Raw genomic sequence first — 967,866 nt, forward strand, 5'->3', positions numbered from 1 at the left:
GGTATGCACCACCATCTGCTAGAGGTAGAGAAATACTGAAGAGCTGCAGGTGGCACACTTGGATATAGCAGTGCCTCAAAGTTTTGTTCTCTGCCTCCATTTGCTGGTGGGAGTGCATAACCCACTGGTCTGGACTGATCTGTGGTATGTACAAGAAACACCCGTTTACCCAATGCTTGCTAGCGAGATCTGTCCAAATGCAACTCAAGTTTTTAACTTTCCTATTCCAAGTGGCAGGATGTAGCTGGCTTTCTTCAATTGAAGGCATTCCATTGATTGGAGAATTCAAAGCAACTAGTCCGGCTTCTAGGACAGTTTCTCAAGCTGGTCCTGGATTACTACTTACCTAGTTTGGTTTTTAGTTTATCCACAAACTGCATAAGAGATTTGTATGCAATGGAGGCAATGTATCCAAAATCTCCCATGCTTATTGTGGCTAAACTGAAAACCAGATTGGCTGGAGGGGTACTCCAGGACCAACTTGAGAAACACTTGCCTAGGAGATAGAATGAATGCTGAAAACTGACCTGTGGCAGATGCTTTGCCTAGAGTGTGAGGCACTACATTGTTAACCATTCTTTATTCACAAGGAAGCTGAAGGCTTTTGCTCCTGTTTAACTGCTATTGACAAAGATGTCAAATAAACCCTTTTTGGACTGTTTGCTGGTATGGCTGATCTGTGTCATTTTCACCCAATCCAAGCTTCCAGAGCTTGCACTCACTTGCTCTCATGCTGCCCAACACCAAATGCTGTTAAGAGCACACACTCTTACATTGCCCATTCAGACAGTAAGGCCTTTCATATACAAATAAACCCCTTACATGATGAGTTAAGCAAATTTTTATTGAAGCATTAGGCTTGTGGTATATATCTTCAGTATTTTTCAACACTGTTCAAAGTCTAATTCCATAGAGAAGAGAAAATGACAACCTTCCTCTTCTTCCCATCATGGTAGAAGTTAGTTTTAACAATCCACTCCTCAGCTTTCTTTTTTTCTATCACTTGCTCATATCTTATTTAAAAGATAAATAGATTTCTGTAGATTCAACATTGAGAAAGGGACCTCCAACCTAGATGTGGGTTATATAGACTTTGCCAAGAAATGCCAAAATGTTTTGACATTAACACACAACCCATCCTTTTTTGGAACATATTGGTCCAATACACATAAAAATTATAGTGGCTTGGTGCGTCACCAATTATAGGTGACATAAGTACATGGTCAACTATTGATAGGAAACGTCAGTGAAGTTTCAAATCAACAGCAAATGCTTAAAGTCAAATGTTCCAACCCATTAGTTTCCAAACAAGTTATTCATAGTTAGGAACACTACAGCATTTTTAATGTATAAATACAGAACGAACAAACTATTTCTGCACCATTCCAGAACAAAGCAAAATTAAGGATGTGGGAAATTACATGAAAATTCATTGTTAATTTGTTGGTCTCAGAGCTCCAGAAATCCCCAAAATTTTGCAAATAGCTAAAAAGCCAACTCTTGAAAGCCTGTGTTTTTACTAGTTAATACCTATACAGTATTTCAGAATCACCTTCTCTACCACGAAACTGATATCCCAGCCAGTTCTTACTTTATGCTAATTATGCACTTTGCCATTAAATCCCAGGAAATGTCAATGTACAGAACAGCTGATGAGGTCACAATAATGTTAAATACAACATAGCAGTCACATGCACATCACCACAGGACTGTTACAAAATACGTCAGATTTTACTTGAACAAAGAGTGATGTGGCATTTGAACTAGTTTACAGCACATCGTTCCCCCATAATTAGGAATGGCAAGTTGATGTCCAAGGTGCATGGAGAATGTTCTAGGTCAAATCCAGCAGTCTGGTAAATTGTTTTATGCTAAAAAAAATCTCCATGTAACTATTATATACATCTTACTCAATTTGCCCCTTTTTGCATACTGAATGAACTGTATGTGCAATGCATGTTATATAATCCTACATATGAAAGTCAGTAACTAGGCTTGAACTGGTGTACATTTGCAAATTTAGATGAGCAAAAACATGGTTAAGGTCAGCAGGTTATACCTAGCTGCAACATATACCTCCCCACCCCCAACTTCTCCATCACCCAAAGGTGTTAATACAGTGGAAAAGGTAAATCAAAATCCTACACTAGGAATGCAAGCAACCTGGAAAGGTATAAGTCATCCCCCTAGTTACTGAAGCAAACAAACCCAGCCACTTTACTAGTCTGATCAAAATTCAGGTACAGACGTAGCTTGTGCAACTTTTTGCCTCCCAGCTTGTCCCATGCCAATAGCAGCATGATCCTCATCACCAGTTCCATACAGCATCTCTTTATAGGGCAATTACAGAAGTTTACAGATGCAATGCAAGAACTAAATCTTATGATTGTAGTGAAAAGGGCTAAAGCAAATGGCTACTTAAATGTCAACTCTGCTCAGCAGTCCAAGAAAGACAGCAGTAAAAAGACCAGAGGATTTCTAACAAACTGCAAAAATACAATCATTAAACCATCAATTTAAAGGTGAACAGGAAATCAGTTGTACTAGAAATTTCACAGAAATGCATCAATGAAGAGAGTGAAGACTAGAGCACACATGAAAAGTTGACAGTCCTTTCACAAAGAGCGGCTCCAGAGTATGCTAGTGCCTAGTGAGGTCGAAACCCTTGTCTGTGGAGAATTTTTGCTGACACCTGGAGAAAAACTACATCATGAATACAGTTTGCATGAGTGTTATCTCTTACATAGTATACAAAAAACTTTTCTACATGCACTTCAATTTCACAGCAAGAGTGGCATAGAATACCTAAACACAGAAGAGAGCATTCATGCACAATATCTAACTCCTTGATATAATGGATACATTTCAAATATGTTATTCTACTGAGATTACACTTGGGGTTTCCTGCCACTATGGCGTGATGGCTGTGGAAAGCATGGCCCCCTGTAGCATTAATAAGAACACAACCACCACCATCTACAGGGGTTCTCTTTTTGCGTTTTTTCATTTCTGCTAATCAACTCTGCTGCTGACTCTTGGCAAAACTGGTAAAAACAAAATTGTAATTGTTGAACTGAGCAAACTGGCGATCAAGATGCTTAAACCCTTCGATCTTCTGGGCAGAAGTGAACACTGAGCGACACTTGGAGCTCTAGGAAACAAAATGAAAAGTTAATGTTACAGTGCCAGTTTGGCACAAAATGCCAAGTAAAAGACAGTGAATAAGAGGAAGGCATAAAGCTCTAGCCATTAACCCATTCAATGCAGATGTAAATTCTCAATCTCAGCCCCATAACTTCAACTGGCACACACTAAAGGTTCACATAGCCCAGAATCTGATCTGCAGCAGGTGCTTCGGAGTATATAGGAAATCAGGTATGTGTAGCATTGTTCATCTATTTTCCATTGATTTTTCCAATCCTTTTGAAGCCAGTTATACTGACGCCATGTCCTGTGGTATCATGTTCCACCTATTATACACTTCCATTTTTTAAAAACAATTTAGACATTTATCCCAGAAGTATCACAAGATGTCATCAGCTTTCTAAAGTTCCATGAACTCACTGCTGAGAACTTAGTTTTGTAATGGGAAAAGTGATTCCCCCTACTGTAGACCAACATAGAACAGAGTTTTCCAGTGTTTCCCACCCCAGTCTAGAGTTATACCTAACCTGTTCAGTTTTCTGAATAGCCAATACATGAAGTACTTGCATAAGTTTCTAATACAGTGTATGCAAATGTGCATATTCACTAGAGATAGAGGTGCTTATCTGTAACAGGTGATCTCCAAGGACAAGCAGAATGGAGGTAGTCACATGGGTGACATCATCCAATGGAGCCCAGCACAGAAAACGTGTCAGTTTCCAGAAATTTGACTGTGCCTCACTGGGAATGACCATGCAGACACTCTTCAGTTGTATAATGGAGAAATTACTTACCTGATAATGTCGTTTTCCTTAGTGTAGACAGATGGATTCAGGACCAATGGGTATAGTGTGCTCCTGATAGCAGTTGGAGATGGAGTCAGATTTCAATCTGATGTCACCATCAGTACATATGCCCCTGCAGGAAGCTCTGCTCTTCAGTATTCTCCTCGAAAAGCAATTGTGGATATGTGTGTGTCTGGATAATTTGATTAACTTGGTTAAGTTTGATTAACTTGAATAACTTGATTAACGTGATTAACGAACTGGTTGATATGGGCTATAGCTGGAGACCGCCAGTGCCCTCAACCGAGAAACGCCGACACCCGGTAACTATGGGTGTCCTAGCTGCAGGGAAGCATGGCTTACCCGTGTTTGTCTTGCTCTCGGGAATTGACACCCGAGGTTTTCGTGTATAGCAGCAGCCTTGGGCAGGATACTGAATCCATCTGTCTACAACTAAGGAAAACGAAATTATCAGGCAAGTAATTTCTCCATTTCTTAGCATGTAGCAGATGGATTCAGGACCAATGGGATGTACAAAAGCTACTCCCGAACCGGGTGGGAGGCTGCCCGTGGCCCACTTAGTACTGCCCTTGGGAATGCTGTGTCCTCCCAAGCCTGAACATCCAGGCGGTAGAACAGAGAAGGTATGAATGGAGGACCATGTCGCCGCCCGACAGATCTCGGCGGGTGACAGCATCTTGGTTTCCGCCCAGGACACTACCTGGGCTCTAGTGGAATAGGCCCTAACTTGTAGAGGTGGAGGCTTGCCTGCCTCTACTTAGGCCGCCTTGATTACTTCTTTGATCCAGCGGGCTAAGATTGCCCACGAGGCCACTTCCCCTTGTTTCTTCCCGCTGTGAAGGATGAATAGGTGGTCCGTCTTTCATACGGATTCAGACCTTTCCAGATATTGGACTAGGAGTTGCAGACGTTAAGATGGCGAGATTCTTCAGAGTCCTTATGCTCATCTGGAGATGGCAGCGAGATGGTTTGGTTTAGATGGAAGTGAGAAACCACTTTTGGGAGGAAGAAGGGGACCGTGCATAGCTGTATGGATCCCGGTGTGAACCTGAGGAACGGTTCTCGGCAGGATAGTGCTTGAAGTTCGGAGATGTGATGGGCCAAACATATTGCCACTAGGAATGCAGTCTTCAAGGTTAGGAGTCGTAAAGGTAGACCTTGGATAGGTCTGAAGGAGGCTCCTGCTAGGAAGTCTAGTACTAGATTGAGGTTTCATAGGGGTACCCGGCCACTTTAGGGGTGGTCTAATCTGCTTGACCCCTCTCAGGAAGTGGGAGACGTCCTGAGGAGATGCTAGACTGGTGCCTTCCACTTTGGCTCCGAAGCAGGCCAACGTGGCCACCTGAACCTTGATGGCGTTGAGGGACAATCCCTTCCGTAATCAGTCCTGCAGTAATTCCAGGATTGTGGGAATTTTGACTGTGGAAGGATGTCGCGTTCTTCACGCCAAGCTTCGAATATTCTCCATATTTGTATGTAGGTCAGTGATGTGGAGAACTTGCGTGCATGGAGCAAGGTGTCAATCACCGCCCTCTAGTATCCTCTCTTTAGACGTGTCTCTTACGGTCTGGCCATTGAGAGGAATCAAGTTGGGTCTTCGTGGAGGATCGGGCCTTTCTGGAGCAGATCCCTGTGTGGCGGTAGAGGGAGAGGGCTCCCCGTCACAAGTCTTCACATGTCTGCGTACCACAGCTTTCTTGACCAGTCCGGGGCCACTAGAAGTACTAACCCCCTGTGGTGCTCTATTTTGCGGATGATCCCGCCCAGTAGTGGCCATGGGGGAAGGCGTATAGCAGGTCTTCCTGTGGCCAGGTCTGGACAAGGGCATCGATGCCTTGGGATTGTGGTTCTCGTCTGTGACTGAAGAAGTTGGGAGCTTGGGCTTGGACTGGGTTGCCAGGAGATCCATGGCTGGGGTTCCCCAGCGGTTTACTATCAACTGGAAGGCTGTGGTAGACAGCTTCCATTCCCCTGGGTCTAGACTTTCTCTGCTGAGAGTCCACAGTGACGTGGTCTTTTCCCTCGATGTGGGCGGCTAAGATTTATTTATTTATTTATAGATTCTTTTATACCGCGGTACGTATAGATATACATCACCTCGGTTTACAGTGAAACAATAAATTAGCAACAGGCTTTACATATAACAGTATAAACAGTAAAAACAGTAAGAAACATTTAACCGCAACAGACTTTACAGAAACATTGGGTTCATGGGTAATATGTTATCATTAATTATAATAACCATAAAAATTAATAATCAAGTATTACACAGGAGTAAGATCCCTTGTAGGTTTGCTTCCACCCAAGCCATTAGAGTATCTATTTCCAGGGACACCTGTTGGCTTCTGGTTCCTCCCTGGCGGTTGTTGTAGGCAACTGTCGTGGCGTTGTCTGACATGACAGATTTGCCCCGGAGTCTTGACTGAACTGTATGCAGGCTAGTCTGACCGACCAGGCTTCCAGTCGGTTGATGTTCCATCCCAACTATTCCTTGTCCCATTGCCCCATGGCCATCAGTTCCTGGCAGTGGGCTCCCTACCCTTGTAGGCTCGCGTCCGTGGTGAGCAAGATCCAGGTCGGTGGGGATAGCCTTACTCCCTTGCTCAGATGGTCTTCTTGTAGCCAACATTGGAGCTGGTTCCGCACCTCCCCCGGGAGCTGCAGGCGAACGGAGTAGTCCTGGGACATCTGGTTCCACTGTGACAGTACGGAGCGCTGTAGCAGTCGCATGGGAGCTCTTGCCCATGGGCCTACTTCCAGGGTTGATGTCATGAGGCTGAGGACTTGGAGGTAGTCACATACCTTGAGGCGAGGCTTGTTAACGGGTTTTGCAATTGGTTCGTCAGTTTTCTTCTCCTCATAGGGGGGAAGAATGACCTTGTCTTCTCTCAAACCAGACTCCCAGGTATTCTAGAGATTGGGAGAGCTGTAGGCAGCTCTTGTTTGTGTTGACAACCCACCCGAGGTTCTCCAGTAGAGCCTTGACTCTGGTGGTCGCCTGATGACTTTCCTCTGGAGACTGCCCTGATAAGAAAATTATTCCTTACCTGCTAATTTTCGTTCCTGTAGTACCATGGATCAGTCCAGACAGTGGGTTAATATCCCCCGACCAGCAGATGGAGTCAGAACAGAGTTTGAGAGCGTCAGCATATAGAGTAGTGCACCCTCTGCTGGAGCTCAGTATTACGCATAGCAAAGCCCAAAAGCAAAAAACACAACATTTTGGATCCAGAACCGTTCCCAAAGAGGAACAGAGAAAGATATAAGTAAACAAACGGTCAACGGGACCAGCAACAGTCAACTTGTGAGGAGCTGTGAACAGTAACAATAATCAGAGACAAACAGAATGAAAGATACCTGGAAGAATCCGAGCAGGACCTAATGAAACCCCTAGTGGCGGGCGTCTGGACTGATCCATGGTACTACAGGAACGAAAATTAGCAGGTAAGGAATAATTTTCTTTTCCCTGTACGTACCTGGATCAGTCCAGACAGTGGGATGTACCCAAGCTTCCCTAAACCGGGTGGGGTCCTGAGAGACCTGCTCGGAGAACCTGATCGCCAAAAGAACCCGTGCCCTGAGGCGCCAGGTGTAGTCTGTAATGTCTGGAAAAAGTGTGCAACGACTTCCATGTCGCCGCACGGCAGATTTCCTGGGAGGAAACAGAGCGAGATTCCGCCCAGGACGCCGCTTGGGATCGCGTGGAATGAGCCGAGACGCTGCGAGGCGGCACCCGCCCCGCCGCAATGTAAGCGGAAGAGATGGCGTCCTTTATCCAGCGAGCAATAGTCGTCTTGGATGCCTGAGAACCTCTCCTCGGTCCTGACCAGAGGACAAACAAATGATCAGATACCCGGAAGTCATTGGTAACCTCCAGGTAGCGGAGCAGTACACGCTTAACGTCCAGGAGCCGGAGAGACCGGGGTTCCTCTGGAGCAAACGCTGGAAGCTCCACCGTTTGATTGACGTGGAAGGCTGAGACCACCTTTGGTAGGAAGGATGGCACCGTACGAAGGGAAACCCCGGAGTCTGAGAAACGCAGATAAGGGTCTCGGCAGGACAAGGCTTGAAGTTCTGAAATCCGGCGAGCAGAAGAGATGGCTACCAGGAAAACAGTCTTGAGGGTCAGGTCCTTGAGGGAGGACCCCCTCAGGGGTTCAAAAGGAGGGCCCGACAGCGTGCGCAGCACCAAGTTGAGGCTCCAAGAAGGGAAAGGATCCCTGACCGGTGGCCGCAGGTGTTTGGCACCCTTCAGAAAACGTGCAATATCCGGCTGAAGGGGTAGAGAGCAGTTCTTCTGTACCAAGACATTCAAGGCCGCCACCTGAACCCGGAGCGAATTATAGGCGAGACCCTTATCCAGACCATCCTGTAGGAAATGAAGGATCAGCGGGACAGTCGCCTCCATGGTTTGGACTCCGCGGTCGGAACACCATGCTTCGAAGACCTTCCAAACTCGAACATAAGCGACGGAGGTCGAAGGCTTGCGGGAACGAAGCATCATTGAGATCACTGTCTCCGGGTAGCCTCTGTGGCGGAGACGGCGCCGTTCAAAAGCCAGGCCGCAAGACAGAAGAGTTCTGCCTGCTCGAAAAATACCAGACCCTGGCGCAGAAGATGAGGAAGATGGGACAGGCGAAGTGGGCCGTCCACCTTCATCTGAAGTAGATCTGCGAACCATGGCCGACGGGGCCATTCCGGGGCGACGAGAATTACAGTCCCTCGATGATGTTCTAACCTGCGGAGAACCTTGCCGACCAGAGGCCAAGGAGGAAACACATAGAGCAGTTGATCCAACGGCCACGGAAGGGCGAGGGCATCCACCCCCTCCGCGCCGCGCTCTCTTCTGCGGCTGAAGAAGCGTGGAGCCTTGGCGTTGAGAAAGGTCGCCATTAGATCGAGGCGTGGAGTCCCCCAACGACGGATGATGAGATGCATTGCCTCGGAGAGAGCCCACTCGCCGGGGTCTAGCTGTTGACGACTCAGGAAGTCTGCCTGAACGTTGTCCACCCCGGCGATGTGAGAGGCCGCTATCCGGACGAGATTGCTCTCCGCCCACTCCATCAGGGGAGTAGACTCTAGGGAGACCTGCTTGCTTCTTGTCCCCCCTTGCAGATTGATGTAGGCCACTGTGGTGGCGTTGTCCGAGAGGATCCTCACCTCCCTGTGTCGCACCAGGGGAAGAAAACGCTTGAGAGCGAAACGCACGGCTCTCGTTTCTAGGCGATTGATCGGCCACTTTGCCTCCTCTGGCGTCCAAGTCCCTTGAGTGGCGCTTCTTTCGCAGACGGCGCCCCATCCCGCGAGGCTGGCGTCGGTGGTCACCACCACCCAATTGGGAACCTCGAGCGAGACTCCCTGAGCCAGATGCGAGGGGACAAGCCACCAATCCAGGCTTTTCCTGGCTAATGGTGGAAGCGGCAGGATCACCTGATACTCCTGGGAGACTGGTTTCCAGCGGGATAGTAGGGACGCCTGCAGTGGATGCAGGTGTGCAAACGCCCAGGGTACCATGTCGATGGTGGAGGCCATTACTCCCAGGAGCTGCAGATAATTCCAGGCGGTTGGTTCTTCCAGAGCCGAAAACCGAGACACGTGCTCTCTCAGGGCTTGCGCCTTGTCTTGGCGAAGGAACACCATCCCCCGCCGGGTATCGAAGCTCGCCCCTAAGAAATCCAGGTGTTGCAAGGGCACAAGGGAACTCTTTGGAAGGTTCACCACCCAGCCCAGAGAGCGTAGGAATTGTACTACTCTGGCCACTGAGGTCTGACCATGTGAGAAGGACTTCGCTCGAATCAGCCAGTCGTCTAGGTACGGATGTACTAGGATACCCTCCTTGCGGAGGGCCGCCGCCACCACTACCATGATCTTTGTGAAGGTCCGAGGTGCGGTCGCCAAACCGAAGGAAAGCGCCTTGAACTGAAAGTGTTGACCGAGAATCTTGAAGCGAAGATACCGCCGGTGAGCCGGCAGGATGGGAATGTGCAAGTACGCTTCCGAGAGGTCCAGTGAAGCAAGGAATTCTCCCTTGTGCACTGCGGCAATCACTGATCTGAGAGTCTCCATGCGGAACCGGGTGATCCTGAGGGCCTTGTTTACCTCCTTCAAGTCCAGGATGGGGCGAAAGGAACCGTCCTTTTTGGGAACGATGAAGTAAATGGAATAGTGGCCCAAGCCCACCTCGAAGGGGACGGGAACGATGGCCCCTATTTCCTGCAGTCGGTCTAGTGTTTGTTGAACCGCTATCCTCTTGAGATCCGAACCGCAGGGGGAGAAGATGAACCGGTCCCTCGGGGGGCGGACAAATTCCAAGGCGTAACCGTCTCTTATGGTGTCCAGCACCCACTGGTCCGTGGAGATAACTGCCCACTCCTTGTAGAAGTCCATGAGGAGGCCTCCGATCCGGGGAGGTGAGAAGTGGGCTCCTTTGGCATCATTGGGATGACTTTGTGGGTGGAATTCCCTGCCCTGGACCCTCTCTCGCGGGCCTCCGCCCACGAAAGGAACGAGACCAAGGCTGGGGTCTTGTCTGCTGTGTCCGGGAAGCGGACTGTCGGTAAGACCTATAACGTCGCTGTGCCCTGGCCCTGGTTCTACCGGAAGAAAATGATCTGAAGGAACGCTGTCTATCCTCCGGCAGCCGATGCACCGAATTTTCCCCCAGTGACTTGATGATCTGATCCAGGTCCTCTCCAAATAAGAACTTCCCCCGAAAAGGGAGGGAGCCAAGGCTCGACTTGAAGGAAGCATCCGCTGCCCAGTTGCGAAGCCACAAGAGCCGTCGGGTTGCTACAACCGAAACCATGTACCTCGCCATTACGCGAAAGATCATACAGGGCGTCCGCCCCATATGCTATGGCAGATTCCAGCCGGTCCGCCTGGGCGGCCTCTTCGGGGGGCAATTCCTGAGAGGTGAGAAGCTGCTGTACCCAGAGTAAGCTGGCCCTTTGCGCGAGCGAACTGCACATCACGGCCCACATACCCAGGGCGGAGACGTCGAAGACCCTCTTGAGGAAGGTCTCTAGTTTACGGTCCTGCGTATCCCGCAGGGCCGTTCCCCCCGTGACCGGGATGGTTGTCCTCTTGGTCACTGCCGACACCGCTGAGTCCACCTTGGAAACCTTGATAAGATCCAAAAAATCCTCAGGGAGCGGGTATAGCTTTTCCATGGCACGTGTGACTTTCAAGGATGCCTCAGGAGTGTCCCACTCCCTGGTGAGAAGCTGTAGGAAGGACTCATGAATAGGGAAAGCCCTTGCTCTAGGACGGAGGGCGGCAAGTACTGGATCTCCTTTGCGAGACGAGGTGGCGACGGCAGGAGCCACAGGGATCGGCGGATCTGGAGGTGGGTCGAGGTCCAGCTCCTGAATAATGTGGTGGATGAGTTCATCCAGCTCTTCTTTTTGAAAAATCCGTAGGGCTCGAGGGTAGTCCCCCTCCGTATGTTCATCCAGATGCGCCTCCGGGGGTTCCGGGGAGACGTCTCTCCGCCCCCGTGGTGGCACAGGAGAGGGACCCGGCAGGGATCGAGGCGTAACGGACGAGGCGGTGAGACCAACAGCAAGTTTAGGAACCTTGGGGGGAGGGGCCCCCAGGGGATTAGGCGCCTGCGCTCCCATACCCTGCAAATAAGCCATGTGCATTGCCAGAATAAAGTCAGGTGAGAAAAACGGAGAGCTGATTGGAATCCCTGGGGGGGACCGTCCTGGGAGCCCCGGTCGGGCAAACCTCCCGCCGGGGGCAAAGCCTGTTGAGAGCCAGTGCAACCAATCCTGTCTGCATCTGGGAGCGAGTCCATCTCACGCTGACCCCCTAAAATGGCCGCCGTTCCCGCCAAAGGCGGCGTCATGGCCGGCCCGCACCACCCGGGCTGAGGAGGCGGCAGGTCCGAAATCACACCGGAGGACTGCAGGGTGCCTTCCCCGTCAGGGAAGCACCGCTCACAAAGCCCCTCCCTCAGAAATTGATTTCCTGGCTCGCCGCAGGCCTCACACCTCGAGGACCGCGGCATGTCAGCACCGGGAAAAAGAAAAGCCTCGGGGGGGGGGGGGGGGGGGGGGGGGGGGGGGGGGGGGCGGGCAAAGACGAGCTAGTGCCGCGGGGGGGCCTGGAAATGGCCCTAACAACCCGCCGAAGGGGTCCAGTAACTGCGGGGGAAAACCCCCGTTTTAGTTGAGCGCACACCCACGGGTGGAGCTTGCGAACCGCGGGACCCCCAACGACGCGTGGAGCGGCCGGAACCACCGGCATCCACGGGGCACCACCAAAAAGAAGCAAACCTGTGGAGAAAGAAACTCAAAACTTCCACTTACCCCAACGGAAGAGGAAAGGAGTACAGAATAGAGAAGGCAAAGCCACAGACACACGCCGCCTCAAAAATTGAAAACTTTTTTTTTTTTAAACTTTAAGGATCCAAAATGAAGAGAAACATAAGACAGGGAAATACTGTGGAGAAAAAGAGAGAAATAACTAAAAATGAAGAAACCCTGTCAATCTGGGGGAGCTAGTGGATCCCCCCACTCGCATCTGCTGGAGTCAGAAGAATACTGAGCTCCAGCAGAGGGTGCACTACTCTATATGCTGACGCTCTCAAACTCTGTTCTGACTCCATCTGCTGGTCGGGGGATATAACCCACTGTCTGGACTGATCCAGGTACGTACAGGGAACAGCCAATCGTCCAGATATGGGTGGAAGAGGATTCCCTCTTTCCTCAGTAACACCGCTACTACCACCATAATTTTGGTGAATGTCCGAGGGGCTGTGGCGAGCGCAGGAAGCGCTGATGCTCATGATGGACCGGGATGTGCAAGTATGCTTCTGACAGGTCCAAGAATGTAAGGAATTCTCCCAGCTGTATCACCCTTATGACCAAGCGCAGGGTTTCCATGCGTAAGTGTGGTACTCAGGTAGCGGTTGACAGACTTGAGGTCCAGGATGGGCCAGAACGTTCCCTCTTTCTTGGGGACGATAAAATAGATGGAATAGTGCCCAGTATTTTGTTGTGTGGGTACCGGCGTTATGGCCTTCAGGGCGAGTAATTTGGCCAGTGTGGTTTCCACTGCTGTCCTCTTGGATGGTGCGTGGCAAGGAGATTTCACGAACTTGTCCGGAGGTATCTTGTGGAAGTCCAGATAGTATCCCTCTCGAATGATGGTTAGGACCCACTTGTCTGCTGTTATCTCGACCCATCTTTGGTAGAATAGGGCAAGCTTACCCCCTATGGCTTCTTCCTGTGGATGGGTCAGCTGATTCTCATTGTGGGGTGTGGCTGGGGCTTTGCCAGAGCAGGCTCCCCTCTTATCATACCCTACAGGAGTACATATCGGCTCGGTTAGGCGTACAGGATGGCAATCAATGGAAATGGCGCCGACCACCTCGAAGGGTCTCCACATGGGAGGACCTTCGGATCGGATCAGGGTCTAGCCCAGACAGGGCTAATCAACCCGATAACAGACGCCGACAGACGATCTGTGCGGCTTTCCGAGCCTCAGAGACCAGAGACTTTTAGAAAGCTTTCTACCTTACCTTGTCTCAGCGTTTCCTGATTTTGTTCCGGGCAGTCTCCGGCTGCGGGGGGGAGAGGGAAGTACCTTCACCGCCACGCTCTGTGTTGCACCCGCTGCCTTTCAGCCTCTCCCATTGCCAGGAGCTAAGTCCATGCCAGGAGCCGGCTGCCAGACCGAGGCCTACCTCTGAGGAATCTCTGAAATCACCTCATGAATTCTCGACTGGGGGAGGGACCCGTCTGTATCACTGCAGGAGAGTGGGGCTCATCTGTAGAGGTAAGGTTTCTTCTTGTTTGGAATTTTCTTTGGTTTGAATGCTCTAACACTGTGCAAGCGTGTATATTGTCCCGAACTGCTATGGAGACAGAAAATACTGAAGAGAAGAGCTTCCTGCAGGGGTATATGTACGGGTGGTGACGTCAGACTGAAATCTGACTCAGTCTCCAACTGCTAACAGGAGCACACTATACCCCATTGGTCCTGAATCCATCTGCTTCACACAAGGAAATTTAGCATTAAAAAATAGTAGAGACGACCACTCCAAGGGGAGGTAGACAGCTCTGTGAGAATCAACATCCTGCTGTCCTCTGAGAACACCTGTTACAAATAAGCAACTCTGCTTTCTCTAAGGACAAGCAGGATGGCAGTCTTCATATATAGGAATCCCTAGCTACAGGCTGCTCCCCAACAAAAAAAAAGGAGAACAAAACCAACGTGAGTGGGTATGTTTTTGTTGGCAACAAGCCTTTTCTTTATTTTATTCTTAACCTATAAGGGACAGCCTGGAAAAAAACCAGTGAGTCCTAGAAGGGAACAGAGTTGGGCTCTATTCCTCAAACAAGTGCAGGGACAGACTGGCAAAACCTATTGTCATATCAGCCATCCCTGTTCAAACAGTAATAAGATGTGAGTGTGTGGCGAGAACGCCATGTTGCAGCCTTGCAAATCTCCATGAGGATTGATCGCAGATGAGCTACAGGTGTTGCCATAACGAGCTTGATATGGCACACCAGGATTCAGATCTGATTGGGCATAACAAGGAGATGCAAGCTGCTAGCCAATTAGATATAGTCAGTCTGGCAACAGCAATCCCCAGCTTTTTAGTGTCAAAGAAAACAAAAGGTTGTGTGGGCTTTCTATGGGCTTCAGTCACTCCAGATAGAAGGCCAAGGCTCTCTTGCAATCTAAACTATGCAGTGCTTGTTCACTGGATCAGTGGCCTTGGAAAAAATGCTGGAAGGACAACTGAATAGTTAAAGTGGAATTCAATACCACTTTACACAGAAACTTAGCATAGGTGCATAAAACCACCCTATTATGATAAAGTTGAGTAAGGTAGATAAGTTACTACAGCCTGGAACTTACTGAAGTGGCTGCCACCAAAAACATGATCTTCCAGGTCAAGTACTTCTGGTCACAGAAGTACAGTAGCTCAAAGGGAGCTTTCATCACTGGGTCAGAACCACACAGATCCCAAGACACAGGAAGTCTAATGGGAGGTTTCAAATGAAGCAGGCCCCGCATAAACAAAACTGAAGGCTGCACAAAGATGGGTTTACCTTCTACATGCACCAAGGTGAACCCTGACAGAATTGGTCTTGAGACCAGTCTCAGACAGATGTAGAAGGTAATCAAGCAGTTTGTGTGTGGAGCAAGAGAAAGGATCTAGAATTTTTTGCTCACATTATACAGCAAACCACTTAAATCCATAGGATCTCCTAGTGGAATCCTTTTTTTAAAGCTAAAAACACATGACATCAGGCAATTCAAGAGGTTGCAAAAATAGCTTCGATAGCCAAGTGGTGAGTGACAGGGACTTGAGATGGCACAACCTACATTGATTCTGAGAAATGAGATCTGAGGCACTCCCCAACCTGATTCACTGATAAGACATTCCTTGCATGAGCAGGAACTCTGTCTCAGCTACAAGGGGGACTTATGAGAATCTGAGCTTCAAGAAAGTTTATGCTTCAAGAGCGATTGGAGAATATGCATACAGCAGTCCCTCACCCCAATACAGTGCAAAGGCATCCAAAGCTAGTTTGCCATGTACCCTCTCTGCCTGGAGTAGAAAAGTGGGAACTTCTTGTTCTAAGGGGACGCAATAGATCCATCACTAGTGTACCCCTTGGTTGAGGGGCCACTCATGTGGTTGTTAGGACAAACTGGCATATAAAACAGAAGACCTTAGTTTTGGTTCCTAAGCTAATCCATAACAGCTCCTTTTTGGATTAATTCTGTTCTTCACCTCTGTAAATCTATGTTGAGATCTGCCAATAAGTGTTTATTAGAGGTCTTGTCCCCTAAATCATCTCATTTAGCCAAAGTTTGCAATCTTGCATTTTCAATGGCTGGACCACTTACATGGAACTCTTCCAGAGCCCCTCCATCTATTACCTGATACAGCTTTGCTCAAAAAAGCTTTAAAAAAATACCTTTTTAAAGCTTTCAGTGCCAGCTGATAGTTTGAATTCCAGCAGCTTCATTTTCGTATTTTCATTATTTGTGTGAATTACTCACGCCACACAATATTGTTGTGACACCACTCTTTATGAAGGCTTTATTCTATGCTATGTTCAGTAAGCTATCAGTCCTCTAATATGTAACATCTTGCTTTTGTGGTTTGTAAAGTTTTTATGCACATTGAACCTCGCCTCAGTTTTTTTTTTTTGTAGAGGCTAGGCACAAAACTAAACCGCAAGAATATTCTCCACTCCCGCAAGGTATGTAGCCCTGAATACCATCTCTTGAGAGATGGCCCAGTACAACGACATGGCTTTCCATCATATGAGAGAACTCATATCTTGCTGTTTGTTGATGGAGTACATCAGCACTTGATAGTCCATCTGGATAAGAATAACTGTTGGTCAACTGATGTCTGAAAACCTTTAGAGCGTACCAAATCACCTGGAGCACCAGAAGTTTATTTGATGCAACTTCTCCTGAGAGCAACACAAGCCTTGAGTGCTGAGCTCATCTACATGAGCTCCCTAACCCAGGCTGGATGTATCCATCATAGGGATAATTTTACTCAGGGAGAACTTGAGCATTCCCTCCAACCAGACTGGAATTGTCCTTCCACAAGGACAGAATCCCTGAGCGGCTGCATGATCAAGATGCTCTCATAGTGGCCTTTGGCCACAGTCTGCAAGATGTACTGGAGTTTCTCATATGGAGACATGCCATGGGAGTGACATGTATCATTTAGTCCAAGAAGCCCAGCAGCTTTAACATGCCCCAAGCTGATGTCTGCTGACTTAACTGAATTTCTTCTGCTGCAGACATCTGGGTGGCAGCCCTTTGCCTGAGCTATGTCTAGCAAAACTCCAATAAACTGCAATTGAGTAGACAGGCTCAGATGAGAATTGGGGTAGATGACTGAACCCTAGCAACTCCAATTCCTGGATGGTCATTCTCACTGATACCTTGACTCCTGCTCAAGACAAGCTCTTGATCAGCTAATCGTGCAGATAGACTAGACTAAGTGCGCTGCCACCATGGCCAGGAATTTTCTGGGGCAAATGCTAGCCCAAAAAGCAGAACATGATACTGGAGATGACAGTCTCCCATGACAAATCAGATATTTACTGTGACTGGGAAAAATCTGAGTGAACACAGCCAGTTCTCTTTAGAAAAGGGATCATGTTGCAGAGGGAAACCATAAGAATGTAAGACTTGCCATACTGGGTCAGACCAAAGGTCCATCAAGCCCCACCTCTATAACCTCCTGGATGAGAAAGACAAGTCCAGAATCTGGCGGAGAGTTGGAGGGTTTCGTGATGGTGCTGGAGTTGGGCCTCAGCATCCTTCACCCTATCTCCGAACAGATTATCTCCAGTGCACAGCACATCAGCAAAACATTTCTGTACCTCTGGTCCGAGATCCAAGGCCTGCAGCCATGTCAGGCTGCGGGCGCAGATTCCCACTGCACAGACCCTTGATTCAGTCTCGAAAACATCTTAGATCATGTTTTCCTGCACTCCAAACCCTTGTGCACCAGCAACATGAGGGTGGCTTGCTGCTGTTGAAGCAGCTGCTCAACCATTTCCTGAACCTGCTTCCAGATGTCCTGCGAATATTGGCTCATGTAGAGAGCTGGCAGGCAGCGATGCGGGTAATAAGCATGGCGCCATGAAACACTTTCCTCCCAAAAACGTCCAACGCTCTGTGGTCCTTAACCAGGGATGACAAGGAGTGGGTCTGAGCATACTTGGCCCTCTTGAGGGTGAATTTGACCACCACTGACTGGTAGGGCAGCTGATGCTTACTGAAGCCAGCAGCCTCTGGACGAGGTAAACCCTATCCACCTTATTCACAGGAAGCACTGAGGGGATGTTCCCAAATCCTCAGCAGCCACTCAAGGATCTCGTGCACTGGGACCACCATGATCTCCTAAGGAGGCTCCACAAACTGAAGAACTTCAGGCATTTTGTGCCTGGCAACTTCTTCAGTCAAAAGCTGAAATGGAACGGCTTCTGCCATCACCCTTACAAAACCTGTAAAGGTTAAGTCCACAGGTGCAGACTTCCTTAGCTCCTCTGGAGGAAAAGGGTCTGACAGGAGACCATCCAAATCCTCGGAGGACGATTCAGTCTGATCATCCCCCCAGGGACCATAGGGACCCTCATCCTCACTGCAAACCATAGTATGCAACCCTAGGTGCTCGGTCTACAGCTAGATGTGCAGGAACCAATGGAATTGGATGGGAGGGGGGTGGAATACAGGTCTTGGTGAATTTGTCAGACTTGGCAGAGCTTCCTCAGAGGAATCTGCCACGACCACTGTATTGGTAAGTAGAGGCCTTGATGCTCCACCAGGAATAGATGCCAACTGAGTCGGTAACGTACCAATGAGCACACTGAGCTTCTCCATAAGCAGTACGAGGATGTGCATCACCGATTCAGTTGCCATCTGTGCCACAGGACCAGAGCCCTGCAGCGCCTGCTCCACCGTTAGACTCCATGCTCCAGCTCCTCGAACGTTGCCAATGCCACACAGACGAAGTAAGGAAGGTGTGGCCAGATCTTCCTCAGACCCGCAAGGGGGGGGAAGGAATCTGCGACTGGCAACAGGACTAGTGTAGACCATTGCAGACCCTGGGCATCGATTGAGGATGAGCACTCCTCACCACAGGGTCGCTTTGGGGGCATTGTGGCAAAAGCCCATTATGCATCAGCTGGGACCAGTGCTGATGCTTCTTGCTCTTCCCACAATGCTTGGCCCAGTCTTTCCCTGGTGCCAAGGTTGAGGATGATGTACCTGGTGTCCTCAGCCCGGAGGAGATCGACAACAGTCAATCTCCGATGCCCCCACCAATCTCAATAGAATCAAGGGTCCTGCCGATGGCGTGGTGTCCAGTGCGCTCAGAGGGCCTTCGATGCAGATGGCTCTGACTTCTTCGACCTGAAGAGGTGATTCATCTTGTCTAGTCAAAGCAGATGTTCCTTAGGGGTAATCTGGGCACACAGGCGGCAATCCCAGACGTCATACAATGCCCCAGGCAGAGGATGTAAACATGAGGATCGGTGATCGACATGGTTCTCGGACACTGGAGGCATTGGCGGAAACCAGCCAGCCATGACAGGCAAAACAAAAGAAGACAGAACAATGGCGGTGATCAATGGCCAACAGGCACCACACCACCACCACGAGAGGAACCAACCAGGAAGTGAAACGTTCACCAAAAACCCTGACTGAGGGCACTACGGGGAGGCATGGAGTGGGACCCAGTGAGACTGAAGGAAAAAGCAAAAAACCGCAAAAATTGAAGTTTTCCACAAGGCAAAAGCCAAACGTTTTAGCTCAAATTGTGAGGCTCACAGCTCCGTGGAAAAAAAGAAACCTAAGAGGGATAGGGCATGCTAGCCACACCCACTGTGCTTAAAGTTTCTAGAAATTTTGACATAAGGTTTCTGTATCGGGCTCCATTTGATGTCACTCATGTGTGAGGACCACCTTCCTGCTTATCTTTGAGAATACAAAAATTAGGGAGCATTCCATGAAGTTAGCATAAGGCAGATTTAAAATAAATTGGAGAAATTTGTGTCACTCAATGCACAATTAAGCTCTGAAATTCATTGCCAGAGGATGTGGATAAGGCAGTTAGTGGAGCTGGGTTTAAAAAAAGGTTTGGATAAGTTCCTGGAGAAGTCCATAAACTATCAATAGGGAATAGCCACTGCTTGTTGCCAGCATTCGTATCATGGGATCCATTTAATGCTTGGGTACTTGACAAGTACGTGTGACTTGGATTGGCTACTATTCGGAGACAGGATGCTGGGCTTGATGGACCCTTGTTCTGATCCAAGATCATAGTAATAAGCCCAGAAAGGAGTGAGGCACCACATAGTGACTGAAGGCTCCATAGAAAATGTAAGACTTAAGGGACTTTGCATGACATGTGGTATGTTGACATGGAGATGCCCAGGGGGGCATGGTCAAAGTTCTAGAAACTAACACGTTTTCCATGCTAAGCTCCAGATTTAGACATTTTATATACCATCGTTCCATGTAAAGATCACAACTGTTTACAAAGGTAGCATTCATAGCTATAAATCAGCAAACGAGTTACAGAGGCAGTATTCATAAACAGGCATTATCATCAAATGATATGTTCCCATACATATTACTAAAGATCTAGGACATAAGACGAGAAGTACAACAAATAAGATACATTTCACATATTAGTCAGTACTTTGTATTGAGATTCTTACAATCTCTCATTAAATTTATTCCACATGCTTCAATTAGTATATCTTGCCCATATCGTAGTAGATCTCTACATTCTGCTGTTTCTAAGTTAGGTTGTATGCATTTTTGAATAGCCATGTTTTTAGCTCATATTTAAATCTTTCTATCTGGTATCAAATGTAACATCTTGGGGAGGGAATTCCAAAGTTTTGGACCCGCTATGGAAAAGCAAAATTGCTTACCTTGTAATAGGTGTTATCCCAGGACAGCAGGATGTAGTCCTCACATATGGGTGACGTCACTGACTGAGCCCTATTGCAGGAAAACTTCTGTCAAAGTTTCTAAAAACTTTTGACTGGCACTGTGAGGCCACTGAGCATGCTCAGCATGCCATGATATTCTCTGCCACAGGGGTCTTACTCTAGTCTCGTATTGTAGCAATAAGCTTTAGCAAAAAAAAATAAAGAAAAGGTATGAGACCCAACTCCGCGGGGTAGGTTTCGTGAGGACTACATCCTACATGACATGACAGTGTGTACAGAGAACCACTCTGTCATGTAGGAACTTTGTATAGGGTGAGTACATGACAAGTGCTTGTAACTCACTAACCCTTCCAGCTGATGTAATGGCTATAAGGAAGATACGTCTTCCATGTGAGAAACTTATCACAGGAATTTATGGGTTCAAAAGAACGCATGAGTCTTGTTAAAACCAGATTCAGGTCCCATTCTGTGACTGGAGGCTGAATTGGTGGTTTAAGGTGAGTTAAACCTCTCATAAACCTACTGACAAGAGGTTGTATGGATATTGGTGCATCTCCCATCTTGTGATGGTAAGCTGAGATTGCACTTAAGTGTACTCTTACAGATGAAGTCTGGAGGCCAGATTCTGAAAGATGGTATAAGTAATCTAGGAGAGAAGTAGTGGGGCAAGTGAAAGGATCAATATCCTTTTGTCTGCACCACAAAGTAAATCTCTTCCATTTGGAAGAATAGTTCTTTCGTGTGGAAGGTTTACATGAAGCTAAAAGCACTTGAGATACATTGGATGAAAGATTGAGTGGTTATAAGATCATGCTGTCAGGGATAGGGATTGAAGGTTGGGATGGCGCAACCGACCCTGAGCCTGAGTTATGAGAGTAGGAGCTACTCCCAGGCGAATTGGATCCCTGACAGAGGTCTAGAAGTGTGGGAAACCATACTTGTCGAGGCCAATATAGGGCTATGAGTATCATGGACCCCTTGTCCTGTTGTAACTTCACTAGAGTTTTGGTTATGAGCAGTATCTGAGGATACGCGTATAGAAGGCCTGAGTTCCAAGGGCGAACAAAGGCGTCCTTGGCTGGCTGATTCTTCTGTTTGTGTAGAGAACACAATTTGCCTTTGTGATTCAGATGTGACGCAAAGAGGTCTATTGTTAGTTGTCCCCAACGTTGAAATATCCTGGTTGCTACTGTGGGATCCAGGGACCATTCGTGTGGTTGGAACTGACGACTGAGTCGATCTGCTACTACATTGTGAATGCCTGCCAGATAAGTGGCCCTGAGAACATTGAGTGGTTCAGGGCCCAGCCCCAAATCTGTGCAGCTTCTTGACAAAGGAGATATGAGCCCGTACCTCGTTTGTTGATGTACCACATGGCTACTGTGTTGTCCGTTTGGATGAGAACAGTCTTGTGTGAAAGGCAGTCCTTGAACGCATGTAGTGCATAGGGCCGGATTTTAAATGCCCTGCGTGCCTATTTTGCATAGGCCGCCGGTGCACGCACAGCCCCGGGATAAGTCCCGGGGCTTCGTAAAAGGGGCGGGAAGGGGGTGTGGTGCCGGCCTGGGGGCGTGGTCAAGGCATAAATCTGCCAACAAAAGGTAGGGGGGTTTAGATAGGGCGGGGGGGGGGAAGAAAGTTCCCTCCGAGGCCGCTCCGATTTCGGAGCGGCCTCGGAGGGAACAGGCAACGCGCGCCGGACTTGGCGCGTGCAGGTTGCACAAATGTGCACCCCCTTGTGCGCGCCGACCCCGGATTTTATAAGCTACGCGCGTATCTTATAAAATCCAGCGTACTTTTGTTCGCGCCTGGTGCGCGAACAAAAGTACGTGCTTGCGCAAAATTATAATTTCTACCCCATAACGTATAGCTCGAAGTCCCAGGAAATTGATTTGAAATGTTGCTTCGAGTTTTGTCCAAGTACCTTGGGTTTGGAGAGTGTCTATGTGTGCTCCCCAACTTAAGGTGGATGCATCTGTAGTTAATGTTATCTGTGGGACTGGTTGTTGAAAGGGTAGGCCCTTGCGCAAATTGTCCTTGTTTACCCACCAAAAGTAGAGAGGAACGTAGATGGTGGGTTACTTGAATTGGGGAGTATAGTGGTTGAATGGCTTGGATCCATTGAGACTTTAATGTCCATTGTGTTACTCTCATGGCAAGCCTTGCCATAGGAGTGACATGTACTGTGGAGGCCATGTGGCATAGTAAAGTTAGAAACTGATGAGCTGTAGCTTGTTTCTTTGAGTGAATCGAGTTTGCCAGCAGGGACAGAGATTTTGCTCGATCCTCTGGTAGAAAAGCCTTAGTAAGGATGGTGTTTAGGTCTGCTCCTATGAAGTGAAGCAGACGAGATGGAGTAAGATGGGACTTTTGATAGTTGATGAGAAAACCCATGGAGTGGAGTACAGTAATTGTGTGACAGAGAAGCTAGAGCTCCTTGTTGAGGATGACTTCTGATGAGCCAGTCTAGATATGGAAACACATGGACACCTTGCTTGTGTAAGTGTGCTGCTATTACTGCCAGACATTTGGTGAAAACTCTGGGAGCAGAGGCAAGTCCGAATGGCAGAACCTTGTATTGGAAATGCTGTTGCCCCACCATGAAGCGTAGATACTTGCGATGAGGGGGAAATATTGGAATGTGGGCGTAAGCGTCTTGTAGATCCAGAGAACAAAGCCAATCTCTTGTTTGAAGTGGAAGCATGGTGCCTAGAGAAACCAACCTGAATTTTTCTCTCTTCAGAAATTTGTTGAGATTTCTGAGGTTTAGGATGGGACGAAGGCCTCCATTTTCTTTGGAATGAGGAAATAACGGGAATAGAATCCTCTGCCTCTCTGAGACCGGGGCACCGGCTCTACCACCCTGGCTTTCAGAAGGGTGGATAATTCTATTTGTAATTGAAGCATGTGATTTTCGCTGAGATGACATTGACGCGGTGGAAAATCTGTGGGAATTGAGAGGAAATAGAGTTGATATCCTCGATATATTATTGATAGGACCCATTGGTCTGATGTTATTGGTATCCAATTGTTGTAAATTTGGATATCCTGCCTCCCACTGGGAGTTCTGGCTGAGGATTTGAGAAAAGGCTGAGTTCTCTGGATGGACTTTCAAAAACCAGCAGCAGGTCCTGTCTGTGGGGCAGGTTGAGGCCTAGCTGCTCTCTGCTGTCGTGGTTGTGGCCTTTGTTGTGTTCTGGAAAGCCTGGGTCGAGATTCTGGAGGGTAGTACCTCCGCTGTCTATAAAAAGGTCGTTTGGTGTCCTTTCATTGGGGCCTACGCCCAGTGTGTATAGGGGGATCCAGTGGGAGGGAAGACAGCTGTCTTAGTGTTTCCGTGTGTTCTTTTAACTGAGACACAGCATCCTGGACCTTGGACCCAAAAAGGTTGTCTCCCAGGCAGGGGAGATCCACTAGCTTATCTTGAACTTCAGGCCTAAGGCCTGAGGCCTTTAGCCATGCCCATCTCCTGGCACTGATGCAGCCACCCTTGAAGCAGTTTCGAAGCAGTGATAGGCCACCCTGACTTCATGTTTTCCAGCCTCCAAACCCTTGTGGATGATGGCCTGGGCAGCCTCCTGATATTGAGTAGGGAGAGATTGGACAAATTCTTGAATTTGTTTCCATAAATTTCTTTGATACTGGGTCATGTAAAGGTGATAGGAAGAAATCTGAGAGTTTAACATGGCTCCTTGAAACACTTTGCGACCCAGGGAATCCAGAAATCTATGGTCTTTTCCTGGGGGGTTTGATGAATGCATTTGTTTTTTTGACCTTTTTTGTGCTGATTTCACAACCACTGAGTGGTGAGGAAGTTGTGACTTCTGGTATCCAGGAGTGGATTGCACTAGGTAGGTACTGTCCATTCTATTATTTACTGCTGGGACAGAGCAGGGATGTTCCCATAGATGATGTTGCAATTGTAAGATAACATGTATAGGAATGGCCACTACCTGTTTTGGAGGGTCGACAAACTGGAGTACCTCCAAGGTTTGTTGCCCGGTGTCCTGCGCTGTTTCTAATTTAAAAGGAATGGAATCCGCCATTTCCTGTACAAAAGTAGTAAAGGTGAAATCCTCTGGAGGAGATTGTTTCCTGGGATGTGGTGGTGATGGGTCAGACAAAATCTTCTGATGATGTCTCTGAAGCAGTATCACTCCAAGTATAATCTTGGGATTGCTGTGGAGGTGCTCAAGTCTAGGTGGTGGAGGAAGGCCAGAAGGTCCTGGTAAAGGATCATCAGAAGAGTCTTCTGGATTATCCTCTCTTGGATTAGATGGTAAAGAATCTAATAAATCCTGATATCTTTTCATAATGATGGTATGCAGTGCTGACTCTGAAGATCCTGGAGCCCCAGGAGGGAGAGGCACCATTGGTGAAGGTTTTGGCATCAAAGGTATCTGTGTCTTCGATGGATGTCTTGCAGTCACCGATGTTTTTCCCTTGTGTTGGTGCGAGGGTGAAGATGGGCATCGGTGCCAGAACCGATGAAGTCATCGGCAAGATAGAAGGCATAGACGTTTGAATTGACGTTGAGGGCAGTGGAATTGACGTCACTGGCATCGGGGGTTTTCCCAGGCATCGGAGACGTCACCGGAAGCTGGTCTTTTAGGGCTTGCATTACTGCTTCTTTAATGAGCATGGACAAGTCCTCTGGGATGGCTGGAACGGCTGGCGCCAGTGGAGGAGACTATATCTCCTGCGATGCCTGTACCGGATCTATCGAAGTAGGCTCAGAAGGTAGCGGTGTATCTGTTTTTGCCGCTTCGCTCTCGGTTCCCCCGGGGAGGGAGCTAACTGTGATGCAGAGGCATGACTGTCGATGCTTATGCTTAGGCCTTATTTCGGTTACTGACCTCATGGATGCAGTCGGTGTTGGCAATGCTTTATCTCCAGAGCCTTCCAGTCGACGTTTTTTCAGCAGGACATTTTTTGTAACTCCTGCTGGGGATGATTTTGTAGTCGAAGGTGAAGGAAGGAGTTGTAGGTGAAAAAGATGTTTCATTTTTTCTTGCCTGAGCTTCCTTCCCTTCGGAGTCATTTCTTGACATTGTTGGGAGGACGAAATATCATGTTTTTCACCAGACGACACTCTAGGTGTGGGTCTGTGACTGACATGGTCCGATTACAAATCAGGCATTTTTAAAAACCTGAAGCCATGTCAGCATCGATGGCAGTCGATGGAAATAGAAAATTGAGAGAAAAATATAGTTCTCAATGTGAAAAATGGTAACAATTTCTCACCGTCCGGTGAGAAAGGAGAGAGATCCCATATGGGAGAATTTCTTTGAAAAAATTGACTTTCAGTCAAAAGTGAGTAAAGAAACTCCTATGGCTCCTATCTCCACGATGCTTACAGCAGTGTGGAAAAACGAAGACTAGCGTGAGACCCCTGTGGGAGAGAATATCATGGCATGCTGGGCATGCTCAGTGGCCTCACAGTGCCAGTCAAAAGTTTCTAGAAACTTTGACAGAAGTTTTCCTGCAATAGGGCTCTGTCAGTGACGTCACCCATATGTGAGGACTAGCATCCTGCTTGTCCTGGGATAAACACACAATTCTCTTACTCGTGTCAGATGTGTGCTCTGTATTGCAGAGTCAGTAGTCCTTTATTTTGGGGATCTTAAGTGTTTGCTGCGGTGTGTATGGTTGTAATGTCACTCCTATCATACCAGTATTACTGGAATGAATGATTTTGAATATTAACGTTAATACTTTAGATTCGGGATTGTACTGGCAGCCAGTGCAGTGAAATCAGCAAGGGTATAATGTGATAAAATTTCCTAGTTCCTAACAAAAGTGTTGCTTTTGTAGTTGTAATAGTTAAGACATGTGGGAAGACCAAGTAATGAGTTACAGTAGTCTGAGAAAATTAGAGTTTGCAATACAGTTCGGAAGTCTTCGAAAGTTAACATTTTAACCAATGTAATATACGCAACTTGGCATTTATTTAATTTTCTATACCGATGTTCTGGTACAATCATACCGGCATTCATTTATTGATGTGCTTTTTCATAGTAAGGTTCTCAACTAGCTGGATACCTAAATCCAGTACTTGATTTGAGGGAGTAATTTGAAAGTTACCCAGGTCTAGAGCCGTTGGTTTAACTATCGAATAGTTTCTACTTAACCAAATGATTTCAGTCTTTTTAGGGTTTAAGGTTAGTTTAAGTTGTGATAGTTCTTGCTGTAATGCTATCATATAGGTTGAAGATATCGATACTATATTTTCAAATGATTTGGAGAATGGAATATAAAAATGTATGTCGTCAGCATACAAGAATATAATTCCTAAATCTACCAGTAATGTCATTCATGTGTGAAAACTGCCTTCCTGCTTGCCCTCCAAGAAATCTTTAAAACCAGACACCAAGGTGTGCTTCCAGAACAGTTTTCTAGACAATACCACCAAACTGGCTAAATCCTTTATTTAATTGAATACCTAGGCTTGAAAAGAGCCCTAAGAAGAAATGATCTTCCAGGCATGATCTCATTAGGAATCTGTGTTTAACCAATTCTCCACTTTTGCAGAAGCAGCTATTCATTTTGGGCTCTTTATTCAGATATGCTAGCTCTGGCAGAATAAGACTAATTTTTCCTTCACTATACTCACGTGTACGCAAGGGCAGTTCTATCATTAGATAAGATGAGGTGTCTTTGGGTGCAGCAAGAAGTACACACCAAAACCCTCCTGGAGTAGCCGCCTCATCTTGTAGCAGACAATTACAGAAGTGCCACAACAGACCCCTACCTGCTGCTACCCCCATCCCGCTGCAGCCCAAAGAGAAGAGAGGCCTGGCGGCTTTACGAGAAGCCCTGTAGGCAGCAGCAGAACCCCACCACCTCAGCGAAAGAAAAGATGGGGAGCCTTTATACAAGTGCGAGTGTGTGAGAGCCTGCATGCATGTGCAAGAGAGCAAGGGTACACACATGCGCATGTGAGCATGGGTGTGTGCAGCCCCCTCCCCCAATCTACAATCTCAGTGTGACTGGAAATCAAAAGATACCAGGTATGGAATGGGGAATTTTTTAAATCAGTTTGGTATTATTTGATGTATCTTGAAATATTTTATTGGTTTGAAACTTTAAAAAAGTTTTGAGTTTAATTGTTGAATGATGTTCTATTTGTCAGTTTTGGAATATTTATTCTATTAGTATAATTTTACTATTCAGATCTGTGTGCTGTATTTCTTGATTTTATTATTGTTTTAGGAAGAATGATGGTGTTTGTTTTTCCATTGCTGTACTACATACAGAGTCTGGCTTATTGTGATTTCCAATTCAGATTGTCTGCATGTTTGTTTATACTTTATGGTGTCTATTCTGCATGTGTGACTTAGATGAGATTCTGCTGCCATATAGTTTCTGCATAGGAATCCATAGCAGCCTAGCTTATTCTGTTTTCCTAATAGGAGGTGTATTGGTATTTTAGGGCCTGATGTATATTTGCTGTGTTGTCTTTGCATAGGTAATGTTACTGTTTGAGTGCTGGCATGAAGGGCTGTTTTGGTATGGGAGGTTTAAGGAAAAGTGGTTTACCTGTTAATTTTTGTTCCTGAAGTACCATGGATCAGTCCAGACTGCTGGGTTTTGCCTCCCCTCCAGCAGATGGAGGCAGAGACGTTTTTGACTGACACTGCCAGTTAAGTTGAGGTGCCACCTGCCTGCCAGATTAATAGCAAAAAAAACCACACTATGTACAATTGCTCCCCAAACGAGCAGGGAAGAAACCTTGTATATTGAACTCTTGTCCGCATCACACACCTGTGCTGGACCAGAACTTGAAACCAAACTAATCGAGCTGGACTCTCAACTGCATATTGGGTGGGAGTCTGGACTGATCCATGGTACTACAGGAACAAAATTAGCAGGGAAGAACCAATTTTCCTTTCCCTGTATGTACCCAGATCAGTCCAGACAGTTGGGTTGTACCAAAGCTCTCACACTATTCTGGACCCAGAGAGTCCTGCTCGAAGCACACTGTCACCAAAACCTGAGGCCTGGACGTCCAGATGGTAATGTCTGGCAAAAGTGTGCAAAGATTTCCAAGTGGCTGCCCTACAGATTTCCTGTGGCGAAACTTGACAGTCGGCCCAAGAGGCACTTGCGATCGGGTGGAATGAGCGCGAAGCCCACTAGGCACCAGCTGCCCTTTGGCGATGTACACAGAGCTGATAGCCTCCTTCAACCACCGAGCAATAGTGACCCTAGAAGCCTTCTGCCCCCACCTGGGGCCACTCCACAGTACAAACAGGTGATCCGACAGGTGAAACTATTAGTAACCTCCAAGTAACGTAACAGAGCTTGTCGCACGTCCAACCGACAAATCTCTGGACTGAGGGGTGGAAGGGCACTACACCAGGAAGGAAGGGAGCTCCACAGACAGATTCAAATAAAAAGATGACAACCTTAGGTAAAAAGGAGGGAACCGTCCTCAAAGACACTCCCAGAGCTGCCACCTGAACCCCTCAGGGAATTAAAGGATAAGCCTTTGGCCAGACCAGCCTACAAAAAGGCCAAGACATCACCCATGGAGACAAGAGTGGGGACCACCTCGCATTCCACACACCAAGACTCAACACACCCCACACCTTGACATATGCTAGGGAGGTAGAGATCTTTCTGGACTGTAAAGGGTAGCAAACACTGCATCTGAATAACCTTTACTCCTTAAGCATTCCCTCTCAAAAGCCATGCTGCTAGACAAAAGCAATCTGCCCCTTCCAAACACACAAGACCTTGCTGGAGGAGATCCGGCCGGAGCGGAAACCTCAATGGACAGTCTACTGCTAGGTCCGCAAACCACAGCTGCCTCAGCCATTCCAGCACTACGAGGATTATGTCCCCTCGGTGAATCTCTATTCTGTGCAACACCTTGCCAATTAGCAGCCACAGCAGAAACATGTACTGCAGAAGATCCGACGGCCAACGGAGGACGAGAGCGTCCACTCCTTCTGCGCCTGTCTCCTGACGCCAACTGAAGAACCTTGGTGTCTTGGTATTGGGAAAGGTCGCCATCAGATCCATGCAGGGGTGGCCCCACCTGCTGCATATAAGGCAAAAGGCATCCTCCGATAGCATCCAGTCTCCAGGATCCAGGCGGTGCCAACTCAGGAAGTCCGCCTGAACGTTGTCCACACCAGCAATACGAGTGGCCACTATCCTTTCCAGATGCAGTTCCGCCCAACTGATCAATTCCCGGGCTTTCAGGGCTACTGCTCTGCTCTTGGTGCCTTCCTGGTGATTTATATAAGGAGGAACCTCCAGGTTTACTCCCCTGCAAAGCCTGTCCAGGGTGAGTCACCACGTGAGACTGGACTGCATTGAGTCGGTAAGCGGAAGTGGTAGCTGAAACTGCTCGGAGACTGGGTCCCCAACGGGATAGTAAAGCTGACTGAAGAGGCCTCATATGAGCAAAGGCCCACGGGACTAAGTCCAGGGTTGACGCCATCGATCCAAGAACCTGCAGATAAATCCCAGACTCTGGGAATGCGCATGGTCAACAGCAACTTGTGGATCTGCTCCTCTGAGAAACACCCTGCCCAATCTAGTGTCAAAAAAAGAGGGCCCCCTAGGAACTCCAAGATCTGGGAGGGAAGTAAATAACTCTTGGCCAAATTGACTATCCACCATAGGGACCGCAAGAGGCACAAGACTCGATCCACCGCCTCTTGACAAAGGGGCTCTGATTTCCCCCGAATTAACCAGTCGTCCAAATAAGGGTGCACCAGAACTCCGTGCTTCCGAAGGGCAGCTGCCACCATCACCATTACCTTGGTAAAGGTCCTGGGTGCTGTTGCTAGGCCGAAAGGTAGGGTGCAAAACTGGAAGTGTTCCCCCAGAATCATGAAACTAAGGAATCTGATGGTCAGGCCGAATTCTGATGTGCAGGTAAGCCTCCGTCAAGTGCAGGGATGTGAGGAACTCTCCCCTGTGAACTGCTGTGATTACCGACCGAAAGGTCTCCATGCGGAAGCGCTGCACCCGAAAAGCTATATTCACCTTAAGAACAGAAGAAATTGCCATGCTGGGTCAGACCAAGGGTCCATCAAGCCCAGCATCCTGTTTCCAACAGAGGCCAAACCAGGCCACAAGAACCTGGCAATTACCTAAACACCAAGAAGATCCCATGCTACTGATGCTAGTAATAGCGGAGGCTATTCCCTAAGTAAACTTGATTAATAGCAGTTAATGGACTTCTCCTCCAAGAACTTATCCAAACCTTTTTTAAACCCAGCTACACCTTCAAATAGAGGATGGGTAGGCAAATACGTTCCTCCTTCGGTACCACAAAGTATATTGAGTGCCTGCTTATCCTTTGCTCTTGCCAGGGGTACTGGCACTAGGGTCCCAGTTCTGAGGCGACAGACGGTGGCCTGTACGGCCAACACTTTGCTGGCAAGAGCATGGGGAGACTAGAAAACAATCCCTTAGTTGCCACGCAAACTCTGAAGCATGATCTTGACTTATGTCCAAGACCCACTGGTCGGATGTAATCTTGGTCCACTCCTCGTAAAAGAGAGCCAGCCAACCCCCTATTAGCAGCATAGAGGAGGGGACACCAGCCTCGCCTCATTGAGAAGACTTTGCTCCGCCCAAGCCCTGGGCGGTACCTTCTCTGCCAGGCCAGCAACCTCGAAAGGATTGACCCTAAGAGTGCTGCCTGCCTTAAGAACCTGATGATCTACAGGCCTGAAACCTACGATTTCCCCGAAACAGAGGACGAGGTAAAGGAAGGCCTCGCCTTGGGCTTATCCTCAGGCAACCTGTGAACTTTGTTCTCCCCCAACTCCTTACCAAATAGCAGCTTGCCCTTAAAAGGCAGAGAGCCCAGCTGTGATTTGGAGGAGATGTCTGCCGCCCAATTCCTCAGCCAAAGGAGTCTGCGAGCAAAAACAGCAGACGTCATGGTTCTATCGGAGGTCCGCAGCAGATCATACAATACATCCACAGTATAGGCCACCACGGCCTCCAGCTGCTCCACCTGGAGAGACTCCGCTTCTGAGAGGGCCTTAGCCATTTGGAGCTGCTGCACCCAACGAAGGCCTGCCTGCAACATAAAACTGCTACACATAGCAGCCCGAGCACCCAGGGAAGATACCTCGAAAATCTTTTTGAGTTGAACTTCTAGCTTCTTATCCTGAAGGTCCTTCAGTGCCGCGGAACCATGACAGGGATAGTCTTCTTAGTGATGGAGAACACAGACACATCCACCTTCGGTATCTTGAGAAGATCCAGTGCCTCATCCGGAAGTGGGTATAACTTCTCCATGGCTCTGCTCATCTTCAACCCAGCATCTGGAGTGTCACACTCCCTGAAGAGCAGGGTACTGACATATGAAAGGGGAAAGCCGCAGTGGGACCCCTAAGTCCCATCACTGGATCCATGTCCCCTAGCATAGAGCTCTCTTGCAGGGCCTCAATACCTAACTCCTCAAGCATGGCCTGAATTAGAGTGGCTAGTTCTTCAGTGGGAAACAAACGCACCACCCTGGGGGTCATCTCCCGCAAGGCCTGCCACATCCAGGAGCGACTGGTCTGGGTCCTGGTCCCCTGCATCAGGAGACACCCCCCCCCGGGGAACTGATGCCCAGGCAGTAACAGGGGAGGAATCCTCAGTCGGGGGGGGGGGGGGAGGCCAGAACGAACTGGCCGATCCCCTTTGGAGGCCCCTTGACCCCTCCGGGGCCCCAAGCTTCGTGGGGGCCACTTTTTCCTGCCACGGGCGCTTGGTCCTGCGGCCCTGGGAACCCCCTTTATGGCTGCACCTGGATAATCGTCCAGCCTTAAAAACTCTGCTGATAAAGTGTACAAAATCTGGAGAAACAGAGGAGGAGTCAGAGCCCAAAATGGCCTCCGTTCTATGCTAAGCGGGAATGGGTTCCCTGAGGGCTTTTGCGCCGAAACGAGCCTACCAGGCTCCTGGCACAAAGAAGGCATCCTTGCAACATCCACTCCGGAGGGTCCCTTCCCACTGGGGAGGCACGCCGTGCAAAGGCCGTCGTGCAAAAGCCGCGCACGGCCCCACGGGTCGCACCACACCGCATGGTCCGAACCCCAGACTGAAGGAGGCAGCGCCTAAAAGGGCAGGGGAGCTGAGATACAAGAGTCGCAAGAGCCGGGACGCGCTGATCCTACCTGCAAACCAGCTAAACTATAAAGGGTGCCCAGCTGCAGGTTCCTACTATCCCCTGGCAGGGTGAGTGAACTGGGCATCCCAGTGTCAACCCTGGCGGCTATACTTGAATGGGGGCGAGTGGCAAGGTCTCCAACCCTCTGCCCAGATGCCTCAATTACCAGAGGGGATAGTCCCCTTGTGATCTAGCAACCCTCTGGGAGGCTAAAGACTTCAGAGGTCCAAGATCTTCCTCTATTTTATTTTTTTGAAACTCAAGACTGCTGGAATTTGCACTTCTACCATCTGCTGGAGACAAATACTGGCAGACTGCAGGTGGCACCTCAACTTAACTGGCAGCATCAGTCAAATTTCTGACTATCTGCTGGAGGGGAGGCAAAACCCAGCTATCTGGCTGATCTGGGTACATACAGGTAACTATCATATAGACTCGTTTATAAGTTGAAAAATTTTGCCTTCAAAATCATGGTAGTCTTATTCACAGGTCAAGCCACATTAATGATGCATGACAATCATTTGCATGCTCGTCCTCCCAATCCCTCAACTTACCTGCCGCTATGAAGACAACAGCACTTGCAGTTACTAAGGCACATCCTCCCTCCTAGTATTCCACAGAGTCATTTGGATAGCTTCTCCTCTGCACTCCCTGCCTATTAACTCACCCGCTCACTGCTATCAGAACGATGGGACTTGCAGTCGCTCAGGCACATCCTCCCTCCCTCCTCCCAAGCCAGGGTCTGATTGGCACATTTAGAACCATGTGGTTCAAAGCACACCACAGGGGAGGAAAGTGGACGTGCCTGAGCAACCACATGTTTGCCCATTGTCCTCACAGCAGTTGAGTTATCTGGAGGAGTTGTGGGGGAGAAGCTGTCTGTTATAAATGCATATCTTAACTGTGTGGTGAGAGTAGGTAGGAGGGAATACAAGGCTGTAAAGTTTGCCTAGGGTGTTTAATACCCTTGTACCAACCTAGAGAGAATCCACCATACAGACTCCTACCATTCACCCATCCTCAACTTCTACAGGGGGAAGATACTGGAAAAACGTGAGAAAGATCATAGGATTCTTGGGAGTGTGGCAATGTTGTCAGCTTCGTGGAAATATCACTGAAAATCTACTACTCCTCTGGTTACTCTGATCCCTGCCTTCTTCCTTCTGCAGTAAATCAAAAGAGCCAGACTCCTTGGCCCTTTTGATTTAATCTGTTTTTGATTTTCTGTTTTGATTTTAAAAATCTGTTTTGATTTTAAACAAGTTCTATAACCTTGTTATATGTACCGCCTCTTGGCATAATTTTTATGTTTCAATGTAAACCGATGTGATCTGTATTTTAATACAGGAACACCGGTATATAAAAATCTAAAAATAAATAAATAAATAAATCTGGGCCATGCTTTGTGAGGTATGGGGAAAGCACTACCTAAACCCTCAACTTAGACAGCACATTGCCTTGAGCTGCCCCTGTGCACACAAATATATATGGAATACCTGCAATATAAACCATTACAAGAGATGCTCAATATGTTTTAAGAAAGAATATTGAAGAATATTACCTTATTAACGAAAAGGGTGGTTACAAATTTTCTTGGCTTGAAAACATCCACAACTTTCTTGACAAGGTCGTCATAGGATGTCTGAGATATATTAGTTTCAAAACTAACATATGAAAAGTCTGGTTCTGGAGTGATGTGAATAGTCCAGTAAGTTCCCTTTGAAGAGACCAAAAGTGTCAGATTACCAAATAGTAATGGCATTTCCTTTTTATTTTTAAAGTATTTCTGAATTTTAGCCTTGGCTAAAGTTTGCAACTTCCTCTTGTTCCCTATTACTACCCATCAATTAGGGCTCTGTGTATCAGATTCCTGCTCTAATGATATCCAGATCTACCTGCATATAAAAGCAGAATACAGGCAGAACACATTTTCCCCCTTTTCTTAGGGTAACAGAACCACCAAGGTGCTCTGCTGGCTGAGACTTGAAAGTGGCATCAGACTTAACACTATAGCACTGCTCTTGTACCAACAGCAGTCATCCCTGCACCATAGGACACAAGCACATTACCCCAGCAATCTGTCCAAACTTAGCTAGTCCCAAACTTGTATTTCAAATCTATGAGATTCCAGCAGCCTTCCTACAGACTAACCTTTCTGGAACTATAAATGAGGAAGAACTAGGGCTAAGAAAAGGGCAAATAGAGAGAATATAGTATGTTAGGCCAGGAAAACAGCAAGTCAATAAAAAGCCTGCACAAAGCATTATGGGAATCTTAGCTCAACCATGAATTGCCATACTGCTGGACAAGGTCTCAGCCTCACAAATGAGAATCACCTGGGTCAGACAACTATCAATGAGATTTCTACCACAAATGCAAGTTTGCTTACTATAAATGGTGTTTTCTGTAGATAGCAGATGAATTAGACATGATCTGTGGGTGACATCATCCAGTAGCACCGAACAGACTTCTGTCCAAGCTATTAGAGCTTTGAACTCTGAACATGTGCGGGAGTTCCCATATGGGCACCCACCTCCTAGAGCTTCCTCAGTCTGTAGGAAAGCTAATATAAGTATATCCCTAGGTAGTTGACTCATGTCTAATTCATCTTGCTATCTACGGAAAAATGTTTATGGTAAGCAAACTTGTTTTTTTTCCCCCCATCAATAAGCAGGGCTGAATTAGACATGATATGTGGGGAGTTCCAAGCTGAGGGCTGTAGTAGTGGTGAAAAAATGCCCATGAGACTTATCCGCCAATGGAGGAAGAACACACCCTAAGCCAGTCTGAGCACTGGAAAGAGTAGCCTAGTGGTTTAGAGCAGTGGGCTATGAACCAAGAGACCAGGTTTCGAGTCCTGTCGCTCCTTGTGACAAGTCACTTTACCCTCTTTTGCCTCAGGTGCAAACTTAAGATTGTAAGCCCTGTGGGGATAGGGAAATACCTACAGTACCTGAATGTAATCCTCTTTGAAGTGCTGAAAAGTGCAAAAAGCAGAATATAAATCTAAATAAAAATACTCTGCATAGACAAACAGATCAAAGGCCAGTCAAACCCCTAAAGAATAGCTCGCCAGTTATGAAAGAACCACTTGCATGATTGGAACATTCTGCTGAGGTGAACCGCCAGTGTGTAGGATAGCCTTGGGAGACAGGAGGCTAATATCCAGCACACATCCCGCTACCTTGAACACTTCCTGGCAAAGTGTTTACAATTCTGCGCCTCCTTGTGTCTTGAGATAAACAACTACCTCATAGGCTATTCAAAACAAGGTGTTCTGTCCTCGAAAAATGTGTCAAAATCTGTGTGCACCTCTATCAAGGTAATGTGCATTGCTAGTGAGAAACAATTAGGGAGAGCTTGAGGTGGCTCCCTATCCCGAATTACAATGGGTGTTTACCACTAGAAAAACTGTTGTGAAAATCTGGACCTGTGGTGAATAGTTGGGTCAGCTGATCTTGAGTGGAGACCCCATGTAGGTAACAGATAAAGGCAAGGTATATTTTATTTTTTAAAGTTAATTTAATGGGCGAGTATGCTCGATTCAATGAGAAACTCCCTCTAGCCATGGGGCTAAATCCATGGTTCAAAGGATCTCATTCCTCAAGCAAGTACTAGGTTCAATATGTGGAAAACCGGAAATTTAAATTTTGTAGAAGACAGGCCATCTTGTGCAGGGAAAAAAAACCATGTTTATTCTCGGGATTGCATTGTGATTAGCCAGTCGACCAGCTACAGGAAAGAACTTGAACCTTCTGGTGATGGAAGTTATGTAGCTGCCATCTTAAGGCAGCAGGTAAAGACTCTTGGAGCTGCTGCTAAAGCAATGGGAGTACCCTGTACTGGTAATGAGAAGACTCCACCTTGAAGCAAATGTAGCGGCAATGTAAAAGATGGATATGTATATAAGCATTAACCTCCTTCCGTCCAAGATTGCATATCCATTCTTAAGTTTGTATGCAAGGGAAAAATATACTGAGGGAAGACATTTTGAATTCCCAACAATGCAGAGGTTTGGTTCAAGGCCCCTGATATGAAGTGGGCCTCTATCGTTGTAATTATTAGGGATTAGGAAATATGGAGGGAGGAGAAAACTCTACCTTGCTGGGAGGAAGAGACCAGCATTACCTCCTTTGGACCTATAGTGCATATTTATTTAAAAGTATTTATATACCGCTTTTTAAAATAAAATTTTATCAAAACGGTTTACAACAGGTTAAAATAAAATAAAAATAAAATATAACTAAAATAAACATAAAATACATAAATTTAGCTAAGTAGCTAGATAATTGCTAGCTAAAAGAAATTATTAATTAAAAAATAATGGTAACATGCCATGGGTAAACAGAATAGGGAAGGTAAAAGGGATGAAGGGGGGGGTGGCAACTTATTGGATTAAAATATCCTAGGAAGAAAGCAGATGGGATGATAGAGGAGAAGTTGAGGTAATATGTGTCTGATGGGTGAGTTTTGGGAAGATGAGAGCTTCATCTTTGATCGGGGAAATGCTTAGTAGGAGTATTAAATGCTTGTTGAAAAAAGAATGTTTTTAAAGCTTTTTTGAAATAAGGATTTGATATTAAGCGGAGAGGGTTGGGTAAACAGTTCCAGAGGGATGGTCCTGCTACTGAAAAAGCTCTTTTCCTGGTAATGTCTAATATTCATTGCTAAGTTTCACCAATATCGTTGGATAAATGAAGTGCCTGCACTGCATGGTAAGACTGCTTCAAATGAGGCAGAGATGGATCAAAAATCACAGCACAGAGGGGATGGCAACTGGGAGAACACAGATGTTACTCCTGTCCTGCTCCGGAACAGAGTTTGGAGAGCTGAAAAAATTGGGCCCGGGCTAGAGGTGGGCCTGTTGTGCAGTCTAAGGCTGACAGTATGCAGCACTACCACCTACTGCCAGAAAGGTAGGTGGTACTGCTAAAATAGGCTAGCCGGATTACTATGAAAACATGACCAGTGCTAAGAATGGTTATTTAAGTTATCAGAGACCAGGTACATAGGGCTACTTTTTGTTGCCAGGAGCTTGAACGCCCGAGCCACGTCATGCGCTGAACTCTAGCTGAAGCCAAATCATAAAAGAGGTAGAAAAGTGCAAAGGTGAAACTGAGAAGGGAAGAAATGCACTCTTCCACCTCCAAAAGCAGTTATGAATAATAAATTTGTCCTCTGCAAATCGCAGAAACCCCCCCCTCCCCCACCTCGGATACTGAATTTCAGGGCACTTTGGAAGAATGCCTTGCCCAGAATGTTTAGAAACCCTAATCAGGTTAGATCTAATGATTGAGAGGTGGCAGTCTGATGACTGCGAACCCTGGAGAATTTGAACTCCACATCTGAGTCAACCTCATAGCTGTAGGAATGACAGATAGGTGTTACCACATTCTTATCGGCAAACAGTTCAGAATGTTGGAAACTGGGAGATCTCCTTGCTCTGACAGAGCAGCCGACACATAGAGGGACCAAGATTTCCATGTAAGGGGCCTTGACTATCATGTGGATGTTCAATGGAGTTACATATGTAAATATAACCTACAGCAATCCTCAAAAGCCAATTCCCCATATGAGGTACCTTCAATGAGGTGAAAACTATGCAATGCCATAGCATATCTTGTGGCACTTCTTAACAAGCCATGTAACACAGGAAGTGTAAACACATGTAGAACCCAGAGCTGCTATTGAACATCAGGCCATAAGCTTTGTTTGCACCTGTTCCCCAAACCTTGAGTATGACAGGTGTTCTGGTACAATATCAGACATAACCAGAAATGGGTGAGACTGTGTATATTTAGAACTCTTATCACGAAAGTGACAGTTTACTGACCAAGGATCCCCATGATGAAGGCAAACCAGTTCTTCCAGTTGCCCCAGGGGAAAGTCCAGGTCCGCCACCTCTGAACAGTATGACTCCGCTGCAATATGTGAGAGGATCAAGAACCCCGCATGAAGGGTTCTGAGAAATGCTCACCCCGATGGGTGACTGTTTCTTGGTCAAAAAAATCATTGCAAAAATGCTGAAGAGGGTTGATTATATGCCTTCTGTCTCTGTATGAGCAGGCAGAAAAATATTTTCCCTCCAGCTGCAGTCAATTTGAGCAACTGTGTTCTCTGATTTGAGGTAAGGTTTCTTCATTTTTAATCAAGCAGTTAGTAAGAGGCAAAGCAGGAGTCTAATCAGAAGCCCTCCGCTATCAGCTCAGAAGGCATGAAAGCCTAAAGTTCGATTAAGCCCCTGACAGCAGTTGGCCTAGAGAGGCCTGCATACAGCTTCTTCTGAGGAGTCAGTGCTTTGAGCACCGACACTTCCAGTGCTTCAATGCACCATGTGTATGTATATCCAGCAAATCAATCAGCACATCAGTGATGCTGGCTCACAGGTCCTCGACCTGGGCTTTGGTTTGATGCTGTAGGGCAGCAAGGCAACAAAAAAAAGAAGAAAACTGGAGAAAAAACAATCTTAAGGATTCTGGAAAAAAGGATCTGGAAAGACAGAGTACATGTCTGAGCTCTGCTCAGACAAAAACAGACTGAGGCAGCTCTCGAGGTAACTCCCGCCCATGCTCAGTAGGGCTCAAAGCTCTTATAGCTTGTAAAGGTAAGTCTGTTCAGTGCCGCTGGATAATGTTACCCACAGATCATATCTAATTCAGCCCCATGCCAGACAAATGGAAAGAAGATTTTCCTTCATTCTGTTAAACGGAGGGATCATGAACTGAGTTCATCAAAAGCCAGTTCCATCAACAAGATTTCTTGCTTCAGCAACTGAAGATGAAGAAAGCTAATCCTTTCTAACCAACAGGCCGATACAGTACAGTGCGCTCCGGTGGAGTACACTGTTAACCGGCATTTGGACGCGTGTTTGACGCACTAGCTTTACCCCTTATTCAGTAAGGTGTAATAGCGCGTCGAAAACGCGTGTCCAACCCCCCCCCCCCCCTCCCCAAGACTAACAGTGCTCGCAACATGCAAATGCATGTTGATGGCCCTATTAGTCATTCCCGAGCGATACAGCCCGTGCGATACAGCCAAGCCGCACATTTTACTTTAAGAAATTAGCACCTACCCAAAGGTAGGCGTTAATTTCTGCCGGCACCAGGGAAGTGCACAGAAAAGCAGTAAAAACTGCTTTTCTGTGCATCCTCAGACTTAATATCATGGTGATATTAAGTTGGAGGTCCCAAAAGTTAAAAAAAAAATTTAAAAATGGGCCCGTGGCTAATATTTAATATTACTTTAAATATTATCCTAGATTTGATACTATTTTGAGGGAATATTGTATTTTATAATTGAAGTTGAATTTCCTTTTTTTTTTGCCGTACCTCTGTATCAGAATTACTGTATGTAATAAATATAAGAAATGCAATAAAAATAAATTAAAAAAAAAAAAAAAAATGGGCCCGCGGCTCGCAAACCAGACGCTCAATTTTGCCGGCGTCCAGTTTCCGAACTCGTGGCTGTCAGCGGGTTTGAGAACAGACGCCGGCAAAATTGAGCGTCGGCTGTCAAACTCACTGACAGCCACTGCTCCTGTCCAAAAAGAGGCACTAGGGACGCACTAGTGTCCCTGGCACCTCTTTTACCATGGGACCTAATTTAAATAAATTAACTTACTGAATTGTTTGCACAGGAGAGTGGCCTGTGTGCGTGCTGGGAGAGCCCGCTCTCCCACGATTTTTACTGTATCGGCCCGCAAGAGTGGTTCAGCATTTTAGATAATGGAGAAATTACTTACCAGATAATTGTTTTCCTTAGTGTAGACAGTTGGACTCAGGACCAATGGATTGTGCTCCCCTGCCAGCAGATGGAGATGGAGTCAGATTTCAAAGCTGATGTCACCCTAGATACACCCCCTGCAGTGACCTCAGCCCTTTGGTATTCTCTTCAAAAGCCACACAGGGGCACAGGTACTGGGGATTACAGCCCTCATGAGGAGCCTTAAACTAATCTCCACTGCCTGCTTTTTTGCGCTGGGAGTGGCAAGGAAGCATCATGAATATGTCCCGAGAAGTGCTGCAAAATTCCAGCGCATATACTCCTCGTATGACTTCCAGTACCCACTTGTCCGAAGTGATCTCGAAATACCTTTGGTAAAAGAGACAGTCAGCCACCTATCTCCTCGTTCTGAAGATAGGTCAGTAAAATTTCATTGGGAGGTTCGGGACAATCCTGAACTAGAACCTGCTCTGCTCTTGGGGTGCCGACTATGAAAGGATAGAGTTCTTCCAAAGCACCGAAACCTCTGAAATGTCAAGTTTCTGTAGGGGTGGAAATGTTGAGAGCTCCTGTACCGGGCCCCTCATAGGTGAGGGGTGCTGCAACTGCTTCCCTCTTAGCCGAGAGACTGGAGATTTGCCCCATTTACTGGCCAGTTTTTTACAATTCACTTCCAAAAAGGTGTGATTCTTTAAAGGGCATCTTTGTAAGGTTGGCCTTGGAGGTTGCATTGGCCAACCAATTCTGCAGCCATAGCTGTCTTCTGGCTGCTACAGAGACCACTCCTCTGGCTGAAGTATGGACTAAATCTGAGCCCGCGTCTGAAAAGGTGGCAGCAGGTTCCATAGCCACTATGGGGTTCATCCCAGAGTCATCCACTTCCTGAGAGAGAAGTAGGCACGAATGCACTACCAGGGCACAACAAGAAGCAATCTGTAAGGTCATTGGTAGTGTGTCAAAGGCTTGTTTAAGGATAGACTCCAACAGTCTATCGTGTGCATCCTTTAAGTCCGCGCCATCCTATGGCAGGCAATGCAAAATGCACAAAGACGTGCACAAAATGGTGCTGTTGCGGTGTGCCGACAAAGTTTAAAGTGGGGCCTAGCCCACCAGGGGGCCACTCAACAGCCCACTTCCCTATGCCCCAACAGGATCCGGAACTTTGGTACGGCGCATCGACCAAGGACACTGGAGGAAGTCTTACTGAAACCCCTCTTCTCTGAAGGTAAATCTTCCTTTTTCTTTTTAAAACTTACCTGGGCTCAGCGCTTACCAGCTGAGTAAAGAGACTGACTCTGGCTGCAGGGGGAAGGTTTTGGCTGTCATCGCTGCATTCGGCTTCCTGCACCCGCTGCCTTTCAAGCTGCTTGAGCAGCAAAGTCCATGCTGGGAACCAGCTACCAGACCAAGGCACACCTCTGAGGGATCCCAGAAATTACCTCAGGAATTCTCAACTGGGAGAGGGACCTTTAGGTATCATCACAGGAGAGCAGGGCTCAATCTTCTCTCCAATTTAAAAGTAAAAATTCTTCTTCCAAAAGGTACAGCAATCCCCATAGGGAAAGCATGTCTACATCTGCTGGAGACTGAGAAACACTGAAGGACTGAGGTCATTGCAGGGGTAAATCTAAGGCAACCATCTCCATCTGCTGGCAGGGGAGCACAACCCATTGATCCCTGAGTCCATCTGTCTACATGCTAGGAAATGAATGTTAAGTGTCCAAATCCATAAGATAAGCTAACATTTCCAGAGAACACGACCAAGAGCATGTTATATGCTATTCAACTTATCTTGCTTTTCAAAATAAAAGGGTTTAGACCAGTGTTTCCCAACCGATGTGCCACAGCAGGATGCAGTGGCTGACCTGCAGGTGTGACATGAGAAGAGCCCAATAAGGAAAGTTGAGGTGCAGGCAGTCTCCACTGCTTTTTACCTTCCTAGCCTGCAGGATGTCCTCCAGTCAGGTGCTGCTCTCTAAACACCCCCTCCTGCTATCTCCTGCTGTTGCTCCCTTCTCTTCTGGCTTTCTTCTGCATGGAGCCCTGTAGTCTTGCAAGACCTGTAGGCCTCCTACTGATACTACTGAAGAGGCAAGCCAGCAGAGGAACCAGGTAAGCACTGCTCAGATTTCTGCACATTCCAAGAGATGGGGGAGTGGTAGAAGCAGCAGCTGAATGTGCTGAGGGGTAGGTGGGAGGAAAAAGATTAATATGCCAGAGTGTGAGGGGAGAGGTAAAGAAAGGTTATTGCTCCAGGCAGGTGAGAAAGGGAGGGGAAGTAACAATGGCAGGGCAGGAGGTGGGCAGTGGGAAACAGGGAAGATAATGACAAAGGCTAGAGAAGCTGGGTGGAGGGAGAAGGAAGGGAGGTAAGGAAAGAAGATGCCAGTTAAAAGGGAAGATATGTGATGATACCCGAGGGGTAGATAGGGAAGAGAGTGGTGATTCCAGGGGGTAGAGGGAGAGGAGTTGGAGAGGGAAGGGAAGGTGGTGATGGCCAGGAATGGGAAGAGAAAATGGTTATGATCCAGGGGATAGAGGGAGAAGGAAGAGAAGAAAGGAAAACTGGTTCTTACCTGCTAATTTTCATTCCTGTACCACCACGAATCAGTCCAGACTGCTGGGTTTTGCCTCCCTTCCAGCAGATGGAGAGAGAAAAGGGCACCCCCTCATAAGAGTCTGAGGTGGGTAGTATCTGTGTGCCTTAAAGGTGGTTCGCTTACCCTCCTTACGGAATGGGCATTTAGAAGTGGAGAAGTCCATGTGCCCAGCTGAGAGTTGCCGTAGCGTCTCATTATTGGTCTTTAAGTTGAGCAACAGTCTCCTGAATTCTCACCAAAAAGTTTCTCCTGTACAGGGGAGGTCAGCTAACCTCTCAAAATTCTGAACGCAGATCCAAAGACTTGAGCCAGGCCCATCTCAGAGCACTTATTCCAGCTGCTGACACCCTGGTGACGGTCGAAGATATCATAAGCTGAGCGCACCTCATGTTTACTAGTATCCAGACCTTTCTTTAGAATGGCAATGAACTGGTCAAGAAGAGTATCAGAAAGATCCTGGAGCTGTTTGAACAGGTTTCTGTTGTATTGCGAGATGTAAAGCTGGAAAGCTGCAATACGGGAGATTAACATGGCTCCATGGAAGACCCTACGCCAAAAAGCGTCGAGGAATTTCTGTTCTTTTCCTGGAGGTGTGGACAAGTGAGGTCTTGGTCTTCTGGCTTTTTTCTGGGCGGACTCACCACTGAATGATGGGAAAGTTGAGCTATACAGAGGCATTATGACATTTTTTGTTTTATTAACCTTTCCCTTCCTAATAATTCCTAACATTGTTTGCTTTTGACTACTGCAGCACACTGAGCCAACGATTTTAAAGTATTATCTACTATGATGCCTAGATCTTTTTCCTGGGTGGTAGCTCCTAATACGGAACCTAGCATCATGTAACTACAGCAAGGGTTATTTTTCCCTATATGCAACACCTTGCACTTGTCCACATTAAATTTCATCTGCCATTTGGATGCCCAATCTTCCAGTCTTGCAAGGTCCTCCTGTAATGTATCACAATCCGCTTGGATTTAACTACTCTGAATAATTTTGTATCGTTCGCAAATCTGATAACCTCACTCATCGTATTCCTTTCCAGACAAGCCGTTAAGCCCGTTAAAACGGGCGAGATTCCATCGGTCAGACCGGCACGGTCAGAGCCACTCTGTTCTCCACAACTTCTTACCCTTCCTACTTATTCATATCCTCTTCTCTTTTCCTTCCATCCCCTCATCTTCCCTTTCCTTCCCCTCTCACCTTATCCACAACCCCTTCCCTCAGCCCTCCTCCACTCCCTCTCTCATCTCCAGAACATCTTAACCTTCCCACTTATGCACTCATATCCTCTTACTTTTTCCATCCATCCGATCTCATCCACAACCCCTTCCCCTCTCCTTCAGCCCTCCTCCACAACTTCTTACCCTTCCCACTTACTCATATCCTATTCCCTTTTCTGTCCATCCCCTCCCATCTTCCCTTTCCTTCCCCTCTCACATCCTCAACCACTTCCTTCTTCTACAGGGCCGGCTGTACCCTGCTGAACCTGTGAGATGCAGAGGGTGAGGGGCGCCACTACAGGGACACCTGCCTCTCTCCATACCTCCCTCTGTGTACTGCGACTCCCTACCCCCTTCCCCGGCAGCGGGACAGGCTCAGGCTGTTGTCTGTCCGACCTCCTCCCCCCCCAACCCCCGCACCACGAAAGGCTGGAGGCGGTGGTCTCTCTATACACGATTAGAGAGAGATAGATAAGCACCAGTCCAAGTACAGATCCCAGAGGCACTCTGCTGATTACCCTTTTCCACTGAGAAAGTTGACCATTTAATCCTACTGTTTCCCATCTTTTAACCAGTTTGTAATCCACAAAAGGACATCTCCTCCTATCCCATGACTTTTTAGTTCTTAGAAGCCTCTCATGAGGGACTTCTGAAAATCCAAATACACTACATCTACTGATTCACCTTTAAGCATTTGTTTATTAACCCCTTCAAAAAAATGAAGCAGATTTGTTAGGCAAGACTTCCCTTGGATAAATCCATGTTGACTATGTTCCATTAAACCATGTCTTTCTATATGCTCTATGATATTGATCTTGAGAACAGTTTCCACTATTTTTCCCAGCACTGAAGTCAGGCTCACTGGTCTATAGTTACCTGGATCACCCTTTGAGCCCTTTTTAAATATTGGGCTTACATTGGCCACCCTCCAGTTTTCAGGTACAATGGATGATTTTAATGATAGGTTACAAGTTTTAACTAAGATCAGAAATTTCATTTTTGAGTTCCTTCAGTACCCTAGGATGCATACCATCTGGTCCAGATTTGCTACTCTTTAGTTTGTCAATCTGGCCTACTACATCTTCCAGGTTCACAGTGATTTCGTTCAGTTCGTCTGACTCATCACCCTTGAAAACCATCTCCAGAACTGGTATCTCTCCAACATCATTAGTTAACTTGGAAGCAAAGAATTAATTTAGTCTTTCTGCAATGGCCTTATCTTCCCTAAGAGCCCCTCTAACCCCTCTGTCATCTAATGGTCCAACTGACTCCCTCACAGGTTTCTTGCTTCAGATATATGGCCCCAAGGTCTTCCAGCCTGCTGAGGGTTTGAGAAACAATCTGCTTCTTTGTTGCAGGCCCACAGGGAGAGATCAGAAACAGGTCTTGAAGAGGCCGAGCAAATTCTAATGCCTGTGTTCTGTAGTGTTTAGAACCCACTGGTCTGACATTTTGACCCATTCCTCGTAAAAGAGACAGCCATCCCCCGATGAATGGAACAGAGGGATGCGTCAGCCTTATCTCATTGAGAGATTTGGGTCCAGAGGAGCCCTGGTTGATGGCGTCACTGGCTGGTCTGCACCCTTGAAAGGAAAAGGACCATGAATGAGACCTCGCTGGTGCTGGTCTCTGCCCCTGGGAAGCCACCCTGCTCTGCTGAAAACGACACTGCCCTCGAAGGCGAGCGCAGGGAGGGAGGAAACTTCGAATACCTTTAGGCTTATCCTCTGGAAGCTTATGCACCTTAGTCTCCCCTAAAGACTATCAGCTGCTCCAAATAGTCTCCGAACAGGAATTTTCCCTTAAAAGGAAGAGACCCTAGCCGAGCCTTAGAAGAAACATCCGCCGACCAGTTACGCAACCACAGAAGTCTGCGGGCTGAAATTGTGGACACCATAGTCCTGGACGAGGTACGGAGAAAGTCTTACAAGGTATCTGTGCCATATGCCACAATGCCTCCAAGCGCTCTGCCTGCTCCAACTCCTGTGGATTAAGATCTCTAGACCTGAGGAACTGCTGAACCCACCTTAGGCTTGCTCGCTGCATAAGACTGCTACAGACAACAGCTCGGACTCCTAGTCCCGATACCTCGAAGAGTCTCTTGATATGGACTTCGAGCTTCCTGTCTTGAGGGTCTTTCAGGGCTGCTGCTCCTACTACCGGAGCAATTGTTCTTTTGGTTACGGCCAACACCGAAGCATCCACCCTAGGAACCTTTAAGATCGCCAGGGACTCCTCAGGCAGAGGATAATTTGGCCATCGCTCACCCCACTCTCAGGCCAGACTCCTGTATCATCAGCTATTTAGCATAGGGTGAAAAGGAAAAGTCCTAGCAGGAGCACGCAATCCAGCCAGAATAAGATCCACCATGTCATGGCCTGGAACATCCTGAGGGAGTGTAAGTCCCAACTCATCTAGGACATGCGGAATTAACGGGTTAAGTTTGTCTCTTTGAAATAAACAAACAACCCTCGGGTCATCACCCTCCATCGCAGCGGGCCACTCTGGTTCAGCGTCCTTATCGAGCCCCGAGGGGGGGAGGGGGGCTGAGGGGAGTCAGGGTCATGTTGATCCTCCCAAGGTGAGGGCCCTTGAATCTTATGAATTCTGACTGCCACTTGTGGCTCCGAAGGCTTGGAAACCTTCCAGGAAGGCGGAACTGGTAACAATCCGCTGGGCCCTGTGCCATCCCCACCTGCGCTCTACTCGCCAAATAGGCTTTGTGCATTAGCAGCACAAAGTCTGCTGTAAAAGCAGTCTGGGCCCCAGAGTCTCCCACCAGAAGAACAGGGTCTTCCTCAGGGAAATCCTGACCCTGAAAAGAGAGTCTTGAGGGCTCTCAGGACTCAGATGCAGGGGAGTAAGTTGTGGCAGGAGATCCCCTCCCACTGCCGCTCAGGAAGACGCAGCAGCAAAAGAATCCAAAATGGCTGCAGTTCCCACGCTCAGCGGGAATGGGTCGGCCTGATCCCTCTGCCTCTTCAGCTGTTTGTCCGCGCTGTGGGACTTAGCCGACCATTCCGCCACCTCCAATGTTCCCTCCCCACCTGGGAGACATCAGAACAGAGACCTGCGCGAGAGAGCCAGGTAGCCAGCTCCCCGCAAGCCGCACACCAAGACATGCGCGGCATGGCAGGGGCTGTGCTGGCATGCTGAAGCAGTAAACCAGCCTGAAAGCAAGTGGGGTCAGGAAGCTGAAGGCACAACTGGCAGAAAGAAGAAAATTACCGCCGCTGAGTCCTCTGAGAAGAAACGTCCATACAGCTTGTTTTTTTTGTTTTTTTTTTTTTTTTTTAGAGCATTCACCCGTGTAGCCGGTGTGCCTGGCGGGCGGGAGGGGGGGGGGGGGGGAACGGACCTTCTGTAATCACCCCAACCCCAGGGGGCAGGTGGGGGGGGGTCACCAACCCCAGCTCCAGTGGCACCTTCAACCAGGGGGGATGGTCCCACCAAAACCTGGCGACTCCCTGGGAGAAACAGGACTCCTAGTCAACTAGATGGAAAAACGCTATACTTTCAGTCTTGCTCTTTTTGTCCTGCTTGAATCTGAGTTGTGAACTGGTAAAGTATTAGATTTATTTATTTATTCTTTTAAACTTTAAAAGCAGTTCAGGACCGCAGGTTCTGCATCACCTCCATCTGCTGGAGACTGAGAAATACTGAAGGGACGCAGGTGGCACACCAGATTATGAGGGGGTGCCCTTCAAGTTCTGTCTCCATCTGCTGGAAGGAAGGCAAAACCCAGTCTGGATTGATCCAGGTACGTACAGGGAAAGTGATGATACTTGGGGAGAGGGACGAGGTGGTGGTGATGCCAGAGGGGTGGAAGGAGAGGGAAGAGAAGAAGTGCCAAAAGTGTGAAGGAAGAGCAAGAGTGATGCCAGAGGGTGATGTTAGAGAAGGGAAGCGAAAGGGATGCTGCCAGGGGAAGGAAGATTATTCCAAGGGGTGTGGAGGGTGAGGGAATGGAAAAAAGGTGATGATGGGAGGGGTGGGGAAGAGGGAAGGGAGGATAAGTTGATGATGCCAGGGGGTTGGAGGAAGACGGAAGGAAGAAAAGGTGATACCAGGGGGCAGAGGAAGAATAAGAAGATAGTGAAGATGGTGGCATGCCACAATAAAATTAACCCTGTGCTGGGTGTACCATGGCACAAGTTTGGGAATCACTGGTTTAGACCATAATCTTTGCTCTGCTTAATTCATGTTAGTTGTTCAGGAAATTGTAACCTTTTCTGTACTAAAACATTAAGCTGGTCTTACAAACCTCTACAAAATTACTCTGATTTAATGAAGCATTAACTGAAGTTTAACATTTCACCTTACACAATTAAATAAGATCATTCTTTTGGAGAGATGATCTCCGGGAGGGTTTTTTTTTGTTTTGGATTTTTTTTTTTTTTTTTTTTTTTAAAAGATCCTCTATTTGAGTATACCTCACACTACAGGATCTAGGGAGTCCAGCACATACTTACATCAGATTTCATCCCATTCATTGAATAGCCACAAGGACTGAACATTGTAGCATCAATGACAGAACCTGGTATCAGGTCACAAATTCCACTCTCCTGTAAAGATAGAAGGTATTTCGGCTCACTATTTCACATATGCTTCAACATAATCCAACTTGAGAGCCAAGCAGTTAGTACTCAGCATCTTTCCATCCCAACAAATGTAATTATTTAACCTTGTAATAAAAAGTGATTTAAACCCACCCTACAGAAAATGCACCTCCACGATTAATTTTTACCTATGAATTTTCTTAACTCAATACAAACTATATGTATTCAGTTTGGAGCCTGTAAGGCTAGGTTCCCAACTAGACTGCTAGCAAGTGGAAAGAAGAGGCGATCACTTGTAAGAGTAGGTCACATGGTTACACTTGACAATCTTTTAGCGCTCTAGAAAGCAAAAGCTTCTTGCTATCCACATGCAAGTTTCCATAGTTCCCTTAAATTCTAATATAGGTTGAACTAAGAACTCCAAATGGGAGAAGGGAGATTGTGTAACTGGCTGTTTAAGGAAGACTTGTTACAGCTAAGCAACTTTTTTCTCTGAAAACAAGCAGGTTCACTTAATCACACATGTGGAACTCTTTAGCTAAAGGTAATCCAACAAAAAAATAAAAAAAAAAGGGAAAACTGCCAATGGATGGGAAGTATTTTCTGATCCACAGGAATGACAACACAATTATAAAAATGCATCCTGAGAAGGATGAATTGGAGTGTAAAATGGACAGTTGTAACCTATCATGCAGGGAAGTAGTATGCATTTTAAAAGATTTATAATTTGTATGCAGTTTGCAGCGCGGTACAATAAAAGCATTAAACATGGAACAGCATCCCCTAACGGTGGATAAGAATGCCCTGGATTAGTCTAACACTGATGTCAGTGTTGCTGCAATTTCAATGGGAACCAAGACTGAATTGGGATTAATAGGAGAGCGCCCTGATGCTCAAGCTTTGTTTGGAGGACAGAAAATCTAAATGAGGAAACCGTTTCTGGTTTAAATTGGTCTTCTCTCAGCGAGACCCACTGTTTGCCATCTAAACGTCTGTTGTAGCCTTGGATTCCTTGTAGATGGCTCTGATCAAATTGAATAACTCTTTGGGTAAATGTTATTCTGAAATAAAGTTCTATATTAAATGCTTACATTTGCAGTTGCTGGACTTTCCCAGTACATTACAGAAAGATAGACAAGTATTGGGTTTATCAGCAGATACACTTCTACTGGTGAATAAGCAAGTTTACCGTAAACAAGTGTTTCCGAGGATAGGATGAATTAGCCATGCTGTCATGGGAACTCATTCAGGGCCCGGGAGGCGGAGCTTCCTAAGCAGAGGTTAGAGCTTTGCTCTCTGCGGCTGCGCATGTTCCCGTGCAGGAAAAACAGAATCTACTCAGTCTGTAATTAAGCCTACATGAACTAGAATAGAAGGTCGACTAACCAGGGAGGAGGGAGGGTCAGCATGGCTAATTAATCCTATCGACGGAAACACCGTTTACGGTAAGCAAACTTGTTTTTTCCCATTGATAGCAGGGCTGAATTAACCATGCAGTCATGTGAGTCCCAAGCTCCCGATCACACACTAGTCTAAGTGTTTATTGTCCCCACAATCTCAACATGGTGGTAGTCGACATGGTTATGTTGACAAAGACTGCAGAACTGCTCGCCCTAGTTTGGAGTCATCAGTTTGCTGATCAAGGCAGTAATGAGACGTGAACATGTTGTAGAGAGGACCATGTAGCCGCTTTGCAAATATCCATGGGTTGTACGTGTCTTAGATGCGCTATCTATGCAGCTACTGCTCTGACTTGATGAGCATTTGGATGAGATGTGAGGCAACACTTGCTTTTCATAGCAGAATTGAATACATTGTGCAATCCAGCTTGAGATCGTTCGCTTGGTCACCGGTAGACCTGGTGTATTTGGGTTGAACGAGAAAAATAATTGAGAGGCACGGGAGTTGGACTGTGTCCTCTTTATAGTAAGCTAATGCTTGTTTGCATTCTAATGTGTGCAATAAGCGTTCCCTCTCATTGCGATGTGGTTTAGGGAAGAACGTAGGTAGCTCTATTGATTGGTTCAAGTGGAACTGCGACACTACCTTCGGGAGAAAAGCAGGATGAGTCCTGAGAATTGCCTTGTGGTGGTAAAACTGCAGATATGGCGCATAGTGAACCAAGGCCTGTAGTTCGCTAACTCTTCAAGCGGATGTAACTGCCATGAGAGACTACTTTCCACGTGAGATTTTATGTGGGCTAAGTCCAATGGTTCGAATGGGAAGACCATGAGCTGCTCTAAGTGTTCAGGTTCCATGGAACCGGTGGCTTAGAGGTTGGTCAAAGGTGTGATAGACCTCTGAGCAAAGGGTGAGTAGAAATTGGTTGACCGCTATGTGGTCTATGTTATGCTGCTATGGCACTAAATTGAACTCTGAGGACATTGCTAAGCCAGACATATAACGTATGGAGGTAGTCCAGAAGCGATTCCGGTGAACAGTCTAATGGTTGAATTCCCTTGGACATGCACCAGATGGAGTAACACTTCCATTTAAAACTACAGTTCCGTCTAGGTGAAGGCTTTCTAGATTCTATGACATCTTGGGCTGCAATGGATATGCCCTGTTCCGTCAGGAGGAACCGCTCAATCTCCATGCTGTTAAATGAAGGGACGAATGGAGTGGGTGGAGAAGGGTTCCTCCTTGTTGTACTAGAAGATCCGGTCATCGTATTGGTTCCCCTATGAAGAGTTGTAAGAGTAGCTGTACCAAGGCTGTCTGGGCCAAGCTGGAGCTATTAGTATTAGTTGAACTGCATCTGCTATGCATTGCTCTATTGTCCTTGTAATGAGCGGTATGGGTGGAAGGTGAACATTAGGCCCTCCGTCCAAGGAATTAGAAAGGCGTCCTGTGCTGTTCTTTTCTGACTGGGCCATACTGAGCAGAAATGAGGAACTTGTGTGTTCATCTCTGTAGCGAAGAGGTCCATCGTTGGAACTCCCCATTGGACAAATATTTCTTGAGCCACTTGTTGGTTTAGTGACCATTCGTGAGGATGAAATATTCGGCTCAATCTGTCCGCTCTGGTATTGACAACTCCTGGAAGGTATGTTTCCTGTAGCTGGATCAAATGTCGATGTGCTTGATCGAAGATTAGAAACGCTTCCTTGCACAGGGACCATGAACCAGACCCTCCTTGCTTGTTTAGGTAGAACATTGCTACTTGGTTGTCCGTGTAGATCATGACCCCTGCGGCCTTGCAGGTGACGTATGAATGCTTGCAAGGTGTTTCGGATTGCTCTGAGTTCTAACAAGTTGATTTGTAAGTTTTGCTCCTGTCGAGACCACAGTCCTTGTGTAAGAGATCCAAATGTGCTCCCCATCCCTTTCGAGAAGCATCGGTGGTAAGAACTGCATTGAGTGAGGGAAGACTGAACAACGCCCCTTTGGATAGTGCTGACTTGTTGAGCCACTAGTCTATGTCCATCATCTCGGAAGTGAGCACTAGACATGTTAACGGTTGTGAGTGTTTCCATTGTCATTTCAACCCCCACTGTAGACATATGCAATCTGGTGTTGGGCACTGTAAATTTGGCTGCTGCCATGTGACCTAAGACTGTCAGAATTTGACATGCTGAAGGCTTGTGCGTAACTGAGGGAGCGTAGTAGCAGACGCACATCCAGTTTCCTGTCCTTTGGCAGGAACGCTCTGCTGCGTGTGGTATCTAATCGAGCTCCTATGAACTGTAGAACTTGAGTTGGACGCAAGGTTGATTTCTGGTAGTTGATCACGAGTCCCAACTTGTCCAAGCATTCGATCACCTGTCGAAGATGCTTGCTCAGTGCATCGGGAGTCGAGGATACTAGAAGCCAATCATCCAGGTACGGAAAGGTTCTCATTCCCTCTTGCCGGAGGTATGCCGCCACCACCACCATACATTTCGTGAACAAACGGAAGAATTTTGTATTGGTAGTGTTGATCTTTGTATCGGAAGCACAGGTAGCGCCACGAGGATGGATGGATAGGGATGTGGGTATAGGCATCCTGGATCTATTGAGCACATCCAGTCGTTGGGTTGAAGGAGTGGTAGAATGGATTTGAGGGACACCATTTTGAATTTTTCTTTGATGAGACATTTAAGTTGCGGAGATCCAGAATTGGATGAAGGCTGCCAGATTTCTTGGGTATGAGGAAATATGGGGAATAGAAGTCTGTGTCCCGGGCATTCGGTGGAACAAGTCGGATTGCTCGTTGTTGGAGTGATGATACCTCTTCTCCAAGTTGGGCATGTGACATTCTTGCTGTTGGAACAGCGAGATGAGGAAGGGAGGGTTTTGTTGCAAATTGGACATGATAGCCCCTCTGTACAATTTCTAGAACCCAGCAAATGGACGTTATGGCTTCCCCACGCCGGAAAGTGAGCTATGATCCTTCCCAGGGGTGCTTGATGTAGCGGTGGCGGTCGTATGTCTAAAAAGAATGGGTTGGTTTTGTTGAGGCTGCCGGCTGTTGGCCGCCTTGTTGCCGTTGGGTTTTTGGCTTGCCTTTCCTGTTTTGTGGCTGGTGCTGTTGCGGTCTTTGATACAGTTGGTATGATGAAGGTCTAAGGCTGAAACGAACTATAGTGTCAGCAGGAAAACTTTGAGAGGACCCAAAGTAGCGTTGAGAGGACGAGTAACTGGTCGGAATAGTTAGCGATTGTACAGCCACCGCCTGATCCTTTAATTTTGTAACAGTCTCCTGAAAGCAGTCCCCAAATAAACTGTCGCCAGTGCATGGCAGATTGGCCAGTTTTTCATGAAGGTCTTCCCCTATTGCACTCGCTCAGACACACCATTCTCCAAGCTGCAACATCCGCAGCTGAAGCCCTGGAAGAGGTTTCAAAGCACTCAAATAGCGCGAAGCAGATGTCTGGTACCCTCTTCCATGTCTTGGACTGGTTATGGAATCGGGTCCGCAGTGGAGGTGAGCATACCTTTAGTTGCCTGAATACATTCACACAGGTATTGCACCATGTAGAATTGATGATGCTGTATGCGAGTGGCTAGCATGGCATTCTGATATGTTTTTTGAGAATTTGTCCAAATAACGATTGTCACGACCAGGTGGGTTAGAGGCATGTAGCTTATATTTAGCATGCTGCATGGCAGACAACCACTATGGACACGTGCGGTAACTGTGGTAAAGTGTAAGACTATTTACGCATTCGGAACTTTAAATCAGTTTTCCTCGAGATTGAGGGGAGTGAGAAAGGAGTTTCCCAGGATTTCTCAAGTACCTTGTCCAGTACTTCATGAGGAGGTAGGGAGGTTGGCTCACCGGGAACATCGAAAATTTTTAATAAGCCTGTTTCAGCTCTTGGATCAGGGAGTTTCTGGATATCCAAGTGCAGTATAGCTCCCATTTTGTCCAGGAATTTTGGATAGGACAAATCCTCAGGTGGCAAGTATGGCTCCTGCAGCTCTTCTGGCAGGTCTGACGGTGGAGGAACTTGGTGAGAATTGAGGGGAATCAGAGTCCTGGGGTGAAAGAGGCCTGGAGTATGCGATGCAGGCCGGAGCGTATGAGGTGACCTCGTGGGCGCAGGTGATGGTTCTCATGGCCTGTGGTGTTCCCAGAGAATGAGGAAGATGCATGAGGTAAAGTGAATGTCGTTTGAAAAGTCTCGAAGAAACCAGACAGTGCTTCCGACAACTGCGAAAATGCCTGTTGTGTTTGCGGGGGCATTTGCAGGCGACTGTTTCAGAAGTGGCACTGCTGAGCCTATGTCAGAGTCTGGGTCTACAGATCCCTTCTCAATTGGCAGGTTCTCTCCCGTGACATTCCTTTTCTTCGGTAAAGGCTCTGGTAGATCATAGTCCAAGGGACGCAAACTGGATGCTGATGATCTCAGAGAATCTCTGTGAGGAGGAAGAGGAAGAGGTTATGTGCACCCACTCCTCCTCGGAACAAGAAGTGGCCCTCCGTGTTAGTTTACCATGTGATGAACTGGAGTGATGCGAGAGATAAGGGCTAGCTATTTCTCTTTGTCCATCTCCAGCCCCATCCCTATGTCTTTTGTGTCCGGCATGTCAGTGTCTGCATTCCCCAGGAGCTGTACTATGGTTCTTCGGATGGCTGGTCCCAGCCCCCGGTGACAGTCGACATTTGTGTCTTATGAGCGGCCTGGGACACTGATGTTGGCTGACGAGAATGTGCTGGCTTTGACCCCTCTGAGGCGAATGCGAATACGCCATGCTGTGCGGCGAATGCACCCTCTTCTGTGCCGAATGCTTCGGCTTTTGCGCCGGGTGCGCCATCTTTGGCATCAGGTGCATCGGTTCCGGCGCCAATTGTATCCGCTTCAGCGTTGAGTGCGTCGACTTCAGCGCCGTGGGAGTTGTACTGTCCAATGCATGCGTCCGCGAACCTGTTGTATGGTGTTCGCTATGCGCCACATGTGTGGGGTCCGATTCTGGCCCCGCTACCAATGTTACTGTCAAGGCCTGCTCAGACCTGTGAGGGTCTCGAATTTTTCTTTTACCTGCGCATCCCAAGTCATCTCCAGGCCTGGAAATTTTGGGATACGAGGAGGCTCTCTTAAGTGTTGGGGCCTATTATTTGGAGGGCCCCGGAGAAGAGTGTGCCTCAGATGGAGGGGCATAGGATCCTCCAATGCTGCTTTGGAGTTCTTCAATCTTCTGGGCACGCTGCCTTTGGGCCCTTGGCGACATGCGGCCAACAATGCTCAATCACCTTGATTATGGTCGGGTCCCAGGCAGCGGTAACAATCGTGTCCATCAGTAATGGACATGATCTTCCTGCATCGGCAGGGTTTAAAGCCTGGTAACCAGATCTGTTTTTTCAACTTTCTCTCAAAAACAAAGTTGCTGAGGAGAAAGAAGCTCCATGTGCGATCCCGCACGCAGCAAAAACAGACTAAGGAGATTCTGTTTTTCCTGCGCAGGAACACATGCGCAGCCGCAGAGAGCAAAGCTCTAACCTCTGCTTAGGAAGCTCTGCCTCCCAGGCCCTGAATGACAGTTCCCATGACAGCATGGCTAATTCAGTCCTGCTATCAACAGGAAAACATTTTTTCTTCCAAGGGGTGGGAAGGCTGAAGAGGAAGCTCGAACTATTGCCCAAATGGTAAATTTGGATTTACTGGCTTTTTGGGAAACATCTGTGGCAGAAAATTCTTATACAGCTACATTATTCATCTCTCTGGTATTTTAACAGGACTTGAATATTGTAATGCACATGTATTTTCGTAAGCTGCATGATATATTTATGGGGGAAAGAACTTGAATTTATCCCGATTTAGCTAGTGACTTTGCAGCATAGAAAATTGTTTTTAGGAATGCAATAAGTTAGCATCCTCGAAGCTTCCTTCCCATTATGCTATCCGGGTAAATGTTTGATTAAATTTAGTGGTTCTGTAGATTGGGAACATGTGTCACCCTGCCTTAAAAACACATTACATATTTGGAAAATGTGGAAAAGATTTTTGGTAGGTCTGACAGTATATTCAGGTTTAACTCCTATTCGCCTTGCGATTAAATTTCCAGCAGGGGTGGGACACCAGATTTTTCATATATGGGAGGAGAAAGGCCCGATATAATTAGGGCAAGTGTGGGCTAATGGAAAAATAGCCTCCTTCTCAGAACTACAGAGGACATACAGGTTGGAAAATAAAGATTCTTTTTAGCATACGCCCAGCTCAGACATTTTATGTTAACAGACTATGTCCAGCGAGACTTGAAAAGGGGGTGATCATTATTTGAAGGATTCTGTGCAGAAGCAAAGATGAAAAAAATGACTACAAACATTTACCAGATTTTAAATTAAGGAGACTCCTTAACAAATGGTAGCTTGGGAGAAAGATTTGGGTGTGTAATGCAAAGAGAAAAATGGGAGAAATGTTTTGGGCATTTGAGCAAGTCCTTATCGGAGGTATGTCAGAAAATAAACTATAAGATACTTTTTAGATGGTACCTTACACAAATAAGTGGCTCGGTGGTCCCCTTTAAATAAGCCTACCTGCTGGAGACACTAACATGGAAGGTACATTCTTACATATGTGATGGGATTGACCCAAAATCAAACTTTTGGGAGGAGTGTCAGAGCCTGGTAGGCGAGATAATGGATACCCAGGTGTCCCTACGCATAAATGCATGGCTCTTAGGACTCCCTCATCCGGACCTAACTCAGGATCAGCAACGTTTGTATTCCTTCCTAATAGTATCAGCAAGGATGTTGGTAGCAGCACACTGGAAAAGCAATAAGATCCCCACCAGAAGCCAGCTATCAACCAGAATACAGGAGTGGCGTATATGGAAAAATTAACAGCAATACATAAGGACAAAATTTCAGAATTCTACAGAATTTGGTCCCCCCTGGATAAATGGCTTGGACAGTAGTTGCAACCTAACAAATTCAAAAATCCCTAAGGTGTAACATTATTGGAATAGGACTAATCAGATACAGTGTTCAGCAAGAGGGTATATTTAGACACTGCCCCTTCATTCGTGTAATGAGACCACCATGGCACCCTTAAGCATGGGGGGGAGGGGAAGGGCAGATTGGGAGTGGGATTATTCCACAAAATCCTGGCTTTTTCCCCTTAAATGTTACCAGATTATGGCTAAATGTCTTTCAATCTGAAAATATCCAGTTATGTATTACCAGTTTGGACTTTCTGTATTATATATAACATTGTTTGAATGCAATTTTCCACAATAAAAAAAGTTAATTACAAAAAAAAAAATGTAGTGGTTCTAAATAGGTTTCTTTATCCCAGATCAAGAGATCTTTTTTGGATAGTCAACTTTCCCAAAGTAGATGCAGTGCAAGTCTTGGATAAAGTTACCTGATCCTTTTTCATTAATTTAGGACATGCCACACTTAGGATTCCAATCTTTGTTTTCTTTTTTTCTTGAAATCTCCCCCACATTTACAACTTTGCCTCTGCTTTGATTAGGGGGTTTGATATAGTGAAATGTCATAATTTGAATTTTTGCTGATGTATGTATGTTTTGGATTTTTTTGTATCTTAAGATTTATGGAATATAGCTGTGTTTCTCAGCAAAGTATTTTAATAGACTGATGAAAATTTAATGAAATAAGTAACAAACACCAGGGTGATATAAGAAACAAAAATGACAGCAGAAAAGGACCAAAAGGTACATCCAGTCTTCCCAGTAAGCTTATGGTATCTGCTGTGCCATGTAGGTTACCCCATGCTTATCTGTTCCCTAGACCATAAAAATTAGGGCCCTTTCTGGTTGCTGTTTGAATCCAATTCCCCATTATCCCGTGCTTATCAGTTTCACACACAAGCCCTCGTTGATTGCTGTAAATCCAACTCCCTGTTATGCCTTGCTGTTGAAGCAGAGAGCAATGTTTGAGTTGCATCAAAGTATCAGTCTTATTGGTTAAGGGTAGTAACCACCGCATCAGGTTACCTCCATACTTGTTTCCCAAGACCGTAAAATTCTGGGCCCTTGGTTGCTGAATGAATCAAATTCCCCCTTTCCCTCCTGCCGTTGAAGCAGAAAGCAATGATGGTGTTGCATCAACAGTATCAAGGCTTATTTATCCCATGCCCTTTTGAATTCTTTCACTGTTTTGGTTTTCACCACCTCCGCTGGAAGGGCATTCCAGGCATCCACCACCCTTCTCCATGAAGAAATATTTCTTGATGTTGGTTCTGAGGCATCCTCCCTGGAGTTTCATTTCATGACCCCTAGTTCTACTGATTTCTTTCCAATGGAAAAAGTTTGATGTTTGCACATCATTAAACCTTAGATACCTGAAGGTACAAACACTTAGATTGTAAGCCCTCTGGTGATAGAGAAATACATTCAGTACCTGAATGGAAACAGATGTCATATCTCAGATCGAATGTCGGTATATAAAAATAATAAAGGTCTATCATATCACCCCGCACCTCCTTTCTTCCAGGGTATACATATTCATATCCTTCAGTCTCTCCTCATAGGTTTTCTGATACTAATCCCACACCATTTTGGTTACTCTTCTCTGGACCTCCTCCATCCTGTCTGTCCCTTTTGAGATATGGGCTCCAAAATTGAACATTACTCCAGATGAGGCCTCACCAAGGACCTGTACAAGGGGATTATCACCTTTTTCTTACTGGTTATTCCTTTCTATGCAGCCCAGCATTCTTCTGGCTTTAGCTATCACCTTGTCACATTGCATCGCCATCTTCAGAGCACCAGAAACTAGCACCCCAAGATCCCGCTCTTGATCTGTGCACATCAGCTCCCCCCCAGTCTCATACAGCTCTTTTGGATTACCGCATCCCAGTGCAGGACTCTGCACTTCTTGGCACTGAATCTCAGCTGCCAAATCTGACCACTCTTCAAGCCTTCATAAATCACTTTTCATTCTCTACTCCTTCAGGCGTGTCCACTCTGTTGCAGATCTTAGTATCATCCGCAATAGACAAACATTACCTTCTATCACGTCTGCAAATTTGCTCACAAAGATATTGAACAGAACTAGTCCCAACATCGATCCCTGTGGTACTCCACTTAGCTCTCTTCAGAGTAGGTTCCATTTACCATTACACGCTATCAGTCAACAAGTAGGTAATCCACGCCACCACCTTAGTGCTCACTCCGAAGTGTCATTTTGTTAACAAGCCTATGTGGAATGTATCAAAAACTTTGTTTTATATCTATTTGGATTTCAGCAAACTGCCACTAAAGTGAGTGCAAATCCAACAAAATAAATACCCCACTAAATTACACAAACTCGTGTAAAAAGCAAAAATGCACTATTTGCTTAGAATGCTAAAAATGTGGAAGTGGATGGTGAGGGTTTCATACTGGTATACATTAGAAATCTAACCAGTAGCCCAATGATTCATGTGCTATAATCATTAACCACCCACCAGCCACCAAAAAATGTGAAAGTGCAATTCCTCAAACATTTTTAAAGAAATCAATTTCACTATGAAAAAATGTAAAGCCACAAGTAAGTGTACTTTGCTCAAGCTGTTTATTCCCGATGAAGGCTCACAGAATCAGCTCCCATATGTTCCCGATGAAGGCTCTCAAAGTCTACTCCCAACATGGCAAGGTTTCAGAATAAATCCTGCATCAGGGGACGCAGAAATTGAAAGCCATGGGATGGATGCAAATGCTAAGTCAGCTGAATGCTTCATTGGTGAATTCATCGATTGACACTTCCAAAAAAACCAGCAAAAGGAGAGAAAACATTTCTCCTCCAAGACTTCTGACAGAAGATGAATGCAGATGTCTGCTCTGGCCTGGATCCCGAGGAACTCTAGAACTTCAGGAAAGCTTCCTTTCCAGTGGGCTAAAGATCATTAGGGCATTGACACTGATCTGAGTGTCCTGCAGGAACCAGCAACTATACCATGTTGGTGCAAAACCATCTGACAGTTGAAGGGATTCAAGCAGCAGCTCAACCTCTACCCGCACTAGTCCTGAACAGAGACCTTGCAATGCCTTGTCCAAGCCTGATAAATCTTTGTCCATTTCCTCCTCGAAGACAGCAAATGCCAACTCCGACTGGGAAGCAGGAGGGGTGGCCACATCTTCCTTGGAACCAAGAAGTATACTGTGGTGGACACCTGGAAACTGGCACAATTCCTGGGCCATCAGTGAGGATGAGCTCTTCTCTATACATGACTGCATTAGGGAATTCTCAGCTGCTGCCAGCCCATCCCAACTCCCAGCACTGCACACCGGACAGATGCGGTGCTTCTTAAGTCTTCACTCGATGCTTGGCATCGGAACTCCATGATACTAATGTCAGAGGCAGAACTCATTGCCTTCTTTGATTAGGAAGAGCCAGGAGGGAGCCTGCTCCTTAGGGCTTTGTCGTTGCTTGACAGAGGGGATCAACTTCATCCTCAATGCCAGTGCATCCTCCCTTCACCAGTGCAGCTGTGGTATTCAATGTCAATGGATTGCACTGCAAGTACCTGAAATGCTTCTCCATCAGTTCCAGTCAAGATCATGGTCACACTGCCAATACCCTCCAGATATTATACGATGCCCCTAGGCACATGATACATTTATAATATCACCAGATATTACTGCAACCTTTCTAGACATGGCCAACCAGAAAACAAGGGAGGCAAAGTTGAACTCCGCAGCAGGCAAATTGTCTCCTGTTAAGCATGGATGCTGTGCCAACCTGGCACAGAGACTGAAAGAAAACTGAAAAACCTATAAGGAAATTACTGGGAGATGGAACAAGACCACGGGCTCTGCAATGATTGATCCAGAGAGAAAAACCCCAAAATATGGGCCTAGGAGCAGGAGTGAGGAACCATAACCAGTGGACTCTATGGAAAAGAGATTGAAGGGACTCCCTGCATGGACACGTGGTATTTTAGCATGTTCAGTGAGGCAGAGAAAGTTCTACAAACTGACAAAAGTTCTGGACCAGGTTCCATCAGTTGCCAACTACTTGTGAGAACTGCCATCCGTGTCTTTGGAGAAACATTTGCTCTTTACTTGCCTCTACCTCTTTTCCTCCCCTTCCCTCACCTTTTTCACTACAACTCCCTTCCCTTCTTTTAACCATTCCCCCCAGGCATCTTCCTCTAATGGCAGTGGTTAAAATCCCACTGGCAGTTTGTATTTGTGGTATTGCCCTCATCTCTTTGCTGGCAGGGATTGGAAACCATGCTGTGCTGCCAACTTGTCATATGTAAGCCAAAAAAAAAAGTAAACCTTGCTCCAGGCCAATATGGCTACGGGCAAGAAATTTTTGGCAGGCTGGCAAGACACTCCACAGGCCTGTAATGTAGTGACCCTAGACTACAAGAAAAAGGTAGAAGAGAAATGTGATATAAATATCAAATTTACTGTAGGCTTCACTAATTCTCACAAGTATTTTCCATAGAACAAAAAGCTCAAGGACATTTCTACATAGGGATAACCTGCACAAAACAGCAATTACAACCTTAAACAGAAGGTATAGTGGTAACCTGCATGTGGCAATTACAACTTTAAAAACTTTGCTAGCAGATGGGATAGACCATTTTGGTTTACCTGCTATGATTTACTATATTACAATGGGTAAACTAGATAGCACAAGCACGCCTTATCTACCAATACTAGGACTGCCACTTCAGCAGCATTCCTAGTCCTTACTACTCCAAAAACAGAAAATTTTAGACTGGGTTACTTACCGGCCGGCAAGAAAAAACCAAGAGATTTTCTGTGACAGATAATATCAAGTCAAGACTATTAAGTCGAGTAAATAGTTGAGAAAACACTCAACGGCTCCGGACCCGCGATGCTAACTGCAGCGCGGAAAAACGAAGACTGAAGAGAGACACCTGTGGCAGAGAATATCATAGCATGCTGGGCATGCTCAGTGGCCTCACTGGGCCAGTCAAAAGTTTCTAGAAACTTTGACAGAAAGTTTTCCCGCCTGGGCTCCGTTCAGTGACGTCACCCCATATGTGAGGACTAGCATCCTGCTTGTCCTGGGATAAAGGGAAGGTGAGAGGCAAAGGGAAAAAGGAAGAGGATATGACTGAACAAGTGGGAAGGGTAAGAAGTTATGGAGAAGAGAAAAAAAAGAGTGGAGGAGGGCTGGGAGAGGGAAGGGGTTGTAGATGAGGTGAGAGGATGGAAGGAAAAGGGAAGTTGTGGAGAACAGAGTGGCTCTAACCGTGCCGGTCTGACCGATGGAATCTCGCCTGTTTTAATGGGCTTAACGGCTAGTTTTGTATATTCTATTCATTAACAAATTTTTTATGAATATGATTTTACTATGATTGTTTTATATTTCTTGATTTTATTTTTTAATGTTTTATAAAGAATGGTAATGTTTCTGTTTTCCCACTGTTGCTCTACTTATAGAGGTTGGCTTGTTGTGGGTTCCAGTTCAGTTCTTCTCAGCACATTTGTTTATACTTTGATCTCTTTATTCTGTATTTGGTGAGGGTCTGTGTTCTGCATGTGACAGAGATGAGATTTTGCTGGCATGTAATTTCTGTGTAGGGATCGATAACAGCCTGGTTTCCTAATAAGTTTTATTGGTTTTCTAGTGCCTGGTATAATCTGTGCAGTGTTGCCTTTTCACAGATAAGATTGCTAGGGTTGTAATGGTATAGGAGGTTTACTATATTGTAATGGTAATTCTGTTTGTTCATAGCTTTGAGGGCCAAGCTCACACCCAATCCGCATTACAAAAAGTCTAATTCCATAGGAGTTCCAAGTGTCTTTTTTTTTTAATAAAGTTTTCTGGTAGGCACCAGAGGAGTGCATGTAAATATATGCATGTGTTATTTTTGCATGTTTTTTCATGAAAACTATTATAAATGCATAATGTGTCTCTCTAAAGGATGTGGGTGGCATGTGTGCAAGGCTGTAAGGTTTGACTAGGGTACCTAATACCCTTCCCTATTCATGAGTTCTGGGGTGGGGGGAGCATGTCAGTTTTAAAAAATATAGATTGCAGGATGGAGCTGGGCTTTGATGGGCCCAGGACAAACAAAAGTGAATGAATTGGGGGGGGGGGGGGCAGGCAGCACAGTAATTTTTCACAGAGCAGCAAAAAAAAGCTAGCACAGGCTCTGATGGCAGGACTGGAGATCGTGCAACCAGATAGTGCAGCCCAAGGAGGTATTCAGCCAAGCGGCACTGGAAAACAGCTACGTGGTCCCATGGCAGGGGCCTGATGGCTAGTAATCAGAGGTGATGAGGGTTGGGCTGGGAAGTTCATGAAGCATACCACCTTTAGAGCGATCATTCATCATTACAGGAACCGCCCACTGGAATAAAATGCCTTCCCAACTACGCCAGGAACCTTGCCACAAAAAATTCAAGCACAATCTTAAACCATGGCTGTTCAAACTAGCGTATCCTGACTAACGAACTGACTCCCCCCATAGATTCAACATGACCACCCATCTGACCACCAACCGACCGCCCACCTGACCCTCGCACCGTCTATTTTCTCTCCCTACTCCATCTGACCCTCGCCTATTCCTTACCCCCCACCCACTCTAGGTTTCCTCCCCTTCTTCCCCCTCCATCTATTACTTAACCCTGCTAATTATCCTTATTGCTTTATTTAACCTAATTGTTAAAATCAACTTGTACATTTGTATATATTTCTCGTATTATCATCTCCTGCCCTTGTTAACCCCTACCCGTTAAGGTTATTATTGTAAAGCCTGTTGCTAAGTTATGTTACATTGTGAACCGAGGTGATGTTTTGCAAACGTGCCTCGGTATATAAGAAACCCCTAAATAAAATAAATAAATAAAAGGGAGAAGGGAGCCAATATCCTGCAGTGAATTTAAGAATGTGATGTGCAAACAGTGGAGTCAATCCATGCAAAATAATGCATATCCACTGTGGATATCCAGAAAATTAGACTGGCTCAGTGTTTGCTGAAGAACAGGCTGAGAACATCCCTTCTGGTGCTTTATATACGAAAATTGGTTCTTATCTGCTAATTTTCGTTCCTGTAATACCATAGATCAGCCCAGACTGCTGGGTTATGCCTCCCTACGGAGACAGAAAAACTTGAAGGGCACCCCTGTAAGTAGGATGTGCCACCTGCAACCCCCTTCAGTATAAACAGTATCAAAGCAGAAAACAGAATTAAACTGGTAACAGGAATCCAAAATTTAAATGGTCAAACCAATCTATGAGATTCAACTATGTACAAAATAAGCGCATTTGTGAAGTCTTCATCCTACTAATATAGTGTGACAGAAAAAATTCTAGCGGAATCAAAAAAACCGGGTGGGCATCTGGGCTGATCTGTGGTACTACAGGAACAAAAATTAGCAAGTAAGAACCAATTTTCCTTTCCCTGTACATACCCAGATAAGCCCAGACTGCTGGGATGTACCCAAGCTGCCTTACATGGGGTGGGACCTAGAAAGCCCCGCTCGAAGCACACTGCTGCCAAAGCTCTCCAAGTCGAGAGCCCGAACATCCAAACAGTAATGCCACGGAAAGGTGAGCGAAGATTTCCAAGTCGCCGCCCTACAGATCTCCTGAAGGAAATCAACTTTCTGCCCAGGACGCTGCCTGAGAACGAAGCGAATGAGCCTTAAGACCTTCTGGAACCACTCGCCCGTGACACATGTATGCTGAAGCATAGCCTCCTTCAAGCACAGGCAATAGTAGACTTGGAAGCTTTTTGCCCTTTCCTAGGACTGCTCCACAAGACAAAAAGGTGATCCTACAGGTGAAAATCATTAGTGACCTCCAAGAAACGCAGCAGCGCCCACCTAACATCCAAACACTTCAATTCACAAGTATGTGGAGAATTCTGACCCAAATCCGGAACGCAGGCAACTCAATGGACTGGTTCACGTGAAAGGCAGATACCACCTTAGGAAGAAAGTAGGGCACAGTTCTGAGAGAAACGCCAAAATCGGAAAACCTAAGAAAAGGTTCTCAAGACAGAGCCTGAATTTTAGAAACTTGCCAAGCAGATAGCCACCAAAAACACCGTTTTGAGCGTAAGGTCCTTCAGGGTAATGCGTTTGAGCGGTTCAAAAGGAGGTTGACACAACGTCCGAAGGACCAAATTCAAACTCCATGATGGACAAACAGCCCTACATGGTGGATTCAAGTGCTTAGCACCTCCGAGGAAACGCACATCAGGATGAGCCACTATGGACACCCCTTCCACCTTTCCTTGTAAACAGCCTAACGCCGCCACTTGAAACTTTGAGAACTGAAAGCTAGCCTCTTCGTTAAACCGTCTTGGCAAGGCCAGAATGTATACTATCGAGGCTTGCCTAGGGGAAACTTAGGACCTACTACACCAGAAGTCAAAATTTTCCAGACTCGGATATACGTAAGAGGTGGAAGTTTTGTGAGCCCGCAAAAGAGTGGAAATCACTGTATCCGGATAACCCTTCTTTCTTAACTGCTGCCTCATAAGCCAAGCCGCTAGACAAAAGCAATCCACCTGGTCGAAAGATACCGGACCTTGCCTTAAGAGAGATTCGAAAGATGACCCAGACAGAGCGGGCCGTTCACTGCAAGGTTGAGGAGATCCGCGAACCACAGCCTCCGTGGCCATTCTGGAACCACCAACACCACCGTCCCCGGATAGACTTCTATTCATCTCAAGATCTTGTCTACCAGGGGCCAAGGAGGGAATGCGTAGAGCAGAATGTCATGAAGCCATGGAAAGACAAGGGCATCCACTCCTTCCACTCTGTGCTCTCTTCTGAGACTGAAGCAGCATAGCGCCTTGGCATTCCCTCGAGTCGCCATTAAATCCAAACGGGGAATCCCCCACCGATGAGATATCAACGCGAATGCCTCAGGCTGTTTATGATCTCTAGGATCATATCTCTGATGGCTCAGAAAATCCACCTGCACGTTGTCTACCCCAGCAATGTGCGAAGCAGCTGTCCTGAGCAGATGGATTTACACCCAGGCCATGAGCTCGTCTGCCTCCGTAGCTATGGGACGGCTCTGTTCCTCCTTGCCGGTTGATGTATGCCACCGTCGTTGTGTTGGAGAGCAATCTCACTGACCAACGATGAACTAGAGGCAGGAACTTCTGCAAAGCCAATTGTACTGCCCTGGTTTCAAGATGATTGATGGACCATTGCGCTTTCTGCTGCATCCAGTGGCCTTGCGCTGCCTGAGACTGGTAAACTGCCCCCAAGCCGGAAAGACTAGCATCCGTCAATAGTCCACTGAGGGACCTCCAGACCCACTCCCCGCAACAAGTGTTCAGGGCTCAGCCACTATGCTAGAGTGGACCTGGCCAGTTCCTGGAGAGGTAAGGGGACCTGAAAGGCCTCCGACTTGGGGGTCACAATGTGAGAGCAAAGCCCTTTGCAACAGCCTCATATGAGCGAAAGCCCACGGGACCAACTCCAGAATAGACGTCATAGAACCAAGCACCTGTAAGTAGTCCCACGCCCTGGGAACTGACTGACAAGAGACGCCGAACTTGCGACATGAGCTTGTCTATGCATTCCTGCATAAGGAAGGCTTTCCCGATCCGAGTATCGAATCTCGCCCCCAAAAAATCCAGGACCTGGGCAGGGGACAACTGGCTCTTGTCCGCACTGATGATCCACCCCAGAGAGCGAAGAGTCCGCACCACCTTGGCGACCGCCGCCTTGCATAGTTCCTCTGACTTCGCTCGAATGAGCAAATCATCCAAGAAGGAATGGACCTGGATCCCCTGGCAAAGGAGAGCCGCTGCTACCACCATCACTTTGGTAAATGTGCACGAGCGGTCGCCAGCCTGAAGGGAAGGGCCTGATTACGGGAACAGGGGAGTGGGCTGGTGCTATCTCATTGGGAGGACTTGGCTCCAGTTGCCCCCATAGTACCGCCATCTCGGGCAGGTCTACGGCCATGAAAGGAATGAGACCAAGTCTGATCTTCTGGACGTCTGTCTTTGGCCAGAAGGAGCCGGTTTAGACTGGCGAAAACTGCGCTTTCCCCTATAATGCGAACAGGAAGGGCCGAAACCTCTTGAAGCTTTTGGCCAATCTTCCGGGAGCTTGTACACCTTATTGTCCCCCAAGGACTTAATGAGCTGCTCCAAATCATCTCCAAAAAGGAATTTCCCCCGAAACGGAAAAGCCCCCAGCTGCGACTTGGAGGAAACATCGGCCGACCAATTACGGAGCCATAAAAGTCTGCGGGCCGACACCGCAAAAGCCATAGTACGCGAAGACGTATGAAGGAGATCGTACAAGGCATCCGCCCCATACGCTACCACCACTTCCAAATGATCAGCCTGCTCAGACTCCTCCAGGGAGAGCTATCTTGAACACAGGAGTTGCTGTACCCAGAGACTCGCACGCTGTATTAAACTACTGCAAACGGCTGCTCGAACCCCCAGGGCAGACACCTCGAAAATACGCTTGAGAATCACCTCAAGCTTACGATCCTGCAGGTCCTTAAGGGCAGCCACACCAATCACCAGAATAGTTGTATGCTTGGAGACAACTGAGACGGCCGCATCCACATTGGGAACCTTCAGGAGGTCGAGAGTCATCCAGCAGCGGGTACAATTTTTCCATAGCTTGGCCTATGCGAAGGCTAGCTTCCAGAATATCCCACTCCCGAAACATCAGCTGGAGCAACATAGGATGAAAAGGAAGTCCTAGCCAAGGGACAAAGGCCAGATAGCACCGGATCCACCGTGCCCTGATCCTGAGGCGCCAGCATCTGACCGGTCGGTATGCCCATCTCCGCTAGGACATGTGGAATCATCGACTCCAACCCATCTCTACGAAAGAGTCGAAGGACCCAAGATCATCCCCTTCCACCGGAGCCACATGCTCAGAATCAATTCACGTCTGTCTGAAGCAGATCTGCCAGCGGCACTGCACCCTGGTTCCCGGAACCGGACCCTTCCCGGACCACCCGAATCCAGGAGACCTCAGGAGGATCCGGCCTAGGAACCTGCACGGGAGACAGCCCAGCCCCAGGCCGCCCCGGGGGAGGCTCAGGAACCCCCGTTGGCATAAGGCTAGCTAGATATGCCTTATGCAGCAGAAATAAAATCAGCCAAAGAAGTGGCTGGCCCTTTAAATTTTCCCAAGGGGGGTTCCCAAGGGAGCAGGGAAGGTGGAAAACATCATGGGGAGACCCGGGGCAAAAATCATGCGGAAATAACTGAGGGAGATCCCCTCCCCTTGCTGAGCTATCTGCATCGGCAGCCCCTAAAATGGCCATCGTTCCTGCATTCTGTGGGAGCGGGGCAGGCTGAGACCACAAGGCAGCATCAGGATACCAGCACCATGGGACCGATGTGCCTGCCTCCCCCTTCCGCTGCCAACGGGCCCTCGCCCCGGGAAGACACCGGGAGCAGAGGCTATCGTGGGAGAGCTTCGCTGCCGGCTCCCCGTAGGCCGAGGCGCGCAGCATCGCCGTGCTGTAAAGGAGGGGAGGCCATCAAAAAAGAAGCACAGGAGCCTGGGAGGCCGAAAGAGAGCAGCGCTGCTCTAACGCCGAGGCTCTTTTTTTGGGGGGGGGGGGGGGGGGGGCTATGAATCATGTTGGCCTCACCAGAGCACAACCTGCAGTTGTCTCTGGGCTGGGGGGAGGGACTGGCCCACCGGTAAATACCCCCCAGTCACTCACCGGCTGCTGCTCCTGGTACACAGGAGCAAAGAGAGGCTTCACGGCAGGCCTACCACAGAGGAGAACATGACTTGGGCTCCTCAGGAGGCCTGGCTCTTTTGGTTTTTGTTTTTAACTGTTTCAGCCAGACAAATTAAAGGACTCCTGTCACCCTCTTTTTTTCTTTATGTATAGAATCAATTAACCAGGACCACAGATTATGGCACCTTCATCTGCTGGAGTCAGAGAAATACTGAAGGGGGCTGCAGGTAGCACATCCTACTTACAAGGGTGCCCTTCAAGTTTTTCTCTGTCTCCATCTGGTGGAAGGGAGGCATAACCTAGCAGTCTGGGCTGATCCGGGTATGTACAGGGAAGTACATTTTCTGCTCATGACTCCTATGGCAGAAGTGTGAGAGAAAAATACAATAGCAGAGTGAAAAGCAGTGATCAAGTCCACATAGTATAACTTTTACAACAAATCTCCGTCCCTCCCACAGCAAAAGTGAAAAAGGTGTCTTACACGAGTGACATCATTTGCAGTAACACCGTCTTTCATGTAGAACTGGTCCATAACATCCGCATCAAGCTCACTCATTAGAATTTCCAGTGTCTGATCTGGCTGATTGATGACCATGGTCTCTGAGATGTCCAGAGTGTACAAGTACCTGTTAAATCATGACAAATAGTCATCAGCAAGCGAACTGCCAACACAATCTACACCCAGCACTCATCCTCTGGGTTTAAGCACCTACAGCTTTCTCTTAAGTTAATAAGAATCCCTCCTAACAAGCCAGAGTTTTCAACTTGACAAAGAGTTTTCAACTTGACAAGTCAAAAGTATCAATCAAGTATCAATTTTTTTTTTTTTATGAACTCAACTTTAAATTAAAGCATTCCTGGACCTCGGCTAATAGCCTTAACATTTTTTTCATACCTTAGTTTGCAGAGGATGTTTAGCTGAAGAACTGTACAACTACATTAAGGGATAGAATTACATAGAGCAGTTTTGAAAGCCTCATTTCATGCATGAAATTTTAATCAGAAAAAACTGTACAATTTGGTGCAAATGCCTGACATGGGGATCTTTAATTACAGTGATTCTCTGATACATGGAATTATGCATCACATAATGAGCACCCGCATAAATACCTAATTCCCTTCTGTAACCTTGTAAGGTAACATTTTTGCCCGTCTTAACATCCTCACTTCTAGCACTGTACTTAATGCATTCTGATGCCACTTCTGGGAGAAGCCCCTGCATGTACAGCAGAGTTGCAACAGGTGTTCTCAGAGGACAGCAGGATGGTAGTCCTCACATATGGATTACATCATCGGATGGAACTTTGATCGCAAAGATTCTAGAACTTTAAAACATGCCCTACTGAGCATGTGCAGCTGAAGTTGTCATAATTTTACCACATTGACAAAATTTAAACTCTGGGGCTTTTGGAGCCATGGTAGCACTTAAAAGTGCTGTTGAGGCATTCACACAAGTGAAGAAAAAAAAGATGAGAATTGGGAAAAATACAAGAGCATTGGTGCGCAGGAAAGAAAAACTGAGAAGATGTCTAATCGCATGGGAAGGCACTGCGCAGGCAGGCGTGCAGCAAAGCTCTGCTAGTGTTAGAAGTTCCTGCCTTGAGCTTCCAGGGGGCACCAGACAGCATGGCTAATTCAGCCTGCTTATCTGCAGGAAAACATCCTGCTGTCCTCACACATGGGCTATTTATTTAATTAAAATTTCTATACTGGTATATAGTCAAGACAGTCATATCAGTTTATATAGTTTCATAAAAACTCTTAAAATCTTAATTGCATACAATGAACCAACAGGATTTGGTGAGAGGTAACGTGGTGGGGCCACTTGGCAACAGTGATCATTAACATGATCAAATTTAAACTAATAACTGGAAGGGGGACAATAAGTAAATCTGCAGCTCTAACACTAAACTTTCAAAAGGGAAACTTTGATAAAATGAGGAAAATAGAAAAAACTGAAAGGTGCAGCTGCAAAGGTTAAGTGTTCAACAGGCTTGGACATTGTTTAAAAATACAATCCTAGAGGCGCAGTCCATATCTATTCCACGCATTAAGAAAGGTGGAAGGAAGGCAAAACGATTACCGTCATGGTTAAAAGGTGAGGTGAAAGGCTATTTTAGTCAAAAAAAAATCCTTCAAAAATTGGAAGTAAGGATCTATCTGAAGAAAATAGGATAAAACATAAGCATTGTCAAGTTAAGTGTAAAACATTGATAAGACAGGCGAAGAGAGAATTTGAAATGCAGTTGGCCATAGAGGCAAAAAGCAAAATTGCTTACCTTGTAATAGGTGTTATCCCAGGACAGCAGGATGTAGTCCTCACATATGGGTGACATCAGTAATGGAGCCCTATGTACGGAAAAACTTCTTTCAAAGTTTCTATGAAACTTTTGACTGGCACCAGAGTGCCTACTGAGCATGCCCAGCATGCCATGATATTCCCTGCCACAGGGGTCTCCCTTCAGTCTGTTTTGTAGCAATTAGCGTTAGCCAAAAATAAAATAATAAAACGTATCTGACCCAACTCCGCGGGGTGGCGGGTGGGTTTCGTGAGGACTACATCCTGCTGTCCTGGGATAACACCTATTACAAGGTAAGCAAGTTTGCTTTATCCCAGGACAAGCAGGATGCTAGTCCTCACATATGGGTGATTAGCAAGCTAGAGGCTGATTCATTTGGTATTGAGGCAACAGTGAAGTAGTTGTTGAAATGAATCAGCCGAAGATTACAGCAGGTTGGATGTAGAAGGAGTTGGGATTAAACTGGAAACAAGTTCTTTAAGACAGATTGTCCATAGGCTGAATCTTGTCTTCCTTCTTTGTCTAAACAGTAGTGAGCTGCAAAGGTGTGAAGAGAACTCCATGTTGCTGCTTTACAAATGTCCAGAATAGGTACAGAGCGAAGGTGTGCTACAGAGGTTGACATCGCTCTGACTGAATGTGCTTTTACTCGCCCTTGAAGAGTAAGGCCTGCTCTCATATCAAAACTGTATGCAATCTGCTAGCCAGTTTGACAAAGTATGTTTACCCACTGCTTTACCTGGTTTGTTTGGATCATAAGATACAAATAGTTGACTGGATTTCCTTTGGACTGTAGTGCGGTTTAAGTAGAAAGATAGTGCATGTTTACAGTCCAAGGTATGTAAGGCTCTTTCTCCTTGGTGAGAGTGAGGTCTTGGAAAGAATGTTGGTAAAACTACAGATTGATTGAGGTGGAATTCCGTGACTACCTTAGGAAGGAATTTGGGATGAGTACGGAGGACCACCCTGTCATGTAGAAACTTTGTAAAAGGTTCGTATGTGACAAGTGCTTGTAGTTCACTGACTCTCCTAGCCGATGTAATGGCTATGAGGAAGACAGTTTTCCATGTAAGAAATTTAATGTCACAGGTGTCTATGGGTTCAAATGGGGAACGCATGAGCCTGGTTAATACTACGTTCAGGTCCCACTGAATGATTGGGGAATGAAGTGGAGGTTTAAGGTGAGTTAAACCTTTCATAAACTTACTGACGAGAGGCTGTGTAGAAATAGGTGTGTCTCCTAGCTTGTCATGATAAGCTGAGATTGCACTCAAATGTACTCTTACAGAAGACGTTCTAAGACCAGAATCTGAAAGATGGTATAGGTAATCTAGTAGAGAGGCAGTGGGGCAGCAGGTGAAAGGATCTAAAGACTTTTGAGTGCACCACAAAGTAAACCGTTTCCATTTATAGGAATAATTCTTAGTGGAAGGTTTACGTGAAGCTATCAGCACTTGAGATATAGTGGTTGGAAGGTTGAGTGGTTGTAAGATCAAGCTTTCAACATCCATGCTGTCAGGGACAGGGATTGAAGGTTGGGATGGCGCAACCGACCCTGAGTTATGAGATTGGGAGCTACTCCCAGGCGAATTGGATCCCTGACAGAGGTCTAGCAATGTGGGAAACCATACTTGCCGAGGCCAGTGTGGGGCTATGAATATCATGGTCCCTTTGTCCTGTTGTAGCTTCACTAGAGTTTTGGTTATGAGCGGTATCGATGGATACGCATATAACAGGCCTGAGTCCCAATGGTGAGCAAAGGCGTCCTTGGTAGGCTGTTCTTCTGCCGGAGTAGAGAGAGCAGTAATTTTTCACTTTTGTAGTTCAGGTGAGATGCAAAGAGGTCTATTGTTGGTTGACCCCAACGTTGGAAGATCTTGGTTGCTATCGTTGGATCCAAGGACCACTCGTGTGGTTGGAACTGACGACTTAGGCGATCGGCTACTATGTTGTGGATGCCTGCTAGGTAAATGGCCCGTAGAAGAATTGAATGTGCCAGGGCCCAGTCCCAAATCTGTGCTGCTTCTTGGCAAAGGAGGCTGGATATGCATTGAAAGTGAAGTATCAGGCTTATTTGGTTTGGAGTAGTAACCGCCGTAACAAGCCAGCTGCTCCCCGCTTTGTGAGTGCAAATCCTTTTTTCCCACATTTCCTCTTGCCGTTGAAGCTTAGAGCGATGTTGGAGTCGTAGTAACCGTGTGTATGTTTATTGACTAAGAGTATATCTCCAGGCAGTAGCCATTAGTCTGGCGAGCCACCCACTCTTCATTGATTTCCTCTTGACTTTATGGATCCACAGTGTTTATCCCACACCCCTTTGAAGTTCTTCACAGTTCTGGTCTTCACCACTTCCTCCGGAAGGGCATTCCAGGCATCCACCACCCTCTCCGTGAAGAAATACTTCCTGTCATTGGTTCTGAGACTTCCTCCCTGGAGCTTCAAATCATGACCTCTGGTTCTGTTGATTTTTTTCAGACTGAAAAGGTTTGTTGTTGTCTTTGGATCATTAAAACCTTTCAAGTATCTGAAAGTCTGTATATCACATCACCTCTGTTCCTCCTTTCCTCCAGGGTATACATATTTGGATTCTTCAATCTCTCCTCATAAGTTATTCAATGAAGACCTTCCACCTTTTTGGTTGCTCTTCTCTGGACCGCCTCCATCTTGTCTGTCTCTTTGGAGATAGAGTTTCCAGAACTGAACACAGTACTCCAGGTGAGGCCTCACCAAGGACCTGTACAAGGGGATAATCACTTCCCTTTTCTTACTCAATATTCCTCTCTCTATGCAGCCCAGCATTCTTCTGGCTTTTGCTATCGCCTTGTCACATTGTTTCGCTGACTTCAGATTAGACACTATCACCCCAAGGTCTCTCTCCTGCTCCGTGCACATCAGGCTTTCTCCCCCCATCAAATACAGTTCATTCGGATTTCCATTCCCCATATGCATGACTCTGCACTTCTTGGCATTGAATCTCAGCTGCCATATCTTCGACCACTCTTCCAGCTTCCTTAAATCCCATCTCATTCTCTCCACTCCTTCCGGCGTGTCCACTCTGTTGCAGATCTTAGTGTCATCCGCAAAAAGACAAACCTTACCTTCTATCCCGTCTGCAATGTCACTCACAAAGATATTGAACTGGACCTGTCCCAACACCGATCCTTGCGGTACACCGCTTAAAACTGCTCTCTTTAGAGAGAGTTCCATTTACCATCACACATTGTCTTCTGTCTGTCAACCAGCTTGCAATCCAGGCCACCTCGGCACTCACTCCTAAGCTTCTCATTTTATTCACCAATCTCCTGTGCGGGACCGTATCAAAAGCTTTGCTGAAATCCAAGTAGATGACATCGAGTGCTCCTCCTCTATCCAATTCCTTGGTTACCCAGTGAAAAAAGTCAGATTTGTCTGACAGGATCTTCCCCTGGTGAATCCATGCTGCCTCTAGTCCATCAATTCTTCCGACTGTAGGTAGTTCACTATTCTCGCTTTCAACAGTGACTCCATTACTTTTCCCACCACCGAAAAGTGGTGGGATGCAGTCTCTTCTGTCGTAAGCTGCACGAACTTCGTGTTTCCCAGCTCTTATGTATTATGGAAGTGAAAGAATTTTGGAATGGCTGGGGGAGTGTTTCAGAGAGTTCTTGAATTTGTTTCCATAAATTACGCTGATATTGCGTCATATATAGCTGGTAGGACGCAATTCTGGAAACTAACATGGATCCTCGAAACATTTTCCTGCCTATGTTATCCAAGAATCTATTGTCCTTACCCGGTGGATTAGATGAATGAGGCTTTATTCGTTTGGATTTCTTTTGAGATGACTACTACTACTGATTGATGAGGTAATTGAGTCTTTTGGAAGCCTGGGATGTGTTGGACTAGATATGTAGCATCAGTCCTTTTATTCACAGTATGGTGCAGGGATGCTCCAATAGTCTGTGTTGGAAATAAACAAGGACTTCGTGAACTGGAATTGCTAACAACTCTTTAGGTGGGTCCATGAACTGTAACACTTCCAGAGTTTTGTCTGGTGTCCTCTTCAGATTCAAGCTGGAAGGAGATGTGTCAGCCATATCCTTGATGAAATTTGAAAAGGAAAGGTCCTCTGGAGGGGATTTCCTTCTTTCCTCTGAAGGAGAAGGTTCTGAGAGGACTTCCTCTGAAGAAGTATCGGTATTGGGATCATCCCAGGTATCCAGTGTATGTGGACAAGGAGGTGTCGATGGAATGGGTACAGTTGGCAATGGTTTTTCCAGGGGTTTCGACGGAAACAGTGGAGAAAACGCTGGACATGGACGTGTAATTCCCGATGGGCCTGGGAGTGGTTCAGGCATCGGTACTTCCTTTGCTATGTCCTCTTCCCTCGGTGCTGGCATCGGTAACTCTGGAGATTTTACCAGGATGGCACCGATGAGTATGCAATTTTGCTAAAATTGGTGCAAAAAAGGATATATCCGGCATCTATGGAACCGGCGATGGAGTCTGTAATGGCATTGGTATGGGCACCAGTGATGGAAGTGGAACCGGTGCCGGCAATTGTGCTGGCCTTGATGGCAGATTCTGCTGGCAGAGGCATATCGAGGAGCACATCCCGCCAGGCGGTTAGAGATGCAACCATCTTGTTCCGTCCGCATAGCTGGTGAGACCAGAGCAGCTATGGGGGGGAGGCAATGAAGGCGATACCGGTACCTCCGCAGGGCCCTGTGGAGGTACGGTTCCCGGCACTGATATCGGTGGGGATCGCCTTGGAGTGGAAGGCCTCTGTGGAGCGTCTTCTCTGCGAGGTTTCTTCGGTGCTGATTCGGGATCCGATGGAACTCTGGTTATTGGATCGTGAGGCCTCCGATGCCAATGCTTCTGCCTGTGCTCGATGCCCTTCTCGATGACAGACGTCGATTTTATTGAAGACTTTGAAGGGGTTGGTGACGGCTGATCACCTGTTCATCCGGTCTCAGTTTTTTTGAGTATGACCTTCCTAATCACTCCAGCCAAAGACTACTGTGTGGATGTCAATGTCGAAGGCATTAATTGGAGATGGAACAAATGCTCCATTTTCTCCATCCGTAATCTTCTGCCTTTCGGCGTCATCTCGGCACATCCATAATGGACATGGTGCGGCAACAATTCGGGCACTTTTTGAAACCCGTAGCCATTATGAGAGTCAGACAGCCGTTGACATTCAGGCACTGTTAAACGGTTTTGGAACAGATGGAAAAACTTAAGACTTACCGCGATGGAAAAAAGGGAGACCCCTATGGGGGTCGAAAGTTTTTTCTGAGTTTTGATAAACTTTTTTGTAGGGTAAAATTCACCACATAGAACTCCTAGAACCGCGAGGCTAACGGCTTCATGGAAAAAAGACTGAAGGGAGACCCCTGTGGCTCGAGGGATCATGGCATGCTGGGCATGCTCAGGATGCCAGTCAAAGGTTTCTAGAAACTTTGACAAAGTTTTCCAGGATAGGGCTCTGTCAGTGACGTTACCCATATGTGAGGACTAGCATCCTGCTTGTCCTGGGATAATAGTAGGTCTAGTGGAGGAATGAAACTGTAAGGAGTTGTTGTTGAACAAGTGTAAGCTAGGGTTGTGGTTGGCTTTGTGTATGAGTGAGTATTTTAAAGTGGATTCTGGAGATGATGGGGAGCCAGTGAAGTTAACGGAGAATGGGGGTAATGTGCTCTTTTCTACGGGTACCAGTGAGTATACGCGCAGCAGCAGTTTGTAGTAATTGCAGTGGGGCAATGGAGTTTTTGGGAAGGCTCAAGAGTAGGGCATTAGAGTAGTCTAGTTTAGATAGGCTGAGGGACCGTAGAACTGCTCTGAAATCGTTTAGGTGCAGAAGATGCTTTTTTTTAATTTTTAGAGTATGCAGCTTGAAATAGCATTCTCTTAGGGTAGAGTTGATGAATTTTTTTTAAGTTAAATTGTGGGTCTAGGGTGACTCCTAGATCCTGTACGTGTTGGGAGAAAGAGGGGGAGGGTGGGAAGCTAGGGGATGGGTGAGATTGTAGTGATTGGGTGCAATAATCATGAGCTCTGTTTTCGAGGTGTTTAAGGCAAGGTTAAGTTTCGTAAGGAGGGTGATGGAGGAAAGGGCAGTTTCCCAAATTTTAAGAGTGTGGGGAATAGTTTGGGTGAAGGGTATGAGAATTTGCACATAGTCAGCGTATATGAAATAAGGGAGATTGAGATCAGAGAGGAGGCGGCAGAGGGGCCTTAGGTAAATGTTAAAGAGTGTGGAAGATAGTGAGGAGCCTTGCGGTACACCGCGGGTTAAGTTGATTGCCCTGGATTCGTGGTTTCCTATTTTGACTTTAAATTGCCTATTACTGAGATAGGATTTGAACCAGAGGAGTGGGATTCCTGATAACCTGTCGATTAGAATACTGTGGCTGATGGTATCAAAGGCTGCAGATATGTCTAGTAAAGCTAAGATGTATGATTGGCCCCTGTCAAGGCCTTTGAGTATGTAATCAGACATGGAGGTCAAGAGTGTTTCCGTGCTAAGGTGTTTACGGAAACCGTGTTGGGATGGGAAAAGAAGGTGTTGCTGTTCCAAGTAGTCAGTTAATTGACGGTTGAGAGTCTTTTCAAGAATTTTTGCTATGAATGGTAAATTAGATATGGGGCGGTAGTTTGCCAATTCTAGTGGGTCAAGTTTCAGTTTCTTAAGTATAGGCTTAACAATAACTTGTTTAAGAGGGTTAGGAACAGTTACAAAAGCCATAGATTTATTGACAATATCAGCTACAGGTTGCAAGATAGTGTTAGGGATGGATAGGAGGGCTTTGGTGGGGATTGTGTCTGATGGGTGTATGGCAGTCTCACTTTCCTTAGTATAGAAAATCTCAGTGGCTGCTGTGGTCTCGAAAGTATGAAAATTAGCATTGTGCTTTGCCAGGTGATGAAGAGATGGGAAAACGAGTTGTGGGATTGGTTATCATGGAAATAAAGCGCAAGTTCATTACATTTGGTTTCAGCATGCTTGCAAGGTATGGGTTTAGTGAAATTTTCTTGAGGTCAGAGACAAATGAAAAAAGGGCTTTGGGATTAAATTGTATGTTATGTATTCTCTGGGCATAAAGTCCCGTTTAGTTTTAAGAGTGTTTTCACAGTATGTGTGGAGGAGAGTTCTGTACCTCGCTAATTGGGTTGGGGAGGGATCTTTATGCCATTTCTTTTCTTGTGTTCTGAGGTGGTGCTTTAACATTTTTAATTCGGGAGTATACCATGGTTTTTTTGTATTTACTAAGGGATCTATTACTTTTTAGGGATGTGAATCGTTTTTCAACGATTAAAATTATCGTCCGATAATGTTTATATCGTCTTAAATCGTTATAGAACACGATACAATAGAAATTCTAACGATTTATTGTTAAAAATCGTTAAATCGTGTTAGTGCGCACTAACTCGAGTTAGTGCGCACTAACTCGATTTAGTGCGCACTAACTCGATTTAGTGCGCACTAACTCGATTTAGTGCGCACTAACTGAAAATGATACAAATAAACACTTTCCAGGTCACTGAAGGTCAGTTAGGAATGAATATGTGTTCCTATTGGCTGGCTGCCCTCTTATCTATTGATATTACCAAGGTTACCACTGAGGTGATGGTTGGGGGGATGGGAAATGGAACTGGAAACTAACGAACACCAACAGAAAATGAAACAAAGTGTTCACACTTCCCAGGTCAGTAAAGGTCACTTAGGAATGAATATGTATGTATGTATTCCTATTGGCTGGCTGTGCTCTTATCTATTGATGTTACCAATATGGTTGGGGGGATGTGAAATGGAAACAGTTGGAAGTTTGACAAAAAAAGTAATGTAATGATCAGCACTCACGTGACTAGAACTTGTTTGTTTATTATTTTTGTTAGCAGGCACCTGAAATGCTAGTGCATGTTGAATTTGCCAATCACTGTGCATTTTAGAAAGGTGGTCCTGGCTGGAACTGTACACAGTTCAAATATATGTAATTGATTGTTGGTAAGTGTATTTTTTAAGTAGCCACACTGGCACCAGTATGTTTACTTTTCCTCCTACTTAACTCACTAGCTCAGCTTTGAAAGAAGGGCTTCTCTGCTTGTGTGTTGTTTTTGTTTGGTGTGAGGAGAGCAGAAGCATCAGATCTTTATTCAATCTACTACAGTCATCTCTTACAGTGCCCTATCCCTATTAATACCAGGAGTGTTGTGATCTTCCTGCACACAGTGCCCTAACCCTGATACCAGTCTGAGACAGCTCCCTCCCTGCATTACTAGTGAGAGGCTGGCTTCACAGACAAGGGGGAGCTGCCTGACCCTCACTCCTGACTTCCCCCATGTCCCAGCTAGTGAATGGTGTGTGGGTGAGGGGGGGGAGGATGGTGAAGTCTGAGACAGCTCCCTCCCTGCATTACTAGTGAGAGGCTGGCTTCGCAGACAGGGGGGAGCTGCCTGACCCTCACTCCTGACTTCCCCCATGTCCCAGCTAGTGAATGGTGTGTGGGTGAGGGGGGGGGGGGGGAGGATGGTGAAGTCTGAGACAGCTCCCTCCCTGCATTACTAGTGAGAGGCTGGCTTCACAGACAGGGGGGAGCTGCCTGTCCCTCACTCCTGACTTCCCCCATGTCCCAGCTAGTGAATGGTGTGTGGGTGAGGGGGGGGGTGGATGGTGAAGTCTGAGACAGCTCCCTCCCTGCATTACTAGTGAGAGGCTGGCTTCACAGACAGGGGGGAGCTGCCTGACCCTCACTCCTGACTTCCCCCATGTCCCAGCTAGTGAATGGTGTGTGGGTAAGGGGGGGGGGGGAGGATGGTGAAGTCTGAGACAGCTCCCTCCCTGCATTACTAGTGAGAGGCTGGCTTCACAGACAGGGGGGAGCTGCCTGACCCTCACTCCTCCGGGGTATTGTGATCTTCCTGCACACAGTGCCCTATCCCTGATACCAGGGGTGTTGTGATCTTCCTGCATGCAGTGCCCTATCCCTATTAATACCAGGAGTGTTGTGATCTTCCTGCATGCAGTGCCCTATCCCTATTAATACCAGGAGTGTTGTGATCTTCCTGCATGCAGTGCCCTATCCCTGATATCGGGATGTGTGCAAGAAGATCACAACACCCCCGGTATCAGGAATAGGGCACTGTGTGCAGGAAGATCACAACACCCCCAGTATCAGGAATAGGGCACTGTGTGCAGGAAGATCACAACACCCCTGGTATTAGGGATAGGGCACTGTGTGCAGGAAGATCACAACACTCCTGGTATTAATAGGGATAGGGCACTGTGTGCAGGAAGATCACAATACCCCTGGTATCAGGGTTAGGGCACAAGTTCTAGTCACATTGACTGATCACATTACTTGTTTTGTCAAGCTACCAACTGTTTCCATTTCCCATCCCCCATATACTATCAGTAGGAAACTTGGTAACATGAATAAATAAGAGGGCAGCCAATAGGAATACATATTCATTCCTAAACTGACCTTAACTGACCTGAAAAGTGTCAAATTGTATCATTTTCAGTTAGTGCGCACTAACTCCCGTTAGTGCGCACTAACTCGAGTTAGTGCGCACTAATCGGAAAAAACGATTTTTAACGATTTTTAACTAAAAAATCGTGCCTAAGACGATTTTCTTGCCCTGCCACACGATTTCTATCGTTAAGACGATATGGAAAACGATTCACATCCCTATTACTTTTGTATTTACTGTGCATAATTAGAAATATTGTTGGTAATGAGATTCCAGGAAGAAAGCATAGATTCAGGATCAGTTAGGTCTAACTTGTTGAGATAGTCAGTGAAATAGTCTATAAGGTCATCTCTAGGGCAAGGTTTTCTAAATTGGATGGTTGTTTTTGTCCTGGCACAAGTGAGTGCTTTTTTTATGGAGCAATTAGCTTTAATGAGGAAGTGGTCAGACCAGGGTACTGGTGCATATGTGGGAGAGTCTAGGAGGAGTAGGGAATTGATGAAAATTAAGTCAAGGGAGTGTCCTGCTTTGTGAGTGGGATTTGATATAATCTGTTGGAAGCCCATGGCCTTAAAGTAAAGGTTAGGAGGGATTTGCAGGTGGGGGGAGAGTGGAAGGGTGTCAATATGGAGATTAAAATCTCCTAGGATGATGGCTGGTATGTCAAGTGAGATATTGGCAGCGATGAATTCAATGAGGGGGGAAGCATTTGCGTCTAAGGTACCTGAGGTAGTATAGACAAGACATTTGTAGCTGAGTCGATTTAAAGAGCCCTATTTCAAATTTGGGAGGGAGGTTGCCCAAATGTGTCAGCTTAAGGTCTTTTTTTTTTTTTTTTTTTTTTTAGCAGCGAGGCGGCCACCACCTCTTTTTTTCTGGCTGGGAATAGAAAAGATATACACGTGAGTGGGGAGTTGATTTAGGACTGAATCAGTATCTCTAAGCCAAGTCTCCATTATGGTGCAGATGTCAGGTTTCTCATCGAGGAGTAGGTAGTTGAGAATGGGGGTTTTCTTGGATAGGGATTGGGAGTTGAACAGAATCAGGGTAAATGCTGTAATGCCAAGTAGTTGTGCGAGGGGGGTCAGCATGATTGGGAGGAGTGATCTGGGGTAGGGAACGAGAGGGTGGATATGGGTGCATTGTGCTTATGGTGGTAGTGTTTAAGTATTGGTATCTGGCATGCCAACATGTCAGAACAGAGGGGAGTGAGGAACAATTGAGGAGATTAAAGAAATGCAGAGTGTATTGGACAGAGGGGGATAAAGTATAAAAGGGGGGGAGGGAGTACAGAGGTAAATACAAGGCAAATACAAAGGGAACACTAAGGGGCAGGCCCCTTAGTCGTGCTCCTTTGGTGTGCGACGCCGCAGGCCAGAGCGTTTTAAGTAGAGCTTGCCTGGGCTGGAATTAATGCGTCAAGGAGGGCGGTCCGAGATTGGTGGGTTCCTGTGTAGGGGTCCGGTGAGTGGGATGCGATAAGGGCTCTATGGCTCAGGCCCCGATGGGCCTAGACACAGACTGTAGAGCCTGGTAGGAGAGAGAGTCTGCATGTGCAACCGGGCAGGAAAGTAGTACTATAGTACTACAATTATTGATCCAAAAGTTATTATGATCTATAAATGAACTAGATAGAAAAGTATTTTTCTAATAAAAACAACTTACCAGCAGTCAGAATTCATGCGTCCCATGCAATAAGCTGCTCCATCTATTTCGGAGAAAAAACAGACATTAGGATTTCTAGAGACACTATTCTGAACATTACCACATTTATTCCGAACCGTGTGTCATAGCATACTAGCACAGGGTTCACTATCATGAAACACAATGACATTCACCATAATCACTTTTTGTCCCTTCCCTCTCACTGCAGGCATCATTACCTTATCTTCCCTCCCCAAGCAATACCACCATCACCAGCTTCCTTTTCACACAATCCTCACCCTCTAACTCCTGGCATCACCCTCCCTTTCCTCTCCAACCCCCTAGTACCATTGCTTTCTCTTCCCTTCAACCCCTGGCATCACTACTTTCCAACATCCCCCAAGTATCACATCTTTCTTTCCCTCTCCCCTCTGGCATCAACTTCACTTTCCCTCCTATGGCACAAATACCTTCTCTACCCTCCCCCTAGCATCTTTCCTCTCTCCCCTGGCATCACCACCTTCCATCTCCCTTCCCTCTTCTCTACCCCCTGCCATCATTACCTTATCTCCCCTTTTCACCCCACAGCATATAGCTTACCTGTAATGTGTTCCCCAAAGACAGCAGCATGTTAGTCCTCACATGGGTGACATCAGATGGAGCCTGGCATGGAAAACTTGTCAAAGTTTCCACAACTTTAACTTGGCATGCTCAGCATGCCCTATACCATGTGTCCACTTGGGGTCCCTCTTCAGTTTTGTAACAGAATTATAATGAAAATATTTTTCTCATGACCCTGATTTAAAAAAAAAAAAAAACAAGTTTCCTTACCGTAAACAGTGTTTCCATAGATAGCAGGATGAATTAGCCATGCTATCTGGGAGCGTGCACACAACAGGGACTAAGCGGAGTTTCCCTCAGTAAGTCAGAGCTTTGACTGTGCGGCTGCGGGGTCATCTTCCTGCGCAAACCTCCATTTTCCCTCAGTCTCTTTGTAGCCAAGCAAGAAGTAACAATTTAACTGTCCTTTGTGCGACTGTCTAGGAAGGAGGGTAGGATTGCATGGCTAATTCATCCTGCTATTTACGGAAACACCATTTACGGTACGCAAACTTGCTTTTTCTCCATTGATAGCAGGGCTGAATTAGCCATGCTGTTTGGGAGTCCCAAGCTTCCAGGTTGTGTCCACGTAGTATGTCTTTTAGAAAGTTAGGACAACCCCCTTAGGAAAATTAGACTGTCTCAACGATTTTGAAAGGTTGACAAGACTGCTGAGCCAAGCACCGCATCAGAGGCCGTTTGTTGTTGAAGACAATAGTGTGCTGTGAAGGTATGAATGGAGGACCAAGTAGCTGCTTTGCACATGTCCAGTAAAGGAACTTGTCTCAAGTGGGCAACTGATGCTGCTGTGGTGCGTACCTGATGCGCCAGAGGTTTCTTGTCGAGTTTTATTGAACACTTGTTATAACAGAACTGAATGCATTGTGATAACCAACTGGCAATGGTCCTCTTAGATTGACCAGGGTTGTTTGGGTTAAAGGAAAGGAAGAGCTGAGAAGGTCTGGAAGGAGACCGTTCTCTTTTTATAGTAAGCCAGAGCTAGTTTACAGTCTAGCGACTACAGGAGCCGGTCTCGCTCATTGTGATGAGGCTTTGGCATGAAGATTGGTAGAGTGATAGTCTGATTCAGATGAAAAGCAGAGACCACCTTGGGAAGGAAGGTGGGATGAGGTCGAAGGGTAACCTTGTTGTGGAAAAACTAAGTAAGGAGGGTAGTGAACCAAGGCTTGCAATTCACTCACTCCTAGCTGATGTGATGGCCACCAGAATACTGTTTTCCATGTGAGGTTTTAAGTGGCATGTGCAAAGGCTCGAAAGGAGACATCATGAGCTGTTCCAGGATAATGTTTAGATCCCAGGGTACAGGTGGCTTCGTCACCGGTCGGAGATGAAGCATGCCCCGCATGAATCTGGAGATCAAAGGATGATTAGAAATGGGAAGGCCATTGTGAGGGTGATGAAGTCGCAATAGCACCGATATGCACTCAAACTGACATGGTAGCCAGACCAGCTTGGTAAAGAGTATGGAGGTACTCCAGTAGATGTATGGCGGTAGAGGAGAATGGATCTAGCTTCCATGGTTTGCACCATGTAGCATAGGAATGCCATCTCCCTGCATAGTTGCATCTGGTTGAAGGTTTCCTGGATGTGATAAGTATATCTTATCACATCCAGGAAACATCCACATAGACACCAAGCCTCAATCTTCCAACTGCGAAGCCTTTTTATCCTCCCTTTCGGACATGGGCTTCAAACAACTCGTCAACCAACCCACACATAAAGCAGGTCACACTCTCGACCTTCACAAACACCAGCCTCACCCCTCTTTGCCTCCCGGTCCCATGGTCAGACCATTTCTTGATCTCCTCCACCCTCAGATCGATGACAAGATTGTCTGCACCCCCTCAGTTCTCCACCCTCCACTATAGGAAACCCTGCCCATCAGAAGCCCTCAGCAACTCGCTGATCAAAGAACTTACTAACCTGGATCTATCAAACCCCAATGCAGCCTTCCTCTCTTGGCAAAACATCACAGAATCTATCGCCAACAACTTATGCCCACTGTCGACAAAAACTTTTAACCCCTCTCAAAACAAGCAGCCATGGTTCTCAAAGGACTCCGTGCCCAAAAGCAAGGCCTGAGACGAAAGAAAAGGAATGGTGGAAGGACCCCAACCCTCACTCCCTAACCTCATACAAAGCCGCTTTCCACCAATACAGAACTGCAACGCTATGAACAAAAAGGAATTTCTACGCCCACCGTATCCATATGATATGATCTTCGACGCAAAGGCTCTCTTCTCGTATGTTTTGGAACTCACCAAGACTGCCCCCCCCCCCCCCCCCTACAATCCCCGATGACCTAGCCCAATCGAGAGCCAATGATCTGGCCTTATTCTTCCAGAACAAAATCTCCAATACCCTGGCTAGATTACCTACTAACCCTAACATGCTGCCTCCAGATCCCCCCTTCCCCCGAACCTAGATGTTTGGTTTGGAATCCTTTGATCCCACCTACGCTATAGAGGTGGAAACCCTGATAAAAAGAATGAAACCCTCTTCTCACCCTCTAGACCAAATCCCATCCAAACCCTTGATTCTCATACCAGAATCTCTCTCTAAGCATCTAGCAGATATTATCAACTGCTCCCTCTCACAAGGAATCTTCCCGGACGCTCTCAAATTGGCCACCCTGAAACCCATTCTCAAAAAACCGAACCTGGACCCGGATGATCCCAACAACTATCGTCCCATATCAAATCTGCCGTTTGTAGCCAAGATCATGGAGAAAATTGTAAATAACAAACTTTCACATTACCTGGAGGAACATAATATTCTACACCCTTCACAATATGGATTCCGAAAAGAACACAACACTGAAACTCATCTCGCTCCTAGACCAGCTATACACTGGCATTGACAAAGGACAGTCCTTCCTCTTAGCTCTTGATATCTCAGCAGCTTTCCACACCGTAAATCATACTACCCTTATAAACCGGTTATCAGACATAGGAGTCACAGGATCCGCCCTCAGATGGTTCGACTCTTTCCTTAGCAACAGAGGCTACAAGGTAAAAAAACAACAAAGAATCCCCTCACACTAACTCCCCATTTGGAGTCCCCCAAGGCTCCTCATTATCACCCACTCTGTTCAATATCTACCTACTCCCTCTCTGCCATTTACTCTCAAAATTAAATCTGAAGTTCTACATATATGCAGACGACGTTCAAATTTTAATCCTCATATCTAATTCACTGGATTCAGCTCTCAAAATATGGGATTCTCACTTGCAAACGATCAACCTCTACCTTTCAAGCCTCAACCTGGTGCTTAACACTAACAAGACAGAACTCCTGCTCATCACCCCAGAAGGTAGTCCCTTCCAAAAGCTACACACCAACACAAATTTCCCACGCAAGAGACCTTGGAGTCATAATAGTCAGTCACCTGAGCCTAAAGAAATTTATAAACCACACTACGAAGGAGTGCTTCTACAAGCTACAGGTACTCAAAAAACTCAAGCCGCTTCTCTTCCATCATGATTTCAGATGGGTCCTCCAAGCCATCCTGTTCTCCAAGGTCGATTACTGCAACTCCATCTTGCAAGGTCTTCCTGCTACTACAATAAAACCCCTCCAGCTGATTCAAAACGCGGCGGCGAGAATCCTGACAAATACTAATCGGAGAGAGCACATCTCTCCCATATTAAAAGAGCTTCATTGGCTCCCAGTAAACTTTAGGATTCTACATAAATCACTTACAATTATTCACAAAAACATTCAGACGCCTCTTGACCTGCTACACCCTCTCAAACTTCACTCTACAGCCAGACCCTTAAGGGAAACCTACAAAGGATCCTTACATGTTCCCCCTATCAAAGCGGTGCACCAGAGACCGGGCTTTTTCAACAATAGGTCCCTCCATTTGGAACTCCATGCCCACGGACCTCAGGCAGGAAACCTGTCTCCTAACTTTTAAAAAGAAACTCAAGACATGGCTTTTCGGTCGAGCCTTTCCCTGTTCCTAGTCCAATAGCATGACTCAGAACTGTTCCCATCTCCACTGTAATTAAACTAGCACTAAGACTCGCTAATGCGTCATAACGAGATTGGCTCCTTGCCTCCCTCCCACATCCCCACCTGTATATAGTATACTATCTCTGTTCTCCCCCCTTTATTTTCCTATCCCCAGTTTTTGCTCCCTTGTTATAATGTAACTTTATGCTTCATCAAATTTTGTCTTTTGTTAATTGGTTATGGTTAATTGCTTAGTTCGATGTAAACCGAGTTGATTTGATTTGTATCAAGAAAGTCAGTATATAAAAGCCTTAAATAAATAAATATCTTCCACCTGGGAAGGTAGACCATGGTGGTTCAATATTTGCCTTTCAATCTCCACGCCATCAGATGGAGGGATTGATGCATTGGATGGAGGAGGGAGCCTCCCTCTTGTGTTAGCAGTTGGTGGGCTCCCAGTGGAATTTGAGGGTGTATGGAAAGTTGAATGAGATATGCATATCATGTTGTCTCGGCCAGGCTGGAGCTATGAGAATCTTGTCCGCTATGTCTTGAATACATTTCTGAATTGTCCTTGATATTAGCGGTATGGGAGGGAGGGTGTAGAGCAGGCCCTCCGTCCATGGAATGAGAAAGGCATCTGGGGCAAATGGAGCAAGAGACTTCTGTTTGACGGTTGTGTTCCGTGGCAAAGAGGTCGATTGTTGGGAAGCTCCACTGTTTGAATATGGTGAGGGCCACTTCGATTCATGCAGGTGAAAAACCCTGCTTAGGTGATCCGCCGTGACATTGTCCAGATCCGGCAGGTATGTAGCCTGGAGTGATACTCCAATGGGCCAATGCATTCAACGTATCTGAAGTGCTTCAACAGTGTCCATGAACCGGACCCTCCTTTGTTTATGTAAATCATGGAGACTTGACTGTCTGTAGACCATGAGGCGTTTTCTCTGGATTTGAGGTCTGTAGCGCTTTCGAGATCGCACATAATTCTAGGAGGTTGATCTGTATTTGGATTCCTGGGGAGACCATAACCCCTGAGTTGTGAGATCGGCGAGTTGGGCTTCCCAACCTTTCCTGGAAGCATATTTATTTATTTATTTATTTTTACTTTTTATATACCGGCATTCGCGATGGGAGTCGCATCATGTCGTGAATGTCAGCTGATGAGGAGGCACTTGGAAGGGGGCTCCTGATAAGTTGGTGGGAGACAGCCACCATTGAATGTCCGTGAGCATTGGTCTAGTTAGGGTATCCTGGTTGATACTGCTTGTAGGAACTGAGACCAGTGATATTTTATGCCCCATTGTACGTGGCGCATTTGTAGTCTCATGTGGGGAACCACATAATAGCTGCTGCCATATGACCCAACAGTTGAAGTATTTGGCGTGCCGAGGCATGAGATTGGTTGCATAACCTCTGCACCAAGGAGAGAGCTCGAATTCTGTCCTATAGAAGGTAGGCTCTCTCCTCTACTGTATTGATGAGGGCCCCGATGAAATGCAGCTCCCAGTTCTTGTAACTGTTCCACGGTTTCTTGAGCCACCCTTTCCCTTGCAGCCAGGAGCACAGGGGGAAACCATATACAAGTCCTGGAGCAGGCAAGAATTCTTATGAGTAGCCGTCTCTTATCACACTGAGGATCCATTGGACTATTGTGATTTTGATCCACTCTTCATAAAACTGAGTCAGACGTCCTCCAATACAAGAAGAGGAGTGGACCGGCATCGCTTGATTGAGAGGACTTTGCTCCATCAGAACCCTGGCCAAGACCTTCTCTGCCTGATTTTCTCTGCCCTTGAAAGGGCTGATTCCAGGATTGCTGCCTCCCAGCACCTTGCCACTGAGCTCCTACTGAGGGCCTACTCTGACAAAACCATCTGTTTTACCGAAACTGGGAACGCCCAAAGGACCCTCTGTTTCCTTTTGGCTTATCTTCTGGCAGCCTATGCCCCTTGGTCTCAAGACCCTTCACAAGCTCCTCTAAGTCTTCTCCAAACAGTTTTCCCTTGAATGGTAAGGCTCCCAACTGAGACTCAGACCAAACATCCACTGACCAGTTCCTCAACGAGAGGAGCCTCCTGGCCAACACCACAATACTGGACAAAGTCATACAGGGAATCCAAAACATAAGCTGCTGCTGCCTCCAGACAGTCCACCTGCTTAGCTTCGGACAGAGATAGCTGCACCCTGCGTAAACTAGCTCTCTGCATGAATCTACTGCACATGGCAGCATGTGCAGTAGATTCATGCAACCACCCCCTCACCCACACTCAGGTTAGAGATCTTGGGGTAAAACTAGACAAGCGCCTTAATCTAAAGAATATGATCAACACCATAACCAAAGACTGCTTCCACAGACTACAGACATTAAAAAGACTCAAACCTCTCCTATATTTCCACGACTTTAGGACAGTTCTTCAATCCTTGATATTTGCCAAAATAGACTACTGCAGCGCTCTACTCACAGGCCTACCTAACTCAATCCACCAAGCCATTACAGATGATACAGAACGCCACAGCCAGAATTTTGACCGGCACCAACCGGAGAGCTCATATCACGCCCATCCTCCGAAACCTACACTGGTCTACAGAGTCCTACACAAATCACTAACTTTAATACACAAATCCATCCATAATCACCTCCATCTTGACCTTGAAATCCCTTTCAAACTCCATACCTCCAACAGACCAATGAGAGAAATCTACAAAGGAGCACGTCAAGCCCCTCCAACTAAAGCCACACGCCTCATCTCAACCAGGGACCGAGCTTTTTCGACAGCAGGCCCAGCCATCTGGAACAACCTCCCTGCAGAACTCAGGCTGGAACCTTGCCTACTAACATTTAAGAAAAAACTCAAAACTTGGCTGTTCCGCCAAGCCTTCCCGGATCCCTCGGACACACATTAGATGATTCTGCTCAAGAGCAATGAAACCTTGCTACTCCTCTAAATACCGCATTCGCATTAGTTTGTCTTCAAATAAGTGGACTAACACTAGACCGGATTCTGTTATGTCTCTTGTATTTAATTTAATACCCTCTTCGGGCCTTTTTCTTCCAGCTGCCTAAGCTTCCAAGTTCACAGTCCTCGTTAAATGTAACTTTTGTTTCTTGATTATAAAAAAAAAGTTGTTCCTTCTGTTATCTACCCCTGTTCGATGTAAACCGATCTGATATGGTATTTAACCATGAAGGTCGGTATAGAAAAATGCTAAATAAATGCAGACACCTCAAATATCTTCTTGAGATGTATCACCAACTTCCTGTCCTGCATGTCCTTCAGCACCGCTGAACCAGCCACAAGGATGGTAGTCTTAGTGACTGCAGAAACAGACACGTCCACCTTAAGGAACGCCAACTCCGAGCGTGCCCTCAGGCATTGGATACAATGCCATCGCCCAGCCCACCTTCAGAGTGTCCAACTCCCTGACAACCAGCTTTTTTAGACTTGTGAAAAGGGAAGGCCTTTACTGGACCCCTCAGGCCATCCATGACTGGGTTCACTCCCTCTTGATCAGACTCTTCCCGAGGAACCTTGATCCTCAGTTCCAAGAACATGAGGGATCAAGGGCCACAACTCTTCCTCCTGGAACAAATGGGTCATCCCCTTCCACAACACGCACCTAGTCCAAACTCCCCCCCCCCGATTGCAGGGATTGCACCTCTACCATCTGTGACTTTTCTCAAACATCAAGGGGCTTTAAAGTAGCTCCCGGCTGTGACAGAGCAAGCAAGCTGCTCCCAAACTGCAGTTAACTTGATCTAATCCACACCACAATGGAAGAATTAGAGAGCAGGACTCCTAGCAGAGAACAAACAAGAGTAAGAAACATTGTCACCAGGGCTTACTTCACTGCAGGAGCAAGGCCCAAATTTCTATCCATTTCAACAATAGTAAGAAGGCTGAATCTCCAAGTTAATTTTTTTGCTATAAGAGCTGAAATCTAAACTCCCATCCAACAGCTGAAGGCAGAGAACACTGGCTGAATTAGTTCTATACACCACATATTCTGGTGATGTCATAAAAAAAAATAGAACTTTGCCTCCATGAGTTCCTGTCTTATCAACCCTGTCTTATCAAGTTCAAGAAGAAATTGAAGACCTGGCTATTCAAACGAGCCTACCCTGAATAGTCCAGCCCTTGCACCTAACCATTTCTGTTGTATATAATAGCTAAGTAACTGCTGTATATAGTACCACTAATACTGTACATATCTACATGTATATAATTCCACCAATACTGTAAATTGTTTTAATTTGTTTAATGCCCCTGCGGCTTGTTCTCTATCCTTCTATGCTTCTCTATCGTTCTCCCATTCCATGTTCCATTGCCCTGTTATAATGTAATTTTCTGCTCTGCTGTTAAAATGTGAACCGGTGTGATGTCCCCACTAACGCCGGTATATAAAAGTTTCAAATAAATAAATAAATAAATGAGTGCTGGATGAATATATATCCCTAGGTTTGGGAGTGGTGGAACAGAAGGTAGAGGAAGGAAGCTATTTATTCAGGCAAGCAACGATACAAGTTCCATCCATGCAACAGCCCCCACAGAATGGGTACAGCACTGGCAAGAGGACTGCTAGTTTCCCCTACCAGTTTTCCTCATCCCTCTTCTAAAAGGACTGCCTCCACTTTAGTGAACATTTGTTCTATAAACACCTTCCTCCCCAAAGGTAAAAGGTGGCAAGGAAGTTGAATGTGATACTCATGGGTAAAAAGTCAACTTACTTGGGAAAATTTCATTGAGGAATTCAACTTCTTCCTGGAAATTCCTGTGTGGGTACTCCTGGTGGGATGGCTTCATGAAGTTCTTGCGAGAATAAAAGAAATTCTGAAAAATAAATCAGAACCTAGTTATACACTGGCTCTACTGAATTCAATTCAGTGTTCTAGGAGCCAAATTTCATGCAGAACATGACCTTCATGGGGAGGGCTGTTCTACTGCATCTAGGAATGCCTAGCAAGAGCGCCAAGCCAAATACTGCTGTGTTTACTGCTATGAAGGAAACAGTAATGAAGGGCTGTGCATGAAGAGTACCCAAGGGTCTAGAACTGCACTTACAAAAAGAGGAAACTAATATAAATACAAACTCATCTTGTATGTCTTTCAGTTGCAAAGCATGCAGCATGCCCAAAGCAAGACATAGAAAACTGGTAACTGGCATTTTAGAAAAGTTTACTGAAAGCTACTGAAGCAATTTAATTAGTATTTTTATATACTCTTCACTGTTAATTTGTTTCAAGTCCAATGTTCTGCTGTAGCCTTTAGCATGTTGCTCACCTGGAAGTCATCAAATCCACAGTACTCCCTAGCGAGCTCCAGCAAGGGAACCAGTGCTTGCAGTAAGAGGGTGGTACCACATGTCTTCAAAATGAAACGTCTCTTGGAGACAAACATGCTACTCTCACTGCAAGGAAAAAACATCAATATTACATTAACCAGCTGTTTGTAGATCACTGTATATATTTTAAAAAGTGTATATTGCTATCACACTAAGCAAACCTTCAGGTCTACTACAGCAAAATCTCTTATCCAGAGCCTTCATTTACAACTTACCTTAGTCCAATCATTGCAATGACAATACAAAAGCATGAGCCCTAAATCAAGCCATTAGGAGTCACTTTTGCACCATGATGACTTCTTACCCAAAGAATCCCCAGCTCTGACCAACCTAGGGAGAAGTTCTAAGGTGGGAATCATATCCAGGTCCACAGCACTGCCACTGAGTAACCTTGAAAAGGTGACAGTGATAGGGGGTGAAATTCTTCAATTCCAGAAACAAGAGTGGGATCTGGAAGTGATTGTATTTCATGATCTTAACCTGGCCAAACAGGTGGATAAAGCAACAGCAAAAGCCTGAAAGATGCTTAAAGCGAGAGGAATGATCAACAGAAAAAAAGATGGTAATATTGCCCCTGTACAGGTCCCTAGTGAGACTTCATTTGGAATACTGTGTACAATTTTGGAGTGCGCACTTTCAAAAGAATAAACAGGATGGAGTTGGTCCAGAGGGTGGCTACTAAAATGGTTAGTGGTCTTCATTCTAAAACATATTGGGTAGACAAAACGTTTTCTCCAAGGACAAGCAAGTGGTAGTCCTCACACAAAGGTGACATCAGATGAAGCCACAATGCGGAAAACATGTTAAAGTTTCTAAAACTGACTAGGCACACTGAGCATGCCCTATACTATACATCCATGCGGGGTCCCTCTCCAGTCTTTCTGTGGAGCCGTAAGCCTCATGGTGTGAGTGAGCTCACTTTTGGCTGTTTTTGGCCTTGTAAAAACTCATTTTTCTCACTTTTTTTTCTATGCTAATTCATCACCGGGTCCCTATCAGTGCCATTCCTGAAGTGCTCCTAGTCAGGGTTTTCAGTGATTTGGGTAAGTTTCCTTACGCAGTCAATACCCGTGGTGGCGGTGTCTACAGTACCCAAGGATCATGTCCATCATGGATCCACATGAGATATGTGCCCTCTTCCTGAGGGCATTGCATGATGTCCGGGGTTTCTGCTTAAGCACCCAAATGGCCCTGAAGGGACTTCTGCTTCAATTCAACAAAATGAAACAGCATTTTGGGTAGATGTCCGAGCCATCAGCATTGAAGGACCAAGGAGCCACACCAATGGTCACCAAGCCATCGAAATTGGCGGGACAGTTAGTTCTGTCAATGCCATCAGATAGGGGTGTCAGACTGACCACAGTTGATCTTCTCCAGGTCGAGGACAGGAAAATTAGTTCTTACCTGTTAATTTTCGTTCCTGTAGTACCACGGATCAGTCCAGACAGTGGGTTGAGCCTCCTTTCCAGCAGGTGGAGACAGACTAAAACTTGCAGGATGCCCTATATCAGGACAGAGCCTATCCTCTAACCCTTCAGTATAACGTATGTCAAAGCATAAAACAATAAACCCAAGAATAGGATCAAGCAAGTAACAAAAAAGCTCAACGGAGTAACCATAGATTAATGTAGAAGCATGGTATACCTATACGCTCTTGCATAAACTTGGTATAAAATAACCACCAAGGCTTCCGGTGTAAATGCTCAGTAATCTTGCACCAAGGAAAATATGAAAATCTGCAGACCTGTAAGAAAACAAGCTTCAAGAGGACAGAAGACAGGGAAGGGCGTCTGGACTGACCCGTGGTACTACAGGAACAAAAATTAACAGGTAAGAACTAATTTTCCTTTCCTGTACGTACCTGGATCAGTCCAGACAGTGGGATGTACCAAAGCTTCCTAAACTGGGTGGGACCGAGACAGTCCCGCTCGAAGCACTTGCTGCCCAAAGGAACCGAACACCGGAGCGTGTACATCCAGACGGTAGTGCCGAGCAAAAGTGTGCAGAGACGTCCAAGTGGCGGCCCTGCAAATCTCCTGCGGGGAGACAGATTGACTCTCCGCCCACGAAGTAGCCTGAGAACGCAGAGAATGGGCCTTCAGACCCTCAGGAAGCGGACGACCTTGACAAAGATACGCCGAGGAAATGGCTTCCTTCAACCATCGAGCAATCGTGGTCTTAGAAGCCTGCTTACTGCGGTTGGGACCACTCCAAAGGATGAAGAGATGGTCCGATACCCGGAAGTCATTGGTGACCTGGAGATAGCGAAGCAAGACTTGTTTCACATCTAGCCGACGAAGGTCGCCACCCGCCGTACCCGCAATCTCCTCCAGAGAGAACTCTGGGAGTTCGACCGACTGGTTGACATGAAAAGCGGAGACAACCTTAGGCAGGAAGGAAGGAACCATCCTGAGAGAATCCCGGAATCTGAGAAACACAAGAAGGGCTCCCGACAGGACAGCGCCTGAAGCTTGGAAATACGGCGAGCAGAGGAAATAGAGACCAGAAAGACAGTCTTTAGAGTAAGATCCTTGAGTGTAGCGTGGAGAAGAGGCTCGAAGGGAGCCGCACAGAGAGCAAGAAGGACCAGGTTGAGACTCCACGACGGACACGTGGCCCGAGAGGGGGGCAGAGGTGTCTAACGCCTCTCAGGAAACAAATCACGTCAGGGTGAGCTGCTAAGGCATGACCGTCCACCCGACCCAGGAGAGAGCCGACCGCAGAGACTTGAACGCGGAGAGAACTGAAGGAGAGGCCCTTAGAGAGACCCTTCTGAAGAAAAGAAAGAATCAAAGGAATCGAGGCGGAGCACGCAGGGACACCCGCCTCCGTACACGCGGACTCAAACTTTCCAGATGCGCACATAGGCCAGAGAAGTCGACTGCTTCCGGGCACGCAGCAGGGTGGAGATGACCTCCTCCCTATAACCTTTGCGCCTCAGGCGACGCCGTTCAAAAGCCAGGCCACAAGACAGAAGCGATCGGCCTGGTCGAAAAATACAGGCCCCTGCTGGAGGAGATGAGGGAGATGACAGAGGTGCAGGGGCCCGTCCACTGCTAGATTGATGAGATCCGCGAACCACGGCCTTCGCGGCCACTCGGGAGCGACGAGAATCTCCGGTCCCCGGTGGAGCTCGATTCTCCTGAGAACTTTCCCCACCAGTGGCCACGGGGGAAACATGTACAGAAGGACATCCGCTGGCCAAGGTAGAGCCAGAGCATCCACGCCCTCTGCGCTGTGCTCCCTCCAGCGGCTGAAGAACCAATTGGCCTTGGCATTGCACAGAGTCGCCATGAGGTCGAGGTGAGGAGGACCCCACCTGTCCACTATCAGAGCCATGGCTGCGTCCGAGAGCTCCCACTCTCCCGGATCGAGCGACTGCCGGCTGAGGAAGTCGGCTTGAACATTGTCTTTTCCGGCGATGTGAGAGGCCGTAAGGCACTGTAGATGACGCTCCGCCCAAGCGAGGAGACTGCTGGCTTCTAAGGCTACCAGGGGACTGCGAGTGCCCCCTTGGCGATTGATGTAGGCGACTGGTGGAGTTGGACAGGACTCGTACCGCCTTGCCGCGGATCAGGGGAAGGAACTCCTGAAGGGCCAGGCGGACCGCCAAAGTTTCCAGTCGATTGATGTGCCAGCGCGACTGAGTCTGGGACCATGTCCCCTGGGTGGACTGAGAAAGGCAGACCGCACCCCAGCCCAACAGGCTGGCGTCCGTGGTTACTATCGTCCACTGTGGAGCTTGAAGAGGCATCCCTTGCAGGAGATGAGGCATTACAGTCACCACTGTAATTCGTCGGTAGTAGATTCCAAGAACGGAAGGACTACGTGGAACTGCTCCGACACTGGCTGCCAACGAGATAGCAAAGCTTTCTGTAACGGACGCATATGAGCAAAGGCCCAGGGGACCAGATCGATGGTAGAAGCCATGGAGCCCAGGACATGGAGATACTCCCAGGCTGTTGGGGAAGATAGGGCAATCAGATTCTGGACCTGATCGATCAGCTTGAGGGCTCACGCCCGATGTAAGAATACCTCGCCTACTCAGGTGTCAAAGTGTGCTCCCAGAAATTCCAACTCCTGGGAGGGCTGAAGCTTGCTCTTGGAAAAGTTCACTATCCACCCGAGAGAGGCAAGGAGCTCCAAGACGCGATCCACCGCCCGCCGGCAAGAGGTCTCCGACTTGGCCCTGATGAGCCAATCGTCCAGATAGGGATGGACGAGAATCCCCTCCCGGCACAAGGCCACTGCCACTACTACCATGACCTTCGTGAAGGTGCGAGGAGCGGTTGCGAGGCTGAAGGGGAGAGCTCGAAACTGGAAGTCCTGGTTGAGAATGTGGAATCGGAGATACTTCTGGTAGTCGCGGTGGATGGGAATATGAAAATATGCTTCTGCGAGATCGAGGGAAGCAAGGAACTCTCCGGGACGGACCGCCGCAATGACCGCCCGTAGGGTTTCCATGCGGATGTGGGGGAACTTGAGGGCCCGATTGACCCTCTTGAGGTCCAGGATTGGGCGGAAGGACCCATCCTTTTTTGGCACGGTGAAGTAAATAGAATACTGGCCGGTGCCAATTTCCCCTTTTGGGACTGGGACCACCGCCCCCAGATCCAGAAGCTTGGAGAGAGTCTGGACCACAGTGTCCCTCTTGGCCCGGCCGCAAGGGGAGAACAGAAAGATCTGGAAGTTCCCTGACTAGGTCGAAAGCGTACCCGTCTCTGATAATGTCGAGGACCCACTGATCCGACGTGATTTTGACCCATTCCTCGAAAAACAGGGAGAGGCGTCCACTGAGGTAAGGGACCAAGGAATGGGTCAGCTGAACTTCATTGCGTGGCAGGTTTAGCGGTGGTACGCACGGGCTGGCCCTCGCGAAAAGGCCGCCTGCCACGAAAGGACTGCGACTAGGACTGCGCACAAGACCCCCTCGCAGCACCACCCCACCCGCGAGAAGCGGAGCGACGCTGACCCCTGAAGCGAAAGCGAGGGGCCACGAAGGACCGGGAAGACTTAGGACAGTCCTCTGAAAGCTTATGGACCTTGTTGTCAGCCAAGGAGTCCATAAGCTTGTCGAGGTCCTCGCCAAAGAGCATCTTACCTTTGAAGGGAAGCGTGCCCAGCCGGGTCTGAGGACTAATCAGCCGACCAGTGGCATAGCCAAAGGAGCCTCCGGGCAGCCACTGCCAAAACCATCGCCTTTGCCTGCACATGGACCAAATCATAGAGGGCGTCCGACACGAAAGCGATTACCGCCTCCAGACGATCAGCTTGTTCTGCCTCACCTGGCAGAAGCTCCCGGGCGCAGAGTAACTGTTGGACCCACTGGAGGCCCGCCCGCATCATGAGACTGCTACAGCAGGACGCCCGAACCGAGAGGGCCAGGACGTCAAAGATGCGCTTCAGGTGAGCCTCCAGCTTACGATCTTGTGAATCCTTCAAGGCCGTGGAACCTTCCACCGGAATTCATGGTGTGCTTGGCCACTGCTGAAACATAAGAATCCACCGATGGATATCGCAACAGCTCCAAGCCCTCTTCCGGGAGGGGATAGAGCTTATCCATCGCACGCCCCACCCGGAGCGCACCCTCAGGAGCCTCCCATTCCCGCAGGATAAGGAGCTTAAGCATGGGGTGGAAGGGAAAGGCCGAGGCCGGAGCCCTCCCAAAACCGGGTTCATATCCTTAGGGAGTGAGGCCATGAGATTATCCACGGAGGGACTTTCCAGACCCAGCTCCTCCAAAACAAAAGGGAGGAGGGGCTCTAACTCCTCCTTACGAAAAAGACGAAGGGCTCTGGGGTCATCCCCCTCTGGGGGGGCATCCGTCGAATCCGAGGAAGCAGCGGGGTCCAAGGACCCGGGAGACACCGGGGGGGGGGGGCACCCCCGGGACCACCCGCACCGGAACTGGTCCCTGGGGCTCCGCGGCCGGTCCAGTGGTCAAAGGTGCTGAACGAGGGATTTTTGGCGAGGGGCTTTCATCCAACTCATGCAGGCTAGCTAGATAAGATTTGTGCACGAGGATGAAATCCGCGGAAAAAGGGACCCTGGATTTGCCGGGAGGGGGGACGAGGGAAGGTCAGGACCCCCCTCCTGGGGACCCGCAGGGGCCAAATCGGGGGTTAAATCAAAAAGATCCGGCCCCCCAGCCCCAGGGAGCACTGAAATCTGCCCCGATGAAAAATCCAAGATGGCGGCCGTTCCCGGGCTCTGCCGACCCGGGAAAGGCCTAGCCATGCCGGGAGGAGTGGAGCCCCGGGCTAAATTTGCTTGTCCTTCTGACGAGGGACCTTCCCTACCCGGCAGGCAAGCCGTGCAGAGGCCTTGACTTGAAAAATGCGAAGAGGACAGCCCACAAGAAAGACAGGCTATCAGCCGGGACATAGCTAAACCTCGGCTGAAGAAAAAAAAAGTTGAAAAAAAGCTTGATTGACAGCCTGCACAGCAGGAGACAGCAGGTGGGAAACCTGCTGCCTTCTGCTTCTCTGACTGCCCATTCTAGCCCTACTCTGACCAGAAAAAAGTAAAAAAGCTGGTCAACTGCTGCAAATAAGTTAGAGGTAGGTGAGTACCTGCAACTTATGGAAAGTTTAACACCTTAACTTTATTTTTTTTTTTTTTTTAATGAGCGCAGCAGCGGGTTCAAAACCCTCTCGGCAGCCAGAGGGGGAACGAGGCCCAGAGAGCGTCGGTCCCCACACCTGGAAGCGTCCATGGACTCAGGACTATGCAGGGAACCCACTCCTGCAAAAGGGGACAAGCCCCCCTGAGCCGGGCAAGAGCTGGGAGACTGATGTCTCCCACACAAAAAACAGAAAAGCACTAAAGGCGGCAGAAATTTCCTTCAGAGATCCTTTTTTTTTTTTTAAAAACAAGAACCAAAAGTAGTACTTGCTTGAGCCTAAAGAGAAAGAAGAGGCTGACTAGCTTACAGCAGAGAACCGAAGGGAAGATGCTGCACCTACTGGAGACAGACGAATACTGAAGGGTTAGAGGATAAGCTCTGTCCCGATATAGGGCATCCTGCAAGTTTTAGTCTGTCTCCACCTGCTGGAAAGGAGGCTCAACCCATTGTCTGGACTGATCCGGGTATGTACAGGAAGTCTGTACAATGCCCCTGAAGCAACCAAGCAAGGAGCATCAGTCCTCCACTGGTGCAGGGGGGTCTGTGAGTCTCCACCGTTCCAGAAGCCACTGATCCACCTCAAGGATCTGAAGATCTGGCCACCCCCTCCTTCCTCCCAGTCTTGGCATCTGCAACATTCAAGGAGCTGGAGTGCCACAGGGCTTCGGTCTGTGGCACCGACAGCACCGGACCTGGTGCTGGCCATCCTTGTATTGCTTCTGGAGAAGCTCAACGTGCTTACTGGTGCCTGGTGGGGCACCAAGGCTTTCCCCTACCAATATGGTGGTAGTTGCCGGTTCCTCCAAGGAAGCTCCCACTGAGGCTAGCAGAGATACAGAGGCCTGCTGCCCCCCCCCCCCCCCTCCACTGCCCTACCGGTGCCTGCACCTCTGGACAAAGACTGAGCACTTAGGGACGGATCCCCTGCTAATTACAGTGAAGATGAGGAATCCTATGACACGGGGGGGGGGGGGGTGAATTATGTTTCAGAGTCCTCCGAGGGTCTCCCAGACCCTTCTCCTCCAGAGGAGTGAAGGAAGTCTACACCTGAGGACTTGACCTTCGCAGGGTTTGTAAGGGAGATGGCGAAAGATATCCCCATTTCAGTTATTTACAGAGGAAAATGACAGATACAAAATGCTTGAAATCCTCCAGTCCGTTGAGCCTAAAGAGATCAGGATGATCCTAGTGCACAAGATCCTTAAGGAGCTGCTGCTGAGAATATGGGAACCCCCCCTTCACAGTGCCTCCTGTTAAGGCAGACAGGGTTTACCTTGTCTACAGTGGTTGAATCCGTCCTCAAGAGGGCCAAGCACACGGACTCATTCCTCGGTGTCCACAGGGAAGGACAATAGAACGATGGCTGCTCTTGGGAGGAAAATATTTCAAGGTGACATGCTCATTGCCTGCATTGCTGCCTACCAGCTCTACATGAGCCAGTAATCAAGGGATATCTAGAAGCAGGTGCATAAGGGCCTGGAATGCAGAATATACGAAGTACAAGCAATCTACAATGTTTTCAAGATGGCACAGAGTATCTGCAGCAGGAATCAGCACTCAGAATGGTAGGCTGCAGGCCTCTGATCTCCAGAGTACTGGAATCACTTGCTGATGTGCTGTGTACAGGGGAGAATCTGAGATAGCTCAGCCACATCCCTCATCCTTCGGGACCACCATGAAACCCTCCAACAACTCTGCCTCCTCCCGTCAAAACCATCAGGGCTCCTGTGGCCATCCCAGGCAGCAGAGAGCCCCCAAGCCCTAGCCAGTCCCTCAGTCAACTCCAGGGACGAGGTGTTTTTTTTTATGTTTTATTAAATTTTCAAGTGCAATACAAAATCCAACAATGGTGTAAACACATACAATAAAGATATAAAAATATAACACCTGTAGTTGTGTCATTCCTTGATTATGGCTTGTGTCAGCATGTTATCCCCTCCCCCGTCCCCTCTCTCAAAAGGGTGCATAAGTCTTTACACTAGGGTACTTTCATGATAGCCACAGATTAAGTAGAATCATAAATGAAATTAAATGTAGGTGATGTACAAAGCATGTAGACATATTGCCAATATTATCATATAAGCCAGAAGAGTTACAGAAAACTACATAGCATCCATCATTGTCCGTGGAGATCACTCTATGCTGGGATAGCCCTGAGTTATCTATTATTTTAGGGATGACAACTATTACTAATTCTCACCTTGCAGGCAATGTCCTGATTCGCCATTTGACATGCAGTAGGGTTCCACTGCAATGGAAAGATTAATCAAACAGCTGATGTGGGCATCACACTTACAGGTTGCCAAACCTTGTGATGGGTGGTTACACGATTTTTTACTGCTGTCAAGTAGTCTAGCTGGCGGTAATTTTGTATTTTGGACTTTATTTCAGATATGGTCGGAATTACTGCAGACTTCCAATGTTGGGCGAGAACTGTGCGGGATGCAATTAAAATTATCATACACAACCTTTGCTGATAGTGATCCATCCCTGCAATGGGTGCATTTAATAAAGTGGTTGTGTGTTCCCACGAGAGATATTTTCAGGAGCTGACTCACCCATTGAGCTAAGGTTTGCCAATGACTTATTTTGGGACACTCCCACTATATATGAAAGAGAGCCATTTGCTCCACATTCTCTCCAGGTGAGACTGTGGAATACATCCTAAGTAGCTTTTCAGAATCTAGGTGCCACCTATATAACATCTTATAACTATTTTCCTGTAATCTAGCAGAGATAGAGCATTTACTCGCTTTCATAAATATGACGCCCCACATTTTAGCAGGAACCGGGCCCCCAAATCCCTTTCCTACTGAGTGAGATGATTAGGAGGTTTGGTACTTGGTATGTCAAGCAAGCCATAAATTTTTGATACTCCTTTAGAAAGTGTTGGTGGCGATACATACATTTTCAAATAGAGATAGACTTCCCCTTAATTTGTGTAGAACATATATTTAAAAAAGTGTTTTGAGTTGAGCATATGTTAAATTTGCTTCTTCTATAAAACTTATTTCCTTATCTGCTAATTTTCGTTCCTGTAGTACCATGAATCAGTCCAGACAGTGTGTTATGTCCCCCTTCCAGCAGATGGAGTCAGAGCAAAAACAGAGGGTGGTCCCTCATGATTGGTGCATCCTCTGTAAACCTTCAGTATTAAGAATATCCAAGCAACAAAGAAAAACCCCTTGGATGGATCAATACAAAACTGAATATCAACTAAATTGAACATCAAACTAAATATGAATAGGCAAACTTGCAATGTGAATTCTGTCAGTCCCAAACAAGTCCTGAAATGATTACACAGTCGAGCTGAAGGATTAACCCAAAGAAAAAACCCCAAAATCCTTAGGGTGGGCGTCTGAACTGATCCATGGTACTACAGAAATGAAAATTGGCAGGTAAGGAAATAATTCTTTTCCCTGTACGTACCAGGATCAGTCCACACCGTGGGATGTACCAAAGCTTTCCTTAAATAGGGTGGGCCACTGATATCCCAGCTTGAATGATCTGAGCCCCAAAAGAACCAGAGGTCGTTGATTGCAGAGTCAAGCGATAGTGATGCGCAAAAGTGTGCAAAGACTTCCAAGAGGCCACTCGGCAAAATTCCTGCAGAGAGACTGCTCTGCTTTCTGCCCAGGAAGCTGATTGAGCTCGAGAGAATGAGCTTTAATACCATCTGGGGGCTAATGCCCCGCGCCAATGTATGCGGTAGAGATTGCTTCCTTCATCCATCAGGTAATGGTGGTCTTTGAAGCTTAGTTCCCCTTCTTGGGACCACTCCAGAAGACAAAGATGATCTAATAAGCGGAAGTTTTTGGTAACCTCCAGAAATCGAAGGAGAACTCGCTTGACATCTAGGCGCCTGAGCTCCTTGGAATCCTCATCCCGGAATGATGGCAATTCCACCAACTGATTCACATGAAAAGACGAGACCACCTTTGTAAGGAAAGATGGTAAGATACCAGAGGATACTCCGGGATCCGTAGAGCGGAGATAAGGCTCTCTACATGACAAGGCCTGCAGCTCCGAGATTGTGCTAGCAGAACAGATGGCAACCAAGGAAACTGTCTTAAGAGTCAGGTCCTTGAGGGTAGTGCTCTACAGCGGTTCAAAGGGCAGCCCGACAAGAATACAAAGGATCAAAATCAAAACTCCGAGGGGCATAAATTGCGACTGTTTCACATGCTTTACTCCCTTCAAGAACTGGACCACATCCGGGTGTGTCGCAAGAGGAGGGCCATCCCGATGAGGAACTAGAGCACCTAAGTCTGCCACCTGATCTGAGAAAACTGTAGGCTAAATCCCCTTCTCCAGCCCTCGCTGAAGAATGACAAGATCTGGGCTATGGTCACACGCCGTGGAGAGAGACGTGAGGACTGGCAGCAAGCCTCAAACACTTTCCAAGCTCGGACATAGGACCTGGAGGTGGAAGGCTTCCTAGCCTTGAGAAAAGTGGAGATAACAGTCGCTGGATACCCTCGTCTCCTCAGCCGGCACTGTTCCAAAAGCCAGGTCACTAGACAGAAGCAATCTACCTAGTTGAAAAATACTGGTCCCTGCCGTAGGAAATTCGACAGATGCACCAGGCGTAGCAGGCTGTCCACTGCTAGGTTGACTAAGTCTGTGAACCACGGCAGACTAGGCCACTCCGGAGCCACAAAGATCACAGGCCCCTGGTGACCCTCTATTCTTCAGAGCACTCTTCCCACCAGGAACCAAGGCGGGAATATGGAACATAGGATGTTCCTCGGCCACAGGAAGGCTAGGGCATAGACGCCTTCTGCTCCATGCTCCCTTCTGCAGCTGAAAAAGCACGGAGCCTTTGCGTGGCCATCAGATCCAGATGGGGAGTCCCCCATCGCGTAATGAGTAGTGCCACTGCCTCCTGGGACAGTTCCCATTCTCTGGGATCTAAGCGCTGGCAACTTAAAAAAGCCACCTGAACATTGTCCACCCCTGCAATGTGAGATGCCGCCAGATTAGACAGGTGGAGTTCCGCCCACGGCATCAGCTTGTTAGTCTCCCGAGTCACATGGAGACTTCTTGTTCCCCCCCCACCTGATGACTGATGTACGCCACAGTTGTGGCTTGTCAGGGAGGATTCTGGACTGCTCGGCCTTATGCTAGGGGCAGAACACACTGCAGTGCAAGACGGACCGCTCTTGTCTCTAGACGGTGGATTGGCCAAGTTGCCTGTTCTAGTGCCCACTGACCCTGCATCGAGTGCCGACCGCACACTGGCCCCAGCCAGTAAGGCTGGCATCTGTTGTAACGAGTACCCATTGTGGAACCTAGAGCTCTACTCCTTGAAGCAAATGATCCAGGTCGAGCCCCAGGTCAGGCTGTCCTTGGGTAGGGGCGGTATAGGCAGAGGAGACAAATTCCTGAGATACCGGCTTCCAACGCGAGAGTAATGCTCTTTGTAAGGGACGCATGTGGATAAAGACCCAAGGCACAACATCTGTCATGGAGGCCATGAAACCTAGCAACTGGAAATAGTCCCAGGCTGTAGGAAGTCCGAGGTCCCGAAACGCTGAACCTGAGCAAGGAGCGATTGGACCCACTCCAGACGAAGAGAACCTATGCCTACTTTGATGTCGAAATGAGCTCCCAGAAAGTCAAGGGACCAGGATCCGTTCCTTCCTCAGGGCCATCACCACTACCATCACCTTGGTAAAGGCACGAGGAGCGGTTGCCAGCCCAAATGGCAGGGCCTGGAACTGGAAGAGCTGCCACAAAATCTTGAAGCGAAGGAGGTGCTGATGCTCCTTCAGGATGGGGATATGAAGATAAGCCTCCATCAAGTCCAAGGACGCCAGGAACTCTCCCCAGTGCACCGCAGCAATCCCTGAGCACACAGTTTCCATCCTGAAGTGTGGTACCTTGAGCTTCCTGTTGATCATCTTGAGATCCAGGATCGGCTGGAAGAAGCCTTCTTGCTTGGGGACTACGAAGTAGACGGAATAATGGCAGAGTCCTTGTTCTGGTAGTGGCACCGGAAGAATGGCTCCCAGATCCAGGAGGTGGTCTAGTGTCTGACATACAGCGCCCTGTTTCCTTAGTCCGCACGGAGAAAAGACAAACCTGAGAGGTCGAGCAAATACTAAAGCGTAACCGCGCTATAGAATATCCAGGACGCCCTGGTCTGAAGTGATTGTGACCCACTCCTTGTAGAAGAGCGACAGGTGTCCTCCTATGCAGGGAATCGAAGAATGGGCCGGCAATTTTTAAATGTGAAGATGTAGTGCAGTCCCTTGGTCAAGGGTGTCTCGGACTGATCTTCATCCCCAAAAGGAATGAGGCCAGGTCTGCAATCTAGACGAGGGAGGCCTGGGGGACACTGGCGCTTCAGCCAGGTGCAGCCAATGTCCTCTGAAATGGTTCCATGCGGAGCTGTATGTTCTGGATCTCCAAGGAGGATCTTCTGGTAATTTAAGTACCTTATGCTCCCCAAGCGACTTAAGTTGCTCCATCTCCTTTCCAAACATCTTACCCTTGAAGGGAAGGAAGCAGAGTTGAGACTAGGAGGAATCTGCGAACCAGGTCCTGAGCCAGAGGAGGTGCCGAGCTGAGACTACGGAGACCATAGATCTGGCCAGCACCCGGAGAAGATCATACAGTGCGTCCGCGTCATACGCTATGACGGCTTCTAGCCTTTCCACCTGTTGTGCCTCCCCTGGAGGCAGGTCCTGAGTCCAAAGTAGTTTTTGGCTCCAACAGAGTCATGTACGCTGCATCAGGGAGCTACAAACAGCAGACCAAACTCCCAAGGCGGACGCCTCAAACACTCTTCAAATACAACTCCAGTCACAGGAGTAGTTGCCCTAGCCGTGACTGTGGATACAGACGCATCCACCTTCAGTACCTTAAGTAGTTCCAGGGACTCCTCTGGGAGTGGATACAGTCTGTCCATCACTCTGCCAACCCGCAGAGGCACCTCCGGAGTCTCCTATCCCCTGGACAGCAATTGGAGGAGCATAGGATGAAAAGGAAAGTCTTCGAAGGTGGCTAGTAGGACCGGATCCCCTCTTTGGTGCAGAGCTGGCGGCAGGAGCCTCCTAGGGGGCCCCAGTATCTGATCCGGCCAGGACATATGAGATAAGTGGAACCATCTCACTCTGGAAAAGGCGTAGAACCCGAGGAACATCCCCTTCAACTTGCGCCGAGGGCATCAGGTCACCTAGATCAGGGGTCCACAGCAGGGTCAGTCAGGGGTGGAGGGTCAGGACCGGTTGGATGGGCAACCGGCTGAACCCCAGAGGATCCCGAAGGGGCCACTGGAACTGCAGGGCCAGAAATACTGGTGCTGTACTGGGCCGAGGCGGTACAGATCCACGAAGCCCCACTGCCACGTCCGGGAGTTCCCCCAGACTGACCACTTTAGGAGGTGGGGGAGCCAAACAGCATCCTGGTGGTGGCTGAGCCTTGCCAAATAAGCCCCATGCATCAGCAGAATAAATTCTGTGGAAAAAGGCTCTGGGAGAGGGATGGCCGGAGGGGAGAGGGGCCCGGAGGGTCCTCTGAGGGCGGCTCTGCATCGGGGAGGTGCGCCAGAAAGAGAACCGGAAGAGAATGAGGTCTGTCCAGGTCTGAATCACCAGGAGGCAGTGCTGGAGCAGCAAGTACTGGATCCAAGATGGCCACCGTTCCCACATTGGACGGGAATGGGGCCGACCTCAGAGTCTGGCGCGCATTTGCACACGAAACAGACCGCCCTCTAGGGTTTGAGATGCCCTTCCCGCTGGGGAGGTACCGAGCACACAGGCCTTCCTGGGAGAGCCGCGATCCTGGCTCCCTACAGGTGCTGCATCGTGTCAGCCGTGGCATGGAGGCAAGGAAAGAAGGGCTTGGAACCCAGACCTCCGAAAACCTTCGACAGCAGGAACGAAATCAAAGTCCTGTGCTGCCTGACTAATGACCCGTTCCGTTTTTTTTTTTCCCAAGCCAGAGGGATGTCGCGTCTCTGAAGCTTAGGGGCTGCCCTGAGGAAACGACATCTCTGGGCAGCGGGTCGATATTCAGGGGGAGGAGTTTGACCACCAACTTCACCCCTAAAGGCAGCAAATGACAGCCCTGTAAAAGGAAAGTTACTTACCCCCAAAACAATACAGCAATAAATAAAAAAAGACAGGTCTGCCACTGAATGACAGCTCTCTGCCTGCAAGCCTGCAGCAGGTCAGCCCATAGAAAGTAGAGCAAAGCTACAAAGAAAAGCCTTTGCTTTTTTTTTTTTTTTAAATAAGATCCATCCAAATAAAAAGTGTTAAGAAAACAGGAGAAATAAATTAGACTATTCTCACAGAAAGAAAATGGGAGAACTGAAGGTGCAACCCGAATCTGCTGGAGTCAGAGAAATACTGAAGGTTTACAGAGGGCGCACCAGTCATGAAGTACGTAGAGGGAACAAATTTTTCCTTATTTAGCCCATGGATAATAGTTCCCCTCCCTGAAGCAAGTGTCCAATAGTAGTTATACCTGCCTGTTGCCATGTCCGGAAGGCCACTGACTGATAACCTATAGCAAATTCTGTATTGTAATAAATTTGTTTGGTAAAAGTATGAATTTCCTAACACTTTCCCTTTCCACTGGTCCCAAATCTTCAATGTGGTTTTCAAGGACCAAGGTATTCATGCTGTGCGCCTCCATGTTCGTCTGGGTTGTCAGGGGATTGCTCCTATGGGCATCTCTCCAACCATCAACTGTTCAGCAATCACCCAGTTTGGGGTTTTGAACACGTGCAATATCCAATGCCTTCAATTGTGATGCAACATAATAGGCTTGTATATTCGGCACTCCCAACCCCCCCTGTAATTTAGTTTGAAATAGGACACGTCTAGCTACTCTCGGTGGCCTTTGCCGCCAAATGAAGTCAAATATTTTCTTATGTAATCTGCAAAGAAGATGGCAGGTATATGGGTTAAGTGGAGAACAAGTTCAGGTATCTTGGTAAGATATTCATTTTGACAATTGCTAAGTGCCCCAGCCATGTAAATGGGCCTTTATGCCATTTATCAATATCTGTCAACTGCCCACATGAGGGGAATATAATTGATGGAGAAAAGGTCTTCCAAATTAGAATGGAGATTAATTCCCAGATACTTAAGGGACTTCTTTGCCCAGCAAAATGGGAAGTTCCAAGAGATTCTATGATGTCAGAATGTGGCAAATTTATATTTAATAACTCCAATTTCTCAAAATTCACCTTAAATCCAGATACTTTGCTAAATGATAATTCTTTTTCTACTTCAATTAGTGAATGGCAAGGGTCAGCTAAAGTAAACATGTCGGCATGTGATAATTTGAAACTATGAGTGCCCAATTGAATTCCTTTTATAGACTGGGATGCTCAAATACACGTGGAGAAAGGTTCTAAGAATATAGCGAAGAGCAGTGGAGAAAGTGGGCAACCTTGTCTAGTGCCCCTACCAATCGTGAACGTGTCACCATAGCCACCATTCACTTTCACTGTGGCTTTTGGGTTATTGTATAACTGGGTGACCCACTGCATGAAAAAAGGGTCAAAGTTCATTTTTACTAAGGTTTGAAATAAAAGCTGATGAACTAGGTCGAAGGCCTTTTCTGCATCAATGGAAAGGAGTGCAGCTGGTGTCCCCTCCCTCTTTGCCCACCATATTAAATCTAGTATCTTCCTCACATTATCCACCACCATCCACTGCGGAACAAATCCCACTTGGTCCAATTGTATCAGGGAAGGTAGGTACCTATTCAATCGTAGCATCAATATTCTAGCCAAGATTTTTAGGTCCTGATTTATTAAAGAGATTGGCCTATAGGGCCCACACAAGGTGGGATCTCGTCCCGGTTTAAGTAATACCATGATACCTGCAATATTGGCTTGATTAGGAAAGGACACTCCCTCCCTGATATAATTAAAAAGATCCGCTAGGTGAGTAGCCAGCACATCAGAGATTGCTTTGTAATATTCCCCTGGTAGGCCATCTAGGCCCGGCGATTTACCAGCTTTAAGAGAAGTAATCATTGACCATACCTCCCCTGTTATTGGACTATGTTTCAGCAGTATACCTGAACTTTATACAATAAATGACTCCTATCAGTTTGTGTCAGCCCTGATCAGACATGTTGTCTGGCATCTGTTGAGGCTTCTTTGCAGTGCGACGCTTGGATCTCTCAACACGTTGCCATTTTGGAGCTAAGTCCATGCTTGTATTAGCGATCATCGTCAGCGGTGGTGGAAGGCTGAGCTCAAGGCCTGCTTGCTGAAAGACCATCCTCACTTCTTTCACTTTTCAGACGGTATGTGACACCTTCTTGCTGAAAGGATAGGGTAAAGGGGAAATTCCACAGATACCTGATATCCGTGCACCTCAGCGCTTCTGTAACTGCACACAGGTCGTTGCGTTTTTTTTTTGTTTGTTTGTTTTTTTAGAGTGCTGGCTGCCAAGTCTTGGAAAACAGCGATTTCCATGTTCCAGGTCCAGAGCTTCTTTTGTCTTGCAACTGCAATTACTGCTTCCTTTTGAATAAAGCTTTGAAAGTCTAATATGTCACGAGGTCTGCTTTCCTGGCGTGCTCCTAATGCCCTGTGCGCTCTCAGTTTTTATTGTGGGGCTCTCAGAGTTTTCTCCTTGTCCTTTCTCTGCTTTATTTTGAGTTAAGAGGAAGGAACAAAATGCGGTTGATATCGCCATGGTATCTGCATATTCAATTTATCCGAATGTTGAGGTGCCTTGAACAATTCTCTATGTCCTCTAACTTTTCAGACAAGAAGAAAATTTCGGATTGCATCTCCGTTTTGTTCTGGGTGAGTGCTGTAATGGCGGTGTCATGGCAATCTACTCTTATAGATGTCATCCACCCGCTGACCAAGTGCCAGAAAGTCTTCACAAAGTTCTGAAAAGGAAGCAAGTAAGTCCTCCTTATGATGCTTCATTTCAGACCATACGTAGTTCTATGAATCATTCACACAGCACAGATTTCATTGGTAAGTCAGATAAGGTCAGGGCATGGTCTATTGCCGCTTGCGGGGACAGTACCAGAGCTTCTGTTTCCTGGCTTTCCATTTCCCCTGCTGTACTCAAATATTAGGCCCTGATTTCCTCAGCTCTTCCACCACTTTAGTGAACAAGAATTTCTGCAAATCTAAGCCTTTTTTCCTCGTATTCATCTGGGCTCGTTCGTGTGGTTGGTAAGCAGGTCAAAGTGTATATTGTAGTTCTTAATCGGGTATTGAAGGTGGAGGATTGCAGGAGCTACATGATTAAGCGTCTATCTTGCCTCATCGCAAACAGTGCGCCCCCCCCCCCCCCCCAGGGACGAGGTTTTGACTGGGGAGTAGGGAGAGTAGGCCAGTCACCCATACCCACAATGCTGGACCTTTTGCTCAGGCTGCAGTTCTTTGCAGACCAGTGGCCCAGTATAACCTCAGAAAGTGGGTTCTTTCATCATCTGTCAAAGGCACCAATTGAATCTAATAGGTGTCCCACCAAATTGCCCTCCGTGCCCGTTCTGGGGGCTGGGAGCACATCAGGAGATACTACTAGCAGAGCTCTTCTCTCGCTTAACAGCCGGAGCAGTCGAGCCAGTACCACTAGGGCAACGAGAGCAGGGATTCTACTCCTAGTACTTCCTGATTCCAAAGAGAACAGGACTCCATCCCATCCTAGACCTAAGAGCCTTGCACAAATTTCTAATAAAAGTTCAAGATGGTTTCCTTGATCCCCCCTCAATCCACTGGATTGAGGGGGGATCAAGGATGCATACACTCATATCGAGATCTTCCCCAGTCATAGGAAGTATCTGATTCATGGTAGGAAAACAGCACTTCTAGTACCATGGTGGTGGCGCACTGCCACAAACTGGGAGTACATGTTTTCCCTTATCTGGAAAACTGGCTGGTCAAGAGCACATCTCAGGCAGAAGCCACGAGGTCCATGCACTTGACCATCCAGGTGTTGAAGTCACTAGGGTTTATTCTCAACTACCCAAAGTCCCATCTCAGCCCATCACTTCAATTGGACTTCATGGGAGCCCTGCTAGACAGCTCAGGTCAAGGCCTTGTCAAAGAGCATTCACCCTTATGACCATTGCAGCAGAAATTCAGTAGAGCCAGGTGTCAGCGTGGCACATGTTGAGGCTGCTGGGCCATATGGCTGTTGCAGTCCATGTCACTCCCTTGGCTCATCTAGACATGCGTAAAGCCCAATAGACCCTGAGGCTGCAGTGGCGCCAGGCCACTCAGAGCCTCCAGCATTGATTCTGAATCACCCAGTCTCTCCAGGACTCATTGCCCTGGTGGCAGGTACTTACAAATCTGGAACGGGGGATCTCTTTTCAAAGTCCCCCTACCCAAATTGTCCTAGCCATGGATGCATCCACCCTGGGGTGGGGAACTCATGCAGATGGGCTTAGCACCCAGTGTCTGATCTGCTCAGGAACACTCATCAAATCAATTTCCTGGAGCTTCAGACTATCAGGTATATGCTACAGGCTTCAGAGATCAGCTGCCCAACAAAGTTGTCCTGATCCAAACAGAGAACCAGCTAGCCATGTGGTATGGTCATTTTCTGCCACCTTATTTCTGAGGTGTTTACACCCCTAAATGCTTATGATTCTTAGCTTTCCTTTGGCTTACCTGAGTACATAAGCTTCCTGCTTGTCAGTTTTTGTCACACTGATGATCAAACAATGCACATTCTGTAAAAGTTTGTCCCACTCAAACCTGTAAAAGGATAAGTTCAGAAAGTCACTTAAGGCAGACAATATTTATGTCATAGAAAGCAAATTGTCTACATATTGCCTTGAGATCTCAGTAAGGGTAATTAGATTTCTGAAGCCAGCATCTCTATTGCATGACTTCCCCAGTTGTACAGTGTCCCCAAAATTCATATTCTGTACAACATGCGGGAGGTCAATATTCATCCCCTTAAAATTCAAGAAAAAAGTTTTAAGTTGATGGATTTGTTCCTATCCCTTCTGAGTTTTTTTAAAACTTTTCCCCTTATCTTAATTACAGACAAGTATTAGTCTTTGGAAAAGGGGAAATTTTCACAACTAAGAAAGCAGATTCTTCAACTGCCTAGGAAAATACAGACTTATCCTGCCCAAAATTATATTACTGGACTTTGAACCTGGTGCACTGTGCAAGGGCAGGCATAACAGAACCAAAGACCACAATGGGCAGATATGGAATGTGAGTTCCTGAAGGAATGTGATTTATCAGGCATTAGGTATTTTTGCCAGAGGATGTGGTTAGTGCAGTTAGTGTAGCTGTGTTTAAAAAAGGATTGGATAAGTTCTTGGAGGAGAAATCCATTACCTGCTATTAAGTTGACTTAGAAAATAGCCACTGCTATTACTAGCAACAGTAAAATGGTATAGACTTAGTTTTTGGGTACTTGCCAGGTACTTATAGCCTGGATTGACCACTGTTGGAAACAGGATGCTGGGCTTGATGGACCCTTGATCTGTCTCAGTATGGCATATTCTTATGTTCACAGAAAAAGTTATTTAAAGATGCAGAAATTTAAATATTTTGAGCAGAATTTCCCTAGAAATTCACTGTAAGAGTGTCCCTTCTACTCACTCTCCCTACTCCCCTGGCCACTTTGCCCTCTCAGGCCCCAACTCCTCCACCTGCCAGTATCTCTCTACCCCTAGGCTCAACCCCTTCCACTCTTATGGACACTCAGAGTTTGACCCCTTTCTCAGTACTGCCCTTCACACAGGCTCCCTCTGTCCCTCCCTCACACAAATGCTCCCTCTAGTGCACATACACACCCCCTCATCCAGGCTCCATCACTCTTACACATCCCCTCATACAGGGTCCCTCTCTTGCATACACACCCACACAAGCTCCCTTTCTCACACATACACCCTCACACAGGTTACCTATATGTCTCACTCATCCCTTCACACAGGCTCTCACACACAATCCCTTCACACAGGCTAACACCCTCACATACACACCTTCGCAATCTCGTCATATAGGCTCCCTCTCTGGCAACCACACTTAAGCACCACCTTCCCTCTCCCTCACATTCAGCTCTCAATACAGTCACTCTCAAGGCCTTCATCTTCGCTGCGAGCAGAACACGTCTCTCGGTGGCCTTCATCTTCATCGTGAACGGCACGACAGGACCTTCATCTTCACCACGAACAGTGCGAGCTCAGTTTGTGGCACGCCGGGGTCTCCTGCCATTTTCTTTTCAGAATTTGGCAATTGGTACTCTTCCGTGTCCTTGTGCCTATCTAGGGATGGCAACCAGATGGACTGATTTAAATGAAACTCCGAGACTATCTTGGGCAAGAAGAATGGAACAGTACGAAGTTGTAACACTCCTGGGGTCATCCGGAGGAACGGTTCCTAACATGACAATGCCTGTAGTTCAGAGATGCAACAAGCCGAACATATAGCCATCAGGAACACAGTCTTCAGGGTTAACAAGTGCAAGCGGCTGAAAGGAGAGCCCTACCAAGAACTCCAATACTAGGTTTCTATTACACAAGGGAACCGGTCACCATAGGGGTGGGCGGGAGGGAGGAGAGAGTAACTGAGGGGAGGGGGAGGAGGAGAGAGTGACTGAGGGGGAGGGAGAAGCAGTGGCGGCGGCGAGGGCTGCAGCGGCAGCGAGGGGCGGTGGCGAGGAGCAGTAGCGGCGGCGGGGAGTGACTGAGAAGTCACATTAATGGTAAGAAGTACTTTATTCATCATTGGTTAGCAACAGCATAACAACGTTATTAAAAAGAATTCAGAGACTTATTGTACTTTAAAAGTGTTGGTCTTACATAAAATGCACATATTTACTTGTATTTAGTTTTAAACATATTGTATGGCTCTCACGGAATTACATTTTAAAATGTGGCGTTCATGGCTCTCTAGCCAAAAAGGTTCCTGACCCCTGCTTTAAGGCCACTCCTCTCTCCACTGGGATAGCTGTTTGCTTCAAAACAGCACAGACCAGCACATCCACTTAGGGACACGGAGGCATTCCCCCACCACCAGCTCCAGTGGGTATAGAGCTTCTAATGCTCATCCACCTTTAAACTCACTTCAGGGGTGTCCCATTCCAGGTCAATTAACTCCTGGATGGCTTCCAGCACCGGAAAGCAGCAAGAAGCTTTTCAGAGAGACACCAGAATGGGATTTCTTCTTTGGTTCCGTCAGAGTCCGCCCCAGGATCTCCCAGTGTATTCATGGTCTGAGGAAATCAGGACCAGCTATCTCTATGGAAAAAAAAAGTAACATGGTCCAATATGGCTCCAAAGATGGCAGGATTCCCCCATCTTCCAAGGAATCTCCTTATTCGTCCGTGCTGTCAGGGTCCCTGCCAGGGATACCCTTGGTGAGATTAGGCATGACTTGAGTCCTGCCGATAGGGCTGGGAGAGGGAGGCCCTACCAGCTGTGGTTTCGCCCAGACAGGGGCAAGTGAAGCAGACTGCACCTGTACGAAGTCTTAAAGGCCTTGAAAGAATTTCACCCAAGAGAAGGCTGCTGGGTCCATGCCTAGCCCAGGAGGTACTGGGATAGGCACCGCTGGATTTCCCTCTCCCATGGAAGACCCAGCCCTGGGGTTACTCAGATCAGAGGTACTTCTGGTTAAGATTGTAGCTGACCCATCCTCAGATTGGGAGGATTCGGGCTTTGTAAAGTCTGGGGACCAACTCTCCCTGGCCCTCACAGTGCTGACATAAGTAAGAATCAAGGTCAGACTGTTGCCCCTAATATGACAAGCAGCACAAAGAATGGTGCTTGTGTTTCTTTGCTGCCTGAGCAATTAGGCATGTTAGCTACGCATTCAGCCAGATATCACTTAAATTTGTGCACAGATTTCAGGCAATTACGCGGGCCGCAGCAAGGCGCACACACAACCCATGCACCCAGCTTTATCTAAAGTCTGTGCCTAGAAAGTTGCGCATGTACGTATGGGCGCAATGTTGTGTGGGGCGTTACACGCAGTCCTCACACAGCCATCGCAACATACCATGCGGCGTGAAAATAAAGTGGGGCCTAGCTCACTGAGGGCCGCTCAACCGGCTTGGAGCCCACTTCCCTTAATCCCAATGGGATCGGGAATGACATCTGTACAATGCACAGAGAAGGGAGACTGGAGGAATTCTCACCAAAACCCCTCCAATGCCTCAATCTGTGATGGATCGGTTTTTGGGTTTTTTTTAAATACTTACCTGGGCTCAGTTACAGAGATGGTCTCTGGCTGCGGGGGAGAGGGCTTTGGCTGTCACTGCCACACAGCTTCCTGCACCCACTGCCTTTCAGCTGAATAAGCAGCAAAATCCACGCTAGTAACCGGCTTCTGGACTAAGACTCCTCTGAGGGATCTCGAAAATCACCACAGGAATTCTCAACTGGGGAGGGACCTTTAGGTATCACCACAGGAGAGCGAGGCTCGATCTTTCTCCAATATAAAAGTAAAATTTCTTCTAAAATGGTACAGCGATCCCCATAGGGAAAGAACATCCACATCTGCTAGGAGACAGATACCGAAGGGCTGAGGTTACTACAGGGGTATATCTAGGGTAATGTCAGCTTTGAAACTGACTCCGTCTCCATCTGCTAGCAGGGGAGCATATAATCCATTGGTCCCGAGTCCATCTGGCTACACGCTAAGAAATTTAAGTTATTTTATAGAACTTAAGTTATTTTCAAAGTGACCAGCACAAGACATCCCATTGAGCCAGCCAGTTGCCTGTTTCAATACAACAGGGCTTCCTGCACTCCACTATGCAAATGCAGTGAAGAATAAGTCCAGTAAAAGGAGAGATATGAATACTTCTAGTGCCATAACCCAGAAGTGGCAGAATTGGTGATACGCCAGGAAAGTGTTCTGGCAGCTTGCCCTTGTCCTCTGACAAGGTCTGTCAATGAATCTGCTGTGCTGCACTTTGAAATTCAAAGCAGTCCTCTCAGCTTGTACTGGAGCTCCTTAACTCACAAATTTTGATTCCTTATAATTGTCATATTTGACTCTTAAAATTCAGAATATTCACTTGTTGCAACTGATATGATTAACTTTCTGGGCTATAGCTTAGGTCAATTTTAACTAGCTGTTACCAAGCAGCAACTCTTTCCTAGGCAGAATTTCTATTTATATCTTCTGAATAAGCAAAGTATCCAACTACTGTGCTACAATGGTTGATATCAGCCCTTTGAGTAGCTGGAAAGAAATGTCAAACAAAAAATCTCTAGTATTTTCTGGCACTGCAACCATCTATCGGACCGATTCAGAAAACCTCGCGGGAGAGCCGGCGAGTGCCCACTCTCCCGATGTGCACCCAGGCTACTCTCCTGGGGGTGCGATTCAGGAAGCCAAGGTATGCAAATTAGGGCCCGCGGTAAAAAGGAGGCGCTAGGGACATTAGCGCGTCCCTAGCACCTTTTTGACAAAGCGGCGGCTGTCAGCGAGTTTGACAGCCGACGCTTAATTTTACCGTGTCGGTTGTCGAACCCGCTGACAGCCAGGGGTTCGGAAAATGGACACCAGCAAAGTTGAGCGTCCGTTTTCCAATCCACGGGCCCATTTTTTTTTTTTTTTAATCTTTGGGGCCTCAGACTTCATATCGCTATATTAAGTCAGAGGGTGTACAGAAAAGCTTACTGTATAAGGGGTAAAAATAGCACATAAAAAATATGCAGCCAAATGGGGGCTAAAGGTGCGCTCAGCCGAGTGCACCATACTGAATCCGTCCGTATGTGAGCTCGTTCACATAAGCACAATGAAAATTGATCACTTAAATATTGATCAATAACTGCTCCTCCTGCACCCCGCATGTTATATAATCAATGCCTGGGAGAATGTACAAATACTGCAGAAACAGATGTAGTGGCTCACAGGTTACTCCTGCTTGAAGTTGCTGAAAATTTTACAATGCTCCTCTTAAATCCAAAAGTCCTACAACTGAAAAGGTTTTCAGATTTCTGAGCTTGCAATATAAAATGAAAATGCCTGGGCTCATCCCAAACAATTACAGATCATACTGCTTTCATGTCTAACTTAAAATAATTATGATACAGGTGCTTTTTACAAGCATCCAAAATACCAAAGAACACAATTACAGCATAGATACATAACTTAATTTACAACTCTTACTACATAATAACATAAGACAAGAAATAAGACTTGCCATACTGGGTCAGACCAAATATTCCCTCTAATTTCTGACATGCTATGTGCACAAACTTTTGTTGTATGCAACTTTTCCAAAACTTAACTTAATGTTGTGTGTCCAAACTTACAACTCAGCCTACTGGAGTTAAAAAAGAAATGAAGACAAGTGAAATGTTAACATGTTTATATACTTAAAGAGGCTACTAAAGGTATAGCAAGTAGAAAGCGTAACAGTTTAATTGTTTTATACTATATATACTGGGCGACTGCGCCTCATAACTCAGTTCACAACTTCAGTCCATATTTACATTTTTTCCCTGCGGTCTGACATTTGTCCATTCGTTATAGATTCTGTCAAGATCTACATTTCCGCCATCTAGTTGATAGTTCTTCACACGCATGATCATAGCCAAATGCTCCGTCTGTAACAGATTCTGCGATTTGGTTTTTGTAGTGTTCATTTAACTGAAGCCACGTTCAGTCTTACACTGGATGCCATGAATGTTCCTCCAATATCCAACACACCGAGGTCTTTGAATTGTTCATTTTGAGTTACAAATAACAGATGACAAATCTGAAACTTTGTCTGATTTTCTCAGCAACGAATTTGAAGCTGTTGTATTGATCAACTGTTAACTCCTCAGGCAGAAACTCTATATTGAGCACAGTGATTTTGTGTTATCAATTCCGAAATCGAAGTCACAATTGACAAGTGACCCAATATCAAATGCAGCCCATACCTGTACTTCCTCTTCTGGAAATCTTTCATCCAGATGGACACACAAGAGATTGATAAATGTGATCAGCGAGCTTGTGTCGACTGCACTATTGGTTGGTACCTGTAATAGTGCTTTAACACTGACTCTACTGAGGTGAGTTAGATTTGACTTCTGATCTTGTTCAGTTTGCCTCGAGCTAGATGGTGAGCTTCTAGAGTTGTTAAACCCTTCTTCTGAAGAGACAATGAAGCCAAATCTGATAGAACATCGTTCAAAATTTCCAGAGCTACCCTAAACTCAGAAGTGCTCTACCCTAAACTCAGAAGTGCTCAGCTTCTTGAAACAGTATTTGGCAATTGGGTCTTTTCCCTGCTCTTCCTCAAAATATTTTAACAAAACAGTATAGCTTGCACAGCAAAATGCCTCAGCCATCGCACTTCATTTAAAGGTCTGAATGCCACTTAATCATGCTCTGAGGAGTCAACGATTTCTTGAAATTTAACTCTTTTTGAAATATACTAAACAGAGTACACAGTTCTGATAAGAGTTTCAATGTCTTGCATCAGTTTGACTTCTTTCCATGTATCAGTTATTCCTAAATCTTCACGATGTGCTACACAGTGTTGCTGAGTTAGGTGTGGGGTTTCTTTTCAACTGTGCTGCTACTCCATTTTTTCTTCCTAACACAGAGGCTCCATCTGATTTAAACATCTTCCTTAAACCAAACTTGTTTGCTGTATAAAAGTTTGATGGCAGATACAATTAAAGCAGCATTGCAATGTTCTAATTGCAAAATGCCAAACGATACTTTGTAATCCAAAGCATTGCTAGGCCGATACTTAAAGTATTAAGCATTTGGTCAAAGATATGTCAATACTTTCATCAACGGTTAAAGTGTGGAACAATGCCAAAGAAATTTCTTGCATTATATAATTTTGAACACTGTTGATGACTTCAAGAATTTCAAATGTGTAATTTTTACTTCAACTATCTAGCAGTTTTACAAATTTGGCCATGTGTTCATTTATATCTGTAACAGCCAGCATAGAGGAGTTCAATTTGATGGCTAGCAAGACGCTGTCAATCAGGACCTTTGTCATCTGGATTTGAATGCTTCCGTTCTACGATTTGCCTCCTTTGCTTTTCTTCTGGAGTCTCTAGTAACAGGTTCTTCAATCCACTGCGAAATAGTGGACTCATTTTTCAATTTTGTTACCTGTCAATGTGAGAATTACTTACTAGATGTCTTGAGGAAATCCAGTTTCCAGATCTCATTCCAATTTTTACCCGCAGAAAAAACACCTACAGCTTTCGCTTCAGCGCAGATCAGACAAATGACTCCTTTATCTTCATCATATGAAAATCTTGCACAGGGCTACACGAGTTAGGCCATGCAACTTCGCAGTATTAGCTTCAGTCTCATCTAGCCATTCGGATTTAAATGATGTAGCTGTTCTCTTGCGTTTAACAACTTTACTCATTTTCGTTTTTATGCATTCAAATCTTATCTTAATTGTAATTAACTTAATTATCAACTTATTTAAACTTAACCAGTTGACACTAAGAACATGACATACTGGGTCAGACCAAGGGTCCATCAAGCCCAGCATCCTGTTTCCAACAGTGGCCAATCCAGGCTACAAGTACCTGGCAAGTACCCAAAAACGAAGTCTATTTCATGTTACCGTTGCTAGTAATAGCAGTGGCTATTTTCTAAGTCAACTTAATTAATAGCAGGTAATGGATTTCTCCTCCAAGAACTTATCCAATCCAATCCTTTTTTAAACACAGCTATACTAACTGCACTAACCACATCCTCTGACAACAAATTCCAGAGTTTAATTGTGCATTAAGTGAAGAACTTTCTCCGATTAGTTTTAAATGTGCCACATGCTAACTTCATGGAGTGCCCCTTAGTCTTATCTGAAAGACTAAATAACCAATTCACATCTGCCCGTTCTAGACCTCTCATGATTTTAAACACCTCTATCATATCCCCCCTCAGCCGTCTTCTCCATGCTGAAAAGTCCTAACCTCTTTAGTCTTTCCTAATAGGGGAGCTGTTCCATTCCCCTTATTTTGGTCACCCTTCTCTGTACCTTCTCCATCGCAATTACATCTTTTTTGAGATGCGGCGACCAGAATTGTACACAGTATTCAAGGTGGGGTCTCAACATGGAGAGATACAAAGGCATGACATTTTCCGTTTTATTCACCATTCCCTTAATTGCCAACATTCTGTTTGCTTTTTTGACTGCCACAGCACACTGAACAGACGATTTCAATGTGTTTATCCACTATGACGCCTAGATCTTTCTTGGGTGGTAGCATCTAATATGGAACCTAACATTGTGAACTATAACATGGGTTATTTTTCCCTATATGCATCACCTTGTACTTATCCACATTAAATTTTCTGCCATTTCGATGCCCAAATTTTCCAGTCTCAAAAGATCTTCCTACAATTTATCACAATCTGCTTGTGATTTAACTACTCTGAACAATTTTTTATCTGCAAATTTGATTACCTCACTCGTATTTCTTTCCCGATCATTTATAAATATACAAGCCGTTAAGCCCGTTAAAACGGGCTACATCCCTCTGTCTCTCACCTCCCCCTCATTCTCTCTCCCCTCACTCTTCACCACCCCCTACCTCCCTCCCTCACCCACTCCTCCCCACCCTCCCACTCAGTCCCTCCCCCCTCTCTCCCTCCCTCTCACTCCCTCAGTCCCTCCCCCCTCTCTCCCTCCCTCTCACTCCCTCAGTCCCTCCCCCCTCTCTCCCTCCCTCTCACTCCCTCAGTCCCTCCCCCCTCTCTCTCACTCCCTCAGTCCCTCCCCCCTCTCCCTCCCTCTCACTCCCTCAGTCCCCTCCCCCCTCTCTCCCTCCCTCTCACTCCCTCATTCCCCTCCCCCCTCCCTCTCACTCCCTCAGTCCCTCCCCCCTCCCTCTCACACTACCCTCATGTCCCTCCCCCCTCCCTCTCACTCCCTCAGTTCCCTCCCCCCTCCCTCTCACTCCCTCAGTCCCTCCCCCCTCCCTCTCCCTCCCTCCGTCCCTCCCCCCTCCCTCTCACTCCCTCCTTGCAGTCCTCCCCCCTCTCTCCATCCCTCTCACTCCCTCAGTCCCTCCCCCCTCTCTCCCTCCCTCTCACTCCCTCAGTCCCTCCCCCCTCTCTCCCTCCCTCTCACTCCCTCAGTCCCTCTCCCCCTCAGTCCCTCTCAGTCCCCCCAGTCAATCCCTCCGTGTCCGTCCCCCCCACTCAGTCCGTCCCCCCCACTCAGTCCGTCCCCCCCACTCAGTCCGTCCCCCCCACTCTCTCTCTTCTCCCTCCCTCACTACTGGCCGCTACCGCCGCCGCTTGCTACCCGCCGCCGCCCGCTGCCGGTACCGCCGCCGCTCGCTACTGCCACTGGACGCCGCCATTTTTTTTCTTTCTGACGCTGGCTCAGACCGACGTGCTCGCCCGCACATGCGCGGTAGAGCTGGTCTCTACTGCGCATTTGCGGCACGTCGGTCAAGCTTCGTTTATCTAGTAAGATTGTAAAGTAAGGGTCCCAATACAGATCCCTGAGGCACTCCACTACCCACTCCCTTCCACTGAGAAAATTGTCCATTTAATCCTATTCTTTGTTTCCTGTCTTTTAGCCAGTTTGTAATCCACGAAAGGACATCACCACCTATATCATGAATTTTTACTTTTCCTAGAAGCCTCTCATAAGGAACTTTATCAAGTGCCTTCTGAAAATCCAAGTACACTATATCTACCTGTTCACCTTTATCCACATGTTTATTAACTCCTTCAAAAAAGTGAAGCAGATTTGTGAGGCAAGACTTGCCTTGGGTAAATCCATGCTGACTTTGTTCCATTAAACCACATCTTTCTATATGTTCTGTGATTTTGATGCTTAGAACACTTTCCACTATTTTTCCTGGCACTGAAGTCAGGCTAACCGGTCTGTAGTTTCCCGGATCGCCCCTGGAGCCCTTTTTAAATATTGGGGTTACATTAGCTATCCTCCAGTCTTCAGGTACAATGGATGATTTTAATGAGAGGTTACAAATTTTTACTAATAGGTCTGAAATTTCATTTTTTAGTTCCTTCAGAACCCTGGGGTGTATACCATCCGGTCCAGGTGATTTACTACTCTTCAGTTTATCAGGCCTATCACATCTAGGTTCACCGTGATTTGGTTCAGTTCATTTGAATCATTACCCATGAAAACCTTCTCTGGAATGGGTATCTCCCCAACATACTCTTTAGTAAACACCGAAGCAAAGAAATCATTTAATCTTTCCGCGATGGCCTTATCTTCTCTAAGTGCCCCTTTAACCCCTCGATCAAACGGTCCAACTGACTCCCTCACAGGCTTTCTGCTTCAAATATATTTTTGAAAGTTTTTACTGTGAGTTTTTGCCTCTACAGCCAACTTTTCAAATTCTCTCTAAGCCTGTCTTATCAATGTCTTACATTTAACTTGCCAACGCTTATGCATTATCCTATTTTCTTCTGTTGTATCCTTCCTCCAGTTTTTGAATGAAGATCTTTTGGCTAAAATAGCTTTCACCTCCCCTTTTAACCATGCCAGTAATCGTTTTGCCTTCGTTCCAACTGTTTTAATGTGTGGAATGCATCTGGACTGTGCTTCTAGGATTTTATTTTATTTTTATTTTTTTATTTTTTTTTTAACAATGACCATGCCTCTTGCACACTTTTTACATTTGTAGCTGCTCCTTTCAGTTTTTTTCTAACAATTTTTCTCACGTTCTTTATAAATGATTTATATTACCACATGGCATCATATACACTGTCATCTAGCTACTGACGCAGAACATAGATTATTGTACGTGTGTGTATTGTGTAGCCTAGCAATGCTAGTATCCCTCCCATCCACACTGTCGCTGTACCCTGAACCGCTGCAGCGATGAGGTCAGGAGAGTATGAACTCTCCTGACCTCATCCCATTAATGACCTAGCAGGCTAGCAGTCAGTTCTAAGTAACAGGTGGCATCCTGGCCTCTGTCAGATGCAGTGTGTGCACTTAGGCCTAAATTCACTGGGGTTACAGAAACTTTGGAGCAAGTGTTTAAACCAATACTATGGACTGTGTAGAGAGGAGTCAGATCTCTTAACCCACAGAGTGGCACAGACATTATGTAGCACACGTTAGGTGTCTCCCATCATTGCTGTGCAAGTATAATGATTTTATGCCTAGTTTTTGGAAAAGCTCTAGGATTAAAAACACTGAGCTAAACTTTGTACCATGTGCACGTCCTTCATGGGCCATGTGCGCGCACACACGCACACAGCTTAGAGGGAACACTGCTGCAGGGGTATATCTAAGGTGACGTCAGCTTTGAAACCTGTCTCCATCTGCTAGCAGGGGAGCACAAACATTGGTCCTGAGTCCATCTGGCTATACGCTAGGAAATTTCTCATTTAAACTGTCTCTGCATCCTTTTCCCAATCCTCAGCCACTCTCCACTGATAGAATTTCAAAGAATAAGGTAAAGGGAGGAAATGGTAGATTTTTGGGAAAGTCAATTTCCCCATGCTCATAGTACCTCATTCCACCCTGTAGATACAATAGAAACAAGTGATGTGGGTAACTCTGCATCAAACTGTAGTGCTCTAAAACAGAGGCAAGAGATGGATTCCTAACCTGTCCCTGGCATCTTGAGAACACGTTTACAGGTTAGTTAGGAGAAATATAATCTTCCCCTGCAGACAGCATTGGCAGCTAGTCTCTCCCAGATACATAAAATTATATAGTATTAAGCTGCCTCCCAGTTCCAAGGACACCATTATTCAGATAAAGCCTTGCAATATCAGCAGCAGACCTGAACAGTAGCAGTTTCCTATTTAACTTTAGATTAGGAACTACTTTTCTACTACAAAGTTCCAAGCAAAATGTTCATTTTCTTTCCCAACTTGCAATTATCACAAGACTGGAAGCCACATGATATTCAAAGCCACAACTATTCACCTAAGATCCCTAATACCTATCATGATATCCCCCTGACAGTTACTCAGCCTCACAGCTTACTCTCATACTATTTAACTCCCAATCTCTTGTCAAAAAGACCCCTATCCTAAATGACATCCTGCTTGACCACAAACCAGACATTTGTGCCATTACAGAAACTTGGTTCAAACAAACCTACTTAGTCCTCATAAACCAACTACCTACACACCTCTGACATTATCTCCACACCAAGGCACAAAAAAAAAAAGAAAAAAAAAAAGACTCCTATTAAGAGCGAAGAAAAACCTCAGACTTATATCCTAAACCATTAGACCTGAACCCAAATTTGAAATTGGTCTTTTCAAATCTTCTCTACTCCAAGCATGTCTTGTATATCCCTCCCCCCAGGTCTCCTCAAAAACAATGCCTCCCCACTCATCGAATTTATTGCGGATAATATTGATATGGTCACCCCAGCCATTATCCTCTGACTTCAATCTACACATAGACTCTTTCCCTCTATCTCCCAACTGTGAAGCCTTCCTGTCCTCCTTGAATGCTATGGGCTTTAAACAAATTATAAACTGCCTCACACAAAGCAGGGCACTCAGACAATTTTTATAAACTCACTCATCCACCAATCTGAAACACCCTCCTGCACCACTGTCCCATGGTCTGACCACTCATTGATAAAACAAATCTCTCCATAAACAAAACATCCATTTCTCCTCCTAACCATAACACCACAATCCAAATCAGAAAACCCTGCAAAGACATCCTAATTAAATCCCTCACCAACGCCCTAAATGAACTAGACATCTCTAACACTGAATCCGCCCTCTCCACATGGAACATCACTACCAACATAGCCAACAAAATCTTCCCTCTAACATCCAAAGAACTAAACCCCTTCCCTCAATAACAAAAAAGCCTGGTTCTCCCCCTGAACTAAGAAAACTTAAATGCAACCTAAGAAACATCGAAAAGAAATGGTGGAAAGATCCTACTCCCACCCTACTGGCCACATACAAAGCCACTCTTCACAACTACAGAACCGCTATACTGAAAACCAAACGCGATTTCTACACTGAAAATTCACAGCTTCCAACGCCAAAGCTCTCTTCTCGTATGTGATCTAACAAACTTTCCCTCCAATATCTGATGACTCCAAAACTAAATGTGATGACCTTGCCCACTTTTTCAATGACAAACTCACTAATCTAATGGTGAACTTTCCCCTTCTAACGCCAACACAATCAGCCTCCCAAAAAACCCAAATGCTGTCCTAGACACTTTTGAAGCCATCTCCACCTTAGAAATAGAATCCCTCAAAGAAAATAAAACCAGCATTGCACCCAGCCGATGCTATCCCAATAAAATCCCTAATAACGATCCCTAACATTCTAGCCAAACCGCTAGCTGAAATCAACTCATCCCTTACACATGGAAATGTCCCTGCCTCATTGAAACAAGCCATAGTCAAACCTATCTTAAAGAAAACCCAACCTGAACCCTTCCGAACCAGCCAACTTTAGACCTATTTTCATTCTCCCCTTCTTAGCAAAACTCCTGGAGAAAGTAGTAAACATCCAACTCTCTGAACACCTTGAGAAAAACATTCTAATCCAATCGCAATTTGGCTTCCGCAAATTCTTTAGTACCGAAACCCTACTTATCTCCCTCACCGACACTCCTTGAAGGTATAGACAATGGCCATTCTTACATCCTAGCATTGCTAGATATCTTGTCAGCTTTTGACACCAGCCACAAAATTGTTAAACAGACTCACTGAAATTGGCATAACAGGCACCTCTTTCTTTGGTTTAAATCATACCTTGATAGACATTACAAGGTCAAAATAGGAAACAGCGAATCCGATCCTATCAAATTATCTCGTGGCGTACCCCAAGGTTCCTCTATCCTCCACGCTTTTTAACATCTACATGTTGTCTCTTTGCCAACTCCTATCTGCTCTAGGTCTCACACGTCATCTACGCTGACGTCCAAATTCTAATCCCCACAGAATCCATCCCCAAATCTGAGAAAATTGTCTCACATCGATCAACTCCTAATTTGAACCTTGCCCTTAATACCTACAAAAGAGAACTCCTTATATCCCATAACCATAATACTAAGACTGACACCAACTCCTTTCATCCCACACACTCCTGATCACGCACCAGGTAAGAGACCTAGGCATCATCCTAGATAGCCAACTGAACTTAAAAAAAAAATTCATTAACTACTATGAAACACTACTACAAATTGTAAGTTCTTAACTAAGACCCCTCCCTCCATCTTAATGACTTCTGAACTGTCCTTCAGGCAATATTCTCCAAAATAGATTACTGCAACTCCCTACTAAGGCCTCCCTGCAACAACCCTCAAACCCCTCCAAATATTACAAAATGCCACTGCCAGAGTCCTTACTAACACATGCAAAAATGATCATATCACTCCTATTCTAAAAGACTCCACTGGCTCCCAATCCCCTTCAGAATTCTCTATAAAACTTCATAATCAAAATGTACACTGGCTAAACAACTCCCTCCACTCCCAAACCCCTAATAGACCCACCAGATCTGCCCACTCTGGAATTTACACATCCCCTCACCTAAACTTACACGCCTAACCTCCAGAGATCAAGCACTTTCTATTGCTGACCCCTCTAACTGGAACTCAATGCCCCCTGACCTACGATTAGAACCCAGCACACAAATTTAAAAAAAAATTGAAAACTTGGCTCTTCAAACAGGCTTTTGCATAACTAAGAGACACTAAGGACTCATTAGGAGCGGAAGGTAAGACCCTCATTGCTCAGTAGGCTCCATAATGGTATCTTGAGTCGGTAGAAATTGAAAAACATCAAGCGTAGGCTTGGTCACGGTTGGTTGGGCAATAATGGCAGATGGGCATGCTCACTATACCTGTTTCCTGCCCATGTTACGACAGGAACATGAAGAAAGCTGAAAAACCTTCTCCAGGGGTGCGACCCTTTGACGTGCGGCTTCAGCAGCACGCTGACAGCTGCACGCCATAGGTCACAGTTATGCGAGCCCTCGGGATGCCTAGAGATGTCAGCAGGGGTGTCCCTCTCTCCTTCCCCACACCAAGCAGCAGCTGTCCCAGGACAAAGGAGCCATAGACAGCAGCAAGATAAGACCTCATTTCACTCCCCCTGCTTCATTTGTTTTTTTAAGGGGTTACACGTGGATAAAGGTGAACCAGTAGATGTAGTGTATTTGGATAGTCAGACAGCGTTTGATAAAGTCCCTCATGAGGGGCTTCTAAGAAAACCAAGTCATGGGAAAGGAGGCAATGTCCTTTCATGGATTACAAACTGGTTAAAGGATAGGAAACAGTAGGATTAAATGGTCAGTTTTCTCAATTGGAAAAGGGTAAACAGTGGAGTGCCTCAGGGATCTGTACTTGGACCAGTGCTTTTTAATATATTTATAAATGATCTGGAAAGGGGTACGACAAGTGAGGTGATAAAATTCTGATTAAATCTCAAGTGGATTATGATAAATTGCAGGAGGACCTTACAAGACTGGACGTTTGGGCTTCCAAATGGCAGGTGAAATTTAATGTGGACAAGTGCAAGATGATGCATATAGGGAAAAATAACCCTTGTTGTGGTTACACGATGTTAGCTAGTAACTCATAATATGGAACCTATAGTGGATATTGTATTGAAATAGTCAGCTCAGTGTGCTGAAGCAGTCAAAAAAGCAAACAAAGTTAAGAATTATTAGGAAAGGAATGGTAAATAAAATGGAAAATGTTTTAATGCATCTATAACTCCATGATGAGACCACACTATGTGCAACTCTGGTCACTGCATCTCAAAAAAAAAGTTGCACTGGAGAAGTTATAGAGAATGGAGACCAATATGACAAAGAGGATGGAACGGCTGAAGGGGGATATGATAGAGGTCTATAAAACCATGAAAGGATTAGAATGGGTAAAGCAGAGCTGCTTAGCTGTAATAGGTATTCTCAGAGGACAGCAGGATGTTAGTCCTCATACATGGGTGACATCAGACGGAGCCCAGCACGGAACTTTGACTTGGCATACTAAGCATGCCCAGCATGCCTATACCCATGTCATCCCTCTTCAAGTCTTATAACAGAAAAAAAACCAAAAAGGAGAAACCCAACACCGTCGGGGGGCAGGCGAGTTGAGGGTTAACATCCTGCTGTCCTCGGAGAACAAGTTAGCAACTCTGCTTTCTCTGAGAACATGCAGAATGGTAGTCCTCACATGAGGTAATCCCTAGCTACAGGCTGCTCCCCAACCCAAAAATGGGACCAACACACACAAACTAGGTGCCAAAAGGCACAACCATGCTGTTGGTAAGAGGGGGAGGCAGCCTGAACCCGAACAATGGGCCCTAGTCAGGGAGAGTTAGGAATCTTTGAGGTGTAAAACCTAAGGACAGACTAGACAAACTGTCACTTCACCCATCCTTAGTGAGATGCAAATGTGTGGAGAACTCTACCTCACAGCCTTGCAGTTCTCCTCCATGGGAACTCCAGGTAAGAACATAAGAAATTGCCATGCTGGGTCAGACCAAGGATCCATCAAGCCCAGCAACCTGTTTCCAACAGAAGCCAAACCAGGCCACAAGAACTTGACAAGTACCAAAACACCAAGAAAATGCCATGCTACTGATGCAATTAATAGCAGTGGCTATTCCCTAAGTCAACTTGATTAATTGATAGAAGGCTAGGGCTCGCTTGCAGTCCAAACGATGCAGTGCTCAAATGGGGCATGGGAAAAAAGGTTAGCAGGACAATTGACTGGTTAAGATGGTAATCCATCTCCACCTTAGACAGGAACTTAGGGTGCATGCACAAGACCATCCTGTTATGATAAAACTTAGTATAAGGTGGATGTCACTAAGGCTTGGAGCTCGCTGACCCTGTGTGCTGAAGTGACTGCCACCAAAAATATGACCTTCCAAGTCAGGTACTTGAGTTCCTTTTGAGCCACTGCGCACCTGTGACCTGATCAGCTGAGCTAGCACCATGTTAGGAACCCAAGCCACAGAGGGAGGCCTTAGAGAAGGCTTCACTAAGCCTTGCATGAGACGCACAATAATAGGCTTTACAGAGATGGGCATACCTTCCACACCACACCATGCAGATGAGACTATTAACTATTACCCCCAATGCAGAAAAAACCCTGGCCCCCAATGCACACTTGTTAACATTGCAAACTTAACACCAGCCACTGAGCTGGAGTTAAGTCATAGCGTAAGCCAAGGGCTCAAGAAAAAAAATCCTGTCAGTGTTTCCTCCTACTTAGTATCAGTGCGATACTAAGTAGGAGGGTGCACAGAAAAGCAGTTTTTACTGCTTTTCTGTGCACTTCCCCGGCACCGGCAGAAATTAACGCCTACCTTTGGGTAGGCGCTAATTTCTTAAAGTAAAACGTACACATTTTACTTACTGAATCGCACGGGAATACCTAATAAGGCAGTCAACATGCATTTGCATGTTGCGTTGGACGCGTGTTTTCAACGCACTATTACCTCTTACTGAATAAGGGGTAAAGTTAGCACGTCGAAAACGCGCGTCCAATCACAGGTTAGCTGGGGATGCTATGAAGTTAGACTTCAAAGCACCCAGGGGAAGGAGATGTGGTCACTGCTCAAGAGCAACACATGCTGAATGGCTCCTGGCTAAGGATTATCACTCAAGGCAAACAAAAAATGGGAACAGCATATATACAATTTTTAAAAAAAGATTTTGCTACATAAAATGATCCAGAAAAAGCTTAATGTGGAAATTCTTTAGATAAACACAAAATGCTTGTGGAATAAGAGGCATCAGCAAGCCAGTCGGCATGCACAATTGTGAACGGACTGCCCGGTCAAATAAATCATTTAACTTTCAGGTCCATTTATAAAGAAGCTGATCCTTTTGACTCAAGATTGGTTTAACAATAACTAGCCCCTGAAGACCGCCATCGTTGGGCTCAACTATTCTCGTTTTTTGGACTTTATTTTGGATTTTACTTGCCTTAAAAAATGTTAAAATTGACAGTTGTGTGCCTGAGGTAGGCAGATTAGACTAGGCAGCCTGTTCACAATTGGGTATACCAACTGGCAATGATCAGACTAAACACACTGAGGGTCAATCTGCTATCAAATAAGAGAAAAATCCATGGATAATTGTAAATTAAGGCTACCACCTGCCCTGGTTCCAAATTAGCTGGACCAGAAAATTATTTGCTACAGTGCTCAACAAGGAAAACTAGTAACTTTTTTTAAGAATTTAATTTATGATGTGTGATTCTATTTTAGTTAGTTCTGCAGAGATAAACTTTAGGATATGCACTGGGAATTAAGCACTTAATTACCTAGGGAGGGTGGTGTTTAAGAAAGAAAATCAGACATTTGATGGGGGTTTCATTAAAGAGGTTTAATCCTCCTGCTTTGTGGTCATACTCCCAATGAGGTCAGGTAGCAGAGTATTAACCCTTACCGTGTATAGGATCTCCATCAAAAGGCAGTTTCAGCTTGTGACTCAGATGTTACAACTGGATGTTAAATAAAAGTATACTAAGAAAATTAATGGCCATGCTGGGTCAGACCAGCATGTCTCTGACAGTGCTCAGTGTGGGTCACAAGTATCTGTCAGATCCCTGAAAGTTGATCTATTTCTTATATATTTCACTCCTAGGGATAAGTGCTGACTTTTCCCAAGTCTACCTGGCAAATAACCGTTCCTTCAGCAACTTGTCCAATCCCCTTTTAAGCTCCACTACTTTAGCATCTTTGACCACATCCTCTGGCAACAAATGTCAGATAACTGGGTACAGTGCATCCTGCCTGAAGGATTAACTAGTAAGTACACTGAGGTCTCCTTCCAGACTTACACCCTGATTTTATCTTACCACTGTTGACAGAATTTCTAAATTGTGTGGTTGCTCAAAGTTAAAAACCGAATTTCAAAATCAAGGGCTAAGAAAACCTCTTTCAGGAATATTTAAAATTGCTTTTAGGCTATTCATGTACTCAGGGAACAAGGTTTTGATAAGAACTCCAACTATCCCATATTTGGTATCGTTTATCCGAAAGGGGCCGAGTTTAGTGACAGTATTTGCAAAATTAAGTTCTATAATCTCACGCAGGAACACATATGAGCACAACAGTGCGATATGGTCTTCAACACTGACTTGCTACACCAGTTGCGTAGCAGTTTTCCTCAGTCTCGCAGTATTTCTAAATATTGATGAGTTGCCCTCTATTATGCTCATTTGCTATCAGAGCCTCTGACTACATGACCAGCAAATCCTCTCACTACATCACCTTTTCAATCGGTATAGAAGGGCACCAGACACACATGGCACTGAGCCAACCGTAAGAGGAAGCAAATGCCACCTGTCACCACTCGGCCCCGCCCACCCCATGCCAGGTACACTGAGCCAGTCGGCACGCCCCCCCATTCAGGCGGTGGCCACGCCCCTCAGCTCCCATTCACGTGCGAAAGAGCCGGGCTGCACACCAGCGACCGAGCGTCCCCTTCCGTGAGGAGAGAGCAGCGCACACCGGGCCGCGGCAGGCACGGGTGCGCCTTCAGTGCGCAGAATCCTACCAGGCACTCGGCTTCTGGCTATTCCGCCAAGTCGAGCCGCCTCCCTCACCGTGAGGCACAAACGCGCACACGCCCCACTCAGCGCTGCACGAAAACCAAGACGGAAGGCTTTACTACTCTGAGAAGCCCAAAACACCATGCCAACAGTTTTCATGCCTGCTTCCCTTTGCCCCAGGGAGGAGGATGCTCTGGAGCGGGCTGCCCCGGGGAAGAAATGATGCTCTGGATGCCCGGGGAGGGGGGGAGGGGGAATGAGCGCCTCTCTGGTACGCTACTCAGGAGGGGAAATGAAGAGGTTGTGAGGGGCGGGGGAAGCGGAATTCGAGTGCCCCGCTACCACGAGAGATCGCTCGGTTCCAGACGTCAGTGACCGCCAGTCCTGGCGGACCGGCCCGTTCGGGGGTGACCTTGGGGCGGGCGGCTCGGTCTCACCTCGGAATGGTGCGGAGGTCCGCGGATCCTTTGCTCTCGCCCTGTTGGCAGAACCAGACCTCCAACAGCTTTTCGGTCCCTTCGAAGAAATGCGCGCCGCCCTCACCCATGTCGCCTCCCGCGCGTGCCACGGACGAACAGCGCCGAGGAGCAGCGGCCGGCGGCAGGCCCGCGTGCGTCGCTTCCTGAGGTAACCGTCCGGGGGAGGCTCGTCGCTTGCTTTCGGTAGTAGTCGGAGCTTGGTGTTTCGGAAGGTGGGATACTTTCAGTCCGTGTGTGTGTGTGTCTTCTGTTTTTTTTATTCCACCCCTGTTCCAGAGAAGCAGGCACAGCGAGCGCTAGCTAATGTCGCCGGCCATACTGTGTAAAGCGCCCAACCGCCGTTCTCGACGCCTTTTATAGCCTCCCGCGGCTGACGCGCCCCGCCTCCTCGGGCCTCGCGCCCGCCCGGCGTGCGCTCTCCCGATAGGCTGGCGTCGGTGTCGGTCGTCGTTTCGGGGAGATGGGCGGGGAGTTTGTGACGTCAGCGGGCGGGTCGGGTGCTGCCTGGCCTCCCCTTCGTGCCGCGCCCGTTGGGGCCGGTGGGTTTCGTTAACTCATTTGCCCTCGGTGCCCGGGCGCCCCTAGGTCAGTCAGGCTGCGCGAGCTCATGGAAAGCGGCCGCCCGCTTCGAGGCTCTTCTCGTGAAGCCTTGCGCCTGGAGCTTAGGTAGCGCTTTATATCCAGTCACTCCGGTTAGCGCTATAAAAGGTGTAAACGGCGTTATTGAATACTGTGAAAGGAGGGCGCCCCCGTCTCGTTAAGAGCAGCCCGATGGCCTTCCTCCTCCCTCCCAAATCCTTCCAGCGGGCCTGGTTCATTTTCTGTGGATTCCTTACCCATCTGCTCTTGAGTAACAGCTTCACCCAAGACAGGCCCAACATATACAGCCAGAGCCCATTCAATAGCGTTAATCTGAAGGATACACTTCGCATCAGCGCCGACCTCCACAGCACTCAATAACAGCACTTGGCAGGTTTTACAGGGACGATAACGAGTCAGGTGAAACAGGTTCTACCCCAAAGAGTTTAGTCCAAGTAGCTACCTAGGGCAGCGGGAGGTAACCTGACGTGCCCAAGTCACACGGAGTCTTTCCGACTCTCAGCCTCTGCGTTGTATTGCATTTTGGACGCCTACACGTGTCATTTTCCGTGCCAAAAGTATCCGCAGAGAAAGCAGGTGCATTTCTTCATATTATAATTTTTGCTCAATCTATAATCGCATCAGTTTGTGTTATAATTTTTTATTTATGATTATTGTATTATTGCCTTTAATTTTGTTGTAATCCAAAAAAGTTAAAGGAAAATAAATACTGAAATCGTTGCCCACTCAGCTACGTCTTCCGCCTTAATCTGCTTTATACGATCATCAACAGTAGCAGAATTCTCGCTTAGAAGAGCTAGTTTACTCTCTGCAATAGTGTTAATACTTGAGAAAGGTATTTAACCTTAAGCCATTTTGTATCCCTTTTTTTTTTTTATAGCGCTATCTTTATTACAGAGTTTTGTAACAAACAATTTTTCCCCATTTTACCCCCATGCATTCCTCCAAACATCCTATGGTATTTTGCTTCTCCATTCAGGAAGGGAACAGTCCACCCCACAGGACTGTATCAGTTATGCAAATTATCTCACTTGGAACAACTACAATAAACCACATCTAGGAAACAGATTAATTATTCCAAAATGGAGATCTTTGCCAAATGTCCTCTGATAGGGCGTTATATATAGACCCCAAACCTCTTTAAATACCTCTTAGGGTTTTTTTTGTAGAGAAGCAGCTTGAAATTCCGTATGTAACATTAAGCATTTTTTTTCCACAACAACATGTCAGGCTGATCTTTACCCCATCATTTAAGCAAAATACACCGTTTAGTTGAACCACAGGATTTTGCCATCAAAAGCCTATGGTATTTACACACACAGACAATTTCTGAAATATGTCCTAAGATGCAGAGCGAACATCTCATAGGTGTTTTTTTTCTTGTTATAATTGCTAACTCATAGAATACATTTTTCAAAAGGACATTCCCATAAACAGGCACTTCACTCAGTTAGCCTTGAATTATATGCTCTTACAGGAGAGAATATTTTCCTATTTATAATATGCAATTGCAATTCATGTATTATTAAATTTTCTGTAATAGGGTATATCAATACCCTCATCTGATGCAATCTTTCTGCCACAGTTCAGACAACATTAACTATAGTATGAGTCATATAAGTAAGTTAGAATTTATAAAGACATCAGACCCTATACATTTTTGTGTATATTTTTATCAGCAAAAACTAGAAATAAATGTAGGCTCTTCTGTATTTAAGTGTTGCAATATAATTTCTGATATGAAAATAAATTTTAAAAATCTGTATTTTTAAAGCCCTAATTGGTCTTGCAATATTCAAATGTGTCACATCTGTGTCATATTTTTAATAATAAAGTTTGATATTACCTTGCCTCCCTTGTTTATTTTCTATATTTCTGTATATGGGGTACCTACCTCCTGGGGGGGGGGGGGAGTAAGGATTATCTAAAATTGGTAAATAAAGGAGATAATGTTTATGACAGAGATATAGAGGTTTGAATAAAATTCCAGGCCCCTTGCATAGTACAGACCCATTACAGTACAGAGTCTTTTTGCATGTAATACACATCTTAGGTTCAAAGGAAAGGTTATTTGTTTATCATAATCTAGATCCCTATAAACATTTGTAGCCAGTCTCCCAGGGATCACATAAGAAGACATGCTTTATTACATAACCTAAAATTAGGGAATCCCAATACTCCTTTTTTTTTAGGTACCATTAGCTTTTTAATTGGGATCTTAGCCTTTTTGTCTTTCCATAGAAATTTATTGCATATGCAGTTCATAAATTGACTATCTTTCTTAAGCAAGATAATTGGGTTAATTTACAGTACATAATGTAATTTCAGAGCTAAATTCACTTTCACTAAAGCAGTTCTTCCTTATAAAGAAACAGAGTTTTCTCCAGCCTTGTGTTTTCCCTTGAAATTCCTTTATAATAGGACATACGTTATCAGCATACCATAGGTTGGAGGGATCCCTATGAATCTGCAATCCTAAATATTTAATCCTCTCCTTAGTCAATGTTAAAGGGAAATATATCCAATTCTGCTGCATAGCACATCGATGCTTCTAATTTATCAAGATTTAATTTGAAACCTTCAAAATTTCCATAATTGGGGAATACTTCTAGAGCTATAGGAAACAATTGTTTAGCATTAGAAACATAAGATGTCAACAGCAATAGAGTTTTCAATGTCAAATTCTCCATAGACATATCTACAAAGTCTTCTTCGTCCTTCAACTTACATATCAATAGTTTCAAGTCATAATAAATGGAGAGAATCACTGTTTTCATAATAAATAAGGTAAAAGTTAATGACTGATGAGGGATGACTAAAGAGATGGAAAAAGGAAGTAAATGTTAAATTTTCAGTTGATCAGTTGCAGGCATTCATTGGGAGAACGGGGCAGCTTTCAAGAAATAATGGCCTTGAGAGGAACACAAAATACATTTTTACAAAGGAGTTATTTTTCTCAACTTAGAACATTTAAGGCAAACATTTCAAACTCTGGCAGGTATATTTTATTTATATTCCACTTTTTGACACTTCAAAGTGGATTACATTCAGGTGCTGTAGGCATTTCTCTGTCCCTTAACTCTTAACAGGCCAATGCAATACTGTGCGCTGTCTGCAGCGCACAGCTCAAAACGTGATTACAAAACGGGGTTAGCGCGTCCAAAAGTGCGTGTAGCTAATAGTGCTCATCACGTGTAAATTCATGTTGATGAGGCTTTTAGCTATTTCCTCCCAATGCAAAAAAAAAAATGTGTGCTCAATGCACACATTTCTCCTCATTTTACTGCTTTTCTGTACTTCCCCTGACTTAATATCATGGCAATATTAAGTTGGACGAAGTGGAAAAAGAACTGTCAAAAAAAAAAAGTGCTGGCGGTCAGGTTAGGAAAAAGGAGATTCAATTAACGAGCGTCCATTTCCCTAACGTGTTGCTGGGCCCGCTACCGAGGAGGTTCTAGGGGTGCACAATTTCCCCCAAGTGCCTCCTTTTTACTGCAGCAGTCCATTTGCATATTGCATTGGGAACCCCAGAGAGGTTGATTCGCACACCTTAGGAGAGCGGGCACTCAATTGTGAGCGCCCGTTATCCCAGGACAAGCAGGATGATAGTCCTCACATATGGGTGACGTCACTGGACGGAGCCCTGTCACAAGCAGACTGTGATACATTACAGGAGGACCTTGCAAGACTGGAAGATTGGGCAGCCAAATGGCAGATGAAATTTAATGTGGACAAGTGCAAGGTGTTGCATATAGGGAAAAATAACCCTTGCTGTAGTTACACAATGTTAAGTTCCATATTAGGAGCTACCACCCATGAAAAAGATCTAGGCTTCATAGTGGATAATACTTTAAAATCGTCGGCTCAGTGTGCTGCAGCACTCAGAAAAGCAAATAGAATGTTAAGAATCATTAGGAAGGGAATGGTTAATAGAACAGAAAATGTCATAATGCCCCTGTATCGCTCCATGGTGAGACCGCACCTTGAATACTGTGTACAATTCTGGTCATCGCATCTCAAAAAAGATATAGTTGCAGTGGAGAAGGTACAGAGAAGGGCAACCAAAATGATAAAGGGGATGGAACAGCTCCCCTATGAGGAAAAGCTGAAGAGGTTACGGCTGTTCAGCTTGGAGAAGAGACGGCTGAGGGGGGATATGATAGAGGTCTTTAAGATCATGAGAGGTCTTGAACGAGTAGATGTGACTCAGTTATTTACACTTTCGAATAATAGAAGGACTATGGGGCATTCCATGAAGTTAGCAAGTAGCACATTTAAGACTAATTGGAGAAAATTCTTTTTCACTCAACGCACAATAAAGCTCTGGAATTTGTTGCCAGAGGATGCAGTTAGTGCAGTTAGTGTAGCTGGGTTCAAAAAAGGTTTGGATAAGTTCTTGGAGGAGAAGTCCATTAATGGCTATTAATCAATTTTACTTAGGGAATAGCCACTGCTATTAATTGCATCAGTAGCACAGGATCTTTTTATTGTTTGGGTAATTGCCAGGTTCTTGTGGCCTGGTTTGAAAACAGGATGCTGGGCTTGATGGACCCTTGGTCTGACCCAGCATGGCAATTTCTTATGTTCTTATTTCTGAAAGTAAAATGTGCGGCTTGGCTGCACATTTTACTTACTGAATCGTGCAGGAATAACTAATAGGGCCATCAACATGTATTTGCATGTTGCGGGCGCGTCAAAAACACGCGTCCAATTGTCCAACCCCCCTGAAACTAATAGCGCCTGCAACATGCAAATGCATGTTGATGGTCCTATTAGTTATTCCCGCGCAATTCAGTAAGTAAAATGTGCAGCCAAGCCGCACATTTTACTTTCAGAAATTAGCGCCTACTCAAAGGCTGGCATTAATTTGTGCCGGCACCGGGAAAGTGCACAGAAAAGCAGTAAAAACTGCTTTTCTGTACACCCTCCGACTTCATATCATGGTGATATGAAGTCGGAGGTCCTAAAATTTAAAATCGGCTCACGGGTTGAAAACCGGATGCTCAATTTTGCCGGGTCCGGTTTCCGAACCCGTGGCTGTCGGTGGGTTTAAGAACCGACGCTGGCAAAATTGAGCGTCGGCTGTCAAACCCGCTGACAGCCACCGCTCCTGTCAAAAAAGAGGCGCTAGGGACGCGCTGCCTGCTCCTACCTTCTGCCTGGAAGGATTTGCTATCTTCAACATCAGTGAGTACTATCATCTTCACCTCAGAGCAGTTTCCTGGAACCAGGTACTCGCTCCTCGAGGGCCTGTCTCCGTTCCAGCCTTAGTGCCATCTCCTACGTGGAACCGCTGTGTGAGTACATTACCTTCAAGCCTCTCAGCTCTCAGGGATCAGGTACTCGCTCCTCGAGGGCCTGCGCTCCCTATCCTGGGGTTCTCCATACTGGGGCTTTGTGCATATTCCACTGTATTCATTATTCTTAGTTCTTTCCACTACAGCACTGCAACCGGAGGAGTCGCTGTTCCAGCGCCTGAGGGATACTAGCCCAGCTGGGCTACTTCTGCTGCTCACTACTGCCACCTCTGATGGCATCATCACATAGTCTAATAAAAGATCAATCTCTGTGTTTGTGTGTCCTAAGCTGAGCCTGACCTGTGGCCCCTCACGGGACTTCCCCCCGTGGGCGTGGTCAGCTGCCACAGTGTCCAAGGGTCCACCCAAACTTCACTAATTATAACTGTGAACCCTGGGTCGAGATGAGAGATGTCTCCGCCCACAGGGAGGAGCCCTGTGGGCCTCCCCGTCGATGGGCGTGGTCTCAATGACATAAGACACAGCTGTATGGTAGACTTTATTATGAAGGAAGGAAAAGCAAACCCCGCAGAGCAGGGACAGTAAATAAGGACAGTTCTGAGCAATGGGTATGCCCAGGGTGATACCACAGATGAGAAGATCCAGTAGTGGCCTGCAGAGCAGAGTACACCAGGTAGTTCCTTCAGTCGAGTAGATATTACCTCAGAAGTGCAGATCCAGTAGTAGCCCGCAGAGCGGGGTACACCGAGGATGACTGTACTGAAGATGATGATGAACTAGTCTGAGGTGTAGGAACCCAGAAGTAGTTGGTATGGCAATATCCTACAGCACAGGGTGTACTACAACAACTTCTACTGAAGAGGAACGGTAGTGGCCCAAGGCACGGAGTACACCACAGAGAAGCTTCAGTAAAGCTGGTATCGCTGAAGACTGTAGAAAGGTACTCACAGTGGTAGTTCCAGGAGAGTGACCGAGAAGCGGGTCAGGTAGTAGTCCAAGGCAGGAAGGCCCTCTGAGGAGTGGATATCCAGGAACGTGGAAGGGCCCCTGAGGAGCGGGTACCCAGATCGTCCACACACCAAGAGCAAGTCTGGAACAGGAAGTCCAAGAATGGAGCGGATTCAGCAACGAGGAAACTCCTTGCTAACTCGTAGTAGCAGAGGACCGGTCAGCTTAAGTACAGCAGTGAGTTGACGTCATCAGGAGGGGACGCCCCCGAGATTCCCGCCATGACGTGTACAAAGGAGCGCGCCTTAGGTGATTCCAGAGTCAAGATGGTGGTCAGCAGCGCCCACGCCGTCCTAGGGACGCCGGGGAAGTCACCGGATTGACGGTGCAGGGAAAAAGAAGGTGAGCATGAGAGGTCACAGCCGTCTGCGACCGACGGGCATAACAGATTCAATGCCAAGAAGTGCAGGGTCATGCATCTGGAGTGTGGCAATATGAAAGAACTGAATGTGTTGGGGAGTGAAGGGCTGTTGTGCACGGAGCAGGAGCGACACCGTGGGGTGATAGTGTCTAACGATCTGAAGTCGACGAAGCAATGTGACAAGGCGATAACTAAAGCCAGAAGAATGCTGGGCTGCATAGAGAGAGGAATATCTATTTATCCAGTAAGAAAAAGGAAGTGATAGTCCCCTTGTACAGTCCTAGGTGAAGCCTTACCTGGAGTACTGTGTTCAGTTCTGGAGACCGTATCTCAAAAGGGACAGAGACAGGATGGAGGCGGTCCAAAGAAAGGTGACCAAAATGGTGGGTGGTTTCCATCAAATGACTTATGAGGAGAGGTTGAAGAACCTAAATATGTATACCCTGGAGGAGAGGAGGAGCAGGAGTGATATGATACAGACATTCAGATGCTTGAAAGGTTTTAATGATCCATGGTCAACAACAAACCTTTTCCATTGGAAGGAAATCAGTAGAACTAGGGGTGACAATTTGAAATTCAAGGGAGGAAGAGTTAGAACCAATGTCAGGAAATATTTCTTCACGGAGAGGGTGGTGGATGCCTGGAATGCCCTGCCAGAGGAAGTGCTGAAGACTAAAGCTGTGAAGGATTTCAAAAGGGCATGGGATGGGATATAAACACTGTGAATCCCTAAAGTCTATTGGATGGGAAAAAATGAAAAGAGGCATGGGGGGTTAGCTGCTGGAATGGTGGTTCTTACCCTTATCCAATAGGCCTTCATATGGTTGATGCAGTTCCATTGTTGCTCTCTGCTTCGACGGCAGGAGGAAATGTGGAAATGAGGATTTACATTCGGGCAGCAGCCAACAAGGCCATTGAACTATGCAATCTGGGAAAACAAATAAGCATGGGTATAACTTGCTTGATGTGGCGGTTACTACCCTAAATGTGGAAAAGAGGAATTAGATTCAGACAACATCCAACATGGCATTGAACTGTATAATCTGGATAAAAAAGTATGGGGGTAATTTGCTTTATGCAGCGGTTACTACCCTTAACCCAGGGGTGGCGAACTCCAGTCTTCGAGGGCCACAAACAGGCCAGGTTTTCAGGATAACCACAATGAATATGCATGAGATAGGTTTGCATACATTGGAGGCAGAGTATGCAGATCTGTCTCATGTATATTCATTGTGGATATCCTGAAAACCTGGCCTGTTTGTGGCCCTCGAGGACCGGAGTTTGCCACCTGTGCCTTAACCAATAAGCCTGATACTTCACCCTTGATGCAACTCCATCATTGCTCTCTGCTTTATCGGCAGGGGATGGCGGGAAGTTGGACTCGGACAGTAACCAACAGGGGCCTTGACCTTGGCGGTCTGTGAAACTGATAAGTATGGGAGCTTGCTGGGCAGACTGGATGGGCCGCTTGGTCTTTTTCTGTCGACATTTCTAGGTTTCTATAATGTTAATCCATAATATATCGGGCTTGGTAGTGTGTCCGTCAGTGCTCGCGCATGTTCGCGCATGCATATAGGGAAAAATAACCCATGCTATAATTACACAATGTTGGGTTCCATATTAGGTGCTACAACCCAAGAAAGAGATCTAGGTGTCATAGTGGATAACACATTGAAATCGTCGGTTCAGTGTGCTGCGGCAGTCAAAAAAGCAAACAGAATGTTGGGAATTATTAGAAAAGGAATGATAAATAAAACGGAAAATGTCATAATGCCTCTGTATCGCTCCATGGTGAGACCGCACCTTGAATACTGTGTACAATTCTGGTCGCCGCATCTCAAAAAAGATATAATTGCAATGGAGAAGGTACAGAGAAAGGCTACCAAAATGATAAGGGGAATGGAACAACTCCCCTATGAGGAAAGACTAAAGAGGTTAGGACTTTTCAGCTTGGAGAAAAGACGACTGAGGGGGGATATGATAGAGGTGTTTAAAATCATGAGAGGTCTAGAACGGGTAGATGTGAATCGGTTATTTACTCTTTCGGATAGTAGAAAGACTAGGGGACACTCCATGAAGTTAGCATGGGGCACATTTAAAACTAATCGGAGAAAGTTCTTTTTTACTCAACGCACAATTAAACTCTGGAATTTGTTGCCAGAGAATGTGGTTCGTGCAGTTAGTATAGCTGTGTTTAAAAAAGGATTGGATAAGTTCTTGGAGGAGAAGTCCATTACCTGCTATTAAGTTCACTTAGAGAATAGCCACTGCCATTAGCAATGGTAACATGGAATAGACTTAGTTTTTGGGTACTTGCCAGGTTCTTTTGGCCTGGATTGGCCACTGTTGGAAACAGGATGCTGGGCTTGATGGACCCTTGGTCTGACCCAGTATGGCATTTTCTTATGTTCTTATGTTCCCCAGCCCGCCGATAGATGGCGCAGGTGGCTCCCTGGCCGCCATGGAGGCTCAAACACACCGTACAGTGGCCATGTCACAACACCAGCTACAAGAGGTACTCCTGGGGGAATTCTGCACTACTGCGGAATTCAGATTTTGCGCAGAATTCCTTCTTCCTGCCGATTTCCTCCCTTGCCGGAAGACTATTCAAAACCGGAAGGACAGCGGCCATCGCGGGATAGGCAAAAAATAGCAGAGAAGACCCTGGCATGTTGCGAACGGAGCACGTCCCGCAGAACACGCTCTGTTCGCAGCGAAGATGAAGGCCCAGCGCGCCGTTCGCACAAAAAGGGAAGGCCCCATGTGCTGCGATCGGCACACCCGGGCCTTAATCTTCGCCGCGAATGGAGGGTGTGCCGCAGGACGCTCCATTCGCGGCATGCTGGGGTCTCCGCTGCTACTTTCTGCTCAAGGCAAAAATGGAAGGCCCCAGTTTGCCACGAACGGCGCGCCGGGCCTTCATCTTCGCCGCGAACAGCGCGGGTCACGCAGCCTGCCGGTGAGAGACAATGTGTGTCGAGGAGGGGAGGGTGGGAAAGAGCAGGAGGGTGTGAGAGAGAGCATAGGGGGGATGCCGGTGAGAGAGAATGTGTGTGTGAGAGGGGGGTGACAGAGAGCATGGTTGGTAAGAGGGGGCTGGGGAGGGTGTGAGAGAGAGCATGGGAGGTAAGAGAGGGTGGGTGGGGGGATGCTTGAGTGTGGGTTTCAGAGAGAGAGAACCTATATGAGGGGAGGGGGATGCCGGTGAGAGAGACTGTGTGTATGAGAGTAGAGGGGGTGTGGGGGAGTGCGAGAGACAGCTTGGTTGGTAAGAGGGGGAGTGAGGGAGATGCTTGAGTGTGGGTTTCAGAGAGAGAGCCTATATGAGAGGATGTGTATGTGTGCGAGAGAGTGAGGGAGCCTGTATGAGGGTGTGTGTATGTGGAAGGGACACTCTTACAGTGAATTTCTAGGGAAATTCTGCTCAAAATATTTAAAATTCTTCAACTTTAAGTAATAACTTTTTTCTTTAATAATTAAAAATGTAATTACTTAAGAGCATATGTGCCAATAAAAAGGCTTGCCGCCCGGGCGTAGAACAGGTACAGTTGCTAGTTTTCCTATAATCATTTTTTTTTTTTTGCTACTTGTTATCTCTGCATATTGTTCTAAACAAGTTTTTCCTTGGATAAATAATGCTAAATTTAATAAATAAATACTTTGGCAAAAAAAAAGAAAAAGAAGAAGAATGTAAAGAGGGACCTGCGGAGAAAAAAGCTCAGATTGCTGTTTCCCTTCATGTCCATCAGTAAGAGACAGTAGACCAGGGATGGCTAACTCCGGTCCTCAAGAGTCACAAACAGGCCAAGTTTTCAGGATATTCACAATGAATATGGATTAAGTAAATTTGCATACAATGGAGGCAATTCATGCAAATCTATTTCATGCATATTCATTGTGGATATCCTGAAAACCAGGCCTGTTTTGTGGCTCTCGAGGACCAGAGTGGGCCACTCCTGCAGTATACAAAACAAAAGCAGCCTTGGTAGACCATTTGTCACTTAAAGCCAACACGAACAAGATCAGACTAGTCCATCCCATGGAATACCGATCCCTGCTCAGAAAAAGGCAGTGAAAATGCAGGTCAGGACTTCCTCCGCAAAATAAAAAAAAATAATTCAAGTAGGCAGTGAAAGCACATCAAGGAGCAAAAAAATGGAATCATAAGCTGCAAAAGAATTCTCTCTTCAGATGCCAAAGCACAGCAAACACAATGATGTAGTCCAAACTTCCTGTTGTAGTCCATGATCCAAACAGCCAAACAATATTCAAAGGTTGCAGAAAAGTCATAGCGGCATCAACTATATAAAAAATGAAATGCTTTCCCTGATGCACATTCCAAAGCTTGACTGGGCATTGCAAAGTAATTTGCATTCTTTTTTTTTTGCTAGCTGCGTGCATACCAGGACGAAGGCCTTTCACTGCACAGTTATCATGGCTGAATAATCCTTAAACAGTTAAATACTTTTGCCCTTCAAATAAATGCTTCACCAGATTATCTTTATAAGCTTATAATATTTCAGTTTTATGAGCGAAATTCAAAATGTGCTATGACTATGTATGGGCACTTCATATCAGCTGTTTTCACACCCAGCCTGTGGACTCTTTCCACTCTTAGTGGCCCGTGCTTTCCAAACAGTGTAAGATCTCAGGATAGCCACTTCTCCAACACTTCTCTAAGTCAAACAGACTCTGAAAAGCCCGCAAATCTATGGTTGTTTATTTAAAATTTGTACCCGCACAATCCAAAATTCTTACTGGTTCCAAGATCAGTTTTCCAAGTCATCAATTTTATCTATCAAGCTGCTTTTACTTTTTGGTATCCCATGTACTTCTGCCTCCAGTTTGTTTGCACAGCCCTCAGTGTGAGAAATACTGATGTCAGCGTTGTGCGATTTCCTATTGAAGTTTGACAGCTGCATGCTTAAGTCTCTGCAATTGGTTATAGATTTTCTCCGATTTTCCTTCTAGAGCTCCTACCACAATGGCAGTCCCATTGCTTATTTGGGAATCGCTTGGTGTTTGTGAAAGGCCTTCCTACGCAGCACCCGCCATCTTGCCATCAGCAAGTTTGCCTCTGGCCTCATCCTTTCATGCTGATTTTGTCAATATCGTAACAAGCAAAAAGCAATTTCTAGCACAGGCCCACACGTGAAAGAAAACAGGAGAAAGACCAAAGTGGAGTAGGCACCAAAACGGAAGCAGAATTTTTTGTTAGAAAAAGGAAGCTCCAGGAGCAAATGAAGAACACATCTCACACCTCACAGTGCTTCACGTGTCCTCCCTGTGGGCCATTTGAAACCAGCCCTGGACTATTTCTCCACACCAAACTGCTGCCCTCAATAGCGAATACAAAATATATTCCTCAGAAGGATGCAAAAGACCTTCTAAGCTCGAGTCTGATGGTAGTCACTTAACCTTTGTGCTTTCCTTGGCTTTGCTGCCAATCTGATTATTTGCTCTGCTCTATTCTGTGGCCTCGTCCTGCATGTCACTGCTTAATATTATGACAACACCTTCTAATAGAAAGCATTCTGCCTCAGAATCTGTACATACCTTACCCATGGGAGTGTGACATCACACGCATCTCAGAATGGTTTTCCTTCCCATCCTGGATGACAAAGTGGATGCTGATCCCCACCTAATTGTTCAGACTCTGCATTCTTCTATGTCTTGCTCCTGCAAAATGACCATTTGACCTTGATCATATCATGAAGACAATTTACTTGTTGCTATTTTAGACATGTTAGTCATGATGAGTAATTGTGTATATCTTGATTAAACATGTGAGCCAGCAATCACACCCAGAGTCTTTATTGCAGGAAATGTTTTCTGAGAACAGATGGAGAATACAAAATATATTCTTGGCCCAAAGTATTAGCTGCCAGACATGGGACTGACACCAGGATAGGCAGAGGTATCTGTGGATGTCTGTCGAATATGGTCTGGAATGGTGATGATCCTGCCGAACTTCCCACGTGGTTGTTGTGGCAGAACTCTACCCAGGGAAGAAGAGAGGCACAGTCATCCTGACGTTCGTTATTGTACGCCCTCAGGAATCCTTTAAGAACCTGGTTGATTCTGTCTGGCCATTACTCTGCAGGTGGTAGGAAGAGGTCAAGTCAAATGAATCCCAAACGTTTTGCACAGTGCTTTCCAAAAGTGGGCAGTGAACTGTACTCCCCGTTTGGAGAGAATATCAGTGGGTAATCCATGCAGGTGGGGATTTGTTTTTTTTTTTTTTTGTTTTGTTTTGTTTTTATATATGTTTATTTAGAAATGTGGTTCACAACTTCCGCACAATACAGTATGAAAATACCAACAAGCCAAAAAAAAAAAAAGATTCCAAAAAATAAACATAATGAGATCAATATTCAGAAGCCATTTAGACATATAAGTCACAAGTTCTCAGTGTAAATAGCAAATGTGGCATATTCAGCCACTTATCCGGCTATAATTTAGCAGGATAAAAAAGGAGCGTTTTCAGGGGTGTTCCGAGAAGGGGTTGAGTTATCCAGCTAACCTAGTCGAATATTGTGTACATTCGGTTAGGTTGGCTGCTCAGAAATAGGTTTAAACTTATTCAGCCTTGTGTGGCTGGATAACATGCTGCGTAACTTGATATCTTTAAAGACATCCAGCTAAGTAGCGCTGTCATTAAATTAAAACAAAAAATAAATAACTGTGTCAGTGGGCCATCTCCTCCTCCCGCCCCCCCCCCAATTCTAATAAAGGCCCTGTCAGGACATGCCCACATTGCCCCCCAAAAACATTAAAATGTCCCTGAAACCCTCCATCCCCGTGTTTTTCTAACACACAAATCAGGCTGCCCACTCCCTTCCCTTCCACCCCCAGCAAAGATTTTAAAGATCACGGTGCCCCCCGCTTCTCCTGACCCTCCTGATCTCCCTCCCGATACCTTTTTTTTTTTTATGTTTAACAATTTTTTTTTGCTTTTTTCAAAATAACACAAATAACATTACATCATGTTGAACAGTGTTCCTTATGCATTCAACATATTGAAGCAATACATGACAACATACCATTGAACCGGAACTCAAGCTCACTACCCTCCCCACCCCCCACCCAAACAAGGACATGCTGTGACAGGAGAAGTGGAGTCGCTATGGCCAGTCTTGAGATGACCCATAAAATTGAGTCCTTCAGTCATTCAGAATCCAGTTTCGTTTGCCTTAGAGGCAGCTCTGGAAGCGTAAACTTAACATAAGCTTATGCTTCCTACGCTGACTCAGAGCAGTGCAGAGGTGCTGGGAGCGGGGTGGAGGGTGCCTTGCTCCCAGCAAAGAAAACCATAAGGTATCGGGGGGAGGGGGGGTACCACAATCTTTTACATCATTGCAGGAAGAGATGGGTGGTTTGGGGGCAGCCTGATTTGGGAGTTAGAAAAACACGGGGACGGGGGGGTGTCTTGTGGACATTTTAATGTTTTGGGGGATGATGTGAGCACAGCCCGACAGGGCCTTTATTAGATATTTTGGAGAGGAGGAAGGGGATTGTTGGCATCCCGGCCGCGGCCGGCCCTGCTCACCTCGCTCTCCCGTCCACGAGCTCCAGGATCTCCTCCTCCGCAGCCGATGCCAATTCGTGGCGTCCCGGCTCCCCCGCTTTCGGTCTCCCGTGCAGGCCTCCGTGTCCTTGGTTCCGCGCCTAGGCATGCGCACGGCCAACGTGCAGCCCTTTAAAGGGCCAAGTGTGGGAAAACCCCGAGAAGCGCATGCTGATGACATCACAGAGACGCCATATATAAGGCAGGGTTCAAACCCATGATCCCTGCCTTGGCAATCGGGTTGTACACTCCGGTGTTATCTAGTTTGCTTGTTCCAGTGTCTCCTGTTCCAGTGTCTCCTGTTCCAGAGTCTCCTGTTCCAGCATCTCCTGCTCCTTCGTCTCTCCAGTCCTGGTAGTACCCTTCGGACTGATCTCACGGTACTGACCTCTGTCTGTTCACTGACCTTGTCTGACTGCTGCCCGGATCTTGACCTCTGCCTGTTCACCAACTTCGTCTGACTGCTGCCCGGATCTTGACCTCTGCCTGTTCACCGACTTCGTCTGACTGCTACCTGGAACTTGACCTCTGCCTGACCTGACTACTCCCGGATTGACTAAAGGTACTGACCCCTACCTCGGCTGACCATTCTGGACTGATACTCTGGCCTTGATCCTCGCTATCCACTCGGACACTTTCTTCTGGCCTCCTGTGACCTCTGGACATCCTCGCTTGGACATATACCGTGCACCCTTGTTCGTGGTGGGCACACCCCTGCGCTTCCTCTCTAGGAGACTTTGCGAGGCCCATCTAAGACCAGGCGGCCCGGGGTCATGTCCTGCCTGCACAAGACAGAAACCACCAGTCGTCCGTCCCTGGGGACTCCTCCAACCACTGTCCACTCCTAGTGAACTGTGGACACACATTGCCACGGACTTTATCGTTGATTTGCCCTTGTCCAACGGTAATAATACCATCTAGGTCACCACTGACCGCTTTTCTAAAATGGCACATTTTGTGGCACTGCCCGGCTTACCGTCTGCCCCGGAGCTAGCAAGGTTGTTCATCCGGCACATCTTCCGTCTACATGGCTTGCCTAAGCATATCCTCTCGGATAGAGGGGTTCAGTTTACAGTTTTGGAGATCCCTGTGCAAGAAATTTGACATCTCATTGGATCTTATTTCAGCTTACCACCCACAAGCCAACGGACAGACGGAGAGAATGAACTGCACACTAAAATAATTCCTCCGTGCTTATGTCAATTCCAGACAAAGCGACTGGTCGGAATTGCTCTCCTGGGCTGAATTCGCACTGAATTTGCATCAGTCTGTTTCAACTGGGTCATCACTTTTTCAACTAATTTACGGACGTCAGCCGTTACCTCCACTACCAATGCCATTATCCGTAGCTTCTCCTGCAGCCCAGGCATCGGCACAAGAATTACATCAGTTGTGGGAACACACAAAAGAACGTCTCCAGAAGGCTGGACAACAGGCCAAGAAGTTCTGTGATGCCCATCACAGAGCCACACCATAGTTACAACCCGGTGACAAGGTATAGCTTAGTACCCGCTTCATCTGCCTTAAACTGCCATTGGTTCGATTTGCGCCAAGGTACATTTATTTATTTATTTATTTAACAGTTTTTTATACCGACCTTCATAGTAAATTACCATATCGGATCGGTTTACAGTTTAACAAAGGGAAAAACTAGAGTAACAATTCACGTAAACGAAAGATAACAATAAGTAGGAATAAGTCAAAGTTACAATCAACAGGGGGAGAGAACTTGGAAGCTTGCAACAAGCTGGAAAGAAGAAAGGCCGGTAAAAGTATTGTTACCATAGAGTGTACAAGTTAAAAACTTAAGAACGGTGTTTTAACCTGAAAGTCTCAGAGTCTCAGAGTCCATTTTTTCTTTGAGAAACGGAGTGCCAGACCGGGTAGGAATGAAGGCCAACTAGTAATTGTCTGGTGGTTCAGGGAAGGCTTGGTGAAAGAGCCAGGTTTTAAGTCTTTTTCTGAAAGTTAAAAGGCAAGGCTCCAGTCTGAGATTTGATGGGATGCTATTCCAGATAGATGAGCCTGCTATCGAAAAGGCTCTGTCTTTGGTCGTAGCGAGGCGTGTGGCTTTAGTGGGGGGAACATTAAGAGTGCCTTTGTAAATATCTCTAGTTGGTCTGTTAGAGGATTGGAGTTTGAATGGTATTTCCAGGTCCAGTTGAAGTTGATGATGGATGGTTTTGTGGATTAAGGTGATTGATTTGTATAGAATTCTGAAATTTACTGGTAACCAGTGTAGGTTCCTGAGTATGGGTGAGATGTGTTCGCAGCGGCTGGTACTGGTCAACAATCTTGCTGCCGCATTTTGTATCATCTGCAGAGGTTTGGTAGTAGATTTGGGGAGTCCTAGTAGAAGGGCGCTGCAGTAGTCTATTTTGGCGAACAGTAGCGCTTGGAGGACTGTCCTGAAGTCCTGGAAGAATAAGAGTGGTTTAAGTCGTTTTAGGACCTGTAATCTGTAGAAGCAATCTTTAGTTGTTGTGTTGACCATTTTCCTTAGGTTTAGTCGATTGTCTAAAATCACCCCAAGATCTCTAACCTGCTTACATGTGATGTGAGAGTTGAGTGGTGATGGTTGGGAGATATTGTTATCATTTGAGGAGGACCGTTTTCAGTTCTCTGCCACCTGGGTCCAGTCACATACAGTTTGAAGCTACCACCGGCACTCAGAATACATAATGCATTCCATATCTCCCTTCTGAAGACACTCATCCTGTCAAAGTTCTCCAGGAAAACACCGGAACCCCAGCCTCTCTCTGCCGAAGAAGACATCATTGATGTAAGAAAACACAGCAGACGATGGGAATTTCTTATTTACTGGGAAGGATTCGGTCCTGAGGAAAATAGTTGGGAGCCTGCATGTAACATCCTCGACAAGTAGTTGATCCAACAGTTCCACAGGACACATCCTAGGAATCCGAAACCCCGGGGAGGGGCCCTAAGAAGGGGGGTACTGTTACGCCTGTTGGTCGCAGACGGCTGCAACCTCTCATGCTCACTTCTTTTTTTCCCCGCTCCATCAAGTCTGGGGTCTCTGTCAGTCCCCGCTGACCTCTCCGGCGTTCCCGAGACAGCGTGAATACTGCCGACCACCATCTTGGACCCAGAATTACCTAGGTGCGCGCAAGGGCCTCCTTTGAACACATCATGGCAGGAACCTCGGGGGCATCCCCTCCCGATGACGACAACCCACTAGTGCATTTAATCTGACCAGCCCTTTGCCTTCCTTGAGTTAGCAAGGAGTTCTGTCTTGCTGAATTCTCCACATTCAAGGACTTCCTGTTCCTGACTTGGTCTTGGCATCTGGACGCTCCGAGTACCCGCTCCTCGGGGGCTCTCCTGCGTTCCCGGCTATCCGCTCCTCGGCGGGCCTACCTGCCTGACTGCTACCAGACCTGCTACAGAGGTCTCTCTCTCTTTCCAGGAATCATCTACTGTGAGTACCTCTACTGACTTCTACTATACGAACTGTATTGTGGATTCCATTCGGTGTACCCTGACCCTCGGGCCACTACCGCCTTTCTTCAGCAGAAGCCATTCAGCTTTCCTGCACTACAGAATATCTACACACCAGCTACAGGAGCCACTTTCGGGTTCTGGCATCTCTACCAGTTCTTCAACATCTACTGTACAGACATCCTCGGCATACCCCGCTCCACAGGCCACTACCGGATCTGTATTCCTGAGGTGCCTACACTCGACAGAGGGGATCCACGGTGTACCCCGCTACGTGGGCCACTACTGGATCTTCTCAGCTGTGGTCTCACTCTGGGTAATTCCCATTGCTCAGGACTGTACTACTACATCTCCAATTCTGTGGACATTACTTTTCCCTTCCTTCATAATAAAGTCTCTACTTCTATCTGTGTCCCACGCCACTGAGACTGCGCCTGCTGACGGTGAGGCTCACAGGGTTCCTCCCTGTGGGCGGAGACACCTCTCATCTCAGCCCAGGGTTCACATTCTTACATAAACATAACAAATATGAATACAGCACTAAGTCTTCTAATAATAAAATCATGCTTCACACTTCCATTTACCTTTGTCCACACAGAGTAACATAAGTGTCACATAACATAAAACACAAGACACCCATTCATCCACCTACACTCACTCTAATCATATCGGACCACTAGGGTTCAGCCCATTGCGTGGTGAAACTCAGGCTTCATAAGTGAGACACGGAGGAGGTGTTGAATGAAGAGGTGGGCTAATTCTGGTGCTGATGGAAGTCCAGGCAGAGCTGTGAAGTGAGCCATCTTGGAGAATCTAAATCAGTGGCCAGGTGAGTCCAGTGATCCTCGGGGGCTGGCAAAGGTCGAGCATGGGAGGCTCTTACAGACAGCACAGGTGGGACAGGACTTTCTGTAGCTCTGCACATCCTGCTTCACTTGTGGCCACCCATAATGGCGGAGCAGTAATTCCAGCATTCTGGTGACTCCAGGGTGTCCGGCTAGACACGAGTCTTGCATCCACGTACGCACCCTTTCTCACAGCAGCTTGAGGACAGGTATGGCAGCTGTGAGCACCATCCTCTCTGTGGTCCATGATGTGGCGAGGGGGTTCCGAGGACTCTTCACTCTCAAAGGATCTAGAAAAGGCGTCGGCCTGTTGATTCTTCTCTGCTGGATGGTACTGGAGCTTGAAATTGAAGCAATTGCAAAACGATGACCATCTGGCCTGAATGGGGTTCAAGCGGTGAGTCTATGGGCTTTTTTTTTCCCCCCAGGATTTTATCAGGGTTTATTTTGTCAATAACAAAAACAGGACAAAATCAGTGGAAAAAGTAACACATTATCGGCCCGATCTTAAATGCCCGGTACGCGTAAAAAACGGGTTACGTGCGCAGCTGGGCCTTGCGTGCACTGGGCGCATTTTAAAAGGGGCCTAGCCGCACGCATAACCCTTGTTACGTGCAAAAGTGCCAGGCCGAAGAAAAGGGGTGGGGGAGGGGCAGAGCTGGAGGCAGTTTTAAAACAAAGAAAAAAAATGTAGGGCATTTTAAGGGGTCGGGGAGGAGAGAGGACGAGGGAGGGAAGGTAGGTAGGGAGGGAGCTGGGGGAGGCTCGATCTCGTCGCCATGCGTAAATTGCCATTTTCAACCCCCCCCTTGTGTGCGCCACCTCAATTTTATAACATGTGCGCACATGTTATAAAATTGCACATCCATGTGCATGCGCCGGGTAGCATGCACATATTTTTTAAAATCTACCCCTATTTTTCTGGGTAATTATCTGACTTTATTTTGGTGGACAGAAGCCAGGACAATGAAACAATATTAAGCAGATGCGCCCACCAACCCACTCAGCAGCATCCTCACCTCTACCACCATCCCCTGCCTAGCGTGTCCCTTTCCCCATACCCCCAAGGATCTCCCTCTTCTCTCACCATTGCAACAGCATTCATCCTTACTAGAGATAGCTCCAGGCTTCTCTCTCCTTTGGCAGCTCTTGCGCTCTGCGGCACTGCACTTCTGTTTTTGTTCAGGACCAGGGAACCTGTTGGAAAACGCTTCTGGTGCACAGTTTGGTAGCCTGGGGGAAGGGGAAGGTGGTACTTGAAAAGCCACATCAGCGCTGTAGGGCCGGTACTTTCACTGATGGAGGGTTGGGACTCGAAACACTTCAGGTGCTTTGGCCTGTACTGGTGTCCAACAGTTGCTGGGCACCTTGAGACACTGCATCTGCATCTCTGGAGCTGCTCTTTAAATAGCCTAAACTTAGGGTGAAAATTGGTTTAAACTGAAATCGAAGGACCCTACTTGTAATGCAGTTGGAGAACACAGTCACAGTAATCTTGTATCTGCTGAGCTTTTCTGGTGGGAATTGTCCTACTCATGAGGTACAATGCTTTCCAATAAGCGTTTACAGGTAAATAGTTTTGTAAGCTTTTTCTGTCCTAATCCAGTGATGGCTCCTGAAAGTGTTGACTTCCTTTCCACTCAGCAATGAGATTGGTGTCACATGTTCTTTGGCAGAGATTGAGCATCCAAATGGCAGATGAAATTTAATGTGGATAAGTGCAAGGTGATGCATATAGGGAAAAATAACCCTTGCTGTAGTTACACAATGTTAGGTTCCATATTAGGAGTTACCACCCAGGAAAGAGATTTAGGCGTCATAGTGGATAATACATTGAAATAGTCAGCTCAGTGTGCTGCAGCAGTCAAAAAAGCAAAAAGAATGTTAGGAATTATTAGGAAGAGAATGGTTAATAAAATGGAAAATGTCATAATGCCTCTTTATGGCTCCATGGTGATACCGCACCTTGAATACTGTGTACAATTCTGGTCGCCGCATCTCAAAAAAGATATACTTGCAATGGAGAAGGTACAGAGAAGAGCGACCAAAATGCTAAAGGGATGGAACAGCTCCCCTATGAGGAAAGGCTGAAGAGGTTAGGACTGTTCAGCTTGGAGAAGAGACGGCTGAGGGGGGATATGATAGAGGTCTTTAAAATCATGAGAGGTCTAGAACGGGTAAATGTGAATCGGTTATTTACTCTTTCAGATAATACAAGGATTAGGGGGCACTCCCAGTATGGCAATGTTAAATAAATGTTAAATAAATAAAATAAAAGTAAATAAATTTCTTATGTTCTTATGACTCCCTTATCATTTCCCCCCCCCCCCAAAATAAGATTTCAAATGACATCTATATCTGCCAGGCATGTTCAAGTTCTGCTGCAACATATGACAGTTAGCAGGGTCACAACCCTTCTTTTCTTATCTTTTTCATTCAGTCTTGTTACGATTTCATAACTCTTCCTATTCTCTGACAAAGCATATTCAATTGTTGAAGATATCGCCTGACATTTCCATTGGCCTAGGTTTGTTTGTTCTTTGTTTACCAGGGCACTCATACTTCTGACACCATGTTTGTGCGGCAGAATCCAGACAGACTCATGGGCTTTGTAACAACTTAGATTTTATTTAAAAGACATAGTATTTGCAGAACTGCCACTCTGGCTGCTTCCTAGCATTGACTGCTTCCTGACCTAATGCTGATGTGCTGTAGGACTGCCGCAGAGGGTTTTACATTGCTCGGTTCTCTGTAGGTAATTGCTGCATGTCTGCCTAGTAGAGGGACAACTTTCTATCATGACACTGCTCTTACATTGTATGCAGATCCCCTGCAACTTTGGAGGTAGATTTCCCCTCTCAGAGCTCTAAATCTCAGTGTCTAGTGAGGCCTCTCTCCATAGCTCTTGGGTGCCTGGCAGGTCATGGTGTGTTACACCCGGCTGAGGGAAGGAACTGGGATGGCTCAAGATTCTTAGCAGAGTATACCACTAGGATGGGCAGCTGGGAGATGGGACCAGGAAGGTTCCTGATGGTGTAAGACTGTTTGTTTGCTTTGCTCCCCCAGAGTTTCTGGGCTCGGTATCCAAACACCCTGCCAGGACAAGGGTGTCAGGGAGGTTTCCAACTTTTGTCAAGAACTGTTTGTGTTGTCTCTTGGTGACTTTAGACCCAGCAGAATTTGGGATTTGGATTTGCTGCAGAGGCAGAGACTAGGGAATTCAATGTGGCAAAGCTATATGCTTGGTTTTTACAAGTCTGTACACCCAGCAGGGGTATGTGGAGGGAAATGACTTTTGTATTTAATGTCAAGAAGCAACTTATCCCAATAAACTGTCAGAGGTGTGATTAATGTGAAGGCATTTGTAACAGGCATTTACACTGATTAATAAACATGTGGCCCCCCTCCCTTTGACTGGACTATGAATTACCCCTATGTTTGGGGTTGGGAGTACCACATGAGAAATTATATTTACTAATATGATTTATCTTCAGGTTCGTAGTGTGAGTGTGGGATGAGACAGGATCCCGGTCACCCCCGATACCATAATTCTGTGCCCTTCCAAAACAACCTCTCACTTGTGGAACCACAGACCAGATAAAATCATCACATCAGAATAAAACAGTAATTAACCCTTTTACTAGTATTGTGTAAGTAGACAGTAAATCCACCAGAACATTAAATGGGAAAAGTACAGTAGTAAAGTATGAGATAAACCTGATGTTTTCTTATTTTAAATCAAGCAATGCAAAAATAACACTGGGTATGGCCTGTTAGCCGGGGCAACCAACATACTCATATGGAAAGTAAAAAAAAAAAAAAAAAAGGAACACTAATAGAGAGAAGGGGGAGGGGGAAGCAGTGAAGTACACAGCTTTCAAAAATTGTCTTTACCCCTGAGTAGTCAAAAAGGGGGGGGGGGGGACAGATCCACCCTAATGTCACCAGTTTATAAGGGGTGCACCCTGTCCCAAACACAAAACTGGATGGAAAAAAATCAATCAAAAAAATTAAAAGTCCCTCTTGATGGTGGAGCTGGCTCGATGACAAACCAAATAGATGAGCACTGCAGAGTGTGGAAGGTCTCTCTCTCCTGGGAAGCTTCCCCAAATGGTTTACTTGGTACTAAACAGAAAGTGGGCCTGGTTTCAGTCTCTTACAGAAAGACCACGGTCCAACAGTTTTCCTTCCCTAGTACCTGCCAGCAAGGGTTTATGCTTGACTTCACCTGAAAGGCTGAAGCGATTAAAATGAGATACTAAATTTGGTGACAAAAGGCAAGGAAATAAACCTTCTCCCTCTTCTGCTGTGCAAAGTTTAGATTACTTAACTCAGTCTCTTAGGAGGGCAATCCAGTCATGTGCTGCTTGGCCTGGATATCTCTGGAAAGGAAATCTCTCAGTCTCTCAGCTCCTGGCTCCTCTGTCCCTTGTTGGGATTTTACATGTAGCTCAGCTATGAAGCAAGAACAGCTGTCTGTCTTTTTATTTCCTCACAGCACAGACTTCTGTCTCTCCTTCTTGATACTTAGCTCGTCAGGAGAAGAACTGATTGCAGGGCTGCCAGATTTATGCTTTTTTTCCTGGCTCCCGGCTCCAACTTCTGGTTGTCTCTGCCCCGCACACAGAGACAGAGCCAGCCAAATTGCGCCTTTTCTACCTTACATGGTCTCCCAGCATTCCTTTGGCTTCCTCCTCTGCTATCTATGTAGTGCTGTTCTTTGGGCAAGGTAAACAGTATAGCCCTTTTCTCAACTTGATAATACTGTGAGTGCTAGATGATGGTTCTTGCAGAACATTTGTCATTTACAGGAGAGCACACATGGGTTTTTTTATTTATGTTTATATTCCTTCACCTTTGCTGCAGAGGCTTGCAGTCTCTGCAGGGTTGAAAACCCCTTTCTGACAGGACCAAAACATATCTCTCAGATCCAGACTCAGCTCGGCCCACATTGTAAGACTGCAACACATGATAAGCTTGTGGGGGCAGGAATCTGGTTTACAGTAGTTTGCTACAAACAAGATGGACCGCAGTGCTCCAGAGGTGAAATCAAGTAGTGAGGTTGTACGCATCGGTACATACTTCTAAGCATTGGATTGGTTTCTATGAAAGAGATGCTATTTAAGATTGAATTTCAGCTACATTATACTCCAGCTAAGATACTGGTAACAAGATATAAATAGCTCTCGTTCAACCCTGTCTTAGAAGGTGCGAGAGGCATGAACGGTAACTTGAGTCGATCTCCTGTTCATGCCGTTATTCAGCTTTACTGGGAATCTGCTGACAGCCTGGGAAAGGGCATTACTGGCATACTGATCTCTGGTGATCCAGTGATTGGGATATGATATTTAAAGAACATGACCAAACCTCGTAAGCATCTTTTGCAAATTCATTCCTGTGGCCCCCTCCTGTCGCCTCTCTGCTTTGGACATGGTTAACCCTCCATTTGCCTTGCTGGCTGTCACAAGACCAGGCGCATCCCAGAGGAAATTCTTGGCTAGCAAAATGTGTGTCTAGGAGGGCTGAGATGAAGATTGTCTGTCTGTCTGTCTGATATCTTTTGTACACCGTGGTTGGAATGCAGGATTCATTTCTCTTCATGACTTCTGTAAAGCCACAATAATTAATGCTGATGAGCAGGTGTTTGCATGACTAAATCTCCCTCTCTTCCAGGGACTACAAGCATGGCTTGAGAAGCATGATCCAAGCCCAGGCGTTTTCTACAGTAGCTCATTGTATTCCCACGCTGCTTTCCCTGTCAAGTATCCTCTGTTAACTATGGGCGATATATGGTTGCATGGAATCGTTCTATAGTGCATCATCCTTCAATGGGTTACACCTGATTGGGGAATAGATGACATAATGATCTACTGAAATTGAGTAGTCCCTCACATTTTTTAAAGACACATTGCAAGAGATGTATTATTTTAAATATAAACTTACTTGCGAAAACTGCCCAGTGTTGCTCAGGTTGTTTGGGATTCGAGGAAGAGAAATGTTATTTGACCCTGGGCCAATTACTTATGGAATCTCATCAAGGGGTGCTCACTTTTAAATCATTACAAGAAAAATGTAGGCTAGATAATAAGAATTTTTTCGCTTATTTGTAAGTGCATCACTATATCGATTCTTTGATGCAGTGCCAGTAGAATATTTTTAGAGCAGGCAGCTTTGAAGGACAGCTTATTATGAGGCTGGGGTGATTTCTAAAATATACAGACATATGATTGGTACGAAGCATCTAGATCCTCTCTCAGACCTAACAGAAAATGGTCTAGGGATTTGGGTACCTCCCTGGAGGAAGATGATTTGCATCTTTCTTTAGATAGGTTGCCTAAAATTCTAGAACGTGCAAACCTTAGAGAAATGCAGTTTACCAAAATGCAACCATTAAAGAAAACAGTATAAAGCACAAAGAATAAGCAGAGTACATTACAACATCAAATTGTCCAGTTTTCAGTTTCACATAGTTAATGAGGAAATAAAAAAATTCACATTTCAAACCAAATATCAAATATTCTGACTAGTGCGCATCACACAGATGCACACAAAACTAGAAATAAGACAGATGAAAATCACTTGGATGTGAGAAAGGAAATCTCTAGAATCATTCAAAATGTTGGGTATAGTCCACTGAAATTTATCCCAGTCAAATAATCTTGATTATGAGGACTCTGTTCAAAGACTGATGCCAGTTTTTCATTCAACATATAATTCTTCATAAGCTGGTTCCAATGATCTCCTACTCATATGGCCAAAAGCACTGCGTAGATGACTTCTAGATTAGCCACTCATCTGGGACCAACCAAAACTTTAATTTTTAAGGTGACTATATGTACTGGTAATGAATTTAATCCTATCTATAACATTTGTGCAGAAAGCTCCAAGTTTGTTTAAAATGTCAAAGGGAGGCTGAAGCTCTCACTGATTCTTTCTTATGGCATCACAAGCATGGAACTTTCTGGAGTCAAAAAAAAGAATCTGAATATTTTGTCTCTATCTATATAAGCTCTATGAAATCACATTGTGTTTCCCTGAGAGAAGAGTTTTCAGTATGTTTGTATAGAGAGGAGAAATAGCTTTTAAATACTAATACCGCTATTTCTTCTAGTGACCACTTATTTACTAATATTTCTAAATGTAGCATATTGGGATAATTTTTTAAAAATTGTCTATACCAGCAGAAAATTCTATTGAATAGATAAATGGGCTTTCTATTGACTAGAATAAATTGTCTAGATCAGTGTGGTTAGTGCAGTTAGTGTAGCTAGGTTTAAAAAAGGTTTGGATAAGTTCTTGGAGAAGTCCATTAACTGCTATTAATTGAGTTGACTTAGGGAATGGTCTCTGCTATTACTGACATCAGTAGCATGGGATCTTCTTGGTGTTTGGGTACTTGCCAGGTTCTTGTGGCCTGGTTTGGCCTCTTGTGGAAACAGGATGCTGGGCTTGATGGACCCTTCGTCTGACCCAGCATGGCAATTTCTTATGTTCTTAAGTAATTACTGGAGTATCACTTAGCCAGTTTGGTTTTCAGGATATCTACAATGAGTTCGGATGAGATAGATTTGCATGCCATGTGCTGCCTCCATTGCATGGTAATCTCATGCATATTCACTGTGGGTATCCTGAAAATGGTTAAGACGTGAGACACTGGCTTGGGAGATATTGATCTAGATGACAACATTTTATTCTGTAGCCCAGCTTCAAGAAAGTATGTAGTGCCTGGTCTTAAGATATGCCAAAAAAAAAAAAAAGTGATTGTGGGATATCCCATGTCTCCCTCAAATATTCAAAAGTAAGAAATTTCTGTTGTAGAGGTAAATCTGAGAATTATCAGCATAAAAGTGGTACTGAAAGCCTTGGGAGGAGACCTGAACAAGGGAATTAGTACAGAGACAAACGAGAAGAGGACATAGGACACAGCCCTGAGGCACACCAATTGATAGTGAAATGGTGGTACAGGAGTATCCACAGAAAGTTCCACTAAATGTGCAATGGGAGAAGTAAGATAGGATGGAGTCCTGAAATCCCAGTGAGGATAGAGTCAAGGAGTAGGCAGCGGTCACAGTGTCAGAGGTCAAAGAGTATAAGGACCAAGTAAAGGCTTTTGGTTTTAGCCATAAACAGGTAATTGGAGACTTTAGCAAGAGCTGTTTCTGTGGAATGTAGAGGGTGAAAATCAGAATAGAGTGGATCCAGAACAGCCTGAGTGAAAGAACGTCAAGACATTGAAGGTGAACACCACATCTGAGTAGTCTGAATGCAAAAGGAAGGAGAATGATGGGCAATAGCAGGGCAGGTAGAGTCCAGTGGGGGTTTTTTTTTTGAGGAGTAGGGTGATTGCAGTATGTTTGAAGGCAGTGGTAACAATTGTAGTGGAAAGTGATAGACTGAGAATATATCAAATGAAAGATTGAATGTAGGGGAAATATTGCCGAGGAGCTGGGTGGGAATGGGATCATAGGAACAAGCAGTGAATTTGGAGAAGGAAAGAAGATGGGCAGTTTCCACCACTGAAATTTCAGAAAAGGAGAGGGTGGAAGAGGCCAGAGGAAGGGAAGAAGAATGAAGTGGGGAAGATGGAGGTAGAGGCGACCTGGTTGAGAACTCAAGCAAATTTTGTGAACCTTGTCATGGAAGTAGTCAGCCATAGTCTGGGCAGAGCACAGTGGCATAGCAAGAGAGAGGCCAAGGCCCTCAGGTGCAAGGTTATAGAGGGTGTCTGGGGGCAGTGGATCCCATCCCACCTAGCCAAGAAGAGGCCCAGTGGCCACTGGGGGATCCCTTCCCCCCCCAGCAACCCAACTGAATAAGAGAGACTGAAGCAGGCCCAGCACGACAGGGTATGCACACCATGCATTTGCACAGGGTGGCATACCTGGTGGGGTGGCAGCAGCAGTAGATGAGGCCGTGGAGGTGGCGGCGGCTACAAGGGGGCAGCAGTCCGGAGACATCAGCCGACAAAATAGAGCGGAGACCGTGGACCTACCTGGCAGAATCAACCCCACTGGCAGCCGAAGTAAAAGGCTCCGGGCTGTCCGTGGCATAGGAGACCCTAAGGCATAGGTGGCAAACTCCGGTCCTCGAGGGCCACAAACAGGCCAGGTTTTCAGGATAACCACAATGAATATGCATGAGATAGTTTTGCATGCTTTGCCTCCAATGTATGCAAAACTATCTCATGCATATTCATTGTGGTTATCCTGAAACCTGGCCTGTTTGAGGCCCTCGAGGACCGGAGTTTGCCACCCCTGCCCTAAGGGAAGGATTGTTTGCTTGGATTTAGGCATCAGATTGGGCAGGGGTAATATAAACCCCTGCCTGATCTGATTTAGCAACACACAGATCTCCTGTGTGGACCACCAAGAGCAGCAGCAGTGTTTCTATGAAATTATCTCCTGCTGCTGCAGGGCCAGTCTCGTGAGAGAAGCAGCAAGATTTTGCTGTGAGACCGGTCGTGCAACAGTAGAAGACAGCTTCACTGAAATGTTGCTGCTGCTGCTTCCAGCTCGCATGGGGGATCAGAGTGTTGCTACATTGGATTAGGTAGGGGTTTGGGTTACCCTTTCCCAATCTGATGTGTAAATTTGAGCAGGCAGGCCTCCCATAAGGTTTCCTTATGCCACAGGCAGCCTGGAGCCTTTTCTCTAATTCAGACGCTGGCAGGGTGGATTCTGCCAGGCAGCCCTGTGGTCTCCACTCCATTTTGTCCAGGAGGAAGTGGCTAGGAGTGCCAGGGTAAGAAGGTGAGGGAATGAAGAAAATGGGGAAAGCATAGGAAAGGGTGAGAAGAGGAAGGGAGAGGGCGAGAAGAGGGTGAGAAGAGGCTCTAGAGGAAGGGAGGGGGAAAAAGCTAAGGTAATGAAAGAGCGTGACAAGGAAGAAAAAGCTGAGATAGTGACTTACTAAGGGGTGAGAAGATGGAGAAGAATCTCTAGATGGACAGGAATGGGGGAAGAACTGAGATACTCTGAGAAGAGGGAGAATATCTAGAAGGAGGGAGGGAAGACCTTTGCAAGAAGAGAAGGGGGTAAAAGGGTGAGAAGAGCCAAGATAGTGAGGGAAAGAGGAGGAAATACTGAGTTAGTGCTATGGTTAATGGCGTTTGGGTGGATCCTTGGACATTGTGGCAGCTGACCACGCCCACGGGGGGCAGTCCCGTGAGGGACCACGGTGTCAGGCTAGACTCTGGACACACAAACACAGTTCTGAATCTTTTATTAAACAGTTTGAATGACCACCAGAGGTGGCGGTAGTGAGTAGTGTGTAGATCCCGGCTGGGTGCGTCTCCCACAGAACGCTGGAACAGCAAGGCAGTGCTATAGTGGAAAGAGACTGAGAGTTATGAGCACACAATAAGAATAACATTCAGAGTCCCAATGTAGAAATAGGAGAAGCTCTGAGGCAGGGATAGCAGGCCCTCGAGGAGCGAGTACCTGATCCCTTAGAGCGGAGAGACTTGGTAGCGTTGTACTCACTTGCAGTAACAGAGATTCCACTAGACGAGAGGTCTGGCACCAGAGCAGAGAGCAGGCCCTCGAGGAGCGAGTACCTGGTTCCAGTGAAGCAGTACTGTGGAAAGAGATGGTTTCGGTATTCACAGATGGTAACTGTAAGGTAGTTCTTCCAAGTAGAAGGGCAGAGGTTGCAGGCAGCGACACAGGGAACATGGGCCCTCGAGGAGCGAGTACCGGTTTCCTGATAGCACCTGAAAGAAGCAAAGAGGCCCCCAAGGAACGGGTACCCCATTAGAGACCCCGGAGGGTAGTAAGAGTTCCAGATAGCGCTGGAGTGGCAGAGTAGCTTAGGAACGGAGAGTGAATCCCATCCATAAGAATTCCTGTTGCTAACTCAATGAGCTAGCAAATACTGTAGGCAGATATACCTGGAAGTCGTGACGTCAAAACAGGGGGATGCCCTGAGGTTCGCACCAACATAGAGTTAAAGATGAGGGCGGTGTGCACGTGCTCTAGAGGTATCTTGAAGGAGAATGGCGGGAGGCAGCACCAAAGCCGCTCCAGGGACGCCGGAGAGAACGGCAAGCAGACGCCGCGGCGGCCATCAATCCTAGGTGAGCAGGAGGAGCCGAAAGTAGAGAGAGGTAGGCGGGGTGAAACCGTCGAAGACCGACGGACGCAACAGTTAGTGAGGGAAGGGGATGAGACGTGAGGGAAAGAGCCGAGGAAGTGAAGCTGTAGCCTGCCTGTTGGCCCCCAGCAGCCGGAGTGGAGGTCGCCTTGCGATCCTGACCCGATTGAGGCCAAAGTGAAGAGGGAGGCCTAGGGCTGCTGGGGGAGCAAGTGGAAGAAAAGAAGGTGAAGAGCATGTGTGTGAGAGATGGAGTGAATGTGTGCGTGTGTGTGAGACAGAGCATGTGAGAGAGGTAATTTGTATGTGAGCGAGAGAGAGCATGAGTCAGTGTGTGTGAGCATGTGTGCGAGAGGGAACATATATGTATGTGTGTTTGCGTGCGCATGCGTGGGAGAGAGGAACTATGTGCATCTGAGAGAGGAAGCATTAGTGTGTGAGTAGGAATATGTATGAGAGAAAATATGTGTAATTTATGAGAGGAGAAAGTTTGGGTGCCCTCCCTCCCTCCCTCATCCACAACAATCTCAGGATGACTGGAAATCAAAATTTCCTAGATATGGAGAAAGGGAGGGTTTTTTTTTATTAGTATTATTTGGTGTTGTTTGATGTCTGCTATTTTAAAATATTTTACTGGAATTTCAGAAATGAAAAAATGTGTATAAATTTTTAATTATTGGATTGTTATTCTTCTGCTGCCTTGAAATATTTATTTTCATTATTAATATGGTTTTACTGTTATGAACTGTTATTGAAAAAAAAAAGAACTTAAAAAAAATAAATATGATTGATGCTTTATATTTCTTGATTTTATTGTTTTATGATGCATGGTGATGTTTCTGTTTTTCTTTTGTTGCACTGTAATCGGAGTCTGGCTTGTTGCAGTTTTCAGTTTAGTTTTTGTCTGCATATTTTTATTTATACTTTAGGTTTTCTTTTTTTTTTAATTCTGTATTTAGTGATGGTCTGTCTGTATTCTGCTCATGTGACCAAGATAAAGTATTCTCCTAGCATGTAATTTCTGTGTAAGGATCTGTAGTAGCCTGGCTTGTTCTGTTCTGCTAATAGGAGGTATTTTGGTGTTTTAGGACCTGGTGTAATATTTGAAGCATTATTTTTTCATAGGTAAGATTGTTACTGTTTGAATGCTGGCAGTTAGTGCTGATTTAGTTTAGAAGGTTTTCTATCTTGTAATTGTTCACTCATGGCTTTCTGAGAGTTACAATAGGTCTAAAATTGTATGGGTATTTTTGCAGGATTTTCTGGTTGGTGCCACAGCACTGCATGTAAACATGATATACTTGTTACTGAAAGTGATATTTTTACCTTAGAAGACTTTGCTCTGAATGTTCTTTTTAATGTAAAATCTATTATAAATGCATCATTTTTAAGTATGTTTGTGTGTGTGTAGAGGGCCGGGGTGGGGGCTTTAAAGTTCACCTAGGACATCTAATACTCTTGTAGTGGCCATGGGTTCCAAAGGAGAGAGGTGTGAGGGAGTATGTAAGAAACTCCCTCAGAACACCTTAAAGGACCGGCAATAGCTATCTGTACCTGTCCTCCTTATGTTCCAGCCCAGCAAAGAATTCTGAGCTAGGGTGAATCCCTGCAGACCAGGGATAAGAGACAACGCCCCAGAGAGCTGAGAGGAAGCTTTCCTGTGAGAGGACAGGTTACAATTAATGTATGAACACTGTCAGAGCAGAAAGGTGAGCTGCATTTGTTTTTCTGTTTTGCTTTCACTATAAATAAAAGTACACATAAGGAAACAGCCAGTCTGCCTCTTTTGTTTTGCTGGCTGTTTCCCAAGCCGGTACCACCCAAGTTAGCACAAGAGGGTGGATCCAGGGAGGGAGGAGTATCATATTTTAAAGTTTAGATTACTGGAGGGAGATGAATGAACTGGGGGACATGGACATACCTGGGAACTTTTGAATCCTGCTCACCCTGCGATTTCTCAAGATTAGCTGGGGGGGGGGGGGGAGCGGTCATTTATCACCATCATTAATTATCATTCATATATTCATAATCATTGTTTTAATCACCAATTCATCACTATTAATCAATATAATCAGTATCAATATTTAATATTAATAATCAATTCATTAGGCATCCGGCAGACCAATGAAACCCTGCCCAACCCACCCACCCTGAGCTGAAAGTGTGCTCTTACTGTGGTGTATATATATAGTCATTGGGGCGGATTTTCAGAGCCCTGCTCGCGTAAATCCGCCCAAAACCGGGCGGATTTACGCGAGCAGGGCCCTGCGCGCCGGTGAGCCTATTTTACATAGGCTCACCGGCGCGCGCAGAACCCCGGGACTCGCGTAAGTCCCGGGGTTTCGGAGTGGGCGTGTCGGGAGGCGTGCCGGGGGGCGGGGCCGGAGCGTGCGGCGTTGCGGGGGCGTGTCGGCAGCGTTTTGGGGGCGGGTACGGGGGCGTGGCTACGGCCCGGGGCGGTCCGGGGGTGTGGCCGCGTCCTCCGTACCCGCCCCCAGGTCGCGGCCCGGCGCGCAGGAGTCCCGCTCGCGCGCGGGGATTTACGCCTCCCTCTGGGAGGCGTAAATCCCCCGACAAAGGTAGGATGGGGGTTTAGACAGGGCCGGGCGGGTGGGTTAGGTAGGGGAAGGGAGGGGAAGGTGAGGGGAGGGCAAAGGAAAGTTCCCTTCTAGGCCGCTCCGATTTCGGAGCGGCCTAGGAGGGAACGGGGGTAGGCTGCGCGGCTCGGCGCGCGCAGGCTATACGAAATCGATAGCCTTGCGCGCGCCGATCCAGGATTTTAGCCGATACGCGCGACTACGCGCGTATCTACTAAAATCCAGCGTACTTTTGTTTGCGCCTGGAGCGCAAACAAAAGTAGGCTATTCGCGCTCGTCTGAAAATCTACCCCATTGTGTAGGCCTTCTTATAGTTCTCTCTCTCTCTCTCGCTCTCTCGCTCTCTCTCTCTGCAAGGCGCATGCATGGAGGTACAGAAATAGCAGCGGCCCGGAGATTTTATCATTCTGCCCAGAGACCTGGAAATTTCTCTAAATTTCCGGAGTCTCCGGGCTAAATCCAGTGAGTTCCCAGATATGGGCATGGAGATGGGTGGGGGCACAGCACAGTAATTATTCACACAGGGCAGGAAAAAAGCTAGAGCCAGTGTGTATGTGTGGAAGAGAGGGAATAGAGTCAGCATGTGTGTGTGTGTCTGTGGAGGAGGGGGAGTGGAGTTAGAATATGTGTGTGGAAGATTGGCTACCCTCCAGTCCTCAGATATAGAGGCAGATTTGAATGTTAGGTAACAGATTACTGCTACGCCCGTCGGTCGCAGACGGCTGTGACCACTTATGCTCACCTCTTTCTTTGCTGCCTTCTCATCTCTTGGAAGAATGGCGGTCTCCGCCAACCACCGCCAACCCCCACCGACCAGCCTGGAGTTCCCGGGTCGGCGTGGGTGCTGCCAACTGCCATCTTGTTTCAGGAATTACCTAGGTGCGCGCGCGTACGGGCCACCTTTGTACACGTTATGGCGGGAACCTCGGGGGCGTCCCCTCCGGATGACTTTATCCATCTGTTGTACTTAAGCTGGCTGGCCCTTCGGTTTGACGAGTTAGCAAGGAGTTCCCTCGTTGCTGAATTCCGCTCCATCCTTGGACTTCCGGTTCCAGACTTTACACTTGGCGTGAGACGCTCTGGGTACCTGCTCCTCGGGGGCCCTTCTTTGTCTCTGGCTACCCACTCCTCGGAGGGCCTTCTTGCCTTGGACTTCTATCTGTCCCGTTCCCCGGGACCTCTCCTGGAACCACCTCCTGTGAGTACCTTACTTCTATGGACTTCAACTATACCAAGCTTCATTGTTGGATTCTCTTCGGTGTATCCCGTGCCTTGGACCACTACCACATCATCCCAGTAGAAACCACTCCGGGATACCCTGCACCTCAAGTCATTACCGCACCACCGCTACAGGATCCTATTCAGGGTTCCTACACCTTGGACTACCATCTCTTTACCACTACTGAGACACCTCTCTGGCATACCCCGCTCCGCGAGCCACTACTGGATCTACACGTCAGAGATATTTCTACACTACTGAGAGACATCCTGACATGCCCCACTCTGTGGGCCACTACCGGATCTTCACATCGGAGATATCACCCTTGGGTATACTCCTCTGCTCAGAACTTTACTTATACTGCACCTCCCGCTCCGCGGGCTGTGCCTTTCTCCTCTCTTAATAAAGACTCTATTCCACAGCTGTGTCTGACACCACTGAGCCCACACCTAACGACGGTGAGGCTCACAGGGCTCCTCCCTGTGGGCGGAGACACCTCTCACCTCGGCCCAGGGTTCACACTCTTAAAAGTTGTAACAATTACAATTAGTAACTTTGCAATTTCATGTTTCATTTCCTTTAGAATGCTGGGGTGAATACCATCAGCTCCCAGTGATTTGCTACTATTTACTTTGTGATATTGACCAAGCATTTCTTCTAAATTCACATTGATTTAATTCGGTTCCTCTGAGACACCATCTAGAAAAAATGGTTCAGGCATGCATATCTCCTGGTCATCTTCCTTGGTAAAGACTGAAGTAAAATTTTAATTTAGTTTTTCTGCTATGGATTTATCCTCCCTGAGTGCCTCTTTTATCCCCTGGTCATCTAGGGGCCAATATTCAGCTGAGAAGCAGTAAGTTAAGTTAGGCAGATACACCTATCTGGCTAACTTAACAGGGATATTCAGTGGTGCAGCAGCGCCACTGAATAAGAACATAAGAACATAAGAAATTGCCATGCTGGGTCAGACCAAGGGTCCATCAAGCCCAGCATCCTGTTTCCAACAGAGGCCAAACCAGGCCACAAGAACCTGGCAATTACCCAAACACTAAGAAGATCCCATGCTACTGATGCAATTAATAGCAGTGGCTATTCCATAAGTAAACTTGATTAATAGCCATTAATGGACTTCTCCTCCAAGAACTTATCCAAACCTTTTTTGAACCCAGCTACACTAACTGCACTAACAACATCCTCTAGCAACAAATTCCAGAGCTTTATTGTGCGTTGAGTGAAAAAGAATTTTCTCCGATTAGTCTTAAGTGAGCTACTTGCTAACTTCATGGAATGCCCTCTAGTCCTTCTATTATTCGAAAGTGTAAATAACCGAGTCACATCTACTCGTTCAAGACCTCTCATGATCTTAAAGACCTCTATCATATCCCCCCTCAGCCGTCTCTTCTCCAAGCTGAACATCCCTAACCTCTTCAGCCTTTCCTCATAGGGGAGCTGTTCCATCCCCTTTATCTTTTTGGTTGCCCTTCTCTATACCTTCTCCATCGCAACTATATCTTTTCTGAGATGCGGCGACCAGAATTGTACACAGTATTCAAGGTGCGGTCTCATCATGGAGCGATATAGAGGTATTATGACATTTTCCGTTTTATGAACCATTTCCTTCCAAAATTCCTAACATTCTGTTTGCTTTTTAGACTGCTGCAGCACACTGAGCCGACGATTTTAAACTATTATCCACTATGATGCCTAGATCTTTTTCCTGGGTGGTAGCTCCTAATGTGGAACCTAACATCGTGTAACTACAGCAAGGGTTATTTTTCCCTATATGCAACACCTTGCACTTGTCCACATTAAATTTCATCTGCCATTTGGATGCCCAATCTTCCAGTCTTGCAAGGTCCTTCTTCAATGTATCACAGTCCGCTTGTGATTTAACTACTCTGATTAATTTTGTGTCATCCGCAAATTTGATAACCTAACTCGTCTTATTCTTTTCCAGATCATTTATATATATATTGAAAAGCACCGGTCCATGTACAGATCCCTGAGACACTCCACTCTTTACCCTTTTCCACTGAGAAAATTGACCTTTTAATCCTACTCTCTGTTTCCTATCTTTTAACCAGTTTGTAATCCACGAAAGGACATCGCCTCCTATCCCATGACTTTTTGCTTTGCGTAGAAGCCTCTCATGAGAGACTTTGTCAAATGCCTTCTGAAAATCCAAATACACTACATTTACCGGTTCACCTTTATCCACATGTTTATTAACCCCTTCAAAAAAATGAAGCAGATTTGTTAGGCAAGACTTCCTGTTATGAATCCTGCCCGCGGGCTCCCCCGCGAACAGGCTCCTCACCTTTGCTGTGTTCTTGATGCGGCCGGATGCCGCCGACGTTGGGCCTTCTGTGCGGCCAGAGCCGTGGACTCTGCCGCCTCTCATGGCCCGGATGCCATCCATCACGCTCCTCTTCTCAGTGGTGGGAGCCGCGGACATTTCCGCCTTCGTCGCGGTTCGAGGCCGCAGTCCCCGGGCTTGCCTGGCGGCCGGAGCTGCCCTTGGGTCCTCCTGCAGTGGCAGGAGCCGCTGCCAACATCAGGGCCTGCTCCTCGGCCCAGTCCTGCTTCTCCACTTCGACATCGGTGCAGAGCCGCTGTCCATGGTCCTGCACAGATTCCTGTTCCTGCTCCTAGGCGTGCAACCGTGCCTCCTTGCCAGATTTAAAGGCCCCACGGCTGGATATGCCCTGGGCCCCACTTAAGGACTGTTTCCTGTATCAGCCCTATAAAAGGGCTGCTCCTGCATTCCACCTGTGCCTTGCATTGGAGTTACTTCACTCCTGGAAGCTCCTGTTTTCCAGCGTTCCGTCAGGTCCTTCTTGTTCATCGTTGGAGCTCCATGTCTCGTCTGCTTCTTGTGCCATGTCTTCGTCTCCTGAGGTCCTCGTCCAGGTTTCCCGATGTTTCGCTTCCTGGTGTTTCAGCCTTCCTGATATCTGTTCCTGCAATGTTCCAGCTCCCTGAGTCTTCTAGATGGCCACCCCGAGGGTAAATCTGTTCCGTCTGGTTCCTGTTTCCGGTCATTGGAGCCTCTGTCAGTTGGATTCTTTCCTGTGCTTGTCCCGCTCTCCTTGTGGTCCGTGACCAGTCTCTCCAGGCTGAGTAGGGCACGTAGTGGGACAGGGTGGTCCGTGACCAGTCCCGTGGGTGGACTGTGTAGGGCGCCCTGAGAGACAGTGCCAATGTTTAACCTTCCCAGCTTCTCGCTTTGTCCACAGTACCTTGTTCCTGAGTCTCGTCTAGAGTCTTCTAAGTTCCTCGCCTCGTCTGTGATGTCTTCGCATCAGCCCTCATCTGTTATGTCTTCGCCTTAGTCCTAGTCCAAAGTCTTTGTGTCACAAGGCCTTCGTCTGCCCTCATCCTCAGTCCGGCCTGCTGCTCCATGCCGATTCAAAGCGGCAGGTCCGAAAGGGCTGGGAACGGTCGGAGGACTGTTCATCTACCAACATTTGATTACCTCACTCGTCGTATTCCTTTCCAGATCATTTATAAATATATTGAAAAGTACAGGTCCCAATACAGATCCCTGAGACACTCCACTGCCCACTCCCTTCCACTGAGAAAATTGTCCATTTAATACTACTCTCTGTTTCCTGTCTTTTAGCTAGTTTGTAATCCACGACAGGACATCACCACCTATCCCATGACTTTTTACATTTCCTAGAAGCCTCTCATGAGGAACTTTGCCAAATGCCTTCTGAAAATCCAAATACACCACATCTACCAGTTCACCTTTTTCTACATGTTTATTAACTCCTTCAAAAAAGTGAAGCAGATTTGTGAGGCAAGACTTGCCTTGTGTAAAGCCATGCTGACTTTGATACATTAAACCATGTCTTTCTATATGTTCTGTGATTTTGATATTTAGAACACTTTCCACTATTTTTCCTGGCACTGAGGTCAGGCTAACTGGTTTGTAGTTTCTAGGATCCTTTTTTAAATATTGGGGTTACATTAGCCACCCTCCAGTCTTCAAGTACAATGGATGATTTTAATGATAGGTTACAAATTTTTACTAATAGATCTGAAATTTCATTTTTTAGTTCCTTCAGAACCCTGGGGTGTATACCATCCAGTCCAGGTGATTTACTATTCTTCAGTTTGTCAATCAGGCCTACCACATCTTCTAGGTTCACCCTGATTTGGTTCAGTCCATCTGAATCATTACCCATGAAAACCTTCTCCGGTACAGGTATCTCCCCAACATCCTCTTCAGTAAACACCGAAGCAAAAAAATCGTTTAATCTTTCCGCGATGGCCTTAATTTCTCTAAGTACCCCTTTAACCCCTTGATCATCTAATGGTCCAACTCACTCCCTCGCAGGCTTTCTGCTTTGGATATATTTTAAAAAGTTTTTACTGTGAGTTTTTGCCTCTATGGCCAACTTCTTTTCAAATTCTCTCTTATCAATGTCTTACATTTAACTTGCCAATGCTTATGCATTATCCTATTTTCTTTTGTTGGATCCTTCTTCCAATTTTTGAATGAAGATCTTTTGGCTAAAATAGCTTCTTTCACCTCACCTTTTAACCATGCTGGTAATCGTTTTGCCTTCTGTCCACCTTTCTTAATGTGTGGAATACATCTGGACTGTGCTTCAAGATGGTATTTTTTAACAATGACCATGCCTCTTGCACACTTTTTACCTTTGTAGCTGCTCCTTTCATTTTTTTTTCTAACTATTTTTCTCATTTTCTCAAAGTTTCCCTTTTGAAAGTTTAGCATGAGAGCTGTGGATTTGCTTATTGTCCCCCTTCCAGTCATTAATTCAAATTTGATCATATTATGATCACTATTGCCAAGCGGCCTCACCACAGTTACCTCTCTCACCAAATCCTGTGCTCCACTGAGATGTGCCATTTTCCACAATGCTGGAAAGAGATTTCTAGTGCTATTGAAGATCACGTGGCGACTGATTCCTTAAGTGTGTTGCAAAGTAAAAGACTCCTTGTCCTGGAATTTTGTTACTGGTTCCTAAAACTGGAGAATGGCAAAAACTGCTAAGGAGAATCAGCCAATGTCATTCCTGGGTTCCCAGTAATGAAGGGATATAGCAGGCTAGGAATACCACAGCCCTGCTGCTAGTGTTAGGCTACCCTGAAAGAAGAAGATACCTTCCGATTCTATCATTGAGGAATTGATGCAAATGTTTCAGACCGATGCAGCATTGACAAGAGATGTCAACACTTGTATTCTGGTCACACTTAAGCTTCAATCCAAGGCACAGCTTAATCTATTTTCCTACATGGAAAGTGCCGCAACTGACAGACAAAAAGCAGCTTCCCCAGTGAAGGGATGTGCAAATTCAACGAGGCACTAGAAGCAAAGGGCCGCAGCACACATTCTGTTGTGGTAGCAGGAGAGAGAGGTTGCCTATTTTGGGAGTAAAAACATGTGCAGTTTGGGAGGTGATAAAGAGACTGTACCAGTTCCAGGAAGCTAGATGGAGATTTCAGAAACAGAACAGTATCACAATGTTTTCTCTGGAATGGAACTGGCTTGTAGCAGAAATGAGCGCATTTCAGAGCTTCTTACTATTGCTTTCCTAGAACAGCTATTGGGAGCCATTTCTGTTCATGGATCTTGCCCAAATTCGACAAGTGTGCTTCAATTGCTGCATTACACTTGCCTCCTAAATTTCACATCAGGAGGGTGCATGCAGAGCGCTTCCAATCTGTGCATAGAGAAGGAATGAATTGGCAAAAGCAATAGCTAGCGAAGGACCTTCACAAAAGTTAAATGCCAGGAAACAGCTGAATAGCTTAATGCATTCAGAATAAGTAATAAAGTGTATTAATTCCTTGCTGATTGTGGAAACATTTCACGCATACATCAATCGTGAAGAACTGAAAAAAATAAGCAAGGCGGGGACACCATCATCTCCCATCAAGAAGAAATGTCAGATTTCTCTTACTGGCTGTGTTACGATTCTGCTGATAGGTTGGCCCACAAGCAACCTCTCACCTCAGCGGGGCCTGGAGGCCGCTGCTGCCAACGCAAGTTCCACCGCTGCTGCCGCTCCTCTTGCAGCCCAAAGGCCGCTGACATCATCGCTGCAGTGCTGCTGCTCCTCCTGCGGCCTGGAGGCCGCCGTCAAGCGCTGCTTGTCCTTTGCGGCAGAGCTGCTGCCCTCTTTGTGGCTAGGCTGCCGCCGAAGCTCCTTCCAGCGTGGCCTGGAGGTCACTGCCAGCGCCGACCCTCCGCGGCCAGGAGGCCGCCCCGGAGCTCCTCACCACGGGGTCAGGAGGCCGCCGTCATCTTCCCTTCTTGAAGTAGGAAGCCGCCAACGTCTGAGCCCTCGCTCGCGGCACGGACACTGCCGCCGCTCTTCAAAGTTCTGCCTCCTCTTAGGCGCGCAGCTGCGCCTCTCTGCCCTATTTAAAGGGCCAGTAGTGGGCAGTCCGTCGAGACTCCTCCTAATGACATTCCTAGGCGTCTCCTTCTTCAGCCCTATAAAGAGGGCCTTCCTTCAGTTTGTCATTGCCTTTGCAAGGAGTTGGTTAACTCCTGGAGTTCCCTTTGTTCCAGCTCTTAGTTCCAGGAGTCTTTTCTACTTCACCTCACTTCTTCAAGGCACTCCATTCTTCGTAGGAATTCCCTTGTCTTCATCTGTGGTTCCTGATCCTTCGTCTTCACATTTGTTCCATGTCCTGGTCTCTCGTCAGATCCTGTGTCCTCGTCCGTCTTGTCTTCAAGATGTTCCTGTCTTCAGATGCTCCTTCCTCTGGATACTCCTAGTTCCGATGCTCCTTCTCCAAAGGTACCTGAGGATCCTTGCTCCTTGTTGCAGACGTCCCAGATGTCCTTGTCTCCAGAGGTCCCCGTCATTTAGTGGTTCCCATGTCCTGATGTTCCGGTGTACCAGATGTTCTTCGCTCCTGTCCTGACCCTGATGTTTCCTTCATCAGCTCTTCACCCAGCTTCCAGGTTCCTTTCATCCACTCTTCACCTTGCAATGCAAGTATCCGATGGACTCTTGCTTTTAATGTTCCTGAATCCGAGTTCCAAGTTCCATGTCTTGAATCCTGAGTCTTGTATCCTGTCCCCTCTCGTCAGAGTCCTTGCCTGCTTCCATCCATGCCTAAGACTCTGCCAGAACCTGCTCCGCTTCAGCGTGGTCCACGACCAGCCGTGGGCGGCTGTGTAGGACGCGTCCTGGTGCAGGCCTCTCCTGAATCTTTGTCATGTCCTGGCTTCACCTTCCAGTTCTTTGCCTGGAGTCTGCTTTGCGTTCAACGTGGTCCACGACCAACCGTGGCAGCTGTTTAGGGCATGCTGCGATGCAGCTCCCATCCAGTACTTTCGCCCGAGTCCTGAATCCTTGCCTGAGACCTTTCTGTAACCTGAATCCTTGTCCGAGCCTTCTGAGTAACCTGAGTCTTCGTCTGAGTCTTTTATGTAACCTGTTTGCCTATCTGAATCCTCTGAGCATCCTGCATCTCCATCCTCGTCTGAGCATCCAGCATCCTTGTCCACGTCTGAGCATCCTTTATCTTCATCCATGTTTGAGCATCCTGAACCTTCGTCCACGTCTGAATCCTTGCCTGAGTTCCAGGTTTCAGGTTTCCTCGTCTCGTCCAAGTCTTCACTTCTCCTCATCTCGTCCAAGTCTCCAAGCTCCTCGTCTTGTTCCTGTTCCAGTACCATCTCTCGTCCTCGACCTCTGTCTGTCCCATCGCATCTGCCGTTTCCAAGCGGCAGGTTCGAAAGGGCTATCGAGTGGCCGGAGGGCTACCCCAGAGACAAGCATTGTTTTGTTGGGTCTCTTCTGGTGCGATGGGTTCAGCAGGGGTCAGGGGTCAGGCTCCCTGGTCTTCTGCCTGTCCGCCTGTGCTTGAACACGTCTTGCAGCAGTGCTTCCTTGGAGTCCTCTGGGGTTGTGCTGTGGTCTGGGCATACTAAATCTTCCTGGAATCGGGAGCGCTCCCTAGTGCTCCAACAGTTTGCAAAGGCCATGTGTCCTGTGAAATTGTTCCTGTGATGGGCCCACGCCTTGTTCTAGAGTTTCCGATTCAAGTACTTTTTTGAATTTGTGTGTCCTGAACCTTCTACATATCCTTTGACATGCTGGAGGCGTTAGCTTTCTTAGAAAATTATTTTTTTCTGTTACCATCTGCTGTAGGCCTGCATCTGTTCATCTCCAAGAACCTCTTTCAAGAATGTTTGGTTCCAGTTTTCCAGAGTATTCCTCAACCTGCTGGAGGCACCAGCTTGTTTGTTCCCAGCTCCTGGACATTCAATACTTTGCTTCTAGTCAATTTTTTGTTTTCTTCAGCTCTCTGTTTATTTCTCCTCAACTGTCTGGATTCCACAACCTGCAGGAGGCGCCTGCATCCAGATCTCTGAGTCCGGTCCTGGAACCTTCTCAACCTGCGATGTTGGCTTATCTTCCTGGGTTCCATACGACCTGCAGGAGGCACCTGGGCCCAGGTGTCCACATCCACTTGCAAGTGTGATTTCCTTGCCAAATATCTTCAAGCTTCTGTGAGTTTATAACTAATCTGAGTGTGTTCCACAGCAACTCCCACCATTTTCATTGCCAGGAAGATGCTTTCACTATGCTCCAGTGAGTACCTCTATGATCCGGTTTTCCAACTCCACCCACCAGGCTCGGCTTATCCCGCACCGTGGGTTCCTATCTACCTTGAACATCTGGGTGAGACTTCTACATCTGAGACTGTCAGAATGTATTGGCACCTTGCCGGACTCCAGTGCCTTTCCTTCCTGCCTCATACCATCTATCTACAGCAGTACAATAAAGCTTTCCACCTACAAGTGTCCGCTCTCTGCGTTTAACCTATCGCTGTGGTTCCCCATGGAGCCTCTCCCCATGGGAGGAGTCATCTCCACTGCGACTAAGGGTCCACACAATTTCACAAACACAACAGATTGCTAACTCCATGGACTCGGCTCAGCTCGCGGCCTTGCAGGCTATTCCTGTCCTAGCCCATCGGATCATGGAATAACAAAAGTCTTTGGAGAGCCTAGCTACTGCCATCAATCAGTTGCATGCTCAACTGAATTCTTCAGCAACCCTTGTGAAAGAATTGCTGTCTCCAGTGGTGACCCTCAAGACCACTGTACCCTTATCCACACCTACTCGCTTTACGGGTGAAGCCAAGATGTGTAGAGGGTTTGTTAATCAATGCAGCATGTATTTTGCATTACAGCCTACTCTCTTTCCCCACAGAAGCTTCCAAGACCACCTACATCCTATCTTTTCTAGAGGGACGAGCCTTGGCTTGGGCTTCACCGTTATGGGAATATGAAGATTCTATCCTGAAGGATCTACCAGGATTGCTAAAACTTTTCAAGTCTGTCTTTGATGACCCAGCTTGCCAGACTGTTGCTGGATCTGCTTTGCTCAATCTCCAGCAAGGTAATAAGCCGCTCACAGAGTTTGCGATCGAGGGTCTCAACTCTCGCTTAAAGGACAAATTAGTGGCTCATGATTTGCCTGATACCCTTGAGTCCCTGATGGAACTGGCCGGGAGAATTGACCTCCATATCCGAGACTGAAGTCAGGAGGCTAAGAGTCCACAAAAGTCCACTGTGGGGGCTAACCGTCATAAACCTGTGCCTATTGCCTCTAGCCTGCCGTCTGCTCCCTTAGAAGAGGAAGAGCCTATGCAACTAGGCCGAAGTCATTTAACTTCCAAGAAGAGACGTTTTCGCAAATGCATGGGGTTATGCATGTACTGTGGCTAATTGGGCCACGCCTCCACACCTGTCCGGGAAACTGATGGGCCTAGGATCTGCAAGAAGACTTCTCCTGAGCCTCACCTCTCCTACTCCTCCATTATGCTTACCAGTATCTCTGCTCTGCGGAGGTCTTGAATTTCAGACTCTCGCTCTCATTGACTCCGGAGCCAGAGGTAATTTTATCTTGAAGCGCTTAGTTCAACATCTACGGATTCCTACCACACCAATAGCTAAGCCATTGCTATTGTCCTTTATCCATGGAGAATGTTGTGTCCGTCGGTGGCCGACGCCCATTCTCCGCCCTCCTTACCTCTCTGGCGCCTCCCTCTCCATCCGCGGGAAGACTGGCTACCGCGGTGTTCTCCTGCCACTTGTCCTCGGGCGTTCCCGGACCGGCTCGACGCTGCAACCGCCATGTTTCCTGGAGGCCTAGGGGTGCGCGTGCGGCGCAGCCCCGATTGAAGTACCGGCATTGGCGCGAACCTCAGGGGCGTCCCCCAAAGATGACATCACCCTTGACGGATATTTAAGGTCTTGGAGTTTGCTAATACATCGAGTTAGCAAGGACACTGATTGACAATGGATTCGCTTTGTCTGCCTAAGCTACTCTGCCACCTCGGACTTACCAGAGGTACCCGCTCCTCGGGGGCCTCGCTCTCTCTTTGTTTTTTCAGGTGACAGTCTGGAACCGGTACTTGCTCCTCGAGGGCCCTCATCCCAGACTTACTTCGTATACTTTTCTGCCTAGAAGTCTTCACTACCAACTATCTCAGCTACATCAGTGAGTTACCATCGTTCTCTCTGAGTTTTCCCTGGAACCAGGTACTCGAGGCCCTATACTTTCCAGCTCCTGGGCTTCATTGGGACACTGTGTGACTGTTACATCTGCATAACCTGCCTACTCACTATATCTCAGTTTCTCTTCAGCTCAGCCTTCAGGGATCGCTGTTCCAGTATCTGAGGGACTACAGCCCAGCTGGGCTTGCCAGCTCACTACTGCCATCTCTGGTGGTTCAGTACACTGTCTAATAAAGAACTAGTGTGTGTTTGTCTCCTAACTCTGAGCCTGACCAGTGGTCCCTCTCAGGATCATTCCCCGGGGGCGTGGTCATCTGCCACTGGTCCAAGGATCCACTCTCAACTATCTGATTGCTCCTCCCATCAGGCATCAGATCAATAACAGATTGTTAACTCCAAGCAGACTGTTAACTCCTCACAATAAGAGATTGCTAACTCCCAAGCAGATTCTCATCAGAGAACCACTTCCTGGAAAAGTTTCATTGACTACCAAGGCCATTGGCCTGCGCACCGGAGCTTTACACTCTGAATCCATCTCATTTCTCGTATTGGAAAAGGCCATGCATCCAGTGGTATTTGGACTGCCTTGGCTTCAAGATCATATGCCACAATTTAATTGGGCCACTTTGGAACTGTCCTGGTGGGAACCTGACTGTCATGGCCGGTGCCTCGCGGAAGTTTCACCGCTCATTTGCAAGCCCACTACACCATCGTTACCTGGTTTACCTCCACAATGCGCCTCCTTCCAGGATGGTTTCTCAAAACAAGCAGCGGATGTACTTCCACCGCACAGAGTATTCGACGGCGCCATAAATCTGAAGCCTAATTCAGAACCTACCAGAGAAAGAGTTTACCCTCTTTCAGTAACTGACATTCAAGCCATGTCCACCTACATACAAGAGAACCTGCAGAAGGAATTCATTAGACCCTCCAAATCTCCTGCTGGTGCAGGCTTCTTTTTCGTAGGGAAGAAAGATGGCACCTTACGCCCCTGCATCGATTACAGGGTCTGAATGAGATTACCATCAAGGACAGTTACCCCCTGCCCTTAATTTCTGAACTGTTCGACAGGCTCCAAGGAGCCAAGATATTCTCCAAATTAGACCTTAAAGGAGCTTACAATTTGGTACATATTCGTGAAGGAGATGAATGGAAGACTGCTTTTAACACCCGCGATGGACACTTCGAATATTTCGTCATGCCCTTCGGTTTGAGTAACGCACCTGCAGTCTTTCAAAATATGATGAACGACATCTTACGGGACTTACTTACTTACTTTATATGGTGCATGGCCTTCTCTAACACAAAGAAGGGAATTGTCTCTGTATGGAGGGCTCCAGTGCGAAGAGTCACTGGTTCAGTGTGACAAGTCACATCACCGGGCAAAGGCTTTCCATGGATGGATGACAAGAGTAGTGGACTTCTAAAGTAATGAAGGGAATCCTCAAATGTTCCACTAGGCGTCGAAGTATAAAGTTGCCTCCTGCCCCCGAATCCACAAGGACAAGAGTTTGGTTTGTAGACGGTTCGCAAGTCAGGGAGACTGGTAGAGAGAGCAGAGGAGAAGGCGTGGTAAGGCCTACGAACAGTCCTCCTGCAGGACTTAGGCCCATCCGTTTTCCGGACGAATACGGCATGTTGCGACATCGTGACCAGCTTGTCCACAGTACATACATAAGCCATGCCTCTTCCGAAGTCTTCTCTCTTTTGAAGTCAAATGACTGCGACCAAGTTGCATCGGTTCTTCTCCACTGGCAACAGGTACTGCTGGAACCATCCGAGGTGCAAATTTAGCACGAGTCTCCTTCTGAACCGGTCCTTTAGTAGGCTTGAGTTCTTTCACCTTATCACGAAGCCGGTGGTCAATTCTAGTAGCCAAAGCCACTAGTTCATCCAGCGAGTCAGGTGTCTCACGAGCGGCAAGCTCGTTCTTCAAGCGGGTATTCAGACCTCTGAAGAAGAGAGTTTTCAGGCATCTAGGTTCCCAGCACAATTCTGTAGCAAGAGTCTTGAACTCTATTGCAAAATTAGCCAGTGGTCGGTTGCCTTGTTTTAGGTCCACCAGGTCAGAACCAGCAACAGTCACTCGAGCAGGATCATCAAAAATGGATTTAAATAATTCTAGAAATCCATCAATATCCTGCAGGATTAGATCCTTACGTTCCCAAAGCGTTGAAGCCGAAGACAAGGCCCTTCCATCAAGATAAGATAGACTATAAGTAGTCTTGGCGTAGGCTGTGGGGAAGTGTGCAGGCTGCAATGCGAAATGCATGCAACATTGGTTTAGGAAACCTCTAGTTCTTTGAATCTCTCCAGAGAAACGAACTGGAGCAGCCAGAGGTACCATAGTCTTTATAGTTACTTCAGGTAACTGACCTTCATTACTGGAAGTAGCGCCTTGCGTCTTCTGTGCTTGTAGCTGATGAAACACTGAAGTGAGTTTCTCCAAAGCGTCTTGTAGTTCAGCAGTGCGTAGGGCCAGGCCTGGAATGGCCTGCAAGGCATTGAGCTGTGCTGGAACTATGGAGTTAGCAATCTGTTATAATTAGTGAGGTTTGGGTGGACCCTTGGACACTGTGGCAGCTGACCACGCCCACGGGGGGAAGTCCCGTGAGGGGCCACAGGTCAGGCTCAGCTTAGGACACACAGACACAGAGATTGATCTTTTATTAGACTGTGATGAAGCCACCAGAGGTGGCAGTAGTGAGCAGTAGAAGTAGCCCGGCTGGGCTAGTATCCCTCAGGCGCTGGAACAGCGACTCCTCCGGTAGCAGTGCTGTAGTGGAAAGAACTGAGAATAATGAGTACAGTGGAATATGCATAAGCCCCAGTATGGAGAACCCCAGGATAGGGAGAGCAGGCCCTCGAGGAGCGAGTACCTGATCTCTTGAGAGGCTTGAAGGTAATGTACTCACACAGCGGATCCATGTAGGAGATGGCTCTAGGGTTGGAATGGAGGCAGGCCCTCGAGGAGCGAGTACCTGGTTCCAGGGAACAGCTCTGAGGTGAAGATGGTAGAACTCACTGGTGTTGAAGATAGCGAATCCTTCCGGGCAGAAGAGAAGGTAGGAGCAGGCAGCGAGTCAGGGAACATGGGCCCGCGAGGAGCGAGTACTGGTTTCCTGATAGCGACCTGAAAAGCAAGTGAGGCCCCCGAGGAGCGGGTACCCCGTTAGCGTTAAGAGTCCAATGGAAATTGAAGAGGCAGAGTAGCTGGGTACGGAGAGCGAATCCCATCCGTAAGATTCCCCCTTGCTAACTGAAAGGCTAGCAAACATTGTAGGCTTTAAATATCCAGGCAGTGTGACGTCATCACAGGGGGACGCCCCTGAGGTTCGCGCCAAGTAGGAAATAACAGTGAGGGCCGTGCGGTGCGCGTGCCCTAAGGTACCAGCGGAGCATGGCAGGAGGCAGCACCCAAGCCGGTCCGGGGATGCCGGAGAGGACGGCAGGCAGACGCCGCGGCAGCCACGTGTCCATCCATAGCGAAAGGAGGTGCAAAGAAAGAAAGGCAGGCGGAGTGAAGCCGTCGGGAAGGGATGGTTGCAACAGTTACTAGACTGGCTGCAAGGAGCTAAGGTCTTTACCAAGTTGGACCTCCGTGGTGCGTACAATTTGGTATGGATATGACCCGGTGACGAATGGAAGACCGCATTCAATACTAGAGATGGGCACTACGAATATTTGGTCACGCCCTTTGGCTTATGCAACGCCCTGCGGTCTTTCAAAACCTTATGAATGAGGTCTTGAGGGATATGTTGCATACCTCTGTCATAGTGTACCTCGAGGATGTGTTGGTGTATTCTAAAGATTTGTCCACGTACCGCGTACAAGGGCGGCAAGTACTACAGAAACTTTGGGACAATCGTCTCTTTGCCAAGTTAGAGAAGTGCCAGTTTGAGCAGGAATCCTTGCCTTTCCTTGGATACATAGTCTCATCCATGGGTTTCCACATGGACCATGATAAAGTGGCAGCCATTCGGGTTTGGCTACAGCCGGTAGGGGTCAAGGCCCTACAATGCTTCCTGGGCTTCGCTAATTTCTATCGCCAGTTCATACCCCATTACTCCCGGATGGTGGTACCGTTTACGGCCCTTACCAGGAAGAGTGCCGATGCGAAGAGCTGGTCCCTGACGGCAATAAGTGCCTTCCAGAAGCTGAAGGAAGCCTTTCTTCTTGATGTCTGTCTCCACCATCCAGATCCGCAGCGTCAGTTTATCGTAGAGGTAGACGCATCTGATCTTGCGGTAGGGGCTGTCCTGAGCCAGTCATCCACTAAAGGCAAACCCCTACCACGCTCCTATTATTCTCGAAAATTCTCTCCGGCGGAGAGAAATTACAGTATTGGTGACAAGGAGCTCCTGGCCATCAAGCTCGCGCTGGAGGAATGGCGTCAGTGGCTGGAGGGGGCCCAATACCCCGTGATCGTCTATACGGACCACAAGAACCTAGAATCCTTGTGCCGAGCCCAACACCTCAATTCTTGACAAGCTCGATGGTCACCTTTTTGGCCGCTTCAATTTCCTCCTCCGGTACAGACCAGCCTCCAAGAATAATAGAGCTGACGCCCTCTCTCGCATGACAGAAACAGAGGATAACCCTAATCCGCTTCGATATATCCTCGATCCAGCCAAAGTCCTTCTCAAAGCTTCAGAAGTGGTTCCTATGGGTAAGACGGTCGTGCCGGCTTGCCTCCGCAAGAGGGTGTTGTCATGGGTTCATGACTCGTTGACCGCAGGTCATTCGGGGGTCACTTGGACCTTGGATCTGCTGACCGAATATTACTGGTGGCCTCAGGTCAGGAGAGATGTTAGTCTCTATGTCAGCTCCTGCCCGACTTGTGCTCGACAAAAGACGCTGACTGGTCGTCCATTACCTATCCCCACCAAACCATGGACCCATAAACAGTGATATGGGTCACGATCGATTAGGTTTTCGAAGATAGCCCACTTCGTCTCCCTCACTAAATTACCAAAGGCACCCGAGCTCGCTAGTCTTTTCACTCAGCACATCTTTCGCCTACACGGACTGCCTCTCCATATTCCCTCCGACCGGGGCTCGCAGTTCACGGCTAAATATTGGAGAGCACTCTGCAAGAAATTAGGGGTCCAATTGGACTTCACGACCGCCTGTTATTGTTTGTAAGGTTTTGGGTGGACTCTTGGACACTGTGGCAGATGACCACGTCCACGGGGGGAAGTCCCGTGAGGGGCCACAGGTCAGGCTCAGCTTAGGACACACAACAGAGAATTATCTTTTATTAAGCAGAGTTGAGAAGCCACCAGAGATGGCAGTAGTGAGTAGAGATGAAGCCCAGCTGGGCTTGTAGTCCCTCAGGACACTGGAACAGCGACCCCTCAATAGCTGTGCTGTAGTGGAGAGAAACTTAGATAGTGAGTACAGTGGAGCATACACAGGGTTCTGGTATAGAGCCTCGTTGGTAGATTACTTACACAGCGGTCTCTCCCGGAAGATAACACAGATGCTGGAATAGAGGCAGGCCCTCAAGGAGCGAGTACCTGGTTCCAGGGAACAGCTCTGAGAGAATATAGATGGTAACTCACTGATGGTGTAGGCAGCGGTTTCTTCCAAGCAGAAGTGAGCTCAGGCAGCAAGTCCGGGAACATGGGCCCTCGAGGAGCGAGTACCGGTTCCAGACAGCGACCTGAAAGAAAAGAGAGAGGCCCCCGAGGAGCGGGTACCCCGATAGAGTAAGTCCAATTAAGGAGAGGCAGAGTAGCTAGGTACAGAGAGCGAATCCCATCCGTAAGGAGTCCCTTACTAACTCGAATAGCTAGCAAACAGAGTAGGCTTTTGTATCCGGGATGCGTGACGTCGTCACAGGGGGACGCCCCTGAGGTTCGCGCCAAAGAAGGAATAAGAAGCAGGGCCACGTGGTGCGCGTGCCCTATGCCAGCTGAACAACATAGCGGAATGCAGCGCCCAAGCCGGACCGGGGACGCCGGAGAGGATGGCAGGCAGATGCTGTGGCAGCCAGACATCCATCAACCGCGGGAGGAGTCGCCAAAGAGGTAAGGAGGGCGGAATGGAGACGTCAGGCAGCGACAGTTGTAACACCGCCTTTCATCCCCAAGGCAATGGCCAAGCGGAGCGCACAAACCAAACCTTGAAAACTTTCCTCCGAACCTTCGTGGGAGACCTACAAGACGACTGGGTGGCTTTACTCCCCTGAGCAGAATTCTCCTAGAACCACCATAGGCATTCGGCCACCGGCAGGTCTCCCTTCCAGGTAGTCTATGGGAGACTTCTCTGACCTCCTTTGCCTTTGCCATTGGCGGTGCCATCACCAGCCGTGCAACTCACAGCTCAACAGTTACACAATCTCTGGGGCTCTACTTGGGAGAAGTTACAACGTACGGCAGTCACGTTGTAACTTCTCCCAAGTCCAGCTCCAACATTCCTTCCCGGGGACAAGGTATGGTTAAGTACCAAACACCTTCGCCTGCAGGTTCCTTCTTTGCACTTGGCTCTGAGGTACATTAGCCCGTTCCCAGTTACAGAACGAGTGGGTGCTGTCTCCTACCGGCTCTACCTTCCCTCTACGCTCAGGGTTCATAACGTTTTTCATGTCTCATTGCTCAAGCCGTTGGTCTTGTCCATCTTCCACAACAAGATCCCTGAACCTGCCGCTCCCACGCCTCAGGAGGACACTGTCTACCAAGTAAAAGAGGTATTAGATGTGCGATTTCACCTCAGACGATGGGAATATCTCCTCTCCTGGGAGGGCTATGGCCTGGAGGAGAATTCTTGGGAGCCTGCCTCCAACATTTTGGATAAATCCCTTCTTCAACAGTTTCATCTACGCCACCCTGCTAAGCCCAAGCCCCCAGGAAGGGGGCATAGAAGGGGGGGTACTGTTATGGGCCCGACCCGCGGAGGAGACGCCGCTGACGTCTGGGATGGCCCCGTCCCCTAGGCGTGCGCGCCGTGGGGGGACCCGATTCTTAAAGGGGTCAGCGCGGGAATACACAGCACCTCCCAGGAGTGACATCATAAGCCTTCAGGGTATTTAAACCCTGCACCAACGCCACTCCTGGCCTTGCAACAAGATTCACTCTGGTTAAGAGTTGCTAGTTGCTGTTCCTGACTTCGGCTTCCGTCCACTGGCTTCTGACTTCGGCTTCCGTCCATTGGCTTCTGACCCCGGCTTTCGTCCACTGGCTTCTGACTTCGGCTTTCGTCCATTTGGCTTCTGACCCCGGCTTTCGTCCACTGGCTTCTGACTTCGGCTTTCGTCCATTTGGCTTCTGACCCCGGCTTTCGTCCACAGACTTCTGACTCCAGCTTTCGTCTACTGGTTCCTGACTTCCGCGTTCATCCAGGAGGTCTCGCCTAAGTCCAAGCGGCTCAGATCCTCACGAGCTCCTCTCGGGGGGACCGCGGGCTTCCAGTGGTGAAGTTCCAGTTGGCCTCCTGGCTCCAGCTCTACTTCTCCATCCTCGGGAAACCGACTCGCAGGAGACCGCTCGTAAGTCCAAGCGGCCCGGGTCCTCACGGGCTCCTCCTGGGGGGACCTCGGGTCTCCAGTGGTGAAGATCCTCCTAGTCTCCTGCCTGTGCCGCCTCCTGGCTTCGACATGCACTGTGTACCTCCACAGTGCGCCATTATCTGTCCAAGTCGGCTCAAGGGTCCACGAATCCAACACCTCCTCCCTGCACCACACCCAGACTTCAGCCCTATGTAACCTTGCAGCACCAGTATACCAGTGCCATCTCATGAAGTCACGTTTATCTCTTTGATCTGGCTACTTCTCCTTGCCTTGTGGGCTACGGGCCTTCTTGCTCCTTGCCTTGTGGTCCTCAGACCTTCTGCTATCTGTCCTGTGGCTCTGGGCTTGCTCTCACTTCTTATCTTGCTTTGTGGCCTCTACTTACTGGCCTTAGAGCTTTATGCTTAGCGGCCTACGGGTTTTCCAACCCGCTGCCTTCGGGCCTTTGGGTTGTTTGTTCTGTGTTGTCTTGTCCTGAACTGCCCAGCCCAGTTCTAGCCCTGGTATCCTTTCTTTGTCTTGTCCCAGCCTGTACCTAGTTCTAGTCCTTACCCAGTTCCAGCTTGTCTGCATTTGCGGCGAATCTCAGTCCCAGTTCTGTTTCTTGTCCCTGTACCTATTACTCGAGCCAAGCCTTGCTCCAGACTATCCAGCCTTGCTATGGACTATCCAGTCTGTTCAGCCTTGCTGCAGTCTGTATATTATTTTATTTATTTATTATTTTATTATTTTATATACCGACGTTCGATCTGAGATATCACATCAGTTTACATTCAGGTACTGTAGGTATTTCCCTATCCCCAGAGGGCTTACAATCTAAGTTTTGTACCTGAGGCAATGGAGGATAAAATGACTTGCCCAAGGTCACAAGGAGCGACAGCGGGACTCGAACCCTAACCACTAGGCTATTCCTCCTCCTTTTCCCTATATATAGGGAAAAGAAAATCTAATATGGTACACACACATGGAAGGGATTCCTTTGCATCAGAACAGCGGAATGCTATTTGAAAACGTGATGCCTGCTGAGACTGCACATTTAAATAACATACACACATGCACTTACAGCCAAAGCAAGATGGTACAACAGAGACATGGAACTGTTTATTTCAACAATGTTATTACATCTTTGCGCCTGACTCCCCATGTTATATGGCCACAGCAAGACCTGCTGGCTCCCAGAACCCAAGGGCTCAACCTGTGGAGGAGGGGACTGGTTAGGGGGAAGAATGCCTCAGTCCTGCCCAGCATCCAGCCTTGCTGTCCTGTGCCACTCCTGGGTTGATGTGCCCCCAGTCCAAAAGCCCTGGCAGTCAGAAGTCTTGCCCCATGTCCTCTGAACCCAGTTTTTGCTTCGACCTAATTTATTGGAGGTCCACTTTTTTGTAATAAATGTTGCTCTCACGAAATGTAATACACTTAATATAGTCAATCTGATGCTGTTTTTTCTCTTATTGCACATTCCGGCCATAAATTATAAATTTAAGTAATGTGTAAAGTATTGTTAATTCCAAATTGAATATCCTACAAAATGGCACAAAAATTATATTAGCTGGATAATCCAGTGCAACACACAGTACTGGTTCTACTTTAGCTCGAAGCCTGAAGGAGCAGAAGGAAACTGCTGGGTGAAAATAAAAATTAAAGCCCTGTACATTCAACAATGTCCCAGCTTGTGGTGTTATATATTGTGTTCAGGTAAGGGGTACACTTTTTCACTTGACCATAGGAGCGATGTAGCTTGGCTATGGCTCCGTCACCGGGATCTGTGAAGACAACAAGGTAAGTAATAAAGGACACTTTTGGGCCACTCTTACACGTAACTTGTTCTGACTGCGATGCTTCAGTATATGATGAGTGTTTTGGGGGGCTTACTGGCCAAATACACGTGAGAATAAAACTTGAGCAGGCTAAGCTCCTGGGCCGGACATCCTTCTCTGACAGTACGACAGCCAATCACAGGCCGCCGAGAGGCAGCGGAGGCGTGGCTCTCGGATACCCGGACTCAAGAGATAAACAAGGGCAGCTGCTCCTGCTCTACTTACTGCACAACCAAAGCTAAGCTTCCCACGGTGTCGCCGCGGCCCGGCGACCCCGCAGCCCCAGACCGCCCCCGAGCCATAAAGCGCCTTCACGCGCTCTGCACGGAACCGCGGAAATTTTTAAGCCCCATCTCGGGCGGCGCTGCGCGCAGGCGCGGCGGCCGCGGAGCCGCTCGGGAGCTGTAGTTGGTGGGGACGGCCAGCGGCTGGGCGCCGCGCCTGGCCCGGACTCGCGTTCCCAGGAAGCTGCACGGCGAGGCGGCGACTAGCGGCAGTACGGACCAAAACATCCGAAACAGAAGGCAATGCCGGGGGAGCGGGGCAGCCGACCCGCCGCCCCCTGAAGCGCCCGGCCGGCGGCGGCATGGATTACGACTTCAAGGCGAAGCTGGCGGCGGAGCGCGAGCGCGTGGAGGACCTCTTCGAGTACGAAGGCTGCAAAGTGGGCAGAGGGACGTACGGGCACGTTTACAAAGCCCGGCGCAAGGATGGGTAAGGCTGGGCTGGGTCCCGCCGAGCCGCCGGTGAGGAGGAGGAGGAGGGGCTCTGCGGGCCTGAACTTCGGAGCAGACCGGAAAGTTGTGGCTTTTTGTGTGTAAAACATCGTTCGGAGGGGGAAGCGCCTTCCCTCGCACGCTGCGTTTCCCATCCACAGTTCCCAGTCACCTTGAATGTGGAAAGGAAAACATGTTTAAGTTCTTCTGAAAGAATTAATTGTCTTGGTCCATTCTTTCCTATGTCGGCATTCTCCTATTTTTTGTAATAGGAGACCTGTCAATCAGACAGGGCCAAGCACTTCATCAGTATCACCTGCATGGACTGGTACTGGGAGTCCCGAGCAACTTTTCGGGCAGGCTGGATGGACCATTTGGGTCTTTATCTACTCTAAAGCCTCTTAGCCTAGTAACAGCGAAGCGGGAATCATGGAGCCTGCTTTCAGAAAAAATTTAGCCTGATAAGTCTGGTTTATCCGGCTAAGTTTTTTGCCAGATAACTCAGGGGGTGGGGAATGGGCGGATTGGGGAGGAGCCGAGTTAGCTGGATAATTATCCAGTATCCAGCTAACGGGCTGATACAGTAAAACCCGCGGGAGAGTGCCCAGGCCACTCTCCTCAGCACGCGATCAAGTATTTAAATGAGGGCCTACGGTAAAAGGAGGCGCTAGGGACACTAGTGCGTCCCTAGCGCCTCCTTTATGACAGAAGCGGCGGCTGTCAGAAGGTTTGACAGCCAATGCTCAATTTTTCCGGCGTCGGTTCTCGAGTCCGCTGACAGCCACGGGTTTGGAAAATGGACGCCGGCATAATTGAGCATCTGTCTTCCTACCTGCGGGCACTTTTTACAATTTTTTTTTATTTTTGGAGCCTCCGACTTAATATCACTATGATATTAAGTCGGAGGGTGTACAGAAAAGCAGTTTTTTCTGCTTTTCTGTACACTTCCCCGGTGCCGGCTGAAGTTAGCGCCTGCTTTTGGGCAGGCGTTAATTTTTGAAAGTAAAATGTGCGGCTTCGCTGCACATTTTGCTTTCTGTATCGCATGGGAATGTCTAATAGGCCCATCAACATGCATTTGCATGTTGCGGGCGCTATTACTTTCGGTGGGGGGTGTTGGCTGCGCACTTTACTGTATCGGCCCGTAAGTCTGGTCGGGCCAAAGGGCTTCCTAAAGTTAGGTGGATACACTTATTCTGCTGACTTTAAGATAGCTGGGCATGTTTGCTGCAGCTCAATATCTCCGATAAGTGTATCCGGCTAATTTGTTGAGCTGCACAGCGGCTGAATATGGACACCATCTTCTTTCTCCCTCCTTCCCCTTCCCCTCAGAACTGTGAACCCCTCCCCACTAACTTTTCAAGCATTCATCCAGTACCATTCACATTTGTGCCATGCATAGCAGAGTGCCCAGTGACTTCTGCCTCGCCCCTCTCACTTGCCATTGACACTGGGAATCATCTTTTTCTTTGCTTTAGAGAAACAGACCGGTTCAGTGAAATCTCAGGGAGGGCACAGTACCTGTGGTCGATAGTCATAACATTTAGCTAGCTGAAATTGGGTTTTTGTTCAGTAAATCTACCTGGTTAAAAATATGGCTTCTAACTGGCAAAACATATGTGGTTAAAACGGCAAGCCTCTCAGATGTAATGGTTGGAATTCCTGCAGCAGACTCTTGAATTTAGTTGGTTAATGCGATATTCCATCCTAACTGCCAAATTTACCTGCTGAAAATTTGAGCCAGATATTCAGCCACACAATTAGCCAGGTGTTTCTGAATATCCATTCTACCTGGTTATATTGCCCACTGCTGGTTTTTGAAAATCAACTTGCGCCTCATTTAGAATTTTGGAATAAGCTCTGCCATTGGTTGGTTAGAGTCCTGGTAAGAGAAGGAAACATAGCATCATGACAGGTTCTCCTGTCTCCTTGCTAGTTTATGGGTTAAAGCAGAAGTGCTAATACAATATATTTTAAGCAACTCCGATCCTGGAGTGCGACCGACAGACCTGGTTTTCCAGACATCCACAATGAATATGCATGAGATATATTTGCATACAGTGGAGGCAGTGCATGTTAATTTATCTCAAGCATATTCATTGTGAATATCCTGAAAACCAGGCCTGTTTGTAGCACTCAAGGACCAGAGTTGCCTACTTCTGTTCTAGATATGTTCGGCAGCCAAGGCAAATTAAATCATAAAGTATCCTGTTTTGTATCGCTTCCAGAGATGTGGGGTGGGAAATGTTCCCAGGCTTTTTTTCTCCATGGAAAAATGTCCTTTTCTAAAAATTCATTGTTCATAACCTTTATCAGTAACAATGAAATGAATGCCAGCGCAGTGTTAGGAAACCTCGGCAATTTCAAGCTTTGAATTTGTTTCAGTATTACATTTATATCACATTGTGCGTGGGTTTTTTTTTTTTTTTTGTTTTCTCTTTAATCAGATGTTTCATTTCAACTACTTGGCTACGTGAAAAACTTTGCAAAACAGTATGAGAAATTAATATGGTAGTTTTTGTTTTTATTAACTGACAAATCAGATCAATTTAGGAGATAAGAAAAATGTGCATAGTAACATTTTCAGAGAAAAATTTTATATGCAGATTTTATGCAAGTAAAGGAACATGTGCCTGGAAATTAAACATTTTTCAGAAAATTTGCATCTTTGATCACTTGGCTGGAGATGAGTGTTTAGTGTGGGTTTTTTTTTTTTTTTTAAGCTTGTCCTGTTTGGCCATCCTCAGCATTGTGGATCAGAATAAACCTTGCAGCCCTGTAAAGGCATCACACTGGAACGTATATTCATAGCCGAACAGTGAAGGAGATTAAAAATGAGCGATGGCCATAATATTAGATGCGTACTTTATATTCAGAAAAATTGTAAAAATGGATGAAAAGGAGAGCAAGGAATAAGACTGGAAAAGATAACAATAAGAGAAAGAAGTAACAGGCAAGATGCTATTACCTAGTACAGGTGCACAGTCTGGGTAGACTCCCCCACCCCCCAATGTGATGTTTAGGATATCCACAGTGAATAGTGAATACGCATGAGGTGTAGGCACTATAAGTACCCGTAGACATCCTGAAAAGCAGACTGGTTAGGGCATTCTCAAGGAACTGATGTTGATGGACAAGTAGAGAGAGGTGTGCATCTCAGTGGTGGGAAGGTCAGAGTTGAAGCTGAGTGACGAGATGAGACCACCTAGGAAGAACTTATGCAGTGAAAGGAGGGGGCTTCTTAGAACTGAGACCTGGAGGACTCCCAGGTGACAGACACAGGTCGAGCAGATAGATTAGATGAAAGGTGTTCTCATAGAGCTAAACATAACCCAAAGCGCTTGGCAGCCACATTACTTAAGAGGCGCAGGCCTGAAGTAGAAAGCTTGGCTACCATAATTTATTCCCTGGCAGCTTCTAGAAGAGTGTTAAAAGACCACATTATTGTCATTCAGGGAGAGAAAGTGGCTCGCTGACCTTGGGCCTCTGGGGCTGCAGAAAGGTTAACTTTCCTGAGTCAGAAGTTTCTCTTTGTAAGACATCTTGTGGCCAGTTGTCCATGAGTGTGTTCCCCTACCAGCTCTGTGCTTTTCTTATTTTGCTGCCAAAATATTTAGCTTCCTAAAGTCAGAAGAGTCCATTGTTTGTTTTTTGTGCTTTTATATAGTGGACAGTGGAGGACAGTTAATTGGGTTGTTTTTTTTTTTTTTACACTTAGAAATATATTTAATTATATTTGGCTTTCGACTCTTCCTCTGGCTTAGGTTTTTATCTTTGTCCCACTTGCCGACCTTTTGCGTCTGTGACTTTTTTATTCTGTTTTCTGTCACTGGGTCTCTTCTGCCACTTTTATTCCCCATCCAGTCACATTCTATCTTTGCTCCTCTCACATTTTGCTCTCCTTGCAATGCACCAGTCTTACTCTTTCTTCCTTATGGTCCATGTTAGTTTCTCTGTCTGTCCTTGAACTGGTGGTGATACGTTGATCTCTTTCCTCTGAATGGGGTCCATGTCTCTCCTGCTGACTTTCCTCTCACAGACGGTGACATGGGGTCCATGAGTCTCGCTGTCTCTCCTTCGTTGACTGATAGTGTCCATGCCTGTCTGTCCCTCTCAGCTGGCAATAGTCTGGCATCCATATCACTTCAGCTGTCTTTTTTTTCTTTTGACTAAAAGCACATTGATTCAGTGTTGACCCAGGTTTCTTTTCTCTTATGGATCTGACATGGATTGCAGTTGCTGTCTAATTTTCAGTGGGTCAGTTACAACAGTGGTCCCCAATCCTGTCCTGGGGGCCCACCAGCCAGTTGGGTTTTCGGGATATCCACAATGAATATGCATGAGAGAAAATTTGCATGATATGGAGGCAGTGCATGCAAATTTTCTTTCATGCATATTCATTGTGGATATCCTGAAAATCCAACTGACTGGTGGGCCCCCAGGACAGGGTTGGGGACCATAGAGTTACAAAATAGTCCAGGCTGGTCCTTTTTATTGGATTGACTATGCAATGTGTACTGTGCCAGCAAAGCCCACTCTCCTGAGACAGAAGGATGATGTGTGTGCCAGTATAGTGTTTCTGTCTTTTTGGGTGAAGTCAGAATGGGTCTGTGCTATTATAACCCTATTTTTTTTTTCACTTGCTTGCTTAGCTGTCCTGCTTGAGTTTGGACTAGCAGTGGGATGTAGGGTCTGCTTCATTTAAAGCAGGAGGAAGTTGGCCCAGCATCTGTGCACCTTCTTTCTTCTCCTTTCAGTAGTCTGTTTTTCAGAGGCAACCAGAAGAGAAGCTCATGGCATCTCGGGAGTATATATGTAGTGCTCTCTGGAGCCAGGTGCTGTATGGAAAAGTTATTGAACAAAACTGAAAGCAAATAGTGAATCAGCTTTGTGAAATGAAGTGTTAAAAACTGGCTTGTTCACATGCCAAAATAATCTGCCAGTTAATTGCTACAGTATAGTCATCTCTAGCACTGGATGCTGCCAGCTGGAGAAGGACAGAATGCCCACTACTTTGATACCTTTTAAAAATGGGGGGTGAATACAAAAGTCCCGAAAACCTCAGGGAATTATCTGGCATTGCCATGAGCTAATTTGATAGACCCCTAATTATGGAGAGGTGAAAAAAAAACTATTGGCTTACATGGTGATGTAAAGCAGCACCTGCGTGTTATTGTAAAGAGTATACTTGGCAAACACATGGGCCTGAATGAGAGTGGTGGTGGTTTTGGTTCTCCTGTACCAGACTGGGAATCATTTGACAAGCTAAGAGCCCGTGGGATTCATTGTTATCCCCTCAGATCGAAGATGAGCGCTAAAGCACACCTAAGCCTGCCATTGGAAAGCTTTTCTCTTGTGCGCTTTCGGGTTCATTTGCAGCCACACATACAGGTATGAAAAGGAGTCAAGGGAAGCAAATAAAAAGGGACCAAGAGCAGACATGTCCAGGGAAAAACCAGACAAGAAGTAGGGTAAAGTGTGACTGGCAAACGTCTTCCTCTCAAATTCTGGGAGGAACTGAACTGAAGCTTCTCCTTGGGACAAATCCATTCAAAAAAAGTCATCTACTCTTATGTTTGAGCCGAAGAAAAGGGACTTGTTTTAACGTGTAACATGTCCATCGTCTTTCCTTATTAATGTTCAAGGGGTGGTTTACGGTCTATAATACACAGCTAAACAGAATCCAAACAAGCCAGATACATTATTCTCCAGTCAACTAGATGTAGTCCTTCTAGCCTTCTCCGTCTTTTCATCAGATTCAGAAATTGAGCCCATCTAGCCACAAAGGTATCACATTTCCCTGCTAGGGAGCTGCTGTATTTTCTCCATTCTTGATTGAGTTGGAAAGTCAAGGGTTTTGCAGTTTTTGGCCCTGTACAAACGTAGCTAATAAAGCTTGCAATAAGTCCCCTGTGCTTCCCCAAGGTCCCTTCCTCATCCTCTGTGCAGGGAGATTACAGGACCACAACAGATTCAATCAATCCCCCCATTTTGAATTAAGATTATATTTAGTATTGGGTAATGAAGGATCCCAAGTGAGGAAATTCTGGTTACTGATAACACTTGGGTTACATAATGAATTGTTACATTTAGCAGATGCTGTTCGTTTGGTGGACACTGTGGGATGGAGTAAATACTGGGGTACCAATTATACTGTTTTTTCTCTTTTTTGACATCTACATCGGTTTTTAAAAATGTACTGTGCATCGTGATTGGCATGCTAGTTAATGACCTTTCAAAAGAATTGGAGGGCCCTTTAATGTTAGCAGTTCTAGAAACCCTATTGAAAAAACTGGAATAGATCTAGTGGATTTCTGAGTAAAACAAAGAAACATGATGGCAGAAAAAGGTCATAATGGTCTATCTCATCTTCATGTCCACAACTACTACTTCACCTTTACAATGCGTATCACTCCCTCAGAGATCCTCTGTTTCTCATGCTTTCTTGAATTCAGATACTCTCCTTGTTGCCATCACTCCACTGGGAGGCCATTCTATGCATCCACCACCCTCTCTGTAAAAAAAAATAAATTTTCCTAAGATTACTACTGAGTCTATCCCCTTTCACCCCTCATCCGATAACCCGAGGTCACTTTTCTTTGAAAGAAGCTTGTCACCTATGCATGGAAACCTTAAAAGTGTTTAAATATCTCTATCATATATCCACTAGTCCACCTTTCCTCTATGGCAGTGTTACTCAACCCAGTCATCGGGTCACACCTAGCTAGTCAGGTTTTCCACAATGAATATGAATGAGAGAGATTTTCATGTACTTGTCTCCACTGTATGAAATCTAATTCGTTCATATTCTTTGTGGATATCCTGAAAATCTGACTGGTTAGTTGTGTCCCAAGCACCAGGTTGAGAACCCCTGCTCTAGGGTATACATATTTAGATTAAGTCTGTTCCCATATGCTTTATAAGGAAGATTTTTGACTATTTAGTAGCAGCCTTCTACACTGACACAATCCAGTTTTTCCTTTGAAGGTGTGGTCTCCAGAACTGGACTCAGTATTCCAAATGATGTCCCACCAAGGACCTTTATATAGGGGTAATAGCACCTCCTTTTTTTTTTTTTTTTTCTTGCTGACCATTCTTTCTGTATGCATGTAAGCATCTTTCTGGTTTTTGCTGTTGCCTTATCTATCTGCTTGGCCACGTTGTGATCATCAGATATGATTACTCCAAATCCTGTTCTTATTTCTTGCATAGAAGAATTTCATACCTATACTCCTACTTTCTTCCTTGGGTTTTTACAGCCCAAATACATGACTGCATTTTTTATCATTAAATCTCAGCTGTCAGACTGTAGACCAGGGCTGGCCAACTCCAGTCTTCAAGAGCCACAAATAAGCCAGGTTTTCAGGATATCCACAATGAATATGCAAATGCATGCAAATCTGTCTCATGCATATTCATTGTCAGTATCCTGAGAACCTTGCCTGTTTGTGGCTCTCGAGGACCAGAGTTGACAACCTCTGCAGCAGAACAATTAAACATGCATTTCCTAGCTTAAGGCCAGATGGACTCAGGGCCAATGGCTTATATGCTCCCTGCCAGCAGATGGAGACGGAGTCAGATTTCAAAGCTGATGTTACCCTAGATACACCTGCAGTGTCCTCAGCCCTTCAGTATCTCTCAGTTTCCTAGCAGATGTTGATGTGCTTTCCCTATGGGGATCGCTGTACCCGTTAGAAGAAATTCTACTTTTAAATTGGAGAAAGATTGAGCCCCGCTCTCCTGCGGTGATACCTAAAGATCCTTCCCCAGTTGAGAATCCTGAGGTGATTTCAGAGATCCTTCAGAGGTGTGCCTTGGTCCAGTAGCCAGTTCCTGGAATGGACTTTGCTGCTTAAGCAGCTGAAAGGCAGCGGGTGCAGGAAGTGGAGCGCAGCGGTGATGGCCAAAGCCCTCTCCCCCTGCAGTCGGAGACTGTCTCTTCTACTCTGCTAGTAAGCACTGAGCCCAGGTAAGTTAAAAAAAAAAAATCCTCCTGATTCAGAGACGGAGGGGTTTCGTTAAGACTTCCTCCGGTCTCCTTGCTCAGTGCACCGTACCGACGTTCCCAATCCCATTGGGGTAAGGGGAAATGGGTTCCAAGTGGGTGAGTAGCCGCCTCCGCCTCCCCACCCCGGTGGGCTAGGCCCCGCTTTAGTTCAGTAGGCACTATCTTGCACGCATTTTTGTGTCTTGTATTGCCCGCCATAGAGCGTCTGTATGCGCGTTGCATGCCGGCACTGCACACATTGCACGCGTGCTTGTACAACTCCCTAGGCACAGAGTTTAGGTAAAGCCAGGTGCATGGACTGTGCATGTGCCTCGCCGCGACCCGCGTAGGCGCCTGAAATCTGTGCACACACTATTTTTAAGCGTGAGCAGGCTGAACATGCAGTTATCATCCCTAATGGCTCCAGCAGCAAAGAAACAAAAGCGCCATTCTCTCTGCATTGCTTGTCATTTTAGGGAACAGCTCCCCTATGAGGAAAGACTAAAGAGGTTAGGACTTTTCATCTTGGGGAAGAGACGGCTGAGGGGGGATATGATAGAGGTGTTTAAAATCATGAGAGGTCTAGAATGGTTAGATGTGAATCGGTTTTTTACTCTTTTGGATAATAAAAAGACTAGGGGGCACTCCATGACGTTAGCATGTGGCACATTTAAAACTAATTGGAGAAAGTTCTTTTTCACTCCATGCACAATTAAACTCTGGAATTTGTTGCCAGAAGATGTGGTTAGTGCAGTTAGTATAGCTGTGTTTAAAAAAGGATTGGATAAGTTCTTGGAGGAGAAGTCCATTACCTGCTATTAATTGTTGACTTAGATAATAACCACCGCTATTACTAGCAACGGTAACATGGAATAGACTTAGTTTTTGGGTACTTGCCAGGTTCTTATGGCCTGGATTGGCCATTGTTGGAAACAGGATGCTGGGCTTGATGGACCCTTGGTCTGACCCAGTATGGCATGTTCTTTTGACCTGGATTCTTACTTGTGTCAGCACTGTGAGGAGACCCAGGGAGAGTTGGCCTCCCCAGACTTTGCTAAGCCCGGCTCCTCCGATCAGAGGATGGGTCAGCCACAACCTTAACCAAAAGTACCCTGGTTCAGAGTAATTCTGGGACTGGGTCTTCCATGGGAGAGGGAAATTCAGCGGCACCTACCCCAGTACTTCCTGGCCTAAGCATGGACCTGGCTGCCTTCTCTTGGTTGGAATTTTTTCCAAGGCCTTCAAGCCTTCATACATGTGCAGTCTGCTTCACTTGCCCCTGTCCTAATGGAACCCCAGCCAATAAGGCCTCCCTCTCCCAGCCCTATCGGCAGACCTTGAGACAAGCCTCGCCTCACCAAGGGTATCCCTGGCCGGGAACCGGACAGCACAAATGAAGAAGGGGATCCAGATTCCTTGGAAGAGGGGGAAATCCCACCTGATTTAGAACCTACTGGACCATGTTACGTTTTTTCCACGGTTGATGAATTGCTGGCCCTGGTTTCCAGACCCTGAAGATGCTGGGAGTTCCTGGGGCGGACTCTGATGGAACCAAAGAAGAATCCCATTCTGGTTTCTCTACAAAAAGGCTCTTGCTATTTTCCAGTGCTGGAAGCCATCCAGGAATTGATTGACCTGGAATGGGATGCCCTTGAAGTGAGTTTTAAAGGAGGACTAGCATTAGAAGCTCTATATCTGCTGGATCCGGCACGAGAGAAAGTCTGTTTCCCTAAAGTGGATGCGCTGGTCTGCGCCATAAAGTGAACAACTATCCCAGTGGAAGGAGGAGCAGCCTTGAAGGATATGCATGATAGGCGGATGGAGTCCATCCTTAAACAGGCCTTTGACGCAATAGCAATGACCTTACAGATTGCTTCTTGTGCTCTGGTAGCTCATTCGTGCCTGCTCCTCTCTTGGGAGGTGGATGACTCAAGGGTGAATTCCAGAGACATTATGGAACCCGCCGCTGCCTCTTTAGCTGATGCGGGCTCTGACCTAGTCCATACCTCGGCCAGAGGAGTGGCCTCAAGGGTAGTGGTCAGAAGACAGCTATGGCTGCGGAATTGGTCAGCAGACACAACCTCGAAGGCAAACCTCACAAAGATGCCCTTTAAGGGATCACTCCTCTTTGGAAGTGAATTGGAAAAGATGGCCAGTAAATGGGGTGAATCTCCAGAGCCCCAGCTACCATAAGATAAGAGAAAGTAGTTACAGCGCCTCTTGCCCATGAGGGGTTGATCCAGGGGCTCCCAACACTTTTGGCCCTACAGAAACTTGACATTTGGAGTTGACAACCCAAGAGAAGGATGGGTTCAGGTTCGTCCCGAACTCCCCAGTGAAGTTTACCGACCACCTTTGGAACGAGGAAATAGGGGATCGACTGTCCCTCTTCTACCAGCGGTGGGTCGAGATCACTTTGGACAAATGGGTACTGGTGGTCATATGAAAAGGATATGCGCTGGAATTTCACAGCACTCCTCGGAACATGTTCATGATATCTCCTCGCCTCTGCCAGCACAAGGAGCAGGCAGTGGAATCTACCTTGGTAAGGCTCCTCAGGATGAGGGCTATAATTCCAGTACCTGCGCCACAGGAAAATACAGGGGTTATTCCATCTATTTCATCGTATCCAAGAAGGAGGGTTCCTTTCGCCCCATCCTGGACCGCAAGTGTGTCAACAGACATGAGTAATTCATTTCCGTATAGAAACTCTATGCTCTATGATAATGGCCATACTTCTGGGAGAATTCTTAACCTCCCTGGACCCTTTCCGAGGCCTACCTTCATATTCCAATCTGGCAAGAACATCAATGTCTCCTACACTTTGCGCGGTACTGGGCCACCATTATCGGTTCTAGGCACTGCCCTTTGGTCTGGCCACTGCCCCAGAACATTTTCCAAGATTATGTTAGTCATAGTGGCTGCACTGAGAAAAGAAGGAATCCTGGTGCACCCGTACTTGGATGATTGGTTGATCCGGGCAAACTCCGTGGAAGATAGTCTCTGGGTGATCGCCATGGTGACCTCCCTGCTTCAGGAACTCTGTTGGGTCATACACATGAACAAAAGCAGTCTCAAACCCTCCCAGTCCTTGGAGTATCTGGGAGTCCAGTTCGAAACCATGTGGATAAGGAAGTTGATGTCCCCAGTGCATCGTTGACGAACACGATACACCCGACGGTATGGAGCTATCTTCAGGTCCTCAGTTTAATGGTAGTGCCGTGGATGAGGGCACACATGCGACCACTTCAGCGTTCCCTGCTTTCATATTGGGACCCACTGTCTCGAGACTATTCGATTCGCCTCCACTTACTGATGTGGTGGCCGCAGGAAGCTCATCTGTCTAGGATGTAACCCTGTCCCTGCCAAACTGGCTGGTCCTCACAAAGGCGCGAGCCTCTGGGGCTTGGGAGCTCACTGTCAGGAACTGACAGCCCAGAGGCATTGGACCAAGGAAGAGCCTACAATTCGGCCACGTACTTCAGGGTCAAGCGGTCCACGTAATGTCGCATAATACAACAGTAGCCTACAACAACTGTCGGAGGGAACCAAGAGCCAGCAAGTGTCACAGGAGATAGATCCCCTTATGGAATGGGCGGAAATACATCTACAGCTGATCTCTGCTTCCCACATCATAGGAAAAGACCATGTCAGAGTAGACTTTCTAAGCAGGGTGAGTCTGGATCTAGGAGAGTGGGTGTTGTCAGCCAAAGCCTTTCAGCTGGTGGTAGATCAATGGGGTCTCCTGTCTATTGACTTGCTGGCTGCATCTCACATTGCAAAGGTTCTCTGATTCTTTAGTCGCAGAAGAGATCAGTGGTCCCTGAGGATAGACAATCGATTCGGACCTGGCCGGAAGACGACTTGCTATATGCCCAGCAGGGGTCACAAAGGGAAGGCAGTGTCATTCACAGAATTGAGTGCCACAGGGGATTAGTCCTACTAGTAGCTCCAGATCGACCTGGTTGTCCATTGTATGGGGACATGCGGAGACTCCTGGTGGAGACTGCCCCCCCCCCCCCCCATGCCTCCCGTTGCACAGGGACCTGCTTCAGTAGGGACAGGTCCTTCATGAGGATCGGAATAGATTCTGTCTTACGGTTTGGCCCTTGAGAGGGCTTGCCTTTTGAAGCATGGATATTTGGTGGCAGTAATTGCCAACTTACTCTGTGTGTGTAAGTTTCTATGTCCTTAGAGTATGTGCGGGTCTGGAGAGTATTTGAGGCCTGGTGTGAGGAACACTGTGTTGCCCTCAGACGGTCAAAATCCCACTAATTCCTGGAATTTTTACAGAACGTCTTGAATAAAGGGTTGACCCTTAACTCCTTGAAGGCCCAGGTCGCGGCTCTCTCCTGTTTCAGGGACAAGGTGAATGGCACCTGCCTGTTGGCTTATCTGGACATGGCCCGTTTTCTGAAAAGGGTAAAGCACCTCCGGCCACCCCTAAGGTGGCTGGTTCCCTTGTGGAATCTTAATCTAGTATTGGAGTGGGGTTTTTTTTTTTTTTACTTTCTCTTTAAATTCTTAAAGCTATTTTTGGCTAATGTAATAAAATAATTAAAAAAAAAAAAACCCTGCTGAAAGGGGAATACTGGTTATTCAGTAACCAGAAGACCGTGACAAGGTTTTGAGAAGTTCCTGGAGGAAAAGTCCATTAACAATTAATTATTAAGGTAGAGTTGCAGAAATCCGCTGCTTATTCTTGGGATAAGCAGCTTGGAATCTATCAACCCCTTGAGATCCTGCCAGGTACTTGTGACCTAGTTTGGCCACTGTTGGAAACAGGATATTGGGCTTGATGGATTCTTGGTCTGTCCCAGTATAGCAAGCCTTATGTTCTTAAAAGCATTCTGGACAGATGCCTGGTTTGTTTTGGTTAAGTTTCTGTCAGGGACATTCCTGTCATGGCGGCTGCTAGCAGGCTTCTTGGTTTGCATGGTTGGTCAGCTGTTTCACAATTTCTAAGATCATGTTAACAAGAGCTTCCTCTTAAGGGCAGCTTTTGGTTCAGGGAGGAGCCTCAGTAATGGCAAGGTTTGCTGAGAAAGTCAAAGGCAACCCTCACTCTGGCAGGACAGTGCAAAAGGCCAAATCACATTTTCTTCCCTTAAGGGTCTGCCTTTATTGGGCATAGGTCTTGAGAGGATGGTGATGGCAAATAAGAAAATGCTGGTAGTCGGCGACCCAGACCTTTTGAACAGTATCAAGTCTGGGCTTTGAGGTCTACCTTGATAGTTTTTTCTAAGAAAAAGAGGTCTTTTTGGTCATTCTGAATCTAAGCTGGATCAATACATAGAAATGACGGCAGAAGAAGACCAAATGGCCCATCCAGTCTGCCCAGCAAGCTTCACACTTTTTTTCTTCTCATTCTTATCTGTTTCTCTTGGCTCTTAGTAACCTTTTGGTTCTATTTCCCTCCACCCACACCATTATGCAGAGAGCAGTATTGGAACTGCATCTAAGCAAAATATCTAGCTTAATTAGTTTAGGGGTAGCAACTGCCGCAACAAGCAAGCCCACACCCATGCTTATTTGTTTACCCAGACTATGTAATTCAGTTCTTGTTGGTTGTTCTCTGTATATAGATCCACTTTTCTTCATTCCCCCTGCCGTTGAAGCAGAGAGCTATCCTGGATATGCATTGAAAGTGAACTATCGGTCTTCCTCTCCTGCCGTTGAAGCAGAGAGCTATGCTGGATATGCATTGAAAGTGAAGTATCTGTCTTTCTCCCCTGCCGTTGAAGCAGAGAGCTATGCTGGATATGCATTGAAAGTGAAGTATCTGTCTTTCTCCCCTGCCGTTGAAAGCAGAGGAGCTATGCTGGATATAGTATCAGACTTATTTGGTTGGGGTAGTAACCGCCGTAACAAGCAAGCTACTCCCTGCTTTTTTGTGAATGCAAATGCTTTTTTCCACATTTCCTCTTGCCGTTGAAGCTTAGAGCAATGTTTGAGTCACATTAACCGTGTGTATGTTTATTGAATAAGGTTATTATCTCCAGGTAGTAGCCATCATACCTGCGAGCCACCCACTCTTCATTCACGTCCTCTAGACTTTATGGATCCACAGTGTTTATCCCACGCCCCTTTGAAGTCCTTCACAGTTCTGGTCTTCACTTCCTCCGGCAGGGCATTCCAGACATCCACCACCCTCTCCGTGAAGAAATACTTCATGACATTGGTTCTGAGTCTTCCTCCCTGGAGCGTCAAATCATGACCTCTGGTTCTGTTGATTTTTTTTCCGATGGAAAAGGTTTGTGGTTTGTCTTTGGATCATTAAAACCTTTCAAGTATCTGAAAGTCTGTATCATATCACCTCTGCTCCTCCTTTTCCTCCAGGGTGTACATATTTAGATTCTTCAGTCTTTCCTCATAAGTCATTCGATGAAGACCCTCCACCTTTTTGGTCGCCCTTCTCTGGACCGCCTCCATCTTGTCAATGTCTCTTCGGAGATACGGTCTCCAGAACTGAACACAGTACTCCAGGTGAGGCCTCACCCAAGGACCTGTACAAGGGGATAATCACTTCCCTTTCCTTACTCGATATTCCTCTCTCTATGCAGCCCAGCATTCTTCTGGCTTTAGCTATCGCCTTGTCACATTGTTTCCCTGACTTCAGATCAGTAGACACTATCACCCAAGGTCTCTCTCTCGGGCTCCGTGCACATCAGCTTTTCTCCCCCCATCGAATACAGTTCATTCGGATTTCCACTCCCCATATGCATGACTCTGCACTTCTTGGCATTGAATCTCAACTGCCATATCTTCGACTACTCTTCCAGCTTCCTTAAATCCCGTCTCATTCTCTCCACTCCTTCCGGCGTGTCCACTCTGTTGCAGATCTTAGTGTCATCAGCAAAATAAATATTTCATTTCTACTACAAGTCCTACTCTTGGAGTTAGCAACTGCCTCATGAATCCTTCAAGGATAAGAATGATTGTTGTGGTAGTTCTGCGCTAGGCAAGGATTTTGGTTCATCCTTTTTATGGATGACTGATTAATAAAAGCAGTCATATCAGAAGTGGGCTAGCCACTGAGTGGTTCATTTGCTTGGTCTTTCTCCCGCAGTTGTCTGCACTGTCCCAGAATGTTTTTTCTGGGAGTAGAATTCAATATAGTGTTATGCCATGTATATTTCACAGAGAAAAGTAAGTGGAGGCTGAGTTGTAAAGTTCTCTGCATTTTTTGTTTTTTTGGCAAAGAATCTGTCAGTGTGGTTTAGTTTCTGTTTCTAGATTCTATGGCAGCAATATTGGGCCTGGTACCATTAGTGAGGATGCTCATATGGCCTGTTCAAGACAATAGTAAAGGAGCCTGTTCTTGAGGTGGAATCCCCAGTCGCAGAGCTGTTCTATAAGAATTCTGGTACTGGAATCAGTGCAGAAATTCCGAACTGGATCTAGAGATCCTGGTGATAGTATTGTCTGTTGCAGTCTAACACTCTGTTTGGGACAGCTGACTCGGTGGGTGATGGAGGTTCGAAGAGTTAGATCATCTTTTCAATCATTTGGGAACATCAGAACAACATAACGCAAGACTTGCCATACTGGGTCAGACCAAGGGTCCATCAAGCCCAGCATCCTGTTTCCAACAGTGGCCAATCCAGGCCATAAGAACCTGGCAAGTACCCAAAAACTAAGGAACTTGTCCAAACCATTTTTAAATGCAGCTAACGTAATAGATTTCACCACATCCTCTGGCAATGAATTCCAGAGCTTAATCATACATTGAGTAAAAAAACATTTTTCTTATTATTTTTAAATGTATTATCTAGTAACTTCACTGTGTCCCCTAGTCTTTGTAGTTTTTGAAAGAGCAAACAACTGATTGTTTACTTGTTCCATGCTACTGTATTATTTTATAAACCTCTATCATATCTCCCCTCAGCCATCTCTTCTCTAAGCTGAAGAGTCCTAACCTCTTTAGCCTTTCCTCATAGGGGAATCGTTCCATCCCCTTTTCATTTTGGTTGCCCTTCTCTGTACCTTTTCTAATTCTGCTATACCTGCTAAAGCTGGAGCGATTTTGATTTTCTCTCACACTCAGATTTTTTGGTAGATCTTTGTCTTGGCATATTGTTCAGAAGCATCAAGTATTTTAGTCCTCCACTGAGATGTCCCTTTCTGGGGCTTAAATTTGGGTTGTCCTTTTGGAAGATTTGTGATTTCAACCTGTTTAGTTTCATGCCCAAACAGGTAAAGGTACATTCCACAAGGGTTCAGGCTATTTCTTGGGCAGAACTGAGATTGGTAGGCGGGTTTTGGTCTTCCTGGCATTCCTTTGCTAAATATAAATGCTTAGATCTCCGTGTCTAGGAAGAAGTCTCCTTCACTTGAGAAGTGTTGGCAGCATCTCACGTTATTCAGGAGTAGCTTGGGTACATCCCAATTGTCTGGACTGGTCTGACTGGATGAAGACAAAAGTGAAATTACTTCTTACCTGATAGTTTCCTTTCCTTGAGTCCAGTCAGATCAGTTCAGAGCCCTTATTATGTTGCAAAACTGTCATTCTTCTTCAAGCACATACTGGAATAATGGTACAGGAATTCAATTTTCTGCATCTGTGCAGGTGAGTGAATTCACATTCGTTATGAAACTGTTTTGCTTCCTTGATCATTCTGGAAGTTTGCTGGGAATTGTTAATACTGGTTTTATTTGCATTGAACTTGTCCGCAGTTTGCTTGTTACAGACAATATTGACTGACTGAGGTCAACATGGATGCCTGCAAGGGGTGACATCAGCGAACCTGTTAATCTGTCTCCATTTACTGATATGTGAGCATAGTCTAATAGTCTGGACTGGTCTGACTGAACTCGAAGAAAGGAAATTATCAGGCAAGAAGTAACTTCACCTTACTTGGAGGTATGGTGTTTAGTATGGAAATGGTTTTCTTCATTTTTATCAGTTAGAACCCAGTCAGTTTTGTTAGGAGGTATTCTGTTTTCTCCCAGACCATTGAGTCTGTTATTTCTTCTGCCCATTTCAATGTATATCTGTGTCCATTGGCAGATGAGATGGAGAGTTTTGGTGCTGATTGCCATATATTTGGTGGTGATACTCATTTTGCATAAGGGTTGATGAGGAATTAACCATCACTAGACTAAAATTGAATCCCACAACAAAGAAACACCTATACCACTTAAGACTGCCTATTAATGCAAAGAGACAAAGCAAAAAAGACTGTCTCTACCCATAGCTCACAATTTCTGTTTTTTGTTCCTTGTTTGATATTTTGCCTGTTTTATGTTGTTTGTCTGTACTTTTGTATGTGAGATATGTCCTCATTTATTTATTTAAAGCTTTTCTAGACCGACATTCGTTGGGAACATCACATCGGTTTACAAGAAATGCAGCGAAGGTGCTTTACAATGAACTGGTAACAACAATAAATAACAAAGGGCAGGTAGTTTTAAGAAACGGGAAATTAAACTTGTGAAACTGAAACTAAAATAACAGGGTATGAGTACTAGAATAGCGGGGTATAAGAATGGGGAGAAATGGTACTACAAATGTTTACAGAGGTTAGTTGGGGAGGGTTTTGTTGTGGGTAAACCTAACTTAGTATAGAACAACTATCAAATAATTAACATTTTAGGATAAATGTATAGATGTATTTTCTCTCAATTAATATCTCTCCCACATTTCACATCTATGTTAACCGACAATATTTTTGTCATGTGTCCTTTTGTTCATTGAAACTGGATATTAATTTTAATTATTTTTTAGTTATATTTTCTGTTTGCTTTATTTTTGTTACTTCTGTTTTTATATTCTGTTTGTATTTGAATTTTATATTGGGGTAGATTTTCAAAGGAGTATACGCGCATACCCCCCGAAAACCTACCCCAAACCCCCCCTGCGTGCGCCGAGCCTATTTTGCATAGGCTCGGCGGCACATGCAAGCCCCGGGACGCGCGTGTCGGGGGCGGGCCGCGAGTGACGTGGCGTTTCGGGGGCGTGGCGTTTCGGGGGCGTGGCGCCGGCCCGGGGGCGTGGTCGAGGCCTCCGGACCAGCCCCCGGGTCGGGTGATGGCGCGCCAGCAGCCTGCTGGCGTGCGCAGATTTACGCCTGCTTTCCACAGGCGTAAATCTGCCAACAAAGGTAGGGGGAGGTTTTAGATAGGGCCGGGGGGTGGGTTAGGTGTAGGGGAAGGTGAGGGGAGGCGGAAGGAAAGTTCCCTCCGAAGCCGCTCCGATTTTGGAGCGGCCTCGCAGGGAACAGGCAGCACGCGCTGGGCTCGGCGCGCGCAGGTTGCACAAATGTGCACCCTCTTGCATGCGCCGACCCCAAATTATTTCATTATTGACGCTTAAATGTATTAGACTAAGGAATTTTACTTCCTGCTCATTCTGTTTCATTGTAAACCGGTTTGATATGCATTTTATGCAGGAAAATCGGTATAAAAAAACTTAAAATAAAATAAATAAATTTTTATAAGATACGCGCGGCTACGCGCGTATCTTATAAAATCCAGCGTACTTTTGTTCGCGCCTGGTGCACGAACAAAAGTACGCCCGTGCGTACATTTATAAAATCTACCCCATTATGTATGTGCCTGTATCTGAACCGTTTTGACCAATGTTATTTTATAAAAGCGGTATACAAACATTTTTAAATATTATATGCGAGAAAAAAAAATATGGATGAATTAATAAATATAGTGAAGATAGAAATTGTGAGCTAAGGATAGAGACTGTATTTTTTTTTTTTGCTTTGTCTCTTTGTAAAATTGAATCACACCAAATTGAAGATGTGATTATCTAATTTGGTGAGGTTACTGGTGATAAACCCCTTCAGGGAGTGAAGCTGAAACCAGCTCTCAGGTAATGTGTAGTCTAGGGCTTCTGTTGAACTCTTCACTATTTGATTTGATTTATATTTCAAAGCGGTTTGCATTCAGGTACTGCAGATATTTCCCTGTCCCCAGAAGGCTCATAATCTAAGTTTGTTCCTGAGGCAATAGAAGGTGAAATGATTTGCCAAGGTCACAAGGAGCAGCAGTGGGATTTGAGCTATGACTTCCCTGGTTCATAGCCTGCTAGGCGGCAACTCCACTCCTGGAGCAGGTTTCCTCAGTAGTTCGGTGTTGCTGTGGCAAATGTGAAAACTGCCTGCATTTGGTTATAGATAATTTGGCTACTATCATTCATCCTTCTATTACAGCATGAATAGGTTATTGTAATCTCTGTATCATGGTATAGAAAAACTCTTAAATCGAGAAATTGCTATAAGTGGATGATGATATTTTTTTCGCTCACATACCCATTGACCTCCCTGGCCGCGACGCGAGCACTATTGGAAGAGTATGGGCGCCTTTCAGGGTTTAAAGTCAACCCTGATAAATCGGAATTATTACCGGTTAATTTCTCCAAGGGATTAGAGCGGGAGGGAAAACGAGTATTTCCTTTTAAATGGACACATGGTCCCATTCACTACCTGGGGGTAAACTTGAGCCTGAACCTTGATGCGCTAGAGCAACAAAATTACCAACCTTTAGTGCGACGTCTCTTGGGCGATTTAGACAAATGGCAACGCTTGCAGCTTTCGTGGTTTGGGAGGATTAATGTTATCAAAATGAATGTCTTGCCCAGATTGGGGTACCTTTTTTCAGACTTTACCATGCTTACTTCCGACCCATGAGTTGAAACCGCAACAAAGAAAATTGCTTTTCTTTATTTGGGGTCAACAGCCACCTCTGGTTGCTCGGGCGGTGCTGTATCGGACTCGGCGAGAGGGCGGTGTGGGACTCCCTTCCCTTTTACACTACTACTGTGGCGTCCCAACTTAAGTATGTGATTGACTGCTATGATCTAGGCCTTGCTAAGCAGTGGGTCGAGATGGAGCAGGCCCTAGTGGGTGGCACTCCACTGTACACGTTGTTTTGGTCTGGAGCGATACCCCCAAGGGAGGTACGGGATTTCCCCCCACCACTGCACTGTACTTATACTATCTGGAAATGATGGCGGCCTGCGCTGGTGGGCGATAGGACATACTCTGACCTCTCGTCCATATGCTACCTATGGCCATCTGATAGTGGGATAATTTAGTCTTTCGCCACTGGGTACAATGCGGTCTCACTAATTTGGGACCGGTGTGGAACACAGGGATGCTCTCATTCTCGCAATTGCAACATGCTTATGCCCTCCCTAATACAGATTTTTTTTTTTTAAGCCTAAGCTCAGCTGCGACACTCTGTTTTTACAAGTGCGGTGGCCTCCGATCTCCACCAGAGCCCTTCGATTTTTGAAGCTTATTGCATTTTGGCTGGCAAATTGCAGAAAATAATTTCCAAAGTATATCTGTTGGTGGGAGAGGACTTTCACGCTGCCACTCATTTGGCCGCATGGGAGTCCGACCTGGGAGTCACCTGGGATAGGGGCCAATGGGAAGACTGTTTGTTTTCGGCATCTAGGACAGACCTCTATGTCGGTGGCTATGATGGAAAATTGATATAAACTCTTGTATCACTGGCACTATCCCCAGGCCCGATTGGCCCAGTGGTTTCCGGGGAGCTCGGCTATGTGTTGGCGACGATGCTCTCAGGAAGACTCCTTCCTTCATATGTGGTGGCAGTGCCCCCACATACAGGTTCTTTGGAAGGACTGTCAAACCTGGCTGGGCACTGTTTTGGGTGTCCAGCTTCCACTGTGGGTGGAGGTTTGGCTTCTAGGACACCCCTGGGCTTTGTTAACCTATGTGGTGACCTTGGCTAGACTGCTGGTGGCAGCTCGGTGGAAATCTCAAGAGGTACCCACACACACTCTTACTAACCAAATTACGACAGATATATTTGATGGAATATCTGACGGCAATCCGGAAGGATTCTGTCCCAAAGTTTTACCGGATTTGGACCTTGCTGAAACCATATATAACGTAACCAAGGGGGGAGGCTCACAAAGCTTTATGTTCTTTCTGCTATTGGGCATGGGCCCCCCCCTCTATGGCGGGGCTGCGCCTGATCGAGGTGACCTGGGGGTGGAGGGGGGGGGGTTTACATACCAAGGCCAGACAGTGCCCTGGGAGGTGGAATCGGACCATGTTATACTCCTGGTCAGTCACTGTCTTGTAGAAACTGTTCAAGATGTTATCCGACATTTGCTGTTATTCTGTTACTATAAATTTCATTGCCTGTTGCTCTGTAGCTGATATGTTTATATAAACCAATAAAATTATTAATAAAAAAAATTGAGAAATTAAAGATAATCTAGAACGTCGTAAGTAGAATACAAATGGGGAAGAAAACCAGTGATCATATAATTACACCAATTTTAAAGGAGTATCACTGACTTCCTGTCAAAAACAGAATCAAATTTGATTCTATCTCTGGTTTTTAAATGTGTAAATTTGGTAGGTTCATGGTTAACTTGTTACAGGTAATACTGGCTGGCTGAAGTCAGCACATATGCCTATAAGGGGTGACATCAGCAAACCTTTCTCCATGAAGTTCAAGCGGAAGAAAGGATTGCCAAAATGGTAAAGAGGTGACATTTTTCAGATATGTCAGAAAGAAGGGAGGGCAGAAGTGGTATAGTGAAATTGAAAGATAACTAGGAGCAATATGTGGAGAGATGAAGAAATGGCAGAAATATTAAACAAATACTTCAGTTTGGTGTTCACTAAAGATGACCCTGGAGAAGGATTGTTCCTGGTAGACAAGAATATATGGGAAGAGCTAGGCAAACTGAATGTGGACAAGGCTGTGGGGTTGGATGAGGTACATCCCAGAATATTGAGGGAGCTCAGAGATGTGCTGACAGGTCCGCTGAAGGACCTGTTCAACAGATCCCTGGAAAAGGGAGTGGTGTCATGGAATTGGAGAAGAATGGTTGTGGTGCCACCTCGGAGGCTGGAAACCACAGGCCAGTTAGCCTTACCTCAGTGATGGAAAAATTAATGGAGACACTGCTTGAAGGAAAGGATAATGAACTGTCTATAACTGGGTGTGTTGCTGGACCCGAGACCACATGGATTCATTAGGGAAACGTCTTATCAACCAAATTTGATTTTTTTTTTTTTTTTAAATTGGGTGACTAGAGAATTGGATCGAGGAAGAGCGCTTGATATGATCTACTTGGATTTCAGCAAAGCTTTTGATATGGTCCTGCATAGGAGACTTGTGAATAAAATGAGAAGCTTGGGAGTGAGTGCAAGGTGGAGGCATAGATTACAAACTTATTGACCTAAAAGGGAATGGTGTTAAGTGGAGTGCCATGGATCAGTGTTGGGACTGGTTCTGCTCAATATCTTTCTGAGCGACATTGCGGAAGGGATAGAAGGTAAAATGTCTATTTGCAGATGATACTAACATCTGCAACAGAGTGGCCAAGCCTGAAGGAGGAGAGAATGAAAAGTGATTTAAGAAAGCTTGAAGAGTGGTCTAAGATTTGGCAGCTGGGATTCAATGCCAAGAAGTGCAGAGTTGTGCATCTGGATGTGCTAATCCAAAAGAGCTGTATGTGATGGGAGTAAAAGACTGAAGTACAGGGACCAAAAGAGGGATCTTGGGGTTATAGTGTTTGGTGATCTGAAGATGGTGATGTAGTGTGACAAGGCGATAGCTAAAGCCAGAAGAATGTTGGACTGCATAGAGAAAGGAATAACCAGTAAGAAAAAGGAGGCGATAATGTCCTTGGTGAGGCTTCACCTGGAGTACTGGGTTCAGTTCTGGAGCCCAAATCTCAAAAAGGATAGAGCAGGATGGAGGCAATCCAGAGAAGGTTGACAAAAATGCTTTGGGGTCTGTATCGGAAAACTTAATAGGAGAGGCTGAAGGATCTGAATATGTACACTGTGGAAGAGAGGAGGTATAGGGGAGATATGATACAGGCCTTTAGATACCTGAAAGGTTTCAATGATGTACCAAATTCAAACCTTTTCTGTTGGAAAGGAAATGGTAGAACTAAGGGTACGACTTAGAGCCAATGTCAGGAAATATTTCTTCATGGAGAGTATGGTGGATGTGTGGAATACCCTGCCGGAGGAGGTGGTGAAGACAAAAACCGTCAAAAGAATTCAAAGGGGCATAGGATAAACACAGTCGATCCCTAAAGGCTTGAGGATGGAAATGAAGAAAAGGGTGCATGGGGGTAACTTGCTGGTGTGGCTGTTACTATCCTTAACCAATAAACCTTGATGCTTTCGATGCAACATTTCTCTCTGCTTCAGCGGCAGGGAGAAAAAGGGGAGTTGGATTTAGACAACTACTACTGAGAGCTCTGACTTTATGATCTGGGGAGCTGATAAGTATGGGTTAACTTGCACACAGCAACAGTTACTACCCTTAACAGAAAGCATGGGATTACTACCCTTAAGCAATAAGCCTTAATGTTGTTGATGCAACTGCAACGTCACGCTCCTCTTTTGACAGGGTGGTGGTGGGGGGAAGAAGACTTGGATTCAGACGACAACCAACTCGGGCCCTGACTTTTAGGGTCTGGGGTACAGATATTTATTTATTTATTTAAAAATTTTTTTCTATACCGTCGTCAAGTTAAATACCATCACAACGGTTTACAGAAGGGCACAATAAAGAGAAATATGGGTGCTATAGATTACAAATTACTCGTGTGCCATCATAGTACGGTAACAATTTAAAAATAATAAACTAGATGTGTAAGTTAAACCTGATTGTTAGGAACAAATTAGGCAGTTTGATTTTAACATTAATGTGCTTATGTAGGTTACTAAAAACTTCTAGCTTGATGCATCCTTATCGCTCAACTATTTTTCTCCTTTTCTTTATCTTTATAAAATGCTTGTTTAAAAAACCAGGTTTTCAGATTAGTTTTGAATAATTTCAGATTTGTCTGTAGTCTTATTTCAAGTGGCATGGTATTCGAGTACAGGACCAGCCAGTGACAGTGCTCTTTCCCTTACTTGCGTGAGATGTGCTGATTTGACAGAGGGGACAGTTAGTAGAGCTTTATTTGCTGATCTCAGGTTTCTTTGTGGTACATGCACGCGCAGTGCCGTGTTAAGCCAGTCGGCTTTATCATCGTGGATTAGTTTATGGATTATACAAAGATACACAGACATAAGTGATAAAGCACAGGACTGCTTCTAAGGTCACGCTCATAAGCAAAGCACGTCAAGCAGCACCGTCTGAATTTTCAAGAAGGCTCATTTGCCAGTAAAAATGTTGCTAGCAGTAAACTTTTTTTTTTTTTAATGGGTTAACATAAGGCTTGTGGATAACTGCACAGAGCTGCAATTGCTGCCCTTAAGAGAAACATGGGGATAACTTGCACAGCTGAGCAGCTACTACCAGAAGAACCTTGATTGGCAGACTAGATGTACCATTTGGTCCTTTCTAGGGATGTGCTTCGTTTTTATTTGCCGGGTCTGGTCTTTTTTTTTTCTCGACAATTTTTGCCGAACCCCCCCCCCCCCAACCCTTCAAATTTAGTTAATTACAACCTCCCCACCTTCCCTCCCCCCCCAAAAAACTTGCCTAAAGTCCCTGGTGGTCCAGCGGGAATCCTGGGAGCGATCTCCTGTTCTCGGGCTGTCAGCTGCCAGTAAACAAAATGGTGCCGTGGCCTTTGCCCTTACCATGTGACAGGGGCTGCCGGTGTCATTGGTCGGCCCCTGTCACATGGAAGGAGCAATGGATGGCCGGTGCTGTTTTCTAGGTTTTGGGGCGGGGGTCAGGAGGGGGGGGAGGTTGTAATTAACTAAATTTGAAGTGTTGGGGTGGGTTTGAGTTTTTTTGTTTTTTTTTAATAAATGTGCCCCTCCCCCAGTGCTAACCCGATTAACGAATTTTCCCTAAAGTTCGGGTCCTCCGACCCATGCCGAATTGGACAATTTCTTTGAAATTGTCCAATTCGACAAAAACGAATGCACATCCCTAGTCCTTTCTGCCATCATTACTATGTTACTATATTATACTAGCGGACCCCTGCCACGCGTTGCAGTGGCTGAGTCAGATTCTTTGCCCTCCCTGCCCCTTCCCCTTGCTCATTTAGCTCAGTCACTCATCCTCTTCCCCCTTGGTCACTCCCCACCACTTCCCTCCCCTGTCCCCACTCCAACTCTGTCCCCTCACACTCACCTCTCCCCTCATTCTTCCTCCCCTGACAGTTACCTCCCTCCTCATTCTCCCTCCCCGCACTGTCACCTCAGTGACTCCCCACCTGGTGAGGGCTGTTTTGTAACCTTTCGGAGATGGTGCACATTTTGTGTATGTGTTTGTGTGTGCCCTCCCCCTTTGTACCCCAAAGTAATCACCACAGAAACGTTGTGTTTATATAAGCCTCCCTCCCCCCCCCAGGCCAGCGAAATAGACTAACCCACAAGAGTTGCAGAATCTCGGAACTGCCCCCTGCCCCACCCCCCCCCCCGCAGGCCCGACGATACCTTTCAAAAATGGTAGTCGGTGGAGCGGGCGTTCGTTCGGGCATGGAAGTATTGGTGCCGGGCCCTGGAGGTGGAGCAATGGGAGCGGTCGTTTCGCTCAGATAGTAAGGGCGAAGGTGCGCCGGTTGCCAGTTCAGAAAATGGCGTCGACAGGCCCTCGCCCTTACTATGTCACATGGGCTACTGCCGCTATTGGTGTTCCCGAGTGTCCTAGTAAGGGAAAGAGCCGTCGGCGCCATTTTGATTGCTGGCAGCCGACAGCCGTAGTGTATGCGATGTGTCCCGGAGCGGTGTTTGCCCCCCCCCGCTGGAGGAGCCCGACTATTCTGCAGTTTTCCGTGCGTTCGGAGGTTGAGGGCAGTAAGTAGAAAAGTCATGTGCGTGAGGGGTGTGAGGAGGGTGTTTGGGTGTGAGTTTGTAGGGTGTGGGAATTGGAAACATGTGGCATGTGAGTGGCCTCCCGGTGTAGCATGCTGGTATTTAGTGGGTTTTTGTGTGTTTTTTGAGGGTGTGTGAAATAAGTACAATTGGCATGTGTGAGGAGGGTGGATTTGTGTTTGCTCGGAGGGTGTGTGAATCGCAAACATTGGTCACGTGTGTGTGGGATGTGAGCGTTTGTGCAAGGTGTAAGAGCTTCCGCTTACGTCCACCAGATGTCGCTGTTTTGTGGAACCAAATTTTAAAACTTTTTTACCAGCCCCCGATGTGACATATATGTAATGTAAGTGTAGAAGATCCTTGCCACATGTGAGGTGAAACTTGTGTCCAAATTTGAACGCAATCGGTTAAGTGGTTGCTGAGATTAGCGATTTGGTACAAACTATTTAACATTTTTATTTATATAGATTATTATGAAGGTGTGGCTGCTCAGATTGTCTTGAGTCTTTCTGCCTATTCCCATTTTTCTCCTTTTTAAATTTTTTTTTTTTCCTCAGTCTGTGGAATTTGATCTCATAATGGGCAAGATTGGAGGTGAACTATCTCTCATTTTGGAAAATAATTACCGTATTTTTCGGACTTTAAGGCGCACATAAAAACCTACGATTTTCTCAGAAATCGGAAGTGCGCCTTATAATCCGGTGCGCCTTATATATGAATTTTTCTGCTGCCACTCCTTTTATATTGTCTTTTTTTCTGTTTCTTTTCTCTCCATCTTCTTCCCTCAAACACACAGGTTCTCATTCTCACATGCATTTCTCTCTCTCACACACACACACTGGCTCTCACTGTCACATGCTGTGTCTCATACAATCATTCATACTCAGTCTCTCACTCCCACATGCTGTGTTGCTCAAGCACAGGCTCTCACTCACCTCTAGGCCTCCTCTTTGCGGGTCGCCGCAGGATGGGCTCTGCAGTGGCCCTGCTACCGGGCCTCTTCTTCTTCTCGGGCCGCTGCGTCCCTGCCGCAAGGACTCCTTCAGGGCCACCCAGGCCACAGAACAGGCCCCAGCGGTGGCGGCTCCATGCCGCTGAAGACAAGGATGAAGACTCGTGGCTAACTTGAAGCGATAGTTACTGTTCATTGTAAACCGGGGTGATATGTATATTATACAGGAACCTCCGGTATATAAATCCTTAAATAAATAAATAAATAAATAACGAGGCGGGTTCTGGCTGCCGCGGAACGCAGCTTGATGTCGGCATCTCCGGCCACATGGATGGTTGAAAGCGCTGCATGCGCTGATGCTTCCCCTCCTTCCTGCCCACGTGGCTCCGGCAACGTTTACTTCCGGGGACGCACAGGCAGGAAGGAGGAGGAACATCAGCGCCTTGCCGATCTGCCCCCGGGGGCATTGGGGGGATAATAAAAAAGTACCGTAGTTTAAAGGGCGCAACCGATTTAAAAAAAAAAAGGCTTTGAGCCGTGCAGGCATAGCCTTAGACCCGGCGCCCAGGGCGGCCGCCCACCCACTGCGTACAGTTCTTTGCGCAGGATCCCCGCGGAGTTTCTGTGCTCCAGCATTATAATCCGGTGTGCCTTATAATCCGGTGTGGCTTATATATGAACCAGGACGCATTAGCAGGCGCTTTTTGATAATGCGCCTTATAATCCGGTGCGCCTTATAGTCCGAAAAATACGGTACAGCTTTGTTATTTAACCAGTCATTTCAACAATAGTTGGAGGTTTTGTTGTGTCATTGCATTATATCTTAATTAGGCTTATTTTTTGTTAAACAGTTTTATATAAGTTTATATTGCTATGTGTAATATGGCTGCTTTTAGAGTCCATACAGCCCGGGCCTTGTGTTTTTGTTTCTGCTCAATAAAAAGTTTACTCATAATATGACCGCTTTTTATTTGTATTGAATTTACTGTTGTAATGCACTTTGAGATTAGCAGTAAATACATGTCAAATTCCAGTATATACATTTTTTTCTCAGTTTCTCTAGCTCTAGGTTACTGGAAGGGGCACTCATTCTGTGGTAGAAATTTATAGGTATTTACCTCAATAGGAAAATGCAGGTTATTTACAGTCTGTGCTTACTTTGCTGCTTCTCACCTAACTCCTTCAGAACAATGTATTGGCTTCTTTTGTGAGAGTTTTGGGGTGAGCCACAAGGGATAATCTTTTGTTTGGGACAGAAAAGATTCCCTCTGCATCTGATGGTGACAGTTGATATCTGTGGATTGCCACAGGAACAAGCATCCTAATATCTGGAGAGGCAAATCCAGGCAGATGACAGTGAAACTGGAACTGTGGGTGTCTTCTGCCTATCCTAACCACTTCCCCCTTGGGTTGAGCCCTCAGGTGCTGGTGGCAAGTGTGACATGAGAAACAGGCATCTCAACTGAGAGCAAGGTGAATGAAGCTTGGAGTCAAAACAAGAAAATGGAGCACACCAGGAGTCCAGAAAGGAGAACAGGCAGGGATGCTGAAGATAGTATCTGGAGATGAGAAGTCTTCTGGATCCAGGAATGGATCCAGAGTATAAAGATTGGAAGGAAGGACCAACTTCTGGCAACTGACTGATTTAAACTGAAACTGCCTCAGTATAAATACAGCAATATGGTCACGGGAAAAAGCAAAATGCACAGTTCTTGGAGGTCTAGCTAGATAGTCCAAGCAGCTCACAGTGCCATCTACAGGCTGGAGGATTATTTGGCAATGGATCCTCACTGACCAATGTGACTTAGATCTGGAAGTGTGCTGCTACTCTGGCCACTGTACCAGAATGGTTGGGTTCTTTCCCTTGACCCGTAAGAACATATGCAGTAGTACTCCAGGGAAAACAATGCTCAGATTTCTCCAGTATACAGTTCATTATTTTCTGTTTGCGTTCAAACTGTAGAAAAGGCTAGGCCAGAGTAGAACTGGTCAAATACATGAATCAGCTTTGTGTGGATGACTTGGGATATTGGGGATGTGGGGTCTCTTTGAATCTCTGCACATCCTCTCGCCTCTTCATGCATCTTTACATCAATGCTTTCAGTAGCAATCCTGGAAAAGATCTCATAAATCTCTTCAGGGTTCTCGTATACCTTATGCTGTGCCAAATCCTTTTTCTTCCCATGATAGGATCATACCATTTCCCTGAGCTGGGGTAATGAATTTGTATAGCTGTAGGGGAAAGGGACTTTTAGACTGTCATCGGCCTAACTCCATATTGCAGTTTGGCCTGTTTCACTTTGGCTTGGCCTTTCATACGGTTTGAACACAAATGAAAAATAATCCATATTAAACTCCTAGAGTGGACAGAATTGGAGGGAAGCCATTACTTAATCTAGAACCAAATATTGCAGTAACTAGACCAGAAGGGTTTATGTGCAGAAACTATGTATACATGGGAAACCCCATTCCAGCTGACTATCCTTAGGCTGTATGCCTACTGCTGTAGTAATGAAAGAAATAGCTTTTGGTCTAGTGTAAAATGTAATATGAATGCAAGCTATCAAATAGTACCCCTTCCTTTACTTATTCTGCACAAGACCCTATAACAAGTCAGGAAAGACTTGATATTCTGATGATTGCTGACCATTTTTGCAGAGTTTGTAGCTATATCTGTGATTGTCCTTTAGAAAGGCCAAAGGAACTTTTTTTTTTTTTTTTTTTTTGCTGCCTGAATTGCTAAAGTAAGACAAGTGGTCTGCACAAGTTATTTATGTATTTGATAACATGGTACTGACATGTGCATTGCTGCCATATCTTACAGAGAGATAAGTAGACATAAAGTTCCAGTACTGAATGCTTGTGACGTGCTTGTGCTTTGCTGGCTTTGTTTGACTGGGTGATGAGAGATTTATACATTTCTAAAGCTATGTATACTAATGCCTGTAAAGGGGAAAATAAAAGTCCTGTATCTAGAGGCAGTTATGGAAGAGGCTGACTTGAATGTAGTGACTGTCATAAAAACATGATACATGGAAAACTACTACGGGGATATAGTTATACTGGGCTGTAATCCATTTAGGAAGGAGTGAGTGCAAGATTTGTGAGATAAGGAGGAGGCACTATGGTTTAATCTGGAAAGAAGGAATAGAACATTTATACTGGTGTGATATAGATCTCTACAGGCAGAAGAAATAGAGATGTAATGGTGGATATTCACAAAATTGCAATGAAAGGAGAGGTGCAATTGTTAGGTGATGCCAGTCTATTGGATGTTGATTGGGACATCCTGGATGCATTGTCTTCTAGAACAGCGCTTCTCAACCGGTGTGTCGCCAAACACCGGCAGGTGTGTCACTTCTTCTCCTGGTGTCCCACTGCCCCATTGTACTTTCCTTCTCCCTTTTTACAGCTCTCACGGGACAATTGGAAGCCTCCTTTCTTCCTACCTCCACTGCCCAATGGGAAGCCGCCTCCATTCTGCCTGCCCCCGTGCAGGCCAATCGGAAGCCTCCTCCCTTCTAGCTGCCAGTGGGAGTAGGAAGAAGGGAGGAAGCCTTTGATTGGCCGGTGAGGCAGGCATCGCATAGCCTGGGGGTGGGAGGAATGGCAGTGTCGGACCCCGACAAAGCAAGGCCGCCAGGGAGCCCATCCCTGTGGCGGCGAAAAAAGAAGGCCCACCGGAGAAAAGCCAAGGCAGAACTGGAGCCCATCCCTGCAGTAAAGGAAGAAGAAGTTTTTGGTGAGAGTTTGTGTGTGTGTGTGGATGTGAATGAGTGCCCGGGTGAGAGCTTGTGTCTCTGGGTGCGAGAGCATTTGTGTGTGATTTGATAGAGAGACTGGTCAGGAAGATGACTGGTGTGAAAGAGACCGAGACTAGTCGTGGGGTCTAATTGGGGGTGTGTGTGTGTGTGAGTGACTGGTTGTGGGCGCTAAGGAAGAGGACTGTGAGGACAGAGCTTCAGCAGCCCTTGCTGCTTCTGGTGAGTGCTGTTGGCCTGGAAGGGAAAGGAGTAGGAGAGTTGCTGGAGAGGGTAAGTAAAGGTGGCTTTTTAAATTTATTTTTCTTGATTGACTGCCATTTTAATTATTGGGTATTATGCAATATCTGCTGTTTTGAAATATTTTATTGATATTTGGACATGTTTTAATAATTTTTATGAGTTTTTTTTAATTGTTGGATATTATTCTGTTCAGCAGCTGTTTTGTAACATTTTTAGTATAGCTTTACAATTATTTCTGTGTGGGGCTCTATAGCAGCTTGGCTTATTCTGTTTTCCCAATAGGAAATGTATTAGTGTTTAGGGCCTGGTTTAATAGTTTCATTCTTAGATAGGGTTTGTTACTGTTTGAGTGTGTTCCATAATACAGGTGTAACTTTGTGCGGGTTAGTTTGTGTGCATTATTGCAGATCCTGGGACTTTAGGTGCTATATTTCTCTTTCCATTTCTCCAGGTTCACATTGCATGCAAAGTGGCTTTTTTGGTTTTCCATTCCAGTTTCTGTCTCCATATTTATAATTTGTGTTTTTTCTGTACTTGGTGAAGGGTGTGTGACCGAGGTGAGGTATTTTACTAGCATGTAGGCATTTGTATCAATCTTATTTGTTGTGTTTTCTCAATTGGATATGCATTAGTGGTAAATTACTGTCTTTTCATAAGGAAGGCTATTGTGCCTGGTAATAAAAGGAGTTTGTTTTGCTTCTACTGAGATATCATCAGAACCAGAATATCTTTTTTGTATGGCGAGTTGTACAGGGTAATGCCCTAGATCTGCTCTGCACTCATTGCTGGGGGTTGAGGGGATTTCTCTGAATGCAGAGTGCATGTTTACATTTAGCCCTGTGATAGTCACATGTTCAGTGTGTCATGCATGTGAGAACCATCTGTCAGGTGTGTCCCGACCAAAAAAAGGTTGAGAACCACTGATCTAAGGGAGGAATTGTCCAGATTTCAATTAACCTTGAACCATCCAATATCTCTCATCCATCTCCCACAGAAGTTTAAGAAACACAGGAAATAATGGTTTATAGTGGGTTTTAGTAGAATAAGACATGTAACAGACACCTACCTTCCCCCAACTTTACAGCATCCTGTGCCTCAACCCCCATTTCCACAGAGATGTCAAAAATACAAGATTCAAAAACCCAAGAACAATTGGATATCAGTGGGCTCTGGCAGAATAAGGCCTGTGATGAAGAGATACCCACTCTCCCCACTGTTTTTCTGCTTTGGAGCATGAAGAAAACTCAGCAATAGATTTTGAAGTGACTTCAAAAATTGAAGTCTCCCAGTGCACCCAGAAGATCTTCAACAGAATCAAATGTCATTAAAAGAAAGCTGATTCTGCTGGGAGACTCGATCATCAGAAGAACCAATATGGAGCACATTTTGATGGTGATACAACAATTAAATGCCTTCCAGGATTCTCAGCTAATAGAAATTCAAACCAGATAGTCCAAGTCATTGAAGAAGAAAGTAGGAAATTTGAGATCAGTCCCATCATCCATCTGGGGATCAATGACCTCAATAGAAATGGTATCCATGAAGTACAAAATATCTAGGAAAGATAAGACACACTGCAAAAACTATTGCCTTTTCAGAAGTATTACCTGTTCATGGAAAGGGAAATGAGAAGCTATGCCCTATAAATAATTTCAACTCCTGGCTCAAAACCTGACTTACAGAAAGTGATTTTGGATACATTGGAGGCTGGGTCATGTATGGAGCAGTAAAGGCTATATGGTAAGGATGGCCTACATTTGTCTGTAGCAGGAAGGAGGATGCTAACTGAGAAATTCAGATCATATATTATCAGACATTTAAACTAAAGAATGGCAGTGGTGGGAGATGGCCAATGAAAGTGACATGTCACCCCCAAGCAATAAAAGATGTGGGAGGAGAAGATAAAATCACTCATCTTAAAAAAGCAGCATAGATGTCTAGGAAGAGCAACAAATCAAGGGAGAAAATTTAGCAAGCTATGACAACAAATGCTCACAGTTTGGGCAATAAAATCCCAGACCTGTAGGCCTTAATGGTGGAGGCGGGGTTGGACATTGTTGCTGTTACGGAAACATGGTTCACGGAGTCTCACAAATGGGATGTATCCATCCCGGGCTATAACTTTTATTAAGGAAGGACCGAAAGGACAGAAAAGGGGAGGAGTAGCTCTGTATGTTAAACACAATATCCAAGCAACTGAATTGCAATGGGCTTGGGGTAAAGAAGCTTTATGGACCGTCCTAAAAAGAGAAGATGGTGCTTTCATTTTTACTGGTGTAATCTACAGGTCTCCAACCCAAACAGATTTACTGGACAGAGACCTGACCGAGGACATCCAAAAGTTGGGAAATAAGGGAGAAGTGTTGCTTGTTGAAGATTTTAATCTACCGGATGTGGATTGGAGCATACTTTCTGTGGAATCTACAAAAAGCAGAAGATAGTGGATGCCTTTAAAAGGTGCTTTGTTCAACAAATGGTAATGGAACCCACGAGTGAGGGGTGCGATCCTTGATCTAGTGGCTCACTAATGGGGATATCATCTCTGACCTTCGGGTAGGGGCTGACCTGTTGTAGTAGTGATCATCAGACTGTATGGTTTGCGAATAAGGTACTGAGAAGTCACACAGAGGCGAATTTTGAATTTTACAAATACAGACTTTGTCAAAATGGGAATGTACCTGGAGGAATAACTGGAAGACTGAGAGAAAATGGGTGACGTAGAACAGTGGGCCAAATTAAAAGGAGCTATTACAAAGGGCATCAAATCTATATGTTAGGTTTCTTTTTCCTCTGACTCTTATCTGGTTCTCTAAGGAGCTGGCTGAAACAAATTAAGGCAAAAAGAACAGCATTCAAGTAGAATAAAGGATCTCAAAAAAAGGAACACAAGGAAGAATATCTATTAAAAATGAGGGAGATGAAAGAAATCAGGAAAGCAAAAAGTGAAGCAGAAGAAAGAATTGCCAGAGATTAAGAGAGGAGACAAAACATTTTTCAGCTACATCTGAGAAAAAAGGGAGGCCTGAGTGGTATAGTGAAACTGAAAGGTGACAAGGAGCAATGTGTAGAGAGAGATGAAGAAAGGCAAAATATTAAATCCTTCACTTACTAAAGAAGACCCTGGAGAAGGACCATAGATGGAGGTGGGGTAAATGAAACTCAGTTTACAGAAGAGAATGTATGGGAAGAGCTAGGAAAACTGAAAGTGGACAAGGCCATGGGGCTGGATGAGGTTCATCCCAGGATACTGAACATAAGAAATTGCCATGCTGGGTCAGACCAAGGGTCCATCAAGCCCAGCATCTTGTTTCAAACAGTGGCCAAACCAGGCCACAAGAACCTGGCAAGTACCCAAACACCAAGAAGATCCCATGCTACTGATGCCAGTAATAGCGGAGGCCATTCCCTAAGTCAACTTTATTAATAGCAGTTAATGGATTTCTCCTCCCAAGGACTTATCCAAACCTTTTTTGAACCCAGCTGCACTAACTGCACTAGCTTAAATGTGCTGGTGGGTCCGCTGCTGGACCTGTTCAATAGATCCCTGGAAATGGGAGTGGGGCCGAGTGATTGGAGAAGAGCAATGGTGGTCCCGCTCCACAAGAGTGGTAGCAGAGAGGAAGCTGAAAATTACAGGCTGATTAACCTCACCTTGGGAAAATTTATTGGAGATTCTGCTGAAGGGGAAAGGGTAGTGAACTATCTACAGTCAGGAGGAGAGCTGGACCCGAGACAACATGGATTCACTAGGGGAAGGTCTTGTCAGACAAATCTGACTTTTTTTGATTGGGTGACTAAAGAATTGGATCGAGGAAGAGTGCTCAATGTGGTTTACTTGGATTTTAGTAAAACTTGATACGGTCCCACATAGACTCGTGAACAAAATGAGAAGCTTGGGAGTAGGTGCCAAGGTAGTAGCTTGGATTGCAAACTGGTTGACTGACAGACCAGCACGTAATGGTAAATGGAACCTAATCTGAAGAAAGAACATTAAGAGGGGTGCCACAGGGACAGATTCATGCATCTGGGGGGAGTAGTAATCCAAAAGAAGTGTATGTGGTGATGGGTGAAGGGCTGTTGCGTATGGAGCAAGAGAGGAACCTTGGGCAGATAGTGTCCGGCGATCTGAAGATGGAGAACAAATGCGATAAGGCGATAGCTAAAACCAGAAAATTGCTGGGCTGCATAGAGAGAGGAATAACCAGGAAAAAAAAAAGGTGATAATTCACTTGTAGAGGTCCTTGGTGAGATCTCACCTGGAGTACTGTGTTCAGCTCTGGAAACCGCATCTCAAAAGGGACAAAGACAGGATGGAGGCGGTCCAGCGAAGAGCGACTAAAATGGTGAGGAGTCTCCATCAAATGACTGATGAGGAAAGGTTTGAAGGAACTAAATATGTATACCCTGGAGGAGAGGAGGTGTAGGGGGCGATATGCTATCTTCCGATACCTGAAAGGTTTACTGATGCACAATCAACAATAAACCTTTTCCGTTGGAAAGAAGTCAGTAGAACTAGGGGTCATGAAATGAAACTCCGGGGAGGAAGATTCAGAACCAATGTCAGGAAATATTTCTTCATGGAGAGGTTGGTAGATGCCTGGAATGTACTTTTGGAAGAGGTGGTGAAGACAGTAACAGTAAAAATTCAAAGGGCATGGGATAAACACTGTGGATACCTAAAGACTAGAGGATGGAAATGAGGAAAAGAGTGCATGGGGGTAACTTGCTGGTATGGTGGTTACTACCCTTAACCAATAAGCCTTCATATGTTGATGCAACTCCATCATTGCTCTCCGCTTCAACAGCAGGGAAAAAGAGGAAAAGGGGAATTAGATTCAGACAGCAACCAACAAGGACATCGAATTTTACAGTCTGAGTCAACAAATAAGCATGGGAGAGTAACTTGCTGATGTGGCTGTCACTACCTTGAAACTTTTGATGCAACTCCAACATTGCTCTCTGCTTCAATGGCAAGTGGTGACTGGGAATTGGACTCAAATAACAAGCAACAAGGTCCCTGGCTTGATGGTCTGGGAAACGGTATGGGGGTGAATTGTATGGCACGGCAGATACTCTCATAAGCTTGCTGGGCAGACTGGATGGACCGTTTTGGTCCTTTTCTGCTGTCATTTCTATGTTTCTATATAAGGTCTAAAATTCTTTACTGATGTCAATTTTACAAGGAATACCTCTTTTTCTGTAACACCAACCACCAAACTCCAACCCACCTCCCGAAAACTCACTCCGAATCAGTGCCCCCCCTTACAGTGGTCCATATATGGAGTGTCAGGTTGAGTCTTATAAAGAGTCCCTCTCCCTCTCTCCTACACCTGCTGAGGAGCTGTAGGAAAGTTACATTTTAACATTTGCGCGCTGGCTGAGGAAAATTAGGGGTTATGTGCGTCACTGCTGGCCCAGCCTCTGGAACGCCCATGCCCTGCCTCTTTTCTGCCTACTTTATGTGGGCGCACGTACATTAATGGCTATTTAAAATTTGTGTAGCTTCCGCATGGCCCACTTGCATGCGTATGAGGCCGGTTTTGCGCATGCAGGGCTTTATAATCTACCTCTAAGTTCTTGCCTAAGGTAGTGTTGGACTTCCATCTTAACTAGTCCATTTTCCTGCCAGCATTCTTTCCCAGGCCCCATTTGCACCAAGGAGAACAAGCCCTGCACAATTTGGACTGCAAAAGAGCCTCAGCCTTCTGTATAAAGTGGACAGAAGCCCAAAAACAGTCCATCCAACTTTTTTGTTTCTTTTGATGAGGAATACGTTGGGTATTGCTGTTGCTAAACAGATGCTTTCTAATTGGCTCGCAGATTGCATCTCCTTCTGTTATGTCCAGGCGGGTCTGCATCTTAGGGGTCATGACAAGACTCACTCTGTTTCAGCTATGTTAGTGTCTGTGGTAGATCTGCAGAGCTGCCACATGACGTTCTCTCCACACATTCGCATTGCTTTATTGTTTGGATAGGGATGGCCGATGAGACAGTAGGTTTGGCCAATTTGTCCTTTGGAACTTGTTTGAGGTATAGAACCCACTTCTCTTCCTGCGTAGGGCCCATTGTTTTTGTTCAGACTCTTCCCCCCCCCCCCCCCCCCCAATTACCAACAAAACTAGTTGTTGTGCCAGTTGGTACTTATTTTGGTGTTTTGTTGGTTCCCTTTTTATGTTGAGGAGCAGCCTAGACCCCTTGGGGGTTGGCTGCTTTACAGGCATTCGGGAGAGAAGTAGTTTCCTGCGTTGTCCTGCTCGGACATCCTAGCGCTAGGGATTCACCCGTGTGTGAGGATTACCATCCTGCTTGTCCTCTGAGAAAGCAGAGTTGCCTACCTGTAACAGGTGTTCTCAGAGGACAGCAGGATGTCAGTCCTCACGAAATCTGCCTGCCACCCTGCAGATTTGGGTTTCCAACATGCAGTTTTTTTCATTATTTTATTATTCTTCTGTTTTCTATAACATAAAACTTAAGGGCACACCGCATGGACGTGTGGTATAATACGGTGGTTCTCAACCTTTTTTCTTTCGGGGCACACCTGACAGATGGTTCTCACATGCATGACACACTGAACCCATGATCGTCACAGGGCTAGATGTAAAAGAACAGTTTACATCCACAGGAACCCCCCTGACCCACAATAATGGATGTAAAGCAGAATTACGACATTCCCCATACAACTCACCCTACAAAAAAGATGTTCTGGTGTCATCTCAGTAACAGCAACTCAAACTCCTTCTACTACCAGGCTCAATAGCCCTACTTATGAAAAGACAGCAGTTTATCACTATTGCATGTCCTCTTAAGAAAACACAACAAATAAGACTGATACAAATGCTTACATGCTAGTAAAATATCTCACCTCAGTAACACACACAGAACTGACCTAACATACTCCCAGGATCTGCAGTTATGCACATAAAATAATCCGCACACAGTTACACCTGTATTATGGAATATACTCAAACAGGAGCAACCCTATCTATGAAAAGGCAACACTACAAATATTAAATCAGGCCCTAAACATCAATATACCTCCTATTAGGAAAACAGAACTAGCAAGCAGCTATAGATCCCCACACAGAAATAATTGTAAAACTATACTAATAAGCAGAATAAATGTTTCAAAACAGCCTTGAACAGAATAATATCCAACAATTACAAACTCATAAAAATTATTTAAAATTCTCCAAACACCAATAAAATATTTCAAATAAACACATCACATAATATTAAATAATTAAAGTGGCAGTCAATCAAGAAAAATAAACTTAAAAAGCCACCTTTACTTACCCCCTCCAGCAGCTCTCCTACTCCTCTTCCATGCAGGCCGTAGCACACACCAGAAGCAGCAGTAGTGGCTAAGCTCTATACTCATGGTCCTCTTCCTTAGGGCCCATGACCAGTCACTCTGTCTCTCACACACACACACACACCATACCAGTCACACCCCCAATGCCAGTTTCTGTCTCTCACACAGCAATCATCTCCCGACCAGTCTTTGACACACAGTCACCTTCCTGAACAATTTCTCTCATCTTATACACACACACACAGGTTTCCCTACTCCCGTGTTCTATCTTACATATACAGGCTTCTCACCTCCCATACTGTCTCTCACACACATCCACACACACAGGTTTCTCATTCCCATGCTCGCTCTCTCCACATGCACAGGCTTCTCATTCCCTTAATCACTTTCTTTCTCTCACATACACATCAGTCTCTCTCTCCCACACCGTCACCTTACCAACCAGTCTCTCTCTCATGCACACACACACAGGCTTCTCACTCCCATGCTTTCTTTCACACACACTCCCACAACACCAGGCTTCTTACTCCCATGCTTTCTCACATACCCAGATTTCTCACTTCCATGCTTTTTCTCTCTCACACACACACACACACACACATCAATCACCTCCCTAACCAATCTCTCACTCTCTCACACACACTCCAGTCATCTTCCTGAACAGTCACTTTTATTGTCTCTCACATATACACACATCACCTCTCTGACCAGTTTCTCTCAATCACACACATGCTGTCTCTCACACTTACACACATGCTCTCACTTACACACAGACTGGCTGTCTTCTCTCTCACTCACTTCCTCCCCCCGAGCACAAATGGTAACTGCAGCAGCCTCCTTCAGCCCCTGCAGGCTAAGAAAGAAGAATCCCATCGGCCGCGGGAGGCTTATACTGCTGTCCCCTTTGCCGATTGCTCCGGGCCACGCTACTGCTCGGGGGCTGATACTGCTGCTGCTGCCGCCGCTACTTTTCCACGCAGCACGGCTCTTTCTCGCACACTGCACTGCGTATCACTTCCTGTTCCAGGGCAGGCGCGGGAAGAAGAAAAGGCCAGCTGCGGGAGCCACAGCTTCCTTTAACACCGCTGCCGTTCCCATTGGGCTTGAACATGCTGTTAGCCCGGCGGCAATGGCAGCAGGGAAGGAAGAGCAGTGGTAGAGACGGGGAGCACGCGACACACCTGCCGGTGCTTGGCGACACACCAGTTGAGAATCGCTGGTATAATGCATGCGTGAGCATGCTCAATGAGGCTCTGTCGAAGTTCTAGAAACTTTGGCATAGTTTTTTTGTGCTGGGCTTCATCCTATGATGTCACCCATATGAGGACTGACATCCTGCTGTCCTTGGAGAACACCTGTTACAGGTAAGCAACTCTGCTTTCCGTTCTTTTTAGTTTGTTTAGACAATTGTGTTGCAGTGTGAACCTTTAATATATTAGTTATTGAATATCTTGCCTGCACAAAGCAAGTCTAATTTATTTGTAAGATCTGTGTGATGATGATATTGTCCAAGACAGCAGAGAATATCTTGGTTTAACAAAGAGACAGAGATCTATATGATTTCAGATATTCCATGTCTTTCCCTGGCTTAGGTATTAAGAGTTGTTAGATTATGGTCCTTTGCAAAATCACCTATACTCCTTGCCTCTTGAAACATCTTTCAAACAAGTTAAAATAAAATCACATAAAACTTTATAGAACTCTGGACCAAATCCATCAGGTCCAGGCGATTTTGTAAACTTTAAAAGAGTAATAACCATGTCTGTTTTCATTTCTCTAAGGGTATATTCAATATCAATTGCTGATCTTCTGTTAGCGGGGGGAAACTCTTTGAAAAACTCTTCTCCTAACTTAATGCAATAGAGGTCTTTGGAGTATAGAGTCTTGTAATACTATTCAAATGACCTGGCTGCCTCCATGACTGATTCAAGCACCGACCTTGATAAAATACCTGATTTATTAAGCTTTATCTCTTAATTTTTCACCTGACTAGCCAATAATTTTCTTTCTTTACCACCCCATTGATATACTTTATATCTTAGAAATTGTAGGTTCCTTGTTGCCTTAAAAACGATTAGTCTACAGGAATTGAAGCTTGTAATGTTTAACAGGTGACATACAAAAAGAAATGACTATGATAAATCAGGAGTTAATACTTTATTAGTTCAGCTCATACTGTCATCGTCATTTTTTGTACATGAATAAGTTTCAATTTCTGTAGTCTTCTGGCTATTTTGTTATTTATAATTTATATTGATGGGCCTGATATGCAATAATTTTTCCCTTAATATTGCTTTAGCTGCATTTCAAACCTTTGTAGAGCTTATTTTAGTAGATTCATTTATGCAACTTATAATTTTTCCATGCATCTCTCAGATGCTGTACACAATTTTGATTGGTAAACAATGCTGGTTTCATTCTCCAAATTTTTTCACTGTATACCTTGTTAAATTCATTCTGGACCTTAGACATAGTTCTGCACAGAAGACTTATAAATAAATTGTGTGCCCTTGGAATGGATCCTAGAGTGACTGGGTTAGACATGGCTGAGTGAGAGGCGACAAAAGGTAATGGTAAATGGAGTTTTCTCTGAGGAGAAGGTTGTTACTAGCAATCTGTCCTTGGTATGATTCTTTTCAGCATTTTTGTGAGCAACATAATAGAAGGATTGTCTGGAAAGGTTTGTTATTGCCAATGATACCAAAATCTGTAACCGAGTGGACAGCCAGGAAGGAGTGAAAAACATGAGGAAAGGTCTAGTGAAGCTCGAGGAATGGTTTAAGGTCTGGCAGCTAAGATTTAATGCTAATACAGAGTAATGCATTTAGGATGCAAAATCCTAAGGGAAAGGTGTACAGTATAAGAGGTGAAATTCTTCTACGCACAAAGGAAGAGCGGGATCTGGGGATAATTGGGTCTGATGATCTTAAGATAGCCAAACAGGTGGATAAAGCAATGGTAAAAGCCAGAAAGCTGCCTGGCTGCATAGGGAGAGGAATGGTCAGCAGAAAAAGGAGGTGATATTGCCCCTATATAGGTTCCTGGTGAGACCTCACTTGGAATACTGTGCACAATTCTGGAGACTGCTCCTTCAAAAGGATATAAACAGAATGGAGCCGGTCCAGAGGGAGGCTACTAAAATGGTCAGTGGTCTTCGTTCTAAAGCATATGCACCATTGACAAAAGACAAGATAGGGCAGATATGATATTCAAATATCTCAAAGGTTTCCATGCACAGGAGGTGAGATTTTTCTTTGGAAAGGAGTCTCTAGATGAGGTTGAAAGGGGGTAGACTCAGGAGTAATCTTAGGAAATATTTCTTTACAGAGAGGGTGGTGGATGCATGAAACAGCCTTCCAGTTTAGATGGTGGAGACAAAAACAGTATCTAAATTCAAGAAAGTATGGGGTAAATACAGGAGATTTCTAAGGAAGTGATGAAAACTATAATGCTAAATTTAATTGGATGACTGGGCAGATTGGATGGGCCATACGTTCTCTTTCTGCTATCATATTTCTAAGCTGCATGTTCTGTATTTTGCATATCTCTATTTCAGTGAAGAATCCCTTAGTCAGGAGGATATAGTGCAACCTTGTATAAACCTAGGGCTGGACTGAGCCAGGTGGGTGCCTCGGGCAGGGCAGAATGGTACCCTAAGTGGGGAGATGTCTTGCCTCCTTCTGTGAGTTTTGGGTGTGATGCCAGTGACTACCACTACTAACTTCCCCTGTGTACAAGGGGAGGAGGAGAGCAACCAGTGTGGCAGTCTACCCTATTGGTAGACACCACGGGCAATTGCTCAGTTGACCCAGCCCTTTATTCTGCTCTGTATAAACCTTAGGTACATGAGAATAAAATATGTAATTTTTTTTCATCAAGATTTTTAAGCTTCCAGAAATCAAAAACCAGTATCTTTTTGATGGTTTACAATTTGTATGTGGATTATCTGTTATTAATGTCTCCACCTATCACAAGTTGGTACATATCCCATTGTGATATCAAAAGAGAAAATCCCAGAACAACCAACAGTTTAACTTATTCATCTTGCAAACATCAATAAACGCATCAGCAAGCCTGACAGCGTGCCCTCTCATTCAACGGGCCACCCAGACAGCTCCATCATTTGTGATAAACGTTTGTGATGCATTTCACTATGAGTTAGTCACATTTGAATTTTTAATGCATTATAAGAAAAACACAAAAAAGTTTATCGCAAATGATGGAGCTGTTTGGGTGGCCCGTTGAATGAGAGGGCACGCTGTCAGGCTTGCTGATGCGTTTCTTGATGTTTGCAAGATGAATAAGTTAAACTGTTGGTTGTTCTGGGATTTTCTCTTTTGATATCACTATCAGTGGTGTTGGAGATTCCTGGCTTTTTTTTTTTCTATTAGTGTGTTAATTATAAGACACATCCCATTGTGCCAGTTTTGCCACTGTAGAGTTGAAAAAACCTCTGGGAAATATTGATTGGGTGCATAAAACATAGTAAAATAGTAATACCAGCAGAAAAGGACCCAGGTGCCCATCCAGTCTGCCCAGCAAGCTTCTTACGGTATTATCTGCTGCTCCATGCAGTTACCCCCCCCCCACGCCTTATGATAAGATTAGTAATATTTAGTTAGTCAAAACGGTAAAGCTTTATTTACAATCAAAAGCGTAAAGATTGTTCAGCATTATTTTTTGCCCATATACAGGCCGATACAGTATAGTGCGCTCCAGCGGCACGCACTGTTGACGCGCGTTTTGGACGCGCTAGCTTTACCCCTTATTCAGTAAGGGGTAATAGCGTGTTGAAAATGCGCGGCCAACCCCCCCCCCCGAACCTAATAGCGCCCGCAACATGCAAATGCATGTTGATGGCCCTATTAGGTATTCCCGTGCGATTCAGAAAGCAAAATGTGCAGCCAAGCCGCACGTTTTACTTTCAGAAATTAGCGCCTACCCAAAGGTAGGCGTTAATTTCTCTCGGCGCCGGGAAAGTGCACAGAAAAGCAGTAAAAACTGCTTAATATCATGAGGATATTAAGTCGGAGGTCCCAAAAGTTTAAAAAAAAATACATTTGAAATCGGCTTGCGGGTTGAAAACCATACGCTCAATTTTGCTGGCGTCCGGTTTCCGAACCCATGGCTGTCAGCGGGCTTGAGAACCGACGCCAGCAAATTTGAGCGTCGGCTGTCAAACCCGCTGACAGCTGCTGGTCCTGTCCAAAAAGAGGTGCTAGGGACGCGCTAGTGTCCCTAGTGCCTCTTTTTACCGCCGGCCCTAATTTAAATATTTTAGTTTACTGAATCACGCGCATAGGACACTGGCCTGTGTGCGCGCCGGGAAAGCGGGCGCTTGCTCGCTCTCCCGCGAACTTTACTGTATCGGCCTGTTTGTGTTCCCAAAATGATGATAAACCTACCATCGTTATCTTTGGAATTGTCTTTCCATCAAATGAAGTATTAATTAAAATTGTTGCTCCTCGTTGCTTCCCAGTGAAGGAGGAATAAAAGCACTGTCGCACCCATCCCCGCTTCAGTTTACGATGTTCTTGGTCATCCACATGAGCTTCTTGAAAAAGACTGTTGGTTTTCAGCTTCCTGAATGCTCCAAGCATTTTTTTTTCTTTTATTGGAGAATATAAACCATCAATATCTAAATTAAATTGTTACACTAACCATTGTACAGTGAAAAGAAAAGTTCAGATTTCAAACAGAAAACAGTTTCACCAGGGAAGACCTCCCAGCAAGGGTCTTCCCTAAACTCTGCTGTCTCGCAGTGATTAGATTCCAGGTTGCCATGTTCACGACTGATAAATCCCCGATGTCTGCATTCAGCTCGCCCATCACGCCTTCCCCTTAAGGAACATAAGTACCCTTTAGAACTGCAGCTGCTCCCCTCTCTTCTTTTACTTCTCCTACAATTCTGAAGGAAGCTTCTTGAGACAGTGGATGTAAATAAGATTGTCTTCAGTAAGGGAGAGAAATAAACTCTTCAAAGTTATTCTAAACCAAAATAAAACGAACTATTTCATCACATGAGACACAAGCTTCTCTGATTGCTTAGACCAGTGGACTTCTCTTGTACTTCCAAATAAGACAGGTTTTCCATCTTCGCTTAGTTAAAGTCTCGATTCATAGAATTGTTTTTAATATTATTTATGCAAAAGTAGAAATGCTGTTGTCCAATTGTAACATCATAAAACTTGTGGCTTAATATTTAGTAAGAACATAGGTGCCAGAGTATTTAGCAGCTCTTTGCATTTTTTAGAACAATTTACAATCACGATTCCCGTTGTAGATCGCTTTCAGCTTTCTTAATTCACAAAATAATTCTCAGCATTGCCAATGTAAAAACTAGAATATTATCATCCAGTTCTAGCCTATCTATTAAAACTTGCCATGTAATATTCATTATGGGGACATAATTACAAAATTATTTAGTGAAACTTTTCACTGCTGTGAACTAAGACAATGGCAATTCCCTTTACAAACTCACACAATCTCTTCAGCTTTCTGATAATTTTTTCATCCCGTTATCTTACTGCGTCACAAATCTGTTGATTAAGCAGCACATGTGTGATACCAGATTTGCTGCCTCGCTTGCTTTATATATCCATTTCCACTACTTATTTGGACAGTTCAATTTTACAACAATAGACATTAATTCAGAATTATTTTCTTATAAGTCAAAAGAAAAGAGAGATGTATATTCATTCAGTTGTGTAATTCTTGATTTCTAAAGTCTCCACAAATTTTCTCATTTTATCTGCATTCTCAAAAATCTTTAACGTTCCAGGACATTGTAAAGAAAATTTGATACCTTTATGGTACAGCTGTGTGCAGTATGGCATAGTCTCTCCACAGCTTGCCAGAACATTTGCTGAAAAGTACGTGGTTTTCATATTGCAAATTTTTCTTTTTTGAATAGGCTGATAGCAGTTCAACCTAGCCCACAGAACTCAAAACCTTAGTGGTGACTTGCCTTCGCCTCCCATTTTCTGATCGTAAAATCCCAAGCAGATGGGCCCATTCGATTACAAACTTTTTCCATTCTCAGTTATTCCCAAAGACCTCTCTCTGGTAACCATTTTCAAGGAACTGTACCAACTCTACTTCTTTCATGCTTTCAGGAAGACCAACTATTCGGATGTTATTCCTCCTACTATGATTCTGCAGATTTTCACTTTTTTCTTCCAATTGTTTTCTCTGTAATTCGAGCACGTTCACATTTTAAGATTTCCACTCAACCCTCTTCTGTATTCATTGCTGTGATTGCGGCATTTTATGTCCATTTTTTTTCATTACGTTCATCGCAGCGATGATGGAAGCTTCTGCAATTTTGCTGATTTTAGAGCCGCTGAGCTCGCTTTTTGTTAGTTGACAAAGTTTCAGAAATTCCCTCAGCTGTAGCACTTGGTTCAGGCATTATTTTGTCTTCCTGCCCTGTCAGCTTTTAACTCACAATTCTTTTCTGTTTAGACATTTCAGAGATTCTCCGAATGACAAAGTTTGTCCATAGAAAGCACCTCTGTCATGTAAAGATAAGTCCGAGGAGACATCTTTCCCCAGATAATAAATTAGGATTCTGCTTGTTCACACGGAGCTCCACTAAAGTTGTCCGCTCATCGCTGGGTTCATAAATGTCCTATGTGGGGTTTAAAGTTGTAGCCCTTGTTGGTCCTGCGTCCCCCTTTTTTGCTTGATGGAAGTAATTTTAATGCTGCATATCAGTTGCTTTCTTTTTTCCTTTCAAATTTATTGTGAAGTTTATGAAAAATCAAATGGGAAAAAAAAAAAAAAGAACCTGCCTGATTAAAGGTTGCTAACTGAATTATGAAATGTTCTGGAATGGAGTATTTAGATGAACCCTGCAGTCTTGCATAGACAATCAAAAAACAGCTTTCCTAAACTTTTCCTCAGCCATTCTAATTCTGCATCTTCTATTTCACTTGCCAAAATGAAGAATGATTTATTATTAGTATTGTTATTATTATTATTATTTTTTTTCTTGCGAAGTGGAAAAGAAATAAATGTGCTTGTCTAAAGCTTTTCCAAGTCTCGTAAGCATTCTGCCGCTGTGCAGTTGGGCTCTCGTGCTGTGTTTTGGGTCAGGAGTGTTCCGCTGGCAAGCCTGGGCTCCTTCAGTAGGGACTGGAAAGCTGAATAGTTGGTATGCATGAGCAGACTAGATAGGCTGTATAGTCTCTTTCTGCAGTCACGTTCTGTGTTAATTTCATACTGATATTTTTTTGTTCTTTATTTTCTGTGCAGAAAAGATGAGAAGGAGTATGCACTGAAGCAAATAGAAGGCACGGGAATATCCATGTCAGCCTGTCGAGAGATTGCAGTAAGTGAATTGTGCTTGGAGCCCCCTCTCTTCCTTTCTTTTTGCTGTTGAGACTAGCAGAAATATTCCCTTCCGCCCCCTCTGCTGCTTCCTATGGGTGGGAAAGGGAGCATGTTGACGCGCAGCACTTCACGCTGAGCATTGAGGCCATTTGGAGCTAAATCCTTTTTCAGCTGATTTTATAAGACGACATGTGCAGTACCCAGTCCCTGCCACAGAATTTGTGAAGGGAGTAGATTTCAGCCCAGAGCAATGTTGCTGATATCGATGGAGCCTAATCATTGCTTGTTTTCTGCTCCATCAACTGAGCAGATTCCTCTTGGGCTGGAAGGGTAAGGTGGTACATTTTCAGGCATTTGCCTCTGCTGTTTGGATAAAGCAGCTTATGTGACCATTTTTATGGTGGTTAACAGGCATGAAAAGGAGTGTGACCTAGAAAATATCCCTGCTTCCCAAAATAGAAGTTCAGATTGCTGGTTGATTTGGAAAGATATGTTAGCAATTTTTAGTGGAAGAAATGAATAGAAGGTATATTTAATGAAACTACATTGTAGCAGGGAAAATATGGACAAAGGTTTAAAAAGAATCTCTGGTACATCTCTCAATATGTGACATGGTAGAACACTAACTTTCTTCAGTAAAATTTCCCTCCGATTTGTTTTGCAATGCTAATCTGTTTTATCAGAGCTGGGAAATAGGATACATTGATGGTGTGAGTTGTCAAAAACTTGTTTGGCAGAATTGTGAGCATATAAACTTCTTTAGCAGGCTACCTAACATACATTTTTTTTGCCAAGCAATGAAATATGTGCTATTATCCCAGGACAAGCAGGATGCTAGTCCTCACATATGGGTGACCGTCACTGACTGAGCCCTAATCACGGAAAACTTTCTGTCAAAGTTTCTAGAAACTTTTGACTGGCACACTGAGGCCACTGAGCATGCCCAGCATGCCATAATTCCCTGATACACAGGGGTCTCCCTTTAGTCTTTTTTTTCCGCGCTGCTGTTAGCCTCACGGGTAAGGAGCCCTGTGTGGTAAATTCACATTCGGGGAAAAAAAGTTACAATTTTTTCGGAAAAAGTTATTCCACCTTAGGGGTCTCCCTCTGTTTCATCTCCGGTGTGAGTGAATTAATTTTTCCGAATCGATACCGTTAATAAATAAATCCAGTCAGAAGGTCGTCGACGGCTGTCCGGCCTTCAACATGGCTACCGGGTTTAAAAAATGCCCAAATTGTACTCGCACTATGTCCATAACGGACCCACACATCAAATGTGTGCTGTGTCTAGGCGAGAGACATGATGTATTGACATGCCCAAAATGCGCTGAAAATGACACCGAAGGGCAGGCGAGCACGTATGGGAAAAGATGGAGCATCGTTTTTCATCTTCAACTGCTGCCATCGGACTTCGACTTCAACACAATCGTCTCTGCTTGGAGCGGTTTTAAAAAAAAGTAGTTTTGAAAACTCGACATTGTCACCAGACCGAAGCGGGTGACCAACCATCACCAACCCCTTCCCGGTCATCTATAAAGCCTACCCTCGATAATCGAAACAAAGAGCGTCGAAGCATCGACACATCAAAGACCTCTGGATCCGGATTCAGACACCATGCCTGGAGTTCCTTCGATGCCCATCGAACCAACTCCCAAGAAACTTCGGAGAGATGAGTCATCAGTGCCCTCGAGGCCTATGATTCCCAGGTGATCCCCACCGATATCTGTGCCGGGATCCGTACCCTCCAAGGAACCTGTGGAGCGACGGTTCGCCTTCCACTGCCTCCCCCTTTAGCTGTTCTGACTTCAATCAGCTATAAGGGCGGAACTGGATGGTTATATCCGCCAGGCGATTCGAGATGCTATCTGAGAGATGCCTTCGATGCCAGCACTGGTGCCTATTCCACCTTCGATGCTGATTCCATCGCTGGCACCGATCACATCACCGATGCCAAATCCATTGTCCTCAATGATGTCGACACCCTCGCTGGTGCCAATGCCTGCACAGATGCCGGATCTGTCGTTGTTAGCACCAATACTTGCTAAATTGGACACTCTTATCTGTGCCAATCTGGCGCAGCCATTAGATACTCCGATGCCACGACCTAAAGGGGAAAAGATATCAAAAAATTTACCGATGCCTGAACCTACACCAGGTCCATCGGGAATCTCTCATCCCAAATCTTCTTTCTCTCAGTTATTCCATCGAGGCCACTGATTTTAAACCTCGATGCCCTCGATACCATCTTTCCATCCTCCATCAATTCCTCTGCGTCCACCTTCCTCGGACACTTGGGATGACGCAGACACCGATACTTTATCGGAGGATGTTCTATCGGATCCCTCACCTCTGGAGGGAAGGAGAAAGTCCCCTCCAGAGGACCTCTCTTTTTCTACTTTCATTAAAGAGATGGCTGATACCATCCCTTTCCAGTTAGTATCGGAAGAAGTTACCAGACAGAAAATGCTGGAAGTCTTGCAATTTGTGGAGCCACCAAAAGAAGTCCTTGCAATACCAGTACGTGAGGTGCTAGTGGAATTACAACACAGGTTATGGGAACACACTTGTACCATATCACCTGTCAATAAATGGACTGATGCCACCTATTTGGTACAGCACATTCCAGGCTTTCAGAAGCCCCAACTACCTCACCAATCTGTGGTAGTAGAGTCTGCCCAAAAGAAATCTAAGAGGATCAAGCCCACATTCATTTAATCCTCCTGGTAAGGAACACAGATTTTTGGATACCATTGGCCGAAAGATGTTCCAAGGCTCAATGCTGGTTTCCAGAATTGCGTCATACCAGCTTTACATGACACAGTATCAACTTAATCTGTGGAACAACTCCAAGAATTATCTGAATCTCTTCCTCAACAGTTCTAGGATTCTTTCAATAACATCATTTATAAAGGCCTGAAAGCTGGAAAACATGAAGTTAGAGCAGCCTATGACAGCTTTGAAACTTCATCCAGGGTGGCTGCTACAGGCATTAGTGCTCGCAGGTGGGCCTGGCTGAAGGCCTCAGACCTAAGATCAGAGATACAAGAAAAGCTCGCAGGCCTCCCTTGTACAGGAGATAATCTCTTTAGAGACAAGGTATGTGAGGCGGTCTCACAACTGAAAGAGCACTCAGAAACTCTACATCAGCTTTCCTCTGTTCCGCCAGAATCCCAGTCTTCTACACGTAGACCTCCCAGGAAAGATTCCAAAAGGCCATATTACAAACCACGGAGATACTATCCCCAGCAACCCGTGGTATGTCATCAAGGCCTGCGCAAAGGGCCCAAGTCCGACAACCAAGAGCACCTAGAGCACAACCTCCACCACAAACAGGCCCGGCTTCGGAGTTTTGAAATCTCACCAGAGAACAGAAGCCTGTCCGCCAATCCAACTCTACCTGTAGGTGGTCGGATAGCCTTTTTCCACCAAAATTGGTCACACATCACTACCGACCAATGGGTATTCTCAATCATATCTCACGGTTACCAGCTGGACTTTCTAACTGTACCAAATGATACTCCACCCACCTCGTCGGACAGAGAAAAATCATTCCACGCTTTTACAAAAAGAATTGTCCACCCTTCTGAGAGCCAGGGCCGTGGAACCAATTCCCCGACCTCAGCAGGGCAGAGGATTCTACTCCCGATTATTTCCTCCTTCCAAAGAAAACAGGAGGCCTACATCCCATATTAGATTTCCGAAAACTCAACAAATTTCTACGGAAAGAAAAATTCAGAATGGTATCATTAGGCACCATGTTACCTCTACTTCAAAAAGGAGATTGGTTCTGTTCTCTGGATCTTCAAAACGCTTACGCTCACATTCCAATATTCCCTCCTCTTTGCACGTATCTGCGATTCCTGGTAGGGCATCAACATTTCCAGTACCGAGTTCTACCGTTCGGGCTTGCATCAGCACCTCGAGTGTTCACAAAGTGCCTGGCGGTGGCAGCGGCCCAGTTACACAAGGAAAGTGTACACGTTTTTCCCTACCTGGACGACTGGCTCATCAGAAGCCAGACAAGACAAGGAGCTCTCAACTCTCTCAAGCTCACAGTAAATCTACTCCACTCGTTGGGATTCCTAATCAACTACCAGAAATCCCATTTCATACCGTCTCGCCTGTTAACAATTCATCGGAGCAGATTTAAACACCATAACGTCAAAAGCTTTCCTTCCAAAAGACCGTGCAGAGACACTCTCCTCATTAGCAGGATCTCTACGCACACAAACACGTGCGACAGCCCATCAATTCCTAACTCTCCTGGGTCACATGGCCTCCACAGTTCATGTCACTTCTATGGCCAGATTAGCCATGAGGACCACGCAATGGACGTTGAGAGTGCAGTGGATAAAGCCATTCAACCACTGTCATCTCCAATTCAAATAACAACTACGTTCCTCTCTCCTCTGGTGGGCAAACACGGACAACTTGCTCACAGGCCTACCTTTCCAACAACCAATTCCGCAAGTGACTTAGAGTGGGGAGCACACATAGGACATCTCCAAACTCAAGGTACTTGGACGAAGCTTGAAGCAACATTCCAAATCAATTTCCTAGAGCTTCGAGCTATGTTATGCACTGCATGCGTTCAAGGACTGCCTTTCCCACAAGACTGTTCTAATACAGACACACAACACAGTAGCCATGTGGTACCTGAACAAACAAGGAGGTACAGGCTCGTATCTCCTTTGTCAAGAAGCAGCACAAATTTGGGACTGGGCCCTAACACATTCAATGTTTCTCCGGGCCACTTATCTGGCAGGCATTCACAACGTAGTTGCAGACCGCCTCAGTCGTCCGTTCCAACCTCACGAGTGGTCCCTGGATCCCTTAGTAGTGACCAGGATATTTCAACGTTGGGGCCAACCAACAGTGGACCTCTTTGCATCCGAAATGAATCACAAAGTGAACAGATTGTGCTTCCTGCACAAGCAGAGAAACCAGTTAGCCAAGAATGCCTTTGCTCGCTCCTGGGATTCAGGTCTTCTATACGCGTATTCCCGATACCGCTCCTAACCAAGACTATAGTGAAGCTACAACAGGACAAGGGGTCCATGATACTCATAGCCCCATATTGGCCTCAACAAGTATGGTTTCCCATACTCCTTGATCTCTCGATCAGAGAACCAATTCGCCTGGGCACAGCACCCACTCTCATAACTCAGGATCAGGGCCAGTTGCGCCATCCCAACCTTCAATCCCTATCTCTTAACAGCCTGGATGTTGAAAGCTTGATCTTGCAACCACTCAATCTTTCAACTAATGTTTCTCAAATGCTTGTAGCTGCACGTAAACCTTCCACATGACAAAGCTATCGTTTTAAGTGGAAAAGATTCACCATGTGGTGTATACAAAAGGGTATTGACCCCTTTTCCTGCCCCACTTCATCTTCATTAGACTATCTATGGCATCTTTCAGACTCAGGTCTCCAGACCTCGTCAGTAAGAGTACATCTCAGTGCAATCTCAGCGTACCATAATGCGGTAGGGGATGCACCGATTTCAGTACAACCCCTTGTTTGTAGATTTATGAGAGGTTTAATTCATCTCAAACCCCCTATACGACCACCAGTCACAGAATGGGACCTTAATGTGGTGCTAACAAGGCTCATGCGTTCTCCTTTTGAACCCATGGCCTCCTGTGATTTTAAATTTCTAACATGGAAATCTCTATTCCTCATAGCCATTACATCGGCAAGAAGGGTTAGTGAGTTACAAGTACTGGTCACATACTCACCGTATACAAGGTTCCTACATGACCGAGTGGTCCTCCGTACACATCCAAAATTCCTTCCCAAGGTAGTTACAGAATTCCACTTGAATCAGTCCATAGTCTTGCCCACATTCTTTCCAAGGCCTCACTCTCACCAGGGTGAAAGTGCTTTGCACACCTTGGACTGTAAACGTGCACTTGCATATCACCTAGATCGCATTGCAGTCCATAAGAAGTCCACCCAACTCTGTTTCTTTTGATCCAGACAAACCGGGTAAAGCAGTGGGCAAGCAAACTCTTTCAAATTGGCTTGCAGATTGTATAGAGTTCTGCTATGAAAAAGCAGGCTTTCCTCTCCAAGGGCGAGTAAAGGCGCACTCAGTAAGAGCAATGTCAGCTTCAGTAGCGCACTATCATTCTGTGCCAGTAGCTGACATATGTAAAGCCGCAACATGGAGTTCTCTTCACACCTTTGCAGCTCACTACTGTTTAGACAAGGAAGGAAGACGAGATTCAGCCTGAGGACAGTCTGTCCTCAAGAACTTGTTTCCAACTTAATCCCAACTCCTTCTACATCCAACCTGCTGGGATTTCAGACTGCCTCATTTTTTCCCCAACAGTACACCAGTTGTTGTTCCTGTTGCACAGTTTGTACGCTATTGATTCACTACACAATGATTCAGCCTGTAGCTTGCTGATCACCCATATGTGAGGACTAGCATCCTGCTTGTCCTGGGATAAAGCAAAATTTAGCTTACCCTGCAGAGTTGGGTCCGATACGTTTTATTATTTTATTTTTGGCTAAAGCTTATTGCTACAAACGAGACTGAAGGGAGACCCCTGTGGATCAGGGAATTATGGCATGCTGAGCATGCTCAGTGGCCTCAGTGTGCCAGTCAAAAGTTTCTAGAAACTTTGACAGAAAGTTTTCCGTGATAGGGCTCAGTCAGTGACGTCCTGGGATAACACCTTTTACAAGGTAAGCAATTGTGCTATTACTCAAATGCATCCTTGTTGGGACTGCACAGGAGATGTATCTGTTTATAACACAAAGTGCTTCTGTAATGCAGCTATTGGCAAACTAATGTCCCAGGCCGAGGTGGGCCCAGTCCCATCATGTACTGCTGAGGTATTAACGATCGGAGGAGGCCATGGAATGGAGGAGAGGGGTTTTCTGTCTGTTAACTATGAAGAGCAGTTGAGATTGTTCCACTCTGGTTTGTTTTTTTTAAAAACCTCATTTTCCCTGCTTTTTCTATGTCCAGTAAATGCATACTGTTATAAAACTATCTACTTGTTGGGTTTAAAGAGCACTCTGTGGGATTGAGAATGATTTAGACTGTCTTCACTGAATGATGTTTTGAAGGGGGTGGGAAAGAACCTATATATATCATGTCTGGCGTGTCATTCTTTTAACTTCTAGTCCCTTCCCTCCCAATTGCAAATTTTCATATAGACTCTTCCAAGTAAGGGCCAGGCCTTTCTGTAATGTTTTCTCAAGTGAAAACGTGGTCTCTGTACGCTGCTCTAGTTTTCAAACCACTTTTAGGTCTATATTGAGAAATGCAGCAAGCGGGTAAGTTAGCCGGATATCTCCACTCGGATATCCAGTGGAGCACTGCTGTTTAAGTGCCGAATTATAGCTGGGTAAAGTGCTAGCTAGCCAGATAGTTATCCAGCTAACTTAACTCCACCCTGGAGCGCATCCGACTTATCTAACTAACTTTTACCTAGCTAACACCGTAGCTGGATAAGTCAGAGCCGTTCACTGCAGCAGTAAATGTGAAAACCACGATTTGAGAAGCCAAGTCCCTAATTTAACTGGACAACCATGTGCCTATTGTAAAGATTTGCCAACGGCCAGTTAATGAGGAAACATTTTGTAGAGCTTGTAAAATAAAAAATTCTAAACAGAACTAACAGGATGAATATCATGGGAATTGTGCAATTTTAGTCCAGAGAAATTTCTGGAGGCTTCAGTGTTGCCCTGTTTGGGTTTAGTTTTCTGAATTGAGGATGGTGGTGGCTTAGTTCAGGTTTGACCTCCTGGGCAGAGTTAAAGGTTCTTCCCTGTGTATGAGGCCTCCAACAGATCTATTGCTAGTCCTAGAGATCAGCTGTATTTCATTGGGATCTGTGAGTCAGACCCTATCAGGCTGATATAGTGTTTTTGACACGCTAGCTTTACCCCTTATTCAGTAAGGGGTAATAGCACATCAAAAAACGCGTGTCGAAAACGCACGTCCAACCCCCTCGAACCTAATAGCGCCCGCAGCATGCATGTTGATGGCCCTATTAATTATTCCCGCGCAATTCAGAAAGTAAAATGTGCAGCCAAGCCGCACATTTTACTTTAAAAAATTAGCGTAATTTCTGCCAGCACTGGGGAAGTGCACAGAAAAGCAGTAAAAACTAGAGATGTGAATCGGAACCAGAATCGGATCCGATATCAGTTCCGATTCACATCTCTATAGATGTGAATCGGAACCAGAATCGGATCCAATATCAGTTCCGATTCACATCTCTAGTAAAAACTGCTTTTCTGTGCACCCTCCGACTTAATATCATGGCGATATTAAGTTAGAGGCCCCAAAAGGTAAAAAAAAAAAAATAAAAAATTTAAAATGGGCCAGTGGCTCACGGGTTGAAAACCGGATGCTCAATTTTGCCAGCGTCCAGTTTCCGAACCCGTGGTTGTCAGCGGGTTTGAGAACCAACGCCGGCAAAATTGAGTGTCGGCTGTCAAACTCGCTGACAGCCGCCGCTCCTGACCAAAAAGAGGCGCTAGGGACGCGCTAGTGTCCCTAGCGCCTCTTTTTGCTGCGGATCCTAATTTAAATAAATTAATTTACTGTATCGCGTGCACAGGAGAGTGTCCTGTGCGCGCGATTTTTACTTTATCGGCCCGTATGTTAGGGAGCTTTATTTTCAGATTTTATTTTTACTTGGAATTTGTTTGTTATAACTAACAAAATCCGGGGGAAAAATTGAGGGAACTCGACCATTAGGGGAGCTGGATTGGCAAGAGATAAGCTGAAATGCCTACTGAAATCCTTGGCTAGCAGGATGTAAACTACATTGTTGGGATTTCTGGTGATGATGGGAGGGAAGGAGGGCTCGTGTCACAGGTCCACTTGGGCACAAATGATCTGACCAGAAGCCAAGTCAGCACAGTAACAGGAGAAGGTGTTAGGCAGCAGGCAGGGCTAGCAGGTATTACCTGTATGTCTCAGCAAGGAACCAGGATTCTGTTTTGCTCTAGTTACAGTTTTCTGAGTTGCATGTTTATATGGGTGTGTGTTATATAATTTGCATGCACTGCCTTCATTGCTTGTAAATTTGTCATGTGTATTCATTGTGGATATCCTGAAAACCCGACTGGCTGGGGGTCCCCCAGGACAGGTTTGGGAACCACTGTCCTCCTACAAAATTTCTCTGCTAAATTGTGAATATCCCTATTATTCATAATGATGAAATGTCTAACCTGGACATAGGCGAGAAGCTGTGAATTGTCAATATTAAATTTGTCTTTGAATTGCTGGAAAGACACAACTTGATTCATCCTATCCATTATATTAGAGGTATCATTGATACCCTTCTCTTTCCATATATGGAACATTTTATTTTCCATTGCATTACCAAGGAATAACATCAAAGGTGAGTATTTAGCCATCACTTTCCATGATTTGCATAAAATAGCTATTCGCTCCCCTCCCATTCCTTGGGTCATCTTAGTTTGGTAAGAACTTGTTCTGATATTAAAAAGCTCAATAAGTGTCTGAACTCTTTACCCAACATGGTAACAGTGGCATAGTATACAATATTTTTGGAAACAGTATCATTTTAAATAGTGCACCCCTATTCATGAAGGATAAAGATAAATGTTTCCATATTTCCATTTGCATTTGCACCTTATCCAGAACCATCTTAACATTGACATGATGGATATTTTGATAAATAATTCGGAATATGTAGCCTCCAATATTGTATTATCTGCCCACCAAAACGGGAAGTCACCAACCTATCCACCCCAAGGTGTGTTCCACGTAAGTAGGGAGCCTCAGAGCTCTGAAAATTTACCACCAGGCCTGCAAATGAACTGAAATTGTTGAGTACATTTTGTATCACAGGAATTGATTTTTCAATGTGCAAACAAGAGTAACTTTAATCTCTTGTTTGCCTATGTTAATTCCTTTATATTCTGGCATGTCCTGAAGCTTAATCGCTAATGATTCTAATATAAAACAAACATAATGGTGATAGGAGGACCAGACAGGAAGGTCCACTAACTAGCCTAATTTCCTCCAGTTCCCCATCGATGACTGCTCTCGCAATGGGATTAATATACAATAATTTTACAAATTCCAAGAAATCTCTTTCTATACTAAGTTTAGATAATATCCGAAATAAGTATTCCCATCCCACCTTTATAAAATGCTTTTTCAGCATCTATACTGAGGAGCATAGCATTGGCTTTCTTCCTTCCACTTCATTATAGACATGTATAGCTTCCTGATGTTAGCCACCCTCCCTGAAACAAAACCAACTTGAATCTTCATGTATCAAGGTAGGTAAATATTTTTTCAATCTATTTGCTAAAATGATCGTTAGTTTATTATCTTGATTAATTAAAGATTTTGGGTGGAGGATAGGATGTTAAACAAACCCTGTCTTTTTTTTTTTTTTTTTTTTTTTTTTTACCAGCACTGTGATAATAGGTTTTTAGTCATAGGAGTCCAATTTAGCTTTCTGCAGTAAGTACTGATTAAAGGGAAGCCAAGGGTATGACCAAATATGATTTTATATAGTTATCTAAAAATCTGGCCCCAAACAATCAAGTCCTGATGACTTTAAAGTTGATCAATTCTCAGTTTGCCTTTCTCAATCTCTACCGCCGTAATAGGTTGTTAAGAGCATTTTAATATGTCTGCATTCACTGTGAGCAGGGACAGTCCTTGAAAGACACCCTTCTTTGTCTTGTTCATTCGCTTCCCATAAAATTCCTGAAAAACTGATTTGAACTTTCCTTTTCTATTACAGATACTCGCTTTGGAGTCTTTGATCCTTATCAATAATGGGCAAGCAGTCCTATCACTAAACAATGTTGTCATCATTTTTCTCTGGTCTGTTACAAATTTGTATAATTTCGCCTTACAATATTGTATATTGAACTGAATCTTTTCTTGCAGTAAAGCATTTAATGACTACCTTTTTGTCTCCAGCTTCTGTTTGTATTAGTAGTATTTTGTTTATCATATACCCAGCATGCAGGAATTAACTCATGGGTATCCTTTAATATTATTCTTTCTGTCTTTTTAAATTTTTTTGTTTTAATATATTTTTATTAAGGCAATACACAAATTTCACAGTGATAATGAAACCACTTAAAAAAAAACAGAGAAGGCATAGTACATTACTTATAAGAAACATAAGACTGCAGCTGTAGTAACAATACTTACACTGAAAACAATACAGACAACACCATTCATCCCTCACAAGCATTCAACCTCAGAAAATGGAAAGTCATCACTGAGTGGTAAGTATTATGAATGTTGTCCAGGCTAAAGTATATAGTTCACACATTGATTTCGGTATCTAATTCCTCAATAGATCTCCAGTCTCGCATTTGATGGATCCAGGCTTAGTAAGATGGGGCAGCAGGCTTTATCCATTCCTGTAGTATAACCTGTTTTGCCAATAAAATAGCAATCTATGCACATTGTTTATAACCTAAAGACATAGTATTGGCCCAGACATCTCCCAACAATAAAATTTCCCCCAGAAAAGATGATCTAACATTTTATTACATTAAATATCATATCCAAGACTTTAGCCCAAAAGTCATACATAGTTGAACAAAGCATAAAGTTGTGTGTTAAAGATCTCATCATCTTGCATTTGTGACATTGACCAGACATCAACAAACCCATTTTATAAAGTCTTGCTGTGGTAAAATAGTTCCTGTACAAAATATGGTATTGCATCTCCTTTAATTTATTGTTAACCGTTTATTCTGCATAGATTTTTAAATAGATTATGTATTTGATCACAGGTGACTTAGGTACCAAACTCAGCAGCCCATTGATTTGCTATTCATGATAATACAGTTGTAACCAGTTTTTCGGATCTCAATTTAAACCAATATGAGATTTTATTATGAAATTTGCCAATGGCCATCAATACACAACACAAAAAGAATCAACGTGAATCAGGGAAGGTTTTAATCTTAATGGGTAAGAAACATAATATCTTGTTTGCAAATGTGCATACAAATCTGAATTGGGTAAGTCATATATCCCTTTTAATTGATCAAAGACATGGATGCAGTCATCAGCTCTTGAAAAGAAGGCAAATATCTTCTATAGGCCTTTATTCCTCCAAGACTGAAAGGCTATATTTTGTCGACCATGTTCAAAATCCGGATTCCCCACAAATGGTAAATATCCAGAGAGGTTATAATCTGTACCCCACCAAAAGCAAATAAATTGCTGTGCTCTGTGTACCTCTTGAAATAGAGGATATGTTTTAATGTCTTTTAAAAGCATCGCATTTTGTAAATGTAACTCTGCCTGTGGTGACAGGGGACTAAAACCGACTCAGTTAAATGTGGTGTATAAAATGAATAGGTATGGGTTTCCCATTCTTTCACAAATCTAAAGTGACAAGCAAAATTATAAAAATGAAAATCGGGTAACCCTGTACTCTCCCTGTTACAGTCATGTTTCAAAGTAGCATAGCTCATATGCCTAGCTTTATTCTGCCATAAAAATCCCATGGCCATGGCATGGCATGGCAACATATGAAGTTTATACAGCAATTTGGGAAACAACACCATTTTGAAGAGAGCAGCCCTTCCTGAACAACAATATAGGGAGGTCCATCCAGGACTGTAGAGTAGCCTAAATGGAATCAATTACTGGAATAATATTTAAAGTATAAATATGCTGATAACTGGATGAGAAGTTTAAGCCCAAATAGGGAAAACTAGAATGAAGCCATCTTAATGGAAAAGCCCCTGGCCATGAGCCTTTAATGCGGCTGATAATGCTAAAGCTTCTGGCTTATTAATATGTAAACCTGCATGATTACTGTCAATGACCCGATCGGATCAGAGACAAATAAAGGAATGTCATCCGCAAGCATGCATATTTTTTGTTCTGTTGGACCAAACATGATCCCATAAAAATTCATATGTGCACCGAAAGTACATATAAAAGGCGTGATAGTGGGCATCCATGACGTGTTCCACCCTCCAAGAGAAATGGGACAGACATCTCTCCATTAACCATTATCCTTGCTCTAGGATTAGCATAAAATTTATCCACTGTTTAAAAAAAAAACCAAACAAAAACCAAACAAAAAAATCCCCCTCCAAGCCATTGCGCTTAATTACCCAGAATAAGTATAACCATTGTGCTTTGTCAAACGCTTTTTCAGTTCCCATGCTAATAATCAAGCTATCTTAAGTTTTTGTGTTTTATAGGTTAGTTAATCTGCAGAATCAGAAGCAAGGGAGACTCTGAAGGGGCTCTCCTCGGGTGTATGGTGACAGAGCTTACAAGGGATGGGGTGATTACTGGACCTGGTACTTTCAAACGGAGAAGGCATTTCTAATGTCCCCTGATTTTAAATCTGAGCCAAAACAAAAAAGGGCTCCTGCAGAAGCCAAAGTGCTGGATTTCAGAAGTATTAGCTTTTGTTAAATCAGGGCTTACCTTAAGGAGATGCTGTCAGGGTAGGAAATTCTTTGTGATGTAGAAAGGAGCCATAGTAAGGGCAACAAATTTTTGTTAGGAAAGTAAATAAATATTTAAGAATTATAAGATAACACAGGTTTTCAAAAAAGGTAGCTGGAAAAATAAGATAGAAAAGATTAGCATTCAAAAGTGCAAGGGATCTTGGAAAGGGGGCGTGCATGGAAGAATATCTGGAGAGGCTGAGAGAGGCAAGGAAGGCAGTCAGGAAAGGAAAGCAAAAGCGGAAGAAGAGCGAAGGTGGAAAGCAGGGTGACCAGATCTCTCTCAAGTATGCCGGTGAAAGGAGAAGATGCAAATTAGGGCTGTAAGACACAGAGGAGAAAAGGAGGAGAGTGAGATGGAAGCAAATACTGGGTACGGTTTACTTGGATTTGAGCAAAGCTTTTCATACTGTCCACATAGGAGGCTCCTAGATGGTCCCAGGGTGGTGGACTGGATTAAAAACTGGTTCATTGATAGACAATAGAGGCTGGTAGTGAAAGGAATTCACTCTGAGAAAACAAAGGTGATTAGTGATGTGCCTCTGGGATTGGTTCTGGGGCCGGTTTTCTTTGCAGAAGGTTTTAAAAGAGAAAGATCTACAAAAAGGACAAAGACATGTAGATCTGCAAAAGAGTGGACATCCCATGGAATAGACAAAAAAGTGATGAAAGAAATCTTAAGGAGCGGTTGAGAGCTTGGCAGTCCAAGATGCAATGCAAAACAGTGCAGAAATCCAAGGGAGCAGTACAGGATGGTGGGTGAGAAACTGTGTACCAACCAGTAGAGAAACCTCATGATGATGGTGTTTGATGATTTCAAGGTAGTAAAAGAGAGCCAGAGGGATGCTGGAGTGCCCAGGGAGAGGAGGAACCAACAGAAAACAGGAGATAATTCCTTTGTTCACATTGCTGGTGAGGCCAGATCCAGAGGCTGTATGCCTGAAAGGATACAGCATGCTGAAGGCGGTACCAAAATGGTATAGGGTCTAAACCTAAAATATTATCCTTTGAGACTTAAGGGTTTAAACACGTATATTCTCCTGGAGAGGCGACATGGGGCTAGGGGCAGGGGAGATATGATAGAGACATTCAAATACCCCTGTTAGAAATCAAGAACAAGAAGTCACTGTATGAGGCTCCAAGGGGTAGACATTTATCTTCACAGAAAGGCTGGTGGATGCATGCCATGATCTTCCAGTGGAGGAAGTTGAGTCAAAACCAGTAATGGAATTCAAGAAAGTTGGACAAGCCTAGAGGATCCCTAGTCATGAAGTGAGGGGAAAGGCAGAGACCGCCCGGGGTCTGCGGCACTGCAGCAAGAATGAAATTTCATTTCTTCAAACTTATTCCCACCTTTTGTTCTGATGCAAAGAATGTAACAGAAATCAAGTAAACTTTACAGCAGGAAAAGCATAAAAATATGGTACATGAGCATGGATGAAACAGAAAATGTAATGATAGTTACCTGTCTACCTTCATATTCTCTGTTTCTCTGTTGTCTGGTAGGCAAGTGGCAGAGACCCTTTTATCATATCCTGTTAACTCCTCCTCTTTAGCTATTTTGGTGAAAGAATATATTCTTGCCTTCTCTGTTTTAGTCCATCTGTGTTGCCTGCTTTAGCTGAGAAAACAGAGGGGAGCAGCTCTGGTGGCCCGCACTGGGGGATATGGCTCTATTGCATTCTTTGAACAGAGAGGAAATGGTTTTTCAGTGAGTAGAAGGAAAATTTACTACTACTTACCATTTCTATAGTGCTGCTAGGTGTATGCAGCGCTGTTCAGATACATAAGAAACAGTCCCTGCTCCCTGGAGCTTATTGTTCAGTTGAGCCATACAGACGACAAAGCAAAACATCTGTTATTCCTGAGTTTGCTTTCTTCCAGCTTCATACCTGTAACCTCCTTTCCACTGAAAACAGCTTGCCTCCAGTACTGGAACTGTTAAAACTTCCTTTGTAACTTGCCTTGAGGCTGCTGGTGGAAAAAGGTGTAATATCAAATGTCTATAAATCAGTGGTCCCCAACCCTGTCCTGGGGGCCCACCAGCCAGTCAGGTTTTCAGGATATCCACAATGAATATGCATGAGAGAGAAGTTGCAGTTATGGAGGCAGTGCATGCACGTTTTCTCTCATGCATATTCACTGGGGATATCCTGAAAACCCGACTGGCTGGTGGGTTCCCAGGACAGGGTTGAGGACCACTGCTATAAATAAAATAAACATTATGCATGCTGCTTCATGTATTTTGAATGTTTATCATATCTCGCCTCACCTCTAGCATACGCATTTACGTTTTTCTGTATCCCTGCTCATAGGGAGCAATAATCCTAATTACAGGTACACCGTGCCAGGTTCCGCTTTAGGAGACTCCATCCGGGAAACAGATCTTGGAGTCATTGTGGTCGGTACTTTGAAATACTCAATTCAATGTGTGGCAGCGGTCAGAAAAGCACACAGGACAGGAATGGAGAATAAAACTGAAAATGTCATCATTCCTCTGTCTTGATTCATGGTGGAACTGCACCTTGAATATTGTGTTAATTTCTAGTCACCCACATCTAAAAAAAAAAAAGTAAAAATAAATATTATATATATATATATTTTAACAACGCCCTCCTTGTGTAAGACGTAATGATAAAATGCTAAGTATTTCTCAACAATTTTGAATTTAAAATGCCTATAGATAAACCAGCCCAGACAAAAACATTTTTCAGGCTGTTATATATATATATATATATATATATATATATAACAGAGCTAGAACAGGTACCGAGAAGGATAATAGAAATGATAAAATGGGATGGAAAGACTCTCCTGTGAGGAAAGGCTAAACAGTTTAGGGCTCTTGAGATTTGTCAGAGGTTTATAACTCCATGACTGGGATATTAGTGATGTGTATATGTATATATGTATGTATGTGTATATATATATATATATATATATATGTGTATATACACATCACTAATATCCCAGTCATGGAGTTATAAACCTCTGACAAATCTCAAGAGCCCTAAACTGTTTAGCCTTTCCTCATAGGAGAGTCTTTCCATCCCATTTTATCATTTCTATTATCCTTCTCGGTACCTGTTCTAGCTCTGTTATATATATATATATATATATATATATATATATATATATATATATATATATATATATATATATATATATACACAAGGAGGGCGTTGTTAAAACTGTTTTTAAGGTAGTACTGTGTTTCCTTATTGTATACGATGTTCTGAGTTATGTAGTTGCACCTGGTATCTTATTTTTATGTTTGTCATATTTGATTTTATATTGTGAATGTTTATTTTGTACATTGCTTAGTGCTATGACTTTAAGTGATTCATAAGTTCAAACAAAGATAAGGTAGCAGATTTAAAACAAATTGGAGGAAGTATTTTTAGTGCACAATCAAATACTGGAATTTGTTGGTGGAGTATGTGATCAGACATCTCGTATAGAGGGGGTTAAAAGAAGTTTGAACAAGTTCTGGAAAGAAAAGGCCATGAAAAATTATTAGCTAGGTGGACTTGGGTAAAGCCAGCACTTAACCCTGGGAGTGGGCAAAGGATCTGCCTGGTATTTCCTAGAGATCTGGACTGGCCACTGTCAGACAGAATGCTGGGCTGGGTGGCCTTCGTCTGACCCAGCATGGCATGGCATGGCTCTTAAATTTCCCCTGAAGCAGGCCTTAGATACCGAAACAGGGCCATGTTTTAACTCCTTGAATTGATTTTTTTTTTCATTTTTATAGTTGAATTGTGTTTTGGATATTGGTCATTATATCCTTACTTTTTATGTATTACATACCATTTATTATACGTATTACTAGCAAATTTGTTTGTTTGACCTACATCTGTTGTTTGACATCCTTAAATCTTATTTCAGAAATGTATCCCCCGCACTATTGGGATTCTTAGGTGGTTTTCAATTAAAAAAATAAATAAATAAATCTATACTTATCCAAGTAAAAAATTATTCCACCAATTTATATGTGATGGTTAGTCAGCATGGCAGGCCCAAAGTGCTATCTGTAGACACCTGGTTAATTGTATCTCAGTCTCTTTACTACCACTTGGTGTGATACTGCCTGAAGCATAATGATGAGCTGTGTTCCTCTCAGCTTCTTGTTTATCACCCTCTTTCACTCGGGAGTGGCCTTGCTGTTCTAGCATCCTAGACATGCCCCTGGAGCAAAAGCAGAAGGTATTTGCCTTGAACAGACAGCTTTCCCAACACTCACACAAAGCTCTCCTGTTGGCTGGAAAAGGACCTGCTTTGGGTTTTGATTTAAGCCTATACTGCCCTGTGCTCATAGCTGTGAGAATGTAATGTTTCTTCATCATCACAGGAAAGCCTTTCCAAGGGAAAGGAGCCGCAAATCAGAACGTAGAAAAGGTAGGGTCTGGTACCTCTAGATGGTTACAATTCAGTGGGTCTCTTCCTGACACCTGATATGGAAAAGATCCAACTTGGAGTAAGAATGCACTGGTACAGTAAAAATTAAACCTACCAGAGTAATTCCAGGACTTTTATTTCAGGAATACGTCATAATTTTATTTCTTTAAAAAAAAAAAAATGGATAGCCCCCCTTCTATGTGCATCTGTGGACTGATTTGAATGACATTTAGAAGCTCTTAACACATTTCATCCAGATCTGCACACAGAAGAGTAGTCCTGATATGGACATATGAATGGCAGCATCTGCGGCAGACAGCTGGTGTCTGGAGGAGTCCCAGAAGTGGCAGCAGAAAGCTTGCACCTCTGCCACGCTCTGCATGCGCCCTTCCCTAACTTGCTAGGTAGCCTAACTGTATGTATACAGTGCTGGATTTACCACTGCGGAGAAAGATCTTGGCATCACTGTGAGCTCCTCTGCTCAGTGTGCAGCAGCAGCCAGGACAGCAAATAGCATGCAAGAGATTATTAGAAAAGGAATGGAGAATAAAACAGAGAATATCATAATGCCTCTGTATCACTCCATGGGGGCGACCTCATCTTGAGAATTGGGTGCAGTTCTGCTCACCGCATCTCAGTGAAACTAGCAAAGGTACAGAGAAGGGGGATGGAAAGGCTCCTTTCTGAAGAAAGACTGAACAGGTTAGGGCTCTTCATTTGGGAAAAGAGACGGCTGAGTTGTGGGGACATGATAGACGTTTTATAAAAACGTGAGTGGGGTGGAACAGGTAAATGGAGAACGGTTACTTACCTTTTCAGATACTATTAGGACTCGGGAACACTCCATGGAAGTAACTAGTAGCAGATTTAAAACACATTTAGGGAGGTATTGTTTTCAGTCAATGCACAGTTGTGGTGTTTGTTGCTGTTTTAAGCAAGGTTTGGCCCAGTTTTTCTTAGCCAGGTGGACTGGGAATATGAGCTGGAGGAAATGGTATCTCCCCGTTTAGATCGGCAGGGCACTTCCAAGTGACCCGTGTTGGCTACTGATTGAGACTAGGGCTGTGCAGGGAAACCAATTAAGTTTCTTCTTTTGCTTCAGGTTTCTTTTTGTTTTTATGTTTCTGTTTAGCAGGTGCTAAATGAAACGGAACAAAGCACATTCCTGTTGGAGACAGGATGCTGGGCTCGGCGGGCCTTGGTTTGAGCCAGCTTGACACAGGGCTCTGTTCAGTGAAGGGTTTTTCTCTTTTGTATTAGCTGTCACATTTCCTGTAGATTAAAAAAAAAAAACCCAACCCTTGTTTAAAAAATTAGTTGATCAGGGATGTTAATGACTTTAAAAGAAGATCTTGTATGCGTGCTCTGTGTATCGCACAGCAGCAGTATATACAAGCAGCCAAACCTTTTTCTCTTGGCGTAGTTGGTGGATTTCTTCAAGTAGCTGCTTGACTGTTCCTCTGCATACCTGAGACATAAATTACCTTACGCTCACTTCATCTGATGTCTGATATATCACAAATGACATTCTTCTGAGTAAATTAATAAATCAAAATTCATTCTCTGTGAGTTATTTGCAACTTGTTACAATGGTTGCTGCTTGAGGTTCAGGGACTTTGGAGGGGAGGGCATTAGATAATTTTTAAAGAGTGATTTTTGCAATTTAATTGATATATGAGTATTGCTGTTTGCTCTTGCACAGTACGCAAAAAGCACAGCTTTTATTTCACACTAAAATCTCATCCTCTCATTGCTCTTTTTTGGAAGTGGATTTGTCCTTCACTGCAGGCAGGGGGCAAGAAACTCTCTGGATTCATGGAGGGTTGCATTGCTCCCGCTAGATTCTTTTAAGCAGCAGGATGCTAACAGATTAGATCTGGATTCCTGCCCTCCAAGGCACTAGTGAAAGGTACAAATGTGAATGGAGTAGGACCTGCAATTTCTAACCTAGGCTGTGGCGAAATGATCCAGTCTGAAGCATTAGCCATGCTCAGCGCTTTGTTCTTTTCTTCAGGTTTCATTTTATTGTCTGCTCTTGCATAACTAGCAGTTGCAGAAGCTAAATCAGAGTTCTGCAGAATGAATCCATGCTAGTGCATATCCCAAGACAGTGCTAGCACTTGACAACAAGAGCCAGAAATAGAATTGCCGATTCGTAAAAATTTCACCTACGTAATAAGCTACTTAACTGTTTCACTGCTGATAATATTGCAGATGGCAAAGCTTTTCTTTAGCACACATTGGCAGACCTCTTACGCAACTATAATTTACAGGAGCTTGGGCTTCATTTGCATTCTAAATGAATATCTCATGTCCGCAGCCTTGCATTGGGGTGTAGTAGTGTTCTCTTTCTTTCCTCTCTTCCCCATGGGCTTCCATTGTCTGAATTTAGAGTCAGATTTTTGGCTGTCTTGTGTACTCTACTGACTTTATTCTTCTACTTCCTTTCATTTATATCCAGATATATTTTCTTACTTGCTTGACCCTAAAGGTCTGTGGTCCTTGTTAAGCTTATGCCACCTGTTTAAAAAAAAAAAAATGCTTGTACTGCACATTGAAGTCACTCAGAACAGTTTTTATAATGATCCAATACACTACAAGCTATGTCACAGCTTACAGAGGCGAGGATCTTTAACAACTTTGTAAGATGTGCGAGCTTGTATTATATTGGAATATCATAAGACTGTTCAGAATGTGGCTGTCCCTACACTTCAGTTTGTAGTGCACGCGTGGCCTCTTTCAGCAACTATGGGCAGAACCATTAGCTGGGCCATCTGAAATGCTAAGATGGATCGTGAGTAACATGCAATTCTTTTCAAGAAGTACCTAAAGGGAAGAGGTTGTGTGTGTGGGGGGAGGGAGTCCCCCCAACCTTGCCTTCACCACCATACTTCGGAGCTTCTTAGTTTTGCCAACACCATCGGAATCACGCTGAGGAGTGGAAACAAAAGACGGCACAGATGGAGATGACTGAGCTTGGAGAAAAGGGAGCACTCATTGTCCTACAGCTGGACTCTTTCCCCATACTACAAGGAGGTGAGCAGGTTACAAACGAGTTTGAATTATATCACATTATATCAGCCTCCTAGGTAGCAGGAACCACATACAGGCTAATCTGCACAAAGGAAACTATGGGGCTTGTGATCAACCTACATAAGGCCACCTGCATTATGGGGTGGCAGACTGACAGGCAACAGAGTCAATGCATGGATGGTTGTGTAGGGCATTCTTGTAGGTGAGAGGACTCAGCAGGTGTATTGCATTGGTTGCTAGGATTTAAGTAAATCACCCCAGGAGTGATGCAGGACTGCAAGGCAGGACACTGGACTAGGCAAGAGCTGGTCTTCCGCCTAGCCAGCCCCCTCCCTCACAGGTGTTGTGTCTTTGGGTTCTGGGGGGCCAGTAAGTTGTTTTTTGTTTTTTTTTTCCAGCAGCAGTACATCATAGTGAGTCTGGCAGCATGGAGCAGGTTAAACTGGATACTGGAGCTGGACACAGGACACGGGTTGGGGCTCAGTACAGACACAGACTGAGCAAGAACTGGGGCTGGGGTAAGGCAAGTCTGGACTGGACATGACAAGACCAAACAAAGCCAGGACTGGACAAGGCAGACAGGACCGGACAAGAACAACAGAGAACCTAAAAGCCTGAAGGCCACTAGGTGATAGGCCCAAAGGATCCTAGGTATAGAGAGAGCTGGAAGGCCACAAGGCAGGATACAAGAGTGGAGCATGCCCAGAGGCCACAAGACAAGGTACAAGATGAAAATGGCCAGGTCAGAGAGCCAAGAGTGACTCCATGAAGAGACAAAGTGGTTAAGGCTGGTTTACATAGGGCTGAGATTTGGATGTGGCGAGGGCAGCAAGGAGGAGCTTAGTAAGGCTGGTAGTGAGGCTCGCTGAAGGTCTCTGCAGGCGAGGAGGAGTCATGGCAGACAGACCATGGCACAGAGAGGTTGCGTAGCAGGCAAATCTGTGACATATATGTACTGCCTGAGATGTTGCACAGCAGAAAAAATGATCCTTCGCCTGTTTTGGGATTTCCCTTTTGCACAGAAATTACGGAATTTACAATGAATTTGGAGACCGTATCCCACACAGATGGGGATTCTTCCAAGATCAAGCATATTGGATGCCATTGCCTCATGCTTCTTTTGAAGACTATGTCCATCCAGGCCTTCTGCAAGCTGGTCCAGAGCTTGCTCTGTGATTATACTGCCATTGAAGGATCTGAGAAGGAAGATGAAGAATGAAGCCAACAATGAGAGACACATTTTAATCCTGTTGACTCCACAGATCATGTGGTTGGTACCGAGGTTATAACTCCCCAGAAACCAACCAGGTTAGTCCTGGGAGGTTGATGGTATTTGAGTACCATCTGTGTTACTATGTTATATTAATCTAATTAATGTAAATACTTTCTATAATCTGCCATACAAAACATATACATTTTTTAATTTTTTTCTAACTGCCAAATATCACTGATATTGTGATATTTAATGCTGATAATTGCTTAACTTTTTTTAAATTATTTCAGTGTGGAAATATTTATGCATTCTGCAGATCTAACAATGATATAAGTAATCACATTTTTATTTGCAACATATGCAGAGTTTTAATGATCACTACTATAAAGTTTTTGTTGAAACCCCCCCTAAAAACATGTTGCACTAGCTGAGCTCCAGATCAAGATGGGACCCAAGAGGTCTCAGTACTGCTGAGTACTTCTAGGTGACCTGGACTGGCCATTGTTGGAGACAAGATGCTGGCATCTATGGACTGTGGTCTGACCAGCAAGGTGCTTTATGTTTGTATGTATTGTAACAGTTTTTTATGATGGTCCTACCAGACCAAAATGGCTGCTAGAGCTGTGTGTGTGTGTTTTGTGTAACATAGTAAGTGCCATTCAGAGTTGCCACAAGAATGTCCTTGATTAGAGATTTCCTGTGGTAGATAAATTGTCAGACTTTTCAGATTTGTTGAAATAAAATTGGGAAGGTCAATAAAAATGTTGCTTCTTGAAATAGCATGAAGACTGTACAAGCCATTTTACTTGGGCATTCCAACATTTTAGTGCTTCTGTCATGGGCCTCAGATTTTTCTAATACCATACCTGGGCTCTGTAAGAGATTTTAATATTACATGGTTTATCTGACATTTAAATTCAGATAAAATAAGGTCCAAAAGGTCATATGTATAGAGTAGAAAGCCTATATCTTTCTTGAGGTTGCAAATAATTTTTTATTGTACCAGCATAAAGTATACAGTGGTTTTATATATGGTAGTATTTAGGTTTCTCTTTTAACAGAGCAAATCACTCTTGTTACAAAGGTTATGAAAATCACTGCATTTAACTCACTTGCACTTTATTTATTTTTTTATTTAAAATCTTTTCTATACCATTGCAAAGTAGTCTACCATCACAACAGTTACATGATGGCACATTAATGTAGGGAAAGTGTACTATCGTACATTCTAACAGGTGCCGTCAAAGGTTCGGTTACAATAAATCATTAAAGATAAGAAAAAAAAATTGTTTAGTGAAATAGGTTTAGTGAAATAGGTGAAATAGGTCATGTAGTGCCAATCAAATAGGTCATGTAGTGCCAATTAAACTACCCTAGCTTAAAATAGTAATTTAGCAAATTTATTTTACACTGTCTGAATGTGCATAAAGATGTCTTGGGCATGGTCTTGGGCTCGGGTCATTCTTCTGGAGAATCCGGGTCCTGTCTCAGCATGGAGGGCAGGCAAAGGACAGCTTAACATCACAGTTTCAGGGCAGCAGAACCAGAACTTTCAGAAGCCTTGAAAGTTATGCAGGCAAAGATGGGGTGAAGATAGCTTGGCTTGCCACAGCTTTAGGCAAGGATGATGTTGGCAAGCTCTCCACAGTTAATTAAGCAAGGCTTAGCTTGAGCTATGAGAAAAGCTTCTGGTGCCAGATTTACAGGTGTGGAGATTGCGTGAACTGTAGCAAGCAGTGCAGTACTGTAGTATGGTCCAGAATCTGAGTCCAAAGTCCTTTTCTTTCCTCTCTGGTATTAAAGCCACTCAAGCTCCTGTCTTGCAGCATGCTCAAATATATGATTTTTGGACAGTACTAGACATTCATTTTTTCTCTATTCTGATGCTAAAGAGCAGTATCATCTGCTCAGTTAAATGTGGTTTGTTTGTTTGTTTGTTTACATAGATCTGGTAATTTTATTCTATAGCAGAATGATCTCCTAGTACATTTTGGTGACTTGTGAGATGGCTCCTGTAGCTTGACTCTCATCAGTTACAGCATTTAACGATGACGTCTGCCTTTGTGTGTATGGTAATTATGCTGTTAGACATGAGGGTGGTTTATAGATGTGGCGAAGAGCACATGCCTCAGGGTTAAGCGCTGGCATGTCTTTGGTATGTACTCTAATATCAGAAGGCCATCCCACCCACCAATTATGCCTTGATTGTAAGATTTTTCTTTTCCCATGTTTAAGGTGTGTGTGTGTTTTGTGTTTGTTTTTTTTTTAAATGGGTGTTGTATGCTTATCTAAGCAAAGTGGAAAACTCTCAACTGGTTAGACTGGATGGGTGAATGTATTCTTTTTTTTTTTTTTCTTCTGACATTTACTATGTCACTATGTTTTTAGGTCTCTCTGTTAACCACAAGTGGCTCTAGTTACCTGTGGCGCTTATAACCTTGTGGTGAGAATCCTTTATCGTTGCTTATTTCTGAATGTAAGATTAAAGAGGTTTTTCTTTCTTAAAACCTGGGAAAGCACTATAAGAGGTGACTCTATGGTGATCACGGTAATAGGTTTAGAAATAAAATAACAGTATGCAGGATGGCAGAGATACATGACTTCAAGTGCTTGGACAGACTGCATGTCAACTATGTAGTTATTTCCTCAAACCAAAAAGTTAGTTTAGTCAGACGCACATTTTCTTTGTTGATAAGCAGAGCTGAATTAGCCATGATGTGGGGTGACGTCATCAGATGACATGGAACAGATCCATCTTTCTAAGCTCATAGAGCTTTTGCTCTGCTGATAATGTGCAGGATTCCTGTGCAGGTATTGCCTCATGATCCCCCTCGGTCTTTTTTTTTTTTTTTTATGGGCTTCAGCACAGATGTGTACCCAATCTTTCTTGAAAATGTATCCTATTAATCATCTTTTATATTTTTTTCATTGCCTATCTGCCTCAGCAGCTCTCCAAAAAGCACTTTTCAGTGCTAAATTAAAAAAAAAAAAATTCTCCACAGAATGTCTACATCCAACAAGCCCACAGTGAGTGGTTTCAAAGACTGTATATGTGATAGAAAGATTTCCATTACTGACAGACTTGATCTCTGTTATTGGGTCACATGTCTCTATGGTCACAGAAGTCCAGGTCCTGGAAAATAGAGGAACTATATAAGACTGAGGAGCCAAAATCAATCCTTCTCCTAGAGTGGGACCTTTCATGCTCCCTGGGTGTAGAGTTGAGCAGAAATTCTTCTGAAATCTCCCCAATTAATAGAGCAGGCCAAGTCCTCTGGGTCAAGCAATCCTAAAACTAAGAAAAAGAAACTTTCTGCGGAGTTGATGGTGCATATGGTGTTAAAAAAGCATCGATTGGTGGCTTTGATGTAGCAGATACACCTTCCCCTGGATCCCAGTGCCTTTGATGCCTCAGGACTTGTTGATACACAGGACTCTAGTGCTGCTGATGCATTTGATCACTGGTGACATTGATGCACAGGGCTTCATCAAAGCACGAAGCATCTGCACCATTTATGCATAAAACCATGATGCATAAATCCTTGAGCATGCAGTGCATTGAGCCTTGATGCCAGTAATGCTCCATGTGTCAGAACAGACTGCTTCATTGTTGATGCACTGTGCTGCAGTGCTGTTGACTAAGCAGAAGGTGACGTAATTACCCTTGCCATTCACCAGAGCAATGCCACTATCGAGATTGTTGAAACAGTCTTTGGCTAGACATGCTGGATCCCATTTGTTTAATAGTCCCCTTAATTTTGATCTGGCCTGTGGTGCACATCTTGCAAAGTTCAGAGTAGGTGCAAGGGGATTCCAACCTGGTATCAAAAGATGATGATCCACCTCTAACGCCTGGCCAAAGAGCATGTCAGCTTTTGGACCAAGTGGCAGAATTAGTGAAAAATGTCTTTACCTCTCAGACTTCTAAGGATAAGGAGGGAACTCTCCTACCTATAGATATCAAATTTACTTCTGTGAGGATTTGTCCCAGCTTCCCTACTTAGATTGGATATGGTTCTAGTCCCTGACACTTGCTTGCAGAAGAGACTAACCAGTCTGAGGAAGTTCACCAGGAGTACACCCCTCAGAGGTGACCAAGGTGCCCTCTTCAGTCGCCAAATTCATTACTTCGATCCTGGATTAGTGTTCTCTCCCACCTTGGATCTGAAGAGGATTTAAGGGGGATATCCTCCGGAATATTCATCTTCAGTGGAGGACCTCTCTTACTCCATATTTCTGGACAAGTTGGGTCAATGTTTGTTAAAAACAAGGATCACTGCGTAAAAGTCTTTGGCTTTCTCCAGATTCTAGAGACCCCATCTGAACTAGCAGACCTTTCAATCCATGATATTCTTCAGGAATTATAAAGAAGAATGTAGGAGAACTTGATTTCTTGTACCCCAGTAGCAAGGAAACTAGACTTCAAGTATAGAGTACAAAAATCTCTGGGATACGGAATAATACAACTATCTCAATAATCAGTAGTGGTAGAATTGGCTCTTAAAAGCCAAGAAAACAAGAATGTTTTTCAACACTCTACCAGGAAAGGATCCTAGGTTACTAGACAATTCTGGTAAGAAAGTATTCCAGAGCTCCATGCTCAAAGCACAAATTTCTGCTCACCATTTTTTACATGGTTCATTACTTACATGATTGCTTGCAAAAACAGAAGCAATTCTTTCCATCAGGTGATACCACCTTGATAAAGTCTCAACCATTTCAGGTTGCGGAAGAGTGCATACACTATCTGATTCGGTCAATTTACAAAGTATTTGATATTTCTGTCTGCTCTTCATCTGGCTTGATAGGAACACATGGGATGGCTTGGTTATGTGCCAGCAGCTTTTGGAACGATGTCCATAAGACCACATTTTCAAGGATAAGCTAGGGAAACAGTTGCTCAAATGAAAGAGAGCAACATGTGGCAGTCTGCCTTTCAACTGGCTCATAGCAGCATTCTACTTTACAGTGGCCATACTGTGCTTTTAAAAGGCTCAAAAATGCCCTTTCTGGCAGTTTCAAAGGTACCAGATCTTGCCTCTGCTTTCACAGCCACAACAGCTTCTGACCCGAAATAGCAAGACGCCACCAATGAAAAGTGACACAATAGGCCAAACCTAAGCCTGGGTCAAGTTTTTTGACCATCCTCCAAAACCCACTATCATCCTCCCTGGTAGGGGGGAGGATCTAGATCTACCTGGTAAAATGGTACAACATTACCAAAGGCTGTTGGGTAGTCAAAATTGTGGAGTCTGGATACTACTTGCATTTCTCCCAACTTCCCACACTTCCTCCTTTCTCCACCTTCGGTTCGGATCTGTTTTGCTCAGCACAAATCTGCCAGGAGGTGGAGTTACTTCTCAGTCAACGAGCTATAGAATCTGTTCCACCCCATCAACATGGCCAGGAGTTCTACATCTGCTACTTCCTTATCCTCAAGAAAACTGGACCATTTTATTTAGAAAATTTATATTCCACTGATCCGCAAATCCCAGTGGATTACACAAAAACGTTCACAAAATAAACAGGGAACACAAACAAAACTAACATCAAATGACTAACTGTTCATAATTTGGGCTTAGATGTCAATAAGCCTAGTAATGGACTGTAGCTGTTATGTTGGGGTTTTTTGTGTGCCCTTGGGCCTCGGCCCGACCCCAGACGACCAGGACCAAACTGAGGGTTGGCGGCGTGTCCCAGCATGGTGGAGGCAAAGTCTCATCCTGTGCTGGGCCTGCATGCTCCCGGAGCCAACAAGAAGATGTTGGTAATATGAACAGTCCTCCGACCGTTCCCAGCCCTTTCGGACCTGCCGCATAGGATCGGCATGGAGCAGCAGGCTGGACACGAGACGAGGGCGGACAAGGGCTGAAGCTTGGCAGATGGAAGCTCCGGTCATAGAAGACATCTGGGACTAGTGAAAAGGAAGTCACCAGGCAAGAGAAATGTCCGAGGCAAGGATGACTCTTACGGACCTTGGGAAATCCAGATGAGACTAAAAGGACTTGGAATACTTAGACGAGACAGGTGAGCAATGTTGCTCAGGGCGCCCTACACAGCCCACTACTCAGGGCGGATCCAATGGGCTGGTCACGGACCACCCTGTCCTCTACGCGCCCTACTCAGCCTAAGGAGGCTGGTCACGGACCACGCGGGAGTGGGGCAGGCTCAGGAACAGAATCCAGCTGGCAGGGGCTCCAGTGACCGGAAACAGGAACCGGATGGAACGGATTTACCCTCTGAGAGGCCACCTGGAGGACTCAGAGAGCTGGAACGTTGCAGGAACAGACATCAGGAAGATCAGGTACGTCAAGGACCTCTAGCCATCGAGGACATCAGGACTTCAGGAACATCCGGAGAGCAGAGATGGAGGATGTTAGGAACATCAAAGACCTGGACGAGGACCTCAGGAGACGAAGACAGGGAACAAGAACTGACGAGACATGGAGCTCCTACGAAGAACATGAAAGACCTAACGGAGCGCTGGAAGATAGGGACTTCCAGGAGTGAAGTAACTCCGATGCAAGGCAAAGGTGGAATGCAGGAGCAGCCCTTAAATAGGGCTGGCACAGGAAACAGTCTTTAGGTGGGGCCCAGGGCATATCCGGCCGTGGGCCCTTTAAATCTTGAAGAGAGGCACGGCCACGCCCCTAAGGACAGAAGCAGGAAGCTGTGCAGGACCGAGGACAGCGGCCCTGCACCGACGTCGGCGTGGAGAAGCAGGGCTGGGCCGAGGAGTAGGCCCCAACGTCAGCAGCGGCTCCTGCTGCTGCAGGAGGATCTGAGGGCGGCTTCGGCCGCCAGACAAGCTCGAGGACTGTGGCCTCCGGCCGCGAAGATGACTGGGACATCGGCGGCGGCTCCAGCCGCAAAGAGGCACGGTGGCAGGCCCGCCGTGCCAAGGAGGCAGGCCGAAGTCCGCGGCTCCTGCTGCGGTGAAGAAGACACGATGTGTGGCCTCCGGGCCGCAAGAGGTAACCAGAGTCTACGGCCCCGGCCACGGGGGAGGCCCAATGGCGGCGTCCAGTCGCATCGGGGGAGCAATGAAGGTGAGGAGCCTGCTCGCGGGGGGAGCCCGTGGGCAGGAACCATAACAGTAGCTTATCAAAAGGTAAAAAAAAAAAATAGCTCAAGCCCCAAGTTTAGGAAAAACAATCGTAGAAAGCCAAAGTGCAAAAGTGAGATTTAAGCAGTTTCTTGAAACAGAGCAGGTCCGTCTCAGATCTGATCTCTTCAGGGAGACCATTCCAGAGGGCGAGGCCCACTGTATAGAAAATATGCTTTCTAGATTCAGCCAGCCATACCAGTTTTAAGGGGGGGATTTCGAGCAGGTGTTGTGAGGAAGAGCGAAAACAATGATCCAGTTGGCATTTCCAGACTGAAGAGGTCAAACAGGGCAGAGAAAACTCATGAAGGGGCCTTAAAGATCTACGTCCATGCTTTGAACTTCATACACCAACTGATAAGTAATTAATGCAAATTGTGATTTCACAAAGGGGATCCAGAGATAAGGTGAGCAGTAGAATTTTGTATAAGCTGGAGTGCCTGTAGATAGAACTTAAGTAGGCCCAGAAACAGAACATTGCAGTGGTCCATTGATGAGAAAACAGGGGATTGGGTGATGGTACAAAAATCAGAGTAGCTGAGACATGACCTATCCTGGATTTAAGAAGCCTGAACAAGAATTTGCTCTGGGAGAAATTCAAAATGAACTTCCTTCACACAATTCTCCCCTTCTGTTACGATTTGGAGAGTGGACCCCTGTTCCGAAGTAGAGTCGGCACTGCCGAGAGGGGAGTTAACCCTTGTCGGTCTCTATCGTCGGATGGCAAGGCCTGTTGGAGAGGTAGAGCTGAAGACTTCACCCTGGAAGCTCGTGACCCCCCCAGGAGGAGCCCGTAGGGGCATGGCCGCTGGGACTTAGGAGACTCCCTGAAGATTGAAGATGGTCTGGATGCAGGCGCCTCCTGCAGGTCGTGGTTTCCAGACGGCTGGCGCCTCCAGCAGGTCGTAAGAGATCGGGGAGTATGTTTGAAGAATAGTCCCAGTCCAATCCAAGGGTCGAAGTCCGGAGAGAGGTCGAGAGCCGGTCCAGGAGCAGACGGGAGAATGGTCCGAAGCCAATCCAGGAACAAGAGGGAGAAGGGTCCAGAGCCAGTCCATGTTGAAGCCGGAAAAGTCACCACCACCAGTCCAAAGATCAGGAGCCAAAGAATCAATCCAAAGGGGAGAAGAGCAGAAGCGGGACGAGAAGCGGATCCAGAACACCAAACAGGAAACCAGGAACTGAGCCTCAATACCAAGGCAAGGTCTGAGAGGCAGACCTTGCCTTAAATACCAGAAAAGAGGAAGCAGCTTCAGAAGGGAGCCACGACATTTCCTGTCGTGGCCCCTTTAAATCTATTCTTCAGCTGTGCGCGCGGCTCTAAGCAGCCAGGAAGGAGGAGGAGTCATCTCAGCCCCGCTGGGCTCCACGGCTGGCCCGGGCAGCGGCTGAGGCCGCGAGAAGAACGTCGGAGGAGGCGCCCTGCTCCAGCAGGAGCCTCCGGGTTCCCCCAATGTCGCGGGTGAGTCACTGGCCCCGGTCACGGTTTGCCGCAGCCGGTGGCCATAACACCTTCAGCCTGAAGGGGGAATGGATGTGTCCCCTGGATTTGAAGGATTTATGCTCTTACATCTTTATCTTTAATCTTTTTTATTTTTTTTTTATCTTTTTATTAAGGATTTTCTTTATCTGTGCTTTGTAGTGGATTCCTCTCATTAGCCAGTACCAAATATTCCCCTTTGGACTATCAGTTACATTGATGGTCTTCACCAAATGCCTAGCTCTAGTAGCAGCACTCCTTCATCATGAAAGCATCCAGGTCTTCCCTTACCTAGATTTCTGGCTAGTGAAGGTGACTACTTGGGAAGGTGTTCTCACAGGACAAGCAGGATGGTTGTCCTCACAAATGGGTGACATCGAGGATGGAGCCCAACCACGGAAAACTTCTGTCAAAGTTTCTGGAACTTTGACTGGCCCCTACTGGGCATGCCCAGCACGGCACTAACCCTGCAGCCAGCAGGGGTCTCCCTTCAGTCTTCTTTTTTCCGCGCAGCAGTAGCCACGCGGTCAGTAGCAACAGCAGTTCATATAGTTCTGCTGTCCCATTTTCTTGTGTGACTCCTACAGTGGGGCTTCCATGCCCAATGGGATCAATTAACTCCAGCCCTTGATGATTTTGGTGGCTGTCTTGACATGAAATTAAATAGGAGCTCTGCTAGTGGTTACAACTCTTCATCCTCCAAAAGGAGGTGTCACATCATTTATTTCCTCACCAAGTATCATTGGGGACTTGACGCATCCACAAAAAGATGGGAGGGATCTTCCAGACTCAGTGGACTTAGTCGTTAATAGGAAGAACATTTCAGATCAATCTCCTAGAACTATGAGCAATCAGATACCCTTTGATACCTTTCATGCATCTCCTCCTGGGGAAGAGCATTCTCATTCAAACCGACAACCAGGTAGCCATGTTCTACGTGAACATATAAGGTGGCATAGGACCATGGACCCTCTGCCAGGATGTAATAAAGATATGGGAATGGGCATACAAACATCAAGGTGTCCTGCAACACATTTGCAGATCACCTCGGAGTGTTTCATCCACATGAATGGTCTCACCAAAAATCAACTGCAGACAGACTGTTCAGTCTATGGAGACTTTCAGCAATTGACTTGTTTGTATCAGAGGAAAACAAAAGTGGAAAGATTCTGCTTTGTTCTTCTAAGCAAATTCAGATCCTCTCAGGATGTTTTTCTATTTACTAGAATGCAAATTTTATGAATGCTTTTCAACAGATTCCATTGAAAGCCAGGATGATGCAGAAAGTTCTTGAGGACTGGGCCCAGCTGTTTCTCATTGCTCCTGCATGGCCTAGACAAGTTTAGTTTGCATACCTGGTTCAGTTGCCCAGTGCACCAATAATACATCTTGAAGAAAATCCATTGTTCATAATTCAAGAGGAAGGATGGTCTTGCCTAACAAATCTGCTTCATTTTTTTTGAAGGGGTTAATAAACATGTGGATAAAGGTGAACTAGTAGATGTATATTTGGATTTTCAGAAGGCATCTGTCAAAGTCCCTCATGCGAGGCTTCTAAGAAAACTTAAAAAGTCATGGGATAGGAGGCGATGTCCTTTTGTGGATTACAAACTGGTTAAAAGACAGGAAACAGTAGGATTAAATGGTCTATTTTCTCAGTGGAAAAGGGTAAACAGTGGAGTGCCTCAGGGATCTGTACTTAGACTTTTGCTTTTCAATATATTTATAAATGATCTGGAAAGGAATATGATGAGTGAGGTTATCAAATTTGCGGATGATACAAAATTATTCAGCGTAGTTAATTCACAAGTGGATTGTGATACATTACAGGAGGACCTTGCAAGGCTGGAAGATTGGGCATCCAAATGGCAGATGAAATTTAATGTGAACAAGTGCAAGGTGTTGTATATAGGGAAAAACAACCCTTGCTGTAGTTACACGATGTTAGGTTCCATATTAGGAGCTACCACCCAGGAAAAAGATCTAGGCATCATAGTGGATAATACTTTGAAATCATCGGCTCAGTGTGCTGCAGCAGTCAAAAAAGCAAACAGAACATTAGGAATTATTAGGAAAGGAATGGTTAATAAAACGGAAAATGTCATAATGCCTCTGTATCGCTCCATGGTGAGACCGCACTTTAAATACTGTGTACAATTTTGGTCACTGCATCTCAAAAAAGATATAATTGTGATGGAGAAGGTACAGAGAAGGACAACCAAAATGATAAAGGGAATAGAACAGCTCCCCTATGAGGAAAGGCTGAAGAGGTTAGGGCTGTTAAGCTTTTGGAGAAGAGACAGCTGAGGGGGGATATGATAGAGGTCTTTAAGATCATGAGAGGTCTTGAACAAGTAGATGTGAATCGGTTATTTACACTTTCAGATAATAGAAGGACCAGGGGGCATTCCATGAAGTTAGCAAGTAGCACATTTAAGACTAATCAGAGAAAATTCTTTTTCACTCAATGCACAATTGAGCTCTGGAATTTGTTGCCAGAGGATGTGGTTAGTGCAGTTAGTGTAGCTGGGTTCAAAAAAGGTTTGGATAAGTTTTGGAAGAGAAGTCCAGTAACTGCTATTAATCAAGTTTACTTAGGTAATAGCCACTGCTATTAATTGCATCAGTAGCATGGGATCTTCTTGGTATTTGGGTACTTGCCTGGTTCTTATGGCCTGGTTTGGCCTCTGTTGGAAACAGGATGCTGGGCTTGATGGACCCTTGGTCTGACGCATCATGGCAATTTCTTATGTTCTTATATCTGAACCTTCCCTCTTTCAACCTGACTGCATGGAGGTTGAACACCTGCTGATTGCATACTTTTTCTTTACTCAGAGGTTGAGGATATAGTAGTGTCTGCCAGGAAGCTGTCTACTAGAAGAGATTATGGTTTTAAATGGAAACTGGTCCTTATCTTGGTGTGTACAGACTTCATTGAACTCATTCTCATGCATACCAAAAGGCCTACTTAAGTACTTGCTCTCTCTTTCTCAGGTCTCAGTACTTCTTCATCCGTGAGAATTTATCAATGTGTCATAGCAGCCTACCATTTTCAAATTGAAGGTAGGCCAGTCTCCATTCATCCCAGTTCATGAAAGCATACCGAACAGCTAGTTGTCAAACCTCTTCTGTGGGACCTGAATATGGTTCTGACACAACTAATGAAGTCACCTTTTGAACCATTGGACTCTACTTCTCTCAAATTTCTCACATGGAAAGTAATTATTCCTAGTCATAACCATGTTACAGATTATGTGATCTCCAGGCTTTAGTTCATTACTCTCCTTATATGCAATTCTTCCACAATAAGGTGATGCTTAACATGCACCCAAAGTTTTAACCAAATGTGGTATTGACTTTTCATATTAATCAAGCCATCGTCTTACCTATGTTTTTTCTGAGACCACTTGAACATGAAGGAAAGGCCCTTCATTCCTTGGCCTATAAAAGAGCCTTTGGCTTACTAAAGGAAAAAGATTTGGCCACTTCATCAGGTCTAACATCTATTTGTCTCTTAGAATTCTAACTGACTGAGCATATCAGTGGCCAAACGAACATTGTACATTTGACTAGCAGACTATATTGCACATTGTTATTCCCTTGCAGTTATCCAGATCACACTCTCTATCAAGGCTCATTAAATGAGAGTCATGGCCACATCAATGGCTTAGCTGAGAGCAGTACCTATTGAAGACATCTGCAAAGCTGCAGCTGAGCTGTCATTGCAAATGTTCACATCCCATTACTGTCTTAGCAATTTATCAAAAAGTGACAAATTTGGATAAGCAGTTTTGTGTAGCCTGTTCACCTATTAGTCTACTCTCCATGGTGGGGTCCAGGTTGCTTATTCAGTAAAAGCTCCACTGCAGCCCTCAGCTTGGGAGTCTCCTCGTGTCATGGCTATGTTAGTGTTGTTTGACAGAGAAAGCAAGTTTTCTTACCATAAATGGAGTTCTCTGTAGACAGCAGAATGAATTAGCCATGCTAAATACCAGTCCGCCTCCATGGAGAATTAACTGCTTAACTAGACTTAGCTCTAAAATCGACTGAGGGAGCTCACAAGGCAACTCCTGCGCAGGAATTCCCATACATGCTCAGAACAGCAAAAACTCTATGAGCTTAGAGAGAAGGGTTTGTTTGGTGCTTCCAGATGTCACCCCCATATCATGGCTAACTCATCCTGCTGTCTATGAAGAACATTGTTTACGGTAAGCAAACTTGCTTTACCGTTTCCTGCTGCTGTTGAGATATGGGAAAATGAGCATTAACCAAGCCCATGTGGCTTTTATGATTGGGTATTTAAAGGCAAATAAGGAATAGGGATAAATTTCAGTGACATGCAGTACTAGAGACAAACTATTAGTAGAGAGATGAATGGTGAGGTTGTGTTGCATTTTTATGTATTTATTAGCTGAGACTTGCAGAGAGAGGAGTATTATTGTCTAATGCAGATTCTTTCTGACCCCCTTGCCCCTCTCTCTCTCTTGTTCCCCAACCTGTCTCTGCCCCAGTCTCTTCGTCCGAGCCTTTCTGCACTATTCTCTCACTTCTTCTCGTTTCTTCCTCCACTTTCTCTTCAGTCCTTTCAGTCTCCTTTACTCACCCAACTCCTGCTGCATTGGGAGATGGGGTGGGCAGTACTGTGGCCCAACCCAGGGCACATATACTCAACATAGCATAGATTTTGATGGTATTTACAACACTGATGTGGTCTATCCTTTACCACTGCTGCAGCTCATTGTGACTTGGTGTATTTCCCTGAACCTCTTCCAGTCCAGGGCATTAAAACTACACATGCAGCCATTTGTGGTGCTTTCCCTCTTGGGATAAGACTTGAAGCCACATCCCATCTTCCCTTTCACTTTTTCGGCAGTTTTGATTTCAGCCTCACATGGCTGATATTAGAGCTCCCATGGCACTAACACCACGTTTCTGCTTCTACTTTCTCATAGCTTCATGAGGGCCTGATTATGAAGGCCCTTCTGGTACTGTGTGTGATTCCAAAACTTGCCACCTGATACTTCTCTGTGCCACTTGGGAGATTCACTGGGGATGCTAGCTACAGTTCCTGCTTGCTTTGGTTGGGGCAATGTTGCATCAGTCATTTTCCCCAGTGATTCATGTAGAGGCGAATGCCACATCCATATGGAAAATTCCTGGAACAGGAACTTCATGAACTATAAAATGTTTATAGACATAAAACTGTAAACCCTTCTATTATGCCCAATTTAGCACTACCACGCAGCCAGAAGAATGCTGGGCTGCATAGAGAGAGGAATATCTAGTAAGAGAAAGGAAGTGATGATCCCCTTGTACAGGGCTATTGTGAGGCCTCACCTGGAGTACTGTGTTCAGTTCTGGAGACCGTATCGCCAAAGGGATAGTGTTATGGTTCTGAGGTGTTTGGGTGGATTCTCAGGTACTGTGGAAGATGACCACGCCCATGGGGAGGAGCCCCGTGGGGAGCCACAGTACTGAGCTAGACTCAGGACGTAAAACACAGTTTTGTCTTTTATTGTACAGCTTATGTGTACCACCAGAGATGGCAGTAGTGAGGTGATCCAGAGGTAGTAGTCCAGGGACCGTCGGCAGAGGGAACCCATCTCACCACGATGGTATTGTAAGATCCAGTGAAGGTTTCCCAGCACGGCAAGCTGTAGATGAGACAGACTGAGAATTAGATTACTCACTAGATGGTAGCTGTAAGGTTGGCGATTCCAGCAGGCAGAAGTAGATGGTAACAGGCACCGAGGCAGGGAGAGCAGGCCCTCGAAGAACGAGTACCTGATCCCAGTAAGGCACCTGAAAGAAAGCGGGAGGAGTGGGTACCCAGGTTAGAGAATACCCCGAAGAGCAGAGAGAGGGCTTCCAGTGGCAGCTAGGAAGCGGCAGAGTAGCGTAGACCGGAGGCCAATCCAATCCTTGCTAACTCAACATGCTAGCAAACATGGGCAGGCTAAATATCCGGATGGCGTGATGTCACTTGAAGGGGACGCCCCCGAGGTTCGCGCCATAACTGGAATAAAGATGTGGGTAGCGCGCGTGCACGCACCCTAGAGGCCCTTAGGAGAAACATGGCGTGAGGCAACGCCATAGCTGTTTCGGGGACGCCGGAGAGAGCAGCTTGCAGACGCGGCGGTGGCCATCTTCCCAAGGCTAGCGGATAGAGCAGAGAAAAAGGTGAGGCACAAGGGTTGAAGCTATCTGAGACCGACAGATGCAACAGACAGAGACAGGATGGAGGTAGTCCAGAAAAGGGTGACCAAAAATGTGTATGGTCTTCATAAAATGACTGAGGAGAGATTGAAGAACCTAAATGTGTACACCCTGGAGGAGAGGAGGAGCAGGGGTGATATGATACAGACTTTCAGATACTTGAAAGGTTTTAATGATCCATGGTCAACAACAAACCTTTTAAGTTTGAAAATATTCAGTAGAACAAGGGGTCATGATTTGAATCTCCAGGGAGGAAGACTCAGAACCAATGTCAGGAAGTATTTCTTCACGGAGAGGGTGGCGGTTGTCTGGAATGGCCTTCCGAAGGAAGTCTTGAAGACTAAAACTATGAAGGATTTCAAAGGGGCATGGGATAAACACTGTGGATCCATAAAGGCTAGAGAATGTGAATGAAGAGAAGAGCCATGGGGGTGGAGTACTGGAGTGGAGGCTACTACCTGATGATTACTACCCTTACTCAATAAGCCTTCACATGGTTAATGCAACTCCAACATTGCTCTCTGCTTCAACGGCAAGGGGAAATGTGGAAAAGAGGATTTGCATTCAGATAACAACCAACAAGGACTGAACTTCACAATCTGGGTAAGCAAATAAGCATAGGGGTAGTTTGCTTATTATGGCGGTTACTACCCTAAACCAATTAAGTCTGATACATCACTTGAAATGCATATATAGAGTTGCTCTCTGCTTCTATGGCAGGGGGAAATTTGGAAAACAGGATTTACATTCAGACAACATCCAACAAGGCATTGATCTGTGCAGTCTGGATAACCAAGCATCGGGGTAACTTGCTTGATGCGGTGGTTACTACCCTTAACCATTAAGCCTTATGCTCACCTTTGATGTAACTCCAACATTACTCTCTGCATCAATGACAGGGGATGGCAGGAAATTTGAATCAAACAGTTACCAACAAGGGCCCTGAACTTGGTTGATGAAACAGATAAGTATGGGAAAATAAGTGTGGGAGTTTGCTGAGCAGACTGGATGGGCTGATTGGTCTTTTTCTGCAGTCAGTTCTATGTTTCTATGTAGATATAGGTTCTGCATATAATACCCTGAATCACAAGATATTCCTGGTTCAGTTAGCAGATTTGGGTATTCAGGCATTGCCTTAAAATAGTTCAGTATCAGCACAATAGTCCAAAATGGAAGGGCTAAGAATACAATGGTACAACTAAGAAACAGCTGTCCCTTCTGCCATCGATCATATATGCCAATAAAGTTAAACCCACCAAAGGTTAAAGAGAATTACCTTCATACCAGGACTACAGCGGTGTGCCACTGAGTTTAGCATTGTTGATATATACGATCGGCATAAGGGATGGCTGTTTTTTAAATGATTCATTAAAATAGTTCAGGTCGTATTTGATAGGATGGATTCAACAAGACAGGATGGGACAAGCTTTGTCCTCTTTGATTAATGGGTATGCCACATGAATCTGTGCTATCTGCAGAATTGTTTAATTTATTTGAAACCACTATATAGACTGTTGGCAGATTTGGATGTTGTGTACCATCTTTATGTGGATGATATACAATTTTCAGTCCCTATTACCTCAGTTGTTCCTGAAGTTTTGAAGAGGGTGGCTGACTGTATTATAACCATAAAGCACTGATTATTGGCTGACAATCTGATGCTGAAAGTCAGAAACATTGATTTAATAGTGTGAGAGATTCTTGCACCATGAGGTTCCCCCAACTTTGCAAGTGGCTAAATAGACAATTTTAATTTCTTTACAGGTGAGGAACCAGGTATTATCCTAGATTCTGCTCTATCATTTATTTTATTTTACTTTAAATTACTTATATCCTGCACACTCCGAGGTTTGGGGCAGATTACAAAGCTAACATTCATAATATCAAGACATACACAACATGAAATAAAAACAAAGCTGCTGTATAGAGTGTGTTGTTTTTGTTAATGCAGAGGACTTTAGATCAGTTTTACAGGCACTTGAGGTCTCTGGGTTGAATGACTGCCTGCTCAGCTCTGAAGCCATTATAAGCAGTTCAAAATGCAGCTGTGTAAAGAAAAGTGGGAAGGGGGTAAAATAGCCATTTGTTAGCTGTGCTCTGCAGTTGCTGATTGATTTCTTGCAAAATTTGTTAAAATGATAGAGGAAATGGAAGTTGGAAGCTCTTGGTTTCAAGGACTGCCACCACGAACTGGGGTGTTTCCGTATAACTTGACAGGGAGGATGCAGGCGAAATCGGAGAGAGTATACTTATAAGTTTGGCTAACGTTTCTCTTTGTTCCATTGTCTTCTGTGAGATTGAAGGCTCTACCTTGAGGTATATCAGTACAAGGGGGTGGGTTGGGAGATTAAAATGGGGGTAAAATGTGTAATGGCTGATATTGACACATACAAATGGACCAGTGGTTATTGATAATATGTATTGATGATTATTCTTATGTTATGGTTTTGATGCTTTTAGCCAATAAAAATCTTAATTAAAAAAAATTTAAGAATTCTCAATGTGTTGTTTTGAACTCTCTCAATTGACCCTTGTTTTGAGTGATAAGCTGGCCCCGTTTTCAGTAGGAGAGGGGTGATGGATATCATGTCCAGTAGGAGTAGTTAGCTGACATTTTGTCTTTTTTCCTTTTGGTTTTCTTAATCCTTAATTTAATGTTTGCACTGTCCCTCTATTTGGTGGAATTTTGTTTGCAATTATTATTTTTTTTTTAGTGCTTATTGCATTCTATAGCTTTTTTTTTTCCAGTGTTATAAATTTTCTATACAAGAATTCTTGGTTTATATTTTAAACATAAATTAACAAAATATATATATATATATCTAAAAAAGCACCGTTGCATCTCCTAGTAGGAGCCCACTGAAGTGACCACATCTCTCCAATACTTTATATTCTGCATTGGCTGCCAATTGTTTGACATATTAGGTTTAAAATTTTAACTTTGGCATATAAGTCACTCAGTGAAAAAGTGCCATACAGTTTGAGTTCAGCTTTAAAGATCTCTGCATCACCGTGGCTACTGAGGTCTCCAGGAAGAAATCTATTGGATGTCCTTTGCTGGGAGAATAATGCACTCATGTGAGATGAGAGTGAGGACATTTTACACTTGCAGGTCTGATAATTAGGAACTCCCAGGAAATGTAAGGGCTGAATCCTGTTTGAGTTCCTTTAAGAAAAAATTAAAAACATTTGTTTGCCCAGGTGTTCACGATCATGACACTTAGAATGCCCTTGAGAGAATGCAGAATTGTTTTTAGATATCCAATGTAATAATGTGCAGGATGTTTTTGTTATTTATGATGCTTGTGGTTTACTTTTTATGAATATTTGCCTAGCATTTTAAGATCAAGTAAGACATGTTTTGTTTTTTTTCCCAAAATAATTTTTTTATTGGGGTGAAACATGAACAGACTAGAACTCCTGCAGTGAGCAAGTACAACCAAGATAGTGAACAACCAATACAGTACAAATTGTATATAACAGGAACAGCTCCAAAATCGCCCTCATGTCTGCGTCCCATCTTATCTTCCATTTTCTCCCCCAACCCCTTCCCCCCAGTCTGTCCACTCTAACACCACACTCCATTCACACCACCCCTCGCGTCCCTTCTCCCCCCCTTCTGAGACCCAGTTAGGCACCATTCAGGCTCATAGCCACCTGCCCGCAGCCCTTCCTGAACAACTGTCAGCATCAGGGAAACACAAGCTTGCCAGCAGGCCCGGTATACTTTGTCCAGTTTCCGCTTGCCCAGTACAAAGTCCAAATGTTCCAACTGGAGAAGCAAGGCCATTCGCTGAAACCAGGCCAGTCGGACAGTACGGCATCCGGAGCCGCCCAGGCAGAGAGGATCGTGCGGCTTGCCAGAAGGGTGACCACTCTACTAAATTTGTCTTTAGAACGGCATATGATGGGAGAACAGGCCTGCGGACTGGACAGAAGAAATTGGCCAGTGGCTGGCACCGGGACGGCAGTACAGTGCAAGATGACATCCGCTACCAAGTCCCAAAAACTGGTCAGAGTCTGGCAATGAAAGAGACGGTGTGTGAGCGTGCCCTCAGCGGCCCTACACTTTATACAAAGAGGAAAGTCCGTGTATCCCATCAGGAAGCGCCGGATGTCAGTGCAATAAATGCGGTGCAGGATTTTAAACTGAACCTCATGAAGGCCAATGTCTGGGAGTGGAGTAATAGGCAGGGCAAGTTCCGTAGACCATTTGGCCGCCAGGTGGTCTAGGCGACTCTCCTTTCACAAAGTCCGTCCGAGCTTGGCCCAGCCGGAGATGGTATTAGTAAGAAGGGCCATGTGAAACACTTTGGTAGTGAATGCAGACTCTGCTAGCCGGACCTCTGATGTACACTGAAAGGAGGTCAAATAATATCTTACTTGCAAGTAAGCGAAGAAATGCTTGTTAGATAACTGATAGTTAGCAGCCAAGGTAGCATAATCAAGCAGTACATGTGTATCGTGATCATAACAGTGCAAAGCATACATCACCCCTTTGCGGGCCCAACACTGGAATAGGGCACTGCAGTCCCTCCCCGGAACAAATCCCACATTACCCAAAAAGGGCATCAGCATCGAGGTCAATCCAGCCAGACCTCCCTGCAACTGTAACCAGCACCATGCGCGAAGGCAGGGATTTATTTATTTATTTATTTAACATTTTTTTCTATACCGACCTTCAAGGTTGAATACCATATCAGGTCGGTTTACATCGAACAGGGGTAGAACAGTATAACATAACGTAACATGAGGAACAACTTTTTTATAATTAGCGGAGACAAAAGCAGAGAAGCAAAAGTTACATAATAACAAGGACCTTGAACTTGGAAGCTGGATCAGCTGGAAAAGAGAAGCCTTAAGAGTGTATTAAATTAAATACAATGTGAAATGTCCGAGCCTGGTCTATAGCTAGTTAGCTTATTAGGGTAGCAAACTAGTGAATGAGGTGAGTATTGGAGTGGCGAAGTTCGGAATTCATATTCATTTAGCAGAACATATTCATACATTTAGCAGAACCTTGGGGAATGTTAGCACCCTCCGCGCTCTCTCGTTCATCTGGAGAAGGCTCAAGGGTGACCAAGGGGCAGTCATACAGGATAATAAACCTAGTTCACAGTATCGATAAGTGTCAGTGAGCCATTCCCCCATGAAACTCAACTGGCAAGCAGCATTATAGAACCTGAAATCCAGCAAGCCATATCCTCCTCGCTCCCTGGAACATGCCAGTGAGGCATAACTGAGTCGTGCCCTCCTTCCCTTCCATAAGAATTTGAAATGGTTTTAAATAAATAAATGGAACAGTGGTTAAACCCCAAACCATATTTAAACGATTGTATTGTGCTTCCAGGAAAGTCAGGTAATCTGTATAGAGCTGTAGTACAACCCTCAACAGAATACACCAGGCTAATTAAAATCCTAAACAAAAGGTTATAACCTTAGTCTCCAACAATAATTGTGGCTTTTAACCTACATGTAGACAGCATACCTAAAAAGATCATACATGATATTTTCCTTGATACGATGGAAGCAATAAGTGGTCACAATTTATAACCAACCCTACTCATAAAGCAGGACACATCCTTGACCTAAAATTCGCCAGCCACAAGAACTGCAAAATCAATTCATCCCACTACATACTACCCTGGTTTGACCACCAATTAATAAAAGCAGAAATATCTTCTCAACACACAGAAAACAATTTCACATATTAATCAATCATTCACATACAGAAAAAAGATAAAACCGAAAATACTTGAAAAGACTATTAAGAATAAGATAACTGATCTTAAATATGATAATGCCTCCTCATTGATGAGATAGCAGATACCCCAGTAGAGAAAACATTTTTCCAAAATGAACGCAATACCTCTAAAATTAAGAAGCACCAAACAAACCCTGAGAAAATCTGAAAAGCTATGGCAGAAATGCCAATCTACAGAATCCCTAGAAAAACACAAATCCCTATTAACAAAATACCGTGAAGAAATCAGTAAAGCAAAAAAAGACTATTCTCTCAGGACAAGCAGGATGGTAGTCCTCACATACGGGTGACATCATCAGGCGGAGCCCAATAAGGAACACTTCTGTCAAAGTTTCTAGACACTTTGGCACACTGAGCATGCCCAGCATACCATGATCCCTGTGTCCACAGGGGTCTCCCTTCAGTCTCTTTTATTCCACGCTGCAGTTTGCCTCGCGTTTTGGAGCTCTTGTGAGATTTTTCTCACAACTTTTCCTCAGGGAAACATTTGAAGTTTTACTTCACAAATAATTTACCTACACGGGTCTCCCTTCGCGTACATTTCATCGACACTTGGTGAGTACTATGCCCTGTTCTCCGATCGGTTCCCCCGGGTTACCAACTGAATTGCGGCCCTCTTTTCGCCCTATGTCTATCACCCTCGGTCCGCCCCACGATGCCCGTGAGTGTCCTTGCTGCGATCTTCCACTGGGTCCATCGGGGCTAGAGGGATTGGGACGTCCACGCCAGGGCCACCGTCTTTGCCCCCGTCGATGCCCTCGACTAAAGAAAATGCTCCATACTTTGGGTTCTCAACCAGAGCCCTGTGCAATCCTTGGGCGAGAAACAATGCTAGGAGCAGCAGAGGCATGGTGACCGACCTTCACAGACGCCATCCATGACATCGGTGGCAGCTTCCTCTGTGCTGGAGAATGACCGGGCCGAGCACCAGATGTGGTTCCATGTTCGGTGCTGGCACGGATACCGCACTGGCATCAATGTCCATTGAACCAGTTGTGAAGCGGGCCCTGTGTACAAGAGTCTCCATGCTCTTCTGCACCCGAGGCACCAAGGCGTTCTTCCACTGACACCGGGTACTGAGCCACCAGAGATTCATGTGGAAGTGCTAGTAACGCCTAGCCTGTCTTCCCCCTGTAGCTGCGCTACCTATACCAGCTTCCAGGGAGTTGCTGGACATCCTTGTCCGTCAGGCTGTCTTTGATGCCTTCGGAATCTACTAACACCAGAGCCATCGATATTCACACCATTGTGGCACCTACCAATGACAGCCTAAGTCATCGACGCCGACTCGTCCTTCTGAGCCTCCACGGACCCCTATACCTATCCCGGGATCCTCGAAGGGCAATGGGCACTCTAATCCCGCTTCGGCACCAATCTCTTCGAGACTTAAGTAAAGGATGTGTCTGAAACCATCCCTTTTGACCTGGTCACTAAAAAGGACCAGACGTTTTCGGGAGGGTCTAGATCATAACTTCTTTCAAGAACCATATTGGTATCACATATTGCTATTTACCAGCTCCTCTCCTCCATCCACATAAAATTTGAGCAACATGTGACTGCTTCGAAATGTCCTCCCATTGCCAGCAACTGGACTCCGTACTAGATGGTAACCTGGCATGCACCACAGATAATCTCTTCGTGCACAAGGTCCAGCAGACAGTGGCTCAATTGCAAGACCACCGCGAGACCCTGCGACAGCGCTCTACGTTTCTTGCACAGCAAAGAGGGATGCTAGAAGGACCTTTTACCGCTCTCGCTCCCGTGTGAGACCAACTGATATCCAGATCACACCAGCTCCGCCAGTCGGGCAGGCTCCTGGATTTTTCAACCTTGCCAGAGAACAGAATGGTCCATCCCACTGAGGACCAGGGCTCAGGATACCGTTCCCCGGATGCAACAAGGCAGAGGATTTTAATCCCGCTATTTCCTACTTTAAAAGAAAACAGGCGACCTCCGCCCATCCTGGACCTCAGAAATCTCAACAAATTTCTTCAGAAAGAAGAATTCAGAATGGTGTCTCTTGGCACCATGTTTCCCTTAGTACAAAAGGGGGTTGCCTCTATTCTCTGGGCTTTCTATGTGCTTCAAATTGAGTCAGGACTACTAAAACCACTACAGTTACTACAAAATGCCTCAGCCAGACTTTTACTAGGGACAAGGAAATTTGACCACATCACCCCTCTCACTGATAGCACTGCACTGGCTTCCTGTACAATCCAGAATTCACTATAAAGTATTATCTCTAATTTTTAATGTCATCCACAACATTAACCCATGTTTAATAGGAGTGACTCTTTCAACCATACACCTCGCAGAGAGCCCTAAGATCGCAAAACAAAGGGCTTTTAAAGGTGCCTACAGTACGGAACATACACCTAACACAAATAAGAGACAGAATGTTTTCCATAGCGGGCCCTAGACTATGGAACTCTCTTCCAGAGTTGCTATGCCAAATAAAAGAAAGAAAGAGTTTTCAAATGAGAACTAAAAACATGGCTCTTTATAAATGCATATGAACTAACGTAAAACTCCAATATGCTAATAACATAACTGTCAGAACATTAGATCATGCTAACAGACAGACCGATACAGTAAGGAGCGGTAGGAAGAGGTGCGTTACGGCCGGACGCACCCGCGTTTGCCGCACACACAGTTCGGATCACCTACCGCACGATACTGTATTTAAATAGCTTGCAAATGCAAGCCATGTCCAAGAAGCGTCCGTGAAGCGTTAGGCCCGCACAATCCATTTTACTGTATAGAGCGCTATACAGTGCCTATACAGTATCCTGGGTGCGTTGGTACCTGTCATTTCAAATGACGTTTGAAATGACAGGTACCAGGGGGGATTGCGAGTCCTCTCCCCCCCTCCCGAAGCAAGGCAGCGCGAAAATTAAAACAAAAGTGAATAAAGTGTAATAAGAGTAATAAAAGTAAACTTACTGCATGTGAATTTTCTTTGAACAGTCCTCTCTCTCTCTCCTCCTCCCGAGGCGCGCACTGCGGCTCCCCTGCCTCCCGGGGGCAGCTGGCGGCGAAAGCGTACGGGTGAAAGCGGCGGGCGAAAGTGAATGAATGCACGCCCTTATGCGGCGGGAGCCAGCGGGCGTGCATTCATTCACTCACCTTCGCTGGCGGGCGTGCATTCATCCAGCGGAGGGAGCCGGCGGCGAAAGCAGCTTCCAGCAGCCCCCGCCGGCAGTGAATGAATGCACGCCTGTGCGTGCAATTTGGGAGCTCAAGGCGTGACGTCACGACGTTTGACGTCACGGCGTGTGACGTCGGCGTTCGCTAATGCACTGCCTTGAGTGCCCAAATTGCACACACAGGCGTGCATTCATTCACCTTCGCCGGTGGGGGCAGGGGAGCCAAAGCGGCTTCCAGCAGCCCCCGCCGGCGAAGGTGAATGAATGCAATTTGGGCGCTCAAGGCAGTGCAATAGCGAACGCAGACGTCACACGCCGTGACGTCAAACGTCGTGACGTCACGCCTTGAGCTCCCAAATTGCACGCATAGGCGCGCATTCATTCACCTTCGCCGGAAGCCGATTTTGCTGCCGGCTCCCTCCGCCTGGATGAATGCACGCCCGCCGGCGAAGGTGAGTGAATGAATGCACGCCCGCCGGCTCTCACTGCGTACGGGCGTACATTCATTCACTTTCGCCCGCCGCTTTCGCCGCCGGCTGCCCCCAGGAGGCAGGGGAGCCGCAGTGCGCGCCTCAGGAGGAGGGGAGAGAGGACTGTTCAAAGAAAATTCACATACAGTAAGTTTACTTTTATTATACTTTATTTACTTTTGTTTAATGACATGTCGAGCCGATTTTCGCCCTGCGCCTTGCTTTGGGAGGGGGAGATTTTGACCGGAGCCTGCCTATTGCTATCACACCACACTAACGCCAGGGTAAGGGTCCCGGGGGGTGAGGGGGTCGTTTGCCCATGAAATTTCATCTCTCTGACCTGACGCTCCACACTAACGCAGGGGTAACGGTAGGCGGTAAGTTAGGTTAAATGCGTGGCAAAACTACAGGTTAAAAAGGAGATAATTGGGGCGCACGTTGCTGTATGAGAGGGAATAGCTAATCGGAGCGTTTACATCTCATATACATGCTGCAGGCGGAAAGGGTTACCAGTTGATTTAAAGAAGCGGTAAGGATGAGTTTAAAGGGGTAGAGAATCGCGGGTTGGACTTACGTGGCCAAATTGTGAGTTAGAAGCGGGTTAGAAGCAGGGTAACTGCGGCCGCGCTTTACTGTATCGGCCTGAGACTGAGCAATAAATATTGAGTGATGTATATTGAAAATAACATGGAAGATAATGTAATGGAAATCTTACATTAAGAACATAAAAAATTGCCATACTGGGTCAGACCAAGGATCCATCAAGCCCAGCATCCTGTTTCCAACAGTGGCCAATCCAGGCTACAAGTACCTGGCAATTACCCAAACACTAAGAATATCCCACACTACCGATGCTAGTAATAGCAGTGGCTATTTTCTAAGTCAACTTGATTAATAGCAGTTAATGGACTTCTCCTCCAAGAACTTAGCCAAACCTTTTTTAAACCTAGCTACACTAACTGCACTAACCATATCCCTTGGCAACAAATTCCAGAGTTTAATTGTGCTTTGAGTGAAAAAGAATTTTCTCCGATTAGTTTCAAATGCGCTACATGCTAACTTCATGGAGTGCCCCCTAGTCCTTATCCGAAAGAGTAAACAACAGATTCACATTTACCCGTTCTAGACCACTCATGATTTTAAACACCTCTATCATATCCCCCCTCAGCCGTCTCTTCTCCAAGCTGAACAGCCCTAACCTCTTTAGTCTTTCCTCATAGAGGAGCATTTCTATCCCCTTTATCGTTTTGGTAGCCCTTCTCTGTACCTTCTCCATCGCAACTATATCTTTCTTGAGATTCGGTGACCAGAATTGTACACAGTATTCAAGGTGCGGTCTCACCATGGAGCGATACAGAGGCATTATGACATCATCTGTTTTATTCACCATTCCCTTCCGAATGCTTTTTTGACTGCCACAGCACACTGAGCCGACGATTTCAAAGTATTAACCAGTATGATGCCTAGATCTCTTTCCTGGGCGGTAGCTCCTAATATGGAACCTAACATTGTGTAACTACAGCATGGGTTATTTTTCCCTATATGCATCTATATGCATCACCTTGCACTTATCCACATTAAATATCATCTGCCATTTGGATGCCCAATTTTCCAGTCTTACAAGGTCCTCTTGGCAATTTATCACAATCCGCTTGTGATTTAACTACTCTGAATAATTTTGTATCATCTGCAAATTTGATTACCTCACTCGTATTCCTTTCCAGATCATTTATAAATATATTGAAAAGCACAGGTCCCCGTACAGATCCCTGAGGCAGGGCACTGCCCACCCCCTCCACTGAGAAAATTGTCCATTTAATCCTACTCTCTGTTTCCTGTCATTTAACCAGTTTGTAATCCATGAAATGACATCTCCACCTATCCCATGACTTTTTACTTTTCCCAGAAGCCTCTCATGAGGAACCTTATCAAATGCCATCTGAAAATCCAAATATCCTACATCTACCGGTTCACCTTTATCTACATGTTTATTATTTATTTATTTAAGATTTTTATACCGCTAATCAGTCAAGCCCTCAAAGCGGTTTACATCTTATTTAAAGGATTACAGAGTACATACAGAAATATAACAAATAGCGTAAAATACAGCATCCTACATAGAATAGAGTAAAATAGTATACTAAAAATTTAAAGAAAATTAAAATAAAGTACAATAAAAGGATTGAATAAAAGAGTTCTTTGCCTATTTTCCTTCCAGATTCTTAAAAGCAATACCAAACAGCCATTAACTCCTTCAAAAACGTGATGCAGATTTGTGAGGCAAGACTTGCCTAGGGTAAAGCCATGCTGACTTTCTTCCATTAAAACATGTCTTTCTATATGTTCTCTGATTTTGATCTTTAGAACGGTTTCCACTATTTTTCCTGGCACTGAAGTCAGGCTAACTGGCCTGTAGTTTCCTGGATCGCCGCTGGAGCCCTTTTTAAATATTGGGTTACATTAGTCACTTTCCAGTCTTTCAGGTTCAATGGATGATTTTAATGATAGGTTAAAAATATTTACTAATAGATCTGAAATTACATTTTTTAGTTCCTTCAGAACCCTGGGGTGTATACCATCCGGTCCAGGTGATTTACTACTCTTCAGTTTGTCAATCAGGCCTACCACATCTTCTAGGTTCATCGAGATTTGGTTCAGTCCACCTGAATCATTACCCATGAAAACCTTCTCAGGAATAGGTATCTCCCCAACATCCTCTTCAGTAAACACTGAAGCAAAGAAATCGTTTAATCTTTCTGTGATGGTCTTATCTTCTCTAAGTGCCCATATAACCCCTCGATCATCTAACAGTCCAACTGACTCCCTTGCAGGATTTCTGCTTTGGATATATTTAAAAAAGTTTTTACTGTGAGTTTTCCCTCTATGGCCAACTTCTTTTCAAATTCTCTCTTAGCCTGTCTTATCAGTGTCTTACATTTTAACTTTCCAACGCTTATGCATTACATGTAGCTACATATTTGCTCATGTGTGAGGACTACCATCCTGTTTGCCCTTGAAGAAAGCAGAGTTGCTCACCTGTAACAGATGTTCTCCAAGGACAGCAGGATGTTAAGTCCTCAGGAAACCTGCCCGCCAACCTGCGGAGTTGAGTTTCTTTCGGTTTGATACTTTATTTTTGCAAACTCTGAAGAGGGACTCCGCATGGATAGTGGCATGCTGGGCATGCTCAGTGTGTCAGTCAAAGTTTCTAGAAACGTTGACAAAATGTTTCCATGCTGGGCTCCATCTGATGATGTAACCCATGTATCAGGACTAACATCCTGGTGTCCTTGGAGAAACACCTCTTACAGATAAGCAGTTCTGCTTGACCCAGCAGCCGTAGGCTGATATTGTAAACTGTTGTGATCTGATGTTGGAATGACAGTATATAAAATGCCTAGATAAATAAATAAATAGATGGCATGGGTTTAACCAGCTTGGAGTGGCAGTTGCTCCCTAAGTACGTTGCTGGGCAGACCAGATGGGCCATTTCAACTTTTTTTGCATTTCTGTTTACTTTGTTACTATGAAGGCTTCAGGTTGTTTGTACCTAAAATAGGAGGAGTAATAACTGTTTAGATCTTAGCAGATGTCTCCTAGATTATTTATCACAAGCAGATTGTGATAAATTGCAGGAAGACCTTGTGAGACTGGAAAAATTGGGCATCAAAATGGCAGATGAAATTTAATGTGGATAAGTGCAAGGTGATGCATATAGGGAAAATAACCCATGCTATAGTTACACAATGTTAGGTTCCATATTAGGTGCTACAACCCAAGAAAGAGATCTAGGTGTCATAGTGGATAACACATTGAAATTGTCTGTTCAGTGTGCTGTGGCAGTCAAAAAAGCAAACAATGTTGGGAATTATTAGAAAGGGAATGGTGAATAAAATGGAAAATGTCATAATGCCTCTGTATCACTCCATGGTGAGACCGCACCTTGAATACTGTGTACAATTCTGGTCGCCGCATCTCACAAAAGATATAATTGCGATGGAGAAGGTAGAGAGAAGGGCTACCAAAATAAGGGGAATGGAACAGCTCCCCTATGAGGAAAGACTAAAGAGGTTAGGACTTTTCAGCTTGGAGAAATGGCTGAGGGGGGATATGATAGAGGTGTTTAAAATCATGAGAGGTCTAGAACGGGTAGATGTGAATCGGTTATTTACTCTTTCGGATAATAGAAAGACTAGGGCCACTCCATGAAGTTAGCATGTGGCACATTTAAAACTAATCGGAGAAAGTTCTTTTTTACTCAACACACAATTAAACTCTGGAATTTGTTGCCAGAGGATGTGGTTAGTGCAGTTAGTATATCTGTGTTTAAAAAAGGATTGGATAATTTCTTGGAGGAGAAGTTCATTACCTGCTATTAATTAAGTTGACTTAGAAAATAGCTACTGCTATTACTAGCAACGGTAACATGGAATAGACTTAGTTTTTGGATACTTGCCAGGTTCTTATGGCCTGGATTGGCCACTGTTGGAAACAGGATGCTGGGCTTGATGGACCCTTGGTCTGACCCAGTATGGCATGTTCTTTTTTTTTTTTTTTTTTAATTTATACTTTATTAGGTTTTTTAAACAATTTAACATTGTAAAAAACACAAGAAAATATTTTGTTTGAGAAAATAGCAACATTTTCTCAAGATCCGCCCCCACCTTTTCCCACATTCTTGCCTTCAGTGTTTGATCTAAAGATTAAGCCATTGTCAAAGCTTGCTACATTCGTTCCTTTTGTTAAACTTTGTTATGTTAAACTTTGTTATGTTAAATCTTATTCTAATCTTTTTGCTCTCATTTCTCCCACTCTGTAAATCCCTGTTCATTGTAACTTTATCTTTCTAGTTAATTGGTTACCCCTTGTTTCGCTGTAAACCGGTACGATAAGACCCTAGTCTTGAGTATCGGTATATCAAAAGAACCTAAATAAAAACATAAATATTAGACAATTGCCTTTTTACCATAAACAATCAAACAATAATATTTAGTCCACATTATGGGAGGTTTCTCAAAAAAGAATTATAGGAAAACTGTAATCTCACCTTACAGAAAATAGGAGAATATTACATTTTATTGCAGTTTCATTTCTCAACTTAATTCTTTATCTGCTAGGATGGACTCTAAGTGCGATGGATCTTGGAAAATAAATTTATTCTTCTGATAAACGACAGAGCATTTACATGAAAATTTTAAATAGAATGTTGCCCCTAGTGCTAACACTGTAGATTTTAAAGTCAGGAATTGTTTCTGCCTTAATTGTGTTGCTCTGGCTACAACAGGGAATATTTGGATCCTTTGTCCACAAAAATTAAAATCCTTATTTGCAAAATATTTTTGTAAGACCTGGTTCTTATCTCTCTCTCTCTCTGCAAAAGGTAACTAACAATGTTGACCTTTGTGATAAATCATCCAAAAATGAAGTTAAATTAGGAGAATGCTGAACAAGGTCCATTTCCTCTTGACCCACTTGTGTCCTTAATCTAGATTTTGGGATGTAATATAACTTTGATATAGATGTCTCATCAATTGATGTAATAGATAACACCTTGACCAAATATTTATTTAGCAGTTCTATGGCAGATATCAATCTGGTTTCAGGAAAATTCAATAATCTTAAATTTCTAATACGATTCAAGTTTTCCAAATTTTCCATCTGTCTATGAATTACTAAATTCATCCTTTATAAAGGGATTATTTACATCCTTAAGTACATTTATCTGAGTAGACAAAGTTTTGCCTTGTTGTTCTAGTTGTATCAAGCGATTATTGTGTCTCTCCATTACATTTTTAAATTCACATGTGGTTATTCTGTTCTGCTCAATTGAATTTGACATAATTTTCCGAAGATTATCTAGAGCCTTCCATACATCTCGCAAAGTAATATTCTGGGGTACTATGGGCTCGACGACCATTTCTTGAGGTCCTGAGCCCGGTTGCACCCCAGCAGTTCCTATATTACTAATTACATTAATCAATTCACTATTTACATTCTCCGAATCTCTTAATCCAAGGAAATTGATCTTGGTTGTAGGACTAGGCTCTTCCATGTTAGGTTGAGACACCTGCTGTGGCCCTTGAGCTTCTGGGGATCCAGAAGAAAAGGATATATCAGGAATTGTTCTTCGAATAGAATGACTTACCCCTCTTTGCGACGTGTGAGTCCATAGTTCCCCTCACAGGCACCCCTGAAGAGGAAGTCCAAACTTTTACTTTTCTCTTCCTGCCCATATAGATATAATAAAATGAACAGAGAACATTTTTCAGAAGGGGCGCGCGGCTTAGGCAGCGCGCCAACGGCTGCGCACCGTAGCAGGCTCAATTTTAAAGGTAAAACAGTCCGTCCCCCGCTGATGACCTCACAGGGGCGGGGCTACAGGCAGGTCCGAGTTGTTGCTCCGACTCCGGCCCCGGAGGGGTAGGAGCCCCGAACTCAGTCTTGGCCAAAACTCCTCTCAGCCGAGAGGTCTCTCCTGGAAATGCCTCCCTATGGCATGTTCTTATGTTCTTATTATTACTCCTCCCACTTTGCGGATGACACACAGATCTTCAATAGAATGGACATTCTTGAGGGACCAGCCAGATTGAGAAGTGATCTAAAGAAATATGTGGCATAGTTGATTGCTTTGCAGCTAAGGTTCATGGTAAAAATGTGTAGAGTCATGTATTTGAGGTTCAGAAATCCAAGGGAGTGATATGCGATGAAAGCTGAAAGACCTTGGGGTGATCGTGTTTGATTTCAAGATAGCAAAATAGTGTGATAAGGCAGTGGGCAGAGCTAGAGGGATACTAAGGTGCATAGGGTAAGTTAAACCAGTAGAAAAAAAAATTCTTCTGTGCAGGTCATTTGTGAAACCTCACCTAAAATAATATTATTCAGTTCTGGAGGCTATTTCGTGGAAAAGATATACATAGGCTAGAGGCTGTCCAGAGAGAGGCTACCAAAATGGTATAGTTTCTTCACCAAAATCCATATAAGAGGAGACTTAAGAACCTAAATATGTACACCCTAGAAGAGATCAGTAGGGGGGGGGGGGGGGCAGAAACATGATATAGAAATTTAAATATCTTAAAGGTATTAATGCTTTAGAAGGAAACCTGTTTCAGTGGCTCTGGGAGAGAGGGTAAAGTAGATAGGTGCATAAGTGGTATTCTCTACCCTCCCAGTCATGAATAAAGAGCTGGGCAGGGAAACTCGCATTCTGGAGATTAATGAATGGCTGCAGAGATGGTGCTCATGAGAACGTTTAGGCTGCAAAAACCCATGGGAGAGGAAATTCTTCTAAGCATGAAATATGAGTGGGATATGGGAATGATTATATCTGATCTTAAGATGATCAAACAGGTGGGTGAAGTCAAGAGATTCTTGGGTGAATAGGGAGAGGGAATCTTTGGCAATAAAAAGGATGTGATATTGTCCTTTTAGATGTCCCTGTGAAACCTCATTTAGAATACTGTGTACAGTTCTGGAGATCACACCTTCAAAGAGATATAAACTGATTGGAGTTGGTCCAGAGAGTGGCTACTAAAATGGTCTTCTTTCTAAAGTATATCAATGGAAACGAGGGGTCATGGAATGAGGGTGATCTAAGGAAACATTTCTTCACAGAGAAGGGTAGTGGATGCATGGAATAGCCTCCCTGTAGAGATGATAGACAAGGACAGTATCTGAATTCAGGAAAGAATGGCATAAGCTCAGAGGATCTCGGAGGTAGTGATAAGAATTGTAAGCTGCATTAGTTGGTGTCTATGAACACATTAGATGGGCCATAATGGTCTTTTTCTACAGTCACATTTTTAGATTTCTATGTTTTAATGAAAGGAAGTTGTGGAACTAGGGCATCATGATGTGATGCTCCAAACGTGTCTTAGGATCAACATCAGAAAACCCTTTTTCACAGCATGGGTGGTGCATGCCTGGAATGTCTTCCCGGATGACGTTTTAGAGATTAAAATGGTAACAGAATTAAAAAAAAAACAAAAACCCATGGGATATACACAGAGGATTACTGGTTGCAAGATGATGGGAATGAAGCACTGGGGTAACTTGTACAGAGTGGTGGGTACTGCCCACAACATTGTACTTCCAAGAAGGCATTAGAGATAACTGGCATGGAGCAGCAATTACAGTCCAAAAACAGCATTGCCAATACCTTGGGCTTACTAGAAATCATTCAGGTTATCTCCATGGAGCTGTGGTTACAATCCTAAACAAAAGTGGTATAATGGGACTGGGCCTCCAGGAAGGCAGGGGGATGTGCATGGAGGGATCATGACTAATCCCAAACTTTAATTGATATTAACATGGAAGGGGCCTACTAGCAGAGATGGTAGAGACCAGCACTATAGCAGATTTTGGACAATCTTGGGAGGATGTGGAGTAGTAGGAAAAGGGGAGATCATTTAAAAGTTGTGGAGAGAGGGAGTTGATGTTAGGTTGCATGTGGGAACTGATATGCGCATCTGCCCAAATGCGCAAACCTCATTTGGACAGACTGGATGGGCCGTTTTGGTCTTTCTCTGCTGTCATTCACTATGATCCTGTGTTACGAACTGTAACAGAGATGATGGCAGAAAAAGAACAATTGACTCATCCAGTCTACTCAGTAAGCAAGTTTATAATACTGCTACCTCTTGTTCCATGCTTTTTAGTGGATATTGTGCCATCAGCATGCTTGTGGGGGTGTCATTTTGAGTCATTTTGGGAAGTGGTACATTCAAAAGGAATTGGGCTTCCAAATTGAAGGTCCCAGCACTATTCAGAGAGGTGTTATTGTGTGGAGGGACAAGTTGGTGCTCCTGTTATAATCCAGATTGATTTATATTTTTGGAATGTTTTGGCAGAGTTTTACCAAGTGATTTTTGCTGCCTGAATCATGAGTTGTTAGCTGGTTCTTTTTGCTTGCTTGGAACAAAGGTGTAAAACTGGGGAACCTGTCCAGAATTACTCATTTATTAGACTACATGGCACCTGCTCTAATAAATACAACCAATCTTTGCCAGGTCCTCCTATATGCGTTGTCTACAACATACACTGGCTGTTGGCTGTGTTGGGATGATCTTTTCCAGCTACAAAATTGGATTTTTGCTAGTCAACAAAACTGCTGAGTATTAAATTGCTGAAATGATTTCAGAGAGCCAGATGTAGATTAGGATGGTGGCACTCAAAGTAGGTACGGCAGTACTATTTGGTACTTAAATCTGTATTTTATTTATTTTTGAATAGCGATAATAGACTCCAGAGCTGTGTGTTTTTAAATGACTATTGCACTGCAGACATCTTTACCCAACAATAGGTATGGTTACTCCTTCGTCCACCTTGTTGAATGCTAGCTGGATAATTTGATTGGATCCCCCTCGCTGGTAAAATCACTTCATTGGCTCCCAATCTCCTATTGCACCACTTTCAAATGCCTGCTCCTGATATATAAGGCACTGAAGGGTCTCGCGCCCCCTACCTCTGCAGTTGATGCTCTGTATACACGGTCTCCTACTCTCTGCCTAGCCCTCGCCCCCAGGGAAAGGCAGCAGGAGAGAGAGAGGACATTTGCTGCCTGTGTCCTTCCCTCTGGACCTCTTGAAACCTGGCTCTTTACAGAAACCTTCAGCCCGTGAGCATGGCCCGCTGGTTCTTCCTTCCCCTCACTTGTTTTTCCTTGTTTTCCTCCAGAGCGCCTCTCCCTCCTTTCCGTACCATTGCTTTCTGACCTTTTTCTCGTAGGTTATGATCTTTACTGCTGCCCTGTTTGTTCTTCCTCGAGCGCTTTGTAATTCCCTGGCAGGGAAGAGTGAAATAAATGATGATAATGTTGACCTGCACTCCCCTGACTGTACAGGCTTCACTATTGCTCTTACTCCTGTAAAAACAGACCTAGCACCTGAAAACGTCATTTATTCAGCTTCAGAGCAATGAGGTATCCGGAAACAAATGAACTGGAGGCTGTGAGCAGTGTTGGTAACTAAAATCCAGCTGAGTATGCTCCGTGAAGGTAGCACGGCTGCCTCTGAGTGAGTGAGTACCCTGGCATCTTGGGAATTAATTTTTAAAGCATTTAGCATATTATATGGCAGGGGCTTTCAGTACTTAAAGCTCCAGTTACACTGCCAGAGTTACACTGCCAGAGTCTTTAAGAATACCATTTCTTACTCTGATTTGACTCTCCATTACCGATGAGAGATTAGTATGCATTAATTTTATCTGTGAATGTTGTCATTTGAGCTGCTTAGAAGTGTGGTTAATGGAGCATAAACATCTTTCAAAAGAAGTAAGCAAGCCCAAGGATAGGTCCGTTTTGTGTTATAGCGCTTATATCTCTTTCATCAGAATGACTACAAATCTTTCTCCTAATCCTATCGCATCACTCTGGGTACTACGTGTACTGCGGGTACTTCGTGGTGCAGATGTGCCCTGCTGCTTTCTGATGAGGCACCAGACAAACCTTTCTCTTCTCTCTTCCCACCTATGCATCCTTTCTCCTTCCAGAGTCCCTTCTTTGTAGAATGAGACCTGACATTGGAGCACACTGAAGGAGTTAACCCCTGGCTTTTTAGCAGTCCACCAAAATGCCAGTTATTTATGTTGCTATACTGTGTTCTTTTTGTTAACCCAAGGTCTTGACAAACAATTGGCATTGTGTTATTTCAATAAAACCTAATGCTTTCCGAGTAAATGTGACCTTCTTTTGTTTTGGAAGAATGCCTCTGCTTGATGCCAGGCAGTTCTCAGACCCAGCATCCAAGGTATTTATAGACTGTCTCATGTTAGGGCTTTCTGTGTACAAGATTTCATTATTTGTTTTTACTTAGGTTGAAACAATGAAATAAAGCAGTGCCTTGGTGTACTGCTTACCATTGTTTTACACTTTTGGTTTTGTTCCTCTGTCTAAATGAAAGTTACTTACATTTCCATCCTGCTGTATTAATATTCCAGTACTGGCTTCTGACTTGCTGGGCGAGGATCTTTTTTGAAATAAACTTGCATTTGTGGGGCCTTAAGCACCTCTTCTAACCAATTGTGAGGGTCGGTCGGGGAAGAACTGAGCACTCCTGATCTAATCCTTTGCAAGCTCTGGGCTTTAGCACCAGGTTGTAGCTCCAACCACCTGACCTATTCGATCTGCACAGCCAGTCCTTGCTGCACTGTTAAGGATACATCTCGGCTGCTAGTGGTAGAGTCTGACTGCTTGGAAGATGTCGCTTCTTATCCAGGATTGTATTTATCTTCCATCTTGAGTATATGGACATACAAGATTTCCTATTCAGCTCATACCCAGCACCCATGTTGAACCCCAAAGCTGGTGCCCACAAACATGGCCTCCCTGTGTGGCCTCCCAGACAAAGCCAGCTATCAGGCTGATACAGTACAGTGCACTCTGGTGGAGCGCACTGTTAGCCCGCGATTGGCCGCGCGTTTTCGACGCTCTATTTTTACCCCTTATACAGTAAGGGGTAATAGCGCGTCGAAAACGCGCGGCCAACCCCCCTGAAACTAATAGCGCCCTGCAACATGCAAATGCATTTTGATGGGCCTGTTAGTTATTCCCGCGCCATACAGAAAGTAAAATGTGCAGCCAAGCTGCACATTTTACTTTCAGAAATTAATGCCTGCCGGCACCGGGAAAGTGCACAGAAAAGCAGAAAAAAAACTGCTTTTCTGTACACCCTCCGACTTAATATCATAGCGATATTAAGTCAGAGGCCCTAAAATTAAAAAAAAAATAAATTCAAAATCGGCCCGCGGGTCAGAAGACGGATGCTCAGTTTAGCCGGCGTCCGTTTTCCGAACCCGTGGCTGTCAGTGGGTTTGAGAACCGACACCGGTAAAATTGAGCGTCGGCTGTCAAACCCGCTGACAGCCGCTGCTTCTGTCAGAAAGGAGGCGCTAGGGACGCGCTAGTGTCCCTAGCGCCTCCTTTTACCGCGGGCCCTCATTTAAATACTTGATTGCGCACCCAGAAGAGTGGCCTGGGCGCGCGTTGAGAGAGCGGGTGCTGGCTCTCCCGCGGGATTTACTGTATCGGCCTGTATGTGAGCATGTGCATGAGAGCTTGCAGCCTGCCAAATAGATGGCAGCTGTTGGTTTAATTCTGTTGTTGCAGGCTAAATCCGTGTCTTGCTAAACGAATTTAGATAGGTCTCGATTTACCCGTTTTCCTCTGGACACCATCTCTTTCATGTTCATTTTGTTTTTCCCTGTTGCCTCAGGATGATGGCCAAACGGGCAAGCCAGGAAGGAACAGAGTGCAAAAAAACCCACAAGTCTATATGTTCTGTACAATTTCGAAATTGCCCATTTTTTGCCCAAGGCTTTAATTTCCTGTGACTTTTGTAAAGGGGAAAAAAAAATATCTGCAAACCTTCATCCCTTAAATTTAGCCCTGAAGTGTAAAAGTCTTGCAGTGCGTTCTACTTGCTTGGCATTTAATGTGGAATTTTTTTTCCCTTACAGAATTTGCAGGAAATTAAAGCCTTGGACAAAAGCTGTGGTGTATCAAAACTGTGATTGCCAACTGCCCAGAAATGCTTTGTTTTTCTCTTTTGCCTGATTTATAAATCTGGTACTTAGATCCTTGGCCCACCTTCCTTCTTTGCTGCCTGGTTGAAAGCCTCCCTTCCTTATTACGTCTGGCAGGTGATGTTAAAGTTTGAGGAGTTTAAATTTTATTTTAAATACAAGTATAGAAAGTGTACTCCTACTAAGCGTACACATGTGGGAGCGACATTCTTGTAAAGGGCACCTAACTGGTGAATAAGCCCTAATACGGGCAGAATGCAGAAAAAAAATTCCAGAAGGTAATATATCTGACACTGTTTCTGCATTCCTTACAGTCAAGTCTTATATGAACTCAAGTGCTAAACTATACATTATCAGTTCATTCTTGCCCCAAAGTAATAAGTTGAACTGGGCTGCGTGCACATTGTTTGTGCATAAAGCTTCATTCCTGATGCAACAAGTTCAGCACACGGAACTAGGAGCAAAACTGTGCACACAACCAAGTGTGCTTCTATGCCAATCCCATGTTAATCATGACATTAGCTATTACTCCTCAGTGCAGGGAGGTGCCTGGGCTTAACTTCTGTCGTCTTAACACTGGAAATTTTAAATCCTGGTCAGAGTAATGTTCCTGGGACCAGTTTTAGTGAATGGAGTTGAAACTAGAGTTAGTAGTGCGGGGGCCCTGCACTTGGCTTTTATGTGCAGAAAACACAGTTTGTGCATAAATCCTGTTTCTATGCACATTATGAGGGCAACCTTCAAACCTGCTTATGTCAGCTCATTTATACTTGTATATGAGTACACAGAGTTGCTACTGTATTTTATAACCAGCATGGAAAGGTTATAAAATACGAGTACATATGCTTCGGTATGTCTAAACCACAAGCTGCGTAAGTTTGGAAACAGAGAGAAGAATTAAATGGACAATTTTCTCAGTGGAAATGTGTATAAAGTGACGTGCCTGAAGGATCTGTACTAGGAGCTGTGCTTTTCAATACATTTATAAATGATCTGGAAAGGAATACGAGTGAGGTAATCAAATTTGCAGATGATACAAAATTATTCAGAGTAGTTAAATCACAAGCGGATTGTGATAAATTGCAAGAGGACCTTGTAAGACTGGAAAATTGGGTATCCAGTTGAAATTTAATGTGGATAAGTGCAAGGTGATGCATATAGGGAAAAATAACCCATGCTGTAGTTACATAATGTTAGGCTCCATGTTAGGTTCCATATTAGGAGCTAGGGAGCACTCCATGAAGTTAGCATGTAGCACATTTAAAACTAATCGGAGAAAATTCTTTTTCACACAATGCACAATTAAACTGTGGAATTTGTTGCAGGGGATATGGTTAGTGTAGTTATTGTAGCTGGTTTGGATAAGTTCTTGGAAGAGAAGTCCATTATCTGCTATTAATCAAGTTGACTTAGAAAATAGCCACTGCTATTACTAGCATCAGTAGGGATATACTTCGTTTTTGGTTATTTGCCAGGTACCTGTAGCCTGGATTGGCCACTGTTGGAAACAGGATGCTGGGCTTGATGGACCCTTGATCTGACCCAGTATGGCAATTTCTTATGTTCTTAAGGACTTATCCGACTAACTAGTGGCACATAGCCGAATAAGTCCGAAAAGTGCTATTTAGATGGACAAGTGGTGTTTTTCAGGCTATGTACGCCTGCTGCTACTCAGCCGGATAAATCGGAATATAGCCAGATAAGTGTTGCTACTTATCTGAATAAGTTCAAATTTGTCCGTCTAAATAGGGGAAAAGGTGCTGCTTAGCCAGATAAGTTGGAAATTAGCCAGATAAGTATGTGCAACTCATATAAGTATGAATATGAACTATATATATATATATATATATAGTAGCTACTGTGGTATCCTAGAATATATATGATTATGCAATAGAATAAGTACTCGCTATAGTGTTGATCTAGAACATAAGATATGTCATACTGTGTCAGACCAAGGGTCTATCAAGCCCAGTATCCTGTTTCCAACAGTGGCCAATCCAGGCTACAAGTATCTGGCATGAACCCAAACATTAGATAAATCACAAGCTACTGTTGCTTATTAATTACCATAATAGCAGTTTATGGCTTTTTCTTCTAGGAACTTTTCCAAACCTTTTTTTAACTCAGTTACACTAACTGATGTAACCACATCCTCTGGAAATGAATTCTAGAGCTTAACTAGGCTCAGAGTGAAAAAGAATTTTCTTCGATTTGTTTTAAATGAGGAATTTGTTAACTTCATGGAGTGCCCCCTGGTCTTTGTATTATCTGAGAGAGTAAATAACCAATTTACATTAACTTGTTCAAGTGCTTTCATGATTTTGTAGACTTCTATCATATCCTACCTCAGTCGTCTCTTCTCCAAACTGAACAGCCGTAACTTCTTTAGCCTTTCCTCATAGGGCAGTCGTTCCATGCCTCTTATCATTTTGGTCACCCTTCCTGCACTTTTTCCAGTGCAGTTATATCCTTTTGGAGATGCGGTGACCAGAATTGCACTCAGTATTCAAGGTGAGGTCTCGCCATGGAGCGATACAGAGGCATTATGAAAACCTCCATTTCCTGGCGTGTAGCCAGATGGACTCAGAACGAATGGGTATAGTATGCTCGTGCTAGCAGTTGGAGACGGATCTGACGTCAGCACGGGTATATATACCCCCACAGGAAGCGTAGCAACTCAGTAATTTCCGTCTCCAAAGCAGTTTGGAGAGCCTGCACGCTCGCTGAGCGTGTTTCCAATCTACTTTCTACTTTCTTCTTACTAAATTTCTACTGCGACATCGAGCCCCGCACTCCTGCGGTGATACCCTTGGGGTCCCTCCCCCAGTCGAGTTTCCCGGGGTGATTTCCGCGATCCCCCGGAGGTTTAAGACCTCGGTCCGGTGGCCGAATCGCGGCAGGGACGTAGCCCCCGGGCGATGCTCGGGCGTGGCGAGCGAGGTGCCTCGGTCCCGGCGTGGACGAGGCAGCGGGTGCATATCCTCAAACGCGGCAGTGAAGGTACTTGCCCTCTTCCCCCGCAGCCGGAGACCGCCCAGGTTCCAGCCAGGAAGTGCCGAGGATCAGGTAAGGCGTACATCTCTTACTTTTGGTCTCCAAGGATCGAGGATCGGCGGCGTGGCCTGTACGCGGCACGCCATGGAGGGCGCCATTTTGTTGGCCTTGTTCAGGTATTGAGCGCCCATGATAGGCGCCTGTCTATGACTAAGCGCATATTATATACATCATTGTGCATATATTGCTGACCGCTTATTGCTGAGAGCATATTGCATACCATTGTGTGTATATGGCTGCCGCTTATTGCTGAGAGCATATTGAATACCATTGAGCGTGTATTGCTAACAGCATATTGCTGAGAGCATATTGAATTCCATTGAGCGTATATCGCTGACCGCATATTGCTGAGAGCATATTGGATATCATTGAGCGTATATTACTGCCGCATATTATTAAGCGCCTGGTGTATTAAGCGCCTGGTGTATTAAGCGCCTGTTCTGTTCAGCGTATATTGCTATTGCATAGTATTAAGCGCCTATTCTATTGAGCGCCTGTTGTATTAAGCGTATATTGCTGCCGCATATTATTGTGCGCCTGTTATATTAAGCGTATATTGCTGCCGCATATTATTGTGCGCCTTCCTGTATCATCTTGTCAGTAAAACTTTAAATGAATATGCTCTTTCCTGGAATGATATGGCAGCAATGAATAGTGACTCAGCTTCCTACTGCTCAAAGTTCACACAGGATATAATTTCATGCTGAAAAGCTAGAAAACCTTTCTTCCTAACTTGAGTTGCTTGAGCAAGATCAGGGAAAATCCTCACTGATTGACCATAAAACAAAGAAGGAAACTTTCTAAAGTAATTACGCATCACAAATTTGTGAAGTTTTCAAGCATTCCAGTAAAACAAAAACCTCTTATATCATTTGTGAAGAGATCATGTTTGAATGCAGCATTCCAATTCCTGTTATACCAGCAAGATTGTTTAGTTTGTTTTTGGCTGCACAAAGTATGCAAAAAGCACAGCGGGTCTTAATATGTCTTTTAGATCGCAAACAGTTCAACAGTGGAAAAGCCAAAAAACTGAAATGCAAGCAACTAACAAGAAGCTAGGCAAAACCTTTGTACAAAACTTGAATTTCTGATTGAAACACTTCAATCATTGTATGAAGCACAGAAAAAACTGGAATACTGCTGTTCTGAGCAAGCTGCTTTCTCTAATACTGATAGCCAAACCATTCAACGCTTATCACTAAAGAACTTACTTGCACATGTACATCCGGAGAGATTCCAGAAAAAAAGCAACCCACATCTTTTCACGTCCGTGTTGCGATTGGTGAGTAGGAGACATATACAAATTCTTCTCAAATTTTTCATAAAGAGCTATAACAGGAATGGGTACTCTGTCCCCTGAAGCTTTTCAACGCAATGCATCATTCTGGAAAGCAACCATGCTGTTGACCATCATCACAAAAGTGCAGCTTCAAAGGTTAAATTTCAAGACTATTATCGTGTTATGTCACCTTTTGTGGCTTCAAATGAAGAAAGTGATAAACTGGAAAGTGAGTTCCATGTATACATGTGATGCCTATTCCAGACAGCAGCATCATCGCTCCTCTTGAATTCTGGAAATCCACCGCAGCGACTTTCCAATTTTGAGCTGTGTCCCATCTGGCTCAGCTGATGTGGCGTTTTTCCTCTATCCAAGACTCAGAGACTAAGAAAAGGCAGAAATATTAAATACTTCAGTTTGGTGTTCACTAAAGAAGACCCTGGAGAAGGACCATTGCTGATAGACAAGATTGTAGATGGAGATGGGGTAGATGAAACTCCATTTATGGAACAATGTAGGGGAAGAGCTAGGCAAACTGAAAATGGGCAAGACCATGGGGCCAGATGAGGTACATCCTAGGATACCAAGGGGGTTCAGAGATGTGCTGTCGGGTCCGCTGAAGGACCTTTTCAATAGATCCCTGGAACAGGAGTGGTGCCATGGGATTGGAGTAGAGTGGTGGTGGGCATGCTTCACAAGAGTGGTAACAGAGAGGAAGATGGAAACTACAGGCTAGTTAGCCTTACATTGATGGTGGGAAAATTAATGGAGACACTGCTGAAGGAAAAGGATAGTGGACCATCTACAAACTGGTGGGTTGCTGGACCCGAGGCAGCATGGATTCACCAGGGGAAGAACCCGTCAGCAAATCTGATTTTTTTGATTGGTTAGCTAAAGAATTGAATTGAGCGAGCACTTGATGTGATCTACTTGAATTTCAGCAAAGTTTTTGATACAGGCCTGCATAGGAGGCTTGTGAATAAAATGAGAAGCTTGGGAGTGAGCATCTGTGATGGTGTGGATTACAAACTGGTTGACTGATAGGAAGCAGTGAATAATGGTAAATGGGACCTACTCTGAAGAGAGAGCCATGTTAGGCAGAGTGCCACAGGGATCAGTGTTAGGATCGGTTCTGTTCAATATTTTTGTAGCGACATTGCAGAAATGATAGAAGGTAAAGTATGTCTATTTGCGGATGATATTAAGATCTGCAATAGAGTGGACATGCCTGAAGGCATAGATAGAATGAAAAGAGACTTAAGAAAGCTTGAAGAGTGGTTGAAGATCTGGCAGCTGGGATTCAATTTCAAGAAGGGCAGAGTTATGCATCTGGGATACAGTAATCCAAAAGAGCTGTTTGTGATGGGGGGTGAAGACTGATATGTACGGACCAAGAGAGAGATCTTGGGGTGATAGTGCCTGGGGATCTGAAGATGGCGACGCAATGTGACAAGGCGATAGCTAAAGCCAGAAGAATGCTGGGCGGCGTAGAGAGAGGAATAACCAGTAAGAAAAAGGAGGTGAGTGGAGTGGTAGCCTAGTGGTCAGAGCAATGGGCCCTGAACCAGGGAAGCAAAATTACCTCTCCCTCTGACAAAAATAAATGTGGTGAATAACTTTTGCTCTCTATAGAGGTTAGAGCAGTGGGCTGCAAACTAGGGAAGCCAGCGTCCAAATCTCACTGCAGCCACTTGTGACCTTGGACAAGTCACTTCACCCTCCATTGCCCCAGGTATGAAGTTAGATAGCAAGCGTTCTTGGATAGGGAAACATCTACAGTAACTGAATGTAATCAGCTTTATTTTGGCAGTTGACGAGGTCCGAAAGGCTTATCTGCATACTGTTCCCAGCATCCCCTGGGAGAGGACACCATAGGTCACAGTGAGCAATCCAGGCTTTGAACTCCACAGCCCCAGCTTCCAGAGGCCTTGCACCCTTTGTAGTAGAAGAGGACTGGAAGCACATTTAAAACTAATCAGAGAAATTTGTTTTTTCACTCAGTGCACAATTAAACTCTGGAATTTGTGGCCAGGGGATATGGTTAGTGCAGTTAGTGTAGCTGGGTTTAAAAAAGGTTTGGATAAGTTCATGGAGGAGAAGTACATTCACTGCTATTAATCAAGTTGACTTACGGAATAGCCACTGCTATTACTGGCATCAGTAGCATGGGATCTACTTAGTGTTTTTGGGTACTTGCCAGGTACTTGTAGCCTGGATTGGCCACTTTTGGAAGCGAGATACTGGGCTTGATTTTATTTATTTGAAAGTTCTTATATACCACCTCCGAAGTTCGGAGTGATTTACAAAGAAAACGTACATAATATTCTGAAAGATGATAAAATAGAATAAACCAATAAAAATATATAAAATTTAGAGAGAATAAAATAAAAATATATAAAACTAGAAACAATACTGGCTAAATAGCAATGGGCAGGGAGTTGACAGAGAAAATGAAGAAGTGAAAAAATCCAGGCCCTTGGTCTGACCCAGTATGGCAATTTATTATGTTCTTATGCCCTTGTAGAGGCCTCATCTGGAATATTGTGTTCAATTCTGGAGCCTGTATCTAAAAAATAATAGAGACAGGATGGAGGCGGTCCAGAGAAGAACAACAAAAATGGTTTAGGGTCTGCATTGGAAGACCTATGAGGAGAGGCTCAAGGATCTCAATATGTATACCCTGGAAGAGAAGGAGGTACAGGGGAGATATGACACAGACCTTCAGAAACATAAAAGGTTTGAATGATTTATGGTCTTTGAACCTTTTCCATTGGAAAGAAAACAATAGAACTAGGAGTCATGAAATGAAACTCCAGGGGGGATGATGATAACATAAGAACATGCCACACTGGGTTAGACCAAGGGTCCATCAAGCCCAGCATCCTGCTTCCAACAGTGGCCAATCCAGGCTATAAGTACCTGGCAAGTACCCAAAAACTAAGTCTATCCCATTCTACTGATGCCAGTAATAGCAGTTGCTATTTTCTAAGTCAACTTGATTAATAGCAGGTAATGGACTTTCTCCTCCAAGAACTTATCCAAACCTTTTTTAAACCCAGCTTCACTAACTGCACTAACCACATCCTTTGGCAACAAATTCCAGAGTTTAATTGTGTGTTGAGTGAAAAAGAACTTTCTCCGATTAGTTTTAAATGTGCTACATGCTAAGTTCATGGAATGCCTCCTAGTTCTTCTATTATTCGAAAGAGTAAATAACCGATTCACATTTACCCATTCTAGACCTCTCATGATTTTAAACACATCTATCATATCCCCCCTCAGCCGTCTCTTCTCCAAGCTGAACAGTTCTAACCTCTTTAATCTTTCTTCATAGGGGAGCTGTTCCATCCACTTTATTATTTTGGTCGCCCTTCTCTGTACCTTCTCCAACTATATGTCAAGCCTGGAATGCCCTTCCAGAGTAGGTGTGAAGAAGAAAACAAAGAATTCAAAAGTCCATAGGATAAACACTATGGATCTCTAAAGGCTAGAGGACAGAAATGAGATAAGTGTGCAGGAGGGTAATCTTGCTGGCACGGTGGTTACTACCCTTAGCAGAAGGCATAGAGATTACTACCCTTAACCAATATGCTTTGAAGCTTTTAATGCAACTGCAACATTGCTTCCTGCTTAGAGGAAAAGAGGAATTGGATTCAGAGAACAGAGGGCCCCGAGTTCCATGAATGGGAATACTGATACGCAGACATAAGAGAAAAATCACAGGACTGTTTCTATGGCTAAGTCCTAAAGGAAATGAAGAAAGCATGCATGGGGGTAACTTGCTGGTACAGCGGTTAACACTCTTAACCAATAAGCCTTCATACTTTTTGATTTAACTTCAACATTGATGTCTGTTTCAACGGCAGGAGGAAAAGGAGTATTGGATTCAGACAGCAATCAATGAGAGCCCTGACTTTTATGGTCTGGGAAACTGCTAAGCATGGGGGTAACCTGCACGGAGAGGCAGTTACTACCCTTAACACAGCGGTTCTCAACAGGTGTGTCGCAGCACACTAGTGTGTTGCGAAGCACCAGCAGGTGTGTCTGCACCCAATGCCCTTCCCCCTCCTTTCACCTCAGCGAGACAAGTACTGCTGCCATTCCTGCTCGGGCTATCAGCACATTCAAGCCTCGAGGGGGAATGGCAGCAGTGTTTGTGGAGGCCGGCAATAGGAACATGACCTTTTCTTCTTCCCGCCCCTGTGGCCTGGAAAAGGAAGTGATGTTTACTGGGCACTCAGGAAGAAGAAAAGGCCATGCATACATGCTGCTGCTGCAGAAATTGCATCCCAAGGCTCTCCCGGGCCCCGGTACACTCAGCAGTTTGCCTGTGCTGCGATCATGGTGGCACAGAGCAGTCAGCTGAAAATGTGGCTGCCGGGATTTCCTGCCGCGCAGCTGTTGGGGAAATCTCATCCATTAGCTGCCTGGACATGGAGATGAAGATCAATGCTGGCTGGCCACTTTGCCAGGGGCTGCAGGAGTACGGTGTTGCTGCCCCCCCCCCCCCCCCCCCCCCCCCCCCCCCGCCTGGCTCTGACCTCCCCTTCTCTCGCCAGTGCAACACCAGCAAGAAAACATAAAAATAATAATCAAATTGCAAAAAATAAAAAACTGGGGTGGGGAGAAGAAAAAGCATAGAATTACATTTTAGGCTGACTGCTCTGTGCTGTGATACCAGCACAAGCAATTAGCCGAGTGCTGCCTTCTTACCACTGCGGGGCAGGGAGGTAATTCCTGCTGCAGTTTCTAGCCTGTCAGGACTGTGCTTTTAATAGCAGCATACCGGCTACCTTGTGCTATAGCTGCCATGTGTGCTGTGGGTGGGGGTGGGTGTGAGTGAGTGAGACAGAGAGAATGAGCCAGAATGTGTGTGTGTGTGTGTGTCTGTGTGTGTAAATAAGAGAGAAAACGTGTGAGAGCAAGATACTACCAGGAAAGTCACTGGTGTGTGTTAGAGAAAGAGATTGGTCAGGGACGTGACTGGTGTGTGAGAGAGAGAGACATTGGTCAGGGAGGTGACTGGTGTGTGTGTGTGAGAGAGAGACATTGGTCAGGGAGGTTACTCTGAGTGTGTGAATGTGTGTGTGTGAGAGAGAAAGACATTGGTCAGGGAGATGACGTGTGTGTGAGAGAAATAGATTGGTCAGGGAGGTGACGTTTGTGTGTGAGACGAAGAGATTAGTCAAGGAGGTGATGTGGTGTGAGAGAAAGTTTGGTGTGTTTGAGGGAAAGAAAGATATTGGTCAGGGAGATGACTGGTGTGTGAGAGAGAGAAAAAGTGTGTTTGTGTGTGTGAGACAGACTAGTCATGGGCCCTAAAGAAAAAGAACATGAGGACAGAGCTTCAGCAGCCCTTGCTGCTTCTGGTGAGTGCTATTGGCCTACAAGTAGGAGTAGGAGAGTTACTGGAGAGGGTAAGTAAAGGTGGCTTTTTAAGTTTATCTTTCTTGATTGACTGCCATTTTAATTATTGGATATTATGTGATGTCTGCTGTTAGAAATATTGTATTGGTGTTTAGATAATTTTTAATAATTTTGAAAATTTTTAATGATTGGATGATGTTCCATTTATCAGTTGTTTTGAAACATTTATTATATTCTAGTTTTAGAATTATTTTATATGTCTTGAGGAATGTATAAATAGAAATGTGGAGACAAAAACTGAACTGGAAACAGCAAGAAGCCAAACTCTGTATGCCGTGCAATAACGCAAAAACAAAAACATTAGCTTTATGGTCACTTTATTCTGTTTTTGGTGAGGGTCTGTCTGTGATCTGCGTGTGTGACTCAGCTAAGGGTGTTCTGCAAGCTTGTAGTTTCTTGGTAGGGATCTATAGCAGCTTGGCTTGTTCTGTTTTCCAAATAGGAGATGTATTGGTGTTTAGGGTCTGGTGTAACTTTTTCAGTGCTGCCTTTTCATAGGTAGGGTTATTACTGTTTGAGCACCATAAAGCAGGTGTATCTTTGTGCACATTAGTTTGTGTACATTATTGCAGATCCTGGAAGTCTGTTAGGTGCTATATTTCTGTTTTGCACAGAATGCATAGTGGTGTTTCTGGGTTTCCATTCCAGTTTCTGTTTCCGTATTTGTAATTTGTGGTCTTTGGGTACTTGTTGAAGGTCAATTCTATGTGTGTGACAGAGGTGAAGTATTTTACCAGCATGTAGGCATTTGTATTAATATTATTTGTTGTGTTTTCTCAATAGAACATGCATTGGTGGTAAATTACTGTTTTTTCATAAGGAGGGCTATTGCACCTGGTAGGAGAGAGTGTTTATGTTGCTGTTACTGAGATGACACCAGAAATATCTCATTTGTATGGTAAATTGAACGGAGAATGTCCTAGTTCTGTTCTGTAGCCATTGTTGGGGGGGTCAGGGTGGATCCTGTAGATACAGAGTATATGGTTTCATTTAGCCCTGTGATGGTCACGTGTTCAGTGTGTCACGCATGTGAGAACCATCTGTCAGGTATGTCCCAACAGAAAAAAGGTTGAGAACTACTGCCTTAACAGCAGAAACTATCTTGGGAAGCTTGCTGGGCAGACTGGATGGACCACTGGTTCTTTTCTGCTGTCATTTCTTTGTTTCAGTGTAGAAGAACTAAAAAAGATAACCAATGAGGAAAAATAATTCTAATACACTAAAGTAGGGGAAATTAGTATCAGAAAAATTGTGCTCTATATCAAATAATCCACAGGCTCTTGCCTGCAGTGGGCTTCAACCAGTATCATACAAGAGCACCCAGTTCATGTCATATACTTTTTCCCATATGTACAAAAACTAACCAAAAAACTTTTATTAGTCACTTTTTTAAAATTGTGTTAAGGTTAGAAATTTACTAAAACTTTTTTTTGATACATACCTTTTATCGAGCAAATTTACTTTTTCAATTTCCAACCTCACAAGCGGGTGCTTAAAACTTAATCCCACAAATCTCCCAACATTGACATTGTTTCAGTGGTAATCATGTCTGATTCAGGGGAACCAAATTTATCTATGAAAAAGGCACAAAACATTGTTCATTAGCACAATTTCTGTATCTTTCCCATTTCCAATATCTGCTAAAAAGCTACCCCAATGAAACATACTCTCTATATTGACCATTCAGGCTCTAATACAACCTCAAAAAATGGCGGAAAACGCTCACCAAACACATTCATTTTTAAACTCAGATTACTGAAAATGCACTAGTCACAACTTTTTCAGTCTGTTTCATAAGAAAATGGACCAATCCACATCTTTATTCAGACCCTCCGGGTGTACTGTTTTTAAAGTGAAAATCCACTGTTGCTCAATTTGTAATATCTGGCGATTACAATCACCACCCCTTCCATCAATCCTCAACAATGACTGTAAAAGAACAGATCTTCAAACTTGTGGTCTAAATCAAGACAATGTCGCACTAGAGGAACCTCTACATTTTTACACTTAATTGCACTCTGATGTTCAATCATACGGGTTTTAAGCTGGTGCATTGTCCTTAGGTTTGCAAACCTAAGGTAAAAACTTTGCTCTTTGAGTAAACATATATATTATTTGGTGCCCTTGCCAATTATATGTAGGGAAGACAATGTGGCAGCTTAAAACCTGTATGATTGAACATCGGAGTGCAATTAATCAACAGATTATTATATCAGCCCCTCTGGTGATTTGTCTCCTGACACTAGGACACAAACAGATGGATAGTCAGAATCTCAGCTGACAGACAGATCTCTGAAGAAAGATGCAATGCAGGAAGATGGAATGAGGAGAGAATTAAGGTGATTCCCTTCTGCCAACCCAAAACAAATCAGGAATCTGCTGGGTTCTTATGGCCTACATTGACCACTGTCCCAGAGAGGATGCTGGGATTTATGGACCTTAGGTCTGTCCTAACATGGCATTTCTTATACTCTTATACTCTTAGGTAACCATATGTGTTACAGTAAAGACTGGAGACCATTTCAGCAGCTACCTTCTGGACTAGCTCCATCCTGTTTATATACTTTAGAAGGTGAGTCTCCAGAATTATGCAAATTAGGTCTCACTAGAGTTTTTTGCAGGACAATGTCACCTCCTTTTTTCTGTTGACCATTCCTCTTCCTATGCACCCAAGCATTTTTTGGCTTTTACCCTCATCTATCTGTCTGGCCACCTTGAGATCACCCCCAGATATCCCGGTCTTGTTTCACACATAGAAGAATTTTACCCCTTATACTGTAACACTCTTTTAGGGTTTGTAAGCCCAAATGTATGACCCTGTATTTTTTAAGCATTACATCTTAGCTGCCAGTCTCTGGACCATTTCTCAAGCTTCGCTAGATCCCTCCTCATGTTTTCCAAGTGTCTACCCTTGTACAGTTTTTTGTATCATCCGTAAAAAGATAAACATTAACAGATAATCCTCCTGACATATCACTTTCAAAAAATATCGAATTATTTAATATTCTGCACTTTCAGGTATTTCAAGTAGATTAAAGTGTTTCTCTGTCCCCAGAGGGCTCACAATCTAAGTTTGTACCTGAGGCAATGGTGGGTGAAGTGACTTATCCAAGGTCACAAGAAGCAATGTGTGGAGAGTGACAAAGAAATGGCAGAAATATTAAACAAATACTTCAGTTCGGTGTTCACTAAAGACGACCCTGGAGAAGGATCGTTGCTGGTTAACAAGACTGTAGAGTGGATGGAGCAGACAAAACTCCTTTTATAGAAGAGAATGTATGGGAGGAGCTAGGCAAACAAAGTGGACAAGGCCATGAGACAGGATGAGATACACCCTGGGATACTGAGAAAGCTCAGCTCAGATGTGCTGGCAGGTCAGCTGAACGACATGTTCAATAGGTCCCTGGAAATGAGAGTGGTGCCATGTAATAGGAGAAAAGCGGTGGTGGTCTCACTTCACAAGAGTGGGAGCAGAGAGGAGGCTGGAAACTACAGGCCGGCTAACCTCACCTTAGTGGTGGAAAAATTAATGAAGATGCTGCTGAAAGAAAGTATAGTGAGCTATCTACAATCCGGTTGGTTGCTGGACACGAGGCAGCATGGATTCACCAGGGGAATGTCGTGTCAAACAAATCTGATTTTTTTTTTTGATTGGGTGACTAGAAAATTGGATCAAGGAAGAGCGCTTGATGTGATCTACATGTGAGCGAGCACTAAGATAGTGGAGTGGATTTCAAACTGTTTGACTGATACCCTGTTTCCCCGAAAATAAGACAGTGTCTTATATTAATTTTTGCTACCAAAGATGCACTAGGCCTTATTTTCAGGGGATGCCTAATACCGTTGAGCTCCTGGCTGCCCCTGCGTCAGCCATGCCCCACCAGTGTGCTGTCAGAGAGAGGTAAGAGTGTGCAGCATTCATGGTAGTCAGCTTGGGCTGACTCTGCTGCTTTTGAACCTCTGCACACTGCTTGGAAGGGGTCCCCCGATGGTACTGCCACCATCCCCAGATGTCAGTAATCTTGCTGCCACTGTCACTGCTGCCGCATGGCTATTGGGGAGGTGCCGATTGCTGCTACTGACACTGAAGCCCATTCTGCTGCCTCCTCTGTGCAGGCCCCGTGGGCTTCCACTTCCTCCATGCTGATCTCGTACATTGTGAGATCTGCATAGAGAAAGTGCTATTCTTGCACATTCCCAAAGATTACATGTGCCAATCACTAAAAAGTAATTTATTTTTTTTTACCTTTGCTGGCTGATGTTAGTTTTGTAATCGGTTGGTCACAGGCTTTTTTTTTTTCCACCTTCCCTTTCTTATTTTTTTGCCAATTCCTTTTATATTGTCCTTTTTTCTTCCGTATTTCTTTTCTCTCCATCTTCTTCCCTCAAACACAGTCAGGTTCTCATTCTCACATGCATTTCTCTCTCTCACACACACACAGACTCTCACTGTCACATGCTGTCTCTCATACAATCATTCATACACACAGTCTCTCACTGGCACATGCTGTTTGACGCTCACACACACAGGCTCTCTCTCATTCCCACATGCTGTCTTGCTCAAGCATAGGCTCTCACCGTCACACGCTGTCTCTCTCACACACACAGAGGCTCTCACATGCTGCCTCTGCAAACATTCAGATCCTCACTCCCACATACAATCTCTCAACTCATCTCATACACGCACACACACACCCTCTACAGACCCTCAGCCTCTCTCTCTCACCTCTGGGCCTCCTCTTCGCGGGTCGCCGCAGGATGGGCTCTGCAGCGGCCCTGAACTTCTCGGGCCTCTTCCTCGGCCCTGCTACCGGGCCTCTTCCTCTTCTTGGGCCGCTGCGACTTGGGATTCGCAGCAGCCCGCGGCGGCTCCTCTTCTGCACGCGCTGATGCTCTTTCTCCTTCCTGCCCATGCGGCTCCGGCAACGTTTACTTCCGGGCCGCACAGGCAGGAAGGAGGAAGAGCATCAGCGCATTCGATTGCGCAATCTTTTTCTTCGGGCAAGGAGGCTCAGCGGCCGCATGAGCCTCCTTGCGCCCGGGCGCATCGGCTCCCCTCTGGATACCACTGCAGGCCTCCTCTTCGCGGGTCGCCGCAGGATGGGCTCTGCAGCGGCCCTGAACTTCTTGGGCCTCTTCCTCGCTACCGGGCCTCTTCCTCTTCTTGGGCCGCTGCGACTTGGGATTCGCAGCAGCCCGCGGCGGCTCCTCTTCTGCACGCGCTGATGCTCTTTCTCCTTCCTGCCCATGCGGCTCCGGCAACGTTTACTTCCGGGGCCGCACAGGCAGGAAGGAGGAAGAGCATCAACGCATTTGAACGCGATCTTTTTCTTCGGGCAAGGAGGCTCAGCGGCCGCATGAGCCTCCTTGCGCCCGGGCGCATCGGCTCCCCTCGGGATACCACTGCTCGCGTCTGCCCCTAATACTTTGGAAACTTTATTTTAAAAAAAATGACGTCACAGGATTGACCGGCCCCCCCGGGGGAAGCCCGATCCCCCGATAGGTCAATCCGCCCCTGTTTACAAGGGATGCCTTACTTTCGGGGGAGGTCTTATATTTAAGAATTCAGCAAAATCCCTACTAGGTCTTATTTTTGGGGGATGTCTTATTTTCGGGGAAACACGGTAGGAGAAAGCATGTGATGGTAAATGGAGCCTTCTCTGAAGAGAGATATTGGTGTAAAGTGGTGTGCCACAGGGATCGATGTTGAGACCTGTTCTATTCAGTATCTTTGTGAGTGACATTGCGGAAGGGATAGAAATTAAAGTTTGTCTGTTTTGCGAATGATACTAAGATCTTCAACCATGGTCACGCCTGAAGGATTAGAAAGAATGAAGAATGATTTAAGAAACCTTGAAGAGTGGTTGAAACTTTGACAGCTGGGATTCATTGCCAAGAAGTGCGGTCATGCATCTGGGGTATGGTAATCCAAAAAACCTGTATGTGATGGGGGGTGAAAGATTGATGTTCATGGACCAAAAGAGGAATCTTGGGGTAATAGTGTCTGGTGATCTGAAGATGATGAAACAATGTGACAAGGCGATAGCTAAAGCAAGAAGAATGCTGGGCTGCATAGAGAGAGGAATAAACAGTAAGAAAAAGGAGGTGATAATGCCCTTGTAAAGGTCCTTGGTGAGTCCTCACCTGGAGTACTGTGTTCAATTCTGGAGACTGTTTCATAAGAATAGAGACAGGATGGAGGTGTTCCAGACAAGGGATAGCCAAAATGGTGTGGGTTCTGTATCGGAAGACATATGCGGGGAGGCTGAAGCATCTGAATATGTATACTCTGGAAGAGAGGAGGTGCAGGGGAGATATAAAACAGACCTTCAGATACCTCATAGTTTTTAATGTTGCATGAACTTCAATTTTTCTGTTGGAAAGAAAACCAATAAAACTAGGGGTCACAAAATGAAACTCCAGGGTGGACGACTCAGAACCAACATCAGGAAATATTTTTTCACAGAAAGGTGGAAGATGCCTGGAATGCTCTTCTGGAGGAGGTGGTGAAGATGAAAACAGTTAAAGAATTCAAAGGAGCATGGGCTAAACACTGAATCTCTAAAGGCAAGAGGACAGAAATGAGAAAAGCATGCAAGGGACTTGCTAGTGCGGCAGTTTCTATCCTTAGCGGAAAGCATGGAGATTACTATCCTTAACTAATAAGCCTTGATGCTTTTAAAACATCTGCAACATTGCTCCCCGCTTAGACGGTTAAGAGATGGAATTGAAGGATAGCATGCAGGGGGGTAACTTGCTGGTGCAATAGTTAGTTACTACCCTTAACAGATGCTCCCTACTCAGACTGTGTTGCAACCGTCGCTGCCCAACAGCTTCACTCCGCCAACCTTTCTTTTTCTGCGGCGACTCCTGCTCCTTGTGGACGTCTGGCTACTGCGGCGTTTGCCCACCGTCCTCTCCGGTGTCCCTGGACTGGCTTGGGCGCTGCCTCCCGCCATGCTCCTCAGGTACCTTAGGGCACGCGCGTGCGCCGCGCGGCCCTCATTCTTATTTCCTCTATGGCGCGAACCTCAGAGGTGTCCCCCTGTGATGACGTCACACTGCCCGGATATTTAAGCCTACTGTTTATTGCTAGCCGTTGAGTTAGCAAGGGATTTCCTACGGATGGGATTCGCTCTCCGTACCCAGCTACTTTGCCGCCAACTTCTATTGGACTCTTTTCTGCTAATGGGGTACCCGCTCCTCGGGGGCCTCTCTGCTTCTTTCAGGTCACTCTCAGGAACTGGTACTCGCTCCTCGAGGACCCATGTTCCCTGACTCGCTGCTTGTGTCCATCTCCTCTTCTACTTGGAAGAATTCGCTACAGACACCATCTGTGAGTACTACTACCATCTACTCCTTAGAGCTGTTTCCCTGGAACCAGGTACTCGCTCCTCGAGGGCCTGCCTACGTTCTAGCGCCAGGGCCATCTCCTATGTGGAACTGCTGTGTGAGTACTTGCCAACGAGTCTCTGCTCCCAGGGATCTGGTACTCGCTCCTCGAGGGCCAGCTCTTCCTATCTTGGGGCTTCTCCATACTGTGGACTCTGTGAATGTCTTATTGTACTCATTCTCTCAGTTCTTTTCACTACAGCACTGCTACTGGAGAAACTGCTGTTCCAGCGCCCTGAGGAATACTAACCCAGCCGGGCTCCATCTTCTACTCACTACCGCCACCTCTGGTGGCTTCACAAACTGTCTAAATAAAGATATAATCTGTGTTTGTATGTCCAGAGCTAAGCCTGACCTGTGGCTCCTCACGGGACTTCCCCCCGTGGGCGTGATCAGCTGCCACAGTGTCCAAGGGTCCACCCAAACCTTACAAAACACAACAGACTGCAGGTGGGAAAAGAGGAATTGGATTCAGACAACAACCAAGGGACCAGACTTCTACGGTGTGGGAGTTTGATACACAAGTCCTAAAGGCAGTGAAGAAAGCGTGCATGGGGGTAACTTGCTGGTATAGTTGTTATTACCCTTAGCAAAAAGGATGGAGATTACTACCCTTAACCCATAAGCCTTGATGATCTAAATGCCACTGAAACATTGCTCCCTGCTTCAACAGCAGGGGAAAAGGGAAATTGGATTCAGACAACAACCAAGAGGGCCCCAATTTCTACATCCTGGGGTACTGATACACAGATATAAGGGAAAAAGTACAGGACTGCTTCTGCAGTTAAATCTATAAGAAAAGCATGTAAAGAAGCACTGTCTGAATTTTCAAGAAAGCTCATCATCCAGTAAAAAATGTTGCTAGCTGAAATTTTTATGGGTATCATAAGGTTTGAGGATAGCTGCACAAAGCAACAGTTACTACCCTTAAGAGAAATATGGGAGTAACCTGCACAGCATGGCGGATACTACCTTAAGGTTACTGGGCAGACTTGATGGACCATTTGTCCTTTTCTGCTGACGCTACTAATTACTGTATATATGTCACCATCAAACCCATATCAAAATTACTGCTATCAACATTTTTACAGGGTGAGTAGCCTTCTGATAATTCAGACAATACTGCTTGAATGTGCTATGCTTTTGGACTTGGCTGTAGAAGCAGTCTTGCACTTTCGTTAATGTCTGCATATCAGTACCCCGGACCGTTAAAGTCTGTGCCCTGACTTCTTCCCCCTCCCTGCCATCAAAGTGGAGAGCGATATTGCAGTCGCATCAAAATCAATACTACAACGTGTTCCCTTCTGTTATATCCTAATCGCCGATCTGCCAGTTTTCTTGTTTATATTGTTATATTTAACCATATTATACCTTGTTAAATCTCGTCCTATACTATATCGTCATATATAACTCCCGGCTCTGCCAGTTTACCGTTTTGCGTTTCTATGATTTCTTCAAATGTATTGCGTTGTTCCAAATGTAAACCGGAGTGAAGGCATCTAGCTAAACTTCGGTATATAAAAATGATTAAATTAAAAAAAAAAAATCATGAAACCTCATTGGTTAAGAGTAGTAATCTCTCTATGCCTTTGATTAGGGGTGGTAGCTGCCACTCCATACAGGTTTACCCATATATCGTGCTTTCTTCATTTCCACCTCTAGCCTTTAGGGATCCACAGTGTTTATCCTATACCTTTTTTAATTTATTTACTGTTGTTTTTTTTATCTTCACCACCTCTTCTAGAAGGGAATTCCAGGCATCCACCACTCTCTCTGAGAAGAAATATTCCTGATGTTGGTTTTGAGTATTCCTCCCTGTGCTTTAATTTCATGATCCCTAGTTCTACTGCTTGCTTTCCAAGTGAAAAGGTTTGAGGATGGTGCCTCATTAAAACCTTTCAAGTATCTGAAGCTCTGTATCATATCTCCCTGCATCTTCTCTCTTCCAGGGTATACATATTCAGATCCTTTAGTCTCTCTTCATGAGCCTTCCGATACAGACCCCAACCATTTTGGTCGCCCTTCTTTGGACTACCTCCTTCCTATCTCTGTCCTTTTTGAGATGCAGTCTCCAGAACTGAACACAATACTCCAGATGAAGCCTCATGAAAGACCTGTACAAGGGCATTATCACCTCCTTTTTCTTACTGTTTATTCCTCTTTTTATGCAGGTCAGCATTTTTATGGCTTTAGATATATCCTTGTCACATTGCTTTGCCACCTTCAGATTGCCAGATGCTATCACCCCAAGGTCCCTCTCCCAGTCTGTGCACATTAGTCTTCAACCCAATACATACCGCTCTTTTGGTTTACCGCATCCCAGATGCATGATTCTACACATTTTGCCGTTGAATCACAGCTGCCAAACATTAGACCACTCTTCAAGCTTTCTTATCTCAGCTGAAAGGAATACAATTTCTTACCCTCTGGCTTAGGTTTTCTCTCTCAGATTTTAATATGTTAAGAACAACGAAATGGGAAAAGTAGAATATCCATCTTGGATTCTTTTATTTATTTATTTATTTATTTATTTATAATTTTTCACATTTTACAGACAGCAAATAGCATGCCCCAGAAAATATCAGGTATATCATGGAAGGAAATCATTTACCATTTAAAATAATTTAAAAATAAATACATGTTCCCATATCCTGAAGTTACAATAAATTGGGGGGGAGTATCCTTCAATAGAGCAAATTACAATATACAGATAGTAAAAAGGAACATCTGAGACTTGAGCTACTCCTTGAATCTGTTGAGGAGAGTCCAGAAACAACTCTAACTGGGAAGGATCTAACTGGTTTGGCCTCTATTGGAAGCAGGACGCTGGGCTTGATGGACCCTTGGTATGACCCAACATGGCAAGTTCTTATGTTCTTATGATCATAAAAAATATATCTGGCACCATTCATCTTCATGACACATTTACACGGAAGTCAAATAACTATATAGGCTCCCATCTGTCGTGCACGCATACAGAATGCTAAAAATTTCTTCTGTCGCTGCTGTGTTGCTTTAGATACATCTGGGTACATCCAGACCTTTTGGCCCAAATAGAGGGTATTCCTATTATGAAGAAATATTTTCAGAATATTGTCCCGGTCAGAAGACAATACAAAATTTACTAGCAATGTACCTCTTTTCTCTATCTGAACCTCTAAAGAGGTTTCCAAAAACTCTGTTAAATTCAGAGATACTGGCCCAGTAATTTGTTGATTTTCTTCTTCCAATTTAGTTTCTGGAAGAAAATACACTGTGGGGCGGATTTTAAGAGCCCTGCTCACCTAAATCCGCCCAAATCCGGGCGGATTTAGGCGAGCAGGGCCCTGCGCGCCGCTGAGCCTATTTTACATAGGCCTACCGGCGCGCGCAAAGCCCCGGGACTCGCGTAAGTCCCGGGGTTTTCGGAGGGGGGCGTGTCGGGGGCGGGACCGAGCGCAGCGGCGTTTCCGGGGCGTGTCGGGAGCGTTCCGGGGGCGGGCCCGGGGGCGTGGCCGCGCCCTCCGGACCCGCCCCCAGGTTGCGTCCCGGCGCGCTAGCGGCCCGCTGGCGCGCGGGGATTTACTTCTCCCTCCGGGAGGCGTAAATCCCCCGACAAAGGTAAGTGAGAGGTTTAGACAGGGCCGGGCGGGTGGGTTAGGTAGGGGAACAGAGGTAGGCTGCGCGGCTCGGCGCGCGCCGGCTATACGGAATCGATAGCCTTGCGCGCGCCGATCCCGGATTTTAGCGGATACGCGCGGCTACGCGCGTATCTACTAAAATCCAGCGTACTTTTGTTGGCGCCTGGAGCGCCAACAAAAGTACGCCTATTCGCGGTATTTGAAAATCTACCCCTTTAGATATTGGTGGTAGTTCATCTGTTGAAATTTGCAATATTTCTTGTAGGTAACTTCTAAATTGTTCCCTTGGTGAAACCATCTTACACTTTGGGAAGTTTAAGACTCTTAAATTTAATTATCTCGCAGCATTCTCTACATTTTCCATTCTTCTAATTAAGGCTGTTTCACCTTGTATCAGTCCATTCTGCACAGAAATTTTTTTTTAATTCTTTATTTATATGATTTTAATGATATACAGAATAATTGCAGATATACAATCATTAATGAAAATCATTAAAGAAAAAATTCAGGAAAAATATCATTCAAACAATTATTTCCATCTTTCTCCCACTATCATATTTAACTGTTAAGCGGAAATGTGGGAGATCCAAGATATTTATTTATTTATTTAAAATGTATTTATTTAAAATTTTTTGTATACCGACATTCGTTAAGCAAACATCACATAAAGGAACATTATCTTTACATTGATTTCAATTTAAGGAATTTGAAGGAGGATACTATACATTCTATCTAGCTCGAGACCTTTAGGCCTCACTACCCTCATTCTTATGGCTATCCAAAAATACACGTAATTGGTCAGGTTCAAAGAAAATGTAGCGAGCATTATTCCAATTTAGAACACATTTGCAGGGGTATCTTATAGTTATCTTAGCACCCATCAACCTTGCTTCCTGGCACATGTCAAGCATCTTTTTTTCTCCGAATTTGTGTTGCTTTGGTAATGTCTGGAAACATCCAAATCTTTTGCCCGTAGAACATCTTTTCCCTGTTTCGCAGAAATAATTTTAAAATCATATCTCTGTCCGTAATAAAAACAAAGAAAATCGAGACTGTTCTACGAGACTCAATTTGCTCCTCCATAGATGTTTCAAGAAAAGAAGTTAAGTTATTACCAACATTCAAGGGTGGGTTAGCCACTATTGACTTTGTTGTGTAGTATATATTTGCAATTGGGGGAATCGCTTCTGGAGAAACTTGCAAAATTTCAATTAGGTATTTCTTAAATTGATCCCTTAATGGGATCAACCTCACTTGGGGAAAGTTTAAAACCCTTAGGTTCAGATATCTTTGAGAGTTCTCCAGATTTTCAATCTTTCTAGTTGTATCCAAATCAGATTTCACAAGATTTATTTGTACTTCTTGCATCGCTTCAATTTTAGTATCCATATCTTTAATCTTGGCTTCATGCTGAGCTACCAAAGGTTCAATCTTTTTAATGCTCTCCTGGTTATTTATTAGCGCCTGAGTTAACGAGGCTATTGATTTTTCTAGAATTACCAGGGCACTCCATACCGTCTCTAAAGTTATTTTGGGTGGCTTAACCAATTTTTGAATGAGGTTAGTGCCTACCTTATCCCCTCGATAAACTTCTGAAATTCTTACAATTTCGTTGGTTGAGTCTTCTTCCCCCATTTGGTTAGAAAAGGTAGCATGGTTTCTTATTGGCCCATTCCTCCATCAGGGCCTTCAATTCCAGTTGTTCCTCCATTGCCGCAGTGCTATCTGCAATTGCACACGCAGCAGACAGACCTCTTCCTGCCTCCGTTGCTGCACCCATCTCCAACGCCATCTGGCAGGTAGGCCAGCCCGGGTCCTGGTTGTTGCTGCGGGTTGGAGGAGAAGGCGTCTCGGGTGCTCCGGGGCTCAATGACGTTTGTATGTCCTGGAGTGTCTCTGCGTGTTCCCTGCCCGGCATCCCTGCGGACTTCTCTCCCAGAGTAGAAGCCATATTTGGAGCATAGAAGCCCAATATCGTGGGATGAGAGGGAGTCATCACGGCAGGTACAGAGGAATCCTGTCGGATCCTGCCTTTCCTCTTGGTATGTGGCATAAAAATCGCGGTAGAAATACAAACTAGCGGAGCCAACTTTGCTGCGACCTCTCCTTAGGATGCCATCTTGGATCTGATTCTGCACAGATTTTATTTGAGTAATTTTTAAATCCATTTCTTCAATCTTTTCTGTGTGCAAAGATACAACAGGATTTAAATTAGTAAATTGAACTTTAATATCTTTAATAGCTGTGGTCAAAGTTATTATTGAATTTTCTAAAAGAGAGATAGTTTGCCACAATGAATCCAGAGTCACTACACTTCGTTTCACAAATAATGATTGAGAGGTAAAAGTTACCGATTGAAGTGTTTGAGGAAGTTGTTCATCTTGGATCCAGGCCATTTGCACCGTCGCTTTCTGTTCTGCAGTGGCCCAAATGCCACCACCATCTCACTCAAAATCGAGAATTAGTCCTTCCATCCGTGGGGTGGAGGACATCATTCCACCCTCAATAACAGGCACCGCTTTAACCCCTGCAAGGCCCTCCTAGGAGGCACTCGCCCCTAAGGATGCCTTCCGTCCATGAGCCGCGTCCGGACCTACAGTCGCAGTACGCAGCAGCGGGAAGGGCGTCGTTGGAGCTCTGGGACTCAGCGATATCTCTCCCATGAGCGATATCTCTCCCAAACGCTCCAGAGGTTCCCGCGAGAGCAGAGGGAAACCTCTGCTCTCGCGGGAACCTCTGGAGCGTTTGCATCTGCAGGTGGGTAGAATCCAGCAATGCTCGTCTGAACAAGAGCAGGTTCTAGAGAAGCTTAGGCTCCTTCTCTGACCCGTCCTTTTCTTTTCGTGTGTGGCATTGTATAGGAAATTATTACAATAATGAGCAACTCAGGAGCTTCTGCTTCCACGTCCTCTCCTCACAATGCCATCTTGGAACTCCCCCATCCATCTTGGATTCTAGGTTCCTCCGGCTTCCGTGATGTATCTGTGCTCTGCTAATGGAGGTGTCACTGTGTGGCTGGTACAGGAAATAAGTGTTGCATGACAGTAAATACTTGGATGAAATTGCTGAAATCTTTGATGACTTTTTCAGAAGAAAACAAACTGCAAAGCTGAAGAATATAGCAATATCTCAGGAGATTGACAGAATTCCTCTATGCTGCCATTGATGACAGGAAAAACTGCATCTATCTGATGATGCAATCTTTTTAACATGTTTCAAAACATTTTAAAAGTGCTTAATTTTGAGTTTGAGTTTCAGGGTGCTTAACAGCAGTATAGCTCATGCTGATGAGGAGGTGGAGGGGGTATCAAAGGAAGGTTGGAAGCGTGCAGATCAGACTGAGGAGGTGAAAGGATAATATGAAATACAGCAGTATAGAATCAAGTGTACAACTTCACAATAGGTAAATGTCAAGCAACTCTGTAAAAATAATAAAGACAAAATTGCATATTAAACTGCAATCAACACCAAAGAAGAGCCAAGGAATCCCAGTATGATGAATCATTCCTGGCCAGGGTTATCCTAAATTGTGTGTACGTAAAGCATATCTGAGAGCTAAATATAATCATTGTACTGGCTGTTCCTTCCTTGCAAACACAGACATATAATGTATTACATGCATGTTACCTTTTTCTTCTCAAGCCTGAGAAGTTCGGGCTTCTAGCATGAGAAACTGGCTGATTCTACAAGTCCATGATATTTTTGGAGAGACTCCTTGCATTGCATATACACGGGGAAGCAGTTTGAGAGATCATTAGGTTCAATCTGATTTTTCCACAAGAAATTTTAATAGACACATCACCATCGGAAAGCACAACCATGCGGCAGCTGTACTGTTTGTCATGTTTCTGTGGACATTTCGTCGCTTTTTGTCCCTTCAACTAATTACACAATTACATTTAGAATTTTATCTTGTGTACATCGGCTGGAGCTATTTATGTCATTGAATGTCCATGTAAGAAAATCCGTGTTGGCAAAACCAAAAGAATAGTAAAAACAAGAATGATCGAGCATCTGTCCAGCTTGTCCTTTCATCGGGCGAATGCACCATTGGTCTTGCACTGTGAGGAGTTTGATCACTCTTTCGATGACCTGCATTTTTGTGTGATTGATTAGTTCAATGCCAACTGGAGTGGAAGTGATTTACATCTTAAATTACTACGTTTAGAACAACGGTGAATCTATAAACTGAAGACTATCATGCCAAGGGGTCTCAACTTCAAATTAGATCTGACCGTTTTCTTGGGCTGATGTCATCATCATGCGTTATCAGTTATTTGTCATTGCAGGTGCAGTCCTGGCAGACATTTGGATGTGGTTACGTCAGTGTTGACGTTCTTCTGACTTTTTAAGAAAACTTCTTTCCCTGCGGTTCTCCATCTTGACAGCTTTGAGACTTTCCAGTCCGGACAAAGAATGGTATAGCTTGATCACTAGATAAGTATTTGGATATATCCTTTTATTGATACATGTTGAACTCTTTGTGTCATGTTTTATATTTCAGACAACAGTCTTTTGAGTCCCTGAGGAAGCATGAGATGTGAAACACCGGCTGAACTGGGCTTGCGTTTAGTTTGCACTCAAGACTGTTGATTGCTTTTTTTCAATATGCAATTACAAAAAAACTTTAAAAGATAAGACTGCTTTCAAGGGAAATGATCGTGTTGACTTGGAGGTCTATGTATGCATGACATACTTTCGAACACCTTGCATCAATTTTGTACTTTTATGTTGTGGAAGATCTTTTTTTTCTAAATTTATTAGGCTTCTGTGCTTGTTTGAATGTAATATTAAACTGCACCTGTCATCTGAGATCCCACAACTGAAAATTATTGACCAATATAAAACTGATATCTCGGAGGCCATCCAGAGAGACCACGCTCCCGAAAAGGAGACCGGCTAGAGGACTGCAAGTTGGAGGATTTTGGGCTTGTTTCACCTGAACCCTTTTGTGCTGCGAAGTTGTTCCTGCCCCCCAATGATGTCATCAATCGGGGCCTGAGGACCCAATATAACGTTATAATATAGATATTAAGGGGCACGCCCCTTATCGCAAATTTTTTTCTTGTTCTCTTCTCTTTGATTTAGCCTCATTCCTCAAGGTTTATGGGCAGGAAGAAAAAAACTAAAATTTTGACATTGTTTCCTGATCCTTCAGCTGTGAGAAGCTGTGGATTCACATGTGGTGCGAAGGGTGAATCAGGCAATGAGAAATTCTATTCCTGAAATTTCATTTTCTTCAGGGTCCCCAGAGTGTCCAAGCCAACAACCATTAACCCATATTGCTACGGGTCCTTTTGAGGATAATATTCAAATATTGGCAAACATTCCTGAATTGGTGACTGTTATTTCACAGTCTAATATGGAAAGGGCTACTGGGCAACAGGGAGCTTTAGGGGAGCCTGGGTCTCATGAGCTAAGTGTTACTTCTCAGATTGTAAGTTTTGGCTCTGAGCTTTTTGGCCCCCAGAAAGTAACTTTGACTGATGTCTGGACTGTGCTTATAAATATGGAAAAATCATTATCTTTTTCAATATCTCAGTTTGGTAAATTTTCTAGTGAAATTAAGAACACTTTGGAAGATCATGGAACACGTTTAAATAACTTAGAAGTTACTTCTAGGTCATCTAGTACTTCCTTCATTAAAGATAGTTTAATGTCACAAAAACAACTGGAAAATTTGGAGAATGAGATTCAAATAAGGAATCTTCATTTTCTAAATTTCCCAGCCTCAAGATTGTCTGCTACTGAATTGTTTAAAAAATATATAGGTAAAGTATTATCTATTTCATTAGTGAAAGAAATGGCTATATCAAAAATATATTATATTCCTCGGTTTAAGGCGAGCTTAGTAGGGCGGGAAAAGGAGATGAACATTTTGCAGGGGGATAGTCCTAATTTGACCTCCTTTTTGGAGGCTTCTATTGATGATTTCCCCACAAGGGCTACACTCTTGGTATCCTTTTGCAGTGAGCAGGATAAAAATGTGGTGTTTCAAAAATATTTAAAAAATAAAGAGGTTTCTTTTTGTGGTCAAAAAATACAAATATTTCCTGATATTTCTAGAAACACTCCATCGAGGAGGAAACAATTTCTTCTGTTAAAACCAAGAGTTTTATCCCTGGGGGCAGTTTTCTTTTTAAAATTCCCCCGTGTCTGGTTATCTATCAGAAGAATAAGTTTATATTTCAAGTTCCTACCCATCTAGAGACATTTTTAGTGGATAAGTAGATCTGATATGTGGCTATAATTTGACATGTGTGGGCTATTTATGGTTCTATATTTTTTAATTCTCTCCTTATGCTGTAATTGTTACAGTTTTTTCTGGATTTTGTTTTCTTTTTGGCCTCCCATAATTTGGGGACTTGTCTATTGGAATTATATATATATATATATATCTGCCTAATATGAGTAATGTGTTAATCATGCTTTAGATTCCAATATGTTTGCTTTGGATACTATCAATGTATTTTGTTAAAAATCCAATAAAATTTAAATTAAAAAAACCCAAAACTGATATCTGCCCCTGATTTTATCATCCATTGCAATGTTGTTCTCTAATGCAAATGTTAATTTCTCTATTAAGGCAATTTCATGCACTTGTTTGTACCAGTGCACCAACAGTGAAGTCAATTTGCAGAAAATGGCAGTTGTAAACTTCACTGCATATATTAATTGACTACATAATTTGCATTGGTAAATGTTCACCGTTACATCTTCCTATAACCTTAGTAGACATAATGCTGACAGGAATCACCTTTATCCCAAGGATATCTCCCACTTTAGCTTCTGTCTGGTTCCTGAAGTCTTTAACTAAGGCACATGTTCACCATATATGTATGTAGGAACTCACTTTGCCATAGTCTAGAGGAGGAAGGAGAAATCTGCAAAAAAACCAGCCGGTCTCTATATGTCCTGTGCTGTAATTTTATATATTAATTCTACCTTGTGACTATAGATCGATACTTTGTGCGCTGCCTTACATATTTTTTTCTGTCCATAAATAATCTGAATTAGCCATGCTGAATGGGTGACATCATCAAGCGGTACTAGGCGGAACTGTCTCTCAAGGCTTGTAGAGCATTTTGGGCATGTGCATTAATTCCTGCATAATCGAGTATTCCAGAAGTCTGCTCAGTCTTCTTTTGTCCACGCTTCACACGGACAGTGGAATCCTGTCTCTTGGATTGCTCTCCTCCTATTTCTCTTTTTTCACTTTAGCAATCCTCAAAACAGCACTTTTCAGTGTTGTTATGGCCCAGAGAAAAACCTCTGCTTGTGTGGTGACATAATGTCAATCACAGACAAGCACAACTACTGCTATTTGTGCCTTGGGCCCGACCAAATTGCTGCGATTGTGGCCCCATGTCACCTAGGGCTCAGAGGCAAAGAGCAGACAAAATCTTTCCCTGATTTGGGAATTAGTGTAATCAATGCATCTAAGAAATTATTAGTGGTAGCATTTGGAATGCCTAAAAAATATTAGTTGACACAAAAGTGGCACAAACTCTTCCTGGAAATGTCTGTAATAATCTAACTAATACTATATATGTGAACATTGTAAGGCAATTAACTTGTTCCTTGCCAGTTGAAGTGCCCTATAAGCCTAACAGAACAATCTAATTTATGTTGGGCCTCCAGGTTCTAAATAAGCTTCACAAGATCTATCTGTAATTCTAATTGCTGTTGGATTTTATAGTTAGTATAGGAAAAAATTCTGCCCCCTCAAGACTATTTTGAAAGTTTCCCACCTTAAGAGGAGGAACTCTACAGGATGATGAGCCTGTAAATCCCTAATTCCCTCCCAAATCATATATGTAAAATCCTTATTTTTAAGGAAAGTTAGATTGAGATACCAACTCTTCCTGGATCCACTTCTATCCAGCAGCTGGAGGGGAAAAAGGATGATCTGAGAGATAAGAGGGCAGAATATCACATTCTAGTTAGCACACTATATGGACCAAATTTCTGCTACATAAAAAAGAAATTGATTCTAATATAAGTGTGATGACTAGGGGAATAAAAAGTATAATCTCAGTTGCTGAGGAACCATTCTCTCTAGACATCTACAAAATCATATCTGCAAAGCATTGCAGGTTGCACCAGGAAGAGCCAATTGTGCTTATTGAGAATAAGATCTATCAATTAGCTTATCTGGGTTTAAAAAAGGTTTGGACAAGTTGCTGGAGGAGAAGTTCATAAACTGCTATTAGTTAAGTTGACTTAGGAAATAGCCACTGCTTATTACTGGCATTAGTAGTATTTAATATTTGGGTACTTGCTGGGTACTTGCCAGGTACTTGTATCCCAGTTTGGACACTGTTGGAAACAGAATGCTAGGCTTGATGGACCCTCTGTCGTACCCAGTATGGCAACATTCTTAAGTTTTATGATTTAAACAAATATTCCAGTGCCTACCATTAGCCTAGTGGTTAGAGTAGTGGGCTACAAACCAGGAGACCAGGGTTCGAGTCCTGCTGTCACTCCTTGTGACCTTGGGCAAGTCACTTTACCCTCCATTGCCTCAGGTACAAAACTTAGATTGTAAGCCCTCTGGGGTTAGGGAAATATCTACAGTACCTGAATGTAAACTGATGTGATATCTCAGATCAAATGTTGGTATATAAAAATAATAAATAAATGAATTAAGGATGATATTTTAAACAATTGAAGTTTAGCAAAGAAAGAAGAGTAAAATTCACCCTGATTATTAGGGCCAAAGACATTAAACACAGTCAGATCCATACCAAATAGGATTCTCTCTAAAATGACACATCCGCCATCAGGGTCCCTGTAAGATCCAGCGATTGTTAAAGGACAAGACCTTGTGTATCAATGTATGTACACCTCTACTGTTAGAGATATAGGAGGTATATATATCCTGTCCCAACCAATCCCAAACAAACTTTTCATGTTCTTCCTTCGTCATATGTTTTCTGGAGAAACGCCAGGTGTACTTTCTGTTTCTTTAAAAAATTATAAAATTCTAGGGCTAGAAAGATCCCTCACATTTAGGGAAACAACTTTCAAGTTAGGTTGCGCCATAAGCACAGACAATCACAAAGAAAACATCTTGGAGAAGAAAAATGGTAGAAAATACAATTCCTTCCTCCCATCAGACTGAAAGATTTCTATCCATTATCCAAATATCTACAGAATCAAATAAGAAGTGCCTATGTCTTTGTTTTAACCTTTTCCCCACCAAAATCCATAAAGTTGCTTCCTGCTACTAAACCTTACTCAACATCCCACCTCAACTCTACTTGCCAACGTATACCATTCACCTCCACTTCCCTTACAGAATTCCCATACAAATTCACTTCCCCAGTGGCAGTAACACAAATAGTTCCCAACTGCACCTCTTGCAAATCTGAGCAGGTTCCAAGTCTAGGCTTAGAACATGTGCAACAACTGTCCCCAGCCCAACCCCAAAACACTAATCACCAAGAGAAAATATAAAAAGAAAAAATCTTGTCTTTAAAAAGTCCCAACTAATCTGCTCTATGTACCAGTCTCACTCAGAGCAAAAGGCCAAAATAGAAGACTGCAAACTCAAGTCCAAAAAGCAGCATTACAAAATAAAGAAAAATGGAAGATACCATACTTAGGCTGCAAATAAACTATTTGTTGTAAGATCCATGCAGAAATTTTCTCAAAGAGAGCCCAGTTGGTTTGCAAATAGGACTGTCTAGAAAGGGCATTAATAGTCCAACTCTGAAGAGTTCACTGCATAAAAAAAGGTAATGAAAAAGAAGCAAACAGAGAAGAGAGAAGTCATAAGAGAACAAAAATATCAACAACGCAAAATCTATTTGGCTTTAGTTCCGCCTGGCCATAAAAAGGTCAGCAATCACCAAACATACAAAAATCAAGTAGCAACTTTACCGTGAGCAGAATGTTTGTCCTGCAGATACCTCCTGCAGATGCTTGTCCATGATGTTGAGTAGATGTACCATGCTATGGTTGGCCATTTGGCCTCTGTTGTGGCATGAACGCTCTATGGGCCCTGTCCACCTTAATGTGGCCTCCCTTCACCTCAATATCCAGTAACTCCAGCAGCCATTTTGCAACAAATTTAACTGCATTATCGCACCTCCATGGAATTTGGTAGGCCTATAATACGAATGTTATTTCGCCAGCTTCTATTTTCCAGGTCCTCGTACTTCTCTAGTGATTTAGTTTGCCTCTCCAATGTGTCAATTTTGGCTCCATAAGATGCTAAAGCAGGGCTTCCCAAACCTGGCCTGGGGATCCCACAGCCAATCAGGTTTTCAGGATCTCCACAAGGAATATGCATGAGATGAATTTGCATATACCAAGGCTCTGTGATATGCAGATTTATTCTCTGAATATTCCTTGTGGAGCTCCTGAAAACCTGACTGACTGTAGGGTACCCAGGACAGGTTTGGGAAGCTGTGTGCTAAAGCAAGCTCTGGATCAGTAACAAGTTTTTCATTTGCCATCAGTCTTTGCACTTTTTCCTCAACCAATTGAAATTTTGTCAGAGAATTCATCAAATATTTCATAATAGTCTTTGCCGACACAGATAATACCCGTATCTCTCTGTATATTCTCCCTCATCTGAGGATGAGTCCACCTCCTTGTCTGTGAGCGGTTTTCACTTAATTTCTTTTTCTTACTGGCCTGGTCAGTACACATGCGGGTTATAGATTTAGATAAATCCTTAGTAGACATACTGTCACAATCCACTACTGAAAAATATATGAAAAAATCTGAAATAATGCAGGCCAGGCGGGACCCCTACAAACTAGCTGTTTCCAGCCTCAAAACATGATGTGACCCCTTTTTGTCAAGTTTTGGTGTGGATACCTACCCTTTGGAAACTGGACCGAGATCATCAATAAAGACCACCTGCTAGCTTTATAATACAGTTCCTCTATTTTGCTGTGAAACAATACAATTTCCTTGTTCTCAGTGACCTCATGAAATACAATTAGCTACCCTAATTGCTCTGGAGGGACCATGGAATCACTGTCTGGAATGGAGCCAAACCTTGTTCAGGCGACAGCCTGATGAAATCATAGTGACAAAATAGTAGGTATGTCAGGAAAAAACAGATGCTGTATGGACTAGAAAGCTTCCCTTTAAGTGTAGACCTGTTCGGAAGTGGAAGGCTAAGTAAAAGTGTGATTGGGACTCTTCACTTGCTTTGAGCAAAGCCATGATAAGATTCTATTAAATGTCGTCTTTCCTCTTTCCAAATAATCAGAGAAGAAAGTGCCATGGTGACAAAAATGAATGTCTGAGATGCATGTTTGTTTTCATTCAGATTACCAGCTTTTTAAGGGTTGACCTAAGCACAAAACCCATTTCCCTGAGATAATTCTTGTTTAATTATATGAGGAAACGATACTAAGCATTGAAAATTATGGACATTTGACATCTTAATTATATTGAAAGATTAACAAGTTGTCATCAGTGGCACCTTTAATTCAACCTGGCATGCTAGGCATTGCGGCACTAATCATCTGAAGACAGAAAATCAAAGAAAGCTGAACTCGATTGAATGAGGTCTGTGGTGAAGACTGACCAAGCTGATGCCCTATTAGAAGTGCACTCTTTATGCAGTAACCAGTGCTTCCAGTTGCGATATATAAAATTTATCATAAGAATCTTTGCAGATGGGCTACCTTTGAAAGGTTCAGTAAAAAAATAATTTCCCCTTTGACATCTGAAGAAGGGAGTGTTTGCTTTTAAGGTTCCAGAATCACAACCTGCAAAGAATGCAGTTTTCTCCATGGCCAACAGGGGTTACTAGAATGTGGCACTACTTGTCACACATTAAGATGGATACATAATGCAAGATCTTCATCTTCCCACAAGGTTGTGCTCCACGGTTTCCAAACACACAGTTCTGAGACTTTAATTCTCCAGCTCTTAGAGATCAGTAAAAGTCTTTCTTATTGCGCATGCTCGAGAATTCCTGCATACTGCCTCATGAGCCCCTCAAGTTTCTCTTCTGCATGGATGTATTGCCAATCTCTTAAAATCTTTTCATATTTGGCTTTGTTATTGGCCTTGTTTTCTGCCTCAAGTTTGTGTTTGCAACTCATCTTTGTTTTGTCTATCGCTGTCTCAGCAGCTTCACAACAGAAAATTTCAGTTCCCAAAAAAAAAAAATTCATACTGGAGAAATCCAAGACCAAGAAGCTTGCTATTAGCAGGTTTAAGGCCTACATTTATTAGGACTACAAACTACAGAACCTCAATTCCCCATCCTAAAATAATCAACTATCAACTACTTCGGGGAAATTTTTTCGATGTGCAGTAGCTCTATATATGTAATAACCACGTGATGGTTATACCCTTTTATGGCATACCATCTTTATTCTCAAAAGTGAAAAAAATTAAAAACAAAGGGGTAGATTTTATAAACTTATGTGCACCAGGCGCGAACAAAAGTATGCCGGATTTTATAAGATACGCGTGTAGCCATGCGTAACTTATAAAATCCGGGGTCGGCGTGCGCAAGGGGGTGCACATTTGTGCACCTTGCGTGTGCCGAGCCCTACACGTGCTGCCCGTTCCCTCCGAGGCTGCTCCAAAATCGGCCTCGTAGGGAACTTTCTCTCCAGCCCCCCACACCTTCCCCTCCCTTCCCCTACCTAACCCAATCCCCCCGGCCCTATCTAAAACCCCCCCTACCATTGTCGGCAGAGTTACGCCTGCCCGAAGCAGGTGTAACTCTGCGCGCGCCAGCGGGCTGCTGGCGCGCCATTACCCGACCTGGGGGCTGGTCCGGAGGCCTCGACTACGCCCCCGGCCTGGCGTCACGCCCCAGACACGCCTCCCACCCCGCCCCGAAATTCACGCCACCCATCCGGCACTCCCCCGACACGCCCCCCCTTGCGAAGCCCCGGGACCTACGCGCGCCGCCGAGCCTATGCAAAATAGGCTCTGTGCGCGCAGGGGGCTTTTAAAAGGGTTATGCGCATAACTTATGTGCGTAGCCCTTTTAAAATCCGGCCCAAATTGTCTTGTTTCTTATCTGCTTTATCTTATGTTTTTGATTTTTTTAAAAATTTTGTACAGTTATCAAATCGTGCCTTAATCTTGGCTCCTTACTTCACAGTGCTTAGTCTCCCTAACGGTCAACCCGACTCACATTCGTTGTAAGTGCCTGTTAATTCTGTGCTTATCTTCATCAATGATTACTGGTGTTTTCCTATGTGAGTCGGGGCCACCTGCCCGATATTGGCTGTGTTTCGACATCAATTGTCTGCTTTAGGGACTTTGGAGAGCATTAATCGCATTCAAAAGAATTTTCCAGTATGACATAAAAGAGTATAACCATCAAGTGTTATTACATATATAGAGCTACCGCACATCAGAACACATAAAAAAAATCCCCCCGAAGTAGTTGATAGTTGATGCTACATTTATGAGGGCCATGTGTCCATCAGAGACGTCCATTTTGTCTGCTACTGCTGTCTGGACGAGGATCATGATGCTTTCAGCTATTATAGTTGTGGTTTGATGTCCCCGATGGTGAGGCAATACTGTGCCTGGAAGATGGGATGTCCTATGGAAGGCACTGTCGGATAGGTCCTTGAAGCCTTGGTGTGAGGTCGGGCACTGGGAGCTCCTCTTCAGTATCACAAAAGGCTGAAACAGGATTTGTCTCCCTTCCTCTCTTGTCCTGGATGCTGGCTCTGCCAAAAGTCAGGGGTTGAGCAAGATGCAGAAGATGATGCTGGATGAGGTGTTCAGAATAGCGCATAAGCAGCATGAAGGATCCCCTTCAAGGACCTCTCAGCACCGAAGAAACTGGCGTTGTCTGTGTGAGGATCTGTAGGAATGCAAGGCAGGAGGTAGCTCCCTTGACACAGGCGCCCTTCTCATATATGGCACAGAGGGTTTCTATGGTGCCAGCCCGGGCACAGTCTCTCATCTACTGGAGCATACGTTCTAGGACGCAGACAGCCCCCTTGGTGCAGGATGCTAAGGCTCCTTTGATCTCATCAGAGCAAAGTGACTTAGCTGATAGTGCATGAGTCACTCCTCCATGGAAGCATAGCTATAGCGCAGAAAGTGGATTTACCAGTTCCAAGCTGCTTATCCCAAGAATAAGCAGTGGATTTCTGCAACTCCACTTTAATAATGGTTTATGGACTTTTCTTCCAGGAACTTGTCCAAACCTTTTATAAACACTGCCACACTAATAGCTTTCACCACATCCTCTGACAATGAATTCCAGAGCTTAATTATGCATTGAGTAAAAAAAAATATTTCTCTTATTTGTCTTAAATGTATTGCCCAGTAAGTTCATTGTGTGTCCCCTGGTGTTACAAAATATTTCAGACATGCCGAATACTTTACAACATTATTGGCTAGAGTATTTCAGGATGACTATTTCTTTCGTGGCTTAGGCTTTTCTGTTGCTTCTTGTTAGGTGTAATTTGTTTTATGTTCCACTATATTTTAGTTTATTTCAGAAATTTTGCCCTTTGCTGGGAATAGGAAGCGTGCTCCATTGTATTATGAACATGTATCTTGCTTGTAGAAATCTCCTTTCCTCAAGTTGTACTTGGGTTGAGCAGCTGTGTTCAGACTTGATATGTGTTGTGCTGTTGCCTTTAGTGGCTTCAGCTCATCCGTCAGCACCAGAGGATATAAGCATTGATCGTTTTAAGGGTGACAGTGTAGGAGAGAATAATTTTGAAATTCTCTGGAATAATAGGAAATGAGAATGAAATATAGGACAAGTGTTTTGTTTTTCTACTAGTAACTAAGGAGCCAATGTACTAAAGCACAACAATTGTGATGCAGGAATTAATATGCATTAAACACTTGTGTTGTCTATCGCAGCAAATAATGGGCATCAACGCTACGTGAGTGAGGTGTGCAAAATATGGATTAGCGCAGCAAGACAGTGCGCATGTTAAAACGCAGAAAAGTAGGGCAAACCCATTAACATCCACATTAACGTGTCTCATTTCACACACGTGCTTTACAGTTTGCGGTGATGTGTGCCTCATTTGCATCTCATTAATAAAAACCACTCTTAAGCACATTAAATGATTCATTTTTTTCCACTAATGCTGCTGTTACTTTCTTATAAATTTAAGGAGCAGAATAGCTTTATACTTCGAATCACGTCTTAAGAAGCCATCCAGAAAGAGAGAGAATCATTTAAAATACACTAAGATTTTAAAGAATAAAAAGATCTCTCCCAAAGGGCACAGCTTGAAAGGCCTGTGGTTATGGTTAGCATGGCAAAGCTTGGGGCTGTTTCAGATTGGGACTTGGCATAGATTTTTGCAAATCTGCAGGGTATTGCGTACTAAGAAAACACATTATCCTGCCATTACTAACAATTTAGTGCTTTTTTTCCGTGTAGGACTTTCTTTCTTTATTTTTCAACTGCTTTAGACAGTGGCCTTCAATATGTAACTTTCTTTGCTGAACTTACCTCTTAGTTTTGTGCGATCTGCAGAGATATTTGTTTCCTCACATTCTTTACCAAAACTGAAGAAAGTAACTGTGCAGTACACTAAAAATCCTAAAGGGATGGAACCAGTTTACACGGGCCTCCAGCTGAGCAAAGGATGACTTTTAAGGTTTTCACTTTGATCTATGAATCACTTAATGGTTTAGCACCTCAATGCTTTAATACAATTGTAAAAATTAACCCTCCTGATAAGAGTCCCGTCCCCCCCCCACCTTCTCTTTCTGAAATTGGCTGGATGTTCCTTCCATTAAGTAGATCCTGTGAATATAATGTTTGTAGTGGCTGGGCCAATATCTTGGAATGGGTTGCCAGAAGAGATTAAAAGTGAATCTTCCTGCGGAGCAGTAGGAAAAGTTTGAAGGCCTATTTATTTACACAGGCCTTTGATGGTCAATAAGAATATCTTGAGCTTCTGCAGACATTGTGCAATAATATGGCGGGAGCAGGTAGAAGGCCGTCTTATTGAGTATCTGGGTAGGGTGATGTTTGCTTTATGTCTGGATTTTATAGGTTTTTGTAATTTGATATAACATGTATATTTGTTTTAAGGGTGGTGATTTGTAATTTGTTTTATGGATTTTATTGTGTTTTGATGTACAAATATTTAATTATTAATGTATATTGCAAACTGCTTAGAACTCTGGAGTGAGCAGGTCTAAATTTTTTAAATAATTGACATGACTGACATTCTTAACATAGGTTAAAAGATTAAAACCCATCCCAAGTCAAATCCCTATCTCACACTCATAAAAACCCAGAAAATATAGCAAGATTATTTTAGATAAATCATTTGTAAATGTCCTAAGGATCTAAATAGATATATCCTGGGAGGGACGAAGATATGATGAACGCATTCAAATCCCTTGAATGTATAAAGAAAGCACAATAAATAAACCTTTCTCAGAGGGAGGAGGTCATAACCTGGAAATTAAAGGGTCCAGGGTTAGGGATAACGCTGGAAAATGGTTCTTCTTGGAAAGAGCAGTTATGAAACCCTCTCCCACTGGAGATGTTGCAAGCAAAAACAGTAACAGTAAATAACGGTAGAAAGACCAAATTGATGAGTTAATTTCAAGCCCGGACTATTGGAAAACCCAAGTTTGAAATATTGCAGATATTGAAAAACTTAGATAAGACTTAAACAATGAATGATTTAAGTACAATAAAATATGGGGCATATATTATCAGTTTTATGGCCTTCCACTGCCTGTGCCTGTTTGATTACAAGGAGGAAGCTTCAGTGCTTGTTTCTCTTCATTGGAATTATCCATACTTGTGAACTTCTCTGCTTTTGTTTGTAATGTGGCGGGGTCACCCTGGATGGCTGTCCCAACCCCCTGGAGCTTACCTGAAGCTAAGTTGCCGGTTGACTGTGCACTTTTTCTGAGTGTTGGAGCACTGCCAAGGGTGCCACAGATGGCCTGGCATGTGCTGTTTTCAGAGAATGCTGTTTCATATAATCCCCTGCACCCCAATGTGCTGATAGCATCCCAGTACAAGACCCCGGCAGCTGCGAGAGCTGTTACTGAGGAGGAGGAACATCGGAGGTTGTGGTGCTCACGAGAATTTTGGTTACTGTTCTCATTTCCTTTTCCTGCCTTTGGACAGAGCACATTCTGGGGGGTTTGTGGGGTGTACCCTCAGTTTTAGCAGAAGGGTAGAACTGAGAGGTGGGGATAAGTGTTCTTTGGAGATCACAGGAGCCAGGCTGTTTCCTGCAGCAGTCTCAGAAAGCAGAGTCTGGAGAGAAATTCACAAGCGAAAGACAGAAGCCTTCAGAAATCCCACGGCCTGGATCCTCTGCTGCCAGGCTGTGTGCTAAGTACTTTGACTGTCTGATTAGCCTTTCTGCTGGCTGGCTTTGAGCATGTATCTCAGCCAGACTTAGTGAGGCGCAGCCCTCCAGACAATAGGGAGCAGTGTCCTCTGATTTATCTTCCCACTGACCTTGTTGCATCTCCCCAGGTATAAGAAACAATCTCTTTCTGGACCTTACTCAGTCCCAGGACCAACACTGCAACTTCATCAATCACTACAAGGGCCACAGCCAAACATAATGCTCTCTCTTAATTTACATGGGACATTTTTTCTCCTTTGTGTAACTTGGGCAGGCTTGGCTGGGGAAACAGCTAGTAGGATAAAGGAAGCAAGCACTGGCTGTTTCCTTATATACAATTTATTTACAAAGCAAAAATAAAAAAAACCCAAAGTTACTGCTCTCCTTTCAGTGCTGGTAACAAAGTCAACCGCAACTGGTCTTGGTGTATTCTGGCTTCCTGCCTGCTCCCCAGGGCTGTTTAACCCTTCTAGGCCCTGAGTTCTTGTACTCTGGTGAGGGGCTTCCTCCCTTCACCCAGGATTCCCTGTGTGCCCGGATCTTAAGGAGGACCGGCTGAGACAGCTGTGCCCGGTCCCTTAAGGGAGTCTGAGGGAGTTTCCTATAGGCTCCCTCGCATCTTTCTTGAATTCCCTATTGGAGTGCACCCTTGGGTCAAGTGACTGTTTAGATATTGAGGAGAAACCTAGGTTTGGGATTGGGGTTCTTGTTGGAACTATTCCGGCTAATGATAATCATAGCAAGTGATGAAATTATTGCAACCATCTGTATTTTCTCTGTATAACATTGTTATGACTCTTACTGCCCCATTGATATGGATAGATTTATTGGTCAAGCTTATGTTGTACTATACTGAGATGCGTATTGCTGAGTTCCCGTGTTCTGCCAGAATTACTTCTTGTATCTAAGGAAACAGGGTTGCTCTGATCTTATGGGTTTTACAAGTACTAAAATAAGTAAGTAGCCACAAAGATCAATATTGGTGTGGTAAGGGGTGATAGGGAAATTGTCGCCACCCTTGTCAGGTAACAGAGATAATTCATATTGGTATTTGTATCTCTCATGTGGTACCCCCTTCCCTATACATAGGGATAATATATATTCTGGACGGGGAGGGGGCCTGTAGTAACCTTTGGCTGTCTTTGACATGTAGTTCTTCTGCTCACTGGAAAATCTCTCTAAATTACATTAAAAAAAAAAAAAAAAAGAAGACCAAATTGGTTTATCAAGTCTGCCCAGTTGCGATTCTTCCTCTTTGGATAGATGACCATATTAATTCCAATATTAAGCTTCCCACTCCATGTATTATACCATAACTTTCAACCCCTTTTCTATTACTGCCCTCCGTATCGGTCCCAAGCATGCCCAGCATCTGTAAAAGTACTGCCCTCCACCTCCTCCACTGATGGGCCTGTATGATTCTTAAAAGACCCTCGCCATATGCAGCACCCAGGACCCCGTCAGTGTCGTCTTAATCAGGTTTTCGAATGTATGTAGCTCCCAAAACTAAGAAAGCCATTGTCCAAAACATCTGGCCTCTCCATGCTGATTGAAATTTAGGTTTTAAGTATGGACATGCCTTCTTGGAAGTCCGATGCAGCCATACCACTGCTGGTGGGGCTGTAACCACTGCTCTGTTTAGGTTACTCTGCTGCACTTTTGGTTGGAACTACCATTCTGTTAAAGGCTGCTTGGTTGCAAAGAAGTGAAGTGAAAGCTAGAGATCAACTATACTCTATGGCATTGCAGGGTGAAGCAAGTTGGGCAGATAGGGTGAGCCTCATAGTGCTTATCTGCTATGATATTCTCTGTTTGTTAAAGCTAGCAATGAACTTAGTACTGCCCCTCCCAAGCCCTTTATGTGTTACCTATGTCCAGTTAGATACATGTCCATTTATAATTACTGGCTGTGTTTGCCTAATTTTTATTCCACTTGCCTAAAACAGTACTCTAGGTGATGTACAATTAAATCAAACAGATAACAATCACAAGAATAGATAAATTCAAATCATGAAATTCACAGGAGTACCACAGCAATCCATAATCAGGAGCATGAATAAAGATAGCAATTATTCAAAGTCCCAAGCAGGCTAATAATATGACTGTTTTAATACCCAAGTTTTCAACAAAGTTTTGAAAGCTTTGACTCCATCAGCCAGGCGCAATGCCCCTGGAAAGGCGTTCCAGTGAATAGGTGCCGCAACGGAGAAGGCACAGCCTCTAGAACTGCTCAGTCTGGTGTGGTGCGAAGATGGTACATCCAAAAGTCCTATTTGTGATGATTGCAATTGACGTGTTGGACACTACATATGCAGCAAGGCATTGCACCATGATGTAACAGAGGAAGAGATCAATTTAAATACAATGACTGCTGTTTTGTACTGGATGCGTTCGGTAGTTGGAAGCCAATGGTATTCCTATGTTTCTAAACATGTTCACCAAACTTCTCTGTAGTACAGTACTAAATACCAGAATCTAAGTATATCATATCAGTACTATTTTAAATTCCTATTAGTTAGTAGCATAATACAGTGAACATTAAGGAATTTTGCCAGATAGCAATGGTTATAAATGGAGATATAAGATATTTAGCATAAAAAGGCCTGAATAAAAGGAATATATGGGGTATGTAGTAGGAGTGGCCATTATAAACACTCCATTATAACTTCCACTTAGGTTACAGGCATGCCCACAAAAACCTAATTAGCTAAATATATATATATCTTTATTTCACTTCTGGCATTGTTAGTCACAAATTTCTCTTCTCCTGCTCCAGGCTGGCCTAGGTCCTAAAGGAGCAACCTGCACCCAAGCAGCTCTTGCTCATATCTATGGGAGTGATCTTAAGAAAATAGAAAGTTGCCATACTGGGTCAGACCGAGGATCTAACAAGCTCAGCATCCTGTTTCCAACAATGGCCAATCCAGATTACAAGTACCTGGCAAATACACAAGCAGTAAATAAGATCCCATGCTAATAATGCTGGTAAGAAGTAGTGACTTCAGCAGAGTGGAGAGGGGTGGATTCAGAGACAACCAACATGAGCCCTGACTTTTTTACAGTCTGGGGTACTGATGCGCAGACATAAGGAAAAAAACCAAGTCTGCTTCTCCTGCCAAGTCCATAAGCAAAGCATGACAAGCAGCATTGTCTGTCTGAATTTTCAAGAAGGCTCATCACCCGGTGAGAGTGTTGCTAGCAGTAAATTTTGTGTGGGATATGGGGCTTGGGGATGGCTGCACGGAGCAGCAGTTGCTGCCCTTGGGAGAAATATGGGGGTAAACCTGCATGTCAGATACTACCATCAGAAGCTTGTTGGGCAGACTGGATGGACCATTTGGTCCTTTTCTTCTGTCATTTCTATGTTATGTTTTTGATTAATATCAGTTTAAGGACTTCTCCTCTAGGAACTTGTCCAAACTTTTTTTTAAACCCAGCTACACTAACACCCTTAACCACATCCTCTGGCAATGAATTCCAGAGCTTAATTGTATGCTGAGTGAAAAAATAATTTTCTCCGATTTGTTTTAAATTAGCTACTTGCTAACTTCATGGAGTGCACCCTAGTCCTTGTCTTATCTGAAAGTGTAAATAACTGATTCACATTTACCCATTCAAGTCCTTTCATGATTTTATAGACTTCTATCGTTTCCCCCCTCAGCCGTCTTTTCTCCTAGCTGAACAGCCCTAACTATTTTGATACTTCTAAAACATTTTCCTTTTCTGGGAAAAGGGACACTATCTAGACAAAACACTCTTCTTTTACTTTATCATGTACCTTAAAAGTTGAAAAATAACAGCCTTCTCATTTTTGCAGATACTTGCAAAACTTTCTACTGCTAAAACTACTTTTATAGGAGTAGAGATGCTTCAGCCACTGGGAATATCTCTTACCTGGTAAAATGTACTTTGCTGTAACACAATAGCTAGATTCTCATATACAGTATATCCACCATCTCTTCAATACTAGAGAATTTGAAAAGAAGTTGGCCATAGAGGCAAAAATTCACAATAAAAACTTTTTATAATATTTCCGAAGGAAGCCTGTAAGGAAGTTGTTTGGACCGTTAGATAATTGAGGGTTTAAAGGGGCAATTAGGGAAGTTAACGCCATTGTGGAAGGACTAAATGAATACTTTGCTTCGGTGTTTATGGATGAGAATGTTCCGGAGATGATTTCAAGGGTGATTATTTTGATGAACTGAACCAAATCATGGTGTACCTGGAAGATATAGTAGGCCAGATTGCCAAACTGAAGAGAAGTAAATCACATGGAATTCAAAAATGAAATTTCAGACCTATTACAAGTAATTTGTAAGATAACATTAAAATCATCCATTGTACCTGAAGACTAGAAGGTGGCCAGTATAACCCTGATATGTAAAAAGGTAATCCAGGAAACTATAGACAGGTGAGCTTGGCTTCAGTGCCGAGAAAAATCATGGAAACTGTTATAAAGAATAAAATCACAAAACATTTAGATAGACATGATTTAATTGGACACAGACAGCATGGACACAGACCCAAGGGAAGTCTTGCCTCACAAAACGCCTACTTTTTTTTTGAAGGGGTGAATAAACATGTGGACAAAGGTGAACCCGGTAGATGTGGTGTATTTGGAATTTCAGAAGGCATTCGACAAAGTTCCTCATGAGAGGCTTCTAAGAAAACTAAAAAGTCATCGGATGGGGGAGATGTCTGAATGGGGATAATGTGCTGAACAGACTGGATTGGATCTTTGGGTCTTTATCTGATGTCATATGTTGTGTTACTACGCAGTAATTAATATGTGGTCCTGTGTCCTTGTCACTCTGTTCTGCTATTATTCGTTGCTAAGTATAGTGCTGTGAAAAGCTGATACATGAAGATGAACTGAATGGAGTCTGATGTTTGATAATTGGAAATGCTGAAACGTGTAGTTGAAAAGCTGGACTTTCTTGCTAAATGCACAGTTTGTGCTATTCTTATGTTCTTCCCTTTGTACTTCAATATATATTTGCCAGTACTCGAACTACATGTTACATTTACAAAACAATTACCTTTTACTTCCCCCATGGTTTGCATGGATAGTTAGGTGAGGCAGGCAGGTGATTAAAGTGTGGGCAAGCACTTTGGATCATCTGCCCTTAGTTTGAGCTGATATCAGTGTTGGAGCATTCTTTGATGTTGGTGACATTAAGGAGAGAGTCGCCTGTATAATGAGATTGTTCGTAGTTTAGTCTATGATGAAATATGCAGGCCACCCTGTGGTAAACAAGTTTGGCTTCTTTGAGAGAAGTGTTCTTCTAAAATTGGATTTGATTGTTTTATTTGGTGACTCAATCTCCATAGCTTTATCAATAATCAGGGAGCATGTAAATGGAAGAGTTTGTAGGTAGCTGCTGCAGATTGCCCATGGAGGAATTAGGCATTCTAGTGGTTTGCACCTCATCACCTGTCACCATAAGAATCTTGTGATCAGCTTGTTTGTGCCCTGGCTTGCTCCTATTTTAAAGGATCTTGTCATAGATGTGATGTTTGTTCTGCCTGTTTAATACAGCATTGTTGTTTGCTGACTGTTTCCTGCTCTCAGATTTCTGCGGTGTTTGCTTACTCGGTGTATGATTTGCATTCTTTGTTTACACTTAGTCTCTTTAGCAAATATTTTTCCATAGTACCCATGCATCCTTCTGAAAGTAAATGAATCCCATTAGACTAATTAGCTACCTATAGGAAAACATGTTCATTTGAAAGTTTGTTCCAGTAAATAAATTGCTTTGATGTATCACACCATCTTCTAAGACAGACTGGCATGCAACATCTAACATTACTGGAATCTTTCAGGCTATGATCCCTATGGGACCAACGCAAGAATTTCAGGAGGTTTATCCCTTGGTGATAGTTTAACTCGGCTCCTATATGTTTCACCTGTCTAAATTATAGGCTGTTTACTTTCAGAGCTTAAAATTATTCTTGTTTTGTCATTTTAAAGAATATGTTTAATGAATGTATATATTTTATTTTGATGTTATATGTAAATATTACTGCCTTTATCATAAGGCTTGGGGATAACTGCACAGAGCAGCATTTACTATCCTTGAGAGAAACATGGGGATATGCTGCACGGAGCATCAGATACTACCATAAGAAGCTTGCTGGCAGACTGGATGGGCATCTCCTTCTTTTCTGCTGTCATTACTATTTTACTGTATTATTTGTAATCTGCCTACATATATTTGCTAAAGATGGATTAGAAAAAATGTTAAATTAAACAAAGACATTGTATGTGTGGGTTTGCTACAACACGAGTGCTTGAATCTGAAGAAGGGATCTTGTGATCTCAGAAGCTCATATACAGTGTTTTGGGGTAATTCTTTGTTGAATCGAGTGAAAAATATTGCAACCTGTAAGGAATTCAGGCTAATTCAGCTACTGTATTCCTGCACTGCCTAGTGCAGAACTGCATTATGAAGGTGGACAGCTGCTGTTTTTGTTCTGCTAGTTAGAAATATCATTTTGCAAGTAATTCCTGTTTTTTTTGTTTGTTCACTTTTTAAAAATATGTTTTCTTATTGTCCTGCCAGACCAGTCTAGACATGTAGGTGTGCGCTATCTTTTAGATGGAGGCAGAGATCAAGACTTCTACTGACTTCAGGCCCTACAGTAAGGGCTAGTGCAGGTAGGAAGTCTATCCTTTCTTTTCTTCAGATGGGTATGGACAGGAGCCTGACTCTTAATTTTCTTAAAGTTCAGATAGTAGCCCTGGCTTACTATAGGCTGCGAGTTCAGGGAAGTCTTTAGCAGCTCTCCTGGATCTGGTTTGTTTCCTCTGGGGAATTAATCATGTGCAACTTGCTGTTGGTGAGGTGATTCCTTCCTGGAGCCTCAGCTTGCTCCTTAGAGCATTGGTCATTTCTGTCTCTCAGCCCTTGAAGCAGTGTTGCTCTTATATATTTGATACTGAAGATGGATTTTCTAGTGGCCATTTGTTCGTCCATGCATATTTCAGAGACACAGGCTCTTTTGTGCAGGGAGCTTTATCTTGTTTTGTCAAAAGAAAAGGTGTCTTTGTCCAGTACCTTCCTTGCTTCCTATAGTCCTCGCTCCTTTTCATCTAAATAAAACCATTTCTTTTCTAACTTTTTTGAAGTCTGGTTGGAAGGTGAGAGAGAACTACATTGCTTGAATGTTCAGAGGATGGTGCTATGTTATTTGAAAGTCCCAAACTCATTTGGGTTATCTTTACAGGCTTTTTGTTCTGTTTAGTGGTCCACAGAAAGGTGAGGCAGCCTCAAAATTCTCTTTATCCAGATGGCTCAAGGAGATGATCAGCTCCAATGCATATCATCCATGGCTTGCAGGGCCTGAGGACATACTCCATTAGGGCAGTGGTTCTCAACCTTATTCCCCATTGTGACATCCCTGAAGGACAGTGCTCACATGTGACACCATGGCGGAAATAAAATAAAGCCCAAGTATTTTTTATTGTTAAGAATTATACAAGGGAAATATAAGAATACGGTCTGTGAACAGGAATTACTTAATTTTTGTGCAAGCTGTTGTAATGTTCTGTAAGGGGAGGTACATCCCATTACTCAGATTAAAGGGGAGTGAAGGGAAAGAGGAAGCCAGTATAGGCAGAACTAGGGGTGGGAGAGAGGATAACTACATCTTCCAGAGGGCCACAGGGCTGAGGGAAAAGGAGATTGCACAAGACCAGAAACCAGGTGGAGACCTGATTAAAAAGGAGCTACCAGATATCAAAAGCTGGTGGGGAAACCAAATGGAGGAGACCAGCAGGGGGAAAGAAGGAGGTGAAACTGCTGGCATCTAACAGCAGAGAAAGTCCCCAACTGGATTGCAGCAGGAGGAGTAGGAAATGCGAAAATCCTTGGCATTGAAAAGTGAGTAATTCAGCTTGTGGGTTTCCTACAAAAGGGGAGGTGGCAATCCTCCCCAGCCGGTGACTAAGTTACCAGGCTGGGGGCAGGGCATTCGGCTTTGAACTGCCTTATATACAAGTCCTTGTGCTGGGGACAAAACAGACAACACTGAACTACCACACAGTGAAGTACTTGGGCTGGGGACAAACTAGACAGCAGAGAACTGCTGTCTATAAGTGACAGTACTGGAGGGGAGAACCAGAGCTATTCCAGACTCAGATGTGCTTTTAGCTCATATTCCAGCTCCATTGGTCATAGGATCCTGCAGTGGGAACTGGCCTGGGGAAGCTCAAGTAGTGGAATTCTACCTGGTGGGTCTCTACTGTTCCTGTGGGTCAGAAAATTCCCACTAAGTGATGAGTGGCATTATACAGAAAACTCTGCACAAAAAAGTAAAAATACAAAAAAAACCACAGACACTTAAAACCATTATGGTATTAGACCTATTATAACACATTTTAAGTGTGGCTTGGCCCACAGAAAGCCATGAATAAACAAAATACAATTACAATATAGTAAACCTCCCCTATCAAAACAGCACTAAATGCCAGCACTGAAACAGTAACAACCTATGAAAAGGCAACACTACAAATATTACAGCAGGCCCTAAAACATCACTACACCTCCTATTAGGAAAACAGAACAAGTTAGGCTGTTATATATTCCTACACAGACACTAAATGCTAGCAGAATACCTCACTTCAGTCACACGTGTATAATAAAGACAGGCCTTTACTTAACACAGAATAAAGAGACCATAAAGTATAAATAGAAATGTGTTGACAAAAACTGAACTAGACACCACAGCAAGCCAAACTCTGGATATAGTGCAGCAATACAAAACAGAAATATTGCCATGCCTCATAATATACATAAAATAAAGAATAGTAAAACTATATTATAAAAAGAACAAATATTTCAAAAAGGCTGATGAAAATAACATCCAACAATTAAAAGCTCATATAAAAATTTCCAGATGCTCATAAAATATCTCAAAATAGCATACACAAAAAATCAACAATTAAAACTAATAAGGATAAAAAAAAATCCTCTGCTTTCTATACTGGGAACCTTTGATTTCCAGGTGGTGGTAAATCACAAGTAGATTGTGATACATTGCAGGAGGACCTTGTGAGACTGGAAGATTGGGCATCCAAATGGCAGGTAAAATTTAATGTGAACAAGTGCAAGGTGATGCACATGGGGAAAAGTAACCCATACTGTAGTTATACGATGTTAGGTTCCATATTAGGAGTTAACTCCCAGGAACAAGACCTGGGTATCATAGTGCACAATACTTTGAAATCCTCGGTTCAGTGTGCGATGGCAGTCAAAAAGCAAATAATGATAGGAATTATTAGGAAAGGAATGGTGAATGTCATAATGCCCCTGTATTGCTCCATGGTGTGGCTGCACTTAGAGTACTGTGTGCAGTTCTGGTCACTGCATCTCAAAAAGGATATAGCTGCACTGGAAAAGGTACAGAGAAGGGTGACCAAAGGGGATGGAACAGCTCCCATATGAGGAAAGGTTAAAGAGGTTGGGTTTGCTCAGCTTGAAGAAGAGATATCTGAGAGGGGGGATATGACAGAGGTCTATAAAATCATGATTGGATCAGAGTGGGTAAATGTAAATTAGTTATTTACTCTTTCAGGTAATATCAAGACCAAGGGGGCACTCCATGAATTAGTAAGTAGCACATTCAAAACAAATAGGAGAAAATTCTTTTTCACTCAATGTACAGTTAAGCTCTGGAATTCATTAGCGTAATATGTAGTAAAGGCAGTTAGTGTAGCTGGGTTTAAAATTCCTGGAGAAGTCAATAAAATAATATTAACCAAGTAAACTTAAGAAATAGCCTCTACTTTGACTGCGCAGTAACAGCATGGGATCTATTTACTCTTTGGGATCTTGCCAAGTATTTGTGACCTGGATTGGCCACTATTGGAAATAGGATACTGGGCTTGATGGCCCTCAGTCTGACCCAGTATGGCAAGTTCTTATGTGGAGTTTTTATTTATCAGATTTATAATATATGAATAAGCCAAGCAAGCTTATACAAAGAAACAAATAAAATTTGCAACTTACCAAAATATCCCCACTAATACAATCCAATAGCCTAGGCCACAAACAGAAGAAAGGGGGAAGACAAAGAATAAAGGGAGAATCACCAAGAAAAATATTTAAGGAAAGGCTAATAGCATGTAATTTCCTGCACTACTTAAATGTTAACCCAGATTCGAACTATGGGACGACAACAACAATTTCTTGGAAACCACAAAAGATTTAGTTGTTCTGGAAGGAAAAAGAAATATGATTCATTCTGAAATTCTACAAAACACTTGTATGAATAACGAAGGAGGAAAGTTATACCCACAGCCATAACCTCTTGGCACAGGCCAAAAATCCTTTCCTTCTCTTCTGTTCCCTTGCAAACTCAGGAAATATTCTGACCACTTGGCCCATAAAAAGATTATTGAAATTTTAAGTAACACTTTATATCATAACTAAGGTCGTGATCAGAAAAAAAAGAAACTAACAAGGTTGTCTTCTCCGATATTTCCAGAGCAGAAGAGTCTAGAAAGCCATCAAGTTCATATATTCCATAATAGGTTGACCAGAATTCTGCCTGGATGGCAGGAAATATACTTTATTAAAGGCTGGAATATTTTCAGTGGTATATTTACATTTTCAGCCAGATATCTTCTTAGACTCAATTTGAGTAATTCTCCCACTACTCTTAGAAAATTAAGAAACCATAAATTAAGTCCTCTGAAAATTTTCAATATATTCCAGCTGATGATTTACAAAACCTCAATCTTTAATTAAGGCAGAATTGACAACTTGAACAGCATTACACTTTTCTTCCAGTGTAGAAACTTTGGAAGATAGATCTTAAAAATTGGAAACTTGAACCTTTTCTAAAGAGTCTAACCTTGACTAAATTGAACTCAACTTAGTAGAATTCTCGATGAAAGCAGTCCCAAACATGTGGATCATTTCCCAAAGTGAATCTAGAGTTACAACGTCTAGTTTAGGAATAGCGATTAAGGCAGACTTGGGGAGTAAAACGCACTTCCTGGTTATTCATCCTGGTCCAAGTTCTCAGTAGATGTTGCTGGATCCAAATGTTGTGCCAACTCCAAAGCCGAGACTCTCTCTAATGTGGGTTCAGCGATCGCCTCGACAGCCTGCATCCCTGCAGTACCCGGATGAGGAGGAATGCGATCAGCTGGTGGTAATTGCTCATCTAAGGGCCTGAGGGAAACCTCGTCCCTAGCAGCAGGAGATGCTCCCTCGCCAACCGCCACATCAGGGCCTGACCTTTCCAAAGCAGGAATCACAAATGCAAAGTCGAGAATGGAATATTGAACCGGGGTGAGTTGGGTTTCAGAGGGATATACCCTTACTCTCCCCTTCCTTTTAAAGAGCATCTTGAATGAAGAAACTTGAAAATCAAAGGACAAACCGGAGCTCAGGGAACCAGCGTCTATATCTTGCTGCCATCTTGTCTTCAGTTCTTATGGTTTTAAGTGTCCTGAGATTGTCATGAATTTGCAAGAGAGGAAGAGGATGGTGGTGGTGGGGGGGGGGGGTGTTTGCTTGCAAACTTTTGCCTTCTGCTCCTGACCACTGGCTGTGCTACCTCTTGATATGGGTCCACACTCCCGATCCTGCTGATTAATCGGGCCTGGAGCCAATGCTGCTCCTGCTTCTGATAGCAGCATGGCCTTTCCTTCCTGTGTGCAGGCCCACCGTATACCACTTCCCCTTTTGGGCTGTGTGGGAAGGAGGATAGGTCATGCCACTCCTGCTGCTGCCCCCCTCTCCAAGTGTTTCCACTAGCTCTGCTGTTGCATTCCGCCTGGGCTTTCAGCATTTTAAAGCTTGGGTGACAGAAGAGTTCTCTGTGTCTTGCTGGGGGAGAGAAGAGCAGTCAGGCCAGCGGTAGACCAGGAAGTACTGTATCCTGCCGATGGCAATACGCTGGTGTGTCTCAACACTCAGATTAAGAACCACTGCACTAGGGCATAGGTATCCTCCTGGGTGGGGTGTAAGTCTTTTTCTCCAGTGGACATTTGCAGGGTGACTCCCTGGTCTTCCTTGCATTCCTTCTCAAGATACCATCGTTTGGATGTGCAGACCAGAAGGCACGATGTCTTTCAAGTGGGAACTCTGAGTCTAGTCTTGGTTTTCTCCCATGCATCCGGTCTAGTCTGGAAGGACAATAAGGAGAAATTTAATGTTACTTGTTAACTTCCTTTCCTTGAGTCCTGCCAGACCAGTTCAGGACCCACCCTAGAAGGCCTCAATAATCTTCAAAGATTGTTCTGCGGACAGTTCAGAGGAAGAGCTGAGAGTTCTATTTTCTGGTTCATCATCTTTATTGGTTTTCCATTTTCAACAAGCACAAAAATTGACAGGTCTAGTATTGCCACCACCCAGCAGGTACTATTAAAAGAAATGCAATGGTCTAACATTCTACATTAACGAAAGACAGAGAAACTTATTGTAAACCGTAGTGAAGGTTTTACTGATACTACACTATATAAAAAACTAATAAACTAGAAACTAAACATTTAATTATTAACATGAGAATGTTATACTTACGTCACTAAAGTATAATTATCGTGCAAAAACCCACATACAATGTTTTTCATATTTACCAGGCAAACAAATCTCACTTCCCCTCCCACACAACCTTTCAATAGAACGAATTGAAAATCGTTGGATGGGATGTATGACAAACATAAGTATATTACAGATAAGATTATTTGCCTTTTATATAAGTTTGACTCTTATATCCACCAGGAGTAAAGAAAATAAAGGTCTTCAAACAGCTCAGAAACCATTTAGTGAGTTAGGGTGTGTGTGATCCACTGATTGGTATTCCAACAAAATTGTCTATCATTGCCAGTTTCCAAACGTCCAATAGAGGGCCTGAGCATCTAGCCAACTCTTCAAAATACCCTTCTTAGCTACTAAACAACATTTAGAGAGAAATATTTTGTGATGTTTCTTGACAATAACAGTTTTTGGAAGGTAACCTAGAATACAAAAGGATTCAGAGCAAGTATGAATGGGAGCACCCAAATTAGTCAAAGTGTTTTTGAACTCCCAAAAAGCTTGAATAGACGGGCAGCTCCAAGGGCAATGTAAAAAGGTTGCTGCCTCTACTTTACAGAGTTCTGTTTTCCTTTTTGTTCCAGATTCTGGTTCGTTGGATATGGTCTCCTACACTCCCAATAGCAGATCTCCAGAAAGCGAGGCCAGTCAGATAGCCTCTGAGTTGGAAGCCTTAGTGACACTGCGTTACAGAGAGGCTTCCTGGTTGCTCCAGCCATTAGGTAGTGGGTAGGATCAGTGAAAATATTGAACTCTATGGAAGTGATGGAAATTATAAAATAAAATTAATTGGGTGGATGGGCAGATTAGAAGTGCCATATGGTCTTTTTCTGCTGCCAAGTTTCTGTTTCTCTAAAGATTTGCTGCCTTTACAGTGGCTTCTTTTTTGGTTAGCCTGCTGATTATGTCACAAAGATCTTCCTATCCCACTACTGTCTCTCTGAGGTACTTTGGAAGTATAGGGCTCTGATCTTTGTGTGAACCATCTCTTCCTTTGCTGTTATATGAAGTTGCCTGGTGACCATCTACAGGCACATTAGAAATGCTTACCCCATTTATAAGAAACCATTTCAGTACTACTGATCCTTCCGTTGAAAGCCACCTGCCTTGTGCATTGATACCTTGGATGTACTTAAACATTTCTATCCTATCTCCCTTATCTCACCTTTCAGAGGATCGTATTTTGTAAACGTGGTTAGAGGAGAAAGCATGACTAATGGCACTTGATTAAATCTTCATAGCTCCTTACTCACTAGGTACAACACCAAGTGTTGGGGCTATCAGAATGTATGACAGAGTATCTGTGTGGCTTGGTTTATCTGGCAGGTGTCTTTCAACAGAAGGGGACAGACTCAAAAGTACTCTAAGGAAAAATTTCTTTAATGATAGGGTGGCGGATTCATGCAACAGCCTCTCCATGGAGGTGGTGAAGACCAGGATAGCATCAATTCAAGAAAGCATGGAACAAGCACAGGAGATTGCAGGAGGAGTGGTAGGGAGTGTAGAGTTGAGCCGTTGGTATAGATGGGCAGACTAGGTAGGCCGAATGGTCCTATTCTGCCATCATGTTTCTGTTTCTATTATCCATGCCTTCTGAAACATTTTTGTTGTTTAAGCTATCATCCCTTACCTGAGGAGGGTTTAGATTGTAAGCCCTCTGGAGATAGGGGAATATCTGAAAAAGTGCAAAAAGCAGAATATAAATCTAAATAAATAAATCTGACAGGCAGTGATAGCAGAATTGACCAGTGGCTGGATCTATCTAGCAGGCTGCAAAGTTCCATAATTAAATTCCTACAGTATTTGAATGTAATCCGCTTTGTAGTGCCACGAAAAGCGGAATATAAATGGAAAAAAAAACCCCTCCACTAGAAGCGCTGGTGAAAACACAGGTGCTCATGAAGCCAGGTCTTTCTGGCAGGCTGTGCAGGAGGCCTAGGAGGCCAAATGTTTGAGCAAGAATCGCACATGTATTGCAGGCTGTTTAGATGGTTAGAGAGCTTTGGGGTTAGGCACAGGAAAAGAGGATGATGGAGTACAAAGGAGGAAGACAAGGGAAATCTAACAGGTGGCTGGGGGGTGACCTTATCAATGTGGACAGGATCATGTCTGGGAACTCTGGAGTTGTGGTCACCTGGGATAGCTTTTGACCAATGGGGGGAGAAATGAATGCGTATCAGCTTTCTCTTCCATCCCCTAAGTAATCCACTTCTCCTTCCTCTGCGGATGACCGCCAGCATTCTTCCCCCTCCTCTCTCCCTGATCCTATCTCTCTTTGCTCTCGCTCCCCCTGACTTGTGCACTCTCATGCTACCCTCGAGTGAGTCCCAAGTCCTGGACTGTCGCAGGAAGATGCTGCCTGCTCCAGAATGACTTCTTTCCTCCTGTTCCATGCTGCTTACAGGGGGAGTGGCTGGAGTGTTAACAGAGGTCCAGGCTCTTTAATGTTTACCCTCAGATCTGGTAATTATTGTAAATCCCCTGAGTGAGACTTCCCGGGCACGGGGAGGATGACTGGGTGGGCTGGATGGTCTGTTTTTTTTCTGCCATCATTTGCTGTGCTATTGTGTATACAGGCATAGTTCAGTTTCACGTCATCTGTAATAAGCTGTGTTTACATTTGCACTTTAAAGCATTCACATGCTTTGCTTTTAGATTGCAGTTCTGTTTTAATATTTTTGGATTTAGATTTTATTTGCTTTTCCAAACTTGTGCTTAGGGCAAGTTACATTTCCCTCCCCCAGAGGGCTTGCAGTCTAACTTGGTATCTGAGGCGTTGGAGGGTGAAGTGACGCACAAGAAGTGTCAGTGGGAGAAGCAGGATTTGAACCCTGGTTTCCCTGCGTTGCTTGTAAGGCTTCAGTGCTGAATGTATGTTTGCAGTTGAGTAGGAGTCGGAGCCCTACATACCTCCCTGCTAGCATTAAGCCCTAGCTAAGAGCTGCCATTGGAGAGCAGGGCACAGTTCGCCAGTGAGCACCGTACAGCCCTTTCTATGTTCTGCTGATGGCTTCATAGAGGCACTGGGAGCGCAGAAGCATGACAAGACGCTAAAGGACAAGAAAGGCACCAAGGCTTCCCCATCCAGCCCTCAGCCAGTGAGAGAGACTGAGTACGCCTGACTCAGCCATCTGAGAGCGAGGGGAAAATATTAAATCTGTATTCTATTCACACGATTTGACTGTTCAAGAAATGTCCCTAAAATAGAATAAAAATACAGAGTAGGTGAAGTCTTTTATTTTCTTGTAGTGTAGAGAGAATATAGATGGCTGTATCTGAGAGCAAGGAGGGGATATGCAGCAGCTGTGGTGAGAAACCCCTGCAGTACAGCTCTGATAAATAAGCAGGTAGTGATACGCCACCATTGCTTATTTATTTCCCAATCGACTTCCACAGAAGATCAGGTCCTTTTCGAATGTCCAGTCAATTCCATTGCTTAGCAAGGTCTGGATGAATACGCTACTAAAGTCAGAAAATGGTGTGTGAAACAGTGCATTGAAGGTTCTCATTATACCAGAAATTAGAATCTCTGTTTTGCCAAGACTGAGCCTTTTGGATCGGCTTTGTTGCTTTCTGATTATTTTACTCATGTTTACTTAGTTTATTGGAGAAACCTCAAAACTTTTTTATTTAGCATATGCTGTTATTTTTCTGTGAAAATTGTTTGACCTTTGCCTAGGCACTCTCTGTGCCTGACATCAAACAGTCCTGTTCTTTATCGGATGATGTCATGAGCAGGGAGAACATGGCCTGAAAGGAATAAATAAAACCACTTTTGGTGATCAGACTCTAGGAATGTGAAAGAAGTGATTCATGGCTTGCAAACTAAGCAGGCATGACTCAGATCAGGGAGCAGATGTATTCAGACAATAGTTTTTCTTATTACGAAATTGTTTAGTAATAGGAAGGTCCAGGTAGGGACTTAGATCTTTTTCTAAGTATCTTGGATCTTATGTGATCCAGGACAGTGACCCAGAAAACCCTGCCAGTTCAATAATACATGAATTATGGGTAGAGCTTTTGCTTATTGTCCCAAATTGCAATACTTTGGCAACTGTTTATAAAAATTGTGTTGTGGTAGTGTCATATGATACAGCTGAGAGGATGCGTGCAAACTCAGTTCCTGGCACCAGGAACTGAGTTTGCACGCATCCTCTCAGCTGTTGAGGTTCTATACACCAATATCGCCATCAAAGATGGATTACAAACCATCAGCAATATCATCCCAAATGCTGCTACAGCCAAACTAGCTACCAAACTTAAGCATTTTATCATCACATATAAGTATTTCAATTTTGAAGAGGACTTATGTACAGGCCAGCGGCATTGCCATTGAGACTTCATGGCCCCCACAATACGATAGCATTTTCATGGCTGATTTAGACCGTTTTCTCAACTTATAGACCCAGAAGTCCCACTCTGCCTGAGATACATTGACAACATCTTAATATCTGGACCCATGGATAAGAAACCCTGGAGAAAGTTTGCCAAGACTTTAATAATCTGCACCCCACCATTAACCTGACTCCAGAATAGTCAACTTTGTATGCTCACTTTCTGATACCACTGTCTCAGTATGATGGTCACATAAGAACCATATTTTACTAGGAACTCACCTACCACCACACATTTCTTTATGCTTCCAGCTTTCACCTACTACCAGGTCCATTGTCTATAGTCAAATCCTATGGTACAGCCTCTCTGAGAGTTCTATATTGAACCTCTTTCAGTGCAAACTCAAAAAAGTGGAGCTGGAAGAGTGGCCTAGTGGTTAGAGCAGCGGACAGAGAGGCAGGGCAGCCAGGATTTAAATCCCACTTCTCCCACTGACACTCCCTCTCATGTCACCTTCTGTTGCCCCTCTGATTAAAGGGCATACCATACTTAAATGTAACTTGCCTTAAGCTCAGGTTTGGAAAGGCAAGTAATTAAATCTATAAATACAAATCCAAAAAACAATATTCATGGCTTTTAAGCACACTAAACATGGCAGGTGGTTTTTGTTATCCGAGATTCCAAGTACTTGTATTGTTTGTAGACTTCTTTCTTGATATTACCTCTTTTATCTTCAACTGATGTGTTTATCCAGTTTGTAATAGCAACTGCATAATTGTTGGGGTTATAGAGGCAGTGGATACATTAAAAATATTTTACTCTCTGCATAAGTGTGGTGGTATGGAGATATAATTATCACCCTGGCATGCTGCAGGAAGATCTGTGCTGTGCTGTGGTAGTCTCCCTTCCCCCTCCTTCTTTCTCCACCGTAGTGTTACACTGCAGGAGGGGCATAGTTAGCACCAGGCACAGAGAGCCTGTGCCCTGAGTCTCAGCGAACCCACTATTTTTTTCAATCCCATCTAGACCCAGCCCAAAGAAAGAAGGCAGGTGAATGGGCCTGGGCTGCACGGCTGAAGAAAGAAGGTTCCCAGTCTCATCTGGGTTGTGCGGCCAAAAAGAAGGTCGATCCACAAAGTGGAAGAGAGGTGACTGCAGCAGGGCCAAAGAGAAGAGACTGCTGCCTTTGGCAAAATGCACATTCAAGAGGGAGAAAGAAAAGTGTGTGTGAGTGTGAGAAATAGCGTATGTGAGAGGTTGTGTGTGTGCAATGCGTGTGCAAGAGGTGTGTTTGTGAGCAATAGCATATGTGAGAACTTGAGTGTGTGCATGTGAGTGATGCTGCATGGTCCAAGGAGGTAGCTGCTGCTGCCTGTCCATCCCAGGGGGAGAGAGAGAAAGCATGCAAGAACATATAAGGGAGAGAGAGTGTATGAGAGAGAGGGATTTGAGAGCCTGCTTATGTGTGCCTGTGAGAGAGAGATACTGGGACTCGTGCTTGTGTACCTGTGTGAGCGTGCATGGCTGTGAAAGCCTGTGTCACATACAGGCTCACAAGCACACACACACGCACACACAATGTGTGTATGAGGGAGAAAGAGCCTGTTTTATGTGAAAGAGAAGGGGATATGTGTGAGAGCATAGGCATGTATAAGAGAAGGGAGTATGTGAGAGGATGAATGTGTTATGTGTGTGTGTAAGAAAGAGAAGTTAGTTAGTGCAACTCTTTCTCCCCCAATCCATGACAATCTCAGGCTGACTGGAAATCAAAAGATCCTAGGTATGGAGAGCAGAAGTTTAAAAATAATTATTTTAATTATTGGGTGATGTTTGATGTTTCTGCTCGTTTGAAATATTTTGTTGGTGTTTTGAGAAATGTATAACAAGTTATTTTAAATTATTGGATGTTTGACTGTTTTAACATTTATTTATTTTTTTTTATTATTGTGGTTTTAATATTATGAATGCTATATGTTTTGATTTTATTGCTTGATGTTTTGTGAGGAATGATGTTTCCGTTTTTCTATTGTTGTACTGCATAATGCAGTTGGACTTGTGGTTTCCAGTTCAGTTTTTGTTGGCGCATTTCAATTTATATTTTTTGGCCTTTCTATTTTGCTTTGGTGAGGCTCTGTCTTGTGTAACGTAAATTCTTGCTGTGAAAATGATGGTAATTATCATCATTGGCTTTTACAGCATTATGATCATCATTCCTTCTTCATTTCTATTTTAACAAAGGTTTGCTCTTTATTAATTTCGTCTGCATGCAGAAAGCGGATTTGAATGTTTTTTTGCTGAAAATATTTTTTCAAACACATTTTGGGGCAGATTTTAAAAGCCCTGAGCGCGTAAATCCTGCTGGATTCATGCACGCAGGGAACTTGCGCGCCGGAGCGCCTATGTTCATAGGCCGCCGGCGCGCGCAAAGCCCTAGGACAGGCGTAAGTCCCGGGGCGTGTCGGGGGCGGCGTTGCATTCAGGGGCGTTCCGGGGGCGGGGCCGTGGGCTTGGTGCCGGCCCGGGGGCGTGGCCGAGGCCTCCAAACCAGGCCCCGGGTCAGGGAATGGCGCGCCGGCAGCTGGCCGGCACTCGCTAGTTACGCTGCCTCGGGAGGATTGTTAGGGCTGGGGGGTGGGTTAGGTATGGGAGGGAGGGGAAGGTGGGGGAGGGAATGGAGGCAGGCTGCTCGGCTCGGAGCGCGCAGGTAGCACAATTGTGCACCCCCCTGCGTGCGCCGACCCTGGATTTTATAACATGCAGCGCCGCATGTTATAAAATCGGGCATAGATTTGTTCGCGCCAGGTTCCGTGAACAAATCTACGCCCACGCATAACTTTAAAAATCTACCTCTTTATTTTCACTGCTGTTAGTAGATATTAGGTGATCAGTTTAAGCAAGGGATGGACTGGGGCGCTGTGAGCAGAAAAGTGATAGGCGTTTCTGTATCAAAAAAGTAGTGATCACAAGTTAATGTAACCAAACATTTCTGCACACAGCAGACCAATCCTTAAAGGGAACACTGAGCGTTGGGGAGGAGATCGGGTTTGGATCTTGAGGGGGATTGGGTTTAGAGAGTGCTGTTTGGGTTGACCCTTGGGCAGAAATGGTAGTGCTGTTCAATTTAGTTAAGAGCATTTTCTGCCATTTTCCGGGGGCGGCACCACGCCCACGGCCCTGCCCCCGGAACGCCCCTGAATATTCATACTCACACTGTAAATTTGGTTCAGTGCGCCACAAGGATCAAGCAAACTTGAAAGTGTGCCCCAATTATTAGAAGAAGAAAAAAGGTTGAGAAGTTCTGCCCTGTATGATATTGACATGAAACAGTAAATCCATCATGGGCTGGCCTGTTGGCTCAGTGGCAGTGCAGTATGCTGCAATGCAGAAGGTTCCCGGCCCAATCTTTGAGTTGGGTCTTCTGCTGTGGAGGCAGCATTCATAGTTCCTGGGTGAGTAGAGAGTTGTGCTCATTGGGTATGGCCAGATGTAGGGCCTGTGATGGCAGAGCTCTGGAATGAGCCCTGGTGTAAGGTCTTTGGCTATAGTGACAAGATTAGGTAGGGTGGGAGGGGTTCTGATTGAGTTGCAGGTACAAAGGAGCAAAGGAAACTGCCGGATGAAAAGAAAAGTCATGCCAGTGTATCTATCTGCGTGTCCCTCCCCTCCTAAAATCTTGCAAACTGTTTAATTTTGTTCAAATTTCGGGCCCTTTTGATAGAACCCATGAGCTTTGGTGCTCACTTGATCCCTTTCTTTTTATTTCCTATAGGGAAATGGGCCAGGCAGTTCAGTGGGAATTTCAGGGAGATCAGACTCCATTCTGGTGTCATTGCTTGATTAAAGAAGGAAACTTGGTATCATGAAATGTTCACATACCATCTTTGCTTTCTGTTTTTAGTATGTGTAACCCTTTTGTAAACAATAAACATAGAAATACAAGGCCCGTAAAGACCCATGCAGTCTGCCCATCCATATCTCCTGTGACAAGTAAGTATAAAGGAGAAATGAATTCAGGAGGGCTCGCTATTCCTTAATAAGAAAACCAAGGAAAATAGGAAGGATAAAAAAAAAAAGCCAAATGAGTGGATTATCAGTGGCATGAAACTCAAAGAAATCTTACAAAGAATGATGACGATAAAGGACTAGTGTGACCTTATGGGAGGTAACCTTAGGAAAGCCAAGTTAGAAAATGAGGTGCAGCTAGTAAGGTACACAAGGGTAGATTTTCAAAAACGGCGCGTTGGCGTACTTTTGTTGGCGCTCCAGGCGCAAACAAAAGTACGCGGGATTTTAGTAGATATGCGCGTAGCCGCTAAAATCCTGGATCGGCGCGCGCAAGGCTACCGATTTCGTGTAGCCGGCGTGCGCCGAGCCGCGCAGCCTACCTCCGTTCCCTCCAAGGCCGCTCCGAAATCGGAGCAGCCTCGGAGGGAATTTGCTAACGCCCTCCCCTCACCTTCCCCTCCCTTCCTCTACCTAACCCACCCCCCCGGCCCTGTCTAAACCCCCCCCTACCTTTGTTGGGGGATTTACGCCTCCCAGAGGGAGAAGTAAATCCCTGCGCGCCAGCGGGCCGCTGGCGCGCCTAGACGCAACCCGGGGGCAGTTCCGGAGGGCGCGGCCACGCCCCCGAAACGCCACGTCCCGCCCCGAAAACGGCACACCGCTCGGCCACGCCCCCGACACGCCCCCTCGGAAAACCCCGGGACTTAGGCGAGTCCCGGGGCTCTGTGCGCGCCAGTAGGCCTATTGAACATAAGCGCACCGGCGCGCAGGGCCCTGCTCGCGTAAATCCGGGCGGATTTACGCGAGCAGGGCTCTTAAAATCTGCCCCACAATGCAGTAGAAAACCATTCTATAAATACAGATACTGAAGGAAGGTCCGTTACTGAATAACAAATGCCTTTTCCACTCTGGTTTTTCAACAGTGATCAGGTAATGCTCTTTGCATTGATGATGGGTTGGAACTCATGTTAGAATAAAGAGAGAACAAATGCAAGACTGTTTAGAAAAGCTAGATTTTTTCCTGTCCGCAGTGAATTACGGTGTATTTAAAGAAGGGACTGGCGCAACTGTTGAGCCATTAGCATTTATCTATCCGAACCTGTGGAGGATGAGTGGAGTCCCAGAAGGTCGGAAACAGACAAATGGAGTTCATATCCTTAAAAGGAACAAAGGAGGACCCTGTAAACTTTAGACCACTGAACTTGAGTTCGGTACCTGGAAATAGGAGTCAGTCATTAATGAGTTTAATAATGAGATGTTAAGAAACAACCAGTGAGGACCAAATCTTGCTAAGCCAACATAATTTTCTTCAATGAGAGATAGACTGACAAACCTTAGAGATGAGGTTTGTAAGGATTTTGATGCTCACATGATGTAATCATAAACTAGGAGAATACTTCTAGTTCAGACTGCCACATTCTAGTTTGATCCTGTACCTGAGCACAGAAGCAGATGTGTGTGTTTTTCTAGTCCAGTACTAAATAAAGTTCATATATGTTCTTTCAACAGTCAGTGTGTTGTCTCAAGGCAACATTGGCATGAAAAAACATCTGTTTTGCTGGTTTAGGTAGAGTGGATCCTAACTGGAAGCATTAGGATGAACTAGATCCGGGACTGTTAATATCTTAGGAGCCAGAAAAAAATATAAAGAAAAAGATGCAAAACCAGTCTAGAAACCTATCTCTGTGTGACTTCCTACGGGACTCTCGTCTCCAGCCCTGTTTTTAGACTCATTATCAGATCATACCGATGTCTGTATGTGTTCACCTTACAACTTTTGAATGGCTGGATTTAGCTCAGCCAAGCTTGACCTAGGTTGTTGGGGGGCCATTAGACAGTTTCAGTTTTCAAACTTTGGGAATGCTGTAAGGGAGCATAGAAGGGATGGAAATGTGGGAATTTCACAATAAGAAATGCATTGGAACTAGAACCGAGGTTAGATTGAATGTTGTGCCTTCTGATTGTTTTCTCTCTGTTTATGAAGGTAAAATAAAGTGCTCAATTTGGCAAACAAATCACTTTGACAGGGTTGATTTTCTCGTTCTGCATTGGAATGTGCCTGTAAATCATTAGGGTTGCTACAGAGGAGAGAAGTAGAAAAAGGGTTAGGTTCATGCTTTATCCCTTTATTTTGCATATTGTCAGACGTCAAATTACTATTTTTCATGGATTCTCTGCAGAAGAGATATGTGTGATTTGGAAAGCTCATTTACATCCTCCTCTTTGAATACTTCTGCTGCTGGTGCAATAAGAGAGAGATTTATTTATTTAAAAGTGCTTATAGCCTGCAACTTCCAATACATCTTGTTCTGTGTGGGTAATAGACTCAACATATATAATAAATAATATAAATTCAAAACAATAATCAAATTAAAAAAAAAAAAAGAAGAAAACATACTGTATATTAAATCAGCTTAAAAAGTTAAGCTGCCATACTGGGTCAGACCAAGGGTCCATCAAGCTCAGTATCCTGTTTCCAACCGTGGCCAAGCCAGGTCACAAGTACTTAGCAGGATCCCAAGGGTAGATAGATTCCACGCTGCTTTTCCCAAGATTAAGCAGAGGATTTCTGCAACTCTCCCTTAATAATGATTAATGGACTTTTCCTCCAGGAACTTGTCAAAACCTTTTTTAAACAGAGCTACACTAAGAGCTTTCACCACATCCTCTGGCAATGAATTCCAGAGCTCAATTATGCACTGAGTAAAATAAAATTTTTCTCTTATTAGTTTTAAATGTACTTTACCCAGTAACTACATTGTGTGTCCCCTGGTCTTTGTACTTTTCAAAAGAGTAAACAACTGATTAACATTTACTCGTTTCATTCCACTCATTTTATATACCTCTATCATATCTCCCCTCAGCAGTCTCTTCTCCAAGCTGAAGACTCCTAACCTCTTTAGCCTTTCGTCATAGGAATTGTTCCATCTGTTATGCATGCTTGCCATGGCAGACCCGCAGCTTGGTCCCCTCACCTCTCTCAAATGAACCCAGCAACTGGTGCCTCATCTGGCGGTGGTAGGCCGCTGACTCTGTCCTCGGGCCACCCCTGGTGCCTCCGGCTCAGCTACAGCCCTTGATACCTCCGGTTCAGCTACAGCTCCTGGTGCTCCGCGTTGGGCCTCTCTGCGTTGCCTGCGAAGAGATGCTGCTACTTGGCACCGCACCCCTCCCTAGGCGCACACACATCGCTGTGACTTAAGTAGGGCCCGCAGCAGGAACCGAGCCGTGGCCTGGATGATGACATCAGCAGAGCTCCGGTATATAAGCCCGAGCTTCGCTTCCTAGCTTTGCCTCTGCAACAGGTCTCCTCACTGGTCGAGTACTCGTTGCCTCCTTTGGGATTCTCCTCGTTCCTGTGTTCCTGATCCTTGCTGACTCCTGTTCCTGGTTTCCTCGTTCCTGTGTTCCTGCTCTCCATCCTACCCTCAGATTGCCTTCTTGGATCTCGACCTCTGCTTTGCCTGACCACGCCGTTGACTCTCTCTAAGCCTGGACCTCTGCTCTGCCTGACCATGCCGTTGACTCTCTCCCAGCCCGGACCTCTGCTTTGCCTGACCACGCTGTTGACTCTCTCTAAGCCCGGACCTCTGCTTTGCTTGACCACGCCGTTGACTGTCTCCAAGCCCGGACCTCTGCTTTGCCTGACCACTCCGTTTACCTCTCTCCAGACCCAGACCTCTGCATCACCTGACTACTCCGTTTGCCTCTCTCCAGACCCAGACCTCTGCATCGCCTGATTACGTTTGACTATCTCCTCGCTCAGACCTCAGCCTTACTTGCCACTGCTTCCAGATTGCCGCCAGCCCTGACTCCAGCTTGCCTTACGACGCCTCTTCAGTCTACGTCCTGGACTTGGCCTATTCAGGTTTCGGCCTGCTCTTGCTCGGGTGCCCCCTGTCTGACTTTGTTCCTTTGGCGCCCGGGTCTCCGGAACTCTACCTCGTCCAGTACAGACTGTACCATTCCTCTGTTGCTGTCTCTGGGCTGACCTCTATCCTCCCATCGACGACAACACAGGGAGGCCCACCTAAGTCCAGCTGGTCCCGGTACCCAAAGGCTCAACCCGCGGGGAACAAGGGCTGGTATTGGTAAAGTACCAGTCGGCCTCTGTCCATCAGCCCACTTCGCCTGCCGATGGTGGGGACCCTTCCTATGGGTTGCGTCAACCCCACCTTGGCCCGAGGGTCCACCTCCAGCGCAACACCATCCTCTTTATCCTCTTGGTCTCCCTTCTCTGTACCTTTTCTAATTCTGCGATATCTTTTTTGAGATGTGGTGAGCAGAACTGAACACAATACTCAAGATGAGGTTGCACCATGGAATGATACAGAGGCATTATGATATTCTCTGTTTTATTCTCCATTCCTTTCCTAATAATCCCTAGCATTCTATTTGCTTTCTTGGCTGCTGGTGCACACTGAGCAGAAGATTTCAATGATGACATCTAGATCTTTTTCTGGAACGGTGACTCCTAATGTGGAACCTTGTATTTTGTAGCTGTAATTTACATAAGAACATGCCATACTGGGTCAGACCAAGGGTCCATCAAGCCCAGCATCCTGTTTCCAACAGTGGCCAATCCAGGCCATAAGAACCTGGCAAGTACCCAAAAACTAAGTCTATTCCATGTTACCGTTGCTAGTAATAGCAGTGGCTATTTTCTAAGTCAACTCAATTAATAGCAGGTAATGGACTTCTCCTCCAAGAACTTATCCAATCCTTTTTTAAACACAGCTATACTAACTGCACTAACTACATCCTCTGGCAACAAATTCCAGAGTTTAATTGTGCGTTGAGTGAAAAAGAACTTTCTCTGATTAGTTTTAAATGTGCCACATGCTAACTTCATGGAGTGCCCCCTAGTCTTTCTATTATCCGAAAGCGTAAATAACCGATTCACATCTACCCATTCTAGTCCTCTCATGATTTTAAACACCTCTATCATATCCCCCCTCAGCTGTCTCTTCTCCAAGCTGAAAAGTCCTAACCTCTTTAGTCTTTCCTCATGGGGGAGCTGTTCCATTCCTCTTATCATTTTGGTAGCCCTTCTCTGTACCTTCTCCATCACAATTATATCTTCTCTGAGATGCGGCGACCAGAATTGTACACAGTATTCAAGATGCGGTCTCACCATGGAGCAATACATGGCATTATGACATTTTCCATTTTATTCACCATTCCCTTTCTAATAATTCCCAACATTCTGTTTGCTTTTTTTGACAGCCGCAGCACACTGAACCGACAATTTCAATGTGTTATCCACTATGACGCCTAGAACTCTTTCTTGGGTAGTAGCACCTAATATGGAACCTAACATTGTGTAACTATGGCATGGGTTATTTTTCCCTATATGCATCACCTTGCACTTATCCACATTAAATTTCATCTGCCATTTTGATGCCCAATTTTCCAGTCTCACAAGGTCTTCCTGCAATTTATCACAATCTGCTTGTGATTTAACTACTCTGAACAATTTTGTATCATCTGCAAATTTGATTACCTCACTTGTCGTATTTCTTTCCAGATCATTTATAAATATATTGAAAAGTAAGGGCCCCCATACAGATCCCTGGGGCACTCCACTGCCCACTTCCTTCCACTGAGAAAATTGTCCATTTAATCCTACTCTCTGTTTCCTGTCTTTTAGCCAGTTTGTAATCCACGAAAGGACATCGCCACCTATCCCATGACTTTTTACTTTTCCTAGAAACCTCTCATGAGGAACTTTGTCAAATGCCTTCTGAAAATCCAAGTACACTACATCTACCGGTTCACCTTTATCCACATGTTGTTATGGATCAGAAGGTGGACCCTTGTTCCGAGGTAGAGTCAGTGCTACCTAAAAGGAAAATGATCCCCCTAGGTCTCTACCGTCGAAGGGCGAGGCCGAATGCAGGAGCTGTTGAATGAAGACGTCACCCTGGAAGCTTGAGATCCCCCCCCAGGAGAAGCCCATAGGGATCCGGCCGCTGGGACTTAGGACACTCTCTTGAAGACTGAAGAAAGGTCTGAATGCAGGCGCCTCTTGCGGGTCGTGGGTTCCAGACGGCTGGTGCCTCCAGCAGGTCGTAGTAGTCTTGAGGATGGAGTCACAGAGTAGTCCAAAGCCAGTCCGAGGGTTCGGTACACTAGAAGGGTCGACGTCCAGTCAAGATCAAAGCAGGAGAAGGATCCGAAGCCAGTCCAGGAGAAATCAGGAGAAGGGTTGCAAGCCGTACCAGGATCAAGCCAGGGAAACACGAATGCCAGTCCAGAGGTCAGAAGCCAAGAATCAATCCACGGAGCAGGGAAGCAGAGCGGGACGAAGAACCAAGATCAAGAGCTCAGGAACAAACTCAGTCAGGAACCTTGATACCAAGGCAAGGTCTGAGGATTAGACCTTGCCTTAAGTACAGGAAGTCAGAGGAGAGGAGTCTCAGGTGGAGCCATGACTATTTCCTGTCATGGCTCCTTTAAGAATAATCCTCAGCCGCGCGCGGCTCTAATGAAGGCAGAGGGGGAGGAGCCGAATCATCTGCGGAGCCACGCTGCCGAACCTGGTTGCGGCAGCGGCCACAGGAGAACACTGAAGAGGGCTGCCTGCCATCGCAGGAGCCCTCGACGATGCCTCAGGTAGTTATTTGTTTCGCGGCCGCCACGACCAGGGCCGAGTGTCATGGCGGCCATGACACTCGGCCCTGGTCGTGGCTTGCCGCGGCTGGCGGTGCTAACACATGTTTATTAACTCCTTCAAAAAAGTGAAGCAGATTTGTGAGGCAAGACTTGCCTTGGGTAAAGCCATGCTGACTTTGTTCCATTAAACCATGTCTTTCTATATGTTCTGTGATTTTGATGTTTAGAACACTTTCCACTATTTTTCCTGGCACTGGAATCAGGCTAATCGGTCTGTAGTTTCCCGGATTGCCCCTGGAGCCCTTTTTAAAAATTGGGCTTACATTAGCTATCCTCCAGTCTTCAGGTACAATGGATGATTTTAATGATAGGTTACAAATTTTTACTAATAGGTCTAAAATTTCATTTTTTGGGGTTTTTTTGGATTACTGTTCCCTAAGTGCATCTCTTTAAAATTGTCTACATTAAACTTAACTTGCCATTTGCATGCCCAGTCTCCCAGTTTTACGTCTTCTTATAATTTCTTACAATCCTCTTGTGATTTGACAACTTTGAATAATTTTATGTCATCGGCAAATTTGATCCCCTCATTTGTTGTTCCCATTTCCAGGTAATTTATAAATATACAAGCCGTTAAGCCCGTTAAAACGGGCTACATCCCTCTGTCTCTCACCTCCCCCTCATTCTCTCTCCCCTACCTCCCTCCCACCCACTCACCCACTCCTCCCCAGCCTCCCTCTCCTCTCACTCAGTCCCTCCCTCCCACTCAGTCTCACTCACTCCCTCCCCCTCTCTCCCTCTCACTCACACTCAGTCCCACTCACTCTCCCTCAGTCCCACTCCCTCCCTCCCTCTCCCTCAGTCCCACTCACTCCCTCCCTCTCCCTCAGTCCCGCTCACTCCCCCTCACTCAGTCCCTCCCCCTCACTCAATCCCTCCCCTCTCACTCAGTCACTCCCTCCCACTCTCTCTCTTCGTCCCTCCCACTTAGTCCGTCCCTCCCTCCCTCTCTCTCTCTCTCCTCCCTCCCTCGCTACTGGCCGCTGCCGCTGCCCCTACCGCCGCCGCCCGCTACCGCCGCCACTGCCGCCCGCCGCTACCGCCCTCCGCTGCCGCCCCGCTACCGCCGCCGCCGCCCGCCCCCCGCTGCCGCTACCGCCGCCGCCGCTACCGCTACCGCCACCGCCCACCACCGCTGCCGCTACCGCCGCCGCCGCTGCCGCCCGCTACCGCCGCCGCTACCGCCCGCTACCGCTGCCCGCTGCCGCTGCTACCACCGCTGCCGCCATGTTTTTTGGTTTTTTTTGACGCTGCCTAAGACTGACGTGCTCGCCCGCACATGCGCAGTAGAGCTGCTCTCTACTGCGCATTTGCGGGCACGTCGGTCAAGCTTCATTTATCTAGTTAGATTAAAAAGCATCAGTCCCAGCACAGATCCTTGGGGCACTCCACTATTCACCTTTTTCCATTGAGAACATTTACCATTTAGCCCTACTCTCTGTTTTATATCTTTCACCAGTTGGCAATACACAATAGGACACTATGACATATCCCATGACTTTCTAATTTCCTAAGAAGTCTCTCATGACCGACTTTGCCAAATGCTTTCTGGAAATCCATATACACTATATCAACTGGCTCACCTTTATCCACATTTGTTTATGCCCTCAAAAATATGTAGCAAATTTGTGAGGGAGGACTTCCCTTGGCTAAATCCATGTTGACTTTGTCCTATTAAACTATGCTTATCTATATGTTCTGCAGTTTTGTTCTTTATGATAGTTTATACCTTTTTGCCTGGCAGAGACGTCAGACTCACTGGTCTGTAACTTCCTGGATCATCCCTTGATCCTTTTTAAAAATTGGCATAACATCGGCAACCCTCCAGTCTTTAGGTACCATAGATGATGATTTTGATAGTTTACAAATTTCTAATAGCAGGTCCACAATTTCATTTCTCAGTTCTTTCAGCACTCTGGGATGTATGCCTGATACATTTAAAATAGCGAAGACTCACTTTTGATAACTACATTAAAAGCCTGTTGAAATAAACAACTTTGACTTGCTTCCTAAAATTTTTGTAATTAGAAATTTCCCGCACACAGTTTGGGAGTAAATTCCATAAAGTTGGATCAATGATGGAAGACATTCTATTTCTTGACTCTCTGAGGCTGACTTGCTTTACATTCGAGACAGACAAATAATGCTTGTACTGTGAGTACAAGGCATGCTGAGGGACATTTTAAAAAATCAGGTTAGTTAAGTAGCTGAGTACATCTTCATGTGACACTTTGAATACAAGAGAAACCAGCTTGAATTTAAGCCGAAAGGCCATACGTAGTGAGTGAAGCTTCTGAAGTTTGGGTGAAATATGATCTCATAAAAAACAACCTGTTATTAAACGTGTCGCAGTGTTGCACAGTCTGTAGTATTTTTAACCATTTTTTGGGCAAGCCAAAGCATTGCAATAATCTAGTGAGCTAAGAATGAGTGATTACACAATAATCCTAAAATACCCTATATCAACTAAATACCTAACCTGGCGGATAAACCTCATTTTAGAAAAAGTTGTTTAAAGCAAAGCATTAATTTGTAGACTCATAGAAAAAGTAGACTCGACAATAATTCCAAGGTCCTGCACCTTTCAGAAAAGGGGATCAACGATCCTTCAAGTTGAAGCTGATATGATGAGGTAACGGGAACAGAACAGCAGATCCAGCACATCTCAGTCTTTTGCATATTAAGCATTAGCATGCTTTGACATCCATGAGTTAACAGCTTTAATGCAAGATGCTAAATGAACAAGAGTAGATGACAAATCAGGATGAACAGTTGCAATAAGTGCACATCATCTGCATAAATTTGATATTTTATATCAAAGGTAGAAACTAGCTACTAGGGTAGATCGCTGTGGCACACCACAATTCTAGTATGTTCCAGTTTGCAACATATTGCCCAGTCGTAACTTGAAAGAATCTTCCAGTATGATATGACCTGAACCATTGAATGACTTTTTGTCTTATATCATAGGAAACTAATGGTTGAATAGCTTCATGTGAAACATCGAAAGTGGAAGAAATCTCTAATAACACTATTATAACAGATTTACCATTATCAGCATCAGAAAGAATAACATTCTGAATAGCAACGTTTCAATATATTATGTGTTTTCCTGAACCCACATTGATAGGTGTGAAGAGTGTCAAATTCAACAAGAAAATCCTTCAGCTGGAATAGAGCACATTTTTCTAGCAGTGTAGCTGAAAAAGGTAATTTTGAAATGTGATGAAAACTAAAAGGCTCAAAGGGCGGTAATGCTGCTTCTTGATAATTGGCCATACTAAGGCACACTTAAGGATTTCAGGAAATACCCTTCTGTAAAAGATGCATTAATACATTTAATTCAAATATCTACAAACAAATGTTTCTAACTATGTAATATCCAGGATAGGTATTCATCAAGGGGATAAGCATAAGGTTTTAAATTCATCATTAGGTCAGAATCCTCGTCTCTAGACATATAACGGAACTTGAACCACCTTTCTGATGAATGCAGTGTTCTAATCTTGTTCAAATAGTATAATGCAAAAGACTCAGGGATCTTCAATCAGGTTATTAAGTTTTTAAAATAGCTCTGAAGTGATCATAGTAGAAAGATTTCTTAGCAATATCAAAGACAATCTGATAAGAGTGCATAGCTGCCTTAAAAATGGACTTTGCTTCACCAAATATGTTCATACTGACACATGGCGTGCTTTAAAGTAACCAACTCTGTGGTATACCAGGGAAGTCTAGGAGCCAACCCTACATGTTTTTGAATGTTTCAGTGGCCCCATAGTATCAAGACATCTCAACAGATTTGAAGAAAAGGAGTCAAATAGAACAGAAGTATCACTATAATTTAAAGAATCTTGAACCAATCTCCAGTGAGATTCAACAATTCAGTATTTATGGTACACCTATACAGTTTGTAGGGTCAGTCCAACCAACCTGTTCAAGAGTAAAATCAAAACAACTATTAGAAAATACATGTCATCTGATATTAACGAGATCAAGCATGTGATCTTCTTCTTGAGTGAGACTATTAAAAGTTGTTGCAAACCAAGAGCATCTAAGAAATCAGGTATTAATTTTGAAGAACATTCATTGGCATACAGATTAAAATCACCAGTAATCAAGATACTTTTTTTTTTTTACAGCTCAAAGCAGTAAACATTAGTCACTTAAAAAAAAAACAACAACCCCCCCTCCCCCCCCAAACCCTCAAGCCCAGGTGGACAATAGATTATACAGAAAATACAAGAATCAAACTGAACAGCAGCATCTTCACAGTTCCAAACTTGTAAGGGAATCTGAGTGAATTAAAATTTTTTCCTTAAACTTAACATGCCCCACCTCTTTTGTGAGCCCTTGACTGCTGAATATATAAATAGCCAGGTGGACCCAGCTGGTTCTAAGTCCTCGGGATGCCAGAAAGGGCTCAGCTGAAGGACTGGTTCTCTTGTGACTTCCATTGCACTACACATTTTACCCTCTCTCATACCTCTGCTGCTGTAAGACAGAGCTGGGAAACTCCACCCGCTACCCTGATGGTCACTGCTGCAATGTTCTTGGCCCACCATAAAAGTGGCCCACGGGCAGTCTCTTTAGCAAAGGGCTCTGTCCTTTTACTGGTCCGTATGCCGGGACTTTTGGTGGGAATTTTGTTGTACTTTCTATTTGTAATTTTTGGTATCACCACAATGAATGCTTCTCCACAAGATATTTCTGTGGCGCATAGGAAGGGTTGTTATAACTTTGGTATTAAACCTAGGATATTCAGAGTTGATCGGTCTTCTCATGTGTTTATGGTTCCTCCTTGTTTGTCTTTAGATTCTACTCTGGTTTAGTCTTCAGCTGCTTTGCCCCTTTTGGTGGCATATATTAATATTAAGCCCAAAATCTGTAATTTTTTAGCTACTTTTGGATGAGAACATAGATGTTTTGTTCTTAACTGAAACTTGGCATTTGAATGCAGACATTTCCTTATTTTAATGAACCTGTCCAAATGGTTACCAGTTTTTGCATGGAGCCAGGCAGGATAGAAAGGGAAGGGAGATGGTAATAATGTATAAGACCTGCGCACCTCTGAAGCCTCTTTCTTTAGGTTTAGGCTGTAGCACTGAAAATTTGACTATGAAATTGAATCATTGGATTCTTATCCTGCTTTAGGTTCTCATTTTCTAAAGTATCGCAGGCCTGCGATACTTTAGAAGATGAGGGGCGGGGGGACGAAACGGGGGGCGGGCCTGCGCTAGCCGGCAGCGATCGCACCGTCGCGGTGCGATCACTGCCGGTTTCGCAACCAATAGCGCCACCATAGGAGGTGTAGCTATTGGGAGCGAAATAGGCAGCGAAAAGGCACTTACCTTTTCACTGTGCGCGCCGTCTCCGATTAAGTCTCCGATTACTAGAATATTAGAAGAACCTGAGCTGTTCGTAAAAAGCCTGCAAACATCAAAAGATTTTTACTAAGTACCCCTGGAGGACACTAAGGGCCTCATTTTCCAAACGTATCGCACGCGGTAAGGGACGTTTCACACGCAAAATGTCCCTTTTCGCGTGCGATACCAAAATGGGGGTGGAGTCGGCCCCGGAAGAGGAGGAGTCGGGGTGTTGAACCTTTAAAAAATCTATTTATTATTTGTAGAGATGGCAAAGTCCCCTGGTTTACTTAGTTCAAAAAAAATATAAGGAGAACTGAGCATAAATGGAGAAAGTACCCTCACAAGAAAATCCTGATTATTTTTTAAGCATTAGAGTTTTATTTAATATTTTTTATTAAAATTTTTCATAACATACAAATTAAATAAAAATAATTAATTTCCCAACTACTAATCCCCCCAACTACTTTTCCCTATATTTATAATAAAGAGTTGATTTTAAACAAATAATATCAATATAATTTACTATTTTAAACATTCTTCTTTAAATATTTTTAAGTAATATGTAGTATAATATTTTTCCATAATTGGAAATATTTTTTGTTTTAATTTTTGATACGGATTTTGAATATATTTTCTTCTTTGAATCTCATATAATGCTGTTTGATGCATTAATCTGATCCATGTTTCATATAATGCTGCTGCTTCTTCCTTTCCTTTCCTTTCAAGATAATAATATATTTTTTAGCCAGTAAAAGCGATAAACACAAAAATTGTTTTTCTCCGCTTGACATTGTACTTATCTTTTCAAATAAGTGTAAATATAATAATTTACCTGACCATTCTATGTTGGAATTTAAAATTTTTTCTAATAAACATTGTACTTTACTCCAATAAATTTGTAATTTAGAACATCCTGTAAACATATGACAAAAAGTACCATTTTGTATTTTACATTTTAAACATAAATTATTCCACAATTTCATATGAAAGCCTGCTGTTCTAGTAATATAGCTTCTATGAATAATTTTAAACTGAATTTCTCTTAAATTAGCTATCATTAAATACTTATAGATCAAAGAAAATGCTAAAATAATTTCTTTTTCAGTAACTACTATTTCTAAATCCCTTCCCCATAAAGTTAATTTATTTAAATGAGATAATTGTAATTCTTGTTTTAAAGTAATAACCCATATTGAAATTTTTTTAAACTTGCAGCATTAAAGTTAATTTTATTACTGTTAGGAAACTTGTATTTCACCTCTAAATTGACAAATAATTTGAGTCCAATTAGCCTGATATTAATCAAAGTATTTCCCCACAAATATTTGCTGATTACTATAAGAGTAAGGCTAATTCTCTAATTGTTAAAAGTTGTCCTCATTAGGGATGTGAATTTGTTAAGCCATTCATTTAATTCATTGTGTCCATATGTGCATACCTAGTGGATTTATGGTACGTGCATAAGAACAGTTGGTACGTGTGTAACTCATGGTACATGCGTTTTTTTTGTTTTTTTTTAATACACTTGTACCATAAATCCAATAGGTACATACGTACGGATGCAACAAATGAAACAGATGGCTCAACGAATGCAAATCCCTAGTCTTCATGACCTAAATGTTATGATCCCCAACAATATTTCTTCCATACCAGTTTGGGACACCTTTTGAATCTGTTTCTACTGTTCAGGTTGATAGTTTATCTATGCTGAAAACTCTCATTCTGCTCTGGACCCATGTCCTGCTTGGTTTTTACCATTTTGAAGATGATTTTATTGAAACTCTGACCAAACTAATTCATCTATAATTGACTAAGGGTGGTGGTGCTGACAACAGTTATTAATTTATCCCTTAGGGAAAAAAAAAGGGTGCCTTACCAATAGATTAGCCAGTTAACTTTAAACCAATATTAAATCTATTAACCTTGTGAAAAATGCTTGGAAAGGTTGTATTCGTGCAGTTGAATGATTTTTTTACTATCCCTCAAATCCTTGCATCAAAATCAGTGCACCGGTTCTTTAAGTCAGAATCACAGTACTAAAACACTACTTGTATCTCTGAATGATTATTTTTTTGTGAGTTTTAGATTCAGTTTTAGATTCAGTTTATTTAGATGTTACTTCAGCAGTTTATTTAGATGTTACTTCAGCCTCTGATTCAGTTAAATCATTCTGTATTACTAACTAGATTAAGGAGGCTTGGAATAGGAAGTAAGATTCTCCAATGGTTTGAATCTTATTTGTCTTTTAGCCATTAACAAGTTAAGATTGGGTCTTCGTGCTCTATCTGGTTTTCTACAGGTGTGGGCATGCCTCAAGGCTCAGTACTATTGTCCATTCTTTTCAATATTTATTTATTGCTATTGTGTAATCTTTTGGAATTTCTTAATATTAGTTTTAGATTTTATGTTGATGATATGCATTTCCCTGTATTGGTTGATGTTTCTTCTACAATGTTCCAAATAAGGTCCTGTTTGAATGCTGTGTCTGAGTGTATGACCTTTATTGCTTTAATTTTTAATTATGAAAAAACCAAAGCTCGTTGGATTTCAAGAACATTGGAGTTTCCAAATCCATCTGAGCTTTTGTTCAAAGAAAAGTGCATTCAATTTTCAGAACATGTATGTAACCTTGGCTTTTATTTCTATATTAAATTGAACTATTCTTGCCAACTACACTCATTATTGGCTGAGTATTTTAATCTCTGATTGTTGTCATTTATGGCCATTTTTAGAAATTTCAGATTTTTGTACTTTGGTTCAGGCATTTGTATTCACTGCAATGGATTATTGTAATTGCCTTTATATAGGGCTCCCTAAATATTGATTATAAGCTTTGTAACCTTTGCAGAATTCGGCTGCATGCCTGGTTTTGAGCGCCCCTATGCGGTATCACATGACTCCTCTATTGAAGCATTTTTACTGGTTGCTAGTCCAGTAGCATATCAAATTTAAGATACTTGTACTGGTTTATGTATCATTGCAGGAAGAAGCTCCTTGTTTATCTAGGCTTTTTAATAAGCATCATCCAACAAGAACCATGAGGTCTGCAAGTCATCGTTTGCTGGAAGTACCTGGTAATAAAAAAGCTCATCTACAAGGGACTTGCAGTCTAGCACTATCATGAAATACAATGCCGGAAGAGCTTTAATCTTTGCAGGACCTTAAATTGTTTAGAAAGAAACTCAAAGATTTTTTATTTCATGAGACTTTTTCAGTTGGTATTTATTAAGCTTACATTGCTTATGATTTTATTTGTACTAGTTTTAAATGTTTTTGTCTGTAATGTTTGTCATTTTATATTGTATTTTATATTGATGGATCTACTTTATTTGATGCTGTGCCTTTTATATTAAATTTGAATTTGTAAATCATTTTTCTTATTGTAGAAAAGCGATTAAAAAATGTAATAAACTAAAACTAATCTGCTTAGCATAACTTTGTTATTATAGGGCGGCATATATATATATATATATATATATATTTTAAATAAATAAATAACAGAATCTGCATCAGAATGCTATGATATTGTAATCCCAACAAAGTCCAGGTTAATATCCTTGATTAAAGTAAAAATAATTGGTTCCTTATTATGCACTGAATGTGCATTAATATAATGATTTTTAAGATAAATCAGATTAAACAAGGAGTAATAAAATTCTACAAAAACTACTACATCATATGCTTTTCCCAGTAAGACAGAATCATAAATTTACTTCTTCTAATTTAATTTACAAAAATTTGTGAGCATCATACATGGTAAAAAGAGCAAAAACTCTTTATAAAATGCAACTGCATCATGAATTAGCAGTACTTTTCGATGGGAGAGCATCACGCCAAAGTTAGCTGAGTTGCATTGGTTGCCAATTCAGCAAAGGATTTTATTGAAGGTAATATACTGTGAGGATACTCATTGTCTGAATAAACTGGTTAAGAAATATATGCCATCCTGTTTGCTGCGATTTGCTGATAAATACCTGTAGATAGTTTCCACAGGCAAGGAAATTGAGCCTTTTCTGTTGCAGCTCCTCTACTGTGTAATACAATACCTGAGAAATTATATTTGGAGTCTGATCATATTCAGAAAGTCTGTTATGGCAATGCTATTTTGGTAAGCTTTTTCATTTTTTTAATTTAGTCAAGATTTGGTTTTTAGAAAGGAAGGTGTTAGATTTTTTTTTACGTTTTTTATTTTTATTTTGTCAATTTTATGTATGTAAATTTGTAATCTGCCTTGGACATGATTTATGGAATTTGCAGAATATAAATACTTTTAAATAAATAAATGTTTGCTTAATCCCATAATTGCTGTGGTTTGATCATATGCCAACTTAGCTTTTCTCAAGTTTTTGCAATAGTGCGTTCTCATAGTGTATAACTCGTTACTTATCTTGTAAAATCAGGTGTCTATCTTCTCAAACTGTACCCAATATTCCAGCCTGTGTGCTTCTGTTTCTGGGGGTAGTCTCTGTGGACTATCAACATCTACTACATTACTTCTTTAATGGACTTTTTACAAGATTTTCAAACCCAGATGTTTGTATGACTTGACTCAACAAACACATGTATATCTTATACCTCATTGGAGAGCTTGCATTCAGGCCACCTGATAATTAAAAACAAAAAATGCAGTGCCTCAAAGGCAAAGTTTTAAATGATTGAAGCACAGATATTTAGACCAGTGGTATTGGGTAAAGATGACTATTCTATTTCTAAATTCAAATTCAATTGCGTCACTCTTTGAAGAAAAAAAAATCCATCCCTGCTCTATTAAAATAGATGGTGATCAAAATCGCCACCTCAGATAGAAGGTGTGATACTATCCAGCATTGTAAATTATAATTGTTTAAATGCCACACATTGAGCTATTTAAAGACATTTCCATGCAGCCATTACATATGCAACTTTAATGTTAGATCATCTATCCGCATCATTCTTTTGGTCTAACAGATATATCTGTCTGTGTGTGTGTGTGTGTATCTATCTATCTCTCTGCCCCCTAATTTGTGCATAATTACATGCACACAGGGCTAGATTTTAAAAACCCTACCGGATTTACGCGCGCAGGGCACTTGCACGCCGGCGCGCCTATTTTGCATAGGCCACCGGCGCGCCTAAAGCCCCGGGACGCATGTAAAAGGGGTGGGAGTGGGCGTGTCCGGGGGTCAGGGGGCGGTCTGGGGCGGGTCCGGGGGCATGGCGACGATTGGGGGGCGGGCCAGGAGGGCGGTCCCGAGTCCCCCGGCACTGCGGCCTCTACCGGGGGATGCCGAGGCAGTGCGCGCAAGTTACGCCTGCTTCAAGCAGGCGTAACTTGCACAACAAAGGTAGGGGGGGATTTAGGTAGGGCTGGGGGGTGGGGTAGATAGGGGAAGGGAGGGGAAGGTGGGGGGACGCGGAAGGAAAGTTCCCTCCGAGGCCGCTCCGATTTCGGAGCGGCCTCGGAGGGAACGGAGGCAGGCTGCGCGGCTTGGCGCGCGCAGGCTGCCGATTTTACGCAGCCTTGCACGCGCCGACCCCGGATTTTATAAGATACGCGTGGCTACGCGCGTATCTTATACAAATCCGGCGTACTTATTTAAGATCTACCTCAGCGTTTGTATACTTATTTTTGGCAGTGTGCATAATATGTTCTGTTGTCATGACAGCTTCTGGGAATGTGCTGAGATTGAGAAAAATGGCACTGTGGACTTACAAACCAAATTTTGTCCCTTGGGATGTGCAACTGCTGACTTGGCTTATTGTGGCCAAATTGAGCCACCTGTTCCCCCATCCCAATGTGAGGAGGAACCAGGGAGGATGGACAGACCCTGGCCAACCACTGGGCATCCTACAACCGAGAGGTAAGTGCCTTCAAGAAGGTAGACTCAGGAGCAATGTCTGTAAATGTCAGCAAGGGAAGAGTAGTCAATGCATGGAATGGGCTCCCAGGGAAGTTCTAGAGACAGAACCAGAAACAGACAGAATAAAGCTTGGCAGAAGCACAGAGGATCCATAGATAACAGTGAAGGCGATCCAGGCAACATCTAGGGTGTATGGTTATGCCACAAGAAGGAAATTGGGCAGACTAGACAAGCCTTAGTTGTTTTCTGAATTCCTTTTATAGGTTTCTAGGTAGACAACTTAAAAGGAAAGCCTGCCACCTGTACTTTTATGAGGGAGTGGTTTCAGCAGGTGCATGCAGATCTGGAGGAAGCTTCAGGTAAGTTCACTAAAGGCACATCTACAAAGTTTCACATTTGTTTGCCTAACTTCAGCTTTTATGATATTGCTGTTTATCTGTGACCGACTTTGCAGGAGGCTGTCTCTCTAGATCTCATTCTGCACATTGGTATAATATTGACATCTCATCTAAAGACTGGCATAGTAGGGGATTGATGGTAAAACAGAAATTGATGTTTAATTGAGCTTGAAACATGCATTGCCAAAACTATTGGCACTGTGTAAGTTATTGCTTACTAAAGCTATGTTCTTGCACTCTCAAAGGTGGCATCTTTCTGATATGTTTTTGCCACTGCCACAAGGTCAGATTACTAAGTGAGTTAATAATTGCTAAGGAACTGGAACCATCTTTCCAAAGCGTTCCCTCCACATGGCCATGCAACATTGATCTCTTACTGTGAACCGACCATGCTACTCTCCCCAGCATTTTAGAACCCTCCATGCTCTTGTATCACTCAAATAGGGCTGGACCCACTACCTCCTTGCCAGCCGCTTGCCACAAGCTTTCCGCTGTGTCAGTCCCACACATGGGTGAAGCCAGTGATATCGTTCCCCAATGTGTTACTGACAGCGACTTTCCATGTTATCTAGTCACCTAAGCTCCACATCTTTCTTTTTTCAGAGATACCTCCAGCTAGAAAGAAGTGGAAGAGAAGGGAATACTTTGTCCACCACCACCAGAGCAGAAGGCAGCAGCCCCCTGCTGAGGAGCCAGTGCTTATCCAGCCTGATTGCTATCCTTCCTGTGTTCCTCTCCCTTTAAGCCCATTTTTCATTTCGTTGCTGAGAGTGAAGGATGAAGGTCCTTGAGTATTCCTGTCTGTCATTTGTTGTGTGTAATGTGTGCATAAAGATTGTTTTACATTGATTAACTTTGAAAGACTTTTGTTATATTATTTATTGTGTGTTTATTATTGGAAACCACCCTGGCGACTATGGCTGATTTGTATGGTATAAAAATTTTAAAATAAATAACTAAAACGGGTCCCCCACCCGATGTTTATATCAGTCCATATCTTTTCTCTTGCAGCTCACAGCAGAACTGGCTGGATCTCAAGGAGGAGCTGTTGCTCCTCCAGCTGGGTCCAGCTCTGAATATGCTGTGGCTGAACCAGATGGCATCCATCATACAGGTGGATCTAGGGGGGAATGATGGTTCAGGGTTTCAACTCTAAATGGAAGGCATGGAGGTAACCTGCATAGGGTTGCAACCCGAAACACCTTGCTGGGTAGACTGAATGGGTCATTTTGGTCTCTTTCTGCCATCATGTGCTATCTGTATCGACCTAGAGATGTTGCCTGTTTCTGTTCATCGCCTCTTTCCTTTGATGGCAGCATCATGTGTAGGGCCTCTCCTCAGCTCCCTGGTGACCTTGGATTTTATCCCTTTTTGCTCTCTAGTTCTTTCTCCCCCACCCCCTTGTTATATATATTAAGGCTTTATATTTTTCTCTATCCTCTGGTGTAATGTCTTTTTATTTTGGTACATGGGGCCATGTAACCCCTCTCTTAAGCTAGGAACAGGACATTTTATAAATCTATAGAAAGATGCCCAGAGAAAGGAGGGAGAACTGTAAAGCAAGTGATGGCATAAAAGGTAGGGGCCTGCTTCTTCCCAAGGGTGTGCTTAGCTACACAGAGAGCCATGAATAACATCTGAACCAGCAAGATCATTCAAATGCTCTCTGTGGGCAGAAGTTTGTTCATCTCTTGAATGTGCTCATTCATGCAGTCACTGTAAGACTCAGCAGAAAATACTCCTGTCTTCTTCAATCCCCCATCTCACTGCATTTCACTTTCTGGAAATAAGACAAGCTCTTTGGGTGATAAAAATATGAAAACTTTATTAAGGACAATCAAATGCAAAGCTTGGTAGATAAGCAGGTCACATGCCTCCATTCCTCTCATAATTTAGTGCCCAGTACTATCAGCATGAAATGCTGTTCACTCAAAGTCATATTCTGCTAAATCCAGCTGCAGAGTTCATCATGGAGAGAATGTCAGCATGATTCAGAGATCTAGAAAAGAGACTGCAAGCAAGTATGGTTTTTTTTTCTCACTAAACATAGAAAACACAGATTGATGGCAGAAAAGGACCAAACTGTCCATCCAGTCTACCCCGCAAGCTCATGTCATGGCAGCATCTACCGCACCATACAATTCCCCCCATACCTGACAGCCTCCCAGACCATCAAGGCAAGGGTCTTGTTGATTGCTGTTTGAGTCCAATTTCCCGTCACCTCTTGCCGGTGAAGCAGAGAGAATGGAGTTGCATCAACAGTATGAAGGCTTATTGGTTAAGGGTAGTAACTGCCATACAAATGACAAAGTTGAATGACTCACGGCTGCCTTACATTTTCATACCCCTCAAAGAACCACAAGATAAGCAAGTAATGGGATATTACCGATTCCATCTCCTAATTCCTAACTTTGTTAGAGAAAGAGCTCTATCCATCGCTGGGCCCCCATTGTGGAACTCTTTACCGCAAACCTTAAGACTTGAACCTAACACTAGAACATTTAAGAAGGGAGTCAAAACTTGGCTCTTTCAACAAGCATTTTCTTAAACTCTATAGTTCAAGTTTCTGGATTTAGTAATTTATTTTTTGTTTTTTGATGTTATTTTAAAGAATTTTATGCATTTTTATAGTTTTTAGATGTTTGTTTATTAAGAATTTTATGTACTTTACGATTTTAAGATTATAATTTTGTAATTCATTGTATTTTAAATGTGCATTGATATTTACTGTAAACCGATATGTTTCCTACGAATGTCTGTATATAAAAATGAATAAATAAATACCAGCATTACCCCCATGCACTCTTTTCTTCGTTTCCATCTTTTCTTCTTTCCTCCCTGCCGTTGAAGCAGAGAGCAATGTTGGAGTTGCATCAGAAGTAATAGGCTTATTGGTTAAGGGTAGTAACTGCCATGCCAGCAAGTTGTCCCATGCACTCTTTTCTTCATTTCCATCCTCTAGCCTTTAGGGATCCAGTGTTTATCCCATGCCCTTTTGAAATCCTTCTCTGATTTAGTCTTCTCCTCCTCCTCCGGAAGGGCATTCCAGGCATCCACCACCCTCTCTGTGAAGAAATATTGCCTGACAATGGTTCTGAGTCATCCTCCCTGGAGTTTCATTACATTCCCCATAGTTCTATTGATTTCTTTCCAACGGAAAATGTTTGTCAATTGTGCATTATTAAAACCTTTCAGTTATCTGAAGGTCTGTATCATATCCTCCTACACCTCCTCTCTTCCAGGGTATACATATTTAAGATCTTCAATCTCTCCTCATAAGTCAATTGATCTAGACGCCCCCACCATTTTTGACTCCCTTCTCTGGACTGCCTCCATCATGTATCTGTCCCTTTTGAGATACGGTCTCCAGAAGTGAACATAGAACTCCAGGAGATGCCTCACCAAGGACCTGTACAAGGGAATTATCACTTCCTTTTTCTTACTGGTTATTCCTCTCTATGCAGCCCAGCATTCGTCTGGCTTTAGCTATCGCCTTGTTACATTGCTTTGCCATCTTCAGATCGCTAGCCACTATCACCCCAAGGTCCCTCTCTTGGTCCGTGCATATCAGTCTTCACCCCCCCATCACATACATCTCTTTTGGATTAGCTATTGCTGTCCCAGGCTGGGCTGGAGAGATGAGGTGCAGGAGAAGCAGCAACTTGCATTACACAGGAAGGTAGGTGACCTGTTGCTGAAGCAAAGGAATGAGTTCTGAGAAGCCCTATATGGGACTGGGGTCCTGACGTCACTGGGAGATGCCATGGGAAAGTTCCTGTCGCAGGTCCTTTAAATATTGCAGCATTGGGGGTACATGCACCTAGAGGAGGGAAGTGATGGTAGTGGCGTCCCGGCAGCATGCTGCCATAGGGAATGGAGAGCCACTAGTCAGCAGCATTGGCTGAGTGCTGCATTTGCAGGTAGGCCTCGCAAGCTGTGAAACATAACATGTACTAGAAAAGTATGGTATTCCCTCTGTTTATTACTTGGGTTAAAGCCTTGTATGTGTGCCTGAGAGCTTGGATAGGCATGAATGTAAATCTCTCAGATTTCTTTCCTATACAGAAGGGCATGAGGTAGGGATGTCCACTATTCCCTCTACTTTTTGATTTAGCAATAGAGGTGTTAGCACAGAAAGGGCTGTGATAAACATCGTGGATCCCTAAAGACTAAAGGATGTAAATGAAGAAAAGTGTGCATGGGGGTAACTTGCTGCTGTGGCGGTTTCTACCCTTAACCAATAAGCCTTCATACCATTGATACAACTCCATTGTGGCTCTCTACTTTAACAGCAGGGGGAAAAGGGGAATTTGATTTAAACAGCAACCAATGAGAGCCCTGATGTTTATGGTCTAGGAAACTGATAAGCATGGGGGTAACCTACATGGCACAACAGGTACTACCATAAGCTTGCTGGGTAGACTGGATGGACCATCTGGTCCTTTTCTTTCATCATTTCTATGTTTCTGTAATACGATCTGACTTGTCTATGGAGCCCTCTTCTCAAGTGGAAGAGCATTGGAATAGAGAGACAGGGCTATATATAGATTTAAAAGGATGGCAGAAAATATGACTAGATGTGCACAAGACCTCACTATATGCTCATAGGGCGGAACTGATGGCTAAATTCTTGCTGTGCAGTTACAGATACCCCCTCTTTTTTTCATAAGCTCTCTCCTTCTTCTTCTCCACTTTGTTGGAAGGGCTGTGGGCAGGTGCATACCTACTTACATGTTTGGCGGGATTGTCCATTTGTGCAGGTCTTCTGGCTGAGGGTGAACAGACTAGTTAATCAAATGTTACAATATACTGCTAAGGCTATACTTTGTAAAGGATACAAAATTATATCTCCAAAACCCTTAGAGTAACTTCATACACTTGCTCCCAGAAAGGTAGCTACTGGGTCAGACCAAGGGGGTCCATCAAGCACAGCATCCTGTCTCCAAGCTACAACTACCTGGCAAGTACCCAAAAACTAAGCATATCCCATGCTACTGATGCTAGTAATAGCAGTGGCTATTTTCTAAATCAACTTGATTAATAGCAGGTAATGGACTTCTCCAGGAACTTATCCAAACCTTTTTTAAACACAGCTACACTAACTGCACTAACCACATCCCCTGGCAACAGATTCCACAGTTTAATTGTGCGTTGAGTGAAAAATAATTTTCTTTGATTAGTTTTAAATGTGCTACTTGCTAACTTCATGGAGTGCCCCCTAGTTCTTCTATTATCCGAAAGAATAAATAACCGATTCACGTCTACTCGTTCAAAACTTCTCATTATTTTAAACACCTCTATTGTATTCCCCCTCAGCCGCCTCTTCTCCAAGCTGAACAGCCCTAACCTCTTTAGTCTTTATGTGCACACAAAAAGTGAAAATAGAAATATATGTATCTGGGATACTGATAGGCAGACATATGGGAAAAAGCACAGGACTGTTCCTATAGCCAAGACCTAAAGGAATTGAAGAAAGCATGCATGGAGGTAAATTGCTAGTGCAGTGGTTACTACCCTTAACCAATAAGCCTTGATATTTTTGATACAAGTCCAACATTGCTCTCTGCTTCAATGGCAGAGGAAAAGGGGAATTGGATTCAGACAGAACCCAACGAGGACCCTGACTTTTACAGTCTGGGGAACTGATACTCATAGGGGTAACCTGCACAGAGTAGCGTTTACTACCCTTAACAGAATGCATGGGGGTAACCTGCTTGGAGAGGCAGTTACTACCCTTAGCAGAAGGCATGGGGTTACTACCCTTAACCAATAAGCCTTGATGCTTTTGATGCAGCTGCAACATCGTTCTCTGCTTCAAAGGAAGGGAGAATTTGGAGAGAGAGAGGAATTTTGGATTCAGACACAACCAATAAAAGCCATGACTTTTTACAGTCTGGGGTACTGATGCGTAGACATTAAGGAAAAAAACCACTGCACTGCTTCTGCGGCCAAGTCCATATATATATATATATATATATATATATATATATATATATATATATATATATATATATATTAGCAACTGTACCCGTTCTACGTCCGGGCGGTGAGCCTTTTTATTGGCACATATGCTCTTGTATGGAACTGTTACCTGAAAAGGAAAAACTAAATTGTTTTCACCTAGGGCAAGGGACGTGGAGGCACATTTGCTAAAGCCAGGGCTGGCAAAGTTTATTTACCAAGCTGTCTCTTGCACTCCCCCACACCCCTCTCCTCTCTCACACACACATTCTCTCTCACCGGCATCCCCCTCCCCTCATATAGGCTCCCTCTCTCTGAAACCCACACTCAAGCATCCCCCCATCCACCCTCTCTTACCTCCCATGCTCTCTCTCACACCCTCTCCACCCCCCTCTTACCAACCATGATCTCTGTCACCCTCCTCTCTCTCACACACATTCTCTCTCACCGGCATCCCCCCCCCCATGCTCTCTCTCACACCCTCCTGCTCTCACTCACCCTCTCCTCCCCGACACACATTCTCTCTCACTGGCATGCTGTGGGACCAGCGCCGTTCGTGGCGAAGATGAAGGCCTGGCACGCCGTTCGTGGCACATGGGGGCCTTCCATTTTCGCCTTGAGCAGAAAGTAGCGGAGACCCCGGCATGCTGCGAACGGAGCCCATCCTGTGGCACATGCTCCGTTCGTGGTGAAGATGAAGGCCCGGAGTGCCATTCTCGGCGAAAAGGGAAGGCCCCCGTGTGCCGCGATTGGCGCGCCCAGGCCTTCATCTTCACTGCGAACGGAGCGTATGCTGCGGGACGCGCTCCGTTCGCAGCATGCCGAGGTCTCCTCTGCTATTTTCTGCCTGTCCTGCAATGGCCACTGTCCTTCCAGTTTTGAATAGTCTTCCAGCGAGGGAGGAAATCTACGGGAAGGAGGAATTCTGCACAAAATCTGCATTCCGCAGTAGCGCTGAATTCCCCCAGGAGTACCTCTTGTAGCTGGTGTTGTGACATGGCCGCTGTACGGCGTGTTTGAGCCTCCATGGCGGCCAGGGAGCCACCTGCGCCATCTATCGGCGGGCTGGGGAACATGCGCGAGCACTGACGGACACACTATCAAGCCTGATATATTATAGCGCCATCTATCGGCGGACTGGGGAACATGTGCGAGCACTGACGGACACACTATCAAGCCTGATATATTATAGCGCCATCTATCGGCGGACTGGGGAACATGCGCGAGCACTGACGGACAAACTACCAAGCCTGATATATTATGGATATATATATATAGTATAAAAGTTGGGCCCCATGCATTTTGGTGCAGACAGTTGATTAACCTGGTGGAAAACTCCAGTCCCATAAATGTTCCGCTTGCACCAATAAGTTGGAGCTCCAGCCTGTAGTGGATTCTTGCACCCCAGGACTGGTTTGATTTCTGTCTGGGAAGACCAAAAATGTATATCTGGCAAATTAGCTGGTGAGACAGTGTAAACAATTATTGTAGCTGTATAGATACTATATCCTGGCCCCCCCAAAGTTACTCAAACCCAACCCCGATCCTCCTGGACTTTACTCCAGTCTCATGACTGGGGCAAGGTCAGGTCGGTGCCATTTTGGAAGATGGCGCCAACCGGGATGAGTGCACTGTTTGGCTGAAGCACAAAAGAGCGCTCCATACAGCTGGAATGCATTTTTGGGGAAGGGGCCCCATATTGTGGAGACACCCTGCCCCTCGATAGTGGGACCCCTCCTGTGTAAAAACATTGCGGCTTGATGAATCTAGGGGTTAGACTGTGAGTCCTTTGGGAACAGAGAAATAACCTATAGTACCTGAATGTAATCCACCTTGAAGTGCCTGAAAAAATGGAATATAAATCAAATTAATTAAATCTAATGTGTCTAGTGTATAATATTTGTATACAAAGCTGAAATATCAGCCATTACCATAAGAAGATTAGATGGCAAATCTTGAAGTTCCTGTCGTATCCTTATAACTTGTATGGTGGTGTCAGTGGTAGGATTGTATGGACAACTGTTCTAAGCTTGAACTATTTGCTGAAATAGTTGGTCAGTCTGAAGGATTATGGATATCCTTGTGAATTTTAGAAAGAATATAGATAATGGTGTTACTGGTGTTTTAAATATAAGAAAATCCCTTTCTTTTTGTGTAGCATTATGTGCAAGTGAATCTGTCATCTGAAGTCTATGAGTGGGATTTTCTGAACATTTGTTTTATTTATGGTAAACTTGTACTACTTTTCCCTATCGCAAAAAAATAATGCCTAGAACAAGGTACAAAAATTCTTCAGTAACATAATTTATACCCAGCAGAAGTCAGAATACCCAAGTGCATTAGAACATAACCCAAATAAAGTAAAAAGATAAAAGAATAATAATAAAATAGCAGCAGAATAAAAAATATACAAAAAATGCAGGGAAATAATCATTGAAAGTTGAGGGAGTTAATTGAAAAACCCTAAATATATACTATAAATCATAAACAGTTTGGAATAACCAAGTCTTAAGCTACCTCCAAAAAAGATTTGTAGGGTAGAGTGTTGCAGGTGAGTGGCACCGTACAAGATAAAGCCATGCTAGGACTGGAGGTATGCCTGATCTCCCTGACCGAAGGAACTTCCAACACAGAGGGTTATTTTCCAAGCTGCATTATGGGCTTTTTGCATGCGTTAAGGCGTTTTTCGCATGCGAAAAGCACCATAACACATGGTGCGATGCTAATTTAGAAAAAGGGTGGAGTTTGGGGCGGGATTTCTGGCCAAGTGGGCTGGCTTCGCAAGTTGCGAAGCCATATCACAGTTTTAATGCAGTTAATAACTACACCTCTTTCATTTGCGTTAAGCTGTGCATACAATGATGTGTCCATCAAGCTAGGTTGAGAGAATATTGTATAAATCTCATTTTTGGGTGAGTTTTCTCACTCCGAAGGACATCAAATCATCATAAGAGTGCACTGTTCTGTTCATACGTCTCACTCTGAATGTCAAAGTGGCCCCTAACCTCTACACTAATACCTAAACCTCACCTCGAGTAACTAGGTGGGCCTCATATAGACGTATAAATACCTACCTAGTATGAGGGCCTTATAGCTAGTCAGTCTATCTCTCTCTCTCTCTCTCTCATATGGTTATAGGTAGGAATTACAGCAGTTGTGGCACTTACTGCAAAGTGCGAAAAGGTATTGCACTCTGCAGTAATACTTATGCGAAGTGCTACGATAGTGCACTTTGCAATAAATAAACTATTACCATAAAACATGCCCCTCTTCCTATCGCATGCGATAGTTTGATGAATCTAGGCCAAAGAGGTTTTCTGAGATTGCAGTGGGTGAGCAGGCAGAGAGGATGCACACGCAAGTTGGTGAGAAACGTCAGCTGAATATTTTACCTGATCTATCATCAGAATTGCACCTCTTTCTTCTGCTAACATAATTAAATTGCTTTTAGGAACATAAAGCTTCCCATGCAGACGTGGGAAGCTTGAATACTGCTTGGATGCCTCTAGGGAGTCTAATTCATGATTAACCAATCTTTGAAATTCTTGAATGCTTGCTTGAGAGGGCCCTGGAGGGATCCCACATTTAAGAATTTCTTTACTATTGATTTATCTGAAGTATCATTTGTGAAAGTGGTAGAAAAAAATTCTTTAGAAAGGAACCGATTAGAATCTAGCCAATTAAAAAAAAAAAAAAAAGGTTTAGATTTAATTATTTGCCTTTCCAAATCTGAGCTCAAGGTGAGTTAGTCAGATACAGTAGGAAGATCCTGCCCGAGAGTGCTTACAAATGAAATTTAGACTTGAGGCAATGGAAGATTAAATGACTTGCCCAAGATCACAAGGAGCATTGTTGGAAGAAATGGGATTTGAACCTTGACTTCCCTGGTTCTCAGCCTGCTTTAATCACTAAGCTTCTCCTCCACTCCAAAAAAAAAGTCTGAAATAACACAAAATGTTGTGATGCCACAAATCTTACGTCATTAATATTCTCTGTTGTGCTGATGTAAGACTAAGGTTTTGAAATATTAATTATGTGTAGTCTATTCAGCCACCATTTCATCAGTAGTCTCTTGAATTGGCTCCAAATGTTCTTCCAAATAATGGCACCAACTCCTTCTCCTGGGGCTCATAGGTTTCATCCCTACAAAAAACCCCCAGAAGGTGCTTGTGAAACCCACTTCCCCTGAAGATTCATCTGAGATTTGTTCAAGAGACCTCTTTTCTTTGCAGTTATTTTATATTGGTATCATCCAAGGATAGATATATACAGTGAGCAATTATTTAACACATTGTTCCATCATGTAACAAATGAAAGACCTTCACTAAACACGAAGAGGCAAATATTTAGTCGCTGAGCGGCTTGGCTAGTTAGCTGGCTAGCTTTAGAGCAGCCCTAAGATGTGACCAGAGTTAATCGCATAAGTTAAGCGGCTAACCCCGAATATCAGATTTAGCTGCATAACTTATGCGGCTAACTCTTCACCTCCCTGAAATGCCTTCCGCCAGCCCCTGACTTATGCGGCTAAATTCTAGCTGCGTAACTTGTTATGCGGCTAGAATTTAGCCGCATACAGCTTTTAATATCACCAGTTAGCCATTTAGATGGATAACTGACTTTTGAATATCAACTTCATTAACTTGGAAAATAGGAAGCAGATGCTGGGTCTTATTCTGTCACTACCCTCCAATTAGGCATTTGCTAGTAGGAACTGCGTGACTCTTGAGTTGTGTGGGCCCCCCGTGTCCCTAGAAACCACTAGGGGATAGGTTGCCCAGAAGCAAGCAGGAACCCAGATGACAGGTGGGAGGCTGCCAGTCCAGGGGCATGGGCACAAATGCAGGCAGGCCTCTGCAGTGCTTGACAGGACACTTCAATAAAACATATTTAAAACAACCAGATAAGTTCTATCAAATAAAAATGGCAGCTCCTCATTGCTTCCTCACAGATCCTTTAAAATCCAGAATTCACCTGCCTTAAAGCACTATTTAAAAAAATCAAACAGCAAAATATCTCATTTATTCTTTACTCATCACCAAATTAAGAATGAAAATGAAAAATTGAACAAAATAAACTAATCGCACTCAACAAAGAAAATATTTAACTTTGTTTTGCTGGGCACATGTCAATATAATCCAGAATTTCAGAAGTTGTGCTGCATGATTTTCTACCTCTAACCCACCACTGGAAATTGGGGGCTGTGCCTAGAAGGGTACAGGTGGTAAATTTATCTTTCAGCCATGAAAATAACTTTAATTACTCGTTATCTCCAACTTCGTTCTCAAAGTGTGATATGACATCCAAATAAAGAAAGAACCAGAAGATTAATTTGAGATAAGTGCAATGTGCAGATTTTATTATCTTTTGTGCATTAAATCTGCTGGGAGATTGCTCTGTCCCTGGTGCGTGGCATCTTCTCTTTATTTCATGTCCTTATAATGCTGTTTGTGAGCCACGAGGAACCGTAGAATACAATAATTTAATACTTAAATCAAGAGACAGTATTGCTCTCGAATGCCGACAAATTCATGTGCCATAACAGGATAGACTGGCTGCAGTTCTCAGTCTCTGTCATGCTGAAATCATCTCTCATATGAGCTGAGTGGTACATAATTCCTTGAACCCTTTTGAGTAATACATTCCAGGGGTGGTGGGGGAGGGGGCAGGAATCTGGCTCTTCCCATGTTTTGCTGCTCCATTGCAATCTATTTTTTATTGTATTGTAGAACATGCTCGATTTTTTTAAAGCAGAGATGTTGTAGTGCCTCTGGTTATTTAATCCATTTAATGGCGATATGCACAAGGAGTATTGTGCACAAAGAAGAAAAACAAAAATTAGGCTGCTTCCCGTTTAACTCCTACCAGAGCAGCACTCAGCCAGTCCCTGACATTGTTTTCTGTTTCCAGTTTCCAAGTGCTAGTTATCTTTTTTTGGGGGTCTCAATGACACAGTTACCATTGAACTGTTGAAACACCGACCCTTCTTATTTTATACATTTGTGCTGATGTGAATGCAAACATTGATCTGTTTTTTCATACTTTCATCTGGAAAGCTTGAAATAATTGGCGATGGTGGTAAGTTCGCTGCCTTCTTCCTTGCTTCTTTCAACCTCCCAGTATCATGCACCTGTAGTTTGGATTATTTATCCCTACATTTATCGCTTTGCATTTGCCACATGAAATTCCATCTGCCATTTAGAAGCCCAGTCTCCAAGTCTTACAAAGACCTTCAGCAGTTTTTCACAATCTGCTGCTGTTTGTTTGTTTATTTATTTATTTATTTGAGTGTGTTCCATACTGTCGTTCCATGTGAGAATCACTAGTTTACAACAGTGTACAGTTTTGACACTCACAGACGATGAGTTGCGGAGGAAGGCATACCCATTGGAGAAAACCAAGAAAACAGTCTAAAACTGGGAAAATACTCTAAAACTAGGGGATTATTTTAAAGATAGACTGATACAGAGCAGACGTTGCCAGATTAAGGGGAGGGTTGAGAGTAATGAGGTAAAGTTCAGGACATATTTGGTCATCACAGTCTAGGGGAGATGGGTGTGCCAGATTATAGGGTTGGATGAGGGTAAGGGGGTAAAGTTCAGGATATAGTTTGGTCATCAAAGTCATTGCAAATTGGATGTACCAGACAAACAGTAGGCACAATCAGATAGCCAAGTTTTCAGGTTTTTCTTAGATTTCTTAATGTCTCTTGTTACACAAAGGTTCTCTGGCATGGACTTCCAGAGCTTTGGGCCAACAATTGATATCGCTGTGTCTCTAGTTTGAGTTAGATGAGAATCTCTTATGGTCAGGATTTCAAGAAGGCCTTTATTCTTAGATCTAAGCGTTCATGTGGGAATATGTGGCTTAGATGTTATTCCCATCAGGTTGTTGCTTGTACCAATGTTGCCAAATATTATTGTTAGGACTTTGTATAATCTTGATTGAACAGGGAGCCAGTGCAGTGCTATTAGAGTTGGAGTGATGTGGTCATATTTCCTTGCTCTAGTCAGTCTGGCAGCAGCATTTTGCAGTAGTTGTAGTAGTTTTAAGTTGCTAACTGGAAGTCCTAGAAGTAGGGAATTACAATAATCCAGGTTTGCAATACCATTCAGAAATCTACAGTATTTAGTAGAGTTTTCAGTTTGCTCAGGATTCGCAGTTTGTAGAAACCAGATTTGATCAGTTTGCTAATGTGGGCTTTTTTAGTTACATTTTCATCAATCTGGACTCCTAGATCTCTTAGTTGAGTTGCTGGGTTAATTGGTGGTTTCCAAGATCAATACATGGTGGTATAGATTTCTGTGGATTTCAGTTTAACCAAATTATTTTGGGGTTTTTTCAGGTTCAGCAAGAGTTTGTTGTGCAAGTTTTTCTTTTATTGTGTTCATATATTCAGAGATGAGTGAAGATTTCTCTCAAATGAATTTTACAGAGGGATATAGTATTGCAGATCATCTGCATATAGAAAGACGTTTAATCCAAGGTCTGTTAATAGGTTGCACAAAGGTAGCATGTAAATATTAAATTGAGTTGCTGAAAGCGCTGAACCCTGCAGAACACCTGTAAGGGCATTGGAGTGAGTCGGATATGTGACTGTCTAGTTTTACCTGGAAAGACCTATCTGCTAGGAATGAGGTGAATCAACTTAGTATATTTCCTTCAACCTCAGTGTTTCTCAGTTGATGGCATAGGAGACTATGGTCAACTATGTCAAAGGCTGAAGTTAAATCGATCAGCACTATATTTATTTATTTAAGGGTTTTTTATACCGACATTCATCAGGGATATCACATCCATTCACAATAAACGAGAAACTGCGCTTAAGATGCGCTTGACAAGTAACATGAAAACAGGTACATATAAAGCTATTAACAGAATAAATGTCTATATGCCTAAAAGAAATATGTATGAGACTAAAGATATTGTATATAAAGGTAACCTATGTACATAGCACTAGATTTATTTACAATAACTTACAAAGTTGCTTAAATTGCACTAGGCAGTAAGATTCATTAGAGTCAAAGTTTCGTATTAGAGGGTCCATTATGGATTGTAGAAGAGTTTCTGTTGAGCGATTCTTACGGAATCCAAATTGGTTAGAATATAGGGTCTTTTTGTCTTCGAGATGCGACTCTAATTGGGAAAGAACAGCTTTTTCGAGAATTTTCGCAAGAAAGGTTAGGTTAGAGATTGGTCAGTAGTTATCCCATTCTTTTGAACTTCCTGCTTTATTCTTCAGAATTGGTTTTATAATTGCCTGTTTTAGACTTAGGGGCATGTATCTTTCTGTGAGGGAATGGTTGACAAGTGTTGGGATTGTCGGAGTTATTGTTTGGTTTATTTGTTTCAACAAGGTGGCTGGTATCAGGTCAAGGGGGGAGTAGCTGGTTTTAGTTTTGATATGATTTTGCTTATTTCCAGTTTTGAGACTGTATCATTTGTAGTTTTAAGTCATTAGAAGTGTAAGGAGAGTAGGTGAAGGTGATTTGTTGTTTCAGCCTCTGGATTTTTTCAGTTAAAACTGTTGCATATTTATTGCAAGAAGTTTTTGTGAATATATTGTTCGATGTTTGGAGCGAAGAGGGATCTTTGATCAGACTCTTGACTGTCTCAAACAGAAGTTTTGAGTTGAAAATTACTCCATGATTCTGTTTTGCATAGTACTTTTTTTTTTTTAATAGGGTTCGGTTGTTGTGTTCCACGGCCGTGGACGGCCACGACCGCGGTCCCCTACCTTGCCCGTAGCAGTGACCCACTGCGGCAGCTTCTAAAGAAACCCCTGAGCCTGTGCCCGTTGTCCTGGCGCGGGTCCTCGGGATGGCCGCCGGGTGAGGAGCCGTCCCTGCTCCTCCCTCGCGGCATCCGGCAGTCTTTCCTCCGCGGAAGAAATCCAAGATGGCTGCCGCCATCTTTAGGCACGAGGCCGCGCCTCCTCTCTAGATTTAAAGGGGCCAGGCCCCTTTAACTACTTACAGCTGTTTTCAATGAGTCCGAGTAGAGGAAGTATAAAGGGAGGCTTCCTCTGCTCATTCCTTGACTTGGCAACGTCTCTTGTAGCGCTGTTTAAGTCTGCTTGCTTCGGTGAGTCTTCTTGCACTTTGGATCCTTGTTCCTGGTTCCTGTCTCATCTTGGTGTTCCTGGTTCCTGATTTCGGATTGGCTAGTGGTGATTCCTAGTGTGTGACTTCGGACTGGCTAGCGGTGATTCCTGGTGTGTGACTTCGGACTGGCAAGCGGTGATTCCTGGTGTGTGACTTCGGACTGGCAAGCGGCGATCCCTTGGCGTGTGACCTCGGACTGGTAAGTGACGACCCTCTGGCACTTGACCTTGGACTTCTTCTGGACCACCGTCTCCAAGGGCCCACCTAAGTCCCAGCGGCCCGGGTCCCTACGGGCTCCTTCTGGGGGGACCGCGGGCTTCCAGTGGCGAAGACACAGTTCCTCTCCTCGACGTCACGACTCTTCGTCTGCCTCCACAGTCGCCTCAGTCTCCAGTGCTGAGGGTCAGCTGGTCACTTCTTCTGTTCTGCCTCGCCACCCGATGGGAGAACCTACGGATCCACTTCCTAAGGTATACCATCCTCCCGTCGATCCAAGGGTTCACAAGCCTGAGCACAACATCGGTATTGAGATAGGTGCGGTTTGTATCTTCTGAGTAATACTTTGGAAGGGTTTTTCGCCAATATTTTTCAAGTTTTCTTAGTTTTTTTTTTATTCTTTCAGATCTTCATTATACCAAGGGCTCAATTTTCTGTGATTATTATTGTTTGTATTTTTGGTTTGGATTGGGATATATTTATCTGCAATTTCTTTGATCATTTTTCCCCTCGAATCAAATGCCTCATTGCAACTGTTTAGATTCAGGTCACATATTTTGGTCTCTAATGCCTTAGTGTTTCAATTTTTATTTTCCTTCTGAATGTTTGGGTGGTTATTTGTTCAGAACTTTTTGCTATTTGGTTTTGGTATATTAGATCTGCTTTAATTAGGTGGTGGTCAGACAAAGGGATTGTTGTGTGTTTAATTTTTACATTATAATTATTGGGATTTGCGAAGTTGAGATCGAGAGTATTACCAGGTTTGTGGGAGATTTCAAAGATGTGTTTAGTCCATCCTAGGGCTTCCATTGTGACAAGGAACATGTCAAAGGAGATGGATCTTGGGGACCTATTTACATGAAGATTAAAATCACCTAAAATTATTGTTGTCTCTGGAGTGGGGAATTCTTTTGTGAATAGTTGTCTAAGAGTGAGCAGTCTTTCAGGAGGCCAGGAGGGCAGTATACTAATCTGATATTGATTTGTTTTGATTATAATATGGCGACTTCGTAAGGCGGAATGATTTCAGTTTTCTTAACTGTTAATTTGAGTTCTTTTTTGTAGATTATTAGTAAGCCTCCACATTTTTTTTTGTCTTGGTATGTGGAAACGATTGTAATTTGGATGAGATAATTGGTTTAATAGTACATTATCTTTGTCATTTAGCCATATTTTGGTTATGCAGAAAATTGTAGGTTGTTGGTCATTAATGATATAATTGATTAGAGAGATTTTTCTTGAAATTGATTGCGCGTTCAGTAGTAGTAGGATGAACAGAAGGCATGTTTTTTATGTTTTGATTTTTGATATACCTAAGGCCGGCAAGGACCCGCTTTTACCTGTGTCTTATCGTCTGATATCACTGTTAAACCTTGTCCACAAACTATTGGCTAAGATATTGGCTGATAGATTGGCTACCATTTTGCCCTGTTTGGTCGGGGACCATCAGATGGGTTTTGTTCACAAGCGCTATGCGCTCGCTAACATTCGACGTGTTTTGACTTCTATGACTATATGTCGCCAAATGGATGTCCCCTATTTAGCCATAAGTTTCGATGCTGAAAAGGCATTTGATAGGGTGGCATGGCGATATCTATTTGATATCTTGCATAAGATGGGGTTTGATGGTTTCTTTCTTCAAGCAGTGCGGTTATTGTACACAGAACCCAGAGCCGTTATCATAGCAGGCGCGTGCATGTTATAAAATCCGGAGTCGACGCACGCAAGGGGTGCACACTTGTGCACCTTGTGCGCACCGAGCCCTAGGGGCGCCCCGATGGCTATCCCCGTTCCCTCCGCTCCCCCCCACCTCCCCCTCCCTTCCCCTATCTAACCCACCTCCCAGCCCTACCTAAACCCCCCCACCTTTGTTGCATTAGTTACGCCTGCCCGAGGCAGGCGTAACTTGCGCGCACCGCCTGGGTGCCAGCGCACCATGCCCCGGCACATGCCGCTGGGCAGCAGCACTCGGCCCCGCCCCAGCACCACCACCACGCCCCTGGCCCCTGCCCCCGGACTGCGGCCATGCCCCCAGCCCTGCCCCAGACCGCCCCTTTTTCGCAGCCCCGGGACATACGCGCGTCCCGGGGCTTGCGCGCAGGGGCAGATTTTCTCAGGTTACGCGCGTAGCATTTGAAAATCTGCCCCATTGGTTTTACGGCTACACCTGTTTTGTGGTGATATTAGATATTGATTGGTAATGTCAGATTTGTTGCCCAGTTTTACTTGGAAAGTCCTATCAGCTAGGAAGGAGGAGAACCATTTGAGTATACTTCCATCTATTTCAGTTTTTTTCATCTGATAGCGTAGCAGAGTTTGGGCGACCATGTTGAATGCTGCTGTCAAATCTAATAGTACCAAGACCCATGACTCATAATTGTTAAACCCTTTTAGCACAGGGTCAATCAGAGATAAGAGTAGAGTTTCTGTCGAGTGATCTTTTCTGGATCCAAATTGGTTTGGGTATAGAATATCGTCATCTTCTAGGTGATTTTGCAGTTGTGATAACACAGCTTTTTCCAGAACTTTTGCAATAAATGGTAAGTTGAATATTGGTCTGTAGTTGTCCCAATCGTCTATTCTTCCATTTTTATTTTTTAGGATTGTTTTGATTACAGCTTGTTTTGCTTTGTATGGGACCAGCCCTTCTGAGAGCGAGTGGTTGATTATAGTTGTGATTGTTGGAGTGATTGTTATGTATACTTTTCAGAGAACTTGCTGGAATTGGGTCTAGTGAGTGGATAGTAGGTTTAATTTTGGAAATGATTTGCTTTATTTCTGGTTTGGTTTCTACGTCGAAAGTTTTCTATGTAGGACTTCCAGGATTTTCTTCATGTTTGTTTGTTAATGAGTTAGTGGGGAATTGATTTTTTAGTCTTTTTATTTTGTCTAGCAAGGAGATGGCATATTCCTTGCAGTTCTTTTCTGAGAAGTTGTGTGTTCTCGTGTTGGAGGAAGATGGGTCTTTGATTAGGTTTTTGACTTTCAAAGAGTAATTTGGAATTGACTGTTACTCCATGAATCTGTTTTGCGTAGTAGCCTTTTATTTTTTTGTTTTATTGATTTGTTCGCGGTACTTAGAAGAAATCTGTATTTTTTTAAGGTTTCAAATGACAGGCATTTCCGCCATTGTTTCTCTGATTTTCTCAGTGTCTGTTTAGTTTGTCTTAGCTCTTCATTGTACCAAGGTTTCTTATGTTTTCAGGTATTCCATTCATTTTGTAGCATTTTTGTCTGAACTGGGCTTAGGTTATCAGCAATATCATTGACTATTTTATCCCAGGAGTTGAAAGCGGAGGTGACATTAGTTTGATTGAACTTAACTAGCTTGTTTTTCAATGATTCTTCAAGTATAAGAACATAAAAAATTGCCATGCTGGGTCAGACCAAGGGTCCATCAAGCCCAGCATCCTGTTTCCAACAGAGTGCAAACCAGGCCACAAGAACCTGGCGAGTACCCAAACACCAAGACGATCCCATGCTACTGATGCAATTAATTGCAGTGGCTATTCCCTAAGTAAACTTAATTAATAGCCGTTAATGGACGTCTCCGCCAAGAACTTATCCAAACCTTTTTTAAACCCAGCTACACTAACTGCACTAACCACATCCTCTGGCAAAAAATTCCAGAGCTTAATTGTGCGTTGAGTGAAATAATTTTCTCCGATTAGTCTTAATTGTGTTACTTGCTAACTTCATGGAGTGCCCCCTAGTCCTTCTATTATCCGAAAGTGTAAATACCGATTCACATCTACTCATTCAAGATCTTCTTTCTGTAGGTGAAAGTTTGATTATTATTTTAATTTGTTTGCTTAGTGTTGGTGTTATTTCTGCTTTTATTAGTTGGTGATCAGATCAGGGCAATGTATAGTGTGAGGTATTGAATAAACAATTATTGTCGTTGGCAAATATTAGATCTAGGATATGTACAGCTTTATGTGTGGGGTTGGTTACAAATTGTGGATGCCTGGAATGCCCTTCTGAAGTTAGTGGTGAAGACAAAAACAGTCAAAGAATTCAAAGGAGCATGGGATAAACACTGTGGATCCCTATATGCTAGAGCAGCGGTTCTTAACCGGTGTGTCGCCAAGCACCGGCAGGTGTGTCGCAGCTCCCGGTGTCCCACTGCCCCGCTTGTGCTTCCCTTCTCCCCAGGGGTGGGGCCGAAGAATGGAGAGACGCTGCGTGTCACCGCCGGAGACCAGGCCAGTGGAGCCGAAGAATGGAGAGACGCTGTAGGCTACCACCAGAGGACAGGCCGCTGGTGACTGAAGAGTGGGAGACCTGTGCACCGCCGCTGGAGGCCAGGCCGGTGGGGCCGAAGAGCGGAGAGACCCTGTGCACTGCCGGAGGCCAGGACGGTGGTGGCTGGAGAGACGTAGCATGCTGCCGGAGGTCAGGCCAGCAGCTGATAAGTGGAGGCCAGGCTTATAAGTTCTTGGAGGAGAAGTCCATTAACTGCTATTAATCAAGTTTACTTAGGGAATAGCCACTGCTATTAATTGCATCAGTAGAATGGGATCTTCTTGGTGTTTGGGTACTTGCCAGGTTCTTGTGGCCTGGTTTGGCCTCTGTTGGAAACAGGATGCTGGGCTTGATGGACCCCTGGTCTGACCTAGCATGGTAATTTCTTGTTCTTATTGGGCCAAACAATGAGAAGAGGCTCCACGTGAGCTTGTGTGTGTGGTAGAATGGGTGCCTGGGTGCATGAGTGAGAGCTTGTGTGTGTGTGTGTGTGGTACAATGGGTGCATGAATAGCAGTGCATGTGGTTGTAAGTGACAGAGTTTGTATGAGCTTGTATGTAAGTGACAGAGCATGTGTGTGATTGAGAGAGAGAGACTGGTCAGAGGTGATGTGTTTCTGTGAGAGAGAGACTGGTCAGGAAGACGACTGGTGTGTGTGTGTGAGAGAGAGAGAGGCAGAGACTGGTCAGGGAAGTGACTGTGTGTGAGAGAGAGGCAGAGACTGGTCAGGGAGGTATCTGTGTGAGAGACTGGTCAGCAAGGTGACTGTGTGAAAAAGACAGAGAGAATGGTCAGGGAGGTGACTGGTGTGTGTGTGAAGAAGAGAAACCACTTAGGGAGGTTACAGGTCTGTGTGAGACAGAGACTGGTTGTGACTGGTTGTGGCCCTAAGGAAGAGGACTGTGAGGACAGAGCTTCAGCAGCCACTGCTGCTTCTGGTGAGTGATATTGGCCTGCAAGGGAAAGGAGTAGGAGAGTTGCTGGAGAGGGTAAGTAAAGGCGGTTTTTTAAGTTTATTTTTCTTGATTGACTGCCATTTAAATTATTGGGTATTATGTGATGTGTCTACTGTTTTGAAATATTTTATTCATATTTGGACAATTTTAAATAATTTTTATGAGTTTTTAATTGTTGGATGTTATTCTATTCAGCTGTTTTGTAACATTTATTAGTATAGCTTTACAATTATTTCTGTGCGAGGCTCTATAGCAGCTTGGCTTGCTCTGTTTTCCTAATAGGAGGTGTATTAGTGTTTAGGGCCTGGTTAAATATTTGTAGTGGTAAATTACTGTATTTTCATAAGGAGGGGTATTGTGCCTGCCAGTAAAGAGAGTTTGTTTGGTTTTTACTGAGATGTCATCAGAACCAGAATATCTTTTTTTTGTATGGTGAGTTCTACGGGTAATGTCCTAGTTCTGCTCTGCAGCCATTTTTGGGGGTCGAGGGAGTTCCTGAGGATGCAGAATCTATACCTACATTTAGCCCTGTGACAGTCACATGTTCAGTGTGTCACATATGTGAGAACCATCTGTCAGGTGTGTCCCGGCCGAAAAAAGGTTGAGAACCACTGGGCTAGAGGACAGAAATGAAGAAAAGGGTGCATAGGGGTAACATGCTCGGTGCGACAGTTACTACCCTTAGCAGAAGCATGGGGATTACTACCCTAAACCAATAAGCCTTGATACTTTGGACACAACTGCAACATCACTCTCAGTTTTGACAGTGGGGAGGGAAAGGGGGAATTGAATTCAGATGGCAACCAAAACGGGCCCTGACTTTTATGGTCTGGGGTACTGATATGCAGACATAAGGGGAAAAGCACAGGACTGCTTCTGCAGTCAAGTTCAAAAGCAAAGCATGTCAAGCAGCATCACCTGAATTTTCAAGAAGGCTCCTCACCAGAGAAAATGTGGCTAACATTAATTTTTTATGGGTTTAACAGTTGCTTGGTTTTTGATTGTAGATACTGCTACCCTTATCTTAAGGCTTTGGGGTAACTGCACGGACTACCCTTAAGAGAAACTTGGGGGTAACCTGCATAATGTGGCAGATATTGCCATAAGAAGCTTGCTCGGCAGACTGGACGGACCATTTTCTCTTTTTCTGTCATCATTACTATGTTACTGAGTACTTTATATGTTACTATCTGTGGCACCAACCCACTCCCACTCATCCGTGCAGCAGATAGCAGCAATTGATGTTAAATGAACTAAATAATTGTTTAGTATTTTGTATCTGAAATAAAGCACCTAATGAGTCAGTTTAGATGAAAATTTCTTTATAAATCCAAATTGTGATAAAGATGTAGTACAGTCATGATTTTCAACACTAGAGCTGAGGCACTTAAGAGCGGTAAAAGCTGTCAAGGAATGCAAGGCCTTGTCCATCTGTTCCTCCCAGACGCATGTACATAAATATACTGTGTGTGTGTGTGTGTATGTATATGTACAAACAGACATAGAGTTGTCTAATCTATAATTCTTATAGCTTTCCTTTGAACAAATCTGAATGTCTTTATACCCTCCCAATGAGGTAGATTTTAAAAGCTTTGCATGCACAAAAACAGCTGGGCGGGAGGTACATCGATGTACGTGCACCTAGGAAAAATAGGCGGAAAAGGGGCAGGGCATGTGCGTTTCAGAGGTATGTAACCCCTAATTTTCTCAGCCAGCAAGCATATGTTATGCCGCCACTTTGCTACTGCTCCTCGATAGGCTCTCTCTGTCTCTCAAGATATGTGCGCAGAGCTGCAGACAAATGCGCATGAAGAGTATTTTATAACCTATGCGTATAGTTGATAAAATAGCGTGTATCTTTGCATGTGGCGAGATATGCACATCCCTTTTAAAATCTACCAGTATATGAATACTACATATACTGATTTTTCTGTTGCTTGTGTTAAACTATTCCAGGTTCACCATTCTTATTGAAAACAAATTCAGTTCTTCATTGTTTTTATGTAGCTGTCAAATTTATTACTTGCCATTCCTGAAGCTCAAGACATGGTACAATGATTTTCTATCAGTACATACAATGCAAAAGACATACAATTTTATAATAAAAATACACAGCATAATAACATTAAAAAATGACAACTCTCAAGTCATTAAAAAAACAGGCGCTATCGGCATGCAGCCTAGCAGGCCGTGATATCGTACACACACAATACAGACTGAAAATAAAATATAGCCTTAAACACTGATTATCACGCAGCCTGAGAAATCCTGTTCAAAAGGACACAACTTTTCCAGTTTTCTAAAGCATAAGATGTGGACAGACATGCTGCTTTTAGTAACTAATTCCCAAGTGTGATCATTAGTCATAGTTTAATTTTCTTTAATGTCTCCCTGCAGATCTCGGGGCTCTTATGGGTCTGAATCTAATCAGCCAGTCTTGAAGGTAAAAAGGACCTTTCCTATTTCAGGCTTGAAAAGCCTACATGAGGGCTTTAAACTGAAATCTGCAAGCGACTGGGGGCCCATGAAGCCCTTTCAAAACTAGAGAGAGAGAGATAACATTTCTGATCTGAAGTATTCTGGCCACTGCATTATCTATGGCTTTCAGTTTTTGAATGTTAAGAATATAAGAAGTGCCATACTGAGTCAGACCAAAGGACCATTAAGTCCAACATCCTATCTCTGGTCACAAGTACCCAGCAGGATCCCAAAGAGTAGGTCCAATCCTTCTTGCTGATAACCAGTGATAAGCAATGGATTTCCCAAGTCTACCTGGCAAATAGTGGTTTATGGACTTTTCCTCCAGGAACTTGTCCAAACTCTTTTAAACCCAACCTTTGACAACAAATTCCACATTTTAATTGTGTGCGGAGTGTATGGAAAATCCCCATGTCTTATTACTGTTGGAAAGGGTCATCTGTTTACTCGTTCCACTCCACTCACGATTTCATAGATCTTCGTCATATCTCCTCTATCTGTTTTCAAGGCTGAAGAGCCCTAACCTGTTTAGCCTTTCCTCATGGGGGAGCCTTTGGTAAAACTTACAATAAACTATTCTGAAAAGGACTGTTGGATGCAAAACCTGATCAAAATCAAACCCGGAAGTAAAATAGGAGTGAGTGCATGTCGAACAGCATCAAAAATAAGGTCCTCTTCAGCATTTAAAATATTAGATATATTTTAGACCTTCATACTAGGCATCGTCAGAGAGATGTAATCAAACATTCACACATTCTTCTGTCTTATATATAATCATCAGTCTAACACAAATGTTCCAGTCTTTATTAGCTTACAATTGTCCCACTTCAGTGTTCTTCTTTTTTTAGTATTAATGCAAAACCTGAGCCAGACAAATGTCTTTAAAAAAAAAAAAAAGTTTTCAGCCTATACATTTGGTGAAGATGAATAAATCTACTCTTCAGCACAGATGCAATATGGGCCTCCAATAATAACATGGATTCCAAAATGGCTCCCAAATGATGGACCTGAGATTTACAAGGTTACACATTCTCACCTGACCATACTTGTTCTATTTATTTATTTGTTTCCAGTATTTCTAGCCAGCACATAATAGGTCACTGTGGTGAGCGGGTTGAAATCCAACAATCATAGAAAGGCAGACAGATAAACTAATATGTGTATAAAACACATAAATACCTCTAAAACATCTATCATAGACAATGCACTTTATCCTTTAATTTTTAAATAAATGAGATAAAAATTAATTAAATGCTTCCTTAAAAAGATGTGCTTTTAACTGCTTTTGATAAACTGTGGAGAGAGCATTAGGTCCATGGCCTTCCTAACCGACAAAACCTCTGCCTTCTTAGAGTTTAACGTCAGCCTATTCCGGGCCCATTTTAATATTGCTGTAAAGGTTTTGTACTGCAGGCTCGGCATTGGGTTTCAGTGGAATAAATAGCTGCACGTTGTTTGCATAGATGTGATAGTTATTCTTTCTGAGAGAGCAAACATGAATGTTAAATGAAATCAGCAAGAGTACTGGCCCTTGGGGTTGAGCACATCTGAGCTGCCATGACTTGAATAGGATAATGTCTAATAAAACATATATTATTCATTCAGATTAAAAAAAAAGAGAGCGAAGCCAATCCAAAACACAACCTCCCACCTTTGCAACTTCCCTAATGGAATCCCATGGTACAGTTGTAAAATCCAGTAAAACCAGCAAGACTGTCTGGCCTTTATCCACCACTAAACATAGTTCATCTGTAAGAGCAATTAATATTGTTTCTGAATTAAAACCTGCCATAAAACCTGATAATTACAGAGTACCCTGATTCTTCCAAAAAGGTCTGTAATTCTAGGGTTATCACCCCCTCGGTCACGTTACCTGAAAAGGGAATATTTGATATTTGTGTACAGTTTTCCAATGAACCATAATCCAAACTTATTTTTGAAGCAAAGGCTTTTTTTTTTCTTACTGCTTGCCTCAAAGAAGAGAAAAGCTGACTCTCTAATAAAGGGGCATTGACAGCCATATTTAGCCCATCTGCAGATCCATTTCTGGCTGCTTTAGTAGACCGTGATGGAAAAGCATCAACCTTACATGTAGTAGATTTAATTTTACGAAAGTGTTTCTTTATTACCTCTGATGTTACCGGATCAAACTCATAAGCAGTTTTCAAAAGCTATTTATCTGCGTTAAGTGCACTTAGGGGTAGATTTTAAAAGAAGTGCGCGCGGCCTACATGTGCGCGTGCTACCCGGCGCGCGCATGTTATAAAATCTGGGGTCGGTGCGCACAAGGGGGTGCACAGTTGTGCACCTTGCATGCTCCGAGCCGTGCTGCCTTTCTCCATTCCCTCACAGGCCGCTCCGAAATTGGAGCGGACTGGAAGGGAACTTCCCTTCCCCCTAACCTAACCTTCCCACCCTTTCCCCTAACCTTCCCTACTCAAACCTCCCCTGACTCTTGTCTTATCTTTTGTGCCTGCTTCTGGGCAGGCGCAAGTTGCGTGTGCTGGCAGCCTGCCGGCACGCGATCCTCTGTCACAGTGGCAATGGCCGCTATGTCTGAGGCCTCTGGCCCTGCCCCGCCCCGGACTGCCCCACCCCACCCCGCCCACGCCCCACTCCTTTTGTAAAGCCCCAGGACTTACACGCGTCCCGGGGCTTTACGCACGTCGCCGGGCCTTTTTAGAATAGGACCGGCGCGTTTAACCCTTTTAAAATCCGGCCCTTAATGTGGGAATACCTATTGATAATTCAATGGCAGGAATTGTAGCAATTTTCAAAAGCCCACTTACATGGGTAAAGTAAAGCATTTACATTTTAAAACCCAGTTTTAAGTGTGTAAATGAGTTTGAAAATCAGGCCCTATGACTGAATCAATAATCCCAGCCTCAGATAGCCCCAGAGATCCTTTAGCCTTCTGACTCGGGTACCTCAAGCATCTGCAGTGGTGTGAGCTCTCTGTCAAGCTCAGACCTGATAAAATCTATCTTTGCAATGGAAAATTCAAAATAACCATCACCAGAAAACAAAAATCATCCTAATGGTGGATCAGACACCGGTTTTGGTAGGCAGCAGTTGTGAATTTCTTGGCTGAATTTGTGGCAGTTTGTATTATCTGCTACACTGCATCTTTTTTTTTTTTTCATGCTTCAGTTTGTGGAGTCTTCCATCATCGGCCTAAGTCCAACCTTCCTCTTCTTCCAACCTCCTTGGTATCATTTCATTTCATTTCAGTTATTTAACATACAGATACAGTATTTTATCTTTGGGAATCCTATTGAACTTATTAGCAAATAAGCCTTGAATGTGTTCCTTTGAGTTGCTGTTAATGTGTTCTTGGATGAATGTCGATGAGCTGACTCTCTTTCTACTTTGCTTTCAGCTTTTACGAGAATTGAAACATCCCAATGTGATCGCATTACAGAAGGTGTTCCTTTCTCACAGTGACAGAAAAGTGTGGCTGCTCTTTGATTATGCAGAACATGATTTGTGGGTAAGTGGACATTCTTCAAAATAATCAAAAGGTGTGCTCTCCTCCTCTGCCCCTTCTCAAATCCCTTTCACCTTTTGTCCTTTCCACTTTCTAGCCTAGCTCTGAATAGTATCACTAAAGAGGGACCTACCAACTCACCAATGAATTGTTCAGGAGTACAGACAGCTAATTAGGCTTGCATGTAACGTTATTTATTTTATTTTATTTAAGAACTTTTCTATACCGTCGCTAAGTTATATACCATCGCAACGGTTTACAAATAGGCACATAGACTAAGGTAAGTAAATGTAGGATATCGTACATTCTAACAGGTGCCAATAAAGTTCGGTTACAATTTCATAAATAAAATCAAGTATGCCAATAGCTGTACATACAGCTGCGGGCAGGTTAGTGAAATTATGAGATTCAGCTTCCTTTAAGGACAGTATAATCACATTTAGTTGTGTTTGCAGATGACCATCTTACACTGCCAAGGCCGTAACTGCATTTCTTTCTCCATGTTTAAAATTTGAAATTAATGTTTGTTCTAACAAAACATAGTATCTATTGATTCTTATATACACCACATAGACTTGTAAAAACACCATTGAAGGACCAGTAAAGTTGAATGAGCCCCAAATATCTCAACCACTCTCTCCCAAAAACACTCCCCCACTTCGTGATTCATTATTAAAATACGAATGATCTTGCAAGCCTACAAGTCAGCTATGTTTATTCAATACCATACTTTGCGCTGTGTGTGGTAATGACTGACTGTCCAAAACCTGTTTCTTCTTCCTCCCCCAAGTATGGTCTCTTTCTGAACTTTTTCCATAATTAAAAGATGGTGTACTTCGTTTCTCTACTGCAGAAAGGAGGGATCCTGAGAATGGCTTGTTTGTCCACTAGAAGAATTGTCTTTATCAACTTCTCATTTTTATTCCCCCAGAGAATGGGGTGGAAATCATAAAAAAGGAGAACATCTGTTGTAGAATTCCACTTAATACCTATCACATCACAGATGAATTTCCATATCTTATGCCTAAACCTGACCCAAAGTGCCCACCATCTTCTCATACTTAATAGACACCTGAGATTGTGTGCTCTGTGCTGTGAAAAATTAAAATCTGGTGCTCCCTTAACAACACATTACCTGATGTTTTAGAAATATATGTGAAACATTTTGTAAACGTTATCAGCTTGAATGTGTAAAGTCAATTTCGTTGCCATTTCAATAAAAAGAATTATAATCCCAAATCTGTGACTATTAAAAGCTTGTGAAAGTGAGATCAAGAGTGTTTGACTGGGTTCTCCTGTACTTCAAAGAGGTTAGACAATCAACGTGCCCCTTCTGCCCTCCAATCAGAAGTTCCCAATGAGATAAATCCTGGGAAAGTATGTCCAACTGTGCCCTACATCCTGAATTGTTAAGAAATGTCACTCTCCTCCAAACATTTCTTTATTTCAAACAATTTGTATTCTGCACTCAGCACAACAGAGAACAGCATGTACATACATAAAAATGAAAACACATAAACAAAATAAAACATATGTAAAATAATATGTACATTGGCCAATCAACTCCAACCTCTTGGCCTTCCATGTGACAAAGGTTATAAAATATCTCCCTTGTATGAAATCATTATTCCTTCTGATTGGTAAATAAGGCAATACTTGATAGAGTCCTTCGTTTTCAGTTGAAACTGATTTTCACCCATAAATTCCCAGAGTTTTCCATAGGTGACAATCAGTTTAAACCGATATTCACCCTCATTTTAGGCTGATTAAAAAGCTGCTCCTGAGCTACAGATGCAGCGTTTTCAAGACCTCCAGCCACTGTTTGAAGCTGTTTCAAGTGCCACCCATGCCATGTTTCACATCCCACCTCCTCACTCCTTAAACCACCCATGCCATGTTTCACATCCCACCTCCTCACTCCTTAAACCACCCATGCCATGTTTCACATCCCACCTCCTCACTCCTTAAGCCACCCATGCCATGTTTCACATCCCATCTCCTCACTCCTTAAGCCACCCATGCCATGTTTCACATCCCACCTCCTCACTCCTTAAACCACCCATGCCATGTTTCACATCCCACCTCCTCACTCCTTAAACCACCCATGCCATGTTTCACATCCCACCTCCTCACTCCTTAAGCCACCCATGCCATGTTTCACATCCCATCTCCTCACTCCTTAAGCCACCCATGCCATGTTTCACATCCCACCTCCTCACTCCTTAAACCACCCATGCCATGTTTCACATCCCACCTCCTCACTCCTTAAGCCACCCATGCCATGTTTCACATCCCACCTCCTCACTCCTTAAGCCACCCATGCCATGTTTCACATCCCATCTCCTCACTCCTTAAGCCACCCATGCCATGTTTCACATCCCACCTCCTCACTCCTTAAGCCACCCATGACATGTTTCACATCCCACCTCCTCACTCCTTAAGCCACCCATGCCATGTTTCACATCCCACCTCCTCACTCCTTAAGCCACCCATGCCATGTTTCACATTCCACCTCCTCACTCCTTAAGCCACCCATGCCATGTTTCACATCCCACCTCCTCACTCCTTAAGCCACCCATGCCATGTTTCACATCCCACCTCCTCACTCCTTAAGCCACCCATGCCATGTTTCACATCCCACCTCCTCACTCCTTAAGCCACCCATGCCATGTTTCACATCCCACCTCCTCACTCCTTAAGCCACCCATGCCATGTTTCACATCCCACCTCCTCACTCCTTAAGCCACCCATGCCATGTTTCACATCCCACCTCCTCACTCCTTAAACCACCCATGCCATGTTTCAAGTGCCACCTCCTAGGCAGCCCAAAGTGCCTGGTGCCACAAAAGCATTTGAAGCAGGTCTTGTCCACCAGAAGCAATTCCTGGCAAGCTTCCTGGCCTTTCAGAAAAGCAGAAGTGCAGTGCTGCAGAGGGTGGGAGCCTCAGTAAGCATGCCGCCGAAGGAGAGAGAAGCCTGGAACTACCACCAGTAAGGATAAATGGTGTTGGAGTGCGGGGGGGGAGGCGAAGAGGGAGCTTCTTGGAGGGGGGGGGGGAGAGAAATAGGAACATGCTAGGCAGGGGTAGATATTGGGATGCTGCTGAATAGGTGAGTGAGAGAATCTGCTTAATGTTTTATTGTCCTGGCTAAACTCTGATTTTTACCCAGAAAAACAGTCAAATTTTTCAGCTGATTTTCTCTTGTCTTTATTTATGTCATAATAAACCCTAATAAATTCCCAGGAAAAAATAAAAATAAAGAAAAATAAATAAAAATAAAGATCCCAGGAAAAATAAAAACCGAAAATGAAGGTCCCTACTGATAGTTAAGTCCCAATCTTTTACAAACCCATTTTCAGGTTTTCATCAATGGTAAAACTAAGACATGTCTAAGGTGGGGTAGTAGCCTGGAACTTGTAGTATGAAGTCTGTATCTTGGTTCAAGGTGCTCTAATAAGGACATCTCAAACTGTATAGAAGTATAATAGCTTGTAAGCATAATCCAATTGCTTACATTCCTCATTTTCCCCGCTAAATTATACCACTGCTAATAAGGCAACCCTAATCCTCCCTTCCCTCTAGGTTTCAATTTTTGAGTTAATGCCAATCTAGATTTCTTTCCTCTCCAAAGGAAGGACTACACCACTTTTTTCCAGTTTGCTCTAACTCCCTTTTGGATACGTAAATAGGCAACAAATTAAACATTTATACCTACTTAGGTGTATCATCATATTAAAAAGGTGGTTTGGTAGCGGCTTGGATACAGCCAGAAGAAAAAGGAGGCAGACTCAAGCTGTTCCTTAGGTGCACTTTAATTACAATGAAAAAAAAAAAAAGAAATTCAAAACAATGCAGCTTAGCTTAGCTCAGGTAATACACAGTCCTGAAAAGTCAACTCAAAACAAACAAACATAGCTCACCTTAGCTTAGACATAACAGGTCCCTGGGGATTGTTCTGTTTCTGCCATTCTCTGCCTCATGGAAGTAATTCTGACTTCATTATCAAATTACCAGTGGCAGGGAGGATGGTCATGTTATCCAATTGGAAGAAACCTTTATCTCCTTCACTAAATTCTTGGTTAGCTGAAGCTCGTGGTTTGATGAAAGTGGATTTCTTAACTGCTAATTTGAGGGGTTCACAAAGCAGGTGTGTAAACTGAGGGACCCTGTACTGAGCTATTTGCAAGTTTCTAGACGGTCATAAAGGCTTGAGCAAGGGTGAGCAGATCCATTCCTCAAGGCCCACAAGCAAGCCTAGTTTTCAGGATATCCCCAATGAATATGCATGAGATAGACCCGTGTGTATTGCCTTCATTGTAGATGTCCTGAAAACCAGGCCGCTTTGGCTAACCCAGAGTTGGCCACCCCTGGGTTAGAGGATAAGAGTTTGCTCTAAAGGTCGTTTCTTGTCTTTTGACTGTCATGAGCTTGGGTATTTCACTCCACAGCACAGGGTGGCTAAGTCATACAGCCTTTATCTGCTGTCACGTTTTGTTTTATTTTTATTTTACATTCCTTATTTCTCTGAATCCCCACCGTTGAATTGTTTTTGCGCACTGTAAGTCTGTGTTTGAGTACTAGAAGCCTGCTTTGATTATTCTCTTACTCGGATTGCAATATATGTACTTCCTTCATCATCCCGTTTGTTTGGCAAGTTGCTGCACTGAGTTTTCTTATGGTTGTTATAAGTTTTATAAAAGTAAAGTGTAAGAAAACAAACCCAGTACCAAACCTAGGTAATACACCTGGTGGGGTGGACAGTAATGAAAGACGTTTCTGCAGGGATCTGCGAGTGTTGCCTGCAGAAATGGGCTGTTGGAGAATGGCTCGCCCTTACTGCAGGAAATAGTGCACAGTGCTGAGGTGTTTCTGAGGGTACGTGTTTTATACGAAGAGGGTACTTGCTGAACAAGCAGATACAAACCTGTGTGAGTAAGTTTTTTCCTATGGTAATAAAGCAACTTTTGCTTTATTTATTGAAGCCAACCTTGTGGATAGTTTGATTGTTGCCCTCTTTTCTTTAAAGAGGGGGATGTCTGTGGATTGCCTTGGGGTTTTGGCCTTGGTCCAGTTCAGATAAGTGACACCGCAGATGGGTAAGTAAGAATGACTTGTGTTTTTGCGGTTGGTTTGAACAGTCCAGATGGCGTAGAAAGTGAGGCAAGCCCAGTGTTACTAAATTGATTTTATACTTACCATGTGAGACGTTTGCAGTATGTATGTTTATAGATTAATTTGAAAGCTTTTTGATTGCACATTTTGTTCACCTCTTTGGACAGTTGTACACCTAGGAAAGCACTTAATAAAAGCTTTTAAATAACTAGAGAGATTGGTAAATACAAAGTTCTTGGGTGTTGCATTTTTGGACGCATTGATTCGAGAGCAGTGTTAAATAGAGACTGAGGTACTTGGGCTCCCTCTCCTGACCTGAAGCCCCTGTGTTTCCTCAGCCACCCTCTCCTGATCTCCAGCCGCTGCTTCCTCTTCTCCTCAGCTCCTCTCGGACTTCCAATTGCCCTCACTCCTTGGCCCCTCCCCCCTCTAGCAACTACCAATCCTTTTAGCCACTTCTCAGCATTCAAAACCTCCAGCTTCCAATGTCATTGCTTCTTGGGTGGCCCTCCCCCTCCCTCACAACTTCCAGTTGCCACTGCTTGGGTGCTTCTACCTGCAGGTCACATCCTCTTGCCCCCATCTCCCCCCACCTTAATGTAAGAAAATAAGAACTGAGGTCCATGGAGCCCAGCATCCTGTCTTTGACTGTAGCCAGTCCAGGTCACAAGTATCTGGCAGATCCCCAATAGATGATCTGTTTGTTGTATCTCACTCCCAGGGATAAGTGCTGGCTTTCCCAAGTCTACCTGGCTAATTGCTTATGGACTTTTCCTTTAGGAACTTTTCCAATCCTCTTTTGAACCTCACTGTGTGATAGGCACCTCAATTATGTCCTCTGGAAACAGTGCACAATTAAGATATAGAATCTTAAGTGAAAAAAATACTTCCTATGATTTATTTTAAATCTGCCGGTTGCTAGCTTCATGGAGTGTCCCCTAGTGTTGTTTGAAAGGGTAAATAACCGTTCCCTGTTTACTTTCTGCATGTGATACTCCAGAGAAGGGCCCTCTACATATTGCCTTGCCCGTCAGCTGCTGCTGGGTGTTTTCCCTGAACTGGCTTCTGCTCCCTCTCTCTGACGTTCTCCGGTCCCTGAATCTGGCTCCTGCTGCAGGCCCCTCTCACGCTCTGGCCTGTTTCCTGCAGGAAGTTTCCACAATGGAGCCTAAACACACACGCTATCAAACATACACTCTCTCACACACACACGCTTGATCTTCCCACAGCAAATCTTGCAACAGAAAACAGGAAGAAACTTGGATACTAATTCACAGGGAAAACAGGAAAGGACTTTGAAGAGCACTTTCACTGGCATGACCTTACCAAATCAAAAATGGAAAAAGTAACAATAAGGAAAGATTACAGGTAAATCAAGAACAAGATGCATAATCCAGAGAGAATATTTGTGATGGAGCTTCCCTTTGATGAAGTGAGACATTGATTGGTGAGAGCCGTTTAGTGGCAGGTGGTGCATTCACAGAGACAATAAATCTAGAAAACCTAGGTCTTGACAGTCATGTGAACCATTAAAATACAGCCTCCAGAGAACAATAATCAGTTATCTTTTCTCTTGCAAACATGATTGCTTAAAGGCTATAAGGGGAGCTGCAGAAAGAAAAGTAGCAGTAATGGATCTTTCTGGAAATGAATCATTGTGTGGTAGAAGTGATCTCCCTCACAGTGAAGGGCACGAGAAAGTAACTATCTCCCTCTGAGGAGGGTCTCCTCTCAGTGGAGAGGAACGAGAGAGTGTTTTTTTCTGAGGAGGGTTTCCTTGTACTGGAGGAGAAGGGAGAAGGGAGAGAGGGTCATTGTCTTCCTCTCAGGAGGGTCTCCTCTTAGTGGAGGGGATAAGAGAGTGATTCTTTCATTCTGAGGAGGGTCTCCCACTGGAGGAGAAGGAGAGGGTCGTTGTCTCCCTCTGAGGAGAACTTCTTGCAATGGTGGGTATGAGAGGGTGAGACTGTCTCTGAGGAAGATCTCCTCAGTGGAGGGCGGTGAAAGAATGATTGTCTCTCTTTATGAGGAGGGTCTGCTTGCCATGGAGGAGAAGGAGAGGGTCATTTTCTCCCTCTGAGGAGGGTCTCCTGTCAGTGGAGAGGAATATGAGAGTGACTGTCTCTCTCTAAGGAGGGTGTCCTCTCAATGGAGGGGATAAGAGAGTGACTGTCTCATTCTGAGGAGGGTCTCCCACTAGAGGAGAAGGAGAGGTCATTATCTCTCTCTGAGGAGAACTCCTTTCAGTTGTGAGTATGAGAGGGTGACTCTCTCTGAGGGCGGTGAAAAGAATGACTGTGTCTCTGAGGAGGGTCTCCTAGTGTATGAGAAGGAGAGGGTTATTTTCTCCCTCTGAGGAGGCTCTCCATACAGTGCTGGATATGAGACTGTGTAGGTTCTCCTCTCAATGGAGAGGAGTGAGAGAGTGACTGAATCTCTCTGAGGAAGAGATTCTCTCAGTGGAGGGGGATGAGAGAGTGACTGTCTCTTTCTGAGGAGTGTCTCCTTGCACTGGATGAGAAGGGTGAGGGTCATTGTCTCCCTCTGAGGAGGCTCTCCTTGCAGTGGTGAGTATGAGAGGGTGACTGACTTCCTATATTGACAGAGCACCAGAGAGAAAAATACAATTGACAGATAATAGGCCATTGAGCTTTTAGTTGCTGGGGACCTGCCCTCTTAAAAATTCTTTCCAGCTAATGCTTGAAGTTATTAGTGTGCAGTATCAGGCTACATAGTAATAACTTATAAAAGATCTTGAAATTTCTGTATTACAAATAAGAGCCTACAAACAAGTTATAGATAGTTTTTTTTTTTTTTAATTGGACTATTGCAATACATCTGTGACTTGCTTTTGAGAATTATCCTCTCTTCATTAAGCCAAGGGACCTTAGCTCTCAAAAGTGAGTCAGAGATGAATTACAACTTCCCCCTTGGTTAACCCTTATTTCTCCATATTCAAGTGGTCTAACACGACAAACAGAATACTTTGGTCAGAAATGACTTCCAGCTGCATATCTTTATTGCTATGCCAGAGGAAACAAATTGATCAAGAGGGTTCAAACCTTTCAACATAGCAACTTCCTTTTTTCTTCCAGATCGCACTCAGAAACCTTAAAAGTTAAATTTGCTATTCATACTTTAATCACGTTTGCCTTCTATGCAGATACAGCAGAAATACGCAGATTTAAGAAGGGGATTGACGTATCCTGCTGAGCTCTAGTCACCCTATAAACTGACAGAGCCGGTCCGTGTCTTTGGCTTTTCCTCTCCCTGATGGTGCCTCCTGAGTGGCTTTTTTCGTGCTCGGAGCTGTGGGTTCTTGGGTTTGTGGTTTTTTCTGCAGCTGACATGAGAGGCTCCCTTCCCTACCCGAGATCGACAGCTGGCAAACAACCGTTTATTTTTTCCTGTGACCTGGGCACTGGTAAAAACTGTTTTTGGGGTTTTGTGGTTTTTTTTTCATTCACCATATTCAATCAGAACATAATGGAAATGGGCAAAACAGGGTTTTTCTTTATAAAATCAGAAAGCACTTTCCAAGACTCACTGGTGACAGTGCTTTCTGTTTCTGTGTGCAAAACCATGCAGCGAGGATGCAAATGAGAATACGGTTGGCTCACCAGGAAGAGAGGCAAATGCAAATAAGAATAGCTTTTGGCAGTGGTGCAGTGGTGCTTGAGCACACTCCTTCACTGCATGCAGGAAAGGGGAACGGAGGTTCAGTTTAGCATCCCCAGTGATTTTGAAATATTAGCTCTTATGGCCTTCAGTGTGTGCATCTGCCTTAAATCTGTGGGCTGCCGTGTTGTGAGTGCCTGCCTGGTGTAGGAACACACAGTCCGGAAATGTCATGGTCAACTGTGTTTAGGATGCTGGTTACTTTATTGAGAGAGCTTCGACCAATCAGAAGCCAAGGAAACAGTAGTTAATTTTAGTTAGCGAGTTGTCTGTTACTCTTCTTTACTAGCTTCATTTTAGGTTCTAGGCATTACCTAGATGATAAACATACTTAGGACAATAAGTAAAAATGAGAGAGAAGAGGTTTCTGTTGTTTTCATAAGAGGTGGCTGAAAAGATAAAGTCAAAGCGGTTTCTGTTCTGAAGTGGAAAGGATTTCGAAATGACAGGACTATAGATATGTTGATGAAAGGAGGAAGTGCAGGACTGGGATTGTAGGACTAAGAGGGGGAGAGGAGGCATCTGCTTTCACAGAAATGGTTAAGGGAAATTGGATTCAAACAGCATCCGAGGGCCCTGACTTTTACGGGTCTGGTAAAGTGATAAGCATGGGGTTAACCTGCACAGTGCAGCAGATACTGGCATAAGCTTGCTGGGCAGACAGGGTGGATCATTTGGTCCTTTTTCTGCCGAAATTTCTATGTTTCTATGTATGATAAGAATGACAAAGTAAAAACAAATGAAAGGAAAAGTTAGCCTTTTTGCAGATGACACAAAGATCTGCAATAGAGTGGACACCCGTCAGAGAGTAAACAGAATGAGAAGTGACCTAAAAAAGCTTGAGACGTGGTGCAGTTCTTGGCAGTGAGAAGCTAATTTGCACTGACCTTGCTAAGGAGATAGATAAGAATATAACATCCGCCATGCAGGGTCAGACCAAAGCTCCCAGCAGCTGTGGGGATTTCTGGGGGTGCCGGGTGGGGCAGGAGGGTTCAGATTGGGGTTGCAGGTAGGGGTTAGGAGGGGGCCCAGAGGACAGATATATTTTCAGAATTTGGTGGAGGGAGGTTCCTCGACCACTAGGCCCACTACTTAAAAAAAAAAACTAAAAAACTTTTGTGGGGGCATGGGTGGGAGAGGAGGGGTTCAGACCTGAATTCAGTTTGAGTGATTTAGAGGGGTGGGGGATCAGGCCTGCAGGTCTGCAAGGATTTATATGTAACCAGCTATATTTTGAAAATAACTGGTTAAGTTAAAAGTTAGCCGGGTACACGTGACGGTTAACTTTAAACCTACTCTGAGAAACGTCTTCAACTTATCCTGATAAATTTACCTGGAACAAGGGCTGGAAATCTTTACCTCAGGATTTAAACCCCTTTGAATATAAACCTCTAACAGGCCGATACAGTACAGTGCGCTCCAACGGAGTGCACTATTAGCCGGCATTTGGATGCGCGTGTTCGACGTACTAGCTTTACCCCTTATTCAGTAAGGGGGAATAGCGCGTCCAAAACGCATGTCCAACCCCCCTGAACCTAATAGCGCCCGCAACATGCAAATGCACGTTGTGTAGCGATTCCTGGCTGTGGCAGCCCCTGGCCAGGACCCCTACCTTCACTGGGGCTCCGGAGCGGGACCCCCTCCCGACGCAGCGGACGGCGCGCGGGCCGCGGCGCGATTCCCCTGGCGTTCCTTCAAGCAGCATCGGGGAGAGCGCGGCAGGCTGCGCCTCTTAAAGGGGTCGCGGCGCGAAGACCAGGCCGGCCCCGGAAGATGACATGAGCACCCAGGGAGATTTAAACTTCTCCCTGGGACCCAGTAGATGCCTTGCAACAAGGTTTATGGGTTTGCCACTTTCTGGCTTGTGTATCTCCTTTGGCTTGTTCCTTGGACTGGGTTTGGACTTCCTTTCATGTGCCGCCTGCCTCGACCTCTGCCTGGATTCCGACCTTGCCTCTTGCCACCTGCCTCAACCTCTGCCTGGATTCCGACCTTGCCTCTTGCCACCTGCCTCGACCTCTGCCTGGATTCCAACCTTGCCTCTTTCCGCCTGCCTCGACCTTGACTTGGACTCCGACACTGTATTCCTGCCTTGGAGCTCTGGTGGTACCCGCTCCTCGGGGGCTTCCTGTCGCTTCATGGCTATCCGCTCCTCGGAGGGCCTGCGGGCAGTGCTGAGGGATGCCTTCTCCTTAGGACTTTCGCCCATACCACCTTCCGGAGTCAAGTTCATCGGAGCTGTTCCTCGGTGAGTCACCACTCCATCACTCCAGACCAAGGGTCCACATCAGTACATGTTGATGGCCCTATTAGGTATTCCCGCGCGATTCAGTAAGTAAAATGTGCAGTCAAGCCGCACATTTTACTTTCAGAAATTAGCGCTACCCAAAGGTGGGCGCTAATTTCTCCGGGCACAGGGAAAGTGCGCAGAAAAGTAGTAAAAACTGCTTTTCTGTGCACCGTCCAACTTAATATCATAGCGATATTAAGTCGGAGTTCCCAAAAGTTAAAAAAAGCAAAAAAAAAAAAAAAAAATTTGAAATAGTCCCGCGGCTCGCGGGTTGAAAACCGGACACTCAATTTTGCTGGCGTCCGATTTCCGAACCCGTGGCTGTCAGTGGGCTCGAGAACCGACGCCGGCAAACTTGAGCGTCGGCTGTCAAATTCGCTGACAGCTGCCGCTCCTGACCGAAAAGAGGCGCTAGGGACGCGCTAGTGTCCCTAGCACCTCTTTTTACCGCCGGGCCTAATTTAAATAAATTTTTTTACTGTATCACGCGCACAGGAGAGTGTCCCGTGCGCGCGCTGGGAGAGTGGGCGCTTGCCTGCTCTCCCGTGTTTTTTACTGTATCGGCCTGTAAGAGAGTGGTACATGATGGGAATGTGATTCTGATGTGTACCAACTAGGAGAGAGATCTTAGGGTGATATCTTTTGATTGCAAGGTTTCCAAACACTACAACAAGACAATAACCATAACCAGACGGATGCTAGGCTGCATAGGAAGCGGCATAACTGGTAGAAAAAAAGGTGATGAGACATTTGTACGAGTCATTGGTGAGAACTCATTTGAAGTACTCTAATGAATGCTAGGGGCTGCATCTCCAAAAAGTATATAGATAGAATAGAGAGAGTTCCAAAGGGGAAGCTACCCCAATTATGCAGAGTCTGCCCCATAGAGAAAAGACAGGAACATTTATAGGGCTATTTCAATAGCTTAGATATATATATATATATTTATTTATTTATAACTTTTATATACTGATCTTCTTGTATGGGATACAAATCAAACCGGTTTACAGTGGAACAGTAACTTCGCATGAGAGCGTTACATAGAACCTTAAAACATATAATAACTTTGAAAAACATACAGTTGCTTTGAGTAAGTTATATATATAATTAATGCCAAAGACAAAAACCTTTTTCAATGGAAAGGAAGTTTGGGAACAAGGGGTCATGGTACAAGGATGAAAGAGGATAAACAGAGGAAGGTTGATCGATATATAGTTTGCCTCCTGAGGGAGCTGGTAGATGAAAAAAAGATACTGGAATTCAAGAAGCCTAGGATAAGCCCGGATGAGTAGCAGAGAAATGTTGGTAATGCGAGAGGTAATGCAGATTTGTAGCGTTGCACAGGGTCCTCACTCGCCTGAGTCACCATGTTTCCCCACCTCTTTATCTCTCTCGCCTCCCCATTAATGTGTTCCAGCATCAAGAGGACTCCGTTGAGCCTGCTGCAGTTTCTTCAGCCACTGGCACTGCTCCTTCCCCTCCCACACAGTTCAGTGATCTTTTCTTTGAACTGCACAGGGTTCTGTATGTACGGAGCCCCACACAGTTTAAGCAGATTGCTGAACCACACAGAAGGCCTCCTAGAATTTGCTCTGTGTCCCACTGGGAGAAGCCATGAGCACACTTTTCAAGCGCTGGCTGGTAGTGCAGCGCCATGCTGTGGTGTTCCTCCTACATTGTCTCCTAGGTCCGATGCCATGTTGAGCAAAGGCTGACTATAGCACTGGCTTTGGAGGCCCTGGTCGCTGCATTTTCCCAGTAACGTTTCCCCCATTTAAAAACTGGTCCTATCTGAACTGTAAGAAGAATTTTACAACTTTCATAAGAATATGGTTTTCTTTTGTGATAGCATTAGCCTCCTTGCAGCTCTTGCTAACTTCTTCAGTAGATGCCCATTTGCTCCATTCCTGTGCTTCACGTCAGTATTTAAACACAGAATTAATTTTTTTTCAATATATCTTTATTGAGGAACATAGCATAAGCATACATTCCAAACATGAGTACATGATGACAATGTTGTATTACCTACAAGTTTTCCAGTTACAAATCTTCCCTCCCCTCCTCTCCCCTCATTCAGAGGATGTCAATCACAGGGGTCTCGCATTAAGAAAATTAACTTTCCAAAGTGCAGGAGAGAGAATAGTCCAAGAACCAAAATGATAAGAATTGGTTTTCAATGAAGGAACTCCTAAGTGTCAAAGGCACACAATATCTGCAGAGAATTAGGCAATGAACAAGAAAACAGATACCAGATTTCTTTAAAAAACAATTTCTTCCTCCGGGAAAAGCGTCATTACTGTGAGCCATTTTCCATTTGGAACAGTTCAATCATAACAGAATGCCACATGCTATAGTAGGAGGAACAGGTTTAAGCCATTGTAGCAGAATGCATTTTTTAGCAATCAGACATACCTTGGAGACAAAAAGAGTATTGTCCACATTGTCACTTTCATCCCCAGTGTCATTATTGAGAATACAAAAAGAGCAGGACCACTGAACATCAGCATGCATGATGATATTAAGTTGCCTACGTATCGATTCCCAGAAGACTTGTATTAGGCATACATTGCCAAAGACAATATATCAAGGATGCTTCTATATATCCACACTTATTACATTTAGTGTCTGCTGTAAGCCCCATTTTGTAGGCACACAGGTGAGAAAACACACTCCTTTGAAACACTCTTGTATGTAATTCTCTGAGGGCTACATTAGTGGATATTTTGGGAATCGATACATTGCATTCACTTAACATGAGAACATCTAATACCCTTTAACATCCACCTGACATTTTGGAATAAGCTTGTCATAAATTGAATATGATTTAGCATTGAGAAGAAACACATATAAGTGCGATAGGGATCCTTGCTTATTCAGAAACAATTTTAGTAATGTGGAGTAAGAAGAGGTATCCCCTGCAAAGCACCAGCTAGTTGAAGATCCTGAAAATGTGCTCTAATTTGTGCATACAGTAGAAAATGGCCAGATTGGAACCCCAATTTGTCTATGCATTCCTCGAATGAATACAATTTCCTGGAGCCAGGATCAACAAATTCTTGCAAGGTCCATTCAGGAGACACCCGCAGGCTGTGTGTCTTAGGTAACGCCAGGGACAGAAACTGTGGAATTGCTCGTAGGGGTAATTGTAGTGAGACATGGAGCATCAAGGACAAAAATCTGTGGAGCATACCCCACCTGGCCACCCTCACCAGTTCAAAGGAAATGGGGAAATCCATTCAAGTTTTCCAGTTTGTCCTATAAGACAACCACCGGGTGTAGAGGAGCACAAAGAGCTGAAATCAATTGAGAATCTGTATAAGAGGTAGCATAAAGCCAATCTCTTAATAAACAAAGATGCGCCTCCCAATTATACGACTTAAAGTCTGGAACCTCCATGCCCCCTTTTCACCTACCAGAGTAGCAAAAGACAAATGCACCTTCTTGCTTCGCCAAATGAACATCTGCAGTATTTTCTGTAAGGCACGCTGGTCCTTCACATGCAAATAACAGGGGAGCATAAGTGAGAGATACAATAATTTGGGGGCAATGGTCATTTTTATGACTGCAATACGTCTCTGCAATGAGATAGGAAGTGCCTGCCAACTCACCAGTTTCTGTCGCAATTTTTCTGTAGTCGATGGGATGTTGAATAAATACCACATAACCGGTGTTTTGTGAATCTGAATCCCCAAGTACTTAATAGTGTCCCTGGCCCACTTAACTGGAAAATTTTCCCAACTTCGCTGCAAAGTTCCTGAAACATTTAAAGCTTCCGTTTTGTCCAAATTTAACTTGAACCCAGAGAATACTTGATAGGCAGAGAAAATCTGAAGCACTGGAGGCAATGCAGTCCTAGTATTGGACAGTAGTAAAAGAATATCATCTGTGAATAGCAAGGTTTTAATTGGAATCAGGCCCAGGGATATCCCAGTGACTTCCTCTGTCTGCTGTAATTTAAGAATGAGAGTTTCTACTGTCAGAATAAACAATAGCGGAGATAAGGAACACCCCTGCCTGGTCTCCCTCTGCAAAGATAAGGCTTCGGACAGTTGTCTATTTATTAAGATCCTGGTCGAAGGGTTTGTGTACAGTAAAGTGATATATTTATAAATGAGTCCCTCAAAACCAAAGTTTCACAGGACAGTGAGAAAGAAGGGCCAGGCCACCCTATCAAAAGCCTTTTCCGCATCACAGCTTACTAACCGATGGTCTGGTATAGAATTATGTATGCAGCCTTCCAAGGCAGAATCAGCCTTATGAATATTGACTGTAGAATGCCAACCATATACAAATCCCATTTGATCAGGGGATATCAATTTTTTAAACAATTCGCCAGAATCTTTGTGTAAATTTTTATATCTAAATTGAGAAGTGAGGTAGGCCGATAGGACAACAGCAATTGTTCATCCCACTCCGGTTTAGGTAGCACCACAATAGTAGCCTCCTTCATTACATCAAGCATCTGATCCTTCTCAGACATAGCTTTGTAAACCATCCGCAAAAAGTCAGGTATATGATTAATTAATGATTTGTAGAAAAAGGTATCCAGACCATCAGGCCCTGGAGCCTTCTTAGATGTTAAGGAATGAATAGCCTATTTAATTTCCTCCTCCTTCAGCAAGGTGTTGCTTGTGATTCGGGGATATTGCAAGCAATCTAGGAAGTTAGATATTTTCTCCGAAGCTGCAGGCTCAGCCGCATACAGCTACTGATAAAAATCACAAAACACACTGCAGTAGCAGTCTGGACAATACCAGTTTTAGATTTAATAGCGGAGATACATTTTGAGAGGACATGACTTTTTAATAAATTAGCCAGCAAGTGACTCATTTGTTTCCAAATCTAAACAAGTGGTTTTTCATATACCGCAGAGTCCATGACCCTGACGTGAAGGAGATTGTTTAAGGCCAACTGTGTGCCCCTAAATTCTTCTATTAGAGCAGCATTAAAGATCAAGAGCATCAAACGTTTTCACTCCCTCAACTTTCTCACTGTTTATAATTTCTACATTCCGTTTTTTCCTCACGTAGCTGACATAACTAATTATGTCACCCCAGAGTTCAGAATTGGCAGTCTCCCAGAACAACAGTGGGTTATCTAGATTGAATTCAACATAGTCTCGCCATTTGCGATGTAAAGAAGCAAGAAACTCAGGATTGTTTATCAAAGTAGCAGACAATTTCAAGCTCCCTACACTCCTGGGGTCACCCACCTTAAAGCTACTCATGACAGGGGAATGGTCGAAATAATCAAATCTTCTATAAAGACTATAAGGAATTGAGGAAATAAGGATTCCCATATCAGCAAATAATCAATCCTGGTTCTGGTGGCATGAGCCCTCACCACATGGGTAAAGTCTCGTTCACCAGGATGTAAAGCGTGCCACAAGTCCAGCAGTTGTAAATTTTTACACACAAAACGAGGTCCCTTGTTTTCATTCAAGGGGTGTTCTCCTTTGGACGTCTGTCTATCTAGATCCGGGTCAATTACACAATTTAAATCTCCCCCTAGAATCACTGGGTAATCTCCCATCTGAGTGATATGAGACATTAGGTCATATTGATTAAGAGCATACGCTGATACCAATAAAACAGTGGTCCCATTAATGTCCCCAGAGCCGGTATGTATCTCCCTCCCGGATCCGCCACGGTCCCTATCAGCTTAAAGGACCGCTTTGTGGATAAGGATATCAACTCCACAGCTCTTGGTGAAACCTGCAGAAAAAACTTGTCACTTCCACCTCTTGCACAATTTACTAGCTTCTGTAGAACTTAAGAGCATCTCCTGCAGAAAAACTACCTTAGACTGTAATTTATTCAAATGACTCAACACCTTTTCCCTCTTAACCAGGGTACCCAACCCAATGACATTCCAAGTAACTAGATTAAGTGCCATGGACACAAAAACAGATACTGAAAAGGCCTGTATCCTAGACCAATATATCCCAAGTGCACAAATCACATTACCTGGAACACTGTTAAGGTCCAGGATATGAAAACAAAAACTGTTAGTACATGTGCTAGTGAAAAAAATTCCTTCATTGGGAAACCGAGACCCAGCAAAAGACAATAACATACCCATAGGCCCACACCCCCCACACCCCCCCAACCTTCCCTCTCACCCCCCCAACCTTCCCCCTCACCCCCTCAAGACTCCATCAACACAACACCATCGTGAGAGAGTTCCCTTACCCCTCCCACCCGCCTCTCCTTCCCCTTTTAACCGTGCAAAAAGATCTCCATCTAAGAGACTGGAAGTCATGTCAGGTGACTGATGTGCTCAGCCATCACGCACATTATCAAGCATAACCAAAATGTTCATGTTGTTAATGGAGAAGAAAATCCAACTTGAACCAGTTCCCTGTGGGGCACATTAGAAGTTGAAGTGGGTCCATATGAGTTTAAACAGTTGAAATGCCAAAAATGTAAACCAAGAAATCACTTCAGTTTATGGAATAATATAGACAGGCCCAGCCCAGGCATGGGAAGCGAACTGCCGAATCAGAGCGCTCCCGAGACACGAATCCAAAAATGTGCACATGGTGTCCATCCTTACTCTCTATCTAGCTGCTGCATCACCAGCTTCCAGGCTTTTTACATATTCCGCATCTGTGTGCGCCACATCAAAAACCCGTGAGCACCCTTGGTACCAGATTCGTAAGTGTGCAGGATACGATAGAGAAAAACTCACATTTTTGTGCACCAGTTTGGCACAGACTGATGTAAATGCTTTGCAGAGATTAGCAATCTGTAACAAAAAGTTCTGGAAGATCTAAATCTTTGTATTCTCAAACTTTAATTCCCTTTGTTTACGAAAATATTGTAGGATCTTGACTTTCCGGGTGTAGTTCCAAATTCTGGCACTGCCAATGTCAATGCACGGTTTCTGATCTGTTGTAGGCTTGTGGTCCAGACGATTCGCCCACTCCATCAGGCCTACTGGAGCCACCCCTGCAAAGGTCACCGTGGCTTGCAGCCATGGTTCCAGGGTCCTCCCCAGATCTTGCTCTGGAATACTCTTGGGAAAGCCGACAAACTGAAGATTACTGATTTTCTAACTCATCAAGCTTATCGTCCCGTGCACAGGCAGCTTTTTGTAGGGCCTCAACCTTCCACTCCAAAGTACCAATGTTGCCCTCGACCTCTGTGATGCAGCCTTCCACGATATCCATGACATGGTAGAGTGCAACTCCATTATTTGTTCAGAGATTTGGGTGTCTCGTGTCTAATGCTGCTACAACTGCAGCAGTTACCTTCTCCAACGAGTCCTCAGCAAGAACGGAGGGTGAGTCAGATTTGGATGCGTCCATTTTGGAATCTATGGCCTTTGTTTTATCTTTCTTTTTTAACAGCTTTGGTCGCCATTAAATTCAGGAAAGCCACTGCAAACACACAGTCTGAACTTAGACTGTATTGCCGTGCCTTAGTGCTCAAAGTGGTCAGATAAGAACAGCAAAAATGTAAATATATATCAGATTGGTGGCTGGAGCTTGGTCCTCTCATGCCTTACCGAGCCCATCATATCACGTGATCCCCACACACAGAATTAATTTACAGTATGCCTGTGAGATAAATTATTTCTCTTCCAACTAGTATCCAGCTAATGTGTAACTGTAAAATTTTGACAGAGATTGAAAGATCCCAAATCTTCAGTATCACAATATTACCAGTGCAGGAGTTATCTAGTTCCTGGTTAGATAAAGGACTAAGCTGAAACCTGGTTAAATTCTCAAGGTGAGGACTCTGGTTTATTGGCTTGTAATGCTGTAACTAAGATGATTGTCTTCTCTTATACAGAATGGGAAATTTTTACATTTAAACAATTTGTCTTATTTGTTGCTAGTTATAATGGTGGGGTGTTTTTTCCTTCTTTTTTCGTATTCTCCATCTTGAGCTCCACATGTCCCTGGGTAACAAGCCAGGGCAACTGGAGCAACCTTTTCGTGCCCAAGGGCTGAAGGGGCGCCTCGTCTGAGAATTGCCCTCAGTACCACTCCTCCCATCCCAGACCTGAGTGTACTACGTTGATGGCGTGCCCAGACCCGATTGGCCTTGGCAGATCCCCAGTGGGGTCAAACAAAAAAGAAAATTAAACTTTCTTAGTGTCCAGTCAGATGAATCCAGAACAAGTGGGTTATGAACCTCTACCAGGAGATGAAGCAAACTGATGTCACAGTATATACACTCCTGCAGTGACATCAGTCTGCCAGAATTCTCTGTCTCCAGCAGATGGTGGACGTGCATCTCCCTTCTGGGGATTGCTTCATTTTGAAAATGGAGAATTAAGGATATTACATTCGCCCCGCTCTCCTGTGATGATACTAAAGTTCCCTCCCCCAGTTGAGAATTCCTGAGGTGATTTCCGTGGCCCCTCAGATGAGTGCCTTGTCCAGTAGCTGTTTTTTCAGCCAGCATGGACTTAGCTGCTTAAGCAACTGAAATACATTGGGTGCAGGAAGCCGAGCGCGGCAGTGATGGCTTATGCCCTCTCCTCCCGCAGCCGGAGACAGTCTCTGTGCTCAGCCAGGTGTTAAAAATAAATAAATAATTATATATATTTACAGAGACAAAAGGAGGCTTTTTGTCACGTAGGACTTCCTCCTTCTGGTCTCCGTGCTTGGCTTGCCATTCCGACGTTCGTCCTGCTCCATGGGAGGTCGAGGGATGTGAGCAGCCTGGCGGGTTGAGCAGCCTTTGTAGGCTAGGCCCCACTCTGAGACTTTTTTGCTGTGTGTCGTGTGGTAAGCCACAATGGTATTTTGCGCGCTTTCTAAATTTTCCCTCTACAGGCTTGTCAGTTCGGTGTGTGTGTCTAGCTGTGCATCCAGGTTGTGCGTCCAGATTTTGGATGCTTAGTCGGGCCTTGAATTCAATGCATCTAATTTAAGCGGTGCCTTAATTGGCCGCATGCTTACCTGTACGCACAAGTTTTATTGAGCGCTTAAATTGTTACAGTGCTTATTTTTGGGATGCCTAGGTATCAGTTGCCTAAATGTCAGATGCCTAATTGTTGGATGCCTAATTTTTGGGCGCCTAGGCTTTTTCAATATATATAAAAAAAAAGAAGCTAGACGCATGCCTCCAGCCGCTGCTCAAGCACTCTGTTGGCCATAATAGCGCCTATGCCTAAGAAACCTAAACACCTTTGTTTGCACTGCCTGTCATATTTGGGCATCTCAGCCAGGAGTGTTTGCTAATTTGTGTCAGTGCTGTTTGGAGGCTCAGGGAGAATTATCCTTTTCTATTTCACTAAGCCTGGTTCTTCCCAGCGGATATAGGCCTGGGTCAAGACTGCTCAGGTAGGGCACTTGAATTTGGAGCTCCCCTAACTGGTTCCTCAACAGGAGATGGTTGCTCAGTGAGTATGCCTCTAGTGCCTCCGGAATTGGAAACTCCTACTTTTTCATGGATAGAGTTTTTCCAGGGATTGCAATCCTTTATCCAGGCACAATCTTCAGCCTTCTCTAACACTTGTATAGCAGATGCATGTAGGATTCTTGCTGGACCTACTGTCAAGTGCCGGAGAACTCCTAGAGTGGCAGCGGGACTTCCCGATGGAGGTTCGGATCACACGGATGATGACGCCAATCCTGACTTTCTCGAAGATGGTGAAATTCCTCCAGGATCAGAACCGTATAGAACTATGCTATGATTCTTTCATAGAGATGAACTGCCAGCTCTGATTTCCCAGCCCTTGAAAATGCTCCTGGGGCAGACACTGTGTTAGAGCTGAAGAGATGGAGGCCATTCAAGAATTGATTGATCTTGAGTGGGGCGCCCCAGAGGCTAATTTCAAAGGGGGTCGGGTTTTAGAAGGCCTGTACCCTCTGGATCCAGTGGCAAGAGAGCGTTTACGTTTTCTGAAGTTAGCTGCACTTGTGTGTGCATTCTACAAGCAGACCACTATTTCCATGGAAGGAGGAGCTGCACTGAAGGATGCGCATGACAGAAAGCATTTGATGCAGTGGCAATGACCTTGCAGATTGCTTCTTGTTCCCTGGTGGCTCACTGTTGTTTGCTTCTCTCCCAGGAGGTCGATGACTCTGGGGTGAACTCCAGGGCAGTTATGGAGCCAGCTGTTGCTTTTTTTGGCAGATGCGGGCTATGATTTCGTCTGCTTTTCAGCCAGAGGAGTGGCTTCCATAGTAGAGGCCAGGCATCAGTTGTGGCTGAGAAATTGGTCAGCTGATGCATCCTCCAAGGCTAATTTCACCAAGTTGCCCTTTAAAGGTTCACACTTATTTGGGAGTGAGTTAGAGAAACTGGCCAGTAAGTGAGGCGAATCTTCAATTCCTCGTTTGCCAGAGGATAAGAAGCAGGTACCATGCTCTTTTAACATGAGAGGTCATATTAGAGGATCCAGGCGTTTTTGTCCTTATAGAGGAACGACCCATCAGAGGACTCAACCTTTTGATAGGACTCTGTCCTTTCATCCCCGACAGCCAAGGAGGGGTGCAGGTTCGGGTAGTGGAACCTCCTGACCCTTCCAAAGAAGGTTTGCCGACCCACCCTCAGGAACAAGAAAGACAGGGATGCCTGTCTTTCTTCTATCAGAGGTGGGTTGAGATCACATCAGATCAATGGGTCTTGGAGGTGATATGAAAAAGATATGTGCTGGAGTTTCACAGTGTTCCTCGGGATGTGTTCATGGTATCTCCCTGCCACTCCCCTCATAAGAAGCAAGCAGTGGAAACTGCATTGGCAAGGCTCTTCAGTCTGAGGGCCATGGTTCCAATGCCCCCGTCTCAAGAAAATATGAGTCTATATTCCATTTATTTATTTTTTTAAACTTCATTTCAAAAATAATAAGAGAAAAAGAAAACCCACCCCCGAAACAACAACAAAACCCCTTCTTTTGAGCATATAGGTAAGCTTCTCCACCAGAGCAATTTCATGAACCTGAGTCTACCACCTGCTCAGTGTTGGAGCAGACTCCCACATCGAGGCGATTGTAAACCTTCCGGCGTGTAGTAACTGATCAGCCAGATGTCTTAGTGAAATAGTGAGATTGTGTTCCCCCCAGATTCCCAATAAACATAGGGCAGGCTTGATATCAATTTCTCATCCTAAGATCAAGTGGCACTCTGCCTTAACTATTTACCAAAAATGTACAATATGTTTACAAGTCCATTTAATATTATATAAGAGCCAGATTGGCCACAACCCCTCCAACAGAGCCCGCTGGTTGGGGAAAACTTAGTGTAGAATAAAAGATACCTGTAAGCTCTATCGAAAACCTGACAATCATTTCCATGCAATGAGTGCAAAGGGATATCCTATGTGCCCTTTTCCATATGCTTTCCCAGTGCTGACTTGTTAATTCCATCTGGAGATCCTATTCCATTGCTGTGTTATACCTAGAGGTGGGTCTCGTTGGATTTGGCTTTTCTGCAAAGCTTTATAGAAAATAGAAATACCTATGCAAGATATATTTTCCTGTATAATTATTCTCTCTACCAGACCTGGGGCTTGGGGCCACCAGCCCCTTTCCCAACTCAGCCACCAAATTTTAATAAAAATATTTCCGACTCTCCCTCCATCTCATATTCATCCCTAAGGTCCTAACTTGTTATAGCCATCTTCCCATAATTGCCCCAGGAATTTAAGACCCAATTTTCTCCATTGAGAGGCATCCCGGTACAGCATGAAGGACGCCAATCATAAGATTCCATGCAAGGGAGTAAGCACAGAAAGGCCTTGCTCAGGCCACTGTAGTTTCTTGCTCATTGCTTTCCAAATTTTTAGGGTATATATAATATGAGGGCTTTGACACCTACGAATAGCTCTGGTTGCTTAGTTTCAAGTGAATACCAAGACACTGTCTTTTCCCTATGGAGCCCTGTCATTGCTCCCACCAGGCCACAGGCCCAGTGGTAACTCTGTAGGTCTGGGAGAGCCATTACCCCCTGCCTCTTTGTGTCGCCATAAAGTTCCCACCTTAATGTGCACAGGCCTCTGATGCCAAATAAATTTTAGCATGACTCCGTAAAGAACAGAGAAAAACCCCTCAGGCAAATAACAGGGAATATGTTGAAACAGGTACGTTAGACGAGGCAATATGTTCATTTTCAAATCCTACCAGCCCAAGCAAGGAAGTAAATCTCCCAACCCACAAGATCCCTCTTAATTTTGCTGACCACTGGTGCATAATTAGTTTTATAAATGTCCCCTATTCTGCATGGCACCCAGATACCCAAATATTTAAAGCCTTCTCTTGCCTTCCCGAAGGCAGAGAAACATCTCAGTATCTCTGCTATCCTGTTATAATTAGTGAGGTTTGGGTGGACCCTTGGACACTGTGGCAGCTGACCACGCCCACGGGGGGAAGTCCTGTGAGGGGCCACAGGACTTGTGTGTCCTAAGCTGTGTGTCCTAAGCTGAGTCCTAAGCTGTGTGTCCTAAGCTGAGTCTGAGGGGCCCTCACAGGCCCCTCAGACTCAGCTTAGGACACACAAGAACAGAGATTGATCTTTTATTAGACAATGTGATGAAGCCACCAGAGGTGGCAGTTGTGAGCAGTAGAAGTAACCCGGCTGGGCTAGTAACACTCAGGCACTGGAACAGCGACTCCTCCGGTAGCAGTGCTGTAGTGGAAAGAACTGAGAATAATGAGTACAGTGGAATATGCACTAGCCCCAGTATGGAGAACCCCAGGATAGGGAGAGCAGGCCCTCGAAGAGCGAGTACCTGATCCCTGAGAGCTGAGAGGCTTGAAGGTGATGTACTCACACAGCGGTTCCACGTAGGAGATGGCACCAGGGCTGGAATGGAGGCAGGTCTCGAGGAGCGAGTACCTGGTTCCAGGAAACAGCTGTGAGGTGAAGATGGTAGTACTCACTGGTGTTGAAGATAGCGAATCCTTCCAGGCAGAAGAGAAGGTAGGAGGAGGCAGCAAGTCAGGGAACATGGGCCCTCAAGGAGCGAGTACCGGTTCCTGATAGCGAACTGAAAAGCAAGTGAAGCCCCCGAGGAGTGGGTATCCCGTTAGCATTAAGAATCCAATGGAATTGGAGGCAGTACGGAATTGGAGGGTACGGAGAGCGAATCCCATCCGTAAGGAATTCCCCTTGCTAACTCAAAGGCTAGCAAACATTGTAGGCTTTAAATATCCGGGCAGTGTGACATCATCACGGGGGACGCCCCTGAGGTTCGCGCCAAGTAGGAAATAAGAGAGAGGGCCGCGTGGCGCACGCGCCCTAAGGTACTAGTGGAGCATGGCGGGAGGCAGCGCCCAAGCCGGTCCGGAAACGCTGGAGAGGGCGGCAGGCAGACGCTGCAGCAGCTAGGCGTCCATCCGCAGCAAGAAGAGGAGCAAAGAAAGAAAGGTAGACGGAGTGAAGCCATCGGGAAGGGACGGTTGCAACATATCCCAAAGGGCCCCAGAAGAAATACTTCAGACTTGGTATAATTAATTTTATATCCAGACACCCTACCATACTTGGATAAGATAGCTAGCAGTTTTGAGCCTGATAACCAGGATTGGTCAAGAACAGGACAACGTCAGCATAAAGGGTTATGACCTGTTTTACCTTCTACCTGAAATCCAATCAATTCGGGATTCCCCCGGACCTTATGCATAAGAATTTCAATGACTAAATTAAATAATATTGGGGAGAGAGGGCACCCCTGTCTCGTATCCCTGGTATTGGGAAAAAACTCAGATCAATAACCATTAGTGAGCATGAGGATGAGCATAAAGTATCCTTATCCACTCCCGAAATTCATCTGGTAGCCCCATCTTCTCTAAAACTTTAAATAGAAACCCTGCAGGTTTGTTTTGCCAAGGTTATGATTTTAAAGAGCCTTCTATTGTTCATAGATGAGAGATGCCATTTAATGAATCCTGTTGATCATCTCTGACTAGACTGGGCACTACTAACTCAAGTCTCAACTGAAGAATCTTTGCCAAGATCTTAATATCTGAGTTCAAAACTGAGATTGAGCGGTATGAACCCAGATCCAATCCGTCTTTGCCCGGTTTGTGGAGCAGCACTATAACCGCATCTGACATGATGTGCATAGCATCGGGATTACTCAGTAAATAATCAAATGCCACTTTCAATCTCAAGGCTAACTCAAAGGGGAATTGTTTTAAAAAGTCTATATGACAGCCATCCAGCCCTAGGCTTTTACCCTTAGGTAAAGCTATAATGGCCCTGTATACCTCTCCCTCCATGATAGGGGCCTTTAATATATCCATCTGCCTTTCAGTAAGTGATGTCAACTCAAGTCTCTAGTTGATTTTATTTTAATATGCACTCTTAATGTTAGATATAGAACAAGAACGAGTGACATGTAATTTACCAAGGATACATGTTTCAAATGGACAAAACATGAGATTAATTATCAAATAGCCTTTATATTGAAATTTTCTGTAACCAGAACCCTGAGGGCACTCTCTATAATTGTATAACTTTTGAAAACATACTACTCATTAGTATTTTGTGCCTTACTGTAAACCGTTGTGATGGTACATAACTTAACGATGGTATAGAAAAGATTTTAAATAAAATAAATAAATAAAATTCCCACCAAATAGTCTTCTCTCTACCCTTCCCGACTTTGCTCAGTATTACCTTAAAGACCTCAATAAACTGTGCGCGATATGTAACCTCCCTAAAAGACTTCCTGATCCTACCAATTGTATTCCGAGCCCGTCTTTTCCGATGGCTCTGGCTAATAGTGCCCCCATTTTATTCCCATGCTCATACATTCTTTAACGCAAGAACTGAAAGAGTTTCTCAATTCCCTCCACTTGCAAGATACGGAGCTCCTCCCTTGCCCACTACAAAGCACGGTAGACCCCTAGAGAACTGGTAGCTTTGTGCTGTTCCTCCAAAACTTTTATTTTCATCTCGAGATCTTTCCCGCCACATCCTGGTTTTCTTTAGGTGAGAAGCAATACATATTTGAGTGTTTCCAAGAGAACAACTGTCAACTGCTGTGCCGCCCAATGCACCTCTGTGAAATTCTTGATTGCATCTCTAAACATCTGACAAAACTTCTTGTTACTCAAAAACGAAGGGTTTAGGTGCCAGGTTTTAGCCGCTGGAGGGGCCCTGAAATATTTGTAACAGGACTGTGATCGGAGAAGTGGCTAGAGAGAATGTCAAGCTGCCCCATACCCAGAATCAGGGAAGCTGTACAAAGGAAGAAGTCTATCTTGCTGTATGTTAAATGTCTCAGGGAAAAAGAGCATAAGAACATAAGAAAATGCCATACTGGGTTAGACCAATGGTCCATCAAGCCCAGCATCCTGTTTCCAATAGTGGCCAATCCAGGCCATAAGAACCTGGCAAGTACCCAAAAACTAAGTCTATTCCATGTTACCATTGCTAATGGCAGTGGCTATTCTCTAAGGGGCGGATTTTAAAAGGCCCGCGCGCGTAAATCCTTCCGGATTCACGTGCGCAGGGCCCTCGCGCGCCGGCGCGCCTAAAGCCCTGGGACGCGCGTAAGTACCGGGGCTTTCGAAAAGGGGCGGGAGGGGGCGTGTCCGGGGCGTTCCCGAAACAACGCGATGTTTCGGGGGTGTGCTGCGGCGTTTCGGGGGTGGGCCCGGGAGCGTGGCGCCGGCCCGGGGGCGTGGTCGAGGCCTCCGGACCAGCCCCCGGGACCGGAGGACGGAGCGGGGCTGCCGGCGACGCGCGCAAAGTTACGGGGGGGTTTTAGATAGGGCCGGGGGGGGGGGTTAGGTAGGGGAAGGGAGGGGAAGGTGGGGGGAGGGCGAAGGAAAGTTCCCTCCGAGGCCGCTCCGAAATCGGAGCGGCCTCGGAGGGAACAGGCAGCGCGCGCTGGGCTCGGCGCGTGCAGGTTGCACAAATGTGCACCCCCTTGCGCGCGCCGACCCTGGATTTTATAAGATACGCGCGGCTACTCGCGTATCTTATAAAATCCAGCGTACTTTTGTTCGCGCCTGGTGCGCGAACAAAAGTACGAGATCGCGCAAGTATTTAAAATCTGCTCCTAAGTGAACTTAATAGCAGGTAATGGACTTCTCCTCCAAGAACTTATCCAATCCTTTTTTAAACACAGCTATACTAACTGCACTAACCACATCCTCTGGCAACAAATTCCAGAGTTTAATTGTGCGTTGAGTAAAAAAGAACTTTCTCCCTTTAGTTTTAAATGTGCCCCATGCTAACTTCATGGAGTGCCCCCTAGTCGTTCAACTATCCGAAAGAGTAAATAACCGATTCACATCTACCCGTTCTAGACCTCTCATAATTTTAAACATCCCTATCATATCCCCCCTCAGCCGTCTCTTCTCCAAGCTGAAAAGTCCTAACCTCTTTAGTCTTTCCTCATAGGGGAGCTGTTCCATTCCCCTTATCATTTTGGTAGCCCTTCTCTGTACCTTCTCCATCGCAATTATATCTTTTTTGAGATGCGGTGACCAGAATTGTACACAGTATTCAAGGTGCGGTCTCACCATGGAGCAATACAGAGGAATTATGACATTTTCCGTTTTATTCACCATTTCCTTTCTAATAATCTAAGTGTAATCTCTACCCGACAGGTATTGGGCCCTCCAGTTATCAATCACCCCTAGGGTGTTATCAAGGTTTTAAGGCCTTGATAACACCCTAGGGGTGTTATCAAGGCCTCCCCTGCTTCTACGTCAGGGGAGGAAGTCTGATACTACGTGCATATCCAGCATAGCTCTCTGCTTCTACGGCACGGGAGGAAGTCCGATACTACGTGCATATCCAGCATAGCTCTCTGCTTCTACGGCAGGGGAGGAAGTCTGATGATACGTGCATATCCAGCATAGCTCTCTGCTTCTACGGCAGGGGAGGAAGTCTGATACTTCGTGCAAATCCAGCATAGCTCTCTGCTTCAACAGCAGGGGGAATGAAGAAAAGTGGATCTATATACAGACAACAACCAACAGGGACTGAGTCGCATAGTCTGGGTAGACAAATGGGCATGGGTGTAGCTTGCTTATTGCGGCGGTTACTACCCCTAACTAATTTAAGCTATATATTACATTTAGATGCAGCTTCAACATTGCTCCTTGCATTAATGGTGGGGGTGGAAGGGAAATAGAACCAAAGGGTTACTAAGAGCCAAGAGTAACAGATAAGTATGAGAAAAAAAAAAAAGTGCGAAGCTTGCTGGGCAGACTGAATGGGCCGTTTGGTCTTCTTCTGCCATCATTTCTATGTTTCTATATAAGGCCAACTGCCTGATTTGTGTGAGAGGCCCGCTCTCTGGATCAATCCTGAGTAGAATCAAGACAGACATTCTAATCCCCCCATCTCCATAGGGGAGGAGGAGAAGCCCTCAAAAATCGGCACCAACTCCTTGCCCCTTTTTAGGCCCATATATATTTACTAGTGTAAAGGTTCCCCATAGAGCTTGCACTCCAACACTACATAAGGTCCCTCCTGGTCCTTCATGTGTTTACTCACAGTTAGAGGGAGGGCTTTATTCACTAAGATGCACACTCTCCTACATTTCATGTTATAGGAGGAATAGAATACCTGATCGACCCACTCCTGCTGGTAGCTTGGCATGCTCCTTGTCGCTCAGGTATGTCTCCTGTAGGAGCGCAGTATGATCCTTTTGTTTCCTCAGGTAATCCAAAATATGCTTGCGCTTCACTGGGGTGCCAATTCCCCTAACATTTAGCGTAATGATACTAACCTCCATATTAGCCATAGTTATAGATCAACTGACATCTCAACATGTTGCTTTTCAATCCCAATAAGATTCCCTTCCAGTTTCCCTCCAACATCCCAACACCCGCCAAACTAAGAACGCTCAAATTATCCCCTTCCCAAACTGCCCAAGCCCATCTTAACAAGAAGCAAAAAGTGTTTATTACCCAGTCTCCGCACCACTTTCCTCCTCCTGTGCCAGTTATACTCTGAACATAACCTCATCTGATACCCATGAAACTCTGATCCAAACCTCTCCCCATCAAATGCTGTAAGAAATTTCTAAACCAAGTTCCCCTCTCACCCTTACCCAACCTTCTTATACCCCTAGAAGCCCTCCGCCAGTCTCTTTGTTCAGTCCTTGGCCAAAACATCATTTGGCCACGCTGCACGAGTGTTCCAAGACTAATTAGAGAGTGTCCCAGGATCATGGTCCCTATTATGATCCGTCATCCCCAGTCTTCTGCTGAGGTGCCCCATATTTTGGGCTTCTTTCCTTTGTCTCCTCAAGAGCACCCCGCAGGTTACCAGAAAGAAGAAGCTAGGAAATCTTCCGCCACTCTCGCTTCCTCTCCCCAGACCAGCTAGCAAAGTAAAACTTATAGCAAGGAAAATCTGTTTGATGTACCCACCCACCCTGTCCCGACTCCAGTGCTCCCTCCCCTCGCTTCATCCCAGGTGGTAGCATGCCTCAGTAAATCTCCCGCCATCACCCGAGAACCCACCCCAATAACTATATAATAACTAGAGCTCTATAGAACTCCTACCCCCTAAACTTCCCATGTCTCCCTGAGAGACCAACATGAAAGGATATTCAGACTTGCCAAATGACTCTGCATGTGGCACCTCTCTGGTCCAGCAACATAATGTGCATCCTTTTAGTAGTCACGGCAGTCCCATTTGTAATCAGGAGTATGCAGCTCACACGGCCTCCCTCCACTCACATGGTTTTGACCCAGTGTTCTTGTCTGTGGTAGGTTCTCCCTTATCAGGTTAGCGAGGGTTGCTGAGCACTGTGGTAAGCGATTCTGCGCATGCCGACAAGCTGGGCCAGTCTGGAGAATCACTGAGAGCATTGGATCTCTGGCTGGGGCTTCCCTTGCTGCTTGTATTGGAACAAGGGCTGTGCCCCGCAATCTCAGGATCAATGCCTCGCGGTTTCCTTTTCTTCTCTGCGGGCTCACCGCTGCCATTTGCCATACGAGGTGACACTGCACCATTTTTACTCCCGTTTTTATCCAGGAACGCCATTGCAGCACCCAGTGATTTGAATGATTTCCAAGCCTCTTCCATCCAAATCAGTAACTTCATTGGGTAAATCAATCGGAACTGGAGTTTTTGTGCATGCAGCAACTTCTTGACCCCTAGAAACTCTGCTCTGCGTTTTTGAATGGTGCTGCTGTAATCTGGGAAAACCGTTGCATAAGAGGCCCAAGATCCCATGCTTTTCGAAGGATCCACTCTTCTGCTTGATAGCTATGCAACTTGGTAATGAAGGCGCGCGGTCTGATAGCATTCTGCAGAGCCCGGCCCAGCACTCTGTGACCCCTCTCAATTAGAAGCCTCGGATCAGGCTCTCCTGGTTTAAAAAACTTGCTCAGGAGCGCTTCCAGAAACTGTCGCAGCGCCTGCCTCTCTGCCCACTCAGGAATCCCCACTACGCAGATGTTGCTATGCTGGGACCTGTCTTTAATGTCGATTACCTTTTTCTCCAAGGCTTTAACCTGTTTCTTGAGAGTCATTATCGAGTTTGCAGCTGTGGATTCCCAGTCCTCGATTGTGGAGACTCTATTTTCTAGCTCCTCCACTCTGGAGCAAACCAATTCAGTTTGCCTCTTCAGCTCCTCAATAGAGTCCTTCATGGCGTCCAGATCCTGAGCCATAATTTCCCACATTTTACGAATTTCTCGCAGGATTTGCTCCTTCATGGTATGATCTGGGCTAACAGACTATCACCGTCGTGCACCCCAGTATCGCTCCAGGGAGTGGGTTCTGCTACCTCCTGGTAGAAGTCCGCAATGGGCCGCTCCAGAGCACTGCATGTAAGCTGGGTAGACATCGCCCCAGTGTCAGCCAATAGCCGGGGCTTTCAGAAAAAGTTTGATAAAATGTTGTCCCCTCCTGCAGTGCACCTTTGCCAGGACCAGAATTCAGTAGGCAAATCTCAACAAGGTCGGGGGTTAGTCCAGTCCCTACACTAGTGTTATTACATTCTTGTCTGAGCTGAGTGTTGCCTGTTGGCTGAGTATTGACATGGTTGTTTTTAATCAAGTTTTTTTGCTAGTCTGTCCGCAGTTAGCTTTTGAAGAGAATCCTGGCAGGGTTATATATACTGTGACGTCAGTTTGCTCCCTCTCCATCTGCTGGTAGAGGTGCATAACCCACTTGTTCTGGATTCATCTGACTGTCCTAAAGAAAAGGAAATTATCAGGTAATTAGTAATTTCTCATTCACTGTTTGTGCATTGATGTTATGCCGAGCTGACAGAAATCTGCAGCCATTGCAAAAGGCGAGTTATCCTAATTTTCTTTAACTATATTTTTCCATTCTAAGCATATTGTTTGTCTCATATATGGTTAAAATAGTTTAATTTTACATTTGATACAGTGGTGGCATCAAAGACTAGGTCATCCAAAGCAAAACAAAATAGTTGCACCAAGATGTCGTCATTGTATGAAAACCACTGCTGGAAAACAAACACTGATGTTATCAGATCTTGTATACAAGTGTTTATTCCAAACAACAGGACGTATACCCTTGATCTTGGTGTACAAAAGCTGCATCTTACCCTTCTTCTGTAGCAGTGTTTCTGATAGGTTATTTGCACTGGTTAAGGTTTTTGTCACATTTGTTTGAATTTCAGCACATCATCAAGTTTCATCGTGCCTCAAAAGCAAATAAGAAACCCATGCAGTTACCAAGATCTATGGTGAAGTCGCTGCTTTACCAGATCCTTGATGGAATCCATTACCTCCATGCAAACTGGGTGCTCCACAGAGACTTGGTAAGTACCACATCTTGGGGCTAGCAGAGGTACGAAGGCTCCCTCCATCCCTGCCAGGTTTTCTGTGATTGTAACTGGATACCACTAAAGTTCGTAGAACCAAAACAAATTATAGGTCGCTATTGTTTTTATATCAGCTGCCTCCAAACAGAGACAATGGCACTTTATCTGGTAAAAGCCAAAATCCATTAGCCACGCAGGGATTTGTAAGGAGGTACAGTGCCACTGGGAATTTTTAACTTTCTCATAATCCATTGCCCTTAGAGATAGCACAATAGTTTTCACTTTATAAATATTTCTCTTTCATCCCAATGTGAGACTTTTTTTATTCCAACAGGAGAATGAAAGGTTCAAATCTAACTATTTTATGACTATTCCTTTGCAACTGTTTGTTAGTTGTGTGGTACAAGGTCCGATCTCTTGACCTTGCTCCTATCATGTGATGGGACAAGGTCAGGTCTGTGCCATTTTGAAAAATGTCGCTGACTGGGCCAGGTGCTAGGGGGTGCCCCAGGCTGCATCACTAGTGATTCTTCTCATTTTACAAGTTCAGGGGGTGCGGGAGGGAGTTTGGGGAGTCCCAGTGAACCCCATTGATCTGATTTGATAATCTTTGGAGGGGAAGTGAGAACTAGAGGAATTGGATGTGGGTAATGAATTTTTTTGAATGCGGGGTTGGGAGAAGGTCATGGCTGTATGTGTAGTTAAAACTTTTTTTTTTTTTTTTTACTTTGAAGTGTCTGGGCCACCTTGAGAAGTGGCTCCAAGTGGAGCTGGAGGGTACAGCACCTCATATGTGGTGTAGTGCTATAGAAATGTTAAGTAATAGTAGTAGTAGTAAGTCAGCCCTGATCCTTGCTCAAATTGTAGTTTTGGCCTTCACATTTTTCAGGGTCTGAATGGCCCTTTAAATGTAACGCGGGAACTTTAGGGTCCCGCATTAGGGTCCCAGGCTCCCACAACTATATTTACCAATTCCTCAGGAGGTGGTAGTATTTTATTGTAGCTGACCACTTTCTCGCTTATCAGCGAATTTTATTTATTTATTTAGATTTATATTCTGCTTTTTGCACTTTTTTTTCAGCGCTTCAAAGCGGATTACATTCAGGTACTGGAGGTTTTTCCCTATCCCCAGAGAGCTTACAATCTAAGTTTGTACCTGAGGCAATGGAGGGTAAAGTGACTTGCAATAAAATATTTACATCATATTGCCTAATAATGACCTGCTTTACTTGCATTTGCATTATTCATGCATTCAAATTGCATGCAAAGCAAGTCATTGTAATAGAGGAGGGAACCTGGGCAGGACCATACAAATCACTTGATATCACCATGATAGAGCTCTTTTGTGTGATATACACTGTTTAACACACAGAGCACTACCGTGGCTTAATGCATCTCCCAGCTAGATTGTAGCCTTCTGTGGATTTGGAAATACCTATAGTACCTGAATATAATCCACTTTGAAGTATTAAAAAGTGGAATATAAAGCAGTTCTGGAGGGTCCACTAAAGGTCCTTTTCAATAGATTGTTAGAGACAAGAGTAGTTCTGTGGCACTGGAGATGGGCAAATGTTGTATCTCTTTATAAAAGTGGAACTAGGAAAGAGGTTGAAAATTACAGGCCAGTTTATCTGATCTCGACCATGGGATAATTAATGAAGACTCTACTGAAGGAAAAGATAGTGGAACTTCTTGAATCCAGCATGGATCCCTAGGGGAGATCATGTCAAATAAATCTTATCTATCTATTTGACAAAAGAACTAGTCAGAGGATAAACTCTGGATCTGGTATACTTAGGTTTATTGAAAGAGTAAAACTTTCCATCCAATGTATACACAAAATAGAAGAAAAACAATTCAAACCATAAGAACATAGGAAATTGCCATGCTGGGTCAGACCAAGGGTCCATCAAGCCCAGCATCCTGTTTCCAACAGAGGCCAAACCAGGCCACAAGAACCTGGCAATTACCCAAACACTAAGAAGATCCCATGCTACTGATGCAATTAATAGTAGTGGCTATTCCCCAAGTAAACTTGATTAATAGCCGTTAATGGACTTCTCCTCCAAGAACTTATCCAAACCTTTTTTGAACCCAGCTACACTAACTGCACTAACCACATCCCCTGGCAACAAATTCCAGAACTTTATTGTGCTTTGAGTGAAAAAGAATTTTCTCCGATTAGTCTTAAATGTGCTACTTGCTAACTTCATGGAATGCCCCCATGTCCTTCTATTATTCAAAAGTGTAAATAACCGATTCACATCTACTCATTCAAGACCTCTCATGATCTTAAAGACCTCTATCATATCCTCCCTCAGCCGTTTCTTCTCCAAGCTGAACAGCCCTAACCTCTTCAGCCTTTCCTCATAGGGGAGCAGTTCCATCTCCTTTATCATTTTGGTTGCCCTTCTCTGTACCTTTTCCATCGCAATTATATCTTTTTTGAGATGCGGCGACCAGAATTGTACACAGTATTCAAGGTGCGGTCTCACCAAAAAGAATATTGCCCCAGGATGATGATATGGAGACAACTACATATGTTCATCCCCTTATCCCCCTTCCCCTTGCTTGACTTTTCAGGCTCTCTAGAGCCCCTTCTCTCTTTTCGCATATCATCTCCCAGTTCTCCTCTCCCCGGTTCCATGTAATTTCAACCTTTTGTTACAATGTAAACCGATATGATGTGTATTTTAATGTTGGTATAAAAAAGATGTTAAATAAATAAATAAATAAAAATAAATAACATTGACACGTAAAGCAATATGTCTCCCTGCAGTTTGTGCAAGTATGACCTGAAGCAGATGAAAAATAGTCAAATAACCATGCAGTTACTAACAGTCTAACAAAAAGCCCTAACCCCACAAGAACTCCCAACCCTCCCAATCCCAAAGAGAGCACTAAGGTAAAAAATTTAAAAGAAAAGACAAAAGGTTAGTTCTAAATCAGCTTGGTGTCCCCATGACAGGATTGACTATCGCCCTTTTCCAAAAGTAAAAAAGGATGCCCAGATGGTATCAAAAATAGCTGACTTGCCCCTCATCGACCAAATTATTCCATAGCTGCAATATTTTCAGCTTTCTGCATCAAGTCCTACCAAGATGGCTGGCATTTATTTTTCCATTTTCTTGCCAGGGCTACTCTTGCTGCTAGCAACAGATGTTGAAGTAATCTCTTTATCCTCACTGTGGCATCACCTTGCATATCTTCCCCATTAAGAAGACTGACACAGAAAGAAGTCAATTCTGCCCTGTAATCTTGGTGAGAGTCTTATGTATCTCAACACATTAGAAAAGGTGGAAGGAAGGCTAAATGACTACTGGCATGGTTGAAAGCTGAGGTGAGAGAGGCTATAATATCTAAAAGAACATCTTTCAAGAAATGGAAAAGGGATCTGAATGAAGAAAAGAGGAAACACATGAACACTGACAATTCAGATTCAAAGCATTGATTAGGAAGGCAAAGAGAGAATTTGAAAAGAAGCTTGCTCTAGAAGCAAAAACTCATAATAAAAATTTTTCGGGTACATGTGAGGTAAAAAGCCTGCAAGAGAATCGGTTGGACCATCAGATAATCAAGGGATAAAAGGGGCACTTATGGATGACAAAGCCATAGCAGAGAGACTAAATGAATTCTTTGCTTCAGTATTCACTGAGGAAGATGTAAGAGACATACCCATGTATACAGAAAATCCCCCCTCACAATTCAAATCAAATGTACTATTAGCAGTCATAATAGACATTATCGGCAGGATGATGCCTTCTTTTCCTTACATATAATCATCGGCTATGGTACAGATTCTAACCGCCATAGCAAAAGACTTATTGTGCAATATTTACAAGTGCAATGTCAAGCAACATTTAAAGGTCTTTGTTCCATTGGCCCCCTGATGCAGTTATTGAAACACAGCCAGTGTCGGGGCATCTTGGACTTTCAGATGGCATCTTTAAGATAAGTTCTATCTAAATACGTATTATCTTCTCAGGTGGACTTTAATGTCAAATTTTATTTGCATAAGAAAATATTTAAAAAGTGATCTTTCAAAAAAACTGTACCAAAGCTGATGTTTATATGTAAGGCAAAGAAGGCATCGCCCTGCTAGTAGTGCCTATTATGACTGGCTAATAGTACATTTGATTTGAATTGTGAGGAGGGATTCTCTGTTTATATCTTTGCACCTTCCCCCTCTATCTTTACACATTTAATTCTATTGTACTGGGGGTATACCAATGCCAGAAATTCTGTTCAAAGGTGATGATTCAGAAGAGTTGAAACAAATGTCAGTGAACCTGGAAGATGTACTAGGGCAAATTGACAAACTAAAGAGTAACAAATCACCTGGCCAGAGTGCTTAAAGAACTGAGAAATGAAATTACGGCCCTGCTACTGGAAATTTGCAGTGAATCTGACGTCTGTGCCAGCAAACTAGTATAAACTATCATAAAGAACAAAATTGCAGAACATATAGATAAGCATAGTTTAATGGGACAAAGCCAACATGGTTTTAGCCAAGGGAAGTCTTGCCTCACAAATATACAACATTTTTTGAGGGCATAAAAACATGTGGATAAAGGTGAGCCAGTTGATATAGTGTTTCAGGATTTCCAGAAAGCATTTGACAAAGTCCCTCATGAGAGACTTCTTAGGAAATTAAAAAGTCATGGGATAGTGGGCAGTGTCCTATTGTGTATTGCCAACTGGTTAAAAGATAGAAAACAGAGAGTAGGGATAAATGGTAAATTCTCCCAATGGAGAAAGTTGAATAGTGGAGTGCCCCAGGGATCTGTTCTGGGTCTACTGCTTTTTAATGTATTTATAAATGACCTGAAAATGGGAAAGACAAGTGAGGTGATCAGATTTGTTGATGACCCAAAATTATTCAAAGTTATTAAATTGCAAGAGTATTGTGAAAAATTGCAAGAGGACATTGCAAAAGTGGGAGACCAGGCATGCAAATGGCAAATGAAATTTAACGTGGACAAGTGCAAAGTGATGCACTTAGGGAAGAGAAACCCAAATTATAGCTACATAATGCAAGGTTCCATATTAGGAGTCACCACTCAGGAAAAAGATCTAGGGGTCAGCGTTGAAAATAGATTGAAATCTTCTTCTCTGTGTGCAGCAGCATCCAAGAAAGCAAATAGAATGCTAGGGATTATTAGGAAAAGAATGGAGAATAAAATAGAGAATATCATAATGCCTCTTTATTGCTCCATGGGGTGACCTCATCTTGAATATTGTGTGCAGTTCTGGTCACTACATCTCAAGAAAGATATAGCAGAATTGGAAAAGGTTCAGAGAAGGGTGACCAAAATGATAAAGGGAATGGAACAATTCCCCCATGAAGAAAGGCTAAAGAGATTAGGACACTTCAGTTTGGAGAAGAGAGGGCTGAGGGGAGATATGATAGACTCATATAAAATTATGAGTCGAATGGAACCAGTAAAAGTTAAGCAGTTGTTTACTCTTTCAAAAAGTACAAAGACCTGGGGACACAATGACGTTACTAGGTGATACATTTAAAACTAATAAGAGAAAATATATTTTTACTCAATGAGTTGCCAGAGGATGTGAACATAAGAACATAAGAAATTGTGGTGAAAGATGTTAGTGTGGCTGTTTTTAAAAAAGGTTTGGACAAGTTCCTGGAGGAAAAGTCCATAAACCATTATTAAAGTAGAGTTGCAGAAATCTAGTGCTTATTCCTGGGATAAGCAGCTTGGGAATCTATTGACCCCTTGGGATCCTGCCAGGTACTTATGACCTGGTTTGGCCACTATTGGAAACAGGATACTGGGCTTGATGGACCTTTGGTCTGACCCGGTAGGGCAAATCTTATGTTCTTTTGTAATGCGCTTATTTTTTGATAAAGGGGCAATCCCACTAAATGTGAAAAAAAAGAGCCATCTCTTTTGTAGTTATGCCAGAAAAACGGAGAAATAGAAGCATCCCATTTACTAATCTTAACAGGGGTTAGATATGATCTTAGCAAGATCTTCAACTGTGTACTCACCAAACTAAGAGAAACAAAGCAATGAAAAGTTTATCTCCGAATCGGTGACCAAAAACCCATTAACCTGCTCCCCCAACACTTCTTCCCATAAGAGATAAGATTTGCCATACTGGGTCAAGCCAATGGTCCATCATGCCAGGATCCTGTTTCCAAAAGTGGCCAATCCAGGTCACAAGTACCAGGCAGGATCCTAAGAGTAGATTTATTTATTTATTTTATTTATTTATATATTTTATATACCGGCAGCCGTTTGCACATCGTGCCGGTTTACAGGTAACTTACAACCAAGGGTATATAGGCAAAGCCTTTACAATGAACAGTTTGTAACATAAAACTCAGTAACATAGCAATAAAACAAGATAAATAAATAGGGGAAGGAGGGATGTGGGTGGACGAGACCAAAGACAAAAGATAGATTCCAAGCTGCTTATCCCAGGGATATGCAGTGGATTTCCCCAAGTCCACCTTAATAATGTCTTGCAGGCTGCCTTGCAGTACCTGACCACAGGTTTATTAATTAAAAAGGGAAGGAGAAAATGGCCCTTTCACTGTGCTCACAGTGCCATGGCTGAGCATTGTCATTTGTCAGCACAGCCCTCTGCTTCACTCTTCCTTTTGGCTCGGTTCATTAAAGGCTTTCAGCCTCCTGGGTTGGAAGTGGCTTCATTCGGTCAGCATTTGCAGGTGAGCTGCCAGCTTCCTCCCTCTGCTGTTGCCCGGCTTGTGAGGAGAGGTGCGGATGAGCTGGGGTGTCTTTTGCTGTGCCAGGTAGGCCATTGCTCAGGGGCGGTTGGGGGCTCCTGCGGCCCAACCCTTATATACTGATCAGGAAGGGGCAGGTATATCCTTTCTCAAAGCTCTATATAAACTTGAAATCAAACCCTTATGACCCATTTGATCAAAAAACTTATTCAAACTCAAAATGCTCTCTGGTCATATGATTTAAGGTTAAGGAAGGCTCAAAGCAGAATATTTAATCTGAAAAAATTGAAACACCCTTTACCTATCAAATTGCCAGAAATTTCCATTGAGACAAAAGTACCACCTGTAAAAAAACAAAAAACAAGAAAAACTTGAGTGAGTCTTAGTTTTTTGGTTCTTGGCAGCCTCCGACCGATCCCCCCTACCGGCTCTCCCGCTCCTCTTCGCTGCGGCCCAGCGCGTTCCGTTCCACGGCAGGCCTTCCAATGCCTGCCGCATGGCCGCCAATCCCATCCTTCTCCACCCAGCAGGGCTCTCCTTAGGCGAGCGCGTGCGGGAAGCCCCGCCCTTTAAAGGGGCAGTGACGGGAAAGCTTAGGCCAGCCCTGAAAGATGACTTCACTAAGGAGGAGTATTTAAACCCCACAGCTACCTGCAAGACTTTGCCTTTACAACAGGTCTCCTCTTCTGAGTGCTAGTTGCGGCTCCAGATGTCCTGTTCCTGCTTGTTCCTGCCTTGATCCAGTTCCTGCTTGTTCCTGCCTTGATCCAGTTCCTGCCTTCGTGCCTGCTCCATTTCCTGCCTTGTGATCCTGCTTCCAGTTCCTGCCTTCCTGACATTGCCTTCATTCCTGCCTCGTCCTTGCTCCTCAGTTCCAATATCCAGTCCTCGACTTGATTTCCAGGTTTGACCTCGGCTCATCTTCTCGTCTCTGCTTGTCTGCTGCCCGTCTCAACCCTTGGCCTGGGTTGAGACGGGCAGCAGACAAGCTGCCCGTCTCAACCCAGGCCCAAGCTGCTTGGGGGGGGGGGGGGGAGGGAGGAAGCGGACGTTGTGCGCTGCGCTTCCGCTCCCCCCCCCCCCGACAGGAAGTTCGGCGGGCAGTACGGCCGACGCCCGAAGATAGCAGGAGTCCGGTGGCAGCAGGAGAGGCAGCTGATCTTCCTGCTTTGGGGGAGAAAGCGGAAGCTGTGCGCGGCGCTTCCGCTCCCCCAAACAGGAAGTTCGGCAGGCCGTTTGGTCCGAAGATAGCAGGAGGCCGGTGGCAGCAGGAGAGGCAGCTGATCTTCCTGCTCTGGGGGAGAAAGCGGAAGCTGTGCACGTGCTTGAATGAGTGTGTGTGGGTGAAAACTGGAGCCTGGGTGTGTATGTGGGTGAGAATGGAAGCTTGAATATGTGGGTGAATGGGAGCTCGAATGTGTGTATGTGTGGTTGAGAATGGGAGCCTGGGTTTGTGGGTGGGTGAGAATGGGAGCTTGAATGTGTGTATATATGGGTGAGAATGAGAGCCTGGGTTTGTGTGGGTGGGTGAGAATGGAAGCTTGAATATGTGGATAAGAATGGGTGCTTGAATGTGTGTATGTGTGGGTGAGAATAGTACCTTAAATGTGTATATGTATGGATGAGAATGGGAGCTTGAATATGTGTGGGTGAGACTGGGAGCATGGGTTTGTGGGTGAGAATGGGAGTCTGGGTGAGAATGGGTGCCTGGATGTGCGTCTGTGTGTGCATAAGAATATAAGCCTGGGGAGGGGTGAGAAAGTGAGAACTTGAATGTGAGCTTGTGGGGGGGGGGGGGGGGGGGGAGCATATGAGAGTGACAGCTTGAGTGTGTGAGAGGGAGTCTGTGAGAGAAAGCGTGTATGTGTGTGTGTGTGTGGAAGGGAAGAAGACAGTAATAGAAGAAAGACACTGAAAAGGAATTAGGAAATGAGCTATAAGGGAAAAAATGGGAAAAAGAGACCAGGACCAACTGATTAGAAAAATACAAAGATCAGACAACAAAGGTAAAAATATATATCTATATTTTGAGATGTTAGCAATTTAAATATAAGCAACACAACCGCTCTCTCAAAATTTATGGACAGGTAGGAGCCGTGTATAAAATCGTAATAATAAGAAGGCTAAAGTACCACAAATCACCGTGAATTATGTTTGTATCATTAAGTAAACCTCATACTTAGGCGTAGATGTGAATGCTATGCTGCATAATTTGGCATTATTTATCAGTAAAAAAACAACTAGTAGGCCTGCATGCCTACAGTCCACCCATGTTAACCTTGTGCCCACCCAAAAAATCAATTCTGGCTACGCCACTGATATAGAATGGAAGCAATCCAAAAAAGGATTCCCAAAATGGTGTGGGCTGTGAACTAAAAGCCCTATGAGTCTTAAAGACCTAAATATATAGAACCTAAAGGAGATGGGTAGCCAACAATATGAGAATAAATATGTTCAAAATAGAGCAAAGCAGAGGCAATCATATATTACAAAGCAAGTGAAGGCGTTCCTCTATATGGGTCGCTGTTTAATATATGATTTCCCCTGCTTTATAAGCAATCTTTGTTCAGTCTGGAACATATTTATTTTCCTGCTGTCAGTTACCCATCACTAATTTCATATTTATTTATTTTTAATTTTTATATACCGACATTCTTACATCAGATGTAAATCATACCGGTTTACATTAAACAGAATAGCAGGAAATAAATGTCCATAGTCTAATACAATGAACATTTCTAATTAAAATTGTTAACAAGCGAAAAGAAAAGGTAAAGAATTGGAATAAAGGTTAAATAATAGAAAAATATAAAAGATTTTTTTTTTTTTAGAAGCACAAGGGTTGCACAAAGGGGTGCACAAAGGGGAGGGCCCCTTTGTTGCGCGGCGCCTGATGGTGAGGCGCTCTTCAACCGTCGCCGGAGCTCCCAGTGACGTCGGGGGGGGGGGGGCATGGTCACAGATCGCATCATTCATTTCCCTCACCTCCTGCTGTTGGTTCCGTATCTTTTTTCCCCCTGCCATTCAGTTTAGTGTTCAGTTCTCGCGGGGGCCCAGGATGGAGGGTGGCCTCCCCGCTCGCCGGCGCCTGATGGTGAGGCGCTCTTCAACCGTCGCCGGAGCTCCCAGTGGAGCTTTTTCCATGTTGCTTTTTACAAGGCTGGAAAGTACAGATAAGGTACTTCATGGTCACTGGAACAGCTGCCGGCATGTTTTCGTGCCGGTAAAGATTTTAAAGGTTTTCACAATCTGTGTACATGATCGCACTGGGTTGAAATTTGATGACTTTTCTTCTTTTATGATGATCTTTGATTCCTGAAAATTTTACCACCTCCACCCCCTTTAGTTTTTGCTCCACATGTCATATACCCTAGAACAGCTGGTGTCTTGTTTTCGTGCTGGAGAATTTTCTCAATTTACACTCATCCTGATTTATCTTTGGAAGCGCTTTTACTTCTGTCTGCAGTCTGACACTTGTGTCTAACAGAGCATCAATTCATTCACCATAAAAATGTTTTTTCTTTCACTGATAGAGCCAGTGGCATACCAAGGGTCTCTGGCACCCGGGGGCCAATGCATTTGTGTGCCTCTCCAGCGCCCTCCACCAATCCTTCTTATACTAATTGTTAAGGCCACAGAAAATCAGTGGTGTCTCTAGACAGAAGAATTTGGGGGGGGGGGGGGGGGGGCGGGAACTAAAATGACATTTCCTCATTACACTCACCTCCTGCTTTAAAATTGGGTGTAAAAGAAAAGTCTTAATAAGAAAGTCCAAAGGGTCTTCTACGTAATTTTAAAAAGCTGGCCAGTTTCACACTTCTAATAAACTACTATTAACATTATTTGATAGCTTCATTCAACTAATTCTATATGGCAATGAAAGTGAAGTCTGGAATGTATACAGGAAGGAAAAGAATCCCAATATAAACCCTGCACCTCTAGTTCTGTAACTCTGTGCATCCATAGAAATTCCCCCAACAATGGAGCTTGGATATTTCCCTTACAGCTCATCATACAAAAAATATTTTCCAATTCTGGTGTTATCGCATAGTTATAGCAGCACAAACTCCTTCCACTGCCAGACACGTTGTGAACTAATACAAAACCCCGCAAAAAAGACACTCAAAATCTATACTGCAATCCCATCATAACATAACAGTAACAATAAACCCGACCCGTGAAAAAGCACATGTAAATATTACACTGGGTCCCAGAATACACCACCTACCAGGGAAACAAAACAAACCCGATTGCTACAGATCCCTGAACAGACATTGCATGCTAGCAGAATCTCTCATCTTGGTCACATGCACAGAACAGAGACATATCCTCACCAAATACAGAATAAAGGATCACAAATTAGACAAAAACTTAAATGGAAACCCCAAGAAGCTATTTTCTGTGTGTAACAATGGAAAAACAGAACCACCATTCCTCATAAAACAAAATCAAGAAACATAAAGCTTCAATTATAATAGTAAAACCGTACTAATAAAAGTATATTTTAAAACTACTGATAAATAGAATAATTTCTATTAATTAAAATCATATACATTTTTAAAAAATTTTCCAATCACCAATAAAATATTTCAAAACAGCACATATATTAAATAACACCCAATAATTAAAACAAATAAAGATTTAAAAAAGCCCCTGCTGTCCATACCTGGAAACTTTTATCTTTTTATTTTTTAATCTTTCATTTAAATGTATTAATCGCCTAAATAAACCTAGGCAATGTATAGCAAAAAACATACATAAAATAGTAACTATACATTACATACATATGTCAATAAATAAACTTGAACATGAATAGGCAGTAGCCGAATCAGGCCCGCTGGCCCAATGCAGTCTCTCTGTTACGAGTGCGCGCGGGCGCGGTCGTCGTAAGCGGGTGGTGAGCCCTTGGGCCACGGCAGGACTCAAGGAGGAGCCCCAAGCCACACCGTGGGAGGTGAGCTGAGCAGGCATGGTGAGCCAGGCAGGCAGGAACAGAAGCAGGGAGTCCGACCCTCAGCCGGACCTGCATGCCCATGGTAGCCAACACGGGGAAGTTGACTGATGAACGGTCCTCCGACTGTTCCCGGCCCTTTCGGACCTGCCGCTGGGAACGGCAATGGGCAGCAGGCCGGACAGAGGCGAGGGCAGACAGAGTCCTTACACTGAGGACGTGAGACGAGGGCTGATGCAGACATCCAAGAGAGGCTGAAGCAGACGTTGGAGACATCAGGGCAAGGGCTGAAGCGAGACATAGAAAAGATCCAGGCGAGCAGTAACTCCGATGCTGGGATACTAACATCCGAAGCCCCTTCGGCTGGCAGAAGCTCAAGAGCCCGGGGGACGAATCCCTCCTGTTGGCCACTCCAGGGCCCAACAGGACAGAAGGCTCAGGAACCAGACGAGGACGTAGGTCAAGGCAGAGACACGAAGACATCAGGGCAAGGGCTGAAGCAAGACATTGTAGACAAGGCAGGACGGAAACATGGCACTGTCCAACAGGGCGCCCTACTCAGCCAGCACAGCTAGACTGGTCACGGACCACCCCGTCCCAGACGCGCCCTACACAGCCCAGGAAGGCTGGTCGCGGACCACGCTGAGGAAAGGAGGGTGCAGGGAAACTCCAGGCGAACAGGAACTCCGATGCTGGGATACTGACATCCGAAGCCCTTACGGCTGGCAGGAACAGGAACAGACATCTAGGCAAGGTCAGAAACAGACATCGAGACAAGGTACCATCTAGGCAAGACAGACCACGGTAGACCTGGATCAGGCAAGGTTACAGACAACTGTAGAGCTTGATCCGCAGGCCCTTTGCAAGTGAACAGAAAGTCCTTAAATACTGGAGGTAGAAGGCAACTCCCTGGGAGGAGCTTGCCAGGACCGCCCACCGCTGACCCTATAACTGGGGTAGAGAGCTGCGGGCCAGCCCCTAGGGAAATGGGCGTGGCTGGAAACAGGAAGTCCAAACACAGAGGCATGCAAGCCACAGGCACCGCTAGGCCTCTCAGGCCCTGGAGCAAGTCCCGGATGGAACGTAGGCGAGGCCCTGGCTTCAGAGCGGCCTCTGGAGGAAGGTAAGAGACCTCCTGTAGCACAGCAGCAGGGGGGATCGCAACACTCTCTGCATCGGGGGGTACTGCTTAAGGCCCTCATTTGCATGGCATTTCCATACCAGGGCACTAAGCAGTATTCCTGTTTATGAGCGCACATTCTCTGTTGCCTTGGGAGTAAGTTTTGTGTGCAGAAAATACACACTGAAGTGCATCGGCCTGTAAATTAGCTGAGACAGGGATGGGTGCAGAGGATGGGGGCACTGGGTAAAGGGGGCAGATGCGGGGAGAGAGGAGGGCGGAAAGAAATGGGAAGGAGGTGAGGGAGGATGCTGGGAAATCTAATTTGATGCAGTGTCAGTGTGTTTGCTTAATGGAGTTTTTGTCTTCTTCTAATTTATGAATACAAGCTTCTGTAAGCCGCCTAGAGCTGTGCACATTTCTGGAAGAAAAGAGGCAGGAGGACAAAAGCTGGAGAGCTTTATTTAAAAACCATTTTTTCATATTCCAGCATCTCTAATATATTTGCAAGTTTGGAAGTGACAAATGGTAAAAATGAGAAAGGAGACATTGTAGGGATAAAGGGTGATGTGGAGGGGGTGGGGGAGAGGCTGCTTTTAACTCCTACCCACGACTGTACAATGCACAATACGCTTCCCATTGACTCTGGTCTTTTCTGGATTGTAAGCTCCACGGAGCAGGGACGCTCTCTTATGCGGTGCTTTTTACATGAGAGTAGGAAGGTGGGAGAGCTAGGGAAGAGTAAGGAGAGAAGCAATAGCAATAAGGAGTCAAGAGATGGAGAGAATCAGGGAGAAACGTGCTCACGGTGGCATCAATAAGCGGTAGCACTGGCATAGAAACAGTTCAATGGCGTGGGGAAGCTCCTCTCCTCTTCTCACTGTTAGGTGCACACTGTCCCCAGAGTAGGGGTGGAGGAGGAGCACCACACCAAGCAAGAGCAGTGAGGTGGGCAGCACCTAGGCTTTTAGCAGCCTGCTCTGGCTTGTCCATTCCGGCTGAGCCCTCAGAGCATGGCGTGACTCCTGCTTTCTGCTTTGCAAGGACACTGCTTCACCTTCAATAAAATCCATTTCATCTTATGAACACTTTTGTCAATTTACAGTCTGCTTCTGGAGCTGCACTGTTTATAAGATTTAAATTGTCACGGAAAGAAACCCGAAGACACATTCTTCGAAAGAAAGATCTTGTTTACATGGAAATATTTTTAGTGATGGCAGGTGGGACGAGGAGAAGACAAAATATTTGCAAGGTTGTGTCTGTGGTGTGGTGCTGTATCTAGAGTCTCTCCTGATGACTTTCTCAGCAGCTTGCTTGGAATTGCTATTTTTCCAGCTGTGGGTAAGGGGTGCAAGTTCTGCATTCCTGAGGGTTCCTTAGCCTAAATAAATGGGTTCCTCCCCTGCAGGAGCGGGGAGCATGTCAGTGCGGCAGGAGCGTGCTCCGGTGTCCCTTTGACCTTGGGGCGAGGGGAATAAACATGGTGTAGCCTTCCATATTGCATTTCAGAAAGGTGACTTTTATTTTCTTACTTGATTGTTGTTGGATAAAGAAAGGAGAAACCTTATCTGTACTTTCCAGCCTTGTAAAAAGCAGCATGGAAAAAGCTGCATTGTTTGCTTTGGCAATAACTGCAAGCTGCAGTGATAAATATTGCTAAGAGGAGGAATATGCTCCCCTATAAGTGAGCAGGTTACATAAATTAATTTCAGAAAGCTTATTTCCAGTAGGCAGCCCATATGCGCATGTAAAGAACTGGCACCTCACTTCCCCCCCTGGTATTTGAATGAATTAGAACATCATTTATACCAATTGATTTACTTTCCCAGGAATTTTAGTGTTTGTTAAAACAAGAATACAAACAGGCGAAAATCAGTGTAAAAAATTACTTGACTTTCCATGTAAATATCGGAGTTTATTTTAGTGAACAGAAGCCAGGAGAGTAAAAATATATAAATATATATACCTTAAGCAGATTAGGATCCTAGAGCAAGGAGTTTCAAATTTTCTATGAAGAGTGCCACACAGTTTTCAAAATCATTGACAGGGATGAATGGAATTTTTAATGACTTCTTCCCACAGCATCTCCGCTCTTCCTTCCCTCCTTCCTACAATATCTCTCCCCCTCACCCACAATATCTTCTCTCAATACATTTCCTCTTCTAACACCTCCCCCTTCTTTCATCTCTCTCCTCTCCCACACAATGTCTTCCCTCTCTCTCCCCCATCTGCTTTATGATGAAGGCCCATTGACTATTTAGTAGCTGAGCAGACTTTGTTCAGTTTATATCCTTTTGGATATTTGATCTCCAGAATTGTACCCAGTATTCTCCAAGGACAAGCAGAATGGTAGTCCTCACATATGGGTGATATCTTCCTTTGGAGAAACTTTGACAGGCACACTGAGCATGCCCAGCATGCTGCTAGCCACGCGTCTACACAAGGTCCCTCTTCAGTCTCTTCTTTTCCGTGAAGCTGTTGCCTCGTGGTCACGGAGCTCACGCTCTTTTCTGGCAGTCTTTCGAAATTATTTCCTTCCACGCGTCGTGTAGGGTCCCTCGCTTATTCTTCAGTTCCCTCACAGCGATCTGGTAAGTCCCTTGTGCTTTCGTGGTCGATTGCCGACAGCCTCCTTCCCTGGTGTCCGTCTCCATGGCATCGACTGGCTTCCACCGATGCCCCCAGTGCCCCCGCACTATGTCCATCACAGACCTCCATGAGGTCTGCGTCCTTTGCCTGGGGGCATCCCACAATGTCCATGGTTGCGATCTCTGTGCCAAGATGATCCCAAGGGTCATCGGGCCCATCTTGATAAATTGGAAAAGCTTTTCAGGTCCAAGCGGTCAAATCTGTCCTTGGCCTTGGGGACCTCCACCCCGCTCGGAAAGGAAATCCCAGTCTCAACTCCATTGGGATTGCCCCCTCATAGGCTCCCCGGCCCCAATGTCAATGCAAGGGACCGACTGCGATCTTGTCGTCCCGTTCCCGGTTGGGTTCCTCACCATCGCCATTGGTTTCAAGCAAGGACCATGGTGACCATCGAGAAAGGTCTAAGAAACACAGTCATCGATCATCCTCATTGTCAAAACCAGACTGTGGACAGGCATTGACCTCAGTGCCACCCAAGAAGCGGTCAAGGGCAGAGGAAGCATTTCCCTCGGATGCCTCCAGGTGGCCTCCACTGACACCGGTGGAGGGCTTGGTGCCCCTTGAAGCCCCAGGGGATGTCCTGATTCCGCATGCTGCTCCTCAAGCTGTTTTATCCTCAGCTGCCTTTGAGGAGGAGTTGGAAAAGCGCGTGCAGTTGATAGTCGGCCGGGCCCTGCAGGGCTTCGAGCCCTCGGTTTTACCGGTGTTGCCACCGCCGCAAGAGCCTGCTGCACTGGTGCTTATGCCATTACTGGAGTGGTTCAACATGCTGCTCAGTATCCTGCCAATGCCGGTGAACGACTCCTCCAAGAAGGAAGGGCCATCGGGATGGAGATGCACGATGTTACCTCATCTCCCACCTCTCCCAGGGCCATCGGGATCGGTTCCACCGATGCCTTTGTTGCCCCCGATCCCGCCAATGCTGTTGGATCTATCGGCGGTGCTCCTGCCGTTGATGCCTCTGGCTCCTCACTCGGTGTATTCGAGACCTATGGGTGCATCCACCACTGGGCGTTCAACCACCCCACATCCCTGGAGGGTCATAGTGAGGGGGGAAGCCCCTTATGACCCCTGGGAGGGGGAGGCATCTTTATCCTTCTCTGAGGAATCGGAAAGATCTGCCTTCTGAGCCCTCTCCACTGGAGGAGCAACGAAAATCTCCCCCTGAGGATCTTTCCTTTGCAGGTTTCATCAAGGCCATGGCAGAATCCGTGCCTTTCCAGATTTTAACAGAGCAGGACACCAGGCACAAGATGCTCGAGATTCTACAATTCATGGATGTCCCAAAAGAGGTAGTGGGACATCCATGAATTTTCAAGGAGCTGGTAACTCTCCTTTGGGAACACCCCATATCCATGCCACCGGTTAACCGGAAGACAGACACAGTCTACCTAGTTCAACAGTCCCCTGGGTTTGACCACCATCAACTCCCCCACCAATCCGTGGTGGTTGAGTCAGCCCTTAAGAAGGCTAAAAGGGTCCGCACCTGTGCCTTGGTCCCTCCAGGGTGTGAGCATAGAGCTTTCGATGCCCTTGGGCGCCGAGTGTTTCAGGGCGCCATGCTTACTGCAAACATAGCTTGCTACCAGCTATACATGGGACAATATTCCAGGAACCTGTGGAAGCATTCCCTTGAATTTAGTGAGCGCCTGCCACAGCAATTCCAGGAGGATTTCCAGACTATTGTCCAGCAGGGCCTGGAGTGCAATAAGCACGAGGTTCGCTCTGCTTACGACGTTTTGGAGACAGCCATGAGAACCGCCGCAGTGGGAATAAGTGGCCAGTGGACGGCATGGTTGAGGGCGTCAGACTTGCGCTCTGAGATCCATGACCACCTGGCTGACTTGCCGTGTACAGGGGAGAATCTGTTCGGAGACAGAATCAAGAAGGCAGTGGCACAGCTGAAGGACCACCAGGAGACCCTTCAGCAGTTATCAGCTAGTACCTCTGACACCCAGCCACCCAAGAAGCCCCCACGGCAATACCCAAAGAGGCTGCACCTTTGCTACATCTGGGTGAGACCATCAACTACAGAGACTGTCTGAGCTTACTGTGTTATTGCCGGACTACAGTACTGTCCATTCCTTGGGCAAGATTCAACACTTCAACAGCAGTATAATAAAGCTTTCTTTCCTCAGTGTCTGCTTACTAGGGTCTAGCCTATAGTTGTGGTTCCCCACGGGGCTCCTCCCCGTGGGAGGAGTCATCGCCACCTCAACCAAGAGTCCACAATATGTCACAAACCCAACAGCGGTCAGGGAACAGAGCCAACCTCCTCAGCAGGACACCTTTCCCCAGGTTGGGGGTCGGCTTCAGCTTTCACAGATCAGTGGCCCTTGATTACTTTGGACCTTTCGGTTCTCTCCATCGTGCATCAGGGTTACCGGTTGCATTTCTAGTGACTTCCATCCAGCTCACCTCCGTGTCCCTGGTGGAGAGCAGCAGGGGACTTACAAATACTTTTAGTGGAGCTCTCTGCCCTCGTCCTGGCTCAAGCAGTCAAATCCATCCGGCTCAGCCAACAGGGCGAGGGGTTCTACTCAAGATATTTTCTAATCCCCAAGAAGACGGGTGGCCTCCATCCCATTCTGGGCCTGAGGGTCTTAAACCATTTCTTGGTGAAGGAAAAGTTCAAAATGGTTTCACTGGTACCCTGATTCCCCTTGGCTCTGCTCCCTCAATCTCAAAGACGCATACGCCCATATACCCATCAGGCAGACCGACAGTATCTGTGATTCCTGGTCGATGGGAACTATTATCAGTATTGCATTCTGCCCTTTGGCCTGGCACCCGTGTCCCGTGACTTCACCAAATGTCTTGCGGTTGTCAGAGCCGATCTTTGAAAGCGGGAGATTCACGTCTTCCCCTACCTCGATGATTGATTGGCTTATCAAGGTCAGCTCCTGGCAAGGGGCTCAGAATGCCATGCATCTCACAATCGAGACTCTGGGATTCCTGATTATCTATCCCAAATCCCATTTCCAACTGTCATTACAATTGGACTTCATTGGGGCACAACTGGACATGGCCCAGGCAAAAGCTTTTCTGCCTTGGGACAGGAATGGGACCCTCGTGGCTCTTGCTCGGGAGGTCTCCAGCTGCCCCCATGCCTTGGCTCACCAGTTCCTCCTCTTGCTGGGCCACATGGCAGCAACAGTGCGTGTCACCCCATTTGCTCAGCTGCATATGCGCGGGGCTCAATGAATGTTGCGCTTTCAATGGTTCAGGCTATGCAGGACATGCATGCTCGTGATTTAATCACAACACTGTTGCAACAGTCTCTCCAGTGGTGGACAAACCCATCAAATCTCGAGCAGGGATGTCCCTTTTGGAGCGTTCAGCCCTAAGCCATGCTCACCGCCAAAGCTTCTCAGATGGGGTGGAGAGTACATGTTACAGGCTTCCGCACCCAGGGGTTTTGGTCAGCACAGGAATCGCAGCTCCAGATCAACCTCTTGGAGTTGCAGGCAATTCGGTACGCCCTTCAGGTGTTCTGAGAGCAGCTGCTGCACAAAGTAGTTATTGTTCAGACCAATAATCAGGTGGTCATGTGATATATGAACAAGCAAGGGGGAATGGGGTCCTTCCCCCTCTGTCAGGAGGCAGTCCGCATTTGTCGTGGGCCATTGAAAATGGCATCAGCCTCCAGGGGGTGTACCTTCCGGGGCTAGACAACACCCTAGCAGATGTCTTGAGCCAGACATTCCGGTCCCACGAGTGGTCCCTCAATCAAGAGGTAGCAAACTGGATCTTTCACTCCTGGGGACCCCGAACATAGACCTCTTCGCCTCCTTGGAAAACAGGAAAGTACACCGCTTCTGCTCCCTTGGCCAGAGGAGCGAGGAATCAAAAGCATATACGTTCTCGATCCACTTGGGCACCGGGTTGCTGTACACCTACCCTCTCCTTCCTTTCATATCGAAAACACTCCAGAAGTTGCAGCAGGGTCAAGGCTCCATGATCCTGATCGCCCCCTGCTGGCCCCATCAGGTTTGGTTTCCTCTGGAATTCATTATCAGAGGATGTGTTTACAGCAGTTAGTGTAACTGGATATAAAAAAGGTTTGGATAAGTTCCTAGAGGAATTAATTAATAAGGAATAGTAGCTTGTGATCTATCTAATATTTGGATACTTGCCAGGTACTTGTGACTTGGATTGGCCACTGTTGGAAACAGGATACTGGGCTTGATGGACCCTTGGTCTGACCCAGTATGGCATATCTTATGTTCTTATGACCCTTTGGGACCTGTCCTCGCACTCCCCGCTCCAAATGGGACTGGCTCCAGACCTAATCACCCAGGGTCAGGGCAGGCTCTGCCACCCCAACCTACAAGCCCTGACTCTCATGGCTTGGATGTTGACTGGGTGACTGTGTGGTCCCGTGGCCTGTTTGAAGGGGTGTCTCGTGTTATCCTGGAGTCCAGAAAACCTTCCACCAGAAAATCGTATAATCTGAAATGGAAAAGGTGTGAGGGACGTGGTCTGGATTCCTTCTCTTGCCCACCTCTCACACTCTTAGACTACCTGTTGTCCCTCTCTGAATCTGGTCTCAGACCACTTCAGTGAGGGCTCACCTCAGTGCCATTGGGGCATACCATTGAGGTACAGATGGTACTGCGATTCCTTCCTATACGCTTATGGGACGATTCATGAGGGGCTTATTACAACTAAAGCTCCCCCACTTGCCTCCTGGCGGTCTCCTAGAATCTCAGTGTAGTCCCCTCGCAACTCATGAAATCTCCATTTGAACCATTGCATTCTTGCGACCTGAAGTACCTTTCTGGGAAATTTATCTTCTTAGTTGCAGTTACATCTGCTCGCAGAGTAGGTGACCTACAAGCTGGTGTCATACCCACCTTATACAAAGTTTTGTCACGAAAAGATGGTCCTGAGAACGCACCTGAAGTTCCTTCCCAAGGTAATTTTGGAGTTCCTTCTCAACCAGTCAATTGTGTTGCCGCCTTTTTTTCCCAAGGTCTCACGCCCACCAGGGTGACTGTGCTGTGCACACACTGAATTGCTCTTGCTTTTTACTTGGAATGGACAGCGCCTCACTTCGTCTCCACTCAGCTTTTCATCTCCTTCGACAAAAACAGATTAGGAGTCACTGTCTTTAAGCAGACCATATCCCATTGGCTAGCAGACTGCATCACTTTCTGCTACGTACAGGCGGGGCTGCAGCTTGACGGTCACGTCAAAGCTCACTCCATTCGGGTTATGTTGGTTTCAGTGGCTCACTTGTGTGCAGTCCCCATTCATGAGATTTGCAGAGCAGCGACCTGGAGTTCCCTCCAAACATTCATCTCACATTTTTGCCTGGACAAGGATGGCTGACAGGACAGTAGTTTCGGTCAGTCTGTCCTCCATAATCTCTTCCAGCCATAAAAACCTAATTCTTCCTCCGTGGGCCCTATCATTAGGTGCGGGCTTGTTCCTGTGTTGTGGCAACCCTAGATGTTGTGCACGTTGGCACCCGTTCTTTGCTGCACAGATTCAGAGCGGCCTGGAGCTACTTAATCACCCATGTGTGAGGACTACCATCCTGCTTGTCCTTGGAGAAAGCAGAGTTGCTTACCTGTAATGAGTTGGTTTTCCCCTCTCGATCTGTTTTATTTTTCACAAAATCTATATTATAAGACTGAAGAGGGACTCCACGTGGTTAGCGGCATGCTGGGTATGCTCAATGTGCCTGTCAAGGTTTCCTGTGCTGGCTTCAAAGGCTGATGTCATGCATGTGTGAGGACTATCATCCTGCTGTCCTTGGAGAACACCTGTTACAGGTAAGCAACTCTGCTTTCCAAATTGACATCTCACCAAAGACTTATACAGAGGTAATAATACCTCTCTTCTCCTGCTGTCCATTCCTGTCCCTAATAACCCAAGCATCCTTCTGGCTTTTGCCTTCACCTTATCTCTTTGGCCATTTTGAGCTCATCAAATATGAACACCCTCAGATCCTGCACTTGTTTTGGGCAGAGGAGAATTTCACCCCCTGTACTGTACTGCTCCCTAGGGTTTTGCAATCTAAATGCATGACCCAGCAAATTTTAGCATTACATTTAGCTTCCAGACTTCCTCAAGCTTCGCTAGATGCCATGTCTTCCACACCTTTCAGGGTGGCATCATATAGCAAAAAGACAAATATTTCCTGATAGCCCTTCTGCAGTATCACTTTCAGACATGTTAGCTAGAACCACAGAGTGAACTCCTTGTACCACTACCCTTTGCCTCCTACTCGACCAATTTCTAACCCAGACAGTCACTTTGGGGCCCTTACCAGGGGCCCTCAGTTTGTGCATGCGGAGCCATATCCAAGATCTTGCTGAAATCGAAATACATTACATCTGGCGCTCTCCCCTGATCCAAATCTGTGGACACCAGTCAAAGAAATTTGTCCAGCAAGCTCTACCTCTTGTAAAGCCATGCTGCCTAAGATCCTGTCATCCACTGGATTTCAGGAACTGCACTCTCCAATGTTTTAGCAGCATTAATTTACGCATGGTAGTTTTCAGACTCCTGCTTACTTCTTTTCATGTGACGAGGAACTACCGCTGTTTGTCTTCAGTCTTTCGGAGTCACTCCTGACTCTGAAGAGGCCCTGACAGCATTGCTGCCAGAACTTGCCTAAGTTCCCTCAATATCCTCAGATGTATCCCATCTGGCTCTATTGCTTTATCTACTTTTAGTTTTGCAAGCTTCTCGTGAGCAGTTTTCTGAAATTATTTTAAGGTCTGACTTACTTCCATTGCTATTTCTGGCAGGTTTTTGTGCTCTTACTCCAAACCCTTCCTCAGTGAACATTTAACAGAAACATTTGTTCAGGAATTCCACTTTTTCCTTGTCAGGCCCCATCACCTTTGAGTCTTACAGAGGTAATGCTAGAGTTAATCTCTAGAGGTTGGCTTCTAGCCCCTACTCTCTGTTTATACCTCTCTACCTTGGTTTCTCCCACTTTTCGTTTCCTATTCCCAGTTGCTCGCACTTGTTATAATGTAACTTTTACTTTCTTCTCCCACTCTGTTTCCTCTATTTGAGGTTTTGACTTGTTATTGTTAATGAGCTATTGTTCTATGTAAACCGAGTTGATTTGATCTGTATCAAGAAAGTCGGTATATAAAAACCACTAAATAAATAAATAAATAAATAAATAAATACATACATACATACATTCCCTTTCTGTTCTTCCTTCTGTCATGATTATATCTAAAATAAGTCTTCTTGCATTTTACTGTATTAACTGTTTTTTCTTCCATTTGTACCTTCACTCTCCTGATTTCTTTCCCAGCTTCTCTTAGGTTTTCCAGATATTGTTGCTTGTCTTCCTCTCCCTGTGATCTCTTGTAGATTATGAACACTAACTTTTTTTTCTCTTATAACTTTCAGCTATTTTTTTTTTTTTTTAGAAACCCAGAGCGGCCTCTATTTACCTTTCTACCATGTTTGTTGCCCTTACAATATCACATTTCAGTTTTGACCACTGCTCTTCTATTTTTTCCATTTACAGACCTTGATTCTATCTTATCCCATCCAGTTAATGACTCCTTGAGGTCCTCCACCCCCCATCATAACAAAGTTAGTTTTTCTGAAGTCTAGGATACTCCCTTTTAAATGAGCCATCACTGCCCACACCATCTTGTGATGCCTCACTATGACATCTGAAACACTCTTAACATTTGTAAGCTCCAGATTCAGCACTGCCTCCCTCGTGTTTGGATTCTGTTACCAGTTCCTGAAACAATTCTCCCTGCTTCTAGATGACACTACAACCGAGATGTCCCAATCAACCATCCGGCAGTTTGAAATCACCAAGCAATAGCAATTGCCCTTTAATAGCAATTTTGTGAATGTCTTCAATTAAATCACAACAATATAAATGGATGTTACAGTTCTTCTTTCTAGATTAACCTCAGAAGCAAGTCACCAATCTCCTCTGCTGGGTAGGTGCAGTGATTGTTGAGTCTGCAATTTTAGGTTTTATGCATTATAGTTCCTCATCTTATGGTGCAGTTTCACCTTTCCCTCTGCTTGAATTCTCCATCTTTGACACTTCAATAAGCTTTCCATCGATGTAGTTCTCATTATTCTGAATGCTTCTCAGCCTTTCCTTCTCTTTGCTCACGTTCACCACCTGTTTCCTGAGGGAGTCGACTTTTCACACTGAACTGCTTTCTCACTGTGGATCAGGATATCTGTCTGGACAGCAGCAGGAGTGATAACATTACTGACAGCTTTGGCGATTATTTATTTATTTGAGTGTTTTATATACCGTCGTTCCATGTGAGACAAAGGATGAGTTAGAAAGGAAGGCATGCATACGGGTAAACATTCAAGGAAACATTCCAAATCAAAGGGTGTTCTTGAAAAACAGACATACAGGATGCATTTGTAATCGTTATGGGGGGGATGTGAGAATAGGGTAATTTACAGGACATAGTTGGTTATATAGATTCTATCACATAGTTGGACATATAGATTATATCACTCAGAGAGTTGGCATTATTGAATAGCCGGGTTTTCAGTTCTTTCTTAAATTTCTTAATGTTGGTAATTAATCAAAGATTCTCGGGAATTTACTTCCATAACTTTGGACCAGCCACAGATATCGCTGTCTCTCGTTTGTGTTAGATGAGAATTTTTTTATGGTAGGGATTTCTAGCAGGCCTTTGTTCTGAGATCGTAGCCTTGTATGGGAATATGTGGTTTGAATGTTATACCCATCGGATCATTGTTTGGATTCATGTTGTTGTATATTATTGTTATTACTTTGTATATTCTCGACTGTACAGATAGTCAATGCACTGCTATCAGGGTTGGGGTGATGTGGACGAATTTTCTTTTTCTGCTCAGTAATCTGGCTGCATCATTTTGCAGTAGTTGGAGTGGTTTAAGGTGACTAGCTGGAAGTCCTAGGAATAGAGAATTGCAGTAATCTAAATTTGAGAATATTAGGGATTGTGAAACAGTTCCAAAGTCAGCTGTGCTTAGTAGAAGTTTCAGTTGGTGATATATTTCCTGGTCATCCTCCTGCTGTTAGGAGCTTTTGGTACCTTTTTAAAGAAATAAGAAAAACTTGGTGTTTTTTTTTTTTAAATACAAAATCTAAAGCACTTATATTGTGGAATTTGTTGCCAGAGGATGTGGTCAATGCCAGCAGCATAACTAGGTTTAAAAAAGGGTTGCACCAGTTTCTGGAAGACAGGTCCATTAATCATTAGACAGGTAGGCTTTGCACTTACCGCCTCTTCTGGAAATGAGCAACAGAGAATGGATCTCACCAGTAGTATCTCTTGGGTATTCTTTCAAGTACTTGGGTTGGCCACTAATGGTGACAGGATGCTGGGCTCGATGGACTATTTCTCTGAAACAGCATAGAAATTCTTACATTCTTAACTCTGACCCTCCCTGTATTTCTTGCCTTTTATTGGGTTATATATTTTTTTCTGCTTGTTCTTTTCATAATAAATTATGTTTTTATTATTTATTATTTATTAATACATTACATGTATTACCATCACAATGTACGCTTGTTAATTTTCCTTCATCTGCTCCCAATTTAGGAACCATCGTTCCCTGTATATAGTTACCCAGTTTCTGTTTGCTGATGTTTATCTATTGTATGCAAAGTTTACTGTTCTATGTAATGGCAGTGCCAAAAAATTCTGTTTAATGACACTGTCAAAAAGTTTTAGTTTTCTGTAAACCGAAACGATGTGCAAACGGCTATCGGTATATAAAAACCTTTAAATAAATAAAAATAAAAATGTTTCATTTGTTGACAAAATATTTCATAGTGGAAAAATGATGTTCAGGAAAAAAATTGGATGGGGATGACTTGGGTATAAATTTCCTGCTACCACATCAAGAAAAACAATGTGACAACTCTAATTTTTTGTAATGCAAATATCACTAGACATCATAGCTATTACTATGATCCTAAAACAATAAGTAGAGGAGCAGCTGTGGTATGGCCTCTTCTCCACCTCTCTCAGCCCTATTCTCAGTCCCAACCTCATGAGCAGGATTGTACTGCCACGATGGGAATAGGATTGGGGGGAGGAGCAGTCAGGTCTTTCAGGTGGCTTTTGTCAATGTGGGAAACCACTAGGAGGAGCACAGTCATGCAGTAATAAATTGGAATAACAACTATGTAAGAGAAAACACAAATCTTATACCACATCACACATCAATCTGTGCAAACATTTTTTATTCATGAGATCACATGATAAAAATTCTAACTAGACAATAAATACTATCTATTTATTGTCTAGTTAGAATTTTTTCTAACTAAACAATATTGTCTAGTTAAAATTAAACTCAATTTAATTGAGTTACTTGTAAACCGGCGTGATGTGCTATACGAACGTCGGTATATTAAAAGTTGTTAAATAAATAAATAAATAAAAATAAATCTAGCTCATACACTCATTCACATCCACACCATTCAATCACAACCACTAAAATACCACATAATGTATTACATAATACCCACAAATATTTAGTTCCATATTAATCCATTAATCAAAAATGTACATGGACATGCAGTTCAAAAATGCAGTAAATATCGCTAGATTGTAAACAATATCATGTGCAAATAGCCTAAATAAGCTAAACAAAAAATCAAATAAATCACATCATCAAAAAATGATTATGGACCACTGGGTCTACAATATATATCATCTCTTAAAGGTGGACACATTCAGTAGAAACTTCCAATGTCCAGTGTCCAAATGTAGAATCAGCACTGTCCAATGGACTCATCCCTGTCCAATGTTTGCACAGATTGATGTGTGATGTGGTATAAGATTTGTGTGTTCTCTTATGTAGTTGTTATTGTATAGGTATAGGGAACCTATTGTATGATTTACCCTCAGTGAGTATTACCTTGGTAATAAATTGGAAGGCATTTAAAATATCCGGATGAAAATTGGGGAGAACTAGGGGACTTGGAAAATGACAATGGGGGGATTGGTATAATTCCTAGATTGCAACTAGAGGTTGGCAGAGAGAAAGGTGGCAGCCTAAGGCTCAACAACAGTTGTAGCCTAAAGCCAGGACAAATTTTTGATGCCCACCTTCCTGCTTTCTCTGTTCAGAAAAAGAGTCCATCACAAAAAAAACAAGTGGGTCCTGAATTGTGGAATATGGCTACCATTTGTGCTACTTGCACCTTCCCCCAAATTAGTGAACATCAGTCTTCAGATCTGACCCCTCCCAATCAGCTAAGCTGTAGTTGGAAGTAACATCCCTTGTACTTCAGAAGGCCATAGAGCTTGTCTGTCCCTGGTACTTTTACATCTCTAAATGTCCAGTGGGCTAAAGCCCATCTTGGATTTCCAGAACTTGAACAAATTACTGGACCAAGAGAGGTTCAAGTTGAATTTACGTCAGACATTGCCTTTCATTCAGCTGAAGAATTGTCTATACGCTTTGGATCTGACAGGCACGTGGGTGTTCATTCCCAATTACCCAGCCTGAGGTTTCTCAGCTATGTACTATCAGTACAAGGTGCACCTATTTGGTCTCTTGGCTGTTCCAAGGGTGTTTGGTAGTCATAGTGGCATAGCTATGGAAGCAAGGAGTCTGCGTGTTCCCATACCTGGACAATTAGTTGGTGATAGGGCCATCCTCATTTGGCATCTAGGATTCCCTCTGCATGATAGTTCAGCTTCTCCAATTTTTCGGATACATTGTCAATTTTTCAAAGATCTACTTGATCCCATCCCATAGGACCCAGTTCATAAAAGCCTGGATTTACTCACGTTAGGAAAAATCCTTCCTTTCTGTCGAGCGGACTGGAATACTGGTGGGCCTAGCAAGGTCTTGTTAACAGAGGAATTAGATGTTGGCTAGGGTGGTCCTTGTTCTGTTAGGTCACATGGCTGTGATCGTCCATGTGGTTCCTCTGACTCATCTTCCCATGCGGGGGCTTCAATGGGGTTTCTGGCATCAATGGGATCAATTGCTGCAATCTTTATCTCATTAGATTTCAGTAATCCCTGAGTTACAGTAATCTCTGAAGTGATGGATAAACCAGAAGGTTTTGGCTAGAGTTCTTTCTTCTGTTGCATGTCTCACAGCATCAAGTGGTACTGTCCACCAACTCCTCCATTAGAGGACAGGAGTACAGCCAAGGAGTGTGGTCTGAAACAGAGGTTTATCTGGAGATCAACTTTCTGAAATATCTTATGGCTTGGAGGTTCTGCTGGCAGCCATGTTTGCAGCACTGACTAAGTATGACTTTACCCTTATAAGCCTGCCTCCCTGTAAGTTCCTTGCCTTAGCTTGTAGCCTCCTGCTTTGTTGTGGCCACCAGTTTTTCTGGGTTATCTGTCATAGCCTTGCTCTATATTAGCCCCAGTACAGTGGCCTTCTTGTTTGTTTCTTGTTCTAGTTTGTTCTATGTTTGGTCCCATTATAATGGCTTCTTGTTTAGCCTGGACCAGATGGTCTACACCCAGGTTCTGAAGGAGCTAAAAAATGAAATTTCAGATCTGTTAGTTAAAATCTGTAATCTATCGTTAAAATCATCCATTGTACCTGAAGACTGGATGGTGGCCAATGTAACCCCAATATTTAAAAAGGGCTCCAGGGGTGATCCGGGAAACTATAGACCAGTGAGCCTGACTTCAGTGCCGGGAAAAATAGTGGAAACAATTCTAAAGATCAAAATCACAGAGCATATAGAAAGACATGGTTTAATGGAACACAGTCAACATGGATTCACCCAAAAGAAATCTTGCCTCACAAATCTGCTTCTTTTTTTTGAAGGGGTTAATAAACATGTGGATAAAGGTGAACAGGTAGATAAGTGTATTTGGATTTTCAGAAGGCCTTTGACAAAGTCCCTCATGAGAGGCTTCTAAGAAAACAAAAAATTCACGGGATAGGAGGCAATGTCCCCTTTCATGGATTACAAATTGGTTAAAAGACAGGAAACAGAGTAGGATTAAATGGTCAATTTTTTCAGTGGAAAAGGGTAAACAGAGGAGTGCCTCAGGGATCTGTACTTGGACTGGTGCTTTTCAATATATTTATAAATGATCTGGAAAGGAATACGATGAGTGAGGTTATCAAATTTGCAGATGATACAAAATTATTCAGAGTAGTTAAATCACAAGCAGATTGTGATAAAATGCAGGAGGACCTTGCGAGACTGGAAGATTGGGCATTCAAATGCAGATGAAATTTAATGTGGAGAATTGCAAAGTGATGCATATAAGGAAAAATATCCCATGCAGACATTACACGATGTTAGGTTCCATATTAGGAGCTACCACCCAGGAAAACGATCTAGGCATCATAGTGGACAATACATTGAAATCAGCTCAGTGTACTGCAGCAGTCAAAAGGGCAAACAGAATGTTAGGAATTATTAGGAATGGTATATAAAACGGAAAATGTCATAATGCCTCTGTATCGCACCTTGAGTAATGTGTACAGTTCTGGTCACTGCATCTCAAAAAAGATATAGTTGCACTGGAGAAGGTACAGAAAATGGTGACCAAAATGATAAAGGAGATGGAACAGCTCCCCTATGAGGAAAGGCTAAAGAGGTTAGGGCTGTTCAACTTGGAGAAGAAACTCGAGATAGCTGAAAATCAGAACCTGTCAAAATGCAAAATAATCCAGCTGTGTATGGAACTCTATGGAAAATACTTACTTTGCAACCGTCATACGTAGCCGCAGTAGAATAATGGCTTATATTGTCAAGCCCTTGCAACTCTGGGCTTAAATAATCATAGGTTGCTGTCAGTATTAGGATGCAAACATTGTGTGAACACTACTAATGTCTGCACACCGCTTTCCACCAGTTAGGTAAATGATATCTTACGTCCTGAAGTGCTCGCGAGCACTTCAGGACGTAAGATATCATTTACCTAACTGGTGGAAAGCGGTGTGCAGACATTAGTAGTGTTCACACAATGTTTGCATCCTAATACTGACAGCAACCTATGATTATTTAAGCCCAGAGTTGCAAGGGCTTGACAATATAAGCCATTATTCTACTGCGGCTACGTATGACGGTTGCAAAGTAAGTATTTTCCATAGAGTTCCATACACAGCTGGATTATTTTGCATTTCAACTTGGAGAAGAGACAGCTGAGGGGGGATATGATAGAGGTCTTTAAAATCATGAGAGGTCTAGAATGATTAGATGTAAATCGGTTATTTAGTCAGTAGCACATTTAAACTGATCAGAGAAAATTATTTTTCACTCAACGCACAATTAAGCTCTGGAATTTGTTGCCAGGGGATGTGGTTAGTGCAGTTAGTGTAGCTGGGTTTAAAAAAGGTTTGGATACGTTCTTGGAGGAGAAGTCAATTAACTGCTGTTAATCAAGTTGACTTAGGGAATGGCCTCTGCTACCACTGGCATCAGTAACATGGGATCTTCTTAGTGTTTGGGTACTTGTCAGATACTTGTAGCCTGGTTTGGCCTCTGTTAGAAACAGGATGCTGGGCTTGAGGACTCTTGGTCTGACATAGTATGGCAATTTCTTATGTTTTTTTTCTGTTCCTTGTTGTTGGCCCTAGTATCGTGGCTTTCTGTTTTCTGTTTTCTGTGTTCTGCCTTAGTTTAGTTCAGGTTTCCAGTTTCCCTTGGCGCTGGTCTCTGTCCTTGTCTTGTTTGTGGTGCACTCTAGTCTGTGTTTTTCTGTGGACATGTTCCTATTTTCTTGCCTTAGTAGTCATCTTGTCCAGTCCTATTGGGTACCCTCCTGTACATCTCATGTGCACCACCTGTTAAGTCCTGCCAGCCACCAGACCCTAAGGGCTTAACACAAGGGGAAGAAGGCCTGATGCGTGTTAGGGATCTTCTAGTGATCGATATGTTCGTGTCAGAGGAAAACTGCAAAGTCAATCGATTCTGCTCCATGAAATCGAGCAGCTCTAAATCAGTTCCCGGTGCCTTCATGCTAAACTGAGCATCAGTATGCTTTACACATACCCTCCCAACCTACTGATCGCCATAACAGTCCAGAAAATCCTACAAGACAGGGTGAAGGTCATTCTCATAGCCCCGGCTTGGCCATGTCAAGTATGGTATCCCTTCCTCCTCCATCTGTCAATTCAGCCTCCGATTCCCTTGGTGGTGTCTCTAGCTCTAATTACCCAGGAGGATGGCAAACTTTGCCACCTAAATTTTCAGTCCGTGGTCCTCATGGCATGGATGTTGAGCGCAAAATAATATCATCCTACATAAGAAATTGCCATACTGTGTCAGACCGAGGTCCATCAAGCCCAGCATCCTTTTTCTAACAGTGTCCAATCCAAGTTACAAGTACCTGGCAAGACCCCAAACATTAAATAAATCCCATGCTACTAATGCCGGTAATAAGTAGTGGCTAATCCCTAAGTGAATTTGATTAATAGCAGTTTATTATTTCTCCTCCAGGAACTTGTCCAAACCTTTTTTAAACCCAGCTACACTAACTGCCTAAACCATAACCTCTGACAATGAATTCCAGAGCTTAATTGTGCATTGAGTGAAAAATAATTTTCTCTGATTTCTTTTAAATGTGCTACTTGCTAACTTCATGGAGTGCCTCCAAGACTTGTATTATCTGAAAGAGTAATCGATACACATTTACCCCTCAAGACATTTCATGACTTTGTAGACCTCTATCATATCCCCCCCAGCCATCTCTTTTTCGAGCTGAACAGCTCTAACCTCTTTAGCCTATCCTCATATGGGAGTGTTCCATCACTTTTATTATTTTGTCACCTTTCTCAATACCTTATCCATTGCACCTATATCTTTTTTGAGATACAGTACTCAAGGTACGGTCTCACCATGGAGCGATACAGAGGCGTTTTGAAATTCTCTGTTTTATTCACCATTTTTTCCTAGTAATTCCTAACATTCTGTTGGCTTTTTTGACCACTGTAGCACACTGAACCGACGATTTCAATGAGTTATCCACTATGATGCCTAGATCTTTTTCCTGGATGGTAACTCTTAACATGAAACCTAACCTTGTATAACTACAGCATGGGTTATTTTTCCCTATATGCAACAGCCTTGCACTTGTTCACATTAAATTTCATCTGCCATTTGGATGCCCAATCTTCCAGTCTCACAAGGTCCTCCTGTAATGTATCACTATCTACTAGTGATTTAACTACTCTGAATAATTTTGTCTCATCTGAAAATGTGATCACCTCATTCACCTTTCCAGATCATTTATAAATATATTAAAAAGCACCAGTCCCAGTACAAATCTCTGATGCACTCCCCTGTTTACCTTTCTGCACTGAGAAAATTGGCCATTTAATCCTACTCTTTGTTTCCTGTCTTTTAACCAATTTTCAATCCACAAAAGGACATTGCCTCCTATCCTATGACTTTTTAATTTTCATAGGTGTCTCTTATGAGGGAATTTGTCAAGCACCTTCTGAAAATTAAAATATACTAATGTCACGATTACTGGGGTCTGGATACACCACCCCAGGAGCTGTGTAGGGCTGCAAGGAAGGACACTGGTCTAATTAAGGACCAGTCTTCCACCTAGCCAACCTCCTCCCCCTGCAGGTTGAGCCCTTGGGTTCTGGGGGCCAGTAGGTCTTTGCTGCGGTGGCAGTACATCACGGTGAGTTCAGGCAGGCTGAGGCAAGGCGTGCATTGTGGACAGAGAGAGGCAGGAGAAGGATTGGACTGTATACTTGAGATGGAACCAGAACAAGGATTGGGGCTGAGTACAGACAGAGACAAGGCAAGGTACTCAGCATATACTGGGAGAGACACAAGCAAGACAGGATACTGGATAGGAACTGGAACTAGATACAGGCTGAGGCAAGACAAGGTACTGCCAAGATTAGGAGTGAATACCAGGAACAGGGCTGGGCTGGACAAGGCAAGACCAAACAGAGACAGGGCTGGACAATGACTATGCAAGACAACAAAGAACATAGAAGCCCGAAGACAGCAAGAATGGAGGCCCATAGGCCACTAGGCCTTAGGCCTGAAGGCCCCTAGATACAGAGAGGCCTGGATGGGTCACAAGGCAGGATACAAGAGTAGAGCAGGCCCGGAGGCCAAAAGGCAAGGAGCAAAGAACAAGAAGACCTGGAGGCCACAAGGCAAGTTAAGGCCTAGCTAGGCCACAGGGCAAGGAACAAGAAGACCCAGAGGCCACAAGGCAAGGTATAAGACTAGAGTGGCCAGGTCAGAGAGGCAAGAATGACTCCATGAAGAGGCAAGGTGGTTCTGGCAAGGCAGGGGCTGGAGCTTGGGTGTGGTGCAAACAGTGAGGAGAAGTTTAACAAGGCTGGTGGTGAGGCTCGCTGAGCACCCCTGCTGGAGAGGAGGCTGCATCACAGTCTGGATCAGGTAGCCAGTGAGGAGATGGCTCAGTTAGCTCGGAACAGAGCTCACAGGAGGCCTCTGCTGGTGAGGAGGTAGTGTAATAGACAGAATCAGGGCACGGTGAGGCTGCACAGCAGATGAAACTGTGACAACTAAATTTACTGGCACATCTTTTCCTACATGTTTATTAACCCCTTCAGAAAAATGTAGCAGTTTTTGTGAGGCAAGACTTCCCTTGGATAAATCCATGTTGGCTGTGTCCCATTAAACCATGTCTGTCTATATGTTTTTTTATTTTATTATTTAGAATAGTTTCCACGATTTTTCCTGGCACTGAAGTCAGGATCACCAGTGTGTAGTTTTCCAGATCAACCTGGAGCCCTTTTTAAATATTTAGGTTACATTGGCTACCCTCCAGTCTCCAGGTACGATGGACAATTTTAATGATAAGTTACAAATTAATAGTATGAGATCTGAAATTTAATTTTTGTGTTCTTTCAGAACCCTGGGTGTATACCACCTGTTCTGTGTGATTTGCTACTGTTCAGTTTGTCAATCTGCCCTACTATATCTTCCAGTTTCATCGTGATTTGATTCACTTCATCTGGATCTTGAAAACAGTTTCGGGAATGAGTTCCTCCCCAACATTCTCATTAGCAAACACCAAAGCAAAGAATTCATTTAGTCTTTCTGCGATGGCCTTATATTCCCTAAGTGCCCCTTTATCTCTTCAATCATCTAATGGTCCAAACAACTCCTTCACAGGCTTCCTGCTTTGGATATATTTAAAGACTTTTGTTATGAGTTTTTGCCTTTACAGCCAGCTTCTTTTCAAATTCTCTCTTAGCCTGTCTTATTAGTGCTTTACATTTAACTTAAAATAGCCTCTTTTGGGGGGAGGGTCCAAGATGGCCGATCTGACGGTATGCAGTTGATGTAGATCCGTCTGATTTTTTTCCCTATTTTTCAATATGCTGCATTCGGTGAGGAAATGCCGCGCTAAAGAACGCAATTCAACGTCAGCGTTTTCCTCCCCCACAAGTTACTGGGCTAATGGACACTCACCTGCTTCAGGAAGCTTGGATGAGGGGAAGAAGTTTGCAGCGGGGCAGGTGAGAGGAAGCAGAACTCGCCGCCCTTCAGGAACTACAAACATCTCTGTCCCCGGCTGATCGTAAGGCCCGGGAGAACCTGGCTGAGGCAAGACTTGCTGAACAGCTTCATGGTGTGGAGCAGGGCGACAGGTTGGAAAATGTTACCCTGAGTCCAGACCCTCAGCGTAATGGTGGAGCCGAGGTGAAACCCACTGAAACCTTCGCTGGACCCGGGGAGTCTGCAGGCTATGGGGGAACTCGTCAATAGGAGAGTGGACTAGTTTCAACTGCTTTTCAGAAATTTCATCTGGTAAGACCAGATTGTATTACCTTAGACTCTATTTGGGAAGCAATCCAGTCTTTAAATGAGAATTTGTTCCTTCAAATTAATCCTTTAGTTAATTCCTTTCACAAAATGGAACAGCGCCTGGATTTGGTTGAAAAGACTGGGGAAGAGAATAGAGCTTCTTGCTCTTCTATGAAAAAGGAAATTCTTGGTCAATCAGTGCTCCAGCAGAATATTATCAAAGAAAATCAGTTACTTTCCTTTAAAATGGAACAATTAGAGAATCAAATACATGGGAGACATATCCGTATTTTTAATTTTCCTAAAGATCCATTGGTTTCCTCTAAAGATATTGGGAGGAAATATATGATTCAGGTTTTGAAAATTTCTGACCAAGCTCTACCTATTATCTCTAGAGCCTACTTTATTCCTCCGTTTAAGAAGGAACCTTCAAATCAAAATGGTCTACACGTTCTAGATATAACAAAAGTATTGGAATCAACTCAGGAAGACTCTGTGATACCTTCCACGCTGATTGTTTCTTTTCTTATGGAGTCAGATAAGGAATGGATAATGAAGTTATTTTTCCACCACCGATCAAGAGACTTTCTTGGGGCTCAAGATTAGTATCGATCCTGATTTGTCTAGACCTACACAGTTAAAAAGAAGACAGTTTCTGACATTAAGATCCAAGGTGCTTGACATAGGAGCTTTCTATTTGTTAAAATTTCCATGTAAATGTGTAATTAAATTCCAGAATAATACTTATGTTTTTTTTAAACATTTTTTTAAGAACACCGGGTGCCTGCGCATAGGAATGCCACACACCATCACCAGCGGGCTCCCTGAAAGAACTAACAGTGATGATAAAGACAGAAAGAAAGAAAAAAAGGTGAAAAAATCCATCTGGAACTGAAAGGGGAGGGGCGGTGTGTGATCCTCGATTGAGAGACCCGCCCCCCCCCCCCCCTCTGATGTCACTGAGGACTGTGACGGACATTAAACGGCCCCAGAACACCGGGTGCCTGCGCACAGGGATGCCACACACCATCACCAGCGGGCTCCCTGAAATAACTAACAGTGATGATAAAGACAGAAAGAAAGAAAAAAAGGTGAAAGAATCCATCTGGAACTGAGAGGGGAGGAGCGGTGTGTGATCCTTGATTGGGAGACCCGCCCCCTCTGATGTCACTGAGGACTGTGACGGGCGTTAAACGGCGCCATAACACCAGGCGTCGTGCGCTGAAGGGGCACTCCCCTTCATGCATCCCGTAGTGTTAGCCATGCCCCATGTTCTTTTATATCCCTTGTTAACAATCCCCATATTTAAATGTTTAATGTATTTGACAAAGGTAATGCATAAGTTCCTGCAAATTTTGTTTAAATGTAAACCGATGTGATATGTAAAATCGAACACCGGTATATAAAAGTAAATAAATAAAATAAATACTCCTGTACAACTATCAAACTTTTTGTCAGATAAAATTCCTTCTGTATCTATTCCCACTTCTTCAACTGGCGAGTAGACGTATTATGTTTATAACTTATACGATTTATTAATACAGTCTTCCTGTATAGTCAGATCATATTTCCTGTTATATCAAGGTATATGATGTATGCATACTAATACCGGTATATAAAAGTTTTTAAATAAATAAATAAATATTCTTGGGGTTGTGTTTGGAACTCCACCTTCTTTGTGGACTTGATTGTGCAGAGAAATTTAAGCTTAAGATGTTGGTATTGTTTTTCTTTTTCCTATTTTCTTTTCTTTCTTTCCTATTTTCTCTACAGATACAAATTCAAGTAATATTGTCTTGAATATATATTGGATAATGCATAAATAAAAAAAAAAGCCTCTCATCTTGCTTTTAACCATGCTGGCAGTTATTTGGCCTTCCTTCCACCTTTTGTAATGCATGGAATACTGGGCTTCTAAATTATATTTTAAATAATTAAATAATTATCCACATCTGTTGTATTCTCTTAACCTTTGTAGCTGCACCTTTCAGTTTTTTCCTATTTTCCTCATTTTATCAAAGTCTCCCATTTGAATGTTAAGTGCTAGAGCTGTAGATTTACTTATGATCCCCCTTCCAGTCATTAAGTCAGATTTGATCACGTTATGATCACTATTGCTGAGAGGCCTTACCAGATCCTGTGTTCCACTAATTAGATCTAAAATGACTCCCCCTTTTATCTATTCCTGAATCAATTACTCCATGATGCAGTCATTTATTCCATCCTGAAACTTTACCTTCCTGGCATGGCCTGATGTTACTTTTACCCAGTCACTCTCAGGATAATTGAAATCTCTCATTATAACTGTGTTGCCAAATTTGTTAGCTTCTCTAATTTCTCATAGCATATCATCATTTGGCCAGATGGATGGTAGTATACCCCCATCATTATACTCTTCCCCAACACACATTGGATTTCTACCTATAAAGATTCTACTGGGCATTTAGCCTCCTGCAGAATCTGTATTCTGTTGGACTCTGTGCAATCCCAAACATAAAGTGCCCACCAATTTGATCAACCCTATTATTGCTATATAATTTGTAACCTGGAATAGCACGGTCCCATTGATTATCATTCTTCCGACTGGACTCTGAGATGCCAAATGTGTCCACCTCTTCATTCAGTGTTAAACACTCTAACTCTCCCATCTTAGTTCTTAGACTTCTGGCATTGGCATAGAGATATTTTAAAGTATGTTTTTTGTTTGTACTAACAACCTGCTTATCAATTGACAGATCATTTGGAATCTTTTAATTCAGGTAGTTCTTTACTTATAGGCACATGGACGACTTTATATTTATTGGAGCCTCTCTGTTGGGGTGCCCTAACTCTCCCGTTTTGTTAGTATCTTTCAAAGATACCAGCTAAGCATCTGTCAGTTTTCCTTGTTCTAGTTTCAAATCTGTTCTATCTCTTTTTTGAAGGTTAGCGCCAGCTGCCTGGTTCCACCCTGGTTAATATGGAGCCTATCCTTTCAGAAAAAGACTCCCCTTTCCCCAAAAGGTTGCCTAGTTCCTTACAAAACTGAATCCTCCTCTGCACCATTGTCTCATCTATGCATTGAGACTCTGGATCTTCAACTGCCTCTGGGGTCCTGCGCGTGAAACAGGGAGCATTTCAGAGAATGCTATCCTGGAGTTTCTGGATTTCAGCTTTCTGCCTAAGAGCCTAAATTTGGCTTCCAGGACCTCCTTCCCACACTGATCTATGTCATTGATGCCCACATGTACTACAACAGCTGGCTCTTCCCCAGCACTGTCTAAAATCCTATCTATCTATATTTATTTATATCTATCTGTTTATCTCAGAGCTTTCCAAACTTTTCATGTTGGTGACACAGTTTTTAGACAAACATAATTTCGTGACACGGTAATTCAGTCTACTAGCAAACCAGAGGTTAAAGGTTAAATGAATGAAATGTATTTCGACAATTTATGTATGTTTCCTTAAATATATACATAATAAAATGTTTCACGACACAACCTATCTTGTGAAAACCTTTCATTTATATTAAAAATATATAATATTCCAAGATTAATGTTATTGTTATAATTTATGAGTAACAATAATAAAACAAAGTTCTTGTGTTATTCAATTTACCTCTTTAATGAGATATATGAGCTTGATGGGATGAACACAGCTTTTGAATATTTGGTGTTAATAAAGTCCAAAGGGTCTTCTGCGTAATTTTAAAAAGCTGGCCAGTTTCACACTGTAAAATTATTTGATAGCCTCATTCAACTAATTCTATATGGCTATGAGAGTGAAGTCTGGAATTTATAGGAAGGAACAGAATGTCAATATAAATCCTGCACCTCCAGTTCTGTAACTCTGTGCATCCACTGAAATTCCCCCAAACAATGGAGCTTGGATGTTTCACTTACAGCTCATCATATTAAAAGATATTTTCAAATTCTGGTGTCACCTCACAGTAACAGCAGCACAAACACCTTCCACTGCCAGGCACATTGTGAATTAACACAAAACCCCGCAAAAAAGACACTCAAAATCTATACTGCAATCCCATTGTAACATAACAGTAATAACACCAAGGACTCAAACATCAGTAACCCTACCTGTGAAAAAGCAAGAGCAAATATTACACTGGGTCCTAGAATACCAATACACCACCTACTGAGGAAACAAAACAAACCAGATTGCTATAGATCCCTATGCTAGCAGAATCTCTCATCATGATCACACACACAGAGCAGAGACAGACCCTCACCAAATACAGAATACAAAATAAAGGAGCACAAATTAGACAAAAACTGAAATGGAAACCCCAAGAAGCTAGACTGTGTGTATTAACAATGGAAAAACAGAACCACCATTCCTTATAAAACAAATAAAATCAAGAAACATAAAGCATCAATTATAATAGTAAAACCATACTAATAAAAGAATATTTTAAAACTACTGATAAATAGAATTTCTATTAATTAAAATCATATACATTTTTTACAATTTCCCAAACACCAATAAAATATTTCAAAACAGCACATATATCAAATAACACCCAATAATTAAAACTAATAAGGATTTTAAAAAGCCCCTGCTGTCCATACGTGGGAGTTCTTGATTTCCAGTCACCCTGATATTGTCAAGGATTAGGAGATTATCCTCTCTCTCTCACACATACTCACATGTCCATTCTCTCTCACACATACACTGTCACATACATACACATTCATGCTCTTATATCCACCATAACCTCTTGCTCTCACAGACACTGACACACTCTCAGGCTCTAAGACACTCTCTTCCCCTCCACACACACCCCCCACACAAACTCTTACTCCCCTGGATTTTCTCATACACACTCATGTTCTCACTCTCTCTGGCTCCCTCACATACACACAAACACACACACCCAGGCAAGTTCCCAATCATTCTCACACAAACACACATACCCAGGCAAGCTCCCAGTCATTCTCACACACTGAAACTGACCCTCAGGCAGGCTCCCATTCATTTTCACACCACTCCCTCACCATCCCCCAGGCATGCACACATTCATTCTCACACACACAGACCCCCAGGCAGGCACCAATTCATTCTCACACACACATACACCACACACAGGCAGGCACCTATTCTCACACATACAAACCCCAGGAAGACACCCATTCATTCTCATACACAGACACACCCTCAGGCAGGCACCCATGCATTCACACACATACACCCCCAGGCAGACTCCCATTCATACACACGCACATACTAAAGGCAGATCCCCCTCTCTTTCTTTTGCCAGCAACCTCGGAACCTCGCTCATTCCTCTGCTGCCACTGTCACTGATGCTGCATGGCTATTGGGGGGCGCTGATTGCTGCTGCTGGCACTGAAGCCCATTCTGCTGCCTCCTCTGTGCAGGCCCCGTGGGTTTCCACTTCCTCCATGTTGATCTCGTACATTGTGAGATCCGCAAAGAGAAAGTGCTACTCTTGCACATTACCAAAGATTACATGTGCCAATCAGTAAAAAGTAAATTTTTTTTTTTATCTTTGCTGTCTGATCTTAGTTTTCTAATCGGTTGGTCACAGGCTTTTTTGTTCCACCTCCCCTTTCTTATTTTTTTGCCAATTCCTTTCATATTGTCTTTTTTTCTATTTCTTTTCTCTCCATCTATCTTCTTCCCTCAAACACACAGTCAGGTTCTCATTCTCACATGCTTTCTCTCTCTCTCACACACACACACACAGGCTCTCACTCTCACATGCTCTCTCTCATACAATCATTCATACACACAGGCTCTCACTGTCACATGCTGTCTCTCTCTCACACTCACACACAGGCTCTCACATGCTGTCTCTGTAAACATTCAGGTCCTCACTCCCACACACAATCTCTCAACTCATTTCATACACGCACACAATCTCTCAACTCATCTCATACACACACTCTATGGGCCCTCAGCCTCTCTCTTACCTCTGGGCCTCCTCTTCACGGGTCGCTGCAGGATGGGCTCTGCAGCGGCCCTGATCTTCTCGGGCCGATCCGCGGCAGGGCGGCCCTGATCTTCTCGGGCCAATCCACGGTGGGGACCCTGCTACCGGGCCTCCTCCTCTTCTCAGCTCGCTGCAAAATGCTGTTCCACTTCTGCACGTGGCTGATGCTCCTCCTCCTTCCTGCCCGTGCGGCTCCGGCAACATTTTTCTTCCGGGGCTGCGTGGGCAGGAAGGAGGAGGAGTACCTGCACGTTTAGATGTGACCTTTTTCTTCGGGCCGTGGTGACATGAGCTCCACCACGGCCCTGCAATCTTCCTGCTGTGTGTCTCCGGCACAGCACAGCAATGCTTAACTACTCAGCTGCCAGTGGGATGAGGTCCACCGGCGGCCGCATTGACTCCCTTTGACCTCTCCTCGGTATACCATGTCACGTGCACCGGGCTTGCGCGACACACCGGCACAGTGCAGGCGACACACTAAAGTGTCGCGACACACACTTTGGAAAGCTCTGGTCTATTTATATATATCTATATTTATTTATATCTATATATACACACATACACTGAATATAATATGAAGGATAATGAAATGGAAATCATAGGTTATAATCCTACATCAAAGCACCCTAGCTGTCTTGTACATGATGTTGATGTATCAACCCAGAATACACATTTGCAGTTGAGATGAACTAGATTATGAAATACCTAGAAAAGGTATTTGCTGTTATATTGACCTAGAATATGAACTTTGAAACAGAATGGGAATATTGACCCAGTAACAGAAAGCTGATTTTGTAAACTGTTGAGATCTTATTTTGGAATGATGGTATATAAAACATCTAAATAAGTAAATAAATATCTAGGTGGCGCATGAAGTTTGCCATCTTCACACCAGGCAGGCAAGTTACCAAGTGATTCTCACATCCACCAGCCATCTACATTCCTAATAACCGAATCTCCAACTACGATGACTAACCTAACCCTTCCCCCCTGGGCAGTAGTCCTGAGAGACTTATCCTTGGTATGAGAGGTTAATTCATCACCTGGAGAGCTGGTCCTTGCTACAGGATTACTTCCTGCTATACCAGCATGATAGTCTCCTACCAGGTGACCTTCATCCTCCAAGGCAGCACCAGGGCTGCTGGTCTGGAGTTGTGACTTGGCTACTGTGCCCCTGAAGGTCTTCTCTGCCTGCCTCATCTCCTCCAGGTCTGTCACTCTAGCCTCCAGAGATCAGACTTGTTCTCTGAGAGACGGGAGCTCTTTTCATCAGGTGCTGATTTCAGCTAGGAAACCTTAAACCAGCAAATGTTATGATTTCAAGTGGAAGAGGTTCTATGCTTGGTATTAATCCAGTCACCTGGACCTCTTTTCTTACAGTCCAAGAGACTTGCTTCACTATTTTTCTTTTCATCTTCAGGCCTCAGTACCTTATCTGTCAAAGTGCATCTCAGTGCTATTGCAGCTTATCAGTGGTGGACAGAACTCCTATCTGTCTCCACCCTTTAATATAAAAGTTCATGAAAGGATGTGGATACCAAGCCTCTAGTCAGTAAACCTCTAGTGCCATAGGACTTCAGTGTGGTCCTGCTTCAGTTTATGAAACCTTTCTTCAAAACTCGAGTCAGTGTCTCTGAAATTTCTCACTTGGAAAGTGTTCTTTGCAGCTGTCACTTCAGCATGAAAAATGAGCGAATTACAAGCTCTGGTTGTTTATTGCAGTTTCTTCTCCTTCTTTTTTTTTTGTTACAACAGACTTGTTCTATGCAGTCACCCTAAGTTTCTTCCAAAATTGGGATCTGCATTCCACATCAACCAATTGATTGTGTTATTTGAGCTCTTTCTGAAATCGTATGCTCGGATGGGGGAACAGGCCCTGCGTTTCTTGGACTGAAGGAGAGCCCTAGCATATTACTTGCAAAGGACTCAACCTCACTATCAAATTTTTCAATTGCTCATGTCCTTTGTTACCAACAAGTTGGGAAGAAGAGTTGCCAAAACAATTCTTTCAAATTGGCTAGTACACTGTTATGCATTGGCTGGCTTAAAGAGTACAGACTCTGTCAAGGCTTATCAAGTGAGAGCCATGGTAACTCCAGTGGCTTATTTGAGGACTACTTCCATTAAGGACATAGGCAAAGCTTCATGTCCCACTATTGTCTGGACAGCATGTTCTGGAGAAACAGTTCCTTTGGACAAGCAGTTCTGCGCAGCCTGTTCACCCAATAGTCCATTCTCCATGATCTTGGCTAGGGTCTAGCTTCTTTCAGATCAATCATCAGCTTGGGAATCCCCATTATTTATGGCCGATTTAATCCTGCTTGTTAACAGAGAAAACAAAGTTACTTACCTAGAACTAGTGTTCTTCATAGACAACGGGATAAATCAACCATATTTTTATTATCTTCCTGCCTCCCTGGAGAGTCGACTATTCAACTAAACCTTAAAGTTCTGGAAGAGACTAGGGGAACTCACGAGGTAGCAACCGTATATGGAAACTCCTGCACATGCTCAGAAAGACTTCTGAGAACTGGGTCTGTGTATGCACCTTTGGATGATGGCACCTATTAGTTATGGTTGATTTATCCTGCTCTTTACGAAAAATCTGATTAGAGGTAGGCAGCATTGCTTTTCTGGAGGCCGCACCTCTGAAAGTATATTGACAGACTGGAGGCAGTTCAGAGAGGCGCTACCAAAATGGTGTAGGGTTTGCACCAAAAGCCTTATGAAGGTGATACTTAATGACCTAAATATGTATGCCCTACAGAAGAGGAGAGACAGAAAATATGAGAGAGACTCAAATATTGTTGTGGGCACTTCCCACTGCACAAATAAACACTGAACACTGACAGTCAACAAAGAGAAATTATTTTTATTAACAAGATATCCTACAGAGCAATGCGGCGAAAGGTAAATGCAGAGCTTGAGAGCTTTTCTGTTGTGTAATAGGTCATATACATCATTTCCCCCAAACCTGCACACCAATGGGTTAGTTTCTTTGTTAAGCATACTTTAGCATTTTTGCAACCGTGGCTATTTCCACAAGTCTGCTGCTCTTATCATTCTGCTTCTTCACTGCCACCAACTAGGGTTGCCAACTGGCTCCAGATTTTCAGGATAGGGTGATCCGGTCCTGGTTTTATTCCATTGCATGCTGGGACTTATTCTGATTTTCCTATTGTATTGTCTAAGAAAAGCAAGTTTATAAGTACCTGCGTGCAGGGGTGTAAAACTAGGACCTGATCAATCTGTCCATAAATCTGGAGCCAGTTGGCAACCCTACCACCAGCTGATCTGGCTCCATAGAGAACCACTTGCAGGAGCCTTACAGTACCTGAAAAATATAGATCAGGCACAAGAAGGAAACCTTTTTGAGAAGAAAGAGTACTGTAGAACAGTGGTTCCCAAACCTGCCCGAGTGGGATCCCCAGCCAGTCAGATTTTCAGAGTATCCTCAATGAATATGTATATGAGAGATTTGCATTACTGCCTCCATTATATGCAAATTTATCTCTTGCATATTCATTTTGGATATGCAAGTGGTTGGGGGTCCCCCAGGACAGGTATGAAGCTCCAGATGGGTAAACTTAGGATCAAGATCAGAAAGTATTTCCTCTCTGAAAGGGTGATAGATACGTGGAATGGACTCCCACTGGAGGTTGTGGAGGCAAAAAAGCGTGGGATAAGCACAGGGGGCCCCTGATCAGGTGGAGACCTGTGACAGCACAGGAGGAAGGTACAAGTGAGCAGGCTTGCTGACGTTTTGTATGTTGCTATTGAAGTGTGCACTCTGCAAGTGGATAGCAAGTGCTGCACTTCATCTGCTTTTCAGATTTCAAGAAGGCAAGGGACAAGTAGCTAGGATCCTTAGCAGTGGGGCTGAGAGGAGAGGGTAAAGCCAGAGATCAAATCATTTTTAGGCAGCCTAGGTGGGCCTGACGCTCCTCCACCATCGGTTGTTTCCCTCGGCGCAGCCTATGGAAGAAGGGATGCTGTTGTTCACAATCAAAGCAAAATTACTTCTCAGTTCCTCTCTCTTTAGGGGATGGGATTTTTTTTCAGCGTATACGAAGAATAAGTTAAACATGAGATTTCCATCTCGTGCATGGTATGCAGTTCCCATGGCAATGCTCCCATGTGTGAAGCTGGTGGACTGTGCACCCATGCTCCTGTTTTCACAGCTGGTGAATTGTGTTCACAGCCAAAAAGTGCAGAGTATATTAATTGGAGTGTAAGTAGGTCAGAACTCTCTGGGGGTTTGCTATGAAGCATGTTTCTCAGATTCACTGGAATTTTTACTGTTATTTTGCCTCTTTAGCTTAAATGCTGCTCAGAGCAATGCAACAGAAGATTGAGCAGCGATTGCTACCCTGAGTGTGACCCTTAACTCTTGGGGGTCATGACCTTTATGGGACACTCACCCACAGCCCACCCACAGAGAGATGGATTATAAAGTACATAAGCTCAACTAATCGGAAAACTGCGTGAACCTTGGGAGTAAGTTTCAGTAAGCTGCCTGGTGACGAGGTACACGGGTACATTTATATTCACTCAACTTCAGAAACATTTTCTAAAGCTTACGTGCATACAAAGCTACCCAATGCAGCTGGGGTTTCATGGGAGAAAAATCAGTTATACATGTGTCATTTACCCCCTGCCGGATCCAGATACGCCTCTGGGAACACTTTCTTTTAAAGTGGCTGAACCGAGCCATGTTGTGAAAATGCACAGTTATATTCTCCCAGATGGAGTTAGCGAGCTAATTCAACTTTACAATCCCATCACACCCGGCTGTGCCGCACATCCACCACCCTCTCTGTAAAGGAATATTTCCTAAGGTTACTCCTGAGTCTACAACAGATCAAGCCGCTGGTTCCACTGAATGTTTGAGAGACTTTATTCTGCTGCTGGGTTACCATGAGGAAGAGGAGTTGTTAGGTTTGTTTTAACAAGCAGCAGCAGCTGTTGCTTTTAGTGGAGTAAGAATGCTTCTTTACTGGTAAATGAATAAATATAATTTAAAGATAATCCATCATTTTTCTGGTCCTGCATTCAGGAGGGGAGGAAGCTTACCCATGGGATTTATTTATTTACTTGATATATATCCTCCTTTTCAGTCCCTTCAAAGTGGATTACATTCTTTTTTTGTGCTGTATTGTTCCAGATCCAATATATATATATTTTTTGCATTTGCAACATTTGATTGGTTGTTGCAAGTATGGGGCTTTCATTCATTATTCGTGTAAATGGTAATAAAAGTTGGCTTGTTTGTATGATCGGTTTTACATATGTTATGAGCATGATCTTCAAAAGGATTATACGTGTATAAAATTGTGTTTTATGCACGCAAATGGGTTTTTGAAAATTGCCTGGGAGGTTCTGCACATAAAAGTGCACTCATTACCCACATGCATATTTTTATATGCACAAGAAAGAGACGTTTTGAGGGCAGAGTTAAAGTGTGGAAATCATTTACACACATTATTTCAGTTTACAGAACTATGTGCATACATGTGTGCGCGTAAACCTAATCTTCAAAAAGCGGATTTAAGCCCACGAGTCGGTGTTGTATTTGCACATTTTAGCCCTGTGTATTGTGAAGTTTGACGGCCCAAGTGCTCCTACTGAAGAGTTTTCTCTTCAGCTAGGAAGTGGTGTATAGGAAAGGTAATTTTCAAAGCCATTTCCCCAGGTAAAACAGTGTTTTACTTGTGGAAGTGGCCTTTTATAGAGTTTTCCACCTGCAGTACGGGTAAAAGTAGGCCCGTAGAGCCTCTGTGCAGTAAGGGGAGATGATCCCAGGGGTTGGGCTGGGAAGGGGTTTGAACTTGCACACATACTTTTGCATTTTCAAAAAGATGCCGATTAGTTAGGCCATATGGTCTTTCTGCAGTAACATTTCTATGTAAATATCTGTGTTTTCCCACAGAACAAAGGTTTCTTCCAGAGTGTATTATGCTACAATTTGAGTGGACTTCAAAAATTTCATAATATTTGGTAGCCAACAAGATTTTCTAGTTGCCAACAAAAATGTGTCAAAAATGTTTAAGTTGCAGAGCAGGGCATTGCATGCAGGGAGGGTTTTGAAAGACCTTTCTGCAGAGGCTGAGGCGGCGTTTGGGACTGCATGCTTGCTGTTGTCTCTTCATGTGTGCAGGGGGGGTCCTAGGATAATGCGTTTTCATTTACCTGGCCAGCCTTACAATTAGTCCACAGGGAATTTTGAAACCGATTTAGTCAGGTAACACGCTTTTTGAAAATTGCCCATGCTCTGTTCGGGTGAGAGTTCCCGAGAGCGTGCTCAGGAGAGGAGAGGGGAGGACAATAACGTACGTAGATGGCATTTTTCAAATCTGCACGGGTTATTTTTCTTTACATTTTTGGATACACAAAATCAGGAACAAATATGACGGCTGCTTTGTACCTATGACAATCATGAAAAGTAAAACTATGCACATAATTATTGGTGCAAACCGTGGGCAAAAAGCATCCACAGTATTTGCACCAAAGTGAGCAATTTGATTCCCCCCCTTAGAGCACAATTTACAAATCCATTTCCATATGTTAATAGCAATTTATGGGGGTAATTTTGAAAGAGATATGTACATAAAATCATTACATACAAATGTTAGCGTGTATGCATGCATATGCTGGTTTGGAAGCGTGAGTACACGCATAATTGCTGTGCCCAGCGTAAATGTGAACAGGGAAGATACAGAGTGACTTAGTGGCTCTTCAGGGCGTCCTATTTTGCTTGTTGCTAAGGAAACACAGCCATGTCTCAGCACCCCAATGTGTGCTGCTTCCAAGGCTCTCCAGATGTGAAACTGCTGTGCGTAATTCAAATCAAGCAATGAGATTTTTCACATCACAAGCGCCATTTTTAAATCTCAAATGAAGACATTTTTTTCTTTCATATGTCATACAGGCAAGCAGTAGACGCTGTTGTACCAAGTTATAAAATTCCACATCATATTTGAAAAGTTCCATTTTTTTAATGTTATTTAATCCATTTGTAATGTTTTAACGTTTTACTATATTCAGCATAACAATGTTTCCCACTCCAGTTCTGCATTCAGGCCATGCATTTGAACCGGGTTTTGTTCAAATATCCATCTAAGTTCTTTTTTGCATAATAGTTTCTCTAGCTTACCACCTTTCCCGCTCCTACTGGCGCACTTAAAATCTTCAGAAATATGTCTAGCATCAAGACTGGTGCAGAAATGGAATTGTTTGCAAAGATTGTCACTATCGTTTTTCATTAGTCTACGCTTTAGTATATATGTTACCTAAACACAGTTCTGCCTTCCAATAGGCACCCGTCACTTATTTGATATACAGCATTTTGCTACCAAACAGCATTTAAGAACAAATAATTTCCATGTCTTGTTACCCAAAGCTTCTAAAGGAACCCCCAGAACACATCTAAGAGGAGTCATAGATACTGCTGTACAACAGGCCCAGGTGCTTTCCCAAAATGTATGCATAACTCCACGTTCCCTCAGACAGTGGATTAAAGATGCATTGAATGCTTCACACTTCAGACATTTCTTTTTCTGTACCTTGTGAATCTGTTTTCTAGCTTTTTTTTTTTTTTTCCATTTTAACTTTCCTGGTGTCTCTTTTCTCCAACTCTCTCTCCCCTTCTTTCTTGCTGGTCAGCAATCTCTCGCTCTCTCATGTTTCATCTGTTTTCACTTCTCTGCCTTTCTCATTCTGCTGTCCTCTTCCTCTTTCCCCCTTCCTTCTGTGAGTAGAGTTGGCAGCAGGGACAGTAAGCGTTTACACACAGGCTCCTTTAACGCACCCTGTCAGCCATGTTCCACTGTCGCTTCTTTTCTTGTGATTTGATTCCAGCTTTGTCATGCCAGTGGCTGATGTGAGAACACTAAATCTTGATTCAGACCAGAGGTCCATTAATCCCATCATCCTGTCTCAAACAGAGGCCAATCCAGGTGGCGTCTTTCTGGATCATCTGCTTAACACTTTACGGACGTTTCCTCCAGGAATTTCTTGAAAGCCCTGTTTGAACCCAGCTCTCCTCTAACAACAAATTCCACAGCTTGATTGTACGATGAGTGAAAAAATTATTTCTCCAGTTTGAAATCTGCTACCTATTAGTGTCCTATAGAGTACATAACCATTCTCTGTTTGCCTGTTATATCCCACTCATGATTTTATAAACCTCTTTCATATCCTCTCGTCATCTTGTTGCATGAGAAAACAGCCTTGTTTTGTTTTATAATCAGTACTGTATTTATATAAATAAATTAGATGCTCCATTGGCTATTTGCTCAAAGCTAACTGACAATTTTCTATATTACAATTTTTGAATACTTAACTTCCCTGAAATATCTGCAATTTCTCTTGTGGAATCTTTTAAGGGAAAATATCCAATTGAGAGAGAGTGCTGTTTTCTTAATAGAAAATTGATAGTCTTAACTTACTGAATGCACAGATGTACTTTGTGGTTCCTCTTCTGTTTTCTTACTTTGTCTTCTCTTTGCTTCTTCATCTTAGTGTGTTGGTTGGTCTGTGTCCTTTTCTGTCTTGGTCTCTTCAGCTTTTAGAGTTTTATGCAAGAATTGCAGGAATATAGGTCACATGTTATGCCCTGTATTCCATGAGATGATTGAATCACTCTTCAGATGTATATTCAGTTCAATCAACCTTTAGATGTGGCTTTGAGGTGACCACTGCTCAGCTTTTGAGTATTCAATTGTATAGTCATGTCTGGCTTTTGAAGCAATCATTATTCAATCTTTTTTATGTATCTCATGCAATCATTCTTTAGCTATGTATTCCATTGGATGGTTAATCTTGAATCTTGTCTTCAGCCAACATGTAACTATGATTCTTCACATTCAGAGTATGAAATATTCCTGCATTAGTTTACTTAATATAAAATTTCACTCATCCTCCAGTCTCTTCTCCAAGCTGAAGAGCCCTAACCTCTCCAATGTATAAATATGAGGTAAGCTTTACATTATATTTGGCAAGCGTAGTCGCACCTTATGTCTCTTCTCGAACCTTGCATTGAGTAATTCTGTTAAACCTGATAGAATTCCATGTCCCTAATAAGCTCCCAAATCAGAGTAAAAGAAGAAAACCACACCCTAGTTCTGCAGTGAGAACTTCCTCTGTTTATATTCCCTGTGTACATAAGAAAGCAGCATAAAAAGGTGTGGCACAATTCTGCCAGAATAAGGAAATACATCTTGTTATATACTTTTTCTCATTTCTGTTTCTTAGCATAAGAAGGTTACTGTATGTTCTGTTATTTAGCAAATAGCATTACAGATTGCTAGTGCTCCTTATGTATATGTACTAGACCTCTGAATAATAATTTCTAATGCTTAACTTACTGTTATGCAATACTAAGCACCTCTTTAGAGTAAACAAGTTCCAGTTTCAACTGGTTTTATTTCTACCTTTGTCTTTCAGCCTTAAGCGTATTGTTGTGACCTATTACTTACCGCGCAGTCTCAGAATTGCCAGCAACAATACGCAGCCAATCAAACCTTTGGCTTTCTAACTTTTTATTCAAATCTGCATTTTCTCCCTTTTGTGTATTTTTCTAGCAGTTCCCTCGCCTAATTAAGCCCTATACACAAAATATCAAATTAATTTTCAGCATCACAGGAGAGAAGGGTGCCCTCTGTGTGGGATGAGGATAAAGGAGAAACCAATGAGTTCATCATCATAAGCAGAGACATTCTTTTTCCCTGCAGATAAGCAGGCTGAATTAGCCATACTGTCTGGGACATCTCTCCGGGGTGGCCAGGCGGAGCTTCTTAAAGATGATAGAGCTTTGCTGTGTGTGCGGCTGTGTGTCCTTTCCCGTGTGGCTTCATTTTCTCCTCAGTGTGTTCTTTCCATGTTGCAGACTGCACATGGAACTTTTTTCACTCCTCAGAAAGCACCATTGTTTTCGTCAAAATGCCTCCAAGACTGCATGGCTTCAAGTTCTGCCAGTGAGGGAAGATTATGTCTGTCACCGACGGGCTTAACTGTTGTTACTTATGCCTAGGCCCAGACCACGACCAGGCTTCCTGCAGGGACTGCAGCCGCATGTTCCCCCGGGCCCAGTGCCAATGCACTGCCAAGATCGCCCAGCTGTGAGAAGGCAACTTGGGGTCTTATGCCACCAGCTTGGGAGGGCCTATCAGCTCACTCGTCTCTGGAGCCGCGCTCAGACTGCCCTAAAAAATTCAAAAGGGCCTCCTCCTTGGGACCGCCAGACAAGTGGCAGGGACAGGTAGACCAGCCTCCCTCTGTCCCTCAGTACCCCCCACCCACCCAGGTGCATGGAGCAGTGGGAGATTTGCCAGCTCAACCACCAAGAGATTTGGCATCTTCCGGCGTCAAAGCCACAACGATGCGACACAGACTACAAAGCATCATGTGCGCAATGCACCATTGACGAATGCGTCGAAGTGGAAGGAGGAGTCGCCACATCAATGCATTATTGCCAGGCGTTATCGTGATTGAAGTGGGAGAGCCCTTCATAGAAGCCGACGCAGGGGCACACCTTGATGCAAGGGAATCCAGCTGCCTTCAATCTCTCGGCTGGGAAGTCCTCCCAGAAGCCTCCTCAAGCCGTATCCTGGCAAGAGGTCTTCACCCCTGATGAGTTGGTGGATCTCGGATTCTCTAATGAGGAGCCAGCATCTGAATATGCGTCCACGGGCTCCTCTGGGTCCTCGGAGCGCGTCTACTTGGTTTTGTCTTCAGTATCCAGACAAAAGTGGTCTTCATGGCAATTACAGGAACCCCTCCTAAAGAGGCACAAGAGTTCTTAAGCAACAAAACAGGCACAAGTCCGGCCCAGAAGTCCTGTTTTTGACATCCTACTGGCGGCACTGCTACCAAGAAATTCCTCGGCAGGTGGCTAGTCATCTTGTCCTGGCCGCGGAAACCTGACCTCACAGGCGGTGTCACAAATTTCCAGGTTCTTGACTCAGTTCCTTTCCTCCGTTGAGGACCAGGGAGGTACCAAGATTCGCTCTATCTCACACAAGGTCTCTCCCCCCCCCCCCGGGCAGACCACCTTCGTTTCTGCAAGGGGATAATAGTCCGGAGCCTCGACCCAGCAGCCCATCCACTCCGCATTCTCCGCATCGATTCCTCTCCGCAGCTCTCACCACCTACATTGCCAGGCTCCTTGACAGGGTACCCATCTGACCCGCCGCAGGAGTAGCCTGAGCTGGTCTACATACTGGAGGTCCTCTCCTATTCGAAATTTGTGGAGAAGGTGGGCACTCGGCTCAACATTGAAACGCGAAAAGTGCCAGACCCTTGCGCTGAGGTGCTGGTGATCCTGAAGATCTTTGAAGCACCGGCCGAGCCGACCACTTTGCCATCCCACGCAGCGCTAGACTGTCATGACGAAGGCTTGGGAGTCCTCCTTTTCTGGTCAAGCAATCTCATGGAAGACAGATCTCAAATTCTGGATGCGTCAATCTCCATTCTGCAGCATGATCCAGCTCCCACACACCTCAGTGGTGGTTGAGTTGGCCATGAAAGGAGCCAAAAAATCACACCTCCATTTGAATACTCCTCCGGGGCGTGACTGTAAATACCTGGTCGACTTCAGCAGAAGAGTGTTCCAGGCAGGCATGCTGAACACGAAGATCCAGCAGCACCAATTCTACATTATGCAGTACCTGTACGAGTTCCTGCAGTCGCTAAAGCCCCACTTTGCCACAGCTTCGCCGGATGAGGCCCCACCACAACAATTTCACGACTTAGAGGAGGGGCTAAGACATCTGTGGCAGACAATATATGAAGTCTTTGATACGTCCGCACGTACTACAGCAGGAGCCATAGCTGTTCGGGTGATGGTGTGGCTTCAGGCCAGCACCATTCGGGAGGGCGTTCATGAGAAATTGGTTGACCTCCCCTGTCTCCCGGACAACCTCTTTGGAGACCAGCTATGCGAAACTGTAGTCCAGTTAAAGGAGCAGAATATAGCGGTCTTGTCCCTGGCATCTCCCACCAACCAACAATCCCTGGGCAAGAAGTATTACCCATCTTACATGCAAGCCTATTACCAGTGACGGCCGTACAGGCTATATTCATCTCACCGGCTGCCTCCTTACCCGCAAATCCGGCCACAGTTACCGTAACAACATAGCTGCAGCAGGTAGCGGAACCAGCGACAACAATGCCTGCCCCCGAATAACAACATGAAACCTCAACAGGTTTTTGTTTTTTTTTTGTAATTTTGCAATATACATTGAACAAGTCAAGGTAAAGAAATATAAACTCATCATATAACCCTACACAGTGAACATTGTGTTTAAAATATTACATTGAAAATCTGTAGACTTGAATAGCAAATAAAAACACAAGATCTTTGGGATATATAGTCAGATATCTGGTTCGTCTGGTATATCAGTATGAATAAGAGTAGAGTACCACATATATTTCAACAGATCTTTCTTTCAAATGTTGGTTGACTCTCTCTAACCCTACATTATAATTCCTATAAACCTTTTAACTCCCCCAAGCCCTCCCTCCTCCCACCCCTCCCCTCCTCCATCCCTCCCCACACTCTTGTTGCCTTATACCTTGAGGAGTCTCAGTGCAACATGGCGTAGCCTAACAGTTATATATACCCCGGTAAGGGTTTACACTTAACTATCCAGGACAATATATGAGAATAACAGGACATGTTGGGTGATAAAGTACCGGGACACTTGAAACAAGTTCTGAGCAGTGTTTCTAATGAGATAGTTTACTGCACAATGTAAATAGGGCTCTCCATTTGGACTATAGGTCCAGATTCTATTGGTGATTTGTTAATCCTCTATATAGTTTTGGGCAATAAATAATCATTGAATTTGCCCCATATGGGCTACATGTCGTGGGACCGTTTCTCTGAGAAGAGCTTAGCAGTCAAGAATTCAAAAGTTTATAGTTTCACCTAGAGACGAAACCAGTGATCCTGATGTGGTACAGAGGTACCCACCCAATTGGAAAGAATAACCTTTTTCCCCCACAAGACTTGCTTTTTGAAGAAATTTCAATGTAGGGGAATCTTTGACCATCGAGGCAGATGTTGGGATTCTGAACAGCCAAAGAGTCGGGTCAACAGGTAAAGCAACTGTCACATATCCTTTCCCAAAATGATAAGATCCTTGGGCGGGCCCAAAAACTATGAAAGTAAGAGCCAAAAGGATGCTTACATTTAGGGCACCTTTGCTTAAAAAAAAATGTTGGCAGGGGATAAATAAAATTGTCTCAAAAATTCAAATTTTAGCTCTTTATAAAAAACATTTTCAGAGAGACTTGGGATGTCTTCAAAACATTGGATGAATTTATTGAAAGGAGATATTAAGGTCCACCTCTCTCTGCCACTTTCAGACAACCTTGGTAGATCTCCCCAGTCTGATGATGCTCTTAAAGCTTTAGTGAAACGAGCTATGGAAGGTATATGTTTCCCATCTCCCATGACAATACGTTGTAGCGCCAAAGTCTGGGGGCTAGATTTTAATGAATCTACATGGGGTTTTATAAAATGTCGCAATTGCATGTATGCATAAATATCAGAGGCTGGTAAACCGAACTGCCATTGCAGTTCCATAAAACTATACATCTGTCCTGTTTGTTGAGAGATAAATTGGTAAATATACATTAAACCCTGTTCCAGCCATCTATGAAATGGGGAGTAACCATGAGCAGGGGGAAACAAGTTATTGTCACAGACACCCAACAGAGGCATTAATTGGGGCTCAACAGGGTTTTTATAAGTATCTGTGCCACCCTTACAAGTATAAGCAGGGCGAAGTTTCCCTTTTCTACCATTCTTGGGAAGTGATCACCTCCAGCCGTTGAGCGCTGAACATTATTGGCGAAGGGTACCCCTTGAACTTCAAGAAGATACCAGATCTCCCCCATCGAGTACAGCCGCATTGGCCCAACTCAGAGAACCAAGGCTGGCTGAGAGAGGAAATCACCAAATTGCTCAAACAACGTTCTATCCAGCGGGTTCCCAGCAATCAGCTGAACCAGGACTTCTATTCCCAATACTTCCTCATCCCCAAAAGATCAGGAGGGCTTCGCCCAATTCTGGACTTACGAGTTCTCAGCAAATTCCTGAAAAGGGAAATGTTCAAGATGACATCTCTCAAGACCATCCTTCCCTTTCTATAGCCCAATAATTGGATGTGTTCCCTGGACCTCAAAAGATGCATAATCACACATCTGTATGCAGCATTCCTCCTGGCAAAACCTGTGGCTCCAGGTCAACAATTGCCACTTCCAGTACAAGGTGCTCCCCTTTGGTCTCTTGTCTGCCCAAGAATCTTCACCAAGGGGGTAATTTTCAAAGGAGTTACGCGCATAAATGTAACTACTATTGTAGCAATTTTCAAAAGCCATTTACTCATGTAAAGTGCACTTATGCGAATAAATCCTATGGACGATTCAATGGCATATATTGTAGCAATTTTCAAAAGCCCACTTACTCGAGTAAAGTGCATTTACATGCGTAAAACCCAGATTTACGCATGTAAATGCTTTTTAAAATCCGCCCCTATGTGTTTAGTAGTAGCAGTGGCCCACCTCAGGAAGCAAGGAATCCATTTGTTTCCTTACCTCAACAACTGGTTGATAGTGGCGCCACATCCGGTAACTCTTCAGAGCAGCTTGGAAGCTACAGTCCATTGTCTGGATGGGCTCGAGTTGGTTATCGATTATGAGAAGTCCAGTCTACAGCCAACACAGAACCTGCAGTTCATTGGGGCCCGTATAAATACCGTGCTGGGCAGGGAATTCCTTCCAGTGGACAGGGCTCACACGCTGCGCACCCTGTCCATCCAACTGAGAGACTGTACTCATGCCTCGGCCCGCTAGATCTTGACCCTGCCATAGAGGGCAGCGGCCATCTATGTGGTGCTGCGTACCCGCTTATACATACGGTGCCTGCAATGGGGACTGAAGACACAATGGACACAGTTCTCGCATCCGCTGTGCTGGCGAGTGGGTCTGACCCGGAGCATGAAAGCGGACTTAGACTGGTGGTTGCACCCCACTGCTCTTTCAAGAGGGGCACCACTTCTCCACCGACCCATCAGCTAATCCTTACCACAGTCGCCTCAAGCAAAAGGTGGGGAGCCCTCTTGGACCAGATATGGACACAAGGGTTGTAATCCGGCTGGGAGAGTCCAACAGATAAACCTCCTAGAGCTCTGAGCGATTTGGAATGTCATATGCATGTTCAAGAGGATCCTGCGGGGGAGAACTGTCATGGTCCATACAGACAATCTGGTAGTGATGTTCTACATAAACAAGGAAGGAGGGTCTGGTTCCTGGATGTTGTGCAGCGAAGCAGTGCACATCCTGGAATGGGCAGAAAAGTTCTCTATCATTCTTCAGGTGACCTATCTGCCCGGGGTGGAGAACACCAAAGCCGACAGGCTAAGCAGGATCTTCCATCCACATGAATGGGAGCTTTGCCAGGATGTGGCGGACGGCCTCTTTGAAACTTGGGGCCTTCCATGCATGGACCTCTTCGCCATGGAACACAATAGAAAAGTAAAGATATTCTGCTCAGTCTACCCCAGCAGGGAACAACTTGTGCAGGATGCATTTCTCGTGTCATGGACAAAGGGGCTTCTCTATGCTTACCCCCCAATCCCACAAATCTTGAGAACGATAGAGAAGTGTATCACAGATATCGCCAACCTCATCCTGATAGTACTGGCTTGGCCCAGACAACTATGGTACGCTTATCTAGTGAGACACTCCATCAAACCACCTATTCCCCTTGGCGACAGTGCGGATCTGCTGATGCAAGACAACGGCACCCTGCTTCACCCCATGCACTTCTCGCTGCATCTCACTGCATGGAGATTGAAAGGACAGTATTAAGTCACCTACGCTTGCCATTGGAGATCCAAGAGGTCCTGGTGCAATCCAGAAAATCTTCTACCAGAAATAACTATCAGGGCAAGTAGTTCAGATATTTGGCCTGGGGCAGCAACAAGGGCATAGACCCCTTCTCCTGCTCACTGGAACTCCTTCTAGATTATCTCCATTCCCTTTACCAAGCAGGACTGGCGACAGCTTTTGTGAGGGTCCACATCAGTGCCATTGTGACCTATCATTATCTCTGCAATGGCCTACCAGTGTCCAACCACCCGCTAGTCTCCAGGTTCATGAAGAACATTCTACGGCTGCGACCACCAGTACAGAAGCCATCTGTTCCGTGGGACCTCAATCTGGTGCTGGAACAGCTTACACTTCCCTCCTTCGAACCTATGGAAAGTAGTCATATGAAATATTTCTCATGGAAAGTTCTGTTTTTGGTTGCCTTAACTTCTGCAAGAAGAGTCAGTGAGTTGCAGGTTCTGGTTCACTATTCACCATACCTTGAATTTCATCACGACAAAGTGACCTTATGGACACACCCCTAATTCTTATCCAAGGTAGTTTTGACTTTCCACATTAATCAAACCGACCTTCTTTCCGAAGCCGCACAAAGATGAGAGTGAGCGGCAGCTCCACACACTGGACTGGAAGTGAACCTTGGCCTACTATAAATGTAGAACACATTCTGTATCTAGAGCCTCACAGCTATTTGTTTCCTTTAATCTGAATGCCCCAGGACTGCCAGTCTCCAAGAGGACCCTTTTGACTTGGATTTCACAGTTCATTCACTTCTGTTACAGTAAGAGGTCAGAGACCCTGACTAATTCGCTGAAGGCCCATCAAGTGAAAGCAATGGCAGTGTCAGTAGCCCATCTATGAGAAGTTCCTGTAATGGATATTCATAAAGTCGCTATGTGGTCCTCGCTGTATACTTTCACTTCCCGTTATTGTCTCGACCAGCAAGCCACTGCATATGCGGTGATGGGCAGATCCATTTTCCAGTCGGAAATCACGTGGAGAGACTGTCCGCTTTCCCAGATCAGGTTGCGCGCAACACCTCTTACTCAACCTCGGGAACTCGTTCCCACAAGGACCCTTCAGACTGCACTCACAACCTTCACCTGGGGACTCCCAGATAGCATGGCTAATTCAGCCTGCTTATCTGCAGGGGCTAAAAAGCAAGTTTGCTTACTGTAAACGGTGTTTTCTGTAGGTAGATAGGATGAATTAGCCATGCTTGACCCATCCACCTGCCCGGGCAACAATCAAAATAAGGAAGTAAGCAATTTTATTTCATAACATTTGCTACCCTCCAGTCCTCAAGTAGAGAGGTAGGTGTAATTGATAGGTTACAGATTTTTTTTTTAAATTTTTAATTTATGCTTTTAAACAAAATAGACAGCAATTACAGCTTGTCAATGAAAAGGTTAAATTATTCAATTAAAGTACATAATACATATTGGCTGATCCAAATATATTTAACAATAAGAAATATTTTTTGTAGAGATTTAAACCCTCAGCCTAATATATAAACTTAAGTAATACACCCGTTATAAAGTAATAGAGAGATCCAGATTACAAGCATTTGGAGCAAATTATGAGGTAAACAATAAGGCATTAGAAGGTTTTAACACTCTTTACTATTTCCCATGATCAAGGTAAAGTGGTGTCTTTAGACAAATGTGCATCAAGAAATTTACGTAACTCGGGCAGATCAAAAAACCAAACCTTTTGCTGTTATATTTTACTATTTATTTATTTATAGTTTTTTATATACCGCGGTAATTAATGCACATCACCTCGGTTTACAGCAAACAGTAATTCAGCCAAAGGCTTTACTATGAACATAAGTGGAAAAGGCAAAGTGCTAATTTAAACAGAAAAACTAGGAGTATACATATCAAATCCATATGTGTAACAATATTAACAAAAGTCTGTCTTGAAGGGAGTTATTTGTAAGGAAAAGGAGGGTAAGGGAAAGGGGGAATCATAGTAGGGGGGAAGGGAGTCAGACCCGCGCTGCAGGTCTGACTCTGTTATCCCCCCCCCCCCCCCCCATGTAAGGGAGGAAGGGGAGTCAGTGGGGAATGGGAAAGGCAAGGTAGAATAGAGGAATCAGGAGTAGGTTGAGAAGCGAAGTATGTAATTGCATGATTCCCATCCTTCAAAGAAAGGCTTTTCTAAACAGCCATGTTTTTAGGTTCTGTTTAAATTTTCGGTGGCAGGGTTCTTGGCGCAGATCAGCGGGCATACTGTTCCACATTTTGGTTCCTGCTATGATGAGCGAACGTTCTTTAGTGGATGTAAGTTTGGTTAGTTTAGGAGAAGGGATCGGCAGTCTGGCCTGATGTTGGGATCTGATTGGACGGTTTGTTTTTTTGAAATACAGGTGCTCAGGAAACCATTGCATGTTTTGGTTATAGATGGCCTTATGAATTAGAGTAATCGATTTGTATATAATCCGGGAAGCTACAGGTAGCCAGTGAAGTGATTGAAGCACAGGAGTGATGTGATCATGGCGGTGCGTGTTGGTGATGATGCGCGCCGCTGCATTTTGAAGCATTTGTAATGGTTGCAACGTGTTTTTTGGTAGGCCTAATAGCAAAGCGTTGCAGTAGTCAAGTTTTGATAGAATTGTAGCTTGTAGTACTGTGCGGAAGTCGTATGGGTGTAATAGAGGTCTGATACGCTTTAGTGTGTGAAGCTTAAAAAATCCGTTTTTAACAGTGTCAGCGATTAATTTTTTAAAGGTAAAATTGTTGTCTAAAATAACGCCAAGACTGCGGACTTGTTGTGCAGCTGGAGAGTAACCTTGGGGTAGGACTGTTGTGTTCAGTGTGGAGTTGTTTGCAGGTGATATGAAGAGAAGTTCAGTCTTGTTAGTATTGATAGCTAGAAAGTTGTCGGTGAGAAGTTTTTTTATTTCAGTGAGGGCAGCATTCCAAGTGTTCAGAGCATTTGAAAGAGAGTTTTTTATAGGTATGAGAATCTGCACATCATCTGCGTAAATAAAGTGTTGGAAACCCAGTTTTGATAGAAGGCGTCATAGTGGAGTGAGATAAATATTAAACAGCGTTGACGAAAGTGCAGATCCTTGGGGTACTCCTTGTGTGAGGCTTCTAGGTTTAGATTCACATTGTCCACTTTTAACACTGTAAGTCCTGTTGCTCAGGTAGGATTGGAACCAGAGTAGTGCAGTGCCGGAAATACCTATTTCAGAAAGGCGTGTGATAAGTGTGTTGTGATTAACAGTGTCAAAGGCAGCAGATATATCCAGAAGGGCAAGTATATATGCGTGGCCAGAGTCTAGGGCTTTTAGGAGTGATTCTGATAGTGATAGGAGGAGAGTTTCCGTGCTGTGGTGCTTTCTGAATCCATATTGTGATGGGAAGAGTAATTGATGTTCGTCAAGGTATTCGGAGAGTTGTTTATTGATGATTCTTTCCATAATTTTGGATAGGAAGGGGAGGTTCGAAACTGGCCGATAGTTCGCTGGGTCCGAGGTGTCTAGGTTTGATTTTTTAAGAGTCGGTTTTATGATGGCATGTTTAAGTTGAGAAGGAACTGTGCCCAGTGTGATCGATTTGTTGAGTATCTTTGCTATGGGTTTCGCTATGGTGGTGCGGAAAGATAGAAGTATTTTAGTGGGCATAGTGTCTGCGGGGTGTAGAGCTGGTTTAATTTTCTTTAGTATTGATTCTACTTCTATCTGAGATGTATTTTCAAGAATAGTAAGCCTTGCTTCAATATTTCTTTCTCTATGTGTGGTTGGTGATGGTTGTATGGTGGAGGTAGACAGAGTAGCTGGAGATTGTTTGTTGTTGAGGGTGCAATTGGTCATTGCTGATGAATAGGGTAGACTTTGTGAATTAAAGCGAGACATAATAGATTGTATTTTGTTGCTGAAGCAAGTGGCAAGTTTCTCACATTTTGATTCGTCCTTGTTGTTTGAGTTTGTATTGACTGGAGCAATAACGAGGCTTTTTATGTATTGGAATAGTGCGTGTAGATTAAATTGATATTGGTGGATTTTAGCTGCATAATAGTCCTTCTTTACTTTGTCGGTGGTTTGGCGGTAGCGGTGGAGTAAAGCCTTGAATTTTTGAAGAGTTGTTGTATTTTGGTTTCTGCGCCACTCCTTTTCAGATTTGCGGAGCTCCATTTTTATTGATTTTAATTCCGGTGTGTACCATGGTTTTTTGTTAATCTTTGTTAATCTTTTCTACACATTTGCTGGGGTAATATATTATTATCTGAGCCCCAAGGTTTTTTGCCTCTTGGCTCATCTTTCTGCGTAATTGTGTAGTTCTAATTATATCCAGATAAGTCCAGATTTTTTGCCCAAGCTATGGTTTATCTCTGTTCCTGAGAGACAATTTTAGTATGTTATCTCTATTTATAGCATGCATAAAACGTATACATAAAGTTCCACGATATTCTACTTGCTCGTCCATTGTTTGTTCCAAAACGTCTGTGAGATTACTCACATTGTATTGTTGTAGGGCACTTTTTTGGATATCATTGTTCATTTTCTTGCCCAACTTCACCAAGAATATCTTTGCTATAGAGGGAATAGCTTCCGGACGTAGCTGTAAATTTTCAATCATATATTTCTTAAATTGCTCAAATGGAGATATGAGCTTAACACAAGGAAAATTAAGTAATTCTTAGATTCTTATATCTTGCTTGATTTTCCATAATCTCAATTCTTCTATTGTTCACCAGTTCACCTTGAATTAATCCTGCTTGGACTTTTTCCATCTGACTGACCCTATTTTCAAGGCCCAGTAACTTCTCTTTATGTACTGATAGCTGTGGGTCTATCTGCACCACACGATTCTGTGTATCCAGCAAAGTTGTATTTAGACTCACAATTGTAGATTTTAAGTCCATCAGTACAGACCATACATTTTCCAGCATTATTGTTGGTGTCTGAGGTTCGCTCGAGATAACCATTGCACTCACTGTTTCTTGTAAGTGGCGTTCCTGCCTCAATATTGGGGCCGCCGCCATGCCATTATGCTCCTCCGGTGTAGAGGTCAGCGGATCCTCTCCAGATATACCTCCATTTCTACTGACCTTTGGTCTCGCGCCTTCTTCCCTTGAACGCCCCCCGAAGGGGTCAAATATCTTCGACTTCTCCGGTCGGTTAACCTCGCCCAAGTCCAGGGACAGCGCGAGATGAGGCGGCACTGGCGTCACGGGAGCCCCGGGGCTCAACGAGGTGTGGAAGTCCTGCGGCGTCGGCGTTTGCTCCACCCCGACGCCAAGAACGGACAATTCTCCCGGGGGTCCAGTGTTACAAGGTGAGAAAAAGCCCCCAATTAATGGCTGAGAAGGGGTAGAGATCGGTATGGTCGGGTCTCCACTCTGACTTTCCCCTTTCTCTTCGAGTGTGGCATTTTTTTTTAAGAAATTACACCGATTCCAGGAGCATTCCTCTCACCTGCCCTTCTAGTTGGGGGCCATCTTGGATCTCATAGGTTACAGATTATTAGTAGTAATTTTATGTTGGAGTTCCTTTAGAGCTCTGGGGTAAATACCATCAGGTCCCAGAGATTTGCTATTATTTTTGTTAACTTGCTGTACACGTCTTCTAGATTCACATTGATTTGATTCAGTTCCTTGAAGTCATCAGTTAGCAAAACCAGTTCAGATGTGGGTATCTCCCCATCTTCCTCTTCTGTAAAGACTGAAGCAAAAATTAATTTAGTATTTCTGCTATGACCTTATCCTCCCTAAGTGCCCCTTTTAACTCATGTTCATTTATTTATTTATTTATTTATTTATTTATTTATTTATTTATTTATTTATTTGATTTATATTCTGCCTTTCAGCTACTTCAAAATGGATTACATTCAGGTAGTGTAGACGTTTGTTTCTAATGCGCTTAGAAAGGTTTTTATTATTAGCTTTTCCCTCTTAGTCTCTGCTTACATTCTCCCTTAGCCTGTTTTATTAGTGTTTTACATCTAACTTGCAAGTGCTTATGTGTTTTGTGTTTTCCTCAGTATGTTTTGCTTTCCATTTTCTTTAAAATACGTTTTGTCTTTTTTAGCCTCTTTCACAGCACTATTTAGCCATGCTGGCAGATACTTGTTCTTCTTTTGATCCTTAATTTGTGGAATGTATTTTTTCTGGGCTTCCGAAATGGTATTTTTAAACAACCTCCAGGCCTCATGCAGACTTCTAACCCTTCTAACCACTCTTTTTTAGTTTTCTTGTAACTGATTTCCTCATCTTATCATATAGTCTTTCCTTTTAAAGTTCTTAGTTACTGCAATAATCTCATGCTTTTTAACTCCAGTGACTATCTCAAATTTGATTGCGTTATGATCACTGTTGCCATGCGGCTCCACCATTGTTAACCGCTTTCTCCAGATCCTTTATTCCAGTGAGAACTAGATCTAAAGTGGCCTCCTCTCATTGATTCTAGGATCAATTGCTCCATGAAGCATTCATTTATGGTGTCTAGAAACTTAACTTCCTTGGCATGCCCGATGAGACATTCACCCAATCAGTGTTAGCATAATTGAAGTCTTCTGTTGTTATTGTGTTTCCATGATTTTCCCTAGCATTTTATAATCTGTTTCCTAGTCAGGTAGATGGTTGTAAGCCACCAGTGCAATACTCCTCCCTTTCAGGCATGGAATTTCTCTCCATAAAGAGTCCAGATTGCACTTTGTTTCTTGGAGATTCTGTATTTTACTAGATTCAATGAAATCCTTGACCCCACCACATCTGTCTTCTCTAATATATTTTACCATTGTATCACTGTGACCCATTGGTGGTTCTTTTTCCACCAAGTCTCTGAGATGTCCATTATGTTAATATTGTCAACCAGTGCCATACACTGTAACTCTTCTATCTTATATTTTTCATACTTTTGGCATTTGCAAACAGACATCTAAATGTATTCTTTTTCATACTCTTCTTACAAATATTTGTTTTTTTCCATTATATCTTCAAAGTCATGCCAATCTAATTTCTCTTGTTTAAGGGTATCCTTTGTCTATGCCACTCTTTGAGCGATTGATGGCTTCCCCCCATGCTATAATTTAAAAGCTACTCTGTTTCCTTTTTCATTGCTGCTACCTGCAGCTGGGTAAAGCCCATCCTGCCAGAATAGGCTCTTTCTATTCCCCAGTTCCATTGTCGCTCCAGAGCTCCACATGCCTCTGGGATCCTGTTTATGGAACTGGTAGCATTTCTGAGAATGGTACCCTGGAAATTATGGATTTTAGATTACTACCTAGAAGCCTCCAGAGCCTCCTTCCTGCTTCTCCTAAGTCATCGATACCCACATGGATTATGACAGTCTCCTCCTTCCCAGCATCCTCTAAAATTCTATCTAGGAGATAAGTGAGTTCTGCTACCTTTGCACTAGGCAAGTAAGTTACCAAATGATCTTCCTGGCTATGGTTCTAATTACCGGTACTAAATTCCCAATAACAGTGGTGGTCCTATCTCTGCTTTCCTGGACATGATGCTGTGAAGATGCATCCTTTGTGCAAGAGGATAACACATTGACTGAAAGCCTTGTCCTGAAAAGTGCTATTCTCCTTTCTGGTGTCCTTTCTTCTCCAAAGCAGTACAGGGGCTGCCAGAATGGAGCTAGAACAGCTCTACAATGTCCCTGAAGGTCTCTCTCCCTCAGTTTCTGGTGACTGTTCTCCTCCAAAACAGCACAGAGGCTGCCAGCATTGAGGTGGGACCACTGTATTATGTCCTTGAGGTTCTCCTTGTGGTATCTCTCTCTCTGTCTCAGCTACTCCATGCCAGCTATTCCAGCATCCAGAGACCGTATGTGTTCCCTGAGTGCTCTGAGTTCTTTGCATCAGGTGCACACACACAATCTCTCCCCAACTGGAAGGCAATGATACTGCTTAGCCCCAATCTTACCCGTATGTTTATTCAGTCACTTTTTTCCTAACTCAGGGATAAGACGTTTTCAAGTAACTTAAACAAGAGGAAATGGAGTTTGGTCTAAACTCAAAAGCAAGAGGTCTAATAAAGTTTGAGAGAGGGAGGAACAGGAAATCCTGCCTGCCATGCGCTGGTAGAGTGTATATGTGTTCAAATTCCTAGTGGCAGATTCAAAACCAGCCACCGGAGGCAAATTCAACGAAAGAGGGGAAAAAATGTTTTACCTGAGCAGGCTACTGAACAGCAGCTGAATTTTAAACCAGGAAAAAGAAAAGGGTACATTTAGTTAAAGTCAGCAGCTCCTCTAGCTAACAGGACAGCAGTGTCACCTCTTATCTTAAGAGGCTCTCACCTAGATTCTGGAAGTACTCACACGCAGAACTGGTGTAGAGAGCGAACGTGCAGGTCCCTTTGCATGTGATGTCGTTGGCTTGCACATTTAAACCCTTTCAGTGAAAGGGGTTGATCTTATGTGTAAGGCGATGAGAGAATTTTGCTGCTAAGTGTCCTCAACAAGCTGAAGAAGATGATGATTATTAAATATTTATTGCACTGGTAGTTGTGAACCTTTTTTTTTTTGTTATCTGATCCTGAATGGAATGCATTTCCTCCTCCACAGAATCTGAAAGCAATCTATGGCTAATTCAGCTCTTTCTGCATATTTAAAGTGCATTCAGAATTCTGTTGGTAGGCCCATGTGCATCTTCCGTTGGAAGCTCCTATTGACCATGTTTAACAGCATTGAAGAAACGATATTGCCGTGATAAGCGCATCTGTCAGTTCTAGTGCAGAATCTGTCCCAGAAGCCCTACGTTGCCTTTACGGAGGGAAAGCACAGTGAGAGAAGCTCTCCTCCCTAGCCTTTCTGCATTCTTTCCTGTGACTCACAGACCTCTGAAAGCACAGATGCTGACAGCAAAATTGGGCTTTTCTGTTTTTCAGAAACCGGCAAACATTCTTGTAATGGGAGAAGGCCCTGAAAGAGGAAGAGTTAAAATAGGTAAATATGATCCTGGTATTTTGTGAGCATGTGGTGCCTGGCTCTCTTTTATTTGCTCTGCATCTCTATTTATCACCTTTATTTTTTGTAAATGTTCCTATTCCAAACATAAGAGTCCCTGTTAATCTCACTGAATCTTGTGAGCTGGGACCTTCTCTGAACTACTTACAAGGTCACATGCCACTGTCCTCTTAAGGAGTACCATCCTCCTCCTCGCTTCCTTTGCTTTTTCAGCTTCATTACTTTTCTCTATCAGTGTTAAGTTTGTTTTGTTTTTCAATGCTATGTTTTCGTGCTTCTTTTTGGCTTGTGTGTCTTTCCCTCCATGCTTTTCTTTTCTTTCAAATTTCTTTTGATCCTGTTTCTCTTGGTTTTACTTTTCTGATGAGGTAGCCTTGATGCAGACTGGTAGCTTCATTTTTCTGATTGAGGGTAGATTTCTGCCTCTCTGGGGGCCTTTGTGTCTGGGATATGCCTTTGCATTCCTTTGCACAGTACTAGCAGTAGTAGCCATGTGTTGTGAGGTCATAGGTATGAGGAAAGTGCTCTGAAATCTCATAAAATTCACCTTGGAATATTACAAAATGTTGTGTGTCAAAGCAAAAGTATATTCCATGTTATAATGAGAACAAACTGACTGGTCTGCTTTTTCAGTGGCAGTGCTTGTGTGATGCTGGGGAGTCCCTACTCCCTGCTCGATGGTGACATCTAGTGGCCAGACTCAGAGTGCGCACATAGCAAGTTCCGGAGAGAACGGCAATGTGTGTGACCTCTGACCAAAGGCTGAGTTGGGTGGGGAATGTAAAATACAGGGGAAATCCCCTGGTAGTTGTAATGGTGCCATAGTCTGATAGAGGCAATTCCCGTTTGAACTAGAAGTCCAAAGCCAAGCCCAAAAAGAAAGAATGAAGCCTTAAACACTTCAGTGACAATCTGGTATTTACCGAATGGAATTCAATAACCTGCAAAGATTCTTAGACATCAAAGAGCTCAAGCACGGGGGGTGTCTGACCTGCTCTTAAAATCCTCCTCCCTTGGCAGAGATTTCACCATGCATTATACAACACAGTTGGAAGTTTTCTTGGCGGGACCCTGTTGGGTTCTCGTCACTTCCTCTGTTTGTACTCTTCTTTATTTAACTCTCCCATCTTTCTATGGGCCCTGCATGTGTGCAGTGATGGGGACATTTATAGAACTTTATAAGCCATAAATAGGTCACTCGTGTTTTCTTGTGAAAAACGGAAGCCATGAGCAGCACTTGCTTTTGAGTTGCCTTCCAAGTGTAATTTTAGAAGATTTTATGTACACCTCTGTATGTGTGTGATCTTCATTAGCACTTGGAGGATAAGGTTGTTGGTAATGTCTTTCTTATTGTAGCTGACATGGGCTTTGCCAGATTGTTCAACTCTCCCCTGAAACCGCTGGCAGACTTGGATCCTGTGGTGGTAACGTTCTGGTACAGAGCTCCAGAATTGCTGCTTGGTGCAAGGCATTACACAAAGGCCATAGGTAAGCTAAAGGAATTTTCTTTAAAGCCAGAAATGAGCAGGAGGAAGAATAAATGTCATTGGTGGGAAGTTCTAATGAACAAGAACACTTGCTACCAATGAATCGGGATTAAGCCACTTCCAGCTGGCAAGAAATTCAGGTGTAGCAGTTGGATCATTTTTCACAGTTGTGGCTGGGGAGTGCGATGGAGTTTAGTTGTCTCTGCCCCTGTAAGAGGGATAATTACCATGTTTTGTATTTTAATATGTATTCTATTTTGATATGTTGTTTATTTGGATGTATAACCCACATTTTTGAATATGAAAAATCACCCAAAGTGGTTTACAGTACATTACAGTAGCAGCAAATTTGCAAAGGCCATTTGCAGCTTTAAAAAAATTGCATAACCATTTAAAGTAGCAGAAACTAAAATTTCAGCAATAAACATTTCATTTCAGCAATAAAAAGGTGCTCAACAAAATACTGACTCATTTCTACCAATTACATAGAGGGATCTCTGAGTGAATTAATTCAGAAAATAAGTAACATGGCAGGAATGCTAATATGAAACCGTATGTTTCAGCAGCATGTTTAGGGCATTCAAGATGATGCCAGTAGCGTCCTGCAACCTCGGTCTCTTTGCATTTCGGATTTGGCATTAAAGGCCTGACAGAGGAGCCAGCTTTTAATTGCTTTCTAAAATGAGAGTAATCCTAATTTCTCAGAGCCCTTATAGGAGGGAATTCCAGAGGGCAGATGCTGTTCCTGACAAGGATCTGTTCTTTTGATTGCTTTTAAGCATGGAATTGACATTGAAGATCTTAGTGAGGATCTAAGTGGTCTAGAAGCCTCTCCTTCAAGTATGTAAACCCGTCTCCACTTAGAGCCTTAAACATTATTGACAGAGTTTGAATTTCGTTTTCTATAGTTTTTGTAGGACTGGTGTGATCATTTTACATCCTTCTGTCAGTCGTTCAACAGCGTTTTCTATCATCCGGAGTTTATGAAGAGCTTTATCTATTAGACCCTTATACAGTGTGTTGCAGTGATCTAGCCGTGTGTTTTCTGTGGCATAGACCACTGTGAATAGATTTGTCTTCCTGATGAATACATTTCATAGCTGAAAGTGGCAGCCCTTTACTGTTTCCTGGATTTGCAGGCACATGATTTCTAAATCAAGACTCCAAGGCTTTTGACCTGTATCATACGACGAGTGAGATAATCAAATTTGCAGATGACACAAAATTGTTCAGAGTAGTTAAATCACAAGCAGATTATGATAAATTGCAGGAAGACCTTGTGAGACTGGAAAATTGGGCATCCAAATGGCAGATGAAATTTAATGTGGATAAGTGCAAGGTGATGCATATAGAGAAAAATAACCCATGCTATAATTACACAATGTTGGGTTCCATATTAGGTGCTACAACCCAAGAAAGAGATCTAGGTGTCATAGTGGATAACACATTGAAATCGTCGGTACAGTGTGCTGCGGCAGTCAAAAAAGCAAACAGAATGTTGGGAATTATTAGAAAAGGAATGGTGAATAAAACGGAAAATGTCATAATGCCTCTGTATCGCTCCATGGTGAGACCGCACCTTGAATACTGTGTACAATTCTGGTCGCCGCATCTCAAAAAAGATATAATTGCGATGGAGAAGGTACAGAGAAGGGCTACCAAAATGATAAGGGGAATGGAACAACTCCCCTATGAGGAAAGACTAAAGAGGTTAGGACTTTTCAGCTTGGAGAAGAGACGACTGAGGGGGGATATGATAGAGGTGTTTAAAATCATGAGAGGTCTAGAACGGGTAGATGTGAATCGGTTATTTACTCTTTCGGATAGTAGAAAGACTAGGGGGCACTCCATGAAGTTAGCATGGGGCACATTTAAAACTAATCGGAGAAAGTTCTTTTTTACTCAGCGCACAATTAAACTCTGGAATTTGTTACCAGAGAATGTGGTTAGTGCAGTTAGTATAGCTGTGTTTAAAAAAGGATTGGATAAGTTCTTGGAGGAGAAGTCCATTACCTGCTATTAAGTTCACTTAGAGAATAGCCACTGCCATTAGCAATGGTTACATGGAATAGACTTAGTTTTTTGGGTACTTGCCAGGTTCTTATGGCCTGGATTGGCCACTGTTGGAAACAAGATGCTGGGCTTGATGGACCCTTGGTCTGACCCAGTATGGCATGTTCTTATGTTCTTATAGGTTCTGAATGGGATTTTTAGGTCCAGGACTTGTTGGGATTCAGATGGAGTTTTTTGTCCATTATTGGATGATGTGCTAAGCTTCTTTGCGGGTCCCAGTCCATCTGCATGGATAGAGGTTTTTAGGCCAAAAGCCCGAAACAGTTTACGGTATTTGTTGGTTAGCACTGCTGAGAGTATGGCGTAATATCCAGGGTGCTGACATATGGCCAGTGAAATGCACTCTGTTCTCTGTCTGACAGAAAGGAGTTAAACCAGGCTAGGACCTTGCTGCTTAGACCGGCTTCTGCTAGGCAAGATAATAAGATATTATGATATAAGGCGTCGAAAGTTGCAGAGAAGTCTAATAGTACCAACGCTGCCACCTGGCTCCTGAGATTATCCAGCAGGGCAATAATGTTATTTATATTTCATGGTCTTTTCTGAATCCAGATTGATATGGGTCTAGCTAGTTTTTCTCCATTAGCTAGTTCAGTTCAGCTCTTACTGACTGTCCTGTTAACTTCCCTATGAAAAGGATATTTATTTATTTTAAATTACACCTTTCATGCCACTTCTTTTTTTTCTGCAGTTTACATTTAACACAAGAATTTTGTTACAGAAAAGGTGTATATAAAGTAAATACATTAGCAAAGACCATTAAAAAAAAAAAGGAAGGAAAAATACATCTATACAAACCCCTAATTATTAAAGGAAATAGGGGGAGTCAAGAAAAAGAAAAGAGCGGACAACTATAAAAACAAAATAAGTATAAGAGGAAGCAAACACCTCTACATATCAATAAGCCGATACATGCAAGAGTATCTTTTAGGTATGCGAGTCCAGGAAAACTCAAAGCTGTGAAGGTTTAAAGAAAATAAAATTAGCATTATGGTGTTTGATCAAACATTTACAAAGGATATCGTAAGATAAACTGGGCGCCCTTAGACAACACCTCAGATCTCAATGACAAAAACCTTTTTCTGCGATTTATATCAGAGTATATCCACAGTTTCTGACCCTAAAAAGTTAATAATCTATTATGAAGATAGTATCTAAACACCGTATTCCTATCAATAGAAAAGGCAGTAGACACCAGCAAAGTGGCTCTATTAATAATCTCTAGCTCTTGTGATGATTCAAGGATATTTGTTAAATCAAGAGTTAAATCTTGAAACTGATTTCCATCAACGACTTCTTGAGCTTGTGGCAAAAATTAGGCCTTTGTAATAGGCATTGCGGCTGTTTGTATCTTAAGAATAGAAGATAATTTGGGTAATATCAATTTGATGAGAGGAAAATTTAGAACTCTCAAATTCTGACTTCTCAAGGAATTTTCAGTATTTTGAAACTTTTTAGCATAAATCAAATCAGATTGAACCAAGCCACTTTTAAATTTTTTCTACTGAGGCAATACGAGATTCCAAAATTTCCATTTTCCCACTCTGATATTGAACCTGTTTTTTCATAGCCAGAATCTGGTGATTGGTGTCCAAAGAAATCTTAGTCAGTGAGGAAATGGAATTCTCAAGAGAGACCAGAGTATTCCAAAGGGCATCCAGTGTTATAACAGAAGGCTTTGATAACGAAGATTTCTCAGCCAAGGTTTCCTGCACTCCATCCCCTAGACTCAATGCAGGAGCCTGCCCCAGAGTCTCAGAAGGGGCTGGCATTAAGGCTTCTGCCGGAGGGCCAGCCATGCAAGAGAGCCCCACAAAAAAGGGGCTTTTCTCTCCAGCAGAAACAGAGTCCTCTGTAGCGGGAGATAATATAGGACCTCCGACTTCCTCCTTGATTATCCCCTCTAATACCAACGTTGCCAGACTCACCCCTGACGAAGCTGGCAGAGTTGCTAGATGTTCCATCAGTCCCCGATGGGGAGGAGGTGGTGTAGTCGGCGCACCGGGGCTCAGAGAGATCTCATAGGCCAGCGGGATCGGCATCCGCTCCACCCTTAGCGGCACCTGCACCCGGCAGGGAGAACCGGTGTAAGCATAAGAAATCCCTCAATTCGAGGTTGGTATGGATCCGGTAAGGGAGAATTTGAAGGAATCTCCCTTACCTTAACCTTCTTCTTTGTATGTGGCATGATGATTGAGGAAAAAGGTAAAAAGAAATGGGGAGCGAAAGCATTCTCACATGGCTTCCTCAAGCGGTAGCCATCTTGGCTCCCCAATCTTGCCACTTCTAAGTGGTTTGCATTAAAGTACTGGAGGTATTTTTCTATCCCCAGAGGGCTCACAATCTAATGGGTCTGTTTACTAAAGACTTTCCTCATTCTGTGTCCATGGGGACGATGCTTAGTAAATGACCCGTGAGGCAATGAAGATTGAAGTGACTTGCCCTAGGTCACAAGGAGCATGAGCAGGACCCTGGGTGATGGATCCAGGTTTGATTTTTTTTTCTTTTTTTTTCTTTGTGCATTTTGTATATAGTCATTCCAAAAGATCATAACGGTTTACAAAAGCGACATTCATATTATAGTTAATACTTTAAACATATTAACTACAAAATTTCCTTTTCAGAAATTTAGGTTTTCTGTTAGCAAGCAGGGCTGAATTAGCCATGAAACATGGGTGACCTCATCCAGTACCGCCAGCAGAGCCCTCTTTCTGAGCATGGATGGGAGTTCCCATTGAGTACTGTCTCGTGAGCCCCTCAGTCATTTTTATTTCACACTACTGTCTGGATATTTACCTCGCTCTCTCTAAATGTGCTACCTCATAAGCCTTTCAACAGCACTGTCGAGTGCTACAAAAAAAAAAAAAAAGAAAAAGTATAATGAAAGGAGAAGGATGCCCAGACCCAAGAAGCTTCAAGGACTGTGTCTGCAGGTGTAAGATGTCACTTACCGATGGTCACAGTCTGTGTTACAAGTGCCTGGGTTCCCATCACGATACCTCCAGTGGTTATAATTGTGGCCAGGTCACAGAAGAATAGAACCGATAAGATGGACGAACTCTGGGTCCGTCAGAGCTCCTTGTCTTCTGCGAGTTCCATGCATGGTAAGTCAAGCAGGAGCTCTGTACTGAGGGCTCCCCCACTGTGGAGACAGTATTAGTCGAGCAGCTCAAAGAAATGCTGGGCCTTGGATTCCTTCGGCTCCGTCAGAGCTCAAAAAACAGGCACCATCAGGGCTTAGCACAGTTGGCACCGAAGTATGGAGGCTTGGCGTAGAGCGTGCATTATCGATGTGCCATCAGCACATATGGAGCCAACCTGGCATTTGGCCCTTGCAGAGCCATTGACACATAAGCACCAGGCGCTGGAAAAAAGGATTTCCTCAGCTCAGTCAGAGTGGGGACCATTTGAGTTGACACTAGAACAAGCATTGTTAACTTGGAGAGGACCAGGGGATGATTCTTTACAAGTCCTCTCATCCTTTTTAGCTAAAAAAATTTCCATGCCTCCTCTCGATCTTTTCTACCCAGATCCCATGCCAACAGAAACCCCTTAAATGGCATTCAGGAGAGGCTCGTAGATCAGAGCACAGAGCTAGAAATTCCTGCTCCCATCTGCTCCATCATATCGCTGCTGGCTACTGCAGCAGGACATACCCAGGAGGTCCAGTCAGGAGGCCCTCCATGGAGCTTGGGGGAAGCCTCCCAGAGTGATGATCCTTTTCTGGTTTCAGAAGAGACTGTATCTTCCCCAGTACTACCAGAGGGGACTCAGTCAGATGATGAAGTTGCTCAAGACCACCTACACATCTTTAGCAGCCTATGAGAAACACAGGATCTTAGGTCTGGTCCCCTGGGGAAATCTCAGCTGCTTCCACCCCAGTGCAAGAGCTCCCAGTGAATAGCATCCTGACTCAGATAGTGGCCAGTCCAGGTCGCAAGTATCCAGCAGATCCCCAAAGTAGATCTGTTTCTTGTTACTCACTCCCAGGGATAGTAGTGGCTTTCTCTAGTCTATCTGGCTATTGTTTTATTTTTTTAAATGCATAGCTCTCTCTCATTCAGCAATGTTCGTGGTGGGATACAGAGCAACACATATGGACTTCTCCTCCAGGAACTTACCCATATCTCTCTTAAATCCCGCTATGTCAATCGCCATGATAATATCCTCTGGCAACAGATTACATAGCTTGATTGTACAGTAAACGAAAAAGTATTTTCTGTGATTTATTTTAAACCTGCTGCTGCTGGTAAATTTCATGGCGTATCCCTTGCTTCAGTATTATTTGAAAAAGTAAATAACTTTCCTTTATTTGCCTGCATTCATTAGTTTATATATCATATCCCCTCTCAGTTGTATATTTTCCAAGCTATTCAGAGGGGAGTTATTCTATCTCTCTTACCATTTCTGTTGCCCTTATCAGAATTTGGGTCAAATTAGATGCCCTGGGTGCTCTGTGTGTGAGAATGTGTTGGTTATTGATATGTTCCATCATTCTATATTGAAATATCCATATTTGATTAATGGGTCCTTTTCTTGTCAGTCTGAGTAGGTCATATATGCTATTGTATGTCCGTGTAACCTAATATATATTGGCCACACAAAGCGGATGATTCGGCAAAGAATTGTGGAGCATAAAAGTAACATACATATTAAAAAGGAGGGGGCTCCGTTAGTGGCCCATTGGAGTATGTGTGATCACTGGGTGGACTAGCTAAAGTTTTTTGTGATTCAACAAATTAGTGAGGATTATCGAGGGTATATTCCCCGAATTTTATGGTAAACAGAACAAAGATTTATTTATTGGTGGAGAACATCATATCCTCGGGGTTTGAATAGCAATGTTGAGTGGGAAGCGTTTTATTAACATTGTGTTGATTTGATCGGTAAGGTATTGAAGAACTTTATGGGGATTGGTTAGTAAGGGAATGGGCGAGTGTGTTGCAATTGGCCAAAATGGGTATTTAAAGATGACGGACAGAACGTCAGATAACATGGATGGCGGCATCCATTTGTGTGCGGCCCTTCTGTGTGTTGGCTCGGATTAAAAGTATTAAGCTTTTTCATTGTGTAAGGTTGGTATATGTTTGAAGTTTAATGTATCCGGTGCAGGAATATGTTAATAAGTTTTTGTTTCTAAAAAATGTTTTTGTATCAGTAGGAAATGGGTTTCATCGTGTACTGACGGCATTAAAAGCGATTTATACTGCATGGTATTGTAATGAATCCATGTGGACTATGAGGTAGGGTGATTATTTAAACATTGAATATTTGTGGTGGTTTGATTGATGTGGGCATATAGGTTCATAATTTCTTTTTTGTATTTGTAGATAAAGAGTGTGGTGTTGAAGTGGTGCAGTGAAGTTAAGAATAGTATAAATGTGTTATCCTCTAGATCTCTTTCCTGGATAGTAGCTCCTAATATGGAACATATCATTGTGTAACTACAGTATGGGTTATTTTTCCTTATATGTATCCCCTTGAACTTGTCCACATTAAATTTCATCTGCCATTTGGATGCCCAATCTTCCAGTCTCACAAGGTCCTTCTGCAATTTAACACAATCCATTTATGATTTAACTGTGTTATCCTCTAGATCTCTTTCCTGGGTAGTAGCTCCTAATATGGAACCTATCATCGTGTAACTACAGTATGGGTTATTTTTCCCTATATGTATCACCTTGAACTTGTCCATATTAAATTTCATCTGCCATTTGGATGCCCAATCTTCCAGTCTCACAAGGCCCTTCTGCAATTTATCACAATCCATTTATGATTTAACTACTCTGAATAATTTTTTATCATCTGTAAATTTGATTACTTTACTTGCAGTATTCCTTTCCAGATCATTTAGAAATATATTGAAAAGCACTGGTCCAAGTACAGATCCCTGAGGCACTCAACTGTTTACTCTTTTCAACTGAGAAAATTGACCATTTAATCCTACTCTCTGTCTTCCTGTCTTCTTCTCCTATCCCATGACTTTTTAGTTTTCTTAGAAACCTCTCATGAGGGACTTTGTCAACGCCTTCTGAAAATCCAAATACACTACATCTACAGTTCATCTTTATCTACATGTTTATTAACCCCTTAAAAAAAAAAATGAAGCAGGTTTGGGAGGCAAGACTTGCCTTGAGTAAATCCATGCTTACTGTGTTCCAGTAAACTAAGCCATTCTATATGCTTTGATTTTGATCTTTAGAATCGTTTCCACTATTTTTCCCAGCACTGAAATCAGGCTCACTGGTCTATAGTTTCCTGGATCACCCATGAGCCATTTTTAAATATTGAGGTTATATTGGCTTCCCCCTCCAGTCTTCAGGTACAGTGGATGATTTTAATGATAGGTTACAAATTTTAACTAAGAGATCTGAAATTTCATTTTTGAGTTCCTTCAGAACCCTGGGTGCATGCCATCCGATCCAAGTGATTTGCTACTTTTTAGTTTGTCAGTCTGGCCTACTGCATCTTCCACGTTCACTGTGATTTGGTTTAGTTCATCTGACACATCACCATTGAAAACCATCTCCGGAACTGGTATCTCCCCAACATTCTCATCAGTAAACACAGAAGCAAAGAATTAATTTACGGGCGAATTTTAAAAGCCCTGCTCGCGTAAATCCGCCCGGATTTACGCGAGCAGGGCCCTCATGTGCCGGCGCGCCTATTTTGCATAGGCCGCCGGCGCGCGCAGAGCCCCGGGACGCGCGTAAGTCCCGAGGTTTTTTTGAAGGGGGCGTGTCGGGGCGTGTCAGAGGCAGGGCCGAGTGACGCGGCATTTCGGGGGTGGGGCATGGCGTTTCGGGGGCGGGATCGGGGGCGTGGCGCTGGCCCGGGGGCGTGGTCGAGGCCTCCGGACCAGCCCCCGGGTCGGAGGATGGCGTGCCAGCAGTCCGCTGGCACACGTAGATTTACGTCTGCTTCTCGCAGGCGTAAATCTAGGGACAAAGGTAAGGGGGGGTTTAGATAGGGCCGGGGGGGTGGGTTAGGTAGGGGAAGGGAGGGGAAAGTGAGGGGAGGGCGAAAGAAAGTTCCCTCCGAGGCGGAGCGGCCTTGGAGGGAACGGAGGCAGGCTGCGCGGCTCGGCGCACGCAGGCTGCCCAAAATCGGCAGCCTTGCGCGCGCCGATCCAGGATTTTAGAGGATACGCGAGGCTATGCGCGTACCTTATAAAATCCAGCGTACTTTTGTTTGCGCCTGCTGCGCAAACAAAAGTACGCGATCACGCTTTTTAAAAAAATCTACCCCTTAGTCTCTCTGCAATGGCCTTATCTTCCCTAAGAGCCCCTTTAACTGCTCAGTCATCTAATGGTCCAACCGTCTTCCTCACAGGTTTCTTGCTTTGGATATATTTAAAAAACGTTTTTATTATGAGTTTTTGCCTCTATGGCCAAATTATTTTCAAATTCTCTTTTAGCCTGTCTTATCAGTGTTTTACATTAACTTGCCTATGCTTATGCTTTTTCCTATTTTCTTCAGATGGATCCGTCTTCCAATTTTTAAAGGAAGATCTTTTGGCTAAAATAGCCTTTCACTTCACCTTTTAACCATACCGATAATCGTTTGTCCTTCCTTCCACCTTTCTTAATGCGTGGAATATATCTGGACTGCGCTTCTAAGATGATATTTTTTAACAATGTAGTTGCACCTTCAGTTTTTTTCTAACTATTTTTCTCATTTTATCAAAGTTTCCTTTTGAAAGTTTAGTGCTAGAGCTGTGGATTTTTATTGTCCCCCTTCCAGTCATTAATTCAAATGTGCATTGTGTAGCTATAATTTGGGTTGCTCATCCCTACATGCATCACTTTGCTCTTGTCCACATAACATGTCATCTGTTCTCTTTTCTTTTTCTAAATAATTCCTAATATTCAATTTGCTTTTTTGACCACTGCTGCACACTGAGCCAAAGATGTCACGATATTGTTCACAAGGACGCTGAGGTTCTTTTTCTTATGGGGTCGATTTTAAAACAAACGCGTGTGCATCCATGTACACGCAGTTCCCGGCACACGCACATGGACGTGACTGTTTTATAACATGTGCGTGTAGATTTTAATGTAAGCATGCACATATGTGGGTGGGTTGCGACTTGCACACGCAAGGGGGAATTTAAAAAAACAACACACTTCTGTTACATAAAACGGGCACAGGGAAAACTAGCCTTGGTCTTTTCCCTGCATTGGACCAGATGGCTTCTTTATGTGTATCCTCTGATACTGCTAGTGTCAGACACTTTTGAAGCTGAGAGAAGACCAAGGTGCATTGACTCTTATAAAACCCCTTGCAGCTGAGACAGATTTGGTTTCCATTGCTCAGAGAGTTATCCATCAAGGAACAAGTCAGGCTTGGGACTTCACCAGACCTCATCACTCAAGATTGGGGCAGGTTGTGCCATCCCAAAATCAGGTCCCTGACTCTCACTATCTGGATGTTACAAGGTTGACCTTGTAACCCCTTGATCTATTTGACAATGTGTCTTGGGTTCTCTTAGCTTCAAGAAAAGATTCCGCTAGGAAGTCTTATGGACTTAAATGGAAGAGGTTTACCCTGTGGTATTGCAGGAATTTGGAAAACCAGCCCCTTATTTCCTTTATAGATCCCTGGCTTCAGAATAAAACTGATCTCCAGGTTCCAATTTGTCTCTGAGCAAACTCTTAAATTAGCAGAGTACATTAACCAAGAAAATCTTACATGAAATTAACTTCTTTTTTATAATGGTTTTTTTGTCTCAAAAACAACTCTAACAGAAATCTAAAAAAAAAACACAGTTTGGTCCCTGTATCCTACACAGGCAACTCGTTATATACGTTACATTTTCATTACCTACATACACAGCCAATAAATACAGTACTCATTTACTTGCATCATAATCTCATGACAGCATCACCTCATAGAGCCAGTCAGACAGAAGATTTATTCCTTCATATATAAATATACTGATTACTTTGCCCCTTTTCTCCATCTTAGATCTCATTCTCCATTTTAGATCCAAGGACAAGCTGTCCTTTTGCCCTCCATCATAGATGGAGCATCATGTGATGTTTTCATTCTTTCAACTGGAAAACATGTTTATCTCCTACAAAAAGCGGAACAATGGCAGTTTCATTATGATCCAATACCCAGGTATGGGCCTAAAATAATTCTTGTTTTCTGACAGTTATGTCTTAATCATTCACTTCTTAATTAGATCGTAAGACTTTAGACAGATACACAAAATTGCTTAGCTCAGCTATCTGTTCCACAGCAATACCCTTAGCAAAACTGGCCTAATAATGAAGACCTTAAAATATAGAAACATAGAAATAATGGCAGAAAAGGAACAAATGGTCCATCAATCTGCACAGCAAGCTTATGGTAGCATCTGCCATTCCATCCAGGTCACCCCCATACTTATCAATTTCCCAGACCGTCAAAGTCAGAGCAATTTATCAGAATCTGCTTGTGATTTAACTACTCTGAATAATTTTGTATCATCTGCAAATTTGATTACCTCATACGTCGTATTCCTTTCCAGATCATTTATAAATATATTGAAAAGCACCAGTCCAAGTACAGATCCCTGAGGCACTCCACTGTTTATCCTTTTCCACTGAGAAAATTGACCATTTAATCCTACTCTGTTTCCTGTCTTTTAACCAGTTTGTAATCCACGAAAGGACATCACCTCCTATCCCATGATTTTTTAGTTTTCTTAGAAGCCTCTCATGAGGGACTTTGTCAAACGCCTTCTGAAAATCCAAATACACTACATCTACCGGTTCACCTTTATCCACATGTTTATTAACCGCACTGAAGTCAGGCTCACTGGTCTATAGTTTCCCGGATCGCCCCTGGAGCCCTTTTAAAATATTGTGGTTACATAGGCCACCCTCCAGTTTTCAGGTGCAATAGATCTGAAATTTCATTTTTGAGTTCCTTCAGAACCCTGGGATGCATACCATCCGTTCCAGTTCTAGGACTAGCTGTTCTGTGAAGCAGTCATTTATGATATCTAGAGAGTTAACCTGTCTATCATGTCCTGAAGAGACATTGTCCCAATCAGTACTGGGATAATTTAAAGTCTCACATTATCAGTGTTGCCAATTTATCTTTCGGATTTTTTTTTAAATTTAATTTTTATTGCCGTTTAAATCACATACATGAATTACCTCCAGGCAAAAAAGAGATACAATTAGAAACCATTACAGGAAAATAAATTAAAAAAGAAAGGCAAGTATATATAACCCTTTTCAAGTCCACATTTAGAAGAAACATGATGGAGAAACAGGCAATCATTTCAATAAACAACAAAAGGAAAGCCATCACATTCTTGAACCCCCAAATCAAATTCCCAATAACGCAACTTAAGAAAAAGAAAAAAGAAACTCATTTCAAAGCAGATTTATCCAAAAGAAAACAATCTGCATGAGTAGAGTCAGAGAATACAAACTTGTTTCCCTGATGGACTATGATACTTTTTCAGAGGAACTTTAAAAAGAACGAAGCTCCCAAAAGAAAAACATGTTGTTTCAATTGGAGAAAAAATGTCTTCCTCAACTATGTGGCTCTTGCCACATCAGGAAGTATCTGAATCCGCTGACCAGAAAACAGTTTTTATAATTGAAATACTGTTTAAGGACCAAGTCATTATCGCATTTCTGAGCACAAATAATTAAAAGTGTAGCTCTCGTTGAAATATTTTGAGAATTTCTCTGAAAAACAGACATGATCACTATCAAATGGAGCAAAGACATCCATTCCTCCCTCTTCTTCATTGATGTCCTGCCTTATATTAGGCATATAATAACATTTAGCAAGATCAATAACTTTATCCAGGGAAATCTGCAAAACCCCAATCAAATATATGTTTAATAATTCTTGTGGAGTAAGTAATCTTGAATTGGGAAAATTCCAAAGCCACAAATTCCTGGACCTAGTCAAATTCTCCAAAGAACACGCTGTTGTCCAAAGCCACAAATTCCTGGACCTAGTCAAATTCTCCAAAGAACACGCTGTTGTCAAACCCCTCCTCAAGAAACCTTCCCTAGACCCGAAAGACCCCTCCAACTTCCGCCCCATTTCCAACCTCCCTTTTATCTCCAAACTAATGAAAAAGGTGGTCAATTCTCAACTCATGGACTACCTGGAAAACCATGATATCCTCCATGTTTCCCAATTTGGATTCAGGAAACACTTTAATACTGAATCCTTACTCCTTTCCCTCACTGACCATCTCCTCAGAGGTCTGGGACAAGGCCACAGCTACCTCCTCGCCCTTCTCGATATTTCAGCGGCCTTCGACACCATCAGCCACTACCACATCCTGACACGGCTAGAAAGCATCGGCATCTCAGGAATTGCCCTCGCCTGGTTCAAATCCTACCTCACTAACAGAAAGTTCTCTGTCAAAATTGGAAACAACCTATCTGCATCTTACCCCTTACAACAAGGAGTCCCGCAAGGCTCATCACTTTCTTCGACCCTCTTCAATGTTTATCTCACACCTCTCTGCCACCTCCTCTCTGACCTTAAACTCAAATTCTACCTATACGCTGATGATGTACAGATCATCATTCCCATTCACAACTCCATATCTGACGCCCTGGAGCATTGGGAAAATTGTCTAGCAGCTATCAACGCCCTCCTCACCAACCTCCAGCTTGCTCTCAACACAAATAAAACAGAACTCCTCCACATCTCCTCGCATCCCCCTGACCTCCGTGACCTCCCACCCAATGACCCTAAACTCAACCTCCTTACTGCTCAACCCTCTGTCAGGGACCTAGGAGTCCTTCTCGATCCCAATCTAAGTATGAAACCCCACATCAATTCCATCCTCAAAACTGGCTTCTTCAAACTCAATGTTCTAAAGAAACTCAGACCCCTACTCTACACACATGACCTCCGTACAGTGATTCAAGCCACCCTCACCTCCAAACTTGATTACTGTAACGCCCTCCTCTTGGGACTCCCCCAGTCTTCAATAAAACCCCTCCAACTATTGCAAAACGCCACTGCAAGACTCATCACGAACACACGCAAACACGACCATATTACCCCCATCCTCAAGGACTTGCATTGGCTCCCCATCCTGTCCCGTATACACTACAAAACCCTGACCATAATACACAAGTCCATCCACACCCACAACTCAAACTGGCTCGACCTCCCATTCACCGCCTCCTTGTCCACCCGAGCCACCAGATCTACCAACAAAGGCACCCTTCATGTTCCATCCCTGAAAACAGCTCATCTCTCCTCCACCCGCGACCGTGCCATCTCCATTGCCGGTCCGGCCCTCTGGAACTCCCTGCCTGTCCACATGCGCCTTGAACCCTGTGCAATCAAATTCAAAAAGAAACTAAAAACACTTCTGTTCAACCATGCCTACACAGAATAGCCTTCTTAGTCCGTAGCCCGCCGCCCCCCCCCCCCTCCAGGTGACCGCCCTCTCCTTATCCCAAGGAGATACTCAATGTAAATTGTAAATTGTAAATTGTTAATTATTATTCTCTTGTTATGACTTACTTGTTTTCTATCCTTCTTACTGCCTATTGGTTACCCCCTCGCCCAGTTACTCTCCCTGTTGAAATGTACTTTCCAAGCTTGCAGTTATTATGTGAACCGGTATGATGTCCCCACAAATACCGGTATATAAAAGTTTCTAAATAAATAAAATAAATAAATTTATTATGAAAACCAAACTATCTTTAATTTGGCTGCACCAGAATTTTGTATCAGAGTCATTATTGAGGAAGCATTCTCAGCCTCACCAAGCCGTTGCCCAGGTTCCATTAATTTAGACAAGGTACCCTTAAAAAACATTATACAACTGAGTCACAGTACCATCCAAGGAGTTTTCAATGTGTGTAAGTACCTTCCAGATCTCTAGCAGCATTATGTTGGCTGGTGAGACCAAAGTCTCTCCTAACTCTATACCTTCCAGATCCCTGAGGCAGCAAAACAGCTTCTAGCACCAGGATCCCTCTCCTCATGGGGGCAACACTGCCAGAGGCACCCTGACAAATTCAATGCCTATTTGAGCTCCTGAGGTTCCACCAGCTCCAACATGCTGATTCCCAGTCTCAATATCTGGAAATCAGCGTTGTTCATCCTTTTGTATTGTCGAGACCGCTATCATCCCATCTGCGGACGTGTTCACATCTGGGAGATCTTCAACGCTGGGACTGGTTTTCTCATAACTCTGCACAACCAAAGTATCTTCAAAAGAGGGCAGAGAGGTTTGCACACCAGGGCTAAGGGAGGCTTCAGCAGCTTTCCCATTCAGGTCCCCCTGACTAGCTGTCTCGAGTTGCTGGATATGTGGGTCCATTGGGTCTCTGACCGGCATAGACACTGAAGGAGGATACAAAAACTTCCCCTTTGTTTTTCATCCCATCTTGTCCAAAATATAGGAAAATAAGACAAAAGAAAATGAATGGGGACATTACAAAACAAGGAGCTCAGAGACCAGTGACCTCTCAATTCAGCCATCTTGGAAATTCTCCCTCGCCCCCCTTTATTCTAATTTCAGCTAGCATTTAACAGTCTGTGTCTTCATCCTGGCCAGGATGAAGACACAGACTGTTTCATCACACATGGAATTTCTGTCCATAAGTGCATTTTGTTTTTTGTAGAACTTTTATCCTGCTATGTTGTAAGCCCCCTTGTGTCCTTCCTGGAGGAGGGAGACTTATCCAGTTTTATATTGTATAATCGGGATGATTAAAGACAATAAATGCTTGGTTGCAGAAGAATAAACTAATGTTAAATGTACAGAAGAGCACTCTACTGTGGGTGGGTTAAGTGATGGATGCCTGAGAATCAGCTTCACTTATTCCAGCTGTTACTGAAGCCCGGGACTTGGGGGTGACCCTGGATTCTGGATTAAACGTAAAAAGCTATATAGAAAGAACAGCCAAAGCTGCATTTCTTAAATTAAAAATGATCCCGCACTTAAAAGATGAAATTTCTATTGCAGATTTTAGAACAGTAGTGCAGGCTGATGCATGTCGCTTTGATGATTGTAATGCACTGTATTTAGGGCTACCCAAAGTTTTAACGAGTACTTCAGCTGATTCAAAATGGGGTAGCTAGTTTGCCGACTGTTGCAACCTGTTATGACCATATATCACCAAAGTGGAAGGAGCTTTACTATTTATATGTGCAAGAAAGATCCATTTAAAATCTTCACATTAGTGCACTTAGAACAGTTGTTTTTAAGTGAGTTGATTCAGCCTTATATACAGTAAATGCACATCCACTTCAGTCTGCAGAACAAAGTCTTCTGACAGTGCCATCTTTTACGGGAAACAGGAAATAGAGCCTTTTCTGTTGCTGGACCCAAGTTGTGGAATTTATTAGATAAAGAGTGACGGGAAGAAGCAGAGTATTTGCGTTTTAAGAAAAAGTTAAAGCTAACTTGGAGGAATTTTAGGTAATTGTTATGTTGTATGTTTTTAAACTATTTGCGTATTATTTTAAGGCATGTATATGTGTACATATATTACATACATGTAAGAACATAAGAAATTGGTCTGGCAATTTCTTATGTTCTTATATGTATGTATGTATACATATACATGCCTTAAAATAATTCGCAAATAGTTTAAAAACATACAACACAATAATGTTGCATGTTTACATTGGAATGTACATTGAATGTTGTTTTTTTTTTTTAATAGAATTGTGGAATAGAAGATTGATAAATATCAATCTATAATGTAATGAAACATCTACTTACAGAATTGCAGGTGTGCATAGGGTCTTTTACACAAGATTATCTCAAGTTGACATGCTGAACTATTTTATTCATTGGAACAGAGAGAAGGCAACAGTAAGAGGACTGATGGGACCTGGAAGGATTATGAATAGAACAGGACAGAAATACGGCCATGGAGGGTTTAGAAGCCAGAATAGGGCTCTGAAGGATCTGGGGCACAAGAGGCATTCTTGCACTCCCACCCTTGGTTTGAAAGAGATGAGCTGGGTGTGCTGAAGGCAAGAGCTTTACAACTTGGAGGTCAGAGAAAAGAGATCAGCAACATTCAAGGTCTGAAGAAATAAAATGAGAAATAGGCAAAGAACGTGGTGGCATTGGGCAGTATTTTGGACACCTTGGCAAACAAATGCACACATATTAGAGAAGCAAGGTACAGAAATGTTACTGGCTAAGCTTTTGGAGAAAGCAAGTAAGTGTGAGCACCAAGTCTAGAATTGTTGCAGTCTGACACTGCAGGCGAGGTAGTGGACCCTTGGGCCGGCCCACCTAGGATGACAGGGTAGGCCGGGAGGTGGAGCCACAGGCTGGCGGTGTTCACCCGGGAACCAGGAGCCCCCCAGGTGGAGCCCGTAGGGTCCTGGAACCTTGGGACTTGGGGAATAGGCTGAATGTCCAGTGGCAGGAATGGCCTTAGGCCGGAACTGTAGTAAAGGAAGTCCAAAGGTATTTGATAGTCCGAGAATCGGCTGTACAGGCCGGGGGCCAGCTGATGGCAGGACAGCGGGCGGCAGCAGGAACTGTAGCTAACCGGATACTTGAGGCAGAGTCTGTAGTAAGCTGGAACTGAAGCAGGCAGAAGACTGGAATGGAGTCTGTAGCAGGCTGTAGGCTGGAGCAAGGTCGAGAACAAGCCGGGGTCGGAGGCAGGCAGCAGACAGAAGCGAAGTCGGGAACGAACCAAGGTCAGAGGCAGGCGGCAGGCTGAAGCGAGTCAAAAGCAGTCCAAGGGTCAAGGCAGGAACGAAGAACAGACGAAGCGCAACTCAGAACTACTAGGCAGTAGTGAACCTCGTTGCAAGGCAAAGAGAAGGAGTCCGGACGCCGGTTATATCGGCCTTAGGGCGTGACATCATCAGCGCAGGCGGGGCCAGACTTCCGGGAGCTGTGCGCACAAAGTGGGTGTCCTCGCGCGCGAGGCAGCGGAGAGACGGGCAAGCAATGGCGGCCGCCACGTGGAGCAGGCAGCGCCGCCGGGGTCCCAGCCACGCGGAATGCGGCGTTTCCAGCGGCGGAGGTAGGCACCGTTCAGTCCTAGCGAAGGGGAAGCGGCGGAGACCGCAACAAGAATGGGATGCAGAATTGTTTTGTTGCCCATGAAAAAGACTTCAGTCTTTGAGAAATGTAGTTGCATGAAGTTGACTGAACAGATAATAAATAAGTAAAATTTCTGTGCTGTATGAGTTTATTATTCTTTATTTTGATTTTGGCTCCCTGGATTAGGAACACCACATTTGTAAGATGTTTCAGTAGTAGTGGGATTAATATTTTGAAAGCAAGTTGAGTCAAAACCACAGAAAAAAAACAACCTCGACAACAGCACTTGCTTGGACTCTATGATCACGGCATGAACATATCCAATATTTCTGTTAGAATAAACAAAATTGTTCAAGTGCACATCAACCTTCAGATAATTCTGAGAAAAATTCCTGAGTCATCAGTCTGGGGTATTTGTGTGGCCTTGGTTTCCAGGTTCAAATCTTGGCAAGGTTAACAAGCAGACTGTAAGTGCTTAATAATAACTATTCAACCAAAATAACAGCAAATGACTAGGGAGAAGAGAAGTGGTCCATCCAGTCTGTCCACACTGCCAAAGATCTAGTCCAGCATAACCCCTCGTAGGAGATTGCTCCTTATCCAAGGATGTTTCTGCTGTCTTTCTCCATTGAACTGCACTGTCTTGCGTAAATGAGCCGGCCAGGCTCCCCGTTAGTTCACACTCAGCATTGTCTGACATCAGGTTCTAAACGTAGCATCTTAAGGGGTAAGATATTTTTACTGGGCTGAAACCTAATGTATGAAGGGTGTGTTTTTTGCAAACAGACAAACAGCTCACCACAAAAATACACAGATCAACAAAAAGGAGCAGCACACAAATGATGCAATAAAGAAAGCCACCAATAATGAAACTGCTGAAAGTTTATCATTGTGAATTAAAAATGAAATCATATCCAAAAACATTTTATAAAAAATATGTATAAAATGTAACAATATATGACATAAAAAGTTGGCATACTGGGTCACACGGAGGTTCCATCGAGCTCAGCATCATGTTTCCAGTAGTGACCAATCCAGGTTACAAGTACCTAGCAAGTACAAAAACACTAAGAAGATCCCATGCTACTCATGCCAGTAATAGCAGTGGCCATTCCCTAAGTAAATTTGATTAATAGCAGTTTATGGACTTCTCCTCCAGGAACTTATCCAACCTTTTTTAAACTCAGTTACACTAACTGCCCTAATCACATATTCAGGCAACGAATTCCAGAGCTTAATTGTGAGTTGAGTGAAAAAGAATTTCCTTCGATTTGTTTTAAATGTGCTACTTGATAACTGCATGGATTTGTTCGCGCCCTGTCCGCGCCCGGCCCGCGCATGGGCCTGCTCACCTCACTAGCTCCTCTGCGGGTCATGGGTCGGCCTCCCCAGTGGCAGCCGTGAGCTCCTCCAGGCCTCTTGTAAGGCCTGGGGTGGGTCCTAGCTTCGCGGCGCGCCCTGATTGAATGTTCAATATAAGGAAGTTCCTGCCTGCACTTCCTTGCCTTGGCAATCGGGTTGGCACTGCATGTGTACTAGTTTGCCTCCATATTCACAGTCTTGTTCCAGTCTTGCGCCAGTGTCCTACTGTTCCAGCCTTTTCCAGCGTCCTACTGTTCCAGCCCTGTCCAGCTTCCTTCTGTTCCAGCGTCTGTCTGTCCTGTCTCCCCAAGTAGTACCCTCGGACTGTCTCTCTGGTACTGACCTTGGCCTGCTCCTTGATCATTCTGTCCGCTGCCTGGATCCTGACCTCTGCCTGCCTTGTGACCTCGTCTGACCTCCAGAACCTGACCCCTGCCTCGTTGACTACTCCTCGGATTGATCCTCAGATTCTGATCTCGGCTGCCATTGACCACGTCTTCTGATTCTGGCTCTGTCCCTTGCCTTGTCATCGCCTACACTGTTCTGGTCTTCCTTTCTCCATCAGACCTACAGCCTCGAGTCCGACCTCGCTCCCTTGCTGATCGTGGGCATGCCTCTCTAATACCTCTCCAGGAGACACTGCGAGGCCCACCTAAGTCCAAGCGGCCCGGCTCCCTACAGGCTCCACCCGGGGGGACCGCGGGCTTCCAGTGGTGAAGCTCATCCTAGCCTCTGTCTCCTCCTGTGTTCCGCCCCCTGGGGGTAGGTACTTCCTTGTCCCTACCAGGGAGCCGTTCTCCACTGCTCCAGGACAAGGGTCCACCTCCAAGTGCAACAGGTTGCCAAGGCCATGGACTCGGTGGAGTCTCCCGCCTACAGGGCCTTATTGGGTTTGGCTGCCACAATCCAAGGACATCGCAGGGCTTTGGAATCGCTAGCCTCTTCAGTGGAAGATTTTCGTTCCCAGCTGCGAGATACAGCCCTGGCCAATCCTGTGGGCCTATCGGCCTCCATGCTGCCCAAAGCATTGTTGGCGCTCCCTGCACCTCCTCGATACAACAGGGACCTATGCTGCTGTCGTGGCTTCCTCATTCAGTACTTCATGCAATTTGCTCTGCAACCCTCCTTGTTCCTGAAGGAAACCACTAAAGTGATCTTCATCCTTTCCCGTCTGGAAGGGAAGGCTCTTGCATGGGCCTCTCCCTTATGGGAACGCTCTGATCCCATGCTTTCCAAATTATCCGAGTTTGTTGCTCTCTTCAAGCAGACCTTCGGAGACCCAGGCCGCCAAGCTGTAGCCAGCCATAATCTACTCCACCTCCGTCAAGGGTCATGGACCCTCTCTGAGTATACGGTGGAGTTCAGGATCCTGTCTACTGGGTGGCAAGAAGATTGTCTGCAAGCCATCTTCCTAGATGGACTCTCCAGCGCTCTCAAAGATGAACTCTCCGTCCATGAGACTCCCACGTCTCTAGAAGACCTGATTTCCCTCACTGGGAAGATTGACTATCGTCTCCAGCAAAGGCTTCCCGCTCTCCTACACTGCGTCCCACGCATGTCCAGAGTCCTCCAGCCAAGGCTCCAGCACCACCACCCTCTCCCGTGGTGGTGGAACCTATGGAGGTGAACCGTGGACGACTGTCTCCGACCGAACATCTCCGTCGGAGGAAGGAGGATCTTTGCCTTTACTGTGGCACTTCCGGTCATCTTCGGCAGTCCTGTCTGGTCCATCCAGAAAACTGCAACGCCTGAGCCCGGTGGGGTTCCTGAGCTTAGGCGCTACAGTCACCGGCCCCCAACTCCTGCTTCCAGTCTCTCTGGGCATCGAGGCCCACTCCTTCGCCATCACTGCTCTTGTCGATACAGAAGCAAGTGGCAGCTTCATCATGGATGACATTGTCAAGCTTCTGAACATTCCTCTTCAGCCATTAGATGTGAGCCTCCGCATTGCCTCCATTCAAGGAGAACATCTTCCAGGGCTCATCACCCATCGAACAGTGGCTGTCCGCCTTAACATGGGCACTCTCCACGAGGAGGAGATGTCCTTCTGTGTGTTAAAATGTTCTACACATCCAGTCATCCTGGGGCTGCCCTGGCTCCAGGTCCATGAACCCCAGTTCGATTGGCATTCCCTGCAGTTGGTGCAGTGGGGTTCCAAATGCCAAAAGACATGTCTACGTCAAGTATCTTCAGTAGTCTCTGTCCTGAAGTCCACCACTCTCTCTGGTTTGCCTACTCAGTATGTTGAGTTGGAAGACATCTTCTCAAAGCAGAAGGCGGATAACTTGCCTCCGTTATGCAAGTTCAATTGCTCCATAGAACGTCTGCCGGGCACGACGCCTTCCAAGGGCAGAACTTATCCATTGTCTCACCCAGAAACCCTAGCCATGTCTGAGTATATCAAAGAGAACTTAGAAAAAGGGTTCATTTGTCCCTCTGATTCTCCCACTGGAGCGGGCTTTTTCTTCGTCAAGAAAAAGGACGGCGGTTTACGCCCTTGTATTGAGAACAGAGGGCTCAATGCCATAACCTGCAAAGACCAATACCCTCTGCCCCTTATCAATGAGCTGTTTGACCGCCTTCAAGGGGCACGGATCTTTACCAAGTTGGATCTGAGGGGTGCGTACAATCTGGTACGCATCCAACCTGAAGATATCTGGAAAACCGTATTCAACATGAGGGATGGTCACTATGAATATTCCGTGATGCCCTTTGAGCTATGCAATGCCCCAGCAGTCTTTCAATGCCTTATGAACGAAACACTCCAAGACCTTTTGTATTCATTCGTAGTCGTATATCTTGAAGACATCTTGATTTTTTCCAAAGACCTTGAATCCCATCGAGATCATGTTTGGATCGTCCTCCAACGTCTAAGAGAAAATCATCTTTATGCCAAGTTAGAAAAGTGCCTCTTCGAGCGAAATCGCTTACCCTTCCTAGGCTACATCATATCTGATTGAGGTTTCTCCATGGATCCAGATAAAGTCCAGGGGATCCGAGACTGGCCTCAGCCAGTAGGCCTACGGGACTTACAGCGTTTCCTTGGCTTTACTAATTATTACAGGAGCTTCATTGCCAATTATTCTACCCTAGCTGCTCCGCTCTCCACCATGACCAAGAAAGGGGCTAACACTCGTGTGTGGACTCCCAAAGCACAAGCCGCCTTTCAGACGCTCAAAGAAGCTTTCTGTTCCAGTCTTTGTCTTCAGCATCCAGACCCAAGACGTTCGTTCGTCATCGAAGTCGACACCTCTGCAATTGGAGCAGGAGCCGTCTTAAGTCAGTTTTCTCTAAAGGATAAATTGATACCTTGTTCATTCTACTCACACAAGTTCTCTCCTACAGAGCAGCACTACACCGTTGGTGACTGAGAACTTCACGCCATCAAGTTGGCACTCCAAGAGTGGCGCCCCTGGTTGGAAGGGGCGCTACACAAATGTATCATTTTCACCGACCATAAGAATCTTGAGCACCTTAAAGAAGCCCAGCTCTTGAATCCTAGATAAGCCCGATGGGCTCTCTTCTTTGAACAGTTCAATTTCATTCTACGTTGTCGCCCAGCTTCCAAGAACCTCTGTGCTGATGCACTATCAAGATCCTTCAAGCCAGAGGATGTTCCTGATGTTCCCAGACACATCATAGATCCTGCCTGCGTATTTCTTGCTGTGACCACTACAGTTCCAGTTGGGAAAACTGTCATTCCACGTAGATTACGTGAACGAGTTCTGAAATGGGCCCATGATTCCAAGTTGGCAGGACACCCGGGTTGTGCCAGGACCCTAGAGATGTTGCGGAAATATTACTGGTGGCCCAAAATGGTGCGAGACTCTCGTAACTATGTAGATTCATGTCCCGTCTGCGCCCAACCGAAGCCGCCTACCGGACGGCCTTGGGGCCTACTCCAACCGCTTCCAGCACCTACCGAGCCATGGTCCAGCATCTCAACGGACTTCTTCCTAGACCTGCCTCCGTCCCAGAACAATACTGTAATCTGGGTCATTGACCGTTTTTCGAAAATGGGTCATTTCATTCCCTTGCCGGGCCTCCCATCGGCCCCAGAACTAGCCAAGTTGTTTCTGAAACACATTTTCCGTCTCCATGGACTTCCAAAGGCAATTATATCCGACTGAGGACCACAGTTTGCCGCCAGGTACTGGCGCTCCCTATGCAAAAAGTTTAACATTGACTTGAATTTCACGTCGGCCTATCACCCACAGGCCAACGGTCAAGCTGAAAGGACCAACCGAACCTTGAAAACATTCCTCCATTCTTACGTGAATGACCAGTAGGACATCTGGTCTGATCTACTACCCTGGGCTGAGCTGTCGCACAATACCCACGTCACTGCTGCCACTCATGTATCTCCATTCTTCGTGGTATTCGGACAACAACCTCGGCTGCCACTTCCAATTCCTCTGACTGTTCCTTCTCCAGCTGCACAAATCATGGCCCACACCATTTGTCAGGTATGGAATCAAGTCAAAAACACCTTACCCAGGCCACTGAATGCTCCGAGCGTATTTCTGATGCCCATAGACGTCCAGCTCCACTCTTCCGTCCTGATCAGAAGGTTTGGTTAAGTACCCGACACATAAGGTTCAGACTTCCTTCTCATCGTCTGGCTCCCAAGTGCATCGGCCCATTTCCAGTGCTTCAAAGAGTGAGAGCAGTGACTTATCAGCTACAGCTACCTCATGCCATGGGTATCCACAACACATTCCGTGTCTCTTTGTTGAAGCCTTTGGCCCTCTCCTGGCCTTCTTGTAGAGATCCTTCACCTCCGCAGATCTCTACCGAACCAGACTTGTCACTCCAGGTAAGAGAGGTCCTCGATGTCCGTCGGCATCGAGGTAGATAGGAATACCTTTTAGCCTGGGAGGGTTATGGGGCTGAGGAGAACTCATGGGAAACCTCCCACAACATTCTCGATAAAGAGCTCTTCAGAACCTTCCATATGACTTATCCTGATAAGCCACGACTGCGAAGAGGGAGGCCTAGAAGGGGGGGTACTTTTGCGCGCCCGGCCTGCGCACAGGCCTGCTCACCTCGCTAGCTCCTCTGCAGGTCACGGTTCGGCCTCCCCGCAGCAGCCGCGAGCTCCTCCAGGCTTCTTGTAGGGCCAGGGGTGGGTCCTAGCTCCGCTGCGCACCCTGATTGAATGTTCAATACAAGAAAATTCCTGCCTGAACTTCTTTGCCTTGGCAATCGGGTTGGCACTGCATGTGTACTAGTTTGCCGTCTTGTTCCAGCCTTGTTCCAGCGTCCTACTGTTCCAGTGTCCTACTGTTCCAGCCCTGTCCAGCGTCCTTCTTTTCCAACGTCTGTCTGTCCTTTCTCCCTAGGTAGTACCCTCGGACTGTCTCTCTGGTACTGACCTCGACCTGCTCCTTGACCATTCTGTCCGCTGCCTGGATCCTGACTTCTGCCTGCCTTGTGACCTCGTCTGACCCCTGCCTCGTTGACTACTCCTCGGACTGATCCTCGGATTCTGACCTTGGCTGCCATTGACCACTTCTGATTCTGGCTCTGTCCCTTGCCTTGTCATTGCCTACGCTGTTCTGGTCTTCCTTGCTCCACTAGACCTACAGCCTCGAGTCCGACCGTGCTCCCTTGCTGTCCATGGGCACGCCTCTCTACTACCTCTCCAGGAGACCCTGCGAAACCGACCTAAGTCCAGTGGCCCGGCTCCCTACGGGCTCCACCCGGGGGGACCGCGGGCTTCCAATGGTGAAGCTCTTCCTAGCCTCTGTCTCCTCCTGTGCTCCGCCCCCTGGGGGCAGGTGCTTCCTGGTCCCTACCAGGGAGCCGTTCTCTACTGCTCCAGAATAAGGGTCCACCTCCAAGCACAACAGGAGTGCTCACTAGTCCTTCTATTATTTGAAAGAGTAAAACTAGGGGGCACTTCATGAAGTTAGCAAGTAGCACATTTTAAACAAATCACACAATTAGAGGATAGTAATACAAAGACAAATTATGGGGCCTATCAATATTAGTGAAACAGCCTCCACCTTGCTTTAAACTCCTCCAAAACTGAACTCCTCATCATTTCAAATCACCCTGACCGGATGCCACCATCTGCTTGTGACCTCACCCCCCCCCCCCCCCACCCCCTCAAATGCTTTTCCCTACTTCGTGCGAGATCTCGGTGTCTCCCTAGACCACCAACTAAACTTCAAAAACCACATTAACACAATCATAAAGGGAGGATTTTTCAAGCTCCATATCCTCAAAAAACTTAAACCCCTACTCCATTCGCAAGACTTGCGCACAGTCCTGCAAGCAACAAATTTATCAAAAATGGATTACTGCAGTTCCTTACTTCTAGGCCTTCCCTACTCTACTATTAGACCCCTGCAAATGTTACAGAATGCTATGGCAAGAATCCTTACAAATACACACAAAGCCGACCACTTCACCCCTATTCTTAAGGAACTCCATTGGCTTCCCATCTCCTCCCGCATCAGATACAAAACCCTCACCATTATTCACAACTCCCTGCACAACCACAATCACTCCTGGCTTGAGCATGCTCTTCGATTCCGCTCCTTCAATCGTCCTATTAGAACCGCACTTTCAGGAACCCTCTACACCCCTTCCCTTAAATGTGCTCGCCACACTTCCACCAGAGAAAGAGCCCTATCCATTGCAGGCCCCTCCCTCTGGAACAGTATGCCACTTGAGCTCCGACTAGAACCATGCATTCAGAAATTCAAAACAGGGGGTAAAACTTGGCTCTTTAAAATGGCCTACCCTGATCCGGATCCTACGTAGTCCCCCTGCTCCCTCTATTCCTTCAGAGAAAGAGCCCTCATTAACGTACTCATAACCTTCTCCTTTATTCCTTTAATTATACTCTTGTTTTGTCTCCCATTTCTCTGCACCTCCTTATATACCCCCTTTTATACCGCTTTACCCCCTTCCCCTATCCTTAAACCCTACCCTTTTCCCTATAGTAACCCTTTTATACCCCTTTTATTTACCCCCCCCACTATCCTTTAAACCTTACTTTTCCTTATAGCAATCCTGCTAGTCTATATATAGTTGCCTTTCTGAACGCATAATTTGTAATGTCATATATAGTCTCTCCTGTATGTACTAGTTAAAGATAACGTATATTATTATATATAATACTTTTTGTTATTATTGTATATAATACTTTTTGGAGTGTATAATTTATATAAGGTTATCCACAGTGTATAAGGTTATACACAGTCCCTTATTGAGTGTATAATTTGCAATGCTACTTACTATGTTCTTCTGTTGTTTTCCATCAGGTACTGTTCCTTTTTTCCTCTTCCTGTTTTTCCCTCTCTTCTCTCACCCCTTCTCTCTTCCTATCTGCTCCCTCTCCCCCCACCCTGGTGTTTTGTAATTTCCTCCTTCAGTTATATTGTAAACCGGCATGATGTACCCAAGAATGTCGATATATAAAAGCTAATAAATAATTAAATAAATACATAAAACTCATTAATCTCAATGGGGCCTATTGACAATGCATGCTAGCACAATTTGATAAATATGCTTTATATGAGAAAATATGTAAAAGAACATAAAAAATTTTTATATACTCTGTTCCTTTAAATACATATTTCATACTCGGTGACATGGTTTTATTTTAAATTCACAATTATATTTTGGTAGTTTTCTTTATTGATTTAGCTTACTTACGTTTGTCCACCAGTCTTTTCAGTTGGATGTAATTTTTGACCAGTAGAAATGGGAAGCATGACCTAAAAGTCACAGCAGCCTCACATAGGTAACTCAGAGATCTTGGGGTTTGCAGAGTCATTTTTATATCCATAGTTCTTCTTTATAAACAGAGCCAGCACAGCATAGGCAGTTAGCAGCCCAGTGTACCTGGCCACAGTACAAAGCACCTTTTTTTCTACATTAGTCACTTATATTGCAACTGGTGCTATCTGCCTTGTTACATGGTGCTGGGCATTTACAGCACCACAGCAGCCTCATATTGCAAGTCCAGCAGGTCCATGCACATTCGGCTTGTTAACTGGCGAGTATGTCATTGTGGGAAAACTGTACATGAAAAACAGATGAGCAGCAGTGTGGCCACAGAATCAGTGTCTGTAATTGATCAAGTGAGTCAGAGCTGTCAGAATATGTGCTGAGTTTTTATAGCATCCTACACATGCTAGTTGGGTATAGTCTTGGGAACATTCTTGTCGTGGCTCCCTGTTCGTGTGTCCTGGACTGGTGATGGACAAATGAAATGAAATGAGAAGAATGTGAATTACGGAACCAGATCAGCATCAATATAGACTGAAAAGAAAGTATTCCTGTTACTGAAGTGACAATATAATTAAACCCTGAAACACTGCATAAGATACACCATAGTCTGAGGAGCGGGTGCCCACATGGCCCTTATGACACTTGACTGTGTCCTATGGTTGTGGCTGAAGCAATCCCCATAAGGATCAAGGCAAGAATGTCTTGGGTCAGCACTAGATTAGCACTAAAGGATGACCTAGGAAAGAGGAGATGGAGAATCCGCACAGCAGAATATTATAAAATTGTTTTATTTTGCTACTTGAAATAGCAAAGGTTTGAAGGGCGCTTGAAGACATGTGATTTGAAACTTGAGCTGTTGACGACAAGATTGATGCACATTTCCATGAATTAAAGATGAACATGGCAGCCCCGTGCGTTCTAAGAACTAGCCGGAGGGTTATTTATGTAACACAGTAAATAATGGCAGTTAAAGACCAAATTGGCCAAGCAGTCTGCACACTTAAGATTCTACTACAGTCCCTTATTAACTTCTTCACATCCTTGTACATTTTTCACATTCTGTTGTCTAAAACGAACAGAGCAAAAGCTTTAAAGCAGGAGTTTGTTTCACTGATCTATACAACATTTGCATGATTATAGAAAGATTCCAAAAGTAAATAATTAAAAAACAAAAATAATCTTGATTCACACTCCTTAACTGAGTACTTGGCGGAAGCCCCTTTTGGAGCAATAACTGCCATAAGTTGTTCAAGATAAGCGTCTATCAACTTTGCACAGTGGGATGGTGCAGGTTTTGCCCATTCTTCTTGGCAGAGGAGCTCAGGCTCTTTCAATTTGGCTGGAGATCATCTGAGGACTGCGGTCTCCAATTCTTGCTTCATATTTTTCATTGGAATCAGGTCTGGGCTTTGACTGGGCCACTTGAGGACCTTCATTTTTTGCTGAGTTACTCCATTATTGTTATGTTGTCAGAGGAGCTGTGGACCCTTTGCCCAAGGGGGAGTTGGCACTACCTCAGGGAGAGGGCTCCCACAGGCCCCCACTGTCAGGAGGTGAGGCTGAGTAGAAGTATGGGCCGGCTGGAGCTTCACCACTGGAAGTCCGAAGCCCCCCAGGTGGAGCCTGTAGGGACCCAGGCCGCTTGGACTTAGGTGGACCCTCGGAAGCCGGAGAATCGCCAGAAGCCAGTCCGAGGTCAGAAGCCGGAGGATCACCAGAAGCCAGTCCAAGGTCAGAAGCCGGGGAATCAGTTCAGGAGCTGCAGGAAGGGCAACAGGAACAGGACTTCGGAAAGGCAGAAACAAACACCAGAGGCACAGACAAACTCGCCGGAGTAAGCAGACTCGTTGCCAAGTCGAAAAACCTGAAGAGGAAGGTCCAATAAATACCCCCATGTCCCTGATGTCAACTCTGGGGCTGGTTAGCTTCAATTGGTGCCTGGCCCTTTAAAAGTAGCCAGGAGGCACAGCCGCGCACCTAGGGAGACCCCGAACCAGAAGAGCCTGCGTCCAACAGCGTCGAGCCGCGCAGGAGGAGTCGGAGGCTGATGTGGAAGGCAGCTTCTTTGTCGGCTCTGGCCGCAGAGGAGCCCGAGGCTGGCGGTGCACAGCAGGGCCATCTCCCTGCAGGACTCTCGATGCCCGCAGAAGAGGTGAGGGGGACCGACCGTGGCCGTCCGCAGCTTGTATACCTAACAGTACCCCCCCCCCCCCTTTTAGGGCACCTCCCCGGAGATTTCGGTTTGGAGGGGTGAGCTGCATGGAACTGGGCGAGCAGGCCCCTGTCTAGGATATTGGAGAGAGGTTCCAGCTATTTTCTTCAGGCCCAAACCCCTCCCAGGCTAGCAGATATTCCATCTCCTCCTGTGTTTCCTGACATCCAGCATTTGATAGGTGGAGTCATCCTCGGAGGAGAGAGGTTGTGGTTCAGGTGGTATTCTGGACAGCCATGTCAGCACCAGAGGTTTCAAAAGTGACACATGAAAGGTGTTGTGAATTTTAAGGAATGGAGGAAGTTGGAGTTGATAGGCTACCGGGCCTATGCGGTGGAGTAGCGGAAATGGACTGATTAAGCGAGGAGCAAGTCGCATGGCTGGTAACTTTAGGCAGAGAAACCGTGTACTTAGCCATACCCTCTGACCAGGTCTAAGTGGTTGGCTTGGTCTCCGATGGCGGTCAGCATTTTTTTTGGCTGTTTGGTTGGCTTTGAGCAAGGTTTGCCAGGTGGAGGTCCAAAGGTGATGTAGTTCCTCAGCAGAGAGCTGCGCTGCTGGTGAGGGGACAGCCACAGGAACCGGTAGAGGTGGTAGTGGTTGCTTGCCGTAAACTAATAGAAAGGGAGAAGAGCCGGTGGCAGCGGAAGGGTGGGAATTAAGGGCAAATTTGGCCCAAGGGAGTAGATCCGCCCAGTCATCTTGCTTGTTGTTAATGTAAATGCGGAGGAATTGCTTGAGGGTCCGATTAGTTCTCTCCGCCAGGCCATTGGCTTGCGGGTGATATGCTGAAGTGTATTCCAGAGTAACGTCGAACTTTTGACAGAGTGATTTCCAGAACCTGGTGGTGAATTGGGGTCCCCGGTTGGACAGGATGACCTTGGGTATGCCGTGCAGTCTGAAGATGTGCTGAACGAACAGCTGGGCTAGTTGAGGTGCGGAGGGTAGTCCCAGAAGCGGCACAAAATGAGCCATTTTAGTGAATCTATCCACGATGACCCAAATGACAGTGTTGCCTTTGGACGGGGTAACTCAACAATAAAATCCATTGAGATATGTGTCCATGGTCCAGTAGGAACAGTTAGAGGTTGCAGCAGGCCCCGAGGCAACCCTGGGGGGTACTTGTGACGGGCGCACGTGGGGCAAGATTCAACATAGGATCGGGCATGCTTAGGCATTCCCGGCCACCAGTAGAACCAGTGGAAGGCAACCAGAGTCTGGTGTTGTCCTGGATGTCCCGCGCTGTGGGAGTCGTGAGCCCAAGTCAAGACCTGATTTCGAAGATGCGGCGGCACGAAGGTTTTCCCTGGTGGAACAGGTGTAGTGGCAGCCAGAAGTATGCGAGATGGTTCAATGATGAAGCTGGGAAGTTCTGGGGTAACCGTGGTGTCAAAGGCTCGAGAGAGTGTGTCGGCTTTCAAGTTCTTGGAAGCAGGACGATATTGTAGAATGAAGTTGAATCTGGTGAAGAATAGAGGCCAGCGGGCTTGCCGGGATTTGAGCCGTTACGCACGATGCAAATATTTTAAATTTTTATGATCGATGTAAACCGTAACCTGGTGTTGTGCACCTTCCAACCATTCCTTGAAGCCAATTTTGATGGCGAGGAGCTCTTTATCGCCAATGGCATAGTTACATTCTGCGGGAGAGGAAGGAGCAGGGATGTAACAATTGATCGGTAGAGTGTTGGCTGAGAACGGCTCCAACCCCTTCAGAGGAGGCATCTACTTCCACGATAAACGGACAATGTGGGTCAGGGTGACGAAGACAGGGCTTGAGAAGGAACGCTTCCTTGAGGTGAAGAAAGGCGGATATCTCATCATGCGGCCAGTGCTTGGTGTCAGCGCCTTTACGGGTCAGAGCAGTTAGAAGAGCCACATTGGAGGCATAGTTGGAGATGAAGGAGCGGTAGTAGTTAACGAAACCTAAAAATCGCAGTAGGGGTTTCAGTCCAGAAGGTTGTGGCCATTCTTGAATGGCCTTCAGTTTCTGCAGATCCATGCAGAACCCCTGACTGGAGACAATGTAGCCCAGAAACAAGAGAGCTTCTTGTTCAAAGAGGCATTTTTCAAGTTTGGCATAGAGCCGATTCTCTCTAAGCCGCTGAAGCACCTGGGAGACGTGTTGGCAGTGAGCCGAGAGGGACTTGGAGAACACTAAGATGTCGTCGAGGTAGACGACTACACATTGATATAATAAATCTCGGAAGATTTCATTCATTAAGTTTTGGAACATGGCCGGAGTGTTGCAAAGGACAAATTGCAAAACTAGAAATTCATAGTGCCCATCTCTGGTCTTAAAAGCAGTCTTCCATTCGTCCCCTTCCTTGATGCAAATTAGGTTGTAGGCTCCTCTTAGATCCAATTTAGTAAAGATTTGCGCACCTTGGAGACGGTCAGAGTTCTGAGATTAAAGGGAGCAGATAGCGATCCTTAAGGGTTATGGCGTTCAATCCCCTGTAATCAATACAAAGACGGAGCGTCCTGTCCTTTTTCCCTACGAAGAAAAATCCAGCCCCCGCTGGTGAGGTCCAGGTTCTCTTGGATGTAGCGTGACATTTCCTGTGTCTCGGAGGGCAAGAGAGCATAGGTGCGCCCCCGGGGAGGCTCGGTGCCTGGTAGCATGTTTATCGCGCAATCAAAAGGCTGATGGGGTGGTAGAGTCTCAGCTTCTTGTTTGGAAAACACATCTGCGTAGGAGACGGGGTAGATTTTCAAAAAACGCGAATAGGCGTACTTTTGCTGGCGCATCAGGCGCCAGCAAAAGTACGCTGGATTTTAGTAGATACGCGCAGAGCCGCGCGTATCCACTAAAATCCCGGATCGGCGCGCGCAAGGCTATGAATTCTGTATAGCCGGCGCGCGCCAAGCCGCGCAGCCTACCCCCGTTCCCTCCAAGGCAAATCGGAGCGGTCTTGGAGGGAATCCTCTAACGCCCTCCCCTCACCTTCCCCTCCCTTCCTCTACCTAACCCACCCGCCCGGCCCTGTCTACACCCCCCCCTTACCTTTCTCCGGGGATTTACGCCTCCCGGAGGGAGAAGTAAATCCCCGCGCGCCAGAGGGCCTGTTGCGCGCCGGGACGTGACCTGGGGGCGGGTACGGAGGGTGCGGCCACGCCCCCGGACCGCCCCGGGCCATAGCCACGCCCCCGTACCCGCCCCAAAACGCTGCCGACACGCCCCCTAAACGCCGCGACGACCGGGCCCGCCCCTGACACGCCCCCCTCGGAGAACCCCGGGACTTACGCGAGTCCCGGGGCTCTGCGCGCCCCGGTAGGCCTATGTAAAATAGGCTCACCAGCGAGCAGGGCTCTGAAAATCCGCCCCATAATGTGAGGGTAGGCCATGAAGGAGAGTGGTCGCAGTCAGGCAGTGCCTGGGAGACACCGGATCAAGACAGGAGTTGTGACAGGCTGGTTCCCGGCGGATCAATTGTAGTGTCTTCCAGTTGAATTGGGGGCAATGTGCTTGAAGCCATGGAAGCCCCAGCACGATGGGGTGTATAGACCTGTCAAGGTCATGAAAGGAGAGATGTTCTACATGAAGCAGTTCAGTGCGAACCTGGATGGAAGTGGTGATGTGGGTGACTTGGCCCGGGAGGGGTTCGCCCTGATTGGAAGAGAGGACTAGCGGAACCTTTGCACGGACGAGTGGAATCCTGAGGAGTTCTACCAAACTCTTCATGATAAAGTTACCCCCCGCTCCCAAGTCCATCAGAGCTTGAGTATGAAATTGGTGGTCTCCTGTATTCAACTTGACCGGCAGTGTTAGTGGAGGTATGGGTGATGTAAGGTCCAAGAAGAGTCCTCCTTCAGGTCCTAGGCCCGGGAGTTTCCCGGACACACCGGGCAAGATGCCAGGAGATGCCCTGCGGAGCCATAGTAGAGACAAAGTCCACCTTGCATTCACCTACGGCGTTCCTGAGAGGAGAATTTACCTTGACCTAGTTGCATGGGCTCCTCAGCTGGCGCCCTTGAAGGACCTAGTTCGGTCTTAGGAGACGGCTAACGTCGAGGGTGTCTGAAGGTACTGGAAGTTTTCTTAGAGAGCTGAACTTCTTGGGAGCATTCTTGAAGGTGTCTGTCAATGTGCCCGGTCAAGTCAATGAGGGAGTTCAAGGACCTTGGTAATTCACGGCCCGTGAGTTCATCTTTAACTCTTGAGCTGAGCCCCTCCAGGAAGATGGTCCTCAAGCAGTCGGACTCCCATCCAAGTTCTGAGGATAGTGTTTGGAACTCGATTACATATTCAGCGAGAGTTCGGGAGCTCTGGTGTAAATGGAGGAGAGTCGCTCCAGAGGTTACCTGGTGAGTGGGGTCGTCAAAGATTGTACGGAAAAGATCCCAGAATTCTCTCAAGTTGCGTAGCACAGGGTCGTCACGCTCCCACAAGGGAGACGCCCAGTCTAGGGCCTTTCCTCTGAGAAGAGACAAGATGTATGTTGTTTTAGTAACATCGTCAGGAAAGAGGGTAGGTTATAAGCGGAAGTGCATGTTGCACTGGTTGATGAAGCCCCTACAGGAATGGAGTTCACCTGAGAAGTGCGAAGGAATTACTGGACTGGCACCAAAGTTCAAGGGCATAGCAATTGGCATTGATGGCAAGGTGGGGTTCATTGGAATGACAGCGTCCAAACGTCAATTCAAGTTGTCTACTGTGGAGACAAGGGAATCCAGTGTTGTCTGTTGATCCATGATCCGTTGTGCCATACCTGGAATGGCTTGACGGGCTGAGACCTCTGCCGGGTCCATTGTCTTGGCAATCTGTTATGTTGTCAGAGAAGCTGTGGACCCTTTGCCCGAGGGGGAGTTGGCACTACTTGAGGGAGCGGACTCCCACAGGCCCCCACCGTCAGGAGGCGAGGCTGAGCAGAAGCAAGGGCCGGCTGGAACTTCACCACTGGAAACCCGAGGTTCCCCCAGGTGGAGCTCATAGGGATCCGGGCCGCTTGGACTTAGGTGGGCCCTTGGAAGCCGGAGGATCGCCAGAAGCCAGTCCGAGGTTAGAAGCTGGGGAATCAGTTCAGCATCTGCAGGAAGGGCAACAGGAACAGGACTTCGGAAAGACAGAAACAAACACCAGAAGCACAGACAAACTTACTGGAGTAAGCAGACTCTTTGCCAAGTCGAAGAACCTGAAAAGGAAGGTCCCTTAAATACCCCCATGTCCCTGACATCATCTCCGGGGCTGGATAGCTTCAATTGGTGCCTGGCCATTTAAAAGTAGCCAGGAGGCACGGCCGCGCGCCTAGGGAGGCCCCGACCCGGAAGAGCAGCATCGAGCTGTGCAGGAGGAGTCGGGGCTGCTGTGGAAGGCAGCTTCTTTGTCGGCTGTGGCCATGGAGGAGCCAGAGGCTGGCGATGCGCAACAGGGCCGTCTCCCTGCAGGGCTCCCGATGCCCATGGAAGAGGTGAGGGGGACCGACCGTGGCCATCCGCGGCCGGCATACCTAGCAATTATGACTTTTGCTTTGTGCTTCGGTGAATCTTCTCTCCGGTCCCGTGTCTATGGCAGACTGGAACTGGTTTTCCTTCAGGATCTGCCTGTATCATCCCAGTGACCAAGGCTGCATCTGCCCCATCCCCACTCCTGATACAAAAGAAAAATAAAAGCCCTGCCGGGAGCAAGGTATAAACCCAGCTGCTCCTGGCACTCCAGTGCTGCTGCTGTGAGAAGCAGGTCTGGAAAAGGAAGCTGCCCGCAGTCTACTGAAGTAGTGCTGGAGTGCTGGATTAGGGGGACTTTATACTTTGTTTCCCCAGGCCATCGGGACTATGGGTGGGAAGCCAGACTTACATAAGAATATACGTTTTGCCAAGCTGGTCAGAACAAAGGTCCATCGAGCCCAGTATCCTGTTCCCAACGGACCAAGCCAGGTCACAAGTACCTGTCAGGATCCCAAGGGGTACATAGATTCCAAGCTGTTTATCCCAGGAATAAGCAGGGGATTTCTGCAACTCCACTTTAATAATGGTTAATGGACTTTTCCTCCAGGAACTTGCCCAAACTTTTTTTAAAATGCAGCTACACTAATAGCTTTCACCACATCCTCTGGCAATGAATTCCAGAGCTCAATTATACATTGAGTAAAAAAATATGTCCTCTTATTAGTTTTAAATGTATTACCCAGTAACTTCATTGTGTCTGCCCTGATCTTGGTACTTTTAGAAAGAATCAACAACTGATTGTCTACTCGTTCCATTCCACTCATTATCCCAGGACAAGCAGGATGCTAGTCCTCACATATGGGTGACATCACTGACGGAGCCCTATCGCGGGAAAAAACTGTCAAAGTTTCTTGAAACTTTTGACTGGCAGCCTGAGGCTACTGAGCATGCCCAGCATGCCATGATATTCTCTGCCACAGGGGTCTCACTCCAGTCTTCACTTTTCTGTGTTGCTCTGAGCATCGCGGAGACAAGAGCCCTGTGAGTTTACTCACAATTTTGACTGAAAAGTCACTTATTTTCTCATATTTTCCCCATTTGGGGCCTCACTTCACGTTTGTCACTAGACACAAAACTAATAGTGTTTTTCGCTTTCTCATTGAATTTTTTTCTCACAGATTTTTTCATCGACGGCCGTCGATAGTGACATGGCTTCGGGCTTCAAAAAATGCCCAGTCTGTAATTGGACCATGTCAATAACAGATCCACATCTTGAATGTGTGATCTGTTTAGGCGAAAAGCATCATATTTCATCATGCCAAAAATGCCAGGAGATGACCCCGAAGGGTAGGAAACTCCGTCAGGAAAAGATGACACATTTTTTCCATCTCCAACTAGTTCCCTCACCGTCTACTTCGACGAAATCATCTCCAACAGGAGTCACTAAGAAACTCCTTTTTAAAAAACGGCACCTCGAAGGATCTGGAGATGCTTCATCACCAGCCCCGTCAACATCATCGACAAGGTCAGTTTCGGAACCGAGGCCTAGGCACAAACATCGCCATCGTTGATCCTCGGCATCACCGTCGCTTCCCCCCCCCCCCCCCCCCCGGGAGAACCAACTGCAAAGCGGCATAAAGTTAGCGAAGGGCCGCTAACCTCCGCGCCCACGGTGCCATCGTCTACAGCATCGATATCGACTCCCACATCGACATTGCTGTTACCACCGATTACGCAAGACTTAACCGTCCTCATCAAGCAAATGGTGATAGAAGCCTTGCAGGCACAAGTTCCGGCGACATCGCCGATGCCAACGATGATGCTAATACCGGTGAGCACCCCGATGCCGGTGCCGTCTCCGACGCCTACGTTGTCGGTAGCATTACCATCCGTATCGATGCCTCTCTCGATGTCAGAATTTCCATCGATGCCAAAATCTTCGATACCATCGATACCCTCGATGGCTACTCCCATATCGATGTTTTCCTTTCTATCGACATCGACCGTTTCATCGATTCTACAACCGATATCCATTTATACTATGGCACCCACCATACCTCCGGCTAAGAAAGCATCGGTATCGAGACAAAAGACATCGACTAAACCAAAACCTTCGATGCCTAAACATCCATCTGCAGAAGCAGCGCTGCATGGTATCCTTACCAAGCGATACCAAGATTTGCTAGCCTCCTTGCCATCTAACCCTATAGAAGAGGATGTAGAGGACATTCCACCTGATGACCCTTTGCCAGGACCCTCTGGTGTACCTCCTCCTCATAGGGCTACACCTACTCCTCATCAACCTACAGACTATGAGACTTGGTCTGACACTGACACAGATGTCTCATCAGAGGCATTTATGTCTGATCCGTCACCACCTCATGCCAGGAAACAATCACCTCCAGAAGATTTTTCTTTTCCAACTTTTGTACAGGAGATGGCAGATTCCATCCCTTTCAAACTACAAGCAGAGCAGGACGCCAGGCAACAAACTTTGGAGGTACTCCAATTTGTCGACCCCCCCCCCCCAAACACACTGTTGCAATTCCTATCCATGATGTCCTATTGCAACTACAGCAACGTCTCTGGGAGCATTCCTGCACGGTTCCTGCGGTGAATAAAAGGGTGGATACTACTTATCTGGTACAATCCACACCAGGTTATCAAAAAACACAACTTCCCCACCACTCAGTGGTTGTGGAATCGGCGCAAAAGAAGTCCAGAAGAACAAGGGCCCACTCATCTACACCTCCAGGTAAAGACAACAGATTCCTGGATCAACTGGGCCGTAAGGTTTTTCAAGGGGCAATGCTGAACTCCAGAATTTCATCATACCACCTATACATGACCCAGTACCAGAGGAACCTCTGGAAACAAATAGAGGAGTTTGTGCCATCCCTGCCTACACAATACCAGGAAGCTGCACAAATTATTATCAACAAGGGTTTAGATGCCGGTAAGCATGAGGTCCGAGCTGCCTATGATGGCTATGAGACGGCTTCAAGAGTTGCTGTATCTGGCATCAGTGCCAGAAGGTGGGCCTGGCTCAAAGCCTCAGATCTAAGACCAGAGGTGCAAGATAAACTAGTCGATCTTCCTTGCCTGAGGGATAACTTATTTGGATCCAAGGTACAGGACGTAGTTCCACAATTACGAGAACACACGGAAACTTTGCGACAGCTATCCTCCCTCCCACATGACTCTTCTACACATACTGGCCGTAGGCCCCCACGAAGAGATATCAGGCGGCCTTTCTACAGACAACGTAGATTTTATCCGCCTGCATCCAGACCGAGGCCTTCCAGGCCCCAGCAAAGGTCACAACAGAGGCAACAGAGAACATCTAGGCCCCAACTAGCTCCGTAAACCGGACCTGCTACTGGATTTTGAAATAACATTCAGAGAACGAAGCCTTTACTCGATTCCTCAACCAGAATTGCCAGTGGGAGGCAGACTGTCCAAGTGTTACAACAATTGGACATCAATAACATCAGACCAATGGGTCCTGTCAATAATAGACCAAGGATATCACCTCAATTTCATATCAATTCCCCAAGATTTTCCACAGAGTCACTCTCATCTCAGCGAAAATCACACACTTCAACTACAATTAGAATTATCTACCCTTCTGAGAGCCAGGGCTGTGGAGCCGGTACCCAGGTCTCAGAAAGGAAGAGGATTCTATTCACGTTATTTCTCATTCCAAAGAAAACCGGAGGCCTACGTCCCATCCTAGACCTCAGAAATCTCAACAAATTTCTGAAAAAAAGAAAAGTTCAGGATGGTTTCTCTAGGCACCATGCTTCCACTTCTTCAAACAGGAGACTGGCTTTGTTCTCTGGATCTTCAAGATGCTTATGCTCACATACCAATATTCCCTCCTCATTGCAAGTATCTGCGTTTCATGGTAGGTCATCAACATTTCCAGTACAGAGTACTGCCATTCGGACTTGCCTCTGCTCCCAGAGTATTCACCAAATGTCTGGCAGTAATAGCAGCAAATTTACGCAAAGTGACCATGTCTTCCCATATCTAGACGACTGGCTCATCAGAAGTCACTTTCAAGAGGGAGCTCTCACCTCTCTCAATCAAACAATTTCCCTTCTTCACTCCATGGGTTTTCTCATCAATTATCAAAAATCCCACTTTATTCCATCTCTCACCTACTTCAATTCATAGGTGCAGACTTGAACACTACCCTATCAAGAGCCTTCCTACCCAAGGATTGAGCAGAAACATTATCCCTGTTGGCAAACTCGATTCGCTCAAGGAAACAAACAACAGCTCATCAGTTTCTAACCTTACTAGGCCACATGTCCTCTACAGTTCATGTCACTCCTATGGCAAGGCTCGCCATGAGAGTAACTCAATGGACATTATGATCACAATGGATACAGGACATTCAACCACTACATTCTCCAATTCAAGTAACCCACCAGCTATGCTCCTCTCTACTTTGGTGGGAAAACAGGGACAATTTGCGCAAGGGCCTACCCTTCCAAGAACCAGTCCCACAGATAACATTAACTACAGATGCATCCACCTTGGGTTGGGGAGCTCACCTAGACACTCTCCAAACTCAAGAGACTTGGACAAAACTCGAAGCAACATTTCAAATCAATTTCCTGGAGCTTCGAGCTATACGTTATGCGCTGCATGCGTTCAAGGACTGCCTTTCACACAAGATTGTTCTCATCCAAACGGACAACACAGTAGCCATGTGGTACATCAACAAACAGGGAGGTACGGGCTCATATCTCCTTTGTCAAGAAGCTGCACAGATTTGGGGCTGGGCCCTGAACCACTCAATGTTCCTCCGGGCCACTTATCTGGCAGGCATTCACAATGTAGTGGCAGATCGACTCAGTCGTCAATTCCAACCACACGAATGGTCCCTGGATCCCTCAGTAGCGACCAGGATATTCCAAAGCTGGGGACAACTGACAATAGACCTCTTTGCGTCACATCTGAATCACAAAGTGGAAAAATTCTGTTCTCTACACAAACAGAAGGACCAGCCAGTCAAGGACGCATTTGCTCGCCCTTGGAACTCAGGCCTACTATACGTGTATCCTCCAATACCGCTCATAACCAAAACTCTAGTGAAGCTACAGCAGGACAAGGGGTCCATGATACTCATTGCCCCATATTGGTCTCGACAAGTATGGTTCTCCACACTCCTAGACCTCTCAGTCAGGGATCCCATTCGTCTGGGAATGGCTCCCACTCTCACAACTCAGGATCAGGGTCGGTAGCGCCATCCCAACCTTCAATCCCTATCCCTGACAGCATGGATGTTGAAAGCTTGATTTTACAACCACTCAATCTTTCCACCAATATATCTCAAGTGCTTATAGCTTCACGTAAACCTTCCACACGAAAGAATTATTCTTTGAAATGGAAGAGATTTACTTTGTGGTGCAGACAAAAGAATATTGATCCTTTCACTTGCCCCACTACTTCTCTTCTAGACTACTTATACCATCTTTCAGAATCTGGTCTCCAGACTTCATCTGTAAGAGTACATTTAAGTGCAATCTCAGCTTACCTTAACAAAATGGGGGATGCACCTATCTTCACTCAACCTCTTGTCAGCAGGTTTATAAGAGGTTTAACTCAACTTAAACCACTAATTAGGCCTCCAGTCACAGAATGGGACCTAAATTTGGTTTTAACAAGGCTAATGCGTTCGCCTTTCAAACCCATAGATTCCTGTGATCTTAAATTTCTCACATGGAAGACTATCTTCCTTATAGCCATTACATCAGCTAGAAGGATTAGTGAGTTACAAGCACTTGTCACGTATACACCCTATTCGAAGTTCCTACATGACAGAGTGGTTCTCCGTACACATCCAAAATTCCTTCCCAAGGTAGTTACGGAATTCCACTTGAACCAATCTATAGTTTTACCCACATTCTTCCCAAGGCCTCATTCTCACCAAGGAGAAACAGCCTTACACACCTTGGACTGCATCTTTTTACTTACACCGCACTGCAGTCCACAGAAAATCCAGCCAGCTTTTTGTTTCTTATGATCCAAGTAAACCCAGTAAAGCAGTGGGTAAACATACTTTATCCAATTGGCTAGCAGATTGCATACAGTTTTGCTATGAAAAAGCAGGCCTTCCTCTCCAAGGGCGAGTAAAGGCACATTCAGTACGAGCAATGTCAACCACAGTAGCACACTATCGTTCAGTGCCAATATTTGACATATGTAAAGCCGCAACATGGAGTTCTCTTCACACCTTTGCAGCTCATTACTGTTTGGACAAAGAAGGAAGACAAGATTCAGCCTATGGACAATCTGTCTTAAGAACTTGCTTCCAGTTTAACCCCAACTCCTTCTACATCCAACCTGCTGTGATCTTCGGCTGCCTCATTTCCAACAACAATACTTCACCGTTGCTTCAATACGAAATGACTCAGCCTCTAGCTTGCTAATCACCCATATGTGAGGACTAGCATCCTGCTTGTCCTGGGATAAAGCAAAATTGCTTACCTTGTAATAGGTGTTATCCCAGGACAGCAGGATGTAGTCCTCACGAAACCCACCCACCACCCTGCGGAGTTGGGTCGCAGATCTTTTCTTATTTTATTTTTTGCTAAAGCTTATTGCTACATATGAGACTGGAGTGAGACCCCTGTGGCAGAGAATATCATGGCATGCTGGGCATGCTCAGTAGCCTCAGGCTGCCAGTCAAAAGTTTCTAGAAACTTTGACAGAAGTTTTTTCCTGCGATAGGGCTCCGTCAGTGACGTCACCCATATGTGAGGACTACATCCTGCTGTCCTGGGATAACACCTATTACAAGGTAAGCAATTTTGCTTTATCTCCCCTCAGCCGTCTCTTCTCCAAGCTGAAGAGCCGTAACCTCTTTAGCCTTTCCTCATAGGGAAATTGCTCCAGCCCCTTTATCAGCTTGATTACCCATCTCTGTACCTTTTCTAATTCTGCTATATCTTTCTTGAGATGTGGTGACTCGCTCCAAGTAATTTGCATCATGTAAATATGTAAATATGTTACCTCTTGAGTTATTGTTACTTCTCTAGTTCAATTTTCAGGCTCCCCCTAGAGCCTCCTGCCCTCGAGTTTCTACTGTTATCCCTCTTCCACCCCTGTTCGTTGTATTTTCCACCTACTGTTGAGATGTAAACCGATATGATGTGCATTCTAATGTCGGTATAGAAAAGCTGTTAAATAAATAAATAAAATAAATAAATAAGATGAGGTCGCACCATGGAGTGATACAGAGGCATTATGATATTCTCTGTTTTATTCTCCATTCCTTTCCTAATAATTCCTAAAATGTTAATAATTCCTAAAAGTGTTTATCAAAACAGGCAAGGAGTGGGCCTAATGTGGGGACTGCAGCTCTTTGCACAAATTTAGGAGGGTTTTGGATGGTGGGGAGTGACAGAGCCATCTCTTAAATTTAGTTGGGGAAGGGAGAGAATCAGTGTGTGGAGGGTAGAGAATGAAAGTACAGGGTAATGCAGATGAGAATGAATTTACTCAATCCTACATTTAAGAAGTAATATCTCAAAGAGATAGTATCTCAATAATATACCTGGACTTGACCAACATTACTCAAATAATGATTTTATTTATTAAATTGTAACCGAACTTTATTGGCACCTGTTAGAATGTACGATATCCTACATTTACTTACCTTAGTCTATGTGCCTATTTGTAAACTGTTGCGATGGTATATAAATTAGCGACGGTATAGAAAAGTTTTTAAATAAATAAATAAATAAATAAATAAATAAATCTGGCTGCAGGCACCTTTACTTCTTTTTTGTATTTTATTTTGACAGCGCTACTTAACTGAATATCTTTTATCCAGCCACACTGGGCCAGATAACTGAACTCCTCCCAGAAACATCCCCAGAATGCCTCTTTTTATCTGATTAATGACTTCCCGGCTAAAATCTAGCTGTATAAGTGGCTCAGCATTAAAACAACTTGCCATTTAGCTGGAAAACATGCAAGTTATTGACCTCGTAATTCTTATTTAGTATTCCTCTAATGGAAAAACATGGGAACCAGCCTGCACTCTCTCTTTACTCCTGCCCATTCCATTGGAATGGAATTGGAAAAAGTCCCAGGAAAGAGTTTGAAAAAAGGCACCGTTTTGGGCCCCTTTAAGAGAAAGGACTGTGATTACCACAGCACATTGTGGCATGTTGATTTACCTGACATCCATCCCAGCACTCTCACTAACAGAGGGGTAGGTAACCTTTTTGAAGTGGTGTGCCAAGATGTAAATTGGGAGGAGGTAACGCTGGTCCTCGAGTGCCACAAGCCGTTTGGCACCCTGATCCAAGAGATTGCTCTCGCACAACTCTTGAATGCTAATTCTAATTGATATTAAATTTCTGTTAAAATATTCAAGAGTTAGGTAAAAATATGATTGTAACTGATAAGTTTTTCCTCACATAAAAACAAAATTATTAAAAGGAGCAGAGGAAAATATCTTTCCCTCCCTCCCCTCTAGACGCCAGTGTTTACCCCCTGTTAAGAAAAAGAACAGGCCAGGCTATTCTAGATGCCTACACAGAAACTATAGGGTAGCTAGCAGAAGAGCTCACCTCGGTCACACATGGAGAGCCTCATGAAATACTGAATAAAGTGCCTATAAAAAAGTAACAGGCAGACAAAAACTGAACTGGAAACTGCAACAAGCCAGTACAACAATGGAAACATAGAAACAGCACCATGCCAATAAATAAATAAATAAATAAATACAGCAAACATAATAGCAAAACATACCAATAGGAAGAATAAATATTTCATAAGAGCTAATGAATAGAATAGCATCCAATAATTAAAAACTCATACACAAATTTAAAAATTTTTCCAAACAGCAGACACATCAAATAACACCCAATAATGAAAACATAATAAGGGTAAAAAAGGCTCATGACACCTGAGAACTTTTGATTTCCTGTCACCTGAGATTGTCATAAATTACTTAGGGTAGAGGAATGTACATAGAAACTTTTTCTTCTCTCTCACATGCACACACTCTAACATAAACACGCACATGATTTCCCTCTGTCTCCCACATACAATCAGACATAAAAACGCATGCGCACAGACACAGAGGCTCAGTTTGCCATACATGTGATCACATACACGCTCTCTCCCCATACATGCAATCAAACACACACATACTCACACATGTGCTGTCTCTCCAACGTGCAGTCACACATGCTCTGTCACCCACACATGCAATCACATATACATGCTCACACCCTATCCTAAAACAGGAGGAGGACGGGATCTTGCAGCTCCTCAGGAACTTCCTCCTCCTCCCTTGTGGGGTCCCAGCATTGTGTTTTGAACCTCTTCAAACGCACCATTCAGGCGCTGGCAGGGGAAGAAGAGCTGCAAGGCCTGTCCTTCTCTGGTTTTAGGACACGGCACAGGGAGTTTAGAGATCCTGGGGGGAGCTGGGAGCAGAGGGGAAAGATTTATGCTGTCCCGTTGCCACCAATGGTTTTCTGTGAAAGAAGAGGGACCTGGCCAAAATTAATTTTTCTAGTGATCTCTTTGGTGCTGCCATGGTCATTTTTTCAGCCCGTAGGCTGCAGCCGCTACGTGCTGACCCCTACACTAACCCTTTCCGCGCCCTTACAGCAGCATTAATGCATCATCCTTAAATTTACTCTCACACACCTACTGGGACCTGCACTCTGACCCATTGCTCGTGATCACACATCACTAAACCACAGCAACCCAGAAACTGAATGTATTCATTCTTGCACGTTGTCTTTGGCTGGGGGAGGTGGATAAGGATAGGGAATGAGAGCAGTGTGAAGGGGCAGAGCTCCCCAAACTCAGTCCCCGAGGGCCACAACCCAGTCAGGTTTTCAGGATTGCCACAATAAATATGCATGAGATTGATTTGCGCATATTGGGGCAGATTTTAAATACTTGTGTGATCGCGTACTTTTGTTCGCGCAGCAGGCGCGAACAAAAGTACGCTGGATTTTATAAGATACGCGCGTAGCTTATAAAATCCGGGGTCGGCGGGGGTGCACATTTGTGCAACCTGCGCACGCCGAGCCCAGCGCGGCCTCGGAGGGAACTTTTCTTCGCCCTCCCCCCACCTTCCCCTCCCTTCCCCAACCTAATCCACCCCCCCGGCCCTATCTAAACCCCCCCCTACCTTTGTCGGCAAAGTTACGCCTGCTTTCAGCAGTCCTCCGCGTCGTTTTGGGAACGCCCCGGACACGCCCCCTCCCTCCCCTTTTCGAAAGCCCCGGGACTCACGCGCGTCCCGGGGCTTTATGCGCCCCGGCGGCCTATGCAAAATAGGCGCGCCGGCGCACGCGGGCCTTTTAAAATCCGCCCCATTGCCTTCATTAAATACAAATATTTATTGTAGACTTCCTGAAAACAAGCCTGGTCTGTAGGTCCTCGAGAACTGAGTTTGGGGACTCTTATGTTGGAGAGTCAAAGGGGGCCTGAAGTTTGCTAGTTCTTTCCAGTTTTCCTGCTTCTGGAAGAGTTTGTCCTGATGAGACTGAAAGGCAGAAAAAAAGGACACTGCAGAAAGCAATAGGAGCAAAGCAGGAAAGAGTAACACCTACAACTGTACCTTTAACAGGATGTCTCTTCCCCGCCAGAGATGCATGCACTGGGGAAATACATGGACTGCAAGACACCTGCCCTTTCAGAAACTGCTGCCTGTTCTTGGCAGTCAGGGAAAGAGAAGAAAAGGGAAGAAATGCGGACACAAAGTGCACGATCGTTAGTCTAATTTAATTGAAGATTTGAATTCTATCTTCAAACAGACTACAATGTATTTAACTGGGTTAAAAGAAATGTTCCATGCAAATTTACAGTCCAGAGAACAGATAAGAAGCTACATAACATGGGTGGTTTACTTCAAGGTTGGTGATAGGATGCATGAGATTCAGGCAACATTTACAGAAAATCTAACCTCTCATTTATCTGACCCACTAAGTAAAGCATCTTCTATTGCATATGCACATCTGCCTGAAGAGATTTTTTTTTTTAGTTGGCGCCAACAGTCCAAGTAATCATTAATGTCTTGAAGATATGGGGAAGTGAGTTCCACAGATCTGGTGCTTTTTGCAGGAAAGGTAGGATGCACAAAAGAGAGCAAATACACAATGTATCTAAGAAAGACAAAAACAAGTATCATGACAGATACAACTCTGGGAGCAAAGAGAGAGTCGGTAGGCCTGGGGAGGAGCAGCAATGCTGCGGCCCTGCCGGAATCACTGGGGGGCCTGGGGAGGAGCAACACCGCGGCCCTTTCGGAATCACCGGCAAGGCCTGAGGAGGATTGGCATCATCTGCTCTGCAGGAAGGAGCTCTAAGCCAGAGCTGGGTTGACCAACTCGAACCCAAGAAGTAGTCCTGTTGGCTGCAAGGGTTGAAGGAGACTATGATATTAGGCCTGTTGTAACGTGCTGCTGCTATTTCAAAGGGGGGGGGAGTTAGCCTATGTGTGAGAGAGAAGGGGAGCCTGTGTGTGTGAGAAAGATAGTATGTGTGTATGTCTGAGAATGAGAGAGCGTGTTTGAGCATTCGTGTGTACGAGTGTGTGTGAGAGAGCGCACACGTGTGTGTGTGTGTGAGAGTAGAAAATTTGTTTGCAACAAACTTCCTTCCTCTCTTCCTGCTCAGGGCATCTGGAAATCAAAAGTTCCCAGGTATGGAAAGCAGGGGATTTTAAAAAATCCTTATGTGTTTTAATTATTGGGTATTATTTAATGTGTCTGTTTGGAAAATGTTTATATCAGTTTTTAATTATTGGTTGTTGTTCTGTTTGTTAGCTGTTTTGAATTATATTTTTTATTCATGTGATTTTACTACTATTAATAAAATTTATTTTTCGTGATTTCATTGTTTTATGAGGAATGGTAATGTTTATTTTTTTCCATTGTTGTACTGCATACAGAGTCTGGCTTCTTGCGATTTCCAGTTCAGTTTTTGTCTGCACTTTTCCATTTATATTTTATGGTTTGTTTATTCTGTATTTGGTGAGGGTCTGTCTGTATTCTGCATATGTGACCAAGGTGAGGTTTTCCGCTAGTGTATAGTTTCTGTATATAGATCTATAGCAGTTTGGTTTGTTCTGTTTTCCTAATAGGGGGTGTTTTAGTATTTTAGGACCTGTCATAATGTTTTCATTGTTGCCTTTTGATAGGTAGTGTTGTTGCTGCTTGAATACTGGCAGTTAGTGCTGTTTTGATTTAAAAGGTGTATTGTATTGTAATTCTGTTTTCTAGAGGCTTTCAGAGGACCAAGCCCATGGTGTGTAATACTAGGTCTAATACCATATGGGTTCCAAGTGTTATTTTGCTTTTTTTGCAGGGTTTTCTGGTTGGCACCACAGCAGTGCATGTAAATATAATATACATATTATAAGTAATTTTTTTTATCTCAGCATACTTTGAATATCCTTTTTCATGTAAAATCTGTTATTATAAATGTGTATTTTTTAATTGTGTGTAGGGAGGATGTGACAAGCTGGGATGGGGGTGCAAGGCTGTAGGTTTTGTCTACGATGCCTAACACCATTGTACTGTCTTTGGGCATTGCTGTACAAACATTTCACAGTCTCCCAACTCCTAGTGCCATGCGTTGAGTAATGGGTGAGGGTGCAGCTTTTCACTTGCCCATAGGTGCCAAATTGCCTCTCTATGGCTCTGTATCAAAGTATAGTATTCTGAGGTAAAAATATTACTTACATTATATTTACATGCACTGCTGTGATGACAACCAGAAATCCTTGCAAAAAACCACACTTGGAACCCATATGATATTAGGCCTGTTGTAACGTGTGTTGGCTTTACACGCTGAAAGCCCTAAAACACTAATACACTTCCTATTAGGAGAATGCCTCACCTCAGTCACACATGCAGAACATACAGACCCTCACTGAATACAGAATAGAGCTACCATAAAGTAGAAATACAAACATGTAGATAAAAACTGAACTGGAAACCGCAAGAACCAGACACTCTGTGCAATGCAATAATGAAAAAACCAAACCAGCACCATTCCTTAAACATTGAACAAAATCAAGAAATAAAATAAATACATAATCATAATACTAAAAACATACTAATAATACTATTTTAAAAAAAAAAGCTGATGAATAAAAGATCAAATAATTTAAAAACTCATATACAAGTTTTTTAAAAAAATGTCCCGAACACCAATAAAATACTTCAAAACAGCAGACACATTAAATAACACCCGAAAAATAAAACTAAAAAGGATTTTAAAAATTCACGCTCTCCATACCTGGGAACTTTTGATTGCCAGTCACCCTGAGATTGTTGTGGATTAGCAGGAGTGGGATATATAAACTATTTCCTCTCTTTCTTCTACAGCACACACTCACACTCTCTCTCATACACACACACTCTCTCAGATAAAGCCCCAGGTGTCGCCAGCTCTTCTTTGGTTGGGATCTGCCAGCAGCCCCAGACCCTTCTCTTTGTTTCAGCTGCTGGCAGGTTGGGATCCACCTGCAGCCCCATTCTCTCTCACACACAACCCAGGCAGGCTCCCATTCACATCCACCAAAATCCCAGGCAGGCTCTCATTCTCACACACACACATCATACACCCTGTCAATCCCAGGAAGGCTTCCATACATGCATGTGTGTGCGCGCACGCACACACTCATCCCAGGCAGGCTCCCAATTCACATAAAAAGACACACACACCCATCCCAGGCAAGCTCCCATTCACACACACACATACACACACACACACATCCACTCATCCCAGGCAGGCTCTCATTTGCACACACTCATCCATCAATCCCAGGCAGGCTCCCAATTCACATAAAAAGACACACCCCCCCATCCCAGGCAAGCTTCCATTCATATACACACACATGCAACCCAGGCAGTCAAGGTCCACATGTCATTCCTCCTCTGCTACTGCTGTACTTAAGAGAAAGCAACCATTCTGCACCTCCTCCTGTATGCTGGCGCTGACTTGAAGAGGAGCTGAAAGATGGGCTTCGTCTTCTGCTCTGGATGGCCTTCTGCTTCTTCTGCTGCTGGTGGGATCGGGTCCACCGGCTGTAGCACTGATCTTTACCTGTTCCCAACGCCGCCTCCTGCGTGTGCCGCCCTGTGCAATTGCTCGGTTTGCACACTCGGTGGTGCCGGGCCTGAGGGGAAGCCTGGCATGGCACAGAAACGTCATATGAAAATATATTTGCAGACATGCCCAAACAAGGCAACATGAAGGACAATGATGGATGCTACCCTGGGAAAAATACAAGATAGATCTGACCATCCAGCTGGAGCTGGTTCTTTGGGTCCTCTGTAAGCCATTGGGGGATCCTTACCTTTTCCGCCTTCTTATGTCCAGGGTGCCCAGATTGCTTATGGCTTTTACCTGCCAGTGTGAATACTGGAGTTTTCCATTACTTATATACTATTTTATTTTGTAAATTTTGCCTTGAGTCTCAGGAAGGGTGCTTATAACTTGAATTGACTTCTATGGAGTTGGGGCAAATTAATGTTGGAGAGAGTATGCAAATCGGGCAGTGTGTAGATTGGCAAATGGGCAGAGTATTTTGGTTCTTGTCGTTACTTCATGCCGGTGTCATGGTCCATATTTTCTCAGTGTGAACTCCCCATCTTCTGTAGGGAACTGATGTTACTCAAAACCTGTGCCAGGCTGAAAAAGGATAAGCATGGGCCCGCTTAGTTTAATGTGGCAAGGAAGGGACTCCAAGGATTGGAGCCCCGCAGGCCCCAGATGGCTCATTATACACTCATTTATTGCCCAATTCACTGTCTAGCTTTAAATAGGGTGTTAAAACCTTTACCAGGTATGTGTTCACCACGGCTCCCTTTCCAGTCCCATTTTGGGTGGCTCAACCCCTTTATATTTATAAATGGGCTTTTTAGTTGTGACAGTGATTAGGACTGTATTTGTAAAGATACCTGTTAGATACATGTGTGCCAGTAATACTAATTGTGTTTACCTGCTGCCTTTTCATTGGTAGGTGAAGAAAAGTTACATTCAGTACTGGAGGGGGGAGAGTGTCTTACCCAAGGTCACAAGCATTGTGACTTCCCTGAGTCTCAGCTCACTGCTGTAGCCACTAGGCTACTTCTCCAGTCAGTACAGAGCCTGTCATACACAGAAAGCAATTCATCAACTTATAAAGCTGCGTGATAGGGAATTTTAACTGAGCTTCTTTTACTTCATATCATCCGCAGCCAAAAGGAAGCACAACTGTGTAGCAGAAGGAGACCTTGAATGTTTCTTCTGCAGTCCTCCTCTGTGTGCGTTTCAAGGTTATTGTTTTCTCGCTCATAGCCTAATGTGGCGTGGATTCAGCCTGCCTTTCTGATGATATCAGTCCTTACCGGAAGGCAGAAAGCTCTAGTGATCCATGCACTTGAGGAAAGGGTGTTTGCTGCCACCTACAGACTAGCAATACTCAAACTGTCCATATTGGGACAAGGATGGCACTGATTTTCTTTTTATCCATGGTCTTTGCAGCAGTTCGCAAAGCAAATGTTCACGCACACTTTCACTTTGAAACTCACCACTGGTACAAAGACTATCAGGCCGATACAGCTCTCCCGGCGCGCGCACAGGCCAGTGTCCTGTGCACGCGATACAGTAAAAAAGGCATTAGGGACACTAGCGTGTCCCTGGCACCTCTTTTTGGACAGGAGCAGCGGCTGTCAGCGGGTTTGACAGCCGACGCTCAATTTTGCTGGCGTTGGTTCTCAAGCCCGCTGACAGCCACGGGTTCGTAAACCGAACGTCGGCAAAATTGAGCGTCCAGTTTTCGAGCCGCGGGCCCATTTCAATTTTTTTTTTTTTAACTTTCGGGACCTCCGACTTAATATCGCCATGATAGGGTGATATTACGTTGGAGGTCTTTGCATGTAGCGGGTGCTATTAGGTTCGGGGGGGTTGAACGCGCATTTTCAACACGCTATTACCCCTTACTGAATAAGGGGTAAAGCTAGGGCGTCTAAAACACGCGTCCAATGGCGGGTTAACTATATCGGCCTGTGTGTGCGATTGCTTCCTTACATCTGCTTTCTCTGCTGCTAGACTTTTGCTGCAAAATACACATGAGGATTTGAAAATGCGATCTACATGCATGCTTTTCCTCCCCCAACCTGAACATGCCTCCAGGAGTCCTCCCCCCCCACCTTCTAAATGCAGATAAAAGCATGTTCACACATTGAGAGAAGGCAAAACAACGGGTAAATACTTTTTACCCACACAAATCACTTTGAAATGCATAGGCTGAGCATCTATTCTTCACTCCTTTATCAGTGATCACCATCTCCTAAGAAGTTATTTCCATTCATCTTAAACTAATTTGATTTATCATAGCATTACCTTACCGTTTAACTGTCCAGAGCCCTCTGCTCTCAGCTTCCAGGAGTATCATAAATATCCATTCATTACAGCACGCTGAATTTTAGAGGCAACTCAGAGTCTGTACAATTTGATAGGGGCAAGCCTTCATTTTAGACCAGGGCTTGCCTCTCCTTTTCTGATTCCATAGACTTGGTAAAGCAATGATGTACACTTACCAGGTGGTCTGATTTCAAAATGGTGGCAGAACTAATCTGTGCCCTACTTAGCTTGGAAAATGGTGATAGATCCTTGAGCTAATAACTGATCGAAAGCCAAAGTCTCTGAGAGTAATTTAACTCTCAGAAAAGTACAGGCAGGGTTTAAAGTTTGGACTAAAACTGAGCACCACGAATTTCAAACCAAGTTATTTTGCTATCACAGGTAGGTTATAAGGAGAGCCACACTGAGCCGCAGAGCCTCCAGCTAAGTGAGCCGGATAAACCCCTTTGAATATGGACCCTGAGTAGATTCTGACACTCTTCAGTTAAGCAGGCACAAGCTGAGCAGCATTGAACATTGTGTCATCATTATCATCGTTCGTTGCATGCCTTTCAAGCCAGAGCGATCAAGACGTATTACAAATGACACAGGGACAGCACATGATGAAAGATATTAAATTGGGTAATAATGTTTATAAGGTCAGAGTTACATAATAAGAGTGAACAGAATGTTATAGCGAAGCGAGTAAGGCTCGGAGGGGATAAGAGTATAGTTCCAATGTCTGCTTGATAAGAGTGTACACTGTATATGTACACATGTAAGAGTCAGTATAAAATCTTGAGTGGGCTCACTGTATACAGCCTTGTCGGGGCTAACTGCAGGGCTTTGCTGACAGATTTGATTCTCTCAGCAGAGCATGTGGGTGGTTAAAGGTTACGTGCAGCATTTCTAGAAACCTTGCATTGTGGGTGAGTATCATACACTGCTTCAAAGAACCAGGTCTATACCAGCTTCTGATATAGCAACATTTAGTTCACATTTTTTGCAAGTCGAGCCATCACATAGGTGAAATGGGCAAGCATGAATAGTCATTAATGTGACTGTCAGCTGTTGGTCTTCATCCAAATGGTAACTGTGATTGACTGACAGTAGAGATGCTTGGGATGGTGAGAGATCACACTTTCAAAGTTCATTCTGAGGACATGCTGGCTCCTGAAAACTATTGGATGTCAATGGGAAACAGTTTGGCACATAGACACATCGGTGGTACAACCTGTACCGGAGTTCATACAAAGTTGAGCAACTGTCAGTGGGACTCAAAATGTTGATGGCAGGTCTCTCCTGTTATTGCATCTGTTCTGGTGATATCATCACCTACATGTTCAAGGAACTGAAGTTCATCCTGTTCTAAAAATGACAAATTACAGCAGTTTTTTGTATCCAAGCTTGCCAGTTGTATCATACCTTATGAGAGAATGAAAAACAGGTAGGATCCCACACGCCCTGTTTTCTGTTTTATTGTAAATTAATGATATTTTCCAAATCCAGCTCTAAACTAAAAATCAAACACATTGATTTGCCAGAACAGCAGGAAAAATGCAAACCCACATTACTACCTCATTGTCAAGGGATGAAACAACACCTTCATCTATTGTGAGTCTGAACTGCATGCTGAATGTATGCCATCATCCACATATCAACCTCTTTACAAAAACAAGATATGTAAGCTCTGTTGTAATAATACACCTCTACCTGTCAATGAAATACCAGACATAGCACATGCGCAGTCAGAGAAAACATTCCCCACCTCGGTGTGCAGGTCTAGCACGGGTGAGGCCATAAAGTTATTTATACTCTGACTCGCTCTTGCACCTCCTTTACTTCCCAAGGTGTGCATTCGCTGGACTGGGGGAAGAAAGGCGTCCTCTCAGGTCCCGATATGACAGGGGTAGTCCCTTGTGTTTCCCCTGGGGAGGATGTTGGTCCCTGATGTGGGTGCAGTGAGTGCAGAAATAAATACTCTGGAGCCACTTGGTTAGTGTCCAAAATAAAAGGCTTTACTGTTAAGCACTGATGGTGAAAGTCACAGAAATCTCTCTTCAGTTCCATTACAGTTTCTGTGCAGGACTCAGTTACATCAGGGCAACGGAAATATCCACTCTCTTGGTTTAAAATGAAGTGGAGCTCCCAGATGGGCAGGGTCTTTTAGGATGGTCAAAACGCCTCCCAAACTGATAAAAACAAATAGCAGTGACTTTGGCACAGAGTGTAAATCCTCTCTTTCTCTCCCTAGGGGAGTTAGCAGGTCTTCAGCAGCTCCTTGATCTTACACAATCCTTTTAGTACTCTCTCTGGATCCTTGATGTAAGGGACCCTCTTTGAAACAAGCAGTTTTCTTGCTTCTAGCAAAAAGGAATGGGCAACTAAAACCTTCGTCCTGGATCTTATAACAAAACAGATTCTTTCCCCAAAAAACTAATATTAACACCTGAGTTGTCCTTGCAGTGGGTCACCGTCACCCCTTTTTTCACTGAGGCTATGGAAGGCAAGTCTTCCCTATCCCTGGATGTCCCACTCCCAGGGTTCCCCAATCCCTCTGCCCAAGAAAGGCCCAGATGTCTCACAAGGCTCTTACCATGAAAAATCTCAAAAACAACCCAGAGGGATATCCCAACCAGCTAGTGAGTAGACCCTCCCGACCCTGATCAGGACCAACAGCCTAAGTTAGCCAGCCTTTACTGACTGGGTCTGTAAAACAACCAAAAGTAAACTCCTAGCACCTCTGTGCTAACGGAAAGGGATGCCTCTCAAGCTCACTGTGGAGAACCCCTAAATAGACTTGCATGGGGAAGGTCATTCCAGAAAGGAGCTGTATTTGAATGGTACCTCCCTCTACTCTAACATTCTCCATCTAGCTAAACAGGGACTCAACCAGATCTTAATGGTGACATGACCATAGGGTCCATCATACACAGAAAATGTAACTGAAATTTGTTGTGGTTGAATGAGATGAAGCAGTTCCACTGAACTAGCAGTAGAGTACATGGCCTAGTGTTTCTCAACTCAAGGAAGGAGCACCACCAGCTAAAAAATGGCAATCCCAAAATGATACATTTCACCAAGAAGCAGACGCCTACAAAGAGGGCAGGAAAGAATGCAAGAAAGGATTAACAACATGTATATTAGTATTCTTCTATCATTACACTAGATCTTTAAGAAGGGGCATGGTAGGAAGCTTTTGCTGCCAGCAACAAGATCAATATACATTTACAGGAAATTAAGATGGTTTACTGTTTTTCTCTGCTATATTGAGTAGTACTCTTAAGTGCTAGCTAGTTATTTATGTCTGTTTCTCATTCCTGTATCTCTTTCTAATAACCTGCTATATAAACTAACTGTTGTGCCTAATTGAGATGATATATTAAAACAAACATAGAACATGACAGCAGATAAAGAATATTCAGCTCATCCAGTCTGCCCATCCACATCTCCTGCTCAGCTTTATAGTCTCTTCCTTTCCCTCAGTTCCCTTGTGTTTGTCCCATGATCTCTTGAATTATGATATGGTTCTCATCTCCATTACCTCCACATGGAGAGTGATCCATGCATCGATCACCCGTTTTATAAAGACATACTCTCCATCGACTTGCAGGGCTGAATTAGCCATGACACAGTGCAGAATAGATGCTTTTCTCTAAACTCATAGAGGATTTGCACTACTAAGCATGTGTGAGAATCCTCATTTGGACATTGCCTCCTGAGCCCCCTTACTCTTTTTTTTGTCTGAGCTTCAGCATGAATGTGTACTCTAGCTCTTCAGATAACTGTTTTTCCTGTTGATCATATTTTCATACTTTAAATTTTTTTGTTGCCTCGGCAGTTCCCCCAAACAAATTTGTTCACAGGATATCTGGTTCCAAGAAGCCCACAGTGAGTGGAAAGATGTCTATTACTGATGGACATGATTTCTGTTACCACTGCCTTGGACCGGACCATAACCAGGCAAATTGCTATCATTGTGGCTGTATATCTCTGCAGTCACAAAAGTCCAGGGCCTGGAAGATGAAGGAACTGCATAAGACTGAGGAACAAGTCAATCCTCCCAAAATGGGATCTCTTCTGCTCCTTGGGTCTAGAGTTGTGCAGGAGCCCCTCTAAGAGATCTTCCCTTGTTGGTGGAAAAGGCTGGTTCCTTGGGGTCAAGCAAACCAAAACTTAGAAAAAAAATATTCTTCAGAGTCAGTGGTGCTCTCTGTACCAAAGAAGCATCAAACAGTGCCATTGATTCATTGTACCTCAGTGCCATGGACACATCTGGTCCTGGAGCTGTTGATGCTTAGAGCTTCTTTGAAGCACAAAGCATTGGCACCATTGACACACAAAGACCCGACACACAAGTCCTTAACGCATTGAGTTCTGGAGCATGCAGTACATTGAACCTCGAAGCAAGTAATGCTCCGAAAAACAGAACAATTTGCTGCATTGTCAAGTCACAGTGCTTCCAACTTAGCTGTTTTCTGCTTTCCCCATAAAGAAAGGAGGATTCTGGGCGAAGAAAGTGATGTTTTACACTTACCCCCACCAATCACCAGGGCGATGTCATCATCCAAACTGTTAGAGCAAGGCCTTTGTCTAGAGACGCTGGATCCCATTTGTTCTGTGGTCCCCTTAATTTTGAACCAACCTCTGCACTTGCCTCCAACTCTAATGTCATAGCAGGCCCCCCCAAACAACCCCGACCTCGCTCAAGGCAGCCTCTAGGTACGCACGTGCGTTTGCCGCAGATTTAAAGGACCCTCAGTGGGTAATCCCCCAAGGCACCTACCTATGACGTCTACCTTCAGCTCTTAAAAAGGCCTTAGTCCCATCAAACCATGCCTCAGCAATAGGTTGACTACCTCCAGTATAGCAAATTGCACCAGCTCCTGGTCTTCATTCCTGTATTCCTGCTGTTGGGTTTGTGGCATAATGTGGACTCTTGGTCGAAGTGGTGATGACTCTGCCCATGGGGAGAGGCCCCGTGGGGAACCACAACGATAGGCTAGACTCAATATCAAGCGGACACAGAGGAAAGAAAGCTTTATTATACTGCTGTGATGAGGATGACTTGTCCAAGGAAAGGATGATGCTGTAGTCCAGCGATATCACAGTAAGGCTTCAGATAGTCTCAAAAGTAATGCAGTTGATGGTCTCACCCAAATATAGCAAAGGTCCGGTAGTGTTCCGCAACGTGAGATAGGCCGTGAACCTGAAGGGTGGAGCGAGGAGAGCTTGGAGTGAAGTAGTACTCACTGGGTAGCAGTGAAGAGATGAACCCGTGGTCTGAGATGCAGGATACCCAGAGCAGGATAGGCCCTTGAGGAGCGAGTTCCTAGGAGCACCAAGAGTACCTGGAATAAAGCAGACAAGACCCCTGAGGAGCAGGGGTCCTGATGGTTAGGCAGAATATCCCGAAGGGTGAGTAGAAGCGAGAGGCCCACAAGGAGCTTCTGTAGGCAGCGTAATACCCTGGAGGGTAGTGAGGAATCCAAGCGAGCAGCTTAGAAGCAGTCAGAGTAGCAAAATCGAAGTCCTTGCTAACTCGTTGAATTGGAGTGGAGGTACTGATGTCATGCGGTGGGACCGCCCCAAGGTTCCCACCATGATGTGTTTAAGAATGTGGGCAGCGTGCGCGCGCCCTAGGAGGCCTCAGGAAGAAGCTTGGCAGATGGGGACACCCATGCTGGCTTGGAGACACCGAGGGTTTTGGCAAACAGCAGCGGAGGCCGACATCCTTCCGAAGGAGGAGGAGAAGGGTAACAGAGAGGTGAGGCAGCCGTCTGCGACCGACGGACGCAACACCTGCTTTTCATCCTGCATTCCTGGTCCTTGTCCTGTCAGTCTCTGGTCTTCATCCCTGAGTTCTTCATCCTTGTCTTGTGGTCGTCTTCGGTTCTTCAGTGTATTCTCCTGCCCACCTCACCTCCTTGCCTGGCTATCCATCCTATCTTCCCTCGGACAGATCTCTGTTTCTGACTTTGGCTTGCCACTTGACTGGATTGAACTCCTTCTGCCACTGACCACTGCCTGATTCTCACCATGATTGAACTCTTCCTGCCTCTGACCACTGCTTGATTCCTGACCATGCCTGAACGCTGCCTGCCCTGACTGCTTCCTTTCTCTGACTATGCCTGTACTCGGCCTGCCCTGGACCCTGACCTGTGTCTTGACTACCCCCTCAGATCACCTCAGCAAGAGGCCCACACTTAAGTCCTGCCGACTCTGGCACCCGAGGGCTCAACCTAAGGGGAACGAGGGCTGGTATAGGTGAAGCTCCAGTTGGACCTCTACCACAGTCATCTCTGCCAACCAGCAGTGGAGACCTGCAGGGCTTCCCTGCAGTCCTCTTAGTTTAATATCTTTGTTAAACCAGTGAGCATTTTTTTTTATTAGTAATACTCTGACCAAGCATTACTGACTTAGTTTTCACGGGACTAATATCATTTCCCACAGATGTAACAATCTGATCCCAAGAAGAACAAGCCATGCTAATCTTGTCCAAATTTAAAGCATCAAGATCTACTATGAATTTTTCTTTTAGCTCATCAGGACTCATGGGTTTACGAAAAGTGAAAGAAGATTTCACTTGACAAGCCTTGGCAGTTGTATTAAACATGGAAATACTAGCACTAATCAGTTTAAGATCTGATCAAGGTATCACAGAAATATTTGCAGAACAAGCATCCTTATCAGCAAAATCAAATCCAAAGTATGACCTGCTTATCGAGTAGTTTCAAGAATATATTGTTCCCAACCAAAAAGCACTCATGGATTCTAAGAAAGCTTCACAGGCTTTTGTGCACATGTAAATTAAATCTCCAGATATAATTGTGGACTCAGGAGATGGCAACTGATTAGCAAAAAGCTCAATCAAAAGAGAACTGTTATGTTTTAATAGCCCGGGCATGCGGAGCCTACCTTGTCAACGCACACCCCTTATCCCACCACCCAGAGATTATCATCAGATGTGGGCAGGTCTGCAGTCCTACCAGGAGGGGTAGCGGGTGGTCTGGGAGACATCAACTGATGAAACCGGCAGGCCTCATAGAAGACAAGGCATGGCTAGCCGAGCCCTGCTTTGTGCTGCACACAACCTTTCCTCCATTGAGTCCCTTTCAACCTCCATCCTCCCTCCCCAGCTAAGAGAGATGGAGAGAGCATGTGCACTGGATGTGACTTACTCTCAGTGTTGGGAGGAGCTTTGGCAGCCACATGTAGTTGCCAAGGAAACTAACCAAGCCGGCTGCCTGCACCATACATGTTTCTTCCTTGTCCTGCCCTCGTATATAAAGTAAGCTAGTCCATCGTTACAGGTTCAGGCATCTCCATGCTGCCCCCTCCCCCTTTGTAGTAAACTTTGGAAGGGAGACTGGTGGGTCTTTCAGTGCTTCCCTAGCACTATGTCCTCTCCAGGTCCGCACTGCTCGCTTCATGGAGGTTGGTGTGGCTTGAAAGGGTTGGGAAACGCTGGTTTATTGGATGTGCAGAGGACAAGTTTGTAAACAGCTAGGAGTGTGAAGGTAGTTAGTAAATGCAAGATATAAATGGATGAGATTTTCAAGGGTAAAAGCAGGTACAAATCTCTGCCAATGCCTTTTCCATCAAGGCCTATTATACCCATAGACTTTGCATTAATGTTTTCAGTTTGATTATTGCCTACATAATATCCTTGAATGTATTCCATATGACCACATTGTATGAAGTACTTTGTTTTGTGAATTCCATGCTAGCCCTCTTCTCTGTGAATGGAGTGCTGTCTCCCCCTTTATTTCATTCTGATATTCCATCGGGTCAAGAAAAGCAGAGCCAACAAATGCATCAATAATATAATCATCCATTAAAACACCTTAAAAATGTGCAAAACCCTAGGAAGATTACACATCATTAAAAACCCATTTGTTCCCCTGCTGTCTATCTGTGGTCCTTCTCCAGTCTTTTCTTCAGTGAACACCGGTCTTCACCTTCTACACATCCGTAATTTCACCTGTTGTACAGTTCTAATTCTTTACCTCCTCCTTTCCCTGAGACACCTGAAAAAAACGTTTCTTTCATTTGCACATGTGCTGTCCTGACTTCCTTCCCTGCTTCCAGTGGCTTTTCCAGATACTTTTTCATGTTTGCCTGTTTCTGAGAACCCTTCCACCTTAACAGTGCTAATCATTTTGCCCTTCGCTAGCTCTTTTAATAAACCATACTGGTTTCTTTTTCCTCTTACTTTTATTGAATTTCCTAATATAAAGAAGTGTTGCCTTTCAATGACTCCTTTTAGTTTGCCTCACTGTTCTACTTTAGAGAGACACCCCCAACCCTGCCAGTGCCTTTATAGGGTTCTTCCTGATACTCTAGAAGTCCAGGACCCTGATCTTTGTGTGGCCCCCTCTCTATCTTTGTTTTTCTATTAACCTCACTGCTTGCTTATTACTGTTGCTTAGGTCTTGCATGTGTAACAATGATTCATTATGACTAAACTCTAAAAGCTCTCAGGCTATTTACAGATATGATGCTTGCTCTTTCCCTTTTTAGCATATGATAGTTCATACACTGCTGCTTCTTTCTAGAAATTGTATTTGTTACAAAGCATGAACTGATATAATAAGTATTCTGGCAAATGATGTACAAGTCTTTTGGATCATTCAGATCAACACCACAAAACTTGTTCAGTGCACTGAGTGCTTTAGATAATACTGTGAACAGTTGACTTCATTTCAAAATGCCATAGAAAAGTAATGCAACTTCCAGATAGATTTAGGAAATATTATTGCTATGTGTGTATTTTCCTATGATAAGAAACTCTAATAGTCATGCTGATGGGTGTCATGACCTGGCACGTGCTGAGATGCAGGAGCTTTTCACAGTTTCTGGAATTTTCTGAAAGTTTGTGTGCATCAGACCCAGGGCCCACTAAGTTCCTGTTAGTTACTTGACAAAGAAGGCTCCTTGCTCTAAATGTCAGTCCTCTCAGTTTCCTGTCATTACCAGCATTTGTTCTCTCTCTTTTTGTGCCTAAAGTTCATTATTTTTGACCAGAGTAGTTACTGCCTTTGTTTAACATTTTTATTTTTCAGGGAAGGTTTTTTTTTTTTTTTTAAATGTAAACTGTACTATGTTCCTCTCTTTAACCAGTTTGCATTGAGGTTGCAAGTTCTGTACGTAATTAGAAGTCCTGGCAGAAATGCAGGCACTCATATATTGGGTTCTGCTTTGCAGGCTGCTCAGGGCACCTGGGAAGAGGATCACTAGTAATGGAACTATGTAGATCATACAGTGAATCAAAGTAGCGGTTGAGTCCATCTGGTTGCAAGTTCTGTAGTTAACTAGAAGTCCTAGTGGGAGAAGTAGGTCTGTCTGACAGGCAAGGGTTTACATATAGTATTGCTGGATATTAAAAATATTACAGAACTTTGGGGTTAGGCATGGGAAAGGTGGGTGTCAGAGGGACCTAAGTGGGATTTCCTATACTCTTCTAATCAAGATGGTAGAGTACAAAGGTAGAATACAAAAACTCTTTCCTAGATAAGGAAAAATCTTGCAGGTGGTCACACTCTGTGGCTAGCAGTGTGGAGAGGATAGCTGAGCAGACTGGATGGGCTAGACCATCTTATTCTGCTGTCATTTACTATGTTATTATGTAGTAACATTAAGGAGCCTTCAGTGGGATTTTGTTTTGCAATGCCAAAAAGATTGGCCCCTGAAAACAAATGGTATTTATAAGAAAAAAGAATTTGCTGTGGTTTGGGGAGTACTTTGATTCTTTTAAAGATCAGTCTTGCCAATTATTTATTTCAATTTGATTCTCTACTTTATCAAAGCACCAATCAAAGTGGTTACAATAAAAATCAAATGCAAATTAGAGAGGAAATGGTGGAAAAATCCCTCCATAAAGAATTTTGAACACTGTAAAATTCACAGTAATCTGTACAATTCAAGTACAAGATTTTCAGGATTTTATCTTACATTTAAAAATGTGACTATGCATTATAACAGTGAGGGATGTTAGATTGTACTTTAGCAACATTTAATAAAAAATAATTACAGGTAAAAACTGTAAAATACACAGTATATTGTATAAAAATATGATTAAAGTAGCAAAAACAATTTATTCACAGCAACTAGGTCAATAAATCATCCCAGGAAGAAGATATTTCAAATTTCCAGATTTTTTAAATAAAAATTTCCTTGGAGATTTCTCAGCTGAAAATTTGCTGGGTTTTTTCATGTAAAAATTGTTTCTATTCAGTCAGGTTTCCCTGACACTCTAGTCCTCAGATGATGATGTGAGAGAAGAGAGTATAATTATGGGAGTATGTGCTTTAAGTGACCTCGTTGAGTCTATTATTTGAAAAAGAGAATATTAGAAGAAGCTTAGAAAATTCATGCAAATTAATGATCCTTCAGAAGATGAAAACCTTCTTCTGTAGCCTGGATCCTATCTCAGCGAGAATAGTGAAAGAAGCTAAAGCTAATTTATTATCCTGTTTAAGGTTATTTGCCCATGGCTTTGAAGGAGATGCTGGTGAGACCAGTATTAAAAAGCAGGGAATTGATATTACTGTTTTAGAGCATTTTCATCCTGCTTCTGATTTTCCCTTCTTAAAGAAACTAATTGAGAAGGTGGTGTAACAGCAGCTCTTGGAGTTTGTTGAGGCAGATATTCTACAGACTTTTTAGTCTGAAACAGTTCTGTTGGGCTTGGTAAGTGGTGTCAGAATGCGGGCTCATCAGTGGGCAGATTCACTGTTCATTCTGTTCAATTTATCAGCTGTGTTTGACACCATTGACCTAGTCTGAGGGATACAGTTTTTTTGGTTTACCTCTTTTCTGAAGAGTAGGATTCAGAAAGTGATTTGGAATGATGAATGTTCTAAAGCCTGATATCTAACATGTAAGGTGCACAGGGATCTTTGTTTTCCTCAGTCCTCTTTAACTTAACTCTTCACCTTTTAGAGGACTTAACCAAAGGCTTCGGAATAGAATGTTTTTTTTCTGTGTAGACAGCATTCAACTCTGTAGGTGATAGCTAAAGCCAGAAGAGTTCTGGGCTGCATCCAGCAGGTTGTATGACAGACCATGGCTGCAGCGTGGAGCTCCAGAGTTCCCTACATGTACATCCACACTCAACATCACACACCATATCACCCAATAGAAGAATTCCCTTCTCCCCCTCCAAGAGGCACAAAATCGCCTCCCGCAGAAACCAAGAACCATCAGCGTGAAATGACCTCACTCAGGGACCTTCCCCTCCCCCTCCAGAAAGAAAGACCCACTATCTCTGCTCGCGGCAGGTGCTTTAGAAGCAAAACAAAAACCATAATGCAATGCCAACATAGTGAGAATGAAGAAATGTGAAGACCCCTGACATTACGTTACATGAGGTTGAAGTCTCAGATCATGTTCTAGGAAAAATAAAACACAAACGGGCGGAGTTTAAAAGCCCTGCTCGCGTAAATCCGCCCGGATTTACACGAGCAGGGCCTTGCGCGCCGGCGCGCCTATTTTCCATAGGCCGCAGGCGCGCGCAGAACCCCGGGACGTGTCGGGGGCGGGGCCGAATGACGCGGCGTTTTGGGGGCGGGGCGCGTGGTTTCGGGCCAGGGCGTTCCGGGGGCGTGGCCGCGCCCTCCGGAACCGCCCCCGTGTCGGGTCTTGGCGCGCCAGCAGGCCGCTGGTGCGCGTAGATTTACATCTCCCTCCGGGAGGCGTAAATCCATGGATAAAGGTAGGGGGGGGTTTAGATAGGGCCGGGGGGGGTGGGTTATGTAGAGGAAGGGAGGGGAAGGTGAGGGGAGGGCGAAAGAGAGTTCCCTTCGAGGCCGCTCCGATTTCGGAGCGGCCTCGGAGGGAACGGAGGCAGGCTGCGCGGCTTGGCGCGCGCCGGCTGCCCAAAATCGGCAGCCTTGCGCGCGCCAATCCAGGATTTTAGAGGATACGCGCGGCTATGCGCGTATCTTATAAAATCCATCGTACTTTTGTTTGCGCCTGCTGCGCGATTGCGCAGTTTTTAAAAATCTACCCCAAAGTCAACATGAAGGGATCCTCTCTTTAGCCAAACACCTGAGAAAGAACATCCAGCGAGCCTTTTAGGAAATCCTAGACCCAGCAACCAGTGTGCTCAGAAAAATAAAAGATCCAAAGCGTCATCAGGCTAGCCGGGGATAGTGCTTAGAAAACAAATGTCAAAATAACGCTGATTCTTGAAGTGTAAATAGTCATTTGTAATAAAGAATCAAAACAGGCTGTAACAACACTGACTCACTCCACATTGCCTTGGTCCAGGATGACCAAAAATGAAGTTGTTTCCTCTTTCTTTGTAAAAAAAAAAAAAAAAAAAAAAAAAAGTACTTTATTGTGATGCACATGCAGTTTGGGAGGGAACAGCAAGGCAAAATGTATTCCTCTCTTGAGGAGCTCTGAACAGACCAGTGACCTTTCCTTCCTTAGTACAGCGACCTGTGCCGAGAAGTCATTGAATAACAAAATCCGGTTACCTTGGAACTCCACCGCTGAAAGTTGTCGAAATGCCTGAAGTAGCTGTGTCTTGTATGACCAATTCAGGATTCGAGCCATGACCAGTCGAGGTTTGCTATCTCTGTCTTGCGGCAGGCCAACTCGATGGATTTGTTCACATTGCATGTGATCTTCGGGAAGCACTAGGCCCACATGATCAGGCAGCCATTTTTCAATAAAATCAAAAATCTCCTCTTCCCATAAAGATTCTGGTAAGCCGATAATTTTTACATTGTTCCGTTGATTGCGGTTCTCCTGGTACTCAAGTCTATCCAGCAGCACAACCTGCTGTGCAAGCAGTTCTGCAACATGGCGCTCAAATTCCACAAGCCGATCAACTTGATGTGAGATGTGTTGTTCTGCTTGGTCCGGGCGCTTCGACTGCCCCTCGAGACTGCCCTTAATATCATCCATAGAAGTCTGTATCTTAATCAGTCGCTCATCCAAAGCTGCGGATACACTATTTGAAATCTGTAAAAGCGTCTCCTCAGAGACCGCCACTAGCGTTTTGGCACTATCGATTGCGGCCGCCATCTTGGGAGCTCTGCTTTTTTTTTCCTGGCGACAACGAACACTTCTGTGGTGCGTATCCCAACTTCCACAGCCCAGTGAACCTGCCTGCCAAGAGCTGTACAGCATCAGGGTAAGATCAGCTGGAGACACAAGTAAGTTCGAGTCTCTGTAGCCTCAGAATTAGCAATAATAAGGAAAGGGGTCCCAGAGCTCTAACGCCAAACTTCTTAGCAGACCTGTGTCATTACCGGACCATAGTGTCATTTCTTTCTTTCTTACATCACCAAAATCCATCCCTTTTTTGCTGAACACACTACCAGAATGCTTGTCTACTCTCATCACCTCCTGCTTAGAATAGTGCAACCTGCTCCTTATAGGTCTCCAGGTGAACTAGCTCTCTCCACTGTAATCTATTCAAAATTCAGTTGCTTGTCGTATCTTTCACCAAAGTCACTATACCAATATAAACCCTTTTTCAGGTTACTACCCTCTTTCCCTATCCTTTTGAGCATGCAGTTCAAGCCCCTCTTACACACTATGTGGCAAGACGTCATTCTCTGTAGTTTGGCTCAGGAACTGGTGCTCTGGTATGTGTCTATGGCTTTCAGAAGTTGAAGTGCGAATAGGATTAGTATGCTGGTGGTTTGCCTGTTTCCTCTCTCTAGTAATGTGTCTTGGTTGGGAGTTATGTGGCATGGGTACAATGCCTGCCTTATCCTGTTTAAGCTCCCCAGAAGCACCTTCCTTTATTCTGTTCTGTACTTTTTAAGAAAATTATCAGCTCATCAATTAGCAGTTTGAATCTTATTTTATTTATTTCAAAACTCAAGGCTATCTCCCAAGCTCCCCAGTTACCAACTTTCCAGAGTATAGATCTTACCAGTCACTCTGATGAAATTCTATTACATAATTTTCTTTCCAGTCTCCCACTAATACATCACAGTTCCTAAACTCAAGCTTAATTCTTTAACAGAGTCTCCATCAAGCTTAAGTGCAGAATTTCTTTAGTTTTAAGTAATAGCCTTAATTTGATCCCTCTATGTTAATTACAGGGCTTACTCGGACATTACCTTCTCTGAATACAGGACTCTAGTTTTCCAGATACAAATCACATTCCAAAAGCAAAGACTTAACATCCTGGACTTGAACCTAATCTAGCAATGTCAGTGTTGCCACTCTTTAGCATCCATATTACGCTTACGGGCGGATTTTAAAAGCCCTGCTCGCGTAAATCCGCCCGGATTTACGCGAGCGTTTTGGGGGCGGGACGCGGCGTTTTGGGGGCAGGCCGGGGCGTTCCGGGGGGGTGGCCGCGCCCTCTGGAACTGCCCCCGGGTCGTTCCGGGGGCGTGGCCGCGCCCTCTGGAACCGCCCCCGGGTCGGGCGCGCGTGGATTTACGTCTCCCTCCAGGAGGCGTAAATCCATGGATAAAGGTAGGGGGGGGTTTAGATAGGGCCGGGGGGGGGGGGGGGTGGGGGTGGGTTAGGTAGAGGAAGGGAGGGGAGGGTGAAAGAGAGTTCCCTCCGAGGCCGCTCCCATTTCGGAGCGGCCTCGGAGGGAACGGAGGCAGGTTGCGCGGCTCGGCGCGCACCGGCTGCCCAAAATCGGCAGCCTTGCACGCGCCGATCCAGGATTTTAGAGGATACGCGCAAAATCCAGCATACTTTTGTTAGCGCCTGCTGCGCAAACAAAAGTACACGATCGCGCAGTTTTTAAAAATCTACCCCTTAATTGTTACCCAGCTCGGGCAGTTTAAATGCTTGGCTTTCACAATAGTCCTGCTTCAATTTCTTAACTTGGCTAACAAGCATACAAAGTACTTAAACTCCAGTATCACAGTCATAGTGCTGCAGTTTCCTTGTGAGTTTAGCAATGCAGTGTAGACCAGGCAAAAACCTCCTGTATTAATTAAAGCGATCTCTCAGCAGTGCTGCACTCTCTTCTCTCTGCATAACTTTAGCAGTGCAGTGTAAACCAGACATAACCTTCCTGTATTAAGGCAGTGTCTCAGCAGTGCTGTACTCTTTTCTCTCTGGGTAGAAAAGTGTTTTGGGGGAAGCCATCTTAAATTCCTTTATATGGAAACATATAGAAATGATGGCAGATAAAGACCAAACGGCCCATCCACTCTGCCCAGCAAGCTCCCACACTTATTTTCCCATACTTTTCTGTTTCACCTACCACCAGGTTCAGGGCCCTTGTTGGTAACTGTTTGATTTGAATTTCCTGCCACCCCCTGCCATTGATGCAGAGAGTAATATGGCTCTAATCAAGCTCTATCTGATAGCTTTAAAGCTGTAAAATTTTACACAGAAACTGGCTAAAGACCTAATAATCATCACTCACATTTAGAAGAACCTTCACTCTGCAGCCCCTCACTACCTCTCCTCTCTTATCTCTCTACCCTTCTCATGCAATCCACTCATCAGACAAGACCCTCCTATCTATTGGGCTGATACAGTAAAGTGCGCTCCGGTGGAGTGCACTGTTAGCCCGCGTTTGGCCGTGCGTTTTCGACGCTCTATTTTTACCCCTTATACAGTAAAGAGTAATAGCGCGTCAAAAACACACGGCCAACCCCCGCCCCCCCCCCCCCCCCGAAACTAATAGCACCCACAAAATGCAAATGCATGTTGATGTGCCAATTAGTCATTCCCGCGCGATACAGAAAGCAAAATGTGCAGCCACGCCACACATTTTACTTTCAGAAATTAACGCCTGCCAAAGGTAGGCGTTAATTTTGGCCGGCACCGGGAAAGTGTACAGAAAAGCAGAAAAAACTGCTTTTCTGTACATCCTCCGACTTAAAATCATTGCGATATTAAGACGGAGGCCCCAAAAATAAAAAAAAAAATGTAAAAAAATTTTTTTTAAATCTACCCGCGACCCGTGGGTTGGAAGATGGACACTCAATTTTGCCGGCATCTGTTTTCCGAACCCGTGGCTGTCAGCGGGTTTGAGAACCGACGCTGGTAAAATTGAGCGTCGGCTGTCAAACCCGCTGACGGCCTCCTTTTACCGTGGGCCCTCATTTGCATGCGGGCGAATACTGAATCGCGCGCCCAGGACACTGGCCTGTGCGAGCGTCGGGAGAGTGGGTGCTCGCCAGCTCTCCCGCGCTTCTTTCTGTATCAGCCTGTATGGCTTTCTACTCTACTACTAATTCCCGGCTCAGACTTCCTGACTGGTGCATTATGTTCCCTCTCTTGCCTTATTCAAATCTCATTGAAAAAACCCCACCTTTTAGAGGCTGCTTATATATCTTCACCCCTGATTACCCTGCTTGCAGCCTTATTGATTTTAACCATTTTCTTAATAAATGAAATTCCCAAGCTCTCTATTGCCCTGTATATTTGTCTTGATTAAGCTCTACTAAGAGAGGATGGTCTTTTATATTTTTTTGTACAGCGCTGTGAATGTCAAATATAATACTAGAGAAGTGATAAGTAATAGTAGTGGTAGTAAAAATGTTGAAACCAAAATGAGAAGAGTGGTATCAGAGGGCAAAAATGTTTTTAATACATGACTAGGGAACATGCTGCCAGGAAGAAGGAGGTGGCCCTCTCTTATGGTTCCTGCATCCTCACCTCTGTGCCTTGGGGTGCTTTTAAGGTACATCCAGCCCTGCCAACATGGCCATGGTTTGGCAATTTGCCTGTATGTGGAGGTAAAATATTAAAATATATTAAACATATATAAAAGTTGGAAAACGTGTGAACCAGACTCACCAACAAAATGTGAGAACCAAACTCACCAACAAACGTGCAAAGTGCAGATATTCCTGCAGAAGGACCTGACTCAAACTGAAACTAAAATCTGTTCTCTTCCAGGTGATGGGCCTCTGATGATGCTAAAAGATAGATGGGTTTCTTCCTGCCGAATTACTACCCTCCGGGGTAATTTGTCCTGAATTCAGTAGTGAATGGCACAGAAACGATCACTTAGGATCACTGTCAACGTAACAGAGTTGGTGAGTAAACCATATGAAAACATGTGGTTATAAAGCAAAATGAGATGTAAATTTTAAAAAAGCCAATAATTTATTTGGAAACCGATTTTTTGTCTGCGGTGTATATGAAAAACGTGAATACAACTGTGTAACAAATAAAAAAGCTGAGTTTGAAAAAGTGAAAATAAAACATGAATAAAATACTAAAAACAAATAATGAAATAATTGTTTTTTAATCCCATAAAATGTAAAAAAAAAAAAAAAAGGATATAAAAAACAGCAAGAGAATGAAAAGTGGTCTTAGGCTGAGCCAAGGGAAGGAGGAGTGGACAAGGGGGAGAGCAAACCAAAATCAAGAGAGTACAAATCAAGTATTAGGCCAAGTGAGCAGCAGTGTGGGGCCGGAGAAAGCAGAGATCCGATGTCTCTGAGCTCTTGGGTGGCTGCTCCCTACCACCCAGGGCTTGAAAACTCAGATCAGCTGTGGTTGCGCATTCACGTTAGGCAAAATGAAAATAATGGGGCCAAAACTGGCTGGCTGTATGCATGGGGAAAAAGGAGAAACGACCAGCAAGAGAGGCAAATTGTCCTGATGTTCATGTCTGCTGACAACGTGTTGAAAGTAAAAGTGCTCTGCAATATGGCCGCCCTTTTGCAAGGCAGGGAGAGACGACAGAGAGACTTCTGGGGGTGATATGGAGGGATTGTGCAGGTAAGCAAACTGACGGAAACCATAAACTGTAAAGAAAAAGACAAAAAGTATATATAATCAAAGGGGACCACCAGAATAGACAACAGAAAACACTATAATATAAAAAAGAGACAAGAATTTGAAATTCCAACTGAATGTAGATGAATATGAAATCTATTCTCTGGATATTTTAACCAGAAAGACTGATGTTGGGTTTTCCAGTGCCATTTAGAGAAAACCCACTAACAGGAACATACTAGTATATTTTCAAAGTTACCATCCAAGCACCGTCTGACAGAATGTTCCTTGCATTTTGACATCTCTGTGCTTTCATAAAAGAAGATGAAAAACTGTTACATCTAATGACAGACAGGTTTCTCAGTCATGGGTATCCTGCAGACGGAATCAGTAAAGTGGATCAGGCAGCTTCAAATTCCCAGGAGGCGGAGAGGGAAGAGAAAACCAGTCCTGTATGCATGACCTTAATTTCCTATCTACGAACCAACTCCAACACATTTTTAAAAGACATTGGCATGTCATACAAACACACCAGAATCTGATAGAAATTTTAGCGTACCTTTCACAAGACCCACCTCTCATGAATATGAACCCGCAGCAAGGTCGCTTAAGGTGCTGTTAGCTTTCCATCTCCCTTTGGCCTCGTTTCCCTATGAGGACATGCTTTTCCATACTGCGTTGTACAGATTCCCGGTTCCTGTGTCCTAATGTATGGCTAATACTATTTTCTTTTTTCCCCATTATGTGTCCAGCTGATGTTTTGCTATGCTTGGATGCACTGTGTTCTCTAAGCTGTACGCATGCCCACAGGTCATGAACCTGTCACACACAGCAAAACATAGCACGCACAAAAAATCCCAATATTGTTTGTATTATACTGGTTTCTTGTGCATAAAAAGTTGCACATAGCCTGTCCAAAATTAGAGGGAACATTGCTTGGATGTGTAAAAGTTTTTTTTTATTAATGAGGGTTCTAGCCTTCCAGTACTTGATATTGAACAGTAATATATAAGAGGTATGCAGATGTAACAATAATAATTTCCTTATTAACAATGGTTCATAATAAACACTTTGAAAACAGAATCGCAGCTTATGACCATAAGTGTTTTCCTCATTATCTTCCACATGCACCCACCTACAACCAACCCAGTCACAACCAAGGAAAGAACAGCAAATATGTTAATGGACCACTCACAACAACAAGAGTGTCTTACTTATTTAGTTAGTTAAATTATTGATATCCCGCATCCTCCAAAGTTGCAAAAACACATGACATCACAGAAGAGACAAACTATTAAGTCAAATACCTAAAAACAAGACTGATTTATTAACAAATAGCCTACCGCTAATTGATATTGTCACTGTGACTCAGAAGGAGCTGAATGTTCAGCCTCAGTCAAACGACTCAAAGGCTTTCTTGAAAAGCACTATTTTTAGGGCCTTTGTAAAAAGGTGAGAGTTTGCTGTAGTATGTAGAAAGTTAGGGAGAGAATTGAAAAAAAAAGCCCAGCAACTGAGAATGCCTGCTCCCGTGCAACCCATGGAAATGGGACTTCCAGAAGGACTCTGATTAGCAGACCGCAGGGTTTGAAGCTGCAAAGCTGAACTAATCCATTGGAGAAGTGGCATTCCTTAATAATTTATGTATCATCATTGCTCTTTTGTATTTAACAAGCCACTGTATTGGGAGTCAATGAAGCAAGTAGAGCACCAGTATAATTTGGTCCCTTATGTTTGATCCTGTCAATATACAAGTGACAGCATTTTGTATGAATTGAAGTGCTCCCAGAGAATTTACCAGAAGACTGAAATATAAAAAGTTACAAAACCAGGGATTGCAAGACTGAACAAAAATCGCCAAAAGCTGAGAGATTTCCATTGTTAAAATAGGTGCAATTTTGCAAAAGCTGTGCATGCAATCAATTTTATATGTGAACACCTCGATAAGACTGGATCAACCCCCACACCTAAGTTTTGCACTATTTGAAGGTCACATCCCTCAAATGTAAAAACAGAGGGGGCATCCTGGGGTGGAATACAACTTAACATAGTGACTTCTGTTTTCTTTATATTGAGACCAAGCTTTTTGTGGCATAGCCAACATGAACTGGCAGACAAGCAAATTGAGAAATATTCAAAAACTGACCAACATGATGTTGTTGGAAGGAAAAACTGAATGTTAGCATATAATTTGTCATTAAATTCCAGAATATGTTTCTTCTCCAATTATCAGCTATTGAAGCGAAATTCATCCAAAAAATTCATCCTCTTGTTGGATATCACAATATAGGGACCTCATACTTTATGGAAGGTCAGTTGTAACTTAAAGATCTTCATCAGGAAGATCTTAAATTCTATATATAGTACAAGTCCAACATCATGGTTTTCCACATTCTATTGTCCGGTGCATCTTTATCCAGCCATTTAATGAAGGCACTCTTTAACCAGCAACATTTTGTGATGGTTAAAGAGTGCCTTCATTAATGGATAGAAATCATCCAAATGACCTAAGATACTGAAGACAGGGGTCATCGGAATTTTTTCACCATTATCAACGCTATGTCATGTGACACATGTTTTGCAGAAGTGGCTTATAGTAGCATATTCCCAAAGGCAGTGTATTAAAAAAGATGCATTTTCTGATACTTTCCTCACTCTTTTTCAGACTTATATGCTCGTAGGAGAAAGAAGAAAATTTTGTGCAGAATTTGCAGTTGACATTCACACAAATTCACATTTTCTTAATATGATAAGTCAACATTATAGATAATCTTTTCATTTAGTTTTACATTTAAATCCTTTTGCTCTGCATCTACAAGTACTGTTAGTATTTTATATGTTTGAAAATTTTGTAGAAACTGAGGTATGTAGATTTTTAAGTAGCTGAGTATAACATAATTGATATTTGTTAAGAATGATTCCATGAGCCCCCTTAAATGCACCATAAAGATGGATTATAATTGGCTACTGTAAGAACATGGAAACATCAATGGGAGCAAAATAAATAAATGAAAACTCCTTTATTCAATCCACTGACAAAACTTATTTCCTAAAATCCTGAGCAAGGGAATGGATGAACCCACAAGTTAGTTTAGCAACAAAAGTCTTAACTTTGCACGTGTTCACATTCTCACCAGTAGATTGGTTACCAAAGTCTAGATTGGCCACCTCTTCCCCTGTTCTTCTGTCTGGTCTTGCTCCTACTCCAAGAAGACTCCTGATTCTCTTTCTGGAGTCCTGTTTGTACCATCTCAGTCTTACTTGACACATACTCACTGCAATTGCCCCAGTTCTCTTCTTGAATAAGGGCCTGGAGCCTTACCTTGAGTATACAGAGGGGATGGGGGAAAGGAGTTGTCTGAGAATTATATATCTCACTCAAATAATTATTCTGGTATTTTAAGCTCAGTTTGAAAAATCATGTGTTCATGCTTTATGGTTTCTTATATCTGTCTTCTGATTGGTTATTTGCTAAACTAAGCCCAGGCTTATGTTTGCTGAGAGGTACATAATTAACAGTGTTTTAGACCAGTAGTACCCAACCTGGTCCGCAAGACCACCACAAGGGGGTCTGCCAGAAGCAAAGAAATCAAAGTTTAGCTGTTGTGAAAAAAAACAGATGTTCTCCTCTAAGGCTGCTGCTGGCTGATCCCACTGCCTGAGTCCATTCTGCTCACCCCAAGAGGAGATGATCACAAGCTCAAAGAAGCCCAAACCTGTGCAGAGAGAAGGAGGGGAAGAATGTTGCTAATCACCACCACAAGAAACACAAGCCAGCGTGGTAAGCAGTAGGACTGATTGCCAGTATGAGGAGCCTGAAGCCGCACCGAGAGGAGGAAGGGAAATGTGCTGCTGCCAGCATCTTCATTAACTGTTGCTCCACTTAACCAGAGGAGGCAAGCAGGGTGATCATCCTGAGGAGCACTTCCAGGCCACAGAGGGAAAAGAACAAGAGGGAAGGGGGCATGGGTATACAGAAGGAGAGAATGCATTCAGGAAGAGTCTGTGCAGAGAGACTAGGGGGGGGGGGGAAATGACAAGAGGCAAAGCACTCAGGAAGTAGCCATGGGTGAGAGGGCACAGGGCAGAAGGACACTCAGGAAAGCTCATGGGGGGAGAGCCTGAGCAATGGATGACTACCCGGGATCACAAGGAAGGCAGGGACAGACACCTGCCAGGAATCAAGACAAAATGGGAGGGGAAGGCAAGTGCATGGAATCATTTTGAAATGTACTGAAATACTTATGGCACCACTGGCCCCAGAATTTTCAAAAGAAAACTCCACAGGGAGTTTCCCTTTGAAAATTTGCTTGCAGGTCTGTTAGTACAAAACATGAAGTTGACTGCTGGGTGGAGACTGACAGGAAGAGAGACTGGTGGGGAGTAGCTGAGCAGAAGAGAGAGAGAGAGAGAGAGATTTGCGGGTAAATGCTAGAGTTGGAGAGACATTGGTGGGAAGAGATTGGAGAAAGAGATTGGTACAGAGAGGCTGGGCAGAGAAATTGGTAAGGAGAGGCTGGAGATAGAGATTAGTGGTTTGGCAACTAAGGGGACAGAAAGGAGCTGGGAGAAAGAGATACCAGTGGAGCTGGACTGGAGAAGAGAGACTGGTGGAGAGGGGCTGGATGAGAGAAAGATTGGTGAGTTGGAAGTTAGGAAGGAGAGAGACTAGTGAGAAGGGCTTGTAAGAGAGATGCTGGAGAGAGAGAGAGACTGGTGGGGAGTGCTGAGAGAGTGGGGGAGAAGAGCCCAGTGAGGATGCACTGGGACAAAAGGTATTGGTGGGAAGGATCAAGTAGTTGAAAGACTGGGTGAGGTGGGGCTGAGCTGGAGGGAAACTTATGGAGAAGCTGGACAAGGAGAGAGACTGGGGAAAGGCTGGTGATGAGAGACTGATGGAGAGGGAAGGGGGAGAAGGTCTGGTTGGGAGAGAAAGACTGGAGGGGAGAGGCTAATATAGGGGAGCAAGACTGGTGAAGACAGAATGGGGGTCCCTAAAACATTTTGGATGTTGAAAAGGGGTCCCCTGCACGCAAAAGGTTGAGAATCTTCGCTGCAATATCAATCTGCTCACGTAGATGAAAGCCTGCTAACCTCAGTAGGGCTTTGGTCATTCTTGGGGCTTCATCTGCTTTTCTGCAGACCTTCTCTGGTGTTTAGCCTGTACATCTTTAAGTCTTCGACCTGTTTTCTGCCTGTATTTATCATCAGTAAGAGTAAAGCTTTCCAGGCAAGCTTTCCAGGCAATCATGGACATTTTGCCTGACTTACCATAGTCCCAGTTCCAGTTAATCCTTGCTCACATTTTGTGCATCCAACTATCAGAGAAGAATTTAAGCTATAAAGGTTCTCCAGTTGTAAGTGGTCACCACCTTACCTAAGTGTAATAAGGTTGTATATGTGGCATGGCGCACTTGACTGCACGTTTGAGGAGCTTAGATTCTGTATTCATTGCCTCGGGCTCTACATCGTGGCAGGGTGTTGATTCCAATTGTCATCTGAGTAGTAAAGGCTCTTACTCTTGTGCTAGACCTCTACCTCCTCTGCTTCTTTCATTATTTTATCTATTATTTTCCCTCATGTAGAATCAATATTTTTAGATCATCGTAATATATTATTTTATTCTGTTTTAGTCCTTACCTCATTTCATATTTTTAGATCATCATAATATATTATTTTATTCTGTTTTAGTCCTTACCTCATTTCATATTTTGTTTTCTAACTGGTTTTCATCACATCCTCATGTGTTCCACCAATCTCCGTGCTTTCTGTCACTCCGTATATTGTGAGCATATTTTGTATTTGGCATTTGTGCTGTTGTTTTATTACTTTAATTGTTTTCATTATTTACTTATGATTGTTAGGAATCTGTGCATCTCTGTGTGTGTGTGTATGTGTGTACATACATACATACATACATACTGTAAAACGGTCCTTGGGACACACCCAGCCCTAATGAATACGCATGAGAGAGATTTATTTTATTTATTTCGCGCTCACCTTTGCACAGTCCAAGATGAGTCACTTAAAATATCCATAATAAAACACATGATGCAAAACAGATACAACATACATACTAAAAAATGCATGTAATGTAAAACGAATGCAGCATAAATTAGAATAGGTAAACTCCAATTCACAGTACATTAAATCAAAACTTTGGGGGAAGGCAGTACCAGACTTATTCTCTAAGGTCAAAGGCTTGGGTACATGTCAGTACATGCAAGCTTTCCTACAGTGGAGGCAGTGCATGCAAATCTACCTCATGCATATTCATTGTGGACAGCCTGAAATCTCGACTGGCTGGATAGGTCCCAAGGACTGGGCTGAGAACTACTGCAGTAGAGCACCGTTTATTTGAAGCTCTATTGACCAGAAACTTTCATTCTTCAGAACAAATCATGCTCCCCTTGGCCATGATCTGTTCTCCAGAAAAAAACTCAAATTATACAAAAAGTGGTTGGCTTCATATGGGGCATTATGCAGAAAATCGCCCATTATCCACGTTTCTTTTGTCATAAAACTCAAATTATCCAGAACTTCCAGTATTGGGAAAAATCCATGATTTGGAATGGCTTCGGTCCTATTCTGGATAAACAGAGTTCTATGATACTGTATATGCGTCTCATCATTTTTTCCTGTACTGGTATTTGTTATATATGTTTTGAGATGTACTACCCATCTTATTTCCCCGCCCCCTGTTTTCCAGACTCCCTTTCTGCCAGTATCTATATCGCCTTCGCAATATCGACTTGACTCGCGTTAGCATCATTTTCATCTTTATTTTCAAGCTTGTTATGATTTTTAATATACCACGGTGTATTTTTTCAACTCTACCATTGGTTGGCTTTTTACATTATGTTTTTATTACCTGTGCTGGTGGTCCCCTTTTTATATACGTGTTGTATTATTCTTTATATTTCCTGGTGTCCTGCCCAGTATGTCGTCACTCTCTGCCCTGCAGTGTGGGGGCCATTTTGCAGGCCATTTTCAAGATGTCATAAGGAGCACAGACTGTCCGGAGACAGCTTTCTTGCCGGTAGCTGCCCCTTTTCCTCCATGCAGACAGAAAGCCAGTTTTAATTTTGGATTTCTGTGACGAGTATCAGAAAGAAAGGTAAATACTGGCTGTGTAAGGAAGGGTAGGACAAGTAGCAATTTAAGGTGAAATACTTGAAGAGTGCATAACAGAATAAGAGAAATTGTTTGATTGAATGTTGAAATGGATCAGGCAATGGCAGGATTTCAAATAGTTAGAAATAAATGTTGGCTGGACCGCAGCGGCTGATCTCCATGTCTCACCTGCTTTCTTTTCCATTGATGTGCATTGGGCTGAATTTTCAGAGGCACAGAGGTGGCTTTGTATGAGGCGGTGAACTTTGCAGCATCGCCTGGGAAGCAGATCTGCGTGTATTTTTATGCGGTGACGTAAATAAATGACCATGATGTTGGCATCTACACACAAGGACAGTGACTTTGAAATGGTCACGCGGGTGCCCATGTGTGCACATATGCCGGTTTGCACCAAAGGATTCATGCGCATACAAGTGCACACAATTTTAAATAGATTTGTGAAATGTTGCTTCCATCGTGCAAGTGGGGAAATTTTATAAGGGATGTGCATCAAAGCCATAGGTAGTTTTCTTAGTTTGTTCCCAGATCGCCCAGTTAAAGTATAGGACTTCCCAATCCCCCCTAGTTTAATAGTCTCCCTTTCCCCCTGTTAGACCTGACCTTTAAAACCCCACAAACTAGCCTAGATTTTTTAATTTTATTACTTACACGTCATCCATAGCAGTAGTAAAGTTACATGGCAGAGGACCATAAATGTGCGCACATTCCATGTTAGTCTCGGAACACCCAGGCCACATCCACGTCCAGCCCCTTATTGGGGCTTTTTCAATTGTACACATGCCAGAAGATACGCACGTACACGGGCAGCTTTTAAAATCCACTCGTTGCACGCAGGCCGGACATACATAGCTCCCGGTTTTTAGCACATGTTTTCAGTTTTCAACAGTATGCACATAAATCCACTAAATCCACTAAATGTGCGTGCACTGCTAATTTTCACAGCGGACTTGTGTTGGTCTGCATTGGAAACCTGGGATAAAGTTTGCCCAATTCTTAGTACATGCAAACTTTAGCCCTCTGTGGACCGCTGAAAATTACCCTAACTATGATTGATTTATTAATTTTGGTTTTATTTTCACTTTTTCACGCTCCTCATCTCTGGTACATTCATATTTTCCATATACACCAAAGACAGAAAATTTGCTTTATGGAGAGTAAATTACCATTTTTTTCTTTACATCTCACTTTGTTGTATAACCGCATGTTTTCATACTGTTTATTCACTGTCTCTGTTACGCCAGTAGCAATCAGCTCACAGAAATCTCTGTCAATCGGTACTGGAATCAGGCCAATTACTTGGACAGCAGGAGGAAACCCATCTGTCTGGAACGATTATCCCTGGAAGACAACGGATGCTTTGATAAGTACTTTTCTAGCTCAGCAGTTTTCAACATTGCATTCACTTTCTCATTGAAACCGTACGGCCAGCAGGTGGCTCTGGCTGATGGCCACTTTCATGTACATTGGGTTCCCTGTTAGGGAGCTTGGCCTAGTGGTTGGGTCAGAAGGGTGTAGAGTGGAGGGGTGCACTCCTGCTATGTTGTACTGTGGTGTTCTTGCTTGCATAAACGCAAGTGACTCCCCTAGTGTCTGGGTTTTAAAAAAGGAGAGACTTTGTATATTTTTTTTCAGTTCCCTTAACTTTACAGAGGAAAAGCCCAAAACCTTGTCTGAGGAGTCTGGGAAAGTAAGAAGAGCAATTTCCAGCTCCTTGGTTGATAGATTACGAGATTGTTGAGTAGTTTTTATCCACCCTTCCTGCCCATAGAAAGAGGACTATGAAGAGAATTTTCTTTTGTCTAAGGGATTTCAAGTTGACAAAAGAAAATTCTCTTCTAGGGGTTTTGTTTGCCAATCTAGCAAAAGCATGGAGAAGAAGCTGTGAATGCTTAGCGTGAGAGAAGAGAATCTGGGCCATCATTCTGGACGCTTAGCCACAGCAAATGGCTACAAAGGTATCTACAGGGTACAGCAGAGACGAGAGGAGAAATTGCATTCCAACTATTTGGATGGGGAACTAAACTGGGAAAAGGTAGTACATGTTTTCGCAGTTTACCAGGGAGGTTTCACCTTCCATGCAAAAACAGAGAAGGGACCCTGAGAGAGGGAACTGTGCCAGAGTCTCGGCTTTCTATACAGCTTGTTTACTGGCACTCACTAAAGAGATAGCCAGGGGCCTATGAAGGACTCCCTAACAGGGACTGGAAGGAGAGACACTCACAGAGGAGAGCCAGGGGATGGGGTGATTTCAATTTTTTATAGACTTTTAAAATAGTTTTTAATATTTTCCCTGATACAGGCATGTAGCCTAAGAATGGCCTTGTTGTAACCTTTAATGTATGTTGTTTTCAATATTTGTTTGCTCTTCTGCTCATTGTATCTAGGCGAATGTTTGTATTTAAATACTTTGCTGTGGGCTTATACTAATATTGAAATTGTATATTTGATTATGTATTAAACACATTGTCCTTTGGCACCAGTCTTGCCACTTTGGTTTTGGCATCCTTGTGGTAATGTTTCATTTTTTCATTCTTTTCTTAATCGATAAAAGTATATCCACAGCCAGCATTCTTTAATGCTGCTGATTCTGAGCAACAAAAGCAAATCTCTGTTATAATGGAAGCGGTAAGAGCTCGCAGGACTGAATGGCATTCACCCCAGAATTCTGAAATTGCAATCCTGTAATGTGTAACTTATCAGTTAAAATAGCCACAGTTCCTGTAGGCTGGAGGGCGCCCCTTTCTGATGACCGTGACTCCTTGTACCATCCTTAAAATACTGCCTTTTTCCCGGCTGAATCTTTAATCAAGTTCCCATTTTTGTCTCCGACCTCCAGCAAGTAGGATGCACCCCCGCAGTTCCTGACCAGTGAAGGAAAAAACTTTACTGGCTTATTGCTGAATTTGACCATTTTGGTGCTAATTTTAAGAGTTACATAGGGATTATAACTTAAGACCTGGCTATTCCTACAAGCCTTCCCCTAAAATCTACAAGGTCAATCCGGACTCAGCCCAACTGACGAGATGCTCTCACCAGGCCCAGTATTCTTCATATGTATTTAATTTATAGTTTGTTTTTTTTTCCACTGTCTTTCTACTTTATGGCTACCCTAGCCCCCCAAGTTCTTTGCTTGCTTTGACCTACTTGTTATTTGATTACCTAATTATATAATTATTATTTGGTTATTTATTACATACTTAGACCCCTAGTTCCATGTAAACCGGTTTGATATGAATCCTTTTCATGAAGATCGGTATAGAAAAATGTTAAATAAATAAATAAATAAATTGTGTAAGCAAAATTAACATATATGCACGCGAGTAGTATGTGTGCACATATCTGCTATTTTACAAAGCTTGAGAGCATACAGGTCCCTATTGTGGGCCGGATTTTAAAAGCCCTACGTGCGCTGGGCCTATTTTAAAAAGGCCCGGTGACGCACGTAAAGCCCCGGGATGCGTGTAAGTCCCGGGGCTTGCAAAAAGGGGCGGTCTGGGGGCGTGGCCAGAGGCCTTCGACATAGTGGCCATTGCCACTGTGTCGAAGGATTGCACCCGGCGTGCGCAACTTGTGCCTGCCCAGAAGCAGGCTCAAAAGGTATGATATAACTTTTGAGGGGGGTTAGAGTAGGGCTGGGGGAGAAAGGTTAGGGGAAGGGGTGGGAAGGTCAGGCTAGGGGGAAGGGAACAGGGGAAGGCAGCGCGCCGACCCCTGATTTTATAACTTGCGCACACCTGCGCGTGCAAGTTATAAAATTGGGTGTACATGTGCGCACGCCGGGTAGCGCACACACATGTACGCCCGCATGCACCCTTTTAAAATCTACCCCTATGTGCGCAGGTTGAGGTACACATGCATACATTACCAGTCTTATCCAGATACTTTTACAATTGTAAATTCACTTGCGCAATTGAAATCAGGCTTTTCTTTTGTCTGTAGTTTTTGGGTGAAGTGCTGGAGGGTCCTGGATGAACTGGTAGAGGTACTGGCAAACTGGTGCTTCCAAGCATGCATGCAAGTATTTTTAGAAGCAGAGTACTTGCATATTTTTTAACATATCCACTTCTGTGTTTTACTCTGCATTATTAGATGCATAAAATATAAGCGCAGATTTTTATGAAATAAGTAGAGGAAGTATGTGTGTTCCTACATTACCAATTTGTGAAACAGCCGTGTGTACTTTCAGGGCAGAATTATGTGTAATTTATAAACTGCAGCTGCTACCTCATAGTTTAGAAAATAGTAGCATAAAGCTTGTGCGCTTTTGGTGCCTTGGGCTTACTTTTCAAAGTTGGATTCTTTTTGTTTAAAGTATGATTGGGATGTGGTAGCTTTCGGTCGTCTTCTTTGCTTTTTTGTAATTGACTAATCTTATCCGCTCATTTCAGGATTTCAGATGTTCTTTGTATGTTTCTGTTTCCTCTGTGCATTATTTTCCTCATAAATTACCCATCTCTCCTATATAAATTTGCACAATTGTTTTGTTCTTTATGTAGAGTTTGAATCCTCATCTAAAGCATGTGGGGCCATTTTTTGCTGGAGGAAGAGTGATTGAAATAGGGGTGTGATCTGATCATGCTGAGCCTTCAGTTTTAGAATGGAGAACCACATTTTATACATATTTAGAAATCAGAAAATAATCTATCCTTGAGGAGTGGTGGTGCTATGATTGCATGCTAATATGGTTTTAATTTGTATTAAATGCTGAATTTCAGTTTAACTCACATTGTCACATTATCACAGCTTAATAAATATGTCCCAAAAAAATGCCCCGGAAGGCACCTTTTCTTAGGCAAACGTACCTGATTGTCTGTCATTCCAAACTCGGTGCTATAGTACTTGGCATATTGGCAAGGAATAGCAAAGCAGGGTGCAGCACCAGATTTTATGGTTCGGTTTGCTTTTTTTATTGGGAGAGGGGTCATTTTTTTGTTTATTTAATTTTTTTTTTAATTGTTTGCTTGCTGAACAAAAAAGAACAAACCAAAAAAAAACTAACTTGAACTTTAAAAAAAAAAAAAAAAAAGCCTCCTGGAATCACCCAACCAGCTGGCTGAGCCCAGCTCCCGAGCCTCCTCAGGCCTCTCCAATTCTCGCGTTTAGCACTACAGTAAATGTGAGTCCAGGAACCATGCCTACTTGGCTGGGCATCCTCGAGCCTCTCCTGCCCCTGCTCTCACACCCCCACTCTTCCCGTTAAGATCTGCCAGGGCCAAGGAGCTCCCTTCCCTGTCCCCACTTACCACCACCCCCCTTCCTTGCAGTTCTGTTTAAAATCCTTAAGGTAGGAGTGAAGCACCTGGCTGCAGGTACTTTAAAAATGGTGCCGTCCACCTGGAGGACAACGCTGACATAGCATTTTATTTATTTATTTATTTATTTGTGTTCGTATACTGTCGGTCTGTAGACAATCAGGGCAGTTCATAGCAAAAAAGTACATCAGTAAAAACAGTAATTACAATAGCAATAATTACAAAATATATAAATATCAAAATTGCTAATCAATTTCATTATACATGAAACAATGATCTTCCAGCTTTAAGTCCCTATGCTTCTGTTTCGCCCTTCTTCTCCTGGCTGTTCATATTGTGCCAACATATGCAAGACCAAATAACCGTGTTTTTAAATCTTTCTTAAACGGCCTTATATCCTGGATATGTAATTTGAGTGTCTTTGAGTTCCATAGTTTCAGCCCAGCAATTGAGATCGCTCTGTCCCTCACCTCACCTAAACGTGCAGATTGTAAAGATGGTATTTTGTATTAGTCCCTTATTAGCTCATCTTCGGTTTTGTTGTGGTGTGTATAAATGCAGCATTGCACTTAACCAATCAGTGGGGGGGTTTTGTTGATCCTATTATGGATTATACGTAATATTTTATGATACTCCCTGAATTTAAGCGGTAACCAGTGTAATGATTTCAGAATTGGTGTAATATGGTCATACTTATTATCTACCTGTTAGAACTCTTGCAGTAGCATTTTGTAGCAACTGCAGGGCAATCCAAGTAACAGTGAATTTAAATAGTCAAATTCAGTGAATATCAAGTTTTGTAAGACAGTTCTGAAATCATCATATTTCAGTAGTGGCTTCAGTCGAAGTTAATTTAGCTTCCTAATAGTTAGACTCTAAAGACCTCTTGACTCTGTTTGCCACCATTAAGGTTACCTTAACATTGAAGTTTAAGATTCATGCAATCATAGACTATGGTCTGTTACTGCTCAATACAGCCCTCCCTACATGTGAGCACACTTAACTTTCAGCAAGAGATCTCTTCGGTCTGCAAGGCTAACATCTCCCAAGATCCCTGTTTTAAAGATTTACAGTACCTCACAATCTTAACCCTAACAAACTTACTTAACCCTAACAAACCCCACTCCTCCAGCACAGGCTGATGAATCAAATTCAAATGAAAAGCCACCACCCTCAGCTGCACAGAGCAGCACCACCAATACACGCAGCCATCCATGCCCTGCAGACACGATTGATTCACTTTACTTGCCGCACGTGACGAGACGCCTCCCTCTCAGGTTTGAGCATATGCTTTGCAGGCCGAGTTCTGCCAGTGCACTATGTTCCTGATTTGCTTGGTGAGGGGAAAGAGGAAGGGGAAAGGTGAAAATGCAGAACTGGGAATTGGCAGTTGGGGCATAGGAAAGGGGCGAGAAAGGCAAGGGGTTGGGATCGCATGCTGAAAATTTCCTACTTAACAATTGTTCCCCCTTGGCAGCTCTGCAATTCTGTCAAGGAATTTTGCATTTTGTGTTGCAAACATTGAAATTCTGTTCTGCAGCAACTTTGTGATGTCCTCTTGCTGCAAAATTTGACCTTTAATCTTCTTCAGTCTACTTGCAAGTGAATTAAAACCTTCTTTAATTTTGTTATTTGAGGACTTGATGCTTGGACAGCTTATCAACCTCAACACATTTGTGAGATTTCTTTAACTACCTCTTCCACTACAGTTGGGATGCTTTGTTCTTGTCCCATAGCCAACATCAGCTCTGTTTTGAAGGCCTCTGAAGGTTTTGCAGACACATCACTATTATCTTTCTTAATAAATCTATCCATAAACTAGAGGTTGTAGGCCAGCCCAGTAGCTCAGCATTGCTTTGCAGTGAGTTCAGTTCCTGGCTTGGATCTTCCACTCCCCGCCCCCAAGGTCAGCTCGCCTAAGGGTGCTGCACATGCAACATTCATAGCCTCTGGTAGGGAGTCATAGACATTGCACAAAGGCAAAATCAAGTGGTAGCATTCAGTGCCTGTGATTGCAGCATCTGGAAGGAACCCTTGTGCATGGCGCCAAGTTGAGGACTATCGCTGCAGTGATTTGATTAAAACTAGTTAGAAAGGGAAAGAAAAAGAGAGTAAAAATCCCTAGCTAGTCGCCAATGGAGATTTATGGCTCCATATCCCAGCGGTCTTCTGATTCAGTTGGAAGTCCAGAGGAGCAGAAAGAAACTGCCAGGTGAAAATATCAGAATAATATCTGGTGTTCCCAAGGAAAAATAGATCATGGAGCTCTAGTACCTGGCATCCACTTGCAGTCTAATCATTCTGTGCCCAATATTCAAATCGCATTCAGCGCTATTTAGCCAGATAAGCGGGACTTATGCAGCTACATAGCAGCCGCTGAATATGCACCTACATTCAGCGGCCACCGGCTAGCGCTATAAATCTCTTATACATCTAAAAGTTTCATGCACAAAATGTATGCTTGTACTGGGTGAATCGTGAGCAGAGCGAGATAGTCGTATCACTTTGGCTATCTACCGATATTCAGAGTTAACCACATAAGTTTTCATCTAAGTTTAGATGCCCCATAGAACAGGTCTAAACTTAAAGGTAGATTTTAAAAGGACCGCGTGCGTGCCCATGAACATGTGTATCTCGCCATGCATAAAAATATACACTATTTTATAACCTACAGGCGTATGTCTGGAGCTGTACGCACATACAATCGCATGCCACTTTGTTGCTGCTTCTTGTTAGGCGCAGGAGTCTGGGGAACATTGGAGAGAGAGCCTGATACTCTATATATGGACCATTGTAAGGGGGCACTTTGATTTGGAGTGAGTTTTCGGGAGGTGGGTTGGGGTAAGGGGGGTATTACAGACACATTCGGAGGTATCCATTGTAAAATTGACCTCAAAGAATTTTTGACTTATAAGTGATGAAAATGAATTGATTTGTAAACTACATTGTACAAATCAACTCCTTTTCATCACTTATAAGGTCAAAAATTCAATTTTACAATGGATACCTCCGAATGTGTCTGTAACAACACCCCCCTAACCTCCCGAAAATCAGAGTGCCCCCTTACAGTGGTTCATATATAGAATATAAGACTGAGCCTATAAAGAGTCTTTCTCTCTCCTTCTCTCCCCGATGATCTCCAGACTCCTGTACCTAACCAGGAACAGTAGGAAAGTGCTGTGCATAACATATGCATGTTGGCTGAGGAAAATTAGAGGCTATGCTTGTCAGTGCTGGCTCCGCTTCTGGAATGCCCTTCCCCTTTTCCTCCCACTTTTTCTGGGTGTGCGTACATTGATGTACCCACCGCCCTTCCCAGCTATTTAAAATTCGTGTAGATCCCACTTGGGGCCACTTGCGCGCGTAAGTGGCCATTTTTGTGGTGCGCAAGACTTTTAAAATCTATCTTTTAGCCAGATAGACTTAAGCAGTGAAGTGTGCGCACACATGCGTATATACAGCAGCTTTGCCATGCTGCTGAATATACATTGTAACTTAACTGGATTACTCATATCCAACTAAGGGCCTCATTTTCTAAAGTATCACAGGCCTGCGATACTTTAGAAGATGAGGGGCGAGGGGCCGAAAGGGGGGGCGGGCCTGCACTAGCCGGCAGCGATCGCACCGTCACGGTGCGATCGCTGCCGGTTTCGCACCCAATAGCGCCACCATAGGAGGTGTAGCTATTGGGAGCGAAATAGGCAGCGAAAAGGCACTTACCTTTTCGCTGTGCACGCCGTCGTCGCGGAGTCGGCCCCGGTGACGCCCCGACTCCTCCTCTTCCGGGGCCGATTCCGCCCCCATTTTGGTATCGCACGCGAAAAGGGACATTTCGCGTGTGGGGTGTCCCTTACCGCGTGCGATACGTTTGGAAAATAAGGCCCTACGTTACTTAACCAGCTACTGCTGAATATTGGGCCCTCTAGGTCTGGCATTTGTTTCATCTCTGTAATTGTTCGGTGTTCTTTGTGTCTGTTTTCTTTACATTAATTCTGGTTTTTCTTGAAATATTTAAATATTTATCTACCTCCCTTACTGACTTCTTTCCTCTCACCTTTCCCAAACATTCCTTCATTTTTTGTAGTTGTTTTTTCAGATATTATATAGTCCACTTTGCTCAGATTTTTACTGGAAAGGTAAAATGTAAATGATTTAATTGTTCTTCTTTATCCCTAAACAATCCTTTTACTTGTCTTGCCTCTTTCTCTCTCTGTCTTCATCGCTGCTCCGGCAATGTTCTCTTCCTCTCCTTCTGCATTCTTCTCCTTCCTCCAAGTTCCTTTCTTCCCCTTCCTCTCACCTTTTTCCACCCCATCTTACCTTTTTGCATGTTGTTCTCCTCTTCCCTTTTCCTCCCTATCTCTCTTGCCATTCCCTAAAGTTCCTGTCCTTTCCTCCCCTCCTCTTTTAGGTTTCTTCCCCTCCTTCCTTTCAGGCTCTTCTCCCTTATCTCTCCTCCTTAAAGTTTTTGCCCCTTTCAGGTTGTTTACATTCCAACCCCCCTTTCCTTTCTCTTTAAATTTCCCAAGCAGGAGGAGAGCAGCATGGAACAGCATATCCCCTGTCCCTATAGTTATTCCCCCTCCTTTCTCACACATTTCCTTTCTAGACAGGCAATATACAGAGACCTGGCACGCTCGCTCACTGTAGCCCCATGCTACTGCCGTCATAGCTGGTATCTCTGTTCCTCCTCCTCCTCCTCTTGTCCGCCCTCAAATCTTGCTGGACATTGATAATCAGATGGACAGATTATTCAAGACAAGGATTAAATGGACATTGTGAGCCTAATTTTCAAAGTCAATTATGCGCAAAAAACCATGTCATATGTGCATAAATATGTTATAGCCCGGGCACAGTTCATGTAAAAACATGTATGAAACCTGGTTTTGTGTGTACTTTTATGTGAACAGGCAAGAGGCATTACTGGTGCAAGATTGGGACTTATGTGCATGCGTCTTCATTTTAAAAGGTACATTACGCCCTGGATAGAGCAGGAGAAGTCTGTGAGCAAAAGACACTTATATGCACATTTTCAAAGCAAACTTATATGCATAAGTGTGCTTAGAAAATATGGGGTAAAGTCTGCATTTAAAAGATCAGTTACCCTCCCTGAGGAGAAGGTGCTTGGTCACTTATGCTTTCATATGATGACCCTACCATAATTTTGTGTGGAATAATTAATTTCTTGTTAGATTTTCCATTTTTAGATTAACACACATTTATAGTTAATATGTAAAAAAAAACCCAAACAAACAGTATGGATGTGCACAGTAATCTTTTAGTTTCATTGTATTTCTTTTTGGGGGATTTTGTTTTTTCATTTTAGAGGCTTTTAATTGTTTTGTTTTTGGGAAATCATGTGCACTATGTGCAAATAGCGCATGCTATTAACAACCATAGGGATAGAGAATATGCTGTGTATTTATGCTACTGATCGCCTCCTGCCGCTCTCACTGCTGCACCTTGAGGAGACAAGAATTGCAAGAGTTTGAACAATTTGTAAATAATGCACCCTATTTCCAAAAAAGCTCATTCATCCCATTTTACATTTTTTTTCAAACACTGTTCAATACTTGTATTTATTTTCACTCAGATAACCTGGCAGCTGCCTTGCTGTGACTCCATCTGGAGAAGCAGATACAGCTTCAGCATTGTTCAGTAAGGTGGTGACCGGAGGATTGGCGAGCTATGGTATTGGTAGCAATCGATCTTTCACTGAGCCTAAAGAGGGGATGGGATGCATCACCACTTATCTGCAGTCTGCTTATTGCTAAATGTAATACATATGTAAAGTAAAATTAGGCTTCTTCCTGTGTCTTTCAGAAAGAATTCCCCCGATGAGGTTCATTACTTTGCTTGCGGGCCAGGCCTTGGAAGGCTACCAAGTTTACTTTTAAATCACTCTTACTGTGCCAAAAGAGATGTTGTGAGCATGAGTTCTTCTGTTTGCCTGTAGAGCTTCTCTGTGCCTCCAAAGTCATAGGGGCTGAAGCTGCTTTGTTCAGTAGCTGAAATCACTGTTTTACCACAGCAACCGGCTCCACTCTGGCACTCTTCAAAATTCAATTTAGGCAGCATGTGAGGCCTGATATCAAGCGATCTTCATGCCCATCAGCCACCCAGCTATCTACATTTTTAGTGATCAAATCATCAGTAACAGCAGCAGTCCTCTCCCTTCCTACCTGAAGAGACATCCTGGAGTAAAGATACTCCCTGCAGGATCCCTTCCTGCCCCTCTTTCCTGGAGACCGGAGCAGAGGTCGGAGTCTCCTCTACACACCTCTTTTTCTGCTGCTCTAGTCTTCGAGATCACACTCAATACTTTTAGACAGGACTTCAATCATATAGTTCCGAACTAATGAGTCTGATGCGCGCAATGATTTGGCTTCCTAGCCATCAAACTGCCAGAAATGCCTTCCTGGCATCCCAGCACAGTTTCTGAATCCCTGAGGACTAATCCAGATGCTCAGGGGTGGGGCCATGCCCCAAGCTGTCAGCAGTCTGGGCTTGCATGCTTCTGAGCCATTACGTAAAGACGCCAGCTGAGGCAGTTTTAGCCTTTACAGTTTGTTTCTCTAGCTATGCCTGTCTGTCCCCTCCTTTTCACAACCGTGAAATAAAACACATTGCGCCTGCTATCCTTGCCTTTGCCTTGTGGTTCATTCCATTTGTCTGTCCTTGATAACTGCTGTGTTCTAGGCCCTTTCTGAGATGGCATTGGAGCCCCATCTTTCCCTTTGCATTGAGCTGTGCCGCCCTGGCATGCCCTCATCCTAGCAGTTAAGATGGTTTTTCTCTTTCTCTAATCCACTCCATTTCTCCTGCTGTCTCTTGGCTGGCGCTGCCGTTCCCCTTATCTGTAGCAGTTTCCTAGCCTGCCTATACAGGGAGGAATGGAACATGAGTTCCCCATCACAGAGCTGTCAGAAGAAGAATGGAATCAATGTTCCTCCGATCTTCCTTTAACCTAATCAGTTCTGTAACTGTATTGCTATATTTTGCCATAAGTAAACTGATCAGAAGTGAATTGGCAATTTTAAAATTCCACACAAAACTATAGTATTCCATGTAGAATTGGATCCTTGGCCCCTTGCCACCATGTCTTGCTTAATCCGATGCACAACTATCCCTGTACTCTTATAGAACCTGTAAATAAATGTATTTGCTGACGGAAAATGGCGTGAAGGTAATAACTGTGTGGGGTTTGGTGCTACTATTTGCTTATATTTTAATTTTTTGTTATGGATGCGTTTTTAATTGTTATATTTTATCATTACGTGCTTGCCTAGAGCATTTGTTTATTGTGAGAATAAGTTTAATAAATAAATAAGTACAAAAGGAGCAATTTTCCATAGAAAAAGAAATGCCAGGACAAGTGGTCATGCTAGACAGAAGGAAATGGTTTCTTATTCCAAAAACGTCAAAACTTGACTGTTTAGCTAGGCCTTCCCCTAAACTGCACAGCAGAGACTCATCCCTCTGCTAAGCTACCTAACTCTTTCTGACCACAAGTTCCTCAAGATTCACCCACTTCTGGGCCATTTCTACTCATCTATTTCTTAATATATCTCTCACCTCCAGGACTCAACTTATTATATACATATATACATACTTTTTCTATACCCAATTAACCCTCATCTTTACTTCCTAGTATACCCCCTGCTTACCTATTTTTATGCAGCACTTATACCAAATGCACCTTACTTGCAATCTAGCCCATATCTGTATGTTGCACCTAGATATGATTTCTCATGCATGCAATGTTCTTCCTTGTGCCTGCCCTTATAAATAAATACTTTTGTACTGAGAGAGTGGTAGATTATTATTGGATTTATATATATATATTTATATATATATTTATTTATTTATTTATTTATTTATTTAAAGGATTTTATATTCCATTTATATCAAAATATGTGCTAAACGGATCACAAAATTAACATAAAACAATATATTAAAACACCAAAAATAAAAATTCACACTACAATAAACACACAAAGTCCCCATTGCATAATAAATCTAAATTACATATCATAAAATATCATATCATTGTGTTTCAAAAGCCTGTCTAAAATGTTCAGCCTTCAACGGCTTTCTAAACTGCTTCAAGTCATCAATCAAATGCACGTCTAACGGCAGGACATTCCACAACAATGGAGCCCGAGACAGAGAAGGATCTTTGGTGCATTTCATTTAAACATAACATCTTAATCATTGAAATAGCTAACAGATTTTGATTTAAAGGTCTTAATTTTTGCTTGAGAACATAGTTTTGTAAAAGGTTTGACAAATAACTAGATGCATAATTCTTCAAACATTTATATACTAATGTTATAATTTTAAACCGGATTCGGTACTAAATAGGTAACTAATGAAGTTCTGTCAGAAAAGGACGAATATGATCCCAATGTTGACAACAGACTATTAAACGAGCTGTGGAATTCTGTAAAACCTGCAAAGCTTGCAAACGACTACCAGGGAGTCCCACGAACAATGAATTACAGTAGTCTGTGGTACTAATCACAAAGGAATGAACAATCGATCTAAAATCAATCTGATTCAAGACAAACTTCAAATGCCTTAAGAGACGTAATTTATAATAACCAATTTTTAGAATATTTTGAAAATGTTGACGAAATGACAAGTGGTTCTCAAAAATGGCACCAAGGAAGGAAGACAACAAAACTGACTTGGATAACGAGTGATATTATGCAAGAGGTCAAACTAATATAAGAAATTGCCATACTGGGTCAGACAAGGATCCATCAAGCCCAGCATCCTGTTTCCAACAGTGACCAATCCAGGCTAAACAAGTACCTGGCAAGTACCCAAAAACTAAGTATATCACATGCTACTGATGCTAGTAATAGCAGTGGCTATTCTCTAAGACAACTTGATTGATAAAGGTAATGTTTCTCCTCCAAGAACTTATCCAAACCTTTTTTAAACCCAGCTACACAAAGGGGTAGATTTTCAAAGGAAAACCTACCCCAAACCCCCCTGTGCGCGCCGAGCCTAAGCCCCGGGATGCGCGTAAGTACTGGGGCTTTGCAAAGGGGGCGTGTCGGGTGGGTGGCACAAATTTAGGGGCGGGCCGGGAGGCGTGTCGGGGGCGTGATGCCGGCCCAGGGGTGTGGTCGAGGCTTCCGGACCAGCCCCCGGGTCGGGTGATGGCACGCGCAGATTTACGCCTGCTTTCGGCAGGCGTAAATCTGCCAACAAAGGTAAGGGGGGGGGTTTTTTTAGATAGGGCCAGGGGGGGTCGGTTAGGTAGGGGAAGGTGAGGGGAGGTGGAAGGAAAGTTCCCTCAGAGGCCGCTCCGATTTCGGAGCGGCCTCGGAGGGAACAGGCAGCGCGCGCCGGGCTCGGTGCGCGCAGGTTGCACAAATGTGCACCCCCTTGTGTGCGCCGACCCCGGATTTTATAAGATACGCACAGCTACGCGCGTATCTTATAAAATCCAGCGTACTTTTGTTCGCGCGCGCGTAAATTTATAAAATCTACCCCAGTATTAAAGGTGCGGTCTTACCATGGAGTGATACAGAGGCAATTTGACATTTTCCGTTTTATTCACCATTGCCTTCCTAATAATTCCTAACATTCTGTTTGCTTTTTTGACTGCCGCAACACACTGAGCCAACGATGTCAATGTATTATCCATTATGACGCCTAGATCATTTTCCTGGGTGGTAGCTCCTAATATGGAACCTAACATCGTGTAACTACAGTATGGGTTGTTTTTCCCTATTTGCATCACCTTGCACTTATCCACATTAAATTTAATCTGCCATTTGGATGCCCAATTTTCCAGTCTCACAAGGTCCTCCTGCAATTTACCACAATCTGCTTGTGATTTAACTACTCTGAATACTTTTGTATCATCTGCAAATTTGATTACCTCACTCATCATAAGAACATAAGAACATGCCATACTGGGTCAGACCAAGGGTCCATCAATCCCAGCATCCTGTTTCCAACAGTGGCCAATCCAGGCCATAAGAACCTGGCAAGTACCCAAAAACTAAGTCTATTCCATGTTACCGTTGCTAGTAATAGCAGTGGCTATTTTCTAAGTCAACTTAATTAATAGCAGGTAATGGACTTCTCCTCCAAGAACTTATCCAATCCTTTTTTAAACATAGATATACTAACTGCACTAACCACATCCTCTGGCAACAAATTCCAGAGTTTAATTGTGCGTTCATATTCCTTTCCAGATCATTTATAAATATATTGAAAAGCATGGGTCCCAGTACAGATCCCTGAGGCACTCCACTGCCCACCCCCCTGCACTGAGAAAATTGTTGTTTAATCCTACTCTCTGCTTCCTGTCTTTTAACCAGTTTGTAATCCACGAAAGGACACAGCCACCTATCCCATGACTTTTTACTTTTCTTAGAAGACTTACATGAAGAACTTTTGTCAAATGCCTTCTGAAAATCCAAATACACTAAATCTACCAGGTCACCTTTATCTACATGTTTATTAACCCCTTCAAAAAGTGAAGCAGATTTGTGAGGCAAGACTTGCCTTGGGTAAAGCCATGCTGACTTTGTTCCATTAAACCATGTCTTTGTATATATTCTGCGATTTTGATCTTTAGAACACTTTCCACTATTTTTCCTGCACTGAATTCAGGCTAACTAGTCTGTAGTTTCCAGGATCGCCCCTGGAGCCCTTTTTAAATATTGGGGTTACACTAGCCACCCTCTAGTCTTCAGGTACTATGGATAATTTTAATGATAGGTTACAAGTTTTAACTAATAGATCTGAAATTTCATATTTTAGTTCCTTTAGAATCCTGGGGTGTTTACCATCCAGTCCAGATGATTTACTACTCTTCATTTTGTCAATCAGGCCTATTAAGTCTTCTAGGTTCACCGTGATTTGATTCAGTTCATCTGAATCATTGCCCAAGAAAACCTTCTCTGGAACGTGTATCTCCCCAACATCCTCTTCAGTAAACACCGAAGCAAAGAAATTGTTTAATCTTCCCGTAATGGCCTTATCTTCTCTAAGTGCCCCTTTAACACCTCGATCATCTAACAGTTCAACTGACTCGCTCGCAGACTTTCTGCTTTGGATATATCTTAAAACATTCTTACTGTGAGTTTTTGCCTCTGCGGCCAACTTCTTTTCAAATGCTTTCTTGGCCTGTCTTATCAATGTCTTACGTTTAACTTGCCAACGCTTATGTTTTATCCTATTTTCTTCTGTTGGATCCTTCTTCCAATTTTTGAATGAAGATCTTTTGGCTAAAATAGCCTCTTTCACCTCACCTTTTAACCATGCTGATATTCATTTTGCCTTCCTTCCACCTTTCTTAATATGTGGAATACATCTAGATTGTGCTTCTAGGATGGTATTTTTTAACAATATCCACAGTCTCTTGCACACGTTTTACCTTTGTAGCTGCTCCTTTAACTTTTTTCTATTATTCTCATTTTAGCAAAGTTTCCCTTTTGAAAGGTTAGCATTAGAGCTGTGGAGTTTCTTGATGTCCCCCTTCCAGTCATTAATTCAAATTAGATCATATTATGATCAATATTGCCAAGCGGCCCCACCACCGTTACCTCTCTCACCAAATCCTGAGCTCCACTGAGAATTAGATCTAAAATTGCTCCCTCTCTTGTCAGTTCCTGAACCAATTGCTTCATAAAACTGTCATTTATTCCATCCAAGAACTTTATCTCTCTAGCATGTCCTGATGTTACATTTATCCAGTCAAAATTGGGGTAATTGAAATCTCCCATTATAACTGCACTACCAATTTGGTTAGCTTCCCTAATTTCTCTTATCATTTCACCATCCATCTCACCATCTTGGCCAGGTGAATGTTAGTATACTCCTATCACTATACTCATCCCCAAAATACAAGGGATTTCTACCCATAAAGATTCAATTGTGCATTTAGTTTCATGCAGGATGTTTATCCTGTTGGACTCTATGCCATCCCGGTCATAAAGCGCCACCCTGCCTCCCAGATGCTCCTCTCTGTCATTGCAATATAATTTGTACCCTGGTACAGCACTGTCCCATTGGTTATCCTCCTTCCACTATGTCACTGAGATGCCAGTTAAGTCTATGTTATCATTCACTGCTATACATTCTAATTCTCCCATCTTACTTCTTAGAATTCTGGCATTAGCATACAAACATTTCAAAGTGTGTTTTTTGTTTCTGTTTTCATTCTGCTTTTTAATTGATAGGGATAAATTGGAATTGTTTAGCTCAGGTGAGTTTTTAATTACAGGCACTTGGACTACTTTTTTTATTATTGGAACCTCACTGTTGGGATGCCTTAATTTTAATGTGTCATTAGTATCCTTTGAAGATATCCCTCCGAACCATGCGCTGCTGAGCGACTGTTAACTTTCCCCTTTGTTCTATTTTAAAAGCTGCTCTATCTCCTTTTTAAAGGTTAGCGCCAGCAGCTGGTTCCACCCTGGTTAAGGTGGAGCCCATCCCTTCGAAAAAGACTCCCCCTTCCCCAAAAGGTTCCCTAGTTCCTTACAAAACTGAATTCCTCTTCCTTGCACCATCATCTCATCCACGCATTGAGACTCTGGAGCTCTGCCTGCCTCGGCTGACCTGCGCGTGGAACAGGGAGCATTTCAGAGAATGCTACCCTGGAGGTTCTGGATTTCAGCTTTCTACCCAAGAGCCTAAATTTGGCTTCCAGAACCTCCCTCCAACATTTTCCTATGTCGTTGGTGCCCACATGTACCATGACAGCCGGCTCTTCCCCAGCACTGTCTAAAATCCTATCTAGGTGACTCGAGAGGTCCGCCACCTTCGCACCAGGTAGGCATGTTACCAGGCGATCCTAACACCCACGAACCACCCAGCTGTCTACAGTCCTAATAATCAAATCACCAACTATGACAGCCGACGTAACCCTTCCCTCCTGGGCAATAGCCCTGGGAGACACATCCTCGGTGCAAGAGGACAATGCATCACTTGGAGAGCAGGTCCTTATTACAGGATCCTTTCCTGCTGCAACCAGGTTGATGTTCTATCATGAGTCCTTCTTCCTCCAAGGTAGCACCAGGGCTGCCAGTCTGAATTTGGGACTTGGCTATGATGCCCCTGAAGGTCTTGTCTATATGTCTTCCTCAGCCCCTCCAGGTCTGCCATTCTAGCCTCCAGAGATCGGACTCGTTCTCTGAGAGACAGGAGCTCTTTGCATCAGATGCACACATACAACTTCTCACTGGCGGGTAAAAAATCATACATGAGACACTCGATACAAAAGACTGGGACTGCTGGACTGCTGCCTTCATCTCTAATTTGTTCAGTTCCTAGTTACATTTTAGGTTGCTATGGGAGTAGGAATGTGTCTAATTAGGGTCCTTTAAATGTATTAGTGAATTCACTATATATCTGGTAGTAGCCTACAGGGGAATGATCAAACTCTCAATACGGTGTGGGGAGTTCGTGAAGTGAAAGGTTTTGTTATTGTTTGGGTTTTTTTAGTGTGAAAGTGGCACCGGCCTATAAATTAAAGGATGAGCTAGGAGTGGGTGGGAGAGGGGTGGGAGGGTTGGGAAATACAAAAACACTAACTTCTGTTTATTAGCCACCTTACTGACTATTTAAAGCACAAACACACTAAATAATATACCCCAATGTAGATAATGAATGAAATGGTCCTTATTTCTCATCATTTATTGTTGCTATGTTTTTTTGTATCTTGCATCAGATTTGCCAAAAGATTGACAGGGGATCTAGACCTACTAATTTTGATTTAAGCACATTGAGCAGTGACTAAACATCCACTTAGGAAAGCCAGAGGAAAAAATTAATAATGCCAGCATTATTAGAATGAAATCAAAATCCCATGTGGGGCAGGTTGCAAGTAGAAAGGAGCTCTTGTGTTCTGCTGAATACCTTCTGTGTTAGCAGCAGGGTTCTGCCCAAAGCCAGATCGTAATTAAAACCAGCTATAATCACACTGCTAAAATTATGAAATTGGCCAGTTAGATCAAAGGAAAAAGAGGCTTCTAATGGGATTCACAGTAGATCTGAAAACTTATAGCATGGCTCTGATTCATTAAGTTACATCTCTATTAGACAGAGTATGCATTCTAAATGTAAGCCCAGAAAAGCATTTTGCAAGCCTTTACAGACATTATGAAATTAATAATAAAGGTGATGAGCATCTGCCATGCTAGGAAGGCTTTCCTAGGAATAGATTGTGTTGTAAACTCTTTCCTCACCAAGTTCCTGGTGTTTGGGGACATCATATGACCATAAAAAATTCCATTCTGTGCCAGATCAAAGATGCATTGAGCGCAACGTCCTGACTTCAACAGTGGCCAATCCAGGGCACAAGTACCCGGTAGAATCCTAAAGAAAAGGTCCAGTCCTTGCTGATACCCAGGATAAGCAGTGGCTTTTCCAAGTCTACATGGCTGATCAGAGTTTATGAACCTTTACTCCAGAAACTTGTCTAGACTCATTTTAAACCCAGCTGTGCTAACTGCTTTCACATTATCCTCAGGCAATAAATTCCACAGTTTAATTTTGCAGTAAGTGAAAATAATGCTTTCTTCAATTTGTTTTTGAAAGTGCTACTTATTAGGCTCATGGAGCATACCGTGGTCCTCATACTGTTGGAAAAGGTAAATAACTATTCCCTATTTACCCATTCCATCCCACTCACGATTTTAGAGACTTCTATCATGTCTTCTCTCCAGGCTGAAGAGTCCTAACCTGTTTAGCTCTTCCTCATAAGGAAGCTGTTAAATCCCCTTTATCATTTTGGTAGCCCTTCTCTGTACCCTTTCTAGTTCTTCTGTATGATTTTTGAGATGAGATGACCAGAATTGCACACAATTCTCAAGGTGCCGTCTCCCCATGGATTGATAAGGAGACATTATGATATCTTCCATTTTATTTTCCATTCCAATATTATCTTTGTATTTTTTACCAGTGCTGCACACTGAGCCAAGGTTTGCAAAGTAATGCACACAGTGACTTCGAAACCCTTTTCTGAGGTGGTGACACCTAGCACAGAGCCCATCATCATGTAACTATAGTTTGGATTATTCTTCCCGGTATGTATCACTCATCACTTGTCCACATTAAATTTTATCTGTCATTTAGATTAAGGATACTGCTTGAGTAGATGAGCACTGCACTCTGAGGTATCTATAATGGGAATTCCAGGGCACAGAAAAAGAAAGAAAAGGGTAAATGAGAGCCGGACCACAAATTAAGCAGCTGTCTTTAGTATTCTGTGGTATTTAGTTATTCTATCATTTCACCATAGAAAATCTTATGTATAATACTTAATGTTTTATATGTTATTCTTATATGTTAGTTAAGTAAACTACTTACCTCTAATAGAGGTGGCAACCAAATATGAATATCCCAAGACGACTAGCAAGTGGAATTATTTTTTCAGATTGATATTTTTACCCTTTCCACTAGCTACTTGCTTAATTATGACTTCTGCACAAAACATTAAACAATCACAGAGACAGATACCAGCAACAACATTTACTTCAACAACATTCTTCGAGCTTGAACAGAGAGGAAATGTGCACACCCATATTTTTATTTCTGGTTGTCTTTTTACTGTTCTGTGATGCAAGGTTTTTGAATAAATAATATTATTATTAAATCCTTAATTATATTAATTATCCAGAAGTGAGAAATGTGGAGGAGCACAAATGAGGTTCCCAGGCAAACATATGGTTATAGCCTCTTTCTCTCCTTTGTCAATTCTGAGAAAAGCTTGAAAGTCCATGCTGCATTCTCTAATAAACCGTGCTTAATGGGAACAGAAAGACAGCTGCTTAATTTGTGGTCCGGCTCTTATTTACCTAAGATTACTTTGTATTGTTCTTTCTTTTTCTTTGCCCTGGAATTCCCATTATAGATACCTCATCTACTCAAGCAGTGTCCTTAATCTAAATGATGGATAAAATTTATTGTGGGCAAGTGATGAGTGATACATATCGGGAAGAATAATCCAAACTATAGTTACATGATGATGGATTCTGTACTAGGCGTCACCACCCTGGAAAAGGGTCATGAAGTCACTGTGGGCAAGATGATATTGAGAGACTGGGCATACAAATGACAGATGGCATTTAATTTGAACAAGTGCAAAGTGTTGCACTTAGGGGTAGAGCAACTCAAATTATAGGTACATAATGCAAGATTCCACATTGGGGAGAGTCACCCAGGAAAAGGATCTAAGCCTCGTTATGGTTAGTAAATTGAAATCCTCTGCTCAGTGTGTGGCAGCAACCAAGAAAGCAAATAGAATGATGGGGATTATTAGGAAAGGAATGGAGAATAAAACAGAGAATATCATAATGCCTCTGTATCGCTTCATGGTGTGACCTCATTTGAGTATTGTGTGAAGTTCTGGTCACCATATCTCAAGAAAGATATAGCAGAATTAGAAAAGGTACAGAGAAAGGCGACCAAGATGATAAAGTAGATGTAACAATTCCCCTATGAAGGAAGACTAAAGAGGTTAGGACTCTTGAGTTTGGAGAAGAGACGGCTGAGGGGAGATATGACAGAGGTCTATAAAATGACTGGAGTGGAATGGCTAAACATAAAAAATTGGTTGTTTATTCTTTCAAGAAGTGTAAAGACTAGGGGACATGTAATGAAGTTACTGAGTAGTACATTTAAGACAAATAGGAGAAATTTATTTTTTTACTCAATGCATATAATTAAACTCTGGAATTTGTTCCCGCAGGATGTGGTAAAAGATGTTAGTGTAGCTGTGTTTAAAAAAGGTTTGGACAAGTTCCTGGAGGAAAAGTCCATAAACAGTTATTAAGGTGGACTTGGGAATATCCACTGCTTATCCCTGGGATAAGCAGCATGGAATCTATTGACCTTTTGGCATCCTGTGTAATACTATTAGATTTTACCTAAAGACTGTTTACTCCCTCTCACAAATATTTGCTTATTATGAGATTGTTCTCCTTGAAACAAATACACTCCTTATAAATGATGAGCACTATCATAGGGATCTGCAACTATTTTATTACTATATATTTTGGCATACTAATTGCTCATTGTTCTTTTCTCCTTATCTTGGCCCCAGCACTATAAACACTATCTGTGAGTTAAAATATTCTGTTTATCCTGCTAGTTTGTTTTCTTTTTCTTTGTCCACTATAATGGACTGCTTTTTACATTAATTTTTCTGTCCCCTCTCAGACTAATTTCTTTTTCTGCCAGTTGTTTAGTTTTTTCAATGTTCTTTTTCTCTTCTATCATCTATTCGTACTCCTTCTCTATTACACTTACCTACTTCTATCCCTGGTTTTCAGTATGAAACAGTTCTTTTTGCAGAGACTCACCCATTATGAACAGTGCAACAAGAATATATATACTGCTAGGTATTTATTGCGCTCGGGGGTGGACCCTTGTCCTGGGGCAGAGGTGGAACACCTCCTGAAAGGGAACAGGAGGTAACTGCCCCAGGGGGTGGAGTACTGGAGGAGACAGAGGCTAGGAAGAGCTTCACCACTGGAAGTCAGAGTCCTCCCGAAGGAGGCCGTAGGGACCCGGACCACTTGGACTTAGGTGGGCCTCGCAGGGTCTCCTAGGAGAGTGAAAGTCTGGCGTGCCCATGGAGACAGGGGGAGCGTGATCAGGTTCAAGATAAACACTTGTGGGATAAACAGGTGGGATAAACACTGTGGATCCATAAAGTCAAGAGGCCGCCAATGAAGAGTGGGTGACTCGCCAGAATGATGGCTACTGCCTGGAGACAATACCCTTATTCAATAAACGTACACATGCTTACTGTGACTCCAACATCGTTCTAGCTTCAACAGCAAGAGGAAATGTGGAATAAAGGATCTGCACTCACAAAGGGGGGAGTAGCTGGCTTGTTACGGCGGTTACTACCCCAAACCAAATAAGCCTGTTACTTCTATTTCTATGCATATACAGCATAGTTCTCTGCTTCAACGGCAGGGGAGAAGAAAAAACTGATACTTCACGCATATCCAGCATAGCTCCCTGCTTCAACGGCAGGGGAGAAGAAAAAAGGGTTCACACTCACAAAGCGGGGAGTAGCTGGCTTGTTACGGCGGTTACTACCCCAAACCAAATGTGCCTGATACTTCACTTTCGATGCATATCCAGCATGGCTCTCTGCTTCAACAGCATGGGAGAAGAATAAACTGATACCTCAAGCATATCCAGCATAGCTCCCTGCTTCAACGGCAGGGGAGAAGATAAACAACCAATAAGGGCTGTATAACATAGTCTGAGTAAAACAAATAAGCATGGGTGTAGCTTGCTTATTGCGGCGGTTACTACCCCTACTACCCCTAACCAGGGCCGCCATCAGGGCAGTATTCTTGGGCCTGCAGTATGGGGCCCCAGGATCTACTGCCACATATGGGGGCCCGCAGCCGCCAGGCGGCAGGTGCGCTTGGGGGATGTATTAGTTCATGGCAAAGAGGCCCACTGAGGCTCTCTCCGACAGTCTGTCGCCCAGGGGCCTACTGAAACCTGGAGCCGGCCCTGCTCATGAAACAGTTGAGCCGACTACTTCATCCTGTCAGGTAGCTGCACCTGTGAGCATTTCTTCAGTGATAGAAGAAGAGGCTGAAACATTGTGTAGTATGCCACCATGTGCAGTATCAGAAGACGATGCAGACACACGGTCCTGCACCTCGTCACCGAAAAGACCTGTCATTATAGATGAAGATTCGTCTTCAGACCAAATTGTGACATCCCGTGTTTGTACAGAGGTGGAAGAAGAAACACCTTCCTGCACAAATGCAAGTTCCTACCCTGAGAATGACGATGTTGCCCTAAACACAACTTCAACAGAACAGTCACACGAGGAAGAAATTGACTGGAAAGACCCAGCACTATGGCCAGATGTCCTCAAAGACAAAGAAAGAGAGAAGATTGTCCTTTCTGGACTTTTCAATGTCGAGCAATTAAAGAATATGGCACAATCACTACCTAAAGATGCTGACACTCGTTCTTTCAGTGATTTTCTTCTATATGCCAAGTCATCAAATGGACGTGAGAAGATTTTAAGAGATTGGCTGAGATGGAGTCCAAGCAATAAAGTACTGTATTGTGTAACTTGCATGGCATTTACTAATGACTCTATATGTAAAACAGGAAGCATGCTTAGTAGGAAGGATGGTTTTGATCCATCGAAGCACAAGTGGCTTCGGTTGTACATAAAGTTGCCAGAGCATGAACACTCTTCACAGCACAGAAGGAACTACTGGAGGTGGAGAACACTTCAAAATTCTATAGGTGGTCATGGTGTTGACTATGAGATTCAAAGAAATTTGTCGAAGGAAGCCGATAAGTTTATAGCTCTTTTAGAAAGACTTCTGGATGTCACATTGACACAATTCAGTACTCACACTGAACTGCTTTATTGGATAGAACCCACTGGATTTCTCAGATACTGTGCATTTATCTAAGTGATTTGAGTTTGTTGACTTGTTTTTATTTTTTTACACCTATGGTGGAGTTTACACATAGGTATAAACATTGTTGCATATACTTTATCCACTGAATGCTTGTGGCCCAGACATTTTGGCTGTATGGGGCCTCAAAATTCCTGATGGCGGCCCTGCCCCTAACTTATCAGCTAGATATTCACTTGGATGCAGCTCCATCACTGCTTTCTACATTAATGGTGGGGGTGGAAAGGAAATAGAACCAAGAGCTAAGAGAAACAGATAAGTATGAGAGAGAAAAGTGTGTGAAGCTTGCTGGGCAGACTGGATGGGCCATTTGGTCTTCTTCTGCCGTCATTTCTATGTTTCTATGTTTCTATGTAAGAATGGCAACTGGTTGGTGCAGGGAGAACCAGAACAGAGTTGGTGATGACAAGGCGAGGAACAGAGCCAGAATCTGGAGACAAGGTCAGGCAGTAAGGCTCCTGAATTCCAGCCTGGTGATAAAGTTTGGCTGTCTACCAAACATCTGAGACTTAAGCTTCTATCTGCTCGATTTGCTCCACGCTTTGTCGGACCCTTCCCCATTCTCCGAGGATTGGGCTCACTCACCTATAGTCTGAAAGTTCCTCCCTGAGCTCAGGGATCTTAAAACCCATCTCAGAGCTGCAGAAAGGTCCTGGCGTAAGCACCAATCCCCCGCAACCAAAACAATATACTACCAACGTATGCATGAATATAGAAAGTCCATACTCCAAACCAAACGAGAATATTACGCCAAAAAAATACATGGTCTGCAACACAATCCCAAGGCCCTCTTCTCCATGGTTGCCGATCTAACCTCGCCCTCCCTCACACAACAACCTGCAATTTCCTCAAAAAATCGGTGCAATGAGCTTGCACAATTTTTTAAAAACAAGGTATCCTCCATCACAGCACAATTCTCTCGCAACAGCTTCAAAATCTGTCTCCCCTCTATAAACTCACCAGTCTCCCTTTCCACTTTTGATTCCTCTTCCTCCCTGGAAGTTGAGAACATCCTAAAAAAAATGAAACCCTCTTCACATCCCTCTGAAACTATTCCTTCTAAACTCTTACTATCTATACCCAAAGTGATCGCCAAACCTTTATCGAATATTCTTAACTGTTCCTTAGAGCATGGCACAGTCCCTAATTTTCTCAAGCAAGCAGTAGTGAAACCGCTACTCAAAAAACCCAATCTTGACCCTGCCACCCTATCTAATTACAGACCCGTCTCCAATCTACCCCTCCTAGCTAAAGTCCTGGAAAAACTAGTTAATTCACACCTATCTAATCACCTAGAACAGAACAATATTCTCCCATCCACCCAACACGGTTTCAGGAAGCATTTAAGTACTGAAACCCTACTGCTCTCCCTACATGATACCCTCATCAGAGGAACCGACTCAGGATCCTCTTACCTGATTGCCATGCTTGACATTTCTGCTGCATTTGATACAGTCAATCACGATGTCCTCCTCAATATCTTGAAGAGTATCGGGATTACTGGCAATGCCCTCACCTGGATTCAATCGTACCTCCAAAATCGCTTCTTTACTGTTTTAGTGGACAACAATGAATCTGACCCCATCAGTCTCCCTCAAGGTGTGCCCCAAGGATCCTCTCTCTCTTCTACCCTCTTTAATATATACATGCTTCCCCTTACCACGCTTCTCACTAACCTTCACATCAAGCATTTCATATATGCTGACGATGTGCAACTCATTTTCCCATTCTCTGACTCTCTACAAACTGCGCTACAGAACTGGGAATCCTGTCTCTCCTCTATCAACCAACTTCTCAATGACATGCAGCTAGCTCTAAATCCCAACAAAACTGAACTATTAATCATATCTAACAGGCATCCGCTCCCAGACATTCCTTTTGCATACTCATCTACCACTTTCCCCCCGCACACTCGCAACCTAGGTGTCCTTATTGACAATCATCTCACCTTTAAACCATTCATTAAATCCATCCTAAAGGAATGCTACTTTAAGCTCCAAACGATAAAAAAACTCAGACCCCTGCTTCATTTCTCCGACTTCCGCACAGTTCTCCAGTCTATCATTTTGTCTAAAATAGACTATTGTAACGCTCTCTTCCTCGGCATCCCTGCAATACATACCAAGCCTTTACAACTTTTGCAAAACGCCGCCGCTAGGATTCTGTCAAACACAAGAAAAAGAGACCATATTACCCCCACACTCATAGAACTACATTGGCTCCCAATAAAATCACGAATTCTTTATAAAGCACTCTCCATCATTCATAAAAGTCTGTTAAACTCCAACCTCAACTGGATCAACCCCCCCCTCCTCCCCCGCACCTCCAACAGACCCACCCGCCCAGCCCTTCAAGGAACCCTTCGTGCCCAACCCATCAAAACTTTCAAACTCTCCTCTACTATTAGCAGAGCTTTCTCCCTCGCCAGCCCCACCTTATGGAACTCCCTACCCCATGATATACGCCTAGAGACACATACACCCAAATTCAAAAAAAAACTGAAAACCTGGCTTTTCCAGCAAGCCTACTCCATATCCCCCCCCACCACTTAGAATTTCCCCCATTAGAGAATTCCTCTATAATATATACTCTTCGAGCTATGACTATGAATGCCTTCGATTTAAGACTAAGAATTTGCCTGCTGTTTTTTGTACTTTGAACTCTCCTATCTGTGTATATAGTTGGTTTACTCATATTGATTTATATTTATATCTAGTTTTCACCCCCCTGTTTAATGTACTCTATTGGTTATACGTAAGGGCCCCGCCCAAAAGTTAATCTTGTTCCGCTATTATATGTAAGGGCTCCGCCCAAAAGTTTTTGTTTTTTGTAAACCGATGCGATGTGTCAACGGATGTCGGTATAAAAGAGACCTTAAATAAATAAATAAAAAAATAAGATCCATAATGCGTTCCATGTTTCGCTTCTGAAACCGCTTGTCCTGAGCGAGTTCTCCACCAAGACACCTGAACCTACACCTGTTGATGCAGAAGAAGACATCAAGTACAAGGTTGATGCTATCCTTGATGTAAGAAAGAGAGGCAGAGTTTGGGAATACCTCCTGTCATGGGAGGGGTACGGACCAGAAGAAATCTCTTGGGAGCCATTGGCTAATATCATGGATAAAGAGATGCTTTGTCAATTCCATCGATCGCATCCTCAAAAACCAAGACCAGGTAGGGGGTCTGGAGGGATCCCTTTGAAGGGGGGCACTGTTGCGTCCTTTGGTCTCAGACGGCTTTGACCTCTGTGCCTCACCTTTCTTCCTTCTCTCTCCTCAAGCCTTGGGAAGTTGGCTGCTACCGCGTCCTCATGCCGCTCTCTCCGGCATCCCCGGATCGGCGGTGATGGCATTCGCCATGTTTCTCCTAAGGGCCTCCTAGGGTGCGCGCGCCATCCACATCTTTATCCACGTCATGGCGGGAAACTCGGGGGCATCCCCTCCGAGTGACGTCAGCACATCCTGGTATTTTGCCTGCCCTTCATTTGCTAACAAACCGAGTTAGCAAGGATTGGATTCGCTCCAGTCTAAGCTGCTCTGCCGCTTCCCAGCAGCCGCTGGAAGCTCGCTCTCTCTGCCCTTCGGGGTAATTCATCACTAACCTGGGTACCTGCTCCTTGGGGGCCCTTCTTCTCTCTTTCAGATGCCTATCTGGGAAACTGGGTACCTACTCCTCGAGGGCCTGCATTCCCTAACCTGGTGCCTGTATCCGATCTGCTTCTGCCTGCCAGGATCTTCATCAATACAGCCAACTGCTCAGTGAGCACTAACACTCTCAGTCTGTCTCACCTTCAGCTTCAGCGCTTGGAGTCTACATCCAGGTTCTGCCTCTACTACCCTGTGCTGCCTTTTAGCTACCTAAGTGTGGGACCGGTCTCCTCTGCCGAGGACCCCTGGACTGCTTCTACTGAGTTGCCTTCACTACTGTCCAACCCGGGCAGTACCATCAAACTGTATAATAAATAGATGTATAGAGTCTAGCCTAGTACTGCGGTTCCTCACAGGGCTCCTCCCTGAGGGAGTGGCCATCATCGCAGTGCCCAAGAATCCACTTCAACACCTCAAAACAATAACACGGACATGTTCGCTGTGGGATTCCAAGTCCTTAGAGAAGATCAAAATATCATCAAGGTATACGACCACAAAATTGTACAGGAGATCTCAGAAGATTTCATTCATGAGGCGTTGGAAGATGGCTGGAGCGTTACATAGCCCAAAAGGCATTACCATGTATTCGTAGTGGCCGTCTCTGGTATTAAAAGCCATCTTCCAAATGTCATCAGGTTGGATGCATACCAAGTTGTACGGACCCCTCAGGTCCAGTTTAGAGAAGATACGTCCCCCTTTAAGGTGATCGAACATTTCACTGATGAGGGGTAGCGGATATCGATCCTTATGGGTTATCGCATTGAGACCCCTGTAATCAATACAGGGACGTAGTCCACTGTCCTTTTTCTTCACAAAGAAGAACCCCGTTCCTGCGGGTGAATCAGATGGACAGATAAAGCCTTTCTCTAGATTCTCCTTAATATATTCCGACATGGCCTGAGTCTCAGGCTGACAATGGATAGGTTCTGCCTTTGGGAAGCGTAGTGCCCAGCAGGATTTCAATAGGGCAATTGAACTTGCGTAACAGAGGCAAGGTATCCGCTTTCTGCTTAGAGAACACATCGCTGAAGTCAGAATACTGCGGAAGTAATCCTGGAAGGGTGACAGATTTCAAGACGGGTATCACGGGGGATACCGGGTGCAGACAAGTCTTTTGGCATTTAGGACCCCACTGTACCAACTGCAGGGACTGCCAATCGAACTGGGGTTCATGGACCTGGAGCCAGGGTAACCCCAGGATTACCGGATGGGTTGAGCACTTTAGGACGTAGAAGGATGTCTCTTCCTCATGGAAGGTACCTACAGTGAGATGGATATCCACTGTCCGGTGACTAATGAGACTTGGAAAGTGTACTCCTTGAATGGAGGCAATCCGAAGACTCACCTCGAGGGGTTGGAGAGGAATCTTCAAGAGTTTGATGATATCGTCCGTAATGAAACTATCACTCGCTCTGATATCGATGAGTGCAGTGGTCGCAAAGGTGTGGGCCTTGATGCCCAGGGATACAGGAAGCAGAAGTTGAGGGCCAGAAACAGTTGCGCCCAAGCTCGGGACCCCTGCCGGGCTCAGGCGTTGCAGTTTCCCGGACGGACGGGGCAAAACTGCAGACGATGCCCAAAAGTGCCACAGTAAAGGCAAAGCACCTTCTTTCGTCATTGGAGATTTTCAGTTGGAGACAATCGCCCACGATTCACCTCCATGGGTTCTACCATGGATGAAGGTGCTGGTACAGGAGTCTTCACTGGAGTGCTGGGTGCACTTGTGGGGCATACTGGAGGAGGGCGTGGAGCCTTTACTTCTAGGCATCTTTGCCAGAGATGATGGTCAATCCTTCCGGCAAGAGAGATCAAGTCTTCTAGAGATGTGGGAGTCTCACGGACAGCGAGCTCATTTTTCAGAGCACAGGAGAGTCCATCTAGGAAGATGGCTTGCAGATAATCTTCTTGCCACCCAAGTTCTGTGGTCAAGGTCCGAAACTCCACCATGTATTCGGAGAGGGTCCTTGACCCTTGACGGAGGTGGAGTAAGCTATGACTAGCGATAGCCATGTGACCTGGGTCCCCGAAGGTCTGCTTGAAGAGGGTAATGAAGTCAGACAGCTTAGAAAGGATGGGATCAGAACGTTCCCATAAGGGAGAGGCCCATGCCAGAGCCTTCCCTTCTAACCGGGACAGAATGAAGGTATCCTTGGTGATCTCCTTCAAAAACAATGAGGGTTGCATTGCAAACTGCATAAAACACTGATTAAGGAAACCACGACAGGAGCATGGATCCCCATTATACTTGGGGGGGGGGGGGGGTGCAGGAAGTGCCAATATTGCTTTGGAAAGCATGGTGGCTGAAAGGCCCACAGGGTTGGCCATTGCTGTATCTTGGAGCTGAAAGCACGATTCTTCCGCCGAAGAAGCCAGCGTCTCTAAAGCTTGATGATGTTGTTTCACTGTGGTGGCCAGTCCTGGTAGGGCCCTGGAGGTGGGAGACTCCGCCAAGTCCATGGCTTTGGCAACCTGTTGCGCTCGGGGGTGGACCCTTGTCCTGGGGCAGAGGTGGAGCGCCTCCTGAAAGGGAACAGGCGGTAACTGCCCCAGGGGGCGGAGCACTGGAGGAGACAGAGGCTAGGAAGAGCTTCACCACTGGAAGTCCAAGGTCCCCTCGGGAGGAGCCCATAGGGACCCAGACCTCTTGGACTTAGGTAGTTCTCGTAGGGTCTCCTAGGAGAGTGAAAATCTGGCGTGCCCAAGGAGACAGGGGGAGCGCGATCGGGTTCAAGAATGGCAACTGGTTGGTGCAGGGAGAACCAGAACAGAGTTGGTGATGACAAGGCGAGGAACAGAGCCAGAATCTGGAGATGAGGTCAGGCAGGCGAAAGGTCAATGTCCAGAGGTCAGTTCGAGAGTGGTCAGGCAAAGCAGGGGTCAGGCACTGACCCCTGCTTTGCCTGACCACTCTCGAACTGAGGTCAGACGAAGTTGAAGGCAGGCTGAGGTCTTAAGGCAGGCGGCAGGCAGGCAGGTCAGGAACAGGCTGTGGTCCTTGAGGCAGGCAGCAGGCAGGTCAGGAACAGGCTGAGGTCAGTACCAGTTAGACAGTCCGAGGGTACTACCTGGGTAGACAGACAGACGAACACAGGAACAAGCAGGAACAGGAACTAGGGTACAGGTACGAGTCAGGGTCAGAACTGGAACGAGACTAGGACAAGCAAGCACAAGTACTAGCGCAGAGGCAATCTCAGACTCGATTGCCAAGGCAAGGAAGTGAAGACAGGAACTTCCTTATATCAGGGGATCAATCAGGGCGCGCCGCAGAGCTAGGACCCGCCCTTGGCCCTACAAGAGTCCGGACAGTCCGTGCGCGCGTGTATGGGCGTAGCCAAGATGGCAGAGGACGCCGAACCTTGGCATGAGGCCCGGCGCGCAGTGGGAGGCCCGGCGACCGCCGCCGCGGGACGCCGGGGCCTGGCAGGACTGGCAACTACTGCAAGGGAGGTCGTCCCAGGGCCTGCTGTGGGACCATGAAGGTGAGCAGGTCCACGAGCGGGATGGCTGCGGGCGTGGCATGTAACAGTATTTGTGTTCTGATTGGCCATTATTGGAAACAGGATACTGGGCTTGATGGATTTTTGGTATGATCCAGTATGGCAAATCTTATGTCATTTTAAGTTGATGCTTATGATACATAAGTTATTATATAACCAAAATATTAGTGCTTGAAAGCAAAGATTGATCATTATGTATCTGCACATACCTTGAGGTCTGGAGAAGTTAGTTTATTGCGTATTCCTTCTATTAAAGACTACAGATTAAAATATATGTGGAATAGGTCATTTTCAGCAATTAGGACTTATATTATGGAATAGGTTATGAGAGCAGTTGTACAATGAGCTTGATGTGAAGATAAAATATTTTGTTTTTAACATAGAGGTTGATATTCTGCCACTGAGTGGCTAGTTAAGTTAGCCGGATATAGCTATCCGGCAAACTTAACGAGGATATTCAGCTGCACAGCCATGCCTCCAAATATTCCTGGCTACCTTAAAGTTAGCCAGAAGTATATCTGGCTAACCTTAGGTCATCCCTTTGGTGTGACCAGAATTAGCCACATTGGTTAAGCTAAATTCTAGCTGCATAAGTCATTTCGCGTCTAGAATTTAGTGGCATACAGCTTTAAATATAGCCAGCTAGTCATTTAGATGGATAATTTTTCAGTTATCGGTTTAAATGGCTTTTGAATATCAACCTCTTAACTTTAATCATTGAGTGTTTTTAGTGTTTACTGTAAGATGATGTTTGAAACTGTTTTATGTATATTGATTGTATTTTATGAATTGTATTTTGTAGTCCACTCCCCGAACATGTATGGAGGTGGAGGAATGTAAAACTTTGTAAATAAATAAATCCACCTCCTAGAATGATTTTCCCTGTTTTCAATTTTATGATGTTGAATCTCATTATCCCTAATGAAAGCCAACGAAGAATTCTGTAAGGGAGTAATTTGAGCTTCCGAATTCCCCAGCTTCTTTTCTTATTCTTGAAACAACTGCATATGATTACCAACTTGGGAATGCAACTGTCCCAGGGACACAATGGTCCTATCAAACCTAGATGTAAGAGATTGCTCCAGAACTGTTATAGCAGTCTGTAAAGTCTCTAGGGTAATGAAAGTTGGTTTAACTGAGGTACAAGCAGAAGGTGATAAACCCTGAGCTCCTGGTACTCTCACCAAGGGACACCAGTTGGCGAAAAAAGTATCAGTCCTTGCCTGGAGAACAGCCTTAGCTGGGATAGGGCTGATAGTCCCTTTCCTCTTTTTCCCCATCAATTCAGCAAAAGAAGACCAGGGAGAAATTGGGCACTGGGGCGGCCCTTTAATGTACAGCGTCAGCGTATGCAGGCGGCTGCGCATCTCAGGCACTCAGATTTTATAAAGGAGGGGCGATCAGTGATGACGTCAGAGTAGTGCACCAAACTCGCATCAGGTGGAAAGTTCCTGATTCAGTGTTCTTAAAGGTAGACATGGCTCCCAGTCATACATATTTTAAATAAATATGTACATTTTCTCAGCAAAATTGCACATACCAAACTGCAGATGTGCTTGCATATTTTTGCTGGCATAATTTTCAGAACGGACTTATGCAAAGATGTCTGTTTTGAAATTTGGTGTAACTTGTGTGCAATATCATAAAATTTCTTCCTAAGAGAGTAATTTTCAAAGGGACTTCTGCAGGTAGAACAAAATTACCTATCCAACATGCATGCGAAGGCGTGCCCAGCAGTGGGTGTGGGGAAGTGTATACTTATGTACACATTTTTGCATTTTCCAAACTTTGTGCATAACATTTCCCAAAGAATGTTTGTACGCAATTTAATATGTGTAATTGTGTGCAGGTAGTTTTGGTAGAACAATGTTCAAAAGGGAAAGTTCACACATGCTTTGAAATTTGGTGTAACTTTGTGTGTATTTGCTGTCTAATTTAGATGGGCTGTTAAAAAGGAAAATTGATTCCTATTAGAATGCATGAAAACCTGGAATAAGTGGTTAAAAAGGAGGCATGGAGGGAAGTTGATTCCAGCAGCCTCAGTGCCACCTAGTGTTGTGTGGACTTTGTGAGTAAATCTGGACCAGATTTGAGAATCATTCCTTCCAGTCAAGCATGTGGCAAGTCAGATGATCCATCACTGCAGCTTCAGTGCTTATCTTAGGAGAATTAAAATGTCTTTTGATATGAATAAGTCACTCATCTTTTGCAGCATATTAATATGACAAAGCATAAACCTTTAAAAGAGATAATGGATATTACCAGAATTTACTTCCATTTATACAAGTTATTGATTCATGCATTTGTATTTACTATGGGTAGGCTGTTAGGGCTTCTGTATAACATACTGCATATCAGTCTACAGCCTTTTTTGTATGTGCTTAAAATTGTCTTTGGAAAGTTTCTCTTTCTTGCATTTCAGATTTTCTTCTGTGAGTGTTTCTCAAGACTCTCTGATAGACTGGGTATTTCAGTGTCTCCCTCTTAGGAACTGATTCAACAAGGTCTTTTCCCATAGTCACAGGAAGAGAAGAACTGTAAAGAATCCAGCCCCTTCAACACTTAATTCTGTGCAGGGGGTTGCAATATATCTTAAGAACATACGAAATTGCCATGCTGGGTCAGACCAAGAGTCCATCAAACCCAGCATTCTGTTTCCAACAGAGGCCGAACCTGGCAAGTACCCAAACACCAAGAAGAATTTGTTAACAAATAGCAATAAATCTAAACTTCCCTGTTGAATAGGATCTTGCAACCGTTTCAGTTGGTCCATGTCTTTATCATTACTTTTTTTTTTGCTTTTGTTTACCTCCACCTGTGTAAACATTTCCCAGCCCTGTTATCAAACCGAAAAAAATTGTTGTTTTTTTGTAACATACGTTGTGCTCTCTGATACAATACAGTATTTAGGCTTTCAAGAACACTCCTATATTCCTCCTTACAAATCTTGGATCCCGTCCTTATCAACCTGTCTTTTACCAATTTCAATTTATCTTCTAGTTGTAAAATTTATTTATTCAATCTCTTATTTCTGGCTATCAGATATGATTTAATTGTGCCCCCCCCCCCCCCACCCGTAAGACTACCTTACTTGTTTCCCAGAACAGGACAGGGGAGTCTCTGTGCTATAAATTGTTAGTTTCAAACTCGTTCCATTTCTTAATTCGAAAAGATTGACAATTGGAGTCACCTCTCAAATAACTTGGGAATCTTCATATACGCTCCCTAGGCTCCGCCTCACCCACTCTAAAATCAACACTTACCAAGAGAAGCATATCCTTGATTGAGTTGGTTCTAATATTTATTTATTTATTTATTTATTTGGAGTTTTTTATATACCGATAGCCGTTTGCACATCGTATCGGTTAACATACAACTAATAACTTGTGGGCATCGCCCTTACAGAGAACAATAGACAAAATATGAAAACAAATATACATGAGATATACGTATAATTAATAGATCTAAGCAACAAAACGATGGGTATAGGTGTATATAAGAACAGGGAGTATAAACAGGGTATTTTAGAAACTAAATTGATAAAAAATATCTTAAAGAGAGCAATTATGATGGGGGGGGGTCATAATGCTAGCACAACAATAAACCTTAAACTATACAACGTTGTCATGAGAGAGGGTAAACAGCCGAGAGGAGCTGAGTAAGTCAGAGATCCTAAAAAGGATGGGTCGGAGAAAATAACAGCATAACGGAGGTATAAGAGGGTGTAGGAGAGAGAAACAAAGGAGGGCATACAAAGGGATGGGAGGGGGGTGGGTCATGAGCTACAAGGAGGTGGCTATAGGGATTGAGGGAGAAGCAGAAATCAGTAAGGGAGGTGAGAGTCCGATGCAAGGGGTTATCCTATCGCTATCCTGTTGTAGGGTCTTCTTCATTGGGAGGGGGAGCATGTGGGTAGGCCTGTATGAACAACCAGGTTTTTAGTTTTTTTTTAATTTAGGTGTCGAGATCTCAGTGCGTATATCAGGGGGTAGTGAGTTCCATAAGGTGGGGCCAGCAAGGGAGAATGCTCTGTTCATGGTAGAGTTAAGTTTGATGGTTTTGATTGTCGGGGTGCGGAGGGTTCCTTGGAGGGCGGGGCGGGTGGGTCTGATGGAGGTGCGTGGAAGTAGGGGGTGGTGATCCAGTTGAGGTTTTCATTAGTCAGGCTTTTATGTATGAGTGAGAGGGCTTTGTACAATATACGTGATTGTATAGGGAGCCAGTGAAGTTCAATAAGTGTTGGTGTGATGTGGTCCCTTTTTGTGGAGTTGGTGAGGATACGTACAGCAGCGTTTTGTAAGAGTTGTAAAGGTTTAGTATATGTTGAGGGGAGGCCAAGGAGGAGGGCGTTACAGTAGTCTATTTTAGAAAAGATAATAGATTGGAGAACTGTTCGAAAGTCAGAGAAGTGTAGTAGTGGTCTGAGTTTTTTAATCGTTTGTAATTTGAAATAGCAGTCTCGGATGATAGCGTTGATGAAGGGCTTGAAAGAGAGTTGGTTATCAATGATGACACCAAGGTTGCGAGTGTGAGATGAGAAAGATGTCGATGCGTGTGAGAGGGGGATTGCTGGCGGTGGATGCTTGTTGGAAATGATAAGGAGCTCAGTTTTTTGGGGGTTGAGAGCGAGATGCATGTCTGTGAGGAGTTGGTTAATGGAGGAAAGGCAGGATTCCCAGTTTTGTAGGGCAGTTTGGAGGGAATCAGAGAAAGGGAAAATAATTTGCACGTCATCTGCATATATAAAGTGCTTGATACGCAGATTGGTGAGGAGAGTGGTAAGGGAAAGCAAGTAAATGTTGAAGAGGGTAGAGGAGAGGGAGGAGCCCTGGGGGACACCTTGGGGGAGACTGATAGGTTCAGATTCAGTGTTATCACATAGGACAGTGAAAAGGCGGTTTTGTAAGTAGGATTGTATCCAGGAGAGAGCTTTTCCAGCAATTCCAATAGTACTGAGGATGTTGAGAAGGATAGAGTGATTGACAGTGTCAATCGCTGCCGATATGTCTAGCATAGCGATCAGATATGAAGAGCCTGAATCAGTTCCTTTGATGATGGTGTCAGTAAGTGAGAGTAGGAGTGTTTCAGTACTAAGATGCTTCCTGAAACCGTATTGAGTTGAGGGTAGAATGTTGTGTTGTTCGAGGTGGAGAGAAAGGTGTGAGTTTACGAGTCTTTCGAGGATTTTAGCTAGGAGGGGTAGGTTGGAAACCGGCCTGAAATTGGACAGGGTGGAAGGATCAAGATTAGGTTTTTTGAGTAGGGGTTTAACTACTGCACGTTTGAGAAAATTAGGGACTGTGCCTTGCTCCAAGGAACAGCTGATGATGTTGGATAGCGGTTTAGCAATTACTTTGGGAATAGATAGGAGGAGTTTGGAGGGGATAGTTTCGGAGGGATGAGAGGATGGTTTCATCTTTTTTAAGATGTTCTCTATTTCCAGAGAGGACGATGAATCAAAAGAGGAAAGGGTAGCTGCAGAGTTGATGATTGGAAAAGAGACATTGTTGGTGCTGTGAGAGAATTTTGCAGTGAGGGAAGAGATTTTATCTCTAAAGAAGTGAGCTAATTCATTGCAACGGTTCTTGGAGGTAGTTGTTGCAGGCTGTGTGTGGGTGGAGTTGGTGAGGTCAGCAACCATTGAGAAAAGAGCTTTGGGGTTGTATTGTAGGCCGTGTATCTTTCTAGAATAGTATTCACGTTTGGTGAGGAGTATGGAGCTTCTATACTTGTGCATGTGTTGGTAGTAGTTATTCTTGGAGGCAGGGGAGGGGTGTTTACGCCAACACTTTTCAGCAGCTCTCATCTGCGACTTGAGCACTCTGAGGTCGGGTGTGAACCAGGGTTTTCTATTCCGGTTGTGCGGATTGAGAGATTTAGTTGTTAAAGGGCAAAGTTTGTTTGCAATGTTGCGGGTAAGGTCGACCCAGGAGGAGAAGGCATTGTCTGTAGAGGAGAGGTCAAGCTGGTTGTCTATGTCAGAGCAGGCTTGAGAGAGAGTATCCACTGTACAGGTTTTGCGATATTTGAACATGATAGGTTGCGCTGTCTTGTTGAGTGATGCTTGCGGTAGTGAGAGGGTGGTTTGGATCAGGGAGTGATCCGACCATGGTACTGCCAAACATGATGGGGGAATGATGATATTGATTGTGGAGTTGATGAAAATGAGATCAAGAGTGTGTCCAGCTTTGTGGGTAGGGGAGTGGACGATTTGTTTGTATCCCATGGCTTCCAGTGAGGAAATGAAGGTTTCACAGGCTGGAGATTGTGGGCAATCATCTACATGTAGGTTAAAGTCACCAAGGAGAATCGTGGGTAGGTCAGGGGAGAGGGCATTGGCAAAGAATTCAATGAGGGGGGAGGAGTCTTTCTCTAGGATACCTGGGGGGGTGTAGATGAGACAAATTTGAAGCGAATCAGATTTGAAATAGCCAATTTCGTACTGGGGGGGAGGTCACATTTCTGGGATATAAGTTTGAGCTCTTTTTTTACCACCAAAAGTAGACCACCACCTCTTTTCTTTTTGCATGGAATTGAGAAGAGGTCGTAACTGTCGATCGGGAGCTGGTTGATAAGGGGCGTGTCATGCTGTTTAAACCATAATATAATATAATATATGAAATATATTACATAATATAATATGAAATTATGATGACTGGAACATAGGATTTTGATCCCTCTTACATATAGCATAGTAGATGTCGGCAGATATTCACCAAGTGGCCCGCACACTCTGCCCGGTTGTATCCTGCCCTATTTATTCCATCTGTAAGATGGATCACCTGCAGGATATTGCTTCACATCAAGCAGTTTTGTTGTTTTCCCTCTTTGGTCCTCTAGCATTCTTGGTAGATGAGCATACCAACACCCAAGACTCTCCCACACGCCCACCCCTCATTTCTTTTAGCCAGCCTGTAATCACTATTCTTGTTACTACTCTGTCTGTCTCAAGTATGCTTAAATTCTCTTAGGAAAAGCAGGATGGTAGCCCTCACCTACAGGCTGATACAGTCAGTGCGCTCCGGTGGAGCGCACTGTTAACCCACGTTTGGACACGCGTTTTCGACGCACTAGCTTTACCCCTTATTCAGTAAGAGGTAATAGCGCGTCGAAAACGCGCGTCCAACCCCCCCAAAACTAATAGCATGTTGATGGCCCTATTAGTTATTCCCGCGCGATTCAGTAAGTAAAATGTGCAGCCAAGCCGCACATTTTACTTTCAGAAATTATCGCCTACCCAGAGGTAGGCGTTAATTTCTGCCGGCACTGGGAAAGTGTACAGAAAAGCAGTTTTTACAGCTTTTCTGTGCACTTTCCCTTTGACTTAATATCATGATGATATTAAGTCGGAGGTCCCAAAAGTTAAAAATAATTAAAAATTAAAAAAAAACATTTTAAATCGGCCTGCGACTTGCAGCTTGAAAACCGGATGCTCAATTTTGCCGGCATCCAGTTTCCGAACCCGTGGCTGTCAGCTGGTTTGAGAACCGACGCCTGCAAAATTGGGCGTCAGCTGTCAAACTCGCTGACAGCCGCCGCTCCTGTCAAAAAAGAGGCGCTAGGGACGCGCTAGTGTCCCTAGCGCCTCTTTTTTACCACAGGCCCTAATTTGAATATTTTTTTTACTGAATCGCGCGCACAGGAGAGTGGGCGCTCTCCCGCGACTTTTACTGTATCGGCCTGATATGAGTGTGTTGCGCCCGTCGGACTCAGACGACTTCGTCCCACATGCCTCACCTCAATATTCGCTTTTTCCACCAGCCTCGGGAAAATGGTGACCGCCGCATCTGCTTGCCACTCTCCCCGGCGTCCCCGGAACGGCTATGGCAAGGCATTCCACCATGATTCACCTGAGGGCCTCCTAGGGCTCGCGCGCTACCCACGTTTATATTCCAACGGCACGAACTTTGGGGGCATCCCCCTCGATTGACGTCACAACATCTGGGTATTTAGCCTGCCCATTTGCTGACTGACTTTGAGTTAGCAAGGATTGGACTTGTCCGGTCTAAGCTGCTCTGCTGCTTCTTGCTGCTGCTGGAAGCTCTCTTCACCCTCCGGGGTTCTACTGACTTGGGTACCCGCTCCTCGAGGGCCCTATGCTTGTTTCCAGGTGCCTTTCCAGTATCCAGATACTCGCTCCTCGAGGGCTGAGTTGTCTACCTTGGTGCCTGCTACTATAACTTCTATCTGCTGGGAACTCCACCATTACAGCTACAAGTAATGTGAGTAATCTAACATCTACCAGTCTGTCTCACCTACAGCTCCTCATTGAAAATCTGCATCGGAGCTCCCTATACCACCACTGTGGGACGGGTCTCCTCAGCCGAGGACCCACGACTGCTGCTGCAGGAATCTACTCTTTACTGCCACCTCTGGTGAACTCTACAAGCCTTACAATAAAAACTATCTCTGTGTTTGTGTATCTGAGTCTAGCCTGGTACTGCAGTTCCCCGCAGGGCTCCTCCCAGTGGGAGTGGCCATCACTGCAGCACCTAAGAATCCACCAAACACCTCAAAACCATAATAGAGTGTCATCATCAGATGGAGCTCGACATGGAAAACTTATGTCAGAGTTTCTAGAAACTTTGACTGGCACACTGAGCATGCCCAGCATGCCCTAGTCCATGCAGGATCCCTCTACAGTCCCTCTTTTTCTGCGGAGCTTTCGTCTCACAGTGTTGGAGACTGTGCTCTTTTCTTCTGGAAAACATTCCACTGTGGGATTTTTTTGTCCTTTCCAGCACCCGGTCCCTCTCAGTTCCCCTTGCATTAGTCAATCCCTGCAGCGCTGTAAGTTTTTTCTTTTCGCAGTCGGTTCCCGCAACGGTGGTGCTTCGGTGCCCGCCAGTCTTAGACCGTTTCGTTGCTATCGTTATGGCGTCGTCGGGTTTTTGTAGGTGCCCCCTGTGCCCCTGGACTATGTCTATCATGGAGCTACACAATGTGTGCATCCTTTGCCTGGGAGCATCCCACAATGTTCGGGGGTGTCCTTTTTGCAACCAAATGACCCCCAAGGGCTGGCATGCCCACCTTGATAAGATGGAGAAGCTGTTTGGTTTGAATAAATTCAAGCCTTTGATGTCTGCGTCGGTGTCATCTATGCAGAATGATCGGGAGGAACCAATGGACACTGACTCCTCAACATCGGTCCCTCTACTGGTGCCACCAGAAGAGAGGGGGGTGGGGGATCGACTGTCTTCGATATCCTCTAGGTTGAGGACGTCTGCATCTTCGACTTCCACCTTGGCGCTGGGGAAAGACCTGGCCAAGCATCAAGCAAAAGCTCGTAAACATTGCCACTGGTCTCCGACAAGAACCGGTGCCAACTCCGAGCTTGTGTTGGCACCGGTTCTTGTCGCAATGTTCCCAAAGCATCCATGTGGTGAGGAGATTGTACCCTCCATCGATGCCAGGGGTCCAATGTGGTCCCCACCTATCCTGGTGTTGGATAGGTGGGGACCACATCGGCTCCAAGGAAGATTGGCTGGTGTATATTACTAATGTTTAAAGTGACCGCATGGAACAATTTTATATATAGAGGAAAAGACCTCAGCACTGGTATTTTTCTGAAAAGATTTAATCAGAGTGTAAACCAGTCATTGATTCAAAATCAAGCCGATACTGTTCTGTGTCTAAGAACCATTATTGCAGTCTTTAATACATTACCCGATCAATAACAATTCAAATCACAACCTCTTTAGCGCTTAACAAAGCTTTGATTTTGAATCAATCCATTTTTGTGCTGATATTTGAGAAGAAAATTGAAATTTTGAAGTAAGTTGTATATGTGTCTAACATTTTTAAGCTATCAAAAAAATACAGAAAAGAAAAAGAAAAAATATATTTCTAATAAAAATGAATCATTAGAGGTTTTTGACCTATGATTGCAACGACTGGTTTACACTCTGATTAAATCTTTTCGGAAAAATACCAGTGCTGAGGTCTTTTCCTCTATATATAAAAATTGATCCATGCGGTCACTTTAAACATTAATAATATACACCAGCCAGAGTTTAATTGTGCGTTGAGTAAAAAAGAACTTTCTCCGATTAGTTTTAAATGTGCCCCATGCTAACTTCATGGAGTGCCCCCTAGTCTTTCTACTATCCGAAAGAGTAAATAACCGATTCACATCTACCCGTTCTAGACCTCTCATGATTTTAAACACCTCTATCATATCCCCCCTCAGTCGTCTCTTCTCCAAGCTGAAAAGTCCTAAGCTCTTTAGTCTTTCCTCATAGGGGAGTTGTTCCATTCCCTTTATCATTTTGGTAGCCCTTCTCTGTACCTTTTCCATCGCAATTATATCTTTTTTGAGATGGGGCGACCAGAATTGTACACAGTATTCAAGGTGCGGTCTCACTATGGAGCGATACAGAGGCATTATGACATTTTCCGTTTTATTCATCATTCCTTTTCTAATAATTCCCAACATTCTGTTTGCTTTTTTGACTGCCGCAGCACACTGCACCGACGATTTCAATGTGTTATTTATTTATTTATTTATTTAATTAATTTCTATACCGGCTTTCACGACCAAAGGTTGCATCAAGTCGGTTTACATTTAACAAGTCGTGTAATAAACATAGAACTAGGGTAATTGAACTGGTGCAATAGTTACAATGAACAAGGAAATTACCAACTGGGATAGGAGGAATAAAGAGAAAAGGGACAGGAATATTTACATAGTAAAACGCATTTACAGTGGGTATTTACAAACAGCTCGATCCAGTAAAGTCCGCGGGAGAGCGGACGAACGCCCGCTCTCCCGGCGCGCGCACCGGCCCCTCGCCGGTGCGCGCTATCCAGTATTTAAATGAGGCGACGCGGTGCAAACGGGGAAAAGGAGGCGCTAGGGACACTAGCGCGTCCCTAGCGCCTCCTTTTGTCAGGAGCGGCGGCTGTCAGCGGGTTTGACAGCCGACGCTCAATTTTGCCGGCGTCGGTTCTTGAGCCCGCTGACAGCCACGGGCTCGGAAAACCGGACGCCGGCAAAATTGAGCGTCCGGTTTTCGGCCCGACAGCCGCGGGCCGAATTCAAAATTTTTTTTTATTTTTTTTTTTACTTTTTTTTACTTTTGGGGACCTCCGACTTAATATCGCTATGATATTAAGTCGGAGGGTGCACAGAAAAGCAGTTTTTACTGCTTTTCTGTGCACTTCCCTGGCGCCGGAAGAAATTAGCGCCGACCTTTGGGCGGCGCTAATTTCTTAGAGTAAAATGTGCGGCTTGGCTGCACATTTTACTTACTGGATCGCTAGGGAATACCTAATAGGGCCATCAACATGCATTTGCATGTTGAGGGCGCTATTAGGTGCCGCGGGCGGGCCGCGTGTTTTCCTCCCCTTACTGAATAAGGGGTAAGGGAAAACACGCGTCCAGAGCAGGGTGACAGTGCGCTCCGACGGAGCACACTTTACTGGATCGAGCTGATAGTATGCAATAAAGGATCTGTGTCAGGAGGATGTCGAGAGCTAAATGCAGTCAAGGACGGGGAGGGGTATGGGCTGGTGGGGTTTACACTAGGATAGAGGGAAGAAGGAGGTTAGGGGTGACAATTGGTGGTTATTATCCACTATGACACCTAGATCTCTTTCTTGGGTTGTAGCACCTAATATGGAACCCAACATTGTGTAATTATAGCATGGGTTATTTTTCTCTATATGCATCACCTTGCACTTATCCACATTAAATTTCATCTGCCATTTGGATGCCCAATTTTCCAGTCTCACAAGGTCTTCCTGCAATTTATCACAATCTGCTTGTGATTTAACTACTCTGAACAATTTTGTGTCATCTGCAAATTTGATTATCTCACTCGTCGTATTTCTTTCCAGATCATTTATAAATATATTGAACAGTAAGGGTCCCAATACAGATCCCTGAGGCACTCCACTGTCCACTCCCTTCCACTGAGAAAATTGCCCATTTAATCCTACTCTCTGTTTCCTGACTTTTAGCCAGTTTGCAATCCACGAAAGGACATCGCCACCTATCCCATGACTTTTTACTTTTCCTAGAAGCCTCTCATGAGGAACTTTGTCAAAAGCCTTCTGAAAATCCAAGTATACTATATCTACCGGTTCACCTTTATCCACATGTTTATTAACTCCTTCAAAAAAGTGAAGCAGATTTGTGAGGCAAGACTTGCCCTGGGTAAAGCCATGCTGACTTTGTTCCATTAAACCATGTCTTTCTATATGTTCTGTGATTTTGATGTTTAGAACACTTTCCACTATTTTTCCTGGCACTGAAGTCAGGCTAACCAGTCTGTAGTTTCCCGGATCACCCCCGGAGCCCTTTTTAAATATTGGGGTTACATTTGCTATCCTCCAGTCTTCAATGGATGATTTTAATGATAAGTTACAAATTTTTACTAATAGGTCTGAAATTTCATTTTTTAGTTCCTTCAGAACTCTGGGGTGTATACCATCCGGTCCAGGTGATTTACTACTCTTCAGTTTGTCAGTCAGGCCTACCACATCTTCTAGGTTCACCGTGATTTGATTCAGTCCATCTGAATCATTACCCATGAAAACCTTCTCCATTATATAACATGAGTGCATATACGTGCGTATGTTATAAAATGGATGCGTCTTTAGATGCAAGGCAGCAAATGCGTGCACATGTGCGCCCGCCCACCTGTTTAAAAGTTACCGTCCCTGTGTACATCTTCAATCTGGAAAGGTATCTTAGTCCTTTGCTCTATTATGCAAACTTTGCTGACTGGCAGAAGAGGCTCTCGTAAGCTTTTGATGCTCTGTAAAGTAGTTAATTCTGTTAACAATAGAAACCCTTTCTTATTGTCATTTTGGAATGTATTTCTAAATATTAACTAGAGTATGATACCACTCTATCCCTTTAGTGAGTGACACTTAAGTAACTGAGTGGTTAAGCTTCTAAGACAGCACACTCTCTGCATGTCAATCCAAGGGTGCTGCTGTACAGAAAACAGTTTCTTATTTCCAGAAAGCCTCTGTAGCTTTGTGCTGCATTTGTAAATGAGTTAAATGTAATACCTACCTACAGACTATCTGGGTGTGAGAGGCTAAAATAGTGGAGACTAGAAGGTGCTGACAGAAGTTATCCAAAGATGGTGCACATGACCACAGATGTCCCTTCTTCAGGTGTGATAATGGTATAATAGTTAATTCTTAAATCCGGCCAATAAAAGGATCTGTGCGGCACTGGATAATTAATTCTCACAGGACAAGCAGGATGGTAGTCCTCACATATGAGTGACATCATAGGATGGAGCCCAATCACGGATCACTTTTGTCAGAGTTTCCAGAACTTTGACTGGCCCCTACTGGGCATGCCCAGCATGGCACCAACCCTGCAGCCAGCAGGGGTCCCCCTTCAGTCTTCTTTTTTCCGCGCAGCAGTAGCCACGCAGTTAAGGAGCTCTGCAGAGATTCCTGACAGGAATTTTCCTCACGGAATTACTAAAATTTAATTTACCCCACAGGGTTCCCTCCTTCAACTTTTTCAAGCCGCGGTACTCCAGTAAGTTTTTTACCCATTTTCCATCGATTACCGTTGAGTTTGGCCCTCGCGGCCTACTGGCCGTCGACCGTACCACGGCTCAATTTTTTCATGGCCATGGTGTCGGGGTTCCTCCGGTACCCAGACTGTAATCGCACCATGTCCATCACAGACCCCCACAAAGTCTATGTAATGTGTCTCGGATGTGAGCACAATGTCCTAACCTGCACCAAATGTGCCCTAATGACACCAAAAGGTCGCAAGGCTAGAATGGAGAAAATGGAACTTCTCTTCCATGCTCAAACCCCGACGCCATCTATTGCATCGGCGTCTTCAGAACTGGCACCGTCAACTTCACGCCAGAATCGACCTCTGACCGGTGACCATCCGGCATGGACGACTTCTCGGCCTTTAACACCCTCTACTCCCCCTCAGGACCGCCTTTAACAGTGTTCCCTCCGGCTATGCCTCTGCCTCCTTCTTCTGTTCCGGAGCCGGGGCTGCTTGCTCCAGGTCTCCGAGAAGAACTGGACCGGAAGGTTCAGGAGGCCATCGACAAGGCGATGCATCCACTCCAAGTTCCTCCGGCACCGACACCGGTACCGATAGCGGAACCAACCACCGACCCGATTCCAGCAGCGTTGGCACCGCTGCTCTCGAGGATGGACGCGATCATGGCCGCTTTTCCACCGATGGACCCTGGGTCACCGATGGCTCCAGTGCCCTCCCCGCTTACTTTGTCATTGGGAGGAGAAACACCGTTCCGCATCCCTCCATCTCGAGTTCTGCCGATGCCTTAGCCATCGATGCTGATACGGCCGTCAGTGCCACCGATCCATCCATCGGTGCCGATACGTCCGTTGGCGCCACCGAGCCATCTATTGATGTCCTCGATGCCTGCACCGGTGCCTTCAATGCTTTCATCAGTGCCTCCAGTTATTCCTTCGAGTCCTTCGGAGCCTAGGCCAGGACCTTCAGGGATCCCACTGCCCCGTCCTCCTCTAGTCCCTAGAGGAGCAGGTGCTGATCCCTATGATACCTGGACTGATGATTCTTCACCAGACACCAACGATTTGCCTTCACCTACTGAAAGCAGAAAGCATTCTCCTCCAGAGGACCTTTCCTTTATAAATTTTGTGAAGGAGATGTCTGAATTGGTTCCCTTCCAATTTCAGACGGAACAGGATGATAGGCATCAAATATGGAGTTGTGACAATTCCTGAATGCTCCCAAGGAAATAACCTCCATCCCTATCTACCAGGTTCTTCTGGATCTCCTCAAAAAGAACTGGGAACATACTGGCTCTGTTGCTCCAGTCAACAGGAAAGCTGTCACCACCTATCTCGTACAGTCAGCTCCAGGCTTTCACAAACCTCAATTGGATCATCAATCTGTGGTTGTAGAATCTGCCCAGAAAAGAGCAAGGAGATCAAAACCTCACACTTCCTTTCCCCCAAGCAAGGAACAGAAATTTCTAGATGCCATTGGTCACCATGTCTTCCAGGGATCAATGCTCATCTCCAGAATTGCCTCTTATCAGCTCTATATGACCCAATATAATAGGGTCTTATTTAAGCAGATACAAGACTTCAAAGACTCCCTGCCTCAGCAATTTCAAGATCAACTCCAAACCCTAGTAAACAAGGGTTTTGAGGCAGGCAAGCATGAGATCAGATCATCTTACGATATCTTTGACACTGCTACCAGGGTATCTGCAGCTGCTATCTCGGCAAGACGATGGGCCTGGTTCAAGTCTTCCAACCTTCGCCCTGAAGTACAAGACAGATTATCCGACCTGCCTTGCGTAGGAGATAATCTGTTTGGTGAGCAGATTCAACGAACGGTGGCGGAACTCAAGGACCATCATGAGACCCTAAGACAGCTCTCTCTGATGCCTTCTGAGTACTCTTCAAAACAGCCCTTCCGAAAGGACTCTAAGAAGTCATTCTTCCCCCCGAAGAAATCCTACCCGCCTCCAGCTAGAACCCGTTCTACGAGACCGTTTCAAAAAACCCAGTCTCGTCAGACACAAAAACAAAAACCGCAAGCACCTCCTCAACCAGGTCCTGCTTCTGGTTTTTGACTCCTGCATAAAGAGCAGCAGCCAGCTTCCATTGCCCCACATACCAGTGGGAGGTCGATTGTGCCATTTCAACAACAGGTGGCACTCAATCACCTCAGACCAGTGGGTCCTGGCGATAATTGCTCAGGGTTATCATCTGAACTTTCTCTCCATTGCACCGGACTCCCCACCTCTACCAACGTGGAGAACATCCAATTATTCCATCCTTCTGGAACAGGAGGTCTCCCTCCTCCTCCAATCCAAGGCAATAGAACCCTTACCATACTCTCAGCACGGCCTAGGGTTCTATTCCCGGTACTTTCTAATCCCCCAAAAATCGGGGGGTGTTCGTCCAATCCTGGACCTATGTGCCCTCAACAAGTACCTCCAGCGAGAAAAGTTCAAAATGGTAACCTTGGGCTCTCTTCTTCCTCTTCTACAAAGAGGAGACTGGCTCTGCTCTCTAGACCTCCAGGACACATACACTCATATTTCAATAATTCCATCCCATCGCAAATACCTGAGGTTTCTAGTAGGCCCCAAGCACTATCAGTACCGAGTGCTTCCATTCGGCCTCGCTTCTGCACCACGAATCTTCAAAAAAATGCCTCGTCGTGGTTGCAGCCTTCCTCAGGACTCAAGGTGTTCACTTCTACCCCTATCTAGACGATTGGTTAATCAGGGCTCCCACTCAGCAAACTACTCTGTCGTCCCTATGTCTTACCTTACACACTCTAATTTCGCTCGGATTTCTTGTCAACTACGACAAATCCTGCTTAGTCCCATCTCAAACCTTATCGTTCATTGGGGCAGACTTGGACAACTTGCAGGCAAAGGCTTTTCTGCCTCGACACCGAGCTCTCAGTCTTGTGTCTCTTGCACACCAGCTGCAGTCTCAGCACTTCACGACTGCACACCACTTTCTCATCCTCCTGGGACACATGGCGTCCTCAGTTCAGGTCACCCCAATGGCCCACTTAGCCATGAGAGTCATGCAGTGGACTCTAAGGTCACAATGGACTCAATCCATTCAGCCCCTGTCGACCATTGTCCACATAACCAACTCACTCCATCAGTCTCTCGCCTGGTGGAGAAATCAAGTCAACCTCCTCCAAGGCCTGCCCTTCCAGGCTCCAGACCCTCAAATAACTCTCACCACCGATGTTTCCAACCTCGGCTGGGGAGCCCACATGGCTGATCTGCAGACACAAGGATCTTGGTCTCCAGAGGAAGCCAAACACCAAATTTCCTGGAGCTTCGAGCAATCAGATATGCTCTCAGGGTTTTTCAGGATCGCCTCTCCAATCAAGTCATCCTGATCCAGACAGACAACCAGGTGTCCATGTGGTACATCAACAAACAGGGAGGGATGGGCTCCTACCTTCTGTGTGCAGATCTGGGCGGAGGCCCTCTCCCACTCGATGTACCTCAGGGCCATCTACTTGCCGGGAGTGGACAATGTGTTGGCAGACAAGCTGAGTCACACCTTTCAACCGCACGAGTGGTCTCTCAACCCCTCAGTAGCGAACTCGATCTTCCATCAATGGGGTTATCCTCAAATAGATCTCTTTGCGTCACCTCAAAATTGCAAAGTAGACAACGTCTGCTCTCTCACTCGCAGCCACACTATCAACCAAGAGACGCGTTCTCCCTCTCATGGGCATCCGGTCTCCTATATGCATTCCCTCCACTTCCACTTCTCTCAAAGACTCTCATGAAGTTACGTCAGGACAAGGGAACCATGATCCTGATAGCACCTCACTGGCAGCGCCAAGTGTGGTTTCCAATACTTCAGGATCTCTCCATTCGCAGGCGCATTCCCTTGGGAAAGGGCCCACTTCTAATCACTCAAAACGGCAGGTGCCTACGCCACCCCAGTCTTCAAGCCTTGTCCCTGACGGCATGGATGTTGAGGTTAATCCTTCAGCCACTTAACCTTTCTGAACCAGTTTCCCGTGTCCTGATTGCTTCACGCAAGCCTTCCACGAGAAAATCGTATTCTTACAAATGGACCAGGTTTACGTCATGGTGCTCTTCTCAGTCCCTTGACCCCTTTACCTGTCCAATCACGAAGTTTCTGGACTATCTCTGGCACTTGTCAGAGTCAGGTCTAAAAACTTCCTCCATCTGGATGCATGTCAGTGCGGTAGCCGCCTTCCATAAAGGTATCGGGGATGTTCCCATATCAGTACAACCTCTTGTTACACGTTTTTTGAAGGGCTTGCTTCACCTCAAGCCTCCTCTGCATCCTCCAGCCCCTTCTTGGGACCTCAACCTAGTTTTGGGTCGGCTCATGAAACCACCATTCGAGCCTCTTCAGTCCTGTGACCTTCGATATCTCACATGGAAAGTGATTTTCCTTTTGGCAATCACTTCCATTCGCAGAGTTAGTGAATTACAGGTTCTAGTTACCTATCCGCCTTACACTAAATTTCTGAAGGACCAGGCAGTACTCCGCACTCACCCTAAATTTTTGCCTAAGGTAGTTTTGGAGTTTCATCTCAATCAATCCATTATACTACCTGCCTTCTTTCCCAGGCCCCATTCCAATCCAGGAGAGTAGGCTCTGCATACCCTTGACTGCAAACGGGCTCTATCATTCTACCTAGACCGTACAGCTGCCCACAGGAAAAGCACTCAATTGTTTGTCTCTTTCCATTCTATCAAATTGGGCAGCCTGTGGGAAAACCGACTCTCTCCTCCTGGTTGGCGGACTGCATATCCTTTTGCTATCAGCAAGCAGGTATTCCACTTCAAAACCGTGTTAAAGCACACTCTGAGAGGGCCATGGCGACTTCAGTAGCACACCTACGCTCGGTGCCGCTTCCTGACATTTGCAGGGCTACCACCTGGAGTTCTCTCCATACCTTTACAGCCTATTATTGCTTAGACAAAGCCGGAAGACAGGATTCCATCTTCGGCCAGTCTGTCTTGTGCATCCTATTTACAACGTGACGTACCAACACCCTTCCGCCTGCCCGGTGGGGTTCAGGATGCCCTTGGCCAAATTTCGTCCCAGGTCTAGTGCCTTGCAGCCTGAGTACATTTGGTGCATACTCGGACATCCTCATGTGAGGACTATCATCCTGCTTGTCCTGTGAGAAAGCAAATGTTTTTTTACCTGTAACAGGTGTTCTCACAGGACAGCAGGATGTTAGTCCTCATGAAACCCGCCCGCCGCCCTGCAGTGTGGGGTTCGTAACGCTTTCTTATTTTATTTTTGGCACTACCTGTAGCTTTTTAACAAGACTGAAGGGGGACCCCTGCTGGCTGCAGGGTTGGTGCCCTGCTGGGCATGCCCAGTAGGGGCCAGTCAATGTTCTGGAAACTTTGACAAAAGTGTTCCGTGATTGGGCTCCATCCTATGATGTCACCCATGTGTGAGGACTAACATCCTGCTGTCCTGTGAGAACACCTGTTACAGGTAAGCAACATTTGCTTTCTCTCAACAGTTCTGTCTCTCATGCCACATTTTGTCTCCATGCTTTCCTGTGCAGATGGAATTTGACACCAAAAAACTAAATTAACTTGCAGCATTCCTTGCATAGTAATGAACAGAAAGGAAGATGCTGCGGCATGGTAGCTCTACCACACTGGCTGTCTTTCTGTTTTTCCCCAGATATCTGGGCAATTGGCTGTATATTTGCGGAACTGTTGACATCAGAACCTATTTTTCACTGTCGTCAAGAAGACATCAAAACAAGCAACCCTTTCCATCACGACCAGCTGGACCGCATTTTCAGCGTGATGGGCTTCCCTGCAGGTAACTCCTTTTCATATTTTGGTTGGTGCAGACCACAAGAACATTTCACATGTCTACATGCCATGTGCATGACCTACAAGGCACACTCGTCTTTTACATATGCATACGTTTCCATTTACATCCGTAAGCCTTACCTATCTGCACCTCAAATAAAAGGATCTCTCCTATTCTCTTCCAATAACTAAAGAGGGCTCATGACTTCATGTCCAGGTAACAGGAGCAGTTTGTTCAGATTAAAGTGTTCAGATTAAATTAAAGACTTGAATCTTATTGTAAAAGCTAGTATTAACTACATTTTAAGTATATGACTGATATTGCATAGGAATATGCATTATAAAAACAAACATATGTGTTAACATTTTATGATGCCTGGTTTTCTTCCTTCGTCCAGAAATTTGCACATGATTATGACATTTGTTATGTGAATTCCTGTATTGTAAGTACATCACTAGAGACTGGAGACAGTTTTTCTCAATAAAAAATTAGGCAAGATGGAAGGGCGTGATGATGTCATCAGCAAGTATGACTGCCTAACCCGAGCGCTCCCGGCAAACCTGTGTAATCTGTCTAAATCTCCTGCATCCGTCTCCCACTTGCGTCTCTATTAAGCAGAATCTTTGTATCGCCCGTATGACATAGTGAGGGCAAAGGTAGCGCCGGCGCCATTTTGAAGATTGGCAATACGGCCCGCGTGCAGGAGGTCGCTCCCGGACCCCCGCTGGACTTTTGGCAAGTCTTGTGGGGGTCAGGAGGCCCCCCCCAAGCTGGCCAAAAGTCCCTGGGGGTCCAGCGGGGGTCCGTGGGTGATCTCCAGCAGGTGTGACGTCGGGAGCCAGGAAACAAAATGGCGCCGGCGCTACCTTTGCCCTGTCACATGATAAGGGCAAAGGGCCACCGGCGCCATTTCTCAACGCAGCCGTGGCCAGAGAGAGAGAGGGAGATCGCGTTGGGAACCCCCAATGGACCCCAGGTAATTTAAAACATTTTGGGGGGGTTCGGGAGGGTGGGGGATTTCTTTTAAAGGTTCGGGATGGGTTTTAGGGTTTTTTTGGTGTGCCGGTTTTCCTGCCCTCCCCCGATTTACGATTTTTAACAATTTTTTAAAACAAAAAAACCCGACGATAAGATTTCCCCCCCCCCAGCCAAAATCGATCGTTAAGACGATCGATCACACGATTCACACCTCTACCGCACACTGTTTATCAGTGAATGAGTCCCTTCAGGACTATTTCACCCTCAAAAAGGGTTCTGTATCGTCGGCAGGCTCCCTATGGGAGTGTTCTAAAATAGTAATGAGAGGCCGTTTCATTGCTCTGGGTACAGCTTTGCGAAAAAAGAAGGATAAGCGTAGATTCGAGTTATTAAGAACTTTAAACATACTGGTGAGGGAACACCAACGTAATTTTCATGCTATCATATTGCAGAAGATACGGGCAGTACACACAGAATTAAATCTGTTAGATTCCTCCAGTATAGCGCACGCCCAAGAACACATGAAACAAAAATATTTTGAAGGGCACAATAAGGCTGGTAGGATACTAGCTAGGCAACTAAAGCAAAGGGCTATACAGAATAATATTGCGAAAATCAGAGACTCTAACGGCCAGATTTATACCACCACTCAGGATATAAGGGACTGCTTCTCTAAATTTTATTCCCTCTTATACAGCAGAGACGAGGCGATTTCTACTGAATCTATAGCACAGTATCTCACATCGGTCACCTTACCCAATCTGATAGAACAGCAACAATCCTTCCTAGACGAACCCATTATCCCTCTGGAAGTTCAGAGTGCCATTAATGATCTTAAAATCGGAAAGTCCCCCAGGTTAGATGGGTTCACAGGTAGTTATTATAAGAAATGTAGTGCTCAGATAGTGGGACCTCTTACAGAATTTTTTAATAGTTTACGAGGGTGAGAGACTTTACCCGTCCATTCCAATATTGCGGGAATTACGATTCTTGCAAAGCCTGGGAGAGATCCATCACAATGTGGGTCTTACTGACCGATTTCCTTAATATAGATCTAAAGATTCTGGCGAAGGTACTGGCAGCTTGCCTTAATTTGTTTCTTCCCAGCTTAGTCAACAGAGATCAAGTTGGATTTATCCCACAAAGAATGGCGGTGGACAATGTCCACAAAGTTACAGACATCTTCTGGTGGGCTAAAAAAGAAAATATACCTATGGTGGTATTGGCCATCGATGCTGAACAAGCTTTTGATTTAGTGCACTGGGAATTTCTGTTCACAACCATGGAAAAGATGAGATTTGGTCTCATGTTTCTTCAATGGGTTAAAAGTCTGTATAAAGATCCCATAGCGCGAATAAAGGTAAATGGAGGGTATGGTGACACATTTCTTGTTCAAAGAGGGACGAGACAGGGGATACCCATTATCCCCACTACTGTTCGCTCTATTTCTGGAGCCTTTTGCCACAAAGGTTCGTGACTCCGATCTGATTGAGGGGATCAGGGTAGGTAATCTGCATTTAAAAATATCACTATTTGCAGACAACATCGTACTGACCATCACAAATCCCGTTGCCTCCCTTCAAGGTGTTACAGATGAAATGCATGTCTTTAGTGCCATATCAGGCTTCAAAATTAATTTAGACAAATCCGAACTCCTAAATGTATCCACTGACCAGGCCACAATACAGAAATTGAGATGCCAATATCCTTTTAAATTAGCTTCAAAATCAATTAAATACCTAGGAGTACACATTGGTCTGATGTGAGTGATTTATTTCAACTTAATTATAAACCGTTACTCATAGCTATACAGAGAGTTATTAAAAAATGGGACAGAGAACAATTCTCTTGGTTTAGGTGCATTGCCGTCATAAAAATGAACATGCTGCCTAGATTCTTGTATTTGTTCATTACCTTACTGGTTTTTCTAAGCTCTGTCATATTACGCTCCTGGCAAAAAATATTATTTGACTTTATCTGGCGAAGGTGCCCATCCAGGTAATCTTGTCGCTTGCTATATCAGCCACGAGATAGAGGTGGTTTGGGAGTACCAAACTTAGAATGATTCTGCATAGCGGTGCAGCTCACAGCGATTCCAGATATGCACTGGCAATTGTCTGTAAAACAATGGGTGTCCTTTGAAGAACTGATAGTAGGGGGCATGCTGTTAGCAGCTATGGCATGGCAACCCCGTAGCACTTGGGTAATAACGGGCCCCATACCCTTACCGCTTGCTACCACCATGAAACTGGTTTAAATGGAAGGATCACTTGGTGGGCAGCCAGGGCCAGTGCAAGGGTATTAGGCACCTTAGGCAAACCTTACAGTCTGGCGCCCCCTCCCCATATACAATTTTAAATTATGCATTTGTAACATATTTTACATGAAAAATGACATTCTGAGGTAAAATTAATATACAAGTTGTTGTGATAATTTCATGCACTGTTGTGATGCCAACAAGAAAACTTTGCATCTTGGAATTCATATGGCATCATACTTATTTGATATATTTCGGCATGGTCCTCCCGTATCAACACAGTACTACTTGCCAACACTCAAAGAATAACAACCCCACCTATGAAAAATAATACCACAAATATTACACCAGAATCTAAAATATCAATACACCTCCTATCACAAATCTGCTTCACTTTTTTGAAGGAGTTAATAAACATGTGGATAAAGGTGAACCGGTAGATATAGTATACTTGGATTTTCAGAAGGCGTTTGACAAAGTTCCTCATGAGAGGCTTCTAGGAAAAGTAAAAAGCTTCTAGGAAAAGTAAAAAGTCATGGGATAGGTGGCGATGTCCTTTCGTGGATTGCAAACTGGCTAAAAGACAGGAAACAGAGAGTAGGATTAAATGGACAGTTTTCTCAGTGGAAGGGAGTAGACAGTGGAGTGCCTCAGGGATCTATATTGGGGCCCTTACTTTTCAATATATTTATAAATGATCTGGAAAGAAATACGACGAGTGAGATAATCAAATTTGCAGATGACACAAAATTGTTCAGAGTAGTTAAATCACAAGCAGATTGTGATAAATTGCAGGAAGACCTTGTGAGACTGGAAAATTGGGCATCCAAATGGCAGAAGAAATTTAATGTGGATAAGTGCAAGGTGATGCATATAGGGAAAAATAACCCATGCTATAATTACACAATGTTGGGTTCCATATTAGGTGCTACAACCCAAGAAAGAGATCTAGGTGTCATAGTGGATAACACATTGAAATCGTCGGTTCAGTGTGCTGCGGCAGTCAAAAAAGCAAACAGAATGTTGGGAATTATTAGAAAGGGAATGGTGAATAAAACGGAAAATGTCATAATGCCTCTGTATCGCTCCATGGTGAGACCGCACCTTGAATACTGTGTACGATTCTGGTCGCCGCATCTCAAAAAAGATATAATTGCGATGGAGAAGGTACAGAGAAGGGCTACCAAAATGATAAGGGGAATGGAACAGCTCCCCTATGAGGAAAGACTAAAGAGGTTAGGACTTTTCAGCTTGGAGAAGAGACGACTGAGGGGGGTTATGATAGAGATGTTTAAAATCATGAGAGGTCTAGAATGGGTAAATGTGAATCGGTTATTTACTCTTTCGGATAGTAGAAAGACTAGGGGACACTCCATGAAGTTAGCATGGGACACATTTAAAACTAATCGGAGAAAGTTCTTTTTTACTCAACGCACAATTAAACTCTGGAATTTGTTGCCAGAGGATGTGGTTAGTGCAGTTAGTATAGCTGTGTTTAAAAAAGGATTGGATAAGTTCTTGGAGGAGAAGTCCATTACATGCTATTAAGTTCACTTAGAGAATAGCCACTGTCATTAGCAATGGTAACATGGAATAGACTTAGTTTTTGGGTACTTGCCAGGTTCTTATGGCCTGGATTGGCCACTGTTGGAAACAGGATGCTGGGCTTGATAGACCCTTGGTCTGACCCAGCATAGCATTTTCTTATGTTCTTATGTTCAGGAAAACAGAACAGGCCAAGCTACTACAGATCCCTACAGAGAAACCACATGCTAAAAGAATACTTCATCTCAGTCTTTGCATGCAGAACACAAACCCTCACCAAATACAGAATATAGCCACATAAAGTATAAATAGAAATGTGCAGACAAAAACTGAACTGTAAAATACATCTCGCCAGACTATATACAGTGTAAGAATGGAAAAACAAAAATTTCACCATTTCTCGTGAAACAAATCAATAAAATCAAGATATATAAATCATTAATCATAATTATAAAATCATACAAATAAAATAATTTCAAAACAACTGATGAATAGAATATCCAATAATTAAAGACTCATGCAAATTTTGAAAGCTTTACCAAACACCAATCAACTATTTCAAACAGCAGACACATCACATACTACCCAATAATTAAAATGGTAGTCAATCAAGAAAAATGAACTTAAAAAGCCACCTTTACTTACCCTCTCCAGCAGTTCTCCTACTCCTTTCCCTTGCAGGCCACACCAGAAGCAGCAGTAGCTGCTGAAGCTGTCCTCACAGTCCTCTTCCTTAGGGACCACAACCAGTCTCTTCTCTCTCTCTCACACACACACCAGTCACACCCTCAGGACCAGTTTCTGTCTCTCATACACCAATCATCTCCCCAACCAGTCTCTCTCTCTCTCTCTCTCTCTCTCACACACACACACACACACACACAAGCACACACATACCAGTCATCTCCCTGATCATTCTCTCTCACACATACACACATCACCTCTCTGGCCAGTCTCTCTCAATCACACAGTGCTCTTGCTCTCTCTTACTTACACACAGGCTTTCAATCACACACATGCTCTCTCTATTTCACTTACACAGAAGCTCTCAATCACACACATGTTCTATCTCATTCACAAACAGGCTCAATCACACACATGCCCTCTCTCACATCCACAAGCCAGCCAAAAACATGCTCCATCTCTCTCGCACACATACATTCACACACACAAGCACCCTCCCTGACTTACTTATACACCACGCTGATACAGAAGCACCCTCCCTGTCTCACATACACGAAGCACCCTCCCTGTCTCACATACACATTACACTCTCACAGAAGTACCTTGCTTTCAGACTTGCAGCATGATTTTTCACTTTTACTAAAAGTGAAAGTGATGCTCCCAACTGTTAAATAAGAAAACCACGTTCCTATCAGAAGGTGAAATGACACCCTTCCTTCAGATTCTGTCCTCCCAAGGGACAGCCACCCACACCGGACAGCTTCTCTTGTTTTACGCTTTCAGGCAATAAAGCAAGTGTCTTTCTTCAAACTATCAGTCGTATGATTATTCATGTGGGAGATATGGAACAGAAAGACATCCTTAGTCAGCTTCCCTTTTAAATGGGAAGATTCCAGGCTTATGGGCCAATACAGTACAGAGCGCACTGTTATCCCGGGTTTGGACGCACATTTTCGACGCGCTAGTTTTACCCCTTACACAGAAAATGCGTGTCCAACCCCCCCCCCCAAAAACTAATAGCGCCCGCAACATGCAAATGCATGTTGATGGCCCTATTAGTTATTCCCGCATGATACAGAAAGTAAAATGTGCAGCCAAGCCGCACATTTTACTTTTAGAAATTAACGAATTTCTGCCGGCACCGGGGAGGGTATACAGAAAAGCAGAAAAAACTGCTTTTCTGTATACCCTCCGACTTAATATCATGGTGATATTAAGTCGGAGGCCCCAAAATTTAAAAAAAAATCAAAAATTAAAAAAAAAAAAAAAAAATCAGCCGGCAGCCTGCTGGTCGGAAGATGGACGCCCAATTTAGCCAGTGTCCGTTTTCCGAACCCGTGGCTGTCAGCGGGCTTGAGAACCGACGCCGGAAAAATTGAGCGTCAGCTGTCAAACCTGCTGACAGCCGCCGCTCCTGTCAAAAAGGAGGCGCTAGGGACACGCTAGTGTCCCTAATGCCTCTTTTTACCACGGGCCCTAATTTGCATCTTCTTCCCCCCTGAATCGCGCACACAGGAGAGTGGCCTGTGCATGCGCCGAGAGAGCGGGCACTCGCCCGCTCTCCCGTGACTTTTACTGAATCAGCCTGTATGTCATTTAAAAATATACATTTTCTAAAGGCTTAAAAAAAAAAAAAAAAAAAAGCAAAACCGTTTCAGATTGGAACTATTCTAATCTTCATGCTTAAATTATGCTTCAAAAAAAAAACCAAACCCCACCTGGCATCAGTATCTTAAGTTTGTGATTTTGCTGAGATGAACATTTTAAATACTTTAATTTTTTTTTTTTGCTTTAGTATTTGTCTCTATCCACTTTGTTAAATTTTATTTTCCAGAAGAGGGATGCTTAAAATTCAGTAATTTCATCTTTTATCCAACTTTTCAAAAGTTGCGCTACCAGCACAAAAGTTGAGGTATATGTATTATCACATTTCATTTTTTTAAACTGGCAGAATCCCAACATAAAGGTTGTTAATACCTGTAACACACACCGAGATATTAAAAGAAAAAGTTTGATCAAATAGGCCGCATGACCAAGTTTGTTAAAAATTATGTCTTCCTACTAGAAGGGATATGTACCTCATTTCCCCCATTATGTTACACCTTTTTTTTTTTTTAGATCCCATCTAGGATAAAATTTCATATTTTTTATTCTCATGATCATCGGTCAAAACACCCTGCTGCGTAAGGATGGTGTGCGCTTAAATAGCTACTGCCATAGGTCATGGACACACGTGTTGGGTCTCTGTTTCTATGGTGGCCTGCATGGCGACAGGCCTCTGGATAGGAAGACCGTGCCACAGGCTGGAGGCCAGCCTGGAAGCTGGTGGTATAGGGCCCTGTCTCACACACAGAAGCACCATTCCTTTCTCACATACACACACATACACCCACACAGAATCTCCATTCCTTTCTCACATACACACCACATACGTACACACAGAAAGAAGATTGGCGCAGCCGGTCTAGCTGATCACGTGGCTGAAGAAAGGAAGATCGGCGCAGCCAGAGACCAGGCACCAAGACTTAGGAGGTGCCGCAGCAGGCAGCCAGCCCCCGACTCACCCTGCCTCCCCCACAGTGCCACCCTACCGACGCCCCCCCCTGGTGGTCCAGCGGAGGTCCCGGGAGCGATCTGCCGCTCGCGGGGCCTCAGCTGCCACTAAGCAAAATGGCGCCGGTGACCTTTAGCCCCTACCATGTGACAGGGGCCAACCAATGGCACCGGTAGTCCCTGTCACATGGAAGGGGCTGAAGGCCACCGGTGCCATTTTGCTTAGTGGTAGCTGAGGCCCTGGGAGTGGCAGATCGCTCCCGGGCCCTCCGCTGGGCCACCAGGTGGACGTCGGGAGGGTGGCACTGGGGGGGGGGGGGGGGGAGGCAGGGCGAGTCGGAGGCTGGCAGAATTTTGAAAGGGCACTTTTTGCCCTTTCAAAATTCTACTGCCTGCCGCAGCGCCCCCTAAGTCTCGAAATTTTATCCTAGATGGGATCTAAAAAAAAAAAAAGGTGTAACATAATGGCGGAAATGAGGTACATATCCCTTCTAGTAGGAAGACACTAGGTGAGCTAGGCCTGTGCCCTAGGCACAGGCCTAGCTCACCTAGTGGTTCCTCCAGCCCTGTGGGCAGCAGGAAATAATTCTAGCCAATATATTTTACCACACACAATTTCCTGCTGGCCGCCTTAATCGAACTTTCAGGGACTGGCATAATAAGGGTCTTGTAAAGATCAAGCATTTCCTTAGTAGGGGTTCTGTAATGTCATGGAAAGATATTCAAACTCTCCATCGATTACCCACTGGGGATTTTCTGGCAGGTTCCCAACTTTTACACTTTTTGAGAACACCCGATATTGGGTCCTCCCTTAAACATGGAAAGACTCTATTAGAGCATTACTGTGAGGACATAGATAAAAAAAAAGGGGTATGGTCTCTAAACTTTATGCTCTTCTGTTGGGCCCAGCAACACCTCCCTTTCCGCACACCACAGGGTGGGAAACGGATTTATCGGTGGAGGACTGGGTGCGGACATATGCGGTAGCCCGGAAATGCTCGGTCTCTGCTACTATGCAAGAGAACTGTTATAAGATAATTACACACTGGTACCTTACACTGCATACTTTGCACCGTAGATACCCTAGTGTTAGTGACTTATGTTGGCGTAAGTGTGGGCATACTGGGACGTTTTTTTTATATGTGGTGGTCTTGTGAATACGTACGTAAATTGTGGATAGCTGTGGCAACGTGGCTGGAAAGTCTCGTAAACTTACAAGGCCTACTGGATGCAGGCTTTATGTTACTGAATCATCCTCATATTGCCTTGGATAAATCACAGACAAGACTCTGTCAACAAGTTTTTATTGCAACCCGGTTAGCCATTGCTAGTCATTGGAAGCAATCTGATGTTCCGTCACTGAGTTTTATATAACAAAAAGTACACCAATATTGCAGAATGGCAGCTGTCACGGCAGAAGTGCACCACTCGTTACCCGCATTTACGGCTATATGGACCCCGTATTTGCAATGGGAAAAAGCGGCTGCTCAACAGGAACCGCGCATGGACTCTTGAACTGACTTGCCCAGTTTAGTTGTACTTATCTTGAAGCTGATATCTTCACATCCGGTACGCTTAGTGTCTCTTCTATAGACTCGTATCAGTGAGCTCATGGGGGGCAGGGAAGGGAAAAGGATAAAGGTGGGGATTCTATATCACTGTTTTGGCTTGCTTCTATTTTATTGTATCACATGTTACTGTTATGTTAATTTCAAACACAATAAAATTATAAATTAAAAAAAAATAAATACATTAGGCAAGATATGAAGTCAGCCTACAAGCACTAACCAGTGGCTTTAATAATGCCAGGGTCAACCAATTGCAGAGCAGCTTGAAAATGATATTTGTAAACCAATGCAAGGCAGCTTTAAAAATGCTCAGTGTCACTGTAACGGAGTGACCCTGTTTTTCCCCCTTGTGTGTGCATGATCAGGCTAGATGCCTGGTCCATCTTAATCCCGCAGAGGCAGGACCAGCTGGGGCAGGAATAAGAAGGTGAAACCAGCTGAGTTTAGGAGGTCCTGTGTCTCCAGGAGAGGCAGCTCCTGTTAATCTATGCTGACCCAGACTTCAGGGATTGGGGAATGTACTGCAAAGGTAGACAGTCCTGATTATTGATGAAGTGCTATGAACTTGAATAAAGTAAAAAAAGTGCTTTGAAAAGGCTGGCGTCTGTGTGGCTTTGTGCCTCCAGCCTGGGAAGCACCACTCAGTTTCCCACATATGGTATCAGGTGGGATATTCATTTCTCTCTGCCTTGGGCACAGAGGAAAAACCCCAAGTCTCCTAGGGAGAACTGTGAAGTAAAAGGCTGTTGTGTGGCTGCCAAAGAAGTTATTGGCAAAGCGGTGCTGGAGAGAATAGGGTGTGGCTCAGGGAGCACACACTGAAATAAAGCAGGCTGCATGAAGAAAGTTTGTCTAGCTTTGCCTAAGGAAGGAGGCTAGGACAGAAGAAAAGCAGTGCACTTAAACTGTGTATAAGAGCACTGGAAGATAAAGGCTTGTGTGACTCAAGAAGCACACGAGGAAAAACAAAACACTGAAAACTGCCTTTAAATTAGTAGTGGTCTGTTGGGCCTGTGGGCAGGTTAGGTGTTTTCTTTGCAGACTAAGGGGACAAGCTTTTACTTTTAAAGATAAAAAAAAGAAAAGCAGTTAGATCATGGCATGGCCCAGACTGAAAGTGAAACTGCTAGCAAGTGCAAAAGCCAGAGAGCTTAAAGGCCTGGGCAGTACTACCAAAACCTGGTTTGCATCCAGTGGGTGTACTGCAGTACAGGTAAAAGAAGAAAGAGAAGCCATGTACTTCTGTGTAATGGGAGTTCCTCAGTCCCAAGAGCCGGCTGAGAGGGGGAACCTGAGACTGGAGGTGCGGTAAATGGAAAGGCCAGCCAGGTCAGTGGGGCCAGCGAAGCCACTCCTAGATGCCATAGATGCTCCGAGAGAGGAGGGCAGAATTAAATGGCAGCAGCTGGTCACTGAACTACAAGAGATTGCAATGGAGTGCACTTAGTGGGAGGCAGAACTAAGGCAAGTCACCAGAGAGAAAACTATGGTAGTGAGTGGGCCCGAAGTGAAGCCAGGCGAGGCTGTGGAGCTCCTGGAAGCTGAAGGAGCATAGCAGCCATTGGAATTGTATGACTGATGCTTGACCCTTCAAAGAGATTCCACTCCAGAGGGAGCAGAAAGCAGCAATGGGGCTGAAGCCCATGCGGGTCCTGCAAGGACTTTATTACTTGAGAGATGTCTACCAGAGAGCCAGGAATGCAGCAGGAAGAAGCCTGAGGTTGGCATTATAGGAAGTCCCGAGGAAGGCTCTGTAGGTGCCCAAATACTGAAAAGAGCCTGGGAGACAGTAACACAGACTGCCAGAAGGGGGCAGTACCGGGTGGCTTATGAGAGGCAGTACTGAGGCACCTGAGAGAGGTGCTGCCAAGGAGCCAATTGAAGAGGCCACATTGGCCAGGGAGTCCCTACTGAGAAGGAATACAGAGGAGCCAATGCATGCCAATGATGAGAAGTCAGCGAGAGTGCTGGTCATGACAGTGCAGAGGAGGCACAAGTTACCACAGAGATGACTGAAGATTTACTGCAAGTCCCACAGCCAATCCAAGGAGTCCTGCTAGGGTGGAAGTGGAACCCGGAGCTATAGATGGACTCAGATAAAGGACTGTGGCGTACCCGGGGTGTGGGTTGCAGTGGGTGTTACTAACAGGATTGTCTGGGGTAACCTTAAGGTTCGAGGGTGAGTCTGACCCTAGAACCCCGACCCCAAACATAGCTGGTGGGAGGCCAGATGAAGGGGAGTGGGGTGTGCAGTATTTATTTATTTGAAAACTCTTATATTTCACAGTTCATAGTGGAGAACAAATTAACATACAAATCAAGAGATATATTTAACACATTTGTCATTTAGACAAAAGAAAATAAAAACAATAAAACAAAAACAAAATTAAAGAAAATGTTAAAAACAATGTAAAGAAAATAAAATCATTAGAGTACTTTTACCTATCTTCAAACGCATTTTTAAATAGCTAGGTTTTTAATGTTTTTTTAACATCTTGCTGCATACTATTGAACTTATGCTTTCTAGGACAGCCTTCTAGATAATGGGTCCTGCAACTGAGAATGCTCTTTCATGGGTCATGCCCAGCCTGGCTAATTTGATAGAGGGTATTTCTAGTAGATTTTTGCTTTCGGATCTAAGAGCATGAGTTGGTTTGTAGATGTGAAGGATAGCATTGGTCCATGGTGAAGAAGCATTTTGCAGAGTTTTATGCATCATGGATATTATTTTAGAATATAATTTGTTGTATTGAAAGCCAGTGCAGGGCTTCTAAAGTTGGTGTAATGTGGTAATGTGTTTACTCATCTTGAGATCCAGAGGGGAGTAGTGATGCTTGGACCAACAGGTCCAAGCTGAGGGGGTGGGTAGGGAGATATCCCATGTTTTACCACTGAAAGCACCAAATGTGAATCATAACAACCAAGAAGTATGCAACCAGTGTGCTGACAGGCCAAAACACTGTCACAGCTAAAGGTGAGAAACTTTGCACCAGCACTGAAGGATACTTATCAAGATCTGCCTGTCTGTAAGCTCCTGTATAAATAAAACCAAGGCAGAGGGACAATGCAACAACTTAAGCTCATAAGCAGGAGTCATGGACTGGCCAAGGGAGTCCATAGGTCAGAAGGATCCCCAACCTTGGATGAAGGGGGAGCATTCTGAGACGTGGCAGGACCCCCCACCCTCCCCACCCCTGAAGAAAAGGGGAGGAGGGAAAAGACCTGTAATGCGGCAAAGACCATCTACCCACTATATGACATACAGAAGCTTATGCACATTTATAATCTGGAAAGTATCGGATGGGGGCAAATAAGGAAAAGAAGAGGGCGAACCCGAAACAGACCCATTCTTCTCCCTCCTGCTGTAGAGGAGGGAGAAGACTAGGTGTGGCCAGGAGACCGGTGATTGGAGACGCCCTGCCTGGGGACACTGGCACAGAGGGGCCAAGAGCATCTCGGCAGCTCTGCCAGTACCAGACCACGAAGCAAGCCTCTTCCCCTGCCCACGTTCTCCAGCTCTCCAGCCAGAGCTGCTTCAGAAGTAAACAGGGAAATCACCTGAAGCTGGGACCAGGGGTGTTAGTTAGCCATAAGTATCTACTAGATAAGGGAGCCCTGACCGACGTGCTGCAAATGCGCAGTAGAGAGCAGCTCTACCGCGCATGCACAGGCGAGCATGTCGGTCAGAGCGGAGCGTGCCTGAACAAAATAGCGCTGGGAGGAGCAGTAGCGGCGGCAGCAGCGAGGAGCAGTAGCGGCAGCGGCGAGGAGCAGCAGCGAGGGATGGACCACCACCCCCACCCCACCCCCCGGAGATCTTCCGTCTGCACCATCCGAGGGAAAGGGGTTGTGAATGAGCTGAAAGGGGGAGGGGATTGAGAGAGGGGGAGTGACTGAGGGGAGGGGGAAGGTGAGAGGGAGGGAGACTAGAGGGGGGAGGTGAGAGGGAGTGGGAGAGAGAATAGAGGTGGGAGGGAGAATGAGGGGGAGGGAATGGGAAGGAGAATGAGTGGGAAGGAAATGGACCCAAAAATTTTTTTAAATGTAGCCCGTTGTTACAGGCTTAATGGCTAGTTAATATATATTAGGCAAGGTACAGAACTTTTTTTAGGGTAAACTGGTGCTCAGTGGCCAGGGTGTTAGAAACAGGAATTGTTATCTTGTTAAATGCTAAATCCTGCCAAATCTGATAGATAAAGGTCTAATTCTCAGCAGAATACGTTGTCTTTTCCTGAACTGAGGATCGTGAAGGGGGAGGGGAACTGGAAGTGTCCTCTAGCAGACAGGTTCCTGCACCCCTAAACTTACTCATAGTCGGGCGTGTAATGGAGTGACCTCATTTTCCCCCTTGTGTGAGCAGGATCAGGCTAGATGCCTGGTCCACCTTAATCCCACAGTGGAAGAGAGCTTTGTGGGCGGGACCCTGTGGGGGAGGAGAGAGGCCTGAGGGTGGGATCAACTGGGGCAGGGATAAGAAGGTGAGCCCAGTTGAGTTCAGGAGACCCCATGTCTCCAGGAGAGAGGCAGCTCGTTAATCTGTGCTGACCCAGACCCCAGGGAGTGGGCAATGTACTGCAAAGGTAGGCAGTCCTGATTATTGTTGAAGTGCTGTGAACTTGAATAAAGTAAAAAAGTGCTTTGAAAAGGCTGGCTTTGTGCCTCCAGCCTGGGAAACACCGCACAGTTTCCCAGTCAACCAGTGGCAGAGCAGCTTGAAAAATTATGTTCATAAACCAATGGCAAGGCAGCTTTAAAACTGCTCAATATCAACCAATGGCAGTGCAGCATTAAAAATGCTTGATAGTATCACAATGTGCTCTAAGATGCCTGAGATTTCCATTGAATCGAACTGGCCTGTTTCTCTGTAGAAAAGTTATCCGTCTAAATGGCTAGTCAGCTATATTCAAAGCCATATGTGGCTATATTCGGGGGCGTTCCAGGGGCAGAGGGAAGGCGTTTCCGGGAGGCCAGAGTTAACCACATAAGTTATGTGGTTAACTCTGGATTTACTTATCCGGCTAACTTTAAGATAGCTGGGGATATTCAGTTGTGCGGCCACACTGCTGAATATCCCTGTTAAGTTAACCAGATAGCTATATCCAGATAACTTAACTAGCAATTCTGCGTCTGAATATCAACCTCATGGAGACTAAATGTTCCATATGTTCTACGGTTCCATGTAAAGCTCCACTCTCTGTTGAGCAGTTCTTTGTTTTATGTAAACCGGAGTGATTTGTAGTCCCTACAAGAACTTCGGTATATAAAAATAAAAAATAAATACATAAATAAATAAATGTAAGAGTCATCACGGGGCACATGAAAAGTGAGAGGCGGGTCACTGGGCACTCTATCTATGGCACAAATTTGAATGAAATTGGGTGAGCATTTCAGACGTTAATGGAGGAGGAGGACCCGACAGACGTGATGATCTTTTAAGGCTTGCTTCGCTATAGAAAGCAAGGCAAAACATGTCTCACTATGTAAAGATGGGCACCAAAATGTTCTCACCCAATAGTTCATCAACAAGAATATCAAGGGAGATGCAACAGAAAAAAAAAACATGTTTTAACCTTTTTTGTGTTCGGGTCATCATCGCACTCGACAGGAATATGTTACACATCTTTGTGAAAACTGCTACCGATTTATAAGCTTAGTCTGACCTGGTGATTGACTCATATGGGGCAGTTAAGAGAACAAATCTCTGTCAATGGAGGTTTTAAGTGCAGGCAAACATCTGTCTGGGATAATTATTTATTTATTTATTTGGACTTTTATACTTCACTTTTCATACTTTTTTCAGCAGTTCAGAGCAGATTACGTTCAGGTAACGGAGGGTAACATGACTTGCCCAAGGTCACAAGGAGCAACAGTGGGACTGGAATCCTGGTCTCCTAGGCTACTCCTCCACTCATATATATGTATATAAGAACATATATAAGTACATTAATGTAATTCCAGTTCATTCATACCTGCCTTCGGGAAAGGCCCACACCCAGCACGTTACCCTGGGCCTAATAACATAACATACAGTATGCAATTTCAATATAAATCCAGAATATAACAATATAAAAATCCCCACTACAGTCTCCCTAGGTAGCTAGAATAGACTGCAAAACAAAATTAAACTTCTTCCAAATTACAGTCTCTCCCAGAACCCACACATTAATAATACAATGGGGTGAATTTTCAAAGGGTTTATGTGTGCAAGTAGCATGCATGTGCGTAAGTAGTATTTGCAAAAGCCTGAAGTACGCACGTACTAGCAGTGTTGTGTGTGAATGTTGAAAAGAAGTCAAAAGGAGAGAGGCTCAGACATTTGCGCACAAGTTGCCATTTTGTAAGCAGTATGACGCGCATATCTTACCAAACTTGTCCGTACACCTTTTCACCTGCAAGTCTGACGTGTATTTGGGTGGAGGTCTGGGTGAATTGATGGGAGTTGAGAGTGAAGTGCTAGAGGGTCGGGGTGAACTGCTGGAGGTGCTGGGAAACTCCTGATTCCAACTATGTGCACAAGGAAGTATTTTTATAAGTAGAGTAGGCGCATACGTTCTAAAATACCTGCCGCCACGTTTAGCTCTGGGTTATTGCGCATGCATTGTTAAAATTGTTACACACACAAAATATATGGAGGGAATTTTCAAAGGAGTTGCACCTGAAAATGTAACATACTGTCATAGCAAATTTCAAAATCTCACTTATACACATAGGAGGTGATTTTCAAAAGAGTTACATATGTAACAATTTTAAAAGCCATTTACTCGCACAGATAAAATCCTGTGGACAATTCAGTGGCATTTATTGTAGCAATTTTCAAAAGCCCACTTACTCGAGTAAAGTGCATTTACACAAGTAAAACCCAGTTTTAAGCATGTAAATCATTTTGAAAATTATTCCCTATATGCATAATTTTATAAAATAGGTAGAGAAAGTATGTGTATTCCTGCATTGTAAATGTCCATGTGTACTGAAACATATGAGTGATATCTTTTAAACTTTAGCTCCCACCATACAGTTTATAAAGAACTCACAGAAATCTCTACGGATTCCTTCACTCACACAGATGGTATACTGCATGCATGTTTGAAAGTTGAGTTTTTAAAATTAAATCCCCCTACTAATATCCCAACCAACCTTCCTTCCTAGCTAACAGATTGACTGGATGAAAGAGGCTAAACCATTCCAACCCCACTCAATTAAAGCAATCAGAAACCCAGCACAAAAATAAACTACCCTCTTCCAAAAAGCAACTTTCAATTTCTTCCCTAGCACTCCTATGAGCTCCCTGAGTGGTGACCCCCCCCGCCCCCCCCCCCCCTTAGGGAGCATTCTGCCACCAGCGATGGGGTGGACTTGCTGTTATATCTGCCACGGATGATGTTATGGGTGGAGGGGGAGAGAGTCGTCATCCGGTCAGGCCTAGGGTAACAGCTGAGAAGCAGGCTAGCACTTGGGGGCATCTCCACTACAGGGGTAGACCAGATGTAGGAAAGTGTTAACCCTTCCTGCAGTTCCATAAAGTGAGTCGCTGGAGCTGAATCCCATCTGGAGAACAGGTGATGGATTAGATGACTATCTGGATCCCTTCCTCATGTCTCTCTGCCAGTGATTCTGTGGGAACTGACAAATCTATTTATCCAACTGCACTAAGAATCCTGAAATATTATAATCTCTCCCCTGAATTCTAACATCCTGTGAACAGGGTCCTTTTCCCCAAGGCAACACTGGGAGAAATAGCAGCATTCATGACTTTCTAAAATTCTCTGTGGTTTATGTCTTTTCTAAGATAAAGACTGGGAGGATATCAGAAAGATGCCCGAGTACCCTACACTTCAGAAAGATTTCAGAAGAACAACGTAAGTCTCTGCCTGTGGAAGGAGGTTGATGCATGCCATCCTATGCACTCTACAAAAAGCATCAAAGGCATTTGGTTTGAAATACTTCAAAATGTTTTCTTCTTGCTTTATAGAGAAAAACAAATTAGCACACATAATTATTCCTATACTGTACATTTTAATCAACCATCCCTAGAGTTCTGTGTAACTAAAATACTGCATGTACAAAATTTGCAATGCAAAAGCATAACACAAAGCAAAGGCTTTTAAACATTGGCCAAGTAAAAACAGAAACAGCGGTTTAAAGAAAGCTAGATTCAGAGCTTCCAGGTAAAAAGAAGCCAATAGGGGTAGAGTACTGAATTTGATATACAGTGTAAGTGAGAAGCAGCAGTGATGTTCAGTCAGTTTCCAGGGTACAAAACAAAGGACCGGTTTCACAGGGGATGGAGTAAGGAAGATGAAGGGGAATGTTACTGTGAACAGCTAACAGACCTGAAAAGAACTCTTTGCTTCCCTTGCCTTTATTAGCTTCCTTATTTCTCTTTCCATATGTATCAGATCTCAGAAAAAAAACATCACCCTATAGAGAATCCATGATTGTGATACAAAGGGGATAGATTCAGGAGCGACACTGGGCAATATTAACTCATGGATTAGGTGATGAATGCTCAGCACCGCCTTCCAGTGGGCATGGTGGAGGCAAGAAAGCTTGCAATCAGCACAGGGGGTCCTTAGTTATAAAGAAGTGAAGAGGAAGTCAGACACCAGCTGATGTCTATAGCATTGGGCAGAATAGTCGGATCTTATAGTTCATTTCTGACCTCAGGTTCCATGGCACCTCTGCTTGCGCATAGCTCATATGCAGTTCAAACAGATGCATTGTCAGCTTCATTGTAACTCAGGAGATGAAAGCATACGTGACGACAGAAAAAGATCAAATTGACTCATCCATTCTGCACAGTTGCAATTCTTCCCCATTGGGGAGATGAATTGACCCAAATGCCAACTCTCCACCCAGCGTGTCATTTACTTGACCTTTTGGCCCACTCAGTCTGCCTGATTGATTGCATCTACTTAGCTCTACCTAAGGACATGTCCCAACTGTGAGCCAAATAAGATGGTCTGTCTTCAGGGTATTGCCCTCTCTCCAAATTAGTCTCTTCTGTTGTCTTTCCTCTTTGGTCCTCTGCTATTTTAGGTAGATGAGCATACATTAATCTAACACTCTGGACTTCCTCTTCTGCAGAGTTTAATGCAGCCATACCCCAGCTCTGTGTGAGTTAGCTTTGTTGCCCTCTACTTTCCCAGGTGATTGAGCATATAGGTTTCCATACCCTGGCTCCTGCCTGCTGTTTCTTTTATCTAGCACTTCCTCTCTACCTGCTCTACAACTGCCCTCTGTCCCAAGCCTGCTTAAATTTGCTCTTGGATTTGGTTATAGCTGCCTCTGCTGGTGGCCACCCTCTCAGTAAAGAATTATTTCCTTACAGTTTTTTCTGAGCTTTCCTCCAATTTAATATCAAGACCTCTTATCCTTGACTTTTTAAAAACGGAAAATGCCTCCTTGTACTTTACTGAAGCTTACTAAAGATTTGAATGTTCCTATCATAATCCCCCCCCCCCCCCACCCCACCCTTCCCTTCTCTTCTGTCTTCCAGCGAACACGTTTTGAGTTCCTTAAGCTTCTCTCGGGGAGGGGGTACTGTTTCCATATAGGTTAGTTTTGAGTATACCATGAGAGAAGTGAACCTTAACCTGGAGAACCTTAGCACATTTGTCCAGGCCAAATGTCATCTGAGAAACTCTTCGCTACCCACAGTTGTTCTGCTAAATGACCATCACAGGAGCTGTAAACTTTTAAGTCCTCTACAAATGGTAGGTGAGATGTTATCTTTGGATCAGTCGCATTGCTAGGATTAAGGTTAAATCTATAGCTATAAGAGGAGTCAGTGGATTTAGTGCCAGACAAAACAAGAGTGGTGACAGGGAATGTAGTCTGACACATTTTCATGCTAAACTTAATGTACTCGATCAATCCACACTTCACTCTGTGTATTTCAAGGCAATTTATTATCCAAGAGAGTGATATGCTATCAAAAGCTCAATCATTTGTTTTTTCTGTTTTTTAGGTACGCCAATAGTAGCCTCATAAAATATATGGAGAAACACAAGGTCAAACCAGACAGCAAGGTTTTTCTTTTGGTAGGTGCAACTTGAGATAAATGTACTGTGTAATTATTATGCTTTCAGCTATCATTTGTATAAAGCAAGAATATGAAGGTATTCTCATTATATCCCATTTGCATTTCATTAAAGTTTATTTTTGTGACTTCTTCTCCAGCCTTGGTTTTGCATTCAGAATTATTAGTTCAGAAAAAAAGGTTAATAAATAAAAGCAAAAAATATCTAAGGTGATTCCTTTTTATTGAACTAACTTAATACAGGACACCATATCTAGATCCTCAGGCATATCCAGCACTGTATATAATGTTTTCAGATTTCAAACTGCTGGAATCAAGAAATTCTCCCAAAGTAAAGTCCTTCATTCTATATACAGGGCATATAACCAGCAGAACTGCCATGACTGTGTTTTTGCCTCATTGGGGCCTAATCATCATTTTATTCTCCTCATGTTTCTGTGAGCCAAAGATAACATAGCCAAGTTTAATGATATATAATGATTTTAAAGCCCACTGCTGTATAGCAAGGAAAGAATAGGAGGGAATGGCACCATGGCTAGAGAGGATTGCAGAAGTGGCATGAAATCCATGAAAGCACAGCTCTGATGGTCTCCACCGCTGCCCCTCCCCATCCTCGCCCAGAGGTGCATGTCCCAAGATGAAGGGCAGGCACAGGAATAACCAGCATAGAGCTTTCACAAGATGAGAGAGAAGGATGCAGGGACCATGATAAGCTATGGCAATCTCTGGTAAGACACTGATTGGAGAGAGAGAGACTGACAGATGGAAATTTGAGAGAGTGATGAGATAGAGGAAGGGGAAATAGACATGGAAAGCGGGATTGATAGAGACTGATGGGCTGCAAAATAGGGGAAGACAGAGATGAAGACAGGCATGGGAAAGATAGAGACAGCATGAGAGACTGAAAGAGGGAGCTAGAAGCTGGATGAGACTGATGAGAGAGATGAAGACTGGGTGAGAGATTGACAGGGAGAGAGAGGGTGAAAGACTGACAGATGGAGATGCGGTGAGAGACTGATGGGAAGGTGAAGACTGGGGGAGAGAAGGACATGGAAACAGAGGATGAGAGACTGACAGGAAGAAATGGAAACGGGGGAGATGGAGACAGGGTGAGAGCTTGACAGGAGGAGATGGCTAGCGAGTGAGAGCATGATAGGAGGAGATGGAGAAAGGGTGAGAGACTGACGGGAAATGGATACTGGAGGAGAAACTGACATGGAGAAAAAGAGACAGGAAGAGAGTCTGATAGATGGAAATGGAAGCGGGAGGAGATGGAAACAGGGTGAGAGACTGACAGGAGGAAAAGGAAATGGGGAGAGATAGAGACAGGGTGAGTCTGAAAGGAGGAAAAGAAAACGGGGAGAGATGGCGACAGGATGAGAGTCTGACCTGAGGAAATGGAGACAGGGTGAGAGACTGATAGGAGGAGATGGAGATAGGGTGAGAGACTTACAAGAGGAAATGGGCATGGGGGAGATGGAGACAGGATGAGAGTGACAGGAGGAAATGGAGACAGGATGAAAGACTGAAAAGAGGAAATGGAGACATGATGAAAGACTGACCAGAGGAGATGGAGACAGGGTGAGAAACAGACAGTAGGAAATGGGAAGAGATGGAGATAGGGTGAGAGACTGACAGGAAGAAATGGAAACGGGAGGAAATGGAGGCAGATGAGAGTCTGACAGAAGGAAATGGAAACTGAAAGAGATGGAGACAGGATGAGAATCTGTCAGGAGCAAATGGAAACAAAAGAGATGGAGACAGGAAGAAATAGAGACAGGGAGAGATGGAGGCAGGGTGAGAGTCTGATGGGGGAGTTAGATACTGGAGGAGAGACTGATATGGAGACAAAAGGACAGGATGAAAGTCTGATAGGAGGAAATGGAAACAGGGGAGATGGAGACAGGTTGAGAGTCTGAAAGAAGGTAATGGAGACAGGATAAAAGACTCACACGAGGAGATGGAGGCAGGCTGAGAGACTGACGGAAATGGGAAGAGATGGAGACAGGATGAGAGTCTGACAGGAGGAAATGGAGACAGAATGAAAGACTGATGAGGAGATGGAGGCAGGATGAGAGACTAACAGAAGGAAATGGAAATGAGGAGAGAATGAGACAGCGTGAGAATCAGACAGATAGAAATGGGAAGAGATGGAGACAGGGTTAGAGACTGACAGGAGGAAATGGCAACAGGAGATGGAGACAGGGTGAGAAAACTGAGACTGACAGGAGGAGATGGAAACAGGGTGAGTGACTATTTGAGGAAATGGAAACGGGGAGATGGTGACAGGGTGAGAAAACTGAGAGGAGGAAATGGAAATTGGAGGAGATGAAGAAAGGGTGAAAGGCTGACAAGAAGAAATGGAAACAGGAGGACATGGAGAAACGTGAGAGACTGACAGAAGGAAATGGAAACGGGGGGAAATGGAGACAGAATGAGAGTCTGACAGAAGGAAATGGAGACAGGGTGAGAAACTGATGGGGAGATGGATACTGGAGGAGAGCCTGACATGGAGACAAAGAGGATGAGTGTCTCAGGAGTAAATGGAAAGGGGGGAGATACAGACAGTTTGAGAGTCTGTCAGGAGGAAATGGAAACGGGAGGAGATGGAGACAGGGTGAGAGACAGGAAATAGAAATGGGAGGAGATGGAGACAGAGTGAGAAACTGACAAGAGGAAATGAAAATGGGGGGAGATGGAGCCAAGTTGAGAGACTGACAGGAAGAAATGTAAATGGGAGAAGATGGAGACAGGGTGAGAGACTGACAGGAGGAGATGGAGACAGGTTGAGAGACTGACAGGAAGAAATGTAAATGGGAGAAGATGGAGACAGGGTGAGAGACTGACAAGAGGAAATGGAAACGGAGAAATGGAGACAAGGTGAGAATCTGACAGGAGGAAATGGGAACAGAAGGAAAACGAGACAGAGTGAAAGACTGACAGGAAGAAATGGAGACAGGACGAGATGGAAACAGGGTGAGAGTCTGACAGGAGGAAATAGAGACAGGGTGAGAGTGACTAGGGAGATGCATAATGGAGGAGAGACTGACATGGAGACAGACAGGATGATAGTCTGACAGAAGCAAATGGGATCAGGAGGAGGGAGACAGAGTGAGAGACTGACAGGAGGCAATGGAAATGGGGAGAGATGGAGACAGAGTGAGAGACTGACAGGAAGAAATGGAAAATGGGAGAAGATGGAGACAGGGTTAGAGACTGTCAGAAAGAAATGGAAATGAGGGAGATGGAGACAGGGTGACATTCTGACAGGAGGAAATGGAGACTGGGTGAAAGACTGATGGGGGAGATGGATACTGGAGGATAGACTGACATGGAGACAGAAACAGGATGAGAGTCTGACAAGAGGAAATGGAAGCAGGAGTAGTTGGAAACAAGATAAGAGACTGACAGGAGGAAATGGAAACAGGGGGAGATGGAGAGAGAGTGAGATTCTGACAGGAGGAAAAGGATACAGGATGAGAGACTGACTGGGATATGGATACTGGAGAATAGATCGACATGGAGATAAAGAAACGAGATTATTAAGAATTATTAGGAAGGGAATGGTGAATAAAATGGAAAATGACATAATGCCTCTGTATCTCTCCATGGTAAGACTGCACCTTGAGTACTGTGTACAATTCTGGTCACCGCATCTCAAAAAAGATATAGTTACGATGGAGAAGGTACAGAGAAGGGCGACCAAATTGATAAAGGGGATGGAACAGCTCCCCTGTGAGGAAAGGCTGAAGAGGTTAGGGCTGTTTAGCTTTGAGAAGAGACGGCTGAGGGGGGATATGATAGAGGTCTTTAAAATCATGAGAAGTCTAGAGCAGGTAAATGTGAATCAGTTATTTACACTTTTGGATAATAAAAGGACTAGGGAACACTCCATGAAGTTAGCAAGTAGCACATTTAAAACTAATCGGAGAAAATTCTTTTTCACTCAATGCACAATTAAGCTCTGGAATTTGTTGCCAGTGGATGTGGTTGGTACAGTTAGTGTAGCTGGGTTTAAAAAAGGCTTGGATAAATTCTTGGAGGAGAAGTCCATTAACTGCTATTATTCAAGATGACTTAGAAAATAGCCACTGCTATTACTGGGATCAGTAGCTTGGTATATACATAGGGGCAAATCCTAATAGAAGCGCGCGGGCGTACTTTTGTTCGCGCAACCCTGCGCAAACAAGAGTACGCCGGATTTTAATAGATACATGCGTAGCCGCGTATATCTTTTAAAATCCGGGGTCGGCGCACGCAAGGGGGTGAACATTTGTGCACCTTGTGCGCGCCGAGCCCTGCGCGCGCTGCCCGTTCCCTCCGCCTCCCCCCACCTCCCCCTCCCTTCCCCTAAACTAACCCACCCCCCAGCCCTATCTAAACCCCCCCTACCTTTATTATAAAATTTACGCCTGCGCCTGCCAGCGCGCCATTCCCCGGCCCAGGAGCAGTTTTGGAGGCCTCGGCCACACCCCGAAACGCCCCCGGGCTGGCACCACTCCCCCGACGTGCCCCCCCCCCCCGACATGCCGCGCTGCCCCAGATACGCCCCCCAAGCGAAACCCCGGGACTTACATGCATCTCGGGGCTTACGCTCGCCGCCAAGCCTATTCAACACAGGCTCGGCGCGCACAGGGGGAGCTTGGGGCAGGTTTGCGGGGGGTACGCGCATATCTTACGCGCGTACCCCTTTGAAAATCTGCCCCTTAGTGTTTGGGTACTTGCCGGGAACTTGCCAGGTACGTGTAGCCTGGATTGGCCACTGTTGGAAACAGGATGCTGGGCTTCATGGACCCTTGGTCTGACCCAGTTTGGCAATTTCTTATGTTCGTATTTTCTTAAGATGAGAGACTGTCAGGAGGAAATGGAAATGGGTGAGAAGTCCGCCAGCGGCTGTTGGGTCGAAAACCGGAAGCTCAGTTTTGCCGGCGTCCAGTTTCCGACCCCGTGGCTGTCAGCGGGCTCGAGAACCGAAGCCGGCAAAATTGAGTGTCGGCTGTCAAACCCGCTGACAGCTGCCGCACCGGTCCAAAAGAAGGCGCTAGGGACACACTAGTGTCCCTAGTGCCTCCTTTTGCCCGTTTTTTCCGCCGGGCCTCATTTAAATACAGAATCGCGAGCACAGGAGAGTGGCTTTACTGATTCGGCCCGTATATCGACCTCAGAGTAAGAACCCCTGCTGTAACCTAGGTATCGTGAGAGACGTCACTCTGAGTGCCTACTAATTCTTATGCCCAGCACCAGAAGAGAAGTAACTGAAGCAGCTCTAATGTGTATATTCTACACCTTGCTTTCAGCATGCCATAAAGGCATTCCCCCTTGCTGGGTATCTTTCTCTCTCTCTCCATCAGTATTTTATTTATTTTATGGTTTAAATTATTTATATCCCACACCCTCTGCTGTTCGGGGCGGGTTACAAGATTTCATACATTATGAAAACATACATAACTTGCTACCTGAAATAGACAATTGTTATCATAGAATAATTGTCTGCTGTGGGTTTTTCTTTCTAACTGTACAATGTAAATGGCAGCTCACTCCAGAGCAGTCTCTGCACATCTGCTGCAGATTAACCAGGACTGGCTTGGACTTCCACTGCATCCAGTATGAAATCTTTTTATTAAACTCGCTGCCAGCTGTGCCCTCACTGTTCTGCCTTGTTTCTCAGACCCGCCATGGGCTGCCTGTGCATGAACAGCATTTGTGAAGTGCCTGCGTTGTTTGCCATGCACGTGAGCACTGTTAGCCCGTGCACACTGCAGGCAAGATTCTCAATGGAAGCACTTGCATAGTGTGCCGTGTACGTGAGCACTGTTAGCCCGTGCACCCTGCAGGCAGGATTCTCAGGAACAGCGCCTGTGTTGTTTGCAGCATACGTGAGCACTGTTAGCCTGTGCACGCTGCAGGCAGGATTCACAGCGGCAGCAGTCACGTTGTCTGCAGCACACACGGGCTCTGCTAGCACGTGTACCCTGCGGGCAGGATTCATAGGTGCGACACTCAATTTGTTTGCACTGCACATGACCACTTTTAATCTGTGCATGCTACAGGCAGGATTTTCAGGGGAAGCACCTGCTTTGTTTGCCATGCACGTCAGCACTGTTAGCCCATGCACACTACAAGCAAGATTCTCAGAGAAGCGCCTGCATTTTGCCATGCACATAAGCACTGTTAGCCCATGCACGCTGCAGGCAAAATTCTCAGGGGATGTGCCTGCATTGTTTGCAGTTCTCGTGAGCACTGCTAGCCCGTGCGTGCTGCAGGCAGGATTCACAGGTGCAGTACTCACGTTGTTTGCAGCATACGTGGACTATGATGGCAAGTGCACCCTACAGGCTGGACTCTCGGGGAAGTGCCTACATTCTTTGCAGTGCATGGGCACTGTTATCCCATACATGCCGCAGGCAGGTTTCACAATGGAAGCATTCATGTTGTTTACAATGGACGTGAGCTCTGTTAGCATGTGCATGCTGCAAGCAGGATTCTCAGGGGAAACACCTGAGGTTCTTTTCAGTGCATGCGAGCACTGTTAGTTCATGCACACTACAGGCAGGATTCACAGGAGCAGCGCTCACGTTGAGTTGGGCACATGGGCACTGTTAGCATTTGCAGGCTGCAGGCAGGATTCTCAGGGGACGTGCACGCGTTGTTTGCAGTGCATGCTGCAGGCAGGATTCTCAGGGGAAACGCTGGCATTATTTGCAGTGCACATGAGCACTGTTAGGCTGTGCACACTGCAGGCAAGATTCTCAGTGGAAGCACCTACATTGTTTGCCGTGCATGTGAGCGCTGTTAGCCCGTGCACACACATTTGCACGCTGCAGGCAGGATTCATAGGGGAAGTGCCTGTGTTGTTTGCAGTGCACGTGATCAGTGTTAGTCCTTGCACACTGCAGGAAGGATTCACAGGGGAGCACTCACGTTGTTTGCAATGCATGTGGCCAGCATTAGTCCATGCACACTGCAGGCAGGATTCAGACGGGACTCACCCTTGTTGGTTGCAGTGTGCATGAGCACTGTTAACCTATGCATGCTGCAGGGAGGATTCTCAGGGGAACCATTTTCGTTGTGAAACACGTGCTGAAAGCAGCTGGGCACTTTGTACCGGCTATTTGTGCAGGTTGCCTTAGCAGGGAGTGGGAGGGACAGGATTGTACGCGGAACCTTGAAAATGCCATTTCCACGTGCTTGTTCCCTCCATCCCCTCGGGAACACCTCTGTTTTTTAAACCCAGTTAAATGAAGGCATGCTGTGGAAGTCTACATGTACTTCTGGCTTATCTGGGCAGGACACTTTTCAGGCAAGCCAGTTAAATGACCGTGCCAGGACTATTTGGTTATCATGGGAGCAATATTTCAGTAGAATGTACACCCCTGGTGGCAGGTTTTCAAAAGGATACTAGCTGTATAGTTTCCCTTTAAAATTTGCCTGCAGTGAAGAATCTCTGCAAATTTGGGGTGGTGGAACAGGGCCAAAAGAATGTTAAAATATAAACATAATCTGCATGTGCTGTCTGTCCCCTCACCCTGCCAATTTAAACCTCTTTGCAGTCCAGCTAACAGTGCACGTGTTATGAAAACACACTTGTACTCAGCCTGGCCTGATTTTGGGGGGTACCTGGCATTAGAAACAGACCTCTTCAGCTGATCCCATGGTCTGTTTGTCACTGTAAGAACTTCACAAAGTATTCTTTTTGATTTCCTGCACTGCAGCTCCAGAAGCTTCTTACTATGGATCCCACCAAGAGAATTACCTCAGAACAGGCCCTGCAGGACCCCTACTTCCAGGAGGACCCGCTGCCTACGTCCGAGTAGGTATCAGGCATTTCCTTCCGATGCAAGCGACACGCTTGGAAAGGAGCTTTCATGCCATCAGAGCTTCTCAGTCATGTTTTGCAGCATCTGATCAGTACTCTTTTGGAGATATGTATTTTTTAATAAAGAAATGAGACATTATCCTTGATACAGTACAGTGAATGCTGCTTGGGTCTGGGAAGCACTGTGATGGCTGTTATTCAAATAGTGTAATAATGAGAATAGAAAATCCCTATGGCACTGCTGCAGAGCTTAGTCATTTTTCAAGCATTGTTTTTATTTTGTTATCTTATATTCTGCAATTTCTAAAAATGTTCAATGTGGATTACAACACACACACACATAATCATCATACAATCAATAAAAATAGCTAAAATAAGCATTAAAACATAATATTAAAAACATATTCAAAAACAAAATGTACTTACTCCAAATCTCAAAAATCTAATTGGCATATTCCTGTGTAAATAAAAATGCTTTGACCTATATACAAAATGTCAAATAATCAAGTTTGTTATGAATTTCAGCAAACAAAGCAGGCCATAAACTTGGGCTTGCTACTGAAAAAGCTTTGTTCTAGTGTCATGCAGACAGTATTCACTTACTGATGGAACTCAAAACAATTGCTGAGAAGAAGAGCATAAAAGGCGTGAAGACCTCAACAGAATCTCTGAATAGTCTGCCTTGTGTAGCAAAATAAGTATTTTATATTGCACTCTCTGAAAACTGGGTGAGTGATGAAGGTCCTTTGTCTAAGGTGTAACCTGCCTGCATGCCCCCCCCCCCCCCGTGCTGCCCAAGTATCACTGGCACAGCAGCATTCTGAACCAATCGCATTACTCAATATAAAGTTCTAGGCAACCCTGCATATACTGAGTTGCAGTAATCCAAATTATTTATAACAATAGCTTGCACAACCAATGTAAAATCATGTTAACGGGGTATCTTACAGAGGCCTAAACAAGTGAGTTTAGCTGTCTTGTTATTCTGCTTTTAAGAAGAGTTTAGAATCTAAAAATCACTCCCAAATTACGAGCTGTTTCATGAAGGTGTAAAATGGAATTACACTTCAGGGGGATTCACTTACCCAAGCAAAGAATAGATGTTTTCATACAGTTAAGAGCCAACCCCTTATCACACCAAAACACTGCTCAAACTTCTTTCCAGGGAACGCTCTACTATGTTTTCTAGTGATAAAAAATTGCCCATTATCAGCATACAATTTGTAAGTGAAATCTAACGATGACATGGCAGCACCCAAAGGTTTGCATACAAATGATAATAATGCAGCTGATAAAGAGGAGCCCTGTGATATCCCAACAGTATTCAGCCAGATCTAATACTATCCAAGCATTTTTGCTGCATCCTGTCTTGCAAATATGATTTAAACCTCTGCAGTGCTATCCCACCAATCCCTATATTTCACAGCTGGAAATTTAGCTTCTTTTATAATCAAAAGGCTGACGAAATAAGTTGAAGAAGTATTCCAGATTTTTTTTTTAGAATCCAAACTATACTGAATCTCAATAAATATAATGATAAAGTGTCACTACCATAACTCTTTCTAAATCTAGACTATTCTTTAATACATCATGATCTTCTAAAAACTCTTCCAGTTGGATGAGTTCCACTTCGTGCATAAAGTGGGCGGTAATGGGACGATAAAGTTGACAATACATGCAGGTCTTTTTGCAGAGGTCTGAATATCGCTTTCTTCTGTGATAATGGCACTACGTTGTTGATATAGAAAGATTAATTATTTGTATCAGGCATGCAGCAAACAAATCAAACATGGACTTACATCTGGAAAAATGGGCATAAGTCCAACTTACAATTAGTCACTTTAACCTTTGGAAGGAATTTTTTTAAACATCTTATTGTTATCAAAACTTTCCCATAAAATATGTCTGTCAGGCCCTACACAAGACTCACCAAACCAATCAACTATCTTACTGCTCACCACTTTCTGCAAAGTCACCATTTTTTCATCAAAATATTTAGCTAATAATTCGGAGCTTGAACTTATGGGACACTTACTCCTAGAGACCTTTGTTAATCCTTTAACAACATTAAATAACTTCAGAGGCTTATTCAATGATGTATTTTTATTGTAAAGCACTCAGCAATTGATGAGGGGCGTATACATTTTATAAATAAATGTCCTGCGCTAGCACTATAGAGTATGTCCTTCTAAGGAAAAAAACAAACGAATAGCTGTGTTCGCCCCAGTCAGTATTGTTTTCCTGCTGGTGCTTTACGCCGTGCTGTGAGTGTCTGCCAGCTTCGGGCTCCTGAGGGGGCCCCAGGAGAGGCTGAGAGCTGCCATGAGCTTGACCCCGTGCTGACTTCCCCTGTGCTCTGCACTTATCTACATGTAAAGCTGCCTTTCCCATCCTTTATTCTGACAATGTCTCCCCCCCCCCCCCCCCCCCCCCCCCCCTCCCGCTCTTACCAGCAGCTTCTGCTTCTGTCCCAAGCATACTTGAATTAGAAAAAAGAACCCAGGAGGAGCTGGAAACCACAGTCTATGTAGAAAGCCAGTGCTGGTCCATAAGGCCACTGCAGCTAATAGCCGGTTTCCATTTTGTAAGCAAGGTTATTGCCATAAAGAGAGACATCAGCTTTGCTGATTGGGTAACTGTAAGTGACCGGCCCCCAGACTACAGTACTGCCATGAGAGAGTCTCCCTTCTCTTATTCCTTCTGGACCCTCCATCCGCTATCAAACAGATGGAAATGACAGTGTTTTTACAAAGGGGAGAGAGTGGTGTTCCCCTCACTAACCTTTGCTGTCTCTCAGTGTGTTTGCAGGCTGCCAGATTCCATACCCAAAACGAGAATTCCTCACCGAGGATGAACCGGAGGAGAAAGGTGACAAGGTGAGTGCATTAAGTATCTCTGAGCGCCCACACACAGACAATGGGGAGCGAGAAGTTTCTGGCCACCAGCATTCAGAGACATTTTTGCCTCTCCAGGATGGAGATTCGCTCCAACGTGTTTTTCTTCACAGTCTTGAGGTATCTGTAAGTGCCGCCAGATTCACATCTGAACATCTGGTGGTTGCAGCTTTTTCAAACTGTTCGCCCCAAACCTTTCTGAGCTACCGTTCATTTCAGCATCAAATGCACAATTCTTTTGGGAACCAAGTGATTTTTTTTTCCCTAAGGTGGATACTTTGCTGGATAAAAACTGCTAAGAACAGAACCACCAAAGCCTAGATTCAGATTCAAGAAACTTTGACCTGATCATTTGTAATACATAAAGTTATAAAAGAAAAGCAAATTGCACAGAGAATTCAGGGTTCTGGTGCTTGCAGGATAGCGCATCTCTTGCTGCTCTAGCCTCTCTCTCTCTCTCTCCTGTTTCCCCCAGGATTATGCAGAGCTTTTCCTGCTCGTTCTTTGATTTCCTCTGTTAGAAGGGATAATCATTCCCCAAAATATCTTAGTATTTTGTGCAACACGAGCAAATGTATTTCTGTTTCTCTGGTCTTGCACTATGTGCAGAATCTGGCTTCTTGGGGGTTCCAGTTTAGTTTTGGGTTGCATATTTCAATTTCTAATTTGTGATCCATTATTCAGTATTTGGTGAGGGTCTGAGTTTTACATATGTGTGTTCAAGGTGATGGATTCTGCTAGCGTGTAGGTTCTGTGTAGAGATTGATAGCATTCCAGCTTGTTCTGTTTTCCCCAATAAGTGTATTAATTATAGGCCCCGATGTAATATCACCAGTGCTGCCTTTTCATAGGTAGGGTTGTTGCTGTTTCAGTTCTGGGTATTAGTGCTGTTTCGGTAGGGTAAGTTTGCTACACAGGTGCTGAGTGTGGTTTTTGAAGGCATTGTGTTGTGTCACAGAGGAGGTAATATTCAGTGCATTTGTCTGGCTGAGTTTGGCATTAAGCCAGATAAATGCCAGGGTCTCAAAATTAGCCAGATAACTCAGAGGTGTTCGGTGACAGTGCCAGTTATCCAGCTAAGCTAGCTGGATAAACCCCAATTTATGTGGTATCTAGCCAAGATAGCTGGCTAACCTTAGGCCTGAAAGTAGGTAAACTAATCTGGCTACCTTGCCGATAGCTGGGTATATTCAGTGGCATGTCCAGCTAACTTAGCTGGACACGCCATGGCTGTGTGTTGGCTTCAGAGTGCTTGATAGGGGAGGGAGTTTGTTACAGGTATGGAGGTGACTCCAGAATTTGAGGGGGTTTTTTTGTCCATGGTGAGAAGCAAAGGGAAATGGCTTAGTTCTTTTCTTCACCTGTTGCAGCCCACTAGTACAAAGAACACACGGATTTCAGCCCTAATTTTCAAAGAGGGCTTACCATACATACCTAAGGGAGGTATAGGTGTGCACATTTATACCTGCCAGAGTGCATTTGGAAATTAAAATACGCCCATAAATGATTTCCCCACCCCCATGTCTGCCCCCGAATGCCTCATTGCAATGCACGTAAAAGTACACCTGGAATCACTTTCGCACTCATGTTAATGCATACAACCTGCATTGTCATTTTCAGAAAGCCTGTTTGCACATGTAAAATCACATTTGGTGTGTTTATCTATTTATTCATGTGTTTCTGCTTTTGAAAATGACCTCAGGATTTCTGTTGGAGTTCTGTCCCATTCTCACGCACATAGAGGGGAATTGATTGAATGATGCCTAGCATAGTCCCTTCTTTTTATCTTTTTCAAAATACGGAATGTGCCGGGGAGCTCAGGCATTTGAGGTCTGACTCTGATCTTTTAATCTTTATCATATATTAAACAAATTTCTTGAGTTTGCATAATGCAAGTGATGGGGTATTTCATAGTAACGCAGTAGATGATAGCAGAAAAATAAAACAGGCCCACCCAGCTATTCCCATCCAGCTGCCAGCCATAGGGTGGGACCGCTTGTAGGATGTTACTTCTTATCCAGGACAGATTTTGCCATTTTCATCATTTGAACTCTGTCGTCTTGGGCTTCCCTCCAGCACCCCTCCCTTCCTGTATCTAGCCACAAAGCTGTGTAGTTGAGTGTGAATGAGACTATGAAGTACGATAATGTACCTGACTCTGAGATGTGGGCCACCTACTTCCAAGATAAGGTGATAAATTCAAAAGTAGCTTGGAGGGTGATAGGAATCGGGTGGTTTGTTTGGGGGAATCCGTGTTAGGCGTGGGTATGAATCAGCTTATCCCTCTTAAAGGAAAAGAGTCATCTAATATGGAGCATTTTGATCTATTATCATTAATGGGACTTAAGTCATTGCTGAGACAGGTGAAAGTATTGAATGTTCGACCCTTGTCCCTCTTCTTTTGATAGTTGGCTTGCCAGATGAAGTTTTGTCCTATAGGTGGGCAGGTAGCAGTCTTAATTTACTGGTGAAGCACAGGTATCAGCTTTTACTTCCTGCGGCAAAAGTATTTAGGGATGTGCTGTTATAAAATTGGGTTTTCTCTGCAGTAATACTAAAACTCTGGAATGAGTTGCCTGTTATAGTGTGAGAACAGGGTGACCACCTGAGATTTCCAAAAGGATTTAAAAACAGGGTTCATGTCCCAAGGATAGTAAGTCTTTGTGAAGGCTGAACCTATAGAAAGGAGCAGCAGCAGTGTTGATGTTTGTCTTATTTTATGAGTTTTATATTCATTTTTGTTTTATGGCAACATGAAATAAATATCTTTAATTTTGTGTGTTTTTGTATATCGCTTTGGGTGATTTTTCAACTGGAAAGCGATAATAAATGCTATTAAATAAATAATCTATATAGTTACCAATACTAGCTTGACTGATGCTGGAACATCTAGCTTCATAGTACACCAATGCCTTTCTGGATGCTTCTCCACCACCCCAGTAAACAAAAGGTGTTCATAGTCTGCCAGACTCAGCTTCATGAGTGTCTGTATTTCCAGTAAGACTTCTAGTTATTATCGTACTAGGAGTCTGCCAGAGAGACCCAGCTACATAACTGCCTGCATTTCCACCTGGACTTCTAGTTATAACTATACTAACAGACTTCAATACCAGGGTACAAATTATATCGCAATGACAGAGAGGAGCAACTTGGTGGGGGGGTGATGCCTTATGTCCAGGATGGCATAGAGTCCAACAGGATAAAGATTTTGCATGAGACTAAATAAATAATAGATTCTTTATGGGTAGAAATCCCATGTGTGTTGGGAAAGAATACAGCGATAGGAATATACTACCATCCAGCTGGCCAAAATGATGAGACTGATGATGAAATGCTAAGAGAAATTAGGGAGGTAACCAAACTGGCAGTGCAGCAATAATGGGAGATTTCAATTACCCCAATATTGACTGGGTAAGTGAAATATCAGGACATGCTAGACAGATAAAGTTCCTGGATGGAATAAATGACAGCTTTATGGAGCAATTACTTCAGGAACCGACAAGAAAGGGAGCTATTTTAGATATAATTCTTAGTAGAGCTCAGGATTTGGTGAGAGAGGTAACAGTGGTGAGGCCACTTAAATCATATTTGATCATAACATACTCAAATTTGATTTAATGACTGGAAGGGGGATAATAAGTAAATCCACGGCTATAACACAAAACTTTCAAAAGGGAAACTTTGGTAAAATGAGAAAAATAGTTAGAAAAAAATTGAAAGGTGCAGCTACAAAGCTGAGTGTACAACAGGCATGAACATTGTTAAAAAAAAATACCGTCTTGGAAGTTCAGTCCAGATGTATTCCATGCATTAAGAAAGGTGGAAGGAAGGCAAAATGATTACATGCATGGTTAAAAGGTGAGATGAAAGAAGCTATTTTAGACAAAATATCTTCCTTCAAAAACTGGAAGAAGGATCCATGTGAAGAAAATAGGAAAAAGCATAAGCATTGGCAAGTTAAATGTAAAACATTGATAAGATAGGCTAAGAGAGAATTTGAAAAGAAGATGGTCATAGAAGCAAAAACTCATAATAAAAACTTTTTAAAATATATCCGAAGCAGGAAGCCTGCGAGGAAGTCGGACCGTTAGATGATCGAGGGATTAAAGGGGCACTTAGGGAAGATAAGGCCTTTGTGGAAAGACTAAACATATTCTTTGCTTTGGTGTTTACTGAAGAAGATGTTGGGGAGATACCCATTCTGGGGATAGTTTTCAGTGGTGATGATTTAGATGAATTGAACCAAATCACACTGAACCTGGAAGATGTAGTAGGCCAGATTGACAAACTGAAGAATAGCAAATCATCTGGACCAGATGGTATACACTCCAGGATTTTGAAAGAACTCAAAAATGAAATTTCAGACCTATTACAAGTAATTTGTAACCCATCATTAAAATCATCTATTGTACATGAAGACTGGAAGGTGGCCAATGTAACCCCAGTATTTAAAAAGGGCTCCAGTGATGATCCACGAAACTGTAGACCAGTGAGCTGACTTCAGTGCCGGGAAAAATTGTGAAAACTATTAAAAAGAATAAAATCACAGAACATGTAGGTATATATGGTTTAATGGAACACAGCCAGTATGGATTTACCCAAGGGAAATCTTGCCTCACAAATCTGCTACATTTTTTTTGAAGGGGTAAATAAACATGTGGATAAAGGTGAACCAGTAGATGTGGTTTTATTTGGATTTTCAGAAGGCATTTGACAAAGTCCCTCATGAGAGGCTTCTAAGAAAACTAAAATCTCACGGGATGGGGGGGGTCACGTGATATGTTGAGCTAGGGGAGACGTGTTTCCCTGAGCTCTGTGCACCATCCACCTTTCATCCAAAAGTTGCAAAGCCATCCTTGCACCAACAGACTCAACATTCAACCATTTTACTATCTTATATCAATTGACAAATACATATACAAATCTCCAGGATTCATGGTCCTAAAAAGTGGAAAAAAGAAAAACTGAGGCCTACATAGGAAAAGATGCCTGCTGAAGGAGGAAATCCACAAGAGGTCTCTGCTTCCCAGATCTCTGGAGGCCCTTACTGAGAAAGTCACAGCTGCAGTGGTCGCTGCTTTAGATGGTAAATTTACTAACCTCTCGTCCCAATTAGCAGCGCTGCAGAACTCACTAGCAAAAATACACCCACAGCTGGATATCGTAGAAGGTAGGATCAATACTCTGGAAGATGATGCTAACTCCACAGCCAGGCAAATTTCTGCTTTAGAAAAGCAGGTTAAAGTGCAGGCTGAAAAATTGGATGACTTAGAAAATACATCCCATCGCAATAACGTGAGGATCACAGGCCTTCCAGACTCGATCCAAGACAATAAACTTGCTGGCTTCCTAGAAAAATGGCTCCCAGAGGCATTTTAGGTACTATCTTTCTCATCCTCTCTACAGATTGAAAGAGCCCATTGCATGGGAACCAAAAGGAGTGAAGATACCAGGCCTCGAATTGTGATTGCTAAAATCTTTAATTGATCATATAAACAAGATCTAATGAGGGCATATAGACCACATCAAGACCTGAAATACCAAGGAGCAACCGTCCAATTATTCCAAGATTACTCAGCACATGTTGTGCAGAGCCATAAAACATTCACTCCGGTCTGTTCAGCTCCCGCCTCGAAACAAATAAAATTTGCTTTATTTTATTTATTTGTTTTATTTATTTAGTTTTTCTATACCGGTGTTGTACATACCTTCTCACCAGTTAACAAAGTTTCTTAAATTAGAAATAACATAAAATAAATAAAAAGAAAATAAAATACAATACATTTCTTAAAAACAGGAAAATCAGTCATACAAATGCTAATACATATATAAAATTAAATCATAAAATGCTCACATTTAAAACCAGGATTATAAAGCAAATAAAATAAAATACTAATTCTAACTAGCTACTACCTGAAAAGCTTGCACGTATAACCAGGTTTTTAGAGCTTTCTTGAACCCTTTCAAGTTACTTTGAAGCCTTAGTTCAATGGATAGTGAATTCCAAAGACCTGGTCCCGCTAATGACATAGCCCTTTCTCTAACAGATGTAAGTTTGGCTGTGGACCTTTGCCAGCTGACCTTTGCCAGCTGACCGTAAATTTCATCAGTTACCAGCTAATTTGAGGATCTGGCATGCCAATCAAACCCATCTTTTTGATGCCCCGGCCCAAGCTAAGGCATTTCTGGAGACCCTGAATTAAACCACACGGGCCTTCCAAAAGGTAAATTCAATATGGTGAATCGTTCTCTATCTTTGGCTGCCAACAATACTGACTTCTCAGTTGAATGGCCATGTTATGTTCAGTAATTTCTGGTGGAATAAAATTATTTGTTGAAAACGTGGGCCCTTGAGCCTACTCAAGAGTTGGAAGATCCACTGAAGGGAGGCCTACAATGGCACTCCTAGCTGGGAGGCGGAATAGGACCAGGAGACCTCGTTCCCCACAGGTTGAGCCCTTGGGTGCCGGGGCTGGCAGGACTTAGGCAAGGATCTCCTGGAGAAGGAAGTCCAGTGAGCAGTCAGAGTCGAGACAGGCAGAAGAGACGGAGACAGTCCAGAGGTCGTGGCGGGCAGCGGAGGTGCAAAACGAGGAACCAAGCCAGAGGTCAGGGTAGGCAGAAGACTAGCGAAGCCGGAGAACACGCCAAGGGTCAGGACGGGCAGCAGACAGAAGAATCCAGGAACCAAGCCGAAGTCAAAACCGAAGAAGCAAGCGGAGGCAGGAGTGGGAGCAGGAGTGGAACCACAGGAACAGGAATGGAACTGGAACAGGCAGGAACACGAGGATGGAGGCAAGAACAAGCAGGAACACTGGAGCGGAATCAGGAGCAAGCAGGAACAGTAACTAGCTACTCAAGAGAGTCGACCTGTTGCCAAGGCAAGGCAAGGAGATCTGCAGGAGCCTTAAATAGTCCTCTGATGATGACATGGGATTTGGGGCCGGGCCGAGGTTTCCCGCTGCAGCCCCTTTAAATCCCGGGCTGGTGCGCGCGTGTGCCTAAGGGGTGGAGTTGCCTGAAGAAGTCGGCGGTGTTTCCCTCGTGGGGAGGACGCCATGGCAAGGCCCCGATGCGGAGCAGAGAAGCCAGTGGGGAGCGTCGGCGACTGCTGGTAGGTGAGCGACTGCTGGTAGGTGAGCGGAGAAGCCAGTGGGGAGCGTCGGCGACTGCTGGTAGGAGAGGGGGGACCCGGCCGCGGCTGCCCGCAGCCGGGTTTCCCAACATATTTGATTTTCACCATGTGAAATTTCGACGTTAAGATCCCGCAAGAACTGCTAGTATGTGCAACTTGACGTGAACAAAATGCTGCAAAAGTTTTACGCCATTTGAAACCGGTCGATTTTCAAGGACTATGGCGTTATAACAATCGCACCATTCCTGAGCTGCCATGAACTTTCTCCCCGGTTCGCGATCTCAACAACACCACTATCAGAAGCCGATACTTTTCTGAGACCACACTCCACCGAAGTCCGACACAGCCGGGAACATTGGAAAAGCATGTCAGAATCAATCCACTTAAGATTCCTCTCTTTAGCATATGGTGCACCTCAAAAACCTTCCTTGGGAAACAAAGGATTTTTTTTAATTAACTGGGAGGTGCGAGAGCAGAGATGTGCCGGAAACAACTCTTGGAGCTCACCTTCCCGCTAAGTTCCAGAAGGGACTCAGCAGTACTGCCTACCTCTCGACTTCAAAATCACGATATGTCTGACTTTTGGTCTCCCTTTTCCCCTTTCTTTTTTATTTCTATTTGTTGGGGCTTATTTCTTTCCAGGCGATGATTGTTAAGTAAGCATATCCTCAGTGGAAAGGTTCTATAACACTGCAAGGAAGGGGGGGGGGGGGTGAAAGAGGATCCTTTTTCATAGGCTTAAATATCTTTCATCAGGATGAGATGGTGCCCGCACATCCCACAAACGTGATTCCACTCTGGTTCTTCTTAACTGGGGACTTTAATTGTGTCTCCGACCCCCAATTAGACAGACTCCCTCCACAACAATCCTGGAATGTACCATCACACTGGAAGGGTATTATTCAATACCTTTGTAATCAACTCCAAGTCCTGGATTATTAGAGGACTCTCAACCCAACATCCAAAGACTTCACCCATACCTCACAAGCCCACACATGTCTATCCAGGATCAACTACATCTTAGGCTCTCAGAAATTCTTCCATCATGTCACGCATGCCGATATCGGCCCTATGGCAATTTCGGACCATACCCCTATTTGAGTAGATTTTCATCTTACGGAGTTAGGGGACAAAGTCCGTTTATGACATTTCCCTATCTTTATGCAGGATGATAAAGACTTCCAGAATTTTTTAAAAAATAAATGGGAAGATTTTTTTATCCATAACAAAAGTCACACAGACAACCCATTGCTTCTTTGGCAGACTAGCAAAGCAGTTATGTGGGAGGAAATTATGGCCTATTTGAAAACCAGAAATGCCAAATTGAACAAAACCATCTTAGATCTTGAATCTAAACTTAAAGTAGCCAAGGACCAAATGATAGACACACTAACGGAAGACTCTAAGTCAACCTACTTGGCGACCCTCACTTGTTTGAACTCATACCTCCATATAAGATCGCAATCCATATTACAACGATCCAGTCTCTTAAGCTGTTCTGCTTTGGTAACAAAGCTGGCAAATTACTTGCAAACGCAGTTCGAATGGCTAAAGGGAATACCTTAATGAACGGTTGAAAATGTCGCGAGGCACTTGGGCTGTAACTCGTCCTGAAATTTGTAATACATTCCAAAACATCTATATTAATCTATACAGCGAAGATAGGACAGGGTGCACATTTGAAGAAAATGCATTTTGTCACAACTTATCACTACTCCGCATCTCAGAAGGCCAACTAGGCTTCTTGAATTGCCCAATACAAACTCAAGAAATCTTTAATGTTATATCCACTAGCCAAACTGGTAAAGCACCTTGACCCAACGGGTTCGCTTACGAATACTATAAGATAATGAAAGACGAAGTCATACAAACACTACAAGACATCTACCATGCTGCTCTCACTTTGGTGCCTTTCCACAAGATTTCAATGCGGCTCACATTACGGTTCTCCCTAAACCAGGCAGTGATCCAACACCTCCAGCACCTTACAGGCCAATATCGCTGCTTAATTGAGACCTGAAGATTTATGCTAAAATAATGGCTGACAGATTGTGTCATTCTCCCTTCTATTATTTCTTCCCACCAAGTAGGGTTTGTCAAAGGTAGAACTGCAAGTTCCCATATCATCAAACTCATATCGGCTATGCATTTCTGTGTTAAAAAAGGACTACCAGCTATAGCGGTCAGTTTAGATTCAGAAAATGCCTTTGAAAAGGTCTCCTGGCCATATTTATTTTCTGCTTTAGAAAGATTTGGTTTTGCTGGACCCTTTCTGGCTAATATCTCTCTTCTGTATAAAAATCCCACCTCCTACATACTAGCTAATGGAGGTAGATCTGTTCCTTTTCAAATCGGGCGCGGAGTCTGACAAGGGTGCCCCCTTTCGCCTTTGCTTCATCTGCTTTCTATTGATCCCCTTCTATGTATCATTGCAGAGGACCAGCAAATCCCAGGTCTTGAAATTGATAAGCCCTTATTTAAAATTGCGGCTTTTGCTGATGACGTTCTCATTTTCCTAATATCCCATCTCACTACCTCGAGTTCTTGCCCACCAAATCCAATTTGGTAAATTTGCTGGATTGAAGATAAACCAAGATAAATCAGAGGTTTTAGATGTGATGGGTAATATTCAATGAACGTGGGAGCAGCCTTGGAGGGAACGGAGGCAGGCTGCGCGGCTCGGCGTGTGCAGGCTGCCGATTATGCACAGCCTTGCGCGCACCGACCCCGGATTTTAAAGGATACGCGCGGCTACACGCGTATCTATTAAAATCCAGCGTACTCTTGTTTGCGCCTGGTGCATGAACAAAAGTACGCACGGGCGTACTTTTTTAAAATCTGCCCCTAAGTGAGGTGATCAAATTTGCAGATGACACAAAATTATTCAGGGAGTTAAATCACAAGTAGATTGTGATAAATTATAGGAGGACCTTGCAAGACTGGAAAATTGGGTGTTCATATGGCAGATGAAATATAATGTGGACAAGTGGAAAGTGATGCACATATGGAAAAATAACACTTGCTGTAGTTAAACGGTTAGATTCTATATTAGGAGTTACCTCTCAAGAAAAAGATCTAGGCATTATAGTTGATATTACATTGAAATTGGCAGCTCAGTGTGCTGTGGCGGTCAAAAAAGCAAACAGAATGTTAAGAATTATTAGGAAGGGAATGGCAAATAAAACGGAAAATATCATAATGCCTCTGTATCGCTCCATGGTGAGACCGCACCTGGAATATTGTGTGCAGTTCTGGTCACCGCATCTCAAAAAAGATATAGTTGCGATGGAGAAGGTAGAGAGAAGGGCGACCAAAATGATAAAGGGGATGGAACAGCTCTCCTATGAGGAAAGACTAAAGAGGTTAGGACTGTTCAGCTTGGAGAAGAGACGCCTGAGGGGGATATGATAGAGATCTACAAAATCATGAAAGGACTTGAATGGGTAAATGTGAATCGGTTATTTATTCTCTCAGACAATAAAAGGACATGGGGCTGCTCCATGAAGTTAGCAAGTAGCTCATTTAAAAATACAAATCGGAGAAACTTCTTTTTCACTTGACACGTAATTAAGCTCTGGGATTCATTGCCGGAGGATGCGATTAGTGTAAACGGGTTTAAGAAAAGGATTCGGAGAAGTCCGTAAACCCATTAATCGATAAGGAATGGTGGCTTGGGATCCAATTAATTTTTGGGTGCTTGACGGGTACTTGTGGCTTGGATTGGCCACTGTTGGAGACAGGATACTGGGCTTGTTAGACCCTTGGTCTGAACCAGTATGGCAAGTCTTATGTTCTTATGCCAAGACAGACCCCTGCATTTCTGCCAGAACTTCTGGATATTATGTGCTTGCAGCCTGCCAGACAGACTCGCTGCTAGTTCATTTTATCATGGCAGAACATTTGTGTGTAATTATTATCTGATAAAAATGAGATTAGCCTCATGTCCCAGCTCCCACAGCCTCGTACCTCCTCATACCATTTCCTTTTCTTCTCCTGCTCCTGGAGGAGAGAACCAAAAACAGAAGAGTGACTGCAGTTTTTCTTGCTTGGTATTTGTAGCTTAAAAACATTTTCTGGATTTTGTGGAGTGTCTTGGGTAAGAAAAGCTTTTCTGCGCTTTTAGAGTACTCCTGGTACATACGGTGGCCTGATTATTATATATGAATGTAAAATCAGAGGTGCACTTAGACTGAAATGACAGTGCAGGTTTTATTTTAGTTTTATTTTTGCATTTTACTTTTGTTTACATAACAAACAAGGTATGGATCTGCTAATAAAACAATTTTTCAGCTTTATCCTTTTTTTCTTGACGCAATAGTGATCCATTTTGCTTACTTTGACCATCATGCATTGGGGGCAATTATATTCTTCACATGGACTGTTGTACCAGGGATCATCCCTTTAAAGGTCAAAATCCGAAGATAAACCACCTTTCATATATTTGGAAATAAGTATGGATGTTGGCACAGTGACTTCTTACCCTGGAGGTGGTTGACCTGCACTCTTGATCTTTCTCTCCTCAAGCACCAGCTAGCAATGTCCAGGGCTCTGCATCCCTGATATGTCACAAAAGCGCCGCATTGGCAGGATTATGGCTTTGTTACCACCATCATCCTGCTTAGGGTTCTTAGTGCTGAATGGAGGGAGAAGGCCAAGGGGAGGCTGACAGAATTGGGCAGACTGGGTAGGCCAGTTTATGATGCTTTTCTGCAGACGACATCTTCTATCCAAGGTAGCTTAGAGCAATACTGGAAAATTGCTGCATCACTGTTGCCTAAATTGCTCTGAAAGCTTCTGTCTAAGCTTATTTTAATCTTTTTACAGCTAAAATATTTGTAAATGCTGTAAAAACCAAATTGCATTATTACAATTCTGATATAGTAATCCCCTGCCCAAAAGAGCATACAGTCTAAGTGGGTACTTGAGGCAACTTGAGGTGACTTCCCAAGGTCACAAGGGATGTCGATGGGAGAATTTGGACTGAAACCTGCTCTAGAAGATGTCAGCAGAAGGGGACCATCCAGTCTGCAATCTTCTACTTCCTTTGTGTCTGTCCCACGTAAGCTCGAGTTCTGCCACCGCTTTGGCTCCTGTAACCTCCGCTGGAAGTCTGTTGCAGGAGTGATAATGTATCTTCTCGTACCCCTTTAAAGCTTCCCTCCCTCAGCTTCGAGCGAAGGCTTCCTTCTGGTACCTTTCTTCTAGTTCCCTCTGACTGTTGGTGTGGCCCTCGTGTATCAGAAGGACTGTAGTGCTGTAGCCTTGAGTGCATTTCACGTTATTGAGGAATATTTTCTGCAGGCAGGGCATGGAAACGGGGAAGATTATCACTGTTCTGTCGGGAATGCTTTGCCTATAGAAACGAGAATGGAAAAGAGTTGCACAGGAGGCAGAAAACCTGCCAAGACTTGGTTTTTCTCCCAGGCTTTTAGCTGAATGGCTTCTATTCATTGCATTGTTACTCTGTGGCCTGGATTGCTCTCACTGAAAGAAGGAACTGTTAGCATAGAGCACTCTGAAGAAGTCTGTGCTGTCATGCTAACGTGATTTTTATTTCTGTATTTAATTTCTATTCTATTATTTATGTTATATTGTATGCTCTGAAAATTTTTCTACTCTGAGTAGAATTTTTCTTGAAAAGTGGAATCCAAGCTTTTTAAATAATAAAATATTATAGGGGTGGCTCACCTTTCACATATCCAGACTCATGAAACCAGAATTGTAGTAGAGAGGAGTGGGGGGTGGGGGGATATTCTCATCCCCATCCCTAAGAAAGGGCCAACCTTCTCAACTCCCTCCATCCTTTTCAGTTTCCTATTCATGTCCCCTCCAGACTGTTTCTCTCTCATACACTACTCCCCCCATCTGTCTCCCTCCCCTTGCCCCATCCCCCTTTCTCTTTCTACTCTTGTCTCTCTCTCTGTCCCCCATCCCCCTTTCTGTTTTCCCCTGTCATCACCTTTTCAGAATTTCCCCCTGACCTCCTTGGATTCCCCTCAGGCTTCAAACCCATGGTAGCAATAGGATTAGGATGCTCCATAAAGTTAGTAAGTAGCACATACAAAACAAATTGGAGAAAATTCTTTTTCACTCATTGGACATTTAAGCTGTGGAATTCATTGCTGGAGAATGCTGTTAAGGTAATTAGCATAGTTGGATTTAAAAAAGGTTTGGACAAATTCCTGGAAGAGAAGTCCATAAACTGTTATTAACCAAGTAGACTTAGAGAATAGCCACTACGTATCACTGTGTGATAGCAGCATGAAATCTATCTATCCCTTGAGATCCTGCCAGGTATTTGTGATCTGGAATGGCCACTGTTGGAAACAGGATACTGGGCTTGATGGTCTAACCCAGTATGTCAGTTCTTATGTACTTATCATGGAGGTACTGCAGCCCACAGCAAGCTAATAAGTGCAGGTGGTGGCAAGGGTACCTCCCGATTCATATATAGTACTCCTTCAATGGCTCTGGTCGTATGACAGCCTGTAGGTAGTGGCAGAGTGCAGCGATCAGCTCCTTCATGTGGCAATATTCCCCCTTCTGAGCAGTCTTTGGCAGACAGAAGTTATAGGCCCTAGTCATCCACCTCATTCTGGGCAGATTGGATGGATCATCTGGTCCTTTTCTGCCGTCATTTCTATGTTTCTATATGCTTCTATGATCACCATGAGGCAGAGAGCGGGCTGATGTACTTCAGGACGAATAATGGAGGTGTTTTGGGGAGCAACTAGTGCCAGACTCCTGCGATGCCCAAGATCCATATTTAGCACCTAGAAGAGCCAACTGGACAGCCACCCTGATCTTTCGACTTCATTCAGCTCCTAGTGCTACAGTTTCTCCCTTTAACAGAGACAAGCAGGGATTGGAGCTGACTGGTATTGTAAAGCTCATTTATACAGCAGGGAAGAAAAAAGTGGCAGAAAGCCCTGAGACTTCTGTAGTGCAGACATTTTCCTAAGCTCAGTTTGGAAGCTTGCACCACTCTTAAAAGCAGCTGTCCTCCATAGTTCCAGGAATCGCACCTTCTCTATCCCTCCTTCCTTTCACTCATAGTCTGAAGTCTACCAGCTGCCTTATTTTTTCCCTCAGCCTTCAATGAACTGTGCACGTAATGATTAATACAGGGCTTGTTATATCTTATTACAAGCGCACAAGAATAGGCCTCACGTCAGCAGGGGCTGTTCTGCTAGAGTAAAAGTGAAGTAAATGATACCATATTTCTCAGCTCGCCCTCCCAACCAGAACTTCACTGGCAGCAGCTTCTTAAGGATTGGAAAAATGTCACTGCTCAGTGGCAGGACATGAGACGTTAAGGATACTCTGAGCCAATACAGCCTTTACTGAAAGGTCAGTACTTCTGAATGCACTGTAAAAGCAGAGGCCACTCACAGACCAGCACAGCAGCAGTGCAAAGTCAATAGCAGTGCTTGTGGGCCAACCCTGGTGAGACGTCCTGCGGCAAACAATGGCATTGTCAGTGGGTAATCCCCTGACAAAGAATGGCCACTGCTCGTGGCTAGTTCCGAGACTTAGAATGGCACTACCAGTAGGCAATTTTAATTAGTGAGTTGAGTGGGGATACTTTTTTTAAGCAGTAGGTATCTTGTTGGGAGATGTATGTTAGAGAGTATATATTGCCGGAGATAGAAGATTTTAGGTAGGGATTGGGATAGGTATATGTGGTCTGTGGTTGTGTGTTGTCTCATAGTTTGTTGTGTAGTGTGTTTTTACTAATGATTTTGTATCCTGCTCTGGGTGCTTTTCAGAAGGGGACAAGTAAAAAAAAACCCAAAAACAGACACTACCAATGGGCATTCCCATGTCTAATAGTGGCAATGCCTGGCCTAGCATAAAAGAGGCCTACCAGATTTTTTGCAGGGATAAGTATATAAGATTTGCTATACTGGGTCAGACCAAAGGTCCATCATGCCCAGTATCCTGTTTCCCACAGTGGCCAAGCCAGATCACAAGTACCTGGCAGATTCCACGCTGCTTATTCCAAGAGTAAGCAGTGGATTTCTGCAACTCTACCTTAATAATAGTTAATGGACTTTTCCTCCAGAAACTTGTCCAAACCTTTTTCTTAAATGCAGCTACACTAATAGCTTTCACTACATCCTCTGGCAATGAATTCCAGAGTTTAATAATGCATTGAGTAAAAAAAAAAATGTTCTCTTATTAGTTTTAAGTGTATTACCTAGTAACTTCATTGTGTGTCCCCTGGTCTTTGTACTTTCTGAAAGAATAAACAACTGATTAACATTTACTCGTTCCATTCCACTCATTATTTTATAGACCTCTATCATATCTCCCCTCAGTCATCTCTTCTCCAAACTGAAGAGTCCTAACCTCTTTAGACTTTCTTCATAGGGGAATTGTTCCATCCCCTTTTATCATCTTGGTCGTCCTTCTCTGTACTTTTTCTAATTCTGCTATATCTTTCTTGAGATGTGGTGACCACAACTGCACACAATACTCAAGATGAGAGCACACCATGGAGTGACACAGGCATTATGCTTTTGGCTAGACCCTCCGCAAATTCCAGTTCCAAAGGAGTAGGGATGGACCAGCACCAACCCTCCCACTCTCTCCTCAAAAGATCTTGTTTTAACTGCCCCTCTACCCACCCACCCCTAGGTTGGTTGTTCTAATATAGTCTACCTAACCACAATTGGAAACAGGATAAATTGGTAATTTAGTTGTTCCTTAGGTGTTATCCATCAGATAAATTTATCAAAATGAGGACTATCCAATGTAACCATTGTGGAGCATTTATTGTCAGGGAAGTCATCTGGAAACTTAGGGCTTGCCCAATTTGTGCACAACTCTCTTCCTTGAAAAAGGAGCTGACTGAGATTAAAGATCAATTAGCTTCAATTAAAGGTAATACACCCACATTGCATTACTCAGAAAATAATTCCCCAATATCACAGAAAAGCCAGGAGTCAAGAAAAGGAGATTCAGTAGGCTCAGGTAGGCCCCACAGTCACCCATTCTTGACAGATGGGCAGCCAAGAGGTACACCCCCCCACTCAAACAGGTCATTAAGAAATTCTTTACAATCCAGGATTACAGTGGGCTCTGGTAGAATTAGACCTGTGATGAGGAGACACACAATGTACCAAATGCAAAAAGAACAACAAGCCTTCTCTATATTAAAAACTGAAGAAGTTCTTGAGAAAAACATTGAAGTGTTACCAGCAAAGAGAGAGAAAATACAATGCATGCAGTATTTCAAGATCCATAACCAAAAGAAAAATCTAATTGAGATGAATAACTCTGTCAACAGTGGCACATCTACAAAAAGAAAGAGTGAAGTGAATAACAAATCTCAACTAATATCTTATAAGGAGTCCAGGAAAAGCAATAATCTTAAAGAGAGTACCTGGAAGGCTATGACCACAAATGCTCATAGTTTGGGAAATAAAATCCCAGATCTGCAGGCCCTAATGACTGAGGCAGAATTGGACATTGTTGCTATCACAGAAACATGGTTCACAGAATCTCATGAATGGGATACAACAATACCAGGCTACAACTTGTTAAGGAAGGACAGAGAGGATAGAAAAGGGGGAGGTGTGGCTCTTTATGTTAGAAACAACATCCAAGCATCTGAGCTACAAGGAAGTTGGGGTAAGGAAGAAGCTCTATGGCTCGACCTAAAAAAAGATGATGGAACGTCCATTTATATTGGAGTGGTTTACAGGCCTCCAAACCAAAAGGAAGAGCTGGACAGAGATCTGGTTGAAGACATCCATAAGATAGGTAAGAAGGGAGAAGTGGTGATCGTGGGTGACTTTAATATGCCAGATGTAGACTGGAAAATCCCATCTGCAGAAACTAAAAATAGTAGAGCGATAGTGGATGCCATGCAAGTATCTTTGTTCAAACAAATGGTGTTGGAACCCACGAGAGAAGGAGCTATACTCGACTTAGTGCTCACTAATGCAGATAATGTCTCAGATGTCCAGGTGGGCGCCCACCTCAGCAGTAGTGATCATCAAACGGTATGGTTTAATATCACTAAAAGAATAGGGAAAAGAACCACAAAGACCCGAGTTTTACAGTTCAAAAACACAGACTTCGAGGAAATGGGGAAGTACCTGGAGGAAGAACTTAAAGGATGGGAGAACGAGAGAGATGTGGATCAACAGTGGACCAATCTAAAAGGAGCAATCACCAAGGCAACTGCTCTATATGTTAGAAATGTAAAGAAAAGCAAAAGAAAATTGAAACCTATCTGGTTCTCAAAGGAGGTGGCTGACAAAATTAAAGCTAAAAGAATAGCATTCAAGAAATATAAAAGATCCCAAAGGAAGGAGCACAAAGAAGAATATTTGTATCAACTGAGGGAGACAAAGAAATTAATCAAGTTGGCAAAAAGTCAAGCAGAAGAGAGGATTGCCAAGGAGATAAAAAATGGTGACAAAACATTTTTCAGATACATCAGCGAAAAGAGAAAGGTCCAAAGTGGTATAGTGAAATTGAAAGGTGGTAATGATCAATGTGTGGAGAGAGACGAAGAAATGGCAGAAATATTAAACGAATACTTCAGCTCTGTGTTCACTAAAGAAGACCCTGGAGAAGGACCATCTCTACACAACAAGAAACTGGAGGGAAGTGGAATGGATGAAAATCCTTTTACAGTAGAAAATGTGTGGGAAGAGCTAAAGAACCTGAAAGTGGACAAAGCCATGGGGCCTGATGGGATTCATCCAAGGATATTGAGGGAGCTCAGAGATGTTCTGGCAGCTCCGCTGTGTGACCTGTTCAATAGATCCCTAGAAACGGGAGTGGTGCCGAGTGATTGGAGAAGAGTGGTGGTGGTCCCGCTTCACAAGAGTGGGAACAGGGAGGAAGCTGGCAACTACAGACCGGTTAGCCTCACTTCGGTGGTGGGAAAAGTAATGGAGTCACTGCTGAAAGAGAGAATAGTGAACTATCTACAGTCCGGAGAATTGATGGACCAGAGGCAACATGGATTCACCAGGGGAAGATCCTGTCAGACAAATCTGATTAACTTTTTTGACTGGGTAACCAAGGAATTGGATCGAGGAAGAGCGCTTGATATCATATACTTGGATTTCAGCAAAGCTTTTGATACGGTTCCGCACAGGAGACTGGTGAATAAAACGAGAAGCTTAGGAGTGAGGGCCGAGGTGGTGACCTGGATTGCAAATTGGCTGACGGACAGAAGACAATGTGTGATGGTAAATGGAACCTTCTCTGAAGAGAGAGCGGTTTTAAGTGGTGTACCGCAAGGATCGGTGTTGGGACCGGTCCTGTTCAATATCTTTGTGAGCGACATTGCGGACGGGATAGAAGGTAAGGTTTGTCTTTTTGCGGATGACACAAAGATCAGCAACAGAGTGGACACGCCGGAAGGAGTGGAGAGAATGAGACGGGATCTAAGGAAACTGGAAGAGTGGTCGAAGATATGGCAGCTCAGATTCAATGCCAAGAAGTGCAAAGTCATGCATATGGGGAGTGGAAATCCGAATGAACTGTATTCGATGGGGGGGGAAAAGCTGATGTGCACGGAGCAGGAGAGGGACCTTGGGGTGATAGTGTCTAATGATATGAAGTCTGCGAAACAATGCGACAAGGCGATAGCAAAAGCCAGACGAATGCTGGGCTGCATAGAGAGAGGAATATCGAGTAAGAAAAGGGAAGTGATTATTCCCTTGTACAGGTCCTTGGTGAGGCCTCACCTGGAGTACTGTGTTCAGTTCTGGAGACCGTATCTACAAAAAGACAAAGACAAGATGGAAGCGGTACAGAGAAGGGCGACCAAGAAGGTGGAGGATCTTCATCGCATGACGTACGAGGAGAGATTGAAGAATCTAAATATGTACACCCTGGAGGAAAGGAGGAGCAGAGGTGATATGATACAGACTTTCAGATACTTGAAAGGTTTTAATGATCCAAAGACAACGACAAACCTGTTCCATAGGAAAAAAATCAGCAGAACCAGGGGTCACGATTTGAAGCTCCAGGGAGGAAGATTCAGAACCAATGTCAGGAAGTATTTCTTCACGGAGAGGGTGGTGGACGCCTGGAATGCCCTTCCGGAGGATGTGGTGAAGACCAGAACTGTGAAGGACTTCAAAGGGGCGTGGGATAAACACTGTGGATCCATAAAGTCAAGAGGCCGCCAATGAAGAGTGGGAGACTCGCCAGAATGACGGCTACTGCCTGGAGACAATACCCTTATTCAATAAACATACACATGCTTACTGTGACTCCAACATCGCTCTAAGCTTCAACAGCAAGAGGAAATGTGGAAAAATGGATTTACACTCACAAAGAGGGGAGTAGCTGGCTTGTTACGGCGGTTACTACCCCAAACCAAATAAGCCTGATGCTTCACCTTCAATGCATATACAGCATAGTTCTCTGCTTCAACGGCAGGGGAGAAGAAAAAAGGGTTCGCACTCACAAAGTGGGGAGTAGCTGGCTTGTTACGGCGGTTACTACCCCAAACCAATTGTGTCCGATACTTCACTTTCGATGCATATCCAGCATGGCTCTCTGCTTCAACAGCATGGGAGAAGACTGATACATCACGCATTTCCAGCATAGCTCCCTGCTTCAACAGCAGGGGAGAAGAAAAACAACCAATAAGGACTGTATAACATAGTCTGGGTAAAACAAATAAGCATGGGTGTAGCTTGCTTATTGCGGCGGTTACTACCCCTACTACCCCTAACTAATCAAGCTAGATATTTCAATGGTGGGGGTGGAAGGGAAATAGAACCAAGAGCTAAGAGAAACAGATAAGTATGAGAGAAAAAAACGTGTGAAGCTTGCTGGGCAGACTGGATGGGCCGTTTGGTCTTCTTCTGCCGTCATTTCTATGTTTCTATGTTTCTATGTTTCTATGTAATAAGAACAACTGGAGTAAGGAATGTCAAACTCGTCCTGAAGGTCAGAGAAAGATAACAATTGCTCCCCATCATACAGATTACTTAAACAACTTAGATATGCCTCCTACCATTGCTTAGCCACATCGCTAAAGGAGTGGATCGTGAAAGCAGGGTTTTTCCAGAGAAGAGAGAAGGCAAAGGCCCCTGCCTGTTAAAATGTAACCCCTTGCAAACCGCCCTCCACGTCTTAACAGTACAAACTATAAAGGGGCAGTTGTGACAAGCTTTCCTGCCCCAGGCCGTAAGGGACCCCCAGAAAGAAGGGAGACTAGATCCGTGCCCTTCGCCAGATGTCTCGAAAGGGCAAGTTATAGCGTGGAAAAATCCCGATATATCCATACAAACATGCCAGATAGACGGGCTGCCCAAAAATAGGCCTATAGGTCCGCAAAAGCCATCCCACCTCGCTCCTTAGCTCTACACAGGATGCGGAGACTGACCTTGGCAACCTTCCCCTCCCACAGGAATTCTAAAAGTGTACTATTAAGAGAGGAAAAACAACCAGTAGGGAGAAAACATGGAATATGCTGAAACAAATAAAATAATCGAGGCAAAATGTTCATTTTAATCGTATTAATCCTACCACCCCAGGAGAGATAACGACCCTTCGAATCCTGTAAATCTTGCTTAATCCTAGTTACAACTGGGGCATAATTCAATCTGTAAAAGTCACCCGAATTACTAAACATTAATTCCCAAGTATTTAAAGGAAGTCACCACACGCCTAAAGGGGGCAAAACAATCTGGAAGCCCTCTAGACCCACCGGGACCTGTCAGAAAAACCACGGATTTATGATAGTTAACCTTGTACCCCACCACCTCCCCAAAAGCTGCCAACTCAGCCAGTAATATTTAGTCCTCTTTTTCCAGATTAGATAAAAAACAAAAGAACGTCATCAGCATAGAGCGAAATCAGTTGCCACCACTCACCCGTTTGAAAACCCAGTAAGTCCGGATGTGTCCTCAAGCATGCAGCAAGGGTCTCAATTACCAGATCAAATAATGGCGACAGCAGGCAGCCCTGCTGAGTACCCTTCCCAATTGGGAAACAGCTAGAAAGGAAACCATTGGTGAGAATTTTAGCCTTCGGGCTATTATATAAAGCACAAATCCACCCCAGGAACTGAGCAGGAAAACAGAGTTTCTCCAACACCACGAAAAGAAAAGGCCAGTAAAGCTGGTCAGAGGTCTTCTCGGCGTCAAGACTGATTACCAAGCCTGGAATCTTATCCTTCTTGGCCAACACAAGGATATCAATCAACTGGCGTGTGTGGTTCACAGATGAGCAGCCCGAAATAAACCTGAATTGGGTGGCACCGACCAGGGTCCCATGCAGCTAGCGAGCTGAATCTGTAATGCCTTAGCTAAGATTTTTACATCCGCGTTCAATAATGAGATTGGGTGATAGGCCTTTGGCTCATATTTATCCTGCCCTGGTTTGTGGAGAAAAACGATGGTGGTGTCAAACAGATTACCGGTATGTTCCGGATAAGTCTGCAATTCATGAAAAAGACTGGCAAGCAGATTCACCAAATCAGGTAAGAAATGCTTGTAAAACTCCACTTGGTACCCATCGGGACCTGGAGCTTTCTTCCCAGGAAGACTAGTAATAGCAGACTGTATTTCCAGTATCAAAAGAGGCGCCGATAGTCTCTCCCTCTGGGACGCGGATAGGGTTGGCATCTGAATCCTAGCTAAATAAATTTGGATTGCCCCCACAGAGACTAGGCTCTTCACGGGATATAGCTGCTGGAAAAAATCTCGAAATCTATTATTGATCTCCCTGGTGATGTGAACCAGAGAGCCATCCACCCTCTGCATGCCCGAGATCAGCGTCTTTTGAGACCTACGGCGCAACAATTGAGCGAGCAGGGGTCCTTTTTTATTACCAAATTCATAAACACGCTGCTTGGAATAGCAAAAGACCTGTTTCATGTCCTCCAACTGTAATTCCCTTAAAGGTTCCCTACACTTCTCTAGAGCCCGATATGTGCGAAAAGACCCAGTACACTTATGCACCATTTCTAAGTGCCCAATCTTAGTCTCCAAAGAACGCTCACGCCTGAGTTTGTCTTTTTTCCGATGAGAAGCGAAACTGATTATCCTCCCATGCAATACTGTTTTTAGGGTTTCCCACAATAAGACCAGAGAATGTTCTCCAGAATTATGAATCTCAAAAAATTCCTTCAGTGTTTTCTGAAGCATTTCACAAAAAGAATGATTATGTAACAGGGAAACATTAAACCGCTAGCTCTTCCCAGCCCCAGGGTCCATCCCGAGGTAAAGAGGTAACACAACAGGGTTGTGATCAGAAATAAGTGCAGGCCCTATATCCACTTGACCTAGCTGTGGCAAAAAGGAATGCAAACACAAAAATAAATCAATCCAATGGTAAGAATGAAAATGAGGGGAATAGCAAGTGTAATTCATTCCAGTTGGGTTTTGCTCCCTTCAAATGTCCACCAACCCCATACATGTCATCAAGGTCCACAGAGCCTCCACCTCCCATCCCAAACCGGCCACTCGAAGATCTGTCAAGCTTAGAATCTAACCCCACATTCCAATCAGCTCCCATAATAAAAGGAGAAGACAAAAAGTTCTCCACTACCCCACACAACTGAGTGTAAAAAGCCCTCTGACTGACATTAGAAACATAAACATTGACTAGCACAAAGGATACCCTGTTTAGCACACATTCCAGAAGAACATAACGCCCTTCATTGTCCTTCTGTACCTTATTCACCGTGAGGGGAAGTGACTTATGGATCAAGACACACATTTCTCTCGTTTTAGAATTATAAGAGGAATATTCAACTCTTCCCACCCAGTCCCTAACCAGCTTGGCATGTTCCACACCTCATAAATGGGTTTCCTGAAGGAAGACCACCTGCGCCTTCTTTTTTTTTAAGTTAAGACAGGATTCTCCTGCATTTGACTGGGGACCCAGTACCCTGGACATTAAGAGTAAGAACATCAATCGGGGCCATAGCCTTGATTAAAAAAGGCAAAAACCATCCAAATTAGTGTGAGAAGATAAAAAAGCATGTAGTGTAGAACCGACCGTAGTTTATAACCATTAGCTCCTCTAAACATAACCCCCCTCCCCACCCCCTCTCCCCAACCCCCCATAATCCCCATCCCTGAGCCTGAAAAAAATTGCCCACAGGATGACCCCAAACGATGCCCTCTGTATCCTTAAAACCCACCCAGAAAAGTGAGAGTAAATAGGGGAACACCTGGGATCCACCCTCCTTTTCTAACACCCAACAAATCCACACCCGCCCATCCCCAAAGCACCACAAGAGAAACTCTCCCACCAAGGAGACTCCTAAACCCCAAAAATACATAATTGTTCTCAGTCCATTTCTTGATTGAAATCGTCGAGGAGCCTGCAGCCAGTCATTATCAGTAACATATCGGCACGATCTGCAATAGTCCTTTGTCGAATTAATAAAGAGATGAGAAGTACTGCCGAATGGAAGCAGATCACCACACGGGAAACAGCCCCTGGTAATGCAAGGCCCAGACAGACAATAAATCTGAAATGAGCTGAGAAAGGAAAAAAACACCAAAAAGAACCCCCACCTCAGAGAAATCTGTAATAACCCAGTCTCCAATTCACCCAAATATAACCCCCAGCCCACCTCCCTGCCCCTCAGGATGAAATACCATAGCAAACAGTGCTATAAAGCAAAACGGCTCAGCATTTTTTTTGTTCCCTCAGAAGAACAAAAGCCAAGAAACAGGCCAGGACTCCTCACCAATGCTAACCCTCATTATAAGCGAAAAACAGAAAAAAGTATATCAAGCTCCAAACTGTTCAGGAGGCGCCATCCGGTGCAACAGCTATGTCTCGCTGAAGTTTCTGAAGCGGCGCTCACACATCCTGCAGAGTGTAACGCCTCAGATTTGTCGTCATGGAGTACTCTAAGCCTTGCCAGGTAGAGCATGGTGTAGGTCAGGCCCAAATTACGTAGATCACGCTTAACATCTAGGAATGTGGCTCGATACCACTGCACCTCTGCCGAATAGTCTTGAACGATGAATATACGGTGACCGTGAAATTTGATTTTTCATTTTCCTACTGGTGTCTAGAAGACGACTCTTACCTTGAAAATTATGCACCCGTACGATCACTGCACAAGGGCGGTCATTCTCTTTTGGAGCAGATGCCAGTGCTCTATGAGCGTGATCCAGCTTCAATTTGCCTCCATCAAAGCCAACATTTAGCTCTGTAGGTAGCCACTGAAAAAAAGCCCACAGGGTCAGTCCCCTCAGTCCACTCTGGTACTCCTATTATACGCAAATTATTGCGCCTGCTCCTATTTTTGAGATTGTCTTGTTTCTCAACCACCTGTTTATGTACTCTCTCACACCTCTAATCGCTGGCATGCGATAGTAAGCAACATTTCCAGCTCTTCCACATGTTCTGTGAGGAAGTCCAATCGGGCAGTTGTCGCGCCCACTGTGAATACTACCTGCAATACCTTGTCCACCACAGATTCCAACTTAGCCTCTAAACTAGAGTGGGGTTTATCACCAAGCTGACTAATGGCAGACCTGACCGCCTCTGCAATATCGGCGGGGAACAGGCCGCCCGCCATGCTGTCTTCATCAGAGACGGGTTCCTCATTACAGGCCACCAGCTCCACTGCGTTTTTCCAACAGGTTTGATTTGCGTGGACCGTCTGGTTTACCCACAACATGGGCAGAGACTTTTTAGCATCCTTATCTGCCATAATATTTCGAGGTCGGACCAAAATTGACAAAGATCTGAGCTTTAAAATAAGATCGGGGCAGGGAGCATGGGAGATCAGCAACTGTTCAGCGCCATGGCATCACATGATCCCTCTACCTCCACCTTTCACAGCATTTCAAATCATCACAAGGGCCAGACATGACCTCCTCTCCCTCCCCTGGCTCTCTCAATGGCTTGAAATATCCTATATGGCCCTTCCTTTGAAAAGTTTGGGGATCCCTGGTTTAGGTGGTGTAGGTGGCAAGTGAGATGAGCAGTGTTTGGCTGTGGAGGTGTATGGGGAGAGGTTGTAGGAACATGCAAGTGTTTGGTGGTATGGGTGTAAAATGTCAATGGGGTATGTTGCAGGGTATGCGGGCTGCATGAGAGTGAATGAGTTCTTGGGGGAGTTGGAGTGTATGCATGGGAGGCAGATGAGTGGAGCTGTGTGGCGGGGGTATATGTGGGGTTTGGATGTGCGTGTGTGTGTTGGTGCATGGGTCTGGGGAGTGGGGATATGTATGAGTATGCATATGTGTGGTGTGTGTGAATGGGAGTGTGGGGTTGTTGTGGGTGTGGAGGCATAGGAGTATGTGGATTGTGTGGGAGTTTTGCATGTGTGTGTGTGGGGGGGGGGGGGGGAGGTTTCTTTGAAAGTGCCTTTTGGAACATCCTTTGCCAGCTGCTTCAGATATTTTCGCTGTGTCTGCCTCTCTCTTCCTGTGTTGCTTTATGCCAAAGTGCAGGAAGGGTGGGGTGGGGTAGGGTAAGCACTGTGCTGTGTTAAATCCAGCACTGCTCAGCATTCTGCAGCCTGTTTTTTGGGTTGTTTTTTTTAATGGGGAGGGGGGGGCCTTCAGTTCTCCAAAAATACAGGCTCTGGTTTTCAAACTCATCCAAGATATTTACATTTTCTTTCTGCGTTCCAAATTTGGTAAATTTATGACCCTTTTTTAGAGAGTTATTGTGCCTATGGATGGAAAGAATAGATATGATGCAAAGTTAGAATATCCAGATCAGTTATCAAAGTGTTTCCGAGGGCAGATATTGTGTTCTCGTTTTGTGATGGATTACTTCAGCTCATGCTTAACTTCAGCAAGATCTTTTCATTACAGAAAGAACAAGGCTTTGTTTTAAGGGCCTGCCATGCTGGCTCCATCTGGCCCAGTGTCAAGTGGTGAGCAGGACATATATTAGAAACAGATCCCCATCAGTCCTGGGGTGACATCCCTACTGTTACTTATCTAATTACTTGTACTATTCACTAGCCCAAAATTCTGTAGCATTGATTTCCACAAGTTAAACATGCACACCTTGATTAAGTTATTTTTAGCTTAATGTTTATAAAAATGTCATGATGCAACAGTATACATTTGAAGGTTACATAACACAGAAATAGCAGTTATAACAACAAAAAATGCAATTGTACTAACATGTACATCCTGTGCATTCAGCTGATGTCCCAAGGCAATCCTCCTAATATCAGTTTGATGTGGCTTCTATAGGTACAAAGCCTATGAAAGCATGAGGCAATCCCATTGTATCCCCTAGTCTCTCCAATGAAAATTCTCCCCTCCCTGCAGAAAATAAATACAAATGCTGAGAAGGCTTAGATTGATAAACGTCCAGTTAAATGACATTCATCATCAGTCTGGTACCTAAGAGGGTTACAAGTGTCTATGGTGGGCTTATCCAGAGGGAAGCCCTGTTAGTTTGTAGAAGCTAAAATGACACTGGAGCTGGTAGCATCTTCTGGTATACAAGGTGCCACCTCCCTCTATTGTCTTCTGTGTAGGTCAGAAAGAGAATAGGTGTGGTCTTTATCAAGTCCACCCAATGTTGTTTTCCCCGTTGCCACGATAACCCAACATATTTTAACCAATCCTCCCTAATGGGAGCATGACATCACTGCCTTCAGTAAATATGAGAGCAGGTCCTAGCATGACAAGGCACTGATACCTAGAGTCTTTGGTTCTATTGTAAACCTGCAGTTTCTTGGGTGCCCACTTGTTTTTGTATTATGAGACACAATGAATAGTAATTCCTGATTCACTTTCTCCATACGTGATGTATATTTTATATATTGTATTTGTCAGTGGTGACCAGGTAAACTAAGGGAAGGAAATGGAGGAAAGTGTCTGGCAAGTACTCAACCAAATGTCAGAAAAGTCAGTTTGGTTGGTGAAGGGGTGGTGGATACATGGAATGCCCTCCCAGGGTACGTAATGGAGGCTAAAATACTAAGTTTAAGATGACATGGGATATGCAGAGACAGCTGTGATTCATTCATTAGGCAGAATGAGATGGCTCCCTCAGGTGGCAAAACTTTGGTACAGCAAACAGTGCCCCCGCAAAACAATCCTGCGACAGCCGCCTCATCTTGTGACAAAACGTGTTTAATGACATGTCCATGGGTTTTCCACATCCCATGGGCAGGAATCAACAAACTGCGGTGGATTGTTCTATTTTCCTAATAGATGGTGTATTGATGTTTTAGGGCCTGGTGTAATATTTGCTTTTCAAAGGTAGGCATGTTATTGTTTGAATGCTAATTTTTAATAATGTGTGGTGAGGGCCAAAGGGTGGGGAAGGTGGGGACACAAGGCTGTAAGGTTCGCCTAGGGTGAATGTTAGGAATTATTAGGAAGGGAATGGAAAATAAAATGATGGATATCATAATGCCTCTGTATCGCTCCATAGTGAGACTATACCTTGAATATTGTGTGCAATTCTGGTCACCGCATATCAAAAAAGATATAGTTGCGCTGGAAAAGGTACAGAGAAGGGTGATCAAAATGATAAAGGGGATGGAACTGCTCCCCTGTGAGGAAAGGCTGAAGAGGTTACGGCTGTTCAGTTTGGAGAAGAGACGACTGGGGGGGGGGGGGGGGGAATATGATAGAAGTCTACAAAATCATGAAAGGACTTGAACAATGTAAATCGATTATTTACTCTCTCAGATAATAGAAGGACCATGGGGTACTCTATGAAGTTAGCAAGTAGCTCATTTAAAACATATCGAAGAAAATTAGTTTTCACTCAGCACATAGTTAAGCTCTGGAATTCATTGCCAGGGGATGTGGTTTCAGCAGTTAGTGTAACTGGGTTTAAAAAAGGTTTGGATAGTTCTTAGAGGTTAAATCCATAAACTGCTATTACGGTAATTAATAAGCAATAGTAGCTTGTGATCTATCTAATGTTTTGGTACTTGCCAGGTTCTTGTGGCCTGGTTTGGCCTCTGTTGGAAACAGGATACTGGGCTTGATGGACCCTTGGTCTTACCCAGAATGGCATTTCTTATGTTCTTATGTTATGTTCTTATGTAATATCCTTGCACCAGCCTAGAGAGAGTGCGCTACACACATACTTCCACCATTCTCACTTCTCCAAGGGGCAAATGCTGCAGAAAGGTGGGAGATGAGTCGTAGGGTTTCTGGGAGTGTGATAAGGTTGCTGGCCTCCTAGAAATATTATCACTGATAATATTTCTTATCTGCCATTCCTCTTGGAACTCTGACCCTTGCATTGCAAATCAGCAAAAGGGTCAAATTCTAAGGGGACCTTCCTTGGCCCTCATAATGATTTGACTTATGCCTTGTGTTGGATGGGGGAAGGAGTGCCAGTAGATTGCCTTGAGCTGACCCTTGGGTAGATCCACATACAAGATCCCCTTTACTTCCCTCACACACTCACCTCTTTCATGTCTAATTACAAATCATTTTAATAGCCAGCAATACTAGCAAGGTTGTTGCTCAGTCTACTAATACCCCTTTGTAGCCATGCAAAGGAGGAGCACAAAACATATTGCCCTGGATAGGGAGACATCTTGAATGTGGTCAGCTGAGATGTATCGATGGCAGTATGGATGGAATAACTGGGCAGACTGGTGGGTTCTTGGTCTTTTTCGGCTGTCATCTACCATGTTGCAGTGTAAAGGAAATAAAAACCAGGGAGGAAGCTTTGTTTTCTCAGCTCTGAAGAGCAAAACCCAAAAGTGGGCTACTGATGTTTCTTGAAGTAAAAGAGCAAATATTAAAAAGCCAAAGAATTGACAAAGCTTTATTTCTGTAGAATCAACAACAGCAGCAGCAGCAGAATCAGCACCAGCAAGCGGCAGCTCAGCAGCAGCAGCAGAGCAGCAGCCAGACCAATGGGACCGCGGGAGGCGGGGGCACCGCAGCTGCTCTCCAGCACAGCCAAGACTCTGGCCTCAATCAGGGCCCTCCCAATAAGAAACCCCGCCTTGGACCATCGGGCACTAACTCAGGCGGGCCTGTCATGCCCTCGGATTATCAGGTACTGATCCAGCTTACTGAGCATGTTTCTCTTTTGCAGTGAGCTGGAAATTCCTCTGGCTCCCTTGAGATGGGAGCCGTGACCAGGTGATCAAATATCGTGACACATAAATATTGCATGAAAGGGATTTTCCTGGATCCTACTGTAGCAGTGATGAAGAAGCAGTAGATTAATATTTACCCTTCAGCCCCATCTTTAACTAGTCACACTAAACGCTTGTTTCATTCACTTCACTTGTAATCTGAAATTCACATCGGAGCAACACTGATCTATAAAGATGACTAGACATAACAGCCAGACAATGATTGGTGCCTTCATGTCAGAGCAACATTTCTCTATAATAAGATGACTAGACATAACAGCTAGCACAAGAAGTATTACCTTTATGTCAGAGTAACGCTGATCTATAAAAAGAAGAGTAGACATAATGGTCAGCACAACAATTGGTACCATCATGTCAGAGCAACATTGATCTATAAAAAGATGACTAGACATAAAGGCAGCAAAATGAGTGGTGCCTTCATGACAGGGCGACCAAAATGATAAAGGGAATGGAACAGCTCCCCTATGAGGAAAGACTAAAGAGGTTAGGACTTTTCAGCTTGGAGAAGAGACGGCTGAGGGGGGATGTGATAGAGATGTTTAAATCATGAGAATTCTAGAACGGGTAAATGTGAATCGGATATTAAGTCTTTCAAATAGTAGAAAGACTAGGGGGCACTCCATGAAGTTAGCATGTGGCACATTTAAAACTAATCGGAGAAAGTTCTTCTTCACTCAACGTACAATTAAACTCTGGAATTTGTTGCCAGAGGATGTGGTTAGTGCAGTTAGTATAGTTGTGTTTAAGAAAGGATTGGATAAGTTCTTGGAGAAGTCCATTACCTGCTATTAATTAAGTTGACTTAGAAAATAGCCACTGCTATTACTAGCAACGGTAACATGAAATAGACTTAGTTTTTGGGTACTTGCCAGGTTCTTATGGCCTGGATTGGCCACTGTTGGAAACAGGATGCTGGGCTTGATGGACCCCTGGTCTGATCCAGTATGGCATGTTCTTATGTTCTTATAAAAAGATGACTAGACATAATGGCCAATACAACGAGTGGTACCTTCATGTCAGAGCAATCTTGATGTATAAAAAGATGAATAGACTTAATGGCCAGCACAACAATTGGTACCTTCATATCAGAGCAATCTTGATATATAAAAAGATGACTAGACTTAATGGCCAGCACAACATGTATTACCTTCATGTCAGACCAACGTTGATCTATAAAAAGATGATTAGACATAAAGGCAGAACAACGAGTGGTACCTTCATGATGGAGCAATGTTGATCTATAAAAAGATGACTAGATATAATGGCCAGCACAATGAGTGGTACCTTCATGTCAGAGCAATGTTGATCTATAAAAAGATGACTAGACATAACAGCCCAATAGTACAGTGGAATATAGCAGTATAATTAACAGGATCAGGATAAGTATTATTAAATGTACATGCATGTTTTGATTCACAATTTCTTAAATATTTGTATACAAGTAGTAAATGCAACTTACATCATAAACAAATCAATGCTTTCATGACAAGTGAAAAAGGATGAGTTAATATAACCTTCAGTTACACTGATAGCACCAACCGGGTACATATGGAGGGAGTTATAATCATAACACACCAAAAAAGCTTGGATTGTGAAATCAATTCAAGTATTCAAAGAACAATCATGCTTTTAATATAGCCAAACAGTCAATACTTAGTATCTTGTTGTGAGCCATAAGCTCTTCCCAGTCTATTGAAGATGAATGTACAATCTCTCCTTGACCTTTGCATTAACTAGAGGTAAGTGTGAAGACAGTCCTTGTATTTCCAAAATGATGGTTCATCCCATAGATCACTCACTATACTTCACACTGATGAATCCTCCCCCAACATGGGCCATGTTTCACCAGACGGCTTTTTCACGATGGCATATACAGACATACGTGGAAGACATTTACACGAATCACATGCACAATGCTCTTTGACAGTAAAAGAACAGAAAACCAAGAATCCTGAAACAAAAATGAAAATAACATGAGAGCCGAGCATATGAGTGTTAATAAAATAAGCTTCTAAATTTATGGCAGCACATGTCAGCTCATTATTAGTAAACTAGAGTCTTTATAAATTAGTAGACATCTTGATGAGATAGTTCACATTTTGAACCCATGGTCTTGGAAGCTAGATGGCCTTGTGTTATAATGAGCTGACATGTGCTGCCATAAACTTAGAAGCTTATTTTATTAACAATCATATGCTCGGCTCTCATGTTATTTTCATTTTTGCTTCATAATTCTTGATTTTCTGTTTTTTCACTGTCAAAGAGCATTGTGCATGTGGTTAGTGTAAATGTCTTCCACGTATGTCTGTATATGCCATCGTGAGAAAGCCGTCTGGTGAAACATGGCCCATGTCAGGGGAGGATTCATCAGTGTTAAGTATAGTGAATGATCTATGGGATGAACCAGCATTATGGAAATATAAGGACTGTCTTCACACTTACCTCTAGTTAATATGAAGATTAAGGAAAGATTGTACATTCATCTTCAGCCGACTGGGAGGAGCTTATGGCTCACGACAAGATACTAAGTATTGACTGGCTATATTAAATGCACAGTTCTTTGCATACTTTTGTTCTTTAAATACCTGAATTGATTTCACATCACAAATTTTTGTGGTGTGTTAGAATGATAATTGTCTTGCCATATGTACCTGGTTGGTGCTGTCCAAGTGGCTGGAGGTTGTATGAACTCATCCTTTTTCACTTGCCATGAGAGCATTGATTTGTTTATGATGTAAAGGTAATGTATTAATTGTATGCAAATGGATCCTAGAATTCTTGTACATTTAGACATCACAACCAGCATAACGAGTGGTACAGACTACTAGACAAATACACAGAATATTGATTTTGTACAAATCCACAATATTTTCCACTCCCAAAATAAAGCAGATATCACATAGGGATAGACTTCATGTACCTTTCCTGTTCCTGATTGCTTTAGAATCACATTATTTAGGACTGAGCATATGGCGGTTTACACAACATTACTGACTTTCTATAGCCCTTGCTTTTCACTTCCGAGAGTTGGTTGATACATTTTGTAGTGGCTCATGTTGAAAAGCCTCTTCAGTGCTAAGAGACAGTTTGTGAAAAAGCCAGGCTGCAGCTGGGGCGTCCCTGATGGCTAATAATCTGGCGTTGTAGTCTAAACTCGTCAGCCCGACTGCAATAACATGGAGGTGGGGTTGTGAAAAACAGAACTGGGACCTTGGGAGGCTGGCAAATACGTGCATGAGTTACAGCAGTTTTCAAAGGGAACGTACATGCTTGCGTTGGCTTTGAATGTTATCCCACCAAAGTATTCTCATAAGTTACAGTGACTGTTCAGAATTTGTCTAACCCCCATATAAGCATACGTACAGTCTTTTTAAAATTGTAAAATGTGCGTGTAAGTGAAAACTCGCCCTGGCTGTGCCCTCAGGAACACTTCTGCATAGTCTGGGTAAACTTACACAAGGGAATGAATTAAAAGGTGCCCTCCCGTAATAATCATGAGCTTCTCTCCTATTCTCTGCCCTTGAGCTGGGTGATTGATCCACAGACAGGGTGCATTAGATGCTGACCACGGATAGCATCTTAGAAAATCAGGATAAAAATGACATCCGGTAGATTTAGCTGAACTGCACTGGCCTGTTTCACTACGAGAAATGAAACCCTGTGGGAGTCAGGGACATGTGAAAAGTGTGAGCAAGGGGGAGTCACTGGATGCTCCACGGAAATGTGTATGAAATTCGCTGAATGATCCAAGTGTTGTTTGGGTGGGGGGCACAGACAGACACAAACATACACAGATATATGCGATCTTATGAAGTTAGTCCCCCTAGGGGAAATTAGGCTTCAAAACATCGAAGGTGGTGGATGCATGGGCGGACAGTCCTAACTGTTAATCAAAAGGCTGGGACCAGTCCAACGCAGCCCAACCTGAACCGAGCTGCCTTTGCTTTCAAAGATTTTAGTCTTGGTTTGGTGCCGACGCAAGCCCTGCTGACTGTGCACACAGGTGGTATCAGTCTGAACCTCTTGGCAGCGTCACAATTCCTCCCTCCCTCCCCCCCCCCCCCCCCCATCACGCTGGAGCACCCTAATTCCTGACGTTCACGCCTACTATCCCAGGTTTTTCCAACAGTTATATTTAGCATCCCCAGTAACAGGATCCTGCCGCTGATATTTTTAGGTCTTTTTTCCATCTAGAACTGAACATTTATCTGTCAGCAGTGTTGCCTAGCTTTTTATTATCTGCAGCCCATCTGTTTTTCATCATTTTGACTCTTTTTTTTTTTTTTTTTTTTCAAATGCTGGTGCATTCTCTGTATTAACGCGGCAGTGCCATATACAAACGAAACATGTTGTGACACTACCCTCACTCACTTTTGGGGGTCATTTTTGAAACCATTTCGGTGCATAAGACAGAGGGTTATGCGCGTAACTGGCTCCTCCTAAAGCCGTGCAGGGTTTGCACGCGCCTGCATTCCAAGGCATGGGGGAAGGGAGGAGTCAGATCCTGCAGAAAGCAGGTGTAACTTTATGTGGGTGAGTTTGCGCAGGTTACATCTGATCATCTTCAGTTTGCGGTGAAAACTGGCAGAGCGTGTACAGTTTGGCAAGGCGGGTTCTTATAAACTGACTTTCTTTCCGAATTTTGTAAATGCGTTCTATTTTTCTTTCAGTTTCTGTTCATTATTCTTTTGGGATTGAGGTTGAGCCATATCTCCTCCTCCTTCTCTGTGTTCACTTAGTGGGAACCTCTGTGGGAGGAGGAGTTACAAACTGGGATAATCGGGGGGGGGGGGGGGTAGCTTTGGTCACATTTAAAAAGGATCCTCCTAGTTATTGCATACTTTTCTGTTAATGCCGTTGGACGTGGAATTGAGAGAAAATGGTTGGTTTTCTGAGGCCGAAAGGCACGATAAAGCCATTAGCTCTGGGGAAAGGAACCCTTTTCTTGTTGAGGGGATATCAGGAGGCAGACGTCAGGACTGTAAGGAATCAGGGCTCCGTTCATTCTGATGCAGGTGGTTTCAGATTCTGCTGCCGGGCGCATTGCTAGAGCTGGGCATCACATGTCCTCATCCAGCTTGCTCTTTTCAAAATCCTGCTATTTAATGTCCCAGTTACAAATCACCTCCTTTCTGTTGACAGCTCTGACTTGGGAACTGTTCCACCATCTTTCCGAGTGTCTTATGTGGGAATAGCCAGGTTTAAATATGCCAGCGCTAGGACAGAACATGTGGTTCCTGTGTTCCTTGGTGCTTGGCCAACAGATAATAAAACACAAAAACGCAATACAAATTAAAATGTAGGTTACTTTCGTAAGACGAGAGACAATTATTTGTTGTACCCTCTGAAAGGCTTGACAAGAATTATTATGGTGCTTCGTTAAGCAATTGTTAGGGGCACAATTTTCAAAAACATTTATGTGGATAAATTGGCAGATCTGAAAACAGCCCCCACTCCCCTCACAGAGCGGCGAAAATATCTGTGCAGGATTAACAACACACACATTGTAACCCACATTATAAAGACTGCGTGGGGTTCACATCACACACACTGTTGTTCACATTACAAAGTCTTTGCGGGATTCACAATGCACGCACTCTTATCCACATTGGAAAGTCTGTGTGGGGTTCACATCGCATGCTCTGTTATCCATTTTACAAAGTCTGCACGGGGTTCACAGCGTACGCACAATTATCCGCACTACAATGTCTTTGCGGGATTCACAATGCACGCACTCTTATCCACATTGGAAAGTCTGTGAGAAGTTCACTGTGCACACACTTATTCATATTGGAAAGTCTGTGCGGGGTTCACAATGCGCTCACTCTTATCCCCATTGGAAAGTCTGTGCAGGGTTCACAATGCGCTCACTCTTATCCCCATTGGAAAGTCTGTGCAGGGTTCACAATGCACTCACTCTTATCCCCATTGGAAAGTCTGTGTGAGATTCACAATGCGCTCATTCTTATCCTCATTGGAAAGTCTGTGCGGGGTTCACAATGCGCTCACTCTTATCCCCATTGGAAAGTCTGTGCGGGGTTCACAATGCGCTCACTCTTATCCTCATTGGAAAGTCTGTGCGGGGGTCACAATGCGCTCACTCTTATCCTCATTGGAAAGTCTGTGCGGGGTTCACATTGCGCTCACTCTTATCCTCATTGGAAAGTCTGTGCGGGGTTCACAATGCGCTCACTCTTATCCCCATTGGAAAGTCTGTGCGGGGGTCACAATGCGCTCACTCTTATCCTCATTGGAAAGTCTGTGTGGGGTTCACAATGCGCTCACTCTTATCCCCATTGGAAAGTCTGTGCGGGGTTCACAATGCGCTCACTCTTATCCTCATTGGAAAGTCTGTGCGGGGGTCACAATGCGCTCACTCTTATCCTCATTGGAAAGTCTGTGCGGGGTTCACAATGCGCTCACTCTTATCCCCATTGGAAAGTCTGTGCAGGGTTCACAATGCGCTCACTCTTATCCCCATTGGAAAGTCTGTGCGGGGTTCACAATGCGCTCACTCTTATCCTCTTTGGAAAGTCTGTGCGGGGGTCACAATGCGCTCACTCTTATCCTCATTGGAAAGTCTGTGCGGGGTTCACAATGCACTCACTCATATCCCCATATCCTCATTGGAAAGTCTGTGCGGGGTTCACAATGCGCTCACTCTTATCCTCATTGGAAAGTCTGTGCGGGGGTTACAATGCGCTCACTCTTATCCTCATTGGAAAGTCTGTGCGGGGGTCACAATGCGCTCACTCTTATCCTCATTGGAAAGTCTGTGCGGGGGTCACAATGCGCTCACTCTTATCCCCATTGGAAAGTCTGTGCGGGGTTCACAATGCGCTCACTCTTATCCCCATTGGAAAGTCTGTGCGGGGTTCACAATGCGCGCGCCGGTAGGCCTCTTTGAATGTAGGCATACCGGCGCGCAGGGCCCTGCTCGCCTAAATCCGCCCGGTTTTGGGCGGATTTAGGCGAGCAGGGCTCTGAAAATCCGCCCCTTTGTATAGCCGGCGCGCGCTGAGCCGCGCAGCCTACCCCCGTTCCCTCCAAGGCCGCTCCGAAATCGGAGCGGCCTCGGAGGGAATCCTCTAACGCCCTCCCCTCACCATCCCCTCCCTTCCTCTACCTAACCCACCCGCCCGGCCCTGTCTACACCCCCCCTTACCTTTCTCCGGGGATTTACGCCTCCCGGAGGGAGAAGTAAATCCCCGCGCGCCAGCGGGCCTGCTGCGCGCCGGGACGCGACCTGGGGGCGGGTACGGAGGGCGCGGCCACGCCCCCGGACCGCCCCGGGCCGTAGCCACGCCCCCGTACCCGCCCCCGTACCCGCCCCCGAAACGCCGCGACGGCCGGGCCCGCCCCCGACTCGCCCCCCTCCGAAAACCCCGGGACTTACGCGAGTCCCGGGGTCTGCGCGCGCCGGTAGGCCTCTTTGAGGGTCTGATTTTAAAAAGCATTTACATGCGTAAAACTGGGTTTTACGCATGTAAATGCACTTTACTCGAGTAAGTGGGCTTTTGAAAATTGCTACAATATATGCCATTGAATCGTCCATAGGATTTACTCGCATAAGTGCACTTTACATGAGTAAATGGCTTTTGAAAATTGCTACAATAGTAGTTACATTTATGCATGTAACTCCTTTGAAAATTACCCCCTGAATGTAGGCATACCGGCGCGCAGGGCCCTGCTCGCCTAAATCCGCTCGGTTTGGGGCGGATTTAGGCGAGCAGGGCTCTGAAAATCCGCCCCAATGCGCTCACTCTTATCCCCATTGGAAAGTCTGTGCGGGGTTCACAATGCGCTCACTCTTATCCTCATTGGAAAGTCTGTGCAGGGTTCACAATGCGCTCACTCTTATCCCCATTGGAAAGTCTGTGCGGGGGTCACAATGCGCTCACTCTTATCCCCATTGGAAAGTCTGTCCGGGGTTCACAATGCGCTCATTCTTATCCCCATTGGAAAGTCTGCGTGGGATTCACAATGCGCTCACTCTTATCCCCATTGGAAAGTATGTGCGGGGTTCACAATGCGCTCACTCTTATCCCCATTGGAAAGTCTGCGTGGGATTCACAATGCGCTCACTCTTATCCCCATTGGAAAGTCTGTGTGGGGTTCACAATGCGCTCACTCTTATCCCCATTGGAAAGTCTGCGTGGGATTCACAATGCGCTCACTCTTATCCCCATTGAAAAGTATGTGCGGGGTTCACAATGCGCTCACTCTTATCCCCATTGGAAAGTCTGCGTGGGATTCACAATGCGCTCACTCTTATCCTCATTGGAAAGTCTGTGCGGGGTTCACAATGCGCTCACTCTTATCCCCATTGGAAAGTCTGCGTGGGATTCACAATGCACTCACTCTTAGCCTCATTGGAAAGTCTGTGCGGGATTCATAATGCACACACTATTGCCCATATTGATGCAAACCGCCTGGGTAGTTTTGCTTTGATTATTGTACCCAGAAAATTGCCTGCAGAGATTTGCACCTGATTTCTATGCAGGGAATGTTTTGATTGGAAAAACCACAACGTCTGAACAATGTGGGTAGAATTACTTGCACATTGTAGTACAGGTCGGAGAATTTTCCTGCATTGCGGGTGGGCAGTTTTCAGTGCTGCCATGGGTAAAACGCCTTTTTACCCACAGTTTCCTACTATTAAGTTCTATTCCACAAGAGCACATTAGCGCAGGACCTTTCACTGATAGTCGGGAAATCCCCAATAAGAATTCCTGGTCGTTTGCACTGCGGCAGGGAGATGGCGTCCTGGTCTGCTCTCTGACTTTTCTGGCAGTGTCCCCCTCTTCAGCAGGGGCAGGTCTCATGTTTCCTCCTCCTGCCGTCTGTCCCTGAAGAGCTGCACTTAGAGCTCATACTTCAGAGACTAATTCAGTGGCCAGGCGAGAGGAAGGCCTAACTAAAACAACATTTCCACATCCCTAGAAGCCCTCAGTTTCCGCTTTGATTTTATTTTTCCCAGGAATTTATCAAACATGGAAGAAAATCAATGGGGGGGAAATAGACACTCATTTTACAGGGTAAATCTGGGTTTACTTGGTGCCCAGAAGCCAGGTCAGTGATAAATAGAGAAGTGAGGCCTACAAGGAGAGGTTCAGACCCCAAACATTTTATGAGAAGGGACCACAACATTTCAGAATCAGTGAATGTTAATGATGTTTTCCCTCCTCCTCTTCCTCCTCTTCCTCCCCACATCTCCTCCTCTCCTTCTCTCCATCCAGGATCTCCCCTTCTCTTTGCACACCCACCCGTCTCCTCTCACTCCTTCCCTTCTTCTAGCATCTCCTCTCGTCTTTACACCTTTCTTCCTCTCATTTATCCCAATATCCCTCCTTTTCCTTTCCCTTCTCCCTCTCTCCTTTCCCTCTTCCCCCAGTGTATCCCCTCTCTCCTCCTGTCCAGTGCACCTTCTCCTCTATCGCTACTGTCTGCTTTCTCCCTCCTCCCGCCGCCTCTCCCTACACATCTTCAACGGTAATTTTCTAAAGTAAAAAAAGTACTGGATCAGGGCGACCTCCACCTTCCACTTTTACGCACCGGGGAAAGGGAAGCAGGTTCAGAAGAGTTGTGTCTTCCCCCGGCTCCCAGTGCCTCTGTCTCGCTTCTCCTTAATCCCAGCAAGCCAAATCCCTCCTATCATGGCGACTCTCGCAGCACTCCCCCCTTCAACGGGGATGCCTGTACGGCATCCCCCTTCCTCTCTCTTCCCTTGCCCAGCATCGTCCTTCCCCCACTTACTGCTCCCTATCCCCCATCTTGCCTCCTGCCTCTGGGTCCCAAGGTGGTGAATGGATTAGAGACTGGCAGATGACAGCGAGCAGCGGGAAATGGAACCCTCTCTGAGGACAGGAGTGCTGGGACCTGAAGTTTTGTCTTTTGTTTTTGCGGATGTCGCTAAGATCTGCAACAGAATGGAAATGCCGGAAGGAGCAGAGAGAATGAGAATCATTTTAAGAAAGTTTGAGGAGTGGTTGAAAGGTCGGGCAGCTGGGATTCATTGCCAAGAAGTGCAGGGTGTGGTAATTCAAAGGAGCTTTAAGTGATGGAGGATGAAAGATTGATGGGTGTGGATCATGGAAGAGACCTCGGGGCTGATAGCGTCTGACGATCTGAAGGTAGCAAAACAATGTGACATTAGAAATATGACAGCAGAAAATGATCACTACAGCCTGCCTGGTCTGCACAGTGACTCGGCCAGAGGAATACCGGGCTTCATAGAGAGGCATAGCCATCAGGAAGAGGGAAAACCTGCAGCTTGAGGAGAAAAATCCTTTTATTCAGAACAGCAAACAATAAAAGAATAAGCTGATCTTAGGGAGAGAGAACAACAGATTACTATTGCAGTGGAACAGGAGCAGCTCCCTCAAAAAAAATTATTTTTATTAACACAAACAATTCAATGCTGTATGGAGCGTGGAGAATTGCACAGTCCTATAAGAAGACTGTAGAATAAATATAAGGAGAAAGTTAAAAACTGAACAGTTGCTGTAGGATAAGCTGATGATATTGTATACAAATCAGGCATTTTCTAAGATGTTGATTGTAGATGTTCTTGTGAATACAAAGGTGAAAAGGATTTAAGTAAAAGAAAGCTGCAGAGTTGTAATTGGATGAATTAATGATATTGTAATATGAAATGTGAAAACGGTGCACTCTGTATATTAATATGGAAATAAAGGTAAAAAAGGGTTTATTGATCTAGGGGGAGAAAAGGGTATGGGCCAATGTGAATGTCATCTTGAAGAATTTGGTTTTAGTGGAGGAAATTGTTTTAGCCATGATTTATTGGAGTCTCATAAATGTAGAGTGTGAATTGTTTGTGTCATTTTTGGAAAAAAAATTGTTTAATGATATGTAACAAGGTAAATAAAAATGCAAGACTCTTCTTTCCCTAACAGTTGCATGTTATACTATAAGTAATATAGGGTGTGGCACGGTAAATGAGCGATCAAGGCTTGAGTACTTTTATTTACAGTGCACATGAAATCTCAGTATATCTGCTTACCTTCAGCAGTAATCACAGTAACAAGCGCCAATTCTCATACAGGATTCACCTTAGGTCAGCAAAGTATACAAGAGCTGCCTTTTCCTGGAGAACTGAGCCTGGTCTGCTGATCCCAGCTGGGCTCTGCCTCTTAACCTCCCCAGCTGGGTCCTGCCGAGGTTAAGGAAGGGTAGTAAAGCCACTCCTTCACATATCTTCCCCCTCAGCTTGAGTCACTAGGACAAGCGTCTTCACTCACCCTGGATCCCAACCAGAGAAATGGCTTCACTTCTGCCAGGTAAACTCTTGGTTGTGGCTATAGGATCATGCTCCCCTCTTTTCACTAGAGTCACCCCAAATACCACAACTACCACTATCATCTACTATGCCCCTCACCCAGTGACAATCTCAGTCCTTCACATGAGTCCATATGCAGCTCTAGGTTTCAATTCTCCAGCAGGACTCTCTGGACTTTACTTGGGTGTTCCTGTGATTTTTTTTTTCCAATGATTGTATAACTGGCCCTCTTTCAGACTTCCTCTTTTTTTCAATTGTTACCACAGTATTTTCTGACTCATCTGTGCCATCTCCACTCGCAGCACCTCCCTCCTACCATTCTGCAGTGGTTGTGTTTGGGCACCTACAGTGCCTCCCTCTGGGCGCTCTATAGTGCCTTTTGCTGTCTCCTCTCTAGCGCCTTTCATTGGCCCTTTTGCATCACCTCTCTGCCGTGATGCCTTTCATAGGCCACTCTGTACTACCCTGTTCTGGGCAGTCTGTAAAGCTCCCTCATGAGCTCTCTTGAATCTCAAACTCAGTCACTACATGTTCAATCACCAACTTTCATTCACTCTTCTTGCACCCCACTGTGCCTGCTCTTGCCCTCAGGCTCTCTGTCTTCCTTCTTTTTAACACTGTGATCTCCCCAACAGATTGCCACCCCTCGCTCAGCACTTGGTCTTTCTCTGTCAGAATTCCTTCTATTTCATCCAGCAGCTGTAGGCATTGACTCCTCTGCCTGTCCTGAACTTTTGGGAGTGGATTCTCTGGCTCCTCTATCTTGGCTTGCTTCTCTAGCTGCCATACCTCCAGCGTCAGGATTTCCTTCCTGTTGGCTTTTGAGAAGAGGGAACTCCTACCACGCAAAAGTACGTGGTTGTTCACTTCTTTCAAGTACTCTGGCTTTTTTCCCTTATCCTATCCTGCAGTGCACTCACTGGCTGCACTCCAGGTTTCTCTTGCAGCTGCAATCCTTTAACTATATAGAGCTACAGCCTGCTCCCATACACACACACACACACACACAGTCAACTCTGGCAGCTTCAGTTCTGCAGGGCTACACCCGGTTCAAGCCCAGTCTCTCTGTACCAATTGTTCCCTCTTTTTTTTTTCTCTGAGCAAAGGTTTAAAAAGGCAAAAAAAATCCTGCTTTTCCAGTTTAACTTGCTTACTTTGTTTCTCTCTCTCAGATGAATCTAGTCTTCTTAGCCTATTCAGTTCCTGAAACTCCTATGGTTGTCCCTACAGCCAGGCCCATTAACCAATTTTCTCACTGCACTGAAATTATTTTTAAACGGTAAGGTTTTGTGGTCCTCCCTGAACTACAGTCTTTCACAGTCCTCAGTGCTCTGTGCACTCCAATACTCTGTACTCTGTTTTACTTTGGTGTGCTCCCTGAGCCCCAATTACTTTTAAACTCTTCAGTGCTCTGGTACACACTGCGACAAACCAATAAACCTATGCACCCCAAATAATATCTTATAATGGACACTTATTCATCAATATCAATTCAAACTCACATAAAAGATGTCCAATATATTGCTTTGAAAATTTTTTTCTATTTTTTAAGAGGGACAAAACCTCTACCTTGGTCTACAGAGAAATTTACTGAAAAAAAATTTAAAGGAGGAAATGGAATGTTTCATAAATTTACAATGCATTACTGGCTTGTAATGCATTTCGCTCTCCAAAACGCTCACGTTTTGGAGAGCGAAAGATACACGATGAAGTAATAAAGCGAAGCATGTTAGTTCGCGACAACTTTAAAGAAACTCTTTTTGGAAATCAGAGTGTTGGAAATACAGTCTCGTGGAAGTTTCATCAACAGCCTGAAAAGCTGTTAACTTTCAGCTCTATAGAGGACGGAAAGCGTGGAAGACTCAAAGCAACAAGAGGATTTAAAAAAATGCCAGCAACAGCAAACTTAATTCAAGATAAGTAATTCCGACTATTTATGATTATTGTTGACATCCCCTGAAGAAAGACCCATCACGGTCAGAAACAAGGCCTTGTCGGGTGGAGTTCAAACCTAGTAGTTTATAAGTCGGTTTTATCACTGGCAGTAAGCAACACCAAGTGGAATTATAAGTTCCATCTTCAATGAGTCTATTTCACACTCTAATTGTCAATAATTTTTTAAAAAAGAATTTTTCAGCGCACTTTGAGTTCACAAAAAAATATTATAAGGTTGGAGGTGGAAGGTTCGTGATTAAAAAGAGCACATAGCATTACAAGCCAGTAATGCATTGTAAATTTATGAAACATTCCATTTCCTCCTTTAAAAATTTTTTTCAGTAAATTTCTCTGTGTATGTATTGATTCCTTAAAGGTAGAGGTTTTGTCCCTCTTAAAAAATAGAAAAAAGTTTTCAAAGCAATATATTGGACATCTTTTATGTGAGTTTGAACTGGTACACACTGCAGCATTGCTTTGTCTCCAAACTGCTTCTGGCAGGCCACTCACAAAACAAGCTTTCTTTCTTCTCTACTTTCTTTTCTTATCTCCCCTGGAGACTTGCGTTTTCTCTGTGCCTTGTGTAGAAAAAAATCTCTGAATTGATACCATATGTGACATGGTAAATGAGCAATCAAGGCTTCTTTGAGTACTTTTAGCAGTGCACATGAAATCACAGCATAGTTGCATACTTTCAGCAGTAATCATAGTAACAATCACCATCCACATACAGGATTCACCTTTGCAATGTATACAGGAGCTGCCTTCTCCTGGAGACCTGGGCCTAATCTGCTGATCCCAGTTGGGCTCTGTCTCTTAATCTCCCCTGCTGGGGCCCACCCATAGGACTCTTCCTGAAACAGCAGGGTCCTGTCCATAGAGCGCTCTCCAACTGTGGGGAATTAAGGTGGACCAGGCATCTAGCCTGGTCCCGCAAAGATCAAGGAGGGGTAGTAAGGCCACTCCACATAGGGATTTTTTGTGATATATAGATAGATAGATCGATATAGTTATATGCTTTTTTCCTTTACGTCCTGACTATTGCCACACACTTTTAAGAGTGGATTCCAAATCTCATGAAATTTGTGATGAAGATCTTGTATGTCTTATGTAATTTTTCATGAAAATAATATCACATAGGAGTTTTCTTCTTTCACCTGTGCAGTTTGAGATTTTTCCTTCATGGCGTAGACAGAAAAAGCATAATGTAAGCACACCGTAGACTGTTCAAACTGGCCCAGATTCCCTTCACTCCTTCCCTTCCCCACTCCCACTGCATGCAGTTGAGAGTCGTGAGGCAATTTTAGTAGAAAATAAAATGGCTGCAGCTTTATTTGAGATATTAAAAAACATATACATCTTAGGCATTCTAACTAACTCTCCAGGTTTGGCTTATGTAACATTATAAACTTAGTCTGCCATGTGATCAGTCTTTGCCCGAATTACTCGCTCGCAACTGGCCTCACTGCTTTCAACCTACTAGACCAACCCGCTATGTAATGCTTGCTTTGCCACTACGGTTTCTAATGTTTTGCATTTGCAGCCTGCCAGTCCGACCCAGCTGCTGTCATGCTTGCACCTCACTGGACAAACAACCTGCCAGAGAGATCTGGCTACATTCTTTCTAGTGCTAAGTTTCAGCTGCACAAACTTTGAATTCTATTCTGCCCTATTATTCGTGGATGTTGACTAATGCCTTTTTCAATTTCCAGTCAGTCAGAGATATGCCACTGTCAATCCAAACCTGGAATCATGAATTTCCCACCAAGAACTGGAGATGGGGCAGCAACCTTGCTTGCCCCCAGTTTCACCATGACCTGCACTCTACCTCATAACAGGGAAGGTCCAAAAAAAACACACCGGAAACCGGTCCAATATTGCAGCAGCAACCAAGAAGAAAGAACCGTGGTGTTTACTGGTTCTTTCTGCACTCTACCTCAGCCATGCAAGGCTACCTTAGTTGCTTACTGATAGGCACTCATTAAAACATCCATGCCCATCTCTGAGAGGTGGACCCCCTTCATTCTGTAAAGTCCTGGATAGCCTGTAGAAACTGACGTCTCAAGACTGCACCACCTAAGAGGTAAACAAATGTAGAGATCTCCTAGTTGACCCTTTTATTTTCCTGGTTTCTGTGTCCTTCAGCTTCAGGTCTGACCTCCTCACTCATCTCTGCATGATATCTGAACAAAGAGATTGTACAAGTGCAGGTGCACTAATATGGAATGCTCTTCCAGTAGCCTTAAGCATGGAAAATTATTACCTTATCTTTCAAAGTTGTGTAAAACATTGTTTTTCTGGTACAGTCAGTTTCAACTTACATTTCAACTCAAGACACGGTTTTCAGGAACCAAATGAGTCTTAATTCTGAGAACTTCCTGTAAATATCCAACAATATAATCCTTGCCTTAGGGAATAAAACTGAGTTCTATGCGATATTTTTCTTGATTCTCAGAATCGCCTTTCAGGCCTGCCAGGTCATTGCCTCCTAGATATATCAGAATAACCTGCAATGCTCGATTCATTGTAGCTGCACCGATTGGTGCCAGTAGTAGCTGGTCCCATTTCATGTCATGTTCACCCATCCACTGGATCCTAATGCCTGTCACTGTGAATCCTTGATGATTCCTCAGAGGCCTTTTACCATTCTCCCTAGCCCAGAATATATATGAGTGGACACATATCCAGATATATCTCAGTCTTACATTTATATACTTCCCATTCAGTCAGACACAGCATGGTATACAAATAAAAAACTTTAATTATTACATTTAAAACATCTAAACATAAAACAGTAATAAAATAAATCATGACAACAGACAAAGACATAAAATACAGTTGGCCTAGGAGATAAACCAGACAGATATGGTCAACTTCCAAACTTATTTTTTTAATACATATCCTTATCCATTGAGCCCTTATCACCTTATTTAGCCTTATAGAATTCCTAAATTTATTTGACTTCCATCCCCCTAACTTTTTTTTAACTTATCGCAAGATATTTCCTCTTGCACAACAAAAGGTGCTGCTCCAATGCAAAATGAGTGGATACCAAAAGCAGAAAGATCAAAACCAGCATTCCCTAAACATTTCTTTAATACAGATACAAACTGAAACCTAGAAAGAGCGGACTCATCCTTGTGGGTCAAAAACCACCCTCCCCGACCTTCCAAATCTGTAAGAAGGACCTTGTGATTGCCACAGAATAGGTCTCAAAGCCATCTACTTCCCACAACCTCTGTCTAAGCTCCCCTTTCCTGCTCTTTCATCATGAGACCATTTTCTTGTAGCTTCACAATGCCCATCAGCAACTTCCCAATACGTGCATCCGGCATTATAGGAACCAGCTCACTAGCCCATAAGACAATCATAAGAACATAAGAAATTGCCAAGCTGGGTCAGACCAAGGGTCCATCAAGCCCAGCATCCTCTTTCCAACAGAGGCCAAACCAGGCCACAAAAACCTGACAAGTACCCAAACACTAAGAAGATCCCCTGCTACTGATGCCAGTAATAGCAGAGGTCATTCCATAAGTCAACTTGATTAATAGCAGTTAATGGACTTCTCCTCCAAGAACTTATCCAAACCTTTTTAAAACTCAGCTACACTAACTGCACTAACCATATCCTCTGGCAACAAATTCCAGAGCTTAATTGTGCGTTGAGTGAAAAAGAATTTTCTTCGATTAGTCTTAAATGTGCTTCATGGAATGCCCCCTAGTCCTTCTATTATCCAAAACTGTAAATAACCGATTCATATCTACTCGTTCTAGACTTTTCATGATTTTAAAGACCCTTATCATATCCCCCCTCAGCCGTCTCTTCTCCAAGCTGAATAGCCCTAACTCTTTAGCCTTTCCTCATAGGGGGGCTGATCCATCCCCTTTATCATTTTGGTTGCCCTTCTCTGTACCTTCTCCATCGCAACTATATCTTTTTCAGTTGCGACCAGAATTGTACACAGAATTGTTATTGTTTGTAAGTATTTGGGTGGACCCCTGGACTCTGTGGCTGCTGACCACGCCCACGGGGGGAAGTCCCGTGAGGGGCCACTGGTCAGGCTCAGCTTTAGGACACACACACAGTTAGATTTTTTATTAAACAGTATTGAGGAACCACCAGAGGTGTGGCGGTAGTGAGTAGGAATGTAGCCCGGCTGAGCTTGTAGTTCCTCAGGCTCTGGAACAGCGATCCCACAATGGCTGTGCTGTAGTGGAGAGAAACTGAGATCGTGAGTACAAGCAATATATGCAGGGTTCAGGAATAGAGCCTCGTTGGTATAGTACTCACACAGCGGTCTCTCGGTATGGAGCACAGGAGCTGAAGTAAAGGTAGGCCCTCTAGGAGCGAGTACCTGGTTCCAGGGAACAGCTCTGAGAGAAGTAGATGGTAACTCACAGATGGTATAGGCAGCGGTGTCTTCCAGGCAGAAGATAAGTCCAGGTAGCGAGTCCAGGAACATGGGCCCTCGAGGAGCGAGTACCGGTTCCAGAGAGCGACCTGAAAGAGAGGAGAGAGAGAGGCCCCCGAGGAGCGGGTATGCCAAATAGAGTAGTCCAATAATGGAGGCCTAGTAGCTAGGTACGGAGAACGAATCTCATCCATTAGGAAACTTTGATGGCTAGCAATCACGCAGGCTATTTGTATCCGGGATGCGTGATATCATCACAGGGGGACACCCCTGAGGTTCGCGCCAAAGAAGGTACTTGAAGCAGGACCGCACGGTGCGTGCACCCTAAGGCAACTGGACAGCATGGCGGGAGGCAGCTCCCAAGCCGGACCGGGGACGCCAGAGAGGATGGCAGGCAGATGCCGCGGCAGCCAAACGTCCGTCAACCGCATGAGGAGTTGCCAGAGAGGTAAGGAGGACGGAGTGAAGTCGTCGGGCAGCGACAGTCGTAAGAAGTATTCAAGGTACAGTCTCACCATGTAGCAATACAGAGGCATTATGACACTTTCCGTTTTGTTAACCATTCCCTTCTTAATTCCTAACATTCTGTTTGCTTTCTTGACTGCTGCAGCACACTGAGCCGTCGATTTCAAAGTATCATCCACTATGATGCCTAGATCTTTTTCCTGGGTGGTAGCTCCTAATATGGAACCTAACATTGTTTAACTACAACAAGGGTTATTTTTCCCTATATGCAATACCTTGCAATTGTCCACATTAAATTTCATTTGCCATTTGGATTCCCAATCTTCCAGTCTCGCAAGGTCCTCCCGCAATGTATCACAATCCGCTTGTGATTTAACTACTCTGAATAATTTTGTATCATCTGCAAATTTTATAATCTCACATGTCGTATGCCTTTCCAGATCATTTATAAATATATTGAAAAGCACCAGTCCAAGTACAGATCCCTGAGGTACTCCACTGTTTACCCTTTTCCACTGAGAAAATTGAACATTTAATCCTATTCTCTGTTTCCTGACTTTTAACCAGTTTGTAATCCACGAAAGGACATCACCTCCTATCCCATGACTTTTTAGTTTTCTTAGAAGCCTCTCATGAGGGACTTTGTCAAAAGCCTTCTGAAAATCCAAATACAATACATCTATTGATTCACATTTATCCACATGTTTATTAACCCCTTCAAAAAAATGAAGCAGATTTGTGAAGCAAGACTTCCCTTGGGTAAATCCATGTTGACTGTGTTCCATTAAACCATGTCTTTCTATATCCTCTGTGATTTTGATCTTTAGAATAGTTTCCACTATTTTTCCCCGCAATGAAGTCAGGCTCACTGGTCTATAGTTTTCCGGATTGCCTCTGGAGCCCTTTTTAAATATTGGTGTTACATTGGCCACCCTCCAGTCTTGAGGTACGATGGATGATTTTAATGATAGGTTACAAATTTTAACTAATAGATTTGAAATTTCATTTTTTAGTTCCTTCAGAACCCTAGGATGCATACCATCTGGTCCAGGTGATTTGCTACTCTTTAGTTTGTCAATCTGACCTACTACATCTTCCAGGCTCACAATGATTTGGTTTAGTCCATCTGATTCATCACCCTTGAAAAGCATCTCTAGAACTGGTATCTCCCCAACATCCTCATTAATAAACACAGAAGTAAAGAATGTATTTAGTCTTTCTTCAATGGCCTTGTCTTCCCTAAGAGTCCCTTTAATCCCTCGGTCATCTAACTCCCTCACCGGTTTCTTGCTTCGGATATATTTTTAAAAGTTTTTATTATGAGTTTTTACCTCTACGATCAATCTCATTTCAAATTTTCTCTTCGCCTGTCTTATCAATGTTTTACACTTAACTTGACAATGCTTATGCTTTTTCCAGCACTGACGTATATAGTGAAGCATATGGCCACCGCAACAAGCCAGATCTTCTCCAGTATTGCATGCTTACTCAGCCTACGCTTGTCTGGGTGTCTCATTAGTCTCCCCTCCCTAATTCAGGCTTGTAGTAGTTTCTTTACCAGAAAGGATGCTATTGGGTCAATCTGACGGTGTAACTTGGCGATGAAAGCAATGCTGGCCATTACTGACTTTATCACTCTGACTGATGATCCCGCTTCCCAGAAAAATATTAACTTCCACTCCTCTTGGATATGACAGCTTGTGAATTATCCTAAGTTTACCTATCTCTTTCTTGGACACCGGACCCAGTGATAAAATAATCAAATTATCCATCTGTGTCTATTGAAAGGGCCTGCTGTTCTACCCAGTTCAATTTTTTTGAGGAGCTTTGTCTGCACCAGGTCCTTTCTCTCCCTGTCTGAGGCTGCATTTTTTTGCTTGATATGGGCCCTCTGGCCCATTATAAAAAATCTTGAGCCCCCTACATAAAACCTTCTGCTAACAGTTTTGCATCTTAACAGATTATCTATCAAGCCATGGCTCATTGCCCTGAAGACTGGGAACTCTGCCCTCTTAAAATGCCTGCTATGTTTGTGCTGGTTGCATATGACCTCTTGGTTGGAATTCAGCCACAGGGCGCCTTCCTCCACAATTGGGGCATTTATGCCTGAACTTGCATGCCTGCATCCAAGTATACTGCCCATTATCATACTGCCGGCATGGGATTTTGGCTACCTTCGTTTGAGAGCCAGAGGCAAGAGGAGCCCTAGGCTGTCTGTACCCCATTATTGCCTGGCTCCTGAGTGACAACTGCTGGGCCTCACTGGTCCTTACCCCAACAGAAAGGACAGGGGTGCTGTGGTGTCATTCCATTGAGCCATAGATCAATATCCCTACATCTCAATTCATTATTTTTCACTAATTGTTTTTTATCTTTTCATCATAATTAAGTCATGCCCATCTTCTGTTGGTCCTGTGTCAGGAATGACCAACTCTGATCCTCAAGAGCCACAATCAGGTCAGATTTTCAGGATATCCATAATGAATACACAAGAGATACATTTGCATACAATTGAGGCAGTGTATGCAAATGTATCCCATGCATATTTATTGTGAATATCCTGAAAACCAGACCTGTTTATGGCTCTTGAGGATCAGAGTTGGCCACCCCTCTACTCTGTGCTCTAATGATCATGTTGGAATATCAAGAGCTCTGCATTCAGTTCTGGTGTTTTCCCCCCAGTTATACTGGCTAGGACATGAAAAACCAGGATCCAATTATTTATGAATCCAGATATCCATTACCTCTGTTTTCACTCCTCCCCCTTTTTCTTAATCTCCTTGCTGGTTTTTTTTCACTTCACTTTCTCATGCACCCTTACACTCATTGAGGCTATGGCACATCTGTCCATTCCATCGACTCTAGGATTCTCTACTTCAATCCCAACATCAACTTCCCTTGTGGGTGCACTATCAGTGGGACTCTCAGAATCTGAATCAGAATGAATCGCTTGACCTAGATGACTTGAAATCAGAGGAAATCCATACACTGTAAGCACCCTTTCCCCTCTTTCTACTTTTCTTTCTTAAAATCTTGAATAAAGCATCGATATCCCTCACTATCTATCTTATCCCCTCTTTCTGCTACTATTCTATTTATTTATTTATATTCATCTTTTTGACATATCAAAGCAAATTATATTCAGCTCTGTAGGTATTTCCCTATCCCCAAAGGGCTTACAATCTAAGATTGTAACTTTTAAACGGGCACGTATGTGTGCATGTTTGCTGGCTCGTATATATGTACATATGTTATAAAATAGCCTGGATATGTGTACATGTGTGTACAATTTTAAATGAACACATGTGTGCACACAATTGCTACTTCTACCGAGTAAGTGGGAGAATTTTATAAGAAACGTGTGACAACATCATTCGCCGTTTTCCCAGTTTGTTCCCACTTCACCCAGTTTAGGGATAGTACTTGCAGAGACCCCTAATTTAATAGTCCATTCCCCCCTGTTAGCCCCAACCCTTGAAACCTTGCTAACTAGCCTAGATTTTTTTGTTTTAATACTTACACACCATCCATAGCAGAAGTAAATTTACGTAATGGGGACTCTGGCGCACACAAGGACACAAGTATTTACATGCATATTTCTTGTCCAGGCCCAACACACCCATGCCCTGCCTAGACTATGCTCTGCCCCTTTTCGGAAACGTTTTACTTGTGCTCGCAGCAGGAGATATGCACGTCCCTGGGCAGCTTATAAAATCTGCTCTGTGCGTGCCAGCCCAACTTATGCGCATATCTCCTGGTTTTAGCGCACACAGGGCTTCTAAAATTCGCCTTTAAGTTTGTACCTGAGCCAATGGAAGGTAAAGTGTTTTACCCAAGGTCATAAGAAGCTGCAGTGAGAATGAATCCTGGTTCCTCTGATTCATAGCCCACTGCTCTAACCACTAGACTACTCTTCCAATCTTCACTCATCTTCTTCTGTCTTACCATTATCACCCCCAGTACTATCCTGAACGCTATGAGAAACATTATTAATACATGAAAAAGACGTGACCTGTGAAGACTGAGCATCCAGGCTTAGTTGAGTGCTTACCAATGGCCTCAAGCCTACCTCTCACTCATTCAGCTTCATGTAGTGCAGCCTCCTGACTCAGCTGTGAGATAAGCCGCTTGGGGTTCTCCCTGTGTGCTCCACTGGTGCCTGGCTGGTTAGGCACTGGATCAGCTGCTTATTTGTGGCGAACAAAGTGAGCATGAGCCCTTCTTGCCGTGGCACAATTGAATCAACCTCATGGGCAGAGCCCTAAGGTTTGCGCTGACAATGAGCGAATGAGCCTTGGCACAAGCCAGACTATGACAGCATAATATGAAGAGCCAGACAAGGCGAGGGACCAGAAAAGGCTAAAGTGCCAGGATGAAGTGGAGACAAACGTGGAGCAAGCCTGAGGCTGATGCTGAACATGGACGTGCAGCAAGGCTTAGGCTGAAGCTGAAGATGGTCATGCAGCAAGGCTGAGGCTGAAGCTGAAGATGGACGTGGAGCAAGGCTGAAGCTAAAGATGGACGTGGAGCAAAGCTGAGGCTGAAACTGAAGACGGACATGGAACAAGGCTGAGGCTGAAGCTGAAGACGGATATGGAGCAAGGCTGAAGACTGGAACCAGGCAGAAAACTAGGAACTAAACTACCTTCTTGCTGAGGTGAGGAAGAGATGTCACGAGAGCCCTTTTATAGAGCAGCAGGTTGTAACATCATCCGAGGGCACCACGGTTTTACCGCCATGGGCCCTTTAAGACTACTGACTTTGTGCGGGCCTAGGGGAAGAACAGAGGTAGTAAGCATAGTGGTGTCCTGCGTGTGCTGCTCGGCAGCATCTCATTGTGGCCAGCCCACCAGCAGGCAGGTGAGTGCAGCCACTTGCTTCCAACAAGTGGTGAAATGTAACAGTACCCCCTCCTTTATGCCCCCTCCCCTAGCCTCTTTTCTTTGGCTTCTAGGGAGACATTAAAGGTACAATTTTGCCATCCGGGAACTCTGGGGTTTCAACATGACATCTTGGGACTGGGCAGAAGAAACATCTGTTGGTTGATCCTGTTCTTCAGACAGGGATCCTTCAGAAGAATGCGGACATGACTTGTAAGTTCTAGGATCATCATGTTGCATGGGGACAGCCTCTGTTCTATTAGCAGCGGCCTCTACTCCCATGACGACCAATGTCCAAGGTTTAGAGCAGACAGGAACATTGCATGATGCTAGAGCTCCAGATTGTATCTCATAACATAGGCTGGCACAGGATGTATACTGAAGTGCTAGATCTGTTAGTTTTGTTGAAGTGGTCCAGGTCGGAGTTGCCTGAGCTGAGGTATCATAGTGCTCCCGACAGGATCGACCCCCAGTGATTGATCTGTAAGGTGTTCCAGTCAATGGATGGTTGATGGAGTCTGAGCCAAGGTAGCCCAAGTACAAGAGGACTGAATGCTTTAGGTAGCACATAGAACTGAAGTTTTTCTTGGTGAGACTCTATCTGTATAGAGATGGGCAAGGTGGTCGCAGTCACATGACCAGGTAAGGGAGTTCCATAAATGGAAAACATAACACAAGGAATAGTCAAATTGGTAGTAAGGTAGCCTCATTAATGTAAAAGGGAATCTTGAATAAAGTTGCCCCCAGCTCTGGTATCAATTAAAGCATAAGTTTGAACTGAGTATTTCCTGAAGGTAAGGGACACTGGTACCATCAATTACAAAGAAGGGGCAGAATGGTGGAAAACTGCCTTCCCGACGAGACCTATTTCTTCAGAGTTTCCCAGTCTCTCGGGACACTGGCTGAAAAATGTCCTTGTGCTGCATAGTAGAGGCAAAGATTGTGTCATCTCCACCTTTGCTTTTCCTCGAGCAAAAGTAGGGTACTATCCAATTACATTTTCAAGGGCCACCACCTTCATTGGCTCTAGCATGGACTCCAAACGACTCATGTGTTTGGGAGCTTCGGGAGTGACCCAATGGGAGGTGATCTTCTCTCGGGCTTGTTCCTGAAATCACAGATCTCTTCGAATAGCCAGGGAATTAAGTGCTTCTAGGGTCGGGGGAAGGTCCCGAGCTGCTAGTTCATCTTTTATTCTCCCGGATAACCCTTGCCAAAAAATGGCGTTTTGGCTGTCTTTGTTCCAACCAAGTTCAGAAGTTAGGGTAAAAAGTTCTACTGCATACTGCTGACTGAGTCAGAGCCTTGCTGAATACAAATAATTTCTGTAGCAGCGGATGAAAGGTGCCTGGGCTAATCAAAAATCAGGCAAAACTGTTCTATGAAGTTATCCAAGTTCCTAAGAAGTAAGTCATCTTGTTCCCACAAGGGTGAAGCCCAGGCGAAAGTAGGTCCGTGCAATAGGGAGAAGATATACGTAGTCTTGATATGGTCAGAAAAAAAACAATCCAGCTGTAACTCGAATTGATCCCCTTAGGATCACCACTATACATCCGAGGTGGTGGAAGTTGAATCATGGATTCCGTGATCCACATAGGGGCTGGTACTGGGTTCGCCAGACCTGGAACTGGGACGGAAGCCGGAGGTTGTGCTTGAATCATAGTTAGGAGATAGGAGAAGGTTGGTAATAACCCATTTACTTGTTCAAGTTGGAAGGCCAATGCAACAATGTTCCATCGCGGAGACGCATTCTCTGAGCTCATGATCTCGGTAATCTGTTGCGAACAACGTAAGAGTGAGCCCTTCTTGCTGTGGGATAATTGATGCAACCTCATGGGCAGAGCCCTAAGGTTTGCGCCAACAGCTGGTGAATGAGTCTTGGCATGAGCCCGAGTCTTGGCATGAGCCAGGCTATGACAAAACCCAAAAATCTGTGATGACGGTCAGATCTGAACAGCTGGATCAGTCAAGGGACCAGACAAGGCTGAAGGACCAGGCTGAAGCTGGAAACAGACGTGGAATAAGGCTGAGGCTGGAGCTGCAGTCGGACATGGATCAAGGCTGAGGCTGGAGCTGCAGACGGACATGGAGCAAGGCTGAGGCTGAAGCTGCAGTCGGACGTGGAGCAAGGCTGAGGCTGAAGCTGCAGACGGACGTGGAGCAAGGCTGAGGCTGAAGCTGCAGATGGACGTAGAGCAAGGCTGAGGCAGAAGCTGGACGTGCAACAAGGCTGAAGAATGGAGCCTGTCTGAAGACTAGGAACCAAATGACTTTCTTGCTGAGGTGAGGAAGAGATGCCAGGAGAGTACTTTTATAGGGCAGCTGGTCGTGATGTTGTCCGAGGGTGCTGCGGGTTTTCCCACCATGGGTCCTTTAAGACTAGTGACTTCAGGTGCACGCACACCTAAGGGAAGGTCCAGGTGTGGTAAGCATGGCAGTGTTCTGCCACGTGTGCTGCTTGGCAATGTCTCATTGTGGCCAGGCCCACTGGCAGGTAGGTGAGTGCAGCCACTTGCGTCCTGGGAGCGGTAAAATATACCATTATTGACCCCTTGCTGCTGTTTCACTGCTGTGCCTGCTATTGAAGGCTATTCTTTACTTGAAATTGACTTCTTGGTTTGTGCTCCTCTGCTTTGGCTTGCTTCCTGTGTGATTTGCGCCATGGAGCTCCAGGACCACGTAGGGTCCTGGAGCTCCATGAAGGGCCTTCAGCCCTTCTGCCTCATTGAGCCAAGCTTATTCCCTCTAGACCCAGTGTCTCTGTTCACGTTGCTGAGCTTTTTTGGCCATGCTGTTCAGCCTCAATAGCCGAGGGAACCTCTGGAACAGTTCATCATTGTGCTCTGAACTCAGTGGTGAAGTCAGTGCCTCTGCAGCTGTTGTGCTCTCCCTGCCTTGGAGATCTGAAACAGCTGGGGAAGCCACTCGTACAAATGGCCTGGTGTGCTTGATGGGACTGAGGCCACATCTTTCTGCTGACATGTTCTGTGCCGCTGCCCACACCTGCCCCTAGGTTGCCAGATCTTCATGCCTAAGGCCCACTTTTGGGTTCAGACTGTCCCCGATGTGACCAGCAACACCTCCGTTGCAGTGCCCGTTGGCACCTAGTTTGGTATCTGTTGATCTCATTGGTTTTTGGGTCCAGTCTGTAGCTAGGGATTCACCCATATGTGAGGACTACCATCCTGTTTGTCCTAGGAGAAAGCGAAGTTGCTTACCTGTAACAAGTGTTCTCCTAGGACAGCAGAATGCTAGTCCTCAGGAAACCTGCCCACCACCCTGCAGAGTTCTCTTAGTTTGTTTTCTCTTTTTGTAATCTACTTATGAGACTGAAGAGAGACCACACGTGGATGCATGGATAGTGGCATGCTCAGTGTGCCAATCAATGTTTCCTCTCCCGGGCGACATCTGATGATGTCACCCAGTTGTGAGGACTAACATCCAGCTGTCCTAGGAGAACACCTGTTACAGTTAAGCAACTTCGCTTTACCTGCCTTTTTGGGTAAGATATCCATTCAAGGTAGGGTACAGCATATTAGAATTTATTTATACAAACTTCTATTCCGCTGATCCGCCAATCTCAGCAAAGTACAAAATGCATACAAAATAAAATTATAAAACAATAACCTATTCCTGAACATACCCAGATCAGTCCAGACAAGCGGGTTATTCATTCCTACCAGCAGATGGAGGTAGAGAAATATGGCTGTCGGGGGTCCCGGGGTCGAGGGCTGAAGCTGGCCAGGAGCATCCAACCCCCCCGTTCGCCCAGCTCAACCCGAGGGATGACCCTTCTGCAGGAGCCTGTCACCTCGGGGAGCAATTTTCCTTAAAATATCCAGTCAGTCAGTACTGCAGGGTTAGCATCTCTACCATCTGCTGGAGGTAGAGAAATACTGAGGGACTGCAGGTGGCACTCTCGTTTATGTGGCAGTGCCACTAATCCGCCAATCTCAGCGAAGTACAAAAAACATACAAAATAAAATTATAAAACAATAACCTAATATTAAGCAGCATCAGCAGTTAAGGAGCAAAAGCTACCAGAAACCTGAAAGGTAGGAGGAAGTGACGTCAGCCGATGAAATGGCTGCCTAACTTTTGAGTTCCCGATATCTTCCCTATCAAAAGCTAACTTACGAGTGGCAAATTGCACGTCTGTACTTCCTCGGCGGTGAGATTTGAGTGCAGGCATCTCGGATGGCGACGAAACGAAAATCAGTTGATTTTCGCTGCTATTCCTACCAAAAGTCGGGAGGAGAGGAGACGGAGGCCCCGATCCGGAGCGCGACTTCCGACATGCTTTCTGAACCCTCTGATGGCGCAGATGAATTTAATGTAACATCGGACGTGGCCCCGACGCGATCAGAGTTCCGCGAATGGTTTTGTAGCATTCGGCAGGACCTCAAAAGCTACAAAAAGGAAATTCGCGAGATGATGGAAGACTTCCAGGAGGAGCTGCACGCCATGGGCCGGCGGGTCGACGACCACGAGGGCAAGATGGACGAGCAGGCGGAGGCCACGAAGCAACTCCAGGATATTTGCACCGAGTTGCAGAGTGAAAATGTCGCCGTACGGGCCAAAATAGCGGATCTGGAAAACAGAGCGAGGAGAGGGAACCTTCGCTTTCGGGGCTTCATAGAGAATTCTGATGGCGAGAACTGTGAGCAGTTAATTACCCGCTTCTGTATTTTTCTATTACACAGCGAGCATTCGGATGCGCAGCAGGTAGAGGTGGACATAAAGATTGACAGAGCACATAGAGCCTTGCGCTCTCCGAGGGCAAATGTCCCTAGAGACATAATTGTATGTTTCCACAGCTATTCACAGAAGGAGAAAATAGCTGCGGCGGCAAGGAAACAACAGAAATGGGTGTGGGAAACCCAGGAGATTTCTATATATGCTGATCTCTCCCAAGCCACGTTACAGAGCCGCTATGAATTCCGGGAAGTTACCCAATTCCTTCGGGGTGCCAATGTTAAGTACCGATGGCTCCACCCGTTTGGGTTGACTTTCACATGGGAGGGTCAGACTTCCCATCTGCAAACGGTGGCAGAGGCGACTACGCTTTTGAAAGGAAAGGGGTTCTGCCCTGTGACATCGCTACCGGGTCCATCAAGGAAGGCTCTACCTCAGGGCCAGCATCCCAGGTGGCAAAGAGTTGGTACCCGAAATAGCAGGCTGAAAAGGAACTCTGACGCTAACAAGTCTGTGGCTGGGACAACTTGACCTGATACGGGCCCACATAGTTGGTGGTCTGTTTGCATTCTTTACCTCAGGATAAGTGAGCCGAGTGCCCATGAAAACCTGCGCTCACTGTTTCACTGTTTCAAATGTTTTTTTTTGAGATATGTATATGTTCAAGAGTTGGGGAACTTTAGATATTTACTGCATTTTTCATATGTTTTTAGGGAAGGGGGAGTGAAGTCAGTTATAATCTTCCTCTATGAGTCTAAAAAGGTTGGATCTACAGCACGGAGTTTGTAGATCTGCTGTGTGGGAGGGGAGGGGGCTGGGGAGGGGGGGATTCTGGGGGAAACAGGAGGAGGCCCGATGCTTGTTGATTACACTACTGGTTATGAGAAAGGTTCACAGCAATGGTATTTTCGTGTGGGAAACAACGGTGCTGGCGAGGGGGATAGGGTCTCGTAAATTTCAAAGCTTAGTGACGGCTGTTTTAGCTATGATGCAATGACTACCTTGCGCATAGCCTCTCTAAACGTTAAGGGGCTTAATACTCCCTACAAGAGACGCCTGTTCTATAGGGAACTGGACAGTCTTAAAACCAATGTTGTTCTTGTCCAAGAGACTCACCTCCGAGCCAGGTATGAGTCACTCATGGCCTCTCCCCTCTATCCGCACCAATATTATGCAGCCAGCTCAAACAAGGCGAAGTATACAGGGGTTGGAATTTTGTTTAGTAGACAAGTGATCTTTGAATGTCTAAGTTGTATTAGGGATCCTCTGGGTCGCTATCTTATTTTAGTTCTCTCTATTAACGGGGTGGTGTATACCATAATGAATATCTATGTACCTAATAAGGAACAGGGAAGGTTTTTTGATCAGGTGGGATCCCTGCTTTTACAGCATAGCCAGGGATTTTTGTTGCTCGGTGGAGACTTCAATGTGGTGCGGAGGCCCTGCCTGGATGCCTCTAAGGGCAGTGTCTCCTCTTCTCCCACTCATAGAGCTAAGCTGAATACTCACATGGATACCTGGCAGTTATTGGATGTCTGGAGGGTACATTATCCCACTTCTCGAGTCTATACATTCTACTCCACACCTCACTGCTCCTATTCCAGGATCGATTATTTTTTGGCAGACAAGGGGCTTTTCCATCAGATACGTCACTCCGATATAAGTCCGGTGGTGTGGACGGATCATGCCGCAGTGGTCGTCGAGGTATCCTTACAGGGGTATGATGCGGGGGTACGGTTCTGGCGCCTTAATGAATCCCTATTGAACGATACAGCTTATGTCTCCACCCTCAATGAAGACATCAAGAGTTTTTTTTCTCTAAATATGGGGGAGGATGTTTCTGCGCCCATGGTGTGGGACGCATTTAAGGCTTATTTTAGGGGACTATTGATCTCTCGTGGTACTTTTGTCAAAAAAAGGGATTAAAAAACCGCCCAGGGATTGAGGGATACTATACGCCATTTGTCTCGGCTGCATCAGCTTCGTGGCTCCCAGAAGGTATGGCTGAAACTCACACGCGCTAGGGAGGATCTCACTCGTTTAGACACCAATAAGATTGCCCACTCCATGCTGCTAGCGAAGCAGACTTACTTCGAGGGGGGCAATAAAGCTGGCAAACAACTAGCATCTAGATTAAAACGCATACAATATCAAAATAATATTGCCAAAATTAAATCCCCCGCGGGCACTATCCTCACTAATAACACGGCGATCCGGAAGTGTTTCTTAGATTTCTATGCTCAGTTATATGCCCCTAACGCTAATATCTCTCAAACACATGTAGATAGCTATCTGGCGGATCTTCAGTTACCATGTCTTACCACTGAGGCACAAGAGGCCATTGATGCTGAGATTACCGCTGCCGAAGTACTAGATAGTATCCATGAGTTGAAGGTGGGGAAATCACCAGGCCCCGATGGCCTGACGGCAAAATTTTATAAGCAATTTGGGCCCCTTCTGGTCACACATCTGCAAAAAGTATATAATTCTTTAAGACAGGGAGTCACTCTGGGACCTCAAGCTAACCTAGCGGGTATTACGGTTCTCCCCAAGCCAGGGCGTGACCCCACGGTATGCGGCTCATATCGTCCCATTTCCCTGATCAATCTGGATCTTAAGATTCTAGCGAAGATACTTGCTGGTCGCATGAACAACTACATCATGGGCCTCATACACCAAGATCAGGCGGGATTTATCCCGGGGAGAATGGCTGGGGACAATATTCGGAAATTGATAGATCTGATGTGGATAGTTCACGGTCGCCGGGGGGATGCGCTCCTTCTTTCCATGGATGCAGAAAAAGCGTTCGATATGGTTCATTGGCCCTTTCTGTTTGGGGTATTGCGTAAAATGGGGTTTGGCCCGTTTTTCTGTGAGTGGCTGCTTAAATTGTATGAACATCCTCAAGCCTGCCTCAAAATTAATGGGGGATATTCTGAGAGTTTTACGGTGGGTCGGGGAACAAGACAGGGGTGCCCACTATCGCCCATTCTTTTTGCGATATTTTTGGAGCCCCTAGCAATTAAAATTCGCAGTAATTCAGCCATTCGGGGAGTGCAGGTGGGAGATGCCCAACATAAACTTTGTCTTTTTGCAGATGATGTTATCTTTACGGTGACGGATCCACATGACTCCCTCTTGGCCATTGAACAGGAAATAAGGTGGTTTAGCGAGGCCTCTGGATACCGAGTCAATTGGGAAAAATCAGAGATCCTTAATCTCACCTGTTCTCCTTCCAACGTCCACACCTTAAAACCTCTTCATCCCTTTCGCTGGGCTTCCCAAAAACTCAAGTATCTGGGGGTTTATCTACCAAGCCACCCGAGGGATATTTATGCTTGCAATTACCCTCCGCTTATACAAAAAATCTTTTTTGATTTGGATATTTGGCATCGGCTACCTATGTCCTGGCTGGGGCGCATAGCCACTGTCAAGATGAATATCCTTCCGAAGTTATTATACCTGTTTCAGTCATTACCTATAGCAATCCCTAATATAGCCCTCAAACTGTGGCAGCGTCGGATCTTTAGCTTTATTTGGAGAAGACGCCCACCACGCGTTAGTAGACATGTTCTTTATCAAACTAAACTTGAAGGGGGGCTTAGTGTGCCCAATGTTCAGTGGTATTATGTAGCAGGACAGGTTCGCTCTCTTATAGAGTGGCATGTGGATAGAGATCCCAAACACTGGGTAGCTCTTGAGCAGTCTCAGGTACCAGAATTGCAGTTAGCTGCCTTGCCCTGGCAACCTAGGAGTACGTGGAGAGCCTGCAAAAACCAGTTCTTGCCTACTACCTCTCACACGTTAGAGTTGTGGTCCACTTGGAAAGCTAAGTTGGTGGGTACTAAGAAATATTTCTATATGACGAGTTTATATCATAATACCAATTTTGGCCCGGGGCTTCATGCCTCCGCATTTCAAGCCTGGAAGGCCAGATCTATCACTAGATTGGAGCATTTGTGGGGCGGGGATAAACTCCTTTCCTACGCCTTGCTGCGTGAGAGGGTGGACATCCCGACTACTGAATATTTGTCCTACAAGCAGTTGGAGCATTTTTGTCTTACAAATGGAGTGTTAGCAGATTTGCGGGGCGGCAAGACTTTATTTGAGGGCTTCTGTTCCAACCCCCTTGGAACGAGGGGCCTTCTCTCCAAGATTTATAAATTGCTTAATGGTCGGTTGTTGGTTGCCCCCAGTCATATCAGAGCATGGTGTGCTGATCTCGGGAGGGAACTGACCACAATTGAATGGGAGCAGATTTACCTTCGTCTTAGTAAAGCCTCCATCTCATCCCTCCTTGTAGAAAATGGGTACAAGTTATTATTTCGTTGGTATATCACCCCTGACAAGTTGGGGAAAATGTATCCAAAACATGATGGTAAATGCTGGAGAGGGTGTGATGCTAGGGGAACATTTTTGCATATGTGGTGGGAGGGGGCTTGTATCCAAATTGTGTGGAGGAAAGTTGAATGTTGGTTAAACAAGATGCTTCCCCATCCCATTAATCTCACTCCTAATGGCGCGTTACTGAATGACTTCGACCGCCTAGAACCAGAGGGGACATCGGAACTGTGTGTACAGGTGTGTGTAGCTGCTCGTTTGGAAATTGCACGTCTGTGGAGGGACAGGAACGGGCCAGGCTTGGCTGTGGTTCAACGGAGGACAGATCATATCTGTACCCTGAATAAACTCACAGCGGAAAGACATAAGAGATTGAAAATGTTTTACCAAATCTGGAATCCTTATCTCAACTGGCGGACTACTGAGGCTTCCTTGACTTCTGTTACTTAGCCCGGGACTATGGATGGAATGCGCTGAGTACACCTGCCTGCTGTATATTTCTTGTCTATTGGTTTTTATTCTCTGGCTGGGGGATTTAGTCCTTGCGGGGAGTCGTCATACAGTCTTACTGTCTTGGCCTTTGGATCTTTGAACCATTGTTTCCTTTTTACCTTGATATGCTGTTACTTTAATATGCTGTTGCCTATGAATAGTATCATTGCTTATGTACTCTCGGGAGGGGGCTTCCTTCTGGTACAAGGGGCGGGGTGGGGGGAAGGAATTTGGGAGGGTCTGAAATGATGACACTGTGACGCAACTTATTTGTTGATTACTTTATTGTTGTTCTGCTGTTACTTACTGTGTCAATAAAAATGTTCGTAAAAAAAAAAAAAAAAAAAAGAAACCTGAAAGGTAAGGGGAGGAAGGGAATCGCATCAGTCAGGGAAGGCCAGGGTGAACGGATCAGTTTAGGAAGCTGCTAAAGTCTAAAGCAGATCCTTTTCAGCTCCAATTTCCAGCGGGAGACTATTCCATAGGGCTGGGCCTGCAAAAGAAAAAAATGTGCTTGCAAGACTCTGACAGCCCTGCTTGTTTGAGGGAGGGGATTTCTAGTATATGCTGGGAGGTAGAGCAGAGACTACGGGCCGGGCTGGTATATCCGAATAGAGGAAGATAAGCAAAGTGGGGCTAACCTGTGAAGGGCCTTAAAGATCAAGGTGAGAGTTTTGAATTGTGCACGCCATATGATAGGCAACTCGGCGAGAACCTGAGAAATGTGACGACGTAGAGAGGCGCCAGAGGTTAGACAAGGCATAAAGGTGAGAGTTGGGCAGAGCCAAGAACAGACCAATACAGTAATCCAGGCGTGACAAAATTAGGGTCTGAACTATGGTGCAAAAATCAGAATAAGAAAGTGTGGTTTCGGAGGGCACAGCAGGCGAAGCTTTTAATTAGGAGATTGAAGCAGGGATCCAGTAATGAGGAGGAAAGGATGGGAATCCCCAGACTTCATGCCTTCAATAGAATAAGGATAGTATGGCCTTCCTATAACCAGCATCCACCTCCTGGGGCTCATTTATCCACCGTGATGCAACTGTTGGAGAATGGGAATAAAAACTGAGATCGGATAGAACTGTGCAGGGGGGAGGGGAGGATCCCTGGGGAACGCCAGTGCTCGAGCGGTACGATTCGGAAGAATTTCCGGTGATCACGTGGAAAAAACAATTAGAAAGGGGGGGGGAGGGGAAACCAGGCGTGAATGCCCAGTGACTTCAGATGGGCCGGCAAAAGGGTGTGATTGAGAGTAGCGAAAGCTGATGATATGGCTAATAGAAAGAGGAAATAACTAATGCCAGAGTCAGAGCATTGCCAAATATTATTGAAAACTGGAAAGCAAAAGGGATTGCATGTTATATCACAGGTGCGGATCTAGAGCAGCAACATAGATGAAAGAACAGAGGCAGCTTAACAGCAGAATAGAGAGAAGTCACCAAGGGCTCGACACAGGGAGGCAGTGCCAGCAGTTACCAATCATGTAAAGCAGAGAGAAGAAAAAACTGCAGGATTTTAGTCTTACACTCTTCCCAAGTAATGTTTATAACGGTGCCACCGATATTTTCAGAGCAAGCTCACTTGCGGGCCAATACAGTAAAGTCTGCGGGAGAGCGGGCAGGCCACTCTCCTGTGCGCGCGATTCAGAATGCAAATTAGGCCCGGCGGTAAAAACAGGCAAAAGGAGGCGCTAGGGACACTAGCGCGTCCCTAGCGCCTCCTTTTGGACTGGAGCGGCGGCTGTCAGCAGGTTTGACAGCTGACGCTCAATTTTGCCGGCGTCGGTTCTCAAGCCCGCTGACAGCCACAGGTTCGGAAACTGGACGCCGGCAAAATTGAGCGTCCGGTTTTCGAGCCGCGGGCCGACTTCAAATTTATTTATTTTTTTTTACTTTTGGCAACTTTCAGGACCTCCGACTTAATATCGCCATGATATTAAGTCGGAGGGTGCACAGAAAAGCAGTTTTTACTGCTTTTATGTGCACTTTCCTGGTGCCCAAAGACATTAGCGCGTCCAATAGAGGGTTAACAATGCACTCCGTCAGAAAGTGCTCGAGTCACAGGTTATCTGGCAAAGCTTCCAGCTCCTCCACAGAGGGCGTGCCTTGTGCTGATGACTTGTGGGCATACCTTTTACAGTTAAAAGGCACGTGCATAAAAGCTCCACTCCCCAGAGCGCCTTAAAAGTGCATGCTGTTTTACGCACATAAAACTTGGGTTCGTGCATGTAAATAACTTTGAAAATTCAGCCCTACATGAGTGAAACAGATAAAAGCAGCAGGTTAGGCTTTGATGTTAATATTGACATGGAGAAGAAATGCTTCATATTTCTGGTGGAAACAAAACGTGTTTTCTGCACAAAGTCCAGCTCACTTTCAAGCCTGTTGCTTTTTGTTTTCCAGCACTCCAGTTCACGCCTGGGTTACCAAAACAACATTCAGGGCGCCTCACAGTCCCAGACAGCAATGGGTTACGCCTCATCCTCTCAGCAGAGCTCTCAATACCACCAAGCCCACAGGTACTGACGGGCTACCACCAACACAGACTGAAAAGACTCCAGCAATATGAAGTTCTCTGTGAAAAGCGAAACCAAAAAAAAACCACACAAGGAAGGACTGCAGACTGCCAGGCAAATCTGGGAAAGGGCAGCTTCGATTCCTGAAGATTCTTCCTTTCAGCCCACTCTCACCTGCCTTGTCTTGTCCCCCTCCTCGCCCCGCAATCCTTTGCTGTGGTCACTCTAATGAGGGCATTTGACTTGAAGCCAGCACTTAACCTTCTGTAGCCTTAGGGTTCCCTTTCTAGTGAAGGCCGGGAGCCGTGGATGCTCTTCGTATCTGCAGATGAGAACCTCAGGTCCTCAGGCTCTGGATAGTTTTATACCTGACGATGTACAGATGCAGGTACAATGCACCTTTTTCTAAGCACTGTGTCTCGTTGTAGGATATTTGCTGTTTTTGCTAATGGATAGAGCAGTGTGGTTACCATCGGGCCGATACAGTAAAACGCGCGGGAGAGCCGGCGAGCGCCCACTCTCCCGATGCGCACCCAGCCCACTCTCCTGGGCGCACGATTCAGTAAGCAAGAACAGGCAAATGAGGGCCCGCGGTAAAAGGGAGGCGGTAGGGACACTAGCGCGTCCCTAGCACCTCCTTGTTGACAGAAGCGGCGGCTGTCAGCGGGTTTGACAGCCGACGCTTAATTTTACCGGCGTCGGTTGTCGAACCCGCTGACAGTCACAGGTTCGGAAAATGGAAGCTGGCAAAATTGAGCGTCTGTCTTCCGATCCGCGAGCCGCGGGCAGATTTTTTTTTTTTTTAAGAATTTTTTTTGGTGGGGGCCTCCGACTTAATATCACTATGATATTAAGTCAGAGGGTGTACAGATCCTGGTGCCGGCCGAAATTAAGGCCTGCCTGTGGCAGGCATTACTTCTGACTCACGCAGGAATAACTAATAGGCTCATCAACATGCATTTGCATGTTGCAGGCGCTATTAGTTTCGGGGGGGTTGGCCGCGCGTTTTCCACGCGCTATTACCCCTTACTGTATAAGAGGTAAAAATAGCGCGTGGAAAACGCGCATCCAAACGGGGGCTAACAGTGCGCTTGGCCTGAGCGCACTTTACTGTATTGGCCTGCATGTTAGTCCACTAGTATGCACAGAAATAAGTTAACAAATACAAGGAAAAGCAAAAAAAAAAAAAAAAAATATATATATATATATATATATATAAATATATACGGTGATGGCTTTTTATTGGACTAAATACATTTCTTGACTAGTTTCTCAGCTAAAACTCTCTTCTTCAGATCAGAACATACTTATACTTTCAACCTTTTTATTTATATTGTATGCTATCATTTTTATTTCTTTTATTGTAAATCGTTGTGATAGTACACAGAACAATGGGGTTTAAAAGGTTTAAATAAATAAATAAAAGTGAGCAAAGGTTGACAGTACCAGGAAATAGAAGTGACTCATGAAAAGGCAGTCCCATGATGGAAGGTTGGGGAAAGGGGTGATCAGAAGGGGACAGGCAGTACAGTGTATGGCTCATAATGAGTTAAGAAACTTAGGGCTTTACTCCTTTAATTGTCAGCTCCGAAGTATCCGATCATTTTAACTAGAAAAGTCTTGCGCCACTGGATTGTTTTAAATTTTCCTCTAATTATCCTGATCATAAAGTCATTGATCCAGTGGTCTGGAGGTGTCACCTTGGTCTTCTCTGTGGCGTTTGATCTTGACTCTTGCCTTTAATGTCTGGCCTGTCTCACCACTGTAGCATGCCTCGTCCCACTTTCTGCACTGAATATCATGCACTGCATGAATAGAATCCCCTTACGCTGAAAGTTTTTCCCCATGTGGGTGATTGTGGGGTCCTGTGATGCTCATGGTACATTGCAGGGGTATGTGCCTTGCTCGTGCCAGCTTTTTTATGGCAGAACTGGAAGAGAGACTTTTTAAATAACATCAGACATACAGCAGTGTTTCCGTGAGCCAGCACCAGTCACCGACAGCGTTTCTGCCAGTCTGCGGTGGCAGTGAGTGAAGGAGGATGAAGAAGCAGCAAGACTTGCCCTGCAGCTGCATATTCATACGCTGCACCGCACTCTGCCTAGCCCTCCCACCTTTTTATCCCAGTTAAGGCCCTGTTTTGGAGGGGAGCAGTTGCAGCTGAATGTTAATGAACAGGCACCAGACTGAGTCAGAATCTGCTCTGCTTTCAGTCCCCACCTCCTGTACAAATGCCAGGAAGGGACAGGGCTGACCGGGTCTCACTCCAGCTTGTTAACATTCAGCTGCAGCTGCTCCACTCCTAGAGATCGAATCTCAGGACCGGCTCCGACTGAAACAGAAGGCCATGGAGCAGAAGTATTACTTGTAGTCCTGCTGATGGCTGGCAGCAGGAAGGAGGTAGAGGGAGGGATTTTTGTCAGTGATAACTGGTGGCTCAATGGGAAGGGGAGAGAGGGTTTTTTTCTTTTCTGAGGACAGTGCTGTTGGTTGGTTGGCAAGGGGAAGGGGGAAATAGTTATTAAGAAACAATTTTCTTAAATCTGCACCTGGACCACCTAATTTAAGGAAGGTAGTTAGCCGGTTCCGGCAAACAAAAGGTTGAGACCCTTCAAATGTTACTGGTATATTGATGATAATTTATGATTTGGACAGAGGGAAAAGAAACTCGGGAACAGTTTGACAACTCCTTCAATGCCTTTCAATGAAATTCAAAATGGACTTTGCCACAGAAAGTGTCACCTTTTGGCTATCAACAATAGCCATCTGCAAACGTCAGTATACAGGTTCCAGCTTCTACCCATTATATACAAGAAAGGCATCAAGGGACGGACACCTCAAAGCCCTGACTGAATCCTTCAAACGAAAAGGCTACAAATCTCCTGCAGGACAAAGAGAGGAGACCCACAGAGCAAGTACCCATAACTCAGAGCAGGAGCAATTAAGACAAATCATAAAACAGCTACAGCTACTACTCTGGAAGGACGACTCACTGAAAGAAATATTCCCTGCTTCCAGGCAAGCTTCTGACAGAAGAGGGCCCACATCCCTGCAATGCTGCACACTGCAAGCTGTGCCGGCACATATCAAAGGAGCCCGCAATCAACCACATGGCAAAAACACGCAATACATTATTTGTAATTTGTGGTTTACACATTATTTAAGTAAATAGATTCTATTCATGGCCCTCTTCTATGTAGTGCAGAAAGTGGGACGAGGCATGCTACAGTGGTGAGAGAGGCCAGACATTAAAGGCAAGAGTCAATTCAAACCGACCCAGGAACAAACGCCACAGAAAAGACCAAGGCAACCCCTCCAGACTACCGTATCAATGACCTTATGATCAGGATAATTAGAGGAAAATGTAAAACATGCTTTTTACGTTAAATTGATCAGAGGCTTCAGAACTGACAAGAGAGGACTCAACAAAAGAGCTGGGTTTCTTAAAATGCAAGTGCCTGTCACCTTCTGATCAGCCATCAAACCCTGCAATCCCCGCCATCTTCTGTGTTGCCCTATCATTGGAATGCCTTAATGATTCAATTGTGTTTCCTGGGCACCTGAGGAAGAGAGTCACCAGACATGTTAAGTGAGTCCCATAAAAAGCTAGCACCTGATATGTTTTATGTTGTTTTCATTTGTTAACCTTTATTTCTTAACTAATGGATGTCAGGGACCTTCTCAGTGGATTTTAAGCAGCCTTATTTCTAATTTGGGTCTTGGGAGATGAAACAATAATGAGAAGAAAGCATCTGTGTGCTCGGCCTGGACTCACCATGGGAGCCAGCCTTAGTCACTGGCACGTCCTGAGCTGTGGAAAACAAATGCAGCTCTGCTTTCATGGAAAGCACTGCCTACTAAAACAGCAAGCAGGAAACGCTATTAGGACTCCAGCAGACCAAAGGATGGGCACACGAGAATGGAGCGACCTCCTGCCCGCCCCTCCCACCACAACATTTAAAAAGGGCGATGGACTGAACAGGTTCCCTGCAAGACATCCCACCCTCTCTTTTTGGAGAGGAACCACGTCTGCCTTGGGAAATCTTTGCAAGCACTTCAGCAAGAGAGAACCTGCCGTCCGCACTGACCCTGGCGGTCTCCACCTGCGGTCACTCACCATGTTACTGTGTTTAAAAGACCTGCAGGGAACGGTGCAATGCAAAGACATCAACAGCACTCCCTGTCTGCTTCAGACCAGAAACCGTTCTCACTCCTCCTTTGTCCAAGAACCTGTGATCGACCTTAGTTTTGTTTTGTTTTTTTTTGGGGGGGGGAGGCCGTTACAAGGGTTTAAACCTTTTTGCAGGAAATTGAAAAGAGACTTTGGTGAGTAGGACTCCCCCTGTTGTTAGATGCCTTTGGGGTGTGTTCCCTGTGTTTGAACGCAGTTTAATTGTGATGAGTTTCTATTTTCTGATTGTGCCCAGGTATTGCTGGGGAAAGAGATGATACTAGCAATGGGATATTCCCGCATGAACCCACTTGTTAATCAGCGTCCTCACTCCTGCAAGCTTCATGCTCCGTTTGGCGTGGGGCTGGTGGTTCTGCTGCTCTTTCATACTTCCAGCTTGATTGGAACCAGGGCCGGGAGCTGGAGCTAGGAGGCTTCCTCTCTGCTTTAATAACCCCTCTTACTCCACCTTGGTCATTGCAGGGGCAGTCCTTGGCCAGCAGCCACACCAAGGCTCCTTCCAAACTCCTTCAGTCGTGTTCCCTGGATCTGACTCCTGGGTGTTACTGTTGTACAGTGACTGTGAGTGCTACCTCCACAGCATCCCAGACCCAAGACACCTGAGCCAGGAATCAAATCTAAGTGTGTTCACGTGCAAGGAAGCGGCAGTCCGAGGGTAACCCAAACCAGACTCGTAAGAGCGCTTCACTTCTAGGTCTTAATGATCCTGACATGAAATTCTGACTTTAAGGATCGCATTTACCATGATTTTTACTGGTCTTCAGCAGGTTCTTGGTCTGCCAGAGACCAGCCTTGTCAGTCCCAATTCTAACATCTCATTGCATCCCCTCCTGCTTTCCTTCATTCGGCATAATCTGTGCTTCAGCGATAACAAAATGCATTTACTTTTGCATATTTATTCTAAAAATGACTTGTACTGTGCGCTGCGCATGTCTCCTGCACGGTTAACCACATCCAACATGGCCGATGTGCTGAAATGTTTTCTAATGCCATCTGTTCGCAATGTTATATACCACAGCTTGTCATTAAGTTGCCTGCAATAGAATTTAGTTGTTAACTGTTTAGTAATGTTCACACTGGGAGTTGAAAAGTGTAAATATCTGAAGAACTGAGCCCCGATGAAGCCTTGAGCGAATCGCACATGCACAGTCATTATTTAGCCAGAGACACACTGTCACTATTAATTTTTTTTCACATTGAGCTGGACTAAGCTTTTAATATAGTGAAATACATTTGTATTTTTTGGCGAAATTCAATATTTGATGTGGGTATCATCCTAGAAAGAAGCAGACTACACTGTCGACTTCCAGCATCCTTGTAAGGGATCGGGACTCAGCCCCAGCTAAGCGTGGTTCTGGTCCTCATGTTCTCCCAGCGTGTGGCTTTACATCTGACACTGGATTTTGTTGTTTGTGAAAACATATTATTGAACAGCCTAAAATATATCTCCTGGAGGAGAGAAGATACAGTGGGCATAGGATGCAGACTTTTTAAATACCTTAGAGGCACAGGAATAAAACATTTTTCAACAGAAAGAAAACTGTAGAACAAGGGGTCATAATATGAAGCTCTAAAGGGCAGGTCAGGCCTAACGTCAGGAAGTATTCTTTCACGGAAGGGGGATGCATGGAACGCCCTCCTGGAAGAGGTGGTGAGGACAAAGCCCGTAATGGAATTCAAAAGAGCATGGGATAAACACAGAGATTAAAAAGGGAAATCTGCACGGAGCAGCCATTTCCCTAAGAGTAATATAACAGTAGCTTGCTTGGATGGGCCGCGTGGGTCTTTCTCTGAAGACATCTATTGTGTTGCAGGATTCTGTACCTTTAATTGGGCCAGCAGGTCTGCTGACTTTTTAGGTGCCTCTCTAGCTGTTCACCACAAAGTCGCACACAACCTCCTTACCATTTTTTTTTTTTTAAACAAGGGGCCAGTACGATCACAAAACGTTTTCTTTTTCTGTACGCCTAGGACCTGAGTTAAACGTGTTCTGCGTGGAAGGATTCCTCAGTCCGCCCCTGGCCTTGAATTGGCCAGTTTGGCCATTTCCGCCATGTAATGGTCTTGTATGCAAGGGCTAGGCAAAGGCAGAACAAGTTTGACGTGGGCCCCAGTAAGATGAGAGAGAGGACCACGGCACATTGTTGCGTGTCTAGGAGCTGCATTTACAGCAAATGCTGAATGTGCTCAGCTGGCCCCTGCAATCTGTCTCAAAGAATAAGTGTGGTTTGCTGCATGCCAAGCGCCAGACGAACCCTTCTAACATTACCTCTTGCAGTAGATGAATAAAGTTCGGGAAGCAAATTTTCAGCAGGAGGTTTTCTATGCTGGGCTATTTTCTAATTGTAACATTTTGGGCCCATTTTGTGCAATCTACCTATCTATTTAAGTCCAAGTTACTGTAAGCAGATGTATCTTGTACATTAATTGCAGCTATCCAGAAAGGCAGGTATGCGTGTGCTGTTAACCACAGATATTTCTTAATGTATTCTGTGCCCTTCGGTCCTGATTTATCAGTCTATAGATAGACGTTTTGGTTGTTTCAGAACTGGGTATCACTGTACTGCTGCTACTTGCAGGGTTTAAAAAGTCTTTCCCATCTTCGCAGAGGCAGCTCACCCATGTTGCCCTCTAAGAGCGGGCGTTGCCCCTTTATGAAATGAGGCATGGGTAGCTCACACCGTATGTGACTGCCTCATAACTTAGACCTTTGCTTCTGAAGCTCCTGAATGAGAACTCAGGTCACTGCACAATAAAACCAAAAGGCAGCTGACAGCATTACACAGTAACTTTACTATCCTTTGATGATTTGGGCTCCAGAATGGATCATAGAAACACCGAAGCTTTAAGGCAGATAAAGATCTTCAGGCCGGAGTGGTCTACCCATTTTCCCCATCTGTTATCCGCTGGCCCTTTCCTGTTGCTTTCTCCAAGGCTGAAGATCCTGTTTGTGTGCCCCATTGCTCTTTTTAATTCCATTAACATCCCTCATGCACTCGCCACGTTCTTGAGTTTCTCCTCAGTCCGCAGCATCAGAAAAAAGCAGACAATTAGGAATGCTTAAGGTGGCCGCTTAATTAGCACAAAGGAAAAAAAACAAAAACCTGCATCAAGAAACATAAGAACCATTCTGTTTCTACTCACCCATAAGTTGACCTCTTCCAATCTCGCATCATGACCCGTTGTTATAACGCATTTTCCGTCACAGAATGTTTGCTTCAAGTGCATTATTATTTTGCATTGTTTGAATGCCTTTATCAAATCACCCCTCCCTCCTCTCCTCTTGGGGATATATATTCAGTGTTTAGATCCTTAAGTCTCAGCTCAGTATTTATGGTACAGGCTCTGCACTATGTCGATAGCTTCCTCTTCTGGATCCTTGTGGAGATGCATCCTCCACAACTGGGCAACGATTTAGAAAGAGGCATTGCCACCTCCTTTTTTTTTCTTCTGATTATACCATGTCCCATGCACTCCAGCATTCCTCTGTCCCTTCTCACCGCTTTTTTGCAATGTTTGGCAACTGTGAGGTCATGAGATGTGACCTCCCAAGTCCCTTTCCTGTTTGGTGGTTCTTAGAAGTGCAGTCCCCGTCATGCGCTGCACACTAGGATTTCTCCACCTCAAACAATTCTTTGCTTTTTTGCATTAAATCTTAATTGTTACTTCTCAAGCTTTCTTAAGTCTCCTCATATTTTCCCTTCCCCTCAGAATGTCAGGTACCTCCAATACTTAATATCCTATGCAAAGAGAGAATCTTTCTAACCAGCATTCCTCAGTATTACAGAACTGGCCCTGTGCGCTCCTTCCCACTGAGCAAACACCACTCACCAGCCTGCTTAGCCATGTGAACATATTTTCAGATAGTGAGCTGGAAGTCACCAGACAGCAGCAAAGAGGCCTCCTTTATACCCACAAGGACCTTTTAATACACTGAGAAATTATATATAAGTGCAATGCCAGCACAGTCTGATGGTAAAGAAATCTTCACTAACGGGTCGGTTTTAAAAGTGTTGCTTGTGCAAAAAAGCCCATATACATGAGTATGCGGGCCGTGCGTGAGCAATGCAGATTTTAAAAGATGCAAATTTTGTGCATACATGCATGTGCATGAGCAAACAAGGGGGCGGGCCTATGCATTCCAGGGCGGGGCCAACAGTTACGTGTGTAACTCGTATTTTAAAACCGGAGGCCACCCTGCCACCTTAGCTGCATATATTTACTACTGCTCCTAATGAGGAGCAAACTGCAGAAATCACGTTTTAGGGCTTACATACCAGGGTGAAGAACCACAGAGGTCTGAATGACCTCAAGATTTACTGGGCAAACTGGTGGACTAATTAGAAAACCTGGGAATGTCCCTCACACAAACATGTTTTAAAATCTACCTACATACGCGTGTTAAAGTCGACCCAATCCTAAGGCAGAAACACAAAGTATGTTTGCTCAAGTAACCCTTAAAATTAGGAGCACGCTTACGCGAGATAAGCATATCTTAAATCATACGCATGCAACTGCGTGCATGATTTCAAATTCCAGCACATCTCCATTCCCGTGCTCGTTTTAAAATCAGCCTGTAAGTGAGCATAGCCCATGAAGTAAAAACTGCAAGCTCCTCCTTTCCATTTACTCTTCTTGCACACTCCTCATGGATAGGAGTGGGAATACTACTTGCTTATAGGAGCTCCCCTTCCAGGTGGGGATAGACAGCTGTGCGTATTAGTGCACCTCATTTTGCAGAGAGTGCATACAGGAAGAATGTATTAACCAGTAATACATATAAATACCTTCTAGATATTTCTTAGCACTTTTATATAGAATGCTGACTAAAACCAGAAATCAGTTTTTAGTAAAGTTATTTTCCTCTGCTCCAAAGAGTAGAACATGTCACCGGAAACCTTATGTGAATGGCCATAGAGTTGAATACTTGTTTATGGTTCACCTAATCATTGAGCCCCACACATGATCCCAGAACCTCCTTAACTCTTCTCCTCAGTTTGAGGAGGATTCAGTCTTCTTGGAATACCCTGCCTGGTGGTTATGGTAAGGAACAGGTATGGTTTGGGGTGATGGCATGAATGCCAGAGATGTGCACCTGTGTGCTGGCTGAGCCATAGAATGACTGTCATTTCAGTTGAAAACAGGACATAATCTAGTACGTCTGCTAAACAGGCCTAGAGGCATTTCCAGGAGGGGAAACTGCAGTGCACTCTAAATTATATGATAAATTAATGTAATGCTTATGGACCTCCTTCCATTGACCTTCCTGACCCATTAATCTCTCTGCCTTGCCTGAATGTTTCTCTCCCACAAGGGTTTGTGCATTACCATCACCCTGATATTTCACTGATATTACATCTTAGTAATATCATGGGCTGGCTCATATAAATTGTCCCTATGCAGATTTATAAATTGACACTGCAGTCTGTATGGATCACACACACCACATCCATCTGACTTGCAATTATCTGTGGAAACGGGTGCGAGCTTCATACATAACCTTGCACGCTATTCTTTAAGGGAAATGTGATGCATTCCATATGGATTCTGTAAGCAATCTGGTCTGCTGTGTGGGAAGAGGAGAACTCAAGAATAGACCTTTGCAGGGACAGGAGGCAGAAGGGACTAGTGGCTTGACAGCTGTGGCCTACCTTGGTGTCATGACTTAAGCTGTGCAGCAGATGAATTCTGCAAAAGTCGTCAGCGCTGTATTCGTGGCATTGTATATTCTGCGGAGGTGGGATTGAGGGAGAAATTACATTTTTAGAAAAAAGAACTGAGGTATTCTAAATGATGTAAAATATTTTATAAAGAACTTATCACATAGAGTTCACTTTCGTAACTTTCAGGAAAGTTTCTCGATTGTGATTGAACAGAGAATTGGAGGATTAAATAAAAGTATTGTACATAAGGCCATATATAATCCTCTTAAGAGTCGTTCCCCAGGAGCGGCATGTATTGTTATATTAAACAATTACTTAATGCACTGTTATCTTCTAAATATTTAGGAATAAATTAACACTATTTAAGGGTTTTTTTGTTTGTTTTTTAAGAAAATCCTGTCTTGTGTAGACACTAAAAAGTATTGAATAAATAGTGGACTGAAGGAGCCCTTTTTACAGCAATGTTTTATATGTAACGTATACTTTTTTTTATCGCTGTACTTGTGTTTTCTCCTTGTTTACTTTCTGTGGACATGTACCTATCTCTTTTTTTTGTTTGTTCTTTTTTTATATATAATTTTGTGCACATTTTTGTATTTTTCTGATAATTACTGTGTGTGCTTCTCATCCTGCCACAGGTTTTGCAGCCCTAATAAAGTAAAATACCCACCAGACAGGGTCGCAAAATCTTGCTCTTAAGAGTTTCAAGAGTTTACTATTTTTAAGGGATTTTTATTTCCTGCCATCACCATAGAAATGACTGTTAAAACTAAAGCATTGAGTACTCTGCTTTTATTTTGTATTTTTGGTTGTAATAAAAAGTTGTTGACAGATTTCAGATGATTTTTTTTTTCTTCACTAAGAATACGTCTAATTTAAATGGATCGGGCTGCACCAACGGCTCTGGTCTGTGAAATTCAGAGGTAAGCAGATATCGTATACTGGAAGATCTCTTGGAAACAACGTCCAACATCCCTCCCTTCCCCTACTTCCGAACCATTCTAAATCTATTTTTTCCTGCATGAGAAGACGTTCTACAGCTTGCACATCTCCTGAGATTCAGCATGGTACACAGTTAAGAGATACTGTAGCATAGAGACTCTTGCATTCAAACAAGCAGAGAGGTGATAAAAGCTTGAAAAATGGCCATGTGGCAGAAGAATTAAGGGATCTGTTCATTAACTGCTGCACCCAGATTTATGTAAATGACTGTGGCTGCAGGAAATCCAGTGCCACATTATCAGAAGCTGATAAGCAGAGCAGCATGCTATATGAATATGTCCCCCAAATGGTTTATCATTTTTGACCACCACAAATCTCGGCAAATTAGCAATTTTGTTGTGTGTTTTATGGACATTCACTTATTGCAGCGTTCCAGCAGCTGGAGAAAGCTGGATCCTTTTCAGTCTGTGCTATCTTTTCTGGAGCCAACATAAGAATTCTGCTCCTCCGGATGGCACTGGAAGCAACTTACTTGATATAGGAAGCTTATGCCCTGCCATCTCTTTGGATGCTTCTTTTCATTACAGTTTGGATGGGTGTGATTTGGTTACCTTGCCCCTCCATCTCTTTGGATGCTTCTTTTCTTTACAGGTTGGATGAGTGTGATTTGGTTATCATGCCCTTCCATTTCTATGGATGCTTCTTTTCTTTACAGGTTGGATGAGTGTGATTTGGTTATCATGCCCTTCCATTTCTATGGATGCTTCTTTTCTTTACAGGTTGGATGAGTGTGATTTGGTTATCATGCCCTTCCATTTCTATGGATGCTTCTTTTCTTTACAGGTTGAATGGGTGTGAGTTGGTTATCATGCCCTTCCATTTCTATGGATGCTTCTTTTCTTTACAGGTTGAATGGGTGTGAGTTGGTTATCGTGTCCCTCCATTTCTATGGATGCTTCTTTTCTTTACAGGTTGAATGGGTGTGAGTTGGTTATCATGCCCTTCCATTTCTATGGATGCTTCTTTTCTTTACAGGTTGAATGGGTGTGAGTTGGTTATCATGCCCTTCCATTTCTATGGATGCTTCTTTTCTTTACAGGTTGAATGGGTGTGAGTTGGTTATCATGCCCTTCCATTTCTATGGATGCTTCTTTTCTTTACAGGTTGAATGAGGTTGAATGGGTGTGAGTTGGTTATCGTGTCCCTCCATCTCCTTGGAGGCTTCTTTTCTCCCAGGACAAGCAGGATGGTGGTCCTCACAGGTGGGTGACAACATCAGATGGAGCCCATCACGGAATACTTTTGTCAAAGTTTCTAGAAACTTTGACTGGCACACCGAGCATGCCACCAACCCCGTAGCCACAAGGGGTCCCCCTTCAGTCTCCTTTTTTCCATGGTGCTGTTGCCTCGCGGTTGCTGCAGCATCCACTTTTGGAAGGGAAAACAGCTCCAGCATCTGTTCAGGCAATGGGTAAAGCTTCACCATCACCCTCCTCACTCTCAAGCTGGAGGGTGATGGTGGAGCTCCCTACTCCCAATTCACCATCTTCTTCACAGACTTATGATAGGGTAAGGCTCTCGGGGGACCCCTAAGTCCATCCAGGACCGGATCGCTCCCTTCCATGTCTGAGTCTTCCTGTGGAACTTTTAGCCCAAGCTCCTCTAGAACCTGAGGAATCAAAGGACCTAATTGCTCCCTCCAGAACAAGTGGAGCATCTTGGGGGTCATCCCTCTCAGAAATCAGAGTATCCTCCAGATCATCCCCTAGAACCGTGCCGGCTGCGTCCAGATCAACACTCTGGTCCAGTGATAACAAAACCCCCAGAGCCCCAGGGGTCCCCTGTGACTCGACCGAGTCATCTGAGTCCTCACCAGCCTTGTCATTTGAAATGACAGGTACCAGCGCACCCAGGATACTGTATAGGCGCTGTATATAGTATATAGTGATACTGTATAGGCGCTGTATAGCGCTCTATACAGTAAAATGGATTGTGTTTCATGGACGCGCTTTGGACGCGGCTTGTACTTGCGTGTCATTTAAATACTGTATCGAGCGGTATGTGATTTAAACTGTGCGTGCGGCAAACGCGGGTGCGCCCCGCACTGCCGCACTCTTTCTTACGCGTCCTTACTGTCGGCCTGTAAGCTCGTACATGGCCTCTTTTCTTACTCCTTGTCACCCAGTTCTCATCAGGGAACCAGCCAGCACAGCCTGTTATCATACATACCTGGGAACATTTGAGTTGTGGTCATCCTGCATTGATTAGTGAAAGAGGAGAAGAGGAATACTGCATATCAGCTTTCTGTCCTCCACCCTCCCACCCCCACCATTAATCCACATGCTCTCTACCGCCCCCCCATCCAGGCATGATCCCAGCATTCCTCCCCTTCCTCCCTCTCTGACTCCTGCACTGTTTGCTCCCACCCTCCTATAAGTCACAGCTCCCTGACTTCTGCAGCTGCAGACTGAGCTGTGTGTACTGCAGCCCCTCTCCAGTTTCTCCCCACTTGCTAGGTGCAGTGACTGCTCCAGGCTCACACTTCTCCTCCTGTTTCCTGCAAGTTTACTGAGGAAGGGTGGTGGCTGGAGCCATAAATGCAGAGATCCGGAGCTTTCTAATATTTCCCTGGAGAGTGGACACCCAGTAGTTGATGTTAATTCCCTGAGTCTCTGAGTGAAGTCCAGAAAGTTCTTCAGGTATGCACCTTGTTCCTTTTAGCCCAGCTCTCATCAGGGAATCACCATGTATCAGCTTTTGACACCACTTAGGTCCTTTCTTCAGATGTCATACATGTACAACACCCTCTTTGGATAATTCTCACCTTAGTTCAAAACATGTCAGCAAAGCCTCCCAGGTATCCTGCCATAAACCGTGTGTATTTGTTTAAATGCTAGTTTTAGTCTGATGATGGCTGTAACTGGTGCAAGAGATACGACACACATACCTGCCAGTGGAATTTCCTTGCTCCATAACAGCTCTGAGAACTTGTTGTCCTGTGTAAACCTGCTGCCACTTGCTCTGAGCTATGAAGCTATTTTAAGATCCTACCCACATACAAGTAACTGCCTCTGAGGCAAGGCCAGAGAATAAAGTCAGCTAGCACCAGATGTTGTGTTCCCAAGCAACGTAATGCATTAAACAGTGCATTAGATCTTCCGCAGAGATGTTTATCTCTTTGCAGAGTTATAGTAAGTGAGTATTCTGTAGCCCTTCTACTCTCGGGTAGCATGATCCGTGCTCTCCAGGGTTCTGGTCCTTGGGGGTGGGGACTGCCTGCTGGGGTCACTCTCACTTGGAGCTTTATTGATAAATCTTAAGATCCTCACTGCATATTGCAAGGCAATGGATCTGCAATATGATAAAAAGAAAATATTGATTTCTCTGCTCTATAACAAAGGAATTATTTATTTATTTATTTATTTAATTAATATCTTTTAATATACCGATGCTCAAGACCATGTCTTATCGAACCGGTTTACATGGAACTAGGGTAAAAGAACTGCAAAACCAAATGCAAAGGAAGATAAAAAGTTACATTAAACAGGGAGAAAAAACATGGGCTTCGGAAGACAGGAAAGAATATAAACTAAAACAACTGGAGTGACATAAAGTCGTCCTCAAACATAAATTAAGTAACTGGACTTATAATCTTGCTGGATTTCTCTGGAGGTTTATCTTAGGCAATTAATAGAAGTTGCATTTCCTGGGAAAGGGTTGCATTTCTTGGGAAAGAGGATCAGGGGAGGTAAACTGGGGAGGTGTCGGGCGGGGCAGGAGGCGGGGGGGGGGGGGGGGAAGGAGAAGGGAGAGGGATTGGCAAGGAGAGAGGGTCAATAATGGGTTGATAGAGTCTCCATCAGCCGTAGACTTGGGCGAACAGCCAAGTTTTCAATTCTCTCTCCAGTTCCCTGTGAGGCTCAAAGTAGTCCATAAAGGAGAAACAAAAGTAATTATGGAGGGAATGGAAACCAGAGCTTTTGTAGAGGAATCGGGCATACACTTTAGAGACAAGAGCTGTAAGTTGGGTTTTTTTAAATTTACAGTTGCGCTTGCTAATTTGTTGTTACGGAAGACCTTCCTGTTCAAGAAGGCCTTGCATTCTGTTACGGAAGGGGAGCGCTAGGAGAGTGATCCCATCTTGAGGGGATTGTGTGCCCTTGGGCCTCGGCATGACCCCAGAGAACTCCAAGGCAGCACTGAGGGTAGGTGAGGCGTGTCCCAGCATGGGTGGAGACGGACGGTCTGACCCTCTGCCGGACCTGCATGCTTCTGGAGCCAACACAATGGTGTTGGTTATTGAACAGTCCTCCGACCGTTCCCAGCCCTTTCGGACCTGCCACAAGGTATCAGCAAGAAGCAGCAGGCCGGACTGAGGATGAGGGCAGACGGAGGCTCTGAAACATAGAGACCCTAGACGAAGACTCAGGAACGAGGTACTTGGGTGCACAGATGAAGACTCAGGAACGAGGTACTGCAGGCAAGGTATTCAGAAGCAGGATCAAGGACTGGGTTGAGGCCTACACAGCCACTACCCATGGGCTGGTCGCGGACCACGCTTGCATGCGAAGCAGGCTCTAGATGAGGTGTGGAATAACTAAAGCTGGAACATGGGGAAGATTCGGTAGAAGCCTGTACCAAGGCACGCCCTACACAGCCCATCCTAGGCTGGTCGCGGACCACCCTGGAATGGCACAGGTTCATTCAGAGTCTTTGGCATGGACGGACGCAGAGTAAGGGACTCCGAAGACCAGGATGGAAGCAAGCAACTCAGGACTGAAGTGGAAGTCTTCCAGAGGCTTGTATTTGTGCAGGTGAAGATGGCCTTGTACCATGAGCGCCCTACATAGCCACTACCCATGGGCTGGTCACGGACCACAACATGGCACGCCAGAAAGGAGGCAACGAGGAACCTGGGGTATAGGACATCAGGAACAGGCGAGGAACATCAGGACTGGATCACAGACATCAGGAACAGGCGACGGACATCAAAACAAGACATGGAGCTCCAACGAAGAACAAAGGTCTGACAGAGCGCTGGAAGGCAAGACATCCAGGAGCAAGTAACTCCAAGGCAAGGCAGAACTAAAAGTGAAGTCCTTTTATAGTGCAGGAAGCAGGCAACTCCCTGGGAGGAGTTTAGATGGACCACACCTGGCGGGCCCTATAACTAGAGCTGCGGGCCGGCCCCTTAGGAAGAAGGGCAAGACCCAAACCAGAGAGTCCAGGAAGAAGCAGAGCAGGCCCCAGGCAGGCCCAGGTGGCAAGGAAGACCTCCCAGGCCTTGGAGTAAAACTGGGATAGACTGTCCAGGCAAGGCCCCTGCTTCGGTGCGGCCTCCAGAGAAAAGGTGAGAGGCCTCCTGTGGCACAGCTACAGGAGGAATCGTAACAGTTGTTGAGCAGTGAGAAGAGTAAACACAGTGGAAGGCGTCCAGAGCTGTCAGCACTGTTTTCCCTGGAATTGGGTTCCCTCCCAAGAGCTATCTTGCCTATTAACAAGTGTCCACTTGGTCTTTCTTTGGAAAATGGCACTGCTTGCAATTCAGGAGGGAAGTTGATCCCAAAGTCCTCAGCGCCTCTGTTTCCTTTTGTCTTTTCTTCAATTGCACTCCGTTAGCTCTCAATAGACTCTCATTTTGGAGAACTGCATCTTTAGAATGGCAAAGACATAAGAAGAAAGAAGAGAACTTCATTGCGACTCTGGGGTTTTGCACTTTCTGTTTTGCTGTGGGAGCATGAGTTGGGTGGAAGGGGGGGAATGTGGGGGCTGATTGTGGTATGAATGGAAGTGTGCTTGTGGCCAGTTGTCTGAGATTTCTTTTGCTGTACTTGCTGTTTATCAGAACCTGGAGCTCTACGATTGAGGGGATGGACCTAGGATGGGGGGGTGCTATCCTCATAGCAAGGAAGAGATTCTGCATCCATGCAATGGGTAATGGAATCTTATGATAGGTTCATTAAATGTTAATGGTTTGTATTCCCCCATTAATAGGAAAAAAGTGCTCACAGATCTTCACAAACATAGAGTTCATATTGCCCTATTGCAAGATACCCACTTGGAAGATCAGGAGCTAAAACAATTACAGTGAGAATGGGTGTGTCAATGTTACTACTCGTCCTTTACATCTAGGCAGTGGGGTGTTGCCATTTTGATTAATAAAAACACTGATTTTGTCAAAGATCGTATAATCAGTTCTAATGGAAAGTTTGTATGCATTATGGGTACACAAAATGGGATGAAGGTGTTGTTGGCAAATATAAAGTATATGCTCCCAACCAGTATTCACATTCTTTTTTTACCAACCTGTTTTCTAAATTGTCTGTGTCGGAGGGATATTCTGTTATACTGGGAGGAGATTTCAATATCACTGATAAACACCCAAACATGCTCCCCCAAATCAAATGGATGTAGGAGTAGGGTGTTTGACTGTTGGTGTTTGTTCTTTTCCTAAGAGATAAATGAAAGGAATATGCAGAGTTTAATTACATCCCGGATATTGATCCGATAGTGCATTGGAATGTAGCAAAAGCTGTGTTGCGAGGACATATCATCATTTATCAAACCAGCAAAAAGAAGGAAAGGAATAGTAAAATCTTTGATTTGTTCAAACAAATAACATCCTTGAGGTGCATTCCATATGAAGGACTTGTCGCAGTCTGGAAAGGCTAATGTTGGCCGGAGCAGAGTTGAATTCATTGTTGACTAGTAAGGCACAAAAAAATTTGTTATAAGTTCAGTTTGTGTCAATAGTATAAGAAAATGGGGGAAATGCTCGCGAGATTGTTTAAGTCCAATCTGAGAACCAGGGGCATCCAATCCAAGTAGCCTACTGGTTAGAGCAGTGGGCTACAAAGCAGGGCAGTTAGGGTTTAAATCCCCCTTCTGTTCTTTGTGACCTTGGGCAAGTTTGTTCACCCTCTATTACCGCAGATACAAATTTACAGCGTCGTTCTTTAAGCTGCGATGTGCTGTTATCACTGTGGTACAATTTAGATCAGGGGAAGGGGAGGAGTGTGGGCAGGGTTATGTCAGTGCTGCGGGTGATAATGTTTTCCATGTTATCGCCGGCAGTACTGCGGGAAATACAACCACCTTTTCCCGTGGCGCTGTGGGAGCGAAAGTGTGCAACCCGGCCACAATCGGGGTGGCCAAAAACGCATCACCGTGATACGGCCAGCTGCATGCTTTCGCCTTCCCACCCCTTTTTTTCCCATGGGCCATCATTCTGCTATATTGATAACGGAATGATGAATTCCGGGGTTAGATTGTGAACCTTTTCTTGGACAGGGAAATACCTACAGTACTTGAATGTAATCCAATTTGAAGTGCTTGAGAAAAGCAGAATATAAAAAAATAAATAAATACAAGGGAGTTGTCACATAAATTAAATATGACAACTGTTCATATACAAATACTTCTTTGATTTTGAGAGGTTTTACCAAATACAGCTGGCTTTCCATCTGCACAGCAGAGGCAGTCTTTTTTAATGATTTCATCCTTCCTCAACTAGGTGAAACCTCTAGAGGGATACTGGATGCCCCTATTCGAGATCATGAAATCTACAGAACTATTCTCCAACTTAAATTAGCTAAACCTCCTGGGCCAGATGGGTTAGGTCCTGAGTTCTATAAGCTTTTGGGAGAGTGCATTTCGCAGCCGCTTAGGTCTATGTTTCATGCAGCACGTGAGAAAGAAGTGTGTCAAACAGGCCAAAATTTGGTGACAGTAGTATTACTTCCCCAACCTGGTAAAGATTCAAGATTTTCAGAATCATAATGTCCAATATCACTTTTGAACCGGCATATAAAAATCTAGGCTGAACAAAGTAATTCAGGAATTGGTATCTTGGGATCAAACTGGATTTACCAAGGACAGCTCAAAGTCCTATGTTCTAGAAGCAATTCATGTCATACAATCTCCTTCGAAAGTTAATAGAAATGGTAATTCTAGACACTGTGGAATGGCCCTATTTAATGTGGACTTTGCGGAAATTTGGTCTCGGAGATAATTTCATCCAATGGGTGGACCTTTCATTTAACAAACCTATGGTTCAGCTACTAGTGAATGAGTAATTGTCTGATGCCTTTTTTCTTAGAAGAGGCACCAGGCAGGGCTGTCTCCTATCTCCACTTCTATTTATCCTGTCTTTGGAGCCCTTAGCTATTAAGTTGAGGGTCTTATGAAGTTTTGAGGGGATATCTATTAATAAAAAAGGTGTAAAACTGAGTTTGTTTGCAGATGACATGATGTTGTTTGTGGGCAACCCAAAGGAAAGTCTCTGGGATATTGTGCAGCTATTTACTCATTTTGGAGTTTTTTCTGGTCTGCGAATTAACTACAATAAATCTGAGGCTTTTCCCCTGTATAGGGCTCTTAAGGATAGATGGCTGGGACCTTGGATTGTATATGATATTTAGATATTCATCTGGCACGGAAACCAAAGGAACTTTATGAATATAACTTTCAGGCCACTTTGACAAAACTCAAGTCTTTTCTACTTAGCTGGAAATCGTTACCCTTATCACTTATGAGGAAATGCGCCTTGGCAAAAATGATATTTTTTTTGTATTGTTTACATGTAACCCCCCACCCCCGATGTACCGTTCTTGCATTGATGGGGCAATGAAAGTGTTTGTAAGTTCTTTTGGGCAGGAACTCTGACTAGCTCTTCATTGCCCATTTTCCCCAGGGTATGGGTCCTTTGGCTTGGCGATGAAAGAGTTCCCCTCAGGTCCCAGTGCGGGGGTGGATGACTTCCCTTTAGGCATCCCTGGGAGAAGGGTACTTTCTATTCGCTGTGCGCTGAGTGCCAAATAACCACACAGGAGCCACCGGATGAGTTTCCAAATTAAAATCTTTACTATCAACACCAATTGGATAATGACACAATAAAAATGAATCAGAGCCTCAGTCTTTTCTCTTCTCTGCTTACAATTCCTTAATCCTCTATCTGTGCAGGAGTCTTTTCTAGCAAGCACGGAAACTTTCTATCCTTCTGGATTTAGAGGATTACAGGTCCAGTGGGCAGGGCAACCCTTACGTTGTCGGGAAACTCCTTCCAAGCTGGCCAAATCTTTCTCTCCCCAGAGGCTTTTGAAGGCTCCGATTGGGTGGCTTCCAAATTGTGAATAGTTCTTATTTATTTATTTAAAAACTCTTCTATACCGTCGTTAAGTTAATTCACCATCACAACGGTTTACAGAAAGACACAATAAGGAAAAACTATAATTGGTATAGATTACAAATTATAGATGTGCCAACATAAAACGGTAACATATTTTAATAAGAGAAACAATGTGTTTAATTAAGGCTTATATGCCGATTGAGAAACTGTCAAGCGGTTCAAATCTAGCGTTAATATGCAATTGGAGATATTAAAGGAAAAAAAACTGATTACTTGGTGCGTCTTATTCACAGTTCCTAGTTCTTTCTTTCTGTTTCCTTGATGGCGATCCCTTTTGGGAGGGATCCTGGATAGACTGCTGCTTCACAGGTCTGCTGATGGGTAGGAAGAGAGGCAGAAAACATTTCCTCCCAGATCTTCAAAAAATAATGTCTGGTTCCCAAAAAGGAAATAACACCAGAGTTGTATGTCCCTTGCAACAGGTCACCACCACTTCAGGGGCAGGTCTTCCCTATCCCTGACATACCAGACACAGGGTTCCCCATGTCCTGGAACCAGGAAAGGCTCAGGTGTCCAGCAAGGCTCTTACCAAGTAAAAGTAAAAAAAAATCCAAAATAGTCCCAGGACAACCATTCTGCACCTTGGGAGAAGAGTACAACAGTGGAACCCTCGACCTGCCCTGAAGGATTCCAGGCAGGGTGGAGCCCAGGCCCCCAGGTAGGCCAAAAATATAACTAAGGCCAAAATCTCCATCCTTCCTCCTGAACTGCAAACTGAATGAAGACTGGCCCCAGAGCCCTTGGCAGAGCTCTGCTATAAAACCCCAGAGTGGGATGTCCATTCCAGCACCCTCGAGGGGAAGGGCTGAACACAAATGGATCCTCCCCTAATTATCTCTCTCAATAACTGCGCTAGTACTATTTTCCAGGGCTTACTGGTAACCGGAAAAGGTGCCTGGGTTATATACAGGTGCTTCCTATCTGGGTTAGGAATAAGGAATTCACTGTATTTCGGGTGATGGGAGAGTCTGAGTAAGTTTTAATGTATTACGGGGAAGAAACAGGGCGGTCTAGCTTTACCAGTTATATGAATGCCCGATGTCTCCTGGCTTTTGTGTTACATTCAGGATTGATGTAGAAGGACTATTGGTGGTTTGGATTTATCCACATAATCTGCTCAATGTGGCACACATATAGGGGGGGGGGGGGGGGAATTCTCCTTTATACTGTATGTGATATTGTGCATTGACTTTCTGAAGTACCTCATCTCTGCTGTATTCAAGGATGTTAGTTTGAAATTAAAGGACACAAAGGACTCTGCTACGTGCTGGAATGCAGCCAACACCCCAGACCCATTAGCTGATTGGTCTAATATATTCCCAAATCAGAAGCCCTGCACTTATCTAGAAATAACACTCAGTATGTTCTGATTGGTCAGTATGGAAGGTATAAAAGGTTCTACACATTACTGGAACTTTGAGTGACTTGGTAATTATACATTTCTATGGACCTGTCGCTCCCTGGAACAAACTTATCTGTACTTTGTTCCAGTATCTGTCTCTATTCCCTTTGTCTCTGTCTTTCTCAAAGTTAACTATTACAGCTGTGTTTTCCTTTAGAATAAACAATACATTGTTCAGCGTTCTGGTTTATGGCTATTAGGAAGGCATGGATGTGTGGAGGAAGATTTTGGGTCGTAGTTCTACTGTTTCTCCTTTTCTTACTTTGGATGGCAATGGAGACTTTTTACCAGGGCTTGATAACCCTGTTTTCATGGGCTGGTTTTGCAAGGGGTTTTGGACTGATCCCGAGACAGCCTTTGTATGTTCTTTCCATAAGTTGCAGGAGCCCTGGGACCTACCTAACTCTCAGTGTTTTGCATACATAACAGCGGAGAACTTACTGTTTGCAAGTATACAATAGGGATCTGAATTTATTAGACTCTACAGAAGAGGAGGGGAGCTGTTCTGAGCCCATCCCTAAATTCAATAAAATATCCATCTGGGCTATGCATTTAAGTTCTAAATACTCAGCCACACACTTGGATAAGCTGGCAACTCAGTGGAGGAAGGATCTTGGGAGGGCCTAGGAGAGGAAGGCATAATGCACGCCTTTTCAGTGCTTTAAAAATATTTGTCATCTGCAAATCTAAGGGAAATGCAATTGAAATTACTTCACAGGGTGTATATTACTAGATTTCTTGGGGTCAGAATGAACCTTTGGGGCTCAGAATCCTGCTTGATATACAGCGCACATTGTGCCATATGTTTTCGGGATGTCAAAACTGCATTCGTTTTAGAGACCAGTTTGTTACTTTGTGGATCGTATTGTAGGATGTCAAATCTTGGAAATGAAATGCGCTTCCCACGGGAGGGGGGGGGGGGGGGGCGGGGAGGGAGAACATTTATTGCTGTTGCTGAAATGTTGGCTAAAAAGAGATTCTTCAGCGCTGGAACTGTGATGAGCTGCAGCAAACTGCACAAACAGAACTAATGGGGAAAAGAAATTCACGTTCTGTCGAGGTTAGGGGCTCTCATTTCGGTTATGATTGTTTATGGAGAGCAATACAAAGGAGCCCATAAGTGGTTAAGTGTATTTTTTGTAAGGCTTTAGGTTGCAATTGCATTGTAATATTGGGAATATTGGGGACCAGCCGGGTATGAATGTGGTGTGGATGTGGGGAGGGGGAGGGGGATTAGGCATGCGGGAAGACTGATAAAAGCCTTTTTAGATACTACTGTTGTTAGTTGAGTAATTCTTCAATGTATTCATTGTCACTTATGGTGGTTTCTTGGTGTCAAGCTCATCTTTGTTTTTCTTGTTGACTTTAATAAACATGTTTAAAAAAAAAAATTCAGAATGTTTTCTTAGCTGGAATGCAAACCCAAAATTATGTGTCCCCGGCGCCTTCCAGCAATGATCAAAGCAGGAAAGACCCCTGTGAGTTTGCAAGGGGTCAGGTGCAAGAGCGCAGCATCCCGTGGGGCCCACGCTGGCTTTGGAATCAAAATGTTAGTTTTAAAAATTCTCACTGGTGTTCCAGACCTGGCATCAAGAGAATAAGCAAATGCACTGCGGGTAGGAGGCCAGGGGTTAATCCCTGAATGTGTGTGCCATCTGCCACACGGAACAGCCAGTGAATGAAAGCCCAACAAGAATGCAATACACGCTTCATTATGTAAGAAAGTACTGCCCTGCAATCGCAGGCTTTCTTCATCTCAAAGTGGATCACTGCTAGGCTGAGGTTGGTAGAGGTCAGCTTTTCTCACTTCACGACGTCAACCTCTGTTTTTTGCGGTTTGCCCTTTAAAATGTCTTCATAGCATTTCATAGGGGAGCTGTAATGAGCACAGTATCTGCGAGCCATTAGTGCTGTGGTGTGGTTGGCGCAGCCTAGTAGGCAAACCTACTAAACTCATGCCGACAGCTGGCGAACACGCCCTGCAATAGGACAGATTGGAGTTTCGTCTATACCAGCCACCTCCCCTGCAGGTTGAGCCCTTGGATTCTGGTAGCCGGCAGGACTTAGGTGGGTCCGACGGCAGTCAAGCAAAGGAGAATTCAGGAATAGGCTGAGGTCAGCGTTGGCAGCAGACAAACGCAGGCCAAAGGTCATGGCGGGCAGCAGACAAGGAGATACCGAAGACAGGCCAAAGGTCAGAGTAGGCAACAGACAAGCATCATCATCATCATCAAGTCCAAGGCTAAAGTCAGGTCCAGGCAGCAAGCAAGAGTGGTCAAAGTCCAAGGTTTATGTCAATACCGGGAGATCAAGATGAAGGAGGACAATACCAGGGAAAGGCAGGTACAAGTCAAGGCTGGAGGACAGGAATGAGGCAGGAAGTCAGGAGCAAGGCAGGAACATGGCAACAATGCACTACAGGCAGCTAGGTTTGGCAAGAGACCTGTTGTTTGGAGTGTGGATTACCTCAGGGATCTCTATTGTCCCCTCTGATTTTTAACATCAAGTTAATTCGTGGTGTGGGTTTCAGGGGATGCATCTATGCAGATGATGTACAATCAGTCTGCTTATTAGGGAAAGATATAGCATTATCATTGGGCAGAGTCCAAGAAGAGTTAAAGACTCTAATGGATTGGTTGACATAAAATAAATTAGTTTTAAATGAAGGTAAGACAGAATGGATGATTTTTACCACTGCTGAGCCAGATAAACCTGTACGATTGGAGGTAGGTAAGATCAATTGGGCCAGTTCTTCAGTTGTTCTTAACTTGGGGATTCAGGTAAGACGATAAACTGTCTTTTGAAGTTCATATCTCCTTGTTGGTGTGGAAGGTGTTTTTGAAGTTGAAACAATTAAAGAGAATTAAGGGAATGGTGAGTTTTGGGACATTTTGGATCATTACTCAGGCACTGGTTTCCCAAATATTTGATTACTGTAAGGTAACTTGATGGGGATAACAGTGAAAAAAAAAAAAAAGCAACGACGCCAAATAATGCAGATTATGGCAGCCAGACTGGTGTTCAGATGTCCTAGGAGTGTTAGTGCTAGGCATCTTTTAAAGGAATTATACTGGCTTCCCATCAGTGAAAGGATAAAATTTAAAATCATGACCTGACTGTACAAAGTAAATTGTAACTAGAGTCACTGTTGGAGTCACTGTTGAAAGTGAGAATAGTGAACTATCTACAGTCCGGAGAATTACTGGACCTGAGGCAGCACGGATTCACCAGGGGAAGATACTGTCAGACAAATCTGATTGACTTTTTTGACTGGGTAACCAAGGAATTGGATCAAGGAAGAGCGCTCGATGTCATCTACTTAGATTTCAGCAAAGCTTTTGATACGGTTCCGCACAGGAGACTGGTGAATAAAACGAGAAGCTTAGGAGTGAGTGCCGAGTTGGTGTCCGTCAACCAGTTGCAAACTGGTTGACGGACAGAAGACAATGTGTGATGGTTAATGGAACTTTCTCTGAAGAGAGAGCAGTTTTAAGTGGTGTACCGCAAGGATCAGTGTTGGGACCGGTCCTGTTCAATATCTTTGTGAGCGACATTGCGGACAGGATAGAAGGTAAGGTTTGTCTTTTTGCGGACGACACTAAGATCTGCAACAGAGTGGACACGCCGGAAGGAGCGGAGAGAATGAGACGGGATTTAAGGAAACTGGAAGAGTGGTCGAAGATATGGCAGCTGAGATTCAATGCCAAGAAGTGCAAAGTCATGCATATGGGGAGTGGAAATCCAAATGAACTGTATTCGATGGGGGGGGGGAAAGGCTGATGTGCACGGAGCAGGAGAGAGACCTTGGGGTTATAGTGTCTAATGATATGAAGTCTGTGAAACAATGCGACAAGGCGATAGCAAAAGCCAGAAGAATGCTGGGCTGCATAGAGAGAGGAATATCGAGTAAGAAAAGGGAAGTGATTATCCCCTTGTACAGGTCCTTGGTGAGGCCTCACCTGGAGTACTGTGTTCAGTTCTGGAGACCGTATCTACAAAGAGACAGAGACAAGTTTGAAGCGGTACAGAGAAGGGCGACCAGAAAGGTGGACGGTCTTCATCGGATGTCATACGAGGAGAGATTGAAGAATCTAAATATGTACACCCTGGAGGAAAGGAGGAGCAGGGGTGATATGATTCAGACTTTCAGATACTTGAAAAACTTTAACGATCCAAAGACAACAACAAACCTTTTCCGTCAGAAAAAAATCAGCAGAACCAGAGGTCACGAGCTGAAGCTGCAAGGAGGAAGACTAAGAAACAATGTCAGGAAGTATTTCTTCACAGAGAGAGTGGTGGATGCCTGGAATGCCCTTCCGGAGGAAGTGGTGAAGTCCAAAACTGTGAAGGACTTCAAAGGGGCGTGGGATAAACACTGTGGATCCATCAGGTCTAGAGGACGCGTATAAAGAGGAGGCAGCAAAACACTGCACGGAGCGGCAGTAGCCACAGAGGCATTCATGAAGCGGGATGCCAGTGGCCAGTGGTTGGTGTTCCACCTTCACGGAGCGGAAAGATGGAGGGCTGCCATCTCCAAATTAAAAAAAAAAAACAGGGGTGGGTTCATGGGCTATAGGTATTACCAATTATTAGGCTTATTCAATTACCAATTATTAGGCTTATTCAATATTTGTTGATAGTTAATGTGACCTTCAAGGCATAATTCACTTTCAATGCATATCCAGCATAGCTCTCTGCTTCAACGGCAGGGGAGAAGAAAAACTAATACTTCACGCATATCCAGCATATCCACGCATATTACGCATATCACGCATATCCAGCATATCTTACTCTCTGCTTCAACGGCAGAGAGCTATGCTGCCACTTACCCAACTAATCAAGCTTGATATTTCACTTGGATGCAGCTCCATCACTGCTCTCTACATTAATGGTGGGGGTGAAAGGGAAATAGAACCTAAGGTTACTAAGAGCTAAGAGAAACAGATAAGTATGAGAAAAAAAGTGTGAAGCTTGCTGGGCAGACTGGATGGGCCGATTGGTCTTCTTCTGCCGTCATTTCTATGTTTCTATGTTTCTATGAATTCTTACCCAGTCAAGTGCAGAGATATATTTACCACCAGCAAACGGGCCTTTATTTACAGTTCCTGGGGTTAAAATGATCAGGAAAGAGGCCTTTCGGAGGAGGATGCTTTCGGATTATGGGCCAGTGCTCTGGAACTCAGCCCCTTTGGATGTTAGGTAAGAGAGGAACTAATTGTCATTCAGAAAGAACGTGAAGGGATTGTTGCACTCCTCCCGCGGCCGGAGCCACAGGAGGTGCTTACCTTCACGGCTCGGGCCGCCACTGCTCCCTCGCGGCCTGAAGGCCGCCCTGAAACTTTGCTCCCGCAGCATAGAGGCTGCGCCTCCACTCCTACCTCCGCGGCTGGGCCGCTGAGGTCATCCGCTTCTTTGCAGCCAGGAGGCCGCATCCCTGGTGTCCTCTTCAAGGCTGGAGTCGCCCGTGGCCCGGAGGCAGCCTCCCACTTCGGGGCCTGCCCTGAGGCCCAGCTTCCTCCTGCTCCAGCTCAGCATCGTCAGCGGCAGGGATGCCGCTGTCCAGGGTCCTGCCCAGCTTCCTCTAGGGGCGGGCCCGCCTCTCTTCTCCTGATTTAAAGGAACAGTGCAGGTGTGGTTCATCTGGCACGCCTCCCAGGGAGTTCCCTCTCAGCCCTACATAAGGCTTCCTCAGTCAGTCCATCATTGCTTGGCAAGGAGTCAGTCCATCCTGGCTTTCTCTTGGGAGCTTGTCCTCCTGGACTTCATTGCATTCTGTTCCTGCCTGGCTTCTGCTGTTCCAGTCCTGATGTCTCCGCCTTGTCCCAGGTCCTGAGTACCCGTGCCTCCGGAGATTCCTTGCTTTTACCTGATCTGAGATTCCGGTTCCAAGTTCCATGGTTTTAAAGACTGTTCCTGTTCTGACTCCGGAGGATCCAAGGGGTAACTTGTCCTGACCTGTACCATCGGCCACAGCTTGCCCACTCCTCCCGTGGTCCGTGACCAGCCTCCGGGCTGGTAGGGTGCGGTAAGGAGAGTGTGGTCCGCGACCAGACTTTGGGCTGTGTAGGGCGCCTGAGCGACCTTGCTCGCCCTGTCTCTTCCCTCATGTTCCAAGCTCCACGTCTTGTCTTCAGAGTTCCAAGTTCCACATCTTGCCTCTGGACTTCCAAACTCCAGACCCAGACTAGGCCTAGTCCTACCGCAAGGGCACACTTCCCTCGTCCCGCGCTGGGGAGTGCCTCCTAGCGCTCTCCACCACCACAGCGCAACAGATTCACCAAGGCCTCCAAGCGTCCCATACTCAAGGCCGCCCGCAGCGCAACAGGGATGGCTTTATCCTAAACTGAAAAAGGAATAGGTGTATGCTTTTAAGTAACAGCAGTAATGAAAAAGTTTTAAATAGTGATGTTTTATTTTAAAGTGATTTATTGTATATTGATCAGGAGAGGGGAGCGTTGGCGGCATTGAATGGTGGCTGGGGTGAGTGCGACCGGTCACAGATCCATCCCACAACCAGCCAAACGTGACAGTACCCCACCCCTAAAGCCCCCTCTTCAGCCTTTAGGGCCTAGGCTTCCGGGGAAACTTTTTGTAAAAGTCTTTCACCAATTGTGGGGCTTGAAGGTTCGAGGCTGGTTCTCAAGACTTTTCTTCAGGCCTGAAGCCCTTCCATGAGATGAGGTACTGAATTTTGTTCCTGACCTTCCTTGAGTCTAGGATTTCCTCATCTTCAGCACTATTTCTGTGGGCTTAAGAGGGTCTTGATCGCCATGACAAGACTGCTGGCTTCAAGAAGGACACATGGAACACATCATGTATCCGGAGTATTGGTGGTAGTTTTGATTTGTAGGCCACCGTCCTCACTGGATGAATGAAAGGGCCTCGCAAATCTGAGGACAAGCTTCAGCGATGACATTTTGAGGTGCACATTCTTCATGCTGAGCCACACTAATTCCCCAGGCTGGCGTTATGGTGTTGAGCGTCGTTTTTTATCCACCTGTTTCTTAGAATGCCCCACTGCCGCTTCCAGAAGGTGGTGAGTTCTTTGCCAGAGATCTTGAAGCTTGTGTCTCATGTTAGTGTCGGGACAGGCGACAGATGTTGGGACAGTCAGTGGTGTTCGAGGATGATGGCCGAAGACCATGTAAAAGGGTGAGGAGCCTTTTGAGCTGCCTATGTAGTTACTGTGGCAGAATTCCACCCATGGGAGAAGGGATGCCCAATTGTAGTGTCAATGGTTTTTATAGGCCCTTAGAAAGGCTTTAAGAATCTGATTCACCCTCTCCGTTTGCCCTTTGCTTTAGGGGTGATAAGCCAATGTGAAGTCTAAAGTGATGCTGAATTTCTTGCATAAACTTTTCCAAAAACAGGCCATGAATTGTACTCCACGGTCAGAGAAATGTAGTAGGGAGTCCGTGCAGTTGGAAGATGTGCTGAACAAAGAGAATAGCCAATTCAGATGCCGAAGAAAGTCCAGGAAGGGGTATGAAATGGACCATCTTAGATAAGCGATCCACCACAACCCAGACTGTGGTGTTGCCACCAGAGAGGGGAAGGTCTGTAACAAAGTTAGAGGCCAAATGGGTCCAAATGGTTCCTTGGGGGCTGGCAGTGGCTGTTATCAAGCCCCAGAGTCAAGCTTAGGGGCTCTTATTCATGACACATGCAGGGTAGGAATCTGCATACTGTTTCACATCACCCTTCATTTGAGACCATCAATAGTGGTGGAAGATTAGTTCCAAGGTTCTGGTGATGCCAGGATGGCCCGCAAAACAGGAGTCATGAGCCCAGTGCAATACTTTCTAACAGAGTCTCTGGGGAATAACCGTCTTCCCCGGTGGGACTGGCACTGCAGCGGCTATCACGATCCTTGCTGGGTCTATAGTATGCCATGGAAGGCTCCTGGGAATCCTCTGCATTGAAGGTGCAAGTTAGGGTATCAGCCTGTTGATGTTTTTCTGCTAGACAGTATCACAGTTCAAAGTTGAATCTCTTGAAAAACAGCAACTGATGGGTTTGCCGGGGATTTCAGTCATTGAGCTTGTGACAGATATTCCAGATTCCTGTGATCTGTGTAGATGGTAACTAGAGACCTGGAGCCTTCTAATAGGTGCAACTATTCCTCCAATGCTAGTTTAACTGCTAGCAACTTGTGGTCTCTTCTTTCAGCTGGAGAGAACTTTTTGGAGAAATAGGAGCAAGTCACGAGAGTCCCTTGGTTGTTGTGCTGAGAGAGGATAGTCCCTACTCCAAGGGTAGAAGAGTCTACCTCCAGTAAAATGACTTGGAAGGGTCTGGGTGATGAAAATAAGGATCTCGGGTGAACTCCTCTTTGAGGCAGTTAAAGGCCGGGATGGCACTGTTGCTCCATTTCCTATTGTTGGCACCCTTCTTGGTCATGGCCATGAGTGGAGCAGCCAGAAAAGAGTAGCCTTGGATGAAATATCTATAATAGTTTGCAAACCCAAGGAAGCGCTGCAAGGCTTTGAGCCCTATGGGCTGGGGCCATTCCAGTATAACTTTCAGTTTATCAGGATCCATCTGGAGATTACGTCAGAAAATGATTTAGCCCAGAAACTGTAGCTCTTCTTACTCAAAGGTACATTTTTCTAATTTTGCATAGAGGTGATGTTCCCAGAGTCTTTAGAGAACTTGCTTCACATGTTTGCACTGCTGGTCCAAGGATTTTGAGAAGACAAGGCCTGTTTCTTGGATTTCGCCTGAACTCTGCCTGCCACTGACCACTGCTTGCTATCTGACCACACCCAAACTCTGCTTTCCTAGGACCCTGGCCTACTACTCAACCACCTCTACAGATCTTCAACTCAGCAGAGGCCCTCATCTAAGACCTGCTGGCCCTGACACCCAAAGGCTCAACCTAAGGGGAATGTGGGCTGGTATAGGCGAAGCTTGTTGGGCGTCTGCCTCACCTAATTCCGCTAGCTGGCGGTAGGGATCTGCAGATTGCACCAACTCCACCTTGGTCCAAGGGTCTACACTCGCAACAGTTGGGGTGCACTACTGCTTTTTTATAGGTAGGGCGAGTTCTCGGAGTTAGTGCTGCTATGATATGGCTGGTTTGCTACACATTTGCTGTGTGGTTGTTTTTTCAGGCTTTGCATTATTTTTCAATCTTCCTGGTGGTAGGGGGAGTTTGTGTTGTGAGTAGTGAGATGTACAGGGTGATGTCCCAGTTCTGTTCTGCACCTGTGACTGGGGGGGAGAGGAGGGGGATCATAAGGCTGAAGGTATATATTTTTACATTTCACCCTGTGACAATCCTGCCTTCAGAGTCACCTATGTGTGTGAAATCTGTCAGCTGTGTCCCAACAGCAAAAAGGTTGAGAATCACTCTTCTAGGACACGTTGCAATATTTGCATTGCCGCCTTTTTGTAGGCTGGGATATAGTTGTTGAGTTCTGGGTGTTAGTGCTGGATTGGTATGGTACATTTTCTACACAGTAGCAAGTGTGTTTTTTCCAGTATTTTGTGATGTTTCACATTAACGCAGGGCACAGGCAGACTTGGAGTGCTTCAGCTTCAGCCCTGGGGCTATGGGGACGGAGATAGTGGAAAGGGTTGGGCTCAGGACACATCCCTGCCTCAAGCTGCTTATCTGTAGCTTGTTTCTTTTCATCATACAGCTGATGGATGAATTCACGAATTTAATTAAAGCCGAGGTTTTTTTCCCTCCGCTCCAGTTTCTATAGTTTAAAGTGAGGCCAGGGTGCCAGATACAGTGGGAAGCTTTTGTAAAGTGAATAAAGCATGCAAACATTCGCCCTCAGGAGCCTTTCTTTACAGGTTTGTAAGGTAAAGATGTGCTCTGTGGTTCTGTGTTTTGGATGGAACCCAATCTGACTTCTGTGCAGACTTTTTCTGATAGGAATTTTAGTATTCGTTTGTTGAGGGCAGTACAGAGCAGTTTGCTTATTAATATTGCTTTTGACACGGTATTTATTGGATTAGTGGTATAAGAACATAAGAAATTGCCATGCTGGGTCAGACCAAGGTTCCATCAAGCCCAGCATCCTGTTTCCAACAAAGGCCAAACCAGGCCACAAGAACCTGGCAATTACCCAAACACTAAGAAGATCCCATGCTACTGATGCAATTAATACTCCAACATAAACATGCAAGGGAATATTTGCTTGGTGGTAATCTTGTACGGGGGTTATTCAATGAGGGTAACCGATTTGCAGTTATCCTCTGGTGAACCTCCGTCTATTATTCTTTTATTAAGTTGAACAAAATCTCATGAACTCTTTTTATTAATTTTCAATTTTTCTAAAAATCCCTTCTCCCCTGCTGCTTTTCCGCCCCACTGGTGTCCTGTTTCATACTTATCGGGACGTCGCCTCTGTAGTATCTTATGGGTACGGAGCTGCTTGTCCGACACGGGCCATGTTTCGGCACGATGTGCCTGCTTCAGGGACTATGGGAGAGTATGCCGTGTCCAATAAAGGGTTCACAGCGTGTAGTAAACCTTCAATGTATAAAGAAGTTTAATCTTAAACAGCAAAGCCTTCTACATACTTTGTTTCACAGTCATTAATAATACTTGAATAAAGACCCACCTTGCCATTAATAACTTACTTGTGTTCAGCTTCTGTGCTTGTCTGGGCGTCGGAACTGTTCTGACTCTTTATATAAGCCTGCCTAGGGAGCCACCTCCTACTCTTTGTCAGACCGAGGCTATCTCAGATGCTTGTAATTAAATAAATTCTTTGTATTTTCAGGCAATAATGGACCTGTCTGAGGACTGCATTTAATCAACAATGAGTTTCTGCCTGATGGAGCGGACCTGATAGGGAACTAGTGCCTACCACGTCCGCTAATGCTTCATTTGTTTTTTTCAGAGGGCGGCATAATTTAGACTAAGGGCGTTTTCCGGGCGGGGCTAGCCGCTTATGATTTTTTCTATTGAAGGGCGTGTCAAATTTGATGAGGGGCGTTTCCCAGGCGGGGCTAACAGCCGCGCCTGTCTATGAATTTAAAAACCTTTCCATTTCTCTCAATGCTCTGCCTCTTCTAAATGTATGTCCTTATGAGTGTTCAAATCGTGATAATATTTTGAAACTTGTAATTATCTACTGAGCCGCTCTTATAACTACTGCCGGATCCTATCTGTTTTTTGCTTGCCGGCGCTAGCGGACCTGATGGTGAACTGCTTCTGATGAATCTTGTGTTTCTCCGTATGAGGCGGACCTGGTGGAAAACTAGTTTTTGCCACGTCCGCTAATGCTGCTGAGGTTTTTTTTCTTTAGAGGGCGTCGTAAATTGGGCAGAGGGCGTTTCCTTGGCGGGGCTGAAAGCCGCGCCGATCTGTAGGTTAGCTACTTTTCTGGTATGCTAGATATTCAATTTCTGCAAGATGTTCAATTTCTGCAAAGATTATTGTGTCCACCTGTGCAAGTATTAAGGCTTATAGTGCTCTTTTTAGCCTAAGATCATCTTCCATAGTATCTGTACGGCTTATAATGTATTTTTTGCCTGAGGACATCTACCATGGTGCCTGTGTGGCTACCATAGAGCCTGTGTGGCTACTACTGCATTTATTCAACGTTTGGCTAACCTATTGGGGAACGCATGCCCCCTGTTCTTAGAAGTGATCCTGGATAATGATGATACATGAATCCAATATTTAATGTGAGGAATCAACTGCTGCTGTCCTCTCTTGAAAATACAAAGAATTTATTTAATTACAAGCATCTGAGATAGCCTCCGTCTGACAAAGAGTAGGAGGTGGCTCCCTAGGCAGGCTTATATAAAGAGTCAGAACAGTTCCGACGCCCAGACAAGCACAACAGGCGTCGCTCGTAAGACAAAAGAAGCTGAACACAAGTAAGTTATTAATGGCAAGGTGGGTCTTTATTCAAGTATTATTAATGACTGTGAAACAAAGTATGTAGAAGGCTTTGCTGTTTAAGATTAAACTTCTTTATACATTGAAGGCTTACTACACGCTGTGAACCCTTTATTGGACACGGCATACTCTCCCATAGTCCCTGAAGCAGGCACATCGTGCCGAAACATGGCCCGTGTCGGACAAGCAGCTCCGTACCCATAAGATACTACAGAGGCGACGTCCCGATAAGTATGAAACAGGACACCAGTGGGGTGGAAAAGCAGCAGGGGAGAAGGGATTTTTAGAAAAATTGAAAATTAATAAAAAGAGTTCGTGAGATTTTGTTCAACTTAATAAAAGAATAATAGATGGAGGTTCACCAGAGGATAACTGCAAATCGGTTACCCTCATTGAATAACCCCCGTACAAGATTACCACCAAGCAAATATTCCCTTGCATGTTTATGTTGGAGTATTTTTGAAAAGGGAAAGAGGTTGGTTAGTGACTGATGCAATTAATAGCAGTGGCTATTCCCTAAGTCAACTTGATTAATAGCAGTTAATGGACTTCTCCTCCAAGAACTTATCCAAACCTTTTTTGAACCCAGCTACACTAACTGCACTAAGCATATCCTCTGGCAACAAATTCCAGAGCTTTATTGTGCGTTGAGTGAAAAAGAATTTTCTCCAGTTAGTATTAAATGTGCTACTTGCTAACTTCATGGAATGCCCCCTAGTCCTTCTATTATTCGAAAGTGTAAATAACCGAGTGACATCTACTCGTTCAAGACCTCTCATGATCTTAAAGATCTCTATCATATCCCCCCTCAGCTGTCTCTTCTCCAAGCTTGAACAGCCCTAACCTCTTCAGCCTTTCCTCATAGGGAAGCTGTTCCATCCCCTTTATCATTTTAGTTGCTCTTCTCTGTACCTTCTCCATCGCAATTATATCTTTTTTGAGATGCGGCGACCAGAATTGTACACAGTATTCAAGGTGCAGTCTCACCATGGAGCGATATAGAGGCATTATGACATTTTCTGTTTTATTAACCATTCCCTTCTTAATAATTCCTAACATTCTATTTGCTTTTTTGACTGCTGCAGCACACTGAGCTGACGATTTTAAAGTATTATCCACTATGATGCCTAGATCTTTTTCCTGGGTGGTAGCTCCTAATATGGAACCTAACATTGTGTAACTACAGCAAGGGTTATTTTTCCCTATATGCATCACCTTGCACTTATCCACATTAAATTTCATCTGCCATTTGGATGCCCAATCTTCCAGTCTTACAAGGTCCTCCTGTAATGTATCACAGTCCGCTTGTGATTTAACTACTCTGAATAATTTTGTATCATCCGCAAATTTGATAACCTCACTTGTCGTATTTCTTTCCAGATCATTTATATATATATTGAAAAGCACCGGTCCAAGACAGATCCCTGAGGCACTCCACTGTTTATCCTTTTCCACTGAGAAAATTGACCATTTAATCCTACTCTCTGTTTCCTGCCTTTTAACCAGCTTGTAATCCATGAAAGGACATCACTTCCTATCCCATGACTTTTTAGTTTTCTTCGAAGCCTCTCATGAGGGACTTTGTCAAACGCCTTCTGAAAATCCAAATACACTACATCTACCGGTTCACCTTTATCCACATGTTTATTAACCCCTTCAAAAAAAATGAAGCAGATTTGTTAGGCAAGACTTTCCTTGGGTAAATCCATGTTGACTCTGTTCCATTAAACCATGTCTTTCTATGGGGGTCATTTTCCAAGGAGTTACCGCAGGAGATAATTCTGCAAATCACGCTAACAGCCATTAATGCAATTTTTTATTCAGGGGTGGATTTGGGGCAGAGCATATGTAAAGTAGGAAAGAGTTATCGTGTGCCGCAGCCAATAGCTACACCTCTTTCATTTGCAGTATGTTGTGCACTAGAGGCCGGTAAAGGTTTATTGTGGTGAGAGAGAGAGAGAGAGAGAGAGAGAGACTTGTATCCCTATGGTAGGCCCACCTAGTAACTCAAGATGGGGATTAGGTATGAGTGTAGGGGGTTGGGGGCCGCTTTCACATTCAACATGAGACATTCGAACAGAACAGTGGTCTCTTGTGAAGATTTGATGGCCTTCGGAGTGAGGAAACTCACTCCAAGATGAGATTTGGACAATGTTCTCTCCACCTAGCTTGTTGTTGCCCAGGTAGAGTGTCCATCAAGCTAGGTGGAGAGAACATTGCCCAAATCTCATCTTGGAGTGAGTTTCCTCACTCTGAAGGCCATCAAATCTTCACAAGAGACCACTGTTCTGTTCGTACGTCTCATGTTGAATGTGAAAGCGGCCCCCAACCCCCTACACTCATACCTAATCCCCACCTCGAGTTACTAGGTGGGCCTACGATAGGGATACAAATACCTGTCTAGGGAGGAAGCACTATAGCAAGTCTCTCTCTCTCTCCCCCTAGCCTGCAGCATACTGAAACAGGCTGTCTGGAAAGATCATGAACTACAATATAGCTCAAACTGGGTTAATAGCACAATTTGTATGGTAACACCCCTTTTTGGTATCCCATGCGATATTGGAAAATGAGGCCCTGTATGCTCACAATTTTGATCTTGAGAATAGTTTCCATTATTTTTCCTGGCACTGAAATCAGGCTCATTGGTCTATAGTTACCCGGATTGCCCCTGGAGCCTTTTTTAAATATTGGGGTTACATTGGCTATCCTCCAGTTTTCAGGTACAATGGATGATTTTAATGATAGGTTACAAATTTGAAGTAATAGATCAGAAATTTCATTTTTTAGTTCCTTCAGTACCCTAGGATGCATACCATCCGGTCCAGGTGATTTGCTACTCTTTAGTTTATCAATCTGGCCTACTACATCTTCCAGGTTCACAGTGCTTTCGTTCAGTTCGTCTGACTCATCACCCCTGAAAACCATCTCAGGAACTGGTATCTCCCCAACATCCTCAGTAAACACGGAAGCAAAGAATTAATTTAGTCTTTCTGCAATGGCCTTATCTTCCCTAAGAGCCCCTTTAACCCGCTGAGCCAAGCGCACTGTTAACCTGCAGTCGGACGCGGGTAGAATAGGCAGTAATTAATCCCCTAATGCAATAAGGGGATTAGCGCATATTCAATGCGCGTCCAACACGGAGTGAATCTAATAGTGCTCTTCACATGCAAATGCATATGAATGAGGCTATTAGGCATTCACTCCCAATGCAAAAAAAAAAAAATGTGCAACTTGGACGCACATTTAACTATCATCTATTAAAAAGCTGTGTGCATCAAAAAAAGATGAAAAATAAAAGTTTAAAAAAAAATGTGACTGTTGGACCAATCACAAAAACCGATGCCGGGTTTATTGGCGTTGGTCTCCGTGGCTGTCCGCCGATAAGGAAAACAGACACCGATAAACTTGGCTTTGGTTTTCGTGACCGGCGTACAGCAGTCACGAATTGGGTTCATGTTAGCAACGACCCTAGCGCCTCCTTGCTAATGCGACCCCCATGCCCTTGGGTGCATTAACTTTCTACGCGACTTTATTGCATCAGCCCCATTATGGCTTGAAATAACTCCACCTATGTGCCCTGTGTTGTGGCCACAATAGGACCGAAAATGCTTTTACTGCATTTGCGGTTTGGGGAAGAGGGAAAAAGAGAGAGAGAGAGAGAAACTACTTTTCTTTCAACTCTCAGTACTCCCAATGTACATGTGCAGGTATCTTAAACTGCCCCAGCCGGACACCTCCCCCTGAATTCTAAGGTCCCCCTAACAGTGATACAAATATTAAACTGACCCATTTTCCTAATACTGAGGCGCTCTCTCCCCGCAAAATAATAACGCGGATTGCCACGCCCCCTTTTTTAACGCAGGGGTTAAGTTTGCTATAAATATAGCAAAATGATGAATCTAGGCCCTTCTTATGCGAGGCCTGCGGGTAGAGCGCGCGGACAGTCCCTGGTAGCGCGCAGGAGGGGGAGGGGTGTGCATCGGAAACTCATGCAATGGCTACAGACAGAGCGCGCGGGAGGGGCGTGCATAGGAAACTTTCTCATGCAATGGCTGGAGGCAGAGCGCGTGGCGGTTCGGACGGTCCCAGGTAGCGCGTGTAGGAGGAAGAGGCTGTGCATCGGAAACTTTCTCATGCAATGGCTGCGGACAGAACGCACGGACGGTCCCAGGTAGCGCCCGAGAGGGGGGAGGGGTGTGCATCGGAAACTTTCTCATGCAATGGCTGCAGACAGAGCGCACGGACAGTCCCAGGTAGCGCCCGAGAGGGGGGAGGGGTGTGCATCGGAAACTTTCTCATGCAATGGCTGCAGACAGAGCCCACGGACGGTCCCAGGTAGCACCCGAGAGGGGGGAGGGGTGTACATCGGAAACTTTCTCATGCAATGGCTGCAGACAGACCGCACGGACGGTCCCAGGTAGCGCGTGTAGGAGGAAGAGGCTGTGCATCGGAAACTTTCTCATGCAATGGCTGCGGACAGAGCGCACGGACGGTCCCAGGTAGCGCCCGAGAGGGGGGAGGGGTGTGCATCGGAAACTTTCTCATGCAATGGCTGCAGACAGAGCCCACGGACGGTCCCAGGTAGCACCCGAGAGGGGGGAGGGGTGTGCATCGGAAACTTTCTCATGCAATGGCTGCAGACAGAGCGCACGGACGGTCCCAGGTAGCGCCCGAGAGGGGGGAGGGGTGTGCATCGGAAACTTTCTCATGCAATGGCTGCAGACAGACCGCACGGACGGTCCCAGGTAGCGCCCGAGAGGGGGGAGGGGTGTGCATCGGAAACTTTTTCATGCAATGGCTGCAGACAGAGCACACGGACGGTCCCAGGTAGCGCCCGAGAGGGGGGAGGGGTGTGCATCGGAAACTTTCTCATGCAATGGCTGCAGACAGAGCGCACGGACGGTCCCAGGTAGCGCCCGAGAGGGGGGAGGGGTGGCATCGGAAACTTTCTCATGCAGTGGCTGCGGACAGAGCGCACGGACGGTCCCAGGTAGCGCCCGAGAGGGGGGAGGGGTGGCATCGGAAACTTTCTCATGCAGTGGCTGCGGACAGAGCGCAGGGACGGTCCCAGGTAGCGCCCGAGAGGGGGGAGGGGTGTGCATCGGAAACTTTCTCATGCAGTGGCTGCAGACAGAGCGCACGGACGGTCCCAGGTAGCGCCCGAGAGGGGGGAGGGGTGGCATCGGAAACTTTCTCATGCAGTGGCTGCGGACAGAGCGCAGGGACGGTCCCAGGTAGCGCCCGAGAGGGGGGAGGAGTGGCATCGGAAACTTTCTCATGCAGTGGCTGCAGACAGAGCGCACGGACGGTACCAGGTAGCGCCCGAGAGGGGGGAGGGGTGGCATCGGAAACTTTCTCATGCAGTGGCTGCGCGCTGGCCTTGGCGTCTGCTCCTTGCTGGCTGTGCCAGAGTCAGCAGCTGTCACATTCCTGCGGCCGAGGCTCCTGCTGTGTCTCACTGAGGTCAACGAGAGGAGGAGCTGCAGCCTGAGACCTCCCACACTCCTCCTCCTCCTCGCCAGCCCTTGCCCTCCTCCCAGTCACCCGAGCAGTGTCCCCCCTCTCTTCTCCAGACCCTGTTCCTGACGGACGGACGGGGCCCGCAGCCATGACTCAGAGCTGCGAGAAACTCTTTGACTACCTCGGTCACTTTGGCAGGTAACTGATTCCTCCCCCCAGCCCGAAGGGAAAGAGCAGGCAGTCGCCAGAGGAAATGGAGAACATAGAGGGGATGGGAGAGACATCACCCTGCCGAGAGGGAGAAGTGGGTTCTTTTCCCTCTGGGGGGGGGGGGGGGTCTCAGTCTGGAGAGGGGGGGAGGGGGGGTTATGCTTTTCCTCAGGGTGAGTGCTCCCACTTGGGAATGCTCTGTTCTATCAGGGTGAGGATGAAACTGTGGAGGTCTGAGGAAGGAAGAATAGGTGCTGTTCCCTCAGAGTGAGAGAGAGGTTGGGTGCTCTCACTTGGGGGAGGGGGGCATGTGTGCTGTTCTCTCTGGATGAGTGAGGTGGGATTCACAGTCTGGGGAGGGGGAAGTATGTGCTGTTCCCTCAGGGTGAAAGTGAGGTGGGGTGGGTGGAGTGTGTGCTGTTCCCTGAGGGTGAGGTGGGGATGGGGGGGGAGTGTGTTTTCTTCCCTCAGGGTGAGGGGGAAAGGGAGAGTATGTGCTGTTCCCTCAGGGTGAGGATGAGGGGGGGGGGGCAGGGTCTGCTGTTCCCTCAGGGTGAGGGGGAAAGGGAGAGTATGTGCTGTTCCCTCAGGGTGAGGATGAGGGGGGGGGGGGAGGGAGCAGTGTCTGCTGTTCCGTGAGGGAGGGGGAGCAGGTCTGCTGTTCCCTCAGGGTGAGGATGAGGGGGAGGCAGTGTCTGCTGTTCCCTCAGGGTGAGGATGAGGGGGGGGGGGGAGCAGTGTCTGCTGTTCCGTGAGGGAGGGGAAGCAGGTCTGCTGTTCCCTCAGGGTGAGGATGAGGGGGAGGCAGTGTCTGCTGTTCCCTCAGGGTGAGGATGAGGGGGGGGAGGGAGCAGTGTCTGCTGTTCCGTGAGGGTGGGGGAGCAGGTCTGCTGTTCCCTCAGGGTGAGGATGAGGGGGAGGCAGTGTCTGCTGTTCCCTCAGGGTGAGGATGAGGGGGGGGGGAGGCAGCAGTGTCTGCTGTTCCCTCAGGGTGAGGATGCGGGGGGCGGGGGCAGTGTCTGCTGTTCCCTCAGGGTGAGGATGAGGGAGGGGGAGCAGGTCTGCAGTTCCGTGAGGGAGAGACGGCAGTGTCTGCTGTTCCCTCAGGGTGAAGGGGGGGGGGCAATGTCTGATGTTCCCTCAGGGTGAAGTGGGGAGGGGGGAGTGTGTTTTGTTCCCTCAGGGAGAGGGGGAGTGTGTGCTGTTCCCCAGAGTGAAGGTGAGGTGGGGGGGGGGGGGGTCTCAGTCTGGGGAGGGGGGAGCGTGTGCGGTTCCCTCAGGATAGGTTGGGGAGGAGTCTCACTCTGGCAGGATCACATTTAAATACTCAGATTATTCTCTTTAAAGTCACTTTTCGGAGATTCCTGGAACGAGGAGGTCTCTTCATAGACTTTCCTTTGAATTCTTGTTTACTCACGCTCCCCTCTCTTTCTGGTAACTTTGCCAGGCTGGTGTAGGTCTCTGGGGCCCAGAGTTGTGTGCTGCTCGGTGCAGCTCTCAGTGAGTTATTTCAAGCATTGGAGGAGTTAGGAGTGATTGCAGGCCCGGCAGCTCTGTAGGGGGGTGATAGAAGCTGATAATTGTCGATTCGGCATTGCCAGTGGGCACAGCGTTGTCTAACCCGCCACAGAAAGGTTTTTGCATGTATTACATGTGCTGTTCGGCAGGGGCAGAAGTAGGTTAAGGTAGCTTGTGTCAGGTCATACAGTGCAGGGGGGGATAAGAGGAAGGAAAGTGGTGTCTGTCTGCCCTCTCCTTGCCTGGGAAAGGCTGGTTGACTGGGACCGCTGTTTGCCATGCTTGCTCTTTTCTGGACTCTGTAGTGTGTGGGACAGTGCCAGGGTCTCCTGTGGATATCTGGGAAGCCCAACATCGGGCAGTGGGCATGGCCGCCGTGGCTAGCTCTGGAGACGCGCTTGTGAGTTGCAGGCTTGCAGCCTGTCTGCCGCATTCAAATAACCGTACTGGCATCAGCAGCGTGGTTTTACATGGGGGCCCTGTCTGAGCCGTGTGTAGTGCAAAGGTCAGGGCTTTCTCCTGATCTCCTAAGTCGGACCCTTAAAGTTTGTGCTTTCTGAGTTTCCAGTGCCCCGATTGCACCCGTGCAGAACGATGGTGCCAAAGTTGCCAGCAGAAATCCTGTGATGTAGGCCGGCGGGGGGGGGGGGGGGGGGGTGGTTGTGTGGCTTTATTTCCCAGATGCCCGCTGCCCTCCCCTTAATGATGAAGGGGAGAAGGAGGCATTCGTTTACCCTCCTCCCATGGTGCAATCGAACCGTTTCTCCTGCTGGTCCAACGTCCTCCTGCGTGAATGTTCAACTCCTTGCAGCTTCAGATGTGTAATCTGAAACTGGCCGTGTAATCCTCTGTTGCTTCACTGTTAATCGCTTACCTGCACCCTCGCACCAGCATCTAGCCACCGAAAACCAGCTGTTTCCAGAATTGCACCTCCCCCCTCCTATCGTCAAATTGAAAGAATACATTCCAATGACGTGAAAGAAGCAACATGGCCCCAAAAGAAATATGCGTGTGCTGCCTACATGAAGAACACTCCTGGAGCACAGGCATGAGGAGCAGGCGTGTTTTTGTTTTGTTTTTATAGTGAAAAACTTTAACAATCTTTATTCTGGCTCCCTAAAGTTTCTTACCTGGCCCACGGGTTATAAGCTTGCCGGGAGCACTGAACAATCCCACACGTAGACCCCGCTGTCCTGCCCGTGAGCTTTCTCCCGCGTGAGGATGCTGATGTGAACATCTGTGTTCCCAAATCATAGTGCAGCAGAAGAACTGAATTAACATCTGCCTGCTCGTCTGATCATACCCTTATCTAAGGAGCATGATCTATGAGTGATTCCAGACTTTTCGTGCCATGTGCCAGTAATCACCCATGACTGCATCATCCTCTGCGGTTCCTCACGCTGTGGGACCTGCTCCTGCCAAAAAGGCCTTCATTGCTTTCTTCTCATCTTAGTTGGCCCAATCCAAGATGGCAACTGCTCGACTCCCAATGCCATGCAGAACTAGAGTGACTTCCGGCTCTTCTACAATACGCTTTTCTAATGTGCACAACACTGAGCCAGTACTGACCCAGTGTCCCAGCATGGTGTTAGGGTACAATCTCCCCTCTGAGCTAGCACTGACCCAGTGTCCCAGCATGGTGTTAGGGACACTCTCCCCTCTGACCCAGTGTCCCAGCATGGTGTTAGGGGACACTCTCCCCTCTGACCCAGTGTCTCAGCATGGTGTTAGGGGACACTCTCCCCTCTGACCCAGTGTCCCAGCATGGTGTTAGGGGACACTCTCCCCTCTGACCCAGTATCTCAGCATGGTGTTAGGGGACACTCTCCCCTCTGACCCAGTGTCCCAGCAAGGTGTTGGGGGACACTCTCCCCTCTGACCCAGTGTCCCAGCATGGTGTTAGGGGACACTCTCCCCTCTGACCCAGTGTCTCAGCATGGTGTTAGGGGACACTCTCCCCTCTGACCCAGTGTCCCAGCAAGGTGTTCGGGGACACTCTCCCCTCTGACCCAGTGTCCCAGCATGGTGTTAGGGGACACTCTCCCCTCTGACCCAGTGTCTCAGCATGGTGTTAGGGGACACTCTCCCCTCTGACCCAGTGTCCCAGCAAGGTGTTGGGGGACACTCTCCCCTCTGACCCAGTGTCCCAGCATGGTGTTAGGGGACACTCTCCCCTCTGACCCAGTGTCTCAGCATGGTGTTGGGGGGACACTTTCCCCTCTGACCCAGTGTCTCAGCATGGTGTTGGGGGGACACTCTCCCCTCTGACCCAGTGTCCCAGCATGGTGTTAGGGCACACGCTCCCCTCTGAGCTAGCACTGACCCAGCGTCCCAGCAAGGTGTTGGGGGACACTCTCCCCTCTGACCCAGTGTCTCAGCATGGTGTTGGGGGGACACTCTCCCCTCTGACCTAGTGTCCCAACATGGTGTTGGGGGGACACTCTCCCCTCTGACCCAGTGTCCCAGGATGGTGTTGGGGGACACGCTCCCCTCTGACCCAGTGTCTCAGCATGGTGTTGGGGGGACACTCTCCCCTCTGACCCAGTGTCCTAGCATGGTGTTAGGGGACACTCACCCCTCTGAGCCAGCACTGACCCAGTGACCCAGCATGGTGTTAGGGCACACGCTCCCCTCTGAGCTAACACTGACCCAGCGTCCCAGCAAGGTGTTGGGGGACACTCTCCCCTCTGACCCAGTGTCTCAGCATGGTGTTGGGGGGACACTCTCCCCTCTGACCCAGTGTCTCAGCATGGTGTTGGGGGGACACTCTCCCCTCTGACCTAGTGTCCCAGTGTGGTGTTGGGGGGACACTCTCCCCTCTGACCCAGTGTCCCAGGGTGGTGTTGGCGGACACTCTCCCCTCTGACCCAGTGTCCCAGGGTGGTGTTGGCGGACACTCTCCCCTCTGACCCAGTGTCCCAGGGTCGTGTTGGGGGATACTCTCCCCTCTGACCCAGTGTCCCAGCGTGGTGTTAGGGGGCACTCTCTCCCCTCTGAGCCAGCACTGACCCAGTGTCCCAGCGTGGTGTTAGGGGGCACTCTCTCCCCTCTGAGCCAGCACTGACCCAGTGTCCCAGCGTGGTATTAGGGGACACTCTCCCCTCTGACCCAGTGTCCCAACATGGTGTTAGGGGGCACTCACTCCTCTAACCTAGTACTGAAACAGTGTCTGAGCATGGTATTAGGGACACTCTCCCCTCTGAGCCAGTAATGATTCAGTTTCATAAGAACATAAGAATTTGCAGTACTGGGTCAGACTGAGGGTCCACCAAGTACAGTATCCTGTTTCCAACAGTGGCTAATCCAGGTCACAAGTACCTGGCAGGATCCCAAATAGGAAATAGATTCCTATACTGCTATTGCGCATTCATAAGTAGTGGCTATTTCTTAAACTTACTTGGTTAATAATAGTTTGACTTCTCCAGGAATTTGTCCAAACCTTTTCTTAACCTAGCTACACTAACTTCTCCTGTAATGAATTCCAGAGCTTAACTGTGCATTGAGTATAAAAGAATATTGTCTAATTTGTTTTAAATGAGCTACTTGCTAACTTCATGGAGTGCTCCCTGGTCGTCCTATTATCCGAGAGAATAAATAACCAATTGACATTAACTTGTTTAAGTCCTTTTCATGGTTTTGTAGACTTCTGTCATATCCCCCCTCAGCTGTCTCTTCTCCAAGCTGAACAGCTCTAACTTCTTTAGCCTTTCCTCATAGGGGAGCCATTTCATCCCCTTTATCACTTTGGTCGCCCTTCTCTGAACTTTCTCCAGTGCAGCTATATCCTTTTTAAGATACGATGACCAGAACTACACACAGTACTCAAGGTGCGGTCTCACCATGTAATGATATAGAGGCATTATGACATCTATCGTTTTATTTGCCATTCCCTTCCTAATAATTCCTAACATTCTGTTTGCTTTGTAATCCAAGGTTTTTTATTGATATCTGTAAGTAGGCCAACAGTAAACAATGTCTTATCCAAATTAGTATAGATCAAAAGGCAAACACAGGCAAACAGTACTTGATAGTTTTTCTTACATACTACAGGCAATTTCAGGATATAAAAAAGTACATTTGCCATATACGTCTCCAACGTCTCCGAACTAACACAACCTAACACACCATCTATCCCCAATGAACAAGCACAATCCAAAGCCGATGAACTAGCCCTATTCTTCCAAAGTAAAATCACTAATCTCTTAACCCTCTTGCCACCTACCCACACCCCTCAGACTAGCTCTACCACATACTCAACAAAAGAATCACACTGGACTCTTCGAACCTACCACCACCTTAGAGATCCAGTCTCTGTAAAGAAAATGAAACCTTCCTCCCATCCCTTTGACCAAATACCATCAAAACTGCTTCTGCTAATACCCGAAACCATCTCCAAACCACTAGCGGACATTATAAATTGTTCCTTAACACAGGGAATCTTCCCTGATGCCCTAAAAACGGCCTCTCTTAAACCGCTACTAAAGAAGCCGGATTTGGACCCCAAGAACCCAAACAACTTCCGCCCAATCTCCAACCTGCCTTTTGTAGCAAAAATTTTGGAAAAACCGGTCAACTCGCAACTCTCTAACTACCTCGAAGATCACCAAATACTACACCCCACACAACACGGGTTTTGCAAGGCTTTAAGCACTGAAACCCTACTCCTATCGCTAACAAACCACCTCATCATGGGCTTGGACAAAGGACAATCTTTCCTACTAATTCTATTCAACCAGATCTACAACTTCCACATGTAAAAATGTTATTACTAATGTAAATACCTCTATCTAATGTTATCCTCTCCCTTCTCTTCTCTTCTCCCAGTTCTATTACCTTGTTATTTGTAACTGCTTCCTTCCACACTAATAGGTTATTCAACTGTTCTTTGTACACCCCTGTTATATGTAAACCGGCATGATGTGTTTGCAACACGAATGCCGGTATATAAAATTTTTAAATAAATAAATAATAATAAATAATTCTACTGGACCTTTCGGCAGCGTTCGACACTGTCAACCATGCCACCCTCCTCAACTGCCTCTCGGACATAGGAATAACAGGCTCTGCTTACACATGGTTCAAAACATTCCTTTGTAACAGAGGTTACAAAGTTAAAATCAATAATAAGGAATCCCCCCGCTACAATTCCTGACAAGGAGTTCCTCAAGGCTCCTCACTATCCCCAACACTATTCAACATATACCTTCTTCCTCTATGCCAACTGTTAACTAACCTGCAACTAAAACATTTCTTATACGCTGATGACGTCCAAATTCTGATACCCATCAAAGAATCTATCACAAAAACTCTCAAATACTGGGAAAACTGCCTCCGAGAGATCAACCGACTCCTCGCAAACCTAAACCTGATACTAAACGCAGCCAAAACAGAACTCCTCCTCATCACCCTCGACAACAGCAACTCCCCACAAATTGCTCCAATTAACACCATTGTTACACAAGCAAGAGGCCTAGGGGTAGTAATAGACAAACACCTGAATCTAAAAACATTTATTAACAATACAACCAAGAACTGCTTCCACAGGCTGCAGGTAATCAAAAGAATGAAACCACTACTACACTTTCATGACTTCAGAACAGTCTTACAATCCGTAATATTCTCCAAGACAGACTATTGCAACTCTATCTTGCTAGGACTCCCGTCCTCATCCATCAAACCACTTCAGATACTCCAGAATGCGGCAGCCAGAATCCTAACAAACTCCAGAAGAAGAGACCACATCTCTCCCATTCTAATAAACCTACACTGGCTGCCAATACACTACAGAATCCTACACAAGTCATTCACTATCATCTATAAATCAATCCACGCCCAAGCCCCTCTCAACCTCCAAATCCCCCTCAGACTACACACATCATCCAGACCCATCAGAGAAGCCTACAAAGGTTCGCTGACTGTTCCCCCAACTAGATCTACACACCATATCACACTCAGAGACCGGGCCTTTTCGACTGCGGGCCCCGCTCTTTGGAATACCTTACCTCCAGATCTTAGACTTGAACCTTGCCTATTAACATTCAGAAAAAGGCTTAAGACTTGGCTATTTAAACAAGCCTTTCCTGAGTCTAATTATCCAGGGAGTGATCCTACAGCAGGGAGAGATCCTACGGCAATATCCATTAAGAGACCTTAATGCACAATGTAAATAACATCCATAAAGAGTCATTACTGACAATGTAAATAATATACCTCTGTAAAGATTATATAATTCTTGTCTATTCCTGTCTCCTTCCTTCCCCAGTTCAACAACCCTGTTATACTGTAACTTTTTACTTCCTCTGCACTGGTTAAAAGAACAAAGTTATTGCACCCCATGTTATCTGTAAACCGGCATGATTTGATTGTATCATGAATGCTGGTATAGAAAAGCTTTAAATAAATAAATATAAACTCAATTATATTCAGTTTGCTTTTTTGACTGCTGCAGCACACTGAACCGACAATTTCAAAGTATTATCCACTATGATGCCTAGATCTTTTTCCTGGGTGGTAGCACCTAATATGGAACCTAATATCGTGTAACTACAGCAAGGGTTATTTTTCCCTATTTGCAACACCTTGCACTTGTCCACATTAAATTTCATCTGCCATTTGGATGCCCAATCTTCCAGTCTTGCAAGGTCCTCCTGTAATGTATCACAATCCGCTTGTGAATAATTTTGTATCATCCGCAAATTTGATAACCTCACTCATCGTATTCCTTTCCAGATCATTTATAAATATATTGAAAAGCACCGGTCCAAGTACAAATCCCTGAGGCACTCCACTGTTTACCTTTTTCCACTGAGAAAATTGACCATTTAATCCTACTCTCTGTTTCCTGTCTTTTAACCAGTTTGTAATTCACGAAAGGACATCGCCTCCTATCCCATGACTTTCTAGTTTTCATAGAAGCCTCTCATGAGGGACTTTGTCAAACGCCTTCTGAAAATCCAAACACACTACATCTACCAGTTCACCTTTATCCACATGTTTATTAACTCCTTCAGAAAAGTGAAGCAGATTTGTGAGGCAAGACTTGCTCTGGGTAAAGCCATGCTGACTGTGTTCCATTAAACCATGTCTTTCTTTGTGCTCTGTGATTTTTTTTTCCCCCTGAGCTAGCACTGACCTAGTGTCCCAGCGTGGTGTTAGCATGTCTCAGTTAAGGAAAGCTTGCAGGGAACCAAGGCCTTAGTCCGAATGTTTTGGCAGCAGAAGCCCGGAAGGCGTGACCATCCAATAATCTTCCGCTTGCCCCTACTCACCCATCGCTTAATTAGTAACACCTGGCAGGGCGGGTGCTTGGAGCTGAAGTTTGGGGCAAGAGGCCAGTGAGCTCCTGCACGCGCTCAGCAGCGGGGGAAGTGTGGCGAAATCATTGCCTGCATTAAGCCAGGAGATATTTACACCCAACAGAGCCTGTTAAGGGCTAATCAGACCCAGAGGAAAGCAAGAGGTTTTAGCAATGTCTGCCCGAGACAGACGCTGCAGCCTGGGAAAGGCAGGTTATGGGACCAGAGAATGGGGATGGGCGTGGCGGTTATGTACATATACAGTGAGGCCTATTATTTACTCTTGATGTGATGTTTGCTTTTAATGCTGTTCATATTTACTGTAGTGAGCCTGGGAGGGGTTGTTGTGTGATGGGTCCCAGCAGTTCCCCAGAGGGATGGGTAGGGTTGCTTTTGCGAGTGTTCACGTTATTTTTGTACATTTTATCCTGTGCTGGAATTTCAGTGTTAGAAAAGAGAAAATCAGTACAAAAATGCCACTTCCACTGACTTTTTCCTCCAGCTTGCTATAAGAAAGTCAAATTTCCCGATTTCTTTTTTTGTTCTAACATTGAAATTCCCAGGCAAACTAAAATAAAAGCTAAAAGCAGAGGTCGCGACTTGTGCTGTACTTTCTCTGATGGGATGTCGGATGTAAAGAACGGTGGGGGACTGACGCTGCATATAAGTCCGAGAAGATAGGAGAATCGGATACTGGAAGGTCCCGCTGGCTCGCTTAACATGCTGTGGTTTCGCCTCCCAGCCTCTCCAAACAGCCCCAGGAAAGGATGGGAAGGGGCAAACGCAGGTCTTTCGCCTGCCCCTGAGCAGTGGGAGCCATCCGGGAGCCCTGCTCAGAGGTCCCGTTCTTACAATAGTGACTCTTCTTCTGCCAGAGGTGCCCTAAATGTGAAATCCAACCCCAGGCGCGGTGAAACCCAGTGTAACTGAGACGGTCCGGCCTGCGTCCATAGAGAACCCTGCTCACCCACCTAGAGGGCCCCCCCACGGCCGGAAAAGGTTCCTGGGAAGAGAGCGAGCCAGCGCCGCTGCAGTCTAAGGTGGCACCAGAGCAGGGGGAGAGGGGGAAAACACAGCCACGGGTGCTGCCAGGCCGTGGGAGAGCAACAGGGGCAACGGCTGGCGTCTGCTCAGGCTCCTCCTTCAGTTAATGCACTCTGTGTATTTGGTTTTGTTAATACTCATAGGCTTTAAGGTTTATGGACGTTTTTATGTCTTAAGCTCTGCCTGCACTGTGTATCCGATTTTATGTATGTTTGTGGGTTTCCTCATGGATCCTTCTTGTACATCGCCTAGGGCACGGGTGGTACATACTGCTGTTTTGTAGAGGGGAGGGGGGAGGTACGGGAAGGAGGGAGAAGTTGAGAGGTGTTAGAGGGAGGGAGGAGAGATGTAAGGAAAGGAGGAGAGCAAAGAAACAAAACAATAAAATCAGAAAGAAAGAAAATGCGCAAGAATGAATTGTAAAGCGTGAATTCTATGTAAAATTATAGTTTCCCCTGGCTCCTAAAAGTTTTGGCAGGTGCCTAAGATTTTAGGAATTTTCCCCCTCCCATGACAGCAGAAGTCAGTCTGTGAGGGTCTGTAGCACTAGAATGTAGTGCTGCAGGATAGACCTGTGACACGAAATGATTTGGGGGCCTGCAGGGGTCAGAGGGAGGGAGGCAGGGCACCAGCGGCTCGTGCGAGTACAGCTTGAGCAGCCACTAAGTCAGTTTCAGTGGGGTTCTGGAGGGTTTACAATAATCCTGAAGCTGGGGTTGGGTTCTGCCTATAACACACTGTACTGTTTGCTCCCACAGATTCCAGGCATGCATATACTTTGCATCCGTCTTTCAAGCTATCTCCTGTGGCATCCACTACTTGGCTTCCGTGTTCATTTCAGTTACTCCTAAACATGTGTGCAATGTCCCTGGGAACGTGAGCACCGTCCTGCTGGCCAATTCCTCCAGCAGCAGAATCGAAGATGCCTGGGCACTGTGGACATCGGCCAAAGACTACCTCGTGGTGCAGCTAGAGAATGGGGAGGTCTGGGAGCTCACCCAGTGCAGCAGGGCTCGGCGGGAGGATGCTTTTAATCTGACGTACGAGAATGGAGGACCTGCAATCATGCAGCCCTGCTTGGATGGCTTTCTCTATGACCGGACCAAGCTGGAGAGCAGCATCGTCACGGAGTGGGACTTGGTCTGTGAGCGAGCGTGGCTCGCAAAGTTAGTGCAGCCCACCTTCATGCTGGGGGTCCTCTTTGGAGCGGTGATCTTTGGCGACATAGCAGACAGGTACGGTACGACGCCCACAGCCTGCAAGTGATCCATGCAAAGTATGGCCAAGGATCTTAACCCGAGTGGAACAAAGCACTGGTGATCGGGCTCCAGTAGGGGGAAATTAGAGAGTTAAAAAAAAAAAAGCGATATTGAAGGAATGCCAAAACTGCAAAGTAGGGTTCCTAGGAGCTGAATCAGTACTGCAGGAAGCTAAATGCTCTGCAGGCCATAAGGTCAGCAGAAGTTGATTAAAGTGAAGCTGCTGTAATCCATGACCCTTTGAGATCTCGCAGGTCCTGTCGTCATACGTGACCGTCCCATGTCATTCCTCAGTTAATGCTTCCCTGTCCTTCCCGGGGGCTTAATCTCTCCCAGTTGTTGAGTGACATGCTCTTCTCCCATTATTCGTGTTCCAAAAGTATATTTTGACAATAGTCCCACCTCTAAATATTCATTTTCCAAGTGAATGTTGCTAAAGGTTTTGGTTCCGCATGATGATTTATTGCTATGGTGCTCTGATCATACCTCAGGGGCCAGGGGGACCCCAAGCGGCACAGAGAGCTTTTTGCACAGCTTCTTTCTTGAGTGATTTCCTTTTTATTTAACAAACTTCAGACAGCATACATTCAATATGCAAACAATTCACAGCATCCGCTCGTCTGTGTTCCAGAAAGAAAGTGATTCATAGTTTCAACCCCTCGGCACTGTGACCCACACATAATTCAATGCAAGGTCGTCTTCCATTTATTTATTGCATTTATATATCTGCATTCTGCGACCAATCACAGCGGTGCACAAAAAATATCGTAAAATAATAAAATCAATAAAACCATAAACCTACAATAAAATAAATTATAAATACTTAAAAAGGATTAGAAATTTTTTAAAAAGCTAACTATAATAAAATACATTATACAAAGTCATAAAATAAAATGATGTACAGGCTTTGGGGCAGATTTTAAAACCTATGTACGCCCGATATTATAACATGTGCGTGCAGCCGCGTGCATGTTATAAAATCAGGGGTTGGCGCGCGCAAGGGGGTGCACACTAGTGCAACTTGCACGCGCCGAGCCCTCGGGGAGACCAGCTGGCTTTCCCTGTTCCCTCCAAGGCCGTTCCGAAATCGGAGTGGCCTCAGAGGGAACTTTCCTTCCCCCCTCCCCCCCTCGTACCTTTGTAGAAGTTATGCCTGCCGGCCGACTGCTTGCGCACAATCCCCTGGCCATGCCCCCGCCCATTTTTTCAAGCCCCGGGATTTACACGCGTACTGGGTCTCTACGCGCGCCGCCAGGCCTTTTGAAAATAGGCCCGGCGCGTGTAACTCTTTTAAAATCTGCCCCTTTACTTTCTTTTGTCTGTTTCTATCATCGGTATTCGATTAGCATCATGCCCCTTAATAATGAGTGGATCCCAATGTGTTTCCTATTTTAATCAGATCTTTCAAAAGCATGTTTAAAAAGCCATGTTTTCTAGTTTTTCTTAAAAACCAGGAAGTCTCTTTGCAACTTTGATTCTGAGGGTAGAGAGTTCCATGGTTTGGGTCCCATGATCGAGCTAGCTCTCTCCCTCACCTCGCTGAAAGGTGCAACTCGTACCGAGGGAATAGCCAGGTGGCCTTTGTTTGCAGATCTCCGATTTCTTTGGGGGGGGGGGGGGGTGTAAAGATGTCGGGATGTATTCTACCATTCTGTTTTGTCATTGTTGATAAACTTGTGCGATAAACGGAGAACTTTAAAGTCATTTCTGAATTTTACCAGTAACCAATGTAAGGGCAACAAGGTAGGGCTAGTGTAATCGAGCTTGCTGTGGCATTCTGTAATAATTGCAATGGACTTATTGTACTTACAGGTAGGCCGAGTAAAAGAGCGTTACAATAATCCAGATTAGAAAATATCAGTGTTTGAAGAAATGAATGAAAATCTTCATGCGTAAGAAGAGGTTTAGGTGCTGTAAAATATGCAATTTATTATAACCACCCTTAATTAAGTTCACCATCAGTTCTTATACCCAGATCGCATGTGTGACTGGTTAATTCGATGTGCATAGAATCTCTTTTGAAATAAACAGGTTTGTTTTTTGATATTTTTTCTGTTTTAATAATATGATCTTGGTTTTTTGATGGTTCGAAACCAGTTTCATGTGAACCAGCAATTGCTCGATTGCTGAGAGATAAACCTCTACCAGCTTCAAGGTATTTTCAATAGAATCCTTAATCAGAATTAAAAATTGCATGTCATCTGCATCTATTTAATGGATAATACCTAATCCAGATAGTAATTGACATAATGGTAGCATATAGATGTTGAAAAGGGTACCAGACAGCAATAATCTTTGCGGGACCCCAGCGTCCATAGTAACTTTCTCAGATAAGGAATTACCAATCTTTACCTGAAAACCGCGATAGATGCGAGCTAAACCATTAGAGGGTATTACCACTAAGACCAATTTCAGGTAACCTGCGAATCAGAATCAAATGATGCACAGTATCGAAAGCAGCTGATAGATGAAGCAGAATCAATAGATATGATTGGCCAGCATTGAAGCCCCTTAATACGGTGTCTGGTAATGCTAGCAATAGAGATTCAGTGTTTAAAATGTCTTCTAAAACTGAATTGAGATGGAATATCAGAACGTAGAAAAAATACTATTGTATCATACCCGCAAGAACAGGGTTGTCTTGCCTCATTCCTTATGAGCCCAACGTTTTTACCAGATCAGATTGTATTTATCTTCTTGCCCCCAGAGAGAGAGTATGTAAGCCTCTCTGTTAGTGCTATTTCCTCCAATTGACTCTCCCAATGCGAAATCACAGGCACCCGTTTCCAAAATGTTGGTTTGGTAAAGCGAGCAGCATGGGGTATAAATGGTTAACTGACTGGACCTCCCTCCTTCTCAAAGATCCCTCTAAGTCCGCCAACAAGCCCAACGTGGAAGTCTGAGTAAAATCCTTCTGGAGAATGGTCTGGATGGCTGCTTCCATTGCTGACCAAAACTATAATTCAGGGCAGGTCCACAACATATGTAAATAGGACCCTTCCAACAAAAGTGTCTTACAAAATTCAGTGAAGAAAAGTGGCTACCTGTATGTACGGTGAAGCAAATGCACCATTTTGCGCATATGGAGACAGAGGGTGCAGCCCACCAAATTATCACAGTCATCCTTATCCAAGGTGATGTGAAGGTCTTTGTTCCATACGTCTATAAGACGTTGATATCTTTCAGAAACTTTTATCGTGAGACCCTTGTATAAATAAGACAGCGTCTTACTCTTAACCTCTTTCTACTGCCTTTGGGAACCGAGGCTCCCATGCTTTGCCTTGAATGCGAACCAGCGCATTTCTAATTTGTAAAAAAAGGAGAATGGGAACATGACAGCTGTCACGCAGTTCTGAAAAGGATGCCCACCTGTCTCCCCTCTATATTTGCCAAATAAATTGCAGTCCCTGTTACTGCCAATGTTCCCTATCTGGAAAGGAGTAGTATGAAAGCCTGGTGAAATGGGAGACACATTCTCCATTTGTATGCTGAGATGCCTGCACACTTCTGTGCCTTAACGGTGTGCGAGATGACGGGGAATCTTTGCAAAATTCTCCGCACAGATTGAGATGTACCGAGCGTTGTAGGTAAAAAAGGTAATTCAAAACCTGCAGACTCGATCCGTTCTAGCCACACTCGCCCGTCATTCACTTTCACACTCTATCAGTCTCGAATACAAGCAATGTGAGCCACTTGGTAGTAGCTTAGAAAATCGGGCAATCCCAATCCACCCTGCCTCTTAGGCCAATATAAAGTGTCCATAGTGATCTGTGCCACACCAAGCCAAATAAAACTACGCATCATGCCCCTGAGAGAAGCAAATATCCCTAGCGGAACACCACACACGAAGTGCTGAAACAAATACAGCATTCTAGGGAGAATGCCCATTTTTATTAACTTAATACGACTCACCCAAGAGATGAATAAATCCATCCGTTCTTAAAAATCTTTCCAAATTCTGTCCAACACTGAGATATAATTCAGCTTATAAAATTCCGTAAATCTATGGGATACTTACACCCCAAGATAAGTAAACCTCAGAAAAGCCCGACATACACCAATGGATGTATACTTTGCTACCTAGAGTCATCAATTTGGACTTCGCGAAATTAATTTGGTAATCAGAGACCCTACCATACACCCCTACTAGCTTCAAGAGTCTTGGTCCCCATGAGAAATGCTATACTGGGTCAGGCCAAGGGTCCATCAATCCCAGTATCCTGTTTCCAACAATGGCCAATCCAAGTCGCAAGTACCCAAACATTAAATAAATCTCAAGCTACTATTGTTTATTAATTAACAATAGTTTATGGATTTTTCCTCTAGGAACTTATCCAAATGTTTTTTGAACCTAGTTACACTAACTGCTGTAACCACATCCTCTGAAAATGAATTCCAGAGCTTAACTATGTGTTACTTTTCTTGTTACATTTTGATGTATCATTCTTACATTGGGATGTTTTATGTTCAACTCCCCTCAACCTTAAACCCAGAGGTTAGTGGGCGTTCCCTGATTATTTGACCAAAGGGTTCTATTGCCACATTGAAAAGTAGAGTGTGGGCATTCCTATCCTGTGCCGCAAGCAATAGGAAACTTTAGTTGTATGTAAGTCGTTAATCCGCACAAAGGCCTGAGGAGGGAAATACAAAGCATAATCCATCTATTGAATTCCTCTGGGAACCCAAATTTGCATTACAGCTCAAATAGGTAATGCCATTGTATCCTGTCGAAAGCCTTGTTCGCATGAAGAGACAGCACCATACCTGGCATTTTCCTAACCTTAGTGATAAACAGCCAGTGCGTATTATGCACTTACTGATGTCCTTTCATGAACCCTGTCTGATCCTGGTATATTCCATACACATCCTCACTGACTTGGCTAGAATTTTTAGTAAATATATGGGCCGATGCACTCTCGCATCTGACGCATCCCCCTTCTTTTTATAAAGAAGCGTTATACTGGCATCCTTAAGCTCGACCACTGATGACGGAGCCCCTTGGAAAAAAACTAAAGAGCTCAACCAGCACTGGTACCATGGGCCAGAGCTCCTACCTGCCGGCCATGCACCCCTCCAAACCTCCAGAGCAGTTGTGGGAGCCTTTAACATCTCAGCCGCCTCCTATGTCAGGTTTGGCAGTTGCATCTTATCTGGAAATTCCTTAGCCACACTAGGTGCACAGAACTGAGAGTCGGAGAGTAACGCCTTAATAATTTGCCTATGGTCTGTAGCAAACCCACCAGCCCATTTACACAGCTGATGGATAATCATTTGCATAGTTCTTTTATGCACTGCTCTATGTAAGAGGGCCCCTGTTCGATTACCGTGCTCGTAGTGCTTCGGTCTAATGTAGTGCATAGCCTGCTCTGTCCTGTTTACTTGCAGCAATCTGTCCATCCACAACATCCACAAGTTGCTTATTTTCCCGGGGAGAGGAAGATTTTAGGCTTCTTTTCTAGTTTCTCAATTTGCTCACTCAGTTTCTCCTGCTAGCAAAAGTGATCATCCTCCCCCGAGAACAGCCTTAAGCGTTCTCCATACTAACACTGGATCATATAGGGTTGCATCATGGTGCGAATTAAAATACTGAATGACCACTGAAATCGTTTGCAAAAAAAAAAAATAGTCATGTCCCAACAAAGACAATGTCAGACTTTCATAATCGCGAGGCATGAGAGGCCGGAGCACACGCTAGTGAAAGAATATGGTAATGGTCCAAAATCTAACACGGAAGGATATCACAGTCCACCACAATGAAACGTAGCCTGACAGAGCAATATGACTGTATGAGTTCTGCTGCAGGGAGAAAAAAGTGTAATCTCTCCCTGTAGGCTTGTTAGCTCTCCAGATTTCACTCCCAAACCAAACCCCTCTGTGTGGTATACAGATATATGCAAAAGTAGAAGTCCAAGCTGAGGTACTTTTTCCCCCCTCAAAAAAGAAAAACCCTGATGTTCAAATCTGGACGTCCGCAGTGCCGAGCATGTGTCTCTGGATCCTTCACTGCTGCACCGAAGGCGTACAGGACAAGATGTTGTTCACTACAGACTGCGGTACGCAAGCGCTAACGAAAACATCTGGGTCGGGGAAGAAGCCAGCGCTTCAGCCCAGCGATTTAAAAAAAACAAATGCCCAAAAACTATACTCGTGTGGGCTGATGCCATTTTTACCGCGTATTCTTCTAGCATCAATCACTCTGTGTCATCGCGACAGCCCTCAAATGACCTAATATCAGCTAAATGCACTCCGAAGATAGATTATAAAAATTAAAACGGGAGCGTTATTCTCATTTTTGTAAGGCCATTAAGCGGTCATGTCCGACAGCCCTGAACCCGCTCAAAGGCTGATTGGAAGCCAACAAACAGTCTCTCCTAAATAATGCAGGTATCCATTACATCCACGATGATTGCTCGCCACCTTTTTTCCGCGTTCACAAACTCCAGAGAATCATTAACGGTCACGAAGGTTGGTGAATCACTTCTCAAGTCATTTGGCCTAAAAAAAAAATTTAAAGTCTCACGCAATTTATGACATAAGTACTTCTGGTTCAAATATTAAACAGCCCTGGTTGCAAGGCTTTGTGTAACAGAGCCAGAAAAAGTAGGCAAATAGATGTTAAAAATCAGTCACTCTTGGCCATCTCTGCCTGTGTTCCTGCGTCAGGAAGTGTTGCGCCATTGTCCAGAGCGAGCGAGGGGAGGCAGGAGGTGTGATAACGTGGGGTTATTCAGAGTTACAAGGCCTGCATGTGCGGCTGACGAGTCTGAGCACACAGAGTTGTGACGGTGCATGCGGACACGGACAGGGCACTACCGGCTAGCATGCACGTTGCTGTCACCATGCATGTGTGCACTTTTTACACAAGAAAGTTTGCAAACTACTATTCAGCAAACGGGCAAGAGCTCGCTAGTGCTCTTGTGGGTTGTAATCTAATTGTGGATGTCTCCATTTGTCAGTGTCAGGTTGCAAGCAAATTCACTGACATGCACGTGGAAGTCCACAGCAGGCAGAGCTGGGGCAGGCCTCTGCGACTCACTGAATGGCCATCCAGTTTCAGCAGATGTGCAGGGATTTCCCCCCAGATTTTGATGGTGTGGCGGGGATGTGTGGGCGAAATCTGCCCTGGGCTATCTGAGGGGGAAATAGAAAATGTTCCAGGACTGAAATAGTTTGCACGCCTCCAGCTGCCACCTAGTGGCCGCAAGCTCACATTTACTCGTTAGGCTGACCACAGATTACCTTCAGCCCGGGTTCTTGGCTCAGGAACTTCTGGGAGTAGGAAATAGAAGAACTGTCCATTTAATCCTGTGCTAGGAACTGTATCCATTTTTGCCCCTAAGTTAAGGACTCTGTCCAGTGTTGCATCTGAATTTAGAACTTTGAGCTTGATTCACCCAAATCCAGGATTTAAGGGCATTTTTGGAAGAAGATTATCCACCAGCTTTGGCTAATAAAAAAAATAATCATATCCTATGTTAAAATACAGGGCTCAAATGCCCTGCTTATCCCAGGAAAAAGGAATAATGCCCCTTTGTGTCTAATATGGGATTTCTGCTGTACCTTTCATGGCTGGTCAGTTACGTCTAAGCAAATCACAGTGCAATTGACCAGGTTAAAAGGAAAAAAAACCACACAGTGCAAAGAAAAGTTAGGATATTCTGTAATGTAGTCAGCTTACATCAGGATTGGTGAGGGGATTGATCAAATTCACATATTGTTCAAATGACCCTAATTTATAGAGAATCTAACTTCTCAGTTTATCAAAGACATTCTAGCCTCTCAATAGTCTAACCCCTGAATATCATAGTTTACATGAAAACTAACTTTTCAATGGTATGATCCTTTAAATACGGGCTCGCATGTTGTACTAGGCATCGGCCTCTTAGCTGAAGAACCACGTTTTTAGTTGGCATCAAGCGTCCGAGTAACCATTGATGTCTTGCAGATGGGGAGGCAAATGAGTTCCACAGGTCCTGGGACCTCACATCTGAAGGCTTTAGACCATGTTTTGAGAGTTGAAGTGGTCAGCTGTGTTTGGAGTCATAACTTTCCACAAAATTGTTAATTCTGCTCACAGTTCTGAGCATGACAAAAAATCTTCAGGTGGGGAGATACTATTACTTCAGATTCCCTTGAAATTGTGAATCATTGTCTTTTGTTTGTTTGCTCTTTCACTCCCCTGAAGTAGTCTGTTTTGAGGCATAACTTGGACCCTAGTCGGGATCTTAATTGGAAGTGATTCTGCCCTTGTTTTGAAGATTAGTTGATGTGCATGAGGGGTTTCCACTTGGAAGTGGTAGTATCTCCCCACCTGAAGATTTTCTGTTGTGCACAGAACTGCGAGCAGAATTAAGAATTTTGTGGAAAGTTATGACTCCTTGAGTTTTTGCTCTGTTATGTGTTTTTATAGGTGATTGTGTGGAATGAGTGTGTGAGTACTCTAGAATGTGTGTATGTGTATGACTTTTTTTTTTATCGTGTGAGAATTATTGGATAATGGATACAATTTTTAATATTTTTGAGTATATACAGAGTAAAGTTTATGTATATGATATTTCACTTGAATTAAAATTGGTGCATGTGCTAATTTGAATAAAATGTAATTTAAAACTGTTAGGGATATTTATATGCCTACTTCTATTTTGCTGTTACATAGGCTGTTGGGAGGGGGGGGGGGGGAAAGCAATTTTTGTTTCTAGCCAGTGTACATTTTCTCCTTATTAGATTTCAATTACGCCAGTGTTGACTGGGCAAATGTAACATCAGGACATGCTAGAGAGAGAAAATTCCTGGATGGAATAAATGACAGTTTTATGGAGCAATTGGTTCAGGAACAGACGAGAGAGGGAGCAATTTTAGATATAATTCTCAGTGGAGCACAGGTTTTGGTGATAGAGAGTAACGCTGGTGGGACCGCTTGGCAATAGTGATCATAATATGATCAAATTTGAATTATTGACAGGAAGGGGGATAGTAAGTAAATCTATGGCTCTAGCTCTAAACTTTCAAAAGGGAAACTTTGATAAAATGAGAAAAAGAGTTAGAAAAAAAACTGAAAGGAGCAGCTACAAAGGTAAAAAAAATGTGCAAGAGGCGTGGTCATTGTTAAAAAAAATATCATCCTAGAAGCACAGTCCAGATGTATTCCACACATTAAGAAAGGTGGAAGAAGGAAAAACGATTACCGGCGTGGTTAAAAGGTGATGTGAAAGAGGCTATTTTATCCCAAAGATCTTCATTCAAAAACTGGAAAAAGGATCCAACAGAAGAAAATAGGATAAAGCATAAGTGTTAGCAATTTAAATATAAGTCATTGATAAGACAGGCTAAGAGAGAATTTGAAATGAAGTTGACCATAGAGGTAAAAACTTTTGAAAATATATCCGAAGCAGAAAGCCTGTGAGGGAGTCAGTTGGAACGTTAGATGATCGAGGGGTTAAAGGGGCACTTAGAGAAGATAAGGCCATCATGGAAACTGTTGCGATTCCGGGTCGGCCCCGGAATCACTACTCACTCCTTCGGGGTTCCGCATTGGGCCCGCGTTCCCCGGACCTCCGGGGACCTCGGCCGCCGTGGGCTCGGCGTCCCTCTACCTCGCCCGGGCCTGCAGTCCCTCCTGCCGTGTCCTCTTCGCTGCGACGCAGCAGCCGGCGTCCCTCAGCGGCTGGCCCCGCCCCCTAGACGCGCGCGCGCCTTAGGCCAGGATTTAAAGGGGCCAGCGCGGGAAAAGCTAGGGGGCGCCTCCGGATGACATCAGACGCTGCAGGGTATTTAAACCCTGCAGCTTGACCAAGATATCGCCTTGCAACGAGGTTCCCAGGTTTACCCTGTCTCCAGTTGCTGCGTTCCTGCACCCTTCTGATTTCCTGTGGTTCCTGATCCTGGACTGGCTTACGGTGATTCTCGGCTCCTGACTCTGGACTGGCTTTCGACGATTCTTGGCTTCTGACCCCAGTGCGGCTTACGGTGATTCCTCTGGCTCTTGACCCCGGACTGGCTTACGACGACTCCCTGGTTTCTGACCCCGGTTTGGCTTACGGAGATCCTTTGGCCTCTGATCCCGGACTGGCAAGCGACGATTCTCTGGTACACGTCTCTGGACTGGTGAGCAACGACCTTGGACTCCGTCTGACTCAGCCTCCGCAGGCTCTCCTAAGTCCCAGCGGCCGGGTCCCTACGGGCTCCTCCTGGGGGGACGCCGGCTTCCAGGGTGAATCTCCTAAGTCCCAGCGGCCGAACTCCTACGAGCTCCTCTCGGGGGAGGGTCGGCTTCCAGGGCGAAGATCTTCTCACCATTGTACCAGCTCCACCGTTTCATCCTTCCTTGCCTCGGCCCTTGGTCGCATAGGGCTTCCCAGGATCGTCCTCCAGCCACCCACGACTCTGTCCTTGCCGCCTTCTGATCGGGACATCCGCTGTCACCTCGCTCAGCGGCTCACCCTCTGGTTCCGATCGGTCCAAGGGTCCACGAATCCAACAGAAACATTAAACTATTTCTTTGCTTTGGTGTTTACTGAAGAGGATGTTGGGGAGGTACCCATACTGGAGAAGGTTTTCATGGGTAATGATTCAGATGGGCTGAACCAAATCACAGTGAACCTAGAAGATGTAGTAGGCCAGATTGACAAACTGAAGAGGAACAAATCACCTGGACCGGATGGGTTCTGAAGGAACTAAAAAATGAAATTTCAGAACTATTACATTTATATTTAAAAAAACAAAAAGGGGGGAAGCATTATCACCATCCCCCCATACTCTCGGCCTCCTTTTTGCAACTTCTTCCCATTCCTCTCCTCCCCCACAGGTTCCTCTTCACCTAACTAAAACCATTTCACTGTCTTTTCCCTGTCCTGGGCTTTTTCTTTAAGCATTGGAAAATGGGTAATGATGGCAGATAAAAGACCAAAAAGATCCATTTAGTCTGCCCAGTAAAGTGTTTAGGGCTGTAATTGCCGCTCCATGCAGGTTAAACCAAAATTACTACCTGTTCGCTGTTCATTGCCTTTCTCCGGTAACTATGGATCCTGTGTATTTTCCTAATACCCTTCTGAATTCCACTACAATTCTTGTCCTCACCACTTCTTGCAGGAGGGCATTCCATGCATCCACCACCCTTTCTAGGGAAGACGTATGTACTCACACGGTTCCTTATTCTAAATCCCTGCCCACCAGACCTCTCCTCTCTGTCTCTAGCCTCCCTTCTAGACCCTTCCTCTTTCTCTTCAGCATCCCACCTCTCTCCCTAACCCCACTCCTTGCTCTCTCCCCTCTTTAGCACCCCACATTCCTCTCCTATTCTCCACTTCCCTGTCCTCCAAACTAAGTGCCGATCTTCACCTGGAAAAATAAGTCGGTTTTTTTCCCCACTGATTTTCTCCCATTTCTATTCTTATGAAAATTAACTCTGATAAATTCCGGGGAAAAATAAAAACATAGAGAAAGTCCCTAGGTATAGAGAGTGGTTGAGTCTTGTACATGGCCATGGGGAATGTAATGTTTGTTTTTAGCAGAAGAGAGGGTGTACTGTAGAGGCTCCTGATGGGAAGGGGAAAGGAGCTAGAAATTTCTCTTCAAGACCTTTCTCCAGTGGAGGAGAGTTAGGTGTTTGATCCTTCCTAGGAGCAGAAGAGTCCTGTCCCAGTTTCTATTCCCATTTGAGAGGAGAGAAAAGTCGGCTAGGGCAAAGTCCTTTAGGATCTGAGACTATAGGAAAATTAGTTCTTACCTGTTAATTTTCGTTCCTGTAGTACCATGGATCAGTCCAGACTGCTGGGTTATGCCTCTCTTCCAGCAGATGGAGTCAGAGAGAAACTGAAAAGGCACCTCCCATATACCCTGGTGTGCCACCTGCGGTCCCTCAGTATAATCAGTATCAAAGCAGAATGAAAAAAATATGGTAACCACCAATGACTAGATCAATATGAACAACACAACCCTGAACAACTACCGTGTAACTAAATATGAACTGCCGATAAAACTCGATATGTCATCTGACAAAATGCTCTGAGAAAAAAGCCTGCAAGAGAGAAAAACCAACAGAATCAGACTAGCGGAACTCGTATAATGTGGGCGGGCGTCTGGACTGATCCATGGTACTACAGGAACGAAAATTAACAGGTAAGAACTAATTTCCCTTTACCTGTACGTACCAGGATTAGTCCAGACTGCTGGGATGTACCTAAGCTGCCCTAAATGAGGTGGGACTTCGAGATTCCCGCTCTAAGCACACTGCTGCCAAAAGAATCCACCGTCTGATCCCGAACATCCAAACGGTAATGCTTGGCAAATGTGTGCAAAGATTTCCGTGTAGCCGCCCTGCAAATCTCCTGGAGTGATACATAGTCACTCTCTGCCCAGGAAGCCGCCTGTGAGCGAAGAGAATGAGCCTTAAGCCCCTCTGGGACAGGACGCCCTTGACCAATATAAGTTGCAGCAATAGCTTCTTTCAACCAGCGGGCAATGGTAGTTTTAGAAGCTTTTGACCCTTTCTTTGGACCATGCCACAGAACAAACAGATGATCAGACAGCCTGAAAGGATTGGTAACCTCCAAGTACTGCAGGAGGACCCGTCGGACATCCAATCTCCTAAGATCCTCCTAAGATCCCTGAGGCACTCCACTGCCCACTCCCTTCCACTGAGAAAATTGTCCATTTAATCCTACTTTCTGTTTCCTGTCTTTTAGCCAGTTTGTAATCCACGAAAGGACATCGCCACCTATCCCATAACTTTTTACTTTTCCTAGAAACCTCTCATGAGGAACTTTGTCAAATGCCTTCTGAAAATCCAAGTATACTATATCTACCGGTTCACCTTTATCCACCTGTTTATTAACTCCTTCAAAAAAGTGAAGCAGATTTGTGAGGCAAGACTTGCCTTGGGTAAAGCCATGCTGACTTTGTTCCATTAAACCATGACTTTCTATATGTTCTATGATTTTGATATTTAGAACACTTTCCACTATTTTTCCTGGCACTGAAGTCGGGCTAACCGGTCTGTAGTTTCCCAGATCGCCCCTGGAGCCCTTTTCAAATATTGGGGTTACATTAGCTATCCTCCAGTCTTCAGATACAATAGATGATTTTAATGATAGGTTACAAATTTTTACTAATAGGTCTGAAATTTCATATTTTGTAGTTCCTTCAGAACTCTGGGCTTTATACCATCTGGTCCAGGTGATTTACTACTCTTCAGTTTGTCAATCAGGCCTACCACATCTTCTAGGTTCACCATGATTTGGTTCAGTCCATCTGAATCATTACCCATGAAAACCTTCTCTGGTACGGGGACCTCCCCAACATCCTCTTCAGTAAACACCGAAGCAAAGAAATAGTTTAATCTTTCCGCGATGGCCTTATCTTCTTTAAGTGCCCCTTTAACCCCTCCATCATCTAACGGTCCAACTGTGACTCCCTCACAGGCTTTCTGCTTTGGATATATTTTTAAAAGTTTTTACTGTGAGTTTTTGCCTCTACGGCCAACTTCTTTTCAAATTCTCTCTTAGCCTGTCTTATCAATGTCTTACATGTAACTTGCCAACGCTTATGCATTATCTTATTTTCTTCTGTTGGATCCTTCTTCCAATTTTTGAATGAAGATCTTTTGGCTAAAATAGCCTCTTTCACCTCCCCTTTTAACCATGCCGGTAATCGTTTTGCCTTCTTTCCACCTTTCTTAATATGTGGAATACATCTGGACTGTGCTTCTAGGATGGTATTTTTTAACAATGACCACGCCTCTTGCACACTTTTTACTTTTGTAGCTGCTCCTTTCAGTTTTTTTTTCTATTTTTCTCATTTTATCAAAATTTCCCTTTTGAAAGTTTAGCACGGGAACCATGGATTTGCTTACTGTCCCCCTTCCAGTCATTAATTCAAATTTGATCATATTATGATCACTATTGCCAAGCGGCCCCACCACCATTACCTCTCTCACCAAATCCTGTGCTCTTGTGAGAACTAGATCTAAAATGCTCCCTCTCATGTCTGTTCCTGAACCAATTGCTCCATAAAGCTATCATTTATTCCATCCAGGAACTTTATCTCTCTAGCATGTCCCGATGATACATTTACCCAGTCAATATTGGGGTAATTGAAGTCTCCCATTATTACCGCACTACCAATTTGGTTAGCTTCCCTAATTTCTCTTAGCATTTCACTGTCCGTCTCACTATCTTGACCAGGTGGATGGTAGTATACTCCTATCACTATAGTCTTCCCCAACACACAATGTATTTCTACCAATAATGATTCAATTGTGCATTTAGTCTGTTGGACTCTATGCCATTCTAGACATAAAGCGCTACACTGCCTCCCGGGTGCTCCGCTCTATCATTGCGATATAATTTGTACCCCGGTATAGCACTGTCCCATTGGTTGTCCTCCTTCCTCCATGTCTCTGAGATGCCAATTAAGTCTATGTCATCATTCACTGCTATACATTCTAATTCTCCCATCTTACTTCTTAGGCTTCTGGCATTAGCATACAAACATTTCTGTTGCGTCTGTCGGTCGCAGACAGCTACGACCACTCTGCCTTACCTCTTTTTCTCCCCTTTCTCTCTCTCTGGGCAAGATGGCTGTCTCTGGGGCCGAGTGCCGCAGGCCTCGGCGTTCTCCGACCAGCTTGGGCATTCCCATCCGCCATGCTTACTCCAGTGGCCTCCTAGAGTGCGAGCGCGCACATCTCTGACTCTCAAATACACATCATGGCGGGAACCTCGGGGGCGGCCCCACCACATGACGTTTGTACCTCCGGGCATAACTAGCCTCCACTTATGCTACCTAAATGAGTTAGCAAAGCCTTAGCTTTGCTACTCTGCCAGCTTAGACGCTTCCTATTGCTAAGGGCCTCGCTCCAGCAAAGCTCTAGACACCCGCTCCTCGGGGGTCTCTTGCTTCCTACTACCCTTCGGGGTCTCACTAACCTCAGGGGTCTTGTCTCTTATTCTTTCCAGGATATTGGACCATTGGGTACTCCCTCCTCGAGGGTCTATCCTCTTCATATCCTGCACCACGGACTTTCGGTCCCACCATTCTACCATCAGGAAGACGCCGTCTCTCCGTGAGTACCTCTACGAACCGATGCCCCAACTCCACCCACCAGCCGCGGCATTACCCGCTCTGCGGGCTTCTGCCTATCGTGAACATCTGGGTGAGACTACACTACTGAGCCTGTTGAGCGTATTGGCACCTTGTGGATCAGTGCCTTCCCTTCCTGCATTACCATCTATCACAGCAGTACAATAAAGACTATCCATTCTGTGTCTGCTAACTGTGTAAGCCAATCGCTGTGGTTCCCCATTGGGCTCCTCCCTGTGGGCAGAGTCATCTCCATTGCGACCAAGGGTCTACAATGCCTTAAACACAACAATTTCAAAGTGTGTTTTTTGTTTGTATTTTCATTCTGCTTTTTAATTGATAGGGATAAGTTAGAATTCTTTTTTAGCTCAGGTGAGTTTTTAGTTACAGGCACTTGGACTACTTTTCTTATTATTGGAACATCACTGTCGGGATGCCCTAATTCTAATGCATCATTAGTATCCTTTGAAGATACCTCTCTCGGAACCATGCGCTGTTGAGCGACTGTCGGCTTTCCCCTTTGTTCTAGTTTAAAAACTGCTGTATCTCTTTTTTAAAGGTTAGCGCCAGTGGTCTGGTTCCACCCTCGTTAAGGTGGAGCCCATCTCTTCGGAAAAGACTCCCCCTTCCCCAAAAGGTTCCCCAGTTCCTTACAAAACTGAATCCCTCTTCCTTGCACCATTGTCTCATCCACACATTGAGATTCCGGAGCTCTGCCTGCCTCTGGGAACCTGTGCGTGGAACAGGGAGCATTTCAGAGAATGCTAACCTGGAGGTTCTGGATTTAAGCATAATACCTAAGAGCCTAAATTTGGCTTCCAGCACCTCCCTCCCACATTTTCCTATGTCGTTGGTGCCCACATGTACTGCAACAGCCAGCTCCTCCCCAGCACTGTCTAAAATCCTATCTAGGTGACGCGTGAGGTCTGCCACCTTCGCACCAGGTAGGCATGTTACCAGGTGATCCTCATGCCCACCAGCCACCTCGCTATCTACATTCCTAATAATCGAATCACCAACTATGACGGCCGACCTAACCCTTCCCTCCTGGGCAGTAGGCCTTGGGGAGATATCCTCAGTGCGAAAGGACAATGCACCACCTGGAGAGCAGGTCCTTGCTACAGGATCCTTTCCTGCTGCACCAGGTTGTTGCTCTCCAATCATGAGACCTTCTTCCTCCAAGGCAGCACCAGGGCTGCCAGTCTGAAGTTGGGACTTGGCTACTCTATCCCTGAAGGTCACATCTATATACCTCTCTGTCTGCCTCAGCTCCTCCAGGTCTACCACTCTAGCCTCCAGAGATCTGACTCATTCTCTGAGAGCCAGGAGCTCTTTGCATCACATGCACCTGAACAACTTCTCACCGGCGGGTAAAAAATCATACATGTGACACTCGATGCAAAAGACTGGGAAGCCCCCCTCTTGCTGCCAGACTGCTGCCTTCATCTCAAATTTGTTCAGTTCCAATTTACGTTTTAGGTTGCTATGGGAGCAGGAATGTGTCTGTTAGCAATCACCCCGCCAGGGGGGCAGAGTTAGCAATCTGTTAGCGATTACCCAGCCAGGGGAGCGGAGTTAGCAATCTGTTATTGATCAGCTCCCCCAGAGGGGAGGAGCTGGCAATCTGATGTAGATCACGCTACCAGGGAGGTGGAGTTAGCAATCTAATATGGATCTGCTTCCCCAGAGGGGAGTAGTATGCAGAGTGATGTACTCCGTAGATGGAGTTAATGATCTGTTGTGGGTTGGCTCCCACAGAGTGGCAGTCTGTATGACACCGCTCTAGTGGTGTAAGGAATAAAGACTTAATGGACATTGGTGAATCCTTGGGCTGATGACAGATGACAGCACCCCCAGGATGGTATCCTGAGAGGGACCATCGGCTAGGCTGGAGTATGGAGACAGATAGTTCTTTATTAGACAGGAAGTAGAACCACCAGAGGTGGCAGTAGTGAGCTGATGTGCCCGGCAGGGCTGAAGTTCCTCAGATACTGGAACTGCGATCTCTCGGTTGCTGAGCTGTATGCGGATACATAATCAGTAGTAGATGATACATTCACAATTGTAGATATATTGAAATGGCTTCAGTGCAACAGAGAGTCTTCAGTATATTCAGGAACAGGAGCCATAGGCGAGTACTGGTTTCTATATGCAGTCTGGAATAAGAACTCACAATATATGTGTATGAGATGGCTTCTGTAATAGAAGAGAGTCTTTGGAAGGTTTTAGGAACATGGGCCCTCGTGGAGCGAGTAACGGTTCCTATCTGCAATATGAAATAGTAATGTACCAGATATAGGTAAGCGATGGCTTCTGAGATAGAAGAGAGTCTGTAAAGGGTTTTAGGAACATGGGCCCTCGTGGAGCGAGAACCGGCTCCTATCTGCAATATGAAATAGTAATGTACCAGATATAGGTATGCGATGGCTTCTGAGATAGAAGAGAGTCTGTGAAGGGTTTTAGGAACATGGGCCCTCATGGAGCGAGTAATGGTTCCTATCTGTAATAGTAACTCACGATCTCCGTACCTGCGATAACATCTTAGATAGAAGGGAGTCTTCAGAGATTAGGAATATAGGACCTTGTGGAACGATTACCGATTCCTATCTGTAATAGAACGCACAGTGTTCACATTTGCGGTCGCTTCCAGGCAGTAAGGAGTCTTCTGAGCATTCAGGGACTTAGGCCCTCGAGCAGCGAGTACCAGATCCCGTTTTAGCAATCTGAAATCAAGAAGAGAGAGCGAGGCCCCCGAGGAGCGGGTACCCCTTGGTAAGTTTGTGAAGGCAGAGCAGCAGAGAAAGATGTCCCTTGCTAACTCGATTCGTAGTAGCAAACAAAGACCTTTTAAGTTGGAAGCAGTCCCGAATGGAGTCGCCACAAAGGTAGAGAGGGTGGAGCGAGGGCGAGAACAGGCACGAACGCAACAGTGTCTAATTAACGTCCTTTAAATGTATTAGCAAATTCATTATATGTCTGGTACTACAGGGGAATGATCAAACTGTCAATAAGGTTTTGGGTTTTTTTTTAAGTGGCACCTGCCTATAAAGATGAGCTAGGGGTGGGTGGGTGAGGGGTGGGAGGATTGGGAAAAACACAGTATAACTTCAGTTAGTCAGCCAGAGTGACTCACTGCTCTCTTGATTAACAAATGTTGGTACCTAATCAAACCAAATCACACTACCTTAACAGCTTTACAAGATGAGTAACTGAACTGAACTTTTCAACCTTTTTACTTAGGTATACACTGCTCCTAGCTTATTTCTAGCTTCTGGCTACTTTTCTCTTTTCTTTTGTTTTTAATATACAAACACTCTAACTTCTGCTTACTAGCTGCCTTACAGACTATTAGAAATAAACACACTAACTACTGCTTACTAGCTGCCTTACTGACTGACTATTTAAAAATACAGTCTAACTTCTGTTTATTCGCTGCCTTACTGACTATTAAAAGCACAAACACAGAACACACTAAATAATATTCCCAAATAGTTAACTTCACTCCAATACTTTTAAAAAAGAAAATGTCCCAAGCAAAAACTTACTGATTCCTTTCAGCCACCAGCAAGGTGATCCTCTCCTCTCAGTACGCCCACTGTATGTATTTGTAATTTATTTGTAATCACTGTAGTCCAGTAAAGCTGTCTCTCTTCTTTGTGATTCTCAGAGTGGGAAGACGCCCTGTGATGTGGTTTACAAGTGCTGGTCAGTTTCTATTTGGCGTAGCTGTGGCGTTCACCTTTGACTACTACAGCTTTGTGATTGTCCGCTTCCTGCTGGCCATGGTCAGTATAAGTCCTTGTTTCTTCCTTGCCTTTTCTCTGCCTTTTGCCTCCTAAAGTGTTTAAATTTGCATTAAGCAAATGGTAATTTATGGTAGACTAAAGGCCAGATTTTAGAATTGGGTAACATGAGAGCCAAGGAAATCTGCCAGAGGAGTATAGGTGGGTGTGCCGGCACAATATCTGACTGCACATTGTTTACCCAAGGTTTTATTATCCAGAAACTTGGAGAAAGGAAAATAAATTCCAACAAAATCTGTGCTTGTAAAGTCCAGAATCCGCACAGTGGAGTTTTCCCAATGCCTGATTCTTACATTGTGCCCTTAGGAGAACGCAGAGGGAATTTTAAGGTTCTGCTATCGTATGAAGGTCATCAGGTTACTAGCTTAGAGATGAGTGAGGTGCATTTACAATCCCATTCATGGTAATGGGACTCTCTGGGACCCTATTATTAGGGATGTGCACAGCTGAAATTTTTGTTTCGGTTCATTTCTTTCATTTCTGGCCAGTGTTTGGCTGAATTTCATTTCCGGGAGGGCTTGTTTTTAATCTACATTTGTTTTTATTTGTTTCAGAATACACAATGTGTTACTTGCAAATAATGCACATTATTTTCCAAAACAAATTAAAACATTTTTCAGGGTATTTGGGGCCTTTTTTTCTATTTGTTTCAGTTAAGGTTACCATTCGTTTTTAAATAAATGCACATCCCTACCAGTTATCATTCTAAGAATGGTTTTAAATGTTTTATCCATGGGAGAATTGCCACGATAGAGAAAGCACTCCTGTTATTAGAGGCCTCTCTAGTCCCCTCTGCTACTGAAAAGAGGGTTTTGAGGAGCCCCAGCAATCAACCCTACTGAAAGCTCCAGCCTGTTTGACAACTGAGCAGTGTGGATAGAAATCATCATACACAGCCTCTTTTTGTACTCGGAGAGTGAGGCCATGCCACGTAGAGCCATATTTAGGCATAGGCAACCTAGGCATGTGGCTAGGGTGCTAAATTCTGAAGGCACCTAGAATCTGGGACCTGGAAACCCTTGCTGTCTGATCTCTTGGAGACCTCTCCCCCCCCTCCCAGTCCTTCACCTCTGGGATCCATAACCTTAAATCTGTTTCTGTGCCTATGACGATGAAAACCTCTAATTAACTGATGGCTTTCTAATGATTCGTGGTGCCGGCCCATTACAGCCTCCCACAATGTTCCTTCATCATCGATGGGACCCCTGGGAGATTGGGAAATGGCACTGCTTTAGGAAAAAACAAGCCAAGATTTATGTAGCAGGATTATGCCTTGCTGTATCAAATTAAAAAAACAAACAAACAAACAAACAAAATGTGACCTCATAAAATTCTGAATGCTTAAAGATGAAGCATGGTAAGCTTTGGAGGTGTTTCCAAAGCTTACCATGCATTCATCCTCTTCTCTGTGGCTTTCTCCTTACTGCTTCCCATCCAGCTGACATCAGTACGTGGCCTCTCTCCTTACTAGCTGTCATTTTAAAGTTTCCCCCTGTTTATCGGGCCGATACAGTAAACCACGCAGCGCGCGCACAAGCCACTCTCCTGTGCGCGCGATTCAGAAAATTAATTTATTTAAATTAGGGCTGCGGTAAAAAGAGGTGTCCCTAGCGCCTCTTTTTTGATGGAAGCAGTGGCTGTCAGCGAGTTTGACAGCCGACACTCAATTTTGCCGGTGTTGGTTTTCAAACCCGCTGGCAGTCACGGGTTCGGAAACCGGACGCCGGCAAAATTGAGGGTCTGGTTTTCAACCCGCGGGCCCATTTAAAAAATTTTTTTTTTGTATTTTTAACTTTTTTTAACTTTGGGGACCTCCGACTTAATATCGCACTTCCCCGGCGCCGGCAGAAATTAACGCCTACCTTTGGGTAGGCGCTAATTTCTTAAAGTAAAATGTGAGGCTTGGCTGAACATTTTACTTTCTGAATCGCGCGGGAATGACTAATAGGGCCATCAACATGCATTTGCATGTTGCGGGGGCTATTAGTCTCGGGGGGGGGGGGGGTTGGACGTGCATTTTCGACGCGCTATTACCCCTTACTGAATAAGGGGTAAAGCTAGTGCGTCGGAAACACGCGTCCAAATGCCGGCTAACAGTGCGCTCCACTGGAGCGCACTGTACTGTATCGGCCTGTTTGTGTCCAGAATGGCAGTAACTTCCTGTAGCCAAGCAGGATCCTGCTGCTCTGCACATGGCTCTTGCACGCCCTGGTAAGCACAGTACGTTCTCCAAGTCCTGGGAGGTAGCTCTGGTCACTCAGGGAAGCTTTCTTTAACTTTTTGGCTACCAACATTCTGTGTGAACTGTGAAAAAAACAAACAAGCAAACCTCACGTTGCTTTCTTACATGTCTTCCAAGGAGTGCAAAGGTCCATAGGTGCAAGCTCTGCGGCTGCTTGAGCACCTTCAGTATCAGCTATGAATCCCGTGTCACCTCTCCAGTCTGTGGCAGCTGAGAGGAGAGACTGAAGAGGTGACGCTGCAGGCAGAGCCGGCGCTGTGCGCACAAGCAAGAAGTAGAAGTTCTCTAATCTCTCTCATTTTTGTTTCAGGTCTCTAGCGGTTACCTGGTGGTCGTGTTTGTTTACGTGACGGAGTACGTGGGCATTAAGGCTCGGTCCTGGGCCTCCATGCACGTCCACGCCGCATTTGCTGTAGGAGTCATGGTCGTGGCGCTCGTGGGATACTTGGTGCGCACCTGGTGGGTTTACCAGCTCTGCCTGTCCCTAACAACCCTGCCCTTCATTGTCTTCTGCTGGATGCTCCCGGAGACGCCCTTCTGGCTCCTCTCCCAGGGACGGCACAAGGAAGTGGAGAAGCTGATTAACACAATGGAAAAGTGGAACAATATCAGGACTCCCTGCAAGCTTTCGGAGCTGTGTCCGCCTCTCCAGGACGGGCCGCTCAGCGAGAGAGCGGGCGACAATGGTGCGTCCTCGGGAAAGAACCACAACGTCCTGGATCTGTTCCATACCTGCACCATGGCAAGGAGGACCTTCACCATCTGGCTAATTTGGTTCACCGGGAGCCTCGGATACTACGTCTTCTCCCTGAGCTCTGTCAATCTAGGAGGCAACGAATACTTAAATCTGTTTCTCTCTGGTAAATTCCTTTTTTTTTAAAAATGTTTTGCCATAATTAAAACGTCTTGACCCCTCTGGTGCTGGGAGATAGTGCTGCGCTGTTAACCGGCTGAGACCAGGGCAGGAGTGGCCATCTCTGCTCCTGCAAGGGCAGTCAGGGTGTCTGCTATTCAGGATAGCCATGGTGAATATTCATGAGATGTTACTTTATATATCTTAGTGAACGTTGAGAACAGGAGTGTGACACCCTGGACAAGGGTGACCACTTGGCTCCAGGTCATAAGGAATAACTGTGTCAATCCTGGTTATAACCTTTCACTCCTATGTTCATTTGTCAAGTAAAGCTTTGAAATAGGGTTGACTGGAGTCTTTGTAGACCGTCATATCTATTAGAGAGCCGATGAAAGAATTATTGTGGCCTATAAACTTTCGAGACCACACAGATCTCCACTTCAGATGGAGAAGAGGCCTGTGAGGCCTCTAAAATTCTTGAAGTCAATATTCAAAGCGCGTTCAGCGTTTATTTAGCTGGATAAGTATAAATTGTACAGCTAAGCAGTGGATGCTGCAAATGTGCCTATGTTCATAAGTCACTTGTACGGCTAAAAAATTAGCTGCATATCTTGAGGGCTTGAAGTGGGCAGATCATGGTGGAACGAGTTAGCCATGTAAGTTAGGCAGTTAACTATATTTGGACTTAGCCGCATACATTAACAGGCTAAGCTAGACATGCCATAGAGCAGAACTAAAGTTAGCCGGTTATAATTTATACAGCTAAGTGCAGATATATATGCGTATACTGAGCAACATAGTTGTACCGCTGAATATACCTTGTAACTTCACGGGATAAGTTATATCTGGCCAAGTTATTTAAACGGTCAGCTTTGAATACTGACTCCCTGTCTTTTATCATCTGTTTGTCGGTGCTGGAAGAGGCATAACGGCCTACTTAGGTTTCAGTTTTCTCCGTGGCCAATATGGCCCTCTAGAACTTGGCAGCGCAAACAGGATTTGCAGCAGATGTGCTTACACCAGTCTTGAAGGTCAGCAGATGGGTCTGGGTTTCAGGGTAACCAAGTTAGGAAGGTATATCTCATGAACATCCATTGTGGTTCTCATGAAAACCAATCCTGATTGCAGCTCGTTTGTGACACACATGCCCAGGGTGACTATCTGGCCAAGCCAACTGTGGACTGGCTGATCAAGCCCTGGCTTTGTGTCAGGGCGTCTTAAAGAAGCTGCCACTGCAAATCCACAGTGCGATGGGGCAGATCCAGAACTGGCCCCGAGACCCTCACGACTTGGGTCCGATGTAGTTCTATAGGAGAGAAGGGCAGGAGAAGCCAGGATGAGAAGGAAGTGGTCTGAGGGAAGAGGCAATGAAAGGACGGAAGACGAGGGAGGGGATTTCAGAGCTGAGAAGGGAGAGCAGAAGCAGGTGAATACAGGAGGGGAGTCTCAGCATGGTGGCTACTGTCCAAGTGGGATGGGAGGGAACAGGAGATTAAACAAGAGAGGGGGTGGCAGTAGGTGAGGAAAATGGGTAACAGAGAAGAACTGGAGGGGAAGCAGTAAGGAGACAGAGAGCAGACTGCAGGGTGGCAAGGCGTAGAAGATGAGCAGGGGCGCATGGAGGTGCCAGATGCGAGCATCACCTGGGGGGGGCACCTGCTGTGATACCAACAGAGGCCGATCAGTAACGTAATTCAAATGTTTCACCTGATGAAATGCAGGTGCCGTGGAGCTGCCGTCCTACATCGTAGCCTGCCTTGGGATGGACAGACTGGGCAGAAGAAACACGCTAGCACCCTTCCTTCTACTAAGCGCTGTCATCTGTGGCTTAATTATGGTCATTCCTCAGGTCAGTACTTCTCATTAAAAAGAATCACAGTGTTGATAATAAGATGGGGAATCAGGAGCCGCTGACAAGGCCGTTCCATTTCCTTTCCTATAAGAACTGAGAATAACTCTTTTTACTGTGACTTAATACAAGACTTAGAAGTGAAAGAGAGAGCAGTGAAAGAATCTTTAAATTGTAAATGCACAACTAGATCCCTCTTACAGATTCCCACTGCCCTGAGAGGCGCAGCTCCAGATGCAGCTCCCAGCTCCCAATGCCCTGAGAGGTGCAGCTCCAGCTCCCAGCTCACTCCTACAGCTCCTAATGCCCTGAGAAGCACAGCTCCAGCTCCCAGCTCTCTTCTAGAGTCTCCTAATGCCCTGAGAAGCGCACCTATATAAGAGCATAAGATATGTCAAACTGGGTCAGACCAAGGGTCCATCAAGCCCAGTATCCTGTTTCCAACAGCAGCCAATCCAGGCTACAAGTACCTGGCAAGTACCCAAACATTAAATAGAGCTCAAGCTACAATTGCTTATTAATTAATAGCAGTTTATGAATTTTTCCTCTAGGAACTTATCCAAACCTTTTTTAAACCCAGTCACACTAACTGCTGTAACCACAGAGCTTAATTGTACGTTGAGTGAAAAAGAATTTTCTCAGATTTGTTTTAAATGAGCTGGTTGCTAACTTTTTGGAGTGCCCCCTAGCCTTCTATTATCTGAAAGAGTAAATAACCGATTTACATTAACTTGTCCAAGTCCTTTCTTGATTTTGTATACTTCCATCATATCCCCCCTCAGCCATGTCTTCTCCAAACTGAACAATCCTAACCTCTTTAGCTTTTCCTCATAGGGCAGCTGTTCCATGTCCCTTATTTTGGTTCCCCTTCTCTGCACTTTCTCCAGGGCAACTATATCTTTTTTGAGATGCAGTGAACAGAATGGCACACAGTATTCAAGGTGCCGTCTTACCGTGGAGCGATACAGAGGTATTATGACATCCATCGTTTTATTTGCCATTCCCTTCTTAATAATTCCTAACATTCTGTTTGCTTTTTTTGACTGCTGTAGCACACTGAGCTGAATTTCAAAGTATTATCCACTATGATGCCTAGATCTTTTTCCTGGGTGATATTTCCTAATATGGAACCTAACATCGTGTAACTACAGCAAGAGTTATTTTTCCCTGTATGCATCAACTTGCACTTGTCCACATTACATTTTCATCTGCCATTTGGATGCCCAATCTTCCAGTCTCAAAAGGTCTTCCTGCAATTTATCACAATCTGCTTGTGATTTAACTACTCTGCATAATTTTGTGTCATCCGCAAATTTGATAACCTCACTCGCCGTACCCTTTCCAGATCATTTATAAATATATTAAAAAGCACCGGTCCAAGTACAGATCCCCGAGGCACTCCACTGTCTACCTTTTCCCACTGTGAAAACTGACCATTTAATCCTACTCTCTGTTTCCTGTCTTTTAACCAGTTTGTAATCCACGAAGGACATCGCCTCCTATCCCATGACTTTTTAGTTCTCGTAGTCATGAGGGACTTTATCGAACGCCTTCTGAAAATCCAAATACCCTACATCTACCATTCACCTTTATCCACATGTTTATTCACCCCTTCAAAAAATGTAGGAGATTTATAAGGCACAACTTCCTGTGGGTAAATCCATGCTGGCTGTGTCCCATTAAACCATGTCTCTCTAAATGTTCTGTGATTTTATTCTTTGTAACAGTTTCCATGATTTTTCCCGGCACTGAAATCAGACTCACCATTGTATATTTTCCTGGATCGCCCTTGGAGCACTTTTTAAATATCGGGGTTACATTGGCCACCTTCTAGTTTTCAGGTACAATAGATGATTTTAATGACAGGTTACAAATTAATTGAAATAGGTCTGAAATTTCATTTTTTAGTTCTTTCAGAACCCTGGGGTGTATACCATCCGGTCCAGGTGATTTACTACTCTTCAATTTGCAAATCTGGCCTACCACATCTTCCAGTTTCACCATGATTTGGTTCAGTTCATCTGAATCGTCACCCTTGAAAACTGTTTCCAAAACTGGTATCTCCCCAACATCCTCTTCAGTAAACACTGAAACAAAGAATTTGTTTAGTCTTTCCGTGATTGCCTTATCTTCCCTAAGTGCCCCTTTAACCTCTCGATCATCTAACAGTCCAACAGACTCTCTCAAAAGCTTTCTGCTTTGGATATATTAAAAAAGTTTTTATTATGAGTTTTTGTTTCTATGGCCAACTTCTTTTCAAATTCTCTCGTAGACTGTCTTAACAATGTCTTACATTTAACTTTGTCAAGTGCTTTTGCTTTATCCTATTTTCTTCAGATGGATCCTTCTTCCAATTTTTGGATGAAAATCTTTTGGCTAAAATAGCCTTTTTCACCTCACCCTTTAACCATGCCGACAATTGTTTAGCCTTCCTTCCACCTTAATGCGTGGAATACATCTGGACTTCGCTCATAAGATATTTTTTAACAATGTCCACCCCTGTTGCACACTCTTAACCTTTATAGCTGCACCTTTCAGGTTTTGGTTTTTTTTGTTGGTTTTTTTTAACTATTTTTCTCATTTTAGCAAAGTTTCCCTTTTGAAAGTTTAGTGCTAGATTTACTTATTGTCCCCCTTCCAGTCATTAATTCAAATTTGATCATATTATGATCACTACTGCCAAGCAGCGCCACCACTGTTACCTCTCTCCCAAATCCTGCACTTCACTGAGAATTAGATCTAAAATAGCTCCCTTTCTTGTCGGTTTCTGAACCAATTGCTCCATAAAACTGTCATTTATTCCATCCAGGAACTTTATCTCTCTCGCATGTCCTGATGTTATACTTACCCATTCATAATTGGGGTAATTGAAATCTCCCATTTCTTAGAATCCAGTGACATGAATCCAGAACACCCGGGTAATGCACCTCTGCCAGCAGATGGAGACTGAGCAAGCTGACATCACAGTATATACAATCCTGCAGTGACATCAGCCTGCCAGTATTCTCTGTCTCCAGCAGATGGTGCACGTGCATCTCCCTACTGAGGATTGCTTTGATTTGAAAAGGAGAAATAAGGAAAATAAATTTGCCCCACTCTCCTGAGCTGATACCAAAACGTCCCTCCCCCAGTTGAGAATTCCTGAGCTGATTTCCATGGTCCCTCAGATGAGTGCCTTGGCCTGGTAGCTGTTTTTTCAGCTGGCATCGACTTAGCTGTTAAACAGCTGAAAGGCAGTGGGTGCAAGAAGCCGAGTGTGGCAGTGATGGCATATGCCCTCTCCCCCCGCAGCCAGAGACTGTCTCTGTTCTCAGCCAGGTAAGGCTGAGCTCAGGTAGGTTTTTAAAAAATTAAAAAAAAATATATAGAGACAGAGAAGGAGGGATTTTTTACTGTTCGGCTTCCTCCTTCCCCCAGTCTCCGTGCTCAGTGCACCGTTCTGACATTTGTCCCGCTCCGTGGGGAGTCGAGGGACATGGGCAGCCTGGCGGGTTGAGCAGCCTCTGTAGTCCAGGCCTTGCTCTGAAGCTTTTTCGCTGCACGCCATGTGGTGGGCCTCAATGGCGTTTCACGCGCTTTCTTTAGGCTGCTCTCTACAGGATTGTCAGTTCAGTGTGTGTGTGTCCAAGTTGTGCATCCAAGTTAAGTGGCGCCTTATGCGGCCAACCACTTATCTGTACTCACAAGCTGAGCTTTGTTGTGTACTTAATTTTTTTTTTTTATGGCGCCTATCCTAGGGATGCCTAATTCTTGGATGCCTAGGTGTGAGATGCCTAGAATTTTTGGACGTCTAAAAAAAAAAAAAAAAGCTAGACGCACACCTCCAGCTGCCAATCAGCCTGCTGCCGTTCTAATGGCATCTGTATCTAGGAATATGCCTGTCATATTCAGGCATCTCAACGAGAAGTGCCTGCTGACTTGTGCCAACACTGGAGGCTCAGGGAGAATTATCTTCCTCTGATTTCACTAAGCCTGGTTCTTCCCAGCCTGATGTAGGTCTGGGTAAAGACGTTTCAGGTAGGGTGCCTGATCTTGGAACTCCCCTAACAGGTTCCTCAGCAGGGAATGGTGGCTCAGTGAGTAGGCCTTCTGATCTGCGTACTTCTACATTTTTATGGGTAGAATTTTTCTAGGGATTGCAATCCTTTCTTCTGGCACAGTCCTCATCCCTGTCCAATGCTCCGAGGGCAGAGTCACAGAACCAAACCTTGATGGACCTACTGTTAAGTGCTGGAGTACTCCTAGAACTGGCAGCAGGACTGCCCGATAGATATCTGGATGGCACAGATGATGATGCTGATCCTGACTCTCTTGAGGATGGTGAAATTCCTCCAGGATTAGAACCACATAGAACTATGCTACAGTTCTTCCATAGAGATGAATTGCCGGCCCTGATTTCCCAGACCTTGAAAATGCTAGGAGTGTCTGGGGCAGGTTCTGTGTCTGAGCCAAAGAAAAATCCCATTTTGGTTTCTCTGCATAAAGCCTTTTGTTTTTTCCCCTGTGATGGACACCTCGGAGGCTAATTTCAAAGGAGGTTCAGCTTTGGAAGGCTTGTACCCTCTGGATCTGGTGGTGAGAGAGTGTTTACATTTTCCAAAGGTGGATGCGCTTGTATGTGCAATCTCCAAGTGGACTACTATCCCCGTAGAGGGAGGAGAGGCCTCGAAGGAGGTAAACGATAGGAGAATTGAAACTACCCTTAAGCAGGTAATTGAAGCAATGGTAATGACTTGCAAATAGCTTTTGTTATTCCCTGGTGGCTAGCTCTTGTTTACTTCTCTCTCAAGAGGTTGATGACTCTGGGGTGAATTCCAGAGCAGTTATGGAACCAGAGGCCGTCTGCTTGGCAGAATCGGGCTACGATTTGGTCCACACCTCAGCCAGAGGGGTGGCTTCAGTAATAGCCGCCAGGTGTCAATTATGGCTGAGAAATTGGTTGGCTGATGCGACCTCCAAGGCCAACCTCATGAAATTGCCCTTTAAAGGCTCGCTCTTGTTACGTAAGAACATAAGATATGTCATACTGGGTCAGACCAAGGGTCCATCAAGCCCAGTATCCTATTTCCAACAGTGGCCAATCCAATTAATTAAAGGCAGTTTGGTTTTTTTTCTCTAGGTCTAGGAACTTATCCAAACCTTTTTTAAACCCAGTTACACTAACTGCTGTAACCACATCCTCTGGCAGTGAATTCCAGAGCTTAATTATGCGCTGAGTGAAAAATAATTTTCTTCGATTTGTTTTAAATGAGCTACTTGCTCACTTCATGGTGTGCCTTCTAGTCCTTCTATTATCTGAGAGGTTAAATAACCGATTTACATTAACTTGTTCAAGTCCTTTCATGATTTTGTAGACCTCTATCATAATTCCCCTCAGTCATCTCTTCTCCAAACTTAGCAGCCCTGACTTCCTTAGCCTTTCCTCAAGGGGCATGGAACAACTGCCCTATATCATTTTGGTTGCCCTTCTCTGCACCTTCCCCAGTACAACTATATCTTTTTTGAGATGCAATAACCAGAATTGCACACAGTATTCAAGATGCAGTCTCACTGTGGAGCGATACAGAGGCATTATGACATCCATTGTTTTATTTTCCATTCCCTTCTTAATAATTCCCAACATTCTGTTTGCTTTTTTGATTGCCACAGCACACTGAGCCGACGATTTGAATGTGTTATCCACTATGACACCTAGATCTCTTTCCTGAGTTGTAACTAAGATAGAACCTAACATTGTGTTTGGGAGCGAGTTGTAGAAACTGGCCAATAAGTGGGGTGAATCACTGCTTCTTCGATTATTGGAGGATAAGAAGCAGACACCACATTCCTTTAGCATGAGGGGTCGTGCTAGGGGATCCAAGCGTTTTCGTCCCTATAGAGGTGCAACCTTTCAGAAAACTCAACCTTTTGGTAGGCCTCAGTTCTTTCGTCCCAGGAAGCCCAGAAGGGATGTGGGCTCGGGTGGATCCTCCCGAGCCTCCCAATGAAGGTTTGCCGACCCACCCCCGGGAACAGGAGATAGAAGAGAGAGAGGCATCCCCCTATCAGTGGTGGGTTGAGATCACATTGGATCAATGGGTCCTGGAGGTGATACAAGAAGGGTATGCGCTGGAGTTTCACAGTATTCCTCGGGGATGTGTTCGTGGTCTCTCCCTACCACTCCTTCAGAAAAAGCAGGCAGTAGAGGATACATTGGCAAGGCTCCTCAGTATGAGGGCTGTGATTCTGATGCCCACGTCTCAAGAAAATATGGGGCGATATTCAGTTTATTTCATTGTGCCCAAGAAAGAGGGATCCTTTCATCCCATCCTGGATCTCAAAGGTGTCAACTGTCATCTGCTGGTGACACATTTTCGCACGGAGACCTTGTGCTCGGTGATAATGGCCGTGCAATCGGGGGGATTTTTTACCTCTTTGGACCTGTCCAAGGCGTATCTTCACAATCCCATTCAACTAACGCATCAACGCTTTCTGCAATTTGTAGATCTGGGACGCCATTATTAGTTTCGGGCACTGCCTTTTGGGCCACCACTCCCAGGATCTTTTCCAAGATAATGGTGGTAGTTGCAGCAGAATTGAGACAGGATGGGATCCTAGTACACCGGTATTTGGACCGGATGATTCAAGCCAAGTCGCTGGAAGAGAGCCCGCTGGGGACCCGTAAGGTGATCTCCCTGTTGCAAGAGCTCAGCTGGGTGGTGAACCTGGCCAAGAGCAGTCTTCAGCCATCTCTGTCTTTGGAATACCTTGGGGTTCGGTTTGACAGGAAGCAGGGCAAGGTTTTCCTGCCGAAAGTTCGTATTCAGAAGTTGATGGCACAGCTACATCTGTTGATGAACTCTCTGCGCCCGACGATATGGTCCTACCTGCAGGTACTTGGATTAATGGCAGCTACCCTGGAAGTGGTACCGTGGGTGAGAGCACATATGTATCCTCTTCAGCAATCCCTATTGTCTCTGGTGGAACCCGCAATCTCTGGACTATTCGATTCGGCTCCACTTGCCGATGGAGGTCTCCTCCGGACTGCAGTGGTAGCTACAGCCAGATCACTTAAGGAAGGGAATTTCCCCTAGCACCAGTGGACTGGCTAGTACTGATGACAGATGTGAGCCTCCGTGATTAGGGAGCTCACTGTCAGGAACTGACAGCGCAAGGGTGCAGGGATGCAGAAGAGTCTCTCTGGAAGATCAATCGTTTGGAAGACAGGGCAGTCCGGTTGGCATATTTGCAGTTCGGCAACAGGCTGCAGGGTTGAACAGTCCGGATAATGTTGGACAACGCAACGACTGTGGTTACATAAATCGGCATGGAGGAACCAAGAGCCAACAAGTGTTACAAGAGATCAACTTATGGAATGTCCGAACTACATCTCTGGATGATCTCAGCCTTGCGTGTAGTAGGAAAAGAGAATGTAAGAGCAGACTTTCTCAGCAGGGAAAGTCTGGACCCAGGAGAATTGATGCTATCAAAAGAAGCATTTTCAGCTGATTGTGGATCGCTGGGGTCTCTCATTTTTTACCTCCTGGCAACTTCTCGCAATGCAAAAGTTCCTTGATTCTTCAGTCGCAGGAGGGATCCAAAGTCATTGGGGATCGATGCCTTGGTGCAGGAGTGGCCGGAAGACAAGTTGTTGTACGCCTTTCCTTCATGGCCTGTGTTGAGCAGATTAGTCTGAAAGATCGAGTGCCACAGAGGTTGGTGCTCTTGGTTGCTCCAGATTGGCCCAGGAGACTGTGGTATGCAGATCTGCGGCGGCTCCCGGTAGAATCGCCCCTTCGGCTTCCGGCGTACAAGGATCTATTGTGATAGGGTCCTATTCTTCACGAAGATCTGACTCTACTTTGTCTTATGGTATGGCCCTTGAAAGGGCTCTCCTACTGAAACATGGATACTCTGCGGCTCTGATTTCCACCTTGCTAAGAGCTAGAAAGTTCTCGACTTCCTTGGCCTATATGCGGGTTTGGCAAGTATTTGAGGCCTGGTGTAAAGATTGAGGTACTCTTCTTTGTTAGGACAAGATCCTGCTCATTTTGGAATTTTTACAGGATGGCTTGAATAAAGGCTTGGTACTTCCTTAAAGGTACACATAGCAGCTCTTGCCTGTTTCAGAGGTCAGATGAATTGGTGGATCCTTCTCAGCTCATCCTGATGTGGCCTGATCCTGAAGGAGTGAAACATCTTTGTTGTCCTTTGAAGTTTCCGGTGCCTTTATGGAGTCTTAATTTGGTATTGGATATCTTAGTGGGCCCTACGTTTAGACCAATGCTTAACCTGACTTTGTGGTTAGTGACCTTGAAAACGGTGTTTCCTGTGGCAATTTGTTCTGCTTGTAGAGTTTCTGAATTGCAGGCCTTGTCTTGCTGGGAACCATTCCTCCAGATGACTCCAGGGGTGGTTCAGCTGCGTACTATTCCTTCCTTTCTACCGAAAATGGTCACTGACTTTCACTTGAATCAGTCCATCTCCCTGCCATTTCTGGACAGAGAAAGAGATGTAGAGGAGTATCGTCTGTGCGACCTTTGGAAGTCAAGAGACACATTGTCTGGTATCTGGAGGTTATTGAGCCTTTACAGAAGACGGATTGCCTGTTTGTCCTTCACAGCACTAAGCAAGGAGAGCTGGGCTCGTGGGCTCATTGCTTGCTGGATTAAGGAGATAGTCATGGCTGCATACATTGATGCTGGGAAGCCGTTACCTAGTCAGGTCAGGGCCTGTTCCACTAGGGCTCAGGCAGTGTCACATAAGTGAAATTGTTGTCTTCTGTTGACATTTGCCGAGCTGCAATGTGGTCCTCCTTACACACCTTTCCAGGTATTATCGTCTGGATGTGCAAGCCTGGGAGAACGCAGCCTTTGCTCGTGCAGTTTTGACTGGACCACGGGCAGCCTCCCGCCCTATTCGGGAGTAGCTTGGGTACCTCCCACTTGTTCTGGATTCATCTGACTGGACACTAAGAAGTGAGAAATTACTACTTACCTGATAATTTCCTTTTCTTTAGGACAGTCAGATGAATCCAGCCTCCCTTCCTTGGCTGCTGAATGGTTGTATTATGGTCCTCCTCCATGGCTACGTGTTACAGGGATTACTAGTAAGTGTTCCTCCAGTCCCTAGACTAGTGTGAATTCATTCTTGGCTGAGCTCAATGTTGGCTGAGTGCTGAAATGATTCTCGGTTTTTAATCATGTTTTTGTTAGTCTGTCCGCTGTTGGATTTGAAGAGAATACTGGCAGACTGTCACTGCATGGGGTATATATACTGTGAAATCAGTTTGCCCCGTCTCCATCTGCTGGTAGAGGTGCATAACCCACTTGTTCTGGAGTCATCTGACTGTCCTAAAGAAAATGATCAGGTAAGGGGTAATTTCTCATTATTAATGCACTACTAATTTAGTTAGCTTCCCTAATTTCTCTTAGCATTTCACTTTCCATCTCATCATTTTGGCCAGCTCCTTCCTACAGGCTTCCACTGCCCTGAGAGGTACAGCTCCAACTCCCACCTCCCTCCTACAGACTCCCACTGCCTTGAGAGGCTCAGCTCCGGCTCTGGCTCTGGCTCCGGCTCCGGCTCCCAGCTCCTTCCTACAGGCTCCCAATGCCTTGAGAAGCACAACTCCAGGTCCCTCTGACAGGCTTTCCACTACCCTGAGAGGCACAGCTCTGGCTTACAACTGGGACTGGTTCATCACAGCCTGGTAGGCTCTCAATGCCCTGAGAGGCGCAGTTCTGGCTCCTGGCTTCTTCCTACAGGTTCCCACTGTCCTGAGAAGTGCAGCTACAGCTCCCAACTCCCTCCTACAGGCTCCCACTGCCCTGAGAGCCACAACTCCAGTTCCTTCTTACAGCTTCCCACTGCCCTAAGAGGCACAGCTCCTGTTCCCTCCTACAGGCTTTCACCATCCTGAGAGGCACAACTCCGCTTCCCGGCTCCCTCCTACATGCTCTCACTGCCCTAAGAGACACATCTCCAGCTCTCGGCTCCCTCCTACAGGCTCCCACTGCCCTGAGAGCCACAACACCAGCTCCTTCTTACAGCTTCCCACTGCCCTAAAAGGCACAGCTCCTGTTTTGACTGGACTACAGGCTTTCACCACCCCGAGAGGCACAATTCCGGTTCCCAGCTCCCTCCTACAGGCTCTCACTGCCCTAAGAGACACATCTCCAGCTCCCTGCTCCCTCCTACAGGCTCCCACTGCCCTGAGAGGCAGAGTTACAGCTCCCGGCTCCCTCCTACAGGCTCCCACTGCCCTGAGAGCCACAACACCAGCTCCTTCTTACAGCTTCCCACTGCCCTAAGAGACACATCTCCAGCTCCCGGCTCCCTCCTACAGGCTCCCACTGCCCTGAGAGGCAGAGTTACAGCTCCTGGCTCCCACTGCACCAAAGAGTAGAACTGTAGCACTCAGAACTGCTTCACAAGCAGGGTGGCAAGCCCAAGGGGTCACCATGCTGCCCTTTTGAGTCAGTCTATGTTTCTGTGATAGGAAGGTTCAGCCCATAAAATGTCCTTTTGATTTATTTTTTTCATTTTGAGGTGGGGGGTGGCAGGGTGTTATTTCATTTTTTAGTTCATTCTAATGTTTGTTTTGGTTCCATTTATATGCAGAACAAAAATAAACAGAAAATAAACCATAAAACAACAAAACAAGTGAAACGAGGCCTCACCTAGCCCCGTGGGGCAACCTTTACCACTTCCCGAAACTTCCTCAGACCCCTCTGACTCTCCCCCACCCACCGCCAATAATTTGGGGCCCGGGCCTACCAGGCTGTGATGAGCAAGTCCCAGCTGTGGCCTCTCTGGGTCTCTCCAAACCCAGTCCTGCCCCCCTCACCAAAATGAGCCAGACGGGGGGAACTTCTCCAGCCCCCACTTACCCCTTCCAGGGGGGTCTTGCTGGAAGAAAGGGATAGCAACGATCCCCATTTGCTCCTGCCCTGCTGCAACTCTCTAAAAATGGCCCTGGCTGGCCCTGAGACCGGCGCCAAAAGCACTGTCAACGTGTTCTCCGGGCCGGCTGCCGCCATTTCCTTGTATGGGTGGGGGACCTTAGGACGCGGTGGAGGGGGACCCCAGCCAGGTCTAGGGAGGCCACTTTTCAATGAACCAAAAATACTCCAGAATTTTCAGGTATTTTCAGGCGAGGCCATCTTTGGTTCATTCCAGTCAGGAAAAAACTGAAGATGGAGTTCTTTCGGTCTGGGTGCGCCATTCTTTCTAGTCTGCGAGCACGTGCGTCTGAAAGGAAAGGGGGCTGACGTTGCCCAGGGCACTGCCCTGGCTCCCAGCTTCTTCTCACAGACAAAATGAACAGATGTTCAATCAATGAGATTGCATACTATTGAAATAATGAGGTTACTAGATAGTGCCAGGTGATCAGGGACAAGAAGACCCAGTTCTGGGTTTTACCTTACTCTCAGAGGTTTTGGAACTTCAAATCCCCTTGAGGCAAATTCCTAAGTGGCTTTTGCCTGTATGTAATAGCATGGTGTCTCCAGATAACCCCAGAAATAAGGAGGGTCATGCCTTCGGGGGGGGGGGGGGAGGGTTTGACAAAGTCCCTGTCCCCACTGCTCAACAGACTGCCAATCCCACCCCGGATCTCGGATCCCTCCCACCCCTGCTACGCCCCTGGCTCGCAGGGAGTCTGCTTCAGCGACATGTTCTGGGATTGCAGCGAGCAAGAGGATTAAGTCGGCCTGTCCTCATAGGCCCCTAGTCGTCCCAGCCTCTCCGGGCTGCCGCATGCAGGGGGCGGGGGGCCTCTGAGCATCCACTAACTTAGTACCTGTGCTCGCTGCATGCAGTCAGGGAACACATCACCGAGGCAGAGCCCCTGAGATCCGGCGAGGGAAGGCAAGAAAGGAGTGGGAGGGAAACATTTGGACGTCCGTGTTGGAGGAGGGAATGCAGCGCTGGCACCAGCACTGCGTAGAGTCACCCTTAGCCCAGAATCCACCGCTGGTGAGAGCAGGCAGATTTGCTAAGAGTTGGATCAGACCTGTTCCCCCTGCCAGCAGTCCTTAAGTCCTTGGGTTCTAGAGCCCCTTGTCCACTTGTGAGCTTGGCTGAATTTGTGACCAGTTCATTAGTGCTCCATTAAGCACAGAGGGGGCCAGGCAGATGCTTGTTGGTAAATCCAGCTGTGCAGCAGCAACAGATCCATGGGTGGGAAGGTGCAAGGGGGTCTGGTAATGCTCAGCTCTTCCTCTCTTTCCCCAGGATTTCAGTGTGCTCAGCATCGCCGCCACCATGACGGGCAAATTTGCCATCGGGGTAGCATTTGGCCTTATTTATCTGTACACAGCCGAGCTGTATCCAACCATCGTACGGTAAGAGTCTGCCAACGCTTGGCCCGCGTCTCTCTGCTGTGCTGTATGTGGAATCTGAATGCTTTATTCACGAATATCTTCACTGCCTCCATTAACCCAGCCGTGAAATAAACTTTGGAAGAACGCGATGCAGCAGACGCTGTCTTGGCAGCCAGCTGCACCTGATGTCGTAGGGTCACTGATTCTGCTTCTCTGGCCACCTTCTTGACAGAGGCACACCTCAGCTCATTTTACACATGTCTAACAAGCTCCCTTGTGTATGGACCGGTCAGATAGCAGCATGCACATCATGGGAGTCAGGACTCTGTTTGGAACGTATTCACCCTTAGGGGTGCAGAGCAATTACTGGGGGAGGGGGAAGGGACACCTTACAGAAACTCAAAGCTGATGACTCGGCAGGGGAAGGCTCCACTGCTGACATAGCAAGATGGTAAGTGATGACACACAGAAACCAAAAAGGTATTTAGAGTGATAAGTGCACCTCTAGGCATTTATCCTTTCTAAAGCACACTACCAGTCTTGCTCTGTGTCCCTTCCCTGTTCTTTTTAGGGTTGTAACTGAAGCTCCATGCAGATTTCCCCTCCCAAGCAGTGCTGCTGGCTGTGTAGTAGTTGAGGCTCGGGCTTGCTTTCAGGTTGAGGGGGGGGAAAGGATCCTGGACCTTTCCTTGGCAGGATGCTGCAGATGTTCATCATTGCTCTCTGCAGCTGGGGCAGTCACCCATCCAGAGGCTAACCAGGTCTGCTCCTGCTTAGCTTCTGAGCTCTGATGGGTTTGGGCTTGCTCAGGCCCATGTTGGGGGGGGAGAGCCTGCTAGTAATTGCTGTGGAGGGTACTGCATAGTATGCAGGAGTGTAAGGCTTTTTTCTGGGCCTGCAGTAATAATAGCTGTGGCTGGTATTTCAGGTCTCTTGCGGTTGGCAGCGGGAGCATGATGTGCCGCGTCGGGAGTGTGGTCGCCCCGTTCTGCGTTTACCTGGCTGACGTCTGGGTCTTCCTGCCACAGGTAACCACAAGTGCCAGTCGGCTCATTAGTTGCCAGTTACTGATCACTGATTCCTTCCAGAGGTGTAAACAGAAAAGCACCTTTATATTAACTGCCTAGAATTAGGCCAGGGCAACCAGGACCCTCAGCCCAGATCCTGCTCAGGAACACTGTTGGGCTTCCCTTGGACCTGGCCTGCGGGACATTGGAAGGCCCAGGGCCTGAGCTGGACCTCATTTCTCAAAGCTTTTTGTCATAGAGCGCAGACTAGGAAAAGGCTCTCAAACCATCCCTGCTCTCCGGAGATGTCTGTCTGTAGGAGAGAAGGGCAAATGTACATTTGCTAGTAATACATTTAGATAATCTCCAAAGGTAATTTCAAACCTAGAAACAGAACCTTATTACTTTCCCAGAATTAATCCCACTGCTCTGGTCTCTTACGAAAGTGAGGGCATTGCCACTGGACTGGTTAGGGTAACTAATTACTTTTGTAGTCCTGTGCATTTGATCTAATGTCGGCTCAGCCCCCTGGAGTAATTATTATGTTTCTGATCACACATCCACCCAAGGTTTGTAAATTGAGGAAGGCCAGACAAGCCTCGGTAAGGATTGGTTGTGAATCTGTAGCTTTCATCAGAACATGTGACATAGTAGAGGGGGATGCACATGAGTAACTTGGCTAATTGAAGACAGGAATTGCCTACCACCTCATTCAGGCAAGCTGCTCCTTTAGCTCAGCAGTAGAGTCCTAGGTTGGGAGCCAGAAGGCTACAGGCTCAAATCCTGAGATTCCCAGTTGGAAAACTAGGGAGAAGTGTAGAACCTTTACAGGGGCTGTGGGATGAGCATTATCTCAGGATACTTGCCTGGAGTGTTTCTGACCTACTTTAAAGCTCTTCTCATTTATTACTAAAAGCATCCACTCTGATCATGGCTGGCTGGAGTTTATTCCATGGTATGAGCTGTATGGTGCAAACAGCAGAAATATCCTTCTGGACTTCCACAGATACTGACATTATTTAGGAGAGATAATTATGGGATAGGTTATGTTTTCTAGGCCTGAGACATCTCCCTATCATCATTAAAAAAAAAAATGCTCCATCCTCCTCTAGGCATTTTCCAGCCTTGTGCTGTATGTAGGTCATTTCTCATTATGAAATGTCTGTGAAAAATCAAGCTCCGTGATTGGCCAGATGAGGTCAGGTGACTGTACATCAAGCACATCTGCTGCACTGTGAACATGTGATCAGGCACCAACCAATGGCAGGGCAGCTTTAACAACATTCTGTGACATCACAATGTGCTTTATTTGCCCTGAGATTGTAGATGGAGGAGATGACCCCTGACCAAGCAAATGTAAAAGTGGAAACTGAGGGTTTATTTTTTTTTTATCTTTGCTTACCTCCAGAAGAAATGTCTCTCTTCTCTGAATATTTATTTTAATTTTAGTGGGGGTCTGTCTCTGTCCAATGCCCCTCTGATATCCCAGGATCCCAGGCCTCGGCGTGAAACCCTTAAGTAGTTCAGAAATGAAATCGAGAAAGTCACTGAATCTGTGCAAGTGCTGACGCTGTGTTTTTCATACCATGCAGTTCATCCTGGACTGATACTCTAGCTTTTGTTTCACGGTGGCTGACGCACACGAGAGTAAAGCTCAGTGTTGCCAAGACTGAAATAGCACTCCTATCCAGCATAGAAAATCCAACGTGTAACATCCCAGCTGCTTTAGATCTTGATGGACTTTGCTTCCCAATTACACGGAAGGCCCAGAACTTGGAAATAACCCTTCGCTCTTCTCTGACCACGCAACATAACATTTCTACTGTCGTTAAATCTTCATTTTCTAAATTGCACCTGCTAAACTGCTTAAAACCTGTACTTGAGGCATATGATTTTCAAATGGTTTTGCAAGCACTAATACTAACAAAGCTGGATTATTGCAATTCATTACACTTAGGTGTACCTGCATGTATAACACATCCATTGCTATTAATTTGAAATTCAGCTGCCCGCATCCTAATCAATACTTGTTTGAGAAACCATATAACACCTGCACTTTCTTCACTACACTTGCTTTCCCCAGTTTTCTGGATACAATATACATAGTAACATAGTAATGACAGCAGAAAAGACCAAATGGTCCATCCAGTCTGCCCAGCAAGCTTCTTATGGTAGTAACTGCCGCTCTGTGCAGGCTACCCCCATGTTTCTCTCAAGGGTAGTAAGTACCTGGCAGAATCCCAAGGGGTAGATAGATTCCAAAAATAAGCAGTGAATTTCTGCAGCTCTACCTTAATAATTATTAATGGACTTTTAAGAACATAAGAACATGCCATACTGGGTCAGACCAAGGGTCCATCTAGCCCAGCATCCTGTTTCCAACAGTGGCCAATCCAGGCCATAAGAACCTGGGACTTTTCCTCCAGGATCTTGTCCAAACCTTTTTTTAAACGCAGCTATACCAACAGCTTTCACCACATCCTCTGGAAATGAATTCCAGAGCTTAATTGTGCATCGAGTAAAACATATTTTCTCTTATTAGTTTTAAGTGTATTACTTAGTAACTTCATTGTGTGTCCCCTGGTCTTTGTACTTTTTAAAGAGTAAACAACTAATTAATGTTTACTCGATCCATTCCACTCATGATTTTATAGACCTCTATTATATCTTACCTCAGCCATCTCTTCTCCAAGCTGAAGAGTCCTAACCTCTTTATAATCTTTCTTCATAAGGGAATCGCTCCATCCACTTTATCATTTTGGTCGCCCTTCTCTGTACCTTTTCTAATTTGCTATATCTTTCTTGAGATGAGGTGAGCAGAACTGCACACAATACTCAAGATGAGGTCGCCCCTTGGAGTGATACAGAGGCATTATGATAGTCTCTGTTTTATTCTCCATTCCTTTTCTAATAATCCCCAGCACTCTATTTGCTTTCTTGGCTGCTGCTGCACCCTGAGCAGAAGATTTCAATGTATTTTCATCAGCGAAACCTAGATCCCTTTCCTGAGTGGTAACTCCTAATGTGGAACCTTGTATTGTGTAGCTATAATTTGGGTTACTCTTCCCTAAGTGCATCACTTTACGCTTGTCCACATTAAATTTAATTTGCCATTTGCATGCCCAGTCTTCCACTTTTGCAATGTGCTCTTGCAATTTCTCACAATCCTCTTGTGATTTGACAACTTTGAATAATTTTGTATCAGCAAATCTGATCAGCTCACTTGTTCATATTTCCAGGTCATTTATAAATATAGTAAAAGGCAGTGCTTTCTAAATCTCTGGTCCAAAACTATGGAATTTATTTCCTGAAACTTTAAGCATGACCATGGATGTCAAGAAATTTAAAGGGAGCCTAAAACCTGTTTTGTTCAAGCAGGCCTTTAGCACGTGCATGCTACTATATGGCACTTTTATAAGAAACTCGCGTTTCTCTCGTATGGCATGATTTATCCAGACATTGGTTTGCAGCAGAATTGATTGTCTCAGCTTTCTTAAGAATTGTTTTGTTTAATGAGGAGTGTTATTTTGTTTTTATTATTATGTATGTTAGACTTTGTAAACCGCAACCAGGTAAACTTGTAGAGCATGGTCTGTAAGTTTTTTAAATTAAATAAGTGGAACACCAGCTGTGGGAAACAAAAATCAGACAAAAGTCATTTGTCACTCCGGCTACCATACCTCTGATCACCCTGAGGCTGGTGATGATTAGCAGAGTTGGACGAGGTGTATCAACTTTCTCTTCCAAGCCCCCCTCGTCCCACGCTATCTACCTTCCCTACTAATGCACCCACTCTCTCATATTCATACCCTGTCTCTATCTGCTATGTGCTGTCCCCCCTTCCGAAATAAGGGGATGACCCCCAGCACTCTCTCCCCCAGCCTCTGTAAATCACATCTCTCTGATTTGTGTTCCATTTGTCTCCCTTACTCAGTTGAGTCCTGAGTCTAGGGATAACAAAGAACTTCAAGCAGAGTTGTCTGCTCCAGGCCCTTACCTCCTGGTTCTCCCTTATGTGTTGGCTGTTGATTGAGGAGAGGAGGGGGTGAGACTGGAGTAGATACATCGGAGAAGAAAATAATTCCTCTGCTCCTTTCTCCAGTCTCTTCTCTCTTCTTTCTCTTTATATGCTGCCATCTGGCCTCATCCTCTCCCCTCCTGTTGGCCCAGGAGGGGAAGGAGTGAGGCTGCAGCAGATCCTACAGTGTAGGAAATGATTGCTCTGCTCCCTTCTCCTGTCCCTCCCCTTCTGTTCTGTGGATGCAGCCTGAAGGGGAAGGGCTGGAGCAGTAAGATATTTTCTCACAGGACAAGCAGGATGGTAGTCCTCACATATGGGTGACATCATCAGGATGGAGCCCAATCATGGAACACTTTTGTCAAAGTTTCTAGAACTTTGAATGGCACCTACTGGGCATGCCCAGCAATGCACTGACCCTGCATCCAGCAGGGGTCCCCCTTCAGTCTTCTTTTTTCTGCGCAGCAGTAACCAAGCGGGTTAAGGAGCTCTCTTGAGATTCCTGACAGGAATTTTCCTCACGGATCTTCTTTCAAACAAATTTCAAAAAACTTACCCCATAGGGGTCCCCCTATCCATATACATACTCTGCAGTCAAAAGGTAAGGTTTTACCCTTGTTGTGGTCGATTCCTGTCGAGTTATCCCTTCGGGGCCTACTGCCCATCGACCGCACCACGGCTAAATTTTTGTCAGAGTCATGGCGTCGGGTTTTCGTCAGTGCCCTGGCTGTAGTCAAACAATGTCTATCACTGACCCGCATGGGGTCTATGTTATGTGTTTGGGGTTCGACCACGATGTCCTAATTTGCACCAAATGTGCCCAAATGACACCATAGGGCTGTAAGGCTCATTTAGGGAAAATGGAGTTTCTCTTTCAGTTAAAAACCCCCGACTCCATCGATAGCTTCGACTTCGTCCGAGCCGGTGCCATCGACCTCTCGCCAGCACCACTGCTGCCCGACCGACGTCGACTATTCCAAAGGTGTCGATTCCCTCCTTGCCTCCTCAAGAAAAGGACAGAGGAGATCATAGTGAAAGATGTCGACACCGTCATTGTAAGGCTCAGTCTGCCAATCCAGGCAAGCCCTCGGCATTGGCGTTGACAGAGCCACCGACAAAGAAGCCCCATCCAGAAAGGCCCCATGCTCTTCTGTGACCGGGTCACCGAGGCGTTCCCCACCTTCAATGGTGCTGGGATCCGCGATTCCACCTTCACCGGTGGACCCTCCAGCTACGCAAGTGCTGCCTCCTACTCTGGAGCTGGGTTTCCACGCCCCCAGGATTCCGTGAGGAATTGGATCGGATGATCCAAGAGGCCATCGGTAAAGCACTTCAGGGCTTCTAACCTCCATCAATGCCAGTACCGGTCCCCAACCCGTTCACCGATCCGATTCCCGTAGCGTTCACACTGCTACTGGGTAGCCTGGATGTATTGATCGGTGCCCTGCCTCTGATGGAACCGAGAGCACCGGAGGGTCCAGTGCCTTCCACTCCGATTCCATTATCATCAGATGATGAGGAAACATCGATACCCATTCCACCATCTGGGATTTTACCACTTACTCGTCCATCGATGTCACTGGTCCCTTCGGATCCTCCATCGATGCTGTCAGTGCCTCCTTCGATGCCGTCGATGCCTCCATCGATGCCGTCGGTGCCTAGGCCTGGTCCTTCGGGATTAGCACCATTTCTCCCTGCTGGAGACCCACTAGGTGCTGGAGATCAGCCCTATGATCCTTGGACCAATGATACATCCCAATATACAGATGATCTACCATCAGTGTCCTCTCCCCCGGATGAAAGATGACATTCTCCGCCAGAAGATCTGTCTTTTATTAATTTCATCAAGGAAATGTCTGAAACCATTCCCTTTCAACTTCAGACGGAGGAGGACTCTAGGCACAAGATGCTGGAAGTACTCCAATTTCTAGATGCTTCTAAGGAAATCATGTCTATACCTATTCATGAAATCCTGCTTGATCTCCTGAAGAGAAACTGGGAACACGCATGTTCGGTCCCACCTGTCAACCGCAAGACAGATGCCATCTATCTGGTGCAGTCAGCTCCTGGGTTCCAAAAGTCACAGTTAGATCATCACTCTGTGGTTGTTGAATCAGCCCAGAAGAAGGCATGATGTTCAAAACCTCATTCCTCCATACCTCCAGGGAAGGAACAAAAATCCCTGGATGCCATTGGCAGGCGTGTCTTCCATGGCTCAATGTTCATATCTTGCATTGCCTCTTACCAGTTATACATGACCCAGTATAGCAGAGACCTTTTTAAGAGGATCCAGGATTTCTCTGATTCTTTACCAGAGCAACTCCAGACTCAACTTCATACTCTGGCTCAGAAAGGTCTGGATGCTGGAAAGCACGAGGTCCGCGCTGCGTATGATATCTTTGACACGGCCTCTAGAGTGTCTGTAGCGGGGATTAGTGCAAGAAGATGGGCCTGGTTCAAATCCTTGGACTTAAGACCAGAAGCCCAAGACAGGTTAGCAGATCTACCCTGTGTGGGTGATAAACTCTTTGGGGAACATATCCAAGAGACCATGGCGCAGTTGAAGGACCACCATGAAATGCTGCACCAGCTTTCTTCGGTGCCGTCTGAGTTCCCTTCCACCCCTAAGAGAACTTTCAGGTGTGACTCTAAGTGGCCAGCCTACAAGCCAAGGAAATTTTATCCTCCAGCTTCTAGAGGACGCCCTTCCAGACCTTACCAAAAAGGTCAATCCAGGCAGACTTGGCCTCAAAAGTCTCAGCCAGCTTCTCAGCCTGGATCAGCGTCAGGGTTTTGACTCCTTCCTAGAGATTGTAAGCCAACCTCCTCTTCCATCCATACCGGTCAGCGATCGGCTCTGCCACTTCAATAGCACTTGGCATACAGTCACCACTGACCGGTGGGTATTTGCAGTAGTCACTCAGGGTTACCACCTAACTTTCCTGACTTCCAGTGAACTCTCCGCCTCAGCTGATGTGGGGGATGTCCGACCACGCTCCCTTGCTCGAACAGGAGCTCTCATCCCTCCGCAAATCCCGAGCAATAGAACCAGTGCCCCTCTCCCAGCAGGGGCAGAGGTTTTATTCCCGGTATTTTCTAATACCAAAAACGTCAGGTGGCGTACGCCCGATACTGGACCTCCGCGCCCTAAACAAATTTTTGCAGAGAGAAAAATTCAAAATGATACCTTGGGCTCTCTACTTCCTCTTCTACAAAGAGGAGATTGGCTATACTCTCTAGATCTCCAAGACGCTTACACACACGTCTCAATTACTCCATCTCATCGTAAGTACCTGCGATTCCTGGTCGGCCCTCATCATTTCCAGTACCGTGTACTACCATTCAGCCTAGCGCCCGCTCCACGAGTATTCACCAAATGCCTGGTGGTTGTCGCAGCCTTCCTCAGGAATCAGGGTGTCCATGTCTACCCTTATCTCGACGATTGGTTAATAAGGGCTCCGACTCAGCAGGGCACACTAACCTTGCTGCGTCTCACTATCAACATCCTGATCTCCTTAGGGTTTCTAATCAACTATCCCAAATCCAAGACAGTTCCATCCCAAACCCTATCCTTTATAGGGGCTGACCTAAACACTATACAGGCGAAAGCCTTCTTCCCTCAGGATTGTGCTTTCACCAGAGCATCTCTGGCGTATCAACTACAGACTCGAGTATCTTCAACTGCTCGTCACTTCCTCATACTGCTGGGTCACATGGCGTTCTCGGTGCATGTCACTCCGATGGCTCGCCTAGCCATGAGAGTGATGCAGTGGACCTTAAAATGCCAGTGGATTCAAGCTTTTCAGCCAATGTCCAGTATCCAGGTTACCAAACAGTTTGTCTGGCACTAGCCTGGTGGATACACCACTCCAATCTCATTCAAGGCCTTCTATTTCAGGCTCCAGATCCCCAAATTACCTTAACAACAGACGCATCCAACCTCGGGAGGGGTGCACATGTAGGCGACCTGCAGACTCAAGGAACCTGGTCTCCAGAGGAAGTCAAACACCAGATAAATTTCCTGGAGCTACGGGCGATCAGATATGCCCTTAAGGTCTTTCAGGATTGCCTATCAAAGAAAGCCATCCTGATTCAAACCGACAATCAGGTTGTGATGTGGTACATCAACAAACAAGGGGGAATGGGCTCCTACCTCCTGAGTTGAGAAGCTGCTCAGATATGGGCATGGGCCCTTTCCCGCTCGATGTACCTCAAAGCAACCTACTTGCCAGGAGTGGACAAAATCGACCCAATACCAACATTCGAACTTAAGAAATCCGCTAACACAGTCTCCCATACATTAGCTAAGATCATAAACCTATCCCTAGAAGAAGGATCTATGCCAGATATACTGAAAGGAGCAATTATAAAACCAATCATAAAGAAAAAAAGACAGTGACCCCCTGATCCTGAACAACTACCACCCAGTATAAAATCTTCCCTTAATAGCTAAACTAATAGAAAAAACAGTACAGAAACAGCTGGCTGAACACCTGGATAACAATACCATACTGTATGCATCTCAACACGGATTTTAAAAGCACTACAGCACTGAGACACTACTTCTCTCGCTAACAGATAACATTCTAAGAGGTTTTGATAGTGGTAAACACTACATTCTAATAATGCTAGACTTATCAGCAGCCTTCGACACAGTAAACCATAAAATACTACTAAATAGACTAGAAGAAATTGAATTACATGGCAAAACAATAAACTGGTTCCGTTCAGACCTAAATAACCAAGTTCAGATCAACAACACATTATCAGAAAAAATCAATCTCAAAACAGGAGTACCGTAGGGATCAGCCCTGTCTGCAACCCTCTTTAACATATACATGCTGCCCTTATGCCATCTGCTTGCAGGACTAGGAATCACACATTACTTTATGCAGACGATATTCAACTAATTCTACCTATAGAAGACACATTAGAAAAAACGTTAAACCTAGCTAACATGTACCTTGACATTATAAGACAACTACTAAACCAAATGGAACTTGTGATTAATTTTGAGAAAACAGAATTTCTACACTTAGAACGGAAAAATACTGAAATCAGCCAAACTCCAATAATCCTCAATAACAACCAGACAATTGAACTAGCTGAAAAAGTACGAAACCTTGGAATAATAATGGACCCTGAAATCAATCTAAAACAGCACATATCACTAAAAGTAAAGGAAAGCTATGCTAAACTCATGGTACTCAGAAAACTAAAACCACTACTAACACTAACTAATTTCCGAACAGTTCTACAGGCACTAGTTTTCTCCAGCACAGACTACTGTAATGCCCTTCTACTAGGACTCCCGAACACAACATTAAGACCACTTCAAATACTTCAAAAAATACTAACCGGAAAAAGGAGGAGGGACCATATAACTGAAACCCTGGCGGAATTACATTGGTTACCTATCGAACACAGAATTAAATACAAAACCCTATGTACCATACATAAACTAATACATGATGAGAAATTGGACTGGTTAAACACAGCATTACGAGTAGACCTCCCACACAGAAACCTTCGATCAGCAAATAAAGCACTCTTAACCATTCCTTCAGTAAAAACGGCAAGACTAACAAAAGTGAGAGAAAGGGCCTTATCACTAGCAGGCCCCACACTTTGGAACACAATGCCTCTAGAGATCAGATTACAAAGAGATCTCAAAACATTTAAGAAAAGTTTAAAAACATGGCTTTTTAAACAAGCATTTTATAAAGAGACGGGAGAATAGAAAATATTTAGGAATAGGCAGAAGAGCACCGGTGCACAGCACTTAGGAATGCACAGTAGAGTGGTCTATGAACTCTACATCACTATAAACATAATTGTAACACTATGAATAGTGAATTTTACCCGTGAACAGTACCTTATTGGTACATTTGATCATGACCTACTTCACTAAACAACTGATTGTCTTTAATGATATATTGTAACTGAACCTTTAGCGGCACCTATTAGAATGTGCTATAGTATGCCCTTACCTACATTAATTTATGTGCCTACATGTAAACCGTTGCGATGGTATATAACTTAGCGACAGTATAGAAAAGATTTTAAATAAATAAATAAATCTTTTGGCGGACAAGCTAAGTCGCACTTTCCAGCTGCACGAGTGGTCTCTCAACCCCACGGTAGCGGACACGATATTCCAACGCTGGGGTTACCCTTGCATAGACCTCTTTGCGTCGGTCCACAACCACAAAGTAAACAACCTCTGCTCCCTCATTCGCAGTCACCACTCGCAACCAAGAGATGCCGTCGCCCTCTCCTGGACCAGTGGTCTCCTTTATGCGTACCCTCCACTTCCTCTCATTTCAAAGACTCTCGTGAAGCGCCGGCAGGACAAGGGATTAATGATCCTGATAGCTCCGCACTGGCCACGCCAGGTGAGGTTTCCAATCCTCCAGGACCTTTCAGTATGCCGGCACATTCCTCTGGGGAAGGATCCCCTTCTAATCACTCAGAACAAAGGGTATTTGCGTCACCCCAACCTCCAGGCTCTGTCTCTGACGACCTGGATGTTGAAAGGTTAATACTCCAACCTTTTAACCTTTCATAGTCGGTATCCCGAGTCCTGGTGGCTTCACGAAAGCCTTCAACGAGAAGGTCTTATCGCTCTAAATGGAAGAGGTTTACGGTCTGGTGCACTTCCATGTCCATAGACCCCCTTCACTTGTTCCACTGCGAGGTTCCTGGACAATCTCTGGCACCTGTCAGAGTTAGGCCTAAATACTTCCTCTATCAGGGTGCATGTTAGTGCAGTGTCTGCGTACCATAAGGGTATAGGAAATGTCTCCATTTCAACACAACCCTTAGTATCATGTTTCATGAGAGGCTTGCTCCATTTAAAACCTTCACTGTGCCCTCCTGCCCCTGCTTGGGACCTTAATCTGATTTTGGGACGGCTCATGAAACCTCCGTTTGAGCCTCTCCACTCTTGTGATCTTCGTTATCTCACGTGGAAAGTAGTTTTCCTTCTTGCTATCACATCTGCTCGCAGAGTTAGTGAATTGCAGGCATTACCTACCCGCCTTACACTAAACTTCTGCACAATAGGGTAGTCCTCCGCACTCACCCTAAATTTTTACCAAAGGTAGTGTCGGAATTTCATATTAACCGATCTATTATCCTACCTACCTTTTTTCCCAGGCCCCATGCAAACCCAGGAGAACAGGCTCTGCATTCCTTGGACTGCAAACGTGCTCTAGCCTTCTATCTGGACCGCATGTCGGCCCACAGGAAATCCACTCAATTGTTTTGTTTCTTTTGATACCATTAAATTGGGAAATCCTGTGGGAAAGCAGACCCTCTCCTCCTTATTAGCGGACTGCATTTCTTTTTGCTACCAGCAAGCAGGCATTCTGCTACAAGACCCTGTAAAAGCACATTCTGTCAGGGCCATGGCGACATCAGTAGCGCACCTCTGTTCGGTGCCACTTGCTGATATTTGTAAGGCTGCAACCTGGAGTTCTCTCCATACGTTCGCAGCACATTATTGCTTAGATAAGGCTGGCACACAGGATTCCATCTTTGGCCAGTCTATTCTACGCAACTTGTTTTCAGTTTAACTTCCCAACATCCTTCCACCGACTCCTTCAGGGTTCAGGATGCCCTCCTAACCAAATTTCCACCCCTGTTGTTGTGCCTGTTGCATGTCTTTGGGTGCATTTGGTGCTTTGCTTGGGCATCCCCAGCTCGTTACTCACCCATATGTGAGGACTACCATCCTGCTTGTCCTGGGAGAAAGCAGAGTTGCTTACTTGTAACAGGTGTTCTCACAGGACAGCAGGATGTTAGTCCTCATGAAACCCGCCCGCCACCCCACGGAGTTGGCTTCGTTTACGTTTTCTTATTTTATTTTTCACACATTCTTTTTACTATAAGACAAGACTGAAGGGGGACCTATGATGGATGCAGGGTCAGTGCATTGCTGGGCATGCCCAGTAGATGCCAGTCAAAGTTCTAGAAACTTTGACAAAAGTGTTCTGTGATTGGGCTCCATCCTGATGATGTCACCTATATATGAGGACTAACAACCTGCTGTCCTGTGAGAACACCTGTTACAGGTAAGCAACTCTGCTTTATGCAAACTCCTTGCGTGATCAGATCAAACCCGAAGCAATCCCAGGTATGCTGGCTGCAGGTGGCTTAAATTCCTTGCTTGCATGAGTTTTAACATCGTCTGCTTCGCCCTGGTCTCCTGTGTGGTGGGTCTTTGCCATTTTGTTTGACCAGGCTGTAGTGAGAGTTCAAGCAGCACTATTGGCCTGCAGAATGCATAAGGTGTGGCAGGCCGAACCACCTTTTACTGGGCCAACCTGAGGATGAGCTGAAGCTGATGTAAACTTTAGCAACCACAAAGGACCTTCTTTAAATGAGGTTTTCAAAGCTCATTGTAGGTGTGGCTAATCCTTACTGCTAGTCCAACCTGCAGAGGCTTTTTCACTTCTCCGTCTCCCTGTCCTCCTCGCTCAAGTGACCCACTGTGCCCTGATGACATTATACAAATATAATAATGGATCATTTGGTATCTTGCAGCTGCTGGTGGGGCTCATGGCCCTTCTCACTGGGTTGTTGACACTGATGCTGCCGGAGACGCTGGGAAAGCCGCTGACCAGTACCATGGAGGAAGCTGCAGCGCTGGGAGCAAGGAGAGACAAGAAACAGGCGACGGAACTCAATGGTGCAGCACTGGAAAAACTGGAGGCCCCTGTCTGAGCATTGGTGACCCAACCACCAACCACTCTCACCCCAACTGGAGGCAGAACCCTAGGCAGCCCTTCACTGCTATAACCCTAAGTAGGGTCATGACCCAGACAGTTCACCACTGCTGCAACAGCAGCTGGGGTGTAAGATCCAGCCAGCCCCCCCACCACTCTAACTCCATCTAAGTTCAGGAACCCAGACAGTCCTCCAGTATTATAACCCCAACTGGGGGCAGCATCCAGACAGCTCCCCACTGCTGAAACTACACCTGGGGGGGGGTGTGTAAGATGCAGGAAGACCCCACCACCTTAATTCCATCTAGGGGAAGGACCCCAGGCAGCCCTCACTAGTAAAACCCGGACTGGGGGTAGGAACCTAGACAGGCCACCGCTGCTGTATCCATGACTGGGGCCAAGACCCTCGGCAACCTCCCACTGCTATAACCCCAATGCAGGCTCTCCCCGCACTCTAAACCTTACTTGTACAGTCATGCAGGCAGCCTCTGCTGTTATTACCCCGTTCTGGAACAGTCTCTCCCACCCTGGATAGCCCCCCCCCCTCCCCCTGCTATAAGCTTGCCTGGAACAGCACCTTAGGTAGCACCCACCGCTATAACCTTGACTGGGGCCAATCTTGGTGGCCTTCACCAGTATAACCCTGACTGGGAACAGCTGCTTGGGCAGTCCCCACCAGCAAGGCAGAATATAAGTGCAACAACTTAATATAGCATATAACAACACAACACTGGCTGGGAAAAGTCACCCACCCAACCAGAGTCTGAGGAGAGGCTGCATCTGTCTATGGAGGCGGGAGGGACTTGTTTATGTGTCAGGTTAATTTTATCCTGAGACTTTTGGGTCTTGCGTGTGATATTTTTCATCAGGTCCCACAGAAGCATCGTGTGCTTTCCCAGATGTGATAAAGATTAATGGCTAAGTGCTATAGTTTTACTTCATATATAGCAATATTTGAGGTAATTGGAGATAAGTCAAGGCTGACAATGAATAAATTTTCATTATTTAAGCAAAGTTCCTAGTAGAAAAAGCTTACACTCTTAAGTGTGGGGAAAGGAGAAACAAAGTAATGATAATATAATGCTTATAGGGCCAGCCTGCCCAGTGGCTTAATGACTGCCGCATACTGCCGTGTGGAGGAGCCTGCCTCTTGTCTTCTGCAGGCCAGCTGGAGATGCTGCGGAGGCAGTGCTCACAGCCCCTGGGGGAAGGGGGTCCCAGTCATTGTGAAATGGCGACACCTAGTGGCTGAGTTTAGGGCTCACGATTAGAGGGGTCTGGAAGGAGCCCTGATGGACATGCCCTGGCTGAGGACTGCCGTTGCGATGACCTGGGCTAAAGTTAATTAAAGAATTGGAAGACATCCCCGCCTAGTCATGACTGAAGGCTCACAGCCCCAGAGCCCAGCAGAAGCCTACGTCCAACTGAGCCGAAAGCTGAAAGGTGCAGAAGGAAAACGCCAGGCCGGTAATAGCTCCAGTGCCTCCAGTGTACAGAGCACTGCACAAAGTGAAGAGAACTGGGCAGACTGCATGGGTCAGTAAGTGCCCTTCTGCCGTCATCATATGACACATTCCAAAGTGTTTACTGCAGTTCTGCTAGCGTTTTCTTCAACAGAATCAAAATATGCAAATTAACCTGGCGCTCAGGTCTAACATATGCAAACATATCTCATGAACCTGACACAGGGTGACTGATGAACCAAGTCCAAACTGGATTTCAGCGACGTCAGAAGGGGAGGCTCATCCCTCCCTAATTTACATATCTTCACACTGCCACTCAGCGCCCATCACACCTGCCAACAATAGTGAGCCCGACGATGGACTTTTATCGTGTAAGTACATACAGGATTGTTAAACGGAGTGGCACGTAGGCAGGGGACACATGGGAACCAAAGAAAGGAATCAGACTTAGGAGAAGTGCTTTTTAGAAAGCTTTATTTAAATGCAAAGGGTCCACAAAGACAGGGGCGTGTGCATGGAAAGAGAAGTAGTTTTGTGTCGTTATGTCATTTTGTTTTGGGTTATGTCATGCATATTGTTTCATTTTCCCCATTTCTGTCGTCGTTAAGGCGTGTTGTATTTTTACAGTGCTCGCACTGAAAGGCTGTAGTGCGCGCTAAGGGAACATAAATGACATAAGAGATATTTCATTTGTTGTTTTGTGTAGTTTCAGATGGCAAGCGACTGAAAACGATCTAACGAATAGTATTGATGTTTTCATGTCATTTTAAAACGAGCACGTGTCTCTACAAAAGCATTCGCTTCTGAAATGCAGCTGCTCTTCCTGCGCATGAACGCACCTGTACCGAAATACTGCAGAGAGCGCGTAAAAGGACTGCAAAGGGACTGTCCCACTACTGAAGACACTACCCAGCTGCCATCCTACCCTGTTCTAGCCAGGCTGGATACACCCAGGGGCCTTCCTATGAGGCCCTAGGCCATGTGATAATGACATCTGTCGGGTGCACATTGGGTGGTGGTAGGGAATTAAAGAGGTGGAGAGCTAGCCGTGACCCCACCTGGAGCTCCAGTGCAAAAGAGAAGTCACTTTAATAACAATCACTGGTGTCTGATGTCGTGTCGCTAATTTCTATGTAACAATAAAAAGCGATCACCAGTGAGGAGGAAGCACTCCTATACTGAAAGGGCCCAGGTATATAAGGTTCATGCCACCATCCCCCCTTTGTTAAATGAAATATTTATGAATGGATAATACTCCATGACATGAAATTCTCTCCTTCCTCTTTTAGAGTTGGATAAGAAATCCTGTATCCATGCCTCCCCCCCCCCCATCTCTGGCACTGATTATTAAGAGACTGGCTAACAAATATCCAGCCGTGATAAAACCAGTCAAAATAATTACTAAATAAATACAAGTGTAAGAATGAGTAAGGACTAGAGATGTGTATCATTTTTATATACCATATCAGTTCGTACTTGTTTTTTCCTGCTGTTAACTTCGTTTTTTCCACGTTTCGTGGGTTGTTTTTTTTTTTTTCATATTTCACTAATTTTGTGTTAGTGCGCACTAACTCAAAATTCAAATTTTTCCTGAATTTCAGCGAATTATTGTTCGTTTTGGGGCGCTCCCAAAACAGGACGAATTAGACAATTTCTTTGAAATGATCTAATTCATCTAAAACGAATGCACATCTCTAGTAAGGACCGTTCCTCTGATATCGAAAGAGGCTGGAGGTCATAGATGAAACCACAGAACTGAAGACGTGCAGGATGATTTGGAGGACGATTTGAGCCATTCAAGCTATGACAGCTGTAGCTTTTGGGTTAAAGGTAGTATTGTCACGCCACTCAAACACCCCTTTGGGAGAGACCCCCTTTGATTGATCAGGTTGAGGAGCGAGGGAGAGGCTTGATGACAGAGCTGGAGGAGATACTCTAACCTTGCCGGCTGTGATGGCGCAAGGGTCAGGGCCCCTCTGAAAAACAGTGATCCGCTGGAAGCCAGTCAGCACGGGGGTGGAGAAAAGCTGCTTGTCCGAGAAGGACTTGTAGACTGTGGGGCAGCGAGATTACTCAGAGGAGAAATGGTTCATGTCCCTCCGCGGTATAATGTCTCCAGGACTGTCCTGCAGTAACCTGGGAGCGAGAGACCATTTTCTTTCTGCCGTTCTGGGAATCCCATTTGAGGGGAGGAAGCAGCATTGATGCGTAAATGCTTCTAGGAGGTGCTTTCAGCCTCTGGGGAGCTTACGTGTGGATTGAAGGCAGGCTATAGTTGGATATTTCTGAATGTTATTGTACATGGAGGCAGATTGAAGAAAACCTTTTCCTGCCCACTTGTATGAAATAAGGTTGGATGTACAACAATTCTCAGTGTGGCTCCCCTTACCGGTGCAACAGTTAGCTGGGGGGGGGGGTGCACTCAGTACCAACACTCAGTCCTGTGTCCCCAGTAAAGATTCGCCTGTTTGCTTTATTATATTATTTAATGTTTTCGAGTTCTGAATTGTTTAAGGTGCTATTAGAAGGGATGTCTTCTAATGCTTTGTACGTCTTTGTCTTTGATGTAGTCTATGTTTTAATGATCTGATATTTGTGTATTTTAATGTGGCCCCCTGCTGCGGCTGTTACAGATTAGTCACACGCAATCCTGGAGCTGTCCCCCCCCGGTCCTTTTAACCCAGGGGGGTGGATTCTTTGCATGGGGGGGGGGCGGGGTGGTTGAACCTCCAGGGCCCAAGGCATAGAGGGGGGGGGGAATGTTTTTCTTGCTTACTCGTTCTCTCTCTCCCACGGTGTAGTCACAGTTTGATAACTCTGTCCACACCATCTCTGCACCGGTGCAAACAGACTCACAGGACACGTGAGAGGGGTGTTCCAGTGCAAAACCTTTTATGAAACCAATCTTCAACATCAATCACAGGATTCTTCTCATTTAATCTTCCAAACAAAATCCACATCTTACAGCAGTCTGTTATGTACCTGCACAAAAGTGCCCCTCGGGTTGGCACTAGGAAAGCCTTCCTTCCAGGTCGTGAAAGCCAGACTCCTAGTAGGGGATCTGGTCTGCTGTCTCTCCTCTGATGTCTCCCAAGGACCTCGCTGGTAGAGAGACCCACAAGCAGCAAGATTGTGATCTTAAACTCTACGTGGCAGGCAGGAACAATGGTAAAGTAAAAGTTGCTCACAAACCACAAGCAATAAAAATCTTCCAACACTGCAACCTTCTTTGGGTGGCCAGACACTGCTGTCCCTCCCTCCTTGTGTGGCAGGCAGGGACCCACAGCTCTTCCCCGACCTCCTCCAGGCAAGAGAAAAAATCCTCCCAGAGTCTCTCCAGTAAAAAAAAACAAAAAACACAACAATCTCTCCTCTGAAACAGCTCCTTCCAGACTAAATGGGTACTGTCTCTTCCCTTCTAAGTATCGGGCTGTGGGGCCTAAGGTTGGAGATTGAGGAAATCCCAAAAACTGCACACTCCTTCCACAAAACCAACCCCAAACTCCCACGCCGATTTCCCGCTCTGCCTGCTGACCAATCCAAACAGCCTCAGAGGTGGCGCTGGTCAAGGATGCTCCGCCCTCTCCTTCCTCCATTCTAACTCGGGGCTTGAGCTGTGAACACATTGTGGAGACCTAAGTGGTCTCTACGTTAATATTTTATATTTTAATTGTATGCCGCTTTGATGTATTGTATGAAAGGTGATGTACTCAAATGTTATAAACTAAACTCTGAAAGGGGGAGTAGGATTAACCTCCAAGGCTGAGACACCACAGAGACATTTGAGAAAAATAAAGTCTTTACTGAAAACAATCAAATGAAATCATTTCAATTGGTGGTCTCTAAAGCAGATATTGGATCCACAAGAGGGTACTACTGATCCTTACTGTGTCACCCTCCTGTTCTTTTGGGGATTAAGGATCCCTTGGACAGACGCCAGGCTCCTTGCCTCTCAAGGACCCTTATTGATAGGGCTACCTGACCCTCCAAATACACGAATCTCTCCTGCACGCACTCCTCTCGGACTTCTTTGGACTCTTGGTGCACTGGATGCAGAGCACCAGAGGGGCTCCTTCTCTTTCCATACATCTGGTCACCACTTGATAGGCACCTGATGCTCACTTCTTGTTGTTCCCACATTGATCTTCATTTAAACGCAGAACTTAGATCAGGGACCTCTTTTCCACATAGAAAGATAAGAGCCAGGGTGAAAGTTTTACTCCCTCATAGCAGGGATACTTTCCATCCCATGGCTGGAACCAACAGGAGTAGTTACTTTTAGTTAAATATCTGAAGCATCACCACAGGAAAATGTCTGCGTGGCCCTCGTTACTTGCTAAAGATTATGGATCAACAGGCACAAAGAAAGGCAGGATTGCACCCCTTGCCCAAACTCCACACCTTCACAAGAGACCAGAGGTTTGCTTCATCTTAGTCTCCTGACACCTAACCTTCTGAAGACAATGCTCTTGGGCTTCTCTCTCCAAACCCAGGACTGTCCCATTGTGGCCACTCCTAAAGGGGAGTGTCACAGCAAAATGGTATAGTCCGCTCATTTCTCTAAACCTCACAAAATGTCCTCCTCTGCGAGCAGAAAAGACCTAGTGAAGGGACCATAGACACCTTTACATGAAGAACTGTTGGAAGTATACTGTTGAACCCTTTCATGAAATATTGTAAATAAAAGCAGTCACATTTTGCTTGCTCCTGTGGTTTTCTAAGGTAAAAAAAAAAATTCTAGCATTTGCTTGCAAATGTTGTCTCAGTTTGATTAAAAAAAAATTTGTGTAAACTGTATTTTGAAAAATTACAGCAAAACATGCTGCTTTTGGAAGGTGACCAAGGAGTAAAAAGTGTGCTCAGAAAAGACAAAGCCACTGCAGAAAAACTAAATGAAAGCTCTGCTTCAGAAGAGGATGTTGTGAAGGTGATGAATCAGAGGAATGGAAGCAAATCACTGATAAAGTGAAAGAACAAATTAACAGGCTAAATAATAATAAATCACTAGGACCTGGTGGTATTCACCCCACTTTCTGAAAGATCTTAAGTATTAAAATCTGAAGAGTGGAGGGTGGCCAGTATAAAGCCCATTTTTAAAAGGGCTCTCCAGCTGTGATCCAGGAAACTACAGACCAGTAAGCCTGATATCAGTGCTGGGCAAAATGGTAGAAACTACAGGGAAGAATAGAATTAATGGGCATATGGATAAACTTGGCTTAATGGGAAAAAGCCAACATGGTTTTAGCAATGGGAAGTCTTGTCTTATCGATCTATTAGAATTCTTTGAAGGTATAAATAAACACTTGAATAAGGATGAGCAGGTCAATATGATGTACCTGGATTTACCTTCAGGAAATTGCAGAGTCTTAAAAGGAAGTGTCTTATTGTAGATTGGTTAAGAGATAGGAAACAGAGGATGGATCTAAATAACCAGTTTTCCCAATGGAGAGTATTGGAATGTCCTGGCAGTGAGACGAATGGGGGAGACAGGAAGCTCCACTCCCCTTCCATGCATCATCATATGATCCCTCCTTTGGGCTGATGAAATGACAGCCCCCTCAGGCAGGCCCGCTGGCAATGGACCGGCAGCGGCAGGCCACGGCAAAGAGCCCTGCCCCTTTGCTCGTCCCTTCACTCGCAACCTTATTAAAATGGCAGAAAGATTAATTCCTTTCTCATTTGATGAGGTAGGCCTGATACGAAAACTGCATCGTTTAACAAGTATTCTAACCCTCCCAGATGCTTAGTGTATATTGATTGATTGATTGATTTAGGCATTTTATATACCGTCATTCCATGTATAGATCACAACGGTTCACAAAGTGACATTCACAGTTATATAACTCAACAAACAACGGCTGCAGAGGTGGTATTCATAGAAGGCACTAATATTTATCAGGTGAAATTTTGTAGTACATATTAATTATAAATCTAGTAGTTAAGGCAAAGACTCCTGAAAATTAAAATGAAGTGATAGTTTTCACAACTTAGATCAAGCCTCTCAGACCACGAGGAGAGAGTGCAAAGGCCCACATCCCCGGGAGGGCAGGAACGTGCTGACTCCCCGACATCAGCAATTGATCCTGCGCTGTCTAAAGAAGATTTCCAGCGCTGGTTCAGTGAAATTAAAGAAGGTATGGGTACCCTCACAGCAGAGCTGCAGACAATTGCAGCGGAAATGCGGCGCAACCATGCCGAGCTTGGGGCCCGGGTGGATGTGCTAGAGAACCAGATGGGAGAGCAAGAGACAAGTGTAAATGAGACCCAGCAAGAGCTTAATAATCTGCAGAAGACAGTGGATGAGCACCAAACCTGGCTGGAGGACCTGGAAAACAGGTCCAGAAGGGGGAATCTGAGATTTAGGGGGATCCTTGAAGGAGAGCCCTACACAGACTGTGAAAAAGTCATTACGGATATTTGCAGCCTCCATTTAAATGACCAAAAAACAATGAAGAAGAGACTTCACCACGGATACATTTGGATAGAACGCAAAGGGCTCTAGCGAAACCGAAAGCAATGTACCACGGGATATTTATTTATTTTTATATAGTGGTATATTTTCACAAATATTCAAATAAAAAATCATGCTTCAGGCTAAACAGCTTCCAGATTTCCAGTGGCATGGAAAAAAAAAAAGAGATTTTTCAAGACTTGTCCCCTATCACTTCGAAAAAGACACGAGTTCCGCGAGGTCCTGCAGATACTACGAGCTAACAATAAGTATAGATGGCTGTTTCCTTTTGGATTGCTGATTACCATACAAGGGATATCCACAAGAGTACAGTCGGTGGAGGATGCAGTGTCTCTGCTTTGTGCAGCGGGCTTGATGAATACCCCTGAGGGGACAGACAAGCAGATTCGCCAAACCTCTATGACAGATAAAGCTCAACGATGGCAAAGTGTCCTGCATGGTGGAAAAAGACTGCACAGACACTCAGGGGAACCCTCAGGCTTAAGAGGCAACAAAAATCTGAGAACTGTAGTGCAGGTTGCATTACTGGAATATTTCCTAGGCTTAACTTCATATCGCCTCTGGTAGGCTTACTAGAGGATTGGGTAGAGAGCATATTGTTGCGTGAGTTATAATGTTGAAATGAATGGGGGATTCATTCTGATATAGCAAAAGGTATTAACTTGTTTAAGAGGGTAAATAAACCATAAACAGAAATGTAATGTTTAACTGAGGGGGGGGGGGGGGGGACGACAAGTGAAACGCCAGCGATCAGAGCATGGCAGGTGCCATCAGTCCTCAAATCCAGCAATGGACTCAAGGGGATAGGGAAGAGAGGGTGGGGAGGGGAAAGAGGGTGAACTACAAATCAAAAAAGAGAGATTGGGGTAAGCAGAAATGCCCACAAGGGAATGCATGTCCATCTTTTAGAGCCTGTTTAATTATTTTGGTGAAACCTAAGGGGGGGGCTTAAGTGACCCAACCCTGGTGGAGCAATACTTGTGCAAAAGTGGAATGGCTCTAGCTCTTGTATGCCTATGAGATGGGGGAACTTAAAATATTGTCCTGGAATGTTAAGGGGTTGAATACTTACTATAAAAGAAAATGTTTACTTCAGGATATAAGAAGAGCCAAGGTGGATATACTACTGTGTCAAGAAACACACCTGAAAAAGAAATATAAGAAACTTATGGCATCCCTGCTCTACCAGTTGCAATATTTTGCTGTGGCAACTATTAACAATAAGTATGGAGGGGTAGGAGTGTTATTTGCCAAGGATGCGATTATCGACTTGTTATCTATGATTAGAGACATAGAGGGAAAGGTATATTATCCTTAAGTTCAAAATGGGTTCTGCAATCTATACCCTGGTCAATGTATATGTGCCTAACCAAGGGCAGGGACCATTTATACAAAAGGTGTCTAGTACTTTGCAGCAATGGGCAGAGGGCTCCCTTATTATTGGAGGGGATTTCAATCTTACTAGATACCCTTTCCTACACTCCAGCAGCAGCGGGGGAGGGCATTCTAGCTCACACAGAAAAAGCTTTAAACGGTTGCTGAGGGAGTGGCATGTGATTGATGCATGGTGGTTATTTCATCCAGGGGATAGAAATTATACCTTTTACTCCAGGGTGCACCAATCTTACTCTAGGATTGATTATCTCTTAGTAGATAAAGCATTAATCAACAATATACAAGATACGGGGATGGAGCCATTCACATGATCGGACCATGCAGCTATATGGATCTGCATGCAAAGACTGAAATGAAGCTTTCATTAACATGTGATTTCTCTGTAGGGATCTGTAGTAGCTTGGCCTGTTCTGTTTTCCTGATAGGAGGTGTATTGATATTTTAGATTCTGGTGTAATATTTGTGGTATTCTTTTTATTTTATTTATTTAAAAATGTTTATATACCGCTTTTACAATTCGAAAGAATTAATCAAAACGGTTTACAACCAAACATGCATAATAATAAAAACATAACAGTTAAAACAAATTAAAACTAACAATTAAAATATTAACACAATAAACATTCAAGACCTGCGGTTTTTTAAACATAGGTGGGGTTGTTATTCTTTGAGTGTTGGCAAATAGTACTGTGTTGATATGGGTGGACCATACCGAAATATAGGGGTGTGTACATATATATGTAAATTATATATGTAAATTATATTGTATATGTAATTGGGTACCCATGGGCCAGTATGAAGAAAAATCCCCCGGGCCACTATTTTCCCACAATCCGCCCCTGCCCGTAATAGAATGCTTTTCACCATCATAAAAAACCTCATCAAATCACCTAATGAAACAAGAACACCTCCCAACATAAGCAAAAGCAACGACTTTGCAGAATACTTCACCGACAAAAAATGAAAATTATTAAACAACTCTAACATCAACACACACCCAAACTCCAATACCATCTCTGGAAATATCAGCAACCTGGCAAGAATTCGACTTTGCCTCATCACTGGAAATCCAAAAAATAATCAAAAAAATGAATCCAGCAAATCACCCCATTGACAGCATCCCCATACAAACAATTAAACTGCTTGACAACTCAATAATAAAAATAACAGACATAGTCAACCTTTCCCTCACCGAAGGGATATATCCTGAATGTTTAAAATCAGCAATCATCAAACCATTAATAAAAAAGAACAACCTAGACCTTGAAAACATCCAAAATTATAGACCCATATCAAACCTACTTTTCATTGCAAAAATCATAGAAAAAATCGTCCACTCCCAACTCTCAGAATACCTAGAAACGAACAACATATTTCACCCTGCACAATTTGGTTTCAGAAAAGATTTTAGCAGGGAAGCATTACTCCTATCACTTAATGACACAGTGTTTCGAGGATTCGACAAAGGATTAAGTTACATTTTATTATTACTAGATTTGTCAGCTGCTTTCGACACAGTTAACCATTTCATTCTACTCGACAGACTATCTGAAATAGGGATAACAAGCACTATACTAAAATGGTTCACCTCCTATTTATCTAAAAAAAGTTTCCAAGTAACATTCAAGAACAACCTATCAAATAAAGTGAACCTAAATACAGGAGTCCTGTTGTGTTCCGCGGCCGTGGACGGCCACGACTGTGGCTCCCTACCTTGCCCGCGGCAGCTTCTGGAGAAACCCCCGAGTCTGTGCCCGTCGCTCCGGTGCGGGTCCCCGGGCTGGCCGCCGGGTGGGGAGCCATCCCTGCTCCTCCCTTGTGGCATTCGGCAGTCTTTCCTCCGCGGAGGAAATCCAAGATGGCCGCTGCCATCTTTAAGTGTGAGGCCGCGCCTCCTCTCTAGATTTAAAGGGGCCAGCCCCTTTAACTACTTACAGCTGTTTCCAATGAGCCAGAGTAGAGGAAGTATAAAGGGAGGCTTCCTCTGCTCATTCCTTGACTTGGCAACATCTCTTGTAGCACTGTTTAAGTCTGCTTGCTTCGGTAAGTCTTCTTGCACTGTGGATCCTTGTTCCTGGTTCCTGTCTCATCTTGGTGTTCCTGGTTCCTGACTTCGGATTGGCTAGCGGTGATTCCTGGTGTGTGACTTCGGACTGGCTAGCGGTGATTCCTGGTGTGTGACTTCGAACTGGCAAGCGGTGATTCCTGGTGTGTGACTTCGGACTGGCAAACGTCGATCCTTTGGTGTAAGACCTCGGACTGGTAAGCGACGACCCTCTGGCACTTGACCTCGGACTTCCTTTGGACCATCGTCTCCAAAGGCCCACCTAAGTCCCAGTGGCCCGGGTCCCTACAGGCTCCTCCCAGAGGGACCACGGGCTTCCAGGAGTGAAGCTCCAGTTAGCCCTTGCACCGACCTCGATTCCTTGACCTCTCAAAAGGTCCACCTAAGTGCCAGCGGCCCGGGTCCCTACGGCTCCTCCCGGGAGGACTGCGGGCTTCCAGTGGTGAAGACTCCGTTCCTCTCCTTGACGTCACGACTCCTCGTCTGCGTCCATTGTCGCCTCAGTCTCTAGTGCCAAGGATCTGCTGGTCGCATCTTCTGCTCTGCCTCACCACCCAATGGGAGAACCTACGGATTCACCTCCTCAGGTATACCATCCTCCCATCGGTCCAAGGGTTCACAAGCCCGAGCATAACAGATTGCCAAGTCCATGGACCTGGCGGAGGCATCTGCCCACCAGGCCATTCCTGGAATGGCCCAGCGTCTGATGGATCAGCAAAAGACCCTGGATGCCCTTGTCTCTGCAGTGGAGGGCCTGAACCAACGCATTGAAGCGTTAGGGCCCATGAACCCCACTCTGACGTCCCCGCCTGTGGCTCCGGGGGGCCGCTCTACTCATCAGGGCCCCGTGCAGGCCACTGTGGGTGATCTTGGGCAGGTAATTCCCATGCATCTCCTGGCGCCCTCTCGATACGCCGGAGACGCAAGTTGTGTCGGGGATTCCTTAGCCAGTGCCAGGTCCGTTTTTCCTTGTTGCCCGCTCAATTTCCTTGCGACCTGGTCAAAACCAGTTATATTATGTCCCTGCTTGACGGGAAGCCTTTGATCTGGGCCTTTCATCTATGGGAGAGAAGAGACCCGGTTTTTGGAAACTTGAACCAGTTTCTGTCCGCCTTTCGACAGATTTTTGATGAGCCTGTCCGTAAACCTACTGCTGTCTCAGAACTACTCCGGTTGCGACAGGGTACTCGGACAGTGGCCGAATACGCGACAGAGTTCCGCACCCTGGCCACAGAGCTCAACTGGAGAGAGGATTGCCTCCATGGGAACTTCTTGGAGGGGCTAGCCTCACGTCTTCAGAATGAACTAGCAGCGAAGGAACTTCCGGACGATCTCAATTGCATGATAGAATTGGCCAACTGAGTGGATCGTCGCATGCGGTTTCGCCTTCCGGAAGTTAAGGTAGGGAGGAGACGCTCGCCTTCTCCCAAGGGCGCATCGGGAGCCCTTCGAACACCGGCCGAGGAGCCTATGGAGTTGGGCCGTGGGAGAGTTTCTCCACAAGAGTGCCGGCGGCGAATTAAGAAAGGACTTTGTTTTTATTGCGGTGCAGCGGGCCATCAAATAGCAGCATGCCCGGTGCGGCCGGGAAACTCCCGGACCTAGGACCTGAAGGAGGTCTCTTCCTGGGCCGAACCTCACCTGCACCTCCACTAATGCTACCAGTGGCGTTAACATCTGCGGACGGTGAGTTCCACACGTTAGCCCTGGTGGACTCCGGTGCCGGCGGTAATTTCATTATGAAGAGCCTGGTGGAGCACTTGAAGATTCCACAAGTCCGTCTTCTAGCTCCATTGGTCATCTCCTCGATCCAAGGTAAACCTCTTCCGGAATGTGTGGCACACACCACGGTTCCCATCCAGTTGAGGGTTGGAATCCTTCATCGGGAGCAGATGCCATTCCATGTTTTGGAGTATTCCATACATCCTGTCGTCCTGGGCCTTCCCTGGCTTCAGGAGCACGGTCCTCAGTTCGATTGGAAGACCTTGCAGCTATCCCACTGGGGGCTGAATTGGCACGGCAATTGCCTCCAATCAGTGATTCCAGTTTCATGCTCTATCGCCTCCACCAGTCTTCAGGGCCTGCCAACCTCCTATGCCTCGTACGTAGATGTCTTCTCAAAGCAAAAGGCCGAGATACTTCCACCTCATCGATCACTCGATTGCGCCATCAACCTCTTCCCTGGCGCTGAGCCTCCTCGGGGGCGCACCTATGCCCTCTCGCCTGCGAAGACGCAGGCCATGACAGAGTACATCAAAGAGAACCTGGAGAGGGGCTTCATTCGGAAGTAAACATCCCCAGCGGGGGCTGGATTCTTCTTTGTTGGAAAGAAGGATGGAAGCCTTCGCCCTTGCATCGACTACCAGGGCCTGAATGCTATAATGGTCAAGGACCGTTACCCCTTACCCCTCATCTCCGAGCTCTTTGATTAGCTGCAAGGTGCGAGGATCTTCTCCAAGTTGGATCTCCGAGGGGTCTACAATCTGATCCAAATCAAGGAGGGTGATGAATGGAAGTCGGCCTTCAACACCCGAGACGGCAACTATTTAGTGATGCCGTTCGGGCTCTGTAATGCTCCATCGGTGTTCCAGAACACCATGAACAAGATACTCCGCGATCTCTTGTATCAGTGCGTGGTCGTGTACCTGGACGACATTTTGATATTCTCGGATTCTCTGACCGCTCACCGTCAGCACATCATCCAAGTATTGCAACGCCTCAGAGAACATAGACTGTATGCGAAACTTGAGAAGTGCCTTTTTGAGCAGGAGTCCCTTCCCTTCCTGGGGTACATCATCTCCAGTGAGGGATTCCGTATGGACCCTCAGATGCTGAAAGCCATTCGGGAATGGCCGCAGCCATCCGGACTGAAGGCACTCCAACGGTTTTTGGGTTTCGCCAATTATTACCGATCTTTTATACCTCATTATGCTTCCATCATTGCCCCAATGACAGCCTTGACCCGGAAAGGCGCAGATCCCAAGAACTGGCCTCCGGGAGCGGAGGCCACCTTTCGTCGCCTCAAGGAGGCGTTCCTGCAACAACCGTGCCTTCGGCATCCGGATCCGCAGCGGCCGTTCGTCATCGAAGTGGATGCGTCCTCAGAAGGCATAGGGGCCGTTCTGAACCAGACTTCCAAAAACCACAAGTTACGCCCGTGTTCCTTCCTCTCCCGTCAGTTCTCTCCGGCAGAGCGGAACTATGCCATTGGCGACAAGGAGCTCTTAGCCATAAAGGTAGCCTTAGAAGAGTGGCGCTCTTGGCTAGAGGGGGCACAACACCAGTTTGCGGTCTACACGGACCATAAAAACCTTGAGTACCTGCATCGGGCACAACGACTCAACCCTTGACAGACATGTTGGGCCTTATTCTTCACCTGATTCAATTTTATTCTACGTTACAGACCTGCCGGGAAGAACCTCAAGGCCAACACCTTATCATGTGTATTCGAATCTACAGAGACGTCTGAGAACCTGCAGTTCATCATCGAGCCATCACGCATCCTACTGTCCGCCACCACGACCATCCCTCCTGGGAAACTCTGGTTCCGCCGCACTTGCGGAAACAAGTCCTGGCGTGGGCTCACGATTCCCGCTGCTCCGGTCATCCTGGACAATCCCGGACCTTACAGACCCTGCGCCGATACTACTGGTGGCCAAAGGTCAAAAAGATGTCCGTGCTTACGTAGAGTCCTGCCAGTCATGTGCTCGCCATAAGAGGATCCCTGGTTCGACTCCAGGCTTGCTTCAGCCCTTACCAGCTTCCTCGGAACCATGGACCCATCTGGCGACAGACTTCATGGTCAATCTGCCATCATCCAGTGGCAATATGGAAGTGGATCCCTGTTCCAAAGTAAGGTTAGCGCTGCCAAAGAGGGAGTTAACCCTCCCTGGTCCCTACCATCGGAGGGCAAGGCTTGAAGTTTCACCCGTCAAGTAAACACTTCGCCCTAGAAGCTCGCGGTTCCTCCAGGAAGAGCCCGTAGGAACCTGGCCGCTGGGACTTAGGAGACACCCTCAAGACTGAAGATTGGTCTGGATGCAGGCATCTCCTGCAGGTCGTAGGTTCCAGATGGCTGGCGCCTCCAGCAGGAGTCAGTCCAGGAGTAGAAGCTGAAGAGTAGTTGAAGGCCATTCCGAGGGTCGAAGCCAGAAGAAGGGTCCGCAGCCAGGCCAGAAGCAATCCAGGAGAAGGGTCCACAGCCAATCCGGAAGTAAACCAGGAGAAGGGTCCACAGCCAGTCCAAGGTCAAGCCGAGAGAAGAACGATAGCCGGTCCAAGGGTCAGGAGCCAAGAATCAGTCCAGCCATGGAAGAAGACCAGAAGCGGGACGAAGATCAGGAACGGAGACCAGGAACGCCGGAACGGAATCCTGAACCAGAAGCCTCGATACCAAGGCAAAGTCTGAGGAGCAGACCTTGCCTTAAATATCCAATGCGAGGCAGGAGTCCCGGGAAGGAGGCACGACACTTCCTGTCATGGCCCCTTAAAATCTTGTCTTAAGCTGTGCACGCGGCTCTTAGATAGGAAGGGGGAGGAGTCAGCTCAGTCCCGCTGGGCTCCGCGGCCGGCTTAGGCAGCGGCCAAGGTCACGGGAAGAACGTCAGAGGAGGCTCCCTGCTCCCGCAGGAGCCCCCGGGCCCACCCAACATAGCGGGTGAGTACCTGGTCCCGGCCGCGGACCGCCGCAGCCGGCAGCCATGACAGTCAGCCCCGGTCGCGGCTTGCTGCGGCCGGCGGCCATAACATCCTTGACAAAAAAATCAATTACTCACCCACACAACCACTCAAAACAGAAAACCCAGAAACAATAATCTCTCCTGTTGAACATGTTAGAAACCTTGGAATTACAACTGACAAAGAATTATCCTTTAAAACACACGTAACAAATAAAATCAAAGAAGGTTATCACAAACTACTGACACTTAGACGTCTCAAACCTTTCCTCACACAAAATGATTTTAGAACAATCCTGCAACTTCTATTATTTGCAAACCTAGACTATTGCAATGCACTACTCCTTGGCCTCCCTTTTACTACCATCTGTCCACTCCAAATACTGCAGAACGCAGCCGCCAGAATTCTTACAGGAACTAAGAAACAAGAACATATTACACCATCTCTCATCTCCTTACACTGGCTCCCAATAAAATACAGAATAGACTACAAAGTTTTATCAATCCTCCACAAAATAATCGCAGGACAATAAAACTACTGGCTAACCAAACACATTGAGTTACATGCTCCAAAAAGGAACCTTCGATCAATGAATAAAGGCCTCCTCAAAATTCCTCACGCAAAAACCACACTTCTATCATCAACCCGAGAGAGAGCTATATCCATCTCTATGGAACTCTTTACCCTACAATCTAAGAATCCAATGCAACACCAAAACCTTCAAAAAAGAGTTAAAAACCTGGCTATTTACCAGAGCCTTCTCAGACACACTTAATCATCAATACCAACAGACTCCCAACCAGACAACACCAAGAAAACAGTGATACCACTGGTCCACCCATGAAATCTCAACACAACCACGAGACCTTCAATAATCTTTCAAGAACTTTTTACCTATATATATTAATTAACCCTAATATTACTTCCACCAATGTTACCTAACTTTTTCAACTATGATATTCTCTGTTAAAACCCTAATTTTACTTTGTCCCCATATATTTCTTTCCTGTAAACCGTTGTGATGGCAAAACTGAATGACGGTATACAAAACATGTCAAATAAATAAATAAATAGTGCATATGCTGTGCGTATGCTGTGCGAGGTGCATAAGCTGTGCATGTGTGGTGCATATGCTGTGCCTCTGTGTGGTGCGTATGTTATGTGTGTGGTGCGTATGTTGGGGTGCATGGTGTGTGTAGTGCATATGCTGTGTGTGTTTGTAGTGTGTGTGTAGTGCATATGCTGTGTGTGCATTTGCTGTGTATGTGTGTGCATATGCTGTGCGTGTGTATGGTGTGTATGCTGTGTGATGTGTATGGTGCGTATGCTGTTGGGGTGTATGGTGTGTGTAGTGCATATGCTGTGTGTGTGCTGAGTGTGTGCATATGCTGTTTGCATGTGTGTGTGCGCATATGTGTATGCTGTGTGTGTGTGTGTGTGGTGCATATGCTGTGTGTATGTGATGCCTACGCTGTGTGTGTGTGGTGGTGCACATGCTGTGTTTGCGTATGCTGTGTGCATGTGTGGCATATGCTGTGTGCATGTGAGTGCGTATGTTGGGTGTGTGTGCATGCTGTGGGACGCTGAGTGCATGTGTGTATGCTGGGTGTGTGTGTGCGCGTATGCTGTGTGCATGTGTGTGGTGCACATGCTGTGTGTGCGTGTGTGTGGTGCACATGCTGTGTGTGCGTATGCTGTGTGTGTATGCGATGCACATGCTGCATGTGTGGTGCGTATGCTATGTGCATATGTGTGGTGCACATGCTGAGTGCGTGTTTGTGTGCGTATGTTGTGTGCATGTGTATGTGTGTGTGTGTGTGTGCGTTGGACGCCTCACAGCCTGCACACTGGGTTACTCAGGGCTGCCCCTCGGTGGTCATCGTGCTCTGATTGTGCAGAATTCAGCAGCTGAACCCATGGAGGTAAACAGGCAGTGCATGGGCACGGGAGACGTCAGCCCTGATCCTGCCCCCACCTCCCCCCCTCGGTGCCAGCAGACCCGACGCAGCTGCGGGCTCACCCCCGTCCCGGCACAGCTTTCCTTCTGCCTTTGCTGCTGCGTTTCCTCGTTTGGCTGAAAACGTCGGTGCCCAGATCCCCTGGCGCGGTGCCCATAACGGGCTCAGCGAAGCCGGCTCTGACAGGTTTGAGTCGCACTGTGTGCCAGAGGTAACCGATTATCTTACAGCAACAGCCTCCTAGTTAGGGCTTCTGATCTTAGCTTTTAACCAATAACCCTGAGAAAACGTCTCCGTGTAAAAACAGTAAATAATTAAAATAGCTGTTTATTGGGTAAACATTAGAAAATCATCCCCATCCCCTAGGGTTCTCTCACCCCTGCTTTCGCTACCCTCGATCCTGCACCTTGTTTGTTTGCCTTTTCCACCATGACAACCCCTCACCCACACAAATGCAAGGATTTAATGCAACTGGAAAAGTAGCCGACAATAGCACATGCGCTGCGAAAACACCAATTTTTGGTGCCCCACAGAACTCCAATTAGCTGGAATATAAACACCCAAATTTACAGTTTATAAACGGTTAAAATCAGAATCCCTAGTCCTAGTTTTCTTTGCTAATATATGCATTATAATAATAATAACAGGCGCTGTACGATTTCTAGGGTGCAATGCCTGGCTACCGGTTTTCTGTCTGATCTGCCCGACCGCTGTCCAAAGGGAGGGGAAGGAACAGGCACTGGGCTAGAGTAGACAGAGGCTGGGGGAGATCGCGCACAGAGCTGGGAGGGGGGAGCAGTCTGAAAATCGCCTAGCATTGAGAAGAATTTAACCTGCATGAGTGTAGGGGATGATGGGGCAGACAGAAGCGGATTAAACTGGGCTATTATCCCCCCAACTAAAAGTACAAAAGTGTGAGTCTGACATGACAGAGCCACCCCTAAAGAACAAAGGCAGCGGAGGAGAAGAAAGATAAGGGAAAAAGGGAAAACATCTGAAAGGCTTACAGAAGGGATAGGCAGCTGCGGGCCTGAACTGCCACAAACGGGCCAGGTTTTCAGGATATCCACAAGGAATTTGCATGAGATAGATTTGTATACAGTAGAGATCTAGAGGTCGATATTCAGCCACGGAGCAGCTAGTTAAATTAGCCGGATATAGCTATCTGTGGCCGGAGTGCAGGTGCACCCCGGCTGCGGTCTCATTTCCTGTTTCCCTTTAGCACTGCAGGATGTCCTCTGCCAGCAGGGGGCACTGGAGACCAGCCCTTAGAGGCAGCTGCTCCTGCTTTCTCCCTGCTGGCTCTCCTGTGCAACTGAAACTGGGGGGGGGGGGGGGGGGGCTCTCTAGGCTTGTGAGACCTGCTGGCCCCCTGCAGTTCAGATTGCAGAGGGAGGCTGGCCCAGGAGGAAGAAGAGGCACTGGACTGGGTAAGCTGCTCCCAGACTTCTGCTGGTCAGGGATTGGGGGTGGAGTGGGGAAAGGGACAGATGAATGTGCCCCGGGGGGGGGGGGGGGGGGGAGAGAAGGGAAGATGATGATACCAGGGAGTGAGGTTGAGGGAAGGTGATGCCAGGAGGTGGAGAGAAAGAGAAGAGAAGGTGATGACAGGGTGGGGGAGAGGAGTGGAGAGTGAAGGTAATGATGATGCCTGAGGGTGGGGGGAGAGAGAGAGAAAAAGGGAAGGTGATGGCAGAGAGTGGGGAAGAGAGATAGAGGGAAAAGCAAGATGATGAGTAGCTGGGGAGGTGTAGAAGTTAGGGAGGGAGAGAGAAGGTGATTCCAGGGGTTGAGAGAGAGGGGTAAAGAGAAAGGGAAGGTGGTAATGATGATGCCAACGGTGAGGAGACAAGATGGAGGGAGAGAGGAATGTGATGATGATGTCAGAGGGTGGGGGAGAGAGGTAGAAGGAAAGGGAAGATGGTGATGATGATGATGCCAGGGGTGAGAAAGTGGAGGGAGAAGTAGATAATTCCAGGGGGTGGGGGAGATGGGTGGAGGGAGAGGGAAGATGATGATGGGTGGTAGAAGGAGAGGGATGCTGATGATGGTGATGATGCCAGGGGTAGGGTGGAAGGGAATGAGGGCTAGAGAAAGTGATGATGCCGGGGGTGGGGAAGAGGGAAGGGAGAAGGTGATGGTACTAAGGAATGGGGGAGGGAGAAGGGAATGATGATGATGGCAATGGGATGGGGGGCGAGGGAAGAGAAGAAGAAGTGGTTGGTGTGCCACAGCAAAGTGAACCCTGTGTTAGGTGTGCCACGAAACACAAAAGGTTGGGAAGCACTGCGATGCGCCTTGGAATATCCCTGGCTATCTTAATGTTAGCCGATTATGTCAAACTGGCTAACTTTAGGATAGCCCTATGGGCTGACCAGACTTAGCAGCGCTGGTTAAGCAACTAACTTCGAATGTAACTTATGCGGCTAAATCTGGCCTACTCTGAAACATCTCCCGCACACCTCCAGAATGCCTCCGACTTATGACGCATATGCCACTGAATATCCCTGGCTAGCCATTTAGACTGATAACCTTTCAGTTATCAGTCTAAATGGCTTTTGAATATCGACCTCCAGGAGAGTACGATTCAAGATCTGCAATCCCTAATGGCGCAGGCAGACCTAGTAATTTTGGCTGTCACTGAAATGTGGTTCCATGAGTCCCATGCCGTGGCTATAATCTTTTCAGAAAAGGCAGGATCGGCAGAAGAGAGCTAACATGTTACAAAGAAAGAAAAAGGAATACATAGAAACAGAAATGACAGCAGAAGAAGACCAAACGGCCCATCCAGTCTACCCAGCAAGCTTTCACACATTTTTTTTTCTCATACTAATCTGTTACTCTTGGCCCTTATTAGTAACTTTTTGGTCCCTGCCATTGATGTAGAGAGCAGTGCTGGAGCTGCATCTAAGTGAATTATCTATCTTAATTGGTTAGGGGTAGTTCTGCCGCAATAAGCAAGCTACTCCCACGCTTATTTGTTTACCCAGCCTGTGCAATTCAGTCCTTGTTGGTTGTTTTCTGAATATAAATCCTCTTTTCTTTATTCCCCCCTGCCATTGAAGCAGTGAGCTGCGCTGGATATGTATTCCAAGTGAAGTATCAGGCTTAACTGATTCAGGGTAGTAACCACTGTAACAATCAAGCTACACCCATGCTTATTTGTTTACCGAGATTATGTAATTCAGTCCTTGTTGGTTGTTGCCTGAATATAAATCCTCTTTTCCTCTTTCCCCCCTGCCGTTGAAGCAGAGAGCTATGCTGGATATGTATTGAAAATGAAGTATCAGTCTTATTTGGTTTGGGGTAGTAACCGCCGCAACAAGCAAACTACTCCCCCACTTTTTTGTGAATGCAAATCCTTTTTTCCACATTTCCTCTTGCCGTTGAAACTTGGGGCAATGTTGGAGTTGCATTAACAGTGAGTATGTTTATTGAATAAGGGTATTAATCTCCTGGTAGTAGCTGTCATTCCTGCAAGCTACCCCCATGCCTCTTCTCTTCATTCACATCCTCTAGACCAGAGCTTTCCAAACTTTTCATGTTGGTGACACACTTTTTAGACAAACATAATTTCGTGACACAGTAATTCAGTCTACCAGCAAACCAGAAGTTAAAGGTTAAACGAACAAAATGTATTTCAACAATTTATGTATGTTTCCTTAAATATATACATAAATAAAATGTTTCACAACACAACCTATCTCATAATAAATATTTGCAGGCTTCCACTTCCTCCATGCTGATCTCGTACATTGTGAGATCGGCATAGAGAAAGTGCTATTCTTGCACATTCCCAAAGATTACATGTGCCAATCACTAAAAAGTAATTTTTTTTTTTACCTTTGCTGTCTGATCTTAGTTTTCTAATCGGTTGGTCACAGGCTTTTTTTTCCACCTTTCCTTTCTTGTTTTTTTGCCAATTCCTTTTACAGGGTCTTCTCTTCTATTTCATTTCTCTCCATCTGTCTTCCCTCAAACACACAATCAGGTTCTCATAATCACACACGCTATCTCACACATTCTCACACATACAGGCTCTCACTCACATGCAATCTCACACATCCACAGCTCTCACTCTCACATGCCTCTCTCTCATACATACATACATACTGTCTCTCTCGTGCACATGCTGTCTCACTCTCACACACACAGGCTCTCTCACTCCTACATGCTCTCTTGCTCAAGCACAGGCTCTCACTGGCACATGCTGTCCCTCTGCACGGGTTGCCGAAGGATGGGCTCTTCAGAGGCCCTGATCTTCCCTGGCCGTGACATGGGATCTGCAGCGGCCCTGCTATCGGGTTTCCTCCTCTTCTCGGGCTGCCGCGACATGGGATCCGCAGCGGCCCTGCTATCGGGTTTCCTCCTCTTCTCGGGCCGTCACGACGTGGGATCCGCAACGGCCCATTAATACTGCTCTTCTTCTGTACGCAGCAGATGCTCCTCCTCCTTCTTGCCCACGCGGCTCCGGCAACGTTTTTCTTCCAGGGCTGCACAGGCAGGAAGGAGGAGGAGTAAACGTGACCCTTTTCTTCGGGCCGTGGTGATGTAAGCTCCACCACTGCCCGCCGATCTTCCTGCTATAGTTCCCTGCTTCCGCCGGCCCTGTGGACCGGGCGACACACCTCCACACTACAGGCAACACACTAATGTGTCCCGACACACACTTTGGAAAGCTCTGCTCTAGACTTTATGGATCCACAGTATTTATCCCACGCCCCTTTCAAATCCTTCACAGTTTTGATCTTCACCATTTCCTCCGGAAGGGCGTTCCAGGCATCCACCACCCTCTCTGTGAAGAAATACTTCCTGACATTGGTTCTGAGTCTTCCTCCCTGGAGTTTCAAATCGTGACCCCTGGTTCTGCTGATTTTTTCCAACGGAAAAGGTTTGTCATTGTCTTTGGATCATTAAAACCTTTCAAGTATCTGAAAGTCTGTATCATATCACCTCATTGCCATTACGTTGGGGTCCAGCAAGCAAAAATATCTTCTCTAACACCTTATATGAGAATGGAGTGTCATAACTTAAGAGGCTCAAAATCCAATTTAAAAAATAATAATAATTTATTATTTATAACAGTTTCTCAAATAATTACAAAGAAATAATACTTTATACAGAAACAAAGAAACTATCTTGAACAGAAGAAAATAGATAAAATTCAGAAATCATTCATTATAACCTAGACCACTAATGGTACTGAGAGTTGGGGGGAGGGGGGATAATCCGTAAATGGGAGCCAATACCAAAAGAAACATCTTTCAGGAAAAAAAGCATAACATGCAATCTACCCGTTTAATCATTCCTTGGATATAGGACTTACTAATGGAGAGGAGGCCTGGAGTACCCTTTTCCATGAATCTATAAACATTTTAATTGTTCAGAAAAAAAATAGACATACACGTCATTATTTAATTTCAGGAAACTTTCATTGGAAGGTAGCTCCTAATGATTGGGTTTCTTGGCGTAAAGCCAAGAAGCCTTTCCTCCTCTCGGGAGTGGCCTTAGCTAGGTCTGGAAATATTTGTATAAAGTTTCCATGAAAATTAACCCCTAAGTTCTGGAAATAATTGCGCACGACTAAACTGAGGTCTTGCTCATTTACAAAAGATATTAATAGCGTAGCTCTTTCTACTATCTCTATTGTGGAGGACTCTAAAAAAATCTGTTAAGTTTTCCAAATTTAAATGATGTTGTTGTTCTATTCTTCCTCCCAGACGACGATATGGTAAGAAATGCACCCTATTAAAAAAAAGATGGATAATTATCTGATGCAATTTTCAATACCTCAGTCATGTATCTCCTGATTGTAATCCTGGGCTGTTCACCAATAATTTTGGGGAAGTTCAGTAATCTGAGATTCAGTCTTCTCAGACGATTCTCCATATGTTCCATCTTCCTATTCAAAGACATTTGTTCTTGTATAATAGTGGTTTGAACTTCTAGCCCTTTTTTTGTTCCAAGTTCTAGCGCTTGTATCCGAAGTTTATGATCTTCTAATTGAGTATTGCATTCCAAGGAGGAAGTATCCACTTTCAATGCACTTGCAGCAATTTGTTGGGAACACTTTTGAACTGCAGACCCCAGCTGTGCCACTAAATCCCATATAGAGTCTAAAGTCACAACAGTTGGTTTAGAATAGAGATTCACCACAGCACTTAATTGAGGCAAACCTACTTGAACTGTGGGGACTTTATTCTCCTCAGTCGTTGCTGTTGTTAAACTCACAGGCTCCACTGGTGTACCCTCTGTAGCTATAGTTGAGCTCGCTGGCTCACTAATAGCACTCACCGTCTCTATGACAGCCTGTGAGGGCATCAACGATACTTTCCGCAGGACTGGGGGGCTAAGGGAGACCTCCCCAGGAGAGACAGAGGCTCCTTCTCTGATCTCACCAGTGGGGATATTCGCCACCTCCATATTCGGGTAGGACCCTGTGTACTGTGGGATGATTCGTTGCCCCGGAGGGATGTTAGATGTAGAGGGAAATACTCTAATTTTCCCTTTCCGTTTTGAGGGCATATCAAAAAGTCCCAAATAGAAATAATGAAGACTTACCCGGGGCTATGCAGACACAGGAAGCACGCTGCAAATTTCAATTCCTTCCCCAGCAAGATTGCGAGAGATTATTCAGGAAGGTTCAAAGTTCATTTTCCTCAGCTGTTTGATGTTAGGAATCAGGTTTTCTTATTCCAATTTGGACAAAGCCGTGCGCCGGCAGCAACTGCGAGCCACTAAAGGGCCGCTTTTAAGACCTCTCTGAAGTCCCAGCTGATGACGTCAGTGTCAGGATTCAGGCTGTCCATGGCTGGGGCCCATCAGAGCTAGATTCAGTTTGCTCCCGGTTGGGAGTTCGACCTTCCTTCCACTCTTGCTCTCTCTCCCAGCCCGAGGTTTCTCACCGCTAAAAGACTGCTTTTAAGGCCCCTCTGAAGTCCCAGCAGATGACATCATTAACCCCAATATTTTAAAAGGCTTCAGGGGCGATCCGGGTAACTATAGACCAGTGAGCCTGACTTCGGTGCCGGGAAAAATAGTGGAAACTATTCTCAAGATCAAAATCATAGAGCATATAGAAAGACATGATTTAATGGGACAAAGTCAACATGGATTTACCCAAGGCAAGTCTTGCCTAACAAATCTGCTTCATGTTTTTGAAGGGGTTAATAATCATGTGGATAAAGGTGAACCAGCAGATGTAGTGTATTTGGATTTTCAGAAGGCGTTTGACAAAGTCCCTCATGAGAGGCTTCTACGAAAACTAAAAAGTCATGGGATAGGAGGCGATGTCCTTTCGTGGATTACAAGCTGGTTAAAAGACAGGAAACAGAGAGTAGGATTAAATGGTCAATTTTCTCAGTGGAAAAGGGTAAACAGTGGAGTGCCTCAGGGATCTGTACTTGGACCGGTGCTTTTCAATATATTTATAAATGATCTGGAAAGGAATACGGCGAGTGAGGTTATCAAATTTACGGATGATACAAAATTATTCAGAGTAGTTAAATCACAAGCGGACTGTGATACATTGCAGGAGGACCTTGCGAGACTGGAAGATTGGGCATCCAAATGGCAGATGAAATTTAATGTGGACAAGTGCAAGGTGTTGCATATAGGGAAAAATAACCCTTGCTGTAGTTACACGATGTGAGGTTCCATATTAGGAGCTACCACCCAGGAAAAAGATCTTGGCATCATAGTGGATAATACCAGGGCCGGTGCAAGGGGATTTGGCGCCCTAGGTGAGCCTTCTCCCTTGGCCCCCCCCCCCCGGTCTCAGCCCCGATTCCTACCTCATTCTCGATCACGCCCGCTGACTGTGTGGTTTTCCGGTCACAAGCAGGTTGGGCGCTGCTTGTGGCCTGCCAAATCTCCACTCCTCTTTGCCACCGCTTGCGGCCCCATTTGGCTCGCACCCAGTGGTGCACCAAGGGTCTCCGGCACCCAGGGGCCAATGCATTTGTGTGCCTCTCCAGCATCCCCCCTTAATTCTTCTTGTACTAATGCTTAAGGTCACAGAAAATCTGTGATGTCTCTAGACAAAAGAATTTTTTTTTGGGGGGGGGGGAGCCGAAATGACATTTCTTCATCACACCCACCTCTATAGCATGGATCGTGCTTTCAAATTGGTTATTAAAAAAAAGTGTTAATAAAAAGTCCAAAGGCTCTTCTGGGTAATTTAAAAAAGCTGGCCAGTTTCACACTATTAAATTATTTGATAGCCGCATTCAACTAATTCTATATGGCTATGAGAGTGAAGTCTGGAATTTATAGAAAGGGACAGAATGTCAATATAAATCCTGCACCTCCAGTTCTGTAACTCTGTGCATCCTCTGAAATTCCCCCAAACAATGGAGCTTGGATGTTTCCCTTACAGCTCATCATACTAAAAGATATTTTCAAATTCTGGTGTCACCTCACAGTAACAGCAGCACAAACACCTTCCACTGCCAGGCACATTGTGAACTAACACAAAACCCCGCTATACTGCAGTCCCATCGTAACATAACAGTAATAACACCAAGGACTCAAACAACAATAACCATACCTTTGAAAAAGCAAGGGTAAATATTACACTGGGTCCTAGAATATCAATACACCACCTACTGAGGAAACAAAACAAACCCGATTGCTAATGATCCCTATACAGACACTATATGCAAGCAGAATCTCTCATCATGGTCACACATACAGAGCAGAGAAAGACCTCTCATCAAATACAGAATAAAGCCACATAAAGTATAAACAGAAATGTGCAGACAAAAACTGAACTGTAAAACGCATCACGCCACAATGGAACAATGGAAAAACAAAAATTTCACCATTCCTTGTGAAACAAATCAATAATATAAAGATATATAAATCATTAATCATAATTATAAAACCATACAAATAAGATAATTTCAAAACAGCTGATGAATAGAATATCCAATAATTAAAGATTAATGCAAATTTTGAAAGCTTTACCAAACACCAATAAAATATTTCAAACAGCAGACACATCACATACTACCCAATAATTAAAATGGTAGTCAATCAAGAAAAATGAACTTAAAAAGCCACCTTTACTTACCCTCTCCAGCAGTTCTCCTACTCCTTTCCCTTGCAGGCCATACCAGAAGCAGCAGTAGCTGCTGAAGCTGTCCTCACAGTCCTCTTCCTTAGGGACCACAACCAGTCTCTTCTCTCTCTCTCTCTCTCTCACACACACACACAAGTCACACCCTCAGGACCAGTTTCTGTCTCTCACACATCACTCATCTCCCCAACCAGTCTCTCTCTCTCTCTCTCTCACACACACACATACCAGTCACCTCTCTGGCCAGTCTCTCTCAATCACACAATGCTCTCGCTCTCTCTTACTAACACACAGGCTTTCAATCACACACATGCTCTCTCTATTTCACTTACATACAAGCTCTCAATCACACACGTTCTATCTCACTTATAAACAGGCTCAATCACACACATGCCCTCTCTCGCAGCCACAAGCCAGCCAAAAACATGCTCCATCTCTCTCGCACACACACACTGACACACACAAGCACCCTCCCTGACTCACATATACACCACACACATACAGAAGCACTCTCCCTGTCTCACATACACATTACACTCACAGAAGCACCTTGCTTTCAGACTTACAGCATTTTTCATTTTACTAAAAGTGAAAGTGATGCTCCCAACCATTAAATAAGAAAACCACATTCCTATCAGAAGGCGAAATGACACCCTTCCTTCAGGTTCTGTCCTCCCAAGGGACAGCCACCTACACCTTCTCTTGTTTTATGCTTTCAGGCAATAAAGCAAGTGTGTTTCTTCAAACTATCAGTCGTATGATTATTCATGTGGGAGATATGGAACAGAAAGACATCCTTAGTCAGCTTCCCTTTTAAATGGGAAGACTCCAGTCTTAGTCATTTAAAAATATACATTTTCTAAAGGCTTAAAAAAAAAAAAAGCAAAACTGTTTCAGATTGGAACTATTCTAGTCTTCATGCTTAAATTATGCTTCAAAAAACACCTGGCATCAGTATCTTAAATTTGTGATTTTGCTGAGATGAACATTATAAATACTTTTTTTTTTTTTACTTTAGTATTTGTCTCTACCCACTTTGTTAAATTTTATTTTCCCCCCCCCTGGTGGTCCAGCGGAGGGCCCAGGAGCGATCTGCCACTCCCGGGGCCTCGGCTGCCACTAAGCAAAGTGGCGCCGGTGGCCTTCAGCCCCTGTCACATGGTAGGGGCTAAAGGTCACCGGCGCCATTTTGCTTAGTGGCAGCGGAGGCCCCGGGAGCGGCAGATCGCTACCGGGACCTCCGCTGGACCACTAGGGGGGTGTCGGGAGGGTGACACTGGCGGGGTGGCAGGGCGAGTTGGGAGCTGGCTACCTGCCGCGGCGCCCCCTACATCTCAACGCTTGGTCTCCATCTAGGCGAGTCGAAGGCTGGCAGAATTTTGAAAGAGCACTTTTTGCCCTTTCAAAATTCTGCCTGCCGCGGTGCCCCCTAAGTCTCGGCACCCTAGGCACAGGCCTAGCTCGCCTAGTGGTTCCGCCGGCCCTGGATAATACTTTAAAATCGTCGGCTCAGTGTGCTGCAGCAGTCAAAAAAGCAAATAGAATGTTAGGAATTATTAGGAAGGGAATGGTGAACACAATGGAAAATGTCATAATGCCTCTGTATCGCTCCATGGTGAGACCACACCTTGAATACTGTGTACAATTCTGGTCGCCACATCTCAAAAAAGATTTAATTGCGATGGAGAAAGTGCAGAGAAGGGCTACCAAAATGATAAGGGGAATGGAACAGCTCCCCTATGAGGAACGACTAAAGAGGTTAGAACTTTTCAGCTTGGAGAAGAGACGGCTGAGGGGGGATATGATAGAGGTCTTTAAGATCATGAGAGGTCTTGAACGAGTAGATGTGACTCGGTTATTTACACTTTTGAATAATAGAAGGACTAGGGGGCATTCCATGAAGTTATCAAGTAGCACATTTAAGACTAATCGGAGAAAATTCTTTTTCACTCAATGCACAATAAAGCTCTGGAATTTGTTGCCAGAGGATGTGGTTAGTGCAGTTAGGGTCCCTCTCTTCATTCAACTACCAAAGGAAATTATCAGCACTACTACTCTGTGAGTATCACTATGCTCCAGCTCTCATTCCACCCTTCAGGTTCACGGCCTATCCCGTGCTGCAGAACACTACCGGACCTTTGCTACATCTGGGTGAGACCATCAACTACAGAGTCTGTCTGAGCTTTACTGTGATATCGCTGGACCACAGCACTGTCTGTTCCTTGGGCAAGATTCAACTCATCAACAGCAGTATAATAAAGCTTTCTTTCCTCAGTGTCTGCTTACTAAGAGTCTAGAAAATCGTTGAGGTTCCCCACGAGGCCCCTCCCCATGGGAGGAGTCATCGCTACTTCGACCAAGAGTCCACAATATGCCACAAACCCAACACCATACACACCACATACACACACACACACACACACATACACACCAGCAGGCTGCCTCCTCACCCCAAACACACACACACACACACACACACACACCAGTAGGCTTTCTCCTCACCTCATACAGCCACACACATACACACACCAGTAGGCTGCCTCCTCACCCCATACACACCATATACACACACACACATACACACACCAGCTGCCTCTTCACCTCCCCCCCCCCACACACACCACATACACACACACACCAGCAGGCTGCCTCCTCACTCCCCCACACACCACATACATACACCAGTAGGCTGCCTCCTCACCCCCCTCCACACAAATACACACACATACACACACCAGCAGGCTGCCTCCTCACCCCCCCCCCCCACACACACATACACATCAGCAGGCTGCCTCTTCACCTCCCCCCCCCCCACCCACATATCAGCAGGCTGCCTCCTCACCTCCCCACACACCACATACACACATACACACACCAGCAGGCTGCCTCCTCACCCCATACACACCATATACACACACACACATACACACACCAGCTGCCTCTTCACCTCCCCTCCCCCCACACACACCACATACACACACACACCAGCAGGCTGCCTCCTCACTCCCCCACACACCACATACATACACCAGTAGGCTGCCTCCTCACCCCCCTCCACACAAATACACACACATACACACACCAGCAGGCTGCCTCCTCACCCCCCCCCCCCCACACACACACACATACACATCAGCAGGCTGCCTCTTCACCTCCCCCCCCCACCCACATATCAGCAGGCTGCCTCCTCACCTCCCCACACACCACATACACACATACACACACCAGCAGGCTGCCTCCTCACCCCCCCTCACACACACATACACATCAGCAGGCTGCCTCTTCACCTCCCCCCCCCCCCCCACACACACATCAGCAGGCTGCCTCCTCACCTCCCCACACACCACATACACACACCAGCAGGCTGCCTCCTCACCCCCCCCCCACACACACACACATCAGCAGGCTGCCTCTTCACCTCCCCCCCCCACACACACATCAGCAGGCTGCCTCCTCACCTCCCCACACACCACATACACACATACACACACCAGCAGGCTGCCTCCTCACCCCCCCCCCCCCACACACACACACATACACATCAGCAGGCTGCCTCTTCACCCCCCCCCCTACCCACACATACACACACACACCAGCAGGCTGCCTCCTCACCCCCCCCCCCCCACACACACATACAGAAGCTTGCGGCATCACTCAACCCCCCCTCCCCCACATAAGAACATTAGAAATTGTCATACTGGGTCAGAACAAGGGTCCATCAAGCCAAGCATCCTGTCTCCACCCTCGCATCCCAAGCTAGCTGCCTCACACACACACACACAAATTGTCCCTTTTCTTGTTCTTCAGCCGCTGATGACTTGGGGTCCAGAAGTGCCTGCAGCCTCTTTTTTTTTATTTCTTTGCTGCCTCCAGCCTGGGCTGCAGCCTCCTCTTCCTTTCTTTGGCCGCCACCAGCCTGGTCTTCGGCAGAGGCCTGCAGTCTCTTTTTCTTCCTCAGCTCTGGCAGCAGCCCACAGCCTCCATTCCTTTCTTTGGTTGCTGCCGGCCTGGGCTCCAGAGGTTGCTCACAGCCTCTTTTTTTTCTCTTGTTTTGGCCACTGGTGGCCTGCAGCCTCTCCCTTTTCCTCGGCCACCAATGGGATGATCTCTGGTGGGGGCTCCTCTTGGCCTTCCTTATATGCTAATCATAGTGCTGCGGGACCAGAGCCGTGGCCAGGCAATTTGGCGCCTGTGGCGCAGTGAAAAACTGCGTCCTCCCCCCCCCATACACAACTGATTACTCCACGAGTTGGGAGACTCTGTTAAATGTTTGTGCCGCAATGCCCACGGCCGGTGCAAGGGTATTAGAGGCCCTAAGAAAACCTTAAAGCCTTGCACCCCCTACCCCATCTCACTCTCCTCACACACAATTAAAAATTATGCATTTATAAACCTACTATAGTGTTAGGTGATTTTAATCTACACAAGGATACCCACCCCCTATCTAACACATGCCAAACCTTAATGGATGCCATGACAGCCCTAGAGTTCACACTAATTACCGATAAACCAATACACAGAGCCGGACACTCTCTCGACCTAACGTTCATAAACAATAAATACCTAGAACACCTAGCAACCAGCTATACACAAATCCCTTGGTCTGACCACTTCCTTATTCAATCGAACATTAAAATTCTCCATCCTCAGACCATACTAAATCAGAACCCCATAGAATTTAAATATCGACCACCCTATAATTGCAATGAACTAAAGGACAAATTAGAAGAAGAACTAACTAACATACCACCTACAGACTGTTGCCTAGCTACAGAACGTTGGTTAGACTCAACAGAAAAGATAGCCAATGAGATAAACCCCATTAAAACATTACATATCAAAGAAACAAAACAAAATAACCACTGGCATAATGTAAAAATAAAGGATGCAAAAAGAAAACTCAGAAAATTCGAAAATACCTGGAGAAAAAACAAAACAATTGAAAACTTAACTAAATTCAGGAAACACCTAGCTTACTACAAACAACTAATCTTGAATACTAAAAAAGAATACTATAGTAACAAAATAGAAAAATTCGCCAATAACCCAAGGACCCTTTTCGCTATAGTAATAAATCTCACAACCGACAAGCAAGAATCACCTCAAAGCATACCCGAAACAAAATGCAATGAAATAGCCCAATTCTTTAGTGACAAAATATCAAACGTAAGAAATAAGCTCCCAAAAAACACCAAACAAGCAATCATAATGCAAAAGAGAGATGTTAACCCATGGTCAGCATTTGTAGAAATATCATAACTAGAAGTAGAGTCAATGATAAAAAATACAAACCCCGCCCCCCACATGATTGATACTATACCCAAACAGAGATAAAAAAAGATCACCAAGGTAGTAGCCCCAACATTAACTAATATCATAAACCTATCCCTAACAGAAGGAATAATGCCAGACATACTGAAAGGGGCAATCATAAAACCAATAATCAAAAAGAAAAACAGTGACCCCCCCTAATTCTCAATAACTACCGCCCAGTCTCAAACCTCCCATTAATAGCCAAATTGATAGAGAAAACAGTACAGAAGCAGTTAGCTGAACACCTAGACGATAACAACATACTGTACCCTCCACAACACGGATTCCGTAAACACTACAGCACTGAGACATTACTTCTCTCATTAACTGACAACATCTTAAGAGGTTTTGATAACAGCAAACACTATATCCTTATAATGCTAGACTTATCCGCAGCATTTGATACGGTAAACCACCAAACATTACTTAAAAGACTAGAAGAAATTGGATTATGTGACAAAACGTTAAATTGGTTCAAATCTTACCTCAGCAATAGGTTCTTCCAAGTCCAGATAAAAAACACTCTTTCAAAAAAATTTAAACTTGAAACTGGAGTACCTCAGGGTTCAGATCTGTCTGCCACCCTCTTTAACATATATATGCTGCCCCTATGTCATCTGCTGACAGGCCTAGGGATAATACATTACGTTTACACTGATGACATTCAGTTAATTCTACCAATAGATGACACAATTGAAAAAACACTAGGACTAGCAAACATGTACCTTGACATAATAAAACAACTACTAACCCAAATGGAACTGGTTATTAACATTGATAAAACTGAATTCCTACACCTTTAAAGAAGACATACTGAAATCATTAAAATCCCAATAACTCTAGGAAATAACCAGAAAATAGAACTAGCCGAAAAAGTGAGAAATCTGGGAGTAATAATGGATCCAGAAATCAATCTAAAACAACACATATCCTTAAAAGTAAGGGAAGGTTACACAAAACTTATGATCCTTAAAAGATTGAAACTATTACTCACACCTGCCCATTTCAGAACAATTTTACAAACACTTGTTTTCTCCAGTACTGATTACTGCAATGCACTCTTACTAGGACTCCCCAGCTCATCAATAAGACCACTCCAAATACTTCAAAATACTGCAGCCAGAATACTGACAGGAAAAAAAAGAAGGGACCATATAATAGAAACTTTAGCAGACCTACACTGGTTGCCAATCAAATACAGGATAAAGTACAAAGCCTTATGCACCATACACAAACTAATATACGATAAAGAAGCAGACTGGCTAAATACAGCCCTACGAGTCCATGTTCCACAAAGGAAACTTCGTTCAGCTAACAAGGCACTATTAACAATTCCTTCAGTAAAATCGGCAAAACTAACCCAAGTAAGAGAAAGGGCCTTATCACTGGCTGGGCCCAATCTATGGAACACAATGCCCACTGAACTCAGATTACAGAGTGATATCAAATCCTTTAAGAAAACCTTAAAGTCATGGCTCTATAAGCAAGCCTTTCCAAAAGAAACGGTGGGGTAGGGAGAGAGAGAACGAAAATACAGAAAGCGCAGCTAAGCATAAACGACATTGCAATATTAAAAATACTTGACAATACAGTTATGAAGTAGACCAATATAAAAAGTAACTCAATAACACACCTGGACTAAACCATCACTACCCAAACATTGTTTTTATTAATGATATTGTAACCGTACTTAATTGGCACTTGTTAGAATGTACGATAAACTACCTATGTATACCTTTTTTGTGCCTATTTGTAAACCGATGTGATGGTACATGACTTAGCGACGGTATAGAAAAGGTTTTAAAATAAATAAATAAATAAATAAATAAATAACAGATTTTACATGAAAAAGAACATTCAAAGCACAGTCTTCTGAGGTAGAAATATCACTTACATTATGTATATTATATTTAAATGCACTGCTGAGGTGCCAATCAGAAAACCCTGCCAAAAAGCAAAAGACACTTGGAACCTTTATGGTATTAGGTCTACTGTAATGCATCTTGGGCATGAGTATGACCCTCAGAGAGCCACGAGAAAAAAGAATTTCTATATAAAAACAGCACTAACTGCCAGCACTGAAACAGCAACAACCCTACCTATGAAAGTTAATACTACAAATAATACACCAGGCCTAAAATTAGTAATACAACCCTATTAGGAAAACAGAACAAGCCAAGCTGCTATAGATCCCTGCATATAAACTATACACTAATGGCAGGATTTTAAATGCCCTGCGCGCGTAAATCCGGCCAGATTTATGCATGCAGGGCCCTTGCGCGCCTATTTTGCATAGGCCGCCAGCGCGCGCAGAGCCCCGGGACGTGCGCAAGTCCTGGAGCTTTGTAAAAGGGGTGTGTCGGGGGCGTGTCCTACATGACGTGGTGTTTTGGGGGCGTGGTGCGGCATTGCGGGGGTGGGCCCGGGGGCGTGGCGCTGGCCCGGGGGCGAGCTCGAGGCCTCCGGACCGGGTTGGGTGATGGCGCGCCAGCAGCCCGCTGGCACGCGCAGATTTACGTCTGCTTTTAGCAGGCGTAAATCATGCAACTAAAGTAAGGGGGGGGTTTAGATAGGGCCGGGGGGGGGTGGGTTAGGTAGGGGAAGGGAGGGGAAGATAGGGGGAGGGCGAAGGAAAGTTCCCTCTGAGGCCACTCCGAAATCGGAGCGGCCTCGGAGGGAACAGGCAGCACGCGCTGGGCTTGGCGTGCACAGATTGCACAAATGTGCACCCCCTTGCGCGTGCCGACCCCGGATTTTGTAAGATACGCGCGGCTACACGCGTATCTTATAAAATCCAGCGTACTTTTGTTCGCGCCTGGTGTGCGAACAAAAGTACGCGATCACGCAAATTTATAAAATCTACCACTAATGGAATAACTCACTTCGGTCATACATGCAAAACACAGACAGATCCTCAAATACAGAATAAAGAGACCATACAGTATAAATAGAAATGTACAGACAAAAACTGAACTGGAAACTGCAACAAGCCAAATTCTGTTTGCACTGAAACAATGGAAAACAGAAACATTACCATTCCTCAATAAAAAAATTAGTAAAACCATACCAGTAAAAAGAATAATTCAAAACATAAGAACATAAGAAATTGTCATGCTCGGTCAGACCAAGGGTCCATCAAGCCCAGCATCCTGTTTCCAACAGAAGCCAAACCAGGCCACAAGTACCTGGCAATTACCCAAACACCAAGAAGGTCCCAGCTACTGTTGCAATTAATAGCAGTGGCTATTCCCTAAGTAAACTTGATTAATAGCCGTTAATGGACTTCTCCTCCAATAACTTATCCAAACCTTTTTTGAACCCAGCTACACTAACTGCATTAACCACATCCTCTGGCAACAAATTCCAGAGCTTAATTGTGCGTTGAGTGAAAAAGAATTTTCACCGATTAGTCTTAAATGTGCTACTTGCTAACTTCATGGAAAGCCCCCTAGTCCTTCTATTATCCGAAAGTGTAAATAACCGATTCACATCTACTCATTCAAGACCTCTCATGATCTTAAAGACCTCTATCATATCCCCCCTCAGCCATCTCTTCTCCATGCTGATCAGCCCTAATCTCTTCAGCCTTTCCTCATAGGGGAGCTGTTCCATCCCCTTTAATTAATGGATAGAATAGCATTCAGTATTTAAAAACTCATATAAAAATCTTCCAAACATCAATAAAATATTTCAAAACAGACACCTCAAATAACACCCAACAATTAAAATAAGAACTTTAAAAAACTCCCCATTATCCATACCTTGGAACTTTTGATTTCCAGATGCCCTGAAATTGTCATGGATTAGCAGGCAGAGAGTAACTGGGGTAGTTGTGCACACACATGCTTCCTCTCATACACACACATGCTGATGCTCCCTCTCACTTTTCCACACACATGCTCTCACTGTCCCACAAACAGGCACATTTTCTCTCTCACTCTCCCACACACAAGCAAACATGGTCTCACTCTCCCACATACAAACACACATGCACTCTCTCCCACACACAGGCACACATGTTCTCTCACTCTCCCACACACAAACACACATGGTCTCACTCTCCCACATACAAACACACATGCACTCTCTCCCACACACAGGCACACATGTTCTCTCACTCTCCCACACACAAACACACATGGTCTCACTCTCCCATATATATGCTCTCTCATTGTCCCACACACATGCACACATGCTTTCACTGTCCCACATACAAACACATATGCTCTCTCACGTTCCCACATACATGCACAAATGCTCTCTCACTTTCCTACCACATGCACAATGCTTTCTCTTTTCCACATACATGCACAGATTCTCTCTCATTTTCCCACACACAAACATATGATCTCTCACTGTCCCGCACATATGCTCTCTCACTCTCCCACACACATGCACACATGCTCTCACTCTCCCACATATATGTTCTCTCACTCTCCCACACACATGCACACATGCTCTTTCACTCTCCCAGACTCAAGCACATATGCTCTCTCTCTCCTGCACACATGCTCTCTCATTCTCCCACACACAGGTACACATGCTCTCTCACTCTCCCACACTCAAGCACATATGTTCTCTCACTCTCCCACACACATGCACACATGCTCTTTCACTCTCCCACACTCAAGCACATATGCTCTCTCTCTCCTGCACACATGCTCTCTCATTCTCCCACACACAGGTACACATGCTATCTCACTCTCCCACACACAAAAACATATGCTTTCTCACTCTTCCACACTCATGCTCTCTCACTTTCCAACAAACAAGAACACACGTTCTCATTCTCCCACACAGGCACATATGCTCTCTCACTCTCTCACACACAAACAAACACACATGCTCTCTCACTCTCCCACACACAAAACATATGCTTTCTCACTCTTCCACACTCATGCTCTCTGACTTTCCAACAAACAAGAACACACGTTCTCATTCTCCCACACAGGCACGTATGCTCTCTCACTCTCTCACACACAAACAAACACACATGCTCTCTCACTCTCCCACACACAAAACATATGCTTTCTCACTCTTCCACACTCATGCTCTCTCACTTTCCAACAAACAAGAACACATGTTCTCATTCTCCCACACAGGCACGTATGCTCTCTCACACACAAACACACATGCTCTGTCTCTCTCACACACAAGCACAAGCTCTCTCTCACTCACTTCCTCCTTGAGGTAGTAGGGAGCAGCAGTCTCCTTCTTCAGCCCCTTGGCCAAGGGAATGACTTCCGGCCACGGGGCATTGGACTACTTCTGGCAGGGCACGCTCCTCCTTCTCAGCAGCGCGGCTTTGCCAAAATCGACAGCGTGGTAAGCGGGCATTAGTAAGTGGAAAGGCAGCACGACCCCGCCAGAATCAGCAGCGTTGCTAGTGGGTTCTCGCTACTTTTCCATTTACTAAGGTCACCAACCACACCGTCAATTTTAACGGGGCCACACTGCTTTTTCTTTTGCTGTGTACTCGCCAGCCGCACTGCTCTCCTTGGCACATAGCAGCAGTAGCAGCGCCTTTTGCTAGCGGCGTCTATGGCCGTGGCTATATTAGCCATAGGCACGCTATGGCTCTATGTGTGACACTGGAAACAGAGGTATTGTGGTCAATTTGATTGGTCCACTGGGGCATGCCCGAAGTCCCGATAGGCTAATCCGCCCCTGATGGTGTAGTTTATTATAGATAAGTATCATATGAACATCAAAGTCCTGGGCCTCAGGAGCACCAAATTTGTTAAAATGAGTAGTACCTTAGAATAGTGCGGGCCGGGTGGGAAGTTCTTTGTGAAGTAGGACAAACTCAAGCTGTCATAAGGGTAAAAAAAGAGACCAATATGGATTTCCAAAGAGTTAACTGATATAAAGTAAGGAAAAAAGAACAGCATTCAAAAAGAAGGAGAAGCCCAAGGAAGAATATCTGGTAAAGTTGAAAGAAGTAGGGAAGGGACTCACAACAGCGAAGGCAAGAATGGAAGAGAAATGGTAGAAACTATCATAAAGAGTAAAATTGCTGAACATATAGATAAGCATAGATTAATGGGACAAATTCAGCATGGATTTAGCCAAGGGAAGTCTTGCCTCAGAAATTTGCTTCATATTTTTTAAGGCGTAAATAAACATGTGGATAAAGGTGAGCCAGTTGATAAAGCTGGATACAGTCTATCTGGATTTCCAGAAAGCATTTGGCAAAGTCCCTCATGAGAGACTTCATAGTAAATTAGAAAGTCATGGGATAGGGAGCAGTGTCCTATTGTGGATTGCCAACTGGTTAAAAGATAGAAAAAAGAGAGTAGGGCTAAATGGTAAATTCTCCCAATGGAGAAAGTTGAATAGTGGAGTGCCCCAGGGATCTGTTCTGGGACCGATGCTTTTTAATATATTTGTAAATGACCTGGAAATGGGAACAAGTAGATCAAATTTGCCGATGACAAAATTATGCAAAGTTGTTAGATCACAAGAGGTTTGTGAGAAAGTGCAAGAGGACCTTGCAAACCTGGGAGACTGGGCATGCAAATGGCAAATGAAATTTAATGTAGACAAGTGCAAAGTGATGCACTTAGAGAAGAGTAACCCACATTACAACTATGCAATGCAAGGCTCCACATTAGGAGACACCACTCAGAAAAAGGATCTAGGCATCATCGTTGAAAATACATTGAAATCTTCTGCACAGTGTGTGGCAGCCAAGAAAGCAAATATAATGCTAGGGATTATTAGGAAAGGAATGGAGAATAAAACAGAGAATATCATAATGCCTCTGCATCACTCCATGGTGCGACCTTATCTTGAGTATGGTGTGCACGTCTGGCCACCACATCTCAAGAAAGATATAGCAGAATTAGAAAATGGAGAATTCTTGGAGTCTTTAGTATGCGGTAACGTTTTTTATGCTGTGGTTTGCATTGAGTACTACCGGAAGGAGCATGGCTATTTTTTTTTCCTTTAACGGGAAGATATATTGTGCTCTTGCAGTGCAATGAGACTCAGGCTCAGGTACAGGGTGCTTGCAAGCATTTTTACAGCGACTCTGTTTTTGTCAAGAAACTGTTTTTTTCTAGTTTATTTACTGTGCATCCTGAGCTGGTTGTGGATGACTGAGTCTGGAACTCCGAGGTGCCTAACTTTGAGATGGCTGGTTGTGAAATTCTGCCAGATCAACAACTCTTTGGCCAATGGGAGCCCGAGTGGTACTTTTATGATTATTTTCTGGCTTCCTCTGTTAAAGCACAGCTACGGTCAATTATGGAGTGACATGGGTTCTTTGTTATGTTTTTTACTATTTATTTATTGGAGGTTTATGGGGCTCGGAGGGTACCCCACTCCCTAAACACAGGGACAGTAAACTTTCTATGAAGGGTAACGGGTGTGTGAGCTCTTTGTGCAGTAGCGTAGTTGACCTACGTTGGCAGCTGGCGAATGCGCCATGCAGCGGGACAGTCTCCCTGCTAACCTGCCTCAGGAGGTTCACCTTTACCAGCTGTCGCACCCGCAGATTGAGCCCTTGGGTTCTGGCGGCCGAGGGACCTAAGCGGATCCCTAGGGCAGTGATGATAAGTTCCAACAGCACACTGGGGTCAGGGCAGGCAGCAGACTAACGGAGTCAGAGACAGGCCAAGGTCGGAGCAGGCAGCTAGCAAGAGTGGTCAGGTCCAGGCAAGGGGTCAGGCCCCGGCAGTGGACAGTCATGGTCAGGTCCAAGCAAGGGGGTCAGGATCCAGAGAGTCAAGCCACTAGTGGACAAAAATACACTGAAGACACTGGATAAGACGATTAAGATAAGGTGAGGCTGGATAAGGTGGGCTGGACGAGGAAAGCTGGAGAAGACAAGGCTGGATGAGGCACAGGAAGGAAGCAACCAGACGAAGAAGAAGATCGGTAAACACCAAGGAATTTATTAATATATCTCGTAATAAAAAGCCCGACTCAGGCCGAGTTTCACTCTATTTTGAGCTCCTTCAGGGGTTACATAGAAACAAATAAAATAAATATTCTGTATTTGTCTCACTACACCTGCTAAAATGATGGGTTAATATTTATGTGTTTTCCGTTATTGTTCAGTCTTAATACATTTATACTTTTTAAAATATTTTTTTATTATTATGTCATGCATGGTTTTATATGTGTCTATACATGTTTGTATATTTATTTTATTTGTTTCTATGTAGCCCCTGAAGCAGCTCGAAACAGAGCGAAACTTGGCTTTTTATTACGAGATATATTAATAAATTCCTTGGTGTTTACCGATCCTCTTCTTCGTCTGGTCGCTACTTGCAAGATTGGATTGGTTTTCGGTTTGTTTCACAGGAAGGAAGCATGCACTAGAAGGCAGAAGACCCATTGCTGAGGTGAGGAACTGCTGCGAGGTCCTGGCCTAACAGAATCGGAGGTTGCCGCTGAGCGTTTCCTGCCACGGGGCCCATACAATGCGAGCCTAAGAAGGATCTGGGACAGGATCTGTATAGCAGCATGTGGGGCTGTGCTCGGCAGTGCTTAGGAAACAGTGGTGTCCCAGCCACGGGAGCGTGGACTGCTCACTGTGGCATCGGGGTGAGGACAGTGGCTCATGAGGCAATCCCACCAGCTGGGCTCCTATCAGTACCCTCTCCCCCCCCCCTCCAAAGCCTCCTTCTTCTGGGCATTGTCTTCCTGGGGAATCTTCTCTGGAATTCAAATATGAACTGAGAGGCTTGTGAGTTGGAGGCTGACTCCCAAGAGTTCTTCCAGGATGCTGTCGTGGTTGGTTGGACTGGACTCGGGCTATACCATCCAAGGAGTGGCACAGGATGGCAGCTCAGGGCATAGGCCAGCCTTCTTCCTAGCCAGCACCCTCCCCCACAGGTCGAGCCCTTGGGATCTGGGGGCTAGTAGGGCTTGTGTGCAGTGGCAGTACATCATGGTGAGTACAGGCAAGGACTGGAGACTGAACTGGAACTGAAGCTTCAGTACAGGCAAGGTCTGGACAGAGAGACAGGGCAAAGGCAGGACTGGACAAGAACAGGACCCACAGAACAAGGAACACTAAACAGAGAGCCCAAAATGCACACTAAGCAGGGGAGATCTAGATAGGCCTTAGAGCTTTTTAAGACCTAAGCAGGCTACAGGGCAAGGCAAGAGGCAAGAAGGCCCTTAGGCTACAAGGCAAGGCAAGGAGTGATCAGAACAAGAAGCAGAGGATGACCGCATACAAATGCATCTTGGATTTCGCAAGGTAGGGTTATATAGGGCTGGGGCTTGGATGTGGTACAAGCAGGGAGGAGGAGCTTGGCAAGACTGATGACAAAGCTCACTGAAGACTCGTGATGGAGAGAAGGCTGAACTACGGATTGAGTTGGATGACCTATGAGGAGACAACATCACTGGCTAAGAACTGAGTCCTAACAGTACCTCCCCTTTAAGACCCTCCATGTGGGCTATGACTGGGTAGACAGGGCGTGGCTAGGCTGGAAAGTTGTTTATCTGGGCAAACTGGTTCTGAACTGGCGCCTTCTCCTGGGTGGACTGGCTTTGGATTGGTGCCCTCTTCTGGGCAGATAGCGTTGAAGCAGGCAGAGGTGTACCTAGTGAATTTGGCACCTGGGGTGGATACTTCTTTGGCACCTCTCCTCCGATATATTATTTTAAAATTTCCTAAACATCGATAAAATATTTCAAAACAACAGACACATCAAATAACACCCAATAATTAAAACTAATAAGGATTTAAAAAATATCCCACTCTCTATATCTGTCATCCTAAGATTGTTGTAGACTGGGGGCACGCATGCACACACACACACATACATGCTTGGTGAGAGACAGAGGGAGCGTGTGTGTGTGTGTGTGTGACACACACACACGTTCTCTGTACCTCTCACATACACAATGCTTCCTCCACCTCTCTCTCACACATACACACGCTTCCTCTGTGTCTTTCTCAAACGGTAACACACACACACACACACGCTCCCTCTATCTCACTCTCTCACGTACACATGCAGACAAAAACTGAACTGGAAACTACAAGCCAGATTCTGTATGCAGTCCAACAATAGAAAACCAGAAAATCACTATTCCTCAAAACAATACAATCAAGAAGTATAAATCAATCAGAATAGTAAAACCATACTAAATAATATACATTTCAAAACAGCTGATGAATAGAATAATATTCAATAATTAGAAGCTCCTGTACAAATTTTTAAACATTTCCTAAATATCGATAAAATATTTTAAAACAGCAGACATCAAGCAACACCCAGTAATTAAAACTAATAAGGATTTAAAAAATCCCCCACTCCTGTCACCCTGAGATTGTCATGAACTGGGGGTACACACACACACAGAGACACCAAAAAAATATGCTCCCTCTGTCTCTCATACACATACACGCTTGGTGAGAGACAGAGGGAGCTTGAGAGTGTGTGTGTGTGTGTGTGTGTATACACTCTTCCTCTTTATCTCTCACACAGGATTCCTGTCTCACCCACTCACGCACACACACAAGCTTCCTCTCTCTCACCCCCACCCCCCGCACACAGGCACCCTCTCACACATGCACAAACACTCACTTTTCTATACACTCACCATCTCATATGCACAGGCATCCTCTTTTATACACACACACACCCCCATACATGCACACACACACCCCCTCATACACACCTAAACCCACACCCCCTCATACATACACCCATACCCCCTCATACATACATGCAAACACTCCCACACACTCCCATACACTTGCATTTATTCTCACAGGGCCAGTCTCTCCCTTCTTCGGCTGCCGGTGGCACTGCAGGGCCTCTTGTCCTGCCGCCTGCTTCTGGAGTGCTGGCGGCAACACTGGGTCTGTTCTTCTGCTGCCAGCCCTGTTCTTTGTCGCTGCACCAGCTCCAGGCCATGCCGGTGGCGCCGCTGGCCTTTGCCACTGCAGCTCTTTGCTTTTGCTGGCAGGGTTTCCCCCACCACGTCACTGTTCTGCACTGCCGCAGGACCTTCCTGCTTGCGCCAATGGCACCCCTCCCCCCTGTTGCCACCCGGGGCGGACTGCCACCCCCTTAGCACACCTCTGGAAGCAGGCGCCTTCCTCTGGGCGTTAAGAGTGCATGGGTGAGAGGACTGCTGACTCGAGGTGCCCAAATAGCAGAACCACCGGAACAGGGCGAGTTGAAGGTAAAGACATTAGAAGAGTGGACACTGGCAGAGGGTGAGTGGAGAGTAAAGCCATTGGCACAGGGTTTTCTTGAGGTTGGAAGGCCAAGACCCGCAGTACCTCCTCCTGGGTGCTGGGATAGAGGAGTGGGTTCTCCTGCATGTAAGGCTGGAGAGACAGCTCTCTTCTGGGACAAAGCTGCCATTGCAGGTTCTTCCTGGAGAGAGACAGTAAGACTGGGTTCCCTCTGACGTGGAGCAGGAGGGCTGGGCTCAGAATCTCTGCCTGGGTGGCTCACAGGTCCAGCCTTCCTTTGAGGCAGGGGACGTCAGAGAGAGTTTCCCCAAGGCGTTTAGTAGTAGGAGCAGTGCCTGCTAGAAGCTGGGTGGTTAAACCGGTTTCCCCAAGCACTGGATGGCTGAAATGGATTGCCCCCTCCGGAGTAGATCATCAGGAACAGAGTCAATCTCAGAAGCTGGTTCCGTCTGAAGGGAAGCACAGACAGCACTGGAGAAACCAACATGCTACTTTCTTAGGACGCAGCGGTAAAGTTGTTAATGGCCTATGGGCTGCAGGAGTGACCTGCAGAGCTTCAGAAGCAGCACCCAATTAAGGTCTTTCTGTTTTAAAGTTTCAGTAGAGAAAAGCAGCCATGTCAGTAAGACTGTTATTTGTTTTACCTATTAATAGGGTTACTTGGCACATTCATCAGCCTTAGATTATCCTGGCTGGATTCTGAAACAGCTTTTATCTCTTCAGGTACAGAATTAAAATTAGCCTGGCTAATTGTGTTTCTAAGAAGGGCTGTGCCAGGTGTTTGCTGAAAGGCAGGTCTCAGGCTGCGGACGTCAGGACACAGTGACAGCACAGAAGCAAATTTAGAAGCTGTAATTGACTGACACAGAGGTAAGAGATCAGTAAGGAAACCAGATTGAAAAGCATTTTTTCCCTTTTCAGGAATTGGTTTTGACTTCTGTTGGTTGTTTTTAGCTGTGTCAGAATATGCTGGGGTCTTAGACAATCAGAACTAAATCTAAGAGCAGGATCTGCTTTTGCAGGTAACTACTAGGATTTCTCTGACACATTAAGTCTGATGCAGGGTTTTTAACTGTGCTTAAGGATGCCGAGAACTTTGCTGGCACTTTTCTAATTTTTTCCTGAGAGGTCTCTGCTAGGCAGTTGTTTTCAACATGGCAGGAGTTGTATACCCAAAAGGGAGTCTCTAGGTTTGGGCATTTACAGAATCTGCACTGAGGCTCCAGAGGTGGGGGTAATGTGCTTGCATTTAATACACTGCCAGTAGGGCAAGATTGTGGCTTGACCAGAGTCCCACCTTACAGATTTTGGTTCTACAGCAGAGTTCTCTTTAGCAGGTTTCAGGCTGGACTTATCTATGGCTAGGGAGCAGTCAAGAGTAGAGAAGTTTTTGTAAGGCTCAGTGGACAGGCTAGGGGTCATAGCTTCTTCCAGAGCAGGAGTTGACTTGAAAACACCATTGTCAGTATAGTTAGCTGATAGTTTCTCTGATCTTGAGATGGATTTTTTTCCTGGAGTTTTGTAGATTTCCTCTGAGCAAGGTAAAAAAAAAACTTGGCAATGGGAGCAGGCAAGAAAAATGGTGATTCCATATTTTGCAAATAGGGCAAGAATAATATGGCATGAAATCAGAGACAAGAGCATTGAGGTTCAAGTCTGACTTATCAGGCAATTTGAGGGTCTCACACCCACTCCCATGGATAATGGTTGACCTTCACATTCTGTCATGATTGGCTGGACTGGACTTGAGGTACACCACCCAAGGAGTGGCACTGGATGGCAGGTCAGGGTATGGGCTGCTCGTCCACCTAGCCAGCCCCCTCCCCTGTAGGTTGAGCCTTTCAGATCTGGGGGCTAGTAGGGCTTGGCTGCAGTGGCAGTACATCATGGTGAGTACAGGTAACAACTGGAAATGGAACAGAGTATAGGTAAGGACTGGGGCTTGAACTGAAGCTTCAGTGCAGGCAAGGACTGGAACTGGAACTGGACACAGAGACAAGGCAAAAGCAGGACTAGATAAGGACAGGACACACAGAACAAGGAATACTAAACACAGAGGCCAAAAGAGTCACTAAGCAGGGGAGATCTAGACAGACCGTAGAACTAACCCCGCAGTTTAATCCCTCATTTTACTATTCTGTCTCCGCTATGCATTTCCTATGCACAACTTAAACAGCTTAACTCAGTCTTTACTCAACAAATAGAGGATGCCACTTCCTCAACTCCAAATTTTATTAATAGGTAAAACAAATAACAGTCTTACTGTGCATTAATTGAAGGTTAAAAATGACAAGAGAAGTCTGGACCACAGAAATAAAGAAGGGGTAAAATGAGGATAATTCTGCAGGATGTTGCATTCAGCGGACCGCAGGCTCATCCCACGACCTGCCGCTCTTACCTCCAGCCGGGGCCTGTCCCCGCTACCTCCCAAATGCTGCACCTCTCCAGTGAGATGTGGCCATCTGCCGTGCCTACCTCTGGACTCCTGCTAGCCTCTCTAGCATCGGGCCCTCCTTTAAATACAGCAGGAAGCTGCGCAGCGACCATTCTCTTCCTATATAGCAGGACGCTACTGAGACCATGGGGCCTGCCTCCTCTAGGGTGCACATGCGTGCCGACTGCACCAACTTTAAAGGGCCAGTGGCGGGAAGCCCCTGGAGGTGCCCCGATGAGGTCGTCATTCCAGCCCTATAAAGGGCTGAGGCTGAGAACCCTCCAGTGCTTCAGCAATAGGTTGACTCTGCTGGAGTACTGAGTGCCTCCATGTGTTCCTGATCCTGATTCCTGCTGTTCTTTGTTCTTGAGTTCTGTGTCTTGTTCCTGGTTCCTGTGTGACAGTCTGGTCTGTGTTTGAGTTCTCATCCTCCTCGTGGTCAGTCTTCCTCCTCATCTGTCTTTAGTGTCTTCTCTTTGCATGTGGAGATCCTTATTCTCCTCCCTACTCTTCGTTCTGGGTCTCCTTGATGGACTTCTGGCTTTGACTTTGGACCGGACCTTGACGCTGCTTGACTTCCACCTGCCTCTAACCACCACCTGCTTATGTTTCTGACTGAATTCTGCCTCCCACTGACCACTGCACCTGAACCGGACTACGGACACCTGCCACCTGCCCTGACTGCAGCTTGCCCCGACTCCATTATCTTGTTGTGCTGGCCTTCAATGTCTTCTATGCAATGAATCTTCACTCTTGCAGAGGCCCAAGCCTAAGTCCAGCCAGCCCCGGCACCTGAGGGCTCAACCTAAGGGGAATGAGGGCTGGTATTGGTGAAGCTCCAGTTGGGCTTCTCCTTCAGCCAGCTCTGCCTGCCAACGGTGGGGACCTGCGCGAGCTGCCCATTCCCTCCGAGGTCGCTCTGAAATCAGAGCGGCCCGGAAGGAACTTTCCTTCCGCCTCCCCCCACCTTCCCCTCCCTTCCCCTATCTAACCCACCCCCCTGCCCTACCTAAATCCCCCTCCTAACCTTTATCCAGGAAGTTATGCCTGCCTCCGGGCAGTCATAATTTGCGTGCGCCGAATGTCTGCTGGCGCGGCAGGCCCCGACACAGGCTGCTGTGTCAGGGCACTCGGTCACGCCTCTGGACCGCCCTGGACCGCCGCCACGCCCCCAAACACGCCCCGAGCCGACATCACGCTCACTGGCCTTGCGTGCACCGAACCTATGCAAAATAGGCTCGGCGCGCGCAAGGGCAGATTTCCTCAGGTTACGCGCGGAGAGTGGGGACGAGCTGAAGGCGGGCGTGATCCTACTCTCTCATTTTATCCCAGCTCCAGACTGCAGGGAGCATAATTTTCAAAGGCATTTCCAGGGGTAACGTGGGGCTTTTCCTTGGGGAGATGGTTTGTTAGAAAATAGCATGCAGAACAGGGGCAGCAGAATGCCTGTTTGGTTTGGGGTGGGGGCAATGAATCTCCACCCTTAGGTCCACCCCACTGCCAAATTCTTACTTTATGTTTCAGTTAATGTTATTCTTTCTAATGCACATTCTTTGCATAAATCATAGATTAGAATTATTCATTTCCAGACTTGTCAATAAAATACTTGATGCTGGAAAACCACCAAGGTCTTCTTTCTGCCTGAGGCAGTACTGGCCTGCCCCTGAGATAAAGTTGGACAGGCTAGGGCCTGGCTGGCCCACCCCATTCTGCTACCTGTGCAGTGTTGTCATCCCCTATTTGAAGAAAGACACCAGATCCACTATGAAAAGTCTCCAGATTGTGTAAAAAGTAGCTAAAACCATGTTGTTGCACACTGGCAACAGCATAGCTAGTGAGCCTAAAATTGGTAGGGAAAGAGAGGTTGCTCACATTCACACACACAATTTTACTGTCTCAGAAACTGATAGGTACTCGCATTCTGACAGTCACGCACACTTTCTGAGACATGCCCAGACACTGACACACACTCTCATGCAGACACTCTGAAATACACACACACACAGTACTTCTACTGCTGCTCATGTGCTCACTTACAGGCCGATACAGTAAAACCCGCGGGAGAGCTGGCGCGCCGAGGCGAGCGCCCGATCTCCTGACTCGCACACAGGCCACTCTCCTGTGCGCGAGATTTAGTATGCAAATGAGGGCCCACAGTAAAAAGAGGCGCTAGGGACACTAGTGCGTCCCTAGCGCCTCTTTTTTGACAGGAGCAGTGGCTGTCAGTGGGTTTGTCAGCCAATGCTCAATTTTGTCGGCATCAGTTCTCAAACCTGCTGATAGCCATTATGGATGCCGGCATAATTGAGTGACTGTCTTCCGACCCGCGGGCCGATTTAAAATGGTTTAAAAAATTTTTTTACATTTTTTTTAAATTTTGGGGCCTCCCACTTAATATCGCTATGATATTAAGTCAGAGGGTGTACAGAAAAGCAGTTTTCTGCTTTTCTGTACTCTTCCCCAGCACCGGCAGAAATTAACGCCAGCCTTTGGGCAGGTGTTAATTTTTGAAAGTAAAATGTGTGGCTTCGCTACACATTATGCTTTCTGGATCGCGCGGGAATAACTAATAGGGCCATCAACATGCATTTGCATGTTATGGGCGCTATTAGTTTTGGGGGGGTTGGCCACGCATTTTTGACGTGCTAGTACCCCTTACTGTATAAGGGGTAACGCTAGCGCGTCAAAAACGCGCGGCCAAACCCAAAATGTGCGCGCATCAAATGAGCAGGCTCCGGACACTGCCGCACTTTTTTTACACGTCGGTACTGTATCGGCCCGTTAGGAAGTTTTTCCTCCTCTGGACCAGCTAACAGGCCGATACAGTACCGACGTGTAAAAAAAAGTGCGGTAGTGTCCGGCGCCCGCTCATTTGACGCGCGCACATTTTGGTTCGCAATCCGCTTGATTCAGTATTCAAATTAGACGAAAATCCAAGCGGCGCCAAAGGAGCGCCAAAAGCGTGCCTATCAAGCGGTAGGTGTTCGCAATCGATTTTACTGTATCGGACGTTATAGAGTGCCTATACAGTATCCAGGGTGAACTGCTTCCATACATGTCATTTCTATGGAACGGGAAATGTCATTTTGAAAATGTAACGAAATGTTACATTCCAAACTTTTCATCGATCTGGAAACTTATCCCATTGTTCCCCCTTTGTGACATCATCACCGCATCATAATCCTACCTTGGACATGTATATAAGTTGCATCGCCAAGTAAAAAAGTCCCTTTGTATTTGGTTCGGGCCAGGACAAAGTGGTTACAACGGTACCTTTGGATATCTTTCGGAAGATCGGCAACGCTTTCAGCAGGTAAGGGCATACTATTGGATGGTTCTTTCCAATAGACCCCGAATGGACACCGGAACCGCTGCCCTGAGCAGCCCCTACCTTCCACGTCCATAATCGGAGGCCCCTACTTTCCATGTCCGGGTGCTCAAGGCAGCGGCCGTGGACGTTGGAAGGCAGCTCTTTCCAGATGTCCATGATCAGAGGCCCCTCTGCCTTCCAACGTCCATGGTCGCTGCCTTGAGCACCCGAACGTGGAAGGTAGGGGCCTCCGATCATGGACGTTCCCGCCTCTTTCTGGATGGCCATGATCGGTGGCCCCGCTACATTCCACGTCCGGGTGCTCAAGGCAGCGGCCATTGACGTCTTTATTGCATGCTCTGCATGTGCTCCTCTTCTCTTTTGTTGATTTTCACTCTTTATTGTATTCTATGCATGTGCTCCTCTTCTGTTTTGTTGATTTTCAATCTTTATTGTATGCTCTCCATGTGCTCCGCTTCTGTTTTGTTGATTTTGACTGATTAATGTTTGCTCTGCATGTGCTCCTCTTCCTTCGGGGTCTTTCTGTTCTTGATTATCGCTCCATTCATTGATCCCTTTCCTTTGGTTTTTTTTCTCCTATTCAGACAATCATGCCAAGAAAACATTCCATTGCATGGGTAGAGGCAGAGTTCGGAGATCAGCAACTGCTGGAAGGCACTAGTTCAGGCTGTTGCTTGATGCGGTCCATGGGCCTCTCTTGTTTCTGGTTCAATATTTTTTTCATTAATTCTGCTTCTGTCAATTTCCATCATGCTGTCTCTCCATTCATTAATCCCGATTCTTTTTTTTTTCCCATTCAGGCATTATCATGGCTGGAAAAGTACTACTGCGCAGGTCGAGGCAGAGTACGGTGAACATCAAGAGCAGGAAGGCACAAGTTCTAGCCATCCATCCAAAAAGCGAATCCGCAACGCTCACTTCATGGATGAAGAAAAGGAGTAACTGTGCCATGCTGTCTGTGACAAATATAAAGTTCTCTTCCAGTCCAAAGTTTCTTTCTCCACGAAGAAATGGATTTGGGAGAAGATCGCGCAGGATGTGAGCTCCCTTTCTGTCACGCCCAGGGATGTAAAACAGGTACAGCACCGGTGGTGCGACACTAGAAAAGAGGTAAAAGAAAAGGCTGCCAAAATTGATGCGGCAGCAAAGAGGACCGGCGGAACGCCACCTTGTAATATTGTGTTGACACCTGTGGAGGAACTGGTTCTCAGTACTTTGAGGCCAGAGGTCATCGTCGGCGTGCACACACAGTTCGGGGCTGACACAGGGGCAAGTAGAGGTAGGCATAAACATATATCTTGTTTGCATTGGATGTTGACTTTTGTGTTCCTGAGGGGTAAACTGACAACTCTAACTGCAACCTCTTTCTCCACAGATCACGTGAATGATGGTGACGTTACTAGCCACGAATCCATTCCCACGCCTGACGATTTTGTATTCCCCATGTCGAACGCGGACTCCCCCAGCCAACACGTCTCCACAGAGGAAGTGGTCACACTTAATCTGTTCGATGTGACTTCTGAGAGCCAACAACCTGAGGCAACTGCAGCCCTGGAACCATCTATAACACAACCTGAGGCATCTGTCACCATGGAACCATTTCTAGCATCAGAACCATCTCCGCTACAGGCTGCTGCTCCACCGGCACAGGAAATATCACAGGACCTGGAACAGGCATTATTCGGAATAGACGGCCTAAGTGAGCAGTTTATGAATGGAATCTCCTCTCGACAGAATCAACACAATGACTTGATGCTCCAGGAAATGAGGTTGATCCGAGCCAACATCAATGGTGCGCTTGCTTCTCACGTGATTTTGCTGAAGGCAATGATGACAGAATTGATCGGTGCCGTTAGAGATGTCGCCCCAGCTTTTCGTTCCATTAACCAATACTTTTTAAATAAATAAACATTTTTTTGCACATAAACTGATGTTTCTTTGTTATGTGGCATGCCACTCCTCACAACATACGATAGTTTCATTCAATAAGTATTCTAAATAAATTGTGAAATGAAACTCGTACAAATTTTACATTCAAAAAATATATATTAACTATGTACATTAATTGAACAAATACGTACATTAATTGAACAAAAACAAAATATTTGTATAACGGGGTGGGAAAAGGAAGAGGAGGATCATCGTCATTGACGTTGATCAGACGTTGCCCGTCCCGCAGGATCCATGACGAGCAGGGATTGAGCTCCTGCCATTGCACGCAGGAGCTCAATGATCTCCTGCTGGCGATGCACTGCCATTCCCTCCTGGACCTCCAGGCTGCGGAGTAACCGTGCCTGGAGAGCCAGCAGAGCATCCAGGCGCCCCTCAAGAGCTGAGGGCTCTTCCCTGGCCTCTGCGCTGGCCTCCGGCCGTCGACCCACCCCTGGAAGCCCAGGAGAGACAGGGTTGACAACGTCAATGACGATGTCCTCCTCATCTCCCATGACAGGTGGGACAGGAGAGAGGGGGAGTGGCAAAAAAACAGAGGGGGGGGCTCAATAAGGGGGGGTTGCCGCACATCATCCTCCTCTACCGATGTGTCTGAAAAGAGAAAAAGCAGGGCCCACAGGTATTCGGGCTCCTCCCGTCTTATTCGTCGCGCCCTTTTTTTCAATGCCTCAACCTGGTGAGAATAAAACAGAAATAGGAAACACACTGTTGATATTAAACTTTTACTTTACTTTTGAGGCAAAAAACAATTCAAACCAAACAAGTCAAATGTCAGATTTTCTTTTCTCACCCACAGCAATACAAAACAACCCCAAAATACTAAATGTTAGGGATGTGAATCGTTTGACGATTTAAAAAAATCGTTCGATAATTTTTAAATCGTCAAAAATCGTTAGAGTGCGTGATACAATAGAAATTCCCCCAATTTATCGTGAAAAATCGTTAATGGGTTAATGTCCACTAACGGGAGTTATTTGGGGGGAGGGCGGGAGAACCAGCACACCAAAACAACCCCTAAACCCACCCCAACCCTTTAAAACTAAACCCTTACCTTCCCCCACCCTCCCGAACCCTCCCAAAACTTTTTACGAGTACCTGGTGGTCCAGTGGAAGCCCTGGGACCGATCTCCTGCTCTCGGGCCATCGGTGCCATTTTGGCTGCCACTAATAAAAATGGCGCCGATGGCCCGATAAAAAGAAAACCCACGACCCTTTAAAAATGACCCCTTTGCTTCCCCCACCCTCCTGAACCCCCCAAAACTGTTTTAAAATTACCTGGTGGTCCAGTGGGGGCGCGGGGAGCTATCTCCCTCTCTCGGGCCGTTGGCTGCCACTAATAAAAATGGCGCCAATGGCCCTTTGCCCTTACCATGTGACAGGGTATCCGTGCCATTGGCCGGCCCCTGTCACATGGTAGGAGAACTGGATGGCCGGCGCCATTGGCCATTTTAAAGATGACGCCGGCCATCCAGTTCTCCTACCATGTGACAGGGGCCGGCCAATGGCACGGATACCCTGTCACATGGTAAGGGCAAAGAGCCATCGGCGCCATTTTTATTAGCGCAGCCGATGGCCTCAGAGCGGGAGATCCCTCCCCGCGCCTCCACTGGACCACCAGGTAATCTTAAAACGGTTTTGGGGGGGTTCGGGAAGCAAAGGGGTCATTTTTAAAGGGTCGGGGTGGGGTTTTTGTTTATCGGCTCAGGCGCAGCCGATTAAACAAAAAACCAATCGTGCCGGACTATAAAAATTGTAAGATTTGAATCAGAACCGGAACCGAACCGATTCCGGTTCCGGTTCCGATTCACATTTCTACTAAATGTAATTTAACTTGGATTTTTTCCAGCTAGCTAGAAGTATAAGCTGTGTCATTCTTACAAGCAACATAGACCAGACCTTTGCCAGTCACAACATAGGCCTATGAATTTACCTCCCTCGGGTCCGAAGACTGGGTGTTGAATTGCGCCCTGAGCGCTCGCCAGGTCTCGTCGGCCCAATCCTGGTCCCACGGGCGCCCAGGGAGGAAGTATAGGTGGCCTTCATCACCGACCATCAGGGTGGCCAGGAGCCGGACGTCACCCTCAGAAAAGTTGGGAAGCTGACGGAGGAAGTGATGTCACTTCCCATGCCGGCTGCCTTTTAGTGGAGCTCCCGTTCCCCGGAGCTATCTTGCGATTTTCGCCGCAATTATCCACGCGATTTTGAGCGCTTCACCCCGATTCTGGCAGCGGAAGATAGCAGGCACATGACGGCCAGAAAAAAACCGATTGATTTTCAAAAGTTTTCCTATACCAAAGGGGGAGAAGCTCCGGCCCTGTAGGACTCTAAAAGGGCGGCCGCACATGACTCGGAGGGCCCCGGGTGTGATGAGGACCACCCGGGAACCCAGGACTCGACGTTGCCGTCTTGCTCTGAAATGCACTCCTGGTTCATGGAAATCAGGCAAGACATTAAGTCCTTTAAAAAAGAAATTGCTGTTACCTTACAAGAAATGAGGGAGGACCATGCTGACCTCTGCCACAGGCTGGACGAGGCCAATTCTAGGTTGGATGACCACGAGGAGTGCTGGACCCAACAGCATACCGAGGTGGTAGCACTCCAAAACTCACAGGGGGAGCTGGATGATAAGCTGGAGGACCTGGAGAACAGGTCCCGGAGGTCTAATTTGCGCTTCAAGGGAGTCCCTGAAACAGCCGAATATTCAGACTGCTCCCTTGTAATTCAGCAGATCTGCACATTGATCCTTGGAGATACAGGTGACGCAGGAGGGCCCGCTTCCACTGATCCCCAGATTGAACGAGCACACCGGACCTTGGGCCCCTGGAGTGGTAATCGGCCAAGGGATATTGTTGTATGTTTTCACTCCTCCTATAAAGATCAAATTGCCACTGCTGCTAGAAAGCACCGCACCTGGACCTGGAACGACCGAGATTTCTGTCTACGCAGACCTGGCATCTAGCACCTTAAGAAAGAGGTTCACGTTCCGACCCATCACCTCAGCCTTGTCTGCAGCCTCTATTCGCTACAGGTGGTTGTTCACTTTCAGTTTATGGTTCCAAGTTGAAGGACGATCATTCAAAGTACGCACGCTGGATGCAGCAGCACAGGCCTTGAAGGAGGTGGGACTATCGGTGGACTTACCAGGTTTGAAAACAGCGGTTGCTACGACCTCCAAGCCTGCCGCTCCTCGTTGGCAACGAGTTACTAAAGGAGGCCGAAGGCTGCGCAGAAATATCAGTGGAGATTTGCCAGCGGATACACCTACCTGAACTACTTTGCTGTGCTATCTCAGTGGTGACCTATTCTTCTTGCTTATAGCAGGGAAATGTAGGAGTTATACTGCTCCTTGGTTTAACTGGTTCTACTGTTTCGTGGGTAATCTCAGTTCCAGCTATGTTAGCTACTGTTTATGATTTCTTCTTAGGCTCCAGGGAAGGGAGGATCCGTTTCCCGGTATGGAGTTTTCCTCCCATTCTTTCCAGGAACGAGAATTTCCTTCCTGGGTACATTTGGGGATGATGGGGGAGGGGGGAGGGGAGGTTTGCCTCAATTGTATGTTTCTTGATATCAGGAAAAGTAGGGGAGGTAGATACGTACAGTGGCTCCCACACCGTTCTGGAGTGGCAGAGCTTACTCTTGACTTTTGTAGGCCTGAGATCTCCTTATCTCGTTGTAGCTTAACAGGCTGTTTAGCCTCGACTGGGTTTAGAGTGGATACTGAGCTTGGGTTGGGGATTGGTCCCATTTTCCATGTCAACAGTGACATTTACTTCACTTAATGTGAAAGGTTTAAACTCGGGGCGCAAGCGACGGCTACTGTTCCAGGAGCTGGGGAGGTTTTCCGCTGATGTGATTTTCCTGCAAGAAACTCATCTTAGAAAGCGTTATAAGGGTCTCTTACGCTCTACTGTTTTCCCTAACCAATATTGGGCAGCGGCAATGACTGATTCGAAATATACCGGGGTGGGAATACTCACTCATATATAAGAATGTACCTTTTGAACTCCGAGGCTCCTATCCTGATCCACAGGGTCGATATCTCCTGCTCAATGTGCTTTTATGGGGGGAAGCTTTTGCACTTTGCACGATTTATGGCCCTAATTCTCACAAAGCAGAGTTTTATAGCACGCTATATTCAGTTCTAGAGGATAAAGCGGAGGGTAGTGTCATTTTGGGTGGGGATTTTAATTTAACGCTTAATCCGCACTTAGACAATTCAACTGGGAATAGTTCAGATTCCATCCATTCTCGGAAGGCCCTTAAACACATCATTACCCTGATTGTGGGGGTGGATGTCTGGCATACACGCTTTCCCTCCTCCCGCTGTTATTCTTATTATTCAGCACCACATGATACCTATTCTCGTATAGATATGTTTTTGATTAATAAAACAAGAATCACAGCAGTGCGGGAGGTGGATATTGAACCTATTGTATGGTCTGACCATGCTCCTGTCTGGTTTAAGTTGCGCTTGAGTCACTATGATCCTGGCCAGAAATATTGGCGCCTTAACGATTCTCTTTTAGAAGATAGCGCTTTTCAGAAACAATTGGTAACAGAAATACAGGAGTATATTCGCCTTAATGACAAAGGAGACGTTAACCCGGGGACGCTATGGGAATGTATGAAATGTTTCATAAGGAGTTCCCTAATAGCTCGTGCAACTTATGTTAAAAAACAGAAGGAGGGGGAACGCCAAAAATTGTTAACCACATTACAGAATCTAGAACAAACCCATATGCGAGGTAAGGCTCCTTCCTCCCTGAAGGGCTCTATTAAGGAGATCAAAGATAAAATAATGGCACTGGATTCAGCAAAAATTGCTTATCCTTAGCTAGCTAAGCAGAAATTTTTTGAGGGAGGCAATAAAGCCGGTCAATACTTAGCTCAAACTCTAAAGAAGAAACAATCCCAAGCCCTTATCTCTAAAATTAAAGATCACAAGGGGATGCTACTCACGGATGATACATCCATTAGACAGCGTTTCCACCAGTTTTATTCTCAATTGTATAGTTGTGATAACGCTATGCAAGGGGGTACAATAGCAGCATATCTTGCCCAAACCCCTCTTCCTACCTTAACGGCTGCGCAACGGCAGTTTTTAGACAAGGACATTACAGCCCTAGAGTTACAGGAGGCCATTAATTCTCTTAAGCTGGGAAAATCACCAGGGCTCGACAGATATACACCGAGGTTTTATAAGAAATTTGCCACAGCATTGTCACCCCTTCTATTAAGGTTTTTTAATTCTCTACGGGTGGGGGCTCCTTTATCTGCTCTAGCCAATACGGCAGGGATTACGCTACTGGCAAAGCCTGGGCGAGATCCAACTGCTTGTGCTTCGTACAGACCGATTTCCCTCCTGAATATAGATGTTAAGCTGCTAGCTAAAATCTTGGCCAATCGCCTGAATTGTTTTATTGCTCAGCTAGTGCATATTGATCAGGCGGGGTTTATCCCTGGCAGAACCACTGCAGATAATGTACACAGAATCCTTGATGCTATATGGGCAGCCCAGAAACAGAACACCCCAGCTCTAACCTTATCCATCGACGCTGAAAAGGCGTTCGATATGGTGCATTGGCCTTTTCTTTTTCAAACTATGGAGGGTATGGGATTTGGTGCCTTCTTTTTGACCTGGCTACAACAACTTTATACCTCTCCTAGAGCCTGTTTAAAGGTTAATGGTGGATATTCCTCGCCTTTCGATGTACAAAGAGGAACTAGGCAAGGTTATCCCTTATCCCCACTGCTCTTTGCACTTTTTCTTGAAACCTTTGCCATTAACATACGCCGCAATCCCAATATTACTGGTGTAGAGTTCGGTGTCACTTCTATAAAAATATCACTTTATGCTGATGACATTTTACTTACCCTAACTGATCCGGAGAGTTCCTTGGAGGGGCTTATGAGCGAAATGGACCTTTTCAGTGGTGTCTCAGGATTTAGGGTTAACTGGGACAAATCTGAGATTCTTAACCTCAACATCTCTCCCAGGTTGGTCAGTCGTTTGCAGGAATTGTATCCCTTGAAATGGGCCGCATCCCAAATTAAATACTTGGGGATCCAGCTTAGCACTACTCAGGATCTACTAGTTATCAATTATGCAAATTTATGGAAAAAAATAGATAAGGATATGGAGGAATGGAGCCGATACCACATATCATGACTGGGCAGAATGGCGGTTTTTAAAATGAATATTTTGCCTAAACTCCTATATCTATTCCAGTCCCTCTAGGTTCTGGTCCCTCCCTCTCTTCTTCGGCAGTGGCAAAAGAGCTGTATGACCTTTATTTGGGCGGGCAGAAGACCTAGGGTTGCCAGGGAGGTGCTTACACGATCAAAATCCAATGGGGGGCTTGGAGTGCCGGACCTCTCCCGGTATTTTCAAGCTGCTCAGTTAAAAAAATTAGTGGACTTGCATATGACTAGACGACCTAAGTCGTGGGTACTCTTCGCCCAGGAATTGCTGGGATCTATTCCTATCCATAGCCTTCTCTGGCAACCCAAGTCTACTTGGCTAATCGAACCCGTTATGGTGCTTCCCCCCACTACACAAATGTTACTGCAATTATGGCGCAGATATAGCTCCACCCTGGTGGGTAACAGGGAATACCACTCCAGTACCAATTTATACGTTAACAAGGCCTTTCGCCCTGGTTTTGAGAATTCCACCTTTTGCATTTGGAAGAGACGAGGTATTCATCACTGGGGGCACTTTTGGGGTTCAACTTCCATACGTCCTTTCCCTGATTTGCAGCGGGCTTACTCCCTACCTGACTCTGCCATATATCCATATCTTCAATTGACCCATTTTGCAAAGACTAATATGCTGGCGGCGCATTTTAACTCAGGGCAATCTGCCTTTGAAAAGTTATGTGAGAAGGCGAATAGTTGTTCAAAGGCTCAGTCTCAGATATATCAAATGCTATTACTCCAGTCACCACCCAGCTACAAATTCCAACTATTGTGGGAACAGGATCTACAGGTGACTTGGACCCCACAAATTTGGAAATCTATCTTTCAAACTATGGGTAAAGGCTATATAGCAGCCTCGCTTATTGAGAATTCCTATAAGGTACTCTATCGGTGGTATATGACTCCCGCACAACTGCATAAGTTTACACCTCTCTACCCAGATCTGTGCTGGCAGTCATGTTCGATTGTGGGTAGTTATTACCATATGTGGTGGGATTGTCCTAAACTGCAGTTGCTCTGGTGTGACATATTCCACTGGATGAGTGATTTGTTTTCGGGGTTGCTGGCACCCACTGCAGCGCAGGCATTATTGGGCGCTAAAGTACCAGAGCTTTCCGAGGATCACAATAGATTGGCTCATTTTATTTTCACTGCCAGTCATTGTGAAATAGCTCGTATGTGGAAATCCCCCAATATTCCCACAAAAACAGAGTGCACAACATTTTTTTATTATCAAAAATCACAGCATTTAAGCATAAAAAGATCTCTCGCTTTGACATGATATGGCGCCCCTATCAACGGTGGCACTCATCCATTACCCTTGAATCTCAGGGTTAGTAGTGACCCCTTCTTTTTATTATTCTTTTGTTCAGATGTATCCATCAGTCCTTCTCAGTGATGTGATAGCACAACCTTCTCCTAAATTACGCATTATTGAGGCTAGGGGGGGAGGGGGGGGAGGGGGGGATTAAGTATATTAAACTACAGCACTGGTATAACATCAGGTTGTCTACCTTCAATATGCAGAATGTTGATTTGTTTTCTGTAGCGGATTATAATTCAAGGCAGTTTATACTTGAATGTATTCAATGTGTTGGGCTGTGCCATGTTGTTCTGCTGATATCTTGTATGGTATATTACACCTGTTCTTTCGTTTCAATAAAAAATTTTCAAATTAAAAAAAAAAAAAAAGAAAAGTTGGGAAGCCTCCCACGCAGCATGTTGTAACCTTGCCCTTGCTGTAAAGCATTAACAAAATGGCCGTACAGGCGTGCCGTTCCACTTGCAAGCGTCTGTACATGTGATGGAACCATGGAGCCGCAGGAATGCCTAATTGTAGACGCTGGAAGAAGGCCGGGTGCGGCGTCCTTCACCCAGCGTCCATACAGGCGTCTATGTCTGCGATGGACCCGTGGAGCTGCAGGGATGCCTAATTGTAGACGCGTCCATGTCTCCACTGCTCACGGAGCATCACGGACGCTGAAATAACATAACGTAAGAAGCTATAATAAAAGGAAAGGAATCAATTTATTGAGGATTAAATGGGAACACAATTTATTGATTTTATACTTCAAGAACTATAAATGATGCAATGGAAAACATAGAAGACAAGGGAAAATTCCAACTAAGTTTTATTTGTTTCACAATTATTTGTTATTTTAAATCAACTTCTCTGCTTGCTGGGAAATGGTTTGATGGATGTATCACAGCTCCTGAAAGAAACACAACACAAGTTTAAACATTCTGTACTGTCATAAAAAGATTATATCTCAAATTTTGCAGAGCTATGTACTATAATAAAAGCGCCAAATCAGTATGGAGAAATGAATGTATAACAGTTAAGAACTTACATGAGACATAAGATTCGATGATCCTTCGTCGGACATCATTCCCCCTTGTGGTGTTGTCCGCCTCAGCTGCCAGTTCCACAGGCAGATCTGGTGGCAAGTTTTGTGCTACCTCTGCATGCACACCGAATCGCTGACAAATGTTGTGTAGCATGCAGCAGGCAACAATGATGTTCGCCACCTTTTCTGTACTGTAGTGCAGGGCTCCCCCAGAGTGATCCAGACATCGGAATCGTCCTTTCAGAACTCCAAAGTCCACTCGATAACGTTTCTGGTGCTGCCATGACCTCATTGTAGCGTTTTTCTGCCACAGTGCGTGGAGACTGGAGTGGAGTTAGCAACCAGGGCTTACAGCCTTAGCCGCCATCACCTATATGGGGAATCAGGAATGCATCAAAAACAACTTTACAGCGCTTAACACCTTAAACATATCACATATATAAATGCACACATATTGTCTACCGAACATCCCAGATATAGAATCCCAGGCTGTAGCTGATGTCACTTACCAAGTAGCCAGCCTTCACCGTACTTCCACTCTGGGAAATGTGTCCCCATAGATGAATGTGCCAGAATGTAGGCGTCATGCAGCTCCCAGGATACTTTGCTACAACATTTAGAATCTGAAGGTGTGCATCGCAAACGACTTGAAAATTCATTGAATGGAAGTGCTTGCGATTCCGGCAATAACTCTCTTCCTCTGACCTGGGGGTAAACGCAATATGGGTGCAGTCTATAGCACCCAACACGTTCAGCATCCCTGCAATACCCATTAACCCACTGCGGATCTGTTGCAGCTCCATTGGATCGGTAGGATACAGTACTTCCTCATCCTCTTCATCATGGCCTTCAAGACCTGTGTCAGATGCCATGAGAAGGAGGCCTGTGTCATACCCGCAATGACACTCACGGGGGTTTGAAAACTTCCAGTACCAAAACAATTTAAAGCACCAAGAAGTTTCGTGAACCCTGGCACAGCATGCTGGCGATTGGCCAGGGGATCAAGGTCGCAGCGCAGATTTTCATAGAGGAACAGGATTGCCCGTGAGCTCAGCCGGTAGGTTCGGACTACATCTCGTTCTGACATGCCAAAGATAGTTGTCCATGGGCGAATGATATGTCCAGGTCTGCCGATGGCCTGTCTTGGTCTACCGATGTCCCTGTCCTGTGCACGGGCGACTCTGTCCCGCTGTGCCTGCGTGAAAAACTACACAAGAAAATCAGCATAACCTAATACATCTTGATTATTCATTTAACAAATATACATAAACAATAGAAGCGGAGCCTCAGGGACACCTAATGCTAGACGCCGGAGGAAGGCCTGGTGTGGCATCCTTCTCCCGATGCCAGTTCAGGCGTCCGTGTCTCCGCTGGACCCGCGGAGCCCCAGAGACGCCTAATTCGAGACGCCGGAGGAAGGTCGGATGCAGCGTCCTTCTCCCGGCATCCATACAGGCGTCCGAACAGTGTCCGTGTCTCCGCTAGACCCGCGGAGCCTCAGAGACGCCCAGACAGAAAAATGCTACTGTTGGATATTCAAAAACAACACGTATACATACCTCCTCGGTCTTTGTGCCGGGTCCTGCTGTTGGCTGTTTTTCCAATAGGCCGTCTAGAATTCGCTCGCAGAGCATTTCTTAATCTGCTCTCATCCGTAGAAAAAAGATCGCCAGAGCCAATATATACATGTAGTCCATGACGCTGTCCGATGCTGTCCCTTGGATATTCACGACTGTCAAGAGCACAGCACCACACTAACACCAGGGTCAGGGTAGGAGGTAAAAATAGAGGGTAAAGACGTGGAAAATGTGCAGGTTAAAGAAGTGCTATTTTGGGCGCACGTTACTGTATCAAGGGGAAGAGCTAATCCAGTCATTAAACACCATTAACATACCATCTACATGCGGCGGGTGCTAATTACAACGTGTCATTTTCAGCACTCGCTAAGGACGCGTTAGAGCATATACTGAATCGCGCGTCCATCTTACACGTCTAAAACGAGCTTCTAATTCACGTTCAAAAGCGCAAAAGCCCGTCCGCGCTTTACTGCATCGGCCCGTAAGTGTGCTACTGCATCATTTAAAGTTCCTGCCCTTGTTGCCAGCCCTTACCCAGCCTGCAGCAGCCACCTTTACACTTCCTCCTCCCTATTCAGGCTCTCACTGTCTCCACTAGCTCTGTGAATGGCCCACTGCCAGCTCACACAGAGGCCTGAGTAGCAGGGCAGGGTGTTTAATGACTCCCAGCAGCAGCAAAAAAAAAAAAAAAAAGTATTGATGATAAAACAGAGCCTTCACCTTGTCTTCTGTTCTTCAGCTGCTGTGGTAATAAAGTTGCAGCTCCTGTTTTTTTTTTCCCCTGGCTGTGATTTGTTCTCCTTATAGCAGAGAGAGCTCATCTGTGATAACATAAGATTATCCAGGGTGGGGTTTGAAGAGGAGCGAGGGGAGAGACTGAACTAGCAGAGCCTGTTCTGAGAAGGGAGGGGGGAAGGACCAGCAATGTTGCAACACCAGCCAAAGATCTCACTCTATTCACTCTCCTGCAGCATTCTAACCCAGGAGTGAGCAAACTATGGCTCGCAGGGCCAAACCCAGCCCAATGGCAGATTTTTTTCCAAGCCTCCTCCTCCTTAGTTTGCCCTCTTATTTCCGGCATGCTGGCACCATGCAACAATGTCATCAACAATGGCCTGACATCACAGGCCTTTGTTGATGACGTTGACCTGGATGTCAGTGACAGTAGATAATGGGGCAGGAAGAGGAGGAGCATCATCCAGTTTTTGGTGGCCACTGATAGACCCCATCCCATCAGCAGCGAAGAAGAGAAGAGGCCAGAAAAGCCACTGGTGAACACCATCCCACCGGTGGCGCAGAAAAGTAGGGGCCCTTCTTTACTGTTTGCCTGGTGGTGCAGAAGCTGTGCATCTGCTCCTCCAGGCAAATTGTGTCCATCTGTCATCACTGCAGGCCTTGCAGTATTTAAAGCTTACGAGGGCAGCACTTTCTCTGAAATGATCTTGCGATACATGAGATCAACCTGGAGAAAATGCTCACCTGTGAATTTTTAATACCGCAGGGCCTACAGAGAGGAGAAACAGCAGAGCAGGCTTGTGAACATTGGATCAACTCCCCCAACTGGCACTTGGGTGCATTGACAATAGCAGCGGAGGAGTATGAGAGGCTCTGAGGCTACCTTGTGTGTGTGAGAGAATGAATGGGTGCCTGCCTAGGGTGTGAGTGCATGAGTGAGAATGAATGGGTGCCTGCCTAGGGTGTGAGTGCATGAGTGAGAAAGAATGGGTGCCTGCCTAGGGTGTGAGTGCATGAGTGAGAATGAATGGGTGCCTGCCTAGGGTGTGTGTGCATGAGTGAGAATGAATGGGTGCCTGCCTAGGGTGTGTGTGCATGAGTGAGAATGAATGGGTGCCTGCCTAGGGTGTGTGTGCATGAGTGAGAATGAATGGGTGCCTGCCTAGGGTGTGTGTGCATGAGTGAGAATGAATGGGTGCCTTCCTGGGGTGTGAGTGTGTGAGAGAATGAATGGGTGCCTGCCTGGGGAGTGGTGTGTGTGAGAGAATGATGGCTGCCTGCCTGGGGTCTGCGGGTATGAGAGAGAATGAATGGCTGCCTGTCTGGGGAGTGATGTGTGTGAGAGAATTAATTTGTGCCTGCCTGCCTGGGGGGTGATGTGTGTGTGAGAATGATGGGTGCCTACCTGGGGTGGGGGTGAGGGATGAGAATGAACGGATGCTTGCCTGGGGGTCTGAGTTTGTGAGTGAGAATGAATGGGTGCCTGCCTGGTGTCTGCGGGTATGAGAGAGAATGAATGGGTGCTTGACTTGGGGGTGGTGTGTGTGAGAGAATGAATGGGTACTTGCCTGGGGGTCTGAGTTTGTGAGTGAGAATGAATGGGTGCCTGCCTGGGGGTCTGGGTGTGGGTGTGAGAATGAATGGGTGCCTGCCTGGGTTCTGCGGGTATGAGAGAGAATGAATGGGTGCCTGCCTGGGGAGTGGTGTGTGTGTGAGAGAATGAATAGGTGCCTGCCTGGGGAGTGGTGTGTGTGTGTGTGTGTGAGAGAATGAATGGGTGGTGTGTGTGTGTGTGAGAGAGAATGAATGGGTGGTGTGTGTGAGAGAATGAATGGGTGCCTGCCTGGGGAGTGGTGTGTGTGTGAGAGAATGAATAGGTGCCTGCCTGGGGAGTGGTGTGTGTGTGTGTGTGTGTGTGTGAGAGAATGAATGGGTGGTGTGTGTGTGTGAGAGAGAATGAATGGGTGGTGTGTGTGAGAGAATGAATGGGTGCCTGCCTGGGGAGTGGTGTGTGTGTGAGAGAATGAATAGGTGCCTGCCTGGGGAGTGGTGTGTGTGTGTGTGTGTGAGAGAATGAATGGGTGGTGTGTGTGTGTGAGAGAGAATGAATGGGTGGTGTGTGTGAGAGAATGAATGGGTGCCTGCCTGGGGAGTGGTGTGTGTGAGAGAATGAATGGGTGCCTGCCTGTGGAATGGTGTGTGTGTGCGTGTGTGTGCGTGTGTGTGTGTGTGTGTGAGAGAGAGAGAGAAAGAATGGGTGCCTGCCTGGGGTCTGCAAGTATGAGAGAGAATGAATGGGTGCCTGTATAGGGGCCTGTGTATGTGTGAGAAAGAGAGCACATGTGTGTGCAGCACCCCCCAGCCCTTCCCTTTCCTCTCTACCTGCTGATCCGTGACAATCTCAGGGCTTCTGGAAATCAAAAGTTCCCATGTATGGAAGGCGGGGAATTTTTTTTTAAATCCTTGCTAGTTTTAATGTTTGAGTATTATTTGATGTGTCTGTTTTGAAATATTTTATGGGTGTTTGGGACATATATGAAATTTCAACTAATTGATGTTATTTTATTTGTTAGCTGTGTTGAAGTTTTCTTTTTATTGGTAAGGTTGCTGCTTTGGTTCTCTCACTATGGGGTACACTGAGCACTGTAACGGCCCACACTCCCCGCTCGGGGAGTTCTAAGGGGACCCTGGCCCTTGGCTCCAATAAGCGCCAGAAATGTGGCTCTCTTTAAAAAAAAAAAAAAGTTTGCCCACCCCTGCTGTAACCAGAGAAAGCCTCACTCTCCTGCACTTTTCAGTTTCTGCATGTGCTCAGTGAGTAGAGAGCCAGATGGAAATTTAGGAGAAAGGGATCAGTCATTGATCGCTTGAATTTTCGGGGGGCCATGGCTCCTGTGGACCCCATTTCTGCTGCTTGTGCTGCAGAATATGTAGGCAAACTTGCATGTCCTCGCCAGAGAGAGACACACCTCTGCTTGGGACCAGAGAAGTTACATTTTTAATTTGCTAGCCGTAATGCAGACTGATTTCTCACTAACACTGTTCTCCTTTCTCCTATGTTTCTGTTGCATGCTTTCATATCTATCTCTGTTTAATCTAGCCAGTGTCTTTACATAGAAACAGAAATGTCGGCAGAAGAAGACCAAATGGTCCATCCAATCTGCCCAGCAAGCTTTCACTTTTTTTCCCCCATACTTATCTGTTTCTCTTGTCCCTTGTAAGTGACTTTTTTTTCTATTTCCCTTCCATCCCGCCATCCCTTCCACCCCCGCCATCGATCTATTTCCCTTCCACCCCTGCCATCGATGTAGTTAGCAGTGCTGGAGCTGCATCTAAGTGAAGTATCTAGCTAATTGTTTAGGGGTAGTAACCGCCGCTATAGTAAGCTACTCCCACGCATGTTTATCCAGCCTGTGCAACTCAGTCCTTGTTGGTTGTTATCCGAATATAAATCATCTTTTCATCATCCCCCCTGCTGTTGAAGCAGAGATCTTTTCATCATTCCCCCTGCTGTTGAAGCAGAGAACTATGCTGGATATCATTGAAAGTGAAGTATCAGGCTAATTTGATTTGGGGTAGTAACCGCCGTATCAAGCAAGCTACTCCCTTGCTTTTTTGTGGATGCAAATTTTTTTTCACATTTTCTCTTGCCGTTGAAGCATAGAGCAATGTTGGAGTCACATTAATCGTGTGTATGTTTATTTAATTAGGATATTAATCTCCAGGTAGTAGCTGTCACTCCCGCAATCCACCCCCATGCCTCTTCACTTCATTCACATCCTCTATACTTTATGGATCCACAGTGTTTAGACTCCTGGCTGGTGTTTGTAATGTATAGAACAAAGGGCTGCTATCTGCAAGCCTTGGGTTCTTACCTGAGGCACTCCCGGGGCTGGACTTGGAAGGTTAAAGCCTTTTATTTTGTAAAGCTTTTTGAATGCTGAGTTTTTTTATTATTTTTGTATTGATGTTCTTTATGTTCTGCGAGTGACGCGTGTATTGTGTTTGTTTATGAATGTAGATCTGCAGTCCATACTGAACAATGCACCAGAAGTTGCGGAATATGAGAATTAATGAATGAATGAATAAATAGTGTGTGGGTAGCATTGGTGGAATAATTTTCAAAGTGAACATTAGCAGCGCAGGTTTGTTGGGATAACGGGGGGGGGGGGGGCTAATTTTATGCACATATTTGATATTTGATGACTTTCTATCGTGGTGTATTGCAAAGCTCCCCCAGTATGTATAGGCTCTAAAGAGAGACAATAGCAGTGCATATGGGCATATATGTAACGTGTAGACTTTCTCCTCTCCCCACCACAGCTGTAATACAGATGGCCAGGGTCGCAGTGGTTGGAGGGGGGCTGGTCGGCCTCTCCACCGCAGTCTGCATTTCCGAATCAGTGCCGCAGTGCTCAGTCACGGTCCTCTCTGAAAAGTTTACTCCCGAGACCACGAGCGACGTTGCCGCCGGGATGCTCATCCCCCACCCTTACCCAGGTGAGCGCTCCTCCCATGTCCTAGAAAGCTCGTGTCTCTACAAGGAGCCGGCCGCCTCGTGTCATTCTCGCTACACCAGACCAGCACGGCCGGCCCTCTGAGGGTACAGCTTTATTGATCCTGCAGTACCTCGTGCAGATGCAGCTTTTGCCATTAACACTAAGGAAACTTAAACTTGTAGCTCCTGAAAAGCTGTGGGAGGGGAGGAAGGGGGTGAATTATTTGTACAGGGCTATCAGGTGTATGCATGCAAGCTCTGTACAGACAAAAATGAATCGACGGTCTGTGCTTTCTGAGGTTTATAATCTAATAAAGACAGAGAGGAAACACATATGGGGAGATCTTTAAGGACTGGCTGGCATATGGGATGAACTGATGAAGGAGCAGCTCTGAGGCGAGCTGCTAGAAATTAGTTATTTTAGGAGTCTATGAGAAATGACCAGTGGGGTGGGTAGGTGAGGGGTAGAGTGGGTGGGAATAAAGTCAGACAGTTTTTAATTTGACTCCTTAGTCCTTTAACAGTGATGTGAGAAGTTAGGGGAATGGGATCTGAAACAGAAACTGAATCAGTGGGGACGAGGAGAAGCGTGCTTTACAGAGGCATTATTTCTAAATAAGGCTGAGGGTTTGGGGGCCATGCGCCTGGCTGACTGCGCCTGTATACTTTTGCCCTGCTTTACACATTGAAAAGTGATGCTGGGATGGGTCGGCACAGATTTCAAATTCATCACCTTGTGTTGGCACTAGCAAGGAGACAGGCCCATTGTCAAGAGACACAGCGCGAGGAGTCTCGATGGAGCAAGGGCTAGGAGCGCAGGTGACATTGGCAGATAAGGATTGCTTGGTCCTCTGGGTCTGCCTGCCTCCTGTGCTGCCATGGATCTTACTCGATCTAACGCCCCTCCCATTCCCCTCTGGGGACAGAGAAGCAGCCGCAGTACCTTGCCTTGAGCGCAACCTTGGAAGGACGAGGAATGACATCCAAATCCTACTTCTTACATCGAAAGGGGAAGCCCCTTTCTTTCTCACTGGCTAATGCAGGATCAGGCTGAAAGCTGGCAAAGAACCCAAAACCCTTAAAATTGTTATCATTATCAAGATTTCTACAGCGCATAGCAGCTGTGCGCAGCGCCTTACAGAGACACGTGGGGCTGATTCCACTGGGCAACAAATTTTCACAAAAGTCATGTTACGGAAATTAAATTAGTCAATTCTTATAAATTTCCATGTGCTAAACACGAATGTGACTGTGAAAATGCAAAATTGGCTCTAGTTTTTTTGTAATATGCAATAATATAATTACATCTTGAATTGTATGCCAATAGTAGGAGACCTACGGTTAATACCGTTTGAAAAATGAAGTCATAGACTACGTCTTAGATTTCTTTGCTTGTCTCTTGTGCACCTGTTCGGGAGCATCTCTGCGGAGGACTGCATCTCTCCACACCATGGGGACTGCAAACGGCATTGATGGTCTTGTGCCATTCAACCACTGTGAAAGCTGTGTTGCACATGTAGCACAGCATATATGCGGCGCCCAAGGCTTGTCTTGGTCGCCAATCTTGCATCCGAAATAAAGATGATATGCCTTCTTCACATGAGAAGTTATACTTTTCTTCTGCTTCGCAGATATCACTTCCCCACAAATATAACAGAAATTGTCCATGGTATTAACACACTTTCGAGGCATTAATATTCTCTAATTAATTTACCTAAATGGATAAAATAGAAACAGTTTTATGCAACAGTAGTTTCAACTGTATCCCACGAAGTCTGGAATATTTCAAATGCTCACCCTTTCTGACTGGGCTTCATATAGTACACTGCTTACTCAGCAGCAGCATGGCAGTAGAACTGCACTGCATCAGAAAATGATGTAATAAACTCTGGATGATGTGTGCATGATGGTATTATGCAATATTACATCATTCTAGGCTTATTTAGGATGTTGTTACAGTCCTACTGGATAAATTTACACGACTAAACATAGAAAGTGAACTATATTAAATGTCTTCAAAACGAGCGCCAATAAAAACTTTTCATGGTCATATTCGTGTTCAGCACATCAAGATACTACAGAGTAGGACCTTTTTAGGTCAGTAACACTTTCATTGTTGCCCAGTGTTCTGTAACATCGCCCCTAAATTTCACAGCAAATACTTGCGAAAATTACACCGGCTCTCAAAGAAGACTTATGTGCATTCATTTGCTTTGAAAATCATCCCGGGAAATTTAGCTGTACACACGTACACCTGCTACTAGGTGTGTTTAAGCCCTTCAGGAAATTTTACATACCCACGTTTGAACTTTCAAAAGGATGTGCGTACATCCAAACCCCTCCCCACCTCAGGAGCCCCTCCGCTCCGTCCAGGTAAACTTGTGAGCATATTGGGGGAGGGGGGTTCAGCTTCGTAAAAAGGACAGTCCCTCGGAGCTTACAACCTGGTCCAGACCGACAGACAAAAAGTAAGCGAGAGCCTTTCCGCTGCAACAGCAAGGCCCTGACTGAGAAACGCTTCTAGCTGGGATTAAACTGCACTGCTCTAGCTAAGGAGATCTCCCAGCTGTCAGCCATCCAAGCCGGACTGCCTGCACTGCTCTAGCTAAGAATTTTCTCTTCTGCGAGGGAATTTTTTTTTTTTTTACTTCCTTGATTTCTCAAAAGAAACGGGTCCCTTTTAGTTGAAGGCCATCACATGGTTGAGATAGTCTTCTATAATGTTCTCTCAACTAAGCTGAACAAATCTCCAAACCTCAACAGAAATAGCCATATGTTAGAAACGATTCCAGGAAGAAGATGGGGCTCATGGCAGAGCCTATGGCAATATTTGTGAAAGGGCCAAAAAACACATACGAGGGAATATGCTAGTCCCCCTTCCCAGGACTATCACCTTCTCTGCAAGCTCCCCTTTTCTGTTTCTTAGTGCAGCTTTTAAAAACCTAGAGCTAGCAATCCCCAGCTTTTGCACCAACTCCAGCATGAGTGAGGGAAATGTTAATCTTTTTTTTCAAAATAATAGAAGTATGAGTGCATGTGAAAGCTGCCACAAGTGGAAGCCGAAGCTCTGACGACTGCCCGCAGGTTTCAAACTCGGGCATGTTCGCTCCATTTCTTGTGTTAGAGGGGTTTGTTTGCTTTCCAGTGTCTCTTGTGTGAGGGTTTTGCTTGCTTTCTTGACTCAGACATGCCAATCGAGCAGCAGAAGCGCTGGTTCCAGGAAACTTTTAACTACCTTCTGGCAATCTGCAATTCTGTCGAGGCCGCAGATGCTGGGATTCAGCTGCTCTCGGGGTAAGCTCCCAAGTTGCTCTCTTGTGTTCTTGTACCGTGCAATTATTTTTCCTGTCCTGGGAATTCTCTTAGACGTTACTGCAGATTAACCGGGCAGAGGGTCTGGCGCCCATGCAGGCTGAATGCCAGTCTCTCAGGTTAGGGCTCCGTCCGAGTTCAGAAATGGGTCTAGTGCAAGGCAGTGTATAACAGGGAGACTGCCCTGGGTCTCCTCTCTGGAGAGCCCTGGTCCCCACCACCCAGTCTGCTGGTGCTACATCCCCACCTGTACTCCAAATAACCGGCACAGGAAATATTTACAAGGTGGCAACGGTGTTTGCTTAAACAGAGTTCTCAGGCTTTCATGGCCCAAGGTACGGCTTTAGAAAAATCTTCAGCTGCAAGTTATCATCCTGTGGCTTTCAAGCAAGAAAACAATTCCAAACTCCCCCAAGGCTGCACAATTATCACAGAATGATTCCTTTGTGGACACAGGGAGGTCTGTATTCAAAGCCATTTCAGCCAGATATCTGACAAGTTATCCCACCAAATGGCAGGTATTTGAATATTAAGCCACTTTGGCTGAACTTGAGCCAAATTAAGTCTAAAATCTAGCAGGATGAAAAAGATGTGTCCCGGGGCAGAAATGACTTAGACAGTTCTCCCTTGTAACCGGCTAACACACAGGCTCCGGTGGAGCGCACTGTACACCCGCATTTGGACACGCGTTTTCGATGCGCTAGCTTTACCCCTTATTCAGTAAGGGGTAATAGCGCGTCAAAAACGCGCGTCCAACCCCCCCGAACCTAATAGCGCCCGCAACATGCAAATGCACATTGATGGCCCTATTAGTTATTCCCGCGCGATTCAGTAAGTAAAATGTGCAGCCAAGATGCACATTTTACTTTAAGAAATTAGCGCCTACGGAAGTGCACAGAAAAGCAGTAAAAAAAACTGCTTTTCTGTGCACCCTCCGACTTAATATCATGGCGATATTAAGTCGGAGGACCCAAAAGTTAAAAAAGTAAAAAAAAAAAAAAAAAAATGTAAAATGGGCCCGTGGCTCGCGGGTTGAAAACCGGACGCTCAATTTTGCCGGCGTCCGGTTTCCGAACCCGTGGCTGTCGGCGGGTTTGAGAACCGACGCCGGCAAAATTGAGCGTCGGCTGTCAAACTCGCTGACAGCTGCCACTCGGGCGTGCTAGTGTCCCTAGCGCCTCTTTTTACTGCCGGGCCTAATTTTAATAAATTAACTTACTGAATGGTGCGCACAGGAGAGTGGTCTGTGAGCTCGCCCGCTCTCCCGCGATTTTTACTGTATCGGCCTTTTAGTCAGATCACTTGAGAACTGCTTTAGAGTGGGTATATATAGTTATTCAGCCTTGGGTGGCCCATTACTTGCTGCTTAGCATCTGTTAAATAAAGGGAAAAGAGTGTCTTGTGAACCTGTGGCCCAGCTCCCGCCCTCCTCCCCAATATGTGTGTGGGCCAAACAGGCTCCACCCTACTAAACCCCCATCAAAGAGTTAAGATATCATTTCCTGGGTCACAGACTGCCCCCCCCCCCCCCCCCCCCCCCACACACTCTTTCCTCGTTTCGGTTCCTCTCCCCTCCTCACCCTCTATGCGCCCACAACCCTACGAGCGCTGGAAGTAGCGGGGGCCTGTAAGAGAGACCTCGCTCTTGGCAGGGTTTTCCGGGCCTGGGAGGGCCAGATCCTAAGGGGGTAGAGAGATCCCAAGCTGCTTATCCCAACAATAAGCAATGGATTTCTGCGACTCCACCTTAATAATTGTTAAAGGACTCTTCCTCCAGGATCTTGTCCAGTCCCTCTTTGAACCCCACTATCAGGCCGATGCAAGTGGATGAGCATTAAAACCTTGAGCGCTTGATTTCAGCATGCAGTGCTCATGCTCAGCTTAAAATATTTTTCAATTCCCAATGTAGATAAAACGAATGCTATGCAAGTGCATCGGGAGTTTAAGAACTCACTTGAACTTTTTAGAATGTTGTGTTTGGCCCAGGCTGAACGCACATTTTAATTTGGGAAGCTGGGGACAGGCTAAGTGGCTGCAGCCGCTGCTGCCACTTAGCCACATAAATTCTTGTCCATCTATCTGGCGTGGGTCACTGCTACTTAGCTGGATAAAGCACTTATCTGGTTAAGTGTCGGCAGCTGCCGGCGTTCACCTGGCGTGTTCCTGCCTTTTCTTTCCCATTTTCTTGTAGTGCAAGAAATAAATATACCTCCAGCTCTGACCCAGGAGTTAAGTTTTCAGCGCTAAAAAAGGTGCCCTGGCGAAAGGATTTCCATGCGATTTAGGCGCTAAGCACTATTCTCGTTTCGGGACGCAGATTTTCTGCGCATAAAAAAAACTCCTTGCTACATCGGCGGTACGTCGAGCGCACAGAAAATGCGCGTTCAGATGCAGGCGGAAAGGAACCTCGAGCACGGCCTCCGGCAGCAGATTCCACAGCTTGATTGTGCGTCGAGTGAAAAAAAAACAAACCAAAACACCCTTCACACCATTTGTTTTAAAACTGCCGGCTGCTGGTTTCGTGGAACGTCCCTTAGTGCGGCCTGACGGGGGAAAATATCTGCCCCCTCCACTCATGATTTTATAAATGTCAGTCATAAGCCCCTCTCAGCCACCTCTATTCCCAGCTAAAGAGCCCTAATCCACAAGGGCCAGCTTGGTTTATATTTTAATCCTCTTGTGCATCGACAGCCATGTCAGAGGGAGAGAGGTTTAGCAGCCAGGGAAAGCCATTTCTTCAGTAGATTATTACTGGGCGCTCAGTGGGCAAGGAGTCTCAGCTCTTTGGCAGAAGAGAGCATGCTATGTCGGCTTTCCTTTCTACAGATGGCAGATATTCCGGACGGCGCCGGAGCAGAAGGTCCCGTTCTGGGCTGACACTGTCCTTGGATTCCGGGTGATGTCTGAGGCGGAGCTGAGGAGGTTTCCGGACTACCGGTTCGGCCAGGCCTTCACCACGCTGAAGTGTGACTCCCGGCGGTATCTGCGCTGGCTGGAGAGCAGGTGGGTCAGTCTGCAGAGATGTGCTGGAAGGGACTCCTCAGGTTATTCCTTGAAAAGAGGGTGGCGTAGAGCAGGCAGAGAAGCCGTCCTGCTTTTTACAGACCCACATTAATGTCTGTGCTTTGTAAGGGGGGGGGGGGGTAGGGGACCCCCCACCAAACCTTCTCATATATCTGGAAGAGGTAATGAATACAGTATCTGATGAATTCTTAACTACACCGCATAAGGCCCTCCATAGGAGAAGCATTATCTCTGTCCCTGTGTACAGATAAACTGGGAGGAGATGGGGGTTTGGTGTTAAAACAACAACACTGAGTCAGAAGAACACCAAATATACAGGAGTTCTAATCCCAGCTCTGTCATTGAACTCTGTGAATGACCCTAGGTGAGTCACTTTATCTCCCTGTGCCTCAATTCTAATCCCAGCTCTGTCACTGACTCTCTGTGTGTGACCCCGGGAGAGTCACTTTATCTCCCTGTGCCTCAGCTCTAATCCCAGCTATGTCACTGACTCTGTGTGTGTGACCCTGGGGGAGTCACTTTATCTCCCTGTGCCTCGGCTCTAATCCCAGCTCCATCACTGACTCTCTGTGTGACCCTGGGGGAGTCACTTTATCTCCCTGTGCCTCAGCTCTAATCCCAGCTCTGTCACTGACTCTCTGTGTGTGACCTTGGCTGAGTCACTTTATCTCCCTGTGCCTCAGCTCTAATCCCAGCTCTGTCACTGACTCTCTGTGTGTGACCTTGGCTGAGTCACTTTATCTCCCTGTGCCTCAGCTCTAATCCCAGCTCTGTCACTGACTCTCTGTGTGTGACCTTGGCTGAGTCACTTTATCTCCCTGTGCCTCAGCTCTAATCCCAGCTCTGTCACTGACTCTCTGTGTGTGACCTTGGCTGAGTCACTTTATCTCCCTGTGCCTCAGCTCTAATCCCAGCTCTGTCACTGACTCTCTGTTTGTGACTCTAATCCCAGCACTGCAAATGTTACACTAGGATGTAGAGCACCATTACACCTCCTACTGCAAAAAAACCCAAAAAACAACACTCTGTGTGTAACCCTGGGTGAGTCACTTTATCTCCCTGGGCCTCAGCTCTAATCCCAGCTCTGGCACTGACTCTCTGTTTATGACTCTGGGTGAGTCACTTTATCTCCCTGTGCCTCAGCTCTAATCCCAGCTCTATCACTGACTCTCTGTTTATGACTCTGGGTGAGTCACTTTATCTCCCTGTGCCTCAGTGCTAATCCCAGCTCTGTCACTGACCCTCTGTGTGTGACCCTGTGTGAGTCACTATCTCCCTGTGCCTGGGCTCTGATCCCAGCTCTGTCACTGACTCTCTGGGACTCCGGGAGGGAGTTGGTGTAAGTTGTGTGTGAAGCAGGAACTGCTAGCACATTTGTAAAGGGAATCTCCCATGAACGGGGTTTCTGGCCGGCAGCCCCCAGCGAGTACTTCAGTACCCCTGAGTGAAAGCCCCACGTGTAGTTTTCTTCCCAGTAACCTAACCCTGCTTCTTCTCTGCCCCTTTTATGCCATGGGTAAAAGTATCCACTCTGTGACCAGCAGGAGTACTTCTGCCCAAATGAGGGGTAATTTTCAACATGGACCCAGGGGATAGAAAAGAGGTTTACAAAATCAAGTGTGGGATGGAATGAGTAAACAGGGGACATTTATTTACCCATTTCACTAATATGAGGACTAAGTGTCTCTCCGTGAAGCGAACAAGTAGAGGATTTACCACAGTCAGTCTGTGGAATCCGATGTCAGAGGATGTGATCAAGGCGATGAGCACAACGGGGTTTAAAAAGGTTTAGACAAGTTCCTGCAGGAAAAGTCCACAACACATTATTAGCCAGGCAGACTAAGGAAAGCTATTGCTGTCCCTGGGAGTGAGAACAGGAATCGGATCTGCTTTATAGGATCTGGTCGGGCCACTGTCGGAGGCAGGACGCTGGGCTCAATGGACCTTGGTCTGACCCAGCCTGGCACTTCTTCTATTCTTATGCACCCACGGGAATTGCTTTTCAAAGTTGTCTCTTTGTCTCCCCTGTGCTGCTCAAGCTAAGGATATCTCCCAGCTGTCAGGAGCGCAAGCTTTATTGCATGTGGGAGATCACTCTTCATCAAAGTAAGGTTTTCCGTCCCCTCTTTGTGGCCCTCTGTCGGTTTGGGCAGATTGGCATCAGAGGGTCCATACCTAATCCACCACCAGACCCCCACTTCTTTTATGTAACTTCTCCTCACCGTTCTTACTGCTGCCCTCGATCACATCCCTGCTCTCCATTACCTCTGCTGGCGTGTTACTCCAGGCCCAAGCCCACCGCCTTCCTGAATCAGTTCTGCCAGTAAAGGTAGGGAATTCTCCTTCAAGGCCCAAGGAGTGTGAGACTTGTAACTTTAACACAAACTTCTCACACAGCGAGGAGTCTTTAATGCAAGTCTTAAGAACATAAGAAATTGCCATGCTGGGTCAGACCAAGGGTCCATCAAGCCCAGCAACCTGTTTCCAACAGAGGCCAAAACCAGGCCACAAGAACCTGGCAAGTACCCAAACACTAAGAAGATCCCATGCTACTGATGCACTTAATAGCAGTGGCTATTCCCTAAGTAAAATTGATTAATAGCCATTAATGGACTTCTCCTCCAAGAACTTATCCAAACCTTTTTTGAACCCAGCTACACTAACTGCACTAACTCCTTCTGCCTGAGCAGTTTGGCACGCAGTCCATTTTCCTCTGCTTGCACCCCTAACACCAAGTGAAATGTGATGACCGGGGCTTTCCGATCCTTGCCCGCATACCTTCCGGGGCTTGGGGGTCTCCTCCGGACTGGTGGTGGGTTCCTGACTCCCCAAGCACCCTCTGTATGTTTCTTTTATCCTCTCTCCTCTCGGACGAAGCACTGGTGAGGGACTCTCTCCTTTCTATGTGGCTGGCGCCCAGATGCATCAGCGGGATTAGCCGATATCCTTCTCTCCTTAAGATCCAAACACCGCAGGCGTTGCCAGATACTTTAAAGATCTGAAGCTCACGCCACAAGCCCTTCCTTCCCCTCCCTCCCTTCAAGATTTTCTACCTTGCTTTGGGCATTAGAGCGACAAGGCAAGAACTAAGTTTCCAAAATAAACAAACTCAATTACTATCAGCTTCCTCCCCCCCCCCCCCCCGCCCTAAAAACAAGCCTGTAAAAAACACATAAATGGACATCACACTTTTAAAGTATTAAAATTAATTCTCAAATTACAAATTCTGTGTCACCTCACAGGACAACATCAGACCCTAGTATAGAGCAAAGCTGCCATATCAGAAAATCACTAACTGCCAGTCTCAAACAGCAATAATCATTCCCATGAAAAAGTAGCACTGCAAATGTTACACTAGGAAGTAGAGCACCATTACACCTCCTACCGCTAAAAAAACCAACAAAAAACCCTGCAATTCAATAGATTCCTACACAGAAATTACAGAAACCATCTCCTCAGTCACACCTGCACAACACAGACAGACTCACAGCAAACGCAGAATACCTGACTACAAATTAGAAATTAGAAACATGCAGGCAAACACCAAAATAGAAACTCCTGAGAAGTCAAACTTTGGAGAAAGAGAAACAGAGATGAAATTTCTCCTATCCTGGACAAAAGAGAAGATGACATATTCCAGTCACCAAAGTGAAAATAAAATGGCTTTATTCTCTCTTTCTTGGCTGCACTGGTCCCAGTCTCTTTTCTGTCTTCTCCTAACTTGCAGGGTCTCCTTTTCATTTTCTGTTTCTTCTCCCACCCCCCTTCCTATCTCTGACATTGATCTTTCCCTTTCCTGTCTTCTCCTAACAGGCAGGATCATTTTTATTCTTTAAGACTCATCGCCTTCTTCCTCTCTCTCTTTTCTTGCAGGTTAAAAAGAGATGGAGGTCAGCTGCAAGCCAGAAAGATTGAGGACCTCTGGGAGTTGTGTGGCCAATATGATGTTATCGTCAACTGCTCAGGGCTTGGAGCGAGAGTCCTCGTGGGGGACTTGAAGCTCTACCCTGTGAGAGGGCAGGTGTTGAAGGTGCAGGCCCCCTGGGTGATGCACTTTGTTCGAGTTGACGATGGATCCACCTACATCTACCCTGGGATGAGTGGTGTAACGCTTGGTGGGACCAGGCAGAAGAACGATTGGAGGCTGTCTGTGGATGCCAGCGATACCAAGGACATACTGAGCCGGTGCTGTGCCCTGGAGCCCTCCCTGCAGAGGGCCTGTGAGATGTCAGAGTGGGTGGGACTGCGGCCTTGCAGGTCAGCCATCAGAATGGAGAAAGAGGTGTTGCAGCGGGGCGGTTACCAGCTGCCCGTGGTGCACAATTACGGGCACGGCGGAGGTGGCTTCTCTGTGCATCAGGGCTGCGCCCAAGAGGCAACACGCCTTGTGGGAGAGCTCATAGCGCCAACGAGAGGCTTCTTTGCGAAACTGTAGGGCTCTATGTGCCTGCTCTAATTATGGTGTCTAGTGAACTGTGTGAGCTCCGAACAATGGGATAGGTCCTGACGCTTACTGGCAATGTGATGGGCTTTCATTTGTCTTTCCCTCCTGTTCTCTTCAAGAAGCCATCGTGAGCGTGGCCTCCCGCCTTACTCCTTTCCCAGCCAGCTCTCAGGGTGTGATCGTGTTATACAAGAGCCTCTGAGGCCACACACCAGCTGAGGAGGGGATCACTGTAGCTCTGCTAAGCTCATGGGCAAGATCTTTGCTGGCCAATCCTTGGGCTAGACTTATAAAAGGTATCACAGCCTGCCCAGAGTTGCGCTTTCTCTGGGACTGAGCTATGGACCACAACTGGTGGGTCACAAACTCATTTTCTTAAAGGTCCCACCTAGCCCTGCGGCATTCTGCTAATTCTGCCTCAAGTGCAAACTTTTTATATCCGCTCGGGGTGGATGGAGGAAATCACGCTTTGCTGCTTCTCTGACTCTCCTTCCTTCTGATTTTCCTTCCCTCCCTCTGCCTTGAAATATAAAAGAAGAAGGGGCATTGCCCTTGAAAGATGATAGAAGGCGAGAGAGGTGTAATTGTTACGGGACCGGGCAATGCCCCGGTCCCTCCTCTTACCTCCGGGCCGGCCCGGCCCGCACGGATGCCTCCTAGGCCACATAGGCCTGATTTGCGGCGTCTCCCTGTGCGAGGGAGATGCCGCCGGCCCGACGCGCTTGGCCCCGCCCCCTAGGCGCGCGCGTGCCCAGGGGCTGGACTCTTAAAGGGGCCAGCGTGGGAAAACCAGAGTGGACGCCCCGGATGATGTCAGACGCTGCAGGGTATTTAAACCCTGCAGCTCCATCAGGATGGGGCCTTGCAACGAGGTTCCTCAGCTTCCCTGAGTTATTAGTTGCTGCAGTGTATCCTGATCGTCCTGTTTTCTGGCTCCTGACCTGGCTTGCTCTTGACTACGTCTTCGGCTTCCGCTCCTGGTTCTGGTATTGACTTCTGGCATCTGACTCGGCTTTGTCTTCTGATTACGTCTTCAGCTTCAGCTCCTGATCTTGGTATTGTCTTCTGGCTTCTGACCTGGCTCTGTCCCACGACTCCATCTTCTGCTTTCGTCCCTGGCTTTGGTTTGGATCTCTGACTTCTGGCTTCTGACCCGGCCTTGCTCTTGGACTCTGGCTTCGGCTTCTTCCATCACCTCAGGTATCCGGTACCTGCTGGCCCAGAGGATTCTCCTAAGTCCCAGTGGCTCGGGGCTCTCACAGGCTCCTCCTGGGGGAGCCACGGGCTTCTGAGGGTGAAGACTCTTCAGCTACCTGGGTCCTGCCGTCCTTCGTCCATCTCTTCGGCCTTCTGCCAGGATCCTTGGTCGCATAGGGTCCCACCTAAGTCCAAGAGGTCTGGGTTCCTTCGGGCTCCTCTTGGGGGGACCTCGGACTTCCAGTGGTGAAGCCTCTCCCGAGTCTCTTCCGTGCCACCTCCCGGCTGTGACCCTCGCTGTGGGCCTCCACAGCATACCATCCACTGTCTCAGCCGGCCCAAGGGTCCACGACCGTAACAGTAATTGCCCTTGGTGGGTGCAAAGGAAGAGACTCTGCTCCTGAGGTGTGGAGAGGAGGAGGGGAAGGGACACACTGCCCCTGCATGTACAGGGTAGAGAGAGACAGAAGAGGGACACCGCCTCTGCTGTTACGCGTGCCGTCCGCGGCAGACCCGCGGCACGGCCCCCTCACCTTTCTCCAGTGATTCCAGCTCCTGGTTCCTCCTTGCTGGCGGCGATGAGCCATCAGCTCTGTCCTCGGGCCTCCCCTGCTGCCTCCGGCCCTGCCGCAGTCCCTGGCATTCCCAGTCCAGCCACCGCTTCTCGTTGGGCCTCTCCGCATGGCCCGCGGAGAGACGCTGCTACTCTGCGCCGCACCCCTCCCTAGGCGTGCGCGCCTCATTGATGTTTAAGTAGGGACCGCGGCGGGAACCTAGCCGAGGCCCCGGATGATGACGTCAGTATAGCTAGAGTATTTAAGCGCAGGCTCCGCTCCCTATCGTTGCCTTTGCAACAGGTCTCCTCTCTGTTCGAGTACTCGTTGCTTCTTAGAGATTCATCTCATCCCTGCGTTCCTGTTCCTCGTGTGTTCCTGTCTTGCTCCATTCCTCTGATTTACTACACGGACTTTGACTTTGCTTTGCCCTTGACTCTCTCCAAGCCTGGATCTCTGCTTCACCTGACTACGCTATTGCCTATCTCCAGACCCAGACCTCTGCTTCATCTGATTACGCTTGACTATCTCCGTGATCAGACCTCAGCCTTGCTTGCCACTGCCTTCGGATTGCCGCCAGCCCTGACTCAAGCCTGTTCCTCGATGCCTCTCTGGCTTACTCCCTGGACGTGGTTTATTCAGGCTTCGGCCTGCTCTTGCTCGAGCACCCCCCCCCCCCCTCATCTGCCTCCATTCCATTGGCGCCCGAGTTTCCAGGACACTACCCTGTCCAGAGTAAGACTGTACCATTTCTCACCTGCTGTCTCTGAGCTGAACCGATCTCTACTTCGATTACACACAAAGGCCCACCTAAGTCCTGCCGGCCCCAGCACCCAAAGGCTCAACCCGCGGGGAACGAGGGCTGGTATAGGTGAAGCTCCAGCGGCCTCTGTCTATCAGCCCACTCCACCTGCCGACGGTGGGGACCCGTAGGTCCTTACCTACGGGTTGCATCAACCCCATCTCAGCCCAAGGGGTCTACCTCCATTGCAACACCTGCATGTATGGGGTGGGTCGAGAGGAAGGGACACTGCCCGTACGGATGGCGAGGAGGAGGGGGGGAAGGGACACTACCCCTGAGGTGTGGAGAGGAGGAGGGGAAGGGACACTGCCCCTGCATTTGCAGGGTGGAGAGGGACAGAGGAGGAACACTGCCCCTGCATGTATGGGGTGAGTAGAGAGGAAGGGACACTGCCTGTGAATGTGCAGGTGGGAGGAGGAGAAGCTGTATGTGACTGCTTTTAGCAGTTTCTAGGGCTAAAAGCAATTGCCCCAATCGTGTTAAAACTGAAGCTGCGATTCCCCACCTTCCCATCTGTCTGCCCTAATGCATGAGGAATCTGCTGAAAGTGGAAATGATGCACCAGCAGAGAGCAGCATTGTGAGAAATAATTCCTACCCACCCTGGCAGAGCTGTTGGGGCTGATTAAAACAGGAAGGAAGAGACTTTTAAGGAGTGATTTAACAGAGAGGTGGGTGGGGGGGGCTGGTGGGGTCTGTGGAATTTTACTGCCTGCTCATGCAACACCCCCGAGCTGCCTTGGGGTCCCTGAATGCTCCTGGCAGTGTTCACCAGGGTTCCCAGAAGGAGGCATTTTTTCAAAATTTCCACCGGAGGGAGCCCCTGCTTCAGATTTTGGTGGTCGGCCTGAGCCTGCCTGTGCCTGCTCCTCTCTTGTCTTAGGGGGAACAGCTGAGGGTCTGCTCCCTGGGGCTGGAGCATAGTGCTCGGCCCTTTCCAGACAAGCAAATGAACGCCCGGCTTTAACGTCACCGGCCTGTGCACAGCCATGTCTGGGTCCCTTCAGTTCCCTGGTGGGGGGATGCCACCCTGGTCACGCTCATTTCCTGTGCTAGGAAGCTTGCGTAATTCTCCACTCACAAAGAGGGGCTATTCCTGTGCTGCTCTGGAGCAGAAAAGTAAAATGCAGTCTACACGCTGCTGTCCGGCAGTTTATTCGTCTTGTCTGTGTGTGTAAGCTCCATGGAGCAGGGACTGTATTTTATGAGTCTGTACGGCACTGTGTGTGCCTAGTGGCACTGGAGAAAGGGGACGCATTAGCAGTTCGAGGCCAACATAACCGTCCCATTGGACTTGAGACTGGGATCACCCTTTCAGCATGATCCACGCTCCCTTCATGTGCTGGGTAGCATTCAGACTCTGGGCAGGGAAGCTTCAGGACTGATTCTGTGTTTGTTAATCTCCTCTGTCTCTTTTAGTAAAGGATTCTGCCTGTTTCCCATGGGGTGTCCTCTCTAAGCCAGTGGTACTCAACCTTTATCGCATTACTCATGGGGGAATTCTGCACAAAAAAAATGTAAAATTCTGCAGACAAAAAGTTTTGTAAAATTATGCATAATTATTTTAGTCAAAATAACACAATATATATGACAGTCTTTAAGTAATTAACTTAAAATGTAACACAGGAAAAAGTTATTACCTATAGATGTAGAATTTTAAATATTTTGAGCAGAATTTCCCTAGAAGTTCACTGTAAGAGTGTCCCTTCCACTCTCTCTCCCTATTCCCCTGGCCCTCTGAGGCTCCAACTCCTCCACCTGCCTGTTTCTCTCCCCTCCCCCTCTAGGTTCAACCCCTTCCACTCTATCGCCAATCCCAGAATTTGAACCCTCTCTCAGAACTGCCCCTCACACAGGCTCCCTCTGTCCCCTTCTCTCACACACAGGCTCCCTTTCTCTAGTGCACATACAAACCCCCTCACACAGGCTCCCTCACTCTCTTGCACACACACATCCCCTCATACAGGGCCCCTCTCTTGCATACACACCCACACAGGCTCCCTTTCTCTCTCACGCATACACCTCACATAGGCTCCCTAAGTCTCTCTCTCACACATCCCTTCCCACAGGCTCCTTCTCTCACAATCAAACAAGCACCCTCACATACACACACAATCCCTTTTTCACACACACACACACACACACACACACACACCAGCTTCCAATCTCCCACACCTATAAACACTTCTTCACAATCTCCTCACATAGGCTCCCTCACACATGTGCTCTTTCACCTCCCTCCCCCCCCCCCCCCCCAAGGCTCGCAGTCTTAAACACACACAAACAGTCTATACACACTCACTCTCACCAGGGTCTCCTCCATCTTCACCAAATTCTGCGCATAAAATGGCAATTCTGCGCAGGGGAAAATTCTGTGTAAATTCTGCGCTCCACAGTAGCACATAATTCTCCCATGACTACAATTTAAAATGTGTGTTAGATAATTTGGTTAAAAGTCAAAGAAAAGAGTGCCCTTTCCATCCTGATTCTGTCCTTCCTGAGGCGAGATGAGGGTTTAAAGTTTGTGAAAGTTCCTCCACTTAGCAAAGTGCACTTTTATAAACCCACTATACTGATTGGCATCAGAGCTCCAACCCGCTACAAGCAACAGAGGCTAAGTGCTAAACCAAGGACTGGCTGCAGATCTTCCTCCAGCAATAGGTTGATGGAGAATATCTGTCAAAAAGGACACTTGACACATGCAAAGCTGAAGAGCGGGTCTTCATCAGAGCCTCGTGCACAAAGCATGAATACAGCACGGACAGCCAAAGAGCAGATCTTCAGCCTGCTAAACACTAATGTTCAAAAAGGAAAGAGCGCAGCTTTTAAACTAGATGATGGGAGAAAGCAGACAGTCACTCAGAAGCATATGGTTCAGAATGATGCATCTTTGAAGGACATGAAGAGAACAGGGAAAATAGTGCATCCCAGTAGAGAGGTTGCAATAAATGCCAAAGTGGACCAAGTGTCCCAAGGTAAACGGCAGAAAGATTATGAATTGCCCCTGTCAAATGATGATCAGGTTGTCAATGCAAACAAGAAACATACTTTGAAATATCTGTTTACAAATGCTAGAAGTCTAAAAAATAAGATGGGAGAGTTAGAGTGCATAGCACTGGATGAAGAGGTAGATATAATTGGCATCTCAGAGACCTGGTGGAAGGAGGATAACAAATAGGACACTGTGATACCAGGGTACAAATTATATTGAAATGATAGGATGGATCAAAATGGTGGAGAGGTGGCGCTAAATGTTAGAGAGAGCATTGAGTCAAACAGGATAAAAGTTCTGCAGGAAACAAAATGCAATGTTGAATCTTTATGGATAGAAATTCCACAAGAAAAAGGGAATAAAATGTTTATGGGGCCATATTACCATCCACCTGGCCAGAATGAACAGACAGACAATGAGATGCTAAAAGAAATTAGGGAAAACGAAATCAGCTGTACTGTAATAATGGGTGTTCCCTGTACGTCCCAGGATCAGTCCAGACTGCTGGGTTATGCCTCCCTTCCAGCAGATGGAGTCAGAGAGAAAACTGAAAAGCACCTCCCATATAACCCAGGGTGCCACCTGCGATCCCTCAGTATTTTCTCTGACTCCAGCAGATTGAGAGGCATACCCTGCAGTCCTGATCTTGGTTTTTCTTTGGGGCTGTGCCCCATCAGGTTTGACTTAAAAAAAAAAAGAGAACAGACTGTAGATACAGCTTCAGCACCGGTGACTGTATCATTTAAAAAAAAAAAAAAAAAAAGAGGTTCAGAGTTATTTTCGGTTTGTTCCTTGAAGCAGCCAGACACAGGCAGGGCTCTGTCCTGCTTTTAAATTCCCGGAGGGTGTAGCTCGGGCCCAGTGAGAAGAGGGGGAGGATTCACCGGTGGGCCGGTCACTCTCCCCCTCTCTCAGAGACGCTTCTTCCTCTGACTCAACCCCCTAAGACCGTTCCCCGTGGGCTGAGGTCAGTTAAAAAAAGCCAATTCTCCCGGGCCCCCGGAGGGGGTGGAGTTCTCCACCCGGCTGCTCGCCATGCCTCGGGGCACAGCATGTAACTCTTGTGGAGAGCCTGAGATCCGGCTCTCATGCGAAGGCCTCTGCTCCCGGTGTCTCTCGGGGGACGAGGGGCCTTCACAGCACAGCGATTCAGCTGGGGGGGGGGGCATTTTTTTCGTGGCGCTGGCAGCCGCGTGGAGACCTCGTGGCAGGGGGGCAGGGGCCTAGCTCGCTCCCGATCAGCGCGGGAGTGGCAGCCATTTTGTCTACCTCCGTCGGGGATGCAAGTGAATTGGAGGAGGGGGAGGATCTTCCTCCCCCAGTATCCCCACCGCACAGACCACGCGGTTCGCCGGCAGTACCAGCCCCTCCTACGGGTAAGGCTTCGGGGGGGCCTTAAAGCGGCGGCAGCCTTTTTCTTCAAAGTTTGTTTTATTGATGCATCAAGCTTATTTAGAGGCAGAATCGGAGTGGGATGACAAAGCTCCCCCGGGTCTCGGGGGGGAAGATGCTTCATAGGTTGCCTGATCCCGTGGACCCGGTGCATCCCGGTTGTCCTGATCCGGTAGATCCGGGTTGTCAGGATCCTTTCACCCTGGATGATAAGGGCGATTCAGCCTCCCAGGTGGAAAGGGATGATCCGCAGGTCCTACGACTCTTCCACAGGGAGGAACTAAACCATCTAATTTTGCATGTGCTGCAGGAGCTGGAGCTCCCTTTGTCTCAGGACCTGGAGGTGTCTACGGAGGATGCAGCGTTAGCGGGTCTGCGCAACCCACCGCATACGTTTCCTTTTCACCCGAAGCTCTCACAGATTGTGTCACGGGAGTGGGAAACCCCGGAGGCCTCCTTGAGGATCACTAGAGCCATGGAAAAATTATACCCACTCCCTGGTGAGACGCTGTAGCTCTTGAAGGTCCCTAAGGTGGATTCCGCGGTCACAGCTTGAGCCAAGCACACTACTATTCCGGTGACGGGGGGCACTGCCCTTAAAGACCTGCAGGACAGGAAGTTGGAAGCATTGCTTAAGCGTATATTTGAAGTATCCGCCCTGGGAATCCGAGCAGCTGTATGTAGTGCCTTATGCAGCGAGCCTTGTTCCGATGGGTTCAACAAATGTTGACGGCTCAGGACCTTCCTCCTGGGGAGGCTGAACAGGTGGCTCGTATGGAATCGGCTGTCGCCTACACGGCGGACGCTCTATATGATCTCCTTCGGACCTCGGCTCGTACCATGTCTTCGGCAGTCTTGGCGCGTCGACTGCTGTGGCTCCAGAACTGATCCGCCGATTCCTCATCTAAAGCCCAGCTCAGATCCTTTCCCTTTAGGGGTAAGTTGTTATTTGGTGAGGAGCTGGAGCAGCTTATCAAGGCCTTGGGGAACAACAAGGTGTACAAGCTCCCTGAGGACAGGCCTAGGGCCTTGTAACTAACAAGGCCATTTTTGGGGTCAGCGTCATTTTCGTTCCACTAGGGGGGCTTCGGGCTATGCCCCTCGGCAGTCGGTTTCGAGAGCACAGTCTTGGTTGTCTTCCTTTCGCGGCAGGCGGCCTCCGCGAGCCGGGACCCATGCCTTTGCCAACAACAGTAAGCCTGCACAATGAAGGGACGCTGATCAATTCCTCCATCCCGTACATCGAGGGTCGGCTGTCCCACTTTTACGAGGAATGGGTCAAAATTACTTCCTATCAGTGGGTCCTAGATATTATAAGTCACGGTTACGCTTTGGATTTTGCTTGTCCCCTCCGGGATTTTTTCCTGATGTCCCCTTGCGGGCCTCTGCGCAAACGACAAGTGGTGCTTCAGACCCTGGAGCGGCTGAGGGCTCTGGGAGCCATTACGCCGGTTCCTCCGTCAGAGCTTCGGGCTGGCCGATACTCCATTTACTTCGTGGTCCCCAAGAAGGATGGGACCTTCCGCCCGATTTTAGACCTCAAGCAGGTCAACAAAGCCTTGCGGGTACCTCGTTTTCGGATGGAAACGTTACGGTCAGTCATTGCCACAGTCCACAAGGGCGAGTTTTTGGCTTCTTTGGATCTGACGGAGGTGTATCTTCACATAGGGATATAGAAACCTCATCAGCGGTTTCTCAAATTCATGATTCTGGAGCAACACTTTCAGTTTCGCGCCCTACCTTTTGGTCTAGCAACTGCTCCTCGTGTATTCACCAAGGTGTTGGTGGTGGTAGTGGCGAGCTTATGTCAGGAAGGAATCCTGGTGCATCCCTACCTGGATGATTGGCTTATTCGGGCGAAATCGGAACAGCTCTGCTGGGAGGTGGTCAGTTCGGTTGTGTGTCGGCTACAGTCTCTGGGCTGGGTTGTCAATTATGCCAAGAGCCAGCTCATTCCAACTCAGGTACTGGAGTTCCTTGGGGCTCGCTTCGATACGTTGGCAGGCAGAATCTCCTTACCCCTCGATCGCATGGGCAGATTGATGTCGCAAGTACGCCGTCTGCTCTCTCTTCCCTCCCCAGTGGTGTGGGATTATTTGCAGGTTCTTGGATATATGGCGTCTAACCTGGAGCTAGTTCCTTGGGCCTTCGCACATTTACGACCGTTGCAAAGGGCACTGCTCTCGCATTGGGATCCCAAGTCGGAGGAGTACCTGATCTCCTTACCTCTTCTCGAACCGGTCAGGTCCAGCCTCGCCTGGTGGCTGAATCCGGATCACCTATTGAAGGGAGTCTGTCTCGAGAGTCCCCAATGGATGTTGGTAATGACCGATGCCAGCCTGTCCGGTTGGGGAGCAGTGTGCCAGTCAAGGTCGGTTCAAGGTCTTTGGACTCCGTTTCAAGCACAGTGGTCCATCAACAGATTGGAGACCAGGGCAGTTCGTCTAGCCCTACAACACTTCATGCCAATGCTGCGCAACCAGGCGGTATGGATCCTGTCCGACAATGCCACCGCGGTGGCCTACATAATCAGGCAAGGAGGCAACAGAAGCCATCCCGTGTCCGACGAGACCGACCTGCTGATGAAATGGGCGGAGCGCCACCTCGACCGGATTGCGGCGTCTCACATCGCTGGCGTAGACAACATTCAGGCGGACTTCCTTAGCCGACAGCAATTGGATCCCAGGGAATGGGAACTGTCGGAGGAAGCGATGGGCATGATATTGAGACGATGGGGGACCCCCCACCTGGACCTGATGGCGACTCATCGGAACACCAAGGCAGTTCGCTTCTTCAGTCACCGGCGAGACCACGGGTCCAAAGAGGTGGATGCTCTGGTCCTACCTTGGCCGCCACATATTCTTCTCTATGTGTTCCCTCCATGGCCTCTGATCAGAAAGGTGCTACATCGCATAGAGGCTCATCGGGGTCCATAGTCCTGGTGGCGCCCGAGTGGGCACGGAGGCCATGTTTCGCCGACCTGGTCAACTTAGCAGTGAACGGTCCACTGCGCTTCAGCCACCTGACCAACCTTCTACGGCAGGGTCTACAGGCAGATCGCTTTTGTCTAGCGGCCTGGCTTATGAAAGGAAGCGGTTAAAGCGTAAAGGTTACTCGGATGCAGTCGTTTCTACCCTTCTGCGGGCCAGGAAGACTTCCACGTCGCTCACCTATGTCCGGGTTTGGAAAGGTTTTGATTCCTGGTGCCAGGGGTGCCACTTGTTCCCCCGACGGGCCACTATCGTCCACCTACTATCTTTCTTGCAAGCTGGATTGCAAAAGGGGTTGTCTTACAGCTCGCTTCGTGTTCAGGTCTCGGCCTTGGCCAGTCTCCGTGGCAAAATTGATAGTCTTTCCGTGGCGGCTCATTCGGATGTGGTTCGGTTCTTGAAGGGGGCCAAGCATTTGAAACCACCGGTGCGGGCAGTCTGCCCATCTTGGAGTTTAAACTTGGTTCTTCGGTCTCTTTGCGGATCGCCTTTTGAGCCACTGAAATGAGCGAAGCTTAAAGATTTGACACTTAAGACAGTATTTCTCGTAGCTATCTGTTCGGCCAGATGAGTTTACGAGCTTCAAGCCCTCTCCTGTCGAGAGCCCTTTCTGCGTATTTCTGATTCCGGTATCTCTATTCGCACCGTACCTTCCTTCTTGCCTAAGGTAGTGTCGGCATTTCATGTCAATCAAACCATCGAGTTACCGGCTTTCTCTAACACGGATAAGGATTTACGGCGGTTGGATGTCTGTAGGGTCCTGTTACGCTACTTGGAGGTGACTAATCCGTTTCGTCTGTCAGACCACCACTTCGTTTTGTGGAGCGGACCTAGGAGAGGGGCTCAGGCTTCTAAGACTACTATCGCATGATGGTTGAAGGACGCGATTGCTTCTGCCTATATAGATTGCGGATGCCCAGTGCCGGAGGGCCTTAAGGCGCATTTTCTTCAGTCTCAGGCGGCTTCCTGGGTGGAGAGTCAGTGTGTGTCGCCACAGGAGATTTGTCGGACGGCTATGTGGAGGTCCTTGCACACTTTTGCTAAACATTACCGGTTGGATGTAAGGGATCCCAGAGTGGATTCTTTTGGCGGTAGTGTACTTCGCGCGGGACTCTCCAGGTCCCACCCCATTTAGGACAGCTTGGGTACATCCCAGCAGTCTGGACTGATCCTGGTACGTACAGGGAAAGGAAAATTAGTTCTTACCTGTTAATTTTCGTTCCTGTAGTACCAAGGATCAGTCCAGACGCCCGCCCGTACGCAGGAGAGTCCAATCAGCTGTTCATGAATTTTTTCTTAGCATGTTATCTAACGACTATCTTGTTCTTTCTAGAGGTTAATGTTATTCCTGGAGCGAGTTTAGTTTTAACTTGATCTAGTCACTGGTTGCAAAAGCGTATTTGCTGTTTTTATTTTACACGAAATTTCATCTATGGCAAGTTCATTCTGCTTTGATATCGATAATACTGAGGGATTGCAGGTGGCACCCCGGGTTATATGGGTGGTGCTTTTCAGTTTTCTCTCTGACTCCATCTGCTGGAAGAGAGGCATAATCCAGCAGTCTGGACTGATCCTTGATACTACAAGAACGAAAATTAACAGGTAAGAACTAATTTTCCTATTTCAATTACCCCAGTACTGACTGGGTGAATGTTACATCAGGACATGTTAGAGAGATAAAGTTCCCAGATGAAATAAATGACTGCTTCATGGAGCAGCTGGTACAAGAACCAACAAGAGGGGAAACTGTTTTAGACCCAGTCCTTAGTGGAGCACAGGATTTGGTGTGAAAGGTAACTGTGTAGGAGCCACTTGGCAATAGTGATCACATCATCATCAAATTTGACTTATTAATTGGAGGGAGGGCACTAAAGAAATCTACAGCGACAGAATTTCAAAAAAGGGATTATAACAAAGTGAGGAAAATGATTAGGAAAAAAGGAGCAACTGCAAAGGTTAAGAGTTTATATCAGGCATGGACTTTGTTTAAAAATACCATCTTGGAAGCTCAGACCAGATATATTCCTTGCATTAGAAAAGGCGGAAGAAAGGCTAAATGACTACGGGCATGGTTATAAAGTGAGATGAAGTGGAAAAGGGATCTAAATGAAGAAAGTTTTATGCTTGCCGCCCGCAGCACCCCACAGCTGGCATCACTCACCCACTGCCTCTTGCTCCCTCCGGCCCCTGGCGTCCTCGCGGCAGCAGCGAGCCGCTCCCGCCATGCTCCGACTCTGGCCCAGGCCTCCCACAGACCGCATGGCGGCCGAGATGCCACAGACCGCCGCTTCCAGCCGTGCCCTCCCTAGGCACATGCATGCACCGCCATGGCTCCTTTTAAAGGGCCAGCAGCCGGAAATCTGGGTCCGGCCCCTTGAGATGACATCAGGCCCTTCTAGCTCCAGCTGACTGACTTGGCAATGAGTTCCATAGTTCCTGCTTCAGCGTTCCTACTTCGGAGGTTCCTGCTTCAGCGTTCCTACTTTGGAGGTTCCTGCTTCAGCGTTCCTACTTTGGAGGTTCCTGCTTCAGCGTTCCTGCTTCAGAAGTTACTGTGTCAGCGTTCCTGCGTCAGCGTCCTGGCTTCAGCAGTCTTCTCTCCAATTCTTGGTGATAGCCATCAGTACCTCGACTCCTGCTCTGGCCCTCTCCGGGTCCCCTGTGGACCTCGGACCAGGCCTTACCACCACCTGCTGTCGCCTGCCTTTGACCTTGGATTGGACCTGACCTTTGCCTACTACCATCTGCCTCTGACCTCGAACAGTACCTGACTTTGCCTTTTGCCGCATGCCTTTGACCTCGGACTGAACCTGGCCTCTCCTTCAACCGCCTACCTCCAGTTTTGTCCCTCTCAGGCCCAAGACCCAACACTGGCATCCCTTGGCCGCTACCCCAGGACCAGCCATGCAGAGGCCCACCTAAGACCAGCCGGCCCCGGCACCCAAGGGCTCAACCTGCGGGGAATGTGGGTTGGTACTGGCAAAGTTCCTGCCAGCCTCTGCTTCCCGTCCGGCCTCGCCTCCCAATGGTGAGGACCTATGGGACCTGCTCCCACAGGTAGCTCCAACACCACCTTGGGTCAAGGGTCCACAAACCCTAACAGGAAACAGCATAAGTACTGGCAAGTTAGATGCAAAGCACTGATAATAAAGGGAAGGAGCGAATTTGAAAAGAAGCTTGCCATGGAAGCAAAAACTCATAAAAACTTTTTCAGGTGCATTCAAGATAAAAAGCTGTGAGGGAGTTAGTTGGCTCATTAGATGATCAAGGGATAAAAGATACTTAGGGATGACAAAGCCATAACAGAGAGACTAAATTAATTCTTTACTTTGGTATTCACTGAAGAAGATGTAAGAGATATACACATGCAGAAATGATATTCAAAGGTGATGATTCAGCAGAACTGAAACAAATCTCAGTGAACCTGGAAGATGTACTAGGGCAAATTAACAAACTAAAGAGTAGCAAATCACTTGGACCCGATGGCATACATCCCAGAGTACTGAAAGAACTGAGAAATGAAATTGCAGACCTGCTATTGGCAATTTGTAAACTATCAGTAAAATTGTCTGGTAGTTGAAGACTGGAGGGTTGCCAATGTAATGCCAATTTTTAAAAAGGGCTCAAGGGGTAATCCAGGAAATTATAGACCAGTAAATCTGACGTCTGTGCCAGGCAAAATAGTAGAAACTATCATAAAGAACAAAATTCCTGAACATAGATAAGCATAGTTTAATGGGACAAAGCCAACATGGATTTAGCCAAGGGAAGTCTCGTCTCACCAATCTGCTACATTTTTTTGAGAGCGTAAATAAACATGTGGATAAAAGTGAGCCAGTTGATATAGTGTATCTGGATTTCCAGAAAGCATTTGGCAAATTCCCTCATGAGAGACTTCTTAGGAAATTAGAAAGTCATGGGATAGAGGGTGGTGTCCTATTGTAGCTTGGGAACAGAGACCATGTGTTGCGATGATCGGGTAGGATATTTGCTGAGCTTGCTCCATGTGCTTGTCCCCTTGCTGAGAGATTATTAACATTAAAAGAGTGAAACAGGGCTATAAATCACAAGTGCCTGATCTACAGACTGCATGGATAATTTTGTAGTTAAACAAAATCCAGAGATGACGTCCACAATTCAGAAAAACGACAGACTGGCTGGGAAACAGGTTGACTCCAAGATGGTGGCGGGCCTGCAAACCCATGGGTATCAATTGGAACAGAGGTCCTGGTAGCTGAAGTGACTGCGGCGGCAGTGGTGAATGCGTCGGAAGAAACGTTAACTCACATTTCTAACAATATCGCATCTACGAATGCAACCTTATCCGATATTTTTATTTTATTTATTTGTAGCTTTTATGTACCGACATTCATTTAGTAACATCACATCGGTTTACAATTAACTAAAGAAACAAACAGAGGCTACGCAACGGAGAACTGCTGATATAGAAAACGATGCACACAGAGCTGGTATCTCAGCTGGAATCTAAACCCAATGAACCGGACAATGGTTCTTGCAGAAATAGTCTGAGAGCTGCGGGTTCTGCAGAATCAGTTCCTGATCACAAACTGCATAGTCTTTTGGAATCTTGGCTGTTGTGCAGGGCTGGGCCTAGGGGCACTCCTTGGCAAGGTTCAAACTGAGAGAGAACATCAGCTAGGACTGGAGCACAGTAATCTAATAATAAAAGACACCCCCCCCCCACCCGAGCCATCACTGCAAAGCTCCTTAACACAGTTTCTAACTCTGAGATATTGCAAGCTTGCCAAAAGTGTAGACAGCCGAGACACAATGGGAACTACATTTTGATTTTTCAGGATTATTCCACCCCTGTGACACTGTAAAGGAAAGAATTTGCTCCAAGCTGTTCAGCATTATTTAAAAAAGCAAATAAGATTTACATTGCAATACCCAGCCAGGCTGCAACTACTGCATAATGGCTCATGGCGCACAATAGATCAGGTCTCCGGAAAGAAAGAGTTTTTGGCTTTGCTTCCACGTGGCTGATTGGACATTGCAGAGCTGTACCTGGGAAAGGGAAGTACTGGTCATACTGTCTGCTGGTTTGCTGACTATTGCTTATTGATTTGCTTATTGCTTGCTTAGATATTCAGCTTATTGTTGCTCATGTGATTTTTGATTCATGATGTGAGTTGGGGAGAGGCCCCTGATTGTGGCTTAAACTGGTCCCTGGGCCCAGATGGTAGTTTAATATTGTCTGGGGTAATGTTTCGGAAAGGAAGTAGATAGGGGAGGAACAAGGGAGGGCTGGCTGGAGGGGAGGTGATAATATCTGATAATAATGTGTAGCACTTGGAAGGGAATCCTCTAAATCTAGGATGCTGGGCTGATACCATCCTCCACTAAACAGAGTCTGTGCTGGGGGGCTGCCAGAGTTTCACATTTTGAGCATGTGTTTGGTAGAGTGCAGTTCTTGATATTTTGGATGAAATATGGATGACGGTATAAGAATTGTATCATGGAATATGGCTGGATTTGGTTTCCCAATAAAAAGGAAAAAAAAAATGCCACAATTATTAAGTAGACAAAAGATTCAAAGAGCTTATATCCAAGAAGCACATTTAATTGAAATAAGAACATAAGATATACCATACTGGGTCAGACCCAGTGTCCATCAAGCTCAGTATCCTGTTTCCAACAATGGCCAATCCAAGTCACAAGTACCCAAACATTAAATACATTTCAAGCTATAATAAGCTATAAATCTCAAGCTTATTAATTAATACCAGTTTATGGATTAGGAACTTATCCAAACCTTTTTTAAACCCAGTAACACTAATTGTCGTAAGCACATCCTCTGGCAATGAATTCCAGAGCTGAATTATGCGCCGAGTGAAAAAGAATTTTCTTTGATTTGTTTTAAATGAACTACTTGCTAACTTCATGGAGTGCCCCCTGGTCCTTCTATTATCTGAGAGAATAAATAACCGATTCACATCTACCTGTTCTAGACCTCTCATGATTTTAAAGACCTCTATCATATCCCCCCTCAGCCGTCTCTTCTCCAAGCTGAACAGCCCTAACCTCTTTAGCCTTTCCTCATAGTGCAGCCGTTCCATTCCCTTTATCATTTTGGTTGCCCTTCTCTGTACCTTCTCCAGTGCAGCTATATCCTTTTTGAGATGTGGCGACCAGAATTGTACACAGTACTCAAGGTGCGGTCTCACCATGGAGCAATACAGAGACATTATGACATTTTCCGTTTTATTCACCATTCCCTTCCTAATTCCTAACATTCTGTTTGTTTTTTTGACTGCCGCAGCACACCGAGGAGGAAACTAAAAAAACTATGCAGGGAGAGGGTAGATAATCGTTATTATTCTGCTGCCCATAATAGAAAGGGTGTAGCGATATTAATCACCAAGCATGCACCCTTTGAAAATGTATTTGAAATGAAGGATCCGAGTGGTAGATCTGTGATCATTGTCGGCAAGCTCTCTGGTAAATTAATCACCACCTGTAATGTATGTTCCCCAAATGTATGTGCCCACTTATTCTTTGTTCAGTTGATATAAACTTTGATAGCTAAAAAAAAATAGAGGAAAATGCCTCCGTCTCAGAGAAACAATCATCAAAAACACAGAGAGAGAAAAAGCACTGAGTGAAATTATACACACGAAAAGTCCAAAATATAAACAAACAACTCAAAAGAAGTAAGAGTCAGTATGACAACACATGTCAGCAAGCCAGGCATAAGCACTTCCACCAGTCTTCGCATGCATTCACCCACAGAAAAGATTTTTCATTTTCTCTTGCAAATAAAATAGAAGGCGAAGGTGAAGCGTGATACAAGGTCTCTGAATGATGGTAACAATTCCTGACATTAGTTAACGTTTCGTCCTGGGATAGCATTAGGGATTAAGACGAGAAAGGGCCGTGAAATTTCAACACTTATTTGAAAAAAATGCTGGTGTTCAAAACCGGACCTGAATCTGATCTCAGAGCGTTAATCAGACCCCAATATTTAAACTGTATAAAACTGGTGGACTAATGGGAAAACTGAGAAAGTGGCCAGGCAGAGCAATCCTCGGGGCTTTGGGGGACTCGCTTGTGAGCGAGTGCATGGTCTGAACAACGGCCAGGTTATCGGACCAGAAGAATTGGAGCATCCGCACCTGTACGGCCAACCCAATGGGGAATAATCCGAGAAAGGCGATTTCCCGATGAATGCCCAGACTCTTCCAACGTGAAGGCCATCGTTCTGCACACCATCTCCCTGCCAGGTAATCTCCAAACCCCAGGCCCCATCGTCTATAGCCATTCTCAAATGGCCCAGCAACCCAACCTAACGCACATCCTTTTCTGATCTTATGCACAATTGTATCCCCACCATCCCTTGCTGATCGTAGATTATCGGCCTCTGTTGTAGTTTCTGGCCCTTCTGAGAACCTGGCCTAAAGCCAGCTCGCTAGCTCAGGCTGATAATCTTTTCATAGGATCCTTAACTTGGGCAAGTTGATTGGAGTTGGTGCTGTACAAAAGTCAGACACCCCCTCTCTACCAACCCTAATGCTGATCTGGCTGCCGGCAGTGCACCCCACATGCAGGTCATGCCCCTGCATATCTACAATAGCCAGGGTTATACAACCGACAGAGGGGTTGTCTTGGTTTCATGCCCCCCACCACCCTCTGAATCTCGAGGGCTGAGGAAACCTGAAAAGCCCGCATGGCAAGTTGCACCCCATGCACTAGGCTGGTATGTGTTGCCCAAAAAAACAGGTAGAACCTCCTGCCCCGGCCTGTAGGGGCTGATCTGGAAAGCCATAGGTCGATACCCTTTCGATCCCAATTTAAGCTAGGATTAACCATATGTTGTGCCATGCTGTACCCCTGTGTGTGTGGTATGTACCACAGATCACATCTTGGTATTTGAACAGGGCACAATATTTCTTCGGCTTTTTTTCACCAGTTATGCTTGGAAGGATTATAAAGGCGGATGACCAAATCGCTAAAGTCCTTGTTATGATAGGTTTGTCTTTAGCTGCCATCTTGCCAGACTCGTGCAACTTTGGTTCAACACCTTCCCCAAGCCTCCTACGTAATTAAAAAATGTCAACATACTCAGTAGGACAAATTTTACTGCTTCCGAAACATGCGTGGTGAGCGAGCCTACCATACCTATGTAATGAGCCAGATTAAGAGCCGGGCAGTTCCGGGCATGGTCGCCATAGCGGCGGATCCAGCTGCGGGCTCATGGCCCTGGGGGCTGATCCAGCCTGGAAGCCCCTTCGCTCGTCTCCTCTGACAGCTGTAGGAGGACCCGACTGTCGCTCTGCTGTAACCCCCGAGAGCAGCAACGTTACCCCGCCGGTGCCGTGGACAGTTGCTGCCGCCATCGCCCCCCTCGATGCCGAGTCTCAGCCCGTTCTCTGACGGTTTTAACTGCTGCGGCAGTGCTGTGAACGTGGGAGTCCCTCCTTCAGGCGGGCTGGGAAACGGGCAGCCTGTGTGCCTGAGGAGGGGCGCGTGGTGCTTGGCCCCCGCTTCCGGCTCTTGTTGCACCGGGGCCCGGACCTGCGTTTTTTGGACTCGGTGGCATCATTGTCCGATGCGCCCCGGAAGGACCGGAGGAGACCGAAGGAGGAAACAGGCAGGCTGTGTGAACAGGAAAATAGATAAATAATCCATCCGCCCCTCCCATGGAATTGGAATACGGCCTGCCCGCACGCAAAGGAGAAGAAAAGGGGATGGGAGCTTAAGGCTGCGGAGAAGGAGAAAGCATGAGGGGGCAGATTTGCTGCAATAACAGTTGGGGTGGGGGGCATTTTACTTATCATTTTTTTATTATTATAGCACAGACCAGGGCGGCAGAATAACCCCAAATTATAGTGCCCCAATGAAGGCTCCACATTAGGAGTCACCACTCGTCGCTGAAGATAACCTTGAAATCTTCTGCTCAGTCAGGCCGATGCAAGGTCGGCAGGCGGAAAACGGGCGCTCGCTCTCCTATCGCACGACGATCGACCTCTCCGGGGTGCCCGATGCAATATGCAAATGGGCTGCCACGGTTAAAAAAAGCAGGCGCTGGGGGAAATTGTGCGAGTGCCCAGGAGAGGTGGCTGGCGGCGGGTTAGGAAAACGGACGCTCAGTTTCACGAGCTCCCCTTTAGCTGACCTGTGCCCAGCCTCACGTTAGGGAAACGGACGCTCACGTTTTAAAAAAAATTTTTTTTACATTTCTACTTTTTCAGTTCCTCCGATTTAATATCGCCACAATACTAAATCAGAGGACACTTTTAGGGCTCCTCAAAAATTTACACCTAGAGTAAAAATGTGTGTGCCCAGCGCACATTTTTTTTTTTTTTTTTTTGCATGGGGAGAGGGGGGAAGCTAATAGCCTCATCAACATGAATTTACATGTGATGAGTTTTATTAGCTACGTGCTCTCCTGGCCGTGAGTTCTGGATGCACTAATCCCTGTTTTGCATCGGAGGTTATGGACGCGCCTCCAAAACATGCTTGCAATTGCGTGTTGAGCTGTGCGCTGCGGCCTTCACAAGGTATTGCAGCGGCCTGATGCTGCAGCTGCAGTCAAGAAAGCAAATAGAGTTGCTAGGGATTATTGGGAAAGGAATGGAGAATAAACCAGAGAATATCTGTATCACTCCATGGTGCGACCTCATCTTGAGTATTGTGTGCAGGTCTGGTCACCCCATGTCAAGGAAGATAAAGCAGAATTAGAAAAGGTACAGAGAAGGGTGACCAAGATAAAGGGGATGGAACGATTTCCCTATGAAGAAAAGCTAAAGAGGATAGGAATCTTCAGCTTGGAGAAGAGATGGCTGAGGGGAGATATGATAGAGGTGTTTAAAATAGTGGGGCCGATGCAATACATTGCGCTCAGCCGAGTGCACTATATAACCCGCAGTCTGACTCGGGTTGAATAGGAGCTAATGAATCCCCTAATGCAATAAGGGGATTAGCGCCTATTGAAAGCACAAGGAATGAGTCTAATAGCACTAATCACATGCAAATGCATGTGATTGAGGCTATTAGCATTCACTCCAGATGCAAAAAAAAAAGGTGCATCTAGAATGCACATTTAGCACTCCTTAAACCAGTACAGAAAAGCAGAAAAAACTGCTTTTCTGTACTGCCTCCTACTTAATATCGTCACGGCTTGGCCGCACATTTTACTTTGTATTGCAGGTAACTAATAGGCTCATCAACATACATTTGCATGTGATGAGCGCTATTAGTTTCGGGGGGGGGGGGGGGGGGGGGTGTTGGCCGCGCGTTTTCCACGCGCTATTACCCCTTACTGTATAAGGGGTAATAGCTCGTCAAAAACACGTGGCCAAATGGGGGCTAAACAGTGCACTCGGCCGAGCATACCAATCTGTATCGGCCTGAATGAAATTATTAGGTAATACATTTAAAACCAATAAGAGAAAATATTTTTTTACTCAACACATAATTAAGCTCTGGAATTCATTGCCAGAGGATGTGGTGAAAGCTATTAGTGTAACTGCATTTAAAAAAAGGTTTGGACAAGTTCCTGGAGGAAAAGTCCATGAACCATTATTAAGGTGGAGTTGTATAGATCCCCTGCTTATTCTTGGGATAAGCAGCATGGAATCTCTCAACCCCTTGGGATCCTGCCAGGTACTTGTGACCTGGATTGGCCACTGTTAGAAACTGGATACTGGGCTTGATGGACCTTTGGTCTGACTCAGTATGGTGAGTCTTATGTTCATATATTCTTCAGAACCCCATGCAGGCTTCAAACTGATACCAAGGCATGAATACAGCACAGATGGCTAAAGAGCGGATCTTTATCAGAGCCACTTGCAAGCTTCAATCTAATACATACAGTACCTGAATGTAAACCGATGTGATATCTCAGATCGAATGTTGGTATATAAAAATAAATACATGAATGTAAAGCATATATCACACAGATAGCTGAAGAGTGAATCATTTCCAAAGCCAAGCATCACAGTGACACACATAAAGGTTGAATACAGCATGGATAGATGAAGAAGAGATCCTTATCAGAGCCTCATAGGAGTCACATTGATACATTTTAAACATGAATTCAGCACAGAGAGCTAGATCGTGGCTTTAAGGAATGTGATTATAATTATTATGCAACTTCTATCACAAAAAGTGCAAAATTAGAAGAGATAAATTATATCCAGTGAAAACATTAAAAGCCCCCAGGAAGAAGACTACAAGAGAATGCTACAGAAGCAGTAATATGTGGAGAGGCTTAGAGGTACGGTCCCTCTGGCAGAGGTCCTGAAGTTGAGAAGCTTCGAGCCACCCAGGTCAGGCGGAGCCAGTTCTGCTTTCACAACCGGGGTATCTATGGAACTGCAATGGGTCAAAGCCAGGACTGGACCGGCCTGTGACTGCTGACCCGGAGTGACAGAGACGCGACAAGAGCCCGGGAGAAAATCTGCAGCTCGGTGGGCTTCCCCCTTGCTATGGCCCCGTGCATTCTGGTACCTGTAGTATTGGTTTGCCCTGCGATGCCAGGCATCTGTCTCCCTGCAGGAGCCGAGTCCCTGGGCAGCGCTCATCAGCTCCGAGGACAGGAAGGGAGGGATTCAGTGTCTCTGAGGAGGGACCGTGCATTTCCCCCAGGAAGAGAGACAGGCAGGGAGATGCCAGCCTCCTCCCACTCCCCAGGACAGCTGTGCTGGGTGGCTGGGAAGAGAGTTTGGATCTCACGGACTCTGCCAGCAGTGCCTGGGGGAGGAGAGAGTCCAAGTGTGTGTGTGGAGGGGGTGGAGGTACTAACTTTTCCATAAAAGTTCAGTGCATTTTTTCTGTTTCCTAATATGCAGCAGGGCTGGCTGGGAGGGACGGGGCTGAGCAGCACCTCCTGCCAATGAAGCGGGGAGGGCCGCCTAGGGTGGCAGGAGATGGCATCACTTTCAGCTGCGAGCATGGGTAAGAGGCAGTGCTGGCTGCACGGGAGGGGGCTGATCCTTCGGCTGAGCACCCTGGCTCTGACCCTCCTGCTCTGCATGCAGCCCTGGAGATCTTGCTACCCTGGCTCGGGGGAGCTGCAGGTGACCGGCAGGGGCCACCGGGGGAAGCACCAGCCCCAGCCAGGAGAGGGCTCGCCCAGCCGGAGGCAGCAGGGAGAGGGAGCTGCAGACTCCAGCCCGGAGACTGGACCCGGGAAGTGTGGAGAGCGGCCAGCCGGACAGGGCAGGAGAAAGGTCGGTGGTACTGCAGGCGCCGAGGCCGGCCGGGTTGGGGGACAGGGTGCTGGGCTGGGCTGGCTCCGCTCTCGGGTGTCGTGCTGGGACCAGCTCTGGTAAAAGCCCGTGCCAGCCTAACAGAATGCCCTTTATTGCTTGGCATGGCTTTTATTGATTGATTTCTACACGGCCCTGCAGAGCGGTTTATATCCGGGTACTGCAGGTATTCCCCTATCCCCAGAGGGCTCACAATCTAAGGGCTGTATTTACTAAGCGTCAGGGCGCATGTTATAAAATACAATTCCCGCGCACAGGTGCAGGTGGGTTTCCTCTAACGCGCGCAACGTGGGTGGGTGGGGGAATATTATAAAGAAATACGCGTCCACGCAACAGGGCCTTCCCCAGTTCCCTCCCAGTCCGGTCTAATTAAGGAGCGGACTGGGAGGGAACTTCCCTACCCCTAACCCTACTCTTCCTCCCTCTCCTCCCCGACCCCTGCACTAACGCTACCTATCCCCAGTTTTTTTATGTTTGTACTTACTGCTCCTCGGGAGCAGAAGTAAACCCCGCGTGCTCTTCCCCAGGGCAGCGGCTAATGGCTCTGTCGTGGCCTGCCCCTCCCCCCCCCCCCTTTCTTTAGGCCCGGCACTTCTGCGCGAGGTTATGCGTGTGGCCGGGTCCTTCCAAAAATGCGTGTGGCACGCGTAAGGCCCGGCCACGTGCCTAACCCCCGCTATTTACACACATGGCCCTTTTAAAATCGGGCCGATAATGCACAAAAAACCCCGGCATTTATCGCATGATGAGACACAATATTCAGCCTAAAAAATACAGATCCCTATTTCGATGAGCTACTTTGCATGCATGCATACAAATTTTCAAATGCTTGCAAAGCAGCTCATCCATAGATAATCTGAGGCAAATTTAAGAATGCAGCAGGTCAGAAATATCGCGATTCAAAAAACCTGCGAGAGAGCCGGCGCTCCCTGTTGAGCGCCGGCTCTCCCGACGCACGCCCAGGCACCCCTCCTGGGCGCGCGATTCTCTATTTAAGGCCTTGATTTATCAAAATGCGGTAAGTATCGCATGTGATAGCAAAAGGGGTGTGGCTACGTGAAGAGCTAAGCTAGTGCAAATTGCAATAGGATCCAAACCTGTTGTATTTCCCACATATAACCACTGGGGGGGGGGGGGGGGGGGGGGGGAGGGGGAGGGAGGGAGAGAGAGAGAGAGAGAGAGAGAGAGAGAGAGAGAGAGAGAGAGAGAGAGAGAGAGAGAGAGAGAGAGACTGGCTGTAATGTCATCTCCCTAGATAAGTATTTGTATCCCTATGGACGGCTCACCTAGTAACTCGAGGTGAGGGTTAGATATCAGTGTAGGGGGTTAGGGGCCCTTTTGACATTCAATGTTAGAAGTACGAACAGAACAGTGCTCTCTTGTGAACATTTGATGACCCTCGGAGTGAGGGTCCATCAAGCTAGGTTGAGAGAACCTTGCCCGAATCTCATCTTTGAGTGAGTTTCCTCACTCCGAGGGTCATCAAATGTTCACAAGAGAGCACTGTTCTGTTCGTACTTCTAACATTGAATGTCAAAGGGGTCCCTAACCCCCTACACTGATACCTAACCCTCACCTCGAGTTACTAGGTGAGCCTACCATAGGGATACAAATACCTATCTAGGGAGATGACATTACACTCTCTCTCTCTCTCCACCCCCCCCCCCCCCCCCCCATCTAAATAGGCATTGCACCATACGATATGGTGCTATCACATGCGAAAAAGCCTTAGTGCATTTTGATAAATGACTCCCTAAATTAGGCCAGGTGCTAGGGACAAGGGGTTAAGAGTAGCAGCACTGGGACAGTTCCCCTTCCTCTAAAAAAAAAAAAGAGCCTCGGCATCACCCTCCCTCGAGCGTAATAGCTGAGCGCCTCCTCCAGGCACTTTTGAACGTGCCAATGAGCGCCGGCCTGGCTCGGAGCAGAGCAAAAGCTGTGCTTCAGGAAGCCAGGAGATGCTCCGGCGGCGCTTTGCTCTCCACAGCCCTCGCTTCGGTTTACCTCCGGCTGCAGCCCCTCTGCTTGTGCAGCCTCGTGTCCCCGATGTGCACTGGGTTGCTCAGATATTAACGCACGGAGGCCCCCATGATATCTTCCTGGGGAGAGGCAAAATATCATGGGAACAGTGCCCCGCGATAAAACAGGAGGAAGTAAGGAAAGGTGAAATGACTTGCCTGAGGTCGCAGGGATAGGATTTGAACCCTGGCCTGGATTGGCCACTGTTGGAAACAGGATGCTGGGCTTGATGGACCCATGGTCTGACCCAGCATGGCATTTTCTTATGTTCTTATGTTTGCTTCTCACCGCTAAGCGCCGGGCCACTCCTGCACTCCTGGCCTGGAATTCCGTTTGTATTTATTACTATTTGATTTTATATTCCTTCCAAAGCAGAATATGTTCAGGTCCTGTGCGTATTTCCCCTCCCCAGAGGCGTGGAATGCATGATAACGTCGGGATGTAATACAGGTGGCACTCAGGGGGCAATTCTTAAAGCAGCGTGTGCTCTGCGCCCTAGGGAAAAAGTACCCATAGGCGCCACATGCGTTGATAAGCGGAAACGCGTGCTAATCTGCTCTAATTACAATTAACAAGCAGTGGGGCCGATACGATAACTTTTGCAGAAAGGGGGCGCCATGCAATATGCAAATTAGGGGGTCACGCTAGCAAGGAGGTGCTTGGCGCCTCCTTGCTAACGCGACCCGGCGGCGGCTGCCGGTGATGAAGCGAGCACAGACGGCTGAGGTGATCTGCAACTACGTTGTGTGTGCCTGCCAGATGAGTGTCCCGGAGAAACATGGTTCGTGTTAGGGCCCAGCCCCAGATCTGCGCGGCTTCCTGGCAGAAGAGATAAGAGCCCGTTCAGGTACCGCATGGCAACTGCGTTTATCGGCATCCGTTTTCATGACTGGCAGACGGCCGGGTTATGAAGACCGACGCCGAGTTTACCGGCGTCGGTCTTCATAACCCGGCGGTCTGGCGAGGTGTTATTGGTTTTGCTTTTTTATTGAAGAAGTACAGAAAAGCAGTTTTTTCTGCACTTCTTCTACATGCGCTCAGCTATTCACGCCTGCTCCAGGCTGGCGTTAATAGCTGAGCGATAAATGTGCATCTCAGATGCACATTTATTTTTTTGCATTTGGAGTGAATGAGTAATAGCCTCATTCACATGCATTTTCATGTGATGAGCGCTAACTCATTCACTCCAGGTCGGATGCGCATTAAATAGACTCTAATCCCCCTATTGCATTAGGGGGTGGATTAGCGCCTATTTAACCCGCATCCGACAGCGGGTTAAACAGTGCGCCCGCATGAGCGCACTGTATTGCACCGGCCCCAGTGTGCCATGCAAATGCATGTAAATCAGCTTTGTGCAAAGGTTTTCCTGCCCCTTCCTTGGGCTGCGGTTGGTTCACAAATTGATAAAGGAGACCTGCCCCTTTCCTGCGAAGCAATTGTTTCACATAGAGTTAAAGGAGACCTGCCCCATTCTTCGGCTGGAATTGGTTCACATAGAGTTAAAGGAGACCTGCCCCATTCTTCGGTTGGAATTGGTTCACATAGAGTTAAAGGAGACCTGCCCCATTCTTCGGTTGGAATTGGTTCACATAGAGTTAAAGGAGACCTGCCCCATTCTTCGGTTGGAATTGGTTCACATAGAGTTAAAGGAGACCTGCCCTTTCCTTGGGCTGCAGTTGGTTCACAAATTGATAAAGGAGACCTGCTTCTTTCCTGTGAAGCAATTGTTTCACATAGAGTTAAAGGAGACCTGCCCCATTCTTCGGCTGCAATTAGTTCATGTAGAGTTAAAGGAGACCTGCCCCTTTCTTGGGCTGGAATTGTGTCACATATTGATAAAGGAGACCTGCCCCTTTCTTGGGCTGGAATTGGTTCACATAGAGTTAAAGGAGACCTGCCCTTTTCTTGAGCTGGACTTGAGTCACATAGAGTTAAAGGAGACCTGCCCCTTTCTTGGGCTGGAATTAGTTCACATAGAGTTAAAGGAGACCTGCTCCTTTTTTGGCATGGAATTGGTTCACATAGAGTTAAAGGAGACTTGCCCCTTTCTTGGGCTGGAATTGGTTCACATAGAGTTAAAGGATACCTTATCTTTCTTGGGCTGGAATTGTTTCATATAGTGATACAGGAGACCTGCCCCTATCTTTGAATGGAATTGTTTCACATAGAGTTAAAGGAGACCTGCCCCTTTCTTGGGCTGGAATTGGTTCACATATTAATAAAGGAGTCCAGCCCTTTCTTGGGCTGGAATTGGTTCACATATTGATAAAGGAGACCTGTCCCTTTCTCGGGCTTGAATTGTTTCACATAGTGATATAGGAGACCTGCCCTTTCTTGGGCTGGAATTGTTTCACATATTGATAAAGGAGACCTGCCCCTATCTTTGAATGGAATTGTTTCACATAGTGATAAAGGAGACCTGCCTGTTTCTTAGGCTTGAATTGATTCACATTGAGTTAAAGGAGACCTGCCCCTTTCTTGGGCTTGAATTGTTTCACATATTGATAAAGGAGACCTGCCCCTTTCCTGGGCTTGAATGGTTTCACATATTGTTAAAGGAGACCTGCCCCTTTCCTGGGCTTGAATGGTTTCACATATTGTTAAAGGAGACCTGCTCCTTTCCTGGGCTTGAATTGTTTTCCATATTGATAAAGGAGACCTGCCCCTTTCTTGGGCTTGAATTGTTTCACATAGTGATAAAGGAGACCTGCCTTTTGCTCAGGCTTAAATCAAACTGTTGGTGTTTGGGGAGAGCTGAATTCTGCTCAGCAGGCTTCAGGATGTCAGGTCTCTCTCTCACGCCCTTTGTGCACTCTTGGAGTTTAGCTTGTCCTTGGCCTGAAAATTCTGTCATCCCCTTCCCCATGAGGCACTGGGCACCCAGAACAGAAGGGGAGCTTTGTTCAGCTCTGGCAGGAGCGCAGGCACTGACCCTCGTTTGCAGGGAAATGAGCTTTTACTGAAAGGTGCATTCAGCAGCCTGGAGAGCAGCCCCCGTGCCAGTATCAGTTCACCTGTGGGAAAGTTACTGCCACCCTCCCCCCTCCTGATGTCGCTCCTGAGTCTGCCCCCCCCGTGCAGCCTCACAGCACGACCTCCACTTCTAGAGCGTCCATTCCCCTGCAGCGGCATTCTGCCATGTGCTTATTATTGTTTTTTTAAATGTAAAAGATTTCAGATTCCACTTTCAAGGATTAATTAATCCATCCAAAGCAGTGTACAGCCAAGCAAATGTACCTGAATAATATTAGTAAAATATATTAGTAAAATTTAGAATACTTTACAAAATCCTCACAATTATTCATTCCTTAATTCATAATCCAGAATCTATATGGCTTTGCACTACTCTCAGGATATATAAACCAGTAAGACATTTCAGATCACTTACAAAAATGTGTTAGATTTACCCTCTGCTCGAATTGCTAGGCTAGAGTTAACTCGGAAACGAGCCTTTTCTGTGGCAGCTCCATTCCTCTGGAACTCTCTACCTGAATATATCCGTCTCATGTCACATACACGAGACTTTAAGAAAGCATTAAAAATCACTTATTTCAAAAAGCATTTCAACACTTGACAAAAGATTACGCTCAGTATTGTCTTAACACATAGGGCCTCATTTTCTAAAGTATCGCAGGCCTGCGATACTTTAGGTAATGAGGGGCGGGGGCCGAAACAGGGGGGGGCAGGCCTGCGCTAGCCGGCAGCGATCGCACCCAATAGCGCCACCATAGAAGGTGTAGCTATTGGGCGCGAACTCGGACGCGAAAAGGCCCTTACCTTTTCGTCGTCCACGGCGTCTTCGCAGAGTCGGCCCAGGTGACGCCCCGAGTCCGCCCCCATCTTGGTATCGCATGCGATAAGGGACTTTTTGCGTGCGAAACGTCCCTTATCGCGTGCGATCCATCTGGTAAATGACCCCCCATAATCTCCGTTATGAATGACAGTTGTTCCTATCCTTTATTCCCTTTTTATGTTCCCTTCCTTCCCCCCTCCCTTCCTTCCCTGTCTAGTTTTAAAATACATATTTTTAATGAACTTGCAGTCGAAATATGGCACTTATGTCAAGTTTTTGTTTGTAGACAATACTTATTGTCTTTTTGTGGTTAATTATATTATTATTTTAATTGCTTATATTATTTATTTTACAAATTGTGTTGTTTTTGTTGTGAACCATTTTGATCCAATATTATTTTTGTAGAGACGGTATACAAACAATTTTTAAATAAATAAAATAAAAATACACAATATGCAGACAGTTATAAATGCATCATATGGTTACCCCCATGTTTCTGTTAAGGGCAGTAATTGCCACTCCATGCAGGTTACCCCCATGCCTTCTGTTAAGGGCAGTAACTGCCGCTCCATGCAGGTTACCCCCATATTTCTGATAAGGGTAGTAATTGCCACTCCATGCAGGTTACCCCCATATTTCTGTTAAGGGCAGTAACTGCTGCTCCGTGCAGGTTACCCCCATGCCTTCTGTTAAGGGTAATAACTGCCGTTCTGTGCAGGTTACCGCCAAACGCCCTTGTTATTTTCTAACTGTATTTATTACTTCCAGGCAGCATAATTCATAGCTGAGTTAGGGACCTTAAGTGGATTTTTCCCGACTATTTTCGGAAAAACCACAGCAGACAGTATCAAAGCTTTGCTGAAATCCATGTAACCCACATCACGCCCTTGATCTCATTTTCTAGTGACCTAATCCAAGAAATTGGTCAGATTCATCTGACAAAATCTCCCTCTAGATACACCAAGCTGCCCGGGAGCCTGCAACCTCTGGATTCCAGATGCGTCACTCTCCTTTCCTTCAGCAGAGTCTCCATTCATTATCCCACCTCTGAGGTCGGTACTCCAGCCTGGGATTTTCAGCCACTTATACAGAAAGGGATAACAGCCAGCATTCTCCAGACCAATGGGACCTCTCCCATCTCCACAGGTCTGTTAATCGATCCTTCAGCAGACCCAGCGGAACCTCTTTCAGCTCCCTTTGCATCCCCAGATGCCTCCCATTCAGCCCTATGACTTTCTCCTCTCTCTTGCTAGTTCCTCACTATCCCACCACCCTACATACGCTGGAGCAGTAATGAAAGTCTGCAGCGTACGAGGCAGTTCTCTCTATGGATTTCACGCGTGTGAGACAGAAGCAGCGCACGAGGCAGGTCTCTCTATGGATTTCACGCGTGTGAGACAGAAGCAGCGCACGAGGCAGGTCTCTCTATGGATTTCACGCGTGTGAGACAGAAGCAGCGCACGAGGCAGGTCTCTCTATGGATTTCACGCGTGTGAGACAGAAGCAGCGCACGACGCAGGTCTCTCTATGGATTTCACGCGTGTGAGACAGAAGCAGCGCACGAGGCAGGTCTCTCTATGGATTTCACGCGTGTGAGACAGAAGCAGCGCACGAGGCAGGTCTCTCTATGGATTGCGCGCGTGGGAGACAGAAGCAGCGCACGAGGCAGGTCTCTCTATGGATTGCGCGCGTGGGAGACAGAAGCAGCGCACGAGGCAGGTCTCTCTATGGATTGCGCACGTGGGAGACAGAAGCAGCGCACGAGGCAGGTCTCCCTATGGATTGCGCACGTGTGAGACAGAAGCAGCGCACGAGGCAGGTCTCTCTATGGATTGCGCACGTGGGAGACAGAAGCAGCGCACGAGGCAGGTCTCCCTATGGACTGCGCGCGTGTGGGACAGAAGCAGCGCACGAGGCAGGTCTCCCTATGGATTGCGCGCGTGGGAGACAGAAGCAGCGCACGAGACAGGTCTCTCTATGGATTGCGCGCGTGGGAGACAGAAGCAGCGCACGAGGCAGGTCTCTCTATGGATTGCGCGCGTGGGAGACAGAAGCAGCGCACGAGGCAGGTCTCCCTATGGATTGCGCGCGTGTGAGACAGAAGCAGCGCACGAGGCAGGTCTCCCTATGGATTGCGCGCGTGGGAGACAGAAGCAGCGCACGAGGCAGGTCTCTCTATGGATTGCGCACGTGGGAGACAGAAGCAGCGCACGAGGCAGGTCTCTCTATGGATTGCGCACGTGGGAGACAGAAGCAGCGCACGAGGCAGGTCTCCCTATGGATTGCGCACGTGTGAGACAGAAGCAGCGCACGAGGCAGGTCTCCCTATGGATTGCGCACGTGTGAGACAGAAGCAGCGCACGAGGCAGGTCTCTCTATGGATTGCGCACGTGGGAGACAGAAGCAGCGCACGAGGCAGGTCACCCGTATGGATTGCGCACGTGGGAGACAGAAGCAGCGCACGAGGCAGGTCTCCCTATGGATTGCGCACGTGGGAGACAGAAGCAGCGCACGAGGCAGGTCTCCCTATGGATTGCGCACGTGGGAGACAGAAGCAGCGCACGAGGCAGGTCTCCCTATGGATTGCGCACGTGGGAGACAGAAGCAGCGCACGAGGCAGGTCTCCCTATGGATTGCGCACGTGGGAGACAGAAGCAGCGCACGAGGCAGGTCTCTCTATGGATTGCGCACGTGGGAGACAGAAGCAGCGCACGAGGCAGGTCTCTCTATGGATTGCGCACGTGTGAGACAGAAGCAGCGCACGAGGCAGGTCTCTCTATGGATTGCGCACGTGGGAGACAGAAGCAGCGCACGAGGCAGGTCTCTCTATGGATTGCGCACGTGGGAGACAGAAGCAGCGCACGAGGCAGGTCTCTCTATGGATTGCGCACGTGGGAGACAGAAGCAGCGCACGAGGCAGGTCTCTCTATGGATTGCGCACGTGGGAGACAGAAGCAGCGCACGAGGCAGGTCTCTCTATGGATTGCGCACGTGGGAGACAGAAGCAGCGCACGAGGCAGGTCTCCCTATGGATTGCGCACGTGTGAGACAGAAGCAGCGCACGAGGCAGGTCTCTCTATGGATTGCGCACGTGGGAGACAGAAGCAGCGCACGAGGCAGGTCACCCTATGGATTGCGCACGTGGGAGACAGAAGCAGCGCACGAGGCAGGTCTCTCTATGGATTGCGCACGTGGGAGACAGAAGCAGCGCACGAGGCAGGTCTCTCTATGGATTGCGCACGTGGGAGACAGAAGCAGCGCACGAGGCAGGTCTCCCTATGGATTGCGCACGTGGGAGACAGAAGCAGCGCACGAGGCAGGTCTCCCTATGGATTGCGCACGTGGGAGACAGAAGCAGCGCACGAGGCAGGTCTCTCTATGGATTGCGCACGTGTGAGACAGAAGCAGCATGCTGGGCAGGTCTCTCTATGGATTGCACACGTCTGAGACTGCACAAGATTTTTGTGTACCAAATTTGTAATGCGCCAAAATGCACTTCCCCTCCAGCCTGTGTCCGCAGTTTCTTTTCCCTCCCTCTGCTCCTCTTTTCACTATTTTTGTATCTTTTTACTCATTCTTTCCTTTTCGCCTGTGTCCCAAGGGTTTTCTCTGATTCTGTGTCTGGAAAATATGCTTCCTACATGGGACCCTTTGTCCTTCTTTTGGTATTTCCTGGTCTCCTCCCCCAAACTAAACCCTCTTCCCCATTTTCCTTTCCACGTTCTCTCCTCATTCACTCTCCCCCATCTCATGATTACCCTCACTGCCCAGTCTTCTCCTCCTCCCACCACCGGCCCTTCTGATTTTTCTCCATGGAATAATTACCGCAGAGATTTGCGCCTGCCGACTCTGCCACGAGCGTAGTTGAGGACGTCCTCGGCAGTCTTTGAGTACAAGTACCCACGTTGTGGTGAATCACGTGCGCTTTTACCTGAACACCCAGGGCCAGGTTCTGTGGGTAAAACACAGTTTTTTTCAGGATTCTCGCTCCATTATTAGTAAGGATTGTTATAATACGCAGTAATCCTATCTAGGAATATGCAGCACTGACAGCACCCCTTAACTCTGTAAGATGTACACAGACGTAGCATGTCAATGCAGAACTACACTCACTGACTGGAATTCCCTGCCACAGAGAGCTTACAGTCCAAGCAGGAGCAATGAGTGACGTACCAGGAGTCAGCAGACAGGGAAGGGGTTTGCTGGAGGTTGGCAATGATGAACCTCAGCCAGTGAGCCAAAGACTGGGGAGCCTGAGAGATCCAGGAGAGGGGGAGAAGCTGGACTCCAGTGTAATGGGGGAGGGGGGAAGATGTCCCAAGAGACAGGAAGAGTAAGGATAAACCTTAGCTGCCTGAACAGAAGAAATGGGGGACACAGAAAAGAAGGAGGAGGCCCGCGCAGAAGCCAAGGTGAGAGCGAGGGCGGGTCAGGGTGCGGTTTCCCTTCTAATGCAGCGCTCTGTGGCTGTTGCAGGCCAGACGCTGGCGGATACGCCTGCAGCCCTGGGCGAGCCCTGCTCCTTCCCTGGATGAAGAGGCCTCCAGATTCCTGCAGTACATCACCACCGCACAGGTAGGTGCAGCTCTCCACGGCTTCCTGCAAATCCAAGTCTGAAGCACACGTGGCTCCATTCGGATCTCCGTCTCCACTTGCTTTGGATCTATTTGTCCTTGTTGGGATGTAAAGATTCCAAATCTTATTTATTTATTTATTTATTTATTTATTTATTTATTTATTTGAAACTTTTTAAATACTGGTATTAGTATGCATACATCATACCGGTTCACATTGTAACTAAAGGCAGAAATTACAATCAACAGGGAGGGGAAAACAAGGAGGATTATACAAAGAGCAGGGGGCATAGAAATTAGAGCATTAAAACTGTAATGGGCTATTTACAGGACTATATACAAATTTAAGCAGGTTACTTACAGGAAAAGTGTAAAGGAGGGTTCAATAAGGCAGGGGCTGGTAGGGGAGGGGGAGGAGGGGGTGGAGAAATTAGGGTAGAGGGGGGAGGAGGTGAAGATTAGTCAGGGTAGGCTTGTCGGAAGAGCCATGTTTTAAGTTTTTTTCTGAACTTGAAGTAACATGGCTCCAGCCTGAGTGTGGGACGCACCTCGGGGGTTCATAGTGCCAGTCAGCTTTTCAGGCTATCCACAATGAAAATGCATGAATTAAATTTGCACATGCTAACGTGCACAAGATTGTCACATGCATCTTCACTGTGGATAGCTTGAAACCCTAATGGACTTGGGGAGTCGCTGGGACAGGTTTGGGTAGCCCTGCTCTAGGAGTTAGCCCCCCAGCGTGGATCCCGTAGTCCCGCAGGGCTGTATGGAAGCGGCAGGGCCCCAGCCTTTCTCTTCCTGACCTCACTTTCTGATTCCCACAGATCCTGTGCAGAAAGATGAAGGCGAACGGCCTGACGGGTCACTCCGAAAGCACAAAGAAACCCTGGACCCTCTGCCTGGACAACAGGTTCAGCCTCGCTCGTCACATCCGGGCACAGCAGTGTCGCCTCTATTCACTGGGGTAAAGCAGCTCAGCACTGCCCCATGGCCAGGGCTGGGCGCTGGTCAGTCTTTGAAACCAGGAGGCCTTTTCCCGTGGGAATGCAAGCTGTTGTCCTTCGGTGCAGTGATTTTGAGTCTTAATTCCAGCTGGTCTCCATGCCTTCCAGCTCTGGGAGCTGCTGGATTTCCTCTTGCTCATCTCTGGCTCTGATTCCCTGTTTAGTTGTTAATGAGGCCACTCTCTTTGCATGCCCCTGTACTTCAAAGAGTTATTAAGGCTAACTGGACTGCAGAGTGTGGGCTGATCGGTGCTTCTAGCCATCTGCCAAATCCCACAGGATGCTGATAGGGTGGAAATATTACGTGGTCTGTTCCCCCGACTGCTGCCAATCACCCCTACCATCGAGGTAACATAGCACCACCACCACAGGGAGCAAGCCAAAGAGAGTGATGCTACCGGATTCCTGTAGACTTAGGGGATGGTAATCTTACCTGGATTCCCATAGCATTAGGGTAAGAAGGAACATATTGGGAATTATTTCAGTCTTTCAAATGCATTTATTTGATTTATATGCCGCTTTTCAGCACTTCACTGCTAATGCCTTTCTTAATACCTGCATTCCTTCTGGAATTCATGGTTAAATTCACACGCAACATATCTAGATGCGCTTGCAAATTCTTTTTTAATCATGTCAGTGGCACCCAAAACAATTGGGACTTTCTGTATCTTTCTGTCGCATTTTCTTGGTCTCTGCATCTTCTGATACTTGAGGATCTCTCTCTCTCTTTCCGTACAATCCACAGAATCGTTGCTTGGTACTGACACTTGTTAAAAGCCATGCTGTTCTTGTGCTTTTCTCTGTTACCATTATTTCCGGTTTTGCTTTTCATCTGTTGGAATCATTCCTGAATGTTTGACCGTTCCAGTTCTGCTGCCTGCTTTTCTGGCCAATCCGCTCATCTGTAAAGCTTAGTAACTCTGTGGAACATACAGGCTGGCGGATTCAGGTTTTTGTGGTTATATCCTGGTCAGTTTGATTTTTTTATTTTGGAGCTGAGCAACAGGACGTATTAAGGCAGTCAACATGCAACAGCTCCCAGTTTGGAGGGGGGGGGGGGAAGTAGTTCTCTGTTGAGGTCAGCACAAACTTGAAACGTTTATTCTGTCTTTGCTATGCGTTTCCTATGTGCAACTTAAACAGATAGCTTAACTCGCTCTTTACTCACAGACAGAAGAGGCCGCTTTTTCAGCTACAAACTTTATCAACAGGTAAAAAAATTAAACAAAGTCCTACTATACATAAACCGAAGAGAACAGCAACCAAGCACAGTCTGGGCCACAGAAATAAAGACAGGTAAAATAAGGATAATTCTACAGGGCTGGGCCAGATTAGCTGCTGAATCACACAGGACAGATAGGATAGAACTGACAGAAAAACACCTAAGATCCCCTGCTTCCAAGTCAGAAGTTAACCCCTTGGAGATAGCTGCTCTTAATATAGCAGAAGCAGTGAATGTGCAGGCTGTTCACCAGTTAGCAGTGTACATGAAACAAGGACATTATACAGAATAAAGTATGAACAGTATTAGTAACAGAAACAGGCTGCTGTGGACTTAGGACAACAGTGAGCAGAGAAACAGGACAACATTCAGTGCTTCTTCAGAACCAACAGCTGTATTGCTCTTTATCTGGAGCACAATGTAACCCAGAGTGCTGACAATCACAGCTCCTGTTCACTTCTGCAAGCAGGCCTCCCCTTTCTTTCTTTTTTTTTAATTTTCTTTTTATAATTTTCAAAAATAATCACAAGAATCCTCTTGTACAGCAATATGGATAATATCATGTACAGATATATATCTTTAAGTCAAAATACTATCATTTTCAAGGAAAAAATTCAAACATGAGTTCTCCGAAACTAAGGAAACAGGAGAGAGAAAAGTGTAATAAAGCAGTTACACAGCATAGGGAAAACAAAAAAAAAAAGAAATTATCCCATGAATACCCCGCCACATTATTCTAGCACCTACTCCATATATATGGGATTTCTTCAGGAATGTGCATCCAGAAATGCTCGTAATTGTGTAGGTTCAAAAAAAGACATATTTCAAGTCGGAATAATGTATTAAACATTTACATGGATATCTCAACATAAATTTAGCTCCACATGATAAAGCTTCAGCTCTCATTTCAAGAAACGTTTTCCTCCGTAACTGAGTGACCCTTGCTAAATTGGGATAGATCCATATTTTTTGGCCATAGAACAATAAATAACATTTTCGTAGGAAAAACTTTAATACAGCATTTTTTTCAGAAATAAAGTAAATGACACCAATAAAGTAGCATGATCAGTTACCATCGTATCTAAAGACATCTCTAAGATATCAGATAGATTTATAGATTGCTCAGGTAATTGTTGATCAACAGAAGAATCTCTGTTCTGTTGATCTTTAGGCAAATAAGACATTTTTGAAATGGAAGGTACATTATCTGGTGGAAATCCCAATATCTTAGTTAGATAAGATTTAAACAAGTTAATAGGAGGAATCAATTTAACACTTGGAAAGTTGAGTATACGATGATTCAAGGTTTTCAAAGCATTTTCGATATTCTCAATCTTCTTTATATGGATTATTTCAGATTGTACTAAACCATGCTGTAGACTCTCCACAGATGATATCGGAGTGTCTATTTGTCCCACCTTTCTTTCAAGAGTATTAACAGTTTCATCTATAGTTGATATCCGTTGTTTAATATCCAAAGTAATGTTTATTAATGTCAAAATAGCTGATTCTAGAGAGACCTGTTGCAGCGGCTGCTCCTTCCAACGGCATTGTTGGCGGGGCTGCAAAAAAGCTGTCAATCCGTAACGGATGGTCCTCAGATATGGGAGAGGAAACTATATTCTCCCTAATCTTGGCTTTCCTTTTAGTGTGAGGCTTTTTTTTTTCAAGGAAATATTAGACAAAGGTATAAAGAAATGGAGAGAGAGCTCTTCAGCGTGCTTCATGGTTGGCGGACATCTTGTCTCCCTGGCCTCCCCATTCTGTTGAGGACATTTTCGGTTCAGAAAGGAAGGGAGAGGTTGTCTCTCCTCTCAGCTGGAGCTCAGACTGAGAATGCTGCTCCCTCTGGCCTCAGAGTAATAAGGTACACTCAGTTCTGTGCACATTAACGCACATACAGGCCAATACAGAACGGTGTGCTCGGCCGAACGCACTGTTAGCCCCCGTTTGGATGCGCATTTTTTACGCACTATTATTACCCCTTATACAGTAAAGGATTGTAGCAGTATTAAGTCGGAGGCCTCAAAAATAAAAAAAATAAAAATCTTTAAAAAAAAATAAAAAATCTGCCCACGGCCTGCCGGTTGGAAAACAGACGCTTAATTTTGCTAGCGTCCGTTTTCCGAACCCATGGCTGTCAACAGCTTCGACAACCAATGCCAGTAAAATTAAGTGTCGGCTGTCAGACCCGCTGACAGTTGCTGCTTCCGCCAATATGAAGGCGCTAGGGACGCGCTAGTGTCCCTAGCGCCTCCTTATTAGCACAGGCCCTAATTTAAATAGTGAATCGCGCGCCCAGGAGAGGTGCCTGGGCACACGTTGGGAGAGTGGGCACTCGCCTCGGAGCGCCGGCTCTCCCGCGCACTTTACTGTATGGGCCTGAAAAATGTTCCTGCAAATTAGTGGCTTCTCCATGCAAATCCCATGATAATCAAGGCATTAGCTATTGCTCCCTAGTTCACGGAGGTTTTCTTAACACTGGAAATTAAACTCCAGCTCAGAGTAAAGTTTCTGGGGCTAAGCATAGTCTATGAAGCTGAACCTGGAGTTCCTGGTGCAAGGGTCTGGTATTTGGGAATTTTGTGCACAAATCATGTTTTATGTGCGGCAAACATACGTAATCTTTCTGCACACGTTTTTGGGTTAGTGCTCTTTTTTTTAATTAGCTTACTGTATCAAGAGTTAGCTCTTTTTTTATAGCACGTGATCCTCTCCTTGTGTGCACAGTTTCTTCTTGCTCAGAGCCAAGTCAGAGGTCACTGAACCTTTGCCCCAACTCTGGCTCCTGCCCGATTGCAGACGGGCTCCTGATCGGGCAGTGTCCCCGCCTGTCATGGCGCTCCTGTTGGATAGACCCGGGCAGGCAAACAGAAAGATCACAGGGAAGAGCGGAGCAGAATTAAGCCCACAGATGCAGGTTTTTTCCCAGGTCCTGAATAAAACCAGCGTTATTCAGGCTGTAGGCGTTCAGGTGAGGAGAATCAGGAAGAATGCCAGGGCTATGGAGAGACGGACTGGCAGCAATAGGTGTTTACTAGTGCCTGATCAAGAGGCGGAAGAGGAGGGGGGGGGGAGGTCAATGGATGGGGAATGTTTCCGTGTAATTCACAATTACTTCGTGGGGATCGCAATAGCGGTACTACAAGAGTAGAAGAAAGCAGTGTTTGAGTTTACTGCCTGGGTAAGGTAAGGCAGAAGGAAAACTGGAATCTCCCCTTGCTCCGGATGGGTTTCTTGTTTCCTTATGACCCTGAATGGACGCTATGAAGTAGAAATAAGTTCACCGGCCCAGCAGAATCCTCTACCCTCCGGGAAACCACTGCAACAGGTAGGGAGAGCCCTTTCACATCCACAGCCCCTGCTGCCTCCCCCTGCCCGACGTCACCTTTTCGAGATTCTGGATACAGACCCACCCTGCAGGGGATGGACCCTATCTCTCACTCCCAAAACACTGTATGCCCACGGACCCCCTCCCAATGCTGGAAACCTCCACCGAGGCAGTAAGCTGCCTGTTAAAATGTGCATTGGAAACCAGTGAACGGTTTCTTAATGCCCAGATCTTTTTTTTTTTTTTAAACTGCTGATGCAGTAAGCTAATGAAAGGCAAATGCATCAGGAGTTTAAAAAGCGCACTGCCAGTAAAATGTGCATTTGGCACAGGTCGCACAAACATTTTAACTCGGGAAGAGGGGGGAGGCAAACCTGACAGACCATAAGTGAAGGCAGCCACCGCCACTTAGGTGGATAAATATGTGGCAGCTGTGACCCTCTGCCAGGTAACCCGATAAGTCAGTACTTACCCGCGGACACTTTTAAAAAAACATTTCTACCCTTTTTTAAGGATTTTAAGTGACAGCGCAGTAGCGCTGGGAACTTAACTCCAGCTCTAACCAGGGTTCAAGTTTCCAGCGCTAAAGAAGCCGCACTGGCCAGATGCAGTCTACCTGCCTCAGGGGTAATACTTAATGCCCTCACTTGCATGGGATTTCCCTGCGAGGGAGGTAAGCATGACTCCTGTTTGGAAATGCGTTCAGCTGAATGCACCTTTCTGCATCGGCCTGATAATGAGGCCTAGTCAGCCTTACATCCCTGTATGGTATTCTTGGTGACTTCCTGTAATTAACTCACATGAGGTATATGCCCAGATGGGATCTCTTCCTTGGGCTGAATGCATTAGGATTCTTCCTAACTTAAAATGAAGGTTAGCTCTGAGCAAGTGCCATGGTTCAGAGCTAAGCCTCTTTCCCCTGGCTTCTAAGGCCACCTTGACCTTTAGGTCATGTGAGGACCTCTGGTGGAATTGGGGATGGTCCACACCTTCCTTCTTGTCCTGATGTTATCATTGTGTTTACCCTGCATGCTGGGGATCCCTTCAGCCCAGAGAACTCCTGCTCCAGGGGTAGGGGAATTAAATTTGATTTTGGGCTTCAGGGTTTGGGACTTCACTGCTGGGTTCCGGGGATCACAAATAATTGATTTCACTTTAACCTGCTGCAGCAGAAGTAGAGAACACGGCTGACGCACTGCACTCCCCTCCTCCTGTCATCAAACAGCTGCAGTCTATCTGACCCATTTTGGCCCTGTGAAGGACCAGCTTTTGGTAGGGCCATGGCCCCTGTGGCCCACTCCATTCTGACATCTATGGCCCATCGTGTTGTAGAGTGCTGGGGAATGTCCTGAACTGTGTTGTTCTTTTTTGGCTTTTTGCAGGCTTGGAGCTCATGATAACCAGTTCGAAGTCAGCATGGCTGATGGAGGATGTGATGTTCACCGCTTTGACCCTAGTATCAAACCTATCCATGTACAGAAGGGGCAGCGTCTCTGGTACCATCGCCTGTCCATTGACTGGAGGGATCCAAACCCAGCCATCTCTGTTCAGAAACTACACAGCAGGGTCAAAAAACTGGGCACCATCCTGAGCGAGTTTGGACACTGGAAGGTGAGACTATGCCCCATCATATCCCCTCAGCCATACCACATCAGGAAGGGGGAAGACCTTCTGTAACTCCCTGATTCTAAATTCCCAGCTGCATATCAGAGGACTTTGTACTTCAGTGACTGCACACCTGCAGGTTTCCTTTATTCCTACCCATACACAGGTCTCCTTTATATTTGCACATCGACCATCCATTATAAATCTCTCTCCCTGTCAGTGTCTTGTGTTGCTTGGGCTGCAGACTGCGGAGATGGGTCACCTCTCTCATCTCATAGAACCAAAACATGATGGTAGATAAGCACCTGAACGAACATCTATTCCTGCTGCAAGGTCATAGACCTCAACTTGATCTCTGGCTGGCTTTCCTCTCGCTTCTTCATAACCTGGGATCCTCCATGCTTTTGTCACATCCTTCCTTGAGTTTTATCACTAGTTTTGTCTCCACCACTTCTCTCGGAAGGCCATGAAATATATCTACCATAATCTGTGTGCAGAAATATTTCCTGATGTTATCGTCCAGTGTCTAGAGTTTCATACCCTGGCCTCTTGTTCTACAGCATTCTTTCCTCGTAAAAAGGTTTGCATCTTGTACCTGATTTTATTATACCCTTGAGTTATTTGACTGTCTGTATCATAATTTCCCGTCTTTACTTTCCTCTAGGATATACATAGAGGGCTATGTAATAAGTTGAGGTAGACCTGCCACAGATTGGTGTGCGTGGTATTATGTGTGGTTTTTCCAAGCTAATCTTACATGTGCATGTAAGAACACAGTTAGCGTGGGAAAAAAGTGCACTCAAACCCGCTCAAAAAGCTGTTTGTTTAGCGCGAGTCCTTGCTCATGGCATGCAAAGCAGGCAATTAACTATTCATGGACAATGCGGAGAGCCACACTGGCATTAGTGCAGGTTTTTTTAGCACCTGGGTCAGGGCGGGCGTTAAACGTAAGCGTCTGTCTGGAGGTTGAAAAATTAAGCAGCAGAAGCCAGAAGAGAGGAAAGCGGGAACAGGCACATGCCAGAAATGCTGAATGATTTTGTAGCCCCTTCCAAATCTCTGCTGCATTTCCCTCACTCACTGGCATCTGCCATTATAACTCCCACATGGTCGGCGATTAATCCCTTCATGATCTGACATTGTTCCACTCACCTTCAGTCCCACTCCTGGACCACTAACTCACTACTGCCTAAAAGGCTTTCAACTGAGAATCAATCACAGGTCACCACATTAACATGGGTTTATGTGCAGTTTATTGCACAGGGCCTTCAGCGCGCATTATAGTGCGCATATCTGTGCGGATATTTCTTTTGTGCAGGTTTTCTGCGCGGATCTCATTTGCATACTGTCTCCTTATAACATCCTGCGGAGGCACCTGCTTTAGCCGCTTGCGCTAAAAAAATACACACAGACAACTAGCGCCAAGTTCACCGCTGGTCTTATTACAGCGGCCCCAGAGTTAGGTCCTTAGCTCTCATTTCATAGGACTTTTGATGTAGACCCTGCAGTATTTTTGAAACTTTTCTCTGGAGCACTTTCACACTGTCTATGTCCATTTGGACGTATGGCCTCCAGAACCGGACATTGGGGTCTCACCAATAAGCTATACAGAAACATTACTCACCTCCCTTTTTCTACTGGTTATGCTTCAGCATCCTTTTGACTCTGGCCACTGTCTGATCACGCTGTTTGTTACCCCAAAGTCACTCTCCTGGATGGTAGACATCAATCTGTCACTCCCATCACATTTTGCTCTCTCAGATTTCTGTATTCCAAATGCATGAATCTTCATTTTTGTTTGCACTGAATCTTAATGGCCAGACACTTGCACACTTCTCAAGCTGTCTTAAGTCACACTACGTTCCGATTACACTTGTCAGAGTTGTCAGCTCTATTGCAGATCTTGGTATCATCCACAAAAAGACAATTTTTTCCTCATAACCCCTCTGCAATATTGTTCACAAACAACAAAGCTGACCCCAGAACTGATCCCTAAGCCATGCCACTAATTACTTTTCTGTCCTCAGAGTGATTTCCATTCACCAGTGCCCTCTGACCTCTATCACTCAACCAGTTTCTTATCCAGTCTACCACCTTGGGGCTTACTCCCAGGCTGCTTGGTTGATTGAGGCGTCTCCTGGTGGTAAAGACCACCAGCCCTACTTAGCATTTTGTAGCTGCTTCTCTCTTCTGTGTATTTTATTTCTCACTTTCTATGGAATGCTGAAGACTTTGGTTTACTGATACCGATGATTACTAGACCAAGGCACCAGCATTGCCAGCTGGCACCATGGTTTTCCTGAGACCAGTCTTACAGATCTTAGGGAACTCAGAAGTATGAGTGTTTGCGTGTGTATAAACTCAGGTCTGGATCAGCCGCTCAGTATAAAAATGAAAGCAGCAGGCAGCCCTCTGCCAGAGAAACTGAGTGTGCTGAGCTCACAGAACGCCAGTGTTAGCCTAGGGGCTGCCAACAAGCACCATGTCATCTGCACTGGCCGACACAGTCCTGGTTTTACCCCCTTCCAGCTGTGGGCTTGCTCATTCAATTTTTATTAGAAAAACATGACTAGAGATCCATAGGAGCCATAGAATAAAACTGGTCATGATTCATTTGCTAATGGTTATGAGAGTTATATATTATTAGAATATTCTTTGCATTAGTGAATGCTCTTAAATATTATCCTGAGATGATGGTCACAAATTCCTTTTTCATGAACACAATCCTGGTAGGAGACAGAACTGGCCGAGTGGCTCTTTTGGGTTTTCCCCTGGATCAGCACTAGGAGGGGGCTGGAGAAGTTGACACAGGATGGCCTGCTAGTCTTCCTTTCCTCCGAGCTGATTAATTGGACCTGCTCATTCATTTCAGTGCAAGAAATACCAATTTGCTTCTTTTCAGGTATACAGACTGCAAAAGCAAGAATGGGTCCCGTTGCTTTCACATGCTTTAATTAACATCAACATGTCAGTGTTCTGGTCTCATGGGCTGCCTTCCCAGGCGTTAATAAGATTCTGAAATTAAGCACATGTTGAGCTGGCATCGGAGCCTTATAATTAGCCTTACGTGCAATCAGTGCATGTATCCCACTCCCAGCCAGACACCGAGAGCTGCCATCTTCTGAAAGCCATCACCCCAAACCATTACTTCAGAGAGTGAGAGCATGTTAGCGCCTGCGGTGCACACAGAATGGATGCAAACCATCAAGGGGATAAGGAGAGACTGACACAGAAAAGCCCTGCTCATGATCCTCCTATTCCTAGTCAGTGAAATGACCTGTCAGGCATTTCACTGAAAACCAAAATGCTAAGCAAAGGCAGAGTAGGCGCCTTTAGATCCTGTGGCTCTTGAGTTGCTGTATCTTGTCAGGATGAGGCTCCTGACTTCAGGTGTTGTAAGAGCTCTGGGTGACTTCAGTCCTGCTTAGTGGACTCCTGAGGTAGCTGGGCTGATGCTATGCCAAGGAATGCATTGTGCACAGAAAGGAAAGCAAATTACCACAACACTCGTAATTAAAACATTAGCGTGAGGACTCGTACTATAATTATACTGCAAGCAGGCTTTGAACCCAGGTCTCCTGATTCCCATTCTAACCATAAGAACAAAAGAAATTGCCACATGAGGCCACCCCCCCCCGGCTCCCACGATGTGGGCAGCACTCACAGCTGGACTCTGGGTGACGTTTTTCACTCTTGCTGCTCACAAACGTGGAGCTAGCAGCATGTGGATATATGAGTGGCAGTCCTGTGGCAAGCTGGGCAGGCCAGGTCTGGGAATAATGCTTGTTATCATAGCTTTAGGATAGGGTGTCCTAATCCTGTCCCACCGACTCCGCTGCCATTTTGGGTATTCAGGAGCTCCACCCTGAATAGGCATGAGACATATTTGCTTACCCTGGCGAGCCAGTGCCCTAGGAGTAGTGCAGCACTGTGATGTTTGCAGAGAAGGAAAGGATGCCAGTGATTAGCAGCAGCTTCACTTCTCCATATTTAGTTATTGGCATTGTTCAGACACCTAATTCTACTTAAAGGCTCTAGGCAGCTTATATATAACATAAGCAATAAGTCAATATATAATACATTTATAGAATAAAAACTTCAATAAATAACAGTGGTGGTGGTGGAGACCAGACACAATGGCAGATTTCAAGAAAGCATGGGACAAGCACAGAGGCTCTGAGGAAGAGGAAGGGATTGCAAAGTTGAGCAGGAGCTGTGGATGAGCAGAGTGGAAGGGCCATATAGTAACACAGTAAATGAAAGCAGATAAAGGCCAAAGTGGTCCAGCCAGTATGCCCAGCAAGTTGCTTTTAGTAGATACAGCCAGTCGGTGTAGGTTAATCTACATATGGGGAAGTGTGCATGGAGCAACAGCTGCTACTACTCTTAAGACAATAATAGCTAAAATAAATAAACTTGCTGGGCAGACTTGATGGACCTCTTGGTCTATATCTGCCGTCATTCACTATGTTACCCTCATGCCTTCCATGAAGGGTCCTAGTAACTGCTGCTCCATTCAGCAGTGATACACCTAAAGTTAACAGTTTACCCCATGTCTTCATTTCCATCCTCTAGCCTGTAGGGATCCACAGTGTTTCCGTTCTCGTCTTCACCACCTCTTCCAGGAGGGCATTCCATGCATCCACCATACTCTCTGTGAAGAAATATTTCCTGATGGCTCTGACTTGTCCGTGCTGGAGTTTCATATCATGAGCTCTAAGTTCTGCAGTTTCCTTTCCAGAGGAAAAGGTTTGATGTTTGTGTGGATTTAAAGGTCTGTATCATATAGCCTCTGCACTTCCTTTCCTCCAGACCCTTCCGTCTCATCTCGCATGGCTTTTGCTGCAGTTCCCCACACCATTTTGATCACCTTTCTTTGGACCACCTCGATCCTGTCGTTATCCTATCTGAGATAAGGTCAATATGTTCTCTGTTTCTATAATTGGCATCCCGGAGACCTGGCAGAGAATGGGACATGGTGATATGAGTGGCCAAAATACACCAAAATGATAGAGTAGATAGAAGTGGTGGTGCCATGGTGCTATATGCTAAGGATTCCATAGAGTCAAGTAGGATACAGATTCTACAGAAAAGAAGCTGCACTTTGGAATCGCTATGGCTAGACATTCCATGGGTGGCACGGAACAGTATAGCATCCACCTGGTAACAGAGGCTGGCAAAACAGATTGTGAAATGCTACCAGAATTTAGACACCCACTAATAAGAGACTTCAATCATTCCAATATTGAATGGCTGAATGTTTCATCAGGGCAGGGAAGGTTACTTTCTAGACACTATACGGGACAGTTTCATGGAGTAACTGGTCCTAGAACTGATGAGAGGGGGGAGCAACACTAGGATCTAGGTCTTCCTGGAATGTGGGACCTGCTGCAAGGAGTAACAGTGGTTGGATCACTTAGCAATAGTGATCATAATACAACCAAATTTGAGATAATTACTGGAGGGAAATTAATAAATAAAACTACTACAATAATATAAAAATAGAAATGACAGCAGAAAAGGATCAAATGGTCCAGCCAGTCTGCCCAGCAAGCTTATGATAGTATCTGCCATGCCGTACAGGTCACCCCCCCATACTTATCAGTTTCCCAGACCATAAAAGTCAGGGTCCTTGTTGGTTGCTGTTTGAGTCCAGTTCCGTGTCACTTCTTGCTGTTGAAGCAGAGAGCAATGTTGGAGTTACATCAAAAGTTTCAGGCTTATTGGTTAAAAGTAGTAACAGCCACATCAGCAAGTTACCCCCATGCACTCTTTTCCTCATTTCCATCCTCTAGCCTTTAGGGATCCAGAGTGTTTATCCCATGCCCCTTTGAATTCTTTCACCATTATTGTCTTCATCACTTCCTCCGGACGGGCATTCCAGGCATCCACTACTCTCTCTGTGAAGAAATATTTCCTGACATTGGTTCTGAGTCATCTGCACTGGAGTTTCATGATTTCTTTCCAACGGAAAAGGTTTGTTGTTGAATGTGGATCATTATAACCTTTCAGATATCTGAAGTTCTGTATCATATCCCCCCTGCACCTCCTCTTCTCCAGGGTATACATATTTAGGTCCTTCAATCTCTCCTCATGAGTCATTTGTTGGAGAAACACCCCCCCCCCCCCCCCCCCCATTTTGGTTTGCCTTGTCTGGACTGCCTCGATCCTGACTCTGTCCTTTTTGAGATATGGTCTCCAGGTGAGGCCTCACCATGGACCTGTACAAGGGGATTATCACCTCATTTTTCTTATGGGTTATTCCTCTCTCTATGCAGCCCAGCATTCTTCTGGTTTTTAGCTATCACCCTGTCATATTGCTTTGCCATCTTCAGACCACTAGACACTATCATTCCAAGGTCCCTCTCTTGCTCCGTGCATAACAGCCCTTCACCCCCATCACATGCAGCTCTTTTTTATTACCATACCCCAGATCTATTACTCTGCACGTCATGGTACTGATTCCCAGCTGCCATATATTTGACCACTGTTCAAGCTTCTTTAAATCACTTTTCATTCTCTCTCCTCCTTCTGGCATGTCCACTCTGTTGCAGATCTTAGTATCATCAGGAAATAGAAAAATATTACCTTCTATCCCTTCTGCAATGTCATTCACAAAGATATTGAACAGAACTGGTCCCAACACCGAACCTTGTGGCACTCCACTTAACACCAATCTCTGTTCAGAGAAGATTCCATTTACCATCACACACTGTCTTCTATCGGTCAACCAGTTTGTAATCCATGCCACCACCCTGGTGTTCACTCCCAAGCTTCTCATTTTATTCACAAGCCTTCTATGCAGGACCGTATCAGAAGCTTTGCTGAAATCCAAGTAGATAACATCTAGCAGTCTTCCTCGATCCAATTCTTTAATCACCCAATCAAAAAAATCAATCAGATTTATCTGACAACCCCTTCCCCTAATGAATCCATGGTGCCACAGGTCCAGCAATCCTCCTTACTGTAGATAGGTCACTATCCTTTCCTTCAGCAGAGTCTCTATTCATTTTCCCACCACGAGGTGAGGCTAAGCGGCCTTTAGTTTCCAACTTCTTCTCTGCTACCTCTCTTGTGAAGCTGGACCACCACCACTCTTCTCCAATCACTTGGCACCACTCCCATTTCCAGGGATCTATTGAACAGGTCATGCAGCAGACCTGCCAGCACATCTCTGAGCTTTCTCAGTATCCTGGGATGAACCTCATCCGGCCCCATGACTTGTCGACTGCGTTTTCCTAGCTCTTCCCATACAATCACTTCTGTAAATGTAGTTAAAAAGGTTAAAAAGGAATATTATGATAAGATGAGAAAACTAGTTAGAATGGAGCATTAAACAATGATCCCAAATTGAAGATGAAAGCATCTGAGGTTAGAACAATGTGGTAAATTGCTACCCAATTTGGACCTGATTGTCTCTATTGTCTCCAGGTGATCATCCTTAGGAAATCTGGATAGCAGCACAATTTCAGTCTTCTTTAAACAAAAATGTTGTTAAAGAGCCAGAATACAATGCAATTTACTGCAGTTCTGACCCTAGACACAGTTGCAGCCATAAAAAGTCATAGGACAGGAGGTAAAGCAAAATTGCTTACCTTGTAATAGGTGTTATCCCAGGACAGCAGGATATAGTCCTCACATATGGGTGACATCAGTAATGGAGCCCTATGTACGGAAAACTTCTGTAAAAGTTTCTATGAAACTTTTGACTGGCACCAGAGTGCCTACTGAGCATGCCCAGCATGCCATGATATTCCCTGCCACAGGGGTCTCCCTTTAGTCTTTGTTTGTAGCAAATAGCGTTAGCCAAAAATAAAATAATAAAACGTATCGGACCCAACTCCGCGGGGTGGCGGGTGGGTTTCCTGAGGACTACATCCTGCTGTCCTGGGATAACACCTATTACAAGGTAAGCAATTTTGCTTTATCCCAGGACAAGCAGGATGCTAGTCCTCACATATGGGTGATTAGCAAGCTAGAGGCTGAGTCATTTTGTGCTGAAGCAACAGTAAGGTATTGACGATGAAATGAATCAGCCGAAATCACAGCAGGTTGGATGTAGAAGGAGTTGGGATTAAACTGGAAACAAGTTCTTTAAGACGGATTGTCCATATGCTGAATCTTGTCTTCCTTCTTTGTCTAAACAGTAGTGAGCTGCAAAGGTATGAAGAGAACTCCATGTTGCTGCTTTGCAAATGTCCAGAATAGGCACCGAGCGAAGGTGTGCTACTGAGGTTGACATTGCTCTGACTGAATGTGCTTTTACTCGCCCTTGGAGAGTAAGGCCTGCTTTTTCATAACAAAATTGTATGCAATCTGCTAGCCAGTTTGACAGAGTATGTTTACCCACTGCTTTACCCGGTTTGTTTGGATCATAGGACACAAACAGCTGATTTGATTTTCTTTGGGCTGCAGTGCGGTTTAAATAGAAAAATAACGCACGTTTACAGTCCAAAGTGTGTAAGGCTCTCTCTCCCTGGTGAGAGTGAGGCCTAGGAAAGAATGTAGGTAAAACTATGGTTTGGTTTAAATGAAATTCCGTGACAACCTTAGGAAGGAATTTCGGATGTGTACGGAGGACTACTCTGTCATGAAGGAACTTCGTGAAGGGTTCGTAAGTTACTAGTGCCTGCAGTTCACTGACCCTTCTAGCTGATGTAATGGCTATGAGAAATACCGTTTTCCAAGTGAGGAATTTAAGGTCACAAGTATTTATGGGTTCAAAGGGAGAACGCATAAGTCTAGTTAGTACTACGTTCAGATCCCATTGTATGCTTGGGGAATGAACTGGAGGTTTAATGTGAGTTAGGCCTCTCATGAATTTACTGACGAGAGGCTGTGTGGAGACAGGTGCATCTTCCAGCTTGTTATGGTAAGCTGAGATTGCACTTAAGTGTACCCTTACAGATGACGTCTTAAGACCAGAGTCTGAGAGATGGTAAAGGTAATCTAGTAGTGAGGTAGTGGGGCAAGTGAAAGGATTTAAATCTTTGTTAGTGCACCACAATGTAAACCGTTTCCATTTGTAGGAATAATTCTTTCTAGTGGAAGGTTTACGTGAAGCTATAAGTACTTGAGATATAGTGGTTGGAAGGTTGAGTGGTTGTAAGATCAAGCTTTCAACATCCATGCTGTCAGGGACAGGGATTGAAGGTTGGGATGGCGCAACTGACCCTGTTCCTGAGTTATGAGATTGGGAGCTACTCCCAGGCGAATTGGATCCCTGACTGAGAGATCTAGCAGTGTGGGGAACCATACTTGTCGAGGCCAATATGGGGCTATGAGTATCATGGTCCCCTTGTCCTGTTGCAGCTTCACTAGTGTTTTGGTTATTAGCGGTATTGGTGGATACGCGTATAACAGGCCTGAATTCCAATGGCGGGCAAACGCGTCTCTTGGTAAGCTGTTCTGCTGCGAGAGGAGAGAGCAGTAATTGCTCACTTTGTAGTTCAGATGGGACGCAAATAGATCTATTGATGGTTGACCCCAGCATTGGAAGATCTTGGCTGCCAGGGTCGGGTCTAGAGACCACTCGTGTGGTTGGAAGTGACGACTGAGGCGATCCGCTACTATGTTGTGGATGCCTGCTAGGTAGGTTGCCCGTAGTAGAATTGAGTGTGCTAGGGCCCAGTCCCATATTTGGGCTGCTTCCTGACAAAGGAGGTATGAGCCCGTACCCCCCTGCTTGTTGATGTACCACATGGCTACTGTGTTGTCCGTTTGGATCAGAACAGTCTTGTGTGAAAGGCAGTCCTTGAATGCATATAGAGCATAGCGTATAGCTCGAAGCTCCAGGAAATTTATCTGAAAAGAGGCTTCTTGCTTTGTCCACTTGCCCTGTGTTTTCAGATGAGCAATGTGCGCTCCCCATCCCAAGGTGGACGCATCTGTAGTTAAAGTCACTTGTGGAACTGGCTGCTGGAAAGGTAGGCCCTTGAGCAAGTTGATCGGTGATGTCCACCAGAGAAGGGAAAACTTCAGATCTGGTGTTATCTGAATGTGAGTGGACAGTGGCTGGGTGGCTTGAATCCATTGAGATTTGAGTGTCCATTGCATTAGTCGCATGGTCAGTCTGGCCATGGGAGTGACGTGAACTGTTGAGGCCATGTGTCCGAGTAGGATGAGGCACTGATGAGCTGTGACTGTATATTGATTGCGAATAGAGTGTGCCAGGAGAACGAGTGTTTGAGCTCGGTCTTTCGGAAGAAAGGCCTTTGCTGTGATGGTGTTGAGATCTGCACCTATGAACTGCAACTGGTGAGATGGTGTGAGATGGGATTTGTCGTAATTGATGAGAAATCCCAAGGAGTGAAGCAATCTTATTGTGAGATGGAGAGAAGTGACAGCTCCGCTCTGTGTATGACTCTTGATGAGCCAATCGTCTAAGTAGGGGAACACATGCACTTTTTGCTTGTGAAGATGTGCCACCGCTACTGCTAGACATTTTGTGAATACTCGAGGTGCTGATGCAAGGCCGAATGGTAGCACCCTGTATTGGAAGTGTTGACCTTGTACCAGAAATCGCAGGTACTGTCGATGAGGTGGAAAAATGGGAATGTGAGCGTAAGCGTCTTGAAGATCCAGAGAGCAGAGCCAATCTCCTTTTTGAAGAAGAGGTAGCATGGTGCCTAAGGACACCATCCTGAATTTTTCCTTCTTTAAAAATTTGTTGAGATTTCTGAGGTCCAGGATAGGACGTAGACCCCCAGTTTTCTTTGGAATGAGGAAATATCGGGAGTAGAATCCTGTGCCCCACTGAGGCCTGGGAACTCTTTCGATGGCCCTGGCAGTCAGGAGGGTAGATAATTCTGCTTGCAGGATTGTGTAATGATGAGACACTGTCCAAGACGGAATAGGGGGATTGTCTCTTGGCACAGTGAGGAAGTCCAAGTGGTACCCTTGAGATATGATTGAGAGTACCCATTGGTCTGTAGTGATGGAGGTCCAAGTTTGAAGATGGTGAGCAACTCGGCCTCCGACCGGTACTTGTGGATAAGGATTTTGGGAATGACTCATGCCCTCTGGTTGTACTTCAAAATCCGGAAGTGGACGCCGCAGGCGGAGGCTGCTGAGGCCTAACAGTTCTTTGGCGAGGCTGAGACCGTTGAGCAGGCCTTTGTTGTCTGGGCCTGGCTACTGGTGGATAATACCGCCTAGGGCTGTAATATGGCTTTCTTTGTTCCCTTCTTGGAGGCCTCCTTGAAGGTTGATGTACCTCTTGTGGCAGCTGAGAAAGCTGTTTGAGGGTTTCTGTGTGGTCTTTGATGGTGGCCACCGCCTCCTTGACCTTATCGCCAAAGAGGTTTTCCCCTAAACAAGGCAGGTCCGCCAAGCGCTCCTGTACCTCTGGTCTCAGCTCTGAAGATTTGAGCCAGGCCCATCTTCTAGCTGTTATTCCGGATGCAGACAATCTGGATGCTGTCTCAAATGAATCATACGTGGCCCGAACCTCGTGTTTTCCTGCCTCTAGGCCTTTATGTACGAGGTTTTGAAATCCTTCCTGAAGATGGTCAGGTAACTGATGAGACAGGGATTCAACTTGTTTCCATAGGTCACGCTGGTATTGATTCATGAAAAGCTGGTATGAATTTATCCTAGATACCAGCATAGCAGCTTGGAAGATCTTCCGGCCAAGATTGTCCAAGAACCTGTTATCCTTTCCAGGAGGTATGGAGGCGTGTTGCTTTAATCTTTTGGCTTTCTTTTGAGCCGACTCAACCACCACTGATTGGTGTGGTAGTTGAGTTTTTTGGAACCCCGGGATGGGTTGCACTAGATAAGTGGCATCCGCCCGCTTATTAACAGCTGCCACCGACCCAGGGTGTTCCCATATCCTGTACATAAGTTCTTGTAATACTTCGTGAACAGGAATAGCAAGAATTTCCTTGGGAGGATCTACGAATTGAAGCACCTCCAAGGTTTTTTGCCTGCTGTCTACTTCAGAAATGAGGGAGAAAGGAATTGTTTGATACATTTCTTTAATAAAGTTGGAGAAAGACAGATCCTCCGGCGGTGACTTTCTTCTATCTTCTGGCGGAGAAGGCTCAGAAAGGAGATCTTCATCCGAGGAGAATTCTTGGTCACTATCATCCAGAGGGTGCTCCAACGGCCTAGTAGGCTTAGCTGGAATTTCGGATAGTGGAGTCTGAGGTCTAAGGGGTGGCATGACACCCGAGGGACCTGGTAATGGCTCTTGATTCTCATCTACATCTATAGGTTGTGGTAAAGATGAGAAGCAATGGATCAGTGAGTCCAGCTTGTCCATTAATGGTTGAAAAATGGATTCTTGAGAAGGCATCGACGGTGCCATCGGGGTCGATGGCCGTGGTGGAATCGATGGTAACCGGGGAATCGGCAGAGCTGGAACCGGTGGTTGCGGCCTAGGTAGAACCGGTGATGGAATCGGCGCCATCGAGGAGAGCGGTGATTTCCTCGGCATCGGTATTGAAGGTATCGGTGATGGGACCGGAGATCCTCCTATGACCGGTGTCGATGGCAGAACCGGAGTGGAAGGCCGTGGCATCGCCTCGATAAAGGCATCCTTAACCGCTTGACGTATGTAACTGTCAAGTTCCGCCCGCATGGATGATGTGAACAGAGCACCCATGGGGGGAGGCGGTGGCGGCGATAGTAGCACAACCTCAGAGCCCTGAGGAGGTACGATTCCTTCTGCCGGAATCGGCGAGGGTTGGCCTGTTGGTGGCTCAGAAGCCTTACTTTGGAGCCGGGCTTTCTTAATCGGTGTCCCGTCCTCCGCCGATGGCTCGCCGGGTATCGGGGCGGTGGTTGCTGTGTGCAGCCTGCGATGCCGATGGCGATGTTTATCTTTTTCGCGCCCTTTTTCGCTGCTCGATGTGGACGCTCTAGACGATGGAGAGGGGGAGGAGAATGGAGCGTCTCCTGATTCCTTAGACTGACGTTTTTTTAGGACGACCTTCCTAATCGACCCAGCCGGAGAAGATTGTGTGGAAGTAGATGGAACAGTAACTAGCTGTATTTTAAACAATTGTTCCATCTTGTCGAGCCTAAGACGTCGACCTTTCGAGGTCATCGTAGCGCAAAGGGGACAATTTCTCACGTCATGGCCTTCTCCAAGGCAGAGGACACAGTCCTGATGAGGGTCTGTGATCGACATATTTCTTGCGCATTTTGGACATTTTTTGAATCCTGTAGCCATTTTGTGGCCGGACAGCCGTCGACAGCCTTGACTCAGGTACAAAAAATTTTATGAAAAACGGAACGGAACCGTGAATCAAACGAAAAACTTACCCCGATGTCTACTGAAGGGAGACCCTATGCGGCTAAGTTTTTCTAAGTTTCCCGTAAGGAAAATATTGTGGAGAATCCCACAGGACTCCTAAGATCCGCGAGGCTAACTGCTTCGCGGAAAAAAGAAGACTAAAGGGAGACCCCTGTGGCAGGGAATATCATGGCATGCTGGGCATGCTCAGTAGGCACTCTGGTGCCAGTCAAAAGTTTCATAGAAACTTTTACAGAAGTTTTCCGTACATAGGGCTCCATTACTGATGTCACCCATATGTGAGGACTAGCATCCTGCTTGTCCTGGGATAATGTTCTTTCATTGATTAGAAACTGGTTAAAAGCTAGGCAAAAGAGAGTAGGATTAAATGATCTGTTTTCTCAATGGAGAGAGGTAAAGAGTGGATTGCCTCAGGAATCTGGACTTGGACCAGTGCTTTTTAATATATTTACAAATGAACTGGAAAGAAGTATGATGAGTGAGATGATCAAATTTGCAGCTGACACAAAATTATGCAGAGTAGTTAAATCACAAGCAGATTGTGATAAATTCAAGGAGGACCTTATGAGACTGGAAGATTGTATATCCATATGGCAGATGAAATTTAATGTGGACAAATGCGAACTGATGCACACAGGGAAAAATAACCCATGCTGTAGTTACACGATGTTAGGTTCCATATTAGGAGCTACCTCCCAGGAAAGAGATCGAGGCGTCATAGTGAATTATACGTGGAAATTGTCGGCTCATTGTGCTGCGGCAGTCAAAAAAGCAAACAATGTTAGAAATTAATAGGAAGGGAATGGTGAATAAAAAAGAGTGTCATAATGCCTTTGTATTGCTCCTTGGTGAGACTGCATCTTGAGTACTGTGTGCAGTTCTTCTCACTGCATCTCAAAAAAGATATTGTACTGGAGAAGATACAGAGAAGGGTGATCAAAATGATAAAGGAAAGGTTAAAGAGGTTAGGGATGTTCAGCTTGGAGAAAAAATGACTGAGGAGGGATATGAAAGAGGTGTCTAAAATCATGATAGGACTAGAATGTGTAAATATGAATTGGTTATTTACTCTTTTAGATAAGGACTCCATGAAGTTAGCAAGTGGCACATTTAAAAGAAATCAGGGAAAATTCTTTCACTTAATTTACAGAAATGCATAATTAAGCTCTGGAATTCATTGCCAGAGGATGTGGTTAAGGCAGTTAATGCAGTTGGGTTTAAAAAAGGTTTGGATAAGTTCCTGGAGAAGTCCATATGCTGCTATTAATCAAATTGACTTGGGGAATAGCCACTGCTTAATACCAGCATTAACAGTACGGGATTTATTTAATGTTGCTAAGTACTTGTATCTTGAATTGGCCACCACTGGAAAAAAGATGCTGGACTGAACCAGTATGGCGACTTCTTATGCTTTGCTCTTATAAATATGAATATGAATATTAATCCCCAGGTCAGATTGGAATGGGAGAGCGGCTGTGGCCCTTCAAAGCCTAAGGGGCTTGATTCCACTGGAACTTCATAATCCATTGAGCTTGACCTATATGGAGATGAGCCATGGGAGTGACATGGCCTGGGGAAGCCATGAAGTCCAACATTGTCAGCATGGCTGAAATTTCTGCCTGCTTGGTTTCAGAATCACTCCCTCCAATATGGCCACTACATTATCGGTCCTTATCAAGATGGCAAATGGGGCAAAAACGTTTTTTTTCCTACCAAAGTGCAAAACAAAATCAAAAACTGGCTCTTGAACAAGAAATGTAAACCAGTGCCAGGTGCTACACACCCGTCACCCTCCCTCAACCCCAAATTCATTTGGGGCAAAAACCAGCTCGCCTTCTAAAGCAAAACTGTGATTGCCATTCTTTCTTTGGATCTGCTAATGGATGTTATTTTATTGTAAATTGCTGATAGATACTGCCCCATAAGCAAAACTAACTGTATAAATACCTCAGTATAAACTGAACAAAGGTGAGTGACCCTGTGACATCACAGAGGCCAGGCCAAACTCCGGGGAAAAATACCCATCGGCTTTGGCAATGACTTTTGCTTAAACTGTACGCCATGCTGGCTAGGCAGTCAATTTATATTGATAGTCTGTGCAGATCAGATAGTGGAATACATCAATACACTTATCTTATAAACCTGTCTGACACACTTGAGCTCTGTACGAACCTATAATCTTAGGAAGTTTTATGGAATATAAAATCAACATAAGACATAGTTATTGTTGAGTTGCTGAGTTAAACATGAAATAACCAAGGAGGTATGCTCTTCTGGGAAATACCTACTGGTGATACCATCATAAAAAACAAGGTGAAAAGTCTCACGAGAGCGCATTGTGGCATGGTGGGTCCAAACCTCATGAACAAGCTTCCAGAGTTCTTGAAAAAAGAAGATGATTTTCTGAGGTTTAGGAAACAACTCAAAGCGCACCTTTTACCTTTGGCTTGTGAGTTTGGTCAGGTTCCCTGGGGCCTCATTACTGGGGTGACAGGCTCTTTGTCTTGGTTTTTAGAGTGGGCTGACTTTGGCAAGACCATGTTTAATTTGTCTGTGTGCATTGGATTTATGGATATGGATATTATGTACATTTACCTATTACTCACTGGGATTTGTGGATCAGCAGGTTATACATTTTTGTAAATAAATGCTTTCATGAACAAGTTATATAATTTTTTCTGATGGGCTACATATTGTAGAGAACTTCAGTTGTAGAGCATTGAAATTTTTCATGCTAATAGTTCAAGCCTGAATACTGATCTGCTTTTTGGTAGTGTATTTGAGAATGCTCTGTTTTTCCTGTAACGGAATGGCATCTGGTTCTCTTGCTGCAGGTTGATGTTCTCAAGGCAGATATGGAAAGTGCTGAGTGGAAGATTCTGGAAAACATGCTGCTGGAGGACACGATTGAACAGATTGGCCAACTGGTTCTTGAGATTCATCTGCACTGGCCTGGATTTGAGGTTAGGGGCAATGACAGTAGTGTGGTCCGATACTGGTACAGTCTACTCAAAGAACTGGAATGCAGGCACTTCCGACTCTTCCACACCTACAAGGACCTCTCCAAACCACAGAAGCTCCTTAGAAAGCAAATCCTCAATGCAAGCAGTTGCTACACGCTTAGCTGGGTGAACAGCAAATGGACATAGCACAAGGAACAACAATTTAAAATACTTTCTGTAATCAGTACAACAGAAGATAATCGTGCAAGCTGGTGTCAGGCTCCCTGTCCTTAACATTTGTAAGAAATCACAGCCATAGAAACAGTCATGGGCCATGAGGGGAGTGCACGGCTGAGAATCACTGCCGAAACCATCATGCTAGCCCCACTCAACAGTTTAGTAATTTGTGATACTGCTCAGAGAAATAGCGGGGGTGGGGGTGTCTATTTACTTCTGCATAGTAAAATATTTGCATTGTGTAGAATTAAGGGCCAACAAATTGTAGGCGATACTGTTTTATTGGATTAATTTAATACACATCTGTCACTGACTTGATGAAGGGAGCTAAGCTCTCGACCGTGAGTCACAGATGTATTATATTAGTCCAATAAAAAGGTCTCATCTACAGCGTGCCTGCTGACCCTTAATTCTACATATCCAAGTGGACTAAGACAGCAACTCCAATTCTTTGCATTATACAGACATTGTTTCTGGTAAGGAGCTAACGGAGCCTTCCAGCTTAGTTCTTGGCAACGGAGTGTGCATGGAGAAATAACTGCTAGGTGTTATTTGTTTGAACACAGTGCTTGGGATCCACGCTAACAGCAGCAGTAGATGATGGCAGAAAAATACCACCCAACCCATCTGCTCTGCCCTGTTATTCCTGCCCACAGTAAGAACATACCCCAGCTGCCAGCCATAGAACATGGCCACTTATAAGATCTTCCTCCTTTGTATTGTAGCATGGTGGGCAGATAAGCCTAGACCATGGTTTGTGCACATTAAATGTGATTTCCGCATTTTTGGTTTAGCGTGCTTTTTAAACTCCTGATGCATTTGTATAACTACTTTTTTTTTCAGCCCAAACATTAAGAAAACAGGCACTGAAATGGAAAGGACATTTTATTTTTCATCTGTCTTATTATATCAGGCCCTCTGGCAGCCCTCATCGTGCTATATCAAACAGCAGACATGAAGCATGATTGCTGAAATTTCAGTCACTCTATAATATAGATAGCAGCAGCAGTAGTATATGCAATGCATTATTAATATCCACATTATCAGAGCTCATGCAAAGGCAACAGTTTGGTTTTGAGTTTGTTTTAATCTTTTGGTATTTTCACTTGAGACAGGCAGAGCACAGCTAAACCGTGGTCATGGTAGGGTTTTAAGGTTTTGTGTGTGTGCAAGTTTTAAGAAATGTTCAACAAGGTTTCCAATGTAATGCCCTTAGTTTGGTGGGCCTATGATTGCTCTGTTGGACCTCTCTGTATCCTTACATTCCCTCAAACCAAACTTTAAACTGAAGCCACTCAAAAGTCACTACTGTGAAGGTCTGAGTATTACAGGTGGGATGTAATATTTAAGATTTTTATAATCCCACTCGACATGCACAGTGCTGTACAAAAAAATAGAGGGTCCCTATGGAGTAGTGCTTACAATGTAATCAAGACAAACATACATTGATTTGGATTTATATTCTGCTTTTTCAGGCACTTCAAAAGCTGATTACATTCAGGTAGTGTAGGTATTTCCCTATCCCCAGAGGGCTCACTATCTTACGTTTGTACCTTAGGCAATGGAAGTGAAATGACTTACCCAGGGTCACAATGAGCAGGAGGGTAAAAGAGACTGTGGGAGGTGTAATATGAACTTAATGCCTGGCTGATGATCTTATTTGCTTTTAATTCCTGTCCCAGAGACTTGTGGCTCATTTGGAATCAGCTTGCGTGGGTGGCACCAGCAGGGTTGTATATGCTCCATCTGAAGGGAGTGATCTAGACAGTGGAAACTTGTTCATATAGTGCCCTGCTGGTTGTAACAATGCGCTGTGGGGAAAAAGGGGTTCATTGTGAACTAATGTGCAGTAAATCCTACCACCACTGCATAGGTTGGCTCCTCCTCATTGCCATCTCAACGTGGCTCTGCTCTCGAGCTTGGCTGAGGCTGTCACAACTCAGTTGCCGAGGTGCAGATACTTTCCCAAAGTCTTTGGTTCTTACACCCCTTCAGCCACGCCGTGGCTGCCACCTGCTAGTAAGGCCAAGAGCTACAGGCGAGCTGAGGCAGAAATGTACACACAGCAGCTGAAACATAACCCCTAACACTGAATGCTGCAGCCTCACGGAGCCTGAACAGACAGCACCAGAACCAGGCCTGCCCCGTTGCCACTCCTCAGAGACACAGACTCTGTTTTTCATGATAGTTGACAAGAAATTGCCTTAGCTGGTTCTATGCTCTCTGTTCTGGGCAGGCAGTTAAAAAGAGAGAGCTTCCAATCTGCTGACTGAATAAAATATCACCTCTAGTCTTATGTAAAGGGAAAACAATCACACATACCCCATGCTATATGCACATTTGATAAGAAAAGGCCATGACAGCCATAAAGGACCAGCAGCTCCAGCGAGCCTGCACACTGTATTCTCTGTTGCATTGGTGCTGTCTGTAACAAGCGGAGTGCCTTTCTGATATCACTGACAACTGTGAATATGGTCACTTGGTTGCACAGAGATGATGTTACATTTCTGTACTCCAATCCCAGAGCAGTGCTTGATATGGTAAGAGCTAATGAAGACATATACGTAATGAAATTTAATGTGGACAAGTGCCAAGTGATGCAAAAGTGAAAAATAATCCTAACTGTAGGTGCACAGTGCTGGGGTCCATATTAAGCGTGACCATCCAGGAAAAGACCTTAGAGTCTTTGTGGACAAAGCTTTGAAATCCTCGGCTCAGGCAATAGTCAAAAAACAAATAGAATATTTGCAATTATGTGGAAAGAAACAGAAAACAAAACTGAAAATATCATAAAGCTCTTGTATAGGTCCATGGTGCAACTGCACCTTAAGTATTGTGTGCAGTTCTGGTCCCCCCCATCTGAAGAAAGACTTAGCAGAACTAGAAGAAGCCTAGAGAAGGGCAACAAAAATATTAAGGGCGATGGAACAGCTCTCTTATGAAAAAGGGTAAAGAGGTTAAGGCTTTTTCTCAATGGAAAAGGGTAAACAGTGGAGTGACTCAGGGATCTGTACTGGGACCCGCGCTTTTCAATATATACATAAATGATCTGGAAAGGAATACGATAAGTGAGGTTATCAAATTTGTGGATGATACAAAATTATTCAGAGTAGTTAAATCACAAGCGGATTGTGATACATTACAGGAGGACCTTGTAAGACTGGAAGAATGGGCATCCAAATGGCAGATGAAATTTAATGTGGATAAGTGCAATGTGATGCATATAGGGAAAAATAACCCTTGCTGTAGTTACACAATGTTAGGTTCCATATTAGGAGCTACCACCCAGGAAAGAGATCTAGGCATCATTGTGGATAATACTTTGAAATCATCGGCTCAGTGTGCTGCAGCAGTCAAAAAAGCAAACAGGAATGCTGGGAATTATTAGAAAGGGAATGGTGAATAAAACAGAGGATGTCATAATGCCTCTGTATCGCTCCATGGTGAGACCGCACCTTGAATACTGTGTACAAATCTGGTCGCCACATCTCAAAAAAAGATATAGTTGCACTGAAGAAAGTACAGAGAAGGGTGACCAAAATGATAAAGGGGATTGAACGGCTGCCCTATGAGGAAAGGCTAAAGAGTTTAGGGCTGTTCAACTTGGAGAAGAGACAGTTGAGGGAGAGAAAATAGAGGTCTACAAAATTATAAAAGGTCTTGAATATGTAAATGTGAAACAGTTATTTATTCTTTCAGATATATTACCAGGACTAGCAGGCACTCCATGAAGTTAGCAAGTGGCACATTTAAAACAAATCACAGAAAATTCTTTTTCACTCAATGCACAATTAAGCTCTGGAATTTGTTGCCAGAAGATATATTTAAGGAAGTTAGCGTAGCTGGGTTTAAAAAAGGATTGGATAAGTTGCTGGAGGAGAAGTCAATAAACTGCTATTAATCAATAGAGAATAGCCACTGCTTGATGCTGGCATTAGTAGCATGGGATCTATTTGATGTTTGGGTACTTGTGACTTGGATTGGCCACCGGGCTTGATGGACTCTTGGTCTGACCCATTATGGCATATCTTATGTTCTCTTTAGAATGGAGAAAAGATGGCCGAGAGAGGATATGATAGAGATTTATAAAATCACAAGTAGTAAAGCAGTTATTTACTCTTTCAGATGGTACTAAGACTAAGGGAGTCTCCATGAAACTAGCATGTAGTAGATTTAAAACAAATTGGAGAACATATTTTTTTCACTTAACATACAATTAAGTGATTATTACACCCCTTGAAGCAATATCTCCCTTTGCCAGAATTTAGACATTCAATCCATAGTTTGTGCCCAATTGAATTATTCATTATACTATGGATTACCAAAACTCCTTATGCATATACAGCCGAATTTTCGATGGTTGCGTGCATTTTTGAAGGGGCCCGGCCACATGTGCAACCCCTGGTATGCGCAGAAGTGCCAGGCCATCGGAAAGGGGCAGGCCAGGACAGTGCCATTAGCTGCTGCCCCAGGAAACTGCCAGCTGGTGCGTGGAAATTACTTCAACTTGGAAGCTGAAGTAAGTTTTAAAACAAAGAAAACCTAATAGTTGGGGAGGGAGGGCATAGAGGTTAGGGAGAAGGGAAAAGGTAGGAAGGTTAGATAGGGTTATAGGGAACTGGGGAAGCCCTACTCATGTTGCTGCACATTGCTTTTTAAAATTTCACATCCCCCTGGATGCGCAAGTCTCGACCTGCCCGCACATGCGCACGCAGATTTTAAAATCCGGCGCGGACATGGACACATGCGTGGAGTTTTTAAATCTACCCCATATTGCAGCTAATTCAAAATGCTGCTGTAGATTTAAAGTATGGTGATCGTATCTCTCCTTATTTAGTAAAATTGCACTGGCTTCCTACAAAATAGAGGGTGAAATTTAAGTTATTGACCTTGGTGCATAAGTCTCTACACTCTTATTTTTTCTGTTTAAAGAAAAAATAATTTCTTTTGTACCTGCTCGCCCACTGAGATCTGCTTCACAGCATCCATTACTTAAGAACATAAGAACATGCCATACTGGGTCAGTACAAGGGTCCATCAAGCCCAGCATCCTGTTTCCAACAGTGGCCAATCCAGGTCATAAGAACCTGGCAAGTACCCAAAAACTAAGTCTATTCCATGTTACCGTTGCTAGTAATAGCAGTGGCTAATTTCTAACAGGCCAATACAGTACAGTGCTCTCTGATGGAGCACACTGTTAACCTGCCCTTGGACGCGCGTTTTCCCTTACCCCTTATTCAGTAAGGGGCGGAAAACACGCGTCCAACCCGCGGTACCTAACAGCGCCCTCAACATGCAAATGCATTTTGACGGCCCTATTAGGTATGCGCGCGGGATACAGTAAGTAAAATGTGCAGCCAAGCCGCACATTTTACTCTAAGAAATTAGCGCCTACCCAAAGGTAGACACTAGTTTCTCCCAGCACCGGGAAAGTGCACAGAAAAGCAGTAAAAACTGCTTTTCTGTGCACCCTCCGACTTAATATCATAGCGATATTAAGTTGGAGGTCCAGAAGGGTGTAAAAAGTAAAAAAAAAAAAAAAGAAAAAAATGTAAATTGGGCCGGCGGCTGTCGGGCCGAAAACTGGACGCTCAATTTTGCTGGCGTCCGGATTTTGAGCCCGTGTCTGTCAGCAGGCTCAAGAACCGACGCCGGCAAAATTGAGCGTCGGCTGTCAAACCTGCTGACAGCCGCCGCTCCGGGTCAAAAGGAGGTGCTAGGGACGCGCTAATGTCCCTAGTGCCTCCTTTTGCCCGTTTCTACCGCACCACCTAATTTACATACTGAATTGCGCGCGCCGGGAGAGCGGGCGTTCATCCGATCTCCTGCGTTTTTACTGAATCGGCCCGTAAGTCAACTTAATTAATAGCAGGTAATGGACTTCTCCTCCAAGAACTTATCCAATCTTTTTTTAAACACAGCTATACTAACTGCACTAACCACATCCTCTGGCAACAAATTCCAGAGTTTAATTGTGCGTTGAGTGAAAAAGAACTTTCTCCGATTAGTTTTAATTGTGCCACATGCTAACTTCATGGAGTGCCCCCTAGTCTTTCTATTATCTGCAAACGTAAATAATCAATTCATATCTACCTGTTCTAGACCTCTCATCATTTTAAACACCTCTATCATATCCCCCCCTCAGCCATCTCTTCTCCAAGCTGAAAAGTCCTAACCTCTTTAGTCTTTCCTCATAGGGAAGCTGTTCCATTCCCCTTAACATTTTGGTAGCCCTTCTCTGTATCTTCTCCATCGCAATTATATTTTTTGAGATTCGGCGAACAGAATTGTACACAGTATTCGATCTGCGGTCTCACCATGGAGCGATACAAAGGCATTATGACATTTTCCGTTTTATTCACCATTCCCTTTCTAATAATTCCCAACATTCTGTTTGCTTTTTTGTCTGCCACAGCACACTGAACAGACAATTTCAATGTGTTATTCACTATGACGCCTAGATCTCTTTCTTGGGTAGTAGCACCTAATATTGAACCTAACATTGTGTAACTGTGGCATGGGTTATTTTTCCCTATATGCATCACCTTGCACTTATCCACATTAAATTTCATCTGCCATTTTGATGCCCAATTTTCCAGTCTCACAAGGTCTTCCTGCAATTTATCACAATCTGCTTGTGATTTAACTACTCTGAACAATTTTGTGTCATCTGCAAATTTGATTATCTCACTCGTCGTATTTCTTTCCAGATCATTTATAAATATATTGAAAAATAAGGGTCCCAATACAGATCCCTGAGGCACTCCACTGCCCACTCCCTTCCACTGAGAAAATTGTCCATTTAATCCTACTCTCTGTTTCCTGTCTTTTAGCCAGTTTGTAATCCACGAAAGGACATCGCCACCTATCCCATGACTTTTTACTTTTCCTAGAAGCCTCTCATGAGGAACTTTGTCAAACACCTTCTGAAAATCCAAGTACATACTTTAAGGTTCACCTTTCTCTACATGTTTATTAACTCCTTCTAAAAAGTGAAGCTGATTTGTGAGGCAAGACTTGCCTTGGGTAAAGCCATGCTGACTTTGTTCCATTAAACCATGTCTTTCTATATGTTCTGTGCTTTTGATGTTTAGAACACTTTCCACTATTTTTCCTGGCACTGAAGTCAGGCTAACCGGTCTGTAGTTTCCCGGATTGCCCCTGGAGCCCTTTTTAAGTATTGGGGTTACATTAGCTATCCTCCAGTCTTCAGGTACAATGGATGATTTTAATGATAGGTTACAAATTTTTACTAATAGGTCTGAAATTTCATTTTTTAGTTCCTTCAGAACTCTGGGGTGTATACCATCCGGTCCAGGTGATTTACTACTCTTCAGTTTATCAGTCAGGTCTACCACATCTTCTAGGTTCACCATGATTTGGTTCAGTCCATCTGAATCATTACCCATGAAAACCTTCTCCAGTACGGGTGCCTCCCCAACATCCTCTTCAGTAAACACCGAAGCAAAGAAATCATTTGAGTTTCTTTAAAAAGAAACTCAAAACATGGTTGTTCGGCCGAGCCTTTCCGTGCGCCTAGACCATATTTGCATCATTGAACTTTAATGTATTATTTCGTTACGCTTCACATTAACTCACATAGATGTCATAATTCTCAGAAGTTGCCTTAGAGATTGGCTATACTAGCCACTCTCACTCTCTGTATAAAGTATCCTATTGTTTGTATACTTTTGTTTTCCGCCTTTTCTTTTCTCTATCCCCAGTTGCTCGCCCTTGTTATAATGTAACTTTTGACTCTGCCACTATCTGCCTCGTACTAATATGTTTATTGGTTATGTTATTGTTTAAAACCTATGTTCGATGTAAACAGAGTTGATTTGATCTGTATCAAGAAATTCGGTATAGAAAAGCCATAAATAAATAAATAAATAAATAAACAAACAAACAAACAAACAAACAAACAAACTTAATCTTTTTGCAATGGCCTTATATTCTCCAAGTGCCCCTTTAACCCCTCGATCATCTAATGTTCCAACTGACTCCCTCACAGGCTTTCTGCTTCGGATATATTTTAAAAAGTTTTTACTGTGAGGTTTTGCTTCTACGGCCAACTTCTTTTCAAATTCTCTCTTAGCCTGTCTTATCAATGTCTTACATTTAACTTGCCAATGTTTATGCATTATCCTGTTTTCTTCTGTTGGATCCTTCTTCTAATTTTTGAATGAAGATCTTTTGGCTAAAATAGCTTCTTTCACCTCCCCTTTTAACCATGTCGGTAATTGTTTTGCCGTCTTTCCACCTTTCTTAATGTGTGGAATACATCTGGACTGTGCTTCTAAGATGGTATTTTTTTAACAATAACCATGCCTCTTGCACACATTTTACTTTTGTAGCTGCTCCTTTCAGTTTTTTTCTAACTATTTTTCTCATTTTATCAAAGTTTCCCTTTTGAAGGTTTAGCATGAGAGCTGTGGATTGCTTACTGTCCCCCTTCCTCTGTTAGTATAAGTGGAACTCAATCTATGCCAAATGAGCTCCCTGCTATAATTGATCATGTTATATGGAAAGGAATTGAAAAGCTATTTGTTTTTAGAGGCTTTTAACTAATGTTTGTATATGTTTATTTCAAATTATATGTTTTTATTATGCATATTAATTGAAATCCACATTGGTGCTGTGCAAATTGTGGACTATAAATCTGTGAAATAAAATTGTGGACTATAAATCTGTGAAATAAAATTAAGCTGCAGAATTTGCCGACAGAAGATGTGGCCAAAGGAACTAGTTTAGTGAGTATAAAAAGGGTTTGAACAAGTTCCTAGAGGAAAAGTCCATAAACCATTATTAGCCAGGTAGACTTGGAGAAAGCATTTGCTTATCCCTGGAAGTGACCAACAAGAAAGCAGAATTGCCTACCTGTAACAGGTGTTCTCTGAGGACAGCAGGATGTTAGTCCTCATACATGGGATGGAGCCCCAATGTGGAAAACATGTCAAAGTTTGTAGAACTATGACTAGGCACACTGAGCATTCCCAGCATGCCCTATACCACCTGTCCACGTGGGGTCCCTCTCCAGTCTTGTAACATAGAATTATAATCAAAATAAAAATAGACAGACATCCAACTCCATGGGGTGGCAGGCAGGTTTCAAGAGGACTAATATCCTGTTGTCCTCACAGAACACCTGTTACCAGCAACTCTGCTTTCTGAGAAAGAGCAGGATGGTAGTCCTCACACATGGGTGAATCCCCAGCTTCAGGCTGCCTCCCAACACAAAAGGGGACCAACAGACACCCAACCAGGTGCCACCGGGCACAACACTGGCGCTGTTGGTAACAGAGGGGGAGACAGCCTGAACCCAAACAACAGGCCTTAGGTGGGAGAGGTGGGTTCTACACCTAAAACAGATTTCAAAGGACAGACTGGCTGAACCTATTGTCATGTCAGCCATACCTATCCAGACAATAATGAGATGAGAATGTGTGGAGAGAACTCCATGTCACAGCCTTGCAGATCTCTTCCATGAGAACTACTGCAAGTGGGCCACCCATGCCACCATGGCTCTAATAGAATGAGCCTTGACAAGACTTCCAAGATGCAGTCCTGCTTGGACATAAACAGAAGGAGATGCAATCTGCTAGCCAATTGGATAGCATCTGTTTGGCAACAGCAATGCCCAACCTATTCTTGTCAAAAGAAACAAAATTTGAGTAAACTGTCTATGGGCTTCTGTCCGCTCCAGATAGAAGGCTAAGGCTCACCTGCAGTCCAAACTGTGGGGTGCTTGTTTGCCTTTGTGTGCACTGGGGCCTGGGAAACAATATTGGTAGGACAATTGACTGGTTAAGATGGAAGTCCATCACCACCTTAGGCAGGAACTTTGGGTGCATATTGCAAGATCACCCTGTCATGATAAAACTTAGTATAAGGTGGATAAGTCAATAAGGCCTGAAGCACGCTGACCCTGTGCGCTGAAGTGAGTGCCACCAAAAATATGACCTTCCAGGTCAGGTACTTCAGGTCACATGTGCACAGTGGCTCAAAAGGAGCTTTCATCAGCTGAGCTAGCACAATGTTGAGGTCCCAAGTCACAGCAGGAGGCCTTAGAGGAGGCTTCAATTGAAGCAGGCCCCACATGAAATGTACAACTATAGGCTGTATAGAGATGGGCGTACCATCTACACCTTGGTGGTATGCACCAATTGCACTAAGATGAACTCTAACAGAGTTGGTCTTTAAGTCAGCTTCCGATAGGTGTAGGAGGTTGTCAAGCAGTTTTAGTGTGGGGCAGAAGAACTGATCTAGGGCCTTCAGCTCATACCACACAGAAAACCTCCTTCACTTCAGTCCATAGGACTTTCTAGTGTAAGGCTTTCTAGAAGCCACCAGGACCAGAGTCACATCTTCTGAAACATCAAGTGGCTCCAGGGTTAACCTCTCAACATCCAGGCTGTAAGTGACACAGCCCAGAGGTTGGGATGCTGCAGCCTGCCTTGATCGCCCGTGATGAGATCTGGGGCGGTCTCCAGACTGATCGATCTCTGGATGGACTACTCCCATAGGAGTGGAAACCAGACCTGTCTTGGCCAATAAGGGGCATGAGGATCATAGACCCCCTGTCCTCGCGAAGCTTCAAGAGTCTTTGCCACTATGGGAATCTGAGGATACACATACAGAAGACCCTTGCCCTGATGATGGGCAAGGACAGCAGAGGCTAGTTTGCCAACTGGCCTGTACAGGTAGCAGAAACAAGGCACCTTCCTGTTGTAGGGGGATGCAAACAGATCTACATCCGGGCTCTCTCAGAAGTGGAATATCCGATTCTCCATCCTCTGGTCCAAGGACCACTCGAGGGTCTGAAGGTTCAACTCAGCCTGTCCACTACCATGTTCTCCGCCCCAGCCAGTTAACATGGCCCTGAACACCATGCCATGGGACAGGGTCCACAATCAGATCTAGACTGCTTCCTGACACAGTAGGTACGATCCCATGCCTCCCTGCTTGTTGACATATCACATGGCTTCTTGGCTGTTGGTGTGGATCAGGGCAACTTTGTTGGACAGCAGATATCTGAAAGCACATAGCTCATACCTAATCGCCTGAAGCTCCAGGAAGTAAATTTGACAAAAGTGTTCTTGAGTGCTAAGCCTATCTACATGAACTCCCCACCCCAGGGTGGATGCACATGTGGTTAGGACAATTTGGGTAGGGGGACTTCAAAAAGATCCCCCAATTCCAGATTTGAAAGTACCCACCACCAGGACAATGAGTCCCAGAGAGACAGGGTGACTCAGATGCAAACCTGGAGGCTCTGAGTGGTCTGCTGTCACTGCGACCGCAGGGCAGATTGGGCTCTGGGCATTTGTAAACATGCCAAGGGAGTGACATGGACAGTTGAGGCCATATGGCCCAACAGCCTTAACATGTGATTTAGACTTAGATTTTTATATTCTGCTTTTCACTTTTTTCAGCACTTCAAAGCAGATTACATTCAGGAACTGTAGGTATTTCCCTATCTCCAGTGGGCTTACAATCTAATCTAATTTTGTACCTGAGGCAATGGAGGGTAAAGTGACTTGGCAAAAGTTACCGCAAGGCTTACAGCTCCGCAGAAAAAGAGAGACTGGAGAGGGATCCTGCCTGGAAGAGGGCATGCTGTGTGCCTAGTCAAAGTTCCGCATTGCAGATCCATCTGATGATGTCACCCACATGAGACAACTATCATCCTGCTTGTTCTAGGAGAAATGGATCTACTCTTTGGATCTGCTGGCTACTTTCTAGTGACCTGGAGAGGCTACTGTCAGAAACAGGATGCTGGGCTTGATGGAACTCAGCATGACACTTCTTATGTAATGCGACCTGGGAAGTCATTTATTTTATTTTTTGTATTTAACATTTTTTGTATACCGTCATTCAGTTTTTCCATCATAACGGTTTATAGGGAAAAATTATATGAGGACAAATTAACATTAGTTATTTAACAGAGTATCATGGTTGAAAATGTAACATTGATGTAAAGTATAAGGTTAATATTTATATATATGTAAAGGTTCTTGAACGACTATTATGGTTTCATGGTTGTGTTGAGGGTTCATGGGTTTTTTTCAGATAAAGACAGCTACTGAGTCCTCATCTGTTAGTTATATGGTTGGTTTAGGTTGAAAGAAGATCTATCATATCTGATCTGCTCACCTAACAGCTCTCGCTATGAGGAAGTAAAAAAAAAAAAAAAAAAAAAAGCAGAGTTGCTTACCTGTAACAGGTGTTCTCCCATGACAGCAGGATGTAGTCCTCACATATGGGTGATGTCATTAGACGGAGCCCTGTTACGGAACATTTTTGTCAACGTTTCTAGAAATTTTGACTGGCACACTGAGCATGCCATGATCCCTGTGTCCACAGGGGTCTTTCTTCAGTCTCATTTGTAGCAAAAAATTGAGAGCGAAAAATAAAATAACAAAACGTAAGCGGACCCAACTCCGCGGGGTGGTGGGTGGGTTTCGTGAGGACTACATCCTGCTGTCCTGGAAGAACACATGTTACAGGTAAGCAACTCTGCTTTCTCCCAGGACAAGCAGGATGATAAGTCCTCACATATGGGTGATTGGTAAGCTACTCATATTACAACAGGCCAATAGCAGACAACTTGTGCAACAGGCACAATAATTGGGGTGCTATTGGCAATGATGAGGCAGCCTGAAATCACAGCAGGTGGCTGTGGAAGGAGTTGGGCATTATACTGTAAAAAAATTTTTCAAGACAGATTGTCCAAAGGCAGATTCTTGACGGACTTCCTTATCTAAGCAGTAGAGGGCTGTGAATGTGTGAAGAGAGCTCCATGTCGCAGCCTAGCAGATGTCGGCAATTGGTACTGAACAATAGTGTACTACTGACGTTGCCATGGCCGTTACAAAATGTGCCTTCACTCACCCCTGGAGAGGAAGGCCTGCTTCCTCATAACAAAATTCGATACAGTCTGGTAGCCAGCTGGAGAGAGTTTGTTTGCCCACTGCAACTCGCAGCTTGTTTTTGTCAAAAGAAACAAAGAGTTGGGTGGATTTCCTGTGGACTGCAATGCGGTCTAGATTGCAAGTGCACACGTACAGTCCAAGATGTGCAAAAACCTCTCGCCCTGGTGAGAGTGAGGCCTTGGGAAAAGAGTGGGCAGACTAAAGACTGAGTAAGGGGAGAGTCTGTGTCCACCTTAGGAAGAAATTTAGGGTGAGTACAGAGGACCACTCGGTAACGGAGGAACCTAGTGTAGGCTGAGTATGCAACAAGTGCTTGTAACTCACTAACCCTTTGAGCAGATGTAATGGCTCTGAGGAAAATAGTTTTCCATGTTAGAATTTTTAATGTCATAGGAATACAAAGGCTTAAACGGGGAACGCATGAGCCTTGTGAGCACTACATTTAGGTCTCATTCCGTAACCGGTGATCGTAGAGGAGGCTTAAGTTGTAGAAAGTACATCATAAGCCGACTCATAAGGGGTTGAGCCGTTATCAGGGCATCCCCTACTCCCTGGTGGTTCACTGAAATGGCACTGAGGTGTACCTGTGCGGAGGATGTCTGGGGACCAGAATCCGAAAGGTATCCTAGATAGCCTAATAGAGATGGAGTGGGGTAGGAAAAAGGGGCCAATACCTTTTTGTGTACACCATTTGGTAAATCCTGTCCATTTCGAATGGTAAGATTTACGTGTGGAAGGTTTTCATGAAGCTACAAGTACCTGAAAAACATTAGTGAAAAGATTTGAAGGTTTGGATGGTATAAATTGCCATGACTGTGTGTTATGAGATTGAACTGTGGACAGGCAAATTGGTTCCTGGATGATAGGTCGAGAAGTATGGAGAAGCATACTTGTCGAGGTCAGTACGGGGGTATGAGAATCATTAAACCCCTGTCCTGCTGTAGCTTCACGAGAGTTTTTTGGCTATGAGCGGTATCGGAGTAGACGTATATAGGAGGTCTTTGTTCCAGGGGCGAGCAAAGGCGTCCATGGCTAACATGTTTCATTGCCTGTGTAGGGAGCAGAATCTGTCCACTTTCGGACGCAAAGATGTTAATGGTTGGTTGACCTCAGTGCTAGAAGATTTTGCTCGCTACACATGGATTCAGAGACCACTAGTGGGGATGGAGACATAGATTGAGATGGTCTGCTAGTACATTCGGTATGCCTGTTAGATAAGTGGCCCAAAGATGCATGAAGTGTGGAAGGGCCCGGGCCCAGGCCCAGATCTGCGTGGCTTCCTGGCAGAGCTGATAAGAGCCTGTGCGTCCCTACTTGTTCGCGTTTTGCCACTATGTTGTCTGTCTGTATCCACACAGTTTTGTGTGAGAGGCAGTGTTTGAAGGCATAAAGGGCATAACATATGGCTCGAAGCTCCAGGAAGTTGATGTGAGACTGTCCCATCGAGCAGAATCTACATATCTTGGGTTTGGAGGTTGTTAATACGAGCTCCGCAACCCAAGTTGGATGCGACAGTGGTCAAGGTCACCTGAGAAATTGGTTACTGGATCGGTGACATGGATCAGGGACAAAAGTGGTTAAACAGTTTAGAGCAACTGAATTTTAAAGTGCACTGAGTTTTTCCCATGGCTAGTCTGGCCATAGGGGTGACGTAGACTGTGGAAGTCATGTCACCCAGCAATGGGAAGAACTGATGGGCTGAGGCTATGTTGCATGCGCGCAGAGATGTGGACAGTTTGATAGGATGTCTGCGCGGTTGTTGGGCAGGAAGGTCTTTTGGATTGTAGTGCCCAGATCTTCTCTGATGGAGGCAAGGAGGTGAGACGGATCCATATGGGATTTATGGTAGTTGATCAGAATTCCCAGCAAATTTAGTAGATTTATAGTGAGTCAGAGAATTTGGATCTCCTTGTTTGGATTGACTCCTTATTAGGCAGTCGTCCAGGTAAGGAAACACGTGAATGCTGTTTTCTTCATAGATGAGCGGCAATCACTGCTAGGCATTTGGTGTAATACACATGGTGTCGAAGTTAGCTCAAATGGCAGAACTTGGTATCGAAAATGCTGTTGACTCACTATGAAGCATATTGAAGGTCCTGAGAATAGAGTCAACCTCCTTGTTGTAGTAAGGGAAGCATGGTGCCAAGAGACACCATTCTGAACTTTTCTTTTTGAAGAAATTTGTTGAGATTTCTGGGCTCCAGGATGGGCAGAGGTCACCTGTTTTCCTTGGAAGTAGGAAATAGCAGGATTAAAATCCTCTGCCTTGCTGTGTCCGGGGAACGGTGTCCCAAGCCCTGGGCCTCAGTAGGATGGACTGTTCTGTTCTCTGGCAAGGTTTCAAAATCCAGAAGCCTGCCCAACTGGCGGAGCTGGTGTAATCTGGATATCAGTTGTTGACGTGTACGTGCTTTTTGAAGTGGACTGGCTGGTCTCACGCGGGATCTAGATTATACTCGGTGAGCAGTAAAAGGTCCTTCTAGCAACCCTCTTCGCTGGTTTTCTAGCCGAGGAGGGAGGATTTGTAAGAAACGTAGAGAGCTGTCGCAGGGTCTCACAGTGTTCTTGCAATAGAGTCACTGTCTGCTGGACCTTGTGCATGAAGAGATGATCTGAGATCCATGGCAGATCAGCTAGTTTATTTTGGACTTCGGGCCGTAAGCCAGGTTCACTATCTAGCACTGAGTCCTGTTGCTGGCAACGGGAGGACGTTTCGAAGCAATCACATTTTGTATGAACTTCATGTTGATGGCAATGAGGTTCCCTTGGTGTTGTGTCAAACATAGCTGGTAAACAGCAACATTTATTTATTTATTTATTTATTTATTTATTTAAAGTCTTTTCTATACCGTCGTTAAGCTAGGTGCTGTCACAACGGTTCACAATAAGGCACATAAATTAATGTTACTAAATGTATTAAATTATATCAACTTAAACAGGTGCCATCAAGGTACAGTAACAGTTTCATAATAAATACTAATTGTTGGGTGTGATAAAACACGTCCATTTCTATCTTTATCAGCTATAAAATGAATTAATGGTTAAATCTTATCTTTTGGTGTTGATACAAGAATATTTATTTATTTATTTAGGATTTTTATATACCGACATTCTCGATACAATTATCAAATCAGGTCGGTTTCCATAGAACAAAACTGTCGCGGTTAAGGAGTTACAATAAACAGATTTTCTGAACATAGGAGCATAAACATAAGTTACAATAAAAACATAAGTTACAATAAACAGATAATATAAAATAAAATACACATATTGATTAAGGTGATGTGTGTGGGTGTCTTACTGACCGCATTCTACACTTTCCTGGTTTCTACTCTCCATGCTCTTTGTGATACATTTGCTTAAATAGCCATGTTTTAAAACTTTTCCTGAATGTTTTGATGTCTCTTTGCAGTCTGATTTCTAACGGCATGGTGTTCCATATTGTAGGTCCTGCTAAGGATAGAGCCCTTTCCCTTACTTGCGTTAGTTTTGCTGTTTTGACTGAAGGAATAGTTAGCAGTGCTTTGTTTGCTGATCTCAGGTTCCTGTGAGGGACGGTACGTGAAGGGCTGTGGTCAGCCATTCTGCTTTTTCGTTATGTATTAATTTATGTATGGTACATAGTGTTTTGTATTGTATTGTATTCTTTGCTCAATGGGTAGCCAATGTAACTCAGCTAGGGTTTTGGTGATATGGTCTCTTTTACTTTTACCAGTCAGAATTCTAGCAGCTGTGTTTTGTAGTATCTGGAGTGGTCTTATCGTGGTGTAAGGTAAACCCAGTAGAAGGGCATTACAGTAGTCAGCGCTAGCAGAGGTTTTAGTCTTCTGAGAGTCATAAGTTTGGCGTATCCTTCCCTTACTTTTAGAGATATGTGTTTCAACTTAGTTCTGTATCAATTATCACTCCAAGGTTTCGCACTTTTTCAGCTAATTCTATTTTTTGGTTATTTTTGAGTGTGATTGGGTTTTGAATGATCTCTATGTTTATGTTCTAAATGTAGGAATTCTGTTTTCTCTATATTAATTACTAATTCCATTTGGTTTAGTAATTGTTTGATGATATCTAGATACATGTTGGCTATGTTTAATGTTTTTTCAATTGTGTCATCGATGGGAAGTATTAATTGGATATTATCAGCGTATATGTAATGTGAGATACCCAGACCAGCTAGCAGGTGACATAATGGCAGCATGTACATGTTGAATAGTGTGGCGGATAGGGCTGATCCCTGTGGCACTCCTGTTTGAAGGTTTATTTTTTCTGATATTACGTCTTTGATCTGTACTTGGAAGTATCTGTTATTTAGGTATGATCTGATCCATTCAATTGTTTTGTTGCTTAAGCCTATTTCTTCTAATCTATCTAATAGGATGTCATGATTTACTGTATCAAATGCCGCTGACAGGTCAAGCATCACTACAAATGTAGTGTTTACCAACATGGATCCCTGGAAGATTTTACGAACTAGATCCTCCTGAAAACTTCTGGTCCTCTTTAGTGACCAGGTCGAAAGGGATGTCATTTGGAGAGATCGTATCCACTCTTCTGGTGGAGAAGGCTCCAAGAGGAGGTTGGTTTAGGTCTCGATGGGATCGATGCCAAAGCGGGATTAGTCCCCATCGCTCTTCAAGGATACCGGACTAGGTATAGGGGCCCGTGGAGGCTCAGAAGGACGAGTCGGCGTCGATGAGTTAGGCTGTCATTAGTAGGGTACCGATGAGGGCAGTGAGGCGGTGCCGCAATGGTGCGAATATTGATGGCTCCGGTGTTGGTGCCAGTATGGGGGCCGGTGTCGATTGAGGTTGTAGATTCCATAAGGCATCGAGGACAGTCTGGCGGACAAGGACATCCAGCTCCTCCCTGGAGTTGGTATGGGTAACACAGCTACAGGGGGAGGAAGGCTAGGAGTTACTGGCACTCCCACATAGATCTGTGGTGGCTCAGTACCCGGCACCGGTGTCAGTGGGGAACGCCTCGGTACTTCAGGTGCAGAGGAGCATGGAGACTCTTGGAGCCAGGCCCGCTTCACAACTGGCTTGATGGACATCGATGCAGTATCGGTGCCAGCACTGAACGCGGCACCCTGTCAGTGCCAGCGACAATGTTTCCCTCTGTGCTTGGCCCGGTCATTCTCCAGCACAGAGGAAGATGCCACCGATGTTATGGATAGCGTCGGTGACGGACGGTCACCGTGCATCTACTGCTCCTGGCGTTGTTTTTCGCCTAAGGATTACATGGGGGCTCTGGTTGAGGTCCTGAAGTATGCAGCATTTTCGTTAGTCGAAGGCACTGAGGCCTCGACAGTGGCCTTGACGGCATCGATGGCAGCCGCGACTGCATCGATGGGAACTGTGGACGCCCTGATCCCTCTAGCCCCGGTGGAAGATTGCAGCAAGTACACCCACGGGCATCGTGGGGCGGACAGAGTGTGATAGACACAGGGAGAGAAAAAAAAAAAGAGGGCCGCAAAACAGTTGGTAACCCAGGGGAACCAACAGTGAGGTGACAGGAACCGACCGGAGAACACAGAATAGTACTCACCGAGTGTCGATGAAAATGTATGCGAAGGAAGACCCGTGTAGGGAAATTATTTGTGAAGTAAAACTTCAAGTTTTTCCTTGAGGAAAAGTTGTGAGAAAAAATCTCACAGAACTCCTAAACGCAAGGCAACTGCAGCCAGGGCAGCAGTTTCTAGAAACTTTGACAAAAGTGTTCCCTAATAGGGTTCTGCCTAATGACATCACCCATATGTGAGGACTACCATCCTGCTTGTCCTGGGAGAATAAGCAAACCCCACTCTGCACCCATAGCAACAAAAAAAAAAAAAAAAATTCTTTCCTTACTCCAGCTCTAGATCCACACTATCCCCTAGCATATGGCTGAATCATCCGAGCCAAATGTATCTTTTCCTTCCAAAACTCTGTCCAATTTACTTTAATCATGGCAGGCTGCAATAGCTTTTATTGAACATAAAAAAAAAAAGTTGTAGTGCGTGAGCTCCTGAGACCCCACAGGGCCTTACTTGAGGCATGATTGCAGGGCTGAAGGAAGGAAGGAAGCTTTATATCCAGAGCCAGCTGTGGGGTGGGAACTCCCACAGTATAATTTTACTTTTGAATTGATTTTGTATTCTAGCCTTAAATATTTTATCTGCCAAAATGCACTATACATTGACCACCTATATTAGCAAATGAAATTTTAAAAGTAAAAACCTATCTTTGGAAAGTAGGTAACATAGTGCTAGGAAAGACTATTATTTTTTAAATAGAGGTAGAAGAAAAAGAAGCCAATTTCTAATTTTAGAATTGTGCAGTATGGGTTGGTGGTTAGAGTGGAGATCAGGTATATGGGGAACCAGGTTCCAATCCCACTCCTGCAACCAGGCCCTCTTTAAGACAATTTTCAGCTCAATGTACCACCGGATTTAGAGCCTCCCTCTCCCACATACATTTTGTGGCAAAGAAATGTATAATTACATCCCAAAACAAAGCTCCCCTCCCACTTCAGGTCTTCTCTTCACAGAGTAGGGATAATTTTGGCACCCTGTTCTGTTCCTGCTGTGGGACAGTAAAATGAGCAGTTTTTTTAAAGCCCTGCAAGGTAGAAGTGAGGCAGTGGAACAAAACATGCAGGTTTTTGTTACTTTTAAGCCCTA

At 45.1% G+C, this 967,866-nt stretch overlaps 6 protein-coding genes across 15 annotated transcripts; 5 read left to right on the forward strand and 1 right to left on the reverse strand.

Annotated features, from left to right (window-relative positions):
* Nucleotides 1-825: 825 nt before the first annotated feature.
* On the reverse strand, nucleotides 826-131,864 carry AMD1 (adenosylmethionine decarboxylase 1). 4 transcript variants are annotated; one of them, XM_029595264.1, is made up of 10 exons: nucleotides 131,471-131,502; nucleotides 111,254-111,340; nucleotides 108,685-109,512; nucleotides 91,955-92,081; nucleotides 91,402-91,504; nucleotides 82,116-82,158; nucleotides 69,176-69,320; nucleotides 48,558-48,650; nucleotides 34,102-34,257; nucleotides 826-3,151 (listed from the first exon to the last, which is right to left on the reverse strand). In XM_029595264.1, exons 4-10 carry the CDS (start codon nucleotides 92,069-92,071, stop codon nucleotides 3,017-3,019), a joined length of 792 nt encoding a protein of 263 aa, XP_029451124.1. In that variant the 5' UTR covers nucleotides 92,072-92,081; nucleotides 108,685-109,512; nucleotides 111,254-111,340; nucleotides 131,471-131,502; the 3' UTR covers nucleotides 826-3,016. The 4 variants fall into 4 exon arrangements, with proteins under 4 accessions (XP_029451124.1, XP_029451121.1, XP_029451123.1 ...); XM_029595261.1 differs by lacking the exon at nucleotides 108,685-109,512 and having other exon boundaries at nucleotides 131,471-131,856; XM_029595263.1 differs by lacking the exons at nucleotides 48,558-48,650; nucleotides 108,685-109,512 and having other exon boundaries at nucleotides 131,471-131,864.
* Nucleotides 131,865-185,452: 53,588 nt separating this feature from the next.
* CDK19 (cyclin dependent kinase 19) lies at nucleotides 185,453-715,345 on the forward strand. The gene is made up of 13 exons (XM_029595265.1): nucleotides 185,453-186,080; nucleotides 232,332-232,407; nucleotides 394,789-394,899; nucleotides 426,504-426,644; nucleotides 491,486-491,543; nucleotides 492,921-493,052; nucleotides 620,056-620,199; nucleotides 637,565-637,634; nucleotides 639,746-639,818; nucleotides 647,530-647,627; nucleotides 650,431-650,509; nucleotides 679,401-679,625; nucleotides 714,649-715,345. The coding sequence occupies exons 1-13, from the start codon at nucleotides 185,953-185,955 to the stop codon at nucleotides 714,769-714,771; spliced, it is 1,458 nt and encodes a 485-aa protein (XP_029451125.1). The 5' UTR covers nucleotides 185,453-185,952; the 3' UTR covers nucleotides 714,772-715,345.
* Nucleotides 314,743-318,423, forward strand: LOC115087741. The gene is made up of 2 exons (XM_029595266.1): nucleotides 314,743-316,394; nucleotides 316,480-318,423. The coding sequence occupies exon 2, from the start codon at nucleotides 317,182-317,184 to the stop codon at nucleotides 318,181-318,183; it is 1,002 nt and encodes a 333-aa protein (XP_029451126.1). The 5' UTR covers nucleotides 314,743-316,394; nucleotides 316,480-317,181; the 3' UTR covers nucleotides 318,184-318,423.
* A 38,168-nt stretch (nucleotides 715,346-753,513) lies between the features above and the next one.
* SLC22A16 (solute carrier family 22 member 16) lies at nucleotides 753,514-817,647 on the forward strand. Of its 2 annotated transcripts, XR_003855603.1 has the most exons (9): nucleotides 753,514-753,671; nucleotides 764,299-764,775; nucleotides 783,545-783,662; nucleotides 786,233-786,782; nucleotides 788,497-788,624; nucleotides 800,841-800,950; nucleotides 801,858-801,957; nucleotides 814,502-816,517; nucleotides 816,853-817,647. XR_003855603.1 is itself a non-coding variant. In XM_029595267.1 (8 exons), the coding sequence occupies exons 1-8, from the start codon at nucleotides 753,622-753,624 to the stop codon at nucleotides 814,679-814,681; spliced, it is 1,713 nt and encodes a 570-aa protein (XP_029451127.1). In that variant the 5' UTR covers nucleotides 753,514-753,621; the 3' UTR covers nucleotides 814,682-817,647. The 2 variants fall into 2 exon arrangements, 1 of the variants encoding a protein (XP_029451127.1); XM_029595267.1 differs by having other exon boundaries at nucleotides 814,502-817,647.
* A 15,016-nt stretch (nucleotides 817,648-832,663) lies between these two features.
* On the forward strand, nucleotides 832,664-893,423 carry DDO (D-aspartate oxidase). The gene is made up of 5 exons (XM_029595268.1): nucleotides 832,664-832,924; nucleotides 881,175-881,351; nucleotides 884,535-884,643; nucleotides 887,488-887,664; nucleotides 891,559-893,423. The coding sequence occupies exons 2-5, from the start codon at nucleotides 881,186-881,188 to the stop codon at nucleotides 892,118-892,120; spliced, it is 1,014 nt and encodes a 337-aa protein (XP_029451128.1). The 5' UTR covers nucleotides 832,664-832,924; nucleotides 881,175-881,185; the 3' UTR covers nucleotides 892,121-893,423.
* Nucleotides 893,424-899,030: 5,607 nt separating this feature from the next.
* METTL24 (methyltransferase like 24) lies at nucleotides 899,031-949,058 on the forward strand. Of its 6 annotated transcripts, none has more exons than XM_029595270.1 (5): nucleotides 913,857-914,249; nucleotides 924,577-924,675; nucleotides 925,499-925,638; nucleotides 931,614-931,842; nucleotides 947,932-949,058. In XM_029595270.1, the coding sequence occupies exons 1-5, from the start codon at nucleotides 913,947-913,949 to the stop codon at nucleotides 948,244-948,246; spliced, it is 1,086 nt and encodes a 361-aa protein (XP_029451130.1). In that variant the 5' UTR covers nucleotides 913,857-913,946; the 3' UTR covers nucleotides 948,247-949,058. The 6 variants fall into 6 exon arrangements, with proteins under 6 accessions (XP_029451135.1, XP_029451130.1, XP_029451132.1 ...); XM_029595272.1 differs by having other exon boundaries at nucleotides 913,857-913,974; XM_029595271.1 differs by having other exon boundaries at nucleotides 913,858-914,249; nucleotides 925,499-925,584.
* The last annotated feature ends 18,808 nt before the right edge of the window (nucleotides 949,059-967,866 follow it).

This window comes from Rhinatrema bivittatum, chromosome 3, assembly GCF_901001135.1.
Source record: "Rhinatrema bivittatum chromosome 3, aRhiBiv1.1, whole genome shotgun sequence".
In the NCBI taxonomy this organism is placed as follows: Eukaryota; Metazoa; Chordata; class Amphibia; order Gymnophiona; family Rhinatrematidae; genus Rhinatrema; species Rhinatrema bivittatum.

What these genes read in the sequence shown, in the direction of transcription:
- AMD1 (XM_029595261.1), bottom strand. Translation starts at nt 131,580, where the DNA reads ATGGGTGAGGGCGGCGCGCATTTCTTCGAAGGGACCGAAAAGCTGTTG. An exon ending in CAGGAAGCTTATGTACTCAG is followed by an intron (nt 92,082 to 111,253) that starts GTAAGCCAAAGG and finishes TTTTCCTTGCAG; the next exon opens with TGAGAGTAGCATGTTTGTCT. An exon ending in GTGGATTTGATGACTTCCAG is followed by an intron (nt 91,505 to 91,954) that starts GTGAGCAACATG and finishes TTTATTTTTCAG; the next exon opens with AATTTCTTTTATTCTCGCAA.
- CDK19 (XM_029595265.1), top strand. Translation starts at nt 185,953, where the DNA reads ATGGATTACGACTTCAAGGCGAAGCTGGCGGCGGAGCGCGAGCGCGTG. An exon ending in AAAGATTTCAGAAGAACAAC is followed by an intron (nt 637,635 to 639,745) that starts GTAAGTCTCTGC and finishes TCTGTTTTTTAG; the next exon opens with GTACGCCAATAGTAGCCTCA. An exon ending in ACAGCAAGGTTTTTCTTTTG is followed by an intron (nt 639,819 to 647,529) that starts GTAGGTGCAACT and finishes CCTGCACTGCAG; the next exon opens with CTCCAGAAGCTTCTTACTAT.
- LOC115087741 (XM_029595266.1), top strand. Translation starts at nt 317,182, where the DNA reads ATGAGAAATTCTATTCCTGAAATTTCATTTTCTTCAGGGTCCCCAGAG.
- SLC22A16 (XM_029595267.1), top strand. Translation starts at nt 753,622, where the DNA reads ATGACTCAGAGCTGCGAGAAACTCTTTGACTACCTCGGTCACTTTGGC. An exon ending in TCCGCTTCCTGCTGGCCATG is followed by an intron (nt 783,663 to 786,232) that starts GTCAGTATAAGT and finishes TTTTTGTTTCAG; the next exon opens with GTCTCTAGCGGTTACCTGGT. An exon ending in CTTAAATCTGTTTCTCTCTG is followed by an intron (nt 786,783 to 788,496) that starts GTAAATTCCTTT and finishes GATGAAATGCAG; the next exon opens with GTGCCGTGGAGCTGCCGTCC.
- DDO (XM_029595268.1), top strand. Translation starts at nt 881,186, where the DNA reads ATGGCCAGGGTCGCAGTGGTTGGAGGGGGGCTGGTCGGCCTCTCCACC. An exon ending in CATCCCCCACCCTTACCCAG is followed by an intron (nt 881,352 to 884,534) that starts GTGAGCGCTCCT and finishes TTCTTGACTCAG; the next exon opens with ACATGCCAATCGAGCAGCAG. An exon ending in GGGATTCAGCTGCTCTCGGG is followed by an intron (nt 884,644 to 887,487) that starts GTAAGCTCCCAA and finishes TCCTTTCTACAG; the next exon opens with ATGGCAGATATTCCGGACGG.
- METTL24 (XM_029595270.1), top strand. Translation starts at nt 913,947, where the DNA reads ATGGCATCACTTTCAGCTGCGAGCATGGGTAAGAGGCAGTGCTGGCTG. An exon ending in TGTCGCCTCTATTCACTGGG is followed by an intron (nt 925,639 to 931,613) that starts GTAAAGCAGCTC and finishes GGCTTTTTGCAG; the next exon opens with GCTTGGAGCTCATGATAACC. An exon ending in GCGAGTTTGGACACTGGAAG is followed by an intron (nt 931,843 to 947,931) that starts GTGAGACTATGC and finishes CTCTTGCTGCAG; the next exon opens with GTTGATGTTCTCAAGGCAGA.